Source organism: Mobula hypostoma, chromosome 8 (assembly GCF_963921235.1).
Source record: "Mobula hypostoma chromosome 8, sMobHyp1.1, whole genome shotgun sequence".
NCBI lineage: Eukaryota > Metazoa > Chordata > Chondrichthyes > Myliobatiformes > Myliobatidae > Mobula > Mobula hypostoma.
In genome coordinates this window covers 119,402,863-120,533,574 of record NC_086104.1, presented here as the reverse complement: position 1 = coordinate 120,533,574, position 1,130,712 = coordinate 119,402,863, and the positions used below count along the sequence as shown (strand labels likewise).

Sequence of the window (1,130,712 nt, the reverse complement as noted above, 5' to 3'; positions counted from 1 at the left end):
CTGTGGGGGGGGTTGTAGAGGAAACATGACGCTGTGGGTGGGGAAGTGTGAATGGAGTGCTGCGTTATGGGTGGGGCAGTGCTGTGCTGCAAAGGGGAAGTAGTTAGTTACAGGGGGCTCATGATATTTGATCCAGCTGCAGACATGGAATGAAGGTGTGGAATTTCCTCAGGAGTGGAGACGAGAAGGGAGCACTGCAATGTGAGAGGGGTGCGGTGAAGGGATCGCCGCGCTGTGGGAGGGGAGTTCATGAAACAGCACCTCACCTCATCAGGGCAAGTGAGGGAGCCTCGCGCTGTGAGAGGGAGGTGAGAAGGGAGCACGGTGTTGTGGGATGAGATGTCAGGATGGAGAACTGCACTGTGGGAGGAGAGATAAGGAGTTTTGAAGGAACCTCTGACAGTGTAGCACTATTGGGAAGAAAAAACTTGGTTCCCATCATCTGAAGGGTGGGGGCAGTGGCCAGTATTCATTCCTCTACTTAGAGATGATTTCGGTCACCCTTACTGCTGTGGACTGACTACTGCGTTCCCGTCCTGACAACAGTGAGCGGAATTCGAAACATTTAGGTGTGGGGAGGGGGATGCTGGGATAAATTAAGGGTGTCACAGATGGCTGCTGGGTCTCTGTACTTTTCTCCACCAGCTTACCTCCTCGTGCTGGAATCACAGACAGATACAGATTAAACGGGGCTGTGAGGAGGACAGAGACCATGTGGGGGTGGGGAGTGGGTGCATTGTACAGAGACAGGCCGAGTAACTGGGCCCAGACTCTGCAGCTCCAATATCTTTGGGACAATCTGGTTTGTGAGAAAAAAACAGGAAGACAAAGATTTTATTTTGTAAAATAATGAATGAGACAGTTTGAATACAGACATTCTTTTACCCAGGGTTAGGGAATCAATGTTCAGTTTCAGGCGCCTTGCTGTAGGAAAGAGTGAAGATGAGTTTTGCGAGGACATTGTCAGGACTCAAGGAACCTAGTTATGGAGAGAAGATGAACAGACTGAGATTTGGAGCGCAGGAGAACGAGGTGTGATCTTATGGAGGTGTATAAAAGTATGACGGGTACAGGTAGGGTTAATACACAGTATAAAATGAAAAGGGAGAGATTTATTGGGGTCTCAGGGGCATCTTTTTCACCTAGAGGCTAATCCGCATATGAAACTAGCTTCCGCAGGAAGTGATTGAGGCAAAGATGCCTGGAGAGGTACATGGAGAGAGGGATGTGGGCTAAAGGAGCTTGGATGGTACTCTTGGTTGGCATGGACAAGTGGGATGGAAGGGCCGGTTTCCCTACCCTGTGACTCAATGAAAGTTGTCATAGTTCACTGTGCACAGTTTGCTGATGGTTAAAATGCTGGACATGTTGAAAGGAAACACTGCATTGGCGCTAATTGTATGGGGATCCAAGTTCAAGAGCAAAGGTATCTTGCCAAAATCATACATGGTCCTGAAACATTGACCTGTTTCTCCTTGCACAGAAGGTGCCTGGCCAGTTGGAATATTGCAGTCAGCTCTGGGCTCCCTGTGAAGGGGAGTCTACTCACGGGGTGGTGGGAACTCAGACACTGCCTATGTTCAGTGATTGGTTGGATATTAATGGAATCGGCGGGCATGCGCTTAGAGGAGGGAAGTGACGATCAGGTCAATAATCAGTCATATTCATTGAATAGTGGAACAGAGACGGTCTTGTCCTGAAATTATGGGTTATATAGTCTTCTGCTACTGTAGCTCACCCTCTTCAATGTTCGACCTATTGTATGCTCAAAGATGTTCTTCTGCACATGACTGTAACTCGAGCTACTGTCGCCATCCTCTCAGCTGAATAAGTCTGGCCATTCTTCTGTGAGTCCCTCATTAACAAGGCATTTCCCCTCACAGAATTGCCGCTCACCAGTTTTTATTTTCTGTTTGTTTGTTTTCAGAGCACACACTGTAAAGTCTGGACACCATTGTACATGAAAATACCAGAGATCAGCAGTTTCTGAGATACTCAAACCACCCTGTCTGGCATCAATAATTATTCCACAATCAGTCACTTAGATTACATTTCTTCACCATTCTGATGTTTGGTATGAACCTCTTGACCATGTCTGGATGTTTTTAAGAATGAAGTTGTTGCCAGATGATTGGATGCCCCCAATAAAGTAATCACTGAGTGCACGTTCCACGGAGGATTTGTCTATTGTTACATTTATTAAGTTTGGAATTAAAGGTCAGTTTTACTTTTCTCAGTTGTTTGTTTCTATTGGATTTCCTTCTTCTCCTTGACAATGCAGCTCCTTGTGTCCATGTTTCTAATGTCAACATGTCAGGCTGCCTGTCCAGTTCCTGTCTGGGACATCTTCTGTTGAAATGTCCTCAGTGAAGCAGAACACATCCTTCAGTCCAACGACTGTGCATTTTCTCTGTCAGCCACACCCAGTGCAATTTATATGGTGCTTTCGGATGGTCTGAGACTGTTGTCCTGTGGTGAGTCACTCGCTTCCTGATACCCAAAGCACTGTCAACTGGACACAGGAGTGCAACTGAATACTCTCTGCAAAACTACATGAGAGTAGCTACAACTTTCAAGACTCTCTCTACTGGTGCTGGACTCTGATAAGTAATAAAGGTGATAATGGGAACCATTAGGGAATGGAAAAGGCAAACAGAACCAGTATTAGATGGGGAGGAGTGGGCGGAGAGTCAGAGAGTGAAATGCATGGGTGGATGGGCGAAGGAAGTCTGTGGGGGTGATGGGGAGGACAAAATAGAAAGACAGGAGGGAAATTGGAAGGCGATGGAGTTACATTTAAATGGAATATGCATTGGGGTTGGAGGTGAGCCCGGGAGACTATGAGGTTTTCTTCCTCGAGTTTGCTCTGAATTTACCTCACCCTCCCCTATCCAGATCACTCAGCCTATTGTCCAAACCCTTTCCCATCATCACTCCAAACACACCAACACACCACTCGCCCTCGATACAGACTCTCTCCCCTTCACTGTCAGACCCAAACATTGACAGTTCCTTCCACAATCCCTCCCCCACCCCATACACATAGATGCTGCTGGACCCATTGAGATCCCCCAACAGTGTTTCTCCACATTCAGACACGAACGGATAACTGGAGATAACACTCTGCCATACAAGTGCCTGGCAACAACCCGCTGCAACCGTAGAGAACAACCTCCCGTTGAGATTTACTGGCAATCCTGATGCTGAGTCCCCACCATCAACATCCTGGAGATCCCTGGTGTCCAGAAACACAAGGGGACCAGTCGTATAAACCTTCAGATACAGGAACAGGTCAGAGACTGGGTACCTGCACAGAGTAACATACTCAAACTCGGAACGAAATATAGCCAGTGGCGAGCCTCCTTCGTGGTTGCTTCAATGTGTTGGGTCCAGAACAGATCCTCTGAATTGTTGAAGTCTTGAAGCTGCTCAGCCGTTCCACCTTGACCCCAGGATGAGGACCGTACTGTGTTCTCCCGATTTTCCCTTCCTGAAGTTCACAGTCAGTTCCTTGGACTTTCTGAGGCTGAGGGTAAGATTGTTGTTGTGAGACCACGTGGAGAGCTGCACTTTGAAATGGAAGACATGCACCCACCTCTCAGAGTACAAAGGATACTTTGCAGCACCACACTCTCCTCACTTCCCCACACACCCTATGCACTTCCCCTTCCCGCACTCCACCTCCTACTCCATTCATTCCTCCCTCTCCTTCCCCACTCCAACAACACACCACTCCCCATGCAAACAGACCCTTTAGTTTCTCTTCACACCCGCCCACCCTACGTGGAACCCCTACTTCCCCCACCACTCAGACCCCTATTCCCTTCTCCTCTCCACTCTGACATCCGTACGTCTCCTTCCCTCTCCCATCCTGCTCCGACACTCCATACCCACTGTGACTCCTCTTCCCTCCTCTGACATCCGCTCCCTACTTCAACCTAGAGACTCCTTCACAACTTTGAGAGTCTATGGAGGTGAACCCCAAGATACCTGTATTTCTCCACACTGCCAAGAATCTTGCCATTAACCCTGTAATATGACTTCCGTTCAACCTTCTCAAACAAATTGCTTCACACTTCTGTTTGAACTCCTTTGTGTTATCTACAAACTTATTAACCCACCATTCTGAATCCAGGCAGCCAAATTTCCCTGGATCTCATGTTCCTGACTCATCTACCTCACTACAAAGGATCACTGAGGAGGAAGCAGTCCACTATTAAATGGTCAGGGAAGAGGGAGCACTTTACTATGAAGGGTTCAGTGAAGAGGGTGCACTTCTATATGAAGGGATCAGATGAAGGAGCACTTCACTGTGAAAGAGTCAGAGACAAGGGAGCACCTCACTATGAAGTGGGCAGTGATGAGGAAGCAGCTCACTATGAAAGGGCCAGTCATGAGGGAGAACCTCACTATGAAATAGTCAGTAATGAGGGAGCACCTCGCTATGCAAGAGCAAGAGATGAGGGAGCACATCAGTTTGAAAGGGATCGTGATCTGGATCTTACCACCCATGCACAATAAACGTCGATATTTAAACTGCACAATTAGTGAGGGTTAGACTGAGAACCAAGGGAGTGAGGGATCTGTGAGTGTAAATCTGTGTCTGATAACACGTCTGCATTTCAGAGGAACATCTGTAAATTGAGTGTGTACTTGCAAATGATATATCAATGTGTACTTCTGCAATTGTACTGATGTGTGTATAAACACACATCATATTTCTATGTGTGATCACATGTGTGTGAGTGGAGGTGGTGAATACCTGCACCTCCCATGTGCAATGATACATCTGTGTTTAGAGACAAGTACTGGGCAATGTCCACTCACGTTCCACAGTGAGGGTGATGGCTCCCTCCACTGTCCTGTGTTCATTCTCCGCCACACACTCATAGACTCCAGACTGCTGCTCGGAGAACTGATTGAGACATTCTGTGGGGTGTCTAAAGACAAGCAGATGGTTAGCATTGCAACAGTTTTGAGGAAATAAAAGATCATAGCGACACACACAAAATGCTGGAGGAACTCAGTAGGCCAGGCAGCATCGAAGGGAAAAAATTGTCACGGTCCGATCCATCGATCCTTATTCCAGGTTTTCCGATTTCCCCTTGTCCTATTGTGTACCGTAATTGTGGCACATGATTCTCATTTTGGGCTGGCTACATAAACAGCTGCTGGGTTCAGTTTCAGTTGCTGGACTCTTCCCTTCCCTTCCCCTTCCTTCGCCTGAAGCCTCGGCACTACCTTCGCCGGAAACCTTGCCTGCTACCTTCGCCTGTGTCCTCGCCTGTAACGTCATCAGGTTCAACCACTAGTGCAAAGTCGGGGCCTTATTGTGTCTAGATAAGGAACTGTCTTTCGTTGTTTGGAACTGTCTCTTTGTGTCCACGCCTTCGCTAGGTAGGTCCGGCTGTTTGCTGCTACCTTGTGTTGGGAAACTGTCTCTGTGTCCACGCCTTCGCTCGGTAGGTCCGGCCTTTTGCCGCTACCTTGTTTGGGGAACAGTCTGTTTGCACTCTCGCCTCCGCTGGGTGGGTCCGGCCGTTTGCTGCTACCTTGAGTGACGATCTGTCTCTCTGTGTTCTGTGTATGAGTTCCGGCCCTACATCCTGCTCCCTAGGAGGGGTCCTGACTCTGTGTAGAGCCCCTGCCCCTAGTCCTGTTCCCAAGGAGGGTTTCTGGTTCCGTGTTCCATGTTCCTGTTCTACCATGACCAAGTCAAGGCTTTGTGTTCTCGTCCTGTCCATGTACCTTGCCCAGCCCTGTGCTGGGGTTCCTTGTGTTCCCTCATCCTGTCCAGGAGTCTCACGTCCAGTCCTGTTGCCACTCCTCGTCCTGTAGCCACGTCTTGTCCTCGCCTAGATCCGGGGTCCGAGCCCGAGTCAAGACCCAGGTTCTGGTTCCCTGTCCAGTCTCTGGCTCGGAGTCCTTGTCCAGGTTCCAAGTTCCTAGTCTAGTCCTAGCCCAGACACTGTATCCTAGCCTCGTCCAGGGCCTGTGTCTTGTCTAGCATCGTTTCTTCCCCACTTCTCTTGCTTGCTTGACATTCCTAGTCCTGTTCCTAGTACCTCAGTGTCTGTGTCTTATATTTGTGTCTGCCTCCAGTGCTCCCCGTATGACAAAAATAGAGTCAATGTTTCGGGCCGAAATCCTTCAGCGGGATTGGCTGAAACGTCAATTACTTTCTTCCATTGATGTTGCCTGCCCTGCTGAGTTCCTCGAAAATTTTGTGTGTGTTGCTCAGATTTCCTGCATCTGAAGTTTTTATCTTGCTTGCAATAAAAGATCATAAATCAGTTTTAAATAGTGAGTGGGGCCTATTGGGATGGGTCTGCGGAGCAAGAGAGTTGAAGATAGTTCTTTATGGACTTGCGTGAATGAGGAGCATTTGATGGCTCTGGGCTAATACCTTTCAAGAATGAGGAGAATCTCATTGAAACTATCGAACATTGTAAGCCTATATCGAGAAGATGTGGAGATAATGTTTCCCATAGTGTGTAGGTTGAGGACGAAAGGGAACAGTAACTGGTAGAGGGATATCCATTTAGAAAGCAGGTCAGGAGCATTCCTTTAGCTAGAGGGTGGTGAATCTGTGTAATTCATTGCTACAGATGGCTGTCGAGACCAAGTCTTTGGGTATATTTAAAACCAGACAGACATCTTAGCCTATCTACGGATAACTCCCATTTTCCCTCCTCTCTCTGAATAGTTTCTTTATGAGTGATTCTTTGCTGGCACTCCATTGGATTTAGAGCAGTGTAGTGTCGAATTTCGGACTGAGTAGTGACTGTCATGGCAGGCTGCAGCTCCAAGATGTCTGCATCGCAGTCATATGCGGAGGCTGCAGGCTGTGAAGATACATCTCACGAAGTGGGTCACCCTTTCAAATTAACGGCTCTGAAAAATACTGTACAATGTATGTACCAACTTCAGTCAGTAGGAATGACACTATGAAAATCATGGCTGAGATGCAAGGGTCTTGAATACATTGTTGCATCTGAGAAACCAAACAGGAATACCATTTTCTATATGTTTGGACTAATTTGTAACCACCAGCCTTCAAACTCCATCACGAAGGCATAAAATGATGCCGCTGGGCCTCCCCCGCTGCACACATCAATCTGTTCCTCCAGTCACACCCTCACCTCTTCTCCCTGTGTCGATGGAGTTTGGTGATGGACGCAACACGGATGAGGATGAGGAGTGGGTTTAGGCAGGAAGGCAAAGAGAAACAAGAAAAATCTTGAGGCTTTTTCCCCTGCAAAGGGGTGGGCGATTCCTGTTAAAACTCTACCCGGAAGGCCCCAAGGCACCTGAGTTCCAGTAAAGTCTGGGGAAGGGAAGTCGTGCCACAGGCTGCAGACACATCTGAAATGGAGGTCAGCGTACCTCAGCACATCTGTGGTCTGAAGGAGACAAGGGAGGGATGGATTTACCCTCCGGTTGAGGCCGGATGCTCAGAGTATGTCTCTCCAGAGCTGGAGGACAGTCCTACCATACAGGAGCCCTCAGCTGTGGCAGCATCTGCTGAGCATGTGTCCTCTGGGCTGGTGAGCAGCGCCATTGTGCAGGGGAGACAGACTTTCCTTTGGTTCAGGCTGCGACCTGAGCGCGTATCCTCTGGGAAGGGGAGAAAAGCCCTGAAGAACAGGGATTGCCTGTGGTTGGAAAGCTACCGGTGTGTTTAGTTTCCCAAATTGAAGTCTCAGTGGAGGTCAAGCACTCTGCGGAGAGCATCCAGCCCTGGCGCATCATTCCACGCAGTTATTCAGAAGGAGGGTGTTCCGACAGATGAGGAGGGAGGGCACTCTCCTAGCGCAGTTTCCAGGGAAGATGACAAAGGTGTACAGATGGGCACTGCCCACACAGCCCGTGTCCCCTGCTCAAACTCCAGGAGGGTCCGTAGGCTGCCTACTCCGAGTTGGGGATGTATGGTACTGGGTGGTGGCGGTGAGTGGGGAACAAGCCCTGTTCCCGCGTCAGGGCGGGGGTAGGGACGATGCTTTGGTAAAGCTGCAGTGTGTGGATGACGATGCTACTGAAATGATTTCAGATGGCCCAGTAGGTTTAGAGCCCAGCGGCCCTCAGCATTGGTCATGCCGGCGGCCCTGTCTGCGGCGGGAGTCGCGCACAGCAAGGAGTTTTATGGCAGGTCGGAGATGCTCGTTTAAAAGGAGAGATTTGCGAGCATTCTGTGTCATTCCGGCATCCCAATCAGCACCAGGAGCAGTGCAGGGAGGAGTAAATAAAAGTACAGAAGGGACAAGTGGAGCGGCCATTGTTGGGAGTGGACCGATGGTGAGAGTGGGATTGAGAGGCTTGGCTCAAAGGGGGCAGGGCTTCACGTTCTTAGATCATTGGGATCATTCCCGGGTAAGATATGACCTGTACAAAAGGGATAGGTTGCACCTGAACAGAAAGGGGACCAATATTCTTGCAGGGAGGTTTGTTATAGCTATTGAGGAGGGTTTAAGCTAAATTGCCATGGGGATGGGAACTAGAGTGAGAGGCCTGAGGATAGGATGGATGGTAAAAAAAGCAAAGGTAACATGCATTTAGACTGTCAGAAAGGGCAGGCAGATAATAGGACAAAATTGCAGCCAGCAGGGTGGGTATCTGTGCATTAGGGATGCAGAATCAAAAAGGGTAACAAATACAGTACTCAAAGTATTATATATGAAAGCACAGAATATAAGCAATGAGATGGATGATTTTATTACACTTTTACAGATTGTCAGATATGAAAGTGTGGCCATTAGCAAATCATGGCTGTAGGATGTTTGCAGTTGGGAGTTGAATGTCCAAGGTTACACATTGTACCAGTGGGATAGGAGGGTGGGCAGAGGGGATGGTATGGCTCTGCTGGTAAAGAATGGCATCAAATCATTAGAAATATGTGACATAGGATCGGAAGATGGTGAATCCTTGTGGGTTCAGTTAAGAAACTGCAATGGTAAAAGGACCCTAATGGCAGTGATAGTCAGGCCTCCAAACAGTAGCTGGGATATGGTCAACAGATTACAGTGGGAAATTGAAAAGCTGTGTCCAAAGGCAATGTTATGATAGTCATGGGAGATTTTAGCATGCAGGTAGATTCGGAAAATCAGATTTATAATGATTTGTAATGGTTTGTAGTGAATTTCTTGAATACCTACAAGATGTTTTTTTAGAGCAGTTTGTCCTTGACCCTACTAGGAGATCAGCTGTACTGGATTAGGTGTTACGTAAACAAACCAGTGGCGATTAAGGAGCTTAAGGTTAAGAAACCCTTAAGATGGAGTGATCACAATATGATTGAGTTCAACTTGAAATTTTATAGGGGGGAAGTAAAGACTGACTTAGCAGTATTTCAGTGGAGTAAAGGAAAATACAGTGGTATGAGAGAGGAGCTGGCCAAAGTAAATTGCAATGAGATGCAGGCACGCATGTCAGCGGAGCAGCAATGGCTTGAGTTTCTGGGAAAAATAGGGAAGGTGCAGGATAGGTATGTATAAACAAAGAAATACTCAAATGGCAAAATAGTACAATCATGGCTGACAAGGGAAGTCAAAGCTAATGCGAGGGCATACAACAAAGCAAAAATTATCGGGAAGATAAAAGGTTGGAATGTTTTTAAAACCTACTGAAAGCAACTAAAAAAAATCATTGGGAGGAAAGGATAGAAATAAGTAAGCAACATACATCAAAGTTGCTGGTGAATGCAGCAGGCCAAGCAGCATCTATAGGAAGAGGTGCAGTCGACGTTTCAGGCCGAGACCCCTCGGCCTGAAACGTCGACTGCGCCTCTTCCTATAGATGCTGCTTGGCCTTCTGCGTTCACCAGCAACTTTGATGTATGTTGCTTGAATTTCCAGCATCTGCAGAATTCCTGTTGTTTACGTTTAAATAAGTAAGCAAGCTAGCAAACAATATCCAGGTGGATAGAAAAAGCATTTTCAAGTATGTAAAACGTAAAAGAGAGATGAGAATAGATATTGGACCATTAGAAAATGAGGCCAGAGAAATAATAACAGGGGACAAGGAGATGGCAGATGAACTAAATGAGTATTTTGCATCAGTATTCACTGTGGAAGACATGAACACTGTGGCAGGTGTTGACAGGTGTGAGGGAAGGGAAATGAGTGCTGTTACTATTACAAGGGAGAAGAAGGTCAAAAAGCTGGGAGACCTAAGGGTACATAAGGCACCCAGATCAGACGCACTGCACTCTAGGGTTCTGAAAGAGGGAGCGCTAGAGATCGTGGAAGCATTAGTAATGATCGTTCAAGAATCATTGGGCTCTGGCATGGCTCCAGAGAATTGAAAAATTGCAAATATCACTCGACTCTTTAAGAAAGGAAGGAGGCGGCAGCAGAAAGGAAGTTATCGAACAGTTAGCTCAGTGGTTCGAAGATGTCGGTGTCAATTGTAAAAGATGAGGTTACGGAATATTTGGTGACATAGGGCAACATAAGACAAAGTTAGCATGTTTTTCTTCAGGGAAAATCTTTCACGATGAACCTGCTGGAATTCTCTGAGATTACAAGTAGGATAGATAAAGAGGAAGCAGTTGATGTTGAACATCTGAATTTTCAGAAGGCCTTTGACAAGGTGCTACACATGTGGCTGCTTACCAAGTTAACAGCCCAAGTTACTAGCATGGTTAGAATATTGGCTGATTGGTAGGAGGCAGTGAGTGGGAATAAAAGGATCCTTTTCTGGTTGACTGGCAGTGACTAGTGGTGTTTCGCAGGGGTCAATGGACTGCTTCTTTTTATGATGTATATCAATGATTTAGATAATGGAATAGATAGCTTTGTTGCCAAGTTTGCAAATGATACGAATATTGTTGGAGGGGCAGGTAGCATTGGTGAAACAGGAAGGCTACAGAAGGACCTAGACAGATTGGAAGAATGAGCAAGAAAGTGGCAAATGTTGGAAAATGCATTGACATGCACTTTAGTAGAAGAAATAAATTTGCAGACTATTTTCTAAACGGTGAAATATTCCAAAAACCTGAGATGCAAAGGGACTTGAGAGCCCTTGTGCAGAATACCCTAAAGGTTAACTTCCAGTTTGAGTTGGCAAGGCAGGCAAATGCAACATTAGCTTTCATTTCACGAGGTCTAGAATACAAGAGCAGTACTGTGATGTTGAGTCTTTATAAGGCACTGGTGAGGCCTCACCTTTAGCATTGTGAACATTTTGGGCTCCTCAGCTAAGAAAAGATATGGTGGGTTTGGAGAGGTTTCAGATGAGGTTAACGAAGATGATTCTGAGAATGAAAGGGTTATCATGTGAGGTTTGTTTGATGGCTCTGTAATTGTACTTGTTGCAATTTAGAAGGATGAGAGAGGATCTTACTGAAACGTTTTGAATGTTGAAAGGTCTAGACAGAGCAGATGTGAAAAGGATGCTTCTCATGGCGGGGGGGGGTCTCGAACAAGAGGGCACAGTCTCAGGATAGAGGGGTATCCAGTTAAAACAGAGAGGTGAATTAATTTCTTTAGCAAGAAGGTGATGAATTTGTTACCCCAGGCAACGATGAAGGTCAAGTCGTTGGGTATATTTAAGGCAGAGGTTGATAAGTTCTTGACTGGCCATGGCATCAAAGGTTATGGGAAGGGACTAGAGAGCGGGGCTGAAGAGGAGGAGAAAGGATCAGACATGATTGAATGGTGGAGCAGACTCGAAGGACTAAATAGCCTTATTCTGCCCCTATGTCTTCTGGTCTTATGGTCTTCCCATGGATATTCACAGCAACAATTGTTACTAAATAAATTATTTAATTATCCTCTTATTGACATTTGCAGAATATTTCTGTGTACTCTGCGGAGTATTGCTGTACCTGTATGATAACTGATCCCCATACTTACACTGCACAGTTAGTGTGATGGTCTGCTTCGATGAAACAGATGGGTATCTGACTCTGCAGGTGAGACTTTGCCCGTGGTGCTTGAGCGCTGGGGTCATGGTCAGGACAGAAGTATATGTCAGAGTGTTATGCCACCGAGTTACACTGCTTGAGACTGATGGTGGTACATCAGTGGGGGTGACCCAGGTTAAGGTGGGTGAAGTTCCATCACACGTGGTGTTGAAGATGCAGGTTATGTTCACAGACTTTCCTTCAACAAGTTCAGCAGTGAATACTGTGGGTTTATCTGTGAAATCTAACACAGGGAAATGGATAATTTTAGTTCAATATCAGTTGAATCAGTCGAGATAGAAATCCCAGTCCCACAACAGAAAAAAATGTTTAAGGCATGATCCCGGAACAGCAAGAGTATAACGGTCAGAGAATGTTGAACAGTGTTGGGTTCATTACTGTTCAGAAAACCATTCAGAGGGTAAATGGGAAACTGAGTCCTCTACTGAGAACCACAATATCACAGTCACGTTTACATCCAGTGGGTTACATCCTTCCTGTAACAGTGGGGGGGTGGGGGGGCAGGGGGGCAATTGGACTTGTTCATGGTGCAGATGAATTCAGAAAGTTCAAAATTAATTTACTAGCAAAGTACAGATACAGTATTTATTTCCATGCAGTCATTTACAGGAAAAAAAAGACCTAAATTGAATAGAATTTACAAAAATCTACAGAACAAAGACTAGCAACAACCAACTTGCAAAAAGATAACATGCAAATTCAAAAGAATACCCTACTGAGAACATGGTTTGTGAAGAGTCCTTCAAAGTGAATCTGTAGGGCATAGAATCAGTTTGGCGTAGTGGTGTTTGAGGTTATCCACAACATTTCAAGAGACAAGAGGGAGAAGGACATTTTGAGGAACAAGAGGGGGAGGAGTTGCATTGCTTGTCAGAGAAAATACTACAGCGGTGCTCTGGCAGGATAGATTAGAGGGCTTGTCTAGGGAGGCTATTTGGGTGGAATTGTCATAGTCCGGTCCGCGAAGACCAAATTCCAGTCCACCATCCGGTCCATGGTTCCTTGTTCCGGGGTTTCTGGTTTTCCCCGGTTTCTGTTCTGGGCATGTTTCTCATTTTGGGGCTGAGACATAAATACCTCTGTAAACCAGGGGTTCCCGGCTGGACTGTTCTGTTCCACTCCCTATCTTTTTCCCCCTTGACTGACTCTCTGCCTGCTCTCCTAACCTGGATACCCATGCTGTATCGCTGAAATGTTACCGCTGGAGCAAGACCGGAGCCTTGTTAGGTCAAGATAAGGAACTGTCGTTTGTTGTGTGGAATTGTCTCTCTGTGTCACGCCTTCGCTAGGTGGGTCTGGCCGTTTGCCACCACCTTGTGTTGAGATCCATCTCTTCATGTTCAGTGTTCTGTGTATGAATCCCAGCCCGACGTCCTGTTCCCAAGTAGGGGTCCCGGCTCTGTGTTCCGTGCATCCGTCTCTTCTAGTCCAAGGCTCTGTGCTCCTGAAAGTCCTCGTCCAGTCCATGCCTAGTCCAGACCTATCCGAGTCCTGTCCATGTGCCTTTACCTGTCCTTGCGTGTCGCCCTACCCAGGAGTTCCACACCCAAGCCATGTCCAGTCCTGTAGCCTCATCTTGTCCTTGCCTACTTCTGGAGTCCGAGCCCGAGTCAAGTCCCATGTTCTGGGTCCTTGCCCACTCTCTGGCTCGGAGTCCAATCCCAAGCCTCGAAGTACCCTAGACCCAAGACCCCAGCATGCACGCTTCAAGACCAAGACCCCAACCTGTCTCCAAGCTCAAGCCTCAAAACCAAGACCCTAAGCCTGCAGACCCCAAGCCTGCCTCCAAGCCTCAAGCCTCAAGACACCAAGCCTGCCTCTAAGCCTCAAGCCTCAGGGCCCCAAGCCTGCCTCCAAGCCTCAAGACCCCAAGCCTGTCTCCAAGCCTCAAGACCCAGACCCCAAGCCTGTCTCCAAGCTCAAGCCTCAAGTCCAAGACCCCAGCCTGTGTCCAAGCTCAAGCCTTAAGACCAAGACACCAGCCTGTCTCCAGTTCAAGCCTTAAGACCAAGACGCCAGCCTGTCTCCAGCTCAAGCCTCAAGACCAAGACCCCAGCCTGTCTCCAGCTCAAGCCTCAAGACCAAGACCCCAGCCTGTCTCCAGCTCAAGCCTCAAGACCAAGACCCCAGCCTGTCTTCAGTTCAAGCCTCAAGACCAAGACTCCAGCCTGTCTCCAAGCTCATGCCTCAAGACCAAGACCCCAGCCTCAAGCCTCAAGCCTTAACAGCCCAGCCTCCAGTCCTGCAGTCATGTCATCTCCATACCTGGTTCTGGCGCCCGAGCCTGAGGCAAGACTCATGTTCTGGGTCCTTATCCAGTCCCTGGCTCAGGGTCCTAGCCCAAGTCTGTGTTCTTGCCCCAGCTCCTAGTCTGCATTCAGTCACATCCCTACCCTAGTCAAGTCCTGTTCCCTGTACTTCATTGTCTGCGTCTTGCATTTGGGTCCGTTCCCAGCACCCCATGGTGACAAAACAGTCCAGCCAGACCTGGACCCAGCGACACAGACACTGTCGTTTTACTCTCGCGTTCCGGATTCTCTCCTGTTCAATGACACCGCCCCCCCCCCAACCCAAACCTGCCCGTGTCGTCCATAGACTGGGAAAGCCTTTTGGGTCGCCAGGAGCTCCACTGGGGGGATGGGGGTTACTGTCATAGTCTGGTCCGTGACGTCCGTGTTCCAGTCCACGGTCTGGTCTATGGTTCCTGGTTCCGGGGTTTCTGGTTTTCCCCAATTTCTGTTGTGGGCACGTTTCTCGTTTTGGGGCTGAGACATAAATACCTCCACAAACCAGGGATTCCCAGCTGGACTGTTCTGTTCCCCTCCCTGTCTTTTCCCCCTGTCGCCTGACTGTCTGCCCGCTGTTCTAGCCTGGATACCCCGCCTGTATCGCTGAAGTCTTACTGCCGGAGCAAGACCGGAGCCTTGTTAGGTCAAGATAAGGAACTGTCTTTCGTTGTGTGGAATTGTCTCTCTGTGCCCACGCCTTCGCTAGGTGGGTCCGGCCGTTTGCTGCCACCTAGTGTTGGGATCTGTCTCTTCATGTTCAGTGTTCTGTGTATGAGTCCCAGCCCCACGTCCTGTTCCCAAGGAGGGGTCCCGGCTCTGTGTTATGTGTGTGAGTCCCGGCCCTATGTCCTGTTCCCAAGGAGGGGTCCCGGCTCTGTGTTCCTTGCTTCCGTCTCTTCTAGTCCAAGGCTCCGTGCTCCTGAAGGCCCTCGTTAAGTCCGTGCCTAGTCCAGTCCTATCCGAGTCCTGTCCATGTGCCTTTACCTGTCCTTGCGTCTCGCCCTACCCAGGAGTTCCACACCCAAGCTCTGGCAAGTCCTGTAGCCTCGACTTGTGGTTGCCTAGTTTTTGAGTCCGAGCCTGAGTCAAGTCCCAGGTTCTGGGTCCTTGCCCAGTCTCTGGCTTGGAGTCTATACCCAAGCCTCAAAGTATCCGACACCCAAGACCAGGACCCCAGCCTGCAGGCCTCAAGAGCAAGACCCCAGCCTGCAGGCCTCAAGAGCAACACCCCAGCCTGTCTCCAAGCTGAAGCCTCAAGACCAAGACCCCAGCCTGTCTCCAAGCTCAAGCTTCAAGACCAAGACCCCAGCCTCAAGCATCAAGAACCCAGCCTCCAGTCCTGCAGTCCTGTCATGTCCATGCCTTGTTCTGGTGCCCGAGCCCGAGGCAAGACCCAGGTTCTGGGTCCTTGTTTAGTCTCTGGCTCAGGTTCCTAGCCCATGTCTGTGTTCTTGTCCCAGCTCCTAGTCTGCATCCAGTCACGTCCCAAATCTGGTCAAGTTCTGTTCCCTGTACTTCAGTGTCTGTTTCTGGCATTTGGGTCTGTTCCCAATGCCCCCCTTTGTGACAGGAATTCAGGAATGGGAAAGGTGCAGTAACTCTTATGGGGGTGTATTACAGACCACCAAATGGGGAGCGAGAATTGGAGGAGCAAATTGGTAAGGAGATAGCAGATATTAGTATTTTTCCACACATAGACTGGGAAGCCCATACGATAAAAGGGCTGAATGGTTTGGAGTTTGTAAAATGTGGGCAAGATAGATTTTTGCAGCAATACAGAGGTACCAACGAGAGAAGGGGCAGTGTTGGATCTCCTGTTAGGGAATGAGATAGGTCAGGTGACGGGGGTTTGTGTTGGGGAGCACTTCGGGTCCAGTGATCACAATGCTATAGTTTCAATATAATTATGGAGAAGGATAGATCTGGTCCCAGGTTGAGATTCTTGATTGGAGGAAGGATAACTTTGAGGAGATGCGAAAGGATTTAGAAGGAGTGGATTGGAGCAATTTGTTTTCTGGGAAGGATGTAATAGAAAATGGAGGTCATTAAAGGTGAAATGTTGAGAGTACAGAATCTTTACGTTCCTGTTAGGTTGAAAGGAAAGTTTAAAAGTTTGAGACAGCCATGGTTTTCAAGGGATATTGGAAACTTGGTTCAGAAAAAAAGAGAGATCTACAATAAATATAGGCAGCATGGAGTAAATGAGGTGCTTGAGGAATATGAAGAATGCAAAAAGAATCTTAAGAAAGAAATTAGAAAAGCTATAGGAAGATATGAGGTTGCTTTGGCAAATAAGGTGAAAATAAATCCAAAGCGTTTCTACCATTGTATAAATAGGAAAACGATAGTGAGGGATAAAATTGGTCCCTTAGAGTATCAGAGTGGACGGCTGTGTGTGGAGCCAAAAGAAATGGGGGAGATTCTGAACAATTACTTTTATTCAGTATTCACTAAGGAGTATGATATTGAATTGTGTAAGATAAGGGAAATGTGCAGGGAAGTTATGGAAACAATGATGATTAAAGAAGAAGTAGTACTGGAGCTTTTAAGGAATATAAAAAAGGATAAGTCTCCGGGTCCTGACAAGATATTCCCTAGGACATTTAGGAAAGTTAGTGTGGAAATAGCAGGGGCTCTGACAGAAATATTTCAAATGTCATTAGAAACGGGCATGGTGCCGGAAGATTGGCATATTGCTCATGTTGTTCCATTGTTTAAAATGAGTTCTAAGAGTAAACGTAGCAATTATCGGCCTGTGAGTTTGACGTCAGTGGTGGGTAAATTGGTGGAAAGTATTCTTAGAGATGGTATATATAATTATCTGGATAGACAGGGTCTGATTAGGAACAGTCAACATGGATTTGTGCGTGGAAGGTCATGTTTGACAAACCTTAATGAATTTTCTGAAGAGGTTACTAGGAATGTTGACGAGGGTAAATCGGTGGATGTTGTCTATACGGACTTCAGTAAGGCCTTTGACAAAGTCCCACACAGAAGGTTGGTTTTGAAGGTTCGATCGTTAGGTATTAATATTGAAGTAGTAAAATGGATTCAGCAGTGGATGGGAGACGCCAAAGAGTGGTGATGGAAAACTGTTTATCAGATTGGAGGCCAGGACTAGTGGTGTACCTCAGGGATCTGTACAGGGTCCAATGTTATTTGTCATATCCATTAATGATCTGGATGATGGGGTGGTAAGTTGGATGAGTAAGTATGCAGATGATACTAAGATAGGTGGAGTTGTGGATAATGAAGTAGGTTTTCAAAGCTTGCAGAGAGATTTAGGCCAGTTAGAAGAGTGGGCTGAAAGATGGCAGATGGAGTTTAATGCTGATAAATGTGAGGTGCTACACTTTGGTAGGACTAATCAGAATAGGTCATACATGGCAAATGGTAGGACATTGAAGAATGCAGTAGAACAGAGGGATCTAGGAATAATGGTGTATAGTTCCCTGAAGGTGGAATCTCATGTGGATAGGGTGGTGAAGAAAGCTTTTGGTATGCTGGCCTTTATATATCAGAGCTCTGAGTATAGGAGTTGAGATGTAATGTTGAAATTGTACAAGGCATTGGTGAGGCCAAACTTGGAGGATTGTGTACAGTTTTGGTCACCGAATTATAGGAAGGATGTCAGCAAAATTGAGAGCGTACAGAGAAGGTTTACTAGAATGTTACCTGGGTTTCATCACCGAAGCTACAGAGAAAGGTTGAACAAGTTGGGTCTTTATTGTTTGGAACGCAGAAGGTTGAGGGGGGACTTGATAGAAGTATTTAAAATTATGAGGGGGATAGATAGAGTTGACGTGGATAGGCTTTTTCCATTGAGAGTGGGGGAGATTCAAACAAGGGTTGTGAGTTGAAGGGCAAAAATTTAGGGTAAGATGAGAGGGAACTTCTTTACTCAGAGAGTGGTGGCTGTGTGGAATGAGCTTCCAGCAGAAGTGGTTGAGGTAGGTTCAATGTTGTTGTTTAAAGTTAAACTGGACAGCTATATGGACAGGAAAGGAATAAAGGGTTATGGGCTGAGTGCACGTCGGTGGGACTAGGTGGGAGTAAGAGTTCGGCTCGGACTAGAAGGGCCGAGATGGACTGTTTCCGTGCTGTAATTGTTATATGGTTATATGGTGGTTGAAGGGTAATAACTATTCCTCAAATGGGTGTTGTGGGACACAAGGCTTCTATACCTCCTGCACATTGTTAATACTGAGATCAGGGCATGGCCTGAATGGTGGATAAAACACAAAGGACGGTGGAAAGGAAGGATGTGTGGATGGTCGGGATAGAGAAGGAGGAGTGGAGGGTCGGTGGGAAGATGAACACTGCCACATGCAGAGTAGCCTAGTTCAGAAAGAAACTGCATGTAACTCTGAGAACCTCTCGTGTCCATGTCAGTTGTGCTGCAACATGATTACGAACATAGATTGGCTTTCATGACATAGTACAGTCGATAAGCTGAAAGTACATAGGCTGCATCGGGAATTAAATAGAAGTTTCCTGAAAATCTGGAGTTGTGACGATGTAGATCTGGACCCAGTACGTTTACATTATTCCCCACTGATTGCTGAATGTCTGCTGTTGAGTGACCACACAGAACACCTACCAGAAACATAGAGCCACATAGCAGGGAGATAGTTGAAGTTATTAACTCATCTCCTTCTACCTTAGGCCACGAACCTATCAATCACCCCTGCTGTGGACACTTTCTGGAATTCCAAGGTTCGTATGCTCTACGACTGTTGGACTAAATGTGTACATGTAGGAGGGGACTATGTTGAAAAATAAATGTGCTAAGGTTTTCAAAAATTGACTCCTTCTACTTTAGGCCACAAACTTATCAATCACCCCCCGTACGTCACAGGTACATCCCTCCCGACCATTGCAAGTCTCTACAATAGGCGTTACCTCAAGTGGCAACGTCCATTGTCAAACATCCCCACCATCTGGACCGTGCCATGTTCTCACAGCTCCCATCAGGCTGGAGGTATAGAAGGCTGAAACCCACACCACCAGGTTCAGGAACAGCTGCTCCCCTTCAACCATTTGGTTCTTGGATACACCCTCTAGTGCCAACATGCCTGTGATTGAGAACCACAGATGCTGGTGATAGACAGACGGGAATAAGGGTCTGCATTAACTGTTCCTATACTGACTCAAACCAAATCAGCAGAATTCACAGAGGCACTATTCTGTCTGTGCTACCCGTCCAGGAGTGAGGCATTCCCTCTGTACTGCCCATCCCCAATGGTTCTCTGCTTTCATCCAGTAATACCATTGATACAGAGTATATTATCGCATCAAAAATCCTTCCAACAGGCCAGCACACCTAACTCAAGAAGGTAATGTCCATCATCAGAACTCCCCAGCACCTGGACCGTGCTATGTTCTCACAGCTCCCATCAGGCTGGAGGTACAGAAACCTGAAGTCCCACACCACCGGGTTTAGGAGCAGCTACTTCTCTCCAATCATTCAGTCCTTGAACAAACATAACCACAACTCAGTATAGCAACACTACGCCAAATTTGCAATACAATTTGTAATCCCGGGAGCGGAAAGTAAAGGTGGCGGCGCGACGGTAGCACGCGCGGCCACTTCGGTGGTGATGTCTGTTATTTGTCAGGTAGGGGACCGTGCACAATTCTGATTTGATGGAGACGGACATGAGAGTACGGAGGAACATTTGGAGAACTTCTGAAATGCCCACGTCGCGGCCGCTGCTACAGTGTGGTAACCGGAATCTCCGGAGCAGAAGGCCCTGAAATCTTCGGCTTTGCGTGTTTCGGCGGCCGGGGCAAGGTCGAAGGCGCTCGGCAGAGGATGGCGCTCGGGAGGCTGGTCGGTGCGGCTGCTTCCAAGGCATCGGCAAGTTGATGGTGCCTGGAGGTTTATGGCAGGGAGTTTCTCCCTTTTGCCGCCTGATATCGGGGACTCAGGAGTCGATCGACTCGGGGGCTTTTGAGACTTTATTTACCGTGCCCATGGTTTGTTCTTCATCAAATTATGGTATTGCTTTGCACTGCTGTAACTACATGCTATAATTATGTGGTTCTGTCAGTGGTAGTCTTTGGTTTGTCCTGTTTTCTGTGACATCACGCCGGAGAAACATTGTGTCATTTCTTAATGCATGTATGCATTTCTAAATGACAATAAAAGAGAACTGAGTGTTCTCATAATCTAATTTTTGCTCAGATTGTGTTCTTTCTTGTAAAATTGTGTGTAATTTATTTTCCCTCTGACTGTTGTACCACAAGTAAGTTTTTCATTGCATCTGTGCTCGCACGGACTTGTGCCTCTGACAACAAACTCCACTTTAGCAACAAGTACCTCTGAATTGTCTCCCTCTCAAATACTTCACTATCTACAGTGTAGTGTTCCTTCTCCAGCACCCCTTTTCTTTTACAAAACTAATCATACAAAAACATGCGATATACAAACATAAAGTATTTACAAGACAGTGAACAATTAAAATATTGTAAAACAGCCAAATCCTTGGGGTTCACTGCTCCCGGAAATTACACACTATACCCCTGGCAATTCCTGAGCTCCTTCTCAAAGAACATCCAGGCCTGAACATATCGCCAGTAGAGGGCAGGCAGTCAGCCCAGGCAGAACCATTTACTGCCCGTTACCTGGTCCAGTGGATGGCGAGGCCAGGAGCAAGTCAACCAGTAGATCTTTTGAGCGACCCACAACCACCACCATACTGGGTGCTCGTATATCAGGAGCGGGAGTTGAAGTGCAACTAAAACCTGAGGAGGAGCCCCTTTAGATATTCAAATAGCGTCTGCAACCTCTCAAATTCCATATAAATCTGGTACATTGACTCCTCTCGTCCACAGAATGGGCAGGTGGACTGGGTGTCAGTGACCCAACTTAACAGAACTGTTGCATCTGTTGATCACGTTATGTGGGACCCTCTCCTGAGGGGAATCTTGGACCTATGGTCCGATGAGCAGGTGTTAACACAGCTGGGTCTCTTTCAATATGTAAGCTTCCTTGGGGTGGGGACCAATGCAGAATTCTCCTGCTGATACTGGAGCACTCTTTCCAGATGTGACTAAATCCTATACTCGCAACAGCCCTTGATAAAACTGAGAATGCTATCAAAAAGTGGCATGGCTGAGGTTTGCCACTGAAGGTTTGTGCCCTCCTGCAGCCAATGTCCCAGTGGAGATAATTTGTCACTGGTTCATGACATCTCGGAAGGTGCTCGGTGTACAGATGTAGGGAGGGTCCTGATGTGGAGAGCCCCCAGGTGGGTACATAAGCACATCAATGACTAACCACCCTCTGCAATCGTAAGACTCAGGACTGCAGCATAGACCCAATGTCTGCTATTGCCCCAGAAATTCACCAGCCTCCTCTGGGTCCTGGAGACTAAAACAGTGGGCTGGACCACATTGACCAGCTGGTACTGGATCATGGAGGAAACCAGCTGATTTATTAAAAGCATACTTCCCTGGAATGAAAATCCCCAAAGTTGGACCGGGGCGGCTCAGTCGGGCAGAGACTTTTGTTCCCAGAGTTCGCCAGCCGAGCCTCTTCAGTGGAACGCCAGGTAGCAGAGGTACGTGTTGCTGCATGCAAAGGGTCGTAACCCCTCCGGCAGGGAGTCCACCTGCCACTGACCACAAGAGGCCAGTGCACTTTTCCCAGTTGACACAGAGGATGCAGGCAGGAAGATCTGCTGCATTCTCGCGTCCTCTTCAAGTCAACAGGGTCAGTGACCATGAGGAGGAATAAATCTGACCCTGCTTCCAACAAAGTTTTAGGCTCGAGCTTTGGCAATCTGGCAGCTGCAGCCACTGCTCAGTGGTCGAGAGACATGGACAGAAAACTTCAAAAACAGAGTCTTTCCTGAAAAAAAAAAGTCTGCCGCCAAGACGACATTCCACAGTCTGGAAGCCTTCCGGCGGTCTCCAAAACTGTTCAATTAGGATTTTGCCGCAAAATTTTCAACTTAATGATGAAAAGCTGTTACAGCGTGACCCCCTCCCAGTAAGAAGCCCCACTGTGTGACCCTCTCTTAGTACAGCCTCCACATCTTCCCTCAGTAGCTGCTACCCCACTGTGTGAACCTCCCTCAGCAATTTTCGTTCAATATTTTCCACAACCCTCTGAGCTCATTCTGATATGTGGGATTGAGGACCTGACCAATCTTGTCTGAGAACTGCCCAGAATCAGCGGTTTGACACATTTCAACCAACACTGTTGAGTTGTCGCCGACTATTCTTATCGAGCCAGTGATGTCTCTGTAAAGCTGTTCACCAATCAGCCAGGCTCTCGCCCCACATCCCACAACTGATCTAATTCCAACTGCTCAAACGTGTTCAATCTGCCTCCACGACCCGGATGAGGCTGTTACTGGGACCAGAGAGACTGAGTTATGGGGAAAGGCTGAACAGTCATCTTTCGAGTTATGGGGCCAAAAAGTAATAGAGCATAAAAACAGGCCTTTTGGCCCCACTGGTCCCTGCTGACCACAGCATCCTTCCTGCTACTCCCAGTTGCCTTTGTTTGGTCTATAACCCTCCAAGCCCCACCTCTTAATGTTACAAAGCAAATGATCTTAAATGTTGCAATGTTGTCTGCCTGTTCCCCTGCCAGCTCATTCCCAGTACTCACTACCTACTGTGTCAAGATGATGCCTCTCAGTTCTCTTTTACATGTCCTCTGTCTTATATTGTATCTATGGGGAAATCTATGGCCATCTACCTTATCCACAGCCTGCACTATATTATAAACCTATGAGGTAGAATCCTGGTAAATCTCTTCTGCACCCTCTTCCGCCTGACAATGTCTCTGACCCACACTGACCTCCTGGTCCTGCAATGCCTCACCTTTATTATCCTTGTTTACAGCTACAGATGAGATGCTCAATTGTGACTGATCCAGGGAAACATCACTGTACATAATACTCCAAGTCTTGCCTCAACAATGACTTACATAACTGGAACAAAATAGCCCCGCTGTTTGATTTAGTGCCCTGACTGAAGGCCAGTCTGCTAAACACCATTCTTCATCATCCTGTATACTTAGGCAGCCATTTTCAGTGAACTGTCTACTTGTACTCCCAGGTTCTTGTGTTCCACAACACTCTCCCGTGCCCTGACATTCACTGTAAATGTCCTACTCTGGTTTGAATGTTCAAAATGCATCACCTCACACTTGGCTAAATTGAAATCTATTTGATTCCTCAGCCCATATCCCTAACTGATCAATACCCATTTGCAATTCATTGCAACCTGCTTCACCACCAACATGGCCTCCTAATTTAGTATCATCAGCAGACTTGCTAATCGTGCCATTTGCAATCACACACAAATCATTTACGTATATAATTAATATAACAGAGTTCCCAACACTAACCCCTGGGGTACTCCACGAGTCACAGATCACCAGTCGGAGAATCAACCTGCAAATATCACCCTCATTCTCTGACACACCTATTCATTGGAGGGAGATGAAGTAGAAACCCGAGGGGCATCATTTTCACCCAGAGATTGGTCCGTATATGCAATGAGCTGCCATGGGGAAAATGCTGTTGAGACAGGCACATTAACAACAATTAAAAGATCCTTGAACAGATATATGGATAGGAAAGATTTAGAAAGTTATTGGACAGATATGGTCAAATATGACTAGTTGAGATGGGAATCTTCTTTGGAGCATTTGGGCTCTTTCAACTAACCAGCTGGCACAGAGGCCAGCTCCCTCCTTACTCATCCCTGGGTACCCTGGTTAGTGACCCACCAGTCAATAGTTCATGAATCAGTCACAACTGAGCAACTCAGCAGTAGTTGTAAAGAAGGATATTAAAGGTGAGGCACTGCTGGACCAGGAGGCCAGTGTGGGTCTATGAGCAGATGGTGATGGTGACAGGGCCTCGGTGTGGGTTAGTTCACTGCATCTCTGCTGAAATCCCAGACACATCACAGCTCATTTCCATTAGCCTTGTGCATAGACTGTCCCCTGTAAACATGTCTGAACTGCTGATGATGTTCCTGAGAGAAGAAGTACAACTTTCCAATTATTCTCAGATCCAACATAATCTGTCCGTTTCCCACCTGTCTGAAAATGAAAGTGGTTACAGTGAAGCTCCAACGACTGACCGTGCTTCCAGCATCAGTGATGAGAGACGAGCAGATCCCCACACTGTTCTACGCTATTCTCACAGGTACCATCACACACTACTAATTCACTGATTTTCAATGTTGCACAATATTATAATAAACTTCCAGTGAAGTTTTAGGATTTAAGGGAGCATTGGGAAATACGACCAGGTTATTTTAAGGAAAGCATGAGAACCACAGCCCCAGTGAATTGAAAAAGAAACCAGGATCTTTTTAAGGATATGGGAAGGCAGGGAGACCTCCAGTGTCCCTGAAGACTATAACTGCAAGAGGTGCATTCAGCTCCATCTTCTCACAGACCATATCAGGGAATTGGAGTTGGATGAACACTGGATCATTAGGGAGGCTGAGGGGTTCATTGGTAGATGACACAGGGAAGTGGTTACACATAACGTGTAGAACACAGATAATAGAGTGAGCATCAGGATGGGGAAAGGGGATCGGCGGCCTGGCGGGGTAGCCCTAAGGTATTCCTCCTCAAAAACAAGCATCGAGCTTTGGATACTGTAATGAGTTAAAGGTGAAAGATAAAATGTTTAAGGGGGATAGAATAGGTTACTTCTTCCCTCAGAGAGTGTAGAATGAACTGCCAGTGGAAATAGGGAAGGAAGGTTCAATTTCAACTTTTACGAGAAGTTTGGATAACTACATGGTTGGGTCGGGTATGGAGGGATGTGATCCAGGTGCGGATCAATAGACCTAGACAAAATAATGGCTCAGCATCAACTAGATGAGTTAAGGGGCCTGTTTTCTGAGCTATTGTATTCTATAATTGTGATGATCAGGAAGGAAACCCGGGAGCTGGTAGAACACCAATATATCCGTGGATATTGTGGGAAGATACAGATGGATTTCTGGGGCCTGGCAGAGATATTTGCATTCTGTTTGACCATAGGTGAGGTACTGGACGGCAGGAGGAAGAAAGGACGAGCTTTGGAACTATGTACAGGTCACTGAATTTAACATCAGCGATGGGAAAATTACTGGAGAGATTCTAAGGGACAGAATAATAAAGCTTGATCAAGGACAGTCAGCATGGGTTTATGAGTGGTATCCTGCAAATTAGACTCAGATTTCTGAAGAGATAACAAAGAATATACTGACTAGAGTACGATGGTAGATGTTCTCTACATGGACATTAACAATGTGTTAGCACAGAATACAAGCGTTAGGATGTTAATTTGCAACTTTGAAGAACATTGGTCAGATCACCCTTTGAGTATTCTGAGCAGTCCTGGTCACCGTATTATTGGAAGAACGTGACAGCGCTGTAGATGGTGCAGTGGAGAGTCGCCATAATGTAGCCTGGATTGGAGAGGACATCAGGTTTAGGGAGAATTTTTTCTTGAAGTGAAGGAAGCCAAGGAGTGACGTGACAGTGGAATATCAGCTATGAGAGACCCAGACAGGGTCGATCAGCAGAACATCACCACGCGCACCCCCCCCCCCCGCCCCATAGTAGAGGACACAGGGCTAAGGTTTCAAAGGGGATCTGAGAGGAAATTATTTTCTGCCGGTTTAATTTTGAATGTGTTGTCAGAGGTGCTCGAGGCAGATACATTCAGCATGTTTTAGAGGCATCTGGACAGGCATTAGAATGGGGAGGGTACAGAAGGATAAAGACCAAATGCAGGCAAATGGGCAAACTAGATAGCAGGAGCGTGGTGGGCTGCAGAGCCCATAGTTGTGCTGGATAAAGCCGGGAACTGAGATCCCCACAAAGTGCATAAATGATCAGACTCTGTACAATGTCTCACACCACCAGGTCCTGCCAGAGTTAGCGACAAGCATGGAATTCTATATTCACGATCCATCCACTGCTCATCTCCAGAGTAATCACTGACAAACACTTCAGGGGTCAACAGTAGCTGCACTGTTTGGATGAAAGTTTTGAAGAGAATACTCAAATCCGGAATCAAAATGAGGAAGTATCAGTAAATGGTTAGCCCGTTCAATCCAACAATGGTGTTATTTTTGTCGAGCCGAGGCAGTGCTACACTATAGGATAGGTCTCTAAGGCAGAGCTGTCCCTGACCCTGTCACCACCTCTCGCTCCTAAACTTCTCCCTGTCCCTGTACACTTCCCCTGGACCCTCCATACTTTTCTGTGACTCCCTCCAGTGCCTACAACCCTCCAGGTTTCTTCAATCCCCTTCTGAATCATACACGTCACCTTGTCTATGTAAACCCCTCTAGACCCTACATCCCTCCCTAGCTGAGGGAGCTGACCTTCTCAGGAGCAGTAAGTAAAGGAGAATGAGAGGTAACTTGATAATGGAGTACAAGATGAGTCACAACAGGGAGAAAACTAACCTCAGGCCAAGCAGTACTTGAGTTGCAACCCAGGAGATGTATGTTTCATTCTCCACTAAAATTGTGGGGATATGACAGCCTGCATGTGTGAGAGCTTGTGTCTGAGTAGGTGTGAGTACTTAAACAGAGAAAAAGAGGAGGGGGAGAGGGGGAGAGGGGAAGAGGGGGAGAGAGGGAGAGAGGGGGAGAGGGGGAGAGAGGGAGAGAGGGGGAGAGGGGGAGAGGGGGAGAGGGAGAGAGGGAGAGAGGGAGAGAGGGAGAGAGATAGAGATATAGAGAGATAGAGAGATAGAGAGAGAGAGAGAGAGAGAGAGAGGATACAGCAGTCAGACGTTCAGTAGGATCACTACTGATCTTTTACCAGAAAGACACTTTCCTTCAGTTAACTCAAACTCTTTTGTTCATTTAATGGTCAAAATCTTTAATCAAACTCAGTCTTCAAAATTCTCACTACACAATTCCAATGTTTTGCCAGTGTCTGGGAGAATAGCTTGATGTTATATTCTTTGTTTCTTGATAGGAGGCACAGGAGACATCAGATGCTCGAATATGGAGCAACAAACAATCTGCTGGAGGAACTGTGGGGAGCAGGGAAAAACAATTGTTGATGTTTCAGCTTGATGTGGGAGGAAGTAGTTCACCCAGAGAAACCCAAGTAGATTGGGGGGGGAGGAGAAATCACAGGGAGAAGGTGGAAACACCACATGGACATTGCTGTCACTTGGCCCAGCTCGCTCTGCGAGAAATCACCGCTGATTTACATGGTTCCAAGGTTGTGAGAGTGGTGAGGCTGAACTCCCACCTGAGGACAATAAATACCAATCGCTGAACACTCACCTTTTGCACACTTTTGGACTTCCAGAGTCTGAGCACGTCAAACAGTTGCTGTCCTCACCAGATCTCGGCGATGTTAGGCCTTTGGAGAAGATATACCACATGTTGTCTCTCCTGGGAAATCACCATACTTGTTTTATTTCTAAGCAACTCTTCATGCAGCAAACATCAAAACAATTTCGCACAGCCCTTGCTAATGCACCATTGAAAGACTATAGAGAGCTTGCTAAAATAGCTGATAGTCTGCAGACAACTAGGCAGGGGTGGACCATTCCACCCCATTTCTCTACCTCAATAAGCCAGGTCAGCAAGGTCCCAAATATAAGGACAACTGCACCTTTGAAACAGACAGTGCCGGGCCTATGCTTTTACCATGCTTGCTTTGGTAGGAACACCAGGAAGTACCGAGTGCCTTGCAGCTTCGACAGTGCCAGCGCGCTGGGACATCGGAGGTCTGTGAACGCCATGGGTTCCAGCTGCCCGGGACACCCTTTCAGTGTAACACTTGTTATGTGTGTGGGTGCTCAAGTGAGTGTGCCCGCTGGCATCACTTACTGATGAGAAGGCAAAGAGCAATGAAAACTTGCTGGAGGCTGCCAATGACAGCAAGATCCAGACCTATGGGACATGACAGTTGATACTCGGATTCAGTGGGACAGTCCCGACATTACACTTGGGACTTCATCCTAACTGAAGTGCCTAGTCCTTTGCTCAAGTACGAGGAACTTTAGCCTTGTGTGCCCAAGGGCTGTTGGTTGATTTTGAGTACTGCTGGCTTGTGATGTCAAGGACTTTGTGCCATTACCCTGTTCCCCCAGTAAGATCCCCACGAAGATTCTGTCATGTATATGCACCATTGCGTGTGAGTTTACTCGACTGCTGGGCGAATTCCCAAACCTCACCAAGCCCTCATTCTCCACTGCAGTCACAAAATATAGTTTTGAGCACAATACTCCTGCAACTGGTCTGCCAGTCCATTCCATGTGCTTGTAACTGTGAAGGTTGAGTTTACCACCATAGAAAGACTCACCATTGTACACGGTCGAATAGCCCCTGGGCTTCACCCTTCCATATGGTCCCTAAGTCCAATTGTGGCTGTTGCCCATGTGGTGATTACCGATGCATTAATGAGGCTACACTATTGTTACCCAGTTCCAAACATCCAAGACGTTCTGGCACGTTTAGTCAGTAAGTTAATTTTTTCCAAACTTGATCCATTTAGGGTGTATCATCTGGGGCCTGTGTACTCAGAAGACATTCTATAAACTGAGTGATAACCCTGTTTGGCATTTTTGAGTTTCTGTGCATGAAAAATGCCACACAGTCTTTCCAATAGCGTATGGACTCAGTATTAAAAGTCAGATTTTCCTTTTGTTCACCTGGATTACATACTTTTTGTCAGTGCGTCCAAATCTGAAGACGTATCTCATCTCTGCATACTTTTCGAGTGCTTATGCCAATATAACTGTGATTATTAACCCTGCTAAATGCCACTCTGTGTTTTACCATTGACTTTCTTGGCCATCGCATCTCCATAGAAGGTGCGAAACCCATCCCAACAAAAGTAGCCGCTGCTATGGATTTCCCTCTGCCCACACTATAAAATCTACAGGAGTTTTTAGTTACGATGATTTATTATCACTGCTTCATTCCGCAAGCTGCTGAACTTGTGCTCCCCCTGTATAATGCGCTTAAAGGCAATACCTAAATCAAGTGCTTGACGGATCAGCAGACATCATCAGGGCATTTGATGATACCATATGAGCTCTTCCTAACACAACCGTACTGATGCACCCTCCCGCCAACACACCTATAGGCATTATTACTGACACCTCAAACTATGCTGTGGGTGTTGTGCATGAACAGTTTGTCAGAGACGTGGCAGCTGCTCGCCTTCTTTAGTTGACAGACGCTCCCCCCCAACCCCCTAAAGGAAGTACAGTATGTTTGACTGTGAGTTTCTCAGTCTCTATCTTGCTGTCTGTCATTCTTATTTTCTTCTACAGGGCCGCCATTTCACAGCATTTGTTGACCGCAAACCGGTTACGGACATGATGGCCAAAATATTAGATCCTTGGTCTGCACGGCAGCAATGCCACTTGGCCTACGTATCCGAGTTTACAACGATATACAACATATCAAGGAAAAAATGACGCTGTGGCCAATTGCCTCTCATGGGCAGCTATTGAGACCGTTCACATAGGGGTTGACTATACTAGCATGATAGCTGACAAAATTACTGACCCAAAGGTCCAGGCTTACAGAATAGCAGTGACCAAGCTCCGGTTGGCTAACAATAAGTTCGGGAAGCTGGGTCTTCTCTCCTGTGCGATGTCTCAACCAGTCATTCGCGCCCCATCGTGCCTGTACGCTGGAGACAGACTGTATTCAACTCCATACATGGCCTCCCAAGTCCAAGCCAGAAGGTCTCACAAAAACTGGTTGCACAAAAGTTTGTTTGGCCCGGCCTCCAAAAGGACATGCATGATTGGACTACAGCTTTTGTGGAGTACAAGAGGGCAACAATTACCATCATGTTCAGGTGCCATTGGCACCTGCTGGGATCCCTGAGCGATGGACTGACCATATCAATGTGGACCTTGTTGGTTCTCTTTCTCCCTCCCACGGTTTCACACACCTTGCCACCATGGCGGACTGTACCACCAGCTGGCTAGAAGTCATCCCTCGAGCATCAACGATGGCCACAGACGTGGCTTGTGCTTTCATCAGCACATGTGTTGCTTAGTTTGGCATCCCATCTGATATTTCCTCTGACTGTGGTCCCCAATTCATTTCAGACCTCTCGGCTGTGATGGTGCAGAACCTTGGTTGCATCACACCACGGTGTATCACCCACAGGACAGTGGCCTATGCCAGCAGTGTTGCTGCTCTGAAGGTCTCCCTGACCGATGAGTGTTGGCATGATTGCCTCCGACGGGTCCTGCTGGGGCTCAGAACTACTCCAAAAGAGGACCTGCAGCCGTCCGTTTTGTATACGAGCAGCTGTTACGAGTGCCAGCTGATTTCAATACCTGCCACCATGATGTCTGGTTGTCCTCTCAGCAAAGGTCCACCCTTCTCAGTAAATTCAATTCCTTTTCACCTATTCCCACCTCCAATCATAGCTTACAGCACTCTTGAGTTCCCGTTGACCTACATTCCACTTTGTTTGTTTTCGTCCGCCATGACTCACAGCAACATCCCCTTAAGATGGCCCATTCTGCATTTTAGAATGGGGAGAAAAGACTTTTAGCGTAAATTAGAGGGGTAAACCTGAACATATTTTGGTAGATCACCTTAAACTGGCCCACCAAGATTTGGACAATTCTGCTGCCATGCCCCTGGCATCACAACGTGCCCATGAACACCTGCGGGTTGACATGACAAGCCAGAGACACCTACTGTTCCTCCATCCGTGGAACACGGGATCCGAGCCGGGCTGCTCGTTGGAGCTCCAGACATGCTCACAGTGCTGGCTCTAGTGAGTCCTGGGGGGAGCATGTGTAGTAGAACATAATTGGGAAAAATGTACATAATTCACAACCACCAACGTTGATTTGGGATGTTGCTTTAAGAGGTTAGTCTGACATGATGACATAAGGATTCTCAGCATCCTTCAGTGTTTAGGCGTCAGAGTTTAATAAAATATGTTGCGGTTTCGTTAAACACAAACCGCCTCACTTTGTTTCATTTGCGGAAAACTACAGCCCTTTACCCCAACATTTCCACAGTCCTGATCGATAAGCTACTGAACCTAGGCTTCTTTCCTATAAGGTTTATTTTACCTTAAACTCTCTAATCAATTTTGGTTCATTGCACAGCACACAATCCAGAATAGCTAATCCCCTTGAAGGCTGAGCCACAAACTGCTCTAAAAAGCTATCTCGTAGGCATTCTAGAAATTCTCCCTCTTGGGATCCAGCACCACCCTGATTTTCCCCATATACCTGCATACTGAAATCTCCTATAACTATTGTAACGTTGCCTTTTTTGGCATGAATTTTCTATTTTCCGTTGTAATTTGGAGACCACATTCTCACTGCTGTTTTGGGGGTCTGTGTATAACTCCCATCAGGCTCTTTTTAACCTTGTAGTTCCTTGCGTCAATCCACAATGAGTCAACACCTTCTGACCTCATGTTACCTCTTTCTAAAGATGATTTCATTTTTCTTTACAGAGTAATGCCACACCCTCTGCCTTCCTGACTGTCCTGTCGATACAATGTATATCATTGAACATTAAGCTCCCAGTTATATTCTTCTTTCAGATATGATTCTGTGATGCCTACAACATCCTATCTGCCAATCTGCAATAGTGCTGCAAGTTCATCTACCATATTTCATATACTATACACATTGAAATACCACACCTTCAGTCCCTTATTCACGCTCTTTTGGATTTTGTCAACCTCTTATGTTGCAATTCCTAACTTTTATCTGAGGACATACCAATATCTGTTTCCACAATCTCTCCACTAAATGTCTGACACTCTGGTTTCCAACCCTGTGCAACTCGAGTTTAAATCCGACCATGCAGCATTAACAAACCTTCCCAATAGGACATTAATCCCCCTCCTGTTCAGGTGAAAACTGTTCCTTCTGGATAGATTCCACCCTTCCTGAAAGAGAGCCCAATGATCCAAAAATCTTACGCCCTTCTCATGCAGATTATCGCCACTCATCCTACCCTTGTCATTGGTACCTACATGGACCATGACTTCTGGCTGTTCTCCCTTCCACTTAAGAATGCTGAGGACTTGATCTGAGATATCCCGGACCCTGGCACCCATGAGGTAATATACCACGGGGGGCAGAGCTAACGTGATGATGGCGCTAAACGGCGACTCCTTTGCTTGCTTCTCCGGAAACAGTTCTATTTCCATCTATAATATCTCTATTTTCCCCTTTCAGGGTTCCCCTATCTTACGAATCCCCTTTCACAATATCGTGCCTCGGCTCCCCTCCACTTCGGAATCATAGAGGGAGACTCAATGCCAGAGACCTGACCACAGTCACTTACCTCTGTTAGGTCATATTGAACCTGCCTTCCCCCACCCCCCCCAATAGAATCCAAAGAGGTTTATCTGTTGTTGAGGGGGATAGCCACAGGGGTACTCTGCACTGTCTCCTTAACCTCCTTCTCTTCCTGACTGTCATGAAGTTTCCTGTGTCCTGCACCTTGGGTGTAACTACTTCTCTGTAAGTCCTATCGATCATCCCCTCATCCAGAGTTCATTCAGATCCAGCTCCAACTCATTAAGGCAGTTTGTTAGAAGCTGCAGCTGGATGCAATTCTCGCAGCTGTAGTTGTCAGAGACACTGGAGGTCTCCCTGCCTTCCCATGTCCTGCAGGATGAGCATCCAATATCCTGCCTGTCACTTCTACTGTTCTAGCTGAGCACATATAAAGAAAACAAAAAAAAAACTTGAGCTTTACTTTCCTGTGCTTTTTCTGACTGAAGCCTTGAAGAGCTAAAGCATCAAGATCACCAATCTGATTATGTCTACTCCTACGGCAGCTGCTTTGCCTTCCAAATTCAGCTTTTGTTAATCAATCCCAAATGCCGATTGGTTGCTGGTCAAAGCTCTTTTTCACTGTAGTGACTGGCTGCTGCCTTTTATCCTCTCACAATGGTCCTGATTGAACTCCCCTCCTCTCAAAACTTCCAACGTCCAGACTGGCCACTAGCCAAAGCTTGTTTTGACCCCTGACACTTGGAACTTCCACCACACTTCCACAGTGAAGACCGCGATTTCATTGTTCCACATTATTGCCTCTCCAGTATCATTCTCCAGCAGTCCGATGTCCACTCTGGCCTCTCCTTTACAATATGTATGTCTGAAGAAATTTTTGGTATCTTTTTAATATTAATTAGCTTACTTTCCAATTCCATCCTTACATTATTAATTTTTTTTTGATGTCTTCTGTCGGTGTTTGAAAGCTTTCCAATCCTCTAACTTCCCACTAATTTTTGTTCGATTATATGTCCTCCCTCTGGCTTTTCAATTTTGCCTGGTCCTTCCCAAGCTACATTTAGTCAGTCTCTGCATCTTCCTCAGGACAATCTCATTCTTAGAGGAAATTTCATTGGAATGAGTACATAGCAGAACAAAATTGAACAGAAACTTGATCTGTTACCATGGAATAAGACATTTTAAAAATCTTCCTAGGAATAGTGGAGAACCAAGAATCCAATACAACAAAATTAGTTAAAGAAAAACAACTAGGGATATCAATGTGCTTAAAAACTGATATAAAAAAAAAATCACCTCCTTGGATTATGTACCTTGTGGTTGGAAATTTAGAGACATGAGCCATGGAAGCAACAGGCTGTCATGCAATACAAGCAAACACACTGGAGATTGAAGATAAAGATTAGCTTTATTTGTCACAGGTATATCAAAACATACAGTGAAATGTTTCTGTTAAATTAAATAAGCAAGGATTGTGTGAGAGACTGCCCACAAGTGTCACCATGCTACAAGTGTTACCAGCCACTACTGCTCTGTTGTCTTCCCTGCTAGTATCCCCTTCGAACCTGAAATTACCAATCTACCTGCATCTTGAAATCCCCTTTGACTATCAGAACATTGCCCTTTTAACATGCATTTTCTATCCCCCTTTGTAATTTGAAATTGAGAGTGGCTGAAGCCAGAATAAAAAGGTTAGGAGAGGGGAGGGAGTACAATCCGGCAGGTGATAGGTGAGACCAGGTAGGGGAAATCTGGATGAGTGGGTTGGGATGGAGGAGGGGTAATAAGATGAGAAGTTGTGAAGTGACATGTGGAAAAGGTAAAGAGCTGGAGAAGAAGGAATCTGATAGGAGAGGAGAGAGAACCATGGGAGAAAGAGAAGGAAAAGGGCAATAGGAAGAGGGTGAAGAGCTGGCGATGAGAAGAGAAGGGCAAAAGAGTCACCAGAATATGGAATGGAAAAGGAAGAGGGTGGCGGGGTGGGACTCCAGATCAAGTAAATTTGCTTGAAATATTAAAACAAAAGGTTTTAGCAGTGTTCTGCTTATATCTGTGCAGTATAAAGAAATATATATGTGGGCACGTGACCAAGTCGTTAAGGCATTAGACTAGCGACCTGAAGGTTGTGAGTTCGAACCCCAGCCGAGGCAACATGTTGTGTCTTTGAGCAAGGCACTTAATCACACATTGCTCTGCGACGACACCAGTGCCAAGCTGTATGGATCCTAATGCCCTTCCCTTGGATGACATTGGTGTCGTGGAGAGGGGAGACTTGCAGCATGGGCAATTGCTGGTCTTCCATACAACCTTGCCCAGGCCTGCGCCCTGGAGAGTGAAGACTTTCCAGGCGCAGATCCATGGTCTCGCAAGACTAGTGGATGCCTTTATTTATAGATATATGAGGGGAGCGGGAGAGTTCACAGAGTAGGAGAGCATGTAAAGGGACTAGAGGTACACTGGGAGCAGGAGAGAGGAGGGAGGGGGAGACTATATGTGTGGGGAGAGAGTGACTGCACAACAGCAGCGAGCTGGGAGCAGGAATGAGTGTGCATGGTGGTGGTGGGGGTGTTATAAAAGCAGAGTCAGGAGAGGGCACAGAGAGAGAGGTAGTATACAGAGAGTAAGAAAAATAAGCAGAAAGAAATATTGCAGAAAAAGGGCATAGGGCAAATGCCCACACTGATGTTTTAACATGTGGTAATTGTAGCTGGGCTTGAGATCACTGCACAGACCCCAATCTCCGACGCACAGTTCCTAGGAAGAAAGAGACAACGGTTGCAGAATGGAATTACCTTCACCTGCTCTCCCCTTGCTCCTTCCCTCCTCCACTCCTCTGTATCAGCCCCATTCACCCGCCCCCACCACCACCTGTATACTTTGAAGCCTCCTAGCTAGGGAAGGACTCTCAGAGTTTCAGCATACAATGATATTCCTCTGTATGAGGCATTGATTGAAATAAATCTTGGACCAAAGATTCTAAGAAGAGCAAGCCTGCTCTGGGTAGGGAGACCTGCTAGAACCAGCAGTGGATTTGTTAACATCCACTCGATATTCAGAGCCTTTAGGAAAGTGGGTGACCCACACAATGAAGCTCTCTCTCATGAAAGACTTCACTTATACTGCGGCAGTCCCTCAGCACTGCTCCTCTGAAACTGAAGCACTCCCCCAGTACTGTCCCTTCCACACTGTGGCAGTCTATCAATACTGTCCCTTCCACACTGTGGCAGTCTATCAATACTGTCCCTTCCACACTGTGGTGGTCTATCAACATTGTCCCTTCCACACTGTGGCAGTTCAAAACAGTCCCTTCCACACTGTGGCAGTCTATCAACACTGTCCTTTCCACACTGGCAGTCTATCAACACTGTCCCTTCCACACTGGCAGTCTATTAACACTGTCCCTTCCACACTGTGGCAGTCCATCAACACTGTCCCTTCCACACTGTGGTAGTGTATCAACACTGTCCCTTCCACACTGTGGCAGTGTATCAACACTGTCCCTTCCACACTGTGGCAGTGTATCAACACTGTTCCTTCCACACTGGCAGTCTATCAACACTGTCCCTTCCACACTGGCAGTCTATCAACACTGTCCCTTCTCTGGACTGGGCAGCTCCCAGCAAGCAGGAAGAAGGAGAATGTCATGACACTGTTCAAAAAAAGATGTGGGCAAAAGGTAGGTAACAATAGGCCAGTTACTTTAATATTTGTAGTTTGGAAAATGCTTAAAGCTATCATTAAAAAAGAAATAGACAGGGATCTGGAAAGAAATGGATCCATCAGACAGACACAACGGATTCAACAAAGGCAGGTCCCGTTTGACAAATGTACTGGAGTTCTTTGAAGATATAACAAGCTCAGTGGATAGAGGGGGACAAGATGGACGATAGTTACTTGGATTTCCAGAAGGTGTGCGATAAAGTGCCACATGAAAGACATCCATAAGGTAAGGATGCACAGAGCTGGGGATGATATATTAACAAAGACAGAGGATTGGTTAACCAATAGAAAGCAGAAATTGGGATACATGGGTGTTTCTCAGGCTGGAAATCAGTTGAGTGGTGTGCCACAGGAGTCGGTGCTGGGTCTGCAACTGTTCATGCTGTACCATAATGATCTGGAAGAGGGGATTGAGTGTTATGTATCTAATTTTGCTGATGACAATAATTTAAGTGGAAAAGCAAAATTTGCAGACGATACAGACAGACTGCAGAGCGATAGAGATAGGTTACTTTAGTGGGAAGGGGTCTGGTAGATGGAGTACAATGCTATTAAATGTGAGGTTATCCACTTTGGAAGGTAAAATTAAAGAGAAGATTATTATTTAAATGGTAACAAATTGCAGCGTGCTGCTGTGTAGAGGGACTTGGGAGTGCTTGTGCATGAAGCACACAAAAGTTGGTTTGTAGGTGTAGCAGGTTATCAAGAAGGCAAATGGAATGTTGGCCTTCATTGCTAGAGGGATTGAACTTAAGAGCAAGGAGGTTGTGCTGCAACTGTACAGGGTACTGGTGAGGCCGCACCTGGAGTACTGCGTGCCGTTCTAGTATCCTTACTTGAGGAAGGATATACTGGCTTTGGAGGTGGTGCAGAAGAAGTTCACCAGGTTGATTCTAAAAATGAGGGGGTTACACTATGCGGAGAAATTGAGTCCTCTGCGTTTGCGTTCTCTGGAATTCAGAAGAAAGAGAGATCTTATTGAAGCATAAAAATTATGAAAGAGACATATAAGGTAGAGGCAGGAAAGTTATTTTCTGCTGGTAGCTGAGACTAGAACTAGGAGACATAGCGTCAAGAGATAGGGGAGTAGATTTAGGATGGAGATGAGGAGAAACTGCTTTTCCAAAGGAGTGGTGAATCTGTGGAATTCTCTGTCCAATAAAGCAGTGGAGCTTATCTCAGTAAATATGTTTAAGAGAAAGTTGGATAGGAGGAAGATTAAAGATTATAGAGAAAAGGCAGGTAGGATGTGATGAGTCCATGGTCAGATCAGCCATGATCTGATTGAATGGTGGAGCAGGGTCAATGGGCCAGATGGCCTACTCCTGCTCCTATTTCTTATATATTATCAAGGGAACAAGGGCCAACTGAGCTGTAATAATCAAGGGAACCATGTCCCAGTGTGTTATAGGGATCACGGGATCCTCGTCCCAGTGTGTTATAGGGATCACGGGAGCCATGACCCAGTGTGTTACAAGGATGGTGGAAACAGGGCTCAGTGTGTTGCCTGGCATCAACTGAGCACTGCTCACAGTAGAGCACACTCCCTTCACTATCCCATGACGGGTAACAGTAGTGACAGTGAATCCAAGCACACAAACCCTTCTGCATTTTGATCTTTTTGTCACATTGATTCTTCTTTCGTCTAATGCCACAGCTGAAAAATCAGCAATACTTAGCATTGGTTGCTATGTCTACCTGTCTCCATATTTAAACCTGTAGGTCTCCACTCCAGATCGTAATCGCATATCCCAGGCTAATATCCCCTGTACTGGATCAGATTCTCCAAAACATCTGCACACTGGGGCAATTTATCACAGCTAGCCAGTTAAAGTTTGAGGAATGGAAAGAAATGAGAGTGACAGAGGATAACCCAGGCTGTCACAGGGAGACGTGAAACTCCCATGCAGATTTCACTGGCTGATGGGAGTTTTGAGGAAGCAACCCTATTAACTATGCACTGTGCCACCCACTGGAAACTAGGAATCCCTAGGTATTGTAATGGAATATTGTGAGCAGTTTTGTGCCCCTATGTTGAAAGGATATGCTGAAACTGGAGAGGTTTCAAAGGAGGCTCATGAAAATGATTCCAGGATAAAATGACTTGTCATGTGACAAATGTTTGATGGCTCTGGGCATGTAGTCACCAGAATTCAGAATAGTGAGCGGAGACCCCATTGAAACCTATCGAATGGTGAAAGGCGTTGATAGAATAGATATGGAGAGGATGTTTCTTATGGTGGCAGAGTCTAAGATCAGAGGACACAGCTTCAGAATAGAGAGGTGTCCTTTTAGAACAGAGATGAGGAGGAATATCTTAGCTAGAAAGTGGTGAATCTGTGGAATTCTTTGCCACAGGCAGCTGTGGAGGCCAAGTCTTTATGTACATTTAAGTCAGAGATTGACAGATTCATGATTGGTCAGGGCCTGAAGGGATACGGGAGAAGGCAGGAGATTGTGGCTGAGAGGAAACTTGGATCAGCCATGCGGAAATGGTGCAGCGGACTCGATGGGCAAATGACCTAATTCTGTTCCATTATCTTATGGTTTTATGGTCTCTCCTTTGGCCTGACACTACAGCCGAGAAGCAAATATCTGATGTTAGGTACTGGATGGCTTGTTAATCCACCTGTCCCACATTCACATGTTCAGGTATCCAACCATTGATGCCATACTCTGGTCTGCCAAATCATATGCAAGAACTGAGGGACAGCACTGAGGGAGAGGGACAATGTGGGAGGGAGTGCTGAGGAAGTTCAGCATATGAAGTGAGACAGCACCAAGGAAACATTGCATTATGCGAAGGACAGAGCTGAAGGGGCAGAGGGCAAGCATCTCTCTGAGGGATGGACAAAGTCTTCCGTCAGATATAATGTGATGCTAGTGCAGAAATTGTAGGGGCCCTAGAAGAGATATTTAAAACATCCTTAGCCGTGGGTGGAATGTCAGAGGATTGGAGGATAGCTAATGTTGTTCTGTTGTTAAAGAAAGGCTTTAAGAATAAATCGGGATATTTTCGGCCCGTGAGCCTGATATCAGTAGTAGGGAAGTCATTGTAAGTGTAACGCACGCTTTGCCGAGAGGTATGATCTCAGGGGTGATGACCCCGCTGACTGGCCAAACTTTAGAACTCTCGTTTGGGTGAATGCTGTGCGATGTGTCACGTTTCAAATCAGTACCCCGTAATGACAAGTCGTACACAGGATGTGGTTAAATAATTAAGATTTTATAACTCTTACTTGAACTATGGGGTTAGTAGAGAACCAAAATATAGAATAAAAGGTGCCACACTGTATCTTTATTCACTCTGTGCAATAATATTTCGTAGGAGCTCATGCAATATCCCCTTTCCACCATTTGATATTTTCCGAAATCCACCGGGTCCCAAGCCCCCGCTCGGGGTCCGCTCCACTAGCCCGCTCACAACATCTCTTTGTATGCATCTTCTTTGCTTCATTCCTATGGCCCGTCCTCCCCAAATCCGGCACAAACAACAGCTTTCAGATACACAAGAAAGAATAACATCTATCCCAATTAGTTAGCAAATGAATACAAATCCCATTATCACTAATTATAACCCAAACATGCTGCTACAGAGAACCCCTTACCTCAGCAGTTAACATTACAGAGAAGCCATTTTATTATAACACCACAAATGCTGCTACAGATAACCCCTTACCTCAGCAGTTAACATTACAGAGCAGCCATTTTATTAGCCTTAGCAAGTAGCATGAAAGCCCCCCCACCAAATTTAGTCATGTCCTCATGACGTCTAAATAACTCGCCAACCTTTCCTGTAGACACAAAACCCCAACCCAACACAGTGACATCGCTCCCCAAACTGTAGACTTTACGCCCTGTTCCCCAGGCACTACATAGGCCAACCTATCTGGGAGTTTCCTAATCCTCTGAGACCTCTGTACCCCCTCACCTAACTCTTCAGGTTAGAAAACTACTGGAGATACCTCGGGTCTGCGTACCGAATCCTTTCTCAATCTATCACTCATGTCCCCTGTCTCTCCTTCAGGGTCCTGCAGTAACCCAGGTTGCCCACAATAGCGCCCCCCCCCCACCTCACCTGACTCAGTGGGAGAAAGGCAAGGAGTCTAACAAGGGAAAGTTAGCGAAAGGCAGCATGTACCACACCTCTATCTCATCATCCTTAGAATCTGTATTCTTCTCCTTCTGCTCGATGGGTAGCTGTTGTTTGGTTTTCTGCAAGCTGGAGCATTTGGCCTCGGCTGCTTCTGCAGCCTCTTGAGCTTCCTGTAATCCAGACGTCACTTTCTTCTTGGACTCCTCCAACTCTCGCCACAATCACAGCAGTTCTGACTCATGTTTCTTGTTCATCTCACTCTGGGACGCAGTTACTCCACTAGCTTCTTCCACCTGGGCCTGATATTCCTTAATCTTCCTCTGAAAAGCGGCAGTTACAGATTGTTCATCCTCCCGTCTATGTGTTCACTGAACATAGCTCCAGCTTTTTCTTCTTAATGACTTCTTCCAGGTCAATTTTCAGTTTTTCCATTTCATTTAGGCTGTCGATGGGCATCTTCAGGTCTCCTTCAAGCTTGCGCTTCCCTCTTCCGAGATCTGTCTGGAATTGCTTCACCTCCTCGGAATTGTATTCTTACTCCACTGTCTGGGCTCTCAATTTTCTGTCGGCCTTAGTCAGACAGCTTTCCTTGTCTTCCCCAACTTGCAAGTCTTCCAATCTGTTCTAGATCAATTTCTCCAGTTTCTGCTCTGAATTCTGTTTCCCCGTCTCCACTTTGACGAACGTGGAACGCAACTCTTCAATGTTTGTCCCAAAATTGCGGCACTCAGTCTCCAGTCTGCATTTCCGAGCGTTCAGTTGAGCGGTGTAAGTCTCCTCCCTCCGTAGTCTCTGATTCAGATCGGCGACCTGGGTTTCCAGCTCTAAGTTCACCTCCAGCTGCGGCGGGCAACGCTGCTCAGGGTCAGCCTGACTCTCCCGTTCCTCATCCATGTCCAACCCATCAAGCACCCGTCTTGACGAAACGTCCACATCAATGTTCCGACTCCCCAGCCGGTACTTCAGGCTGAAATCATCGGCAGACAGCGCGGCCAATTATTGACGGCCGGCGGCATCCAGTTTCGCGGAGTTCGTGATATCCGTTAAGGGGATGTTATCCGTCTGCACCTCAAACTTGATCCCGTGGGGATAGTCACTCAGTTCCTCCAGCACCCCTCATCCCAGAGCCAGGGCGTTCGACTGGTGCATTGGGTAACTTCTCCAGGAGGGTAACAAATTCCGGTTACCAAAAGCTAACTCACATTTTACAGTCTGCCTTTGTCCTTTTTTCCCCCTCCCTCCCTTCCCCAAGGGAGGGTATCTACACAGAAACAGATTCAAGGGGTGTCTCAGTTTGCTGTAGTCCCTTGCGAATCTCCAGTAATAATCACAGATGTCCACAAATGAACGCAGAATACTCACGAGCTGCGACCTTCGCCAGACCTGGCACTCGTCCAGAGAAATTTTCACTTTAACTCCCAGTCGCCCGTGATCCAGCACTCGCCTCGCTCCATAATCTTCTGAGGCAAATCCAAATACTAGGAGATATCCAAATACCCCAAAACTCCAAACAATTCTACATCCCCTACTGTCTTCCCCGTGCCCCGCTGGAAAGTTGCAAGGGTTCCGGTTATGCCCTGGGGTATCTTTTCGGACTGGAAGAATCCCTGGGGACCTATAACGGCCGTCTTCTCCTTGTGGACCTCACTCATCGGGATATGGCAATATCCATTCCTCAGATCCAGCACATTAAATCACTTCGTACCACTCAGACAGATCAGCGTGTCTTCGTCACGCGGGACCGCATACTGGTCAGGGACAGTGCGCCTCTTCAGAGTACTATAATCCACACAGACACACGCTGCCTACGTCTCCCATGTCTGCAGGGGCCAGTCGCCGCGACCTCTCTCTCACTGAGGCGTCTTCAGCGGTCAACTCCACCCCTCCGCCCCCCCCCCCCCCGCGGTATTTCGGAGCGTCCACCAAGAGCAGCGGTCCCCAACCACCGGGCCGCGGACCGGTACCGGGCCGCAGAGCATGCGTTACCGGGCCGCGAGGAAAAGATATGATTTGGCGATATGAGTCAGCTGCACCTTTCCTCATTCCCTGTCACGCCCACTGTTGAGCCATTACCCGCGCATCGTCCGTGTCAGCGCGGGAAGGAGATCAACTCTTCGAGCTTGCAAATGACGGCGGGCTGAAAAGTCTGTTTGACATAACATCTCTGCCGGCATTCTGGATCAAAGTCAAGGCTCAATATCCTGAGATAGCCACGGAAGCACCAAAAACGTTGCTTCCATTTCCAACATATCTGCGATGAATGCAACAAAAACTAAATTGCGGATTAGACTGTACATAAGGAACCCCATTCGAGTATCGCTGTCCCCCATCACCACTCGATAGGACCGTCTTGTTGCAGGAAAGCAAGCCCAAGGCTCTCACTGATTCAGCGATGCAATGATTTTATAAGTTCATACGGGGAAAATATGCGCTGTGTTTAATATCCAAATGTTACTTAAAATGTTATGATGCTATTGACTTATATAACCGTATGACAATTACAGCACGGAAACAGGCCATCTCTGCCCTTCGAGTCCGTGCCGAACGCCACTCTCACCTCGTCCCACCGACCTGCACTCAGCCCATAACCCTCCATTTACTTTCCTGTCCATATACCTATTCAATTTTTATTTAAATGATAATATCGAACCTGCTTCTGACACTTCTACTGGAAGTTCGTTCAACACTTAGCTTCCCTGTCCTCCCCTGATAACTGACTTATCGCTATATTCATGCGAGGAAAATGCGCTGTGTGTTTAATATTAAATTCGTTAGCTAAAGCCTTTAAGAAACGAAATTGAGTGTATTAGGCACTTATAACCGATATTCCGGTTGTGATTAACACCACACCCCCCCCGAACAGAATCGCCAAACACGATTTGCTGAAAAATAATCGACAGGTACACGCATGCGCACTGGTGCCCGCGCAAGGCTTCATGGTCATTGTAGTCTTAAATGGGTAACGCAACGCATTTGACTGCTACTCTTGTCCGTTGGCAACCATTCCCGCCCCCGCCCCTCCGGTCGGCCGGTCCGCAAGAATATTGTCAACATTAAACCGGTCCGCACTGCAAAAAAGGTTGGGGACCCCTGACCAAGAGGACCTCACCCTGATACTTCCCCCGGCCCGAACTACCATTGGCTCTCGTTGAAATTCGGTACTGGCCCAATGCTGTCACACACGTCCTCACGAGCAGCTCGAAACACTGGGTGCACAGACAATGCCCCCAAACAACTCTCACCCGCCTTCTTCCACTAGGCCCCCACGCGCATCCTCGCAAGCGCGGTGTTGGTCCCCTCCCGAAACGAAACGCTGCTCGTCTCAGCAGTGTCTGGACACATCAGCACTAAATACTCACGAACCTCAGGCACCCACACATTGGCCTCCGAGAACTCTAGATTCACTGACCAACAACCGTCGTCTGGATAATCACCAGCACTGGTACCCCAAATCTCCGGGGCCTTGAATGTTGTCAAACGAACTGTACAGCAACTTGACCTGCGACCCGGTGTCGAGTATGGCTTTAGCATAGCTCCCCTCCATCAGTAACGACCTACTGGAGCGCGGTCCCACTAAGCCTTCAGGAATAGGGTCTTCTCCTCTCCGGAGTTCCTTGGTACATTGCTGGGAATGTGTTCCCCCAAGAGACACCAGGTAGTTCCCCCACTGAATCTCCTCTTATTTTCCTGACACCTCTCTGATCAGCAGAATAACCACCCCCCTCCCCGAACTGCAACTAATTAAGCTTTTTCTCTAGCCGAAAAAGTTACTCTGAAAGCTTTTTCCCAATCTCATAACACATGTTTTGAAATCCCCCTAGGTGCTGCATTTACTTCCAGTCGAACCAAGCGCCTTTTCCCACGCTTGCAGATAACTGGCAGCTGTCACTACGGGGTAATTGAACCTGACAGGTCTAACAACGTCACCAGTCCGTCTATCCAAACTTCCAACCAATTTCGGTCGCTTTTCCTCAACCGAGCGCTGCCATTCAACCAACAACTGAGAGGTCCGTTCCGCCCACGTCTCATAAGCCTCCGCCCCTTTAGGGGTGGGCTTTATTCCAAACACCAGGCGGAGCCTGCCATAGCTGGAACATTTATTCGCAGACACTACCTCCGAATCCGACCACTCTTTCCTCTCTCTCCTAACAGTATGGACAGCCCATGGCCCCGCCTCACCCGGGGCACCAATAGACACTGGCAGTTCCACCACCATCTCGTCAGCGCTAGTCTGAACTCGAACAAAGACTGAGCCCGCCATTTCATCAAACATTCGTGCTATGCTTTCAACTTTGTCCTCAGTTTTAACCATACTCAAAAATAAAATTAACAATTCATCCGGGGTACGAATATCCACCCCACTTAACCCGTACCAACCCCAATCTCACAGAAGTACACATTACTAACTGCAATCTCACAGAGACAAATCAATACTGATTTAAACAGGGCGATCACACAGCACCCCACTGAATCAAATCCCGGACAAGCCCCCACATTGTAACGCTCGCTTTGTCTAGTGGCATGATCTCGGGGTGATGCCCCCCCCCCCGCCCGGCCAAACTTTAGAACTCTCGTTTGGGTGAATGCTGTGCGATGTGTCTCCTGTTTCAAATCAGTGCCCCATAATGACAAGCCGTACACAGGATGTGGTTAAATAATTAAGATTTTATAACTCTTACTGGAACTATGGGGTTAGTAGAGAACCAAAATATAAAATAAAATAAATTCTAAGGGACTGGACATACAAGTATTTGGATAGACAGGGTCTGATTAGGGATGGTCAGCATGGCTATGTCGTGCTAAGTTATATCCAACCAATCTTAGAGTTTTTCGAGGAAGTTACCTGGAAAGTTGTTGAAGGCAAGGCAGTGGTTGTTGTCTACATGTACTTTAGCAAGATACTTAATAAGGTTACCGCATGGGATATTGGTCAAGAAGGTTGAGTTGCTGGTGAGGTAGTAAATGGAACTAGACATTGACTTTGAGGGAGAAGCCAGAGAGTGGTAGTAGATAGTTGCCTCTCTAACTGGAGCCCTGTAACAAATGGTGTTGTGTAGGATTCAGTCCTGTATCCATTATTGCTTGTCATCTATATCAACGATCTGGATGATAATGTGGTAAACTGTATTAACAAATCTGTGGGGGACACCAGAACTGGGAGCATAGAGGACATTGAGGAAACATATCAGAGCTTGCAGGACGACCTGTACAAGCTGAAAAATTGCAGATGGAATTTAATGCAGATAAGTGTGAGGTGTTAAACTTTGGAAGGACTCCAGGGTGAGACTTACACGGCAGTGCTCCAAAGAGCACAATAGAATAGAGGGATTTTGGAATGCAGATCCATATTTCCTTGGAAGAGGTATCACAACTAAATAAGATCATAACGAGAGCTTTTGACACATTGGTGTTTATATCAATCAATACAGGAGTTGGTACTTCATGTTGAGGTTGTATAAGATATTGGTGAGGCCTAACTTGGAGCATTGTGTGCATTTCTGGTTGCCTACCCAGAGGAAAGGTATCAATAAGATTGAAAGAGTACAGAGAAAAAGGATCTAATGCTTTCTTGGCATGTATGATGAATAAACTCTTCTCAGGCTTCTATCTGGGTAACAAACATTAATCCTAAGTGACATTTTGATGACAAACTCCCTATCTTCTTCAGGAATCCCGAATGAAGATGGCAGAGTTTTTCATGGGAACATTAGTTATTAATGATTCTTGTACCCGGCCTGAAGCCCGAAAGGATTTTATTCTGACAGAGAAAAATTGTAAAGGTGTTGCCTCGGTTTCGGTACCTGAGTTATAGTGAAGGTTTGAGTAGGTTCAGACATTATTCCATCAGGTATAGGAGAATGAAGGGAGATTTGATAGAGGTATACAAAATTATGAGGGTTATAGATAGGTTAAATCCAAGGTTTTCTTCACTAAGGTTGGGTAAGACCAGTACTCGAGATCCTATGTTAAAGGTCCAAGGTAAAATATTTAACAGGAAGATAAAGGTACATTTCTTCAATCAAAGGAACGAGCTGCCAGCGGAAATAATGGACGTGGGTTTAATCTCAACCTTTAAGAGAAGTTTGGATAAATCCATGGATGGGAGTGGTATGGTGTGTGTGTGTAGGTGTGTGTGTATGGGGGGGGTGATATGTGTGTGTGAGTGTGTGTACGTGTGTGTGGGGGGGGGTTGTGTGGAGTTGGGTCTCACTGTGTGTAGATATGTGGCTCTGTGTGTGTGTGTGTGTGTGTGTGTGTGTGTGTGTTGTTACGTAACCGGCAGCAATGAATATTAATCGAGACAGGTTTTATAAAAACAACCGAACATTATTAAACACGTATAAACTGTAAGGAAAAAAAAACAAAAGAAAACTTTAACCGGAGGTTAACAGGTACGCAGCTGTTCACCAGCTCGCCACTCAGCTCTGGTTCTTAAAGCGAAACAGTCAGATATAGTTCTTGAAGCGATAACTTCGAAAGTCCAACAGTTTTACACATTCAATTGGGAGAGACTTCTCTGGAGAGGGAATTATTCACAGACGCAACTTTACTGCTGGTTCTGTCCACAAGATTCCCGATGCCGAAAATAAACAGTTTAAATCGACTGACCTTAAATTCCTTTTAGAGAGACCACTGATTGTTGAATGTCTGCTCTTTAGTGACCGCACAGAAAACCTACCAGAAACACGGAGCCGCGTAATAGGAAAATAGTTGTAACGATTCCCTCCGTCAAATTTAATCCTGAAAAAGTATTAAAACAAAACCCGATAACCTTTTACAGTACAGAGAAGGCACTGATATGGGTCCGCGCAAACAGAGTACAACTGCTCCCAAATGCGGCCTCCCTGTTACAGCGCCCCCCAGCGCACTCCTTTGACTTTAACAAGGCACTCCGCAGCAGCGTGCGTCAGTCAGACGCGGGATACAAAATGTAACTGGAGCCCGAGCGTGTGCAGAGTCGCAAAAATATACTCACGGCTCACCCTGTCAAACGCTTTCTCCTGGTCAAGGGAGAGAAAGACGACGAACAGAGTAGCCTCTCGGGATAAGTGGATCAGATCCCTCAGAGTTCCCACCCCCGCACCAAATCCGGCGACTGCATCTTCCTCCAGCAGCTGTCGCCTCTGTCCGACGTGCCCACCTCACTCCTCTCACTGAGCGCATCGCGAGGTCTCAACACGGGTAGGAAGGCCCCGCTATTGCTGGATCCAAAATCCCTCCCAGAGCCAGGTCTTGGGGCGGGACAGGGCAGGTTTCCCACTCACCGCCACCACCCGGTACCGTATAATCAGATCTCGGAGCAGACGCCCCACTGATCCTCCCGGAGTTTGAACGAAGGGCACGAGTCGTCGGGGACTTCCCACCTCTACAACCTTGTCACGCTCCACAGAAACAACATTAGCAGCGACCCCTCCCTCCTCACCTGCTGATACACACTTTCTCATAATTGCTTGGGTGGTGATCCAAGGCTGCTCTGGTTCCCCTCGTGCACTGGGACCGGAATCTCTCAGCAGGGCACGGCCTCAATTGAGGTAACAGTTTGAGAGACTAACACCACCGGTGACTCTCCACTCACAGGCGATCCCTGTTCTCCAGGGATTTCCTCCTCCCCAGAGGATGGGTGCTCTGGGCACACAGTCTCAACCGAAGGCAATTCTGTCACCTCACGCGCTCCCTCTAAAATGACGCCTGGAGGACACAAGCTCAAGAGAAGTCACATCGCCAGAGGGACCTTGTATGGCACCGCTATCCTCCAGATCTGGGCAGACATACTCTTAGCATAAAGCCTTTGCTGGAGGCCCCTGGCCTGCAAATTCAATGGACACATCTCTCCGTACCTTCAGACCACGAGGGTGCTGCGACCCGTTAAATTCCACTTCAGAGGCGACGTCAGACTCAGGTACCACTTCCCCGTCCCCTGACTTTTCCAGGTCTTTGTTGGAGCTCAGACACCATCGGGTCCCTCGAGTTCAGCAGTAACCTCCCGCTCCACCTCCGGCGGAAAGGCCTCGAGATGTTTCTTCTTTTGCTTTGCCTTCCTGCCCTTTACCTGAACCCAACCTCAGCACCTTCAACGTCGATCCCATACCGCCAGTGGCACGGGGGTTGGGGGAGGGCGGAAATCGGAAAGAGGAGGAAGAATACCTCGGGAAAGCCCAGCGGTGCCACCTTGCGCCTTCGAGGTGGAGTTAGCAGCCTGGCAGTTCGGGCAATTCTTTCGAATATGCCCAAACTCTTTTCAGGTGTGGGATCGCCGTCGGCCCGTGGCCCAAGGAATTCTAAAATAATGCCCCTCAAATTGCGCCTGAAAGCCCCCATCTGCATCCTCACCCCGCATAAGCAACCGGCTCGGAATGGATAAAAGCGAAATGTCCTGTATCGCATTGGGGTTACTTCTGACCGCACCACACGCAGTGAACGCAGGCGAGGGAGGAGGGACGCATCGCGGGATGTGAAGGTGGGCATCGGAAAAAATAACCACCTTCACGGGGGCCAACACGGCTCCACCGTAAGGAAAACCCAACTGAATGCCGGGAACACATCTCTGCCAGCCCTAAAATAGAATATGGTCTTCCCGTGCAATTTCGCAGCCGCAATAAAACCATCGCGGCCACCAAAAGTCCCAGCCGTGGCTTTTAAAACGCCATTCCTACTGCTGAAGTTGGTACAGTGCATTGCGCGACATTTTTCAAAGTCAAATATTTGAGAGGGTGACACTCTTCGCAAGATCTAACTCCAGAAGCCTGGAAAAAGCTGCGGCAGCCGATCTCTGGCACTGAGTCTGGTTCTGCAGTGCAGAAGGGAGCGTGGAAGAAGAGGAGAGCGGTAGTGATCGGGGACTCGACAGTTAAAGGTACAGACAGGACGTTCTGTGGTCGTGACAGAGACTCCCGGATGGTTTGTTGCCTCCCGGGTGCCAGGGTCAGGGATGTCTCTGATCGCGTGCACAGCATTCTGAAGTGGGAGGGTGATCAGCCAGATGTCATGGTACACATCGGTACCAAAGATGTAGGAAGAAAGAGTGTGGAGGTCCTGAAGAGTGAGTATAGAGAGCTTGGTAGGAAGTTGAAAAGCAGGACGTCGAGGGTGGTAATCTCAGGATTGCTACCTGTGCCACGTGCCAGTGAGGGTAAGAATAGGATGCTCTGGCAGATGAACACGTGGCTGAGGAACTGGTGTAGGGGGCAGGGTTTCAGATTTCAGGATCATTGGGACCTCTTCTGGGACAGGTGGGACCTGTACAAGAGAGACGGGTTACACCTGAACTACAAGGGGACCAATATCCTTGCAGCGAGGGTTTTTTTAGTGCTATTGGGGTGGGTTTAAACTAGATTTGCAAGGGGATGGGAACCAGATTGTCAGAGCAGATAATGGAGCGGGGGTGAAAATAAATGATGTTAAAAGTTCATGCAAAGTCACAAATAGAAGGGTTGTGTATGTCGGTAATAATCTTCTAAGGTGTGTCTATTTCAATGCAAGGAGTATGGTGGGGAAGGCTGATGAGCTGAGGGCATGGATTGACACATGGAATTACGACATTATAGCCATTAGTGAAACTTGGCTACAGGAGGAGCAGGGCTGGCAGCTTAATGTTCAGGGTTCCGATGTTTCAGACGTGATAGAGGCAGAGGAATGAGGGTTGGCGGGGGGTGGCATTGCTAGTCAGGGAAAATGTTACAACAGTACTCAGGTAGGACAGAATAGAGGGCTTGTCTACCAAGGCCATATGGGTGGAGATGAGAAAGAGGAAAGGTATGATCACATTAATAGGGTTGTATTATAAAACACCCAATTGTCAGCGAGAATTGGAGGAGAAAATCTGCAGAGAGATAGCAGACAACTGCAAGAAACATAAAGTTGTGATAGTAAGGGATTATAATTTTCCATGTATTGATTGGGACTCCCATACTGTTAAAGGTCTAGATGGGTTAGAGTTTGTAAAATGTGTTCAGGAAAATTTTCTAAATCAATATATGGAGGTACCAACTAGAGTATTACATCTCCTATTAGGAAACGAGTTAGGGCAGGTGACAGAAATGTATGTAGGGGAACACTTTGGTTCCAGTGATCATAACACCATTAGTTTCAACTTGATCATGGATAAAGAAAGATCTGGTCATCGGGTTGAGATTCTAAGCTGGAAAAAGTCCAAATTTGAAGAAATGAGAAAGGATCTAAAAAGCGTACATTGGGACAGGTTGTTCTCTGGCAAGGATGTCATTGGAAAGTGGGAGGCCTTCAAAGAAGAAATTTTGAGAGTGCAGAGTTTATATGTTCCTGTCAGGATTAAAGGCAAGGTGAATAAGAATAAGGAACCTTGGTTCTCAAGGGATATTGGAACTCTGATAAAGAAGAAGAGAGAGACATATGACATGTATAGGAAACAGGGAGCAAATAAGGCACTTGAGGAGTATAAAAAGTGCAAAAAACACTTAAGAAAGAAATCAGGAGGGCTAAAAGAAGACATGAGGATGCTATGGCAGTCAAGCTGAAGGATAATCCAAAGAGCTTCTACAAGTATATTAAGAGCAAAAGGATAGTAAGGGATAAAATTTGTCCTCTTGAAGATCAGAGTGGTCGGCTATGTATGGAACCAAAAGAAATGGGGAAGATCTTAAATGGATTTTTTGCGTCTGTATTTACTAAGGAAACTGGCATGGAGTCTATGGAAATAAGGCAAACAAGTAGTGAGGTCATGGAACCTATACAGATTGAAGAGGAGGAGGTGCTTGCTATCTTGAGGCATATCAGAGTGGATAAATCCCCAGGACCTGACAGGGTATTCTCTCAGACCTTGAAGGAGACTATTGCTGAAATTACTGGGCCCCTGGCAGATATATTTAAAATGTCGGTGTCTACAGGTGAGATGCCAGAGGATTGGAAGATAGCTCATGTTGTTCCGTTGTTTAAAAAAGGCTCTAAAAGTAATCCAGGAAATTATAGGCCGGTAAATTTGACGTCGGTAGTAGGTAAATTATTGGAAGGAGTACTAAGAGATAGGATCTACAATTATTTGGATAGACAGGGACTTATTAGGGAGAGTCAACATGGCTTTGTGTGTGGTAGGTTATGTTTAACAGATCTATTTGAGTTTTTCTAGGAGGTTACCAGGAAAGCGGATGAAGGGAAGGCAGTGGATGTTGTCTGCATGGACTTCAGTAAGGCCTTTGACAAGGTCCCGTATGGGAGGTTACTTAGGAAGATTCAGTCACTAGGTATACATGGAGAGGTGGTAAATTGGATTAGACATTGGCTCAATGGAAGAAGCCAGAGAGTGGTAGTGGAGGATTGCTTCTCTGCGTAGCGGCCTGTGACTAGTGGTGTGCCACAGGGATCATTGCTGGGTCCATTGTTATTTGTCATCTATATCAATGATCTGGATGATAATGTGGTAAATTGGATCAGCAAATTTGCTGATGATACAAAGATTGGAGGTGTAGTGGACAGTGAAGGAGGTTTTCGAAGCTTGCAGAGGGATTTGGGCTGAAAAATGGCAGATGGGTTTTAATACAGACAAGTCTGAGGTATTGCACTTTGGAAGGACAAACCAAGGTAGAACATACAAGGTAAATGGTAGGGCAGTGAGGAGTGCAGTAGAACAGAGGGATCTGGGAATTCAGATACAAAATTCCCTAAAAGTGGCGTCACAAGTGATAGGGTCGTAAAGAGACCTTTTGGTACATTGGCCTTTATAAATCAAAGTATTGAGTATAATATTTGGAATTATGACATGGTTGTATAAGGCATTGGTGAGGCTGGGTTTGGAGTATTGTGTGCAATTTTGGTCACCAAATTACAGGAAGGATATTGATAAGGTTGAAAGAGTGCGGAGAAGGTTTACAAGGCCGTTGCCAGGACTTGAGAAACTGAGTTACAGAAAAAGGTTGAATAGGTTAGGAGTTTATTCCCTGGAGTGTAGAAGAATGGGGGCAGATTTGATATAGGTATATAAAATTATGATGGGTATAGATAGAGTGAATGCAAGCAGGCTTTTTCCACTGCGGCTAGGGGAGAGAAAAAACAGAGGACGTGGGTTAAGGATGAATGGGGGAAAGTTTAAAGGGAACATTAGGGGGGGCTTCTTCACACAGAGAGTGGTGGGAGTGTGGAATGAGCTGCCAGATGAAGTGGTAAATGCGGACTCACTTTTAACATTTAAGAAAAACTTGGACAGGTACATGGATGAGAGGTATATAGAGGGATATGTTCCAGGTGCAGTTCAGTGGGACTAGACAGAAAAATGGTTCAGCACAGCCAAGAAGGGCCAAAAGGCCTGTTTCTGTGCGGTAATGTTCTATGGTTCTATGGTTCCAAGCCACAGCCTGAGTATAAGAATTTGATGCCGACTTCTTAGAGCTGCAGAACACCATGACGATCATGATCACTGAGCAGTCCGAAGTTAGGCACCGCTGCTGGAATTATCCACAGTTATACAACCAGTGGAATGCCAGATCAGAGAGGGGAGGGAGAATAGAAGTTATTTACTCTAGGCAAGGATATCCTTGGGGTGAAAAAAAACACTTTGGTGCTGTACGTGCCACCGGGAAAAACTAAATCTAAAGTCTTCTTCATTCAGTGCCCTGGGCGAGGCAATCTTAATGGGAGGGATTTTCTGAAATTACAAAATGGAATAAATCCGTCCCCGCTGCCGACTAAGTTTAAGAAATAAATCCATCAGCTGCAGCACCTCCTCAGTGCTCGAGGCACACGGACCGAAAACCTCATAAACAGAATCCTTCCAGGAAGAGAAACTGCTTCAGTTCACAGCCAAGATGAGACTCCACGCTCCCAAACCCTTCTGGTGGTTCTGAACATGTTCTTTTGGATTTTCCAGCTTCAGGAGAGAGACCTGGTACAGTGCGACCCTCAGTCTGTACCACCCCTTCAGTTTAAGATGGTGCTGGTGAAGCACAGTGAGGACACACTGGTAGCAAACAAAACTTTAAAGAACTGTATTAATCACACTTTTCTTCTCCGATAACTGCAATCAATAGCCTTTCGCAGTTGAAGTTTTAAGTAGACTGTATGTCCTGGCAATTTTGCTGTGAAGTCTGGAAAGTGCAGAGATGTTGCAGCGTGAGATTCTGTTCCCGAGAGCAGTGAATGAACCAATGTTTGGCCATTGCTGGAGTGGATATGGAGGCAATTCTATATGGTAGAACAGAGGCAATGCAAGCCGAGGTGAGGCAGAGTTGGAGGTGGGGTCCAGGACCGAAAGTGAGAAAAGACCCGAGGTTTGATCAGTTTAAGGGTTGGGCTGCCTTGGAAAAGGACGGGCAAGGGGTGAATTGGGGTGGTGGAGCCCGGACCCGAGAGCGTATCAAAGTGACACACAGCAGGCCAGGTCGCATCTGTGGAAGATAAATACAGTCAACGTTTCAGGCCGAGACCCTTCGGTAGGACTGGAGAGAAAAAGACGAGGAGTAGATTTAACAGGTGAGGGTGGTGGCGGTGTGCGGGGGGGGGGGGGTGAAGAGAAACACAAGGCGATAGGTGAAACCAGGAGCGGGACAGATAAAATAAAGAGCTGGGAATTTGATCGTAACGATGTGATACGGTTCGGGTCCGAGAGCGAGGAAGTTTAGACAATTGAAGTGCCGGAAGAGATTGAAAGGGTCAGGGTGTCGGGGCCAAAGGTGAGGGATGAGCCGGTTCAGCTCACTGCTCCACGAGGTTTATTCGCCTCTGCACTGAACTGAGACTGTGGCCTGCAACTAATGGGCTCATCGGCTGATTTCATGACTGGCTTCGTGGCTGTGGACTCACTTTCCAGATCTTCAGTTCTGAATATGATTTGCTTACTTTTATTGTTTCCACGATGTGTGTCACAGTGGGGGTGCTGGTAGTGGAACCAAATGCAAGACAAAGACAATGAAGTACAAGGAACAGGACTTGACTAGATTAGGAACGTGACAGGATACAGACAAGGAGCGGGGACAAGAACGCAGACTTGGGCTAGGACATGGACAAGATAGGGAACACAGACAAGGAACTATGCACTATGAGCCTGGGCTTGGGCTCCGAGCCAGAGACTGCACAAGGACCCAGAACCTGGGTTTTGCCTCGGGCTCGGACCTCAGAAACAGGCAAGGACATGACATGACTACAGGACAGGACGTGGCTGGGGTCTAGAATCTTGAGCTTGGAGACAGACTGGGTTCTTGGTCTTGAGCTTGGAGACAGCCTGGGGTCTTGAACTTGGGCTTGGAGACAGCCTGGGGTCTTGAACTTGGGCTTGGAGAGAGGTTCCTGTCTTGGTCTTGAGGCTTGAGGCTGGAGTCTTGGTCTTGAGGCTTGAGGCTGAGGTCTGCAGGCTGGTGTCTTGAGGCTGGAGGCTGCAGGCTGGTGTCTTGCATCTTGGAGGCTGATAACTCGGAGGCTGGAGCTCGGAGGCAGACTGGGAACTGTACATCAACACAGAGCCGGGACTTATCCTTCGAAAAGTCGGGACTCATATTTAACACGACACCAATAGGAGACAGGACAGTATATAGACAGAGCCAGGACTTATACTTAGACAAGCTGGGACTCAACTTCTTCTCCACACCAAGATGGGACAGGACCATCTGCCGGGCAACGGCAGAACGGCCGAACTTACAGAGACAAGACAAAGCAGGTCCCCCACCCCCGCAGGGCAACAGCAAAATGGCCTGACTTACCCCACGGAGGCGAGGACAAGACAAGACAGATCCCCCCGCAGTGCAACGGCAGAACGGCCTGACTTAACCCACGGAGGCGAGGACAAGAAAAGACAAACACCAAAGAATGACAGACAGTTCCATCTCTGCATCGGGGTTGCTCCGAGTAGCAGTTACGGCCAGCAACCTCGGCTGGCTACGGAAACAGCCGGATCCCTACCTAGCTCAGATTGGCTGACGGCCACTCAGCTGGCCCAGGAAACGGCCAAATCCATACCGCAAAAACAGCTCCGACTACTGACAGCAAGGCACCATGAGGGGATGGTTCCCCAATGCTGCCTAAAGATGGCAAGTGGCCGCTCTAGCCTTCCACCGGCAGGTTGCTCCCAGGGGATCTTGACGAGACAAACCAGCAGCCCACAGTTGTCCCCAAGACTACTTATATTCCAAGCCCCAAGATGGGAATCAGGTGCCTATGATTAACTCAACCAAAACAAGGGACAGCTGGAAGACCCGGAGTCCTGAGTCCACGGACCGGACTGTGAACTGGAATGCGGACTTCACAGACCAGACCATGAGAATGTGTTCCCCACCCACCCGCACATCAACTGTTTGTCATTCTTTTTTAATGGGTTCCATTAGGTTTCTTTGTTTTGTAGCTGTTGGTAGGAGACATATCTCAAGATTGTATATAGCATACATGCTTTGATAATAAATGCACTTTGAACTTTGAATCATGGGGTCTAATTGCTGACATGTGATATCAAGCATCTAATCAGTCTAATTCGGCCCAGCCCAGAGAACGGCCCAGCACTTGTGGTTTAACACGTTTCCACTATGTTGGGAAGACTGTGAATCAATACTGTTGAGTTATCACTAACTCCTCTAATTCAGCCACAAGCTCTCGCCCCACTGCCCCGCACATTCCATCCTCGACTGATCCAACTCCCAACTGTTAAACTGCTTAAAGCTGCTTCCACTGGCTTTTTGAGAGACAGAGACAGGTTGAACTGGTCAGGACATTCTTCACTGGAGTACATGAGACTGAGGTGAAACATACAGAGGTGTATGAAATTATAACGTGCATAGTCTGAATAGGGTGAATGGACAGTTAATTTCCCAGGGTTGGGAAATCAAGACCACAGAGGCACAGGTTGAAAGTGGTATAGAAGAAATTTAGTAGGGGCCTGAAGGGAGAATTCTTCACCCAGAAACTGGTTCATATGTAAGCCCATAAGACGTAGGAGCAGAATTACGCCATTCAGCCCATCGAGTTTGCACCACCATTCTATCATGACTAACTTATGATACTAAGCAGATGATACTGAGATAGGTGGAGTTGTGGATAATGAAGTAGGTTTTCAAAGCTTGCAGAGAGATTTAGGCCGGTTAGAAGAGTGGGCTGAAAGATGGGAGATGGAGTTTAATGCTGATTAATGTGAGGTGCTACATTTTGGTAGGACTATTCAAAATAGGGCATACATGGTAAATGGTAGGGCACTGAAGAATGCAGTAGGACAGAGGGATCTAAGAATAATAGTGCATAGTTCCCTGAAGGTGGAATCTCATGTGGATAGGGTGGTGAAGAAAGCTTTTGGTATGCTGGCCTTTATAAATCAGAGCATTGAGTATAGGAGTTGGGATGTAATGTTGAAATTTACAAGGCATTGGTGAGGCCAAATTTGGAGTATTGTGTACAGTTTTGGTCACCGAATTATAGGAAAGATGTCAGCAAAATAGAGTACAGAGAAGATTTACTAGAATGTTACCTGGGTTTCATCACCTAAGTTACAGAGAAAGGTTGAACAAGTTGAGTCTTTATTCTTTGGAACGTAGAAGGTTGAGGGGGAACTTGATAGAGGTATTTAAAATTATGAGGGGGATAGATAGAGTTGACGTGGATAGGCTTTTTCCATTGAGAGTGGGGGAGATTCAAACAAGAGTACATGAGTTGATAGTTAAAGGGCAAAAGTTTAGGGGTAACATGAGGGGGAACTTCTTTACTCAGAGAGTGGTAGCTGTGTGGAACGAGCTTCCAGCAGAAGTGGTTGAGGCAGGTTTGATGTTGTTGTTTAAAGTTAAATTGGACAGCTACATGGACAGGAAAGGAATGGAGGGTTATGGGCTGAGTCCTGGTCGGTGGGACTAGGTGAGAGTAAGAGTTCAGCACTTACTAGAAGGGCCAAGATGGCCTGTTTCTGTGATGTAATTGTTATATGGTTATATGGTTATTATCCTTCTCAACCCCATTCTCCTGTTTCTCTCTGTAAGCTCTGATGTCCTTAATAATCAAGAACATATCAACCTGTTTTAAATACACATAATGAATTGGCCTCCACAGCTGTCTGTGGCAATTAATTCTACAGATTCACCACACTCTGGCTAAAAAATTCCCTCATCTTCTCTGTTCTAAAGGAATGATTCTGCTCAGAGGTAGTGCCCTCTGGTCCTTGACTCCACCACTACAGGAAACATCCTGTCCATGTCCACTCCATGAGGAACAAGGTTCCAGAGGAAGTTGTTGAGGCAGGTAGATTAACAACATATGTACAGGAACATAGAGAGGAGATGTTTGGAGGGATATGGAGCAGAGATGGCCAAAAGTTGAGATGTACGTTCTCTGTCAAAAATGTTTACTCCCCTCAGGAGATGCTTGCTGACCTGCTAAGCTCCTTCAGCATTTTGTGCACAAGATTTCCAGCATCTGCAGAAGCTCTTGTGTTTGTGACTAATTTAGATGGGAGTCTTGTTTGGCAGGAACCATTTGGGCAGGAGAACCTGTTTATGTGTTGTATGACTCTTGACTCTTTCAGCTAACCAGCTGGGCACACAGCCTGGCCCCCTACTCAGCCCTGACGACCCTGGTTAGTGATACCCCAGCCAGACTAGACCCACTGGTTGTCTGCTGAAATCCCAGACCCATCAAAGCTCACTGACATTGGCCCTGTGCACAGACTGTCCCCTGTAAACATGCCCGAGCTGCTGTCGATGCACCTTTCTGATTGTTCTCAGATCCAGCATATTCTGTCAGTTTTCCGCCCTTAGACTGAAAAAGAAAGTAGTTACAATGAATCTCCAGCAAACTGCCATGGTTCCAACATCAGTGTGAAAGACAAAAAAATTCCCAGACTGTGCCATGCTATTCATATTAGTAATCCCACACACTTCTAATTCATACAAGACACACAAAATAATGCTGGTGAACACAGTCTGCACTTCTAATTTATTCCTTTTTAACGTTGTACTGGACATTTTAAAACTAGGACACATGAAAGAGGAACTGGGCCCCAGTCAATCAGGAAGGAACTGGAAACTGACACAAGGTGGTGAAGGAAGCATTTGGCACATTGGACCACATTGGTCAGGACAGTGAGAACGAAAGTTAACTGTTCAATGTCTTGGTTGATTACATTTGGAGCATTTTGTGCTGTTCTGCTCACCCATCTACGGGAAGGATGTCATTATGCTGAAGAGAATGCAGGAAAGATTCACAAGGATGTTACTGGTATTAGAGGATTTAAGGAGAGACTGGACAGGCTGGGACGGTTTTCCCTGAAAGGGGCGGCATTACAAATGAATATAAACCATGAGGGGAAAGATTGCGGCTCAACTGAGGATCTTGGTCCAAGCTTTAATTGAGAGGGTTGCAGAACTGACACTGAGGTATTCTAAACATTATACTGCCTTCTGATAGAGTGACACTCCCTCAGTACTGTCCGTCTGACAGTGTGACACTCCTTCAGTACTGTCGCTCTGACAGTGTAACGCTCCCTCAGTCTATTGCTCTGACAATATGACGCTTCCTCAGTACTATCCCTCTGACAGTGTGGCACTCCCTCAGTACTGTCCCTCTGACAGTGTGGCACTCCCTCAGTACTGTCCCTCTGACAGTGTGACACTCCCTCAGTACCGTCGCTCTGACAGTGTGACACTCCCTCAGTACTGTCTGACATTCCCTCAGTACTGTCCCTCTGACAGTGTGGCACTCCCTCAGTACTGTCCATCTGACAGTGTGACACTCCCTCAGTACTGTCACTCTGACAGTGTGACACTCCCTCAGTACTGTCCGTCTGACAGTGTGACACTCCTTCAGTACTGTCGCTCTGACAGTGTGATACTCCCTCAGTCTATTGCTCTGACAATATGACGCTTCCTCAGTACTGTCCCTCTGACAGTGTGACACTCCCTCAGTACTGTCCCTCTGACAGTCTGACACTCACTCAGTACTGTCCCTCTGACAGTGTGACACACCCTCAGTACTGTCGCTCTGATAGTGAAACGCTCCTTCAGTACTGTCATTCTGGCACTGTGACGCTCCCTCAGTTCTGTACCTCTAACAGTGTGGCGCTCCATCAGAATCAACCCTCTGACAGTATGACGCTCCCTCAGTACGGTCCCGCTGACAGTGTGACACTCCCTCAGTACTGTCCCTCTGACAGTGTGACACTCTCTCAGTACTGTCACTCTGACAGTGTGACACTCTCTCAGTACTGTCCCTCTGACAGTGTGACACTCCCTCAGTCTATTGCTCTGACAATATGACGCTTCCTCAGTACTGTCCCTCTGACAGTGTGACACTCCCTCAGTACTGTCGCTCTGACAGTGTGACATTCCCTCAGTACTGTCCCTCTGACAGTGTGATACTCTCTCAGTACTGCTCCTTTTTTGACAAAACTACAAAAGTTTGTTTACAACACACGTACACAAGGTACAGACAATCAATATTTACAAGGCAATAAGTATACTCAAGTTAAAATATTTTTACTACTGTCTATAAAACAGTCAATATGCCAGCAGACAACCGCTCCCAGAAGTCCCCCACTATACCCATTGCAACCGCATGCTCCATCTCCAAGGAAAGCCAGGCATGAACGTATCCTGGGAAAAGTGGCATATGGTCTGGCACTCCATCAGTACTGTTCCTTTATTTCTGAAAGTGTGACACTTCCTCAGGACTGTCACTCTGACAGTCTGACACTTCCTCAGTACTGTCCCTCTGACAGTGTGACACTCCCTGAGTACTGTCCCTCTTACAGTACTGGGCTCCCTCAATGCTGTCCCTCTGACAGTGTGACACTTCCTCAGTACTTTCTGTTTGACGGTGTGTCACTCCCTCTGACATTGTGACACTTCCTCATTCCTGTCACTTGGATAATGTTCCCTGTTCCCCGTCACTGGTCTTTTGAAGTACAAAGATCACTATCTGGAAAGAGTTCAGGGTAGATTTAGGAGGATGTTGATCAGTTCGAGGGACTGAGTTATGAAAAGAGGCTGTGTATTTTGGGATGTATTTACTGGAGCCGAGGAGAATGTGAGGTGTCTTCTCGAGGTATATAAATTCCTGAGGGGCAGAGATAGGATGAATGCACGCAGCCTTTTCCCAGGACTACTGAATTAAGAACCAGAAGGCATTGACACTGCGGTGGCTTGTCTGATGTACGGCACAGTCCCCTGAGGTTTGGTGACATCGTGGTTAGCACAACACTTTACAGTACAAGTGACCAAGGTTCAATTCCACTGCTCTCTGTAAGAAGTTTGTACATTCTCTATGGCTTCCTCATATGTCCAAATGCACACTGATTGGCGGGTTAATTGGCCATTCTAAACTGAAGAAAGGGAAGGAAAAGGGGCATCGGAGGCAGGTGATGAACACGAGATGAGAAGGGGTGAGAGGAGAACCAGAATGGGGAATGGATAGAGAGATGGGGGAAGGGAGAGAAATTGCTGGATGTTAGAGAAATCGATATTCATGTCATCAGGTGGGAAGTTACCCAGGTGAATATGAGGTGTTGCTCTTTCAGCCTGAGTTTGGTCTCATTGTGGCAGTAGAGGTGGCCATGGACAGACATGTCAGAATGGGAATGGGTATTGAACTGGGTCACCAATGGAGGATTTGCCTTTTGCAGTGGTTGTTGTGAATATGTTCTATAGAACAGTCCCTCAATCTGTGTCGGGTCTTACTGATGTAGAGGAGGCCACACCGAGAGCATCGAATACAGCAGATGACCCTGACAGACCCAAAGGTGAAGTGATGTGACACATGGAAGGACTGTTTGGGGCCTAAAATGATGGTGAAGAAGGAAGTCAAGAGGCAGGTGGGAGTAGGGCAGGTGTAGTATCTGCCCCTCCTCCCTCCTTCTTATTCTGGCTCTTGCCCCCTTATTTACCAATCCTGATGAAGGGTCTCAGCCCAAACACTCTCTGTTTATTCCTCTCACCTGACTGACCTGCTGTGTTCCTCGACTATTATGTGTGTACTGGCTATCTTTATTTACCACTCCCCACTCCCCATCTCAGTCCAGATTCGGGTCTCAACCCAAAACATCTACAATTGCTTTCCTGCCCACAGACCTGCTGACCTGCTGAGTTCCTCCTGTGGGTTGTTTGTTGCTCCAGATTCCCACATCTGCCGCCTTTTGTGTCTCCAGAGGTTGGAGGTTGGTAAGTATGTAAATAATATGCAAATTAACAATGTTGTGATTAGCGGGGAAGTGTGTCGAATGTTGCCACAGGACAAAGTGCAGGTGAAAAGTTTGGTGATGCAATGACAGGTGGAATTTAACCCTAACAAGCGTGAGGTGATGCATTTTGGAAAGTAAATTCCTGCGCCAAGGAAAGATGATGAACAGAGAACTCACAAGAATTCTAGAGAACTTAAATCACACACAGATTGTCTGACTCATTGAGTTCCTTCAGCATTTTCTGTGTGTCTCTCCAAATTTCCCACATCGGCAAAATCGCTTGTGTTTATGAGCTGAGACTCAGATCATTGTTGTCTGATGGTAGTAACACAGGTGGATGGGATGGTTAAAGAGGCATACGGTATACTTCCCTTCATGGGTCAGTGTGCACAATATCAGAGTTGGGATGATATGTTACAATGTTACAAACCACTGGTCAGACTGCACTCAGAGAACTGCATGCAGTTATGGTTATCACACTAAACATAGGAAGTTATTGTGCTGGAGAGAACCCGGTGAGATTTATCAGAATGTCTCCTCCTGGATTGGAGGGCATCCATTTTCTTTCTTCTTCTCTCTCTCTGTCCAGTGTGGTGGGGTGGAGAGTCCATTGCTGTCCTGGATAAAGCCAGGAACAGAGAACTCTTAAATTGCATCAATGATCAGACTCTGTACAATGTCTCACATCACCAGTTCTTGCCGGAGTTGGCTACAAGCATGGATTTACATACCCAGGATCAGCCCACTGCTCGTCTCCAGAGTTAATCAGACAGACACATCAGGGGTCACTGCCCTCTCCTGCAGCAGCTGCACTGTGTGGATAAAATTGTTGAAGAGAATACTTAAATCAGGAAAGGGAAACACAATTAAAAAGTATTCACAAATAGTCAATCTAACAGTGACATTATTTCAGCTTAGCCTAGGGACTGCTGCATTGTGGGAGAGGTCTCTCAGGCACAACCCTCCCTCTCTCTGTAACCCCACTCTGGACCACACACCCCTCCCTGTCTCTGCAACACCGACCCCCTCTGGACCAGTTGTCTCATCCAAATTTCGGAGTCTCTTGATCAATAAGCAGAGATGATGAGGGGAATACAGCTCATAGTTTTGAAAAGGCAAGTGATGTGAGACCATATCAGGACTGAAAGTGCAGCCCAGAGAGGTTAATTGGCCATTTTAAACCGTTCCGACTGTACAGCTATTCAGTACAGCCTGAGAGGAACTGATGGGAATTTACAAATAGATTGTGGATGTTGGGATCACCCCATAAACTGTCTGATTTAAATTCGATGGGCCAAATGTCTTCAATGTCCTAAGGAGATACGGAACAGTAAACAGACTGGACTGAGAGTTTGTTGAGCAACAGAAAAGATTAAATCTGAAAATGTTTTTCAGAATGAATGGAAGTACAGAGTGGATCAGATCACTGAATTCTTCCCCAACCCATAGACTCACTTTCAAGGACTTTTCATCTCATGTTCTCGATATTTATTGTTTTTTTCTCATTTGTATTTGCACAGGTTGTTCTCTTCGCACATCGGTTAATTGTCCGTTCTTTTGGGTGTGGTCTTTCATTGATTCTATTGTACTTCTTGGATTTACTGTGTATGCCCACAAGAAAACAAATCTCAGGGTTCTGTATGGTGACACATACTTTGATAATAAATTTATTTTAGCTTTGAACTTTTGAAATGCATGCACTTTAGGAATATACATTAATTACTGGAACACGTGCACTGGACAGAGTTTCCAAGCTGACAGATGACACGAACTGGGAGAAAGGGTGGATCAAGAGGAGGATCTGGGGAGATTTCAAGGAGATAAATATAGGATGGGGAGGTATCAGAGAAGGGACAGCCACTGGTTTTCACTAAGAAAGGAGACGTGTTAAATGCTGGGAAGAAGAAAGAAAAGAGGACAGAGGACTCAAATACCCTCAGTGGATAACTGCACACCCTCTAGTACTCTCATACAACATACTGTTAGTTCTACATCCACAGGGATAAGCAATAATTTTAAGCTTCACAGCTTTGGGTTCAGTTTCAGCATGAACTTCCTTCTCTATTTGAATCATAGAAAGCATGTTGACCGGATGCATCACGGCTCGGTGCAGTAACTGCTCTGTCTGTGACCGCAAGAAACTGCACATCACAGAAACAAGCCTCCCCTCCATGGCCTCTGCATGCACTTCCTGCTGCCTCAGTAAAGCAGCCAGCATTGTCAAAAACCCCACACACCCCAGACACTCTCACCTCTCCCCTCTCCCATCAAGTCAAGTCAAGTTTATTGTCATTTAATTATATACATGTATACCGTCAAATGATACAACATTTCTCTGGACCAAGGTGTAAAGCACAGTAGTACACATAACATACATGTACAATAACTTAGGAAAGTAGGGATAAAATCTTCAGATGAATTAAGCATAAATAAACAAAGTAAAGTGCATACATTAAATACTTCGTTACACAGAGATTTGCTGGTGACACTTTGAGGTGGAGGTGCTGCTGTGCCTTCTTGTTCAGGGAGGTGATATTGAGGGACCAGGTGAGGTCATCCACAATGTGAACTTCCAGGAACTTGGTGCACTTAACACTCTCTATGGAGGAACCATATATTCGCAGAGGGGCCTGGTTCATCTGCACCTTTGTGAAGTCCACAATGATTTCTTTGGTCTTCTCCAAGTTCAGACTTAGAACTTAGAACATAGAACATAGAAATCTACAGCATATTATAGGCCCTTTGGCTCACAATTTTGTGCTGACCGTGTAAACTACTTGAGAAACTGCCTGGAATTTCCCCCACTGTATCACCCTCTATTTTTCTAAGCTCCATGTACCTATCTAAGAGGCTCTGAAAAGACCCTGTTGTTTCCTCCTCTACCACCTTTGCTGGCAGTGCATTCCATACACTCACCACTCTTTGTGTGAACAACTTACCTCTGACATCCCCCTTGTACCTACTTCCAAGCACCTTAAAACAATGCCCCCTTGTGTTAGCCAATTCATCCCTGGGAAAAAGCCTCTGACAATCCAGATGATCAATACCTCTCATCATCTTATACACCTCTATCAGGTCATCTCTCATCCTACGTCGCTCCAAAGAGAAAAGATCAAGTGCACTCAACCTATTCTCATAAGGTATGCTGTCCAATCCAGGCAACATCCTTGTAAGCCTCCTCTGCACTCTCTATATAGTATCCAAACTGTAGAGTGAGATACATTTATACATACATTGTGTCTGTAAATTTACATTACATCCAATATTTTGTTAACATTTTCAGCTTTATCAATTTTTAAAAAATCCTACTCAAAGATCACTTCCTTTGCACATAGACCTCCATTTTACTTTTATCCATCTGTTCCAAAGGATATTTGCCTGTATATAGACATAAGATACAAAATAAAATTGAATAGCATTATTTATTAAAAAAAATTACTTGCTCTATTTTACAAATGATGTTTTAACAATATCTCTTTCAGAGAATCTCTATCAAATCAATCTATTGCTTGTTTGGATTAGTTTAGTAGTCTGATGGTCTTAAAACATAACCAAAAGAAAAACCGACTGGAGATCCTGGATATTCCCAAATCCTGAGTCATGCACTTTTACTTAAGACTGCAGGTCACCTATGACACTTCACCGGTCTACCAACCGCTCCACTTCCTCTCTGTACTCCGACTCATCATTGCTGTTGATGAGGCCAACCAATGTTGTATTATCTGCAAACTCGATGACACAGTTTGAGCTGACTCTTGTGACACAGTCATGCGGCAGGAGATTGACCGGCAGTGGGCTGAGAGCACAGCCCTGGGGAGCGCCTGAGCTCAGTGTAATGGGACTAGAGACATTGCTGCCCACACGGACTGACAGCGGCCTTTCCTTTAAGAAGTCCAGGAACCAGTTGCAGAGCAAGTTGCTGAGACCCAGTGAGGACAGTTTCCCCACCAGTTTCTGGGGTATGATGGTGTTAAATGTGGAACTGGTCTATAACAGCAGCCTGGTATATGAGACCCCATTTTCCAGGTGGGGCAGAGGCTATTGCATCTTCAGTGGATCGATTTGAGTGATAAGCAAACTGGAAAGGGTCCAATGTGGCTGGGAATCAGGCTTTAATGCATTTCGTGACCAGCCACTGGACAATAGCCATTTAGACAGGTTACTGTCACCTTCTTTAGCGCTGGAATGCAGGATGATGCCTTGAAAACTGAGAGGACAGTGAGTATTTCCCGAGAGATGTTGAATATATCAATCAGCACCTCACTTCTCTGAGCTGCACAGTCTTTTGGAACTTAACCTGATGTATTATTAAGCTCCACAGCTTTGTGCGGGTTTACCTCTGTTCAGGGTCTTTCTCACCTCAGCTCCAGCCAGATGGAGTGTCTGCTCCCGTGGGGGGTGGGGGGGGGAGTGGGGGGAGGGGTGCCTTCCTCGCCTACAGTTTGTTCTGGGCATCAACTTGGGTGTAAAAGATATTCAGCCTATCAGGGAGTGAGGCACCCTGTCACTGATGCAAAGGGTAAACTTGTGGTTTCTAATCCTCTGAATTCCATAAGACCATAGACTATAAGATATAGGAGCAGAATTCGGCCATGTGATCCATTGAGTCTGCACCACCATTTCATTATTACTAAACCAAATTTCCTCTCAGACCCAATCTCCTGGCTTCTCCCTATATCCCTTCATTCCCAGGCAGATCAAGAATCTATCAATCTCTGTCTTAAATATAAAAAGACTTGACCTCTATAGTTGCTTGTAGCAAATAATCCCATAGATTCACCACTCTGACTAAAGAAATTAGTTCTAAAAGAATGTCTCTATTCTGGACTGTGTTCTCTTGTCTTAAACTATTCTACGATGGGAAATGTCCTCTCCACATCCACTCTCTAAAAGCCTTTCACCATCGGATGGTTTTCAATGAAGTCTCCCCTCTTTCTCGCGAATTCTACTGGGTACAGGCCGAGAGCCATCAAACACTCTTCATGTAACAAGCCATTTACTGTAATTCTGGAATCAATTTTGTGAACTTCCTTTGCACCCTCTGAAGATTCAGCACATCCTTTCTGAGATAAAGGGTCCAAAACTGCTCACAATACTCCAGGTGAGGTTAACATTACATCATTTCTTTCATATTCTAGTCCTCTTGAAATGAAAGCTAACATCGCATTTGCCTTAGCCAACACAGGCTCAACTTGCAAATTAAACTTTGGGCATTCCTGCACAAGGAATCCCAAATCGCTTTGTACTTCCGAGTTTTGTATTTTTTCTCCATTTAGAAAATAGTTAACCTTTTCATTTCATCCACCAAAGTGCATGGCCATACACTTCCTCACACTGTATTCTATCTGCCATTTCTTTGCCCATTCCCCTAATCGTTCTGTAGCCTCTCTACTTCTTCAAAACTATTTTTACCTCCACCAAACTGCATATCGGCTGCAAACTTTGCAACAAAGCCATCAATTCCATCATCCAAATCATTGACAAATGACAAAAGAAAAATCAGTCCAACACAGGCCCCTCTGGACCACCACCAGTTATTGGTAGGCAACCTTTATTCCCACTCTGCCTCCTGCCAATCAGCCACAGCTTTATCCATGCTGGAATCTTTCCTGCAATACGATGAGTTTGTAGCTCGTTAAGCCACCTTGTCTGTGGGACCTTGTCAAAGGTCATCTGAAAATACAAGTACACATCATCAACCGATTCTTCTTTGTCTATGGTGCTTGTTGTTTCCTCAAAGAATTCCAACAGATTAGACACGCAAGATTTTCCTTTGAAGAAATCATGCTAAGCACAGCCTATTTTATCATGTACCTCCAAGTCCCCTGAGATCTCAGCCTCAGCAATCGACTCCAACATTTTCCCAATTACTGAGGTTAGACTTTCTTCTGCCTCTCTCCTTCTTGAAGTGTAGAGTGATATTTGCAATTTTTGCCTTCCTGATGGAGTGGGAAAGGATAGTTCTTGCTTTCCTGAGAGCTGTCATATCCCCAACCTGAAGGCAGCTTCACAATCCCTCAGCCATGCATGGATCTGCGCAGTAAGCCATGGTTTCTGAGTGGCCCTCACCCAGATGTGTTTCATAATGGAAACATGATCATAACACGTCTCTATGTAGTTGGTCACGAAATCCACATATTCCTCAATGTTAACATGGTTGTCATGGGCAGCAGCCTTCCTGAGCATTCTCCAGTTCATGATTTCAAAGCATATAAGAACTCACATTGTCCCCTGGGCCAGCTTTTCACCACCTTTAGAACTGGTTTGACCCATTTGATCAGCGGTTTGTATGCTGGAAATAGCAGGATAGATAATCGAAATGAGAGCCCAATGTGGGGTAAGGAACTGCTTTATATGCACCTGCTATAGTAGTATAATGGCTTCTGTATAATGTTAACTGCTAAGGCTAATGTAATGGCTTCTCTGTAAGGTTAACTGCTGAGGTAATGCTTTCTCTGTAGCAGCAATGTTTGGATTATAACTAGAGATACCGGGTGGCTATCCAATGGAAGAAATGTTATTCTTTCTTGTTTGTCTGGGAGCTGGGATTTTTCACTGGTTTTTGTCGAGGATAGAGGTAGAGGAAGAACGCGTGTGTAGAGTGCTGGTCGACCACCAGACGGCGTATACTGGAATTCGGGGATCTGAGGGTCGGCGACTTTTGGCGGAGATCGATGGCGGAGGAATGCCTGCTGAGTGAACTCCAACTGAAACTGTGATTTTAATCTGGGTCCCTTTGTTGTTTTGTTTATTTTCATACTAACCCTATATTCAGATTAAGATTCATAAAGTCTATCATTTAATTGCATGTGGTGTACTGTCTGATATTTTGTGTTGGGGGTTTGTAATTGTAATTGGGGTACATTACAATGCATCCACACAAGAATGAATACCCAGTTTGGTGGGGCCGAAAGCTGGTTCCCCTTGATGAATGTGCACGGGTGAACCTGAGGGTTACCTTGGTATGAACCAGGTCTAGTGCATTTTCACCTCTCGGTGCAAAACCCAGATGTTGATGGAATTTGGGCAGGACTGTTTTTACACTCGCTTGATTAAAATCACCAGTGACAATGTACTGTAGATAACATCAGGCTGTTTGGTTTTATCAGGCAGAACATACAAACGCCTGAAAGCACGCACTATCAGGCTCAAGGACAGCTTCTATCCTGCTGTTATCAGATACTCAACCAAACCAATTATGTGATAAGATGGACTCTTGACCTAACAAGCTACCCCGTTGTGATTTTGCACTTCATCGTTTACCTACACTACAGATTTTTGGGAGCTGTTACACTTTATTCTGCATTCTGTTATTTTACCTCAATGTACTGTGTAATGATTTCATCCGTATGACAGTAGCAACACCACCTTTACACTCTATTTTGGTATGTGAAACAATAATAAACCAATTTCAATAACAGTATTAGTTTTAAAATAATTGTGGATAAAGACAGTGCAGGTCCACTGGTTCAAATCTGCAACTGGATAGGGTTGACTTGGAGGGAATTAAGCAGTGGCAGGCTTTTTGAAGGGCCTTAACAAGAATTAGAGGCAGCATGTTCCTCTTAGGGTGAAGGCTAAACATACCAGGTTCAAATCTGAATCTGAATTAGGCTTACTAATTAGGCACTGACATACACAGTGAGATGTGCTGCTTTGTGGCAACAGTACAGTGTAACAAAACAGAAGAAATATACAGTAGTACTAATTAACAAATTCAGTGAGGTAGAGTTCATGGGTCCATGGACTATTCAGACACCTGACGGCACAGGAGAAAAGGCTCTGACTAAACTATTGACTATGGGTCTTCAGGCTCCTGTACCTCCTCCTCAAAGGTAGCAATGCGAAGAGGACATGTCCTGAGTGGTGAGGTTCCTTCATGATGGATGCTGCCCCCTTGAAGATGCCCTCGATAGTGGGGATGGTTGTGCCTGTGATGCACCAAAGAAACCATTCCAATGGACGCATCATGGCTTGGAATGGCAACGGTTTGGCCCATGATCACAAGAAACTGCCGAGAGTTGTGGACACAGTTCAACACATCACAGAAACTCTTTTCCCCTCCATGGGCTCTGTCTACCCTACCTTCTGCCTCAGTAAAGCACCCAAAATAATCATGAACCCCACCCTCCCTAGACATTTTCTCTTACACCCCTTCCTTCGGGCAGTATCTAAAACATGTATCACCAGGTTGAAGGACAGCTTCTATCTCACTGTTACAAGATGATTAAATAGCTCCCCAGTACAATAGTTGGACTCTTGACCTCACAATCTACCTCATTATGATCGTAGCACATGATGAAGCCCAGAAGGTTATAGGGACAATCCCTTAGAGAGGTGGGAATATGAACCCAATTCAAGGGAGGGGGTGAGAGAATGGTTGGTTGATGACTGGGTAGGGGAAGTGGGTGGTCGATTGGAGGCCCAAAAGAAATTCTAAGAATAACACATCTCACTTCATCTGGTTCATCTACAGCTGCAATTGAATGAATATTAGATTTTCAATGTCCAATCCTCTCCCCTTCCCGTCCTGTCTCTCTATTTTCGCTCTCTTCCCCAGTCAGCCAGTCAGAACCTCCACTGCCTGTCTCTAAGACTCATGGATAGGTATCTTAGTCAACTGCAGGAACAAGTTAGCTTGGACATGCTCCTCCCTCCTTACTGGATGACCAAAGATAACGAGGTCAGGGTTAAAATGTGACAAAAAGTGAGGAACAGCCCCTACAGATATTTGAATAGAGGCTGCAGCCTCGCACACACCCTGTTTACATGGTACACAGTCCCTTCCAGCCCTAGGAATCAACGGGTGGCTGGGAGAACCGTGTAGAAAGTGATGAACTTCTTGCAGAGCACAGCGCTATGCAGCACCCTGCACCCCCGGTCCCAGAAGTACATGGGAAGGACACCCTCATAAAAAGGACTTTACCTGGGGACATCACCACACCTCTCCCCCACCCCCAGGTGGAAAAACTGACGGCTGTTGCGTGTCGGGCCGCTGCATTTTATTTGATTTACAAAAATACATTTATTCCAAGTTACATTATACAAAACAACAACAAACACGGTGATGAACATAAACGATAGCACTGACTAAATTAAACAAACAAATTCTACAAATTACATTCAACAATACCACAATAAACATGGTGACTAACGTAAACACTAACACAGACTAAATTAAACTAAAATATACCCATCCTGATCTAGGATGTCATTTATCCCCTGTAGTCGCCAATAGCTGAGGAGCATCTCAATGGTTCCGGTGGACACAGAGTGTTACCTCTCCTCGGTTACTTTCAGGTGCATGTAGAGGTTGTGCCACAGGGGTTCGGTGGGGTGGGGTGATGGTGGGGGGAAACCACAGTGTGCTGCTCTGCTATTGGACAGAGAAGGGTTGGGTAGGGTGAAGAAGCCCCTCAGTTATTGATGGAGTGTACCATCCACGGGGTCAACATGACTGGCAACAGTGCTGTTGATTTTAAAACAGCAACGCGAATGAACTCTTCTTGGGATTCCAGCCAGATAAGGTATCGATTTTAAATGACCTTTTGATGACAAATTCTGCTATCTGCATCAGGGATGATGCCTGGGCATGTATAGCCTGTGGTGTTTATACCCCCATCCTCCCTCCCTCCTGATTGGTTCGTCATCATCCAATCAGGTTTCCGCTCTTCAGCCATAAAACTCAGGGGCATAATTAGGTCATCCAGCCCATTAAGTCTACTGTGCCATTCCATCATGGCTGGAACACAAATATACATACAGAAACAAAAACATGCACAAAATACACACACATACCACCAACACTGTCCCCCACATACACACACAGAATACACTGAAACATGCACACATTCACTGAGAAATGCATAGGAAGATATAGAAACACATCCAAACCCCACCCACACTGTCTCCCTGCATACACAGCCAGAAAACACCAAAACATGCACACATTCACTGAGAAATGCAGAGGGAGATATAGAAACACACACAAGGACTGTAACACAGAAATAACCATGGAGAAACACACACGCAGGCGCACACAGAGAGGCTGTAACACAAAAATAAGCATGCAGAAACACAATCACACTCACAGAGAAACAGACAACCAGAAGCACACAAGTACACAAACAGAAACACACACATACAAATGCAAAGAAACACAGACACACATAGAGGAATGCAGACAGAAACAAACACACACACACACACACACACACACACACACACACACACACAGTGAAACACACTCATGGAAAGACAGAAACACAGACACAGGCAGAAACAACCCCCACAGAAGTACATGCACACATACGCACAAAAAACACAAATCAGAATCAGGTTTAATATCAGCAGCATGTGAAGTTTGTTAAAACGCAAACACACACACACACACACACACACTCAGACACACAGACACACACACACACACATGAGAAATTCTGCAGATGCTGGAAATCCAAAGCCTCACACAAGCTGGAGGAACTCAGCAGGTTAGGCAGCATCTATGGAAATAAATAAACAGTCAATGTTTGGGGTGTGACCCTGCTTCAGAACTGGAAAGGAAGGGGGAAGACATCAGAATATAAGCTGTGGGAGGGAAAGGAGGGTATCTAGATGGTAATGCCAGCTGGGTAGGAAAGGTAAAGGGCTGGACAGGAAGGAACCAGATAGGACAGAAAAGGAAGGAGGAGGAGACCCAGGGGGAGGTGACAGGCAGGTGAAAAGAGGCAAGAGGCCAGAGTGAGTAAGAGAAGAAAACGGGATGGGGAGGGTTTTTTTCACTCAAAGCAGAAATCGATATTCATAGAGGCTACATAGACAGAATATAAAGTAATGCTTCTCCACCCTGAGGGCGCCTCATCTTCGTACAAGAGGAAGCAATGGACCAACATGTTGGAATGAGAATGAGAAAAGGAAGTAATATACTTGGCACCGGGAAGTTCTGCACTTGGTGAATAAAGTGGAGGTGGTTGACAAAGAGGTCCCACAATACTTGATGGGTCTCACCAGTGTAGAGGAGGCTATATCGGGAGCACCAGACGCAGCAGATGATCTCAGCAGCTTCAGGGGTAAAGTGTTGCCTCACCTGGTAGTAATGTTTGGGGCCCTGAATTGAGGTGAAGGAGGAGGCAAATAAGCAGGTGTAGCAATTTGGCTGCTTGCAGGGATGTGACCGGAGTGGGAAATGATGAATGGACAAGGGAATGGTGGAGAGAGCAATCCCCGTGGAAAGAGGAGAGGAGAGGAAGTAGAGGTATGTCTAGTGGTCGGGTCCCTTTGGAGGTGGTGGAAGTTGTGGAGGATGATGTGTTGCCTGTGGAGTCTCAGAGGAGGAAGTATCACAGTTGAGGTGGGGTGGGATGAAGATGGGCTGATCACAGATGTCTGGGAAATGGAGGGATTGCGGGTGAGGGCGGCTGAAATGGTGGAGAAAAGGAAATCCCATTCTTTGAAGAAGGAGGATATCTGTGATGTCCTGGAACAGAAAGCTGCATTTTGGAAACAGGTGAAAGAACAGAAATGTAATGGCATTTTTACAGGAGACAGTAGGAACAGATAGGATTAAAGTAGATGTCAATTGACAATTTGTGTCCAGAGATGGATAGAGTGTCACAAGTGTCACATTGTTGTTGGTGACATGGCCTGACTGAGAGATAAGTCTGGTGGATGCAATATGTCCATCTTGTGAGATGTAGATGACCCAGGCGTGTTCTTAGTCTGAGTACCCAATATCTGGTCCGCATGATGTTTCCATGTATGATTTCCAACATCTGCTAGGACTTTTTGTCCAACCTGGAAGCTCCATGCTGATTTACTTGGCAACTGACTGAATAGTTTCTTCTGCACTTCCCTCCATAGATCTGGTTTCAGGAGGTCTATACAATATCTCAGATTCCTGCTCATGAACAGCATTGCACAAGTTTGATTTGTCGATGCAAGAACAGAGTTCTGATATACTAGAACAAAGATGTCCACCTTGTACTGTAGGGAAATGTCCTCCTTGTCCATAGCTTTAATGGACTTCTTGTAGGTTTGGATAAACCTTTTAGCTAACCCATTCATTGCTGGATGGTGAGGACCTGACTTGAAATGTTTGATGCCATTTTTCTTCATGCACAGTCTGAACTCTTCTGACATGTGTATTATGGTTTGTTGTCCTTCACAATTTGATCTGGTAATCCATTTCTGGAGAAGATAGTCCTCAAAGCAAAAACAGTCTTTTCTGATGTGGTTGACCTCAGTGTTATGACTTCCAGCCACTTCAAATGAGCATCCACAGTAATCAGAAATATGGAGCTCATGAATGGCCCAGCCAAGACAATACGCACTCTTTGATATGGAGAAGGTGGCCACTCCCATGGGTGTAATGGTGCCTGCCAGGGTGCATTGTGAACTTTGTGGCATCCCAAACAGATTTGGTCAAGCCTCTGATCTGTCTATCGATTCCCAGCCACCACAAGTAGCTCCCGGTGAGACTCTTCATCTTAACTGTACCCAGGTGTCCTTTGTGCAGATTCTCTAATACTCGGTTTGCAGTTTAGAGGGAACCAGAGCATGAGATCCACACATCAGGGTTCTTTGACATACAAATAGTTGATCTCGTCTCACTGAAAACTCTGGAAACAGCATCATCATGATCTGGTCATCCTTACATGGTGATGTCACAGACTTTTGACAACGTGGTGTTTCTCTTCGTATTTCAGTATATGCTACTTGCAGATGGTCCACCAGTGCTGTGTGGAATATCTCTGCTAAGTCACAGAATGAAAACTTTTCTTTTTCAGTTGTCAACAGTGGAAGATATGACAAGCTGTCAGTGTTGCTGTGTTGCTTGGTGCCTTTGAACTCTATGTCATAAGTGCGAGGTCTTGGGAGAAGTGCTGAACATTGCAACTGAGTAGCAAATGTCACTAGGATTCCCTTCCTGGGATTGAAAATGGACAGAAGGATTTGGTGGTCTGTCACTAGAGTAAACTTTAGTCTTTAAAGGTAGTGATGGAAATTCTTTACTCCCCAAATTAGACTAAGGTCGATTTGTACACAGTTGCGTTCTGTGCTCGTCGGTCATCTTGAAGCAAATGCAATTGGATGTTTGGATCGATCTTTCATAGTGTGTGACAAAATGGCACCAATGCATAAAGGGACACATTGCATACTAGTCTACCTGGGTTATAATGAGTGAGCAAATTATCTGATGGTATTCATTTCTTTGTTTCCCAGAACACTCTTACACATCTTTCTAACCATTTCCACTTTGCTCCTGTCTGCAACAGTGCATTCAATGGGTGCAGCACTGTAGCAACGTTTGCGAGAAACCTGTGTTAGTACTTTACAAGGCACAAGTACGACCTGAGTTGTGACAAATTTTCTAGTTTGGATGCCTGTAGCACTGCTTTATTGTTCTCTTGTGACTTATGGAAACCATACTTGTCAATGACATGCCCTCAATATATTTCATTTTTTGAAAAAATCTGATTTGTTTCTCTTTGTGTGCAGACCATACTCACTCAGCCCGGTAAGCACCAGGTTCTGGAGGTGTTCTTCATCATTGTGGCCAACCAAGATGATGTTATCAAGGTAACGTTGTGCTCCTGGGATATCTTGGAGCATTTTGTCCATTGCTCTTTGCCAAATTGCAGAAGCTGATGTGATACCAAAGTTGAGACAATTATACTGGAACAGTCCCTTGTGAGTGTTGATTGTGAGGAACTTCCTGCTTGACTCCTCAATCTCAATTTACTGATAGGCTTGTGAAAAGTCAATCTGTGAAAACCTCTTCCCACCTGCCCAAGATACAAAAACTTTCTTCTATTCGCGGCAGGGGATACTGCACAGTACGCAACACAGGGCTGATGGTCACTTTGAAGTCGCCACCAATGCAAACAGCTCCAGACTTCCCTTTCTTCATCACCAGGGCAATGGGTGTGGCCCAATTTCTCCACTCAACCTTGGAGAGAATGACATACGCCTCCAAGTTCTGATGTTCATCAACCACTTTAGGCACTGGACTCACTTTACAGAATCTTGTTGTTACTGCTTCATCCAGTTTAATTCTGGCCTTTGTGCCTTTGAGTTTACAAGTACTTGGTTGGAGTACTGCGTAATAGCAACAGAAGCACTCCCATGCAGGACTGGGAAAGAGCTTTGAAAACCCAATCTCTGTAAAAGAGAGGTACTGCTTTGTGAATTGGTCACCATGGGAGCTGCTGTTGTTGGAGTAGTCAGAGTCAAAGGCATTAGTTTAACAGGTCTCCGGCAAGAACAGACGGAGGAAAAGTGAGTAGCTAAGTTTATTCCTTATTTCTGATTTCTTTTTTCTTACTTAACTCTTGAGAAAATAGGGCATGTGAGCCAGTTTTGTAATGGGTGTCAGATGTGAGATTTCAAGCCACGTCTGCACCAGGTGCATCAATATGCAGCTCCATAGAAATGGTGTTGGGTAATTGGAGCAGCAGGTCGATGACCTTCAACTTGTTAGACAATATAAAGCATTGATAGGCAGGAGTTACAGGTCACGTCCAAGGCTACAGGAGACAGATGAATGGGTGACTGTCAGGAGAGGGAAGGGAGAACATCAGAGAGTGGAGAGCACCCTGTGGCCATCCTCCTCAACAATAAGTACTCCATTTTAGGTATTATTGGGGGGATTATCTATCTGGCGGCAGCAACAGTGGTTGTGCTTTTAGCACTGAGTCTGGCTCTGTGGCTCAGAAGGGTAGAAAACTGAACAGGATGGCAGCAGTAATAGGGGATCCTATAGTCAGGGGGAAGATAGACAATTCTTTGGATGCAAAAAGGAAACACGGGTGGTAGTTTGTCCATCCCCCCCAGGTGCCAGGGGCCGCGATGTTTCTGAACATGTCCACAATATCCTGTAAAGGGAGAGTTAGCAGCCAGAAATCGCGGAACATATTGGTACCTAACGACCTAGGTAGAAAAGAGAGGAAGTCCTCAAAAATGAATACAGTGAGTTAGGAAGGAAGCTGAGAAGCAGGAGCTCAAGTGTAGCAATATTGGGATTGCTTCCTGTGTCTCACAACAGTGAGGATAGGAATAGAATAAGGTGGCAGATAAACGTGTGGATGACGAATTGGAGCAGGGAGCGGGGAATCAGAGTTCTAGATAATTAGGACCTCTTCTGGGGCAGTTGTGACCTGTACAAAAGGGATATTTTGCACTTGAATCTGAGGGGAACCAATATTCTTGCAGACAGGTTTACTAGAGCTGTTGGGAGTGGTTTAAACTAATATGGCAGGGGTATGGGGACCAGTATAATAGAGCTGAGGATGAACCAGCAGGTTTACAAGTAGATGATGGATGTAAGGAAGGGCAAGCCTATGACTGGGTACAAATGTAGACAGAGCAAAGAGGCAAATTGTACCATAGAGGCAAAATTCCAAAGGATGAAAAATGAAGTACTGAAGGTGCCATATTTAAATATGTGTCACATTTGGAATAAGGTGGTTGAATTCATGGGTGCAATTGGAGATTAGTTGGTATGATGCTGTGGGCATCACTGAGTTGTGGCTGAATAAAGACCATAGTTGGGAGCTGAATGTTAAAGGATATACCTTGTGTTGAAAGGGCAGGCAGGAGGGTGGTGGGTCTCTGTTGGTTAGAGATGGAAATACATCTTTGGGAAGAGGTGACATAGGGTCAGAGAATGTTGAGTCTTTGTGGGAAGAGTTAAAAATCTGCATGGGTAAAAAAAATATGGGTATCATATATAGGCCTCCACATAGTAGCCAAGATGTGGGGTTGAGATTGCAAGGAGGCTCTAAAAATATGGCTTTTTAGAGTAGCTTGTGCTTGAGCCTACTGAGGGAAAGGTTATGTTAGATTGGGTGTTGTGTAATAACCCATATCTTATTAGCAAGCTTAATGTGGAGGAACACTTAGGAGGCACTGATCATAGTAAGATTGAATTCATACTGCAATTTGAGAGGGAGAAGCATAAATAACATGTTTCAATATCACAATGGAATAAAGGTAATTACAGAGGTATGAGAAAGGTGCTTTCCCAGGTGGATTGGAGGAGGATACTGGCAGAGAGATTGTCTGAACATAGGTGGCTAATGTTTCTGAGAATAGTTCACAAGGTGCAGAATAGAAATGTCTCACAGAAAAAGAAGTTCGCCAGTGGGAGGGTAGGCAATCGTGGCTGACAAGAGAAGTTAAGGACTGCATAGAGGTCAAGGAAAGGGCATATAATGTAGAGTAAGTGAGTGGGAAGTTGGATGATTGGGAAACTTTTAAAATCCAACAAAAAACAACTAAAAAGCTATAAGAAGGGAAAAGATGAAATATGAGGGCAAACTAGCCAATAATATAAAGCAAGATACCAAAATATTTTTCAGGTATTTGAAGAGTAAAAGGAAGCTGAGGGTTAGTATTGGACCACTGGAAAATGATGCTGGTGTGACAGTAATAGGGGACAAAGAAATGAGAGATGAACTTAATGGGTACTTTGCATCTGTCTTTACCATGGAAGACACTAGCAGTGTGCCAGAGGTCTGTGAGTGTCAGGAAGCAAGATTGAATGCCGTTGCTATTACAAAGGAAAAGTGTGAGGTAAACTCCAAAGGCTTAATATGGATAAGTCAACTGGACCAGATGGACTACATCCCAGAGTCCTGACAGAGGCTGCTGAAGAGATAACAAATGCATTGGTCATGATCTTTCAAATATCACTTGATCCTGGCATTTGTCCCGGAGGACTAGAAGATTGCAAATATCACTTCACTCTTTAAGAAGGGAGGCAGGCAAAAGAAAGGAAATTATAGGCCAATTAGCCTAGCCTTAGTGGTTGGGAAAGCATTGGAGTCTATTATTAAGAATGGTGTTTCAGGGTACTTAGAGACTAATGATAAAATAAGTCAAAGTCAGCATGGTGTTTTTAAAGAGAAAGCTTGCCTGACAATCTGTTAGAGATCTTTGAGAAGGAACAAGCAGGCTGGACAAAGGAGAGACAGCGGATGTCATTTTCTTGGATTTTTAGAAGGCACTTGATAAGGTGTAAACATGAGGCTGCCTAACAAGATAAAATGCTATGATGTTTCAGGAAAGATACTGGCATGATAGAGGAATGGCTGACAGGCAGGAGGCAGTGAGTGGGAATAAATGGGGCCTTTGGTTGACTGCCAGTGACTAGTGTTGTTCCTCAGGGTTCAGGATTGGGATTGTCAATGATTTGGATAATGGAACTAAAGGCTTTGTGACAAAGTTTGCAGATGATATGAAGATAGGTGTAGGGGTAGGTAGTGCTGTGGCAGCAATGTGATTGCAGCAGAACAGACAAATGGAAGAATTGGCAAAAAAGTGGCAGATGGAATAAAATGTTGGGAAATGTATGATAAGACATTTTGGCAAAAGGAACAATGGTGCGGGCTATTATTTAAATGGGGAGAAGGTACAAACATCAGAAGTGCAGAGGGACTTAGGAATCCTTGTGCAAGACCCTCAGAAGGTTAATTTACAGGTTGAGACTGCAGTAAATAAGGCAAATACAATATTTGCATTTATCTCAAGGGGAATAGAGTATAAAAGCAAGGAGATAGTGCTGATCCCTTATAAGACACTAGTCAGGCTGTACTTGGAGTATTGTCAACACTTTTGGGCCCCATATCTTATAAAGGATGTGTTGTCATTGGAGAGAGTCCAGAGGAGATTCACGAGGATGATTCCAAGAATGAAAGGATTAATATATGAGAAGTGTTTGGCAGCTTAGGGCCTCTACTCACTGGAATTTAGAGAACTGCAGGGGCATCTCATTGAAATCTACTGAATGTTGAAAGAACTAGATGGGGTGGATGTGGAGAGAATGTTTTGTATGGTGGGGACATCCAGAACTAGTGGCCACAGCCTCAAAACTGAGGGGTGACTTTTTGAAACAGATTTAAGAAGGAATTTTTTAGCCAGAGAATAGTGAATCTGTAGAATGCTCTGCCACAGACTGCAGTGGAGGCTAAATTGGTATATTTAAGGTGGAAGTTGATCACTTCCTGACTGGTCAGGGCATCAAAGGATATAATGAAAAGGCATGTGTATAGGGTTGAGAGGGGTCTGAGCTGAATTGCCCGATTCTGCTCCTATGTCTTATGGTCTTATGGTCTAATACCTGCTCAAACACCTTTATATTAGCATTAAGTAGGTTTGACAGTATTTGGATAGTGCTACCATTTGGACTACAGTTGCCTGTTGATGACACATTGAGAGCTTTGACTGTATGCCAGCCTAATTGGATTTTCTCAACCATTCAGGTCTGAAAAGGGTTGGGCCTCCACCTTTCAACATATAAAGCTCTAACTGCTGTGTTGGCCTCCGTGTCACATTTACTTTCAGTTTACCTTTGGAAGACAAGTTTTCACCAGTGTTGGACTTCAGCATCACTGAGGTCTTTTCTAATAGTAGCTTAGAAAACAGTTTGTTGTAGTCAGCCTCTGAAATTATAGACAAAGTTGACCCTGTATCCAGCTCCATTTTCAGTTTTACAACAAAAACATCTGTTGTGATACATATAATTTTGTGATCTGCTTCAGTAATAATCTGCAGTTCTAAGCATGAGAACCCAACTTTCTTAGACTCTGTGTCATCTGATTGAGTTTTGCACTCAGTAACTTTATCAATTTGTTTAGTTTTGTGTTTGAAACTTTGCACTTTGTGTGGTTTTGCTCTTTGGTTGTGCTTTTTGTCTGACTTTCCCCATGTGGCCTTTCCTGTGACACTTTCTGAAAATTTTTTCTTTGCACCAACAGTCATCTGCATCATGGAAGGATCTGCCATATTGACGGTTTTTTGCAGCATCCATGGACGTTTTATGCATTTCACATTCTAAACCCCTTTTCTGTTGTTCTGCCACATCCTCTGTTGCAGTCTCCAATGATATTGCAATGGTCAATGATCGTTCTAAGGTTAGGTCTCTTTTTGACAGTACCCTGTTTTGAATGCTTTTAGTATGCATTCCACATACAACCTTGTCTGTTAATGCATCAGAAAGTCCACCTCCAAAGTCACTGTATTTGGAAAGTTTGTACAGTTCTGCAATACATTCAGAAAACCTTTTATCCTTTGACTGGTTCCTTTTGAGAAATCTATATTTCTCAGCCATTACTATTTTTGGGCTCAAGTGATCATACAAAATTGCAACAATTTTGTTGAACATCTTGCTTGCTGGCTTTTCAGGAGTTACTAAATTGCAAAAAGACTGTACGTTCTAGCACATATCAAGCAAAGAATTGTGTGGACTTTCTTTACCTCATCCACATTGTTAGCAATACAATACACTTCAACCCTCTCAAAATGCAATTCCCAGTCCTCATTAGCATGATCAAATGTGTTAACTTTCCCAACTAAGGGCATCATCACATTATTTTCACTTTAGTTTTGCTAGTTGTGCATCACTCACTGTGTTCTGTGCACAGTACACATGTATTCCTGTGCTAGCATCCATGACTGCCCTCTTCATACTGGTTCACCCTTTTCCCTCGCAGTCTATCTCCCTTCCTCTGAATTCTGTCATCTTGTAACTGTTGGTGCAGTTGGTGATATTCACTGACATTCACGTTGTACTTGGTGCCAATATGTTGTGTTTGTACAACTACATATCAAATAACTGAAGGCACACACTCAGAGGTGAAGTTAACGTGTATATTCTCTTAGCAGAGAGAACAACTAACCAATGTGTATGGGTAAGTCAGTCAATAATCAGTGCTATGGGGAGAAATTGCGCTAACAGAAATAGATTCATACATTGCAGGTAAGATCAAGAGGAATGCTTGCACAGTGAGGGCGGTGGGACAATGGGGTGAGCGCGAATGTTCAGGGAACAGATTCCATGTGGGAGAGTTCAACATCAATACTGGAGGAAGGGAAACCCTGTTCTTTGCAGAAGGAGTACATCTCTGATGACCGGGATCGGAAAGTGGAGACAAAAGAACTGTGAAAAGGGAATCGTATTTTTATAGGAGACAGTGTGGGAAGATCTATAGTAAAGATAACTGTGGGAATCAGTAGGTTTATCGAAGATGTTGGTCGACAGTTTATTTCCAGAAATGGAGACAGAAAGAACAGTAACACACATCAAAGTTGCTGGTGAACGCAGCAGGCCAGGCAGCATCTATAGGAAGAGGCGCAGTCGACGTTTCAGGCCGAGACCCTTCGTCAGGACTAACTGAAGGAAGAGTGAGTAAGGGATTTGAAAGCTGGAGGGGGAGGGGGAGATGCAAAATGATAGGAGAAGACAGGAGGGGGAGGGATAGAGCCGAGAGCTGGACAGGTGATAGGCAAAAGGGGATACGAGAGGATCATGGGACAGGAGGTCCGGGAAGAAAGACGGGGGGGGGGTGACCCAGAGGATGGGCAAGAGGTATATTCAGAGGGACAGAGGGAGAAAAAGGAGAGTGAGAGAAAGAATGTGTGCATAAAAATGAGTAACATCTGGGGTACGAGGGGGAGGTGGGGCCTAGCGGAAGTTAGAGAAGTCAATGTTCATGCCATCAGGTTGGAGGCTACCCAGACGGAATATAAGGTGTTGTTCCTCCAACCTGAGTGTGGCCTCATCTTTACAGTAGAGGAGGCCGTGGATAGACATGTCAGAATGGGAATGGGATGTGGAATTAAAATGTGTGGCCACTGGGAGATCCTGCTTTCTCTGGCGGACAGAGCGTAGATGTTCAGCAAAGCGGTCTCCCAGTCTGCGTCGGGTCTCACCAATATATAAAAGGCCACATTGGGAGCACCGGACGCAGTATATCACCCCAGTCGACTCACAGGTGAAGTGATGCCTCACCTGGAAGAACTGTTTGGGGCCCTGAATGGTGGTAAGGGAGGAAGTGTAAGGGCATGTGTAGCACTTGTTCCGCTTACACGGATAAGTGCCAGGAGGGAGATCAGTGGGGAGGGATGGGGGGAACGAATGGACAAGGGAGTTGTGTAGGGAGCGATCCCTGCGGAATGCAGAGAGAGTGGGGGAGGGGGGAAAGATGTGCTTAGTGGTGGGATCCCGTTGGAGGTGGCGGAAGTTACGGAGAATAATATGTTGGACCCGGAGGCTGGTGGGGTGGTAGGTGAGGACCAGGGGAACCCTATTCCTAGTGGGGTGGTGGGAGGATGGAGTGAGAGCAGATGTACGTGAAATGGGGGAGATGCGTTTAAGAGCAGAGTTGATAGTGGAGGAAGGGAAGCCCCTTTCTTTAAAAAATGAAGACATCTCCCTCGTCCTAGAATGAAAAGCCTCATCCTGAGAGCAGATGCGGCGAAGACGGAGGAATTGCGAGAAGGGGATGGCATTTTTGCAAGAGACAGGGTGAGAAGAGGAATAGTCCAGATAGCTGTGAGAGTCAGTAGGCTTATAGTAGACATCAGTGGATAAGCTGTCTCCAGAGACAGAGACAGAAAGATCTAGAAAGGGGAGGGAGGTGTCGGAAATGGACCAGGTAAACTTGAGGGCAGGGTGAAAGTTGGAGGCAAAGTTAATAAAGTCAACGAATTCTGCATGCGTGCAGGAAGCAGCGCCAATGCAGTCGTCGATGTAGCGAAGGAAAAGTGGGGGACAGATACCAGAATAGGCACGGAACATAGATTGTTCCACAAACCCAACAAAAAGGCAGGCATAGCTAGGACCCATACGGGTGCCCATAGCTACACCTTTAGTTTGGAGGAAATGGGAGGAGCAAAAGGAGAAATTATTAAGAGTAAGGACTAATTCCGCTAGACGGAGCAGAGTGGTGGTAGAGGGGAACTGATTAGGTCTGGAATCCAAAAAGAAGCGTAGAGCTTTTAGACCTTCCTGATGGGAGATGGAAGTATATAGGGACTGGACATCCATGGTGAAAATAAAGCGGTGGGGGCCAGGGAACTTAAAATCATCGAAAAGTTTAAGAGCGTGAGAAGTGTCACGAACATAGGTCGGAAGGGATTGAACAAGGGGTGATAAAACAGTGTCGAGGTATGCAGAAACGAGTTCGGTGGGGCAGGAGCAAGCTGAGACAATAGGTCGGCCAGGACAGGCAGGTTTGTGGATCTTGGGCAGGAGGTAGAAACGGGAAGTGCGGGGTGTGGGAACTATAAGGTTGGTAGCAGTGGATGGGAGATCCCCTGAGCGGATAAAGTCGTTGATAGTGTGGGAGACAACGGCCTGGTGCTCCTTAGTGGGGTCACGATCGAGGGGTAAATAAGAGGAGGTATCCGCGAGTTGTCGCTGTGCCTCGGCAAGGTAGAGGTCAGTACGCCAGACTACAACAGCACCCCCTTTATCAGCGGGTTTAATAATAATGTTAGGATTGGTGCGGAGGGAGTGGAGAGCAGAGCGTTCCGAAGGAGTGAGGTTGGAATGGGGACAAGGTGAGGTGAAGTCGAGACGGTTGATGTCCCGTCGGCAGTTGGCAATAAAGAGATCCAGAGCAGGCAGAAGACCAGAGCGGGGTGTCCATGAAGAAGAGGAGGGTTGAAGACGGGAGAAGGGGTCATCGGTGGGGGTGGAAGAGTCCTTGCCGAAGAAGTAGGCTCGGAGACGGAGACGGCGGAAGAAAAGTTCCGCATCGTGGCGAACACGGAACTCGCTGAGGTATGGGCGAAGGGGGACAAACGTGAGGCCCTTACTGAGAACAGAGCGTTCTGCCTCCGACAGTTGAAGGTCGGAGGGGATGGTAAAGACCCGGCACGGATGAGAGCTGGGATCAGAGGGGGGAGGGGGGAGGCTGGGGGTGTCAGTGGAGAGGGGAGGGTTGGGGTGAGAGGAAGATGGAGCCTCTGAGGGCCCAGGAGTTGACGGTGGGATCTGAGGGAGACGGGGTTGCAGAGTGGTGGTGGGGGAAGGGGAGACGGGAGTCACAACAGCAGCACATAAAGACCCGGCCCGGAGTTCAAGGCTGGAGTTGCAGTTGATGGTTGCGTAATCACTTCGAATGTGTCCATGGTCGTTGCTGGAGTCCGGGTTTTGAATATGTCCTGAGGTGTTGGAGCCGCCGAGATCAATGGCAGGTGCCGCAATTGAAAGTTCATGCCTGCTAGCGTCGGGGCCGGCAGGCTCTGGAGTCCGTAGATGTAAGATCTTGCGATCCTCCCACCACCCCACTAGGAATAGGGTTCCCCTGGTCCTCACCTACCACCCCACCAGCCTCCGGGTCCAACATATTATTCTCCGTAACTTCCGCCACCTCCAACGGGATCCCACCACTAAGCACATCTTTCCCCCCTCCCCCCCCCCTGCATTCCGCAGGGATCGCTCCCTACACAACTCCCTTGTCCATTCGTCCCCCCCATCCCTCCCCACTGATCTCCCTCCTGGCACTTATCCGTGTAAGCGGAACAAGTGCTACACATGCCCTTACACTTCCTCCCTTACCACCATTCAGGGCCCCAAACAGTCCTTCCAGGTGAGGCATCACTTCACCTGTGAGTCGACTGGGGTGATATACTGCGTCCGGTGCTCCCGATGTGGCCTTTTATATATTGGTGAGACCCGACGCAGACTGGGAGACCGCTTTGCTGAACATCTACGCTCTGTCCGCCAGAGAAAGCAGGATCTCTCAGTGGCCACACATTTTAATTCCACATCCCATTCCCATTCTGACATGTCTATCCACGGCCTCCTCTACTGTAAAGATGAGGCCACACTCAGGTTGGAGGAACAACACCTTATATTCCGTCTGGGTAGCCTCCAACCTGATGGCATGAACATTGACTTCTCTAACTTCCGCTAGGCCCCACCTCCCCCTCGTACCCCAGCTGTTACTCATTTTTATACACACATTCTTTCTCTCACTCTCCTTTTTCTCCCTCTGTCCCTCTGAATATACCTCTTGCCCATCCTCTGGGTCACCCCCCCCCCCGTCTTTCTTCCCAGACCTCCTGTCCCATGATCCTCTCGTATCCCCTTTTGCCTATCACCTGTCCAGCTCTCGGCTCTATCCCTCCCCCTCCTGTCTTCTCCTATCATTTTGCATCTCCCCCTCCCTGCTCCAGCTTTCAAATCCCTTACTCACTCTTCCTTCAGTTAGTCCTGACGAAGGGTCTTGGCCTGAAATGTCGACTGCGCCTCTTCCTATAGATGCTGCCTGGCCTGCTGCGTTCACCAGCAACTTTGATGTGTGTTGCTTGAATTTCCAGCATCTGCAGAATTCCTGTTGTTTGCAGAAAGAACAGTGATGGGGAAGGAGGCATCAGAAGTGGACGAAGTGAATTTCATGACAAGGTGGAAAGTAGAGGCAAAATTGAAATACTCAGCCTGGATGCATGAAGCAGCACCAATTCAGTCACCAATGTAGCAGAAAATGAGTTGGGGACCATTGTCGGAGAAGGCTTGGAAGATGGACAGTTCTGCATAACCGATAATGAGACGGGATTAGCTAGGGCCTATGAGGTTCTCCACGGCTACTCCTTGGGTCTGATGAAAACACACACACACACAGAAACACACATAAATACACATGTAAGACAAACACACACAGATTCCTACACACATACGCATACAATCTCTCACACACAGAACACTCATATTCACAATCACACAAATACACAAACATAAAAAGTCACAAACACACACACACACACATAAACATGCACACAGAATCTCACACACGCAGAAACAAAGACATACACAAATATTTCACAGTAACATATATACTGTGTGTGTATATATATATATACACACACAGATAAACACATACACTTACACATACAAATAATCATACACACGTACAAACGCAAAATCACATACATTCACACAGACATATCCACACACATCGAAATACAGACACACACTCAGAAAAACACAACCACACAGAAAAGCATACGAGCACGCTCACTGAAACACACATAAGCATGCACACAAAACAGCAGCAGAGCAACAGCCCCCACACCCCTCCACATACACACACAAAAAGAAGCACATAAACACACACACACACACACACACACACACACACACAGAATGGCACACTTACATATACACAAAACAGATACTCACAGTCACAAAAACATGCAAAAACATATCTACAAAACACACAAAAGAACAGAAACACACACACTAACACACAAATAGAGAAAAATATATACACACACAGAAATAAAGAAACATGCACACACAATAAGCACAAAACACAGAAAAATGCACTCTCAGAAACACAGACACAAACTGCAAAAACAGACACACGTACACAAACACAGGTTGAAACCTTCTCACCCTCCCCTCCCACCCACTACCACCGCATACAGATGCACACACAGGGCAACACAGGACACAAAAACAAACACACACTCAAACAGAAGCACGCAGACAAGTAACATACAGAGAAAAACACACACCCATATAACACACACACACACACACAAAAGCAGAAACACAGACACACAGACAAACACACACAAGCATGAACACACACTTAAAATGCATGCTCACGTAAAAAGAGTAACACACACAGAAACACACAAACATACACTCACACACACAGAAAGACTTACAAACACACATGCATACACAGAAACCCAGCCACAGAAACACACAGATTTACACACATACACACAAACTCAATTGCACAAACACACACAGAAACGTGAAAGCACCAGCTCCAAAAATTTCAGATGGAGAAATACACACACACACACACACACACACACACACACACACACACACACACACACACACAGGTACACTTACACAAATACACACAGAAAGACATACATACAACCCACAAACACAGAAACTCACAGACACACAAAAACACACAAAACGCCTAAAACCTAGAAACATACACACACATGCACACACACGCACAAAACACAGAAACACACACAGAGACACACAAAGAAACATACATGAATTCACACACAGGCACAACTGCACACATAAACTCACACAGACCACATGAAACATGGAAATGCACCAAAACATAAAACTACAGAAGAACAGAAACTCAGAAACCCAGATACGTGCGCGCGCGCGCGCACACACACACACACACACACACACACACACACACACACACACAGAAGCACGTAGGCTTACACTGACACCCACAATCACACAGAGAAATGCATACAAACACACAAGCAAAGAACAGAAACACACCAGCATATACGCATATACACAAAGACACACACACCCACAAAGAATCATAAATATACACGCAGACCCACTTACACACACACAAAGTCATTCACCCAAAAAGCACATGAATGCACACATGCATTAATACACACACAGAAACATGCAAACACAGGGACATGCACACATACACAAACAAAACACACAAACTCACAAACATACACAGACACAAAGAAACACACACACACAGATAATAACACATAAACACATATCCACTGAAAAGTAGATTCCCACCGGAAGGAACACACAGAAACACACATTCATACTCACATACAAAAACACCAACTTACACACCCAGACACAGAAACACACACACATTCAGAAACATCCAATGACACACACTGACACAGTACTCACATACAGGAACACCCACTCACACAAACAGACACAGACATACATCCACACAGAAGACACACAAATACACGCACCTACAGAAGCACACACAGAGAAACATGCACACACGGATCATACAACACACACAAACATATACAAATTCACACAGACACACTTACGTACACAAACACTCACACACATAAACACATAGACACCACATAAAACATGAAAACACAAACACACAAGTAAACACAGACAGAAACACACAAACACATTAGCAGAAAAACAGAAACACACAGACACACACACACACACACACACACACACACACACACACGGACACACAGAGTTAAAAATGTGAGTTATGAATGAAGAAACAACAACTGGAGTTGCTTAGCAGTTTAGTGCAGTGGCATTTATTAGCTGTGTCAAAAATCAAACAGACAAGTTGCGAATGTAGTGACAAGACAAGAATGCCAATATTTACAAACAGATATCTCCCAGTAAATACAGTAATAGTTCTGTACTTATTCTTGTCCGGCATGACAGGCAGCCCCTATCTCTCTTCCCTTGGAGGGAGGAGAGCTCCTTTCTTTTTAGACACCAGAATATTCCATCATTAATTACAAACAAAGTTAACTTGAGACTACACATGAACTAGAACATGATGCACCCCACAACGTAGTTATAATCCATTACAAAATAAACAGAAGTATCTACCTTAATTACAGTACACAAACAAAATATACACACTTACACAAACCCATCTCTGGAGAAATGGAATATTCTACCATGTATGGTGGGAAGGGCATTATAACACCAACTAGAAGACATCAGCTTGTTTAGGATCCAGAGTATTACAATACAGTAGGGAAGACAGTGAGGCAGGTACACTCACCAACAGCAGAATGACGAGGCAATGCTTGTGAGTGAATGTGTTTATGTAAGGAGTGCAATTACAGAGTACTATGTGCGTGTGTCTCTCTCTCTCGCACACACACACACACACACACACACACACACACACACACACACAGAGACAAACACACACACTGACCGTCACTGGAAGATGAGTCTCTCTCTCTCTCTCACACACTCTCTCTCACATATAAACACGTGTGTGCAGAAGCACAAACTCACACAGGAGTATACACGTACACATACACTAAAACACACACACACACCCACACAGACACAAACACCTTGAGACACACACAGAAAAGCATACACACACACACACACACACACACACACACACAGAGTCACGCATAAGGTGACTATCAGGGAAGGGAAGGGAAGGGAAGAGCTCAGACAGTAGAGAGCACCCTAAGGCCATCCTCCTCAGTAATCGTTATCTTGTTTTGGATGCTGTTGAGGGAGGTAACCTGACAGAGGACAACCACAGCGATGGTATCTCTGGCACTGAGCCGGGATCCGTGGTGCAGAAGGGAGAGAAGAAGGTAAGGAATGTGGTAGTCATAGTGAGGGGAACAGACAGGAGGTTCTGTCAGCCTGATAGAGATACACATGGTGCGTGGCCTCCCGGGTGCCAGAATATGGGATGTCTCGGATAGGGTGAAGTGTATTCTGAAGGGAGCGGTTGAACAGCCAGAAGTCTTGGTACATGTTGGTACCACTGAAATAAGTAGAAAAAAGGAGGTCCAGAAGAGAGAATTCAGGGAGTTGGGTACGAAGCTGAAAAACGGGACTTCAAAGGTAGTAATCTCAGGATTGCTGCCTGTGCCACATGCTAACGCACACAAGAATAGCATGATCGGGCATATTAATATGTGGCTGAGAGACTGATGTTGGGGCAGAGCTTCAGGCATCTTCTGGGGGAGGTACAACCTGTACAAAAAGGACAGTTTACACCTTAACCAAAAGGGGTGGTCCTAGCAAGCATGTTTAATAGAACTGTTAGGGAGGGTTTAATCTAATTTTGCAGGGGTATGGGAACCAGAGTGATAGGGCTGAGGGACTGGAAAACAGAAATAAATCAAAGATAGTGTGCAACAGAGTTGATAGAAAGGACAGGCAGGAGATGAGGCATAATCACACCCAGTGGGATGAGTTACAGGGCAATAGATGAAGCAACAAACACTGGACTGAAACTGTTATATTTGAAAGCATGCTGCATAAGAAACTAAATGGACGAACTTGAAATTCATCTACAGACTGGCAAGTATGACATCATGGCCTTCTCTGAAACTTGGTTAAAGGACGGCTGCCATTGGGAGCTGAACGTCCAAGGATATACGATGTATCAGAAAGATAGGTTAGCAGGAATGGTGTGGCCCTGTGTATAAGAAATAATATTAAATCATTAGAAAGAGATGATATAGGATCGGAAGGTATAGAGTCTCTATGGGTTCAGTTAAGTAATGACAAGGGTAAAAGGACCCTACTGGCAGTTGTATACAGGTCTCCAAACAGCAGCTGGGATGTGGATTACAAATTACAGCAGGAGATAGAAAAGGCATGTCAGAAGGGCAATGTCATGATAATCGTTAGGGATTTTAACATGAAAGTGGATTGGGAAAGACAGCCCTCAAGACAGAGAATTTTTAGAATGTCTAAGGGTTGGCTCTTTAGAACAGATTGTTGTTGAGCTCACTAGGGGATTGGCTATGCTGGATTGGGTGTTGTGCAATGATCTGGAGCTGATAAAAGAGCTTAAGGTTAAGGAACCCCTAGAGAACAGTGATCACAATATGATCAAGTTTACTTTGAAATTGGAGAAGGAGAAACTAAATTCCAATGTGTTGGTGTTTCAGAGAAATAAAGGAAATTACAATGGCGTGAGAGGGGAAGAGGCCAAAGTTGACTGGAAAGGGATACTAGCAGGAAGGACAACAGAGCAGCAATGGCTGGAGTTTCAGCAAAAACTGAGTGAAGTGCAAGACAGATATATTCCAAAGAAGAAGAAGTTTTATAATGGAAGAAGACATACTGTGGCTGACAAATGAAGTCCGAGCCAAAGTAAAGGCAAAAAAAGACGGCATACAAGGAAGCCAAATCTTTTAGGAAGGTAAAGGATTGAGAAGCTTTTAAAAACTTGCAGAAGGAAACTAAAAAGGTCATCAGGAAGGAAAAGCTAAATTATGAAACGAAGCTGGCGATTAATATCAAAGAACATACTAAAAGCTCTTGTAAGTATATAAAGGGTAAAAGAAAGTTGAAGGTAGATATAGGACCAATAGAAAATGACACTGCAGATATTGTAATGAGAGATGCAGAGATGGCAAAAGAACTGAATGCCTACTTTGCATCAGTCTTCACAGTTGAAGACATCTGCAATATACTGGACATTCATGAGTGTCAGGGAGGTGAAATAAGTACAGTGAAAATTACTACTGAGAAGGTGCTCAGGAAGCTTAAGGGTCTAAGGGTGGATAAATCTCCTGAATCTGATGGAATGCACCATTGGGTTCTGAAGGAAGTATCTGGAAAGATGGCGGAGGCATTAACAATGATAGAAACAAAGAAACATAGAAAACCTACAGCACAATACAGGCTCTTCGGCCCACAATGCTGTGCTGAATGTGTCCTTACCTTAGAAATTACCGAGGGCTCTACCCACAGCCCTCTGCTTTTCTAAGCTCCATGTATCCATCCAGGAGTCTCTTAAAAGTCCCTATCATTTCTGCCTCCACCACTGTCACCGGCAGCCCATTTCACACACTCACCATGCTCTGCATAAAAAACATAACCCTGACATCTCCTCTGTACCTACTTCCAAGCACCTTAAAACTGTGCCCTCTCATGCTAGCCACTTCAGCCCTGGGAAAATGCCTCTGACTATCTACACAATCAATGCCTCTCATTACCTTGGACACCTCTATCAGGTCTCTTCTCATCCTCCGTCGCTCCAAGGGGAAAAGGCCAAGTCCACTCAACCTATTCTCATACGGCATGCTCCCCAATCCAGACAACATCCTTGTAAATCTCTTCTGCACCTCTTCTATGGTTTCCACATCCTTCCTGTAGTGAGGCGACCAGAACTAAGCACAGTACTAAAATTGGGATCTGACCAGGGTCCCATATATCTGCAACATTACCTCTTGGTTCCTGAACTCAATCCCACGATTGATGAAAGCCAATGCACTGTATGCCTTCTTAACCACAGAGTCAACCTGCACAGCAGCTTTGAGTGTTCTCTGGACTCGAACCCCAAGATCACTCTGATCCTCCACACTGCCAAGAGTCTTACCATTAATACTACATTCTACTATCATACTTGACCTACCAAAATGAACCACCTCTCTCATCCAGGTTAAACTCCATCTGCCACTTCTCAGCCCAGTTTTGCATCCTATCAATGTCCTGTTGTGATCTCTGATGACCCTCCACACGATCCACAACACACCCAACCTTTATGTCAACAGCAAATTTACTAACCCATCCCTCCACTTCCTCATCAGGTCATTTATAAAAATCATGAAGATTAGGGGTCCCAGAACAGATCCCTGAGGCACACCACTGGTCACTGACCTCCATGCAGAATATGACCCATCTACAACCACTCATTGCCTTCTGTGGTCAAGCCAGTTCTGGAGTGACAAAGCAATGGCCCCTTGGATCCAATGCCTCCTTACTTTCTCAATAAGCCTTTTATGGGGTACCTTATCAAATGCCTTGTTGAAAATCATGTACACTACATCTACTGCTCTTCCTTCAACAATGTGTTTCGCCACATCCTCAAGAAATTCAATCAGGCTCATAAGGCATAAGCAACATACATCAAAGTTGCTGGCGAACGCAGCAGGCCAAGCAGCATCTATAGGAAGAGGTGCAGTCGACGTTTCAGGCCGAGACCCTTCGTCAGGACTAACGAAGTAACTAAGTTAGTCCTGACGAAGGGTCTCGGCCTGAAACGTCGACTGCACCTCTTCCTATAGATGCTGCTTGGCCTGCTGCGTTCACCAGCAACTTTGATGTATGTTGCTTGAATTTCCAGCATCTGCAGAATTCCTGTCATAAGGCATGACCTGCCTTTGACAAAGCCATGCTGACTATTCATAATAATATTATGTCTCTCCAAATCTTCATAAATCCTGCTGCTCAGGATCTTCTCCATCATCTTACTAACCACTGAAGTAAGACTCACTGGTCTATAATTTTCTGAGCTACCTCTATACTCTTTCTTGAATGAGGGAACAACATTCGCAACCTCCAATCCTCCAGAACCTCTCCTGTCCCCATTGATGATGAAAAGATCATCGCCAGAGGCTCAGCAATCTCCTCCCTCGCCTCCCACAGTAGCCTGAGGTGCATCTTATCCATTCACAGTATCTTATCCAACTTGATGCTTTCCAAAAACTCCAGCACATCCCCTTCCTTAATGTCTACATGCTCAAGCTTTTCAGTCCACTGTAAGTCATCCCTACAATCACCAAGATCATTGGTCATAGTGAATACCGAAGCAAAGTATTCATTAAGTACCTCTGCTATCGCCTCCGGTTCCATATACACTTTTCCACTGACACACTTGATCACGACCTCTAACTGTATTCCTTCCCATTTCTGGAGATTGTGGATGTGATCAGAAACATCATGGACCCTGGCACCTGGGAAGTAAACTGCCATCTGTGTTTCTTGCCTGCGTCCACAGAATCACCTGTCTGACCCCCTAACTATAGAGTACCCTATCACTGCTGTCTTCTTCCTTTTCCTACACTTCTGAGCCACATGGCCAGACTCTGTGCCAGAGGTGCGCTACTGTTGCTTCCTCCGGGTAGGCCGTCTCCCCCAGCAGTACTCAAACAGGGGTACTTATTGTTTAGGGGGACAGCCACTGCGGTACTCTCTGGTATCTGTCTCTTGCCCTTCCTTCTTCTGACTGTTAATCACTTACACAAAATAGTCTGCAGATGCTGGGGTCAAAGCAACACTCACAGCACGCTGCAGGAACTCAGCAGGTCAGGCAGCATCCGTGGAAAAGATCGGTCGATGTTTTGGGCCGGAACCCTTCGTCAGGACTGTAGGGGAAGGGGCAGAGGCCCTATAAAGAAGGTGGGGGGAGGGTGGGAAGGAGAAGGCTGGTAGGTTCCAGGTGAAAAACCAGTAAGGGGAAATATAAAGGGGTGGGGAAAGGGAGGCAGGGAGGGGATAGGCAGGAAAGGTGAAGAAAGAATAGGGGAAAACACAATGGGTAGTAGAAGGAGGAGGAACCAAGAGGGAGGTGGTAGGCAGCTGGGGGAGGGGGCAGAGTGACATAGGGATAGGGGAAGGGAGGGGAAGGGAATTACCGGAAGTTGGAGAATTCTATGTACATACCAAGGGGCTGGAGACTACCTAGACGGTATATGAGGTGTTGCTTCTCCAACCTGAGTTTAGCCTCATCATGGCAGTAGAGGAGGCCATGTATGGACATATCTGAATGGGAGTGGGAAGCAGAGTTGAAGTAGGTGGCTCCCAGTGGGTCTCTCCCAGTAGCCACCCACTTCAACTCTGCTTCCCACTCCCATTCAAATATGTCCATACATGGCCTCCTCTACTGCCGTGATGAGGCTAAACTCAGGTTGGAGGAGCAACACCTCATATACCGTCTAGGTAGTCTCCAGCCCCTTGGTATGAACACAGAATTCTCCAACTTCCGGTAATTCCCTCCCCCTCCCTTCCCCTATCCCTATGTCACTCTGCTCTCTCCCCCAGCTGCCTACCACCTCCCTCTTGGTTCCGTCTCCTTCTACTACCCATTGTGTTTTCCCCTATTCTTTCTTCACCTTTCCTGCCTATCACCTCCCTGCCTCCCTTTCCCCACCCCTTTATATTTCCCCTTACTGGTTTTTCACCTGGAACCTACCAGCGTTCTCCTTCCAACCCTCCCCCCACCTTCTTTATAGGGCCTCTGCCCCTTCCTCTACAGTCCTGATGAAGGATTCCGGCCCAAAACGTCGACCGATCTTTTCAACGGATGCTGCCCAACCTGCTGAGTTCCTCCAGCGTGTTGTTAATCACTTATCTGTCTCCCAATGCCCCGGTTTGACTGCCTGCCTATGGTTCCTATCTATCACCTCCTCACTCTCCCTGACCAGACAATCTTTCAAGAATCAATAGATTCTGGCATTGTCCTGGATACTGGAAAATTGCAAATGTTACTCCACTATTTAAGAAGGGTGGGAGGCATCAGAAAGGAAACTATAGACCTGTTAAACTGACATCAGTGGTTGGGAAGTTGTTGGAATCGATTGTTAGGGATGAGATTATGGGGTACCTGGAGGCACATGCCAGCATAGTTTCCTGAAAGGAAAATCCTGCCTGACTAATCTTCTGCAATTTTTGGGTGAAATTTCAAGCAGAGTAGACAAAGGAGATGCAGTAGAGGTGGAGTGCTTGGATTTTGACAAGGCATTTGACAAAGTGCCACACATGAGGCTGCTTAGTAAGATAAGAGCCCATGGATTTACAGGGGAGTTAATACTACGGGTGGAGCATTGGCTGGTCGGCAGAAAACAGAGAGTGGGAATAGAGGGATCCTAATCTGGCTGGCTGCTGGTTACCAGCGGATTTCCACAGTGGTTGGTGTTTGGACCGCTGCTTTTTACAATGTATTTCAATGATTTGGACTATGGTATTAATGGATTTGGGGTTAAATTTGCCAATGATATGAAGATAGGTGGAGGATGGATAGTGTTGAGGAAACAGAGAGCCTGCAGAGAGGCTTAGCTAGTTTGGGGGAATGAGTAAAGAAGTGGCAAATGAAATACAATGTTGGAAAGTGTATGGTCATGTACTTTGGTGGAAGAAATAAACAGGCCGACTATTATTTAGATGGGAAGAGAATTCAAAATGCAGAGATGCAAAGAGACTCGGGAGTCCTTGTGCAAGATACATTAAAGGTTAACCTCCAGGTTGAGTCGGTTGTGAAGGCGAATGCAATTTTGGCATTCATTTCTAGAGGTAAAGAATATAAGAGAAGAGATGTGATGTTGAAGCTCTATAAGGCACTTGTGAGACTACACTTGGAGATCTGCGTGCATTTTTGGGCTCCTTATTTTAGAAAGGATATACTGACATTAGAGAGGGTTCAGAGAAGATTCACGAGAATGATTCCAGGAATGAAAGGGTTACCGTATGAGGTACATCTGGCAGCTCTTGGGCTGTATTCTCTGGAGTTCAGGAGAATGAGGGGGGACTCTGATAGAAACATTCTGAATGTTAAAAGGCTTGAATTAGATATGGCAAAGTTATTTCCCATGGTAGGGGATTCTAGGACAAGAGAGTACGACTCCAGGATCAAAGGATGTCCATTGAGAACAGATATGTGGAGAAATTACATTAGTCAGAGGGTGGTAAATCTGTGGAAGTTGTTGCCATAAGCAGCTGTGGAGGCCAAGTCACTGGGTGCAATTAAGGCAGAGATAGATAGGTTTTTGATAGCTAGGGCATCAAGGGATATGGGGAGGAGGCAGGGGAGTGGGGATGACTGGAAGAATTGGATCAGCCCATGATTGAATGGCGGAGCAGACTTGATGGGCCGAATGGCCTACTTCTGCTCCTATATTTTATGGTCTTTTACACACACACACACACACCCCTACCTCATTGGAGTATTGCCCACAGTGAAGGCAACAGATTACGGCATTCTTTGAGAAAAGAAGATGGGGTATTCTGACAGTCTGGGGCAGGATTGTGGGGTTGTCCCACTGTTAAAGAACTAATACTGATGGAGGGTCACAGAACAGCACAAGCAGCCTGCTGTCAGAATGGTAGTACTGAGGGAGGTCATTAGAGTCTAATTTCGATTACTGTGTTGTGATTAGAGTGAGGGTTAGTGACAGAAGGATATAAATAAAGAATAGCAGGGTCACACAGAGCATTGGGGAATAGAATTTCTGCAGTCAAAGAGGCAGCAAACGTATTTTGCTTTTATTCATTTATAGATTCAGTACGCTAAGACCCTACCAATCCTACAAGGCCATGTGACCCATGTCCCAATTACCGTGCCGCAATGAAGTAAAAGGAGTGAAGAAAGTCCGTGGGATGTTGGCTCTCATTAGCTGGAGAACAGAGTATACAAGCAGAGAATTTATGCTACAGCTGCATAGAACGTTGGCTCGGCCACAACTGCTATCAGTTCGAGTCACCACACCATGGGAGGCATATGATTGTACAGGAAAAGGTGCAGTGGAGATCCACAAGGATGTTGGAGGCACAATGCAGATTGCTGTGGATTCTGGAAATATGGAGCCTTACACAAAATACTATCTACCTATGTTTCATGAACGATACAAAAGCTTTTGACACTGTCAGACAGCAAGAACTTCTGGAAATTCTTCAAGACCTTGACATAGGTGGGAAAGATATGCATTTCTTAAGAAACTTATACTGGGACCAGACAGCATCCATCAGAATAGAAGGAGGAGTGAGTGAGTATGTGAACATCATGAGAGGAGTGAGGCAAAAGTTGTGTCTTTTCGCCAGACTTATTCAACCTCTACAGTGAAAATATCTTGAGAAGTATCAAAAACATCAAAGGATTCACAATTGGAGGCCATAATATAAATAACATCAGATATGCTGATGACATCATACTAATAGCTGACTCAGAAACAAAACTTCAAGAATTACTCACTATAGTGGCAGTAGAAAATAATCGCAGAGGCCTCTCAATCAACATCAAGAAGACGAAAGCATGGTCATCTCCAGAAAAACAAACATCCCACAATGTGTGATCAAGATCGGAAATACAAACATAAAACAAGTCAACAAATTCAAATATCTTGGCAGCCTAATAACAAGTATTGGCAGGTGCGACACAGATATCAAATACAGAATAGCAATGGCGAAAAAAGCTTTCCAGAAAATAAAGAACATGTTAACAGACAGAAAGATGAGCATGTACACTAAAAACAGAATACTGCAGTGCTACATTTATTCTATCCTTACCTATGGAAGTGAATGCTGGACCATTTCCCCAGCAATGGTAAAGAGACTAGAAGCAGCTGAATTATGGTTCTACAGGAGAATGTTAAGAATATCATAGACCACACACACATCAAATGAAGAAGTTCTCAGAAGAGCCCAAGCAGATCGATAACTCATACCAACAATAAGAGAAAGACAACTCAGATTCCTAGGACACGTCATGTGGAAAGATGAACGAGGAAAACTCATACTCTCTGGAAAGATTGAGGGGAGTAAACCTAGAGGAAGACCTCAGCTTAAGTACATCAAAAGCAGAGCAAGGTGGCTACACATCGAGGAAATGGAAGTCATCCAAAAAAGGAAGGATAGATCTATAGGGAAAACCATGGTCACCAAAGTCCGCATCAGATATGGTACCTAGACACACAGACAGACACAAAATACTGGAGGAACTCATCATTTCAGGCAGCATCTGTGGAAGAAAGCAGACAGATGTTTTGGGTCGAACCCATCCAAAGATAGATGCCGCCTGACCTATTGATTTCTTTCAGCTTCCTTCTGTGTTGCTCTACAAGGATGTTGCAAAGTGCTGAATTAGGTGTAGAATTGTTATTTTTCCTTGATTTTCTTCAGATTTCACTCTCCTACGCTTGCCTGCAATTTTTCTGTAATTACCTGTACGTGTAATTGCTGAGTGAATTTTCAGCAATTGTTGTATAGCTGGTTGTGTATTTTGCTGGACGTTTTCCACAGCCCATTTCACCCCACAACCAAACTGTTTCTCAATAGAATATGCTTTATCTCCTCAATTCGAGGTAATTTTTTTTGTTGAAGATGACCACTACCTCTTTGTTTTCTTTCTTTATACGCTCGTTCTTTGTTCCTGTAACAAGTAATAAAACAACTGTAAGCACCAAGTTTTCTGCCTCATTCTTGACTTCCAAAGAACCTCTGGATAAATATCACCAGATCTAACAAGGGACTGGAGCTTTTTGACGAAGAGAAGAGACTGGATCGGCTGAATTAGTTTTCCTCGGAGAAGAGGTGAAGGATGTGGAACATGAGAGAGGGAATGAAAGTTATGAGGGTCATAGACATTTCTTCATGGGGAGAAAGGAAACTGTTTCTCATAGCACAGGTATCTAAAATTTAAGGTCCAATGTTTGGGCTAAGATGTTGGAGGTTTGGAGAGGTTCTAAGGAATATTTTGGCCCTGAGAGTGGTTGGATTTTGGAGTGTACTGCCTGAGCAGTGGTGGAGGTGGGTACTTCCACAACTTTTCAGTATCTGACAAGTTATGGAATTGCCAAGGCAGAGAGGGTTAAGGACCAAATGCTAGATGAATACAGGTTGGAAGTTAACAGTTGGTATGGGCATTGAGGGCTTTTCTTCTGCGCTGTATAACCCTATAAATCTGTGGCATTGTTGGATGGGCAATACTCATGGAACACCACACTATCCGTCGTGTTAGGGAGGTAGTAATGAAGGAGCATTGGCAGTGGGCAATGCTGAGGAAGAGCTTGTGATCTGAACAACAGCACTCAGGGTGTCGAGCAATAGTTCTTACCTGAGTTATTGTGGAGCTTTCATTAGTTCTTCCACCTATTTCCCCCGCTGCTGATCAAGACCATTTCATACAAATGCTCTGACACAGGCCTTTCTGCTTTTTCTGCTGGACTAGGGTTGAGGACAACATTAGTCAGACATGGAGCAATGAGAGAGGCTGAGGTTGGAGAGGGGAGGAATGAATGCTGGTCCACAGGAATGGATGACATTTTGGTGACTGCACCACACATTATGTGAAATTCCACCCTGGGTGAGTCTAGTAGTGACCACTGTCAGTGAGAGTCTCCGATCAGTCCTGCTCTCCCCTCTCCCACCTCCATGGCCTTGCACATTTTCCCCATTATTCTGGTACTGTTAATTGGAAAGTTCCTGTTGCACCTGGTCTCACTGCCCTTTAATGCTATCCATCCCAGATCACAACAATCTGTCCTGTCCCCTCCCCTTTCCATCTAGACCTCTTACTGATCAACTCCAGTCAAAGACTCCCCAGTTTCTAATACTCCTCCGTCCAGAAACACCTCCTCCTGATTGACTCTGTAGAACCAGAGACTTTAGGGACGGTTAAGAGACCCTTAGCTAGGCAGATGGATGATAGAAACATGATGAGCTTTGTGAAATGGAAAGTTTATAACATTGTGGGCTGAGGACCGGTATGGTGCCACAAAGCTCTATGTCCTGTGTAACCTCTCATGATGTTTAATGCCTTCATTCAATCTCCCATTGACCTGTTGTGGGAAGCACAGCCTCTCTAGCCTCTCCACAGGAGAACTGCACATCTCCGGGTGTCGTCTGGAAAATATCCCCGCTCCCAGACCTCCTCCAGAGATGGGTCTCACTTCCTGAAGTGTGATGGGTCAGAGTTTATAAAAGGGGAAAAAGCAGGCAGATTCGAGAATTCTGGTGTTGGTGAATCTCTGAGTGAGGGAGTGCAGGGTGTGAGACACAAACTCTAATGTGTTTGTTGAAAATCTCTCAGCATTGATTGACATTGAAACAAGAGCTCCACAGTCCCCACTTCACACTCCATGTGTAGCAACGCACCGTTTTTTTTTCGGGACACCTTGGACGAGTGATACTAGAATCTTGGGCAGCACATAAAAACGTTGGACAGGGGTAACGAGCTGGCAGAGGATAGGGGGATCAAGGTGGGAGAGCTGAAAGGCAGATGGGCAAGTGTTGGAATCAGGAGCATAGGTGGGGCTTGACAAAAGGCTGATGATAATAGACTCTGATTTGAGAGGAAGGTGACGGTGATGGGCAGGTGAATAGAATGGAGATGGGGCCACATGGACCAGGAGGAAAGAGGAAAGGGACAGAGAGAGGGAGCATTTACCAGAGGTTGGGGAATTCAGTGCCCATGGCACTAAGTTGGAGAATATCAACATGAAATACAAGCTGCTGTTCCCCTAATTTGCCTTTACCTCAACCTGGCAGCAGAAAAGGCCCAGGACAGATATGTCAGTGGGGGAATGAGAAGGAGAATGAAGATGTCTGGCCACTGAGAATTCCAGGCAGCGATGGTGGACAAAGCAAAGGTGCTTTGTGAAGTTTCATCATATCTGCAGCCATCCTCACTGAATTAGAGGAGGCCAGACCAAGAGCAATGGATACAAAGACTAACACCGGGGGACTGTGAAAGGCGGCCTCACCGAGAAGGCTGTTTGGTACCCCAGATGGTGGTGAGGCAGGGGGTGTAACGGCAGGTGTCACACTCCCTGGGGTAACAGGAGAGTGTGTCTAGAGAGGGATGATCAGACCAGGGATTTACAGAGAGAGTGATCCCTGTAGAAAGCTGAGAGGGGAGAAGAGGGAAGGAGAAGACGTAGGTGATGATTGGATCCCATTGTATCTGACAGAAGTTACAAAGAATGTTGGACGTGTAGACTGGTTGGTGTAGTAGGTGAGGACCTGACAAACAGTATCACTGTTCTGTATGGGTGGGTGGGGGGGTGGTGGAATTGGGTGGCAGCAGAAGTGGAGAAACAGACAAGATGCCGATAAAAGCTGCGTCAATAATAAAGATGGGGTGGGGGGAGAACCCCGCCATCTCTGGCTTAGGCCAGAGTTCATAGCCAGTTTAACTGCAAAAGGAGGTCATTGCCCTAGAGACTGATGAATCTGTGGAACTTTCTGCCCTGGGAATCAGTAGAGAATATGTCATTTAACATATTGAAGACACGGTTAAATCATTGTTTGCATATTAGGGGAATTAAGTATCATGGGGAAAAGGCAGGTTGGTGGAATTAGACTATGGTTAGATCAGCCATGATCATATTGAAAGGTCGATCAGGTTTGACGGGCCAGATGGCCTTCTATGGGGCTCCTATTCCTAATGTTCTTATGTCACCTGAGTTTTGTTGATGTTGGTGAGAGTCTGGTGTCTGACATTAGAGATTGTATTTAATAAGGACATTGAGTCTTTAAGACAAAGGCAGATGACCAACACTCTGTAATGAGGGAGGAGGGCTCCCAGGGAGGGAGGCTGGTGAATCCAGAAGGGAATTCCAGGCTTCAGACTGCTGAAGGCAGGCATTGGGTATTAATGTTGGAGTGAAGAGAGGGTTGATGTCCTGAAGAGAGCTGGACTACTAGATGATGAGACAGGTTCAGGAATGGTGCAGTGTGCAGGATCTTGCAGACATCACGACAGTCTAGGAGAGGAGGGAGTTACAGTGATAGCAGAATTTCTAACCGCTGCAGACTGTTACAGAGATGGGAACAGAGAAGAAGCTAAAGCAGTTTATGGAGATGGGAGAGTGTAAGAGCCAGAGACGTTTACAAAGGTAGGGACTACCACTGTGGGATCTGGCCAAGATCACCGAGACAGGAAGGGCTATGCACGCTGGTGCAGGTTATTGAGAGGGAAGGCTAGGAACTGAATTATGATATAGAGTCAGGGAGGAAGGGGTCACAGAGAAGGAGGGGTATAGGAAAGAGGAGGGCCACAGAGATAGTCAAGAAATGGGGCAGAGGAGTAAAGAGCAGAGGGTATTACAGAGACAGGGAGGGAGTAGGACAGCTATAGGTCACCAAGACTGGGAGAGGGTAGGGGAGGGAGTGGGGGTCACAGAGACAGGGAGAGGAGTAGAGGGAGGAGAGGATTACAAAGCCAGGGAGAGTGTAGTCCGGAGAGGTTAACACAGACAGAAGGAGGGTGTGTATGGCCAGAGGTGTGTGATGGAGCAGGGTGTAAGGCCAGAGGGGAGTGTGGGGGGATTGTAGAGCAAGAAGGGTGTGTGGGTGGTCTGTAGAGCATGGAGTGTGTGTGGGTGGGAGTGTAGGGACAGATGTGTAGGGCCAGAAGTGAGTGTGTGGGGATGGTAAGGACCAGAGAGAAGTATGTGGGGAAAGTGTAGGGCCACTGGGGAGGGTATGGGCTGTGTAGGGACAGAGAGGAGTGTGTGAGGAGGGTGTAGGGCCAGAGGGGAGTGTGTGCAGAGGTGTAGGGCTATACGGGTGTGTGGAGGAGGGGAAGGTGTAGGGTCAGAGGGGAGTGTGTGGGGGGTGTTGGGCAGAGGGAAGTGTGTGGGGGGTTTAGGGCAGGAGGAGAGTGTGTGGGAGCTTTAATACCAGAGGGGAGTGTGTGGGGGGTGTAGGACCGGAGGGGAGTGTATGGGGGTTTTTGGGCAGAGGGGAGTATGAGGGGGGTGTAGGAACAGAGGGGAGTGTGTGGGCGGTTTAGGACCGGAGGGGAGTGTATGAGGGGTGTAGGACCAGAGGGGAGTGTGTGGGGGGTGTAGGATCGTAGGGGAGTATGTGGGGGGCGTAGGGCAGAGGGGAGTGTGTAGGGGGGTGTACAACCAGAGGGGAGTGTGGGGGGGTGGGGGTGTACGACCGGAGGGGAGTGTTTGGGTGGTGTAGGACCAGAGGGAAGTGTATGGGGGGCGGTGTAGGGCAGAGGAGAGTGTGTGAGGGGTGTAGGAGCAGAAGGGAGTGTGTGGGGGTGTAGGAACAAAGGGGAGTGCGTGAGGGGTGTAGGAGCAGAAGGGAGTGTGTGGGGGGTGTAGGAACAGAGAGGAGTGTGTGGGGGTGTAGGGCAGAGGGGAGTGTGTGGGAAGGTGGAGGGCAGAGGGGAGTGTGTAGGGGGGTGTACAACTGGAGGTGAGTATGTGGGGGGTGTAGGGCAGAAGGGAGTGTGTGGGGGTGTAGGACCAGAGGGGACTGTGTAGGGTGTGTAGGACCAGAGGGGAGTGTGTGGGGGTGTAGGGCTGAGTGGAGTGGGTGGGGAGTATAGGGCAGAGGAGAGTGTGTGGGTGTGTGTAGGGCCAGAGGGGAGTGTAGCACTGGAGGAGAGTGTGTGGGGAGTATAGGACAGAGGGGAGTGTGTGGGGTGTGTAGGGCAGAGGGGAGTGTGTGGGCGTGTGTAGGGCCAGAGGGGAGTGTAGCACTGGAGGAGAGTGTGTGGGGGGTGTAGGGCAGAGGGGAGTGTGTGGGGTGTGTAGGACCGGAGGGGAGTGTGTGGGGGGCATAGGGCAGAGGGGAGTGTGTGGGGGTGTAGGGCTGAGTGGAGTGTGTGGGCGTGTGTTGGACCAGAGGGGAGTGTGTGGGAGGTATAGGACCGGAGGGGAGTGTGTAGGGGGGTGTACGACTGGAGGGGAGTGTGTGGGGGATATAGGACAGAGGGGAGTAGGAGGGGGCTGTAGGGAGTGTGTGGGGGGTGTAGGACCGGAAGGGAGTGTGTGGGGGGCATAGGGCAGAGGGGAGTGCGTGGGGGTGTAGGGCTGAGTGGAGTGTGTGGGGAGTATAGGGCAGAGGGGAGTGTGTGGGGGGTGCAGGAACAGAGGGGAGTGTGTGGGGGGTGTAGGGCAGAGGGGAGTGTGTGGGGAGTATAGGACTGAGGGGAGTGTGTGGGGTGTGTAGGACAGAGGGGAGTGTGTGGGCGTGTGTAGGGCCAGAGGGGAGTTTAGCACTGGAGGGGAGTGTGTGGGGTGTGTAGGGCAGAGGGGAGTGTGTGGGGTGTGTAGGGCAGAGTGGAGTGTGTGGGCGTGTGTAGGACCAGAGGGGAGTGTGTGGGGGGTGTAGGAACAGAGGGGAGTGTAGCACCGGAGGAGAGTGTGTGGTGGGTGTAGAAACAGAGGGGAATGTGGGCCCAGAGGGTGTCACAGAGTTGGGGAGGGATATAAGGGCTGGAGGAATTCACAGAGGTGGGGAGGGTATAGGGAGGTGGGGCGTCTAAGAGGTGATGACACATTTGGGGGAAATGTCGGAAATGGAGGAGGTTACAGAGGTAGATATCAGATCAGCTTCTGAAGGAAATTCTGAAGGGGATCAGCAATCGCTCCCAATGGAGGCTACTGGGGTGACAACACTCAGCAGCTGGATTGGTGGCGTTTGGATCTGGGTTGGTGGTAATTCTTCATGAAAAGACTGAGTTCGTGTGACTGCTCTGCTCGTATGCTGATGAAAGATGTTTTTGAAATTCTGAGATTTATGTGATACTTGAGCTGTAATTTGTATCGGTCTCCAGTTTTCCAGCGTTTTCCTTCTTGTGGCTGATTGGTGGGAGGGTGATCTGTTAATTTTTTGTGTGTAAGGTGGGTGGGGGGTTTCATGTTACTGTTGCTGTTTTTTCTGTGAGTCGGGATCAGGGATTGTAATTGTCGCTGTTTTTTTTTGCAGGGGAGGGTGAGGGATTTGATACTTCTGTTGTTTTTTTTCTGTGGGGAAGGGGTTGTTGAGATATTTTTTACTTTCTTTTTGTACTGGGAGCAGAGTTGGTATCTTTCCTTTCAACAACACTCATGGTATTTCATGGCTATCTGGGGAAGACAAATATGAGAATTGTATTGTACATGCATACATCAACAATAAAATGAACCTTTGAACCTTTGGGTCAGCGGGAGGTTTCTGAATACTCACTTTCTGGTATTTCTGCGATTCTTAAGGAAACAAATCAGAGCCACTGAGGTGAAAAGAAACAGAGCCCCTTTCAAAGCCATTGAAATGGCTGATGCCTTGGATAGCTGAGCTGAGGAACAAAAGAACAACAAAGACTTCTTTTGGTATCTGTTGAACAGAACAATCAAGAGCACCAGGACTCCTCTGTGTTCAGGACTGATGGGTGTTGGCACTTCAAATCTGGTGGTAACCTACATGGGCTTGGATTCTCTTCAGCTGGCCCAATGCACTCCAACTCATCCCACACATGATGAGGGTGGTTGCAAGAAGATTGACAGAGGCAGTTTTGAGTCACGGTGCTGAGGTAGTAAGAAGGGACTATCATGCTGAGGGTTAGGGATAGTGAGGGAGGAGCACCCTAAGGCCATGTTTCTTTAAAATTCTGCACACCGACTCATTCAATGCTTCATTTGGCAGTAAAGATAATCTATTGATTTATTGAGAGATACATTGTGGAACAGGCCTTCTGGCCCTTTTAGTTGCCCCACCCAGTAACCCCTAATTAACCCGAGCCTAATCACGAGGTAATTTACAATAACCAATTAACTTACCAACAGGAACATCATTGGACAGTGAGAGGACACCGGAGCACCCGGAGGAAACCCTCGCAGCTATGGGGAGTACGGAGAAACGCCTTACAGACAGTGGACAGTAGGTGGTACTTCAAAGCTTTGTGCTAGCCATGGCACTACCGTTCAACCCAATAAACATCATTGTCTCTCTTTATTATGGAGGCAGCTTAAAGAAATGATTGGCACCCCTGGGGTGTCATGTGCTAGCAAATTATTTTCCTGTGGCACCTTAACACTTGTGCCGAATGTTCACCACCCCTGGACCAGGGTCAGGGTTGGAGCTGAGGTTAGGGAAGGACAAAAGCTATAAGGGTAGGTGCTATGGTTAGAGTTTACGTTACTGTTAGGCTAAAGGCTTTAACAAACTGTTTATACTTACACTGAACCTTAAAGCGTTTGGGTTCAGAATCCTGATCTCCAATCACATTCCCAGCTCTGCAATAATAGGCACAGGACTCATCCTCGGCTGAGACCCGGATCTGAAGCTCATGTGTGAACCCTTCGAGTCTCATCTCCTTCCCAGAACACACCTTCTTCCACTGGTAGGTGTCTGCAGGTGGATTCCCGACACTCTCACATCGTAACGTAACCTGTGATCCCTCGACCACAGAGTCATTGGACAGGATTTTCACATCCTTGGGTTTATCTGTGGATTGTTTAAGAGAAAAACTCCCTCCGGTTATTCCAAATGTTTACAGGAACTGAAAATCTTGGCTAAATATTCACCAAACTAGCGATCGCCAATGGGGAAGAACTTTCTGTTACAAATGTCAGAAAGGCATTGTTAAAGAGGGAGCACAAAGAAAATTTGAACATTGGTCACATCAGGTACAAGAATCCCTTCACAACTGGAGAGGTACAGGAGAGACTGAATGTGGGAGAGAATTGAAGAGAGTCGGGCAGGGAGAGAGTCAGAGAAGTAAGAAAGGGGGTGAGAGTGGGTGAGAGGGAGAGGAAGAGAGAGGGGAGAGAGAGAGGAGAAGGGGAGGGGGGAGAGAGGGTGGGAGAGAGGGAGGGAGAGAGGGGGAGACGGGGATGGGGGAGAAAGAGGGAGGAGAGGGGTGAAAGGGTAGGAGGGGGAGTGAGTAAGAGAGAGTGAGAGAGTGAATGAGAGAGAGGATGAGAAAGGGCAGGGGAGAGGAGATGGGGTGGAGGGGAGAGAGGGGGAGAGAGAGAGGAGAGATGGGAGAGAGGATAAGAGAGTGAGAGAGGGGGAGAGAGAGAGAGTGAGAGGGAGCATGAGAGAGAGGGGGTGAGAGGATATGAGGGAGGGGGAGGGGGGTGAGGGGCATTGACAGAGTGGTGAGCGGGGAGGGTGAGGGAGTAAGAGGGGGAGGGGGTGAGAGAGAGGATGTGAGAGAAGATGAGAATGAGAGAATGAGAGGATGAGAGGGGAGGAGAGGGGAGGGAAGAGGGGAGGGGGAGGGGAAGGGGGAGAGATAGGAGAGTGGAGCGGGGGAGAGCAAGTCAGAGAGGGAGAGAGACGGGAGGAGAAGGGGAGAGAGGGGAGGGGGCGAGAGGGGGAGAGGGAGAGAGTGGGAGCGATAGGGAGAGAGAAGGTCATTGAGGACAAAGGAGGGAAATTGGAACTCAGGGACGGTTAGATGTAAGCACAGCTGCCAGCGAAAGAGCGAAGGGAGAGGAGTGTAGGAACTGGAGTGGATCACAGAGATGGGGAGAGGTGTAGTGCCCGAAGGGGTTATAGAGATGGGGAGGCGTGAAGGGCCGGAGGGGATGCATAGACAGGCACGGTTTTAGGGGCTGGATGACGATTCTCACATTGGTGGGAATGTCTGCAGAAAGGAACACCCTTCAGTTAAATCAGACTCCTGTATCCCACAGCAACGGGCTAAGATTGGGAAACATTCGGGCAGAATATCAACTAGGTAAAAGTAACAGACAGCAGAAACTATGAAAAACAATCCCATGGTCAGACACAAAGAGAAGCTCCTTTCACCCTGGCCCGATCTCACATTCCCAGGGTCAGACACAGAATGAAGGTCCCTCCCCACCATCCCATCATACATATCCAGGTTAGAAGGAGGGTGAAGCGCTCTGCTCACAGTCACATCACACACAGAGTGAAGATCCCTCCTAACCATCCCGTTACACACTCCAGGAGTCAGACACAAAATGAAGACCTCTCCACATCATCCAATCACACACCCTCAGGTATGGCACAGAGTAAAACTTCCTCCCCAACGTACCATCACACATTTCCAAGGATAGATACAGAGTAAAGCTTTTTCCACACCGTCCCATCACACACACCCCGGGTCAGACACAGAATGAATTTCCCTCTACACCGTCCCATCACACACCCTTGAGGTTAGACTCAGAGGGAAATGCCATCCACTCCATCGCAACACACACCCGAGGTAAGACACAGAGTGAAGCTCCTTCCACACTGACCCAACACACTTTCAGGGTAAGACAAAGAGTGAAACTCCCTCCATACTGACCTAACATACACTTTTGGGATCAGACACAGAGCATAGTTCAGCCCTGGTGGGTGCTCTGCAGACATTTAGCTTGGACAACACTTTTTAGCCCACATTCGGTTCCTATACTCTGCTGCAGAGTGCCTTGTTAAGGTCAATGGATCATAGACAGCCCCCATTCCCTTCAGAAAAGGAGTACGTCAGGGGTGCCCCATGTCCGGTCAGTTGTATGTGATCTGTGTAGAGCCATTCCTGTACCTTCTTCGGCGAAGGCTGATGGGTCTGGTTCTGCGTGAACCGGACATGGAGGTCGTCTTCTCGGCCTATGTCAACAATGTTCTCCTGATGGTGACAGGTCCCAGCAATCTGCGGATGATGCTTGGGTCCCAGGAAGTTTTCCTGGCAGCGTCCTCCATTAGGATCAACTCAGCAAAATATTCCAGACCCTTAGTAGGTCAGTGGCAGGTGGACTCCCTGCTGGAGGAGATCAGAGGTTTTGATGGAGCACCAGGCATCTTATCTGGGAGTCTACCTAAGTCCTTCTGGGGAGAGCTGGCTGGCGAACCAGCAAGACCTGGAGAGGAAAGTCATGGCCCGACCAGGACACTGGTCAAGCATTCTCAGGGTGCTTTCCTATTGAGGCAGGGTAGTGGTCATGGATCAGCTGGTGGCCTCCATGTTGTGGTACCTTGGCCCCACCTGCCCCATTTGTCGTGAGAATGCAGAGGAAGTTAGTGAACTTCTTCTGGGGTAAGAGGAAACACTGGGTCTATGTAACATTCTTGAGTCTCCCAGTGGGAGAGGGCAGAGAGTTGCTGGTGTGTGTACGTATGCGACTGGTGGCTCTCTGCCTCAGCACCCTGCAGAGATTCCCGTATGCCAAGCACCCTCCCAGGTGGCACTTGTTGGTAACCTAATTTCTCTGCAGGGGCTGCTGTCTTCACAAAGAGATGTGGCTACCACCCGGGGGCATCAACCGTGCTGCTTTGCGAAGTCTGCCCGGCTTCTATCAGGACTTACTGAGAGTCTGGAACATGGTTGTGTCAGGCTGGGAATCCCCTCCTCTGGCAGAGGGCGGAGTTCCGGCTGACCCCTGCACTACCTCAACGGATATCGGTGCTGCTCAGATGTGTGGAACGACTCAAGCTAGACTCACCTCTGCACCGCCTGAACTGCTTGTTGGACCCAGGCCCCGCAAACTTATCTGAGAGCTGAGCCACCCATCTAGAGTTGTCTCTGACACCCACAATCTCATTCAGGGATGCAAGTAAGAAGTACCTGGATGGGCTGCTGCTTCAAACCCTCTACTTTCTAGCCCTTGTCCACTGTCCTAACATGTCATGATGGGTTGTCTTTCCACCTGGAGGTGATGGGTGTTCCCAATGGAAGTCACTTTACGAGGGAGTTCTTCCCATGCACCTTGGAGAACTGGGGTGCAGGCCCTGTATTCAGTTGCTTAGATTGTACACACCTCCCAGTCACATGTCACTTCTGTGGGCTGGAGGGGACTGTAAACCACATGCACATCATATACTCTCAAGGTCTATCACAGAATGAATCTCCTTCAACACCGTCCCAACACATACTCTCAGGGCCTGTCACAGAAAGATGAATCTCCCTCTGCACAGTCTCATTACACACTCCCAAGGTTAGACACAGAGGGGAACTCCATCCACACCATCTCAACACATACTCTCGGGGTCTGACACAGTGAATCTCCTTCCACATCGTCCCATCACACACTCTTGGGATCAGACATAGAATAAGTCTCACCCCTCACCCTCGCAACATACTCACCCGGGCTCAGACACAGAATGACGCTCTCTCCACACCATGCAAATGCTCGATCCCACAGTGAGACACTGTTCCATCACACACTTCTGGAGTCAGACATAGAGTGAATCTCCCTCTATCCCGTCTCATCACATAATCCTGAGATTAGACACAGAGGGAAGCTCCGTTCACACCTTCTCATCACACACTTCTGGGGTAAGACACAGAGTGAAGCTCCCTCCATACTGTCCCATCAGGCACACATGTGGGGCCAGACACAGAGTAAATCTCTCTCCAAACTGTCCCAACAGAACCCCTGGGGCAGACACAGAGTGAAGCTTCTTCCACACAGTCCCATCACACACTTCCAGGGTAAGACACAAAGCAAAAAGTCCACCATGCTGACCCATCACACTTCTGGGGATCAGACACTGAGTAAAACACCCTCCACAGTGTCCTAACACACACGCCTGGGGTCAGACACAAAGCTGAAGCTCCCACCACACTGTCCAATCAGGCACACCCAGGGTCAGACACAGAGAGAATCTCACTCCACACTGTCCCATCACACACACTGAGTGTCAGACGCAGACTGAATCTCACCCTATGTCTCTCCTTCACACACTCTGAAGGTTAGACACAGAGTGAATCTCCTTCCACATCGTCCCAACACATACTTCCCGTGTTAGACACAGAGAAACAGGCCCTCCACGCCATCCCATCACGCAGACCTGGTGTCAAACACAGAGTGAATCTCCCTCCACATCGTTCCATAATGCACTGCAGAGTCAGACACAAAATGAAGCTTCCTTCACTTCATCCCATCACACACTCCCAGGGTCTGAAACAGAGTGAATCTCTCTCTAAACCATCTCATCACACACTCCCGAGGTTAGACACATAGTGGAGCTGTTCTGATTCAGTTGGGAGAAATCAAGGAAAAACTGCTGCATAAAGTTCGTGAGATACGTTGGAGGGAATTCGGCAGGTCTCTTGGACATCTGAGTGACTGGCTGTTTTAGTATGGAGGCTTCTTTTGGAGATTATTTACCAGTTTGGACTGGTTTTGTTGCAGTTGCTAACTGCTTAGCTACCAGATGTGGCCGCTGGCAACTCGCTGGCAAGCCGCTTCGCTCTGAAAATAGGAAGACAAACGCTGTTGTTCCCCGACTAACATCGCGACATCTATCTTCCTTTGTCATCGTGATTCTCGTTCAGTGTAGGAGCTGGAGCAACTTTGAGACGTCTCGGTGTCTCACGGCCTGTGAGTTCTTCAGGACCGATGGAACCTTTCCTGGCGTTGGAATTTCTGGTGCTGAGCCAGTAAGCTACTCTCAAGTGCAAACTTTTCCGTACAGTTATTCTACTTGCTCCAGGACGTTATAACCAGCATCGCCATATTTTTCTCAATTCGGACATGGTGTCAGCATGCAGGACCGGTCTCCAGAGAGTCGCAGGCCTTCGGGGAGTTATGCAAAGGCAGCTGCCTCTCCAGCTTCGGACTGTGCCCTGTTTCAGTCGGTGGAAGATGAACGCGGGGCGCAATGTATTTTGCGTCTTGGAATAACTCTGGAACAATGTGCAGAGGCCATGGAGGCCTTGGTTCTGGAAGACAGTATTTTGGCCTCCAAGAAAGAATTCCGGAAGGCAGTGTGTTATCTGGAGAATGATGAGTTAGTACACCGAGCTGTCAGTAGGGGGGAGAGGGTCACTGTAGAAGACATCTTTTTTCAAATGGAGCTGGTGACAGCTCCCACTCAACGAATCGCCCTCGGTCACATCAAGACTTTCACCCCCAATGAGGATCTGCTTTCCCACCTAGCCCTCTTGAAATAAGTAAGGTTAGAGATAACTACCATAAGACAGAAATTTAAGAGATGCACCCTCCACAACGAAATCTCTTTCCGGCACCAGGTGTAAATTCAGCTGACACAGGAGGACGACGTTGAGGGCCGGTTTACTGTCCGGCACGAGGGGGTAGACCATCAGGTGGTTGGAGTTCTGAGCACCCACGGTGTCAAGCGTTCAGGGAGGTGGAGCACTTTTGGAAGGACTGTCCCAACACCCGAAACCCTAGGGAGTCCACTTCGGGCACCAGTGCCCCAGCTGCTTCTGCCCCTGTTCTTATTCCTGCTCTTGCCCCTGCCCCTACCCTTGTCCTTATTCCTGCGCTTGTTTCAGCCCCTGTGGTTCGGGTGGGAGATCTTGAGGCTATGTGCAGGAAGGTTCTGGGGGGAGACGGGGTGGAGCCTGCACGGGGCAAGAAAGCAAAGAAGAAATACAAACACCCTAAGAAGTCGGCCCCCGAGAACACAGAGCTCACGCCCACTTGCCCTGAAGTGGAGCGTGAGACCCGGGGAAGTGTGAGGGTGGACGGGACGATGGAAGTGGAGAGTGCCGCCCCTCAGTGAATCCTGCAGCTGTGTGCTCCTCCGGATGGAAGAGGAGAACGGGATCTTCCCCCAAGAGGGCAGGGAATAGAAATGCGGGGGGAATCCCAGGAAGGAGTGGGAATCCGGGTGGAGGTTGGTTCTAAACCTGAATCACCAACGTGGCCTCCAGTCCTGTGGTAGGTGGAGTGTTTGTGCAGAAAGGTGGTGTTAGCCCTGTTTACACAACTGAGACAGCCCTAGAGCCCTCCACCCAGGACTTAGTAGTTAGCGCCTCCCTGGAGGCAAGGGTCTCAAATAATGTCAGCGGAGCGGAGCCCAGCCTCTCCCACTCTCAGCATCAGACTGCCGGTGGACCCCTAGAACCGGAGTTGCTGGGGTCCACCTCGTACCTGTCTCCTGGGGAGGGTGATGTACTCTGCATACCGACCCCAGCAACTAATGGCTCGTAGGTTATTCCTGGGGTTGTCCTTCTATTGTTGCAACCATGGATAAGGGTGATATGACGGTGGAGCAGGTAGGTATGAGTGAGGTACCCACTGCGCAGTATGGGTTACAAGCGCAGTCATCAATTGGTACACATGGGGAGGAAGATGAAGGATCTATTTGTAGTGAGGGGTTGGAGAGAGACTCCTTTGAATGTGTGAGGGGATCCTGGAGTGCCCCTATTAACTGTTTGGAGAGAGACATTTATTATTGATGGTTTGTTTGGAAAGGAGAGAGAGACAGAGTTATTTACCACCAATAGGTTGCTTTTGGAAAAGAGAGAGAGAGACGAAGATTGACAGTGGACTGTCACTTTAAGGCATTGGAAGTAACTTTGGATTTCTACTGAGTTTGGAGTTGGATACAGCACCGAGCAGCTCGAAAGTTGCTATGGTGGCCGAAGGCTGGTTGTTGATATTACTTTCAAGGACAGGTTGCCTGCTTGCATTTCTTTGCAGACAAAGGAGGGAGGGACTCTTTGAATGACAGGTGATGCTCAGCCTGGTGAAATAAATCGGAGGTCAGATGATACAGACCTCAGGACACATGATCTGGACACTGAATGAGCATTGCTGCGCCCGCAGAAAAAGTGGGTTTTGGAGGATCGATCAGGCCGATCGATCCAAATTGCTATTCCATCAGTGAAGAAGGGGTTGACTGGTGGGTAGTTGTCTATGTGTCCACCCTCGCCTGGGTGATAGCTCCACCACAGAAGACCGGTCCCTCTGGTTAAAATCACAGTCGGTGACTTGTAAAGGATTTCGGAGGACGACGAGAAGATCGACGGCATCAGCTCACCTGAAGACTCAACTCTCTCTCTCTCTCTCCATCACTACTCAACTACATACCATGAACTGAACTGAACTGAACTTTACTCAGCATCGTAACACTGTATCTTTTTACCCCTAGACTTAAAGAAGCTTGGTTTTTCATACATATATATTCCACACTTACTTTTATATATAATCATTGCTAACCTGTGTGATTTATCTACATTTATATTACTGTATTGCGTAGTTACTAATAAATATTATTAGTTTATAGCAATACGAGACTCCAAAGTGTTTTTCATCTCTGCTGGTTTCTTTATCCCCGTCATGGAGTATGTGACAATAGTGAGACAATGGACATCCTCACCCCTCCTGAGAAATCCCCTTTGATACCTGTGAAGGAGATCAGAGAGTTCATTCTCACCTCTGAGGGTGCAAAGCATCGGACAAACCTAGCCTCCCTTCGCTGGTCTAGCATGCCGAGACTGGTTAAGCCCTTGCGCATCATCCTCAGACCGCAGGGAAAGGGGAAGAGGAATGCTGTGCCTGGGAACGACAGATGACGGCTGAAATTCTTCCCGCATGACCTGGTGAGGGACATCAGAGTGGTAAGCGGCTTTACTCCTTCGGGAGATGGTGGGTTACAGGGTGGAGTTGGCACTACTTGGGCCTGGAAAGCAAAGAGTATTCTTGCTTTTTTAGAGATATGTCCTTGAGGACGTCTCTACTCTCACCAGCAAAGATAATGGTGCTGCGGCCGTGCACTCTCGACATGAAGCTCACTGTAGCTAGTCTAAATGTAAATGGTAGCAGGGGTTCTCTCCACAGCTTTAACAATCTTTCAATCTTCAGGGATGGGAGATATGCAGTGACTTTCCTGCAGGAAACCCATACTGTCCCAGGGGACGAGTCCGCTTGGCTCCTGGACTGGCAGGGAGAGGTCTATACGAGCCACCTCAGCAACAGCTCTAGTGGGGTGGCGATCCTGCTGGCCCCAACTTTCCAGCTAGAAATTGAAAGAGTCCAAGATGTCGTGCCCGGCCGTCTGCTCAACCTGGCAGTGCGCCTGGATGGTGTACCCCTGCATTTTATCAATATGTATGATCCGAGGCACAGGCTGGTGCAGACATGCCTATTCGATCAGCTGTCCACCTTGCTGAGTTCCATCGATTCTGGGGACTGCGTCATCCTTGGGGGAGACTTAAACTCGAGGTGGAGGACTGCTCTGGCCTCCAGCGCAACCCAGCATCGACAAAGATGTTAATGGAGTTAGTCAGCTCCTTTGACTTCGTGGGCACCTGACGGAATATTCACCTCAATTCTAGCACTTTCTCGAGAAGGTCTAGAGGGGGAGGTTCCCACATAGACCGCCTGTATGTCTCCCCGGCGTACATCTCCCGCGTGTCGGCATCCTCCATAGGGCCGGTGTTTCACTCGGACCATCGCCTTGTGTGGATGGAATTTACTCCTCCGCACCCTTGGATCAGATCGAGGTATTGACATTTTAACAACCAGCTGCTGGAGGACAGCCGATTCCAGGATTCCATCTGAGTGATCTGGGACACCTGAAGGGAGAAATAGAGGGGGGCTGGTGGTGTGATTTATGCTCCCTGCAGCTATGGTAGGAAATGGGCAAAGCCGAATCCGAGTTTTATGTCGGAGTACACTAGGGGGTTGACAAAGAGGCGGGACTCTGAGTTTGAGCGGCTTGACAGAGAGTTGCTTGACCTAAAAGAGTCCCTCTTGGTCCAACCGCTGGAGACCAACAGCTATGGCAGGAATACCAGGAGAAGAAGGACGCACTGAGGACTCTGCAGATCCAGCAGTCCCGAGGTGCGTACGTGATTTCAGGGATCCAAATGCTGCAGCATTTGGACCGATGCTCACCCTTTTTCTACTCGTTGGAGAAGTGGCGGGGAGTTCAAAAGCAGCTAGTGGATTTATGGGCTGCTGATGGTTCCTCCGTCACGGACCCTGATGATATCAATAAAGAAGTCGGCTCATTCTATCGGTCCTTATTCTCACCAGACCCGTCAAATGCAGAGGCGTGTAATGAGGAAAGATTTGCCTAAGGTCAGCACAAAGGACGTAGTGTGGTTGGACATTCCCCTGACTCAGGAGGAACTGTCTACTGCCTTTTAACACTCCAGAGGGGTAAGCACTCTGGCTTAGATAGACAATGCAGTGTTTTTTGAGGCTTTCTGGAATATACTGGGGAATAACTAAAGCTTTGCCCTAGGGGAGAGCATAGCCACCAGCTAAAGACCCCTCTTCTGATGAAGAGCTGTCGTGGCCCTACTGCCCAAGAAGGGAAACCTTCGCCTGCTAAGAACTGCCATCCGGTCTGCCCCTTGTGCACAGACTATAGGATCCTCGCCCAGGCAATAGTCAACCATCTTGGCTCGGTGTTGAGACGGGTCATCCATCCTGACATATCTTCCACAGTCTGAGCCGGTCCATTCAGGACAATGTTCATCTCGTCTGGGACTTGATCCACCTGCTCCAGTAAACTGGGTCGCCAGCAGTGTTTCTCTCTCTTGACCAGGAGAAAGCGTTTGACTGGGTAGACCACAGTTTCCTGCTGGGCACTTTGCAGACATTTGAGCTCGGACAACACCTTGTAGCCCGAGTTCGGCACCTGCCACAGATTACCTTGTTAAAGTCAATGCATCATAGACAGCACCCTTTTCCTTTTGAACAGCAGTACGTCAGGCGTGCCTCATGTCCCTCCAGTTGCAGAAGTATTCCTGTGCCTTCTTCAGAGGAGGTAGATGGCTCTGGTTCTACGCGAACCAGAAATGGTGGTCGTCCTCTCGGCCAAAGCTGACAATGTTCTTCTGATGGTGACAGATCCCAGTGATCTGTGGAGGATGTGCGAATGCCAGGAAGTTTCTCGGCAGTGTCCTACGCTAGGATCAACTGAGCAAAATGTTCCAGACTCTTAGTGGGTCAGAGGCAGGTGGAGATGAGAGTTTCTGAGTGGATCACCAGGCATCTCATTTATCTGGGAGACTGCTTGAGTCCTTCTGCGGAGTCCTGGCTGGCGAACTGGCAGGACCTGGAAACGAAAATCACGGCCTGCTGGGGCGCTAGTCAAGCCTTCTCAGACTGCTTTCCTATCGATGCAGAGTGGTGATCATAAACCAGCCGGTGTCCTCCATATTGTGGTACCGGATGGTTACTTTGGCCCCACCTGTCCTCTGTGTCGCAAGAATGCAGAGGAAGTAAGTGGACTTCTTCTAGGGTAACAGGGAACACTGGGTTTCCACAGCGGTCTCGAATCTCCCAATGGGAGAGGACGGACAGTCACCAGTGTGTGTAACGTCTGCGACTGGTGGCTCTCTGCCTCAGGACCCTGCAGAGATTCCTATATGCCGAGCACCCTCCCAAGTGGCACGTGTTGGCGACATTCTTTTTCCAGCGGGGCTGCTGTCTTCACGAAGAAGTGCGGCTACACACCCGAGGGCGTCAGCCGTGCTGTTTTGAGGAGACTGCCCGGCTTCTACTGGGACTTACTGAGAGTATGGAACATGGTTGCCTCTGACAAGGAATCCCCTCCACTGGCAGAGGGTGGAGTCCTGGCCGACTCTTAACCCACCTCAACGGATGTTGGTGCGGCTCACGTGTGTGGAATGACTCAGGTTGGGCTAACCTCTGCACCACGGAGCTACTTGTCGGGCTCAAGCCCTCAAAACTTAACCGAGAGCCAAGCCCACACAACTTAAGCCATCTCTCCACGACACCCACAGTTCCATTCAGGGATGCAAGTAGGTGGTATCAGTATGGGCTGCTGCTCCACACCCTGCACTTCCTGGCCTTTGTCCACCGTCCTGACACGCCATGGCGGGCTGACTTTCCACCTGGAGGTGAGGCTGGTCCCCAATGGAAGTCCCTTTACAAAGGAATTCTTCCCATGCACATTGGGGATCTGGGGTAGAGGCTGCTGCATAGAGTGGTGGACTGCAATAAGTTCTTTAGTTTGTACACAGACCTCCAGCTGCATGTCACTTCTGCGGGCTGGAGGAGACCGTGTACCACACGTACATTGAGTGTGCGGGGCTGCACCCCTTTTTGCATATCTGCGTGGGCTGCTTCTTGCTTTCTGGTTACATTTTAGCCCCACCCTATTTCTATATGGTCATCCAGTAAGCATGGGGCCATGGAGGGATGAGATGTCCTTGTCAACTTGCTCCCGGGGCCGGCGAAAACAGCCATCCATGAGTCTTGGAAACGGGTGGTGGAGGAATTTGGCTGGGCAGACTGCCTGCAATGTTTAAGGGGTATCTTCGTGCCCAGGTAAATATTGAGAGGGAACACGCGCTGTCCCCGACCAAAAAGGCGTTGCGGGACTGTTAGGCTCTGCAGGGGGTTAGCGCCATAATTGACAAGAGATGGAAACATTTTAGTTTAATACCGTTATCTAGTGGTAATCTGGTAATTGTGTTAGTCACTGGTTTGTGTACAAACGTATATTGTAGCACTGAACTTGTAATAAAGTTATTTTATATGAAATAAAGGGGTCAGACACAGAGTGAAATTCCCTCCACACTGTCCCATCACACACTCTTCAGAGTCAGACACAGAATGAATCTCTCTCCACAACAGCCCAACACAGGTCCCTGGGTCAGGCACAGTGTGAAGCTCATTCCACACCATCCCATCACAATCTCTCGGGTCAGAAAGAGAGTTAAGCCCACTGCACACAGTAGCATTACACATTCCATGGGTCAAACACAGACTGAAGTTCCATCCTAACCGTCCCATGATACACTTCAGGGGTCAGACACAGAATGAAGCTTCCTCTTCATACCACCTCACACACCCGGGGTGAGACACAGAGTAAAAGTCCCCCCACATTGTCCCATCACACACTCCCAGTATTAGACAGCGAGTGAAACTCGCTCCCCCGCGTCCCATCACACAGTCTTGAGGATAGACATGGAGTGAAGATCACACCACACTGCCCCATTCCACATTCCCGGGGTCAGAATCAGAGCGAATCTCCCGCAACACTGTCTTATCACACACTTCTGTAGTCTGACACAAACTGTATCTCCCTCCACACCAACCCAACACAGACCACCAGGGACAGACACACAGTGAAGCTTATTTCACACCATCCCATCACACACTCGTGGGGACAGATACAGAGTGATGCTCCCTCCACAGTGACACATCACACATTCTCAGGGTTAGACACAGAGTGACACTCCCTCCACACCGTCCAATTGCACAATCTCGGGGTCAGTTACAGAACTTTGCCCCATCACACTCCCAGGGTGAGACATAGCGTGTGGCTCCCTCCAAAAGTCCAAATGCACAATCCCGTGAGGAGACACAGATTTTTGCTCTTCCACACCTTCCCAACACAGACCCCTGGGAACAGACACAGAGTGAAGCTCACTTGGAACAATCCCAGCAACACTGCTCAGGTCAAATTCAGAGTGAAGCTCCCTCCACACTGTCCAATCACACACTGCCGGTGTTAGACACTGGCTGAAGCTCCCTTCACACCATCAAATCATACAATCCCAGGGTCAGATTCAAGAGTGAAGCTCCCTCCTCAACGTCCATCATTCCCGGGGTCAGACAAAAATTGTAGCCCCAGGTGCATGAAAAGAACTCCCTGGTAAAGGGACTTCCACTGGGGACCCCTCTCACCTCCAGTTGGAAAGACAGCCCACCATGGCGTGTCTGGACAGTGGACAAGGGCTAGAAAGTCGGGGGTGTGGAGCAGCAACCCGTACAGGTACCTCCTACTTGCATCCATGAATGAGATTGTGAGTGTCGATGAGAGATGACTCAAGTTGTGGGATTCGGCTCTCAGATAAGTTTGCAGAGCGTGGGCCCGACAAGCAGTTATTGGCGATGCTGAGGTGAGCTCAGCCTGAGGTGTTCCACACACGTGAACCACACCATTATCCGTTGAGATAGGGCAGGGTCGGCCAGAACTCCGGTCTCTGCTCCTATACTCTGCTGCAGAGTGTCTGCCTTGTTAAGATCATTGGATCACTGACAGCACCCATTCCCTTCAGAAGAGGAGTACGCCAGGGGTGCCCCATGTCCGGCCAGTTGTATGCGATCTGTGTCGAGCCATTCCCGAGCCTTCTTCGGTGAAAGCTGACGGGTCTGATTCTGCGTGAACCGGACACGGAAGTCATCCTCTCAGCCTACACCAATGATGTACTCCTCATGGTGACAGGTCCCAGTGACCTGCAGAGGATGCGCGCGAGTGCCAAGATGTCTTCTCAGCGGCATCCTCCGCAGGATCCACTGGGCGAAATGTTCCGGACTCTTAGTGGGTTAGTGGCAGGTAGACTCCCTGCTGGAGGAGATGAGAGCTTTTGAGTGGAGCACCGGGCTCTCCTCTATCTGGGAGTCTACCTGAATCCTTTTGGGAAGAGCTGGCCCGCAAACTGGCAGGACCTGGAGTCGAATGTCATGGCCCAGCTGGGGCGCTGGTCAGGCCTTCTCAGGGTGCTTTCCTATCGAGGCAGCCGCAGGTCACTTCTGCGGGTTGGAGGAGACTGCGTACTGGGCAGCAGAGGTGCTAATTGACATAATATGTATGGGTGGGGAGGGGGAATGAAAGGATTAGTGGAAAAGGGTAGTTGAGGGTCAGTATGGACAGTGGGCCGAAGGGCCTGTTCCTGCCATGATCTTGCCTGACCCTGGGTGTTGCCTTCTACAGTAGACGCTGCCTCAAGAAGGCAACATCCATCAAAGATCCCCAGCATCCGGGCCGTGCCATCACCTCACAGCTCCCATCAGGATGGAGGTACAGAAACCTGAAGTCCCACACCACCAGGTTCAGGAAGAGCAACTTTCCTTCAGCCATTTGGTTCCTGAACCAACCTGCACAACCGTAATCAGTAGCTCAGTATCCATAGGACCACTTTGCACTCCAACTGTTTTTGATCTAGTTACGTTCTTTCTGGTAAAAAAATATCATGTGCAATTTATGTTTTTCTTGTGAATGTTGTAGAGCAGGGGTTAGAGTGGCAGTTAGGGGGTGCTGTGTGTCTGTGACGCAACTGCAAGTAAGTTTTTCATTACCCCTGTACACACCCAGCGCGTCTGTGTCACAATGGCGGGCATTGGGAGCAAGGGTGGACCCAAATGCAAGACACATCTTGTGAGGTTAGTTAGGTTTAGTTTATTGAACGATACCAGGAGAGCAAGACAGAAGCAGGAACAGCGAACAGGATAAGGGCCCAGGACTACGACTAGGCTGGGACCAAGGGTCTGGGTTAGGACTCGGAATCGGCTTCCAGAACTAGAGGAGACATGAAGAGGCATGGTATGGACTCCGAGCCCGAGACTGGGCAAGGACCCAGTACCCGGGTCTTGCCTCGGGCTCAGACCCCAGAACCAGGCATGGACATGACATGGGCTAGGGAGAGGAGGAACATGGGAACACAGAGCCTCAGTCTCGGGAGAGCAGGTACATGGAACCATGAACACATACACAGAACACTGAGTCAGGACCCCTCCTTGGGTACAGGACGTAAGGCCCGGACTCGCACACAGAACAGCGAGCTGGGACTCCTCCTTGGGTACAGGACATAGGGCCGGGACTCATGACCCTCCGCGGAGCAACGGCAAGACGGCCTGACTTACCTCACGGAGGCGAGGACAAGACACGACAAGACATGAACACCCGCGGGGCAACGGCAAGACGGCCTGACTTACCCCACAGAGGCGAGGACGAGACAAGACAAGACACGACTCCCCGTGAGGCAACGGCAAGACGGCCTGACTTACCCCACAGAGGCGAGGGTAGGACAAGACAAGACACGACTCCCCGCGGGGCAATGGCAAGATGGCCTGACTTACCCCACGGAGGCGAGGACCAGACAAGACAAGACCAACACGAATGAACACCAGACAGTACCTATCCAGCTCCGGTGATGGAACGAGACCGAAGTGCGGGCGGGGGCTGCAGACGAGGGCTAGGGGTGAGAGGGGCAGAGAAGTGATTCAGACAAGGGGGTAGGACAGAAATCACAGGCCGCCGGGGCCAGGACTAGACTCAGAACTGGGAAGCCACCAGGGCCAGGACGTGGACGTGGTACTTGGATGCCGCTGGAGCCAGGACGTGATGCTTGGAACCTCCGGGTAGTGCCGAGCTCGCGACTCAGCCCGGGAACGGTGGACAGCGGCTCTTGATTCTCTCTGGCGGGTTAACTGACGGACCCACCTTGATGAGGAAACTTTGCAGGCTCGCTTCGACGAGGTAACTGGACAGGGTTGCTCCGGTGAGGAAAGGTGAATTACCGGCACTCACTCTGGCCGAGACTAGGCTTGATCCGGCCAGATGCCATTGGCACACCGTGACTTTGCAAATGCTCCCGCACCGAATGGCTGAAAGCCGAAGACTATAAACTACTGGTTCAACCGAGTGTTAATTGCCTCTAATCACCAAAGTCGAGGGACACGGGAAAGCAGGGAATGAACGGTCCGGATCGTAACATAAACAAGCTAAATTCAAAGGGATCCCAATCTGGACCATGACAGTCTGGCAATAAACTTGACCTTTGTACCCCTTTAAATGTGCAGGCACTTCAATAGATCATACTCCTGTGTGAGAGCTTGAGTGTATGGTTGGCGAGGAGGCTGTTGTGTTTCTGGTTCCCCTCCCACACCAGTCCCCTCCCCCACACACACAGTACCCAGAAACATGTACTTGGTGTAATCCCAAACTCCTCCCCAGGGCAATGAGCGAGTGCTACACTGCAGATGTATATGGGAAAGGGAGGAGGTAGGAATTCCCCAAATTTCCCAAGATCTCATCTTTGGTCATGGTCTCCACAGCAAAGTGTCGAGAACTATGGGTTAGGGGTTAGTGCAGTGGTTGCGGTACAGGGCACCGGCAGTGGTTAGGGCATGATTTAGGGTGAAGGTAGGGAATATGAGTTTTCACTAGTGGCTGGGGTTATGGCGGGGGCAGGGGTCAGGATTACTGAGGGGGTCTGGGGTAGTGCAAGGGTTGTGGATTAGAGCAGCAGATTGGAATTAGTGGTTAGGGCAGGGGTTATGGGTAAGGAAAGTGTTAGGGCTCAGGCAGGAGTTATGGGTTGGGTTAGGAATTAGGGCAAGATGCACGGGTTAGCGGTTAGGGGAATGGCAGAGGTTAAAGGTTAGGGTGGGGGCTGGACCATGAGCCAAGGAGCAGAGGTTTGGGTGTTTGGTATTAGTGTAAAATTTAGAGGTTACAGCCAGGCTCGGGTTTGAGGAGGGAGTGACGAAGGGGTTTGGACTCAGGCCAGGCGGCGGTTCAGATGAAGGTGAAGGTTTTATCAAAATGTGAATACTTACACTGGACGTTAAAGCGTTTGGGTTCAGAATCCTGATCTCCAATTACATTCCCAGCTCTGCAATAATAGGCACAGGACTCATCCTCGGCTGAAATACGGATCTGAAGCTCATGTCTGAACCCTTCGAGTCTCATCTCCATCCCAGAACACACCTTCTTCCACTGGTAGGTGTCTGCAGGTGGATTCCCGACACTCTCACATCGTAACGTAACCTGTGATCCCTTGACCACAGAATCACTGGACAGGATTTTCACATCCTTGGGTTTATCTGTGGAGTGTTCAAGAGTAAAAACCCCTCCAGTTATTCCAAATGTTAAGGGAAACTGCAAATCTCAGGTAAATGTTCACAAAACCAACTATCGCCAATGAGAATGAGAAATGGGTGGAATTCACTTTCTGTAACAAAATGTGACAAGGTCATCATGAAAAAGGGAGTACAAAGAAAACAAAACATTGGTCACATCAGGCGGATGTCCAGGAATCCCTTCGCAAAGGGAGGGGTACAGGAGAGACTGAATGTGGGAGCCAAAGAGGAGGGAAGGGTTGGGGAGGGAGAGCTGTGGAGATGGTCAGAGAGGGAGATAGGTAGAGTGGTGAAGGAGGGAATGTGGAGCTTAGGGACAGGCTTCTGAAAGTATGGCTGCCAAATTGAAGAATGATGAGAGAGGAGTGTAGAGATCAGAAAGGGTTACAGAGATGTGTGGGGGTCTGCTGTTGGGTTGAATTATCAATAAATCTCCAGTGAAATGTCAACTATGAAGTGCTGGATTCAGAATTAACTTTGGAAACAGCTTTATCCAGCCTCATGTATTTGTAAAAACACCACCCCCTTCACTCAATTCCTCCATCACTGCCACATATGCTCTAGGATGAGTCTTTTTATTCCAGAACGAAGGAGATCTATTCTTTTTTTAAATAGGATGTCATGGTCCAGTCCGTGAAGTCTGCATTCCGGTTCACGGTCCAGTCCATGGACTCAGGACTCCGGACTCCGGGTCTTCTAGCTGTCCCTTGTTTTGGTTGAGTTAATCATAGGCACCTGATTCGCATCTTGGGGCTTGGAATATAAGTAGCCTTGGGGTCGGGTATAAGCTGCTGGTTAGGCTTGTCAAGATTTCCTGGGAGCAACCTGCTGGTGTAAGGCGAGAGTGGCCACTTGCCATCTTTAGGCTCTGTTGTAGAACCATCACTTCATGGAGCCTTGCTGTTGCTAGTTGGAGCAGTCTTTGTGGTATGGATTTGGCTGTTTCCTGGGCAAGCTGAGTGGCTGCTAGCCACTCTGAGCTAGGTAGGGATATGGCTCTTTCTGTAGCCAGCTGATGTTGCTGGCTGTAACTGTGACTTAGAGCAACCCCAATGCAGAGATGGAACTGTCTGTTGTTCTTTAGTGTTTGTCTCTTGTCCTTGTCTCTGTGGGGTAAGTCAGGCTGTTCTGTCATTATCCTGCAGGGGGATCTGTCTTGTCTTGTCCTTGCCTCTGTGGGGTAAGTCAGGCTGTTCTGTTGTTGCCCTGTGGGGTTTCCTGTCTTGTCTTTGCCTCTGTTGGGTAAGTCTGGGTGTTCTGTTGTTAACCAATGGATGGACCTGTCCCACCTCGGTGTGGAGATAAATTTGAGTCCTGGCTTGTCTAAGGATAAGTCCTGGCTCTGTCTATGTACTGTTCAGACTCATGTTAGTGTTGTGTTAAAGATGAGTCCTGGCTTTTTGAAAGAAAATTCCTGGCTCTATGTTGATGTACAGTTCCCAGTCTGTCTCTGAGCTCCAGCCTCTGAGTTAACAGCCTCTGCATTCCAAGACCCCAGGCTCCAGACCCCAGCAGTCATATCCTGTCATGCCCTTCTCCTCATCTGTGGGGTAATTATGCCTCATCACACCTCATTAGTGGGACAGAAGCATGGTCACATTGTTTATTCCAGGGACCAGCTGATTGAGCTTGTGCCATCTGGTTTAGCGAGCAGAGTGGTGGACACCCCTGCTGAAATCTGGAGGAAAACACAGAGGATGTGGAGGGGGATCACAAAGGTGAAGAAAGAGGACTGGGTCGATACAACAGAGACTTGGGAAGAAGAGGAGTTCACTGGGTAATAAAATGGATGAGTTCACGGCGCTAGCCAAGTGTCAGAACATTTCAGGAGTGCAGTGTTATGTGCTTTACTGGAACGGGGCTGCACGAGGACATACCCGATCAAATCTTTTCCATGGACGGCTTCCAGACCGTTCGGGCTGACCAGAAGTGCACTGAGAGTGGTAAGCGTAAGGGAGTTGGGTGCTTACTGTTCTGGTTAACAACAGATGGTGCAATCCGGGTCATATTACGATCGAGGAACGTGTTTGTAGACTGGATATTGAACTTTTTGCTTTTGGAGCCTGGCCATATTCCACCAAGATACAACACTGGGTGGCACAGGAGGTTGTTCCTGCCTGTGGCCATTGAACTTTGCAGCTCCTCCTGTGGAGGGTCAGACAGCCCAAGCCAATAGGCTGGTCCTGGACTTATTTCTATCTGGCATAGTTTGCATTTTGCTGTTTGATTGTTTGTGGTTTTTGTATTGCTATATTTATGCTCTATTTTTGGCTGGTGTGGCTGTAACTAAACCCAATTTCCCTTGGGGTTAATAAAATATGTATGTCTATCTATCTACCACCCCACCAGCTTCTGTCCAGCACATTATTCTCTGTAACTTCTGCCATCTCCGATGGGATCCCACAACATCTTCCCCAACCTCTATTTTCTGCTTAACACAGGGATTGCCCCTTATGTGACTCCCTTGTCTATTCGTCCCTCCTCACTGATTGCCTCCTGGCACTTATCCTTACAAGCAGAACAAGTGCTACACCTGCCCCTAAACCACCTCCCTCACTACCATTCAGGGCAGCAAACGTTCACTTCATCTGTGAGTCTGCTGGGATCATTACTATGTCTGCTGCTCCTGTATATCGGTGAGACCCGCCGTAGATTGAAACACAGCTTCACAGAGCACCTACACTCAATCCACCAGAGGATATAGGATCGCCCAGTGGCCACCTATTTTAATTCCACTTCCCATTCCTATTCCAACATGTCAATCCCTGGCCTCTTCTACTGTTGTGTTGAGGTCACACTCAGCTTGGAAGAACAACACCTTGTATTCCTTTTGGGTAGCTTCCAGCCTGATGGCATGAACATTGATTTCTCAAACTTCCAGTAATGCCATACCCTCCCCTTCACCATTTCCCATCCCTTTGTCCCTCTTTCACCTTATCTTCTTCTGTGCCCATCACCTCCCTCTGGTGTTCCTCCCTTTTCTTTCTTCCATGGCCTTCTGTCCTTTCCTATCAGACTCTCCCTTCTCCAGCCCTGTATCTCTTTCACCAATCAACTTCCCAGCTCGTTACTTCACCTCTCCCCCTCCCGGTCACCTATCACCTTGTATTTCTCCCTCCCCTCCCCAATGTTTTAGCTCTACCTCTCATCTTTTTTTCTCTATTCCTGCTGAAGGGTTTCAGCCTGAACCATCAAATTTATTTGTTTATTTTTGTTGTCTTCGACTTCTCTTATCAGACACAGTTGTCTCATCCTCCCTTTAGAATGCTGCTGCTTCTTTGGGATGAACCACTTCTAAATCTTCCAAATTACTTCCAGAAACTCCTCCTATTGCTGCTGTACCATCATTCCTGCTTGGGTCCCTTTCTGATCAACATCATGTCTCTGCAGTTCCCTTTAATCAGCTGCAATACTAATACATCTGAGTTTAGCTTCTCCCTCTCAAACTGCAGTATGTGTTCTGTCATTTATGATGACTACATCTTAAGCATTCCTTTACACTGAGCTCCCTAATCCAATCTGGTTCATTACATGGTACTCAATCCAAAAGTGCCTTGTATCTGGTGGGCAACTTCCAACTTGCACCCTGGCGTCATATTTACTGAGTCCATTTCCAACACGTCCCTACCCTTTCCTGATCTCTCTGTCTCTATCTCTGGAGACAGCATATCCACTGATATCTTTTATGAACCCACTGATTCCCACAGCTAACTGGACTATACCTCTTCCCACCCTGTCACTTGCTAAAATGTCACCCCCTACTCTTAGTTTCTGTCTTCACCGTATCTGCTCTCAGGATGAGAATTTTCATTCCATAATGAATGAGATGTCTTCCTCCTTTAAAGAAAGGGGCTTTCTTTCCTCCACCATCAATGCTGCTGTCACCTGCATGTCTTCCATTTTGTGCATGGCTGCCTTCACCCCATCCTCCAGGCACCCCACAAGGAGAGGGTTCCTCACCCCAATGCATCACCCCACTAGTTTCCATGTCCAGCACTTGGCCTCTGTAACTTCCGCCATCTCCAACAGGATGCCCACCACCAAGCACATGTTCTCCCTCTCAACTTTTTGCTTTCCACAGTGATCACTCCCTCCACCACTCTCTTGTCAATATGTCCCTCCCACAGATCTCTCTCCTGGTACTTACCCTTGCAAATGGAACAAGTGTCATATCTGCTCCCCACAATGCCCTCCTGTCTACCATACCGGGCCCCAAACAGACCTTCCAGGTGAGGTGACATTTCACCTGGAAGTCTGTTGTGGTCATCTTCTGTACCTGGTCAGACCCAACGTAACTTGGGAGATTGCTTCACTGAGCATCTACGCTCCATCTGCCAGAAAAAATGGGATCTCCCAGTGGCCACTCATTCCCATTCTACCTCTCATTCCCATTCCAACTTGTCAGTCCATGGACTCCCCTACGGCCACAATGAGGCTATAGTCAGTTTTGAGGAACAACATCTTGTACTCCATCTGTGTATCCTCCAAATTGTTGGCATGAATATCAATTTCTCAAACTTCTGGTAATTGCCCTCCTCTTCTCCCCCCCCCCCCCCGCCACCATTACTCCCCTATTTTTGTTTCCCTCTCACCATATCTCCTTACCTGCCCATCACTTCCATTTCCTTTTTTTCCATGGTTTTTCTATCCTCTCAACAGATTTTCACTCCTCCAGCTCTTTATCTTTTTCGAACAATCAACATCCCAACTCTTTTCTTCACCCCTCCCGGTTTCACATATCTGCTACCACCTTCTACTTCTTTCTCCTCTTCCCCTACCTTCTTGCTCTGACTTCTCAACTTTTTTGTTCCTGTGCTGATGAAGTGTCTCAGCCTGAAACATTGACTGTTTACTCTTTTCCATAGATGCTACCTGGCCTGCTGAGTTCCTCCAGCATTTCGTGTATGTGACTCTGTGCTAATTTGCTTGTGATGGGCAGCAATCTAGAATAATACCACTTTGGTTCTGCTTTTTAACTTGGTCCCCAGCCGCTCAAATTCCCTCAACAAAACCTCTTTCTCTCTTCTTCCTATCTAATCTAATCTGTCATTGGCCCACACATCAACCACAACAACCAGATTTTTCCCCTCACTTCAAATTCTTCTGCAGGTTAAGTGCAATGCCCTGAACTCTGTCACCAGATAATAAAGCCTTTGGGACACTCAATCCTTATGACTATACTAACTCCAATTGCAAATAGGTTTCCCTTCTCTTCCCCATCTTGAATGGCTCCCTGTACTATGGTGCCATGGACAAGTTGCTCATCCTTCCTACAGCCACCACACCCATCCTCATAAGAAGCAACAATCTCAGACCTGTTAGACAAACTGAAGGGCTGAGACTCCTCCAACACTACCTCCTGGATTGCCTGACTTGTCTCACTCACAATCACTCCCTTTTGTCCCTGGCCACAGACTGAACTGGAAGCAATTAATGTAATTGGTGTCTTAATGAAAACTATTTTCCTACAGTGCCATTGTAGCTACACTCTGGCCAGCACCCTAGCTCCATGCCAAGTTATTTGCGGATCAGTGGGAAGGCTTTATGTCAGAAGGCTGGATTCTGTTTTGGTATAGCAAATTTGTTCATGCTTGCTTTTATTCCTGTCTGCAACTCCATTGCATCTTTGTCTGCTGTTTCTATTGGTTCTTTCATTGATTCTTTAAAATGTCCATTGTGCCTCTGTTAGGAGCTGCTTTTGAATGTTTCCTTGTCATATTCCACAAACTAAATGATCTCTGGGTGCATCATTAAGCCCATCACTGAGCTAATAATGCTCAGCCAATCTCTTCAATTCACCCACACATGCTGAAATGGACTGGCCTTCCTTTTGACGCTGCCTATGAAAGCTAGAGCATTCTGCAATGATCAGTGGTTTTGGTTCTAACCATTCCTGCATTTCCTTCACAATTTCAGCAAAGCCCATTTCTGCTGGTTTGGTCTCTAAGCAAATTGTATCCCTTTAAATCCAATGCACTCAGCAAAATTGGTGCTTTTTTTCTCATTGGCTATTTCATTTGCTTCAAAATTCTGCTCAATTCCCTCAGTAAACAAAATCCAGTTGTCTATTGTGGAATCAAATGTGTCTATTTTTCCAAAGGAGCCTGCCATTTCTGCTTTTTATAGAAAAAAAATTATGATTATATTACCTGGCTCTCATTGTTTATGATTTAGAGACACGTGCTGCGCTGTATTTTTTTTAAAAACTAACATCTCACTGAGCTTTGCAAGAACTTCAACGAATCATTGAGCTTCAGATAGGTAACTGCTTTACATTCATTTTAAAGATGGTTTGTCTCTACAGTAACACACATAAAAATTGCTGGTGAATGTAGCAGGCCAGGCAGCATCTATAGGAAGAGGTACAGTCGGCGTTTCAGGCCAAGACCCTTTGTCAGGGCTAACTGAAAGAAGAGATGGTAAGAGATTGAAAAAGAGCCCGAAACGTCGACTGTACCTCTTCCTATAGATGCTGCCTGGTCTGCTGCGTTCACCAGCAATTTTTGTGTGTTGGTTGAAATTCCAGCATCTGCAGATTACCTCATGTTTATCTCTACAGTTATGTTTTGTATCTCCAAAACTTAAAATCTTATTGCAAGAAAAAGATGTGACCCTGGGAGAGTGGGTCATAGTTTTGTATTTAATTTGCAAGATATGTGCAATGAATGTGGTGGCATAATGAGGAAAGCTATTTACATACTTTTACATAAAACCCACAACATATTATGTGAAGAACAAAGGATACTTAATCAAACAATGTATTTACAATACTACTCAAATATTACTGATTAAATACACAACTGACTCAAGGAAGCATCTTAAAGGCAAGTAAGAATCGGAGTCCTTGCAGTGGATCTGAACTAAATTGAGGGTGTTTGGGAACATCATGAGTTTGATTTCAATACAAGTTCCTTCATAAAGCACAGATTCAAAGCATTACTCTGAGAACTGAGAGTACACTACAGTAAAACTCTTCATCCTCGTCTCACTCTTTCATCTCTTGCCCAACTCTTTCCCTGTTTTCTCCTCTATCTCCCTTCACCCCTTTAATCCAACACACTCACATGGTCTTTGTCCCTATCACCACTCCGACTGTAGGAAGCTGGAATGCGTGTGCAGGGTATCAGATGTGAGTCAGAGCTTGGCAAGATAGGAACCTGTTCTTGTCTGGAAGGAGGCATAAGGCTCCAGCTGGCTACCTCAACTGTGGAAGAATGTGCAAGTCATTCCATCACTCAACTACTCACCCCTTCCATTGTTGTGTATCTATCCTGAAAGTCCCTGCCTTTACCTTGTAGATTGTTCCTTCACTGTCACAGCTTCCCCTCAGATCCTGGGATTTACTGTTTGATTAGTCTTTGCAAGTACTTGCAATGTGTTCTGCAGATGGTGCACAGTACAGCTATGGTACACTATTGGGAGTACTTTAATATCTCTTTATCCAGTCTTTGAAACAATGTCAGCCATATCAGACAGCAATGTCAAAGAGTACCTTTTATTCCACAAGTGCAGACTGTAATATTTCTGATTATTCCACTGTGATCTCTTTCTAATCCCAAGTGGACTCACCCTTACCAACCAGTATACCGCTGTTTACTGTGTCCTGTACCCAACACCAGGACTGTTCTTGTGGGACAGGCAGGAACACCAACCACACCCACTCCGTATGGACAGAACCGCAGAGATGACCAGCCCCATACTGGCAAGCCAAACTCTTAACGTGTTTGACATCATGGAAGGATAGTGTGGTGGGCAGCAGGGGCCCTGAACGTTGGGAGGAGCGGCGTTGCAGGTGTGGAACACTGGGGAGGGGCCAGGCTGGCGCAGCCTTGCAAGTGTGAGGGGCAATGCTGACAGGGTCCAGCACTGGATCCTTTTAGGAAACTCTCCCAAGTGGAGAAACTCTTAGGGAGTGCCCCATTGTGGGAGAGCTGGAAGTGAGAGGCCCCTGATGTTTGGAAGAGCTGTGCTGAGGGAGGAGTGCAATGTGGGTGGGTGGGTGATGGGGTGGTGGTCATTACTGATACAGGTGAAAACTGTTGACATCTGTGTTTCTCTCACTGAGGCAGTGATGTCAGGGTGCAACTGTCCAGTTGGTGGAATATCCAGTAAAGTTTGTGTTCTCCTGAATATCAGGGCAAGATCTAAGAGCAAAGGTGGATTAGACATGGTTGTGCTATCTTGCTGTGTTGTCTGGCACTTTACTAATCATGTACAATCAATAATCTCCATACTTACACCGCACAGTTAGTGTGAGGGTCTGCTCCGATGAAACAGATGGGTAACTGACTCTGCAGGTGAGACTTTGCCCGTGGTGTTTAGGTGCTGGGTTCATGGTCAGAACTGAAGTATATGTCAGAGTGTCACCCCACTGAGTCATTCTGCTTGAGCTCGAAGCTGAAACATCAGTGGGGGTGTCCCAGGTTAACGTGGGTGTCATTTTCTCACACGTAGATTTGAAGGTGCAGGTTATTTTCACAGGCTTTCCTGCAACCATTTCAGTGGCAAATATCGAAGATTTATCTGTGAAATCTAACACAGAGAAATGGATCCTTTTAGATAATTGTCACCAGATGGATCAGTTCAATAGAAATTGCAGTCCACAAGAGAAATGATGTTTACAAGAACAATTCATGAACTGGGAGGGTGGAAGGTTCAGGAAAGATTAAAAGGCTGAGCTCATTAGGAAAGGGAACACTGAAGGGGAATGTATAGAGGCCTTTCATCTGTCTGAGGAAAGGTTAATATGGACAAAATTCCAATTTACATTCAAAGCAAATTTATTAACAAAGTATGTACACTATATGTCATCATGTACTACCCTGAGATTCTTTTCCTTGTGGACATTCACAGAAGCTAAAAGGAATCAGTGGAAAACTAATCAATGATGGAAAAAGCAATGTACAAAGAAGACAAACTGTACAAATACAAAATAAAACAGAAGAAATTAATATTGAGGACATGATTTGCAGAGTCCTTGAACGTGAGTCAGAAAATTATGGAATCAGTTCAGTGTTGAGGTGAGTAAAGTTACCCACACTGTTTTAGGAGTCTGATGGTATACTGTTGTAATAACTATTTTAATAACTGTTCTGAATCTGGCGGTGTGGGACCTAAGGTTCCTGTACCTCCTTTGCAATGTCAGTAGTGAGAACAACAGGTAAGGTGGAATCTTTTTAGCCAGAGAGTGGTGAATCTGTGGGATGCTCTGCCACAAACTACGGTGGAGGTGAAGTCTGTGGGTATTTAAAGCAGAAGTTGATAGATTCCTGCTTGGTCGGGGCATCAAAAGATATTGCGAGAAGGAAAGTGTGTGACGTTGAGTGGGATGTGGGATCAGCCATGATGGAATGGCAAAGAAATGATGGGCTGAATGGCCTAATTCTGCTCCTAGGTTTTATGGTCTTATGGTAAAAGTCAGCATGGCCTGGATGGTGGGGGTCCTTAATGATGAAACTGCTTGCTCGTGGCAGTTTTCCTTGTAGATTTGCTCAATGGTAGGGAGGGCTTTTCCTGTGATGGACTGGGCTATATCCACTGCTTTTTGTTGGTTTTCAGTTCATGGTCATGGGTAATCTATACCAGTCTGTGATGCTTCCAGTCAGGATACTCTCCACTGTGCATCGATAGAACTTTGTCAGAGTTTTAGATGACATGCAGAATCTTCACAAACTTTTAAGAATGTAGAGGTGCTGTGATGCCTTCATTGTCATAGCACTTATGTCTGATATCAGAACAGATCTTCTGAACTGATAACACCAAGGAATTTAAAGTTACAGACCCTCTTCGCTTCGAGTTTTCCAGCGAGGGCTGGCTCACGGACCTCCAATTTCCTCCTTCTGTAGTCAATCATCAGCTCTTAGGTTTAACTGATGTTGAGTGAGTGGTTGTCATTATAGTACTATTCAACCAGATTTTCAATCTCCCCCTCCCCATTTGCTAATTTATCACCCCCTTTGATCTGGCCAACGATGGTGGTTTTGTCAGCAAACATGAGTGTGGCATTGGCACTTAGCTTCACTGTCATAAGTTTAAAGTGAGTAGAGCAGAGGGTGAAGCACACAACCTTTTGGTACCTATGCTGATGGCGATAGTAGAGGAGATGTTGCTGCTTATCCAAAACTGGGGCAAAACTGAACAAGGAGGTATTGAGGCCTAGGTCTTGGAGCCTGTTATTTAGCTTTGAGAGGGTGATGGTACTGAATAAAGAGCTGTCGTCAATAACGAGCATACTGATAATGCATCTTCACCATCCATATGTTCTAGGGCTGAGTGAAGAGCCAATGAAATGGCACTTGCTGTTGACCTGTTGCGGTGGTAAGAAAATTGGAATGGATCCAAGTCACTCCTCAGGCATGTTCTAAGTTAGAACCCCAGTTTGAAGAAAACACACTCCACTAATTTTAAACTAACCCTTGTCTGTAGCAGGATAAAAACAACTTGCATCAATCCCAAATGAAACCCAAAGCAAATGCTGTAAAGCATGGCAGAGCCTTACTGTGTACATTGTTTTTAAGTTGCTCATTTCTAGTCAATGGTGAAACCATCATTTATTGTCCCAAAGGAATGAATGCTGCAACTTCTGTTGTAGAGAAGTTACTGAGCGGTGAGGTCTACAATGACTGGTGTGGCCTAGTTTGGTGTGTCGTGTGCAGTTCCGGTCACCTACTTACAGAAAAATATCAATAAGACTGAAAGAATGCAGAAAAACATTACAAGGAGATTGCCAGTACTTAAAGACTTGAGATATATGGGAATGTTAAACAGGTTAGGACTTTACTCCTTGGATCATAGAAGAATGAGAGGAAATTTGATGGAAATACACAAAATTATGAAGAAGATAGATAGGGAGAATGCAAGGAGGCTTTTTCTTCTGAGCTTGGATGAGACTAGAGTTAGAGATAATAATTTAAGAGTAAAAGGTGAAATGTTTCAGAGAAACATCAGAATGGTGAAGAGATGTGACTTTGTGGAATGATAATTTGTGACAAATAGGGTAGTTTGATTACCTCAGAAACTGCTGAGTTCCTGGGATTTTCACATGCAACAATCTCTGGAGTTTACAGAGAATTGTGTGGAAAAACAACAAAAAAAATCCATCTGTGGGTGAAAACACCCTGCTAGTGGAAGAAATGAAGCAGGATGACCAGACTGGTTTGAGCTGACAGGAAGGCAACAGTAACTCAAATAACCATGTTTCAACAGAGTTACGCTGAAGTGCATTTCTGATCGCAAAACACATCAAACCAGGAAATGGTTGTCTACTGCAGCAGAGGACTGTAAACAGTACAGTCACTGGCCACTTGCTTAGGTACTGGAGATAACTAATAAAGTGGCCCACATAAAAATTGCTGGTGAACGCAGCAGGCCAGGCAGCATCTATAGGAAGAGGTACAGTCGATGTTTCGGGTCGAGACCCTTCGTCAGGATAGTGGCCACTGAGTTTACAACCCTATTTTTCTGTATTGAGGTAAACATGATCTGACAGATCTGAGGGAGTTACTGATCTGAGAACATAGACAGACAGAATCAAAACATGTAAGAAACGATCATCAGGTGCACATCGGAGTTTGCATTGCTCCTGGGCTGAGTGGGGTTATCAGATTACTAATGTTAAGGTCCTGCATTGTATCAAATTGTGTTGTGTTGGTGTTAACTGTCATAGTTTTGATTCCATCTTATTGGCTACTGAATGTAGATAGATACTTAATCATAAAGCTGCACTCACCAGAAACATGAAGCTGTATGACTGGGTAGTCAAAATTGTGATCATTTGTAAATTCTATTCTGAAAAAATAAGGGCCTCTATCTTCCTCTTCAATGTTGTTTATAACCAGGGAGCAGTCACTGTCATACAGATCTCCAGTCAGCTGAGTTCGATGTTGGAATTTTGATGACTCATATGCATGATCTCTAGAGTGAAAGACTATAGAATTTGCTTTCCATTCCACATTATTGAACCACACTCCGGTTCGCCGTTCATTTTCCAGACTTGATGGGTATCTGTAGTGGCATGGAATCCGGGCACACAAGCCCCTCTGCGCTGTCACTTCTGTTGGAATGTCAGCTCTCCACTCTTCAGACACCACAGCTGAGGTGAGAAATATCAATATTTAGCAAGGGATGACTTGAAGATTCAACAGACTTGACATGTTCCCCCTCTGTCTGTGTACACAAAATGAGGCACTCCTCAGAATAGAGAAAAAACAGGATATGGAAATAAATACCATCAATGGAGAGAAATGGACAGTGATCGTTTCAGGTTGAGACTATTCAAAGCAATCTGAATGACAGCTCTGAACCTAAATGACTGTCCATTTTCTTCCTTAAATGCTGCTTGAGACATTAAGTTCTTGCAGCTTTTTGTCAGCTTCTCCAGATTTCAGCATCTCTTGTACCTCTATGGGAATAGTTAGTTGTTCATTGATTCCTGGAGATCAAGACCCTTACTTATTTAATATGACACTAAAATCGCCCATCTGATACCCCCGTGTTCAATCCCATCAGTCCACTCCTCCTACAACTACTTTGTAACCCTGCAGCATATTCCCCCTCACATTATCCATCACGTTCATGTTTGATTTTTGGACAGCAAAGAGTGATTACCAGTTCGTGTGGAAACTAAAGACTTGGAGGAGGTGGTGAGGTGTGGTGGGGAACCATGCGATTACAGGGAGGATGTGCAAACCCCACACAAATATAAACCAGGGTCAGGATTGAATCTGGGTTGCTGCTGACTCCACCACCTATTCCCATTGCCATCCACACACTAACCTGCCCGTCGTCAAACTTCTTCATTGCTACGGAGAAGGTGAATATTATTTTGCAAAACAATATCTCAGTTCTGCTGAGTAACTAACTACTACATGGAATGAAATAACTCCCCAGAGTTATCTCCCACGTACACTCCCCTGTTTTCATCTCGGCTTCTTCTCCCTTTGTTCACCATTCCCATCCACTCCCCCTTGTCCCTCCTGCACCTGTCCATCAGTTTCCTCTCTCCAGTCACCACACAGCCTCTGTCCCACCCATGTTCCTGACACTGATTCTTGACCCTTTCCTCCTCTCATCAGTCCCAATTGCAGAACCTCAACCTGAAACATCAACAATGCCATTTGACCAGCTGAGTCTTTCTGGCATCTGATTTCTTGCTGAGGGATTGTTCACATAGTTAGAAATGATTGACAAATTCTGTGAAGGTTTTAAAGGCAAATAAAGATCAGAATCCCTACGCCAGTTCTCAAGTACACTGACAGAATGCAGGAATAGTATAGGCTTGATGTCAATACTGATTCCTTAAAAAAAGCACATATTCAAAAGCATCACTGTGGTGTACTGAAGGTGTCCAACACTAAACTTCTGGTCTAAAGCTATAATCCTCCCCTCCTAGCTTGTTGGAGAGGAGTCATGGACAAAATACAGCAGGCATGTAAAATCCCTTGAAACTTGCCATCAAACATGTCTCCGAAAGATTCTGAGAGTTATCTGGTAGAACAGGCATACTAACTCCTGCATCCTGGAGGAAGTTAACATTAAGTCCAAAGCCACAATTGTGACCCAACACCAATTGTGATGGGTCAGCCACATTATCTGTATGCCTGACTCCTGTTTGCCTGACCAACTCTTGCTCGGCAACTCAAGGATGCAAAGCGCACTCCTGGAGGCCACAGCAACCTGAATGGATGGGAGAAATTAGCACAGGACAGGAAAAGCTGGAGTCAACAATGGGACTGCACAGCTTGAAGAATACCTCCACCATGTCACTGAGATTAAGTGGCTTCAGTGCAAGGAGAAGACTTTACTAGCTACAACCATCACCACTTCACTGACCTACACCTTCAAACACTGCAATAGGACTTGTGGGTGAAGGATCGGCCTCTTCAGTCATCTCAAGAGCCAGAAGTGACCAGATCAAACACCAGGAGGTTATTATCCTTCTCAAATCCATTCTCCTGCCTTCTCCTTGTAACCTTTGAGTTCCTTACTAATCAAGAAGCTATCAATCTCAGCTTTAAGTACACCTAATCAATTGGCCTGCACAGCTGTCTGTGGCAATTAATTGTACAGATTAACCACACTCTGGCTAAAGAAATTCCTTGTCCTCTTCTCTGTTCTAAAGGGATGATTCTGTTTCGAGATTGTACCCCTGGTCCAAGACTCTACCACTATAAGAAATGTCCCCTCCACGTCCACTATGAGGAACAAAGTGCCAGAGGAAGTTGTTTGAGGCAGATAGATTAACCACATATGGACAGGAACATGGAGAGGAGCTGTTTAGCAGGATATGGGGCAGAAGTGGCCAAATGTCAAGATGAAGGGTCTCGGCCCAAAATGTTTATTCCCCTCTAGAGATGCTTGCTGACCTGCTGAATTCCTTCAGCATTTTGTGTGTTCCTCAAGATTTCCAGCATCTGCAGAATCTCTTGTGTTTGTGAATAATTTAGATGGGAATCTTGGTCAGCAGGAACAATTTGGGCTGAAGGGCCTGTTTGTGTTGTACGACTCTGGCTCGGTCAGCTGACCAGCGGGACACACAGCCCTGTCCCCTACTCAGCCCTGAGTACCCTGGTTAGTGACACACCAGCCGGACTAGAGGAAAATCAGGGATTTGCTGCCCGAGCTGCTGCTGATTTACCTTGAAGTGGCAGAAGGAAGAACACCTTTCTGATTGTTCTCAGATCCAGCATATTCTGTCAGTTTTCCACCCTTGGACTGAAAAAGAAAACAGTTACAATAAATCTCTAGCAAACTGCTGTGGTTCCAACATCAGTGTGAGAGACAAAAAAGATTCCCAGACTGTGCCATGCTATTCCCATTAGTAATCCCCCACACTTCAAATTCATTCCCTTTTAATGTTGTACTGGACATTTTAAAGGGAGCTTTGAAAACGATGACACATGAAAGAGGAACTTGGCCACCGTGAATCAGAAGGCAACAGGAAACTGACACAAGGTGGTGAAGGAGGAGTTTGTAACCTTGGTCCTCATTGGTCAGGACTGTGAGACCAAAAGTTAGAATGTTATCTTAAAGCTGTACAAGTTGTTGGTAGATTGCGTTTGTGCTGTTCTGGTCACCCAGCTACAGGAAGGATGCCATTAAGCTGGAGAGAATGCAGTAAAGATTCACAAGGATGTCACAGGGATTGGAGGGTTTGTGTTACGAGGACAGACTTGACAGGCTGGGATGGTTTTCCATGAAAGGGGCGATGTTATTAATTATTATAAACGATGAGGGGAAAGATTGCAGGCACAACTCAGAATCTAGGGCCAAGCATTCACTGAAAGAGTTTTAGAACGGAGCTGCTTTGGCCTATGGTTAGGCCACACTTAGATCCTGTCCGGTTTGCCTACCAGCCCCGACTAGGAGTTGAGGATGCCATCGTCTACCTGCTGAACCGTGTCTACGCCCACCTGGACAAGCCAGCGAGCACTGAGGGTCATGTTTTTTGACTTCTCCAGTGCGTTCAACATTCTCTGCTGGGGGAGAAGCTGACAGCGATGCAGGTGGATGCTTCCCTGGTGTCATGGATTCTTGATTACCTGACTGGCAGACCACAGTATGTGTGTTTGCAACACTGTGTCAGACAGTGATCAGCAGTACTGGGGCTCCACAGGGGACTGTCTTGTCTCCCTTTCTCTTCACCATTTACACCTCGGACTTCAACTACTGCACAGAGTCTTGTCATCTTCAGAAGTTTTCTGATGACTCTGCCATAGTTGGATGCATCAGCAATGGAGATGAGGCTGAGTACAGGGCTATGGTAGGAAACTTTGTCACATGGTGTGAGCAGAATTATTTGCAGCTTAATGTGAAAAAGACTAAGGAGCTGGTGGTAGACCTGAGGAGAGTGAAGGTACCGGTGACCCCTGTTTCCATCCAGGGGTCAGTGTGGACATGGTGGAAAGCAATGGCAAGCATTTAAAGATCGCATGGATGAACTACAACAATTGTTCATCCCAGTTTGGCAAAAGAATAAATCAAGGAAGGTAGTGCACCTGTGGCTGACAAGGGAAATTGGGATAGTATCAATTCCAAAGAAGAAGCGTACAAATTAGCCAGAAAAAAGCAGCACACCTGAGGACTGGGAGAAATTCAGAGTCCAGCAGAGGAGGACAAAGGGCTTAATTAAGAAGGGGAAGAAAGATTGAGAGATAACTGGCAGGGAACATAAAAACTGACTGTAACAGCTTTTATAGATATGTGAAAAGGAAAAGATTGGTTAAGACAAATGTAGGTCCCCTACAGACAAACAGGTGAATTGATTATGGGGAGCAAGGACATGGCAGACCAATTGAATAACTACTTTGGTTCTGTCTTCTCTAAGGTGGACATAAATAATCTTCCGGAAATAGTAGGGGACAGAAGGTCCAGTGAGATGGGGAAACTGAAGGAAATACATGTTGGTAGGGAAGTGGTGTTAGGTAAATTGTAGGGATTAAAGGCAGATAAATCCCCAGGGCCAGATGGTCTGCATCCCAGAGTGCTTAAGGAAGTAGCCCAAGAAATAATGGATGCATTAGTGATAATTTTTCAAAACTCATTAGATTCTGGACTAGTTCCTGAGGATTAGAGGGTGGCTAATGTAACCCCACTTTTTAAAAAAAGTAAGGAGAGAGAAACCAGGGAATTATAGACTGGTTAGACTAACGTCGGTAGTGGGGAAACTGCTAGAGTCAGTTATCAAAGATAACAGCACATTTGGAAAGCAGTGAAATCATCGGACAAAGTCAGCATGGATTTGTGAAAGGAAAATCATGTCTGACGAATCTCATAGAATTTTTTGAGGATGTAACTCGTAGAGTGGATAGGGGAGAACCAGTGGATGTGGTATATTTGGATTTTCAAAAGGCTTTTGACAAGGTCCCACACAGAAGATTAGTGTGCAATCTTAAAGCACATGGTATTGGGGGTAAGGTATTGATGTGGATAGAGAATTGGTTGGCAGATAGGAAGCAAAGAATGGGAATAAACGGGACCTTTTCAGAATGGCAGGCAGTGATTAGTGGGGTACCGCAAAGCTCAGTGCTGGGACCCCAGTTGTTTACAATATATATTAATGACTTGGATGAGGGAATTAAATGCAGCATCTCCAAGTTTGCGGATGACACGAAGCTGGGCGGCAGTGTTAGCTGTGAGAAGGATGCTAAGAGGATGCAGGGTGACTTGGATAGGTTGGGTGAGTGGGCAAATTCATGGCAGATGCAATTTAATGTGGATAAATGTGAAGTTATCCACTTTGGTGGCAAAAACAGGAAAACAGATTATTATCTGAATGGTGGCCGATTAGGAAAAGTGGAGGTGCAACGAGACCTGGGTGTCATGATACACCAGTCATTGAAAGTGGGCATGCAGGTACAGAAGGCGGTGATAAAGGCGATTGGTATGCTGGCATTTATAGCAAGAGGATTTGAGTACAGGAGCAGGGAGGTACTACTGCAGTTGTACAAGGCCTCGGTGAGGCCACATTGGAGTATTGTGTGCAGTTTTGGTCCCCTAATCTGAGGAAAGACATCCTTGCCATAGAGGGAGTAGAAAGAAGGTTCACCAGATTGATTCCTGGGATGGCAGGGCTTTCATATGATGAAAGACTGGATGAACTAGGCTTGTACTCATTGAAATTTAGAAGATTGAGGGGGGGGTCTGATTAAAACGTATAAAATCCTAAAGGGATTGGGCAGGCTAGATGCAGGAAGATTGTTCCCAATGTTGGGGAAGTCCAGAACGATGGGTCACCATTTGAGGATAAAGGGGAAGCCTTTTAGGACCGAGATGAGGAAAAACTTCTTCACGCAGAGAGTGGTGAATCTATGGAATTCTCTGCCACAGGAAACAGTTGAGGCCAGTTAATTGGCTATATTTAAGAGGGAGTTAGATATGGCCCTTGTGGCTAAAGGGATCAGGGGGGATGGAGGGAAGGCTGGTACAGGGTTCTGAGCTGGATGATCAGCCATGATCATACTGAATGGTGGTGCAGGCTCAAAGGGCTGAATGGCCTACTCCTGCACCTATTTTCTATGTTTCTATGGTGGAGGATTACAAATACCTGGGGTTACGAGTTGACAATAAACTTGACTGGTCAAAGAACACCGAGGCTGTCTACAAGAAGGGTCAGAGCCATCTCTATTTCCTGAGGACACTGAGATGCTTTAACATCTGTTGGACGATGCTGAGGATGTTCTACGAGTCTGTGGTGGCCAGTGCTATCATGTTTGCTGTTGTGTGCTGGGGAAGCAGGGTGAGGGTAGCAGACACCAACAGAATCAACAAACTCATTCGTAAGGCCAGTGATGTTGTGGGGATGGAACTGGACTCTCTGACGGTGGTGTCTGAAAAGAGGATGCTGTCCAAGTTGCATGCCATCTTGGAGAATGTCTCCCATCCACTACATAATGTACTGGTTGGGCACAGGAGTACATTCAGCCAGAGACTCATTCCACCGAGATGCAAAACTGAGCACCATAGGAAGTCATTCCTGCCTGTGGCCATCAAACTTTACAACTCCTCCCTTGGAGGGTCAGACACCCTGAGCCAATAGGCTGGTCCTGGACTTATTTCATAATTTACTGGCATAATTTACATATTGCTATTTAACTATTTATGGTTTTATTACTATTTATTATGGTGCAACTGTAACGAAAACTAATTTTCCCCAGGATCAATAAAGTATGACTATGACTAGAACTGACAATGAGGAATTCGATTGACGATGGGAAAGGCTGCATACTCAACAAAGGATCTTCGTTTAAGTTTTAATCCTGAGAGTTCCAAGACGGACACTGAGGTATTCTATTATCATTTCAACAGCATTCATTGTACTGCCTGTCTGACAGTGCACCTCTCCCTTGGCGTGGTCGCACTGACAGTTGTGACCTATCCACAGTTCCGTTTCTGTGAGCGTTACCTTATGACGTTGCCGATGGTAGAAAAGAATATGTAGCCAAATTGCTGAGAGAGTCCAAGGAAAGAGTGGGAGAGCTACAGATCTTGAGCTATCCGGGAACAGCTGATGATCGAGAAGGGTAAAGTTTAATGCGTACCCATATCCAAAGGATTGGGTTAATCAGCGGCACACTGCGCATTGTGGAGACGTGTCTGTCCATTATGTGATCCATGGTTGTGGATTTTGTGTTAGTCACTTTGTGAAATATCTCTTTGTGGACTTCAGAACAGAATTCCCTGGCAGGGATCTTCGGTAACCGTTTCTTCGTTTGCTAGCCGTTATTGCCTCTTCGCTGCTGTGAATCCACAAGTCTCTCCTCTCACCTATTTAGTGAATTACTGGGACTCTCTGAACTACCACTGTAAGACTTTGCTTGAGAAAGATTTGTGAAGAACGGGTTCTATGTTTGATGTTTGGGAGCTAAAGATGCATAACACTGTTAACTGCCGTTTAAGAAAGTAGTTTATTTAATTTTGTAGAATTTTAAGTAGATATAAGTAAATGTGGTTTTAATATTAAAACCCAACTCGGAGTGAAATCTCTTGCTGATAGTTTCACAACACAGTGCAACACTCCCTCAGCTCTAACTCTATCACTCTATCACAGCGTGACACTCCGTCAGTGCGGTCCCCCCCCCCCCCGGCAGCGTGACACTCCCTCAGTGCGGTCCCACCCGGCAGCGTGACACTCCCTCTCTGTATTATTCCTGTTACCCTGTGACATTTTCTCACTACCATCCCTGTCTGTCAGACATTCCCTCAATAGTGTTCATCTTAAAGTGCAGTAATCCTTCAGTGCTGTCCCTCTGACCGTGTGACGCCCCCTCAGTGTTGTCCCTCTGACCCTGTGACGCTCCCTCAGTGCTATGCTTCAAAATCATGAGAGTCAGAGATGGGATGAATGCACCCAGTCTTTTACTGGGACTATTGAATTGAAAAACAGAAGGCTACTGTTTCAGGAAAGAGGTGAGAGATGTAATGGAAACTGAAGAGGCAACTTTTGCACTCCGTGGGTGCTCTGTACATGGAGCAAGCTACCAGAGAAAGGCATAAGGCAGTACAATTACGTTTTAAATGCTGTTAAACAGATATATGGATCAGAAAGATTTTAAAGGATATGGGGAAGAAGCTAGCAAATGGGACTGGCACAGTTGGCATGCATTGGATGGGCTGAAGGGCCTGTTCCTGTGCTGTTTGACTCTACCAGCGTTCAACAGTGTGACACTCTTTGAGCACTGACACTGCGGTGGCTTGTCTGATGTGCGGCACAGTCCCCTGAGGTTCGGTGACATAGTGGTTAGCACAACACTTTACAGTACCAGTGACCAGGGTTCAATTCCCACTGTTCTCTGTCAGAGGTTTGTACATTCTGTGTGGCTTCCTTATAGATCCAACACACACTGGTAGATTAATTGGTCTACTTCTGCTCCTATATAATAGTCTTATGGTCTTAACTTAACCCTAACAAGTGTGACGTGATGTAGTTTGGAATGTCAATGCTTGCACTAAATGGTAGGGCCCCAAGGAAAGGTGACGAGCAGAGATCTTTGAAGAATGCTAGAGATCTCAGCATATGACACACTATGTCTGACTCATTGAGTTCCTTCAGCATTTTCTATGTATCGCTCAAAACTTCCAAAATCTGCAAAATCACTCGTAGTCACTTGAGACCATTGGTGTCTGACGGTAGTAACATAGGTGGATGGGATGGTGAAAGAGGCATATGGTATACTTCCTGGCATGGGCCAGTGCACAATATAAGAGTTGGGATGATATGTTGCAATGTTTCAAGCCACTGGTCAGACTGCACTTGGAGAACTGCGTGCAGTTATGGTCATCGCACTACGCAGAGTAAGTTATTGTGCTGGAGAGAACTCAGCAGAGATTTACCAAAATGACTCCTGGATTGGAGGACATCCATTTTCTTTTCCCTCTCTCCCCCTCTCTCTCTGTCTCCCCCTCTCCCCCTTCTTCTTTCTCTACCTCCTCTCCCGCTCTCCCCTATCTCACTCTCACCCCCCTCTACCTCTCCCTCTCTTCCATCTCTCTCCCTCTTTTCCTCTTCCTCTCCCTCACCCTCACCTTCTCCCTCCATCTCCCACACTTTCTCTCACTCCCTCTCTGAAGTGAAGGATGACAAGGGGTGACCTGATAGGAATAGAATGCTAGGAGAGGCACAGAGAGGGTTGATCACAAGAATGTATTTCTGTCATTGGTGATGTGTCAGCAACAAGAGGATGCAGGGCTAAGGTGCTAAGGAGGGGTTTCAAAGGGGGTGTGAGAGGAAATTATTTTCAGCCTGTTTAGTTTTGAATGAATTGCCAGAGATGCTTCAGGCAGATACATTCAATATGTTAAAGAGGCATTGGAACAGGCACGAGAATGGGCAGGAACAGAAGGATACAGACCTAAAGCGGGCAAAAGGGTAGATGAGGCAGCAGGAGTGTGGAGGGCTGGAGAGTCCATTGCTGTCCTGAATAAGGCCAGGAATTGAGAACCACAAACAAGTCCACCAATAAACAGGATGTAGAAACCCACAAAGTCCACCAATGATCGGACTCTGTACAACGTCTCACCACCATTAAACAGGACACAGAATCCCACAAAGACCACCAATGATTGGACTCTGTACAATGGCTCACCACCATTAAACAGGAGATAGAACCCCAAAAATTGCATCAATGATCAGACTCTGTACAACGTCTCAACCAGTTCTTACCACAGTTCGTTGCAAGCATGGAATTACATACCCAGGATCAGTCCACTGCTCGTCTCCAGAGTTAATCAGACAGACACATCAAGGGTCACTGCCCTCTCCTGCAGCAGCTTCACTGTGTGGATAAAATTGTTGAAGAGAATACTTAAATCAGGAAAGGGAAACAAAAAGAGGAAGTATTCACAAATGATTAACCCATTCAATCCAACAGTGACATTTTAGCTAAGCCTAGGGACTGCTGCACTGTGGTATAGGTCTCGCAGGCAGAGCCCTCCCTCTCTGTAACCCCACTCTGGACCACACACCCCTCCCTCTCTGTAACCCCACTCTGGACCACACACCCCTCCCTCTCTCTGTAACCCCACTCTGGACCACACACCCCTCCCTCTCTCTGTAACCCCACTCTGGACCACGCACCCCTCCCTCTCTCTGTAACCCCACTCTGGACCATGCACCCCTCCCTCTCTCTGTAACCCCACTCTGAACCACGCACCCCTCCCTCTCTCTGTAACCCCACTCTGAACCACACACCCCTCCCACTCTCTGTAACCCCACTCTGGACCATGCACACCTCCCTGTCTCTACAACCTGACCCCCTCTGGACCTGCTGTCTCATCCAAGTTCTGGAGTCATTTTATCAATAAATAGGGATGATGAATGGAATCCAGCTGATAGTTCTGAAAAGGCAGATGATGCGAGACCACATCAGGATTGAAGGTACAACCCAGATAGGTTAATTGGCCATTTTAAACCATTCCAACTGTACAGCTATTCAGCACAGCCTGAGAGGAACTGACAGGAAGTCACAAACAGATTGTGGATGTTGGGTTCACCCTAGAAACTGTCCAACTTAGAATCAATGGGCCACATGTCTCCAATGTCCTAAGGAGATATGGAATTGTAAACAGACTGGACTGGGAGTTTGTTGAGCAACAGGAAAGAGTTAAATCTGAAAATGTTATCTTTCAGAGTGAATGGAAGTACAGAGTGGATCAGATCACTGAACTGTTCCCATAACCAACAGACTCGCTTTCAAGGACTTTTCATCTCAGGTTCTCTATTTATTGTTTCTTTTCTCTGTTGTATTGGCACAGTTTGTTCTCTTTGCACATCAGCTGATTGTCAGTCCTTTTGGGTGCGGTCTTTCATTGATTCTATTGTGCTTCTTGGAGTTACAGTGTACGCTCACATAAAATTCAATGTCAGCAAGGGTCCATTAGAATGTGCTTCATATAGGCCGATCTCTCTATTAAATGTAGATGTTAAAATTTTAACTAAAGTTTTGGCCCATAGGTTGAAGAATATTTTTACCTTTAATTATCCTTGAAGATCAATCTGGTTTTATTAAAAAGCGCCTTCCCTTCTTTAATATTAGGTGTCTTTTTAATATCCTATATTCATCTTCATCAGGGATTCCTGAATGTGTTATTTCTCTTGATGCTGAAAAGACGTTTGACCAGGTGGAGTGGCACTATTTATTTGCGGCTTTAGAAAAAATTGATTTTGGACATAATTATATTAAGTGGATTAAGATACTATATTCTTATCTATTTGCATCAGTTTTGACTAATTCTCAGCAATCTCAACCATTTGACCTTAAACATGGCACCCGGCAAGGATGCCCTTTAAGTCCTCTGCTATTTGAGCTGGCTATCATTGGCAATTGCGATTCGCAGTTGTACTGAATTGACTGGGATCTGGAAGGGCAGTCTTGAGCATAGTCTCTTTATACGCCAATGATTTGTTACTTTTTATATCAAATCCGACCACCTCCTTACCTTTGATGTTTTCACTTCTTAATAAATTTAGTCAGTTATCCGGATGCAAACTTAATCTATGTAAGAGTGAACTTTTCCCGATAAATAAAGAAGCGCAAGCATTAGAATTTCAAAATCTCCCATTTAAAGTAGTAAACAACTGTTTTACTTATCTGGGTATTATAGTATCAAGGAATTATAATTGCCTTTTTGATGAGAATTTCAATAATCTTTTAAATTTTACAAAACAGAGTCTAGCACAGTGGTCACCTTTATCTATGTCTTTAATTGGGTAAATTAATGTAATTAAAATGTGTATTCTTCCTAAATTTTTATACTTATTTCAATTTTTACGTATATTTTTCTTAAAGTTTTTTTTGATTCTTTAGATTCTATTATCTCGTCATACCTGTGGAAGGATAAACAGTCTAGACTTCATAAAGCTCATCTTCAAAAGCCTAAAGGAGAAGGTGGCTTAGCGTTGCCTAATTTTCGTTCATAATATTGGGCAGCCAATATTCGCAAAATTATCTTTTGGTCCTACTTTTATAATCAGTCTGTTTGTCCAACATGGGTGGCAATGGAATTGAATGCTTATAAGAAATTATCTATTCCAGCTTTACTTGGATTTACACTTCCTTGCCACCTGCCAAAATGTATTATTAATCCTGTAATCAGGCATACTCTGAGAATATGGGCACGATTTAGAAAATATCATGGCCTTTATAGTTTTTCCTTTTCTAGTCCTATTCTATACAATCATTTATTTCAAACCTCTGTGCAGGATTCCACATTCCAACACTGGTGTAGGAGAGGTATCAGGCGTTTTGAAGATCTTTTTATAGACAATCGGTTTGCAACTTTTGAACAGTTGTCTACAAAGTTTAATTTACTGAATACTCATGTTTTTAGATCTCTTCAAATTAGACATTTCATTAGCCCTTTAATACCACATTTTCCTGAACAACCTGATAAAAATGGTGTAGACTTGTTTCTTCAAATGAACCCCTTGGGTAAAGGTTTAATTTCTACTATTTGTGTCAAATGTATGAATCTCAGACGAGCCCCTTGTGATAAAATTAAAACTGCTTGGGAGCATGACTTTGGTTTTTCTTTGTCCGATGAGGTTTGGGATTCAATTCTTAATTCAGTCAATTCACCTTCTTTATGTGCTTGTCATTATCTTATGCAGTTTAAAGTTGTCCACAGGGCTCGTATGTCTAAAACCAAATGGCGAAGTTTTATCCTGATATTAGTCCCTGGTGTGACAGATACAAAGGAGGTGAGGCTTCCCTTATTCATATGTATTGGGCTTGTCCTTCTTTGGAAAAATTTTGGAAGATTTTTTTTAACTTTATCTTGTATATTATATTGTCATTTGGAACCTGATCCATTGATCGCTCTTTTCGGTATTTCTTGAGACTCTGACAAGCATTTGATCCCAGCTAAATGACAAACATTGTCTTTTGCCCCTCTTTTAGCTAGATGTGCAGTACTCCTTAAGTGGAGAGATGTAGTTCCCCCTACCCATGTTCAATGGCTAAGGGATATTATGTCTTGTTTAGATCTTGAAAAGATTTACTATTCACTTTTTAATTCGGATTTAAAGTTCCACAAGGTGTGGGGACCTTTTCTTGAATATTTTCATAATTCTCACCCAGATTGACAGATGTATTTTTTTTTCTTCCCTTGATTGTCAGATCCTGCATTTCCAGCTTTCTTTGATTTTTTTTTTGATTAGGTAGCAAGCTGTTACTATTATTATTATTATCATTTTCATTTCTTTACTACAGTGTATATCTCTGGAGTAATAGAAGTTTATCTCAAATGTCATAGAAACATAGAAACATAGAAAATAGGTGCAGGAGTAGGCCATTCGGCCCTTCGAGCCTGCACCGCCATTTATTATGATCATGGCTGATCATCCAACTCAGAACCCTGCCCCAGCCTTCCCTCCATACCCCCTAACCCCCGTAACCACAAGGGCCATATCTAACTCCCTCTTAAATATAGTCAATGAACTGGCCTCAACTGTTTCCTGTGGCAGAGAATTCCACAGATTCACCACTCTCTGTGTGAAGAAGTTTTTCCTAATCTCGGTCCTAAAAGGCTTCCCCTCTATTCTCAAACTGTGGCCCCTCATTCTGGACTTCCCCAACATTGGGAACAATCTTCCTGCATCTAGCCTGTCCAATCCCTTTAGGATCTTATATGTTTCAATCAGATCCCCCCTCAATCTCTAAATTCCAATGAGTACAAGCCCAGTTCATCCAGTCTTTCTTCATATGAAAGTCCTGCCATCCCAGGAATCAATCTGGTGAACCTTCTTTGTACTCCCTCTATGGCAAGGATGTCTGTCTTCAGATTAGGGGACCAAAACTGCACACAATACTCCAGGTGTGGTCTCACCAAGGCCTTGTACAACTGCAGTCGTACCTCCCTGCTCCTGTACTCGAATCCTCTCGCTATAAATGCCAGCATACCATTCGCCTTTTTCACCGCCTGCTGTACCTGCATGCCCACTTTCAATGACTGGTGTATAATGACACCCAGGTCTCGTTGCACCTCCCCTTTTCCTAATCGGCCACCATTCAGATAATAATCTGTTTTCCTATTTTTGCCACCGAAGTGGATAACTTCACATTTATCCACATTAAATTGCATCTGCCATGCATTTGCCCACTCACCCAACCTATCCAAGTCACCCTGCATCCTCTTAGCATCCTCCTCACAGCTAACACTGCCACCCAGCTTCGTGTCATCCGCAAACCTGGAGATGCTGCATTTAATTCCCTCATCCAAGTCATTAATATATATTGTAAACAACTGGGGTCCCAGCACTGAACCTTGCGGTACCCCACTAGTCACCGCCTGCCATTCTGAAAAGGTCCCGTTTATTCCCACTCGTTGCTTCCTGTCTGCTAACCAATTCTCCACCCACACCAATACCTTACCCCCAATACCGTGTGCTTTAAGTTTGCACACTAATCTCCTGTGTGGGACCTTGTCAAAAGCCTTTTGAAAATCCAAATATACCACATCCACTGGTTCTCCCCTATCCACTCTACTAGTTACATCCTCAAAAAATTCTGAGATTCGTCAGACATGATTTTCCTTTCACAAATCCATGCTGACTTTGTCCGATAATTTCACCTCTTTCCAAATGTGCTGTTATCACATCTTTGATAACTGACTCCAGCAGTTTCCCCACCACCGACGTTAGGCTAACCGGTCTATAATTCCCCGGTTTCTCTCTCTCTCCTTTTTTAAAAAGTGGAGTTACATTAGCCACCCTCCAATCCTCAGGAACTAGTCCAGAATCTAACGAGTTTTGAAAAATTATCACTAATGCATCCACCATTTCTTGGGCTACTTCCTTAAGCACTCTAGGATGCAGACCATCTGGCCCTGGGGATTTATCTGCCTTCAATCCCTTCAATTTACCTAACACCACTTCCCTACTAACATGTACTTCGCTCAGTTCCTCCATCTCACTGGACCCTCTGTCCCCTACTATTTCTGGAAGATTATTTATGTCCTTCTTAGTGAAGACAGAACCAAAGTAATTATTCAATTGGTCTGCCATGTCCTTGCTCCCCATAATCAATTCACCTGTTTCTGTCTGCAGGGGACCTACATTTGTCTTTACCAGTCTTTTCCTTTTTACATATCTATAAAAGCTTTTACAGTCAGTTTTTATGTTCTCTGCCAGTTTTCTCTCATAATCTTTTTTCCCCTTCCTAATTAAGCCCTTTGTCCTCCTCTGCTGAACTCTGAATTTCTCCCAGTCCTCAGGTGAGCCACTTTCTCTGGCTAATTTGTATGCCTCTTCTTTGGAATTGATACTACCCCAATTTCCCTTGTCAGCCATGGGTGCACTACCTTCCTTGATTTATTCTTTTGCCAAACTGGGATGAACAATTGTTGTAGTTCATCCATGCAACCTTTAAATGCTTGCCATTGCATATCCACCATCAATCCTTTAAGTGTCATTTGCCAGTCTATCTTAGCTAATTCACGTCTCATACCTTCAAAGTTACCCCTCTTTAAGTTCAGAACCTTTATTTCTGAATTAACCATGTCACTCTCCATCTTAATGAAGAATTCCACCATATTATGGTCACTCTTACCCAAGGGGCCTCTCACTACAAGATTGCTAATTAACCCTTCCTCATTGCTCAAAACCCAGTCCAGAATGGCCTGCTCTCTAGTTGGTTCCTCAACATGTTGGTTCAAAAAACCATCCCGCATACATTCCAAGAAATCCTCTTCCTCAGCACCTTTACCAATTTGGTTCACCCAATCTACATGTAGATTGAAGTCACCCATTATAACTGCTGTTCCTTTATTGCACACATTTCTAATTTCCTGTTTAATACCATTTCCGACCTCACTACTACTGTTAGGTGGCCTGTACACAACTCCCACCAGCGTCTTCTGCCCCTTAGTGTTACGCAGCTCGACCCATATCGATTCCACATCTTCCCGGCTTATGTCCTTCCTTTCTATTGTGTTAATCTCTTCTTTAACCAGCAACGCCACCCCACCTCCCCTTCCTTCATGTCTATCCCTCCTGAATCCTTTCAAATATGTATACTTATAATGTAATGGTTGGCTTGGAGTCGGATAGTGGGTGGTTGGGTGCTTTGCTTTTCATTTTTGATATGGGTGACTTGTTCATCTGTTAAGATGTGTATTATTGTTATTTTTGTCTGTATTTCAATGATCCTTCTATTTATACCATTCATTTTTTTCTTCTATGCTGTAGTTTGTAGAAAATCATAAATAAAATATTCTTTTAAAAAAAATTCAGTCAGGTTTGTGTATGGTGACACATATATACTTTGATAATAAATTTATTTCAGCTTTGCACTTTTGAAGTATGTGCTCTTTATTAATATATGTTGATGACTGAAACTTGTGCACTGGACAGAGTTTCCAAGCTGACAGATGAAGCAAACTTGGAGAAGGATGGATCGAGAGGAGGATTGTGGGAGACTTCAAGGAGATAAATATAGGATGGGGAGGTAGCAGAAAAAGGACAGGCATAGATTTTTACTGAGAACGGGGAAGTGTACAATGCAGGGAGGAAGAAAGAAAAGAGGATGCAATTCTGCAAGCCGTATTAGAAAGGAGGAAGACTTGGAGAAAATGTGTCTAGTTCATTACAGGGGACAAGGCAGGTTGAAGAAGTGGTTCGAGAAATGTTTTGAATAGAGGCAGAACTGAGAGATCACTTTAACCAGAGGGTGTGATTCTGTGAAATTCATTGCCCCAGATGGCTGTGGGGTCCAAGTCATAGGATATATTTAAAGCAGAGGTGGATAGGACCTGGATTAGTCAGGGTGTCAATGGCTATGGGAAGAAGGCAGGAGAACGAGGTTTGAGAGAGATAATAAATCATCCACGATGGAATGGTGCTGCAGACTCAAAGGGCCAAATGGTCTATTTCTGCTTCTATGTCTTATGGACTTGTGGTCACAATGAAGCATTCTGAAAAGCCTAGTACAGGGGTTTCAAACCTTTTTTATGCCATGGACCCCTGCAATTAACCAAGAGTCTGCAGACCCCAGGTTGGGAACCCCTGGTCTAGTGTTTCTTCTGCTTGTCACACTTTGGGGAAAAGGTCGGTGTGTCTGGTAGAGATGAACTGAAATTATTCCAGATTCAGGGAGGTCAGTTCTGCGGGTTGACTGGAGAACAATTCTGAGGGTCTCTAGTGATGAGGGTGGAGAAGTGAAAAAAATGCAAAGAACTAGACACAAGGCTCAACTATCCTCAGTGGATAACTGCACACCCTCCAGCACACTCATACGTCAAACCACTGTTTACACGTCCACAGGGACAAGCAATATTTTTAACCTTCACAGCTTTGGGTTCAGTTTCAGCATGAACTTCCTTCTCTATTCCAATCATAGAAAGCATGTTGACCGGATGCATCACGGCTTGGTACAGTAACTGCTCTGTTTGTGACCGCAAGAAACTGCACAACACAGAAACAAGCCTCCCCTCCATGGCCTCTGCCTACACGTCCTGCTGCCTCTGTAAAGCAGCCAGGATTGTCAAAAACCCCACACACCTTGGACACTCTCACCTCTCCCCTCTCCCATCAAGTTAAGTCAAGTTTATTGTCATTTCATTATATACCTGTTTACCTTCAAATGATTCAACGTTTCTCTGGACCAAGGTGTAAAGCACAGTAGTACACATAACATACATGTACAATAACTTAAAGGATAAAATCTAAAGATGAATTAAGCATAAATAAACAAAGTAAATTCCATAAATTGAATATTATAGGCACAGACAGATTTGCCGGTGACACTTCGAATGTGATACGGCAGGGAGTTCAGAAGCCTCTTTGTACTCTGACTCATCATCGCTGTTGATGAGCCCAACCACTGTTGTGTGCTCTGCAAACTAGATGACTCGGTTTGAGTCACGTGTCAGGAGTGTGAATTCCAGCGGACTGGGAACACAGCCCTGGAGAGTACCCGTGCTCAGTGTAATGCGACTAGAGATATTTATTGCCAACACAGACTGACTGTGGCCTTTTTGTTAAGAAGTACAGGATCCAGTTATAGAGGTGGTGTTAACACCCAGTGAAAAAAGTTTCCCCACTCTTTCCTGAAGTGTGATGGTGTTAAATGCCAAAATGAAATCTATAACAGCAGCCTGATATAGGAGACCCCATTTTCCAACTGGGGCAGAACAGAGTGAAGGGCAGCGGTCACTGATCGTCAGTGGACAAATTCAAGTGATAAGCAAACTGGAAAGGGTCCAATGTATCTGGGAATACGGCTTTAATGCGTCCCATGAGCACCCACTCAAAGCATTTCAAAATGGTTGATGCTAATGGTCATTTAGACAGGTTGCCATCATCTTCTTTAGAACTGGAATTAAGGTTGCAGCCTTGGAAACTGAGGGGACAATGAGCATTTCCGGGGAGATGTTGAATATATCCATCAGCACCTCAGTTATCTGGGCTGCGCAGTCTTTCGGAACCTCACTTGGTCTATTATTGGGCCCTGCAGCTTTGTGTAAGTTGACTTGGCCAGGGTCTTCATCACCTCAACTTCAGCCAGTCTGCTTCACTGACAGGAGGGGTGCCTTCATCACCTGCACTATCTTCTGTGCATCAACCTGGGTATAAAAGATATTCAACCTGTTGGGGAGTGAGGCGTCCTGATCACTGATGCGGAGGGTAGACTTGTGATTTGTAATCCACTGAATTTCATAAAACCATAGACCATAAATCATAGGAGCAGAATTAGGCCATTTCGCCCATCGAATCTGCTCAGCCAATCAATCATGGCTGGTCTACATTTCCCCTCCTCAGTCCCACTTCCTGACCTTCTCCCCATAACCTTTGATGCCATATCCAATCAAGAACCTATCAAAAGCTGCCTTAAATACACCCAATGACCTTGTCTCCACAGCTGCCTTTGGTAACAAAGTCTACTAATTCACCACCCTCGCTAAAGAAATGTCTCCACATCTCTGTTTTAAATACTTCCCTCTACCCTGATGTTGTGCCCTCTTGTCCTAGACTATCCCGCCATGAGAAACATCTTTTCCACAGCTACTCTGTCTAGGCCTCTCAACATTCAAAAGGTTTCAATAAGATGTCCCCTCATTCTTCTAAATTTCAGTGAGTTCAGACCGAAAGCTATCAAACGGTCCTTGTATGAAAATAACCCTTTCATTCCTGGAATCATAATTGTGAACCTCCTCCGAGCTCTCTCAAATGCCAGCACATCTTTTCTCGGATGAGGAGCCCAAACTGTTCATAATAATCTAGGTGAGGCCTCACCAGTGTTTTTCAAAGCCCTAGCATCACATCCCTGGTCTTATGTTCTAGACCTCTTGAAATCAATGCCAACATTGCATTTGCCTTCCTTGCCACCTGCAAGTTAACCTTTAGGTGCTCTGCACAGAAGTTTGGATTTTCTCCAAGTTTAGAAAATAGTTTGTTCATTTATTTCTACTACCAAAGTGCATAACCATGCATTTTCCAGCATTGCATTTCATTTGCCACTTTCTTGCCCGTTCTGCTAATCTGTCTAAGTCCTTCTGTAGCCTCTCTACTTTCTCAAAAGTACCTGCTCCTCCACCTATCTTCATATCATTTGTGAACTTTGCAACAAAGCTATCAATACCATCATCCAAATCATTGACATATAATGTACAATGAACTGGTCCCCACACAGACCCCTGTGGAACACCATAGGAATCAGCAGCCAACCAGAAAAGGCTCCCTTTATTCCCACCCTTTGCCTCCTGCCAATGAATCCATGCTACAGTCTTTCCTGTAATACCATGGGCTTGTAGCTTGTTAAATAGCATCATGTGTGGTACCTTATTAAAGACCTTCTGAAAATCCAAGTATGCAACATCACCCAACTCTCCTTTGTCCATCCTGCTTGCTTATTCTGCATTCTGCATTCTGTTATTGTTTTGCCTTGTTCTACCTCAATGCACTGTGTAATGATTCGATCTGTAGAAACAGTATGCAACACAAGCTTTTTCCTGTGTATTGGTGTATGAGACAATAATAAACTGATTTCAGTAACAATATTAGTTTTAAAATAGTTACGGATAAAGATAGTTCAAGGCCATGGGTTCAAATCTGGAACTTGAGCAGGGTTGACTTGGAGAGCATTAGGTTGGGGTTGACTAGAAGTGGGAGGCTTTTAGAAGGGCCATAGCAAGAGTCAAGGGCAGTATGTTCCACTTAGGGTGAAGGGTAAACATACCAATTTCAAATCTGAATCTGAATTATTATCTCCGACATATATTGTCAGATGTGTTGTTTTGTGGCAACAGTACAGTGTAATACACGTAACATGCTGTAAGGTTTCACTGCTAATGTAATGGCCTCTCTGTAATGTTTCATTGCTAAGGTAATTGTTTCTCTGCAGCAGCAATGTTTTGGTTATGACTAGAGATAATGGAGGCTTTGGAATATGCGCTGTCCAACGATAAGGATGTTCTTTCTTGTGGGGCTGGGAGCAAGGATTTTGTGGTCTTTTGTCGGTGAGAGATGAAGAGAGAAGACACCGATGGAAAGAGTTGGCAGACTGGTGGACGGAATGGACTCAGAGTGAGGGTCCGACGGTCAGCGACGCTTGGAGGAGGTCGATGTGGAACGAATGGACAAATCCATGAGCTCCAACATGCACACTAGACTGTTTCATTAAAATGGGCCCTTTTTCTTTTTATTTACTTTACTAACCCAAAAGTCAGATTAAGATTTATAACGTTCAATCGTTTAATTGCATACGGTGTACTGTCTGATATTTTGCGGTTTGGATTCGCAACCAGGCAACACATCATGCAGCTTCTACACAAATGAGATTTTTCAGTTTGGCTGGGCCAGAGGCTGTCTTCCCCTAGATAAATGCATGCTGGCTGAGCCTGGGGTTACAATTGTGGGGGTTCATCCGGGATGTTGTGTGATTGCCCTGCGCATTGAACCAGTATGTTGTGTATTTAAGTCTGTGCTAGTGTGGATTCTGCCGGGGTGGAGTGGTGGTGTGCCTCTGTGGGGTTACCGGAAATTAATGAGTGTGTGTTGAGTGGGATGGATATTTGTACTCCGGATGAATTGTTAATTAAATTTTTGAGTACTGTTAAACCTATTGGTAAAGTTACGGTTGTTGCACGGAGGTTTGATAAAATGGTGGGCTCAGATTTTGTTTTAGTTCAGGCTAGCACTGACATAATAGCGGTGGAACTGCCTGCTGTTGTCGGTGCCCCAGGTGAGGTGGGGCCATCTCCTGACCATACTGTCAGGAAGAAGGAGAATGTAGCAGAGCGGGCTTAGTCACAAGCGGAGTTTCCCGTAGCTGACGGCGGAGACTTCAAGGACAGGGTTCTACCATTTCTGAGGCATGCAGGGAAAGAGTGGTCAGATTTGGAATGTCTAATTAGTCCATGTCCCCCAGGAGAGAGTGCGAATTCTGAGGTAGTATCCACCCTTAACTCTCTGGCGAATAAATAGAAAAATGCCCAGGTTCAAATATGTGATAGCATTGCAGCAGTGGTAGCTTACACAAGCTGTACAATTCAGAGCTGACCAAACACTACGAGAATGTGCAACCCAAAAGGAAGATGAAAAGATTCTGGCAGTAACATAGTTGCTGCAGAGGCCCACTATCATGCTTCATGTTATAAGGATTATACCAGAATCAAGAAAAAGGAACCTAAGTACAAAGAGAATGATGATGAAACAGATGATGATGAACTGTATAAAAGGATTGAAAGGGAAGCCTATAAAGACCTCTTGGAGTATATCAGAACTGATACCATACCCAACAAGATGATTGTACAAGTTACTTCTTTGGTCACAAAGCTTGAATCTTTCATGCTATCTGGTGGAGTGACACTCCAGCGAGATTCTACAAGGAAGCACATTCGTAGGGAACTGCAATCTGAGCTGGGCAATTCAGTGGATATATTTCCAGATGACAAAGGAAAATTGTTAATGGTTCCTGAAAGTGTATCATTAAGGGATGTTGTCTTGGAAAATCAAACTCTACAGAGGGAACTCAAAGTTCGGAGGGTCAAGGCAACCAATTTCAAGCAGTAGAAGAACAACTCCCAGGAAACTCTGCTGCAGTGGTTGATGGAATGAACTTGCTCCAAAAAGTGAAAGGTGGTCAAGTTACTTTCAGAGATGTTTCCACAACAATTCTGGGTATGGCTCTGAGGGAAGGCAGTCAGAGTAGCAGAATAGATGTTGTGTTTGACACATACAAGGAGAACTCTATCAAGAATAGTCAAAGATCTCTACGGGGTGAAGAGACTGGTCATGAGTTGCAAGGTATCACAGGCACATAGATGGTGAGGCAGTGGAGGAGCTTCCTGACCAAAGTCAGTAACAAAAATAGTCTCATTAGCTTCATAGTCCATGAATGGAGGAAGGCGGAGTACAGAGCAAAGCTACAAGAGAAGATTCTGTATGCAACTGTGAATAACAAAGGTTACAGAATCACATCTCAAGACAGTGAGGAGGTGTCAGCTCTTCAGTGTTAACAAGAAGCAAATGGCCGCCTACTTCTCCATGCTTCCCATGCCACAAGAGAGGGATACCAATCTGCAGTGATCTGCTCAGAAGACACAGATGTCTTTATCATGTCTTTAGCATTTTCTGACAAGAATAAAGCCCCATTGTTCCAGAAGTGTGGCATTAGAACCCGTACAAGGTTTGTGGACATCAGGAAGCTTGCTGTCACTGTTGGTGTAGAGGTTTATAGGGCTCTCATCGGGTTGCATGCATATACAGGATGTGACACTGTAAGCGCTTTTGCAGACAAAGGGAAGACAAGTGCCCTAAAACTTCTGACCAACAACAGGGAAACCCAGGACACGTTCTTAGAGTGAGTCAGGAATGGGACCTCTCCCTAGAATTGATGGACAAACAGGAGGCATTTACGTGTCTCCTGTATGTCCCAAAAGCATTGATCACCAAGGTCAATGAGCTCAGGTATCACCTTTTCTGTGCCAAAAAAGATGAAATTGAATGTCATCAACTCCCACCATGCAAGGACTGCTTAACAAAACATGCAAAGCGAGCCACCTACCAGGCTGGTATATGGAGAAGATGCTTAGAGAAGGACCCACAAGTGCCGGGCCCTGTTGGCAGAGGATGGAAGATGGAGAGAGAAGAGGAAGCTGAACAGTTGGTGGTGCACTGGATAGAAGGCCAGCCAGCACCCGATGCCGTCCTGGATCTACTGGCCTGTAACTGTCCAAAAAAATGTTCACTCCCAAGATGTATGTGTGTGGCAAATGGCCTCAGGTGTACTGACATGTGTAGACTGGCAGACTGTGAGAACCAGGCATCCACCTCAGAGAGTGTGGAAAGTTCGGATGAAGACATAGAAGACTTGGAAAATTATTATGATTATTAATAGGTTATGAAAGTATGGAAAACAAAGTATAGAAAGCAGTCTTTGATTAAATATATTCATTTTACAACCAAATAGGGCCTAGGTTATGGCAGTGTAGAACCCCACATTTAAATTATTGTACTATAATTCTATATGCTATGACAAAAGCTTAAGATTGTTTTGATTTGATGCAACAATATGGAAAATATCGTGACATTGATAAGACTCCAGAAATCTCTCCAAATGAGGTTTTGTTTTACCTTTTGGGGGGTGCGGTAACATTTTCTGCTATACTGATGTTAATATAGAATATATACAAAAAGTGATTACTTATTTGAAGTAATAAAGCTACCACTGGTGCAATGCTATCACATATTTTCTAACTCTAGAGATGTATACCTTGCCAAAAATCACTATGAGCATTTTTCCCCTCAGATGGTACTGACCAACCCTACTGGCTCATGGGCAATTACAGTCCCAAGGATCAAAGACGCGCTGGCCTGTCTGAGTGGTGCAAAGTGGTTCAGTGTGCTGGACTTGAGATATGGATATTACCAGATCCCCATGAGTGAGGCTGACAAAGAGAAGACAGCATTTATATGTCCTAAGGGATTCTTTCAGTTCGAAAGAATGACACAGGGTACATCGGGAGCCCCTGCAAACTTCCAGCGGATCATGGAGAAGGCAGTGGGGGATATGAACTTGCTTGAAGTATTGGCGTATCTGGATGAGCTCATAGTGTTTGGATCCATCTTGGAGGAACATGAAGCAAGGCTGCTGAAGGTGCTCGGTCACTTGCAAGTTAAAGGGTTAAAACTCCCCTGGACAAGTGCCTGTTCTGCCAAATGTCTGTTAGCTATGTTGGGCACATAATCTCATGAGATGGAGTAGCTGTGGATCTGGCTAAGATAGAGGTGGTGACCACTTGGCCAAGACCCCAGACTGTGAGCGCTCTGTGCTCGTTCCTCGGGTTCTGTGGTTACTATCGGAGGTTCGTAAATGGCTACGCAAAATTGAGTCACCCATTGAATCAGCTTCTGTGCGGTTACCCTCTCTTGGTAAAGAAAGGGAGGAAGAAAGAAAGGACAGGAGGGTGGAGAGTATCTTAGCTCATCAGAGCCCTTTGGACTGAGGTGGGATGCAAAATGTGAGGAGGCCTTTCACTCGCTGAAGGAGCTGTTGACCCAGGCCCGATTGCCGTATGTACTGCACACGAATGTCAGCCGAGAGGCCAGGGGGGCATCCTGTATCAGCATCAGGCCACCGGGTTCAGACGCATTGCATTTGGCAGCCAGAGTCTGTCCCCCTCCGAGAAAAACTATCCCAAGCACTAATTGGAATTTCTGGCATTGAAATGGGCAGTGGTGGATAAGCTGAGTGACTACCTCTACGGGGCCAAGTTTAAGGTGAGGACGGACAACAACCCCCTAACTTATATCCTGACCTCAGCAAAACTGGATGCCACAGGCCATCGGTGGCTGGTGGCGTTGTCTGCCTATGATTTCAGCCTGAAGTACTGGCCAGGAAGCAGGAACATTAATGCAGATGCTTTGTCCCAATGGGTGCATGAGGGATCAGACAGGGATGAGGAGTGGGAGAGTGTTTCTGCCCCAGGGGTGAAGGCCATTTGTCAGTTTGTCATCACTGTGAGGGCAGAGGGAAAGGAGGGCCAGGATTGAGCGGTGGATCAATTGGAAGCTTCTGATGACGCCATCCCTCAAGTTTACTGTAACTTGACTGCTCTGAAGTCAATTCAGCGGCCGGAATTGAGTTCTAGGGAAGTGGCAGCTGCTCAGCGAGATGATCAGCGGCCTATGCGGGCAGCTCTCTTGTCCCACTTGCAGAATGCGGGGCCCCTGGACCTGCTGTGTATGGATTTCCTGTTAGAACTCGATGTCAACAACTCAGCAAATGTCGTAGTTATCATGGACCACTACATCAGATAGGCGCAGGCTTTTCCTACCAAGGACCGGAGGGTGTTGACAGTGGCCAAAGTGTTATGGAGAAGTATTTCATTTATTATGGCCTCCCCAGCCGGATACATCATGATCAGGGATGGGATTTCGAGCATGCCTGGGGTCAAGAAGTCAAGGACCACGCCTATCACCTGCAGGGTGATCCCCAGCCCGAGAGGTTTAATTGCTAGACATGCTCGGGACCCTGGAGATCAACAGGATGAGCAGGCAGAGTTAACATATTAGACATCTGGTTCACTGTTACAACTGTACTCGAAATGACGCTACTGAGTATTGGCCATATTATCTGATGTCTGGATGTGAAGCGAGGTTGCCCATTGACCTTTGTTTTGAAACTGACGAGGGTGACTTACCACCGAAGACTTATCCAAAGGATGTGTCTGACATGAGAAGAGAGTTGAAAAGGTCTTATAAATTAGCTGGCATCACGGCCGCCAAGCACAATCAAGGAAATAAGAGGAGGTATGATCAAAAGGTGAGGTTCTCCCAACTCCTGCCGGGACATCTGTAGAAATTTACTCGAGTCGTTGGTGACATTCCAAATCCCCTCAAACTCCTATTGACATATTTCTGTTCATCAGCATCTCAGAGCTTTGTGTGAGGGAGCTGAGAAAAAAGTGCAAACTCCAGTTATCCTCTGCCTCTGCAACTGTTCCCATGGATTGTCGTGAGGCAAATGTCATTCTGCTCTGTAAGAAGGGAGAGATAAAACAGGAATCTATAGAACTCTCGGCCGAATGTGATGTGTTGTACAATTTTGTGACCTTTTCTCAGAGCCAAATATTCCATTATTTCCTGCCTCCTCTTGCGATTTGAAAATGTTGTCACTGAAGCTAACCTGCCATTATGTAATTCTCTGTGGAGAACATGGCTCTCTAACACGAGATATCAGACACCAAGGAAGATCTAAGCAAAACACACAAAATGCTGGAGGAACTCAGCAGGTCAGACAGCAGCTATGGAAATGAATAACCAGTCAACGTTTTAGGCTGAGACCCTTCTTCTAGAATGGGTAAAGAGCCAGGGAGTATCATAGTGTCAGCGTAGCATCTTACAGCACCAGCAACTGGGGTTCAGTCCGTGCTGCTGTTGGTAAGGAGACTATATGTCACTCTGTGACCTCATGGGTTTCCTCCAAGTGCTCTGGTTTCCTCCCACAAAGATGTATGGGTGAGGGTGGGCATGCGATGTTGGTGACACCCAGCACAATCCTTGGACTGTGACACAGATGATACATTTCATGGAATATTTTGACATTTCGATGTACATATGGCAAATAATCTTCACCTTTAGAAATTTACGCTCCTGCCATCAGTTTGGAATATGAGGTGTTACTCCTCCAACCTGTATTTGGCCTCGAGCCATGGACAGGCATGTCGGTGCGGAATGGGAACTGTGCAAAGGAGGATACAAAGAAGGCAATCACTTCTCCATCACTTTCCACCACCTCGGGGTGCCCTGAAACCTGACAGCTGATGACAAATGCTCGATGTGTGGTCACTGGGAACCACAGAAGCCAATGTGCACATGTCTCAGTCACCACATGAACTACAGCAGTTCAAGGTAGTGGGACATTTCTACCTTCCTCTTTGGTCAGAACCCACATACTAAATATGAAGAGAGCACATGGGTGTTTGTGGAGCCAATTGATTTCAATGGCCTCTATTTCCCTGTGCTCTGATTGGTCAGGAATACACTCGGGGGTACCTCCTGTATCAAATAAAGTGACTACTGAGTGTATGTTCATGGCCTACTGCTGCTGTAGCCCATACACCTCAAAGTTTTATTCAGAGTGTATTCAGAGATGCTTTTCTGCAAGCCACTGAGTAACGTGTCACTTCCTGTCAGCTTGAACTGGTCTGACCATTCTCCTCTGACTTCTCTCATTAACAAGACATTTTACCCACAGAAATGGCGCGCACTGGATTTTTTTTTTTGTTTTTCACACCATCTCTGCAAACTCGAGAGACTGTTGTACGTGAATATCTGAATTCTGCTCACCAGACCTGGAATATCTAGCAGTTACGTGCCATCCTTTTTACCTAACACGAGAGTTCTCCGGGATCATTTTGGTAGCAGTATACATTCCACCTCAGGCCAATGTCAATCAGGCTTTGGATGATCTGAGCAATGGAATCAACATGCATGAAACAGCACACCCTAACGCCTTCACCGTTGTTTTGGGAGATTTTAACCAGGCCAGTCTGAAAAAAGATCACTAAGCAACTACCATCAACAGATCACTTGCAATACCAGAGGAAACAACACACAGGACCATTGCGACACCACCATCAATAATGCCTACCGTGCTATTCCACGCCCTCACTTCGGGAAATCTGATCACCTGGCTGACTCCCTGAGTATAGGCAGAGACTGAAGACTGCAGCAGTAGTGATCAAGAAGGTATGGACAAGGGAAGCACAGGAGCGCCTACAGTATTGCTTTGAATCGGTGGACTGGACTGTATTCAGGAATTCAGGGATTCATTTTCAAACCTGGATGAGTATGCTGCAGTTGTTACCAACTTCATTAAAACCCGTGTAGATGAGTGTGCTTTCAAAGACTTAGTGTACATTATCAAACCAAAAGCTGTGGATGAACCAGGAGGTACATCGTCTGCTGAAGGCTAGATCTGTGGCATTCAATCAAGTCTGGCAACACAGGCTAGTACCAAAAAGACCAGGTATGATTTGCAGTGGGCTACTTCAAGGGCCAAGAGACAATTTCGAACAAGGTTGGAGGCGTCATTGGATGCACAACAACTCTGGCAGGGTTTGCAAGACAAAGCAAAACCCGATAGTGTGAATGGCAGCGATGCTTCACTACCAGATGAACTCATCGCCTTCTACGCCCACTTTGAATGGGAGAACACAACTACAGCTGTGAAGATTCCTGCTGCACCTGATGACCCTGTGCTCCCTGTCTCAGAGGCCAATGTTAGGCTGTCTTTAAAGAGAGTGAACCCTCGCAAGGAGGAAGGTCCTTTTGGAATACCTGGTAAGGCTCTGAAGACTTGTGCCATCCAACTAGTGGGAGTATTCAAGGACATTTTCAACCTTTCACTGCTTTGGGCAGAAGTTCACACTTGCCTCAAAAAGGCAACAATTATACCAGTGCCTAAGGAGAATAATATGAGCTGCCTTAGTGACTATTGACCAGTAGCACTCACATTTACAGTGATGAAATGCTTTGAGAGGCTGGTCATAATTAGAACGAATTCCTGTCTCAGCAAGGACCTGGACCCGGACCCATTGCAATTTGCCTTTCGCCACAAAAGGTCAATGGTAAATGCAATCTCAATGGCTCTTCACACGGCTTTAGACAACCTGGACAACACAAACACCTATGTCAGGATGCTGTTCATTGACTATAACTCAGCATTTAATACCATCATTACCACAATCCTGATTGAAAAGTTGCAGAACCTGGGCCTCTGCACCACCGTCTGCAATTGGAACCTCAACTTCCAAACCAGAAAACCGCAATCTGTACATATTGGTGATAACATCTCCTCCTCGCTGACAATTAACACTGGTGCACCTCACAGGTGTGTGCTTAGCCCACTGCTCTACCCTGTCTTAGCCATAACTGTGTGGCTGAGCATACCATCTATAAATTTGCTGATGATATAACCATTGTTGGTAGAATCTCAGGTGGTTACGAGAGGACGTACAGGAGCAAGACATGCCAACAAGTGGAGTGGTGCAGCAACAACCTGGCACTCTATGTCAGTAAAATAGAAGAACTGATTGTGGACTGCCAGAAGTTTAAGATGAAGGAACATATACCAATCCTCATAGAGCCATCAGAAGTGGAGAGCATGAGCAGTTTCAAGTTCCTGGGTGTCAATAAGGAAATAACCTGGTCTCAACATATCGATGCAGTTATAAAAATGCAAGACAGCGGCTACACTTCATTAGGAGTTTGACGAGATTTAGTATGTCAACAAATACACTCAAAAACTTCTATAGTTATACCGTGGAGAGCATTCTGACAGGCTGCATCACTGTCTGGTATGGAGGTGGGGAGCTGCTGCACATGATTGAAAGAAGCTGCAGAGGATTGTAAATTTAATTGGCTCCATCTTGGGTACCAGCCTACAAAGTACCCAGGAAATCTTCAAGGAGCGGTGTCTCAGAAAGGCAACGTCCATTATTAAGGGCCTCCAGCACCCAGGGCATCCCCTTTTATTCACTTTTAGGCACTGGTATAATTCACTGTATTTGTTTTTCCCACTGAGAGACTTGACACCTGACCAGGTTCACTTCCCAATACCAGATCAAGTACAGCCTCTCCTCTTGTAGGCTTATCTACATATTGTGTCAAGAAACCTTCCTGAACACACATACAAACTCTACCCCATCTAAACCCCTCACTCTAGGGAGATGCCAATCAATATTTGGGAAAATAAAATCTCCCACCACAAAACCCTGTTATTATTACTCCTTTCCAGAATCTGTCTCCCTATCTGCTCCTTGATGTCCCTGTTACTATTGGGTGGTCTGTAAAAAAACGCGCAGTTGAGTTATTGACCCCTTCCTATTCCTAACTTCCACCCATAGAGACTCTGTAGACAAGCCCTCCATGACTTCCTCCTTTTCTGTAGCCGTGACACTATCTCTGATCAACAGTGCCATGCCCCCACCTCTTTTGCCTCCCTCCCTGTCCTTTCTGAAACATCTAAAGATGAGCCAGGGAGCTTAGGATAAAAAGAACCCTTAAAAGGCAGTGATCATAATATAACAGAATTCACCCTGCAATTTGAGAGGGTGAAGCTAAAGTCAGATGTATGGGCATTACAGTGGAGTAAAGGAATTACAGGGGCATGAAAGAGGAGCTCACAAAAGTTGATTCAGAGGGGATACTAGCATGGAAGCCAACAGAGCAGTAATGGCTGGTACCACTTGTGGGTAGTCTCCAGCTCATTTGATTGAACACAAACAATATATTTCACTGTTTGTTTTGATATACCTGTGACAAATAAAGTTAATCTTTTTCTTCAATCTCCAGTGTGTTTCTTTGTATTGCAAGACAGCCTGCTGCATCAATGGCTCATGACTCTAAATTTCCAACCACAAGGTATGAAATCCAAGGAGGTTTTCTTAAATCAGTTTTTCAGCAAATTGCAATCCTTAGTTGTTTCTCTTTAACTAATTTTATTGCATTGGACTCTTGGTTCTCCACTATTTAGGAAGATTTTTTTTATAATGTCTTGACGGATCAAGTAGCTGTTTAATTTTTTCTGCTATGTAGTTACGATTATGAAATTTCCACAAAGGATGAGATTGTCCTGAAGAAGATACAGAGACTGACTGGATGCAGCCTGGGAAGGACCAGGCAAAATGGAAAAGCCAAAGAGAGGGCATGTATTCAAACAAAAATTAGTGGCGTTAGAGGATTGGGAAGCTTTCCAACAGAAGGCAACTAAAAATACCATTAAGAAGGTAAGGATAGAATATGAAAGTAAGCTAGTTTATAACATTAAAGAGGATACCAAAAATTTCTTTAGATATACAAACTGTAAAGGAGAGGCAAGGGAGGATATCGGACTGCTGGAAAATGATGCTGGAGAGGTAATAATGTGGAACAACAGAAGGGCAGATGAACTGAATAAGTATTTTGCATCAGTCTTCACGGTGGAAGGGTGGTGGAAGTTCCAGGTGACAGGGGTTAAAAAGAGCTTTGATCAGTGGCCAATCTGGACATTGGAAGTTTTAAGAGGAGGGGATTTCAATCAGGACTATTGCCATAGGATAAAAGGCAGCAGCAGGTCACTACCATGAAAAAGAGCTTTGACCAGTGACCAATTGGCATTTGGGATTGATTAGCAAACGGTTAATTTGGATGGCAGGGAAAAGCACAGCAGCCATCGTAAAAGTGGACATAATCAGAGTGATGATCTTGAGGCTTTAGCTCTTCGAGGCTTCAGTCAGAAAAAGCAAAGGAAAGTAAAGTTCAAGTTTTTATTTGTTCTTTTCTTTGTATGTGCTCAGCTAGAGCAGTAGGGATTCCAGACAGGATAGTGGATACTCCTTTTGCAGGACATGGGAAAGCAGGAAGATGTTCAGTGTATCTGAAAACTACAACTGCAAGAAGTGCATCCAGCTGTAGTTTCTAACAAACCGTGTTAATGAGTTGGAGCTGGAACTGAATGACTTCCAGATCATTCAGGAGAATAAGGGGTGATAGATAGGACATACACAGAGGTAGTTACACCCAAGGTGCAGGCCACAGGAAACTGGGTTACAGTCAGGAAGAGAAAGAGGTTAAGGAACCAGTGCAGAGTACCCCTGTGGCCAACAACATATATATCACTTTGGATACTCTCAGGGTCGGGGTGTGGTATGACCTAACAGAGAAAAGTCACGGTGGTCAGGTTTCTGACACTAAGTCTGCTTCTATGACTCAGAATCGAAAAGGGGAGAAGAGGCATGATGTAGTGATAGGGGATTTGTTAGTTAAGGAAACAGGAGGTTTTGTGGATGAGAATGAGATCACTGGATAGTATATTACCTCCTGGGTGCCAGGGTCTGGGATATCTCAGTTCGAATCCTCAGCATTCTTAAGTGAAGGGGTGAACAGACAGAAGTCGTGGTCCATGTAGGTATCAATGACATGGGTAGGATGAGTGGCGATATTCTGTATAGGGAGTCCAGGAAGTTAGGTATTAAGTTAAAGGGCAGGACCTTCAGGATTGTGATCTCAGTATTGCTACCCATGCCATGTGCTAGTGAGGTCAGAAGAGGAAAGATTATACAGTTGAATTTGTGGCTAATGTTGGTGTAATAGGGAGGGCATAAAAGTTTTGGATCACTGGGCTCTTTTCCAGGAAGGGTGGGATCTATACGGAAGGAACAGTCTGCACAGGAGGGGGACTAATATCCTAGTGGGAAGGTTTGTTGATGTTGCATGGTTGGGTTTAAACTAGAGTTGCAGGGGGTTAGGAACCAGAGTGTCAGAACAGTTAGTGGAGAGGTTGTGGAGGCAGATATTGATAAGACCTCAGATTAAGTTGGGAATCAAAGGGTTGAACATGGTATGACCAGTGTCCTGAGCTGCATATATTTCAATGCAAGAAGTATTGTAGTAAAGATGGATAATAGTGCTGAAGATGAGGTAGCTGGTTTACAATCAGTGGCGATGTTTAGTGAGGAGAGGCTGCTGACCAGGCAAAAATGCAATCAGCAGGATGAGTTGCAACATAAAAGGTGGATAAAATCAAAAAGAGTAAATACAGGACTGAAGGTGTGGTATTTCAATGCACATAGTATATGGAATAAAGTAGATGAACTTGCAGAACTGTTGCAGATTGGTAGGTATGATGATGTAGACAATTCAGAATCATATCTGAAAGAAGAATATAACTGGGAGCTTAAAGTTCAAGGATACCTATCGTATCTAAAGGACAGGCAGGAAGGCAGAGGGTGTTGTGTTACTCTGTTCATAAAAAAATGAAATCAAATCCTTAGAAAGAGGTAACAAAGGGTTAGAATGTGTAAAATCATTGTGGGTAGACATAAGGAACTGCAAGGTTAAGAAGAGCCTATTGGGATTTATATACATAACCCCAAACAGTAGTATGGATGTGGTCTGCAAATTACAATGCGAAGTTGAAAATGCATACCAAAAGGCAATGTTTCAATAGGTACATTGAATTTCAGAGGAATGCATACATTATACATCCTGAAATTCTTTTTCTTCTCAAATAACCACAAAAACAGAGGAGTGCCCCAAAGAATGAATGACAGTTAAAAGTTAGAACTCCGAAGCCCCACCCCAGCTCCCTCACCCACGCATAAGCAGCAGCAAAGTGACAACCCTCCCCTCCAACAGCCAAAAAGCATCAGCAACCCCCACCAAACACTCAAGCGTGCAACAAAGCATCAGTAAAGGCACAGAATTGTTGTACCCCAAAGACTACGCGTTCACCTGGTAACTTGACAAACCACAGACTCTCCTTCATAAGGGAAAAAATGGTATCCCTGTTTCACAGCGAGAGGGGAAACATAACAAACAACTCACTGATTTTCATTGTTAAAAAGTCTGTTGCGTTGCTTTTTCTGAACTCTGTGTCCAAAGAACAGTCCACCCGCCTCCAGAGCCACGAAGTCCTGGAACCCTGAAAGCACACTAGTCTTCTAGGCTGCGTCCTTGTCATATCGAATAGCGAGCAGTCATGAGACCCCGAGAGTGGGTTCCATTCCCGCAAAGAACTGAAGTGAGTGTGTAACTCCAGGTTAGGGTCTTCAAAAGAACCCTGAAAGGGAAAAATAGAGATATTAAAGATGGAAACAGTGCTGTTTCCGAAGATGCAAGCAAAGGAGGCGCCTTTAGGTGCTATAGTTCTCCTAAGCTCCTCCTTCGAAGCTCTCCATAACAATAGTTATGGAAGATTTCAATATGCAGGTAGATTGGGAAAATCAGGGTGGTGCTGGATCCCAAGACGGGGACATTCTAGAATGCCTATTAGATGGCTTTTTAGAGCAGCTTGTGGCTGAGTCCCCGGGGGAATCAGCTATTCTAGATTGTGTGCTGTGCAATGAACCAGAGTTGATTAGAGATCCTAAGGTAAAAAAATCGTTATGGGAAGAGGCCTAGGTCCTGTAGCTTATCGATCCGGACTGTGAAAATTGTTTTTTAATGGCTGATTTTACTGAGGAGGGTGGAACGCTGCTGAGAGGCTAACCAGGTGTCGTGCTGTCAGGAATGAAATCACCTGGCACTCGTAACAGCTGCCCATATACCAACTCAGAGGTGGACGACTGCAGGTCCTCTTTTGCAGGTGTTCTGAGCCCCAGCAGCACCCATGGGAGATGATCATGACAACAGTCATTGGTCAGGGAAACCTCCAGAGCAACAGAACTGCTCGCGTAGTGAAGCAGGTTGCAATGAGTTGCAAAGGGGTATTGATCAGTTAAGGAGACTGGCTGAGGAATCAAGCAGATTTCAATTTCGCCAAGTGTGAAGTGATGCATTTCGGACATTCAAACCAGGGTAGGACATCTACAGTAAATGTCAGGGCATGGGAGAGTGTTGTGGAACACAGGAACCTGGGAGTACAAGTAGACAGTTCACTGAAAATGGCTGCATAAGTATACAGGATGTTGAAGAATGGTGTTTAGCATACTGGCCTTCAGTCAGGGCACTGAATCTAACAGCAGGGCCATTTTATTGCAGTTATATAAGTCAGTGGTCCCCAACCACCGGGCCGCAAAACATGTGCTACCACGCCGCGAGTAAACGATATGATTTAGCGATATGAGTCAGCTGCACCTTTCCTCATTCCCTGTCATGTGCACTGTTGAGCTTGAACGCACGCGAGGTCATTACCCATGCGTCATGTCAGCACGGGAAGGAGATCAACTCCTCGAGCTTGCAAATGATGGCGGTCTGAAAAGTATGTTTGACATAACATCTCTGCCGGCATTCTGGATCAAAGTCAAGGCTAAATATCCTGAGGTAGCCACGAAAGCACTGAAAATGTTGCTTCCATTTCCAACATATCTCTGCAATGAATGCAATGAAAACTAAATTGCGGAATAGACTGGACATAGGGAACCCTGTTCGAGTATCACTGTCTCCCATCACCCCTCGATGGGACCATCTTGTTGCAGGAAAACAAGCCCAGGGCTCCCACTGATTCAGCGATACTGGTGTGTTGCAATGATTTTATATGTTCATACAGGGAAAATATGTGCTGTGTGTTTAATATCCAAACATTACTTAAAATGTTATTATGCTATTGACTTATAAGTGACTTATATAACCATATAACAATTTCACTATATTCATGCGAGGAAAATATGCGCTGTGTGTTTAATATTAAATTCATTAGATAAACCCTTTTAGAAATGAAATTGAGTGTATTAGCCACTTATCACCGATATTCCGGTCATGATTAACACCTCCCCCCACACCCACCTCTCCCGGACAGAATCGCCAAAAACGATTTGTTGGAAAAAGTTGGCACGTACGCACATGCGCACTGCTGCCCGCGCAAGGCCTCATGGTCATGGTAGTCTTTCTCGGGGTAAACTCAACATATTTAACTGCTACTCCGTTGGCAACCCTACCCCCCCCCCACCCCTGGGTCAGCCAGTCCGCAGGAATATTGTCAATATTAAACCAGTCCGCAGTGCAAAAACGTGATATAAGTCAGTGTTGAGGCAAGACTTGGAGTACTATGTACAATCAACACACACAAAAATGCTGGTGAACGCAGCAGGCCAGGCAGCATCTCTAGAAAGAGGTACAGTTGACGTTTCGGGCCGAGACCTTACGTCAGGACTAACTGAAAGAAGAGATAGTAAGAGATTTGTAAGTGGGAGGGGGAGAGGGAGATCTGAAATGATGGAGCTAAGAGCTGGAAAGTTGATTGGCAAAAGGGATACAAAGCTAGAGCAGGGAGAGGATCATGGGATGGGAAGCCGAGGGAGAAAGAAAGGGGGAAGGGGGCCCAGAGGATGGTGATCAGGTCAGGAGTTATAGTGAGAGGGACAGAGGGAGAAAAGAGAGAGAGAGAAAAAAAAAGGAATAAATAAATAAATAAATAAGGGATGGGGTACGAAGGGGAGGAGGGGCATTAACGGAGGTTAGAGAAGTCGTCAGGTTGGAAGCTACCCAGACGGAATATAAGGTGTTGTTCCTCCAACCTGAGTGTGGCTTCATCTTTACAGTAGAGGAGGCCGTGGATAGACATGTCAGAATGGGAATGGGATGTGGAATTAAAATGAGTGGCCACTGGGAGATCTTGCTTTCTCTGGTGGACAGGGCAGAGGTGTTCAGCGAAACTGTCTCTCAGCCTGCATCGGGTCTCGCCAATGTATAGAAGGCCGCACCGTGAGCACCGGACGCAGTATATCACCCCAGCCGACTCACAGGTGAAGTGTCGCCTCACCTGGAAGGACTGTCTGGGGCCCTGAATGGTGGTGAGGGAGGAAGTGTAAGGACATGTGTAGCACTTGTTCTGCTCACAAGGATAAGTGCCAGGAGAGAGATCTGTGGGAAGGGATGGGGGGGACGAATGGACAAGGGAGTCACGTAGGGAGCAATCCCTGCGGAAAGCAGAAAGGGGGGAGGGAAAGATGTGCTTGGTGGTGGGATCCCATTGGAGGTGGTGGAAGTTACGGAGAATTATATGTTGGACCTGGAGGCTGGTAGGGTGGTAGGTGAGGACAAAGGGAACCCTATTCCTAGTGGGGTGACGGGAGGATGGGGTGAGAGCAGATGTGTGTGAAATAAATGGGAGAGATGTGTTTGAGAGCAGAGTTGATGGTGGAGGAAGGGAAGCCCCTTTCTTTAAAAATCTCCTGTGTCCTGGAATAAAAAGCATCATCCTGAGAGCAGGATGTACAGTGTACATATGTAGTTATGTACAGTGTTGGTTCCCTGGATCAGTCGCAATTGAGCAAGTCAACTGTAATTGTAAACAATGATAACAAAGGTGAGGCATTGCAGGACCAGGAGGCCAGTGTGGGTCAGGGATATTGTCAGGCGGAAGAGGGTGCAGAAGAGATTTATGAGGATTCTACCTGGATGAAAGGGACCACGTTACAGGGAGAGGCTGGCCACACTGAATCTTTATTCCTTGTAACAGTGGAGAATGAAAGGTGACCTCATAGGTCTATAATATCATGAAGGCTGTGGATAGGGTGGATGGTCATAGTTCCCCCACCCACGCCCATGGTTGGGGAGTCCACAATTAGAAGGCAAGGTACAACATAAGAGAGAGGAGATGTGAAAGAGACTTAGAGGCATCATCTTTACACAGAAGGTAGTGAGTACTGGAAATGAGCTGGCAGGGGAGCAGGCAGACAACATTTAAGCCCATTTGCATAGTAACATTAAGAGGAGGGGCTTGGAGGGTTATAGACCAAACAAAGGCAACTGGGAGTAGCAGGAAGGATGCTGTGGTCAGCAGGGACCAGTGCGGCCAAAAGGCCTGTTTTTATGCTCTATTACTTTATGGCCCCATAAAGTTAAAACTTCTTGCATGCAGCAACATGCACCTCTGCTACCTGGTGTTCCACTGAAGAGGCTTGGCTGGCGAACTGGGGGGACAAGAGTCTCTGCCCGGCTGGGGCACCGGTTGAAACAGCTTTGGGCAATTTCATACTGGGGAAAAGCGCTGGTAATAAAGCAGCTGGTTTCCTCCATGATCTGGTGCCATCAGGTCAATTTGGTCCAGCCCACCGTTTCTGTCTCCAGGACCCAGAGGAGGCTGGTGGACTTCTGGGGCAATTGGAGGCATTGGGTCTCTGCTGCATTCCTGAGTCTTCTGATTGCAGAGGGTGGTCAGTCATTGATCTGCTTACGTACACAGCTGGCCGCTCTCCACATCAGGACCCTCCCCACATCTGTACACCGAGCACCCTCCGAAATGTCATGAACCATTGTCACGTTTTCTCTGCTGGGACATTGGCTGCAGAGGGACACGGAGTTTCAGTGGCAAACCTCAGCCATCCACTCTGCAGGAGATTTCCAGTTTTATCGAGAGCTGTTGCGAGTATGGGATTTAGTCACATCTAGTCAGGGTGCTCCAGTACCAGCGGGAGAATTCTGCTGTTGTGAGGGGGCTGGTCCCCATCCCATTATGGTGTGTTCAGAGAGGCTCGCGTGTCCAGAGAGTCCAAGGTGTGTTAACACCTGCTCATCGGACCATCGGTCCAAGATTCCCCTTAGGAGAGGGTCCCACATAACATGAGCAACAGTGCAACAGTTTTTTAAATTGGGTCACTAAAATAGAACCATAGAACCATTGAACCATAGAATATGACAGCGCAAAAAAACAGGCCATTCAACCCTTCTAGTCTGTGCCGAAACTTTATTCCGCTTGTCCCATTGACCCGCACCCAGTCCATAACCCTCCAGACCTCTCCCATCCATGTATCTATCCAATTTATTCTTAAAACTTAAGAGTGAGCCCACATTTACCACATCAGATGGCAGCTCGTTCTACACTCCCACCTCTCTGAGTGAAGAAGTTCCCCCTAATCTTCCCCCTAAACCTTCCCCTTTCACCCTAAAGCCATGCACTCTCGTATTTTTCTCTCCTAATCTAAGTAGAAAGAACCTACTCGCATTTACTCTGTCAATACCCTTCATAATTTTTGTAAATCTCTATCAAACCTCCCCTCATTCTTCTACGCTCCAAGAAATAAGCTCCTAACCTGGTCAATCTTTCCCTGTAACTCAACTCCTGAAGACCCGGCAACATCCTAGTAAATCTTCTCTGCACTCTTTCAATCTTACTGATATCCTTCCTATAGTTAGGTGACTAGAACATCCGGTCCACCTGTCCATTCTGTGGCCAAGAGGAGTCAACGTACCGGATTTATACGGAATGTGAGAGATTGCAGTCCCTACTTGTATATCTGAATGCGGCTCTTCCTCAGGTTTTAGCTGCACTTCAGCTCTGCACTCCTGATATGCGAGCACCAAGTACCGGGGGGCGGGGTGGGCGCACAGGGGAGTGGTTGTGGGTCGCTCAAAAGATCTACTGGTTGGCTTGCTCCTGGCCTGGACAGGATGGCTATGCACTGGACCAGTAAAGGGGTCTGTCTGGGCTGACTGCCTCCCTCTTCTGACTATATGTTCAGGCCTGGGTGTACTTTGAGAAGGAGCCCAGGAGTTGCCAGGGGTACAGCGTGGAATTTCCAGGAGCGGTGGGTCTCACCAAGGATTTGGCTGTTTTACAGACAGTAATAACATTTTAATTTGAACTTGTTCACTGTCTTGTAAATACTTTATGTTTGTAATTCATGTATTTTTGTGTGAATTGTTTTGTAAAAGAAAAGGAGTGGTGCAGAAGGAACACTACACTGTAGATTGTGAAGTATTTGAGAGGGACACAATCAGAGGCAGTCATTGTTAAAGTGGAGTTTGTTGTCAGAGGCACGAGTCCAAGTGAGCACAGATGCAATGAAAAACTTACTTATGGCAGCATCGCAGGCACAGAGCATGACATGCACTACAGTCAGAGGAAAAACAAATTATATGCAATTTTACAAGAAGGAACAAAAAAGTCCATTGTAACGCAAAATGATCGTAGTGTTGCTAAACTGAGTTGTGGTTATGTTTGTTCAAACGAAGTAGCTGTTCCTGAACCTGGTGGTGTGGGACTTCAGGTTTCTGTACCTCCAGCCTGATGGGAGCTGTGAGAACAGGGCGTGGTCCGGGTGCTGGGGAGCTTTGAGGATGGACATTACCTGCTTGAGTTAGGTATGCTGGCCTGTTGGAAGGGTTTGCGACGCGATAATCAATGGCATTACTGGATGAAAGAAGTGGACCATTGAGGATGGGCAGTACAGAGGGAATGCCTCACTCCTGGATAGGCAGCACAGGCAGAATTGTGGCTCCATGAATTCTGCTGATTTGGTTTGAGTCAGTGTAGGAACAGTTAAAGCAGACCCCTATTCCTGTCTGTCTGTCACCAGCCCCTGTGGCACTCGATCACAGGCATGTTTGTACTAGAGGGTGCACCTAAGAACCAAGTGATTGAAGAGAAGCAGTTGTTCCTGAACCTGGTGATGTGGGTCTTCAGGATTCTGTACCTTCAGCCTGATGGGAGCTATGAGAACATGGCACGGTCCAGATGGTGGGGATGTTTGACGATGAACATTGCAACTTGAGATAGCGCCTATTGTAGAGATTCCCAATGGTCGAGAGGGATGTATCTGTGATGTATTGTGCTAAGTCCACTACTCTTGATAGATTCTTGGGTTCCTGCAGATTCAAGTCGCCATAGTGTGATATACTGTGATGTTACACGTTAACTGGGCTGCAGTATCAGCAGGATTTTGAGGTGGAATTGCTACATTATTGAATGGGACAGGCTGTGAGAATGTTGCACTGTTACTGTACGAACAGTCAGTATGGTCCCCTGTTCCAGTCTGCATCTGTGGTACTCGATCAGAGGGATCACTTAGATAAAAATGATCCACATTGACTCCAAGATCCGTTAGATCTGATAGCTCCAATGTAGTAGATGGATGGAAGGAGCGGAGACAGTGACACATTGAAGAGCAAACAGAAAATGATTATTTATTTAAACAGGGCCAATACCAATCAGAATGGATCACAGAATCACATAATGAGGGATATGAAATAAAAAATAAGAATCAAAATCACCAAAGCCCAGGTATCTCGAACCCGTCTGTTGAAAACTTGAAAGATGGTGACTGTTCCCTGGTTATAGACAACAGTACTCAGGAAGATGAAGGGCTGTACTTTTTTGGGATTGAATTTGACCAAAGGAATCATTACAACTATCTCCCTGCTACGCAGCTGCACGAGTCTGGTAGGGGTTCTGTGTGGTCACTCAACAGCAGACATTCAGCAATCAGTGGGGAATAATATAAACTTGTACTGGGTCCATATTCACATCAGAACATCTACCAATTTTCAGGAAACTTCCCATTCATTCCCAAAGCAGCCTCTGTACTTTCAGCGTATCAACTGCTACTATGTTATGAAAGCCAATCTACGTTCCCAATCATATCTCAATCATATCCACTGACATGGACACGAGAGGTTCTCAGAATTACATGCAGTTTCTTGCAGAATTAGGCCACTCTGCATGTGGCAGTGTTCAGATTCCCACTGACCCTCCACTCCTTCTCCATCTCCATCCCGGCCATCCGCACATCCTTCCATCCGAACTGATTCTATCTCCTGTAGACTCACTTTCAATGACTCTTTACAACTCAGGTTCTCAGTACAGTATTTTTTTGAATTTGCAGTTTATCTTTTTGCACATTGATTGTTGTCAGTGTTTATTTGTGTAGATTTTTGTGAATTCTATTCAATTTGGATCTGCTTTTTTTCCTGTAAATGATGGTAGGGAAATAAATACTGCATATGTACTTTGCTAATAAATTTACTTCTGATCTCATCTCCTCCATGGCCAAGTCCGCTTGCCAACACAACGCCCCCACCCCCTACCCCCACTGTTTGGGGAAGGACATATCCCCACTGTGTGATATTGTGGCTCTCAGTGGAGGACTCAGTTTCCCATTTACCCTTTCAACGGCTTTTAGTACAGTCATGAACACCACACTGTTCAACATTCTCTGACCGTTATAGCCTTACTGATCCAGGATGTCTCCAAAACATTTTTCTGTTGCGGGACTGAGATTTCTATCTGAACAGATGCATTGGGTGATATTGAACTAAAAGGATCCATTTCTCTATGTCAGATTTCACAGATAAACCCACGATATTCACTGCTGAAATTGTTGAAGGAAAGTCTGTGAACATAATCTGCATCTTCAACACCACGTGTGATGGAACTTCACCCACCTTAACCTGGGTCACCCCCACTGATGTACCACCATCAGTCTCAAGCAGTGTAACTCAGTGGCATAACACTCTGACATATACTTCTGTCCTGACCACGACCCCAGCGCTCAAGCACCACGGGCAACGTCTCACCTGCAGAGTCAGATACCCATCTGTTTCATCGAAGCAGACCATCACACTAACTGTGCAGTGTAAGTATGGGGATCAGTTATCATACAGGTACGGCAATACTCCGCAGAGTACACAGAAATATTCTGCAAATTTCAGTATGAAGATAACTAAATCATTTATTTAGTAACAACCGTTGCCCTGAATGTCCATGACAAGACTATAAGGCATAGGGACAGAAGTAGGCCATTTGGCCCATCGAGTCTGCTCCACCATTCAATCCTAGCCGTTCCTTTTTCCTCTCCTTAGTCCCACTCTCTAGCCTCCTCTCCATAAACTTTGATGCCATGGCCAATCAAGATCTTCTCAATCTCCGCCTTAAGTACACCCAACGACTTGACCTTCATAGCTGCCTGTGGTAACAAATTCATCGCCCTCTAGCTCAAAGACTCTCTATCCTGAGACTGTGCCCTCTTGTTCTAGACTCCCTCACTGTGGGAAATATCCTTTTTACATCTACTCTGTCTATACCTTTCAACATTCGAAAGGTTTCAGTGGGATCCCCCTCATTCTTCTAGATTGCAACAAGTACAATTACAGGGCCATCAAACATTCCTCACATGATAACCCTTTCATTCCCAGAATCATCCTTGTGAACTTCATCTGAAACCTCTCCAAAGCCACTATATCTCTCCTTAGCTGAGGAGCCCAAAACTGTTCACAATGCTCAAGGTGAGGCCTCACAGGTGCCTTATAAAGACTCAACATCACATCCCTGGTCTTATGTTCCAGACTTCTTGAAATGAAAGCTAACATTGCAGTTGCCTGCCTTGCCGACTCAACCTGCAAATTAACCTTTAGGTGTTCTGCACAAGGGCTCTCAAGTCCCTTTGCATCTCAGATTTTTGGAATTTTTCCCCATTTAGAAAATAGTCTGCAGATATTTTTCTTCTACCAAAGTGCATATCAATGCATTTTTCAACATTGTATTTCATTTGCCACCTTGTTGCCCATACTTCCAATCTGTCTAGGTCCTTCTGCGGCCTTCCTGTTTCACGAACACTACCTGCACCTCCAACAATATTCGTGTCATTTGCAAACTTAGCAACAAAGCCATCTATTCCATTATCTAAATCATTGATATACAGCATAAAAAGAAGCCAGTCAACCAGAAAAAGATCCTTTTATTCCCACTGGCTGCTTCCTACCAATCAGCCAATGCTCTAACCATGCTGGTAACTTGGGCTCTTAATACTATGAGCTTTTAATTTGGTAAACAGCCTCATGTGTGGCACCTTGTCAAAGGACTTTTGAAAATCCAATGTACAACATCCACTGCTTCCCCTTTATCTATCCTACTTATAATCTCCTCAAAAGAATTCCAACAGGTTCATCATGCAAGATGCAAGATTGTCCCTGAAGAAAACCATGCTGACTTTGTCCTATGTTGTCCTGAGTCAGCAAGTACTCCATAACCCCATCATTAACAATTGACATCGACATCTTCCCAACCACTGAGGTTAGGCTAACTGCTCTACGACTTCCTTTCTGCTGCCGCCTCCCTCCTTTCTTAAAGAGTGAAGTGACATTTGCAATTTTTCAGTCCTCTGGAACCATGTCAGATTCCAATGACTCTTGAAAGATCATTACTAATACTTCCACAATCTCTACTGCTACCTCTTTGAGACCCCTATGTTGCAGTTCATCTGATCCAGGTGCCTAATGTGCCTTTAGGTCTTTCAGCTTTTTGAACACCATCTCTCTTGGAATAGTAATAGCACTCATAGAAACATAGAAAACTTACAGCACAATACAGGCTCTTCGGCCCACAAACTTGTGCCGAACACTCACTTCTCTTCCCTCACACCCTACAACATTTGGCACACTGCTAATGTCTTCCACAATGAAGACTGATGCAAAATACTCATTTAGTTCATCTGCCATCTCCTTGTCCCCTGTTATTATTTCTCTGGCCTCATTTTCTAGCCGTCCTATATCCATTCTCATCTCTCTTTTACTTTTTATATACTTGAAATTTTTTTTCTATCCACCTTGATATTGTTTGTTAGCTTGCTTTCATATTTCATATTTTCCCTTCTAATGATTCTTTTAGTTGCTTTCCGTAGGTTCTTAAAAGCTTCCCAATCCTCCATCTTCCCGATAATTTTTGTTTTGTTGTATGCCCTCTCTTCAGCTTTCAAATTAGCTTTGACTTCCCTTGTCAGCCACGATTGTACTATTTTGCCATTTGAGTAAATCTTTGTGTTTGGAATACAGCTATCCTGCACCTTCCTCATTTCTCCCAGAAATTCAAAACATTGCTGCTCTGCTGTCATCCATACTAGCATCTCCTTCCAACTTACTTTGGCCATCTCCTCTCTCATACCACTGTAATATCCTTTACTCCATTGAAATACTGCTAAGTCAGACTTTACTTTGTCCATACCAAATTTCAAGTTGAACTCTATCATATTGTGATTACTCCATCTTAAGGGTTCCTTTACCTTAGCTCCCTAATCACCCACTGGTTTGTTTAAGTAACACCTAATCCAGTACAGCTGATCTCCTAGTAGGGTCAAGGACAAACTGCTCTAAAAAGCCATCTTGTAGGCATTCAACAAATTTACTCTCTTGGGATCCACTATGAACCTAATTTTCCCAATTGATCTGCATGTTGAAATGTCCCATGACGATCATAACATTGCCCATTTGACACAACTTTTCTATTTCCATTGTAATCTGCAGTCCATATCCCAGCTACTGTTTGGAAGCTTGGGTATAACTGCCATTAGGGTCCTTTCACAATTGCATTTTCTTAACTCAACCCACAAGGATTCAACATCTTGTGATCCTATATCAAATATTTCTAATGATTTGATGCCATTCTTTACCAGCAGAGCCATACCATCCCTTCTGCCTACCCTCCTATCCCACTGATACAATGTGTAACTTGGACATTCAACTCCCAACTGCAAACATCCTACAGCCACGATTTACTGATGGCCACACCATTATACCTGACAATCTGTAAAAATGCAAAAAGACATCCACCTCATTTATAATACTCTGTGCTTTGAAATATAACAGTTTGAGTACTGCATTTGTTGCCCTCTTTGATTCTGCATCCCTAATGCACTGATACCCATCCAGCTGGCTGCAGTTTTGTCCTATCATCTGCCTGCCCTTCCTGACAGTCTAACTGCACACTACCTTTGCCTTTTTACCATCCATCCTATCCTCAGTCCCTTCACTCTGGTTCCCATCCCCATGGCAATTTAGCTTAAACCCTCCTCAACAGCTATAACAAACCTCCCCGCGAGAATACCCATCCCTTTTTTTTGCAGCTCATATCTGCCCCAGAATAGATCCCAATGATCCAAGAACCTGAAGTCCTGTGGCCTTTGAGCCAACGTCTGACACTTGCACTTTCACCATCGGTCCACTCTCAACAATGGCCGCTCCGCTTGTCCCTTCTGTACCTTTATTTACTCCTCTCTGCGCTGCTCCTGGTGCTGATTGGGGCACCGGAATGACACAAAACGCCCACAAAGCTCTCATTTTAAACAAACATCACCAGCTGGCCATAAACCTCCTCGCTGTGTGTAGCTCCCGCCGCGGACTGGGCCGCCGGCATGACCGCTGCTGAGGGCCGCTGGGCTCTAAACCTACCGGGCCTTCTGAAATAATCTCAGTAGTGGCCGTCAGCATCGTCATCCACACACTGCAGCTTTACCAAAGCATCGTCCCTAACCCCGCCCTGATGTCGGAACAGGGCTTGTTCCCCACTCACCATCGCCACCACCCAGTACCATACATCCCCAACTCGGAGTAGACAGCCTACGGACCCCCCTGGAGTTTGAGCAGAGGACACGGGCCGTATGGGCAGTGCCCATCTGTACACCCTTGTCATCTTCCCTGGAAACTGCACTAGGAGAGTGCCCTCCCTCCTCGCTTGTCGGAACACCCTCCTTCTGAATAACTGCGTGGAATGATGGCCAGGGCTGGATGCTCTCCGCAGAGTGTTTGACCACCATTGAGACTTCAATTTGGGAAACTAAACACACCGGTAGCTTTCCAACCACAGGCAATCCCTGTTCTTCAGGGCTTCTCCCCTTCCCAGAGGATACGCATTCTGGTCGCGCAGCCTCAACCGGAGGGAAGTCTGTTTACCCGCACGGCCCCTGCACTGAGGCATCGCTCACTAGCCTGGAGGACACATGCTCAGCAGATACCACCACAGCTGCGGGCTCCTGTATGGTCGGACTACCCTCCAGCACTGGGGAAACATACCCTGAGCACCTGGCCTTAACCAGAGAAAAAACCTTTTCACCCAGGGAGTTGTGGATCTGTGGAATACTCTGCCTCAGAAGGCAGTGGAGGCCAATTCTCTGGATGCTTTCAAGAAAGTGTTAGATAGAGCTCTTAAGGATATTCATGGCAGATGCAATTTATTGTGGATAAATGTGAAGTTATCCACTTTGGTGGCAAAATCAGGAAAACAGATTATTGTCTGAATGGTGGCCGATTAGGAAAAGGGGAGGTGCAACGAGACCTGGGTGTCATTATACACCAGTCATTGAAAGTGGGCATGCAGGTACAGCAGGAGGTGAAAAAGGTGAATGGTATGCTGGCATTCATAGCAAGAGGATTCGAGTACAGGAGCAGGCAGGTACTACTGCAGTTGTACAAGGCCTTGGTGAGACCACACCTGGAGTATTGTGTGCAGATTTGGTCCCCAAATCTGAGGAAAGACATCCTTGCCATAGAGGGAGTAGAAAGAAGGTTCACCAGATTGATTCCTGGGATGGCAGGACTTTCATATGATGAATGACTGGATGAACTAGGCTTATACTCGTTGGAATTTAGAAGATTGAGGGGAGATCTTATTGAAACGTATAGAATCCTAAAGGGATTGGACAGGCAAGATGCAGGAAGATTGTTCCTGATGTTGGGGAAGTCCAGAATGAGGGGCCACTGTTTGAGGATAAAGGGGAAGCCTTTTAGGACTGAGATTAGGAAAAACTTCTTCACACAGAGAGTGGTGAATCTGTGGAATTCTCTGCCACAGGAAACAGTTGAGGCCAGTTCATTGGCTATATTTAAGAGGGAGTTAGATATGGCCCTTGTGGCTAAAGGGATCAGGGGGTATGGAGGGAAGGCTGGTGCAGGGTTCTGAGTTGGATGATCAGCCATGATCATACTGAATGGCGGTGCAGGCTCGAAGGGCTGAATGGCCTACTCCTGCACCTATTTTCTATGTTTCTATGTTTCTATAATGGAGTCAAGGGATATGGGGAGAAGGCACGATCGGGGCACTGATCGTAGATGATCAGCCATGATCACAGTGAATGGCGGTGCTGACTCGAAGAGCTGAATGGCCTACTCCTGCACCTATTGTCTATTGTCTATTGTCTAAATCCATCTCTTCGTGCGACCCATGGTCTCCTTCAGACCACAAAAGTGCAGAGGTACGCTGACCTCCATTTCGGATGTGTCCACAGCCTCCGGCACTACTTCCCCTTTCCCGACTGTAACTGGAACTCGGATGCCTTGGGCCCTCCGGGTCAGTTTTTAACAGGAATCGCCCACTCCTTCACAGGGGAAGGAGCCTTGAGAATTTTCTTGTTTCTCTTTGCCATCCTCCCTAAACCCACTCCTCACCTTCATCCGTGCTGCGCCCATCACCGACCTCCATCGCCACAGGCACAGGGAAAAGAAGTGGGGGGTGGGGGCGACAGGAGGAACAGAATGATGAGTGCAGCGGGGGAAGGCCCAGCGATATCAGTTTAGGCCTTTGTGATGGAGTTAGCAGTCTGGTGGTTACAAATTAGTCCAATCCTACAGAAAATGGTATTCCTGTTCAATTTCTCAGATGCAGCAATGCATCCAAAACCCTGGCATCTCAGCCATGATATTCTAAGCGTCATTCCTACTGACTGAAGTTGGTACAGTACACTGTACAGCATTTTTCAGAGCCATTAATTTTAAAGGGTGACTGCTGAACGGATCCTGACCCGGATCTGGGCCGTACCCTCCAAATATCCAGACCTGTTTCTCAGTTTTTTTGCACTATCTTACTTTCCATTTTTCTATTTTCTATTTATGATTTATAATTTAAATTCTTAATATTTACTATCGATTTGTAATCCAGGAAGCGGGAAGCACAGAATCAAATATCGCTGTGATGATTGTACGTTCTAGTATCAATTGTTTGGCGACAATAAAGTATAAAGTACTTGGTGAGGTGTAACTTCAGAGCCCGCAGTCTCCGCATTCGACTGCAACGGCAACATCATGGAACTGCAGTCTGGCATGATGGTCACTACTCAGTCCGAAATTCAACAGGTACACGACTCTAAACCCAATGGGATGCCAGCAACTAATCTCTCAAAAAGCAGCAGTTCAGAGAGGGGAGGGGAAATGGGAGTTATCCGTGGATCGGTTGGGATATCTGTCTGGTTTTAAATATACCCAATGACTTGGCCTCGACAGCCATCTGTGGCAATGAATTACACAGACTCACCAGCCTCTGTGGGTCTTCCTCATCTGCTTTCTACATGGACATCCCTCAGTTCAGAGGCTGTTCCCTCTGGTCCTCGACGACGCAATACATGAAACATTATCCCCACGTCCTTTCAACATAGGCTTACAATGTTCGATAGTTTCAATGAAATTCCCTCATTCTTGCAAAATATAAGCCAAGTGCCATCAAATGCTCCTCATATGCATAAGACCACAAAGAACCATCTTCAACTCTCTTGCTCCGCAGACCTGTCCCAACAGGCCCCACTCACTATTTAAAACTTATTTATGACCTTCTATCACAAACAAGAGAAAATCTGCAGATGCTGGAAATCCAAGCAAAACACAAAATTTTGGAGGAACTCAGCACGGCAGGCAGCAGCTACGGAAAAAAGTACAGTTGACATTTCGGACAGTTCTGCTGAAGGTTTTCAGCCTGTAACATCGACTGTACTTTTTTCCCCATAGATGCTGCCTAGTCTACTGAATTCCTCCAGCATTTTGTGCGTTGCTATGATCTTTTATTGCCTTGAAAATGTGGCACTGTTAACCATCTGTTTGTCTTTAAACACCCCACAGAATATCTCAATCACTTTTCCCAACAATGTAAACAATTCCTGGGTGAATATGAAGGGATTCCTGCATCAATCCTCTGCTCCGTCCAGAGTTTCCCAGGATCTAACCTGACATGGAGACATCTCGGTGTCACATTGGTTCCAGCAACCAGCTGTGGCTGGAGTTTCCTCAGGTGAACCCCAGCAGGCTGGAGTCTACCAGTGTGTGGCGGAGAATGAACACGGGACAGCGGAGAGAGCCATCACCCGCAGTGTGGAACATGAGTGGACATTGCCCAGCACTTGTCTCCAAACACAGATGTATCATTTCACATGGAAGGTGCAAGAATTTACCAGCCCCCCTCACACATGTGTGATCACACAAAGAAATGTGATGTATGTTTATACACACACATCAGTACAATTGCAGAAGCACACACAGATACATCATGCGCAAGTACACACTCAATTTACAGATGTTCCTCTGAGATGCAGACATGTGTTATCAGACACAGATTTACACTCACAGATTCCACCCTCTCTTTGTTCTTAGTCTAACCCTCACTAATTGTGCGGTTTAAATATCGACGTTTACTGTGCATGGGTGGTAAGATCCAGATCACTCACCCTTTCATAGTAATGTGCTCCCTTGTCACTGACTCTTTTATAGTGAAGTGCTTCCTCCTTACTGACTATTTCATAGTGAGCTGCTCCGTCATTACTGACTATTTCATAGTGAAGTTTTCCCTCAGGACTGGCCGTTTCATTGTGAGGTGCTCCCTCGTCACTGATTCTTTCAAAGTGAGGTGCTCCTTCATCTGATCCTTTCATACAGAAGTGCTCCCTCTTCACTGAACCCTTCATATTACAGTACTCCCTCTTCCCTGATTGGCCATTTAATAGTGGAAAGCTTCCTCCTCATTGATCCTTTATAGTGAGGTAAAATGAGACAGGAACATGAGATCCAGAGAAATTTGGCTGCCTGAATTCAGAATTGCCTTTCTCACAGAAGGTGGTTGTAGATTGTGTGTATTCTGCCTGGAGATCAGTAACCAGTAACGTTCCACAGGGATCTGATCCGAGATTCCTGCCCTAGGTGATTTTTATATCTGGGTTGCGTTAGAAAGTGGAAGGGTGGGTTAGTAAGTTTGTAGAAACACGAAGGAGTTCAACCTAGAAAAGTGTGAAGCAATTTGTTTGAGAAGGTTGAAACTTAAGGCATATTATAGCGTTAATGGCTTGATTCTTGGCAGTGTGGAGAAAGGCAGGGATCTTGGGGTTCACCTCCATAGACCCTCAAAGTTGTGAAGGAGGCTCTGGGTCCAACTGGGGAGGGGATGTCAGAGGAAGGAAGAAGTGTCAGAGTGGGTATAGAGTGTCAGAGTAGGATGGGAGAGGGAAGGGGAGGAAGGGATGTCAAAGTGGGGAGGAGAAGGGAATAGGTGTCTGAGTGGTGAGGGAAGAAGGGGTACCAAGTAGGGAGGGTGGGTGTGCAGAGAATGAAGGGTCTGTTTGTATGAGGAGTGGTGTGTTGTTGGAGTGGGGAAGGAGAGGGAGGAACAAATGGAGTAGGAGGTGGAAAGGGTGAAGGGGAAGTGAGGAGAGTGTGGTGGTGCAAAGTATCTTTGCTACCCTGAGAGGTGGTCATACATCTCTCATTTCACAATGTGGCCCTCGCATGGTCTCACAACAACAATTTACGCTCAGCCTCAGCAAGCCCAAGGAACTGACTGTGAACTTCAGGAAGGGGAAATCGGGGGAACACACTCCAGTCTTCATCCTGGGGTCAGCGGTGGAAATGCTGAGCAGCTTCAAGTTCCTGGGCATCAACATCTCAGAGGATCTGTTCTGGACCAAACACATTGAAGCAATCACAAAGGATGCACACCACTGGCTATATTTCATTAGGAGTCTGAGTATGTTACTCTGTGCAGATACCCAGTCTCTGACCTGCTCCTGTATCTGAAGGTTTATGCAGCTGATCCCCTTGAGTTTCTGGACACCAGGGATCCCCGGGACGTTGATGGTGGGGACTCAGCATCAGGATTGCCAGTAAATCTCAACGGGAGGTTGTTCTCTCCCGTTGCAGCGGGTTGTTGCCAGGCACTTGTATGGCAGAGTGTTATCTCCAGTTATCCATTCGTGTCTGAATGTGGAGTAACTCTGCTGGGGGATCTCAATGGGTCCAGCAGCATCTATGTGTGGGGGGTTGGGGGAGGGATTGTGGAAGGAACTGTCAATGTTTGGGTCTGACAGTGAAGAGGAGAGAGTCAGTATCGAGGGCAAGTGGTGTGGGTGTATTGGGAGCGATGGGAGTGGGTTTGGATGATAGGCTGAGTGAGCTGGATAGGGGAAGGGGAGGTAGATTCAAAGCTCAGAGGAAACTTGAGGAACAACTCCTCATATTCTCCCGGGCTCATCTACAATCCCAATGCATATTCCATTTACAGGTAATTCCATCACCTTTCAATCCCCCTTCTGTCCTTGTATTTTGTCCTCCTCCCCACCCCCACAGCCTTCCTTCACCCATCCACCCACCCATTTCACTCGCTGACACTCTGCCCCTCCTTCCCATCTAATACTGGTTATGTTTGCCTTTTCCCTTCCTCTCATGGTTCCCATTATCACCTTTATTACTGATCCAGCACCTTGAAAGTCTTGAATGTTGTAGCTACTCTCATGTAGTTTTGCAGAGAGTATTCAGTTGCGCTCCTGTGTCCAGTTGACAGTGGCTTTTGGTATCAGGAAGTGAGTGACTCACCATAGGGCAACAGTCCCTGAGCATCCCCCCACCATATGTGGATGGTCGAGATGAGTGTCTGGTGAACACCCCCAGAATGTTCAGGGTACATTAAGTGATGGTGACCTCAGCTTGAACATCCTGAGGGGTGTTGAATGTGGGGCCATCACTGAGGTATGGGGCAGCAGGTCAGACTCTCTCTGGTTGTAGGTGGTCATTTCCTGGCATCACTTTGCACAAATGCCACTTGTCACCTCACTGTTTCTGGGGAAAACTCGGGTGCCATCCCTGTCCCGAATGGGGTTCAACATCTAGAATGCTTGGAGTTCAGCTCATCTCTCTGTAGTACGAATGGGGTGAGTTCTAATCCACCTTCAGATTCTCCTGAGTGGGCCTTTTGTACAAAGAACTCTTGATCTCTGAGTGTTCCTCGCCATGACCCTTCACTTTATTGTCTGCTTGCACTGCACATTCTCAGCAGCTGTAGCATTTATCCTGCATTCTGTAATTGATTTTTCTTTAATACTACCTTGATGTTCTTATGTATAGAATGATCTGAATGGCTGGCATGGAAACAAAGCTTTTCACTGTATCCTTATACAATAATAAACCAGATACCAATTACAATCACAGTGCCATCGTGAAATTAGTAACCGGAACTTCAGTGCTCTCCTTCACATCACTGACATAAAATGTAAAAAAATAACACTTATTATTCACTCAGCGGAAGTGAGCTTCACAGTTTGAAATGGCAGTTAATCCTCCATCCCTAATTGTCGTTGAGAATGTGGTTGTGACCTGTCCTCTCCACCACCCCAGGGGATTGACAGTAGAGGATGCCATGACAGCAATGCTACAAAATGTCAGAGAGAAATGGCTGAATTTTCCCTTGTTGGATATCGTCACTGCCTGGCACTTAGATGGCAAATGACATGGGCACCACACATTAGCCCAGGTTGCATGTTGCCCAGTACTTGGCTGTGGACTGCTCCATTACCTGTGGAGTTGCGAATGGTGAACATGGTGCATTTATCACATCTGACCCTCTGATGGATGGAAGGTCATTGATGAAGCAGTGAAGATGTTTGAGCCCAGGACACCATCCTGTGGAATTCCTACAGGGACATCCTGTGGCTGAGATGAATCATCTCCCACCACCATGATGTGACAGACCATAAGGCCTAGCAGCAGAATTTTGCTATTCAGCCCATCGTGTTTTTCCTTCATTCATTCATGGCTGATTTATTTCCCCTCTCAACCCCATTCTCCTCCCTTTCTCCCCATAATCTTTGACACCCTTGCTAATTAAATTCCCATCAATCTCTTCTTTAAATATACCCAATGACTTGGTCTCTACAGCTGTCTGTGACAATGAATTCCATAAATTCACCACTGTATGGTTAATGAAATTCTTCCTCCTCATTACATTTCAAAAGGGCATTCTTCTATTCCGAGGCTGCGCCCTCTGGTCTGAGACTCCGCCACTATTGCGAACATCATCTGCATGTCCACTCTCTCTCCCTTGGCCTTGTATGATTCTGAGCAGTGGAGGACTCCAATGTAACCAGGGCCCCTGATGCCACACTTGATAAAATGAGGCCTTGGTGATGAGGGTAATGAATGCCATCTCACCCTGGGAGTTTGGTTCTCTTGTCTGTGTTTGGATCCCAGCTGTGATGAAGTCTGGAGAGGTGGCGACTTTAGCAGAACAGCTTCTGTGAGCATGTTGTTGCCAAACAACTGGCCGGGTTAGATGTGTCCTGTTTAATGTGGATAGGATCTACTCAGGTAGATTGTTGGATAGTTGCCAGTGATGTAACTGCACTGGGACAGTCTGGCTAAGGAGGTGGCAGGCTCTGGATCACAAGGCATCGGTACCATTGCCAGAATGTCATCAGGGACCATGGTCTTTCCTGTACCCAAAGCCATCTGCTGTTGATATTGTGGAGTCAACCAAACTGGCAGAAGACTGGTGTCTATCATGCTGGGGACCAATGCAGGATGGTGAAGTAGATCACCTGCTAGGACTGGTGTCCATCGTGCCGGGGACCACTGCAGGAGGGGGAAATAGATCACCAATCAGGACTGGTGTCCATCGTTCCGGGGATCACTGCAGGAAGACTAGGTGGATCACTTGCTCAGCCCTTCTGGTTGAAGGTTGCAGCAAATGGTTTAGCTTTTGCTTTGGCGCTGATGTGAAAAACAGAGGCTGTAGCACTGCCCATTATGGTACACCATTCATCAGATCTTCAGAGCCAGACCCATTAGCCAGCCCATCTTGACATCATGTGTTATCTCCTTTGAGGCGTCATCTCTGGAATTCAAAGCTTTGGTGGGATAACTTGTGGCAAAATTTGGGACAGCATAGCTGTCCAACTCTGTGCAGAGAAAATGACACTGATCAAAGTGATCTGGAAATGGACAGCTCAAGATCCACTGCCTTGGAAGTGATCAACCTGTCTTCTCAACCCATGGTCCAATTAATGCAACTCACCCACTTTTCCTCACCTTTCCACCCACACCAACACCCCTTGTATGGGCCTGGACAAGGTGCACCAGGCAAGCCAATGGGCCCCTGGGCAACCACATACAACACCGATATGCCTGGTAGATATTTCTGGTCACACAAGGGTGGCTCTGTCCATCAAGAAACAATTGCAAACTCTCAGCAAGAGGCAACATCTCTCAATGTTGTGATTAACCACACACCAATGGGCACATTTACATGGAGTGCTGCCAAAAGAAACCAGCATTCATCACCAAAGACACTCTGCTATCCAGACCATTGATAAAAATATTGACCTGGACTTTGGCTTTAATAGCATCACACTGTGCCCAAAGCACTACATAAATTGGATCTGCTGTGGCTGAGAGAGAAAATGCATAGTCGTTGGACTGAAGCATGTGCCCTGCTTCACTGAGCACATTTCAACAGAAGTTATCCCAGGCAGGAATGTGGACAGGCAGCCGGACATGTTGACATTAGAAACATGGACACAAGGAGCTGAATTATCAAGGAGAAGAAGGAAATCCAATAGAAGCAAACAGTTCAGAGAAATAAAACTGATAGACCTTTAATCCCACTCTTAATAAATGTAACATTAGACAAATCCGCCATGGAACACGCACTCAGTGATTACTTTATTAGGGACATCCAATCATCTGGCAGCAACTTCATGCTTAAAAGCATACAGACATGGTCAAGAGTTTCACACCAAACATCAGAGTGGTGAAGAAATGTGATCTAAGTGACTGACTGGAGAATAATTATTGGTGCCAGACAGGGTGGTTTGAGTTTCTCAGAAACTGCCGAACTCCTGGGATTTTCATGTACAACGGCCTCTAGAATTTACAGGGTGTGGTGTAAAAACAAACAAAAAATAAAAACTGGTGAGTTGCAATCTTGTGGGGGACAATGCCTTGTTAATGAGAGACTCAGAGAACAATGGCCAGACTGCTTAAGCTGACAGGAAGACAACATTAGCTCAAATAACCATGAGTTACAACAGTGGTGTGCAGAACAACATCTCTGTGCATGCAACAGGTCGAAACTTGATGTGGGTGAGCTACATTTGCAGAAGACCACATAACCTGCAAAATTAGGAGAGGACAATCTCTGTTCCACTATTCAATAAATATGACTGATTATTGACCTGATCGTCACTTCCCTCCCTTAACCCCATGACCGTCAAATCCATTAATATCCAACCAATCAGTACTGTCACTGAACACAGGCAGTGTCTGAGTTCCCACCACTCCGCCAGTAGACTCCCCTTCACAGGGAGCCCAGAGCTGGCTGCAATATTCCAACTGTGCAGGCACCTTCTGTGCAAGGAGAATCAGGTCAATGTTTCAGGACCGGGTATGATTTTGGCAAGATAGCTCTGCCCTTGAACTTGGATCCCCATACAATTAAGGCCAATGCAGTGCTTACCTTCCACATGCCCAGCGTACCTGTGTTGTAACCATCAGCAATCTGAGCACAGTGAAGAGATTTGTCCCAATATGATATCGCAGCTGCAGAGTCTGGGCCCAGTCACATCTCTGTATGTTACACCCACTCCGCACCCCCACATGGTCTCTGTCCCCCTCACAGACCCATTTATTCTGCCTTTGTCTGTGACTCCAACATGAGGAGGTAACCTGGTGGGGGGACCCAGCAGGCCTCTGGGACAGCCGTTATTTTTTATCCCCACAACACCTCTCACCCCCTAGGACTCAGATGTTTTGAAGTCCGTGCATTGACGTCATGTGGGAAACGCGGTAGTCAGTCCACAGTAGCGAGGGTGACCCATATCGTTTCTAAGTAGACCGATGAATACTGGCCATGGCCCCTCAGCCCTCAGCTGATGGGAACCAAGGTCCTTCTTCCCAACAGCGATGCACTGTCAGAGATTCCTTCAAAACTCCTTAACTCCCCACCTACAAGGTAGTGCTCCCTCCTCCCCACCCCTTCCACCACATGGCGTAGCCTCTTCACCATCCATCCCACTGTACTCCCCGCTCAATAGCTCCCCCCATTCTCGAATGGCATTCCTTGAGTGATTCTATCTCTTCACTCCGCACCCTGCGCCCTCCCCCCACCCCGAATAGAAGCAATGCGATTTTATGTCTGAATCAGCGAGTCTCCAGTTTCCCTTGGTATGAACGCACATGATTAGAAAGTAGTTGGCAACCTGGGTCTGTGGGACCCAGTGCTCTGCGGGATTCTGCCATGTAGTTGGCTGCAATGTTCCCTACATCATTGGACATCTCCCGGAGAAATAGAAGGCTCTCTACCCCAACCTCCCCCACCCCCACCACATACCAGCGCCGCGACCCCTCACGCTGGCCCGATTGACTGGAAGTGCAGCTCTGCGTATGTGACCGTCTCCCCCCTGCGAACAGGGCCTCCACCGCCAGGCAGTTCCCGCAGGCTGGCGTACACCGGGCCACACTCCTCCTCCTCTCCAATGGACTTTATTGGTGGGATCTGGCTCGTCCTCTGCCTCTCCGCGTCCTGGGGCAGAAATAAGAGCAAATCTCAATTCTTCATCAAACACCGTTGAACTGTTCACACCCAATCACTAAAATAATTCCACAACCTCTGGATTTACTCCCAAGGACTCCACAACTCAGGTTCTCAATATTTGGTTCTAATGTGTTTATTTTTACTGTTTATTTGCAGATTGTTGTCTTTTGCACATTAGCTGTTTGCATCAATGATGTGTGGAGTTTTAATTGATACTATTTTTCCTTAGTTTTTATTGTGAATGCCCACAAGAAAATGAATCTCAGGATAGAAGGTGGTGACATATATGTACTTTGATAATAAATCTACTTTGAACTTTGAACACTGAGGACGATGATATGTAAACGCTGTGAACACTGACTAGTGAATAACAGGCCAGAGCCCTGTTGTGGACACAGTCCTCTTGTTCTTTCCCCCTCCCCTCCCTCATCTCTTCTCTTTCAGTTACTCTCTCACCTCCCAGTTCTCTGCGAGTCTCTCATCTTTGTCTATTTTATTCAATCACTCTCTTGTTCTTCTTTCTCTCTTTCCACCTCTGTCTATCTCTCTCTCTCCCTTCCGCTCCCTCCATCTCTCTCTCACGCTCCTTCACTTTTGCTCCCTCCCTCACACTCACTCACTCACCCATGCACCTAAACTCGAACCCGTGGTAGTCTGTGAGCATCGCCCCATGGTGTGACACTCCCTCCTCAATGTCCTTCCTGCTGCGCTGTGCTCCCAGTGTCCTGACCTTTACTGGACTGAGCTGTGACCTGTACCTGAGGTGTGGTCAAGCTTGCACTGGAGCTGACGGTGGTGTCCAGGATCTCCAATGCCGTCTCCTTGGTCCGTCTATCCCGTCTGGAACAGCAGAAGGTTGGCCCAGGGTTACAGAACATTAGTGTCAGCCAAATCCCCACCCCGATCCCACCTCACTGTGACATCCAGACCATTTGATACAACATCGTCCACTGAGGCTGTGGAGTGGCACCACTCTGTACCTCCTCCTCCTTCCTTCTCCCCTCTTTCCCCACCCCCTCCCTTCCCTTCTTCCAACCCTCCTCCTCCCTCCTTCCCCTTTCCCATCACCTCTCTTAACCCTCCTCCCCTCATGATCGACAGATAGAAAAAATATATCTGAAAGTTTAATAGTTTACTTGTTCATTTGGACACTCACCTGAGGTGCTGACAACTGGCCACTGATCAAGGTGTGACCACCCAAGCGCTGTGTGACCACGGGATGACAAGGACCAGACTGAGAATTCCCAGTCTCCCTCATTGTGCTTTTGGATCTGGAGCTCTCTTTGTTTAGGTTAGTTTATTTTATCATGTAGGTTATGTATAACATACAGACGCGGTGTACGTCCTCCCCGTGACCACGTGGATTTCCTTCAGGTGCTTTAGTTTCCTCCTACATTCTAAAGACGTACCAGTCAGTAGTTTAATTGGTCATTGTAAATTGTCCTGTGACCGGCTCGGGTTTGGGACTGCAGGGCCTGTTCCGTGTTATGACTCTAAATAAATTATTTTGTCTTGTCTCTTCTGTAGTGTTGATGTTAATTGCCAAAGCATATACAGTGCCTCTAAAACTATTCACCCGCTTGGAAGTTTTCATGTTTTATTGTTTTACAACATTGAGTCACAGTGGATTTAATTTGTCTTTTTGATTGAGCGACAGAAAAGGACTCTTCCATGTCAAGGTGCAAAACAGATCTCTACAAAGTGGTCTAAATTAATTACAAATAAATTAATTACAAATATAAAACACAAAAAAATTGATTGCATAAGTATTCACCTCCTGTAATATGACACACCAAATCTTGACTGGTCCAGCCTATTGGTTTTAGAAGTCACATAATTAGTTAAGTGGAGATCTGTTTTTGGAGACCTATGTATGGTCAAGCTGTTTCATCTGACTGTAGTATACAGTGTTTGTAAAATGTATTCACCCTGCCCCTGGAAGTTTTCATGTTCTATTGTTTTTCAACATTGAATCACTTGGACTTAATTTGTATTTCCTGACACTGAGCAATAAAAAAAGTACTTTTGTGTCAAGGCGGAAACAGATGTCTAGAAAATTACAAATATAAAACACAAAATAAATGATTGCATAAATATTCACCCCACCCTTTAAAATGACCACCAAGTCATCACTGGTGCGGCCAGTTAGTTTCAGCAGTCACATAATTAGTTATATGGAGATCTGCTTTTGAAAACCTGTGTACGGTCAAGGTATTTCAATTGATTGTAGTAAAAACACACCTGTACCTGGAAGGTCCAACTGCTGGTCAGTCAGTAACCTAGCAAAAACTACTCCATGAAGACAAAAGAACACTCCATGCAACTTTGTGACAATGTTATTGAAAAGCACGAGATAAAAGAAAATGGATAAAAGAACATTTCCATTTCACTGAATATCCTTTGGAGAACAGTCAATTTAATCATCAGGAAATGGAAAGGATATGGTACAGTTGTAAATCTGCCTTAGCAGGCCATCCTCAAAAAACTGAGTGATTGTGCAAGAATGGACTAGTGAGGAAGGCCACCAAGAGACCTGTGAAAACTCAGGAGGAGTTGCAAGCTTCAATGACTAAGCTGGAAGCCATTGTGCATACAAAAGCTGTTGCCTGGATGCTTCACCAGTCACAGCTTTATGAAAAAGCGGCAAAGAGAAAGCTGCTATTGAAAAACTCACCTGAAATCCCAGTTAGAGTTGGCCAGAAGACATGTGGGAGACAGCTGGAAGAAGGTTCTATGGTATGATCAAACAGACTAAATGCATGTTTGATATAAGCTAAACACTGCACATCAAAAAGCACCATCCCTACCATGAAGCATGGTGGTGGCTGCGACTTGCTGAGGGGACGCTTCACTGCAGCAAGCCCTGCAAGGCTTGTGAAGGTAGAGTGTAAAATGAATGCAGCAAAATACAGGGAAATCCTGATTTCCCAGGAGAACTGGAACTTGGGAGAAGGTTTGTTTTCCAGCAAGACAATGACCTCAAGCATAAAGCCAAAGCTGCTCAGGAATGGCTTAAAAGCAACAAGTGTAATGTCCTGGGGTGGCCAAGTCAGAGTCCAGACCTCAATCCACTTGAGAGTTTGTGGCTGGACTAGAAGAGGGATTTTCACTCATGATCCCCATGCAATCTGACAGACCTTGAGCAGTTTTTTAATGAAGATTGGGGAAAAAGTGCAGTGCAAAGCTGAAAGAAACCTATCCACACAGACTCAAGGCTGTAATTGCTGCCAAAGGTGCATCTACTAAATTCTGACTTGAAGGGAGTGAATACTTATGCAATCATTTGTGTTTTGTGTTTTACATCTGTAATTAATTTAAATCACTTAGTAGAGGTCTGTTTTCACTTTGAAATGTAAGAGTCTTTCTGTTGATCACTGTCAAAAAAAGCCAAATTAAAACTACTGTGATTCAATATTGTAAAACAATAAAACATGAAAACTTCCAAAGAGGGTGAATACTTTTTATAAGCACTGTATACCACCACTATGTAGGATGTAACAATGAATGTGAATGTTCGTTGGCTGCTAGTCAGTAGAGAAGACAGGGACAGGAACAGATGCAGACCCGATCAAAGCAGACACCCCCAGGGAGACAGCAGAGGGTAGGATTTGAACACTCCCCACTTATAATTTCATCTGGCCCCGAAACACCATCTCTTTAGTCAAGAAAGCACAACATGTCTCCATTTCCAAAAGAGACTGAGCCGTGTGACACTACCTCCTCCCTCCATTCTAACCCATTTTTAACAGGAGCTCCATCGAGAGTATCCTGACCAGCTGCATCACCGTCTGATACGGCAATTGAAAAGCATCTGATCACAAGACCCGACAAAGGATTACAAGGGCTGCTGAGATGATCATCGGGGTATCTCTTCCACCCATCCAAGATGTTTACCAGGACCCTTAGGATCGTCAAGGATCCCTCCCATCCATCCGACAATCTCTTTGACCATCTTTTCCCCCTCCAACCCCCACCATCAGGCAGGAGGAACCGTAGCATTATGAGAAGGACTGTTAGGATGGGAAACAGCTTCTTCCCCACTACTGAACTCCCTGCCACCACCCAGGTCTCATCACATATGAAGTGTCGTAAATGCACCTTATGATCGATGTCAATGTTATGGAGTATATTTTATTTATTTGTCAATTTATTTGTGGTAATGTTGCTTTATGTGTTGTGTGTGTTATATGCATTGTGTTGTATGTCCTGGGTCCAGGGAATGTTGTTTCATTTGGCAGTATAAATGTATACAATTGAAATGACAATAAAACTGAACTTGAACGTTTATCTGGACTTACTTTGGGATGTACTTGTAGATGAAGAATCCAGCCAGTAGCACACAGAGAACGACATTTATCGTGAGTAACACTGTGATCCAAAGACCAGAGACCAGCCACTGCTCAGGATCGGAAAAATCTGCAGAAAGTTGCAAACACAGAACCATCATGTTCAACTGCTTCTTTAGTACCAAAATCATCTCCAAAAGTTGAAGCCTCAAAACGGCATCGTTATAGACCTGCATCACTCAGGATGTGCCTTCTTCTCATTGCTACCATCAAGGAGGAAGTACAAGATCCTGAAGACACACACTGATGTGTGAGGAACAGCTTCATCCTCACTGCCACTGCCTCACGATTCTTTTCACTTCTTTGCTCTCTCTTTGCACAACTTATTTAATCTAATTTACTTACTATAAATATATATAGTGCCTATAAAAAGTATTAATGTTTTATTGAATTACAACACTGAATCACTGTGGATTTAATTTGGCTTTTTTGACACTTTCATGAGTGTCAACAAAGACTCTTTCATGTCAAAGTGAAAACAAATCTCTGCCAAGTGATCTAAATTAATTGCAAATTCAAAACACAAAATAATTGATTGCATAAGTATTCACCCCTCTTTAACATGGCACACCAAACCATCACTGGTGCAGCCTATTGGTTTTAGAAGTCACATAATTAGTTAAATGGAGATGTGTTTTTGGAGACCTATGTTTGGTCAAGGTACTTTAATTGATTGTGGTAAAAATACATCTGTACTAGGAATGTCCAACTGCTTGTGAGTCAGGGTGCTAGCAAAAACTACACCATGAAGTCAAAAGAGTACTCTAAGCAACTCCCTGAAAAGGTTATTGAAAAGTACAAGTCAGGAGTAGGATACAATAAAATTTCCAAGTCACTGACTACCCCGTGCAGAACAGTTAAGTCAGTCATCGAGAAATAGAAAGGATATGACACAGCTGTACATTTGTCTGGAGCAGGCTGTCTTCAAAAAGTGAGTAACCATGAAAGAAAAAGAGTAGTGAGGGAGGCCACCAAGAGACCTGTGACAACTCGGGAGGAGTTACAAGCTTCAGTGGCTGAGACAGGAGAGATTGCGCATACAACAACTGTTGCCCGGGTACTTCACCGCTTGCAGCTTATGGGAGAATGGCAATCAGAAGGCCACTGTTGAAAAGAAACTCACATGAAATCACAGCGAGAGTTTGCTAGAAGGCCTGTGGGAGACTCTGAAGTCAGGTAGAAGAAGATTCTAGGGTCTGATGGAACCAAAATTGAACATTTTGGCCATCAGAATTAATGTTATGTTTAGCCTAAGCCAGACACTGCACATCATCAAAAACACACCATCCCTACAGTGAAACATGGCGGTGACTGCATCATGCTGTGGGGATGCTTCACTGCAGCAGGCCCTGGTAGGCTTGGAAGGTAGAGGGTAAAATGAATGCAGCAAAATACAGGGAAATCCTGTTAGAAAACCTGATGCAGTCTGCTAGAGAACTGGGACTGGGAAGAAAATTTGTTTTCCAGCAAGACAATGACCCCAAGCATAAAGCTAAAGCTACACAGGAAAGGCTTAAAAACAACAATGTTCATGTCCTGTAGTGGCCAAGTCACAGTATAGACCTCAATCCAATTGAGAAGTTGTATTTGGACTGGAAGAAGGCAGTACAATTGTGATCCCCATGAAGTCTGACAGAGGGTGAGCAGTTTTATAAGGAAGATAGGGACAAATTGCAGTGTCCAGATGTGCAAAACTGAAAGAGATGGATCCATACAGACTCAAGGCTGTAATTGCTGCCAAAGGTGCATCTTCTCTAAATACTGACTTGAAGGGGGTGAATACTTATGCAATCACATATTTTGTGTTTTATATTTGTAATTAATTTAGATCACTTTGTAGAGATCCATTTTCACTTTGACATGAAAGAGTCTTTTTCCGTTGATTCGTGTCAAAAAAAAGCCAAGTTAAATCTACTGTGATTCAATGTTGTAAGACAATAAAACATGAGAAGTTCCAAGGGGGTGAATACTTTTTCTAGGCACTGTATATTTATTTCTTACTGTAATTTATAGATATTGTACTGTATATTGCCATGTAGTCCTGCCACAAAACAATACATTTGAGAGCATGTGCCGGTGATATTGGACCTTATTCTGATTCTAATGTAATATCCAGGACATTTGGCTTTTCATTTTGTTGGAGAGAGAGATCTATGTGTTCCTTCTGGACTTGACTTGGGCTTTGTCCTCAGCACATTGTGGGAAATGGCTAAATCCTTGGATAAGAGCAGTGGGATCTTAAAGGAGAGTGGACAGTGCGAATCCCATCTCACTGGTACATTTCACCATCCCAATGTGTTCCTCAGCTTGTGATGTATGGTTGTCATCTGGTCCCATGTGTTCTTTCCTGATTTTACTTGGGCTTTGTCCTTCGCACATTGAGGGAAAAACCTATATCCTTGAAAAAAGGCAGTGGGGTCTTAAAGGACAGTGGAGAGTGTGATTCCCATCTCACCATCCGATGTGCTCCTCAGCTTGTGATCTGGTCCCAAGGGAAGCAGGGCAGCAGTCTGTACACAGCAAGATTCCATAACTAGCAGTGCAACGATGACCATTAGTGGGATTGGGATGCTGGAATAAACTCCCCTCTGGCCGTGCAATCTCCCCCAACACGCCGGAAGGGAAGGCAGATTTTGCTCAGGTGGAGCTCAAGTGGAGGACGGAGGGAATTGCTGAGGTTAGGGCTGCACTCTACTGAATGGGGAATATTCCTCATTGATATCCTCACCTTTCATCCACAGGGACACTGTGAACATGACCTCTCCATGCTGGTTTCGGACGGTACAGAAGGCAGTCACATCCTCCTCTCCCTCGACACCCAAGGTCAGCGAGCCAGCCACCAGTTGCCCATCTTCCACCTGCCACGTCTGGAAACGACCATGCGTCTGGTTCCCGCTGAGGTTGGCGAGGGGGAGATGCCAGGTGAACTCTCCAGGAGGGTTCGATCTGGCTGCACACACGCATGAGATGACCTCGGAGGTCCGAGTGCATCCTGAATCCGGAGAAATCTCAGGCTTATCTGGGAAGAAACAGGCAGGAGATGTTGGTAGCACTGATATATTGTAATGGTACAGTGTTATTTTGAAGCCTTTGCTGTCCTCTGTTGGACACCCCTTTCCATTCTCTGTAAACTCAGGCTGTCTCCATTTTGATGCACTGGATCTCCTTCCTCCACATTCAGAGATGCTCAACTGCGTATCACTGCTGTAACGTGTGATTGCTTGAGTTACTGTTACCTTCCTGTCAGATTGAACGAGTCTGGCTATTGTCCTCTGACCTCTCTCATTAACAGAGAGCTTTCGCCCACAGAACTGCCACTCAATGGATTTCTTTTCTGTTTGTTCTTCACACCATTCTCTGTAAACTCTAAAGAGTATTGTGCATGAAAATTCCAGAAGATTCCCAGATCCTGAAATCATCAGGCTCTTATTTAAGGACTCTGTATACTGATACTTCATGCTAGTTATTTATTAAGAGTTATTTATATCTGCATTTTCACAGTTTCTTCACAGTTAACAGTTACTGTTCTATGGATTTCCTTAGTATGCCTGCAGAGAATGGTTAAAATCACTTTGATCGTATTTCTTCCCCAGTCCAATATTTGGTCTGAACAACAATGGAATCTCTTAACCACGTCTGCATGCTTTTATGCATTGAGTTGCTGACACATGATTTGTTGATTAGAATTTGCATTAACGAACGGATGTACAGGTACTTAATAAAGTGGCCACAGTGTGTATTGTGTAGCAAAGGACAAATAGTCCACTGACTTTGTATTTCTACTCAAGGATGTAGCAATGCATCCACTTACACTCCACACTGAGGGTGATGGCCCTCTTCGCTGTCCCGTGTTCATTCTCTGCCACACACTGATAGTCTCCGGCCTGCTGGGGTGTCACCGGAGGAAACTCCAGCCACAGTTCGTTGCTGGAACTTGTCGTGTTCAGTGTGACACCGTGATGTCTCCACGTTAGATTAGACACTGGAAAACTCTGGACCGAGCAGAGGATCAATGTAGAAATCCCCTCAATCATATTCATCCAGGAATTGTTCACGTTTTTGGGAGAAGTGATTGAGAGATTCTGTGGTGCACATTCATATGCCCATCGTAGTGCCTTTGAAATAGCTCTACCTTCACCACCACCCCTGACAGAACATTACAGGCTCCCTCAGCTCGCTGTATAAAAAGGAAACTTGTCCTGTGAATCTTCTTTGCATTTACGCCTTCTTGCCTTCATTGCATGGCCTCCAATATTGAACATTACAACCCAAGATAAAAGATACCGACTGTATATTTTTGCCCTCTGGAGAAAACAATCTATATGTCCAAACTTTCCTTATTGCTCATGCTCTGTCATCCAGACAGCATCCTCTTCTTCACCCTCTCCAAAGCCTCTACACCCTTTCTATAATGCGGTGAACAGAACTGAATGCAATACCTCACATGGGGTCTAACCAAAAATTTCTTCAGTTCTAACTTAAATTCACAACTCTGGAACTCATAAAGGAAAACATGCCTCACACTTCCTTTACCACTCATCAAACTGTTGGCAGCTATGAACGCACATCTCCAGATTCTTTTGATCATCAACATTGTTAAGGGTCCTGCCATTAAAAGTTCTAGTCGCTTTACACCTGATCTTCCAAACTGCGACACCTCACATTTGCCTCAATTGATCTCCATCTGCCACTTCTCTGCCCCAGTCTGCATCTGATCTATGTCCCACATAATCTTTTGGAAACCTTTTTCATTATCTACAGCAATCCCAATTTAGCATACAGCAAATTAAATGGGCCCACAAGCTGGGATGCTGGGCTCATGTCCAGAACAAGGAACTTCTCACATCCTCACAACTTCTCCAGTCTGTTGGAAGCTTCTAAACAGCTACTCATCATAAACTCAGCTGTTCTGTGGTAGGTGTGGGTGGGGTGAGGGAGTTTGGGTTTGCGGGATATCAGGGTCAGTTCATTCTTCCTGTTGGTCAGCCTTGCTCACCCCCACGTTAGGTAAAGTGGGGAGAGATGGGTTCCACGGGGAGGTGCTGAAAGTCTCTGGAAAGAGCAGAGCAACATCACCAGGGTCCCGTGTCTGGTGTTTGTGGCAACTGATATTCTATGAGCATCTGAACTGAGCCCAGAAGGTCATACAGAGTTCTACTGCATATCACTGCTGTAACGTGTGATTGTTTGAGTTACTGTCCCCTTCATGTCAGATTGAACCAGTCTGACCTCTCTCATTAAGAAAGTGTTTTCACCCGCAGAACTGCTACTCAGTGAATTGTTTTCTATTTGTTTTTCACGCCATCTCTGGAAACTCTGAAGATTATTGTGTGTGCAAACTCCAGAGATCAGGAATTTCTGAAATCATTAGGCTCTTGAACAAAAGAAGATATTTACACTCATTTAAGGACTCTGTATACTGTTATTTCATGTTCGTTATTTACTAAGAGTTATTAACGTCTGCATTTGCACAGTTTGTTTACAGATAGCAGCTCCTGATGTTTACAGTTTACAGTTACTGCTCCATAGATTTCCTAAGTCTGCCTGCAGAGAAAGAATATCATGGTTGTATGCGGTGACACGTATGTACTCTGATAATAAATCTCACCTTTGACTTTGTACTAAAACCACCCTGTCTGACACCAACAATCACTCCATGGTTAAAGTCACTTTGATTGTATTTCTTCCCAATTCCAATATTCGGTCTGAACAACAATGGAATCTCTTAACCACATCTGCATGCTTTTCTGCATTGAGTTACCAACACATCATTCACTGGTTAGATATTTGCATTAACGAGCAGGTGTACAGGTACATTATAAAGTGGCCACTGATTGTGTCTGTGTATCGAAGGATAAATAGTCCACTGACTTTGCATTTGTACTTAGGGATGTAGCAATGCATCCACTTACACTCCACACTGAGGGTGATGGCCCTCTCCGCTGTCCCATGTTCATTCTCTGCCAGACACTCATAGACTCCAGCCTGCTGGGGTGTCACCTGAGGAAACTGCAGCCACAGCTCGTTGCTGGAATTTGTTGTGTTCAGTGTGACACCGAGATGTCTCCACGTTAGATTAGACACTGGGAAACTCTGAACAGAGCAGAGGATCGATGTATGAACCCCTTCCTTCATATTCACCCAGGAATTGTTCACGTTGTTGGGAGAAGTGATTGAGAGATTCTGTGGGGCATCTAATAAGGACAAATAAAGAGTTAAGTATGATCACACACGGTGTAGAACGAGATTCCACGTGTCAATCAGCTGAATGATTTCTGCAATCAATTCCATTCCACCTTTGCAATATGTTCCAATGTACATAGAATGTGGAAAAGTTCAGCTCAGGAACAGCCCTTGGAGCTCATAATGTTACGGTGAGAGAATTATTCTAGAATCCAAATCCCTAACTAAGCTAACCTATTCTGCCTACAAAATGTCCATATCCCTCCATTCCCTGCACATTCATATGCCCATCGTAGTGCCTTTGAAATAGCTCTACCTTCACCACCATCCCTGACAGAACATTACAGGCTCCCTCAGCTCGCTGTATAAAAAGGAAACTTGTCCTGTGAATCTTCTTTGCATTTACGCCTTCTTGCCTTTGTTGCATGGCCTCCAGTATTGAGCATTACAACCCAAGATAAAAGATACCAACCGTCTATTTTGAGCTGATATCTCCACTCAGTCTCTGGAGAAAACAATCTATATTTCCAACAGTTCCTTATTGCTCATGCTCTGTCATCCAGACAGCAACCTCTTCTTCACCCTCTCCAAAGCCTCTATGCCCTTCCTATAATGCGGTGAACAGATCTGAACGCAATACCTCACATGGGGTCTAACCAAACTTTCTTCAGTTCTAACTTAAATTCACAACTCTGGAACTCATAAAGGCAAACATGCCTCACACTTTCTTTACCACTCTATCAAACTGTTGGCAGCTATGAACGCACATCTCCAGATTCTCCTGATTATCAACATTGTTAAGGGTCCTGCCATTAAAAGTTCCTGTCACTTTACACCTGATCTTCCAAACTGCAACACCTCACACTTGCCTCAATTGATCTCCATCTGCCACTTCTCTGCCCCAGTCTGCATCTGATCTATGTCCCACATAATCTTTTGGAAACCTTTTTCATTATCTACAGCAATCCCAATTTAGGAAATGGCAAATTAAATGGGCCCACAAGCTGGGATGCTGGGCTCATGTCCACAACAAGGAACTTCTCACATCCTCACAACTTCTCCAATCTGTTGGAAGCTTCTAAACAGCTACTCATCATTAACTCAGCTGTTCTGTGGTAGGTGTGGGTGGGGTGAGGGAGTTTGGGTTTGCGGGATATCAGGGTCAGTTCATTCTTCCTGTTGGTCAGCCTTGCTCAACCCCGTGTTAGGTAAAGTGGGGAGAGATGGGTTCCACGGGGAGGTGCTGAAAGTCTCTGGAAAGGGCAGAGCAACATCACCAGGGTCCCGTGTCTGGTGTTTGTGGCAACTGATATTCTATAAGCATCTGAAATGAGCCCAGAGGTCAGACAGAGTTCTACTGCATATCACTGCTGTAACGTGTGATTGTTTGAGTTACTGTCCCCTTCATGTCAGATTGAACCAGTCTGACCTCTCTCATTAAGAAAGTGTTTTCACCCGCAGAACTGCTACTCAGTGAATTGTTTTCTATTTGTTTTTCACGCCATCTCTGTAAACTCTGAAGATTATTGTGTGTGCAAACTCCAGAGATCAGGAATTTCTGAAATCATTAGGCTCTTAAACAAAAGAAGATATTTACACTCATTTAAGGACTCTGTATACTGTTATTTCATGTTCGTTATTTACTAAGAGTTATTAACGTCTGCATTTGCACAGTTTGTTTACAGATAGCAGCTCCTGATGTTTACAGTTTACAGTTACTGCTCCATAGATTTCCTAAGTCTGCCTGCAGAGAAAGAATATCATGGTTGTATGCGGTGACACGTATGTACTCTGATAATAAATCTCACCTTTGACTTTGTACTAAAACCACCCTGTCTGACACCAACAATCACTCCATGGTTAAAGTCACTTTGATTGTATTTCTTCCCAATTCCAATATTTGGTCTGAACAACAATGGAATCTCTTAACCACGTCTGCATGCTTTTCTGCATTGAGTTACCAACACATCATTCACTGGTTAGATATTTGCATTAACGAGCAGGTGTACAGGTACATTATAAAGTGGCCACTGATTGTGTCTGTGTATCGAAGGATAAATAGTCCACTGACTTTGCATTTGTACTTAGGGATGTAGCAATGCATCCACTTACACTCCACACTGAGGGTGATGGCCCTCTCCGCTGTCCCATGTTCATTCTCTGCCAGACACTCATAGACTCCAGCCTGCTGGGGTGTCACCTGAGGAAACTGCAGCCACAGCTCGTTGCTGGAATTTGTTGTGTTCAGTGTGACACCGAGATGTCTCCACGTTAGATTAGACACTGGGAAACTCTGAACAGAGCAGAGGATCGATGTATGAACCCCTTCCTTCATATTCACCCAGGAATTGTTCACGTTGTTGGGAGAAGTGATTGAGAGATTCTGTGGGGCATCTAATAAGGACAAATAAAGAGTTAAGTATGATCACACACGGTGTAGAACGAGATTCCACGTGTCAATCAGCTGAATGATTTCTGCAATCAATTCCATTCCACCTTTGCAATATGTTCCAATGTACATAGAATGTGGAAAAGTTCAGCTCAGGAACAGCCCTTGGAGCTCATAATGTTACGGTGAGAGAATTATTCTAGAATCCAAATCCCTAACTAAGCTAACCTATTCTGCCTACAAAATGTCCATATCCCTCCATTCCCTGCACATTCATATGCCCATCGTAGTGCCTTTGAAATAGCTCTACCTTCACCACCATCCCTGACAGAACATTGCAGGCTCCCTCAGCTCGCTGTATAAAAAGGAAACTTGTCCTGTGAATCTTCTTTGCATTTACGCCTTCTTGCCTTTGTTGCATGGCCTCCAGTATTGAGCATTACAACCCAAGATAAAAGATACCAACCGTCTATTTTGAGCTGATATCTCCACTCAGTCTCTGGAGAAAACAATCTATATTTCCAACAGTTCCTTATTGCTCATGCTCTGTCATCCAGACAGCAACCTCTTCTTCACCCTCTCCAAAGCCTCTACGCCCTTCCTATAATGCGGTGAACAGAACTGAACGCAATACCTCACATGGGGTCTAACCAAAACTTTCTTCAGTTCTAACTTAAATTCACAACTCTGGAACTCATAAAGGCAAACATGCCTCACACTTTCTTTAACACTCTATCAAACTGTTGGCAGCTATGAACGCACATCTCCAGATTCTCCTGATTATCAACATTGTTAAGGGTCCTGCCATTAAAAGTTCCTGTCACTTTACACCTGATCTTCCAAACTGCAACACCTCACACTTGCCTCAATTGATCTCCATCTGCCACTTCTCTGCCCCAGTCTGCATCTGATCTATGTCCCACATAATCTTTTGGAAACCTTTTTCATTATCTACAGCAATCCCAATTTAGGAAATGGCAAATTAAATTGGCCCACAAGCTGGGACGCTGGGCTCATGTCCACAACAAGGAACTTCTCACATCCTCACAACTTCTCCAATCTGTTGGAAGCTTCTAAACAGCTACTCATCATTAACTCAGCTATTCTGCTGTAGGTGTGAGTGGGGTGAGGGAGTTTGGGTTTGCGGGATATCAGGGTCAGTTCATTCTTCCTGTTGGTCAGCCTTGCTCAGCCCCGTGTTAGGTAAAGTGGGGAGAGATGGGTTCCACGGGGAGGTGCTGAAAGTCTCTGGAAAGGGCAGAGCAACATCACCAGGGTCCCGTGTCTGGTGTTTGTGGCAACTGATATTCTATGAGCATCTGAACTGAGCCCAGAGGTCAGACAGAGTTCTACTGCATATCACTGCTGTAACGTGTGATTGTTTGAATTACTGTCCCCTTCATGTCAGATTGAACCAGTCTGACCTCTCTCATTACGAAAGTGTTTTCACCAGCAGATCTGCTACTCAGTCAATTGTTTTCTGTTTGTTTTTCACGCCATCTCTGTAAACTCTAAAGATTATTGTGTGTGCAAACTCCAGAGATCCGGAATTTCTGAAATCATTAGGTTCTTGAACAAAAGAAGATATTTACACTCATTTAAGGACTCTATATACTGTTATTTCATGTTCGTTATTTACTAAGAGTTATTAACATCTGCATTTGCACAGTTTGTTTACAGATAGCAGCTCCTGATGTTTACAGTTTACAGTTACTGCTCCATAGATTTCCTAAGTCTGCCTGCAGAGAAAGAATATCATGGTTGTATGCGGTGACACGTATGTACTCTGATAATAAATCTCACCTTTGACTTTGTACTAAAACCACCCTGTCTGACACCAACAATCACTCCATGGTTAAAGTCACTTTGATTGTATTTCTTCCCCATTCCAATATTTGGTCTGAACAACAATGGAATCTCTTAACCACGTCTGCATGCTTTTATGCATTGAGTTACCAACACATGATTCACTGATTAGAGATTTGCATTAACGAGTAGGTGTAGAGGTACTAAATAAAGTGGCCACTGAGTGTGCATCGTTTATCGGAAGATAAATAGTCCGCTGACCTTGAGTTTGTACTTAGAAATGTTGCAATGCATCCACTTACACTCGACAGTGAGGGTGATGGCCCTCTTCGCTGTCCCGTGTTCATTCTCCGCCACACACTCATAGACTCCAGCCTGCTGGGGTGTCACCTGAGGAAACTCCAGCCATAGTTCATTTCTGGAACTTGTTGTGTTCAGTGTGACCCCGAGATGTCTCCATGTTAGATTAGACACTGGGAAACTCTGGACAGAGCAGAGGATCGATGTATGAACCCCTTCCTTCATATTCACCCGGGAATTGTTCATGTTGTTGGGAGAAGTGATTGAGAGATTCTGTGGGGCATCTAATAAAGACAAATAAAGAGTTAAGTATGAGAGCACATCGTGTAGAACAAGATTCCACCTGAATAATTTCTGCAATCAATTCCACTCCATTTTTGCAATGCGTTCCAATGTACATAGAATGTGGAAGAGTACAGCTCAGGAACAGCCCCTGTGGCTCATGACGTTATAGTGAGAGAATTATTCTAGAAACAATATAAACAATAGAGACAGGTAGGTTTGCTAGCATGGTTCGGGAGGGTTTAAACTAATTTGCAAGGGGGATGGGACCCGGAGCGATACACAGTGAAAGAAGTGCATGGAGTAAAGCCAGATCTGACATATAGAGAGGCTTTGAGGAAAGGGAAGCAGAATAAACGGTGTAAAGATAGTAAGGTAGAAGGGCTGAAGTGTGTGTACCTCAATGCAAGAAGCATCAGGAACAAAGCTGATGAACTGAGAGCTTGGATACACACATGGAATTATGATGTATTGGCCATTACAGAGACTTGGCTGGCACCAGGGCAGGAATGGATTCTCAATATTCCTGGATTTCAGTGTTTTAAAAGGGATGGGGTGGGAAGGGGAGGAAGGGTGGCATTACTGGTCGGGGATACTATTACAGCTACAGAAAGGGTGGGTAATGTAGCAGATCCTCTTTTGAGTCAGTATGGGTGGAAGGCAGGAACAGGAAGGGAGCAGTTACCCTACTGGGGGTATTCTATAGGACCCCTGGTAGCAGCAGAGATACAGAGGAGCAGATTGGGAAGCAGATTTTGGAAAGGTGCAAAAATAACAGGGTTCTTATCACGGGTGGCTTTAACTTCCCTAATATTGATTGGCACCTGATTAGTTCCAAGGGTTTAGATGGGGCGGAATTTGTTAAGTGTGTCCAGGATGGATTGTTAAGTAGTGCACAGGCAGACGAGGGGGAATGCCATACTAGATCTAGCACTAGGTAATGAAACGGGTCAGGTCACAGATCTCTCAGTGGGTGAGCATCTGGGGGAGAGTGACCACCGATCCCTGGCCTTTAGCATTATCATGCAAAAGGATAGAATCAGAGAGGTCAGGAAAATTTTTAATTGGGGAAGGGCAAATTATGAGGCTATAAGGCTAGAACTTGCGGGTGTGAATTGGGATGATGTTTTTGCAGGGAAATGTACTATGGACATGTGGTCGATGTTTAGAGATCTCTTGTATGATGTTACGGATAAATTTGTCCCGGTGAGGAAGATAAAGAATGGTAGGGTGAAGGAACCATGGGTGACAAGTGAGGTGGAAAATCTAGTCAGGTGGAAGAAGGCAGCATACATGAGGTTTAGGAAGCAAGGATCAGATGGGTCTATTGAAGAATATAGGGAAACAAGAAAGGAGCTTAAGAAGGGGCCAAGAGCAAGAAGGGGGCATGAGAAGGGCTTGTCAAGTAGAGTAAAGAAAGACCCCAAGGCATTCTTCAATTATGTGAAGAATAAATGGATGACAAGAGTGAAGTTAGGACCGATTAGAGATAAAGGTGGGAAGGTGTGCCTGGAGGCTGTGGAAGTGAGCGAGGTCCTCAATGAATACTTCTCTTCGGTATTCACCAATGAGAGGGAACTTGATGACGGTGAGGACAAAATGAGTGAGGTTGATGTTCTGGAACATGTTCATATTAAGGGAGAGGAGGTGTTGGAGTTGTTAAAATACATTAGACGGATAAGTCCCCGGGGCCTGATTGAATATTCCCTAAGCTGCTCCACGAGGCGAGGGAAGAGATTGCTGAGCCTCTGGCTAGGATCTTTATGTCCTCGTTGTTCATGGGAATGGTACTGGAGGATTGGAGGGAGTCGAATATTGTCCCCTTGTTCAAAAAAGGTAGTAGGGATAGTCCGGGTAATTATAGACCAGTGAGCCTTACATCTGTGGTGGGAAAGCTGTTGAAAAAGATTCTTAGAGATAGGATCTATGGGCATTTACAGAATCATGGTCTGATCAGGGACAGTCAGCATGGCTTTGTGAAGGGCAGATCGTGTCTAACAAGCCTGAGGAGGTGACCAGGCATATAGATGAGAGTAGTGCAGTGGATGTGATCTATATGGATTTTAGTAAGGCATTTGACAAGGTTCCACATGGTAGGCTTATTCAGAAAGTCAGAAGGCATGGGATCCAGGGAAGTTTGGCCAGGTGGATTCAGAATTGGCTTCCCTGCAGAAGGCAGAGGGTCGTGGTGGAGGGAGTACATTCAGGTTGGAGGGTTGTGACTAGTGGTGTCCCACAAGGATCTGTTCTGGAACCTCTACTTTTCGTGATTTTTATTAACGACCTGGATGTGGGGATAGAAGGTGGGTTGGCAAGTTTGCAGATGACAGAAAGGTTGGTGGTGTTGTAGATAGTGTAGAGGATTGTTGAAGATTGCAGATAGACATTGATAGGATGCAGAAGTGGGCTGAGAAGTGGCAGATGGAGTTCAACCTGGAGAAGTGTGAGGTGGTACACTTTGGAAGGACAAACTCCAAGGGAAAGTACAAAGTACATGGCAGGATACTTGGTAGTGCGGAGGAGCAGAGGGATCTTGGAGTATATGTCCACAGATCCCTGAAAGTTGCCTCGCAGGTAGATAGGGTAGTTAAGAAAGCTTATGGGGTGTTAGCTTTCATAAGTCGAGGGACAGAGTTTAAGAGTCGCGATGTAATGATGCAGCTCTATAAAACTCTGGTTAGGCCACACTTGGAGTACTGTGTCCAGCTCTGGTCAACTCACTATAGGAAGGATGTGGAAGCATTGGAAAGGGTACAGAGCAGATTTACCAGGATGCTGCCTGGTTTAGAGAGTATGCATTATGATCAGAGATTAAGGGAGCTAGGGCTTTACTCTTTGGAGAGAAAGAGGACGAGAGGGGACATGATAGAGGTGTACAAGATAATAAGAGGAATAGATAGAGTGGATAGCCAGCACCTTTTCCCCAGGGCACTACTGCTCAATACAAGAGGACATGGCTTTAACATAGAAACATAGAAAATAGGTGCAGGAGTAGGCCATTCAGCCCTTCAAGCCTGCACCGCCATTTATTATGATCATGGCTGATCATCCAACTCAGAACCCTGCACCAGCCTTCCCTCCATACCCCCTGATCCCCGTAGCCACAAGGGCCATATCTAACTCCCTCTTAAATATAGCCAATGAACTGGCCTCAACTGTTTCCTGTGGCACAGAATTCCACAGATTCACCACTCTCTGTGTGAAGAAGTTTTTCCTAATCTCAGTGGTAAAAGGCTTCCCCCTTATCCTCAAACTGTGACCCCTCATTCTGGACTTCCTCAACATCAGGAACAATCTTCCTGCATCTAGCCTGTCCAATCCCTTTAGGATTTTATACGTTTCAATCAGATCCCCCCTCAATCTTCTAAATTCCAACAAGTACAAGCCCAGTTCATCCAGTCTTTCTTCATATGAAAGTCCTGCCATCCCAGGAATAAATCTGGTGAACCTTCTTTGCACTCCCTCTATGGCAAGGATGTCTTTCCTCAGATTAGGGGACCAAAACTGCACACAATACTCCATATGTAGTCTCACCAAGGCCTTGTACAACTGCAGTAGTACCTCCCTGCTCCTGTACTCGAATCCTTTCGCTATAAATGCCAGCATACCATTTGCCTTTTTCACCGCCTGCTGTACCTGCATGCCCACTTTCAATGACTGGTGTATAATGACACCCAGGTCTCGTTGCACCTCCCCTTTTCCTAATCGGCCACCATTCAGATAATAATCTGTTTTCCTATTTTTGCCACCAAAGTGGATAACTTCACATTTATCCACATTAAATTGCATCTGCCATGAATTTGCCCAGTCACCCTGCATCCTCTTAGCATCCTCCTCACAGCTAACACTGCCGCCCAGCTTCGTGTCATCCGCAAACTTGGAGATGCTGCATTTAATTCCCTCATCCAAGTCATTAATATATATTGTAAACAACTGGGGTCCCAGCACTGAGCCTTGCGTTACCCCACTAGTCACTGCCTGCCATTCTGAAAAGGTCCCATTTATTCCCACTCTTTGCTTCCTGTCTGCTAACCAATTTTCTATCCACATCAATACCTTACCCCCAATACCGTGTGCTTTAAGTTTGCACACTAATCTCCTGTGTGGGACCTTGTCAAAAGCCTTTTGAAAATCCAAATATACCACATCCACTGGTTCTCCCCTATCCACTCTACTAGTTACATCCTCAAAAAATTCTATGAGATTCGTCAGACATGATTTTCCTTTCACAAATCCATGCTGACTTTGTCCGATCATTTCACCGCTTTCCAAATGTGCTGTTATCACATCTTTGATAACTGACTCCAGCAGTTTCCCCACTCCCGACGTTAGGCTAACCGGTCTATAATTCCCTGGTTTCTCTCTCCCTCCTTTTTTAAAAAGAGGGGTTACATTAGCCACTCTCCAATCCTCAGGAACTAGTCCAGAATCTAACAATTTTTGAAAAATTATCACTAATGCATCCACTATTTCTTGGGCTACTTCCTTAAGCACTTTGGGATGCAGACCATCTGGCCCTGGGGATTTATCTGCCTTTAATCCCTTCAATTTACCTAACACCACTTCCCTACTAACATGTATTTCGCTCAGTTCCTCCATCTCACTGGACCCTCTGTCCCCTACTATTTCTGGAAGATTATTTATGTCCTTCTTAGTGAAGACAGAACCAAAGTAATTATTCAATTGGTCTGCCATGTCCTTGCTCCCCATAATAAATTCACCTGTTTCTGTCTTAGGGGACCTACATTTGTCTTTACCAGTCTTTTCCTTTTTACACATCTATAAAAGCTTTTACAGTCAGTTTTTATGTTCTCTGCCAGTTTTCTCTCATAATCTTTTTTCCCCTTCCTAATTAAGCCCTTTGTCCTCCTCTGCTGAACTCTGAATTTCTCCCAGTCCTCAGGTGAGCCACTTATTCTGGCTAATTTGTACGCTTCTTCTTTGGGATTGATACTATCCCTAATTTCTCTTGTCAGCCATGGGTGCACTACCTTCCTTGATTTATTCTTTTGCCAAACTGGGATGAACAATTGTTGTAGTTCATCCATGCAATCTTTAAATGCTTGCCATTGCATATCCACCGTCAATCTTTTAAGTGTCATTTGCCAGTCTATCTTAGCTAATTCACGTCTCATACCTTCAAAGTTACCCCTCTTTAAGTTCAGAACCTTTCTTTCTGAATTAACTATGTCACTCTCCGTCTTAATGAAGAATTCCACCATATTATGGTCACTCTTACCCAAGGGGCCTCTCATGACAAGATTGCTAATTAACCCTTCCTCATTGCTCAAAACCCAGGTAGGGGGTGGGAAGTTGAAGGGGGATATTAGAGGAAGGTTTTTTACTCAGAGCGTGGTTAGTGTGTGGAATGCACTGCCTGAGTCAATGGTGGAGGCAGATACACTAGTGAAGTTTTAGAGACCCGACTAGACAGGTATATGGAGGAATTTAAGGTGGGGGCTTATATGGGAGGCAGGGTTTGAGAGTCGGCACAACATTGTGGGCCGAAGGGCCTGTACTGTGCTGTACTATTCTATGTTCTATGAAATAAGTCCAGGACCAGCCTATTGGCTCAAGGTGTCTCACCCTCCAAGGGAGGTGCTGTAAAGTTTGATGGCCACAGGCAGGAATGACTTCCTATGACGCTCTGTGCTGCATCTCGGAGGAATGAGTCTGATCATAATAAATGGCGGTGCAGGCTCGAAGGGCTGAATGGCCTACTCCTGCACCTATTTTCTATGTTTCTGTTATGTAGTGGATAGGAGACATTGACCAAGATGGCATGCACCTTAGACAGCATCCTCTTTTCAGACACCACTGTGAGAGAGTACAGTTCCATCCCCACAATATCACTGGCATTACGAATGAGTTTGTTGATTCTGTTGGTGTCTGCTACCCTAAGCCTGCTGCCCTAGCACACAACAGCACACATGATAGCACTGGCCACCACAGACTTGTGGAACATCCTCAGCATCGTCCAAAGGTGTTAAAGGACCTAAGTCTCCTCAGGAAATAGAGACGGCCCTGACCCTTCTTGTAGACAGCCTCAGTGTTCTTTGACCAGTCCAGTTTATTGTCAATTCGTATCCCCAGGTATTTGTAATCCTCCACCATGTCCACACTGACCCCCTGGATGGAACCAGGGGTCATCGGTACCTTAGCTCTCCTCAGGTCTACCACCAGCTCCTTAGTCTTTTTCACATTAAGCTGCAGATAATTCTGCTCACACCATGTGACAAAGTTTCCTACCGTAGCCCTGTACTCAACCTGATCTCCCTTGCTGATGCATCCAACTATGGCAGAGTCATCAGAAAACCTCTGAAGATGACAAGACTCTGTGCAGTAGTTGAAGTCCGAGGTGTAACTGGTGAAGAGAAAGGGAGACAAGACAGTCCCCTGTGGAGCCCCGGTGCTGCTGATCACTCTGTCGGACACACAGTGTTGCAAGCACACGTACTGTGGTCTGCCAGTCAGGTAATCAAGAATCCATGATACCAGGGAAGCATCCACCTGCATCGCTGTCAGCTTCTCCCTCAGCAGAGCAGGGCAGGTGGTGTTGAACACACTGGAGAAGTCAAAAAAACATGACCCTCACAGTGCTCGCTGGCTTGTCCAGGTGGGCGTAGACACGGTTCAGCAGGTAGATGATAGCATTCTCAACTCCTAGTCGGGGCTGGTAGGTGAACTGGAGGGGATCTAAGTGTGGCCTGACCATAGGTCGGAGCAGCTCCAGAACAAGTCTCTCCAGGGTCTTCATGATGTGGGAGGTCAATGCCACCGGTCTGTAGTCATTGAGGCCGCTAGGGCGTGGTGTCTTCGGCACAGGGACGAGGCAGGACATCTTCCACAGTACAGGAACTCTCCAGAGCCTCAGGCTCAGGTTGAATACATGGCGAAGTACTCCACATAGCTGAGGGGCACAGGCTTTGAACACCCTGGTACTTACACCATCCAGTCCTGCAGCCTTGCTTGGGTTGAGACGTTTCAGCTGTCTTCTCATCTATTCAACCGTGAAGCCCACCATGGTGGTTTCGTGTGCGGGAGGGGTATAGTCATGAGAGCAGGGTGGGTTACTTCTCTAACTTGCATTAATGCCGCTCCTCCCCTTCTTACCCCATCCCTTATTTATTTACTTATTTATCTCCCCCCCCCCACCTTTTTCTCTCTCTCTGTCCCTCTCACAATAACTCCTTGCCTGCTCTCCATTTTCCTCTGGTGCTCCTCTCCCCCTTTCTTTCTCCCTTGGCCTCCCGTCCCATGATCCTCTCCCATCTCCAGCCTTCTATCCCTTTTGCCAATCAACTTTCCAGCTCTGAGCTTTATCTCTCCTCTTCATATCTTCTCCTATCATTTTGGTTCTCTCTTCCCCCTCCCACTTTCAAATCTATTACTATCTCTTCTTCCAGTTAGTCCTGATGAAAGGTTTTGGCCCGAAACGTTGAGTGTGCTTCTTCCTGTGGGTGCTGTCTAGCCTGCTGCGTTCCACCAGCATTTTTTGTGTGTTGCTTGAATTTTCAGCATCTGCAGATTTCGTTGTGCTCTCATTAACAAGTGTTCTCGCCCACAGAACTACCACTCATTGCATTTTTTTCTGTTTGTTTTTCACACCATTCTCTGTAAACTCTAAAGACTGTTGTGCGTGAAAATTCCAGAAGATTAGCAGATCCCGAAATCATCAGAATCTTGAACAAGAAGGGATAGCTACACTCATTTAAGGACTCTGGATACTGTTATTTCAGGCTCGTTACTTAGTAAGTGTTATTTCTGTCTGCATTTGCACAGTTTGTTTACAGTTAACAGTTACTGTTCTATGGATTCCTGAGTATGCCTGCAGACAACGGTTAAAGTCACTTCGAACAAATTTCTTCTCCATTCCAAAATTTGCTCTGAACAACAACAGAATCCCTTAACCATGTCTGCATGCTTTTATGCATTGAGTTGCTGACACATGATTCGCTGATTAGATATTTGTATTAACGAGCAGGCGTACAGATACTTAATAAAGTGGCCACTGATTGTGTCTGTGTATCGAAGGATAAAAAGTCCACTGACTTTGCATTTGTACTTAGGGATGTAGCAATGCATCCACTTACACTCCACACTGAGGGTGATGGCTCTCTCCGCTGTCCCGTGTTCATTCTCTGCCACACACTCATAGACTCCTGCCTGCTGGGGTGTCACCTGAGGAAACTCCAGCCACAGTTCGTTGCTGGAACTTGTTGTGTTCAGTGTGACACCGTGATGTCTCCATGTTAGATTTGACACTGGGAAACTCTGGACAGAGCAAAGGATCAATGTAGGAAAGCCTTCTTTCATATTCACCCAGGAATTGTTCATGTTGTTGGGAGAAATGATTGTGAGATTCTGTGGGGCATCTAATAAAGACAAATAAAGAGTTATGTATGAGAACACACGGTGTAGAACAAGATTCCACCTGAATGATTTCTACAATCAATTCCACTCCATCTTTGCAATGCGTTCCAATGTACATAGAATGTGGAAGAGTACAGCTCAGGAACAGCCCCTGTGGCTCATGGTGTTATCGTGAGAGAATTATTCTAGAAACAATATCGCTAACTAAGCTAACCTATTCTGCTTACAAAATGTCCATATCCCTCAAATCCCTTCATATTCATATGCCTAGCTTAGTGCCTTTGAAACACCTCTATTTTCACCACGCCCCCAACAGAACATTGCGGGCTCCTTCAACTTGCTGTATAAAAAGGAAACTTGTCCTGTGAATCTTCATTGCATTTATGCCTTCCTGCCTTCGATGCATGGCCTCCAATATTGAACATTACAACCCTAGGTAAAAGATACCAACCGTCTATTTTTGCCCTGAGTTCTCCACTCAGTCTCTGGAGAAAACAGTCTTATGTCCAACCTTTCCTTATTTCTCATGCTCTGTCATCCAGATGGCATCCTTTTCTTCACCCTCTCTACCCTTCCAATAATGTGGTGAACAGAACTGAATGTAATTCTTCACATGGGGTCTAATCAAAACTTTATTCAGCTCTAACGTAACTTCACAACTCTGGAACTCATAAAGGCAAACATGCCTTACACCTTCTTCCCCACCCCATTAAACTTTTTGGAGCTATGAACTCACATCTGCAGATTCTGCTGATCATCAACATTGTTAAGGGTCCTGCCATTAACTGTTCTCGTCACGTTAGACATGATCTTCCAAACTGCAACACTCCACACGTGCCTCAATTCATCTCCATCTGGCACTTCTCTGCCCCAATCTGCATCTGATCTGTCTCCCACCCAATCTTTTGGCAACCTTATTCTCTATTCACAACAACAGCAACTTAGGACATTTTAACTTAGGAACTGGCAAATTAAAAGGACCCATGAGCCGTGAAGCTGGGCTCATGGACAACAAGAAGGAACTTTCCTCATCCTTACAACTTCTTCATTCTGTCGGAAGCTCCAAACGATGGCTCGTCATAACCTCGGCCATTTCGTGGTAGATGTGGGACACTGGAGATATGGGTGGGGTGAGGAAGGTTGGGTTTGTGGGATATCAGTGTCAGTTCATTCTTCCTGTTGGTCAGCCTTGCTCACCCCCTGTGTTAGGTGAAGTGGGGAGTGATGGGTAACATGGGAAAGTGCTGAAGGTTTCTGGAGAGGGCAGAGCAACATCACCAGGGTCCCATGGCTGGTGTTTGTGGCACATGATATCCATGAAAATCAAACTGAGCTTAGAAGATGAGACAGAGTGAGAGCAGGCAATACAGGTGGGATCAATCTGTCCCACAGTAAGGGCCAAGGTATAGGTGTGTGTATGCCTGAATGAGTTCTATACGATTCTCTCTCATTCTCGCTCTCTCTCTTTCTCCAGGTAAGAGTGTGTGACTGTGTTTGTGTGTTCATGTCTACGAATATGTGTGTTTCAACCACGTGAGGGCATGCTTACATTGAAATGTAAATCCATGTTTGTGTGCCTTATTAACACCTGTGCGAGGTCTGACAACAACTTATTTCCACGGCCATACGTTCCTGAACCCACCCACTTTGTTTTATTTATTTTGTTGATGAAATGTATGTTAATTCACATTCATCGTGTCTATATTGAAACTCTGCTGTTGCTGCGAGAAGATGTTTTTGCGGCATTGATACCCCGTGATGGCCCGTGATAATAAACAAACTAATATATATCTCTCCCTCGCACATGTGTGTTTGAGACAAGTGAGTAAATGGTCACATGCTGCTGTGTGTGTCATCACGTGCTTGTGTGCCTTGTAGATCTGCGGATTCACTGACGGAATGAGCTAGAGGGAGGAGTGAGAGAGAGGGGAGTAAGGGAGTGTGCTGGAGGAGGGGATGGAATGATGTGTAGGCAATAATTGAGGGTCGAGGGGGAAATGTTTAATGCAGGAAGAGTGAAAGAAACTGAGAACAAAGAGAGAGGGTGAGGGGGAACGTGTGAGGGTAAATCTGTGTCTGATAATGTGCCTGCATCTTGGAAGCACATCTGTAAACTTAGTGTGTACTTGCACGTGTTCTATCAATGTGGGCTTCTGTAGTTAACCACGTGTGTGTATGCATCACATTTCCTTGTGTGATCACACACGTGTGGAGCTGGTGTAAACTGTCCCGTGATTAAGTTAGGATTAAACTATAGGATTGCGTGGCGGTGTGGCTCGAAGGTCTGGACAGCCTTTCAGCGCCATATCGCAATAAATAGATAAATAAATTTAGAGAGAACTGTTGGGCGATGTCCACCCACTCACATTCCACAGTGACGGTCACTGCCCCCTCCGCAGTCCCGTGTTTATTCTTTGCCACACACCGATAGTCTCCGGCCTGCTGGGGTGTCACCTGAGGAAACTCCAGCCACAGCTTGTTGCTGGAACGAGTTCTGTTCAGTGTGACCCCGAGATGTTTCCACCTCAGGTTCGATGCTGGGAAGCTCTGGACGGAGCAAAAGATCGATGTAGGAATCCCTTCCTTCATATTCACCCAGGAATTGTTCACGCTGTTGGTAGAAGTGACTGAGAGATTCTGTGGGGCGTCTAAAGACAAACAGATGGTTAACAGTGCAACAGTTTCGAGACAATAAAATATCATAAATCAGTTTTAAAAGTGAGCGGGCCCTGTTGGGACACGACTGCACAACAAGAGATCACGGAGTGAGTTGGAGACAGGTCTTTGTGGACTTGCGTGTATAAGGAGCATTTGATGGCTCTGGGCCGATACTCACTGGAGCTTATAAGAATGAGGGGGAATCTCATTGAAACTTAGTGAATATTGAAAGCGTACACCGGGAGGACGTGGAGATAATGTTTCCTGTAGCGTGCAGGTCAAGGACCAGAGGGAATAGCTTCAGAATATATAGAAAGCAGATGAGGAGACAATTCTTTAGCCAGAGGGTGGTGACTCTGTGTTGGTCATTACCACAGTCGGCTGTGGAGGACAAGCCATTGGGTATATTTAAAACGGAGGTTAACAGGTTCTTGCTTAGGGTGTCAAATATTATGGAGAAGACAAGAGAATGGGGTTGAGAGGGATAACAAGTCAGCCATGATGGAATTTGCCTGGAAAAGTCAATTCACCAAGTGGCCTAATTCTGCTCCAAGGTCATACGGTCCATGGTCCAAATTCCTGATCACAAGCTCACAGCCAAGGACAGCCCTATACTGATCACGGTGAAAGTGTTGTCCAGATTGAAGTGCAGAAAGGAGGGACAGTGTGGTATCGGAGAGACAATGCTGAGGGAGCGACGTGGGCAAGGATACAGTGCTGAGCATCATCAGTGGATCATTGTCACACCGAGGGAGTGCCGTATTGTCGGAGGGGGGGGTGATACTGACATAGGGTCACACTGTGGGAGGGACAGTACTGATGGAGGCTCACATTGTGAGAGGGGCGATACTGGGGAAAAGTCACACTGCAGGAGGTGAAATACTGAGGAAGAGTCACACTGTCGGAGGGGCGATACTGAGGAAGAGCCACGCTGGACCAGCGGCAATACTGAGGAGGGTCACACTGTTAGAGATCTGTCTCCTAAAGTTGAACAGCGGCAAAGTCCTAAAAGAACGGGTTTCGAGACCTCCAGAAGGTTTTGGGAGTGTGGGTGTCATATTGACAGTGGACTAGAGCGGTTTCTTTTATGCGAGGACTCGGTTTTTGAAGTTTTCGGTCCGTGTTTCTCGTGCGCTGAGCAGTGGCTGCAGCTGACGGATTGCCAAAGTTCGCGTCTTTAACTTTGTCCGGAGCTGGAACGGATTAATTCCGTTTTGAAACAGCGGAAAACCCTCTCGTTTAGCTTGCCGAGCCCTGGGCGATTGAGAAGACTTCAGAGCGGCCGGAGGAAGAGCGGACTGACCCGGGAGACACCTTTGTCTTTGCAGCAGCACGGATGGCGCTAAGGTTTTCCAACCAGACCGATACCCCAGTCTATCAACGGATAACTCCCATTTCCCTTTCCTCTCTGAACTGTTACTTTTTGAGAGATTATTTGCCGGGGTCTCGCTGTGTTTAATCCCAGCGGCGCTATCGAATTTTGGACTGAGCTATGACCGTCGTGGAGTCGTGCAGCTCCAAGATGTCGGCATCGCAGTCGTATGCGGAGACTGCGGGCTCTGGGTTACATCTCGCGAAGTGGGTCACCCTTTCAGAGTAATGGCTGGAAAAATGGTGTATTGTACTGTATCAACTTCAGTCAGTAGGCATGACGTTTGAAAACCATGGCTGAGACAGCTGAGGTCGTGAATGTGTTGTTGCATCTGGGAAATTGAACGGGAAGACCATTTTCTATCTGCGGTCTTTGTTTCTTGTCCTCAGTAGGGAGTTACAGGCGGGGACGGTTTCCATTACGGTGGAACCAATGTTGGTCCCTCTGCAGATGGTTATATTTTCAGACGTCCACTATCGCTGATGTGGCCCTCCTCCCCACCAGAACTCTCTGGGTGAAGTGCGGTTAAATATACAATAACTCCATTGCGCTACAGGGCACCTCCGCGGGGATTTAACCACCTGTTCTCCTTTCCTCGCCGTCTACTCATACAGCTGGAGCGGGGTGGGGATGTCGAGGGCTGCTTTCAGGTACAATTTCAGGGGTAATGTTATACGATTCCATGGCTACCAGCCGCACGCGATGCAAATAGTTTGGGCATTTTCGTAACGGCCAAACTGCTAACTCTATCACGAAGGCATAAACCTAGGATGCTAGGAAGGCAAGGAAAAACAAGAAACATCCCGAGGCTTCTACCCCTGCGAAGAGGCGGACAGTTCCTGTTAAACCGGACCCGAAGGGCCCCAAGGCCTCTGAGTTCCAGTAAAGGCCGGGAAAGCCTGGTGCCGGTGGCTGCAGACACATCCGAAATAGAGGTCTGCACGTTTGTGATCTGAAGGAGACTATGGGTCACACGAAGGGATGGTTTTACCCTTCAGTTAAAGCCGGATGCTCAGAGTATGTCTCCCCAGAGCTGGAGGATAGTCCGACTGTACAAAAGCCCGCTGCCGCGGCGGCATCTCCTGAGCATGCGCCCTCCGGGCTGGTGAATGGCGCCGTAGCTCTGGGTGCTGGCGGGGAACAAGCCCTGCCCCAAGGTCGGCAGGTGAAGGACGATGCTTTGGTAAAGCTGCAGTATCTGAAGGTCGATGCTTTGGTAAAGCTGCAGTATCTGGAGGACGATGCTGACGGCCGCTACTGAGATTGTTTCAGATGGCCCGGTAGGTTTAGAGCCCAGCGGCCCTCAGCATCGGTCATGCCGGCGGCCCAGTCCGCGGTAGGAGCAGCGAACAGTGAGGAGGTTTATGGCAGATCGGAGATGCTTGTTTAAAAGGAAGGCTTCGCGGGCGTTCTGTGTCATCCCGGCGTCCTAGTCAGTGAGAGGAGCAGCGCAGGGAGGAGTAAATAAAAGTACAGAAGGGACAAGCAGAGCGACCATTGTTGAATGTGGACCAGTGGTGAGAGTGCGAGTGACAGGCTTTGGCTAAAGGAGACTACAGCTCGGAAGAGGCTTTAGCTCTGGGTAAGTTTTTGTTAAGTTTCTCTTTTTTTTGCTGTGTCAGGTGCACTTAATGTAGATTAAATGGCCATTGTATGTTCTTCATGCTGGATGTTGAAGTTATGGGAGACCCAGAGCTTCCCAGGGAACTGCATCTGCATGAAGTCCGTCCAGCTGCGGTTCCACGAAGACCATGTTAGGGATCTGGAGGAACAGCTGGCGATGGCCTTTGGTTTGTCCAGGAGAGTGAGGAGATTATCAATTAGAGTTGCAGGGAACTGGTCACCCCTAGGTTGCAGGAGGAGGGTAGTTCAGTGACTGTCAGGAGACATGGACATGTGGAAAGACAGTTAGTGCAGAGCATCCCTGTGGCCATTCCTCCCAATAATAAGTATACCGTTTTGGATACTGTTGTGGGGGATGACCTTCCAGAGGAATGCCATGGAAACCCATAGACAACAGACAACAGGTGCAGGAGTAGGCCATTCGGCCCTTTGAGCCAGCACCGCCATTCACTGTGATCATGGCTGATCATCCACAATCAGTATCCAGTTCCTGCCTTATCCCCATAACCTTTTATTCCACTATTTTTAAGAGCTCTATCCATCTCTTTCTTGAAAACATCCAGAGACTTTGCCTCCACAGCCTTCTGGGGCAGAGCATTCCATACATCCACCACTCTCTGGGTGAAAAAGTTTTTCCTCAACTCCATTGTAAATGTCCTACCCTTTATTCTTAAACTGTGGCCTCTGTGGGAACATGTGGGAACATGCTTCCTGCCTCCAGCGTGTCCAATCCCGTAATAACCTTATACGTTTCAATAAGATCCCCTCTCAGCCTTCTAAATTCCAGAGTATACAAGCCCAGTCGCTCCAATCTTTTGACACATGACAGTCCTGCCATCCCAGGAATTAACCTTGTGAACCTACGCTGCACTCCCTTAATAGCAAGAATGTCCTCCCTCAAATTTGGAGACCAAAACTACACAGAGTACTCCAGGTGTGGTCTCACCAGGGCCCTGTACAGCTGCAGAAGGACCTCTTCGCTCTTGTACTCAATTCCTCTTGTTGTGAAGGCCAGCATGCCATTAGCTTTCTTTACAGCCTGCTGGTTTACTGGCACTGAACATGGGTCCATGGTGCAGAAGGGAAAGAGGGAGAAGAAGGGAGCGGTAGTGATTGGGGCATCAGTAGTCAGGGGAACAGACAGGAGATTCTGTGGATGTGAACAGGACACCTGGATGGTTTGTTGCCTCCCCGGTTCCAGGGTCAGGGGCATCTCGGTTTGTATCCAGAGCATTTTGGAGGAGGGAGAGCAACTAGATGTCTTGATAAATATTGGTACCAATGACATAGGAAGGAAAAACAAAGAGGTCCTGAAGACAGAATTTAGAGAGTGAGGCAAAAAGCTGAGAATCTGGACATCCAGGGTAGTAATTTCTGGAATGGACCTGTGCCACATGCCAGTGAGAGTTAAAACAGGATGATTTGGCAGATAGATGCATGGTTGAGAAGTTGATGCAGGTGGCAGGGCTTCAGGTTCTTGGATCGTTGGCTTGGGGGAGGTATGACCTGTAGAAAAGGAATCCAAGGGAGACTAATATTCTTGCAGGCAGGTTTGTTATAACTGTTGGAGAAGGTTTAAACTAATTTGTCAGGGGGATGGGAACCAGAGTGAAGCGAGTCAGGATAGGATGGATGGCAAAAAAGCAAAGATAGCATGCAGTCAGACTGCCAAGAAAGACAAAATTGCAGCCAGCAGGGTGAGTATCAGTGAATTAGGGATGCAGAGTCAAAAAAAGTAACCAATACAGTACTCAAAGTGAGATATCTCAATGCATGGAGTATAAAAAATAAGGTGGATGATCTATTTGCACTTTTACAGATTGTCAGGTATGATGGTGTGTCCATCAGTGAATCGGCCTGAAGGATGGTTGTAGTTGGGAGCTGAATGTCCAAGGTTACATATTGTATTGGTGGGATAGGAAGGTAGGTGGAGGGGATGGTGTGACTCTTCTGGTTAATTATGGCATCAAATCATTAGAAAGATGTGACATCGGATCAGAAGATGGAGAATTCTTGGGGGTTGAGTAAACAAATTGAAAGGGTAAAAGGACCCTGTTGGCAGTTGCATTCAGGCCTCCAAACAGTAACTGGGATGTGGACTACCGATTACAATGGGAAATAGAAATGGTGTGTCAAAAGGGAAACATTATGATAGACCTGGGAGATTTTAACAAGCGGGTAGGTTGGGAAAATCAGGTTCGTAATAGTTCTCAAGATAGTGAATGTGTTGAATGCCTACAAGATGGCTTTTTAAAGCAGTTTGTCATTGAGCGTACTCGGAGATTATCTGGATTATACTGGATTGGGTGTTATGTAAATGAGGTGATTTGGAAGCTGACGGTAGAGGAACCCTTAGGATGGAGTGATCATAATTTGGTTGAGCTCAACTTGAAATTTGATAGGGAGAAAGCAAAGTCTTACAGAGCAGTATTTCAGTAAAGGAAATTGCAATGGTATGAGAGAGGAGTTGGCCAAAGTAGATAGGAAGGAGATGCTGGCACGCATGACAGCAGAGCAATAATGGCTTGAGTTTCTGGGAAAATTGAGGAAGATGCAGGATAGGTGTATTCCAAAATCAAAGAAATACTCAAATGGCAAAATAGTACAATCATGGCTGACAAAGGAAGTCAAAGCTAATGTAAAAGCGAAACAGAGAGCATACAAAAAAGCAAAAATTAGTGGGAACATATGGGATTGGGAAGCTTATATAAAAAAAAGTTACAAAGAGAAACTAAAGAACCATTATGAGGGAAAATATGAAATATGAGAGCAAGCTAGCAAACAATATCAAAGGGATAGAAAAAGAATTGTGAAGTATATAAAAAGAAAAATAGAGTTGAGAATCGATATAAGACCATTAGAAAATGAGGTTGGAGAAATAATAACAGGAGAAGGAGATGGCAGATGAGCTAAATAAATATTTTGCATCAGCCTTCACTGTGGAAGATACGAGCAGTCTGGCAGGTGTTGATGGCTGTGAGGGAGGAGAAGTGAATGCAGTTACTATTACAAGGGAGAAGGTGCTCTAAAAGCTTAAGGACCTAAAGGTATACAAGTCACCCAGACCAGATGAACTGCACCCTAGGGTTCTGAAAGAGGTAGCAGTAGAGATTGTGGAGGCATTAGTTATGATCTTTCAAGAATCTTTGCACTTTGGCATAAGACCATAAGACATAGGAGGAGAATTAAGCCATTCAACCCATTGAGTCTGCTCCACCATTCTATCACCCACTCACCTCCATATGCCTGCCTTCTCTTTACTTGGCATCCTTTGATGCCTGCTCAGTCAGGAAACAATCAACTTCCACCTTAAATATGTGCACAAACCTAGCCTCCACCGCAGCCTGTGGCAGAACATTCCCAGATTTACTACTTTCTGTCTAAAAAACATTCCTGCTGCCTCTCTTCTCAAGGGCCTTCCCTCAATTTTGAGGCTGTTCCTTCTGGTTCTGGATACCCCCACCATAGGAATCATCCTCTCCTATGATCATCCACCCTATCTAATCATTTCAACATTTGGCCTAACTAGTGTCTTAAGAAGGCTAAGCATTATCTCCTTGTTTTTATATTTTATTCCCCTTGAAATAAATGCCAACATTGCATTTGACTTCTTTACCACAGACTCAACTTGTAAATTAACCTTCTCGGAGTCTTGCCCGAGGGCCCCTAAGTCTCTCTACACCTCTGATGTTTGAACCTCCCCATTGAGATTATAGTCCACACTATTGAACCTTTTACCAAAATGCATTATCATACATTTCCCAATCCCCTTTTCAATCTGCCACTTTTTTGCCCATTCTTCCAAAAGTCCTGCTGCAATCTCGTTGCTTCCTCAGCGCTAACTATCCCCACCTATCTTTGTATCATCCACAGATCCATCAATTCCATGATCTAAATCATGGACAAACAATGTGCAAAGCAGCGGTCACAATACTGACCCTGGAACACCACTAGTCACCGGCAGCCAAGCAGAAAAGGCCCGTTTTATTCCCACTCACTGCCACCTGCCTGACAGCCGTTCTGCTCTCTGTGTCAATATCTTTCCTGTAATCCCATTTATCTTGTTAAGCGGTCTCATGCGTGGCACCATATCAACTGCCTTCTGAAAATCCAAGTAAATTACATCCACTGCCTCTGCTTTGGCCACTCTGCTTGTTTCTTCCTCGAAGAACGCTAACAGATTTGTCAGACAAGATTTCCCTTTACAGAAACCATGCTGACTTTGACTTAATCATTAGGCTCCAAGTACCTCGAAGCCTCATTCTTAATAATGGACTCCAACACTTTCCCAACCACCGAGGTTAGGCTAACTGGCTGATAATTTCCTTTCTTTTGCCTTCCTGCCTTAAAGAGTGGAGTGACATTTGCAATCTTCCAGTCTTCTGGGATCATGCCAGAATCAAGGAATGGTTCCAGAGAACTGGAAAATTGCAAATGAGAGAGGCAGCTGTAAGGAAATTATAGAGCAGTTAGCCTGACCTCAGTGGTTGGGAAGATGTTGGAGTCAATTGTTAAAGGACAAGGTTATGGAGTACTTGGTGACAGAGGACAAGATACGATAAAGTCAGCATGATTTCTTTAAGGGAATATCTTACCTGACAAACCTGTTGGAATTGTTTGAGGAGATGACAAGTAGGATAGATAAAGGGCAAACACTGGATGTTGTACTTTTGGATTTTCAGAAGGAATTTGACAAGATGCCACACATGACGCTGCTGATTAAGTTAACCCATGGTTAGAGCATTGGCTGATTAGTAGGAGGCAGTGAGTGGGAATAAAAGGATCTGTCTGCCTGGCAGTGACTTGTGGTGTTCTGCAGGGGTCAGTGTTGGGACCACTTATTTTTACGTTGTCTAGGTGATTTAGATGATGGCTTTGTTGCCAAGTTTCCAGGTGATATGAATTTTGTTGGAGGGGCAGGTAGTGTTGTGGAAACAGGAAGGCTACAGGACTGTAGATCAGAAGAATGGCCAAGAAAGTGGCACATGAAATATAGTGTTGCAAAGTGCATGGGCATGCTTTTTGGTAGAAAAAATAAATATACAGACTATTTTCTAAATGGGGAGAAATTCCAAAAGTGTGAGATGTCCTTGTGCAGAACACCCTAAGGGTTAACTTGCAGGTTGAGTCGATGGTGAGGAAGGCAAATACACAGTTAGCATTCATTTCAAGAGGTCTGGAATATAAGAGCCAGGTTGTGACACCGAGGCTTTAAAAGGCACTGGTGAGGCCTCACCTTGAGCATCGTGAACAGTTTTGGGCTCCTTATCTGATAACAGGTGTGCTGGCATTGGAGAGGGTTCAGATGAGGTTCACAAGGATGATTCTGGGAATGAAAGGGTTATATGAGGACTGTTCGGTGGCTCTGGGCCTCTGCTTGCTGGAATTCAGAAGGATGAGGGGGGATCTCATTGAAATCTTTTGAATGTTGAAAGCCTTAGACAGAGTAGATGTGGAAAGGATGTTTCCCATGGTGGGAGAGTCTAGGACAAGAGGACACAGCCTCAGGGCAGAGGGGTGTCCATTTAAAACAAAGAGGCAAAGACATTTCTTTAGCCAGAGGTTGGTGAGTTTCTGGAATTTGTTCCCACAGGTAACTGTGGAAGTCAGGTCACTGGGTGTATTTAAGGCAGAGATTGACAGGTTCTTGATTGGCCATGGCATCAAAGGTTATGGGAAAGAGGCCAAGGAGTGGGGTTGAGGAGGGGAAAAATGGATCAGCCATGACTGAATGGCAGAGCAGATTCAATGGACCAAATAGCCTAATTCTACTCCTCGGTCTTGTGTTCTTCTCATGGATATTCAGGGCAACATTTGTCACTAAATATATAATTTAGTAATCAAACTGAAATTTGCAGAATATTTCCGTGTACTCTGCGGAGTATTGCTGTACCTGTATTACAACTGATCCCCATACTTACACTGCACAGTTAGTGTGAGGGTCTGCTCCGATGAAACAGATGGGTATCTGACTCTGCAGGTGAGACTTTGCCCGTGGTGCTTGAGCGCTGGGGTCATGGTCAGGACAGAAGTATATGTCAGAGTGTCGTTCCACTGAGTTACACTGCTTGAGACTGATGGTGGTACATCAGTGGGGGTGACCCAGGTTAAGGTGGGTGAAGTTCCATCACACGTGGTGTTGAAGATGCAGGTTATGTTCACAGATTTTGGTCCTTCAACAAGTTCAGCAGCGAATATTGTGGGTTTATCTGTGAAATCTAACACAGAGAAATAGATCCTTTTAGTTCAATATCACCAGATACATCAGTTCAGATAGAAATCCCAGTCCGACAAGAGAAAGGATGTTTACAGGATGATTCCTGAACAACGAGGGTACAGTGTGAGGGAATGTTGAACAGTGTGGTGTTCATGACTGTTCTGAAAGCTGTTGAGAGGGGAAACGGGAAACAGAGTCCTCCACTGAAAGCCACAATATCACACAGTCACTGATACATCCAGTGGGGTCCGTCCTTCCCCAGACAGTGAGATGTGGGCCAAGTGGACTGAGTCGTGGTGGGGATGAGTTCAAAAAGTTCAAATTAAATTCGTTAGCAAAGTACATATGCAAGTTACTATGATATACTCTACTACCTTGAGATTCATTTTCTTGCAGGCATTTACAGGAAAAAATAAATCAAATAGAGTTTATAAAAATCTACACATAAGCAGACAAAGGCTGACAACAAAAAGACAAATTGCAGATTCAAAAATAACTACTGTCACTGTGAGATGTGAAGAGTCCTTGAAAGTGAGTCTGTAGGGCATGGGATCAGTTTAGAGTAGGGGTGCTTGTGGTTACCCACACCATTTCAGGAGACTGGTGTTTGAAGGGAAATAACTGTTCCTGAACTGGGTGGTGTGGGACGCAAGGTTTCTGTACCACTAGCCCAATGTTAGTAGTGAGATCAGGGCATGGCCTGGATGGTGGATGAAAGAGAAAGGATGGTGGAAAGGAAGGTGCGGATGGTTGGGATGAAGATGAAGAAGGAGTGGAGGGCCAGTGGATGCTGAACACTGCCACATGCAGAGAGGCCAAATTCACCAAGAAACTGCATGTAACTCTGAGAACTTCTCGTGTCCATGTCAGTGCTACTTCAATATGATTAGGAACAGTCAATAAGCTGGAAGTACAAAGGCTGCATCGGGAATGATTTGGAAGTTTCCTGAAAATTGGGAGTTGTGACGATGTGAATATGGACCCAGTACAAGTTTATATTATTCCCCACTGACTGCTGAATGTCTGCTGTTGAGTGACCACACAGAACACCTACCAGTGACATGGAGCCATGTAGCAGGGAGATAGCTGAACTTGTATCTTCCCCCAAATTCAATCCTGAAACAGTACCACCCTTCATCTTTCCGATTGATGTTGTTGATAACCAGGGAACAGTCACCGTCTTCCAAGTCTCCAGACAGACGGGTCCGAGAATGAAACTTCTGTATCTCCTGACTGTGATCGCTGGAGTGAAAGGCTATATGTTTGGCGTTTGCTTTGTCACTGTTATACCAGATACCAGTCCATGACGTCTTAACAACACTCGATGGATAACGGTAGTGGCATGGAATCCGGGCACACAAGCCTCTCTGTGCTGTCACATGTGATGGTGTGTCAGCTGACCACTCATTCGACACTGCGGCTGAGGAGAGAATGAACAATGTTTGGTAATGGATGGCTTGTGAACACACCAGACTTGATATCCATCCCCTGTATTACTCCTGCACTGTGGACATAGTGTGTACCGAGTGTGGGAGACACAAAGAAACCCCCCAGGTCTCATCACAGATGGAGGGGATGTGGTAGTCATGGCGGGGACCTGTAGTTGGTGGGGGGAGTGGTGTGGAGCAGGTTCATTCTCTGTTGGCTCATTGGCCTCAGGACCGATGAAGCTGGTCCAGCACTATCAGGAAGAATCAACGATGGGGTGTCGACTGACATGCAAGAAGAAGTGGAGTGGCCAAAACTGGTTTCCTCTCCTCTACTGAGAATCACTTCCTGCTTGCTCTACAACGTGTCACCGTCTCTGCTCCTTCCATCAATCTACTACATTGGATCCATCAGATCTTATGGATCTAGGAATGAATGTGGATCATTATTATCTAAGTGATCCCTGGCAGACTCCCACAGGTACAAGGTTGCCACCGTGCCTGTGATCGAATACCACCGATGCTGGTGACAGACAGACTGGAACAGGGGTCCTTGCTGACAGTTCCCACGCTAACAGTGCAACTTTCTCACAACCTGGCCCATTTAACAATGCATCAATCCCACAGCAATGTCCTGCTCATACTGCAGCCCCGTTAACATGCACCATCACGGTATATAACACTACAGTGATTTGAATCTGCTGGAACATCAGAAGCTACCAAGAGTAGTGAACTTAGCAAAATACATCACAGGTGCATCCCTCCTGGCCATCGGAAGTCTCTACAATAGTCGCTACCTCAGGAAGGCAATGTCCATCGTCAAACATCCCCACAATCCCCACCATGCCATGTTCTCACAGCTCCCATCAGGCTGGATCAGTGACAGAGGAAGCCCCACTACTCCTGGATCCAAAATCCCCCCCCCCCATAGCCAAGTCCTGAGGCGGGACAGGGTGGGTCTCCCACTCACCGCCACCACCCAGTGCCGTATAATCCGATCTCGGAGCAAACAGCCCACTGCTCCTCCTGGAATTTGATCAGAGGTCACGAGCCATCCGGGACATGTTTACCTCTATGCACTTGTCACCCTCCCCAGAAGCAGCATCAACAGAGTTCCCTCCCTCCTCACCCGTTGAGACACCCTCCTTCTGAATAACTGCGTGGGATGGTGATCCAGGGCTACTCCGGTTCCCCTCATCCACCGGGACCGGAATCTCTCAGCAGGGCACGGCCTCGATTGAGGCAACAGATTGAGAGACTATCCCCACCGGTGACTCTCCACTCACAGGCGATCCCTGTTCTCCAGGGATTTCCTCCTCCCCAGAGGATGGGTGCTCTGGGCACACAGTCTCAACCGAAGGCAATTCTGCCTCCTCACGCACCCCCTCTAAAATGGCGCCGCTCACCCGCCTGCACTTTGCATGCTGAAGAAAAACCGTCCATCCAGAGGGCCCTTGTATGGCAGGGCTATCCTACAGCTCTGGGGAGACATGCGGCCTGAGCATACGGCCTTAACCGAAGGTAAATCCTTCCCCTGGATTGTAGACACAGAGACACATCTCTCCATATTTTCAAAGAACAGGGGCGCTGCGGCATGTTGACCTCCATTTTGGAGGCGACCTCAGACTTAGGCATCACTTTCCGTACCCTGACTTCCCCAGGCCTTTGCTGAATCTCAGACACCATAGGGCCTTCCAGGTTGGGTTCAGGGGTAACCTCCTGCCCCTTCTCCAGGGAAGAGGCTTCGAGATTGTTGTTATTTTTCTTTGCCTTCCTATCAGTCACCTGACCTCACGCCCACCGTCATCCGCATCGCCTGCATCCCCAAATTTCAACACCACGGGTGGTGGGATGGAGCAGGAGCAACTGGAGGGGGAACAACAGGAGTAGGGGCAGCTCGGGAACGCTCAGCAGTGCTGTCCTGTGCCTCCGAAGTGAAGTTAGCGGTCTTCGAGTGTGCCCAAAGTCTTCACAGGCATGTCGTCGTGGCAGTATAATAATGCCCCTCAAATTGCACCTGAAAGCACCCAACTGCATCCCCAGCCCATTCCAGTTGCCTAAGCAGGCAGCGCTAGAATGAAAAAAGGTGACATGTATCGTATTGGGGTTGTATTTGACCGCACCAAGAGAACACAGCTGGGGATGAGGGCCATACCAGTTACATTGGGGGTGGGCGTCCGGAAGAATAACCAACTTCACAAGGGCCAGCGCAGGTTCCACCGACCGTCATTGAAAGCCTACTCATGGCCAGGAACATGTCTCTCCCAGACCGAAGATAGAATATGATCTTCCTGTTCAATTATCACGACAACCAACAGTCTCAGGCATGGCTTTTAAAGTGCCATTCTTACTGATTGAGGTTAGTACAGAACATTGCATAACGTTTTCAAAGTCAATAATTTGAAAGGGTAACTTTTCGCTGCCTGCAACTCCAGAAACCACAGTCTCTGCATACAACTGATTGGTCAGGGCATCAAAGGTTATGGCGAGAAGGCAGGTGTATGGAGTTGTTTGGGATCCGCGATCAGCCATGATGGAATAGCGGGGCAGACTTGATGGTCTGAATGGCCTAATTCTGCTCCAAAGACTTGTGGTCTTACGGACTTGGATGCCGACATCTTAGAGCTGCAGCACGCCAAGGTGATTATGCTCCTGCTGGGACAATACACAGCTATACAACCGGGGATCACCAGCAAATGATCTTTCGAAAACAACAGGTCGGAGAGGGGAGGGAAAATAGGAGTTATCTGTGGACAGGCAGGGATGTCCTTGTGGTGGGAGAAAAACTTCAGCGCTGTCCGTGTCACTGCGAAAACCAAAGTCTAAAGTCCTCTTCACTCAGTCGCCCTGAGCTGGACACTCCAAACGGGAGAGATTTTTCTCTGTGACAAAACGGAAGAAATCCATCCCCACTGCCAACAAAGTTTAAGAAACAAGCATTCGCAAGCCATCAGCTGCAGAAACGACTCAGTGTTCGACACACGGACCAAAAACTACACAAACAGAATCCTTCTGGGAAGAGAACCTGTTCCAGTCCGCATCCAAGATAAGACTCTGTTCTCCAAAAACCTTCTGGTTGTTCTGAACCTGTTCTATCAGTTTGTTCCGCAATTTTCCAACTTTAGGAGGGAGAGTTCATAAAGTGTGACCCTCCATCAGTTCCACCCATCCGGCAGTGTGACCGTCCCTCAGTACCACATGTCCCTCATTGTAACCGTCCCTCAGTACCAAGCGTCCCTCATTGTGACCCTCAGTACCACGTGTCCCTCATTGTGACCCTCCCTCAGTACCACGCGTCCCTCAGTGTGACCCTCCCTCAGCACCACGCGTCCCTCAGTGTGACCCTCCCTCAGCACCACGCGTCCCTCAGCGTGACCCTCCCTCAGTGCCACCCATCCCTCAGTACCACCTGTCTCTGTGTGACCCTCCCTCAGTACCACTCATCCCTCAGTGCCACCTGTTTCTCAGTGTGACCGTCCCTCAGTACCACCCATCCCTCAGTGCCACCTGTCTCTCAGTGTGACCGTCCCTCAGTACCACCCATCCCTCAGTGCCACCTGTCTCTCAGTGTGACCGTCCCTCAGTACCACCCATCCCTCAGTGCCACCTGTCTCTCAGTGTGACCCTCCCTCAGCACTGCCCCTCTCACAGTGGTATCTTGCCCTACTGGTTTAAGAGGGATAGGTGAAGCAAAGCGATGACTTGCTGATAGCTAAGCTAACAAAGCTATGAATTACGGTATTAATCACGCCTGTAACTTCCCTTTCACAGTTGATCTTTTGAACTACCTGTACGGCCTGGTATTTTTGCGGTGTGAAGTCTGGGAGGTACAGGACAGGTGTGGCGTGCCTGAATGGGTCGAATCGAGACATCTGCACCTGGTCCTAAGAACGGGGAGTGAACTGGTGTTCGGCGATTGCTGGAGCGACTTGGAGGCAATTCGATGAGGTGGAACAGAGGTGATGCGAGTGGAGGTGCGGCAGAACGGAAACAGTGGGGCCTGGGCCCGAGCCTGAGGAACAACCCAAAGTTGGGCAATTTAAATACCGGGACACATTGAAAAGGTCAGGGTGTCGGAGCTGGAGACAAGGTTCAGCTCGCTGCTCTGCATCATATCTCAAGATTGTACAGTATATATTCCGTGTACTTTGAACTATGGCAGCTAATTGCTGATGTGTGATGTTGAGAACCTAGTCAGCCGAGTTCTGAGACTGCCCAACACCAGTGGTTTCACACATTTCCACCGTCAGCAAGACTGTGAACCAACACTGTTGAGTTGTCACTGACTATTCTTATCGAGCCAGTGAAGCTGTTCACCAATCAGCCAGGCTCTCACCTCAGTGCCCCACACGTTCCATCCCTGAATGATCCAATTCCCACCGGCTAATCTTGTTAAAACAGCTTCCACTAACCTGATGAGAGAGTGATTTATGGAGAGAGGTTAAACTGGTTGGGACATTCTTTACTGGAGTGTATCATACAGGGTGATCATATTGAGGTGTATAAAATCATAACCGACATAGGGTAAAAGTTCAGTCTTTTTCCCAGAGGTGGGAAATCAAGACCACAGAAGCACAGGTTTAAAGTGATGGGTGGAGTGGGGGGGGGGGGGCGTGGGTGGTGGAGATTGAATAGGGTCACAAGGAACAATTTCTTTTCCTAGAACGTGAACAATGTAGAAGACCATAAAACACAGAAGAAGAATTAGGCTATTCAGCCCATCGAGATGCTCCACCATTCTCTCATGACTGACTTATTATCCTTCTCAACCTCAATCTCCAGCCCATTCCTTGTAGCTTTTGACGTTATTGCTAATCAGAAACCTATCAACCTCTGCTTTAAATACACCTCATGAATTTGCCTCCACAGCTGTCTGTGGCAATTAATTCTACAGATTCACCACACTCTGGCTAAAGAATTTCCTTCTCTTTTCTGAAGGGATTGTTCTATTCGGAGATTGTGCTCTCTGGTCCTAGATTCTGCCACTATAGGAAATGTCCTCTCCATGTCCACTCTCTGAGGAACAAGGTGACAGTGGAAGTTGTTGAGGCAGGTAGATTAGCAAACATATGGACGGGAACATGGAGAGAAGATGTTTAGAAGAATATAGAGCAGAGCTGGCCAAATGTCAAGGTGAAGGGTCTCAGCCCAAGAAGTATATTTTCCTCCAGAGATGCTTGATGACCTGCTGAGTTCCTTCATCATTTTGTGTGTGTTTCTCAAGATTTCCAGCATCAGCAGAATCTCTTGTGTTTGTGAATAATGTAGATGGGAATCTTGGTCAGCAGGAACAATTTGGGCTGAAGGGCCTGTTTGTGTTGTACAACTCTGGCTCTGTCAGCTAACCAGCCGGACACACAGCCCAGCCCACTACTCAGCCCTGAGTACCCTGGTTAGTGACACACCGGCCAGACGAGGGGAAAATCAGGGATTTGATGCCTGAGCTGCTGCTGATTTACCTTGAAGAAGTGGCAGGACGAAGTACACTTTTCCGATTGTTCCCAGATCCAGCATATTCTGTCAGTTTTCTGCCGTTAGACTGAAAAAGAAAGTAGTTACAATGAAACTCCAGCAAACTGCCATGGTTCCAACATCAGTGTGAGAGACAAGAAGATTCCCAGACTGTTCCAGGCTATTCTCATTAGTAATCCCACACACTTCTAATTCATTCCTTTTTAATGTTGTACTGGGCATTTTAAAGGGAGCTTTGAAAATGAGGACACATGAAAGAGGAACTGGGGCCCAGTGAATCAGAAGGGAACTGGAAACTGACACAAAGTGGTGAAGGAGGCATTTGGCACATTGGACCGTATTGGTCAGGACAGTGAGAAAAAAAGTTAAAATGTTATTTTAAAACTGTTCAAGGCATTGGTAGATTGCAGTTGGAGCATTTTCTGCTGATCTGGTCACCCAACTACAGGAAAGATGTCATTAAGCTGAAGAGAATATGGTAAAGATTCACAAGGATGTCACCAGGATTAGAGGGTTTGAGTTATAAGGAGATACTGGACCAGCTGGGATGATTTTCCCTGAAAGAGGTGGTTATTAATGATTATCAACCATGAGGGGAAAGATTGCATACTCAACTAAGGATCTTGGTCCAAGCTTTAATTGAGAAGATTGCAGAACTGACACTGAGGTATTCTATTATCATTTCAACAGCATTCATTGTACGGTCCCTTTGACAATGTGACACTCCATCAGTTCTGTCCCTCTAATAGTGTGATACTGCCTCAGCACTGTCCCTCTGACAGGGTGATACCCCCTCAGTACTGTCCCTCTGACAATATGACACTCCCTCAGTATCATCCCTCTAAAAGTGCATCACTTCCTTATTTTCATCTCTCAAATAATGTTCCCTGTTTCCCCTCACTGCTCTTTTGAAGTACAAAGCTCATTACAGGGAGAGAGTGCAGGGTAGATTTCAGAGGATGTTGAGCAGACTTGAGTGACTGAGTTATGCAGAGTGGTTGTGTATTTTGGGATTTATTCTCTGGAGCCAAGGAGAAGGTGGAGTGTCTTCTGGAGGTACATAATATCATGAGCGGCCGAGATAGGATGAATAAACTCAGTCTTTTACCGGGATTACTGAACTAAGAACCAGAATGCTCTTGTTTCAGCTGAGAGGGAAGCAACTCAGTGGGTGCTCTGTGCATGGAACAAGCTACCAGAGAAAGTTCATGGGGCAGTACAATTACATTTAAAATGCAGTTAGACAGCTACATGGATTAGAAAGTGTTAAAAGGATATGGGGAAGATGCTAGCAAATGGGACTGGCTCAGTTGGCATGCATTGGATGGGCTGAAGGGCCTGTTCCTGTGCTGTTTGGCTCTACCATCGCTCAACAGTGTAACACTCTTTGGACACTGACACTGCGGTGGCTTGTCTGATGTGAGGCCCAGTCCCCTGAGGTTCGGTGACATAGTGGTTCGCACGATACTTTACAGTACCAGTGACCAGGTTTCAATTCCCACTGCTCTCTGTAAGAAGTTTGTACATTCTGTGTGGCCTCCTCATGTATCCAAAGACACACTGATTGGCAGGTTAATTGGTTTACTTCTGCTCCAATATCTTATGGTCTTAAATTAACCCTACCAAGTGATGCATTTTGGAAAGTCAATGTCTACACTAAATGGTAGGGCACCAAGGAAAGTTCGTGAGTGGAGAACTTTTAAAAATGCTTGAGGATCTCAGCAAATCACACAGAATGTCTGACTCATTGATGTCCTTCGGGAAATTCTACGTGTCACTCAAAATTTACCACATCTGCAGAATTGCTTGTATTTATGAGCAGAGACTGAGACCATTGTTGTCTGGTAGTAGTAATATAGGTGGATGGGATGGTGAAAGAGGCATACGGTATACTTCCCTTCATGGGTCAGCGTGCACAATATCAGATTTGAGATGATATGTTGCAATCTTACAAGCAACTGGTGAGACTGCACTTGGAGAACTGTGTGCAGTTACGGTCATCGCACTTTCCAGAGGAAGTTATTGTGCTGGAGAGAACTCAATGGAGATATACCAGAATGCCTCCTCCTGAATTGCAGGAGGTCCTTTTTTTTTTCTCTAACTCTGCAACTCTGTTACCCTCTAACCCCATCTCTCTCTCTCTCTCTCTCTCTCTCTCTCTCTCTCTCTCTCTCTCTCTCTCCCCCTCTCTCCACCTCTCTCTCTCACACACCTCTCTCTCTCTTTCTCTCACACACCTCTCTCTCTCACACTCACACTCATACACACCCATATCTCTCTCTCTCCACATCTCTCTCTCTCTCTCTCTCACACACACACACACCTCTCTCTCTCTCACACACACACACTCACACACTCATACACACCCATTTCTCTCTCTCTCTCTGGAGTGAAGGATGACAAGGGGTGACCTGATACGAGTAGAATGCTAGGAGAGGCACAGAGAGGGTTGATCCCGAGAATGTATTCTTGTCATGGGTGATGTGTCAGCAACAAGAGGATGCATGGCAAGTTGCCAAGGAGGGGGTTTCAAAGGGAGTCTGAGAGGAAATTCTGCCAGTTTAGTTTTGAATGAATTTGCGGGGTGCTCCAGGCAGATACATTCAGTATGTTTAAGAGGCATTGGAACAGGCACGAGAATGGGCAGGAACAGGAGGATACAGACCTAAAGTGGGCAAAAGGGCTGACGAGACAGCAGGAGTGTGGAGGGCTGGAGAGTCCATTGCTGTCCTGGATAAAGCTGGGAATTGAGAACCACAACCAAGTCCACCAATAAACAGGACGTAGAACCCCAAAAAGTCCTCCAATGATCGGACTCTGTTCAAAGTCTCACATCACCAGTTCTTGCCAGAGTTGGCTACAAGCATGGAATTACATACCCAGGATCAGTCCACTGCTCGTCTCCAGAGTTAATCAGACAGACACATCAGGGGTCACTACCCTCTCCTGCAGCAGCTGCACTGTGTGGATAAAATTGTTGAAGAGAATACTCAAATCAGGAAAGGGAAATAAAAAGAGGAAGTATTCACAAATGATTAACACATTCAATCCAACAGTGACATTATTTTAGCTTAGCCTAGGGACTGCTGCTCTGTGGGAGAGGTCTCTCAGGCACAACCCTCCCTCTCTCTGTAACCCCACTCTGGACCACACACCCCTCCCTGTCTCTGCAACCCCACTCTCACCACACACCCCTCCCTCTCTCTGTAACCCCACACCCTCTGGATCAGTTATCTTGTCCAAATTTCAGAGTCTCTTTATCAATAAATAGGGATGATGAGGAGCATCCAGCAGATAGTTTGGAAAAGGCAGGTGATGCGAGGCCATGTCAGGATTGAAGGTGCAGCCCAGATAGGTTAATTGGCCATTTTAAACCGTTCTGACTGTACAGCTATTCAGTACAGCCTGAGAGGAACTGACGGGAATTTACGAATAGATTGAGGGTGTTGGGATCACCCCATAAATTGTCAGATTTAGACTCAATGGGCCAAATGTGTCCAATGTCCGAAGGAGATATGGAATTGTAAACAGACTTGACTGAGAGTTTGTAGAGTAACAAGAAAGAATTAAATCTGAAAATGTTATCCTTCAGAATGAATAGAAGTACAGAGTAGATCAGATCACTGAACTGTTCCCACAAACTATAGACTCATTTTCAAGGACTTTTCATCTTATGTTCTCGATATTTATTGTTTCTTTTCTCAGTTGTATTGGCACAGTTTGTTCTCTTTGCACATCAGTTGATTGTCCGTCCTTTCGGGTGCGGTCTTTCATTGATTCTACTGTGCTTCTTGGAGTTATTGTAAAATTCATTCTCTGGGTTGTGTATGGTGACACATATATACTTTGATAATAAATTTATTTCAGCTTTGCACTTTTGAAGTGGATTCCCTTTATGAATGTATATTAATGACTGGATATTTTTCTTTAGACAGTTTCCAAGCTGACAGATGAAGCGAACTTGGAGAAGGGGTGGAGCGAGAGGAGGATTGTGGGAGACTTCAGACTTCAAGGAGATAAATATAGTATGGAGAGGTAACAGAGAAGGGACAGGCGTAAGTTTTCAAATACAGGGAGGAAGAAAGAAAGGAGAATGCAATTCTGCAAGCCGTACTAAAAAGGAGAAAGACTTGGGGAAAATGTGCTGAGTTCATCACAGGGGGTAAGGCAGGGCAAAGGAGTAGTTAGAGAAACATTTTGATTTGAGGCAAAAACGAGAGATCACTTTAACCAGAGGGTGGTGAATTTGTGCAATTCATTGCCCCAGGCTGCTGTGGGGTCCACATCATAGGATATATTTAAAGCAGAGGTGGATAGGACCTGGATTAGTCAGGGTGTCAGTGGTGATGGGAAGAAGGCAGGAGAATGGGGTTTGAGAGAGATAATAAATCAGCCACGATGGAATGGCAGATCAGACTCAATGGGCCGAATGGTCTATTTCTGCTTCTCTGTCTTATGGACTTATATCACAATGAAGCATTCTGAAAAGCCTAGTACAGGTGTTTCAAATCTTTTTTTATGCCATGGACCCCTGCCCTTAATGAAGTGTCCGCAGACCCCAGGTTGGGAACCCCTGGTCTAGTGTTTTGTCTGGTTGTCACATTTTGGGGAAAAGGTCGGTGTGCCTGATAAGATAAACTGAAATTATTCCAGATTCAGGGAGGTCAGTTCTGCGGGTTGACTGGAGAACGATTCTGAGGGTCTCTAACTGATGAGGGTGGAGAAGTGAAAAAAATGCAAAAAAACTGGACACAAGGCTGAATTAACCTCAGTGGATAACTGCACACCCTCCAGCACAATCATACAACAAACCACTGTTTACACATCCACAGGGACTAGCAATAATTTTCACCTTCACAGCTTTGGGTTCAGTTTCAGCATGAAATTCAGTCTCTATTCGAATTATAGAAAGCACGTTGACCGGATGCATTACGGCTTGGTACAGTAACTGCTCTGTCTGTGACCGCAAGAAACTGCACATCACAGAAACAAGCCTCCCCTCTATGGCCTCTACCTACACTTCCTGCTGCCTCAGTAAAGCAGCCAGCATTGTCAAAAACCCCACACACCCTGGACACTCTCATGTCTCCCCTCTCCCAATCAAGTCAGGTTAAGTTTATTGTCATTTAATTATATAGATGTATACCGCCAAACGATACAACATTTCTCTGGACCAAGGTGTAAAGCACAATAGTACACATAACATACATGCACAATAACAGAAAGATTAAAATCTATAGGTTAATTGAACATAAATAAACAAAGAAAAATTTCATAAATTAAATATTATAAGGCACAGTCAGATTTGCCGTTGACACTTTGAATGCGATTCAGCAGGGAGCTCAGAAACCTCTCTGTACTATGACTCATCATCACTGTTGATGAGGCCAACCACTGTTGTGTGATATGCAAACTAGATGACTCGGTTTGAGTCACGTGTCAGGAGTATGAATTGCAGCCGACTGGACACACAGCCCTGGAGAGTACCCGTGCTCAGTGTAATGGGATTAGAGACATTGCTGTCTACACAGACTGACTATGGCCTCTCTGTTAAGAAGTCCAGGATCCAGTTACAGAGGAAGGTGTTAAGACCCAGTGAAAAAAATTTCCCCTCTGTTTCCTGGGGTATGCTGGTGTTAAATGCCAAAATGAAATCTATAACACCAGCTTGACATCAGACACCCCATTTGCCTGTGGTAACAAAGTCTACTAATTCACCACCATCTGGCTAAAGAAATTTCTCTATATCTCTGTTTTAAATGGACTTCCTTCTATCCTGGTGCTGTGCCCTCTTGTCCTACACTACCTCGCCATGGGAAACATCCTTTCCACAGCTACTTTGCCTAGGCCTTTCAAAGTTCGAAAGGTTTCAATGAGATGCCCCCTCAGAAGAAAAGAAGATGGCGATGTGACGCAGCATGCAGCGGCCACTCCAGAATGAATATTTGTTATCTGTCAAGTAGGATGCCATGCACAATCCTGATTTGATGGAGCTGGACGTGAGAAGCACGGAGGAACATCTGGTGAAACTTCTGAAATGCCTGTTTCGCTGCCGCTGCTGCTGCGAGGTGCAGAATCTCCGCAGGGGAAGGCCCCAAATCCCTGTTGCTTGGCAGCCGGGGCCGAGGTCAAAGCGCTCGGCAGAGATGGTGCTTGGTGTTCGGTGTTGGAGGGCTGGTCAGAGGTTCGAAGTTTTTGGACAGACTCAGAGTTGGCTGTGGTCGGGTGCTTCCAGGGTGCTGCATCGGTAAGTTTGCGGCACTGGAGTTGATAGAGAGTGATACAACTGGTGATAGAGAAGGGATGAACTCAGACCGATGGTTTGAGATATGTCTATTTTAACGGGAGGAGTATTATGAATAAAGTGGATGAGCTTAGAGTGTGGATCAGCACCTGGAGCTATGAGGTTGTGGCCATTACAGAGACTTGGATGGTGCAGGAGCAGGAATGGCTACTTCAAGTGCCAGGCTTTAGATGTTTCAGAAGAGACAGGGAGGAAGGCAAAAGAGGTGGGGGCATGGCACTGTTGATCAGAGATAGTGTCGCGGCTGCAGAAAAGGAGGAAGTCATGGAAGGGTTGTCTTTGGAGTCTCTGTGGGTGGAAGTTAGGAATAGGAAGGGGTCAACAACTTTACTGGGTGTTTTTTATAGACCACCCAATAGTAACTGGGCCATTGAGGAGCAGATAGGCAGATAGATCTGAAAAGATGTAATAATTACAGGGTTATTGTGGTGGGACATTTTAATTTCCCAAATATTGATTGGCATCTCCTTAGCCTGAGGGGTTTAGATGGGGTGGAGTTTGTAAGGTGTGTTCAGGAAGGTTTCTTGACGCAATATGTAGATAAGCTGACAAGAGGAGAGGCTGTGCTTGATTTGATATTGGGAAATGACCCTGGTCAGGTGTCAGGTCTGCCAGTGGGAGAGCATTATAGAGATAGTGATCACAATTCTATCTCCTTTATCATAGCATGGGAGAGGGATAGGAACAGACAAGTTAGGGAAAGGTTTAATTGGACTAAGGGGAAATATGAGGCTATCAGACAGGAACTTGGAAGCATAAATTCCCAGGGAATGGTACGGAAGAAATGTGGCAAATGATCAGGGGATATTTGCATGGGCTTCTGCATAGGTACGTTCCAATGAGACAGGGAAAGAATAGTTGGTACAGAAACTGTGGTGTACAAAGGCTGTTGCAAATCTAGTCAAGGCCATGCTGCCTTCTATATATTGCAATATATACAGTGGCATGCAAAAGTTTGGGCACCCCTGGTCAAAATTTCTCTTACTGTGAATAGTTAAGTGAGTAGAAGATGAACTGATCTCCAGAAGTCAAAAAAGCTAAAGATGAAACATTCTTTTCAACATTTCAGACAAGATTAGTGTATTATTTTTGTTTTGTATAATTTTAGAGTGGGAAAAGAAGGAAAGGAGAACTGTGCAAAAGTTTGGGCACCCCAAGAGATTTGAGCTCTCAGATAACTTTTACCAAGGTCTCAGACCTTAATTAGCTTGTTAGAGCTATGGCTTGTTCACAATCATTTTTAGGAAAGGCCAAGTGATGCAAATTTCAAAGCTTTATAAATACCCTGACTCCTCAAACTTTGTCCCAACAATCAGCATCCACGGGCTCCTCTAAGCAGCTGCCTGGCACTCTGAAAATTAAAATAAATGATGCCCACAAAGCTGGAGAAGGCTATAAGAAGATAGCAAAGCGTTTTCAGGTAGCCATTTCTGCAGTTTGTGATGTAATTAAGAAATGGCAGTTAACAGGAATGGTGGAGGTCAAGTTGACGTCTGGAAGACCAAGAAAACTTTCGGAGAGAACTGCTTGTAGGATTTCTAGAAAGGCAAATCAAAACCCCCGTTTGACTGCAAAAGACCTTCAGGAATCTTTAGCAGACTCTGGAGTGCTGGTGCACTGTTCTACTGTGCAGCGACACCTGCACAAATATGACGTTCATGGACGAGTCATCAGAAGAAAACCTTTCCTGTGTCCTCACCACAAAATTCAGCATCAGAAGTTTGAAAAGGAAGATCTAAACAAGCCTGATGCATTTTGGAAACAAGTCCTGTGGAATGATGAAGTTAAAATAGAATTTTTTGGCCGCAATGAGCAAAGGTATGTTTGGAGAAAAAAGGGTGCAGAATTTCATGAAAAGAACACCTCTCCAACTGTTAAGCTTGGGGGTGGATCGATCATGCTTTGGGCTTGTGTTGCAGCCAGTGGCACGGGGAACATTTCACTGATAGAGGGAAGAATGAATTCAATTAAATACCAGCAAATTCAGGAAGCAAACATCACACCGTCTGTAAAAAAGCTGAAGGTGAAAAGAGGATGGCTTCTACAACAACATAATGATCCCAAAAATACCTCAAAATCCACGGTTGACAACCTCAAGAGGCGCAAGCTGAAGGTTTTGTCATGGCCCTCACCGTCCCCCGACCTGAACAACATCAAAAATCTGTGGATAGACCTCAAAAGAGCAGTGCATGCAAGACGGCCCACGAATCTCACAGAACTAGAAGGCTTTTGCAAGGAGGAATGGGTGAAAATCCTCCAAACAAGAATTGAAACACTCTCAGCTGGCTACAGAAAGCATTTACAAGCTGTGATACTTGCCAAAGGGGGTGTTACTAAGTACTGACCATGCAGGGTGCCCAAACTATTGCTTCTGGCCCTTTTCCTTTTTTGTTATTTTGAAACTGTAAAAGATGAAAATAAAAAAGTAATCTTGCTTAGAATATTAAAGAAATGTGTCATCTTTAACTCTATGCCTTTTGGAAATCAGTTCATCTTTTATTCACTTAGTTATTCACAGTAACAGAAATTTTGACAAGGGGTGCCCAGACTTTTGCATGCCACTGTGTGTATATATACACACTGCCTTCTATATACTGCCCAATGCGGCCTTCTATATATTGGCGAGACCCGACGCAGACTTGGAGATCGTTTCGCCGAACGCCTACTCTCTGTCCACCAGAGAAAGCAGGATCTCCCAGTGGCCATGCCTTTTAATTCCACATCCCATTCCCATTCTGATATGTCTATCCACAGCCTCCTGTACTGTAAAGATGAAGCAACACTCAGGTTGGAGGAACAACACCTTATATTCCGTCTGGGTAGCCTCCAACCTGATGGCATGAACATTGACTTCTCAAACTTCCGCTAATGCCCCACCTTTCCCTCGTACCCCATCCGTTATTTATTTACTTATATACACACATTCTTTTTCTCTCTCTCTCCTTTTTCTCCCTCTGTCCCTCTCACTATACCCCTTGCCCATCCTCTGGGCTTCCCACCCTCCCCCTTTTCTTTCTCCCTAGGCCTCCTGTCCCATGATCCTCTCATATCCCTTTTGCCAATCAACTGTCTCGCTCTTGGCTCCATCCCTCCCCCTCCTGTCTTCTCCTATCATTTTGGATCTCCCCTCCCCTTTCCACTTTCAAATCTCTTACTAGCTGTCCTTTCAGTTAGACCTCACGAAGGGTCTCGGCCCGAAATGTCGACTGTACCTCTTCCTAGAGATGCTGCCTGGCCTGCAGCGTTCACCAGCAACTTTTATGTGTGTTGCTTGAAATTCCAGCATCTGCAGATTTCCTCGTGTTAAGGTCATGCTGGCCTTTATAAATCAGAGCATTGAGTATAGGAGTTCAGATGTAATGTTGAAATTGTATAAGGCATTGGTGAGGCCAAATTTGGAGTATTGTGTACAGTTTTGGTCACCAAATTATAGGAAAGATGTCAACAAAATAGAGAGAGTGCAGAGAAAATTTACTAGAATGTTACTTGGGTTTCATCACCTAAGTTACAGAGAAAGGTTGAACAAGTTGGGTCTTCATTCTTTGGAACGTAGAAGGTTGAGGTGGGATTTGATAGAGGTACTTAAAATTATGAGGGGGATAAATAGAATTGACGTGGATAGGCTTTTTTCCGTTGAGAGTGGGGGAGATTCAAACAAGAGGACATGGGTTGAGAGTTAAAGGGCAAACGTTTAGGGGTAACATGAGGGGGAATTTCTTTACTCAGAGTGTGGTAGCTGTGTTGAATGAGCTTCCAGCAGAAGTGGTTGAGGCATGTTCGATGTTGTCATTTAAAGTTAAATTGGACAGCTATATGGACAGGAAAGGAATGGAGGGTTATGGGCTGAGTAGAGGTCGGTGGGAGTAAGAGTTTGGCATGGACTAGAAGGGCCGAGACGGCCTGTTTCTGTGCTGTAATTGTTATATGGTTATATATGGTTATAAGAAGAAAAGAAGAGCTTGTGGAAGGTTCAAAGAACTAAAGATAGAGATCTAGAAGATTATAAGGCTAGCAGGAAGGAGCTTAATGAAATTAGGTGAGCCAGAAGGGGCATTGAGAAGGCTTTGGTGGACAGCATTAAGGGAAACCCCAAGGCTTTCTACAAGTATGTGAAAAGCAAGAGGATAAAACATCAGAGAATAGGACCAATCAAGTGTGACAGTGGAAAAGTGCGTATGGAATCGGAGGAGATAGCAGAGGTACTTAATGAATACTTTGCTTCAGTATTCACTACGGAAAAGGATCTTGGCGATTGTAGTGATGACTCGCAGCAGACTGAAAAGCTTGAGCATGTAGATATTAAGAAACAGGACGTGCTGGAACTTTTGGAAAGTATCAAGTTGCATAAGTCACCGGTACCGGACAGGATGTAGACCAGGCTACTGTGGGAAACGAGGGAGGAGATTGCTGAGCCTCTGGTGATGATCTTTGCATCATCAATGAAGACGGGAGACATTCCGGAGGATTGGAGGGTTGCGGATGTTGTTCCCTTATTCAAGAAAAGGAGGAAGAATAGCCCAGGAAATTATAGTCCTGTGAGTCTTACTTCAGTGGTTGGTAAGTTGATGGAGAAGATCCTGAGAGGCAGAATTTATGAACATTTGGAGAGGTATAATATGATTAGGAATAGTCAGCATGGCCTTGTCAAAGGCAGGTTGTGCCTTACAAGCCTGTTTGAATTTTTTGAGGATGTGATGAAACATATTGATGAAGGTAGAGCCATAGATGTAGTGTATATGGATTTTATTAAGGCATTTGATAAGGTACCCCATGAAAGACTTATTGAGAAAGGAAGGAGGCATGGGATCCAAGGGACATTGCTTTGTGGATCCAGAACTGGCTTGCCCACAGAAGCCAAAGTGGTAGTAGATGGGTCATATTCTGCAATGGAGGCCGGTGACCAGTAGTGTGCCTCAGGGATCTGTTCTGGAACCCCTTCGCCTTCTGATTTTTATAAATGATCTGGGTGAGGATGTGGAGGGATGGGTTAGTAAATTTGATGATGACACAAAGGTTGGGGGTGTTGTGGACAGTGTGGAGGGCTGTCAGAAGTTACAGCGGGACATTGATATGTTGCAAAACTGGGCTGAGAAGTGGCAGATGGAGTTCAACCCAGATAAGTGTGAAGTGGTTCATTTTGGTAGGTCAAATATGATGGCTGAATATAGCATTAATGGTAAGACGCTTGGCAGAGTGGAGGATCAGAGAGATCTTGGGGTCTGAGTCTGTAGGACACTCAAAGCTGCTACACAGGTTGACTCTGTGATTAAGAAGGCACTGGCCTTCATGAATTGTGGGATTGAGTTTAAGAGCCGAGAGGTAATGTTGCAGCTATATAGGACCCTGGTCAGACTCCACTTGAAGTATTATGCTCAATTCTGGTCGCCTCACTACAGGAAGGACGTGGAAACTATAGAAAGGGTGCAGAGGAGACTTACAAGGATGTTGCCTGCATTGGGGAGCATACTTTATAAGAACAGGTTGAGTGAACTTGGCCTTTTCTCCTTGGAGCGATGGAGGATGAGAGGTGACCTGATAAATGTGTACAAGATAATGAGAGGCATTAATCGTGTGGTAGACAGGCGCCTTTCCCAGGGTTGAAATGGCTAGCACGAGTGGGCATAATTTTAAGGTGCTTGGCAATAGGTGGAGAGGGGATGTCAGGGGTATATTTTGTACGCAGAGAATGGTAAGTGCATGGAATAGGGTGCCAGCTGCATTGGTGGAGGCGGAAATGATAGGTTCTTTTAAGAGACTCTGGATGGGTATATGGAACTTAGAAAAATAGAGGGCTATGGGTAAGCCTTAGTAGTTCTAAGGTAAAGACATGTGGGTTGAAGGGTCTGTATTGTGCTGTAGATTTTCTATATTTTTATTTTTCTATGTATTTACTGTGGTCTCACAGACTGTATTCTTTACTGTGATCTCACAGACTGTATTCTTTATTGTGATCTCACAGACTGTATTCTTTGCAGATCTCACAGACTGTATTCTCTACTGCGATCTCACAGACTGCTTTCTTTACTGTGATCTCACAGATTGTATTCTTTCGTCTGTGGTTTCACGGCAGAAGAGTTCTAATAGCTGGATACACTGTTTCACAGTTGGACAAAGTAAGAAAGTTAGCAAATTCCTGTCAATCCCTACAATTTTTTTTGATACTCCAGATAAGCCATTCTAATGGATGCACCATGGCTTGGAATGGCAATGGTTTGGTTTGGCCCATGATCACAAGAAACAGCCGAGAGTTGTGGTCATAGCTCAGCACATCTCCAAAGCTAGTTTTCCCTCCATGGACTCTGTCTTCACTTCCCACTGTCTCAGTAATCAAAGACCCCACCCTCCTTGGACACACTCTCTTATACCCGCTTCCATTGGGTAGGAAAGATGAATGCCTTAAACATATACAGTATCAACAGGTTCAAAGACAGATTCTATCTCACTTTTGTCATAAATATTTCCCCATTTTAGACTTTATTCTGCGTTGTTAATGTTTTACCTTGTTCTACCTTAATGCACTGTGTAAGAATTTAATCTTTTTGAACAAGCTTTTCACTGCATCTCGGCACATGTGACAATAGTAAACCAATACCAATACACAAGGATCTCATTCTATTCACCCACTTTCGCAATGACTACCACCACCCTCAGATTCTACCACTCCCACACTCTGTTCATTCCCAATTGGAACTCCGCAGTGAACTGAGCAGTCCATTCGTACACAGAGCAAGACCAGACAATATTCAGATACCAGAGACGGGAGACGCTGGGATATGGAGCATTCGCCATCTGCTGGAGGAATATAGTTTGTGGAGGGGAAGGAATGGTCAACTTCTCACATCCAGTCGCTGTATCAGAACTCCGAGTGGACGGATGGGATGGTCGGGTATAGAGGTGGTTCAGAAGATCGGCTTTATTTGTCACACTTACATTGAAACATGCAGTGAAATGCGTCATTTGTGTCAATGTACAACACCGTCAGAGGATGTGCTGGCGGCAGCCCGCAAGTATCGCCATGCTTCTACCGCCAGTGTAGCATGCCCACAACTTACAAATTTGAACTTGTGAGGCTTTGAAATGTTGGAGCAAAACTGGAGCACACGGAGGAAGCCCACACGGTTACAGGGAGAACATAAAAATTACCTTCCGTAGTCGAAATTGAACCCCCCCCCCCCGGTAGGTGATTGTGAGGGAGGTGATGAGAGAGTGGTTTGATGATGGGAAGAGAGAGTGGTTTGATGATTGGGAAGAGAGAGAATAGTAGCGGAAGTGGCAGGTAGATTCTCTACAAAGGAAACAGAATTACACGTCTGATTCATCCCGGTTCATCTACAACTCCAATTGAATGAATAATTAGATTTTCCATTCTCAGATAAACCCACTCCCCTTCCAGTCCTTCTCCTGTCTCTCTATTTTTGCTGTCTTCCCTCTCCACCAGGCAGTCAGCCCGGTCAGACCCTCCACTGTCCTTCTCCAAGGCTCAGGGATTGGTATCTTAGCCAACCTCAGGAGTTGAATAATGAGGACATCCTCCTTCCTCCCTATTCCCCTCTTTACTGGACGACCAAAGATAACGAGGTCGGGGTTAAAATGCGACCAGAAAGCGAGAAACAGCCCCCACGGATATTTGCATAGGGTCTGCACCCTCGCACAAGCCTTGTTTATATGGTACACGGTCTCTTCCAGCCCGCGGAATCGACGGGTGGCTGGGAGATCCGTGTAGAAGTAATGAACTTGTTGCAGAGCACAGCTCGATGCAGCACCCTGCACTCCAGGTCCCTGATGTACACGGGAAGGACACACTCGTAAAAGGACTTCCACTGGGGAAATCGCCGCCCACCACACCCGCCTCCACTCCCAGGTGGAAAAACTGACCGCGCTGCGTGTCAGGCCGCCGCAAATTTTTTTTTGGTTTATTTTGGAGTAATATATTTATTACAAATTTCGTTCTACAGTACGACAACAATCAACAATTAACATAAAAGCTAACACTGATTAAGTTAAACAAACACGTCCTACAAATTACATTCTGCGTTACTACAATAGATACCGTAACTTAAATAAACACCAACACAGACTAAATTAAACTAAAATTTTCCCATCCTGGTCTGGAATGGCATTTATCCCCTGCAGTTCCCAACGGCCCCAGAACACCTCTGTGGTACCCGTGGACACTGCATGTTACCCTCCACGGTTACCCGGGCACGGACATGCTCCACGGAGCATTGCCAGGCAGTCAGCCCGGGCAGAACCCTCCGCTGTCCGCCGCTGGGACCCACGGATAGCAATTTTTAGCAGCCCCAGGAACGAGTTTACCAATACATACTCATTCCTCCTTTCCCTCAACCCCCACCATCCTCCCGCGCCATGGATAACTGCATATGAAGAAGGTGGGGCTAAAATGCATCCCGAGAGGAGCAGCCTCTTCAGATATCCGGTTGGGGTCTGCAGCCTCGCACACTCCATGTACCTGTGATACTCGGTCTCTTCCAGTCCGCCGAAGCGAGAAGCGGCTGGGAGATCCCTGTACACACACACACACACACACACACACTCACACTCACTCACTCCTGGAGGAACTCAGCAGGACAGGCAGCATCTATAGAAAAAATTCCAGTCGACATCTCGGCCTGCTGAGTTCCTCCAGCATTCTGTGTGCGTTGCTTGGATTTCCAGCATCTGCAGATTTTCTGTTGTTTGTGAACTTGTTACAGAGCACCAGTCTATGCAGCACCCTCCACCCCAGGTCCCCGATGGACATGGGAAGGACACCCTCGTAAAAGGACTTCCCCTGGGGAGACTCTCCTCTTTCCCAGGTGGAAAATCCGACCGCCGCTGCGTGTGGGACACTGCAAGGGCTCGTTCGTTTCTACAAAAAAAAACATTTATTATAAATTCAAACCACAACAGTCACATTACAAACAGAACCAGACAAATCATAACTAATTCCCCATCCTCATCGGGGGAAACATTTTCTGGTGCATTGTCCTGGCGGGACAGAAGAATCAGGAGCCCTGTCCATTGGCAGTGGTTGGGATTTGAATCCACGCCTCCCCGCTGACTCAACCCTTAACCCAGTGATTTTAACCGCTTGAGCACAATACCACCCAGCTCGGTGCAACTGTTTGCTGCCAAGTGCTGTGTTGCACTTTCGGGTGAAGTGGAGGTTGTGCCGCAGGCGTTCGGTGGGGGGAGGGGAAACCACAGAGCAATGTTCTTCCGCAACTAGAAGGGCGGAGGGAGGATCGGGTGGGGTGAGGAAGCCCCCTCAATCATTGAAATAATATTCCATCACAGGGGGGCGACATGTGCGGCAATAGTGCTGTTGATTTTAAAACGTAACTTAACACTAATTAACTCATAGTCTGCTGACGTAAGAATGAAAAGGCCGTGGCTGATCTGACCATGGACTCATCTCTACCTCCCAGCCTTTTCCCCATAACCCATAATTCCCCAACTATGCAGAAATCCATTCAAACGTCTTAAATACCACACCAGGTGGAAAATCCGACCGCCACTGCGTGTGGGACACTGCAGGCAATAGTGTGGCATGTGCGGCAATAGTGCTGTTGATTTTAAAACGTAACTTAACACTAATTAACTCATAGACTGCGGACGTAAGAATGAAAAGGCCCTGCATGCTTTATTCTTGTAAATATTTTGAATATCAATAAAGTTTACAGGCAGAACATAGAACAGAATTCGACCATTCGACCCACATGAAAATATGAGAATTAGGAGCAGGAGTAGGTCATCTGGCCCGTCGAGCCTGTTCCGCCATTCAATCAGGTCATGGCTGATCTGACCATGGACTCAGCTCTACCTCCCTGCCTTTTCCCCATAACCCATAATTCCCCAACTATGCAAAAATCCATTCAAACGTCTTAAATATATTCACTGAGTTAGCCTTCACTGCTTCATTGGGCAGAGAATTCCACAGATTCACCACCCTCGCGGAAAACAGTTCCTCTTCATTTCCGTCATATGTCTACTCCTCCTGTATCTAGAGGCTATGTCCCCCAGTTCCAGACTCACCTATCAGAGGAAACAACTTTCCTGACTCTATCTTATCTATCCCTTTCATAATTTTATATACCCTGTACAGTTGCAACATAGCCTCCCTACTTTTAAATTCAAACCGTCTAGCAATACAGGCCAACATCCCAATTGCATTCTTTTTTTCTCTTTCCAATATTTTTATGAATTCATATATAAGAATACAGAGTACAGGAAAAATATATATGTCAATACATTAAGCTAAATCGTATTTAAAGACCCCTTACCCTATATTCATACAAGTATGAATTAATTCATAACATTGAAAAAGTAATAATTTTATTATATAAAATATCTAACCCACTAACAATATCGAAGTTGATTGGTAGAAAAAAGAGAAAAACGATTGTTATTCATCCTCTGTGCTTTAACAGCAAATCAAAGATTTTGAAAATAATTCAGAGAAGGTCCCCACAATGTTTGAAAGTCTGGATTAGATTCATAGATTGAACATTGAATCTTCTCTGAATTTAAACATGACATGACATCACATAAGCATTGGGCGTGAATAGGAGGCACCACATCTTTACATTCAAGCGAAAGCCATAAGAAACATAAAAGCCAAAATGTGCAAATCAGATGGCTCCAAAATAATATCCTTTCCTCCAACAACACCAAATAAAGCAGTCAGAGGATTAGGCTTGAAATTTACTTTAAAAAGTATCGAAAAGGTTTGAAATACTTCTTTCCAATATTTTTCCAAGACTCGGACAAGTCCAAAACATATGAATGAGTGAAGCTTCTCCATTATTACATTTATCACAATACGGAGCTATATCTAAATAAAAACAAGACAACTTATCCTTAGTCATATGGGCCCTATAGACAACTTTAAATTGAAGGAGAGAGTGACGGGCACATAACGATGAAGTGTTGACCAATTTAAAAATTTGATTCCAAGTTTCCTCAGAAATTGAATTCTGTAAATATTGTTCCCAAAGATTTTTAATTTTATCTAAAGGAACACTTCTTGTTCCCAACAGCATATTATAAATATTAGATATAGATCCATTATAAAAGGTTTCAGATTAAAAATTACATCTAGTAGATTCTTAATAGGACTTTAGGGAAATGTACTTATTTGAGACCGTAAAAAATCTCTTATTTGTAGATATGGAAAAAAAATGAGTTTTGGGTAAACTATATTTAGTTGACATTTGTTCAAACGAAAAAAGTCTTCTCTCTACAAGCAAGTCCTGAAACCATTTAAAACTTAATCTATCTCATTCTTTAAAAGCCACATTTGTCATGGTCCGTTCTGGCAATCCCCCACCTTGCTATTTACCACAGGAATTGGACCTCAATCACCTCATTTAATTTCGAATCATTCCCAGGTTCCACTAACTACACACACCTGTTTCCCATCAGAGATTACAGGATTTCGACCCTGTGATCACAATAAGGAACTGCCAGTTCATTTGGTCGACTCGTGTATGAGTAACCTTGTTCCATGGTTCTTAGGACTATCAGTTCTAAATCTAGCATCGTTCCTGAATTTGCTACTAAATCCAAGACTCCTGGTAAAAACTCTCTTGGGCACCTATTCCAAGCTCGCTAAGACCATAACGCCTCCCACTCGTCCTCCGCACCCGTGTTCAGCACTTGGGTTCGTTCCACCACCACGTCCTTGCAAGAACATCAATCATAGAGGGTTTAGAAAAATAATTAGAAAAAAGGGACACGAAAGAGAAAATCTCAATAAACCAAAACATTTTTGGAATTGTAACCAAATCCTCATAGTGTGTTTAACTAGCTATCTGTCCAAGCTATGCCTGTCTTTTTGTTGGCTTTGTGGAACAATCTATGTTCCAAACCTATTCTGGTATCCGTTCCGCACTTTTCCTTCGCTACATTGACGACTGCATTGGCGCTGCTTCCTGCACACATGCTGAGCTCGTTGACTTCATTAACTTTGCCTCCAACTTTCACCCTGCCCTCAAGTTTATCTGCTCCATTTCCGACACCTCCCTCCCCTTTCTCGATCTTTCTGTCTCGATCTCTGGAGACAGCTTGTCTACTGATGTCTACTATAAGCCTACTGACTCTTACAGCTATCTGGACTATTCCCCTTCTCACCCTGTCTTTTGCAAAAATGCCATCCCCTTCTCGCAATTCCTCCGTCGCCGCCGCATCTGCTCTCAGGATGAGGCTTTTCATTCCAGGACGAGGGAGATGTCCTTTTTTAAAGAAAGGGGCTTCCCTTCCTCCACCGTCAACTCTGCTCTCAAACGCATCTCCCCCATTTCACACACATCTTCTCTCACTCCATCCTCCCGTCACTCCACTAGGTATAGGGTTCCCCTGGTCCTCACCTACCACGCCACCAGCCTCCGGGTCCAACATATTATTCTCCGTAACTTCCGCCACCTCCAACGGGATCCCACCACTAAGCACATCTTTCCCTCCCCCCCCGCTGCTTTCCACGGGGATCTCTCCCTACGCGACTCCCTTGTCCATTCGTCCCCCCCCCCCCATCCCTCCCCACTGATCTCCCTCCTGGCACTTATCCTTGTAAGCAGAACAAGTGCTACACATGCCCTTACACTTCCTCCCTTACCACCATTCAGGGCCCCAGACATTCCTTCCAGGTGAGGCGACACTTCACCTGTGAGTCGGCTGGGGTGATATACTGCATCCGGTGCTCCCGATGTGGCCTTCTATATATTGGCGAGACCCGACGCAGACTGGGAGATCGTTTCACTGAACACCTAAGCTCTGTCCACCAGAGAAAGCAGGATCTCCCAGTGGCCACACGTTTTAATTCCACATCCTATTCCCATTCTGATATGTCTATCCACGGCCTCCTCTACTGTAAAGATGAAGCTACACTCAGGTTAGAGGAACAACACCTTATATTCCGTCTGGGTAGCCTCCAAACTGATGGCATGAACATTGACTTCTCAACTTCCATTAATGCCCCACCTCCCCCTTGTACCCCATCCGTTATTTATTTATATACACACATTCTTTCTCTCTCTCTCTCCTTTTTCTCCCTCTGTCCCTCTGACTATACCCCTTGCCCATCCTCTGAGGTTCCCCCCCCCCCCACTTCTTTTCCTTCTCCCTGGGCCTCCTGTCCCATGATCCTCTCATATCCCTTTTGCCAATCACCTGTCCAGCTCTTGGCTCCATCCCTCCCCCTCCTGTCTTCTCCTATCATTTTTGATCTCCCCCTCCCCCTCCCCGTTTCAAATCTCTCACTAGTTCTTCCTTCAGTTAGGCCTGACGAAGGGTCTCGGTCCGAAACGTCGACTGTACCTCTTCCTAGAGATGCTACCTGGCCTGCTGCGTTCACCAGCAACTTTGATGTGTGTAGTGTGTTTAACTACCAGATTATAAGTTAACTTACTCAAAGACAAAGGAAGTGAGGATCCAAGAAGAGAAATAATAGATAATTTATTAACAGAATTAGCTTCTAAAAAACCCACATCCAGCAATCCTCACAATTCATCTAATATCACCAAAATGTAAGATTTCTTACATTAACTGCCCAATAATAAAATCTAAAGTTTGGTAAGGCTAATCCTCCATTCTTTTTATCTTTCTGAAGATGAATTTTATTTAATCTAGAACGCTTATTCTTCCATATATGAGAAGATATAATAGAGTCAAGAGAATCAAAAAAAGGATTTAGGAATGAAAACTGGCGATGCCTGAAAAAGATATATAAAGTTAGATAGTATATTCATTTTGACAGAGTTAATTCGACCAATTAACGATAACGAAAGGGGCGACCAATTTAATAGTATTCTTTTTACATGATCCAATAGAATAAGAAAATTTTCTTTAAATAGTCACTTATAATTCTCATTTTAATATTCGCCGGTTATTAGATGTTATTTATTATCCTTCTAGCATGGTATCAGAATGACTGGTATCCCTAGATGCTGAGAAAGCTTTCGACAGAGTTGAATGGAATTATTTATTTCAAACTTTAGAAAAATTTAATTTTGAACCTGTTTTCATTCAATGGATTAAATTACTTTATTTAGCCCCTTCTGCTTGGGTTACCACTGATTTTCATAACTCCAAACCATTTAATCTTCAACATGGCACTAGACAAGGCTGTCCGTTGAGCCCTTTGCTTTTTGATCTGGCCTTAGAACCTTTCGCCATTGCTTTTCGAGAATCTAATGGTATCACTGGTATTCTAAGGAGAGGCACTATTCATAAAGTCTCGTTGTATGCTGATGATTTGCTGCTATTTATTTCTAATGTTGAAACGTCATTACCCCATGTGCTTTCTTTACTCTCCTGTTTTAGCCAGTTTTCAGGTTATAAATTAAGCCTACATGAAAGTGAACTTTTCCCTTTGAACAATTTGATACCAACAAATTCTAACCTTCCTTTTAAAATTGTAAGAAACCAATTTACCTATTTAGGTGTAACAATCGCCCATTCGTGAGAGCCTGCTACACCTGCAAACCAACCTTTTGCAATTCATACACAAGCACACCCAAGTCGCTCTGCACAGCAGGTTACTGAAATATTTTACCATTTAAATAATCTGCTCTTTCAATATTCGTTCCAAAGTGGCTAACCTCACATTTGCAAACATTGTATTCCATCTGTCAGACCCTTACCCACTCATTTAACCTATCTATATCTCTCTGCAGGCTCTCCGTATCGTCTGCACAATTTGCTTTTCCGCTCAATTTAGTATCGTCGGCAAACTTAGTTATACTACATTCGGTCCCCTCTTCCAGATCCACTGACCCTTTAACTTACTCCCTCCCGCCATTATTTTATCCATGTATATATCTGAGAGTCGTTTAAATGTCCCTCATGAATCTGCCTCTACCACCACCCTGGGCAGCGCCTTCCACGTCCCTAACACCTGTGGGATCTCCTAAAATAAACTACCTGTGGTAGTAAAGATAATAAAATAAACTACCTGTGACATCTCCTAAATATTCCTCCAATCACATTAAAATTATTCGCCCTCGTTTTCGCCAAATGCCAGGAGAATATAGAAACAAGTATCCTCCCTGTTGTATCATGGGGGAGCGGTTGCCTTATTGTGACGGGGAACAACCGCCGAGTGACCGTCCGATGTTCGGAGACCCCTGTTACGCAGCATCCTGCTCCCCCTCACCCACCACCGGTCCCACCTCGTTCCCGAAGCAGCTCGGAAGGCGACTTCGACGCGGAGATGCTACGATGCAGCCTGGCACCCGTGCTAATCCTACTCGTCGTACTGCTGAACCGGGGACGCGCGTGTGTGACCTGTGACCGGAGGCTGTGGTCCAAGTTTCAGGAGATGATGGGCCGCTGCCTGGTGGTAGCGAACGAGCAAGAATTTTCGTCGCAGCTGAATCCTCTCGTCAGCTACAGCAGGAACTTCAACATGCGTAAGCACAAGAGATTATGGAGACACTGGAAATCATGAACAACAGACGCAAAACGCTGGAGAAACTCAGCAAGTCAGGCAACATCTATGGAAATGAATAAACAGTCAACGTTTCGGGCCGATTCCCTTCTTCAAGTCTAGAACAGAATGGGGGAAGAAGCCTCCTGGCACTTACCCTGTAAGCATGACTTGCTACACCTCCACCCTCACCACTCTTCAGTACCAAATAGTCCTTTCAGGTGAAGCAATACTTTACCTGCGAGTCTCTTGGTGCCATCTTCTGTATCCGATGCTCCTGGTGTGACCTCCTCTTCATCGGTGAGACTCGAAGCAGAACTGGTGACTGCTACTTCCGTCGCAAATGGAATGATATACCGGTGGCCATTCATTTCAATTCTATTTCCCATTAACAAACGAGATGGCTGTCCATTGCTTCCTCTGCTGACAAGACAAATCTAAACTAGGGTTGGAAAAGCAACACCCCACATTCCATCTGGATACCCTCCAACTCAGTGGAACGAATATCGATGTCTCCAACGTCCAGTAGATTCTCCACACCCTCTCTCTCTCCATTCCACATTCTGGTTATCATCTCATCTTTTCTCCTTGCCTGTCCACCAACACCTTCTGGTTCTCATCATCCTTCCCTTTATTACATGGTCTAGTCTCCTCACCTTTCAGATTCCTTCTTCACCTGTCACCTCCCAGCCACTCACTTCATCTCCCTCCCCCTTCACTCACTCACCTTTCCCTTCACCCCGTCTCACCCATCACCTGCCAGCTTGTACTCCTTCCCCTCCAGCCACCGTCTTATTCTGGTTTCTTCCCTTTTCCTTTCCTGTCCTGGCAAAGGGTCTCGAACCGAAACGTCTAATGTTTATTTCTCTCCAGAGATGTTGCTTTACACGTTGAATACCTCCAGCATTTTCTGGATTCAAGATGGGTAAACGCTCCCAGCGTGGAGATGGGACAATGGCAGTGGTGAAGGAATGAAGGCGAGAAGAGGGACAAAGGTCTTGAGGGTCAACTCCCCAACTCGAGAGATACTATGGTCATAATCCGACCAGGCTTCTCCCTAGTGATCGTGAGAAGGGGGCTATATGCTCTGATATGGAGAGTGCGGAGTGGGCACTGAAGAAGGAATGGTGATGAGGGTGTATTGGGGGAAGGGTGAGGAGGGGGCGCGGTGAGAATGGCGGTGAGGAGTAAGGAGTATGGGTAGGTCGGATTTGGGAGCCCTGTGGGACGGGCGGTGAAGAGAAACCACTGTGGGGGCGGGTGGTTGGTGATGAGGTGTGAGTCCTGTGGGATGGGCGGTGAGGAGGTGTCGCTGAGCTATTAAAGTTCAGTTAGGGTCGGGTGTGTGCCTGGCAGTGCAGCACACTGAATATATGCCCTAGCAAGAGTCAGGCTGTCCTAGTGGAAGGTTAAACCGGTGTTTGTTTGAGATACAGTAGTCACTGCTCTGGAATTAATCTCACCGTAGTTGTGACCCAATTTGTCTCTTCCTCCCGTTAGTGTAAACAGAGACAATGATTTATTCATTCCTGGAACTGATGGATTTGATTTATCCTTTCATGTTTGTCTTGGGTAAGTTGTAGTTCATAGATATAGTGCTCGGTCTTCTCGAGGAAAACGGCTGAACCAGCGGGAGGGCAGCAGTTTCTTGTGCTTCTGTAAAAACTCTGGGAATCCACTCCATATGACTGTAAAGTAGAATTGTTCGCTCGCACAGTCTCTTCATCTGTGGGTCTGACCCACACCGGGAGCACCGTGCACAGTTCCAGTCTCCGTAACCCTGGGTCAGACTATACCGGGAACACCCCCACCCCACCTCCTACCACCTCTCCCCGCGCAGGTGGACCACTGCAGTGAGGAGGGAGCATCGCGCTGGAAGAAATGAAGTGGAGGAAGCGTCACATTGCGGAAGGGAACGCAGAGACGTTCCTCACTCTTCCGTTCCCACTCAGAAATAGATTAGTGGGCACCGAAACATACAGCGAAATGTGTCACTTGCGTCATCGTTTGCGATGTCCTGGGGCAGCCCACGAGTGCCGCTACGTTCCCGGTGCCAACATAACATCCACACAATTTACAAATTTTAATCCTTACATGCGAGAATGTGGAGGAAACCAGATGAAACCCACGGTTTGTAGCTACAAACTCCTTGCGGTTAGCTGCTGCACTCGACCCTCGGTGAAGTCTATTGTCATTCAACCATATACATGTTTACTGCCGAACGAGCCCCGATTCTGCTTCATCGGATGTGAACTCCGGGACTACCTTCACCCCTGATCCCCAAGCGGACGGCAGAGGAGCGATAGTGCAGGCCTGTCCTTTGAGGGACAGATCCAACATTGTACATTGGGGTCTTGTTGTTCTGTCCTCTGGGAGTTCTATGTGTATTGATGTTTGTTTGCAGAGAAATGTATGAAAGACTGGAGTTTGACAATGTTATTCTCTCTCTGCAGACTATGAACCGTTGGATATGTCGCATGCCTTTATTCAGATGAGATTGAATGAAGGTCAGACAAAATTCTTTTCCCAAGATCATATCAACAACTCATGTAAATTCGTGTTTTAATTCCCCCTGAAAATTGAATTGCATCTATCGATGGTCTGACCCATTTCGGAGGAAAGTGTAGGGGAATACTGAGCTGTGGGAGGGGCGGTGAGAAGGAGGAGCTGAGCTGTGGGGGGAGCAGTGAGGAGGGATAGCTGTGCTACGGGAGGGATGGTGACGGAGTGTGTGACAGCGGAATGTGCTGTGAGGCGGGAGCGTTCATCCCAGTGATAGAGTTCCTCCTGTCCTTACCTACAGCCCCATGAGTCTTTACATCCAACACATCATTCTCCGCAAGCTATAGCTGTCCATCACCTCCTCCCTCACCTCCATTCAGGGCCCCAAACAGTCCTTCAAGGTGAGGCAACACTTCACCTGCGGATTTGCTGGGGTTGTCTACTGTATCCGGTGCTCCTGTTGTGATCTCCTCTGCATTGATAGTACCCATTGTAAATTAGGGGGAAGATTCACTGAGCATCTTCGCTCCATCCAACACAAACATGACTTCTCAGTGACCCAGCATTTTAATTCCATTCCCATTCCCGGTCCAACATATCAGTGCATAGTCTCCTCTTCTGCCCCGATAGGCCACATTCAGAGTGGAGGAGCAACACCGTACATAGCGTGTAGCCTCCAATCTGATGGTATAAATGTTGGTTTTATGTCCAATAAAGGAATCTTCCCTTCTCTCTTCATCTATTCTTCTCCAGCTTCCCTCTTCGCACCAGTCTTTCACCTCCCGCTGTGCCCCTTCTACTTCCCTTGCTCCTCTGGTTCACTCTCCTCTCCTATCAGATTCATTCATCTCCAGCCCTTTAGCTGTCCCACCTACCTGGCTTCACCTATCACCTTCCAGTTAGCATCCTTCCCTTCCCGCAACCGTTTTAATCTGGTGACGCCCTTCTGGTCCCTAAAACCTTTTCCGTGACTACAATTCACTCCCATCCCTTCACCAGTCCCTGTATCTGTGCTCCCTACTGGTCACTATGTTTCTTTCCGGCTCCTACGTCCCTCAGTATCTCGATATACTGTACCTGCCGTCCCCTACATCCCTGCCCGTCTCTGAGACTCCCTACAAATCTTCCTCAGTCTCTTTCTTCCTCTAATTCCTTCATCATCAAGGACCCCACCAACCAGGCCATACTCTCATGTCGCTGCTGCCATCAATATGGAGGTACAGGAGCCTCAGGACCTACAGCAGCAAGTTCAGAAACAGTTATTAGCCTCAACCATCGGGCTCATGAACCAAAGGAGAAAACTTCATTCGCCCCCTCACTGAACTGTTTCCACAATCTATGGACTCAAGGACTCTTTATCTTATGTTTTCCATATCTATTGCTCATTTACCTACCTATTATATTTTTTCCTCAGCTCAAGCTGGTAAAGCCCAAGGTACCGGCATAGCCAAACACACTCATTTCTCAACAGCTAGGAACTTTTTGACTACACTAGTGATGTTTAGTATTGTGGCTTTCTGGATATGTACATAAATATTGCCGTGTCAGCCTAATTATTTAATGTTATTGTGTGGTGACTTTGGGATGATACCAGTTATAGGTATTACTATTGGGATAATGTATACCCGTTCACATTCCATGGTCTTTTAAATTCTTGTTTAAATTCAGCACATTTCTGGTCTTCTTCACTTATTGATTTATGTATGTGATGTGTGTTTGGAATGGCTATATCTATTTAGTAGTGTTGGCGCATGGCCAAGTGGTTAAGGCGTTGGACTAATGATGTGAATGTCTCGAGGTCGAGTCCGAGCCAAAGCAGCGAGTTGTGTCCTTGAGCAAGGCACTTATCCACACATTGCTCCTGCACGTTTATAGCCCAGTGGCGGCAGTTAGTGCAGTATGGACAAGACAAGTAAGTTGTTCTTGCTTGTTTATCCTTAACCTCGGAAGATCTCTGTGGTTCCGGTGGACATTGCATGTTACCCTCCGCCGTTACCCGCGCACGGACATGCTCCCCGGAGCATTGCCTGGCAGTCATCCCGGGCAGAACCCTCCGCTGCCCGCCGCTGGAACCCGCGGAAAGCAATTTTTATCAGCCCCAGAAACGAGTTTACCAATACATCCTCCTCCCCACTTTCCCTCAACCCCTACCATCCTACCGCCCCATCGATGACTGCATATGAAGGGGGTGGGGCTAAAATGCATCCCGAGAGATGCAGCCTCTTCAGATATCCGGATGGGGTCTGCAGCCTCGCACACTCCAGGTACCTGTGATACTCCGTCTCTTCCAGTCCGCAGAAGCGAGAAGCGGCTGGGAGATCCCCGTATATACACACACACACACACACACACACACACACACACACACACACACATACAATATCCTGGAGGAACTCAGCAGCATCAAGACAGGCAGCATCCTGGAATAAAGTACAGTCGACATCTCGGCCTGCTGAGTTCCTCCATCATTCTGCGTGCGTTGCTTGGATTTCCAGCATCTGCAGATTTTCTCTTATTTGTGAACTTATTACAGTACACCGGTCTGTGCAGCACCCTCCACCCCAGGTCCCCGATGTACATGGGAAAGACACCCTTGTTAAAGGACTTCCCCTGGGGAGACTCTCCTCTTTCCCAGGTGGAAAATCCGACCGCCGTTGCGCGTCGGAATGCCGCAGGCCCTCGTTCAGTTTTACCAAAAAAAAAATCATATGTTACAACTTCAAGCCATAACAGTCACAATACTAACAGAACCAGACAAGTCATAACTAATTCCCCATCCTCATCGAGGGAAAAAAATTCTGGTGCATTGTACTGGCGGGAGAGAAGAATCCGAAGCCTTGCCCATTGGCAGTGGTTGGGATTTGAATCCACGCCTTCCCGCTGACTGAATCCTTAACCCAGCGATTTTGATCGCTTAGCACAATACCACCCAGCTCGGTACAACTGTTTGCTGTCAAGTGCTGTGCTGCACTTTCGGGTGCATGGAGATGTTGTGCTGCAGGGGTTCGTTGGGGGGAGGGGACACCACAGAGTAATGTTCTTCCGCCACAAGATGGAGGGAGGGGGGATAGGGTGTGGTTAGGAAGCCCCCTCAATCATTGAAATGGTATTCCATCCCAGGGGGCGGCATGTACGGCAACATGGCTTTTGATTAACGCTAATTAACGCGTTGTCTGCGGACGTTAGAATGAAAAGGCCCTGCATGCTTTATTCTTGTAAATATTTTGAATACTGTATGAATTAAGTTTACAGGCAGGACATAGAACAGAACGGCACATTACAGACCATTCGATCCACATAAGGACATGAGAAATAGGACGAGGAGTAGGCCATCTGGCCCGTCGAGCCTGCTCCGCCATTCAATCAGATCATGGCTGGTCTCTGACCATGGACTCATCTCCACGTACCTGCCTTTCCCTATAACCCTTAATTCCCCAACTATGCAAAAATCTAATCAACTTTGTCTTAAATATATTTAATGAGTTAGCCTCCACTGCTTCATTGGGCAGAGAATTCCACAGATTCACCACGCTCTGGGAAAAACAGTTGCTCTTAATCTCCGTCCTAAATCTACTGCCCCGAATCTAGAGGCTATGTCCGCCAGTTCTAGACTCACCTATCAGAGGAAGCAACTTTCCTGCCTCTATCTTGTCTATCCCTTTCATAATTTTAAATGCTTCTAGAAAATCTGCCTTCGCTCATCTGAAGTCCAGCGAGTACAGACCCAGGCGACTCAATCTCTCCTCATAGTCCAACCTCCTCATCTCTGGAATCAACCTGGTGAACCTCCTCTGCACCACCTCCAAAGCCAGTGCATCCTTCCGCAAGTAAGGAGACCAGAATTGCACGCAGTACTCCAGGTGTGGCCTCACCAGTACCCTGTACAGTTCCCTGCTCTTAAATTCAATCCCTCTGGCAATACAGGCTAACAAACCCCTATTTGCCTTCTTGATCGTCTGCTACACCTGCAAACCAACCTTTTGCAATTCATACACAAGCACACGGAAATCCCTCTGTTCAGCAGCATGCCGCAATGTTTTACCATTTAGATAATTATCTGCTCTTCCCTTTTCCCTTCCAAAGTGTCTGACCTCACAATTACCAACATTGTATTCCATTTGCCAGACCCTTACCCACTCATTTAACCTATCTATATCTCTCTGCAGGCTCTCCGTATCGTCTGCACAAGTTGCTCTTCCACTTAATGTAGTATCATCAGCAAACTTAGTTACACTGCATTCGGTCCTCTCTTCCAGATCCACGATGTAGTACTGACCCGTTAACTTACTCCTTCCCTCCATTATTTTATCCTTGTTTATATCTGAGAGTCGTTTAATTGTCCCTCATAAATCTACCTCTACCACCATCCCTGGCAGCGCGTTTAACGTACCTAACACCTGTGGGATCTCCGAAAATAAACTACCTATGGTAGTAAAGGTAGTAAAATAAACTACTTATGGCATCTCCTAAATATTCCTCCAATCACATTAAAATTATGCGCCCTCGTTTTCGCCAAATACAAGGAGAATATAAAAACAAGTATCCTCGGTCTTTGTTGTATCTTAGGGGAGCGGTTGCCCTATTGTGACGGGGAACAACCGCCGAGTGACGGTCTGATGTTCGGAGACCTCTGTTACGCAGCATCCTGCTCCCCCTAACCCAGCACTGGTCCCGCCTCGCTCGCGAAGCAGCTCGGAAAGCGGCTGCGACGTGGAGATGCTTCGCTCTGGCCTGGCGCCCGTGCTAATCCTACTCACCGTACTGCTGAACCGGGGACACGCGTGTGTGACCTGTGACCGGAAGCTGTGGTCCAAATTTCAGGAGCTAATGGACCGCTGCCTGTTGGTAGCGAACGAACAACAATGTTCGTCGCGGCTGAATCCTCTCGTCACCTACACCAGGAACTTCAAGATGGGTAAGCACAAGAGATTTTGGAGACGCTGGAAATCATGAGCAACACACGCAAAACGCTGGAGAAACTCAGCAGGTCAGGCAGCCTCTATGGAAATGAATAAACAGTCGACGTTTCGGGCTGAGACCCCTCTTCAAGGCTGGAACCGAATGGGGGAAGAAACCTCCTGGCACTTACCCTGCAAGCATGACTTGCTGCACCTCCACCTTCACCACCCTGCAGGGTCACAAACAGTCCTTACAGGTGAGCCAACACTTCACCTGTGAGTCTCCTGGTGCCGTCTACTGTATCCGAAGCTCCTGATGTGACCTCCTCTACATCGGTGAGACCCGACGTGGAACTGGTGACCGCTATTTCCGTCGCAAATGGCATACTTTCCCGGTGTCCACCCATTTCAATTCTATTTCCTATTCACAATCCAGATGGTTGTCCATGGCTTCCTCTACTGACGAGACGAATCTAAATTCGGGTTGGAAAACCAAACCCCATATTCCATCTGGTTAGCCTCCAAACCAATCGCATGAATATCGATTTCTCCAACGTCCAGTAAATTATCCACCCCCCCCCCCCACGACCTTTCATTTTCTATTCCACATTCTGGTTATCATCTCACCTTTTCTCCTCGCCTGCCCATCAACTCCCTCTGGTTCTCGTCCTCCTTCCCTTTAGTACACGGTCTAGTCTCCTTTTCTTTCAGATTCCTTCTTCACCTATCACCTCCCAGCTTCTCACTGCATCTCCCTCCCCCCTCCACGCACCAACCTTTCCCTTCACCTGGCCTCAACTACCAGCTTGCACTCCTTCCGCTCCAGCCACCGTCTTATTCTGGTTTTTGAGCTTTTCCTTTCCTGTCCTGGCAAAGGGTCTCGAACCGAAACGTCTAATGTTTATTTCCCTATCGAGATGTTGCTTTACACGCTGAGTACCTCCAGCATTTTCTGGATTCAATATAGGTAAACGCTCCCAGCGTGGAGATGGGACAGTGGCAGTGATGAAGGAATGAAGGCGAGAAGAAGGACAAAGGTCTTAGGGGTCAACTCCCCAACTCGAAACATACTGTGGTCATAATCCGATCAGGCATCTCCCTCATGATCGTGAGAAGGGGGCAACATGCTGCAATAAGGAGAGTGCAGAGTGGGCACTGAAGAAGGGATGGTGTTGAGGGTGTACTGTGGGAGGAGGTGAGGAGGGAGACGATGGAGCACTGTTGAATGGGCGACGTGGAGAAATTGCTGTGGATGGGTCGGTGTTGGGAAACCTGTGGGACGGGCGGTGAAGAGGGAGCACTGTGGGAGCGGTGGTGAGAAGGGAGAACTGTGGGAGGGAGTGGTGGGAAGGGAGCACTATGGGAGGGGCGGTGGATGTTCCACTGTGTGACGGTCGATGAGGAGGAGACGCTGAGCTATTAAAGTTCATTTAGGGTAGAGTGTGTGCCTGGCAGTACAGCACACTGAGTATGTGCCCTGGCAAGAGTCAGGCTGTCTTGGAGGAAGGTTAAACCGGTGTTTGTTTGAGATACAGTCGTCACTGCTCTGGAATTAATCTTACCGTAGTTATAACCCAATCTGTCTCTTCCTCTCATTAGTGTACACAGAGACAATGATTTATACATTCCTGAAGCTGATGGATTTGATTTATCCTTTCATGTTTTCCTTGGGTAAGTTGTGGCTTTAGACATAGTGCTCGGTCTTGTAGAGGAGAGGGGGTACACGTCTGGTCATCACCTCCATATGACTGTAAAGTGGTGTTGTTCACTTGCACACAGTCTCCGTATCCCTGGGTCAGACCCCACCCGGAACACCGTGAGCGGTTCCAGTCTCCGTATCCCTGTGTCATACCACACAAAGAGCACCGTGCACAGTCCCAGTGTCTGTATCCCTGTGTCAGACCACACCGGGATTACCGTGTACTGTTCCCGTCTCTGTATCCCTGAGTCAGACTACCCAAGGAAATCCAGTGTCCGTATCTCTGTGACAGACCCACAGCGGGATCACCGTGAACATCTCCAGTCTCCGTATCCTACACCGGGAGCACCGTGCACAGTTCCAATCCCCGTATCTCTGGGTCAGACCACACCCGGAACATCGTGCACAGTTCCAGTCTCCGTATCCCTGGGTCAGACCCACACCGAGTACCATGGTTAGGTTTCCATATCTCTCCGAATTCAGTGCAACGTTTTGATCACTATATTGCTTAGTTGCACGGTGCTATGGAAGTTGCAGTACTGTCAGACCCTCCGCCCTGTCGGTACAAAGTTCCTTGACCTACGGAACCTATAGCATTGGTACATTGCCCAAAGAGGTAACCGAGAAAGGATTTCTGTCCTTTCATCGGGCAACATTTCCCCCCTGTGCTTTGTTTGGTCGCTGTCACCTTGCCGTGGGTTGGAGGTTACTGTCTACAATGCAGAGTTATTGCAGTAGTGTCTGCACTTCCAAATAATCGCCTTGCCGATTTGCCGACTGCCCCCCAACCCCCGCGTCACCTCTCCCTGCGCAGGTGGACACTGCAGTGAGGAGGGAGCACTGCGCTACAGGAGCTGAAGAGGAGGAAGCGCCACATTGCGGAAGGGAACACCGAAACGTTCCTCCCTCCTCCGTTCCCACTCAGAATTAGATTAGTGGACATAGAAACATACAGCGAAATGCGTCATTTGCATCATCGTTTGCGATGTCCTGGGGCAGCCCACGAGTGCCGCTACGCTCCCGGTTCCAACATAACATCCGCACAATTTACAAATTTTAATCCTTACATCGCGAGAATGTGGAGGAAACCAGGCGAAACTGCAGAGGAACGATAGTGCAGGACTGTCCATTGAGGGGCAGATCCAACACCGTACATTGGGGTCTTGTTGTTCTGTCCTCTGGGAGTTCTCTGTGTATTGATGTTTGTTTGCAGAGGGATGTATGAAAGACTGGAGTTTAACAATGTTATTCTCTCTCTGCAGACTATGAACCGTTAGATATGTCGCATGCCTTTATTCAGATGAAATTGAAGGAAGGTCAGAGAGAATTCTTTTCCCATGCTCATATCAACAATTCATGTAAATTCATGTTTTAATTCCCCGTGAAAATTGAAATGCATCTATCGATGGTTTGACCCATTTCGGAGAAAAGTATAGGGGAATACTGAGCTGTGGGAGGGCGGTGAGAAGGAGGCGCTGAGCTGTGGGGGGAGCAGTGAGGAGGGAGAGCTGTGCTACGGGAGGGTTGGTGACGGAGTGTGTGACAGCGGAATGTGCTGTGAGGCTGGAGCGCTCATCCCAGTGATAGAGTTCCTCCTGTCCTTACCTACAGCCCCATGAGTCTTTACATCCAACACATCATTCTCCGCAAGTGATACAAGCTGCCAAAGTGCTAGAACTGTCCATCACCTCCTCCCTCACCTCCATTCCGGGCCCCAAACAGTTCTTCAAGGTGAGGCAGCAGTCCACTTGCGAATTTGCTGGGGTTGTCTACTGTATCTGGTGCTCCCGATGCGACCTCCTCTATATTGGTGGTACCCTTTGTAAATTAGGGGGAAGATTCATTGATCATCTTCGTTCCATCCAACACAAACATAACTTCCCAGTGATCCAGCATTTTAACTCCATTCCCATTCCAGTTTCAACATGTCGGTCCATGGTCTCCTCTTGTGTCATGATGCGGCCACACTCAGGATGGAGGAGCAACAGCTTATCTCGCGTGTAGCCTCCAATCTGATGGTATAAATGTCGATTTTTCGTCCAATGAAAAAGATCTTCCCTTCATTCTTTTTCTATTCTTCTTCAGCCTACCCCTTCTGACCTGTCTTTCACCTCCCGCTGTGCCCCTTCTACTTCCCTTGCTCCTCTGGTTCACTCTCCTCTCCTATTAGATTCATTCATCTCCAGCCCTTTAGCTGTCCCACCTACCTGGCTTCACCTATCACCATCCAGCTATCACCCTTCCCTTCCGCCAACCATTTTAATCTTGTGACTTCCCTCTTCTTTTCCATTCCTGAAGAAGGGTCTTGGCCGGGAACGTCGCCTTTGTTCATTTCCATAGATGCTGCCTGACCTGCTGAGTTCCTCCAGCATGTTGTATGTGTTGTTTTCGATTTCTAGCATCTGCACAATTTCCTGTGTTTATAACCTGCCAACCGCACACTTTTGGAATGTGGGGGAGAACCGGAGGACCCGAAAGAAACCCGCTCAATCACGAATAAAACGTACAAACACCTCACCCACAGTGTTAGAATTGAACCCGGGTCGCTAGCGCTATAATAAGGACAGCTCCGTCCCATTCGGAGTTTCTCCGGTTAGCAGACGATTTCCCTCTACGCCTCTCTGACGTAGTGAGGAACCACGTACGAGGCAAGTTATAGCAGTGGTTTGCCATTGCCTTCTGCCCGGTGAGTTCCCAAAGAGATCACCAGCTCATAACCCAACACGGATCGAATGCGTGTAGGGGAGTCGGCTGGATTCGAACTCGGGACCTTTCGTCCCGAAGTCCGGCACTGATGCCACCAGCCGGGTCAGCGCTCTGATAGTGTTCCGTTAACCGTTACACTACCGTGCTGCCCACTGAATCGCTGAGTGTAGATGTTCGGGTTCCTATAACTCGTTCCGATAGTTTTAATGAGAAGAGGACATGCCCTGGATGGTGAGGGTCCTAGTGTTGGATACTACCTTCTGGAGGCACCGCTTCTTGAAGATGTCCTCGATTATGGAGACGGTTGTGGCCGTGATGGAGCTGGCGGAGATCATAACACTCTGCAGCCCCTTTCCATTCTGCAGAATACTTTGCGCCGTACAGCTGTAGAAATTTGTAAGTGTTTGGCGACGTTTAAAATCTCGACAAGCTCCCAACGAAGTGGAGCCACTGGATAAATTGTTCGGAAGGTGAGAGTAGACATTGACACCCGAAGAGAAGGTTCCTGTTTCCCCACTTAGTGGTATAAGAATATAGAATTGCAGGTCTTGTCATCCACTGATCGTCTTCTCCTTTTCTTTCCCAACCTCAGCTGTGTGTGACGACGACTGCAGTGAGTACCAGCTATTATTTAAACCAAATTCCAAATTAACAGTTACTTTCAAACGTGCGTTGGGTGGGGGTTATTAATCTTTCCCGTCTCTGCGAGCTCCTCCGTCCCCTGCACCCCTCCTGGTCTCTGTCACTCCTCCTGGTCCCTGCAACCCTCCCCATCTCGGTGACACCGTCTAATTCCTTCGCCCTTTTCCATCTCTGAGCCCCAATGCTCCTACACCTCCCTTCTCTCTCTGACCCCGTCTTGGTCCTACACATCTCCCCGTCTAACTGACTCCCTCTATTTCCTATACCCCTCCCGTATTTGAGCTCCTCCGTCCTCTACATACCTTCCTGTCTGTGACCCCCTCTCTTCCCTACAGCACACCGTGTCTCTGTGACGCTCCTCTGGTTCCTAAAACCCTTCCCGTGACTACGATCCACCCCCATTCCTTCACCAGTCCCTGTATCTATGCTCCCCCATGGTCACTATGTTCCTTTCCGGCTCCTACGTCCCTCAGTATCTCGATATACTGTACCTGACGTCCCCTACATCCCTCCCCGTCTTTGTGACTCCCTACAAATCCTCCTCAGTCTCTTCCCTCCTCTAATTTCTTCATCATCAAGGACCCCACCAACCAGGCCATACTCTCATGTTGCTGCTGCCATCAAGATGGAGGTACAGGAGCCTCAGGACCCACACCAGCAAGTTCAGAAACAGTTATTAGCCCTCAACCATCGGGCTCATGAACCAGAGGGGAAAACTTAATTCGCCCCGTCACTGAACTGTTTCCACAACCTATGGACTCTAGGACTCTTCAGCTTATGTTTTCCATATCTATTGCTCATTTACCTATCTATTATTTTTTTTCTCTCAGCTCAAGCTGGTAAAGCCCGAGGTACGGACTTAGCCAAGCACACTAATTTCTCAATAGCTAGGAACTTTTTGACTACACTAGTGATGTTTAGTATTGTGGTTTTCTGGATATGTGCATAAATATTGCGGTGTTGGCTTAATTTTTATTGTTGTTGTGTAGTGACTTTGGGATGATACTAGTAAACGATATTACGATTGAGGTAATGTACACCTGTTCACAGTCCATAGTCTTTCAAATTTTTGTTTTAATTCAGCATATTTCTGGTCATCTTCACTTATTGATTTATGTATATGATGTGTGTTTGAAATGGCTATATCTATTAAGTAAGTTGGGTCTTGCTTGTTTATCCTGTAATATTGGCCAGTTATTATGTTTTGTACTATCTGTCATAACAGGTTGTTTGCAATGTAATTTGTGATATTCTGACTCTTAATCTGAATCAGTCTTGTATTTATAATAAAGTATTGTGTCTTGCTTGAGTTTGTATTTTAAAGCAAGATTTCAGTGAATGACGTTTTCCATTTGATTGTTTCTGTGTAAGTATTTATTTATTGTGATTGTGTTAAACTGCAGCAGGATCCTGTAATGTGCTGGATTGTTTCTGGTTTCCCGTGACATTTTCTGAACTTATTGTCTTGAAATTGTTGGTCTTTCATTGTGTATTTTTGATAAGTTCTGTTTGGTCTGTTACATGCTCAAGGAGATGTGTTTTTTTTGTGAGAATGATGTAATGGTCTTTTGGAGGTCATCTGATGTGATTTTCCCGCCGATGTGAGGTCATGTGATGACATATGACCCATGACTATATAAGGGTCAACCCAGGTGACGCAGTTGGTTCTTTTATTTTGTAGATTTCCGGGTAGAACGTGCTGTGTTTCCGTTTCTGTTGCGTTTGTTTTGATGCCGCAATTTCACTTTTAAAACGGTTTGTGCGTTTTGTTGCGAGATACCATATTATTGGATTGGAAATTTTTGCTAGATGTGTTGATTTACCCAATTTAAACAGTAGAAGGGAGAGGGAAGAATTTATCGAAGTACAGAATCGAAGGATCGAGAGGAGTCGGCATCGTTTGGCAGTTTAATAAAGGACCGACTTTATTGAGGGTTCATTGGAGGAGTGTTCATCGCAGATAACTCTTGCCAAAAAGAGCAAGGAGTTCATGCAAAAAGGTGTTCTCTCTCTGCCTCCAAAAGGAATTTAAAGTCAGTTGATTTAAACTGTTTATTTTTGGCGTCGTGAATCCTGTGGATAGAACCAGCAGGAAAGTTGCGTCTGTGAAGAAATCCTTCTCCAGAGAAGTCTCTCCCAATTGAACGTGTAAATCTGTTGGACTTTCGAAGTTATCGCTTCAAGAACTATATCTGACTTTATCGCTTTAAGAACTGTTTTCGCATTTAACGTTTTAAGAACCAGAGCCGAGTGGCGAGTTGGTGAACGGCTGCATATCTGTTAACTTCCGGTTAAAGTTTTCGTTTGTGTTTTTTTTTTCCTTATCGTTTATCCGTGTTTAATAAATGTTTGGTTGGTTTTATATAACCTGTACGATTGATATTCATTGTTGTCGTTTACGTTAGATAAACTGTGGGGGCTCAGCCAGGAAATATTCCGATTTTGAGTTTAAGTGCTGGTAATTGCCATTTTGATTTGGAAAAGGGAAATACCAAATTTTTTTTTCGTTTGATTGGTGTGTGTGTGTTGTATTCGGCAACAATGTATATTGACGGGTTTTTGAAGACACCTGACTCGGGATCTTGAGAGAATGCGAGAAAACCTGAGGTACTGGAGATTGCTAGGAAGTTGGATATTAAAGGAGTTACGAAAAAATCCACCAAGGCTTTCATACAAAGAAAAATTGCTGAATATTATGTTAATTTGGAATTGTTTGTTGCTGAGGTGTCAGAGAAGTTTCCTATGAGTAATCTGGAAATGAAGTTGCATCTTGAACAGTTAAAGTTTGAAAGATTTAAAGTGGAAATGGCCGAAAGAGAGGCTAATAAAATAAGGCAATTCGAAGAAAGAGAGGTCCTTAAAAAAAAGGAATTTGCAGAAAGAGAAGCTGATAACCAGAGGAAAATCGAGCTAGAGATGCAGAAATTAAAGTCCGGGAGTCAGTCTTCTGGTTCTACGAAACAGTTTATTGTTAGTCGTGAGGTTATTTTGGCTCCTCCATTTAATGATGCTGATGTGGACACATATTTCCAACATTTCGAAATAGTTGCTCTGAGTTTAAAGTGGCCGAAAGACCAATGGCCAGTAATGTTACAAAGTGTAATTAAAGGCAAGGCACAGCAAATTTATACAGTTTTAAATGCTGAGCAAACACTGGATTATGATACTGTTAAGCCACAAATATTAAAGGCATATGAGATGGTTCTGGAAGCGTATAGAGAAAAATTTAGACGTTTGAAAAAATCGGTGGAAGAAACTTATGTGGAATTTGCCTATGAGAAATCTGTGTGTTTTGAGAGATGAGTTTCCTCTAAAAATGTGGATGGAGAGTATAATAAATTAAAAGAGCTGATTTTGCAGGAGGAATTTAAAAGAAGCATTCCTGTTGAAGTGAGAGCATGCTTAGATGAACGGGACACTGCTAATTTGCAGGAGATTGCTAGATTGGCTGATGAGTATGTTTTAATTCACAAGAATAAATTTACTCCAGGTAAAATTTTTAAAGGAAAACTTGCACAGAGAGTCAAGGTAAATCAGACATTAAATCTGAAGTTAGTGAGAATAGTAAGGATGAAGGTAGACATGTGAAGGAAAGACATTTTGGTATTATTTGTAATTATTGTAAGAAACCTGGACATGTAGTAGCTAACTGCTTTTGATTGAAACGGAAAGAGAAAGAAGTGGCGGCAGATGCTTGTGTGCAGCATATTGAAAAACCTGTAAAGCCACAGGGTTTAGAAAATACTAATGAAGATGAGTCAGAGTCTGACCAAGTTAAGGAGGGATATGAAGCTTTTATAACAGAAGGATTTGTATCCTTGAAAGTAGGATCAAATTCAGTACCAATAAGGATACTTAGAAATACTGGAGCTTCACAATCACTAATGCTAGACAGTGTGCTAAGGTTTAGTGCTGAGTCTGACATTGGCGAGGTAAAGTATATAAGAGGAGTTGGGAGTGTCCTTATGCCAGTACATTTACATAGAGTAAATTTAAGGTCAGGATTAGTTACAGGGGCTGTTAAAGTAGGACTAAAATCCAGTTTACCTGTGAATGATGTTTCTCTTTTGTTAGGGAATGATTTAGCAGGTGGACAAGTTTTTCCTGAAGTGCATTTGACAATAAATTCAAATTCTGAGGAAACACAGAGGGATTCTAACACACATTCTTCCTGCGTTGTAACAAAAGCTATGGCTAAAAAGACTGATGTAAAGGCTGAGTATATTACCCATGACAGTTCAAACCAAGATGCGAATTTTGAGGATGTACCAGAAACTTTCTTGCCTACATTATTTGATCAGGATTTTGATGGTAAGTCTGATCAGGAAGATTTATCTTGAAAGGAGATGATAGTAGAGCAGGGTAGAGATCCTGAGATAGTTAAAAGAACTAGCTCTCCCAGATAGTGAAATTGAAAAAAAATACCAGCTGGATATTATTTTGAAAAGGGGGTATTAATGAGAAAGTGGAGATCGCCTACAATTCCTGCTAGTGAGGAATGGAAGGTTAATCATCAGGTAGTAGTTCCTAAAATTTACCAAAATGAGATTTTCACTATGGCTCATAATATTCCTTTGGGTGGTCATTTAGGGGTAAAGAAAACTATGAACAAAGTTTCTAAACATTTTTATTGGCCTAATTTAAGACAAGATGTGGCGACATTTTGCAGAACGTGTCATACGTGTCAAATTGTTGGTAGACCTAATCAGGTTACTCCAGTGGCCCCACTGCAACCAATTCCAGTATTCGGTGAGCCGTTCTCAAAAATCATTGCAGACTGTGTAGGTCCTTTGCCAAAAACTAAAACTGGACATCAATATCTATTAACTATTATGTGCACAGTGTCTAGGTTTCCAGAGGCAGTACCTCTTAGGAATATAACAGCTAAAACTGTGACAAAGGCTCTTATAATTTTTTTTTACTTCCTTTGGGTTGCCTTTTGGGATCAAGGTAGTAACTTTATGTCTGAGTTGTTTCAGCAGATAGTTTATAAACTGGGAGCAAAACAGATTATGTCCTCAGCCTATCATCCAGAATCAGAAGGAGCCTTGGAGAGATTTCATTCCACACTAAAAACTATGATTAGGACATATTGTGTAGAAAATGGAAAGGACTGGGATGAAGGTATACATTTACTACTTTTTGCAGTAAGAGAGGCAGTGCAGGAATCATTAGGTTTTAGTCCTTTTGAACGTGTTTGGACATAAAGTTCGAGGACCTTTGGCTTTGTTGAAGGAACAGTGGATTAATAACGAAGTACACACTAGTTTGCTAGATTATGTTTTGAAATTTAAAGACGTTGCACAAAGTTTGTAGCTTGGCCAAGGAAAATTTAAAGTTAGCTCAAGAGAAGATGAAGACGTGGTATGATAAGGAAGCTAGGATGAGGTCATTTAAGCCTGGAGATAAAGTGTTGGTTCTTTTCCCAGTGCAAATGAACCCATTACAAGCAAAACTCCATCGTCCTCATGAGATTAAATCTAAGGTAAATGATGCGGATTATGTGGTAAAAACCCCAGATCAGAGGAAGACAACACAGCTGTGTCATATAAATATGATAAAACCGTATTATGAGACAGAGGTTGCTACTATGACTGTTGTGATCAATAATGAGTCTGATCTTGATGAGAACTGAATAGAGGATTCATCCAAAACTCATTTTAAACCCAACAGTATTTCAGCCTGGTTATCAAAATCATAAATTCGAAAATATTGATGAAAACTTAGCTTATTTACAGCCAGAGCAGAGAGAGCAGATGAAACAGTTAATTTTTAAATATAGAGATTTATTTCCAGACGTCCCTAGAAAAACCACCGTAGCTACACATGATGTAGATGCTCGAGATGCAAAACCCACAAAACAACAGCTGTATTGAATGAACAGGGAAAAATCCGAACTTGCTGAACAAGAAATGAAGTATATGTTAGAGAATGATATTATTAGACATTCTAATTCGATTGGAGTTCACCGTGTGTTATGGTACCTAAGGCAGACCATAGTATTAGGTTTAGTACGGATTACAGAAAGGTGAATGCTGTGACAAAAACTGATGCATATCCAATACCTAGGGTAGATGATTGTGTGGACAAAGTTGGACAGGCCAAATTCCTTACAAAAATTGATTTGTTACAAGGTTACTGGTGAGTCCCATTGACGGATAGAGGTAGAGAGATTTCAGCATTTGTAACCCCATCTGGGTTATATGAATATAATATTCTTCCATTTGAGATGAAGAATGCACCAGGTACTTTCAGAGGATGATTAATAGCAACATTCAGGGATTAAAAGACACAGATGCCTATATTGATGATTTGGTTACAGGGAATAATATGTGGAAAGCACATGTTACGGCGGTGGAGAAATTATTTGAGAGACTTTCAAAAGCTAACTTAACTGTTAACTTAGCTAACACTGAATTTGGTCATGCCACTGTGACCCTTAAGGAAAAGGGTTGAGGAACTTAGACTCCAATTTAATACCACAGTCTAATGTTAGAGGAGTACAATATTTGAATCACTCATATTAAGGGTAAAAACAATGTGATCGCTGATTGTCTAGATGTTAAATGTATAATGAAAATTTGTTTTTTTGGAGTGATATTTTATCATTTGTGACACACCTACTGTACATTCGTTTGTAAAGGGCTGAAAGATAAGATTGTATATATTGTGTATTTTGTAAATTTTATACCTTTGTTTTTTTGTACAAATTGTTAAAATTTTGTTCTTCAAGAGACCTTTTTTTGGAGGGCGTGTTACATGCTCAAGGAGATCTGTTTTTTTGTGAGAATGATGTAATGGGTCTTTTGGAGGTCACCTGATGTGATTTTCCCGCTGATGTGAGGTCATGTGATGACCTGTGATCCATGACTATATAAGGGTCGACCCAGGTGACGCAGTGGGTTTTTTATAGTTTGCAGACTTCCAGGTAGAACGTGCGGTGTTTCCGTTTCTGTTGCCTGTTTGTTTTGATGACGCAGTTTCATTATTAAAACGGTTGTGCGTTTTGTTGCAAGATACCATATTATTGGACTGGAAATTTTTGCTAGATGTGCTGATTTACCGAATTTAAACAGTAGAAGGGAGAGTGAAGAATTTATCGAAGTACAGAATCGAAGGATCAAGAGGAGTCGGCATCGTTTGGCAGTTTAATACAGGATCGACCTTATTGAGGGTTCATTGGAGGAGTGGCTACCTGCATCGCAGATAACTCTTGCCAAAAAGAGCAAGGAGTTCATGCAAAAAGGTGCTCTCTCTCTCTCTCTAAAGGAATTTAAGGTCATTTGATTTAAACTGTTTATTTTCGACATCGTGAATCCTGTGGACAGAACCGGCAATAAAGGTGCGTCTGTGAAGAAATCCTTCTCCAGAGAAGTCTCTCCCAATTGAACGTGTAAATCTGTTGGACTTTCGAAGTTATCGCTCTAAGAACTATATCTGACTGTATCGCTTTAAGAACTGTTTTCGCTTTTAACGCTTTAAGAACCAGAGCCGAGTGGCGAGTTGGTGAACGGCTGCGTATCTGTTAGCTTCCGATTAAAGTTTTTATTTGTTTTTTTTTTCCTTATCGTTTATCCGTGTTTAATAAATGTTTGATTGTTTTTATATAACCTGTCTCGATTGATATTCATTGTTGCCGGTTACGTAACAGGTCCAATTGGTCTGGTATCGCCACAAAGAACTCCTCTGCCTCTGGAAAGAGGTCAACTCTGAGCCAGTTATTCGACACTTCCTCGTCAACATCTAGACTGCTCAGATTGTGGGGATGTCTTCCACAGATCATGCTGTTCCATCGATTAACTTTTTCTTCTATGGTGATAAATTCATTTTTCTGTGTTGTACTTTCTGTGGCGTGCATCTCTTATCAGAATGGCATAGCTTGCTGGAGTGCTGAATCCTGTTTTGATGATGGAAGTGTATCTTTGGAAGATTTATCTGGCTATTGTGTAATTATTATAACTGTTTTTCTTCTTTCTCCTTCTGTCACAGGTAGCGTTAATCTTCGTGTGTTTTCTAAAATTTGTCATTTCAATTCTAATTTTTCCTTAGAAATTTTCCAGATCGGTTTCAGACCAATACATTATGTCAAAAGAATACGTTAATATGGTATAGTGAAAATGTTTATCATCTTCGTTATACTTTTCTACTATTTGGCTCTGTCTTGGAAATTTTCTTAAGCTTCGAAGTAAATTCTGTCGAGCGTTTTCCCTTTATCCCAAATGCTTATGTGTTTCATATTCATTTATCGATTGTATTGTATCCCGCTTCTCTGTTTTATATTCTAATAGCTCTGCTATTGGTGTTATTGTTTTTTTTTCCTTTTGTATCTGCACAGTGTGTCTTTTGCACACGGATTGTTCTTTAGTCCTGTTGGGTGCGGTATTTGATTAATTTTATTGTTTTTCTTATATTTACTCTGAATGTCCGCAATAAAATGTAATCTCAGCGTGTATATGCTGACATAAATGCAATTTGATAATAAATTTAATTTGGACTTTGAATTTTAGCTTCTCCACCCTCCTTCAGTCCCAATTGCTCCACTATTGAGCACGCTCCGAGTTCCGGAGTTCTTTCCCTGACGCTCCTGCCTTTCTCTCCCCTTCTCTCTACCCCTTCCATCATCCTCCCCTCCCTCTCTGCTTCCGGACATTTCTTAACCACTTTACCCGAAATCACTTAACTTTTTCCCCAAGCTTCTTGCGGCGTTTGCTTGTGTTAAAGTGGCCGTGTAAACCTTTTGGTCGATTGGATTCTGATACTTGCTGCAGCTGTTAGGCCCCTCTTCTCCCTGTTGCACGGTGAGGGAAGCCGATTCACACACATCCCCTTCCCCACCCACCCATCCCCAAACACACTCTCCTCTCCAAACTCCTGAATAAAATTTCTCTTGGTCCGGATCCGAAACTGCCCCGGGTGGGAAATAAGTTTAAACATCTCTCATACCCTCCCCGTCGAGCTTTCCTGAACTTCGCTCCGGGATCCTGAAGCTGAGAATATCCCGACTCCCGCGAACCCACCCCAATCCCCTGACCTTCGGGAATTGCCTCTTTTCCATCCTAAGTTCCCGGTACCACACCACCATTTGTGGGGACCTCGCCCCTCCCACCTCCCCAGCCCCCGAGACTAACCCTTGGAGACCAGCGGCGGTGACGCGGGGTGTGATCGGGGGGTTGGGGGTTGGAGGTGAAGAGCGGGTCAGAATCAGAAGTATATGCCGTGAAATCTGTTGTTTTGCGACAGCGGTACATAATAGAAAAAAACAATAAATTACAATAAGAAATTAAAATAAAGAAATAGTGACAAAAACAGGAAAATGGTGAGGCGGTGTACGTTGGTACATTGCCCGTTCAGAAATCCGATGGTGAAAAGGAAAAAGCTGTTTCTGAAATGTCTTCAAGTTTCTGTACCACGGTAGCGATGATAAGAGGGCATGTCCTGGGTAATGGGGATCTTTAATGTTGGATGCCACCTTTTTGAGGCATCGCCTCCTAAAGGTGTCCTATCTAGGCGGCGCCAATTACACTGACACTCCGCCTTGTCTGTGTCTTTTAGGAAAGGATTTCCCCGTCCCGGTCCTGTTCTGCAGAAACTGCTCGGTAAACCCGGTGCCCTGTCACTGGCAGCATATCTGCGGAGGCGGGAGGCGGCGCACAGCGCGGGGTCTGGCCGCCCGATCCCGAAGAGGTACGAAATCAATGCTGGGAGGTGTGGCTGGGACTAAACTTTCCTCACCTCCTCTTACCCCCATTCACCTCGCCTTCCCGTCCTAGCCACGCTCCCGGAGGTGTGTCCCAGGGAGGATGGGCCATCCCGGAGCGGTATCTGCGGTGAGTGGGGAAGATTGAAACTGTTCAATTCTGACTCTACACCAGCTTCACATTCACTCTTACCCATCCCTTCCTCTGGCTCGGTGTGGACTGGGGAGTGGGGGAATGGTGGATGTTGTACAGGCGGGTCAGTGGGTGGCGTGGAGAGGGGTCGGTGTGGGCGGGAGCGAGTAGGCTGGGGACGGATCAGTATTGGGGGAGATGTCGGTGGAGGTTGTGGGAGGAACGGTCGGGAATGGGAGATGTGAAAGATAATTTTGTTTTACACAGTGGTTTCTCTCTGTTTATTAGGAGGAGAGGGCGATTTGAGGAGATAGGTCAGCGTATGGGGACGGATGAGTGTAGGAGTAGGGGTCTGCGAGGGCTCTGGCGGGAGGGATAAGTATGTCTGGATGAGAGGGGTCTGTGTGGGCTTGGATCGGAGGGAGACAGTGTGGGTTCCAGTCCCGTCACTGAGCCCCGCACTCCATTCCAGTTCCCAGGCTTCAGCCGAAGACGAGGAGGGATCTCGAAGGTTTCGAGTCCCTGGAAGCGCAGAGGTGGAAGATAGCCGAGATGATCATAATTCCCACCATCGCTGTCCTCTTCATCGGCATGTGAGTACGCCCCAGTGTTAATGATCTTTTAATTGTCAGAAGCACAAGTCCTTGAGTGTCAGGACCCATACAGCAGAGAACAGTGCCGACCCTTCGGCCCATGCTGTTGGTACCGAGAAATGAGAGGATGGAGGGAGCTGAAGCGGGAGAGGGAGCGTGAGGAAGAGAAAGAACTAATAAACAGAGAGAAACCACTCTATAAAACAAAATTATCTTTCACATCTCTCACTACCCCCCCCCCCCAATAATCTTCCAGTTTCTCGCTTCCTCTTTCTGTTACTCTCCCTTCATCCTCTCGTTGCTCAGTCCCTGACGGCCCAGGTCGAAGGGCCTGTACAGTGCTGTACTGTTCTGAGGTCTATTGTCCGGTGCATACCCGGACGTATCTGCTTGATCTTTGCCTTTTGTCAGCTTCTACACCGATATCAAGTCAGAGGTAATGCAGAATCACGGAATTACCGTATCAGATAAGGAAGATCAGGGACATGAGCCCTGCGGCTTGCCGTAGAGTATTGAGCCTCTCGGGTGTTTGAGCACATGTTTCCCACTTGCTATGATTATAGAGGATTCTCCTCCAGTGCCTCAGTGGGGTCATGGTGTCGGAGAGGATGAATTCTCCTGGTGTCGCTCATTCGCACTTCAAAGGTTCTGATTCCGACGTTTAATCTCTTGTTTCCGTCTATTCCTGGCGATCCAGCCGTTCCTGAGCACCTGGTCGAATCCTTCGTGAGCGCACCATGACAAACATAACTCATGTACAATTTTACACCAAAGACAATAGAATTAAAAGGAAGTCAATTTTAGCGGCAAAGGGTGAAGTGACCATAGTGTTACCCGACTGAGGTTGCGCTGGTTGGTTCAAGAACGTCCCCTCTCCCTCCCCAACCCCTTTCTCTCTCCCTCACAGATACCCTTTCTCATGCATTCACTCACTCACTATCCGCCCTCCAGAATCCGCACTCCACCAATTTGTGTGACATCATTCGGCCCTGCACCTTCTCTGACCCACGTCCCCATTGACTCCTACATCCCACTCCGTCTCTGTCAGTCGTTTGACGCCTACTCCCCTCCCTAACTCTGATCCCTCTACCACCACCGACCCCCGTATCCCTCTCCATTTCTGTGACCCTCTCTGGCCCTTGTGTCGCCCCCAGCCCCTACAACCTTCCCCGTCTCTCTAACCCTCTTCAGGCCGCTGCACCCTTCCCCGTCTCTGTGACCTCTCCATCAACTACATGCCTCCCTGTCTCCGTAATCCCCTCCGACACCTATACCCCTCTCCGTATCAGTCACTCAATTTGAGCCTGACTCCCCTCCCTATTTCTATGAACACCCACCGCCCTCGTATCTCCATTTCTGTGAGCCTCTCTAACCCCGACGCACCGTGACCCTCTTCCGACTCCTGGACCGCTCTCCGTTTCTGTGACCCCCTCCATCCCCTACACCCCTCCCGTCTCTGTGACCATCCCTCCGTACGTGACGTGCAGTATACAACGGACAGAATCGTTACAGGAATCCGTACGTGATGTGCAGTATACAACGGACAGAATCGTTACAGGAGTGGGGCTGTGTTAGTACCCCGACAGTGCACGGCACGGGTGTCGCACGTTCATGCGCAGCATGGGAGGGAGGTGAAGCGCCTACATTGTGGAGCGTATTAATCCTTCTCCTCCTGGTGTTCCTCTCCGGCAGGGTATCAATGCTGATTATTATCCTCCTGTGGATGAAGCAGGTGAGACAGTACGCAGCGAATTGCAACCAGGGTTACCGATACCTGAAAGACGAGACCGTGACGCCCACCCACTGACATCGAATGGCGAACGGGGGGACCCGATTCTGGGTTGGAGGAGTAGGGCCAGGTCTCGGCCTGTAAACACGTTCTTCAATAAAGACTCAAAGTTTAAACACAAGAGATTCTGAAAATGCAGGAAATCCAGAGCAACACACAGAAAATGCAGTAGGAACTCAGCAAGTCAGGCAGGATGTGTGCAGGGGGATAACCAGGGGTGGGGTCGCAAGGTTGCTGTCAATTGCAGAGGTGGGGTCGGGAGTATTGGGGCGGTGTCAGGCTGAGGGAGATGTGAATTGGAAGCAGGTCAGGGTGAGAGCGATTTGGACGGAAGAGTCTGGACCAGAGGCAGGGCTGGGGTCTATGAGTGAGGGTTTTAAAGGCGGGGAGGTTTCCTCAGTGACGGAGGGAGTTACAGCGATTGGGGTTTCGTTGGAGGAGGGATGGTTCCACTTACCAAAAGAGCTGTCACCACACGCCTCCCTCCACAGCTCAGCTAAACCCGGGGTGTCCCAGCACAAGGCTTGTGTAGAAGAGAACCATGCCAATGAAACGGGACAGTCAGTGTGCAGACAGCAAGATCCCGCAGTCAGGAATGTGACAACGTGTACCTTCAACTATGTCGCTTCACACACCTTAGGGTCAGGCACAGAGTGAAACTCTCTCCACACTGTTCCATCACATAATCATGGGGTCCAACACGGAGTGAATCTCCTTCCACATCGTCCAGTCACACACTCCTGGGGTCAGACACAGCGTAGTGCTGTTCTGAAAGAGCTGGGCGAAATCAAGGAAAAACTGCTGCACAAAGTTCGTGAGATACTTTGGAGGGGATTCGATGTCGCTCTTCGACATTTCAGTGAGTGGCTGTTTTCGTGTGGAGGCTTCGTTCAGAGTTTTTCTGCCAGTTTGGACTGGGTTTCTTGGCGGCTGCGACCGCTAGCAACCAGCCAGGAAAACGTTTGTCTCCGAAAACAGGGAGACAAACGCTGTTGTTCTCCCAGTAACATCGGAACAACATCCTTTGTCCTTTGTCGTCGTGATTTTCGTTCGGTACAGGAGCCGGAGCATTTTTTGAGACGTCTCGACCTCTCACGGCCTGGGAATTCCTCAGGACCGACGGGGCCTTTCCTGGTGTTGAAATTTCTGACGCCGAGCCAGCAAGGTACTTTCCAGTACAAGCTTTTCCATCCAGTTACTCCACTCGCTCCAGGATTTTATAACCGGCGCCGCCGCATATTTTTCGATTCGCAGGTGGTGCCAGTATACCGGACCAGTCTCCAGGGAGTCGCAGGCCTTCAGGGAGTTGTGCAAAAGCGGCTGCCTCTCCACCCTCGGACTGTGCCCTGTTTCAGTCGGTGGAAGATGAATGCGTGGCGCAATGTATTTGCGTCCTGGAATAACTCTGGAACCATGTGCCGAGGCCATGGAGGACTTGGTTGGGGAAGGCGGCATTTTGGCCTCCGAGAAAGAGTTCGGGAAGGCAGTGTTTTATCTGGGAAATGATGAGTTAGTGCACCGATCTCTCAGTAGAGGGGTCACTGTGGAAGACATCATTTTACAGATGGAGCCGGTGACAGCTCCCACTCAACGAATTGTCCTCCGTCACGTCAAGTCTTTCATCCCCAACGAAGTCCTGCTTCCCCATTTAGCCTGCTTGGGACAAGTACAGTCAGGGATAACTGACATAAGGCACAAATTTAAGAGACGCACCCTCCGCAACGAAATCTCTTTCCGGCGCCAGGTGTTCATGCATCTGGCACGGGCTGACACCGTTCAGGGCCGGTTTACTGTCCGGCATAAGTGGGTAGAACATCAGGTACATTGGAGCTCTGAGCACCCACGATGTCATGCGTGCAGGAGGGTGGGACACTTTCAGAGGGACTGTCTCAACACCCGAAGCCCTAGGGAGACCACTTCTGGCAGCAGCGCCCCAGCTGTCTCTGCCCCAGTTATTATTCCTGCGCCTGCCCCTACCCCTGACCCTATTCCCGCGTCTGTTTCGGCCCCTGCCCCTGCCCCTGTGGTTCGGGTGGGAGATCTTGAGGCTATGTGCAGGAAGGTTCCGGCAGGGGACAGGGTGGAGCCTGCGCGGGGCAAGAAAATGAAGAAGAAATACAAACACCCTAAGAAGTCGGCCCCCGAGAACGCAGAGCTCACGCCCACTTGCCCTGAAGTGGAGCGTGAGGCCCGGGGAAGTGTGCGGGTGGACGGGACGATGGAAGCGGAGAGTGCCGCCCCTCAGTGAATCCTGCAGCTGTGTGCTCCTCCGGCTGGAAGAGGAGAAGGGGATCTTCCCCCAAGAGGGCAGGGAATGTAGACGCGTGGGGGTGCCCGGTGGGGCGGGGGGTGAGAATCCAGGTGGAGGTTGGTTCTAAACCTGAGTCCCCAGATGTGGCCTCTCGTCCTGAGGTTGGTGGAGTGTTTGTGCATAAAGGTGGTGTTAGCCCTGTTTACGCAACTGAGACAGCACTAGAGCCCTCCACCCAGGACTTAGTAGTTAGCGCCTTCCTGGAGGCAAGGGTCTCAAATAATGTCAGCGGAGGGGAGCCCAGCCTCTCCTACTCTCAGCATCAGACTGACGGTAGACCCCTAGAACCATAGTTGCTGGGGTCCACCTCGTACCTGTCTCCTGGGGAGCGTGATGTACTCTGCATGCCGACCCCAGCAACTAATGGCTGGCAGAGAGTTCCTGCAGATTATCCCTACACTGTCGCAACTGTGGGTAAGGTTGATGCGACGGTGGAGCAGGCAGGTATGAGTGAGGTACCCGCTGCGCAGTGTGGGTTACAAGTGCAACAGTCAATTGGTACACACGGGGAGGAGATGAGGGATCTATTTGTAGTGAGGGGGTGGAGTGAGATTCCTTTGATAGCGAGACACCCCCTCCTGAGAAATCACCGTTGATACCTGTGGAGGAGATCAGAGAGTTCATTCTCACCCCTGAGGGTGCAAAGCAACGGCCGAAATTAGCCTCCCTTCGCTGGTCTAGCATGCCGAGACTGGTTAAGTCCTTGCGGGTCATCCTCAGACGGAAGGGGAAGGGGAAGAGGAATGCTGTGTCTGGGCACGACAGGCGACAGCTGAAATCCTTCCCGGATGACCTGATAAGGGACATCAGAGTGGTAAGCAGCATTACTCCTTCGGGAGATGGTGGGTTACAGGGTGGAGTTGGAACAACTCGGGCCCGGAAAGCAAAGAGGATTCTTGCTTTTTTAGGGAAAGTGTGGTTAAGGGCGCCTCCTAGTGTACTCCCGACATGACGCTCACCGTAGCTAGTCTAAATGTAAATAGTAACAGGGATTCTCTCCGCAGATTTAATAATTTCTCATTCCTCAGGATGGGAGATATGCGCTGAATTTCCGGCAGGAAACCCATTCCATCCCGGGAGACGAGTCCTCTTTGCTCCTGTACTGGCAGGGAGAGGTCTACATGAACCACATCAGCAACAGCTCTAGTGGGGTGGCGATCCTGCTGGCCCCAACCTTCCAGCCGGTAATCGTCAGAGTCCAAGATGTCGTGCCCGGCCGTCTGCTCCACCTGACCGTGCGCCTGGATAGTGTACCTCTGCATTTTATCAATGTCAATGCCCCGAGGGGTGGGGTGATGCAGACTCGCCTATTCTATCAGCTGTCCACTCTGCTGAGTTCCATCGATCCTGGGGACTGCGTCATCCTTGGGGGAGACTTCAACTGTACCCTCGAGGTGGAGGACCGCTCTGGACCCCGGCACAACCCAGTGTCGGCAAATTAGACCACTCCTTTGACTTGATGCTCACCTGACGGAGTATTCACCACGATTCTAGCGCCTTCTCGAGAAGATCTAGAGGGGGAGGTTTCCGCATAAACCGCCTGTATGTCTCTCGAGCGTAATCCTCCCGCATGTCGGCACCCTCCATGCGGCCGGTGTGGTGCTCGGACAATCATTTGTGTAGATGGAATTTACTATTCTGCAACCTCAGGTGCGATTTGGATATTGGCATTTTAACAACCGGCTGCTGGAGGGCAGCCAATTCCCGGATATTTTCCGAGCGTTCTGGGTCACCTGTAGAGAGAGACGGGAAATTTCTGCTGCCTCCGGTTTTTATGTCAGGAGTACACTAGGGGTTCGACAAAGAGGCAGGTCTCTGAGACTGAGCGGCTTGACAGAGCATTGCTTGACCTAGTGTCCCGTCTTGGTCCGACCGCTGGGGACCAACAGCTATGGCAGGAATACCAGGAGAAAAAGGACTTAGTAAGGAATCTACAGCTCCAGCAGTCCCGAGGTGCGTACATGAGGTCAGGGATCCAAATACCTCAGGATTTGGACCGTGGCTCACCCTTCTTCTACTCGTTGGAGAGGTGGCGGGGGTCCAAAAGTAATTGGTAGAGTTACTGGCTGCTGATGGCTCCTCCGTTACGGACCCCGATAAAATCAATGAAGAAGTCCGTTCATTCTATCAGTGCTTATTCTCACTAGACCAGTCAAATGCAGATTCGTGCAATGAGGCCTGAGGACGTAGACGCTGGACGCTCCCCTGACTCGAGAGAAGCTCCCCTTAAGCAACTTCGGAGCGGTAAGTCCCCTGGCTTAGCTGGACTAAGTGTAGAGTTTTATCAGGCTTTCTGGAATGTCCTAGTGGATGACTACAGCCTTGTCCTAGGGAAGAGACTCGCCACGGGGAAAATGTTCCTCTCATGGCGGAGAGCTTTCGTGGTCCTACTGCCCAAGAAGGGAGACCTCTGCCTGCGAAAGGACTGGTGTCCGGTCTCCCTCTTGTGCTTGGACTAGAAAATACTCGCCCGGGCAATGGGCAACCGTCTTGGCTAGGTATTGCGATAGGTGACACTTCTTGAGCAATCTCACACAGTCCCGGGCCGGTCAATTCAGGATAATGTCCATCTGGTACGGGACCTGATCCACCTGTTCCAGGAGACTGGGTCCCCGGCAGCGTTTCTCTCTCTTGACCAGGAGAAGGCGTTTGACCGGGTAGACCACAGTTTCCTGGTGGGCACACTGCAGGCATTTGGGCTCGGACAACACTTTATAACCCGAGTTCGGCTCCTTTTCTCTGCCGCAGAGTGCCTTGTTAAGATCAACGGATCGTTGACAGCGCTCATTCCCTTCAGAAGAGGAGTACGTCAGGGGTGCCCCATGTCCGGCCAGTTGTATGCGATCTGTGTCGAACCATTCCTGAGCCGTCTTCGGCGAAGGCTGACGGGTCTCGTTCTGCGTGAACCGGACATGGAGGTAGTCCTCTCGCCCTACGCCGACAATGTACTCCTCATGCTGACAGATCCCGGTGACCTGCGGAGGATGCGCGAGTGCCAAGGAGTATTCTCGGCGGCATCCTCCGCTAGGATCAACTGGGCGAAATGTTCCGGACTCTTAGTGGGTCAGTGGGAGGTGGACTCCCTGCCGAAGGAGATGAGAGCTTTTGAGTGGAGCATCGGGCATCTCCTTTGTCTGGGAGTCTACCTGAGTCCTTTTGGGGAGAGCTGGCTTGCGAACTGGCAGGAGCTGGAAACGAAAGTCATGGCCTGGCTGGGGCGCTGGTCAGGCCTTCTCAAGGTGCTTTCCTATCGAAGCAGGGTGGCGGTGATCATAAACCAGCTGGTGGCCTCCATGTTGAGGTACTGTATGGTCATCTTGCTCCCACCTGCCCCCTTTGTCGCGAGAATGCAGAGGAAGTTAGTGAACTTCTCCTGTGGTAACAGGAAACACTGGGTCTCCGCAGCGGTCTTGAGTCTCCTAGTGGTAGAGGGCGGACAGTCGCTGGTGTATGTACGTCCGCAACCGGCGTCTCTCCGCCTCAGGACCCTGCAGAGATTCCTGTATGCCGAGCATCCTCCCAGGTGGCACGTGTTGGCGATATTCTTTCTCCGGAGGGGCTGCTGTCTTCACGAAGAGATGCGGCTACCACCCGGGGGCGTCAGCGGTGCTGTTTTGCGGAGTCTGCCCGGCGTCTATCAGGACTTACTGAGAGCCTGGAATATGGTTGCCTCAGGCCGGGAATCCCCTCCTCTGGCAGAAGGGCGGAGTTCTGGCCGACCCCTGCACTACCTCAACAGATGTCGGTGCTGCTCGGGTGTGTGGATCGACTCAGGCTGGTCTCACCTCTGCACCGCCGGAACTGCTTGTCGGGCCCAGGCCCCGCGATCTTATCCAAGCGCCGAGCCACACAAATTGAGCCGTCGCTCCTCGACACCCAAAATCCCATTCAGGAATGCATGTAGGAGGTACCTGTGTGGATTGCTGATCCACACCTTCCACTTCCTCGCCCTTGTCCGCCGTCCTGACACGCCATGGCGGACTGTCTTTCCACTTGGAAGTGAGGGTAGTCCCAAATGGAAGTCCCTTTACGAGGGAGTTCTTCCCATGAAGAACATGGGGGTGGAGGCTGCTGCATAGAGCAGTGCTCCGTAATAAGTTATTTAGTTTGTACACTGACCTCCCAGCCGCATGGAGGAGACCTTGTACCAAATGTACATGGGTTGTGCGAGGCTGCAGCCCCTTTTTGCGTATCTGCGTGGGCTGCTTCTCGCCGTCTGGTTATATTTTAGCTCCAACCTATTTATATATAGTCATCCAGTAATGAGGAGAGGACGGAGGGATGAGGATATCCCTGTCAACTAGCTTCTGGGTCATCCAATGTGTCTTGGAAACGAGTGGCGGAGGGATCTGCCCGGGCAAACTGTCTGGCAATGTTTAGGGAGTATGTTCGTGTCCCGGTAAATATTGAGAAGGAGCACACGCTGTCCACGGCGACCACAGAGGAGTTCCGGGCTCCTGGGCTTCTCGTGGGGGGTGGGGGGAGGTGAGGGGTTAGTGCCATCATTGACAGAGCTGGAAATATTTTAGTTTGATGTGTATTGTCTATTTGTAGGGCAGCACTGGTCTGTATATATTGTAGCACTGAATTTTAGAAAGCTACATTGCAAAATACAGGCAACACACATAAAAGTTGCTGGTGAAAGCAGCAGGCCAGGCAGCATCTCTAGGAAGAGGTGCAGTCGACGTTTCAGGCCGAGACACTTCGTCAGGACTACTGAAGGAAGAGTTATCCCTTACTCACTCTTCCTTCAGTTAGTCCTGACGAAGGGTCTCGGCCTGAAACGTCGACTGCACCTCTTCCCAGAGATGCTGCCTGGCCTGCTGCGTTCACCAGCAACTTTTATGTGTGTTGCTTGAATTTCCAGCATCTGCAGAATTCCTGTTGTTTGTAAAATACAGGGATGAGACATAGAGTGAAACTCCCTCCACACAGTCCTGTGGTCAGACACAGAGTAAAGCTTCCTCGACACCGTCCCATCACGCACTCCCTTGGTCAGGCACAGAGTGAAGTCCCGTCCACACCCTCCCGTCACGCACTCAGATGGTGAGGCACAGAGTGAAACTCTCTCCACGCTGTTCCATCGTATAATCACGGGGTCAAACAGGGAGCGAAGCTCCCTCCATATTGACTCATCACATACTCCTGGGGTCAGACACAGAGTGAAATCCCCTCCACACAGTCCTGTGGTCAGACACAGAGTGAAACTCCCTCCACACAGTCCTGTGGTCAGACACAGAGTGAAACTCCCTCCACAGAGTACTGTGGTCAGACCCAGAGTGAAGTTCCCTCAACGTTGTCCCATCACACACTCTCGGGACAGGGAAATCACAGTTTATTGATTCTATCTCCCTTGAGTTAAGCTGCAGTTGCGTCTTTGGAAAGAAATGTGTACATACATGCAGCGTGTAAATACAGGTCAGCAGGGAGGCTGCTGAGAGGTTTCTTTGATGTTAATTAGCGCCCAGTCTGTCTATTATTTCCTCGGCTTTGAGGACTGATTTACATCTGCTGAGGATTAAACCCCTGTGATTCAGTCACGGTGACAGACTCTCCCCCAAATCCAACATCCTACCACCCTGGCGACCCGCCATGGCAGGCTTCAGGACTGAACCCGTTCAATGAACATCAACGGGTTCTGATCGAGCTGCCGTCCCCAACCTTCCAAAGGCAGAGAGAAGAGATGATAATGAGCAGATGATGAATATTTTCCATCCCTCAGACGCCAACGGCTGGATTACCCTGGAAACTGGGTTGCAGAGAGGTTGTAATCAGTTCATGAGAGAGGCAGAGACGGCGGGGAGAGAGAAGAAAGCTGTTTGCGATCAGTGTGAGGGAGAGGGCAGAGGGGGGAGAGAGAGGGGCAGAAACAGAGAGTGGCAGAGAGAGAAAGAAAGAGTGAAGGGGCAGAGGTAGAGAAATAGTGATAGACATAGCGAGGAAAGCATATTGAGTTTGCTGAGGGATTGAGATCATTTTGTGTGAGAGAGGCAGAGAGAGGGAGGGAGAGAGAAAGGGAGTGGGAGGCACTGTAATTGGCAGAGAGTGACAGAAAGAGAGGAACAGAGTATGTGCGACGGGGAGAGCAAACTCCATGGTTATGGAAATGTAATCAGTTTGTGATCGAGAGAGAGACAGGGTGTGAGAGAGAGAGAGAATGAAGGGGGAGGGAGAAGAGCAGAAGAGACTCCATGATCCCAGTTTTATATTGGATTTCCGCCATCCTGTGCGAGGTTTGTCCTGGAGCACGGTTCTCTGAAACACTATGGGATCTGTCCCTTCCGCAGCCCTGCCCTAGATCATTCACCTGGAGGTGGATGGAAGGATTCGGAAGGTAGAATTATTGTCCAATGTTTTCTCACTTCATCCCTCATTATCAGGGCCCAGAAACAGCTCATCCTTTGAAGAAATAGAGTACGCACTTATCCAGTCCTGGGTTGGCGGGATAGGAATCTTTTCCAGGAAGGATTGATTCTGTAACGTAGGTATGTATGGTGGGACGGTGCGGAGGAAGCTTCACTCTATGTCTGACTCCGGGAGTGTGTGATGGCACGATGTGGAGGGAGCTTCACTCTGTTTCTGACCACAGGAGTGTGTGATGGGACGGTGTGCATGAAGTTTCACTTTGTGCCTGACTCCGGCAGTGTGCGATGGTATGATGTGGAGGGAGCTATGCACTGTTTCTGGTCACAGGAGTGTGTGATGGGACGGTCTGGAGGGACTTTCACTCTGTGTCTCAGCCCAGAAATCTGTGATAGTGTGGTGGAAGTTCCACTTAGTGTCTGACCTCGGGAGCGTGTGATGGGATACTTGAAACATTGCCCGCCACTGGTGGCCCTAGACGCTGAAGAAGATTGGATATTTCCTTGAAACCCAGGAAGTGGCCCTAAGGCCCATCCTGACTGTGACGGTGCACGGAGCAGTCCCATTCCCGCACGGATTTAACATGTAACCGATTCTGGCAGCTCGTCCTGTGCGCTGCGTGGGTGTCCGACCCCACTCCACGCCGAGGGTCTCTCATGATCCTGGGAAACCTCTCCAGCCTGTTCTGTCTCTCCCATTGCCAGCCTGTAGCGTGGCCATTCGGACCATCCCTCTCATTCCAGCCTTAGAAATAGCCTTTCCAATCAGACCCCTATCTCCTTCTCCCAATGTTTTTTCTCCATTGGGAAGCTCCCACCCGATGCGTTTCCGTCGCACTTCCCCTCCTTTCAGACAGAACATTGTCTCCCCTCCACCTCTCCACGGAAAATGTTCTACCCCTGCAGTTACTCCACGATTTTGTTTTTGCTCCGATCACATTATCGTCCCCAGGAGGGGAAATTTCCCATTGTTAAGCCCGAGAATCCAGGATGGAGGCCGTTCAGCCGGCTCAGGGTCTGTTCTAGCTCTTCGTCAATCCCATCATTCCCACCTACTGTTCCTGATCCAGTCATCAAATGGAACAACCTTCTTCCACACATCCAATCCCAACAGGCCGGGGGTTTGCTCATCTCTGAAGATGAATTGTGACATGAATAATTCGTGTCCCGGAATTTATTCCGGGTATGTGTGAAATCATCCACCTCAGGAGATCAATATGTGGAGTACTGCGTTGACAGGGTTGTTAAGTAGATGCTTGGTGTTTTGGCTTTCATTAGTCACGGGACTGAGCACCAGAGCCACGAAGTTATATTGCAGTTCGATAAAACTCTGATTAAAACATACTGGAGTATTGTGTTCAGTTCTGGTCACCTCAATTTAGGAAGGATGTGGAAGACAAGGAAATTGACCAGGATGCTGCCTGGATTAGACAGCATGTCTTATGAGGATAGATTGGGTGAACTAGGGGTTTACTCTTTGGAGCGAAGGGGAATGAGACTTCATAGAGCGGTACAATAGGATAAGTGGTGTGCACGGAGTGGACAGCAGCGACTTTGTCTCGAACGTGCTGCCTGGTGGAGGCGGATACGACAGAGGTGGTTAATAGTCAATTAGACAGGTGCATGAATGTGCGGATAATGGAGAAATGTGGGGAGAATGAGTTGTGTGACATTAGTTTTAATAGTTTTTTGCCTCCAAGGGGATCTTTCCAATCACCTCAGGTCTCCCTGCCAGAGTCAAACACTCTCGTACTGGTGAACATTCCGGTAAACCATTCCTGTGTCTTCTCACAAGCTCCCAGAATGTATTTCCCTGAATTGGACCAAGTCATTTCAGGCTGGGATTAAGCCCGATGTTTGCGCGCCTGGGGAGGGGGCGTGGTGGGTTGAGGCTTAGAAAAACCAGTTTGGCCCCTCTCCAGCCTGTTAGAAGACAGGAGCAGGGGAGGGAGAGGAGAGGGAGATCAATCAGCCGAATGACCCTGCCACAGAAGTAGAGGAAGGGGCGATTTAGCCCCATGTCCCAATGAACACTCGCCAGAGGTCCAAAGACAATTCTAGGGGCTCTGCACTATCGGTGCAGCCACCTCGTCCGGACTGAACCTTTTCTGCACCAAAGTTCTCATCACGCCCCCTCGTCTGAGATGGAGAAGACTTGCTCCATGGGCAGACCAGCACAGAGATCACTGTCATGTCATCCCCTTCCCTCCTCCTCTCCCCCTCTTCTTCCTCCACCCTAACCCTCCTCCTCCCCTCCCCTCCTCCACCTTCCCTCCTCCTCTCCCCCCTTCTTCCTCCACCCTAACCCTCCTCCTCCCCTCCCCTCCCCTCCTCCATCTTCCCTCCTCCTCTCCCCCTCTTCTTCCTCCACCCTAACCCTCCTACTCCCCTCCCCTCCTCCACCTTCCCTCCTCCTCTTTTACCTCTCTCATCCCTCCTTACCCTTCCCCTCCTTCCTCCTCCTCTCTCTTCCTCACCCTCCCCTTTCCTTACTCTCTCCCTTCGTTCCCCTCTCCTTCCCCTTCCCCCTTCCCACCTTCCCTCCCCTCCCCTCTCCCCATCCTCCTATGTTCCGCCCTTAGCCCATTCCCCTTCACCTCTTCCCCCCTTACCCTCCCAACTCCCTCTATTCCAGGTGATCTTCAGCCGCTTGTCTAGTCCGTCCGACGTTCGGGATCTCTTGTGTGCCGCTGCTGGGCTTGTCAGGTCAGTCGGGCCGCTTGGCGCAGCGACTAATTCCCCTCTTCTTAGCCAGAGGATGGCACGTTCGAATCCATACGGCTTAGCACCGAGGTCCGTGCTGGGGGAAGAGTAGTGAGGAAGGAGCGCTACGGGAGCCGTGGTGTGGATGGAGCGCTGCGTGACTGACCGACTGTGGGAGGGAGGGAGTTTTACGGAAAGCTGAGGGAGTCTGCCTCTCGTTCTCAGATCTTCTCTTCCTATCCAGAGGGGACAAGCTGTCCTTGCTTGACCACAAGGGGTCGCTGGTGACCATTGCTCCTGAGATGCCACCCAATACCAGAATGTAGGATTCGACGGTCAAGGGGCCCGGGATGTTTGGGAATATCCTTGGAATGAGGAGATGATTGAGTAAATAATACAGGTTTGGTAAAGATTTAATCCCAGAGACCTGGGTTCGATACGACCCCTCACGCAACGTTCCCTCCCTCCTCACTATCTGTTTGGAGCTTGTCAGTGGACTGTGGCTGGAGATTCATCGTGGCGAGATTGTCCGTGAGCTGTGGGAGGAGATTCAGTGGGTGAACGGGGAGTTGGTGATGGGGAGTGGGGAGTGTCTGTGGGCTGGGGGAGGAGATTCAGTAGGTGAGGGGGGAGTTGGTGATGGAGAGTGGGGAGTGTCTGTGGGCTGTGGGAGGAGATTCAGTGGGTGGGGGGAGTTGGTGATGGATAGTAGGGAGTGTCTGTGGGCTGTGGGAGGAGATTCAGTGGGTAAGGGGAGAGTTGGTGATGGGGAGTGGGCAGTGTCTGTGGGCTATAAGAGGAGATTCAGTGGGTGAAGGGGGAGTTGGTGATGGGGAGTGGGGACTGTCTGCGGGAGGAGATTCAGTCGGTGAGGGGAGTGTTCAGCAAAGTGACGGATATTAATTATGAAATATTTGTTTTATAGTTCTCCATATAAGGTTATTGTTACATCATCAGGGCCCTCAGGTAAACAATTTTTAAAATGTTAAATTCTTCCTTGGATCAGGCCCTCACTGACCCAGATCAGCATTTTGCCCATCACTCTACCCTGTCGCTTCAGGAGCCGTGGTCCTGGTTCAGACATGTGGACGCCACGGACAAGACAACTCACCAACACCTCTACTTCCTCCGGAGGTTTGAGAAATTCAACATGTCACTGTTGACATTGACGATCTCTATCAATGCGCCAAGGAAAGCTTCCTGCCCTGGTGCATCAGGGCTTGATACAGCAACTGCTCTGCCCGTGACTGCAAGAAACAACAGAGTTGTGGACACAGCTGCGCACATCGCAGGCACCAACTTCCCTTCCAAGGACTCTGTTTACACTTCCCTCTGCCTTGGTAAAGCAGCCAGCATAATCAATGATCCATCCATCCCCGGACATTCTCTCTCCTCCTCTCTCCCATCGGGCAGGAGATACAAAAGCCTGAAAGCATGTACCACCAGGCTCAAAGACAACTTCTACCTCACTATCATAAGATTATTGAACAGTCCCCCAGTGCGATAAGATGGACACTTGACCTCACAATCTACCTTGTACCTGACTGCGCTTCCTGGGTAATTCTAACAGTTACTGTTTTACCCTTGCACTATGTCCATGCACTGATGTGAGGAAACGATCTGTGTGGACAGAATGTAACATCACTGTACCTTGGGACTTGTGACAATAACAAGCTGATTTATTGATTTCACTCACAGACAGAGAGGTCCTACTACAGAAATTGTGCACTGATGTCACCGTCCAGATCTCCAGGTACTGGACTGAGAACAGCGGAAAGCGGGAACGTGATTACCGGCGCTCTCTCTCCCCTTCATTACTGACGGTCCCCGTTGCCTTTGGTGGCCAGGCCCATAAGCCCACAAGACATAGAATACTGCTCCTCTATCCCATCATGGCCGATTTATTTTCCCTCTCAACTCCATGGACCTCAGGAGACTGGAGAGAGCAGATAGTCTGAGACTGTTTACCCTGGAGCAGTGGAAGCTGAGGGGGTGACCTGGTAGAGGTCTATAAGATTTGTGGGAAACATATGTAGGGAAGACATTTTACCTTGCTAATGGATCCCCAAGCATGATAACATTGACTCCTGAACTCACAATCTACCTCGTTGCGGTGCTTGTCTGCCTGCGCTGCACTTTCTCTGCCACTGTGACACTTTATTGTGCATTTTGTGATTGTTTCCCCTTTTCATGTTTTTTTTTGGTATAGGTATCAAAAACAAGGGGGGGGCAGAGAGTGGGGGGTGTAAAGTCCATCTGCGGTGTAATCACTTTCACACAGGAGGACATTAAAATTATTCTTACAGAGAGAGGGGTTGGTTATCTGGAACGGTCGGTCAGAAAACATCTGTTTCTGTTCTGTGTTTTCTCCCTGAACCTCCCCTCATCCCTCACCACATCTTCAGGCTGTGTAGGTGTTTGACACAGAACGACATCTTTCACAGTATGTATCAATGTTTTGTTGTCTGATATGACAAATAAAGCTGAACTTTAATCCTAATCTTTTTCCACTCTCGCCCTTGATTTCCAGGAAAAATCCCTCTGTCCCCTCTCTCCTCACTGCCGCCCTCCCTCCCCCTCCACAGGTACCTGAGCGTAGACAAAATCGAGATCGAGATTCGGAATAAGCTGGCTGTCTTGGAGAGATGGGCGGAGGGTGAGTGATGTTTGTCCACCCCTGCGTCTCCGACCATGGTCTCCATCCCCCACCTCTGTGATTGGGGGGAGGGGAGATCGTGGCATTTCCACAGTAATGTCTTACAGCTACTCCCTCCTCCCTCGTCCTGTTTCTTCCTACTTATCCTCCTCCCCCTTGCTCTGCCTCTCTACCTCGTTCTTGTCCCGTCCTTCTTTGAGAGACGCTCGAGCCCTCACAACCTTTCCTCATAAGACATGCTCTCTAATCCAGGCAACATCCTGATACATCTCCTCTGCACTCTATCTGAAGTTTCCACATTCTTCCTGTAAAGAAGTGACCGGAACTGAGCACAGTTCTCCAAGTGGGGTCTAACCAGAGTTTTACAGAGCAGCAACATTACCTCTCAGCTCTTGAACCCAACCCAATCCCCCCACTGTTGAAGGCTAACAGACAAGCTTTCTCAAAAACCACTTCCATGTTTCTGGTAAATCTCACCCTTCATCGCAAATATCTCGTTCAGTAGTTCCAAATCTGGGGTCCATGGACCCCTCGGCCAAGGGTAGGGGTCCATAGCATAAAAAGGTAGGGAACTGCAGCTGTAGTTCTTGGTTCTCTAACCCTGGCGAGAAGATTCATCGTAATTACACGCCTCATGATTTTCTACACCTCTAAAATTTCAGCATTCAGTCTCCTGTGCTCAAAGGAATGAATTCCTAATCTGCCCAACCTGTTCCTATAACTCAGGGCCTTGAGTCCCGGCAATATGCCCATCAACGTCTGCCTTTTTACAGCTTCATGGTAGTTTTTTTTTCCAGAATGGTGTGACCAAAAGTGTAGACAATATTCAAAGTGTAGCCTCAACAACATTTTGTCACAGTGGGGTGCTGGTAACGGACCCAAATGCAAGACACAGACACTGAAGTACAAGGAACAGGACTTGACTAGAGCAGGAATGTGACAGGATACAGGCAAAGAGCAGGGACAAGAACATAGACTTGGGCTAGGGAAAGCGGGACCAGGACGAGGAACCATGGGCTAGGAGACAAGGCTTGGACTCCGAACCCGAGACGGGACAAGGACCCAGAACCTGGGTCTTGCCTCGGATCCCAGAACCAGGCAAGCACATGTCATGGCTTCAGGACAGGACGTGGTGGGGTCAAGAGGCCTGAGCTTGGAGACAAGACAAGGCTTGTACTCTGAGATCGAGACTGGACAAGGACCTAGAACCTGGGTCTTGCCTGGGGCTCGGACCCCAGAACCAGGCAAGGACATGACATGGCTTCAGGCTGAGGTCTTGGGTCTTGAGCTTGGCTGCAGGCTAGGGACTTCAGGCTTGGGTTCTTGGAGCTTGGCTGCGGGATCTTCGTCTTGAAATGCGGAGGCTGATAACTCGGAGGCTGGAGCTGCGAGACCGACTGGGAACTAAACATTAACATAGAGCCAGGACTTTTCATTCGAAAAGCCGGGACTCATCGTTAACACGACACCAACACGAGACTAGACAGTACAGAGTCAGAGCCAGGACTCATCCATAGACAAGCCAGGACTCAACCTCTCCACACCAAGGTGGGACAGGTCTACCTGTTGGGTAACAGTAGAACGGCAGGACTTAACCAACAGAGGCAAAGAGAAGACAAGACAGGTCCCCCCCCCCCCCCTCAGGGCAACGGCAAAACGGCCCGACTTACCCTAGGGAGGCCAGGACAAGACAAGACCCTCCGTAGGGCAAAGGCAGAACTGCCTGATTTACCCCACGGAGGCGAGGACAAGACAGGACAGATCCCACCACAAGGCAACTGCAAAACAGCCTGGCTTTCCCCACGGAGGCGAGGACAAGACGAGTCAAAACCAAAGAATGACAGACCGTTCTATCTCTGCTCTGGGGTAGCTCCGAGTCTCAGTTCAGCCAGCAACCTCAGCTGGCTACGGAAACAGCCAGATCCCTACCTAGCTCAGAGTAGCTGGCAGCCATTCAGTCGGCCCAGAAAACAGCCGAATCCATACCGCAAAAACAGCTCCGACTACTGTCAGCAAGTCTTCATGAGGTGATTGTTCCCCAACGCAGCTGAAAGACGACAATTGGCACTCTAGCCTGCCACTGGCAGTCTGCTCCCAGGACATCTTCACAAAACAAACCTGCCGCCCACACTCAATCCCAAGGCTACTTATATTCCAAGCCCAAAGATGGGAATCAGGTGCCTATGATTAACTCACCCAAACGAGAGATAGTTGGAAGACCAGGAGTCCTGAGTCCACAGACCGGACCGGACCGTGAACTGGAATGCGGATTTCACGGACCAGACCATGACGCATTTGGTGCATTTGTAACATAGAAACATAGAAAACCTACAGCACAATACAGACCCTTCGGCCCACAAAGTTGTACCGAACATGTCGCTACCATAGAAATTACTAGACTTCCCCATAGCCCTCTATTTTTCAAAGCTCCATGTACTTATCTAAAAGTCTCTTAAAAGACCCTATCATATCCGCCTCCACCACCGTTGCTTGCAGCCCATTCCACGCACTCACCACTCTCGGAGTGAAAAAACTTACCCCTGACATCTCCCCAGCACCTTAAATGCGCGTTCTCTTGTGGCAACCATTTCAGCCCTGGGAAAAAGCCTCTGACTATCCACACGATCAATGACTCTCATCATCTTTTACACCTCTATCAGGTCACCTCTCATCCTCCGTCGCTCCAAGGAGTAAAGGCCGAGTTTACTCAACCTCACGTGACGTCCAACTCCAGTACTCAGTGCCCTAACTGATGAAGGCCGGTGTTTAGAAGGAGATGGGTGAACTCACTGAAACTTCTCAGATCCTGAGGGGACAGGACAAGGGAGATATTTTCCTAGTGGGAATGTCTCTCGATTGAGGGGACAGAGATAACAGAACTGGGGGTGGGTGGTGTCGCTGGGGGTGTCATTTAATACTGTGATGGGTAGGGACCACCACGTGTCATCAGAAACAGACATGACTGCGTCTCTGTTTTGTGGAAATTATTGCCACGCATTGTGGTTGATACCAAGTCATTGGGTATATTTAAAACGGAGGTTGATAGTTTCTTCGAGTCATAGACTCATAGAACAATATAGCGCAGAAACAGACCCTTTGGCCCATCTATCTGTGCCGAACCACTAATCTGCCTCGTTTCATCGATTTGCGCCTGGACCATAGCTCTCCATACACCTCCAATCCATGTGCCGATCCAAATTTGTCTCAGATGTTGAAGTCGGCCCGCACCCATCACTTTCACTGGCAGCTCATTCCATTCTCTCACCGCGCTCTGAGTGAAGTTGGAAAGAAGCTGTTCCCAAATCTGGCCGTACGAGTCTTCAAGCTCCTGAGCCTTCTCCCGGAGGGAATAGGGACGAAAAGTGTGTTGGCTGGGTGGGTCGTGTCCTTGATTATCCTGGCAGCACTGCTCCGACAGCGTGCGGTGTAAATTGAGTCCAAGGACGGAAGATTGGTTTGTGTGATGTGCTGGGCTGTGTTCACGATCTTCTGCAGCTTCTTCCGGTCTTGGGCAGTACAACTTTCATACAAAATAAATAACCAGTACAAACAGGAAAACAATAACCAAGTTCATGAACTGCTCAAGAACATCTTCCCGACAACACGGTGACCAATACTGTACCCAGTACTCGAAAGGTGGCCTCACCAAACTCAGAATCAGAATCAAGAGTTATTGTCACCGAAATAAGTCTTAAAATTTGCTTTCTGTACACACAACACATAACTTACTATAAATAATAAATTAATAAAGAATGCAAATGAGGTGGCGTTTATAGAGTAACGGCAGAGGCGATGAAGATGTTTCTGAATTCAAAAGTGTGGGACGTCCGGTACCTGTACTTGCTCGCTGATAGAAATGGGAAGACGGCATGTGCTGGCGGGTGAGGGTCCTCAATGATGAACGTGTCTTCTTGAGGCATTGCATCCTGAAGATGTCCATGCTGGTGAGGAGGGTTGTGTCCGTGAAGGTGGGCAGCGTCATGTCCGTGATGGTGGGGAGGGTTGTGTCCGTGATGGATCTGCCTGAGTCTCCGACCCTCTGCAGCCTCTTATGATCCCATGTATTGGAGCCTCCACACCGGGTGGCAATGCAACCAGCCAGAATGCTCTGTTACAGGGAGAGTTGGTGGGTGGGAGTTGGGTGGTAAGCCACGTGTTTGTATACGAGGGGGCTCTGACCTTCTCCCTTTCCCCCAGAGGATGACGGAGCTGATCTTGGCCACAGACATGGCAAGGCACGGAGACATCATGGATGCGTTTGCACAATGCCTCGATGTGTTCGACTACCAGAACCAGGAACACGTCCGACTGGTCAGTAATGAGACCCCAGGGCACTCTGGACATCAGGCTCTGGACAGCTGAAGGCAGAGCGGAAGGGGGCACAAAGACATCGAGGGGTGGAGGGGGGTCAGAGGGGCTCATAAAGATCGGATGGGTAGAGGAACTGCAGGGTGAAAGGAGTGGCAGAGATGGAAAGGTGTGTAGGGGTTAAAGAGCTCACAGAGACGGGGAGTGTGTTGGAAATGGAAGGAATCATACAGACAGGTAGGGTGTAAGGGAGGAAGTGGGTCACAGAGACGGAGAGGTGTGTGGAATCCAGCGGCAGGGAGTGGGGTGACACGGAGACAGGGAATGCAGGGGCCATAGGCGGTGATAGAGATGGGGATATACACTCAATGTTCTTGTTAATTAGGTCTGGTTTATTATTGTCACATACAGAGATACCGTGAAAAGTACACTGTTCAGACGGATCAGATCATTACACAGTGATCTCAGCTAGAATAAGGTCAAACCTGAATGCAGAATCAGGTGTAACTGCTACAAGGAGAGTGCAGTGCGGGTAGACAATAAGCTGCGAGGCTGAGACCTGGATTGTGAGGTCAAGTCCATTAATGGCACAAGAGGTCTATTCAAGAGTCTGATCACTGAAGGGTGGAATCTGTTTGAGCCTGGTGGTACGTGTCTTTCGAGGACGTTTTACCTTCCCCAGGGGTGTGGCAGGAAGGTTTGACGATGAGGGACTGTCTGGTGCCAGGAATCACTGTGTTAACAAGCTGGGTAGAGGGGTGGGAATGGGCTACCCGTGACTTGTCGATTTCCTCTTTCTCTGCAGCTCACTGACACCCTCGTCCTCCCTGTCGACAGCTGGAACAAGTACTGATCAAATGCTGTGACACCTCCAACGAGGCGCGTCCCACCCAGGTCTCTGAGCCCTGGCTCGACTGTTTGTTACAGGAGTACTTCATGCAGGTGGGGGGTGGCGGGGAAGTGTCATGGGTCGAAGGAGTGAGGCAGGAGCATCTCGCTGTGAGGAGGGAGTGTCGCACTAAGTGAAGGACAGTAGGGTGGAGGAAACGCTGGGGGAGGAGCGGCGAAGAGGAAGCACTGGGGAGGGGCGGAGAGTAGGGAGCGCTGTGGGAGGGGGGCAATGAGTTTGAAGTGCCTTGCTGTGGGAGGAACGGTGCAGAGGGAAGGGATGCCTCACTGTCAGGAGAGGTTCCAGTCACTATCACTGCTGATGCAGTTAGACCTGTTCCCAGGGAGACCGGGAGAAGTCTGAGGTTTTACCAGTGTCGCCCTTCATAGATCAACAGTAAGCCGTTGATTAGACAATCAAGATTTGAATAGCTCAGACTCAGCAGAAAGCTGCTGATTGGGCAATCGAGGTCAGGTGACCAAGCATTTTGAAAAACTCAAACATTAAAGAGAAGGAGCGGCTTGTGGAAAGCGGCCAGTGAGTGAGTGGGCCAGTGAAGGAGTGGAGCTTTGAGGCTTTGACTCGAGAGGCTTAGACGAGAAGAGGCGGAGGACAAGCTTGCTCGCAATTAGTCTTTACAAAGCCTCCTGAGACAGTGAATTCCCTGTCATGTGTGACGTGCAGTCTTGGGGGAATGCCCCTCTCCCGCAGAGTCACATCTGCCAGAAGTGCATACGGCTGGGCGATCTGGAAGACCATGTAAGGAATCTGGAGCAGCAGCTGGATGACTTTCGACTCATAAGGGAGAATGAGGTAGTCATAGATGACAGCTACAGGGAGGTAGTGACACCTAGGCTGTCGGAAGCAGGTCGTTGGGTGACAGTCAGAAGGGGGAAAGCGAAGGTGAGCAGACAGGTAGTGCAGAGCACCCCTGCAGCCATTCCCCTGAATAATAAGTTTACAGTCCTGGATACTGTTGGCGGGGACGACCGACCAGGTGTGAGCCACAGTGGCAGGGTCTCCGGCACTGAGTCTGACGCGGTGGTGCAGAAGGGTGGGAGGGAGAAGAGGAGAGCTGTTGTCATTGGAGACTCTATAGTCAGGGGACCGGACAGGAGATTTTGTGGACGTGAGAAGGACACCCGCATACTTTGTTGCCTCCCGGGTGCCAGAGTCCGGGATGTCTCTGACAGGGTGCACGACATCCTGGTATGAGAGGGAAAGCAACCAGAAGTCGTGATACATGTTGGGACCAATGACATAGGCAGGAAGAGGGATGAGGTCCTGAAGTGTGAGTTTCAGGAACTAGGCAGAAGGGTGAAGAACAGGACCTCAAGGGTGGCATTCTCAGAATTGCTGCCGGTGCTACGTGACAGTGATGGTAAGAATTGGAGGAGATGGCAGTTAAATGCATGGCTGAGGGGTTGGTGCAGGGAGCATGGCTTTAGATATATGGATCATTGGGATCTCTTCTGGGGAAGGTGGGACCTGTACAGATTGGATGGGTTGCACCTGAACTCGAGGGGGAGAAACATCCTTGCAGATAGGTTTGCTAGCATGGTCCAGGAGGGTTTAAACTAATTTGCAAGGGGGATGGGACCAGAGCGATAGAGCAGTGAAAGAAGTGCATGGAGTAAAGCCAGATCTAGCATATAGAGAGGCTTTGAGGAAAGAGAAGCAGAATAAACGGAATAAAGACAGTAAGGTAGAAAGGCTGAAGTGTGTGTACCTCAATGCAAGAGGCATCAGGAACAAAGGTGATGAACTGAGAGCTTGGATACATACATGGAATTATGATGTAGTGGCCATTACAGAGACTTGGCTGGCACCAGGGCAGGAATGGATTCTCAATATTCCTGGATTTCAGTGCTTTAAAAGGGATAGAGAGGGCGGGAAAAGGGAGGAGGGGTGGCATTACTGGTCAAGGATACAATTACAGCTACAGAAAGGGTGGGTAATGTAGCAGGATCCTCTTTTGAGTCATTATGGGTGGAAGTCAGGAACAGGAAGGGAGCAGTTACTCTATTGGGGGTATTCTATAGGCCCCCTGGTAGCAGCAGAGGTACAGAGGAGCAGATTGGAAGGCAGATTTTGGAAAGGTGCAACAATAACAGGGTTGTTATCATGGGTGACTTTAACTTCCCTAATATTGTTTGGCACCTGATTAGTTCCAAGGATTTAGATGGGACAGAGTTTGTTAAGTGTGTCCAGGATGGATTCCTATCACAGTATGTGAACAGGCCGACCGGGGGAATGCCATATGAGATCTAGTACTAGGTAATGAACTGGCTCAGGTCACAGATCTGTCAGTGGGTGACCATCTGGGGGACAGTGACCACTGCTCCCTGGCCTTTGGCATTATCATGGATAAGGATAGAATCAGAGAGGACAGGAAAATCTTTAATTGGGGAAGGGCAAATTATGAGGCTATAAGGCTAGAACTTGTGGGTGTGAATTGGGATGATGTTTTTGCAGGGAAATGTACTATAGACATGTGGTCGATGTTTAGAGATCTCTTGCAGGATGTTAGGGATAAATTTGTCCCGGTGAGGAAGATAAAGAATGGTAGGGTGAAGGAACCATGGGTTACAAGTGAGGAGGAAAATCTAGTCAAGTGGAAGAAGGCAGCATACATGAGATTTAGGATGCAAGGATCAGATGGGTCTATTGAGGAATATAGGGAAGCAAGAAAGGAAACTTAAGAAGGGGCTGACAAGAGCAAGAAGGGGGCATGAGAAGGCCTTGGCGAGTAGGGTAAAGGAAAACCCCAAAGCATTCTTCAATTATGTAAAGAAAAAAGGATGACAGGACCGATTAGAGATAAAGGTGGGAAGATGTGCCTGGAGGCTATGGAAGTGAGCGAGGTCCTCAATGAATACTTTGGTATTCACCAATGAGAGGGAACTTGATGATGGTGAGGACAATATGACTGAGGTTGACGTTCTGGAGCATGTTGATATTAAGGAAGAGGAGGTGTTGGAGTTTTCAAAATACATTAGGACGGATAAGTCCCCGGGGCCTGACGGAATATTCCTCAGGCTGCTCCACGAGGTGAGGGAAGAGATTGCTGAGCCTCTGGCTAGGATCTTTATGTCCTCATTGTCCACAGGAATGGTATCGGAGGTTTGGAGGGAGGCGAATTGTTCAAAAAAGGTAGTAGGGATAGTCCGAGTAATTATAGACAAGTAAGCGTCTGTGGTGGGAAAGCTGTTGGAAAAGATTCTTAGAGATAGGACCTCTGGGCATTTAGAGAATCATGGTCTGATCAGGGACAGTCAGCATGGCTTTGTGAAGGGCAGATCATGTCTAACAAGCCTGATAGAGTTCTTAGAGGAGGTGACCAGGCATATTGGTAAGGGTAGTGCAGTGGATATGATCTATATGGATTTTAGTAAGGCATTTGACAAGGTTCCACATGGTAGGCTTATTCAGAAAGTCAGAAGGCATGGGATCCAGGGAAGTTTGGCCAGGTGGATTCAGAATTGGCTTGCCTGCAGAAGGCAGAGGGTCGTGGTGGAGGGAGTACATTCAGATTGGAGGATTGTGACCAGTGGTGTCCCACAAGGATCTGTTCTGGGACCTCTACTTATCGTGATTTTTATTAACAACCTGGATGTGGGGGTAGAAGAGTGGGTTGGCAAGTTTGCAGATGACACAAAGATTGGTGGTGTTGTAGATAGTGTAGAGGATTGTCAAAGATTGCAGAGAGACATTGATAGGGCACAGAAGTGGGTTGAGAAGTGGCAGATGGAGTTCAACCCGGAGAAGTGTGAGGTGGTACACTTTGGGAGGACAAACTCCAAGGCAGAGTACAAAGTAAATGACAGGATACTTGGTAGTGTGGAGGAGCAGAGGGATCTCGGGGTACATGTCCACAGATCCCTGAAAGTTGCCTCATGGGTGGATAGGGTAGTTAAGAAAGCTTATGGGGTGTTAGCTTTCATAAGTCGAGGGATAGAGTTTAAGAGTCATGAAGTAATGATGCAGCTCTATAGAACTCTGGTTAGGCCACGCCTGGAGTACTGTGTCCAGTTCTGGTCGCCTCACTATAGGAAGGATGTGGAAGCATTGGAAAGGGTACAGAGGAGATTTACCCAGATGCTGCCTGGTTTAGAGAGTATGCATTATGATCAGAGATTAAGGGAGCTAGGGCTTTACTCTTTGGAGAGAAGGAGGATGAGAGGAGACATGATAGAGGTGTACAAGGTAATAAGAGGAATAGAGAGAGCGGATAGCCAGCGCCTCTTCCCCAGGGCACCACTGCTGAATACAAAAGGACATGGCTTTAAGGTACGGGTTGGGAAGTTCAAGGGGGATATTAGAGGAAGGTTTTTTTTACTCAGAGAGTGGGTTGTGCGTGGAATGCACTGCCTGAGTATGTAGTGGAGGCAGATACACTGGTGAAGTTTAAGAGACTACTAGACAGGTACATGGAGGAATTTAAGTTGGGCCTTATATGGGAGGCAGGGATTAAAGGTCGGCACAACATTGTGGGCCAAAGGGCCTGTACTGTGCTGCACTATTCTATGTTTTATGTTGTTCATGGACCAGGACCGGGTGTGGAAATCTCACACACATAGCGCATTCATCACTTTCACGCTCATGCCCAATTCAAGTCCTTGACCAAGGTAATGGGGCTGAGTGTGTGTGTGTGTGTGTGTGTCTTGGGGGGGGGAGATTCACTGGGGGAGGGAACGAGTAACAGGGTTCATACTGAGTGGGGAAGGGGAAGGAAGCAGGTCTTCACTCTCTCTTCATCCCATCCCCTGCTGCTCTTACCCTTCCCTCTTGAGGGTCAATCTCTTAAAGATGTACTCAGTGGTGGGGACGGTTATGACATGGTGGCGTGGAGCTGGCTGAGGTTACAGCCCTCTGCAGCCTCTTGTGATCCACCAGAACAGGTAGTGATACAGCCAATCAAAATGTTCTCCACCATACATTTATTTAAAAAAAAATATTGTGTCTTTGGTGAGATAGCAAATCTCTTCAAAATCTGAACACTGGCATTGCCTTCAAGATAAAAAATATAGACCCTTCAGGCCCCAACACCACTCCGCGTCTCCATGATCCCCCTCTGGCCCCTACATGCCTCCCCATCTCGGTGACACCCCTCTGGCTCCTACACCCCTCCCCGTTTCCAATCGCCCCTACACCCCTCCCCATATCCGTAACCCCGAGTTCCAATTCCTGGGAATATTATCATGACATACCTTGTGATTTCGATAGGATGACTGGGAATGCCAACAGAGGGGACCGTTAGTCAGAATCTGCTCCCAGGATGTGATGGGACATTGTCTCCTCTCTTCCGGCTCTTCCCACAGCTGGAGGAGGTGATGCTGCATCCCCTTAGGCTGGCGAGGGATCATTATCAGCAGCTCGGAGAGGGGGAGATGGTGAGACTGGAGGTGTCCTCGGAGCCCACCGTGGCATCAGACCCCATCTGACGGGACAGTGGGACTTTCGTCTCTTGGGGGTGGAGGTGGGTTGGAGGTTTGGCAAAGGGGGTCGGGATAGAGATGGGCAGAGCACACACACACTCACACTAATTCTCCCAGGGCTCTGTGCTGTATAGACTAACTCTTTCCAGATCCTTTTGAACATCAATACTAACCAATCTCCCACAATTTAACAAATACTTTGCTTCTCTGTTCTGTGGTTCAGTGGAGGTCTCCAAACATCTCCACATTATAATCCCTCTTTCGTGTTCTCATCCACTCTCAGCATGCCCTTTCGTCTCATAGCTCTTAATATCCTGCCTTCCCCCTCCCTCCTCCAGTGGCACTAGTGTATAGCACAACGCTTCACAGTACCATTGACCTGGGTTCAATTCCCAGGTCTGTCTCTGAGGAGTTTGCATGTTCTCCCATTGAACGTGTGGGTTTCCTCCAGTTTCCTCCCACAGTCCAAAGATCTGCCGCTTGGTAGGTGAATCTCTGGTTGTAAATTGTCCTGTGATTAGTCTAGGGTTAAATCAGGGATTGCTGGGTGGTGTGGCTTTAAGGTCCAGAAGGGCCTATTCCGTGCTGTGTTTCAATAACTCAATAAAAACTCCCGATCTCAGCCAGTCTAATCAGGTCAGCAACCTCTGAGCAGTCTTTATGATGAATTACCTGAAATAAATATCCTGAATAATTTGCACCAGAAACTGAAAATATCTTGTGAACACACATAACCCAGTATCATAAAAATCAGTGACAAGCCTCACTGACCACCGTATTGCTAATCAGCGTCAGATATGGTAAATGTTGCAAAGCACTGTCTCTGAAAACTGCAAACACTGAACCAGCCCCTCTGAATACCGTAAATATTGTAAACCAAAGGCCAAAGTTGCAGGTAAATTTATTAACGTGGTGTATGTTGCTACATAGCACCTTGAGAATCATTTCTTTGCAGGCATTACGGAAAAAGAGAAATACCATAGAGTTTACAAAATGCTACTATTTGTAGAGACTGCAAACAACCAAGGTGGAAAAGAAGACAAACTGCAAGTGAAAAATAATACTGACAAAAGGAGTTGTAAAGAGTCCTTGAAGGTGAGTCTGCAGCTCATAGAATCAGTTCAGTGTGGAGGAGACTGAAGTTATCCACGCTGGTTAAGGAGTTGATTGTTGTAGGGGATTAACTGTTCCTGAACATGGTGGTGTGGGATATAACCAGTCTGACTGTCAAAATATTATAGACCTTCTGCACCAGCTACTGTAAAGATTGTGAACACAACACTATACATACTGAGTTCAAGCGATATTAAATGTAAATATTGGAAGAGAAATGCACTGTACCATAAATATTGTGAACAAACTGCGGCAATAAAGGGTTTAAAGTAGTGCTGGTGAACACAGTGACAACTTGCTGGCTACAAACAAAACTACTAATTATTTTATTAATCGCACTTCCTCACTAAAACAATCACTGTAATCAATAGCCTATAACTTCCCTTTCACAGCTGAGCATCTGAACTGCCTGTACGACCTGGCATTTTTGCGGTGTGAACTGAGATTAGAAGGCGCAGCACACTTGTGACGTGGTGTATATGGGCTAAATTGAGGTGGCAGGGCCCAGGCCCAGGTCTGAGAGGGGGAACCAAGTCAATGCTCACTGATTTAAGCGCTGGGCCAGATGGGAAAGTTCGGGTAGGGGCCAGATGGGAAAGGTCGGGTACGGGCCAGACGGGAAAGGTCGGGTACCGGCCAGATGGGAAAGGATGGGTACGAGCCGGATGGAAAAAGTCGTGTACGGACCAGATGGGAAAGGTCGGGTACGGACCAGATGGGAAAGGTCGGGTACGGGCCAGATGGGAAAGGTCGGGTACGGACCAGATGGGAAAGGTCGGGTACGGGCCAGATGGGAAAGGTCGGGTACAGACCAGATGGGAAAGGTAGGGTACGGGCCAGATGGGAAAGGTCGGGTATGGACCAGATGGGAAAGGTCGGGTACGGGCCAGATGGGAAAGGTAGGGTAGGGGCTGTATCGAGGCAACAGGTCCTGGGCCCAAGAGCAAATCAAAGCAGCACGGCCCAGGTCAAAGAGCGAAAAATGACCCACTGTTGGGCTGATTTAAACTCCAGGCCAAATTGAAAAGGTAAAGGTGGGCCGGTGTTAAGCTCGCTGCTCAGTGAGGTTCACTTGTCTCTGCGGCGAACCGAGATTGCAACCTGCAACTAACGGCCTGGATCGACTGTGACTGGCTTCGTGGCTGTGGATTCACTTCTGTAACTTCAGTTCTGAATGACATTTGTTTACTTCTATTGTTTGTACAAATAGTGCTTTTGTTCTGCACATTGGGTGTTTGACGATCTTTTTCCAATGGGTTCCATTGGGTTTCTTTATTTTGTGGCTGCCTGTAAGGAGAGAAATCTCAAGGTTGCATCTAGTATACAAACTTTGATAATAAACGTACTTTGAATTTGAACTGTAACCTGCAAACAATGTGAAGACAGAGCACCAAGCAACATAAATATTATGAACACCATCTGCCAGATATACAAACGTTTTGGCTTCAATACTGTGAATGCCAGTACCATAATGTACATTCACTGGCCATTTTATTAGTTACGCCTGTACACCAGTTCATTACTGCAAATATCTAATCAGCCAATCATGTGGCAGCAACTCAATGCATAAAAGCATGCAGACATGGTCAAGAGGTTCAGATGTCACCCAGAAGAAATATCAGAATTGGAAAGAAATGTGATCTAAGTGATTTTGACAGTGGAGTGATTGTTGGTGCCAGAAGGGGTGGTTTGAGTATCTCAAAAACTGCTCACCTCCTCAGATTTACATGCACAACAGTCTGCAGAGTTTACAGAGAATGGTGTGAAAAATAAAACAGAAAAATAATCATCCAGCAAGTGGCATTTCTGTGGGTGAAATGAGAGAGGTCAGAGGAGAATGTCCAGGCTGGCTCAAGCTGACATGAAGGTGACAGTAGCTCAGGTAAACGTGTGTTGCAACAGTGGTGTGCAGAAAAGCCTCCCTGAACACACAGCACCAGAACACCACGAAACAGCACCCCGTGACCACTTTATTATGCAAAGGACGAACCTAATAAAGTGGTCTCTGAGCATTGATAACATAGTTATGGTACTGGTGTAATACTAAATATCATAATGGTGACCCAGCTTACCGAATACCATAAATATTGCGAACTCACTGCAGGAAGTACCATAAAGATTGAGAAACAACCTCACAGAATACTGTCAATGCTTTAAACCCACAGCAATACACCACGAATATTGCAACGAGCCACACCGTGTCCTCTCACACTGAATTCTGCAAATATTGTGGACACAGAGCACTCTTCGTTGTAAATATCATAATGGAAGAACACGAAAAAGCGGAAGCACTGATGATGTCAGACCAAACGCTATAAATATTGTGAAGCGGGTCCCATAAACATTGTGAAGGTGTTACCGCTCACAAGTTACAGTGGCTACCGTAAATATTAGGAACACGGGCCACCAAATGCTGTAAATATTGACTGGGTCAATCGCAGCGCTACTGTAACGTGAGCACCAATACCGTAAACATAAACATCCCGGGCTAAAGCTGATCACTATTGGGATGGCACATTGAGTACAGTGAAATTGTACCGTGGTTAAACTGGAAATAATACAGAGAAGAGTTATCAAGCCATTGCCAGGCCTGGCGTGGCTGAGTTACAGGAAGAGGTTGGCCAGGCTGGGTTTTTATTCCTTGGAACGGGGGAGAGGGAGCGGCGAATATATAGAAGTGTTCAAAATGATGATAGGCATCGATAAGGTGGGCGGTAACTGGGTAGGACGATCGAAAGCGAAAGGGCACGGGTTTAGGGTAAGAGGGGAAACATTTAAAGGGGACCTGATGGACAAATTCTTCAAACAGAGAGGATAGTGAGTAACTGGAACGAGCTGCCAGAGGAAGTGGTTGAGGCAGGAACATTAGTATCATTTATAAAACGCTTGGATAGGTATGTAGAGGAACACGGGTTGGGGAATATGGGCCGAATGGAGGAAATCGTGATTAGCTGGTGGGCACCGTGGTCGGCATGTATTGGTGGGGCCGAAGGTCCTGTAGACGGGCTGTATCGCTGTGACTCCTCGCTGACCCTGTCCAATCCTATCTCTCTTTTACCACTGCTATACAGCTCCACCCTTCGTTTCAGATTCCTGCATTTTAACCTCCACTGATGCCTGGCTGGTAGCTCAGTAGTTCATTGTTGTTCAGCAAAGGAACAGGCCTTTCGGCCCATCATTCTAGTGCTGACCATGATACCAATCGACCAATTCCCGTGCATGGTCCGTATCGCTGCAGTCCCTGTGTGTTCACCTGTCTCCCTGAAGGTTTCTTCACTGTTGCTATCATAGCTGCCTCCTCACAACCCCTGGCAGCTTTTTCCAGCCACCAAACCTTCTCCGTGTGAAAAAAAAGCTCGGCTGCGCATCTCCTTCAAAGTCCTCTCTCACTTTAAAACTATACCTTCTCGTACTTGACTTCTCTACCCTGTCGAGGAAGACACAGTCTGCCTATTGCCTTCTGTGCCGTTAAAGGTATCATTAAAAGTTCAATTAAAATCTCTATCAAACCTCTCTCAGTCTCCGCTACGCCAGAGAAAACAACCTCATTCTCTCTAATCCAGGCAGCATCCTGGCGAACATCTTCTGCACCCTCTTCAAATCCTTCCTATACTGGCCGAGCAGGAATGAATACAATACTCCAAGTATGGCTTGACCAGTTTTAAACAGGTGCGACATAACTCCCTGATGTTGTTCCTTTTCGTGCTTTGCGGCGCATCGGGCTGCATTTTCCCACTTTGCTGTAGCCTTTGACTGTTGTTTCAACCCAGCCCAGTACGGATAGAAAGCGTACAAAGTGCCGGCCGGATTCGAACTCGGGACCATTCGCATCTGATGCTACGACGCCACCGGCCGGCTTGTCGTCCACAATATTAACGGCATTGGGTACCGTAAATGTTGTGGAATAGACTTCCGGTATCGTAAATATTGTCGGCTGGTCGGGCAAAAAATATCATGTAATACACAGTAATAAATCCTGTCAATATCATGGAATTCATAATAATGAGTATTGCAAAAATTGTGGATTAGAGCGCTTTGTACCATAAGAATTCTGGACACACGGCAATGCGTAAATATTGTGGACACACGACACTTAGTACTGTACATATTGTCAACACTCTGCATTGAGTACCGTAAATATTGTGGATGCAGCTCTGAATGCCCGTAAATATTTGGAACACTCAGAAAGAAATGTCATTATGCTGAACATAGAGTCACATGGCACAGAAACAAACCCTTTGGCTCGACGAGCCCATGCCGGTCAAGATAGTCCCACTTGCCCACAGTTGGTCTATTTCTCTCTGAAATGCTGTTGATGTATCTGCCTCAACCACTTCCTCTGGTAGCTTGTTTCATGTATGGGCCCTACTCTCTGAGAAAATAGTCACCTCAGGTTCCTGTTACATCTCTTCACTCTCACCATAAAACTCAATAAGATCACTTGTCATTCACCTCTGCTTGAGGGAATGAAGTCCCAGCCTATTCGACCTCTCCTTATAACTCAGTCCCTCATCTCTCATATAGTGGGCTGCCCCACTATATACTCGGACTGTGTTGGTCGTTAGTACAAATTTTCACTGCAGGTTTCAATGTTTCGATGTACATATGCCAAATAAAGCTAATCTTTGATTTCAGTAATCATAAAATCACAATTCCTGTGCTCAGTGCCCTGACTGATGAAGACCAGCATGCCAAATGCTTTCTTCACCGTCCTGTCTGCACAGGTCATCACATTGAGGGAAAAATGTACCTGTATTCCCACATCCCTCTGTCCTTCAGCTTCCTGGAGCCTGATCGTTCACTGACCTCATTTGATTTCTCAAATTATAACAGCTTGCTCTTATCCAAATGAAACTCCATTTGACATTTGTCAGCCCTGGTTATTCAACTGATCAAGATCCGATAACTTCTGCACTGTTGACTTCACCACCTCTTTAAGTGTCATCTGCAAACTTCTTCACCATATCTTGTACATTCTCTTCTGAACTGTAGATGTACAATACTGTGCAAAAGTGTTAAGCATATGTTAAACAAAAGTAAAACAAAGATGCTTTCAAAAAGAATAAAATGGAAAGTTTCTAAATATGAAGGGACACTCTCCATTTCCCTAGTCGAGTGCAACTCTAACAAATCTCAAGTTTATATAATTTATATATTCCTTGATAATAAATGTATTTTAATCTTTGAAACACCAAATAGAACACAGCAGGCCACTTGGTCAGCACTGCAATGCCTTTGGAAAACCAATGCCTTTGAGTGAAAAACACGACAAAAGGTAGTGGATTCGGCCCAGTACATCACAGGTTAAACACTCCCAGCCACTGAGCACACCTACATGAAACATTGCCATAACAAAACAGCATCCATCATCAATGATCGTCACCACCCAGGCTATGCACTTTTCTTGCTGCTGCCAATAGGTAGAAGGTACAAGAGCCTCAGGACTCACACCACCAGGTTCAAGAACAGTTACTACCCCTCAACCATCAGACTGTTGAACAAAAGGGACAACTACACTCCTTTGATTCAATTATCTTCTTATTTCATACTTGTTATTTGTTTCTATTTATCTGTATTTACACATTTTATTGACAGTTTACAGTTCCTGATGTTAACAGTTTACAGATCCTGTTTCAATAGGTACATTTACTGTCAGAGAAATGTATAAAATATACATCCTGAATTTTCTTTTCTTTACAAACATCCACAAAAACAGAGGAGTGCCCCAAAGAATGAATGACAGTAAAACGCTAGAACCCAAAAGCCCCCAAGCTCCGCTCTCCCACGCACAGGCAGCAACAAGGCAATGTCCACCACTCCCTCTCCGACAAGCAAAAAAACATTGACACCACCCAACGAGCACTCAAGCATGCAGCAAAGCATCAATAAAGACACAGACTTGCAGACCCCACCAAAGACTACACATTCACCAGGTATTCGACATACTACATGGTTTCTCTGTCCCTAAAAAAGAAAAAAAGAGATGCCCCTATTTAACAGCAAGAGGGGAGACATAACAAAACAACTCTCTGATTCATGGTGTTGAAAGTCTGTTGCATCGCTTTGTCCGAGATCTGTACCTCTTGTTCTCCCACGGCACATCAGTCAGCGGCAGCCCACCTCCAGAGCCACGAAAATCCAGCACCCTGAAGGTGCACCTGTCTTCTAGTCCGTGTCCTTGGCATATCAAAAAGTGGCCGGTCATGAGGCCCTGTGAACGGGTCACGTTCCAGCAAAGAACCACATTCAGAGTGTAACTCCAGGTCAGGGTCTTCAAAAGAACCTGAAAGGGAAAAAGGAGATATCAAAGATAGAAATAAAGCTGTTTCTGATGATGCAAGCAAAGGATTTGCCGTTTACAGTTACTGTTCTATAGATTTTCTAAGTATGCCTGCAGAAAAAGAATCTCAGAGTTGTAGGTGGTGAAATGTATGTACTCTGAAAATAAACTTTACTTTGAACTTTAAAATCCATCTTCCTACCCACCTTCCCCCTTCCTTGCTTGTGGATCATCATTGCAAATTCCAGACCTGCTGGAAGGGGGAATGTGGAAAGAGGGTGGTTCCTCGGAATTGTGATGGGACGGGGAGGGGAATATTGTTGAGTAGGGGAGTGATTTAAGGTACAGAAAGTGTATGTAGATTTGTTTACCACCACAGGAGATGGAAAATATGAAGCAGAGTCAGCAGAGCAGAAAGTACCACCACCCATGATCAAACTACGCATGTTCATCTGTATCTGTCAAGTTGAGAGTGTAACAGAAACAGCCCTTCTGTCATCTCACTGCCACACTGCCTTCCAACCCAGCCACACATCTCTGTGACTCTAAACACCAGGAGGGGGATTTCTGAGAGTCCTCCCACATGGAGGAAGTACTCCCTACCCCACCCCCAATCCATATAACCCCTCCGGATCCGACAGCAGGATCAAAGCCAACATTTCTGGCCTCCGTTTGCCCGAATCAGATCAGGAAGAGGTGAATCCGATCTAAGGCTGCTGGTGAGAGACATGACAGTTGGAGTTGAGGGGAGGCATGTTTGGGTGCGGGGTAGGGGGAGAGGTGGGGAGACTGTGTAACTAATTTAACACTGGCTTCTGTTGGTACTTGCAAAGTTACCTCATCATCGATACGGATTTAGGAAAGCAAAGCCAAGTTTGGCAAAGTTTCTTAGAGTTTTCTGCTTGGCGTTATCACAGACAGAATTGTGCAAGGGCAAACAGTAGTGGTTGAAGTGTACAAGGCTTAAAATAGAATGATCGTTAAGCAGAATTAGAACATGCAGGAGGTGTACGTGCGGGGATTAATGGACAGAGAACATTGTTGTGCTTGTATTAGATGCAGGATCGAACAGAGCCACTTCACAAGTTACACCCGGGAGGATCGTCTGTCATATCCCCAAGCTTGTGGCTGATGTGATGCTGGGAGAGTGAGAGAACAATTTGTAGGGATCAAGAAAGGAGGGAGACGGAAAATCTGGTGGGAGGTAGTGAGGTCATCCCCAGAGAGAGAGAAAAACAAAAAGTAACGCTGACATTTAATGGTGAGGGTCTGTGAGTCACCAGAGTCCTGAGGTTTGGCTGTGACAGCCAACACAGAACAAAGAAAATAGAGCATCGACCATGACAACACATGACAGACCTTCGTCTCATGATATTGTGCCATTCTTTTAAATTACTCCAATATTGTTGTAACCCTTCCCTCCAGCATAAATAATCTCCGTTTCTCTTTTGTGCATTTAACTGTCTAAGGCTCTCTGAAATGATGTTAATGTATCAACCTCTACCACTACTTTGATGGTGCATACCATGCACCCATAACACTCTTTGAAAAAGAAACTTACTTCTTGCATCCTCTGATCACCTTAAAGTTATGCCTTCTTATAATCACCATTGCTGCTTTGGAAAATAAACTGCTTGCTGTTCTCTGTGACTATACATCTCATCATTTTATACAGCTCTTTCAAGCCGCCTCTCATCCTCCATTACTCCAAAGAGGAAGCCCTCGCTCACTCAACCTTTCCTCATAAGGCATGCTGTCTAATCCAGGCAGCATCCTGGTAAATCTCCTCTGCACCCTCTATAAATCTTCCACGTTCTTTCTATAACGGACAGGGGAGGACCCAGAGGATTGGATGATAGGTAATGTTGTTCTACTGTTTGAAAAAGGCTCTAAACATAAACCAGTACATGATAGACCGATGAGTCTGATGTCAGCAGTGGAAATGTTATCGGACAGTATTCTAACAGACCGTATATATAAGTATATAGGGAAACATGGACTAATTAAGGATAGTCAGCATGGTTTTGTGTGTGGTAGATCATGTCTGACTAATCTTATAGATATTTTGAGAAAGTTACCAGGAAAGTGGATGAAGACAAAGCACTAGATGTTATCTACATAGACTTTCATAAAGCACTTGACAAAGCCCCACATGGGAGTTGGTCAAGAAGGTTTAGTCACTCAGCATTCAGGATGAGGTAGTAAACTGGAAGAGACATTCACTTTGTGGAAGAGTCAGAGAGTGGTAGTAGAGGGTTGTCTCTCTGACTGGAGGCCCGTGACCAGCGTTATGCCACAGGGATTGGTGCTGGGTCCTTTGTTGTTTGTCATCTATATCAATGATCTGGATGTTAATGTAGTTAACTGGATCAGAAAATTTGCTGATGACACCAGGACTGAGGGTATAATGGATAGTGAGGAAGACTACTGTGGCTTTTAGAGCGATCTGCATCATTTGGAAAAAATGGCTGAAAAATGGTAGATGGAACTTAATGCAGACATGTGCGAGATGTTGCATTTCAGCAGGACCAATCATGGTAGGTCTTACACAGTGAGTGGTGGGGCACAGAGGAGTGTGGTAAAACAAAGGGATCTGGGAATACAGGCCCATAATTTGTTGAACGTGGCGTCACAGGTAGACAGGGTCGGAAAGAAAGCTTTTGGCCGATTGTCCTTCATAAATCAATATATTGAGTAGAGGAGATGGGATGTTATGTTCAATTCATATAAGACATTGGTGAGACCTAATTTAATGTATTGTGTGCAGTTTTGGTAAACTACCGACGTGAAAGATGTAAACAAGTTTGAAAGAGTACAGAGAAAATTTACAAGTATATTGATGAGTCCGGAGAGTCTGAGTTATAAAGAAAGATTGAATAGGCAGGGCTGTATTCTTTAGAACAGTGAAGATTTGACAGAGGTATACAAAATTATGACGGGTATAGATTGGGTAAATGCAAGCAGATTTTTCCACTGAGGTTTGATGGGACTACAAGCAGAGGTCATGGGTTAAGGGGGAAAGGTGAGAAGTTTAAGGGGAACATGAGGGGGAACATCTTCATTCAGAGGGTCTTAAGAATGTGGAATGAGCTGCCAGCACAACTAGTGAACTCCATTTCAACGTTTAAGACAGGTTTTGAGAGGTACATGGTTAGTAGCGGTATGGAGGGCTATGATCCTAGTGCAGGTTGACGGGAGTAGGCAGTTTAAATTGTTTCAGCACTGACTAGATGGGGCAAAGGGTCTGTTTCTGTGCTGTACTTTTCTATAACTAAGGAGAGGACCAGAACGAAACACAATACTGCATCCAGAGACGAACACAATACTCCCACTAGAGCTGAACACAATACTCCACGTGTGGTCCATCCAGGATTTTATAGAACTGCAACATTATCTTGTAGCTCTTGAACTCAATCACCTGACTGCTCTCTTAATAACCCTCTCACCTTGTCCACAGCTTTCAGAGATCTATGAGTGTTGTCTGCCCTAATGCAGGTAGGGAGAGCAGTCAGGAGAGGAAAGAGCATGGGGGTGTTTGTCGACAGTTGGAGGTAGAGAGGAGTGCCTCACCCCTATTCCCACGGGGGTGGGGGGGAATGGCCCCTGGAATACCGTGTACTGTTATGGTCTCCATCACTGAGGAAGGTCAGACTCTCTTCTGGTGGGGAAGTGGTGAACACTTGTCAGACCAATTGTTGGGACGGTGGTGTTAGGTGGGTGGGGGGGGGGAAGTTGTTTGGAGAGATCAATTAGATTGGGACATGTGGTCCCCTAGAATACAGAAGGAGAATGGGGTGGAGGGAGTCTCATTGTTCTAACAGGGAAAAAAACAGGATGTTTACCCCAGGGATAAGAGGTCAGACTGAGAGGCATGGGATGGGAAGAGGTTTCTTCACCCCAGCGGTGGGAAGTCTTGGAAATTTCTCCTCCCCCAAACCCCCAGAGCTTGGTCAGAAGGGAGATGCAAGATTGAGAGGAGTAGGACATGAAGTAGAGGTTTAGTACAGGGGGCCTGGGGGCTGATCAGCTGGGATCTCGCTGCAGGGAGGAATGGTGGGGAGGGCCGAATGACCTGCTGACAGTTTCAGTTCCTCATCTTTTAGCACCCTCGAGAGGGGAGAGGGGAGGGTAAAGGGGAGGAAGAGATGTCCATAGCTAACCCAGGTGTGAGACACTGGCAGACAGGGTGGGGGAAACAGATAAATCTACCTCCCCCCCCCACCAAACAAACCTTCTCTGTTCAATGACTCTCCAACTCTCTGCCCTCTCTCTCTAGCCCTGTTTGCTCTTCCCCCCCACCATCCCACCAACCTGATCTTTTCTGTGCAGTGGCTCCCCAGCACTCTCTTCCCTCCCTCTCTACCCTTGCACTGTCCCTCTCCCTCATGTGATCTCCCAACCCTATGTCCCCCACTATCCCTCTCCCGACACATTTCACACATTCCCCCTATCCTCTACCACCACACTCCCCAGCCACACATTCCCCTTCCAGCCCAGCTCCCCTCCCTCTGCCCCACTCTGTCCTCCCCCTCTCCTCTCACTCTCTCCCCTCTCACTACCCCCACCCTCTCCCCTCACTCCTCCTACACCTCTCCCCTTTTTCCTGTCACCCTCTCTCCTCCCTCTCCCCACCCTGTCCTCTCCCTCTCCTCCCACCCTCTCCCCTCACTCCTCCTACACCTCTCTCCTCTTTCCTATCACCATCTCCCCTCCCTCTCCTCTCACCTTCTCCCCTCTGTCTCCTCCCACCTTCTCCCCCATATCTTTGTCTCGCTCCCTCTTCATCCCTCCCTCCCTCATTCTCACTCGTCTCTCTCTCTGCCTCTCTCTCTTATCCCATTCCTCCCTTCCTCTCTCTCTATACCCCCTCTTCCTCCCCTATTCTCTTCCCTCCTGTATCTCTCATTCCCTCACTCTCTGCTCTCCCTCATTCTCCCTCTTCTCCAGAGAAGCTCTCGGGCTGCAGTCGCAGATGTGAGGGGGTGCCTGAGGCTACCTCTGTCAGAGAGGGGCAAAGAGAGAGGGAGGGAGAGACAGAGGGGATAAGAGTACAAGGGAAGGCGGGAGAGACAGTGGACAGGAGGAGAGGAGGAAGAGGAGGAGGGAAAGGGGGATTTATTATTTGGTTAATTATTATTAATAGCTTTGTTGTATGCACAGTTTGTTCTCTTGTGCACACTGGTTGTTTGAATGACTTTGTGCGTAGTTTTCCATTGATTCTATTGTATTTATTTACATCTTCTCTTGCCGCCGGAAAATGAATCTCAGGGTAGCATATGGTGACATATACGTACTGGGGTAATAAATTTATATTAAACTTTCAAACACCTCTGTGTTTCACCACTTCCTCTTGCAGCCCAGTCCAGATATCAGCCTCGCTGCCTGTGCCAAATAATTGCCCTTTAGATCCTCTTTAAACCTCCTTCTCTCACCTCTCCCCACTTCCTTCTCAGAAACCAGAACGTAGAACAGTGCAGCACAGGAGAGGCCCAGTTCACTTGTGATGAAAGGTACTGTCTACCCTATCTCCAGCTCTCATTATCTCGGTTATATAACCAAATTCTTGGCTTCCACAGCCACTCTCTTGTTAAAGAAATTCCTTCTCAATTCTGTCCTTGTATTCTGAGGCTGTGTGTTCTGGCCCAGACACTCCCACTGTAGGAAACACACTCTCCACAATCACACTGTCTTTCTTTCTTTTTAAATCTTTTTATTGAATAAGTATACAAAAAAGGTAAGCCATATAAACATTAATACAATGTTAAAGTATAATAAAATTCCAAAAGGTATCAATACCAAAAAAAAACTACAAACAATGTAATTTAAACATAAGAAACCAAGATAACATAATAGTATACTAAATTTTATATATATCAATGGAAAAAAAAGAAACCCCCCCCCCAAAAAAAAACCCACCGTGCAACTAACTAAAAGCAAAGCAAAGCAATGGGTTAACTTGAAACCAAACAGAGTTAAACTTAAAATCACGTCCTCAATCCCGACCTCCATTAAAAACAGTGAAAAAAAAACAAGAAGGGTAAATATTACATTAAATGAAAATATCGAATAAAAGGTCCCCAAATCTGTTCAAATTTAAATGAAGAATCATAAAGGTTACTTCTAATTTTCTCCAAATTCAAACATAAAATCGTCTGAGAAAACCAAAAAAAGGTAGTTGGAGCATTAAGCTCTTTCCAATGTTGTAAAATACATCTTTTCGCCATTAAAGTAAGAAATGCAATCATTCTACGGGCTGAAGGGGAAAGATTACTAGAAATTTTAGGTAGTCCAAAGATAGCAGTAATAGGGTGAGGAGAGATATCTATATTTAATACCTTAGAAATAATATTAAAAATATCTCTCCAAAAAGTTTCCAAAGTAGGGCAAGACCAAAACATATGAGTTAAAGAGGCTATCTGCCCCGAACATCTATCACAGAAAGGATTAATATGCGAGTAAAAACGCGCTAACTTATCTTTGCACATATGTGCTCTATGAACCACTTTAAATTGAATTAGGGAATGTTTAGCACAAATAGAGGAAGTATTAACTAATTGTAAAATCTGCCCCCAATCATCCACAGAAATGGTAAGCCCCAATTCCTGTTCCCAATCTACCCTAATCTTATCAAATGGAGCTTTCCTAAGTTTCATAATAATATTATAAATCATAGCCGATGCACCTTTCTGACATGGATTGAGGTTAATTATCGAATCTAAAATATATGTAGGAGGAAGCATTGGAAAGGAAGAAAGTATAGTACTTAGGAAATTTCTAACTTGTAAATATCTAAAAAAATGTATTCTTGATAAGTTATATTTATTAGATAATTGTTCAAAAGACATAAGGGAACCATCTAAAAATAAATCCAAAAACCGTAAAATACCCTTAGTCTTCCAAGTTTGAAAAGCGCGATCCGTAAAAGAGGGAGGAAAAAATATGTTACCTAAAATAGGAATCGCTAACCCGAATTGATTAAGATCAAAAAATTTTCTGAATTGAAACCAAATGCGCAAAGCATATTTAACTATCGGGTTAGAGACCTGCTTAAGGCGTTTCGAATCAAAAGGGAGAGAGGAGCCTAAAATAGAGCCAAGTGTATAACCCTGAACAGATTGTAGTTCCAATGCTACCCATTTAGGAATAGATAGTATGTCCTGATCAAGTAACCAAAATTTCATATGTCGAATATTAATAGCCCAATAATAGAATCTAAAGTTAGGTAATGCTAAACCTCCATCTCTCTTAGCTTTCTGTAAATGTATTTTACCCAGTCTCGGATTCTTATTCTGCCAAATAAATGAAGAAATTTTAGAGTCAACTTTATCAAAGAAAGACTTTGGAACGAAAATTGGTAATGCCTGAAACACATATAAAAATTTTGGCAAAAAAAACATCTTAACTGCATTAATACGACCAATCAAAGTTAAATATAAGGGAAACCATTTAGATGAAAGTTGAGTAATATGGTCTATTAATGGTAAAAAGTTAGTCTTAAATAAATCTTTGTATTTACAAGTAATTTTAATCCCAAGATATGAAAAATAATTATTAATCAATTTAAATGGAAATTTATAATATAAGGGAAGATGTTTATTAATCGGAAAAAGTTCACTCTTACTAAGATTTAATTTATAACCTGAAAAAAAACCAAATTGTGCTAATAACTCTAAATCAGCAGGAATGGATTTCTCAGGATTAGAAATATATAAAAGTAAATCATCAGCATAGAGTGATAATTTATGGGACTTTAATCCCCGAGTTATCCCAGTAATATTTGAAGATTCTCGAATAGCAATTGCAAGAGGTTCTAATGCAATATCAAATAATAGGGGACTAAGAGGACAGCCTTGTCGAGTACCTCGAAAGAGAGGGAAAAAAGGTGAGTTTAAAGAGTTAGTACGAACCGAGGCTACAGGGGAATGATATAACAGTTTAATCCAGGATATAAATTTCAAGCTAAAATTAAACATTTCAAGCACCTTAAATAAATAAGGCCATTCTACTCTATCAAAAGCTTTCTCGGCATCTAAAGAAATAACACACAGGAACATTTTGTGAGGGAGTATAAACGATATTTAACAATGTACGAATATTATAAAAAGAGTAACGACCTTTAATAAAACCCGTTTGATCTTCCGAAATAATAGAAGGAAGTACTTTTTCTAGTCTATTTGCTAATAACTTAGAAAAAACTTTAGAATCAACATTTAATAAAGATATTGGTCTATAAGATGCACATTGAGCAGGGTCTTTATCCTTCTTTAGTATTAGAGAAATTGATGCTCTATTAAAAGATTCAGGAAGTTTACCAAGTTTCAGAGAAGCCTCAAAAACCCTACAGAGCCAAGGGATCAATAAAGAAGCAAAACATTTATAAAATTCAACGGTAAACCCATCCGGGCCAGGAGCTTTCCCCAGATTCATAGAAAAAATAACATTCTTAATCTCATCCATTGTAATGGAAGTATCTAATAAAGAAGACATATCCTGTGAAATCTGAGGGAAGTCTAACTTATCTAAAAAATCATTCATATATTTAGAATCTCGAGGAGACTCTGATTGATATAAAGAAGAATAAAAATCACAAAAGGTTTGATTAATCCCCACATGATCCAGTATCAATCGATCATTTTGGTTATAAATCTGATTGATTTGAGATTTAACATAATTAGATTTCAATTGATTAGCCAGCAGCTTGCCAATTTTGTCACTGTGAACATAAAAGTCACTTCTTGTTTTCTTTAATTGGTTTACAATCGAGGACGAGAGTAGTAAATTGTGTTCCATTTGAAGTTCAGTTCTTTGTTTGTATAACTCCTCAGAAGGAGCCATAACATATTTCTTATCAATTTCTTTAATCTTGTCCACAATTGCCATCTCCTCCTGCTTCTGTTTCTTCCTCAAAGCAGCAGAATACGAAATAATCTGACCCCGAATATAGGCTTTGAAAGTGTCCCAAAGAGTGTTAACCGAAATATCCTCTGTATGGTTAATTGTAAAAAAAAGCTCAATCTGTTCATTCATAAAGTTAACAAAGTCCGAGTCCTGAAGCAACAGTGAATTAAAATGCCATTGTCTATTATTTGGTATATTGGCCATAATTTTAATAGAAAGCTTAAGTGGAGCATGATCCGAAATGGTTATAGAATCATAATCACATTTAATCACTGAAGGAATAAGACGAGAATCAATAAAAAAAATAATCAATTCTTGAGTAGGAATGATGAACATGTGAAAAGAAGGAAAAATCTTTTTCCTGAGGATGCAGAAAACGCCAAATGTCTGTCGACCCAGAATCAGAAAGGAAAAAATTAATCAAATTTGCAGATTTATTAGGTAAGGTCCGTAAAGGAGCCGAACGGTCCAAAGCTGGAGACAAACAGGTATTAAGATCTCCGCCCCAGATCAATGAAAACTCATTCAAATTCGGAAACTGATTAAACAATGATTTATAAAATTCCGGACAATCCATATTAGGAGCATAAACATTAACCAAAACTACTTTTTTATTAAATAGTAAACCACTAACCAATAAAAATCTACCATTCGGATCAGAAATAATATCCTGTTGTATAAAAGTAACTGAGGAATCTATAAAAATAGAGACGCCTCGAATCTTAGCATTGGAGTTCGAATGAAATTGTTGGCCCTTCCAGAATTTAAAAAAACGTAGTCTGTCCCCCCTCCGTACATGGGTCTCTTGTAAAAATAAAATTTGTGCTTTAAGTCTCCGGAACACTTTAAAAACTTTTTTCCTTTTAATAGGATGATTAAGACCGTTAGTATTCCAGGAGACAAAATTAATAATAGACTCCATAAATCCTAAAGTCAACCCACAACAAGGAGGATTGACGATAGGCTCGACCCACGAACCCGGAGAGGAAACAGAACATACGAAAGATACCGGGAAAAAGGATGCAACCAGTACTTCAATAATGTATATAGCCCAAAGAGAAAAAAACTAAAACGTGAAGCCCCTCCTACCACCCCTCCGCCCCAAGACCCCAAGGCAAAATCTAAAGCAGACCCGCCCGAAAGAAGCAAGCGCTAAAACTACCCCCATGACTTCCGGTATACGCTCCCTAAAAAAAAGGTATAAATATGAAAAAGATCAGCTAATTGTAAAACAGTAAAAAAGTAAAAAAAAAGGTAACTCAATTAAAATACACACACAACAGAACAAAAGCCAGAAAATATATATTAAAAAAAAACACAATAAACCCCAAACCCATGAATAAACACAACAACAAGAAAAAATAAGATTATTGACATAAAGTGGTTATAAAAAGCAAAACAGAATAAAATTTAAAAAAACTACAAAATTTAAGGCCACACAGGAAATACGTAAGATGACAAAAAGGAAGTAACCACCCAGAATCCCCTGGGAAAAGAAAGGAATGACGCAGTTGAAAAGAAAGTTTAGCAACCATATTAAGAAATCAAAAATAAACTTTTCTGCCCAAATAGGGCATGAAAAAGTTAAAACCAACCAATTCACAGCCTCCGATCAACGGAGATAATTAAAAAAAAATAGCAATTAAGATGTTGAAGGTGAAAGTTGATCCAGATAACTCTGGGCATCCGATGGAGAATCAAAAAAACGAAGGACTCCATCTGATATGCGAATCCTTAGACCTGCAGGGTACAGCAACGCTGGTCTTAAATCCATCTTATAGAATTCCAACATCACAGATCTGTAGCGAACCCGTTGGTCCCAGATTGGTTTACTGAAATCTTCCACGAATCGGAACCTAAGATCCGAAAAATCAATGAAACCTTTAGATCGAGCGAATCGAAACAGTCTCTCCTTGTCTTGAAAGTAATGAAAACGTAAGATAACATGCCTAGGTCTATCTGACCTAGACGAGTATGATGGGATTCTGTGAACACGATCCAGTAGCGGTGGTTGGTCAGGAAATACAGTAGGGAATGCATCTTTTAAAAGTTGAGAAAAATACTTCATGGGGTTGTTAGATTCCACAGCTTCACGCACCCCAATCATTCGTAAATTCTGCCGTCGCATTCTAGATTCCAAGTCAGAGTTTTTAAAAGTCAGAAAGTCAAGTTTCTTCTTCATTACATTAATTGTTTCTTCGATTTTCCCCATCTTAAGCTCACTTTGTTGCTCGAATTTTTGAAGATCAGATATAGCCGACTGATGTTCCGCAATAAATGTTTGCATCTTATCAATTGAATCGGCAATTTTCTAGAGATTAATTGAGATTTCCGTATGAATCAGGTCTTTAACAGAGTCTGCAATTTCCGTACGAATCATCTCCCTAACAGAGGTTGAAATTTCCCTCTGAATTAACTCCGATATAGCTTTCAAAGTCACCGGTGATTCAGTCGGGGGGAGATCCATACCTTTCGGTTTAACCGGAGGTTTACCATCCTTGCCGTTTTCCCCGTTCTTAGACATAGCAGATCTAAGTTCCATCCAGTTGTCAGAGAATTCAGTTTAATTCAAAGTATTGTAAGAGTTGATGCCTTAATGGTTAATTAAAGTATAGCTGACCATAGAGAAAAAAAACTCAGAGGTAATGGAGCGAGTCAAGAACGCGACTTCACTCCATGAGCGCTACCGGAAGTCCCCCACACTGTCTATGTCTTTCAATGTTCGGTAGGTATCAATGAGATCACCCCCTCAGTCTAATAAACTCCAGAGCGTACAGGCCCAGAGCCATCAATAGTGTCCCATGCATTAATCCTTTCATTGCCAGAATCATCCTCTGGACTCTCTCCAAACAGGGAGGTGTATCTATCAGTGACGAGGACGATGATGGAGGGAGGCTCAGCTGAAAGGAAGATGAATGTAAATGAAACTGGGAGGTTTGGGAGAGCGAGGAGGGGAAATTCAATGTGTTAGGTTCGCTGAAAGTGGCAGAGAAAGTGGTTAAGAAGCTGACAGGATGCTGGTTTTATAAATAGATCACAGAAATAAGATGGTGAAGGAGGTACAGCAGACACTTGTTCTGCAAACATGTGCATAGAGTTGGTGCAGGGGTTTTGGCTGCCTGCTGAGCAGAAAGTGTCATTAGCTGCTACCGACCATCACTGTGGCACTTGTATGTGTCCAGGACAAAGAAGGAGGCAAGAAAATTCATTGTGGACACTACACACCCTGCAAACTGCCTTTCCCAAAAGTTCCATCTGAAAGTACTTATAGGGCGATTAAAGCAAAAACCTTCATGCAAACAAGGTGAGCACGATAGTGTAGTGGTTAGTGTGACGCTTCACAGCACTAGCAACGAAGGTTCAATTCTCACTGCTGTCTGTAAGGAGTTTGTACGCTCTTCCCGTGTCCTTGTAAGTTTTCTCCAGGTGTTCCACTTCCTCCCACATTCCAAAGACATACAGATTAGGGATAATAAGGATCTGTGGAATGGGAAGAGGCCATTCTGCCCATCACCTTCCTGCAGACAGAATAGCCCCTGCCCATGTCAAAGAGTCATATTATTCCTAACCTTGAGTTCTGAAATGAGTGGAGACCTCGTTGAAATGTGCCATTCTTCACAAATGGGCAGGGTGTTTCTTCAGGGTGGGGCCACCTTGAAACAAAGTGTCATCTGTTCCATACAGACATTTTCAGGAGTTAACAGCAGTCAGGAACCGGCAATGGAGTGGTGCTGAGCTTGAACAGGGTAGGGGGCTCAAAGAGGTAAACGTCTCCTGATTTATCCATCTTCCACAAGCATACAGGTGCAGGATGTACACAGTGAATGACAGGGCCCTGCAGAGTGTTGTAGAACAGAGGGACCTTGGGGTACAGCTACATGGTTCACTGAAAGTGGACACAGATAGTTAGGGCTGTGATGAAGGTGTCTGGTATGCTGGCCTTCATCAGTTAGGACACTGAGTACAGGGGTTAGGACGTCAGTTTAAGCTGTACAAGACAATGGTGAGACCACACTTGGAGTACTGTGTGCAGTTCCAGTCGACCAGCTACAGTAAGGGTGTCATTAAACTGAAGAGGGTGCTGGAAAGATTCACCAGGATATTACTGGGACTGGAGGGCTTGAGTTATAAGACAAGGCTGGACAGGCTGGGACTGTTTTCCCTGAAGTGAAAACAGAGGGGTGACCTTATAGAGGTTTATAAAACCATGAGGGGTGTTGATAAGGTGGATGGTCACACTCTTGTCCCCAGGGTAGGGAGTCTAAACCTAGAGGTATAGGTTTAATGTGAGAGTGGGCCATCAGCTGTAAGGCACAGAAATAGGCCATTTGGCCCATCAAGTCTGCTCTGTCATTTCATCATGGCTGATCCATTTCCCTCTCTGCCTTCTCTCCATATTCCTTCAAGCCATGATGAATCAAGAATCTATCAATCTCAGCTTTAAATATATCCAGTGACTTCAGCTTGCAATTCAACAAGCCTTTCTCCTCTCTGTGCTGAAGTAGGGCTGCGGTCTGCAGTTAACGGGTTCCTGAACCGGCTGCAGTGATGACTGGCTTGTCACTCTGAACTCACTTTCGTCAACTTTATTTCTGAATGTTATTTCCTGATTTTTTATTGTTTGCACAATTTACTCCACTTGACAAACATTGGGTGTTTGGTGGTGATCTTGTTTTAAATGGGGTCTATTGGGTATCTTTGTTTAGTGGCTGTCTGTAAGAGATAAACCTCAAGGTTGTATATAATATATAAACTTTGATAATAAATATACTTTGAAACTTGTACTTTAATGATTGAGCCTGCAGTGCAGGGGTTCCCAACCTGGGGTCAATGGACTCCTTGGTTAATGGTAGAGGACCATGGCTAAAGAAAGATTGGGAGCCCCCGCCCTCGTGAATCCCACAGCTTCACTGCTCTCTGCAGAATCTCTTGTGTTTCTGCCTCTCACCGTGTCTGGTTCCAGCACATCCTCCGAGAGGGTGCAGGGAGAGGCAGGGGAGGAAGAGAGAGAGGGAGATGGAGTGGAAGGAGAGGGAACAGGCGGGGAGTGGTGGTTAAGTCTAGTGGAGAAGTGGGGTTGGGGAAGATGGGGGAGAGACAGGGGAGGGAGGTAGAATGATGTTGGATGAAGAGTGAGAGATGGTGTGGAGGGAGCAAAGGGGGGAATCAGGAGTTCGGGAGGGGAGATAGTTGGTATATGTTGAGAGAGGAGGAAAAAGAGGGGGACAGAGAAAGAGCTTTGAGTGGAGGAGGCAAAGGGAGAGGAAACAAAGATAGAGAGGAGGGAGAAGAGAGGTTACAACAAGAGAGAAAGAGAGAGAAAAAATGGAGAAGCGAAAGTATGGAGATAGCAGTAGGAGAGGATGGGGGTTGGGTGGATAGCCCATTTCATTCACCTCAACCTCCATTTTACCTAACCCTCTCCTTACACTCCTCACTCCCTATAGTCTAACTCCCTCTCCCTGTTACTAAATCCTCTCTATTCGGTGCTCCCCTCTTTCCCTCACTCCCTTCCCCTCTCTCTACCACTTCCTCACCTACCTTAATCCCCTCTCCCCATCTCCCCTCTCCCCTGTCTTTCCACCATTTCCTGCCTATTCCTGTTTCTCTCTCTCCCCTCCTCTCCTCTCCCTCAGCCACCTCATTCCTTCCTCCCTTCCCTCTCTCTGCTCTCTTGCCCCACTCTCCACCTTTCCCTCTCTCTCCACTCTTACTCCTTCTTCCCAGTTTCATTCTCTCCCCACCTCTCCCTCCCCTTCCTCTCCCTTTCCTTCCTCTCCCTCTCCCCTCACATCCTCCCTTCCTCCACAGTTAGCCCTCCCTCTCTCTCCCAACTCTTTTCTACTCTACCCGGTCTGGCTCTCTCCCCACCTTCTCTCTCCCACCATTTACACTTACTCTTTCTCTCTACCTTACTTGCTCTGTCTCTTTCCCCATCTCTCTTCCTCTCTCAGTCACTCTCTTCCCCATTCTCTCTCTCTTCCTGTTCTCTCTCATTTTCTCTCTTTATCTCCCTCTCCATCTCTCCCCCTTTTCACCCCCACTCTCTTCCTATACCTCCTCCCTTTCTGCCCCTCCTCTGAAGTTGGACTGGATGATATAATGAGCCCATATAGTGTCCAGCATGTCCAGCATTTCTACAGACAGGGACCTTATACCAACCGCAATTCATGCGATTGGTGAGTGCGTGGTAAATCTGAGCCCGGGGACCCCTGTGAGAAAACACCCTCCTCACCAGCTTACCTCAACCCCCCGATCGTGCTCATGGGATCATTCACATCCCACCACTTGACAACCCTACCACTACCCAGAGAGAAAAGTTATACACATGGGCAAGTCGGAATGATTCAGTTCCTGGAAACTCCATCTCCCACCAGCTCCACACCGCATTCCCAATAACTTCATCCCGAACAATCTGTCAGCCCCACACTGCCAGCCACTGAGTTTCCCCGCTCTCTGCAACAGGGAATTCTGAGGATTTCCAAATCTCGGAGGAAAGACATTCCAAATCCTAGTTCCCTCCGTCCTGACACTGAGTGATCGCAAGGCACTGGGCTGGAGGGGTTGGGGTGCAGGAATGGATTTTGAGGTGAATCAGACACGCTTTGCCAATAATTCCTGTCTTGTGTTTAATTACAGACGCTTCAGAATGATGATGAAAACCATCCTATTGCTGCTCCTCAGCATCCCCCAGGGTAGGTACATCCAAGGGGGAACTGGAGTTTGCTGAAGAAGGCAAAAGTTTTAAATATGGAGAGGCAGTGCTGGGGAAGGGGAGAAGACTGGGAGTAGTATTAAAGGGCACAGAGAGAGTAAAGGGAGAGTGGGGATTAAAGAGGCTGGGAATGATGTAGGGGGAAAATATGGATCAAAGGGAGTGAGAGGACAGTGGATATTAATGGGTGCAGTTACTGAGGGGAGAGTGGGAATTAAAGGATGCAGTTACTGATGGGGGAGCGGGTATTAAAGGATGCAGTTACTGAAGGGAGAATGGAAATTAAAGGGTGCAATTACTGAAGGGGGGAGTGGGTATTAAAGGGTGTAGTCACTGAGGGGAGAGTGGGTATTAAAGGGCACAGTTACTGAGGGGAGAGTGGGTATTAAAGAGTGCTGTGACTTTGGGGAGAGTGGGTATTAAAGGGTGCAGTTACTGAGAGCGGAGTGGGTATCAAAGAGTGTAGTTACTGAGGGGAATTAAAGGGTGTGGATACTGAGGGAGGAGTGGGTATCAAAGAGTGCAGTTACTGACAGGAGAGTGGGAATTGAAGGGTGCAGTTAAAGTGGGAATTGAAGGGTACCGGAGAGAGCGAAGAGTGGGTATGGAATAATGCACAGAGGGAGAATATTAAAGGGCATAGGAAGAGGGAAGTGGGTATTAAAGTTCACAGCGAGTGAGGGAAATGTGAACTATTTTCACATGCTCTCCAAAGTCTCTGCATGTTCCCTGAAGTGTAATGCCCAGAACTGGAATGGATTATCCAGCTGTTATTAAACTGATGTTTCATAGCCTAGAATGATGCAGAACACAGCAGAGTAGAGCACAGGAACAGCCCTTCGGCCCATTGAGTCCATGCTAACCCTGGTGTCAACGTAACCAATTCCATCTGCCTGTGATGTCCAGCTGCTTCCATCTCTGCATATTTGTTTGTTTCAGCACAACCTTGTGGGCTGAAGGGCCTGTTGTCATACTGTACTGTTCTATGTCACATTTATGTCCATATCTAAGATCCGCGTCACAATCTCGATCACATCTGTCTCCACCAGCACCCCTGGGAGCACATTCCAGGCACCCACCACACTCTGTGTAAAATCCCTTTCTGCACATCGCCTTTGAACTTTCCCCGTCTCTCCTTAAAGTAATGCCTCCTTGTATTTGATATTTCTACCCTGGGAAAAAGACTCTGTCTACTCTTTCTCTGCCTTTCATAATCTTATTAATGCTGTCAGATCTCTGAGCTTCCGACACTCCCAAGAAAACTACCCAGGTTTGTCAGACTTCATACAGCTCCTGCCCTCTAATCCAGGCAGCGTCCTGGCAAGTGTCTTCTGTACCTTTTCCAAATTCTCCACATCCTTCCTGTGATGGAGTGACCAGAACTGAATTCATTACTCAGCTTACAGCCCAACCAAAGTTTTGTAAATCTGCAGCATAACTTCCTGACTTTGGGACTCAGGGTGTACAACTAACAAAGGCAAGAATGCGGTGTGCTTTGACCTCACACTCCATATCACTATAATCTTGTACCTTATTGTTTATCTGCCCTGCACTTTCCTGACACTGTCACAGTTCTTCTGCATTCTGTTATGGTTTCCTTCACTCTCACTCCCTTCCCTCGCCTCTCCCAGTCCCCCCTTTCTACCCCCTCTTCCCCTATTCCCTTTTCTCTCCACCTCTTCCCTCCTTCCCTCCCACTCACTCTACACCCTCTATTCATTCTCTCCCTCTCTCCCCTCCCTCCCTCCCCCCTCCCCTCTGCCTCTCCCTCTCGTCTGATGAAGAGTCTTTGATCAGAAATATTGTCTGTCTACCTGCTGAGTATTTCCAATGCCTTCTGATGTTATTTCTCCAAGGTCTATATGACAGCTTTACTTCCCTAGACTTTGCCTTTGGGATCTGCCCCATTATCTAACCACCACCCTTTTCCTCTCCTGGTGAACTGTGCATACCTGACCAAATTCCTCTGGAAGCTGAAGAAATTCAGCAAGTCTGCAGTGACCCTCGCCAATTTTTAAACAATGCTCCACAGAAAGCCAGGTTTCATGGCTTTGAACAGCAACTGATCTGCCCGTGGGAAGAAACGCAGAGTTGTGGACAGCTCAGTCCATCGTGTCAGCTCCGGTGCCGTATTTAAATTTGCTGACAACACCACTGTCGTTGGCTGAATCAAAGGTCGTGATGGATCGACATACAAGCTGGAGACTGAAAAACTGGTTGAGTGGTGCCACAACCAGCTCAACGTCAGAAAAACCAACGACCTGGTTATCGACTGCAGGAGGAGTAAACTGCAGGTCCGTGAACCTGTCCTCTCTTGAAGATCAGAAGTAGAGAGGATCAGTAACTTTAAATTTCTCAGCATTATCATTTTGGAGGATCTGTCCTGGGACCAGCACATAATGTCATCACAAAAGAGACACGACAGCACCTCTACTTTCCTAGAAGTTTGTGCAGATCTGGAATTTTATTTAAAACCTTGACAAACTTCTATAGATGCACAGTGGAGAGTATCATGAGTAATTCTGTCAGGGCCTAGCATAGATCCAGCCCAGTCCATCACAGGAAAAACCCTCCTCATCACTGAGCACATTTACATGAAGCACAGGCACAAGAAACCAGCATCCACCATCCAGAATCCCCAGCATCTCCAGTTCTCTTCTTGCTACTGCCATCTAGTAGGAAGCACAGAAGCCTTTGTTCATTGGTTATGTTCCCTATCGTATGATGTTGGCAATCATGGTCTTTCCATGACCATGATAGTTTTTGGCATATTTTTCTGCAAAAGTGGTTTGCCACAGGAGCCTCAAGTCCCAAAAAAACAGATTGAGGAAGAGTTATTGCCGTACACCAAGGTTTCTCAACCGGGGTTCCACGAGAGGTCGCTAGGGGTTCCACCAGAGATCATGATTAAAAAAAATAAACATAGTTGTTTGAACTTTGCACAACACCACTAGCAATCTCATTAGGGGTCACTCAGTGCAGTGTTCAGTAGGACTGTGTTTATTTGGTTGAGTCTGGAGGGGAGGACGGTCGGCTTATGAGAAGCGTGAAGTGTGTTTTCTGAGCATTGAATGAACTCGTCCAACTTGGGCTGTGACGTCTGCCTCTTCAAGTATAAAATACACAGGGGTATTTTATTAACCTCTGTGTGGTATGGACACGTCTGACGGTCCACTGTGGTGATTTTTGAAATGGACGTATGAGATGGAAGAAGAGTATTCTCGACAGAGGCCTACGGACAATCCTGATAAAGTTAATGATGAAGAATAACAATCTTCTGAGTCATTTCAGTGCAATAGTACAACAATGGACACAAAAAGTCTGTCTTTACAATGAAAGCTACTTACCAATAGGTTTTATATGGACTGGCGATCGAGGTTGCCGTATTCGATTGTGCCTAGTCTGTAGTAAACAACTAATAACTGCAGCAATGCTTCCAGCAAAATTGAAAAGATACTTAACTACAAATCACAGCCATGTGACATGTAAAATCATTGATTATTTTAAATGGCTATGAATTAGAACTTATTACCCAAAAAAATGAAAAGTCACATAATTGGTAAGAACTTAATACTGCCAGCATGTAAAATGCTGGGACAAGGTGAATTACAAGAAACTGAAAAGGTTTCACTCTCGAACAGTACGATAAGGCAATGCATTGATGACATGTCACGTGATGCTGTCGAGGTTTTGTGTGATAAACTGGAAAGTGACAACTTCTCTATCCAGGTTGATGAGTCAACAGATTTCACCAATAAATGTCATGTTGTAGCATTTGTAAGATTTGTAAATGATGGTGAAAACAACTTCTGTTGCAAATAATAGCCCAAAACAAGCAAAGGCCAAGATATATTTAATGTTTTGTCTTCATATCTGGAAGCAAAAGGTCTGTCTTGGAGGAACCTCGCTGGCAGCTATACTGATGGTGCCCCATCAATGGTTGGTTCCATTAGAGGTTTCGTTTCTCTTGTGAAAAAAGAAAATCCTGACGTTGTCACAACACACTGTTTTCTTCACACAGAAGACTGATGTCAAAAACACTTGAAGATGAAAAGAGTTCTGGATAGTGCTACAAAAATGGTTAACTTTATTAAACATAGACCAGTTCACTCGAGAATGTTTAAAAAACTGTGTGAAAACCTCGACAAAGAGCAAACCGATCTCCTGCTGCATATGGACGGTGGTTGAAAGCTGAATTGCAGGAGTACTTTCAAGAAAATAGCAGGCCAGATTTTGATGAGTGCTTTAAAGATTAAGAATGGCTACAGAAACTCATCTACTTTGTAGACATATTTCATCATATGAACCTGGTGAGCAGGTCTCTGCAAGGCCTTGGAGAAAATGCTTTGACTTCAACTGACAAGATTCTTGGATTTAAAAGGAAACTAGATCTTTGGAAAAACCATGTTGCAACAGGAAATCTTGAAATGTTTCCACTGCTTGGGCTTGAGAGTGAGGAAAGATATCAGAAAATCTCGAGTCTGATTGTAAACCACCTGGAAGAACTGTGGAACAAAATTGAACTCTATTTTTCCTCCAACACAAGTGTATGACTGGGTGAAGGAAGCTTTCTCTGAATCTTCTGCACAGCCAGAGAATTTGACTTTAAGAGGAGAGGTTGAACTTTGCGAGCTGCACTCTGATCATGCACTCAAGATGAGATTTACTGACCAGCTCCTGGACAAGTTCTGGATTTCTATGAAAGAAGAGTATCCTGCCATTCATAGGAAAGCAATGAAACTTTTGCTGCAGTTTTCAACTTCTTATGTGTGTGAGTGAACATTTTCTTGTTTAGCAAGCATCAAGAGCAAGGACAGAAATCATTTCATTTCAGCTGAAAATTAAATCCGTGTGTGCTTATCTCAAGTTCAACACAGAATTGAAAATTTGTGCAGCAAAAAAACAAGCACAGGTTTCACATGCTAGACTTATATTTGAGCCTGATAATGTCACCTATTAAGAAAATATTCTTTCAAAGTCTTGTATAAAATTGTGTCCTTGGCTATATTTTTATTCATAAGTTCTGGCTTATGGTTTTTAGGAACTTTAGTATTCAGAATTGTCAATACATTTTCATGTTGTAAATATCATTAATTAATATCACTTTACAACTTTTATTTAGATTAAATCTACTGAGCCTACCTTTAGAAAAATTTAATCCCATTTTGCTGAAGCCAGTTATTTTACAGGAATTTATTATGTTTGCCTTATAAGTTTTTAAAATTTATGAAAGGGATAAAAAGAGATTAATTTCAAGAAATGTAAGCTAAGCCGAACTACCTGTTTTTTTTTCAAAGGTTGGCTAAAGTACATTCTCTGCTCAAAAGAGCCTTGACAATTATTTTTGGATAATTATTTCTACAACTTACTGATCACGCTTATGTACCGTGAGCTGTAGATATAATAATTTTTACACAGGTGTTCCCTGCGACCTGAAAATTGTTTCAAACGGTTCCCTCAGGGCAAAAAGATTGAGAAAGGATGCCCCACACCATCAGGCTCCCAAACTGGCATGTATATATTAACTCAGTATAACTCTGATCTGATTCTACAACCCACAGAGTCACTTTTAAGGATTCTATTACTTGTGTCCTCAGTATTTTTTTGAATTGGCTAATATGTGAGGAGATTAGTTTCAAAGTGATTGGAGGAAAATATAGGGGAAATTCAGGGTTTGGACACAGGGAGTGAAGGGTGTGTGGAAGTCGCTGCCAGAAGCGGTGGAAGAGGCAGAAATTTCAGGGACATTTCAGAGACTTTGATATAGGCCCAAAGATGGTGGAAAAAATGGAGGGTTATATGGAAAGGAGGAAGGGTTATAATAATCTCTGAGTATGTTCAATGGTTAGTACAACATTGTGGACTGAAGGGCCTATTCTATGGACTAAAGGAGAGTTGTTGTCTTGACAGGAGTTGTCTACTCATGGTGGATGGTCCGAACACCACAGATCATCATGGCCTCAGCTGGCTCCTGTGTGCAGATCCCCTGCACCTTCTCTCATCCCGCAAACTTTTCACTCACTGTGGTGAAGTGGTTGAAAGACAAAAAGACTCATGGGACCCTTGTCATCGATTCCAAAAAGCGATCAGACCCTCCGTTCCACCAGAGAGCTAAACTCTACCCACAGGGGGAAGCCGAGAAAGACTGCACGTTAACTATTACTGATGTGACCCGGAGGGATGTGGGCTGGTACTACTTCCGAATGGAGACCAGCAATGGTGAGAAGTATTCCGGACCGGATGGAGTCCTGGTGAATGTATCAGGTACGTCCACAGACTGGATCTGATACTGTTAGGAACAGATCACAGGCGGAATGGATTCCTTGTACTCCTGTCCTGAAGAGTGACTTGGCTCTTCTTTTACTGATGCTCTGACCTGCGTGTCAGATTGGGAGCACTGTACACAGCTCCAGTCTCTGTATCCATGGATCAGACCCACACCGGAGGCACCATGCACAATTCCTGTCTCTGTATCCCTGGGTCACACCACACTGGGAGCAATGTGCACAGTTCCAGTCTCCATATCCCTTGGTCAGACCCACATCGGGAGCATCGTCTATAGTTCTAATCTCTGGATCCCTGGGTCAGACCCACACAGGGAGCACCATGCACAGTTACAGTGTCTGTATCCCTGGGTCAGACCAACATTGGAAGCACCGTGTACAGTTCCAATCTCTATATCTCAGGTTCCGACCCACATTGAGAGCACCATGTACAGCTTCAGTCTCCGTATCCCTGGGTCAGACACACACCGGGAGCACCATGCAAAGTTCCACTCTCCGTATTCCTGGGTTAGACCCACACTGGGAGCACCAGGCAGTTTTAGTGTCCTTATCCTAGAGTTTGCCCACACCGGAAACACTGCGCCTGGTACCGGTCTCCATATTCCTGTTTAAGCCTCACTGGGAACACTGTACATATTCCGATTTCGATATCCCTGGGGTAAAGCACACTGGAGTCCACTGCAATCACACAAACTGTTCACACTGATTAATCCACTCTCTCTTTCTCAGATGTGTCCAACTTGCCAATTATTTCCTCACCTGAGGAGATCATCAAGGGAATGGAGGTGACGTTAACTTGCTCTGTGAAATACGGCTGCCCAGGTCACCTGACATGGGCGGGTTCAGATGGATTAGCTGATCAAACTTCAACAGAAACTCAGCGCAGGGACCAGAACGTCGCGACAACCAGCCTCACTCTGAGCTTTGTCGCTTCCTACCAGGACCACGGCAGGACACTGAGTTGTGAGCAAACGTCCTCACTGGGAAAACCTCCATCCCAAACTATCACATTAAACGTGAAGTGTGAGTATTGGGAGCTGCTGAGTGTCACGGCAACAGACAACAGCCTTGGCTCAGTGAGATCCATCACCTCTCATGTCAGAGTGAGGAGGGTCAGGGTCTAACTCTATTCCACAGACTGGGAGGGGTGGTCAGGAAACAGCGCAGTGGGAGTGGTGAAGAGAAGGGCCATTGCAGGAGAGTCAATGGGGTGTTATGAGATGGATAGTGAGGAGGGAGTGCACTGGAAGGGGCAGTGGGAAGAGAGCTCTTTGGGAAGAGGGTGAGGAGGAAGCGCGATGAGAGGGGCGTTAAGTAGGGAACATTATTGGAGGGATGGTGAGGAGTGAATGCTATTAGAGGAGCAGGAAGGAGGCAGCACTTGAGGAGTTTTTGAGAAAGGAGTGCTGTGAGAGGGGCAGTGAGGAGGGAGCTTCACACTGTGTCTGACCCCAGGGGCATGTGAGGGGACAATGTGGAGGGAACTTCACTCTGTGTCTGACCCCGGAGTGTGTTACACAGGTCTCTATCGCCCGTTACTTTTATCCACGCTGAGTTGATATTCGATCCAATTGCTTCCTAGTCTCAGCGTTTTGTCGTGGGATTCGGGTATCTGATTTAACTGAAGGGGGTTTCTTTCTGTAGACGCTCCCACCAACGTGAGAATCACATCTCCCGCTGGTGCTCCTGTTGGTCAGAACATTACACTGTGGTGTGAATCTGACGCCAACCCAGCACCGCAGTACTACAGCTGGAGGAAGGTGTGTGGCTCCCAGTCATCAAATCCGAGGGGAAATGATAGAAAATACGTATTTTATGTTAAAATGGGGGATGCCTCCTGTGACTTTTACTGCACAGTGAAGAATTCCATTGGTGATCAGGAGTCTCCACCGAAACACCTCAATGTGGAGTGTGAGTAGTGACACTGTTCTATCCTGTTACCTCACACACACAATCTGATTCCATGACAACTTGACACAAACACACACAAGAGAAGATTTGCAGACGCTGGAAACCCAGAGCAACACGAGCAAATTGCTAGAGGAACTCAGCAGGCCAGGCAGCATCTATGGGAAGGAGAAGTGTCGATGTTTCGGGTGGAAACCCTACAGCAGGTCTGGAAATAAAGAGATGAGGGGTACAGTTAAAAGGTGTGGGTAGGGGAATGAGAACCACAAGCTGATAGGTGAAACCTGAAGTGGGGAGGGATGAAGTGAAGAGCTGGGAAGTCGATTGGTGATAGAGATACAGGGCTGGAGAAAGGGGAATCTAATAGGAGAGGGCAGAAGGCCATGGAAGAAAGAAAAGTGGGGAAGAACACCAGAAGGAGGCGATGGGCAGGCAAGGAGAGATGGTGAGAGAGGGAAAAGGGGATGGGGAATGTGAAGAGGAGGGGAGGCATCGCCGGAATTTTGAAAAATAATTGTTCACGCCATCAGGCTGGAGGCTACCCAAATGGAATATAAGGTGTTGTTCCTTCAACCTGAGAGTGGCCTCATCGCGACAGCAGAGGTGGCCATGGATTGACATGTCAGAATGTGAATGGGAAGTAGAATTAAAATTGGTGGTCACTGGGAGATCCTGCATCGTCTGGCAGACGGAGTGTAGGTGCTCGGCAACGGGGACTCCCAGGCTATGTTGTGTCTCACTGATATACAGGAGGCTACACCGGGAGCACTGGACACAGTATATGACCCCAACAAAGGTGAAGTGTCTGCTTGGGGCCCCGAATGAGGAAGGAGGTGTAGGAGCAGGTGTAGTATTTGTTCTGCTTGCAAGCATAAGTGCCAGGAGGGAGATCAGTGGGGAGGGATGAATGGACGTGAGGGAGCGATCCCTGCAGAAAGCAGAAAATAGGGGAGAGGGAAAGATGTGATTGGACGTGAGATCCTGTTGGAGATGATGGAAGTTCCAGAGAATTATGTGCTGGACACAGAGACTGGTGGGCTGGAAGATGAGGACAAAAGAAACCATATCCTTCTCTGACCATCTCCACAGCTCTCCCTCCCCAACCCTTTCCTCCTCTCTGGCTCCCACAATCAGTCTCTCCTGTACCCCTCCCTTTGCGAAGGGATTCCTGGACACCCACCTGATGTGTCCAATGTTTTGTTTTCTTTGTGCTCCCTCTTTCACGATGACCTTGTGACATTTTGTTACGGAAAGTTACTTCCATCTGTTTCTTATTCTCATTGACAATTGTTGGTTTTGTGAATATTTACCCAAGATTTGCAGTTCCCCTTAACATTTGGAATAACTGGAGGGATTTTTACTCTTAAACACGTCACAGATAAACCCGAAGATGTGAAAATCCTGTCCAATGACTCTGTGGTCAAGGGATCACAGGTTACGTTACGATGTGAGAGTGTTGGGAATCCACCTGCAGACACCTACCAGTGGAAGAAGGAGTGTTCTGGGATGGAGATGAGACTCGAAGGATCCACGCATGAGCTTCAGATCCGGGTCTCAGCCGAGGATGAGTCCTGTGCCTATTACTGCAGAGCTGGGAATGTGATTGGAGATCAGGATTCTGAACCCAAACGCTTTAACGTTCAGTGTAGGTGTTTACACTTTGATAAAACTTTCACCGTCATCCAAACAGCCGCCTGGCTCGTGTTCGAACCTTCATCCCTCTCTCCTCAAACCCGAACCTGGTTATAATCTCTTGACTAATGCTAAACTCCCAAACCCAGGCTCCTTGGCTCAATAGTCTACACCCTGCCCTAACCTTTAACCCCTACCATTGCCCTACCCCCTAACCCCTGCCCTAAACCCTGACCCCTGCACCTTGACCTAATTTCTCACCCCTGTTTTCTGTGCTAACCCATAACCCCCGCCTGAGTTCTAGTAGCTTCTTTACCCATAACCCCAGCCCTAAATCTAATCCTTAACTGCTGTTCTAATCTGCAACCCATGCTTCACCCCAAACTCCCTCAGGACTCCTGACCCCTGCCCCTGCCGTAACCCCTAATTCCTTGTACTAAGTCATATTCTGGCAGACAGAGTGTAGGTGCTTGGCAAATGGGACTCCCAGGCTATATTGTGTCTCACCGATGTACAGGAGGCTACACAGGGAGCACTGGACACAGCATGTCACCCCAACAAAGGTGGAGTGTTTGTTTGGGGCCCCGAATGTGGGAGGAGGTGTAGGAGCACATGTAGCATTTGTTTTGCTTGCAAGACTAAGCGCCAGAAGGGAGATCAGTGGGGAGGGATGAATGGACAAGGGAGTCATGTGAGGGAGCGATCCCTGCAGAAAGCAGAAAATAGGGCAGAGGGAAAGATGTGATTGGTCGTGGGATTCTATTGGAGATGATGGAAGTTCCAGAGAATTATGTGCTGGACACAGAGACTGGTGGACTGGAAGATGAGGACAAAAGAAACACTATCCCTGGTGGCGTAGTAGATGAGGACAAAAGAAACCCTATGTCTCTGTAATCAACCCCACAGCTCTCCCTCCCCAACCCTTTCCTCCTCCCTTGCTCCCACAATCAGTCTCTCCTGTACCCCTCCCTTTGCGAAGGGATTCCTGGATACCCGCCTGATATGTCCAATGTTCCGTTTTGTTCGTATTCCCTCTTTCACGATGAACCTTGTGATATTTTATTACAGTAAATTATTTCCATCTATTTCTCATTCTCATTGGCGGTTGTTGGTTTTGTGAACATTTACCCAAGATTCGCAGTTCCCCTTAACATTTGGAATAACTGGAGAGGTTTTTACTCTTAAACATGTCACAGATAAACCCAATGATGTGAAAATCCTGTCCAGTGATTCTGTGGTCGAGTACGTTACGATGTGAGAGTGTCGGGAATCCACCTGCAGACACCTACCAGTGGAAGAAGGTGTGTTCTGGGATGGAGATGAGACTCGAAGGATCCACGCATGAGCTTCAGATCCGGGTCTCAGCCCAGGATGAATCCTGTGTCTATTATTGCAGAGCTGGGAATGGGATTGGAGATCAGGATTCTGAACCCAAACGCTTTAACGTTCAGTGTAAGTATTTACATTTTGATAAAACTTTCACCATCATCCAAACAGCCGCCTGGCCTGTGTTCGAACCTTCATCCCTCTCTCCTCAAACCTGAACCTGGTTGTAACCTCTAAACCTTCGACTAATTCTAAACTCCCAAACCCCTGCCCCTTGACTCAATAGTCTACCCCCTGCCCTAACCTTTAACCTCTGCCATTGCCCTACCTCCTAACTGCTGCCCTAAACCCTGACCCCTGCACCTTGACCTAATTTCTAAGCCCTGTTTCCTGCCCTAACCCATAACCCTCGCCTGTGTCCTAACACCTTCCTTACCCATAATCCCTGCCCTAAAATATAATCCTTATCTGCTGTTCTAATCCACAATTCATGCTTTATCCCAAGCTCCCTCAGGACTCCTGACCCCTGCCCCTGCCGTAACCCCTGCCCTTTCCTAACCCCTAATTCCTTGTACTAAGTCATATTCCCTACTTTCACTCTAAGCCATGTCCTAAACACTGTTCCTACTCTCTACCTGAACCCCTGCACTAACCCCTAACCCCTTGTCAAAGTATGTCAGGCTCTGTGTCTCTGTCTGGTGTGTCGGGGTGAGTGTGTGTGTGTGTGTGTGTGTGTGTGTGTGTGTGTAGGTGTGTGTGGGGGGGGGGGGGGGGGCAGAAACACAACAGTTTCCACCAGCCATACACTCAAACTCTCACACAGGAGGATGATCAACTGAAGTGCCTGCACATTTAAAGGGGGGAGGATGAAGATCAATTTTATTGTCAGACCCACTAGATGTGCAGAGGTGCAATGAAAAGTTTACTTGCGTAGCATCACAGACACACAGCATCAGATACACAACAGAGATTGTGGGTGGCAGTGAGAGACGGCTCAAGTTGTGTGGGTTCGACTCCCGGATAAGATTCCGGGGCCGGGGGCCGACAAACAGCTCCAGCAGAGTGAAGATGAGCCCATCCGGAGTCACTCCACTCACCTGAGCCGCAACAACATCCATCGGGGTTGGGCAGGGGTAGGCCATTCCCTCAGCCGCGTCTTCACCCTCTGTCAGTGGAGAGGGTGCCTGGCCTGAGGCAACCATGTTCCAGACTCTCAGTGATTAAAGCTGGGCAGCCTCCTCAAAGCAGTACGGCTGCCGCCCGCTGACGGTAACCGCATCTCTTCGTGAAGACAGCAGCCCCTCTGGAGAATGTACGACGCCAACACATATCACCTAGTCGGGTGCTCGGCATACAGGAATCTCTGCAGGATCCTGAGATGGAGAGCAGCCAACCACATACGGACACACACCAGCTACTGTCTGCTCTCTCTCATTGAGAGACTCAGGGCCGCTGCAGAGACCCACTATTTTCTTTCACCCCAGAAGAAGTCCGCTAACTTCCTCTGCATCCTTGTGACAAAGGGAGCTGATGGGTCCAATGTGACCATTCAGTACCACAACATGGAGGCCACCAGCTTGTTTATAACCATAACCCTGCCTCAATAACAAAGCACCCTGAGAAGGCCTGACCAGCAGTCCAGCCGGACCATGACTTTCATTTCCAGGTCCTGCCAGTTCACCACCCGGGACTCAGCTAGACTCCCAGACAGCGGAGATGCTTGGCACTCCATTCCAAAGGTCTCACTTCATCCAGTAGGGAATCCACCGCCCACTGACCCACTGAGAGTCCAGAACATTTTTCCCAGTTGATCTAAGCGGAGAACGCTGCTGAGGAAAATTCCTGGCACTCATGCAACCTCCACAGGTCACTGGGATCTGTCACCATCAGGAGCACATCGACAATATTGGTCATGAGCACAAACTCCATGTCCTGTTCACGCAGAACCAGACCCGTCAACCTCTCCCAAAGAAGGCACAGGAGTGGCTCTACACAGATGGTGTACAACTGGCCAGACATGGTGCACTCCAGCAATGTTCCCTCCAAGGTGTGCGCACACACGTCTTTTGTTACTAGCGCACAAATGTATTTAAACTACGCACAAAAGGTTGTCATCATCTACCTCGGCAGCATGTTAAATATATTTCACGCTCAAACACAATCACATTTCCTTTTCCAGTTTCTGATGCGGACGGTGTTGACAACGTGAAGTTTGCAATGATTTGTCTGCAAATTTTAGAACTGGCTTATTTATATTGTTTTCATTGAAGAGATTATTGATTCACCATGTCGAATTCAAAGTGTGTGATGTGCAAAAGGACTGCAAGTTCATTTTAATCAGAATGGCTTAATGACCATTTCAAAAAACTTTAATAACATGTGACAAGATTAATATGATCACTTGTTGCCATTGATTATATCAGAAATAAGTCTCATTTATGTGTATCATTTTATTTCTTTTAAACAATGAACAACAAACTGGAATCGGTAGTTTATTATCCTTAGAATAGCTTCAGATTTATTTCCACTGAAAAATTCAGTAGGCACATGTGGTTTACACTGGGCAAAAAAATTGCACAGTAGAAGATTGTTCAGCACACTGGTCCTTACAAATTAGAGAGAACACTGCACCCCTGACGTTCTTCTCTTTGTAGGGGATTGGATGCTGTCAGTCATCTATGGACCTTGACAAGGCACTCTGCATAGAGTATAGGAGATGAATCCGGGCTACAAAGTGTGCTCAGAACCCAGATACCTGTAGAGTGCACACCAGGAAACTGGTCTGCTTGCTCAAATGTTGTCTTGTGGTCATGAGAGAGAAACACTGCTGGGGACCCAGTCAGTTTCCAGACTGGATGGACATTGTCCTGCATGGACCAGTCCGGATCAAGAGGCCGAGTGTATTCCTGATATGGCCAATGGCAATGGCAATTGTTTTGGCCCAGTGTTGAAACAGGTGATCCATCCTGACCAGTTCCCTTCCCGTGAAAGTGGAGCCACTCTCTACCTTACTCTTTACAAAAAGAGCAAGAGTACTCATTGGCTGCTGGACTCGAGAGTTGCCAGTTCCACCTTGTGACCCACCATCCCCTGAGTGTGTGGTTTGATCCCCACCCTGACGTCTCTCACCAGGTCATCCAGGAAAGATTTAAACTGCCATCTATCATTCCCAGACACAGAATTCCTCTTCCCCTTCCCTTTCCAGCATGCTGGACCCGAGTAGGGAGTATACTTTCGTCTGATGCTTCGCAGAGGTGAGAATAAACTCTTTGTTCACCTCAGTGGGTATCAACAGGCACTTCTTAGGATGGGTGAGGATGTCCATTGTTCACTATCAAATGAGCCTCCCTCTGCATCGGCCCTTGTATCTTCCTCCCTGTGTATACTAACAGATGGGAGCACTTCTATCCTCACTGTACAGTGGGTACCTTGTTTATACCTGTCAACTCCACTTTCACTTCAGCCCTACCCCCAGGAACACCAGAGGAGGGAGCATCCCCAGGAATTCCCTGTGAACGATGGGTTAATGGGGTCAGCATACAGAGTACATCTCTCTCCTCAGGAGCCAGGCCCAAGTGTTCCCCGACAACTCCAGTTGTCACCTGGAGCCTGATCCTGAGGGTGAGAGGGGCTGGCTGCTGCTTCGCCATCATTATCCAGTGTACTTAGAAACCATAGAAAAACTACAGCACAGAAAAAGTCCTTTTGGCCCTTCTTGGCTGTGCCGAACCATTTTCTGCCTAGTCCCACTGACCTGCACATGGACCATATCCCTCCATACACCTCCCATCCATGTATCTGTCCAATTTATTCTTAAATGTTAAAAAAGAACCCACATTTACCACCTCGTCTGGCAGCTCATTCCACACCCCCACCACTCTCTGTGTGAAGAAGCCCCCACTAATGTTCCCTTTAAACTTTTCCTCCCTCACCCTTAACCCATGTCTTCTGGTTTTTTTCTCCCCATGCCTCAGTGGAAAAAGCCTGCTTGCATTCACTCTATCTATACCCATCATAATTTTATATACCTCTATCAAATCTCTCCTCATTCTTCTACACTCCCGGGAATAAAGTCCTAACCTATTCAACCTTTCTCTGTAACTGAGATTCTCAAGTCCTGGCAACATCCTTGTAAACATTCTCTGCACTCTTTCAACCTTTTTAATATCCTTCCTGTAATTTGGTGACCAAAACTGAACATAATAGTCCAGATTCGGCCTCACCAATGCCTTATACAACCTCATCATAACATTCCAGCTCTTATACTCAATACTTTGATTAATAAAGGCCAATGTACCAAAAGCTCTGTTTACGACCCTATCTACCAGTGATGCCACTTTTAGGGCATTTTATATCTGTATTCCCAGATCCCTCTGTTCTACTGCACTCCTCAGTGCCTTACCATTAACCCTGTATATTCTACCTTGGTTTGTCCTTCCAAAGTGAAATACCTCACCCTGTCTGTATTAAACTCCATCTGCCATTTTTCAGCCCATTTTTCCAGCTGGTCCAAATCCCTCTGCAAGTTTTGAAAACCTTCCTCATTGTCCACTACACCTCCAATCTTTGTATCATCAGTAAATTTGCTGATCCAATTCACCACATAATCATCCAGATCATTGATATAGATGACAAATAACAATGGACCCAGCACTGATCCCTGTGGCACACCACTAGTTACAGGCCTCCATTCTGAGAAGCAATCCTTTACTACCACTCTTTGGCTTCTTCCATTGAGCCAATGTCTAATCCAATTTACCACCTCTCCATGTATACCCAGCGACTGAATTTTCCTAACTAACCTCCCATGCGGGACCTTGTCAAAGGCCTTACTGACGTCCATGTAGACAACATCGACTGCCTTCCCTTCATCCACTTTCCTGGTAACCTCCTCGAAAAACTCCAATAGATTGGTCAAACATGACCTATCACGCACAAAGCCATGTTGACTCTCCTTAATAAGTCCCTGTCTAATCCAAATGCTTGTAGATTCTGTCCTTAGTATTCCCTCCAATAACTTACCTACTACCGACGTTAAACTTACTGGCCTATAATTTCCCGGATTACTTTTTGATCCTTTTTTAGACAACAGAACAACATGAGCCATTCTCCAATTCTCCGGCACCTCACCCGTAGACACCGAAATTTTAAATATATCTGCCAGGGACACTGCAATTTAAACGCTAGTCTCCCTCAAGACCCGAGGGAATACCCTGTCAAGTCCTGAGGATTTATCAACTTTAATTTGCCTCAAGATAGCAAGCACCTCCTCCTTTTTAATCTGTACAGTTTCCATGATCTCACTACTTGTTTCCCTTAATTCCGTAGACTTCATGCCAGTTTCCTAAGTAAATACAGACGCAAAAAGCCCATTTAAGATCTCCCCCATTTCTTTTGGTTCTGCACATAGCCGACAACTCTGATCTTCAAGAGGACCAATTTTATCCCTTACAATTCTTTTACTCTTAATATACCTGTAAAAGCTCTTTGGATTATCCTTCACTTTGACTGCCAAGGCAACCTCATGTCTTCCTTTAGCCCTCCTGATTTCCTTCTTAAGTATTTTCTTACACTTTTTATACTCCTCAAGCACCTTATTTACTCCCTGTTTCCTATACATGTCATACAACTCTCTCTTCTTCTTTATCAGAGTTGCAATATCCCTTGAGAACCAAGGTTCCTTATTCCTATTCACTTTGCCTTTAATCCTGACAGGAACATACAAGCTCCGCCCTCTCAAAATTTCTCCTTTGGAGGCTTCCCACTTACCAATCACATCCTTGCTAGAGAACAACCTGTCTCAATCCACACTTTTTAGATCATTTCTCATTTCTTCAAATTTGGCCTTCTTCCAGTTTAGAACCTCAGCCCTACGACCAGATCTACCTTTATCCATGATCAAATTGAAACTAATGGTGTTATGATCACTGGAACCAAGTGCTCCCCTACACACACTTCTGTCACTTGTCCTAACTCGTTTCCTAACAGCAGATCCAATATTGCCTCCCCTCTAGTTGGTACCTCTATATATTGATTTAGAAAACTTTCCTGAACACATTTTACAACTCTAACCTATCTAGACCCCTAACAGTATGGGAATCCCAATCAATATGTGGAAAATTAAAATCCCCTACCACCACAACTTTATGTTTCCTGCAGTTGCCTGCTTTCTCTCTGCAGATTTGCTCCTCCAATTCTCGCTGACTATTGGGTGGTCTATAATACAACACCACTAATGTGGCCATACCTTTCCTGTGTCTCAGCTCCACCCATAAGGACTCAGTAGATAAGCCCTCTAATCTGTCCTGCCTGAGCACTGCTGTAATATTTTCCCTAACAAGCAATGCTACTCCCCCACCTTTCATTCCTCTGCCTCTATCACATCTGAAACATCGGAACCCTGGAACATTAAGCTGCCAGTCCTGCCCTTCCTGTAGCCAAGTTTCACTAATCGCTATAACGTCATAATTCCACGTGTCAATCCATGCCCTCAACTCGTCCGCCTTTCCAGCAGCACTCCTAGCATTGATATATATACACCTCAGAAGATTTTTACCACCACTCACAGCCTTTCTATTTGCGGCTTTGCTTGAAGTTTTAACATAATTTATTTTCACCCCAGCCTCACTGTCAGCTCTGGCACTCTGGTTCCCATCCCCCTGCAAATCTAGTTTTAGCCTCCCCAATAGCACTATCAAACCTCCCTGAAAGGATATTGGTCCCCTTGCAGTTCAAGTGTAACCCGTCTCTCTTGTACAGGTCCCACCTGCCCCAGAAGAGGTCCCAATGATCCTGAAATCTGAAACCCTGCCCCCTACACCAGTTCCTCAGCCACGTGTTCATCCTCCAGAGCATCCTGTTCTTACCCTCACTGGCACGTAGCACAGGTAGCAATCCTGAAATTACCACCCTCGAGGTCCTGCTTTTCAACTTCCTACTGAGCTCTCTATACTCACTCTCCAGGACCTCCTCACTCTTCCTCGCTATGTCATTGGTACCGATGTGCACAACGACATCTGGCTGATCACCCTCCCACTTCAGAATGTCATGCAATCGATCAGAGACATCCTTGACCCTGGCAACCGGGAGGCAACAAACCATACTGGATTCTCTGTCACGACCACAGAACCTCCTATCTGTACCTCTAACTATCGAGTCCCTTATCACTACCGCTGTCCTCTTTTTCCACCCTCCCTTCTGCACTGCAGAGCCAGACTCAGTGCCAGAGATCCGGCTACTGCCGCTAGTCCCAGGTAAGTCATCCCCCTCAACAGTATCCAATGTGGTATACTTGTTGTTGAGGGGAATGGCCACAGGAGAACCCTACTCTGTCTGCCCTTTCCTCTTCCCTCACCTGACAGTGACCCAATTTCCTGTGCTCTGCTCCTTTGGCATAACTACCTCCCTGTAGCTACTAACTATAATCTCCTAATTCTCCTGAGTGATCCAGAGTTCATCCAGCTCCTGCTCCAGTTCTCTAAAGCGGTTTGTTAGGAGCTGCATCTGGATGCACTTCTTGCAGGTGTCATTGTCAGGGACATTGGAGGGCTCCCTGACTTCCCACATCCTGCAAGAGGAGCATTCCAACATCCTGCCTGGCATTCTCTCTACTCTAAGCAAACTGGACAAAAAACTTACTGGAGCCTACCCTCGCCTCTGCCTGTTTACGCCAAAGCCTGTTGAGCCAAAGCCATCTCACTCTGCTCCCTCTCACTCTGCTGCCCGCTCACAATGCTGCCCGCTGTATGTGGTAGTCTGTTTTTAAACCCTGGCACGCTGCATCACGCGCCTGCACAGTGCAGACCCTTCTCCCTGAGCAGTGTTTAAAAAAAAACTTTTTGCACCCAATTTCTTCACTCCCTTCTTCTCAGCTGCTTGCTTTGATTGAAACGAGAACCATTGAAAATTTCTGTTCTCGAGAGAGGCACTATCTGATAAGTCTATGGTGGAGGACTCAGGCGCTTTTTCAGTTGCCAGATCAGGGGCAACACCACCAGGGGTAAGATGGGAAAGGAGGATCTCATTAAGGATGAAGGGATTGAGTCCGAGGATGATCCGCTGTTGCTAGATCCAACTGTAGGAAAGACATTCCCCATTCTCAGCCCTCTGCAGAGAGCTTGATGCAACAACTCCTCGGTCCTCAAGTAAAACACCACCTTACCCCACTCCTTCTCAGAGGCCGGCATACTGCCGACGCCAACCAAATCCTCCGTGGCCTCTGAGCAATCTTCTAGAGTCAGTCCGGAAGGCAGAACGCATTGCATGCGGCATTTAATTGACACTGACCGAAACAGGACACTGTCCAAGGTTTTAACAGCCTCTGCATATCAAGCAGTGGGAAATCAAAAAATTGGACATTATTGGTTGTCTGCAAGAAGTGTCACCCCCTCATCCGAGAGGATTCTTCAATTCTAATCCATGGTGGATAAATTTCCGGTGACTAAACTCTGTTAGTTGGTCAAAGGGATAACAATCACATGCTGGTCGTAGAGGTAATGAAAGGGTCATTAATCTTATCTTTGCGTGAATGGAGGTTTAATCTGTTGTGGTTATGCCGGAATACAGATGTTAGGAGTGCATTGTAAATTGCTGATGGGTGGTGTCGAAGGTCACTCCCTCTGCTCAGGGATGGGTTTTCCAGTTTGACAAAAAGGGAGTCTGGAGTCTGGAACGAGTTTCACTCTGTGTTTCACCTAGGAGTGTGTTATGGGACAATGTGGAGGGAGTCTCAATCCCTGTCAACCCCGGGAGTGTATGATGGAACAGAGCAGAGGGAGCTTCACTCTGTTTCTAACCCTCAGATAGTCTAATGGAACAGTGCGGGGTGAGTTTCACTCTGTGTCTGATACCTAGAGTGTTTGATTGGATTGTGTTGAATGAGTTTCTCTCAGTGTCTGCTCAGACACAGTATGGAGGGAGTTTCACTCTGTATCTGACCCCGGAGTGTGTGGTGGGCCAGTGTGAAAGGAGTTTCACTCTGCACCTGATTCTGAGAGTCTGTGAGTGGACTGTGTGGAATGAATTTCTCTCTGTCTGTCCCAGGAGTGTCTGATGTGACACCGTGTGGAGGGAGCTTCACTCTTTGCCTGACCCTGGGATTGTGAGATGAGATGGTGAGGAGGGAGCTTGCGTTTGTGCCTGACCCTTTGAGTGTGTGATGGGACAGTGATGAAGGAGCTTCACATTGTGTCTGACCTCAGGAATGAGTGATGGGCTACTGTGTACGGAGCTTAACTCTATGTCTGACTCCGGGATTGTGTGGTGGGACAGTGTGGAGAGAGCTTCACTCTGTGTCTGATCCTGGGAATTGTTGATGGGACAATGTGGAGAGAGCTTCACTCTGTGTCTAACCTCGGAGTGTGTAATGGAACAGGGTGGAGTGAGTTTCACTCAGGGTCTGATCCCAAGAGTCTGTGATTGGACTGAGTGGAATTAAATTCTCTCTGTGTCTGTCCCCGGGAGTGTCTGATGAGACACAGTGTGGAGGGAGCATCACTGTGTCAGACTGCAGGAGTGCATAATGGGGTGGTGAGGAGCATTTCACTCCGTGCCTGACCCCGGGAGTGTGTGGTGGGACGGTGTGGAGGGAGTTTCACTTTGTGTCTGACCCCCTGGAGTGTATAATAGGACAGTGTGAATTGAGTTTCATTCTGTCTGATCCTGAGATTGTATGATTAGACTGTGTGGAATGAGATTCTCTGTGTGTCAGTCCCCAGGAATGTGTCAAAGGACACAGTGTGGAGTGAGCTTCACTCTGCGTCTGAAACCAGGAGTGTGTGGGGGACGGTGTGTATGGATTTTCACTCTATGTCTAACCCTGGGTGTGTGTTTTGGGATTGTGTGGCGGGAGCTGCATTCTGTGCCTGATGTTGAGAGTGTGCGATGGCACAGTGTGGAGAGAGCTTCACTCTGTGTCTGACCCTGGGAGAGTGTGAAGGGACTGTGTGGAGGGAGCTTCCCTCTATGTCTGGCTTCGGGAGTGTGTAATGGAACAGTGTGGAGTGAGATTCACTCAGTGTCTGATCCTGAGAGTATGTGATTAGACTATGTGGATTGAATTTCTCTCTGTGTCCGTCCCCGGGAGTGTCTGATGAGACTCAATGTGGAGGGACCTTCACTCTGTGTCTGATCCTAGGGTTGTGCGATGGGACGGTACGGAGGAAGTTTGGATTTGTGCCTACACCATGAGTATGTGATGGGACAGTGTGAAGGGATTTTAACTCTGTTTCTGACACTGGGTGAGTGTGTGACTGGACGGTGTGGAGGGAGCTTCACTCTGTGTCTGACCGCAGGTGTTCATGATGGGACAGTGAGTGGGAGCTTCTCTCTGGTCTGATCCTGGGAAATTTTGATGGGATGATCTGGAGGGAGCTTCATTCTGTGTCTAATCTTGAGAGTATGTAATAGGATGGAGTGGAGGGACTTTCACTCTGTGTCTGACTTCTAGAGTGTGTAATGGGACAATGTGGAGTGAGCTTCACTCTGTATCTAATCCCCAGAACGTATGATTGGACAGTGTGAAATTAATTTCTCTCTCTGTCTGTGTGTGTGATAGAGGGTGAGGATGGAGCTTCACTTTGTGTCTGACCCCGAGAATGTGTGATGGGATGGTGAGGAGGGAGTTTCACTCCATCCGACCCTGGGAGTGTGTGTTGGGACACAATGTGCAGGGAAGTTCATTCTATATCAGACCTAGGGAGTGTGTGATGAGATGGTGTGGAGGGAGTTTTACTGCGTGTCTGACCCTGGGAGTGTGTGATGGAATGGTGTGTGTGGATTTTCATTCTGTGTCTGATCCTGGGTGTGTGTAATAGGAGGGAGTGGAGAGAGTTTCACTTTGTGTCAATTCCCGAGACTGTGTGATGGGTTGATGTGGAGGGAGTTTCACTCTGTCTCACCCCGGGCATATGTATTGGGACTGTGTGGATGGAGCTTGACTTCCTGTCTGAACCCGGGAGAGTGTGATTGGACAGTGTGGAGCTTTGCACTCTGTGTCTGACTCCAGAAGTTCATGATGGGACTGTGTGGAGGGAGCTTCACTCTCTGTCTGAGCCTGGGAATTTTTGATGGGGTGGTGTGGAGGGAGTTTCACTCTGTGTCTAATCCCGAGAGTGAGTGATTGTACAGAGTGGAGAGATTTTCACTCTGTGTCCAACCTCTGGATTGTGTAATAGGACAGTGTGGAGTGAGTTTCACTCCATGACTGATCCTGAGAGAGTGATTCCTACTCTTCTCTGTCCACTCACTCTCCCTCCTCTCACTCTCCTCACTCTCCCTCTCCTTCCTCCCCCTCTTTCCCTCTACCCTAGCCCTCCTTCTCCCCTCCCTCCACCTTCCCTCCCCCTTTCTCCCCCTTGAATATCCCACCCTCCCTTCCCATGCAACATCCCTCCACTCTCCCTCTGATTTGTCCCTCCCCTTTCCTTGCTGCTCTCTCCCCCTACCTTCACCACCTCCACTCTCCCTAACCCACTCCCCCTCTCCTTTCCCTCTCTCCCTGACTTCTCTCTCACCCCTCTCTCCACATCACTCCCATATCTTCTGCTCTCTTTCCCTCTCACTCCCTCTCTCATCCTCTCTCCCTCTCCCACCCCTCTCCATCTCACCCCCTACCCTCTCTCCTCCCTCTCTCCCCCTCTCCTCCTTCAAAACTCAACTCTTCCCCCATTTCCACACCCTGTACCCCTCTCCCCGTCTCCCACTCCCCTCAATCTACCCACTCTGCCCCCCTCTCCACCTCTCTCCCTCGCTCTCACCCCCTCGCCTCCTTATCATACCCTCTCTCCCACTCTATCTTTCCCTTTCTCTCCTCTTTTCCCCATCTCTCCCCTTTCCACCTTCCTCTCCTCTCTCTCCCCTCTCCCCTTCTGTCCCCCTCTCTCCCACTCTCTTTCTCCACTTCTCTCCCTCTCTTTTCCCCATCTCTCTCCTTTCCAACTTCCTCCCCCTTCTCTGCCATGCCTCCCCCTCTCTCCAGACTCTACCCCCTCTCTCCCCCTCCCCATCCCTCCTCCCTCTCTCCCCACCACTCTCCCTTCCCTTCTCTGCCCCTCTCTCCCCTTTCTACCTTCCTTTCCCCTCGATCACCTCCCCCTATCCGTCCCTCCACTCCTCTTCCCCCTCTCTTCTCACTACCCCTTTCAACCCCCCTCCCCGACTCTCCCCACTTTCCCCTCCTCTCCCCACCTCTCTCCCTGTTCTCACTCCCCCCACTCGACCCCCCTCTACACCCCTCACTCTAGCCCCTCTCCTCCTCCCCTCTCCTCACTACCCTTATTTCCCTCCCTCTCCTTGCCTTCTCTCTCTCTCCTCTCTCTCCCCTTTGACCCCTTTCCCCATCTTCCCTGTCTCCCATCTCCCCACAACTCTCCCCATTATTCCTTCCTCTTCCCCCAACATCCCCCATCTCCCCCCTCTCCCCTTCTTCAACCCTCTCCCCCATCACTCCACTTCCCTTTTCCTTCCCCCTCTCCCCTCCCACCTGCCCCTACCAACCCCTCCCCTTCTCCTCCCCTTTCCACCCTATCTCCCCCTTCCTGCCCTCTCCCCTCTCCCCCCCACTCTCTCTTCCCCTCTTCCCTTTCCACTTTCCTATCCCTTTCTCGCCCTTTTCTACCCTCACTCTCTGCCTGTCCCTCTATTCTCCTCCTTCTCCTCTGTCTCCCCCTCTCCCCCGTGCTCTCCCCCTCTCCTTTCACTCTCTCCCCCTCCCCCCTCTCCGCTCCCCTTACCTTCTCTCCCCTCTCTCCCTGCTCTCTCCACTTGTACCCCTTCATCCACTTCTCCCCCCTTCTACCCCCTTCTCCGCTCTTCTCCCCTTCTCTCCCCTTCCCCCTTCAACCCCTACTCTCCATTCTCCCCCTTCACTCCCAAATCTCTCCCTCACCTCCCCCTCTCTTCCCCCTCTATACCCCTCTCCCACTCCTCCCTCTCTCTCCTCTCCCCCCTCTCCTCAATTCTCCCCCAGCCCCATTAGCACCCACTCTCCTCTACTCTTCCCGCTGCCCCCTTCTCTGGCTCTCTCCCTCCCTACCTCCCCCCTCTCCCCTTTCTCTCCCCACCTTTCCCCTTCTCCCGCTCTCCCCCTCCCTCCCCACCTCCCCATCTCCTCCCTCTCACCCCATCTCCACCCTGTCTCCTCCTTTTAACCCTCTCTCACCCCCCCATCACCCCCTCTCTCCCCCTTCTCTCTCCCCCTGTCTCGGCTCTCTTTCTCTCCTTTCTCTTTATCAAAAGCTCCAGTCCCTTGTTAGATCTGGTGATATTTATCCAGAGGTCCTTCGGAAGTCAAGAATGAGGCAGAAAACTTGGTGGTTACGGTTGTTTATTAATTCTGACAGGAACAAAGAACGAGCATATAAAGAAAGAAAACAGAGAAGATGTGGTCATCTTCAACAAAAAATAATCTCAAATTGAGGAGAGAAAGCAGTCTTTGTGAAACAGTCTGGTTGTGGGGTGATATGGGCTGCAGGAAAACGTCCAAAAAAATACAGAACCAGCTATACAAGAATTTTTGAAAATTCACTCAGCAATTACACATAAAGCTAATTACAGAAAAATTGCAGGCAAGCGTAGGAAAGTGAAATCTGAAGAAAATAAAGAAAAATAACAATTCTACACCTAATTCAGCAACTTGAAACATCCTTGTAGAGCAACACAGTAGGAAGCTGAAAGAAATCAATAGGTCGGGCAGAATCTATCTTTGGATGGGTTCAACCCAAAGTGCCATCTGTCTGTTTTCTTCCACAGATGCTGCCTAAACTGACGAGTTCCTCCAGTATTTTGTGTAAGGCTTCATTTTTCCAGAATCCACAGCAATCTGCATCGTGCCTCCAACATCCGTGTGAATCTCCTCTGCACCGTTTCCTGTGCAGTCACATGCTTCCCATGGTGTGGTGACTCGAACTGAACGCAGTTGTGGCCGAGACAATGTCCTCTGCAGTTGTAGCATAAATTCTCTGCTTGTATACTCTGTTCCTCAGCTAATGACAGCAAGCATCCCACGGCCCTTCTTCACACCTTTTACTTCAATACAGCACGGTAATTGGTCACACGCGTGTAAATGGGTCACATGGCCTTGTAGGGTCAGTAGGGTCTTACCGTGCTGAATCTATAAATGAATAAAAACAATATTAGTTTGCTGACACTTTGACTGCAGAAATTCCATTCCTCAATGTTATGTGTGACCCTGTCATTAATTATTTATACCCTTCCCTCACTAACCCTCCCTCTAATCACAACACACTAATTGAAGTTAAATTCTAACACTCTCTCTCACTTGGGTTTTTCCTCAGTACTACCACTCTGTCAGCAGGCTGGTTGTTCTGTTCTGTGACTCTCCCTCAGTATTAGTTTTTTAACAGTGGGACAATCCCACAATCCTGCCCCAGACTGTCTGAATACTCACATCTTCTTTTCTCAAAGATCTCAAAGATCTGTTGTCTTCACTGTGGGCAATACCCCAACAGTATGTCTGTTGTGACTTTTTGTTTCTACATGTGTGCATATGGGGTGTGCATGTGTGTCTGTGTTTCTGGCTGTGTGTCTTTTCTACGCATTTTGATCTATCTGTATTTCTGTGTGCGCGTGTGCGTGTACTTTTCTGTGTGTCTCGGGGGTTTGTGTCTGTGAGCGCGCTTACTTTTTTGAGTGGGTGAGTGTGTGTTTCTGTGTATGTATGTGTTCCTATGTGAGTTTGTGTTTCTGTGTGTGTGTGTGTGTGTGTGTGTGTTTCTGTCTGTGTGCTTTTGCACATGTTTTGATGTATCTGTGTTTGTGAGTCTGTGTGTGTGTCTCGGGGTTTGTGACTGTGTGCGCGCATTTTTGTCTGTGTGGGTGAGTGTGAGTTTCTGTGTATGTGTATGTGTGTGCTCCTATGTGAGTTTGTGTTTCTGTGTGTGTGTGTGTGTGTGTGTGTGTGTGTGTGTGTGTGTGTGTGTGTGAGTGAGAGAGAGAGAGAGAGAGACTCATCTCCCAGTGGACATTCAGTGTGTATGTGTGTAAGTTCGTGGCCTAAGGCAGAAGGAGCCAATTTTAGAAAACCCAGCACATTTATTTTTCAACATAGTCCCCTCCTACATTTACACATTTAGTCCAGTGGTCGTGGAGCATTTGAATCTTGGACCTGCGGAAAGTTTCCACAGCAGGGGTGATTGATAATTTTGTGGCCTACGGTAGAAGGAGATGAGTTTTTCAGCTCTCGTTACATGCACATGCAGTTCATCTCTTTCAGTGATTATGCAGAAGTTTGAAGTTAATAACTCATCTCCTACTTTAGGCCGCAAAGTTATCAATCACCCCTCATATAACTACATTGTGGGGTGCATCATAATCTAATTCATGTGTAGCCTTTAGTTAACTTTGCTTGTAGTGAAAGATGATATATTCTAGTGTTCTTCTCCTTCAGATGGGAGAGAGATAGGGGCTGTCTGTCACAATGGACAAGAATAAGTACAGTGTTAGTATTGTGTTTACTGGGAGACATCTGTTTGTAAATATTCGCATTTTTCTTTTCACTATATTCACAACTTTGTGTGTTTGATTTTTGACACAGCTAATAAATGCCACTGCCCTAAACTTCTCAGTGACTCCAGCAATTGTTTCTTCAATCATAACCCACATTTTTAACTGTGTGTGTGTGTGCGTGTGTGTGTGTATGTGTGTGTGTGTGTGTGTGTGTGTGTGTGTGTGTGTGTGTGTGAGAGAGAGAGAGAGCATTTATTTCTGAGTGTGTATCTGTTTCTATGAGTCTGGGTTTCTATCTGTTTGTTCATGTGTATTTCACTGTGTGTACATTTATGTGTTTCTCTGTGTGTTGTTCTGTATTTCTGGGGTGTGTGAGAATGTGTTTCTTTCTGTGTTTCACTGTGTCTTATTCTGTTTCTCTGTATGAGTGTGAGTTTCTCTCTGCGAGTGAGTGTTTCTGTTTGTCTGCTACTGTGTTTGTATGTTTATGTCTGTGTGTACTTGTGTGCTGGTGTTTCCATGGTTTATGTGGTGTCTATGTGTTTATGTGTGTGAATGTTTGTGTGTGTGAGTTTGTGTGTGTTTGAGTGTTTCTGTGGGTGTTGTATGATCTGTGTGTGCATGTGTATTCTGTATGTGTGTGTGTTTGTGTGTTTTCTGTGTGTGTGTTTTCAGTGTGTGTGTGTTTCTGTGTCTGTGTGTGTGACTGGGTGTTTCTGTATGTGAGAATATGCGTGCGTGAGTGGTTGTTTTTGTATGGAGTGTGTGTGTGTGTTTCTGCTTGTGGGTGAGTGGGTGTTTTGTATGTGAGTATGAGTGCATGCTTGTGTTGTGTGTGTGTTTCTCTGTGTGCTTTCCTGTGTTCATGCATGTGTGTGTTTCTACATTTGTGCATGCATCTGTGTGTATGCGTGTGTGTTGTATGGCTGTGTGTTTTTTGTCTGCATGCTTCTGTGTGAGTGTGTTTGTTTCTGTGTTCTGTGTTGCCATGTGTGTGTTTTCAGTGTGTGTGTGGCTGTATGTGGTGATGGGGTGGGGAGAGGTTTCTACCTGTGTCTGTGTATGTGTGTATGTTTTTTTGGAGTTTGTGTCTGTGTTTCTGAGAGTTTTTCTGTGTGTGTGCGAGTTTCTTTATTTCTGTGTGTGTTTGTATGTTTCTGTATCGGTGTGTGTTAGTGTGTATGTGTTTCTGTGTTTCATGTGTGAGTGTTTCTGTGTTTTATGTGTGTTTTGCAGATATGTTTTTCCATGTTTCTGTGTCTGTGAGTTTCTGTTTTGTGAATATGTAGGTCAGTGAAGGGTCTGTTCATGTGGGGAGTGGTGTGTTGTTGGAGTGAGGAAGGAGAGAGAGGAACGAATGGAGTAGGAGGTGAAGAGGGGGCAGGGGGACTGGAGAGGGTGTGTGGGGAAGTGAGGAGAGTGTGGTGGTGCAAAGTATCCTTTGTACTCGGAGAGGTGCTTGTATGTCTCCCATTTGAGAGTGAGACCCTCTCCGTGGTGTCACAACAGCAATTTACACTCAGTCTCAGCAAATCCAAGGAACTAACTGTGAAGTTCAGGAAGGGGAAGTCGGGAGAACACACTCCAGTCCTCATCCTGGGGTCAGCGGTGGAAAGGCTTCAAGTTCCCGGGCATCAACATCTCTGAGGATCTGGATCCAACACATTGAAGCATCATGAAGGAGGCCACCACTGGCTACATTTCATTAGGAGTTTGAGTCTGTTACTCTGTGCAGCTACCCAGGGGAGGGATTGTCAATGTTTTGGGACTGACAGTGAAGCGGACAGAGTCAGTATCGAGGGTGAGTGGTGTGTTGGTGTATTGGGTGGGATGGTGGGAGAGAGTTTGGATGATGGGCTGAGTGAGCTGGATAGAGAGGGGGAGGTAAAATCAAAGCTCAGAGGAATCTCGACGAACACCATCTCAAATTCTACAACCCCAATGCATTTTCCATTTGCAGGTAAATCCATCACCTTTCAATCCCTCTCACGCCCTTCTATATTTTCCTTCTCCCCATTCCACAGCCTTCCTTCACCCATCCACCCACCCATTTCACTCTCTGACTCTCCACCCCCTCCTCCCCCATCTAACACTGGTTCCGTTTGCCTTTTCCCTTCCCCAAATGGTTCCCATTATCACCTTTATTACTGATCAGATTCCAGCACCAGTAGAGATAGTTCTTGAACGTTGTAGCTACTCTCATGTAGTTTTGCAGAGAGTATTCAGTTGCGCTCCTGTGTCCAGTTGATAGTGGTTTTGGGTATCAGGAAGTGAGTGACTCACCACAGGGCAACAGTCTCAGACCGTCCCCCCGCCATATGTGGATGGTCGAGATGAGTGTCTGGTGAACACCCCCAGAATGTTCAGGGTACATTAAGTGATGATGACCTCGCCTTGAACATCCTGAGGGGCGTTGAATGTGGGGCCATCACTGAGGTATGGGGCAGCAGGTCAGACTCTCTCTGGTTGTAGGTGGTCATTTCCTGGCATCACTTTGCACAAATGCCACTTGTCACCTCACTGTTTCTGGGGAAAACTCGGGTGCCATCCCTGTCCCGAATGGGGTTCAACATCTAGAATGCTTGGAGTTCAGCTCATCTCTCTATAGACCGATGGGATGAGTTCTAATCCACCTTCAGATTCTCCTGAATGGACCTTTTGTACAAAGAACTCTTGATCTCTGAATGCCCCTCGCCATGACCCTTCACTTTATTGTCTGCTTGCACTGCACATTCTCAGCAGCTGCAGCATTTATTCTGCATTCTGTAATTGATTTTTCTTTAATACTACCTTGATGTTCTTATGTATGGAATGATCTGAATGGCTGGCATGGAAACAAAGCTTTTCACTGTATCCTTATACAATAATAAACCAGATACCAATTACAAGCACAGTGCCATCGTGAAATTAGTAACCAGAACTTCAGTGCTCTCCTTCACATCACTGACATAAAATGTGAAAAAATAACCATCAATCACTCAGAGGAAGTGAGTTTCACAGGCTGAAATGGCATTTAATCCTTCATCCCTAATTGTCGTTGAGAATCTGGTTGTGAGCTGCCTTCCCCACCACCCCAGGGGATTGACAGTAGAGGATGTCATGACAGCAATGCTACAAAATTTCAGAGAGAAATGGTTCAATTTTCCCTTGTTGGATATCGTTACTGCCTGGCACTTAGATGGCAAATGACATGGGCACCACACATCAGCCCAGGCTGCGTGTTGCCCAGTACTTGGCTGTGGACTGCTCCATTACCTGGGGAGTTGCGAATGGTGAACACTGTGCATTTATCACGTCTGACCCTCTGATGGATGGAAGGTCATTGATGAAGCAGTGAAGATGTTTGGGCCCAGGACACCACCCTGTGAAATCCCTACAGGGACATCCTGTGGCTGAGATGATTCATCTCCCACCACCATGATGTGACAGACCATAAGGCCCAGCAGCAGAATCTTGCCATTCAGCCCATCGTGCTTTTCCTTCATTCATTCATGGTTGATTTATTTTCCTTCTCAACCTTATTCTACTCCCTTTCTCCCCATAACCTTTGACACCCTCACTAATGAAATTCCCATCAATCTCATCTTCAGATATACATGGTGACTTGATCTCTACAGCCATCTGTGGCAATGAATTCCTTAAGTTTAGCACCATATAGTTAACGAAATTCCTCCTCCTCGTTACATTTCAAAAGGGCATTTTTCTATTCCGAGGCTGCGCCCTCTGGTCCTAGACTCTGCCATTACTGCAAACATCATCTGCATGTACACTCTCTCTCCCTTGGCCTTGTATGATTCTGAGCAGTGGAGGACTCCAATGTATCCAGGGACCCTGATGCCACACTTGATAAAATGCAGCCTTGATGATGAGGGTAGTGAATGCCACCTCACCTTGGGGGTTTGGTTCTCTTGTCTGTGTTTGGATCCCAGCTGTGATGAAGTCTGGAGAGGTGGTGACTTTAGCAGAACAGCTTCTGTGAGCAGGTTGTTACCAAGCAACTGGCCGGGTTAGACGTGTCCTGTTTAATGTGGATAGGATCTACTCAGGCAGATTGTTGGATAGTTGCCAGTGATGTAACTGCACTGGGACAGTCTGGCTAAGGAGATGGCAGGCTCTGGATCACAAGGCATCGTACCATTGCCAGGATGTCATCAGGGACCATGGTCTTTCCTGTACCCAATGCCATTTGTTGCTGATATTGTGGAGTCAACCAAACTGGCAGAAGACTGGTGTTTATTGTGCTGAGGACCAGTGCAGGAGGGGGAAGTAGATCACCTGCTAGGACTGGTATCCATCATTCCGGGGATCACTGCAGGAAGAAAAGGTGGATCACTTGCTCAGCCGTTCAGGCTGAAGGTAGTAGCAAATGGTTCAGCTTTTGCTTTGGCTCTGATGTGACAAACAGAGGCTGCAGCACTGCCCTTTGTGGCACAGCATTCATCAGATCTTCCTCAGATTAGTCTTTCCTTGCTTCCCATTACCCAGCTCACCTTGACTTCCTGTATTATCTCCTGCACCTACTTATCTACAGCAATAACCTTTGATGCCTAATCTCTGGAAATCAAAGCCTTGGTGGGACCATTGGTGGTAAAACTTGGGACAGGGTAGCTCTCCATGTCTGTGTAGAGATAATGACAATGATCAATGTGATCAGGAAATGGACGGTGTCCAAGATCCACTCCCTTGGAAGTGATCAACCTGGCTTCTCAACCCATGGTCCAATTAATGCAACTCACCCACTTTTCCTCACCTTTCCACCCACACCAACACCCTTGTATGGGCCTGGACATGGTGCACCAGGCAAGTCAAGGTGCTCCAGACAACATCCATATGCCTGGTAGATACTTCTGGTCACACAAGGGTGGCTCTGCCCATCAAGAAGCAATTGCAACCTCTCAGCAAGAGGCAACATCTCTCAATGCCATGATTAATCACACACCAATGGGCGTGTTTATATGGAGCGCTGCTAAAATAAACAGCATACATCATCAAAGACAACCTGCCATCCAGGCATTGATAAAAAGTTATCTTTGACTTTGGCATTAAGGGCATCACGCAGTGCCCAAAGCACCATACAAATTGGACTGGCTGTTATTGAGAGAGAAAATGCATAGTCGTTGGACTGAAACATGTGTTTTGATTCACTGAGGATATTTCAACAGAAGATGTCCCAGACAGGAACTGGACAGACAGCCTGACATGTTGACATTAGAAACATGGACACAAGGAGCTGCATTGTCAAGGAGAGGAAGGAAATCCAATAGAAACAAATAATTGAGAGAAGTAAAACCGACCTTTAATTCCACACTTAATAAATGCTACAATGAACAAATCTTCTGTGGGACATGCACTCAGTGATTACTTTAATATGTATATCCAATCACCTGGCAGCAACTTCATGCTTAAACATATCTAGACTTAGTCAAGAGGTTCATACCAAACATCAGAGTGATGAAGAAATGTGATCTAAGTGACTGACTATGGAATAATTGTTGGTGCCAGGCAGGGTGGTTTGAGTATCTCAGAAACTGCTGATTTCCTGGTATTTTCATGCACAACCGTCTCTAGAGTTTGCAGCATGTGGTGTGAAAAACAAACAAGCAAAAAAAAAACTGGTGAGCTGCAATGCAGTGAGGGAAAATGTCTTGTTAATGATAGACTCGGAGAAGAATGACCAGACTGGTTCAGTTAACAGGAAGGTGACAGTAGCTCAAATAACCATGTTACAGTCGTGTGCAGAAGAACATCTCTGAGCACACAATAGGTTGAACAGCTACAGAGGGTGAACTACTTAATCCATAATATCAGGACAAGTCTGTCTCTGTTTGTTTATTCAATGAATGTGACTGATTATTGACAAGATTGTCACTTCCCTCCCCTAACCCCATGCCCTCTCATTCCATTAATATCCAACCAATCAGTACTATCACTGAACACAGGCAGTATCTGAGCCCCCACCATCCCGCAAGTAGTCTCCTCTTCACAGAGAGCCCAGAGCTGGCTGCAATATTCCAACTGTCCAGGCATCTTCTGTGCAAGGAGAAACAGGACAATGTTTCAGGTCCACGTATGATTTTGGCAAGATATCTTTGCTCTTAAACTTGGATCCCCAAACAATTAGCACCAATGCAGTGTTTACCTTCACATGCCCAGCGGACCTGCGTTTTAACCATCAGCAACCTGTGCACAGTGAACTATAACAAATTTCATCGAGTCACAAGGTAGGGAAATTGGCCACTCCACCCCACTTGTCCATGCCAACCAAGAGTACCATCCAAGCACCTTTAGCCCATATCCCTCTGTCCATGTACCTGTCCAGGTATCTTTGCCTCAACCACTTCCTCTGGTAGCTCGTTTCATATATGGATCAGCCTCTAGGTGAAAAAGATGCCACCCTGAGTTTCCAATAAATCTTTCACCTTTTTATCTTATACTGTTCTTTAACCCTACCTGTGCCCCTCATACTTTTATACACCTTCATAAGGTCACACCTCATTCTCCTACGCTCCAGATCTCAGCCTGAACATTGATTCCCGAACCCTGGATAAAAGAATGTCTGTATTCAAACTGTCTCATTCATTATTTTACGAAAGAATATCTTTCTCTTCCTGTTTTTTTTCTCACAAACCGGATTGTCCCAAAGATATTGAAGCTGCAGTGTCTGGGCCCAGTCACTCGGCCTGTCTCTGTACAATGCACCCACTCCCCACACCCGTGCTCTCTGTCCTCCTCACAGCCCCGTTTAATCTGTCTCTGTCTGTGACTCCAGCACGAGGAGGTAAGCTGGTGGAGATCAGTACAGAGATCCAGCAGGCATCTGTGAAAAACCTAATTTATCCCTACAGCCCCCTCCCCACACTCAGGTGTTTTGAAGTCCGCTCATGGTTGTCAGGTCGGGAACACAGTAGCCAGCCCACAGCAGCGAGGATGACCGAAATCGTCTCTAAGTAGAGGGATGAATACTGGCCAAGGCCCCCCACCCCTCAGATGATGGGAACCAAGTTCCTTCTTCCCAATAGTGCTACACTGTCAGAATTTCCTTCAAAACTCCTTACCTCTCCTCCCACAGTGCAGTTCTCCCTCCTGACATCTCATCCCATAGCACGGTGCTCCCTTCTCACCTCCCTCTCACAGCGCGGGGGCTCCCTCACTTGCCCTGACGAGGTGAGGTGCTGCTTCTTGAACTCTCCACCCACAGCGCGGCACTCTCTCCACACTTCCCCATCCACAGTGTCATGTTACGTCCACTTCACCCTCCCACAGTGTCACACTCCCTCCACACCGCCCCTCCTACAGTGTCGCGCTCCCTCCGCACCCCCCCCCACAGTGTCACTGCTCTTCCCATAGCATAGCACTCCCTCCAAACTGCCCCTCCCACATCGCAGCACTCCCTTCTAACCACCCATCGCACAGAGCGGTGCTCTCTCTTCACTGCCCCTCCCACAACGTGTCACTCCCTCATCACAGTCCCTCTCACAGCACGGTGCACCCTCTTAACTGCCCCTCCTGCAACGCAGTGCTCCCTCATCCCCACCCTTTCCACAAAATGGCACACCCTCTTCACCACCCCTCCCATTGTACTCCTTCCTCAACAGACCCCCCCACCCCCAAGCGGCATTCCTTTAGCCATGCCATCTCCTCACTGCGCACCCTGTGACCCCCATTCCCGAAAGTAAGCAATGCGATTGTATTTGTCTGAGTCAGCGAGTCTCCAATTTCCCTTAATATGAATGAACATGATTAGAAAGTAGTTGGTGACCTGAGTCTGTGGGACCCAGTGCTCTTTGGGATCTTACTGTGTAGTGGCTGCAATGTTCCATCATTGGCCATCTCCCATCCCACCCCCGACCCCTCAGGCTGGGCCGATTGACTGGAAGTGCAGCTTTGCGTATGTGACCGTCTCCCCCCTGCGAACAGGGCCTCCATCGCCGGGCAGTTCCCGCAGGTTGGCGTATACCGGGCCACACTCCTCCCCCTCTCCAACGGGCATTATTGGTGGGATCTGGCTCGTCCTCTTCCTCTCTGTGTCCTGGGGCAGAAATAAAAGCAAATCTCAGTTCTTCATCAAACACCATTGAACTGCTCACACTCCATCACTAAACTAATTCCACAACCCCCGGATTTACCTCCAAGCACTCTACAACTCAGGTTCCCAATATTTATTTTTTATTTGTTTATTGTTACTTTTTATTTTGGATTTGCAGATTGTTGTCTTTTGCACATTAACTGTTTGCATCAATGATGTGTGGAGTTTTAACTGATACTATTGTGTTTATTAGTCTTTATTGTGAATGCCCGTAAGAAAATGAATCTCAGGATAGAAGGTGGTGACATATATGTACTTCGATACTAAATATACTTTCAACTTTGAACACCAAGGACGATGATACTTAAATGCTGTGAACACTGGCTAGTGAATAACAGTCTCTGATAACAGGCTAGAACCCTGTTGTGGACGCGGTCCTCTTGTTCTCTCCCCCTCCCCTCCCCTCCCTCATCACTTCTCTTTCAGTTACTCTATTTCACCCAATTCTCGAGGAGTATCTGATATTTTTCTATATCATTCATTCACTCACTTCTTCCTCTTTCTGCCTCTCCATCTCTGTCTCTCTCTCTCTCTCCTTTCCGCTCCCTTCATCTCTCTCTCACCCTCCCACACTTTTGTTCCCTGCCTCTCGTTCACTCACCCATACTCCTAAACTCCAAACCGTGGTAGTTTGTGAGCATCGCCCCATGGTGTGACACTCCTCCCTCAATGTCCTTCCCGCTGCGCTGTGCTCCCAGTGTCCTGACCTTTACTGGGCTGAGCTGTGACCTGTACCTGAGGTGTGGTCAAGCATACACTGGAGCTGATGGTGGTGTCCAGGATCTCCAAGGCCCTCTTCTTGGCCCGTACATCCCATCTGGAACAGCAGAAGGTTGGCCCAGGGTTACAGAACATCAGAGTGTCAGCCAAATCCCCACCCCGATCCCACCTCACTGTGACATCCAGACCATTTGATACAACATCGTCCACTGAGGCTGTGGAGTGGCAACACCCTGTCCCTCCTCCTCCTTCCTTCTTCCCTCATTCCCCACCCCCTCCCTTCCCTTTTTCCAACCCTCCTCCTGCCCCCATCCCCTTTCCCATTGCCTCCTCCACTCATGAGAGAGAGAGATCGAGAAAATATATCTGAAAGTTTAACTGTTTCCTTCTTCGTTTGGTCGCCTCACCTGTGGTGCTGACAACTGGCCACTGATCAAGGTATGACCACCCAAGCGCTGTGTGACCACGGGATGACAAGGACCAGACTGGAAGACAGGGAATTCCCAGTCTCCCTCATTGTGCTTTTGGATCTGGAGCTCTCTTTGTTTAGGTTGGTTTATTTTATCATGAAGGTTATGTATAACATACAGACATGACGTACGTCCTCCCCGTGACCACGTGGATTTCCTTCAGGTGCTCTAGTTTCCTCCTACATTCTAAATACGTACCAGTCAGTAGTTTAATTGGTCATCGTAAATTGTCCTGTGATCGGCTCGGGTTCGGGACTGAAGGGCCTGTTCCGTGTTGTGTCTCTAAGTCAATTATTTTGTCATGTCTCTAATGTACAGTGCTGCTGTTAATTGCCAAAGCATATACAGTGCCTATAGAAACTATTCAGCCCTTTGGAAGTTTTCATGTTTTATTGTTTTACAACATTGAATCACAATGGATTGAATTTGACTTTTTTGACTGATCAAAAGAAAAGGACCCTTTCATGTCAAGGTGCAAAAAGATCTGTACAAAGTGATCTAAATTAATTACAAATATAAAACACAAAATAATTGATTGCATAAGTATTCACCCCCTGTAATAAGACACACCAAATCATCACTGGTGTAGCCAATTGGTATTAAATGTCACATTAGTTAAGTGGAGATCTGCTTTTGGAGACCTGTGTATGGTCAAGATGTTTCAATTGATTGTAGTAAAAATACACCTGTATCTGGAAGGTCCAATGCTGCTGAGTCAGTATCCTGGTCATAGCTACACCATGAGGACAAAAAGACACTTCAAGCAACTTTGTGACAATGTTATTAAAAAGCACAAGTCAGGAGATGGATAAAGGAAAATTTCCATGTCACTGAATATCAGGAATGGTTTAAAAGCAGCAAAGCTAATGCCCTGGAGTGGCTAAGTCAGAGTCCAGACCTCAATCCACTTGAGAGTTTGTGGCTGGACTAGAAAAGGAATGTTCACTCACAAACCCCATGCAATCGGAGCAGTTTTTTTGAAGAAGAGGAATGGGGGAAAATTGTACTGTCCAGATGTGCAAAGCTGAAAGAAACCTCTCCACACAGACTCAAGGCTGTAATTGCCACCAAAGGTGCATCTACTAAATACTGACTTGAAGGGGGTGAATACTTATTCAATCAGTTATTTTGTGTTTAATATTTGTAATTAATTTAGATCACTTCGTAAAGGTCTGTTTTCACTTTGACACGTAAGAGTCTTGCTGTTGAGCAGTGTGGAAAAGAGCCAAATTAAAACTACTGTAATTCAATGTTGTAAAACATGAAAACTTCCAAGGAGGGTGAATACTTTTTATAAGCACTGTATACCACCAGTATGTAGGATGTAACAACGAAGGTGAATGTTTGTTGGTTGCCAGTCAGTAGAGGAGACAGGGACAGGAACAGATGCAGACCCGGTAGAAGCAGTCACACACAGGCAGACAGCAGAGGGTAGGGTTTGATCAGAAGCTGAACATTCCTCACTCACAATTTCACCTGGCAATTGAAACACATCTGACCACAAGACCCGACAAAGGATTACAAGGGCTGCTGAGATGATTATCGGAATATCTCTTCCACCCATCCAAGATCGCTAGGTATACATGGAGAGGTGGTAAATTGGATTAGACATTGGCTCAATGGAAGAAGCCAAAGAGTGGTAGTAGAGGATTGCTTCTCTGAGTGGAGGCCTGTGACTAGTGGTGTGCCACAGGGATCAATGCTGGGTCCATTGTTATTTGTCATCTATATCAATGATCTGGATGATAATGTGGTAAATTGGATCAGCAAATTTGCTGATGATACAAAGATTGGAGGTGTAGTAGACAGTGAGGAAGGTTTTCAGAACCTGCAGAGGGACTTGGACCAGCTGGAAAAATGGGCTGAAAAATGGCAGATAGAGTTTAATACAGACAAGTGTGAAGTATTGCACGTTGGAAGGACAAGCCAACGTAGAACATACAGGGTTAATGGTAAGGCACTGAGGAGTGCAGTAGAACAGAGAGATCTGGGAATACAGATGCAAAATTCCCTAAAAGTGGTGTCACAGGTAGGTAGGGTCATAAAGAGAGCTTTTGGTACATTGGCCTTTATTAATCAAAGTATTGAGTATAAGAGCTGGAATGTTATGATGAGGTTGTATAAGGCATTGGTGAGGCCGAATCTGGAGCATTGTGTTCAGTTTTGCTCACCAAATTACAGGAAGGATATAAATAATGTTGAAAGAGTGCAGAGAAGGTTTACAAGGATGTTGCCGGGACTTGAGAACTTAGTTACAGAGAAAGGTTGAATAGGTTAGGACTTTATTCCCTGGAGCATAGAAGAATGAGGGGAGATTTGATAGAGGTATATAAAATTATGATGGGTATAGATAGATTGAATGCAAGCAGGCTTTTTCCACTGAGGCAAGGGGAGAAAAAAACCAGAGGACATGGGTTAAGGGTGAGAGGGGAAAAGTTTAAAGGGAACATTAAGGGGGCCTCCTTCACACAGAGAGTGGTGGGAGTATGGAATGAGCTGCCAGATGATGTGGTAAATGCAGGTTCTTTTTTAACATTTAAGAATAAATTGGACAGATACATGGATGGGAGGTGTATGGAGGGATATGGTCCATGTGCAGGTCAGTGGGACTAGGCAGAAAATCGTTCGGCACAGTCAAGAAGGGCCAAAAGGCCTGTTTCTGTGCTGTAGTTTTCTATGGTTTCTATGGTTTCTATGTTTACCAGGACCCTTAGGATTGTCAAGGATCCCTCCCATCCGTTTCACAATCTCTTTGACCATCTTTGCTGCCTCCAACCCCCACCATCAGGCAGGAGGAAACGTAGCATTATGAGAAGGACTGTTAGGATGGGAAACAGCTTCTTCCCCACTACTGAACTCCCTGCCACCACCCAGGTCTCGTCACATATGAAGTGTTGTACATGCACGTTATGATCGATGTCAATCTTATGGAGTATATTTTATGATTTGTTAATTCATTCATGGCCATGTTGCATTATGTGCTGTTTGTGTTATATGCACTATGTTGTGTACCTTGGTCCAGGGAACGTCGTTTCATTTGGTGGTATAAATATATACAATAGAAATGACATTTAAACTGAACTTCAATGTCCGTCTGGACTTACTTCAGGATGCACTTGGAGATGAAGAATCCAGCCAGTAGCATACTGAGAATGACATTGATTGTGAGTAACATTGTGATCCAAACAGCAGAGACCCCACCTGTAACATCAACCAACAGGACAGCTTCAGAACAGTCACTCGTACAAGTGACCTTTCTCATTTATTGGCGGACCACTGCACCGGATCTGAGAAAGCTGCAGAAAGTTGCAAACTCAACACCATCATGGGCACTAGCCTCTTCAGTACCTGAGTCATCTTCAAAAGTCGAAGCCTCGTTATAGGCATCGTTATAGACCTGCACCACTCAGGATGTGTCTTCTTCACATTGCTACCATCAAGGAGGAAGTACAAGATCCCGAAGACCCACACTCATGTGTGAGGAACAGCTTCATCCTCACTGCCACTGCCTCACTATTTTCACTTTTTTGCTCTCTTTTTGCATTACTTATTTAATTGAATTTTTATAGCATATATATAGTGCTTATAAAAAGTATTCATGTTCTATTGTTTCACAACACCTAATAATGTGTATTTAATTTGGCTTTTTTGACACTAATCAACAGAAAAAGACACTTTTGTGTCAAGGTGAAAAAAGATCTCTACAAAGTGATCTATATTAAATTCAAAACACAAAATAATTGACTGCATATTCATTCAACCCTCTTGAACATGGCACACCAAGTCATCACCTATGCAGCCAATTGGTCTTCGAATCACATAATTAGCCATGTGGGAATTTGTTTTTGGAGTCCTGTGTACAGTCAAAGTGTTTCGACTGATTGTCGTAAAAATACACCTGTATCTGAAAAGTCCAGCTGCTGGTGAGTCAGGGTCCTGGCAACAAATACACCATGAAGACAAAAGAACACTTCAAGCAACTGTCTGACAAGGTTATTGAAAAGTACAAGTCAGGAGATGGATACAAGAACTTTTCCAAGTCACTGACTGTCCCTTGGAGCACAGTTAAGTCAATCATCAAGAAATGGAAAGAATATGGCACAGTTGCAAATGTGCTGGGAACAGGCAGTCGTCAAACACTGAGTAACCATGCAAGAAGAGGACTAGTGAGGGAGGCCACCAAGAGACCTATGATAACTCCGCAGGAATTACAATCTTCAGTGGAGAGAATGCGCATGTAGCAATTGTTGCCCGGGTACTTTACCACCTGCAGCTTTATGGGAGAGGGGGAAACAGGAAGCGACTGTTGAAAAGAAACTCACATGAAATCTCGGCTAGAGAGGGTAAAATGAATGCAGCAAAATACAGGGAAATTTGGAGGAAATTGTGATGCAGTCTGCTAGAGAACTGGGAATGGGGAGAAAATTTGTTTTCCAGCAAGACAATGACCCCAAGCATAAAACAAAGCTACACAGGAATGGCTTAAAAACAACAATGTTCCTGTAGTGTCCAATTCAGAGTATAGACCTCAATTTGTGGCTGTACTGGAAAAAGGTTGTACAATCGCAATCCCCATAAAGTGTGACAAAGCTGGAGCAGTTTTGTAAAGGAGAATGGGGAAACAACACATTTGCTGGCATATGTCAGTGATATTGGACCTAATTGTGATTCTGATTGTAATGTAATATCCAGGAACTTTGGTTTTCATCACCCACATTTTGTGGGAGAGAGAGAGACCCATGTGTTCCTTCCGGATTTTACTTGGATTTTGTCCTCAGCACATTGAGGGAAATGGCTAAATCCTTGGATAAATGCAGTGTGGTCTTAAAGGAGAGTGGAGAGTGCTATTCCAATTTCACTGACACATTTCACCATCCCAATGTTTTCCTCAGCTTGTGATGTATGGTTGTCATCTGCTCCCATGTGTTCATTTCCAATTTTACTTGGGTTTTATCCTCACACATTGAGGGAAATGGCTAAATACTTGGATTAAGTCAGTGGGGTGTTAAAGGAGAGTGGAGAGTGTGATTCCCATCTCACCATTTCAATGCGTTCCTCTACTTGAGATCTGGTCCCAAGGTAAGCAGGGCAACCAGTCTGTATACAGCAAGATCCCATAACCAGCAATGCGATGATGACCATTAGTGGGGTAGGGACACTGGAGTGAACTCCCCACTGGCCATGCAATCTTCCCCATCCAGCTAGAAGGGAAAGCAGACTTTGCTCAGATCAAGCTCAAGTGGAGGACGGAGGGATTTGCTGAAGTTAGGGCTGCACTCTGCTGAATGAAGAGTATTCCTCATTGATATCCTCACCTTTCATCCACAGGGACACCATGAACATGACCTCTCCATGCTGGTTTCGGACTGTACAGAAGGCGGTCACGTCCTCTCCCTCGCTCACATCCAAGGTCAGCGAGCCAGTCACCAGTTGCCCGTCTTCCACCTGCCTCGTCTGGAAACGACCGTGCGTCTGGTTCCCACTGAGGTTGGTGAGGGGGAGGTGCCAGGTGAGCTCTCCGAGTGGGTTCGATCTGGCTGCACACACACATGAGATGACATTGAGGTTCCGAGTGCACCCAGAGTCCTGAGAAATCTCAGGCTTATCTGGGAAGAAAGAAACAGGCAGGAGATGTTGGTTGCACTGATATATTGTAATGGTACAGTGTAACTCTGAAGCCTGAGCTGTGCCTCAGTCGTCTGTTGGACACCCCTTTCCATTCACTGTAAAATGAGGTTGTCTCCATTTTGATGCATTGGATCCCCGTCCTCCACATTCAGAAATGCTTTTCTGCGTATCACTGCTGTAGCGTGTGAGTGTTTGAATTACTGTCATCTTCCTGTCAGATTGAACCAGTCTGGCTATTCTCCTCTGACCTCTCTCATTAACAAAGTGTTTTCTCCTACAGAACTGCCACTCAATAGTTTTTTTTTCTATTTGTTTTTCACACCATTCTCTGTAAACTCTGATGACTAGTGTAACCTGACTGCTCTGAAGACAAATCAGCTGCCGGAATTGAGTTCTGGGGACGTGGTTGCTGCTCAGTGAGATGATCCAGGCATTGGTACCATGGCTCGAAGGGCCGAATGGCCTACTCCTGCACCTATTTTCTATGTTTCCATTTGGGCGGTGGTCGAAAAGGGAGACAGAGCCCTTATAATGAATTTGGGGCTATCTGTCTCCCTTTTCAACCGCCGCCCAAAAGGTACCAGTCAAAGCCACTGCTGGTCCGTCCCGTGAAGGTATACTGTTACTTCATGCTAGTTATTTAATAGGAGTTATTTATATCTGCATTTTCACAGTTTGTTTACAGTTAACAGTTGCTGTTCTATGGATTTCCTAAGTATGCCTGCAGAGAATGGTTAAAATCACTTTGATCATACATTTTACCCATTCCAATGTTTGGTCTGAACAACAACGGATTCTCTTAACTATGTCTGCGTACTTTTATGCATTGAGTTGCTGACACATGATTCGTTGATTAGGTATTTGTATTAACAAGCAGGTGTACAGCAAATTAATAAAGTGGCCACTGAGTGTGCATTGTGTATCGAAGGATAAAGAGTCTACTGACTTTGCATTTGTACTTAGAGATGTTGCAATGCATCCACTTACACTCCACACTGAGGGTGATGGCCCTCTCCGCTGTCCCGTGTTTATTCTCTGCCACGCACTGATAGTCTCCAGCCTGCTGGGGTGTCACCTGAGGAAACTCCAGCCACAGTTCGTTGCTGGAACTTGTTGAGATCAGTGTGACACCGTGATGTCTCCATGTTAGATTAGACACTGGGAAACTCTGGGCAGAGCAGAGGATCGATGTAGGAATCCCTTCCTTCATATTCACCCGGGAACTGTTCATGTTATTGGGAGAAATGATTGAGAGATTCTGTGGGGCATCTAATAAAGATAAATAAAGAGTTAAGTGTGAGAACACATGGTGTAAAACAAGATTCTATGTGTCAATCACCTGCAATAAATTTAATTCCACATTTACAATGCTTTCCAATGAGTCGGATGGCCTAATTCTGCTCCTCCGTCATACGGTCCATGGTCCAAATTCTTTGTCACAAGCACACAGCCAAGGAAAGCCCTCCACGGATTACAGAGAAAGTGTTGTCCAGTTTGAAGGGTCGAAATGAGGGATAGTGCGGTATCGGAGAGACAATTATGAGGGAGTGATATGGGCAAAGATGCAGTGCTGGGCATCATCAATGGATTGTTGTCACACTGAGGGGCGATACTGAGAAAGTATCATACTGTGGGAGGGTCGATACTGAGGACGAGTCACATTGTGGCAGTTGTGATACTGAGGGAGGGCGACATTGAGGAAGAGTCACGTTATGTCAGTAACGATACTGAAGGAGGGTCACACTGTCGGAGCTCTCACTCTTGAAGTTTAAAATAGTGGCAAAATCCTAAAAGGACGGGTTTAGAAACTTCCAGAAGACTTGAGGAGTGCGTAGTATCATCTCTACAATGGGCTAGAACAGTTTCTTTCACGCAGTGACTTGGTGTTTAAAGTTTTCGGTCCGTGTTTCTCGTGCGCTGAGCAGTGGCTACAGCTGACGAATTGCCAAAGTTGCAAAGGAGAAGAGTAGTTCATTGACTGTCAGGAGACATGGAAATGTGAAAAGGCAGTTAGTGTCATGGTCCGGTCCATGAAATCCCCATTCCGTTTTACGGTCCGGTCCGTGGATTCAGGACTCTGGGTCTTCCAGCTGACCCTTGTTTGAGTTAATCATAGACACCTGATTCCCATCTTTGGGCTTGCAATATAAGTAGCCTTGGGGTTAAGTATGGGCTGCTGGGTTGTCTTGTCAGTTCCCCTTGCAGCAACCTGCTGATGGAAGGCTAGTGAAACCTCTTGTGATCTCTAGGCCTGGTTGGAGGGCCACTGCTTCATGGAGCCTTGTTGCCACTTGATGGAGTAGTCTTTGTGGTATGGATTTGGCTGTTTCCTGGGCCAGCTGAGGTTGCTGGCTGAACTGAGACTTGGAGCTACCCTAGAGCAGAGATGGAACTGTCTGTTGTTCTTTGGTGTTTGTCTCTTCTTGTCCTTGCCTCTGTGGGGTAAGTCAGGTTGTCTTACTGTTGCACCATGGGGGGTCTTGTCATGTCTTGTCCTTGCCTCTGTTTGGTAAGTCAGGCCATCTTGTTGTTGCCCCATGGGGGGGGGTCATGTCTTGTCCTCTGTTGGGTAAGTCTGGCTGTCCTGCTGTTACCCAACAGATGGACCTGTCCCACCTTGGTGTGGAGAAGTTGAGTCCTGGCTTGTCTTAGAATAAGTCCTGACTCTATGTTTATGTTCTGTCCTGTCTCATGTTAGTGTTGTGTTAAAAATGAGTCCTGGCTTGTTGAAGAAAAAGTCCTGGCTCTATGTTGATGTTTAGTTCCCAGTCTGTCTCCAAGAACGCGAGCCTCGACGACCCCGCAGCCGAGCTCCAAGAACGCGAGCCTCGACGACCCCGCAGCCGAGCTCCAAGAACGCGAGCCTCGACGACCCCGCAGCCGAGCTCCAAGAACGCGAGCCTCGACGACCCCCAAGAACGTGAGCCTCGACGACCCCGCAGCCGAGCTCAAGACCCAGGACCCCAAGCCTTCAGCCATGTCGTGTCATATCCTTGCCTGATTCTGGGGTCTGAGCCCGAGGCAAGACTCAAGTTCTGGGTCCTTGTCTAGTCTCGGGCTTGGTTTCCGAGCATTGTTTTGTCTCCAAGCTCAGGTCTCTAGACCCCAGCCACACCCTGTCCTGAAGCCATGTCATGTCCTTGCCTGGTTCTGGTTCCGAGCCCGAGGCAAGACCTAGTTTCTGGGTCCTTGTCCAGTCTCGGGCTCGGAGTCTAAGCCTTGTCTCCTTTTCCATGGTTCCTAGTCCTGGTCCCGCTTTCCCTGGCGCAAGTCTGTGCTCTGGTTCCTGCTCCTTGCCTGAATCCTGTCATGTCCTTACTCTAGTCAAGTCCTGTTCCTTGTACTTCAGTGTCTGTGTCTTGCATTTGGGTTTGTTTCCAGCACTTCATGTGACAGTTAGTGCAGAGGATCCTTGTGGCCATTCCTCCCAATAATTAGTATATCGTTTTGGATACTGTTGTGGAGAATGACCTCCCAGAGGAATGCCATGGAGACCAGGTTTACTGGCACTGAGCATGGGTCCATGGTGCAGAAGGGAAAGAGGGAGTAGATGGGAGCGGTAGTGATTGGGGAATCAATAGTCAGGGGAACAGACAGGAGAATCTGTGGATGTGAACAGGACACCTGGATGGTTTGTTGCCTCCCAGGTGACAGGGTCAGGGACATCCCAGTTTGCATCCACAACACTTTGGAGGAGAAGTGACATAGGAAGGAACTGCAAAGAGGCCCAGAATAGAGAATTTAAAGAGCTATGCAAAAAGCTCAGAATGTGGACCTCCCAGGGTAGTAATTTCTGGATCAGACCTGTGCTTCCTGCCAGTGAGGGTAAAAACAGGATGATTCAGCAGATAAATGTGTGATTGAGAAGTAGATGCAAGGGGCAGGGCTTCAGGTTCTTGGATCGTTGGTCTGGGGGAGGTATGACCTGCAGAAAAGGAACCCGAGGGGGACTAATATTCTTGCAGGCAGGTCTGTTATAGCTGTTGGGGAGGGTTTAAGCTAATTTGTCAGGGGGATGGGAACCAGAGAGAAGGGAGTCAGGATAGGACAGATGGCAAAAAATCAAAGACAGCATGTAGTCATACTGTCAAGAATGGCAGGGAGATGAGAAGACAAAATTGCAGCCAGCAGGGTGAGTATCAGTGATTAGAGCTGCAGAGTCAAAAAGGGTTACAAATGCTGTACTCAGTGTTGTATCTCAATGCATGGAGTCTAAGAAATAAGGAAGATGATCTGTTTGCACTTTTACAGATTCTCAGCTATGATGGTGCGGCCATCAGTAAATCTTTGCTGAAGGATGTCTGTAGTCAGGAGCTGAATGATCAAGGTTACACATTGAAGGTGGTCAGAGGGGATGGTGTGACTCTACTTGTAAAGTATGGCATCAAATCTTTAGAAAGATGTGACATAGGATCAGAAGATGGTGAATGCTTGTGTGATGAGTTAAGAAACTGCAAGGACCCTGATGGCAGTTGTATACAGGCCTCCAAACAGTAACTGAAATGTGGACTACAGATTACAATGGGAAATAGAAAAGATGTATCAAAAGGACAAAGTTATAATAGTCATGGGAGATTTTAACTTGCAGGTAGATTGGGAAAATCAGGTTCGTAATAGATCTCAAGAGAGTGAATGTGTTGAACGCCTACACAATGGCTTTGTAAAGCAGTTTTTTCCTTGAACTTGCTAGGAGATCAGATATGCTCGATTGGGTGTTGCGCAAATGAACCAGAGGCGATTAGGGAGCTTACGGTAAAGGATCCCTTAAGATGGAGTGACCACAATTTTTGCCGGATTGAGCTCAACTTGAAATTGATAGGGAGGATGTAAAGTCTGTCAGAGCAGTTTTTCAGCAAAGGGAAGTACAGTGGTATGAGAGAGCAGTTTGTCAAAGTAAATCGGAAGGAGATGCTGGCATGCATAACAGCAGAACAACAATGTCTTGCGTTTCTGGGGAAAATGAGGAAGGTGTAGGATAGATGTATTCCAAAAACAAAGAAATACTCAAATGGCAGAATAATACAACTGTGGACAGCAAGGGCAGTCAAAGTTAGCTTAAAAGCTGAAGAGAGGGCATGCAACAAAGCAGAAATTATTGGGAAGACAGAGGATTGGGAAGCTTTTAAAAACCTACAGAAAGCAACTTAAAGAGTCGACTATAGAAGACTGTAGAAGACTGATGCAAAAGTTATTTGAGGAGGTGACCAGGCATATAGATGAGGGTAGTGCAGTGGATGTGATCTACATGGATTTTAGTAAGGCATTTGACAAGGTACCACACAGTAGGTTTATTCAGAAAGTCAGAAGGCAAGGAATCCAAGGAAGTTTGGTCAGGTGGATTCAGAATTGGCTTGCCTGCAGAAAGCAGAGTGTGGTGTGTGACGACAAACCAAGTTATCAGAAGATTGATGCTGATGAGAGAGATAAGAGAGACAATGGAGAAACATTCAAAATGCTAATAAGAGAGAAGAGAGAGATTAACGTGAAAGAAACACACTTCAGAATATTGACAGACCAGTTGCTTTGAACCTGAACTGTTTGAAGTTTGATGGACAGGCGATACCCCAGCAGGGGGATAAAAAGAACAGGTTCGCTAAGGCATGTCACATCACAAGATCACGAGATAATGAGACCCTGGAAGAGCGGTGTGCCCCCACAAGTTGGTGGAAGTTGGAGGTCTGGTTCGAGGGAACCGACCATAGACGCACAGGGTGAAAAGGGTATGATCGGTGGCAACCTGGTGTGTCCCCGCCCTTGCCTGGGTGCCGGGTTCACCGCAGAAGAACGGTCGTATCCGGAACAGAGAGGTCACAGTCGGTGACCACAGAAGACATAAAAAAGGGTCTGCCTGAAAGCCAACTGTGAAGAACATTAAAGGTCTGCTGAATCAGATTTGCATATTCTCTCTCTCTCTCTCCAACGGCACAACAGCGATTACTGCGAACTGTACTAAGCTGAACTGAACTCTGCGTTACTTGACTGATCATTTTAACCCTAGACTGTGATAGAGCTTGATTGATTCCTATTATCCTAGTTCTGTGTACATGTGTGTGTTATCATTGCTAACCTGTTGCATTTATATCCTTACGATCAGAGTACTGTGTTACTTATTTCTTTAATAAAACTTTATTAGTTTCTGTTAAACCAGACTCCAACTAAGTGGTCCATTTCTGCTGGTTTGGCAACCCAGTTACGGGGTACGTAACACCTGGTGGAGGGAGTACATTCGCATTGGAGAGTTGAGTAGTGGTGTCCCATAAGGATTGGTTCTGCGATCTCTACTTTTCATGAATTTTATTAACAACCTGGATGTGCGGGTAGAAGGATGTGATGGCAAGTTTGAAGACGACACAAAGGTTGGTGGTGTTGTAGATAGTGCAGAGGATTGTTGAAGATTGCAGAGAGACATTGATAGGATGCAGAAGTGGGCTGAGAAGTGGCAGATGGAGTTCAACGCGGAGAAGTGAGGTGGTACACTTTGGAAAGACAAACTCAAAAGGCAGAGTGCAAAATAAATGGCAGGATACTTGGAAGTGTGGAGGAGCAGAGGGATCTGAGGGTAGATGTCCACAGATCCCTGAAAGTTGCCTCACAGGTAGATAGGGTAGTTAAGAAAGTTTATGTGTTAGCTTTCATAAGTCAAGGGACAGAGTTTAAAAGTCGTGGGGTAATGATACAGCTCTATAAAACTCTGGTTCAGTCACATTTGGAGTTCTGCATACAGTTCTGGTCACCTCACAGTATCAAGGATGTGGAAGCATTGGAAAGGGTACAGAGGAGATTTACCAGGATGCTGTCTGGTTTAGAGTATCCTCATGATCAGAGATTAAGGGACCTCGGGCTTTACTCTCTGTAGAGAAGGAGGATGAGAGGAGAGGATGCAAGATATTAAGAGGAATAGATAGAGTGGACAGCTAGTGCCTCTTCTCCAGGGCACCACTACTCAATACAAGAGGACATGGCTTCAAGGTAAGGGGTGGAAAGTTCAAGTGGGATATTAGAGAAAGGTCTTTTACTCAGAGGGTTGTTGGTGCGTGGAATGCACTGCCTGAGTCGGTGGTGGAGGCAGATACACTAGTGAAATTTAAGAGACTACAAGACAGGTATATGGAGGAATTTAAGGTGGGGTGTTATATGGGTAAGCAGGGTTTAAGGGTCGGCACAGCATTGTGGGCCGAAGGACCTGTACTGTGCTGTATTGTTCTATGTTCTAAGACACGAGCAGTGTGGCAGGTGTTGACTGGTGTGAGGGAAGAAATGTGAGTGCAGCTTCTATTAAAAGAGAGAAGGTGCTCAAATAGCTGTAAGGCCTAAAGGTACATAAGTCAGCGGGACCAGATGAACTGCACCTTAGGGTTCTGAAAGAGGTCGCAGTAGAGATTGTGGAGGCATTAGTTATGATATTTCAAGAATCATTAGACTGTGGCATAAGGCCATAAGATATGGAGGGGAATTAGGCCATTCAGCCCATCAGGTCTGCTCCACCATTCCATCATGGCTGATCCCAGATCCCACTCAACTCCTTACACCTGCTTTCTTGCTATATCCTTTGATGCCTGACCAGTCAGGGAGCAATCAACTACAGCCTTAATTTTATGCACAGAATTAGCCCCTACCACAGACTGTGGCAAAGCATTCCCAGATTTATCTCCGGCTAAAAAAATCCCGCTTACCTCTGTTCTGAAGGGTCATCCCTCAATTTTAACATTGTGCCCTCTAGTTCTGGATAGGAAGCATCATCTCCATATCCACCCTATCTAGTCTCTCTAGTCTTTTCAACATTCAGCCTGACTATTGTTTCATAAAAGCTCAGCATTATCTCCTTGCTTTTACATTCTATTCCCCTTGAAACAAACGCCAACATTACATTTACCACCTTTACCACAGACTCAACCTGTAAATTAACCTTTTTGGAGTCTTGCCCGAGGACTCCTAAGTCCCTCTGCACAGCTGACGTTTTCACCTCTCCATTTAGATAATAGTCTACAGTATTGTTCCTTTTACCCAAATGCATTATCATGCATTATCATACATTTATCAACACTATATTCAATCTGCTGCTTTTTTGCCCATTCTTTCAAGTTGTCTAAGTCCTGCTGCAATCGCATTGCTTCCTCAGCACTACCGACCTCCCACCTATCTTTGTATCATCCACAAAGCCATCAATTCCATTATCAAACAATGTGAAAAGCAGCGGTCGCATTACTAACTCTGGAACACCTCTAGTCACCAGCGGCCAACCAGAAAAGATCCCTTTATATACCCACTCACTGCTCCCTGCCTGTCAGCCATTCCGCTATCTGTGCCAGTATCTTTCAAGTAATGCCACAGGATTTTATCTTGTTAAACAACATCATGTGTAACACCTTATCAAGCACCTTCTGAAAGTCCAAGTAAATTACATGTATTGCCTCTACTTTGACCAAGCTGCTTGTTACTTCCTCGCAAAACTCTAATGGATTTGTCAGGCAAGATTCCCCTTTACAGAAACCATGCCGACTTTGACTTATTTTATCATTAGTCTCCAAGTACTTAGAAGCCTCATTCCTACTAATGGACTCCAACTCTTTCCCTCCAACTGAGGTGAGGCTAACTGGCCTATAATTTCCCTTTTGCCTTTCCCTGCAGACTATTTTTGTAAACGGGGAGAAATCCCAAAAATCTGAGATGCGAAGGGACTTGCGAGTCCTTGTGCAGAACATTCTAGAGGTTACCTTGCAGGTTGAGTCAGTGGTGAGGAAGGCAAATGCAATGTTAACATTCATTTCAAGATGTCTAAAATATAAGAGCAGGGACATGATGCTGAGGCTTCATAACACACTGGTGAGGCTTCACCTTGAGTATTGTGAACAGTTTTGGGCTCCTTATCGAAGCAAAAATGTGCTGGCTTTGCAAATGTTTCAGACAAGGTTCACAAGAATGATTCTGGGAATTAAAGTTTTATCACACAAGGAATGTTTGATGTCTCTGGGCCGTGATTGCTGGAATTTAGAAGGATGAGGGGGGATCTCATTCAACATTCAAAAGATTTCAAAGGCCTAGACAGAGTAGATGTAGAAAGGATGTTTCCCATGGTGGGGGAGTCTAGGACAATAGGACATGTCCTCAGGATAGAGGGGAGTACATTTAAAACAGAGGCAGAGGAATTTCTTTAGCCAGAGGTTGGTGAATTTCTGGAATTTGTTACCAGCTGTGGAAACCAGGTCATTAGGCAGAGATTGATAGGATCTTGATTGGCCATGGCATCAAAGGTTATGGGGAGAGACCAGAGAGTGGAGCTGAAGAGGGGAAAAAATGATTAGCTGTGACTGAATGGCAGAGCAGATTCGATGGACCAAATGGCCTAGTTCTGCTCTTATGTCTTATGGTCTCATGGATATTCAGGGTAACATTTGTCAACAAATAAATAATTCAGTAAGCCTTAAACTGAAATTTGCAGAATATTTCTGTGTACCCTGTGGAGTATGGCTGTACCTGAAAGATAACTGATCCCCATACTTGCACTGCACAGTTAGTGTGATGGTCTGCTCCGATGAAACAGATGGGTATCTGACTCTGCAGGTGAGACTTTGCCCGTGGTGCTTGAGTGCTGGGGTCATGGTCAGGACAGAAGTATATGTCAGAGTGTTGTGCCACCGAGTTACACTGCTTGAGACTGATGGTGGTACATCAGTGGGGGTGACCCAGGTTAAGGTGGGTGAAGTTCCATCACATGCAGTGTTGAAGATGCAGGTTATGTTCACAGACTTTCCTTCAAGTTCAGCAGTGAATATTGTGGGTTTATCTGTGAAATCTAACAGAGAAATAGATCCTTTTAGTTCAATATTACCAGATGCATCAGTTCAGATAGAAATCCCAGTCCGACAAGAGAAAAGATGTTTACAGGATGATCCCTGAGCAATGAGGATACAGTGTGAGGGAAAGTTGAACAGTGTGGTGTTCATGACTGTTCTGAAAGCTGTTGAGAGGGGAAATGGGAAACAGAGTCCTCCACTGACAGCCACAATATCACACAGTCACTGATACATCCAGTGCAGTCCGTCCTTCCCCAGGCAGTGAGATATGGGCCAAGTGGACTTGGTTATGGTGGAGATGAGTTCAAAAAGTTCAAATTAAATTTATTAACAAAATATATATACAAGTTGTTACCATATACCACTACCATACTCTACGACCTTGTGATTAATTTTCTTGCAGGCATTTACAGAAAAAAAACAAAACTAAGAGAATTACTAAAAGCTACACAAGCAGACGAAGACTGACAACAAAAGGACAAATTCCAAATTCAAAAAAATACAGTACTGTGAGTATAAGTTGTGAAGAGTCTTTGAAAGTGAGTCTGGAAGTCATAGAATCAGTTCAGAGTAGTGGTGTTTGAGATAATCCGCAGCGTTTCAGGAGACTGGTGTTTGGAGGGTAATAACTGTTCCTGAACTGGGTGGTGTGGGATGCAAGGCTTCTGTACCTCCTGCCTGATGTTAGTACTGAGATCAGGGAATGGCCTGGATGCTGGATTATAACAGAGAAGATGATTGAAAGGAGGGTTGTGCGGATGGCCGGGATGGACTTGGAGAAGGAGAGGAGAGCTGATGGGAAGCAAAACACTGCCACCTGCAGAGTGGCCTAATTCGGCAAGAAACTGCACATAACTCTGAGAACCTCTCATGTCCATGTCGGTTGTGCTTCAATATGATTGGAAACATAGATTGGCGATGTTGTCTATAATCAGGGAACAGTCACCATCTTTCAAGTCTCCAGATAGACGGGTTCAATAACGAAACTTCCGTTTCTCCTTTCTGTGATTGCTGGAGTGAAAGGCTATATGATTGGATTTTGAATTTTTTTTCTGACATACCAGATACCAGTCCTCGACTTCTCATGCAGATATGATGGATAACAGTACTGGCACAGAATCCGGGCACAAGCCACTCTGTGCCTTCACATGTCGTGGTGTGTTAGCTGTCCACTCACTCGACACTGCGGCTGAGAAAAGAATGAACAATGTTTGGGAATTGACGGCTTGTGAACACACCAGGCTTGATATCTGCCCCCTGTATCACTCCTGCACTGTGGACATAGTGCATACTAAGTGTGGGAGACACAAGGAAACCCACCAGTCCTCCTCACAATTGGAGGGGAACTGTTAGTCTGGGTGGGGTGGGGTTGGGAAGCAGGTTCATTTTCTGTTGGCTCATTCACCTCAGGATGTTAGTTTAGCACTAACGATGATGTTAGTTGAGCACTGTCAGGAAAAAAATAATGAAGGGGTGTCGTCTAACACAGCAGGAAGAAATGTAGTGTCCAAGCTGGTCTGCTGTCCTCTATTGGGAATCAACCTACGCTCTGTCCGCCAGAGAAAGCAGGATCTCCCAGTGGCCACACATTTTAATTCCACATCACATTCCCATTCTGACATGTCTATCCACGGCCTCCTCTACTGTAAAGATGAAGCCACATTCAGGTTGGAGGAACAACACCTTATATTCCGTCTGGGTAGCCTCCAACCTGATGGCATGAACATCGACTTCTCTAACTTCCGCTAATGCCCCACCTCCCCCTCGTACCCCATCCGTTACTTATTTTTATACATGCATTCTTTCTCTCACTCTCCTTTTTCCCCCTCTATCCCTCTGAATATACCCCTTGCCCATCCTCTGGGTCCCCCCCCCCCCGCCCTCCTTGCCTTTCTTCCTGGACCTCCTGTCCCATGATCCTCTCGTATCCCTTTTGCCTATCACCTGTCCAGCTCTTGGCTCCATCCCTCCCCCTCCTGTCTTCTCCTATCATTTTGGATCACCCCTCCCCCTCCAACTTTCAAATCCCTTGCTCACTCTTCCTTCAGTTAGTCCTGATGAAGGGTCTCAGCCTGAAACGTCGACTGCACCTCTTCCTAGAGATGCTGCCTGGCCTGCTGCGTTCATAAGCAACTTTTATGTGTGTTGGGAATCACTTCCTATTTTCTCTACAATGTGTCACTGTCTCTTCTGCTTCCATCCATCAGATCTTATGGATCTAGGAAAGAATGTGGATCACTATTATCTCAGTGATCCCTGTGGGACTCACAGTTACAAGAATGCCGACGTGCCTGTAATCGAGTACCAAAGATGCTGGTGACAGACAGACTGCAACAGGGGTCCATACTGACTGTTCCACACTAACAAAGCAGCTTTTTCACAACCTTCCCATTCAACAGTGCAGCAAACCCACAGCAATGTCCTGCTCATACTGCAGCCCAGTCAATGTGTAACGTCACAGTACGCCACACTGTGGCGATTTGAATCTGCTAGAACATAAGAAGCTGCCAAGAATAGTGGACTTCGCAAAATATAGAATAGGAACCATCGGAACTCTCTACAATAGATACTACCTCAAGATGCAAATGTACATAGTCAAACACCCCCACCATCTGGACCGTGCCATGTTCTCACAGCTCCCATTGGGCAGGAGGTACAGAATCCTGAAGGCCCAAATCGCCAGGTTCAGGAACAGCTCCTTCCCTTCAAACATTCTGTTCTTGAACAAACACAATCATGACCTCAGTACAGCGACACTATGACCACTTTTCATTACAATGGGCTTTTTTGTTTCAAAAAACAGTCATAGAAATCCTACAGCAAAATACAGACCCTTCAGCCCACAAAGCTCTGCTGAAATGTCCTTACCTTAGAACTGTCTAGACTTGCACGTAGCCCTCTATTTTTCTAAGCTCCATGTATTCAGTAGTCTATATATATAAAAAAAAATCGTTTGTTTCCGCCTCCACTGCTGCTGCCAGCAGCCCATTCCACGCAGTCACCACTCTGCATAAAAAAAAACGTACCCCTTACAGCTTCTCTGTACCTACTTCCAAGCATCTTAAAGCTATGCCCTCTCATGCTAGCCATTTCATCCCTGGGCAAAAGCCTCTGACGATCCACACGATCAATGCCTCTCATTATCTTGTACACCTCCATCAGGTCGCGTCTCAGCCTCTGTCGCTCCAAGGAGAAAAGGCCGAGTTCACTCAACCTATTCTCATGAGGCATGCTCCCCAATCCAAGGTAACATCCTTGTAAATCACCTCTGCACCCTTTCTATGGTTTCCACGTCCTTCCTGTAGTGAGGCGACCAGAACTGAGCACCGTACTCCAAGTGGTTTCTGACCAGGGTCCTAAAAGCTGCAAAATTACCTCTCTGCTCTGAAACTCAATCCCACAACTGATGGCAGCTAATGCACTGTACGCCTTCTTAACCATAGAGTCAACCTGCGTAGCAGCTTTGAGTGTCCTATGGACTCGGACCCTAGGATCCCTCTGATCCTCCACACTGCCAAGAATCTTGTCATTCATGCTATATTCTGCCATCACATTTGACCTACCAAAATGAACCAACTCACACTTATCTGGGTTGAACTCCATCTGCCACTTCTCAGCCCAGTTTTGCATCCTACCAATGTCCCGCTGTCATCTCTGACAGCCCTCCACACTATCCACAACACTCCCAACCTCTGTGTCATCAGCAAATTTACAAACCCATCCTTCCACTTCCTCATCCAGGTCATTTATAAAAAGGTGTCCCAGAACTGATCCCTGAAGCACACCACTCTTTGCCTTCTGTGGGCAAGCAATGTCCCCTTGGATCCCATGCCTCCTGACTTTCTCAATAAGCCTTGAATGGGGTGCCTGATCAAATGCCTTGCTAAAACCCATATGCACTACATGTACAGGTCTACCCTCATCAATTGTTTAGTCACAGCCTCAAAAAATTCAATTAGGCTCATAAGGTACAACCTGCCTTTGACAAACCCATGCTGACTATTCCTAATTATATTATGCCTCTCAGAATATTCATAAATGCTGCCTTCCAGGATCTTCTCCATCAATTTACTAACCACTGAAGTAAGACTCACTGGTCTATAATTTTCTGGACTATCTCTACTCTCTCTCTTGAATAAGGGAACAACATCCGCAACCCTCCAATCCTCCAGAACCACTCCCATCCTCATTGATGATGCAAAGATAATCACCAGAGGCTCAGCAATCTCCCTGCTCACTTTCCACAGTAGACTGGGGTACATCCCATCTGCTCTGGGTGACTTATCCATCTTGATACTTTCCAAATGCTCCAGCACATCCTCTTCCTTAACATCTACATGCTCAAGCTTTACAGACAGCTGCAAGTCATCCATACAATCGTCAAGATGCTTTTCCGTAGTGAATACTGAAGCCAAGTATTTATTAAATACCTCTGCTATCTCCTCAGGTTCTATACATACATTTCCACTGTCACACTTGATTGGTCCTGTTCTCTCACATCTTATCCTCTTGCTCTTCACATACTTGTAGAATGCCTTGGGGTTTTCCTTCATCCTGTCTGTCCTCGCCTTCTCATTGCCCCTTCTGGTTCTCCTAATTTCATTCGTCAGCTCCTTCCTGCTAGCCTTATAATCTTCCGGATCTCTATCATTACCTAACTTTTTGAACCTTTCGTAAGCTCTTCTTTTCTTCTTGACTAGATTTACAACAGCCTTTGTACCCCACGGTTCCTGTACCCTACCATTCTTTCTCTGTCTCATTGGAATATATCTATGCATAACCCACGCAAATATCCCCTGAAGATTTGCCTCATTTCTTCCGTACATTTCTCTGAGAGCATCCGTTTCCATTTGATTCTTCCAAGTTTCTGACTGATAGCTTGATATTTCCCCTTACACCACTTAAACATTTCCCTAACTTGTCTGTCCCTGTCCCTCTCCATTGCTACGGTAAAGGGGATAGAATTGTGATCACTATCTCCAAAATGCTCTCCCACTGACAGACCTGACACCTGACCAGGTTCATTTCCCCATACTATATCAAGTGCAGCCTCTCCTCTTGTAGGCTTATCTACATATTGTGTCAAGAAACCTTCCTGAACACACCTAACAAACTCCACCCCATCTAAACCCCTCACTCCAGGGAGATGCCAATCAATATTTGGGAAATTGAAATGTCTCACCACAACAACCCTGTTATTATTACTCCTTTCCAGAATCTGTCTCCCTGTTTGCTCCTCGATGTCCCTGTTACTATTGGGTGGTCGATTTAATAAAAAAAAAACAAACACCCAGTAGAGTTATTGACTCCTTCCTATTCCTAGACTCCATAGACAACCCCTCCATGACTTCCTCTTTTCTGCAACCGTGACACTATCTCTGATCAACAGTACCACACCCCCACCTCTTTTGCCTCCCTCCCTGTCTTTTCTGAAACATCTAAAGCCTGGCACTTGAAGTAGCCATTCCTGTCCCTGCACCACCCAAGTCTCTGCAATGGCCACAACATCATTGCTCCAAGTGTTGATCCACACTCTGAGCTCATCCTCGTGAGTGTGACCCTTCTCTATCACCTCCCTATCCCCCTTTCGCACTGTCTCCAAGCTTTCTCTATTTGTGAACCAGCCTCCCTTTCCTCCGTCACCTCAGTACGGTTTCCACCCCCCAGCGATTCTTTTTTAAACTCTCCCCAATAGCCTTTGGAAAACTCCCTACCAGGATATTGGTTCCCTTCAGATTCAAGTGCAACCCATCCTTTTTGTACAGGTCACACCTGCCCCAGGAGAGGTCCCAATGATCCAGAAATCAGAATCCCTGCCCCCTGTTCCAATCCCTCAGCCACACATTTATCCTCCACCTCATTATATTCCTACACTCACTGTCATGTGGCACAGGCAGTAATGTCCAGATTACTACCTTTGTTGTCCTGCTACTCAACTTCCTTCCTACCTCCCTGTTGTCTGCTATCAGGGCCTCGTCCCTTTTCCTACCTATATCATTAGCACCATTATGTATCACGACCTATGGCTGTTCTCATTCTCAATTCAAGATATCGTGGATGCAATCAGAAACATCCCAGACCCTGGCACCTGGGAGTCAAACTACCATCCACGTTTCTTTGCAACACACATAAAAGTTGCTGGTGAACGCAGCAGGCCAGGCAGCATCTCTAGGAAGAGGTACAGTCGACGTTTCAGGCCGAGACCCTTCGTGAGGACTAACTAAGAAGAGCTAGTAAGAGATTTGAAAGTGGGAAAAGGACGGGGAGATCTGAAATGATAGGAGAAGACAGGAGGGGGAGGGATGGAGCCAAGAGCTGGACATTTGATTGGCAAAAGGGATATGAGAGGATCATGGGACAGGAGGCCTAGGAAGAAAGGAAAGGTGGGGAGGGGGGAAGCCCAGAGGATGGGCAAGGGGTATAGTGAGAGGGACAGATGGAGAATAAGGCGAGAGAGAAAAAAGAATGTGTATATAAATAAATAACGGATAGGGTACGAGGGGGAGGTGGGGCATTAGTGGAAGTTTGAGAAGGCAATGTCCATGCCATCAGGTTGGAGGCTACCCAGATGGAATATAAGGTGTTGTTCCTCCAATCTGAGTGTGGCTACATCTTTACAGTAGAGGAGGCCGTGGATAGACATATCAGAATGAGAATGGGACGTGGAATTAAAATGTGTGGCCACTGGGAGATCCTGCTTTCTCTGGTGGACAGAGCGTAGGTGTTCAGTGAAATGATCTCCCAGTCTGCCTCGGGTCTCGCCAATGTATAGACGGCCACATCGGGAGCACCGGACGTAGGATATCACCCCAGCCGACTCACAGGTGAAGTGTCGCCTTACTTGGAAGGACTGTCTGGAACCCTGAATGGTGGTGAGGGAGGAAGTGTAAGGGCATGTATAGCACTTGTTCCGCTTACAAGGATAAGTGCCAGGAGGGAGATCGGTGGGGGGGAACGAATGGACAAGGGAGAAATCCCTGCGGAAAAATGAGTCAATGACAGTCTGCAGCCTCTTGTGATTCCATGTATTGGAGCCTCCACACTGGGTGGCAATGCAACCAATCAGAATGCTCTGTTACAGGGAGAGTTGGTGGGGGAGGGAGGTTGTGGTAAGCCACGTGTTTGTATACAGGAAGGGGTCTGACCTTCTCTCTTCCACCCAGGGGATGATGGAGTTGATCTTGGCCACAGACGTGGTGTGGCATGGGGACATCATGGATGCGTTTGCACAATGCCTCGATGGCTCGACGACCAGAACAAGGAACACATTGGACTGGTCAGTAATGATGCCCCAGGGCACTCTGGTCATCAAGCTCTGGACAGCTGAAGGCAGAGAGGATGGGGGCACAAAGATAGTGAGGGGTGGGGGGGTCAGAGGGGCTGATAACGAAGGGATGGGTAGAGGAACTGGAGGGTGGAAGGAGTTGCAGAGTTGGAAAGTTGTGTAGGGGTTAGCTCACAGAGTCGGGGCGTGTGTTGTAACTGAAAGGAATCAGCGGGACAGGTCGGGGTGTAAGGGAGGGAGTGGGTCACAGACACGGGGAGGTGTGTGGAATCCAGTGGCGGGGGTGGGGGTGAGGGTGACACGGAGACAGGGAACGTAGAGGCCATAGGCGGTGATAGAGATGGGGACACACACTCAATGGTCTTGTTAATTGGAATTGGTTTATTATTGTCACATACAGAGATAGAATGAAAAGCACACTGTTCATACAGATCAGATCATTACACAGTGCATTCAGCTGGAATGAGGTCAAACAATAACCGAATGCAGAATCAGGTGTAACAGCTACAAGGAGAGTGCAGTGCAGGTAGACAATAAGCTGCGAGGCTGAGACCTGGATTGTGAGGTCAAGTCCATTTCTCATACGAGAAGTCTATTAAAGAGTCTGATCACTGAAAGGTGGAATCTGCTTGAGCCTGGTGGTATGTGTCTTCCAAGAAAGTTTTACCTTCCCCAGAGTTGTGGTGGGAAGGTTTGACAATGAGGGGCAGGCATCACTGTGTTAACAAGTTGAGTAGAGGTGTGGGAATGGGCTACTTCCCCCTTCTCTGCAGCTCAATAACACCCTCATCCTCCCTGTCCACAGCTGGAACAAGTACTGATCAAATGCTGTGACACCTCCAACGAGGTGCATCCCACCCAGGTCTCTGAGCCCTGGCTCGACTGTTTGTTACAGGAGTACTTCATGCAGGTGGGTGGTGGCGGGGAAGTGTCATGGGTGGAAGGAGTGAGGAAGGAGCATCTCGCTGTGAGGAGGGAGTGTCATTCTAAGTAAGGGACAGTAGGGAGGAGAGTGTCTTTTTGGGGGGGGTTGCAGGGAGAGGGGAGATTTGTAGTCAGGAGGAAGCAACAGAATAGTGGTGTTGAGGGAGCGCTATGAGACAGGAAATGAGGAGGGAGCATTTTGGGAGGGTGTGTGGATGGAATGCTGTGGGAGGAGCAGTGAGTCAGGAGCGCTGAGGGATGGGGAATGAGGAGGGAACACTGAGAAGAGCAGTGAGAAATAAGTGACTTGGTGCGGGGGAGCGGTGAGGAGGGAGAGCTGGGGGAGGAGTGGCGAGGAGGGAGCACTTGGGGGGGGGAAATGAGGATGAATTGTCTTGCTGTGGGAGGAGCAGTGAGGAGGGATGGAATGCCTCACTGGCAGGGGAGGTTCCGGTCTCTGTCATTGCTGATGCTGTTGGACCTGTTCCCAGAGAGACCAGGAGAAGTCTGAGGGTTTACCAGTGTTGCCCTTCATGGACCGGGACCGGGTGTGGAAATCTCACACACACAGCGTATTCATCACATGCACCCTCATGCCCATGTTCGAGTCCTTAACCAAGGTAACGGGGCTGAGAGTGGGGGGGTGGGGATTCATTGGGGGAGGGAATGAGTAACAGGGTTCATACTGAGTGGGGAAGGGGAAGGGAGCAGGTCTTCACCCTCTCTTCATCCCATCCCCTGCCGCTCTTACCCTTCCCTCTTGAGGGTTAATCTCTTGAAGATGTCCTCAGTGGAGGGGACGATTATGCCATGGTGGAGAGGAGCTGGCTCAGGTTACAGCCCTCTGCAGATTCTTGTGATCCACCAGAACAGGTTGTGATGCAGCCAGTCAGAACGTTTTCCACCATACATCTATTTAAAGAAATTGTAGAGTCTTTGGTGAGATACCAAATTTCTTCAAAATCCAAACACTGTCATTGCCTTCGAGATAAGAATATAGATCCCTCTGGCCCCAACACCACTCCATGTCTCTGTGACACCCCTCCAGCCCCGACACCCCTCCCTGTCTCCATGATCCTGTAGTGGCCACATCCCTTCCAGTCTCCATGATTGCCCTCTGACCCCAACATCCCACCCCATCTCTATGATCTCCCTCTGGCTCTTACGCACATCCCCATCTCCATGATCCGCCTCTGTCCCCTCCACCCCTCCTTGACTCCATCATCCCCCTCTGTCCCCTATACCCCTCCCCAGCTGTTTGACACCCCTTTCACCCCCAAACCCCTCCCCGTTTTCTTGAAGCCACCCCACCCCAGCCCCTACACCCCTCCCCATCTCCGTAACCTCGAGCTTGAATTCCTGGGAATATTATCGGGAGATACCTGTGATTGCGATAGGATGTCTGGGAATGCTAATAGAGGGGAATGTTAGTCAGAATCTGCTCCCAGGACATGACGGGACGTTATCTCTTCTCTTCCAGCTCTTCCCTCAGCTGGAGGAGGAGATGCTGCATCCCCTCAGGCTGGCGAGGGATCATTACCAGCAGCTCGGAGAGGGGGAGATGGCGAGACTGGAGGTGCCCTCGGAGCCCATCGTCTCTTGTGGGTGGGGGTGGGTTGCAGGTTTGGCAAAGGGGGACGGATCGAGATGGGCAGAGCACTCACACTCACAATTGCTCACTCACATTCCCAGAGCATAGCTTTATATAGACTAACTCTTTCCAGATCCTTTTGAACATCAACACTAACCAATATCCCACAATTTAACAACTACTTTGCTCTCTGTTCTGTGCTTTAGTGGATGGCTCCAAACATCTCCACATTATAATCTCTCACCCATGTTCTCATCCACACTCAGCATGCCCTTTCCTCTCGTAGCTCTTAATATCCTGTCTTCCCCCTCCCTCCCCCAGTGGCACTGGAGTGTAGTGTTGAGCAAACAAACAAGGACTAAAGATTCAGAACATGAGATAAAGAGTCATTGAAGGTAAATCGATGGATTGTGGGAACAGTACATGGTGGGACAAGTGAAGTTGAGTGAAGTTATCCCCTTTGTTTCAAGAGCCTGATGGTTGAGGGGTAATAACAGTTCCTGAGCAGTGCCTGGATTCAGGGTGTTGGGGTGTGGGTAGCGCATTGAGGTTACCTGTGGAAGCTACTTGTACAGTGAAACAACTGACAGATCAGACCTGCAGAGCCCCATTCAGATTATTACCTTACACGATGAACAACAATGAACCCAAATCCGAATCCTGTGCACACCACTTGTTCCAGACCTCCAAAGGTGCAGTGTCCCGCTCCAGTATTGCCTTCACTATAGCTCTACGCTCCCTTGTCAGACCCTTTTAACACTGCAATGTCCCGTCAGATCCAGATTCAGATTCATACAGTGAAATGTGTTGTTTTTCCTTTAACACCCAACGCAAGATGTGCTGGGGGCAGACCGCAAGTGTTGCCACAAATGCCAGTGCCAACATAGCATGCCCACAATGCTTGGCAGAACATCACAAACAGCAACAATAACATTGACAACAAACTAAAACAAGACAATGGCAAAACAAGCCCCTTACACACACACACACACACACACACACACACACACACACACACACGTACGTGGGAATTGGTGAGGAAGCATGTAGAGGCCTGTTGGAGTGAATTGGCCCGGGGCAAGTGGAAGTTTGTGGGGGTGAATTGGCGAGGGGCATGTGGAGGATTGTGAGTGTGAAGTGGCAGAGCCAAACCCTCACTCACTGGTACATGCTCTCACTGATTAAGAAACTGCGATAAATGTTTCATGTGGAACAATGGAGGGTAAAGAAATGGATGCTTCCAGCTGCAATCAGTCATTTCCCAACACGAATAGACAATGCCTTCCATTTTGAAATTATATTCCTAAAACTGAATAATTTGGCTTCCAAGGATCATAAAACATTTTTTGACCACAAGTGGTCTGTCGTGTCCAATTCTGGGTGTAACACTTAAGGAAAGATCAACAGACTTTGGAGAGAGTGCGGAAAGGATTTACTTTAAAGGATGCCATGTGTCTCATTTTTCAATTAGTGGATAGACTGGGGTTGTTCTCCTTACAGCACAGGAGATGCTGGGAGATCTGATGTAGGTATTTAATGTATGAAATGTTCAGACTGAGTAGACATTAATGGGAGGGTCAACAATTAGGGGATGGAGAATGAGGGTGTTGGCAAAAAAAAACAAATATCACGCAAGAACATGAGTTGCACAGAGAACAGGATGGGGATTGATCTGTTGAGGGAGTAGTGGAGGTAAATTCAGCAGCAGTATTAAACAGGAAGCTGGATGAACACCAGAAGGAATGAATTTCCAGGGCTGTGGGATGAGACGGGATTGGAACTTGAACAGGACTCATGCAGACTCTGCAAGTCAAAAGGCCTCCTGCCTTGCTCTAACCATGCCAGATGATGTTGAACACATTGCAAATACTCAGTAGCTCAGGAAGAATTCATGTGCTGCTTGTGTATGCTTAATAGGGATGAGAGGAAATGAGTTAAAACAGAAAATACTGGGAATACTCAGTAGATCAGGCAACACCTCTAAAAGGAGGAGACATGATCCTGCTTCCGATCAGTGATCTTTCATCAGGTGGATAAAGTTAGAGATCGGGCATGTTTGTGTTGCAGATACGGAGGGGTGGAGAAACAATGGGCGTGTCTGTGGAGAGAGAAGAATGGAGACAGCATTCAGTGGACATGCTTTCATTAGAACTGGAAAGTTGGAAACAAGTAGAAAGGTTTTTGGTCTGAAATTGTTGAATTCACAGGCGCAGAATGAGGTTTGTTATCACTGACATATGTCATGAAAGGTATTGCCTTGCATCAGCAGTACAGTGCAATACATAAAAATTACTATAAATATAAAAAATATAAATGAATACATACATTGAAAATAAACAAATAATAAATAGAATATGACAAATATAATAAATAGCGTTCTGAGGACCGTCAAGAAGCAGGTCTTTAGGCTTTCCAATGCTGCAGGAGAATCTGTGAGCAAAGGATCATTGGGTGCTGTTCCCCTTTCCTGATGTAACTTACCTGTTTCTTCTAACTGTTCATCTGTGGTACCCCATCACAGATTTACACCTCGGTACTGTCTCCAACAGTGTGGAACTCCCACAGTCATTATTACCCTCTGACAGAGTAACAGTTAAGGCTGGAGAGTAAATACCAGGCCCTTGCCATCAATGAAAAAAAAAACTGAGGAAATAAAATAACAACCAATAGCATCCGCGTTTGTTGAACCTGTTGAAACCACAGTTTCCACTCTCAGGAGATGGCAGAGGCATTGCTATGTGTTTCTGTGTACTGGTTGGTTAGAGGTAATCGGCAACTAAAGAGCAAAGGAATGTAGTTTTCAAGTTTTACAACATTTCTAACACCCAGATACTCACTATTCTAAATAAAGTCATGTCAGAAGCCAACTGAGTTTCCCCAAGACATACAGCACTTCAACTGGGATCAGCGGTGCTCCTCCAGGCTCTCAGACCACTCCCTTATCTCTGCCTGACTGGCGACAGCAAAAGCTGCTCCCCTGCCACCCTGTCCAGCTGAACAACTCCCAGATAACCTGCACTCCAAAGAGGAGCAAACTAACTGCTTATACAGCAGGATTCAAGCTGCAAACCAAGTGATTCTTCAGGAAGTAGAAAGATGACTGGATTCTCTTCTAAGATTTCTTGTCTGTAATATGATGGGCTATGAACATGTAAAACATGCATGAAAAAGGGGAGATTGAGAGGGAGATGTTTCTCCTTTGTGTATCCATCTTTGAATGCATTAGAGACATGCTGTGTCCATTTCCAGGAGAAACTGACAATATTTTGAAGTTTGTGTGACGGAGAATGTGATATTTAGCCAGCATTTGTGAGTTTTGTGCGAATGAAGTGAGTTGTCATTGCTTTGATCATATGAAGGTGAGAGTGAGAGGGAAATTAAAGGTTCGGAATTTAACCGTCTTTGCTCCTCATGCATCACACCCAACTAAAGTCTGTCCATCTCAGTATTGGGAGCTCCAATACCCCATGTCCAAATGCTCTTTGTTGGAGGTTAGCTTCAGATCAGTGTTCCTAAACTTTGAACCTCAGTAGAAAAATATTAATTTCCAATGATAAGGGAGTGATAAGTACTCAGGAGGACTTGGGTGCTATTGTACACAGATAAATGAATGTCACCATGTAGATACTGTAAGGAATTTGGACACTATATTGAGAGAGGGAGTGAGCCTAAGATTAAAGATGTTTTACTGAAATTACATGTTGCCTTTCTGAGACCTATTATTGTGTGAAGGTCTCATAAGAAGGATATATTTGTATTAGAAACTGAAAACCAGACTGACTTCTGTGCTGTTGGAATTATCCTATGAGAAATGTTTAAGCAACAGAACTAGTTTCACTAGAGTATAGAAAGATAACAGGAGGTCTCATTGAAATTCACAAATTTCTCAAGAGCTTTTGGTGAGGTGGATGGGGATTTCTACACTTCCTATGACATACTGGAGCACAAATTTCTGCTCTTCAGAATCTGGTTTAATGTCACAGACATATGATGTGAATATTGTTATTTTGCAGTAGCAGTACAGGACAATAAAATTACTATAAATTACAGAAATAAATGAATTGTACAAAGTAAGGAATTAGTGTTCATTGAAACTGATGACGGAAGGGGAAAAGCTGTTCCTAAAATGTTACATGTGGTTCTTCAGGCTCCTGTTCCTTCTCTCTGATAGTTGTAATGAGAAGAGGGCATGGTTTGTTTGATTCTACCAACAACAGTTGTGTCATTGGTGATTACCAATGAAAGATCACACCAACATGAGTGTTTAACCAGTGTGCAAAAGATAATAAACAATTCAAATACAAAAGGAAAGAAATAATAATAATAAATAAGCAGTAATTATCAAAACATGGTTTGAAGAGTCCTTGAAAGTGAGGCCATTGATTGTGGGAGAATTTCAATGATGTGGCAAGCGAAGTTATTTATTTTGGTTGAAGTGCCTGCTGGCTGAGGGGTAGTAATTGTTAATGAGTGGCGTGAGTCATGAAGCCATGTACCTTCTTCCTGAAAGCAGCAGTGAATAGAAAACATGTCCTGGGTGTTGAGTGTCTCTGATGATGGATGCTGCTTTTCTGCATTTGTGTTTCATGTCGAGGTGTACAGTGGTGGGGAATGTTTTACCCGTGATGAACTAGGTGTATCCACTACATTTGTAGGATTTTCTGTTGAAGGGAGTACCAGGTTGTGATGTAGCTAATTAATATGTTCTCCACTACACATCTACACAGGTTTGTCAGAGTTTTAGAAGTCATGCCGAATCTTCACAAATTCCTAAGGAAGCAGAAGTGCTGTTGTGTCTTTCTTTGTAATTGCACTTACCTGCTGAGTCCAGAACAGGTCGAAAACAATAATACTGAGGGATTTAAAGCTGCTGATCTTCTCCACTTCTGATCATCCAATGAGGACTGGCTCATGAATCTCTGGTTTCCTTCTTCTGAAGTCAACAATCTGCTCCTTGGTCTTGCTGACATTGTGTAAGAAGTTATTATGACACTACTCAGCCAACAGCAACCAATCTAGGTTCTTGCTCACACAAGAATTAATCTGTAATATTCTGTGCTTCTCTTCCACTTTCCAGGTTCACGTACTTTCCCACTCCCTGGGTTTCCATGCTTCCCCGTGGCCACTTTCTACTCAGTGGATATTTTCAACCGGTACTCTGGGATAGATTTGATTGTACTATGTGAAATATTATAAAAGGCAGAGTGTTACTATATCAATAAAAATATATCCAATAATGTAGAAATTAGCCAGTCCTGTCCCACCAAACTCCTGAGTTTGCTGGATTATGTGAGAATACTGTTCTTGGACTACAATTCAGCGTTAACACCATAATTCCCTCCAGGCTTGACAGGAAGCTCAAAGACCTTGGCATTCACCCTGCTTTGTGCAGCTGGACCGGGGACTTCTGTCAATCTCTAGCAGGTGGTAAGAGTGGGCTGCCTCACCTCTGCTCCTCTGACCCTTAACACAGGAGCCCCACAAGGCTGTGTCCTAAGCCCCTTCCTTTACTCTCTGTACACCTGTGATTGTGTCACCACCCACAGCTCCAATCTGCTAATTAAATTTGCAGATGATACTAAATTGATTGGCCTTACCGCAAATAATAACGAGGCAGTTTACAGGGAAGCATTCACCACCCTGACAGAGTGGTGTCAAGAAAACAACCTCTCCATTAATGTCGCAAAACAAAGGGGCTAGTAGTGGATTACAGGAGGAATGGAGACAGGCTCACCTCTATTGACATCAATGGATCTGGGTTGAGAGGGTGAATAGCTTTAGGTTCCTTGGTATACACATCACCAAGGACCTCCCTTGGTCTGTACATACCAGCTGTGTGGTGATAAGAGTACAACAGCACCTCTTTCACCTCAGACAGTTGAAGAAGTTGGGCTTGAGTCACCAGATCCGAAGGACTTTCTGCGGGGTCACAGTTGAGAACATCCTGACTGGCAGCATCACTGCCTGGTATGGGAACTGTACCTCCCTCAATCACAGGACCCTGCAGAGAGTGGTGCGGACAGCCCAGTAAATCTGTGGATGTGAACTTCCCACTATTCATGGCATTTACAGTGACAGTATGTAAAAACGGCCTCAAGGATCATTGCGGACTCGAGTCATCCCCAGCCACAAACTGTTCTAGCTGCTACAATCTGGGAAATAATACTGCGGCGTTAAATCCAGGACCAACAGACTCCGGAACAGCTTCTTCCATCAGACCACCAGAGTGATTAATTCACACTGACACAATTGTATTCCTGAGCTATATTGACTGTCCTGTTGTACATCTTACTGTCCATACCATTTGTTATAAATTATTATAATTTGTACATTGCACATTTAGACGGAGACGTAATGTAAAGATTTTTACTCCTCATGTGTGTGAAGGATGTAAGAAATAAAGTCAATTCAATTTGATTATTGGCACTTCCCTTTACGAGACCACTATGGAAGGTGCAGGGGGCTCCAAATCAAGATATCTGCCACTCTGATATCTTCTCTCTTTCAGACCCAGAGACGAATATTTGGGAATTGGTCCTTGATTGATAAATCATACGTACTCCTGTCACTTCTCCAAGTAACATCAGCACCAGGTCAGATATTTTTTCAACTAAAAGTCTGTGCGCAAGCTCATTTCCAGTGAGATATGATGGAGTCTGATCTCCATGGAAACCTAGTGAACTAACTCACACCTAAACACCTTCATTATCACCTTCCCTTCTTTGCTGACCTGAAACAGCTCATTTGTACAATTCCTTTCTTCCTCTTCCTCCTCTGTGACACCCTCGAGCCCCAACAACCCTCCTTGTCTCTGTGACCCCCTTCAGCCCCTATACCCTCCTTGTCTCTGTGACCCCTCCAGCCCCGACACATGGAACACAGAAAACCTACAGCACAATACAGGCCCTTCGGCCCAGAATGATGTGCCGAACATATACTTACTTTAGAAATTACCTAGGGTTATCCATAGCCCTCTATTTTTCTAAGCTCCATGTACCTATCCAGGAGCTTCTTAAAAGACCCTATTGTATCCGCCTCCACCACAGTCACCGACAGCCCATTCCATGTACTTACCACCCTCTGTATAAAAGAACCTACCGCTGACATCTCCTTTGTACCGACTTCCAAGCACCTTAAAATTGTGCCCTCTCGTGTAAGCCATTTCAGCCCTGGGAAAAACCCTCTGACTATCCACACGGTAAATTCCCTTCCCCATCTCCGTATCCCGTTCTAGCACATACTCCCCTTTCCATGTGTCTGTGAACATCTTCAGCATCTGCATCCGTCCCTTTCTCTGTGACCACCACCAACCCATACACCCCTTCCATCTCTGTGACCCCTTCCTGCACCTACACCCCTTTCCATGTCTTTGACTACCTTCAACCTGAACACCCTTCCCAATGGAAGCAGTTTGTCTCAAACTTTCTTCCTGACCACAAACACTGTCCAATCCCCCTCACAACATTCTTTGCTCCAGGGACAACAACTCTAAATTCTTTCTCTATCTCTAATCCGTCACTTAAATCCTGCAAATCTCGTCTGGTATCTCCTTCAAAGCCATCATGTCTTTACCGAAGTGTGACATATGCAAAGTTCAAAGTAAATTTATTATCAAAGTAGATATCTTTCACCAAATATTACCCTGAGATTCATTTTCTTGCAGGCATTCACAATACATAGAAAGAAACAATGGAATCGATTAAAAACTGCACCCAAGAAAGACAAACAACCAATGCCTAAAAGACAATAAACTGTACAAATTTAAAAAGGTAAAAATCAAACAAAATAATAATAATAATAAACAATAAACTTTGAAATTGAAGAATGAAGACTCTGAAATTGAGTCAATAGGTTATGGGTTGGGGTGAATGAAATGCACCAACTGTGGTCAAAGCAGTGTTGGTCATGACTTCTCTGTCCGTGTACTCTCTGCCTCTTGTTGTGTTACTGTCTGCCTCTATTTATAAACCCAAGGAACTCGTATTCTTTTTGATCACTTCGACAATGTCATTTTTAAGAAAGCTATGCACATATACTTCCACCTTGCTCTGTTATTGAGCTCTTCTGGCATAGTGCCCTGAAGTTTGGAACAAAAACTAGAACATAGTATAGCACAGTACACGTTCTTCAGCCCAGGATGTTGTGTCAATCATTTAACCTGCTCCAAGATCAATGTAACACTTCCCTCCCACATTGCCTCCATTTTTCTTCCATCTATGTAACTATCTAAAAGCTTTTAAAATGTCTTAATATATCTGCCTATACTAACTGGCAGGACATTTCACACACCTACCACCATCTGTGCAAAAAATCCAACACTGCCAATTATTGGCTCTCATATTAGCCATTTCCGCTTTTGATATAAGGCACTAGCTGTCCACTCTATCAAAACCCCTTACCATCTTGAACACCTCTATCAAGTCTCCTCTCATCCTCATTCATTCCTAAAAGTAAAGCCCTATCTCACACAAACTCTTTTCTAAAGACATGCTCTCTAATCCAGGTAGCACTCTCGAAAATCTCCTGTGAACCATCTCTGAAGCTTCCACATCCTTCCTAAAATGAGATGACCAGAAATGAATACAATATTTAAAGTGTGGACTAACCAGAGTTTTATAGAGCTTCAACATTATCTTCTGGTGCTTGAACTCAATCACCAGATTAGTAAAGGCCAAACTTCTTAGCCACCCTATCAACTCACATGACAGCTTTGAGGGATCTCTGCCTTCAAGTTCGATATTCCAAAGTGGATCACATCACACTTTCTGGATTGAACTCAGTCTACCTCTTCTCAGCCCAGTTCTCATCCTGTCAAAGTCCCAACATTTACATTGCCCTTTCTCTGACTAATGTAATGTGTCACATTCCTCAGCTTTAAATTTTACTGCTGTATCATAGTCATAGTCATACTCATACTTTATTGATCCCGGGGGAAATTGGTTTTCGTTACATTTGCACCATAAATAATAAATAGTAATAGAACCATAAGTAGTTAAACAGCAATATGTAAATTTTGCCAGTAAATTATGAAACAAGTCCAGGACTAGCCTATTGGCTCAGGGTGTCTGACCCTCCAAGGGAGGAGTTGTAAAGTGTGATGGCCACAGGCAGGAATGACTTCCTATGACGCTCTGTGCTGCATGTCGGAGGAATGAGTCTCTGGCCGAATGTACTCCTGTGCCCACCCAGTACATTATGTAGTGGATGGGAGACATTGACCAAGATGGCATACAACTTAGACAGCATCCTCTTTTCAGACACCACCGTGAGAGAGTCCAGTTCCATCTCCACAGCACCACTGGGCTTACGAATGAGTTTGTTGATACTGTTGGTGTCTGCTACCCTCAGCCTGCTGCTCCAGCACACAACAGCAAACATGATAACACTGGCCACCACAGACTCGTAGAACATCCTCAGCATTGTCCGGCAGATGTTAAAGGACCTCAGTCTCCTCAGGAAACAGAGACGGCTCTGACCCTTCTTGTAGACAGCCTCAGTGTTCTTTGACCAGTCCAGTCTATTGCCAATTCGTATCCTCATGTATTTGTAATCCTCCACCATGTCCACACTGACCCCCTGGATGGAAGCAGGGGTCACCGGTACCTGAGTTCTCCACAGGTCTACCACCAGCTCCTTAGATAATTCTGCTCACACCATGTGACAAAGTTTCCTACCGTGGCCCTGTACTCAGCCTCATCTCCCTTGCCGATGAATCGAGCTATGGCAGAGTCATCCGAAAACTTCTGAAGATGACAAGACTCTGTGTAGCAGTTGAAGTCCGAGGTGTAAATGGTGAAGAGAAACAGAGACAAGACAATTCCCTGTGGAGCCCCAGTGCTGCTGATATCTCTGCCCTTTCAACCAGCCTGTCTGTATCTAGTTGGAATGTGTTACAATCCTCCTCTCCATTCCTCAGGCTGCCAGCTTTTCTTCCATCTGCACATTTGGAGACTGTGTCCTATATGTTCAAGTTGAAGTTAGAGAGAGGAAAGCTGAGGTCTGGATACTGATCCATGAGAAACTGCACTGTGCACTTCTTTGCGGTCCAGACAACAACTTTTGTCTGCTACCTCCAGTGATCTATTACTGAGCCAATCTTTTTCCTTGCACTTTTAAAATTTAGTTTATTCTCTATTCTGTCCAATAAAAAGTCAATCAGGAAAGACAATGCCGACAATGCTCAGTAAAGACCAAGAGTGTTGTTGCATACCCTCCATGCACAAGTCCAGCATCTGATGCTTATGACGGATTGGGACTTCTCTACTCCTCCTCCACTCCCACAGGCTCACGTTCAAATCTATTGTTGTCATGGATTTACATACACAGAGTACAAGTGCCTCTTTGCAACAGGAAAAATGTAAGGTCAAATGTAAGTTCACACAAATTTCAAAGTAACATAAATGATGTATAAGTCTGAAAAATAAACAACACCGGAAATATAACAATCTGCGAGTTTGTGTTTCCACTGGAAGAGCTTTGATCAGCTTGCTCTGTTTTCCTGTATAAGTGACACAAGACCTGTCTGCTGGTGAATTGTGGGGTTGGGTTTAAAACTTAAAGGGGAGCAAACTGAGATAATTATTTCTTAAAGCAAAGTCAGTCCGTCTTCTTGCTTGTGCTTAACTATCACTTCTAGTAATTCTGTACATAATCCCGACAATACGAAGGTCCAATTTCTATGCAATGGGGTCTAGTGAATCAATAAGCCATCCAGGGCCAAACATTATTCCTTCTCTCCTCAGCTGCAGCGAGGAAAGAGTGGAGAATCAACACTCCACAGAAGGTGACAATGCAGATGGGTTTGTGTGCCCACATTCCATGTAGATACAGTTACCCATCACATCTGCACAGTAAACCATGGATTGGAATCTCGTATAACAGTCAGTAGTTTTATAGCCTTTCACTCTGGAATCACAGTCGGGTGTCACTGAGTTTTCATCATCGGACCCGTCTGTCTGGAGATCTGAAAGGTACTGACTGTTCATTGTTTACAAATGACATCGCACAGGAAGATAAAGGTCTTCAGGGTTCAATTCATCAAAAGAAATAGTTACACCTTCCATGCTGTTACAGGGTTTCTTGTTTCTGGTAAGAGCTCCTTGGTTCAGTAGGCAGAATTTCACAGTCAGTGGGAAAATAACATGACTTATACTAGTTCACTACTAACATAATACATAGAGAGTGATTGGATCAGAAATGATTTCACAGACAAAACAATGGAGAATGACTGACAGGAGTCTTCATCTACTGGGGTTCATCTACTGTCGTGTTCTGTGTTATTGATTCAAACTGAAACGTAAGAGACATTGTGAAGTTTGCAGATGAGGCAACAACCAGCCAAGCGGAATCGGTGAGGAGCACAGAACCTAAAACAGGGCACATTTAGTGGACAACATTATGTCTATCCAATTGATTAGTATACAAACAGCAGCCTAATTAATACCCTCTGCCAACACAATGCCCATATCCTTCTGTTTTCCTCATGTGCCCATCTAAATATCTCTGAAAAGTCTCCAATGTATTTGCCGCTACCACTTCTTCAGGCGGACATTGCAGACACCCAATCTCTCTGTGTAAGTAACTTGCCCTTCACATTTCCTTTGAAAATACCCTCTTAGAGGAAGCTTTAGACTGCAGAAGAATATTAGCCAGTGGTCATAGAACAGTACTGTACAGTACAAGCCATTCAACCCACAATGTTGTGCTGATCTATATAAACCTACCCCATGATCAATTTAACCCTTCTCCTCTGCAAAGTCCATAACTCTCCAATTTTTCACATCCATGTGTCGATCTAAGACTTAGTTAAATGTCCCTAATGTTCAATAGTTTAATAAATAGCTCCACTTAATATCAGAGAACATATACAATATACAACCTGAAATTCTTGTTCATCGCAGACATCCATGAAAACAGAAGAGTGCCCCAAAGAACGTGACAGTAAACATATTAGAACCAAAATCCCCTCCCTCTCCCCTCCCACACACAAGCAGCAGCAAAGCATAGACCATCCCCTCTCCCACTAACTTCAGCAAAGGAAAGCGTCAGCACGCTCCACCACCTGGCAAGCAATAGCAAAACCCCCAATAAAGGCCAGGATCTGTAACGCAACAAAAACTAATCGTTCGCCCAACAATTCAACACACCACAGGCTCTCTCTCTCTCTCTCTCTTTCCCTCCCTGATAAAGAGACAGAGAGGGGTCACCCAGCAAGAGGGAAGACTATTAAGACAAAAAAAGGAACTAGCTGACTTACGGTGTTAATGACTGCCATGTCACTTCTTCCCCCGACTTCCCCAACTCGAGAATTGACAACAAAGTCTCCCGAACCAATGAGAGAAAGAGAGAGTGTCAGCATCAGTTCAAAGTTCACATTAAATTTATTATCGAAGTTCATATATATCACCATATACAACACCGAGATTCATTTTCTTGTGGGCATACTCAATAAGTTCAATAACCAGAAAAGAATCAATGAACGACTGCATCCAACAGGGGGACAACCAACGTGAAAAAGTCAACAAATTGTGCAAATACAAAAAGAAAAGCAGAAATGATAATAATAATAACAATAAATAACTAATAAATATCGAGAACGAGGTGAAGAGTCCTTGAAAGTGACTCCATATGCTGCGGGAACAGTTCAGTGATGGGGCAAGTGAAGTTGAGTGAAGTTATCCCCACTGGTTAAAGAGCCTGATGGTTGAGGGATAATAATTATTCCTGCACCTGGTGGTGTGGATCCTGAGGCTTCACTACGTTCTTTCTGATGGCAACAGCAAAAAGAGCCCATGATCTGGGTGATGGAGCTCCCTGATTATGGATGCTGCTTTCAAAGGTTTCATGCTGAATTTTCACAAACTTCTAAGAAAGTGGAGGTACTGGCATGCTTTATTCATAATTACACTTCGGTGCTGGGCCCAGGACAGATTCTTTGAAATAATAACACTGAGGCATTTAAGGTTGCTGACCCTCTCCATCTGTGATTCCCCAATGAGGACAGGCTCTGGACCTCCAGTTTCCTGCTCCAGAAGTCAATAATCAGTTCCTTGGTCTTGCTGACATTCAGTAAGGGGTTTGTATTGTGGCACCACTCAGCCAGATTTCAATCTCCTTCTTCCTGAATACGCTGATTGATGCCACCTTTGATTTGGCCAGTGACAGTGGTGTCATCGGCAAACTGAAATATGGCACTGGAGCTGTGCTTAGCCTTGGAGTCATAAATATAAAGCGACTAGTCCAGAGAGTAAGCACACAAAATACTTGTTTCTCTGGATCCAATGCCGCACAAAAAGAAAGACAATAAGATAGCGATCACAATTCATAAAAAATGAAACAAAGTAAATATAAATACATAAGATAGCTTGTACACAAAAAATGTTTGTACATAAAGTGACACTAGGCACAGGACTGTCAGGAATTGGTGACTGACAGGAATTGATAAAGTAGTGCTGTTGGGGATGTGGTGGGGTGGGTCAGTGGGTAGAGGTGTTAATCAGCCTTACTGCATGAAGAAAGTAACTGTTTTTGAGTCTGGTGGTCCTGGCATAGATGTTATGTAGCCTCATCGCTGATGGGAGAGGTACAAACAGTCCATGAGCAGGGAGGGCAGATCTTTGCAGGGAGTGTAGTATAACTAAAGTGTATAAAATTAGGAGAGGATTGGATTGAGTAAATAGCAGGGACTTGCTTTCTATAGAAAAAGTTATAAATCTATGGGAAATTGATTTAAACTATTACTAAAGAGAAAGATTAGCTTTATGTGTTATACTGCGTCAACACGTTGAAAGATAGAGTGAAATTCGTCATTTTGTGTCAATGACAAACACAGTATGAGGATGTGCTGGGGACAGTGCACAAGTGTTTCCATTATTCTGGCACCAAAATAACATGCTCACAACTTATATACCCTGATCCGGACATGCAGAAGGATCTGATGCTTTCCGAGCGAATATGATAAATAAACTCTTCTCAGGCTTCCAGCCGGGTACAGGTATCAACATTTCAATGACAACTCTACTATTTTCATCTGGTGATCCTGGCTTGGACGCTACGTAGGCTCCTCTCTTCGCATGGTGGGAAGGATCCTTCATAACGTTACTGGCCCTTTTCTGGCACCTTTCTGGAAAGAGGTCCTTGATAGCAAGGAGGCTGGTGCCGATGATGCATCGGGCGGTTTTGATTACCTATTCTAGCGCCTTTCAGCGGCTGCAGAGCAGTTTCCGTATGATGCAGGGATGCAGTATGTTCAGATGCACATCTGGAGAAGGACGTGAGAATTAGATTAGATTCAAATTAGATTCAACTTTATTGTCATTGTGCCAAGTACAGATACAAAGCCAAATGAAATGCAGTTAGCATCTGACCAGAAATGCAAAGAATAGTGATATTTACAGAATAACTGCGAATAGGAAGTGCTACAGCACACAAATATAAAAGTACCGACATAGTACAATACGGATTCAATACTGCTTAGCGCTGTGATGTGAGGTTCAGCAGGGTCACAGCCTCAGGGAAGAAGCTCTTCCTGTGTCTGCTGGTGTGGGAGCAGAGGCTCCTGTAGCGCCTACAGGATGGGAGGAGAGTAAAAAGTACATGGTTAGGGTGAGATGCATTCTTGATAATGCTTTTCGCCCTGCCCAGGCAGCGTTTATGGCAGATGTTCTCAATGGTGGGCAATTGGCTGCCAATAATCCGCTGGGCAGTTTTTACCTCACGCTAGAGTGCTTTGCGGTCCGATACGGGACAATTGCCATACCACAGTGAGATGCAGTTTGTGAGTATGCTCTCAATGGTACAGCGGTAAAAGTCCGTCAGTATCCTGGAACAGAGGTGAGCTTTCTTGATGCTCCGCAGGAAATAAAGTCGCAGTTGCGCCTTTTTGATCAGGATGGAGGATTTCAGGGACCAGGTGAGATCCTCGGAAATGTGGACACCAAGGAATTTGAAGCTTGATACACGCTCCACTACAGCTCCGTTGAAGTAGATGGGGTCGTGAGTGTGGCTCCTAGCACGCCTGACGCCTGAAGTCCACAATGATCTCCTTGGTCTTCTAGGTATTAAGGGCCAGATTGTTGGCGGCACAGGCCCAGCTCTCTTCAGCCTCCTCAGAAAGTAGATGTGTCGGTGAGCTTTCCCGATTGTGTATGATGTATTCTAGGACCATCAGAGGTTATGCGAGGTTTACACTCCCAGGAGGTTTTTGAGAGGAATGTCTTTGTACGAGAGCTACACCTTGCGCTCAGGTCGATACTCAGGTGCCGGAGTCCGATGGCGATCGGCAATCCTCCGGTTGCGATCGGCTGATCGGAGCAGGGCCGCGCATGTGTCCTCCCAAACATTGCGGCACCGATCGATGTGCGCCTGAAGAGACGGCACCACAATCTCTCTTCCTGAGCGGGAAACAGCGGGGGTTGGTACCCAAGGGAGCATTCAAAAGGAGATCTTCCGGTGGCAGTACCAAACAGAGAGCTGTGGACGTTCTCAACACACGCGAGGTTGTCACTCAAGGTTGACGGGTTGTTGGTTGTTATGCAACGTAGCGCCGCCTTCAAATTCTGTTTGACCCGTTCCGTTTGCCTGTTCGTCTGCAGATGGAAGCCGGTTGACAGGCTAGGAGAGGCACCCAGGGCTTGACAGAAGGACTTCCATACCTGCGAGACGAATTTGGGACCCCGATCGTAGATTGTATCCGTAGGAATTCTGTGAAGGCGGAAGACGTGGCGGACGAGAAGGTCTGCGGTCTCCTGAGCAGAGGGGAGTTTAGGGAGGGCTACAATGTGCACCGTCTTGGAGAACCGGTCTACCATGGTGAGTACGGTGGTGTTTCCGTGAGACGAAATCTAGGGTTATGTGCGACCAAGTACAACTGGGACAGGTAGGGGACGAAGTAATCCAGCAGGTGGCCGGTGGGAGGCTCTTCCGTGAGCACAGACGGAACATGCAGAGACAGAGGAACGGGTATCTGCCTCCATTGAAGGCCACCAAAAGTGCCTCCTCAGGAGCGATAGTGTCCGGTCACTCCCGGGGTGGCAGGCGAACCGAGATGTGTGCCCCCACTGGAGAACCTGAGATCTGACGGAATCAGGCAGAAAAAGGCGATCGGCGGTTCCGTTGCTGGGGCTAGGGTCATCCTGTTGGGCTTCCTTTACTATGGACTCAATCTCCCAGGTGAGGGTTGCCACCACACAGGATAGTGGGAGGATAGTCTCTGTGCCGGAAGTATCCTCCTTGGAATTGTATCGGTGGGAGAGCGAGTCAGGTTTCCCGTTCTTGGACCTCGTTCGGTAGGTGAGAGAAAACTTGAATCGGCCAAAGAATAATGTCCAACGGGCTTCTCGGGAGTTCAAACGTTTGGCGGTCTGGATATATCCAAGGTTCTTATGATCAGTCCAAACAATAAACAGTTGTTCCGCCCCTTCCAGTCAGTGCCTCCATTCCTCCAACGCTAACTTGACCACCAGTAGCTCCCGGTTCCCCACGTCGTAATTCCGTTCGGCAGGAGACAGCTGGCGAGAAAAGGTGGCACAGGGATGAAGCTTCTCGTCTGGACTTGATCGTTGGGACAGAACTGCTCCCACCCCGGAGTCGGAGGCGTCAACCTCCACAATGAATTGACGGGAGGGGTCCGATTGGACCACGATGGGAGGGGTTGTGAAACGCCTCCTTAGTTCAGTGAATGCTGAATCGGCCTCGGAGTCCCAAAGAAAAGGTGTTGGCAAAGGAAGTCGGGTGAGGGGCGCCGCCACCCGACTGTAATCTCTGATAAATTGGCGATAGAAGTTTGCAAACCCCAAAAACCGCTGAAGTTGCTTGCGGGTCGTGGGCCTAGGCCATTCCTCCACCGCCCGGATCTTCTCAGGATCAGCCCTCACTTGCCCGCTCTGGATGATGTAGCCCAGGAAGCTGAGTGAGGGGACATAGAATTCACACTTCTCCACAAATAACTTGTTCTCCCACAGTCTCTGTAGGGCTAGACGGACATGATGAATGTGTTTCTGGAGGTTGCTAGAAAATATTAAGCTTTTCTCTAGGTAGACGAACACAAAGCGCTTAATAAAGTCCCTCAGCACATCCTTGATTAGGGCTTGAAAAACAGCAGGGGCATTGGTGAGGCCAAATGGCATGACCAGATATTCGAGTGCTGTCTTCCACTCGTCTCCCTCCCTTATCCTGACTAGATGGTAGGTGGTACAAAGATCCAACTTCGAGAAGATGGTGGCTCCGTGAAGTGGTTCAAACGCCGAGTTAATGAGGGGCAGTGGGTACTTGTTTTTAACGGTGATATTTTAAGGCCTCGGTGATTGGGACGAAGCGACCCATCATTTTTCTCTACAAAGAAGAAACCGGCGCCCACCAGGGAGGATGAAGGTAGAATAATGCCCGCCGCGAGGGACTCACTAATGTGTTTCTCCATGGCCTCGCTCTCAGGTCGGGACAAGTTATATAGGCGACTGGTGGGTAACGAGGCCCCGGGGAGAAGGTCGAAAGCGCAATCATACGGGCGGTACGGAGGCAGAGGAGGGCCCGTTGTTTGCTGAGTACCTGTCCCAGCTCATGGTATTCTGTGGGAACTCTGGACAAGTCGAGGGTTTCCAAGACAGGCGAGGTCGCGGTAGCCTCCGTAGGGGATAGAGCCGACTGCAGACAGGTGGTGTGGCAAAACGGGCTCCAGCTGGCTATCCTCCCAATAGACCAGTCGATGTGGGGACTGTGGTGGTTCAACCAGGGGTATCCCAGAACTATAGGGGCTCGAGGAGAATGGATTAGATTAAATCGTACCTTCTTTCGATGGTTTCCGGACTGAATCAAGATCAGTGGTGGCGTACAGTGAGTGACCCGAGCCGGAAGTTTTCTGTCCAGCGCCCGGGCCTCCAGAGGAGGACCTAACGGTTCCCGAGGAATTCTGGCCCGGGAGGCTATGTCCTTGTCCAACAGATTCCCCTCGGCACCGAAATCCACCAGGGCGGGTAGGGACAGGGACTGTTGATGATAGTTCACGGTAGCTGGGATCTGCATCCGGGTTTGGGGAACTGAGGGGAGTGTCGTCTGGCTCACCAGAACAGTCGGAGCGGGAGCTATATTAGGAGCGGGCGAGGAAGCAAGGCTGGTCGAAGATGGTAAGGTGGGCCGTGGGAGCGGGGCGACCGGTCTTTTCTCTCAGACGCTCTCGAAGCCGATTATCTTGCCTGGTGGTTAGAGAGATCGGAGAGTCCAGGCTGTCCACGTCATCCCTCGCTGCCAATTCATCTTTTATCGTCTGAGAGACCCTGTCGAAACGCTGTCGTAGTGCCTCGTCATTCCACCCAGAGTCGGCCGCTAATGTTCGGAACTCTATCTAGTATTCAGCTACGCTTCGCGAACCCTGACAGAGAGTTAGCAGGCGCATAGTGACGTTCTTACCGCGAATGGGCTGTTCAGAAACCTTCCTCATTTCAGAGACGAAGGAGGAAAGGGAGGAACAGATCTCTGGCCGGTTGTCCCAGATCGCAGTGGCCCATACTATAGCATCCTCTCGTAACAGTCCCATGATGTATGCAATTTTTGATCGGTCCGAGGTGTGCGTACGTGGCTGTCGCTCAAAAACCAAAGAGTATTGTAGTAAGACGGCCCGGTACTTCCCTCGGTTCCCAGCGTAGGGTTCCGTTTCGGGTACGTACGGCTCTCGAGGTGATTGTGTTGCCATCCCAGGCTGTGCGGTTTGGTCAGACTGGGTTCTTGGAAGGGATGGAGTAAGGTGGGGCGGAAACCCAGTAAACCTGCTCACTGACCTACTTTGCATCCTCGGACAGGGCACGAAGATTTTCCATGACTTCTCGGAGCAGTTGATCATGTAAGTCCAGTAGGGAGCCCTGGCTGGCGAGGGTCTGTTGCAGGGGGTCCGTGTCCGCTGGGTTCATTCTTGGGCAGTTCGTTGTGTTGCAAGGACGTGGCTGGGGACGAACCCAAGTGCAGGACACAGGCATGGAGAGAGGGTCGTGAGGCGCTAACACAGTCGCGAAAGTGGAGCAGTTATCCAGGAGCGTCTTTACACGAAGACAAGGTTTACGTAGAATGATGTGGAACATAGAACTGACAGTCCTAAGGAATCAAGAAACGACATTTACACACACTAGAATCGACCAACGAACTGGCAAAGCATGGCTGTGACGCCAGAGTTCTTATCCTATGTTCGCTAATGGGAACCACGTGTGCTGTAACTAATGGAACTAGCAGTAATTGGGAATCAGCCGACAGGAATTAAGGCACAGTCAATGAGATAATAGCAAGATGGGAAATCGCCAGACGGGACCATGACTGGGAAAGGGACAGGCGGTATTGAGGGAGCAATGTACTCAATGGATGTAGTGAAAACGCAGCCCCGCTGGTGTTCTGTACTGACGTTTGAAGCTGAAATGTCCTTTAGTGTACCAGTCCAAATGTGCCCGAATTTGGCAGCACATTTTGGTAGGGTGGTAAAGAAGCAGTATGGGCTGTTGAGGCTGGGCTTGAATGTTATCGCCTTCTAGCCTTAAATATGCCCAATGAATTGGTCTCCACAGCACCAGTGGCAACAAATTCCCATATTCACCATCTCTCTGCCTAACTGTACCCTAACGGATGAAAAATGATGGTACTTGCCAAATACTTACCTTGTCCAAGATTGATGGAGCCAAATTCACTCAAACACTGGCTGCTCTGATTCCCCGTGACTTATTTTTATTTTCCCTTTCGAATAAATCCCATTCACTGATTGCACACAGTCCAACTCCCAAAACCCGCCATGCTTACAGGAGTGTTGCGGAAAAAGTACTCGGACCTGGAGGGAAGTTACTTCAGAAAATCTTTATTAATGCATGATATCATGGAGAGCCCAAGAACTCAAAAATGGAGTCCTGGAACTCTGCTTAACAATAGAGTACAGTCTTATTTATACCCAAAACGTACGTGACAGAAGCATAGCTGTAAGGAGGAACTTAGGCTGCAATTTTACAGAATAGCAAAGTAGCACAATATGTCCTTGAACGGTTATACATTTACTTCAGTGTTAGTTCCCAGAGAAGTATATCAGACTTGCTCTACTGCAGATGGGATAATCCTCAGAAAAAGAAGCACAGATATGGTTATTTTCCCGTCTCGTCTTCAACGCACATTTCAGTCACGCGGTGTACATTAGTCACAGATAAATGATTATAGGCTTTGAATTCACACTCTTAAAAAAATCATTAACCACAACGTCCGTCAGAACGTCATAGCATTTTTCTTCAACATTTCCCTTTTTGTTAATTTCCTAGATTAACATCTGTCACTGGGGTATTTCTTCCTCCTCCTCATAAGGGGGTTCATAGCCATAAGGGAAAAGTATTTCCTTCCCTGGGTGCACCTCTTCACCCCACCAGTGCTCCCTGCTAGCTTTATCCCTCCACATCTGGGGTGTCTTCGGGACACCCTCGGGCCGGACAAGGTCCTCTTTATCAACTGATAACAGCACAACCTCAGTACTCCACATACACAACATCCTAAAACACTTATCATTACCACTATAATTATTCCATGTGTCATCCAGCTTCCCCAGCCAGAAAACCATCCCCATACATCTTCCCACCAAGATCCTCCACTACTGAAGTTCCCTAGCTGTTCTTCTACTTTCCATATCGCCTTAACCTTTTCCATCAGGTGCTAACTCTGTCATAAGGTAGTGGCTGGGAACGGACCCAAGTGCAAGACACAGAAACTGAAGGCCTAGGGACAGGACTAGGATACAGGGTGAGGCTAGGACATGGACATGAAAACCGGGAACCCGGAACACAACTGGACAAGAGAGCTAGGAGCCAGGGCTTGGTCTCCGAGCCAGAGACTGGACAAGGACCCAGAACATGGGACTTGTCTCTGTCTCGGACCCCAGAAATAGGCAAGGACCACACCTGACTGGCAGGCAGTACGAGGCTGGAGACCAGAGACTTGAAGTGAGGCTAGAGACCAGAGACTTGAGGCGAGGCTGGAGACCAGAGACTTGAGGCTTGGGGTCTTGAACCTTGGCTTGGGGCGAGGCTCGAGGCTTGGGGTCTTGAAGCTCCTCCTGGCCAGGTGTGGTACTCCTGAGCAGGGCGCAGTACTCCTGGGCAGGGTACGGATCACCTGGGCACAGCACCGATCACCTGGGCAGGGCACGGTACTCCACCCAACGGAGGCAAGGCACAGGAAGGGACAGGACAAACCGCAGGGTAATGGCAATACGGCCTGGCTTACCTGACAGAGACAAGGGACAGGAAGGGACCGAAACAACCGTAGGTAACGGCAAGATGGTCTGACTTACCTGGTGGAGGCAAGGGACAGGAAGGGAGCAAGGTACGGGGTGGCTCCAAGACAAGACTTCAGGCGAGACGAGGCGAGAGTTACCAGCAAGACAAGGCAAGGCTTCAGGCAATGCAAGGCGAGACAAGAACTTCAGGCAAGGCGACAATTACCGGCAAGACAAGGCAAGACTTCAGGCAATGCAAGGCGAGACAAGAACTTCAGGTGAGGCGAGAGTTACCGGCAAGACAAGGCTAGGCTTTAGGCAATGCAAGGTGAGATAAGAATTTCAGGCGAGGCAAGAGTTCCCTGCAAGACAAGGCTAGGCTAGGCTAGGCTAGGCTAGGCTCCAGGCGAGGAAACAGAAGGCAGTGGAAGGGATACAAGGGGGAAGGACAAGAACTATCCAGCAGCCACGCCCTGATCTCTGGAGGTATTTATGCAGCCAACCCCAACGAGAATCATCTGCCTCAATTAGTGCTCAACAGGAGCAGAAGCAGGGTAGGCAGGAAAACCTGGAGCAAGAGCCACTGGACCGGACCGTGAACTGGAATGCGGACTTCACGGACCGGACCATGACAGACTCAGGTCTGTAATATTCTCCGAGGCATCAGGGATATAGGTGCAACATTCCTTCCATATCATACCACAGGTTTCCCCCTTTTTCAGCTAATATAAAATCAAGAGTCATCCAATTTTGTAAAACTGTCTGTCGTATAGCAATCATTTCAGTGGTTATGCCGTATACTTGAGACTGAGTTTCTTCAGGGGCCTCAGCAGTGCTATTGGATAATTCTTCCAAGCAGTGGCCAATTTAGTTATTGGCCTGGAATTTCTGGCTACCCCGTAGGAGGAAAAGGTAATCATCTAAAATCTCTCTGATTCTGTTATAGTCCCTCATTGCCTATTCCAGTGGGGGTGATCCTGAAGCTGAGCCATGATCCTCCAGTGCGGCATAAGGTAGACCAAGTAGCAACACCCACTCCAATCCTTGCCCTGCCCTCCAGATCCCATCTTGTAGGCTGTGGCTCCATGCCACTGTCCTATTCTTTCTCCTGGCAGCCAGGGATAGACCCCATTTCCACAAACCCAATAAGTTCCATTTAGTGGTCCAGGGGTGTCATAAGTTTCATTCTTTGTACAGTTACTACTTCCCACTTGATAGTGTGCATTCTCATTATGGTTACACCAACAAGTAGTACTAACAACTGCTGGAGATGTAACTCTTATCCCGGCCATAGCTTGGAGGGGTCTTGTCGGGGAGATCTCCGACTCCAACTCTCAAAGCAACACCATCCACAGTCTCACCTTCTAGACCTGGATAGGTGCAATTGACAATGCTACTATTAAGTCTATCAGATAAAACACCATAACTGAATTTCCTTCGCTAGTATTAAGGGGCACCACTGACATGGGGATCATAGTCTTACCAGGTTGGGGAATTTCGGCACGTACCCAACATGCTCCCCGCTCTACTTGCTTAGCGTAAGTATAGCATAGAGGCAAAAAGATTTTAGTATGGCTACCTCCCACAACCTGAATTAACCATCCTACGAACACCAACCACCACCAGCTCCACCCCCACCACCCCCCAATGAATGCATCTTCGGTCCATTTTGACTGTCTGTTGTTAGCTGTTCATCGATTCGAATGTCCTGTCCTATTCTGCTTCTGGTGGGTGACTTTTTTTGCATCTATCTTCATTGTGTCTCTGGCACCAAGACTGGACCCTTAGCTCAGAAAGGAAGGAGTGAAAAGAGGAGAGCAGTAGTGATAGAGGTTTTGATAGTTTGGGGGACAGGTAAGAGGTTCTGTCAGAAAGATTGAGAATCCGGATGGTCTGTTGCCTCCCTGGTGCCAGGGTCCATGATATCTCGGATCGAGTTCTTGGTATTCCCAGGAGGGAGGGTGAGCAGCTAGATGTAGTGGTCCACGTGGGGACCAACGACATAGATAGGAGTAAGGATGAGGTCCTGAAGAGGGAGTATAGGGAGTTTGGAAAAAAGTTAAAAAGCAGGACCTCAAGGGTGGTAATCTCGGGATTGCTGCCTGTGCCACTAGACAGAGAGGGTAGGAACAGGAAGTCATGGCAGTTGAATGCGTGGCTGCAGAGTTGGTGCAGGGGGCAGGGATTCAGATTTCTGGAACATTGGGATCTTTTCTGGGGAAGGTCTGACCTGTACAAAAAGGAAGGCTGCACCTGAACTGGAAGGGGACCAATATCCTGTTGTGCAGGTTTGCCATAGCTGTTGGGGAGGGTTAAACTAGTTTGGCAGGGGGTGGGAATCAGATGTGAGTGCAGAGATCGGGGTAGAAGGACAAGGGCATGATGCTATGTGTTCTGAGTTGGTGAGGAAGGACAGGTAGGGGACAAAACATAAATGTAGCCAGTTAGAGGGGTTGAAAGGTGTCGATTTCAACGCTAGGAGTATTAGGAATAAAGGGCGTGAACATAGAGCATGGATCAGTACATGAAACTACGACGTTGTGGCCGTTATTAAAACTTGGCTGGAGGAAGAGCAGGATTGTCTGATGCAGGTACCAGGGTTTAGGTGTTTTAAAAGGAATAGGATGGGGGGTAGAAAAGGCTGGGGAGTAGCATTACTGGTCAGGGATAGTATCACGGCTATAGAAAGGGAGGACGCTGCAGAGGGAGTGTCCACTGAGTCGTGTGGGTGGAAGTCAGAAATAGGAAGGGATCAATCACTGGGCTGGGAGTAGTCTACAGGCCCCCAAATAGCCCTCGGGACACCGAGGAGAAGATAAGCAGGCAGATTTTAGAATGGTGCAGGAAATACAGGGCTGTAGTTGTGGGTGATTTCAACTTCCCTCATATTGACTGGCACCTCCTGACTGCAAGGGGGATAGATGGGGATGAATTTGTCAGGTCTGTTCACGAAGGATTCCTGACACAGTGTGTGGACTGGCCGATGAGAGGAGAGGCCATACTGGATCTAGTTCTGGTAATGAACCTGGTCAGCTGGCAGACCACTTGGTGGGGGACCATTTCAGTGAGATTGACCACAACTCCCTTAACTTCAGCATAGCTATGGAAAAGGATAAAAACAGACAAAATGGGAAAGTGCTTAACTGGGGAAGGGCTAACTATGAAGGGATGAGGCAGGAACTAGCGAGAGTAAATTGAAAACCGATGTTCAAAGGTGAAAGCACAGAAGTAATGTGGAGGAAGTTTAGGGACCACTTGTGCTGGGTTCAGGATAGGTTGGTCCCACTGAGGCAAGGAAAGATTGTAGGAAAAGGGAACTGTGGCTGACGAAACACAGGAGACAACTCGTCAGGAGGAAGAAGGAAGCATATGTTAGATATAACAAGCAGGAAGCAGGAGAGGCTCATGAGATATATAGGGTAGCCAAGAAGGAGCTTAACTAAGGACTTAGGAGAGCTCAAAGGGGGCATGAGAAGGCCTTGGCATGTAGGATTAGGGAGAAACCCAAGGCGTTCTATGCGTAAGTGATGAACAGAAGGATGACAAGAATGACGGAGGGGCTGCTAAAGGATAAAGAAGGCAACATGTGCCTGGAGGCGGAGGAGGTTGGGGATGTCTAAAATGAATACTTTGCTTCAGTATTCACAAGTGAAAATAATCCTGATCAGGGTGAGGTCAAAATAGAACACGCCTGTGTGCTGGACACTGTGGAGATTAAAGAAGAATTGTTGGATCTTCTTAAAAACATCAAGATTGATAAATCCCCAGGGCCAGACGTGATATACCCCAGGCTGCTGTGGGAAGTGAGAGTAGAGATCGCTGGAGCAGTAACTATGATTTTCGAATCCTCTTTGGCTGCAGGGGAGGTGCCAAAGGATTAGAGAATGGCAAATGTAGTTCCTTTGTTTAAAAAAGGTAATAGGGAGAAACCTGGGAACTATAGACCGTTGAGTCTTACGTCGGTGGTCTGCAAACTATTGGACACAATTTTTAAGGATAGGATCTATGAGCATTTGGAGAAGTACAGTCTACTCAAGGTTAGTCAACATGGCTTTGTGAAGGGAAGATCTTACCTCACAAGCCATATTGAGTTCTTCGAAGAGGTAACAAAAGAAATTGATGAGGGAAGGGTGGTAGATGTGGTATACCTGGATTTTAGCAAGGCATTTCACAACGTCCCTCATGAAAGACTAATCCAGAAAGTCATGAGGCATGGGATCAGTGGAACCTTGGCTGTTTGGATAAAAAATTGGCTTCAAGGAAGAAAGCAGAGAGTAGTAGTGGAAGGAAAGTATTCTGCCTGGAGGTCGGTGACTAGTGGAGTGCCACAGGGATCTGTCCTGGGACCCCTGCTGTTTATGATTTTTATAAATAACCTGGATGAAGAAGCTGAAGGATGGGTGAGTAAGTTTGCGGATGACGTGAAGATTGGAGGAGTTGTGGATGGAGCTGTAGGTTGTCGAAGGTTACAAGAGGATATAGACAGAATGCAGAGTTGGGCAGAAAAGTGGCAGATGGAGTTCAATTCGGAAAAGTATGAGGTGATGCATTCTGGAAGGACAAACCAGAAGGTTGAGTACAGGGTTAATGGTCGGTTACTTAAGAGTGTGGAGGAACAGAGGGACCTTGGGGTTCAAATCCATACATCCCTCAAGGTCGCTGCACAGGTTGTTAGGGTAGTTAAGAAGGCCTATGGGATGCCAGGCTTCATTAATAGGGGGATTGAGTTCAAGAGTAGAGAGGTCATGTTGCAACTCTACAAATCTCTGGTGAGACCACACTTAGAGTATTGTGTTCAATTCTGGTCACCTCATTATAGGAGTGGTGCCCCACACAGAATTCCAATCTGTGCCTTGTAAGGCATGAAAATGCCCGACGCAGGCCTCCTGTGGTCTAAGTCGACGTTCCCTCCCTCCCCCTCCCCTCATTATAGGAAGGATGTGGAAGCTATGGAGAGGGTGCAAAGGAGATTTACCAGGATGTTGCCTGGATTGGAAAACAAGTCATATGAGGTAAGGTTAGCAGAGCTGGGACTTCTCTCTTTGGAGCATAGAAGAATGAGAGGGGACTTGACAGAGATCTACAAGATTATGAGAGGCATAGCTGTCCAGGTTGTTAGCAGCACAGTGAGGGCCCCTTCCACCTAGGAGAGAGAGAGAGTCTTTGTTTAATGTTTTTTACACATACCCGGTGTCCCGGTTGGAATGCATGTATGGGGGCATCTCCAACAGGGGCCTGTGCTTGCCTCCTCCTCTCATGCAGTTCAGCCGCTGTTTTGCATATAGCCTGTGCATAGGCCAGCGTTTGCTCATCATTCCATATCAGAGCCAATATTTCGGCAGATACTGGAGGTCTGGCCACTGTGGTCATTGGGCGTCCCATGAGGGCTTCATGAGGCGCCACTCCTGTAGCCCTATTATTCCTATTTCACATAGCGTACAAAACTATGGCAAGAGCTTCTGGCCACGACAAGCTATTGTCCTGACACACTTTGGATCAGCATTCTTCAATCCCCCATTCACCCTTTCCCCTATCCCTGAGACTGAGGTTGGTAGGGAGTGTGCAATCTCTATTGAAACCCCATGGTCTGCACTAAATCCTTCACTATCCTGCCAGTAAGGCGAGTCCCTCGACCACTGTTTATTCCCATGAGTATTCCATATCTAGGTATTATTTCCTTCCACAGTATCTTTACCACCATCCGAGCATCATCTTTTCGTGTGGGGTAGGCTTCCACCCATTGGGTGAACATGTCCACAATTACTAATATATACTTATATATCCCGAGGACAGGGGCATATGTACAAGATCAATTTGCAAATTTTCAAAGGACGTTTTAACATAGAACATAGGTCCACAAAGTTGGCCCGACCCTCAAACCCTGCCTCCCATATAACAGCCCATCTTAAATGTAGGCATCCGAAGGCGGTCGTGCCTAGCTGCCCCTGGTCCTTGGTTGTTTTGTTGACAAATCCGACAGGATCGAATGGTTTTCTGTATAGTTGGCGTTATGCCAGGTACATACCACAGTTGATCAATTGCATGTTGCATCCCTCCTTTGCCCGTGTGTGCTTGTGCATGCACTGTACGACACAGGGGGAAAATTTTCGGAGATACCACTCGCCCATCTGGGTGAAACCAAAATCCATCCTTATAGTGGCATAGTGCCTTCTCCCATGTCCGTTTTACCTGTGGACTGGAGTTCTACTGTGCTATCTGCAACTTGGAAGACTCTAAAACCGGGATGGAAGGGTTAATTGAGGTGCGGAGAGCTTGCAAAACTAGTTTCTGTGCAGCTACCACCTTTTTGGCCGCTTGGTCAGCACGGGCATTCCCCTGGGAAATTTCATCTGTTGCACTGGAATGTGCTTTGCACTTAATAACCGCTAGTTGCTTGGGCAACTGAATTGCCACGAGCAAGTTTAACACTAGTTGGGAATGTTTGAAGAACTTTCCTGCTGATGTAATAAAACCCCTATTCTTCCATATTTGGCCAAAATCATGAACGACGCCAAAGGCATAGCGAGAGTCCGTATATATATTGGCTGTCTGATCCTTAGCTAGTATATATGCCCCAGGTTAGGGCGAAAAGTTCTGCCACCTGTGTTGAAGTGCCCTGAGGCAACGTATAGGCCTCCACTGTCTGTTATGGATCCACCACGGCACAGCCGGCAAGGAGTAGGTCATCTCTTGGCTTATGTGAAGACCCATCAGTAAAAAGGATCAAGTCCGGATTTGGCAAAGGGTCCGTTGGCAGATCTACTCTAGGGGAAGTGGGGTGCTGCACCACAGCAATGCAGACATGCTCGTCTTCCTCGGAGGGTTCTGGAACAAAAGTAGAAGAATTGACTGCGGGTGATCGGCGTTAAGTTTAGTTGTGGTGTGATAGCAAAATCACTTTGTGTCCTGTGCGTCGAGAGGCGGTAAAATGCAGTGTCGCGGCTGAGTTTAAGAGTAGCATAACATCATGAAGCACTCGCACTTCACAAGGGTAATCGAGAACCAGCTGCAAAGACTTCTTGACAATAATGGCTGTTGCTGCCTCTGTGCGGAGGCATGCAGGCATTCCCAAGACTACTGTGGGGAGGGCTGTACAGTAGTAAGCGACTGTTCTCTTTCCTCTGGATGAGAACTCCTATGGTGAACCCTCCCCTTTCGCAGACGTGTAACTGCAATGGGCGCTCATAGCTGGGGATCTGCAAAGCTGGTGCTGTAGTTGCAGCGGATTTCAAAATTTGGAATGTGTTTTCTCTCTCCGAGGTCCACTCTACTTGCGCTGGCGCTTCTTTTGCTGTGGCAGCATGGAGAACTGCATCATGCAGACGGTAGTAGTGTATCCATTGCTGACAATAGCTGACCATCCCCGGGAAGGAAGAAACCACTTTCTTTATTTTAAGTGGTGGTATCCGTAGGATGGCCTGTATTCGATCCGGTCCAACTTCTCAAGTTCCAGCTTTTAGAGCAAATCCAAGATACTGCACTTGTGGCTGACAAAATTGTGGCTTAGTTCTAGCCACTCTATGACCCCGGGAGGCTAGGAACTGGAGTAGGGTCAATGAGTCTCTCACACGGTCTGCAAGGATAGACGACGCCACCACACGGTCGTTAGCGTATTGTATCATGTCGAATTTCCTCCCTGGGGGCACTCGTCTAAGTCGTGTTTAACAGCAGCGGCGTACACGGCCGGACTTCCAGTATACTCATGGGGCAGTCGAGTCCAGGTGTACGGTTGCCCCTTGTACATGAAGGCGATCAGATACTGGCTATCCAGGTGGAGAGGAATAGAAAAGAAGGCGGAACACAAGTCAACCACGGTGTAGACAGTAGCATCAGATGGAATGGATGAGAGAATCATATTAACTTCAGGTACCACTGGGTCTATGGGAATTACAATGTTGTTTACAACTCTTAAATCTTGCACAAAGCGCCACTCACTAGGCTGTCCAGCTTTGGGTATAGGCAGTATTGGTGTGTTACAGGGGCTGACAGTAGTCTTGAGAACCCCTTGTTGGAGCAGATAGTCTATGATTGGGGCTCTTCCTTCTTCTGCCTCAGGGGTCAGTTGATACCGTCTGACACATGGTAATACAGCATTCTTTTTTAGCTTGACACAGTGGTCTTTTGCAGTAAGTACCCGGACTACGTGCATCTTGTGAAGGGCCCACAAGTCTGCATTTACTATTTCCACTGCTAAGGGGCCCACAGAGCCTGGGGCGGCTCAGGTGGTTGCTGTCATTGGAGCTCAGTTGGAGGGTCCTCCAGCTGGTGGGAGACTCCCGGAAGAAATACTCTTCCTTCTTCAGGCCCATACCATTCGAAATCCCCAATACGGTCAATAATGGGGGCAGATTGTAACCGCTTAATCATAGGGCCTATCTGTTTCGCCTGATAGGGGGGCTGCATGGCAAGGGTCAAATGAGGTACTGAGTCACGTCCCAGGCGGAACAAAGGTTGCTGCTCTGTGGTCAGGTGTACCGGGATACCCAGTCCTTCTTTCCCAAAGTAGAGATAAAATTCCGGATGTATCTTCATTTTCTGCCCTTGATGAGTGCCCGTCTTCTCTTGGTATTCAGGATCATCTTCCGTTGCATACCAGGCAGTAAAGTGTAAACAGGAGTGGTATTGTACTACTTGCATTAAACCCCACATAGCTTCAACGTGGGCCGATGGCGTCAACTTCTCAAGTTCTTGCCTTAATCGGCACATCTTAACAGTATAGGGGTTGCCTTTGAATTTCCAGCAGTATAATATCGGTTCGAGTTTAGCTTCAGGGGTAAGGAGCAAGGACGTTAACTGATCTGTCCAGGGCGAGGGTTCTTCCATATGCATGCCCAGAGGGTTGCAGTAAATAGTGTCTCCTAGTTTACACAGAGCCTGGTGTCCCAACATGGGCAGGGGAATATTTTCAGATACTATCAAATTTTCTTCTATACGACTGCCTCCCAGAGACAAAGTGACCTTCTTTGATAGGGGTCCTGACAGGGGTTACCGGCTACTCCCACGGTTGCTACTCTGTTCTGACTTAGGGGTAATCCCAGGGAGGGAGGTACAAAGGACAGGGTAGTGCCAGTATCTACCTAGGCTCACAGATTTGAGTGTCTCCTGTCCTAAGGGTTACCATGGGTTGCATTTCGGAGTCTTGGGAAAGTGATATAACTGCTCCCTGCACCACCACCTCCCGTGGGCCCCCCTATTCTTATGGAAGAAGGGTTTCTATAAGTGAAGGAGGTTACTCCTCTTTCATTTTGTTCATTCAGTTCTGCAGGTTCTCTGTAGGGAGCACTTCGGCACTCCCTTGCCCAATGTCCCTTCCTTCCACATTTTCGGCGTATGTCCTGGGACTTATCCCTTCTTTGTCCCCAAGTCTACCCCCCTCTTCCGCTTCCACTTCCTTGTTCCTGTCGGTAAAATTGTGTCTTATGTGTCTTGGGGCCATCCCAAGGGCTGACAAAAGAGTCCCTCCCACTACATGTTTACCAATGTAGTAACTATCTCTGGCCAGGACAGCCTGCCAGTTGAAATTTTGCATTTTGAAGGTTTGCGTTTGTTGGGGCAGCATTCAATTGAGCAGAGTCTGGATGGCCAATGGTCCATTTCCTTCTAAAGGAACCCTAGCATACTCTTCCAAAGTATTTCTGAATCGAGCTAAAAAAATCAGGGGCTCCCTCATTTTTTCCTTGTAGACATCTAGTAACTTCCTCTGAGTCCCCATATTGCTGTGCTGCCCTCATGATAGCTTCCCTCCCACTATGTTGTAACAAATGTCCCAAGTTAGCGTTAAACAGAGAGTAAGAGGTGGAAAATTTCTTAAGTGCATTTCTTTTAATGCTAGGAGCATTATAAGAAAGGTGGATGAGCTTAAAGTATGGATTGATACCTGGAAGTATGATGTGGTAGCTATTACTGAAACATGGTTACAGGAGGGGTGTGATTGGCAAATAAATATTCCTGGATTTAATTGCTTCAGGTGTGATAGAAACGGAGTGACAAGAGGAGGAGGTGTTGCGTTCCTTGTCAGAGAAAATACTACAGCGGTGCTCTGGCAGGATAAATTAGAGGGCTCATCTAGGAAGGCTATTTGGGTGGAATTGAGGAATGGGAAAGGTGTATTAACACTTATGGGGGTGTATTATAGACCACCAAATGTGGAGCGAGAATTGGAAGAGCAAATATATCAGGCGATAGTAGATATTTGCAGTAAGCACAAGGTTGTGAATGTGGGAGATTTTAATTTTCCACACATAGACTGGGAAGTCCATACTGTAAAAGGGCTGGATGGTTTCGAGTTTGTAAAATATGTGCAGGATAGTTTTTTACAGCAATACATAGAGGTACCAACTAGAGAAGGGGCAGTGTTGGATCTCCTGTTAGGGAGTGAGATTTGTCAGGTGACGGAGGTTTGTGTTGGGGAGAACACCAGATCCAGTGATGACAATGCCATTAATTTCAATATAATTATAGAGAAGGATAGGTCTGGACCCAGGGTTAAGATTTTTGATTGGAGAAAGGCTGACTTTGAAGAGATGCGAAAGGATTTAGAAGGAGTGGATTGGGACAATTTGTTTTATGGGGAGGATGTAATAGAGAAATGGAGGTCACTTAAAGGTGAAAATTTGTGGGTACAGTTAATTCCTGTTAGTTTGAAAGGAAAGGTTAAAAGTTTGAGAGGGCCATGGTGTTCAAGGAATATTGGAAACTTGGTTCAGAAAAAGAGAGATATCTACAATAAATATAGGCAGCGTGTAGTAAATGAAGCGCTCGAGGAACATAAAGAATGTAAAAAGAATCTTAAGAAATAAATTAGAAACGCTAAAAGAAGATATGTTTGCTTTGGCAAGTAAGGTGAAAATGAATCCCAAGGGTTTCTACAGTTATATTAATAGCAAAAAGATAGTGAGGGATAAAATTGGTCCCTTAGAGAATCAGAGAGGACAGCTATGTGTGGAGCCAAAAGAGATGGGGGAGATTTTGAACAATTTCTTTTCTTCAGTGTTCACTGGAGAAGGATATTGAATTGTGTCAGATAAGGGAAACAGGTAGGGAAGTTATGGAAACTATGATGATTAAAGAAGAGGAAGTACTAGCGCTTTTAAGGATTATAAAAGTTGATAAGTCTCCGGGTCTGGACAAGATATTCCCTAGGACCTTGAGGGAAGTTAGTGTGGAAATAGCAGGGGCTCTGACAGAAATATTTCAAATGTCATTAGAAACGGGGATGGTGCCGGAGGATTGGCGTATTGTTCAGGTTGTTGCATTGTTTAAAAAAGGTTCTAAGAGTAAACCAAGCAATTATCGGCCTGTGATTTAACATCAGTGGTGGGTAAATTGATAGAAAATATTCTTAGAGACGGTATATATAATTGTCTGGATAGACAGGGTCTGATTCCGGAACAGTCAACATGGATTTGTGCGTGGAAGATCATGTTTGACAAATCTTATTGAATTTTTTGAAGAGGTTACGAGGAAAATTAACGAGGTTAAAGTGGTGGATGTTGTCTATATGGACTTTAGTAAGGCCTTTGACGAGGTTCCACAAGGAAGGTTAGTTAGGAAGGTTCAATCGTTAGGTATTAATATTGAAGTAGTAAAATGGATTCAGCAGTGGCTGGATGGGAGATGCCAGAGAGTGGTGGTGGATAACTGTTTGTCAGATTGTAGGCTAGCGGTGTGCATCAGGGATCTGTACTGGGTCCAACGTTGTTTGTCATATACATTAATGATCTGCATGATGGGGTGATAAATTGGATTAGTAAGTATGCAGATGATACTAAGATTCGTGGAGTTGTGGATAATGAAGTAGGTTTTCAAAGCTTGCAGAGAGATTTAGGCCAGTTAGAAGAGTGGGCTGAAAGATGGCAGATGGAGTTTAATGCTGATAAATGTGAGGTGCTACATTTTGGTAGGACTAATCAAAATATGACATACATGGTAAATGGTAGCGCATTGAAGAATGCAATAGAATAGAGGGATCTAGGAATAATGGTGCATAGTTCCCTGAAGGTGGAATCTCATGTGGATAGGGTGGTGAAGAAAACTTTTGGTATACTGGCCTTTATAAATCAGAGCATTGAGTATAGGGGTTGGGAAGTAATGTTGAAATTGTACAAGGCATTGTTAAGGCCAAGTTTGGAGCATTGTGTACAGTTCTGGTCACCGAATTATAGGAAAGATATCAACAAAATAGAGAGAATACAGAGAAGATTTACTAGAATGTTACCCGGGTTTCATCACCTAAGTTACAGGGAAAGTTTGAGCAAGTTGGGTCTTTATTCTTTGCAGCATAGAAGTCTGAGGGGGGACTTGATAGAGGTATTTGAAATTATGAGAGGGGTAGATAGAGTTGACGTGGATAGGCTTTTTCCATTGAGAGTAAGGGAGATTCAAACAAGAGGACATGAGTTGAGAGTTAAAGGGCAAAAGTTTAGGGTTATCATGAGGGGGAACTTCTTTACTCAGAGTGTGGTAGCTGTGTGGAACGAGCTTCCAGCAGAAGTGGTTGAGGTAGGTTCGAGTTGTCATTTAAAGATAAATTGGACAGCTATACGGACAGGAAAGGAATGGAGGGTTATGGGCTCAGTGCAGGTCGGTGGGACTAGGTGAGAGTAAGAGTTCGGAACGGACTAGAAGGGCCGAGGTGGCTTGTTTCCGTTCTGTAGTTGTTATATGGTTATATGGTTAAGGATTCATTGCCCTCCTGATCATTATTTTGACACTAATCTCCATTTTCTGGGACCTGCAGTGCATCCTTCAGAGCGGCCCAGGAACTGCCATAGGCACACATGAGTAGGGTTAGTAAGTCGGCCGGGAGAGATTTATAAATTTCACACATTTTCTCTAACCAACTGAGGAAGGCAGTGGGTCTTTTTACTGGGTTCGGTGCCTCCGTTACCATGGCCTTTGCCTCTGCAGGGGTCCACGTCTTCAATATTGCTGTTTCCCCAATCATTATTTTTGGTGCTTGCTGAACTGTGTGAGCGGACGAATCGGGAAAGACAGGAGAGGGTGAGCGGTGTCGCGTTTGGCTTCTAGTTCGCATTCCAGTTCCTAACTGTTGTTCTCCCTGATTCCCCGCCCCGTCACTCCCTGTTCTGGTTCAGCAGTGCCGCTTGTGCTTGTACACGGTTACTCTGCTGGCGCCAAGCAGCAACCATTTCTATAACCTTGTCCATCATTCAGTCTGGTCCGATATTAGAACCATAATCTTTCGTACTTTGGGATACCATTTGGGGTATCTGGGGATATGATGGTACGGGGCCGGTGTCATGGGATAGGGTGGCGGAGCAGTTGGTGGTGCCGGGCCTTGTTTCTCATCGGGGCCTGGTGTGATAGGAGGCTCCTCCTCCTTTTCTTTCTTTTTCTTTTGTTAGGGGGTTGGTGCCTCTTTGCCACCTCCATCCGTTTCTCAAAACATCCCACCATATATTCCAAATCCCACTTAGGGTCCCCATTTCCATTCGCTACCTCATCCCACCAGGTCTGTATCAAAGGGATTTTAAAGCTTCCTCCGGACGGACAGTCTCCCTGCGACCAGCCATACAGGTCGCTGCTAAAGTTACAGCATATCGGTCGTCACCTGTTTCCTGAATTACCGTGTCAGCTGGTGACCCGGGGGTACCAGGCGATCTCCTACCTTCTGCCGAGTTTCTTCACAGTTTTCATAAGTTTCTCCGTTTCCTTACTTACTTTCAAGGCCTCTTGCGATCTCGCCCGTCGGGGCGGGGCTGCAAGAGCAGCAGAAACCGCTCGGCTGCAGCACTTCCCATTGTCTGGAAAAGAACACAGTTACACCGCACTCTCGATTATTCCCCCAAAAGCTTATCTACAGCGCACACCAGTCTTTAGAATTTCCTCAGCAGTCCTTCCGTTCCTTTATCTTCTTAACGGTAACTACCCTTTTAAATTCTAGCCCGCCCCCGCTTACAGCTGGGATGTCTGAAATGGTCGTCCCCCTTGCAGGTAGGACGCCGGCGCCTTCCCTAACTTGGAAAGTTTCTTTTTCCGCTCAGGTTCTTTTTTGGAATCCTGCAAGCTCGTGTCCGTTCAAAGGCTTCCCCTCCAACTAGAGAGGTGATAGGAGGCTCAGAATATCGCATCCTCATCGCTAATTGTTGCGGAAAAAGTACTCGGTCCTAGAGGGAAGTTACTTCAGAAAATCTTTATTAATGCATGATATCATGGAGAGCCCAAGAACTCAATAATGGAGTCCTGGAACTCTGCTTAACAATAGAGTACCCTTTTATTTATGCCCCAACAGTACATGACAAGAAGCACTTATAGCTGTAAGGAGGAACTTAGGCTGCAATTTTACAGAATAGCAAAGTAGCACAATATGTCCTTGAACGGTTATTCATTAATAACGGTTATACAATAGGGGAGGAGAAGATGGCCGCGCGCGCAGCCGCACCAAAATGGTATCCTATTTGTAAGTAGGTGCCGTGCACAATCCTGATTTGATGGAGACAGATGTGAGAAGCACGGAGGAACATCTGGAGAAACTTTCGAAATGCCCACTTCGCTGCCGTTGCTACTGTGCGATCGAGAAACTCCGGAGGGGAAGGCCCCAAATCCTCAGCTTTGCCTATTGCTTGTTTCCGGGGCGGGGTCGAAGCACATGGCAGAGATGGTGCTCGGTGCTCAGTGTCGGAGGGCTGGTCGGAGGCTCGAAGTTTTTGGACGGACTCAAGAGTCGTCTGTGGTCGGGTGCTTCCAGGGTGCTGCATCGGCAAGTTTGCGGCGCTGGAAGCTCATGGCAGGGAGAGTTTTTCTTCCTTCTACTGTCTGCGTGACACGTGGGACTTTCAAGAGACTTTGAGACTTGTTTTTACCGTGCCCATGGTCTGTTCTTTAACAAATTACGGTATTGCTTTACACTGTTGTAACTATATGTTATAATTATGTGCTTTTTGTCAGTTTTTCAGTCTTGGTTTGTCTTGTGTTTCTGTGATATCATTCTGGAGGAACACTATCATTTCTTAATGCATGCATTACTAAATGACAATAACAGAGAACTGCATGCCCTCATAACCTAATCTAATCTAATCTAATCTAATATATTTACTTAAGTGTTAGTTCCCAGAGAAGTATATCAGACTTGCTCAACTGCAGACATGATAATTCTCAGAACAAAGAAGCACAGAGATAGTTACTTCCGCGTTTCGTCCAAAACATACTTCAGTCACACAGTGTACATTAGTCACAGATAAATGATTATAGCCTTTGAATTCACACTCTTAATAAAATCATTAACCCCTTAACGTCCGTCACTAGGTCATAGCATTTTTCTTCCGCAAGGGGTAAGTGCCAAGAGTGGGGAGGAATGAGTGGACAAGGGAATCATGGAGGAAGCAATTCCTGTGGAAAGGGGAGAATGAGGATGGTGGTGTTAAGTGGTAGGAAGCTGGATGAAGTTGCAGAGAATGAACAGCTGGATGTAGATATCCAAGAGATGGTAGATAAGGACAATAGGAACTATCTCTGATAAGGCAGCAGGAAAATGGGATGAGGGTGGATGAGGACAGCATCCACGGTGGAGGAAGGGAAACCTTATTCTTTGTAGAAGGAGGACATCACTGATGTTTTGGAAAGGAAAAAAAAACATCCTGGGAACAGATGAGGCAGGGACTGATGGAGACGGAAGATTGATATAGACATTGATATGGACAAGGATAGATCTGGTCCTAGGGTTGAGGTTCTGAACTGGAAGAAGGCCAAATTTGAAGAAATGAGAAAGGATCTAAAAAGCGTGGATTGGGACAGGTTGTTCTCTGGCAGAGATGTGATTGGTAGGTGGGAAGCCTTCAAAGGGGAAATTTTGAGAGTGCAGAGTTTGTATGTTCCTGTCAGGATTAAAGGCAAATTGAATAGGAATAAGGAACCTTGGTTCTCAAGGGATATTGCAACTCTGATAAAGAAGAAGAGGGAGTTGTATGAAATGTATAGGAAACAGGGGGTAAATCAGGTGCTTGAGGAGTACAAGAAGTGTAAGAAAATACTTAATAAAGAAATCAGGAGGGCAAAAAGAAGACATGAGGTTGCCTTGGCAGTCAAAATGAAGGATAATCCAAAGAGCTTTTACAAGTATATTAAGAGCAAAAGGATTGTAAGGGATAAAATTGGTCCTCTTGAAGATCAGAGTGGTCGGCTTTGTGCGGAACCAAAGGAAATGGGGGAGATCTTAAATAGGTTTTTTGCGTCTGTATTTACTAAGGAAGCTGGCATGAAATCTATGGAATTGAGGGAATCAAGTAGTGAGACCATGGAAACTGTACAGATTGAAAAGGAGGAGGTGCTTGCTGTCTTGAGGAAAATTAAAGTGGATAAATCCCCGGGACTTGACAGGGTGTTCCCTCGGACCTTGAAGGAGACTAGTGTTGAAATTGTGGGGGCCCTGGCAGAAATATTTAAAATGTCGCTGTCTACGGGTGAAGTGCCGGAGGATTGGAGAGTGGCTCATGTTGTTCTGTTGTTTAAAAAAGGATCAAAAAGTAATCCGGGAAATTATAGGCTGGTGAGTTTAACGTCAGTAGTAGGTAAGTTATTGGAGGGAGTACTAAGAGACAGAATCTACAAGCATTTGGATAGACAGGGGCTTATTAGGGAGAGTTAACATGGCTTTGTGCGTGGTAGGTCATGTTTGACCAATCTATTGGAGTTTTTCGAGGAGGTTACCAGGAAAGTGGATGAAGGGAAGGCAGTGGATATTGTCTACATGGACTTCAGTAAGCCCCTTGACAAGGTCCCGCATGGGAGGTTAGTTAGGAAAATTCAGTCGCTAGGTATACGTGGAGAGGTGGTAAATTGGATTGGACATTGGCTCAATGGAAGAAGCCAGAGAGTGGTGGTAGAGAATTGCTTCTCCGAGTGGAGGCCTGTGACTAGTGGTGTGCCACAGGGATCAGTGCTGGGTCCATTGTTATTTGTCATCTATATCAATGATCTGGATGATAATGTGGTAAATTGGATCAGCAAGTTTGCTGATGATACAAAGATTGGAGGTGTAGTAGACAGTGAGGAAGGTTTTCAGAGCCTGCAGAGGGACTTGGACCAGCTGGAAAAATGGGCTGAAAAATGGCAGATGGAGTTTAATACAGACAAGTGTGAGGTATTACATGTTGGAAGGACAAACCAACGTAGAACATACAGGGTTAATGGTAAGACACTGAGGAGTGCAGTGGAACAGAGCGATCTGGGAATACAGATACAAAATTCCCTAAAAGTGTCGTCACAGGTAGATAGGGTCGTAAAGAGAGCTTTTGGTACATTGGCCTTTATTAATCGAAGTATTGAGTATAAGAGCTGGAATGTTATGATGAGGTTGTATAAGGCATTGGTGAGGCCGAATCTGGAGTATTGTGTTCAGTTTTGGCACCAAATTACAGGAAGGATATAAATAAGGTTGAAAGAGTGCAGAGAAGGTTTACAAGGATGTTGCCGGGACTTGAGAAACTCAGTTACAGAGAAAGGTTGAATAGGTTAGGACTTTATTCCCTGGAGTGTAGAAGAATGAGGGGAGATTTGATAGAGGTATATAAAATTATGATGGGTATAGATAGAGTGAATGCAAGCAGGCTTTTTCCACTGAGGCAAGGGGAGAAAAAAACCAGAGGATATGGGTTAAGGGTGAGGGGGGAAAAGTTTAAAGGGAACATTAGTGGGGGCTTCTTCACACAGAGAGTGGTGGGAGTATGGAATGAACTGCCAGACGAGGTGGTAAATGCGGTTCTTTTTTAACATTTAAGAATAAATTGGACAGATACATGGATGGGAGGTGTATGGAGGGATATGGTCCGTGTGCAGGTCAGTGGGACTAGGCAGAAAATGGTTCGGCACAACCAAGAAGGGCCAAAGGGCCTGTTTCTGTGCTGTAGTTTCTATGGTTCTATTGGGACTATAAGCAGAGGTTGGACAAACTTGGATTGTTTTATATGGAATGTTGGAGACTGAAGAGAGACATGAATAAAGTTTATAAAATTAAGAGACTTTCCCAGTTTCTAAATGTCTCCTACGAGAGGACATTGACTTAATGTGAGAGAGGGTCAGTTCAAAGAAGATGTGCAGGGCATATTTTTCACAGAGACTGGGGAGGTGGGGGTCGTGTGCCTGGAATGTGCTGCCATGGGTGGACATGTGATAGAAGTGTTTAAAAGGCTCTAAGTTAGGTACATTAATATGCAGAGAATAAAGGGTTGAGTACATTATGTACTCAGTGTTAGAGATTAGTTTAGTTAGGCATTAATTACTGGTTTAATTTGATTGCAAAACTTCTGGAGCCAAAGGGCCTGTTGCTATGCTGTACAGTGTGTGTTCTACATCTAGGTTAACTTTCTTGCCCTTCCCTTAAATCTATATTCTCTAGGTTTGTCTCCTCTTGATAATGGCAGAGGGTCAGACAGAGACCATTCAGCCCATCAAATCTGCTGAGGGCTAGATCTGTTGCATTTAAGTCTGATGATCCAAGTATGCATAAGAAAACCAGGTATGATTTGCAGAAGGTTATTTCAAGAGGCAGATGAGCTCAACGTTTTCTATGCAAGTTTTGCAAGGAGGCATCAAACCGCAGCCATGAGGATCCCTGCAGCATCTGATGACCCTGTGGTCTCTTGTCTTGCAGGCCAATGTCAGACTGTCTTCCAAGAAGGTGAACCCTCGCAAGTCAGCATAGCAGTAGGCCCAATGAAGTACCTGGTTAGGCTCTGAAAACCTGTGTTCAGAGACAGTTCAATCTCTCAGTGCTACAGCTGAAAATTCCCACCCCTACTTCGAAAGGGCATGAATTCTGCCTGTGCCCAAGAAGAGCAGTGTGAGCTGCCTCAGTAACTGTCGTCCAGTAGTGCTCACATACGGTGATGAAATACCTTGACACATTGGTTATGGCTAGAATCAACACCAGAGAGGACCTGGACTCACTGCAATCTGCCTATTACCACCATAGGTCTACAGCAGGAGTGCTCTCAATGGCTCTTTACGCAGCCATGGATCACCTGGACAATACAAATACCTGTGTCCGGAGGCTGATTATTGACCATAGATCAGCATTTAACATCATCATTCCTACAGTCCTGATTGAAAAGCTAAAAAACCTGGGCCTCTGTCCCTCCCTCTGCAACTGCATCCTGACCAGAGGATCACAATTTGTGCAGACTGGAAATAACATCTCCACCTCACTGACAATCAACACTGGTGCACCTGAGTGACGTGTGCTTAGCCCACTGCTCTGCTCCCTCTCTACCCATGACTGCGTGGCTAGGCACAGTCAAATGCCGTCTATAAATTCACTGAAGATACAATCATTGTTGGCAGAATCTCAGATGGTGATGAGAGGGCATACAGGAGCAAGATATACCAGCTGTTTGAGTGGTGTCACTGCAACAACCTTGCACTCAACATCAGCAACATGAAAGAGCTGATTGTGGAGTTGAAGAAGGGTAGGATGACGGAACACACATGAATCCTCATAGAAGGATCAGAGGTGGAGAGAGTGAGCAGTTTTAAGTTCCTGAGTGTCAATATCTCTGAGGACCTAACCTGGAAGTGACATATTGATGCAGGTATAAAGTAGGCAAGACAGCGGCTATATTTGATTAGGAGTTTGAGGAGATTTGTTTTGTCAACTAAAACACTCGAAAACTTCCATGGAGAGCAGCTGACTGGCTGCATCCCATCTGGTCTGGGGTGATTTCTGCACAAGACTGAAGCAGGTTGCAGGAACTTGTAAAACTAGTCAGCTCCATCATGGGTACTAGCCTCCGTAGTATCCAAGACATCTTCAGGGAGAGGTGGCTTAGGAAGATGGCATCCATCATTAAAGATTCCCACCATCCCACCACCATACCCTCTTCACTCTGTTACCATCAGGAAGGAAGGATAGAAGCCAGAAGGCACACACTCAGGCATTTGGGAATGGCTTCTTCCCCTCTGCCATCTGATTTCTAAATGGACATTGAGCCCATGGAAACAACCCTACTACTTTTTTTTTTGCACTGCCAATCTTGACTATTTAATAGACATATATATTCTTAATGGAACTCAGTTTCTTTTCTCTATATTTATTTATCATGTATTTCATTGTACTGGTGTCGAAAGTTAACAAATTTCACAACATATTCTGGTGATATTTAATCTGATTCTGATCTCTGTCAACCAACACCACCCATGAACATGGATCTTTCAAACACCAAGAAGAGGCTCACAGCTGCCAATTCATCCAGCTTTCCCCACTCCACATGACTTCTTTGGAGATGGGGGAGGAATCTGGTAGCCCCCGGGGAAATATCAAGGGAGCCGGGGGAAATGTGCAAACTCCACCCACACATAGTTACAATAACCCTCAGTTCTTCTTCTCCCCACCCAACAAACCACCCCCCCACACACACACACATACGCATTTAATTCCCCTGACATTCCATTTACTGAGTGCGTGTCATCTCTTATCTACACACAAATACCGGGAGAGGCAATTCACAGCTGCCAATTAACCCAATCACTCCACACGTCTTGCTTTAGGGTGTGGGGGAAAGCACGACTCATAAAGAATACGCAAAACCACACACACATCCAACATTAGCAAATGTGACCAACTCAGTTGGTTGCCTTGGTCAGCATGAATGTGTTAGACCAGAGGGTCTGTTTCTGTACTGAGTGACACTGGCCAGAACTGAGAGAGAACTTACTTCCCGTTATACTACCAGCCTTTGGGCCATAATGAAGACCCTTCAGGGCTTTCTTCATTGCTTCTTCCTTTCAGTTTTCACCAGTGTCTGTCATTTAAGTCCCGAGTGGAGACTCAGGAATACTGTCAGCTCAGATGTAGAAGGATTCTTCATTACTGTTCCGTAACAGTTTTGTTGGACCAGTCAGGGTTATTAGTCCCAAGCTGAACCAGGAGGACGGGTGGACTACTCTTAGTCTGAGCTCTTTGACCTGTTTGCATGGGTGACCCCACCAAGAGACAGAGCATAAAGCCCTGACTTCAGCCAACCGAGCTCTTTGAGTCACTGAGGCACGCAAGCCTCCAAAGCACGACAAAGTTGTGGATGAGAGAGGAAGTGGCCAGTAGGAGGAGGGAGGCGGGACAGGAGCCTGAGATGATTGCTGAATGAGGAGGGGTGAAAGATAACATGCTTTTCTTGGGAATGGGCCAGAACGTGCAAGTAGATTGGGAAAATCAGGTCAGCACTGGATCTCAAGAGAGAGAATTTGTAGAATGTCTGCGAGATGGCTTTTTAGAACAGCTTGTTGTTGAGCCTACTAGGGGATCGGCTGTACTGGATTGGGTATTGTGTAATGAACCGGAGGTGATTGGAGAGATTGAGGTGAAGGAACCCTTAGGAGGCAGTGATCATAACATGATTGAGTTCACTGTGAAATTAGAAAAAGAGAAGCCAAAATCTGATGTGTCGGTATTTCAATGGAGTAAAGGAAATTACAGCGGCATGATAGAGGAACTGGCCAAAGTTGACTGGAAAGAGACACTGGCGGGAAAGACAGCAGAGCAGCAGTGGCTGGAGTTTATGCGACAAATGAGGAATGTGCAAGACAGGTATATTCCAAAAAAGAAGAAATTTTCGACTGGAAAAAGGATGCAACCGTGGTTGACAAGAGAGATCAAAGCCAAAGTTAAAGCAAAAGAGAGGGCATACAAGGAAGCAAAAATTAGTGGGAAGAGAGAGGATTGGGAAATTTTTAAAACCTTACCAAAGGAAACCAAGAGGGTCACTAAGAGAGAAAAGATTAACTATGAAAGGAAGCTAGCAAATAATATCGAAGAGGATACTAAAAGCTTTTTCAAGTATATAACAGTAAAAGACAGGTGAGTGTAGATATAGGACCGATAGAAAATGATGCTGGAGAAATTGTAATGGGAGATGAGGAGATGGCAGAGGAACTGAACAAGTATTTTGCATCAGTCTTCACTGAGGAAGACAGCAGTATACCGGACACTCAAGGGTGGCAGGGAAGGGAAGTGTACGCAGCCACAATTACGACAGAGAAAGTACTCAGGAAGCTGAATAGGCCAAAGGTAGATAAATCTCCTGGACCAGATGGAATGCACCCTTGTGTTCTGAAGGAAGTAGCTGTGGAGATTGCGGAGGCATTAGCGATGATCTTTCAAAAGTCGATAGATTCTGGCATGGTTCCGGAGGACTGGAAGATTGCAAATGTCACTCCGCTATTTAAGAAGGGGGCAAGGAAGCAAAAATGAAATTATAGACCTGTTAGCTTGAGATCTGTGGTTGGGAATTTGTTGGAGTCGATTGTCATGGATGGGGTTACAGAGTACCTGGAGGCATATGACAAGATAGGCAGAACTCAGCATGGATTCCTTAAAGGAAAATCCTGCCTAACAAACCTATTACAATTTTTTGAGGAAATTACCAGTAGGCTAGACAAGGGAGATGCAGTGAATGTTGTATATTTGGATTTTCAGAAGGCCTTTGACAAGGTGCCACACATGAGGCTACTTAACAAGATAAGAGCCCATGGAATTACGGGAAAGTTACATACATGGATAGAGCGTTGGCTGATTGGCAGGAAACAGAGAGTGGGAATAAAAGGATCCTATTCTGGTTGGCTGCCGGTTACCAGTGGTGTTCCGCAGGGATCAGTGTTGGGGCCGCTTCTTTTTACATTGTACGTCAACGATTTAGATTATGGAATAGATGGCTTTGTGGCTAAGTTTGCTGACGATACGAAGATAGGTCGAGGGGCCGGTAGTGCTGAGGAAACGGGGAGTCTGCAGCGAGACTTGGATAGATTGGAAGAATGGGCAGAGAAGTGGCAAATGAAGTACAATGTTGGAAAGTGTATGGTTATGCACTTTGGCAGAAAAAATAAACATGCAGACTATTATTTAAATGGGGAAAGAATTCAAAGTTCTGAGATGCAACGGGACTTGGGATCCTCGTACAGGATACCCTTAAAGTTAACCTCCAGGTTGAGTCAGTAGTGAAGAAGGCGAATGCAATGTTGGCATTCATTTCTAGAGGAATAGAGTATAGGAGCAGGGATGTGATGTTGAGGCTCTATAAGGCGCTGGTGAGACCTCACTTGGAGTACTGTGGGCAGTTTTGGTCTCCTTTAAGAAAGGATGTGCTGACGTTGGAGAGGGTACAGAGAAGATCCACGAGAATGATTCTGGGAATGAGGGGGTTAACATATAAGGAACGTTTGTCCGCTCTTGGACTGTATTCCTTGGAGTTTAGAAGAATGAGGGGAGACCTCATAGAAGCATTTCGAATGTTAAAAGGCATGGACAGAGTGGATGTGGCAAAGTTGTTTCCCATGATGGGGGAGTCTAGTACGAGAGGGCATGACTTAAGGATTGAAGGGCGCCCTTTCAGAACAGAAATGCAAAGAAATGTTTTTAGTCAGAGGGTGGTGAATCTATGGAATTTGTTGCCACGGGCAGCAGTGGAGGCCAAGTCATTAGGTGTATTTAAGGCAGAGATTGATAGATATCTGAGTAGCCAGGGCATCAAAGGTTATGGTGAGAAGGCAGTGGAGTGGGACTAAATAGGAGAAAATGGATCAGCTCATGATAAAATGGTGGAGCAGACTCGATGGGCCGAATGGCCCTTTTCTGCTCCTTTGTCTTATGGTCTTAACATCACTACAAGAGTAACTTGGGGCAGCATCCTGGACCCAGCCATCTTCAGCTGTCTCATTAGTGACTTTCCTCCCGTCATGAGGTCAGGACTGTAGATGTTTGCTGATCACTGTATGAGGTTCATACCATCCATGTCTGTGCTCCTGTCATGGTCCGGTCAGTGAAGTCCGTATTCCGGTTCATGGTCCGGTCCATCGACCCTTGCTCTAGGTTATCCTGTCTACCCTGTTTCTGTTCTTGTTGAGCTCTAATTGAGGCAGCTGATGCTCGTTGGGGTTGGCTGCATAAATACCTTCTGAGACCAGGGCGTGGCTGCTGGATTGTTCTTGTCCTTTCTCCTTGTATCCCTTCCTCAGCCTTCTGTTTCCTCGCCTGAAGCCCTGCCTTGTCTTGCTGGTAACTCTCACCTCACCTCGCCTGAAGTTCTCATTTTGCCTTGCATTGCCTGAAGCCTTGCCTGGTCTTGCCGATAACTCTCACCTCGCCTGAAGTTCTCGTTTTGCCTTGTATTGCCTGAAGCCTTGCCTGGTCTTGCTGGTAACTCTCACCTCGCCTGAAGTTCTCGTTTTGCCTTGCATTGCCTGAAGCCTTGCCTGGTCTTGCTGGTAACTCTCACCTCGCCTGAAGTTCTCATTTTGCCTTGCATTGCCTAAAGCCTTGCCTGGTCTTGCTGGTAACTCTCGCCTCGTCTCGCCTTCAGTCTTGTCCTGGAGCCAACCCGTTCCTAGCTCCCTTCCTGTCCCTTGCCTCCATTGGGTAAGTCAGGCTGTCTTGCCATTACCTGCGGTTGGTTCTGTCGCTTCCTGTCCCTTGCCTCCGTCGGGTAAGCTAGGCCGTATTGCCGTTACCTATGGTTAGTTCTGTCCCTTCCTGTCCCTTGCCTCCATCAGGTAAGCCACGCCGTCTTGCCATTACCTACGGTTGGTCGTGTCCCTTCCAGTCCCTTGCCTCTGTTGGGTGGTGATCCACGCCTTGCCCAGGAGTACCGCGCCATGCCCAGGAGTACCACACCCTGCCCAGGAGGAGCCTCCAGTCTCCAGCCAAGCATCTAGCCTCTGGCCTCAAGCCTGAAGACTCCAGCCTCCTGCCCCCTGCCAAGCCTCGTCTCTAGTCTCTAGCCTCAAGCCTGAAGACTCCAGCCTCCTGCCCCCAGCCAAGCCTCGCCTCTAGTCTCAAGCCTGAAGACTCCAGCATCCTGCCTCCTGCCAAGACTCGCCTCTAGTATCTAGCCTCAAACCTGAAGACTCCAGCCTCCTGCCTCCTGACAAGCCTCATCTCTAGCCTCAAGCCTGAAGACTCCAGCCTCCTGCCCCCTGCCAAGCCTCGCCTCTAATCTCTAGCCTCCAGCCTGAAGAATCCAACCTCCTGCCTCCTACCAAGCCTCGCCTCTAGTCTCTAGCCTCAAGCCTGAAGACTCCAGCCTCCTTCCCCCTGCCAAGCCTTGCCTCTAGCCTCAAGCCTGAAGACTCCAGCCTCCTGCCCCCTGCCAAGCCTCGCCTCTAGTCTCTCGTCTCAAGCCTGAAGATTCCAGCCTCCTGCCCCCTGTCAAGACTCGCCTCTAGCCTCAAGCCTGAAGACTCCAGCCTCCTGCCCCCTGCCAAGACTTGCCTCCAGTCTCTAGCCTCAAGCCTGAAGACTCCAGCCTCCTGCCTCCTGCCAAGCCTCACCTCTAGTCTCTAGCCTCCAGCCTGAAGAATCCAACCTCCTGCCTCCTACCAAGCCTCGCCTCTAGTCTCTAGCCTCAAGCCTGAAGACTCCAGCCTCCTTGCCCCTGCCAAGCCTTGCCTCTAGCCTCAAGCCTGAAGACTCCAGCCTCCTGCCTCCTGCCAAGCCTCGCCTCTAGTCTCTCGCCTCAAGCCTGAAGACTCCAGCCTCCTGCCCCCTGCCAAGCCTGGCCTCTAGTCTCTAGCCTCAAGCCTGAAGACTCCAGCTTCCTGCCCCCTGTCAAGACTCGCCTTTAGTCTTCGCCTCAGGCCTGAAAACTCCAGCCTCCTGCCTCCTGCCAAGCCTCGCCTCTAGTCTCTCGCCTCAAACCTGAAGACTCCAGCCTCCTGCCTCCTGCCAAGCCTCGCCTCTAGTCTCTCGCCTTAAGCCTGAAGACTCCAGCCTCCAGCCTCCTGCAAAGCCTCGCCTCTAGTCTCGAGCCTCAAGCCTGAAGACCAGCCTCGTCCTGCCTGCCAGCCAAACCTCGTCCTTGCCTGGTTCTGGGTTCTGAGCCAGAGGTAAGACTCAGGTACTGGGTTCTTGTCCAGACTCTGGCTCGGAGTCCAAGCCCGGGCTCCTAGCTCTCTTGTCCAGTCATGTTCTGGGTTCCTGGTTTTTGTGTCCATGTCCCTGCTCTCACCCTGTATCCCAGTCCTGTCCCTAGTACTTCAGTTTCTGTGTCTTGCACTTGGGTTCGTTCCCAGCCACCATCTTATGACAGCTCCTGGGTCTGAATCTTGCTGGATCAGCAAAGGGAATGAGCTTCACATCCGCACTGTCCTGAATCTGAATCATGTTTATCATTATCTACATCCGTTGTGAAATTTGTTGTTTTGTGACAGCAGTTCACTGTAATTAATAAAATTTATATAAATTACACCAATAAATAAATAGTGGAAAGTAAAAGGAATAATGATGTAGTGTTCATGGGTTTATGGATCATTCAGAACCCCAATCATGGAGGGGAAGAAGCTGTTCTTAAAACATTGAGCGTGTGTCTTTGGGCTCCTGTACCTGCTCCCCAGTGGTAGTAATGAGAAGAGGGCTTATTCCGGATGGTGAGGGTCCTTAATGTTGTATGCCAACTTCTTGAGGCACCACTTCCTGAGGATATCCTCGAGGATGGGGAGGGTTGTGTCCGTGATGGTGGGGAGGGTTGTGTCCGTGTTGATGGGGAGGGTTGTGTCCGTGATGGTGGGGAGGGTTGTGTCCATGTTGATGGAGAGCGTTGCGTCCATGATGGCGGGGAGGGGTGTGTCCGTGATGGAGCTGGATGATTCTACAACCCTCTGCAGTCTCTTGTGATCCCGTGTATTGGAGTATCTATACCGGACAGTGAAGCAGCCAGTCAGAATGCTCTGCACCAGACATTTTGTAATCCTGTGTATTGGAGTCTCCATACCGGATAGTGAAGCAGCCAGTCAGATTGCTCTGCACCAGACATTTTGTTATTTTACATTTATTCAGAGTTAGGGTATGGGACAGGCCCTTCCAGCCCAATGAGCCGCACCACCCAGCAACCCCCCTATTGAAAACCAGTCTAATCACAGGACAGTTTATCACCAGATAACCAGGTACATCTTTGGAATGTGGGAAGGAACCGGAGCACCCAGAGGAAACCCACGCGGTTATGGGGTGAACATACAAACTCTTTACAGACGCTGCCCATTCCGACACCCCGAGTGGAATTAGCATGAGGCTAACCACTATGCCACTGTGGCATCCCAGACTTCGACATCTGCAGATGTTTGTAAGAGTCTTTGGTGACAGAGCCTATCTCCTCAAACTCTAAATGAAAGTTGTTGTTATCTCTTATTTGCACGATTTGGTCAAGGCGTTTCAGTGGTCAACTGACTCTGCAGCTGTGGCCTGCAACCATTGGGTTCCTAGACCGGCGTCACTCACCTCAGTGGCCCTGTGGCTGTGGACTCGACGGTTTGATATTTAATGTTCTCTGTGTTATTTGTTTACTTTCTAATTGTGCAGTTTGTTTTTTTCCACACCAGTTTCACACCATTGGGTGTTTGATGGCCTTGGTTGTGTGTTTTTTTTTCTTTAAACTGGTTCTATTGTGTTTCTCTGTTTAACGGCTGCCTGCAAGTAGACAAATCTCAAAGTTGTATAGTGTATACTCACTTCAATAATACATGAGCTTTGAACTTTGAGGTTTGATTAGATCACCGTGCTGGACCCACAATATATTGTCTGAGATGTTGACCCTCAGGAACACATCCACTGACATGTTGACAAAGTCCACTGCAGATTAAATCAGGCTAGAGAGGTTGCAGGCTTGAATGAATCAATGTGGCAAGATCCTGTTTCAATAGATTTCAATAGCTACATTTAATGTCAAAGAAATGTATAGAATATACATCTTGAAATTCTTTTTCTTCACAAACATCCACAAAAACAGAGGAGTGCCCCAAAGAATGAATGACAGTAAAATGCTAGAACGCCAAAGGCCTCCCAGCTCCCCCTCCCCCCACAAGCAGCAGCAAGGCAATGACCACCCCTCCCCCAACAGCAAAAAAGCATTAGCATCCCCCCACCACACACTCAAGCATGCAACAAAACATCAATAAAGACACAGACTTGCAGAACCCCAAAGACTACTCGTTCATCTGGGGTATTTGACATACCATAGGGGTTCTGTCTCTCTCTCTCTCCCTAATAAGGGAAAAAAGAGGTGTCCCCATTTCACAGGGAGAGGGGAGACATAACAAAACAACTCGCTGATTCATGGTGTTATAAGTCTGTTTTGTCACTTTTTCAGAGCTCTGTACCCGTTGTTCGCCCACGGCACATCAGTCGGCAGCGGTGGCACCACCAACCTTGAATCAGCCCACCTCCAGAGCCACGAAAATCCAGCACCCTGAAGGTGCACCTGTCTTCTAGTCTGCGTCCTTGGCATGTCAGAAAGTGGCCGGTCATGAGGCCCTGTGAACAGGTCCCATTCTTGCAAAGAACCGAAGTCAGAGTGTAACTCCAGGTCAGGGTCTTCAAAAGAACCTGAAAGGGGGAAAAGGAGATACCAAAGATAGAAATAAAGCTGTTTCTGAAGATGTAAGCAAAGGATTCGCCGCTTACGGTTACTGTTCTATAGATTTTCTAAGTATGCCTGCAGAAAAAGAATCTCAGAGTTGTAGGTGGAGAAATGTATGTACTCTGAAAATAAACTTTACTTTGAACTTTCAAATCCACCTTCCTCCCCACCCTTCCCCCTTCCTTGTTTGTGGATCATCATTGCAAATTCCAGACCTGCTGGACGGGGGAATGCGGAAAGAGGGTGGTTCCTCGGAAATGTGATGGGGGAGGAATATTGTTGAGTAAGGGAGTGATTTAAGGTACTGAAAGTGTATGTAGACTTGTTTACCACCACAGGAGATGGAAAATATGAAGCAGAGTCAGCAGAGCAGAGAGTATCCCCACCCATGATCAAACTACGCATGTTCATCTGTATCTGTCAAGTTGAGAGTGTAACAGGAACAGCCCTTCTGTCATCTCACTTCCACACTGCCTTCCAACCCAGCCACACATCTCTGTGACTCTAAACACCAGGAGGGGGATTTCCGAGAGTCCTCTCACACATAGGAAGTACTCCCCACTCCACCCCCAATCCATATAACCCCTCCGGATTAAAGCCCACAGCAGGATTAAAGCCAACATTTCTCGCCTCCGTTTGCCCGAATCAACTCAGGAAGAGGTGATTCTGATCTAAGGCTGCAGGTGAGAGACGTGACAGTTGGAGTTGAGGGAAGGCACGATTGGGATTGGGGTGAGGGGAGAGGTGGGGAGACTCTGTAACTAATTTAACTCTGGCTTCTATTGGTACTTGCAAAATTACCTCATCATCGACACGGATTTAGGAAAGGGAAGCCAAGTTCGGCAAAATTTCTTGGAGTTTTCTTTTTGGCGTTTTCACAGACAGAATTGTGGAAGGGCAAACAGTAGTGGTTGGAGTGTACAAGGCTTAAAATCGAATGATCGTTAAGCAGAATTACTTTACTTTTACTTTATTTTACTTTACTTTATTAGAACACGCAGAAGGTGTGTGTTTGGGGATAATGGACAGAGAACATTGTTGTGCTTGTATTAAATGCAGGATCGAACAGAGCCGCTTCACGAGTTACACCCGGGAGGATCGTCTGTCATATCCCCAAGCTTGTGGCTGATGTGATGCTGGGAGGGTGAGAGAACAATTTGTAGGGATCAAGAAAGGAGGGCAAAGGAAATCTGGTGGGAGGTAGCGAGGTCATCCCCAGAGAGAGAGAGAGAGAGAGAGAGAGAGAGAAACAAAAAGTAACACTGACATTTAATGGTGAAGGACTGTGAGTCACCTCAGTCCTGAGGTTTGGCTGTGACAGCAGACACAGACCATAGAACACAGAACAAAGAGCACAGAACATAGAGCATCGAACATGACAACACACTACAGCCTTTCGTCCCACAATATAGTGCCATTATTTTAACTTACTCCATTATTATTGTAACTCTTCCCTCCAACATAAATAGCCTCCATTTCTCTTTTGTGTATTTAACTGTCTAAGACTCTCTGAAATGAAGCTAATGTATCTAACTCTACCACCACTCTGATGCTCTCCTAACACTCTATGAAAAAAACTTACTTCTTGCATCCTCCAATCACTTGAAAGCTATGCCCTCTTGTAATCACCATTGCTGCTTTGGAAAATAAACTACTTGCTGTTCTCTGTGACTATGTATCTCATCATTTTATACAGCTCTCTCAAGTCACCTCTTATCCTTCATTACTCCAAAGAGAACGCCTTTCCTCATTCAACCTTTCCTCATAAGACATGCTCTCTAATCCAGGCAGCATGCTTGTAAATCGAGACATGGCAACATCCTCATAAATATTTCCAGTTCAACAACATTGTTCCATTATCAGGGCAACCAAATCAGAACTCAATGCTCCAACAGAGGCCCAGCCTGCCCCATCCAGTCCTTCAAGTCCTGGCAATATTTTTGTAACCATTCTTCAGATTTTTAAGCTAATGATCGCACATTATATTGCACGGACAGGCAGACAGGTAGAGGGGCTCAGTTGGTTAAAAAAATGAAATCCTTAGAAAGAGGTAACATACGACTGGAAGATATAGAAGCCTTGTGGGTAGAGGGAATAAACTACAAGGGTAAAAAGACCCTGGTGGCCTCTGAACAGTAGCCAGGTTGTGGTACAAGTTACAAGAGGAGTTAGAAAAGGCATGTAAAAAGGCAAATGTTACAATAGTCATTGGGGATTTCAATATGCAGAAAAATTGGGAAAGTCAGGTTGGTGTTGGATCCCAAGAGAGAGAATTTATAGAATGCCTATGAAATGGCTTTTTAGGGCAGCTCGTGGTTGACCTCACTAGGGAAAAGGCAATCCAGGACTGTAATGAACCAGATTTGATTAGGCAGCTTAAGGGAAAGCAGGGGTTCCCAGTCTCCTCTATGCCATGGACCAGTAACATTAAGATGGTCCATGAAGAAGTATTCCACCTGGAGGATGAGGCAACCGTGGCTGACGAGAAGTCAAAGACAGCATAAAAGCAAAAGAGAGAGCTCAAAGTTCAAAGTACATTTATTATCAGGGTATGTGAACCATATATAGCCTTGAGATTCTTCTTGCAGGCAGCCACAAAATAAAGAATGACAATAGAACCCGTTTTAAAAACCCACACAACCAATGTGTGAAAAAAGACCAAATAATACTAATAATAAAAAAGTAAATAAGTAACACACAGGGCATTAACCGCAGAGCTCCTGAAAGTGAGTCCACAGCCATGGAGTCGGTTCAACCCTGTGACGATGGTTACAGGCCACAGCTGTGAGTCAGTTCAGCACTGAGCCGATGGTTACAGCCACAGCTGTGAGTCAGTTCAGCACTGAGCCGATGGTTACAGCCACAGCTGTGAGTCAGTTCAACACTGAGCCGATGGTTACAGCCACAGCTGTGAGTCAGTTCAGCACTGAGCCAATGGTTACAGTCACAGCTACAGTCAGATCAGCACTGAACCGATGGTTACAGCCACAGCTACAGTCAGTTCAGCTCTGTGCCGATGGTTACAGCCACAGCCACGTAGTCAGTTCAGCACTGAAGCAACTTGATCAATTTGCATAAATAGTGAAAACAAAGTAAACAAAAATACTTTGAAGACGAACTGCAGAGTCCCTGAATGCAAGCCTGCGTGGAGCACTGAGGTGAGTGAACCTTGCCCAGGAGCTCGGTAGCTGCAGGGAAACTCCTGCTCCAAAAACCCAAGACTCCTGCACGTCCCAGCAGACAGCAGCAGCGAGAAGACAGAGAGACCGGTCAAACGTAGGCAGGCAGCGCTGAACGTCTGTTCATTTTTTGCTCTCAACCCCGACAGTTTAATTGAAGTGTCATAATTGAACCGATGACGAGTTCATGCTCCACTATCAGGATACAGAGCCCGTAGCCCGTCCTGCATTTTGTGTGTTGCTCTGGATTTCCAGCATCTGCAGAATCTCGTTTGTTTGTATTAGAGGACGTCTGGACTTGCCAGCACCGAGGGAGCCAAGGGTCATCCTGGGAAGCATTTCAGCCCAAAATACTCTGTCTAAATCGTTATTGATGAGCAGTTCTGGTCACTCAATTACTGGAAGGGTGTGGAGGCTTCGAAGAGGGTGGAGAAGAGGTGCATCAGGATTACAGAGTTTGAGCTGTAAGACAAGGTTGGACAAATTGGGCTGTTTTCTCCGGAGTCTGAGGATAGACTTGGCGGTTTATATTAGAACGACTATAGCATTTCAAATCTAGAGAATAGGTACATGGAGGGGCAGGGCTGGAGGGAAATGGACTTAACGTAGGAAATTGGGACTAGTTGGGTGGGCATGGACAGGTTTGGCTGAGGGGTCTGTACCTGTGCTTCATTGCCCTATGACACAGTAGGGGTTCACGTCCCAATTCGGGATATCTCAGGAACTCAGACTGCCTCCTCACCCTCTTCCCACAGTGCTTCCTCCTTCCTCCTCACCTTCCCTCCCGCAGTGCTTCCTCTTCGCCACCCCTCCCGCAGTTATAAAAGTCTGATTCGGCCACATCTGGAGAATTGCCTTCAGTTGTGATCACCCCGTTACTGAGAGGAAAATGAAGCACTTCCCACTTATCTGGGTTCAACTCCTTCTGTCATTTGTACCAAGATACAGTGAAAAGTTCATTTTGCAGATAGGACAAAGTAAAACAATAACAGAATGCAGAATAAAGCAAATCAGCTACAGAGAAAGTGCAGTGCAGGCAAACAAGACAGTTTGTTCATTCATTCATTATGTGCCATGTCGTATGACATAGGCAATCATGGTCTTTCCATGAATGTGGTAGAAATGGTTAAAACTGGTGTATGATAGGATACTTGACCATTCTGGAACAGCTGGGTTTAAGACTGCTGATGTGTGTCGAGAGAAACCTTGGATGATAAGTGCAGTATCAGGAACTCCAATTAATAAGATACTAGGCCCCTGGAACCAGGAGGGGGGGTGCGTCTGGGGGTAAATTATGAGTCCTGATAACAGGAAGCAAGAAGAACTGTTAGCCGCGCTGAGAGATAATTGACATGTCTTATCTGCAGACTCTCCATGATATCATGTTAAAAATGAAACAAAGTCACTCTGGGTGTTCTTAGTTAGTGTTTCCATGACAATGTCTATGGTTGCTCTTGGCAAACTTTTCAACAGGAAGTAGTTTGCCATTGCCTTCTTCTGGGCAGTGTCTTTACAAGACTGGAGAGCTCAGCCATTATCAATACTCTTCAGAGGATGTGCCCAGCGTCAGTGGTCACAGAACCAGAATTGTGATATGCCCCAGCTGCTCTTACGGCCATCCACCGTCTCCTCCCGTGGTTTCAAGTGACCCTGATCAGGGAAACCTGAGTCTGAAGGGGAGATTGGACAAGTGTGTTGGTTTGGAATTTTCAAAACGGGCAATAAACCCATGTACATAACCTTACTATTATTTTCCTCTCAGGGTAGCATATGGTGACATTAATGTTCTTTGATAATAAATTTCCTTTGAACTTTGAATGTCAACTACTGGAGGGCAGATTGAGCTGAGAGGACCAAAAGTTTATAGGAGCAGTACAGGGCATTATTTTATACACAAAGAGTGCTGGGTGCCTGCAATATGCTGCCAAAGATGGTGATGGAGTCAGACACAATAGACATGATTAAGAGGCTCTGAAATATGCACTTGAATGTGCAGATATTGTCCATGTGCAGGTAGAAGGGATTTAGTTTAATTCAGCATGGTGTGCAGGACAGATATTGTTGGCTGAATGTCATTTTCCTATGATGTTTTAAATAGAATGATCTGTTTTAAAGTGAGCAGGAAACTGGGTGGAAGATGGAGATTGTAAGGCAAGAGTTCTGATGAAGCAGTGGGGTAGAACCGATGGGCTGAGTACACTTGTCGACATTCCTATTTGTTCTGTGTTACAAGGGAGAGCTCAAGATGGTGAGATTCCTTCTGCAGGTCTTCCTGCTTCTGGTGGCTGCCGGGCTCATCCGCTGTTTCATGCCAATCTTCGGAAGAGGTAGCCGAACGCATTGCAATATTACCAAGACGGCAGCCCTCCAAGCCATCCTCACGGTCTTCCAGCAAGTTCCCAGTCCGCAAGGCAACGTTGTGCCCAAGGGTACCTTCCAGGCTGACGTAAGTGAGGGTGCATTAATATATGGTCAGCTTTTTGCTTGGAAGGTGGGTGGGGAGACAAGTGTAGGAGTGAGAGTGGAATTACACAAAAAGATTCTGTATTTGCAGTCTGTTTCCCAGAATACATGAGTTGGGGACATTATTGGGAATGTCATCAACGATGGTTCCATCCAAAGTGGGGTAATGAGAATATTAAATCAGATGTGGTCTGACCCAGGGATTCGGAGACTGGAACTGTGCACGGTGCTCCCGGTGTGGGTCTGACCCAGGGATTCGGAGACTGGAACTGTGCACTGTGCTCCCGGTGTGCGTCTGACCCAGGGATTCGGAGACTGGAACTGTGCACGGTGCTCCCGGTGTGGGTCTGACCCAGGGATTCGGAGACTGGAACTGTGCACTGTGCTCCCGGTGTGCATCTGACCCAGGGATACGGAGACTGGAACTGGGCACGGTGCTCCCGGTGTGGGTCTGACCCAGGGATTCGGAGACTGGAACTGTGCACGGTGCTCCCAGTGTGGGTCTGACGCAGGGATTCGGAGACTGGAACTGTGCACTGTGCTCGCAGTGGTCTGGCCCAAGGGCAGAACATTAATACACGTCTTTTCCTCCACAGGGCTATAACCTGACAGCAGAAAAGCTCTTTGCCATATACTATGGAGAGCCGGTATCTGTCCAACGGTTCAGCCAATGCATGAAGGTGATGGGGGCGGCCAACACCTTGGTGGACGTGCTGTATATGCTGTCCACCAAGAAGCATTTTGATTCAGAGACAATCCTGGAGGGCAGAAAGCTGCTACTGACGGGCAAGGCCAGTGTGGTGAAGGGTATACTGGAGGACAAACGGTTCTCTGCACTTCGGTACATGGGCACCACTCTCCACACGCTACAAGTAGGTCCAGCCCTCAGAACGGTGAGGGGGTAGCACCGTGGGAGGAGCAGTAATGAGGAAGTTCTATAGGTGGGGGTGAGGAGGGAGCACTGTGGAAAGGGTGTTAAGGTGGGAGCACTGTGGGAGGGGCAGTGCGGATAGTGCACTGTGGGATAGAAACATAGAAACATAGAAAACCTGCAGTACAATACAGGCCCTTTGGCTCACAAAGCTGTGCCGAACATGTCCCTATCTTAGAACTACCTCGGCTTTACCCATAGCCCTCTATTTCTCTAAGCTCCGTCTATCCTTCCAGGAGCCTCTTAAAAGACCCTATCGTTTCCAACTCCAGCACCGCCACCAGCAGCCCATTCCATGCACTCACCACTCTTTGTATAAAAAAACTTACCCGTGACATCAACTCTGTACCTACTTCCAAGCACCTTAAGACTATGCCCTCTCATGCTAGCCATTTCAGCCCTGGGAAAAAGCCTCTCATTATCTTGTACACCTCTATCAGGTCACCTCTCATCCTCCGTTGCTCCGAGGAGAAAAGGCCAAGTTCACTCAACCTATTCTCATAAGGCATGCTCCCCAATTCAGGCAACATCCTGGACAGTGAGGGGGAAATGCTCTGGGGGCAGGTGGGAGTGAGGTGAGATGGCTGGTGAGGAAGGAGCACCGTGGGAGATGCGGTGAGGAGCGAATCGATGGGAGGGGCTGAGGAGGGAGCACTGCGGAAAGGCTGGTAGCGTGGGAGCACTGAGGGAGGGGTGGTGAGGAGGGAGCAGTACAGGAGGGGTGGTGTGGATGGTGTGCTGTGAGGGGAATGGGTGATTGAGGGTAACACCGTGGTGCAGTGAGTGGGGAGTGCCCGGCATGGGCGGTAAGGAGGGAGTGTAGTGGAAGGGTTGTCAATGACAGAGTACTGCCGCAGGGATAGAGAGGAGGGAGAATGTCGTGCGGAGGAGTTTGGCAAGGAGGGAGTGTCACATTATTGTCATCACAATATTGTGTTGTGATATTTAAATGGTATTCAAACTGCCCATGTTGACAGGGATAAAATAATTGAATTTTAACTTAATTTGATAAATTTTAATTTAATTCAACATGGACCACTCCCTGATAGGTCACTGACGTGGTTCCCACCAGCACTTTTTCATCTCTGTCCTTAGGATAATAAGTATCACAGTGCGATACAGAATAGATACAGGCCCTTCAGCCCAACCAGAACATGCTGACCCAGCTAGTCCCACTTCCCAGCATTCGGTCCATATCCCTCCAGACCCATAACAGTCTTAGGCACATATCTATAGATAGGGTGCCTAACATCTTTCCAAAGTACTGTGTTTGTCAATGTGGAATGGAATGCGAGTTTGTAAACCTGGCAGGAGCAAAGGATGTTGGGAATGGCCGGGGTGGAGTGCCGCAGGAGGGAGTGTAGGACATGTGGCAGAGGAGGAGTGCCAAGGGCAGGGGGTGTGTGGGTGCAGACACACCCAGCCCTGAGACATCAGGCAAGGTGATTTGATTCTATACAATTGGTTTATTGATCTCTCCGGTGCTTCCTGCTCCTTCCACTCTCTCTTCCCCTCCATGATTCCCCTCTCCCTGCCCCCTTCCCACTCTCAGTCCACAACAGAGACCCATATCAGATTCAGCTTTATCATCATACACATATGTCATGAAATGTGTTTTTTCGTGGCAGCAGTACAGTGCAATACATAAACTTATTGCAGGGCTGTGCAAAAGTCTTCAATGCCCTGGCTATATATATGTGCCTAAGACTGTTGCGCAGTCCTGGACCTACCTGTCCTAGTGCTTCTTCAATGATACTGTTCTACCTGGCTCAACCACTTCCTCTGGCAACTCGTTCCAAATACTTGGATGAAAAATTTGCCCTTCGGTCCCTTTTCAACCTTTCCCCTCTCACATTCCACGCAGTTTTAGACTGCCCTATCCTGGGGAAAAGACTGGAACCGCCCACCTTATCCCTGGCTCTCCTAATCATAAACATTTCTTAGGGTTACCCTCATTCTCCAATGTCTCCTCCTTTACCCATAACCCCTGATCTCCTGTTCTAGACCAACACACACAAAATGCTGAAGGAACTCAGCAGGTCAGGCAGCATCTATGGAAAGGAATAAACAGTTGATGTTTTGGGCCGAGACCCATAATCAGGACTTGGCCCGAAACATTGACTGCTTCCTCCTTTCCATAGATGCTGCGTGACCTGCTGGTTTCCTCCAGCATTTTGTGTGTGTTGCCCTGCATTTCCAGCATCTGCACAATCTGTCATCTTTACCTTTAGTTCTTGTCTCACCCAACCTCAGTGCAAAAAGCCTGCTTGCATTTACCCTACCTAAAACCCTTGTAATTTTGTATACCTCTGTCAAATTTTCTTTCAATATCCTGTGCAGCAGGAGGTGAAGTCCTAATCTATTCAACCTCCTCCTGGAACTCAGGCTTTCGAGTCCCGGCAACGTCCTTGTAACTCGTGCTCTTTCTAGTTTAACCACGTCCTTCTTACGACGCGGCGAACAAAACTGACCACCTCACTCCAAGTGCCATTTTCCTTCAGGATTTCTACAGCCACAGCAACTGGGTGGAGTTGGGCTTTAAAAGTCCGAACAGGAACCTCATCGATCCCAGTGGGACGGTCGAGAATCTAGCAGGTGAGGGGGCCGCGGCCTTTCGGACTAACGCTTGCAGACGACGCTAATTGGTTTCTCACAACCAGCAAAGCAGTTTCGGAAATCGCAGTTTTGAGTTCAATTCCAGGACCGGCTGTACGTTCTCCCCGTGACCATGTGGGATTTCTCCGGGTACTCCGGGTTCTCCCCACAGTCCAATGACATACAGCTTAGTAGGTTAACTGGTCATTGTAAATTGTCCTGTGATTCGGCTCGGGTTCAATCGGCGAGTAACGAGTTAATGTGTCTCGGTGGACTGTTCCGTGCTGTATCTCTAAATGAAGTAAATAATAAAGTTAGAATGAGCAAGAACAAATCTGTGAATGAATCAGGTTTATCGTCACTGATATATGTCGTGAAACGTGTTGTTTTGCAGGAGCAGTACGGTGCAATAAATGAAGAATTATGATAGATTACAATAAGAAATGCATAAATAAATAAATAGGATAATAAAGGGAGCAAAATAGAAACAGTTGTTTATGGGTTCATGAACCATTCGGAAATCTGATAACAGAGGTGAAGAAGCTGTTCCTGAAGTGTCAAGCGTGTGGACCTCCTCCGTGATGGTAGCAATGGGAAGGGGGCACAGTGGGGCTTCTTAGTGATAGACACCACCTTCTTGAGGCATTGGCTTTTGGAGCTGATTTTTTCCCCACTGGTGAGGAGGATTGTTCCCGTGATGGGGATCGCTGAGACTGTAACCCTCCGCAGTTTTCTCCGATCCTCTGCACTGACCGTGTTCAGTTTGTCACCTTAGTATAGGAAGCACAGGGAAGCTTTAGACAGGATGAAGAGGAGGTTTACAAGGACAGTACTCGGATCGGAGAGCGTGTCTTATGTGAAAGAGTTGAGCGAACTCGGGCTCTTCTCTCTGGAGTGAAGAAGGATGAGAGGTGACTTGATAGAGGTGTACAAGATGATAAGAGGTAGAGATAGAGTGGATAGTCAGAGACCTTTTCCCAGGGTGGAAATAGCCAATACGAGGGGGCATACATCTAAGGTGACTGGACGAATGTACGGGGGGGGAGGGGGGTAGGAATGAATGCATCAGAGGTATTGTTTTTACACAGTGAGTGGTAGGTGTGTGGAATGAGCTGTCAGGGAGGGTGGCAGAGGCCGGTATATAATTTTACAATTTTATTTAGAGATATAGCATGAATTGGACCACCCCAACCAATGAACTGCACCACCCCAGCCAACCCATTTGAAGTATTTCAATATATATTAATGATTTAGATGAGGGAATTAAAAGTAACATTAGCAAGTTTGCCGATGACACAAAGCTGGGTGGCAGTGTGAAATGTGAGGAGGATGTTATGAGAGTGCAGGGTGACTTGGACAGGCTGGGTGAGTGGGCAGATGCATGGCAGATGCAGTTTAATGTGGATAAATGTGAGGTTATCCACTTTGGTGGTAAGAACAAGAAGGCAGATTATTATCTAAATGGAGTCAAGTTAGGAAAAAGGGAAGCACAACGAGATCTAGGTGTTCTTGTACATCAGTCACTGAAAACAAGCATGCAAGTACAGCAGGCAGTGAAGAAAGCTAATGGCATGCTGTCCTTGATTATAAGTATTGGGAATTGAGTATAAGAGCAAAGAGGTCCTTCTGCAGCTGTACAGGGCCCTGTAGAGACCACACCTGGAGTACTGTGTGCAGTTTTGGTCTCCAAATTTGAGGAAGGATATTCTTGCTATTGACGGAGTGCAGCATAGGTTCACAAGGTTAATTCCCAGGATGGTGGGACTGTCATATGTCGAAAGATTGGAGCGACTGGACTTGTATACTCTGGAACTTAGAAGGCTGAGAGGGGATCTTATTGAAATATATAAGATTATTAAAGGATTGGACACGCTGGAGGCAGAAAGCATGTTCCCGCTGATAGGTGAGTCCAGAACCAGAGGCCACAATTAGGGGTAGGCCATTTAGAACAGAGTTGAGGAAAAACTTTTTCACCCAGAGAGTGGTGGATATATAGAATGCTCTGCCCCAGAAGGCTGTGGAGGCCAAGTCTCTGGATACTTTCAAAAAAGAGAAGGATAGAGCTCTTAAAGATAGTGGAATCAAAGGTTATGGGAATAAGGCAGGAACTGGATACTGATAGTGGATGATCAGCCATGATCACAGTGAATGGCAGTGCTGGCTCGAAGGGCCGAATGGCCTACTCCTGCACATATTGTCTATTGTCTATTGTGTTCAGTTCTGGTCTCATTATAGGGAGGATGTGGAAGCTTTAGAGAGGGTGCAGAGGAGATTTACCCAGCATAATACCTGAATAAGAGAATATGGAACGGTTGAGCGAACTAGACATTATTTTTGGAACAAAGGAGGACGAGAGGTGACAATATAACGTGTAACACTGGAGGACATCCCTTCCAAATGAATCGATGAAAGTATAGGAGGGATGTCAGAAGTACACAAGAGTGGTGGGTGCTCAGAAGGCACTGCCAGGGTGGTGGTAGATGCAGAAACATTAGGGGTGTTAAGAAACACGTGGATAAAAGAAAAATGGAGAGTTATGTGTGACGGAAGGGTTAGATTGAACAAAGTAGGTTAAAGGGTCAGCACAAGTTTGTGGGCCAAATGGCCTGTACTGTAGTGTTCTTTGTCCTGTAGGACACTGGTGAGGCCACACTTGGAACATTGTAGTCACGTAGGGTCTGAGCATGGGGATGAGGGGTACTTGAGGAGGATGGTGAGAAGGGGGGATATGCACAGCATGGCACATTGACCCAGTGTTCCTGTTCCTGCTGCAGGGAGAGGTGACAAGACCTGCCAGAAATGCTCCAGCCCAGGAAGCTGCCAGAAAAATATCCTGCCCAACATCATCAGTCACAAACTCATCACCACCGGCTACTTCAGTGTCAACCCCTTCAGCGTCAAGCCCAAAGGTAACAGGGGAGGCACACAACAAAATCCCAGAGGTGCAACAATGTGGCAGGGGACAGCCGGTCATAGAAATGGGGAGAGGAGTAGGGCCTGTACAGGGTTATAGAGACGGGGAGGGGTGCAGTGGCTGGGGGGGGGCATCAAAAAGATGCAGAGGGGTATAGGGGTCAGGGGTGTTACAGAGAAAGAGAGGGTTCTCGGAGCGAGAGGGGGTCACAGAGACTGCAAAGGGTGTAGGAGCTGGGGGGTGGTTACTGAGCTGGAGGGAGGTGTAGGAGCTGGAGGGGTCACAGAGACAGGGAGGAGTGTAGGAGTCAGGGGGTCTTCACAGTGATGGAGAGGGTTGTAGGAGCCGGGGGCGGGGGCGGGGTGTGGGTTACAGAGGTGGAGAGGGGTGTAGGAACCGGAGGGGGTTACAGAGACAGGGAGGGGTGTAGGAACTTGAGGGGTTACAGAGACAGGGAGGGGTGTAGGAGCTGGGGGGTGGGTATGGGTTACAGAGATGGAGAGGGGTGTATGAGCTGGGGGGGGGGGTCACAGAGACAGGGAGGGGTGTTGGATCCAGAGGGGGTCACAGAGACAAGGAGGGGTGTAGGAGCTGGAGGAGGGAGTCACAGAGATAGGGAGGGGTGTTGGATCCAGAGGGGTTACAGAGACAGTGGGGGGTGTTGGATCCAGAAGGGTTACAGAGATAGAGAGGGGTGTAGGAGCTGGTGGGGGTCGCAGACACAGGGAGGGGTGTAGGAGCTGGAGGGGGTCACAGAGACGGGGAGGGGTGTTGGAACCAGAGGGTGTCACAGAGACAAGGAGGGGTGTAGGAGCTGGAGGGGGTCACAGAGACGGGGAGGGGTGTTGGAACCAGAGGGGGTTACAGAGATAGAGAGGAGTATAGGAGCTGGGGGGGTGTCACAGAGACAGGGAGGGGTGTAGGAGCTGGGGGTGGTCACAGAGACAGGGAGGGGTGTAGGAGCTGGAGGGAGTGGTCACAGAGACGGGGAGGGGTGTAGGAGCTGGTGGGGGGTCACAGAGACAGGGAGGGGTGTATGAGCTGGGGGGGGGCGGGTCACAGAGACAGGGAGGGGTGTTGGATCCAGAGGGGTTACAGAGGTGGAGGGGGGTGTAGGAACTGGAGGGGGTCACAGAGACAGGGAGGGGTTTTGGATCCAGAGGGGTTACAGAGACAGGGAGGAGTGTTGGATCCAGAGGGGTTACAGAGATAGAGAGGAGTATAGGAGCTGGGGGGGTGTCACAGAGACAGGGAGGGGTGTAGGAGCTGGGGGTGGTCACAGAGACAGGGAGGGGTGTAGGAGCTGGGGGGGTGTCACAGAGACAGGGAGGGGTGTAGGAGCTGGAGGGAGTGGTCACAGAGACGGGGAGGGGTGTATGAGCTGGTGGGGGGTCACAGAGACAGGGAGGGGTGTATGAGCTGGGGGGGGGGGCGGGTCACAGAGACAGGGAGGGGTGTTGGAACCAGAGGGGGTCACAGAGACAGGGAGGGGTGTTGGATCCAGAGGGGTTACAGAGGTGGAGGGGGGTGTAGGAACTGGAGGGGGTCACAGAGACAGGGAGGGGTGTAGGAACCGGAGGGGTTCACAGAGACAGGGAGGGGTGTATGAGCTGGAGGAGGGGGTCACAGAGACAGGGAGGGGTTTTGGATCCAGAGGGGTTACAGAGACAGGGAGGGGTTTTGGATCCAGAGGGGTTACAGAGACAGGGAGGGGTGTAGGAGCTGGTGGGGGTCACAGAGACAGGGAGGGGTGAATGAGCTGGAGGGGGGGGTCACAGAGACGGGGAGGGGTGTTGGAACCAGAGGGGGTTACAGAGACAGGGAGGGGTGTAGGAGCTGGGGGGGGGGGGTCACAGAGACGGGGAGGGGTGTTGGAACCAGAGGGTGTTACAGAGACAGGGAGGAGTGTAGGAGCTGGAGGGGGGGGGTCACAGAGACAGGGAGGGGTTTAGGAGCTGGGGGGGGTCACAGAGACAGGGAGGGGTGTAGGAGCTTGAGGAGGGGTCACAGAGACAGGGAGGGGTGTAGGAACCAGAGGGGTTCACAGAGACAGGGAGGGGTGTATGAGCTGGAGGTCACTGAGACAGGGAGGGGTTTTGGATGCAGAGGGGTTACAGAGACAGGGAGGGGTGTAGGAGCTGGTGGGGGTCACAGAGACAGGGAGGGGTGAATGAGCTGGAGGGGGGTGTCACAGAGACGGGGAGGGGTGTTGGAACCAGAGGGGGTTACAGAGACAGGGAGGAGTGTAGGAGCTGGGGGGGGGGGTCACAGAGACAGGGAGGGGTGTAGGAGCTGGGGGGGGTCACAGAGACAGGGAGGGGTGTAGGAGCTGGAGGAGGGGTCACAGAGACAGGGAGGGGTGTTGGATCCAGAGGAGTTACAGAGATAGAGAGGGGTGTAGGAGCTGGTGGGGGTCACAGAGACAGGGAGGGGTGTATGAGCTGGAGGGGGGGGGTCGCAGAGATAGGGAGGGGTGTTGGAACCAGAGGGGGTTACAGAGACAAGGAGGGGTGTAGGAGCTGGAGGGGTTCACAGAGACGGGGAGGGGTGTTGGAACCAGAGGGGGTTACAGAGACAGGGAGGGGTGTAGGAGCTGGGGGGTGGTCACAGAGACGGGGAGGAGTGTTGGAACCAGAGGGGGTTACAGAGACAGGGAGGGGTGTAGGAGCTGGGGGGGGGGGTCACAGAGACGGGGAGGGGTGTTGGAACCAGAGGGGGTTACAGAGACAGGGAGGGGTGTAGGAGCTGGAGGGGGGGGTGTCACAGAGACAGGGAGGGGTTTAGGAGCTGGGGGGGTCACAGAGACAGGGAGGGGTGTAGGAGCTTGAGGAGGGGTCACAGAGACAGGGAGGGGTGTAGGAACCGGAGGGGTTCACAGAGACATGGAGGGGTGTATGAGCTGGAGGTCACTGAGACAGGGAGGGGTTTTGGATCCAGAGGGGTTACAGAGACAGGGAGGGGTTTTGGATCCAGAGGGGTTACAGAGACAGGGAGGGGTGTAGGAGCTGGTGGGGGTCACAGAGACAGGGAGGGGTGAATGAGCTGGAGGGGGGGGTCACAGAGACGGGGAGGGGTGTTGGAACCAGAGGGGGTTACAGAGACAGGGAGGGGTGTAGGAGCTGGGGGGGGGGGGCACAGAGACAGGGAGGGGTGTAGGAGCTGGGGGGGGGTCACAGAGACAGGGAGGGGTGTAGGAGCTGGAGGAGGGGTCACAGAGACAGGGAGGGGTGTAGGAGCTGGGGAGTGGTCACAGAGACAGGGAGGGGTGTTGGATCCAGAGGAGTTACAGAGATAGAGAGGGGTGTAGGAGCTGGTGGGGGTCACAGAGACAGGGAGGGGTGTATGAGCTGGAGGGGGGGGGGTCGCAGAGATAGGGAGGGGTGTTGGAACCAGAGGGGGTTACAGAGACAAGGAGGGGTATAGGAGCTGGAGGGGTTCACAGAGACGGGGAGGGGTGTTGGAACCAGAGGGGGTTACAGAGACAGGGAGGGGTGTAGGAGCTGGGGGGGGGGGTCACAGAGACGGGGAGGAGTGTTGGAACCAGAGGGGGTTACAGAGACAGGGAGGGGTGTAGGAGCTGGGGGGGGTCACAGAGACGGGGAGGGGTGTTGGAACCAGAGGGGGTTACAGAGACAGGGAGGGGTGTAGGAGCTGGAGGGGGGGGGGGTCACAGAGACAGGGAGGGGTTTAGGAGCTGGGGGGGGGTCACAGAGACAGGGAGGTGTGTAGGAGCTTGAGGAGGGGTCACAGAGACAGGGAGGGGTGTAGGAACCGGAGGGGTTCACAGAGACAGGGAGGGGTGTATGAGCTGGAGGTCACTGAGACAGGGAGGGGTTTTGGATCCAGAGGGGTTACAGAGACAGGGAGGGGTGTAGGAGCTGGTGGGGGTCACAGAGACAGGGAGGGTTGAATGAGCTGGAGGGGGGTGTCACAGAGACGGGGAGGGGTGTTGGAACCAGAGGGGGTTACAGAGACATGGAGGGGTGTAGGAGCTGGAGGGGGGGGTTCACAGAGACGGGGAGGGGTGTTGGAACCAGAGGGGGTTACAGAGACAGGGAGGAGTGTTGGAGCTGGGGGGCGGGGTCACAGAGACAGGGAGGGGTGTAGGAGCTGGGGGGGGGTCACAGAGACAGGGAGGGGTGTAGGAGCTGGAGGAGGGGTCACAGAGACAGGGAGGGGTGTAGGAGCTGGGGAGTGGTCACAGAGACAGGGAGGGGTGTTGGATCCAGAGGAGTTACAGAGATAGAGAGGGGTGTAGGAGCTGGTGGGGGTACCAGAGACAGGGAGGGGTGTATGAGCTGGGTATGAATGTGGTGAATCCCCAGGATTTTCCTCTTTCCAGGCAAGTGCAGTCATGGTGGGAAATCGGATCTGACTGCGCGTGGGACTGGTGGGATTAATAAGGACACACTCTTGTCTCCTCACGGACACAAACACCTTCAGGCAGCGGAATTTGCTACACAGGCCTCCCTTGAACTCTTCCTGGATATTCGAGATGCAGTCGGTGACCGGAAATTCCTGCAGTACGGATTCGTCTCCTGGGAATATCAGAGTGAATCGGAATATAGAGGCCAGAGTGGTCACAGAGACGAGAAGGGGTGTAGGGGCTGGTGGGGGTCACAGAGACAGGGTGGGGTACAAGGGCCAGAGGGAGTCCTAGGGAGGGCTGTAGGGATTGGAGAGATGGGGAGGGTGAAAGGCTGGGGGGTGGGGGTGTCACAGAGACAGGAATGGGTGCAGGGGACAGAGAGGGGTCACAGAGATGGGGAGGAGTGTAGGGCTGGGGGGTTGTCACAGAGACAGGAGCGCTTGCAGAGGACAGAGGGATTACAGAGATGGAGATGGGTGTAGGGGCTGGAGAGAGGGTAGTCACAGAGACAGTTAAGGGTGCAGGGGACAGAGAGGGGTCACAGAGATGGGGAGGAGTGTAGGGCTGGGGGGTTGTCACAGAGACAGGAACGGGTACAGGGGACAGAGAGGGGTCACAGAGATGGGGAGGAGTGTAGGGGCTGGCTATGGACCTGGGTGAATCTCCCCTGTTCCCTGCAGGTTCCTCTGCGTGGACCCTCCCTCCAGCATCTCTTTCGTCATTGACACCACAAGCAGCATGAGGGACAGCATCGCGACAGCCAAGCAGAGGACAATCGAAATCGTGCAGAAGACCCGGAATTCCCGATTCCAGCCCTCCTCCTACATCCTGGTACCACTCAACGATCCGGGTGAGTCCAGTGCAGTTCCACCTCCCACTGCTCACTGAGTGTGTTAAGATGACCTCCTTGCCCCATAATGCCATAAGAATGATAGAATTAGGCCATTCAGCCCATTTAGTCTCCTCCGTCATTCCATCATGGCTGATTTATTTTCCCTCTTAATCCCACTCTCCTCTTCTCTGCACAACTCTTGACTAATGAAGAACCCACCAACAACCTCTGCTTTAATGCTTTAACTCAATGATGTGGTTGAAGAGAGGGATGAGGAATGTGCATGAGGAAGAGGGAGGGAGAGCTAAGAATGGTAGTGAGGATGAAGAGGTCAGATGATATGGTGAGGGTCAGTGAGGGAAGGGACAGGGAGGCTTCAGTGAGGGAAGGTGATGGGGAGGAGGGAATAGTAACGAGGGGAGGAGGTAGTGAGGGTGGGTCCTTTGGGAAGGACGGAGGAGAGATGAAAGGTGAAGGGTTGATAGGAAGGTGCTGAGGGGAAAGGGGGAAGAAGAACCACTGTGGAGGGTGTGAGGAGGAGAGTGTGAGTAGGAGGAGTTGAAGAGGAGGGGTGAGGAAAGAATTGGGAGGAGGGGGTCAGTAGGAGGGAATCAGGTGGGAATGAGGAGGAGGAGGTGAGGGGGACTGGACGAAGAGGGAATGGGGGTAACCCCCACACTTCCATCCACATCCCCCCACTACCCCGTCACTCTGCTCCTGTCACTGATGCTCTCTGTTCCCCAGAGTTCGGGCCAGTATTTGAGACACGCGACCCCGATCAGTTCATTGCCCGTCTGCAGCTGTTAACGGCCGTGGGAGGGGGAGACATACCGGAAATGTCCCTGTCCGCTCTGCAGGTGTGTCCATGTGTGTGTCTGTGAGTGACTGTGATTGTCTATGGTGACTGTGAGTGTCTGTGTGTGACTGTGAGTGACTATGATTGTCTGTGAGTGTCTGTGTGTAGCTGTGACTGTGATTGTCTGTGAGTGTCTATAGTGACTGTAAGTGACTGTGAGTGACTCTGAGTGTCTGCGAGTGTCTATAGTTACTGTGAGTGGCTATAGTGACTGTGAGTGTCTTTGAGTGTTTATAGTGACTGTGAGTGACTGTGAGCGACTGTGAGCGACTGTGGGCGACCGCAACTGACTACGAGTGTCTGCAAGTGACTGTTAGCGTCTGTGTGTGTCTATAGTGACTGAGTATCTGTGAGTGAAAGTGAGTGTCTGCGAGTGACTGTGTCTGTGAGTGCCTATAGTGACTGTGAGCGTCTGTGAGTGACTGTGAATGTTTGTGAGTGTCTGTGAGTAACTGTGAGTGACTGAGTGTGAGTGAAAGTGAGTGTCTGCGAGTGACTGTGTCTGTGAGTGCCTATAGTGACTGTGAGTGGCTGTGAGTGACTGTGAATGTTTGTGAGTGTCTGTGAGTATCTGTGAGTGACTGAGTGTCTGTGAGTGACTGTGAGTGTGAGTGAAAGTGAGTGTCTATACTGACTGTAAGTGACTGTGTCTGTGAGTGTCTATAGTGTCTGTGAGTGTCTATGAATATCTGTGAGTGAAAGTGAGTGACTGTGAGTGTCTATAGTGACTGTAAGTGACTGACTGAGTGTCTGAGTGTTTATAGTGACTGTAAGTAACTGTGAGTGTCTGTGGGTGTCAGTGAGTGTCTATAGTGACTGTAAGTGACTGTGAGTGCCTGTAAGTGACTGTGAGTGTCTGTGGGTGTCAGTGAGTGTCTGTGAGTGTCTGTGCGTGTCTATAGTGACTGTAAGTGACTGACTGAGTGTCTGTGCGTGTCTATAGTGACTGTAAGTGACTGACTGAGTGTCTGAGTGTTTATAGTGACTGTGAGTATCTGTGAGTGAAAGTGAGTGACTGTGAGTGTCTATAGTGACTGTAAGTGACTGACTGAGTGTCTGAGTGTTTATAGTGACTGTAAGTAACTGTGAGTGTCTGTGGGTGTCAGTGAGTGTCTATAGTGACTGTAAGTGTCTGAGTGCCTGTAAGTGTCTGATCTGGGGATCCGTACGTTTGGGATGTGGGGTTCAGTGTGTGTGATCATGGGGTCTATGTGTGGGACCCCTTCCTGTTGTCCATGCCCTCTAATCCTTGACTTCTGCCCTCTCTTGCAGCTGGCCCTCACTCACTCGCTGCCTCTATCCTACATCTACGTCTTCACCGATGCTCCAGCCAAAGATTTCCATCTGGCTCCCACCGTCCAGGCGCTGATCGAGCGCACCCAGTGTAAGGTAACCTTCCCTCTGCCAGAGAGCGCCATCCTGCCCTCCCAGCCAATTGCATATCGGCACTGGCCATGTCGGCTGGGGTGAAGCTTCGCCCACCGTGCTCAACATGAGGAGATGGGGCCAGGGTGGGACGGGTGTGTTACTGGTGTGGGTTGATGAGTTACCAAATGCCTTTGATATGTAGTATCGTGTCAATTCTACGATAGGACACTGCAGGTCATTCCCATGATGTCATACCGTGTTTCAATTGCATGACATGGTACCGTGTGCTGTGATCCTTTTGTATGTCCATGTATTGTATCAAGATTGAAGTTTATGTGTCAGCTGTACATAGACTGAAATGTATTCTCCGTGACATCGTGTGCAGGATGCACGATATGGAAGCATGACCAATGTTCCCGAGATAATGTCACCTGCGTGCTGTGTGTTCTGACCCTCCAGAACTCACCCCTCACTTCTACCCCTAGGTTTCCTTCCTCCTGACCAACGTCCTGTCCCGCAGACGGCGCAACACTGAGCCCAATTGCTGCATCGCACTGTACCAAGATCTGGCCTGGGTCTCGGGGGGGTTGGCCATGCAGGTGAGAGGGAACGAGATTATGGACCTGACCGCCATCGTCGAGGGATCCATCACGGGAGAGCTGGTAATCCAGTCCATCGAGTCCCCTCTCAGTGACTCCCTACCTCAACCTCTCCTCATTCCTACGTCCCTCCTCCCTCCTCCTCAACCCCTCCTCACCCCCTTCTTCACTCTCCTCCCTCCTCACCTATTCTTCCTCACCCACTCCTCACACCCTTCTCCTCAACACCTCCTCATTCCTACATCCCTCCTCCTTCCACCTCAACCCCTCCTCACCCCCTTCCTCACTGTCCTCCCTCATCCTCAGCCCTCCTCACCCACTCCTCACCCCATGCTCCTCAAACCCTCCTCTTCACTCCCTCCAAATTTGTTCCTCTTCCACTCCTCGCTCACTACCTTCCTATTCAACCCTTCACCACCTTTCACCTTCTCCTCCCCCTCCCAATGTACACTCCTTCACCTCCTCCACTCCTTACTATTCCCTCCTCCTCCTCATCCAACCTTACTAAGCCCTCACTGTCCCTTCATTCACTAACCCCCAAAACTGTCCTCCTCACTCTCACCCCCACCCTTACCTCTCTCTCCCTCTTTCTCACCTCATTGTTACCCTCTTCCCTCCTTTAATTACAATCCCCTCGAATGCCTCTCAGCCTTCACCCCCATTCTTTCTTCCCTTCCCTCTCCTCCCACTCTCTTTCACTCCCTGTCCCATTCCCCTTCCCCCTCCTCCCTATCCCACTCTGCCACCTTCACAGAGTGGAGGAGAGTGAAGCTGTTGCTGAGAACCAGGGGCAACAGGGAGAGATTGTCCCAGGGCACTGTGAGCAGATCTGGAGATGAAACACAGCTCTCCCATCGGGAGTCTCAGGATCAGTGTCTGACCCTGATCAACACTGATTTCCCAGGAATTGGGAAAACGGGAGACGCCTCCATCAGGAAATGGAGCGGAATTGGCGGGTGGGTGAGAATATGTGGCTGGAGGACACAGAGAGGCCAGAACCAAAGTTGACAGAGTCCCGGTATAAGGAGTTGGATATTCCTGATTGGGATTTTGTTACATAGCCGTGAGATTGGGAAGGGACGCAGGGTAGCTTTGGGATTCCCTCTTGGGGCACTCATTCCAAGGTGAATGGATGGCAGTGTTGGTAATTAATGGGTATAGCGACTTGAGGGATTTCCTGCATCAACTGAAGGGCAGAATGGCCTGACCCTGGTGGGATTGTTTCCCAGAAATGGAGACACAGCAAAACTCTTCTATACATTGCTCCCTACCTGAATATATTAGATTGGTCAGTTTGAGGTGGAGTGGAGGAGAGAGGGGTGGCTGAGAGGGACTGGGTCACAGGGCAAAGGTCGGGATATCATGGTATCCTGTTTCAGGTCACCATCCTTCAGCGAGTCAGAAACACGGATCACCTCACAAACGTCTTCCCCTTCCACGTGGATGGAGCATTGAAGAACGTCACCATCTTCCTGTCTGGCAGTCCGGACAACTTCCACATCTCCAGTCCCAGAGGTGAGGAGAGAATCTGGCCCCTACACCCCTCCACTCCCCATCTCTGTGCCACCTTTGGCATCGACACCCCTCTCCATTTCTGTGTTCACCTTTTGCCTCTACCCCCATCTCTCTTGGGGTCTCCCTTCTTCAGCTCCTACAACTTCCCACCTCTGTGACCCCCTCCAACCCCTACACCCCTACCATTCACGATGACCCCCCCCACCAGCCTCCCTACCCCCCTACATCCCTCCACATCTCTGTGACCCCATCTAGCCCTTACATCCCTCTCCATCTCTGTGACCCTCCCTGAATGATCCTGTTCCAGTTATGAGTGATCCATCGTGCTAATGACTGACTGGCCTTCCTCTCCCTCTCTCCCTCTCCGCAGGTGTCCAGCAGCCTCACTCTAACTCCTCGGGGACACTGGCAATGATTGAGCACCTGGGAGACCTCTACATCATAATGCTGAACGCAGTGCCCGAGCTCGGCGAATGGAACCTCACTGTACAGTCGGGGACCCCGTACACGATGAAAGTGACAGGTGTCTGTACTCCACCCTGTCCGATCCAGTCGTCTCTCTTCTTCACTTCAGTGTCCTGATTTAACTCCATTTCCAGCCTCTCTCTCTCTCTCCTTCCTCTCACTCTCTCTGACCCTCTCTCTTTCACTTTTCTCCTTTCCGTCTCTCCTTCTCCTGTTTCTCTGCTTTTCCACATTCTTTCTGTCTGCTGCATCACCCTTTCCATGTCCTCTCTCTTCCTCACTGTCTTTCACCCCCTCTCCCACTCATCCCCTCGGCTGCCACACCCTGTCTCCCTCTTTCTCCCCCTCACCCTCGCCCTCCCCTTTCTCACTTTCATTTCTGTAGCTCTGCTGCTCTTTATCCTGATCCTCTTTCTCTCCCTCCAGCGGGGAGTGTCGGAGGGGTGATAGTGTGCAAAGGAGACTGTAATGGGGGTATAATGGACTGCCATGTGACTGTAATGGGAGTGTAATGGGGAATGTAATGTGGGTGTATAGAGGGACTCTAATGGGGAAATAACAGGTCACGTAACGGGGATATAATGGGGACAGTATGGGAGTGTATAAAGGGGTTATAATGTATCTGTTACAGGACCCATAATGGGGAGTTACTGGGACAATGATGAGAGTTTAATATGTCCTGTAATTGGGATATAAATTGGACAGTAATAAGAGTGAAACAGGGATTGTTATGAGATTACAATACCCGTTCTGACCACCTGCTCTGAAAAAAAAACAATATTTTAATTATTATACTATACTATACCCCCAGGACAGAGTGTCGTGGATTTCCTGTACGAGTTCGTGGAGGCTTTCGAGGGTCCCCACCCCGGGATGGTCATGGTGACTGGCCGACCCATGGCAGGTAACCAACCACCATGCCGAGATCCCCACTCCTACTCCACCCCACCCACACTCGTACTCCTCCCCTCCCTCACACATCCTATCGCCACACGCGGGTTCACTCTGACATTCCGGGATGAGAGCCATCGTCAGCTGTTCTCCACCCTGGCCCTCTTCATCATCTCCTCAGAGGGGGAGAGAGGGAGAGAGAGAGAGATAGAAGAAGAGGGTTGGGGAGAGGGAGAAAGACAAGAAAGAGTGATGACAGAGACTCCCTGTTCTTCTATACCAAGGGTCCTTAACCTTTTTTATGCCATGGAGGCCTTTGCTAGTCCGCTGAAGTCTATGGACCCCTCTCAGAATCATGTATTTCAATATATAATGTAAAATACACAAGATTACAAAAAAAACCAATTCTATTGAAATACAGTCATAAAATACATAAAATAGTCATTTTTTTATAGTTTATGACTGTGATATAGTCATTTTTGTCTCTATTAACTCATTAAATACAAGACTATACATTAGAAAAGCACAATTTTAAATATTATACTCTACAGACAGGAAGACTATGATCACGCTTGATCTACCGTAATTTCACTGAGAGGTTAGTGAATATAACGATGTAAATTTTTCCCATCCAAGTTCACCGACCCCCGGAATCTGTTCAGGGACCCCCGAGGGTCCATGAACCCCACATTAAGAACCCCTGTTTTAAACTCACCAGTACTCCAAATGCCATTCATGGGAAAGTTCATGATGCCCGTGTGTAACTCTTCAAGCAGGACGTGAATGAAAAAGAGTTTCAGAAGTTCACCAGACATCCGATAAGCCAGGGTCTGTGCTGGTCAGGAGTCACCCTGGTCATGGAGATGAGGCTGGAACTCAGTGTCAGACACAGTTCCAGGGACTGAGCACTGGCTTGGACCGAGACAGAGTGTCACAGCGGGCAGAGATACTGTCTGCCCATCTCCAGAGACCCGGGCTCTCTGGTACTGTGTGTATGTGTGAAACCCATCCCTCGGTGATGGTCTGTGTGTGTGTATGGGGCAGAGTTAATCAGCGACTGTGAATTCCACCCCTCTCCCGGAGTGTGAGGGTGAGGGGTACAACCGAGGGGGGAGGAGTTGACAGGAAACTGGTGTTATGAAACACGATTAAACATAAATGAGCAGTTAATGGTCAGCAGGGATCAGTTGTGCCAAAGGGTCTGTGGTCGTGCGGGGCGTCTAAGCTGAAGGGAACTGGTGTCAATGGGTGCTTAATTATCCTCTCTGGCCCTTGGTCCAGGTGAACCAGCCACACTCAAGGTCACAATGACGGGGTTAGAGAACTACCCATCCCACCAGCCCAAGGACATCTCCCTGCTGGACTTCCAGGGGAGGACGCTCAGCAAGGAGGCCCTGACTCCAACCTCAGAGACCAGCATTTTCCTGGTAGAGTTCATGAGCTTTCCATCTCAAGAGTTCTTGTTGCTGCTCCAAGGAACAGAGGAGAGCAGGAGGATCTTCCAAAGGCAGAGTCCATCTGTTACCTCCATCAGCAGTACCAAACTCACGGTGAGATCAACCACAGGGTGAGAGTCCCTTCACACCGAGCTATCACACACTTCCAGGGTCAGGCACTGAGTGAACCTCCCATCACACACTCCCAGGCTCAGACACGGAGTGAATCTCCCTCCACACAGTCCCATCACACACTCCCAGGCTCAGATACAGAGTGAATCTCCCTCCACACTGTCCCATCACACACTCCCGGGGTCAGACACAGAGTGAAGCTCCCTCCACACTGTCCCATCACACTCCCAGGCTCAGACACAGAGTGAATCTCCCTCCACACCGTCCCATCACACTCTCCCGGGGTCAGACACAGAGTGAATCTCCCTCCACACAGTCCCATCACACACTCCCAGGCTCAGACACGGAGTGAATCTCCCTCCACACAGTCCCATCACACTCTCCCGGGGTCAGACACAGAGTGAATCTCCCTCCACACAGTCCCATCACACACTCCCAGGCTCAGACACGGAGTGAAATTACTCTACTTTTTCCCATCACACACTCCTGGGCTCAGACACAGATTGAAACTCCTCCACACAGTCCCATCACACATACCCAGGCTCAGACACAGAGTGAAATTCCTCTGCTGTTTCCCATCACACACTCCTAGGGTCAGACACAGACTGATGCTCCCTCCACACCTTCCCATCACACACTCCCAGGGTGAGAAACAGAGTGAAGCTCCCTCCACAACGTCCAATCACACACCCAGACACAGGGTGAAGATTCCTCTGCAATGAACTTGCTCTGATTGGTGATTGATTATTGATTTTTGATCAATGTTGGTGATTGGTTATTGATTTATGATGTTTTTTCCTCTGGTGTCTCAGGTCATGTCTGATCTCAGCTTTATGGCAGGTGAAAACATTACCATCCGCTTCAACATTACCAATGCTGGGCCGGGATCTGTGTACAGTATCTCTCTGACTGACGATCAAAACGTCACAAGTGGAAACCCTTTGAGGTGGGAATGCAAATCACCCCCATTACCTCCCTCCCCACCCCATTTTCGTGTCTGTGAGCAAGCACCACACTGCAGGAGGGTGGAGACGAGTGAGTGTCTTGGTTAGGAGGGAGGACCGCTCTGTGGGAGGGGCACTGAGAAGGGCAAACGGTGCTGTGAGGAGGGGTGGTGCTGCAAGGAGAGATCACTATGGGTGGTGACGACAGGGTTCTTTCTGTGTGAGTAACAGAGGAAAAGTTAGTGGGAAGGTAAAGGATTGGGAATCATTTATATACCAACAAAAGGCAATTGAAAAGCAATTTGGGAAAAAAGATGGAATATGAAGGAAAGCTAGCCAATAATATAAAAGATGATACCAAATGTTTTTTCCAGATATATAAAGAGTAAAAGAGACACGAATGGGTATCAGACCACTGGAGAATGACGCTGGAGAGGTAGTAAAGGGGGACAAAGAAATGGCAGACGAACTGATTAAGTATTTTGTGTCAGTCTTCGCTGTTGAAGACAACAGCAGTAGGCCGGAGGTTCCAGGGATTCGGGGGGATAGTGAACGTTGTTGTTATTACTGAGTAGAAGGTGCTTGGGAAACTGAAAGGTCTGAAGGCAGATAAGTCACTTGGACCAGATGGTGTACACCCCATGATTCTGAAAGAGGTTCCTGAAGAGATTGTAGAGTCGTTGTAGTGATCTTTTAAGAAACACTTGATTTTGGAATGGTTCTGGAGGACTGAAAAATTGAAAATATCACTCCACTCTTTAACAGTGAGGTAAGTAAATGACAGAAAACTATAGGCCAATTAGTCTGACCTCAGCTGTTGGGAAGATGTTGGAGTCAATTGCTAAGAATGTGGTTTTGGGGCACTGAGAGTTGGCCAAAGTCAGCATGGTTTCCTGAGGGGAAAATATTACCTTACAAATCTGTTGGAATTCTTTGCAGACGATATGAAAATAGGTGGAGGGGCAGAGAGTGTTGAGGAAGCCGGGATTCTGTAGAAGTTGTTAGACAGATTAGGAGAATAGACAAAAAAGTGGCAAATGGAATAGATTGTTGGGAAGTGTATGGTCATGCGCTTTGGTAGAAGGAATAAAGGCGTAGACTATTTTCTAAACAGGGAATAAATTCATAAATCAGAGGTGCAAAGGGACTTGGTAATCCCTGTGCAGGATTCCCTAAAGGCTAAGTCAGTGGTGAGAAAGGCAAATGCAATGTTGGCATTCATTTTGAGAGGTGCAAATATAAAAACAAGGATGTAATGCTGAGGCTTTATAAAACATTGATCAGACTACACTTGGGGTATTGTGAGCTGTTTTGAGCGCCTTTTCTAAGGAAATATGTGCTGGCATCGGAGGTAGTCCAGATGAAGTTCACAAGATTGATCCAGGGAATGAAAGGGTTAATGTATGCAGAGCGTTTGATGAACCAACTAGAGTTTATAAGAATGAGGAGGGATCTCACTGAATCCTATTGAATATTGAAAGTCCTAGATAGAGTGCATGTGGAGAGGATGTTTCCTGTAGTGGGGGAGTCCGGGACCTGAGGGCACAGTCTCAGAATACAAGGTTGTCCCTTTGGAACAGAGATGAGAAAGGATTTCTTTAGCCAGAAGGTGGTGAATATTTGGAATTCATTTCCACAGGTGACTGTGGAGGCAAAGTCTTTGAGTATGTTTAATATGGAGGTTAATAGGTTCTTGATTATTAAGGGAATCAAAGGGTATGTGGAGAAGGCTGGAGAGTGCGGTTGAGAAGGATAATAAATCAGCCACTTTGGAATTGTGGAGCAGTCTCAGTAGTCTGAATGGCAGAATTCTGCTCCTATGTCTTGTGGCCTTATAGGGGGGTGAGGGTGGTGAGTAGGGAGTGCTGTGGGAGGGGGCAGTGAGGTGGGAGCACAGTGGGAGGGGCATTTTGGGGGGAGAGCTGTGGGAATGGTGCTGAGGAGAGACGCTGTGGGAATAGCGGTGAGGAGGGATGCTGTGGGAGGACCGGTGAGGGGGAAGCGCTGTACTGTGAGAGGGCTGGTGAGGTGGGGCACCATGCTGTGCATGGGGTGTATGTGACTGTCCCATGAAATCTCATCTCCATTGGCTTGGGAACTGTTGTGTCTGTGGTTGCTTGGATCCGGAATTATGGAGGACATTGAAGACGCGGAGGTGATGGAACTTCATTCCCCTGTAGACTGTACGTCGGAAAGAACCAGTCTGTGGAGGGTAACCTGACAACTCCCACCCCCACCGACGTGGAAGCAGGAACCCTGGTCACAGTGACGCTCGAGGCCCAACACCACTCCAACATTGACTTCACCTATGCCGTCCTCCAGCTGATGGTCACCGGGCAGGTATGTCCCAGGGTAAAGGGATTTCCGCAGCACCAGCACCCTCGTCACACCAGTGGGGGGATTTGAGGGATGTAAATGAAGGTGCTGACACCAAATACGCCAGGGGTCTGAGCACAGGAGGAATGTCCTCCTCACACAGGGAGATCCCCCAGACGCAGGGACATCCTCCAGAGCAGGGTGGTCCTCCAGACTTGGGGAGATCCCCCAGATGCAGGGACATCCTCCAGACATGGGGAGATCCCCCAGACCCAGGGTGGTCCTCCAGACACAGGGTTATCCTCCAGACATGGGGAGATCCTCCAGACGCAGGGTGGTCCTCCAGACACAGGGTTATCCTCCAGACATGGTGAGATCTCCCAGACGCAGGGACATCCTCCAGACGCAGGGTGGTCCTCCAGACATGGAGAGATCATTCAGATGCAGGGTGGTCCTCCAGACCTGAGGAGATTCCACAGACGCAAGGTGGTCCTCCAGACATGGGGAGATCCCCCAGATGCGGGGACATCCTCCAGATACAGGGAGGTCCTTCAGCTGGGGGAACAGCCCCGAGACGACACCCAGAGCATCTGGGGGATTGGGAAAGATTTGAATCAATGAATTCTCCCCGACCCCCAACCCCATCTCTGTCTCCCATTCATTCTCCCCCACATAGACACACTCGAACTGTCCCTCTATTCTCCCTGTGACTACTTCTCCCACTCTCTAGCTATCTCTCTCCCTCTCTCTCGTCTCTGTCCCACCCTTTTTGTACCCCTCTTCCTCTCACCCTCCCTCCTTTCTCCCTCTATTCTCCCCCTATTGTTCTCTCCCTATGTCCCTCTCCCACTCTGTTTGTACCTCTCTTCACCTCACCCTCCTTCCTTTCTCGCTGTCACTCTCCCACTCTCTGTACCCCTCTTTATCACCCTCCCTCTCTCTGTCACTCTCCACTCTCTTTGTACTCTTCTCCATCTCTCCCCCCTCTCTCTCCCTCTCTCCATCTCTCTCTTTCTCTGCTGCCCTCCTGTGCTCTTTGTACTCCTCTCTTCTTCATTCTCTCCTTTTCTCTCTCTGTCCCTCTCTCTCTCACCCACTCACTGTACCCCTCTTTATCATTCCTTCCCTCCCTCTGATGCTCTCCCATTTTCTTTGTACCAATCTTTTTCACCCCCTTCCTTTCTCTACCTCCCCCTCTCGCTGTCCCTGTCACACTCTTTGTATCCCTCTTAATCTCTCCCTTTCATTGTCTCTGATCCTTGATCTCCTTTTTTCCCATTTTACCCTTCCTCGTTCCACCTATTCTGTCTTGTTCCCCCTCTCTGTCTCTCCCTCTCTCCTTCCCTCCTTCTGTTTCTGTCACTGTTTCTCTCTCCCTCTCTCCTTTCCTCACTCTATTTGTTCCTCTCCTCCTCTTTCTTTTTCTCTCCCCCTCTTCCTCATCCTCTCCCATTTTCTCCCTCATTCTCTCCCTTATCCTCTCTCCCTCTGCACCCTTCCTCTCTCCCACTCTTTTCTCTCTCTCTCTCTCCCTCTCTGTTTTCCTGTCACATTCTCTTCATCCCCTGCTCTCGTTCCTTCTCTCACTATCATTCCATCTCTCTATCCATGTCAACCTTACACCAGGGATGGTTGGCGAGGAGGGAGAGCTGTGGGATGGTTGGCAAGGAGGGAGCTCTGCTCTTCAGGAGTGGTGTTGGGGAGGAACATATTGGGAGTGGCGTTGGGGAGGAACATTTTGGGGGTGGTGTCGGGGAGGAACATTTTGGGAGTGATGTCGGGGAGGAACATTTTGGGGGTGGTGTCGGGGAGGAACATTATGGGAGTGGCGGTGGGGAGGAACATTTTGGGAGGGGTGATATGGAGAGCGCACTACGGGAAGGGTGGTGACACATGCCATGTGCTCACTGAACGTACTCCACATTCCCTTACTAATCCTGACTCTGAACCCACAGAATGTGGATGTCGACCCTCCTACCTGCCGGACCACTGCACTGACTGGTCACTGTCCTGCAAAGAAGGAGCAGGAGGTGGACTGCGCCAAGCAGACCTGGGGCCTCCAGGCTGAGTTCTCTGAGCGAGGACCTGCCTGGGCCAGGGTCCGGGCTCGCCATGATAAAGGGAACCTGACCATCGAGCAGAAGCAAGAAGGGGAGTTCCGCCTGACGCTGGTGGAGTACAACTCCACCTGCTGTCATCCCTCCATCACCCTGCTCGGGGTGGACGCCTCTGGCAATGTGGGCAGCTGCTTCATCGAGGCCCGGAGTCGGGCCGGGCCCTCCACCATCTCCGGAGGGGCCGCTGCTCTCCTCAGCCTCTCTATCCTTGCCACTTCTCTGCTGCTCTGAATGTAGGATCTGCCCAACCTGCTCCCTGGGCACTCCATGTGGACACCCCCTCCCCCACCAGATGCATCCCTCACTCAAAAAACCAGGGAGAAATTCCCTCTCCCACACCTTCCAGAGATCACAGTTGTTCAGCTGGGTAAGGCAGAGCAGACTCAATGGGCTGAATGGCCTAATACTGCTCCTGTTTCTTATGCCGCACATTTAGTCCCGTATCCCACTACACTTCCAATCTGTGCATTTGTCCAATTTCATAGAGCCCTACACAACAGAAACAGGCTTTTTGGCCCATCTGGTCCATGCTGACCGAGATTCTCATCCATCTAGTCCCATTTGCCCATGTTTGGCCCTTACCCTTCTGAAATTCTCCTATCCGTGTACCAGTCCAAGTGTCACAGAGTCACAAAGCCTAGAAACAGACCTTTTGGCCCATCTGGTCCATGCTGACTGAAATTTGCATTTAAGCCAGTCCCATCCCTCCAGACCTTTCCTTTCCATGTATCTGTCCAAGTGTCTTCCACATATTGTTAATGTTCCTGTCTCAACCCCAACGTCTGGCAGCTTATTCAATGCACCCACATTCTCTGCATGGAAATATTTGCACATCTGGTCCCCTTTAAATTGTTCCCCTCTCACCTTAAAACTCTGCCCTCTAGTTTTAGACTTCCTTACACGAGGAAAAAGACTGTGACCATCCACTTTGTATCTGCCCCTCATGGTCTTATCAAACTCTGTAAGGTCACCTCTCAGCCTCCTTCGCTCCAGGGAAAACAGTCCCAGCCTGTTCAGCCTCTCCTTATAACTCAAGTCTCCAGTCCCAGTAACACCCTCAGGAATCTTTCCTGCACCCTCCCCAGCTTAATGACATCCTTCCTATAGTTGGGTGGCCAGAACTGCACACAGTACTCCAAGCGTGGTCTCACCAATGTCCTGTACAGCTGATAAACATAAGAAATTCTGCAGTTGCTGGAAAACCAAAGCAAACACCCAAAATGCTGGACCCTTCTCCAGGACCAGAGGAAAGGAGGAAGATGTCAGAGTAAAAAAGAGGGGGAAGGGGAAGGAGGATAACTAGAAGATGATAAGTGAAGAGCTGGAGAGGATGGAATCTGACAGGGGAAGAGAGTGAGGAAAAGGGGTCCAAGGGGAAAGTGACAGGCAGGTGAGAAGAGGTAACGTGCCAGAGTGTGGAATAGGTTGGAGGCTACCTAGATGGAATCCAAGGTGCTACTCCTCCACCCCGAGGGTGGCTTCACTGTGGCACAAGAGGCGGTCGTGGACTGACATGGTTGGAATGGAAATGGGAATTGGAATTAAAATGCTCGGCTACTGGGAAGCTCTGCATTTGGCAGATGGTCTAGAGGTGCTCGATGAAACAGCCCCCCAATTTACAGCAGGTCTCACCAACAAAGAGGAGTCTGCATCATGAGCACTGGATATGATAGATGACCCCAGCAGATATGCAGGTGAATTGTTGTGGCATGCCAACTCCTGTACTCAGAGCCCTGACTGGTGAAGGCTTGTGTGCCAAATGTCTCCTTCACCAGCCTGTCTACCCTTCTAGGCAACCATATATCTATACCCCTAGGTCCTGCTGCTCTACACCATTCTCTGATATATTATTGTTAACCGTGTACGTTCAGTGCTAATTTAACTCCCCAAAATGCGGCACCTCGCACTTGTCCACGATAAGTGGTTGAATCACCCCCTTACTCCCCTCAAGTCCCTGCATTTGCGTATGAATGAACCTTAACTCCATTCATTAACTGCCAGCAAAGGTTGAACACCCTTTCTAGGTCTGAAAATAGAGCATGGATTTAAACTCCTGGCTGTGGTTGAAAATGCTTGACAACTTTAATTCTGTGCATTAATTTTATTTTTGTGTTCTGAATTCTCAGTACATAGTTTGTTATTGAAGTCAGAAGTCCAAAATAAAACTCCTATTTTCCAAAATTCCCTGAAGGTGCTGTGTTTAGCCTTAAGCAGGAGCTCTCCAAGTGCATTGGCAGTCAATTGGACAACATTTGCCACGTTTTGCCTGTAACCTGGCAAAGAATCTGCTAGTTTCATTAATAAAAAAACTCTTTGTTCAATTTTTTCAATATGTTTCTTCTAACCTCACTAATTCTCAGTAGATGGTTTCACCTTATCTGTCAAGAATTCTGTCTAACCACCTCTTTGGCCCTGAAAATATAATATCACGTCTCTGATAATTATTGATCTTGGGAGATGAGATGAAACATTTATATATTTTCATCATCTAGGTCGAGTCATAGAGATACAAAGCAAAAAATAGGCCCTTTGACCCATCTGGTCAATGCTGAACATATCACCCCCATAGTCCCATTTGCCCGTGTTTGGCTCAAAAACCTAACCTAAACATGTACTTACCTGCTGGCTTTATTAATAAAAAAACAACAAACTTTTTTAATGTGGTTCTTCTTACCTCCCTCATTCCATTAGTGAGACAGTATCCTTCTTGAAAGTCCAATTGGACTTTATCATCAGATTCATAAGTCCATTTGTGCAAAGGTGCAATGAAAAACTTACTTGTTGCAGCATCACAGCAACACAGAATCAGAGACACAACATTCACAAGAAAAAAATTAAAATTTATTGTAAATTATCTATAATTATACAAGGAGGAACACAGTTAGGACAATAACGCAAATTTGACTGATGGAAGCTGAGAGAAAATGGCATGGCCTGGATGGTGCTGTCTTTGATTCTGGACATTGCCGTCCTCAGGCAGTACTTGCTGTAGACACTACCGGTGGTGGGAGTGATGCGACCATGATGAAAATACTGGGCTGAGTCCACTGCTCTCTGCAGCTTCTTACTTACCCGAGCATTCGAATTGCCGTACCAGACCATGATATAACCAGTCAGAATACTTTCAAGGGTACATCAGTAAAAGTTTGTTAGTGTTTGGTGACTAGTTAAACTTCTTTAACCTCATAGGGGATGTCGTGGCCCAGATGGCGGGGATCTTTGATTTTCTTTTGAGCTATGTATTGTATGCCGTACCCTGTCTGATATTGAATTCCAAACTCCAAATTAAAATTCCTGTTTTCCAACTCAAATCCTTGAATTTGCTGTTTGATTTTTCTACGCGATTATTCCAGTCTGGGAGATCTTCTATTATTTTTGTTCTTTTTTTTGTCATGCACACCTTTTACTTTGACATTGTTAAGCTAGTTAAAGACACATGATGTGGGCAAAGTTAACAATACAATGATACAGCAATACATATATCTTCTGATCATTCACAAAATGCTGGAGGAACTCAGCAGGTCAGGCAGTATCTATGGAAGAAAGTACAGTCGATGTTTTGGGCTGAGTCCCTTTGATAGGACTGGAGAAAAAAGATGAGGCGTAGATTTTAAAGGTGTGGGGAGGGGAGAGAGAAACACCAGACGATAGGTGAAATCTGGAGGGGGGGCTGTGAAGTAAAGAGCTAAGAAGTTGATTGGTGAAACAGATATCGGGCTGGAGAAGGGGGAGTCTGATAGGAGAGGACAGAAAGCCATGGAAGAAAAAAAAGTGGGGAAGGAGCACCAGAGGGAGGCGATGGGCAGGTACGGAGATAAGGTGAGAGAGGGAAGAGAGAAAGGGGAATGGTGAAGGGGTAGGATCATTACCAGAAGTTCGAGAAATCGGTGTTCATGCAATCAGGTTGGAGGCTACCCAGATGGAATATAAGATGTTGTTCCTCCAACCTGAGTGTGGCCTCATCGCAACAGTAGAGGAGGCCATGGATTGACGTATTGGAATGGGAATGGGAAGTGGAATTAAAATTCGTGGCCATTGGGAAATCTCGCTTCTTCTGGTGGATGGAGCATAGGTGCTTGGTGGAGTGGTCTTTCAATCTATGTTCCGTCTCACCGATTTACAGGAGGCCACACTGGGAGCACCGAACACAGTATATGATCCCAACAGACTCACAGGTGAAGTGTCGCCTCACCCAGAAGGACTGTTTGAGGCCCTGAATGGTAGGGAGGAGGTGTAGTGACAGGTGTAGCACTTGTTCTGTTTGCAAGGATAAGTGCCAGGAGGGAGATCAGCAGGGAGGGATGGATGGACAAGGGAGTTGTGTATGGTGCCATCCCTGCAGAAAACATAAATTTGGGGGAGGGGAGTGGGGAAAAATCTGCTTGGTGGTAGGATCCCATTGGAGACAGCAGAAGTTCCAGAGAATTAGGGTGCTGGACGCTGAGGCTGGTGGGGTGGTAGGTAAGGACAAGAGGAACCCTATCCCTGGTAGGGTGGCGGGACGATGGGGTAAGAGAAGATGTGCATGAAACGGAACAGATGTGGTTGAGCACAGTGATGATTTTGGAAGAAGGGAAGCTCCTTTCTTCGAATAAAGAAAGGTGCTCCCACTGTAGCCTCCTGCAAATCGGCGAGACCTGACGTAGATTGCGAGACCATTTCGCCGAGCATCTACACTTCGTCCATCAAAATAACGGGATTTCCCAGTGGCCACCCATATTAATTCCACTTCCCAGTTCCATTATGATATGTCAGTCCATGGCCTTCTCTAGTATCACAATGAGGCCACACTCAGGTTGGAGGAACAATACGTCAACCTGATGGTATGAACTTCAATTTCTCAAACTTACAATAATGCCTCCCCTTCACTATTCCTCATCTCCTTTTACCTCTCTCATCTTATCTCCTTGCTTGCCCATTGTCTCCCTCTGGTGTTCCTTTCCCCTTTTCTTTTATCCATGGCCTTCTGTATCGGACTCCCCTTCTCCTGCCCTGTATCTCTTTCACCAATCAACTTGTCAGCTCTTTACTTCATCCCTACCCCTCTCGGTTTCACTTGTCATCCTGTGTTTCTCTTTCTCCTCCCGCACCTTTTAAATATACTCCTTATTTTTTCCCGAGTCCTGCCAAAGGGTCTCGGCCTGAAACATCATCTGTACTTTTTTCCATAGATGCTGCCTGGCCTGCTGAGTTCCTTCAGCATTTTGTGTGTGTTCCTCGGATTTCCAACATCTGCAGATTTTCTCTTGTTTCTAATCATTCATCTTACCTTGATTCCCACAAATTCATATTATATATACCACACTAATGCTGTAGCATCTGCCTGTAATTTACAGTATGTTTAATATGTTTCAGAATCAAAGTCCGGTTTACTATCACTGACTAATGCAAAATTTGTTTTGCAGCAGTAGTACCGTACAAAGACAAAAATTAGTATAAATTACAAATTAGTGCAAAAAAGGAGTAATGAGATAATGTTCATGGACAGTTCAGAAATCTGATGGCGGAGAGGAAGCGGTTCCTGAATTGTTGAGCATGGATCCTCAGGCTCCTGTACCTCCCCTCTGATGGTAATAATGAGAAGATGGGGTTGGTTGTCCATCCTATCTCATGAAGTCAGGAAAGCCTGTGCAGGAGATTTTTTTCAAGAGGAAAAGCAATTGCACTGGGGCAGTTCCATCTTAACTTTGGAAACCAGGGTCCAGTGATACAAGTGTGATCACAAACTGGGGTCTTCCTAGTTGCAATGGATGACCATGACTTCTTCTGCACCTTCTCATGCCCTTTGCTCTCTCTGAGGCGCTGCAGAACTGCCATCCCGGCTGTTAGATCTCACCGTATATCTCATCGTCCCAGTCCGCCAGAGCTGACTTCACATGCAAGGACAGGTATACACCAGGTGTATGAGGTGCACACGGAGGGGCTTGTTGAGTCCATTCTGGGGCAGCTCACTCACCTTTGGCCTCCATCAGACACTCAGCTCTCAGCTGTGGTTCTGAGTAGCTGTTTGCATGTGATAGCAGCCACACCCTGGTGCACCACTGCGACAGACAGGCTAATCCAGGTGAGGGTAGCTGGCAGGCTTCAGAACCTGGTGAGGTCACTCACACTTCATGTGTAAATACACACTTACACATTCACACTTGCAGACTCACATTTACAGTATCCCTCACACACAAACAGTGCATTTCCACACACACAAACGTGTGCAGGACTCCAGGGCTACTCACAAACCAAAGCAAACACACAACTATAAGTTAGCATAACAATATTACAGGTTGGGGCACCAGGATTTTCTGTCTTTATTAACCTCAGTATATCAGCCGTCGGACCCTGTCAGCTCTCGACCAGTCTGTTTTTTTTATATCATCTGAGCACTGAAATTCATTCAGTAACTGAGGTGTCTACCCAGCCCAAGCCTCATACTTCTTCCACATCAGGCGTGAGCCCTCCTCCAGAGAACATTCACAAGCCTACGATACCTTCCACAGTTATCCACAGTTATATTTCTACATTTATCAACCAATGTTGTAATAGCCAAAATCAGCTCAGAATTTAAATCAACTGCTGAAGGACTCTTTAAACCTTTCACATCAACTTTTCCCTCGCTTTTCAGAAACGAGAACAAATTGCTAAAAAGAAATACCTATGGCATAGCAGTAGAAATCATAAACAGGGCATTACAGTTGGCTCTCTGTAGAAGCTCAAATGTAGACGACATCAGTTGGAGAAGATAACGATTCTTAACGATAATGTTACTGAGAACTCAATAGTCAATACAGGGATGAAGGCCAATGTCTATCTTGGAAATAAGGAAGAAACCAGCACTGGCTGGTGAAGTGGAAGGGCGAATGAAGCTGATCTTCAGAGTCATCGTTTATGGGGTAGAGAGAGAATACAACTGACCTCTAGGGGGAACAGTATCAGGGAGAAGTTCAATGGCACAATCTGAGTATAAACTCAGTAGTTCACTCTTCACCAAATACCTGTCTCAGATCATGATATTCAGGGGTCACATGCGCAAGGTCCAATGAGCAGTCAACATTGATTGAGGGACTCACACCTTCAACTGTTGCAGCAGTTTCTTCATGCACCATAGCTACTAGGGACGCAGGAGAGGTGCAGGACTCCAACGAGGAAGAGATCCAGTGACCCAAGAGAACTGTGGGTCACGAAGCCACAGCCATAGATAGCTAATTATCAGAGGGTCTTGGGAGGACTCGAGAAGATACAGAGAAATTGTTTCATGTGTCACATACCCCGTGACAGGGTAAAGAAGCAGCAGAAATGGAAAACAGTCACAACACGCTGGAGGAACTCAGCAGGTCGTGCAGCATCCGTGGAAACGATGAGGATGTTTCCGGCCGGGGAAGGGGCAGAGACACTATAAAGAAGTTGGGGGTGGGTTGGAAGTAGAAGGCTGGTAGGTTCAGTTGAAAAAACAGTAATTTGAAAGACAAAAGGGTGGGGGAGGGGAAGCGGGGAGATGATAGGCAGGAAAACAATGGGTAGTAGAAGGAGGCAGAACCATGAGGGAGGCGACAGGCAGCTGGAGGAGAGGGCAGAGTGAAATAGGGGTAGAGTAAGGGAGGAGGAAGAAATTACCGGAGGTTTGAGAATTCTATGTTCATACCAAGGGGCTGGAGACTACCTAGACGGTATATGAGGTGTTGCTCCTCCAACGTGAGTTTAGCCTCATCATGGCAGTAGAGGAGGCCATGTATGGACATTTCTGAATGGGAATGGGATGCAGAGTTGAAGTGGGTGGCTACTGGGAGATCCTGTCTGTTGTGGCGGACGGAGCGGAGGTGCTCGACGAAGCGATCCCCCAATCTGCGTCGGGTTTCACCGATGTAGAGGAGGCCACACCGGGAGCACTGGATGCAATAGATGACCCCAACAGACTCACAAGTGAAGTGTTGCCTCACCTGGAAGGACTGTTTGGGGCCCTGAATGGTGGCAACAGAGGAGGTGGAGGGACAGGTGTAGCACTTACGCTTACAGGGATAAATGCCGGGTGGGCGATCCGTGGGGAGGGACGTGTGGATAAGGGAGTCACGGAGGGACCGATCCCTGTGGAAAGCGGAGAGGGGTGGAGAGGGAAAGATGTGCTTAGTGGTGGGGTCCTGTTGAAGTTGATCCCAGCATCTGCAGATTATTTTGTGTTTAGAAATGGAAAACACTTTGAAGTCCAGTATTGCTGTTAACTAATTTTATTTGTTAGTAACTACGCAGCACAGTAACATAAATGCAGATATATCAAACAGGTTAGCAATGATTATATATAAGTAAATGTGGAATATATATGAAAACTAAGCTTCTTCAAGTCTAGGGGTAAATAGATAGTCTTACGATGATGAGTGAAGTTCAGTTCAGTTCGTGGTATTGAGTTGAGTAGTTATGGGGAGAGAGAGAGAGATTTGAGTCTTCAGGTGAGCTGACGCCATCGATCTTCCCGTTGTCCTCCGAAATCCTTTAGAAGTCACTGACTGTGACCACAACAAAGGGGATCATTCTTCTGTTGTGGAATTATCAACCCAGGCGAGGATTAGACACAAGAATAACTCCCCATGGTAACACCCTTTTCACACTGCAAGAGCCACTGATCGATCCTCCAAAACCCACTTTTTCTGTGGGCACAACAAAGCTCATTCAGTGTCCATACCTTGTGCCTGTAGGTCTATCATCTGACCTTCTATTTATCTCACCATGCTGAATACCAACAGTCTCACAAACAACTCCTCCCTTCTCTCTCTGTAATAACATGGAAGCTACTACTGTCCTTGCAAAAGTGTAAACATGCTGCCGAAAACTATAACACTACTCAAAGCAGACTTTGCCTCTCTCTCTCTTTCTTTCTCTCTCTTTTTAACAAGGTGTCTGTGTTGAACAACTCCTTCTCTCTTTTCGAAAGCACAGTTCATTGGGGTAATGCCGGACCCCGTCACACCCCCTGCCTTCAAAAGAAAAATGTTGACGCAGGCAAAAATTTTAGTTTGAATGTAAATTACAGAGTTTGAAACAATACATGTATAATCATCAGTTAACAGAGCAGAATGTGTACAATTCCTAACTTAACATCTGGATAAACAATTAGCTATAATATTGTCAGTACCTTTCATTTGTTTGATTTTCAGGTCATATTCTTGCAATATCAGACTCCAATTTAATAACCTTCTATTCTTATCCTTCATCTTAGTTTGAAACACCAACGGATTGTGATCCGTGTAAACCACAAGTGGTCCCGGGGCAGGTCAAACATAGACATCAAAATGTTGTGAAGCCAGAATAAGTGCTAGTAATTCCTTTTCAACAGTGGAATAATTTTTCTGGTGCCCATTAAATTTCTTTGAGAAATTAGCTACTGGGTGTTCAATGTGATCCACACCCTTCTGCAATAGTACGGCCCCAGCAGCATCATCAATAGTGCCTGTTGCTATCGAGAATGGTTTTGAAAAATCAGGTGCTTTGAGCACAAGGTGATAACATAGGATGGTTTTCAGATGTTCAAATGCCTCCTGGCAAAAATCACTCCACACAAATATTTCACTCTTCCCTGGGTGTTTTGTTAGGGGAAGAGTGATGTCAGCAAAGTTCTTACAAAACTTACGATAATACTATTCCTAAAAATCTTCTCAAAGCTTTCTTGCCAGTCGGAACAGGAACCTTAGCAATAGCTTGAATCTTGGCCTGTACAGGAGCCAGTTGGTCCTGGCCTACAACATAGCTCAGATATATAACTGTGGCATGGCTAAACTCACTGTTAGCGAGGTTCACAGTAAGATTGGCCTTAGAAATTCTGTCAAACAGTTTTTCTACCGCTGCAATATGCTCTTCCTACGTGTCATTCCAGACAACTAAATCATCAATATAAGCCCCTGTGTTTTCCAAACCGCTAATCACATAATTGATCCTTCTTTGAAATGTCTCTGGAGCATTTTTCATCCCGAAGGGTAAAACATTATATTCATACAGTTCTGATGGTGTCACAAATACTGATATCTCTTTAGCCCTCTCTGTTAAAGGAACACCCCAGTATCCTTTTAACAAGTCAATCTTTGTAAGGTATTTAGCCTTCCTCACTCTATCAATGCAGTCATCCACTCTCTTTCCTTGTTCCTTCTTGTTTCCAATTTCTTGTTCAACCATTTTACTTTTCACTAAATTCATTCTGTAAGGATGTTCTTTGATCGGCTGGGCTGAATTTACAATGATGTCATGCACTGCAGCCGTACACCGTCTTGGAATGTCAGAAAACAAATCTTTATGCCAGCTAATCAATTCTTTCAATTGTTTTTGCGGTGTAGGATCCAACTGATGGACCTTATCAGTAATATTTTTCAAAACAATGGAATTCTTAAATCTTGTTGACACTAGATTCAGCGGGTTAAAATGATTTTTCACCTCATTTCCAGCCTTCACGACTCCATTTATTTTCATAACCGTACCCACAGGTGCTACCTCATCAAACAAGTGTTTTATTTTAATTTGAACATCCTACAAACTTTCCTTTGCAAGGCCACAAACTTTGTTAAGTCTCTCCCGCACATTGACCCATATTTTCAAATCAGACCAGTCCTTTGAGTAGGGTCAATGGTCCTTTCGGCCTGTGATCGAACACAGTTTCAAATAGACTACACTCCAATGATTTTTGAATCGAATCTCCAACAGCAAATAAGAGTAGGGGAACCCCTCATCCCAGTTTTTCTTCCCATTTTCCACACAATCTGTTTTAATCATGGTCTTAAGGGTGGAGTTCAACCGTTCCAAGGCTCCCTCGGAGTCTGTGTGATGTGTAGATGACCCAAAGTGCTTAGCTTCCAATTCTCCAAATATCCCCTGGAATGTTCTCGAAGTAAAGTTACTACCCTGGTCAAAGTGAATTTCTTTGAGCAGACCTACCAGTATGAAAAATTTACTGAGTGCTTTTACCACATTATTGGCCTTGATGTTCCCAAGAGGCACGGCTTCAGGAAACCTAGACACAGCACCCATAATTGTTAACACATACTGATGAGCAGCTGCAGTCTTTGGCAATGGGCCAACACAATCCACTATGACCCTAGAAAAAGGTTCACCAAAAACAGGTATCATTTTAAGTGGTGCTACATGAATATTCTGATTAAGTTTCCCTTCAACCTGGCAGGTATGGCAAGTCCTGAAAAAAATTCACAACAACTCTTCTTAAATTAGGCCAGTAGAATTCCTTCATAATCCTGTTCACTGTCTTTCTCTCTCCATAATGTCTACCTAAAGGCATATTGTGACCCATGTTTAAAATTTCAGCCCTGTAAACTTTCAGCACCAGTCAATGGCCCAGTCTTCACTTGCTGGCACAGTGGCTGGTCTCCACTTCCTCATCAACACCCTATCTTTAAGATAATATCCTACTAACTCTCTCTGAACCTCCTCTTCTGTGAGAGCTGTCTCCTTTACGGCCACCATTTCAGAATCTCACTTCTGTTCCTCTATAAATTCCTTCCTCAATAAGGACAAATTTTTCTCATCAGCCTTACTTTCATCAGCTTTACTACATTCTAAGTCCTGCTGGAATATGGAAGGTAGAAAAGTCTGTGACACATCATCACCTTGGAGAGGTGTCAACCTCCCCACATTGTTTACTAAACTTAGTATTATCACCAGACTTATGTAAACCATGTGTATATTGTGGAAAACGTCAAACAATCCATTTTTCTCATTCCTACGACCTTTATTCTGACTTGTCGCCATTACATCATCGTGAATAACATCATAACCTTGAAAGTGCTTACCTCCAAACATCAAAACAAAATTCAACAGAGTGCCCCATACTTCCTCAGCAGGCCTTTGTCCTGCAAGCAGGGTCAAAGGTCGCACAACCAACCAAACCTTCACAAGTACTGTATTCAAAGGTTCAGAAACAACATTTTTTTCTAATACTTTCAATAAAATATACCTCACCAATTTTTATCTCATCACTAACTTTTAGAACACTGTCTAATACAAGTGACTGAGAATCCTCAATTTCCACTGGTACCAAGGTTAACCCCTTATTCACTGAACCAAGACCATATGACACTGAAGAACTGCATTCCTTTCCAACCAAGTCAGTCACCTCAGACCTTAACTGAGCTTCAACACAAGGTTCAGTACCCCGTGAATCCACAGGTACTTCAAAAACCTGAACACAGGCAATCGGGACAGCTGCCTCTTCTGGGCTTTCATCACTTGTCCCAGTTTCAAATTCAAGGTCGCCCCGAACTTCCCAGCTACTCCCTGGCAAACTCTCATCCAGAGTAAACTCAACCTCATGGGTTGAAACAACTTTGTCTGCTTTCTTAGCAGACCCCCGCAGGGTGGCGGCATCCTCTTCCTCTAGGTTTGCCCTTACATCATAGGGGACACAACTTTTAAATTCATCAAACAAAACAAGCTCTTCCGAGCTGTAAAAATCATCAGGATCTGACACTAAACCTCTCAGCTGCCACATCTCCCTTTTGAACTCTCTCTGTTTGTCTGCCTCTCTAGCCTCATGGATCCTCTGGCTTTCTGCTTCATCACCCTCGAGCTGTTTTATTTGCAATTTATGCTCCATTTTTAATTTTTCCCACTGAAGCTGAAGCTCAGCCTCAGTAAGTACCTAACCTTCAGCAAACATTTTCAACACATCCTCAGTAAATTGCTTTATCGAAACATAATATTCAACTATTTTTCTTTGAATTTCTACATTAGTCATACTCTTCGTTACCGTCTTAAGGTCCAGTTCCTCAACAATTTTCTGCAACTCATCCTTTTTAGCTCTCTTCAAAACCACAGGGTTTGGGGATGCCAGAAATTTCCTAACGTCCATTTCTGCTGTTTTTCCACACAACCAAATCAAAAGATATTTTTCCCACTCAATTAAAACAAGCCCCCCACCCCAACCAATTTGTTCATATCTCGCAAGCAGGCCCCAATTTTGTCACGTACCCTGTGACGGGTTAAAGAACCAGCAGAAATGGAAGACACTTTGGAGTCCAGTATTGCTAATAACTAATATAATTTATTAGTAACTATGCAATACAGTAATATAAGTGCAGATATATCAAACAGGTTAGCAATGATTATATATAAGTAAGTGTTCAATATATATGAAAACCAAGCTTCTTCAAGTCTAGGGCTAAATAGATAGTCTTACGATAATGAGTAAACTTCAGTTCAGTTCGTGGTATTGAGTTGAGTAGTGATGGAGAGAGAGAAAGAGAGATTTGAGTCTTCAGGTGAGCTGACACCGTCGATCTTCCCGTTGTCCTCCGAAATCCTTTAGAAGTCACCGACTGTGACCACAACAAAGGGGGTCATTCTTCTGTGGTGGAATTATCAACCCAGGTGAGGATTAGACACAAGAATAACTCCCCAGGCCACACCCTTTTCACACTGCAAGAGCCATTAATCGATCAGCCTGATCGATCCTCCAAAACCCACTCTTTCTGTGGGCACAACAAAGCTTATTTGGGGTCCAAAACCATGTGCCTGTAGATCTATCATCTGACCTTCTATTTATCTCACCGTGCTGAATACCAACTGTCTCACAAACAGCTCCTCCTTTCTCTCTCTGTAATAACGTGGAAGCTGCTAATGTCCTTGCAAAAGTGTAAACATGCTGCCGAAAAACCATAACACCATCTCAAAACAGTCTTTGCCTCTCTCTCTCTTTCTTTCTCTCTCTTTTTAACAAGGTGTCTGTGTTGAACAACTCTTTCTCTCTTTTCGAAAGCACAGTTCATAGGGGTAATTCAGGACCCCGTAACAGATGGTGGTTGGCCCCATGGTCAAACGAAGTGGCTTTGTTCAGTATTTGATTACTCCAGAGCCAATGGGCTTGCCATTTAAAGATAGAACCTTTCAGGGCAAGGGACAGGCCTCAAACCCCAGAGCCCAGAATTCTATTGCAAAGTCTACAATAGATCGGACCCTCCCTTGGCTTCCCAGTCACTGACTGGGTCATAAACAATCTGTTCATGGGTGACCACGAACATCTTTCGATCACAGCAGGTTGGAGATTGCTGGAACCATAGGGCCGTTGCCCACTCTAGTGCACAATCTGACGACAGAGATATAATGTAGACAATCTTGGATTTATCAGCCTGAAAGACAGAGGGCTGGAGCTCAAAGACAAGGGCACACAGAGTAAAAGCAGCTGCCCGGATTGCCATCATACATTGGGAAGCAGGGATCTTGGGTTCTTTGGCTGGCACATTTGCAGCTGGCAGAACCAGTCAGGCATTGGCATTGCACCAGAACAAGGATCTTGAGGAAGGCATGCATGCAATTGCTAAAGAGACTCAGCTCACTGCTTCGCAGCACCCATAATCTTCTGTGGCTGCTTTTGGTGTGTACCAAGCAAGGCTCCCAGCTTAGCAATGGCAGCACAGAACAGTTCCTTCTCCACTGGGTCCATCTTGATGGACCAGTCCTGCAGTCACAACTGACCTGGTGACTTTAGTTTTAACTTCCCTCAAACTGCTTTCTACCTTGCTCCTTAAAATCTCTGTTGAGGCCCTCCTTGCTTTTCCTACCTATGTCATTGGTACCAATACGCACCAAGACTTCTGGCTGTTCTCCCTCCCCCTTTGGAGTGCTACAGAACTGATCCAACACATTCCTGAACCTGGCACCTGGGAGGCAACATACCATCTGGTTGTCTTTATAGTGCCCACAGAATCTCATCTCTATTCCTCTGACTATGGAATCTCCTATCACCACTGCAGTCCTCTTCACCTCTCTGTTCTTCTGAACCACAGTGTCAGACTCAGTCACTGTGGCTCCTCCCAGTAGGTTGCCCTCCTCACAGTATCTAAAGTCGTAAGCTTATTATCGAAGGGAACAGCCACTGGAGTTCTCTGCACTGTCTGCCCTTTTCCCTGCCTTCTCCTGATATTCATTCTGTTACCTGCCTCTTGTAACCTGGGCGTGACCACCTCGCTGTATTTTTATTTATTTACTTATTGAGATACAACGCAGAGTAGGACCTTCCAGTCCTTCGAGCCACAGTGTCCAGCAACCCCCTATTTAACCATAGCCTAATCACGGGACAATTTACAATGACTAATTAACCTACATATTCGGACTGTGGGAGGAACCCAGAGCACCCAGAGGAAACCCACATGGAGAAGATAAGGACTCCTTACAGACCCGGGTCACTGGTACTGTAAAGCCTTGTGCTAACCACTATGCTACCATCTTGCCCTGCGGCTCCTATCCATCACTCCTTCAGCCTCCTGTATAAACCAAAGGTTGTTGAGCTGCAGCTCCAGTTCCTTAACTCATTCTCCGAGGAGCTGCCTCTGGGTGCACCTGTTGCAGGTGTGTTTATCCAGGAGGCTAGAATCCCCTAGAATGCCCACATCCCACACACAGAACAACGCACTGCTCCTGGAGCCATTCTCACTGCACTAGCTGTGCCTGACCAGACGGGGAATGATGAATGAATGAAAGAAAGAAACTTGTCAGATATTTACCTCACCCAAGTGAGAAGCCGAGGCCACTCCAATACTGGCCCACTCTCTCTGATTGCTCCTGCCTTATCTTTATTCGCCCTTTCTAATGAATCCCGTTAACTGATTGGCCACAGTCTAATTCCCAAGACTGCCGTGAAACACTGTCTTTTTAAACTCCATGATGGTACAATGAGAAGAGGGCGTGTCCTGGGTGATGGGGGTCCAAATGATGCATCGCCTTTTGAAGATGTGCTTGATGCTGGGGAGGCTCGAGCTGTGGTGGAACTGGCTGAGTTTGCAGCCCTCTTCAGCTTTTGTGCGCAGTGGCCCTTTCATACTCAGTGGTAATATAACGAGTCAGAATGCCAATTATCCTACTAGCAGGTACAACTTTGGAACGTGGGAAGGAACCGGAGCACCCTGAGGAAACCCACATGGTTATGGGATGAACGTACAAACTCCTTACAGACGTGGCCCATTCTGACACCCCAAATGGGATTAGCATGAAGCTAACCATTATGCCACTGTGGCATCCCAAATTACGACATCTGCGGATGTTTGTAAGAGTCTTTGGTGACAGAACAAGTCTCCTCACAATCCGAAAGAAAGTTGTTTACACTTTCTTTTCTATTTGCACGATTTGATTGAGGTGTTTCAGTGGTCAACTGACTCAGCAGCTGTGGCCTTCAACCAGTGGGTTCCTAGACCGGTGTCACTCACCTCAGTGGCTCTGTGGCTGTGGACTCACATTTGGGGACTCTGCGGTTTGATATTTAATGTTCTGTGTGTTATTTGTTTACTTTCTAATTGTGCAATTTGTTTTTTCTAACACCATTGGGTGTTTGATGGCCTTTGTTGTGCAGTTTTTTTTCTTTAAACTAGTTCTATTGTGTTTCTTTGCTTAGTGGCTGCCTGCAAGTAGATAAACCTCAAGGTTATATACTGTATACACACTTTGATAATAGATGTACTCTGAACTTTGAAGATTGATTAGATCTAGAATAGATCATCTAAGATGTTGACACTCAGTAACCAGAATCTGTTTACCCTTTCCACCCTCAGTGAGGTCTGGTGTGTGTGTTTGCCAGAGTTTAAGGAAAGCACTTGTTCACTACAGATCAAATTAGCCTGGAAAGTGTGTAGGTTTGGATGAAGCAATGAGATAAGAATCAGCAGAAAGCTTTGTACAAAAGTCACAGCTCGCTGAAGTCAAGTTAATAATATACTTATAGCTTTCTTCTAAGAAGGAAACTCAGAAAGACAACAAGACTCATGTGGACAAAATTTCACTTCCCTCAGCAGGAGATGAAGTCAATGTGGATGGGGAAGAGGGCAGAATCCCATCCAGTTTATGGATCATCGTTGCAAGTTTCAGACCTGCTGGATAGGGGAATGAGGGAAGAGGGAGGTTCCTGGGAAGCATGACAGGATCGGGGGGTATTGTTGAGCAGGGCAGTGATTTAAGGTAATGAGAATATGTGTAGACTTGTTTACCACCACAGGAGCTGGAAAACATGAGGCAGAATTATCACCACCCACTGGTAAACCACGTCGGTTCATTTATATCTGTCCAGTTAAGCGTGTAACAGGAGCAGCCCTTCTGTCATCTCACTGCCAAACTCCCTTCCAACCCAGCCACACGGCTTTATGTCTCTAACCACCAGGAGGAGGATATCCGAGATTCTTCCCACATGGAGGAAGCCCATCCCCTCCACTCAATATACCCCCTTCTGTTCCCACAGCAGAATCAAAGCCAATATCTCTTGCCTCTATTTACCGGAATTAGATCAGGAAAAGAAGAAATCCGATCTAAGGCTGCGATGGGAGACGTGACAGTTGGGATTAAGGGGAGGCACCACGATTGGGTGTGGGGTGGGAGAAGAGGTGGCGAGACTCTGATACTATTTTAACTCTGGTTTCTGTTGGTACTTGCAAAGTTACCTCATCATCAACTCAGATTTAGGAAAGAGAGGCCAAGTTCGGCAAAGTTGCTTGGTTTTCTGTTTGGCGTCAAAGACAGAATCGTGGAAGGGCAAACAGTAGTGGCTGAAGTGTACAAAGCTTAAAATTGAATGATCGTTAAGCAGAAGTAGAACATGCGGGAGGTGTATGTGTGGGGATTAATGGACAGAGAACATTGTTGTGCATGTATTAGATGCAGGATCGATTAGAACCACTTCACGAGCTAGACGTGGGGAGGATCAACTGTCTTATCCCCAAGCCTGCGTCTGATGTGATGCTGGGAGGGTGAAGAGAATGGCTTGTAGGGACCAGGAAAGGAGGATGACAGAATATCCGGTGGGAGGGCGTGAGGTCATCTCCAGGGAGAGAGGAACAAAAAGTAACGCTGACATTTAATGGTGGGACTGTGAGTCACAGGAGTCCTGAGGTTTGCCTGTGACAGCCAACATAAAACATAAAATACAGATCGTCGAACATCAACTACAGAATGTCGAACATAGAACAGAGAGCATCAAAAATGACAACACACTACTGCCCTGCATCCCACGATGTTGTGCCATTCTTTAAACCTACTCCAATATTATTTTAACCCGTCTCTGCAACATAACTAACCCTCCTTCATTCCTATGCTTATCTAAGCATCTCTTAAATGATTCTAATATATCTGCCTCTACTTCCACCCCAATGGTACATACCATCCACCCGTAACTCTTGTGTAACAAACACTTACTTCTGACATCATCCAATCACAGTCTCTGAATTGTTTCCATCCTCCAATCACCTTAAAGCCTCTCATAATAGCCATTGTTGCTCAGGGAAGAAGTTATTGGCTATTCTCTGTTACTATGCATCTCATCATTTTATACAGCTCTCTCAAGTCGCCTCTCATCCTCCTTCGCTCCAAAGAGAAAAGCTCTCACTCACTCAACCTTTCCTCATAAGACATGCTCTCTAAACCAGGCAGCATCCTAATAAATCTCCTCTGCAATCTCTCTAAAGCTTCCACACCCTTCCCATAATGAGATGACCAGAACTGAACACAATACTCCAACCAGAGCTGAGCAAAATACTCTGACCAGAACTGAACACAATACCCCACGTGTGGTCTAACTAGGATTTTATACAGCTGCAACATTATCTAGCATCTTTTGAAATCAGTCCCATGACTGATGAAGTTGATAACTCCAAAGGATTTCTGAATCTCTCAGCTTGCCCGCAGCTTGGAGTGATCTATAAGCATAGACTGCCCATGTGCAGGTACAGAGAGCATTCAGCGGAGGAAATCACACATGGGTGTTAATCACCAAACGGTTTGAGGTGGAGAGGAGTGACTTGCCCCTATCCCCACAGTGGGGACGGTCCCTAGGATACTGTGTCCAGTTACGGTCTCTGCCCGAGGAAGGTCCGATTCCCTTCTGCTGGGAAAAAGGTGAAAGATCGTCAGACCAATTGCCAGGATGGTGATGGTGGTGTTGGGTTTGGGAGGGGGTGTCTGTTGTTTAGAGAGATCGAACAAACAGGACATGTGGCCCCAAGAGTACAGAAAGAGATTGAGGTGTGGGTTCTCTTTGTTCTTACAGGAAATATCAGGAGGTTTACCCCAGGGATAAAAGGTCAGACTAAGGGGTTTGGGATGGGGAGAGTTTCTTCACCACAATGGTGGGGAGTCTTGGAAATTTCTCCTCTCTCCAATCCCCAGAGCTTGGTCAGAGGGGAGAGGCAAGACTGAGAGGAGTAGGGGATGAAGGAGAGGTTTAGTACAGGGGGTGTTGGGCTGATAAACTGGGAACTTGCTATAGGGAGGAATGGTGACGAGGGCTGAATGGCCTGCTTACAGTTTCTGTTCCTGATCTTTTAGGAGGGTGAAGTGTGTGTGCACAGGATGGTGGGGGGAGGGTATGACCACAGCCATCTTTGGTGTGAAATGCTGCTGGAGAGGACGGGGGAAAGAGATAAATCTAGCTTACCCTCTACCAACCCAACCCTCCCTGTGCATCAGCTCCCCCACACACTCTCTCTCTTCCTTCTACCCCTGCTCTTCTCCCCTTAAACTCACCCTCAGTCTGACACCCCACACCTCCCTCCTTACTCTTGCTTGCTCCCCACTCATCTGCCACCCTCTCCTCAGCCACTCTCCCTCCCCTCACTCTCACTCCAACTCTCACACACCACACCTCCTTCTCTCGCCCTGCTCTCCCTCCACACTCACTTCCCTCCCAATCACCCCCTCCCTCTCCATCCACTCTCACCCACCCATCCTCACCCTCTTTACCTTCCACATCCCCTCACTCCACCGGTACTGTTTCCCTTCCCCACACTCACACATATCCTCTCCCCCACACTCTCCCCTCCTTCTTTCCCCATTCTACCCCAATCTAAACTCCCCTCATATCTATTCTCCCTCCATGCTCTCTCCATTTCATCTTCCTCTTCCTTCTCCACGCGCAGTCGTCCCTCTCTTCTCACACTCTATCCCCCCACTCCATCAATCCAACATTTTCATATGTTCCCCCACCCTCTAAAACTTCAGTCCCCACACCTTCATCTATGTTCTCCTTCCCCTCTCTCTCTCTCCAAATACTCTCTCCCACCCTCTCCCTCACTCACATACTATCTCAACCACCATCCTCTCCACCCTCTTCCCTCCTCTCACCTTTCTCACTCCTTCCCTGCCCCCTCTCCCACCATCTCTTTCCCTACTCTCTCTACACACCCTCTCCTCTACCTAATGCTGCACAATTTCACCCCACCCCCATACCCTCTTACCCATTCTCTCCCTCATCCCTTCCCCTTCTCTCTCCTGTCTCTCTGTCCCCACCCTCTCCTTTCACTCTTGTATCTAATATTCTCCTTCTCTACACAGATTTCCACCTCCCTCTTTCTGTCCTGGCCTTTGTATTTCCCTCATCTTTCACTTCCTCTCTCCCTCTATCACTCCCTTTTCCTCCTTCTCTCACTCTCTCTTTCTCATTCCCTCTCTCCTCTCTTCCTCACTCCCTCTCTCCCTCTCCCTCTTCCACTCTCCCCCTCTCCCTTTCTTGTCCTCCCTCCCTCTCCCCATCCCTTCTTTTCCCTATTTTCTTCCTCCCTCTCTCACTTCCACTTTCCCTTTCTCCCTGCCTCCTATCACTTATTCCCTTCCTTCCTTCCCACCCCTTCCTACCTATCTCTTTTTCTCTGCCTCCTCCGCTGCCTCTCTCTCTCATTCTATTCCTCCCTTCCTCAATCTCCATACCTTTGCATACTCTGCGTCCCCTGTTCTCAGCCCTCCTATCTCTCTCATTCCCTCCCTTTCTCACTCCATTCTCTCATATTCCCTCTCTTCCTCTCTTCCTTTGTTCTCCTATCCCCTCCTTCCCTCTTTCTCTCTCTCCTCTCTCTTTGTCTTTTTCAGACAGAGGTAGCCTCCGGCACCCCACACACCTGGGTCTATAGCCTGAAATCTTCTCTGGAGAGGAGTGTATTGGAAGGGTCTTGAGTCACGTGACAGCACTGCCCATTACCTGGTCGAAAGACACGCCACCTGCCAATCAAGGTTTGACCCCCTTCCTCACCCATCAATGCACACCTAACCATTGGCCCCTTTGATTAGCCTTGCACTTGGCCTCGGGCAATTGACCTTTGTAATCAGCTTAATTCTGCTGGCACCGAGTCATTGGACCCTTGTGACTTACCTGGGCTGGACACTACAGGCCAATTTCACTACAAAGCTGCCATGTGTGCTGAGCCCTCCCTCTTTTGCTTTCTCTGAGGGACCACCTTGCTGTTGGAGAGTTTGTGCATTGAACGGGGTTGGGGGTGTGGGTATTGTCCCTAAGCACAGAGCCGTGCCTGCACAAAGTCAAGGGGTACCAGGTATCGTATTGACTTTTCCCTTGGTTGTATGTGTGTGCATGTACTTTGTTCCCAGGCGATTTTGTTAATTGTCCGCGTGTGTCTTATTGCCCATCCGACTACTGTGAATTGTGCACTTGCGCGTGTTGCTTCTGTTGCCATTTTCCCACGCTTGTCTTCTGTAAATAAAATCTTTTACTACCAAGGCTGCGTGTCCAGAGTCCTTGTCCGGGAGACTTACTGAATCTGTTTCCTCACGTATAACAAGGAGTGGATGTCCATCCCACCACTGCCTGTTGGGTTGGTTACATGGCGTCCTGGGTCTGTCTGGGACCCTGCGTGACAGCCTCTCTGTGTGACTGACAATGAATTTCCTCCTTACTGCGGGGACTTATTGTGGCGAATTGGTGGAATTCATTGCCATATGCAGCTGTGAGGGCCAACTGTTTATGAATTTTTAAGGCAGAAGTTGAGAGAGTCTTGATTAGTCAAGGCATGAAGGTATACAGGGAGAAGGCAAGTGATTACGGCTGAGAGGAAAAATGGATCAGCTGTGATGAAATAGCGGAGCAGACTCGATGGGCCAAATAGCCTAATTCTGCTCCGATATCTTATTGTCTTCTGAGTCACAGAGCCCACAGTGCTGGGCAGGCCCTTTAGCCCATCATGTCATGTAGCCCTTTCCCCATCTCCACTATTTGTCCCCATTAGGATCCCATCCCTCTAAACTCTGCCTATTGAAGTATTCTTGTGGCAATGCCCCAGGAAATCATCATCCATCATCAAGAACCCCCTCCCCAGACCATACGCTCTTCTTGCTGCTGCCATTGGACAGGAAGTTCGGGAGCCTTCAGTGCTATATCAGTGGGTTCAGGAACAATTATTTACCATTCAAGTTCAGGAACAATTATCACCTGGCTCCTGAATTAGTGTGAATAATATCACTCATCTCAACACTGAACTGATTCCACAACCCATGAACTCACACTCCAGGACGTTAGAACTCATTTTCTCAATATTATTTATTACCTTATTATTTATTATTAATAGTTTTGTTGTATGCACAGTTTGTCATCTTTTGCACATCAGTTGCTTGAATGGCTGCGTGTAGGTTTTCATTGATTCTATTGTATTTTTATTGAATCTTCTCTGCAAGAAAATGGATCTCAGGGTAGCATATGGTGACATATACGTACTTTGGTAATAAATTTACTTTTAACTTTCAACCACCTCCGTGTTTCATCACCTCCTCTTGCAGCCCGGTCCAAATATCGGCCTCGCTGCCTGTGTAAAGTAATTACCCCTCAGATCCACTTTAAACCTTCTCTCACCTCTCCCCTTGGCCCTCTCAGAAACCAGAATATAGAACAGTGTAGCACAGGAGGAGGCCCAGTTCACTTGTTTGTAAAACACAGGATAAATGACTTATTTTGGATCATTGGACTCTCTTCCAGGGAAGGTGGGACTTGTACAGAAGGGATGGCTTGCACCTCAATTGGAAGGGTATGCTGCTGCTTCACTGTGGGGTTTAAACTGGAGCTGCATGTGGATGGGAACCAGAGTGCCGGAACAGATAGCCGAGAGGTTGTGGAGACAGATGTTATTAAGATCTCAGACAGATATATGTCCTGAGCTGCATATATTTCAATGCAAGAAGTGTCATAGGAAAGGAAGATGAGCTTAGGGAATGGATCAACACATGGAATTATAATATTGCAGCGACTAGTGAGACTTGGTTGCAGGAGGGGCAGGATATCCCAGGTTCAAAATTCTGGAGTTCCCCTCTTTTAGACACGATAGAGCTGGAGACTGTTACTTGTCAGGGAAAATATCACAGCACTTCTCAGTCAGGACAGACTGGAGAACTCACCTGGTGCAGCAACTGAGGAATAAGAAAGGTATGACCACATTAATGGGGCTACATTAATCCAACAGTGTGAGGGATTTAGAGGAACGAATTTGTTGAAAGATCGCAGACTGTTGCAAGAAACATAAGGTTGTGATAGTGGGTGATTTAACTTTCCACATATTGCCTGGGATTCCCATACAGTAAAAGGGCAAGATGGGACAGATTTTGTCAAATCTGTTCAGAAATGTTTCCTTAATCACTATGTCACAGTCGCAACAAGAGGGTGTGTGATACTTGATCTTCTATTAGGGAATGAGATAGGGCAGGTGACAAAGGTTTGTGTAGGGGAACACTTAAGATTTCATGATCATAATACCATTAGTTTCAAAGTAAATATCAAAAAGATAGGTCTGATCCATGGGTTAAGATTCTAAATCGTAAAAAGGCCAGTTTTGATTGTATTAAAAATGATCTGGCAAGTGTGGATTGGGACTGGCTGCTTTCTGGCAAAGTTGTACTTGATAAGTCGGAGGCCTTCAAAACTGAAGTTCTGAGAGTACAAAACATATATGTGCTTGTCAGAATAAAAGGTGAAAATAACAAGTATAGGGTAACTTGGCTTTCAAGAGATATTGAGGGCCAGGTTAAGAAAAAAAAGTGCATTGCAGCAATAGGCAGGTAGGATCAAATGAGGTGTTTATGGGGTATAAGAAATGTGAAAGAACACTAAAGAAATCAGAAGGGCTAAAAGAAGGCACAAGGTTGCCCGAACAAACAAGGTGAAGAAGAATTCTAACAAGTTCTACAGATATGTTAAGAACAATAGGAGTGCAAGGGACAAAATTGGTCCTCTAGAAGATCAGAATACCTTGAGCCAAAAGAGATGGGGGGAGATCTTAAATGACATTTTATTTTGCATCTGTATTTACTCAGGAGATGGATGTAGAGTGTACAGAAGTGGGACAAAGTGGAATCAAATTCATGGACCCTGTACAGATGACAGAGCAGGAGCAATTTGTTACCTACAGACAAATCAGGGTGGATAAAGCCCCAGGGCCTGACAAGGTGTTCCCTTCAACCAGTGAGAGGCAAGTGCAGAAATTGCCAGGGCCCAAGCAGAGATATTTAAATCATTATTAGCGACAGATGATATTCCAGATGATTGGAGGATGGCCAATGTTGTTCCACTTGTTTAAGAAAAGCTCTGAAAATAAACCAGAAAATGATAGGCTGGTTAGCCTGATATCAGAGGTGGGAAAGTTACTGAACGATATTCCAAGTGACCGGATATATGCAGTGAGTCTTTGGATAGACATGGACTGATTAAGGGAAGTCAGCATGGCTTTATGCGTGGTAGGTCTTGTCTAACCAATCGTATAGAGTTTTTCGAGGAATTTACCAAGAAGGTTGATGAAGGAAAAGCACTACAGCGAGAAAAACTATCATGGCTTGCAGTGGGATCTGGACCAGCAGGAAAGGCGGCTGAGAAATGACAGATGGAATTCAATGCTGACAAATGTGAGGTTTTACACTTTGGTAGGGCCAACCAAGGAAGGTCTTACACAGTGAATGGTAGGGCAATGAAGAGTGCTGCAGACGAAAGTGACCAGGATCACAAATCCACAATTCATTGAAAGTGGCATCACAGGTAGACAGGGTTGTAAAGAAGGCTTTTGTCATATTGGCCTTCATAAATCAAGGTATTGAGTACAGGAGTTGAAATTCCATAAGATATGATGTTAAGCTGAAATTGTATAAGATATTAGTGACGCCTATTTGGGGTACTGTGTGCAATCTGGTGGGTCACCTACCTGCAGGAATGATGTAAATAAGGTTGAATAAGGTTACAAGAATGTTAAGGCAAGATCGATTGGATAGGACTTAATTCTTTGGAAAGTAGATAATTGAGAGGAGATTTGATAGAGGTATACAACATTATAAGGAGATTAGATCGGGTAAATGCTAGCAGGTTTTTTCCACTGGGGTTGTATAGGACTACAACTTGAGGTTATGGGTTAAGGGTGAGGTGAAAAAGTTCAAGGGAAAATTAGAGGAATCTTCTTCACTCAGAGGGTCATGAGTGTGGAATGAGCTGCTGGAGGAATTGGTGCATGCAAGCTCAATTTCAATGTTTAAGAGAAGTTTGGATAGGTACATGGATAGCATGGGTATGGAGGGCTATGGTCCTGATGAGAGTAGACAGATTAAATGGCTCAGCAATACCTAGATGGGCTGAATGGCCTATTTCTGTGCTGTACTTTCTATGACTCTGCCATTGTGTCCAAACAGGCAGATTCTCTCTACCCTTTCTATGTTCCTCTTAATCTCATTTACGAGGGGTGATTGATAAGTTTGTGGCCTAAGATCGAAGGAGTCAATTTTAGAAAACCTAGCACATTTATTTTTCCTACATTTACACACTTAGTCCAGCGGTCGTGGAGCATACGGATCCCTTCTTTGTAGAAGTCGGCATCTTGGACCTCCAGAAGTGGTCCACAGCAGGGGTGATTGATAAGTTTGTGGCCTAAAGTAGAAGGAGATGAGGAGAAACTTCAAACTTTCTGCATATTCGCTCAAAGAGTTGAACTGCACGTGTGTGTAACGGGAGCTGTATAACTCATGTGACGAGAATACACATAAAATTAAGATGTTTGCTGGCCTGGGTTAGCATCAGTGACATCAGCAAGTGGTCTGCCACCTGTCTTCAAGAGAGCGATAAGGGACACAATGAAACAGCACCTGGAGATGTGTAGAGAGCTGTCTGGAGCGGCTCCCCCTTTGAACCCTGAACTGTTTGAAGTGATGGACAGGTGATACCCCAGCAGGGGGATAAAAAGGGACCGGTTCGCTAAGGCAGGACACACATGACACCCGAGGTAACGAGACCCTGGAAGCGGTGCGCCTCTCACGAGTCGGTGGGAAGTATCGGACAACGCACAGGGTGGAAAGGTACGATCAGCGGGAACCCGGTGTGTGTCCGCCCTTGCATGGGTGCCGGGTTCACTGCAGAGGATCGACCGCATCTGGAGGAGGGGTCACAGTCGGTGACCTCAGGTGACATCACCAAGGACCTGCCCAAAAGCTGCTTTTGAGCCATATCGCCGGTCTGTGAGTGGAAGCCGTGTCTGAATGATCAGTCGTTCCCGTTCTCTCTCTCTCTCCCCCCACGTTGTCCATCACCATGGCAACGATTACTGCGAACTGAACTAAATTGGACTGAACTTTTGTGTCACTTTGAAATTTGGTCATTTACCCCTAGACAACGATAGAGCTTGATTGATGCTGTTATCTTAATTCTGTGCACATATGTGTTTATCATTGCTGAACTGTTGCATTTATTATCCTTTCGATTACTGTGTTGCTTGTTTCTTTAATAAAACTTTCTTAGTTCTAGTAATCCAGACTCCAACTGAGTGATCCATTTCTGCTGGTTTGGCAACCCAGTTACGGGGTACGTAACACTCATCTCCTATTGAACTTACCAATCACCCCTACTGTGGACCACCTGGAGGTCCAAGATGCTCTCATTACATGCACATGCAGTTCAACTCTTTGAGTGATAGTGCAGAAAGTTTGAAGTTTCTCCTCATCTCCTTCTACTTTAGGCCACAAACTTATCAATCACCCCTGCTGTAGACCACTTCTACAAAGAAGGGATCTGTATGCTCCATGACTGCTGGAATAAGTGTTTACATGCAGGAGGGGACTATGTTGAAAAATAAATGTGCTAATTTTTCTAAAATTGACTCCTTCTACACTAGGCCACGAACTTATCAATCACCCCTCGTATATACCCAACGACTTGCCCTCCACAGCTACCTGTGGCAATGAATTCCACAGATTTACCACCCGCTGGTGAAAGAAATTTCTCGTCATCTCTGTTCTAAAGAGATATCCTTGTATTCTGAGTCTGCGCCTTCTGGCCCAGGATCTCTCAAGATAGGAAACATCCTCTTCAAGTCCACTCTGTCTAAGCCTTTCAATATTCAGTAGGTTTCAATGAGATGACCCCTCATTCTTCTAAACTCCAGTGAGTACAGGCCCAGAGACATTCAAAGCCTCTTGTGCAATAACCCTTTCATTCCTGAAAACATACTTCTGAACCTTCTCTGGACCCTCTCCAAATGGGAGGTGTATCTAACCATGGGGAAGACGGTGATGGAGTGAGACACAGTTGAAAGGAAGATAAACGTAAACTGAGAAGTTTGGGGGAACAAGGAGCTGGGGGGAGTGGAGGTTCACTGTGTAAGGTTTGCTGCAAGTGGCAGAGAAAATCGTTAAGAAGTTGACAGGATGCTAGTTTTATAAATAAATTACAGAATTGAGATGGTACAGCAGACACCAGTTCTGTCAATCTGTACATAGAGTTGATGCAGCAGGAAATACATTGCGGACATTACCCACCCTGCAAACTGCCTTTTGCAAAAGTTCCATTCTGGAAAGCACTTGCAAGGTGATTAAAACAAAAAACTTAATGCAAACTAGCATTAAGCATTATCATGGAAAAGGATAGAATCAGAGAGGACAAGAACATTTTTAATTGGGGAAAGGCAAATTATGAGGCTATAAGGCTAGAACTTGCGGGTGTGAATTGGGATGATGTTTTTGCAGGGAAATGTACTATGGACATGTGGTCAATGTTTAGAGATCTCTTGCGGGATGTTAGTGATAAATTTGTCCCAGTGAGGAAGATAAAGAATGGTTGGGTGAAGGAACCGTGGGTGACAAGTAAGGTGGAAAATCTAGTCAGGTGGAAGAAGGCAGCATACATGAGGTTTAGGAAGCAAGGATCAGATGGGTCTATTGAGGAATATAGGGAAGCAAGAAAGGAGCTTAAGAAGGGGCTGAGAAGAGCAAGAAGGGGTCATGAGAAGGCCTTGGCGAGTAGGGTAAAGGAAAACCCCAAGGCATTCTTCAATTATGTGAAGAAAAAAAGGATAACAGGAGTGAAGGTAGGACCGATTAGAGATAAAGGTGGGAAGATGTGCCTGGAGCCTGTGGAAGTGAGCGAGGTCCTCAATGAATACTTCTCTTCGGTATTCACCAATGAGAGGAAACTTGATGATGGTGAGGACAATATGAGTGAGGTTGATGTTCTGGAGCATGTTGATATTAAGGGAGAGGAGGTGTTGGAGTTGTTAAAATACATTAGGACAGATAAGTCCCCGGGGCCTGATGGAATATTCCCCAGGCTGCTCCACGAGGTGAGAGAAGAGATTGCTGAGCCTCTGGCTGGGACCTTTATGTCCGCGTTGTCCACGGGAATGGTACCAGAGGATTGGAGGGAGGCGAATGTTGTCTCCTTGTTCAAAAAAGGAAGTAGGGATAGTCCGGGTAATTATAGACCAGTGAGCCTTACATCTGTGGTGGGAAAGCTGTTGGAAAAGATTCTTAGAGATAGGATCTATAGGCATTTAGAGAATCATGGTCTGATCCAGGACAGTCAGCACGGCTTTGGGAAGGGCAGATCGTGTCTAACAAACCTGATAGAGTTCTTTGAGGAGGTGACCAGGCATATAGATGAGGGTAGTGCAGTGGATGTGATCTATATGGATTTTAGTAAGGCATTTGACAAGGTTCCACACGGTAGGCTTATTCAGAAAGTCAGAAGGCATGGGATCCAGGGAAGTTTGGCCAGGTGGATTCAGAACTGGCTTGCCTGCAGAAGTCAGAGGGTGGTGGTGGAGGGAGTACATTCAGATCGGAAGATTGTGACTAGTGGTGTCCCACAAGGATCTGTTCTGGGACCTCTACTTTTCCTGATTTTTATTAACGACCTGGATGTGGGGGTAGAAGGGTGGGTTGGCAAGTTTGCAGATGACACAAAGGTTGGTGGTGTTGTAGATAGTGTAGAGGAGTGTCAAAGATTGCAGAGAAATATTGATAGGATGCAGAAGTGGGCTCAGAAGTGGCAGATGGAGTTCAACCTGGAGAAGTGTGAGGTGGTACACTTTGGAAGGACAAACTCCAAGGCAGAGTACATAGTAAATGGCAGGATACTCGGTAGTGTGAAGGAGCAGAGGGATCTCGGGGTACATGTCCACAGATCCCTGAAAGTTGCCTCGCAGGTAGATAGGGTAGTTAAGAAAGCTTATGGGGTGTTAGCTTTCATAAGTCGAGGGATAGAGTTTAAGAGTCGCGATGTAATGATGCAGCTCTATAAAACTCTGGTTAGGTCACACTTGGAGTACTGTGACCAGTTCTGGTCACCTCACTATAGGAAGGATGTGGAAGCATTGGAAAGGGTACAGAGGAGATTTACCAGGATTCTGCCTGGTCTAGAGAGTATGCATTATGATCATAGATTAAGGGAGCTAGGGCTTTACTCTTTTGAGAGAAGGAGGATGAGAGGAGACAGGATAGAGGTGTACAAGATAATAAGAAGAATAGATAGAGTGGATAGCCAGTGCCTCTTCCCCAGGGCACTACTGCTCACTACAAGAGGACATGGCTTTAAGGTAAGGGGTGGGAAGTTCAAGGGGGATATTAGAGGAAGGTTTTTTTACTCAGAGAGTGGTTGGTGCGTGGAATGCACTGCCTGAGTCAGTGGTGGAGGCAGGTACACTAGTGAAGTTTAAGAGACTACAGGACGGGTATATGGAGGAATTTAAGGTGGGGGCTTATATGGGAAGCAGGGTTTGAGGGTCGGCACACCTCAGCCATTGTGGGCTGAAGGGCCTGTACTGTGCTGTACTATTCTATGTTCTCGGTAAGCACAGTAGCGTAGTGGTTAGTGTAATGCTTCACAGCACCAACAGTTCTCAGTTCTCACTGCTGTCTGTAAGAAGTTTTTTTTATTGAAGGAATGACACAATACGGAATACATAATGCATTACATTTTCCTCCATTTTGCTTTTATACCTTACCCCTAAACAAAACTGCCCTCACCTGCCCTCCCCAAACTTACCATGGCAGCTAATGTATTTACAATACAACACTTCACAAATACAAGTACGGACATTTCAGAGCCACATCCCCCCATTCCTTCAAGACGAAGGCCCACACACATCCACAACACGTCAGATGATCCAGAATATACTCATATTACACTGCATCATCCACTCTGAGGTAAACCATATGTGTGTTAAAAGGGGACAAATCCTCAAGTACAATCAAATGCTCTCAACTAGTTTGTAATTCCTTAAGACTCCCAAAATATGACAAAAAGGGTCCCCATTTCGAATAAAACTTTTTCACAGACCCTCTCAGAGTAAACTTAATCTTTTCTAGTTTCAGAAATAACATTACGTCCTCTAACCAAACAGCAGCAGATGGGGAAGTGGCAGATTTCCAGACCAGCAAGATTCTCCTACGGGCCAATAGTGATGTAAATGTAATGATATCCGACTGGTTTGCATTTAAACCCAAAGCATCATCTGCCACACCAAATACAGCTATAAGCGGGCATGGTCTCAGTGTCACCCCCAAAACCTCACTGATAATTTTAAAAACCAGTGCCCAATAGACATCAAGCCGAGGGCAAGACCAAAATGTATGCACTAAACCAGCCAGAGAGAAGGAACACCTATCACAGCCAGCGTCTGTCCCAGGATATATGTCAGCAAGCCTGGCTTTACTTAAATGTACCCTGTGTAAAACTTTAAATTGTATGAGCCCTAGTCTAGCACATGATGACTAGGAATGAACCCTATTCAATGCTTTGGCCCAATATTCCTCAGCCAGATCCATACCAAGGTCATCCTCCCACCTAGTCTTAGTTTTGTTTAGATCTTGAACTCCCAAAGACATCAGCTGAGAATATAGTACAGAGATCAGCCCTTTATCGTTAAAGCTAAGATTGAGTTTTTCCTACACCATAGCAGTTGGTAGATCAGGAAAAGCGGGAAATTTTTCCTTGACAAAGTGACGAATCTGCAGGTATTTAAAAAAACGATTATGCAGAAGGCCATATTTACTGCACAGGTCATCTAAACTATCAGATATATTTTCAGTGTGCAAATCCTTATTATAGTCATATTCATAGTCATAGTCATACTTTATTGATCCCGGGGGAAATTGGTTTTCATTACAGTTGCACCATAAATAATAAATAGTAATAGAAATAGTAATAGTAATATTACTATTAGTAAATAGTAAATAGTAATAGTCATGGAAATAATAAATAGTAATAGAATAGTAATAGAAAAATAGTAATAAATAGTTAAATAGTAATATGTAAATTATGCCAGTAAATTATGAAATAAATCCAGGACCAGCCTATCGGCTCAGGGTGTCTGACCTTCCAAGGGAGGAGTTGTAAAGTTTGATGGTTACAGGCAGGAATGACTTCCTATGACGCTCTGTGCTGCATGTCGGAGGAATGAGTCTCTGGCCGAATGTACTCCTGTGCCCACCCAGTACATTATGTAGTGGATGGGAGACATTGACCAAGATGGCATGCAACTTAGACAGCATCCTCTTTTCAGACACCACCGTGAGAGAGTCCAGTTCCATCCCCACAACATCACTGGCCTTACGAATGAGTTTGTTGATTCTGTTGGTGTCTGCTACCCTCAGCCTGCTGCCCCAGCACACAACAGCAAGCAAGATAGCACTGGCCACCACAGACTCGTAGAACATCCTCAGCATCATCCGGCAAATGTTAAAGGACCTCAGTCTCCTCGGGAAATAGAGATGGCTCTGACCCTTCTTGTAGACAGCCTCAGTGTTCTTTGACTAGTGCAGTTTATTGTCAATTCGTATCCCCAGGTATTTGTAATCCTCCACCATGTCCACACTGATCCCCTGGATGGAAACAGGGGTCACCGGTACCTTAGCTCTCCTCAGGTCTACCACCAGCTCCTCAGTCCTTTTCACATTAAGCTGCAGATAATTCTGCTCGCACCATGTGACAAAGTTTCCTACCGTAGCCCTGTACTCAGCCTCATCTCCCTTGCTGATGCATCCAACTATGGCAGAGTCATCCGAAAACTTCTGAAGATGACAAGACTCTGTGCAGTAGTTGAAGTCCGAGGTGTAAATGGTGAAGAGAAAGGGAGACAAGACAGTCCCCTGTGGAGCCCCAGTGCTGCTGATCACTCTGTCGGACACACAGTGTTGCAAGCACACGTACTGTGGTCTGCCAGTCAGGTAATCAAGAATCCATGATACCAAGGAAGCATCTACCTGCATCGCTGTCAGCTTCTCCCCCAGCAGAGCAGGGCGGATGGTGTTGAACGCACTGAAGAAGTCAAAAAACATGACCCTCACAGTGCTCGCTGGCTTGTCCAGGTGGGCATAGACATGGTTCAGCAGGTAGACAATGACATCCTCAACTCCTAGTTGGGGCTGGTAGGCGAACTGGAGGGGATCTAATTGTGGCCCGACAATAGGCCAGAGCAGCTCCAGAACAAGTCTCTCCAGGGTCTTCATGATGTGGGAGGTCAATGCCACCGGTCTGTAGTCATGGAGGCCGCTGGGGCGCGGCGTCTTCGGCACAGGGACAAGGCAGGACATCTTCCACAATACAGGAGCCCTCCGGAACTCTCCGGATTTGGGGTTTGAATGGTCTTATGCGCAATATAAGACCGGAATGGTCTTATATTCCACATAAGACCATTCAACCCCCATTGTCTAAGAACTAAATTGAGTGTAGAGGGAAGAAATAGATGGTTTCTATGAATTGGGCCCAAAACTGAAGCTGAAATGAACATATAGTGGAAATGAAATTGACTAAAAATTTTGAGGGTGGAGAGCACAACCGGGTTAGATGTGAATTGGGGGATCTCAATGGCAAGGAAGAATACACTAAAGCAGGGAGAGACGAGGAGTGGCAAGACCATGTCTCAGGCAGGCACCAGTTTATATCTGGCCGGTGGAGCCGAAATAATACCTTTTGAATGTTCGATGCCCAGTGATAACGAATAAAGCTAAGGCCCAATCCACCTGCATCACGGCCTCTTTGGAGAATGCGCTTATAAACCCTTGGCACCTTATTTTCCCAAAGAAAGGAGGTTATAGCTTGGTCGACTGACTTGAAAAATGACTTAGATAAGAAAACTGGCAAGCACTAGAACAAATAAAGAAATCTAGGAAGTATAGTCAGTTTCACTGATTGAATTCTCCCAGCTATAGTAAGGGGTAAGCTGCACCATCTCTCAAAATCAGCCTTCATTTGGCTAACCTGAGACCAGTAGTTAGCATCAAACTAAGATGTAAAGGAGTGAGTAAAGTGTATTCCTAGGTACACAAAACCATCTTGAGATAAAGGAAAAGGCAAAGATTCCTGTCGGATCTGTAGGGCCAAGTTATTAATGGGAAAGCATTTGCTTTTTCGAAAGTTCAGTTTATAGCCAGAGAAGGCTCCAAATTGACCCAATAGTTTCACAATAGTAGGACTGCTACCTGCAGGGTCGCTAACATAAAGTAAGAGGTTATCAGCATATAAGGATACACGGTTTTCCACGTCCCCTTTCCTAATGCCTTGAAATAACGTAGTTGACTTAAGTGCAATAGAAAGAGGCTCAATTTTTAATTGCAAAAAGAAGAGAGGACAATGGGCAGCCTTGGCGAGTGCCACGTGTTAGTGGGAAATAGTCAGATTGAGAATAATTTGTCTTTATGCACGCTAAAGGCGAGTGATATAATAGCTTAACCCAGGCTACAAATATTCTGCCAAATCCAAATTTCTCCAAAACACTAAACAAGTATACCCACTCCACTCTATCAAACGCCTTCTCCGGGTCCAAGAAGATAACAACCTCTGGACTCTGAGTGGCACTGGGTGAATAAACCACATCAGCCAGTCGATGGATATTAAAAGAATGGCAAATTATAATAAAACCCGTTTGATTATCTGAGATTATCTTCAGAAGGGGGCATTCTAAATGGCACGCAACCACCTTAGCCAAAGTTTTCACATTCACGTTCAAAAGTGAGAAGGGTGCGATATGATCCACATTGAGTCGGGTCCTTGTCCTTTTTAAGAAGAAATGAAATAGATACCTGTGAAAGAGTAGAGGGTAAGGAACCGTCTTCCAAAGATTACTGAAACACTTCTAAAAGGACCGGTATTATCTTATCCTTAAATTTCTTATAAAATTCTATCAGGTAACCATCAGGGCCTGGGGACTTACCACTTTGCATACCCATAATGGCATTATTAATCTCTTCCTGCCCAAGAGCTCGATCTAAATTCTCCACCTCCTCTGATTCAAGAGTTGGTATTTCCAAATTATCTAAAAAAAATTACATATTTGTTATATCTGAGAGAAACTCTGAGGTATACAGAGAGGAATAAAAAGCTACAAAGATGTTATTAATCTCTTTTAGATTGCTTGTCAAGTTTTGGTGCGTGTCTCTTATCTGGGGAATAGGTTGTGATGCAGCTTGACGCTTCAACTGATGAGCCATAAGCTGGCTCGCCTTGTCACCATGTTCATAATAAAGGCTACGTGTCTTATGAATTAATTGTTCTGATAGGTTTGTAGATAGGAGATTAAACTTCACTTGCAAATCAGCCCGGCTTTTATATAATTCCGCAGTGGGTGCCTCAGAATATTGCCTATCCAGATCCAAAATAGATTGTAATAATATTTGCATTTCCTTCCTATGCTCTTTATTGGCATGTGAAGTATAAGATATTATTAGACCCCTCAGGTAAGTTTTTAAAGTTTCCCAAAGTAAAGAGTACAATACTGACTCAGTTTTGTTAGCCTCAAAGAATATGTCAATGTTGGCTGATATATAACTGCAAAATATCTCATTGGAAAGCAAAAGGGGGTTAAGTCTCCACAGATGCCGTTCTCTGATGTTTAAAAGAAAACGTAGTCTAGTTTCGCGGGCGAATGATCAGATATAACTATAGCAGTGTACTCAAATTGTCTAATTATTGGTATCAGGGAGATATCTATAAACAAATAGTCTAGCCTGGAATAGGAGTGGTGAACTTGAGAAAAGAAAGAGAGTTGCCTAACTGATGGATTCAAAAATCTCCAAGGATCCATATAGCCATTTTGTTGCATAAACATCGAGAAGGCTTTTGCCGTACCAGAAGAAGTTTCCCTAGAGCTAGACCTATCAAGCAGTGGGTCAATAGCACAGTTCAAATCTCCTGAAAGGATTAGCTGGTGTGTATTCAGGTTAGGTATTAATAACAAAAGCTTATTTGCAAAGTGGACATTGTCCCAATTAGAGGCATAAACATTCATCAAAATGACAGGTATCTGAAAAAGAGATCCAGAGACTATAATAAAGCAACCATTAGGGTCACTGATAACATTAGATGGTGCAAAACTACATTCTTTTGGTGATCAGTATTGCCACCCCCCTGGACCTGCTATTAAATCTGGAATGAAAAACCTGACTAATCCATGCTTTACGGAGTCTATTATGGTTCTCCACTCTTAAATGTGTCTATTGTAGAAATAGTGTATCTGCTTTTAATTGTTTCAGATGAGAAAAAAAAAGTTTAGCCCTTTGAACAGGACCATTGAGCCCCTTTATATCCCAAGAAATAAACCTCACAGGGTGGCCTCCATCAGCATCACCCATGTTAACAATATCAAAAGACACACAGGGCCCGCAATCCAAAACAGTGTGAGCGCACAAGCTGCACACAATAACGCACAATGAAAAAAACCAGTCTGGCCCATCCGTAACACACAAAAGAATAAGCTGCCATGGTGATCCCCCAAAACACTGCCCCCACCCCTTTACACAAACAGGAAAAAACAATTAACCCCCGAAACCTAGATCTACCTCCCCAACTGAGGATGATCGCAGGCATTACCAACCAAAAAACTTTCAAAGTTTTCCCCATACAACCGAAACTTTCAATCTAATCTAGGGTGGCTCCCCTCCTTAAAATTTGTACACTCACTTATTCTACCTTTAATATATGTATAGGCTTAAGATGACATGTGCCAAGCAAAGTATTAATAACAAGCAAGTTGGGAACTAAAGGCCAGAGATACAAATCCCAAATACTTATATTTTGCTGCTTGAAAGTTCTTATTAATAAGATTCCGCAGCATAATAGTTCAACCTGATCGCGTTCCACAATTTAAACTGGAAAAAATAAACAAAAAGTGGGCTGCGAAAATTAACAGTTTACCTCGGCAGGAGGCCCCTTCAGTGCTGCATGAATAACCTAAAAGAAAAAGTCATTGCTCTTCTCCTTCTCCTTCTCCCCAGCATGAATGGAAAAACTCTTTGGACACCTCTGGTGTATCAAAATAATGATTTTTACCTTCATGGGTGACCTGGAGCTGGGCGGGGTACAAGAGGCCGATCCTGAACCCTTTCCCGTAAAGCAGGAATTTCACCTCCTTGAACGCTGCTCGTTTTCTACCCAGCTCCGCACTAAAATCCTTATGAGAAAACACCCGATGCCTGCGGAAATACAGCTCCTGCTTCCTTCTACTGATGATGTGTTGCTTATCTTGAAATTAGTGAAAGAGAACCAGGAACATTCTTGGTCTCGTTTGCTTGGCTTCAGAGATGCCAGATGGTTTAGGCCTGACTCGGTGAGCACGCAAAAGCACTAGAGGCCTTGGGAAGAAATTTGTCCCCAATACTTCGCTGAAAAACTTGGTCATGAAATTAACAGGATCCGAAACGTCCAAATTTTTAGGAATGCCGACCACCCTTAAATTGGATCTCTGCGACCGATTTTCTTCCCCTTCAGAAATGCATTTTCGCTTTGCAACACTGGAATGGCGGCTTCAGCGCTCATACCAATCGGTCACTATAATCATTTAGCCCATCTTCAACCTCAGGAATACGTTCATCATGCGACTCGTAATAAGACATAATTTGTTCCATAGTAGCATTCACTGGTGACAAAGCATCTTCAAGTTAACTTTTTAGGGATTGCGTCATGTCAGTAAGAAGCTTCTCAAGGTCATCGGGTAGCGCAGGCCCAGCATCGTGCAACGGCACCATAACTGTAACATCACTTTCTTGCTCCAGGCTTCGCTGTCTTTTCCCCCAGTTGTATTTCAGAGGTGCATTTTATTTGCCATTTAGATGTCCAGAAACGTCCCGTGTTGTTACTAGCCCAAACAGTAGTCTGGATGTAGGGTGTAGGTGGAATCAAGAGTTAAAATTGGCATGTCGCAAAGGTAATGCTACAGTTGTTATGGGGGACTTCAACATGCAGGTAGACAGGAGGAATCAGGTTGGTACTGGACCCCAAGAAAGGGAGTTTGTGGAGTCCCTCCGAGATGGATTCTTCGAACAGCTTGTACTGGAGCCTACCAGAGGGAATGCAATACTAGATTTAGTGTTGTGCAATGAACCGGATTTGATCAGGGACCTCGAGGTAAAGGAGCCATTAGGAGGTAGTGACCATAATATGATGTTTTAATCTACAATTTGAGAGGGAGAAGGGAAACTCGGAAGTGTCAGTATTACAGTTGAACAAAGGGAACTATGGTGCTATGAGGGAGGAGCTGGCCAAAGTTCAATGGAACAATACCCTAGCAGGGATGACAGTGGAACAGCAATGACAAGTGTTTCTGGGAATAATGCGGAAGGTGCAGGATCAGTTCATTCCAAAGAGGAAGAAAGATTCTAAGGGGAGTAAGGGGAGGCCATTGTTGACAAGGGAAGTAATGGACAGTATAAAAATAAAAGAGAAGAAGTATAACATAGCAAAGGCGAGTGGGAAGCCGGAGGATCGGGAAACTTTTAAAGAGCAACAGAAGGTAACTAAAAAGGCAATACGTGGAGAAAAAATGAGGTACGAAGGTAAACTAGCCAAGAATATAAAGGAGGATAGTAAAAGCTTCTTTAGGTATGTGAAGAGGAAAAACATAGTTAAGACCAAAATTAGGCCCTTAAGACAGAAACGGGTGAATTTATTATGCGGAACAAGGAAATGGCAGACGAGTTGAGCAGGTACTTTGGATCTGTCTTCACTAGGGAAGACACAAACAATCTCCCAGATATAATAGTGGCCAAAGGACCTAGGGTAATGGATGAACTGAAGGAAATTTATATTAGGAAGGAAATGGTGTTGGATAGACTGTTGGGTCTGAAGGCTGTTGAGTCCCCGGGACCTGATGGTCTGCATTCCAGGGTACTTAAGGAGGTGCCTTTAGAAATCGTGGACGCATTGGTAATCATTTTCCAATGTTCTATAGATTCAGGATCAGCTCCTGTGGATTGGAGGGTGGCTAATGTTGTACCTCTCTTCAAGAAGGGAGGAAGAGAGAAAACAGAGAATTATAAACAGTTCAGCCTGACGTCGGTGGTGGGAAAGATGCTGGAGTCAATTATAAAAGATGAAATTACGACATATCTGGATAGCAGTAACAGGATCGGTCCGAGTCAACATGGATTTACGAAGGGGAAATCGTGCTGGACTAATCTGGAATTTTTTGAGGATGTAGCTATGAAAATGGACAAGGGAGAGCCAGTGGATGTAGTGTACCTGGACTTTCAGAAAGCCTTTGATAATGTCCCACATAGGAGATTAGTGGGCAAAATTAGGGCACATGGTATTGAGAGCAGAGTACTGACATGGATTGAAAATTGGCTGGCTGACAGAAAACAAAGAGTAGCTATTAATGGGTCCTTTTCCGAATGGCAGGCCATTGGGGTACCGCAGGGTTCAGTGCTGGGAACGCAGCTGTTTACAATATATATTAATGACTTAGATGAGGGAATTAGAAGTAACATTAGCAAATTTGCCGATGACACAAAGCTGGGTGGCAGTGTGAAATGTGAGGAGGATGTTATGAGAATGCAGGGTGACTTGGACAGGCTGGGCGAGTGGGCAGATGCAGTTTAATGTGGATAAATGTGAGGTTATCCACTTTGGTGGTAAGAATGGGAAGGCAGATTATTATCTAAATGGAGTCAAGTTAGGAAAAGGGGAAGCACAACAAGATCTAGGTGCTCTTGTACATCAGTCACTGAAAGCAAGCATGCAAGTACAGCAGGCAGTGAAGAAAGCTAATGGCATGCTGTCCTTCATAACAAGGGGAATTGAGTATAAGAGCAAAGAGGTCCTTCTGCAGCTGTACAGGGCCCTGGTGAGACCACACCTGGATACTGTGTGCAGTTTTGGTCTCCAAATTTGAGGAAGGACATTCTTGCTATTGAATGAGTGCAGCGTAGGTTCACAAGGTTAATTCCTGGGATAGCGGGACTGTCATATGTCGAAAGATTGGAGCGACTGGGCTTGTATACTCTGGAACTTAGAAGGCTGAGAGGGGATCTTATTGAAATATATAAGATTATTAAGGGATTGGACACGCTGGAGGCAGAAAGTATGTTGCCGCTGATAGGTGAGTCCAGAACCAGAGGTCACAGTTTAAGAATTAGGGGTAGGCCATTTAGAACAGAGTTGAGGAAAAACTTTTTTGCTCAGAGAGTGGTGGATATATGGAATGCTCTGCCCCAGAAGGCTGTGGAGGCCAAGTCTCTGGATGCTTTCAAAAAAGAAATGGATAGAGCTCTTAAAGATAATGGAATCAAAGGTTATGGGAATAAGGCAGGAACTGGATACTGATAGTGGATGGAATGTGAATGGAATTGCTGGCTCGAAGGGCCGACTGGCCTACTCCTGCACCTATTTTCTATTGTTTATTGTCTATTGTTCACAATATTAAATATTCAGTTATCTTGAGCGTATGGCAAAGATAAACAGATAGATTTTCAATAATAATCAGAAGCCACACTCACACACACCTACTCACTCCATGCTCAACCCAGAAGCTCCTGTAAGAAGTTTGAACGCTCTCCCCATGACCGCATAGGTTTCCTCTGGGTGCTCCGGTCCATTCCAAATTACTAAAATGTATCGATTAGGCTCTCTGTCATGGAAAGAGGCCATTCTGCCTGTCACATTCTTTCAGGTAGAATGGCCTCTTTCCATATCAGAGAGTCTTACTATCCCTAACCGGGAATCCTGCAATGAGTGGAGACTTTGTTGAAAGGTGTAAGTTCTTCTTGAAGCTCGACTGGGAATGGGGACAGTGTTTTTTTTTAGGGTGGGTGTGGCCTTGAAGCAAGGGGTCATCCTGTATTAGAGAGCAGCCAGAACAAGCTGGGGCTTTACTCTTTGAAGGAGGATGAGATGACCCTTTATAGAGGCCAAGTCTTTATGTATATTTAAGGCAGAGGTTGATAGATACTTAATTGGCCAGGGCATGAAGTGATATGTGAAGAAGGTAGGAGATTGCGACTGCGAAGAAAATTGGATCAGCTAGGATGAAATTGTGGATCAGTCTCGATGGGACAAATGGCTTCATTCTGCCCCTATATCTTAGTCTTATTAAATCTGATTCTGATTCTCAATCAGACACCATTTGCCAATACTTCTGGTCTTCAATTGCAGATCCCTTGGAATGATTATGATAACCAACCTATTTCTGCTCCTCAGCATCACCCATGGTAGGTACATACAAGGTGGAAGAGGAGATTACTAAACAAGGCAAAATATTAAATTGTGGAGAGGCAGAACAGGAGAAGAAGATGTCCTAATGTGAGAGAGAAGAGCGTAAGGAGCATTAAAGGGTATAGAGAGAGTTAGGGGAGACTGAGCTTTACATGGTAAAAAGGATGAGGGGAGAGTGGGTATTAAAGGGTGCAGGGAGTGATGGAAGAGTGGGTGTTAAAGGGTGCAGGGAGTGATGGAAGAGTGGGTGTTAAAGGGTGCAGGGAGTGATGGAAGAGTGGGTATTAAAGGGTGCAGGGAGAAGGGAGAGTGGGTTTTAAACCATGCAGTTAAAGTGTGCAGGGGATGAGGGAAAAGTGGCTTTTAAAGGGGACAGGGAAAGAGGGGAGAGTGGGTGTTGTAGGGTGTAGAAAGAGGAAAGTGTGTATTAAAGAGCACAGCGGGAGAGGGAAGCATGACATTTTCATCTCTGCCGGGTGTTTAATGAGCCCAGTACAATGGCCAGCGTGCCCTGCATTTCTACAGACAGGGACCTGATACCAGCCACAATTAGTAAGATTGGTGAGTGAGTGGTTAATCTGAGCCCGGGGAACCCAGTGTGAAAACCCCCTCCTTACCAGCTCACCCCCCGATCATGCTCGTGGGATCTTACACATACCCCCACCCTCACCACCCTACCAATACCCAGAGAGAGAGGTATAGTCATGGGCAAGTCACAATAATTCAGTTCATGGAAACCCCAAACCCCATCTCCCACCAGCTCCACGCCGCATTCCCAATAACTTCATTCCAAACAATCTGTCAGACCCACACTGCTAGCCACAGAGATTTTCTGCTCTCTGCAACAGGGAATTCTGAGGATTTCCAAATCTCGGATTAGGGATTTCAAATTCTCGTTCCCTCCGTCTTGTCACTGAGTGATCACAACGCATTGGGCTGTAGGGGTGGGGCTGCAGGAGTGGATTCTGAGGTGAATCAGACACCCTTTGCCAATAATTCCTGTCTTGTTTTTAATTGTAGAATCTTCAGAATGATGATGAAAACCATTCTATTTCTGCTCCTCAGCTTACCCCAGGGTAGGTACATCCAAGGTGTAACTGGAGTTTGCTGAAGAAGGCAAAAAGTTAAAATACAGAGAGGCAGAGTTGGAGAAGAGGATGTCCCAGCAATGGGAGAAAAGTGGGAGCAGCATTAAATGGTACAGAGAGCGTGCAGGGACAGTGGGCATTAAAGAGACTGGGAATGATGGCAGTCGGGGTATTCTGGGTCAGAGGGAGTGAGAGGAGAGTGGGTATTAAAGGGTGCAGCTACTGAGGGGGACAGTGGGAGTTCAAGGGTACCGGAGAGATTAAAGAGTGGATGTTGAAGGATGCAGAGAGATAGAATATTAAAGGGTAGAGGAAGAGGGGAGTGGGTATTAAAGAGAACAGGAGTGAGGAAAACATGAAATATTTTCACTTGGTCTCCAAAGCCTCTGCATCCTTCCTCAAGTGAAATGCCCAGAACTGGACAGGATTATCCAGCTATTGTTAAACTGATATCTCATAGCCTAGAATGATGCAGGACACAGCAGAGTACAGCACAGGGACAGGCCATTCGGCTCATTGAGCTTCCATTCCTTGCACATTTGTTTGCTTCCACAACCTTGTGGGCTGAAGGGCCTGTTATCGTACTGTACTGTTCTATGTCACATTCATGTCCATATCTAAGAGCCCCATCACAACCTCTGTCACATCTGTCTCCTCCAGCACCACTGGGAGCACATTCCAGGCACCCACCACTCTCTGTGTAAAATCCCTTTCCGCACATTTCCTTTGAACTTTCCCCGTCTTTCCTTAAAGTAGTGCCTCCTTGTATTTGGCACTTCTACCCTGGGAAAAAGACTCTGTCTACTCTTTTTCTGCCTTTCATAATCTTATTAATGCTGTCAGATCTTGGAGCTTCCGACACTCCCAAGAAAACTACCCAGGTTTGTCAGACTTCTTCTTACAGCTCCTGCCCTCTAATCCAGGCAGCGTCCTGGCGAGTGTCTTCTGTACCATCTCCAAATTCTCCACATCCTTCCTGTGATGGAGTGACCAGAACTGAATTCATTACTCAGCTTACAGCCCAACCAAAGTTTTGTAAATCTGCAGTGCAACTTCCTGACTTTGGGACTCAGGGTGTACAACTAACAAACGCAAGCATGCGGTGTGCTTTGACCTCACACTCCATATCACTATAATCTTCTACCTTATTGTTTATCTGCCCAGCACTTTCCTGACACGGTCACAGTTCTTCTGCATTCTGTTATGGTTTCCTTCACTCTCACTCTCTTCCCTCGCCTCTCCCAGTCCCCCCTCTTTACCCCCTCTTCCCCTATTCCCTTTTCTCTCCACCTCTTCCCTCCTTCCCTCCCACTCACTCTACACCCTCTATTCATTCTCTCCCTCTCTCCTTTCTCTCCCTCTCCCCCTCCCCTCTGCCTCTTCCTCTGGTCTGATGAAGGGTCCTTGATCTGAAATATTGACTGTCTACCTGCTGAGTATTTCCAATGCCTTCTGATGTTATTTCTCCAAGGTCTATATGACAGCTTTACTTCCCTAGACTTTGCCTTTGGGATCTGCCCCATTCTCTAACCACCTCCCTTTTCCTCTCCTGGAGAACTGTGCATACCTGACCAAATTCCTCTGGTGGCTAAAGAAATTCAACAAGTCTCCAGTGACCCTCGCCAATTTTTAATCAATGCTCCACAGAAAGCCATGTTTCATGGCTTTGAACGGCAACTGATCTGCCCGTGGGAAGAAACGCAGAGTTGTGGACAACTCAGTCCATCATGTCAGCTCCGGTGCCGTATTTAAATTTGCTGACAACACCACTGTCGTTGGCTGAATCAAAGGTCGTGATGGATCGACATACAAGCTGGAGACTGAAAAACTGGTTGAGTGGTGCCACAACCAGCTCAACGTCAGAAAAACCAACGAGCTGGTTATCGACTGCAGGAGGAGTAAACTGCAGGTCCGTGAACCTGTCCTCTCTTGAAGATCAGAAATAGAGAGGATCAGTAACTTTAAATTTCTCAGCATTATCATTTTGGAGGATCTGTCCTGGGACCAGCACATAATGTCATCACAAAAGAGACACGACAGCACCTCTACTTTCCTAGAAGTTTGTGTAGATCTGGAATTTTATTAAAAACCTTGACAAACTTCTATAGATACACAGTGGAGAGTATCATGAGTAATTCTGTTAGGACCTGGCACAGATCCAGCCCAGTCCATCACAGGAAAAGCCCTCCTCGTTACTGAGCACATTTACATGGAGCACAGGCACAAGAAACCAGCATCCACCATCCAGAATCCCCAGCATCCCCAGGTTCTTGCTGCTACCATCTAGTAGGAGGTACAGGAACCTTGTTCATTGGTTATGTGCCGTGTCATATGACATTGGTGATCATGGTCTTTCCATGCCATGATAGCTTTTGGCAAATTTTTCTACAGAAGTGATTTGCCACAGAAGCCTCAAGTCCCAAAAAACCAGATTGAGGAAGAGTTATTTCCGTACACCAGGGTTTCTCAACCAGGGTTCCGTGAGAGGTCGCTAGGGGTTCCACCAGAGATCACAGTTTAAAAAAAAAGTGTTTTCTGAACTTTGCACAACACCATTAGCAATCTCATTAGGGGTCACTCAGTGCAGTGTGCAGTAGGACTGTGTTTATTTGGTTGAGTCTGGAGGGGAGGACGGTCAGCTTATGAGAAGCACGAAGTGTGTTTTCTGAGCATTGAATGGATTCCCCCAACTTGGGCTGTGACATCTGCCTCTCCAAGTATAAAATACACAGGGGTATTTTATTAACCTGTGTGTGGTACGAACATGTCTCATGGTCCATTCAGGTGATTTATGAAGTGGAGGTATGAGATGGAAGAAGAGTATTCTCAGCAGAGGCCTACGGATAAGGTTAATGATGAAGAATTACAATCTTCTGAGTCATTTCACTGCAATAGTGCAGCAATGGAGACAAAAAGTCTGTCTTTACAATGAAAGCTACTCACCAGTGGGTTTTATATGGACTGGTGATCCAGATTGCCCTATTCGATTGTGCTTAGTCTGTAGCAAACAACTAACAAATGCAGCAACGGTTCCAGCAAAATTGAAAAGATGCTTAACTACAAATCACAGCCATATGACATGTAAAAGCATTGATTATTTTAACTGGATATTGGAATCTCAAAACAGAGTAAAGCTTTTGTTAATAAAGTCACAGTCGGTGAAAAGATCAGGAAGTAGGTAATTTAGTACTTCAATTTATTACCCAGATAAATGAAAAGTCACACAGTTGGTAAGAACTTACAATGCCAGCATGTAAAATGCTAGGACCAGTTGCGGTACAAGAAATTGAAAGGGTTTCACTCTCGAACAGTACGATAAGGCAATGCATTGATGACATGTCACATGATGCTGAAGAGGTTTTGTGTGATAAACTGAAAAACAACAACTTCTCTATCCAGGTTGATGAGTCAACAGATTTCACCAATAAATGTCATGTTGTAGCATTTGTAAGATTTGTAAATGAAGGTGAAAACTTTTTCTGTTGCAAAGAATAGCCCAAACCAAGCAAAGGCCAAGATATATTTAGTGTTTTATCTTCATATTTAGAAACAAAAGGTCTGTCTTGGAGGAACCGTGCTGGCAGCTATACTGATGGTGACCCATTGATGGTCGGCTCCAAGAGAGGTTTTGTTTCTCTTGTGAAAAAAGTAAATCCTGACGTTGTCACATCACACTGCTTTCTTCACACAGAGGGCTGATGTCAAAAACACTTGAAGGTGAAAAGAGTTCTGGGTGGTGCTACAAAAATGGTTAACTTTATTAAACAAAGACCAGTTCACTCGAGAATGTTTAAAAAACTGTGAAAACCTGGACAAAGAGCACACCAATCTCCTGCTACAAACGCATGGTGGTTGAAAGCTGAACTGTAGAAGTACTTTCAAGAAAATAGTAGGCCAGATTTTGATGAGTGCTTTAAAGATTAAGAATGTCTGCAGAAACTAGCCTACTGAGCAGACATATTTCATCATATGAACTAGTTGAACAGGTCTCTGCAAGGCCTTGGAGAAAATGTTTTGACTTCAAGTGACAAGATTTTTGGATTTAAAATGAAACTAAATCTTTGGAAAAATCATGTTGCAAAAGGAAATCTTGAAATATTTCCATTGCTTGGGCTTGAGAGTGAAGAGGGATATCAGAAAGACTCGAGTCTGATTGTAAACTACTTGGAAGAACTATATAACAAAATTGAACAGTATTTTTCCTCCAACACAGGTGTATGACTGGGTGAAGGACTCTTTCTCTGAATCTTCTGCTCAGCCAGAGAATTTGACTTTGAGAGAAGAAGAAGAACTTTGTGAGCTGTACTCTGATCATGCACTCAAGGTGAGATTTACTGATGTCACTTATTAAGAAAATATTTTTTCAAAGTCTTGTAGAAAATTGTGTCCTTAGCTATATTTTTATTCAAATGTTCTGGTTTATTTTTTTTTAGGAACTTTAATATTCAACATTGTCAATACATTTTCATGTTGTAAATAGCATTAATTAATATCACTTTCCAACTTTTATTTACATTAAATTTACTGAGCCTACCTTTAGAAAAATTAAATCCCATTTTGCTGAAGGCAGTTATTTTACAGAAATTTATTCTGTTTGCCTTATGAGCTTTTAAAATTTATGAAAGGGAAAGAAAGATTAATTTCAAGAAAGGTAAGCTAAGCTTAATTACCTGATGCTTTTCAAAGGTTGGCTAAAATACATTCTCTGCTCAAAAGAGCATTGACAATTATTTTTGGATAATTTTCTCTGCAACTTACTGATCACATTAATGTACCATGAGCTGTAGATATAATAATTTTTACACAGGTGTTCCCTGAGACTTGAAAGTTACTTCAAAGTGTTCCTCCAGGGCAAAATGATTGAGAAACAATGCCCCTCACCATCAGGCTCCTGAATTGGTGTGGATATATGAACTCAGTATATTTCTGATCTGATTCTACAACATTCAGACTCACTTTTAAGGATTCTACTACCCGTGTCCTCAGTATTTTTGAATTGGCTAATATGAGAGATTAATTTCAGGGTGCTTGGAGGAAAATATGGGGGAAATTCTGGTTTTGTACACAGGGAGTGAAGGGTGTGTGGTAGGCGCTGCCAGAGGTGCTGGAAGAGGCAGAGACTTCAGGGACATTTAAGAGACTCTTATTATGGCACAAAGATGAAGGGATAAATGGAGGGTTACAATAATTTCTGAATATGTTAAAAGGTCAGGACAACATTGTGGACGGAAGGACCTGTTGCACTGACTGAAGGAGAGTTGTTGTCTCGACAGGAGTTGCCTACTCATGGTGGATGGTCCAAACACCACAGATCATCATGGCCTCAGATGGTTCCTGTGTGCAGATCCCCTGCACCTTCTCTCATCCTGCAAACTATCCGCTCACTGAGGTGAAGTGGTTGAAGGACGACAAGACTCATGGGACCCTTGTCATCGATTCCAAAAAGCGATCAGACCCTCAGTTCCACCAGAGAGCTCAACTCTACCCACAGTGGGAAGCCCAGAAAGACTGCACGTTAACTATTACTGATGTGACCCATAGGGATGTGGGCCGGTACTACTTCCAAATGGAGAACAGCAATGGTGAGAAGTATTCCGGACCGGATGGAGTCCTGGTAAACGTATCAGGTACATTTACAAACTGGATCTGATACTGTTAGGAGCAGATCACAGGCAGAATGGATTCCTTGTATTCCTCTTCTGAAGAGTGACTTGGCTCTTCTTTTACTGATGCTCTGACCTGTGTATCAGATTGGGAGCACTGTACACAGCTCCAGTCTCTGTATTCCTTGGTCAGACCGCACTGGGAGCATCATGTACATTTCCAGTCTCCGTATCCCTGAGTCAGTCCCACATGGAGAGCACTGTACACAGATCCAGTCTCCATATCACTGATCAGACCGTACTGGGAGCACAGTGCACAGTTCAAGTCTCCAAATCCCTGGGTCTGACCCACACTAGGAGCACTGTGCACAGTTCCAGTCTCCGTATCCCTGGGTCAGACCCATACCAGATGTACCAGGCAGTTTCGGTGTCCTTATCCTAGAATTGGTCCACACTGGAAACTCAGCACACGGTGCTGGTCTGCATATCCCTGTTTAAGCCTCACTGGGAACACTGTACATGCTCCTATTTTCATATCCCTGGGGTAAAGCACACTGGAGTCCACTGCAATCACACAAACCGTTCACACCGATTAATCCACTCTCTCTTTCTCAGATGTGTCAAACTTGCGAATTATTTCCTCACCTGAGGAGATCATCGAGGGAAGGGAGGTGACATTAACTTGCTCTGTGAAATACGGCTGCCCAGGTCACCTGACATGGACGGGTTCAGACGGATTAGCTCGAGAAGCTTCAACAAAAACTCAGCGCACGGACCAGTACGTCGCGACAACCAGCCTCCCTCTGAGCTTTGTCGCTTCCTACCAGGACCACGGCAGGACACTGAGCTGTGAGCAAACGTCCTCACTGGGAAAACCTCCGTCTCAGACTATCACCTTAAACGTGAAGTGTGAGTATTGGGAGCTGCTGAGTGTCATGGCAACAGACAACGACCTCGGCTGAGTGAGACCCATCACCTCTCATGTCAGAGTGAGGAGGGTCAGGGTCTAACTCTAGACCACAGACTGGGAGGGGTGGTCAGGAGACAGCGCAGTGGGAGGGGTGAAGAGAAGGGGGCATTGCAGGAGAGTCAATGGGGCGTTATGAGGTGGATAGTGAGGAGGGAGTGTCTGGAAGGGGTAGTGAGGAGGGAGCTCTTTGGGAAGAGGGTGAGGAGGGAGCACTGTGGGAGGGGCAGTGAGGAGGGAGCACTCTGGGAAGGGCAGTGAGGAGGGACCACTCTGGGAGAGTCACATTGTGCTCCTCTGCTCTGTGGAGGATAAACGCTTTCTCTGACGTTTGGGTCTTTTGGTTTCACAGATGCTCCCAGGTTTGCTCACCTCACCCTCTCTCCCTTCAAAACCATTGGTTTCCGTGAGTCTGTGACATTGGAGTGTGTAGTCGGGGACAGTAACCCTCCAGTAACAGGCTACAGATGGTATCAGTCAAGTGGTGCAAATCCCAGAGAAGGGAGACATCAAGTGGAACATATCAGATCTACAGTGCTGATAGAGACACGGAGTACGGATGTGAAGCCATCAACTCAGTAGGAAAAGCCACCTCTGAGAGAACTAAACTGCCGGTGTATGGTTTGTATCGAGGGCTTCGGCCTTGTTATATTCATCAGTCAGCTGCCCTGTGACCTGACCCGAACCATCCCATTCAACCATCATCCATTCACTCAGCATCCTGCACCGGACACCACCGTCTATCGCCGACATCCCTCCCCATTTCCATGACCCCATTCTGGCCCCTAGACCCCCACTGTCTCTGTAACCCCCTCCAGACCCTACACCCCTCCCTGACTCTGTAACAAACTCCACCCCCGGCCTCTACACCCTTGCCCATCTCCATGACACCATTCTGATCCATACACCCTCTGTAACCCCTCCAGACCCTAACCCCTCCCTAAATCTGTAACGCACTCCCTGGCCCCAACACCCCTCCCCATCTCTGTGACCCTCTTCAGCCGCTACACCTCTCCTCGTTTCTGTGACCCCCTCCGGCCCCTACACCCCTACCCGTCTCTGTGACACCCCTCTCAGTCTCTGAGATCTACCTCTGGCCCCTGCAGCCCTCCCCATCTCTATAACCACCCCCCTTCCCCAGCCCTTCCACCCTTCTTCATCTCTGTGACCCCCTCTGGCCCCTATACCCTCCCCATCTCTGTGAACTCATTTGGCCTCTACACCCTCCCTGTCTCTCTAACCTTTTCCAGCCACAAACCCCTGCATTTCACGGTACCCCTCTCCAACCCCTATAAATCACTCTGTCTCTGAAACCCCATCCAGCTCCTACACTTCTCCTGGTCTCTGTAATTCCCTCCAGTCCCAAAACCCTCTCCATCTCTGTGGCCCTCCCCAACCCCTACATCCCTCCATGTTTTTGTGACCCTCTCCAACCTCTGGACCTATCCCAGTCTCTGTGACCCTCTCCAACCCCTACACCCCTCTGTGACCCTCTCTGGCCTCTACACCCCTTCCAGTCTCTGTGACCCTCTCCAACCCCTACACCCCTCCATGTTTTTGTGACCCTTGCCAGCCCCTACACCCCTCCCAGTCTCTGTGACCTTCTCCAACCCCTACTCCCCTCTCAGTCTCTGTGAACCTCTCTGGCCTCTACACCCCTCCCAGTCTCTGTGACCCCCTCCAGCCCTTCCATTTCCCCAAATCTCTGTTACAGTTTCAGACCCCTCCCTGTTCCTATAACATCTCTGACACTCACACCACTCCCCGTCTCTATCATCCCCTCCAGCCTTTACACTGCTCACAGCCTTTGTGACAACTTCTGGCCCCTACACTCTTCCCACCTCAGTGACACCCTCTGGCCCCTACCCCCCCCCCCATCACTGTGAAACCCTCTGGCCCCTACCCACCCCCATCTCTGTGACTTCCTCTTGCCCCCACACTCCTCCACCTCCCTGATGAGATCTGGTCCCATTCCAAGATGAAATTGTCCCCCTGTTCTCTCATCATCGTCTAATTTTGGGGATGTGGGTTGTTTGGTTTTGATGTTCATGATATCCCACACTGAGACTTGTTTCTTTTCAGAAAGGAACAACTGAATTCCCCTCTCACTCCATGCCTGGGAAGGGTCCTGTGTGATAATCCTCTGCCATATTCACATTCCTGCAACCAGAAGGAGATACACGACGGCCACTGGGATCTGGTTCAATGACTTCCATTACGAAGGGACTCCAGTGTATCACACTTCCACTGGGATTGGCGGTAATTATACAGGACGGGTTGAGTTCCTGGGAAACATGCAGAGTGAAAACTGTTCATTGAAGATTGGGAATTTAAAAGAATCTGATGGTGGGAAGTATTATTTCTGTACTGAAACATCAGCTGGTAAATGGCCGGATCCAATCGGTTTCACACTCCTGCTACCTAGTGAGTTAATGATTTAATGTTCAGCCCAGTATCATCTGTGTCCTCTCCCCCTCCTCACTCCTCCATTCTTTGCTGCTTCTCTCCCTTCTCTTTCCCCACCCCCAGAGTCCCAGAGTTGTACAACGCAGGGAAACAGGTCTATCGGCCCACTGTGTCCCTGCTGGCCCAGCTACAACAACTCCATATCTCAACACTCAATCCATAAGGTCATAAGGCATAGGAGAAGATTTAGGCTATTCAGCTCATCACATCTGCTCTGCCATTCCATCACGGCTGATTTATTATCCCTCTCAACCCCATTCTCCCTTTCTGGGCCCCTTCTCTGGCTGTTCAAGTGATCCTTTGGATAATTCATCAGTACTGTGAGAGTGTGTGTCGCTCCCAACTTCACATCCCACCAGTCCCCCAAACCATTGCAATAAAAACTCTCCTCCTTGTATACCCTCCTTCTTCCCCTCAGCTGTGCCACTAGATTTAGTGACGTTCACCATGAGGAAAACCTTCCTACCATCTCCAATTCCCTCATAATTTATCTTGATTCCCTCCCCTCATCCTCCTCTACTCCAGGGAGAATGAAACAGCCCCTCCCACCTCTCCTTGACACTAGAATGTTCCATTCTGGACAACATCCTGGGGAATCTCCTCTCCAGTGCAGTCACCTCCTTCCTACAGTGTGGTGACCAGAACTGAACGCAGTCCCGAGGCTGTGGTCTGTCCAGTGTGTTATACAGTTGTACTGTAACCTCACGGTTCCTGTATTTTATGCCCCAGCTAATGAAGACAAGGATCCCATTTACCTTCTCACCACCTTTTCTGAAGAAAGCTTGAAATTAGCTTTATTTGTCACGTGTACATCAATAACACCAGAACATACAGTGAAGTACGTTGTTTGCATCAACAACCAACACAGACCAAGGATTTGCCGAGGGGAGTTTGCAATTGTCACAATAATTACAGTGGCAATGCAGCATGTCCTCAGCTTGCACACTCTGCATCTTTGGGATGTAGGAGGAAACTGGAGCAACATGATCATTAACAATGTAAAACATTATGCTAACCACTGCACTACCATGCCTGTATCTTCAGGGATTCCAGAGATTGTACACTGAGGTCCCTCTATTCCTGGGAATTTCCCAGGATCCAGCCATTTGCAGTGTAGGTACAGAAGCCTGAAGTCCTACAGTCTGGTATGGCAATTCGAGAAGCAGCCAAGAGTAGTGAAATTAGCCCAATACATAACAACACATCACTCCCCACCATCAATAGTATCTACAAGATGTACTGCCTCAAGAAGGCCACATCAACCATCAAAGATCCCCACCATCTGGGCCATGCCATCTTCTCGTAACTCCCATCAGGCTGGAGGTACAAAAGTCTGAAGTCCCACACCACCAGGTTCAGGAACAGTTACTTCCCTTCAACCATTCGGTTCATGAACCAACTACAACAACCACAATCACTGCCTCAGTACTGTCACACTAGGACCACTTTGCACTACAACGGACTTTGTGTTTTTGTTCTAATTGTGTCTTCTTGTAAAACTACAGTTAAATTCATGCTGTTGTTGTGACTGCTGCTTAGAGTGTGCCTGTGGTGCTGCTGCAAGTAAGTTTTTCTTTGCATTTGTCCATATGTGGTCATTACATTGGACAATAAACTCAATTATTGCTCCCAAGTGCATCCTGTCACACTTATCTGGATTAAACTCCATCTGCCACTGTTCTGCCCAGTTTAAGCTTGAAGGCAGTATACAGGGTAAATGGCAAGAATCTTAGCATTGTGAAGGAACAGAGAGATCTTGGAAGTTCAAGAGCTGTGAAATAATGTTGCAGCTCTAGGAAACGTGTTGTCAGATCACACTTAGAATATTGTGCCCAGTTCTGCTTGTCTCATATTGGAAGGAATTGGAAGTTTTAGAGAGGGTGCAGAGGAGATTTATCAGGATGCTGCCTAGACCAGAGAGCATGTCTTATCATGATAGACTGAGTGAGCTGGGACTTTTCCCTTTGGAATGAAGGAGGATGAGAGGCAACTCGACAGAGATGGATAAGATGATAAAAGACACAGAGAGAGAGGAGAGCAGAGACTTTTCTCCGGTGTGCAAATGGGTAACACAAGGATTTGCAAAAGTATAGGGGGAATGTCAGAGGTGGGTTTTATCACAGGGAGTTGTGGGTGCGTGTACCACATGACCAGGGGTAGTGGTAGAGACAGATGCATTCGGGACATTTGAGAGACTCTCAGATAGGCACAGGGATGAAAGGAAAATGGAGAGCTATGTAGAGGAAAGGGGTACATTGATCTTGAAATAGGTTAAAAGGTTGGCACAATATCGTTTGCCGACCAGGCTGTACTGTGTTGTACTGTTCTATCTTCTATGATCACTTTCAAACTTAAGCATCTTTATGTCAACAATATCACAATTTTCATGTCTTTTGAAAATTTACCAACTGGACTTCCTTTGGTGATTTCTAATCAGTACTTTGGGAGGACTGTGATTTCCTTGTCTATTATTGTCACATGTACCCCGAGGTACAGTGAAAATCTTTGCTTTGGATGCCAGACATTTCATCACATCAGTGTATCGAGATAGTGCGCTGACTACATCCATCACCTCTCCTGCAGTCTCTGTCAGGTCTTACACACGCAGAGGCCACTCCATTGGGTGCACCAGCTCATTAATGTAAATATCTAATCAGCCAATCATGTGGCAGCAACTCAATGCATAAAAGCACACAGACACAGTCATGAGGTTCAGTTGTTGTTCAACCAAACATCAAAATGGGGAAGAAACGTGATCTAAGTGACTTTGCTCATGGAATAATTGTTGGGGCCAGACGGGGTGGTTAGACTATTTCAGAAATGGCTGGAAGTTTCATGCACAAAGGTCTGTAGAGTTTACATAGATTGTAAACTTTCCTATATATTGTGTGAAAACAAAAAGAATACATTCTGTGAGTGACAGTTCTTTGAGTGAAAATGCTTTGTTAATGAGAGAGGTCAGAGGAGGATGGCCAGACTGATTCAAGCTGACAGGAAGGTGACAGTAGCTCAAATAACCACGTGTTACAACAATAGTGTGCAGACGAACATCTCTGAGCACTCAATAGGTCAAACCTTGAAGTGGATGGATGACAGCAGTAGAGAACAACAAGGATTCAAACCGTTCAAACAAGGTTGCCGTTTTGGTCTTTGTCGGATTCTCCTCTCTCTCTCGTTACTCTCTTGCCTTTAAATGTACTTATAAAATGCTTTGGGTTTTTCATTCTTCATCCCTGCCAGTGATATTCAAAGTCTCCTCTTTGCTCTCATATTATAAAGTAACCCCGCAAATTCTAAATTCCTAATGTGTGGTAAATTTTTCTGATCCAGGCCTCAATGTTCCTTGATATTCCAGGCTCCTTGGACTCCCTGATACTTGTCATCCTCATGGGAACACATTAGTTCTGGCCTCCATTGTTTCATTTTTGAATGACCTCCACTTGTCCTCACCACCCAACCCAGGGCACTCCCTCCTCACCAGACCCTCCACGGTGCCCTCTCCTCACTGCCCCTCCCGCAGCACTCCCTCCTCACTGCCCCTCCCATGGCGCTCCCTCCTCACTGCCCCTCCCGCGGTGCTCCCTCCTCACTGACCCTCCCGCGGCGCTCCCTCCTCACTGCCCCTCCCGCGGCGCTCCCTCCTCACTGGCCCTCCCATGGCGCTCCCTCCTCACTGCCCCTCCCACAGCGCTCCCTCCTCACTGCCCCTCCTGCGGCGCTCCCTCCTCACTGTCCCTCCCGTGGCGCTCCCTCCTCACTGCCCCTCCCACGGCGCTCCCTGCTCACTGCCCCTCCCACAGCGCTCCCTCCTCACTGCTCCTACTGCAGTGCTCCCTTGTCACTGCCCCTCCCTGCCTGTGACCGTGGGGAATGCCCTCCTGGGGTATGGGATCTGAACACAGCTACTCTGAGACTGGGAGGAGGGAGAGGGAGGTGGGTGGGGATGTGTCAACTGCTTTAACCCTTGCAGGGCCACACATTGTTTGCACGGTTTGTTCCACAGTGAGTCTGGAGAAACCGGTGATCAAGGTACCTGAGCGTGTGGTGGAGGGAGAAGCCATATCTCTGACCTGCTCTGTTCACACTTACTGCCCTGAGGACAATCCTGTGTTTGAGTGGCACCTCCCTGGTTTCAACGTTCCTCGGCTGACTGGGAAAGTATCCCAATTTTTTGAGAATTACAACTGGATTTATTCCGACGCTCAAGAATTCACACCAGGCAGTGAAATGTGCGGCCAAGTTTGGACCCCAGACACCTTCACGAGAAACGGAGATCTCACTGGATGTGAAGAGTAAGTTAGAGAGTGCTACCCCAGACCAGAAACACCTCGACTTCTCATCCCCGTCATCCTACTGTCCTTCAACATCTACTCTCTCCATCACTATCTTACCCTATATTTCTGTCCTTTCTGTTCCCCCTCCTGCCCCTACACCCTTCCCTGTCCCTGTGAAGCCCTTCAGCTCCTATACCCCTACCTGTCTCTGTAAATTCCTCTGACTCTTAAACTCCTCTGCATCTCTGTGACTCCCTCCGGCCCCTACAGTCTTTACCATCTCTGAAAACCCTTGCACTTGAAAGTCCCAAGCACTCCTTCCCATTTCTGTGATCCCCTCCCAGTCTCTGTGAACCCTCCGCTCCATCCCCTACACTCCTTCCCAACTCTTTGATCCCCTTCCTGTCTCTGTAACACACCCTCCGGCCACGATACCACCTGACGCTCCCCGGGTCTTTGTAAACCCCTCTCCATCTCTGTTTAACATCTTCCCTGTGTTTTCAGATCCTCCTCGAAATGTCACCATCTCACTGTCAGTAAACTGGAAAACAGACACTCAGAATATTAGGGATAGAATTGTCCTCAATTGTAATTCTGCCCCAGCTCACCCGGCAGTCAATGAGTACACCTGGTACAAAGATGGAACTGAACTCTGGGGACAGAGGAGTGGCAGCCTCCAGTTTCCATCAATATCTCACACCGATTACGAGACGTCTGTCTGTCAGGCTTCCAATGAAGTGGGCAGCAGCAGGTCAGCGGAATTCACAGTGACGGGCAAGGGTTAGGGTCAGACAGAAATAACGTTGGTTTGTTCAGATGAGGTGCATAACAAAAGTGAAATTTATGTAGTACATACTGCCCGACTCCCTATCCCCTGGGTCAGGCCCACACCAAGAACACCAAGTTCCCGTCTCCATTTTATAAAGTTGACTTGATCTATTGTTGTAGATGCAAATATTCACTGGATCATCGAACAATCAGAGATGTTTCTACAGGGAATTGTGGAACAAGGGGGCCCTTTGAGTTGACTCATGTGGAGCGGGGAACCATAGGGAAACAATGGAAAATCCAATGCGGAATATATGAACCTCCCCCCACTCCGGAAAACCATTTTCAGATGGACTTTGTTCTGACGGGGGGCAGGGGCGGTGGTGAAAGTGGGAGCTGAACAAACAGCGGAGAGGAGAATGGAGACATGAGAAGCGATTTGGTAGAAGATTACGAGAAATAGAGTGGATAGCCAGAGACTTTTTCCCAGGGTGGAAATGTTTAATATCAAGGGTTAGAATTTTCAGGTGATTGGAGGAAAGTACAGGTGTATGCCAAAGGTAGGATTTTTCACAGAGAGTGACGGGGATGCTGCAGATATGTTAGGGAGATTTGAGAGACAATGAGACAGGCCTGTGAATGAATGAAAAAATCGATAAGTGTTAGAGAGATTTGCTTTGCCGGAAGTACCTCAGCACATGCAGGGCAATGCATTATTTTGCATCAATGACCAGCACCTTCTGAGGTGCGCTGGGGTAGCCTGCAATTGTCACAAGTTTTCCAACACCAACATAGCATGTCCGAAACTTCCTAACCCTGACTGGTTGGTTGTAGAATGTGGGAGGAAAGTCGGGCATCTCGAGGAAACCCGCACCATCACAGGGAGAAAGTACAAACTCCTTATAGACAACGAAACATACTGATCCCCAATTTGACAGCTGGTTCTGCAAAAAGGTTACATTAACCATTATACTACCATGGCCATGTGAGAGGGAAGGGCTCGTCTGATCTTAGAGTAGGTCAAAATATTGACATAACATTGTGGGCTGAAGGGCCTGTACTGTTCTATGTTCTACGAGAGCGGGGAGGTGACAGAGAAGTGGTGGATTAGCATAGAGCACACACCCCAGTGTGGGTCGAGGGATCTAATGGGTGTATCTGCTGGGTGGTCAAACTTAATGTAAAACAATCCAGAAAATGCAAACACTGACCAGTTCCTAACTGAGGTGTTGTGTCCTACTCCAGCACGACCGCTGGGCGTTCACATTGAGTACCACTTCAATGGCATACAGACCAAAGAGCTAACAGTTATGAGAGAGAATGATCAGCTAACTCTGACCTGTGTCAGCACCAAGAGTGTCCCACCGGTCTCCAGTTACTCCTGGTTACGAAATGGCTGGATTGAGAAGAGCCAAAATCAGGAACTGCAGTTTGACAGGATTAACCGAGAAGAGGACGGCAAGAGATACCAATATCAGGCTCATAATGAGATTGGAACAAGAAGCTCAGAGACCATCACCATCCACGTAGAGTGTGAGTAACCCACACCATCCCTGATGGGCACCCAGTTGTCCCCCGATATTCCGCTGTTCTGTTGCCCTGGGGATTTAGGAAGTCAGGAAATCCAGTATCCTCAGGAGAGAGTTGTAGAGAGGATGCACTGCACTGTGGGAGGGAGGTCAGGAGAGAGCCGCATAGGCGGGAGTGAGGAGGGAACTGCTGTGGGAGGGGGTGAGGAGGAAACACTGTGGGAGGGGGTGAGGAAGGAATGCTCTGGGAGGAGCAGTCAGAAGGGAGTGATGTGGAATGGATGTGAAAAGGGAGAGCCACATTGTGGGAGAACTGATGAAGAGGGAACGCTCCAGGAGGGGAGGTGAGGAGGGAACGCTGTGGGAGAGAGTGGTGAGGAGGGAGCACTGTGGGAGGGAGTGATGAGGAGGGAGCACTGGAGGAAGGGCAGTGAGGAGGGAGCGCTATGGGAGGGGGCGCTGTGGGGGGGGCGCTGTGGGAGGGGGCTCTGAAGAGGGAGCACTGTGGGAGGGGCAGTGAGGAGGGAGCACTGTGGGAGGGAGTGGTGAGGGGGGAGTGCTGTGGACGGGAGTAGTCAGGAGGGAGCACTATGGGAAGGATGAGAGAAGGGAGCGCCACATTGTGGAAGAATTGATGAGGAGGGAGCCTCATGGTAACCATGGGAGCTTCACCTTGTGTATCACCGCAGGAGTATGTTGGGGTCGTGCAGAGGGACCTTCACTCTGTCTGGTCCCCGGAGCGTATGATGGGATGATAACAAGGGAGCTTCACTCTGTGTCTAAACCCAGGAGTGTGTGATGGGACAGTGTGGAAGGAGTTTCACTCTGTGTCTGACCCTGGGAGTGTGTGATCGGACAGTGTGGAAGGAGCTTCATAAGAACATAAGAACATAAGAAATAGGAGCAGGAGTCGGCCATCCAGCCCATCGAGCTTGCTCCGCCATCCAATCGGATCATGGCTCATCTGTCCGTAAACTCAGCTCCATCTACCTGCCTTTTCCCCATAACCCTTAATTCCCTTACTATGTAAAAACCTATCTAACTGTTTCTTAAATATATTTAATGAAGAAGCCTCAGCTGCTTCTCTGGGCAGAGAATTCCACAGATTCACCACTCTTTGGGAAAAACAATTTCTCCTCATCTGCGTCCTAAATCTTCTCCCGTGAACTTTGAGGCAATGTCCCCTAGTTCTGGTCTTACCTACCAATAGAAACAACTTCCCTACTTCTATCTTACATATCCCTTTCAAAATTTTGTATGTTTCTATAAGATCCCCTCTCATTCTTCTGAACTCCAGAGAGTGTAGCCTCAGGTGACTCAATGTCTCCTCATAGGTTAACCCCTTCATTCCTGGAATCAACCTGGTGAACCTCTCCTGTACTGCATCCAAAGCCAGTCTATCTTCCCTCAAATATGGAGACCAGAACTACACACAGTACTCCAGGTGCAGCCTCACCAGTACCCTGTATAGTTGCAGCATGATCTCCCTGCTCTTGAATTCAATCCCTCTAGCAATGAAGGCCAACATTCTGTTTGCCTTCTTAATAACCTGTTGTAACTCAAGCCAACTTTTTGCGATTCATGCACAAGTACTCCCAACTCCCTCTGCACAACAACATGCTGCAATCTTTCACCATTTAAATAATAAACTGCTCTTCTATTATTCCTTCCAAATGGATGATCTCGCATTTACCAATGTTGTATACCATCTGCCAGACCTTGGCCCACTCACTTAACACCTCTATATCCCTCTGCAGACTCTCCACGTCATCTGTACAATTTGCTTTCCCACTCAGTTTAGTGTCATCAGCAAATTTTGCTATGCTACACTCTGTCCCCTCTTCCAAATCATCAATGTAGATGGTAAACAGTGATGGGCCCAGTACCAACCCCTGCAGCACCCCACTCACCACAGACTGCCAACCGGAGAAACACCCATTTATACCAACTCTCTGCCTTCTATTGGTTAATCAATCCACTATCCATGCCAATACACTTCCTCCGACTTCAGGCATCCGTATCTTATTTATAAGTCTCTTGTGCGGCACCTAATCGAACGTCTTTTGGAAATCCAAGTATACGACATCCACCTGTTCCCCTCTATCCACTGCACTCATTATGTCCTCAAAGAGCTCCAGTAAGTTTGTCAAACAGGACCTGCCCTTTCTGAATCCAAGCTGTGTCTGTCTAATGGAACCACTCCTTTCTAAATGTTCTGCTGTTTCACTCTGTGTCTGACCCTGGGAGTGTGTTACACATGTTTCTATTGCCCATTACTTTTACCCAGTTGATACTCAGCCCAAATGTTTCCCTGTCTTGACCTGTTGCTGTGGGATACGGGGTCTGATTTAACTGAAGGGAGTTTCTTTCTGTAGAGGCTCCCACCAAGTGAGAATCACATCTCCCGCTGGTGCTCCTGTTGGTCCGTCCATCACACTGTGGTGTGAATCTGATGCCAACCCAGCACCGCACAACTACAGCTGGAGGAAGGTGTGTGGCTCTTCATCAGTTAATCTGCAATGTTGTTCTCGGGATTGTAGGCTGTGGATTACACGGGCGGACATCTCCTGTGATTATTACTGCACTGTGAGGAATTCCATCGGTGAAAGGGAATTTCCACCCGAACGCATCAATGTACAGTGTGAGTAGTGACGTTTCCGACCAGTTACCGCACAGACACACCATCCCATTCACCCGCCCCTTTGCAATATGATTCACCACCGTCTTGGCCAATCAGACAACAGTGTTTACAGATGTATTGTGATTGCTGTTCGGTTCATCACTTCATTCTAGCTCCCAGAAGAAAGATCCCATCAGGCCGATTCCCAAAGACTTCATGCAGCCCCGGTAACCCATTCTCCCCACGTTCCTGTCAATGAACACCCCCTCCCCCGGCTGATTCTAACACACCAGCAGGGAGCTTCACAGTTGTCCATGAACCCACCACTCCTGCACACCGAGGGATGTGGAAGGAAACTGGAACACCCAGGGGAAACCGAAGGGGTCACAGGGAGAATGTACAGCCACATATACACATAATGATCCTCACTAGGAGTTTGTCTGACACGCGCACGTGCACACACACGCACACACACACACCTCTCTCTCTGGTCTGAACCAGTGTCTCTGGAGCATCACCCACTAGAGGTGTCCCAGTAGATGTGCTGGTCTTCCCATCACCCCTACTGGTGCATAGACCGCTGACAATAGCTCATCAGAGCCTCTGAACTGGGCTAATATTTCTAGTTTCCCATGGAGACCATCTTCTTGGTGTATCCTTTCCCTCTCAGGGTTCTGTTACAGTGTGCGTAGCTCTGGCATTTTTTATGGTATGGGGTCACTAGCCGATACCCAACCCTCCTCGTTCTGCAGCCAGGCTTGGCACCGTCCAGGTTTAAAGTAAATACTTGAGGCATTCGTTCTGGTGAAGGAGTATCTTGGAAAGTTACTGACAAGAGACCACGAGGGAAATGGTTGGTGATAAAATGAGAATGTGAGGAAGGGACAGAGCTTTCAAAGCTGAGATTCAATTCAGTGGGACATGGTTCGAACACAAAACCGGAGGCTCCTTACGTGAATAGGAGCAGCCCTCGGGGTGAGCTGGGTGAATGAGTGGCACTCAAACCTCGTCGCCAACCTGGACAGAGCCGCCAATCTGACAGGCAGCCCATCCACCGCCGGCACGCAGTTGATATTCAGCCTGAATGTTTCCCTGTTTCAGCGTTTTGGCGTGGTTACAGCAGTTTGATTTTAACTGAAGGAGGCTCCCACCAATGTGCACATCACATCTCCCGATGCTGTTCCTATTGGTCAGTACATCGCACTATCGTGTGAATCTGAAACCAACCCAGCAGTGAACTATTGCCTCCTGTGAGTTTTACTGCTCAGTGAAGAATTCCATTGGTGATCAGGAGTCTCCAACGAAACACCTCAATGTGGAGTGTGAGTAGTGACACTGTTCTATCCTGTTACCTCACACACACAGTCTGATTCCATGACAACTTGACACAAACACACACAAGAGAACCTCTGCAGATGCTGGAAACCCAGGGTAACACAAGCAAATTGCTGGAGGAACTCAGCAGGCCGGGCAGCATCTATGGAAAGGAAAACAGTCGATGTTTCAGGCCGAAACCATTCAGTAGGACTGGAAATAAAGAGGTGAGGGGTAGCGTTTAAAGGTGGGGGGAGGTGAATGACAACCACAAGGTGACAGGTGAAACCTGAAGGGGGAGGGATGAAGTGAAGAGCTGGGAAGTCGATTGGTGATAGAGATACAGGGCTGGAGAAGGGGGAATCTAATCGGAGAGGGCAGAAGGCCAGGGAAGAAAGAAAAGGGGGATGAACACCAGAAGGAGGCGATGGGCAGGCAAGGAGAGACGGTGAGAGAGAGAAAAGGGGATGGGGAACGTAAAGAGGAGGGGAGGTAGAGACAGCAGAGGTGGTCATGTATTGACATGCCAGAATGTGAATGGGAAGTAGAATTAAAATTGGTGGCCACTGGGAGATCCTGCATCTTCTGGTAGATGGAGTGTAGGTGCTCGGCAAAGGGGACTCCCAGGCTATGTTGTGTCTCACTGATATACAGGAGGCTATACTGGGAGCACTGGACACAGTATATGACCCCAACAAAGGTGAAGTGTCTGTTTGGGGCCCCGAATGAGGAAGGAGGTGTAGGAGCAGGTGTAGTATTTGTTCTGCTTGCAAGCATAAGTGCCAGGAGGGAGATCAGTGGGGAGGGATGAATGGACGTGAGAGAGTGATTCCTGTGGAAAGCAGAAAATAGGGGAGAGGGAAAGATGTGATTGGTCGTGGGATCCTGTTGGAGATGACGGAAGTTCCAGAGAATTGTGTGCTGGACACAGAGGCTGGTGGGCTAGAAGATGGGGACAAAAGAAACTCTATCCCTGGTGGGGTAGTAGAGGAGGACAAAAGAGTCCGTATCCATCTCTGACCATCTCCACAGCTCTCCCTCCCCAAACCTTTCCTCCTCCCTGGCTCCCACAATCAGTCTCTTCTGTACCCCTCCCTTTGCGAAGGGATTCCTGGATACCCGCCTGATGTGTCCAATGTTTTGTTTTCTTTGTACTCCCTCTTTCACAATGACCTTGTGACATTTTGTTACAGAATGTTATTTCCATCTATTTCTCATTCTCATTGGCAATTGTTGGTTTTGTGAACATTTACCCAAGATTTGCAGTTCCCCTTAACATTTGGAATAACTGGAGGGATTTTTACTCTTAAACACTCCAAAGATAAACCCAAGGATGTGAAAATCCTGTCCAGTGATTCTGTGGTCGAGGGATTACAGGTTATGTTACGATGTGAGAGTGTCAGGAATCCACCTGCAGACACCTACCAGTGGAAGAAGGTGTGTTCTGGGATGGAGATGAGACTCGAAGGATCCACGCATGAGCTTCAGATCCGGGTTTCAGCCCAGAAAGAGTCCTGTGCCTATTATTGCAGAACTGGGAACGTGATTGGAGATCAGGATTCTGAACCCAAACGCTTTAACGTTCAGTGTAAGTATTTACATTTTGATAAAACTTTCACCCTCATCCAAACGGCTGCCTGGTCCGTGTTTGAACCTTCATCCCACTCTCCTCAAACCCGAACCTGGTTGTAACCTCTAAACTTTCGACTAATGTTAAACTCCCAAACCCCTGCCCCTTAGTTGAATAGTCTACCCCCTGCCCTAACCTTTAACCTCTGCCATTGCCCTAATCCCTAATCTCTGCCCTAAACCCTAATCCCTGCACCTTGACCTAAATTCTAACCCCTGTTTCCTGCCCTAACCCATAACCCTCACCTGATCCTAACACCTTCCTTACCCATAACCCTTGCCCTAAAATCTAATCCTTATCTGCTGTTCTAATCCACAATCCATGCTTTATCCCAAGCTCCCTCAGGACTCCTGACCCCTGCCCCTGCCGTAACCCCTGCCCTTGCCAAAACCCCTAATTCCTTGTACTAAGTCATATTCCCTAACTTCACTCCAAGCCATGCCCTAAACACTGTTCCTACCCTGTACCTGAACCCTTGCACTAACCCCTAACCCCTTGTCAAAGTATGTCAGGCTCTGTGTGTGTATGTGTGTGTGTGTGTGTGTGTGTGTGTGTGTGTGTGTGTGTGTGTGTCTGTGTGTTTGTACACCATAGTTCACAACACTGCCATGACCAAAGAGAAGGTCTTAGGAAATTCGGGGATTTCCTCCCCTCTCCCCCTTCCCATGAGCATGTGGAGTGTAGCACTCACTCATTCCCCTGGGGAGGGGCTCAGGATTATACCGAGTTCGTGTTTCTGGGGACTCTGTGTGTGTGTGTGTGTGTGTGTGTGTGTTTCCACCAGCCATATACTCAAACTCTCACACAGGAGGATGATCAACTGAAATGCCTGCACATTTAAAGGGGGGAGGATGAAGATCAGTTTTATTGTCAGACCCACTAGATGTGCAGAGGTGCAATGAAAAGCTTACTTGCATAGCATCACAGACACACAGCATCAGATACACAACAGAGATTGTGGGTGGCAGTGGGAGACGGCTCAAGTTGTGTGGGTTCGACTCCCGGATAAGATTCCGGGGCCGGGGGCCGACAAACAACTCCAGCGGAGTGAAGATGAGCCCATCCGGAGTCACTCCACTCACCTGAGCCGCAACAACATCCATCAGGGTTGGGCAGGGGTAGGCCATTCCCTCAGCCGCGTCTTCACCCTCTGTCAGTGGAGAGGGTGCCTGGCCTGAGGCAACCATGTTCCAGACTCTCAGTGATTAAAGCTGGGCAGCCTCCTCAAAGCAGTACGGCTGCCGCCCGCCGACGGTAAACGCATCTCTTCGTGAAGACAGCAGCCCCTCTGGAGAATGTACGACGCCAACACATATCACCTAGTCGGGTGCTCGGCATACAGGAATCTCTGCAGGATCCTGAGATGGAGAGCAGCCAACCACATACGGACACACACCAGCTACTGTCTGCTCTCTCTCATTGAGAGACTCAGGGCCGCTGCAGAGACCCACTGTTTTCTTTCACCCCAGAAGAAGTCCGCTAACTTCCTCTGCATCCTTGTGACAAAGGGAGCTGATGGGTCCAATGTGACCATTCAGTACCACAACATGGAGGCCACCAGCTTGTTTATAACCATAACCCTGCCTCAATAACAAAGCACCCTGAGAAGGCCTGACCAGCAGTCCAGCCGGACCATGACTTTCATTTCCAGGTCCTGCCAGTTCACCACCCGGGACTCAGCTAGACTCCCAGACAGCGGAGATGCTTGGCACTCCATTCCAAAGGTCTCACCTCATCCAGTAGGGAATCCACCGCCCACTGACTCACTGAGAGTCCGGAACATTTTTCCCAGTTGATCTAAGCGGAGAACGCTGCTGAGGAAAATTCCTGGCACTCATGCAACCTCCACAAGTTACTGGGATCTGTCACCATCAGGAGCACATCGACAATATTGGTCGTGAGCACAAACTCCATGTCCTGTTCATGCAGAACCAGACCCGTCAACCTCTCCCAAAGAAGGCACAGGTGTGGCTCTACACAGATGGTGTACAACTGACCGGACATGGTGCACTCCAGCAATGTTCCCTCCAAGGTGTGCGCACACACGTCTTTTGTTACTAGCGCACAAAAGGTTGTCACCATCTACCTCGTTGGTGTGTTAAATATATTTCACGCTCAAACACAATCACATTTCCTTTTACGGTTTCTGATGCGGACGGTGTTGACATCATGAAGTTTGCAATGATTTGTCTGCAGATTTTAGAACTGGCTTATTTATATTGTTTTTATTGAAGAAATTATTGATTCACCATGTCGAATGCAAAGGAAGCAAAGTGTGTGAAGCGCAAAAGAACTGCTGGTTCATTTTAAATGGAATGGCTTAAGGACCATTTCAAACAACTTTAATAGCATATGTCAAGATTGATATGATCACTTGCTGCCATTTACTATTTGAGAAATAAATCTCATTTATGTGTATTATTTTATTTCTTTTAAACAATGAACAACAAACTGGAATCGGTAGTTTATTATCCTTAGAATAGCTTCAGGTTTACTTCCACTGAAAAATTCAGTAGGCACATGTTGTTGTCACAGGGCAAAAAATTGCACAGAACAAGATTTTTCATCACACTGGTCATCACAGATTAGAGAGAACACTGCACCCCTGACGTTCTTCTCTTTGAAGAGGATTGGGCACTGGCAATCATCCACGGACCTTGACAAGGCACTCTTCAGCAGAGTATAGAAGATGAGTGCAGGCTACAAAGTGTGGTCAGAACCCAAATGCCTGTAGAGTGCCCACCAGGAAACTGGTTTACTTGCTCAAATGGTTATGCACTTTGGCAGAAGAAATAAACGGGCAGACTATTATTTAAATGGGGAGAGAATTCAAAGTTCTGAGATGCAACGGGACTTGGGAGTCCTCGTACAGGATACCCTTAAGGTTAACCTCCAGGTTGAGTCAGTAGTGAAGAAGGCGAATGCAATGTTGGCATTCGTTTCTAGACGAATAGAGTATAGGAGCAGGGATGTGATGTTGAGGCTCTATAAGGTGCTGGTGAGACCTCACTTGGAGTACTGTGGGCAGAAAGGATGTACTGACGTTGGAGAGGGTACAGAGAAGATTCACTAGAATGATTCTGGGAATGAGAGGGTTAACATATGAGGAATGTTTGTCTGCTCTTGGACTGTATTCCTTGGAGTTTAGAAGAATGAGGGGAGACCTCATAGAAGCATTTCGAATGTTAAAAAGCATGGACAGAGTGGATGTGGCAAAGTTGTTTCCCATGATGGGCGAGTTTAGTACAAGAGGGCATGACTTAAGGATTGAAGGGCACCCATTCAGAACAGAGATGTGAATAAATTTTTTTAGTCAGAGGGTGGTGAATCTATGGAATTTGTTGCCACGGGCAGCAGTGGAGGCCAAGTCATTGGGTGTATTTAAGGCAGAGATTGATAGGTATCTGAGTAGCCAGGGCATACAAAGGTTATAGTGAGAAGGCGGGGGAGTGGGACTAAATGGGAGAATGGATCAGCTCATGATAAAATGGCGGAGCAGACTCAATGGGCCGAATGGCTGACTTCTGCTCCTTTGTCTTACGGTCTTATGTCTTCTTGTGGTCATGAGAGAGAAACAGTGCTGGGGACCCAGTCAGGTCTTGGACTAGATGGACATTGTCCTGCATGGACCACCCCGGGTCGAGAGGCCGAGTGTACTCCTGATATGGCCAATGGCAATGGCAATTGTCTTGGCCCAGTGTTGAAACAGGTGATTCATCCTGACCAGTTCCCTTCCCGTGAGAGTGGAGCCACTCTGTACTCTACTCTTTCCAGAAAGAGCAAGAATACTCATTGGCTGCTGGACTTGAGAGTTGTCAGTTTCACCTTGTGACCCACCATCCACTGAACTTGTGGATTGACCTGACGTCTCTCACCAGGTCGTCCAGGAAAGATTTAAGCTGCCACCTATCATTCCCAGACACTGAACTCCTCTTCCCCTTCCCTTTCCAGCATGCTAGACAAGAGTAGGGAGGCTAGTTTTGGCTGATGCTCGCAGAGGTGAGAATAACCTCTTTGTTCACCTCAGTGGGTATCAATGGGCACTTCTCAGGATGGATGAGGATGTTCATTGTTCATTGTCAAATGAGTCTCCCTCTGCACCAGCCACTGTATCTTCCTCCCTGTGTATACTAACAGATGGGAGCACTTCTAACCTAAATGTGCAGTGGGTACATTGTTTATACCTGTCAACTCCACCTTCACTTCAGCCCTACTCCCGGGAACACCAAAGGAGGGATCATCCCCAGGAATTCCCTGTGAATGATGGGTTAATGGGGTCAGCATAGAGAGTACATCTCTCTCCTCAGGCCCAAGTGTTCCCTGACAACTCCAGTTCTCAGGGTCTACCTGGAGCCTGATCCTGAAAGTGAGAGGGGCTGGCTGCTGCTTCGCCATCATTATCCAGTGTACTCGCCTCGAGAGAGGCACTCTCTGTTAAGTCCACAGTGGAGGGCACAGGGGCTTTTTCAGTTGCCAGATCAGGGGCAACACCACCTTCAACAACTCCTTCCTGCACACACACTCCACACACCACAGGGCTCGAGGCTACATCTAGGGACCCACATAGATTCCCTCCCCATCTGGTGACTCCCCCACGTCTGCAATCTCTACCCTGTTAGGAGAAGAGCTCCCTCTCCTCTTCGGGCTGGAAGTGCACTCTCGGCACTCTCTGCTTCCATCTTCCCGTCCACCAACGCACTTCCCTAAGCCTCCAGCTGAACTTCAGTGCAAGCAGGTTCCGTGGCACAGGACACAGGGCAGACGTGAGCTCTGCGTTCTCAATGGCCTTCTTCCTATTGTGTTTGGATTTTGTCTTCACCCTCCTGCCTTGCGGAGTCTCCTCCCCATTCCCTGCTGCATCCTCCCTGCATGTAGCCTCAAGTTCCCCCACCCAAACCTACAGGGGCAGAAACAGGCACAGGGATAGGGGCAAGAGCAGAGGCAGCTGGGGCATTGGTGCTTGAGATGGACTCTCTGGGCTGGAGTTGGGACACATCCTCCGAAACTGCCCCACTTCCCCGCACGTGTGGCACCGTGGGTGCTCTGAACTCCAGTACACCCGGTAGATTTCCACTTCAATTCACACAGTAAATCGACCCTCAATGTCCTCCTCCTGTGCCAGCTGCATGAACACGTTGATGGAAAGAGATAATGTCGCAGAGGGTGTGATGATTGAACTTGTGCCTAATGGCAGTGATCTCAGATCTTACTTGACCCAAGTGGGTAAGATGGGAAAGGAGGATCTCATTAGGGATGAAGGGATTGAGTCCGAGGATGATCCGCTGTTGCTAGATCCAACTGTGGGAAGAACATTCCCCATTCTCAGCCCTCTGCAGAGAGCTTGATGCAACAACTCCTTGGTCCTCATGTAAAACACCACCTTACCCCACTCCTCCTCAGAGGCCGGCATACTGCCGACGCCAACCAAATCCTCTGTGGCCTCTGAGCAATCCGGAAGGCAGAACACATTGCACCCTGCGTTTATTCCACACTGACCGAAACAGGACACTGTCCGCGGTTTTAACAGCCTTTGCATATCAAGCAGTGATAAATCAAAAAACTGAACTTTATTTGTTGTCTGCAAGAAGTGTCACCCCTCATCTGAGAGGAATCTTCAATTCTAATCCTTGGTGGATGGATTTCCAGTGACTAAACTCTGTTAGTTGTTCAAAGGGATAACAATCACATGCTGGTCGTAGAGGTAATGAAAGGGTTATTAATCTTATCTTTGCATGAATAGAGGTTTAAACTGTTGTGGTTATGCCAGAATACAGATGTTAGGAGTGCATTGTAAATTGCTGATGGGTGGTGTCGAAGGCCACCCCCTCTGTTCAGGGATGGGTTTTCCAGTTTGACAAAGGGGGAGTCTGGAAACTGGAGGGAGTTTCACTCTGTGTTTCACCTAGGAGTGTGTGATGGGACAATGTGGAGGGAGTCTCACTCCCTGTCTCACCCCGGGTGTGTGTGATGGAACAGAGCAGAGAGAGCTTCACTCTGTTTCTGATCCTCAGAGGGTGTAATGGAACAGTGTGGGGTGAGTTTCACTCTGCCTGATACCTAGAGTGTGTGATTGGATTGTGTTGAATGAGTTTCTTTCAGTGTCTGATCAGACACAGTATGGAGGGAGTTTCACTCTGTACCTCACCCTTGAGTGTGTGGTGGGCCAGTGTGGAAGGAGTTTCACTCTGTGCCTGATCCTGGAAATTTTTAATGGATTGATGTGAAGGGAGCTTCAGTCTGTGTCTGACCCCAGAAGTGTGTAATGGGACTGTGTGGAGCGAGTTTCACTCCGTGTCTGTCCCGAGAGTCTGTGATTGGACTGTGTGGAATGAATTTCTCTCTGTCTATCCCAGGAGTGTCTGATGTTACACCGTGCGGAGGGAGCTTCACTCTGTGCCTGACCCTGGGATTGTGAGATGAGATGGTGAGGAGGGAGCTTGCGTTTGTGCCTGACCCTTTGAGTGTGCGATGGGACAGTGATGAAGGAGCTTCACACTGTGTCTGACCTCAGGAGTGAGTGATGGTCTACTGTGTACGGAGCTTAACTCTATGTCTGATCCTGGAATTGTGTGGTGGGACAGTGTGGAGAGAGATTCACTTGAGAGTATGTGATTAGACTATGTGGATTGAATTTCTCTCTGTGTCTGTCCCCGGGAGTGTCTGATGAGACTCAGTGCGGAGGGAACTTCACTCTGTGTCTGACCCCAGGATTGTGTGGTGGGACGGTGTGGAGGGAGCTTCACTCTGTGTCTGACTTCTGGAGTGTGTAATGGGACAGTGTGGAGTGAGCTTCACTCAGTTTCTGATCCTGAGAGTATTTGATTAGACTATGTGGATTGAATTTCTCTCTGTGTCTGTCCCCGGGAGTGTCTGATGAGACTCAGTGTGGAGGGACCTTCACTCTGTGTCTGATCCTGGGGTTGCATGATGAGATGGTACGGAGGAAGTTTGGATTTGTGCCTGCACCATGAGTATGTGATGGGACAGTGTGAAGGGATTTTAACTCTGTGTCTGACACTGGGAGTGTGTGTGATTGGACGGTGTGGAGGGAGCTTCACTTTGTGTCTGAATGCAGGTGTTCATGATGGGACGGTGTGGTGGGACCTTCTCTCTGGTCTGATCCTGGGAAATTTTGATGGGATGATCTGGAGGGAGCTTCATTTGTGTCTAATCTCGAGAGTATGTGATGGGATGGAGTGGAGGGACTTTCACTCTGTGTCTGACTTTTAGAGTGTGTAATGGGACAGTGTGGAGTGAGATTCACTCTGTATCTGATCCCGAGAATGTATGATTGGACTGTGTGGAATGAATTTTTCTCTGTATCTGTGTGTGTGAAAGAGGGTGAGGATGGAGCTTCACTTTGTGTCTGAACCCGGGAATGTGTGATGGGATAGTGAGGAGGGAGTTTTACTCCATCCGACCCTGGGAGTGTGTGTTGTGACACAGTGTGCAGGGAATTTCATTCTATGTCAGACCTAGGGAGTGTGTGATGAGATGGTGTGGAGGGAGTTTTACTGCGTGTCTGACCCTGGGACTGTGTGATGGAACGGTGTGTGTGGATTTTCACTCTGTGTCTGATCCTGGGTGTGTGCAATTGAATAGAGTGGAGAGAGTTTAATTTTGTGTCAATTCCCGAGAGTGTGTGATGGGGTGGTGTTTAGGGAGTTTCACTCTGTCTCACCCCGGGCATATGTATTGGGACTGTGTGGATGGAGCTTGACTTCCTGTCTGAACCTGGGAGAGTGTGATTGGACAGTGTGGAGCTTCGCACTCTGTGTCTGACTCCAGAAGTTCATGATGGGACTGTGTGGAGGGAGCTTCACTCTGTGTCTAATCCCGAGAGTGTGTGATTGTACGGAGTGGAGAGATTTTACTCTGTGTCCAACCTCTGGATTGTGTAATAGGACAGTGTGGAGTGAGTTTCACTCCATGTCTGATCCTGAAAGAGTGATTCCTACTCATTCTCCGTCCACTCACTCTCCCTCCTCTCGCTCCCCTCACTCTCCCTCTCCTTCCTCCCCCTCTTTCCCTCCACCCTAGCCCTCCTTCTCCCCTCCCTCAACCTTCCATCCCCCTCTCTCTCCCTTGAATGTTCCTCCCCCATCTCCCCGTACACCATTCCTCCTCTCTCCCTCTGATTTCTCCTTCCCCTTTCCTTGCTGCTCTCTCCCCCTACCTTCACCACCTCCACTCTCCCCAACCCACTCCCCCTCTCCTTCCCCTCTCTCCCTGCCTTCTCTCTCCCTCTCTCTCACCTCTCTCTCATCCCTCTCCCTTTCCCCTCCCACCGTCTCCCTCCCCTCCCCCTCTCCCTACACCTCATCCCAACCCCTCCCTCTCCCTCTCCCTCTCCCTCAATCTGTCTCACATCTAGCCCATCCCTGCCCCCCTTCCACCATCTCCACCCCCATCAGCCCCGTTTCATGCCCTCATCACACTTTCCCCTCTTCCCACTCCCCTCTTCTCTCTCTTCTTCTCTCCCATCTTCCCTCCTCTCCCCATCCTCTCTCTTCGTCTTTCCTCTCTGCACCTCTCTTCACCTCCCTCCACCTCTCTCCCCATCCCCCTTTCTCCCCCCTTTCTCCCCTTCTCTTCCCCTCCTTTCCCCTCCCTCACCCTCCCTCTTCTTCCCTCCCCTTCCTCCCCTCCCCTTCTCCCTCCCCGTCTCCCTCCCCCTCCCTCTCCCCTCTCCCCCTCCCCCTCTCTCCCCTTCACCCTTCCCCTTCAACCCCTACTCTCCATTCTCCCCCTTTCACTCTCAAATCTCTGCCTAACCACCCCCTCTCTTTCCCCCTCTATACCCCTCCACCGCTCTTTCTCTCTTCTCTACCCCTCTCCTCAACACTCCCCCTTCCCCCATTAGTACCCACTCTCCCCCACTCTTCCCAGTGCCCCCATCTCTGGCACTCTCCCTCCCTACATCCCCCTCTCCCCTTTCTCTCCCCATTTTTCCCCTTCTCCTGCTCTCCCCCCCCTCTCTCCTCCCTCTCTCCCCCCTCTCTCCCCCCTCTCCCCCCTTTCTCTCCCCCCATCTCTCTCCCCACCTTTTCTCCTCATCAAAAAGCTCCAGTCCCTTGTTAGATCTGGTGATATTTATCCAGAGGTCCTTCGGAAGTTAAGAATGAGGCAGAAAACTTGATGGTTATGGTTGTTTATTAATTGTGACAGGAGCAAAGAACGAGCACATAAAGAAAGAAAACAAAGAAGTTGTGGTCACCTTCAACAAAAAAAAACAAATTGAGTAGATAAGGCACAATCTATTGAGTAGCAGTCTAGTTGTGGGTGATATGTGCTGCAGGAAAACGTCCAGAAAAATGCAGAACCAGCTATACAACAACTGCTGAAAATTTACTCGGCAATTACACATAAAGCTAATTACAGAAAAATTGCAGGCAAGCGTAGGAAAGTGAAATCTGAAGAAAATAAAGGAAAAATAACAATTCTACACCTAATCCAGCACCTTGCAACATCCTTGTAGAGCAACACAGAAGAGAGCTGAAAGAAATCAATAGGTCAGCCGGCATCTATCTTTGGATGGGTTCAACCCAAAGTGCCATCTGTCTGTTTTCTTCCACAGATGCTGCCTAAACTGACGAGTTCCTCCAGTATTTTGTGTAAGGCTTCATTTTTTCAGAATCCACAGCAATCTGCATTGTGCCTCCAACATCCGTGTGAATCTCCTCTGCACCTTTTTCTGTACAGTCACATGCTTCACCGGTCCGGTGACACGAACTGAACACAGTTGTAGCCGAGCCAATGTTCTCTGCAGTTGTAGCATCATTTCTCTGCTTGTGTACTCTGTTCCTCAGCTAATAACAGCAAGCATCCCATAGCCCTTCTTCACACCTTTTACTTCAGTGCAGCACGGTAATTGGGACATGGGACACGTGGGCTTGTAGGGTCGGTAGGGTCTTACTGTACTGAATCTATAAATGAATAAAAACAATATTAGTTTGCTGACACTTTGACTGCAGAAATTCGATCCCCGATGTTATGTGTGGCCCTGTCATTAATTATTTATACCCTTCCCTCACTAACCCTTCCTCTAATCACAACACACTAATCGAGGTGAGATTCTACTGCTCTCTCTCAGTTGGGTTCTCCCTCAATACTGCCATTCTGACAGCAGACTGCTTGTTCTGTTCTCTGACCCTCCATCGGTATTAGTTTTTTAACAGTGGGACAATCCCACAATCCTGCCCCAGACTGAATACTCACATCTTCTTTTCTCACACAATGCCACAATCTGTTGTCTTCACTGTGGGCAATACTCCAACAGTATGTTTGCTGTTATTTTTTGTTTCTACGTGTTTGCATGTCGGGTGTGCGCGCGTATATGTGTGTGTGTGTTTCTACATTTGTGCATGTACCTCTGTGTATGCATGTATGTTGTATGGGTGTGCATTTTTCTGTGTGTTTTTTGTTCTTTATTTCTATGTTTGTTTTTATGTTTCTGTATGGTTGCGTGTTAGTGTGTGTGTGGTTCTGCGTTTTATGTGTGTATGTTTCTGTGTTTTATGTGTGTTTTGCAGATATGCTTTTCTGCGTTTCTGTGTCTGTGAGTTTCTGTTTTGTGAATATGTAGGTCAGTGAAGGGTCTGTTCATGTGGGGAGTGGTGTGTTGTTGGAGTGAGGAAGGAGAGAGAGGATCGAATGGAGTAGGAGGTGAAGGGGGGCAGGGGGACTGGAGAGGGTGTGTGGGGAAGTGAGGAGAGTGTGGTGGTGCAAAGTATCCTTTGTACTCTCAGAGGTGCTAGTATGTCTCCCATTTGAGAATGAGACCCTCTCCGTGGTGTCACAACAGCAGTTTACACTCAGTCTCAGCAAATCCAAGGAACTGACTGTGAAGTTCAGGAAGGGGAAGTTGGGAGAACATACTCCAGTCCTCATCCTGGGGTCAGCGGTGGAAAGGCTTCAAGTTCCCGGGCATCAACATCTCTGAGGATCTGTTCTGGATCCAACATGTTGAAGCATCATGAAGGAGGCCACCACTGGCTACATTTCATTAGGACTTTGAGTATGTTACACTGTGCAGCTACCCGGGGGAGGGATAGTGGAAGGAACTGTCAATGTTTTGGGACTGACAGTGAAGCGGAGAGAGTCAGTGTCGAGAGTGACTGGTGTAAGACCATAAGACAAAGGAGCAGAAGTCAGCCATTCGGCCCATCGAGTCTGCTCCGCCATTTTATCATGAGCTTATCCATTCTCCCATTTAGTCCTACTCCCCCGCCTTCTCACCATAACCTTTGATGCCTTGGCTACTCAGATACCTATCAATCTCTGCCTTAAATACACCCAATGACTTGGCCTCCACTGCCACCCTTGGCAACAAATTCCATAGATTCACCACTCTCTGGCTAAAAAAATTTCTTCGCATTTCTGTTCTGAATGGTCGCCCTTCAATCCTTAAGTCATGCCCTCTTGTACTAGACTCCCCCATCATGGGAAACAACTTTGCCACATCCACTCTGTCCATGCCTTTCAACATTCAAAATGTTTCTATGAGGTCACCCCACATTCGTCTAAACTCCAAGGAATACAGTCCAAGAGCGGACAAACGTTCCTCATATGTTAACCCTCTCATTCCCAGAATCATTCTAGTGAATCTTCTCTGTACCCTCTCCAATGTCAGCAAATCCTTTCTTAAATAGGGAGACCAAAACGGCCCACAGTACTCCAAGTGAGGTCTTACCAGTGCCTTATGGAGCCTCAACATCACATCCCTGCTCCTATACACTATTCCTCGAGAAATGAATGCCAACATTGCATTCGACTTCTTCACCACCGACTCAACCTGGAGGTTAACCTCAAGGGTATCCTGCACAAGGACTCCTAAGCCCCATTGCATCACAGAACTTTGAATTCTCTCCCCATTTAAATAATAGTCTGCCCATTTATTTCTTCTGCCAAAGTGCATAACCATACACTTTCCAACATTGTATTTCATTTGCCACTTCTTTGCCCATTCTTCCAATCTATCCAAGTCTCTCTGCAGACTCTCTGTTTCCTCAGCAGCACTGGACCCTCCACCTATCTTCGTATCATCAGCAAACTTAGCCACAAAGCCCTCTATTCCGTAATCCAAATCGTTGATGTACAATGTAAAAAGAAGCAGCCCCAACACGGACCCTTGTGGAACACAGCTGGTAACCAGCAGCCAACCAGAATAGGATCCCTTTATTCCCACTCTCTGTTTCCTGCCAATCAGCCAACGCTCTATCCACGTATGTAACTTTCTTGTAATTCCATGGGCTCTTATCTTGTTAAGCAGCCTCATGTGTAGCACCTTGTCAAAGGCCTTCTGAAAATCCAAATATACAACATCCACTGCATCTCCCTTGTCTAGCCGATTTGTAATTTCCTCAAAAAATTGTAATAGGTTTCTCAGGCAGGATTTTCCTTTAAGGAATCCATGCTTGCTAAGTTCTGCCTATCTTGTCATAAGCCTCCAGGTACTCCATAACCTCATCCTTGACAATCGACTCCATCCACTTCCCAACCACCGATGTCAAGCTAACAGGGCTATAATTTCCTTTTTGCTTCCTTGCCAGCTTCTTAAATAGAGGAGTGACATTTGCAATCTCGCAGTCCTCCGGAACCTTGCCAGAATCTATCGATTTTTGAAAGATCATCGCTAATGCCTTAGCAATCTCCACAGCTACTTCCTTCAGAACACGAGGCTGCATTCCATCTGGTCCTGGAGATTTATCTACCTTTAGACTATTCAGCTTCCTGAGTACTTTCTCTGTCGTAATTGTGACTGCGCCCACTTCTCTTCCCTGCCACCCTTGAGTGTCCCGTATACTGCTGATGTCTTCCTAGTGAAGACTGATGCAAAATACTCATTCAGTTCCTCCGCCATCTCCTTAACTCCCATTGCAATTTCTCCAGCATCATTTTCTATCAGTCCTGTATCTAATCTCACCTGTCTTTTACTCTTTATATAGTTGAAAAAGCTTTTAGTATCCGGTTTGATATTATTTGCTAACTTCCTTTCATAGTTAAACTTTTCCCTCTGAATGACCTTCTTAGTTTCCTTTTGTAGGCTTTTTAAAACTTCCCAATCCTCTGTCTTCCCACTAATTTTTGCTTCCTTGTATGCCCTCTCCTTTGCTTTAACTTTGGCTTTGACTTCTCTTGTCAGCCAAGGTTGCATCCTTTTTCCATTTGAAAATTTCTTCTTTTTTGGAATATACCTGTCTTGCACCTTCCTCACTTCTCACATAAACTCCAGCCACTGCTGTTCTGCCGTATTTCTCATCAGTGTCCCTTTCCAGTCAACTTTGGCCAGTTCCTCTCTCATGCCGCTGTAATTTCCTTTACTCCACTGAAATACCGACACATTGGATTTCGGCTTCTCTTTTTCAGATTTCACAGTAAACTTAATCATGTTATGATCACTGCCTCCTAAGGGTTCCTTCACCTCAATCTCTCTAATCACCTCCGATTCATTACACAATACCCAATCCAGTACAGCCGATCCCCTAGTAGGCTCAACAACAAGCTGTTCTAAAAAGCCATCTCGCAGCTATTCTTCAAATTCTCCCTCTTGAGATCCAGTTGCTGACCTGATTTTCCTAATCCACTCGCATGTTAAAATCCCCCACATTTATCATAACACTGCCCTCCTGACAAGCCTTTTCTATTTCCTGTTGAATTTTGTAGCCCATATCACTGCAGCTGTTTGGAGGCCTGTATATAACGCCATCAGGGTCCTTTTACCCCTGCGCTTTCTTAGCTCAACCAATAAAGATTCTGCACCTTCCGATCCTATGTCACCTTTTTCTAATGATTTGATATCATTTCTTACCAATAACGCCACCCCCTTTGCCTACCTTCCTATCCTTCCGATACACCGTGTATCCTTGGACATTCAGCTCCCAGAGACATGCATCCTTTAGCCACGTCTCTAATGGCCACAATATCATACCTGCCAATCTGTAGCTGTACGACAAGATCATCCACCTTATTCCTTATGCTGCGTGCATTAAGTATAACACCTTAAGGCCAATATTTGGAACTTCTTGCTTTGATTGCACTGCAACTCATCCCATTAGCTACAAATTTGCCCCATCACCTGCCTGTCTTTCCTGACATCTTTACTGCTCACTAGCTTAGATTTATTTCTGTCTTTGCCTTCCTCCATTCTATCATTCTAGTTCCCATCCCCCTGCCAAATTAGTTTAAACCCTCCCTAACAGCTCTATTAAACCTTCCTAACAGGATATTGGTCCACTTCAGGTTCAGGAGTAACCTGTCCATTTCGAACAGGTCATACTTCCCCCAGAAGAGATCCCAATGATCCAAGAATCTGAAGCCCTGCCCCCTGCACCAGTCTCTCAGCCATACATTCATCTGCCTGATCCTACTATTCTTGCCCTCGTTAGCACGTGGCACAGGTAGCAATCCCGAGATTATTATCCAGGAGGTCCTGCTTCTCAGCTTCCTTCCTAGCTCCCGGAAATCTCTCTTCAGGACCTCCTCCCTTCTCCTATCTATGTCTACCTATGACTACCACATTCCTCTTCTCCCTCCTTCCCTCCTGCACAACAGCACCAGGCTCAGTGCCAGAGACCCGGTCACCGTAGGCGTCCCCTGTCAGGTCATTCCCCTCAACAGCACCTAGAACAAGATACTTGTTGCTGACGGGGATAGCCACAGGTGTGCTCTCCACTATCCGGGCATTTTCCTGCCCTCTCCTGACAGTCACCCAGTTTTCTGACCCCTATAGCCTAGGGATGATTATGTCCCTGTAGCTCCTGTCTATCACCTCTTCACTTTCCCTAATAAGTGGTACGTCATCAAGCTGCAGCTCCAGATCCCTAACACGGACCCTGAGGAGCTGCATCTCGGTGCACCTGGCGCAGATGTGGCCATCCGGGAGGCTGAAGATCTACCAGGATTCCCACATCTGACACCCTGAACAAAGCATTAACCCTGCAGACATGCTACCTGATTCTACAGGAATGAAACAGGAAAAATAAGTCTACTCACTCACTTACCTAGACAAGCAGACGAACTTTTTAAACCGTTAGCTCGTACCGTTAGCTGTGTAAAACCTGCTGTTCCTGTCTGTCTGGGCCGATTCACCAAGGGGAAAAAAAAGAGCTGGTGCTTCGCTTTCGCCTCTTCCTGTTACCGCCAAAGCCCGTTGAAACCAAAGCCCTACAATCGGCTACCACTCATTCCGCTGCCCGCTCCGACTGCTGCCCGCTGTATAGGGTGGTCCAATTTTTAAACTCTCTGTGCTGTCCTGTCTACATCATGTGTCTGCGCAGTCTCGTTCTTCTTTCACTTGAAGAAGTTTAAAAAAAAACTGCCTTCCTTCAGAATTCAGCTCCCATGCTGCTCTGCTTGTCCCGATCCAAAAGACAGCCGTTGGAAGTAACCTTCCTGTGGTGGTGTATGTTGGTGTATTGGGTGGGATGGTGGGAGAGAGTTTGGATGATGGGCTGGGTGAGCTGGATAGGGGAGGGGGAGGTAAAATCAAAGCCTGGAGGAAACTCAAGGAAATTCTCCTGGGCTCAGCTACAACCCCAGTGCATATTCCATTTACAGGTAAATCCATCACCTTTCAATCCCCCTCACGCCCTTCTATTTTGTCCTCTTCCCCATTCCACAGCCTTCCTTCACCCATCCACTCACCCATTTCACTCTCTGACTCACCACCCCTCCTCCCCCATCTAATACTGGTTCCGTTTGCCTTCCCCCTTCCCCTAATGGTTCCCATTATCACCTTTATTACTGAGCAGATTCCAGCACCAGTAGAGATAGTTCTTGAACGTCGTAGCTACTCTCATGTAGTTTTGCAGAGAGTATTCTGTTGCGCTCCTGTGTCCAGTTGACAGTGGCTTTGGGTATCAGGAAGTGAGCAACTCACCACAGGGCAACAGTCCTTGAGCATCCCCCCACCATATGTGGATGGTCAAGATGAGTGTCTGGTGAACACCCCCGGAATGTTCAGGGTACATTAAGCGATGGTGACCTCGCCTTGAACATCCTGAGGGGTGTTGAATGAGGGGCTATCACTGAGGTATGGGGCAGCAGGTCAGACTCTCTCTGGTTGTAGGTGGTCATTTCCTGGCATCACTTTGCACAAATGCCACTTGTCACCTGACTATTTCTGGGGAAAACTCGGGTGCCATCCCTGTCCCGAATGGGGTTCTACATCGAGAATGCTTGGAGTTCAACTCATCTGTCTATAGACTGATGGGGTGAGTTCCAATCCACCTTCAGATTCTCCTGAATGGGCCTTTTGTACAAAGAACTCTTGATCTCTGAATGCCCCTCACCATGACCCTTCACTTTATTGTCTGCTTGCACTGCACATTCTCAGCAGCTGTAGCATTTATTCTGCATTCTGTAATTGATTTTTCTTTAATACTACCTTGATGTTCTTATGTATGGAATGATCTGAATGGCTGGCATGGAAACAAAGCTTTTCACTGTATCCTTATACAATAATAAACCAGATACCAATTACAATCACAGTGCCATCGTGAAATTAGTAACCGGAACTTCCGTGCTCTCCTTCACATCATTGACATAAAATGTAAAAAAATAACATTTATTACTCACTCAGAGGAAGTGAGCTTCACAGTTTGAAATGGCATTTAATCCTCCATCCCTAATTGTTGTTGAGAATGTGATTGTGACCTGCCTTCCCCACCACCCCAGGGGATTGACAGTAGAGGATGCCATGACAGCAATGCTACGAAATGTCAGAGAGAAATGGTTGAATTTTCCCTTGTTGGATATCGTTACTGCCTGGCAATTCGATGGCAAATGACATGGTCACCACATAGCTCAGGCTGCGTGTTGCCCAGCGCTTGGCTGTGGACTGCTCCATTACCTGTGGAGTTGTGAATGGTGAACATGGTGCATTTATCACATTTAACCCTCTGATGGATGGAAGGTCATTGATGAAGCAGTGAAGATGTTTGGGCCCAGGGCACCATCCTGTGGAATCCCTGCAGGGACATCCTGTGGCTGAGATGAATCATCTCCCACCACCATGATGTGACAGACCATCAGGCCTAGCAGCAGAATTTTGCCATTCAGCCCATCGTGCTTTTCCTTCATTCATTCATGGCTGATTTATTTTCCCTCTCAACTCCATTCTCCTCCCTCTCTCCCCATAACCTTTGACACCCTCACTAATGAAATTCCCATCAATCTCATCTTTAGATATACTCAATGACTTGGTCTCTACAGCCGACTGTGGCAATGAATACCATATATTCACCACCATATAGTTAACGAAATTCCTCCTCCTCGTTACATTTCAAAAGAGCATTCTTCTATTCTGAGGCTGCGCCCTCTGGTCCTAGACTCTGCCACTACTGTAAACATCATCTGCATGTACACTCTCTCTCCCTTGGCCTTGTATGATTCTGAGCAGTGGAGGACTCCAATGTATCCAGGGCCCCTGATGCCACACTTGATAAAATGCAGCCTTGATGATGAGGGTAGTGAATGCCACCTCACCTTGGGGGTTTGGTTCTCCTGTCTATGTTTGGATCCCAGCTGTGATGAAGTCTGGAGAGGTGGTGACTTTAGCAGAACAGCTTCTGTGAGCAGGTTGTTGCCAAGCAACTGGCCGGGTTAGATGTGTCCTGTTTAATGTGGATAGGATCTACTCAGGCAGATTGTTGGATAGTTGCCAGTGATGTAACTGCACTGGGACAGTCTGGCTAAGGAGGTGGCAGGCTCTGGATCACAAGGCATTGGTACCATTGCCAGGATGTCATTAGGGACCATGGTCTTTCCTGTACCCAAAGCCATCTGTTGTTGATATTGTTGAGTCAACCAAACTGGCAGAAGACTGGTGTTTATTGTGCTGAGGACCAGTGCAGGAGGGGGAAGTAGATCACCTGCTAGGACTGGTGTCCATCGTGCTGGGGACCGCTGCAGGAGGGGGAAATAGATCACCCATCAGGACTGGTGTTCATCGTTCCGGGGATCACTGCAGGAAGACAAGGTGGATCACTTGCTCAACCCTTCAGGTTGAAGGTTGCAGCAAATGGTTTAGTTTTTGCTTTGGGTCTGATGTGACAAACAGAGGCTGCAGTACTGCCCTTTGTGGCACAGCATTCATCAGATCTTCCTCAGATTAGTCCTTCCTTGCTTCCCATTAGCCAGCCCAACTTGACTTCATGTGTTATCTTCTGCACCTGTTCATCTACAACAATAACCTTTGATGCCTAATCTCTGGAAATCAAAGCCTTGGTGGGACCATTGATAGTAAAACTTGGGACAGGGTAGTTCTCCATGTCTGTGCAGAGATAATGACATTGATCAAAGTGATCTGGAAATGGACAGTGTCCAAGATCCACTCCCCTAGAAGTGATCAACCTGGCTTCTCAACCCATGGTCCAATTAATGCAACTCACCCACTTTTCCTCACCTTTCCACCCACCCTCACACCCTTTGTATGGGCCTGGACATGGTGCACCAGACAAGCCAAGGTGCCCCAGGCAACATCATACAACACCCATATCCCTGGTAGATACTTCTGGTCACACAAGGGTGGCTCTGTCCATCAAGAAGCAATTGCAACCTCTCAGCAAGAGGCAACATCTCTCAATGCCATGATTAATCACATACCAATGGGCGTGTTTATATGGAGCGCTGCTAAAATAAACCAGTGTTCATCATCAAAGACCCCCTGCTATCCAGGCCATTGATTAAAAATTATCTTTGACTTTGGCATTAAGGGCATCACACAGTGTCCAAAGCACCATACAAATTGGACTGGCTGTGGCTGATTGAGAAAATGCATAGTTGTTGGACTGAAGCATGTGTTCTGCTTCACTGAGGACATTTCAACCGAAGATGTCCCAGACAGGAATGTGGACAGGCAGCCTGACATGTTGACATTAGAAACATGGACACAAGGAGCTGCATTGCCAAGGAGAGAAAAGAAATCCAATAGAAACGAACAACTGAGAGAAGTAAAACTGACCTTTAATTCCACACTCAATAAATGCAACAATGGACAAATCCTGCGTGGAACATACACTCAGTGATTACTTCCAATTATCTGTCAGCAACTTCATGCTTAAAAGCATCCAGATATGGTGAAGAGGTTCATACCAAACATCAGAGTGGTGAAGAAATGTGATTTAAATGACTGACTGTGGTTTGAGTATCTCGGAAACGGCTGATCTCCTGGTATTTTCATATACAACGGTCTCTAGAGTTTACAGTGTGCGGTGTGAAAAACAAACAAACAAGAAATAAAAACTGGTGAGCTGCAATTCAGTGAGGTAAAATGCCTTGTTAATAAGAGACTCAGAGAAGAATGGCCAGACTGATTCAGTTGACAGGAGGGTGACTGTAGCTCAAATAACCATGAGTTACAACAGTGGTGTGCAGAAGAACATCTCTGAGCACACAACAGGTCGAAACTTGAAGAGGGTGAGCTACAGTAGCAAAAGACCACATAACCTGCAATATCAGGACAAGACCCATCTCTGTTTCATTATTCAATGAATATGACTGATTATTGAGCTGATCATCTCTTCCCTCCCCTAACTCCATGCCCTCCGATTCCATTAATATCCAACCAATCAGTACTGTCACTGAACACAGGCAGTGTCTGATCCCCCACCGCCCCGCAAGTAGACTCCCCTTCACAGGGAGCCCAGAGCTGGCTGCAATATTCCAACTGTCCAAGCATCTTCTGTGCAAGGAGAAACAGGTCAATGTTTCAGGACCACGTATGATTTTGGCAAGATATCTTTGCTCTTAAACTTGGATCCCCAAACAATTAGCACCAATGCAGTGTTTCCCTTCACATGCCCAGCGGACCTGCGTTTTAACCATCAGCAACCTGTGCACAGTGAACTATGACAAATTTCATCGAGTCACAAGGTAGGGAAATTGGCCGTTCCACCCCACTTGTCCATGCCAACCAAGAGTACCATCCAAGCACCTTTAGCCCATATCCCTCTGTCCATGTACCTGTCCAGGCATCTTTGCCTCAACCACTTCCTCTGGAAGTTCGTTTCATATTTGGATCAGCCTCTAGGTGAAAAAGATGCACCTGAGTCCCAGTAAATCTCTCCCTTTTCATCTTATACTGTGCTTTAACCCTACCTGTGCCCCTCATACTTTTATACACCTCTATAAGGTCACACCTCGTTCTCCTACGCTCCAAATCTCAGTCTGTTCATCTTCTCTCCATAACTCAGTTCCTTGAGTCCTGACAATGTCCTCGCAAAACTCATCTTCACTCTTTCCTGCAGCTAGGTGCCTAAAACTGAACATTGATTCCCTAACGCTGGGTAAAAGAATGTCTGTATTCAAACTGTCTCATTCAATATTTTACGAAAGAAAATCTTTGTCTTCCTGTTTTTTTTTCCACACAAACCGGATTGTCCCAAATGATGTTGGAGCTGTCGAGTCTGGGCCCAGTCACTCGGCCTGTCTCTGTACAATGCACCCACTCCCCACCCCCACAAGCTCTCTGTCCTCCTCACAGCCCTGTTTAATCTGTCTCTGTCTGTGATTCCAGCACGATGAGGCAACCTGGTGGAGAAAAGTACAGAGACCCAGCAGACATCTGAGACACCCCTAATTTATCCCAACATCCCCCTCCCCACACTCAGGTGTTTTGAGGTCTGCTCACTGTTGTCAGGTCGGGAACACAGTAGCCAGCCCACAGCAGCGAGGGTGACCGAAATCATCTCTAAGTAGAGGGATGAATACTGGCCATGGCTCCCCACCCCTCAGATGATGGAAACCAAGTTCCTTCTTCCCAATAGTGCTGCACTGTCAGAGGTTCCTTCAAAACTCCTTACCTCTCCTCCCACAGTGCAGTTCTCCATCCTGACATCTCATCCCACAACACCATGTTCCCTTCTCACCTCCCTCTCACAGCGCGGGGCTCCCTCACTTGCCCTAACGAGGTGAGGTGCTGCTTCTTGAACTCTCCACCCACAGCACGGCACTCTCTCCACACTTCCCCACCCACAGTGTCATGTTACCTCCACTTCACCCTCCCACACAGCCCCTCCCACAGTGTCGCACTCCCTCCACACTGCCCCTTCCACAGTATCACGCTCGCTCCACACCGCCCCTCCCAGTGTCATGCTCCCTCCACACCACCCCTCTCACAGTGTCACGCTCGCTCCACACCGCCCCCCTCCATTGTCATGCTCCCTCCACACCACCCCTCCCACACTGTCACGCTCCCTCGGCACTGCCCCCACCACATTGTCAAGCTCCCTCCACACTGCCCCCCCACAGTGTCATGCTCCCTCCAAACTGCCCCTCCCACAGTGCAGCGCTCCCTCCACACCACCCCGCCACAGTGCCATGCTCCCTCCTCACTGCTGTTCCCATACCGTAGCACTCCTTTCTAACGACCCATCGCACAGAGCAGTGCTCTCTCTTCACTGCCCCTCCCACAATGAGTCACTCCCTCCTCATAGTCCCTCTCACAGCACGGTGCACCCTCCTCACCACTCTTCCCACAACGCAGTGCTCCCTCATCCCCACCCTTTCCACAACGTGGCACACCCGAGTCTTCACCACCCCTCCCATTGTACTCCCTACTCAAATGCTCCCCCCACCCCCAAGCGGCATTCCTTTAGCTATGCCATCTCCTCACAGTGCACCCTCCGACTCTCACTCCTGAAAGTAAGGTCGGGAGGAGAGAGAGCAATGCGCCGTGTGTTCGCAGCCCCCCTGCGAACAGGGCCTCCACCGCCAGGCAGTTCCCGCAGGCTGGCGTACACCGGGCCACACTCCTCCTCCTCTTCAACGGGCATTACTGGTGGGATCTGGCTCGTCCTCTCCCTCTCCGTGTCCTGGGGCAGAAATAAAAGCAAATCTCATTTCTTCATCAAACACCATTGAACTGCTCACACTCCATCACTAAACTAATTCCACAACCTCTGGATTTACTTCCAAGGACTCTACAACTCAGGTTCCCAAAATTTATTTCTTATTTGTTTATTGTTACTTTTTATTTTGGATTTGCAGATTGTTGTCTTTTGCACATTAACTGTTTTCATCAATGATGTGTGGAGTTTTAATTGATACTATTGTGTTTATTAGTCTTTATTGTGAATGCCCGTAAGAAAATGAATCTCAGGATAGAAGGTGGTGATATATATGCACTTTGATAATAAATCTACTTTCAACTTTGAACACTGAGGATGAAGATATTTAAATGCTGTGAACACTGACTAGTGAATAACAGTCTCTGATAACAGGCTAGAACCCTGTTGTGGACACGGTCCTCTTGTTCTCTCCCCTTCCCTTCCCTATCTCTTCTTTTTCAGTTACTCTCTCTCCTCCCAATTCTCTGCGAGTCTCTGATCTTTTTCTATATCATTCATTCACTCACTTCTTCCTCTTTCCCCCTCTCCATCTCTGTCTCTCTCTCTCTCTCCCTTCCGCTCCCTTCATCTCTCTCACCCTCCCACACTTTTGTTCCCTGCCTCTCGTTCACTCACCCATACTCCTAAACTCCAAACCATGGTAGTCTGTGAGCATCGCCCCATGGTGTGACACTCCTCCCTCAATGTCCTTCCCGCTGCACTGTACTCCCGGTGCCCTGACCTTTACTGGGCTGAGCTGTGACCTGTACCTGAGGTGTGGTCAAGAATACACTGGAGCTGACGGTGGTGTCCAGGATCTCCAACGCCCTCATCTTGGTCCGTACATCCCATCTGGAACAGCAGAAGGTTGGCTCAGGGTTACAGAACATCAGAGTGTCAGCCAAATCCCCACTCTGATCCCTCCTCACTGTGACATCCAGACCATTTAATACAACATCCTCCACTGAGGCTGTGGAGTGGCAACACTCTGTCACTCCTCCTCCTTCCTTCTTCCCTCCTCCCCTCTTTCTCCACCTCCCTTCCCTTCTCCCAACCCTCCTCCTGCCCCTTTCCCCTTTCCTATTGCCTCCCTTAATCCTCCTGCTCTCATGAGAGAGAGATCGAGAAAATATATCTGAAAATTTAATAGTATACTTCTTCGTTTGGACGCCTCACCTGTGGTGCTGTCAACTGGCCACTGATCAAGGTGTGACCACCCAAGCGCTGTGTGACCACGGGATGACAAGGACCAGACTGGAAGACAGGGAATTCCCAGTCTCCCTCATTGTGCTTTTGGATCTGGAGCTCCCTTTGTTTAGGTTGGTTTATTTTATCATGAAGGTTATGTACAACATACAGACCTGGTGTACGTCCTCCCCGTGACCACGTGGATTTCCTTCAGGTGCTCTAGTTTCCTCCTACATTCTAAAGATGTACCAGTTAGTAGTTTAATTGGTCATTGCAAATTGTCCTGTGATTGGCTCGAGTTTGGGACTGAAAGGCCTGTTCCGTGTTGTGTCTCTAAATCAATTATTTTGCCATGTCTGTAATGTTGTCATGGTCCGGATCGGGGTCCCTTTAAATTTACCTTGTTTATGTTATGATCCGGACCGTCGATTCCCTGTTTTCCCATGTCCCTCTGCTTTGGTGATTAGAGGCAATTAATGCTCGGCTGAACCAGTAGCTTATAGTCTCTGGCTTTCAGCCGTTCGGTGCGGGAGCGTCTGCAAAGTCATCAAAGGCATGGTGTGCCAATGTCATCTGGCCGGAGCAAGCCTAGTCTCTGCCGAAGCGAGTGCTGGTAATTCGCCTCTCCTCACCGGAGCAACCCTGTCCAGTTACCTCGCCGAAGCGAGCCTGCAAAGTTTCCTCATCAAGGTGGGTCTGTCTGTTAACCCGCCGGAGAGAATCAGGAGCCGCTGTCTACTGTTCCCGGGCCGAGTCGAGAGCTCGCCACTACCCGGAGGCTCCAAGTCCAGTCCTGGCTCCAGCGGCATCCAAGTATCACGTCCAAGTCCTGGCCCTGGTAGCATCTGAGTACCAAGTTAATTCTGGCCCCGGCGGCATCCGAGTTCCAAGTCAAGTCCTTTCCCTGGCGGCCTCCGAGTACCAAGTCAGGTCCTGACCCTGGCGGCCTCCGAGTACCAAGTCAAGTCTGGCCCTGGCAACGTCCGAGTACCTAGTCAAGTCCTGGACCTGGCGGCGTCCAAGTACCAAGTCAACTCCTGGCTCTGGCGGCATTCAGGTACCAAGTCAAGTCCTGTCCCTGGCGGCTTCCCAGTTCCGAGTCAAGTTCTGGCCCTGGCAGTCTGTGATTCCTGTCCTACACCACTGTCTGAATCCCTTCTCTGCCCCTCTTGCCTCTAGCCCTCGTCTGCACTTCGGACTAGTTCTATCATCGGAGCTAGACAGGTACTGTCTGGTGTGCTTTCGTGTTGGTCTTGTCTTGTCCTCACCTCCATGGGGTAAGACAGGCTGTCTTGCCATTGCCCTGCGAGGTGTCATGTCTTGTCTGGTCCTCGCCTCTGTGGGGTAAGTCAGGTCGTCTTGCTGTTGCCCCGTGGGGAGTCATGTTTTGTCTTGTCTTGTCCTCGCCTCTGTGGGGTAAGTCAGGCCGTCTTGCCATTGCCCCTCGGAGGTTCACGAGTCCCGGCCCTATGTACTGTACCCAAGGAGGGGTCCCGGCTCTCTGTTCTGTGTGTGAGTCCTGGCCCTATGTCCTGTACCCAAGGAGGGGTCCTGACTCTGTGTTCTGTGTACGTGTCCATGGTTCCGTGTACCTGCTCTCCCGAGACCAAGGCTCTGTTTTCCATGTTCCTCCTCTCCCTAGCCCATGCCATATCCATGCCTGGTTCTGGGGTCCGAGCCCGAGGCAAGACCCAGGTACCGGGTCCTTGCTTAGTCTTATGCTCGGAGTCCATACCCTAGCCTCTTCATGTCTCCTCTAGTTCTGGGAGCCGGTTCCGAGTCCTAACCCAGACCCCTAGTCCCAGCCTAGTCATAGTCCTGAGTCCTTGTCCAGTTTGCTGCTCCTGCTCCTGCCTTGCTCTCCTGGTATCGAACAATAAACTAAAACTAATTAATCTCACAAGATGTGTCTTGCACTTGGGTCCACCCTTGCTCCCAATGCCCCCGCCATTGTTGCAAATGTACAGTGCTGCTGTTAATTGCCATAGTATATACAGTGCCTATAGAAACTATTCACCCCTTTGGAAGTTTTCATGTTTTATTGTTTTACAACATTGAATCACAGTGGATTGAATTTGGCTTTTTTGACTGATCAACAGAAATTGACCCTTTCATATCAAGGTGCAAAAAGATCTTTATAAAGTGATCTAAATTGGCTTAATGCATGCATTACTAAATGACAATAAAAGGGGACTGCGTATCCTCATAATCATATAATCATAAATTAATTACAAATATAAATCACAGAACAATTGATTGCATAAGTATTCACCCCCTATAATATGACACACCAAATCATCACTGGTGTAGCCAATTGGTTTTAAAAATCACATAATTAGTTGAGCGGATATCTGCTTTTGGAGACCTGTGTATAGTCAAGGTGTTTCAATTGATTGTCGTAAAAATACACCTGTATCTGGAAGGTCCAACGCTGGTGAGTCAGTATCCTGGCAAAAGCTACACCATGGGGACAAAATAACACTCCAAACAACTTTCTGACAATGTTATTGAAAAACACAAGTCAGGAGATGAATAAAAGAAAATTTCCATGTCACTGAATATCCTTTGGAGAACAGTTAAGTCAATCATCAAAAAATGGAATGGATATTGCACAGCTGTAAATCTGCCATCCTCCGAAAACTGAGAGACTGTGCAAGAAGCGGACTACAGAGGAAGGCCACCATGAGACCCATGGCAACTCTGGAGGAGTTGCAAGCTTCAGTGGCTGAGATGGAAGAGACTGTACTTACAATAACTGCTGCCAGATATTCACCATGGGAGAGTGGTAAAGAGAAAGCTACTGTTGAAAAACATTCACATGAAATCCAGAAGGCATGTGGGAGTCTCTGAAGTCAGCTGGAAGATGGTTCTACGGTAGATTCAAACCAAAAGTGAGCTTTTTGGACATCAGACTAAGCACTACATTTGGTGTAAGCCAAATATTACACATCAATAAGCACCATCCCTACCATGAAAAATAGTGGTGGCTGCAACATGCTGTGGGGATGCTTCACTGCAGCAGGACCTGGAAAGCTTGTGAAGGTAGAGGGTAAAATGACTGCAACAAAATACAGGGAAATCGTGATGCCATCTGCAAAGGAACTGGGACATGGAGAAGGCTTGTTTTCCAGCAAGACCATGACCCCCAGCATAAAGCCAAAGCTACACAGGAATGGCTTAAAAGCAGCAAAGGTAATGCCCTCGAGTGGCCAAGTCAGAGTCCTGGGAATGGGGAGAAAATTTGTTTTCCAGCAAGACAATGACCCCAAGCATAAAACAAAGCTACACAGGAATGGCTTAAAAACAACAATGTTCCTGTAGTGTCCAATTCAGAGTATAGACCTCAATTTGTGGCTGTACTAGAAAAAGGTTGTACAATCGCAATCCCCATAAAGTATGACAAAGCTGGAGCAGTTTTGTAAAGGAGAATGGGGAAACAACACATTTGATGGCATATGTCGGTGATATTGGACCTAAATGTGATTCTGATTCTAGTGTAATATCCAGGACATTTGGCTTTTCAGTGCCAACATTTTGTGGGAGAGAGAGAGATCCATGTGTTCCTTGCGGATTTTACTTGGGTTTTGTCCTTAGCACATTGAGGAAAATGACTTAATCCTTGGATAAATGCAGTGGGGTCTTAAAGGAGAGTGGAGAGTGCGATTCCAATTTCACCAGCACATTTCACCATTGTAATGTTTTCCTCAGCTTGTGATGTATGGTTGTCATCTGCTCCCATGTGCTCATTCCCAATTTTACTTGGGTTTTGTCCTCACACATTGAGGGAAATGGCTAAACCCTTGGATTAAGGCTGTGGGGTGTTAAAGGAGAGTGGAAAGTGTGATTCCCATCTCACCATCTCAATGTGTTCCTCAACTTGAGATCTAGTCCCAAGGGAAGCAGGGCAGCCGGTCTGTACACAGCAAGATCAATAACTAGCAATGTGATGATGACCATTAGTGGGGTGGGGACACTGAAGTGAACTCCCCACTGGCCGTGCGATCTTCCCCATCTAGCTAGAAGGGAAGGCAGACTTTGCTCAGATTGAGCTCAAGTGCAGTTCGGAGGGAATTGCTGAGGTTAGGGCTGCACTCTGCTGAGTGAAGAGTATTCCTCATTGATATCCTCACCTTTCATCCACAGGGACACCATGAACATGGCCTCTCCATGCTGGTTTCGGACTGTACAGTAGGCGGTCACATCCTCCTCTCCCTCGCTCACACCCAAGGTCAGCGAGCCTGTCACCAATTGCCTGTCATCTACCCGCCATGTCTGGAAACGACCGTGCGTCTGGTTCCCACTGAGGTTGGCGAGGGGGAGGTGCCAGGTGAGCTCTCCGAGTGGGTTCGATCTGGCTGCACACACACATGAGATGACATTGAGGTTCCGAGTGCACCCAGAGTCCCGAGAAATCTCAGGCTTATCTGGGAAGAAAGAAACAGGCAGGAGATGTTGGTTGCACTGATATATTGTAATGGTACAGTGTAACTCTGAAGCCTGAGCTGTGCCTCAGTCGTCTGTTGGACACCCCTTTCCATTCACTGTAAAATGAGGTTGTCTCCATTTTGATGCATTGGATCCCCATCCTCCACATTCAGAAATGCTTTTCTGCGTATCACTGCTGTAGCGTGTGAGTGTTTGAATTACTGTCACCTTCCTGTCAGATTGAACCAGTCTGGCTATTCTCCTCTGACCTCTCTCATTAACAAAGTGTTTTCTCCTACAGAACTGCCACTCAGTGAATTTTTTTTCTGTTTGTTTCTCACACCATTCTCTGTAAACTCTGATGACTAGTGTAACCTGAGTGCTCTGAAGACAAATCAGCTGCCGGAATTGAGTTCTGGGGATGTGGTTGCTGCTCAGCGAGATGATCCAGGCATTGGTACCATTTGGGCGGTGGTTGAAAAGGGAGACAGAGCCCTTATAATGAATTTGGGGCTATCTGTCTCCCTTTTCAACCATCGCCCAAATGGAAGCCACTGCTGGTCCGTCCCAGGAAGGTATACTGTTACTTCATTTTCGTTATTTAGTAAGAGTTATTTATATCTGTATTTGCACAGTTTGTTTACAGTTAGCAGTTACTGTTCTATGGATTTCCTAAGTATGCCTGAAGAGAATGGTTAAAGTCACTTTGATCATATTTCTTCTCCATTCCAATATTTGGTCTGAACAACAACGGATTCTCTTAACTATGTCTGCATACTTTTATGCATTGAGTTGCCATCACATGATTCGTTGATTAGATATTTGCTTTAACGAGCAGGTGTACAGGAACTTAATGAGGTGGCCACTGAGTGTGCATTGTGTATCGAAGGATAAATAGTCCACTGACTTTGCATTTGTACTTAGAGATGTTGCAATGCATCCACTTACACTCCACACTGAGGGTGATGGCCCTCTCTGCTGTCCCGTGTTTATTCTCTGCCACACACTGATAGTCTCCAGCCTGCTGGGGTGTCACCTGAGGAAACTCCAGCCACAGCTCGTTACTGGAACATGTTGTATTTAGTGTGACACTGAGATGTCTCCACGTTAGATTAGACACTTGGAAACTCTGGACAGAGCAGAGGATCGATGTAGGAATCCCTTCCTTCATATTCACCCGAGAACTGTTCATGTTGTTGGAAGAAATGATTGAGAGATTCTGTGGGCCATCTAGTAAAGACAAATAAAGAGTTAAGCATGAGAACACATGATGTAGAACAAGATTCCATGGGTTAATCACCTGCAATCAATTCCATTCCACTTTTGCAATGCATTCCAATGTACAAGGTCGATTGTCTAATTCTGCTCCTAGGTCATACGGTCCATGGTCCAAATTCTTCGTCAGAAGCACATAGCCAAGGAAAGCCCTCCACGGATTACGGAGAAAGTGTTGTCCAGTTTGAAGGGTCGAAACGAAGGGTAGTGCGGTATCGGAGAGACAATTATGAGGGAGTGATATGGGCAAAGATGCAGTGCTGTGCATCATCAATTGATTGTTGTCACACTGAGGGAGCATCGTACTGTGGGAGGGGTGATACTGAGAAAGTATCATACTGTCGGAGGGGTGATAATGAGGTGGTATCATACTGTGGGAATGGCGATACTGAGGATGAATCACACTGTGGTAGTTGTGGTACTGAGGGAGAGGCGATACTGAGGAAGTATCATACTGTGGGAGGGACGATACTGAGGAAGTATTATACTGTGGGAGGGGCGATACTGAGGGGGTATACTGTCCAAGGGGCGATACTGAGGAAGTATTATACTGTGAGAGGGGTGATACTGAGGATGAATCACACTGTGGCAGTTGTGATACTGAGGGAGGGCGACACTGAAGAAGAAGTCACACTATGGCAGTGGCGATACTGAGGGAGGGTCACACTGTCGGAGCTCTCTCTCCTGAAGTTTAAAATAGCGCCAAAATCCTAAAAGGACGGGTTTAGAAAGCTCCAGAAGACTTGGAGAGTGCGTAGTGTCATCTTGACAATGGACTAGAGCGGTTTCTTTCATGCAATGACCCGGTGTCTAAAGTTTTCGGTGCGTGTTTCTCGTGCGCTGAGCAGTGGCTGCAGCTGACGATTACCAAAGTTCGAGCCTTTAACTCTGTTGGGAGCGGGAATGGATTAATTCTGTTTTGAAACAGCGAAAATCCCTCCCGTTTAAATTGCCTAGCTCAGGGCGCTTGGGAAGACTTCGGAGCGGCTGGAAGAAGAGCGGACTGACCTGAGAGACTCCTTCGTTTTTGCAGCAGCATGGATGGTGCTGAGGTTTTTCAACCAGACCGACATTCCAGTCTATCCACGGATAAATCCCATTCCCCTTCCCCACTCTCTGAACTGTTACTTTTCCGAGAGATTATCTGCTGGCGCCCCGCTGGGTTTACAGCTCTGTTTAATTCCAGCTGTGCTGTCGATTCGGATTGAGTCGGGTAGCGCATCGCGCAGAGACTGCGGGCTCTGGAGTTGCAACTCGCGAAGTGGGTCACCCTTTCAAGTCAATGGCTCTGAAAATGCTGAATTCTACTGTACTGACTTCAGTCAGTGGGAATGACGTTTTAAATGTCATGGCTGAGACTATTGGGGGTCGTGAATATGTTGTTGCATCTTGGCAATTGAACGGGAAGACCACTTTCTATCAGGGACTGAGGAGCGATGCTTTGGTAAAGCTGCAGTATCTGGAGGCCAATGCTGACGGCCGCTACTGAGATTATTTCAGATGGCCCGGTAGGTTTAGAGCCCAGCGGCCCTCAGCATCTGTCATGCCGGCGGCCCAGTCCGCGGCGGGAGCTGCGCACAGCGAAGAGGTTTATGGCAGATCGGAGATGCTCGTTTAAAATGAGAGCTTTGCGGGCGTTCTGTGTCATTCCGGCGTACAAATCAGCGGCAGGAGCAGCACAGAGAGGAGTAATTAAATGCACAGAAAGGACAAGCGGAACAGCCATTGTTGAGAGTGGAACAGTGCTAAGAGTGTGAGTGACAGGCTTTGGCTCAAAGGAGGCTTCAGATCGGAAGAGGCTTTGGCTCTGGGTAAGTTTGCGGGTAAGTTTCTGTTAAGTTTCCACTTTTTCTTACTGTGTCAGTGGTATTTAATGTAGTTTAAATGGTCCTTGTATGCTCTTCATGTTGAATGTTGCAGTCATGGGAGACCCAGGGAACTACACCTGCATGAAGTGCATCCGCTGCTGCTCCTTAAGACCGTGTTAGGGATCTGAGCAGCAGCTGGATGACATTCCGCTTGTACAGGAGAGTGAGCAGATCATCAATTAGAGTTACAGGGAACTGGTTACCCCTAGGTTGCAGGAGGAGAGTAGTTCAGTGACTGTCAGGAGACATGGACATGTGGAAAGACAGTTAGTGCAGAGCATCCCTGTGGCCATTCCTCTCAATAATTAGTATACCGTTTTGGATACTGTTGTAGGGAATGACCTCCCAGAGGAATGCCATGGAGGCCAGGTTTACTGGCACTGAGCATGGGTCCATGGTGCAGAAGGGAAAGAGGGAGTAGAGGGGAGCGGTAGTGATAGGAGAATCAATAGTCAGGGGAACAGACAGGAGAACAGGACACCTGGATGGTCTGTTCCCTCCCACATGCCAGGGTCAGGGACATCTCAGTTCGCATCCACACTTGGAGGAGGAAAGACATAGGAAGGAAATGCAAAGAGGCCCTGAAGAAAGAATTTAAAGAGTAAGGCAAAAAACTCAGAATTTGGACCTCCCGGGGTAGTAATTTCCGGATAGGATCTGTGCTACCTGCCAGTCAGGGTAAAAACAGGATGATTCAGCAGATAAATGTGCAGTTGAGAAGTTGATGCAAGGGACAGGGCTTCAGGTTCTTGGATCATTGGTCTGGGGGAGGTATGACCTGTAGAAAGGAACCTGAGGGGACTAATATTCTTGCAGGCCAGTTTATTATAGCTGTTGGGGAGGGTTTAAGCTAATTTCTCAGGGGGATGGGAACCAGAGAGAAGGGAGTCAAGATAGGACCGATGGCAATAAAGCAAAGATGGCATGTAGTCATACTGTCAAGAGGGGCAGGCAGATGAGAAGACAAAATTGCAGCCATCAGGGTGAATATCAGTGATTAGAGATGCGAAGTTAAAAAGGGTAACAAATACTGTACTCAATGTGTTATATCCCAATGCATGGAGCCTAAGAAATAAGGTGGATGATCTGTTTGCACTTTTACAGATTCTCAGGTATGATGGTGTGGCCTTCAGTAAATCATTACTGAAGGATATCTGTAGTCAGGAACTGAATGATCAAGGTTACACATTGAAGGTGGGCAGAGGGGATGGTGTGACTCTGCTGGTAAAGTATTCCATCAAATCTTTAGAAAGGTGTGAAGATGTGACATAGGATCAGAAGATGGTGAATTCTTGTGTGATGAGTTACGAAACTGCAAGGCCCCTGATGGCAGTTGTATTCAGGCCACCAAACAGTAGCTGGAATGTGGACTACAGATTACAATGGGAAATAGAAAAGATGTAACAAATGGGCAAAGTTATGATAGTCACAGGAGATTTTAACTTGCGTGTAGATTGGGGAAATCAGGTTCGTGATAGAGTGAATGTGTTGAATGCCTACACGATGGCTTTTTGAAGCAGTTTTTCATTGAGCCTACTAGGAGATCAGATATACTGGGTTGGGTGTTGCGTAAATGAACCAGAGGTGATTAGGGAGCTTATGGTAAAGGATCCCTTAAGATGTTGTGTTCACAATTTTTGTGGATTGATCTCAATTTGAAGTTTGATAGGGAGAAAGTGAAGTCTGACAGAACAGTTTTTCAGTAAAGGAAAATACAGTGGTATGAGAGAGGAGTTAGCCAAAGTAAATCGGAAGGAGATGCTGGCATGCATGACAGCAGAACAGCAATGTCTTGAGTTTATGGGAAAAATGAGGAACGCGTTGTATAGATGTATTCCAAAAACAAAGAAATACTCAAATGGCAGAATAGTACAACTGTGGACAACAAGAACAGTCAAAGTTAATTTAAAAGCTAAAGAGAGGGCATACAACAAAGCAAAAATTAGTGGGAAGATAGAGGATTGGGAAGTTTTTAAAAACCTACAGAAAGCAACTAAAAGAGTCATCAAGAGGGAAAATATGAAATATGAAAGCAAGTGAGAAAACAATATCAAGGTGGATAGAAAAGACATTTTCAAGTATATAAAAAGAAACACAGAGATGAGAATGGATACAAGACCTTTAGAAAGTGAGGCTTGAGAAATAATAACAGGGGACGAGGAGATGACAGATGAACTAAATGAGTATTTTGCATCAGTCTTCACTGTAGAAGACTGATTCAAAAGTTCTTTGAGGAGGTGACCAGGCATATAGATGAGGGTAGTGCAGTGGATGTGATCTACTTGGATTTTAGTAAGGCATTTGACAAGGTACCAGACGGTAGGCTTATTCAGAATGTCAGAAGGCATGGGATGCAGGGAAGATTGGGTAGGTGGATTCAGAATTGGCTTGCCTGCAGAAAGCAGAGTGTTGTGGTGGAGGGAGTACATTCGCATTGGAGGATTGTGACAAGAGGTTTCCCACAAGGATCAGTTCTGGGATCTGTACTTTTCATGATTTTTATTAACAACCTGGATATGGGGGTAGGACGATGGGTTGGCAAGTTTGCAGACTACACAAAGGTTGGTGGTGTTGTGGATAGTGTAGAGGATTGTTGAAGATTTCAGAGAGACATTGATAGGATGTAGAAGTGGGCTGAGAAGTGGCAGATGGAGTTCAACCTGGAGAAGTGTGAGGTGGTACACTTTGCAAGGACAAACTCCAAGGCAGAGTGCAAAGTAAATGGCAGGATACTTGGAAGTGTGGAGGAACAGAGGGATCTGGGGGTACATGTTCACAGATCCCTGAAAGTTGCCTCATAGGTAGATAGGGTAGTTAAGAAAGCTTATGGAGTGTTAGCTTTCATAAGTCGAGGGATAGAGTTTAAGACTTGCGAGGTAATGATGCAGCTCTATAAAACTCTGGTTAGGCCATGCTTCGAGTACTGTGTCCAGTTCTGGTCGCCTCACCATAGGAAGGATGTGGAAGCATTGGAAAGGGCACAGAGGAGATTTACCAGGATTCTGCCTGGTTTAAAAAGTATGCATTATGATCAGAGATTAAGGGAGTGAGGGCTTTACTCTCTGGAGAGAGGGAGGATGAGAGTAGACATGATACAAGATATTAAGAGGAATAGAGAGAGTGGAGAGCCAGCGCCTCTTCCCCAGGGCACTACTGCTCAATAAAAGAGGACATGTCTTTAAGGTAAGGGGTGGGAAGTTCAAGGGGGATATTAGAGGAAGACTTTTTACTCAGAGAGTGGTTGGTGCGTGGAATGCACTGCCTGAGTCAGTGGTGGAGGCAGATACACTAGTGAAATTTAAGAGACTACTGGATAGGTAGATGGAGGAATTTATGGTGGGGGGTTATATGGGAGGCAGGGTTTAAGGGTTGGCACAGCATTGTGGGCTGAAGGGCCTGTACTGTGCTGTATTGTTCTATGTTCTATTTTATAAGACACGAGCAGTGTGGCAGGTGTTGACTGGTGTGAGGGAAGAAATGTGAGTGCAGCTTCTATTAAAAGAGAGAAGGTGCTCAAAAAGCTGTAAGGCCTAAAGGTACATAAGTCAGCGGGACCAGATGAACTGCACCTCAGGGTTCTGAAAGAGGTAGCAGTAGAGATTGTGGAGGCATTAGTTATGATATTTCAAGAATCATTTGACTGTGGCATAAGGCCATAAGATATGGAGGGGAATTAGGCCATTCAGCCCATCAGGTCTGCTCCACCATTCCATCATGGCTGATCCCAGATCCCACTCAACTCCTTACACCTGCTTTCTTGCTATATCCTTTGATGCCTGACCAGTCAGGGAGCAATCAACCACAGCCTTAATTTTATGCACAGAATTAGCCCCTACCGCAGTCTGTGGCAGAGCATTCCCAGATTTATCTCCGGCTAAAAAATTCCTGCTTACCTGTTTTCTGAAGGGTCATCCCTCAATTTTAAGGCTGTGCCCTCTAGTTCTGTATAGGAAGCATTGTCTCCACATCCACCCTATCTAGTCTCTCTAGTCTTTTCAACATTCAGCCTGACTATTGTTTCATAAAAGCTCAGCATTATCTCCTTGCTTTTACATTCTATTCCCCTTGAAATAAATGCCAACATTGCATTTACCGCCTTTACCACAGATTCAACCTGTAAATTAACCTTTTTGGAGTCTTGCCCGAGGACTCCTAAGTCCCTCTGCACAGCTGATGTTTGACCCTCTCCATTTAGATAATAGTCTACAGTATTGCTCCTTTTACCCAATGCATTATCATACATTTATCAACACTATACTCAATTTGATACCTTTTTGCCCATTTTTTCAATTTATCTAAGTCCTGCTGCAATCGCATTGCTTCCTCAGCACTACCGACCTCCCACCTATCTTTGTATCATCCACAAAGCCATCAATTCCATTATCAAACAATGTGAAAAGCAGCGGTCGCATTACTAACTCTGGAACACCTCTAGTCACCAGCGGCCAACCAGAAAAGATCCCTTTATATACCCACTCACTGCTCCCTGCCTGTCAGCCATTCCGCTGTCTGTGCCAGTATCTTTCAAGTAATGCCACAGGATTTTATCTTGTTAAACAACATCATGTGTAACACCTTATCAAGCACCTTCTGAAAATACAAGTAAATTACATCCACTGCATCTCCTTTGACCACTCTGCTTGTTACTTCCTCGAAGAACTCTAACAGATTTGTCAGGCAAAATTTCCCTTTACAGAAACCATGCTGACTTTGACTTATTTTATCATTCGTCTCCAAGTACCTAGAAGCCTTATTCCTATGAATGGACTCCCACACTTTCCCTCCAACTGAGGATAGGCTAACTGGCCTATAATTTCCCTTCTTTTGCCTTTCCCACCTTAAAGTGTGGAGTGACTTTTACAATCTTCCAGTCCCCTGGGACCATGCCAGAATCAAGGAATTGTTCCGGAGGACTAGAAAATTGCAAACGTCACTCCACTCTTTAAGAAAGCGGGGAGGCAGCAGAAAGGAAAGTATAGAGCAGTTAACCTGACCTCAGCGACTGGGAAGGTGTTGTAGTCAATTTTTAAGGATGAAGTTATGAAGTACTTGGTGACAAAGGACAAGATAGGATAAAGTCAGCATGCTTTCTTTTGGGGAAAATCTTGCCTGATGGACCTGTTGGAATACTTTGAGTAGATGATAAGTAGGATGGATAAAGGGGAAGCAGTAGACGTTGTACATTTTGGATTTTCAGAATGAATTTGGCAATGTGCCACACATGAGGTTACTTATTAAGTTAAGAGCCTAATGGTTAGAGCATTGGCTTATTGGAAGGAGGCAGAGAGTGGGAATAAAAGGATCCTTTCCAGGTTGACTGACAGTGACTCGTGGTGTTCCACAGGGGTCAGTGTTGGGACCACCTTTTAATGCTGTATATCAGTGATTTAGATGATGAAATAGATGGCTTTGTTGCCAGGTTTGCGGGCGATACAAATATTGTTGGAGGGGCAGGGAGTATTGAGGAAACTGGAAGGCTGCAGAAGGACCTAGACAGATCAGAAGAATGGGCAAGAAAGTGGCATATGAAATGCAATATTAGAAAGAGCATTGACGTGCACTTTGGGAAAAGAAATAAATCTTCATAAGACTATTTTTGTAAACGTGGAGAAATTCCAAAAATCTGAGATGCAAAGGGACTTGAGAGTCCTTGTGCAGAACATTCCAAAGGTTACCTTGCAGGTTGAGTCAGTGGTGAGGAAGGCAAATGCAATGTTAGCATTCATTTCAAGATGTCTAAAATATAAGAGCAGGGACCTGATGCTGAGGCTGCATAAGACACTGGTGAGGCTTCATCTTGAGTATTGTGTACAGTTTTGGGCTCCTTCTCGAAGCAAAGATGTGTTGGCTTGCAGAGGTTTCAGACAAGGTACACAAGGATGATTCTGGGAATGAAAGGTTTATCACCCGAAGAATATTTGATGTCTCTGGGCCTGTGCTTGCTGGAATTTAGAAGGATGGCGGGGGGATCTTATTGAGATCTTTTGAATGTTGAAAGGCCTAGACAGAGTAGATCTGGAAAGGATGTTTCCCATGGTGGGGGAATCTAGGACAATAGGACATGACCTCAGGATAGAGCGGCTTCCATTTAAAACAAAGAGGCGGAGAAATTCCTTTAGCTAGAGGTTGGTGAGTTTCTGGAATTTGTTACCAGCTGTGGAAACCAGGTTATTAGGCAGAGATTGATCGGATCTTGATTGGCCATGGCATCAAAAGTTATGGGGAAGGACCAGAGAGTGCAGCTGAAGAGGGGAAAAATGGATCAGCCATGACTGAATGGCAGAGCAGATTCAATGGACCAAATAGCTTAGTTCTGCTCCTATGTCTTATGGTTTCATGGATATTCACGGTAACATTTTTCAATAAATAAATAATTCAGTAATCCTTATACTGAAATTTGCAGAATATTTCTGAGTACCCTGTGGAGTATTGCTGTACCTGAAAGATAACTGATCCCCATACTTACACTGCACAGTTAGTGTGAGGGTCTGCTCCGATGAAACAGATTGGTATCTGACTCTGCAGGTGAGACTTTGCCCGTGGTGTTTGAGCGCTGGGGTCATGGTCAGGACAGAAGTATATGTCAGAGTGTTGTGCCACCGAGTTACACTGCTTGAGACTGATGGCGGTACATCAGTGGGGGTGACCCAGGTTAAAGTGGGTGAAGTTCCATCACACGTGGTGTTGAAGATGCAGGTTATGTTCACAGACTTTCCTTCAACAAGTTCAGCAGCGAATATTGTGGGTTTATCTGTGAAATCTAACACAGAGAAGTGGATCCTTTTAGTTCAATATCACCAAATGCATCAGTTCAGATAGAAATCCCAGTCTCACAACAGGAAAGATATTTATAGGATGATCCCTGAACAATGAGGGTACAGTGTGAGGGAAAGTTGAACAGTGTTGTGTTCATGACTGTTCTGAAAGCTGTTGAGAGGGGAAATGGGAAACAGAGTCCTCGACTGAGAGCCACAATATCACACAGTCACTGATACATCCAGTGGGGTCTGTCCTTCCCCAGACAGTGAGATATGGGCCAAGTGGACTAGGTCATGGTGGGGATGAGTTCAAAAAGTTCAAATTAAATGTATTAACAAAGTATATATACAAGTTGTTACCATATACCACTACTATACTCTACGACCTTGTGATTAATTTTCTTGCAGGCATTTACAGAAAAAAAACAAAACTAAGAGAATTACAAAAATCTACACATAAGCAGACAAAGGCTGACAACAAAAGGACAAATTGCAGATTGAAAAAAATACAGTACTGTGAATATAAGTTGTGAAGAATCTTTGAAAGTGAGTCTGGAGGTCATAGAATCAGTTCAGAGTAGTGGTGTTTGATGTAATCCATGATGATTCAGGAGACTGGTGTTCGGAGGGTCGTAACTGTTCCTGAACTGGGTTGTGTGGGATGCAAGGCTTCTGTACCTCCTGCCCAATGTTAGTAGTGAGATCAGGGAATGGCCTGGATGTTGGATTATAACACAAATGATGATGGAAAGGAGGGGTGTGCGGATGGCCGGAATGGACATGGAGAAGGAGTGGAGGGTCGGTGGGAAGCTGAACCCTGCCACATGCAGAGTGGCCTAATTCGGCAAGGAACTGCAGAAAACTCCGAGGGCCTCTCATGTCCATGTCGGCGTGCTTCAATATGGTTGGGAACATAGATTCAATTTGCTAACATAGGAACAGTCGCAAAGCTGAAAGTACACTGGCTGCTTCAGGAATGAATTGGAAGTTTCCTGAAAATCAGGAGCTGTGACGATGTGAATATGGACCCAGTACAAGTTTATATTATTCTCCACTGACTGCTGAATGTCTGCTGTTGAGTGACCGCACAGAACACCTACCAGTGACACGGAGCCGCGTAGCAGGGAGATAGTTGTAATGATTCCATCTGTCAAATTCAATCCTGAAAAGGTACAACCCTTCATCTGCCTTAGTGATGTTGTCGATAACCAGGGAACAGTCATCATCTTTCAAGTCTCCAGACAGACGGGTTCGGTAACGAAACTTTTGTTTCTCCGTTCTGTGATAGCTGGAGTGAAAGGCTATACGATAAGGTTCAGAATCTTTTCTGACATACCAGATACCAGTCCTCGACTTCTGATGCAGATATGATGGATAATGGTACTGGCACGGAATCTGGGCACACAAGCCTCTCTGTGCCTTCACATGTCGTGGTGTGTTAGCTGACCATGCATTTGACACTGCGGCTGAGGAGAGAATGAGCAATGTTTGGTAATGGACAGTTTGTGAAAACACTGGACTTGATATCCACCCCCTGTATCACTCCTGCACTGTGGACATAGTGTGTACTAAGTGTGGGAGACACAAGGAAACCCACCAGGTCTCATCACAGATGGAGGGGATGTGGTAGTCATGATGGGGACCTGTTAGTCGGAGGGAGAGGTGCTTGGGAAGCCGGTTCATTCTCTGTTGGCTCATTCGCCTCGGGACCAATGACGTTAGTCTAGCACTGTCAGGAAAAATTAACGAAGGGGTGTCGTCCAACACAGCAGGAAGAAATGCAGTGTCCAAACTGGTCTGCTCTCCTCTATTGGGAATCACTTCCTGTTTGCTCTACAATGTGTCACTGTCTCTGCTCCTTCCATCCATCAGATCTTATGGATGTAGGAATGAATATGGATCACTATTATCTCAGTGATCCCTGTGGGACTCCCACAGCTACAAGGATGCCGACGTGCCTGTGATCAAGTACCACAGATGCTGGTGACAGACAGACTGCAACAGGGTTCTGTTCTGACAGTTCCCACAACTAACAGTGCAGCTTTCTCACAACCTGGCCCATTCAACAATACAGCAGACCCACCCCAATGTCCTGCTCATACTGCAGCCCCGTCAACATGTAACGTCACAGTACGTCACACTGTGGCGATTTGAATCTGCTGGAACATAGGAAGCTGCCAAGAATAGTGGACTTCACAAAATATAGAATGGGAACCATTGGAACTCTCTACAATAGATGCTCCTCAAGATGCCAATGTCCGTTGTCAAAGATCCCCACCATCTGGACCTTGCCATGTTCTCACAGCTCCCACTGGGCAGGAGGTACAGAATCCTGAAGGCCCACATCACCAGGTTCAGGAACAGCTCCTTTCCTTCAAACATTCGGTTCTTGAACAAACACAACCACTACCTCAGTATAGCAACACTATGACCACTTTGCACTACAATGGGCTTCTTTTGTTTCAAAAGACATAGAAACATAGAAATCCTAGAGCAAAATACAGGCCTTTTGGCCCACAAATCTGTGCTGAAAATGTCTGTAACTTAGAACTACCTATGCTTACCCATAACCATCTATTCTTCTAAGCTCCATGTATCCAGGAGTCTGAAAAAAATCCTATCATTTCCGCCTCCACTATGGCTGTCAGCAGCCCATTTCATGCAGTCACCACTCTGCATAAGAAACATGTACCCCTGACATCTCCTCTGTACCTACTTCCAAGCATCTTTAAAGCTATGCCCTCTCATTCTAGCCATTTCAGCCCTGGGCAAAAGCCTCTGACGATCCACACAATCAATGCCTCTCATTGTCCTGTACACCTCTATCAGGTCACTTCTCATCCTCTGTCACTCCAAGGAGAAAATGCCAAGTTCACTCAACATATTCTCACAAGGCATGCCCCCCAATACAGGTAACATCCTTGTAAATCATCTCTGCATCCTTTCTATGGTTTCCACGGCCTTCCTGTAGTGAGACAACCAGAACTGAGCACAGTACTCCAAGTGGGGTCTGACCAGGGTTCTATAAAGCTGCAACATTACCTCTCGGCTCTTAAACTCAATCCCACGATTGATGACGGCTAATGCACCATATACCTTCTTAACCACAGAGTCAACCTGTGTGGCAGCTTTCAGTGTTCTATGGGCTCAGACCACAAGATCCCTCTGATCCTCCACACTGCCAAGAGTCTTGCTATTAATGCTATATTCTGCCATCATATTTGACCTACCAAAATGAACCACCTCACACTTAACTGGGTTGAACTCCATCTGCCACTTCTCAGTCCAGTTTTGCATCCTATCAATATCCTGCTGTATTCTCTGACAGCCCTCCACACTATCCACAACACTCCCAACATTTGTGTCATCAGCAAATTTACTAACCCATTCCTCCACTTCCTCATCCAGGTCATTCATAAAAAGGGGTCCCAGAACTGATCCCTGAGGCACACTACTGGTCACCGACCTCCATGCAGAATATGGCCCGTCTACAACCACTCATTGCCTTCTGTGGGCAAGCAATGTCCCCTTGGATCCCAAGCCTCCTGTCTATCTCAATAAGTCTTGCATTGGGTGCCTGATCAAATGCCTTGCTAAAATCAATACACACTACATATACAGCTCTACCTTCATCAATGTGTTTAGTCACAGCCTCAGAAAATTCAGGCAGGCTCATAAGGCACGGCCTAACTTTGACAAAGCCCTGCTGACTATTCCTAATCATATTATGCCTCTCCAAATGTTCATAAATCCTGCCTTTCAGGATCTTCTCCATCAACATACCAACCACTGAAGTAAGACTCACTAGTCTATAATTTCCTGGGCTATCTCTACTCCCTTTCTTGAATAAGAGAACAACACCCATAGCCCTGCAATCCTCCAGAACCTCTCCTGTCCTCATTGATGATGCAAAGGTCATCGCCAGAGGCTCAGTAATCTCCTCTCTCGCTTCCCACAGTAGACTGAGGCATATCCCGTCCGGTCTGGGTGACTTATCCAACTTGATGTTTTTAAAAAGCTCCAGCACATCCTCTTCCTTAGCATCGACATGCTGAAGCATTTCAGTCCGCTGCAAATCATCCATACAATCATCAAGATCCTTTTCCGTAGTGAATATTGAAGCATAGTATTCATTAAGAACCTCTGCTATCTCTTCAGGTTCCATACATATTTTTCCACTGTCACACTTGATTGATCATATTCTCTCACATCTTATGCTCTTGCTCTTCACATACTTGTAGAATGCCTTGGGGTTTTCCTTAGTCCTGTCCGTCAAGGCCTTCTCATGGCCCTTTCTGGCTCTCCTAATTTCATTCTTCAGCTCCTTCCTGCTAGCCTTATAATCTCCTAGATCTCTATCATTACCTAATTTTTTGACTGTTTCATAAGCCCTTCTTTACTTCTTGACTAGATTTACAACAGCCTTTGTACACCACGGTTCTTGTACTCTACCATTCTTTCCCTGTCTCATTGGAACGTATCTATGCAGAACCCCACGCAAATAACCCCTGAAGATTTGCCTCATTACTTCCATACATTTCCCTGAGAGCATCTGTTTCCAGTTGATACTTCCAAGTTTCTGACTGATAGCTTGATATTTCCCCTTACTCCACTTAAATGTTTCCCTAACTTGTCTGTTCCTATCCCTCTCCACTGCTATGGTAAAGGAGATGGAATTCTGATCACAATCTCCAAAAATGCTCTCCCACTGAGAGACCTGAAACCTGACCAGGTTCATTTCCCAGCACCAGATCAACAACAGCCTCTCCTCTTGTAGGCTTATCTACATATTGTGTCACGAAACCCTCCTGAACACACCTAACAAACCCTACCCCATCTAAACCCCTCACTTGAAGGAGATGCCAATCAAGATTTGGGAAATTGTATGTCTCACCACAACAACCCTGTTATTATTACTCGTTTCCAGAATTTGTCTCCCTATTTGCTCCTCGATGTCCCTGTTACTATTGGGTGGTCTATAAAAAACACTCAGTGAAATAATTGTCCCCTTCCTATTCCTAGATTCCATAGACAACCCCTCCGTGACTTCCTCTTTTTCTGCAGCCGTGACACTATCTCTGACCAATAGTGATACGCCCCACCACTTTTGCCTCCCTCCCCGTCTGTTCTGATACATCTAAAGCCTGACTCTTGAAGTAGCCATTCCTGCCCCCTGCATCACCAAGTCTCCGTAATGGCCACAACATCATCGCTCCAAGTGCTGATCCACGCTCTATGCTCATCCGCCTTGTTCATAATATTCCCCGCATTAAAATAGACACTTCTGAAACTGTCAGTCTGAGTGCGAACCTTCTCTATCATCTCCCTATCACCCTTTCGCACTGTTTCCAATCTTTCTCTATTTGTGAACCAGCCTCCCTTTCCTCCATCATTTCAGTTCAGTTTCCACCCCCAGCAATTCTATTTTAAACTCTCCCCAATAGCCTTTGGAAAACTCCCCGCCAGGATATTGGTTCCCCTCAGGTTCAAGTGCAACCCGTCCTTTTTGTACAGGTCACACCTGCCCCAGGAGAGGTCCCAATGATCCAGAAATCAGAATCCCTGCCCCCTGCTCCAATCCCTCAGCCACGCATTTATCCTCCACCTCATTCTATTCCTATACTCACTGTCACGTGGCACAGGCAGTAATCTCGAGATTACTACTTTGTGTTTCTGCTTCTCAACTTCTTTCCTACCTCCCTGTTGTCTGCTGTCAGGATCTCCTCCCTTTTCCTACGTATGTCATTGGCACCATTATGTACTACGACCTCTGGCTGTTCTTCTTCCCACTTCAAGATATCGTGGATGCGATCAGAAACATCCCAGACCTTGGCACCTGGGAGGCAAGCTACCATCGCGTTTCTTTCCTGCCTCCACAGAATCGCCTGTCTGACCCCCTAACTATACGGTCCCCTATCACTGCTGCCATCAGTTGTATTTTTTCTTGTAAGATTGGGCATAATTTATGTTGTTTTTCTGAACGTTGTGCATCTCACAACGCCTTTATTTCCTGGAGCGACTTTATTTCCTGTGCAGCATCAAGAAAGCCCACCTCTGTCCCAGGATGGTGACGGACATTTACCGCTGTACCATTGAGGACATACTCACGAACTGCATCATAGTGTGGTATGGCAATTGTCCCGTGTCAGACTGCAAAGCACTCCAGCGGGTGGTGAAAACTGCCCAGCGGATTATTGGCACCCAATTGCCCACCATTGAGAACATCTACCATAAACGTTGTCATTATCATTATCATTACAAGGATGCATCTCACCCTAACCATGGACTTTTTACTCTCCTCCCATCCAGTATCTGCTACCCGAACCTCCGCTCCTGCACCCGTCGGCTCACGAAGAGCTTCGTCCCTGAGGCTGTGACCCTGCTGTACCTCACATCAGAGCGCTAAACAGTATTGCACCTATATTGGACTGTCTCAGTACTTTTATATTTGTATGTTGTAGCAATTACTTTTTATTCGCAGTTATTTTGTAAATAATACTATTCTTCTGTACTTCTGGTCAGATGCTAACTGCATTTCATTGACTTTGTATCTATACTCGACACAATGGCAATAAGGTTGATTCTAATCTAATCTAATCTCATGTCATGCCGCTGCAAGAAAGTTTCTCATTACACGTGCATACATGGACTTGAGCATCTGATAATAAACTTCACTAACACTCGTGACTCTGAATGTGTGACACTCGAATACTTCAATATCTAAAGTGCAGTGTTCCTTCTGCACCACACTTTTTTTCTTTTACAGGTTTATTCACACAGAGATACACAAAATACAAACGTCAAATGTTTACAAGAAAGTGAACAAGTTCAAATGAAAATATGTTAAACAGCCAAATACCTGTGGGGGGGGTGGGGGTGGTAGTGGGCACCGTTCCCGGAAATCCCCGACTATGCCAATGGTAACTCCATGCTCCCTCACCAAAGAGAGATGGGCATGAACATCCCCGTAGGGTGGAGTGGGGGGTGGGGGGGGGGGGGAGGTGGCGCAGAGAGTTGGCCTGGACCTAGGCAGACACTTTGACTGCCTTCTGATGGACTGATTTATGGCCAGCTTGGCCAAGCCCACCAGCAGATCCTCCGAAGGACCTGCCCCTTCCGTACTGGGTGTCTGTATATCAGGAGCGCGGGGTTGAGGTGTAATCAAACCCTGAGGAACAGCCCCTTCAGATATTCAAATAGGGGCTGTACCTCTCACATTCCATATAAATGTGGTACACTGATTCTTCCTGGTCACAGAATGGACAGGTGGACAGCACCCCAGTATGCAGGGGAAGGACCCTTTTATAAAGAGATTTACCCCGTCGCTGGGTGGTAAAAACAGACCGCCAAGGCGTGTCTAGTCTGCAGTCGAAGGCAAGGAAGTGAAATGTTGTCCTTACAAGAACAGCCTCTGTGCATCACAAAAAGGGACTGTAAGCATCGCATAATCTTCATGATCAGTGACAGAGGAAGGACCACCACCCCAGGATCGAGAATCCCTTCCAGAGACAGGTCCCAACGCAGGTCAGGGTAGATCACCCACTCACTGTCACCACCCTGTACCGTATAATCTGATCTCAGAGCAGACAGCCCACTGCTCCTCCTGGAATTTATTCGGAGGGCACGAGCCGTCCGGGACATGTTCATCTCTACACACTTGTCACCCTCCCCAGGAACAACATGAGCAGAATGCCCTCCCTCCTCACCTACTGAGACACCCTCCTTCTGAAGATCCAGGGCTACTCCGGTTCCCCTCGTGCACTGGGATCGGAATCTCTCAGCAGGGCACGGCCTCGATCGAGGTAACAGTTTGAGAGACTAACACCACCGGTGACTCTCCACTCACAGGCGATCCCTGTTCTCCAGGGATTTCCTCCTCCCCAGAGGATGGGTGCTCGGGGCACACAGTCTCAACCGAAGGCAATTCTGCTTCCTCACACGCCCTCTCTAAAATGGCGTCGCCTACCTGCCTGGACTTTGTTTGCTGAAGAGAAGCCACCCATACAGAGGGCCCTTGTATGGCAGGGCTATCCTACAGCTCTGGGGAGACATACTCTGAGTATACGGCCATAACCGAAGGTAAATCCTTCCCCTCGAGTGGCCCCTGTACTGCAGACTCAGAGAACACATCTCTCCGTATCTTCAGACCACAGGGGTACTACGGCACGTTGATCTCCATTTCGGAGGCACCCTCAGACTCAGGCACCACTTTCCGTACCCTGACTTCCCCAGGCCTTTGCTGAATCTCAGACACCTCCTGCCCCTTCTCCTTCGGGGGAGAGGCCCCAAGATAGTTGTTCCTTTTCTTGGCCTTCATAGCCATTACCTGACCCTACTCATTGCCGTCATCCGCGCGGCGCCAATCCCTGAATTTCAGCACCACTGGTGAGCGGACAGCAGGAGTAGGGACAGCTCGGCAACGCTCAGCAGTGTTGCCCTGTGCCTCCGAAGTGAAGTTAGCAGCCTTCAAATATGCCCAAAGCCTTTACAGGCACGTCGTCACGGTCCTATAATAATGCCTCTCAAATTGCACCTGAAAGTGCCCATCTGCATCCCCACCCCATTCCAGTTGCATAAGCAGGCGGCACTGAAATGAGAAAAGGTGTTCAAACCCCCGCGGAGATGTCCTGTATTGAATTGGGGTTATATTTGACCGCACGAAGAAAGAGCAGCTGGGGAGGAGAGCCGTAGCAGGGATGTTTGGGGTGGGCGTCGGAAAGAATAACCAATTTCACTTGGCTCCACCATCATGAAAAGCGTACTCACGGCCAGAAACACATCTCTCCCAGACCGAAGATAGAATATGGTCTTTTCGTTCAGTTTTGTAGAGGCAACAAAACAATCGCGTCCACCAACAGTCCGTGGCTTTTGAAGTGCCATTCTTACTGATTGAAATTAGGACAGTACATTGCATGGCATTTTTAAAGTCAATAATTCGAATGGGTGACTTATCGCTGGCTGTAACTCCAGCATCCACAGCCTCCACCCATGACTGATTAGTCAGGGCATCAAAGGCTGTGGCGAGAAGGCAGGTGTTTGGGGTTGTTTGGGATCCGGGATCAGCCATGATGGATTGGTGGGGTGGACTTGATGGGCTGAATGCCCTAATTCAGCTCCCAAGTCTTCTGGTCTTATGGACTTGGATGCCGACATCTCAGAGCTGCATCCCGCCATGACGATGAGACGCTGTGACTGGAATAATACACAGCTATACAATGAGGGGAGCTCCAGCAAATAGTCTTCCAAAAACAACAGGTCGGAGAGGGGATATAAAAATAGGAGTTATCTGCGGACAGGCAGGGATATCCTTGTGGAACAAAAACTTAAGCGCTATCCGTGCCACTGCGAAAACCAAAGACTAAAGTCCTCTTCACTCAGTCGCCCTGAGCTGGACACTCCAAAAGGGAGGGATTTTTCCCCGTTACAAAACGGAATAAATCCGTCCCCGCTGCCGACAAAGTTTAAGAAACGAACCTTCGCCATCCCTAAGGTGCAGAAACGACTCAGCGCTCGACACATAAACTAAAAACTACACAAACAGAATCCTTCCGAAAAGAGACACTGATCCAAGATGAGACTCTGTTCTCCCAAAACCCTCTGGTGGTTCCGAACCTCTTCTTTCCGATTGTTCCGCAGTTTGCCAACTTTAGGAGAGAGAGCTCGTACACTCTGACCCTCCAGCTGTACCACCGATCCCTCAGTGTGGCCCATTCTCAGTATTACACGTCCAGCAGTATGACTGTCCCTCAGCACCAACTGTCCGGCAGTGTGTACTCCCTCAATTCGACCAGACACGAAGTGCAACTCTCCCTCAGCACAGCCCCTCACACAGTGTGACTCTCCCTCAGCACTGCCCCTCACACAGTGTGACTCTCCCTCAGCACTGCCGCTCATACAGAGTGACTCTCCTTCGGCACTGCCCCTCACACAGTGTGATTCTCCCTCAGCACTGCCCCTCACACAGTGTAACTCTCCCTCGGCACTGCCCTTCACACAGTGTGACTCTCCCTCAGCACTGCCCCTCAAACAGTGTGCCTCTCCCTCAGCACTGCACCTCACACAGTGTGACACTCCCTCAGCACTGCCCCTCATACGGAGTGACTCTCCCTCAGCACTGCCCCTCACACAGAGTGACTCTCCCTCAGCACTGCCGCTCATACAGAGTGACTCTCCCTCAGCACTGCCCCTCAAACAGTGGGACTCTCCCTCAGCACTGCACCTCACACAGCGTGACTCTCCCTCAGCACTGCCCCTCATACAGAGTGACTCTCCCTCAGCACTGCCCCTCATACAGAGTGACCCTCCCTCAGCACTGCCGTGCGGACAGTGTAACTCTCCCTCAGCACTGCTCACAGAGTGTGACTCACCTTCAGCACTGCCGTGCGGACAGTGTAACTCTCCCTCAGCACTGTTCACAGAGTGTGACTCACCCTCAGCACTGCCCCTCACACACTGTGACTCTCCCTCAGCACTGCCCCTCGCACTGTGTAACACTCCCTCAGCACTGTCTCTCACACAGTGTGACTCTCTCTCGGCACCGCCCCCCACACGGTGTGACTCTCCCTCAGCACGGCCCCTCACACAGTGTGACTCTCCCTCAGCACTGCCCCTCAAACAGTGTGACTCTCCCTCAGCAGTGCACCTCACACAGTCTGACTCTCCCTCAGCATTGCCCCTCATACAGAGTGACTCTCCCTCAGCACTGCCCCTCATACAGAGTGACTCTCCCTCAGCACTGCCGTGCGGACAGTGTAACTCTCCCTCAGCACTGTTCACATAGTGTGACTCACCCTCAGCACTGCCCCTCACACACTGTGACTCTCCCTCAGCACTGCCCCTCGCACTGTGTAACACTCCCTCAGCACTGTCACTCACACAGTGTGACTCTCTCTCGGCACCGCCCTCCACACAGTGTGACTCTCCCTCAGCACTGCCCCTCACATAGTGTGACTCTCCCTCCACACTGCCCCTCAGACTGTGTGACACTACTTCAGCACTGCCCCTCAAACAGTGTGACTCTCCCTCCGCACCGCCCCTCACACTGTGTGACTCCCTCTCAGCACTTCCCAACACAGAGTGTGACTCTCCCTCAGCACTGGCCCTCACATAGTGTGACTCTCCCTCAGCACTGGCCCTCACACAGTGTGACTTTCCCTCAGTACTGCCCCTCACACAGTGTGACTCTCCCTCGGCACTGCCCCTCACACAGTGTGACTCTCCCTCAGCACTGCCCCTCACACAGTGTGACTCTCCCTCAGCAATGCCCCTCACACAGTGTGACACTCCTTCAACACTGACCCTGACACAGAGTGATTCTCCCTCAGCACTGCTCCACACACAGTGTGACTCTCTCTCAGCACTGCCTATCACAGAGTGTCACTCTCCCTCAGCACTGCCCCTCACACAGTGTGACTCTCCCTCAGCACTGTTCCTCACACAGTGTGACTCTCCCTCATCACTGCCTATCACAGAGTGTCACTCTCCCTCAGCACTGGCCCTCACAAAGTGTGACTCTCACTCAGAATTGCCCCTCGCACAGTGTGACACTTGCTCAGCACTGCCCCTCACACAGTGTGACTCTCCCTCAGCACTGCTCCTCACACAGTGTGACTCTCCCTCAGCACTGCCACACACACTGTGTGAATCCCTCTCATCAATGCCCATCACACAGTGTGAATCTCCCTCAGCACTGTCCCTGACACAGTGTGACTCTCCCTCAGCACTGCCCCTCACACAGTGTGACTCTCCCTCAGAACTGACCCTCGCACAGTGTGACTCCCTCTCAGCACTTCCCAACGCAGAGTGTGACTCTCCCTCAGCACTGGCCCTCAGACAGTGTGACTCTCCCTCAGCACTGCCCCTCACACAGTGTGACTCTCCCTCATTACCACCCCTCACACAGTGTGACACTCCCTCAGCACTGTCCCTCAAACACGGTGACTCTCATTTGGCACCTCCCCTCACACAGTGTGACTGTCCCTCAGCAATGCACCTCACACAGTGTGATTCTCCCTCAGCACTGCCCCTCACACAGTGTGACTCTCCCTCAGCAATGCCCCTCACACAGTGTGACACTCCTTCAGCACTGACCCTGACACAGTGTGACTCTCCCTCAGCACTGCCCCTCACACAGTGTGACTGTCCCTCAGCAATGCACCTCACACAGTGTGATTCTCCCTCAGCAATGCCCATCACACAGTGTGACTCTCCCTCAGCAATGCCCCTCACACAGTGTGACACTCCTTCAGCACTGACCCTGACACAGTGTGACTCTCTCTCAGCACTGCCTATCTCAGAGTGTCACTCTCCCTCAGCACTGGCCCTCACATAGTGTGACTCTCCCTCAGAATTGCCCCTCGAACAGTGTGACACTTGCTCAGCACTGCCCCTCACACAGTGTGACTCTCCCTCAGCACTGCTCCTCACACAGTGTGACTCTCCCTCAGCACTGCCACACACACTGTGTGAATCCCTCTCATCAATGCCCATCACACAGTGTGAATCTCCCTCAGCACTGTCCCTGACACAGTGTGACTCTCCCTCAGCACTGCCCCTCACACAGTGTGACTCTCCCTCAGCACTGCCCCTCATACAGAGTAACTCTCCCTCAGCACTGCCCCTCACACTGTGTGACTCTCCCTCAGCACTCCCCTCACACAGTGTGACTCCCTCAGCACTGCCCCTCACACAGTGCGACTCTCCCTCAGCACTGTCCCTCATACAGTGTGACCCTCCCTCAGCACTGTCCCTCACACAGTGTGACTCTCCCTCAGCACTGCCCCTCACACACTGTGACTCTCCCTCAGCACTGCCACTCACACTGTGTGAATCTCTCTCAGCAATGTCCATCACACAGTGTGACTCTCCCTCAGTACGGCCCCTCACACAGTATGAGTCTCCCTCAGCACCGCTCCTCAAACAATGTGACTCTCTCTTAGCACTGCCCTTCGCACAGTGTGTCTCTCTTTCAGCACTGTCCCTCGCACAGTGGGACTAACCCTCAGCACTGCCCCTCACACAGTTTGACACACCCTCAGCACTGCCCCTCGCACTGTGTGACACTCCCTCAGTACTGTCTCTCAAACAGTGTGACTCTCCCTCGGCACTGCCCCTCACTCAGTGTGATTCTCCCTTCGCACAGCCCTTCACACTGTGTGACTGTCCCTCAGCACAGCTCCTCACACAGCGTGACTGTCCCTTGTCACTGGCCCTCACATAGTATGATTCACCCTCAGAGCTGCCCCTCACACAGTGTGACTCTCCCTCAGCACTGCCCCTCACACAGTGTGAGTCTCCCTCAGCAGCGCTCCTTACACAGTGTGACTCTCTCTCAGCACTGTCCCTCACACAGTGTGACTCTCCCTCAGCACTGCCTCTCACACAGTGTGACTCTCTCTCAGCCCTGCCCATCACAGAATGTCACTCTCCCTCAGCACTGGCCCTCACATACTGTGACTCTCCCTCAGAATTGCCCCTCGCTCAGTGTGACTCTTGCTCAGCACTGCCCCTCACACAGTGTGACTCTCCCTCAGCACTGCCCCTCGCACTGTGTGACACACCCTCGGCACTGCCCATCACACAGTGTGACTCTCCCTCAGCACTGTCTCTCACACAGTGTGACTCTCCCTCAGCACTGCCCCTCACACAGTGTGACTATCCCTCCGCACTGCCTCTCACACTGTGTGACTCACCCTCCCCACTGCCCCTCACACAGTGTGACTCACCCTCAGCACTGCCCCTCACACAGTGTGACTCTCCCTCGACACTGCCGGGCAGACAGTGTGACTCTCCCTCAGCACTGTTCACACTGTGTGACTCTCCCTCAGCACAGCCCCTCACACAGTGTGACTATCCCTGCCCACTGCCCCTCCCACAGTGTGACTCACCCTCCCCACTGCCCCTCACACAGTGTGACTCACCCTCAGCACTGCCCCTCACACAGTGTGATTCTCCCTCGGCACTGCTGGGCAGACAGTGTGACTCTCCCCCAGCACTACCCCTCACACACTGTGACTCTCCCTCAGCACTGCCACTCACACTGTGTGAATCTCTCTCAGCAATGCCCATCACACAGTGTGTCTCTCTTTCAGCACTGTCCCTCGCACAGTGGGACTAACCCTCAGCACTGCCCCTCACACAGTTTGACACACCCTCAGTACTGCCCCTCGCACTGTGTGACACTCCCTCAGTACTGTCTCTCACACAGTGTGACTCTCCCTCGGCACCGCCCCTCACTCAGTGTGATTCTCCCTTCGCACAGCCCTTCACACTGTGTGACTGTCCCTCAGCACAGCTCCTCACACAGCGTGACTGTCCCTTGCCACTGGCCCTCACATAGTATGATTCACCCTCAGAGCTGCCCCTCACACAGTGTGACTCTCCCTCAGCACTGCCCCTCACACAGTGTGACTCTCCCTCAGCACTGCCCCTCACACAGTGTGAGTCTCCCTCAGAAGCGCTCCTTACACAGTGTGACTCTCTCTCAGCACTGTCCCTCACACAGTGTGACTCTCCCTCAGCACTGCCTCTCACACAGTGTGACTCTCTCTCAGCACTGCCCATCACAGAGTGTCACTCTCCCTCAGCACTGGCCCTCACATACTGTGACTCTCCCTCAGAATTGCCCCTCGCACAGTGTGACTCTTGCTCAGCACTGCCCCTCACACAGTGTGACTCTCCCTCAGCACTGCCCCTCGCACTGTGTGACACACCCTCGGCACTGCCCATCACACAGTGTGACTCTCCCTCAGCACTGTCTCTCACACAGTGTGACTCTCCCTCAGCACTGCCCCTCACACAGTGTGACTATCCCTCCGCACTGCCTCTCACACTGTGTGACTCACCCTCCCCACTGCCCCTCACACAGTGTGACTCACCCTCAGCACTGCCCCTCACACAGTGTGACTCTCCCTCAGCACTGCCGGGCAGACAGTGTGACTCTCCCTCAGCACTGTTCACATAGTCTGACTCACCCTCAGCACTGCCCCTGACACACTGTGACTCTCCTTCAGCACTGCCACTCACACTGTGTGAATCTCCCTCAGCACGGCCCATCACACTGTGTGACTCTCCCTCAGCACAGCCCCTCACACAGTGTGACTATCCCTGCCCACTGCCCCTCACACAGTGTGACTCACCCTCCCCACTGCCCCTCACACAGTGTGACTCACCCTCAGCACTGTCCCTCACACAGTGTGACTCTCCCTCGGCACTGCTGGGCAGACAGTGTGACTCTCCCACAGCACTACCCCTCACACACTGTGACTCTCCCTCAGCACTGCCACTCACACTGTGTGAATCTCTCTCAGCAATGCCCATCACACAGTGTGACACTCCCTCAGTACTGTCTCTCACACAGTGTGACTCTCCCTCGGCACTGCCCCTCACTCAGTGTGATTCTCCCTTCGCACAGCCCTTCACACTGTGTGACTGTCCCTCAGCACAGCTCCTCACACAGCGTGACTGTCCCTTGTCACTGGCCCTCACATAGTATGATTCACCCTCAGCACTGGCCCTCACATACTGTGACTCTCCCTCAGAATCGCCCCTCGTACAGTGTGACTCTTGCTCAGCACTGCCCCTCGCACAGTGTGACTCTCCCTCAGCACTGCCCCTCGCACAGTGTGACTCTCCTTCAGCACTGCACCTCCAACAGTGTAACTCTCCCTCAGCACTGCCTCTCATACAGAGTTCCTCTCCCACAGCACCTCCCCTCACACAGTGTGACTGTCTATCAGCACCACCCCTCATACAGAGTGACTCTCCCTCAGCACTGCCCCTCACACAGAGTGACTCTCCCTCGGCACCGCTCCTCACACAGTGTGACTGTCCCTCAGCACTGCACCTCACACAGTGTGACTCTCCCTCGGCACTGCCCCTCACACAGTGTGACTCTCCCTCAGCACTGCCCCTCACACAGTGTGACTCTCCCTCATTACACCCCTCACACAGTGTGACACTCCCTTAGCACTGCCCCTTCCACAGTGTGACACTCCCTCAGCACTGTCCCTCAAACACTGTGACTCTCATTTGGCACCTCCCCTCACACAGTGTGACTCTCCCTCAGCACTGCCCCTCACACAGTGTGACTCTCCCTCAGCAATGCCCCTGACACAGTGTGATTCTCCCTCAGCACTGCCCCTCACACAGTGTGACTCTCCCTCGGCACTGCCCCTCACACAGTTTGACTCTCGCTTAGCACTGCCCTCACACAGTGTGACTCTCCCTCAGCAATGCCCCTCACACAGTGTGACTCTCCCTCAGCACTGCCCCTCACACAGTGTGACAGTCCTTCAGCACTGACCCTGACACAGTGTGATTCTCCCTCAGCACCGCTCCACACACAGTGTGACTCTCTCTCAGCACTGCCCCTCACACAGTGTGACTCTCCCTCATTACCACCCCTCACTCAGTGTGACACTCCCTCAGCACTGCCCCTTCCACAGTGTGACACTCCCTCAGCACTATCCCTCAAACACTGTGACTCTCATTTGCCACCTCCCCTCACACAGTGTGACTCTCCCTCAGCACTGTCCCTCACACAGTGTGACTCTCCCTCAGCAATGCCCCTCACACAGTGTGACTCTCCCTCGGCACTGCCCCTCACACAGTGTGACTCTCACTAAGCACTGCCCCTCACAGAGTGTGACTTTCCTTTGGCACTGCCCCTCACACAGTGTGACTCTCCCTCAGCAATGCCCCTCGCACAGTGTGACTCTCCTTCATTACCACCCCTCACACAGTGTGACACTCCCACAGCACTGCCCCTTCCACAGTGTGACTCTCCCTCAGCACTGTCCCTCAAACACTGTGACTCTCATTTGGCACCTCCCCTCACACAGTGTGACTCTCCCTCAGCACTGCCCCTCACACAGTGTGACTCTCCCTCAGCACTGCCCCTCACAGAGTGTGACTCCCCCTCGGCACTGCCCCTCACACAGTGTGACTCTCGCTCAGCACTTACCCTCACACAGTGTGAATCTCCCTCAGCAATGCCCCTCACACAGTGTGACTCTCCCTCAGCACTGCCCCTCACACAGAGTGACTCTCCCTCGGCACCGCTCCTCACACAGTGTGACTGTCCCTCAGCACTGCACCTCACACAGTGTGACTCTCCCTCGGCACTGCCCCTCACACAGTGTGACTCTCCCTCAGCACTGCCCCTCACACAGTGTGACAGTCCTTCAGCACTGACCCTGACACAGTGTGATTCTCCTTCAGCACCGCTCCACACACAGTGTGACTCTCTCTCAGCACTGCCCCTCACACAGTGTGACTCTCCCACATTACCACCCCTCACTCAGTGTGACACTCCCTCAGCACTGCCCCTTCTACAGTGTGACACTCCCTCAGCACTGTCCCTCAAACACTGTGACTCTCATTTGCCACCTCCCCTCACACAGTGTGACTCTCCCTCAGCACTGTCCCTCACACAGTGTGACTCTCCCTCAGCAATGCCCCTCACACAGTGTGACTCTCCCTCGGCACTGCCCCTCACACAGTGTGACTCTCACTAAGCACTGCCCCTCACAGGGTGTGACTTTCCTTTGGCACTGCCCCTCACACAGTGTGACTCTCCCTCAGCAATGCCCCTCGCACAGTGTGACTCTCCTTCATTGCCACCCCTCACACAGTGTGACTCTCCCTCAGCACTGACCCTTCCACAGTGTGACTCTCCCTCAGCACTGTCCCTCAAACACTGTGACTCTCATTTGGCACCTCCCCTCACACAGTGTGACTCTCCCTCAGCACTGCCCCTCACACAGTGTGACTCTCCCTCAGCACTGCCCCTCACAGAGTGTGACTCCCCCTCGGCACTGCCCCTCACACAGTGTGACTCTCGCTCAGCACTGCCCCTCACACAGTGTGAATCTCCCTCAGCAATGCCCCTCACACAGTGTGACTCTCCCTCAGCACTGCCCCTCACAGAGTGTGACTCCCCCTCGGCACTGCCTCTCACACAGTGTGACTCTCGCTCAGCACTGCCCCTCACACAGTGTGAATCTCCCTCAGCACTGCCCCTCACAGAGTGTGACTCTCCCTTGGCACTGCCCCTCACACAGTGTGACTCTCCCTCAGCAATGCCCCTCACACAGTGTGACTCTCCCTCGGCACTGCCCCTCACACAGTGTGACTCTCACTAAGCACTGCCCCTCACAGGGTGTGACTTTCCTTTGGCACTGCCCCTCACACAGTGTGACTCTCCCTCAGCAATGCCCCTCGCACAGTGTGACTCTCCTTCATTACCACCCCTCACACAGTGTGACTCTCCCTCAGCACTGACCCTTCCACAGTGTGACTCTCCCTCAGCACTGTCCCTCAAACACTGTGACTCTCATTTGGCACCTCCCCTCACACAGTGTGACTCTCCCTCAGCACTGCCCCTCACACAGTGTGACTCTCCCTCAGCACTGCCCCTCACAGAGTGTGACTCCCCCTCGGCACTGCCCCTCACACAGTGTGACTCTCGCTCAGCACTGCCCCTCACACAGTGTGAATCTCCCTCAGCAATGCCCCTCACACAGTGTGACTCTCCCTCAGCACTGCCCCTCACAGAGTGTGACTCCCCCTCGGCACTGCCTCTCACACAGTGTGACTCTCGCTCAGCACTGCCCCTCACACAGTGTGAATCTCCCTCAGCACTGCCCCTCACAGAGTGTGACTCTCCCTTGGCACTGCCCCTCACACAGTGTGACTCTCCCTCAGCAATGCCCCTCACACAGTTTGACACTCCTTCAGCACTGACCCTGACACAGTGTGATTCTCCTTCAGCTCCGCTCCACACACAGTGTGACTCTCTCTCAGCACTGCCCATCACAGAGTGTCACTCTCCCTCAGCACTGGCCCTCACATACTGTGACTCTCCCTCAGAATTGCCCCTCGCACAGTGTGACTCTTGCTCAGCACTGCCCCTCACACAGTGTGACTCTCCCTCAGCACTGCCCCTCGCACTGTGTGACACACCCTCGGCACTGCCCATCACACAGTGTGACTCTCCCTCAGCACTGTCTCTCACACAGTGTGACTCTCCCTCAGCACTGCCCCTCACACAGTGTGACTCTCCCTCAGCACTGCCCCTCACACAGTGTGATCATCCCTCCGCACTGCCTCTCACACTGTATGACTCTCCCTCAGCACTGCTCCTCACACAGTGTGACTCTCCCTCAGCACTGCCACTCACACTGTGTGAATCCCTCTCATCAATGCCCATCACACAGTGTGACTCTCCCTGAGCACTGTCCCTGACACAGTGTGACTCTCCCTCGGCACTGCCCCTCACACAGTGTGACTCTCCCTCAGCACTGCACCTCATGCAGTGTAACTCTCCCTCAGCACTGCCCCTCATTCAGAGTGCCTCTCCCTCAGCACTGCCCCTCACACAGTGTGACTGTCCATCAGCACTGCCCCTCATACAGAGTAACTCTCCCTCAGCACTGCCCCTCACACAGTGTGACTCTCCCTCAGCACTGCCCCTCATACAGAGTGACTCTCCCTCAGCACTGCCCCTCACACAGTGTGACTCTCCCTCAGCACTGCTCCTCTTACAGAGTGAGTCTCCCTCAGCACTGCCCCTCACACAGTGTGACTCTCCCTCAGCACTGCCAGGCAGACAGTGTGACTCTCCCTCAGCACTGTTCACATGGTGTGACTCACCCTCAGCACTGCCCCTTACACACTGTGACTCTCCCTCAGCACTGCCACTCACACTGTGTGAATCTCTCTCAGCAATGCCCATCACACAGTGTGACTCTCCCTCAGCACAGCCCCTCACACAGTGTGACTCTCCCCCCCCACTGCCCCTCACACAGTGTGACTCACCCTCCCCACTGCCCCTCACACAGTGTGACTCACCCTCAGCACTGCCTCTCACACAGTCTGACTCTCTCTCAGCACTGTCCCTCGCACAGTGTGACTCTCCCTCAGCACTGCCTCTCACACTGTGTTACTCACTCTCAGCACTGCCCATCACACAGTGTGACTCTCCCTCAGCACTACCCCTCAGCTAGTGTGACTCACCCTCAGCACTGGCCCTTACACAGTGTGACACTCCCTCAGCACTGCCCTTCACACAGTGTGAGTCTCCCTCAGCACCGCTCCTTACACAGTGTGACTATCCCTCAGCACTGTCTCTCACACAGTGTGACTATCCCTCGGCACTGCCCCTCACGCAGTGTGACTCTCCCTCAGCAGTGCCCCTCACACAGTGTGACTCTCCCTCAGAACTGCCCCTCACAGTGACTCTCCCTCAGAACTGCCCCTCACACAGTCTTAATCTCCCTCTATGGAGCTTCATCTTAAACATTTGGTTTAAGTGGCCGTTGGTGAAACACAGCGACAACTTGCTGATAGCAAAGCCAACAAAGCTATAAATTACAGCATTAATCATACTTTTTTGTCGGATATGATCATGTCAACGAATTGCCTGTAATTTCTCTTTCGCAGTTGATATTTGAATTGCCCGTACGGTCTGGTATTTTTGCAGTTTGATGTCTGGGTGGTACAGGACAGTTGCGGCGTGGCATGTAAGGGTCGAATCGAGACATCTGGAGCTGGTCCTGAGAGCGGGGAATGAACCAATGTTTGACCATTGCTGGAACGACTTGGGGGCAATTCGATGTGGTAGAACAGAGGCAATGTGAGCGGGGGGCAGGCAGAGTGTAAGCGGTGGGGCCTGGGCCTGGGCCTGAGTCTGAGCAGGTATCGAAGCAGCAGGGTTCAGGTCTGAGAGCAAGGAACAGCCATGTTTGACAATTATGTGCCGGGACGCATTGAAAAGGTCAGGGTGTCGGAGCTGGAGACAAGGTTCAGCTCGCTGCTTCACGACATATCTCAACATTGTATGTATTCTGCATACTTCAATAATATATGTACTTTGAACTTTGAACTATGAGAGATAATTGTTGTTTTGTGATATCGAGAACCTAATCAGCCGAGTTGTGAGAACTGCCCAAGACTCGTGGTTTCACACATTTCCACCACGTCAGCAAGACTGAACCAACACTGATGAGTTGTCACTGACTATTCTTATCGAGCCAGTGATGTCTCTGTGAAGCCGTCCACCAATCAGCCGGGCTCTCATCCCACTGATCCACGTGTTCCATCCCGAACTAATCCAATTCCCACTGCTTAATCTTGTTAACGCTGCTTCCAGTACCCTGATGAAAGACTAGGTTACAGAGTGAGGTGGTTGGGACATTCTTCATTGGAGTGTATCATACAGGGTGGTCATATTGAGGTGTATAAAATCATAACGTACATAGACAGGGTAAAAGTTCACAGTCTTTTACCCAGAGTTGGGAAATCAAGACCACAGAGGCACAGGTTTAAAGTGATGGGGGAGAGATTTAATAGGGACTAGAGGAGCAATTTCCTCTCCCAGAAGGTGAACAATTTACAAGACCATAAACCATAAGACACAGAAGTAGAAATAGGCCATTCAGCCTATCGAGTTGCTCCACCATTCTCTCACAACTGACTTATTACCCTTCTCAACCTCATTCTCCTGCCTTCTCCTTGTAACCTTTGAGGTCCTTACTGATCGAGAACCTATCAACCTCTGCTTTAATGAATTGGCCGCCACAGCTGTCTGTTCCAATTAATTCTACAGATTCACCACACTCTGGCTAAAGAATCTCCTCCTCTTCTCTGTTCTAAAGGGATGATTCTATTTGCGGGTAGTGCCCTCTGGTCTTAGACTCTGCTGCTAAAGGAACCATCCTCTCCAAGTCCACTCTATGAGGAACGAGGTTCCGGAGGAAATTGTTGAGGCAGGTAGATTAACAACATATGGACAGGAACATGGTGTGGAGATGTTTATAAGGATATGGACCAGAGGTGGTCAAATGGCTTGATGAAGAGTCTCGGCCCAAAATGTTTTTTTCCCTTCAGAGATGTCTCAGAGTTCCTTCAGCATTTTGTGTGTATTGCTCAAGATTTCCAGCGTCTGCAGAATCTTTTGTGTTTATGAATAATTTAGATGGGACTCTTGGTCAGCAGCAACAATTAGGGCTGAAGGGCCTGTTTACGTGTTGTGTGACTCTGGCTCTGTCAGCTAACCAGCCGGACACACAGCCCAGCCCTCTACTTATCCCTGAGTACCCTGTTTGATGACACACCAGCCGAACCAGAAGAGAATCAGGGATTTTGAATACTAAAGTGTGATTGTCACATAGTTAATCCACAGGAGAGGGTTTTCTGGTAAGGGGAGACCTTTGTGAATACCACTTGTGTGTGTTACCCTTTGTATGGGTGTGGTATTTCACTGGAAAACGGTATCCCTGTGGCAAATCACTGTTGGAGTTATTTCGTATGCCGTGGAACTGGTTAAGTGGCTATCACGTTGTCACTGCTGCTGATTTACCTTGGAGAAGTGGCAGGAGGAAGTACACCTTTCAGATTGTTCTCAGATCCAGCATATTCTGTCAGTTTTCCACCCTTAGACTGAAAAAGAAAATAGTTACAATGAATCTCCAGCAAACTGCCATGGTTCCAACATCAGTGTGACAGATGAAAAGATTCCCAGACTGTGCCATGCTATTCCCATTAGTAATCCCTCACGCTTCTAATTCACTATTTATAACGTTGTACGGGCTATGACAACAAGTACACATGAAAGAGGAACTGGGTCCCAGTCAATGATAAGGGAACAGGAAACTGGCACAAAGTGGTGAAGAGACATTTGACACATTGGACCGTATTGGTCAGGACAGTGAGAACACAAGTTAGAACGTTATCTTAAAACTGTGCAGGTCATTGGTGAACGAGACTTGGAGCACTTTGTGCTGTTCTGGTCACCCAACTACAGGAAGGATGTCATTAAACTGGAGGGAATACAGGAAAGATTCACGAGGATGTCACAGGGATGACAGGGTTTGAGTTACAAGCAGAGACTGGACAGGCTGAGACCGTTTTCACTAAAAGGGGCAACATTATTAATGATGAATGTGACACTCCCTCAGTACTGTCCTTCTGACAGTGTGACACTCCCTCAGTACTGTCCCTCTGACAGTGTGACACTCCCTCAGTACTGTCCCTCTGACAGTGTGACCCTCCCTCAGTACTGTCGCTCTGACAGTGTGACCCTCCCTCAGTACTGTCCCTCTGACAGTGTGACCCTCCCTCAGTACTGTCGCTCTGACAGTGTGACACTCCCTCAGTACTGTCCCTCTGACAGTGTGACACTCCCTCAGTACTGTCCCTCTGACAGTGTGACCCTCCCTCAGTACTGTCGCTCTGACAGTGTGACCCTCCCTCAGTACTGTCGCTCTGACAGTGTGACCCTCCCTCAGTACTGTCCCTCTGACAGTGTGACCCTCCCTCAGTACTGTCGCTCTGACAGTGTGACCCTCCCTCAGTACTGTCCCTCTGACAGTGTGACACTCCCTCAGTACTGTCCCTCTGACAGTGTGACACTCCCTCAGTACCGTCCCTCTGACAGTGTGACACTCCCTCAGTACTGTCGCTCTGACAGTGTGACACTCCCTCAGTACTGTCCCTCTGACAGTGTGACACTCCCTCAGTACTGTCCCTCTGACAGTGTGACACTCCCTCAGTACCGTCCATCTGACAGTGTGACACTCCCTCAGTACTGCCCTTTATTTTACAAAACTATAAAAGTTTATTTACATCACAAATATACAATGTACGAACATTCAGTATTTACAAGACACTCAGATTATAATATGCTTACTACCTTCTACCAGACAATCAATACCCCGGTGGCCCACCACTTCCGGAAGTCCCTCAATGCGCCCATTGTGATCCCTCAGTCCTGATCCTCTGATAGCGCTGCACTCCCTCAAAACCATCCCTCTGATAGTGTGCCACTTCCTCATTTCCGTCACTCGAATAATGTTCCCTGTTCCCTCTCACTGGTTTTTTGAAGTACAAAGCTCATTACAGGGAGATTGTGCAGGGTAGACTTAGGAGGATGTTGAGCAGACTCACGGGACTGAGTTATGCACAGAGGTTGTGTATTTTGGGATTTATTAATTGGAGCTTAGGAGAATGTGTAGTGTCTTCTCGAGGTACATAAATTCATAAGGGATAGAGATAGGATGAATACACCCAGTCTTTTACCAGGACTACTGAATTGAGAAACAGAAGGTTAGTCTTTGAGGTAAGAGAGGAGAGACTTAATGGAACTTGAAGAGACAACTTTTCCACTCAGTGAGTGCTCTGTACCTGGAACAAGCGAACAAAGAAAGTTGATGAAGCCGTACAATTACATTTAAAATGCAGTTAGACAGATACACAGATTAGAACGTTTTAAAAGGATATGCGAAAATGCTAGCAAATGGGACTGGCATAGTTGGCATGCATTGCATGGGCTGAAGCTCTTGTTCCTGTGCTGTTTGGCTCTACCATCGTTCGACAGTGTGACACTCTTTGGGCACTGACACTGCGGCGGCTTGTCTGATGTGCGGCACAGTCCCCTGAGGTTCGGTGTGTTACGTACCCCGTAACTGGGTTGCCAAACCAGCAGAAATGGATCACTCAGTTGGAGTCTGGATTACTAGAACTAAGAAAGTTTTATTAAAGAAACAAGCAACACAGTACCCTAATCAAAAGGATAATAAATGCAACAGTTCAGCAATGATAAACACACATGTACACAGAATTAAGATAACAGGATTAATCAAGCTCTATCGTTGTCTCGGGGTAAATGACCAGTTTCAAAGTGACGTAAAGTTCAGTTCAATTTAGTTCAGTTCAGTTCGCAGTAACCGCTGCCATGGCGATGGACAGTGTGGGCGGAAGGAGAGAGAGAGCAAAACGAATGAATATTCAACACAGCTTCCACACAGACCTTCGCCGTCAGCTTTCGGGCGAGTCCTTTGGGATGTCATCTGAGGTCACCGACTGTGACTCCTCCGTTTCCAGATACGATCGTTTCTCTGCGGTGAACCCAGCACCCAGGCAAGGGTGGACACACACCAGGTTCCCGCCGACCGTGCCTTTCCACACTGTGCGTCTATGGCCCGATACTTCCCACCGACTTGTGAGAGACGCACCGCTTCCAGGGTCTTGTTACCTCGGGTGTTGTGTGTGTCGCCTTAGCGAACATGTCCCTTTTTATCCCCCTGCTGGGGTATCGCCTGTCCATCACTTCCAACAGTTCGGGGTTCAAAGGGTGAGCCGCTCTTGACAGCTCTCCTTCCCCTTCATTAACATCTCCACATGCTGCTCCATTGTTTTCCTTATCTCTTTCTCTCCTGAAGACAGGTGCCAGACCAACTGCTGATTCCACTGGTGCCAGCACAGGACAGCTGCATCTTAATCTATGTGCATTCTTGTCACAGGTGGCATAGTGGTTCGCACAACACTTTACAGTACCAATGACCAGGGTTCAATTCCCACTGATCTCTGTCAGAAGTTTATACATTCTGTTCAGCTTCCTCATACGTCCAAAGACACACTGATTGGCAGATTAATTGGTCATTCTAAACAGAAGAAAGGGAAGGAGGAGGGGTATCGGAGGCAGGTGATGGACACGAGGTGAGAAGGGGTCAGAGGGGAACCAGAATGGGGAACGGATAGAGAGATGGGGGAGGGCACCTGTCACTGGTCTTTTGAAGTGCAAAGGTCATTACATGGAGGGAGTGCAGGGTAGATTTCGGATGATGTTGAGCAGACTCAAGGGACTGAGTTATGCAAGGAGGTTGTGTATTTTGGGATTTATTCTTTGGAGCCTAGGAGAATGTGGTGCATCTTCTGGAGGTACATAAAATCATGAGCATCAGAAATAGGATGAATGAACCCAACCTTTTACCAAGACTGTGGAATTAAGAACCAGAGGCTCCTGTTTCAGGAAAGAAGGGAGAGATTAAATGGGACCGGATGAGACAAGTTTTTCACTCAGTGGGTGCTCTGTACCCAGAACAAGCTACTGGTGAAAGTTCATGAGGCAGGACAATTGCATTTAATTTGCAGTTAGACAGATACCTGGATCAAACATTTTAGAAGGATGTGGGAAAGAAGCCAGCAAATGGGACTGGCATAGTTGACATGCATTGGATGGGCTGAAGGGCCTGATCCAGTGCTGTTTGACTCTACCTTACTGCGACAGTGTGACACTCTTTGGGCACTGACACCGAGGTTGCTTGTCTGATGTGCGGCACAGTCCGCACAACGGTTAGCACAACACTTTTCAGTACCAGTGACCAGTGTTCAATTCCCACTGCTCTCTGTAAGAAGTTTGTACATTCTATGTGGCTTCCTCATACGTCCAAAGACACACTGATTGGCAGGCTAATTGGTCATTCTAGAAGAAAGTGAAGGAGGAGGGCATTGGAGGTAGGTGATGAACACGAGAGGAGAAGGGGTGAGAGGGGAACCAGAATGGGGAACAGATAGAAAGGGAAAGGAGAAGGGAAAGAAATTACTGGAAGACAGAGAAATCAATATTCTTGCATCAGGTGGGAAGTTACCCAGATGAATATAAGGAGCTGCTCTTTCAACCTGCGTTTGGCTTCATTGTGACAGTAGAGGTGGCCATGGACAGGCATGTCAGTATGGGAATGGGTATTGAACTGGGTAGCCAATGGAGGATTTGCCTTTTGCACTCGATGGAGCTAATGTGTTCAATAAAACAATCCCTCAATCTGCGTCGGGTCTGAACGAGGTAGAGGAGTCCAGACCGAGAGCGTCAAATACAGTAGATGACCCCAATAGACCCTCAGGTGAATTGTGACACATGGAAGGACTGCTTGGGGCCTTGAATAATGGTGAGGAAGGAGGTCAAGGGGCAGGTGGGAGTAGGGCAGGTGTAGTATCTGCCCCTCCTCACTCCTTATTCTGGCTCCTGCCTCCTTATATACCAATCCTGATGAAGGGTCTTGGCCCACACACTCTCTGTTTATTCCTCTCCATAGATGCTGACTGACCTGCTCTGTTCCTCGTGTATTATGTGTGCAGTAGCTATATGTGTTTACCACTCTCTCTCTCTCCCCCGCAATCTCAGTCCAGATTCAGGGTCTCAATCCAGAACATCTACAAATGCTTTCCTTCCCACAGACCTGCTGAACACTGAGTTCCTCCTGTGAGTTGTTTGTTGCTCCACATACCCACATCGGCCGTCGTTTGTGTCTCCAGAGGTTGGAGGTTAGTAAGTATGCAAACGACATACTAAGTAACAATGTTGTGATTAGCAGGGAAGAGTGTCGAATGTTGCCACAGGACAAAGTGCAGGTGAAAAGTTTGGTGATGCAATGGCAGATGGAATTTAACGTTAACAAGTGTGAGGTGGATGCATTTTGGAAAGTCAATGCCAACACTAAATGGTAGGGTCCCAAGGAAAGGTGATGAGCAGAGAAATTTCAAGAATACTAGAGAACTCAGCAAGTCACACAGAATGTTTGTCTCATCGAGTTCCTACAGCACTTTGTATGTGTCGCTCAAAACTTACCGCATCTGCAGAACCTCTTGTGTTTATAAGCAGAGACTCTAAGACCGTTGTTGTCTGATAGTAGCAACGTAGGTGGATGGGATGGTGAAAGATGCATACGGTATACTTCCCTTCATGGGGCAGTGCGCAGAATATGAGATGGGATGATATGTTGCAATGTTACTTGCTTTTCAAGTCTTTTTGTTATTATTATTATTATTATTATTATTATTCAAAAAGTAACACATCGATGTAAGCAACACGTACAATGTCTCAAGAAAAAAATCATTATTTTAAAGATTGAAAAATTTTTGTCATAACTAAAAAACCCCTACTAATCAGAAAATTGGGGATAAAACCGTTAGGTCTGCAACCTCGGAGACATGCGTCATACAAAAAGCTTCTAAAGATAAACATCAAATCACCAGGAAGGAAAAAATATATACCGGAAATTTACAATTAGATCGTGGAGAAAATCTATCAATTAACTCAAATCATAATAACGAACAAATAAATGAATGTTTTCTCAAAATCAAATTAAGGTTCAAAGGTTCGACCTCTAGTTTTCTCCAAACTAAGACATAGCATCACTTGAGAGAACCATTGTGACAAAGTGGGAGCCGACGTATCCTTCCACTTCAACAAACTGGCCCTCCTGGTTATCAATGTAACAAATGCAATAACATGTTGGTCAGACACAGAGATACCACGGATATTTTGAGGAATTATTCCAAAAAGCACAGTTAATTTGTTGGGTTGTAAGTTAATTTTAAGTGCTTTAGAAATTGTCAAAAAAAACTGACTTCCAGAACTGTTCCAGTATAGAACAAGACCAAAACATGTGTGTCAGTGTAGCTGTCTCAGTTTTACATCTATCACAATAACTGTCAACATTAGGATACATAGCACAGATCAAAGAAGAGTTAACCAGCTTCAGAATTCGTGTCCAATCCTCCGTCACAAAAGTCAGATTGAGTTCCTTTTCCCAATCTTGTTTAATTTTAAACAAAGGACGCTTATCCCATTGTAGTAATAAATTATATTTTTTTCCAATAGAACCCTTCATAATCGTATCTAACAGGTTATCCTCCAATATATAAGGAAAATTACTTGAATACTTTTGTAAGAAATGTCTAACTAGAAGGTAATGTAAAAAGTGTGAGGATGAAAGAGAATATTTATCAACTAATTGTTCAAAAGACATCTATCTATCTATTTAAATAAATCCAAAAAAAGAATTAGTACCTTTAGTTTTCCAAAGTAAAAAAAAATGGATCACTCACAGAAGGCTTTAAAAAGTAATTTCGATAAATTAAACTACAAAGTTTAAATTTTTTAAGATTAAACAAATTGCGGAACTGGAGCCAAATTTGTAAAGAATATGTTGGAATGTTACAAGCCACCAGTCAGGCTGCACTCTGAGTTACGGTCATCACACTGTACATAAGAAGTTATTGTGCTGGAGAGATCTCAATGGAGATTTACCAGAATACCTCCTCCTGGATTGGAGGACATCCATTTTCGCTCTCCCTCTCCCCCCCCCACCTCCCTCTTTCTCCCTCTCTCTCTCTCCTTCTCCCGCTCTCTCTCTCTCACCCCCTCACCCTCTCTCCTTCCCTCCCTCGCTCCCACCCTCTCACCCTCTGGAGTGAAGGAGGACAAGGGGTGACCTGATAGGAATAGAATGCTAGGAGAGGCACAGAGAGAGTTGATCACTAGAATGTATTTTCGTCATGGGTGATGTGTCAGCAACAAGAGGATGCAGATTTAAGTTGCCAAGAAGGGGTTTCAAGGAGATTAATTTCTGTATAGTTTTGAATTTATTGTCAGAGGTGCTCCGGGCAGATACATTTAGTACATTAAAGAGGCATTGGAACAGGCACGAGAATGGGCAGGAACAGAAGGATACAGACCTAAAGTGAGCAAAAGGGCTGACGAGACAGCAGGAGTGTGGAGGGTTGGAGAGCCCATTGCTGTCCTGGATTATGCCGGGAGTTGAGAATCACAACCAAGTCCACCAATAAATGGGACGTAGAACCCCACAAACTCCAGCAATGATCAGACTCTGTACAACGCCCCACCACCAATAAACAGGACATAGGACCCCACTAAGTCCACCAATGATCGGACTCTGTACAATGCCCCACCATCATTAAACAGGACGTAGAATCCAAAAATTGCGTCAATAATCAGACGCTGTACAAGGTGTCACATCACCAGTTCTTGCCAGAGTTTGTTACAAGCATGGAATTACATACCCAGAATCAGTGAGTGCACTGCTCATCTCCACAGTTAATCAGACAGACACTTAAGGTGTCACTGCCCTCTCCTGCAGCAGCTGCAATGTGTGGATAAAATTGTTGAAGAGAATACTCAAATCAAGAAAGGGAAATAAAATGAGGAAGTATTCACAAATGGTTAACCCATTCAATCCAACAGTGACATTATCTTTGCTTATCCTGTGGACTGCTTCACGGTGGGAGAGGTCTCTCAGGCAGAGCCCTCCCTCTCTCTGTAACCCCACTCTGGACCACACACCCCTCCCTCTCTCTGCAACCCCACACCCTCTGGATCAGTTGTCTCACCCAAATTTCAGAGACTCTTGATCAATGAATAGGGATGATGAGGGGAATCCAGCCAATAGTTTTGAAAAGGTAAGCGATGTGAGACCATGTCAGGATTGAAGGTGCAGCCCAGATAGGTTAATTGACCATTTTAAACCGTTCTGACTGTACAGCTATTCAGCACAGCCTGAGAGGAACTGATGGAAATTTAAGAATAGAATGTGGGTGTTGGGATCACCCCATGAAGTGTCAGATTTAGACTCAATAGGCCAAATGTATCCAATGCCCTAAGGAGATATGGAATTGTAAACAGACTGGTCTGAGAGTTTGTTGAAAATAGGAAAGAATTAAATCTGAAAATGTTATCTTTCAGATATGGAAGTACAGAGTGGATCAGATTACTGAAGTGTTCCCATAACCTATAGACTCACTTTCAAGGACTTTTCATCTCATGTTCTCGATATTTATGGCTTTTTATTTCCCTTTTGTATTGGCACAGTTTGTTCTCTTTGCACATTAGTTGTTTGTTCGTCCTTTTGGGTGTGATCTTTCATTGATTCTATTGTGCTTCTTGGATTAACTGTGTATGCCTGCAAGAAGTTCAATCTCAGGGTCATGTATGGTGACATATACATATTTTGATAATAAATTTATTTTAGCTTTGAACTTTTAAAGTGCATTCCCTTTCTGCATATATGTTACTGACTGGAACTTTTGCACTGGACAGAGTTTCCAAGCTGACAGATGAAGCAAACTTGGAGAAGGGGTGGATCAAGAGGAGGATTGTGGGACACTTCAAAGAGATAAATATAGGATGGGGAGGTAGCAGAGAATGGACAGGCACAGGTTTTCACTGAGAAAGGGGAAGTGTTCAATGTAGGGAGGAAGAAAGAAAAGAGATGCAATTCCGCAAGTCGTATTAGAAAGGAGGAAAACTCGGAGAAAATGTGTTTAGTTCATCACAGGGGGCAAGGCAGGGTGAAGAAGTGGTTCGTGAAATGTTTTGAATAGAGGCAGAAATGAGAAATCACCTTAACCGGGGGTGGTAAATCTGTGTAATTCAATGCCTCAGACGCCTGTGGGGTCTAAGTTGGTAGATATATTTAAAGCAGAGGTTGATAGGATCTTGATTAGACAAGGTGTCAATGGTTATGGGAAGAAAGCAGGAGAATGAGGTTTGAGAGAGATAATAAATCAGTCCCGATGGAATGGCGGAACAGACTCAATGGGCTAAATGGTCTATTTCTGCTTCTCTGTCTTATGGACTTATGGTCACAGTGAAGCATTCTGAACAGCCTAGTACAGGGGTTCCAACCTTTTTTTATGTTATGGACCCCTGCAATTAACCAAGACTCCGCTGACCCCAGGTTGCGAACCCCTGGTCTAATCTGGTCGTCACATTTCGGGGAAAGGTCGGTGTGTGGTAGAGATAAACTGAAATTATTCCAGATTCAGGGAATTAAGTTCTGCAGGTTGACTGGAAGATGATTCTAAGGGTCTCTAGTGATGAGGGTGGAGAATTGGAAAAATACTATAAAGAACTAGACACAAGGCTCAACTATCCTCAGTGGGTAACTGCACACCCTCTAAGCACACTCAGACAACAAACTATTTGTTACACATGGGCAGGGACAAGTAATAATTTTAACCTTCGAGCTTTGGGTTCAGTTTCAGCATGAACTTCCTTCTCTATTCGAATCATAGAAATCATGTTGACCGGATACATCACGGCTCGGTACAGTAACTGCTCTGTCTGTGACCGCAAGAAACTGCACATCACAAAAACAAGCCTCCCCTCCTTGACCTCTGCCTACACTTCCTGCTGCCTGAGCCAGCATTGTCAAAAACCCCACACACACCTCGGACTCTCTCAACTCTTCCCTCTCCCATCAATTCGAGTCAACTTTATTGTCATTTGATTATATTACATGTATACCATCAAACGATACAATGTTTCACTGGACAGAGCTGTAAAGCACAGTAGTACACATAACATACATGCACAATAACTTAAAGGATAAAATCTACAGATGAATTAAGCATAAATAAACCAAGTAAATTTTATAAATTCAATATTTTAAGGCACAAACAGATTTGCTGGTGACACTGTGAATGTGAGACGGCAGGGAGTTCAGAAGCCTCTCTGGACTACAACTCATCATCACTGTTGACGAGGCCAACCAATGTTGTATGATCTGCAAACTAGATGACTCGGTTTGAGTCACGTGTCAGGAGTGTGAATTGCAGCCGACTGGGCACACAGCCCTGGAGAGTACCCGTGCTCAATGCAATGGGAATAGAGGTGTTAAGACCCAGTGAAAATAGTTTACCCACTATTTCCTGGAGTATGATGGTGTTAAATGCCAAACTGAAGTTTATAACAGCAGCCTAACATATGAGACCCCATCTTCCAACTGGAGCAGCACAGAGTGGAGGGCAGAGGTCACTGATCATCACTGGATCAATTCAAGCAATAATCAAACTGGAAGGGGTCCAATGTGGCCAGGATTAAGGCTTTAATGTGTTCCATGATCAGCCACTCAAAGCATTTCATAATGGTTGATGTTAATGGCACCGGACAATGGTCATTTAGACAGGTTACCGTCACCTTCTTTAAAACTGGAATGAAGGTTGCTGTCCTGAAAACTGACGGGACAATGAGCATTTCCAGAGAGAAGCTGAATATATCCATCAGCACCTCAGTTATCTGGGCTGCGCAGTCTTTTCGAACCCGACATGGTCTATTATTGGGCCCCGCAGCTTTGCGTGAGTTGACTTGGCAAGGGTCTTCCTCACCTCAGCTTCATCCAGACGGAGATATTCAGTCTGTTGGGGAGTGAGACATCTTGGTCACTGGTACGCCGAGGGTAGACTTTTCATTTGTAATCTATTGAGTTCCATAAACCATACGCCATAAGTCATAGGAGAAGAATTAGGCCATTTGGCTTAAAAATCTGCTGCACTAATCAATCATGGCTGATCCTTTTCTCCCCTCCTCAGCCCAACTTCCCTTCTCCCCGTAACCTTTGATGCCATGTCCAATCAAGAAACTATCAAACTCTGCTTAAGTACACCGAATGACCTGGTCTCCAAAGCTGCCTGTGGTAACAAAGTCTACTACCCCTGGCTAAAGAAATTTCTTCACATAACTGTTTTACACGGACGTCCCTCTATGCTGATGTTGTGCTGTCTTGTTCTAGACTCCCTCACCATGGAAAACATCCTTTCCACAGCTACTCTGTCTAGGCCTTTCAACATTCGAAAGGTTTCAATAAGACGCCCCCTCATCCTTTTAATGTTGAATGAGTACAGACCCAGTGCTCTCAAACGTTCCTTGTATGATAACCCTTTCATTCCAAAATCATACTTGTGAACGTCCTCCTAACCCTCTAATGCCGGCACATCTTTTCTTAGATGAGGAGCCCAAACTGTTTACAATATTCAATGTGAGGCCTCACCAGTGCCTTATAAAGCCTCAGGATCACATCCCTGCTCTTATGTTCTCGACCACTTGAGATGAAAAGTACATTGCATTAGCCTTCGCCACAACCGATTCTACCTGCATGTTAACCTTCAGGGTGTTCTACACAAGGACTCCCAAGTCGCGTTGCATCTTAGATTTCAGATTTTCTCTAAGCTTAGAAAGTATTCGGTACATTTACTTCTTCTATCAAAGTGCATGACCATACATTTTCCAACACTACATTTCAATTGCCACTTTCTTGCCCATTCTCGTAATCTGTCTAAGTCATTTTGTAACCTCTACTTTAGCAAAACTACCTGCTCCTCCACCTGTCTTCTTATCGTCTGCAAACTTTGCAGGAAAGCTATCAATTCCATCATCAAAATCATTAATATTTAATTCAAAAAGAATTGGTCCCAACACCACTGGAACCAGTAACCAACAAGAAAAGGCTCCCTTTATTCCCACTCTTTGCCTTCTGTCAATCAGCCAGTGCTATATTCATGCTACCATTTTTCCTGTAATACCATGGGCTCGTAGCTTGTTAAGTGGCTTCATGTGTGACACCTTGTTAAATGCCTTCTGAAAATCCAAGTACACAACATCAACCGATTTTCCTTTGTCCATTCTGCTTGCTTATTCTGCAATCTGCTTTCAGTTATTGCTTTACCTCGTTCTACCTCAATGCACTATTTTATCTGTAGAAACAGTATGCAACACAAGCTTTTCCATGTGTTGATATATCAGACAATAATAAACTGATTTCAGTTCCAATGTTACTTTTTAGATAGTTATGGATAAAGACAGTGCAGGACCATGGGTTCAAATCCGGAACTGAAGCAGCGTTGACTTCGAGGGCATTATGTAGGATCTATCTGGAGTCGACTGTTATGTGAAAAGCTATTAGGAGGGCCATACTAAGAGTCAGGGGCAGCACGTTCCTTTTTGGCTGAAGGGCAAACATACCAAGTTCAAATCAGAATCCAAACTAGGCTTATTATCACTGACATATATCATCAGATGTGTTGTTCTGTGGCAACAGTATGGTGGAATACATGAAACAGAAGAAATACAGTAAAGATTAACAAATCTGGTGGGGTAGTGTTCATTGACTATTCAGAATCCAGATGTTAAAGGAAAAGGGGATTTGACTAAAACGTTGAAAGTGGGTCTATTCAGGCTCCTGGACCTCCTCCTTGAAGGTAGCAATGAGATGTCCTGAATGGTGAGGTTCCTTCATGATGGATGCTGCCCTCTTGGGGCATCACCTTTTGAAGATGTCCTCGACAGTGGGGATGGTTGTGCCTGTGATGGAGCTGGATGTATCTGGAACCCTCTGCATCTTTTTGCGATTTTGTGTGTACCAGACGGTAATGCAACTGGTCAGAATGTTCTCCTCGGCACATCTGTAGAAATTTACTTGAGTTGTTGGTGACATTCCAACTCTCCTCAAACTCCTATTGAAGTATTTCTGTTCATCAGCATCTCACAGCTTTGTGTGAGGGAGCTGAGAAGAAAGTGAAAACTCCAGTTATGCTCTGCCTTCGCAACTTTTCCCACAGATTGTTATCTTCTACAATATAAATATTATATATATATATATATATATATATCATCCTGCATTCTCAGGAGGGAGAGATAAAACAGGGAAATATAGACCTCTCAGGCCAATGTGATGAGCAATTTCATGACCTTTTTGCAGTCCCAAATATTTCATCATTTCCTGCCTCGTCGCGATTTGAAAATGTTGTCATTGAAGCCTAACTTAGAAGAGTAAAGCTGATATTATGTAACTCTGTGGATTAATATGGCTCTCTGAGGTGTGTGAATCTCTAACATGGGATATCAGACACCAAGGAACATCGAAGCAACACACAAAATGCTGCAGCAGCTCAGCAGGTCAGACAGCATGAATGGGAATAAATAAACCTTCATCGGGACTGAAAAGGAAGGGGTCAGAAGCTGGGGGAGGAATTTACAATCTGTCAGGTGATAGGCAAGTTGAAGTGAGAGGGTAGATAGGTGATTGGGGAAGGTTCAATGAAGTAAGAAGCTGGGATGTGAAAGGTGGAAGAGGTGGAGGGTAGAAGAAGGAATCCAATAGGAGAGGAACGTGGGCCATGGAAGAAAGGAAAGGCAGTGGGGAACCAGAGTGCTGTGATGGACAGGTCATGTGGGCGAGGGAGGGAAAGAGAATGACTTCCAGAATGGGCAATGAGGAATATAACTAAAAAGAGGAGGTGGAGGTGGGGAAACAGAGGGGAATGGTTACCAGAAATTAGAGAAGAGCAACATGGTATCACAGTAGTCAGCATAGCATATTACAGCACTGTTCATTTCCTGCTGCTGTCTGTAAGGAGTCTGTATGTCCACTCTGTGACCTCATGGATTCCTTGCGAGTACTCTGGTTTTCTTCCACAAAGACACCCGGGCGAGGGTGAGTAAGTTGTGGGCATGCGATGTTGGTGACACTCACGGGCTGCCCTCAGCACAATCCTTGGCCTGCGTTGGTCATTGACACAGATGGAATATTTCGATGTTTCGATGTACATTTGACAAATAATCTTCATATTTGGAAATTCATGTTCATGCCATCAGTTTGGAATATGAGGTGTTGCTCCTCCAACCTGTATTTGGCCTCCAGCCACAGACAGACACGTCGGTGTGGAATAGGAAGTTTGGAAGGGAGGATACAAAGGAGACAATCACTTCTCCATCACTATCCACCACCTCGGGGTGCCCTGAGACCTGACAGCCAATGATGAATGCTCGACGTAGGGTCACTGGAACCACAGAAGCCAATGTGCACACATCTCAGTCACCACATGAACTACAGCAGTTCAAGGTACTGGGACAACTCTACCTTCCTCTTAGGTCAGAACCCACATACTGAATAAGAAGAGAACACATCAGAATTTGTGGACCCAATTGATTACAGTAGCCTCTATTTCCCTGAGCTCCGATTCATCAGAAATACCCTCAGGGGTACCTCCTACATCAAATAAAGTGACCACTGAGTGTATGTTCAGGGTCTTCTGTGTCAAAATGGGGTGCTGGAAACTGACCCAAATGCAAGACACAGACACTGAAGTACAAAAAGCAGGACTTGACTAAAGTAGGATGTGACAGGATACAGACAAGGAGCAGGGACAAGAATGCAAACTCAGGCTAGGGCATGGACAAGACAGGGAACCCGGACAAGGAAATATGCACTAGGAGCCTGGGCTTGGGCTCCGAGCCAGAGACTGGACAAGGACCCAGAACCAGGTCTTGCCTCGGGCCCGGGCCCCAGAACCAGGTAAGAACATGACATGACTACGGGACAGGACATGGCTGGGGTCTAGAGCCTTGGGGCTGCAGGCTGGGGTCCTGGAGCTTGGCTTGGGGTCTTTGAGGCTAGGGTTCTTGGTGCTTGACTTGGGATCCTTGAGGCTAGTGTTCTTGGAGCATGGCTTGGGATCTGTGTGGTTAGTGTTCTTGGAGCTTGGCTTGGGAACCTCGAGGCTCGTGTTCTTGGAGTTTGATTTGGGATCCTCGAGGCTTGGGTTCTTGGAGCTTGGCTTGGGATCCTCGAGGCTCGGGTTTTTGGAGCTTGGCTGCGGGAGCTTCGTCTTGAAATGTGGAGGCTGATAACTCGGAGGCTGGAGCTGAAAGACAGACTGGGAACTGAACATCAACATAGAGCCGGGACTTGTCCTTCGAAAAGCCGGACTCATCGTTAACATGACGCCAACATGAGACAGGACAGTACATAGGCATAGAGCCGGGACAGGTGGGACAGATTCACCTGTTGGGTAACAGCTGAACGGCCGGACTTACCCAACAGAGGCAAAGACAAAACAAGACACGTCCCCCCGCAGGGCAACGGCAAAATGGTCTGACTTACCCCACGGAGGCAAGGACAAGACAAACGCCAAATAATGACAGACTGTTCCATCTCTGCTTCAGGGTTGCTCCGAGTCGCAGTTACAGCTAGCAGCCTCCACTGGCTACGGGATCAGTCAGATCCCTACCTAGGTCGGAGTTACTGACAGTCACCCAGCTGGCCTGTGAAACAGCCGAATCCATACCGCAAAGACTACTGCAATGAGTGGCAACAGGGCTCCATGAAGCAGTGGTCCTCCAACCAGGCCTAGAGATCACGAATGGTTTCACTACCCTTCCATCAGCAGGTTACTTCAAGGGGGACTGCCAAATCAAACCAGCAGCTCACACTCAAACCCAAAGCTACTTATATTCCAAGCCCCAAGATGGGAGTCAGATGCCTATGCTTAACTCAATGAAACGATGGACAGCTGGAAGACCCGGAGTCCTGAGTCCACGAACCGGACCGTGAACCGGAATGTGGACTTCACAGACCGGACCATGACATTCTGCTGCTGTAGCCCATATACTGCGAGGTTTTATTCAGAGTGTATTCAAAGATACTCTTCCCCAAGCCACTGAGTAATATGTTGCTTCCTGTCAGCTTGAACCGGTCTAACCATTCTCCTCTGGTTTCTCTCATTAAGACGACCTTTTACTCACAGAGCTGCCACTCACTGGATTGTTATGTTTTGTTTTTCACACCTTCTCTGTAAACGCTAGAAACTGTTGTATGTTAATACCCCAAGAGAAGACTTGTTTCTGATCTACTCAAACCACCCCATCAGGCACCAACAATCATTCCACAGTCAAAGTCACTTAGATCCCTTCTCTTCCGTATTCTGATGTTTAGTCTGAAAAACAACCGAATCACTTGACCACATCAGCATGTTTTCATGCATTAAGTTCCTGCACATGATTGGTTGATTAGATATCTTCATAATAAGCAGAGTACAGGTGCCCTTAATAAAGTTGCCACTGTGTGTTGTTTACAACTAGAAAGCTGTGATCTCACAGACTGCATTCTTTACTGCGATCTCACAGACCGCATTCTTTACTGCGATCTCACAGACTGCATTCTTTACTGCGATCTCACAGACTGCATTCTTTCCGCTGTGGTTTCATGGTAGAAGAATTCTAACAGCTGGACACAATGTTTCAGATTTGGACAAAGTAAGAAAGTTCCTGTCAACCCTTGCAAAATATATCAATGCACCATTCTAATGGATGCTTCATGGCTTGGAGAGGCAACGTTTGGCCCATGATCACAAGAAATTGTCGAGAGTTGTGGACATTGCCCAGCACATCTCCGGAACTAATTTTCCCTCCATGGACTCTGTCTACACTTTCCATTGTCTCAGTAAAGCATCCAGTATAATCAAGGACCCCACCCTCCTTGGACATCCAATCTACCTCATTATGATGTTGCACTTTATCGTTCACCTGCACTGCACTTTCTCTGTAACTGTTACACTTTATTCAGCATTGTTATTGTTTTACCTTGTTCTACCTCAATGCACTAGGTAAGAATTTAATATTTTTGAACAAGCTTTTCACTGCATCTCGGCACATGTGACAATAGTAAACCAATACCAATACACGAGGATCTCATTCCATTCTCCCACCTTCACAACAATTATTCCCACCCTCAGATTCTACCGCTCACACACACTCTGTCCAATCCCAATTGCAACCCCGCAGTGAACTGAGCAGTCCATTCGTACACAGAGCAAGACCAGACAATATTCAGATACCAGAGACGGCAGACGCTGCGATATGGAGCTCTCACCATCTGCTGGAGGAACTTAGCGAGTGGTGGGGAAGGAATGGTCAACTTCTCACGTCCAGACCCTGTATCAGAACTCAGTGAATCGAGAGAGAGCACTCAGGACGAATGGGATGGCCGAGTCCAGAGGTGGTTAAGATTGGCTTAATTTGTCACATGTACACTGAAACGCACTGAAACGCAAAATTTGCGTCAACGAGCAACGCCGCCCAAGGATGTGCTGGGGCAGCCCGCAAGTATCGCCATGTTTCTAGCGCCAGCAGAGCATGTCCACAGTTTACAAATCCGAACTCGTGAGTCTTTGGAATGTTGGAGCAAAACTCGAGCACACGGAGGAAGCCCAAACGTTTACAAGGAGAACATAAAAATTACTTCCGCGGTGGAAAATGCACACCCCCACCCCCACAGGCGATTGGGAGGGAGGTGGTGAGAGACTGGTTGATGATGGGAAGTGAGACTGGTAGCGGAAGTGGCAGGTACAATGGAAACTGAGAATTACAGGTCTGATTCCATCTGGCTGATCTACAATTCCAATTGAATGAATAATTAGATTTTCCATTTTCAGGTAAACATGCTCCCCTTCTGGTCCCAGTCCTGTCTCTCTATTTTTGCTCTCTTCCCTCTCCCCCAGGCAGTCAGCCCTGTCAGAACCTCCACTGTACGTCTCCAAGACTCATGGATAGGTACCTTAGTCAACCTCTGGAGTGGACGAACGAGGACATCCTCCTCCCTCCTCCCCTCTTTAGTGAATGACCAAAGATAACGAGGACGGGGTTAAAATGCGACCACAAAGCGAGAAACAGCCCCCGCAGATATTTGATAGGGGCTGCAGCCTCGCACACTCGCTGTTTATATGGTACACGGTCTCTTTCAGCCCGCGGAACGACGGGTGGCTGGGAGATCCGTGTAGAAAGTGATGAACTTGTTGCAGAGCACAGCTCTATGTAGCACCCTGCACTCCAGGTCCCTGATGTACACGGGAAGGACACACTCGTAAAAGGACTTCCACTGGGGACATCGCCACCCACCACACCCACATCCACTCCCAGGTGAAAAAACTGACCGCGCTGCGTGTCAGGCCACCGCATAATTAGTTTCTGGTTTATTTTGGTGTAATATATTTATTACAAATTTCGTTCTACAATACAACAAACAACAATTAACATACAAGCTAACACTGATTGCTAAACAAACACGTCCTACAAATTACATTCTACGTTACTACAATAAGTATCGTAACTTAGATAAACAGTAAAACAGACCAAATTAAACTAAAATATTCCCATCCTGATCAAGGATGACATTTATCCCCTGCAGTTCCCAACGGCCCCGGAACAGCTCTCCACGGTTACCCGGGCACGGACATACTTCCCGGAAGATCGCTGGACAGTCATCCCCGGCGGAACCCTCTGCTGCCCGCCGCTAGGACCCGCGGATAGCAATTTTTAGCAGCCTCAAAAACGAGTTTACCACTACATCCTCCTCCCTCCTTTCACTCAACCCCCACCATCCTCCCGCCCCATGGATGACCGCATATGAAGAAGGTGGGGCTAGAATGCATCCCGAGAGAAGCAGCCTCTTCAGATATCCGGATGGGGTCTGCAGCCTCGCATACTCCATGTACCTGTGATACTCGATCTCTTCCAGTCATCTCTGCCTGCTGAGTTCCTCCAGCATTTTGTGCGCGTTGTTTGGATTTCCAGCACCGCAGATTTCCTCTTGTTTGTGAACTTATTACAGAGCACCAGTCTATGCAGCACCCTACACCCCAGGTCCCCGATGTACATGGGAAAGACACCCTTGTAAAAGAATTCCCCTGGGGAGACCGGCCTCTTTCGCAGGTGGAAAATCCGACCGCCGCTGAGTGTCGGGACGCCGCAGGGGCTCGTTCAGTTTTACAAATAAAATCATTTGTTGTAAATTCAAACCACAACAGTCACATTACAAACCGAGCCAGACAAATCATAACTAATTCCCCATCCTCATCGAGGGAAACATTTTCTGGTGCATTGTCCTGGCGGGACAGAAGAATCAGAAGCCCTGTCCATTGGCAGTGGTTGGGATTTGAATCCACGCCTCCCCGCTGACTGAACCATTAACCCAGCGATTTTAACCGCTTGAGCACGATACCACCCAGCTCGGTACAACTGTTTGCTGTCAAGTGCTATGTTTCCTTTAAGGGTGAAGAAGAGGTTGTGCCGCAGGGGTTCAGTGGGGGAAGGGTTGGCATCCGTTAGTCTCGCTAGACCATGTGTCTGCGACTGGAAAGTCTTTTTTCGTGTTGTGCCGTCGCGGTGAGGCGACGCTGGAGTGTCCTTTCCAGGGCGCAGGCCTGGGCAAGGTTGTATGGAAGACTGGCAGTTGCCCATGCAGTAAGTCTCCCCTCTCCACGACACCAATGTTGTCCAAGGGAAGGGCAAGGGCTAATACAAGGACAAGGGGGAGGGGACACGGCAGAGTAATGTTCTTCCGCCACCAGGTGGAGGGAGGGAGGATAGGGTGCGGTAAGGAAGCCCCTTCAATCATTGAAATGGTATTTCATCCCAGGGGGCGGCATGTACGGTAACAGTGCTTTGGATTAACGCTAATTAACGCGTAGTCTGCGGATTTAAGAATGAAAAGGTCCTGCATGCTTTTTTCTTGTAAATGTTTTGAATATCAATAAAGTTTATAAGCAGAACTTAGAACAGAACGGCACAGTACAGACCATTCGATCCGCATAAGAACATGAGAGGAGCAGGAGTAGGCCATCTGGCCCGTCGAGCCTGCTCCGCCATTCAATCAGATCATGGCTGATCTGACCATGGACTCATCTCCACCTACCTGGCTTTCCCCATAGCCCTTAATTCCCCAACTATGCGAAGATCCATTCAACCTTGTCTTAAATATATTTACTGAGTTAGCCTCCACTGCTTCATTGGGCAGAGAATTCCACAGATTCACCACCCTCTGGGAAAAACAGTTCCTTTTCATCTTCATCCTAAGTCTACTGTCCCGAATCTAGAGGTTATGTCCCCTAGTTCTAGACTCACCTATCAGTGGAAACAGCTGTCCTGCCTCTATTTTATTTACACCTTTCATAATTTTATATGTTTTTATAAGATTTCCTTTCACTCTTCTGAAGTCCAGCGAGTACAGACCCAGGGGACTCAATATCTCCTTATAGTCCAACCCCGTCATCGCTGGAATCAACCTGGTGAACCTCCTCTGCACCACCTCCAAAGCCAGTAAGGAGACCGGAACTATATGCAGTACTCCAGATGTGGCCTCACCAGTATCCTGTACATTTGAAACATAGCTTCCCTGCTCTTAAATTCAATTGCTCTGGCAGTAGAGGCCAACATCCCCATTTGCCTTCTTGATAGCCTGCTGTTGTCACAATGTGGGCACTGGTAGCGACCCAGATGCAAGACACGGACACTGAAGTACTAGGAACCGGACTTGACTAGAGTACAGGCATGACAGGATACAGACAATGAGCAGGGACAAGATTGCAGACTAGGGCCAGGACATGGACTAGACAATGAACCCGGACAAGGAACTATGAACTAGAAGCCTGGGCTTGGGCTCCAAGCCAGAGACTGGACCAGGACCCAGAACTTGGGTCTTGTCTCGGCCTCGGGTCTCCAGAAACAGGCAAGGACATGGCATGACTACAGGACAGGTCTTGGCTGCGGTCAAGAGGCTTGGGCTGCAGGCTGGGGTCTTTGTCTTGAGGGTCGGGTCTTGGAGACAGGCTGGGGTCTTTGTCTTGAGGGTTGGGTCTTGGAGGCTGGCTGGCGTGTCTTGAGGCTGGAGCTGGGAGACAGGCTGGCGTGTCTTGAGGCTGGAGCTGGGAGACAGGCTGGCGTGTCTTGAGGCTGGAGCTGGGAGACAGGCTGGCGTGTCTTGAGGCTGGAGCTGGGAGACAGGCTGGCGTGTCTTGAGGCTGGAGCTGGGAGACAGGCTGGCGTGTCTTGAGGCTGGAGCTGGGAGACAGGCTGGCGTGTCTTGAGGCTGGAGCTGGGAGACAGGCTGGGGTCTTGGGTCTTGAGATGCAGAGGCTGATAGCTCGGAGTTTGGAACTCGGAGACAGACTGGGAACTGAACATCAACATAGAGCCAGGACGTATCCTTCAAAAAGCTGGGACTCATCTTTAACACGACACTAACACAAGACTGGACAGTACATAGACAAAGAGCCAGGACTTATCCTTAGACAAGCCGGGACTCACTTTGTCTCCACACCAAGGTTGGAGAGGTCCCTCCGTCGGTAACGGCAGAACTGTCTGACTTACCCCACGGAGGCAAGGACAAGACAAGACCAACACTGAAGAACGCCAGACAGTTCTATCTCTGCATCGGGGTAGCTCCGAGTATCAGTTCGATCAGCAACCTCAGCTGGCTAAGGAAACAGCTGGATCCCTACCCAGCTCAGAGTGGCTGGCAGCCATTCAGCTGGCCCGGAAAACAGCCGAATCCATACCGCAATAACAGCTCCCACTGCCGACAGCAAGGCTCCATAAAGCGATGGTTCTCCAACACAGCCTAACGATGCCAAGTGGCCGCTCTAGTCTTCCATCAGCAGGTTGCTCCCAGGAAATCTTGACAAGGCAAACCACCAGCCCAGACTCAACATCAAGGCTACTTATATTCCCAGCCACAATATGGGAATCAGGTGCCTATGATCGACTCAATGAAAACAAGGGACAGCTGGAAGACCCGGAGTCCTGAATCCACGGACCGGACGGTGAACCGGAATGCGGACATCACGGACCGAACCATGACAGCTACACCTGCGAACCAGCGTTTTTCAATTCGTACACAAGAACACCGAAATCCCTCTGCACAGAAGGATGCTGCATTTTTTTTACAATTTAAATAATAATCTGTTTTCCCCTTTTTCCTTCCAAAGTGGCAGACATCAAAATTAACAACATTGTATTCCATCTGCCAGACCCTTACCCACTCAATTAACTTCTCTATATCTCTCTGAAGGTTCTCCGTATCGTCTGCACAAATTGCTTTTCCACTTAATTTAGTATCATCAGCAAACTTAGATACACTACATGCGGTCCCCTCTTCTAGATCTGCGATGTAGTACTGACCCTTTAACTTACTCCTTCCATGCATTATTTTATCCATGTATATATATGAGAGTCTTTTGAATGTCCCTCATTAATCTACCTCTACCACCACCCCATTCAGCGCGTTCCACACATCTAACGCCTGTGGCATCTCCTAAAATAAACTACCTGTGGCATCTCCCAAATATTCCTCCAATCACATTAAAATTATGCGCCTTCGTTTTCGCTGAGGACGAGGAGAATTAAAACCATGTATCCTCGGTCTTTGTTGTACCTTAGGGGAGCGGTTGCCCTATTGTGACGGGGAACAACCGCCGAGTGACCGTCCGATGATCGGAGACCTCTGTTACGCAGCATCCTGCTCCCCCTAACCCACCACCGGTCCCGCCTCGCTCCCGAAGCAGCTCGGAAGGCGGCTCCGACGCGGAGATGCTACGATGCAGCCTTGCGCCCGTGCTAATCCTACTCGCCGTACTGCCGAACCGGGGACCCGCGTGTGTGACCTGTGACCGGAGGTTGTGGTCCAAATTTCAGGAGATGATGGACCGCTGCCTGTTGGTAGCGAACGAGCAAGAATTTTCGTTGCGGCTGAATCCTCTCGTCAGCTACAGCACGAACTTCAGGATGGGTAAACGCAAGAGATTTTGGAGACGCTGGAAATCATGAGCAGCACACAGAACGCTGGAGAAACTCAGCAGATCAGGCAGCCTCTATGGAAATGAATAAACAGTCAACGTTTCGGACTGAGACCCTTCTTCAAGGCTGCAACAGAATGGGAGAAGAAGCCTCCTGGCACTTACCCTGCAAGCATGACTTGCTGCACCTACACCCTCACCACCCTGCAGGTGAGCCGACAATTCACCTGTGAGTCTTAGTGCCGTCTACTGTGTCCGATGCACCTGATGTGACCTCCTCTACATCGGTGAGACTCGACTCAAAACTGGTGACCACTGCTTCCAACGCAAATGGCATGATTTCCCGGTGCCCCCATTTCAATTCTATATCCCATTCACAAACAAGATGGTTGTCTATGGCGTCCGCTACTGACAAGTCTAATATAAATTCGGGTGGGAAAACCAAACTCTGAATTCCATTTGGTTAGCCTCCAACCCAATTGCATGAATATCGTTTCTCCAACTTGCAGTAAATCCGCCCCCCCCCACCCTCTCTTTCTCTATTCCACATTCTGGTTATCATCTCACCGTTTCTCCTCGCCTGCCCACCAACTCCCTCAGGTTCTCATCCTCCTTCCCTTTACTGCACGGTCTCATCTCCTCACATTTCAAATTCCTTCATCACCTCTCACCTCCCAGTTTCTCACTTCATCTCCCTCCACCCTTCACTCACCAACCTTTCCCTTCACCTGGTCTCACCTATCACCTCCCAGCCTCTCAGTTTATCCCCCTCCCCCCTCACTCACTCACCTTTCCTTTCACCTGGTATCACCTATCTCCTGCCAGCTTGTTCCTTCCGCTCCAGCCACCGTCTTATTCTGGGTTTTGCCCTTTTCCTTTCCTGTCCTGGCAAAGGGTCTCGAACCGAAACGTCTAATGTTTATTTCTCTCTAGAGATGCTGCTTTACATGTTAAATACCTCCAGCATTTTCTGGATTCAAGATGGGTAAACGCCCCAGCGTGGAGATGGGACAGTGGCAGTGGGGGAGGGATGAAGGCGAGAAGAGGGACGATGGTTTTGGGGGTCACCTCCCCAACTCGAGAGGTACTGTGGTCATAATCCGGTCAGACATCTCTCTCGTGATCGTGACAAGGGAGCAACATACTGCGATAGGGAGAGTGCGGAGTGGGCATTGAAGAAGGGATGGTGATGGTGTTATGTGGGAGGTGGTGAGGAGGGGGCGCTGTGGGAGGGATGATGAGGTGTCAGTCCTGTGGGGCGGGCGGTGAGGAGGAGACGCTGAGCTATTAAAGTTCAGTTAGGGTCGGGTGTGTGCCTGGCAGTACAGCACACTGAGTATGTGCCCTGACAAGAGTCAGACTGTCCTGGAAGAAGGTTAAACCGGTGTTTGTTTGAGATACAGTAGTCACTGCTCTGGAATTAATCTCACCGCAGTTATGACCCAATCTGTCTCTTCCTCCCATTAGTGGACACAGAGACAATGATTTATTCATTCCTGAAGCTGATGGATTTGATTTATCCTTTCATGTTTTCCTTGGGTAAATTGTGGTTCTAGACATAGTGCTCGGTCTTGTGGAGTAGAGAGGGTACACGTCTGGTCATCACCTCCATAAACTGTAAAGTAGAATTGTTCGCTCGCACACAGTCTCTGTATCTCTGGGTCAGACCCACACTGGGAGCACCGTGAACAGCTGCAGTCTCTGTATCCCACACCGGGAACACTGGACACAGTTCCAGCGTCCGTATCGCTGTGTCAGACCACACCGGGAGCACCATGTACTCTTCCAGTCTCTGTATCCGCGGGTCAGACTACATAGGGAAACCCGTGCACAGTTCCAGTGTCCGTATCTCTGCGTCGACCCATACCGGGATCACCATCACATGCTCCAGTCTCCGTATCTCTGGGTCAGACCCACACCGGGAACACCGTAAACAGCTCCAAACTCCGTATCCCACACCGGGAGCATTGTGCACAGTTCCAATCCCCGTATCTGTGGGTCAGACCACACCCGAAACATCGTGCACAGTTCCAGTCTCGATATCCCTGGGTCAGACCACACCCGAAACTCCGTGCACAGTTCCAGTCTCGATATCCCTGGGTCAGACCCACACCGAGTACCATGGTTAGGTTTCCATATCTCTCAGAATTCAGTGCAACGTTTTGATCTCCATATTGCTCAGTTGCACCATACCATGGATAGTTGCAGTACTGTCAGACCCTCCGCCCTGTCGGTACAAAGTTTCTTGACCTACGGAACCTATAGTATTGGTACTGTTACGAGAATACACATAAAATTAAGATGTTTGCTGGCCTGGGCTAGCATCAGTGGCATCAGCAGTTGGTCTGCCACCTGCCCTCAGGGGAAGGAGAGATAAGGAACAATGGAGCAGCGTCTGGAGATGTGTAATGAAGGGATGTGGGAGGAAGAGCTGTCTGGAGCGGCTCCCCCCTTTGAACCCTGAACTGTTTGAAGTGATGGACAGGCGATACCCCAGCAGGGGGATAAAAAGGGACAGGTTCGCTAAGACAGACACACACGCCACCCGAGGTAACGAGACCCTGGAAGCGGTGCGCCTCTCACGAGTGATGAGAAGTACCGGACAACGCACAGGGTGGAAAGGCACGATCAGCGGGAACCCGGTGTGTGTCCGCCCTTGCCTGGGTGCCGGGTTCACTGCAGAGGATCGACCGCATCTGGAGGAGGGGTCACAGTCGGTGACCTCAGGTGACATCACCAAGGACCCGCCCAAATGCTGTTTGTGAGCCATCCCGCTGGTCTGTGAGTGAAGCTGTTCTGAATGATCAGTTGTTCCTGTTCTATCTCTGTCTCTCTTCCCCCACCTTGTCCATCGCCATGGCAACGATTACTGCGAACTGAACTACAAACTGGACTGAACTTTGAGTCATTTTGAAATTGGTCATTTAACCCCTAGACAACGATAGAGCTTGATTGATGCTGTTATCTTAATTCTGTGCACATGTGTGTTTATCATCACTGAACTGTTGCATTTATTATCCTTTCGATTACTGTGTTGCTTGTTTCTTTAATAAAACTTTCTTAGTTCTAGTACTCCAGACTCCAACTGAGTGATCCATTTCTGCTGGTTTGGCAGCCCAGTTACGGGGTACGTAACAGTACATTGCCCAAAGACGTAATCTGTCCTTTCATTAGGCAACATTGTTTCCCTGTGCTTTGTTTGGTCGCTGTCACCTTGCTGTGGGTTGGAGGTTGCTGTCTACAATGTAGGGTTATTGCAGTAGTGTCTGCACTTTCAAATCGCCTTGCCGATTTGCGACTGCCCCCCCAACCCCCACCGCCCCCTCTCCCCGCGCAGGTGGACACTGCAGTGAGGAGGGAGCACTGCGCTACAAGAGGGGAAGAGGAGGAAACGCCACATTGCGGAAGGGAACACCGGGAGGTTCCTCACTCCTCCGTTCCCACTCAGAATTAGATTAGTGGACATCGAAACATACAGCGAAATGCATCATTTGCGTCATCGTTTGCGATGTCCTGGGGCAGCCCACGAGTGCCGCTACGCTCCCGGTTCCAACCTAACATCCACACGATTTACAAATTTAATCCTTACATCGCGAGGATGTGGAGGAAACTACATGAATCTTGCGGTTTGTAGCTACAAACTCCTTGCAGTCAGGGCAGGAATCGACCCTCGGTGAAGTCTATTGTCATTCAACTATATATACATATATATATATATATATATATGTTTACTGGCGAACGAGCCCCGGGTCTGCTTCATCGGATCTGAACCCCGGGACTCCCTCCACCCCTGATCCCCAAGCGGACTGCAGAGGAACGATAGTGCAGGCCTGTCCTTTGAGGGGCAGATCCAACATTGTACATTGGGGTCTTGTTGCTCTGTCCTCGGGGAGTTCTATGTGTATTGATGTTTGTTCGCAGAGGGATGTATGAAAGACTGGAGATTAACAATGTTATTCTCTTTCTGCAGACTCTGAACCGTTAGATATGTCGAGGGCCTTTATTCAGATGAAATTGAAGACAGAATTCTTTTCCCAAGCTCATATCAACAATTCAGGAAAATTCGTGTTTTAATTCCCCGTGAAAATTGAAATGCATCTATCGATGGTCTGACCCAGTTAGGAGGAAAGTGTAGGGGGATGCTGAGCTGTGGGAGGGGTGGTGAGAAGGAGGCGCTGAGCTGTGGGGGGAGCAGTGAGGAGGGAGAGCTGTGCTATGGGAGGGATGGTGACGGAGTGTGTGACAGCGGAATGTGCTGTGAGGCGGGAGCGTTCATCCCAGTGATAGAGTTCCTCCTGTCCTCACCTACAAGCCCATGAGTCTTTACATCCAACATATCATTCTCCGCAAGCGATGCAAACGGCCAAAGTGCTACAGCTGTCCATCACCGTCTCCCTCACCTCCATTCCGGGCCCCAAACAGTCCTTCAAGGTGAGGCAACACTTCACCTGCAAATTTACTGGGGTTGTCTACTGTAGAATCCAGCGGCAGGGAGGGGGAGTGACATGGAGACAGGAAATGTGGGGGCCATAGGCAGTGATAGAGATGGGGATACACACTCAATGTTCTTGTTAATTGGGATTGGTTTATTATTATCACATACAGAGATACAGTGAAAAGCACACTGTTCATACACATCAAATCATAACAGTGCATTCAGCTGGAATAGGGTCAAACAATAAATGAATGCAGAATCAAGTGTAACCACTACAAGGAGAATGCAGTGCAGGTGGACAATAAAGTGCGAGACCGTGACCTGGATTGTGAGGTTGAGTCCATTTCTCGTACAAGAGGTCTTTTCAAGAGTCTGATCACAGAAGGGTGGAATCTGTTTGAGTCTGGTGGTACGTGTCTTCTGCGGAAGGTTTATCTTCTCCAGAGGCATGGCAGAAAGGTTTGATGATGAGGGACTGTCTGGGGGCAGGGATCACTGTGTTAACAAGTTGGGTAGAAGGGTGGGAATGGGCTACCCGCGAGTTGTCGATTTCCTCCTTCTCTGCAGCTCACAAACACCCTCATCCTCCCTGTCCACAGCTGGAACAAGTACTGATCAAATGCTGTGTCACCTCCAACGAGGTGCATCCCACCCAGGTCTCTGAGCCCTGGCTCAACTGTTCGTTACAGGAGTACTTCATGCAGGTGGGTGGTGGCGGGGAAGTGTCATGGGTGGAAGGAGTGAGGCAGGAGCATCTCGCTGTGAGGAGGGAATGTCGCACTAAGTACAGTAGGGTGGAGGGAGCGCTGTGGAAGGAGCAGCAAGGAGGGAGCGCTGGCGGAGGAGCGGAGAGGAGGGGGCGTTGTGGGGGGGCAATGACTATTAACTGCCTTGATGTGAGAGGGGGAATGAGGAAGGGGCACTGTGAGGGGGCAATGAGGAGAGAATTCTGTGGGAGGAGCGCTGAGAAGGGAAGGAATGCCTCACAGTCAGGGGAGGTTCTGGTCTCTATCACTGCTGATGTTGTTGGACCTGTTCCCAGGGAGACTGGGAGAAGTCTGAGGGTTTACCAGTGTCGCCCTTCATGGACCGGGACCGGGTGTGGAAATCTCACACACAGAGCGCATTCATCACTTCCACCCTCATGCCCATGTTCGAGCCCTTGACCAAGGTAATGGGGCTGAGATTGTAGGGGGGCGGTGTGGGATTCACTGGGGGAGGGAACAAGTAATAGGGCGCATTCTGAGTCGTGAGGGGGAAGGGAGCAGGTCTTCACCCTCTCTTCATCCCATCACCTGCCGCTCTTACCCTTCCCTCTTGAGGGTCAATCTCTTGAAGATGTACTCAGTGGTGGGGACGGTTATGACATAGTGGAGAGGAGCTGGCTGAGGTTACAGTCCTCTGCAGCCTCTTGTGATCCACCAGAACAGGTAGTGATACAGCCAATCAGAATGTTCTCTACCAAACATCATTAAAAAAAAGATGTTGTGTCTTTGGTGAGATACCAAATATCTTCAAAATCCAAACAATGGCATTGCCTTCAAGATAAAAATATAGACCCTCTGACCCCAGCACCACTCTACATCTCCTTGATCCCCCCTGGCCCCTACACACCTCCTCATCTCAGTGACATCCCTCTGGCCCCTAAACCCCTCCCCATTTCCATGAACCCCCAATTGCCCCTACACCCCTCCCCATATCCGTAACCCCGAGCTTGAATTCCTGGGAATATTATCAGGACATACCTTGTGATTGCGATCGGATCACTGGGACTGTCAACAGAGGGGAACGTTAGTCAGAATCTGCTCCCAGGATGTGATGGGACGTTGACTCATCTCTTTCAGCTCTTCCCCCAGCTGGAAGGGGTGATTCTGCATCCCCTCAGGCTGGCGAGGGATCATTACCAGCAGCTCGGAGAGGGAGAGATGGTGAGACTGGAGGTGCTCTCGGAGCCCACTGTGGCATCAGTCTCCATCTGACAGGACAGTGCCATTTTCGTCTCTTGGGGGTGGGGTTGGGTTGGAGGTTTGGCAAAGGGGGATGGGACAGAGGTGGGCAGAGCACACACACTCTCTCTCTTGCTCTCTCTCTCTCTCACACACACACACACTCACACTCCAGGGCATAGCGTTATATAGACTAAATCGTTCCAGATCCTTTTGAACATCAACACTAACCAATCTCCCACAATTTAACAAATATTTTGCTTTCCTGTTCTGTAGTTTAGTGGATGTCTCCAAACATCTCCACATTATAATCTCTCACCCATGTTCCCATCCACTCTCAGCATGCCCTTCCCTCTCATAGCTCTTAATAGCCTCCCTTCATTCTCTCTCCTCCAACAGCACTGGAGTGTAGTGTTCAGCACAAGGCTTTACAGTAACAGTGACCTGGGTTCAATTCCCAGATGTGTCTCTGAGGAGTTTGCATGTTCTCCCCATGAACGTGTGGGTTTCCATAAGACCATAAGACCATAAGAAAAAGGAGCGGAAGTCGACCATTCGGCTCATTGAGTCTGCTCCGCCATTTTATCATGAGCTGATACATTCTCCCATTTAGCCCCACTCCCTCGCCTTGTCACCATAACCTTTGATGCCCTAGCTACTCAGATACCTATCAATCTCTGCCTTAAATACACCCAATGACTTGGCCTCCACTGCTGACGCGGCAACAAATTCCATAGATTCACCACCCTCTGACTAAAAAAATTTCTTCACATTTCTGTTCTGAATGGACGCCCTTCAACTCTTAAGTCATGCCCTCTCGTACTAGACTTCCCCATCATGGGAAACAACTTTGCCACATCCACTCTGTCCATGCCTTTCAACATTCGAAATGTTCTATAAGGTCTCCCCTCATTCTTCTCAACTGCAAGGAATACAGTCCAAGAGCAGACAGACGTTCCTCATATGTTAACCCTCTCATTCCCAGAATCATTCTAGTGAATCTTCTCTGTACCCTCTCCAAAGTCAGCACATTCCTTCTTAAATAAGGAGACCAAAACTGCCCACAGTACTCCAAGTGAGGTCTCACCAGTGCCATATAGAGCCTTAACATCACATCCCTGCTCCTATACTCTATTCCTCTAGAAATGAATGCCAACATTGCATTCGCCTTCTTCACTACTGACTCAACCTGGAGGTTAACATTAAGGGTATCCTGTATGAGGACTCCCAAGTCCCGTTGCATTTCAGAACTTTGAATTCTTTCTCCATTTAAATAATAGTCTGCCCATTTATTTCTTCCGCCAAGGTGCATAACCATACACTTTCCAACATTGTATTTCATTTGCCACTTCTTTGCCCATTCTTCCAATCTATCCAAGTCTCTCTGCAGACTCTCCATTTCCTCAGCATTACCGGCCCCTCCACCTATCTTCGTATCGTCAGCAAACTTAACCACAAAGCCATCTATTCCATAATCCAAATCGCTGATGTACAATGTAAAAAGAAACTGCCCGAACACAGACCCCTATGGAACATCACTAGTAATTGGCAGCCAACCAGAATAGGATCCATTTATTCCCACTCTCTGTTTCCTGTCAATCAGACAATGCTCTATCCATGTATGTAACTTTCCCGTAATTCCATGGGCTCTTATCTTGTTAAGTAGCCTCATGTGTGGCACCTTGTCAAAGGCCTTCTGAAAATCCAAATATACAACATCCAATGCATCTCCCTTGTCTAATCTACTGGTAATTTCCTCAAAACATTGTAATAGGGTTGTCAGGCAGGATTTTCCTTTTTGGAATCCATGCTGAGTTCTGCCTATCTTGTCATATGCCTCCAGGTATTCTGTAACCTCATCCTTGACAATCGACTCCAACAACTTCCCAAACACTGATGTCAAGCTAACAGGACTATAATTTCCTTCTTGCCTCCTTGCCCCCTTCTTAAATAGCGGAGTGACATTTGCAATCATCCAGTTCTCCGGAATCATATCAGAATCTATCGACTTTTGAAAGATCATCGCTAATACCTCCGCAATCTCCGCAGCTACTTCCTTCAGAACACAAGGGTGCATTTCATCTGGTCCAGGAGATTTATCTACCTTTAGACTATTTAGCTTTCTGAGTACTTTCTCTGTCGTAATTGTGACTGCGTACACTTCTCTTCCCTGCCACCCTTGAGTGTCCGGTATACTGCTGATGTCTTCCTCAGTGAAGACTGATGCAAAATACTCGTTCAGCTCCTCTGCCATCTCCTGATCTTCCATTACAATTTCTCCAGCATCATTTTCTATCGGTCATATATCTACTCTCACCTGTCTTTTACTCTCTATATACTTGAAAAACCTTTTAGTATCCTCTTTGATATTATTAGCTAGCTTCCTTTCATAGTTAATCTTTTCCCTCTTAATGACCTTCTTAGTTTCCTTTTGTAAGGTTTTACAAACTTCCCAATCCTCTTTCTTCCCACTAATTTTTGCTTCCTAGTATGTCCTCTCCTTTGCTTTAACTTTGGCTTTGAATTCTCTTGTCAACCACGGTTGCATCCTTTTTCCATCCGAAAATTTCTTCATTTTTGGAATATACCTGTCTTGCACCGTCCTCACTTCTCGCAAAAACTCCAGCCACTGCTGCTCTGCCGTCCTTCCCGCCAGTGTCCCTTTCCAGTCAAGTTTGGCCAGTTCCTCTCTCATGCCACTGTAATTTCCTTTACTCTACTGAAATACTGACACATCAGATTTCGGCTTCTCCTTTTCAAATTTCACAGTGAACCCAATCATGTTATGACCACTGTCTCCTAAGGGTTCCTTCACCTCAATCTCTCTAATCACCTCCGGTTCATTACACAATACCCAATCCAGTACAGCCGATCCCCTAGTGGGCTCAACAACAAGGTGTTCTGAAAAGCCATCTCGCAGACATTCTACAAATTCTCTCTCTTGAGATCCAGTGCCGACCTGATTTTTCCAATCTACTCGCATGTTAAAATCCCCCACAATTATCATAACACTGCCCTTCTGACAAGCCTTTTCTATTTCCTATTGTAATTTGTAGTCCACATCCCTGCAGCTGTTTGGAGGCCTATAAATAACTGCCATCAGGGTCCTTTTACCCCTGCAATTTCTTAGCTCAAACCATAAAGATTCTGCACCTTCTGATCCTATATCACCTCTTTCTAATGATTTCCTCCAGTTTCCTCCCACAGTTCAAACAACCACTGCTTGGTTAGGTGAATCTCTGGTTGTAAATTGTTCTGTGATTAGTCTGGGGTTAAATTGAGGGTTGCTGGGTTGTGTGGCTTTAAGTGCGAGAAGTGCTGTATCTCAATAAGTCAATAAAAACTCCTGATCTCAGCCAGTCTAATGAGGTCAGCTACCTGTGAGCAGTGCTTATCATGACTTACTGAAAACATCCTGAATAATTTGCACCAAATACTGAAAATATCTTGTGAGCACACATAACCCAGTATAGAGGGAGTACAAAGAAGGTTCACCAGATTGATTCCTGGGATGGCAGGTCTTTCATATGAAGAAAGACTGGATGAACTGGGCTTGTACTCGTTGGAATTTAGAAGATTGAGGGGGGATCTGATTGAAACGTATAAGATCCTAAAGGGATTGGACAGGCTAGATGCAGGAAGATTGTTCCCGATGTTGGGGAGGTCCAGAACGAGGGGTCACAGTTTGAGGATAGAAGGGAAGCCTTTTAGGATCGAGATTAGGAAAAACTTCTTCACATAGAGAGTGGTGAATCTGTGGAATTCTCTGCCACAGCAAACTGTTGAGGCCAGTTCATTGGCTATGTTTAAGAGGGAGTTAGATATGGCCCTTGTGGCTACAGGGGTCAGGGGGTATGGAGGGAAGGCTGGGGCGGGGTTCTGAGTTGGATGATCAGCCATGATCATAATAAATGGCGGTGCAGGCTCGAAGGGCCAAATGGCCTACTCCTGCACCTATTTTCTATGTTTCTATGTTTCTATAATAAGTATCAGTGACAAGCCTCACTGGCTACCGTATTGTTAATCAGCCTCACCTGATATAGTAAATGTTGCAAACCAGTCTCTCTGAAAACTGTAAACACTGAACCAGCCCCTCTAAATACCGTAAATATTGTGAACCAAAGTCCAAAGTTGCAGGTAAATTTATTAACATGGTGCATGTTACCACATAGTACCTTGAGATTCACTTCTTTGCAGGCATTTACGGAAAAAGAGAAATACAAAATGCTATATGTAGAGACTGCAAACAACCAAGGTGCAAAAGAAGACAAACTGTGCAAATAAAAAAAAATACTGACAAAAGGAGCTGTAAAGAGTCCTTGAAAGTGAGTCTGCAGCTCATGGAATCAGCTCAGTGCCGAGGAGAGTGAAGTTATCCACGCTGGTTCAGGAGTTGATGGTTGTAGGGGAGTAACTGTTCCTGAACATGGTGGTGTGGGATATAACCAGTCTGACTGTCAAAATATTATGGACCTTCTGCACCAGCTACTGTAAAGATTATGAATGCAACACTACAAATATTAAGCAAATGCAATATGAAATGTAAATATTGGAAGAGAAATGCACAGTACCATAAATATTGTGAACAAGCTGCACTCATATAGGGTTTAATATAGTGCTGGTGAACACAGCGACAACTTGCTGGCTGCAAACAAAACTTCTAATTGTTTTATTAAACACGCTTTTTCTCCTAAATGATCATTTTAATCAATAGCTTATAACTTCCCTTTCACAGCTGAGCATCTGAACTGCCTGTACGACCTGGCATTTTTGCGGTGTGAACTGAGATTAGAAGGTGCAGCACACTTGTGACATAGTGTATATGGGATGAATTGATGTGGCAGGGCCCAGGCCCAGGCCTAAGAGGGCGGACCAAGTTGATGTTCACTGATCTAAGCGCTGGGCCAGATGGGAAAGGTCGGGTACGGGCCAGATGGGAAAGGTCGGGTATGAGCCAGATGGGAAAGGTTGGGTACGGACCGTATCGAGGCACAGCTCCTGGGCCCAAGAACGTATCATAGCAGTACGGCTTAGGTCAAACAGCGAAAAATGACCCACTGTTGTGCCGATTTAGACTCCGGGCCAGATTGGAAAGATAAAGGTGTTGGGCCAGTGTTTAGCTCACTGCTCGGTGAGGTTCACTTGTCTCTGCGGCGAACTGACATTGCAACCTGCAACTAGCGGACTGGATCGACTGGGACTGGCTTCGTGGTTGTGACTCAATTCAGTTCTGTATGACATTTGCTTACTTTTATTGTTTGACAATTAGTGTTTTTGTTCTGCACATTGGGTGTTTGATGGTCTTTTTCTGATGGGTTCCATTGGGTTTCTTTGTTTTGGGGCTGCCTGTAAGAAGAGAAATCTCAAGGTTGTATATAGTATATAAATGTACTTTGACTTTGAACTGTAACCTGTAAATAATGTGAAGACCGAGCACCAAGCCTCATAGATATTATGAACAGACTCTGCCGGATACAGAAATGTTTTGGCATCAATACTGTGAATACCAGTACCATAAAGTACTCTCATTGGCCACTTTATTAGGTACCCTTCTACACAAGTTCATTACTGCAAATATCTAATCAGTTCGTGGAATACACTGCCTGAGTCAATGGTGGAGGCAGATACACAAATGAAATTTAAGAGACTACTAGACAGATATATGGAGGAATTTAAGGTTGGGGGGTATACGGGAGGCAGCATTTGAGGGTCGGCACAACAATGTGGGCCGAACGGCCTGTACTGCGCTATACTATTCTATGTATCAATGTATGTATAAATCTAGGGGAAATGGATTTAATCTATTATTAAAGGGAAAGATTAGCTTTATTCGTCATATTGCGTCAAAACGTTAACAAACAGTGAAATGCGTCATTTTGCGTCAATGACAAACAGAGTCTGAGGATGTGCTGGAGAAAGTGTACCAGTGCTTCCATTCTTCTGGCACCAACATAACTTGCTCACAACTTATTTAACCTGATCCGTGCATGCAGAAGGATCTGGTGCTTTCCTGGCGAATACGAGGAATAAACTCTTCTCAGGCTTTCAGCCCGGTACAGTTATCGATTCTAAGCAAGATTTCAATGACAAAATCTACTATTTTCATCTGGTGATACTGGCTTGGATGCTACGTAGCCTCCTATCTTAGCATGGTGGGAAAGATCCTTCATAATGTTACTGGTGTCACAATGGGGGGCATTGATGTCGGACCCGAAAGCACGACACAGACACTGAAGTACTAGGAACAGGATAAGGATGCAGGACCTGGGCTAGGACATGGACAAGAAACAGGGAACCCGGACAAGGAACTATGAACTAGGAGCCTGGGCTTGAACCCCGAGCCAGAGACTGGACGAGGACCCAGAACCTGGCTCTTGCCTCGGGCTTGGGCCCCAGAACCAGGCTAGAACATGATATCACTGCAGGACTGGAGGCTGTGGTCTTGAGGCTTGAGGCTTGGAGACAGGCTTGGGGTCCTGAGGCTACAGGCTGGGGTCTTGGGTCTTGGAATGCGGAGGCCGATATCTCAGAGGCTGGAGCTCGGAGACAGACTGGGAACTGTACATCAACATGGAGCCGGGACTTATCCTTCGAAAAGCCGGGACTCATCTTTAACACGACACCAACATGAGACAGGACAGTACATAGACTGGGCTGGACTAGAACCAATATCCCAGGGGGAGCATTTGCTACTGTTGTTCAGGAGGATTTAAACTCATGCGGCAGGGGGATGGGAACAAGTGCAGAGAGACAGGGAGGTGTAAAATGAGGGTAGTAAGGTGAAAAGTAAAAGTGGCAGGCAGGCAAATCCAGGGCAAAAATCAAAAGGGGACACTTTTCAACATAATTGTATAAGGGCTAAGAGTGTTGTAAAAACAAGCCTGAAGGCTTGGTGTGTCAATGCAAGGAGCATTCGTAACAACGTGGATGAATTGAATGTGCAGATAGTTATTAATGAATATGATATAGTTGGGATCACAGAAACATGGCTCCAGGGTAACTAAGAATGGGAGCTCAACATCCAGGGATATTCAATATTCAGGAGGGATAGACAAGAAAGAAAAGGAGGTGGGGTAGCATTGCTGGTTAGAGAGGAGATTAACGCAATAGAAAGGAAGGACATAAGCCTGGAGGATGTGGAATCAATATGGGTAGAGCTGCATAACACTGAGAGGAATAAAACACTGGTGGGAGTTGTGTACAGGCCACCTAACAGAAGTAGTGAGGTTGGGGATGGCATTTAACAGGAAATTAGAAATGCGTGCAATAAAGGAACAGCAGTTATAATGGGTGACTTCAGTCTACATATAGATTGGGTGAACCAAATTGGTAAGGGTGCTGAGGAAGAGGACTTCTTGGAATGTATGCGGGATGGTTTTCTGAAACAACATGTCGAGGAACCAACTAGAGAGCAGGTCATTCTGGACTGGGTATTGAGCAATGAGGAAGGGTTAGTTAGCAATCTTGTCGTGCGAGGCCCCTTGGGTAAGAGTGACCATAATATGGTGGAATTTTTCATTAAGATGGAGAGTGACATAGTTAATTCAGAAACAAAGGTTCTGAACTTAGAGAAGCGTAACTTTGAAGGTATGAGACGTGAATTAGCTAAGATAGACTGGCAAACGATACTTAAAGGGTTGATGGTGGATATACAATGGCAGGCATTTAAAGATCGCATGGATGAACTACAACCAGCATTACAACTACAACCTGTTAGGTTCATTCCAGTTTGGCAAAAGAATAAACCAAGGAAGGTCATGCACCCATGGCTGACAAGGGAAATTAGGGATAGTATCAATTCCAAAGAAGAAACATACAAATTAGCCAGAAAAAGCGGCACACCTGAGGACTGGGAGAAATTCAGAGTCCAGCAGAGGAGGACAAAGGGCTTAATTAGGAAAGGGGAAAAAAAAAGATTATGAGAGAAAACTGGCAGGGAACATAAAAACTGACTGTAAAAGCTTTTATAGATATGTGAAAAGTAAAAGATTGGTTAAGACAAATGTAGGTCCCTTACAGTGAGAAACAGCTGAATTGATCATGGGGAACAAGGACATGGCAGACCAATTGAATAACTACTTTGGTTCTGTCTTCACTAAGGAGGACATAAATAATCTTCCAGAAATAGTAGGGGAGCAAGGGTCTAGTGAGATGGAGGAACTGAGGGAAAAACATGTTAGTAGGGAAGTTCTGTTAGGTAAATTGAAGGGATTAAAGGCAGATAAATCCCCTGGGCCATATGGTCTGCATCCCAGAGTGCTTAAGGAAGTAGCCCAAGAAATAGTGATGCATTAGTGATAATTAGTGAAACCGGGGGATTAGAGACCAGTTAGCCTGACATCGCTGGTGGGGAAAATGCTAGAGTCAGTTATCAAAGATGTGATAACAGCACATTTGGAAAGCGGTGAAATGATCGGACAAAGTCAGCATGGATTTGTGAAAGGAAAATCATGTCTGTCAAATCATATAGAATTTTTTGAGGATGTAACTAGTAGAGTGGATAGGGGAGAACCTGTGGATGTGGTATATTTGGATTTTCAAAAGGCCTTTGACAAGGTCCCATACAGGGGATTAGTGTGCAAACTTAAAGCACACAGTATTGGGGGTATGGTATTGATGTGGATAGAGAATTGATTGGCAGACAGGAAACAAAGAGTGGGAATAAACGGGACCTTTTCAGAATGACAGGCAGTGATTAGTGGGATACCGCAAGGCTCAGTGCTGGGACCCCAGTTGATTACAATATATATTAATGATTTAGAGGAGGGAATTAAATGCAGCATCTCCATGTTTGCGGATGACACGAAGCTGGGTGGCAGTGCGAGCTGTGAGGAGGATGCTAAGAGGATGTAGGGTGGCTTGGATAGGTTCAGTGAGTGGGCAATTTCTTGGCAAATGCAATTTAATGTGCATAAATGTGAGGTTATCCACTTTGGTGGCAAGAACAGGAAAACAGATAATTAGCTGAATGGTGGTCGATTAGGAAAAGGAGGGGGAGCTGCAACGAGACCTGGGTGTCATTGTACACCAGTCATTGAAAGTGGGCATGCAGGTACAGCAGGTGGTGAAAAAGGCGAATGGTATGTTGGCATTCATAGCAAGATGATTCGAGTACAGGAGCAGGGAGGTACCACTGCAGTTGTAAAAGGCCTTGGTGAGACCACACGTGGAGTATTCTGTGCAGTTTTGGTCCCCTAATCTGAGGAAAGACATTCTTGCCATAGAGGAAGTACAAAGAAGGTTCACCAGATTGATTCCTGGAATGGCAGGACTTTCATATGAAGAAAGACTGGATCGACTAGGCTTATAGTCACTGGAATTTAGAAGATTGAGAGGGGATCTTATTGAAACGTATAAAATTCTAAAGGTATTGGACAGGCTGGATGCAGGAAGATTGTCCCTGATATTGGGGAAGTCCAGAACGAGGGGTCACAGTTTAGGGATAAATGGGAAATCTTTTAGGACTGAGATGAGCAAAAACTTCTTCACACAGATAGTGGTGAATCTATGGAATTCTCTGCCCCAGGAAACAGTTGAGGGCAGTTTATTGGCTATATTTAAGAGGGAGTTAGATATGGCCCTTGTGAGTAAAGGGATCATGTGGTATGGAGAGAAAGCAGGCACAGGGTTCTAGGTTGGATGATCAGCCATGATCATACTGAATGGCGGTGCAGGCTCGAAGGGCCGAATGGCCTACTCCTGCACCTATTTTCTATGTTTCTGTGTTTCTAGACATAGAGCTGGGACTCATACTTAGACAAGCCGGGACTCAACTTCATCTCCACACTAAGGTGGGACAGGACCAGCCGCCGAGTAACGGCAGAATGGCCGGACTTACCCAACAGAGGCAAAGGCAAGACAAGACAAAACAGATCCCCTGGGAGGGCAACGGCAGAACGACCTGAGTTACCCCACGGAGGCGAGGACAAGACAAGACAGACTCCCCCGCAGTGCAATGGCAGAAAGGACTGACTTACCCCACAGAGGAGTGGACAAGGCAGATCCTCTTGGAGAGTAACGACAGAACGGCCTGACTACCCCACGGAGGCAAGGAAAAGACAAGACAGATCCCCCCGCAGGGTAATGGCAGAACGGCATGACTTACCCCACGGAGGCGAGGGCAAGAAGAGACAAACACCGAAGAACGACAGACAGTTCCATCTCTGCACTGGCGATTGCACCAGAGAGTGGTGCAGGTGAGGTATCCAGGCAGAGAGTCAGGCGAGGCATCCAGGCAGAAAGTCAGGCGAGGAGGGAAAAGACAGGGAGGGGAACAGGACAGTCCAGCAGGGAATCCCTGGTTTGCAGAGGTATTTATGTCTCAGCCCCAAAACGAGAATTATGTGCCTACAACAGAAAATGGGGAAAACCGGAAACCCTGGAATAAGGAACTATGGACTGGACCGTGCACCGGAATACGGTCCTCACGGACCGGACCATGACAACTGGCCCTTTCTGGCACCTTTCTGTATATAGGTCCTTGATAGCAAGGAGGCTGATTCCAATGATGCATGGGGCTGATTTGATTCCCTGTAGCGATGTGCTACACACAGCGCTAGAATAACCACACGGAGTCGGTGAGTTAGAGTTGCGATGAAAGAGATTTATTCAAACTTCGCGGCCCGCTTTAAAGCCTTCCCGTTCCCGCCCTCCTTGGGCGGGACAACTGTGGGGAATGTATATTCCCAGACCCTTTCTGCGCGCGGGATTTCCCCCCTGCTGGTGAAGATGGCTTGGCGCCCTTTTTGCTGCCGGCCCCCTGCCTGCGCGCGCTGTTGTGAGCCGGTTCGTGTGTGCCAGAAAGTGGGTCGCCACATAACCCGCCCCCCCCCCCCAGAACCGGCGATACCTCCCCCAATGTCCACAGTCTGGATCGGCCTCTGTTTGGGAGGTCTGCCCCTGCACCGCGGTGCCTGAGCCTGGACCGGTTGCGCCAAGTCCACATGGGCCGGTTTGAGTCGGTCCACCGTGAATACCTCCTCTCTCCCCCCAATGTCCAGCACGAACGTGGACCCGTTGTTCCTGATCACCTTAAACGGTCCCTCGTAGGGCCGCTGTAGCGGTGCCCGGTGTCCGCCCCGTCGTACAAGAGGAAACTTACAGTTCTGCAGGTCTTTGGGTACGCAGGTCGGGCTCTGTCCGTGCTGTGAAGTGGGTATGGGGGCCAGGTTACCGATCCTCTCTCGTAGTCTGTCCAGGACTGCTGTGGGTTCTTCCTCTTGCCCCCTTGGGGCTGGTATGAACTCTCCTGGGACGACCAGGGGCGCGCCGTACACCAACTCGGCCGACGAGGTGTGTAGATCCTCCTTGGGCGCCGTGCGGATTCCGAGCAGGACCCAGGGAAGTTCGTCCACCCAGTTAGGCCCCTCCAGGCGGGCCATGAGAGCCGATTTCAGGTGACGGTGGAAGCGCTCCACTAGTCCGTTCGACTGTGGGTGGTAGGCAGTTGTGTGGTGTAGCTGTGTTCCTAAAAGGCTGGCCATAGCCGACCACAGGCTGGAGGTGAACTGGGCGCCCCTGTCGGAGGTAATGTGGGCCGGTACCCCAAAGCGTGCTACCCAGGTTGCGATCAGTGCTCGGGCGCAGGATTCGGAGGTGGTGTCGCTGAGCGGGACTGCCTCTGGCCATCTAGTGAATCGGTCTATCATAGTTAGGAGGTACCGCACTCCTTGTGACACTGGCAGGGGCCCCACGATATCCACATGGATGTGGTCAAACCTCCGGCGGGTGGGTTCGAACCGCTGCGGCGGAGCCTTGGTGTACCGCTGCAGCTTGGCCGTTTGGCACTGCATATACGATTTGGCCCATACACTGACCTGTTTACGAAGTCCATGCCACACGAACCTGTTGGAGACCAGCCGGACGGTTGTCCTGATGGAGGGGTGCGCTAAGTTGTGAATGGATTCGAAAACCCGCCGGCGCCAGGCTGCTGGGACGACGGGGCGGGGTTGGCCGGTAGCTACGTCACATAGTAGGGTCCTCTCACCTGGGCCTACGGGGAGGTCTTGGAGCTGTAAACCGGAGACTGCAGTCCTGTAACTGGGGATCTCAGTGTCTGTCTGCTGTGCCTCTGCCAGCGCTGCATAGTCCACCCCCTGGGACAGGGCCTGTATGGTAGGTCTGGAAAGTGCGTCCGCCACTACGTTGTTCTTTCCAGAGACATGCCGGATGTCCGTCGTGTACTCGGAGATGTAGGACAGATGTCGCTGCTGGCGGGACGACCAGGGGTCGGACACCTTAGTGAACGCAAAGGTAAGCAGTTTGTGGTCGGTGAACGCGGTGAAGGGCCTACCTTCTAAGAAGTACCCGAAATGCCGGATTGCCAGGTATAGTGCCAATAGCTCCCGGTCGAAAGCACTGCATTTGAGTTCGGGTGGTCGTAGGTGTTTGCTGAAGAACGCCAGGGGTTGCCAGCGACCCTCGACGAGTTGTTCCAGCGCTCCACCGACCGCTGTGTTGGATGCGTCCACCGTGAGGGCAGTAGGAACGTCCGTTCTGGGGTGCACTAGCATCGCGGCGTTTGCCAAGGCTTCTTTGGTTTTAACGAAAGCGGTTGCGGCCTCTTCGTCCCAGGTAATGTCCTTGCCCTTACCCGACATCAGGGTGAACAGGGGGCGCATGGTTCGGGCTGCTGAGGGGAGGAAACGGTGGTAAAAGTTCACCATACCCACGAATTCCTGCAAGCCTTTGATTGTGTTGGGTCGGGCGAAATGGCGGACCGCGTCTACCTTGGCGGGGTTGCCCCGTCTTTAGTAATCCTGTGGCCCAGGAAGTCGATGGTGTCGAGTCCGAACTGGCATTTGGTTGGATTGATTGTAAGGCCGAATTCACTCAGGCGGGAGTAGAGCTGGCGGAGGTGGCACAGATGCTCCTGCCGACTACTGCTGGCTATGAGGATGTCGTCCAAATAGATGAATGCAAAGTCCAGGTCGCGTCCCACCGCGTCCATTAGCCGCTGGAAAGTCTGTGCGGCATTCTTTAGACCAAACGGCATTCGGAGGAATTCGAAAAGTCCGAACAGGGTGATAAGTGCTGTTTTGGGGATGTCGTCCGGATGTACAGGGATTTGATGGTATCCCCGGACGAGGTCTACCTTGGAAAAGATCCTTGCGCCGTGTAGGTTTGCTGCGAAGTCTTGAATGTGCGGCACAGGGTAGCGGTCTGGCGTTGTAGCCTCGTTCAGTCTGCGGTAGTCACCGCATGGTCTCCAGCCCCCCGTTGCCTTGGGCACCATGTGAAGCGGGGAGGCCAATGGGCTGTCGGACCGTTGTATGATCCCTAATTCCTCCATCTTCTTGAACTCCTCCTTCGCCAGTCGGAGCTTGTCCGGGGGAAGCCTTCGAGCACGGGCGTGGAGGGGTGGTCCCTGGGTCGGGATGTGGTGCTGTACTCCGTGTCTGGGCATGGCTGCCGTGAACTGCGGTGTCAGTACTGATGGGAAATCCGCCAGGACCCTGGTGAAGTCATCGTCGGACAGCGTGATGGAGTCCAGGTATGGGGCTGGCAACTGTGCTTCACCCAGGGAGAACGTTTGAAAAGTCTTGGCGTGGACTAATCGCTTCCCTTGCAAGTCGACCAGCAGGCTGTGGGCTCGTAGAAAATCTGCCCCCAGCAGTGGTTGGGCCACGGCGGCCAGCGTGAAGTCCCACGTGAACCGGCTGAAGCTGAACTCTAGCTGCACCGTGCGGGTGCCGTAGGTTCGTATGGTGCTGCCATTAGCGGCCCTCAGGGTGGGTCCCGGTTCTCTGTTGCGGGTGTCGTAACTCGTTGGAGGTGAGACGCTGATCTCCGCTCCGGTATCGACCAAAAAGCGGCGTCCCGACTGCTTGTCCCAGACGTACAGGAGGCTGTCCTGATGGCCAGCCGCCGTAGCCATCAGCGGCGGCTGGGACCTGGCGTTTCCCGGGAATTTGCAGGGCGGTCTGCAGCGGCGGGCCTCTGTGCCCCACCGCTGGTGGTAGAAACACCATTGTTCGTTGGGCTCCTCACTCCCGTCGCCGGGTTGTGTAGGCTCTGCTGCCGGGCCCGGTCTGGTCTGTCATTGGGCACGCGGCTTGGTGATCTGTGCGACGGATGCCCCTCTCTCTTTCCTGGCATTCCACAGCACATCTGCTTGGGCCGCCACCTCCCGGGGGTTGCTGAAATCTGCGTCGGACAGCAGCAGGCATATGTCCTCGGGCAGTTGCTCTAGGAACGCCTGCTCAAACATGAGGCAGGGTTTGTGTCCTTCAGCCAGGGCCAGCATCTCGTTCATTAATGCTGACGGCGGCCTGTCTCCCAATCCATCCAGGTGCTTTAAACGGCGTGCTCGTTCGCGCCGTGAGAGTCCGAAAGTCCTTATGAGCAGGGCTTTGAATGCTGTGTATTTGCGGTTCTCCGGGGGCGACTGTATAAACTCCTCAACTTGTGCAGCAGTCTCCTGGTCGAGGGAGCTCAGCACGTAGTAGTAGCGAGTGGACTCCGAGGTTTTCTGCCGAATGTGGAATTGTGCTTCTGCTTGTTCGAACCGTAATTGGCGTCGCAGCGTCCAGAAGCTTGGCAGTTTTAACGAAACTGCGTGAACAGATGCAGCGTCGGTCATCTCTGGTCCAAATATCGTTTGGGCCGTCGGGGTCACCAATTGTAGCGATGTGCTACACACAGCGCTAGAATAACCACACGGAGTCGGTGAGTTAGAGTTGTGATGAAAGAGATTTATTCAAACTTCGCGGCCCGCTTTAAAGCCTTCCCGTTCCCGCCCTCCCTGGACGGGACTACTGTGGGGAATGCATATTCCCAGACCCTTTCTGCGCGCGGGATTTTCCCCCTGCTGGTGAAGATGGCCTGGCGCCCTTTTTGCTGCCGGCCCCCTGCCTGCACGCGCTGTTGTGAGCTGGTTCGTGTGTGCCAGAAAGTGGGTCGCCACATCCCCCTCATTCTTGAAAACTCCAGTGAGTATCGGCCTGGAGCTCCTCATATGCGCAAGTCCACAAAGACCTGTCTCCAACTCACTCCGTGATCTCTTGCTCCGCAGACGTGTCCCAAAAGGCCCCGCTTTCTTTTTAAAATTTATTTATAATATTTTATTACAAACAAGAGAAAATCAGCAGATGCTGGATATCAGAGCAACACAAACTAGGGTTTTGGCCCGAAATGTTGTTTGTACTTTTTTCTCATAGATGCTGCCTGGCCTTCATTAAGAAGGTAATTAAGAGGGAAAAGATTAACTATGAAAGGAAGCTAGCTAATAATATCAAAGAAGAACTAAAAGGTTTTTCAAGTATATAGAGAGTAAAAGACAGGTGAGAGTAGATATAGGACGGATAGAAAATGATGCTGGAGAAATTGCAATGGGAGATAAGGAGATGGCGAGGAACTGAACGAGTATTTTGCATCAGTCTTCACTGAGGAAGACATCAGCAGTATACCGGCCACTCAAGGGTGGCAGGGAAGAGAAGTGTGCGCAGTCACAATTACGACAGAGAAAGTACTCAGGAAGCTGAATAGTCTAAAGGTAGATAAATCTCCCAGACCAGATGAAATGCAACTTCGGGTTCTGAAGGAAGTAGCTGCGGAGATTGCGGAGGTATTAGCGATGATCTTTCAAAAGTCGATAGATTCTGGCATGGTTCCGGAGGACTGGAAGATTGCAAATGTCACTCCGCTATTTAAGAAAGGGGCAAGGAAGCAAAAAGGAAATTATAGACCTGTTAGCTTGACATCGGTGATTGGGAAGTTGTTGGAGTCGATTGTCAAGGATGAGGTTACAGAGTACCTGGAGGCATATGACAAGATAGGCAGAACTTAGCAAGCATGGATTCTTTAAAAGAAAGTCCTGCCTGATGAACCTATTACAATTTTTTTGAGGAAATTACCAGTAGGCTAGACAAGTGAGATGCAGTGGATGTTGTATATTTCGATTTTCAGAAGGCCTTTGACAAGGTGCCACACATGAGGTTACTTAACAAGATAAGAGCCATGTAATTACGGGAACGTTACATACGTGGATAGAGCATTGGATGATTAGCAGAAAACAGAGAATGGGAATAAAGAGATCCTATTCTGGTTGGCTGCCGGTTACCAGTGGTGTTCCACAGGGGTCCGTGTTGGAGCCGCTTCTTTTTACATTATACATGAACGATTTGGATTATGGAATAGATGGCTTTGTGGCTAAGTTTGCTGATGATATGAAGATAGGTGGAGGGGCCGGTTGTGCTCAGGAAACAGAGTCTGCAGAGAGACTTAGATAGATTGGAAGAATGGGCAAAGAAGTGGCAAATGAAATAAAATGTTGGAAAGTGTATGGTTATGCACTTCAGCAGAATAAATAAACGGGCAGACTATTATTTAAATGGGGAGAGAATTCACAGTTCTGAGGTGTCTTCATACAGGATACCCTTAAGGTTAACCTCCAGGTTCAGTCGGTGGTAAAGAAGGCGAATGCAATCTTGGCATTCATTTCTGGAGGAATAGAATATAGGAGCAGGGATGTGATGTCACGGCTCTATAAGCTGCTGGTGAGACCTCACTTGAAGTACTGTGGGCAGTTTTGGTCTCCTTATTTAAGACAGGATGTGCTGACTTTGGAGAGGGTTCAGAGAAGTTTCACTAGAATGATTACGGGAATGCGAGGGTTAACATATGAGGAACGTTTGTCTGCTCTTGGACTGTATTCCTTGCAGTTTAGAAGAATGAGGGGAGACCTCTTAGAAACATTTCAAATGTTGAAAGGCATGGACAGGGTGGCTGTGGCAAAGTTGTTTCCCATGATGGGGGAGTCTAGTACGAGAGGGCATGACTGAGGATTGAAGGGCGTCCTTTCAGAACAGAAATGCGCAGATTTTTTTTTTAGCCAGAGGGTGGTGAATCTATGGAATTTGTTGCCACGGGCGGCAGTGGAGGCCAAGTCATTGAGTGTATTTAAGGCAGAGATTGATAGGTATCTCAGTAGCCAGGGCATCAAAGGTTATGGTGAGAAGGCGGGGAGTGGGACTAAATGGGAGAATGGATCAGCTCATGATAAAATGGCGGAACAGACTCGATGGGCCAAATGGCTGACTTCTGCTCCTTTGTCTTATGGTTTTATGGCCTACTAAGTTCCTCCAGCATTTTGTGTGTGTTGCTATGTTCTTCTATTGCCTCAAAACTGTTGCACTGTTAACCACCAGTTTGTCTTTAGATGCCCCACGGAATCTCTCAATCACTTTTCCCAACAACGTAAACAATTCCTGGGTGAATATGAAGGAAGGGATTCCTACATCGATCCTCTGCTCCATCCAGAGTTTCCCAGCATTGAACCTGCCATGGAGACATCTCGGGGTCACACTGAACACAATAAGTTTCAGCAGCCAGCTGTGGCTGGAGTTTCCTCAGGTGACACCCCAGCAGACTCGAGTCCATGAGTGTGTGGCGGAGAATGAACACGAGACAGCAGAAAGGGCCATCACCCTCAGTGTGGAACGTGAGTGGACATTGCCCAGCACTTGTCTCTAAAACAGATGTATCATTGCACATGGGAGGTGCTGGTATTCACCACCTCCACTCACACACGTGTGATCACATAAATAAATGTGATTATGTTTATACACACACATCAGTACAATTGCAGAAGCACACACAGATACATCATGTGCAAGTACACACTCAATTTACAGATGTGCCTCTGAGATGCTGTTATCAGACACAGATTTACTCTCACAGATTCCTCTCCCCCCCTTGTTCTCAGTCTAACCCTCACTAATTGTGCAGTTTAAATATTGAACTCATTTATTGTGCATGGGTAGTAAAATGCAGATCACGAGCCCTTTCATAGTGAGGTGCTCCCTTGTCACTGATCGTTTCATAGGGAGGTGCTCCCTTGTCGCTGACTCTTTCAAAGTGAGGTGTTCCTTCATCTGATCCTTTCATACAGAAGTGCTCCCTCATCACCGAACCCTTCACAGTAAAGTGTTCCCATTTCCCTCATCATTTAACAGTGCACTGCTTTCCTCCTCATTGATTCTTTGTAGTGTGATACGTGAATCAGGAGCATGAGATCTAGGGAAATTTGGCTTCCTGCATTCAGAAATGGCTTGCTCACAGAAGGTCGTTGTAGGTTGAGCATATTCTGCCTGGAGGTCCTCAAAGTTGTTAAGGAGTTTGAAAGGCATATATAGTGTTAGCCCTCATCAGTTGGAGGAATGAGTTCGAAAATATAGAAACATAGAAAACCTACAGAAGCATACAGGCCATTCAGCCAACAATGCTGTGCCAAACCTGTATTTACTTTAGAAATTACCTGGGGTTTCCCATAGTCCTCTATTTTTTCTAAGCTCCATGTATCTATCTTGGAGTCTCTCAAAAGATCCTATCGTATCGGTCTCCACCACCGTTGCCAGCAGCCCTCCACACACTCACCACTCTGCATAACAAAAGCTTACCCCTGACATCTCCTCTGAACCTACTTCCTATCACTTTAAAACAGTGCCCTCTCATGTTAGCCATTTCATCCCTGGGAAAAAGCCTCTGACTATCCACATGATCAATGACTCTCATCATCTTATACCTCTAATAGGTCACCTCTCATCCTCCACCACTCCAAGGAGCAAAAGCTGAGTTCACTCAACCTATTCTCATAAGGCATGCTCCACAATCCAGGCAACATCCTTGTAAATCTTCTCTGCACCCTTTCTATAGTTTCCATATCCTTCCTGTAATGAGTTGACCAGAACTGAGCACAGTACTCCAAGTGGAGTCGGACCAGGCTCCTGTATAGCTGTAACATTACAACTTGGCTCTTAAACTCAAACTCACTGTTGATGAAGGCCAATGCACCGTATGCCTTCTTAACCACAGAGTCAACCTGCGCAGCAGTTTTGAGTGTCCAATGGACCCAGACCCCAAGATCCCTCTGATCCTACACACTGCCAAGAGTTTTACTATTAATACAAAATTCTGCCATCGTAATTGACCTACCAAAATGAAGCACCTCACACTTGTCTAGGTTGAACTCCATTTGCCACTTCTCAGCTCAGTTTTTCATCCTACCAATGTCTCGCCATAACCTCTGACAGCCTTCCACACTATCCACAACACCCCCAACCTGTGTGTCATCAGAACATTTACTAATCCATCTCTCCATTTCCTCATCAAGCTCATTTATAAAAATCACTAAGAAATGGGGTCCCAGAACATATCCCTGAGGCACACCACTGGTCAACAACCTCCATGTAGAATATGAACCATCTACAATTACTCTCTGCCTTCTGTGGGCAAGCCAATCCTGGATATCCAAAGCAAGGTCCCCTTGGACCCCATGCCTCATAACTTTCTCAATAAGCCTTGCATGGGGTGCATTATCAAATGCCTTGCTGAAGTCCATGTACACTACTTCTGCTGCTCTTCCTCCATCAGTGTGTTTCGTCACATTCTCATAAACTTCATTCAGGCTCGGAAGGTATGACCTGCCTTTGACAAAGCTATGCTGACCATTCCTAACCATATTATGCCTCTGCAAATGTTCATAAATCTTGCCTCTCAGGATCTCTTCCATCAGCTTACGAACCACGGAAGTAAGAGTCACTTGACTATAATTTCCTGGGCCATCTCTACTCCCTTTCTTGAATAATGGAACAATATCTCCTACCCTGCAATCCTCCGTAACCTCTCCCGTTTGCATTGATAATGCAAAGATCATTGCCAGAGGCTCAGCAATATCCTCCATTGCCTCCCACATTAGACTGGGGTACACCTCATTCTGTCCCGGAGACTTACCTGTCACATTTGCTTGGTCCTATTCTCTCACATCTTATCATCTTGGTCTTCATATACTTGTAGAATGCTTTGGGGTTTTCCTTAATCCTGCTCGCTACGGCCTTCTCATAGCCCCTTCTGGCTCTCCTAATTTCATTCTTAACCTCATTCCTGCTAGCCTTAAAAGTTCTAGACCTCTATCATTACCTAGCTTTTTGAATCTTTTGTAAGTTTTTATTTTCTTCTTGCCTAAATTTTCAACAGCCTTTGTCACCATGTTTCCCGTACCTTACCAACCTTTCCCTATCTCACTGGAACGTACCTACGGAGAACGCCACACAAATATCCCCTGAACATTTGTAGCATTTCTACCGTACATTTCCCTTTGAACATCTGTTCCCAATTTAGTCATAGTCATACTTCATTAATGCCAGGGGAAACTGGTTTTCGTTACAGTTGCTCCATAAGTAATAAATAGTAATAGAACCATCAATAGTTAAATAGTAATATGCAAATTGTGCCAGTAAATTATGAAGTAAGTCCAGGACCAGCCTATTGGCTTAGGATGACTGACCCTCCAAGGGAGGAGTTGTAAAGTTTGATGGCCACAGGCAGGAATGACTTCCTATGACGCTCAGTGCTGCATCTCGGTGGAATGAGTCTCTGGTTGAATGTGCTCCTGTGCCCACCCAGTACATTATGTAGTGGATGGAAGATATTGACCAAGATGACATGCAACTTAGACAGCATCCTCTTTTCAGACACCACCATGCGAGAGTTCAGTTCCATCCCCACAACATCATTGGCATTACGAATGAGTTTGTTGATTCTGTTGGTGTCTGCCACCCTCAGCCTGCTGCCCCAGCACACAACAGCAAACATGATAGCACTGGCCACACACTGAACAACCTCAGCATCGTCCGGCAGATGTTAAAGGACCTCAGTCTCCTCAGGAAATAGAGATGGCTCTGACCCTTCTTGTAGACAGCCTCAGTGTTCTTTGACCAGTTTAGTTTATTGTCAATTCGTATCCCCAGCTATTTGTAATCCTCCAACATGTCCACACTGACCCCCCTGGATGGAAATAGGGGTCACCGGTACCTTAGCTCTCCTCAGATCTACCACCAGCTCCTTAGTCTTTTTCAAATTAAGCTGCAGATAATTCTGCTCACACCATGTGACAAAGTTTCCTACCGTAGCCCTGTACTCAGCCTCATCTCCCTTGCTGATGCATCCAACTATGGCAGAGTCATCTGAAAACGTCTGAAGATGACAAGACTCCATGCAGTAGTTGAAGTCCGAGGTGTGAATGGTGAAGAGAAAGGGAGACAAGACAGTCTCCTGTGGAGCCCTAGTGCTGCTGATCACTCTGTCGGAAACACAGTGTTGCAAGGACACGTACTGTGGTCTGCCAGTCAGGTAATCAAGAATCCATGATACCAGGGATGCATCCATCTGCATCGCTGTCAGATTCTCCCCCAACAGAGCAGGGCGGATGGTGTTGAACACACTGGAGAAGTCAAAAAACATGACCCTCACAGTGCTCGCTGGCTTGTTCAGGTGGGCATAGACACGGTTCAGCAGGAAGACGATGGCATTCTCAACTCCTAGTCGGGGCTGGTAGGCGAACTGGAGGGGATTTAAGTGTGACCTGACCATAGGCCGGAGCAGCTCCAGGACAAGTCTCTCCAGGGCCTTCATGATGTGGGAGGTCAATGCCACCGGTCTGTAGTCATTGAGGCCACTGGGGTGCAGCGTCTTCGGCACAGGGACGAGGCAGGACGTCTTCCACAGTACAGGAACCCTCCGGAGCCTCAGGCTCAGGTTGAATACATGGCGAAGTACTCCACATAGCTGAGGGGCACAGGTTCTGATCCACGCTCTCTCACTTAATTCATGATGCTTCTTGCATAAAAATAGATATCAAAAACCATCAGTCTGAGTGCAGACCTTCTCTAATACCTACCTATCCTCCCTCTCGCAATAACTCCAAGCCTTCTCTACTTGTGAGCCAATAGCCCCTTCCTCCGTCTCTTCAGTTCGGTTACCACCCCCACGAAATTCCAGTTTAAACTCTCCTCCTCAATAGCCTTAGCAAACTTCCCTGTCAGGATGTTGGTCCCCCACGGATTCAAGTGCAACCTGTCCTTTTTGTACAGGTCAGGTCTGCCCCAAAAGAGGTCCCAGTGATCCAGAAATCTGAATCCCTGACCCCTGCTCCAATTACTCAGCCACACATTTATCCTCCACCTCACTCTATTCCTAAAATCACTGTCGCGTGGCACAGGCAGTAATCCCAAGATATCTTTGATGTCCTGCTTCTCAACTTCCTTCCTAACTCCCTGTAGTCTGTTTTCAGAACCTCCTCCCTTTTCCTACTTCTGTCGTTGGTACCAATATGTACCATCACCTCTGTCTGTTCTCCTTCCCACTTCAGGATATTGTGGACGCGATCAGAAACATCCCAGACCCTGGCACCTGGGAGGCACCTATCATCCGTGTTTCTTTGCTGCATCCACAGAATCGCCTGTCTGACGCCCTAACTATAGAGGCCCCTTTCACTACTGCCTTCTTCTTTTCCCTACCCTTCTGTGCCACAGGGCCTGACTCTGTTCCAGAGGCGCGGCCACTGTTGCTTCCCCCATGTCGGCCTCTCCCCCACCCCCACCCCCGCCAACAGTATTCAAAGAGGAGCACTTATTGTTAAGGGGGACAGCCATAGGGGTACTCTCTTGTATCTGACTATTGTCCTTCCCTCTCCTGACTGTTACCCACTTATCTGTCTCCCAAGGCCCTGGTGTGACTACTTCCCTACAGTTCCTCTCTATCACCTACTCACTTCCCCTGACTAAACGAAGGTCATCGAGCTGCAGCGCCAGTTCCCTAATGCGGTCCCTAAGAAGCTGCAGCTCGACATACCTGGCGCAGATGTGGCCTTCCGGGATGCTGGGAGTCTACCGGACTTCCCACATCTGACACGCAATACGGAACACCAACTTACAGAGATACTTCCTGTTTCTATTCTTCACAGGTAACTTACCCTGCCTCAACCCAGCATTACTGACTCTCCAATGTGATGGCATGAACATCGATTTCTTGAACTTCTGGTAACTGCCCCTCACCCCCCGCCTCTTCTTCACCATTCCCATACCCGTTTCCATCTCACACATTCCCTTCTTACCTGCCCTTCACTTCCATCTTGTGTTCTTCCCCTTCTGTTTCTTCCAGAGTCTTCTGTCCTCTCCTGTTCCACTTCTTCAGCCCTTTATCTCTTTCACCAATCAAATTCACAGCTCTCTACCACCCGTTCCTCCTCTCCAGGTTTCACCTATCACCTGTCACTTTGTACTTCTTCCTCCCCTCCCCCCAGCTTCTTCTGCTGACTTCTCCCCTCCCTTTTCTGTCCTAATGGAGCCCCGAAACATCGACTGTTTACTCTTGTCCATAGATGCTGCCTGACCTGCTGAGTTCCTCCAAAATTTTGTGTGTGCTGCTTTGGATTTCCAGCATCTACGGATTTTCTCATGTCTCTAAAACTCTGGTAAGACCACTCTGAACTCCATTCAGTTCTGAACACCTAATGAGAGGAAGGATGTAGAAGCTTTACAGAGGGTGCAGATAAGATTTACCAAGAAGCTGCCTGGATTAGAGAGCACATCTTTTGAAAGCAGGTTGACCAAGCTGGGGCTTCTTCCCTTTGGAGAGAAGAGGAATGGGAAGTGACTTGATAGAGGTACATATGATGACAAGAGGCATATATCTCATAAATAACCAGTTCCTTTTTCCCGGTACGGAAATGGTTTATATGAGGGTGTGGAGCAATATAAAGGGCAGATTTCAGAGGCAGATTGAGTGAGAATGGTGGGGATGTGGGACGCACTATTGGGGGTGGAGGTCAAGACAGATACATTAGGGACAGTTAAGAAACCGATAGGCAAGATGTGAAATAAATATGGAGGGTTCTGTAGGGGAGAAAAGTTAGGTTGATGCAGGATTAAGTTAAAGTGCCAACACTACATCATGGGTTGAAGGGCCTGTATTGTTATTCACTGATTCCTTCATAGTGATGGGGTCCCTCACTATGAGGGAGCTTGAGCTGCTCCCTCATCATTAACCTCTTCATCGTCCAGTGCACCATGACCTCAGTGATGCCCTTTCAAACATGGATCTCCCTCAGTATTTTCTCTCTCACAATGGGCCATATTTTCAGTTCTGTCCCCAAAATGCCCCATAGTCTCTGCAGATCTCCTGCTGATCTGTTGACGCCCACAGAGCAGTGAAGATGGATTTGAACCAATAATTGGCTGAGGGATAATAGTTAGCTCTGTCTGTGTCGGGGCGAACATTGAACATCCTGCTTTACAAATGCATTCTGTCGGATATCTGAGACCGCTTGGTGGATTTGAGCCTTTCACAGTGTTTCCTCACCGCAGCAAAGTTCCCGTAGCCATTGGTGACCATCGCACCGATCACGTCCTGGTTGCTGCTCAGTACCTGAAGAATGCGTACTGACGCCAGTGTGCCTGAGGTTGATATCAATAATTCTCTTCGTTCTTCTTTGTACCTCAGCTGAGGGAGAGTCATCCAAGATACCAGTCATCTCATTGGGTGTGAGAGGGGTGCTCGTTCTTCTTGCATCAGTGGCTGTGATTTGATTAGTTAAATCCTACTGGAAAACTGACAAGTGAGTACTGGGAAACCTCCCAAAAATTTCTGAAACCTCCTTTAGAACCTGTACTTCTTTTCTCTGCAATACCCTCTGGCCTCCTACAACCTGCCCATCTCCAAAAATCCCTTCAAGTCCTGCACTCCTCCCCGTCTCTGTAATCCCATTAGGCTCCTGCACTCCTCCCCACCTCTGGAATCCCCTCCGCAGCTACACCCCGTCACCTGGACCCCAGCCTCATTCATTGCACCATATCCCAGTTCGGTGTTTTCCGCAAATCTGTTCCTAGTCCAACAGACAATGTAGAAAGGCCTGTGCCAAAGGATTTGTATGAAATGGTCTCGTACAGCAGCAGGAAATGAGATGAAGGGAAGAAGGAGTCTGAGAGTCTGAGTGGGAGTGCCGAGAAAGAGATTTTTGAAATTTTCGTTATTTTTTTTTCTCCAACGGCTTTCTGAGAGGCGGGACTGCGCAGGCGTGTGACGTTGGGCAGTGCAGCGCGGCAGATTTAAAAGGGCAGACATCCTGCTTCGGGTTTGATTCGAAGAAGGAGTCTGAGAGTCTGAGTGGGAGTGCCGAGAAAGAGATTTTTGAAATTTTCGTTATTTTTTTTTCTCCAACGGCTTTCTGAGAGGCGGGACTGCGCAGGCGTGTGACGTCGGGCAGTGCAGCGCGGCAGATTTAAAAGGAACAAAGCCTCATAGAGCGGGCAGCGTAGTTTGCGGGTGGCAGAGTGAGCCGGGAGCTGAGTGAAGACTTAAGGGCTTCGGCTCACCGGGCTTAGGCGGAAGCGGGCGAGGCGAGGAAGGTTTGACATTAATTTTCTGTTGCTATTTGAGGAGAGGGGCATTATGACTGTGAGGGCAGTTTGCTGTTGGCCCTGGCTCTCCAAGCCTCCCGGACGTCTACATCTGCGCCAAGTGCATCGAGATGCAGCTCCTAAGGGACCGCGTTACGGAACTGGAGCTGCAGCTCGATGACCTTCGTCTGGTCAGGGAGAGCGAGGAGGTGATAGAGAGGAGTGGAAGGCAGGTGGTCACGCCGGGGCCACGGGAGGCAGACAAGTGGGTCACGGTTAGGAGGGGGAAGGGGAAAAGGCAGGTGATGGGGAGTACCCCGGTGGCTGTGCCCCTTAACAACAGGTACTCCTGTTTGAGTACTGTTGGGGGGGACAGCTTACCCGAGGGAAGCGACAGTGGCCGTGCCTCCGGCACAGAGTCTGGCCCTGTAGCTCAGAAGGGTAGGGCAAGGAAGAGGAGGGCAGTTGTGATAGGGGACTCGATAGTAAGGGGGTCAGATAGGCGATTCTGTGGACGCAGTCCAGAGACCCGGATGGTAGTTTGCCTCCCTGGTGCCAGGGTCCGGGATATTTCTGATCGTGTCCAAGATATCCTGAAGTGGGAGGGTGAGGAGCCAGAGGTCGTGGTACATATAGGTACCAATGACATAGGTAGGAAAAGGGATGAGGTCCTGAAAGGAGAATATAGGGAGCTAGGAAGGGAGTTGAGAAAAAGGACCGCAAAGGTAGTAATCTCGGGATTACTGCCTGTGCCACGCGACAGTGAGAGTAGGAATGCGATGAGGTGGAGGATAAATGCGTGGCTGAGGGATTGGAGCAGGGGGCAGGGATTCAAGTTTTTGGATCATTGGGACCTCTTTTGGCGCAGGCGTGACCTGTACAAAAAGGACGGGTTACACTTGAATCCTAGGGGGACCAATATCCTGGCGGGGAGATTAGCGGGGGCTACTGAGGTGACTTTAAACTAGAATGGTTGGGGGGTGGGAATCAAATTAAAGAGGCTAGGCGTGAGGGGGTTAGTTCACAACAGAGGGATGGGAACCAGTGCAGAGAGACAGAGGGGTGTAAAGTGAGCATAGAAGCAAAAAGTACAAAGCAGAAAAGTAAAAGTGGCAGGCCGACAAATCCAGGGCAAGCATTAAAAAGGGCCACTTTTCAACATAATTGTACAAGGGCTAAGAGAGTTGTAAAAGAGCGCCTGAAGGCTTTATGTGTCAATGCAAGGAGCATTCGTAATAAGGTGGATGAATTGAAAGTGCAGATTGTTATTAATGATTATGATATAGTTGGGATCACAGAGACATGGCTCCAGGGTGACCAGGGATGGGAACTCAACGTTCAGGGATATTCAATATTCAGGAGGGATAGACATGAAGGAAGGGGAGGTGGGGTGGCGTTGCTGGTTAAAGAAGAGATTAACGCAATAGAAAGGAAGGACATAAGCCGGGAAGATGTGGAATCGATATGGGTAGAGCTGCGTAACACTAAGGGGCAGAAGACGCTGCTGGGAGTTGTGTACAGGCCACCTAACAGTAGTAGTGAGGTCGGAGATGGTATTAAACAGGAAATTAGAAATGTGTGCAATAAAGGAACAGCAGTTATAATGGGTGACTTCAATCTACATGTAGACTGGGTGAACCAAATTGGTAAAGGTGCTGAGGAAGAGGATTTCTTGGAATGTATGCGGGATGGTTTTTTGAACCAACATGTCGAGGAACCAACTAGAGAGCAGGCTATTCTGCACTGGGTTTTGAGCAATGAGGAAGGGTTAATTAGCGATCTTGTCGTGAGAGGCCCCTTGGGTAAGAGTGACCATAATATGGTGGAATTCTTCATTAATATGGAGAGTGACATAGTTAATTCAGAAACAAAGATTCTGAACTTAAAGAAGGGGAACTTTGAAGGTATGAGACGTGAATTAGCTAAGATAGACTGGCAAATGACACTTAAAGGATTGATGGTGGATATGCAATGGCAAGCATTTATAGGTTGCATGGATGAACTACAACAATTGTTCATCCCAGTTTGGCAAAAGAATAAATCAAGGAAGGTAGTGCACCCGTGGCTGACAAGAGAAATTAGGGATAGTATCAATTCCAAAGAAGTAGCATACAAATTAGCCAGAGAAAGTGGCTCACCTGAGGACTGGGAGAAATTCAGAGTTCAGCAGAGGAGGACAAAGGGCTTAATTAGGAAGGGGAAAAAAGATTATGAGAGAAAACTGGCAGAGAACATAAAAACGGACTGTAAAAGCTTTTATAGATATGTAAAAAGGAAAAGACTAGTAAAGACAAATGTAGGTCCCCTGCAGACAGAAACAGGTGAATTGATTATGGGGAGCAAGGACATGGCAGACCAATTGAATAATTACTTTGGTTTTGTCTTCACTAAGGAGGACATAAATAATCTTCCAGAAATAGTAAGGGACAGAGGGTCCAGTGAGATGGAGGAACTGAGCGAAATACAAGTTAGTAGGGAAGTGGTGTTAGGTAAATTGAAGGGATTGAAGGCAGATAAATCCCCAGGGCCAGATGGTCTGCATCCTAGAGTGCTTAAGGAAGTAGCCCAAGAAATAGTGGATGCATTAGTGATAATTTTTCAAAACTCGTTAGATTCTGGACTAGTTCCTGAGGATTGGAGGGTGGCTAATGTAACCCCAATTTTTAAAAAAGAAGGGAGAGAGAAACCGGGGAATTATAGACCGGTTAGCCTAACGTCGGTGGTGGGGAAACTGCTGGAGTCAGTGATCAAGGATGTGATAACAGCACATTTGGAAAGCGGAGAAATGATCGGACAAAGTCAGCATGGATTTGTGAAAGGAAAATCATGTCTGACGAATCTCATAGAATTTTTTGAGGATGTAACTAGTAGAGTGGATAGGGGAGAACCAGTGGATGTGGTATATTTGGATTTTCAAAAGGCTTTTGACAATGTCCCACACAGGAGATTAGTGTGCAAACTTAAAGCACACGGTATTGGGGGTAAGGTATTGGTGTGGGTGGAGAATTGGTTAACAGACAGGAAGCAAAGAGTGGGAATAAACGGGACCTTTTCAGAATGGCAGGCGGTGACTAGTGGGGTACCGCAAGGCTCAGTGCTGGGACCCCAGTTGTTTACAATATATATTAATGACTTGGATGAGGGAATTAAATGCAGCATCTCCAAGTTTGCGGATGACACGAAGCTGGGCGGCAGTGTTAGCAGTGAGGAGGATGCTAAGAGGATGCAGGGTGACTTGGATAGGTTGGGTGAGTGGGCAAACTCATGGCAGATGCAATTTATTGTGGATAAATGTGAATTATCCACTTTGGTGGCAAAAATAGGAAAACAGATTATTATCTGAATGGTGGCCGATTAGGAAAAGGGGAGGTGCAACGAGACCTGGGTGTCATTATACACCAGTCATTGAAAGTGGGCATGCAGGTACAGTAGGCGGTGAAAAAGGCGAATGGTATGCTGGCATTTATAGCGAGAGGATTTGAGTACAGGAGCAGGGAGGTACTACTGCAGTTGTACAAGGCCTTGGTGAGACCACACCTGGAGTATTGTGTGCAGTTTTGGTCCCCTAATCTGAGGAAAGACATCTTTGCCATAGAGGGAGTACAAAGAAGGTTCACCAGATTGATTCCTGGGATGGCAGGACTTTCATATGAAGAAAGACTGGATGAACTGGGCTTGTACTCGTTGGAATTTAGAAGATTGAGGGAGGATCTGATTGAAACGTATAAGATCCTAAAGGGATTGGACAGGCTAGATGCAGGAAGATTGTTCCCGATGTTGGGGAAGTCCAGAACGAGGGGTCACAGTTTGAGGATAGAGGGGAAGCCTTTTAGGACCGAGATTAGGAAAAACTTCTTCACACAGAGAGTGGTGAATCTGTGGAATTCTCTGCCACAGCAAACTGTTGAGGCCAGTTCATTGGCTATGTTTAAGAGGGAGTTAGATATGGCCCTTGTGGCTACAGGGGTCAGGGGGTATGGAGGGAAGGCTGGGGCGGGGTTCTGAGTTGGATGATCAGCCATGATCATAATAAATGGCGGTGCAGGCTCGAAGGGCCGAATGGCCTACTCCTGCACCTATTTTCTATGTTTCTATGTTTCTATGATAGAACCAGAGAGAGTGTGGCACTCCCTTTGTGCTGCCCTTTGAACCGTGCAGCCCCCTCTGATAGAGCAGTGCTCCCTCAGTCCTGCTCTACCCTATCTCAATACATTCTCTGCACAAGGGTAGGGCTGAGTGTGAATCCAGAAAGCCCGCTCTTGGCGAGGGAAGCAAACACCCCACTGAGTCCCACATCGACCACACACAATTCCAACCCAGACCTGATCAATAACCAGCGGCCTCAGATGCAGAGGCAATATTCTATGTGGCAGTGCCCTGGCCCACAGGGCTCAGTGTGATCCCAGGAGTGGAGAAGTTTTCCCTGAACTCAATGCCGGACTGAGCGATGGGGGGGTGGGGGGCAGGGTCCGAGTGGGGAAGAGGAGGGTGGTGGGTCCGAGTGAGAAGATAAAGGGGGAGTGATCCAAGGAGGAGGGAGCTGGGGTATGAGTCGTCATGTTTTGGGGAGAAGGTAGTGATTCAGTTGTGGAGGGGATGTCAGAGGAGGGAAGAGCAACACGAACAACACACTGGAGGAACTCAGCAGGTCGGGCAGTATCCGTAGAAATGAACAGCGAACGTTTTGGGCCGAGACCCTTTCGGTGTCAGAGTGGGTATAGAGTGTCAGAGTAGGATGAGTGAGGGAATGGGAGGTAGGGATGTCAGAGTAGGGAGGGGAAGGGAAGACGGGTCTGAGTGGTGGGAGAAAAAGGCGTTCCAAATAACGAGGGAGGATCTGAAGAGAGAGTGAAGGGTCTGTTTGCGTGGGGAGTGGTGTTGTTGGGGTGTGGAAGGAGAGAGAGGAACGAATGGAGCAGGAGGTGGAAAAGGTGAAGAGGAAGTGGAGAGTGTGTGTGTGGAAGTGAGGAGAGTGTGGTAGTGCAAAGTATCCTTTGTACTCTGAGACGTAGTCATTTTGCTCCTATTTCATAGTGTAGCCCTCTCCGCGACGTCACAACACAATCTTACACTCAGCCTCAGCAAGTCTAAGGAACTGATTGTGAACTTCAGGAAGGGGAAATCAGGGGAACACACTCCAGTCTTCATCCTGGGGTCAGCGGTGGAAATGCTGAGCAGCTTCAAGTTCCTGGGCATCAACATCTCAGAGGATCTGTTCTGGACCCAACACATTGAAGCAATCACGAATGATGCACACCACCGGCTATATTTCATTCAGAGTTTGAGTATGTTACACTCTGCAGGTACCCAGTCTCTGACCTGCTCCTGTATCTGAAGGTTTATAAGACTGGTCCCCTTGAGTTTCAGGACACCAGGGATCTCCAGGATGTTGATGATGGGGATTCTGCATCAGGATCATCAGTAAATCTCAACGGGAGGTTGTTCTCTCCGGTTGCAGCAGGTTGTTGCCAGGCACTTGTATGGCAGAGTGTTATCTCCAGTTATCAGTTCATGTCTGAATGTGGAGAAACTCTGTTCTCTTTTGGGGGATCTCAATGGGTCCAGCAACATCTGTGTGTGGGGGGTGGGGGAGGGATTATGGAAGGAACTGTCAATGTTTGGGTCTGACAGTGAAGGGGAGAGTCAGTATCGAGGGTGAGTTGTGTGTTGGTGGATTGAAACCATAGAAACCACAGAAAAACTACAGCACAGAATCAGGCCTTTTGGCCCATCTTGGCTGTGCCAAACCATTTTCTGCCTAGTCCCACTGACCTGCACATGGACCATATCCCTCCATACACCTCCCATCCATGCATCTGTCCAATTTATTCTTAATTGTTAAAAAAGAACCCACATTGACCACCTTGTCCGGCAGCTCATTCCACACCCCCACCACTCTGTGTGTGAAGAAGCACCCCCCCAATGTTCCCTTTAAACTTTTCCTCCCTCACCCTTAACGCATGTCCTTTGTTTTTCTTCTCCCCATGCCTCAGTGGAAAAAGCCTGCTTGCATTCAATCTATCTATACCCATCATAATTTTATATACCTCTATCAAGTCTCCCCTCATTCTTCTTCGCTCCAGGGAATAAAGTCCGAACCTATTCAACCTTTCTCTGTAACTGAGTTTCTCAAGTCCCAGCAACATCCTTGTAAACCTTCTCTGCACTCTTTCAACCTTATTAATATCCTTCCTGTAATTTGGTGACCAAAACTGAAAACAATACTCGAAATTCGGCCTCGCCAATGCCTTATGCAATCTCAACATTACATTCCAACTCTTATACTCAATACTTTGATTAATAAGGGCCAATGTACCAAAAGCTCTCTTTACGACCCTATCAACCTGTGACGCCACTTTTAGGGAATTTTGTATCTGTGTTCCCAGATCCCTCTGTTCTACTGCACTCCTCAGTGCCTTACCATTTACGCTGTATATTCTACCTTGGTTTGTCCTTCCAAAGTGCAATACCTCACACTTGTCTGTATTAAACTCCATTTGCCATTTCACAACCCATTTTTCCAGCTGGTCCAAGTCCCTCTGCAAGCTTTGAAAACCTTCCTCACTGTCCACTGCACCTGCAATCTTTGTTTCATCAGCAAATTTGCTGATCCAATTTACATTATCATCCAGATCATTGATATAGATGACAAATAACAATGGACCCAGCACTGATCCCTGTGACACACCACTAGTCACAGGCCTCCATTCTAAGAAGCAATTCTCTACTAGCACTCTATGGCTTCTTCCATTGAGCTAACGTCTAATCCAATTTACCACCCCTCCATGTATATCTAGCGACTGAATTTTCCTAACTAATCTCCCATGCGGGACCTTGTCAAGGACCTTACTGAAGTCCATGTAGACAACATCCACTGCCTTCCCTTCATCCACTTTCCTGGTAACCTCCTCGAAAAACTCCAATAGATTGGTCAAACATGACCTACCGCACACAAAGCCATGTTGACTCTCCCTAATAAGTTCTTGTCTATCCAAATGCTTGTAGATTCTGTCTCTTAGTGCTCCCTCCAATAACTTACCCAGTACCGACTTCAAACTTAGCGGCCTAAAATTTCCCGGATTACTTTTTGATCCTTTTTTAAACAACGGAACAACATGAGTCATTCTCCAATCCTCTGGCACCTCACCCGTATACACCGACATTTTCAATATATCTACCATAGCCCCCGCAATTTCAACACTAGACTCCTTCAAGGTCCGAGGGAACACCCCGTCAGGTCCTCGGGATTTATCCACTTCAATTTGCCTCAAGATAGCAAGCACCTCCTCTTTTTCAATCTGTACAGTTTCCATGATCTCACTACTTGTTTCCCTTAATTCCAAAAAACCCATTTAAGATCTCCCCCATTTATTTTGGTTCTGCACATAGCCGACAACTCTGATCTTCAAGAGGACCAATTTTATCCCTTACAATCCTTTTACTCTTAATATACCTGTAAAAGCTCTTTGGATTATCCTTCACTTTGACTTCCAAGGCAACCTCATGTCTTCTTTTAGCCCTCCAGATTTCCGTTTTAAGTATTTTCTTGCACCTTTTATACTCCTCAAGCACCTTATTTACTCCCTGTTTCCTATACATGCCATACAACTCTCTCTTCTTCTTTATCAGAGTTGCAATATCCCTTGAGAACCAAGATTGGGTGGGATGGTTGGAGAGGGTTTGGATGATGGGATGAGTGAGCTAGGTAGGGGAAGACGAGGTAGATTCAAAGCCCAGAGGAAACTTGAGGAACAACACCTCATATTCTCCCGGGCTCATCTACAACCTCAATGCAAATTCCATTTAAACGTAACTCCATCACCTTCCAATTTCGCTCCCGTCCTTCTATTTTGTCCCCCTCCCCATCCCGCAGTCTTCCTTCACCCACCTAACCACCTGCTTCACTCTCTGAATCTCCGCCCCCTTCTCTCCAATCTAATACTGGTTCCGTTTGCCTCTTCCCTTCCCCTAATGGTTCTCATTATCAGCTTTATTACCGATCAGATTCCAGCACCAGCAGCGATTGTCTTGAAAGTTGTAGCGACTCGTATGTCGTCTTGCAGAGAGTATTCAGTTGCACTCCTGTGTCCTGTTGACAGTGGCTTTTGGTATCACGAAATGAGCCACTCACCGCAGGGCAACAGTTTCATACCATCCTCCCACCATATGTTAATGGTTGAGAATAGTGTCTGGTGAACAGCCCAGAATGTTCAGGATACGTTAAGCGATAATCACCCCACCTTGAACATTCTGAGGGGCGTTGAAAGTGGGGCCATCACTGAGGTACGGGATAGCAGGTCAGACTCTTGCTGGTCGTAGGTGGTCATTTCCTGGCATCACTTTGGACAAATGCCACTTGTCACCTGACTGTTTCGGGGGTAAACTCTGGTGCCATCCCTGTCCCGAATGGGTTCAACATCCAGAATGCTTAGAGTTCAACTCATCTCTCTATAGACTGATGGGGTGAGTTCCAATCCACCTTCAGATTCTCCTGAATGGGCCTTTTGTACAAAGAACTCTTGATCTCTGAATGTCCCTCGCCATGACCCTTCACTTTATTGTCTGCTTGCACTGCACATTCTCAGCAGCTGCAGCATTTATCCTGCATTCTGTAATTGATTTTTCTTTAATACTACCTTGATGTTCTTACATATGGAATGATCTGAATGGCTGGCATGGAAACAAAGCTTTTCACTGTAACCTTGTACAATAATGAACCAGATACAAATTACAATCACAGTGCCCTCATGAAATTAGTAACCAGAATTTCAGTGCATTCTTCACGTCACTTACATAAAATGTGAAAAAATAACGTTTATCATTCACTCAGAGGAAGTGAGCTTCACCGTTTGAAATGGCATTTAATCCCCCATCCCTAATTGTCATTGAGAATGTGATTGTGACCTGCCTTCCCCCCGACCCCAGGGGATTGACAGTAGAGGATGCCATGACAGCAATGCTACGAAATGTCAGAGAGAAATGGTTCAATTTTCCTTTGTTGGATATCGTTACTGCCTGGCACTTAGATGGCAAATGACATGGGCACCACACATCAGCCCAGGTTGCATGTTGTCCAGTGCTTGGCATGGACTGCTCCATTACCTGGGGAGTTGCGATTGGTGAACACGGTGCATTTATCACGTCTGACTCTCTGATGGATGGAAGGTCATTGATGAAGCAGTGAAGATGTTTGGGCCCAGGACACCATCCTGTGGAATCCCTACAGGGACATCCTGTGGCTGAGATGAATCATCTCCCACCACCATGATATGATAGACCATCAGGCCTAGCAGCAGAATTTTTCCATTCAGCCCATCGTGTTTTTCCTTCATTCATTCATGGCTGATTATGTTCCTTCTCAACCCCATTTTCCTCCCTTTCTCCCCGTAACCTTTTATGCCCTCACTAATTATGTTCCCATCAATCTCCTCTTTAAATATACCCAATGACTTGGGCTCTACAGCAATCTGTGGCAATGAATTACATAAATTCACCACCGTATGTTTAAAGATATTCATGCTCCTCATCACTGTTCAAAACGACATCCTTCTACTTTGAGGCTGAGCCCTCTGCTGCAGATGGATAGATGAGGAAAAGGATATTGAGGCTGATCCCTCCTTGTCTTTTCTGCTATTGCAAACATCATCTGCATGTCCACTCTCTCTCCTTTGGCCTTGTATGGTTCTGAGCTGTGGAGGACTCCAGTATAACCAGAGCCCCTAATACCACACTTGATCAAATGTGGCCTTGATGATGAGGGTAGTGAATGCCACCTCACCCTGGGAGTTTGGTCCCCTTGTCTGTGTTTCGATCCCAGCTGTGATGAAGTCTGGAGAGGAGGTGACTCTAGAGTTTACAGCGTGTGGTGTGAAAAACAAACAAACAATGAAAAATGGTGAGCTGAAATTTTTTGGGGGGAAAAGGCCTTCTTAACGACAGACTCAGAGAAGAATGACCAGACTGGTTCAGCTGACAGGAAAGGTGACATTAGCTCAAATAACCGTGAGTTACAACAGTGCTGTGCAGAAGAACATCTCTGAGCACGCAATAGGTCGGACCTTGAAGTGGGTGAACTACAGCAGCAGTAGACCACATAATATGTAATATCAGGACAAGAACGTCTCTGTTTCACTATTCAATGAATATGACTGATTATTGACCTGATTATCACTTCCCTCGCCTAACCCTATACCCTCCGATTCCATTAATATCCAACCAATCAGTACTATGGCTGAACATAGGCAGTGTCTGAGCCCCCACCAGCCTCATTAGTTGAATTCTTTTCACAGGGAGCCCAGAGCTGGCTGCAGTATTCCAACTGTCCAGACACCTTCTGTGGAAAGAAAAAACTGATCAATGTTTGAGAACCACTTATGATTTTGGCAAAGTATCTTTGCTCTTGAACTTGGATCCCCAGACAATTAGCGCCAATGCAGTGTTTACCTTTACATGCCCAGCGTACATGTTACATGCACGGGTAGTGCACCCGTGGTTGACAAGGGAAATTAGGGATAGTATCAATTCCAAAGAAGAAGCATACAAATTAGCCAGAGAAAGTGGCTCACCTGAGGACTGGGAGAAATTCAGAGTTCAGCAGAGGAGGACAAAGGGCTTAATTAGGAAGGGGAAAAAAGATTATGAGAGAAAACTGGCAGGGAACATAAAAACAGACTGTAAAAGCTTTTATAGATATGTAAAAAGGAAAAGACTGGTAAAGACAAATGTAGGTCCCCTGCAGACAGAAACAGGTGAATTGATTATGGGGAGCAAGGACATGGCAGACCAATTGAATAATTACTTTGGTTCTGTCTTCACTAAGGAGGACATAAATAATCTTCCAGAAATGGTAAGGGACAGAGGGTCCAGTGAGATGGAGGAACTGAGCGAAACACATGTTAGTAGGGAAGTGGTGTTAGGTAAATTGAAGGCAGATAAATCCCCAGGGCCAGATGGTCTGCATCCTAGAGTGCTTAAAGAAGTAGCCCAAGAAATAGTGGATGCATGAGTGATAATTTTTCAAAACTCGTTAGATTCTGGACTAGTTCCTGAGGATTGGAGGGTGGCTAATGTAACCCCACTTTTTAAAAAAGGAGGGAGAGAGAAACCGGGGAATTATAGACCGGTTAGCCTAACGTCGGTGGTGGGGAAACTGCTGGAGTCAGTTATCAAGGATGTGATAACAGCGCATTTGGAAAGCGGTGAAATGATCGGACAAAGTCAGCATGGATTTGTGAAAGGAAAATCATGTCTGACGAATCTCATAGAATTTTTTGAGGATGTAACTAGTAGAGTGGATAGGGGAGAACCAGTGGATGTGGTGTATTTGGATTTTCAGAAGGCTTTTGACAAGGTCCCACACAGGAGATTAGTGTGCAAACTTAAAGCACACGGTATTGGGGGTAAGGTATTGGTGTGGGTGGCGAATTGGTTAGCAGACAGGAAGCAAAGAGTGGGAATAAACGGGACCTTTTCAGAATGGCAGGCGGTGACTAGTGGGGCACTGCAAGGCTCAGTGCTGGGACCCCAGTTGTTTACAATATATATTAATGACTTAGATGAGGGAATTAAATGCAACATCTCCAAGTTTGCGGATGACACGAAACTGTGTGGCAGTGTTAGCAGTGAGGAGGATGCTAAGAGGATGCAGGGTGACTTGGATAGGTTGGGTGAGTGGGCAAATTCATGGCAGATGCAATTTAGTGTGGATAAATGTGAAGTTATCCACTTTGGTGGCAAAAATAGGAAAACAGATGAATGGTGGCCGATTAGGAAAAGGGGAGGTGCAACGAGACCTGGGTGTCATTATACACCAGTCATTGAAAGTGAGCATGCAGGTACAGCAGGCGGTGAAAAAGGCGAATGGTATGCTGGCATTTATAGCGAGAGGATTCGAGTACAGGAGCAGGGAGGTACTACTGCAGTTGTACAAGGCCTTGGTGAGACCACACCTGGAGTATTGTGTGCAGTTTTGGTCCCCTAATCTGAGGAAAGACATCTTTGCCATAGAGGGAGTACAAAGAAGGTTCACCAGATTGATTCCTGGGATGGCAGGTCTTTCATATGAAGAAAGACTGGATGAATTGGGCTTGTACTCGTTGGAATTTAGAAGGTTGAGGGGGGATCTGATTGAAACGTATAAGATCCTAAAGGGATTGGACAGGCTAGATGCAGGAAGATTGTTCCCGATGTTGGGGAAGTCCAGAACGAGGGGTCACAGTTTGAGGATAGAGGGGAAGCCTTTTAGGACCGAGATTAGGAAAAACTTCTTCACACAGAGAGTGGTGAATCTGTGGAATTCTCTGCCACAGGAAACTGTTGAGGCCAGTTCATTGGCTATATTTAAGAGGGAGTTAGATATGGCCTTTGTGGCTACGGGGGTCAGGGGGTATGGAGGGAAGGCTGGGGCGGGGTTCTGAGTTGGATGATCAGCCATGATCATAACAAATGGCGGTGCAGGCTCGAAGGGCCGAATGGCCTACTCCTGCACCTATTTTCTATGTTTCTGTGTTTCTATGTATCGGCGTTTTACTTATCAACTATTTGTGCACAGTGAACTATGAAAACTTTCATCGAGTACTATCCAAGCTACCTTTAGTACATATCCCTCTTTCCATGTACCTGTCCAGGCATCTTTGCCTCAACCACTTTCTCTGGAAGCTCGTTTCATACACAGATCAGCCTTGAGTTGAAAAGATTCCCCCCCCCCCGCCTCCGAGTTCTCAATAAATCTCTCCCCTTTCATCTTAAACTGTGCATAAACTCTACCAGCCACAGCGCAGTTCCCCGTCCTCACCTGCCTTCCCACAGCGCGCACTCCGTCCTCACCTGTCCTCACAAAATGCAGTGTTCCCGCTCATCTTCCTTCCCACAGCCAGGTTTTCCACCCTCCCCACCCCCCTGAGAGTGCAGTGCTCCCTGTCATCTTCCCTTTTCCATGATCTATCATTAACAATAGCTTGACAAATTATGTTTTATAAATGCCCATCTTTCATTGTTTGGTTACGAGTGCAATACCTCGTTCCCTTTCCGTATCCCTCAATGTCAACACCACCGTCTTTGCCATTATAGCTTATTCAATCGGAAAGTAGCAAGTCGAACTAAGGTAAGTTGCCTTTTCATAGTAGGGGATCTTGCTGAGGATGTCAAACCTTTGCTATTTGTCGATGTTATACTGCCATATGTCATTGATCGTGGTCAGAAGCAGATTTCCAGATTTTGAGTCCGACATGGTGAAGCTGAGAAAGCTCCATTCCCGAGGAAATGCCATACCTTCTTCCCAGGTCTGTAGCTTGTTCGAAAATCTTGAGCTCCCCGGAAATGGCTACCTCCCCTTCCACAGCGTAGCGCTCCCTCCTTATAGTTGCTCTCACAGCACGATGCACTCTCCTCATCGCCCCTCCAACAAAGCAGTGCTCCCTCCTCCTCATCCTTTCCAGAACGTGGTGCACCCTCCCCACTGCCCCTCCCATTATATTCCCCCCTCTCCAGCTCCCCCCAATCCCGCACAACATTCCCTTAGTGATGTCATCTCTTCATTGCGCACCCCGGCCCCCGAATAGAAGCTTTGCGATTTTATTTGTCCGAGTCAGCGAGTCTCCAATTTCCCCTGACATGAATGAACATGGTTAGAAAGTAACCTGTGCTCTATAGGATCTTACTGTGCAGTTGGCTGCAATGCTTCCTACATCACTGGCCATCTCCCCGAGAACCAGAAGTCTCTCTCCGCACACCCACCCCCCAACTCCACCCACTAGCGCTGTGTCCCCTCAGGCTGGCCGACTGACTGGAAGTGCAACGCTGCGTATATGACCGTCTCCCCCCTGCGAACAGGACCTCTACCGCCGGGCAGCTCCCGCAGGCTGGCGTACACCGGGCCACACTCCTCCGCCTCTCCAACGGACATTACTGTTGTAACTTCCTGTGACATCTGCCTCCTCCTCTGCCTCTCCAAGTCCTGGGGCAGAAATACAAGCAAATCTCAATTCTTCAGCAAACAGCATTGAACCGCTCCCACCCCATCACTAAACTAATTCCACAACCTCTGGATTTACTTCCAAGGACTCTACAACTCAGGTTTTCAATATTTATTTCTTATTTGTTGATTTTTACTTTTTAATTTTCTATTTGCAAATCATTGTCTTCTGCACTTTTACTGTTTGCATCAATGATTTGTGGAGTTTCAATGTTTCCTAGCTTTTATTGTGAATGCCCTTAAGAAAATGAATCTCAGGAAAGAAGGTGGTGACATATAAGTACTTTGATAATCTACTTTAAACTTTGAAGACCGTGGACGAAGATATTTAAATGCTGCGAACACTGGTTAATGAATAACAGGCTTGAACCCTGTTGTGAATACCATGCTCTTATTCTTTACCCCTCCCCTCCCTCATCTCTTCTCTTTCAGTTACACTCTAACCTCCCAATTCTAAACGAATCACTCATTTTTGTTTATTTAATTCATTCCTCTCTTGTTTTTACTCTTTCTCTCTTTCCATCTCCTTCTCTCTGTCCATCCCTTCCACTACCTCCATCTCTCTCATCCTCTTTCCCTCTCAGTCACTCACCCATGCTCCTAAACCCCAAACTGTGGTAGTCTGTGAGCATAACCCCATGGTGACACTCTTTCCTCAATGTCCTTCCGGCTGTGCTGTGCTCCCGGTGTCCTGACTTTTACTGGACTGAACTTGACCGGTACCTGAGGTGTTGTCAAGTGTGCACTGGAGTTGACAGTGGTATCCAGGATCTCCAAGGCCCTCTCCTTGGTCCGTGCATCCTGTCTGGAACAGCAGAAGGTTGGCCCAGGGTTACGGAACATCAGTGTCAGCAAATCCACACCCCGATCCCACCTCACTGTGACATCCAGACCATTTGATACAACATCATCCACAGAGGCTGTGGAGTGGCACCACTCTGCTCCTTCTTCTCCTCCTTCCTGTCCCCTCCCCTCTTTTCCCACCCCTCCCTTCCCTTCTCCCAACCCTTCTCCTTTCCCACCGCCTCCTTTAACACTCTTCCACTCATGGGAGACAGAAGGAAAACATATCTGTAAGTTTAATAAAGTAATTGATTGAATACATATTCACCCCCTGTAATATGAGACACCAAATCCACACTGGTGTAGCCAGCTGGTTTTAGAAATCTCAAGGACCCCACCTTACTATTTACCTCAGGAATTGGGCCTCAATTCCCTCGTTTAATTTCCAGTATCTCACGTTCCTTTGTCTCGGCATGTTCTATCTGTGCCCGGGGTATAGCCTCTCATCAGTCACCTGCGGGTTTACTTCGTCCTCTACTTGCCCCTGGTCGTCCCTGGTCGCATATCGCCCCAGACGTCGTCACCGGTCTACCCCTATCACATTGAAACACCACCGTACTCACTGTGGTAGCGCGGTTCTCCAAGGCGATGCACTTCGTAGCCCTCCCTAAACTCCCTTCCTCTCAAGAAACCGCACATCTGTCGTCCGCCACGTCTTCTGCCTCCACAGAATCCCCGCGGACATCGTCTCCGATCGAGGTCCCCAGTTCGTCTCGCAGGTATAGAAGGCCTTCTGTCAAACCTAAGGTGTATCGGTCAGCCTGTCATCCGGCTTCCACCTCCAGACGAACGGGCAGACGGAACGGGTCAACCAAGACCTGGAGGCGACGCTAAGTTGTGTAACGGCAATCAACCTGTCGACCTGGAACGACCATCTCCCGTCGGTTGAGTACATCCACAACTCTCTGGTGAGCTCTGCCAGTGGAAGGTCCCCATTCGAGTGCTCCCTGCAGTACCAACCCCCGCTGTTCCCCGTGCAAGAAGAGGAGATTGCGGTACCGTCGGTTCAGGACCATATCGATTGGTGCCTTAAGGTCTGGGAGGAGACATGCACGGCGCTACTCGGATCAGCAAATCGTAATAAGAAGACGGTCGACCGACACCGGACTCCGGCGCTTGAGTTCCAACCAGGGCAGATGGTGCGGCTTTCATCCAAGGATATCCCACTCAAGAACGAGCAGAGGAAACTCGCCCCTCGCTTCCTGGGATCATTCAAAATCGAAAGTGTTATCAATACCGGAGCGGTCCGCCTAAAACTGCCAAGATATTTGCACATCCACCCTACTTCTCATGTTCCCCGGTTAAGGCCAGTTTCCGTCAGCCCCTTGTGTTCCCCGGCTGAGACTCACCCACCTGCCTGTATCATCGACAACCATCCGGCATACACCGTCCGACGACTACTGGATGTGCGCCGTAGGGGCAGGGGTTTCCAATACCTGGTAGATTGGGAAATGTGCGGTCCAGAAGAGCATTCCTGGGTCCCCCGCTCCTTCATCCTGGACCCTTCCCTCATCCAAGACTTTCATCGGGACCATCCAGACAGGACTGGAGGCTCCCGTTCAGGGAGAGTTACACTCATAGTGCCTTCTGGAAATCTCCCACCTTACTATTTACCTCAGGAATTGGGCCTCACTCCCCTCGTTTAATTTCCAATCATTCCCAGGTTCCACTAACTACACACACCTGCTTTCCATCAGAAAATGCAGGATAAAAACCCTGTGATCACAACAAGGAGCTGCCATTTCATTGGTCGTCTCCTGTGTGAGTAACCTCGTTTCATGGTTCTTACGACTGTTAGTTCTAAGTCTAGCATCGCTCCTGGATTCTCTCCAAACCCAAGACCTCGTGTAAAGACTCTCCTGGAAACCGATTCGACGCTCGCTACGGCAATAGCGCCTCCCGTTTCTGCGCCCCTGTTCTGCACTTGGGTTCGTCCACCGCCACGCCCGTGTAACAAGAAATCACATAATTAGTTAAGTGGAGATCTGTTTTTGGAGACCTGTGTATGGTCAAGATGTCTCAATTGATTGTAGTAAAAATACACCTGTATCTGGGAGGTCCAACTGCTGATGGGTCAGTATCCTGGCAAAAAGTACGCCATGAAAACAAAATAACACTCCAACCAACTTTGCAACAAGGTTTTTGAAAGCCCCAAATAAGGAGATGGAGACTAGAAGATTTCCATGTCACTGAATATCTTTGGAGTACAGTGAAATCAATCAAGAAATGAAAAGAATATGGCACAGCTGTAAATCTGCCTTAGCAGGCTATCCTCAGGAGATTGAGTGACTGTGCAGGAAGGGAACTAGTGACGGAGGCCATCAAGAAATCCATGACAACTCCAGAGGAGTTGCAAGCTTCAGTGGCTGAGATGGAAAAGACTATGCATGCAACAGCTGCCCTAGTACTTCACTAGTCGCAGATTTATGGAAGAGTCACAAAAAGAAAGCTACTTTTGAAAACCCTCGCCTGAAATCTCGGCTATAGTTGGCCAGAAGGCATATGGGAGACTCTGAAGTCAGCTGGAAAAAGGTTCTACGGTATGATGAAGACAAACATGAGCTTTTTGGCCATCAGACTAAATGCTGTGTTTGGTGTAAGCTAAACACTTCACATCAAAAAGCAGCATCCCTGCCATGAAACTATTGGGGTGCTTCAATGCGGGCCCTGTAAGGCTAGAGGGTAAAATGAATGCAGCAAAATACAGGGAAATCCTGATTTCGCAAGATAACTGGGACTTGGGAGAAGATTTGTTTTCCAGCAAGACAATGACCCCAAGCATAAAGCCAAAGCTACACAGGAATGGCCCTTGTGTGATGTTCATGTTCTACACCTACACAGTATGGTCCGGGTCAATTTTGACCCGGTGCAAGAATCCCCTCATAACAAGTGTTTGTACCAAATTTTGAACCACAGATCAATTTAGAGTATACAAATAGCCTATCTGACATGAATAAATAGGTGATTAATCCTTAATTAATGTTTCACGGATCTACAATCCATTTCAATAGAAACGGGTCAAATTTGACCCGGTACAGCCTCAATGTACAAAAAAGTGTACAACGGCTCAAGATTCCCCTCTTAACAAGTGTCTATACCAAATTTTGAACCACTATTTAATTTAGAATGTATAAATAGCCTATCTGACATTAATAAATGGCCAATTAATCCTTAATTAATGTTTCAGAGATCTAAAGTCCATTTCAGTAGATACAGGTCAAATTTGACTGGAAAGAGCCTCAATGTACAAAAATTTGTAGCACCTGTAGAAAAGTATAGTTTTTTAAAATATTTTTATTTTTGCATATTTTCAGTCACTGTAGGAAACGTCATCAAATTTCGGCTAAGAAAATGACATTTAGGGTGCTTTTACTGCTGTCAAATGTCGAAACGGGTCAAATTTGACCCAAACAATACACAAGGGAAAACAACAAATATGAGGTCCTGAAATGGCCACGTCAGAGTCCAGACCTCAATCCACGTGACAGTTTGTGGCTGGACTAGAAAAGGCATGTTTAACTACGAATCCCATGCAACCTGACAGACCATGAGCAGCTTTTTTAAAGAAGAATGGGAAACATTGCAGTGTCCAGATGTAAAAAGCTGAAATAAAGCTATCCACACAGACTCAAGGCTGTAATTGCTGCCAGAGGTGCATCTACTAAATACTGACTTGAAGGGGGTGAATACTTATGCAATCAGTTATTTTGAGCTTTATAATTGCAATTAATTTAGATCACTTAGTAGCGGTCTGTTTTCACTTTGACACGAAAGGATCTTTTTCTGTTGAGTGACTGTGTATTTGGGGGTGTGGAATATGGGGGTGTTGATCAGTGTAAAAAAAACACATTATGATTCAATGTTCTAAAACAATAAAACACGAAAACTTCCAAGGAGGGCGAATACTTTTTAAAGGCACTGTATACCACCAGCATGTAGGATGTAACAATGAATGTGAATGTTTGTTGGTTGCCAGTCAGTAGAGGAGACAGGGACAGGAATAGATGCAGACCCGGTAGAACCAGTCACCCACAGGCAGACAGCGGAGTGTAGGAATTGAACAGAAGCTGAACGTTCCTCACAATTGCTCCTGGCCCCCCCAACACCAAATGTTTTCTCAAGAAAGCACAGCAACGATTCAATTTCCTTAAGAGATTGAGGGTGCGAGGCGACCTCCTTCCTCAATTCCAACCAATTTCTAACGGGAGTGCCATCGAGAGTATCCTGATGAGCTGCATCACTGTCTGGTGCAGCAATCGAAAAGCATCTGACCACAAGACCTGACAAAGCATTACAAGGGCTGCTGAGATGATCATCGGGGTATCTCTTCCACCCATCCAAGATGTTTAGCAGGACTCTTAGGATTCTCAAGGATCCCTCCCATCTGTCTCACAATCTCTTTGACTATCTTTGCCCCCTCCAACCCCCACCATCAGGCAGGGGAAACTGTCGCATTATGAGAAGGACTGTTAGGATGGGAAACAGCTTTTTCCCCTCTATTGAACTCCCTGCCAACATCCAGGTCTCATCACTTATGAAGTGTTGTAAATGCAACTTATGATAGATGTCAATCTTATTGAATATATTTAATTATTTGTTAATTTATTTGTGGTAATGTGCAGTATGTGTTGTGTACCTTGGCCCAGGGAATGTTATTTTATTTGGTGATATAAATTTATACATTTGAAATGACAATAAAACTGAACTCAAACGTTCATCTGGACTTACTTCTGGATGTAATTGTAGATGAAGAATGCAGCCAGCAACATATTGAGAATGACACTGCTCGTGAGTAACACTGCGATCCAAAGAGCAGAGACCCCACCTGTAACATCAACCAAAAGGACAGCTTCAGAATAGCCCACTGTACAAGTCAACCTTTTTTTTTTATTTATGGACGGACTACTGTACAGAATCCTAAACAGTTGCAGAAAGTTGCACACTCAGTGCCATCATGGCCACTAGTCATCTTCGAAAGCTGCAAACTCAAAACGGCATCGTTATAGACCTGCACCACTCAGGATGTGCCTTCTTCTCATTGCTACCATCAAGGAGGAAGGTCAAGATCCTGAAGACACACACTCGTGTGAGGAACAGCTTCATCCTCACTGCCACTGCCTCGCTGTTCTTTTCGCTTTTTGCACACTTTCTGCACTATTTGTTCAATTTAATTTCTATTACAAAGATAGTGTTTTCAAAAGTATTCATTTTATTGTTTTACAACACTGAATCACTGTAGATTTAATTTGATTTTGTAGATACTAATCAATAGAAGAAAAGACTCCTATATGTCAAAGTGAAAACTGGTCTCCACAGAGTGATCTAAATGAATTGCAAATTCAAAACACAAAATATTGATTGCATTAGTATTCACTCATCTTTAACATAGCACACCAAATCATCACTGGTGCAGCCAATTGGTTTTAGAAGTCACATAATTAGTTAAATATTCGAATGGAAGAAGGACACTACCGTGGCTGACCAGTGAGCTACAGCCAAAGTAGAAGCAAAAGAGAGGGCATAGAACGATGCCAAAACTAGTGGGAAGATAAAGGATCAGGAAGCTTTTAAAAACCTGCATAAGGAAACTAATGTAACCCTCAGGTTTGGCCGGCGGCGTTAGTCTTGGGAAGACTGTCTCTGGCCTTGTCAAATGTGTGAAATCTGAGGTGTAAAACCACTTGTTTGTGTGGATGCTGTGTGATTTGTTACCCCGTTACAAATCTGTACCACGAAATAACAGAGAGTACATCATATCCAATAAAACGATTTAACTCTTTAATTCTTAATTTGACTAAAGGGTTAGTAATGAAAAACAAAGTGAAAAAGGCCCATTTTAATGAAACAGTCTAATGTGTACGTTGGAGCTCGCGGTTTCCCTTCCGTTGGTTCTCCATCAATTTCCTTGGGCCTCATCTACTCCCTGCCCCACTCCAAGTCCACTCCATCCTGCTGTCTACGACCTCTCCTTTCTGGCATCTTCTCTCGACATCTCTTGTCGAAAAAATGATCCCGATCACTTCTTTCTCAGACACACAAGAGAGAAAACACTCCCGTCATTGGACGGCACACATTCCAAAGCCCCTGTTTTCTCTAGCCATAATGCAAACACTGCTGCAACAGATAAACTATTACATTAGCAGTGAAACCTTTCCCAGGGCTTTACACTCTCCCCCCACCAAATTTTGTCATGTCTTTATGACATTGAAATAATTTGCCAACATTTCCTGCGAAGCACAAAGTTAAACCCAGGTATAAAATGCAGTGACATAGCTCCCCACAGGGGTGGGGGCCGCACTCTGCTCCCCCGGTGCTACATAGGCCAGCCTATCCGGTGGTCTCCTGATTCTTTCAGATCTCCGTACCCCCTCATTTACTTCTTCATGTTCCGACACTACTGGGGATACTTCCGGTCTACTTGGCGAGGCCTCCCCCAGTCTATCATTCGTGCTCTCCTGCAACTCAGACCCCTCTGTCCCTTAGCTGAGCCCTGCTTCATTCCTTGCAAGGTCGCAGTGTAACCGAGGCTGTCCACATTACCCCCCGCCCCCAACCCCTATTTCTCCTGACAGCGTGAGAACGGTTGGGAATCTCTTTCTCAATCAGTGGGGAGATAGCAAATGGCAACATATTCCCCACCCTCAGTTCCTCATCCTCCGAATCAGTAACCCACTCAGGAGTGGGGGCCGGTCCAATCTCTCTTGCTATTGATCTTTCAGTTGCCCCGCGACACCGTAGAGTCCTCTTACTAGGTGTAGGCTCCAGGTCAGGCTTGGGGTCAACCTGCACCTCTTGTTCTAGAGGCAGAAGGTGGTTCTGATATAGAATGTTGACAAGCCCATTCCCATCCTCTGGTTTCATCAGTAAAACTGGTACATTTGGCATCTGACTCTCCACTACATAGGGTGTAGCCACCCAGCTGTCAGGTATGCTTCCCAGGTAGCCCCAAATTCCTATGAAAACTCAGTCTCCCGGCATGAGTTGGGAGAACCTAACATTTTGATCATACCTCCTTTCTGAGCCTTCTCAGCCATACTACCTTCTCGACTCACTTCTCAGATCAGACACATACTTCAGATAAGTCTTCAGTGGTAGGTCATCCTCATCTGTCCCAAAACAAAGGTCGATATGTAACCTCGCCTCGTGCCCAAACATCAGATAATATGGTGAGTACCCAGTAGCTTCACTTCGGGTTCAGTTGTAACAGTGGACCAGATGTCCAATATGTTGATTCTACCTGCTCTTCTTGCTGATCTCCAAGGTTTCGAGGATATCCTGCAAGGTCCAATTAAACCTCTCGAACTGGGGATCACCTTGTGGGTGATAAGGAGTAGTCCTGGACTTCTCGACTCCGAGCATGCTCAGTATCTCATGGATGAGCCTACTCCCGAAATCCCATTCCTGATCACTATGTATCCACCTGGGGAGGCCGTAATAAATGAAACACTTCTCATAGCTCGAGCACCAATCATGAGTTGGAGAGCTATGACAGAAGAAACGGCGCACAGGTCCGGGAGCAAAGATTTAAATGGGAAAGCTTTGCGAGAACTCAACTATAACCGGCGCACCAATCATAAATTTGAGAGCAGGGAAGGTTCAGGAATAAAAGGAAGACACGGTCATTAACGGAGTGGTCTGAGACAGAGTGGTAGGTCTTTGGCTCCTTCGGGCTTCGATAAGGTAAGTAGGTTGGTGGACTATGTATTTTCCTTGCATTTCCTTTATCTGGGGGAATAGACAGCATGTCTGTTGGGTTAGTACTTTGAATTGGTTGTCTAGGTGTGGGAATCCTGGAAGTCTTTCAGTCTTCCAGATGGCCATATTTGCGCCTGGTGCACCGGGATGCAGCTCCTGAGAAACCGTGTTAGGGATCTGGAACTGCAGCTTGATGACCTACAGCTTATTAGGGAGAGTGAGCAGGAGATAGATAGGAGCTACAAGGAGTTAGTCACCCCGAGGCTGCAGCAGTAAGACAGATGGGTGTCTGCCAGGGAAGGGAAGAGCTCAAATAGTAGAGAGCTTTCCTGTGGTAATCCCCTCAGTAATAATTATCTCGTTTTAGATGTTGGGGGCAGGGAGCGGGTGACCTGATAGAGGACAACCATGGCAATCAGGTCTCTGGCACTGAGCCTGGTGCAGAAGGGAGAGAAAAGATGAGGAATGCGGTAGTCATAGGGGATTTCATAGTGAGTGGAAAAGACAGGAGGTTCTGTCAGCCTGATAGAGGTACCCACATGATCTGTTGCCTCCCAGATTCCAGGGTACGGGATGTCTCTGATTGGGTGCAGAGTATTTTGAAGGAAGAGATTGAACAGCCAGAAGTCTTGGTACACGTTGGAACCAATAATATAGGTAGAAAAGGGGAGTTGGTCCTGAAGACTGAATTCAGGAAGTTGGGTGGGAAGCTGAAAAGCTGGACTTCCAGGGTAGCAATCTCAGGATTGATGTCTGTGCCACGTGCTAACGGGAGCAGGGATAGGATGATCGGGCGTATTAAGGCATGGCTGAGAGACCGGTGTAGGGAGCAGGGCTTCAGGTTCCTGGATCATTGGGGCATCTTCTGGGGCAGGTACGACCTGTGCAAAAAGGATGGGTTACACCTGAACCCAATGGGGTCCCATATCCTAGCAGGCAGGTTTACTACATCTGTTAGGGAGGGTTTAAAGTAGTTTGGCAGGGGGATGTGAACCAGTGTGAAAGGGCTGAGGAAAAGGAAAAGAGAAATAAATCAAAGATAGCGTGCAACAGAGAAAGTAAGAAGTACAGGCAGGAGATGAGGCATAATCACAGACAGTGAGATGATATAGAACAGAAAGCAACAAATAATGGACTGAACACGAGGAAATCTGCAGATGCTGGAATATCAAGCAACACACATAAAATTTGCTGGTGAACGCAGCAGGCCAGGCAGCATCTATAGGAAGAGGTACAGTCGACGTTTCGGGCCGAGACCCTATGTCAGGACTAACTGAAAGAAGAATGGTCTTGGCCCGAAACGTCGACAGTACCTCTTCCTGTAGATGCTGCCTGGCCTGCTGCGTTCACCAGCAACTTTTAAACAATGGACTGAAAGTGTTATATTTGAATGCACACAGCATAAGAAATTAAATAGACAATCTTGATAATTTAGCTACAGATTGGCAAGCATGATATTGTGGCCATCTCTGAAACTTAAAGGATGGCTGCCACTAGGAGCTGAACATCCAAGGATATACTGTGTATCAGAAATACAGGTTAGTAGGCAGAGGGGATAGTGTGGCCCAGTGCATTATATTAAATTGTTAGAAAGGGATGACATTGGATTGGAAGGTGTAGAGTCCCTATGGGTTGACTTAAGAAATGGAATGAGTAAAAGGACTCTAATGGCAGTTGTATACAGGCCTTCAAACAGCAGCCGGGATGTGGAAAAGAAATTACAGCAGGAAATAGTAAAGCATGTCAGAAGAGCAATGTCATAATAATCGTTACGGACTTTAACATGAAAACCAGGCTAGTACTGGACCTCAAGAGAGAGAATTTGTAGAAAGCCTAAGGGATAGCTGTTCAGAACAGATTGTTGTTGAGCCCACTAGGGGATCTACTGTGCTGGATTGGGTGTTGTGCAATGATCTGGAGGTGATAAGAGAGCTTAAAGTTAAGGAATTTTTAGAGAACAGTGATTACAATATGATCACGTTCACTTTGGACTTTGAGAAGGAGAAATTAAATTCCAGTGTGTGGAATAAAGGAATTTACAATGGCATGACACAGGAGCTGGCAGAAGTTGACTGGAAGGGGACACTATCAGGAAGGGCAGCAGGGCAGCAATGGCTGGAATTTCCGCAAATACTAAGGGAAGTGCAAGACAGATATATTGCAATTAAGAAGACATTTTTGAATGGAAGAAGGACACTACCGGGCCTGACAAGTGAGGTCAGGGACAAAGTAAAAGCTAAAGAGAGGGCATACAGGGACGTCAAAGCTAATGGGAAGATAGAGGATTGGAAATTATTTAAAAACTTGCAGAAGGAATCTAAGAAGGTTATTAGGAAGGAGAAGATGAATTATGAAAGGAAGCTGGCCACTAAAATCAAAGAGGATACTAAAAGCTTTTTTAAGTATATAAAGGGAAAAGGAGAGCCGAGGGTAGATATAAGACCAATAGAAATTGACACTGGATACAGTACATTGTAATGAGAGACACAGAGATGACAGAGGAACTGAATGAATATTTTGCATCTGTCTTCACAGTGGAAGACATCTGCAGTATACCGTACATTCACGAGTGCCTTTATGTAAATGGTAAAAGAGAGTTGAGGGTAGATATAGGACCAAACAAAAAATGATGCTGGAGATATTGTAGTGAGAGATGCAGAGATGGCAGAGGAAATCAATACATATTTTGCATCAGTCTTCACAGTGAAAGACATCTGTAGTTTACCGGACATTTCATAGTGTCAGGGAAATGAAGTAGGTGCAGAAAAAAATTACGACTGAGAAGATGCTCAGGAAGCTTAATGGTCTGAGGGTGAATAAATCTCCTGGACCTGATGGAATGCACCCTCGGGTTCTGAAGCAAGTAGCAGGAGAGATTGCGGAGGCATTAAAAATGAACTTTGAAGAATCGATAGATTCTGGCATTGTACCAGATGACTGGAAAACTGCAAATGTTACTCCGCTATTTAAGAAGGGTGGGAGGCAGCATGAAGGAAACTACAGAGCTGTTAGCCTGATATCAGTGCTCAGGAAGTTGTTGGAATCGATTGTTAGGGATGCAATTACGGAGTACCTGGAGGCACATGACAAAATAGGCTAAAGCCAGCATGGTTTCCTGAAAGGAAAATCCTGCCGGCTTAACCTACTGCAATTCTTTTGAAGAAATTACAAGCAGGGTAGACAAAATAGATGCAGTATACGTGGTGTACTTGGATTTTCAGAAGGCCTTTGACAAGGTGCCACACATGAGGCTGCTTAGCAAAATAAGAGCAGATGGAATTACAAGAAAGTTATTCACATGCGTGGAGCATTGGCTGATCAGCATAAAACAGAGAGTGGGAATAAAGGGATCCTATTCTGGCTGGCTGCCAATTAGCAGTGGATTTCCACAGGGGTTGGTGTTGTGACTATGGGATTAATAGATCTGTGGATAAATTTGCTGATGATACAAAGTTAGGTGGAGGAGCAGGTAGTGTTGAGGAAACAGGGAGCCTGCAGAGAGACTTAGATAGTTTAGGGGTATGGGCAAAGAACTGGCAAATGAAATACAGTGTTGGAAAGTGTATGGTCATGCACTTTGGTGGAAGAAATAAATGGGAAGACTACTATTTAGAGGGGAAGAGAATTCAAAATGCAGAGTTGCAAAGGGTCTTGTAACTCCTTATGCGGGATACCCTAAAGATTAACCTCCAGGTTGAGTCGGTGGTGAAGAAGGCGAAGGCGAAGTATATAATATAAGAGCAGGGATGTGACGTTGAGGCTCAATAAGGCACTCGTGAGACCACACTTAGAATATTGTGTGCAGTTTTGGGCTACTTAATCTTGAAAGTATATACTGACATTGGAGAGGGTTCGGAGAAGATTTACGAGAATAATTCCAGGAATGAAAGGGCTACCGCATGAGGAAAATCTGGCAGCTCTTGGGCTGTATTCCCTGTAGTTCAAGAGAATGAGGATAGATCTCATAGAAATACTCCGAATGTTAAAAAGGCCTGAATAGATTAGATATGGCAAAGTTATTTCCCATGGTAGGGGAGTCTAGAGCAAGATGGCACGATGTCCAAATTGAGGGACGTCCATTTAGAACAGAGATGCGGAGAAATTACTTTAGTCAGAGGGTGGTAAATCTGTGGAATATGTTGCCACAAGAGGTTGTGGGGGCCAAGCAATTGGGTGTATTTAAGACAGAGATAGATACGTTCTTGATTAGCCAGAGCATCAAAGGGTATGGGGAGAAGGCATGGGAATGGGGATGACTAGAAGAATTGGATCAGCCCATGATTGAATGGCGGAACAGACTCAATGGGCCAAATGGCCTTCTTCTGCTCCTATATCTTACAATTTTACGGTCTTATGGTTAAATGAAAATCTGTTTTTGGAGACCTGTGTACAATCAAGGTGTTTCGATTGATTGTTGTAAAAATGCATCGGTATCTGAAAGGTCCAACTGTTGGTGAGGCAGGTCCTGGCAAAAACTAAACCATGAAGAGAAATGAATATGCTAAGCAACTCGGTGAAAAGGTTATTGAAAAGCACAAGTCAGGAGATGGATGCAAGAAAATTTCCAAGTCACTGACTATCCCTTGGAGTACAGTTATGACAATCATCAAGAAATGGAAAGAATACAGCACAGCCATAAATGTGCGTGGATCAGACTGTCCTCAAAAAGTGAGTGACCATGCAAGAAGAGGTCTAGTGAGGGAGGCCACCAACAGACCTATGACAACTCTGGAGGTGTTACATGCTTCAGTGGCTGAGATGGGAGAGAGTGCGCATACAACAACTGCTGCCCGGGTACTTCACCAGTTGCAGCTTTATGTGAGAGTGGCAAACAGAAAGCTACTGTTAAAAAAAGTCACATGTGGGAGACTCTGAAGTCAGGTAGAAGATGGTTCTATGGGCTGATGAAACAGAAATTGAAGATTTTGGTCATCTGAATCAACGCTATGTTTGGCGTGAGCCAAGCACCACAGATCAGCAAAACGCACCATCCCTACCATTAAACATGGTGGTGAGGGCATCATGGTGTGGGGATGCTTCACTGCAGCAGAACCTGGAAGGCTTGTGACGCAAAACAACACATTTCACGGGAGGAGCCGATGATATTGGACCTGATTCAGATTCTAATGTAATACCCAGGACAGTTGGCTTTTCTTTGCCAACATTTTCTGGGAGAGAGAGATCCATGTGTTCATTCCCAATTTTGCTTGGGCTTTATCCTCAGCACATTGAGGGAAACAGCTAAATCCTTGGATAAGGGCTGTGGGGTCTTAAAGAGGAGACAAGAGTGTGATTCCCATCTAACCGGCACATTTCACCATCCCAATATATTCCTCAGCTTGTGATATATGGTTTTCCCAAGGGAAGCAGGGCAGCCAGTCTGTACACAGCAAGATCCCACTACCAGCAATGTGACGGCAATCATTATTGGCACCGGGATGTTGGAATGAACTACCCTCTGGCTATGCAATTTTCCCCATCAACTGGGAGGGAAGACAGAATTTTCTCACATAGAGCTCGAGTGGAAGTCAGAGTGATTTGCTGAGGTTAAGCCGGCATTCCGCTGAATGGAGAATATTTCTCAGAGATATCCTCACCTTTCATCCACAGGGACACCATGAACATGACCTCTCCATGCTGGTTTCGGACGGTACAGAAGGCGGTCACATCCTCCTCTCCCACGCCCACACCCAAGGTCAGCGAGCCAGTCACCTGTTGCCCGTCTTCCACCTGCCACGTCTGGAAACGACCGTGCGTCTGGTTCCCCCTGAGGTTGGCGAGGGGGAGATGCCACGTGAGCTGTCCGGGTGGGTTAGATTTGGCCAAGCACACACATGAGATGACCTTGAGGGTCCGAGTGCATCCTGAGTCCGGAGAAATTTCAGGCTCATCTGGGAAGAAAGATACAGGCAGGTGATGTTGGTAGTGCTGATATATTGTAATGGTACAGTGTAACTCTGAAACTTCAACTGTCCTCTGTTGGACACTCCTTTCCATTCTATGTAATCTGAGGCTGTCCCCATTTTGATGATTTGGATATCTCTCCTCCGAATTCAGAGATCCTCTACTGCATATGACTGCTGTTACATGTGAGTGTTTGAGTTACTGTCGCCTTCCTGTCAAGTTGAGCAATTCCGGCTATTCTCTTCTGACCTCTTTCATTAACAAAGTGCTTTCAGCCAGAGAACTGCTACACTTTTTCTTCTGTTTGCTTTCACACCGTTCTCTGTAAACTCAAAAGACTATTATGTGTGAAAACTCCACGAAATCAGCAGCTTCTGAAATCATCAGGCTCTTGAACAAAAGGGGACTCTGTATATCGTTATTTCATGCTCATTATTTGTTAAGATGTATTTATATCTGCATTTGCACAGATGGTTTACAGTTAACAGTTACTGTTCTATGGATTTCCTAAGTCTGCTTGCAGAGAACGAATCTCATGGTTTGTATGTGGTGACATGTATGTACTCTAATGATAAATCTTACTTTGAACTTTGCTCTCAAACCACCCTGTCTGGCACCAACAATCACTCCATGGTTAAAGCCACTTACATCATATTTCTTCCCCATTCCACTATTTGCTCTGAATAATAACACAATCTCTTAACCTTGTCTGCATACTTTTATGCATTGAGTTGCCATCACATGATTCACTGATTAGGTATTTCCATTGATGATCAGGTGTACAGGTACTTAATAAAGTGGTCTCGGAGTGTGTATTGTGTATCAAAGGATAAATAGTCCACAGACTTTGCATTTGTACTTAGAGACGTTGCAATGCACACACTTACACTCCACACTGAGGGTGATGGCCCTCTCCACTGTCCCGTGTTCATTCTCCGCCACACACTCATAGACTCCGGCCTGCTGGGGTGTCACCTGAGGAAACTCCAGCCACAGTTCTTTGCTAGAACTTGTTGTGGTCAGTGTGACATTCAGATGTCTCCACGTTAGATTAGACTCTGGGAAGCTCTGGACTGAGCAGAGGATCGATGTAGGAATCCCTTCCTTCATACTCACCCAGGAAATGTTCACGTTGTTAGAAGTGATTGAAATATTCTGTGGGGCATCTAATGAAGACAAATAAAGAGTTAGGCATGAGAACACACGGTGTAGAGTAAGATTCCATGTGTCAACAACCTGAATGATTTCTAAAATCAATTCCTTTCCACCTTTGCATTCCAATGTACATAGAATGTAGAAAGGTACAGCTCAGAAACAACCCCTGTGGCTCATGAGGTTATGCTGAGCTAATTATTTGCAGAAACCAAATCCCTAACTAAGCTAACCTGTTCTGCCTACAAAATGTCCATATCCCTCCATTTCCTGCACATTCACATGCCCATCTTAGTGCCTTTGAAACACCTCTATCTTCACCACTCCTCCAGACAGAACATTGCAGACTCTCTCAGCTCGCTGTACAAAAAAGAAACTTCTCCTGTGAATCTTCTTTGTCTTTCGGCATTCTCATCTTCAATGCATGGCCTCCAATATTGAACATTAGAACCACGGGTAAAAGATACTGACCATCTATTTTTGCTCTGAGATCTCCACTCAATCTCTGGAGAAAACAATTTGTATGTCCAACCTTTCCTTATTGCTCTTGCTACCTCATCCAGATTGAATCCTCTTCTTTGCTCTCTCCAAAGCCTCTGCACCCTTCTTATAATGAGGTAAACAGAACCGAATGCAATACTTCACGTAGGGTCCAAACAAAACTTTATTCAGCTCTAAAATAACTTCGCAACTCTGAAACTCATAAAGGCCAACATGCCTTACACCTTCTTTCACACCCTATCAAACTGTTGGGAGCTATGAACTCATATCTCCAGATTCCTCTGAGCAAGCATTGTTAAGGGTCCTGCTATTAACAGTTCCTGTCACTTTACACCTGATCTTCCAAACTGAAACACCTCACACTTGCTTCAATTCATCTCTGCCTGCCGCTTCTCTGGACCAATCTAAAACTGATCTGTGTCCCACCTAATCTTTTCGTAAGAGAAGGCAATGCAGGTAGGATCAACCCATCCCCCAGTAAGGGGCAACGTGTTTGTATGTGTGTGTGTGTGTATGCACCTGTGCGTCTCCACTGAGGGAATGCGCTGGAGGGAGGAGTGAAAGAGAGGGAAGTAAGGAAGTGTGCTGGAGGAGAGGATGGAAGGATGTCTGGGCAATAATTGAGGGTCAAGGGGGAAATGGTTAATGCAGGGGGAGTGAAAGAAACTGAGGACAAAGAGAGCGGATGAAGGGGAACGTGTGAGCGTAATTCTCTGTCTGATAACACATCTGGATCTTAGAGGCACATCTGAAAATTGAGTGTGTACTTGCACGTGTTGTATCAATGTGGGCTTCTGCAACTATAATCACGTTTGTGTATGCATCACAGTTCCTTGTGTGATCACACGTGCATGGAGCTGGTGAATACCAGCACCTCCCATGTGCAATGATGTATCTGCGTTTGGGCGGCAGGTAGTGGATAGCACAATGCTTTACGATACAGATGACCAGGGATCATTCCAACCGTTGCCTGTAAAGAGTTTTGTACGTTTTCCCCGGAACCACGTGAGTTTCCTCCAGGTGCTCCAGTTTCCTCTCACAGTCCAACGATGTACCGGCGAGTTGGTTAATTGTTGTTGCCATTCCTTCTCGTGCCTTGTGGCACATCGGGCGACACTTTTTGCCATTTCTGTAGCATGTGTCTGTTTTTAACGAGGCCGAGTTGCTAGCTCGACGCTCAAACCAACACGGACGGATGGAAAGCGTGCAAGGAGCTGGCCGGATTAACACTCGGGACCAGTTGCTGATACCACTACAGCAACGACCCGTTCAGTAGGTTAATTGCTCATTGTAAATGGTCCCGTGATTAGGCTACGATTAAACTGTTGGATTGCAGGGTGGTGTGGCTCGAAGACCTGGAATGGGCTATTCAGCGTGTATCTCAATAAATAGATACATGGATTTAGAGAGAACTGTTGGGCTGTGCCCACCCACGCACATTCCACAGTGAGCGTTATTGCCCTTTCCGCTGTCCCGTGTTTATTCTCTGCCACACACTGATAGTCTCCGGCCTGCTGGGGTGTCACCTGAGGAAACACCAGCCACAGCTTGTTGCTGGAATGTGTTGTGTTCAGTGTGACCCCGAGACGTCTCCACCTCAGGTTCGATGCTGGGAAACTCTGGACGGAGCAGAGGATCGATACAGAAATCCATTCCCTCATATTCACCCAGGAATTGTTCACGCTGTTGGTAGAAGTGATTGAGAAATTCTGTGGGGCGCCTAAAAACAAACAGATGGTTAACAGTGCAACAGCTTCGAAACAATATAAAAATGATAACTCGGTTTTAAAAAGTGAACTGGGCCTGTTGGCACGTCTGCGGAGTAAGACATCACGAAATGAGTTGGAGGCAGTTCTTTGTGGACTTGCGCGTATGAGGAGCGTTTGATGCTCCGGGTCGATACTCACTGGACTACAAGAATGCGGGAGAATCTCATTGAAACTTATCAAACATCGAAAAAGCCTATACTGGGAGGATGTGGAGATAATATTTACTATAGAGTTGTAGGTCGAGGGCCAGGTGGAACAGCCTCTGACTAGAGGGACGTCCATATAGAATGCAGATGAGAAGGCACTTCTTTAGCCAGAGGGTGGTGAATCTGTGTAATTCATTGTCACATACGGCTGTGGAGGACAAATCATTGGATATATTTAAATTGAAGTTGATAGGTTCTTGCTTCGGGTGTCAAAGATTATGATGATTATAATTATGATTATGAGAACGCGCAGTCCCCTTTTATTGTCATTTAGTAATGCATGCATTAAGAAATGATAAAAATGTTTTTCCAGAATGATATCACGAAAACACATGACAAACCGACTTAAAAGCTAACAAAAAACACTTAATTATAACATATAGTTACAACAGTGCAAAGCAATACCGTAATTTGATAAGAACAGACCATGGCCATAGTAAGAGTCTCAAAGTCCCATCATGTCACGCAGACGGTAAACCCCCAGCACCACCAACTTGCCGATGCAGCATCCCGGAAGCATCCGACCACAGACCGACCCGAGTCCGTCCAAAAAACTCCGAGCCTCCGACCACCTCCCGACACCGATGCACCAAGAACCATCTCTACCCAGCGTTTCGACCTCGGCCCCGGCAACAGGCGATACGCAAAGCCGAGGATTTGGGGCCTACGTCTCCAGAGATTCTCGATCGCACAGTAGCAGCGACAGCGAAGCAGGCATTTCAGAAGTTGCTCCAGATGTTCCTCTGCGCTTTTAGGGCTGTCCCCAGCAAATCCGGATTGATGCATGGCCCCCTAGTTACACATACCGCTGTCATTCGGAACGGCCGCGCAGGGATTAACAGAGAATGGGGTTGGGGCTGTAACAAATCAGCCACGATAGAATTCGCATAGCAGAGTCGATGGGCCGAGTAACCCAATTCTGCTCCTAGGTCATACGGTCCATGGTCCAAATTCCTCGTCACAAGCTCACCGCGAAGGAAAGCCCTGCACGGTTTACGGTGGAAGTGTTATCCAGTTTGAAGGGCAGAACAGGGACGGTGCGGAATCGGAGAGACAATACCGAGGGAGTGACGTGGGCAAAGATGCAGAGCTGAGCATTATCAATGGATTGTTGTCATACTGAGGGAGCGCCGCTCTGTCGGAAGGGCGAAACTGAGGAATTCTTTTACCGTGGGAGGGGCGATACTGAGAACAAGTCACACTGTGGCAGTTGTGATACTGAGGGAGCGGCGACACTGAGGAAGAGTCACACTATGGCAGTGGTGATACTGAGGGATGGTCACACTGTCGGAGCGCTCTCTCCTATATTAAAAATAAGGACAAAATCCTAAAAGGACCGGTTTAGAGAGCTCCAGAATATTTGGGGAGTGCATAGAGTCATCTTGACAATGGGCTAGAGAGGTTTCTTTCCTGCAAGGGCCCGGTTTTTGAAGTTTTCGGTCCGTGTTTCTCGTGCGCTGAGCAGTGGCTGCGGCTGATGGAATGCCAATGTTCGAGTCTTTAACTTTGTCGGGAGTGGGAACGGATTAATTCCGTTTTGAAACAGCGGAAACCCTTCTCGTTTAACTTACCTAGCCCAGGGCGATCGGGAAGAATTTGTAGTGGCCGGCGAAAGAGCGGATTGAACTGGGAGACGCCTTCGTTTCTGCAGCAGCACGGATGGCGCTGAAGTTTTTCAGCCGGACGGACATCCCAGTTCTATCCACGGATAACTCCCTCTCTGAACTGTTACTTTTTGAGAGATGATTTGCTGGGGTCTCGCTGTGTTTAATCCCAGCGGCGCTATCGAGTTGTGGACTGAGCCGTGACCGTCGTGGAGTCGTACAGCTCCAAGATGTCGGCATCGCCGTCGTATGTGGAGACTGCGGGCTCTGGAGTTACGTTTCGCGAAGTTGGTCACCCTTTCAAATTAATGGCTCGAAAAATGCTGCATTCTACTGTACCAACTTCAGTCAGGAGGAATGACGCTTTAAAATCATGGCTGAGATTGTTCGGGGTCATGAATGTGTTGTTCCATCTGGGAAATTGAACGGGAAGACCATTTTCTTTCTGCGGTCTGCGAGAGATGTGTTTCTGGCTCCGAGTAGAGGGTTAAAGGCGGGGACGGTTTCCATGACGGTGGAGCCAGTGTTGGTCCCCATGCAGGTGGTTATATTTTCCAACATCCACCGCCATACCCTTGATACGGCCCTCCTCCCCGCCAGCTCTCTCTGGGTGAAGTGCAGTCAAGTATAACACCATTGCGGTACGGCCCCTTCGCGGGATTTTGACCTCCTTTTCTCCTTTCTGCCGTCTGCTTATGCAGTTGGAGCGGGGTAGGATGTCGAGGGAAACTTTCAGGTATAATTTCAAGGGGAATGTTACACGATTCCAGGCTACCGGCCGCCCACGATGCAAATAGTTTGGACATATCCGTAACGGCCAGCCTGTTAACTCCATCACGATGGCACAAACCGGCGCCGCTGCACCCCTCTTTCTGTTCCTCCTGTCGCCCCCTCCCACCTTCTCCCCGTGCCCGTGGCGATAGAGGTCGGTGATGGGCGCAGCACGGATAAAAACGAGGGATGGGTTCAGGTAGGAATGCAGGGGAAATCAAGAAACATCTCGAGGCTTCTACCCCTGCGAAAGGGCGGGCAGTTCCTGTTAAACCCGACACAGAGGGCCCAAGGCATCTGGGTTCCAATAAAGCCGGGAAGGGGGAAGTGGTACCGGAGCTGCGGACACATCCGAAATGGAGGTCAGCGTACCTCAGGACAACTGTGGTGCCTGAAGGAAACCAGGGATCACACGAAGAGATGGATTTACCCTTCGGTTAAGGCCGGATGCTCAGATTATGTCTCCCCAGAGCTGGAGGATAGTCCTAACGTACAGTAGCTCGCAGATACGGCCGCATCTTCTGAGCATGCGTCCTCCAGGCTGGCGAGTGGCACCGTAGTACAGGGTGGTGGTGGTGAGCGGGGAACAAGCCCTGCCCGACGTCGGGGAATGAGGAGCGATGTTTTGGTAAAAATGCAATATTTGGCGGACGATGCTGACAGCCGGTATTGAAATTATTTCAGAAGGCACGGTAGGTTTAGAGCCCAGCGGCCCTCAACATCCGTCATGCCGGCGGCCCAGTCCGCGGCGGGAGCTACGCACAGCGAGGTGGCTTATGGCAGCTCGGAGATACTTGTTTAAAATGAGAGCTTTGCGGGCGTTCTGTGTCATTCCGGCGTACAAATCAGCGGCAGGAGCAGCGCAGAGAGGCGTAATTAAATGCACAGAAGGGACAAGCGGAACAGCCATTGTTGAGAGTGGAACAGTGCTGAGAGTGCGAATGATAGGCTTTGGCTAGAAAAGGAGGCTTCAGCTCGGAAGAGGCGTCGGCTCTGGCTCGGTTTCCGGGTAAGTTTCTGTTAAGTTTCCCCTTTTTCTTACTGTGTCAGGGGTAGTAATGTAGATTAAATGGCCGTTGTGTGTTCTGAAAGCCAGATGTTGCAGTCATAGGAGACCCAGAGTCTCCCAGGGAACTACATCTGCATGAAGTCCATCCAGCTGCTGCTCCTTGAAGACCATGTTGGGGATCTGGAGGAGAAGCTGGATGACCTTCGGCTTGTATGGGAGAGTGAGGATATAATCGATTACAGTTACATGGAACTGGTCACCCCTGTGTTGCTGGAGGAGGGGGTAATTGGGTGACTGTCAGGAGACATGGACATCTGAAAAGGCAGTTAGTGCAGAGCCTCCCTGTGGCCATTTCTCTCAATAATTAGTATACCGTTTTCGATACTGTTGTGGGGAATGACCTCCCAGAAGAATGCCATGGAGACCAGGTTTACTGGCACTGAGCATGGGTCCATGGTACAGAAGGGAAAGAGGGAGTAGAAAGGCGTGGTAGTGATTGGGGAATCAATAGTCAGGGGATCAGACAGGAGATTCTGTGGATGTGAACAGGACACCAGGATGGTTTGGTGCCTCCCAGGTGAGGGGGTCAAGGACATCTCGGTTCGTATCCACAGTATTTTGGAGGAGGCAGTGCAACCAGATGTCTTGGAACTGTGACGAAAGACCAAGTTATCAGAAGATTGATGCTGATAAGAGAGACAAAGAGAGAAACATTCCAAATGTTAATGAGAGACGAGAGAGGTTAACGAAAAGAGGCACAGTTCCGAGTATTGATAGACCGATTGCTTTGAACCTGAACTGTTTGAAGTTTGATGGACAGGCGATACCCCAGCGGGGGGATAAAAGGAACAGGTTCGCTAAGGCAAGACACATCACGAGATCACGAGATAACGAGACCCTGGAAGTGCGGTGTGCCCCCACAAGTTGGTGTGAGTTTTGGTGGTCTAGTCCCGGGACCGACCATAGACGCACAGGGTGAAAAGGTACGATTGGCGGGAACCTGGTGTGTGTGTCCGCCCTTGCCTGGGTGCCGACTTCACCGCGGAAGAACGATCGTATCCGGAATGGAGGGGTCACAGTTGGTGACCTCAGAAGACAGTAAAAGGGCTTGCCCGAAAGCTAACTGCGAGGAACATCAAAGGTCTGTCTGAATTCGATTTGCATATCATCATTCGCTCTCTCTCTCTCTCTCTCTCTCTCTCTCTCTCTCCAACGGCACAACAGCGATTGCTGCGAACTGTACTGAGCCGAACTGAACTCTGCGTCACTTGAGACTGATCATTTTTCCCCTAGACTGCGATAGAGCTTGTTTGATTCCTATCATCCTAGTACTGTGTACATGTGTTTTTTTATCATTGCTAACCTGTTGCATTTATATCCTTACGATTAGAGTGCTGTGTTACTGATTTCTTTAATAAAACGTTCTTAGTTCCAGTAATCCAGACTCCAACTTAGTGATCCATTCCTGCTGGTTTGGCAACCCAGTTACGGGGTACGTAACATAAGTGGGGTTCTCGTCCACGATTTTGAACGCTAAATTTGGGACGGGGTAAATTGATTGGGTTAAAATTCCCGAAAGAAAGAAAGGGCAAACAGCAGAAATGGAGATTAAGGAATTTCCAAAGGCGCTGACCTTGGAGGCATTAGAAGATGCCAGGAAAGCGGAATTGGCAGCTGTGGCCAAACGGTTGAATCTTTTTAAGGGGAAGTCGACAATGAGGAGAACGGAGATGGACAGAGCACTATGTATCTAAAGGTGTGTTTCCCCAAGGGGAGCTGGAGGTGGTGTCTATGGGCAAACCTGGTGCAGATTGAAAAATTGAGACTCGAGCACGAGTTCTGGGTAAAACAGTTGGAGCGAGAAGAGAGGGACAAACAGTTGGAGCAAGAAGAGAGGGACAAGCAGTTAGAATGAGAAGCGAGAGACAAACAGAGGGAAAAGGAACTTGAGCTTGAGAAGTCAAAGATGACGGCAGCATAGGGGCCCATGCCGAACCAAGGTGGAGGGTTCAGGATGACCCAGGAGGTTAGACTGGTTCCCCCATTTGAGGAGACCAATGTTGATCGGTACTTTCTCCATTTTTGAAAAAGTTGCTGCAAGTCAGGACTGGCCGAGGGATAAGTGGGCTATTTTGCTTCAGAGTGTACTTAAAGGAAAAGCCCAACAAGCTTACTCGGCCTTGTCCGCAGAAGATGCCCAGAGGTATGATGTGGTGAAAGAGGCCATACTCAGGATTTATGAGTTGGTCCCAGAGGCATACTGGCAGAGGTTCCGGAATGCGAGGAAGCAGTGGGGGCGCATGTATTTAGAGTTTGCCCGTGAGATGCAGATGTATTGTGAGCGTTGGTGTGCCTTGAAAGTGGTCAATGGGGATTATGACAGACTGCTACAGCTAATCCTGATTGAGCAGTTTAAAGGTTGTGTCTCTGAAGGTATGAGACGCTACCTAGATGAGAAAGAGGCAGACCCCTTAGCCGCAACTGCTAAGTTAGCGGATGAGTACGCGTTGACACATAAAACGAAGTTTACCCCGAGTAAAGGCTACCAGATTGGTAGTCAGGACGGCGGAGAGAGTCCACCAGAAAAGTCAGAAAGTAAGCCAGGGACAAGTGAGAGGGATAAGGTAGACCGGGAGCAGTTTGGTAGGAAGTCTCCTGGGGTCGTATGCTATAATTGTGGGAAAGTCGGACACTTTGCGTCCAGGTACTTTTCCCCAAAGAAGGAGACGGGGAAAGGGAAAACGACGGTTCCAACTGGCTGTATTGAGCTGGTAAACAAACCGCTAGGGAAGAAGAGATCTGATAAAGTTCAGGAAGGGCGCAAGAGGTTTATCTCGGCTGGATTGGTGTCGGTGAAGGAGGGGTTAAACCCAGTTCCAGTACGAATCTGAGAGACACTGGAGCTTGTCAGTCATTGATATTAGAGAGTGTGTTAGACTTTAGTTCAGAGACCCAGACTGAGGAGGTCAGGGTGATAAAAGGCATTGGAAAAGGGACTGAAGCAGTACCTTTGCACCAGATACACCTAAAAAGCGACTTGATCTCCGGACCGGTCACGATCGGGGTGAGGCCCGAACTACTGATGGAAGACGTGGAGGTCTTATTCGGTAATGACCTCGCCGGTGGAGAGGTGTACCCAGCAGTAAGACTGACAAGCAAACCTGCCAGGATTGAGGCCCCGCCCATGGACTCACAGGTTTATCTCATTTGCACAGTGACTCGGCGCATGTCCAGAAAGGCTGCCGAAGCGAATGTAGATTTAGCTGAGACATTTTTACCAGCCTTGTACCAGGAGGGGTTAGAAAGTGAAAAGAAGCAGTGTAGTGAAACTGAAGTTAAGGTAGACTTATCATTAGCAAGGAAGGAATTTGTACAGGCACAGGAGCGAGACAAGGAGCTGATGGTTTTGGCGGAGACAGCTCTCTCTGAAGCAGAATTAAAAAGGGAGCCAGTGGGCTATTATGTGAAGGAGGGAGTACTAAGGAGGAAATGGAGACCAAGTACCGTGCCTGCAGATGAGGAATGGGGAGTGATAGTGCCGAAAATTTATGGAGGTGAGATTTTTAACCTGGCCCACAAGATATCCCTCGGTGGACATTTTGGGGGAGGAAGACAGTCGATAGAATCATGAAAGAGCTTTACTGGCCGCACAGGAGGAAGGATGCTATTGACTATTGTAGACGAGAGCTAACGCAGTTACAGACTTTTGATATGCTAACAGCTTGCCACGATAGGTGAACAGACCTAGTCGGTGTTATCATGAAAATTAATGAGACTAGGGTGCCACCTGATAAGGGGAAAACCCATTTTGAAAAGATAAGTATGGTGCCGACCAGATGGGAGAAGTCAATTGTTTTGGCCAGCTTTGTTGATAAGGTCTCTCCCTTAACCCCCGAACAGAGCGACCCGCTAAGACAGCTAATTAAACGACACACACTCGTATGTCTGGATGTCCCGAGGCGATGCAAAGAGCCAGGACATGGTGTTGTTGTCACACCAGGTCAGCCTAGTGAGCAATATCCCTATAGGATGATTAATTCAGTGACAAAAGGGCAAAAGAACGCAGGAGCGTATATTGGCGATTTAGTGGTCTGGAGTAACACGTGGGAGGAGCTGTTTAAAAAGCTGTTTGAAGCCAGCCTGACAGTGAACCTGCAAAAAGTGAATTCGGCCCCGGAAAGATCACTTGTCTGGGATTTGTGGGAAGACAGGGGCAGCTGGCACCGATGCAGGCTAAGGTGCGGGCTATCTCTGAAGTCCCCACCCGACAGAAAAGAGAGCCCCGAGAAGGTTCTTGGGGACGGTGGGGTACTATCGGAAGTTTTGCAAAAACTTTGCGGATATTACCCTCCCTCTTACTAAGCTCCTGCAAAAGAATGTGAAGTTTGTGTGGGATGACCCTCGTTATCTTTGTCCGGGACAGAAACCATTGAGAATTTACACTGATCACAAGCCATTAGTGTTTTTGCCCACTATGAAGTTTGCTAAATTGGAGCCTGGTCTTAGAGGATTATTAAAATAACACCTATAAAAGGAATGGAAAGGTGATTGTTGACTGTCTGTCAAGGTGTTGACAACTTAAAGTTCTCTGTATTAGCCAAATAGCTGATGACCATGTATATTTGTGTGTATCTAATAATGTATTCATGCCTATAATTTTTACCCCGGTAAAAATCCTTTGAAGGATAGGGGTGTGACGAAAGACCAAGTTATCAGAAGATTGATGCTGATAAGGGAGACAAAGAGAAACATTCCAAATGTTAATGAGAGACGAGAGAGATTAACGAAAAGAGACACAGTTCCGAGTATTGACAGACCGGTTGCTTTGAACCTGAGCTGTTTGAAGTTTGATGGACAGGCAATACCCCAGCAGGGGGATAAAAGTAACAGGTTCGCAAAGCAAGACAGACACTACAAGATCACGAGATAACGAGACCCTGGAAGTGCGGTGTGCCCCCACAAGTTGGTGTGAGTTTTGGTGGTCTGGTCACAGGACCGACCATAGACGCACAGGGTGAAAAAGTACGATCGGCGGGAACCTGGTGTGTGTGTCCACCCTCGCCTGGGTTCCGGGTTCACCATGGAAGAACAATTGTATCCAGAATGGAGGGGTCACAATTGGTGACCTCAGAAGACAGTAAAAGGGCTCGCCCGAAAGCTAACTGCAAGGAACATCAAAGGTCTGTCTGAATTCGATTTGCATGTCATCATTCGCTCTCTCTCTCTCTCTCTCTCTCTCCAACGGCACAACAGCGATCGCTGCGAACTGAACTGAGCTGAACCGAACTCTACGTCACTTGAGACTGATCATTTTACCCCTAGACTGCGATAGAGCTTGTTTGATTCCTATTATCCTAGTACTGTGTACATGTGTGTTTTATCATTGCTAACCTGTTGCATTTATATCCTTACAATTAGAGTGCTGTGTTATTGATTTCTTTAATAAAACTTTCTTAGTTCCAGTAATCCAGACTCCAACTAAGTGGTCCATTTCTGTTGGTTTGGCAACCCAGTTACGGGGTACGTAACAGTCCATATTGGTACCAATGACATAGGAAGGAAAAGTAAAGAGGTCCTGAAAAGAGAATTTAGAGAGTGAGGGGAAAAGCTGAGAATGTGGACCTCCAATTTCTGGATTGGTCTTGTGCCACGCGCCAGTAAGGGTAAAAACAGGATGACTGGGCAGATAATTGTGCGGTTGAGAAGTTGATGCAGGTGGCAGGGTTTCAGGTTCTTGGATCATTGGTCTGGGGGAGGTATGACCTGCAGAAAAGGAATCCGAGGGAGACTAATATTCTTGCAGGCAGGTTTGTTATAGCTGTTGAGGAGGATTTAAAGTAATTTGGCGGTGGGGGGGATGGGAACTAATAATGTAGGGACTCAGGGTAGGCCAGATGGCAAAAAAACAAAGACGGCATGTAGTCAGACTGTCAAGAAGGATAGGCAGATGAGAAGTCAAAATTGCAGCCAGCAGGGTGAGTATCAGTGACTAGAGATGCAGAGTCAAAAAGGGTAACAAATGGAGTAATTAAAGTGTTATAACTCAATGCATGGAGTCTAAAAAATAAAATGGATGATCTGTTTGCACTTTTATAGATTCTCAGGCATGATGGTGTGTCCATCAGTGAATCGTGGCTGAAGGATGGTTGCGGTTGGGAGCTGAATGTCCAAGGTTACATATTGTATTGGTGGGATAGGAAGGTAGGTGGAGGGGATGGTGTGACTCTGCTGGTAAAGTATGGCATCAAATCTTTAGAAAGATGTGACTTAGGATCAGAAGATGGTGAATCCTTGTGTGTTGAGTTAAGGAACTGCAAGTTAAAAGGACTCGGATGGCAGGTATATTCAGGCCTCCAAACAGTAGCTGGGATGTGGACTACACATTACAATAGTAAATGGAAAAGATGTATCAAAAGGGCACAGTTATGATAGTCACGGGAGATTTTAACTTGCGGGTAGATCGGGGAAAATCAGGTTCATAATAAATCCGATGAGAGTGAATGTGCTGAATGCCTGCAAGATGACTTTTTTAAAGCAGTTTCACATTGAGCCTTCTAGGAGATCTGATATGCTGGTTTGGGTGTTGCGTAAATGAACCAGAGGTGATCAGGAAGCTTAAGATAAAGGAACCTTAAGATGGAGTGATCACAATTTTTGCCTGATTGAGCTCAACTTGAAATTTGATAGGGAGAAAATAAAGTCTGACAGAGCAGTATTTCAGTGCTGGGAACTACAGTGGAATGAGAGAGGCATTGGCCAAAGTAAATTGGAAGGAGATGCTGGTACGTATGACAGAGGAGTAGCTATGGCTTGAGTTTCTGGGAAAATGAGGAAGGTGCAGGATAGGTGTATTCCAAAATCAAAGAAATACTCAAATGGCAGAATAGTACAACTGTGGACAACAAGGGAATTCAAAGCTAATTTAAAATCTAAAGACAGGGCATACAACAAAGCAAAAATTAGCAGGAAGACAGTGGATTGAGAAGATTTTAAAAACCTACAGAAAGCAAATAAAAGAATCATTAGTAGGGAAACTATGAAATATGAAAGCAAGCTAGCAAACGATATCAAGGTGGATAGAGAAAGCATTTTGAAGTATATAAAAAGAAATATAGAGATGAGAATGGATACAAGACCATTAGAAAATGAGGCCGGAGAAATAATAACAGGGGCCAAGGAGATGGTTGGTGAACTAAATGAGTATTTTGCATCTGTCTTCACTGTGGAAGACATGAGCAGTATGGCAGGTGTTGACAGATGTTAGGAAAAAGAAGTGAGTGCAGCTTCTATTACAAGGGAGAATGTGCTCAAAAAGCTGAAAGACCTAAAGTTACATAAGTCAGCCGGACCAGATATACTGCATCTTAGGGGTGTGAAAGAGGTATCAGTAGAGACTGTGGAGGCATTGGTTATGATCTTCCAAGAATCATTGGACTGTGGCATAAAACATAGGAGGAGAATTAGGCCATTCAGCCCATTGAGTCTGCACCACTATTCCATCATGTCTGATCCCTGATCCCACTCAACTCCTTACACCTGCCTTCTTGCTGTTTCCTTTGATGCCTGACCAATCAGGACACAACCAATTACAGTCTTAATTTTGCGCACGGGATAGGCTTCTATTGCAGTCTATGGCACAGCATTCCCAAATTTACTAATCTCTGGCTAAAAAAAAAAATCCTGCTTACCTCTGTTCTAAAGGGTTGTCCCTCAATTTTGAGGCTATCCCTGTAGTTCTGGATAGGAGCCATCCTCTCCATGTCCACCCTATCGAGTCATCTCAACATTCAGCCTGACTGGTGTCTTGTAAAGGCTCAGCATTATCTCCTTGCTTTTATATTCTATTCCCCTTGAAATAAATGCCAACATTGCATTTACCGCCTTTACCACAGACTCAACCTGTAAATGAATCTTCTTAGAGTCTTGCACAAGGATTCCTGATTCCCTCTGCACCTCTAATGTTTGAACCTCTCCATTTAGATAATAGTCCACACTATGGGTCCTTTTATCAAAATGCATTATCATACATTTCCCAAAACTCTCTTCAATCTGCCACTTTTTTGGCCATTCTTTCAATTTGTCTAAGTCCTGCTGCAATCGCATTGCTTCCTCAGCACTACCTACCTCCCACCTATCTTTGTATCATCCACAAAGCCATCAATTCCATTATCAAACGGTGTGAAAAGCAGCGGTCGCAATACTGACCCTGAAGCACCTCTAGTCACCAGCTGCCAACCAGAAATGTCCTCTTTTATTCCTACTTCTGCCTTCTGCCTGTCGGCCATTCCGTTATCCGTGTCAGTATCTTTCCTGTAATGCCACAGGATTTTATCTTGTTAAGCAGGGTCATGTGTAGCATCTTATCAAATACCTCCTGAAAATCCAAGTAAATTACATTCACTGCCTCTCCTTTGACAACTCTGCGTGTTACTTCGTCAAAGAACTCTTAACAGATTCGTCATGCAAGGTTCCCCTTTACAGAAACCATGCAGACTTTGACTTTTTTTATCATTATTCTCCAAGTACCTGGAAGCCTCATTCCTAATAATGGAATTCAACACTCCCAAACACTGGGGATAGGCTAACTGGCCTATAATTTCCTTTCTTTTGCCTCCACCCCCCACCCCCACGTGAGGGGGAGTGACATTTGCAACATTCCAGTCCTCCAGGACCATGCTAGAATCAAGGGATGGTTCTGGAAGACTGGAAAATTGCAAATGTCACTCCACTCTTTAAGAAGGAAGAGAGGCAGTAGAAAATTATAGAGCCATTAACCTGACCTCCGTGCTTGGGAAGATGTTGCAGTCAATTGTTAAGGGTGAGGTTATGGAGTACTTGGTGACACAGGACAAGATAAGATAAAGTCAGCATTGTTTCTTTAAGGGAAAATCTTGTCTGATGAACCTGCTAGAATTCTTTGAGGAGATGACAAGTAGGAGAGATAAAGGGGAAGCAGTAGATATTGTACAGTTGGATTATCAGAAGGAATTTGACAAGGTGGCACAAATGAGGTTGCTTTTCAAGTTTAGAACCCATGGTTAGAGCATTGGCTTATTGGTAAGAGGCAGAGAGTGGGAATAAAAGAATCCTTTTCTGGCTGACTCACAGTGACTCGTGGTGTTCCAAGGGGTTGGTGTTGGGACCACTCTTTTCTGCTGCATATCGATGATTTGGATAATGGAATAGATGGCTTTTTGCCAAGTTTGCAGCGGTTACGAATATTGTTGGAGGGGCAGGGAGTGTTGCGGAAACAGGAAAGGGGCAGAAGGACCTAGACAGATCAGAAGAATGGGCAAGAAAGTGGCACATGAGATACAATGCTGGAAAGAGCATTGACATGCACTTTGGCAGGAGAAATAAATCCGCAGAGTATTTATGTAAAAGGAGAGAAATTCCAAAAATCTGAGATGCAAAGGCAGTTGAGAATCCTTGCGCAGAACATTCTAAAGGTTAACTTGCAGGTTCAGTCGGTTAGTGATGAAGGCAAATGCAATGTTAGCATTCATTTCAAGAGGTTTAAAATATGATAGCAGGGATGTGATGCTGAGGCTTTATTAGGCACTCGTGAGGCTCCACTGTGAGTATTGTGAACAGTTTTGGACTCCTTATCTAGGAAAAGATGTGCTGGCTTTGAAGAGAGTTCAGACAAAGTTCACAAGGATGATTCTGGGAATGAAAGTGTTATCACTTGAGGAATGTTTGATAGCTCTGGGCCTGTGCTTGCTAGAATTTAAAAGGATCAGGGTAGATCTCATTGGAATCATTCAAATGTTGAAAGGCCAAGACAGAGTAGATATGGAAAGGATGTCTAGGACAAGATGTGGGGGAGTCTAGGATAAGAAGACATGACCTCAGGATAGTGGGACGTTAATTTAAAACAAAGAGGCGGAGAAATTTCTTCAGCCAGAGGTTGGAGAATTTCTGTAATTTGTTGCCAGCTGTGGAAACCAGGTCATCGGGTGTATTTAAGGCAGAGATTGATAGGATCCTGATTGGCCACAACATCAAAGGTTATGGGAAGGAGGCCGGGAGTGGGGATGAGGAGGGAAAATGGATCAGCCATGACTGAATGATGGACCATATTCAATGGATCAAATGACCTAATTCTGCTCCTTCGTCTTATGGTCTTCTCATGGATATTCAGGGCAACATTTCGTTATCCTCCTACTGAAATGTGCAGAATATTTCTGTGTACTCTGGGGAGTATTGCTGTACCTGTCTGATAAGTGGTTTCCATACTTACACTGCACAGTTAGTGTGATGGTCTGCTCCGATGAAACAGATGGGTATCTGACTCTGCAGGTGAGACTTTGCCCGTGGTGCTTGAGTGCTGGGGTCATGGTCAGGACAGAAGTATATGTCAGAGTGTCGTTCCACCGAATTACACTGCTTGAAACTGATGGTGGTACATCAGTGGGGGTGACCCAGGTTAAGGTGGGTGACGTTCCATCACACGTGGTGTTGAAGATGCAGGTTATGTTCACAGACTTTCCTTCAACAAGTTCAGCAGCAAATATCATGGGTTTATCTGTGAAATCTAACACAGAGAAATGGATCCTTTCAGTTCAACATCACCAGATGCATCAGTTCAGAAGGAAATCCCAGTTCCACAAGAGAAAGTATGTTTACAGGATAATCCCAGAACAATGAGGATACAGTGTGAGGGAAAGTTGAACAGTGTGGTGTTCATTAGCGTTCTGAAAGCTGTTGAGAGGGGAAATGGGAAACAGAGTCCTCCACTGAGAGCCACAATATCACACAGTCACTGATACATCCAGTGGGGTCCATCCTTCCCCAGACAGTGAGATATGGGCCAAGTGGACTTGGTTATGGTGGGGATGAGTTCAAAAAGGTCCAAGTAAATTTATTAGCAAAGTACATATCAGGTTGTCACGATATACTCTACGACCTTGAGATACTTTTCTTGCAAGCATTTAGGGGGTAAACAGAAATTGAATAGAATTTACAAAAGTCTACACAAGCAGACAAAAACAACAGGAATTCTGCAGATGCTGGAAATTCAAGCAACACACATCAAAGTTGCTGGTGAACGCAGCAGGCCAGGCAGCATCTGTAGGAAGAGGTGCAGTCGACGTTTCAGGCCGAGATCCTTCGTCAGGACTAACTAAAGGAAGAGTGAGTAAGGGATTTGAAAGTTGGAGGGGGAGGGGGAGATCCAAAATCAAAATCCAAAATTTTGGATCTCCCCCTCCCCCTCCAACTTTCAAATCCCTTACTCACTCTTCCTTCAGTTAGTCCTGACGAAGGGTCTCGACCTGAAATGTCGACTGCACCTCTTCCTACCGATGCTGCCTGGCCTGCTGCGTTCACCAGCAACTTTGATGTGTGTTACAAGCAGACAAAGACTGACAACAAAAAGACAAATTGCAAATTCAAAAGATACAGTACTGTAAATATAAATTGTAAAGTGTCCTTGAAAGTGAGATTGTGGTGCAAAGTAGTGGTGCTTGATGATATCCACCCCATTTCAGGAGACTAGTGTTTGAAGGGTAATATATGCTCCTGATCTGGGTGGTGTGGGACATAAGGCTTCAGTACCTCCTGCCCGATTGTTAATACTGAGATCAGGACATGGCCTGGATGGTGGATAAAAATGCAAAGGAAGAAGGAAAGGAAGGATGTGCGGATGGTTGGGGTGGAGATGGAGAAGGAGTGGAGGGCCGGTGGTAAGCTGTATACTGCCACCTGCATAGAGACCTAATTCTGCAAGAAACTGCACGCAACTCTGAGAACCTCTCGTGTCCATGTCAGTTGTGCTTCAATATGAATGGGAACATTGATTGGCTTTCAAAACATAGTAACAGTCGATATGCTGGAAGTATAAAGGCTGCATCGGGAATGAATTTGATGTTTCTGGAAAATCAGGAGTTGTGACAATGTGAATATGGACCCAGTACAAGTTTATATTATTCCCCACTGACTAATGAATGTGTGCTATTGAGTGACCACACAGAACACCTACCATCAACACTGAGCCGCGTAGCAGGGAGATAGCTGTATTTATTCCATCCGTCAAATTCAATCCTGAAACAGTACAATCCTTCATCTTCCTGTGTGATGTTGTCTATAACCAGGGAACAGTCACCGTCTTTCAAGTCTCCAGACAGACGGGTCCGAGAATGAAACTTCTGTATCTCCTGACTGTGATCGCTGGAGTGAAAGGCTATATGTTTGGAGTTTGCTTTGTCACTGTTATACCAGATACCAGTCCATGACGTCTTAACAACACTTGATGGATAACGGTAGCGGCATGGAATCCGGGCACACAAGCCTCTCTGTGCTGTCACATGTGATGGTGTGTCAGCTGACCACTCACTCGACACTGCGGCTGAGGAGAGAATGAACAATGTTTGGTTATGGACGGCTTGTGAACACACCAGACTTGATATCCACCCCCTGTAATACTCCTGCACTGTGGACATAGTGCGTACTAAGTGTGGCAGACACAAGGAAACCCACCAGGTCTCCACATGGATGGAGGGGATCTGTTAGTCGCGGGGGGGGGGGTGGAAGCAGGTTCATCTTCTGTTGGCTCATTCGCCTCAGGACCAATGACGTTAGTCTAGCACTGTCAGGAAGAATTAACGAAGGGGTGTTGTCTAACACAGCAGGAAGAAATGCAGTGCCCAAACTGGTCTGCTCTCCTCTATTGGGAATCACTTCCTGTTTGCTCTACAAGGTGTCACTGTCCCTGCTCCTTCCATCCATCAGATCTTATGGATCTAGGAATGAATGTGGATCATTATTATCTCAGTGATCCCTGTGGGACTCCCACAGGTCCAAGGATGCTGACGTGCCTGTGATCAAGTACCACAGATGCTGGTGACAGACAGACTGCAACAGGGCTCCGTATTGACAGTTCCCACACTAACAGTGCAGCTTTCTCACAAGCTGTCCCATTCAACAATACAGCAGACCCACCCCAATGTCCTGCTCATACTGCAGCCCAGTCAACTGGTAATGTCAGAATACGTCACCCTAAGGCACTTTGAATCTGCTGGGACATAAGAAGCTGCCAAGAGTAGTGGCCTGAGCAAAATATATATAATAGGAACCATTGGAATTATCTACAATAGATACTACCTCAAGATGCCGATGCCCATAATCAAACATACCCACCATCTGGATCGTGCCATGTTCTCACAGCTCCCACTGGGCAGGAGGTACAGAATCCTGAAGGCCCACATCACCAACTTCACGAACAGCTACTTCCCTTCAAACATTCTGTTCTTGATCAAACACAACCACTACCTCAGTATAGTAACACTACGCCCACTTTGCATTAAAATGAACTTCTTTTGTTTCAATAGTGTTTCTGCATACATAGTTGTTTTTCTTCTGAACAGTGTGCATCTCATGTTAATGTGACTGTGATGCTGCTGCAAGAAAGTTAATAAACTCCACTTTAACACGTGACTCTGAATGTGTGACACTCAATTACCTCAATATCTACAGTGGCAGTGTTCCTTCTGTACAACTCTTCTTTTTTTTACAAGTTTAATCACACAAAAATACATAAAATACAAACCCCAATATTTACAAGACACTGAACAAATTCAAATTAAAACATGTTAAACAGCCAAATCCCTGGGGGGTGGCGGGGGGAGAAGCACTGTTCCTGGAATTTCCTGACTGTGCCCATGGTAACTGCATGCTCCCTCTCCAAACACCGCCGAGCATGAAATGGCACTGTGAGCTTCTCTCCACAGGTACTAACCTATTTTCATGATCAGGACAGAGGAAGGCCCACCACCCCTGGATCCATAATCCCTCTCTGAGGCAGGACAGGGCAGGTATCCCACTCACCGCCACAACCTAGAGTGTGACTCTCCACTCACAGGCAATCCCTGTTCTACAGGGATTTCCTCCTCCCTAGAGGATGGGCGTTCTGGTCACGCAGCGCCAACCGAAGGCGATTCTGCCTCCTCAGATGCCCTCTCTAAAATGGTGCCGCTCACCCACCTGGAGGACGCATGCTGAAGAGAAGCCAGATGATCCTTGCATGGCAGGGCAATCCTCAGCTCTGGGGAGACATACTCTGAGCATACGGCCTTAACCGGAGGTAAATCCATCCCCTCGAGTGGCCACCGGATTGCAGACACAGAGGGCACAGCTCTCTGTATTGTCAGACCATAGGGGCGCTGCAGCACGTTGACCTCCATTTCGGAGGGCACTCAGATTCAGGCACCACTTTCCGTACCCCAACTTCTCCAGGCCTTTGCTTAATCTCAGACACCATAGGGCCTTTCAGGTCAGGTTCAGGAGTAACTTCCTTCCCCTTCTCCGGGGGAGAGGCCCCGGGATGGCTGTTATTTTAGTTTGCCTTCCTATCCGTTACCTGAAGCCACCCCTCACCGTCATCCGCGCAGCGCCCATCCCTGACTTTCACGACCATTGGCGGGGGGACAGTAGGAGCAACTGGAGGGGGAACAGCAGGAGTAGGGGCAGCTCGGGAACGCTCAGCAGTGCTGTCCTGTGCCTCCGAAGTGAAGTTAACAGCCTTCGAATATGCCCAAAGTCCTTACAGGTATATCATCGTGGTACTATAATAATGCCCCTCAAATTGCACTTCAAAGTGCCTATCTGCATTCCCACCTCATTCCAGTTGCATCAGTAGGTGGCGCTGAAATGAGAAAAGGTGATCAAACCCCCGTGGAGTTGCCCTGTCCTGCACTGGGGTTGTATTTGACCGCACTGAGAGAGCGCAGCTGGGAAGGAGGGCCGTACCAGATACATTGGGGTGGGCGTCGGAAAGAATAACCAACTTCACAAGGGGTAGCACCGGCTCCACCGTCATTGAAAGCCTACTCACGGCCGGGAACACATCTGTCCCAGACCGAAGATAGAATATGGTCTTCTCGTTCAATTTTGTAGACGCAACATGGCGATCACGTCAACCAACAGAGTCAGCCATGGCTTTTAAAGGGCCATTCCTACTGATTGAAGTTGATACAGTACATTGCATAACGTTTTCAAAGTCAATAATTTGAAAGGGTGCCTTTTCGCTAGTTCTAACTCCAAAAGCCACAGCCTCCGCCTACGACTGATAGGTCAGGACATCAAAGGTTATGGTGAGAAAGCAGGTGTAAAGGATTGATTGGGATCCGGGATCAGCCATGGTGGAATGGTGGGGAGCCTAATTCTGCTCCTAAATCCTTTGTTCTTATGGACTTGGATACCGACATCTTAGAGCTGCAGCCCACCATGACGATCACTCCCTTGCTGGGATTCTACACGGTAATACAACCAGGGGAGCACCAGCAAATAGTATTTCAAAAACAACAGTTCGGAGAGAGGAGGGATAATAGGAGCCATCAGTGGACAGGCAGGGATGTCCTTGTGGAACAAAAACTTATCCGCTGTACATGTCACTGCGAAAACCAAAGTCTAAAGTCCTCGTCACTCACTTGCCCTGAGCTAGACACTCCAAATGGGAGGGATTTTTCCCAGTTACAAAACGGAATACTTCCGACCCCGCTGACGACAAAGTTTAAGAAACAAACCTTTGCAATCCGTCAGCTACAGAACCGACTCAGCCTTCGACACATGGACCAAAACCTACACAAACAGAAACCTTCCAGGAAGAGACACTGCTCCAGTCCACATCCAAGCTGAGACTCCGTTCTCCCAAAACCTTCTGGTGGTTCTGAACCTGTTCTATCGGATTGTTCATCATTTTCCAACGTTCGGAGAGAGAGATGGTACAGGGTGGCCTTCCATCTGTATCACCCGTCCGGCAGTGTGACACTCCCTCAGTACCACCCGTCCGGCAGTGTGACTCTCCCACAGCACTGCCCCTCACACAGTGCGACTCTCCCACAGCACTGCCCCTCACACAGTGTGACTCCCTCAGCACTGCCCCTCACACGGTGCGACTCTCCCTCAGCACTGCCCCTCACACAGTGTGACTCTCCCACAGCACTGCCCCTCACACAGTGTGACTCCCTCAGCACTGCCCCTCACACAGTGCGACTCTCCCTCAGCACTCCCCTCACACAGTGTGACTCCCTCAGCACTGCCCCTCACACAGTGTGACTCTCCCACAGCACTGCCCCTCACACAGTGTGACTCTCCCACAGCACTGCCCCTCACACAGTGCGACTCTCCCTCAGCACTGCCCCTCACACAGTGTGACTCCCTCAGCACTGCCCCTCACACAGTGTGACTCTCCCTCAGCACTGCCCCTCACACAGTGTGACTCTCCCACAGCACTGCCCCTCACACAGTGCGACTCTCCCTCAGCACTGCCCCTCACACAGTGTGACTCTCCCTCAGCACTGACCCTCACACAGTGTGACTCCCTCGGCACTGTCCCTCACACAGTGTGACTCTCCCTCAGCACTGACCCTCACACAGTGTGACTCCCTCGGCACTGTCCCTCACACAGTGTGACTCTCCCTCGGCACTGACCCTCACACGGTGTGACTCTCCCTCAGCACTGCCCCTCACACAGTGTTAACCTCCCTCTATGGAGTTTCACGTTAAACTTCCGGTGTAAGAGACCGTTGGTGAAGCACAACAACAACTTGCTGATAGCAAAGCCAACAAAGCTATAAATTAGGATGTTAATCACCCTTTTTTCTCGGATATGATCACTGCAATCAATAGCCTGTAAGTTCTCTTTCGTAGTTGATCTTCTGAACTGCCTGTACAGCCTCGTAATTTTGTGGTGTGATGTCTGGGAGATACAGGACAGTTGCGGCGTGGCCTGTCAGGGTCGAATCGAGTCATCTGGACCTGGTCCTGAGAGCGGGGAATGAACCAATGTTTGGACATTGCCGGAGCAGACTTGGAGGCCATTCGATGCTGTAGCACAGGGATGATGAGGGCCGAGGCGTTGCAGAGTGGAAGCAGTGGAGCCCGGGCCCCGAGGCCAAGGGCGTATCGACGCAGCAGGTTTCTGGTCCGAGAGCAAGGAACAACCCAAAGTTTGGCACTTAACTACCGGGACACGTTGAAACGGTCACCGTGTCAGAGCTGGAGACAAGGTCACGACATATCTCAAGATTGTGTATATTCTACTACAATACTTCGATAATAAATGTACTTTGAACTTTGAACTATAGGAGCTCATTGCTGATGTGTGATCGAGAACCTAACCAGCGGAGTTCCGAGACTGCCCAACACCCGTGGTTTCACACATTTCCACCGTCCGCAAGACTGTGAAACAACACTGTTGAGTTGTCACTGACTATTCTTATCGAACCGGTGAAGCTGTTCACCAATCAGCCGTGCTCTCACCCCACTGCCCCACACGTTCCATCCCCAACTGATCCAATTCCCACCCGTTAATCTTGTTAGAGCTGCTTCCACTACCCTGATCAGAGACTGAGTTACGCAGATAGGCTGAACTGGTCGGGACATTCTTCATTTGAGTGTATCATACATGGTGATCACATTGAGGTGCATAAAATCATAATCAATATAGACAGCGTAAAAGTTCACAGTCTTTTTCCCAGAGCTGGGAAATCAAGACCTCAGAGACACAGTTTAAAGTGATGGGAGATAGATTTAATAGGGACTCGAGGAGCAATGTCCTCTCCCAGAAAGTGAACAATATATAAGACTATAAAACCATGAGACACAGAAGTAGAAGTAAACCATTCAGCCCATCGAGTTGCTCCACTGTTCTCTCACGACTGACTTATTATCCCTCTCAACCCCATTCTCCTGCCTTCTCCTTGTAACCATTGAGGTCCTTACTGATCGAGAACCTATCAACCTCTGCTTTAAATGAATTAGCTTCGACAGCTCTCTGTGGCAATTAATTCTATAGATTCACCACACTTTGGCTCAAGAATTTCCTCCTCTTTTCAGTTCTAAAGGGATGCTTCTGTTCGGAGACCGTGCCCCTGGTCTGCAATTCTGCCACTACAGGATACGTCCTCTCCAAGTCCACTCCATAAGGAACGAGGTTCCAGAGGAAGATGTTGAGGCAGGTAGATTAACAACATATGGACAGGAACATAGAGAGGAGATGTTTGGAAGGATATGGGGCAGAGGTGGCTAACTGTCCAGATGAAAGGTCTTGGCCCAAAATGTTTATTACCCTCCAGAGATTCTTCCTGACCTGCTGAGTTCCTTCAGCATTTTGTGTGTGTTTCTCAAAATTTCCAGCAACTGCAGAATCTCGTGTGTTTGTGAATAATTTAGATGGGAATCTTGGTCAGCAGGAACAATTTGGGCTGAAGGGCCTGTTTATGTGTTGTACGACTCTGGCTCTTTCAGATAAGCAGCTGGACACACAGCCCAGCCCCCTACTCAGCCCTGAGGACCCTGGTTAGTGACACACCGGCCAGACTAGAGGAAAATCAGGGATTTGCTGCCCGAGCTGCTGCTGATTTACCTTGGAAAAGTGGCAGGAGGACGTACACCTTTCTGATTGTTCTCAGATCCAGCATATTCTGTCAGTTTTCCGCCTTTAGTCTGAAAAAGAAAGTAGTTACTATGAATCTCCAGCGAACTGCCGTGGTTACAAAATCAGTGTGAAAGGCAAGAAGATTGTCAGATTGTTTCACACTATTCCTATTAGTAATCCCACACACTTCTAATTCATTCCCTTTTAATGTTGTACTGGGCATTTTAAAGGAAGTTTTGAATACAAGGACACAGATATGAGGAACTGGGCCCCAGTCAATCAGAAGGGAACTGGAAACTGACACACAAGGTGGTGAAGGAGGCGTTTGACACATTGAATAGTATAGTTTAGGACAGGGAGTACAAAAGATAGAAGCTTATCTTAAAACTGGTCAATGTGTTGGTTGACAAAACTTGGAGCATTTTGTGCTGTTCTGGTCATCCAACTACAGGAAGGATGTCATTATGCTGAAAGATTCACGAGGATGTCACGGGATTAGAGGGTTTGAGTTATAAGGAAAGACTGAACAGGCTGGGACGGTTTTCCCTGAAAGGGGCGGCATTATTAATGCTTATAAACCATGATGGGAAAGATTGCGGCTCAACTGAGGATCTTGGTCCAAGCTTTAATTGAGAGGGTTGCAGAACTGACACTGGGGTATTCTACTTATTGTACTGCTTAACTGACAGTGTGACACACCCTCAGTACTGTCCCTCTGACTGTGTCACACTCCCTCAGTACTGTCCCTCTGACGGTGTGACACTCCCTCAGTACTGTCCCTCTGATAGTCAGCCACTCCATCAGTGCTGTCCCTCTGACAGTGTGACACTCCATCAGTACTGTCCCTCTGACAGTGTGACACTCCCTCAGTACTGTCCCTCTGACAGTGTGACACTCTCTCAGTACTGTCCCTCTGACAGCGTGACACTCCCTCAGTACTGTCCCTCTGACAGTGTGACACTCCCTCAGTACTGTCCCTCTAACAGTGTGACACTCCCTCAGTACCATTCCTCTGACAGTGTGACACTCCCTCAGTACCGTCCCTCTGACAGTGTGACACTCCCTCAGTACTGTCCCTCTGACAGTGTGACACTCCCTCAGTACTGTCCCTCTGATAGTCAGACACTCCATCAGTACTGTCCCTCTGATAGTCAGACACTCCATCAGTATTGTCCCTCTGACAGTGTGACATTCCATCAGTACTGTCCCTCTGACAGTGTGACACTCCCTCAGTACTGTCCCTCTGACAGTGTGACACTCCCTCAGTACTGTCCATCTGACAGTGTGACACTCCCTCAGTATTGTCCCTCTGACAGTGTGACACTCCCTCAGTACTGACTCTCTAACAGTGTGACAGTCCCTCAGTACTGTCCCTCTGACAGTGTGACGCCTCCCTCAGTACTGTCCCTCTGACAGTGTGACACTCCCTCGGTACTGTCCCTCTGATAGTGTGACACTCCCTCAGTACTGTCCCTTTGACAGTGTGACACTCCCTCAGTACTGACTCCCTGACAGTGTGACACTCCCTCAGTACTGACTCTCTGACAGTGTGACACTCCCTCAGTACTGACTCTCTGACAGTGTGACACTCCCTCAGTACTGTCCCTTTGACAGTGTGACACTCCCTCAGTACTGTCCCTCTGACAGTGTGACACTCCCTCAGTACTGTCCATCTGACAGTGTGACACTCCCTCAGTACTGTCCCTCTGATAGTGTGACACTCCCTCAGTACTGTCCCTCTGACAGTGTGACTCTCCCTCAGTACTGTCCATCTGACAGTGTGACGCCTCCCTCAGTACTGTCCCTCTGACAGTGTGACACTCCCTCAGTACTGTCCCTCTGATAGTGTGACACTCTCTCAGTACTGTCCCTTTGACAGTGTGACACTCCCTCAGTACTGACTCCCTGACAGTGTGACGCCTCCCTCAGTACTGTCCCTCTGACAGTGTGACACTCCCTCAGTACTGACTCTCTGACAGTGTGACAGTCCCTCAGTACTGACTCTCTGACAGTGTGACGCCTCCCTCAGTACTGTCCCTCTGACAGTGTGACACTCCCTCAGTACTGACTCTCTGACAGTGTGACACTCCCTCAGTACTGACTCCCTGACAGTGTGACGCCTCCCTCAGTACTGTCCCTCTGACAGTGTGACACTCCGTCAGTACTGACTCTCTGACAGTGTGACAGTCCCTCAGTACTGACTCTCTGACAGTGTGACGCCTCCCTCAGTACTGTCCCTCTGACAGTGTGACACTCCCTCAGTACTGACTCTCTGACAGTGTGACACTCCCTCAGTACTGTCCCTCTGACAGTGTGACACTCCCTCAGTACTGACTCTCTGACAGTGTGACACTCCCTCAGTACTGACTCCCTGACAGTGTGACGCCTCCCTCAGTACTGTCCCTCTGACAGTGTGACACTCCCTCAGTACTGACTCTCTGACAGTGTGACAGTCCCTCAGTACTGACTCTCTGACAGTGTGACGCCTCCCTCAGTACTGTCCCTCTGACAGTGTGACACTCCCTCAGTACTGACTCTCTGACAGTGTGACACTCCCTCAGTACTGTCCCTTTGACAGTGTGACACTCCCTCAGTACTGTCCCTCTGATAGTGTGACACTACCTCAGTACTATCCCTCTGGCAGTGGGACACTCCCTCAGGACTGTCACTCTAATGATGTTCCCTTTTCCCAGTCACTGGTCTATTGAAGTGCTAAGGTCATTACATGGAGGGAGTGCAGGGTAGATTTCGGATGATGTTGAGCAGACTCAAGGGACTGAGTTATGCAAGGAGGTTGTGTATTTTGGGATTTATTCTTTGGAGCCTAGAAGAATCTGGTGCGTCTTCTGGAGGTACATAAAATCATAAGTGTCAGAGATAGGATGAATGAACCCAATCTTTTACCAAGACTGCGGAATTAAGAACCAGAGGCTCCTGTTTCAGGAAAGAGGGGAGAGATTAAATGGAACCTGATGAGACAAGTTTTTCACTCAGTGGGTTGTCTGTACCCAGAACAAGCTACTAGTGAAAGTTCATGAGGCAGTACAATTGCATTTAAAATTCAGTTAGACAGATACATGGATCAGAAAGTTTTATAAGGATATGCGAAAGAATCCAGCAAATGGGACTGGCATAGTTGAGATTGGATGGGCTGAAGGGCCTGTCCCTCTGCTGTTTGACTTTATCGTCGTTCGACAGTGTGACGCTCTTTGAGCACTGACACTGAGGTGGCTTGTCTGATGTGCGGCACAGTCCGCATAGTGTTAGCACAACACTTTACAGTACCAGCGACCGGCGTTCAATTCCCACTGATCTCTGTAAGAGGTTTATACATTCTGTGTGGCTTCCTCATACATCCAAAGACACACTGATTGGCAGGTAATTAGTCCTTCTAAACAGAAGAAAGGGAAGGAGGAGGGCAACGGAGGCAGGTAGGTGATGGGCAAGAGAAGAGAAGTGGTGAGAGGGTAACCAGAATGGGGAATGGATAGAGGGAGAAGGAGGGAGGGAGAGAAATTACTGGAAGTTAGAGACATCAATATTCTTGCCTTTAGGTGGAAGGTTACCCAGGGGGATATGAGGTGTTGCTATTTCAACCTGAGTTTGGCCTCATCATGGCAGTAGAGTTGGCTATGGACAGACATGCAGAATGGGAATGGGTATTGGCCTGGGTTGCCAATGGTGGATTGCCTCTTGCAGTGGATTCACTAAATATATTGAACAGAACAGTCCCTCAATCTGTGTCGGGTCTTAACGATGTAGACGAGGCCATACCAAGAGCATCGAATACAGTTGATTGCCCTAATATACCCGGAGGTGAAGTGTTGTAACACATGGAAGGACTACTTGGGCCCTTGAATGATGGTGAGGAAGGAGGTCTAGGACAGGTGGGAGTAGGGCAGGTGTAATATCTGCCCCTACTCCCTCCTTATTCTGGCTCATGCCCCCTTATTGACCAATCTTGGTGAAGGGTCTCGGCCCAAATATTCTCTCTTTATTCCTCTCTATAGATACTGACTGACCTGATGCATTACTCTAGTATTCTGTGTGTGCTGGCTATCTTTATTTGCCACTCTCCCTCTCCCCTCCAATCTCAGTCCAGATTCAGGGTCCCAACTCAAAACATCTACGATTCCTTTCTTGCCACAGGCCTGCTGAACACTGACTTCCTCCTGTGACTTTTGTGTTTCTCCAGATTCCCACATTTGCCATCTTTTATTACCAGAGGTTGGAGGTTAGTAAGTATGCAAACGAATTGGAAATTGACAATGTTGTGATTAGCAGGGAAGCGTGTCGAATATTGTCACAGGACAAAATTCAGGTGAAAACTTCGGTGGTGCAATGATGGAATTCAAACCAAATAAGTATGAGGTGATGCATTTTGGAAAGTCAATACCTACACTTAATGGTAGGGTCCCAAGGAAAGGTAAAAAGCAGAGAACTTTCAAAAATGCTGGAGAAATCAGCAAATCAGACAGAATGTCTGACTCATTGAGTTCCTTCAGCATTTTCTTTGTGTCGCTCAAATTTTCCCGCATCTGCCGAATTGCTTGTGTTTATAAACAGGGTCTCTGAGACCATTGTGGTCTGATAGGTGTAACATAGGTGGATAGGATGGTGAAAGAGGCATACGGTATACTTCCCTTCATGAATCAGTGCGCACAGTATAAGAGTTAGGATGATATGTTGCAATGTTACAAGCCACTGGTCAGACTACACTCGGAGAACTGCGTGCAGTTATGGTCATCACACTGTACAGAAGAAGTTATTGTGCCGGAGAGAACTCAGTGAGGATCTACCAGAATGCCTCCTCCTGGATTGGAGGAAAATCCGTTTCCTTTTCTCCCTCACATTCTCTTCCTCTCTCCCTCACCCCTCTCCAGCCTGTCTCTCCCCCACTCCCCCTCTCCCCTCTGCCCCTTCCTCTCCCTCTCTAATTCACCTCTTCCCCCCCTCCCTCTCCCTCACCCTCTCCCTCTCCCCCTCTCCCCCTCACTCCCTCTCTCTCTCTCTCTCTCCCTCTCTCGCTGTGGAGTGAAGGAGGACCTGATAGGAATAGAATCCTAGGAGAGGCACAGAGAGGGTTGATCACGAGAATGTATTTTTGTCATGGGTGATGTGTCAACAGCAAGAGGATGAAGGGCGAAGGTGCCAACGAGGGGCTTCAAAGGGGTTCTGAGGGGAAATTATTTTCTGCCAGTTGAGTATTGAATGCATTGCCAGGTGTTCCAGGCAGATACATTCAGTATGTTTAAGAAGTATTTGAACAGGCACGAGAATGAGCCACAACCAAGTCCACCAATAAACAGGATGTAGAACCCCATAAAGTCCGCCAATGATCGGACTCTGCACAACGTCTCCCCACCATTAAACAGGACGTAGAACCCCAAAATTCGGCATTAATGATTGGACTGTGGGCAACATCTCACACCACCAGTTTTTGTCAGAGTTGGCTACAAGCATGGAATTACGTACCCAGAATCAGTCCACTGCTCATCTCCAGAGTTAATCAGACAGACACTTCAGGGGTCACTACCCTCTCCTGCGGCAGCTGCACTGTGTGGATAAAATTGTTGAAGAGAATACTTATGTAACGCTCAGTTATATTGGCTCGTATATGTCTAGGGGAAATCCCACCCAGCACCTGACCCAAGGCTTCCCATGGAGTCAGTTGCTGCACCACTGCCTCCCGAATCAATCCCAACCATCAATCATCAGCCAGCACACGCAGTACGTTTTACCAAGTACACTTTATAGATATTACTAAGTCTATGACATTAATATAAATTCGATACAGAAAAGGAAGTAATGAAAAAATAAGAGGCGCCAAGACTTATCAAAGTCCAAGTTCTTCGTGCACAACCGTTGGAGCTCAGTCGATTGCTGACGACCACCCGGATCCTGTCGACTCACGGCTCGGGACCACCCGGAGTGATCGACCGGAGCCTTTCTGCACGTCCGCTGTCCTCCCCGTCTTTCCTCTGACTCCCCGTCTCTCCTCCGACTCCCCGCCAAAATCCCCGTCCGCCGTCCTCCCTGTCTCTCCTCTGACTCCCCGTCTCTCCACCGTCCTCCCCGTCTCTCCTCCGACTCCCCGCCAAAAACCTCGTCCCCAGTCATATGAGACAGCATTATCACCCGAAAACAAAACGATACATGTACACCCATTGGCTAATAGCACCCTGCTGTCTGTATTAACCCAAGCAAATGTCTAGCTAGAGACTTTCTCAGCATTTAACATAACAAAGTAGCATTCCCCAGTATAACATAACAAAGAAGCCGTTTTAATTTTAACATAACAAAAAAGAAAGACCCCGTACACTCTCCCCCCACCAATAAAAGTCATGCCCTCATGACGTTAACAGAGTTCACCAGTGCTCCTTGTAAAACACAAAACCCAACCCAGGTGCATAAAGCAGTGACATAACTTTGCAGGGCAGTAGAGATCACATCCTGCTCTCCCGGCGCTGTATAAGTTAGTCTCTCCAGGGGGTGTCTACTCCTCTGAGGCCTCTGTACTTCCTCTGCTGACTCTCCCTGTTCAGACACTCCAGGTGACGCCCCGGGCCTACCTGTCGGACCCTCACCCTCACGGGGACCCCTCAGCCCCTGTGAGTCTTCTGACTCAGGTTCTGGCGCCACCCTCTCCTCCCCCAATCCCGGCTGTAATACAGGCGGCTCTGCAACACCCTCCCTCGGCTCCCCTAACTCAGTGAGGGAAGGGCCAGGATTCTCTTCTCCCGGCACCGGGGAATCAGCGAACGGAAACAGGTACCACACGTCCGAATCATCATCTTCCGATGACGTATCCCTTTTCGGGGTGGGGACGAGCCCCGTCTCTTTCGCAGTGGGCTCTTCCCTCGTCCCGCGCCCTCGCAGTGTCCTTGTACTCGCCATAAACTCCCATTCTGGCTCTGGGTCTACCTTCACCTCGCGACCCAAAGGTAACAGGTGGTTCCGATGGAGTACCTTGACAGACCCCTTCCCATCCTTTGGTCTCACCCAGTAAACAGGGAGTTTCGGCATCTGACTCTCCACCACATAGGGGGTGGCTGGCCAATGATCCATCAACTTGTGCTTACCAGGTAGTCCTAAATTCCGGATAAGGACTCGGTCTCCCGGCAATAGCTGGACGAACTTTACCTTCTGATCATACCTCTTCTTATTCTGCTGATTCTGCTTGGTGGCTGCCGCCTCAGCCAATTCGTACGCCCTTTTCAACTCTCTCCTCATATCAGACACGTACTTCAGATATGGCTTCGAAGGTATTTCACCCGCTTCAGTCCCAAAACACAGATCAATGGGCAACCTCGCTTCCCGTCCAAACATCAGATAATAGGGCGAGTACCCCGTAGCGTCATTGCGAGTACAATTGTAACAGTGAACAAAATGGGCGATGTGCCGACTCCACTTACTCTTCTGTCCAATCTCCAAGGTGCCGAGCATGTCCAGCAGGGTCCGGTTAAACCTCTCGGGTTGAGGATCACTCTGCGGGTGATAGGGGTGGTTCTGGATTTCTCAACCCCAAGCATACCCAGTAATTCATGGATAAGCCTACTCTCGAAGTCCCGTCCCTGATCACTGTGGATCCGCCGGGGAAGGCCATAATGAACAAAGTACTTCTCCCATAACACCTTCGCCACTGTAGTCGCTTTCTGGTCCTTGGTAGTAAAAGCTTGCGCATATCTAGTGTAGTGATCCGTGATGACTAAGACATTCGCGGTGTTGCTGGTGTCTGGCTCAATAGACAGGAAATCCATACACACCAGGTCCATGGGTCCCGCACTCTGCAAGTGGGACAGAGGAGCCGCCTGCGCAGGCAAGGTCTTCCTCCTGACGCAATGGCTACAGGTCTTACAGTATTCTTCCACCTTCCCCCTCATCCAGGGCCAGTAAAACCGGTCCTTGACTAATCCATAGGTCTTCTCTACCCCTAAGTGCCCGGAATCATCATGTAGAGCCTGGAGCACAGTCTTCTGATGCTTCTCAGGCATGAACAGCTGCCAGCACCAGGGGTGGTCCGGAGGCGACGTGACCCGGTACAAGACTTGGTTCTTCAGCTTCAACCGGGGCCACTCCTTCAGTAGTAGGGGAACGGAGGCATGATTCGCCTTCTCCACCTGCCCCATATCACCCTGGCTAACCGCGTACCAGATAGTGCCAATGCTCGGGTCATCACGCTGAGCCGCCTCTACTTCCTGGGGACTCAATTCCGGCAGCTGCCTGTTCCTAAGAGCAGTCACTTTACAGTAAACAGTGGGTAACGCATCATCGTCAGCCCCCAGTTGATCTACTGCCCGATCCGTTCCCATCTGTGCTCCTACTTCCCCGTCGCTCCCAACTTGACACATGGTCTTCACTCCTGGGGCAGGGACACTCTCCCACTCCTCATCCGTGCCCGATCCCTCATGCGCCCGACAAGATAAAGCATCTGCGTTGATGTTCCGACTCCCCGGGCGGTACTTCAGGCTGAACTCATAGGCAGACAAGGCTGCTAACCACCGGTGCCCAGTAGTGTCCAGCTTTGTTGAGGTCAGGATATCAGTGAGGAGGTTGTTGTCAGTTCTCACCTCAAACTGGGCCCCGTATAGATAGTCACTCAACTTGTCCACCACCACCCATTTCAACGCCAAGAACTCCAGCTTGTGAGTGGGATAGTTTCTCTCAGATGGCGACAAGCTCCAGCTGACAAATGCCACCAGCCTCAATCCGTTGCCTGTTCCTGGTACAGGACAGCCCCCAGACCCTCGTGACTGGCATCAGTGTGTAGAACATATGGCTTCCGGGGATCAGCAAAAGCCAACACCGGGGCCCGTGTCAGCGCCCTTTTTAGAGATTGGAACGCCTCTTCACATTGAGCATCCCACCTCAGTCCAAAAGCCTCCCCCGGGTTCAAGTATCCTCCTACCTCCGGCCCTCGGTCTCCCTTCCTTTTCTTCCCCACAGGTGGATAACCACACAACAGCTGGTTCAATGGGTGAATCATTTTCGCATATCCTTTCAGGAATCGCTGGTAATACCCACAAAACCCCAAAAACGAGCGTAAGGCGCTCACCTTCTGGGGTCTCAGCCAGGTGGTTACTGCGGTTATCTTACCCGGATCAGTGGCCACTCCATTTCGCGATTATTTGCCCAACATAGCTGACCGATGTCTTACAGAACTGACATTTATCCAGGGAAAGTTTTAATCCTTCCTCCTTCAGCCAACTCAGCACCTTCAGCAGCCGCTCCTCATGTTCCTCCAACGTAGATCCAAACACTATCAGGTCGTCCAGGTACACCAATACATCCAGCAGGTTCATATCGCCCACTGTCCTCTCCATGAGCCACTGGAAGGTAGCTGGGGCCCCCGATATGCCTTGGGGCATTCGTTCAAACTGGAAAAATCCCAGGGGGCAGATAAAGGCCGTCTTCTCTTTATCGGTCTCACTCATCGGAATCTGGTAATACCCACTCCGCAAATCCAATACACTAAACCACTGCGCCCCACTTAAACAGGCCAATGCGTCTTCCACCCTTGGGACCATATACTGGTCAGGAACCGTGCGCCGGTTCAGGGTCCTATAGTCCACGCACATGCGTACCTTCCCATTTTTCTTCCTTGCCACCACTATGGGGGACACATAGGGGCTTCAGGACTCCGCAATAATCCCTGCGTCTTTCAACTGCCGCACATCTTCCACATTTGCTGGGGCCAACCACCACGACCTCTCCCTAAACGGGGTGTCTTTTGTCACCCGGATAGCGTGCCGAGTGCTCTTGGAACATCCCACATCACACTCGCCCTGAGAAAAGATATCCCCTAGCTTCAGCATCTTCTCCACCAGCCCGCTCTTATACTCCGGTGGTACAGGGGAGTCTTTAAAATTAAAGGCCTCCTTTGTCAGCCCCGGTTCTCCAATGGTTTTCCTCCAGTGGGCCTCACGGGGGTGTTAGACATCACCGTCACCAGGAACAAGTGCGCGAGGGGCATCCCGCGCTTAAAGGTGATCTCCCTGTCCGTTATGTTCCCTACCATCACCCCCATCCGCCGTGCCTGTACAGCTGAGGGCCTCTGCAATTCAGGTCTCACCAGTGCCCCAGCTGGGAACCGGGACTCGCCTTCCAGGTTGTCTGGGGCGTCTACTAGCAGGGCCTTGCCCACCGGTACTCCGGGGAATCTGGGGGTCCCCATCACTAATGCCGCCTCCCCTGGCCGTATCACCTTAGGCCTCGCCTGAGTGCACCATACCGTCCCTCATTTGCACTCAGGATCCAGCCCTTGGGGGTCACCCACTCCTTCATACACCGCTCGAAACACTGGGTGTAGTGAAACACTGGGTGTAGACCTTTCTGGTCTCCAGAAAGTTCTCCCCTGCCTTCTTCTTACAGGCTCCCAAGAACCATTGCACCAGAGGGGAGTTAGTCCCCACTAGCAGGGCAGCTCCACCGGTTTCCACCGGGTCCGGACAGACCAACACCAGCATCTCAAGGGCTTCCGACACTCCCACATCGCCCTCCGAGAATTCCAATCTCACTGACAGGTACCCATCGTACGGGTAATCACCGTCACTTATGCCCCAAATCTCCAGTGCATTAAACGAGGTTACTGGCAAATGCTTCAGATATTTGCTGTAGAACAACCGGTACAGTAAGGTGACCTGTGATCCGGTGTCAAGGATGGCTTTTGCAAAGATTCCCTCTATCTGTAGGGACATGCTGGAATGGGGTCCCACCAGTCCTTCCGGAATAAGGGCTTGTACTTTCGGGGGTTCCATGGCTGCTTTCTGGGAACGTGTTCTTCCTGAGACTCCAGTCCATTCCCTCATTGAGCCTCTCCTAAGTTTCCCGACACCTCTCCCTTCTTAGTGGCCCGGAAGCCGTCCCCCTTCGGAGCATCTCGTCTCTTACAATCCCTCCGCAAGTGACCCGTTACCCCACGGCTATAGCTCACCCCCAGCCACTCACATTCCCGCCGGAAATGCCCCTCCCTCCCACAGTTATAGCACCCGCTACCTGCCGCCTCTCTCCTCCCGGTACGCCCCCCGAAGAGGGTACCCTCCCGTCCATCCCCTCAAGTGGTGGGTCCCTCTCTCCCGGGACCCCTTGGATTTCTCTGATCTCAACCCAGCTACCACCTCTTGAACCGCTGAAAGCTGTCCCCAGGAGTTCGAGCCCCCTGTTCGGCCCGAAGCACTCTCCTCCTCCCGCACCTCTCTAATCAGCTGCCCGAATGATGGAGGGGGGGCTCCTCTTATATGACTGCCGGATACTCCAAGCCATCCTGTCATCCTCCAGGGAACCTCTACATATCTGGCTCATCCTCAACTTCGCCACTTCGTCCGCCTGCACTACCCCTCGGCGCCGCAGCCCCGTAAGCTTCCCTTCCAGCCGGAAAATGTATTCTGAGAGCTTTTCCACTCTTCCCCGCCCCATTTGTTGAAACTCCGCTAAAAGTCTCCAGGGATCGCCTGACAGTCCAAACACTTCCTCCAAAGCGTCCAAACACTCCAAAAGGGAAGCCAAAGGGTGTTCCGCTCTCAACTCGCGGACTACACTTGCCGCCCCACTGCTTAAACTTTCCACCAATCGCTGTCTCTTTTCCTCATCCGACACTGACCATGCCTCTAACAACTGGGACGTATTCTCAATCCATGCCTCATTGTCATCCTCCCCTTCCAGGGTGGGCCTGGCTCCTGAGAAAATACTCAGCTTTGGGCGGGGCCCCTAAACCTTTCTCACCAGGGAGGTAATGGCAGCCGCTAACTCGGAAGTCTCACCCCTAACTGGGGGATGGGGCCTGGCCAAGCCTTCCCACTCCACGCCTCCAGCCCTGTCTACTGGCATCTCCCCAGGGGCCTCATCTGGCTCCTCCTCCGGCAATCCTCACGTTTGTCCTCCGGGTGTGGAGACCCCACAGCCCCGCCTCCCCCTGGACGTGGACTGTCACTGATAGTTCCAATGTCAAGATGTTGGCACTCGTCCACACCAACATCCAGCTGGAATCCAGTTCTTTCCCACACCTTCTAGCTATAAGTTCTACCTGCCCGATACCTTTAATCAAACTCAACCCTCGCACTAGTACATCTGCCGAAATTCGAAAATCGACCCCACTTAGCACGCAGGCATGATTCACCGGTACATCCTCTAATTCACACCAACTTACAATCTTATCTCGATCCATCTTCGCACTACTTAATGCGATGACTATTACAGCTTTACCGAAAATCCAAATCCCGGACGAGCCCCCACTTGTAACGCTCAGTTATGTTGGCTCGTATATGTCCAGGGGAAATCCCACCCAGCACCTGCCTCAATGCTTCCCACGGAGTCGGTTGCCGCCTGAATCAATCCCTAACATCAATCATCAGCCAGCACACCCAGTACGTTTTACCAAGTACACTTTATAGATATTACTAAGTCTATGACATTAATATAAATTTGATACAGAAAAGGAAGTAATGAAAAAAAGGAGGCGCTACGACTTATCAAAGTCCAAGTTCTTCGTGCGCAACCGTTGAAGCTCAATCGAATCCGGACGACCACCCGGATCCTGTCGACTCACGGCTCGGGACCACCCGAAGTGATCGACCGGAACATCTCCGCACGTCCGCCGTCCTCCCCATCTCTCCTCCGACCCCCCGACTCTCCTCCAACTCCCCGTCTCTCCCCCGACTCCCCCCCAAAAACCCTGTCCACCATCCTCCCCGTCTCTCCTCTGACTCCCCGCCAAAAACCCCGTCCCCAGTCATATGAGACAGCATTATCATCCGAAAACAAATTGGCTAATAGCACCTGCTGTCTGTATTAACCAAAGCAAATGTCTAGCTAGAGACTTTCTCAGCATTTAACATAACAAAGAACCATTCCCAAGTATAACATAACAAAGAAGCCATTTAAAATTTTACATACAAAAAAGAAAGACCCCGTACACTTAAATTAGGAAAGGGAAACAAAATGAGAAGTATTCACAAATGATTAACCCATTCAATCCAACAGTGACGTTATTTTAGCTTAGCCTGGGGACTGCTGTACTGTGGGAGAGGTCTCTCAGGCAGAGCCCTCCCTCTCTCTGTAATCACACACCCCGCCCTCTCTCTGTAACCCCACTCTGGACCACACACTCATTCCTGTCTCTGCAACCCCACCCCCTCTGGACCAGTTGTCTCATCCAATTTTCGGAGTCTCTTGATCAATAAATAGGGATGATGAACGGAATCCAGCTGATAGTTTCGAAAAGGCAAGTGATTCGAGACCATGTCAGGATTGAAGGTGCAGCCCAGATAGATTAATTGACAATTTTAAACCGTTCCGACTGTACAGCTATTCAGCACAGCCTGAGAGGAAGTGATGGGAATTTACGAGTAGAATGTGGGTGTTGGGATCACCCCTAAACTGTCAGATTTAGACTCGATGGGCCAAATGTCTCCAATGTCCTAAAGAGATACAGAATTGTAAACAGACTGGACTGAGAGTTTATTGAGCAACAGGAAAGAATTAAATCTGAAAATGATATGTTTGCATGTTAAGTGGAAGTACAGAGTGGATCAGATCACTGAACTGTTCCCACAACATATAAACTCACTTTCAAGGACTTTTCATCTCATGTTCTTGATATTTATTTTTTCTTCTCTTTTGTATTGGCACAGTTTGTTCTCTTTGCACATTTGCTGATTGTCCGTCCTTTTGGGTGCGGTCTTTCATTGTTTCTATTGTGCTTCTTGGAGTTACTGTGTATGCCCGCAAGAAATTCATTCTCAGGGTTGTGTCTGGTGACACATGTATACTTTGATAATAAATTTATTTCATCATTGCACCTTTGAAGTGGATTACCTTTGAGAAAATATGTTTATGACCGGAAATTTTGCACTGGACAGAGTTTCCTAGCTGACAGATGAAGCGAACTTGGAGAAGGGGTGAATCGAGAGGAGGATCCTTGGCGAAATCAAGCAGATAAATATAGAATGGAGAGGTAGCAGAGAAAGGACAGGTGCAGGATTTTACTGAGAAAGGAGAAGTGCTAGATGCAGAGAGGAAACAAGAAAAGAGGATGTAATTCTGCAAGCCGCAGTAGAAAGGGAAAAGACTTGGAACAATTGTGTTTCATTCATCACAGGGGGGAAGGCAGGGTGAAAAAGTGGTTAGAGAAATGTTTTGAATGGAGACAGAAAAAAGAGATCACTTTAACCAGAGGGTGGTGAATCTAAGCAATTCATTGCCCCAGGTGGCTGTGGGGTCCACATTATAGGATATATTTAAAGCAGAGGTGGATAGGACCTGGATTAGTCAGGGTGTCAATGGTTATGGGAAGGAGGCAGGAGAATGGGGTTGAGAAAGATAATAAATCAGCCACGATGGAATGGCGCAGCAGACTCAATGGGCCGAATGCTCTATTTCTGCTTCATATGTCTTATGGACTTATGGTCACAATGAAGCATTCCGAACAGCCTAGTACAATGGTTTCAATCCTTTTTCTATGCCATGGACCTCTGCAATTAACCAACTGTCCGGAGTCCCCAGGTTGGGAACCCCTGGTCTACTGTTCAGTCTGGTCATCATATTTTGGGAAAAGGTCTGTCTGTGTGGTAGAGATTGTTACTCCGTAACTTGGTTGCCAAACCAGCAGAAATGGATCACTCAGTTGGAGTCTGGATTACTGGAACGAAGAAAGTTTTATTAAAGAAATAAGCAACACAGTACTCTAATCAAAAGGATAATAAATACAACAGTTCAGTAATGATAGACACACATGTACACAGAACTAGGATAATAAGATCAATCAAGCTCTATCGTCGTCTAGGGGTAAATGACCAGTTTCAAAGTGACGCAAAGTTCAGTTCAATTGAGTTCAGTTCAGTTCACAGTAATCACTGCCGTGGCGGTGGACAGGCCGGGAAAGGAGAGAGAGGGCGAAAGCCAATGAATATTCAAAACGGCTTCCACACAGTCCTTCGATATTCCTCGCAGTCAGCTTTCGGGCCAGCCCTTTGTAATGTCTTCTGAGGTCACCGACTGTGACCCCTCCGTTTCAGATATGATCGTTCCTCTGCAGTGAACCTGGCACCCAGGCAAGGGCGGACAAACACCAGGTTCCCTCCGATCGTAACTTTCCACCCTGTGCGTCTATGGCTTGGTACCGCGACCAGCCCTCCAAAAATTCCCACCGACTTGTGGGAGGCGCACCGCTTCCAGGGTCTCATTACCTCGTGGTGTCGTGTGTGTGCTGCCTTAGCGAACCTGTCCCTTTTTATCCCCCTGCTGGGGTATCGCCTGTCCATCAAACTTCAAACAGTTCAGGGTTCAAACAGGAGCCGATCTTGACAGTTCTCAGACTGGTGTCTCCTTCTGTTAAACTCTCTCGTCTCTTCATTAACATTTCCAAATGCTGCTCCATTGTCTTCCTTATCTCTCTTTCTCCTGAAGACAGCTGGCAGATCAACTGCTGATCCCACTGGTGCCAGCACAGGACAGTTAACATCTTAGTCTATGTGTACTCTTTGTAACCCTCTTTCATCACAAGATAAACTGAAATTATTCCAGATTCAGGGAGTTCAGTTCTGCGAGTTGACTAGAGGATGATTCTGTGTGTCTTTAGTGATGACGGTGGATAACTGAAAAAATGCAAATAACTGGACGCAAGGCTCAACTATCCTCAGTGGATAACTGCACACCCTCCAACACACTCATACACCAAGCCACTGGTTTCACATCCGCAGGGACAAGCAATATTTTTCACCTTCACAGTTTTGGGTTTAGGTTCAGCATGAACTTACTTCTGTATTCGAATCATAGAAAGCATGTTGACCGGATGCATCACAGCTTGATGCAGAAACCGCTCTGTTTGTGACCGTAAGAAACTGCACATCACAGAAACAAGCTTCCCCTCCATGGCCTCTGCCTACACGTCCTGCTGCCTCAGTAAAGCAGCCAGCATTGTCAAAAACCCCACACACCCCAGACACTCTCACCTCTCCCCTCTCCCAACAAGTCAGGTCAAGTTTATTGTAATTTAATTATCTTCACGTATACCTCCAAATGATGGAACTTTTCTCTGAACCAACGTGAAAGCACAGTAATAGACATGACATACATGCACAAATAACTTAATGATTAAAATCTACAGATAGATTAAACATAAATAAACAAAGTAAATTTAATAAATTAAATATTATAAGGCACAGACAGATTAGCCGGTGACACCTTGAGTGCAATAAGGCAGGGAGTTTAGAGCCCTCCGCTGCCCGCTGCTGGGACCCATGGATAGCAATGTTTAGCGGCCCCAGGAACCAGTTTACCAGTACATCCTCCTCCCTCCTTGCCCCCACGATCTTCCCACCCCATGGGTGACCGCATGTGAAGAAGGTGGGGCTAAAATGCATCCCGAGAGAAGCAGCCTTTTCAGATACTCGGATGGGGTCTGCAGCCTCGCACACTCCATGTACATGTGATACTCAGTCTCTTCCGGTCCGCAGAAGCGAGAGGTAGCTGGAGATCCCCGTACAAACTGATGAACTTACTACATGAACACACACACTCTTCTTCTTTTCTTCAGTTGTCCATCGAAATCCGATGATGACGTCTACTCCTTTAACGGTGAGATCTTTGATGACTATACAGTCCTATCCTGGACCCACATGCTTTATTGCAGGTGGGACATGTATATGTGGTAGTGGTGGTAGCGGTGGCAACTATGGCTGCATTTCTCCTGGCTCTCTTCTGTTGTCTTCTGGTTGTTGTTTCCATCTCCAGAATACGAAACCTGTCCCTACACAGTTGTCACTAAATGGTACGGTCAGCAGCAACATCCTCCAAGTCCTCGGGTCTAATCTTGCACTTCCTTAAGTGCTCCTTCGGCCCTCCAGCTGAGCATCGATCATGATGTAGCTGACTGAATAACACTCTGCTGGGTAGATGACATGAGGGCATCCTTATCACGTGCCCCAGCCACTGCAGCTGACGCTCTGTGATCATGACCTCAATAATACGCAATTGGTCTTTACAAGTGTTTCAGTGTGAGGCACCCGCTCATGCCAGGTAATTCCCAGGAAGCGCTGGAGGCAGCTTATGTGGAAACACTCCAAGGACTTGATGTGATGGCTGTAGGTTACCCAAGCTTCACAGCTACAAAGGAGGGTGGTGACACAGACCGCTTGGGTTACGGCGACCTTTGTGGAGGCTCCTCTTCTGAAAGACTCTACGCTGAAGTCTCCCAAAGGCAGCTGATGCCTGTTTAATGCGGCTTGGAAGTCGCTGTCAATGCCGCTCTCCTCAAACAGAATGATCCCAGATAGTTGAAAGACAGCACTACTGACTGTTTTTCATCACCAACGGCGAAGGCAGGTAGAGTGGGTGGGATACTGGTACTCCATTGGCAAACCACTTCTGTCTTGGTGGTATTGACAGTCAGCCTCATACTGCTGTACGCTCTCACTGCCAGAGCAAGGACAGTCTGAAGATCCTCCGGAGTATGGGCAACAAGACCACAGTGGTCTGCATACTGCAGCTCCAGGACCCGCTCTCTACGGAGTTTAGTGGTTGCGTGGAGCCTCCTGATGTCAAAGAGGTTGCCATCTAATCTGCCACACCTCGGCTGTCTTCAATATCGTTTTGGAGAAGCTTGGTAACACACAAGAGGAAGATGTTGAAGAGCACTGGCACTAGTAGACACCACTTCCTCACCCCTGTGCATACAAGGAAGGGCTCGGGCTCTTGTCTTCTTATGGTCACCCGAGCAGTCATCCCATTTTAGAACTGGCGGAGGATGTTAACAAATTTATTGGGACAGCCAAACCTGCGGAGGACATCCCATAAGAGCTCCATTTACACAGTGTCGAATGCTTTGGAGAGGTCAACAAAGGCCATAAACAGGTCCTGATGTTGCTCCAGGCACTTTTCCTGAAGCTGCTGGGCTGTGAAGATCATGTTGATCGTACTCCTGTTCTTCCTAAATCCATACTGCGATTCAGGCAGCATGACTCAGTGATGTTGCTGATGAGTCTCTGAAGCATCACCTTAGCGAGGACTTTTCCAGCAACAGAAAGGAGTGATATGCCCCTACTATTGCTGCAGATGGCCTTGTTACCCTTGTTCTTATAAATTAGATTAGATTGTGAGGACACTCAGTCCTCGTTTATTGTCATTTCAAAATGCATGCATGCATTAAGAAATGATATAATGCTCCTCCAGAGTGATATCACAAAAAAAACAAGACAAACCAAAGACTAACACTGACAAGACCACATAATTAAAACATATAGTTACAACAGTGCAACACAATACCATAATTTTATAAAGAGCAGACCATTGGAACGGTAAAAAAAAAAGTCTCAAAGTTCTGATCGACTCCCGATAGTCCCCTATAGCAGGCAGCAGAAAGGAGAAACTCTCTCTGCCATAAACCTCCAGGCACCGTCAACTGTTGATGCATTGGAAGTACCCGGCCACAGGTGACTTTAAGTCAGTCCGAAAAACTTCGAGCCTCTGACCAGACCTTCGACACCGAGCACCGAGCACCATCTCTGCCCTGCGCTTCGTCCCCGTCCCAGCCGCCAAGCAATAAGCAAAGCCGAGGATTCGGGGCCTTCCCCTCCAGATATTCTGGATCACACAGTAACAGTGGCAGCGATACAACAACGATAACAACGATGTTTGCATTTCTCCATTGCTGTAGGATATTCTCATCAGTCCAGGCCTTGGTGATATACCGGCAGAGTGTGCGCATACACGTGTACCCTCTGTTCTTCAGTAACTCAGCAGGGATATTGTCAGTGCCAGGGGACCTGTTGTTCTTAAAGGAATGGGCAGCTGATAGAACCTCCTGGAAGATTGGTGGTAGACTGCTCACCAGGCAGTTCGTCCAGGATGGTGGGGTCTGCGTCAGAGTCCTGATTAAGCAGGGTATTAAAATGCTCAGCCCACCTCAGCAGAATGGTATTCTGATTCTTCAGAAGTGTTAGACCATCTGCTGTTTTCAGGGGAGTAACGCATCGATTTGTTGGGCCGTAGATTGTTTTGACAGTATTGTAAAAATTTTGCATGCGATTATTATTGGCAAAGGACTGTATTTCATGTGTCTTTTCAGTCCACCACTCATTTTGCATGGCCCGTATTGCCTTTTGCACTTTCCCCCGAGCTGCCTGCCAATGCTGCCTGCTGCCGGTGGATGGAGGGTTGTCTAAAGTTGGCCGATGTGCTTTGTGCATGTCCTTAAGCAAGTTGTGGATGGTGTCTGAGTTATCGTCGAACCAGTCTTGGTGGTTCCTGCTCTAATGGCCGATGGATTGGGCTGCTGCCTCATAGAGCGCAGAGCTGATATAAGTCCACTGTTGTTCCATGGTATTTTCTGAGGTCAGACAAGGTACCGGCTCCCTTAGTTTCTCAGCTAGGATGCGTCGAAACTCACTTCTTGCTTCTGTGTTTCTCAGGCAGTTGCAATTTAGCTGCTTTTTATTGGGTTTTTGAAAGCGTACCTTCATATGGAGCTTGGCCACAATGCACTCTGCACCTCTCATGGCACGGGAGATGAGAACATCCTTGATGACACTACGTCTCACAATGATGAAGTCGATCATGTGCCAATGTTTAGAGCGAGTGTGCATCCACAAGGTCTTATATTTTGCCTTCTGCTGGTAGATGGTATTGCTTATGGTAAGGTTATGCTCAGAGCAAAGAGTAAGTAGCCTCATGCCATTTGAATTCACCTTGCCAATACCGTGCCTACCTAGCATTCCATTCCATATCATGTTGTTCGGTCCCACCCTGGCGTTGAATCTCTAAGCAAAAGGATCTTATCGTTCTTAGGAATCAAGCAAAGAACTTCATCCAATGTCTGATAAAACCATTCCTTGACCTCATTCTCAGATGGCAAAGTTGGTGCATAGGCACTGAGAATCGTGGCATAGCGTTTCTTTGCCGGGGGATATGGAGGGTCATTAGTCTTTCACTAATGCCAACAGGTGTCTCTGTGAGACTTGGTAGAAAGGTGTTCTTGATGGCCAATCCTACTCCGTGGAGATGTTGTCCACCTAGAAAGAAACCTTTCCAGAAGAAGGTGCAATCCATCCCTTCCTCTGTTAAGGTGCCTTCATCCAGGAGCCTGGTCTCACTCAGGGCAGCAGTGTCGATGTTGTAGCACCTCAGCTCAGCAGCGATCAAGGCTATTCTCCGATGAGGTCTGTCAGAGATTCCATACGAATCCAGGAGAGTCCTTACATTCCATGTTGCCAGTTTTAGGTTGTATTGTTTCTTATTTCGACCACAGTAGTGGAAAACCCAATAAGCGTAGTAACCTATCCAGGTGAGTGATTGAATGGGCAATTTTTAGGCCACCTTTTCTGGGCCCTACCCCAACTGGGGTGAGCAATGCGGTCCCTAAATAGGGCTGCTAAGCCGCACAGGGGTCTGCCGAAAACAGCTGCCACTCAGTCCCAGCTGCTAGCGACCAAATACCCTGTGCCGCTGCTGTGCAGGGTTCTGACTAGGAGCTCCCAGTCCATTCATACCTGCTCCCGTTGCCAGACGCTCCATCGCCGTCAGACTTCAACCATATGTATTGTTCACCGTGGTCAGAGGTGGAGACCTGCGCAAGGAAGATTTTAAAGTGCCACACGGGGTGGGCCATCCCCAGTAGCACTAACTTCACCATGATGAGGTAAATCCCAGTGACAAGGGTGATCCCAGAACAACCGATCCCATATCTTGGCTGCAGGAGGCTGCCATGTCCTTGGTCTGTTAAGGCCTGCCTATTGCACGCGCCAGCGCATTGTTTTTCTGTCAGAGTGTGCTCCCTTAGCCTTGTCTCAACAGACTTACCGCGAGGCAGTGGGACTATTTGCCCATAGCTGGGACAGTGGTTGACGAGAGCCAGGGCGTGTTCACATAGTGATGGGCCTGCAGGCCACGTTTCTGGGGCCCACTGCTGCTCCGAGGTCCCCTGTAGTTTAACCTGGGACAGTAAGATACCCAATTTCCGTGTGTGGCCGCAAGGAGACACTGCAGGAGTCTTGATGGTGGAGAGGTTCTGTACTGGCAGAAGGAGGCTTACAGACTCGGCTCCTCTTTTCACCATCTATTAAGAAGGCTAGGCAGCGGCAATAGCTGTAAGCAGAGAGCACTATGCGGCATACACTGACTATAAGCACTACCACACTACTGCACTAAACGCTTCACAGGCACCCTGTGAGCAAATATACACACACACACACACACACACACACACAATATCCTGGAGGAAATCAGCAGGACACGCAGCATCCATGGAAAAAAGTACAGTCGACGTTTCGGCCTGCTGAGTTCCTCCAGCATTTTGAGTCTGTTGCTTGAATTTCCAGCATCTGCACATGTTCTCTTGTTTGTGAACTTATTACAGAGCACCGTTCTATGTAGCACCCTCCACCCCAGGTGCCCGATGTACATGGGAAAGACACCCTTGTAAAAGAACTTCAGTTGGGGAGAGCGGCCTCTTTCGCAGGTGGAAAATCCGACCGCCGCTGCGTGTCAAGACGCCGCAAGGGCTCGTTCCTTTTTCGCAAAAAATACATTTGTTAAAAATTCAAACCACAGCAGTCACATTACAAACAGAACCAGACAAGTCATAACTAATTCCCCATCCTCATCGAGGGAAACATTTTCTGGTGCATTGTCCTGGCGGGAGAGAAGAATCAGAAGCCCTGCCCATTGGCAGTGGTTGGGATTTGAATCCACGCCTCCCCGGTGACTGAACTCTTAACCCGGCGATTTTGATCGCTTGGCACAATACCACCCAGCTCGGTACAACTGTTTGCTGTCAAGTGCTGTGTGGCATTTTCTGGTGCATGTAGAGGTTGTGCCGCAGGGGTTCGGTGGGGGGAGGGGACACCACAGAGTAATGTTCTTCCACCACTAGATGGAGGGAGGGGGGATAGGGTGAAGTGAGGAAGCCCTCTGAATAATTGAAATAGTATTCCATCCCAGGGGGCGGAATGTACGGCAACAGTGCTTTTGATTAACGCTAATTAACTCATAGTCTGCGGACTTAAGAAAGGAAAGGCTTTATTCTTGTAAATATTTTGAATATCAATAAAGTTTATAGGCAAAACATAGAACAGAACGGCACAGTACAGACCGTTCGATCCACATAAGAACATGAGAATTAGGAGCAGGAGTAGTTCATCTGGCTTGTCGAGCCTGCTCGCCATTTAATCAGATCATGGCAATGTTACAAGCATCTGGTCAGACTGCACTAGAAGAACTGCGTGCAGTTACGGTCATCGCACTATACATTGGAAGGTATTGCGCTGGAAGGAACTCAATGGAGATTTACCAGAATGCCTCCTAAATTGGAGGACATCCATTTTCTTCCCTCTCCCCCTCTCCCCCCCTCTCTCTCTCTCTCCCCCTCTCCCCCTCTCCCCCTCTCGCCCTCTCGCCCTCTCCCCCTCCTTCTCTTCCCCTCAACAAAGGTGAGGCACAGAGAAGGTCGATCACTAGTATGGATTTTTGTCATGGCAGAGGTGCCAGCAACAAGAAGAAGCAGGGCGAAGGAACCAAGGAGGAGTTTCAAAGGGGATCTGAGAGGAAATAATTTTCAGCCGGTTTAGTTTTGAATGAATTGCCAGAGATGCTCCAGGCAGATACATTCAGCATGTTCAAGAGGCACTGGAACAGGCACGAGAATGGGCAGGAACAGAAGGATACAGACCTAAAGTGGTCAAAAGGGCAGATGAGACAGCAGGAGCATGGTGGTCTGGAGAGCCCATTGCTGTCCTGGATAAAGCCGGGAGTTGAGAGCCACACACAAGTCCACCAATAAACAGGACATAGAAGCCCACAAAGTCCACCAATGATCGGACTCTGTACAGTCTCACCAGCTTTAAACAGGACGTAGAACCCCAAAAATTACATCAATGATCGGACTCTGTACAACATCTCAACCAGTTCTTGCCAGAGTTGGTAACAAGCATGGAATTACATACCCAGGATCAGTCCACTGCTCGTCTCCAGAGTTAATCAGACAGACACATCAGGGGTCACTGCCCTCTCCTGCAGCAGCTTCACTGTGTGGATAAAATTGTTGAAGAGAATACTTAAATCAAGAAGGGGAAACATAAAGAGGAAGTATTCACAAATGATTAACCCATTCAATCCAACAGTGACATTATTTTTGCTCAGCCCAGGGACTGCTGCACTGTGGTATAGGTCTCGCAGGCAGAGCCGTCCCTCTCTGTAACCCCACTCTGAACCACACACCCCTCCCTCTCTCTGTAACCCCACTCTGGACCACACACCCCTCCCTCTCTCTGTAACCCCACTCTGGACCACACACCCCTCCCTCTCTCTGTAACCCCACTCTGGACCACACACCCCTCCCTCTCTCTGTAACCCCACTCTGGACCACACACCCCTCCCTCTCTCTGTAACCCCACTCTGGACCACACACCCCTCCCTCTCTCTGTAACCCCACTCTGGACCACACACCCCTCCCTCTCTCTGTAACCCCACACTGGACCACACATCCCTCCCTCTCTCTGTAACCCCACTCTGAACCACACACCCCTCCCTCTCTCTGTAACCCCACACTGGACCACATACCCCTCCCTCTCTGTGTAACCCCACTCTGGACCACACACCCCTCCCTCTCTCTGTAACCCCACTCTGGACCACACACCCCTCCCTCTCTCTGTAACCCCACTCTGGACCACACACCCCTCCCTCTCTCTGTAACCCCACTCTGGGCCATACAGCCCTCCCTCTCTCTGTAACCCCACTCTGGACCACACACCCCTCCCTCTCTCTGTAACCCCACTCTGGACCATACACCCCTCCCTCTCTCTGTAACCCCACACTGGACCACACATCCCTCCCTCTCTCTGTAACCCCACTCTGGACCACACACCCCTCCCTCTCTCTGTAACCCCACACTGGACCACACACCCCTCCCTCTCTCTGTAACCCCACTCTGGACCATACAGCCCTCCCTCTCTCTGTAACCCCACTCTGGACCACACACCCCTCCCTCTCTCTGTAACCCCACTCTGGACCACACACCCCTCCCCTGTCTCTGTAACCCCACTCTGGACCATACACCCCTCCCTCTCTCTGTAACCCCACTCTGGACCACACACCCCTCCCTCTCTCTGTAACCCCACTCTGGACCATACACCCCTCCCTCTCTCTGTAACCCCACTCTGGACCACACACCCCTCCCTCTCTCTGTAACCCCACTCTGAACCACACACCCCTCCCTCTCTCTGTAACCCCAATCTGGACCACACACCCCTCCCTCTCTCTGTAACCCCACTCTGGACCACACACCCCTCCCTCTCTCTGTAACCCTACTCTGGACCACACACCCCTCCCTCTCTCTTTAACCCCACTCTGGACCACACACCCCTCCCTCTCTCTGTAACCCCGCTCTGGACCATACAGCCCTCCCTCTCTCTGTAACCCCACCCTGGACCACACACCCCTCCCTCTCTCTGTAACCCCACTCTGGACCACACACCCCTCCCTCTCTCTGTAACCCCACTCTGGACCATACAGCCCTCCCTCTCTCTGTAACCTCCAATCTGGACCACACACCCCTCCCTCTCTCTGTAACCCCACTCTGGACCATACACCCCTCCCTCTCTCTGTAACCCCACTCTGGACCACACACCCCTCCCTCTCTCTGTAACCCCACTCTGGACCACACACCCCTCCCTCTCTCTGTAACCCCACTCTGGACCATACAGCCCTCCCTCTCTCTGTAACCCCACTCTGGACCACACACCCCTCCCTCTCTCTGTAACCCCAATCTGGACCACACACCCCTCCCTCTCTCTGTAACCCCACTCTGGACCACACACCCCTCCCTCTCTCTGTAACCCCACTCTGGACCACACACCCCTCCCTCTCTCTGTAACCCCAATCTGGACCACACACCCCTCCCTCTCTCTGTAACCCCACTCTGGACCACACACCCCTCCCTCTCTCTGTAACCCCACTCTGGACCACACACCCCTCCCTCTCTCTGTAACCCCACTCTGGACCACACACCCCTCCCTCTCTCTGTAACCCCACTCTGGACCACACACCCCTCCCTCTCTCTGTAACCCCAATCTCACCACACACCCCTCCCTCTCTCTGTAACCCCACTCTGGACCACACACCCCTCCCTCTCTCTGTAACCCCAATCTCACCACACACCCCTCCCTCTCTCTGTAACCCCACTCTGGACCACACACCCCTCCCTCTCTCTGTAACCCCACTCTGGACCACACACCCCTCCCTCTCTCTGTAACCCCACTCTGGACCACACACCCCTCCCTGTCTCTGTAACCCCAATCTCACCACACACCCCTCCCTCTCTCTGTAACCCCACTCTGGACCACACACCCCTCCCTCTCTCTGTAACCCCACTCTGGACCACACACCCCTCCCTCTCTCTGTAACCCCACTCTGGACCACACACCCCTCCCTCTCTCTGTAACCCCACTCTGGACCACACACCCCTCCCTCTCTCTGTAACACCAATCTCAGCACACACCCCTCCCTCTCTCTGTAACCCCACTCTGGACCACACACCCCTCCCTCTCTCTGTAACCCCAATCTCACCACACACCCCTCCCTCTCTCTGTAACCCCACTCTGGACCACACACCCCTCCCTCTCTCTGTAACCCCACTCTGGACCACACACCCCTCCCTCTCTCTGTAACCCCACTCTGGACCACACACCCCTCCCTCTCTCTGTAACCCCACCCTGGACCACACACCCCTCCCTCTCTCTGTAACCCCACTCTGAACCACACACCCCTCCCTCTCTCTGTAACCCCACTCTGGACCACACACCCCTCCCTCTCTCTGTAACCCCACTCTGGACCACACACCCCTCCCTCTCTCTGTAACCCCAATCTGACCACACACCCCTCCCTCTCTCTGTAACCCCACTCTGGACCACACACCCCTCCCTGTCTCTGCAACCCCGACCCCAGCTGGACCAGTTATCTTGTTCAAATTTCAGATTCTCTTGATCAATAAATAGGGATGATGAGGGGCATCCAGCTGATAGTTTCGAAAAGCCAAGTGATGCGAGACCTCGTCAGGATTGGGTGTGAAGCCTGAATAGGTTAATTGGCCATTTTAAACCGTTCCAACTGTACAGCTATTCAGTGCAGCCTGAGAGGAACTGTGGGGAATTTACAAAAAATTGTGGGAGTTGGTATCACCCCATAAACTGTCAGATTTAGACTCGATGGGCCAGATGTGTCCAATGTCTGAAGGAGATATGGAATTGTAAACAGACTGGACTGAGAGTTTGTTGAGCAACAGAAAAGAATTAAATCTGAAAATGTTATCCTTCAGAATGAATAGAAGTACAGAGTGGATCAGATCACTGAACAGTTCCCACGAACTATCGACTCACTTTCAAGGATTTTTCAGCTCATGCTCTCAATATTTATTGTTTTTTTTTCTCTTTTGTGTTTGCACGGCTTGTTCTCTTTGCAAATCAGTTGATTGTCTGTCCTTTCGGGTGCGGTCTTTCACTGATTCTATTGCACTTCTTGGATTAATGTGAAATTCAATCCCTGGGTTGTGTATGATGACACATGTACACTTTGATAATAAATTTATTTTAGCTTTGCCTTTTGAAGTGCATTCTCTTTATGAGTAAATGTTAATGACTGGAACTTTGGCACTGATCAGAATTTTGAAGCTGACAGATGAAGCGAACTTGGAGAAGGGGTGGATCGACAGGAGGATCGTGGGAGACTTCAATGAGATAATTATAGGATGGGAGGTAGCAGAGAAAAGACAGGTGTAGTTTTTACAGAGAAAGGTGAAGTGTTAAATGCAGGGAGGAAGAAAGAAAAGAGGATGCGTTCCGCCAGCAGTACTAGAAAGGGGAAAGGCATGGGGAAAGTGTGCTTAGGTCATCACCGGGGGCAAGGCAGGACAAAGAAGTGTTCAGAGAAATGTTTTGAATAGAGGCAGAAACAAGAAATCACTCTACCCAGAGGGTGGAGAATCTGTGCAATTCATTGCCCCAGACGGCTGTGCGGTCCAAGTCATTGGATATATTTAAAGCAGAGGTTGATACGTTCTTGATCAGTCAGGGTGTCAATGGTTATGGGAAGCAGGCAGGAGAATGGGGTTTGAGAGAGATAATAAGTCAGTCACGAAGGAATGGTGCAGCAGACTCAATGGGCCGAATGGTCTATTTCTGCTTCTCTGTCTTATGGACTTATGGCCACAGTGAAGCATTCTGAAAAGCCTAGTAGAGGGGATCTATTCCCTTTTTTATTCCATGGAGCCCTACCATTAACTAAGGGACCACAGACTCAGGTTGTGAACCCCTAGTATGGTAGTCAGATTTCGAGAAAAAGTCGGCATGTGTGGTAGAAATAAGTTGAAATTATTCTAGCTTCAGGGATTTCAATTCTGCTGGTTGATTGGAGAATGATTCTGAGGGTCTCTCGTGATGAGGGTGGAGAATTGGAAAAAATTGCAAAGAACTAGACAGAATGCTCAACTATCCTCAGTGGATAACTGCACACCCTCTATATAGCACACTGAAATATCAAATCACTGGTTACACATCCACAGGGACAAGCAATAATTTTAACTTTCACAGCTTTAGGTTCAGTTTCAGCATGAACTTCCTTCTCTGTTCGAATCATAGAAAGCATGTTGACCGGATGCATCACGGCTTGGTACAGCAACTGCTTTGCCTTTGCCAAGAAACTGCACATCATAGAAACAAGCGTCCCCTCCATGGCCTCTGCCTACACTTCCTGCTGCCTGAGTAAAGCAGCCAGCATTGTCAAAAACTCCCACACACCGGATATAGTCTCTTCTCCCCTCTTTCATCGAATCAAGTCAAGTTTATTGTCATTTCATTATATACATGTTTACCATCAAATGGTACAATGTTTCTCTGGACCAAGCTGTAAAGCACATAACATATATGCACAATAACTTAAAGGATAAAATCTACAGAGGAATTAAGCATAAATTAATAAAGTAAACGTTATAAATTAAACATTATAGGCACAGACAGATTTGCCGGTGAGACATTGAATGCCATATGGCATGGAGTTCAGAAGCCTCTCTGTGCTCCAACTGATCATCGTTGTTGCTGAGGCCAACCAATGTTGTGTCATCTGCAAACTAGATGGCACGGTTTGAGTCACGTGTCAGGAGTGTGAATTCCAGGGAACTCACCCGTGCTCAGTGTTATGGGACGAGACACATTACTGCCTGCACAGACTGATTGTGGCCTTTCTGTTAAGAAGTCCAGGATCCAGTTACAGAGGATGTTTTTAAGACCCGGTGAGAGTAGTTTCCCCACTATTTCCTGGAGTATGATGGTGTTAATGCCGAAATGAAGTTTATAACAGCAGCCTGACATATGATACCCCATCTTCCAATTGGGGCAGCACAGAGTGGAGGGCAGAGGTCACTGATCATAAGTGGATCAATTCAAGCAATAATCGAATTGCAAAGGGTCCAATGTGACCGGGAATAAGGCTTTAATGCGTTCCATGAGCAACACTCAAAGCATTTCATAATAATTGATTTTAAAGGTACCAGACAATACTCATTTAAACAGAATACTGTCACCTTCCTTAGAACTGGAATGAAGGTTTTTGTCTTGAAAACCGGGGGGAACAATGTGCATTTCAGGAGAAATATTGAATATATCGTCAGCACCTCAGTTATCTGGGCTGCACAATCTTGGAACCCAACCTTGTCTGTTTTCAGGCCCCACAGCTTTGTGTGAGTTGACTTGGTCAGGGTCTTCCTCAACTCACCTTACAGAACATCTGCTTTACTAGGGGGACTGTTGCCTGTGTAACCAAGTCTACTAATTCACCACCCTCTGGCTAAAATTTTTTTTTTCACATCTCTGTGTCAAAGATGCTTTCCTCTATCCTGAGACTGTGCCCTCTTGTCCTGTAGTCCCCCACAATGGGAAACATCGTTTCCACATCTAATCTCTCTAGGACTTTCAACATTCTAAATGTTTCATTGAGATCCCCCCCGCCGCCCCATACTTCTGAAATTCAACGAGTACAGACCTTGACCTGTCAAACATTTATTGTATGATAACCCTTTAATTCCCAGAATCATACTTGTGAACATCCTCTGAACCCTCTCTAATGCTGGCACATCTGTTCTTCGATGAGGAGCCCAAACTCATATCGTATCCATTAACTAGGGGCCTTGGACAATTCTGATTTCATGGAGACGGACTTGAAAGCACAGAGGAACATCTGGAGAAATTTCTGAAACGCCAGTTTGCTGCTGTTGTTACTGCACGGTTGGGAATCTTTTGGAGAGAAGGCCTCAAATTCCCAGCTTTGCCTGCTGTTGGTGACCGAGATTGAGGTCGAATCACTCAGACAGAGATGGCACTCAGTACTCGGTGTCAGAGAGCTGATTCGGAGGCTCAAAGTTTTCGGATGACTCAAACACAGATTGTGGTCGGGCATGGCAGGGAGAGATTTTCTTCCTTCTCCTGTCTGCCTGAGATGTGGGACATTTGAACTTTTTACTGTGCTCATGAACTTCTTCATCAAGTTATGGTATTGTTGCACTGTTGTAACTATATGTTATAATTATGTGGTTTTGTTACTTTTTTTCAGTCTTCGTCTGTCCTGTGTTTTGTGATATCACATCATCGGAGCAGACCCTCCCACTATCTGTGCAGTGTAAGTAGCGAGATAATTAATTACTCGTAATTAGTAATATACCAGACTGTACAAAGCAAGATCCTACAACCATGACTAATCCACAACCCCCTCACCCATCCACATTCCTCCCTCAGCACTGCTCTTCCAAACATCAGGGGCCTCTTGGTTCCAGCTCTTCTTCATTGGGGCGCTCTCTGAGAATTTCTCCACCTTGGGACAGTGACCTAAAAGCATCCAGTGCTCCCACGGCGCAGGGTTCCATCAGCATTGCTCTGTCCACGGTGTAGGCCCCCCGCTGTCCACCACATTGTCTTTCCATGATGCCATTCACATTTTCAGACTTTGGCTTCTTGGAACGGGACTGGTCATTTGTGCACTTCTGAGGGTATGGAATGGGTGTGGTTTTTGTTCCAGTCTGTCCCACAAGAACAGTCCTGGTGTTGGGTACAGAATAGTGAATGGCGATACACTGGTTGGCAAATATGAGTCCACTTGTGATTGGAAAGAGATCGCAGTGGAATAATTGGAAGCATTAACTGTGCACTTGTGGAATAAAAGGTTCTCTTTGACATTATTGTCTGATACCGCCGGTGTTGTTTCAAAGACTGGGTAAAGAGATATTAAAATATTCCCAATAGTGTACCTTAGCTGCACTATGCACCATCTGCAGAACGCACGGCTAGTACTTGCAAAGGCTAATCAAACAGCAGATCACAAGAGCTGCGAGTAAGCTCCTGATTCTCGACGTCATAATTCCACTTTGCCGAGGATAGCCGCCTGGAGAGGAATGCGCACGGGTGCAGTTTAATGTCCGAAAGTGATCGTTGAGACAAGATAGCACCTACTCTGATGTCTGAGTCGTCCACCTCCACAATGAAGGGAAGGTCCCGGTTGGGAGAAACCGAGATGGGAGCTGTAGTAAATCGTTGATCTTGCTCTGTTTTGTCAGTCCAGACAAAAGGGCCCATGGATTTCTTAGGACCGTTAGCGGAGCTGCCACCCAGGTGAAGCTCCTGATGAACTTCCGGTAGATGTTAGCAAACCCCAGGAATTGTTGGACCCATTTGAAATTAGGTGATGGTGGCCAGTTTCTGACTGTCTGGGTCTTGGTAGGGTACATTGTGAGATTACCATAAAAGATCATGAAACCCAAAAATGAAACAGCTGTCACATGAAGCCCGGACTTCTCCAACCTAACGTAAATTCCACGTCCAGCCTCTTTAAAATGTCCCGCATGTAAACGACGTGCTTTTCCATGGATTTCAAGATTAGGATATTATACAAGTAGACGAAAGCATACTTATGCAGGGTATCCCAGAGCGCATCATTTATAAGGGCTCCGCTAACTCCTTCTAAACAGAAGGGACTTCGACCGGTTTGGCTGAAGATATCTCCTCAAAGACGACTCGTGAGACTTCTTTGGTGACAGGGGCGATTTGACGACTTCCGAGTCTTCTCTCTGAGCTCACAAAGTTCATCCGTGGAAACATTGCCCAAATAAAAGTCTGACTACCCGTCTGTATCCACAGAAAACAAAAACGAGGCGTTACTGAGGGTTCTTGCGTCCCCGGGAATACGCTTCAAGGTTTGGCGTAAAGGAATCTTTCTCTTCCTTGAGACCTGGCTGTTGGATCCTTTCAGCTTAGCGGCAAGTCTCCCAGGTTGCTCAGGCATCTTCTTGGTCTTCTCCGGACCAAGAAATTCCCTGTCTAGTTCCTGTAAGATTCCAACCAGACTGTTTCAGGATCCGCACTCTCCCATTAGCCAGGACCAGGTTGTCCGCTCTTGAGGACTGGATTAGATCCAGGTTCCTTGCACTGAAGCCTGCCCCATTATAGGTCGTTGGTCACCAAAGAGCTTGGGTGTCTCTAGTGCCATAAACAAGGCCTCTTACAATGACTGGATCAAGCAATGATTCTCCCCTCTCTCCAAATCACGGTTGGATTATGCTTGGAAAGCCAAGAGTACCCGACGATCAGCGGTATAAGTGAAGAGTCAATAATGTAGAAACTAATGTCTTCCACGTAATCCCCTCTCCTCATCTGCAAATCCACAGTCTGTTGCTGGATCTACCCGGAACCTAGCGGTCGGCCAAGACAGATGCGGGCAAGGACTAGCAGAACTATGAGAGTGGTATGTCGAGTGGACAGGCAGTTTCTAAATCCAGAAAATTACCCGCTGCTCCGCGTCCACAAAAGCCTTCACCTGCTCAAGTTCTTAACTCAGGCGAATGCCGCCTTCAACACGAAACCAGAATCCGTGGGATTGGGAGTAGTGGATGTTACCTCCACCGTCCTTCCTACAGTGGACGGTCGTAGCAGCTCTCCAGGTGGTTGCATCTTCGGACATTCGGCCTACAGATGATCTGCTTCCCCATAGTAAAAGCAGCGACCTTGACTCTGACGCTAGAACCTCTCCTCGGCGGACTGTCTAGTGCAACTGATCTGCATGGGTTCGACTGGATCTTGTGCAGGAGACGGGCTGGCCATGCCTTGTGGTTCAGGAGTAGAACTGCGAGGCGTAAGGACCGAGCTCGGACTGGCTGTCTTCGACCTCCTGAAGTGGTTCCACTTTCGTTCTGTCAGACGATTATCGAGTCGAACAGACTGGTCGATCAGATCTTCTAAGTTATCTGCTGGCTCTCCCAAGGCGAGGGCATCGTTCTGTACATGCCGGTATAGCATGTTGAAGGCCTTCTTGTTCCAACCACACTCCTGGGCTAAGGTCCGAAATCCAGTCACGGAGTTGGCCGCTGACCTAATCCTCCCCCGCTTTCCCCGCTGTCAAATCTTCATTACCTCGTTTGAGACTCAACTGGTTCCGGCGGGGTGATGAAGCACCTTCCTCATGGCAGCCATGAACTCCTCTGATTCTGCGGAAATCTCTGACCTACGTTCCCAATGTGCGGTGGCCCAAACCAGAACTCTTCCGGTCTGGAGAGTGATAATGAAGGCCACCTTTCTGAGAAACAGCGGGCTGAAGTTCAAATACTAATGAGTATTGAATGAAGAATCCGCGGCAAGAGTCGGGTTACCGCCGAATCTCTCCTGGGTTGGAAGATGTACTAGTTCTCCCAAACGACTCTGGCTTCCTCCTTGCAAAAGTTTACCAATAAACCCCTGAAAGTCGTGAATCTCCAGCCTCTACCTGTAAATATACTCGCTGTGGCTTGTCACAGCGGACGATAGACTCTGATACCCCGCTGGATCCAAGTTGGTTCAAGCGTACTGTGACGAGAGTCCTTAACAAGGATGGCTGGGACCCAAATGCTGGATTATCCAAAGCTGAGATCGAGACAGGGCTCAGACGGAATCGAGAAACTGAGCACAAAGCAAACGCCAGTTGAGATCACTGGTCGGCTTGCGATTGAGCACTGGACCGATTTTGAGGAGCTCCTTAAATATTCATTTCTTAGCACCCAAAAACATGATTATCAATTAAGGGGAATGTCCTAAGCCTTTAAAGAGCTCGCGCCAGCGCTCTGTACTCCGAAGAGTTAGAAGTTTTAAATCTCGAAAGCTGGTGTGGTTGGGACCGTCTCGTAACAGAATATGTGTTTTGTGAATTTGCTTGTATTGAGATCAAATCCCTCATGTTACTGGACGCTCTCAGTTTACGTCAAAACCAGTAGAGGGACTCACATCTTTATTTACATCATTGAATCAGATATGTATTTAATATTTCAATAATATTTGATAAATATTGTAAATATATTGTTTGATTAAGCATTTTTGTTGGTTGCAGAATGCATCGTGCGTTATATGTAAAGTATGTAAATGATATATGTTATTAAGTCATCACAGCATATGCACACACCTTGTAAAGTAAACACGAAACTGTGACCATTCTCCTGGGTCCCGTCTTTTACTTGCACTTACTTTTATGTTTTGGAGTTACAAAACATAACTGTGGCGACGAGGTGTTTTTAAATTGAACCCAAGATGACTACTGACATGTTGAAGCGCAGCGAGACTTTCGAGTTAAAAATAAAAGCAGGCCAGCATGTGTCTTTTCAGAAGTGAGAGGGGAAACATAGTTGAGTTATAAAAAGCAGGAAATAGACAAGTTTAATATACAGTATTATATGATCCGCTGTTTTAATAAATGGAAGGAGGTAGCCAAGAGACACCAGCCCCCTCAGCCCCCTGAGGGAGATAAAGGGCCGCATAAGAATAATCACCCGGCCTCCCAACCGCCCCGGTACGGTATCCCACATCGGCCCCTAGTGCCCCGAATGCTACCCGGAGGGGGACGCAGAGGAATTGATACAGATGGCCACCGCCTATGGGCGAGGGCAGAAACAGAGACAGCCGGGCCACCTGCCACAGTGTCAGCCCCTCCCTATGAGGACACGGCCGCAGCGGCTCCTGGAGGCGCGAAGGCTGCCGGAAATGAGACCGAGTTGAGCAGCACCACAGATGCTGCGGGAGGCCGAATGACTCGACAAAAACACGGGTTCGAAGAGAGAAAGAAGAAAAGGAGGGGCCAATTCTTACAATTCAAGCCTCAAAAATCATAATGGGTACCATCCCTGTTTTAAATCGCTGGACCCGAACTGAAGTACGCACCATGGTCACGGAGGCGCCTGACCCCTTAAAGATACCAAACGCCTTCCACAATCGGTTGGTCCAGATGTGTACTATGTATTCGCCCCTCCCCGGGGGATGTGCAGATGCTAATATCATGTGCCTTTGGGTCCTCCTGGACTTGGTTAAGGGAGACTTTTGCGATACCCCCAGGAGAAGGGGGAGACTGGAGATAGGATGACATGGTGTCTGGTAATGAGACATTGACACACCGGTGGGAGATTGGAGGGGAAAATGCTATAACGGGGGGAGCACTGGAACATAGCGGTATGGGGCATATGACACGGTGCTTGCAGAAGAAAGGTGAACCGATTCCAGATTTCATAGCAAGGATAAAGCAGAGGTGGGAAGAGAGGGTAGGGATACCTTTAGAGGGAAATGGGCCCTTGGGGATCCAGACGTTGTTGAACTGCATGTGGCCGCAGCAAGCCCAAGTATGTAAATTACGGAATCTGAACTGGCAAAATCAAACGTGCGTGCTGATAATGACGGCTTTGTACAATATAGATCGAGAGAGACTCTTTTCTCAAAAGAAAACATAGAAACATAGACACAAAGCTGTGCCGAATATGTCCCTACCTTAGAACGAACTAGGCTATACCCATATCCCTCCATTTATCTGAGCTCCATGTAGCCATCCAGGAGTCTCTTAAAATACCCTATCATATCTGCCTCCACCAATGCAGCCGGCAGCCCGTTCTACGCACTCACCACTCCCTGCGTAAAAAAAACTTACCCCTGACATCTCCTCTGTACCTACTTCCAAGCACCTTAAAACTATATCCTCTCGTGCTAGCCATTTCAGCCCTGGGGAAAAACCTCTGACGATCCACACGATCAATGCCTCCCATTAACTTGAACACATCTATCAGGTCACTTCTCATGCTCCGGCGCTCCAAGGAGAAAAGGCCGAGTTCACTCAACCTATTCTCATAAGGCATGCTCCCCAATCCAGGCAACATCCTTGTAAATCTTCTCTGCACACTTTCTATGGTTTCCACGTCCTTCCTTAGTGAGACGACCAGAACTAAGCACAGTACTCCAAGTGAGGTCTGACCAGGGTCCTATATAGCTGCAACATTACCCCTCTGCTCTTAAACTCAATCCCATGATCGATGAAGGCAAATGCACCGTATGCCTTCTTAACCGTATCAGCTTTGAGTGGCCTGTGGACTCAGACCCCAAGATCCCTCTGATCCTCCACACTGCCAAGAGTCTTACCATTAATGCTATATTCTGGCATCATTTTTGACCTAGCAAAATGAACCACTTCACACTTATCTGGGTCAAACTCCATCTGCCACTTGTCAGCTCAGTTGTGCTTCCTATCAATGTCCCGTTGTAACCTCCACACTATCCACAACACTCCCAAACCTTGTGTCATCAGCATATTTTCTAACCCATCCCTCCATTTCTTCATCCAGGTTATTTATAAAAATCACAAAGAGTAGTGGTCCCAGAACAGATCACTGAAGCACACCACTGGTCACAGGCCTCCATGCAGAATATGACCTGTCTACAACCACTCTTTGTCTTCTGTGTGCAAGCCAGTTCTGGATCCACAAAACAATGTCCCCTTGGTTCCCATAACTCATTACTTCCTCAATAGGCCTTGCATGGGGTACCTTATCAAGTGTCTTGCTAAAATTCATATACACTACATCTACAGCTATACCTTCATCAACGTGTTTAGTCACAGCCTCAAAAAATTCAATCAGGCTCGTAAGGCATGAGCTGCCTTTGGCAAAGCCATGCTGACTATTCCTAATTATATTATTCTTCTCCAAATGTTCATAAATCCTGCCTCTCAGGATCTTCTCCATCATCTTGCCAACCACTGAAGTAAGACTTACTGGCCTTTTATTTCCTGGGCTATCCCTACTCCCTTTCTTGAATAAGGGAACATCATCCACAGATCTCTAATCCACCAGAACCTCTCCCGTCCTTATTGATGATACAAAGATCATTGCTAGAGGCTCAGCAATCTCCTCCCTTGTCTCCCACAGTAACCTGGAATACATCCCGTCCAGTCCCGGTGACTTATCTAACTTGATGTTTTCCAAAAGCTCCAGCATATCCTTTTCCTTAATATCTGCATGCTCAAGCTTTTCAGTCCACTGCAAGTCACCCATACAATCGCCAACATCCTTTTCCATATTGAATACTGAAGCAAAGTATTCATTAAGTACCTCCGCTATTTCTTCCGGTTCCATGCACTCTTTCCACTGTCACACTTGATCGTTCCTATTCTCTCACATTTATCCTCTTGCCCCTCACATACTTGTCGAATGCCCTGGGGTTATCCTTAATCCTGCTCGCCAAGGCCTTTTCATGGCCCCTTCTGGCTCTCCTAATTTCATTCTTAAGCTCCTTCCTGCTAGCCTTATAATCTTCTAGAATGCTATAATTACCTAGTTTTTGAACCTTTCGTAAGCTCTTCTTCTTGACTGGATTTACAACAGCCTTTGTATACCACGGATCTTGTACCCTACCATCCTTTCCACGTCTCATTGGAACGTACATATGCAGAACCCCATGCAAATATCCCTGAACATTTGCAACATTTCATCCGTATATTTCCCCGAGAACATCTGTTTTCAATTTATGCTTCCAAGTTACTGCCGGATGGCCTCATATTTCTCCTTACTCCAATTAAACGTTTCCCTAACTTGTCTGTTCCTACCCCCTCCAATCTATGGTAAAGGAGATAGAATTATGATCGCTATCTCCAAAATGCTCTTCCACCGAGAGACCTGACGCCTGGCCAGGTTCGTTTCCCAATACCAGATCAGGTACAACCTCTCCTCTTGTAGGCTTAATTACATATTGTGTCAAGAAACCTTCCTGAACACACCTAACAAACTACCCCATCTAACGCCCTCACTTAAGGGAGATGCCAATCAATATTTGGGAAATTAAAATCTCTCACCATAACAACTCTGTTATTATTACTCCTGTCCAGAATCTGTCTGCCTATCCGCTCCTCGATGTCCCTCTTACTACTGGGTGATCTATATATTAAAAAAACAGCAGAGTTATTGACACATTCCTATTCCTAACATCCACCCACAGAGATCCGTAGACAACCCCTCCATGACTTCCTCCTTTTCTGCAGCCGTGACACTATCTCTGATCAACAGTGCCACACTCCCACCTCTTTTACCTCCCTTTCTGTCCTTTCTGAAACGTCTGAAGCCTGGCACTTGAAGTAGCCATTCCTGCCCCTGTACCATCCAAGTCTCTGTAATGGCCACAGCATCATAGCTCCAAGTGCTGATCCACGCTCTAAGCTCCTCCGCTTTGTTCATAATACTCCTCCCATTAATATAGACGCATCTCAAGCCATCGGTCTGAGCGCGTCCCTTCTCTATCACCTACCTATTCTCCCTTTAGCACTGTCTCCACGCTTTCTCTATTTGTCAGCCAACCTCCCTTTCCTCCGTCACTTCAGTTCGATTCCCATCCCCCAGCAATTCCAGTTTAAACTCTCCCCAATAGCCTTAGCAAACCTTCCCGCCAGGATATTGGTCCCCCTGGGATTCAAGTGCAACCCTTCCTTTTTGTACAGGTCACACCTGCCCCAGAAGATGCCCCAACGATACAGAAAACTGAATCCCTACCCCATGCTCCAATCCTGCAGCCACGCATTTATCCTCCACCTAATTCTATTCCCATACTTACTGTCACGTGGCACCGTTAATAATCCCGAGATTACTACCTTTGAGGTCCTGCTGCTCAACTTCTTCCCTAACTCCCTGTAGTCTGTTTTCAGGATCTCCTCCGTTTTCCTACCTATGTCGTTGGAGAGGTAAAATGCCAGTCGGCCAGTACTTCCAAGACGGAGGGCGGGGAAGGGGAGGGAATTCGGGGTTCGGAAGAAATCTCCCTGGTTCCCCGCAACCATTGCTGTAGTTAGGGTGAGAAGGGGCACAGGGAGCATGATTGCCGAAATTGCAGAAAAGAGGCCATTGGGCCCGGAACTGTTGGTTCTCCCCTTGCCGTCGCCCATGTTCTCTTTTGCTCATCCCTTACCTTAGCAGTAGGGGTGCCGCGGAGAACTGGTGGTGCAGGCAACAATTAGCAGACTATCCAGAGGTATGAGAAGAGCTCATGATGGTTGTCAAAATAGGAGATAGTGAGGTGCCTTGTTCGGTCATTCCACACTTGTCCAATATGCTGACGATATCCTGTTAGCTTCGGACACGGGCTCCCACTGCCGTCCTAATACAATTAGGATGTTACAGCAACTGACTGACAGGGGATACCAGGTTTCCCTGGAAAAGCTGCAGTGTTGCCAAGACATTGTGCCGTATCTCAGGTTTGAGCTGATGGAGGAAATGAGAGGACTAGAAAAAGACCGTATGTTAGCTGTGCAGCACATCCCGATACCAAAGACAAAGGAGGAAATTCTTCCCTTCCCGGCCATGGTTGGGTACTGTCAACAGTGGATATCGGAGTATAAAGAAATGGTTGCTGTACTCCGTAAGGCCACCCTGCAGGATCTGCCAGCAACTGTGCCGTGGACTGACGAGAGGGTTCTGACATTCACAGTGCTAAAAGATGCCCTTCGCGAGCCGCCAGCCCTGGGCCTAACTGGTTCAGAGAAGCCTTTCCTGCTGTACGTTAACGAGACGCAAGGATTCACTACCGGAGTGCTGTGTGAAAAATACGGGGATGGCTAGCGACCAGTGGCCTATTACTCCGCATCCCTACCTGCTGTAGTAAAGGAGATGCCCTCCTGCCTACGAGACGTGGCAGCCCCAATGGTGATTGTCGAAAAATCCATCCCCATAGCTTTTGATCACCCCTGCAATGTGTTGATACCCCATGTAGTGAACTTGGTCCGCAATTCCGCCGCCACCCAGCAATTTTCCCCATGAGGTTGTAGAGGCTTATGCCCTGCAAACAGAACGTCCGCACAGGCAGCTGAACTTATCAGCCTCACTCGGGCAAGACTGCGAAAGTTTACACAAGTTTCCCGTTATGCCTTTGGAGTCGCCTATGATTTTGGACAGCTCTGGATGAAGAGGATTCGTTACATCCTCCAGAAAACCTATTAAACATTCTCAAGTGGTTATTAAATTGTTGGAGGTCATCTAGTTGCCTCAGGCCTTAGCCACAATTAAATGCGAGACACATACCTCGGTAGAAGATGAGGTCTCCAAACGGAATCATTTCGCTGACACAACAGTAAAGCAGGTAGCGTTCCAGCAGCAGCCAATATTACAGGGTGGAAACGGGAGGGAGAGCTCCTCACTGCCTTCATTATCGGCAGATTGCGTCAAGCCCAAGATCTTGGCACATACCAAGAAAAGTGTACGTGGACAAAAGCAGCTTTTACCCCATGACCGGGATTATGGTGCCACCCTGATGAGCGTGCTGTTTGTCCCTGCAGCTTGTTTTGCCGCTGGCTTGCCTGGCCCATGACCAGAGTCCCATGGGCAGAGGAGTGATGCAGCATGCGATTAGTTAGCAATGCCATGCCCCTGGGATAACTGTCACATTTGAAAGGGTAGCACGGACATGCTTGATATGTCAGCAGAACAATAAAGGGAAGACTCCGCCAAAATATGATTATTTGCCCCAGCCAGAAATGCCGTATGAAAAACTTGCAGATAGACTTTGTGCATCTGCCAATGGAGAAAGGCTACAAGTATATATTGGTGGTAATAGATGTGTTCTCTTGATGGGTGGAGGTATACCCGGCCAGGAAGGATGACGTTAGGACAATAATGAATGCCCTAATGAAGGAAATCATACCAAGATTTGGGTTGCCATTGTGCATTAATAGTGATGGGGGACACATTTTACTAACAGATTACTGCAAGAGCTGAAAGACGCCCTGGGATTTCAGTGGAAGTTACACATCCTCTATCAACCCCAATCCTTGGAAATGGTGGAAAGGGAAAATGGAGAAATGAAAAATGCACTGGGAAAAGTGTGTCAGCAGAATGACCTGAAATGGCCAGAGGCTTTGCTTCTGGTATTGTATGCTTTGCGAAACCGGAAGGATAGTAGTAAGCGCTCATCCCACACGAAAAATTGATGGCTAGACCAATGACAACAGGGCTGAAGCCCCCGATGACACTGGAGCGAGTAGCTTTGATCTGGAACGATGAGAAAAAAATATGCGCAAGTACCGTGCCAGGAGGTGGAAAAGCTACATGGTCAAGTGAGGGATGCCCAAATTCCCCTGACCGAAGGAAATGTACACCCCTTCAAACCAGGGGATTGGGCATTAGTTCGAACTATGATAAAAGTTTCTTTCTCTCTTAGGTGCTAAGGATCCTATCAAGTCCTGTTGGTCACTCGAACCGCAGTGAAGGTAGAAGGAAAACCCGACTGGATATACACACTTGGTGCAAGCTGCACTGCAAAAAAAAAGGAGAGGAACAACAGACTTGAGTAGACTAGAGTGAATAGCAACTGTTCAGCTGCCGAGTCGAGTAAAAGGAGCCACGCCACCATGTGTTAATAACTGGACTATTAACCATTGTAATCAGACGAATCGCAGTTAAATCCAAGAATACCTTCCTCCAGTTGCTATATAATTATGTGAATAACACTACCCATACGAGCTGTTCGGTCTGTATGGTGATACCAGCACATACCGAAGGAAAAGAGAAGATGCCCTTAGTGGCTATACCGTTTCCCAAAGAGGAGGAGGGGAAGACATAGGAGTTAGATGGGAGGAGCAGGCCCTATGTTGCGGGGATACATTTTTACCCACAACGGTACCACTTAGAGCAGCTCTGGAGGATGGACACCTTGCCAGCTTAGGCAGCACAGGCACATGGGAATGGGGAATGGGACTGAGGGGACTAGCTGGTCTGCTAAACGGATCCTATTTTCCATCTTAGCCCTGGGTGGTAGTATGTTGTTACATGCTCAAGGAGATCTGTGTCTTTTTTTGTGAGAATGATGTAATGGACTTTTGGGGGTCACCTGATGTGATTTTCCCGCCGATGTGAGGTCACGTGATGACATGAGCACCATGGCTATGTAAGGGTCGGCCCAGATGACGCAGCTGGTTTTCAGTTTGCAGATTTCCAGGTAGAACGTGTCTACGTTTCTGTTGCGTGTTTGTTTTTGTGAGGCAGTTTCATTTTTAAAACGGAGTATTGCCTTCTATTGCAAGATACCATATTATTGGACTGGAAATTTTTGCCAGATGTGTTGATTTATTCAATTCCAACAGTAGAAGGGAGAGTGAAGAACTTATCGAAGTACAGGATCGAAGGATCGAGAGGAGTCGACGTCGTTCAGCAGTTTAACAAAGGATCGACCTTATTGAGACTTCATTGGCGGAGTAGCGACCTGCATCGTGGATAACTTTTGCCAAAAAGAGCAAGGAGTTCATGCAAAGGTTTGCTCTCTCTCTAAAAGAATTTAAGGTCAGTTGTTTTAAACTGTTTATTTTTGGCATCGTGAATCCTGTGGACAGAACCAGTAGGAAAGTCGCGTCTGTGATGAAATCCCTCTCCAGAGAAGTCTCTCCCAACTGAACGTATAAATCTGTTGGACTTCCGAATTTATCACTTTAAGAACTATATTTGACTTTATCACTTTAAGAACTGTTTTCGCATTTAACACTTTAAGAACCAGTGCCGAGTGTCGATTTGTTGAACGGCTGCATATCGGTTAACTTCCGGTTAAAGTTTTCGTTTTTTTTCCTTAACACTTATCCTTGTTTAATAAATGTTTGGTTGTTTTTATATAACCTGTCTCGGTTAATATTCATTGCTGCCGGTTACATAACATAATCTGTGGGGGCTCGCGGGTGATGGTCCGATTTTGAGTTTAAGTGCTGGTAATTGCCATTTTGATTTGGAAAAGGGATATACCCGATTTTTTTTTTGGTTTGGTTGGTGTGTGTGTGGTATTCGACAACAATGGATATTAATGGATTTTTGGAGACGCCTGACTCGGGGTCTTTAGAGAATGCAAGAAAACCTGAGGTATTGGAGATTGCTAGGAAGTTGGATATTAAAGGAATTACGAGGAATTCCACCAAGGCTTTTATACGAAGAAAAATTGCTGAACATTATATTACTTTGAAGTTATTTGATGAGGTGGTGTTAGATAAGTTTCCAATGAGTAATCTGAAAATGCAGTTACATCTTGAACAAATAAAGTTAAAGCAATTAGAAGGTGATTTGGAAAAGAGTCGGTTAGAAGCTGTAAATAAACAGAAGGAATTCGAGGCTATGGAGGCTATTAAATTAAGGGAATTTAAAGAAAGAGAAGCTGAAAACCAAAGGAAATTTGAGCTAGAGATGCAGAAATTAAAGTCCGGGAGTCAGCCTTCTGGTTCTACAAAACAGTTTATTGCTAGTCGTGAGGTTATTTTGGCTCCTCCATTTAGTGAAGCTGAAGTGGACAAATATTTCCAACATTTTGAAACAGTTGCTGAGTTTAAAGTGGCCGAAGACCAATGGCCAGTGATGTTACAAAGTGTAATTAAAGACCAGGCACAACAAGTTTATACAGCTTTAGATGCTAAGCAAGCACTGAATTATGATATTGTTAAGCAGCACATATTAAAGGCATATGAGATGGTTCCGGAAGCATATAGAGAAAGATTCGGAAGTTTGAAGAAATCGGTGGAAAAAACTTATGTGGAATTTGCCTATGAGAAATCTGTTTGTTTTGAGAGATGGGTTTCCTCTATAAATGTGAATGGGGAGTATAATAAATTAAAAGAGTTGATTTTGCAGGAGGAATTTAAAAGAAGCATTCCTGTTGAAGTGAGAACATACTTAAGTGAACGGGACAGTGCTACATTGCAGGAGATTGCTAAATTAGCTGATGAGTATGTTTTAATTCACAGGAATAAATTTTCTCCAGGTAAATTTTTTAAAAGGAAAAACAGCACAGAGAGTCAAGGTAAACTAGAAAGTAAATCTGAAGTTAGTAAGAAAAGTAAGGATGAAGGGAGGCCTGTGAAGGAAAGACATTTTAGTATTATTTGTAATTATTGTAAGAAACCTGGACATGTAGTAGCTAATTGCTTCCGATTGAAAAGGAAAGAGAAAGTGGTCCCAGATGCTTGTGTGCAGCATATTGAAAAACCTGTAAAGCCACAGGGTTTAGAAAATACTAATGAAGATGAGTCAGAGTCTGACAAAGTTACAAAGGGATATGAGGCTTTTATAACAGAAGGATTTGTATCCTTGAAAGAACGATCCAATGCAGTACCAATAAGGATACTTAGAGATACTGGAGCTTCGCAATCACTAATATTAGACAGTGTGCTAAAGTTTAGTGATGAGTCTGACATTGCTGAGGTAAATTATATAAGCGGAATAGGGAGTGCCCTGATGCCAGTACATTTACATAGAGTAAATTTAAGGTCAGGATTAGTCACAGGGGTTGTTAAAGTAGGCCTACAATCCAGTTTACCTGTGAATGATGTTTATCTTTTGTTAGGAATGATTTAGCAGGTGGACAAGCTTTTCCTGAAGTGCATTTGACAATAAATTCAAATTCTGAGGAACCACAGAGGGATTCTAACACAGATTCTTCCTGTGTTGTAACAAGAGGTATGGCTAAAAAGACTGATGTAAAGAATGAGGTTGTTACCCATGACAGTTCAATCACGATTCGAATTTTGAGGATGTATCAGAAACTTTCTTACCTACATTATTTGATCAGGATTTTGGTGGTAAGTCTGACCAGGAAGATTTGCCTTTATCTCAGAAGGAGATGATAGCAGAGCAGGGTAGAGATCCTGAGATAGTTAAATTAAGAGAACAAGCTCTTCCAGATAGTGAAATTGAAAAAGTACCAGTTGGATATTATTTTGAAAAGGGGGTATTAATGAGGAAGTGGAGGTGGCCTACAATTCCTGCTAGTGAGGAATGGGAAGTTAATCATCAGGTAGTAGTTCCTAAAATTTACTGAAATCAGATTTTAACTATGGCTCATAGTATTCCTTTGGGTGGTCATTTAGGGGTAAAGAAATCTATGAACAAAGTTTCTAAACATTTTTATTGGCCTGGTTTAACCAAGGTGTGGCAACATTTTGTAGAACATGTCATACAGGACTAATTGTGGGTAAATCTAATCAGGTTACTCCAGTGGCCCCACTGCAACCAATTCCTGTATTTAGTGAGCCGTTCTCAAAAATCATTGTATGCTGTGTAGGTCCTTTGCCAAAAACTAAAACTGGACATCAATATTTATTAACTATTGTGTGCCTTGGAGAGGTTTCATTCTACATTAAAAACTATGATTAAGACATATTGTGTAGAAAGTGAAAAGGACTGGGATGAAGGTATACATTTACTACTTTTTGCAGTAAGCGAGGCAGTACAGGAATCATTAGGTTTTAGTCCTTTTGAACTTGTGTTTGGACATATAGTTCGAGGACCTTTGGCCTTGTTGAAGGAACAGTGGATTAATAAAGAAGTACACACAAATTTGCTGGATTATGTTTTGAAATTTAAAGACAGATTGTATAAAGCTTGTAGCTTGGCCAAGGAAAATTTGAAGTTAGCTCAAGAGAAGATGAAGACGTGGTATGATAAGGAAGCTGGGATAAGGTCATTTAAGCCTGGAGATAAGGTGTTGGTTCTTTCCCCAGTGCAAATGAACCCATTACAAGCCAAATTCCATAGTCCTTAGGAGATTAAATCTGAGGTAAATGATGTCGATTACGTGGTAAAAATCCCAGATTGGAGAAAGACGACACAGCTGAGTCATATAAATATGATAAAACCGTATTATGAGAGAGAGGTTGCTACTGTGACTGTTGTGATCAATAATGAGTCTGATCTTGATGAAAATTTAATAGAGGGGTCATCTGAAACTCATTTTAAAACCAACATTATTTCAGCCAGGTTACCAAATTCAAAAATATTGATGAAAAATTAGCTCATTTACAGCTAGAGCAGAGGGCAGATGAAACAGTTAATTTTTAAATATGGAGATTTATTTCCAGACGTCCCTAGAAGAACCACCGTAGCTACACATGATGTAGATGCTCGAGATGCAAAACCCATAAAACAACAGCCGGATTGAATGAACAGGGAAAAATGTGAACTTGCTGAACAGGAAATTAAGTATATGTTAGAGAATGATATTATTAGACATTCTAATTTGAATTGGAGTTCACCGTGTGTTATAGTGCCTAAACCAGACCATAGTATTAAGTTTTGTACGGATTACAGAAAGGTGAATGCTGTGACAAAAACTGATGCTTATCCAATCCTTAGGGTTGATGATTGTGTGGATAAAGTTGGACAGGCCAACTTCCTTACAAAAATTGATTTGTTAAAAGGTTATTGGTGTGTTCCATTGACGGATAGAGGTAGAGAGATTTCAGCATTTGTAACCCCATCTGGGTTATATGAATATAATGTTCTTCTATTTGGGATGAAGAATGCACCAGGTACTTTTCAGAGGATGATTAATAGCGTGATTCAGGGATTAAAAGATACAGATGCCTAAATTGATGATTTGGTTACAGGGAATAATACGTGGAAAGCACATATTACAGCGGTGGAGAAACTATTTGAGAGACTTTCAAAAGCTAACTTAACTATGAACTTAGCTAAAGGTGAATTTGGTCATTCCACAGATACTTACCTTGGTTATGTTGTGGGTCAGGGAAAATTAGCACCTGTTCAGGAGAAAGTTCAGACAGTTTTAGAAGTACCCACTACAACTGGTAGAAAAACTCCCAGAAGATTCTTGGGTATGGTAGGATATTAAAGAAAATTTTGTAAGGATTTTGCAAATATTGCTCTTCCGTTAACTAATCTCTTGAAGAAAAATGAGAAGTTTGTTTGGACAGATCATGTCAGGAAGAATTTGATAAATTGAAAGCTATAATATGTAGTCAACCTGTACTTGAATCTCCTGACTTTGAAAAACCATTTTTGTTAGCTGTAGATGATAGTGATGAAGCTGCAGGAGCAGTGTTACTTTAAAAAGATAATGGTGATGAAGTTGATCATCCGGTAGCTTATATTTCTAAGAAATTTAATGCCCATCAAAGAAATTACTCAACAATAGAAAAGGAATTGTTATCTCTTGTTTTGGCTTTACAACATTTTGAAGTGTATGTTGGTACTACTCATAAACCACTCACAGTTTATACCGATCACAATCCATTAGTGTTTTTGGGTAAGATGAAAAACAAAAATAGACGATTATTAAATAGGAGTCTAATGTTACAGGAGTACAATATTTTGATCACTCATATTAAGGGTAAAGACAATGTGATCGCTGATTGTTTGTCTAGATGCTAAATGTACAATGAAATGTTTTTTTTTCAGAGTGGTATTCTAACATTTGTAACACTCCTACTGTACATTAGTTTGTAAAGGGCTGAAAGATAAGATTGTATATATTGTGTATTTTGTAAATATTATACCTTTGTATTTTTTTGTACAAATTGTTAAAATTTTGTTCTTTAAGTGACCATTTATTTTGGAGGGAGGTGTTACATGCTCAAGGAGATCTGTGCTTTTCTTTGTGAGAATGATGTAATGGTCTCTTGGGGGGCACCTGATGTGATTCTTCCGTCGATGTGAGGCCACGTGATGACATGTGCACCATGGCTATATAAGGGTCAACCCAGATGACGCAGTTGGTTTTCAGTTTGCAGATTTCCAGGTACAACGTGCTGTGTCTCCATTTCTGTTGCGTGTTTGTTTTTAAAACATTGTATTGCATTCTATTGCCAGATACCATATTATTGGACTGGAAATTTTTGCTGGATGTGTTGATTTATTCAATTCCAACAGTAGAAGGGAGAGTGAAGAATTTATCGAAGTACAGGATCCAAGGATCGAGAGGAGTTGACATCGTTCGGCAGTTTAACAAAGGATCGACCTTATTGAGTCTTCGTTGGTGGAGTAGCGACCTGCATCACAGATAACGCTTGCCAAAAAGAGCAAGGAGTTCATGCAAAGGTTTGCCCTCTCTCTAGAAGAATTTAAGGTCAGTTGTTTTAAACTGTTTATTTTTGGCATCGTGAATCCTGTGGACAGAACCAGCAGGAAAGTCATGTCTGTGAAGAAATCCTTCTCCAGAGAAGTCTCTCCCAATTGAACGTATAAATCTGTTGGACTTTCGAATTTATCGCTTTAAGAACTATATTTGACTTTATCACTTTAAGAACTGTTTTAACACTTTAAGAACCAGTGCCGAGTGTCAATTTGTTGAACGGCTGCATATCGGTTAACTTCCGGTTAAAGTTTTTGTTTGTTTTTTTTACCTTATCGTTTATCCGTGTTTAATAAATGTTTGGTTGTTTTTATATAACCTGTCTCGGTTGATATTCATTGTTGCCAGTTACGTAACAATGTAGACAGAGAGGAGACATCTGATGAAGTAAGGAGAATGGGCTATGGAAGGCAAGATGGAGTAAGTGCAAGGAAATAAAAAATAATTGGACCAGTCACTATAGTACTACATTCTTTCCCCCTCTCCCTCTACCAAACAACACCTTTTGGATCTGTGGGGAGCAAGCTTATCCATGGCAAAGAATGACTAATATGGTTGTTGTTACCCTGGGTTTGTAGTATCCCTCTCTAAGAGACCCCCCAAATTGGAAAAACGTGAACAGCAGAAACAAGAAGGGGGCAATCTCTGAAAAGGAGCAATATTGGATGATAGCAGTTGGCTGTTATGGGGTCGCGAAGACGGCCAGAGAATTGATCAATACGGCCGTTGCCCTTGAGAATCTGGCAAATGCACCAGCGGAGGGGCTACGTGGAACTGAACAGACTCTAAAGGCTGTCACGGTAGAGACTGTAGCCCTGAGAAAGGTGGCTGTGCAGAACAGAATGGTCTTTGATTTCCTGCAGGCTGAGAAAGGGGGAATTTGCGCTATCATAGAGGCAGGAATGTTGCAGCAGACGAATCAGAAAACATCACTAATCTTGCAGACTACATTAAGAGATCAGTGACTAAGATAAAACAGTGGGGGGGCAGTTCCACAACTATAACCCATCTGGGAGAGAATGGCAGCCATTTGGAAATTGGTGGAGGATGCTGGTACATTACAGGATAATACTTGTAATTGTGGTAATTTACGTACTGGTCATGAGGTTCCTCTGTGTCCTACTACACTCCAGAGGACAGAGCTCGATGACTCTAGCCCCCTTGTATGTACTAAGACCAACTGGACGGCCTGGAAGCTCTCGGAAAGGAGAGGAAGAATAGGATAGTAGTGGTAGCCATGATGAGGATGAATATCTGAAAATGCTCCCTTTTCGTGAGGGTTATGAGGCCCCTTCCCAGAGATAGAATCCCTAAAAGAATATAAATGTGAATAGGAAAAACGACCCCAGAAACAAGAGCTAATGTGTTCAGCTCTGCAAGATAGTTTAACTTGTAACTGCTCCTTTCTCTCTATTTTTTTAGTGAACAGCCCTCCGGTGAAAAATGATCGTATCTGTTAAATAGGGGCCGTGGACAATTCTAATTTGATGGAGAATGGACGTGAAAGCACAGAGGAACTTCTGGAGAAATTTCTGAAACACTCATTTGCCGCTGTAGTTACTGTATGGTCGGGAATCTTTCAGAGGGTAGGCCTCAAAATCCCCGGCTTTGCCTGCTTTTGGCGACCGAGAAGGAGGTTGAATCGTTCGGACAGAGATGGCGCTCAGTACTCAGTGTCGGAGAGCTGATCAGAGCACGAAGTTTTCGGATGACTCAGAGTCGGACTGTGGTCGGCATGGCAGGGAGAGTTTTTCTTCCTTCTCCCGTCTGCGTGAGATGTGGGTGAGAGACTTTGAACTTTTACTGTGCTCATGGACTTCTTCATCAAGTTACGGTATTGTTGTACTGTTGTAACTATGTGTTATAATTATGTGGTTTTGTCAGTTCTTTCAGCCTTGGTCTGTCCTGTGTTTTGTGATAACACACTGGAGGAAATAATATATCATTTCTTAATGCATGCATTACTAAATGACAATAAAAGAGGACTATGTGTCTTCATAATCTAAAAAAAATTGTTAAAGTGTGGTAGTATTTCTATAAAATGATTGGATATATTATAAGTCTGCTGTGATGCTGAACTGTATAAAAGGATGTTATTGTAACAGGAGAGCGGAGTCAGGAGGTGGGGGAGACGAGCTCTCTCTCTCTTTCTCTCTCTCTCCTTGGAAGCAAGTAAAGGTCCCGAAACGATACTCAGGAGTATTCTTTTCACCTGACTAAGGGCAAATTTCCACGACAGACTGCTACAGTGTGAAAGGGGCAGTGCTGAGAGAGTGCTACATTGTCAGAGAGGCAGTTTCACAATGTGGAAGGGTGCTTACAGAGTGTCACAGTGTGAAAGGGACAGTGTTGGAGAATGCCACAGTGCGGAAGGGACACTACTGAGGGAATGCTGTAGTATTAAGGAACAGTGTTTCATTGTGTGTGGCACCTATTTTCCAAAAGGTTACTAATATTGAGTGGATATTAAAGATCCCACAGCTGGTCCTAGCACTTCTCCCTACTCAGGGGAGAGGAAATGGGTAGCTCTTCCTGGAATCTTTGGCCCGAAATTACTTTCAATCAATGTCTCATACAGAGGGATATTGCTGTGCACAAAAACTCTAGGAGTCCTTTTGTAGCAAAGAGCCGTCAGCTGCTGGTGCAGAGCAAGGGGAGGGCGAGTGCAGGAGGAGCAGAATGGTGAGGTGCAGGTGTAGCATTCATGGGCTCGCAGGGAGGGTGTTAAATCTACCTCTGCAACTGTTGTCTCGTCTCGTTCCACCTAGGAACTGTGTGCTGGAGATTGGGATCTGTACAGCGAGCTCAAGTCCAGCTACAATTATCCCATGATAAACCCTTAGTGTGAGGTTTCCTTGCGCCCTCTTTCTGCAACATTTCTTTCTGCTTATCTTTCTTCCTCTCTGTATACTTCCTCCCTCTCTGTCTCTGTGCCCTTTCCTGTCTCAGCTTCCGCCCCACCCCCACCTCCATGGTGTGCATTCATTCTTCCTCCCAGCTTGTTCTTTCCCCGGCTGACTTTGCGCACTCGTTTCATCCCCACACATGCAGTTTCCCTCTCCTTTTGCATATCCTCTCTCCTGCTCCCAGTGCACTCTTCTCCACTTTCCCGTATGCACTCTCCCCTCTCCCCTGTACATGCTCTCCTGCTCTGTGCACTCTCTCATCAGCTATACACTTTCTCTCCTCCATTCCCTGCATATACTTTAGGCATATACTACACAGATATAAACAGACCACTGCAAAAATGTGGTTGATATTTTAAGCAAATTGTCCCAATTTACCTGATCTGGAATCCTCTTCCACCCCTTTTCTTTTCCATTCAATATTCTGGTTACCCTCTTGCTCTTCTCTTCTCCTCGCCGGCTCTCATTTTTGTTGACCTCCTCCTCCTCTTTCTCCCATGGTCCATTCTTGTCTCCTATCGGATTCCTTCTTTTTCACCTTTTCCATGTATCACCATTCTCTTTGCATTCCTCCTCCCCCATCCACCATACCTGGTCTCACCTATCACCTGCCCTTCCTTCCCTTCCCCTAAACTTTATATTCCAGCTTCAGCCCCCTTACTTTTCAGTCCTGCTGAAGTGCCTCTGCCTGAAATGCTGACTGTTTATTTCCTTTCATAGATGCTGTCTGACCTACTGAATTCCACCAGCATTTTGTCAGTTAGAAATCTGCTGTTAACACAGGTTCTTCGCCAACCACAGAAACTATAGTCTAGGTCCTAGACTTGTGTACACGTTGTGCTCTGGTAAAGGACAGCATTACCAATAGAAGAGGTACGCTTACTCCAGAGGGAAGATAGAGCTGGTGTGACTTCACGGGGCGGGGGGGGGGTGGGGGGTTGGAGGCGGTAATACGGGTGTGCGCACTTCAGAAAGGATGATAACCCAGGAGGGTCTGTAATGTTCCTGCTATTGCAAAAGGTCAGAAGTGGCAATTATGACGGGGCACCCACTCCAGGAAGGCCGGTAATAAGGGTACGCTCACTCAATGGCGGACGGTAATGCGGATGCGCTCACTGGAGGACGGGTGGTAATGCGAGTGCGAACAGTCCAGGAGGTTCGGTAAAGAGGTGCGCTCACTCGAGGATTCGAGGATGGACTGTAGAGCGAGTGCAGGTCTTTTAGGGATCCATCTCAGTTTTAGAGGTTGAGCCAAATTTTCAATTAATCCTTACCCACAAGTGAAAAGGAAAATATTGGTCTCAGCATGGGACTGTAGATGTCTTAATGGTCGCTGAAATCACATGAAGCACATGAGCACATTTCAAAAAGGTTTATTAATTTAAATTTCATGAGCATTTCTCATTACTAACTGCCGCTTGTGAAGGTGGTAGACTGGTGTGGGGAAAATTCGCTGTCGCAAGGGGTCCATTTTTAAATGACAGACTTTGTCTCGAAGAGCAAATACTTTCCTATTCTAGGCGCAGAAAAGTCTCTCTCTCACTCTCCTGCTCTTCAACACATTGAATTGATCAGTATGTAGGAGAAAAAAGAGGACATAACCTCTCTGGCAGATAAGATAAACGGGAATCATAACAATCTACAAGTAATTTAAGAAACTATGGTAACTATGAAGACACTCAAAATGCTGAAGGAACTCAGCAGAGCAGGCAGCGTCCATGGGGAAGAGTATAGTCGGCATTTCAGGTTGTGAACCTTCAACAGGATTGGAGGAAAAAAAAAGATGATAACTGGAGAGGTAATATATCCCCTTCAGTATAAATGGGGTAGTGCAACCAGAGGAGATGAATGATAGTTTCCCATCTGAATATTTCCCATCTCTTTTTCACTGCGGAAGACATCGTGAAGGCTAAGGAATTAAGGGAAATGAATAGTGTGATGTATTGAAACATATACACTTCACAAATATCTGAATAACAATGTCCTTAATATTGTTAATAATCTGTGGATGACACCAAAATTTTTGGTGGTGTGGATAGTGGAGAAGGATATCCAAGTTCATTAGGGCAGCTCGTTGAATGGCGATTGGAATTTAACTCCATTGGACCATAAGGCAAACAAGCACAATTAGACTATTTGACCTATTTAGTCTGTTGTGTCATTTCGTCATGGTGATCCATTTCCCTTTTAACCCCAGCCATCTCCCTGTAACCTTTCACACCTTCAGAAACCTAGCAACCTTTGCCTTATGTACAGCATTACATCCTTGCTTTGTCATAACGGGGATGCTGGGAGCAGGGCCAGACTTTAGCCAGGGCTAGGCTGGGCTGCAGCCCAGGGGCCCGATCTGCAGAGGAGCCCAAAACAGGTAGCTATCATCATGGCGGACAAAAAAAAATATGAGAGTGGAGCACAGAAAAGAAAAAAGAAACAGAAAAAGAGGACCTTGAGAAAGAAGCATTTAAAAAGACATTGAAATTGACAGAATTTTTTAAACCTGTTCTCGATGATACAGCAGTACCATCGCTCTTGTCACAGTCTGAGACCAGTGGACAAATGGAGACTTGTTCAACAGCTAGTGCTAGCACCAGCGTTAGCACAGGACCACCGTCCTTGCCACAGTCAGCAGCTAACGTTGAAGAGGCAGCATGACTTTGGGATTTCCAACCACAGAGGCCTCCGAACAACCAAGTCGGGTCGCCATTAATGTTAACATTACCGCTACTGAGGATCCTTACAGCACTGATCCTGCTCGCTGGGGAAAGGAAACGTTAGATGATTCAGTCTGAGCATACTGGGCTAAAAAAGGGCCAGAGTCCTACCAGAATAAGGATGTGGATATCAATGCTTTGGAACAGGTATACAAACAGCAGAGACATTTTTTCTCTACATTTCACTTCAAACGCAAGCTCGTCAGTGGTGAGTACATATCAAGGCAATGGCTCTTGTATTTCCCTTTCCACCGGCTGTGAGTTTTGTTTTGCATGCCGCATCTTCAGTGATGGTAGCTGTCAGTCCATCTTCAAAACTTGCTTAGCAACTGGAAACATGCCGCTGAGCGCATAGGAGAGCATGAAAATAGCAAACACCGCAGGGAAACGATACTGACCTACGCTACACTAGCGTCTGACCGCGGAAGAATAGATACGAACTGCAAAAACAGTTCGAGTCAGAGTGTGTTACTGGACCGACGTATTGAGAAGAGTGTTGGTGGTTGTGAAATTTTTGGTCGAGAGGGAACTGGCTATCCAAGGCTCCAGTGACATATTTGACAGGCCTAATAACGGCAACTACATAGGTGTAACCGGGTGACCATCGAATATTATTCAGTATCGCTAAAAGTATACTTAGGCATCCATCCGGGTAATGCTAGGCCTGGTGAGGAAAGATTTTCTCGAGTAGATGACTCGACGCTGGATCGCGTGGCTTGGGCAAAGTTCCTCACCAGCCAAGTAGAATTGCCACTACCGTATTGGTACCGTATTAGTTTGGTGCATTTTGCTTGATGCATTTTTATACTGCATACGCAATTCCGTCCATACACAAGGGTGTGGATCAGAAGTTGAACTGAGATTGTAACGGCAAAAACTGCTTGTAAATTCGTTCGTTTTGTTTTGAGACCCTCTTCTGGCACTTCAACATCTAAAACAGATAAAGGAATTAAAACCCGAAAAAAAGTATTTGTTGTCCTGAGTGTGTACTTTTTCCCAGGCTACAAAATCGGCTCAGATCCACAATAGGACAGGACAGGCTGAGTCATCTTACTCTGATGCCACTTGAAAGTGATCTTGTTGGGAAACTGGATTTTAGTGATCTGCTCAAGGGCTTTGCTGCGAAGAAATCCAGAAGAACTAGGCTTTAATTTTGAAAAACATGCATCTGATTTTGTAAACATCTACGCTTGCGTGTCAGTGCTGTTCCTGTTTTTGTGGCAATGGGCTAATAGTTGACTGTTTTCCAAACTTAGTAGGTAATAAGTAGTCTTTACTCTGCAAGCCACACAGCACAGCAATAGGTTAGTATGTGCTAGATCTCATTTTTCAAAATGATTGTTGGAGTATTGTCAAGTTTCCCAGTTTGCCATCGTGCCATCTCTCTTGGCCTTTTTGTCTCTCATTTCCATTTTACTTTCTCAGAACACACGGTTGAGAAAAATACCCGGATAAAAATGCTTTGGCATTGTTTGAGAAATAAGGCCTATGGTATGTGCAGCAATAGCTAAATAAAGAGTTAAGATTGGGTACATCGTACTTCGTCACCCTCATAATTTTACTAAGCCAACTAAGCCTAGTTCAATTTTGAGTTGTTTATATGCTGTCCTTCAAACTAAGAGTCTGCATTACTTTCTGTCCTCCCTCTTAAGGTCTGCAAGCTCATAGCCTACGTATTGCACTAAACCAATGTCTTGATCCACAGCTTTCATATTTAGACCAGTACGACCTTTGCTCTTGTTCTTGCCTTTTTTTCTGCCTGGTGTAGCAGCATTTTATGGTGTCAGCAGGGGCCCATCAGGGCCTCCAGCCCAGGGGCACTGGCCCCACTAAATCCGGCCCTGGCTGGGAGCTGACCCAAATGCAAGACACAGACACTGAAGTACTAGGAACAGAACTCGGAGTGTCAAGAAAGCAAGGGAAGTGGGGAAGAAAGGACGCTGGACATGACACAGGCCCTGGACAAGACTAGGATGCAGGGCCTGGGCTAGGATATGGACAAGGAACCGGGACGAGAGTCTAGGAACAAAGAGCCTGGACTAGTGAGACTGAACTCTGGAACCAGAGCCTCAATGTGGACCCAGAACCTGGGTCTTGGTTCGGGTTCGGAACCTGGGTCTTGACTCGGAACCAGAACCCAGGTCTAGGCTGGGACTCAGGACTAGGATCTTGGCAAGGACAGAACGTGGCTACAGAACTGGACATGGAACTCCTGCACAGGACGAAGTATGTGGACAGGACAAGAACGCAAAGCCTTGACTTGGACAGGACAAGGTTCTTTGACATGGCTTGGACAGGGCGAGGTTCTTGGACGTGGCTTGGACAGGACGCGGGAACCCCAGCAAAGGGTGAGGGAACCCAGCACTGGGCTGGGCGAGGCAGATGGACAGGATGAGAACACGAAGCCTTCACTTGTTCGAGGGAGACAGGAATGCAGAGCCTTGGTCGAGGGAGACAGGAACATGGAACACATAGCCTGGACCCCTCCTTGGGAACAGGATTTTGGGCAGGGCTCTACACAGAGACAGGAACCTTCCTAGGGAGCGGGACGTAGGGCCGGGACTCATACACAGAGCACTGAGAGACAGATCTCCACTCAAGGTAGTGGCAAACGGCCGGACCTACCTAGCGAAGGCGAGAACACAACGAGACAGTTTCAAACAGCGAAAGACAGTTCCTTATCTAGACACAGAAAGGCCCCGATCTTGCCCTGGCGGTTGAACCTGATGGCGTTACAGGCGAGGCTTCAGGCGAAGGTAGCAGGCGAGGCTTCAGACGAAGGTAGCAGGCGAGGCTTCAGGCGAAGGTAGCAGGCAAGGCTTCAGGAGGAAGGGGAAGGGGAGGGAAGGGAACAGTCCAGCAACTGAAGCTGAACCCAGGAGCTGTTTATGTAGCCAACCCAATATGAGAATCATGTGCCTCAATTAAGGCACACACAGGACAATGGAAAACTGGTAAACCTGGAATAAGGATCAATGGACCGGACCGTGAACCGGAATCTGGACGTCACGGACTGGACCATGGCATGTTTTTATATTCAAGTCCTCTAACATTACATTTACCTTCCTCACCACCGATTCAACCTGCAAATGAACATTTAGGGAATCCAGTACGAGGACTCCCAATTCCCGTTGCAATTAGGATTTTTCAATTTTTTCACCATTTAAAAAATAGTCTATGCTTGTATTCCTTCTGCCAAAGTGCAGAACCATACATGTCATGACACTATATTCCATCGGCCACTTCTTGGCCCATTCACCGAAACTGTCTAAGTCCTTCTGCAACCTCCCAGCTTCCTCAACATGATTTGCCTTTCCACCTATCTTCATATCATCCGCAAACTTCGCCTTAAAGCCATCAACTCTGTCCTTCAGATTATTGACATACAATGTAAATAAGAAGCGGTCCTACACAGACCCCTGTGGAACACTGCTAGTCACCAGCAGCCAATCAGAAAATGCTCCCTTTATTCCCACTTTTTGTCTTCGGGCAGATAATGCTCTATCCATGCTAGCATCATTTCCTGTAATGCTATCAGCTCTTGTCGTGTTAGGCCGATTCATATGATGCAGCTTGTCAAAGACTTTATGAAATGCCATGTATACAACATCTACCGATTCTCTTTTGACTGTCCTGCTTACTACTTTCCTAAAGAATTCAGCCAGACAAGATTTTTCCTTAAGGAAACTATATTGACTTTTGCCTGCTTTACTTTGTGTTTCCAAGTACTCCAAAACCACATACTTAATCAAATCCAAGATCTTACCATTCACAGAGGTAAGGTTAACTGGTCATAATTCCCTTTCTTCTGCCTCAATCCCTTTTTGAAGAGTGGACTGACATTTTCAATTTCCCTATCCTTCTGAACTAGTCCAGAATTTAGCGGTGAAAGATCATTACTAATGACTCCACAACCTTCAGCTGCCTCTTTCAGAACGCTGGGGTGGTCTATCTGGTCCAACTGACTTAACTACCTTCAGACCTTCTAGTTCGCCAAGTACCTTCTCTCTGGTAATAGCACCTCTGCTCACTTCTGCCCCCTGACACTCTCAAACTTCTGGCGTACTGCTAGTGTCCTCCACAGTAAAGAATGATGCAAATAGTTACTTAGAACATAGAACAAAGAATTCAGAAAACTTACAGCACAATATAGACCCTTTGGCCCACCCATAGCCCTCTATTTTTCTAAGCTCCATGTACCTATCCAGGAGCCTCGTAAAAGACCCTATTACATCCACCTTCACGACCTTCGCCAGCAGCACATTCCACGCACTCACCAGTCTCTGCGTAAAAAAAACTTACCCTGATATCCCCTCTGTACCTCCTTCCAAGCACCTTAAAACGGTGTCCTCTCGTGTTAGCCATCTGAGCCCTGGTAAAAAGCTTCTGACTATCCACACGACCAATGCCTCTCATCATCTTATACACTCCTGTCAGGTCACCTCTCATCCTACGTCGCTACAAGGAGAAAAGGCCAAGTTCACTCAACCTATTTTCATAAGGCATGCTCGCCAATCTAGGCAACATTCTTGTAAATCTCCTGTGCACCCTTTCTTTAGTTTCCACATCCTTCCTATAGTGAGGAGACCAAGTGGGGTGTGACAAGGTCCCTATATAGATGTAACATTATCTCACGGCTCTTGAAATCAATCCCATTGTTGATGAAGGCCAATACACCGTATGCCTTCTTAACCACAGAGCAGCTTTGAGTGCCCTATTCCCTCGGGCTGTAACCTCTGACAGCCCTCCACACTATACACAACACCCGCAACCTTTGTGTCATCAGCAAGTTTACTAACCGATCCCTCCACTTCCTCATCCAGGTCATTTACAAAAATCACGAAGAGATGGGGTCCCAGAACAGATCCCTGAGTCATGCCACTGATCACCAAACTCCATGCAGAATATGACCCGCCTACAACCACACTTTTCCTTCTGTGTGCAAGCCAGTTCTGGATCCACAAAGCAATGTCCCTTTGGATCCCATGCCTCCTTACTTTCTCAATAAGCTTTGCATGGGGTACCTTATCAAATGCCTTGCTGAAATCCATATACACCACATCTACTGCTCTACCGTCAATAATGTGTTTAGTCACATTTTCAAAAATTCAATTAGTCTCGTAATGCACGACCTGCCTTTCACAAAGCTATCCTGACCATTCCTAGACATACTATGCCTCTCCAAATGTTCATAAATACTTCCTCTCAGGATATGCTCCATCAACTCACCAACCAATGAAGTAAGACTCACTGGTCTATAATTTCCTGGGCTATCCCTACTCTCTTTCTTGAACAAGAGAACAACATCTGCAACCCTTCAATCCTCCCGAACCTCTCCCATCCACATTGATGATGCAAAGATCATTGCCAGAGGCTCAGCAATCTCCTCCATCGTCTCCCACAGTAGCCTCAGGTACATCTCGTCAGGTCCCAATGACTTATCCAACTTGATGCTTTCCAAAATCTCCAGCACATCCTCTTTGCTAATGTCTATATGCTCACGTTTTCAATCCACTGTAAGTCATGCTTACAATCGCCAAGGTCAATGATAGAGATCTAGAAGATTATAAGGCTAGCAGGAAAGAGCTTAAGAATGAAATTAGGAGAGCCAGCAGAGGTCATGAGAAGGCCTTGGCGGACAAGATTAAGGAAAACCCCAAAGCATTTTGCAAGTATGTGAAGAGCAAGAGGATAAGACGTGAGAGAATAGGACCAATCAAGTATGACAGAGGAAAAGCGTGTATGGAATCGGAGGAGATGGAAGAAATACTTAATGAACACGTTGCTTCAGTATTCACCACGGGAAAGGATCTTGGCGATTGCATGGATGACTTGAAGCGGACAGAAAAGCTTGAGCAAGTAGATATCAAGGAAGAGGATGTACTGGAGCTTTTGGAATGCATCAAGTTGGATAAGTCACAGGGCCCGGACGGGGTGTACCCCAGGCTACTGTGGGAAGTGAGGGAGGAGATTGCTGAGCCTCTGGCAATGATCTCTGCTTCATCAATGAGGACGGGAGAGTTTCTGAAGGATTTCAGGTTTGCAGATGTTGTTCCCTTATTCAAGAAAGGAAGTGGGGATAGCCCAGGAAATTATAGACCAGTGAGTCTTACTTCAGTGGTTGGTAAATTGATGGAGAACATCCCCAGAGGCAGGATTTCTGAACATTTGGAGAGGCATAATATGATTAGGAATAGACAGCATGACTTTGTCAAAGGCATGTCTGCCTTACGGGCCTGAATGAACTTTTTGAGGATGTCATTAAACACATTGCTGAGCATAGAGCAGTAGATGTAGTCTATATGGATTTTAGCAAGGAATTTGATAAGGTGTGCCATGCAATGCTTATTGAAAAAGTAAGGAGGCATGGGATCCAATGGGACATTGCTTTGTTGATCCAGATCTGGCTTGCCCACAGAAGGAAAAGGGTGGTTGTAGATGGGTCATATTCTGCATGGAGGCCACTGATCTGTGGTGTGCCTCAGGGATCTGTTCTGGGACGTGATTTTTATTAATGACCTGGATGAGGAAGTGGAGGGATGGGTTAGTAAATTTTGCTGATGACACAAAGATTGATAGTGTTGTGGATAGTGTGGAGGGCTGTCAGAGAGTACAGTGGGACATTGATAGGATGCAAAACTGGGCTGAGAAGTGGCAGATGGAGTTCAACCCAGATAAGTGTGAGGTGGTTGATTTTGGTAGGTCAAATATAATGGCAGAATATAGGATGAATGACAAGATTCTTGGCAGTGTGGAGGATCAGAGGGATCTTGGGGTCCGAGTCCATAGGAATCTCAAAGCTACTATGCAGGTTGACTCTTTGGTTAAGAAGGCATACAGAGCATTGGCCTTCAATGTTTAAGAGTTTAAGAGCCGAGGGGTAATGTTGCAGCTGTATATGACCCTGGTCAGACCATACTTGGAGTACTGTATTCATTTCTGGTCACCTCACTACAGGAAGGACATGGAAACCATAGAAAGGGTGCAGAGGAGACTTACAAGGATGTTTCCTGGATTGGCGAGCATGCCTTCTGAAAATAGTTGAGTGACGGAGGATGAGAGGTGACCTGACAGAGGTGTACAAGCTAATGAGAGGCATTGATCATGTGGATAGTCAGAGGCTTTTCCCAGGGCTGAAATGGCTAGCATGAGAGGGCATAGTTTTAAGGTACTTGGAAGTAGGTACAGAGGAGATGTCAGGGGTAAGTTTTTTTTTACGCAGAGAGTGGTGAATGCGTGGAATGGACTGCCGGCAGTGGTGGTGGAGGCGGAAACGATAGGGTCTTTTAAGAGACTCCTGGATGGATACATGGAGGTTAGAAAAATAGAGGGCTATGGGTAAGCCCAGGTAGTTCTAAGGTCAGGATATGTTCGGCACAGATTTGTGGGCTGAAGTGCCTGTATTGTGCTGTCAGTTTTCTATGTTTCTATATCTGTATCCCTAAATTACTCCCTATCTCAAAAACTCTTACACCCATCCATATCTCTGTAACCCCTTCAGAGCTCCCAGCCCTTGTAACCCCGAAACCTTCTCTATCTCTGTAACCCCTACACCCTTCCTGACCTCTGTAACTCCTACATGTCTCCATATCTTTGTAACCCCTACAGCCCTACCTATCTCTGTGTCCCCAGCAAACCATCCCCATTTCTGTAACCTCTGATAATCTGCCCTATTACTGTAAACCCAACACCCTTCCCTATCTCTAAGTTTTACATGCCTCCATATCTCTGTAACCTCTACACCTTCCCTATCTCTGTAAACCATAACACTCACCCTCTATCTGTAATCCCTACATTCCTCACTATTACTTGAACCACTACACCCTCTCTCTCAGTAACGCCTAATCACCTCTCAATTTCTGTAGCCACTACACCCTTCACTCTCTCTGTAACCCCAACACACCTCCCCATCTCAGTAAATCGTACACCCCTCAGTGTAACCCCTGCAACCCTCCTTACCTCTGTAAACACTACACCCCTCCCTATCTCTGAAATCCGCTATTGCCCACCTTCTCTCTGTAAACCCTAAACCCCTCCCTATCTTGGTAACCCCTACACCCCTCCCGTTCTCGGTAATCCACTATCCCCAATTCTGTCTCTGTAACCGCTAAACCCCTCCCTATATCGGTAACCCCTATCCCGCCCTATCTCTGTAACCGCTAAACCCCTCCCTATATCGGTAACCCCTATCCCGCCCTATCTCTGCAACCGCTAAACCCCTCCCTATATCGGTAACCCCTATCGCGCCCTATCTCTGTAACCGCTAAACCCCTCCCTATATCGGTAACCCCTATCGCGCCCTATCTCTGTCACCTATACACCCAACCTTACCTCCGTGTAACACTCTGGTTCCACCGGCTGTGTAAGTGCAGGGAAGACACCCTCCAGCCCCGACAAACGTGGGAAATTGAAGTCAAACCCCACCCCCATCCCCTTTTCGTGTGGACGCGGTGTGAGTTGGTACCCTGTAACAAATAGGTACCACGAAATAACAGACAGTGCAGCAGATAAACTTCAAAGATTTAGCTTTGTAATTCCTAATTTGACAAGAAGGTTAGTTAAGAAAGAACAAATAAAAGGAAAGGGCCAGTTTTAAATGGAACGGTCTAATGTACACAAGTTGGAGCTCATGGTTTCCCCTTCTCCAATCCTCCTTTGACATCCCCGGGCTTCATCGAACCATGGCCCCACTCCGGGTCGACTCCTCCAACTTGTTCTCTCCGGCGTCTCCTCTTCTCCCCTCTCAAAAAACGCCAAGCCCAACCTTGGTGTCCCTCACCGGAGAAACCTCCCCTGAATCCGTTCATCCTGATTGAATGGCACACATTTCTCCTCTCTCTTATCTTCAACGGTAACCCAAACAAGCAGCTTACACAGAGAACATAAAAGCATAACAAAGAAAAAATATGAACTATGTGAATGAGGACATTATACTCTCCCACCCGAAATAGTCATGTCTGCTTATCTTTGAAGTAATTTGTCATCCCGTTATTAATAACACCGCCTTAGAAATACTTTTGTGATGGCAGAACCCCCAATCCATTTGAAAAGGGTAGTGATATATCTCACTAGAGGGATAGCCGTAGCACTCTGTTTCCCCAGTGGTAAATTGGCCAGCGTATCTGGGGGTCTCTTAATATTTTGAGAACTCCTTGCCTTGCGATCTACTTCTGCAGGTTCCGACACACCGTGGGTACAGCTGGTCTACCTGTCGAGGCCTCCTCCAGTGCCCTCCTGCAGCTCGGATCCCTCTGCTCCTTGGCTGAGCCCCGCTTCAGCCTGTCCACAGATAGTCCCCCCAATTTCACCTGTCTCAGCGTGAGAAGGGTTGGGAATCTCTTCTTCACTCAGTGGAAAGTTAGCAAAAGGCAGCATATACAACACCCCCATTTCCTCATCCTCCGAATCTGTATCCCATTCAGGCGCAGAGTCCTCTTACTAGGTGTAGGATCCAAGTCGGACTCTGAGTCAATTCGCACCTCTTGTACCAGAGGCAGTAGGTCGTTCTGATAGAGAATCTTGACAGCCCATTCCCATCCTCTGATTTCACTCAGAAAACTGGTACGTTTGGCATCTGACTCTCCACTACATAGGTAGCTGCCCAACGGTGTTCTAACTTATGCTTCCCAGGTAGCCTCAAACGCCTTATGAGGACTCGGTCTCCCAGCATGAGTTGGGAGAACCTAACCTTTTGATTATACCTACTCTTATTTCCTTGGTTCTGCTTGGTAGCCAAGATCTCAGCTAACTCATAAGCCTTTTTCAGCTGCCTTCTCATATCAGACACATACTTCAGGTAAGTCTTCGGTGGTAGGTCTTCCTTGCCAGTCCCAAAACAAAGGTCGATAGGTAACCTCGTCTCGCGCCCAAACATCAGCTAATACGGTGAGTACCCGGTAGCTTCGTTTCCTGTACAGTTGTAGCAGTGGACCAAATGTCTAATATGTTGACTCCGCAAACATGAGGAAATCTGCAGATGCTGGAATTTCAAGCAACACACATAAAAGTTGCTGATGAACGCAGCAGGTCAGGCAGCATCTCTAGGAAGAGGTAGAGTCGACGTTTCGGGCTGAGACCCTTCGTCAAGACTCCACTTGTTGACACCATTTGTTCTTCTTGCTGATTTCCAAGATCGCGAGCATGTCTAGTAAGGTCCAATTAAACCTCTCGGGCTGGGGATCACCCTACGGATGATAAGGAGTAGTCCTCAATTTACTGACTCCAAGTATGCTCAGTAGCTCATATATGAGCCTACTCTTAAAATCCCAACTCTGATCACTACGTATCCGCCTGGAGAGGCCATAATACATGAAATTCTTCTCCCATAACACTTTGGCCACCGTGGATCCCCTCTGATCCTTTGTAGGGAAAGCTTGTGCATATCTGGTGTAGTGATCCATAATGACAAAGACATCCGCCATGTTGCTGGCATCTGAATCTATTGACAGGAAGTTCACGCACATGGAGTGGCCCTCAGGCAATGTCTTCCTCCGTATGCAGCGACAGCACGACCTGCTGTACTCTTCGACCTCCAGTCTCATTCGGGACCAGTAGTACCGACCTCTGAGCAATCCACTGGTCTTTTCAATCCCCAAATGGCCAGAGGCATCATTAAGTGACTTCAACGCAATCCTCTGATACTTCTCAGGCAGAAACAGCTGGGAATACCATGGACAGTCCAGAGGCGACATGACCCGGTGTTGGATCTGGTTCATCAACTGCAATCTGAGCCACTGGCTCACAGTGTAGGCACCGCAGTGTGTTTCATCTTCTTCGCTCAGGCCATGACTCCCTTTTCGACAGCTGACCAAATGGTACCAATGCCCGGGTCATCTCATTGGACAGCTGCCACTTCCCCAGGACTCAATTCCCGCAACTGGTTTGTCTTCACAGCAGTCAGGTTGCAGTGAGCTTGTGGAATGGCTTCATCAGAAGCTCCCAATTGATCTACCATTCGATCCTGCCCATACCTTCCCTCTGCCTTCACCGTGATGGAAAACTGGCACATGACTTTCACTCTCGGGGCAGGAACAGTCTCCCACTCTTCGTACCTGTCCAACTCTTCATGCACACGTTGGGACAAAGCGTCAGCACAAATATTCCTACTTCCCGGTCGGTACTTCAAACTGAAATCCGCACCCCAAACTTGGCACCATAGAGGTAGTCACTCAACTTATCCACTACAGCCTATTTCCATGCCAGGAACTCCAACCTGTTTGTGGGATAGTTTTTCCTCAGAGGGTGATAGACTCTGGCTGCCAACAGGTCTCAACCCGGTGCCCTGATCCAGATACAGCCCACCCCCTATGCCCTCTATGCTGGCATCCGTACGCAGTACATACGGCAATCAGAGGTCCGCAAAAGGCAGCGCAGTCAGCTGTGTTAGCAGCTCCTTCAGCAATTGAAAGGCCTCTTCAAATTTTGTGTCCCACCTCGCCCCAAAATGCTCCGGAATGCTAAAATACTCTATACCCTGCTCTTCTTTTGTCCTCCTCCTTTTCTTCCCCAAGGGAGGGTAACTACACATCTGTGAATACACGCCACCGTATCTCTGTAACCCTTACACCCTTTCCTATCTCTCCTAACCCTAACACCAACTATCTATCTGTAATCTGTAATAAATAAATAAATCAGGTACAGTATATGTATATTGAATAGATTAAAAATCATGCAAAAACAGAATATATATTTAAATGTATGGTAGTGTTCACGGGTTCAACTTCCATTTCGGAATCAGATGGCAGAGGAGAAGAAGCTGTTCCTGAATTGCTGAGTGTGAGCCTTCAGGCTTCTGTATCTCCTACCTGATGGTAACAGTGAGAAAAGGGCATTCCCTGGGTGCTGGAGATCCTTAGTAATGGACGCTGCCTTTCTGAGACACTGCTCCTTGAAGATGTTCTGGGTACGTTTTAGGCTGGTACCCAAGATGGAGCCGACTAAATTTGCAACCCTCTGCAGCTTCTTGCAGTCCTGTGCAGTAGCCACCCCCCCCCCACCCCCACCCCCCATATCAGACAGTGATGCAGCCCATCAGAATGCTCCCACGGTACATCTACAGAAGTTTTTTGAGTGTATTTGTTGACATACCAAATCTCTTCAAACTGCTAATGAAGTATAGTCGCTGCTTTGCCGTCTTTATAACTGCATCGATATGTTGGGACCTGGCTAGGTCCTCAGAGAATTTTGCATCCAGGAACTTAATAGTGCTCACTCTCTCCATGTCTGATCCCTCTATGAGGATTGGTGTGTGTTCCTTCATCTTACCCTTCCTGAAGTCCACAATCAGCTCTTTCATCTTACTGACATTGTGCAAGGTTGTTGCTGCGACACCACTCCATCAGTTGGCATATCTCGCTCCTGTACACCCTCTCGTCTCCATCTGAGAATCTACCAACAATGGTTGTATCATCAGCAAAGTTATAGATAGTATTTGACCTATCCACACAGCCATGAATATACAGAGAGTGGAGAGTGAAACTCCTATACCCCTCCGTATCTCTGTAACCACTTCAACCCTCCCTACCAGTGTACCCCATACATACCTCATTGCCTCTGTAACCATTACACCCTCCCTATCTCTACCCTCTACATGCTTCCTTATCTCTGTATCTGCTACACCCTCCCCAATCTCTGCAACTCCTACACACCTCCATATCTCTATAACCCCTGTACCCCTCCACATCTCAGTAAATCCTACACCCCTTCCTATCTCTTTAACCCATGCCTCATACATATATCTGTAACCCCTACACTCTTCCATATCTTTGTAAATCCTGCACCCCTCCCTATCTCTGTACTGCCGAAAACCCATCCCTATTTCTGTAACCACTAATACCCCTCCCTATCCCTGTAACCCGACACCCCTCCATATCTCTGTATTCTCTACCCTGCTCTATCTCTGTAACCCCTACACCCCTCTCTCTGTAACACATACACCCCTCCCTATCTCTGTAACCCCTATCCTGCTCTATCTCTGTAACCCCTGCACCCCTCTCTCTGTAACATATACACTCCTCCCTATCTCTGTAACCCCTACCCTGCTCTATCTCTGTAACCCCTGCACCCCTCTCTCTGTAACATATACACTCCTCCCTATCTCTGTAACCCCTACCCTGCTCTATCTCTGTAACCCCTGCACCCCTCTCTCTGTAACATATACACTCCTCCCTATCTCTGTAACCCCTACCCTGCTCTATCTCTGTAACCCCTACACCCCTCTCTCCGTAACACATACACCTCTCCCCATCTCTGCAAACCCCTATCCTGCTCTATCTCTGTAACCTCTACACCTCTCCCTATCTCTGCTTCCTCTATACCCCTCCTATCTGTTGAATTCCTTTCAGATATTTTGTGTCATCTTTCTCAGTGCTTTTAAACCTCCCAACAGCACAGCACTCTTTCACTTCACCTTCCCCCCAGGACTGCCCCTCTGATGGTACGGTACTCTCTCAGTGCTGTTCCTCCACCATTGTCACACTGCTTCAAAACCGCTCCTCAGCTGGAATAGAGGTAACGTCAGTGCCACGATCACAAGGGTGAACCAGAGGCAAAAAACTGAAATGATGGAACTTCCTTCTTGCACTTCCTGTTCTAACCATTCTTATTAACATTTTCCAGTTGCACAGTGCCCGATGCTGAGAAAGCACAGACTGGCCCTGGCAGAGGCTGCCCCCTGTACTCCAGAGACTAGAACTGGAGACTGCAGTGTATGGTATGCCATGATCACCCATTGCTGCTGACCAATGTCCTGTTCTGTTGATGTGATGTTCTAATGATCTCAGTCATTCGGGAAGCGTTTGTTGGTTAGAGTCATAGAGAAGTACAGCACAGAAACATGCCTTTTAGCCCATCTAGTCCATGCTGAAACCATTTGAAACACCTAGTCCCATTGCACTGTGCTGAAACTATAACCCTTCATACCCTACTATCCACGTACCTATCCAAACTTCTTTTCAGTGTTGAAATCGAGCTCACATGCACCACTTATGCTAGCAGCTGATTCTACACTCTCATGACCTCTTTAGTAAAGATGTTTCCCCTCATGTTCCCGTAAACCTTACCTTTCACTCTTAACCCAGGAGCTCTGGTTGTAGTCCCACCAAACCTCAGTGGCAAAAGCCTCCTGTCATTTACCCTGTCTATACACCTCATAATTGTGTATACTCTATCAAATCTCCTCCCAACCTTTTACATTCTACAGAATACAGTCCTATCCTATTCAATCTTTCCTTATAACTCAGGACCTCCAGACCAGGCAAAATCCTTGTAAATTTTCTCTGTGCTCTTTTAACCTTGTTTACATCTTTCCTGTGAGTAGGTGACCAGAACGGCAAATTAGGCTTCACCAATGTCTCATACAACTTCAACTTGACATCCCATTTCCAGTACGCAATACTTTGATTAGAGGGATTTACAAAGAGAACTGGGTTCAGGGCTCCTGATTGTCACACAGAACCACTTGGGTATCAGTTCAAAGGAGCATCATAAAATATAAGAACGGTAATGAGGGCTCACCACACAGGGGGAAGGAGCAGCACTGAGGGCAGGCTTCTCTGTTAGAGTGGCATTGGTGCGCAGTTGCATTGGAGGGAAAGTGTTGAAGGAGACCCACATAGTGAGAGGGACTGGTATTGGAAACTTCTGTTGGGGGCTGGATCTGAGGGGTTGCATAGAAGGGGGGAGTATTGAGGGAGATATCAGAGAACAGGACTTGAGAGAAGCAGGTCTAAATACAGATCTGAAGAGCTGAAATACAGACAATGGGAATATCGTTTGTATTGAGAGCGCACAGATTTAAACAGAGGTGAAATACAGACACTGGAAACATACTTTATACTTTATTGTCGTCAAACAATTGATACTAGGATGTACAATCATCACAGCAATAATTGATTCTGCGCTTCCCGCTCCCTGGAGTACAAATTGATAGTAAATATTAAAAATTTAAATTATAAATCATAGATAGAAAATGGAAAGTTAGGTAGTGCAAAAAAACGGAGAGGCAGGTCCGGATATTTGGAGGGTATGGCCCAGATCCAGGTCAAGATCCGTTCAGCAGTCTTATCACAGTTGGAAAGAAGCTGCTCCCAAATCTGGCCATACAAGTCTTCAAGCTCCTGAGCCTTCTCCGGGAGAGAAGAGGGACGAAAAGTGTGTTGGCTGGGTGGGTCGTGTCCTTAATTATCCTGGCAGCACTGCTCCAACAGCGTGCGGTGTAAAGTGAGTCCAAGGACAGAAACACCTGTCAAATGACTGTCCTGGATACAACATCTCAGTACCTATCATTCCATTTCCACGTTGTACCTGATCTCTACTCTCTAATTTGGCTCTGGCACAGTCAGCATTTAAAAATTCTTGTTTTCTATTTCCGCATACTCACATAACCCTCTCTCAACCTTCCAAATCTGTCACCTTTCCTTATCTCTCTGACCTGCTCCAGCCCCTATGCATTTCATTATCTCTTTAACCACACAGGACAGACATCCTTTTCCTACAACATCCTCCAACCCATAAAACACTCTACCTTCTGTACCCTCTGTGACTCCCCCAAACCCTACAACCCCGAATATATCTGTAACCTAAATATACATCCTTCCATTCATCACTCCTCCCATCCCTGCAAACCTCCCTATATCTGTAACCCTAACACCCTTCTTTATTTCTGTAATTCCTGCTCTCTTCCCTATCACTGTAATACCTACACTCTTCCCCATGTCTGTGTAGCCCCCTGGTAAGCCTCAGGCTCGCTCAGCTCGCTTTCGTCTAGGGGGAGCAGCCTTCGGCCCCGCCAAACTGGGTAATCAAGTTTGTGTGGATGCTGTGTGATGTACCCCATCCCGCCAAATAACAGACAATACACCTTATGCGATTAAATGATTACCCACTTTATATATCTTACTGGAACTATGTAATTGATAGAGATATAAAAGAAAAGTAAAAGGCGCCAAACATGTCAAAGTTCAACCACCTCGTGCACAACAGTTGGAGCTCAATGAACGGAGTTTTCTTTCCACCATTCGATCCTCTCTGACTTCCTCGACCCGCCTGGGACCAACCACGGTGGTCGACCAGACGCTGCACACGAGTCTGTCCTCATCTCCGCTCCTCGCCGAAGACCCTAGGCCTTGGACTCTCGCTCGGAGTCCGTTCCGCCGCCCAGCTTACAGCATCGCGTCTCCTCTTTCTGTCCCCATAGTGCCTTCTGCTCAAAGCCCGCGCAAACAATAGAGACACACAAGAAAGAATAACATCTATCCCAATTGGTTAGCAAATGAATACAATTCCCTTATCAATAATTATAACCCAAAACAAGCTGCGAGAGAGAAGCACTTTCTCAGCAGTTAACATAATAAAGAATCTATTTTATTCTAACGTAACAAAGAAGCCATTTTTATCAGCCTTAGCAGTAATATAAAAGAAGAAATACCTTACACTCTCCCCCACCAAATTTAGTAATGTCCTCATGACTTCTAAATAACTCGTCAACCCTTCCTGCAGACACCAAAACCCAAACCAAATACAAACGGTGACATTGCTCCCCAAACAGTAGACCTTACGCCCTGTTCCACGGGCGCTACATAGGCCAACCTATTTGGGAGTTTCCTAATCCTCCGAGTCCTCCGTACCCCCTCAACTAAACCCTTCAGGCTCGGACATTACTGGGGATACCTCGGGTCTGCTTGCCAAATCCTCTCTCAATCTTTCACTCACGCCCCCACTGCAACTCGACGCCCCCTGCCCCGTGTCCAGGGCCCCACTTCTTTTCCTTCAGGGTCCTGCAGTAACCCAGGCTGTCCACAGCTAACCCTCCCCACTACACCTGACTTACTGGGAGAAAAGCCAAAAGTCTCTTCCTCAATCAAGGGGAAGTTAGCGAAAGGCAGCATGTACCACACATCCATATTCTTCTTCATTTCCTCGATCAGTCGCTGCGGTTTGATTTTCTCCAAACTGAAGCACTTAGCCTGGACGGCCTCTGCAGCCTCTTCAGCCTCCGGCAATCGAGACGTCAGCTTCTTCTCTGACTCCTCAAGTTCGGACTCACGCTTCGTGTCCATCTCCATCTGGGACGCAATTACACCACTAGCTTCTTCCAATCTGTTCTGGATCGATTTCTTGAGTTACTGCCGATCCTTTCGAGGGTAGGTCATTGTTTCGTCTCTCTGGATTAATTTATCAGTACATAACTGCAGTTTCGGCTCGGAATTCCGTTTCCCCATCTCCACTTTGATGAGCGTGAACTCCAATTCTTCAATGGTTGTCTAGGGCTCCGGCACTCGCCTCACATCATAGTCCCCCAAGGTGAATCCAAACCCTAGGCGATCATCCACATACGCCAAAACTCCAAACTCCTCTACATCCCCCATGGTCTTCCCCATGCCCCGCGGGAAGGTTGCAGGGGCTCCGGATGAACCCCGTGGCAACTTTTTGGATCGGAAGAATCCTAGGGGATCTATAACGGCCGTTTTCTCCTTGTCGGCCTCACTCATCGGGATCTGGGAACATCCACTCCTCAGACCCAGCACATTAAACCACGTCGCACCATACAAACAGACCATAGCGTCTTCGGTCCTCAGGACCTTATTCTCGTCAACGACAGTGCGTCTGGTTTGAGTCCTATAATCCACACACACGCTACCTATGTCTTCCACGACTGCAGGGTCCAATCACCGCGACCTCTCTCTCACCGAGGTGTCTTCAGCAGTCAACTCCCCTCCCTCTGGTATTTCGGAGCGTCTACTGAGGGCCACACCCTCAGCTACTTCCCCCAGGCCAGTACCACAATCGGCTCCCGTTTAAATCGGTACCGGCCCAAGGATGCTACACATGTCCTCACAAGCAGCTCGAAACACTGAGTGCACAAACAATGCCCCAATGAACTGCAGTTTCACTGACCAATAATCGTCTTCCGGATAATCACTGGCACTGATACCCCAAAACTCCGGTGCCCTTAATGTTGTCAAGTGTAAATGCTTCAGACACCGGTTGTAAAACGAACTGTACAACAACTTGACCTGCGCCCTGGTGTCGAGGATGGCTTGAGCATGGCTTCCATCTATCCGTAACGACACCCGAGGGCGTGGTCCCTCTAAGCACTCAGGAATAGGGTCTTTTCCTTTCGTAAGTTCCTTGGTACATTGGTGGGAATGTGCTTCCTCAGAGACCTCAAGCCGTTTCCCCACTGGGTCTCCACTAAGTTTCCTGACACCTCTCTGATCAGCTGAACAACTGAGGGAGGGGCTGATTCCCTGAAATGATCTCCCTGGCACTGCAAGCAATTTAGCTGCCCTCCTAGCCAGAGAAGATACACTGAAAGCTTTTCCCCCAATCTCCTGACGCAGGTATGGAAAGCCCCCCAGGCGCTGCATTTTACTTCCAGTCGAACCAGACGCATTTCCCCCCGCTTTCAGATAACTGGCAGCTGTCACTACGGGGTAATTGAACTTGACAGTTCTAACACCGTCAACAGCCCACCTATCCAAACTTCCAACCAATCCCTGCCGCTCACCCTCAACCGAGCACTGCCACTCATCTAACGACAGGGAGATCCGCTCCGCCCAAGCCTCGTACGCCTCCACCCCTTTAGGGGTGGACATTATCCCAAAAACCAGGCGGAGCCTGCCATGGCTCGAACGCTTACTCGCAGACACTACCTCTGATTCAGACCACTCTTTCCTCTCTCTCTCCTAATAGTATGGACAGCCCATTGCCCCGCCTCACCCAGGGCACCAATAGACTCTGGCAGTCCTACCACCATTTCGTCAGCGCTAGTCTGAACTCGAACAAGGACCTCCGGGGTACCAACAGCCACCCCACCCAATACGCATGCAGTAACAACCAGCAATTCCACAGAGGCACACCAGCTTTCAGTTCCCGCAGCATGCATAATTTAAAGACGGCGATTACACAGCTTCCCACTGAATCAATTCCATGGACGAAACCCCCATATGCAGCCCCCGATAAGCCTCAGGCTCGCTCGGCTCGCTTTCGTCTAGGGGGAGCAGCCTTCGGCCCCGCCAAACTGGGTAATCAAGTTTATGTGGATGCTGTGTGATGTACCCCATCCCGCCAAATAACAGACAATACGCCATAGGCGATTAAATGATTACACTTTATAGATCTTACTGGAACTATGTAATTAATCGAGATATAAAAGAAAAGTAAAAGGTGCCAAACTTATCAAAGTTTAACCACTTCGTGCACAACAGTTGGAGCTCAATTAATGGAGTTTTTTTTCCACCATTCGATCCCCTCCGACCCCCTCGACCTGCCGCCTGGGAGCAACCACGGTGGTCGACCTGACGCTGCAGACGAGTCTGTCCTCGTCTCCTCTCCTCGCCGAAGACCCAGGGCCTTGGACTCCCGCTCAGGGTCCGTTCCGTCGGCCAGCTAACAGCATCATGTTTCCTCTCTCTGGCCCCATCACGCCTTCTCTCAAAGCCGGCGCAAACAATAGCTTACAAACGCAAGAAAGAATAACATCTATCCCAATTGGTTAGCAAATGAATACAATTCTCTTATCAGTAATTATAACCCAAGACAAGTTGTGAAAGAGAAGCACTTTCTCAGCAGTTAACATAACAAAGAAACCATTTTATTCTAATATAACAAATAAGCCATTTTTATTAGCCTTAGCAGTAACATAAAAGAAGAAACCCCCTACATCTATAATACCCCAACTCCTCCCTATTTCTGTAGCCTCTACACCACTCTCTATCTCTGTAACCTCTACCTGCTCCACTCTCTGTACCCCACAAAACCCCTCCCTATCTCTGTAATCCCTACACTTCTCCTATCTTTTTAATCCCTTCCAGCCACTGCATCCCCCTTACCACCTTCAGGTCCTTGACAAGTCCCATCTTTCCCCTTCCATGTAAAACCCCGAACAGCACAGCACTCTTTTTCCTGCACCCACTTTCATTCAGTATTCCCCCAGGACTGCCCCTCTGATGACATGGTACTCTCTCAGTGCTGGCCCCCTGTTATTGTCACACTGCCTCAGAACTGCTCCTCCAGTGGAATAGAGGTAATGGCAGTGCCATGATCACGTGTGTGAACCTGAAATAACACACTTCAAAGTTCAAAGCACAACCTTGTGATTCATCTGCTTACAGGCAGCCACAAAACAAGAAACACATTTAACCAAAGAACCAATTTAAAAAGACCAACACCCAATGTGCAGGGAGAGGGAAAAAAAAACAAATCATGCAAACAATAAAGCAAGCAACAGCATTCTGATGGCAATTGAGTCCATTGACCCAAATCCTAGAGCAGATGGAGCAGGCCCATAGCCTCAGTCTCAGTTCATCACACAGCGGGGCAAATCATCACAAAGCTTGCAGACACTAAGCATGGAGCAGCCAGAGCAGGACACAGCCTCAACACCAAGGAGACCAGAGCAAAAGTCGTAGAGCAGAACCGGCAGCAACCATCACCCCCAAACCCCACGCCGTCTTTTCATTCCATCTGGCTTGGTGTTTCAATTCTTCCAAAGATTTGGTCATTCCCCGGATTGGGACCTCTGCCCCATGGCTTTGATAGCTTTGGGCCTGGACCCCACATTCCAGCCTGTAATCAACCCTTCCAGTGCTTAGATTGATTCAACCTCACTCCCGGTTAAGGTGGACAGGCATCAAGAGAACTTCACTCCAAATCTACCCGCTCTGCTCACTCCAACTCCATCTCTTGCTCTACTCCATCTCGAACTTGCCTCAACCTCACTTCAGTTACTCAAACATGGCTTGACCTCACGTCAACCCCATCTCGCACGTGCATGCTTCGACCCTCGGATCGGCCTCACCTTTGCTTGCCTCTTCGTTGTTTGTGGTGATCGTTTACCACAATTCTCCACAGGGAAAAAAGGGTTATTCATAGAATATTGAGACTTATTTCTTGATTTGAAAATGGCCAATAAGCTGGCGCCAATTTTCAGTAGCGCCAAAGGGTCAGCACTGAAGGTAGGCTATTCTATTGGAGGCACAGAACTGTGGAGTTGCAAAGGAGGGAGAGTATAGAGGGAGAAACTCACTGTAAAAGACACAGATCTAAATACAGAGCTGAAGAGCTGGAATACAGATACTGAGAAGATCTGTCAAATGACCCTCCTGGACAGGATATTTTCAAACATATCATTCCATTTCCACATCATATCTGCACTTTACTCCATGCTTTGGCTCTGGCACAGTCAGCATTTTTTAAATTCTGTGTCTTATCTTCTGTTTCCGCATATTCCCCTTACTCTCTCTTACCCTTTCAACCCTGACACCTCTCCTTATCTCTGTGACTCCAATAGATATACATCCTTATATCTGCTACACCCTCCAACCACTAAACCCCTCCCTGTATCTATAATCGCAATAGATATTCTTAGCTTTCCAACTCCTCAATGCCCACATTTTTCTGTAAACTCCTCCCCTCCTTGTCTCAGTAACCCCTACACCCCCTATCTCTGTAACCCAGGTTAATCTAAACCCAAGATAGTCATAGTCATAGCCATACTTTATTGATCCTAAGGGAAAATGGTTTTTGTTACAGTTGTACCATAAATAATAAATAGTAATAACACCATAAATATTTAAATAGTAATATGTAAATTACGCCAGGAAATAAGTCCAGGACCACCCTATTGGCTCAGGGTGTCTGACCCTTCAAGGGAGGAATTGTAAAGTTTGATGGCCACAGGCAGGAATGACTTCCTATGACGCTCTGTGTTGCATCTCGGTGGAATAAGTCTCTGGCTGAATGTACTCCTGTGCCCACCCAGTACATTATGTAGTGGATGGGAGACATTAGACAGCATCCTCTTTTCAGACACCACCGTCAGAGAGTCCATTTCCATCCCCACAACATCACTGTAATGTTATAAAGTTCCACTTGTACAGGGAAGTAAACAAGGGTACTGAACTTTTTTAAAAAAGAGAACTTGGGGGAAAATAAGCTGTGCAAGAACAAGGCATGGCTGACGGAAGTGTGGGAAGTGACCAAGATACAGCAGACTATTAGAAACTAACTAAAGATAAAAACTGTTAAAAGTGGAATTAGTAGTTAGTATCTCCACCCTGCTTACTGGAAATCCTCCAGGTTAAACCTCTGGGTAGAGACAATATCAGCAGACAGCAGTTTCCAAGAACTCTACTGTGTACCGGGAATTAGTTCTGTTAAAACATACTGAGGGATTTGGTCAGTTTTTTTGTGTGTAAGTATTGTGAAAAAATTGACTTTTCATGGATAACCCACTATTTCATCCAGCAAACGAAGAAACAAAATTATGAGCCGCCCAAGATCGAAGAACCAATGCGGGAATGAAATATTTCAAGATGCAGCGGATTTAATATGGTTCGATATATAAGTTTATTTCTCTTTCAAAAGATCTGAATTTGATTTTCTGGAAGAACTGATTATTTTTGCAAGAGAGTTTGATAAGTGACTGAATGAGATTTACTTCATTTAAAAGTTGTGATGTTTGCCATGAAAGGAGTTAAGATGTATATAAGTATATTTGGTGTTGAATTTAAATTTGTAGATATACTGACCTGGAACTGAATCTGAAACTAAGCATAAAACATAAGAGTAGGAATTCAGTTAGTTTCCTAACGAACTAGATGTACACCCTGATTAAGATTTTTACTGCTATACTGTAGGTATTTCATTTTAGTAGTACTCTAAGAGTAGCCTGTTTGGGTTTGAGCTGAGAAAAGAGGCTTTGTTGTTCAACTTAGGAGTGTGGTGTCAGCGAATCAGGATGGTGGAATTGAGAAAAAAGTTCTGGTGTGGGGAGGACCTGGTTGACGGTAGCTGGGAGCAAAAAGGAGGGAAAATGGCTGAGGATGTTATCCCTGTTACACAAGGTGCTTTGTGCAGATGAATAGCTTCAAGCAGGAAGGACCAATACTCTTGTGGGAGAGCCCGTTTGTCTGAGATGGATTTCGAGTGACATTCAGTGGGTGCAGTGTGTACATTGAAAACAATGGCTTTTTAAAGAGTTGAGTTCCACTGTGCATATGTGACAGTTTAAGTATAATGAACTTTATTTGTTTTTGTTTATTCTTTCTCTGAATAACTGGTTGCTTAAGTTAATATTCTTAAATATACTTCTTTAGTTATAATTGTATGCGGTGTACGATCTGTTATTTCTTGCTGATGAGTAAATATTGGGGACAGTAAATCACACAGCCTTCACACAATCCGGAGTTTGGGTGGGCAAAACATTCCAACCTCCCAGATTTGGCGGGACCAAAGTCATATACACCCGAGAGTACGAATCCTAGGAAAGGTGGGTTTCTTGCTGCCAGAGTTCAGTGGCTGATAGCGAGGGGCTAATGAGTTGTCTTTCCAGAGACATTCAGTAAAAGCGGGTTTCATAAGGATTACTAGAAAGTAGATGTTTGTCTGTAAATGGTTAAATAGGGAATAACACTAGATCTAATCAGTTATAAAAATTGAGGCAATCAAGGTTGTACTCATGAATGTCACTCATTCTAACTGAAAAGATAATTAGACTTTCATTCATATCTGAGAATGACACTTCCTTGTTTTACTTCCTGATTTAACTGTTCTCATCAACATTTCCCACTTGCACAGTGGCTGATGCTGAGTTAGTGAACATTGGCCCTGACAGAGACTGTCCACTTTTACTCCAGAAACTAGTATTGGACACTGCTGGGCAACTGCCATGATAATGTCATTGCTGCTGACCAATGTCCTGCTGTTTTGAATTTGTGATGTTATAATGATTTCCATCATTGGGGAAGCATGTGTTGGTTAGAGGAGGTTACAAAGAGACCAGGGCTCCTGATTGTCACTTGGGTAGAATTTCAACGGGAGCAACATAACATGTACGGGCAGTACTGAGGGCTCTCCACATAGGCAGAAGGGACAGATCTGAGGATAGTGTATTCTGTTGGAGGGGAGGTATGGTGGAGTTGCAAAGGAGGGAGAGTATTGAGGGAGAACCTCACTGTCAGAGAGGCAGGTCTATGAGCTGCAATTTTGTTGGAGGGACAGGGTTGCTGAGGAGAGAGAACATTACTGTGAGAGAGACAGGTCTAAATACAGAGCTGAAGCATTGAAATACAGACACAGGGAAAATATTGTGTTGAGATTTCACAGATTTAAACAGAGGGATAATACAGAATCTGGGAAATTCTGTCAAATGACCAACCTGGATAGGATATCTTAGTACCTACAATTCTATTTCCACATCATTACCTCTCTCATTTGGCTCTGGGAGAGTCAGCATTTTAAACAAATTCTATTTCTGCATGCTCCCCTTACGCTCCTTCATCCTTTCAACCCCAACACCTCTCCTTATCTCTGAACTCTCTCCAACCCCTACACCCTTCATTATCGCTATAACTCCAATAGGTATGCATCCTTATACTTGCAACATACTTCAAACCCTAAAATCACTCCTACCTCTGTAGCCTCAATAGACATCTTAAACTCTGTAACTCCCGATCCCTACAACCCTCCCTATCTCAGTAATCCCTGCCTCCTTCCTATCTCTGTAACCCTTACACCCCTCCCTTGTCATGGTCCGGTCCATGAAATGTGCATTCTGGTTCACGGTCCGATCCGTCGATTCTTTATTCCTGGTTTTCCTATTTTCCCTTGTTCCACTGGGTGCCTTAATTGAGGCACCTGATTCTCATTTTGGGCTGGCACATAAATACCTCTTAAACCAAGGATTCCCAGCTGGACTGTTCTCTTCCCCTTCCCATCTGAATCCATGGCAGTTACTTTGGCAGTTTATCTCAACAGTTACTTGGCACTAACCTTCATCTGTAATCCTCGTCTGTTACCTTCACCTGCTACCTTGCCTGCAATCTCGCCTGTATTGCCATCTAGTTCAACTGCCGGAGTGAGACCAGAGCCTTGCCACGCCAAGATAAGGAACTACCTATCATTGAGTTTAGAACTGTCTCTTTGTGTCCCCGTGTTTAATATCTGTGTCAAAGAAGAGCCCCAGCCCTAACCCCTTTTCCCAAGGAGGGGTCCTGGCTCTGTGTTCCATGTACGTCCTGGCCCTATGTCCTGTCCCCAAGGAGGGGTCCCGGCTCTGTGATCCGTGTTCCGGTGCTCAAGTCCAAGGCTCTGTGTTCTGGTGCTCAAGTCCAAGGCTCTGTGTTCCGGTGTTCCAAGACCAAGTCCAGGAGCTGTGTTCCAGTCCTGTCCAAATCCGAGCTTCGTGTCCTCACTCAGTTCCAGTGCCTCGCCCAGCCCAGGAGTGCCTCTACCAGACAGGAGTTCCTCATCCTCTCCTGTAGCCATGTCCTGTCCTTGCCAAGATCCTAGTCCTAAGTCCCAGCCTAGACCATGGTTCCGGTTCCAAGTCAAGACCCAGGTTCCAAGTCCCAACCAAGACCCGTGTTCCGGGTCCTTGTCCAGGCTCTGGTTCCGGAGTTCCATGTTCCTAGTTCAGGCTCCTTGTTCCTAGTTTCACGTCTATGTCCCATGTTTCTAGTCCAATTCCTAGCTCGAGCCCTGATTCCTAGTCTTGTCCAGGGCCTGTGTCAATGTTCAGCATCGTTTCTTCCTTACCTTGCTATCTCGATAAACCTAGTCCTGTTCCTCGTACTTCAGTGTCCGTGTCTTGCATTCAGGTCCGCCTCCCGCAGCCCCTTGTAACATCCCCTCTTTCTGTAAACCCTAAACCTCTCCCTATCCCTAAACACCAATCTTACAGCTGACACTGTGAAGTGTTACCGAAGTCATCACACTACCAACATGGTATCTCTTATCTCTGATCTTCATTATTTGTAAAATATCTATAAGGTCAGATCTCTGCATTCTTTCCTCTGGGAACCAATCGAGTTCAGATTATAACTGTGCCTTTCTTTCTGTTCCAATTGTATTCTTTCTTTTGAAGGAAGTTGTGTATAATTTATATGTGATTTCTGCCTGTGATGCTGCTGTAAGTAATTCTGTCATACACCAATATTGTAGCGTGCAGACAACAATAAACTCAACTTGACTTGAAGCTGTCTAGTCCCCGCAGAATCCTTGTAAAATGTTTCTGAACCCTCTCCAGCTTAGTCACATCTGTTCTATATATAACAACCAGACTGCAGGCACACCTGGGTCTCATATAACAGTAACATGGCGTCCAATGCTTATACTCAGTGCCCTGTCCAATGGCGGCAACTGTACTGTACACCTTCTTCACCTCTTTCTCCACCTGGATCACTAGTAATAGGTTACTCTTGGCCTCTCTGTTCTACAGCACTTTCCAGGATCGTACTATTTACCTGTGTGTATACAGTCCTGTTTTAGCTTCCTGCAATGCACCACATCACACCTGAGTTTAATTCCACCAGCCATTACTTTGCCCACTGGTCAAGGTCTCAGTGTAACCAGAGACAACATTTCTCATTGTCAATTACATCACCAGTTTTGGTGTCATCCATGAACTTATCAACATTGCTGCCTGTACTCCCCAAATCACTAATATAGATGATAAGCAAAAAGGACCCAGCACCAAGTGCTATGGCACACCACTGGTCACCAGGCATCACAATGTCAAGGGAGAGAATGATGCACTGGCCAGAGACAACCCTGAGGGAGTGTTACAGGGATAGCACTGACAGAGTGTCACACTGTCCGGGGGACAGTACTGAGTGAGTGTCACACATTCCGAGGGACAGTACTGAGGGAGTATCACACTGTCCGAGGGACAGTATTGAGGGAGTGTTACACTGTCCGAGGGACAGTACTGAGGGAGTGTTTCACTGTCAGAAAGTCACTACTGAGGGAGTTTTGCACTATCAGAGGGACAGTACTGAGGCTGAGGAAGCAGTGCCGAGGGATGCCTGAGTTAACCTGTGTTTCTAGTTAAATCCCTGTGTCTCACAGAACAGACCCTGTTATCACACTGAGTGAAATCACGCTGTGAATTCTTCAAACAACAATTGGAGTTTCAATTGCTGTCAGGTAGGAGAAGTGGTCGTAAATATTCTCTTTCAGACCCTGACAGCAGAAAACCAACAGAATATCTGGAATTAGACAATGATTGGGAGATTTTACCTCCTCTTGTCACTTCTCCAAGGTAAGTCAGCTATAGGTCAGACATATTAATAACTGACAGATCTTTGGACAACATTGTTCACAGTGATCTGTGACAGGGACTGATTTCAGCAGAGACTCAGTAAGCTAAACTTGTCCTGAGGTCCTTTCATTATCCCATTCCCCAATCCCAAACTCCTCCCCCAATACTGGTGACATCCGCTGCTCCTGGTCGGACAACGTCCAACTTTAATGATCGCATCCTTGTTTTCAATTACTCCAAATCCTGTCCCAACACCCCCTCTGTCTCTGTAACCATCGCCAAGTCCCTCACATCGCCCTGTCTCTGCAAACTCACTGACCCCCTACACCTCCTCATTTCTCAGAAAAGCCCTCCTGCCCCTGCACCCATCATTAGCTCTGTAACTACCCACTCCTCTACTCTTTTCCCTATTTCAGTAACCTCCCCCAATCTCTATATTCCTTTCTATTTCGGAAACATCTCCGCCACAACACTCTTGGTCTCTTTTGTGGCATTTCTCAGACTTCAGGAGGCCCAAGGTGAACAGTACTTATTGCCCATCACTTATTGTCTCTCAACAGTATCAATAACGGTGTGGGGGGGGGGGGCACGGTATCCCTGTTCGTAAACCACTGCAATTTATGTGATGAAGATACTCCCTTAGCACCACTCCTCCCAGTACAGTGTTCCCTCAACAACACTCCTCCCAGTACAGTGCTACCTTAGAAATGCCCCTCCTAGTGCAGGGGTCCTCAGCACTTCCCCTCCCACTGTGCAGTGCTCCCTCAGTACTGCCCCTCCACAGTGCAGGATTCCCTCATCACAGCCCCTCCTAGTGCAGGGGTCCCTCAGCCTTGCCCCTCCCACTGCGCAGGGATCCCTTATCACTACCACTCTCGCAATGCAGGTCTACCTCATCAGTGCCCCTCTAAGTGCAGAGCTCCCTCAGCACTGCCCCACCCCTGTGTGCTTGTCCTCCATGTTGTCACTCACACGTTAAAAGTCTTTCTTCTCATGTGTGTACTAGTCATCTTGTCAATTCTGACCGAATGCAGAGAGTATGGATTTTCCTCCTGTCTGCCCCACAGAAACAGACACGATGCTGGGTACGGGACACAGTGGAGGGCAGTACACGGGTTGGTAAGGGATAGTCCATCTGGGATTGGAATGAGATCACAATCAGTGTGCACTTGTGGAATAAGTGGTACTCTTTGACATTGCAGTCCAATACTCAGGAGTTTGAGGACATTTCGTATGATACCAAAGACTGCAGCAACTTTCTACAGATGTCCTGTGAAGAACATTCTCACTGGTTGCATCACCGCCTGATATGGCCGGGTCATTGCACAGGATCGGAAAAAAATTGCAGCAAGTTGCAAACTCAGCCACCTCCATCATGGGCACTTGTCTCCCCAACATCGAGCACACCTTTACAAGGTGATGCCTCAGAAAAGGGCATTTATCATTAAAACCCCCATCACACAAGACATGCTGTCTCTCAATGCTTCATTCAGGAAGGAGGTACAGGAGCTTGAAGGCACAGGCTTAGTGTTTTAGGAACAGCTTCTTCCTCTCTGCCATCAGGTTTCTGAATGGACAATGAACCCATGTACATTACCTCACTATTTAACCATATAACTATATAACAATTACAGCACGGAAACAGGCCATCTCGGCCCTTCTAGTCCAGGACAAACTCTTACTCTCACCTAGTCCCACCGACCTGCACTCAGCCCATAACCCTCCATTCCTTTCCTGTCCATATATCTATCCAATTTAACTTTAAACGACAACATCAAACCTGCCTCAACCACTTCTGCTGGAAGCTCGTTCCACACAGCCACCACTCTCTGAGTAAAGAAGTTCCCCTTCATGTTACCCCTAAACTTTTGCCCTTTAACTCTCAACTCATGTCCTCTTGTTTGAATCTCCCTCACTCTCAATGGAAAAAAAGCCTATCCACGTCAACTCTATCTATCCCCCTCATAATTTTAAATACCTCTATCAAGTCCCCCCTCAACCTTCTATGCTGCAAAGAATAAAGACCCAACTTGTTCAACCTTTCTCTGTAACTTAGGAGATGAAACCCAGGTAACATTTTAGTAAATCTTCTCCGTACTCTGTCAATTTTGTTGACATCTTTCCCATAATTTGGTGACCAGACTGTACACAACTTGTCCTTCTCGTTTTGCACTGCTTATTTAATTTAATTGTACATATATAATGTGCGTGTGCTTCTTATTGTAATTTATAGTCTTCTATTATACATTGCACTACTGCTGCAAAACAACAAAATTCATAACATATGCAAGTGATGTTAAACCAGATTCTGATGGCTGGTGTTATTCTTTAAACTGGATATAGAGATATCAAATTGCTGCCAATTGCAGTGCATTTTGCACCGTCTGCAGAAAACCCAGCAGGTACTCACCCAGGCTACTCAAACAGTATCTCCCAAATGCACCACCTCTCCCTCCCAGAGATGCAAGAGCAACGGGTGCAGGAGAGTACCACCGTCTCCAGGTACCCTCAGGTGGAAGGTGGGGACTTCCAGGATGGAAACGCAGAAGGGAAGAGGAGAATAGAAGTGAGGGATTAAGGGGGTGGTGAAGGAGGGATTACTCACCACAGTAATGCGTTTGAGTCTGTACTTTGCAAAGGAACCTGTATTGACATCAAGCCCATGACGTTCCTTGGTGCTGTCAGGGTACTTCAGAACTAGCGTAGGGCTTCTGATCTTTATTTGTCTTTCAGACCTCCATGGAATCTTTCAATCATTTCTAGCAATGTGAACAATCCTTCAGCAAGAACCCGATGCTAGAAGGACTCAGCTGGTCGAGGGGCATCAGCTGAGTCAAAGGTGTACGTTGGTGATTCGGTTTGAGTTCCTGCTTTAGGACTGGGAGAGAAGAGGAAAGAGCTGAGAATCAAACAGTGTGAGGAGCGACGGGTAGGACAGAAGCTGATTAGTGATTGGGAGGGGCAAATGGCAGACAGGTGCAGGAGGGACATGGAGGAGTGAATGTGAATGGTGACCAAAGGGAGATGAATCTGAGATGAAAACAGAGGAGTGTGTGAGGGAGGTGAACTCTGGGGGTGGGGGGGGGGTGAGAGTTATTTCATTTCATTGGATAATCAGTTACCCAGCAGAACTGAGATATTGTTCTTCAAAATTACATTCACCTTCTCCAGAGGAATGAATAAGTTTGCTGACAGGCAGGTCAGAGTGCAGATGGCAATGGGAATAGGTGGAGGAGTCAGCAGCAACCCAGATTCAATCCTGACCCTGGTTTATATTTGCGTGGGGTTTGCACATCCTCCCTGTAATTGTATGGTTCCCCACCACACCTCATCACCTCCTCCAAGTCTTTAGTTTGCATATGAACTGTAAATCACTCTTTAGTGTTGGTAGCTGTCCAAAAGCCAAGCATGAACATGATGGATAATGTGAGAAGGAATATGCTGCAGGGTTACAGAGTAGTCGGAGGAGAAGTGGACTGACAGGATTGCACATGGTAGTATGGATCAGGTGGGCAATTTTAGTGTCATATTAAATAAGTTAGGGGCTTGATCTCCAGGAATTAATGTACAACTAACTATTCCCATGGAGGTACAAGAGATGCTGAAATCTGGAGAAAATGGCAAAAAGATGCAGGAACTCAACGTCTCAGACAGCATTTAGGGAGGAAAATGGATGGTGATTTTGTGTTGAGACCTATCACTCAGATTGCTTTGAATAGTCTCGACCTGAAATGATGACCACATATTTCTCTCCATAGATGATATCTATTCCCATATCCTGCTGTTTTCCCTATTCTTGAGGAGTGCCTTATTTTGTGTACACAGCCACAGAGGGTATATATCAAGTCTGTTGGATCTTCAAGTAATCCCTTGCTAAATATTGATCTTTCTCAACTCAGCTGTGGTGTCTGAAGAGTGGAGAGCCGACATTCCAACAGAAGTGACAGCGCAGAGGGGCTTGTGTGCCCGGATTCCATGCCACTACAGATACCCATCGAGTCTGGAAAATAAACAGCGAACTGGAGTGTGGTTCAACAAGAAAGGGGCAACAAAATCTATAGTCTTTCACTCCAGGGATCATGCATTTGAGTCATCAAGATTTCAACTTAAAACTCAGCTGACTGGAAATTTGTCTGATGGTGACTGCTCCCTGCTTATAAACAACATTAAACAGGAGGATGAGGGTTCTTATTTTTTCAGAATAGAATTTAAGAGCAGTTCCAATTATAACTACCCAGACATACAGCTTCATGTTTCTGGTGAGTGTTGTTTTATGATTAAGTATTTATCTACATTCTGTAGCCAATAACAAGGAATCAAAACTATGTCAGTTAAATACCAACACAACTTAATACAATGCAGGACCTGAACATCAGTAATTGGACAATCCCACCCAGTCCTATAGCAACACAAGTTCCGATGTGCACCTGATGATCATTTCTTACATGTTTTGATTCTGTCTGTCTATGTTCTCAGATCAACAACTCCCTCAGATCTGTCTGATTATGTTTACCTCAGTACAAATAATAGACTTGTAAACTCAGTGACCACTTTATTATGTACCTCCTGGGCCTAATAAAGTGGCTTCTGAGTGAATGTTCATGGTCTTCTGCTGCTGTAGCCCATCCACTTCAAGGTTTCACATGTTGTGCATTCAGAAATGCACTCTAGCATATCACTATTTTGATGGGTGGGAATGTGAGTTACCTTCGCCTTCCTGTCAGCTTGAACCAGTCTGACCATCCTCCTCCGACTTCTCTCATTAACAAGGTATTTTCACCCACAGATGCATTTTTTTTCTCGCATAATTCTCTGCAAGCTCTAGAGATGGTTGCATGTGAAAAACCCAGGAGCTCAGCAGTTTCTAAGATACTCAAATTACCCTGTTTGGCACCAACTATCATTCCACAGTCAAAGTCACATTTCTTCATCATTCTGATGTTCCCCTTAAAAAAATTCACCTTTCAGCCTTAACTTATGATCTATAGTTTTAGTCTCACCCAAGCTCTGAAGAAAAACCTTGCCTTCTCCCTCTCTATGCTCCTCATTATTTTATATACTTCTGTCAAAATTCACCCCATTCTCCTACAATCCAAGGAATAAAGTTCTAACTTATTCAACCTTCCCATATAACACAAGTCCTCAACTCCTGGCAATCTCCAAGTAATTTTCTCTGCATTCTTTCAATCCTATTGATATCTTTTCTATAGGTAGGTGAACAGAACTGCACACAATGCACCAAATTAGACCACACCAAGTGATCGTAGACCTTGTCTGTCAGTAACTTGCCTACAACAGAAGTCAGAGCATTCATTCCTTTAGACAATAAATGTTGGTTTCACTGTTGACTAGAAATGAGTAATTTACAAACAATGTGCACAGTCAGACTCTGTCATGCTTTAGGACATTTGCTTTGAGTCTTGGTTGGGCTGATGCAAATTGTTTTTGTCCTGCTGCAGACAGGGATTAATTTAAAATTGGTGGAGTGATGAGTCATCAGGCCCCAAACTGTTCCACTTCAACATCCCACCCTGACAGGCAGCAAAGGGATGACTCGAGTCTAATGCAGAGAAGTGTTTGGGCAAGTGCTACAAGGCAAGGGAATAAATGACAAATGAGTGAAGTGGTGGGACTATTGTTACTGATCAAAGGTTACAACACAGATCAGTAAGCTGGTTAGAATGTCACAGAGGTTATCTTCGCTGTTAGCGGAGGCACTATCAGGGAGTTAATGCTGGAAATCTGTGTAACATTGGGAAGGACATATGAGAGAACTGCATACAGTTCTGGTCACCACTTTGCAGGAAAAATGTGGGTATACTGGAGGAGTGCAAAGATTTACAAACACTTACTAGAATTTGTAAATTATAGCCATGAGGAAAAGTTGTAAAGGCTGAGGTTCTTTTCTTTAGAAAGGCTTCATGAGGGGTGGGCTAGGAGGATGATTCATTCAAGATTTCTGACAGAATCAGGTAGAGCAACAAGGTAGGATCTATTTCTCTAGTTCTCTGGGAGGGAGATGTCACAAACCAGGTACCACTAATTGAGCAACACATACAAAATGCTGGAGGGACTCGGCAGGCACTAATTGAGAGTCATTTGTAGAAGGGTGGAGGAGAGAAGGACACTGAAGGCCTGGAAATCATTGCAGGCAAGCGTTATGTTCTTGTGCTGGAGAAGGTAGGTAGTGTCGAGGAGGCAGGAATTCTGCAAAACAACTTGGACATTTCAGCAGGATGGTCAAAGAAATGCCAGGTGCAATACAGTGTTGCGAAGAGATGGTCATGCACTTTGATACAATGAATAAAGGTGTAGACTATTTTCTAAATGGGGAGCAAATTCAGAAATCAGAGGAGCAAAGAGACTTGGGAGTTCTTGTTCAGGATCCTGTAAAGGTTAACTTACCAGTTGAGTTGGTGTAATGAAGGCAAATGCAGCATCAGTATTAATTTCAAGAGGGCTAGAATATAAAAGCAAGAATATAATGTTGAGGCTTTATAGTGCTTTGGTCAGAACACCACGGGATTATTGTGGGCTTGTCATCTAAAACTTTGACAGACTTCCATAGATGCACAGTGGAGAGTATTCTGACTGCTGCATCACAGCTTAGTGTGCCAACACCAATGACCATGAACAAAAGTTCGTGGGTATACCCCAGTCCATAAAAGGAAAAGCCCTCCCCACCACTGAGCACATCTACAAGCAACACCGCCACAAGGAAGCAGCATCCATCATTAAGGAAGCCCACCATCCAGCCCATGCTATCTGCTCACTGCTGACATTGCAAAGGACGTACTGGAGCCACAGGTCCCAAGCATGATCTCACGTTCAAAGACACCGCAACTCATGCTTTCAATCTTTATTATTTAATTAATCGTTTTTTTCTTTTCGTATTTGCACAATTTGTCTTCTTTTGCACATTACCAGATTTTTGTCATCTTTGTGAGTTAGAAACATAGAAAACCTGCAGCACAATACAGGCCCTTCAGCCCACAACATTGTGCCGAACATGTCCCTACCTTAGAAATTACTAGGGTTACCCATAGCCCTCTATTTTTCTAAGCTCCATGTACCTATTCAAAAGCCTCTTAAAAGACCCTCTCATATCCGCCTCCACCACCGTAGCCGGCAGCCCATTCCATGCACTCACAGCTCTCTGCGTAATAAAACTTACCTCTGACATCTCCTCTGTACCTATTCCCGAGTACCTTAAACCTGTGACCTCTTGTGGCAGTCATTACAGCCCTGGGAAAAAGCCTCTGACTATTCACACAATCAATGCCTCTCATCATCTTATATACCTCTATCAGGTCACCTCTCATGTTCCGTCGTTCCAAGGAGAAAAGGCTGAGTTCACTCAACCTGTTTTCATAAGACATGCTCCCCAATCCAGGCAATATCCATGTAAATCTCCTCTGCACCCTTTCTATGGTTTCCACATCATTTCTGTAGTGAGGTGACCAGAAATGAGCACAGTACTCCAAGTGGGCTCTGACCAGGGTCTTATATAGCTGTAACATTACCACTCGGCTCCTAAATTCAGTTCCACGATTGATCAAGGACAATATACCGTATGCTTTCTTAACCACAGACTCAACCTGCGCAGCTGCTTTGAGTGTCCTTTGGACTTGGACCCGAAGATCCCCTTGATCCTCCACACTGCCAAGAGTCTTACCATTAATACTACATTCTGCCATCCTATTTGACCTACCAAAATAAACCACTTCACACCTATCTGGGTGGAACTCCATCTGCCACATCTCAGCCCAGTTTTGCATCCTATCAATGTCCCGCTGTAACCTCCGACAGCCCTCCACACTATCCACAACACCCCCAACCTCCTTGTCATCAACAAATTTACTAACCCACCCCTCCACTTCCTCATCCAGGTCATTTATAAAAATCACGAAGAGTAGGGGTCCCAGAACAGATCCCTGAGGCACACCACTGGTCACCGACCTCCATGCAGAATATGACCCGTCTACAACCACTCTTTGCTTTCTGTGGGCAAGCCAGTTCTAGATCCACAAAGCAATGTCCCCTTGGATCCCATGCCTCCTTACTTTCTCAATAAGCCTTGCATGGCATACTTTATCAAATGCCTTGCTGAAATCCACATACTGTACAATACATCCACTACTCTTCCTTCATTGATGAGTTTAGTCGCATCCTCAAAAAATTCAATCAGGCTCATAAGTCACGACCTGACCTGAACAAATCCATGCTGACTATTCCTAATCATATTATACCTCTCCAAATGTTCATAAATCCTGCCTCTCAGGATCTTCTCCATCAACCTACCAAACACTGAAGTAAGACTCACTGGGCTGTAATTGCCTGGGCTATCCCTACTCCCTTTCTTGAACAAGGGAACCACGTCTGCAACCCTCCAATCCTCTGGAACCTATCCGGTCTCCATTGATGACACAAAGACCATCACCAGAGGCTCAGCAACCTCCTCCCTCACCTGGGGTACATCTCATCAAGTCCCATACATCCTCTTTCTTTATATCTGCATGCTCAAGCTTTTCAGTCTGCTGCAAGTCTTCCTACAATCACCAAGATCTTTTTCCAGAGTGAATGCTGAAGTAAAGTATTCATTAAGTACCTCCACTACCTCCTCTGGTTCCACACACGTTTTTCCACTGTCACACTTGATTGGTCCTATTCTCTCACGTCTTATCCTCTTGCTCTTCACATACTTGTAGAATGCCCTGGGGTTTTCTTTACTCCTGACGGCTAAGGCCTTCTCATGGCCCCTTCTGGATCTCCTAACTGATTCTTTTTGCATTTCTTTGTAGCTAATGTGAGTGTCCACAAGGAAATGGATCTCAGAGCAGTACATTGTGAGATACAGTATACATTCTTTGTTAATAAATTTACCTTGAATTTGAATTAGAGTATTCTCCTCATTAACCTTGCCTTTGGAGGATGAAAGGCCTCTATACATTCTCCTTCAGTGTTCCCTTTCCTAATGAGCTCAGCCTGATCAATCTTTCCTGAAACTTGCACCCTCCCAGTTCATGAATTGTACTTGTTAACATTATTTCTATTGAACTGATCCATCTGGTGACAATTATCTAAAAAGATCCATTGCTCTGTGTTAGATTTCACAGATAAACCTTCGATATTTGCCACTGAAATGGTTGCAGGAAAGCCTATGAATATAAGCTGTACTTTCAACACCACGTGTGAGAAAATGTCACCCATCTTAACCTGGGTCATGCCCACTAATGTTCCAGCTTCAAACTCAAGCAGCGTGACGCAGTGGGGTGACACTCTGATGTATACTTCTGTTCTGACCTTGACTCCAGAACCTAAACACCACGGGCAAAGTCTCACCTGCAGAGTCAGATACCTATCTGTTTCCTCGGAGCAGACACTCACATTAACCTTGTGGTGTAAGTATGGAGATTATTGATTGTACTTGATTAGTAAAATGCCAGACTCTACACAGCAAGATACCACAACCACGACTAATCCACCTTTGCTCTTAAATCTTGCCCTGATATTCAGGAGAACACTAATTTTACTGGATATTCCACCAACTAGACAGTTGCACCCTGACATCACTGCCTCAGTGAGAGAAACACAGATGTCAACAGTTTTCACCTGTATCAGTAATGACCACCACCCCATCACCCACCCACATTGCACTCCTCCCTCAGCACAGCTCTTCCAAACATCAGGGGCCTCTCACTTCCAGCTCTCCCACAATGGGGCACTCCCTAAGAGTTTCTCCACTTGGGAGAGTTTCCTAAAAGGATCCAGTGCTGGACCCTGTCAGCATTGTCCCTCACACTTGCAAGGCTCCATCAGCCTGGCCCCTCCTACAATGTTTCACACCTGTAATGCCGCTCCTCCCAATGTGCAGGGGCCCCCGCTGCCCACCAAACTACCCTTCCATGATGTCAACCACATGTTAAGAGTTTGGCTTCTCGGTATGGGGCTGGTCATCTCTGCGGTTCTGTCCATACGGAGTGGGTGTGGTTGGTGTTCCTGCCTGTCCCACAGGAACAGTCCTGGTGTTGGGTACAGGACACAGTAAACAGCGGTATACTGGTTGGTAAGGGTGAGTCCACTTGGGATTAGAAAGAGATCACAGTAGAATAATTAGAAATATTAAAGTCTGCACTTGTGGAATAAAAGGGACTCTTTGACATTGCTGTCTGATACGGCAGGTGTTGTTTCAAAGACTGGATAAAGAGATATTTACTCCCAGTAGTGTACTATAGCTACCCTATGCATCATCTGCAGAACGCACTGCAAGTTCTTGCAAAGGCTAATCCAACAGTAAATCCTAAGATCTGAGAGGAAGCTGTGATGGTGAAGGAACAATCTACAAGGTGAAGGTGGGGACTTTCAGGATAGATACACAGCAATGGAAGGGGTGAATAGTTGAGTAATGGAATGACTTGCACATTCCTCCACAGTTGAGGTAGCCAACTGGTGCCTAATGTCTCTTTCCAGACAAGGGCAGGCTTATCAAGCTCTGACTGGCATCCAACACCCTGCACACACATTCCAGATTCCCACAGTCGCAGTGGTGATAGGGTCAAAGAATATGTGAGTGTGTGGGAGTAACGGGGTGGAAGGGGATTGGGGAGAAAAAAGGGTTTCATTAAGTACATTTAATGTCAGAGAAATGTATACCATATACATCCTGAAATTCCTTGAAAAGGGAAGGAAAGAGTTGGGAGAAGAGAAGGAAAGAGTGAGATGAGAAGGAAGAGTTGAAGACGGGAAAAGTGGAAGGGAAAGGAGGGGAGAGCATAGAAAGTTTCACTGTAGTGCACTCTCAGCGCTCACCAGAGTAATGCTTCGAATTCGTACTTTGTAAAGAAACTTGTATTGAAATCAAACCCCTGATGTTTCTGGATGCCCTCAATTTACTTCAGATCCACTGTAGGAACTCAGATTCTTACTTGCCTTTAAGATGCTTCATTGAGTTGGTTGTGTAATTAATGAATAATATTTGAGTAGTATTGTAAGTATATTGTTTGATTAAGCATTCGTTGTTTTTCACGTAATGTGTTGTGGGTTTTATGTAAAAGTATGTAAATAGCTTTCCTCATTATGCCACCACATTATATGCGCATGTCTTGCTAAAGTAAAGACAAAACTATGACCTACTGTTCCAGGGTCACATCTTTCTGTCTGTCTGTATCTTGTTTTACGGTGGTTGGCATCCAGCTTAATGGTGCATTACCGCCACCCTCTGCTCCAAGGTCACATCTTTTCCTGCAATCGGTTTTATGTCTTGGAGTTACGACATAACTGTCATGACGAGCTATCTTTAAAATGAATGTAGAACAGCTACCTATCTGTTGAAGCTCAACGAGACGTTCAAGCTTTTAAGAAACACAACGAGCTGTTCGAGTTTTAAAACACACAGCAGAAGGGAGAGAGAGATAACAGAGTTGAGTTTAAAAAAGCAGAAACTGGATAAACTCACAGGATCATAAACAATGAGAACCAGGTAATATCAATCATATTTTTTTAAAAAGCAGAAATGGCTGACTACTTCAGAAAGATAGACACTTTTGATTCCATAATATAGAATGGGATTTTGTATACTGAAAGAATTGAGCAGTATTTTGAAGCAAGTGAAAGAGCCAATGAAAAGAAACACCAATTTTACTGCGTGCATTGAATTTAAAGGCATACAATTTGCTTATAAGTTTACCTGCTTTAAACAAACCAGCATGGTGAAGGTAATGCAGGAAAATCTAGAACGAAAACCACTGGTGATTGCAGAATGCTTTAGGTTTCATAGGCAGAATCAAAAGGAAGAACAGTCCATTTCAGCATGTGTGATTGAATTGAAGAGATTGGCTGAGCATTAGTTCAGTGATGGGCTTAATGATGCACCCAGGGAATATTTAGTTTGTGGAATATGACAAGGAAGCATTCAAAAACAGCTCCTAACAGAGGCACAAAGGACATTTAAAAGAGTCAACGAAATAGCCATTAGAAACAGCAGGCAGAGACGCAATAGATTTGTAGATCGGAATGAAAGCAAGCATGAACAAACTTGCAATACCAAAACAGAATCCAGCCTCTGATACAGAGCCTTCCCACTGATCCACAAATGACTGCATGGAGCCAGGGTCGGGCGAGAGTGTAGCTACAATGGTACTGCAGGAAAATAGTGTTCATTAATGACACCAATTACATTAATTGCTTCCAGTTCAGTCTGTGGCCAGGGACAAAAGGGAGTGATTGTGAGTGAGACAAGTCAGGCAATCCAGGAGGTAGTGTTGGAGGAGTCTCAGCCCTTCAGTTTGTCTAACAGGTCTGAGATTGTTGCTTCTTATGAGGATGGGTGTGGTGGCTGTAGGAAGGATGAGCAACTTGTCCATGGCACCATAGTACAGGGAGCCATTCAAGACGGGGAAGAGAAGGGAAACCTATTTGCAATTGGAGTTAGTATAGTCATAAGGATTGAGTGTCCCGAAGGCTTTATTATCTGGTGACAGAGTTCAGGACATTTCACTTAACCTGCAGAAGAATTTGAAGTGAGAGGGGAAAGGTCTGGTTGTTGTGGTCGATGTATGGGCCATATTCGATGTATGGGCCAATGACATAGGAAGAAAAAGAAAGAGGTTTTGTTGAGGGAATTTGAGCAGCTAGGGACTAAGTCAAAAAGCAGAACCAAAATAGTAATACTCTAGATTGCTGCCCGTCACAAGCAAATTGGCAAAGAGTCACATACACAAAATGCTGGAGGAACTCAGCAGGCCAGGCAGCATCGATAGAAAAGAGTAAACAGTCAATGTTTCAGGCTGAGACACTTCATCAGGACTGGAAAAGAAAGATGAGAAGTCAGAGGAAGAAGGTGGGGGAAGGGGAGGAAGAAGTAGAAGGTGGTAGCTGATCGGTGAAACCGGGAGGGGTGAAGAAAAGAGCTCAGATATTGATTGTTGAAAAAGATAAAGGGCTGGTGAAGGGGGTATCTGATAGGAAACGATAGAAAAACCATGGAAAAAAGAAAAGGGAGGTGATGGGCAGGTCAGGAGGTATGGTGAGAGAGGGAAATGGAAATGGGGAAATGTTGAAGAGGGAAGGGCAATTACCATTCATGCCGTCAATTTGGAGGATACACAAATGGAATATAAGGTGTTGTTCCTCAAATCTGAGTATAACTTCATTGTGGCTGTAGAGGAGCCCATGGACTGACAAGCTGGAATGGAAATAGGAAGTAGATTGAAATGAGTGGTCACCGGGACATCCCATTTTTTCTGGCAGATGGAGCATAGATGCTTAGTGCAGCAGTCTCCCAAGCTTCATCGGGTCTGACCAAATACAGAAGTTGACCCCAACAGACTCACAGGTGAGGAGTTGTCTCACCTGAAAAGATTGTTTGTGGCCCTGTATGGTAGTGAGGAAGGAGTTGTGGGGGGCAGGTATGACACTTGTTCCATTTGCAAGGGTAAATACCAGGAGCGAGATCAGTGGGAAGGGACAAATGGACAAGAGAGTGGCAGAGAGAGTGATCCCTGTGGAAAGTAGGAAGTTGGGAGTAGGTAATATGTGCTTGGTGGTGGCATCCTGTTGGAGATGGCAGAAGTTACGGAGAATTAGTGCTGGACTTGGAAGCAAGTGGGGTCATAGGTCAGGGCGAGGAGACCTCTCCTCGTGGGATAGCGGGAGGATGGATTGAGGGCAGCCATGTGCAGAATGGAAAACATGCAGTTGAGAGCAGCGTTGATGGTGGAGGAGGGAAAGCCACTTTATTTGAAGAAGGAAGACATCTCATTAGTTATGGAATGAAAAGCCTCATCCTGAAAGCAGATAGGGCGTAGATGGAGAAACTAAGAGAAGGGGGTGGCATTTTAACAAATGGTGACAGGGTGGGAAGAGGTATAGTCCAGGTAGCTGTGGGAATCAGTGGGTTTATAAAAGATATCAGTGGATATGCTGTCTCCAGAGATAGAGACAGGGAAATCAGGAAAGCATAGGGACGTGTCAGAAAAGGACTTGGTAAATTTGAGGGCAGGATGTAAGTTGGAAGTTTCTCACCAGAGATAAGTCAATTCTGATTGAGTGCTGTGTAATGAACCAGATTGGATTGGGGAGCACAATGTAAAGTAACCCTTAAGAAGCACTGATCATAAAATGACAGAATACACACTGTAGTTTGAGAGGGAGAAGCTAAAATCAGATATTGCCATTGAGTGATAGGAACTGCAGAGACATGATGTTGATAGGAAAGGGACCCAAGCAGGAATGATAGTACAGCAGCAATAGGAGGAGTTTCTGGAAGTAATTTGGAAGATTTAGAATTGGTACATCCGAAAGAAGCAGCAGCATTCTAAAGGGAGGATGAGACAACTGTGACTGACAAGAGAAGTCAAAGAAAACATAAAAACAAAAGAGAGGGAATACAATATTGCAAACATTAATGGGATCGAGAAGAGTTGGCAGCTTTCAAAACCAACAAAAGGCATTCTAACAACAATAAGGGCAGAAAAGATTAATTATGAAGGTAAGCTCGCTAATAATATAAAAAAGTACCATAACATCTAATCTAATTAATCTAATCTAATAATCTAATGTAACATTTTTTTCTGAGTAAAAGAGAGGCGAACAAGAACATTAGACTCCTGGAAATTGATGCTGGAGAAGTACCAATGGGGAACAAAGAAGTGGGGGGTGAGAGGAATAAGTATTTTGCATCAGTCTTCATCATGGAAGACATCAGTCCATCCTACACACTGTGATTATTTCATGTAATTAGCCACAAATCCAATTCCAGATGAAATTCATCCAGGAGTTAGACCCAATCTGAATACAGTCTTTGAACCAGTCCATAGTTTCATTCTAAAAATTACCCAGGTTAGTTCTCAGATCCTCCTAGTAAAATAGAAAAAGGTCACGGCTGTGCAAATCAATTGATGAAGAGTCTTCTTTCCTGTGTCCATCTGGCAAACCAACCCAGTTACTCCTGCATCATTAATTTTCACTCAAGGGCTTTTGAAGTTGGGAAGAACAATGAGCTCATGTGCTGCTGGAGCGGTCATTCCTCCTCCATGAGCAATGCTATGTCAAACCGTAGGGAAGACAAGCAGTGCTAGTAGTGTCCTTAGGTTTGTTGTGAAAAAGTCTTTCCCCTGGTGTTTAATTGAATCACTTTCCATATTATTAATCAGAAGTTATTTTAAGAAAATTAATCATTGTCAATTTTTTGTCCACTTTGCTCAATGAGGAGTTAGATTCACATATTCCTGAAGGGCCACATGGTACTGTGGTGTTCAGTATAATGTTCTACAGTGCCAGCGACTGGGGTTCAGATCCTGCTCCTTTCTGTCAGGAGTTTGTATGCTCTCCCCATGACTGCGTGGGTTTCCTCCGGGTGCTCCGGATTCCTCCCAGATTCTAAGGACGTACGGGTTAGGGTTAGTAAGTTGTGGCCATACAATGTTGGTGACACTTGCAGGCTGCCCCCAGCACATCCTCGATAGTGCTGGTCTTCAATGCAAATGATACATTTCATTGTATGGTTCAATATACCTGAGACAAATGGTAGTCATAATCATAGTCATACTTTATTGATCCCGGGGGAAATTGGTTTTCGGCACAGTTGCACCATAAATAATAAATAGTAATAGAACCATAAATAGTTAAATAATAATATGTAAATTATGCCAGTAAATTATGAAATAAGTCCAGGACCAGCCTATTGGCTCAGGGTGTCTGACCCTCCAAGGGAGGAGTTGTAAAGTTTGATGGCCACAGGCAAGACTGACTTCCTATGACGCTCGGTGCTGCATTTCGGTGGAATGAGTCTCTGGCTGAATGTACTCCTGTGCCCACCCAGTACATTATGGGAGACATTGACCAAGATGGCATGCAACTTAGACAGCATCCTCTTTTCAGACACCACCGTGAGAGAGTCCAGTTTCATCCCCACAACATCACTGGCCTTACGAATAAAGCAAATCTTTAAATTTTGAAGGCAGTTGCAAAGAGAGGAGGGCCTTTTTCAGGGTGAACATCAACTTTGCAGAAGACCATCTCTAATGACCATCTCTTTGATCTCTGTCCCTACAGTGGTGGGACCAGTCATCCCATTGGCAGTTACAGCAGCAATTGTGTTCCTGATCATCACATCAGCTGTGATTTTCTTCATTTGCAAAACACGACAGAGAACAAACAGGTAAGTGGCTGAACAATGACCATGTCCAGAATGTATTCTTCCATCTATGCAACCCTCTTTTCCTCTCCAACTCCATCCTTCCAATTGACATAGGATTTTCAATGCTCCATCATTACCTTCCAAAGCCTAGACTAGGACTCCAGAATTCCCCAACAATCTTCAACGTCTCCTTTGCTAAAATACATTTAATTCATGCTTCTCAGGTTCTTTTGCACGGTGATTACATTAAGGGATCAACAGCCAGAGTTCTGTATCATTGATTCTCAGACAAAAGATCAAATCCCACCTCTGTTCCTGGGGAATTAAATTTAAAAAACAAAATCTGTCTGGAATTGATGAACAAAATAGACTCAGTAAGAGGGGAACATCATAAAACCCTGTCAGAGTAACTAAAGCTCTTCATGGAAGATAATCTGCCATCTGTGACTGTGGATAACTCGAGACCCATGGTGTGGGTGACTCTGAACTGCCTCCTCAGCTCAGGGATAGCTGGGCATGGGCAATGAACATTCTGCTGCCAATAATGGTCACTTCCCTTGAGTGAATAAATAAAAATGTCTGTCCTCAACAGCTCCTCATGTGACTCTCAGATAAATTCCCCAACAACTCCTCATGTCACTCACAGATACATTCCTCAACTGCTCAACAACTCCTTATGTAACTCACAGATAAATTCCTGTTTCATTTCCATTCCTATGAAGCTCCTGGGATATTTCAGTAAATGTAAGAAGCAGAGAAAGATGTCCAGGTTTTTAACTCTCTCTGTTTCATTAAAGTCAGATGCAACAATGTTCCCCCAACATGACTGTGTGACTCTGAGGATGATAATGTTGTCTTCAACCTTATTCAAGATTGATTATTCAAGAAAGGCAGTAGAGATAGTCCAGGAAGTTATACACCAGTGAGTCTTACTTCAGTGGTTCGTAAGTTGATAGAAAAGATCTTGAAAGGTAGGAATTATGAACATTTGGAGAGGCATAATATGATTAGGAATAGTCAGCATGGCTTTGTCAAAAGCAGATCGTGCCTTACGAGGCTGATTGAATTTTTTGAGGATGTGACTAAACATGTTGATGAAGGTAGAGAAGTAGATGTGGTGTATATGGATTTCAGCAAGGCATTTGATAGGGTACCCCATGCAAGACTTATTGAGAAAGTAAGGAGACATGGGATCCATGGGGACATTGCCTTGTGGATCCAAAATTGGCTTGCCCACAGAAGGCAAAGTGAGGTTATAGACGTGTCATATTCTGCACGAAGGTCAGTGACCAGTGGTGTGCCTTAGGGATCTGTCCTGGGACCCCTTCTCCTCGTGATTTTTACAAATGAGCTTGATGAGGAAGTGGATGGATAAATTAATAAACTTGCTGATGACACAATAGTTGGAGGGTATTGTGGATAGTGTGGAGGCCTGTCAGAGGTTACAGCGGGACATCGATTGGATGCAAAACTGGGCTGAGAAGTGGCAGATGGAGTTCAAACCCAATAAGTGTGAGGTGGTTCATTTTGGTAGGTAAAATATGATGGCAGAATATAGTATTAATGGTAAGACTCTTGGCAGTGTGAAGGATCAGAGGGATCTTGAGGCCCGAGTCCATAGGACACTCAAAGCTGCTGTGCAGGTTGACTCTGTGGTTAAGAAGGCATATGGTGCATTGGCCTTCATCAACCGTGGGAAAGAGCCAAGAGGTAATGTTACAGCTATATAGGACCCTGGTCAGACCCCACTTGGAGCACTGTGCTTAGTTTTATTCATCTCACTATAGATATAGGAAAGATGTGGAAACTATAGAAAGGGTGCAGAGGACATTTACAAGGATGTTGCCTGGAGTGGGGAGAATGCCTTATGAGAATAGGTTGAGTGAACTCAGCCTTTTTTCCTCGGAGCAACGGAGGATGAGAGGTGACCTGACAGAAGTGTACAAGATGATGAGAGGCAATGGTTGTGTGGATAGTCAGAGGCATTTCCCCAGTGCTGAAATGGTTAACATGAGAGGGCACAGTTTTAAGGAGCTTGGGAGTAGGTACAGAGGAGATTACAGGGGTAAGTTTTTTTTTACACAGAGAGTGGTGAGTGCATGAAGTAGGCTGCCAGCAGCAGTGGTGGAGGTGGATACGATAGGGTCTTTCAAGAGAATCCTGGATAGGTACATGGTGCTTTGAAAAATAGAGGGCTATAGCTAAACCTAGTTAATTTCTAAAGTAAGTATATGTTTGGCACAGCATTGTGGGCTGAAGGGCTTGTATTGTGCTGCCGGTTTTTATGTTTCTATGCTTCTATCATTGTTCTTAGGCCCCCAGAAGGTGCATTAAGACAGACGTCAGTGAAGGGATCTGGGAAGGTGCCTATAACAAAGAATCAGAAGGAAAAGGAGCACTGTAGAAGGTACCATGCACGGTCTGGAAAACAGGTTACAAATGCAGTGAGTATAACAATTATTCTATTTTCACTAGACACACAAACACAAGACATTACCTCTAAAGGTAGGCAAACAAAGGTGCAGTTCCAGCCCTTTCTCCAGTTACAATTACAATCAAACCCAATGCAACTTGAGATCTACAATCCTCCTCGCAGTATGGTACTCCCTCTGCAAAAGTTTGGGCACCCCTGGTCAGAATTTCTGTTACAGTAAATAGCTAAGCGAGTGAAAGATGACCTGATTCCCAAAAGGCATAAAGTTAAAGATGACACATTTCTTTAATATTTCAAGCAAGATTACTTTTTTATTTCCATCTTTTACAGTTTCAAAATAACAAAAAAGGAAAAGGGCCCGAAACAAAAGTTTGCACATCCTGCATGGTCAGTACTTAGTAACACCCCCTTTGGCAAGTATCACAGCTTGTAAAGGCTTTCTGTAGCCAGCTAAGAGTCTTTCGATTCTTGTTTGGGGAATTTTCGCCCATTCTTCCTTGCAAAAGGCTTCTAGTTCTGTGAGATTCTTGGGCCGTCTTGCATGCACTGCTCTTTTGAGCCTATCCATCCGATGATGTTTAGGTCGGGGGACTGTGAGGGCCACGGCAAGACGTTCAGCTTGTGCCTCTTGAGGTAGTCCATTGTGGATTTTGAGGTGTGTTTAGGATCATTATCCTGCTGTAGAAGCCATCCTCTTTTCACCTTCAGCTCTTTTACAGACGGTCTGATGTTTGCTTCCAGAATTTGCTGGTATTTAATTGAATTCATTCTTCCCTCTACCAGTGAAATGTTCCCCGTGCCACCAGCTGCAACACAAGCCCAAAGCATGATCGATCCACCCCTGTGCTTAACAGTTGGAGAGGTGTTCTTTTTATGAAATTCTGCACCCTTTTTTCTCCAAACATACCTTTGCTCATTGCGGCCAAAAAGTTCTATTTTAACTTCAGCAGTCCACAGGACTTGTTTCCAAAATGCATCAGGCTTGTTTAGATGTTCCTTAGCAAACTTCTGATGCTGAATTTTGTGGTGAAGATGCAGGAAAGGTTTACTTCTGATGACTCTTCCTTGGAGGTCATACTTGTGCAGGTGCCACTGCACAGTAGAACAGTGCACCACCATTCCACAGTCCGCTAAATCTTCCTGAAGGTCTTTTGCAGTCAAACGGGGGTTTTGATTTGCCTTTCTAGCAATCCTACGAGCAGTCCTCTCGGAAAGTTTTCTTGGTCTTCCAGAACTCAACTTGACCTCCGCCACTCCTGCTAATTGCCATTTCTTAATTACATTACGAACTGAGGAAACAGCTACCTGAAAATGCTTTGCTATCTTCTTTTAGCCTTCTCCTGCTTTGTGGGCATCATTTATTTTAATTTTCAGAGTGCTAGGCAGCTGCCTAGAGGAGCCCATGGCTGCTGATTGTTAGGACAAGTTTTGAGGAGTCAGGGTATTTATAAAGCTTTGAAATTTGCATCACCTGGCCTTCCCTAGCGATGATGGTGAACAAGCCATAATTAAGGTCTGAGACCTTGGTAAAAGTTATCTGAGAGCTCAAATCTCTTGGGGTGCCCAAACTTTTGCGTTGTGCTCCTTTCCTTTTTTTTCACTCTAAAATTGTACAAAACAAAAATAATCCACTGATCTTGCTTAAAATGTTGAAAAGAATGTTTCATCTTTAACTTTATGACTTTTGGACTTTATGACTTCTACTCACTAAACTATTTACAGTAACAGAAATTTTGACCGGGGTGCCCAAACATTTGTATGCCTCTGTACCACACAACAGCAGTCCCTCACTACTTCTCTGGGAGTACTGGCCTCGGTTTTTGCATTTAAGACATGGCAGGTGAGTCTGAACTCACAGCCCTCTGTCCGAGACTCAGGAATGTGCTATCCACTGGGTCCTGCTGACACACTATTATTGAAGTCAAATTAAATCCGACCAGGACTGGATGGTTTGAGTTGCAAGAAGAGTCTGGATCAGTTGGGCCTTTTTTTCCTTTAGGTGTCGGAGTCAAAGACAAAGAATTACATGACATATGTTGCTGATATTAAGCGTGATTCTGATTCTAAGTGGTGACTTTATAGAGGTTACATAGAACCAGGAGGGGCATGAATGTGAATGGTCATAGTCTTTTTTCACAGGGTATGGGAGTCTAACACCAAAGGTCACATATGAGAGGGAAGAGATTAAAAGGTGATGTGAGGGGTAAGATCTTCACTCAGAGGGTGGTGGGCATGTGAATGAGCTGCTAGAGGAAGTGGCTAAGGGGGTACAGTTGCAATGTTTAAAAAACACTGGACAGGTTTGTGGATAGGAAAGGCTTAAAGGAACATGAGCCAAATGCAGAGAAATGAGACAAGCCCAGGTCAGCACATTGATCAACAAGATTAGTTGGTTCACAGAAACTCTTTCTGTGCTGCATAACTCAATGACTCCAATAAATGACAGATACAACTCCAATAATTAATAATGAGAGGAATATTCTATTGGGACTCAAACAAAACAAATCCTGACCCTGCTCATGTCACCTGATTCATTTCCATTCCTGTTACAGAGGAAAGCACAGAAGAATCTGGAAACTGCACTGGACCACCAGAGGATCGAATATCAGACAGAAAATATTTATGAAAACTGCCTGTTTGATGAATCCATATATGCCAATATATAATCAGATCAGGAACAGAAAACAGACATGCAGGGAAGGAGTGTCTGAAATTCCACTCGTGAACAATTCATTCTCCAGTACAGTTTCTATTGCAAGACAGAATCTGAGGCCATTCCCATATGATCATATTATGAAGTGAAGATGCAGCCAAATTGATTCTTCACTGCCTTTACTTCTGTGCATCCTGCTTCAGCACAATCCCTCGCTGTTGGAAATAAGCTCCACACCTCTCAATCATCAATATCAGGTGACTAGATTGGCCAGAGCAGGTGCGTCAGTGAACAGGGCCCACTGGAACTAGGGGAGAAGAAGTTGCGTGACACTGATGGATGGGAGAGATGTGCGGCCTCCTCGCCACCACTGTACCTTTGCGATTGTGCGAGAACTTGGCTCTTTCCACCCTGTTAGCCCGATCGGTCCATTACCCGCCATCGCTCCTCACAGCCGCCCACCTGGTGACCTCCACGGCGCGTGCCTGACCATTCACGAAACTACTTCTTCATCTTTCAAATATGCTTCTGCTACTATATGCATCCTCACTTCATAACATCTTTTGGGAATAGCCTCAGATTTGTTCAACCATCTGCTTGTGTTGGCCTGATCTTCCACTCCCTCTTGTCGCTGCTGCCAGTGGAAAGTGCGGGAGTCTTTGGTTCCACGTTAAAAGTTTTAATCGGTAAGGTTTGTTCAATGAGCCTTGTGGCTTTGGACTCATTTTGGGGGGCATTGAGGTTCATGTTGCACGTGTGTCTGGATTCTGAATACACTTTTTTTTTTGCTATTTCGAGTGGTTTCATCATACTGTAGAAACCCACCAAATATTAGAAGGCTGTGATGGGGTGAACATGGGGAGGACTCTTCAAAAAGTTAGAAAATCTAGGACCAGATGCCCCAGCATCAGAATATATGTTTTTAGAACAGAGATGAGGAGGAATTTCTTTAGCAGTAGAGTGGTGAATCTGTGGAATTTGTTGCCAGAGATGCAGAGGCCAAGTAATTGGGTAAATTTAAAGTGGAGATTGGTAGGTTGACAGGCTTTTGGTTAGTAAGAATGTCATAGTAAGGAGAAGGTAAGACAATGGAGTTGAGATATGTCAGTCAAAATTGAATGGTGAAGCTGAATGGCCTGATATGTGATGGATATTCACTGTCCATGGTCCAGGGGGCCATTTTGCCAAACTCAGCAGCTGACTCTTCCGGGAATCAAAGAGTTGGTTGTGAGTAAGTTAAGCTTTGAAGCAATATTCTTTCTTCAACTTCTTGCTGTGATCAAGAACAAATCTTCAATTCTTAATATAGATTACAAGCAATAATCAATCTGAAGTTAAAAGAACAGCTTTGCAAACAAACGGCACTGTCAATAAAACACAACACTGCTGGCCCACAACACAGGGCTGGCTGCTCAAAAGATACAGTGTATGACAATTGGGCCGGCATTGATCAAGCTAACATTGAGTTATTTAGTTCACAGTACCCTGTAGACCAGACTGATACTATCACTTAGCACATCATATAGCTGATCTATTGATAGTTGAGAGATTTGTGTACTCAGAGTGTCAGTCCTCATTGCATTAATTATAAGTGTTTGGAATCTCTGTTACCATAACCTTTTAGACTTTCTATGTGAAGTTATCTAGTGGCAGAAAAACTGTATAAATATTGGCAGTCAGGTTTGTTAGTAATGGTCAAAGAACATCAAGAAGAATGACAGAAAAAGAAGAATCCATTCCTCTGCCTTTGATTTCTGCATATGATAACTTGTTTGTATGTCTTTTAGCTTATAAGAATGGTACCTGTGCTTTGGAAATCATTTGTGTTTTGGAAATCTTTTATAAGATACAAATCCTTTGTGAGTTTTAAATGTATTTTAAGAATTTTACCTAAATTTGGACATGGATCACTAGAAGTAAATTGTCTAGCTGGAAATAATATCCTCTTTAGTGTGTGGAGGGGCACTGCTCAAATAGTGGACATTGGCAGCTAAACTTGGCATGGAAGATAAACAAGAAGAGCAGGTGTCTATAGTATAAACTCCCTTCATTGAGGGTACCCATAGCTGTCTATATCAGATTGGGCTTAAGAGTCTCATTTGAGTTCAGAACTTCATGGACAGCAATCCTGATTCCATTACCGTTCTGCTCCATTTCCAAATAAGAAGTTGTCCATTTGGTTATGTAGAATGGCCGCCTTTGTATAAAGAAAAGCCTGTGATCTTAAGTAGCCTGAGCCCTATGTTTGGCTAAAGTGACTAAACTGGCTTGACTTGGTCTAATTTAGATACCTGAGACAAAAATACACTGCTTGTAGTTTTGGGCCAGATCCAATGAGGAGACTGACATGGGTCAGTCAGATGATCCGGAGATGATGAAATTAAAACATAACAAATTGATCTGGTGAGAATAAGAATGGAGAATTTCCAGAGCATCAATAGCCACAACTCTGGATATCTGGATGAGTTCACATTGGAAACATGGAGATTAAATTGGGATCCAGAGGGCAGCATAGACTGTTTTCATGGACATTACAATTTATATTCTTTAACTGTTGGGGGGGGGGTCTAATAAATGTTGTGCACACGGGTTTATTTTTGTATTAGACATCTGCTGCTTGTTAATGGAACCAATAAAGATATTTGTCAGCATATACTGTGTAAATTCTTCCTGTGCCCAACTCATCATCATTGAATACCTGTAATAATCTACACAACACCTCCTCAGATGAACTCATGGAGTGGTTGAGAACGGACCTTATTGTTGGGTTTGGAGGAGCATATCAGCTGGACCAGACAAAGAGGGAAGATTTTCTTCCACAAAGGATAATATGTAGAATTTTACGGTATGTCAAGTGTTTCACAGACATATTGCACAGTGTAGCTGTTATTACCTCAATTTAAACCCAGCTGCTGATTTGGGATTCAAATCTGTGATTGATTTATTTTCTTTCTTTCTTTCTTTGTATCTTTGACATAGTAGGCCCTTCTGATCCATCAAGCTGCACTGCCCAGTAATCCCTCAGCTTATCATTAGCCAAATCATGGGACAATTTACATTGACCAATTAACTTACCAACCAGTATATCTTTGGGCTATGAGTGGAAACTGGAGCATCTGGAGATAACCCATGTAGTCATGGGCAAAATGTACAAACTCCTTACAGGGATCAGTGGGAATTGAACCCACATCATCGGTACTGCAAAGTGTTGAGCTCCCTAGTGACTTAATCAAGACAGGACTATGACCCAGAAATGTCCCCCAAATCCCTGTGAAGAGCAGAGATGAATGGGAGCTTTTGATATTTAAGTGATTTGTTGGATTTTAAAGCAGATGGAATCAAAACTTCTCAATTACACACTAACTCATTCATTCTGTAGTAATGACTCTGAGAGTCTGGTTGGCCATCAGCACACACTCAGTGGTGCGCCTGCTCGTTAATGCAGCCAATCATGTGGTAGTAACTTAATGCAAAAAAGCATGAAGACATGGTCAAGAGGCTTGATTGTTCTTTGGACCAAACTTCAGAATGCAGAAGAAATGTGGTCGAAGTGCCTCTGACTGTGGAATGATTGTTTATGCCAGACAGGGTGGTCCAGGTATCTCAGAAACTGCTGGTCACCAGGGATTTTCATGCACAATAGTCTGTAGCATTTATAGAAAATGCTGAAAAAAGCAGAGGCAGTTCTATAGGCAAATATGCCTTGTGAATGAGAGAAGTCTGAGGAGCAACACACACAAAATGCTGGTGGAATGCAACAGGCCAGGCAGCATCTATAGGAAAAAGCACAATCGACATTTTGGGCTGAGACACCATAAGGACTAACTGAAAGAAGTGACAGTAAGAGATTTGAAAGTGGGAGAAGGAGGGGGACATCCAAAATGATAGGAGACAACAGGAGGGGGAGGGATGAAGCTAACAGCTGGAAAGTTGATTGGCAAAAGGGATACAGAGCTGGAGAAGGAAGACGATCATGGGACAGGAGGGCTGCGGAGAAAAAAAGGGGGAGGGGAGCACCAGAGGAAGATGAAGAGCAGGCAAGGAGTTATTGTGAGAGTGACAGAGAGAGAAAAAAGAGAGAGAAAAGAATGGTCAGAATGGTTCAGGGTGACACTAACTCAAATAAGCAAGTGTTACAACAGGGGTGTGCAGAAATGTATCTACAGCAGCAGATGAACAGGAGAGGAGGTACCTAATAATATGGCCACTGAGTGTAATTCCCTATCCAACACCACTGACCTGTCTGTCTGTGGCCATCTCCACTGTTAGTACGAGATCCAATGGGTATGCCCCCACAACCCTGCTACATCACACATGAGGCATAATCTGATCTGAGTCATCCCATTAACTCATCAGATTTCACCTCTTCAGGGTCATTTCCTGATCTATCCATTTCTTCTCCTACCATCACCACTATTGTTTTCTCTCTTTCCTGGTTCTCATGAAGGATTTTGGATCTGAAACATTTTGCTCTCTCCCGGATGCTGAGAATTTTCAGTGTTTTCTATTTCATTATTCTCCATGAGGATCACAACCTTGTCATTGGGTTCAGAGTTTTGTGTGCCTCAATGACTCAGAGAGCTATGTTGGCTAGAGTAAGGGCTTCATGTTTTGGCTCTTGGTAGGGTCATCCATGGCAAACAGGTCAAAGAGTACAGGACAGAAAAAGAGTGCTCAACCGGTCCTCCAAGTTCATGGGGTTCAGCTCGGAGTTAATAACCCTGACTGGTAGAACAAAATTATTATAGTAACAGCAATTAGCATGACAGTATTCCTGAAGCTCCACCCAGGACCTGCATGACTGACTATAGCGAAAACCAAGAGGAAGCTACTGACACAATGAAGGCAGTCCTGAACACCACCAGAAGCAGAGGAGCTTCATTACTGCCTTAAATGCCAGCAGTATTGCAGACAGTCATTCTGTTTCACTCTATTGAAAAAAATCTCAAATTCAGTCATACACTTCAGTCACAGGGGCATACTTCTACACATATTAGCTCAATCAAGGTTGGTAGGAAACGACCACTGTACGTGATCTCTATCTTTCACACACACATACACACACACACACACACACACACGCACGCACAACATACAAACAAACTTGGGCATTTTCACTCAATCTCAAAAAAAAAGAGTCAACTGTTCTCCCAGACAATTGCACAGGTTAGTGCCAAGGAATTTTAGCAGAGAACAAAGCTGTGCTATTCTCATCATTGGGGACTCCTGATTGATCAAGGTATTCGTTTGACCATCTTCACGGGGTTGCTGTCAGTCAAGAAGTAATGATCAAAGATGATGGTCCCCACCTTCTCCATTCCGATTAATATGCTGTATAGCCAAGCTTGCGGTTTCATTCAACTCAGTTCCAACCAACTTGCCAGCACATTCAGGAAGTGTTGCACTGAACACAATCTCAGGAAACAGGTTTTTCCTTTCCATTGCTTGATCCCAGAGAGTGTGCAATGGTGTCTACTTGACATGATGTTACACCCGTGGAATTGGAATCATGATGGTCTAGTTAGAAATACTGAGAAGACTACAAACCCCAATAATTGCCTTTTCACATCTTTTCTCAGATTAGGGGCCCAAAGTTACTCACAATACTTAAAGTGCAGTTTGAAAAATACCTATAAAGCCTCAGGATTGCATGTTTGCTATTATATTTTAATCTTTCTGAAATGAATGCTAATATTGCATTTGCCTTTCTTACCACTGACTCAAACTGCAAGTCAGCTTTTAGAGAATCCTGCACAGGGACTTCCAAGTTCCTTTGCACCTCTGATTTTTGAATTTTTTTTCCCATATTGAAAATAATCTCACCTTTAGTCATTCTACCAAATTTCATAAACATACACTTTCTTACGTTATATTCCATTTGCCACTTCTTTGCTCATTCTCCCTATCTGCCTAAGTCCTTCTACAGACTCCCTGTTTCCCCAGCACTACTAATCCCCCCCATTTGTACTGTCTTCAAAATTTGCCACAAAGCTAAAAATTCTGTCTCTCAAATTATTTACATATAACTTGAAAATAAGTGGTCCCAACACCAATCCATGTGGAACACCACTAGTCACTGGCAGCCAATGACAAAAGGCTCCCTTTATTCCCACTCTTTGCCTCCTGCCAGTCAGCCAGTTTTCTATCCATGCTTCATTCCTGTAATACTATTGGTTCTTATCTTGTTAAGTAGCATATCTGGCATCTAGTCAAAGGCCTTCTGAAAATCCAAGTAAATAATATCCACTGATGCACCTTTGTCTATCTTTCTTTTCACTTTCTCAAAGAATTCCTATACATATATATATAGGCATCCGTTAGTCTCGTGAGACCATGGATTTGCGCCTTGGAAGGTTTTCAGGGCACAGGCCTGGGAGAGGTTGTATGGAAGACTGGCAGTTGCCCATGCTGTAAGTTTCCCTTCTCCACGCCACCGATGTTGTCCAAGGGAAGGGCACTAGGGCCGATACAGCTTGGCACCGGTGTCATCGCAGAGCAAGGTGTGGTTAAGTGCCTTGCTCAAGGACACAACACGCTGCGTCAGCTGAGGCTCGAACTAGCGACCTTCAGATCACTAGACCGACACTTTAACCACTTAGACACGCTTTGTTTGTATGTTTGTTGGTTTTGTTATGTGCCTCTAAGTACCCCAAATCCTCATCCTTAATAATGGACTCCAACATCTTCCCAACCACTGAAGTCAGACTAACTGGCCTATAATTTTCTTTTTTCTGCCTCCGTCCCTTGTAGCATAGCAAAATTTGCTGACAACACTAAATTAAGTGGAAAAGCAAATTGTACAGAGGATGTGGAGAGTCTGCAGAGGGATATAGATAGGTTAAGTGAGAGGGCCAAGGTCTGGCAGATTGAATACAACATTGGTAAATGCGAGATCATCCACTTTGGAAGGAATAATAGAAGAGCAGATTATTATTTAAATGGGTGAAAAATTACAGCATGCTGCTTGGGAGTTGGGAGTGCTTGTGCATGAATTGCAAAAAGTTGGCTTGCAGGTACAACAGGTTATTAAGAAGGCAAACAGAGTGTTGGCCTTCATTGCTAGAGAGATTGAATTCAAGAGCAGGGAGGTCATGCTTCAACTATACAGGGTACTGGTGAGGCCGCACCAGGAGTACTGTGTGCAGTTCTGGTCTCCTTACTTGAGGAAAGATATACTGGCTTTGGAGGCAGTGCAGAGGAGGTTCACCAGGTTGATTCCATAGATGAAGGGTTTAATTTATGAGGAGAGATCAGGTGGCCTGGGACTATAGTCTCTGGAATTCAGAAGAATGAGAGGGGATCTTATAGAAACATACAAAATTTTGGAAGGGATGGATAAGATAGAAGTAGGAAAGTTGTTTCCATTGGTAGGTGAGACTAGAACTAGGGGACATTGCTTCAAGATTCAGGGGAGAATATTTAGGACAGAGATGAGGAGAAACTGTTTTTCCCAGAGAGTGGTGAATCTGTGGAATTATTTCCCCAGGGAAGCAGTTGAGGCTTCTTCACTAAATATATTTAAGATACAGTTTGATAGATTTTTACATAGTAAGGGAATTAAGGGTTATGGGGAACAGGCAGGTAGATGGAGCTGAGTTTATGGACACATCAGCCATGATCTTATTGAATGGCAAGGCAGGCTCGATGGGCCAGATGGCCTACTCCTGCTCCTATTTCTTATGTTCTTATGTTTCCTCCCTTCTTAAACAGTAGAGTGAAATGAAAATACTCTCCCTGCATCCCTTCATGCCCTAACCAAACATGCTGAGTTGTGTCCACAACTCGCTGCAGAGGTTGATAGGTTCTTGATTAGTCAGGACATGAAGAGATGCTGGGAGAAGGCAAGATATTAGGGCTGCAATAGAAATGGGTCATCCATAATGAAATGGTGGAGCACACTTGCTGGGCCATATGGATTAATTCTACTCCTTTATCTTATGGTCTTTCTTCCCTTAACCAGGGCTTCAATGTGTCTTGAAAACCAGACTTCCCTGATCCTGCTATCCTTGACTTTTATTCAAGGAAAATCCAAGCACAGCTCATTTCTGAGTTGTTCTGTTCAGTGTAACGCCAAAGTGACAGCGTACTATGATGGAAGATTCTGGACAGAACAGCAGATTGCCTTCCCATATACTGATGAAAATGTTGTCTACGTTGTTAGGTAGTGATTGAGAGATGGTGTGAAGCATCTAAAATTAATTATGGATCAGTGACTGTGAAGCTGAAATCTGTGGTCAGAGTAGGTCTAATATCTGTTCTGCACTGCTGTTTGAAGCTGAGATGTCCTTTTGTGTACCAGTCCAAATGTGCCTGAATTTGGCGGAACCTGTATGGGCTGTTGAGGCTGGGCTTGAATACTATCGCCTTCTAGCCTTAAATATACCCAGGGAATTGGCCTCCACAGTACCTGTGGCAACAAGTTTCACATATTCACCATCTCTCTGCCTAACTGTACCCGAACGAATGAAAAATGATGAAACTTGCCAGATACTTATCTGCCCCAAGACTGATGGAGACAAAGTCACTCAAAAACACTGGCTGCTCTGTTTGCCCATGTCTTATTTTTATTTTCCCTTTCTAATAAATCCCATTCACTGATTCCACACTTTTCAACTCCCAAAACCCGCCATGCTTGCAGGGATAGAGCCAGGAGGGAGATTAGTGGGGAGGAATGAGTGGACAAGGGAATCATGGAGGGAGCAATTCCTGTGGAAAGGGGAGAGTGAGGGTGGAGGTGTTAAGTGGTAGGAAGATGGATGAAGTTGCAGAGAATGATCAGCTGGATGCAGAGATCCAAGAGGTGGTAGGTGAGGACAATAGGAACTATCTCTGATAAGGCAGCAGGAAGATGGGATGAGGGTGGATGAGGACAGCATCCACGGTGGAGGAAGGGAAACCTTATTCCTTGTAGAAGGAGGACATGTTAAACTGTTCAAAAAAAAAGAGGAAGAAAGTTGCAGACTTTTTCTCTTCGGATCAAGAAGACAGCGGTAAGAGGCTAACGATTTCCAGCAAGAAGATATTTTATTTCTCGGAGTAGGAGAGAGGCCAGACTGTGCAGGCGCGTGACGTCAGCCAGTTGAGCGCAAACAGTTTAAAAATAGGAAGAAAGTCGCAGACTTTTTCTCTTTGGATCAAGAAGACAGCGGTAAGAGGCTAAGGATTTCCAGTGAGAAGACATTTTATTTCTCGGAGTAGAAGAGAGGCCAGACTGCACAAGCGTGTGACGTCAGCCAGTTGAGCGCGAACAGTTTAAAAAGAAAACCGCCATGTCTAGCGGCCAGCGTCGGAGCGGGCTGCAGAGTGAGAGGGTGCAGAGTGAAAGGGCTTTGGCTCAATGGGCTTCGGCGGAGACGGGAAGAGGCTTCCTGCGACCGTTGAGTCTCATAGTAACGGAGTAAGTTACAGTTTTTTGGTAATTGGTACAAACAGTGGCATTAGAGGTATGCATCTAGGATTAGTGTTGTGCTTGGAGTGCCAGATGTGGGGACCCTGGGAGGCTCCCAGCCTCCTCAAGGATTACATCTGCATCAGGTGCACTGAGATGAGGCTTCTGAAGGACCGTGTTAAGGTGCTGGAGATGGAAATAGATGACCTTCGGCTAATTAGGGAAAGTGAAGGGGTGGTGGATACTACCTATAGAGAGGTAGTGGATAGAGAGGTAGTGACAGTCCCCCACAGAAATCGATATATCGTTTTGGATTCTATTGAAGAGGCAGACCTGACAGAGGAGGACCACAGTGAACGAGACTAGCATTCTTCCCAGTGCCAAAATCAAGAGAGCAAGAAGAAATGCGGTAGTTATAGGGGACTCCATCGTAAGGGGGACAGACAAGAGATTCTGCGAGCCAGACAAGGATACCCGGATGGTGTGTAGCCTCCCTGGTGCCAAGGTATGGGATGTCTCAGATTGAGTCCAGAGTATTCTGAGGAGAGAGGGCGAGCGGCCAGAAGTCTTGGTACATGTTGGTACCAATGACATAGACAGAAAAAGAGAGGAGGTCTTGAAGAAAGATTACTGGGAGCTAGGAAGAAAATTGAAAAGCTGGACCTCCAGATTAATAATATCAGGATTGCTGCCTGAGCTGCACGCTAATGATGGTAAGAATAGCAAAATTAAGTGGATGAATGTGTGGCTAAGTAACTGGTGCAGGGGGCAGGGTTTCAAATTCTTGAATCATTGGGATCTATTTTGGGGAAGGTATGACTTGTACAAAAATGATGGATTACACCTGAACTCAAAATGTACTAATATCCTAGCGGGATTGTTTAATATAGCTGTTAGGGAGGGTTTAAACTAAGTTGGCAAGAGGAAGGAAACCAATGTGTTAGGATCGAGGAAGAGGAAAGTAGAAATAAGTCAAAAATACTGTGCAGCAAAGATGGTAAGAAGGACAGGCCAGTGAATATACAGGATAATTTGCTGCAAAATAGAAATATAGCACAAGTGGCAACAGGTACCGATCTAAATGTACTGTACTTAAATGCACACAGCATTAGAAATAAAGTGGATGACCTTGCTGCACAGCTGCAGGTTAAAAGGTATGACATTGTGGCCATCACCGAGTCATGGCTAATGATGGATGTGATTGGGAGCTGAATATCCCAGGATACTCAGTGCACAGGAAGGATAGGAAGGTAGGTAAAGGGGGTGGCGTGGCCCTGATGGTAAGTAACGATATCAAATCAATAGAAAGAAGGGACATAGGATCAGAAGAGGTAGAATCCTTATGGGTAGAATTAAGAAATGACAAGGGTAAGAAGACACTAATAGCAGTCATATACAGGCCTCCAAACAGCAGTCGGGATGTGGACTACAAGTTGCAGCTGGAAATAGAAAAAGCGTGTCAGAAGGACAATGTCAAGATATTTATGGGGGATTTTAATATGAAAGTGGATTGGGAAGTCGGGAAGGTAATGGATCTCAGGAGGGGGAGTTTGTAGAATGCCTACAGGATGGCTTTTTGGAGCAACTTGTCCAGAAGCCCACCAGGGGACCGGCTGTTTTGGATTGGGTGCTGTGTAACGAACCTGAGGCGATTAGGGAGCTGGAGGTAAAGGAACCTCTTGGATGTAGTGATCATAATATGATTGAGTTCAGTTTCAAATTTGAAAAGGAGAAGCTGGTATCAGGTGTATCAATATTTCAGTGGAACAGGGGAAATTACAGTGGTATGAGAGAGGAACTGGCCCAAGTCAATTGGAAAAGCAAACTAAATGGAGGGCAGCAGAGCAGAATTGGATGAAATTCCTACAAGAAATAAGGAAAATGCAGGAAAAATATATTCTAAGAAAAAAGAAAATCATGAATGGAAAAATGGCACAAATGTGGCTAACGAGAGAGGTTAAGGCAAAAATAAAAGCAAAAGAAACGGCGTACAAGGAAGCAAAAATTAGTGGGAAAAATGAGGACTGAAAGACCTTTAAAAACTTACAGAAAGAAACTGAGAAAGTCATTGGGAAAGAAAGGATGAATTATGAAAGGAAGTTGGCGATTAACATAAAAAAAGATACTAAGAGTTTTTTTAAATATATGAAGAGTAAAAGAGTGACAAGGGTAGATATGGGACCGATTGAAAATGATGCTGGAGTAATTATAATGGATAACAAAGAGATGGCAGAGGAACTGAATGAGTATTTTGCATCAGTCTTCACAGTGGAAGACATGAGCAATATACCTGATAGCCAGAGGTATCAGGGAATAGAATTAGGTACAGTCAAGATAACTAGAGAGAAAGTGCTTGGGAAGCTAAGTGGACTAAGAATAGATAAGTCTCCCGGCCCAGATGAGGTGCACCCAAGGGTTCTGAAGGAGATGGCTTTGGAGATTGTGGAAGCATTGGAAATGATCTTCCAGGGATCAATAGACTCTGGCATGGTTCCGGAGGACTGGAAGGTCGCAAATGTAGTTCCGCTATTTAAGAAAGGAAGGAGGCAGCAAAAAGAAAATTACAGACCTATTAGTCTGACATCAGTGGTTGGAAAGATATTGGAGTCAATCCTCAAGGACGAGGTTATGAAATACCTCAAGGTGCATGACAAGATAGGCCGAAGCCAGCATGGTTTCATGAAGGGAAGATCCTGCCTTACCAACTTATTGGAATTTTTTGAGGTAATCTCGAATAAGATTGACAGGGGAGAGGCTGTGGATGTTGTGTATTTGGATTTTCAAAAGGCCTTTGATAAGGTGCCACATATGAGGCTGCTTAATAAGATGAGAGCCCATGGAATTATAGGAAAGATATTGAAATGGGTGGAGCATTGGCTGATAGGCAGAAAGCAAAGGGTGGGAATAAAGGGATCCTATTCTGATTGGTTGCCGGTTGCTAGTGGTGTTCCGCAGGGGTCGGTGTTGGGGCCGCTTCTTTTTACGATGTATATCGATGATTTGGATTATGGATTAAATGGTTTTGTGGCCAAGTTTGCGGATGACACCAAGATAGGTGGAGGAGCAGGAAATGTTGAAGAAACGGAAAGGTTGCAGAGAGACTTAGTCAGTTTAGGAGAGTGGGCAAAGGAATGGCAGATGAGATACAATGTTGACAAATGTATGGTTGTACATTTCGGAAGAAGAAATAATCAGGCAGATTATTATTTAGATGGGGAGAAAATTCAAAAATCAGAAGTGCAAAGGGACTTGGGGGTCCTCCTGCAGGATACCCTAAAGGTTAACCACCAAGTTGGATTGGCGGCAAGGAAAGCGAATGCTATGTTAGCATTCATTTCAAGAGGAATAGTGTATAAGAGTAAGGAGATGTTGATGAGGCTCTATGGGGCATTAGTGAGACCTCATTTGGAATACTGTGTGCAGTTTTGGGCCCCCATCTTAGAAAGGATGTACTGATGTTGGAGAGAGTTCAGAGAAGATTTACGAGGATGATTCCTGGAATGCAGGGGCTAACATATGAGGAGCGTCTGTCGGCTCTTGGATTGTATTCATTAGAGTATAGAAGAATGAGAGGGGATCTCATAGAAATGTTTCGAATGTTGAAAGGGTTGGACAGAGTAGATGTGGAAAGGTTGTTTCCCTTAGTGGGTGAGTCCAGGACAAGAGGCCATAGTCTTAGAATTAGACGGTACCCAGTTAAAACAGAAATGAGGAGAAATTTTTTTAGCCAGAGGCACGTGGATTTGTGGAATTTGTTGCCATATATGGCTGTGGAGGCCCGATCATTGAGGGTGTTTAAGGAGGAGATTGGCAAGTATCTAATTAGTCAGGGTATCAAGGGATATGGGGAAAAAGCCGGAAATTGGAACCAGATGGGTGAATAGTTTAGCTCATGGGGGAGCTGCGGAGTAGACTCAATGGGCCGAATGGCCTACTTCTGCTCCTTTGTCTTGTGATCTTGTGATCATTGATGCTTTGGAAAGGAAAAAAACGTCCTGGGAATAGATGAGGCACAGACTGATGGAGACGGAAGATTGGGACTATAAGCAGAGGTTGGACAAACTTGGATTGTTTTATCTGGAATGTTGGAGACTGAAGAGAGACCCGATTAAAGTTTATAAAATTAAGAGACTTTCCCAGTGTCTAAATGTCTCCTACTTGAGGACATTGACTTAATGTGAAAGAGGGTCATTTCAAAGAAGATGTGCAGGGCATATTTTTCACAGAGACTTGTGGGGGTGGGGGTGTGTTGTGCCTGGAATGTGTTGCCAGGGGTGGACATGTGATAGAAGTGTTTAAAAGACTCTAAGTTAGGCACATTAATGTGCAGAGAATAAAGGGTTTAGTACATTGTGTACCCAGTGTTAGAGATTAGTTTAGTTAGGCATTAATTACTGGTTTAATTTCATTGGCAAAACTTCTGGAGCCAAAGGGCCTGTTGCTATGCTGTACAGTGTGTGTTCTACATCCAGGTTAACTTTCTTGCCCTTCCCTTAAATCTACATCCTCTAGTGTTGTCTCCTCTTGATAATGGCAGAGAGTCAGAAAGAGACCATTCAGCCCATCAAATCTGCTGAGGGCTAGATCTGTTGCATTTAAGTCTGATGATCCAGGTATGTATAAGAAAACCAGGTATGATTTGCAGAAGGTTATTTCAAGAGGCAGATGAGCTCAACGTTTTCTATGCAAGTTTTGCAAGGAGGCATCGAACCGCAGCCATGAGGATCCCTGCAGCATCTGATGACCCTGTGGTCTCTTGTCTTGCAGGCCAATGTCAGACTGTCTTCCAAGAAGTTGAACCCTCGCAAGTCAGCAAAGCAGCAAGTCCCAATTTAGTACCTGGTAAGGTTCTGAAAACCTGTGTTCAGAGACAGTTCAATCTCTCAGTGCTACAGCTGAAAATTCCCACCTACTTTGAAAGGGCATGAATTCTGCCTGTGCCCAAGAAGAGCAGTGTGAGCTGCCTCAGTAACTGTCGTCCAGTAGTGCTCACAAACGGTGATGAAATACCTTGACACATTGGTTATGGCGAGAATCAACACCAGAGGGGACCTGGACTCACTGCAATCTGCCTATTACCACTATAGGTCTACAGCAGGAGTGCTCTCAATGGCTGTTCACGCAGCCGTGGATCACCTGGACAATACGAATACCTGTGTCCGGAGGCTGATTATTGACCATAGATCAGCATTTAACATCATCATTCCTACAGTCCTGATTGAAAAGCTACAGAACCTGGGCCTCTGTCCCTCCCTCTACAACTGGATTCTAACCAGAGGATCACAATTTGTGCAGACTGGAAATAACATCTCCACCTCACTGACAATCAACACTGGTGCACCTGAGTAACGTGTGCTTAGCCCACTGCTCTGCTCCCTCTCTACCCATGACTGCGTGGCTAGGCACAGTCAAATGCCAACTATAAATTTACTGAAGATACAATCATTGTTGGCAGAATCTCAGATGGTGATGAGAGGGCGTACAGGAGCAAGATATACCAGCTGTTTGAGTGGTGTCACTGCAACAACCTTGCACTCAACACCAGCAACATGAAAGAGCTGATTGTGGAGTTGAAGAAGGGTAGGATGATGGAACACACATGAATCCTCACAGAAGAATCAGAGGTGGAGAGAGTGAGCAGTTTTAAGTTCCTGAGTGTCAATATCTCTGAGGACCTAACCTGGAAGTGACATATTGATGCAGGTATAAAGTAGGCAAGACAGCGGCTATATTTGATTAGATGTTTGAGGAGATTTGGTTTGTCAACTAAAACACTTGAAAACTTCTATGGAGAGCAGCTGACTGGCTGCATCCCATCTGGTCTGGGGTGATTTCTGCACAAGACTGAAGCAGGTTGAAGGAACTTGTAAAACTAGTCAGCTCCATCATGGGTACTAGCCTCCGTAGTATCCAAGACATCTTCAAGGAGAGATGGCTTAGGAAGATGGCATCCATCATTAAAGATTCCTACCATCCCACCACCATACCCTCTTCACTCTGTTACCATCAGGAAGGAAGTACAGAAGCCAGAAGGCACACACTCAGCCATTTGGGAATGGCTTCTTCCCATCTGCCATCTGATTTCTAAATGGACCTTGAGCCCATGGAAACAACCCCACTACTTTTTTATTTCTTTTTCTTTTGCACTACTTATCTTAACTATTTAATAGACATATATATTCTTATTGGAACTCAGTTTCTTTTCTCTATGTTTATATATCATGTACTTCATTGTCAAAAGTTAACAGATTTCACAACATATTCTGATGATATTTAATCTGATACTGATCTCTGTCAACCAACACCACCCATTAACCCTTACATACTGTTCGGGTCAAATTTGACTTGTTTTAACATTTGACAGCAGTAAAAACACCCTAAAAGCCATTTTTAGGTGAAATTTGATGACTTTTCCTAAAGTGACCCAAAATGCACAAAATGAAAACATTTAAAAATTTTATACTTTTGTACAGGTGCTCCAAATTTTTGTACATTGAGGCTGTTCCGGGTCAAATTTGACCAATATCTATTGAAGTGGACTTTAGATCTCTGAAATATTAATTAAGGATTAATCACCCATTTATTAATGTCAGATAGGCTATTTATGCATTCTAAATAGCTCTGTGGTTCAAAATTTGGTAGAGACACTTGTTATGAGGGGATTCTTGGGCCGGATCAAAGTTGACCCAGACCATACTGTGAAGGTATAGAATATGAACAGGCTGCCTGGGTTAACATGGATCCTTCAAACACCAAGAAGAGGCTCACAGCTACCAATTAACCCAGCTTTTCCCACTCCGCATGACATCTTTGGAGATGAGAAAGGAATCTGGAAGCCCCTTGGGAAATGTGGAAGGAGCCGTGGAAAAACTCTAGACACAATAACCCTCAGTCCTTCCTCTCCCCACCCAACACCCCCCCCCCACACACACACATACATTTAATTCCCTCGACATTCCATTTACTGAGTATGTTGCATCTCTTATCTACACACTAGTACCGGGAGAGGCAATTCACAGCGGCCAATTATCTCAACCACTCCACACGTCTTGTTTTAGGGTGTGGGAGGGAAGGCATGACTCATAGAGAATGTGCAAAACCACACACACATGCACACACACACTCCCAACATTGGCAAATGTGACCAGCTCAGTTGGTTGCCTTGGTCAGCATGAATGTGTTAGACCAGAGGGTCTGTTTCTGTACTGAGTGATTCTGACCAGAACTGAGAGAGAACTTACTTCCCGTTATACTACCAGCCTTTGAGGCCATAATGAAGATCCTGCAGGGCTTCCTTCATTGTTCCTTCTTTTCAGTTTTCACCAGTGTCAGCCATTTAAGTCCCGAGTGGAGACTCAGGAATACTGTCAACTCAGTTGTAGAGGTATTCTTCATTACTGTTCCATAACAGTTTTGTTTGACCAGTCAGGTTTATTAGTCCCAAGCTGAACCTGCAGGCCTGGTGGACCAGTCTTAGTCTGACCTCTATTCTTTAACCTGTTTGCATGGGTGACCCTAACAAGAGACAGAGCATAAAGCTCTGACTTCAGCCTAGGTCTTTGGGTCACTGAGGCACGCAAGCCTCCAAAGCACTACAAGGTTGTGGATGAGAGAAGAAGTGGCCAGTAGCAGGAGGGAGATGGGACAGGAGCCTGAGATTATTGCTGAAGGAGGAGAGGTGAAAGATAACATGCTTTTCTGGGGAATGGGCCAGAACATCACTACAAGAGTAACTTGGGGCAGCATTCTGGACCCAGCCATCTTCAGCTGTCTCATTGGTGACCCTCCTCCAGTCAGGAGGTCAGGACTGGTGATGTTTGCTGATCACTGCATGAGGTTTGTCCCATCAATGTCTGGGCTCCTGGGTCTGAATCTTGCTGGATTAGAAAAGGGAACGAGCTTCACATCCACAGTGTCCTGAATCAGAATCATGTTTATCATCATCTACATCTGTTGTGAAATTTGTTGTTTTGAGGCAGCAGTTCAGTGCAATTAATAAAATTTATAGAAACTACATCAATAAATAAATAGTGGAAAGAAGAAGGAATAATGATGTAATGTTCATGGGTTTATGGATCATTCAGAAATCTGATCGGGGAGGGGAAGAAACTGTTCCTAAAACTTTGAGTGCGTGTCTTCAGGCTCCTGTACCTCCTCCCTGGTGGTAGTAATGAGAAGAGGGCTTATCCTCGAGGATGGGGAGGGTCATGTCCGTGATGATGGGGAGGGTTGTGACCATGATGGTGGGGAGGGTGGTGTCTGTGATGATGGGGAGGGTTGTGTCCGTGTAGATGGGGAGGATTGTGACTGTGATGGTGGGGAGGGTTGTGTCCGTGATGGTGGGGAGGGTTGTGACTGTGATGGTGGGGAGGGTTGTGTCCGTGATGGTGGGGAGGGTTGTGACTGTGATGGTGGGGAGGTTTGTGTCCATGATGGTGGGGGGGGATTGTGTCCGTGATGGATCTGCCTGAGTCTATGACCCTCTGCAGTCTCTTGTGATCCCGTGTATTGGAGTATCTATACCGGACAGTGAAGCAGCCAGTCAGAATGCTCTGCACCAGACATTTTGTTATTTTACATTTATTCAGAGTTAGGGTGTGGGACAGGCCCTTCCAGCCCAATGAGCCGCACCACCCAGCAACCCCCCTATTGAACACCAGTCTAATCACAGGACAGTTTATCACCAGATAACCAGGTACATCTTTGGAATGTGGGAAGGAACCGGAGTACCCAGAGGAAACCCACGCGGTTATGGAGTGAACATACAAACTCTTTACAGACGCGGCCCATTCCGACACCCCGAGTGGAATTAGCATGAGGCTAACCACTATGCCACTGTGGCATCCCAGACTTCGACATCTGCAGATGTTTGTAAGAGTCCTTGGTGACAGAGCCTCTCTCCTCAAACTCTGAATGAATGTTTTTGTTTACTCTTTTTTACAATTTGCACGATTTGATCGAGGCATTTCAGTGGTCAACTGACTCTGCAGCTGGGCTCTTGGACCAGCTCCACTCACCTCAGTGGCTCTGTGGCTGTAGACTCACATTTGGGGACTCTGCATTTCAACGTTTAATGGTCTGTGTGTTATTTGTTTACTTTCTAATTGTGAAATTTGTTTTTTCTAACACCATTTTCACACCATTGGGTATTTGATGGTCTTTGTGGTGTGGGTTTTTTCTTTAAACTGGTTCTATTGTGTTTCTTTGTTAGTGGCTGCCTGCAAGTAGATAAACCTCCAGGTTATATACTGTATACACACTTCAATAATAATATGTACTCTGAACTCTGAACTTTGATCAGACCCAGAGTAGATTATCTGAGATGTTGATACTCAGTAACCAGATGTTGTTCACCCTTTCCAACCTCAGTGAGGTCTGGTGTGTGTGTTTGCCAGAGTTTAAGGAAAGCACTTGTTCACTGCAGATTAAATTTGGCTGGACAGTGTGTAGGTTTGAATGAACCAATGTGACAGGACCCTCGAGAGACAGCAGAAATCCTTCTGCAGAAGTCACAGCTTCCTCACACCAAATTTAAGATATATTTATAACTTTATTTAAAGAAAGAAACTCAGAAAGGCAATAGGACTCAGGTGAAGATAATTTCACTTCCCCCAGCAGGAGATGAAGTCAATGTAGATGAGGAAGAGGGCAGAGCCCAAACCTCAAACCTCACACCCTCTCTTTCTCTGTGATCTTTGTTGGCACATTCACCCCTCCTGTGTCTGTGACTCCTCCACCACCATTCTTACATCCCGTTCCATGACTGTGATACCTGTCCTTTACTCCTCCCTCTCTCTTTGGCCCTATCCGGCCCCTACACTGCCCAGCTTCTCTGGTATGATATGTCCCACATAGTTGCCGGGCACTTGGTGCTGGGGATGTCACCTGGGACAGGACACTGACCCTGTTCTGCTTATCCTGCCTGCTTATCAGAAGGACGCAATGGGTAGAGCGTTAGTGGGACACTTTCAATCCCCACACAGTGCCTGAAAAGGTCCGCTCTCAGATGTCCAGTATTACAGGAGGGCAGGTATCTCTGCTGCCCCCTGTAGAACTGGAGGTCAGAGTCTAGTCTGAACTCATGATACCTGTATCACCTTCTCCCCCTCTTGACCCAACATCATGATGGCGCGTGGAAAGTGTGGGAGGTGTGTTTTTGGGGATTAATGGACAGAGAACATTGTTGTGCTTGTATTAGATGAGGAATCGAACAGAGCCACTTCACGATTTAGATGTGGGGAGGATCAATTGTCTTATCCCCGTCTGCGGCTGATAAGATGCTGGGTCGGTGGTGAGAACAGTTTGTAGGGATCAGGAAAGGAGGGCAACGGAGAATCCAATGGGTGTAGCGAGGTCATGCCCAGAGAGAGAGAGAAACAAAAAGTAACGCTGACATTTAATGGCGAGGGACTGTGAGTCACCAGAGTCCTGAGGTTTGCCTGTGGCAACCAACATAGAACATAAAACATGGAACACAGAACATAGGACACAGAAGACAGAATAAAGAACATAGAACACAGCAACACACTTCAGCCCACAATGTTAAGACCATTAGATATAGGAGTTTAATTAGGCCTTTCAGCCCATCGACTCTGCACCACCGTTCCATGATGGCTGAACCCAGATCCCACTGACTTAACCCCATACACCTGACTTCTCGCCATATCCTTTGAGGCCCTGACCGATCAGGAAAAGATCAACTTCCACCTTAAATATAAAGACTTGGCCACCACCGCAGTCTCTGGCAGAGTATTCCAGATTCGCTACTCTCTGCTAAAAAAAATTCCTCCTTACCTTTGTTCTAACTTTTGAGGCCGTGCCCTTTCGTCTGGATACCTCCAACACAGGAAACATCGTCTTCACATCCACCCTATCTATTTCTTTTAACGTTCAGTAGATTTCAATGAAATCCCCCCACATTCTTCTAAATTCCAGTGAGTACAGGGCCAAAGTCACCAAATGCTCCTCATATGCTAACCCTTTCATTCCTGGAATCTTCTTCATGAAACTCCTCTGGAATCTTTCCAATGACAACACATCCTTTCTGAGATACAGGGCCTAAAACTGTTGACAATACTCTAGGTGCGGCCTGACAAGTGTCTTATAAAGGCTCAGCATAATCCCCTTGCTTTTATATTCTATTCCCCTTTAAATAATTGCCAATATTGCATTTGCCTATTTTACCACATATACAACCTGTAAATTAACCTTCTGGGAATCTTGCATAAGGACTCATAGACCTGCCGCAATTGCATTGCTTCCTCAGCACTACCTACCCCTCCACCTGTCTCCGTATCATCCGCAAACCTTGCCACATGTTGTGCCAATTTTTTAAACTACTCCAATATAATGTAATCCTTCCCTTCTCTCCAACGTAAATACCCCTTCATTTCTCTTTCATCTATCTAAGTATCTAAGAGTCTTTTAAATGATGCTAGAGTATCTGGCTCTACTACCACCCTGATGGTGCATACCATCCACCCATAACTTTCTGTGTAACAAACACCTGACGTCATCCAATCACAGTTTCTGAATTATTTCCATCCTTCAATCGCCTTAAGGTTATGCCCTCTCATAATGGCCACTGCTGCTCTGGGAAAAAGGTGCTGGCTGTGACTATGCCTCTCATCATTTTGTACAGTTCACTCACGTCATCTCTCATTCTCCTTCACTCCAAAGAGAAAAGCCCCAGCTCACTCAACCTTTCCTCATAAGACATACACTCTAATCCAGGCGGCATCCTCTGCACCATCTCTAAATCTTCCACACCCTTCCCATAATGAGTCGAACAGAACTGAACACAATACTCCTCGTGTTGTCTAACCAGGGTTTTACAGAGCTGCAACATTATCTCGCAGCTCTTGAAATCAATTCCCTGACTAATGAAGTTGAAAACTCCATAGGGTTTCTTAATAACCTTCTCAACCTGCCTGCAGCTTTGAGTGATGTATATGCTTAGTCTGCCCATGTGCTGGTAGAGTGCAGTCAGCAGAGGAAATAACACATGGGTGTTAATTGCCAAACAGTTCGAGGTGGAGAGGAGTGACTCACCCCTATTCCCACAGGGGAGATGGCCGCTGGGATACCGTGCACAGGTATCGTCTTCATCCCTGAGGAAGGTTAAGCTCCCTACCTATGGGGGAAAGGTGAAAATTAATCAGAAAAATTGCCAGGATGATGGTGTTGGGTTGCGGAGGCGGGGTTGTTGTTTGGAGAGATCGAGCAGACAGGACATGTAGCCCCTAGAGTGGGAAAGGGAATGGGGAGGGGGGAGTCTCTTTGTTCTTACAGGGAAATAACAGGATGTTTACTCCAGGGATATGAGGTCAGACTAAAGGGTTTGGGTTGGGGAGATTTTCTTCACCACAATTGAGACTTGGAAATTTACCCTCTCCCCAACCCCCAGAGCTTGGTCAGAGGTGAGCTACAAGACTGAGAGGAGTAGGGGATGAAGGAGAGGTTTAGTACAGGGGGCATTGGGCTGATAAACTGGGAACTTGCTATAGGGAGAAATGGTGACGAGGGCTGAATGGCCTGCTGACAGTTTCTGTTCCTGATCTTTTAGGAGGGTGAAGTGTGTGTGCACAGGATGGTGGGGGGAGGGTATGACCACAGCCATCTTTGGTGTGAAATGCTGCTGGAGAGGTTGCGGGAAAGAGATAAACCTAGCTTACCCTCTACCAACCCAACCCTCCCTGTGCATCACTCCCCCAAATTCTCTGACCTCCCTCTCAACCCCAGTACCCCCCCCAACCAATCTGACCCTCCCTGTGTAGCAGCTCCCCTGCACAATCTCTCCCCTCCTTCTACCCCTGCTCTCCTCCCCTTAAACTCACCCTCAGTCTGACACCACACACCTCCCTCCCTACCCTTGCTTGCTCCCCTACTCATCTGCCACCCTCTCCTCAGCCACTCTCCCTCCCCTCACTCTCACTCCAACTCTCACACACCACACCTCCTTCTTTCGCCCTGCTCTCCCTCCACTCTCCCTTCCCTCCTCCCAATCACCCCCTCCCTCTCTATCCACTCCCACCCACTCATCCTCACCCCCTTTACTTTCCGCATCCCCTCACTTCACCCATCCTCTTTCCCTTCCCCACACTCACACATATCCTCTCCCCCACACTCTCCCCTCCTTCTTTCCCCATTCTACCCCAATCTAAACTCCCCTCATATCTATTCTCCCTCCATGCTCTCTCCATTTCATCTTCCTCTTCCTTCCCCACGCACAGTCGTCCCTCTCTTCTCACGCTCTATCCCCCCATTCCATCTGTCCAAAATCTTCACATGGTCCCCCCCATCTAAAACTTCAGTCCCCACACCTTCATCTATGTTCTCCTTACCCTCTCTCTCCCCAAATACTCTTCTCCCACCCTCTCCCTCACTCACACACTATCTCAACCACCATCCTCTCCACCTTCTTCCCTCCTCTCACCCTTCTCACTCTTTCCCTGCCCCCTCTCCCACCATCTCTTTCCCTACTCTCTCTACACACCCCCTCCTCTACCTGGTGCCACACAATTTCACCCCACCCCCATACCCTCTTACCCATTCTCTCCCTCATCCCTTCCCCTTCTCTCTCCTGTCTCTCTATCCTCACCCTCTCCTTTCACTCTTGTATCAAATATTCTCCTTCTCGACACAAATCTCCAACTCCCTCTTTCCGTCCTGGCCTTTGTATTTCCCTCCCATTCTCCCTTTCTCATCTCTCCCTCCTTCACTCCCTCTTTTCCCTCGTCTTTCACTTCCTCTCTCCCTCTATCACTCCCTTTTCCTCCTGCTCTCACTCTCTCTTTCTCACTCCCTCTCTCCTCTCTTCCTCACTCCCTGTCTCCTCTCTTCCTCTCCTTCTTCCACTATCCCTCTCACTCCCTTTCTTTTCCTCCTTCCCTCTCCTCCTCTTCCCAATCCATTCTCTTCCCTGTTCTCTTCCTCCCTCTCTCACTTCCACTCTCCTTTTCCCTGCCTCTTCTCACTTATTCCCTTCCTTACTTCCCACCCTTTCCTATCTATCCCTTTTTCTCTGCCTCCTCCCCTGCCTCTCTCTCTCTCATTCTATTCCTCCCTTCCTCAATACCCCTACACACTCTGCTTCCCCTATTCTCAGCCCTCCTATCTCTCTCATTCCCTCCCTTTCTCGCTCCTCTCTCCCTCTCTTCCCTTGTTCTCTTATCCCCTCCTTCCCTCTTTCTCTCCCTTCTCTCTCTTTGTCTCGCTCAGACAGAGGTAGCCTCCGGCACCCCCACACACCTGGGTCTACAGCCCAAAATCTTCTATGGAGAGGAGCAGGAGTCCATCCCACCACTGCCTATTGGGTTGGGTACATGGTGTCCTGGGTCGGTCTGGGACCCTGCATGACAGCCTCTCTGTGTGACTGACCATGAATTTCCTCCTTACTGCGGGGACTTATTGTGGCGAATTGATAGGATTCATTGCCATATGCAGCTGTGAGGGCCAAGTGTTTACAAATATTTAAGGCAGAAGTTGAGAGAGTCTTGATTAGTCAAGGCATGAAGGTATACAGGGAGAAGGCAAGTGATTGCGGTTGAGAGGGAAAATGGATCAGCTGTGATGAAAGAGCGGAGCAGACTCGATGAGCCAAATGGCCTAATTCTGCTCTGATATCTTATCATCTTCTGAGTCACAGAGCCCACAGTGCTGGGCAGGCCCTTTAGCCCATTATGGCATGTAGCCCTTTCCCCATCTCCACTATTTGTCCCCATTAGGATCCCATCCCTCTAAACTCTGCCTATTGAAGTATTCTTGTGGCAATGCCCCAGGAAATCATCATCCAATATTAAGAACCCCCTCCCCAGACCATACGCTCTTCTTGCTGCTGCCATTGGACAGGAAGTTCGGGAGCCTTCAGTGCTATATCAGTTGTTTTTGGAACAATTATTTACCATTCAAGTTCAGGAACAATTATCACCTGGCTCCTGAATCAGTGTGAATAATATCACTCATCTCAACACTGAACTGATTCCACAACCCATGAACTCACACTCCAGGACGTTAGAACTTATTTTCTCAATATTATTTATTACCTTATTATTTATTATTAATAGTTTTGTTGTATGCACAGTTTGTCATATTTTGCGTATCAGTTGCTTGAATGGTTGCGTGTAGTTTTTCATTGATTCTATTGTATTTTTATCTAATCTTCTCTGCCAATGGATGTCAGGGTAGCATATGGTGATATATACGTACTTGGGTAATAAAGTTACTTTTAACTTTCAACCACCTCCGTGTTTCATCACCTCCTCTTGCAGCCCGGTCCAGATATCGGCCTCGCTGCCTGTGTAAAGTAATTACCCCTCAGATCCACTTTAAACCTTCTCTCACCTCTCCCCTTGGCCCTCTCAGAAACCAGAATATAGAACAGTGTAGCACAGGAGGAGGCCCAGTTCACTTGTTAGTAAAACACAGGATAAATGACTTATTTTGGATCATTGGACTCTCTTCCAGGGAAAGTGGGACTTGTACAGAAGGGATGGCTTGCACCTCAATTGGAAGGGTATGCTGCTGCTTCACTGTGGGGTTTAAACTGGAGCTGCATGTGGATGGGAACCAGAGTGCCGGAACAGATGGCCGAGAGGTTGTGGAGACAGATGTTATTAAGATCTCAGACAGATATATGTCCTGAGCTGCGTATATTTCAATGCAAGAAGTGTCATAGGAAAGGAAGATGAGCTTAGGGAATGGATCAACACATGGAATTATAATTTTGCAGCGACTAGTGAGACTTGGTTGCAGGAGGGGCAGGATATCCCAGGCTCAAAATTCTGGAGTTCCCCTGTCTTAGACACGATAGAGCTGGAGACTGTTACTTGTCAGGGAAAATGTCACAGCACTTCTCAGTCAGGACAGACTGGAGAACTCACCTGGTGCGGCAACTGAGGAATAAGAAAGGTATGACCACATTAATGGGGCCACATTAATCCAACAGTGTGAGGGATTTAGAGGAACAAATTTGTAGAAAGATCGCAGACTGTTGCAAGAAACATAAGGTTGTGATAGTAGATGATATTAACTTTCCACATATTGACTGGGATTCCCATACTGTAAAAGGGCAAGATGGGACAGATTTTGTCAAATCTGTTCGGGAAAGTTTCCTTAGTCACTGGGTCACAGTCCTAACAAGAGTGTGTGATACTTCATCTTCTATTGGGAATGAGATAAGGCAGGTGACAAAGGTTTGTGTAGGGGATCACTTAACATTTCATGATCATAATACCATTCGTTTCAAAGTAATTATTGAAAAAGATATGCCTGATCCATGGGTTAAGATTCCAAATCGGAAAAAAAAGCCAATTTTCATGGTATCAGAAATGATCTGGCAAGTGTGAACTGGGACTGGTTGCTTTCTGGCAAAGGTGTTCTTGGTAAGCCGGAGGCCTTCAAAATTGAAGTTTTGAGAGTACAAAGCATGTACGTGCTTGTCAGAATAAAATGTGAAAATAACAGGTATAGGGTAACTTGTCTTTCAAGAGATATTGAGGGCCAGGTTAAGAAAATAAGGTGCATTGCAGCAATAGGCAGGTAGGATCAAATGAGGTGTTTATGGAGTATAAGAAATGTGAAAGAACACTGAAGAAATCAGGAGGACTAAAAGAAGGCACAAGGTTGCCCGAGCAGACAAGGTGAAGAAGAATTCTAATGAATTCTACAGATATAAGCAGATGGATGCTTCCCTGGTATCATGGATTCTTGATTACCTGACTGGCAGACCACAGTACGTGTGCTTGCAACACTGTGTGTCCGACAGAGTGATCAGCAGCACTGGGGCTCCACAGGGGACTGTCTTGTCTCCCTTTCTCTTCACCATTTACAACTCAGACTTCAACTACTGCACAGAGTCTTGTCATCTTCAGAAGTTTTCTGATGACTCTGCCATAGTTGGATGCATCAGCAAGGGAGATGAGGTTGAGTACAGGGCTACGGTAGGAAACTTTGTCACATGGTGTGAGCAGAATTATCTGCAGCTTAATGTGAAAAAGACTAAGGAGCTGGTGGTAGACCTGGGGAGAACTAAGGTACCGGTGACCCCTGTTTCCATCCAGGGGTCAGTGTGGACAATATGGAGGATTATAAATACCTGGGGATACGAATTGACAATAAACTGGACTGGTCAAAGAACGCTGAGGCTGTCTACAAGAAGGGTCAGAGCTGTCTCTATTTCCTGAGGAGACTGAGGTCCTTTAACATCTGCCGGACGATGCTGAGGATGCTCTACGAGTCTGTGGTGGCCAGTGCTATCATGTTTGCTGTTGTGTGCTGGGGCAGCAGGCTGAGGGTAGCGAACACCAACAGAATCAACAAACTCATTCGTAAGGCCAGTGATGTTGTGCGAATGGAACTGGACTCTCTCACGGTGGTGTCTGAAAAGAGGATGCTGTCTAAGTTGCATGCCATCTTGGTCAATATCTCCCATCTACTACATAATGTACTGGGTGGGCACAGGAGTACATTCAGCCAGAGATTCATTCCACCGAGATGCAGCACAGAGCGTCATAGGAAGTCATTCCTGCCTGTGGCCATCAAACTTTACAACTCCTCCCTTGGAGGGTCTGACACCCTGAGCCAATAGGCTGGTCCTGGTCTTATTTCATAATTTACTGGCATAATTTACATATTACTATTTAACTATTGATGGTTCTATTACAATTTATTATTTATGGTGCAACTGTAATGAAAACCAATTTCCCCCGGGATCAATAAAGTATGACTACTATTACTACTAGCACTACTATGTTAAGAACAATAGGAGTGCAAGGGACAAAATTGATCCTCTAGAAGATCAGAATGCTTTGACCCAAAAGAGATGCAGGGAGATCTTAAATGACATTTTTTTTTTTTGCATCTGTTTTACTCAGGAGATGGATGTAGAGTCTACAGAAGTGGGACAAGGTGGAATCAAATTCATGGACCCTGTTCAGATTACAGAGCAGGAGCTATTTGTTACCTACAGACAAATCAGGGTGGATAAGACCCCAAGGCCTGACAACATGTTCCCTTGAACAAGTGGGAGGCAAGTGCAGAAATTACCAGGGCCCAAGCAGAGATATTTAAATCATCATTAGCGACAGGTGATGTGCCAGATGATTGCAGGATAGCCATTGTTGTTTCATTTGTTTAAGAAAAGCTCTGAAAATAAACTAGAAAATTATAGGCTAGTTAGCCTGATATCAGAGGTGGGAAAGTTATTGATAGATATTCTAAGGGACTGGATATTCTAGTGAGTATTCGGATAGACATGGACTGATTAAGGATAGTCAGCATGGCTTTGTGCATGGTAGGTCATGTCTAACCAATCTTATAGAGGTTTTCAAGGAATTTTCCAAGAAGGTTGATGAAGGCAAAGCACTACATGGGCTTTGACAAGGCATTTGATAAGCTGCCTCATGGGGGCTTGGTCAAGAAGGTTCAGTCGCTTGGCATTCAAAATGAGGTAGTAAATTGGATTGGACATTGGCTTTGTGGGAAAAGTCAGAGAGTGGTAATAGATGGTTGCCTGTGACTAGTGGAGTGCTTCAGGGTCCATTGTTGTTTGTTATGTATATTAATGATCTGAATAAAAAATGTGGTTAACTGGATCAGCAAATTTACGGTTGACACCAGGAATGGTAATGTAGTGCACAGCAAGAAAAACTATCATGGCTTGCAGTGGGATCTGGACCAGCAGGAAAGGCGGCTGAGAGATGGCAGATGGAATTCAATGCTGACAAGTGTGAGGTTTTACACTTTGGTAGGATCAACCAAGGAAGGTCTTACACAGTGAATGGTAGGGCAATGAAGAGTGCTGCCGACGAAAGGGACCAGGATCACAAATCCACAATTCATTGAAAGTGGCATCACAGGTAGATAGGGTTGGAAAGAAAGCTTTTGGCACTTTGGCCTTCATAAATCAAAGTATTGAGTACAAGAGTTGAAATTGCGTAAGATGTGATGTTATGTGGAGATGGAGGAGAAGATGGTGGCACGCCTGCGTGTGTGCAGCCCTCCAGTGAAAAATGATATTGTATCTGTTAAATAGGGGCCGTGGACAATTCTGATTTGATGGAGAATGGATGTGAAAGCACAGAGGAATATCTGGAGAAATTTCGGAAACACCCATTCGCTGCTGTCGTTACTGTGTGGTCGGGAATCTTTCGGAAGGTAGGCCTCAAAATCCCCGGCCTTGCCTGCTTTTGGCGACCGAGAAGGAGGTTGAATCGTTCGGACAGAGAAGGCGCTCAGTACTCGGTGTCGGAGAGCTGATCAGAGCTCGAAGTTTTCGGATGACTCAGAGTCGGATTGTGGTCGGCATGGCAGGGAGAGTTTTTTCTTCCTTCTCCCATCTGCGTGAGATGTGGGACATTTGAGGAACTTTGAACTTTACTGTGCTCATGGACTTCTTCATCAAGTTATGTTATTGTGCACTGTTGTATCTATATGTTATAATTATGTGGTTTTGTCAATTTTTTCAGTCTTGGTCTGTCCTGTGTTTTGTGATATCACACCGGAGGAAATAATGTATCATTTCTTAATGCATGCATTACTAAATGACAATAAAAGAGGACTACTTGTCTTCATAATCTAAAAAAATTGTATAAGATAGTAGTGATGCCTGTTTGGGGTATCGTGTGCAGTTTGGTCACCTACCTGCAGGAAAGGTGTAAATAAGGTTGAATAAGGTTACAAGGATGTTGCTGCGTCTGGAGGATCTACGTTATAAGGGAAGGTTGAAGGACTTCATTCTTTGGAAAGCAGATAATTGAGAGGAGATTTAATAGAGGTATACAATATTAAAGGAGTATAGATAGGGTAAATGTTAGCAGGTTTTTTCCACTGAGGTTGTGTAGGACTACAACTTGAGGTTATAGGTTAAGGGTGAAAGGTGAAAGGTTCAAGGGGAAAATTAGAGGAATCTTCTTCACTCAGGGGGTCATGATTGTGGAATGAGCTGCTGGAGGAATTGGTGCATGCAAGCTCGATTTCACCACTTAAGAGCAGTTTGGATAGGCACATGGATAGCGTGGGTATAGAGGGCTATGGTCCTGGTGCAGGTCGGTGAGAGTAGACAGATTAAATGGTTCAGCAATAACTAGATGGGCTGAAGGGCCTATTTCTGTGCTGTACTTTCTATGACTCTATGATACTGTCTTTGTGTCCAAACAGGCAGATTCTGTCTACCCTTTCTATGTTTCTCTTAATCTCATTTATATACCCAAAGACTTGGCCTCCACAGCTACCTGTGGCAATGAATTCCACAGATTTACCACTCTCTGGTGAAAGAAATTCCTCGTCATCTCTGGTCTAAAGAGATATCATTGTATTCTGAGTCTGTGCCTTCTGGCCCAGAATCTCTCACGACAGGAAACATCCTCTTCAAGTCCACTCTGCCTAAGCCTTTCAATATTCAGTAGGTTTCAATGAGATGCCCCCTCATTCTTCTAAACTCCAGTGAGTACAGGCCCAGAGACATTTAAAGCCTCTTATGCAATAACCCTTTGGTTCCCGAAAACATACTTGTTTTCATCTGGACCCTCTCCAAATGGGAGGTGCATCTAACTGTGGGGAAGAGGATGATGGAGTGAGACGCTGTTGAAATGAAGACAAATATAAACTGAGGAATAAGGAGTTTGGGGGAAGGGAGGTTCAATGTGTAAGGTTTACTGGAAGTGGCAGAGAAAATTGTTAAGAAGCTGACAGGATGCTGGTTTTATAAATAAATTACAGAACTGAGATGGTACAACAGGCCCCAGCTCTGTCAATCTGTACATAGAGCTGATGCAGGGGTTTTGGCTGCCTGGTCAGCAGAGAGTGTTGTTGGCTGTAATCTACCATCACTGCAGGACTTGTATGTGTCCAAGACAAAGAAGGCAGCAGGAAATACATTGCGGACATTACCCACCCTGCAAACTGCCTTTTGCAAAAGTTCCATTCTGGAAAGCACTTACAAGGTGATTAAACAAAAAAAAACTTAATGCAAACTGGGCAAGCACAGTGGCGTAGTGGTTAGTGTGACGCTTCACAGCACCAGCAACGAGGGTTCAGTTCTCACTGCTGTCTGTAAGGGGTTTGTTCGCTCTCCCCATGACCACATAGGGTTCCTCTGGGTGCTCCGGTCCCTTTCCACATTACTCAAATATACAGATTAGGCTCTCTGTCATGGCCATTCTGCCTGTCACATTTTTTCAGGCAGAATGGCCTCTTTCCGTATCCGAGAGTCTTACTATCCCTAACCGGGAGTCCTGCAATGAGTCCTGCACCTTGTTGAAAGGTGTAAGTTCTTCCTGAAGCTCGACTGGGAATGGGGACAGTGCTTTTTTTTTAGGGTGGGTGTGGCCTTGAAGCAAGGGGTCATCCTGTATTAGAGAGCAGCCAGAACAAGCTGGGGCTTTACTCTTTGAAGGAGGATGAGATGACCCTTTATAGATGCCAAGTCTTTATGTATATTTAAGGCAGAGGTTGATAGATACTTAATTGGCCAGGGCATGAAGTGATATGTGAAGAAGGTAGGAGATTGGGGCTGCGAAGTAAATTCCATGACGAAACGGTGGAGCAGTCTCGATCGCCAAATGGCTTCATTCTGCTCCTATATCGTACAGTCTTATATTAAATCTGATTCTGATTCTCAATCAGACACCATTTGCCAATACTTCCGGTCTTCAATTGCAGATCCCTTGGCATGATTATGATAACCAACCTATTTCTGCTCCTCAGCATCACCCATGGTAGGTACATACAAGGTGGAAGAGGAGATTACTAAACAAGGCAAAATATTAAATTGTGGAGAGGCAGAACATGAGAAGAAGATGTCCTAATGTGAGAGAGAAGAGCGTAAGGAGCTTTAAAGGGTAAAGAGAGAGTTAGGGGACACTGAGCTTTACATGGTAAAAAGGATGAGGGGAGAGTGGGTGTTAAAGGGTGCAGGGAGTGATGGAAGAGTGGGTATTAAAGGGTGCAGGGAGAAGGGAGAGTGGGTTTTAAACCATGCAGTTAAAGTGTGCAGGGAATGAGGGAAAAGTGGCTATTAAAGGGGGCAGGGAAAGAGGGGAAAGTGGGTACTGTAGGGTGTAGAAAGAGGAAAGTGTGTATTAAAGAGCACAGCGGGAGAGGGAAGCATGACATTTTCATCTCTGCCGGGTGTTTAATGAGCCCAGTACAATGGCCAGCGTGCCCTGCATTTCTACAGACAGGGACCTGATACCAGCCACAATTAGTAAGATTGGTGAGTGAGTGGTTAATCTGAGCCCAAGGACCCCAGTGTGAAAACCCCCTCCTTACCAGCTCACCCCCCCCCGATGGTGCTCGTGGGATCTTACACATACCCCCACCCTCACCACCCTACCAATACCCAGAGTCACAATAATTCAGTTCATGTAAACACCAAACCCCATCTCCCACCAGCTCCACGCCGCATTCCCAATAACTTCATTCCAAACAATCTGTCAGACCCACACTGCTAGCCACAGAGATTTTCTGCTCTCTGCAACAGGGAATTCTGAGGATTTCCAGATCTTGGATTAGGGATTTCAAATCCTCGTTCCCTCCGTCTTGTCACTGAGTGATCGCAAGGCACTGGGCAGGAGGGTTGGGGCTGCAGGAGTGGATTCTGAGGTGAATCAGACACCCTTTGCCAATAATTCCTGTCTTGTTTTTAATTGTAGAATCTTCAGAATGATGATGAAAACCATTCTATTTCTGCTCCTCAGCTTACCCCAGGGTAGGTACATCCAAGGTGTAACTGGAGATTGCTAAAGAAGGCAAAAAGTTAAAATACAGAGAAGCAGAGTTGGAGAAGAGGATGTCCTAGCAATGGGAGAAAAGTGGGAGCAGCAGTAAATGGTACAGAGAGCGTGAAGGGACAGTGGGCATTAAAGAGACTGGGAATGATGGCAGTCGGGGTATTCTGGGTCAGAGGGAGTGAGAGGAGAGTGGGTATTAAAGGGTGCAGCTACTGAGGGGGACAGTGGGAGCTAAAGGTTACCGGAGAGATTAAAGAGTGGATGTTGAATGATGCAGAGAGAGAGAATATTAAAGGGCATAGGAAGAGGGGAGTGGGTATTAAAGAGCCCACGAGTGAGGGAAACATGAAATATTTTCACATGCTCTCCAAAGCCTCTGCATGTTTCCTCAAGTGAAATGCCCAGAACTGGACTGGATTATCCAGCTATTGTTAAACTGATGTCTCATAGCCTAGAATGACGCAGAACACAGCAGAGTACAGCAGAGGAACAGGCCATTTGGCCCATTGAGTTCATGCTAACCCTCATGTCAATGTAACCAATCCCATCTGCCTATGATGTCCACCTGCTTCCATTCTCTGCACATTTGTTTGTTTCAGCACAACCTTGTGCGCCGAAGGGCCTGTTGTCATACTGTACTGTTCTGTATCACATTTATGTCCATATCTAAGAGCCCCGTCACAATCTCTATCACATCTGTCTCCACCAGCACCCCTGGGAGCACATTCCAGGCACTCATCACTCTCTGTGTAAAATCCCTTTCCGCACATTTCCTTTGAACTTTCCCCCTCTCTCCTTAAAGTAATGCCTCCTTGTATCTGACATTTCTACCCTGGGGAAAAGACTCTGTCTACTCTAATGTCTCAAAGCTCTCTGCTTCCTTTTGGATTCCAGACCTAACCAGTTCCCCTCTACCACCACGCTCTTCTTTCTAGCAGAATTAGTCCTTACCCTCAATAATTTCTCCTTTGGTTCCTCCCACTTCCTCCAAACTAAAGGTGTAGCCATGGGCACCCATATGGGTCCCAGCTATGCCTGCCTTTTTGTTGGCTTTGTGGAACAATCCATGTTCCAAGCCTATTCTGGTATCTGTCCCCCACCTTTCCTTCGCTACATCGACAACCGCATTGGCGCTGCTTCCTGCACGCATGCTGAGCTCGTTGACTTCATTATCTTTGCCTCCAAATTTGACCCTGCCCTCAAATTTACCGGTCCATTTCTGACAACTCCCTCCCCTTTCTTGATCTTTCTGTCTCTATCTCTGGACATAGCTTATCTACTGATGTCCACTATAAGCCTACGGACTATCACAGCTACCCGGACTATTCCTCTTCCCACCCTATCTCTTGCAAAAATGCCGTCCCCTTCTTGCAATTCCTTCGTCATCACCTCATCTGCTCTCAGGATGAGGCTTTTCATTCCAGGACCAAGGAGATGGCTTCCATTTTTGAAGAAAGGGGCTTCCCTTCCTCCACCATCAACTCTGCTCTCAAAAGCATCTCCCCCATTTCACACACATCTGCTCTCACCCCATCCTCCCGCCACCCCACTAGGAATAGGGTTCCCCTTGTCCTAACCTACCACCCCACCAGCCTCTGGGTCCAACATACAATTCTCCATAACTTCCGAGACCTCCAACAGGATCCCACCACCAAGCACATCTTTCCCTCCCACCCCCCCTTCTGCTTTCTGCAGGGATCGCTCCTTACGCCACTCCCTTGTCCATTCGTTCCCCCATCCCTTTCCGCCGATCTCCCACCCGGCACTTATCCTTGTAAGCGGAACAAGTGCTACACATGCTCTTACACTTCCTCCCTTACCACCATTCAGGGCCCCAGACAGTCCTTCCAGGTGAGGCGACACTTCACCTGTGAGTCGGTTGGGGTGATATACTGCGTCTGGTGCTCCCGGTGCGGCCTTCTATAAATTGGCGAGACCCGACGTAGACTGGGAGATCATTTCACTGAACACCTACACTCTGTCCGCCAGAGAAAGCAGGATCTCCCAGTGGGCACACATTTTAATTCCACGTCCCATTTCCCATTCTGATATGTCTATTCACAGCCTCCTCTACTTTCAAGATGAAGCCACACTCAGGTTGGAGGAACAACACCTTATATTCTGTCTGGGTAGCCTCCAACCTGATGGCATGAACATTGACTTCGCTAATTTCCATTAATCCCCCTCCTCCCCTTCTTACCCCAACCCTTATTTATTTATTTTTATTTTTTCCCCTTTCTTTCTCTCTCTTTATTCTCCCTCTGTCCCTCTCACTATATCTTCCTCTGGTGCTCCTCTGCCCCTTTCTTTCTCCCTAGGCCTCCTGTCCCATGATGCTCTTCCTTTGCCAGTCTGGTATCCCTTTTGCCAATCAACTGTTCAGCTCTTAGCTCCATCCCTCCCCCTCCTGTCTTCTCCTATCATTTCTGATCTCCCCCTCCCCTTCCCACTTTCAAATCTCTTACTATCTCTTCTTTCAGTTAGTCCTGACGAAGGGTCTCGGCCCGAAACATCGACTGTGCTTCTTCCTATAGATGCTGCCTGGCCTGTTGCGTTCCACCAGCATTTGGTGTGCGTTGTTTGAATTTCCAGCGTCTGCAGATTTCCTCGTGTTTGCTGTCTACTCTGTCTCTGCCTTTCATAATCTCTGAGCTTCCGACACTCCCAAGAAAACAACCCATGTTTGTCAGACTTCTTACAGCTCCTGCCCTCTAATCCAGTCAGCGTCCTGGCGAGTGTCTTCTGTACCCTCTCCAAATTCTCCACATCCTTCCTGTAATGGAGTGACCAAAACCGAATTCATTACTCAGCTTACAGCCCAACCAAAGTTTTGTAAATCTGCAGCGTAACTTCCTACTTTGGGACTCAGGGTGTACAACTAACAAAGGCAAGCATGCGGTGTGCTTTGACCTCACACTCCATATCACTATAATCTTCTACCTTATTGTTTACCTGCCCTGCACTTTCTCTGTCACTTTTACACTTACTCTGCATTCTTTTCTGTTTTCCCTCACCCTCACCCTTCCCTTCTCTCCATCACGCTCTCAATCCTCTCTCCCCCTCTCACCCTCCCTCACTCAACTCTTCCTCCCCCTCTCTTACCCTCTCACTCTCCATCACCCTCCCCTCTTCCTCACCCATCTCCCTCCCCTCTCAGTCCCCATCCCCCTCCTCCTTCACCCCCTCCCCATTCTCCCCTCTCTGCCCTACCTCACTCCCCCACACCTCCCTCCCCAGCCCTCCTCCCTCTCATCCCCACCCTCTCCCTCCCTCTCTGTAACTTCTCCCTAGTCCTCCTCCTTCCTCTCTCCCTTCCCTCCTGCTCTCTTCCCTAACTCACTCCCACCTCTCTTACCCTCTCCCCCTGCCACCTCCCTCCCCAACTCTCTCCCCCTCCCAACCTCTTCCCCTCTCCCTCTCTCTCCCTTGCCCACCTCTCTGACCACTCTCTGTTCCTCCTTCCCTTTCTCTCTTCCTCCCTCCAACTGTCTCCCTTCCCCTCTCTCTTTGCTTTCTTCTCTCCCCTCTCTCTCCCCTCCTTCCCTCTGTCCCTCTTGTTCCTCTCCCTCTCTCTCCCACCATATCTCGCACCCTTCTCTCTCCCTCACACTCTCTCTTCCCCCTCTTCTGATGAATGGTCTTTGATCTGCAATATTGGCTGTTTCACTTTCCTCAAAGACTGTCTACCCGCTGAGTATTCCCAATGCTTCCGATGTTATTTCTCCAAGGCCTATATGACAGCTTTACTTCCCTAGTCTTTGCCTTCGGGATCTGCCCCATTCTTGAACCACCTCCCTTTTCCTCTCCTGGTCAACTATGCATACCTGGCCAAATTTCTCTGGAGGCTAAAGTAATTCAGCACATCTCCATTGACCCTCACTGATATTAATCAATGCAGCCTATCCGGATCCTTCATGGCTTCGTACAGCAACTGACCTGCCCATGACAAGAAATGGCAGAGAGCTGTGGACAGCTCAGCCCATCATGTCAGTGCCAGTGCTGTATTTAAATTTGCTGACAACACCACTGTTGGTGCCTGAATGAAACCAATAAGCATACAATGGGGAGACTAAAAATCTGTTTGAAGGGTGCCACAACAGCATCCTCTCACTGTGTGTCAGCAAAACCAATGAGCTGATTATTGACTGCAGGAGGATTAAACCGGAGACCCGTGAGCCAGTCCTCATTAGAAGATCAGAAGTCGAGAGAATCAGTGTCAATAATTTTGCATTCTCATTTTGGAGGACCTGTCTTGGGACAATCTGGTAAGTGTCATCGCAAACGTTGACAAGCTTCCATAGTTGCACAGTAGAGAGTATCATGACTAGTTGCATTATGGCCTGGAATGCATTACAGCTTGGATTTTCCAGGAATAGAAAATTCGACAAAGAGGGTGGAAAATCTTCCTCAACATAGAGCATATTTACATGGAGGACTGGCACAAGAAAACAGCATCCACCATCCAGGCCTTGTTCTCTTCTTACTACTACCATCGGACAGTGGGTACAGGAGCCTTCGCTCATTCATTATGTACCATGTCATATGACATAGGTGATCATGGTGTTTCCACGACTATGATTGTTCTTGGTATATTTTTCTACAGGAGTGGTTTGCCACAGGAGCCTGGTGTTCCACAATATCAAATTGAGGAACAGGTATTACCCTATACCATCAGGTTCCTGAACTGGTGTGGATAAATTAACTCAGTATAACTCTGATCTGATTCTACAACTGACAGACTCACTTTTAAGGATTCTACTACTCGTATCCTCAGTATCTTTCAATTGGCTAATATGAGAGGGTATAATTTCAGGGTGCTTGAAGGAAAATCTGGGGGAAATTCTGGTTTTGTACACGGTGTGAAGGGTGTGTGGAAGTCGCTGTCAGAAGTGGTGGAAGAGGCAGATTCTTCAGGGACATTTCAGAGACTCTTATATCAGCACAAAGATGAAGGGAAAATGGAGGATAATATGGGAGGGAGGGTTATAATAATCTCTGAGTATGTTAAATGATCAGCACAACATTGTGGACCGAAGGGCCTGTTGCACTGACTGAAGGAGAGTTGTTGTCTCGACAGGAGTTGCCTACTCGTGGTGGATGGTCCGAACACCACAGATCACATTGGCCTCAGATGGTTCCTGTGTGCAGATCCCCTGCACCTTCTCTCATCCCGCAAACTATCCGCTCATTGAGGTGAAGTGGTTGAAGGACAACAAGATTCTTTGGACCCTTGTCATTGATTCCAAAAAGCAATCAGACCCTCAGTTCCGCCAGAGAGCTCACATTCACCCAGTGTAAACCAAGAAAGACTGCACGTTGGCTATTACTATTGTGACCCGGAGGGATATGGGCCGGTACCACTTCCGAATGGAGACCAGCAATGGTGGGAAGTATTCCGGACCGGGTGGAGTCCTGGTAAATGTATCAGGTACGTCCACAGACTGGATCTGGTACTGTTAGGAATAGATCACAGGTAGAATAAGTTCCGTGTATTCCTCTCCTGAAGAGTGACTTGGTTGTACTTTTACTGATGTTCTGACCTGTATATCAGATTGGGAGCACTGTACGTGGCTCCAGTCTCCATATGTCTGGGTCACACCACACCAGCAGCAATGTGCTCAGCTGCAGTTTCCGTATCCTTGGGTCAGACCCACACTGGGAGCAATGTGCACAGTTCCAGTCTGTGTATTCCTGGGTCAGACCAAACCCGGAGTATCTTGCACCATTCCAGTCTCCATATCACTGGGTCAGACCTGCACTGGGAGCACTGTACAGTTTCAGTGTCCTTATGCATGTGTTAGTCCACACTTGGAATACTGTGCACGGTACCGGTGTCTCTGTGTTGAGCCACACTGGGAACACTGTATGTAATCCCATTTCCATGTCACTCGGGGAAAGCACACTGGAGTGCACTGCAATCACACAAACTGTTTACTCACCTGAGGAGATCATCGAGGAAAGGGAGATGCTCTGCGAAATACGGCTGCCCAGGTCACCTGACGGGTTCAGACGGATTAGCTCAACAAACTTCAACGGAATCTCAGCACGGTGCAGAACGTCGCGACAACCAGCCTCACTCTGAGCTTTGTCGCTTCCTACCGGGACCACGGCAGCACGCTGAGCTGTGAGCAAACGTCCCCACTGGGAAAACCTCCGTCTCAAACTATCACCTTAAATGTGAAGTGTGAGTATTGGGAGCTGCTGAGTGTCACGGCAACAGACAACAACCTCGGCTGAGTGAGACCCATCACCTCTCATGTCCGAGTGAGGAGGGTCGGGGTCAAACATGAGACCACAGTGGGAGGGGTGGTCAGGAGAGAGCACGGTGGGAGGGGTGTTCAGGAGGGAGCACAGTGAGAGGGGGGAAGAGGAGGAAGTGTCGTGGGAAGAGTCAATGTGGCGAGAGTGTTGTGAGATGGATGGTGAAGAGGGAGTATGAAGTAAGCGGTGGTGCTGAGGGAGTGCTGTGGGCGCTGTGAGGAGGGAATGCTATGGGGGTATGGTGAGAAAGGACCATTATGGGGGGACAGTGAGAAAGGAGCATTATTGGAGGGATGGTGATGAGTGAACACTATTGGAGGAGCAGGGAGGAGGCAGAACTGGGGGAGGTGTGAGAAAGGAGTACTGTGAGAGGGGCAGTGAGGAGGGACCACTCTGGGAGAGTCACATTGTGCTCCTCTGCTCTGTGGAGGATAAACGCTTTCTCTGACGTTTGGGTCTTTTGGTTCACAGATGCTCCCAGGTTTGCTCACCTCACCCTCTCTCCCTTCAAGACCATCGGTTTGCGTGAGTCTGTGACATTGAAGTGTGTAGTCGGGGACAGTAACCATCCAGTAACAGGCTACAGATGGTATCAGTCAAGTGGTGCAAATCCCCAGAGAAGGGAGACATCAAGTGGAACATATCAGATCTACAGTGCCTATGGAAACAGGGATACAGATGTGAAGCCAACAATTCAGCAGGAAAAACCACCTCTGAGAGAACTAAACTGCCGGTGTATGGTTTGTAGCCAGGGCTCCTTGACCTTTGGCCTTGTTATATTCATTAGTCAGCTGCCCTGTGACACACTCAGCGATTCAGGAACAGCTTCTTCCCCTCTGCCATCCGATTGCTGAATGGACTTTGAAACTTTAGACTCTACTTCACTTTTTTTAATATACAGTATTCCTGTTTTTGAACAATTTTAATAATCTATTCAAAATATGTGATTGATTTACTTGTTTATTTATGATTGAGTTTTACTTTATTTATTATTACATTTTTCTTCTCTATCTGCTCGATTATGTATTGCATTGAACTGCTGCTGCTAAGTTAACAAATTTCACATCACATGCTGGTGATAATAAACTTGATTCTGATTCTGACCCGAATCCTCCCATTCATCCATCACTCATTCACTCAGCATCCTGAACTGAACATCACTGTCTATCCATGTTCACTCAGCATCCTGCACTAGAGACCTCCTGCTATACCCGACACCCCTCCCCGTCTCTATGACCTCCACTGGCCCCGACACCCTCTACTGGCTCTGTGACATCTCCAGCCCCATCTCTGTAACACCTTTTGACATTTAAACCCCTCACTGTTCCTATAATTCCTCGGCACCTACAACTGGCCCCATCTCTGTGACTCCCTTCAGCACCTACTCTCCTCCCTGTCTCTGTGACCGCCCTCCGGTCCCTACATCCTTCCCCGTCTCTGCCCCTCTCCTGTAACTGCATCCCTCCCTGTTCCTGTAACTCCTCCTGGGCTCTACATCTCTCCCATCTCTGTGACTCCCCCCTGTCTTTGTGACCTCCTCTGGCCCCTACACTCCTCCATCTCCCTGATGGGATATGGTCCCATTCCAAGATGAATACCTCCCCTGTTCTCTCGTCACTGTCTAGATTTGGGGGTGTGGGTTTTCTGGTTTTGATGTTCATGATATCCCACACTGGCACTTGGTTCTTTTCAGGGAGTTACAACTGGGCAGTGTGGACCCCCCTCTCTCACTTCATGCCTGGGAAGTGCCCTGTGTGATAATCCCCTGCCAGTTCCACATTCCTACAACCAGAGATACTCAACGGTCACTGGGATCTGGTTCAAAGACTTCAATTATTATGGGACTCCAGTGTATCACACTTCCACTGGGATTGGCGGTAATTATACAGGACGGGTCGAGTTCCTGGGAAACATGCAGAGTGAAAACTGTTTATTGAAGATCATGAATTTAAAAGAATCTGAAGGTGGGAAGTATTATTTCTGGATTGAAGCATTGGCTGATAAATGGTCAGATCCAATTGGTTTCACACTCCTGGTATCTAGTGAGTTAATAAGTTAACGTTCAGCACAGTATCAACTGTCCTCTCTCCCCCCTCCTCACTCCTCCACTCTTTGCTGTTTCTCTCCCTTCTCTTTCCCCACCCCCTAACCCATCCAGTAGAGCCCCAGTGTTGTACAACACGGGGAAATAGGTCTATCGGCCCATTGTGTCCCTGCTGGCCCAACTACAACAGCTCTATATCTCAGCATTCAATCCACAAGGTCATAAGGCATAGGAGCAGAATTAGACTATTCAGCCCATCACATCTGCTCCGCCATTCCATCATGGCTGATTTACTTCCCCTCTCAACCCCATTCTCCCTTTCTGTGATCCTTCTCTGTGCCACAGCTCTTCGAGTGCTCACCCAGATAATTTGTCAGTGCCATGATAGTGTGTGTCTCCCCCAAACCATCACTGTAAAATCTCCCCCTCAGATCCCCTCTTTCTTCCCCTTACCCCAGACCTGTGCAACTGGATTTAGAGACCTTTGCTATGAGGAAACATTTCCTACAACCTACCCTCTCCATTTGCCTCATAATTTATCAGGATCCCCCACCACCCTCCACTCCAGGGAAAATGGACACAGCCTGTCCACCCGACCCTTGTCACTAGAATGCTCTAGTCCAGATAATTTCCTGGAGAATTAACTGTCTAGGCAGTTACTTCCTTCCTGCAGTGTGGTGACCAGAACTGAATGCAGTACTTAGGCTGTGGTCTGTCCAATGTGTTATGTAGATACATTGTAACCTCACTGTTCTTCTATTTTATGTGCTAGATAATGAAGGCAAGGATCCTGTCTTCTGCTCACCACCTTAGCTAAAGAAAGATAGGGATTAGATTTATTTGTCACATGCATATTCAGCAATGAGGAAGGGTTAGTTAGCAACCTTGTCTTGCGAGTGCCCATAATATGGTAGAATTCTTCATTAAGATGGAGAGTGATATAGTTAATTCAGTAACAAAGGTTCTGAACTTAAAGAAGGGTAACTTTGAAGGTATGAGATGTGAATTAGCTAAGATAGACTGGCAAATGACACTTAAAGGGTTGACGGTGGATATGCAATGGCAAGCATTTAAAGATCGCAGGGATGAACTACAATTGTTCATCCCAGTTTGGCAAAAGAATAAACCAGGGAAGATAATGCACCAGTGGCTGACGAGGGAAATTAGGGATAGTATCAATTCCAAAAAGAAACATACAAATTAGCCAGAAAAAGTGGCACACCTGAGGACTGGGAGAAATTCAGAGTCCAGCAGAGGAGGACAAAGGGCTTAGTTAGGAAAGGGAAAAAAGATTATGAGAGAAAGCTGGCAGGGAACATAAAAACTGACTGTAAAAGCTTTTATAGATATGTGAAAAGAAAAAGATTGGTTAAGACAAATGTAGGTCCCTTACAGTCAGAAACAGGTGAATTGATCATGGGGATCAAGGACATGGCAGACCAATTGAATAACTACTTTGGTTCTGTCTTCACTAAGGAGAACATAAATAATCTTCTGGAAATAGCAGGGGCCCGAGGGTCCAGTGAGATGGAGGAACTGAGGGAAATACATGTTAGTAGGGAGGTGTTATTAGGTAAATTGAAGGGATTAAAGGCAGATAAATCCCCAGGGCCAGATAGTCTGCATTCCAGAGTGCTTAAGGAAGTGGCCCAAGAAATAGTGGATGCATTAGTGATAATTTTTCAAAACTCTTTAGATTCTGGATTAGTTCCTGAGGATTGGAGGGTGGCTAATGTAACACAGCATTCAAAAAAGGAGAGAGAAACCGGGAAATTATAGACTGGTAAGCCTGACATCGGTAGTGGGGAAAATGCTAGAGTCAGTTATCAAAGATGTGATAACAGCTCATTTGGAAAGTGGTGAAATCATTGGACAAAGTCAGCATGGATTTGTGAAAGGAAAATCATGTCTGACAAATCTCATAGAATTTTTTGAGGATGTAACTAGTAGAGTGGATAGGGGAGAACCAGTGGATGTGGTATATCTGGATTTTCAAAAGGTTTTTGACAAGATCCCACACAGGAGATTAGTGTGCAAACTTAAAGCACATGGTATTGGGGGTATGGTATTGATGTGGATAGAGAATTGGTTGGCAGATAGGAAGCAAAGAGTGGGAATAAACGGAACCTTTTCAGAATGCCAGGCAGTGACTAATGGGCTACCGCAAGGCTCAGTGCTGGGACCCCAGTTGTTTACAATATATATGAATGACTTGGATGAGGGAATTAAATGCAGCATCTCCAAGTTTGCGAATAACACGAAGCTGGGCGGCAGTGTTAGCTGTGAGGAGGATGCAAAGAGGATGCGGGGTGACTTGGATAGGTTAGGTGAGTGGGCAAATTCATGGCAGATGCAATTTAATGTGGATAAATGTGAGGTTATCCACTTTGGTGGCAAGAACAGGAAAACAGATTATTATCTGAATGGTGGCCGATTAGGAAAAGGGGAGGTGCAACGAGACCTGGGTGTCATTATACACCAGTCATTGAAAGTGGGCATGCAGGTACAGCAGGCGGTGAAAAAGGCGAATGGTATGCTGGCATTTATAGTGAGAGGATTCGAGTACAGGAGCAGGGAGGTACTACTGCAGTTGTACAAGGCCTTGATGAGACCACACCTGGAGTATTGTGTGCAGTTTTGGTCCCCTAATCTGAGGAAAGACATCCTTGCCATAGAGGGAGTACAAGGAAGGTTCACCAGATTGATTCCTGGGATGGCAGGACTTTCATATGATGAAAGACTGGATCAACTAGGCTTATACACGTTGGAATTTAGAAGATTGAGGGGGGATCTTATTGAAATGTATAAAGTCCTAAAGGGATCGGACAGGCTAGATGCAGGAAGATTGTTCCCGATGTTGGGGAAGTCCAGAACGAGGGGTCACAGTTTGAGGATAAAGGGGAAGCCTTTTAGGACCGTGATGAGGAAAAACTTCTTCACACAGAGAGTGGTGAATCTGTGGAATTCTCTGCCACAGGAAACAGTTGAGGCCAGTTCATTGGTTATATTTAAGAGGGAATTAGATATGGCCCTTGTGGCTAAAGGGATCGGGGGTATGGAGAGAAGGCAGGTACAGGGTTCTGAGTTGGATGATCAACCATGATCGTACTGAATGGCGGTGCAGGCTCGAAGGGCCGAATGGCCTACTCCTACACCTATTTGCCATGTTTCTATTTTTCTAAAACATCAAAACAACAGTGATATATGTTGTTTACATCAACACCCAACAGTCCAAGGAGCTCCCTCTTTAAGTCATCAAGAAAATAAATATGGAATACGAAAGTAAGCGAGACAATAATATTAAAGAAGATACCAAAAGTTTCTTCTGACATATAAACTGTAAAAGAGAGGTGAGAGTGGATATCGGACCACTGAAATAATGCTGGAGAGGTAATAATCGGGGACAAGGAAATGATGGACAAACTGTATAGCTATTTTGCGTCAGACTTCATGGAGGAAGACACTAGCAGTACCGTGGAAGTTCCAGGTGTCAGGGATCATGAAGTGTGTGAAGTTACCATAACAAGAGAGAAGTTTGTTGGGAAACTGAAAGGTATGAAAGTAGAGAAGTCATCCAGACCAGATGGTGTACACCCCAGGGTTTGGAAAGAGGTGGTTGAAGAGATCATGGAGGCATTACTTTTAAGAATATCTAGATTCTGGAATGGTTCCAGATGACTGGAAAATTGCAAATGTCACTCCACTCTTCAAGGAGGGAGAGAGGCAGAAGAATATAGTCTATAAGCTGGTTAGTCTGACGACAGTGGTTGGGAAGTTGTTGGAGTCAATTATTAAGGATGACGTCTCAGAGTACTTGGAGGCACATGAAAATATAGGTCATAGTCAGCGTGGTTTCTTCAAGAGAAAATCTTGCCTGACGAATCTGTTTGAATTCTTTGAAGAAATAACAAGCAGGATAGACAAAGGATAATTGCTGTTGTGTACTGGGATTTTCAAAAGACCTTTGTCAAGGTGCCACACATGAAGCTGCTTAACATTATACAAGCCCATGATGTTACAGGAAAGATACTAGCATGGATAAAGCAGTGGCTGATTGGCAGGAGACAAACAGTGGGAATAGAGGGAGCCCTTTCTGGCTGGCTACTAGTGGTGTTTCACAGGGGTCTGTGTTGGGACCGATTCTTTTTTCATTAGATGGCACTGAACTGGATTATGGAATTGATGACAAATCAATGTTTGCAGATGAATTGAAGATAGGTGGAGAGGTAGGTAATTTTGAGGAAGTATACAGGCTACAGAACAATTTAGACAGAATAGGAGAATAGGCAAACAAATGGCAGATGGTTTACAGTGTTGCTCATGCACTTTGGTAGAAAAAATGAAAGAGTTGACTATTTTCTAAATGGAGAGAAAATACAATGAACTGAGGTGCAAAGGGACTTCGAGTCCTGGTCCAGGATTCTCTAAACGTTAATTTGCAGGTTGAGACTGTGGTGAGGAAGGCAAATGAAATATTAGCATTCATTTTAAGAGGACTAGAATATAAAAACAGGGATGTAATGTGGAGATTTTATAAAGCACGTGAGTCCTCACTGAGAATTGTGAGCAGTTTTGAGTCCTTTATCTTAGAAACAATGTGCTAAAACTGCAATGATTCAAAGGAGGTTCACAAAAATGACTTTAGGATTTAATAGCTTTTCATATGAAGAGCATTTGGTGACTCTGGGCCTGTATTCACAAGAATGCAGAATAATAAGGAATATCCTCATTGAAAGATATTGAATGACGAGATGCCTTGATAGAGTGGATGTGGTGAGAATAGAGGAGTGTCCCATTAGAACAGAGATGAAGAGGTATAACCTGCACACCAATCCTAAGATGAAGAACTCTGAGAGAGGAGGCAGCGCACATGTCCAGGAGCAAAGTTTAAAAGGAGAAAGTTTCACGGGAACTCAGCTATATCCGGCGCACCAATCGTGAGTTAGACAGCAGGGAAGGTTCAGCCATAAGAGGGAGACAGTGCCTCGTGGAGCAGTTATCAAAGGAGAGTCTGAGTCAGAGTTGTAGGGTTTTGGGTCATTCGGGCTTTGGCCAGCTAAGTGGGTAAGTGGACTTCATTTTCTCCCCCTTGCATTTTTTTTGGAGGAATAGAGAGCACGTCTGTTGGGTTAGTATTTGCTCTGGGTATCAAATGTGGGGATCCTGGGAATCTTCCAGTATCCTAGACGGCCACATCTGCGGCAGGTGCACCGAGATGCAGCTTCTGAGAGACGGCGTTAGGGATCTGGAGCTGCGACTTAATAACTTAGAGCTTATTAGGGAAAGTGAGCAGGAGATAGATAGAAACTACAAGGAGTTAGTTACCTTGAGGCTGCAGGAATTAGACAGATGGATGACTGTCAGGGAAGGTATGGGGAGACCTCAGATAGCAGAGAGCACTCCTCTGGCAATTCCCCTCAGTAATCATCATGTTTTGGATACCGTTGGGGGAGTGACCTGACAGAGGACGACCAGGACGTTTGGGTTTCTGGTACTGAGCCTTGTTCCATAGTGCAGAAGGGAGAGAAGAAGATGAGGAATGCAGTAGTCATAGGGGATTCAATACTGAGGGGAACAGACAGGAGGTTCTGTCAGCCTGATAGAGATACCCACATGGTGTGTTGCCTCCCAGGCACCAGGATACGGGATGTCTTGGATCGGGTGCAGAGTATCCTGAAGGGAGAGGGTGAATAGCCAGAAGTCTTGGTACACGTTGGTCCCAATGACATAGGTAGAAAAGAGAGGAGGGCCTGAAGAGAGAATTCAGGGAGTTGGGTAGGAAGCTGAAAAACAGAACCTCCAGAGTAGTAATCTCAGGATTGCTGCCTGTGCCACATGCTAACGAGTGCAAGAAAAACATAATCAGGCATATTAATGTGTGGCGGAGAGTCTGGTGTTGGGGGCAGGACTTCTGATTCCTGGATCACTGCGGCCTCTCCTGGGGGAGGTATGACTGTACAAAAAGGACAGGTTATACCTGAACCCAAAGGGGTCCAATATCTTAGCAAGTAGGTTTAACAGATCTGTTCGGGAAGGTTTAAACAAAGTTGGCAGGGGGATGGGAACCACAGTGATAGGGCTGAGGAAGGGGAAAACAGAAATAAATCAAAGATAGCATGCAACAGAGATGATAGAAAGGACAGGCAGGAGATGAGGCATAATCACAGCCAATGGGATGAGTTACAGGGCAACAGAGGCATGGTGCAGTTAAAACAGAAAGCAACAAACACTGGACTGAAACTGTTATATTTGAATCCACGCAGCGTAAGAAATAAAATGGACTATGTTGAAATTCAGCTACAGATTGGCAAGTATAACATTGTAGCCATCTCTGAAACTTGGCTAAAGGATGGCTACCATTGGGAGCTGAATGCCCAACGATATATGGTATATTGGAAAGATAGGTTAGTAGGCAGAGGGGTTGGTGTGGCATTGTGTATAAGAAATAATATTAAATCATTACAAAAGGATGACATAGAATCGGAAGTTAAAGGTCTCTGTGGGTTGAGTTGAGAAATGACAAGGGTAAAGGGACACTAATGGCAGATGTATACAGGCCTCCAAACAGCAGCCGGGATGTGGATTACAAATTATAGCTGGAGATAGAAAAGGCATGTCAGAAGGGCAATGTCATGATAATCATTGAGGATTTTAACATGAAAGTGGATTGGGAAAGCCAGGCCAGTACTGGACCTCAAGAGAGAGGGATGGCTTTTGAGAACAGCTTGTTTTTGAGCCCACTAGGGGATCGGCTGTGCTGGATTGGGTGTTGTGCAAAGATCTGGATGTGATAAGAGAGCTTAAGGTTAAGGAACCCTCAATATTATCGAGGTCACTTTGAAATTTGAGAAGGAGAAACTAAATTCCAATGTGTCGCTATTTCAGTGGAATAGAGGAAATTACAATGGCATGAGAGGGGAACTGTCCAAAGTTGACTGGGAAGGGACGCTAGCAGGAGGGACATCAGAGCAGCAACAGCTGGAGTTTCTGCAAAAAATAAGAGAAGTGCAAAACAGATATATCCCAAATAAGAAGAAAGTTTCGAAAGGAAGGAGGACACTACCGTGGCTGACAAGTGAAAGCTAAAGAGAGGGCATACAAGGAAGCCAAAGCCAGTGGGAAGGTAAAGGATTGGGAAGCTTATAAAAACTTGCAGAAGGAAACTAAGAAGGTCATTAGGAAGGAAAAGATAAATTATGAAAGGAAGCTAGCGACTAATATCAAAGAAGATACCATAGCTTTTTTAAGCACATAAAGAGAAAAAGAGAGTCGAGGGTAGATATAGGACCAATAGAAACTGACACTGGATATATTGTAATGAGAGACAGAGAGATGGCGGAGGAACTGAATGCCCATATTTTGCATCAGTCTTCACGGTGGAAGACACCTGCAGTATACTAGACATTCACAAGTGTCAGGGAAGTGAAGTTTGTGAAGTGAAAATTGCAACTGAGAAGGTGCTCAGGAAGCTTACTGGTCTGAGGTTGGATAAATCTCCTGGACCTGATGGAATGCACCCCCAGATTCTGAAGGAAGTAGCTGGAGAGATTGCAGCGGCATTAACAATGATCTTTCAAGAATCGATAGATTTTGCATTGCATTGTACCAGATGACTGGAAAATTACAAATGTTACTCCGCTATTTAAGAAATGTGGGAGACAGCAGAAAAGAAACTATAAACCTGTTAGTCTGACATCAGAGGTAGGGAAGTTGTTGGAATCGATTGTTAAGGATGAGATTATGGAATACCTAGAGGCACATGACAAGATAAGCCAAAGCCAGCATGGTTTCCTGAAAGAAAAATCCTGCCTGACTAACCTACTACAATTTTTTGAGGAAATTACAAGTAGGGTAAACAAAGAGATGCAGTAGATGTGGTGTACTTGGATTTTCAGAAGACCTTTGAGAAGGTGCCACACATCAGGCTGCTTAGCAAGATAAGAGCCCATGGAATTACAGAGGAGTTACTAGAATGGGTGGACCATTGGCTGATCGGCAGAAGACAGAAAGTGAGAATAAAGGGATCCTATTCTGGCTAGGCCACCAGTTATCAGTGGAGGTCTATAGGAACTGGTGTTGGGACCACTGCTTTTTACAATCTATGTCAATGATTGGAACTATGGGATTCATGGATTTGTAGACAAATTTGCTGATGATACTGTGACAGGGTCCTGAATTACCCCTATGAACTGTGCTTTTAAAAGAGAGAGAGAGAGGAGCAAAGACTGCTCATAGTTTGTTTACACTTTTGCAAGGGCACTAGCAGCTTCCAAGTTCTTACAGAGAGAGAAGGGAGGAGCTGCTTGATGGACAGTTGGTATTCAGCACAGTGAGCTAAATAGAAGGGCAGCTGTTAGACTAGGAGACACATGGTATTGGACACTGAATGAGCTTTGCTGTGCCCACAGAAAAGGAGGGTTTTGGAGGATTGATCAGGCGGTGTGAAAAGGGTGTGACCGGTGGGGAGTTATTCGTGGCTACCCCTTACCTGGGTTGATAATTCCACCACAGAAGAACAGTCCCCTTTGATGTGCTCACAGTCGGTGACTTCTAAATGATTTCGGGGGACAACAGGAAGATCGACGGCATCAGCTCACCTGAAGACTCAAATCTCTCTCTCTCTCTCTCTCTCTCTCCATTACTACTCAACTCAATACCACGAACTGAACTTTACTCATCATCGTAAGACTATCTATTCACCCCTAGACTTGAAGAAGCTTGCTTTTCATATATTTCCACACTTATATATAAAATCATTGCTAACCTGTTTTATATATCTAGTTTTATATTACTGTATTGCATAGTTACTAATAAATACCATTAGTTAACAGCAATACTGGACTCCAAAGTGTTTTCCATTTCTGCTGGTTCTTTAACCCGTCACGGGGTACGTGACAATACAAAGATAGGTGGAGGAACGGGTAGTGTTGAGGAAACAGAGAGCCTGCAGAGAGACTTAGATAGTTTAGGTGAATGGGCAAAGAAGTGGCAAATGAAATACAATGTTGGAAAGTGTATGGTCATGCACTTTGGTGGAAGAAATAAACGGGCAGACTACTATTTAGATGGGGAGAGAGTTCAAAATGCAGAGATGCAAAGGGACTTGGGAGTCCTTGTGCAGGATACCCTTTTTAGGTTAACCTCCAGATTGAGTCGGTTGTGAAGAAGGCAGATGCAATGCTGGCATTCATTTCCAGAGGTATATAATATAAGAGCAGGGATGTGATGCTGACGCTCTATAAGGCACTTGTGAGACCACACTTGGAGTATTGTGTGCAGTTTTTGGCTCCTTATTTTAGAAAGGATATACTGACATTGGAGGGGGTTCAGAAAAGATTCATGAGAATGATTCCAGGAATGAAAGGATTACCATATGAGGAACGTCTAGCAGTTCTTGGGCAGTATTTTCTGGAGTTCAGGTGAATGAGGGTGGATCTCATAGAAGCATTCAGAATGTTAAAAGGGCTGAACAGATTAGATACGGCAAAGTTATTTCCCATGGTAGGAGAGTCCAGGACAAGAGGGCACGACTTCAGGATTGAAGGACATCCATTTAGAACAGAGATGCAGAGAAATTACTTTAGTCAGAGGGTTGTAGATCTGTGGAATTTGTTGCCACGAGCAGCTGTGGAGGCCAAGACATTGGGTGCATTTAAGGCAGAGATAGATAGGTTCTTGATTTGCCAGGGTATCAAAGGGTATGGGGAGAAGGCAGGGGAGAGGAGATGACTGTAACAATTGGATCAGCCCATGACTGAATGGTGGAGCAGACTCGATGGGCCACATGGCCTACTGCTGCTCCTATATCTTATGATCTGATGAATCTCCTTAGCTAGAGAGTGGGGAATCTGTGGAATTCTTTGCCAAAGGCTGCTGTGGAGGCCAGGTCTTTAGGCTGAAGGCAGAGGTTGATAGATTCTTGATTGGTCAAGGCATGAAGGGTCATGGAGAGAAGGTAGGAGATTGTGGCTGAGATAAAAGTTGGATCAGCCATGATGAAATAGCACAGCAGACTCAATGGGCCAAATGGTCTAATTCAGCTCCCATACTGTATGGTCTTATTCGCCAAGGACAGCCTACAATTGCCCCAGTAATTACAGCACCAACTAAGCATGCCCTCAACTTGCCAACCCTAACCCGTAAGTCTTTGGAATGCATGTGGAAACCGGAGCTCTGTGATCATTGACACTGTGATACATTACACAAGCCACTGCACTACCATGCCTGTACCTTCAGGGATTCTAATCATTCTACACTGGGGTACATCTATTCCTCGTTATTTCCCAGGGCCCAATAATTTATGGCATAGGAATAGAAGCCTGAAATCCCACAACATGGGATTTAAATGATAGAAACATAGAAACATAGAAAATAGGTGCAGGAGTAGGCCATTTGGCCCCTCGAGCCTGCACCGCCATTTATTAAGATCATGGCTGATCATCCAACTCAGAACCCCACCCCAGCCTTCCCTCCATACCCCCTGATCCCCGTAGCCACAAGGGCCATATCTAACTCCCTCTTAAATATAGTCAATGAACTGGCCTCAACTGTTTCCTGTGGCAGAGAATTCCACAGATTCACCACTCTCTGTGTGAAGAAGTTTTTCCTAATCTCAGTCCTAAAAGGCTTCCCCTTTATCCTCAAACTGTGACCCCTTGTTCTGGACTTCCCCAACATCAGGAACAATCTTCCTGCATCTAGCCTGTCCAATCCCTTTAGGATTTTATACGTTTCAATCAGATCCCCCCTCAATCTTCTAAATTCCAACGAGTACAAGCCCAGTTCATCCAGTCTTTCTTCATATGAAAGTCCTGCCATCCCAGGAATCAACCTGGTGAACCTTCTTTGTACTCCCTCTATGGCAAGGATGTCTTTCCTCAGATTAGGGGACCAAAACTGCACACAATACTCCAGGTGTGGTCTCACCAAGGCCTTGTACAACTGCAGTAGTACCTCCCTGCTCCTGTACTCGAATCCTCTCGCTATAAATGCCAGCATACCATTCGCCTTTTTCACCGCCTGCTGTACCTGCATGCCCACTTTCAATGACTGGTGTATAATGACACCCAGGTCTCGTTGCACCTCCCCTTTTCCTAATCGGCCACCATTCAGATAATAATCTGTTTTCCTATTTTTGCCACCAAAGTGGATAACTTCACATTTATCCACATTAAATTGCATCTGCCGTGTCAGTGATATGGCTGGAGTAAGTTTTCATTACAATTAAACTCAATTGTCAAGCAAAGAGATAAGGTGATAGAGGGAAAAGGGGATATGGAATGGTGAAGTGTGGCGGGGAGGGGGTGGTGGTCGGCGTTATCGGAAGTTTGAGAATTCAGTGTTCGTGCCATCAAGTTGGAGGCTCCCCAGACAGAATTAAGGTTGTTTCTCCTCCAACCTGATGGTGGTCTCATCACACCAGTAGAGAAGGCCATAGATAGGCATATCGGGATGGGAATGGGGAATTAATCCCCTTTTTCCCTCTCTCACCTTATCTCCTTGCTTGTCCATCGCCTTCCTCTGGTGCTGCTCCACCCCTCTCCACGTTTTCTTTCTTCCATGGCCTTCTGTCCATTCCTATCAGATTGTCCCCTTCTCCAGCCCTGTATCTCTTTCACCAATCAATTTCCCAGCTCTTTACTTCCAACTCCCCACTCAGTTTCAACAACAACCTTGCGTTTCTCCCTCCCCTACCCCCACCTTTTAACTACTTTCCTCATCTTTTTTATCTCCGATCCTACTGAAGGGTCTCGGTCCAAAACTGTACTCTTTTCCATCGACGCTGACTGGCTTACTGAATTTCACCAGCATTTTGTATGCATTGAACAGACAGCAAGGACTTTGAAGACTGAGATAAATTCTGGCCAGAAAACGGCAAGAGAATTGTATCTTGATTGACAGCTAACTAAATTTGATTACAGGTTGACTGAAAACTAACAGGTAAGAAATGGGTAGTAATGAAACCAAATGAACCAAAGACACCGGCGCTAGACTGAAGATACACAAACTTGAGGTCAGCCAACAAAGGCTCCGATGGAATAAACATACTGAGAAAGGTGTAAAGAAGATTAAAAAGATTAAGCAACTTCTGGGTGAGCCCCAGTGCCTCCGGGCTCCTTAGCGAACAAGGTATGGCTGGACCTGGAGCTGGCAGGAACGTGAGTACTTTTCCAGTGATTTATATGGATGGATCCTGGGAGATTGGCCACATGGATTGGCCATATGGAGGGCTACGGGAGGAAACTTTGTCACATGGTATGAGCAGAATTATCTTCAGCTTAATTTGAAAAAGACTAAGGAGCTGGTGGTAGACCTGAGGAGAGCAAAGGTACCGGTGACCCCTGTTTCCATCCAGGGGGTCAGTGTGGACATGGTGGAGGATTACAAATACCTGGGGATACAAATTGACAATAAACTGGACTGGTCAAAGAACACTGAGGATGTCTACAGGAAGGGTCAGAGCTGTCTCTATTTCCTGAGGAGACTGAGGTCCCTTAACATCTGTCGGATGATGCTGAGGATGTTCTACGAGTCTGTGGTGGCCACTACTATCATGTTTGCTGTTGTGTGCTGGGGCAGCAGGCTGAGGGTAGCAGACACCAACAGAATCAACAAACTCATTCGTAAGGCCAGTGATGTTGTGGGGATGGAACTGGACTCTCTGACAGTGGTGTCTGAAAAGAGGATGCTGTCTAAGTTGCATGCCATCTTGGTCAATGTCTCCTATCCACTACATAATGTACTGGGTGGGCACAGGAGTACATTCAGCCAGAGACTCATTCCACCGAGATGCAACGCTGAGCGTCATAGGAAGTCATTCCTGCCTGTGGCCATCAAACTTTACAACTCCTCCCTTAGAGGGTCAGACACTCTGAGCCAATAGGCTGGTCCTGGACTTATTTCCTGGCATAATTTACATATTACTATTTAATTATTTATGGTTTTATTACTATTTAATTATTTATGGTGCAACTGTAACGAAAACCAATTTCCCCCAGGATCAATAAAGTATGACTATGACTATACTATGATTTAAAGAAAATTCATTACTGGAAAGCTGAGACCATAGGAGAGGATGGGTTACGAATTGAGATTCAGAATACATGGTGTGGTCTTTTAATAATTGGGCGAGAAATGGCCAAAAGGCACCAGCCATGAAAATCTAAACCTACGATAGAGGAGGTAAATATATATTTTAAAAAATTGGATGTAAACTCTCCTCCCCCTCCCACGCTTTCTACCCCTGTGGAACTCTTCTCTAAAATCCTAGATGTCGGTCTGCCTGAAAACCCAGTTACGGAAATAGTCATGTTTGCCACGTCCGCTGCACTACATGGAGCCCCGCAATTGCAACTGCAGGTACAAAAGTCACAGTCCCATTTCGGGGGCCAGCTTCCCTCATATGAACAGAATTCCCCATCAAACACAGGGGATCCTTCTGCTCCCATCAAAAGGGAACAGTCACAACCAATGCCAACGCAGTTATAGGCCAGGAGATTCCAGTCTAGGGAGTTGGTAGCAGAACCTAGCGACAGCCATAGGGAGAGTGAGATACCTGATAGTACAACCCATATGCTGGTATCCCGAATAATGGTAGGAGATATACTGATCCTCAAACCCAGGACCCCTGCAGAGATTAGGAGTAGGATTAGTGACACCCTTAACCTTTTAGGAAACCTTTCGAGTTCCATAATTAGTTTGTACATGCTTGTGACATATTGAACGCTTTACCTGGAGATGCGTAGCAACTCCTATTGGTCGCTTCTGGCAGTGCTTGGACCACCATCATAAAACGATTTGCTATATCCCCAGGAATAAATGGAGATTGGGTCCCAGGAGAAGATGAAGCTGAAGGCATCCCAGTATGCAGAAGTCATTAGAGCAGGCCGAAAAGATAGTCATAGCAGCATAGTGATTTTGGGGAGGTCACAAAAGGCTAACAGAAAAAGAGTGAGCCATAACAGATTGAACATCCCATTTTAAAGATGCATAGGTAAATAGAGCAGGAACAGTGAAGGATCAGTCATGGGAATAACAGCTAAGTGTCATCAGAAACTTCGACAAAATTCCATTGTTGCAAAGTAGGGAGTATCTTGACTAGTTGCATGATGGGCCAGAATGCATTACAGCTTGGGTTTTCCATGAATGGAAAATCCAACAAAAAGTGGTGCATTCAGCCCAGTCCCTCACAGGAAAAGCCCCCCTCATCATTGAGCACATTTACATGGAGCGCTGGTACAAGAAAACAGCATCCATCATCCAGCATCCCCAGCATCCTGGCTTTGTTCTCTTCCTGCTTCTACCATCTGGTAGGAGGTACAGGAGTCTTTGGTTGTTCATTATGTGCTGTGTTGTATGACGCAGGCAATCACGGTGTTTCCACAACTATGATTGCTCTTGGCAAATTTTTCTACAGAAGTGGTTTGCCACAGGAACTTGTGTCCCACAATATCAAATTGAGAAACAGTTATTACCCCACACCATTAGGTTCCTGAACTGGTGTGGATATATGAACTCAGCATAACTCTGATCTGATTCTGCAACATACAGACTCACTTTTGAGGATTCTACTACCCATGTTCTTAGTATTTTTTTTATTCTCTAATATGAGGGGGCATAATTTAAAGGTGATTGAAGGAAAATATTGGGGACATTCGGATTTTAGTACACAGGGAGTGCAGGATGTGTAGAAGTCGCTGACAGAGGTACTGGAAGAGGCAGAGACTTCAGGGACATTTAAGAGACTCATTACAGGACAAAGATGAAGGGAAAAATGGAGAGTTATATGGGAAGGAGGGAGGGTTATAATAATCTCTGAGTATGCTAAATGGTCTGCACAACATTGTGGACGGAAGGGCCTGTTGCACTGACTGAAGGAGAGTTGTTGTCTCGACAGGAGTTGTGTACTCATGGTGGAAGGTCCAAACACCATAGATCATCATGGCCTCAGAAGGTTCCTGTGTGCAGCTCCCCTGCACCCTCTCTCATCCCGCAAACTATCCACTCGCTGAGGTGAAGTGGTTGAAGGATAACAAGACTCATGGGATTCTTGTCATTGATTCCAAAAGGTGACCAGACCGTCAGTTCCGTCAGAGAACTCACAATCATCCACAGTGGAAACCAAGATCGACTGTATGCTGACTTACTCATGTGAATGATAGGGATGTAGGCTGGTACCTCATCCGAATGGAGAACAACAAAGATGCAAAGTATTCTGGACTGGATGGAGTCCTGGTAAATGTATCAGCTGATCCACAGACTGGATCTGATACGATTAGGAACAGATCACAGGCAAAATAGATTCCTTGTATTTTTGTCATGAAGAGTGACTTGTCTCTTCCAGTCTCCATATCCCGGGAGCAATATACATACACCCATTTCAATGTCCCTTGGGTAAAACCGACTGGAATCCACTGCAACTACACAAACTGTTTACTCACCTCAGGAGATCCTCGAGGGAAAGGAGGGAACATTAACTTGCTCTGTAAGATACACCTGTCCAGCTGATTTGAAAAGGTTTGAAAAGTAAATTTAATGTAAGAGAAATGTATACAATATACATCCTGAAATGCTTTTCAAATGAACTTCAAGAGAATCTCAGCGCACGGTGCAGAATATTGAGACAACCAGCCTCATCCTGAGATTTGTCGCTTCCTACTGGGAACAGGGAAGGACACTGAGCTGTGAGCAAATGTTCTCACTAGAAAAATCTCCGTCCCAAAGTATCACCTTCAACGTGAAGTGTGAGTATTGGGAGCTGCTGAGTGTCACAGCAACAGACGACAACCTCGGCTCAGTGAGACCCATCACCTCTCATGTCAGAGTGAGGAGGGTCGGGGTCTAACTCTAGACCACAGCAGAGCAGGAGGGGTGTTCAGGAGAGAGCGCAGTGGGAGGGGAAAACAGGAGGAGGCGTTGTGGGAGCGCCAATGTGCTGAGAGTGTTGTGAGACAGATGGTGAAAACGGAGTATGACATGGTCGGTGGTGATGAGGGAGTGCTGTGGGAGGGGGCGGTGAGGTGGGAATGCTATGGGAGGATGGTGAGTGGGAACAATATGGCAGGGGAGGTGAGGAGGGAACGCTGTTGGAGGAGCAGTGAGGAGGCAGCACTTAGGAGGTTTGTGTTGATGGCTCCTCAACCTTCAGCCTTGTTATATTCATCAATCAGTGCCCTGTGACCTGGCCCAAACTCTCCCATTCAACCATCATCCATTCACTCAGCATCCTGCACTGAATACCACTGTCTATCGCCAACACCCCTCCCCATCTCTGTGACCTCCCTCCAGCTCTACACCCCTCACTGTTTCTGTGACCACTTCAACCCCTTCCACTCCCCATCTCTGTAACACCATTTGACCATTAAACCATTCCCTGTTCCTGGAATTCCACTTGGCGCCTACAACAGTCCCCATTTCTGTGACTTCCTCCATGCCCGAGAAGAGTCCTGTGTGATAAGTATCTGCCAGTTCCACATTTCTGGAACTAGAACAAGACACACGACAGCCACTGGGATCTGGTTCAAAGACCACAATTATGATGGGGCTCCAGTGTGTCACACTTCCAGTGGGAGCAGCGGTAATTATACAGGACGGGTTAAGCACTTGGGAAACATGCAGAATGAAAATGTTCATTGAAGATCAGGAAGAATCGGTTGGTGGGAAGTATCCATTGGCTGATAAGTAGTCGGATCCAATTGGTTTCAGACTCCTGCTATCTAGTGAGCTAATAGTATATAATGTTCAGCATAGTATCAACCGTCCTCTCTCTACCTCCCTCACTCCTCCAATCTTTGCCGCTTCACTCCCTTCTCTTTCCCCACTCCTACCCCATCAAGCAGAGTCCCAGAGTTGTACAATGTGGAGAAACAGGTCTATCGGCCCACTGTGTCCCTGCCAGCCCAACTACAACAACTCCATTTCTCCGCACTCAATCCATATATCCCTGAGGCACAGGAGCAGAATGAAGCTATTCAGCCATCAAATCTGCTCTGCCAGTCAATGATGGCTGATTTATTATCCCTCTTGACTCCTTTTTTCTCCTTTCTATGTTCTTTCTCTATGCCACAACGGTTCAAGTGCTTGCCCAAATAATTCATCAGTGCCATGAAGGTGTGTGGCTCACCGAACTCTTCATTCCACGACTCCCCCAAACCATTGCTGTAAAACTCCCTCTTAGATGTGCCCTCCTCCTTCCCCTTCCCCCAGACCTATGCCACTGCATTTAGAGAACTTCACTATGACGAAAACTACAACTTACCCTCTGCATTTCCCTCATAATTTATCAGGATACCCCACCCCTATCCTCCTCCAATCCAGAGAAAATGCACACAGCCTGTCCAACCTACCCTTGACACTCAAATGCCCTGGTCCAGACAATGTCCTGGAGAACCTCCTGTCCAGGGCAGTTACTTCCTTCCTGCAATGTGGTGAACAGAACTGAACTGTTTAGTAAAACAAGCTGTTCTGTAGAACAGGGAGGGGTGTAGGGACAGTAGAGGCACAGAAACGGAGAAGAATATAGGAACCGTAGGGGGTCACAGAGATGGGGGTCGTGTAGGCTGTGGTCTATCCAGTGTGTCATACCACTGTACTGTAACCTCACTGTTCTTCTATTGTGTGCACTAGATAATGAAGGCAAGGACCCCATCCATCTCCTCACCACCTTATCTAAAGAAAGATAGAGACTAGTTTTATTTGTCACATGTACATTGAAAACATCAAAACAATAGTGTTGTTTGCATCAACAACAAATACTACAAGGATTTGCCTCTTTAAGTCATTAAAAAGTTAAATATGTAATATGAAAGTAAACAAGCCAATAATATTAAAGAAGATACCAACAATTTCTTCAGACATGGGAAGTGTAGAAGAGAGGTGAGAGTGGATATTGGACCACTGGAAAATGATGCTGGAGAGGTAGTAATGGGGGACAAGGAAATGATGGATGGATGAACTGTATATGTATTTTGCATCAGACTTCATGGTGGAAGACACTAGCAGTACCGTGGGAGTTCCAGGTGTCAGGGATCATGAAGTGTGTGAAGTTACCATAACTAGAGAGAAGTTTGTTGGGAAACCGTAAGGTCTGAAGGTAGATAAGTCACCCAGACCAGATGGTGTACACCCCAGGGTTTGGAAAGAGATGGCTGAAGAGATCATGGAGGCATTACTTTCAAGAATATCTAGATTCTGGAATGGTTCCAGATGACTGGAAAATTGCAAATGTCACTCCACTCTTCAAGGAGGGAGAGAGGCAGAAGAATATAGTCTATAAGCTGGTTAGTCTGACCACAGTGGTTGGGAAGTTGTTTGAGTCAATTATTAAGGATGACGTCTCAGAGTACTTGGAGGCACATGAAAATATAGGTCATAGTCAGCGTGGTTTCTTCAAGAGAAAATCTTGCCTGACGAATCTGTTGAAATTCTTTGAAGAAACAGCAAACAGGGTAGACAAGGGATAATTGGTTGGTGTTATGTACTGGGATTTTCAGAAAGTCTTTATCAAGGTCCCACACAAGAAGCTGCTTAACATTATACAAGCCCATGATGTTACAGGAAAGATACTAGCATGGATAAAGCAGCAGCTGATTGGCAGGAGACAAACAGTGGGAATAAAGGAAGCCCCCTTCTGGCTGGCTACTAGTGGTGTTTCACAGAGGTCTGTGTTGGGACCAATTTTTTTTATTAGATGACACTGAACTGGATTATGGAATTGATGACAAATCAATGTTTGCAGCCTAATTGAAGATAGGTGGAGCGGTAGGTAGTTTTGAGGAAGTATACAGGCTACAGAAGGACTTAGACAGATTAGGAGAATAGGCAAAGAAATGGCAGATGGTATACAGTGTTGGTCATGCACTTTGGTAGAAGAAATGAAAGGGTTGACTATTTTGTAAATGGAGAGAAAATACAAAGATCTGAGGTGCAAAAGGATTTGGGCATCCTGGTCTAGGATTCTCTAAACATTAATTTGAAGCTTGAGTCTGTGGTGAGGAAGGAAATTAAATGTTAGCATTTATTTTAAGAGGTCTAGAATAAAAACAACAAGGATATAATGTTGAGACTTTATGAGGCACTGGTGAGTCCTCACTTGGAGTATTGTGAGCAGTTCTGCGTCCTTTATCTTAGAAAGGATGTGCTAAAACTGGAGAGATTCAAAGGAGGTTCAAGAAAGTGATTCCAGGATTAAATAGCTTGTCATATGAAGAGTGTTTGGTGACTCTGGGCTTGTATTCACAGGAATGCAGAATAATGAAGGAAACCTCATTGAAACCTATTGAATAGTGAGAGGGCTTGATAGAGTGGATGTAGAGAGGATGTTTCCTATGGTGGGAGAGTCTAAGACCAGAGGACACAGTCTCAGACTAGAGTGGTGTCCCTTTAGAACAGAGATAAGGAGGAATCTCCTTAGCTAGTGCACGGTGGGTTTGTAGAATTCTTTGCCGAAAGCAGCTGTGGAGGCCAAGTCTTTATGTTTAAGGTGGTGGTTGATAGATTCTTGATCAGTTAGGGCGTGAAGGGATATGAGGAGAAAGCAGGAGATTGTGGCTGAGATGAAAGTTGAATCAGCCATGATATAATAGCAGAGAACATTTGAGGGGTCAAATGGTCTAATTCAGCTCTCATTTTGTATGTTTTTATTTGCTAAGGACAGCCTGCAATCGCCCCCGTAATTACAGCACCAATGCAGCATGCCCTCAACTTGCAAACCCTAACCCATAAGTCTCAGGAATGTGGGAGGAAACTGGAGCACCGTGATCATTGACACTGTAATACATTATACTAGCCATTGCGCTACCATGCCTATACCTTCAATGAATCTAACGATTGTAAGATGGTGTCCTTCATTTCCTCGGTATTTCCCAGTGCCCAGTCACTTATGGCTTAGGTATAGAGGCCTGAATTTCCACAATATGAATGTTGTTTAAATGATGCAGTGTGCCTGTGATACTGCTACAGTAACATTGGCCTTGTGCATCTAACAATAAACTCAATTATCAGGCAAGGAGATAGGTGATAGAGGGAAAAGGGGATATGGAATGCTGAAGTGGGGGGGAGGGGGGAGAGGTGGCGGTCACTGGTCGCCATTACTGGAAGTTTGAGAAATTGATGTTCATGCCATTAGGTTAGAGGCTACCCAGATGGCTGGCTACCAGTTACTGGGGGAGTCCCACAGGGGTCACTGTTGTGACTGTTGATTTTACAATGAATATCAATGTTTTGGACTATGGGATTAATGGATTTGTGGCTAAAATTACCGATGATACAAAGCTAGGTAGAGGAGCGGGTATTGTTGAGAAAACCGAGAGCCTGCAGAGAGACTTAGATAGTTTTGGGGAATGGGCAAAGAAGTAGCAAATGAAATACAATGTTGGAAAGTGTATGGTCATGCACTTTGGAAGAAGAATTAAACAGGCAGTCTATTATATAGATGGGGAGAGAATTCAAAATGCAGTGATGCAAAGGGACTTGGGAGTCCTTGTGCAGGATACTCAAAAGGTTAACCTCCAGGTTGTGTTGGTGGTGAAGAAAGCGAATGACATGTTGGCATTCATTTCTAGATGTATAGAATATAAGAGCAGGGATGTGATGTTGAGGATCGATAAGGCTCTATAAGAGACCATACTTGGAATATTGTGTGCAGTTTCGAGACCATAAGATATAGGAGCAGAAGTAGGCCATTCAGCCCATCGGGTCTGCTCCGCCATTCAGTCAAGGGCTGATCCAATTCTTTCAATTGTCCCCACTCCCGTCCTTTCTCCCCATACATTTTGATGCCCTGGCTAATCAAGAACATATCTATCTCTGCCTTAAATTCACCCAATGCTGCTCATGGCAACAAATTCTACAGATTTACCACAATCTGATTAAAGTAATTTCTCCACATCTCTGTTCTAAATAGACATCCTTCAATCCTGATGTCGTGCCCTTTGTCTTCAACTCCCCTACTATGGGAAATAGCTTTGCCATATCTAATCTGTTCAGACCTTTTAACATTTGGAATGTTTCTATGAGATCCCTCCTCATTCTACTGAACTCCAGGGAATACAGCCCAAGAGCAGGCAGACATTCCTCATATGGTAACCCTTGCATTCCTGGAATCATGCTCATGAATCTTCTCTGAACCGTCTCCAATGTTAATATATCCTTTCTAAAATAAGGAGCCGAAAACTGCACACAATACTCTAAGTGTGGTCTCACGAGTGCCTTTTGAGCTCTTCCCTTCCCTTATCTGACAGTCACACACTTACCTAACTCCTGTCTCGGGGTGACTAACTCTCTGTAGCTCCAATCTACTTCCTGCTTACTTTCCCTAATAAGCTGTAGGTCATCAAGCTGCTGCTCCAGATACCTAACACGGTCTTTCAGGAGTTGCATCTTGGTGCACCTGGCGCAGATGTGGCCATCTGGGAGACTGGAAGATTTCCAAGATTCCCACACCTGACACCCAGAGCAAAGTACTAACCTGACAGACATGCTCTCTTTTCCTCTAAAAATGTAAGGAAAATACACTTACATTGCCAAAGCCCAAATGAGCCAAAACCATACCACTCTGACTCAGACCACTCCATCGATAACCGCTCCTCTAGGCGGTGTTTCCCTTTTATTCTTGAACCTTCTCTGCTCTCCAACACATGATTGTTGCTCCGGTTATAGCCAAGTTCCCGCGAAGCTTTTACTTTTTATCTTCGCTCCCGAACCTCTGAACCACCTCCTCCCTAGTTGCTCTCCAACTCACGATTGGTGTGCCTGTTATAGCTGAGTTTCCATGAAGCTTCTCCTTTTTAAACTTCACTCCCTGACCTGTGCACTGCCTCCTCACTCGTAGTTCTCCAACTCACGATTGGTGCGCCAGTTTTGGGCTCCTTATTTTAGAAAGTACATACTAACACTGGAGAGGTTTCAGAGAAAATTTCCGAGAATAATTCCATGAATGAAATGGTTACAGTATGAGGAACATCTAGCAGCTCTTGGGCTGTATTCCCTGGAGTTCAGGAGAATGAGGGGGGATCTCATAGAAACATTCCGAATGTTAGAAGGTCTGAACAGATTAGATATGGCTAAGTTATTTCCCATATTAGGGGAGTACAGGACAAGAAGGCACAACTTCCGGATTGAAAGATTCCATTTAGAACAGAGATGTGGAGAAATTACTTAAGTCAGAGGGTGGTAAATCTGTGGAATTTGTTGCCATGAGCAGCTATGGAGGCCAAGTCATTGGGTGTATTTAAGGCAGAGAGAGATTGGTTCTGATTAGCCAGGGCAGCAAAGGGTAACGAGAGAAGGGAGGGGAGTGGGGATGATTCGAAGAATTGGATCAGCCCGTGTTTGAATGGTGGAGTAGGCTCAATGGCCTAATGGCCTACTTCTGCTGCTACATTTTATGGAATATGTTGTAGCTCCTCCAAGCAGAGTGTGGCCTCATCACGACAGTAGAGGGGGCCATGGATACACATATCGGGATGGGAATGGAAAGTGGAATTAATATCCTTTTCCCTCTCTCACCTTATCTCCTTGTCTACCCATCTCCTCCTTCTGGTGCTCCTCCTCCCTTTTCTTTCTTCCATGGCCTTCTGTCCTCTCCTTTCAGATTCTCCCTCCTCCAGCCTTGTACCTCTTTCACCAGCTCTTTACTCCACCCTTCCCCCTCCCAGTTTCAACAATCTTGTGTTTCTCCCTCCCCTCCACCCACCTTTTAACTCTCCTCGTCATCCTTTTTTCTCTGATCCTACTGAAGGGTCTCAGTGGGAAACATTGATTGTACTCTTTTGCATAAATGTTGCTTGTCCTGCTGAGTTCCTCCAACGTTTCGTGTGTGTTGAAAGGACAACAGGAACTTTGAAGACTGAGATAAATTCTGGCCAGAAAATGGCAAGGGAATTGTTTTGTGATTGGCAACTAACTAAATTTGATTACAGGTTGACCGAAAACTAACAGGAAATAGATAGGAAAGAAAGCAAATGCGCTATAGCCCCTGGCACTATACTGAAGAGACGAGACACGACCTTGAGACCTGCCGATCCACCAACAAAGGCTCCGATGAATAAACATACTGAGAAAAGAGTGAAAAAGAACTAGAAGACTAAACAACTTCTTGTGAGCTCTCGTACCTACGAGCTTCCCGGCGGACAAGGTATGGCCCGAAACTGGAGATAGCAGGTGTGTGATTACTTTTCTATTGATTTATACGGATGGAGCTTGGGAGACCACCGATATGAATGCTCTTATACGTTTAACGAAAAATCATGACTGAAAAGGTGAGACCATAGGAGGGAACAGGACCCGAAATGGGAATTAAAGTACATAATGTCGTGCTTTAGTAAATGAGCCAGAAGCGGCCACCAAAACCTAAACCTAAGATCGAGGAGGCAAATATATAAAAATTGGAAGTAAACCCTCCTCCCATTCACACTCTTTCTCCCCCTGCGGTACTGCATCCTAAAATCCTAGATGACGAACTGCCGGAAAACCCAAATATGGAAATAGTAATGTTTGCCCTGACTGCCGCACAACATAGAGCCCGACAGTTGCAACGACAAGTGCAAAAGTCACAGTCCCCTTTCAGGAACCAGCTTCTCTCATGTGAACAGATTTCCTCATCGAGCACGGGGAGTCCTTTGCTCCCATGGAACGGAAACAATCACAACCTATGCAAACGCGGTTACAGACTGGAGATTACAGTCTAGGGAGCTGGTTGCAGGATTTAGCCACAGCCATAGGGAAACTGAGCTACTTGATAGTCATACCCATACGCTGGTATCTCGATAATGGTAGGAGATATACTGATCCTCAAGCCCTGGACCCTTGCAGAGATTAGGAGTATGACTAATGACGCCCCTCACCTATTAAGAAACCTATCGCATTTCCACAATTGGTCGGTACAAGCTTCTGACATTTTTAGCGCTTTACCCGGAAATGCGCAGCGACTCCTACTGGTCATCTATGGCAGCGCCAGGTCCACCCTCAAACAACTATTCGCTGTAACCCCAGGAATAGATGGAGATTGGTTCCCGGGAGAAGATAGAGGTGAATGCAACCCCAGTTGTAGAAATGGCTAGAACAGACCAAATATATAATACTAGCAGGGCCCAGACAGCATAGTGATTTTGAGGAGGTCACGAAAGGCCAACAGAAAAAGGGTGAGACCTAAAAGATTTAATTTCCTGTTTTAAAGATGCAAAGGTGAATACTGCAAGGATAATGAAGGACCTGTCCTGGGACCATCAGCTAAGTGTCATCACAAACTCAGTCTTGGTCTTTCCACAAATATGGCAATTTTTTCTACAGAAGTGGTTTGCCACAGGAGATTTGTGTCCCAAAATATCAAATTGAGAACAGATATTACCCTACATCATCAGGTTCCTGAACTGGCATGGATATGTTAACTCAGCATAACTCTGATCTGATTCTCCAACCTACAGACTCACTTTTAAGGATTCTACTGATCATGTTCTTTGTATTTTTTATTTGCTAATATGAGAGAGATTAATTTAAAGGTGATTGAAGAAAAATATAGGGGAAATATAGGAAAATTCAGGTTTTTTACACAGGGAGTAAAGAGTGTATGGAAGTGGCTGCCAGAGATGGCGGAAGAGGCAGAGACTTCAGGGACATTTAAGAGACTCTTATATAGGCACAAAGATGAAGGTAAAAATGGAGAGTTATATGGGAGGGAGGGAGGGAGGGTTCTAATAAACTCTGAGTATATGATAAGGTCAGCACAACATTGTGGACCGAAGAGCCTGTTGCACTGACTGAAGGAGAGTTGTTGTCTCGACAGGAGTTGTCTACTCATGGTGGATGGTCCAAACACCACAGATCATCATGGCCTCAGATGCTTCCTTTGTGTAGATCCCCTGCACCCTCTCTCATCCCACAAACTTTCCGCTTGCTGAGGTGATGTATTTGAAGGACAACAAGACTCATGGGACCCTTGTAGTTTATTCCTAAAAGGGATTAAACACTCATTTCCACCAGAGAGCTCAACTCTACTCATAGTGAGAAGCCAAAAAAGACTGCAAATTGACTATTACTGATGTGACCCATAGGGATGTCTCCTCCAAATGGAGGACAATGATGGGAAGTTGTCCAGACTGGATGGAGTCCTGGTAAATGTATCAGGTACATCCACATACCGGATCTGATACTGTTAGGAGCAGATCACAGGCAGAATGGATTCCTTGTATTCCTGTCCTGAAGAGTGACTTGGCTCTTCTTTTACTGATGCTCTGACCTGTGTATCAGATTGAGAGAACTATACACAGCTCCAGTTTCTGTATTCCTGGGTCAGACTACACTGGGAGCAACGTGCACAGTTCCATTTTTGGTATCCATGGGTCAGACCAAACTGGGAGTATCTTGCACTGTTCCCATCTCCATACCCTGAGACAGACCCAACTGGGAGAACCATGCAGTTTCAGTGTCCTTATGCATGTGTTAGTCCACACTTGGAACATCATGCATGGTACCACAGTACTGGTGTCTCAATGTTGAACCAAACTGGGAACATTGTACATATACCATTTCCATATCACTAGGGGAAAGCACACTGGATTCCACTGCAATCACACAAACTGCTTACTCACCTGAGGAGGTAATTGAGGGAAGGGAGATGATGTTGACCTTCTCTGTGAAATATAGCTGCCCTGGCCTCCTGATATGGACAGGTTCAGAGGGATTAGTTAAACAAACTTCAATTATAGGGTAGTTAGCCTAACCTTAGTGTTTGGGAAAGTGTTGGAGTTCATTATTAAGGATGAGGTTCTGGGGTTCTTGGAGACTAATGATGAAATAAGTCAATGATGAAATAAGGCATGGTTTCTGTAAAGGGAAATCTTGCATGACAAATCTGTTAGAGTGCCTTGAGAAAGTGACAAGCAGGGTGAACAAACGAGGGGCAGTGGATGTCATTTACTTGGATTTTCAGAAGGCATTTGATAAGATGCCACACATAAGGCTGCTTAACAAGATAAAATCCTATTGAGTTACAGGAAAGATACTGGCATGGACAGAGTAATGGCTGACAGGCAGGAGGCAGTGAGTAGGAATAAAGGGGGCCTTTTCTGGCTGGCTGCCAGTGACAAGTGGTTTTCCTCTGGGGTCAGTATTGTGACCGCTACTTTTTACATTGTTTGTCCATGATTTGGAGAATGGAATTGATGGCTTTGTGGTAAATTGTGGATGAGACGAAGGTAGGTGAAAGGTAGGTAGTGCTGAAAAAACAATGGGATTTCAGCAGAATTTCAACAAGTTGGAAGAATGGGCAAAAAGCTGGCAGATGGAATACAGTGTTGGGAAATGCATGATAAAGGAACAAACATGTGTATTACTATCCAAATGAGGAGAAGATTAAAACATCAGAAGTGCAGAGGAACTTGAGAGTATTCATTCAAGACTCCCAACAGGTTAATTTACAGGTTGAGTCTGTGGTAAAGAATGCAAATGCAATGTTTGCATTTATATCAGGGTGAATAGGATATAAAAGGAAGGAGATAGTGCCAAGGCTTCATAAGACACTAGTCAGGCTGTACTTGGAGTATTATCAACAGTTTTGGGCCCCATATCTGAGAAAGAATGTGCTGTCATTGGAGCGAGTCCAGAGGAGGTTCAGGAGGATGATTCTGGGAATGGCAGGAGCATATGGCAGCTTTGGGCCTGTACTCACTGGAATTTAGAAGAATGAGGGTGCAGGATTTCATTGAAACCTACTGAATGTTGAAAGGACGAGAGAGGGTAGATGTGGAGAGGGTGTTTCCTATGGTGGGGGTATCCAGAACTAGCGGGCACAACCTCAAAATTGAGGGGAAATGCTTTTGAACAGAGGTAAGGAGGAATGTTTTAGCCAGAGAGTAGTGAATCTGTGGAATGCTCTGCCACGGACTGTGGTGGATGTCAGGCCCATGGGTATACTTAAGGTGGAAGTTGATTGTTTCATGATTGGTCAGGCCATCAAAGCATATAACGCTCTCTGTCTCTGTAGTCTTGTCTAGATCCCACACAGGTGTTCCCTACTTCTGTAGACAGCCCTGGCTCCCCACCACCATAAACTCCTTCAGCCACTTCACTTTTCCCATTTCTGTTACACCCCATAGCCTGTAGAACTTCTGCTCTCACTATAACTCCCTCCTGTCCCAGACTCTCTCCATGTCTGCAAGACCCTGCACAATGCACCATTTCTGAACCAGTATCATCGTCCAGTCCATCCCTCTTCAAGACATCGACACCTCTCATCGCTCCAACATTAATACCCAATACCTGCCTTCAGCAGTCCGGAGCTTGGACTTCCCTTCCGGATTCTCCAGCCTCCCTCCCCAGGAGCCTACCCCCTCTTTACAGAGTGTTTGTCATCTGCCTTTTTATTAAAGTCTCAATGTCCTTATTAAATACAATTTCTAATGTCAGACACCAGACCCTCACCAACATCACCAAAACTGAGGTGACATAAGAACATTAGGAATAGGAGCCCCATAGAAGGCCATCAGACCCGTCAAACCTGATCTACCTTTCAATATGATCATGGCTGATCTGGCTGTGGACTCACTCCACCAACCTGCCTTTTCCCCATGATACCTAATTCCCCTAATATGCAAACAATGATTTAACCGTGTCTTCAATATATTTAATGACATCTGCTCTACTGCTTCCCAGGTCAGAGAATTCACAGATTCATAAAAATCTAGGGAAATGACCTCCTTTTTCAGTAAAAGTGACTTCTTTATTATTGATGCTGCTTTTATCTGCATCTCGTCTGATTCTCTACTTCTGCTCTCACCCAACTCCAACCCCCACCCACCCAAATAGAACAGTGATACAGTTTGCTTGGTCCTCACTGACTATCCCAACCAGTCTACACATCTAACATTTTATTCGTTGTAACTTCTGCTAGGTACAATGGGATCCAATCATCACCTACATCTTCTCCTTCCCCCCCCCCCCTCTCTACTTTCTACAGGGATCACTCTCTCTGTAACTCCCTGGTCTGCTCATCCCTCTCTAGACACACTCCCCTGTTACCCCAGGGAGTGTGACACCTACCCTTACAACCCCTGCTTCACCACCATCTGGGTATCAAACAGCCCTTCTTGGTGAGGCAGCCTTTCACAGTCCCCCAGTGTTACTCATTGTATCCAGTGCTCTTGGTTTGGTCTCCTGTATGTCAGTGAGGCTGGCTACAGGTTGGATGACACTTCACAAAGCATCTTCGCTTTGTCCACCATTGCTGTCATCATTCTCCTTCCCATTCCCCCATTGCCATGTCTGTCCTCGGTATCTTCCACTGCCAGGTTGAGGTTAATGCAAATCAGAGGAATAGCAGCTTGTATTCCACATGGATGGTCTCCAATCTAGTGGCATGGGCACTGAATTCCCCAACTTCCGGTAACTGCTGCTTCCCTCTATCCCTTTCCTCTCTCCTCCTGGTCCACATGGCCCCTTTCCCATCCTATCCACCTGCCCATCACTGACACATTCCTCCCACTAGCTCCCTCTTCACCTTCCTCTCTCACCTATGCTCCTGATCCATTCCAACCCTTGCTCATCTGCTTTTCAGTCCTCTCACCTCCATCCAGCTATCCTCTGCCAGCTTACTACCCCTGTCCAACATTTTTATTTGTTGCCCCAGATTCCAGTATCTCCAGTCCAAGGTGTCCCCAGCAAAACCATATGTTGCTGCGGAGTGTTTTGGAGAGATATGTTGCAGTATGAAATGGGACTGTGGAGCTCCTGTCTGAATGTCAATCAGTGCTGAGAGATTTTCAACAAACACATTAGAGTTTATGTCTCAAACCCTGCGCTCTCTCACTCAGAGATTCACCAACATCAGGATTGTCAAATCTGCCTGCTCTTCTTCCCTTCTATAAACTCTTACTGTCACATTTAAGGAAGTGAGACTTGTCCCTGGAGAGTCTCAGAGAGGGAGGATATTTCCCAGACAATTCCCAGAGGTGTGCAGTTCTCCTGCAGAGAGTCTGGAGAACGGAATTGATCAATGAATAAAAACAAAATACGTTTGCTGCCACTTTGACTGCCAAAATTCTACGAAATTCTATTCCCCAGTGTCATGTGTGGCCCCGCCATTCCTTATTATACCCTTCCCTCATTACCCTTCCTTCTAATCACAACACACTCATCAAGATTAGATTCTATGCTCTCCCTCATTTGGGTTCTCCCTCAGTACTGTCATTCCAACAGCAGGCTGGTTGTTCCAGTCTGTGAAACTCCCTCAGTATTGGTTCTTTAACAGTGGGGCAATCCTACAATCCTGCCCCAGACTGTCTGAATACTCACATCTTCTTTTTTCAGTCAATGCCAGAAACTGTTGCTTCAATGTGGGTAATACCCTAATGAGGGTGTGTGTGTGTGTGTGTGTGTGTGTGTGTGTGTGTGTGTGTGTGTGTGTTTCTGTCTCTGTGTGTTTCTGTGTTTGTGTATTTCTGTGTGTGTCTTTGTTTCTGTGTGTGTGTATGTGCATGTGTGTGTGTGTGTGTGTGTGTGTGTGTGTGTGCGCGCGCATGTTTCTGTCTCTGTGTGTTTCTGTGTGTGTCTTTGTTTCTCTGTGTGTGTGCACGCGCGTGTCTGTGCATGCGTGTTTCTGTCTCTGTGTTTCTGTGTTTATATATTTCCCTGTGTGTGCCTGTTTCTGAGTATTTCTGTGTGTGTGTATGTGTGTGTGTGCGCGTGTGTGTCTGTTTCTGCATTTGTCTCTGTATGTGCATGTTTCTGTGTTTATGCATGTGTGCTTGTGCTTTTCTGCGTGTCTGAGTGGTTTTATGTGTATGTATGTGTGCTTCTGCGTCTATGTGGATGAGTGTGTGTGTGTGTGTGTGTGTGTGTGTGTGTGTGCATGTGTGTGTGCGTGTGTGTGCATTTGTGTGTGTGTTTCCATATTTAATGTGGTGTTTGTGTGTGTGTGTCTAAGAGATGGAGGGCACTCTGTAATTGCACTCCTTACACACACACATTCACTTACAAGCATTGCCTCATCATTCTGCTGTCGTTATGGTGAGTGTTCCTGCCTCTTTCTTCCCTGGTGTACTTTAGTACTCTGGTTCCTAAACAAGTTGATGTCTTCCAGTTGGTGTTATGGTGCCTCTCCCACAACACATGACAGAATATTCCATTTCTTCAGAGATGGGTTTATATAAATGTGTATATACTGTTTGGGTACTGTAATCAAGGTAGATACTTCTGTTTATTTTGTAATGGATTATAACTATGTTGTGGGGTGCATCATATTCTAGCTTGTGTTTACTTTTTTGTGTTATTCTGTGTTTAGTTAATTTTGTTTGTAAAGATGGAATATTCTAGTGCCTTTAAAAAAAGGAGCTCTTGTCCCTCAAAGGGGAGGGAGATAGGCACTGCCTGTCACACTGGAAAAGAATAAGTACAGAGTTAGTATTGTGTTTACTGGTAGATATCTGTTTGTAATATTGGCATTTTTCTTTTCACTATATTTGTGACTTTGTATGTTTGATTCTTGATGCACTTAATAAATGCCTGTGCATTAAACTGCCAAGTGACTCCATCTGTTGCTCCTTTGGTCATAACTCACATTTTTACCTTTGTGTGAGTGTGGGTGGGTTCCTGTGTCTGTGACTTTGTGTGTGTGTTCTGTTACGTACCCTGTAACTGGGTTGCCAAACCAGCAGAAATGGACCACTTAGTTGCAGTCTGGATTACTGGAACTAAGAAAGTTTTATTAAAGAAATAAGTAACACAGTACTCTAATAGTAAGGATATAAATGCAACAGGTTAGCAATGAATAAATACACATGTACACAGAACTAGGATAATAGGATCAATCAAGCTCTATCGCAGTCTAGGGGTAAAATGATCAATCACAAGTGACAGAGTTCAGTTTAGTTCAGTTCGCAGTAATCGCCGTCGTGCCGTTAGGGAGAGAGAGAGAGCGAATGCTGATATTCAAATCGGATTCAACAGACCTTTGATATTCCTCGCAGTTAGCTTTCGGCGCGAGCCCTTTTTAATGTCTTCTGAGGTCACCAACTGTGACCCCTCCGTTCCGGATACAATCGTTCTTCTGGGGTGAACCCGGCACCCAGACAAGGGTGGACACACACACCAGGTTCCCGCCAATTGTACCGTCTCACTCTGCGCGTCTATGGTTGGTCCCGCAAGCAGACCTCCAAAACTCTCACCAACTTGTGGGGGCACACCGCACTTCCAGGGTCTCGTTATCTCGTGGTGTCATAGTGTTTGTCTTGCCTTAGCGAACCTGTTCTTTTTATCCCCCTGCTGGAGTATCGCCTGTCCATCAAACTTCAAACAGTTCAGGTTCAAAGCAACCGGTCTGTCAATACTCAAAACTGTGTCTTCTTTTCGATAATCCCTCTCGTCTCTCTCTTATTAACATTTTGAATGTTTCCCCCCATTTGTCTCTCTCTTATCGGCATCGTCTGATAACTTGGTCACAGTTCGTACATTGAAGTTTGTGTATGTGAGTGTCTCTGTGTGTATGTATTTGTCTGTATGTCGTTCTGTGGGTATAATTTTGTGTGTGTTTGTATGTATGTATGAGAGTGTATATTGTTTCGTCTCTGTGTGTATATGTTTCTGTTTTTGTGTGTGCATGCATTTTAAGTGTGTGTTTGTGTGTGGGTGTTTCTACAATTGTGTGTGTGTGTGTGTGTGTGTGTGTGTATTTCCTGTCTGCATGTTTTTGTGTGAAAGTGTTTGTTTCTGCTGGTACTGTGTTGCTATGTGTGTGGTTTCTGCGTGTGTTTCTGTATGTGTGCATTTCTGTGTCTCTGTGTGTTTGTGTGTATTTGTGTGTGTATGATTGTCTCTGAGTGAGATTTTGTGTTAGTTTCTGTGCGTGTGTTACCAAGTATGTGCTTTTCTGTGCTTCTGTGTGCACATTTCTCTCCGTGTATGTGTTTCTGTATTAATATGTATGTGTATGTGTTTTAGTGTGTAATTTTCTGCGAGTATCTGCATGCATTACTCTCTGTATGTGTGTGCTGCTTTGATGCTGAATGTGGGCGATGTTTCTGTGTGGGCGTGTGTGTCTCTTGGTTTCTCTGTGTGCGAGTGTCTGCATTTCTATGTGTGTGTCTGTATATGCTTCTGCTACAGTCTGAAGTTTCTGAGTCTGCATGTTTGTGTGTTTCTGTGATGTATTTGTGTGTATGTTTGTGTATTTCTCTGTTTTGTGTGTGTGGTGGGGGGGGGTGTTGTTCTGCCTCTGTGTGTGTGTTTCTGTGACTGTGTGTGGGGGCGGGAGGGAGGGGGTCCTGCCCGTGCTTGTTGAAGTGTGTTTCTGTCTTTCCATGTCCATGTGAATGTGTGTTTCTCTGTGTGTGCATGTGTATGTTTCTCATGTGTGTGTTAGTGTGTTTCCTTTCCTGTCTATTTGTGAGTTTTTGAGTGTGTGTGTAAGTGCATGTGACAGCTTGTATGTTTTTCTGAGTGCTTGTGTGTGTACATTTCTGTTTTGTGTGTGTGTTTATGTGTTTTACATGTGTTCGTGTGTGTATCTGAGTTTCTGTGTTTGTGTGTTTTCACCAGAGTCAAGGAGTAGCCATGGGCAATCTTATGGGTCTTAGCTAAGCTAGTCTCATCATTGGCTAAGTCACCATCTTTCAAGTGTTCTCCAATAACGCTCCTCAACTCATCTTCCACTACATTGATGACTGCATTGGTGCCGCTTCATACATCCAGGCTGAGTATTTCAACTTTGCCTCTACCTTCCACCTTGTCATGAAATTCATTCGGTCCATTTCTGACATCTTCCCCCCCCCCCCCCCACCCCATTCCTGATCTCTCTGTCTTCGCCTCTGGAAACAAACCATTGACCGACCTCTTTTATAAACCCACTGATTCCAATGGTTATCTTTACTATACCTTTTCCCACACAGTCTCTTGCAAAAATACCATTCCCTTTTCACAGTTCTTTTCTCCGTTTTCCATTCCAGGTAATCAGAGTAGTATTCCTTCATCAAAGAATGGGGTTTCCCTTCCTCCATCATTGATGTTGTCTATCCCACATGCAATCTATTTCCTGAACATCCACACTCACCTCATCTTCTCATGACTTTAACAGTGATAACATTCCTTTAGATCTTACCTGTAATGCATGGATTTATTTCTATTAGTGCAATGACTCCCCATAGCAATAATTATTGAATGATAACTTTTATTGATTATTAATTATTTTACTATTTATTATTGATTGAGTACGACATGTAAAAACACACAAATAGACACACAAATACACAGTAATGGCAAGACTCTTGGCAGTGTAGAAGAACTGAGAGATCTTGGGATCAATGACTATAGGACATTCAAAGCTGCTGCGCAGGTTGACAGTGTTGTTAAGAAGATGAATGATGTGCTGGCATTCATCAACAATGGGATTGAGTTCAAGAGCCATGAGGTAATGCTACAGCTATATAAGACCTTAGTCAGACCCCACATTGAGTTACGAGATGCCAGAATTTGGAGGAAGGGAGAGAGATAGCAACAGGAAAAAGTGAACCAGTATGGAGAAGGCAGTCACCGATGCTAGTACAGGAACATGTGAGTACATTGCACAGTACACAGTGAGAGATGCACAACTAGCAAAGCTAAAGTGAAATTAATGTGATGATGGCCTTAGTCGGGAAAGTTGATGAATTTGATAGTGCTAATGAGGACTGGGAATCATATAACTGAGATGTTTGAACTGTGTTATCATGCTAACAACATGGATGAGAAATCTCCACACTTCTGAGCTTAAGGGCTGCTAGAAAATACAGTCTCTTACTCAACTTAGTAACTCCTGAAACTCTACATATGCAAACAGCTGCAGCCTTCTCTTTCTTGACCACTGGGACAATGGGCATGGCCCAGTCACTGCACTCAACCTTGGAGAGAATGCTGGATGCCTCTAAGTTCTGAAGTTCAGCAGCCACTTTAGGACATAGTAGATAAGGCACTGGACATACTTTGTGGAATTTTTGTGTTGCTGCTTCATCCAGTTCAATTCCAGCTTCCATGCATTTGAGTTTACCAATATCGTTCTCAAACACTTTATCATTAACATTAAGCAGCTATGACGGTCTCTGGTTAGGGCTACCATCTGAGCTGCAGTTGCCTGTTGATGACACATTGTTAAGTTCTAGTTGGATTTTTCTCAACCATTCATGCCTGAAAAGTGCTGACCCTTCATTTGTCAACATATAAAGCGCTTAACTGCAGTGTTTAGCATCTGTACTTCAAATTCACTTTCAGTTTGTCTTCGGGACACTTTTTCTCTTGTGTAGGTCATTAACATCACAGAGATCTTTTCTAATAGTAGCTTAGAAAACAGTCTGTTGTAGTTAGCCTCTGAAATTACAGGCAAAGCTGACCCTGTATCCACCTCTATTTTCAGTTTTACACCAGGCACACCTATTGTGATCCATATGATTTTGTGATCTGTTACAGTAATACTATGCAGTTCTAAGCATAACAGCTCACCTTTGTCAAACTCTATGTTGTCTGATTCAGTTTCACATTCAATCACTTTATGCATTTGTTTAGTTTTGTGTTTGAGAACTTTTTTTTCCCCTCTTTGGCTGTGATTATTGTCTGAATTCCATACTCTCCTTAAGTGCCTTTTCTGTGACACTTGCTGCAAACTTTTCCTTTGGGGAGGATTTGCCACATCGATAACATTTTTGGGTTTTTGCACCACTCAGGGACATTTTGTTTATTTCACATTCTAAATTCAGTTTCTGTGGTTTTGCCACAGCTTTCACTGCAGTCTCCAATGATATTGCAAAGGACTATGCCCATTCTATGGTTGGGTCTCTTTCTAAAAGTAGCCTCTTCTGAGTGCAAGCCTATCCCTCAATGCATCAGAAATTCCATCTCCAAGGTTATAGTATTGGGAATGTCAGCGCAGTTCTGCCATGTATTTAGAAATGCTTTCATCCTTTGACTATTTTCTTCTGTGAAATCTAATTCTCTCAGCTATTACTGGTAGTTTTGGGCTCAGGTGATTTTATAAAATTGCAACTATTTCATCAAATGTCTTGCTTGCTGGCTTTTCTCAATGGGAGAAACTGGTGATAGTAGTTTACAAGGCCCAAGTATGACCTGAGTTGTGACATATTTTCTGGTTTGGGTGCCTGTAGCACTGCTCCAATGTTCTCCTGTGACTTATGTAAGTCATGGTTGTTAATGCCATGTCCACAATGTGAGATTTCATTCTTGAAAAATTCATATTTTTCTCTCTTTGCATGCAGACCATTCTCACTCAGCCCAGTAAGCACTACCAAGGTTTTGGAGGTGATCTTCATAATTTTTGCCAGTCACAATGATGTCATCAAGGTAATATTGTGTTATTGGGATATCTTGGAGTATTTGGTCCATTGCTCTTTGCCAAATTTCAGAAGCTGATGTGCTGCCAAAGTCGAGACAATTAAACTGGAACAGCTTGCGAGTGTTGATTGTGAAGAACTTCCTGCTTGACTCCTCAATCTCTATTTGCAGATAGGCTTGTGACAAGTCAATCTTTGAAAACCTCTTCCTGCCTGACAAAGATGCAAAAATGTCTTCTATTTATGGCAGGGAATACTGCACAGTATGCAGCATCAGGTTGATGCTCACTTTGAAACCCGCACTTATGTGAACAGCTCTGGTGTTCCCTTTCTTGAGCTCCAGAACAAAGGGCATGGCCCAATCACTCCACTCAACCTTGGAGAGAATTCCAGATGCCTCCAAGCTCTGCAGTTCAGCATCCACTTTAGGACATGATGTGAAAGGCGCTGGACGCACTTAATGGAATCTTAATGCTTTCTCATCCAGTTCAATTCCAGCCTCCATGCTTTTGAGTTTACCAATACTCTTCTCAAACACCTTCTCATTAACATTAAGCAGCTGTGACAGTCTCTGGTGAGTGTTACCATTTGGGCTGCCATCACCTGTTGTGTCACATTCAGAGCTTTCGTTGAGTGCCAGTGCAGTTGGATTTCTCACAAGCGTTCACATGCAAAAAGTGCTGATCCTCCACTTTTCAATTCATAACACTCTTGCTCCTGTGTTCAGCCTCAATATCTCACTTTTACCTTCAGTCTACCTTTGGGAGACACTGTTTCACCTCTGTGGGTCTTTAGAATCACTAAGGTGTTCTCTAATGGTATCTTAGAAAACAGATTGTTGTAGTCAGCCTTTGAAATTACAAGCAAAGCTGACAATGTGTCCAGTTCCATTTTCAATTTTACACCAGACACGTCTATTGTTATCTGCTTCACTTCTAGGCATAACAGTTCACCTTTGTCAGACTCTATGTTGTCTAATTCTGTTTTACATTTGGTGACTTTATGTATTTGCCTAGTTTTGTGATTGAGAATTTTCACTCAATTGTGCTTTCGTCGGTCTTGCATATTCTCTCTATGTGACCTTGTCTGTGACACTTTCTGCACATTTTTTTCTTTTAACCAACAGTCATTGCATCCTGGGAGGATTTGCCACATCGATAACATCTTTTGCTTTTTGCACCATTCAGGTACATGTTGTGCATTTCACATTCTAACCTCCTTTTCAGTAGTTCTGCAGCATATCAAATGATATTGCAATGTTAGGTACGCACAAAGTCTTGAAAAGCTGTAGAGGGTTGTCGACTCAGCCAGCTGCATCACGGGCTCAACCATCTCCATCATCAAGGATATCCTCAAAAGGTGATGCCTCAGGAGGGCAGCATCCATCATGAAAGAACCTCACCATTCAGGACATGTCATCTTCTCATTGCTACCTTCGAGGAGGGGGTACAGGAGCCTGAAGACTCACATTCAGTGCTTTAGTCAGAACCTCTTCTCCTTTGCCATCAGGTTTCTGAATAGTCCATGAACCCATTAACACTACCTCACTATATATGTTCATGTTTATTATTGCAAATTCCTGTTCTAAGGTTAGGTCTCTTTCAGGCAGTAGCCTCTTTTGAGTGCATTGACTATGCATGCCACATACAAACATGTCCCCTAATCCATCAGAAAGTCTATCTCTGAAGTCACAGTACTGGGAAAGTTTGTGCAGTTCTGCAATGTATTCAGAAATGCATTCATCCTTTGACTGGTTCCTTTTGTAAATTCTAAATCTCTCAGCTATTACTAGCAATTTAGGGCTCAAGAGATTTTGTAACATTGTAACAATTTTGTCTAATGTCTTACTTGCTGGATTTTCAGAGGTAACTAAATTGAGTGAGGGACTCACTCTTGGAACAGCTAAAGATAGTTATCTGTGAGTCTCAGAGATGGATAGCAGAGGGTTCCGCCCAGCTGATTGCCAAGCGATGTTCTGTCGTATGTCCGTGAACATGGGGTAACCATGGAGAAGGCAACCATGGGTACCATTGAGGTGTTCTGGGGCAGAAGGGAGCCACAGGAGATAAATGTGATCCTAGATCAGGATGGGAATATTTCAGTTTAATTTCATCTATGGTAGTGTTTATGTTAGTTACCATGTTTCTTGTAGTATTGTAGAATGTAATTTGTAATAAATGTATTTTTGTAAAACAAAAAGTATTATGTGGCATCCCCACGTGCAGCGACCATCAGTTTTTTTCCATTTGGGAGAGAGGTGGGGGCATGTCCCCAGTGGACATCCTTTTCCAAGGGTATCCTTCCCATGTGCATCGAGGAGCTGGGGTGGAGGGTGCTACATAGACTGGTGCCACGTAACAAATTTCTCACTTTCTAGTTGCATTTTAGCCTCATACTCTTCATCTTTGGTCATCCAGTAAGGAAGGGAGTAGGGAAAGAGGAGGAGGTTCTGGAGCTGGCTGTGAGAATACAGTCTGTGAGATCATGGTAAAGAATACAATCCATGAGATCAGTGAAGAATAAAGTCTGTGAGATCAGTGAAGAATAAAGTCTGTGAGATCAGTGAAGAATAAAGTCTGTGAGATTGCAGTAAAGAATAGAATCTGTGAGATCACAGCTTTCTAGTTGTAAACTACATTCGGTGGCAACTATATTATGTACATCTGTACACTGCTGTTTAATGAAGATATCTAACCAGCCAGTCATGTGGCAGCAACTCGGTGCATTTTAGTATTCAGGCATAGACGAGAAATTTTGTTATTTCCAAGAGCAAACATCAGAATGAGGAAGAAATGTGATCAGTGACTTTGGCTGTGGAATGATTATTGCTGCCAGACAGGGCATGGTGAGTGTCTGAGAAACTGCTGATCTCCTACGATGTTCACGCACAACAGTCTCTGGAGTTTATGGAGAGTGGTGTGGAAAAAAACAAAAAGATCCAGTGAGCAGCAGCTCTGTGGGTAAAATGTCTCTTTTGAGAATGGTCAGACCAGTTCAAGCTGACAGGAAGCATCACATTACAACAGTGACTTGGGGAAAGGCATCTCTGAATGCACCTCTGAAACTCCTTTCCATACTTCCCATTCCACACCAACATGTCTGTCCATGGCTCGAGGCCAAATGCAGGTTGAAGGAGCAACACCTCATATTCTGTTTGGGTAGCTTCCAAACTGATGGTATGAGCATATATCACTCACCCATCTACTCCGTCACTTGGACTTGCTTATCACCTGACAGATTGAACTCTCCCTCCCCCAGCTTCTTATCCTGGCTGTTGACCCCTTCCTTTCCATTTCTGATGAATGGTCTCGGTCTGAAACATTGACTGTTCATTTCCATAGATGCTGCCTGACCTGCTGAGTTCCTCTAGCATTTTGTGTGTGTTACTTAGATCTTCCTCGGTGTCTGATATCCCATGTTAGGGAGCCGCCCACCTCAGAGAGCCTTATTAATCCATGGAGAATTACCTAACGGTAATTTTACTCTTCTAAGTTTGGCTTCAATGACAACATTTTCAAATCACAAGAGGAGGCAGGAAAAGATGGAATATTTGGTCACAAAATCATCCATCACGTTAGGCCGAGAGCTCAAGAGTTCCCTGTTTTATCTCTCCCTCCTTACAGAGCCAGATCATATTTGCCTCACAACAATCCATAGGAATATTTGCGAAGGCAGAGGGTAACTGGAGTTTTCACTTTCTTCTCAGCTCCCTCACACAAAGCTCTGAGATGTTGATGAGCAATAATACCTCAAGAGGAGATTGATGAGAGTTGGAATGTCACCAACAGCTCAAGCAAATTTCTACAGATGTGCCGTGGAAAACATTCTGACTAGTTATTTTACTGTTTGGTATGCACAAAGTCTTGAAAAACTGTAAAGGGTTGTCGACTCATCCAGCTCCATCACAGGCACAACCATCTCCACCATCAAGGATATCCTCAAAAGGTGATACCTCAAGAGGGCAGCATCCATCATGAAGGAACCTCACCATTCAGGACACAGACAATAGGTGCAGGAGTAGGCCATTTGGCCCTTCGAGCCAGCACCGCCATTCACTGTGATCATGGCTGATCATCCACAATCAGTACCCAGCTCCTGCCTTCTCCCCATATCCATGACATGTCTTCTTCTCATTGCTACCTTCAAGGAGGGGGTACAGGAGCCTGAAGACTCACATTCTATGTTTTAGTCAGAACATCTCCTTTGCCGTCAGGTTTCTGAATAGTCCATGAACCCATGAGCACTACCTCGCTATATTTGTTCATGTTTATTATTGCATTTGCATCTTCTCATTTATGGTACACTGTACTTTTGCCACAAAACAACACATCTGATGATATACGTCAGTGATAATTCAGATTCAGATTTGAACTTGGTATGTTTATCCTTCACCCTAAGAGGGACATGCTGCCCCTGACTCTTGTTATGGCCCTTCTAAAAGCCTCCCGCCTGCCATTCGACCTCAGTTGGATCCTACCTCATGCCCGCCAAGCTAACCCTGCTCCAATTCCAGTTTTTAACCCAATGACCTGTACTGTCTTTTCCATTGACTCCTTTAAAACTAATATTGGTACTGAAATTGGTTTACTATTGTCTCATAAAGCTTATGCTACATACTGCTTATACAGATGAAATCATTACAGAATACGTTGAGGTAAAATAACAGAATGCAGAATAAAGTGTAACAGCTCCTGAAAAAGTGTAGTGTAGGTAAACGATGAAGTGCAAGATCACAATGGGGTAGTTTGTAAGGCCAAGAGTCCACCTTATCATATAAATGGTCTGTTCGAGCGTCAGATAGCAGAGGGATAGAAGCTGTCATTGAGCCTGATAGTGTGTGCTTTCAGGCATTTGTATCTTCTGCTTGATAAAACCAAACAGCCTGATGCTATCTTCATTGTCACTGGTGATTTTAATCAAGCAAGTCTAAAAACAGTCCTGCCCAAATTCCACCAGCATGTGGATTCTGCACCCAAAGGTGAAAATGCACTAAACTTGGTTTATACTAACATATCAGGTGAATATAAAGTAGTTCCTTACCCCACATTGGGTTCTCAGATCACCTACCTGTTACGCTAATTACAAACCGCTGATCAAGTGGGCCAAACCAGTTCTAAAGAATGCTCAAGAATGACTAGATTCTAGACGGTTCCAGAAGACTGGAAAATTGCAAGTGTCACTCTACTTTTCAGACATGTCGGTGTGGAATGGGAAATATGGAAACAAAATTCAGAGGTGCATTCAGAGATGCTCTTCCACAAGTCACTGTTGTAATGTGTTGCTTCCTGTCAGCTTGAACCGATCTTCGAGTAAAAGATGCAGAAGAAAGACTGACCTCAGTGATTGGGAAATGTTGGAGTCGATTGCTGAGGCTGAGATCTCAGGGTACGTGGAGGTACGTGATAAACTAGGCTGTATTTAGCATCATTTCATCAAGGGAAAGTCTTGCCTGACAAATCTGTTGGAATTCTTTGAAGAAACTTTTTGTTTAAATTCTTTGAGTTTAAGAGCCGAGTGATGTTGCAGCTATATAGGACCCTGATCAAACCCCACTTGGTGTACTGTGCTCAATTCTGGTCGCCTCACTACAGGAAGGACGTGAAAACCATAGAAAGAGTGCAGAGGGGATTTATAAGGATGTTGCCTGGATTGAGGGGCATGCCTTATGAGAATAGGTTGAGTGACCTCAGCTTTTTCTCCTTGGAGCGACGGAGAATGAGAGGTGACTTGATAGAGGTGTACAAAATAATGAGAGGCATTGATCATGTGGATAGTCAGAGGCTTTTCCCCAGGGCTGAATTAGCTAGCACAAGAGGGCATAGTTTTAAGGTGCTTGGAAGCAGGTACAGAGGAGATGTCAGGGGTAAGTTTTTTTATGCAGAGAGTGGTGAGTGCGTGGAATGGGCTGCCAGTGGCTGTGTTATAGATGGAAACTATAGGGTCTTTTAAGAGACTCCTGGATGGCTACATGGAGCTTAGAAAAGTAGAAGGGTATGGGTAAAGCCTAGGTAGTTCTAAGGTAGGGACATGTTCAGCACAGCTTTGTGGGCCAAAGGGCCTGTATCGTGTTGTTTGTTTTCTATTTTTCTACGTTTCTAAACAGCAAGCAGGATAGACAAAGGAGAATCGGTTGATGATGTGTATTTGGATTTTCAAAAGGCCTTTGACAAGGTGCCACAGATGAGGCGGCTTAACGAGCTACAAGCTTATGGTATTGCAGGGAAAGTTCTGGCATGGATAAAGCAGTAGCTGATTAGCTGGAGGCAAAGAGTGAGTATAAAGGCAGCCTTTTCTGGTTGGCTACCGGTGACTAGTGTTGTTGCAGAGGGGTCTGTGTTAGACCAATTCTTTTTATGTCATATGTCAATGATTTGGATGGTGGAATTGATGGCCTTGTTGCAAAGTTTGCAGGTAGTATGAAGTTCAATGGAGGGGCAGGTAGTTTTGAGGATCTAGCAAGGCTACAGAAGGACATGGACAGATTGGGAGAATGGGCAAAGAAATAGCAGATGCAATACAGTTTTGGGAAGTGTATGGTAATGCACTTTGGTAGAAGAAGTGAAAAGGTTGATCACTTTCTAAATGGAGCTAAAATACAAAGAAATGAGCCACAAAGAGATTTGGGAGTCCTTCTGCAGGAATGCCAAAAGGTTCATTTGCAGGGTGAGTCTGCGGTGAGGAAGGCAAATGCAATGCTAGAATTCATTTCAAGAGGACTAGAATATAAAAGCAAGGATGTAATGTTGAAACTTTATGAAGCACTGGTGAGACCTCACTTGGAGTATTGTGAGCAGATTTGGGCCCCTTACCTTAGAAAGGATGTGCTGAACATGGAGAGGGTTCAAAGGAAGTTCATAAAATTGTTTCCAGGGTTAAATGGCTTGCTACATAAAGAGCGTTTGATGGCTGTAGGCCTGTACTCACTAGAATTCAGAAGAAAGAGGAGTGACCTCATTGAAATCTATCAAATTCGTAAAGGCTTTCATAGAGTGGATGTGGAGAGTCTGTTTCCTATGGTGGAATAGTTTAAGACCAGAGAACACAGTCTCAGAATAGAGGGACATTCTTTTAGAACTGAGATGAAGTGGAATTTCTTTAGCTAGAGAGGTGATTCTATGGAATTCTTTGCCACATGAAACTATAGAGTCCAAGTCTTTATGTATATTTAAGACTGCTATTGATAGATTCTTCATCAGTCAGGGCCTGAAGTGATAGGGGTTGAAGCCAGGAGATTGGGGCTGACAGGAAATTTGGTTTAGCAATGATGAAATGATGGTGCAGACTCAATGGACCAAATGGCCTAATTCTGCTCCTATAACTTATGGTCTATGGTCTTATGGAATTCAGAGACAAACCACAAGACTACCTTTTGTGTCTGAGACCATGATGCCTCACTCCTCAACAGGCTGAATATCTTTTACGTCCAAGTTGATGAACAGAACAAATTGTAGGTGAGGAAGGCACCACTCCCCCCAGGGGATCAGACACTCCATCTGGTTGAAGCTGAGGTGAGGAAGACCCTGGCCAGAGGTCAACCCATGCAAAGGTGTGGAGCTTAATAATTAACCAGGTCAAGTTCCAAAAGACAGTGCAGCCCAGAGAAGTGAGGTGCTAATGGATATAGAAACATAGAAAATAGGTGCAGGAGTAGGCCATTCGGCCCTTCGAGCCTGCACCGCCATTTATTATGATCATGGCTGATCATCCAACTCAGAACCCAGCCTTCCCTCCATACCCCCTGACCCCTGTAGCCACAAAGGGGATATCTAACTTCCTTTTAAACATAGCTAATGAACTGGCCTCAACAGTTTGCTGTGGCAGAGAATTCCACAGATTCACCACTCTCTGTGTGAAGAAGTTTTTCCTAACCTCGGTCCTAAAAGGCTTCCCCTCTATCCTCAAACTGTGACCCCTCGTTCTAGACCTCCCCAACATCGGGAACAATCTTCCTGCATCTAGCCTGTCCAATCCCTTTAGGATCTTATACGTTTCAATCAGATCCCCCCTCAATCTTCTAAATTCCAACGAGTACAAGCCCAGTTCATCCAGTCTTTCTTCATATGAAAGTCCTGCCATCCCAGGAATCAATCTGGTGAACCTTCTTTGTACTCCCTCTATGGCAAAGATGTCTTTCCTCAGATTAGGGGACCAAAACTGCACACAATACTCCAGGTGTGGTCTCACCAAGGCCTTGTACAACTGCAGTAGTACCTCCCTGCTCCTGTACTCGAATCCTCTCGCTATAAATGCCAGCATACCGTTCGCCTTTTTCACCGCCTGCTGTACCTGCATGCCCACTTTCAATGACTGGTGTATAATGACACCCAGGTCTCGTTGCACCTCCCCTTTTCCTAATCGGCCACCATTCAGATAATAATCTGTTTTCCTATTTTTGCCACCAAAGTGGATAACTTCACATTTATCCACATTAAATTGCATCTGCCATGAGTTTGCCCACTCACCCAACCTATCCAAGTCACCCTGCATCCTCTTAGCATCCTCCTCACTGCTAACACTGCCACCCAGCTTCGTGTCATCCGCAAACTTGGAGATGCCGCATTTAATTCCCTCATCCAAGTCATTAATATATATTGTAAACAACTGGGGTCCCAGCACTGAGCCTTGCGGTACCCCACTAGTCACCGCCTGCCATTCTGAAAAGGTCCCGTTTATTCCCACTCTTTGCTTCCTGTCTGCTAACCAATTCTCCACCCACACCAATACCTTACCCCCAATACCGTGTGCTTTAAGTTTGCACACTAATCTCCTATGTGGGACCTTGTCAAAAGCCTTTTGAAAATCCAAATATACCACATCCACTGGTTCTCCCCTATCCACTCTACTAGTTACATCCTCAAAAAATTCTATGAGATTCGTCAGACATGATTTTCCTTTCACAAATCCATGCTGACTTTGTCCGATCATTTCACCGCTTTCCAAATGTGCTGTTATCACATCCTTGATAACTGACTCCAGCAGTTTCCCCACCACCGACGTTAGGCTAACCGGCCTATAATTCCCCGGTTTCTCTCTCCCTCCTTTTTTAAAAAGTGGGGTTACATTAGCCACCCTCCAATCCTCAGGAACTAGTCCAGAATCTAACGAGTTTTGAAAAATTATCACTAATGCATCCACTATTTCTTGGGCCACTTCCTTAAGCACTCTGGGATGCAGACCATCTGGCCCTGGGGATTTATCTGCCTTCAATCCCTTCAATTTACCTAACACCACTTCCCTACTAACATGTATTTCGCTCAGTTCCTCCATCTCACTGGACCCTCTGTCCCTTACTATTTCTGGAAGATTATTTATGTCCTCCTTAGTGAAGACAGAACCAAAGTAATTATTCAATTGGTCTGCCATGTCCTTGCTCCCCATAATCAATTCACCTGTTTCTGTTTGCAGGGGACCGACATTTGTCTTTATCAGTCTTTTCCTTTTTACATATCTATAAAAGCTTTTACAGTCCGTTTTTATGTTCTCTGCCAGTTTTCTCTCATAATCTTTTTTCCCCTTCCTAATTAAGCCCTTTGTCCTCCTCTGCTGAACTCTGAATTTCTCCCAGTCCTCAGGTGAGCCACTTTCTCTGGCTAATTTGTATGCTACTTCTTTGGAATTGATACTATCCCTAATTTCTCTTGTCAGCCACGGGTGCACTACCTTCCTTGATTTATTCTTTTGCCAAACTGGGATGAACAATTGTTGTAGTTCATCCATGCAACCTTTAAATGCCTGCCATTGCATATCCACCGTCAATCCTTGAAGTGTCATTTGCCAGTCTAACTTAGCTAATTCATGTCTCATACCTTCAAAGTTACCCCTCTTTAAGTTCAGAACCTTTGTTTCTGAATTAACTACGTCACTCTCCATGTTAATGAAGAATTCCACCATATTATGGTCACTCTTACCCAAGGGGCCTCTCACGACAAGATCGCTAATTAACCCTTCCTCATTGCTCAAAACCCAGTCCAGAATAGCCTGCTCTCTAGTCGGTTCCTCGACATGTTGGTTCAAAAAACCATCCCGCATACATTCCAAGAAATCCTCTTCCTCAGCACCTTTACCAATTTGGTTCACCCAGTCTACATGTAGATTGAAGTCACCCATTATAACTGCTGTTCCTTTATTGCACACATTTCTAATTTCCTGTTTAATACCATCTCCGACCTCACTACTACTGTTAGGTGGCCTGTACACAACTCCCACCAGCGTCTTCTGCCCCTTAGTGTTACGCAGCTCTACCCATATCGATTCCACATCTTCCCGGCTTATGTCCTTCCTTTCTATTGCGTTAATCTCTTTTTTAACCAGCAACGCCACCCCACCTCCCCTTCCTTCGTGTCTATCCCTCCTGAATATTGAATATCCCTGAACGTTGAGCTCCCATCCCTGGTCACCCTGGAGCCATGTCTCTGTGATCCCAACTATATCATAATCATTAATAACAATCTGCACTTTCAATTCATCCACCTTATTACGAATGCTCCTTGCATTGACACATAAAGCCTTCAGGCACTCTTTTACAACTCTCTTAGCCCTTTTTAATGCTTGCCCTGGATTTGTCGGCCTGCCACTTTTACTTTTCCCCTTTGTACTTTTTGCTTCTACGCTCACTTTACACCCCTCTGTCTCTCTGCACTGGTTCCCATCCCTCTGTTGTGAACTAACCTCCTCACACCTAGCCGCTTTAATTTGATTCCCACCCCCCAACCATTCTAGTTTAAAGTCACCTCAGTAGCCCCCGCTAATCTCCCTGCCAGGATATTGGTCCCCCGAGGATTTAAGTGTAACCCGTCCTTTTTGTACAGGTCACACCTGCGCCAAAAGAGGTCCCAATGATCCAAAAACTTGAATCCCTGCCCCCTGCTCCAATCCCTCAGCCACGCATTTATCCTCCACCTCATCGCATTCCTACTCTCACTGTCGCGTGGCACAGGCAGTAATCCCGAGATTACTACCTTTGCGGTCCTTTTTCTCAACTCCCTTCCTAGCTCCCTATATTCTTCTTTCAGGACCTCATCCCTTTTCCTACCTATGTCATTGGTACCTATATGTACCAGGACCTCTGGCTCTTCACCCTCCCACTTCAGGATATCTTGGACACGATCAGAAATATCCCGGACCCTGGCACCAGGGAGGCAAACTACCATCCGAGTCTCTGGACTGCGTCCACAGAATCGCCTATCTGACCCCCTTACTATCGAGTCCCCTATCACAACTGCCCTCCTCTTCCTTGCCCTACCCTTCTGAGCTACAGGGCCAGACTCTGTGCCGGAGGCAGGGCCACTGTCGCTTCCCCCGGGTAAGCTGTCCCCCCCAACAGTACTCAAACAGGAGTACCTGTTGTTAAGGGGCACAGCCGCCGGGGTACTCCCCATCACCTTCCTTTTCCCCTTCCCCCTCCTAACCGTGACCCACTTGTCTGCCTCCCGTGGCCCCGGCGTGACCACCTGCCTTCCACTCCTCTCTATCACCTCCTCGCTCTCCCTGACCAGACGAAGGTCATCGAGCTGCAGCTCCAGTTCCGTAACGCGGTCCCTTAGGAGCTGCATCTCGATGCACTTGGCGCAGATGTAGACGTCCGGGAGGCTTGGAGACTCCAGGGCCTCCCACATCCGACACCAAGAACAGCAAACTGCCCTCACAGTCATAATGCCCCTCTCCTCAAATAGCAACAGAAAATGAATGTCAAACCTTCCTCGCCTCGCCCGCTTCCGCCTAAGCCCGGTGAGCCGAAGCCCTTAAGTCTTCACTCTGCTCCCGGCTCACTCTGCCACCCGCAAACTACGCTGCCCGCTCTCTGAGGCTCTGTTCCTTTTAAATCTGCCGCGCTGCACTGCCCGACGTCACACGCCTGCGCAGTCCCGCCTCTCAGAAAGCCGTTGGAGAAAAAAAAATAACGAAAATTTCAAAAATCTCTTTTTCGGCACTCCCACTCAGACTCTCAGACTCCTTCTTCGAATCAAATCCGAAGCAGGATGTCTGCCCTTTTAAATCTGCCGCGCTGCACTGCCCGACGTCACACGCCTGCGCAGTCCCGCCTCTCAGAAAGCCGTTGGAGAAAAAAAATAACGAAAATTTCAAAAATCTCTTTTTCGGCACTCCCACTCAGACTCTCAGACTCCTTCTTCGAATCAAATCCGAAGCAGGATGTCTGCCCTTTTAAATCTGCCGCGCTGCACTGCCCGACGTCACACGCCTGCGCAGTCCCGCCTCTCAGAAAGCCGTTGGAGAAAAAAAAATAACGAAAATTTCAAAAATCTCTTTTTCGGCACTCCCACTCAGACTCTCAGACTCCTTCTTCGAAATATATTTCCATCTCTCTGGAAACGCTCATTGTCCCCTCAGTTTTCAAGGCAACATCCTTCATTCCAGCGCCACAGAAAGTGACAGTAACCTGTCAAAATGAGTTTTGTCCAGTGCTATTATGAAATGCTTTGATTGGCCGGTCATGGAACGCATTAAAGCCTTATTCCCAACCACACTGGACCCTTTCCAGTTCACTTATCACTCAAATCGATCCACTGACCTCTGCCTTCCACTCTGAGACGCCCCACTTGGAAAATGGGGTCTCACATGCCAAGCTGCTGTTATAGACTTCATTTCAGGCATTTAACACCATCATGCCCCGGAAACTGGTGGAGAAAACTGTCCTCGCTGGGTTTCAACACCTCCCTCTGTAACTGGATCCTGGATTTCTTAACAGAAAGGCCATCGTCAGTCCGTGTGGGTAGCAACATCACTCGTCCCATTACACTGAGGACTGGAACTCCCCAGGGCTGTGTGCTCAGCCTGCTGCTGGTCAAACTGTTGATGCATGACTGAGTCAGAAGATTCTGCTCAGACTGTATCAGCAAGTTTGCAGGTGACACAACACTGGCTGGCCTCATCAACAACGAGTACAGAGAGGAAGTCGAGTGGTTGGTAGACTGGTGAAGTGTTGCCCATGTCACTGGTGACCTGCAGGCCTAATAAAAAGTACATGAATCAGGATTTGGGAATATCCAGAATCTCCAATCAGTTTTTCTTTCGGTTTGTTTTAAGACAACCAGATTACAAAACTATTCCAAACAAGCAATAGATTAATTGTGATAGAGATTCTCTAAAAGAGAAATTGTTAAAAAATCACTTGTAAAATAGAGCAAGTTAATTTTTAACAAATAATATGCCATTCAATTTTATTTTTATATCTATGTACAGATAACTGTCCTTCGGAACTGGTGGATGAAAGAAAAACTGAGGTCTACGTGCAAGGAAAGTGATCATTGAGCAGGATTTTTAAAAATTGATAAAGCTGAAAATGTTACTAAAAGAATATTGAATGTAATGTAAATTTACCGACACAATATAAAGTTAATGCATGAGTCTGTATCTCAGTCTATGATTTGGATACTATAGAGAGTGCAGAGGAGATTTACGAGGATGTTGCCTGGATTGGAGACATTCCTTATGAGAATAGATTGAGTGAACTTCTCCTTTTCTCCTTGGAGCAACACCGGATGAGATGTGACCTGACAGGGGTGTATAAGATGATGAGAGGCATTGATCATGTGGATAGACAGAGGCTTTATCCCAGGGCTGAATTGGCTAACATGAGGGGACATAGTTTTAAGGTGCTTGGAAGTAGGTACAAGGGGGGTTATCAGAGGTAGGTTTTGCACACAGAGGATGATGGGTGCGTGGAATGCACTGTCAGCTAAGGTGGTAGAGATGGATACAATAGGGTCTTTAAATAGACTCTTAGATAGTTACATGGAGCTTAGAAAAGTAGAGGGCTGTACTGTAATGAAATTCTAGGCAGTTTCTAGAGTAGGTTACATGGTTGGCATAATATTGAATGGCCTGTAATGTGCTGTAGATTTCTATGTTCTGTCTGAATGTGAACATGGAAATCATTGTGGACTTCATAAAGATGCAGATGAACCATGCCCCTCTGCGAATATATTGTTCCTCCATATAGAGAGAGATAAGTGCACCAAGTTCCTGGAAATTCACATCATGGATGACCTGATCTCACAGTATCACCTCCCTGAACAAGAAGGCTCAGCAGTGCCTCCAAAGTGTCACAGGCAAGTATCTCTGTGCCATACAGTATTAATGTATGCACTTTATTTATGTGGAATTAATCAGAAGATTTCATCCTTACTTTCCTAAGTTATTGCTCATTTACATATTTGTACAACTGTGCTTTACACCTTTGTCCAGAGAAATATGGTATCTGTTGGTGTACATATATATAATTAATTGACAATGAGCTTGACTTGATGATGGGAGAGGGGAGAGGTGAGAGTGTCTGGGGTGTGTGGGGTTTTTGACAATCCCGGCTGCTTTACTGAGGCAGAAGGAAGAGTAGGCAGAGGCCCTGGAGGGTAAGCTTGTTTCTGTGATGTGCTGAGCTGTGTCCATGGAAACCCTCTGCAGTTTCTTGTGGTCACAGGCAGAGCAGTTACTATACAAAGCCATGATGCATCCAGTCAACATGCTTTCTATGATTCAAATAGAGAAGAAAGTTCATTGTGAAACTGAACCCAAAACTGTGAAGGTTAAAATTAGTGCTTGTCCCTGTGAATGCGTAACCAGTGCTTTGATGTATGAATGTGCTGGAGGGTGTGCAGTTATCCACTGAGGATAGTTGAGTCTTGTGTCCAGATGTTTGGATACTTTTTCAGTTCTCCACCCTCATCAATCGAGACCCTCAGAATCACTCTCCAGTCAACCCGCAGAACTGAACTCCCTGAACCTGGAATAATTTCAGTTTATGTCTACCACACACACCGACCATTTCCCAAAATGGGATAACCAGACCAAACACTAGACCAGCGGTTCCCAACCTGGAGTCTGCGGACACTCAGTTAAATGTCAGGGGCCATTACATAAAAAAGGTTTGAAACCCCTGCACTATGCTTTTCAGAATGTTTCATTGTGATATAAGTCCATAAGACAGAGAAGCAGAAACAGACCATTCGGCCTATTGAGTCTGCTGCGCCATTCCATCGTGGCTGATTTATCATCTCTCTCAAACCCCATTCTGCTGCCTTCTTCCCATAACCATTGACACCCTGACTAATCAATAACCTATTGACACACTCAAAGTGCTGGAGGAACTCAGCAGCCCAGCCAGCATCTGTGGACAAAGGTATACAGTTGATGTTTCAGGCCGAGACCCTTTATAAAGGGTCTCAGCCAAAAACGTCAACTGTTTTCTCTTTTCCATAGATGCTGCCTGGGCTGCTGAGTTCCTCCAGCACATTGTGTGTGTTGCTTGGATTTCCAACATCTGCAGATTGTGGAAGAACTTATCAACTTCTGATTTAAATATACCTAATGACTTGGCCTCCACAGCCATCTGGGGCAATGAATTGCACAAATTCACTACCCTCTGTTAAAGTGATCTCTCATTTCTGCCTCTATTTAAAATGTTTCTCTAACCACTTTTTCACCCTGCCTTGCCCCTGTGATGAACTAAGCACAGTTTCCCCAAGTCTTTCTGTATTTCTCCTTTCTGGTACTGCTTGCATCTTTTCTTTCTTCCCCCCAGCATTTAACTCTTCTCTTTTCACAGTGATAACCTACACTTGCTCCTTCTCTGACCTTCCCCATCCTATATTTATCTCCTTGGTCTCCCATGACCCTCCTCTTGATTTACTCCTTCTGCAAGTTTGCTTCATCTGTCATCTTAGAAACTCTGTCCAGTGCACAAGTTCCAGTCATTAGCATGCATTCATAAAGGGAATGCACTTCAGAAGTTCAAAGCTAAGGTAAATTTATTACTGAAGTATATATATATATATGTCACCATACATGATCCTGAGATTGAATTTCTTGCGGGCATACACAGTTCATCCAAGAAGCACAATAGAATCAATGAAAGACCGCACCCAAAAGAACGGGCAAACAACTAATGTTCAAAAAATGAACAAACTGTGCAAATACAAAAAAGCAAAAAACAATAAATATTGAGAACATGAGTTGAAAAGTCCTTGAAAGTGAGTCTATAGGTTATGGGAACAGTTCAGTGATCTGATCCACTCTGTACTTCCATTCATTCTGAAGGATAACATTCTCATATTTAATTCTTTTCTGTTGCTCAACAAACTCTCAGTCCAGTCTGTTTACAATTCCATATCTCCTTCAGACATTGGACACATCTGGCCCATCGAGTCTAAATCTGACAGTTTATGGGGTGATCCCAACACCCATAACGTATTCGTATATTCCCGTCAGTTCCTCTCAGGCTGTACTGAATAGCTGTACAGTCGGAACGGTTTAAAATGGCCAATTAATCTATCTGGGCTGCACCTTCAATCCTGACATGGTCTCGCATCACTTGCCTTTTCCAAACTATTAGCTGGATTCCATTCATCATCCCTATTTATTGATCAAGAGACTCCGAAAGTTGAATGAGACAACTTGCCGTGCATAACTCTATGTGCATTCTTCTCCAGATGACTGCCAATTTGATCTATCATTAAACCCAATCCCAGGATATAAATAAAATCCAAATCACAAATCAGGTATACAAGGTATTAAGAGGAATAGATAGAGTGGACAGCCAGCGTCTCTTCCCCAGGGCACCACTGCTCAATACAAGAGGACATGGCTTTAAGGTAAGGGGTGGGAAGTTCAAGGGGAATATTAGAGGAAGGTTTTTTACTCAGAGTGGTTGGTGTGTGGTATGCACTGCCTGAGTCAGTGGAGGAGGCAGATACTCTAGTGAAATTTAAGAGACTACTGGGCAAGAATATGGAGGAATTTAAGGTGGGGGGTTCAATGGGAGGCAGGGTTTAAGGGTCGCCGCAACATTGTGGGCCAGAGGGCCTGTACTGTGCTGTACTATTCTATGTTCTATGTTCTATCTCTTCACTCATGTGGAATCACTCTGAAATTCTCGGAATCACTGAGGTACACTTCGATTTTTATTTGTTGTACTTTTTATTTATTGATTTGGGGTGGGGTGATCATGAATTGCTTCGTTTACCACCCTGAAGAAGTTGAACTGCCTCCATGTTTAGCAGAACAACACAACAGTAATAACTATCACAATAAAACAAGAGGGGCCAAATATGCAACTTTCTCAACTATCCATCCTTTCACGCGACAGACAGTCCTTCAACAGCCAAATAAATACCTTTCCCAACCACTCACCCTCTCATATAACAGGAAGTCCTCCAACACCAACACAGTCATCAAAGTATGTATGTTGTCATATACTAACATTTTAGAAACATGGAAACATAGAAAGCCTACAGCACAACACATGCTTTTTGACTGACAAAGCTGTACCGAGCATGCCCTTACTGTAGAAATTACCTAGGGTTACCCATAGCCCTCTATTTTTATAAGCTCCACATACCTATCCAGGAGACTCTTAAAAGACCCTATCGTATCTGCCTCCACCACCGTTGCTGGCACTCACCACTCTCTGCGTAAAAAAAACTTACGCCTGCCATCTCCTCTGTACCTGCTTCTAAGCAACTTAAAACTGTGACCTCTCGTGTTCGCCATTTCAGACCTGGGAAAAATCCTCTGACTATCCACACGATAAATGCCTCTCATCATCTTATACATCTCTATCAGGTCACTTCTCATCCTCCGTCGCTCCAAGGAGAAAAGGCCGAATTCACTCAACCTATTCTCATAAGGCATGTTCCCCCATCCTGGCAACATCCTTGTAAATCTCCACTGCACCCTTTCTATGGCTTCCACATCCTTTCTGTAGTGAGGTGACCAGAAATGAGCACAGTACCCCAAGTCGGGTCTGGCCAGGGTCCTATATGGCTACAACATTACCTCTCGGCTCCAAAACTCAATCCCAAGATTGATGAAGGCCAATGCACCATATGCCTTCCGAACCACAGAGTCAACCTGCGTAGCAGCTTTGAGTGTCCTATGGACTCGGACCCAAAGATTCCTCGGATCCTCCACTGCCAAGAGTCTTACCATTAATACTATATTCTGTCATCATATTTGACCTACCAAAATGAACCACCTCATACTTATCTGCGGTGAACTCCATCTGCCACTTCTCAGACCAGTTTTGCATCCTATCAATATCCCACTATAACCTCTGACAGCCCTCCACACTATCCACAACACCCCCAACTTCTGTGTCATCAGCAAATATACTATACTATTCCTCCACTTCCTCATCCAGGTCATTTATAAAAATCATGAAGAGTAGGGGGTCCCAGAACAGATCACTGAGGCACACCACTGGTCACCAAACTCCATGCTGAATATTACCCGTCTATAACCACTCTTTGCCTTCTGTGGGCAAGCCAGTTCTGGATCCACAAAGCAATGTTCCCTTGGATCCCATGCCTCCTTACTTTCTCAATAAGCCTGGCATGGGGTACCTTATCAAATGCCCTGCTGAAATCCATATAAACTACATCTACTGCTCTACCCTCATCAATGTGTTTAGTTGCATCCTCAAAAAATTCAATCAGGCTGGTAAGGCACAACCTCCCTTTGACAAAGCCATGCTGACTATTTCTAATCATATTATGCCTCTCCAAATGTTCATAAATTCTGCCTTTCGGGATTTTCTCCATCAACTTACCAACCACTGATGTAAGACTCACTGGTCTATAATTTCCTTGGCTATCTCTACTCCCTTTCTTGAATAAGAGAACAACCTCCGCAACCCTCCAATCCTCTGGAACCTCTCCCATCCCATTGATAATGCAAAGATCATTGCCAGAGGCTCAGTAATCTCCTTCCTCACCTCCCACTGTAGCCTGGGGTACATCTCATCCGGTCCTGATAACTTATCCAACTTGATGCTTTCCAAAAGTTCCAGCACATCCTCTTTCTTAATTTCTACATGCTGAAGCTTTTCAGTCCGCTGTAAGTCATCTCTAAAATCACAAAGATACTTTTCCATAGTGAATACTGAAGCAAAGTATTCGGTAAGTACCTCTGCTATCTCCTCTGGTTATATACACACTTTTCTACTGTCACACTTGATTGGTCCTATTCTCTCGCATCTTATCCTCTTGTTCTTGACATACTTGCAGAATGCCCTGGGGTTTTCCTTAATCCTGTCTGCCAAGGCCTTCTCATGGCCACTTTTGGCTCTCCTAATTTCACTCTTCAGCTCCTTCCTGCTAGCTGTATAATCTTCTCGATCTCTATCATTACCTAGTTTATTTAACATTTTGTAAACTTTTCTTTTCTTCTTGACTAGATGTACACCAGCCTTTGTACACCATGGTTCCTGTACCCTACCATCCTTTCCCTGTCTCATTGGAACGTACCTGAGCAGGACTCCACACAAATATCCCCTGAACATTTGCCACATTTCTGCCGTACATTTCCCTGAGAACATCCTTTCCCAATTTATGCTTCCGAGTACCTGCCTGATAGCCTCATATTTCCCCTTACTCCAATTAAGCGCTTTCCTTAACTTGTCTGTTCCTATCCCTCTCCAATGCTATGGTAAAGGAGATAGAATTGTGATAACTATCTCCAAAATGCTCTCCCACTGAGAGATCTGACACCTGACCAGGTTCATTTCCCAATATCAGATCAAGTACAGCTTCTCCTCTTGTAGGCTTATCTACATATTGTGTCAAGAAACCTTCCTGAACACACCTAACAAACTCCACGCATCTAAACCCCTCACTCTCAGGAGATGCCCATTAATTTTTGGGATATTAAAATCTCCCACCACAACAACCCTGTTATTATTACACCTTCTGGAATCTGTCTCCCTATCTGCTCCTCAATGTCCCTGATACTATTGGGTGATCTATAAAAAATCACCCAGTAGAGTTATTAACATCTTCCTGTTCCTAACTTCCACCCACAGAGATCCGTAGACAACCCCTCCATGACTTCCTCCTTTCCTACAGCCGTGACACTATCTCTGATCAGCAGTGCCACACTCCCACCTCTTTTGCCTCCTTCCCTGTCCTTTCTGAAATATCTGTAGCCTGGCACTCTCTGTAACCATTCCTGCCCCTGCACCATCCAAGTCTCTGTAATGGCCACAATATCATAGCTCCAAATACTGATCCACACTGTAAGATCATCCTCTTTGTTCATAATACTTCTTGCATTAAAATAGACACATCTCAGACCATCGGTCCGAGCGCGTCCCTTCTCTATCACCTGCCTATCCTCCTTCTCACACTGTCTACAAGCTTTCTCTATTTGTGAGCCAACCGCTTCTTCCTCCATCTCTTCAGTTCGGTTCCCACCCCCCAGAAATTCCAGTTTAAATTCTCCCCAATAGCTGTAGCAACCTCCCTGCCAGGATATTGGTCCCCCTCGGATTTAAATGCAATCCATCTTTTTTGTACAGATCACACCTGCCCCAAGAAAGTTCTGAATGATACAGAAATCTGAATCCCTGCCCCCTGCTCCAATCCCTCAACCACACACTTATCCTCCACCTCATTCTATTCCTATACTTACTGTCACGTGGCACAGGCAGTAATGCCAAGATTACTACCTTTGAGATCCTGCTTCTCAACTGCTTTGCAGGCATTTACAGGAATAATGAAATGCCTTCAGGCTGCCAGTCAACTCATAGAATCAGGGCCTCAGCCATCGGGCCTTGACTTCCAGACTCACTTTGGATTCGACCTGCAGACTTGGATGTTTGGTATCAACCCCAAGTTTCATCAATGACGATACCCTGAATTCCAGGCCTCGAACTCTGGATGTCTCTGTAATTCCCTGTGGTCCTTACTGACTTTTTAGCTCCCTCCAGCTCCTTCCTGACCCTGTGAACACCCTTTGACCACAACATCCCACCTTGCCTCTTTAACCCCCTCTGGACACACTTCCCCATCTCTGTGACCCTCTCTGACGCCTATGCACCTCCCCGGCTCTGAGACACCCTCCAGCCCCTATACTCCTCCCCGTCACTGTGACACCACTCATGCTCCTAGAACTGTTGCCCTTATCTTCTCTTATTCTGTGTTCCCGTTGCTGCACCATTATCTATCTTGTCATCAACTGCCTAGGTCCCCAGCAATGGAATCTCCTCTGTAAAGCTCTCTGCTCCTTTCCAATAACATGTTCCTTGTAATCTCTTTCAATCCCCTCCCCCAGTATCTCCTGACATAGTGGGGTTGTCTGATATCTGTTTGATTTACTCTGCCGTTAATACCACAGGATGATTTTCTTTGGGGGGGTGGGGGCAGAGGCATTGTATTGCATTACACCTCTGGTTGTCATGACCACATTCTGCCAGCATTGCCCTGTGTGAGGAGGAAGGTATCATACTTACCCCTTTATCCGCTCAGGGGATCTCCCATCCACTGCTATCAACCTTATAGTTCCCATACCTCACACTTCCCGTTTCTACCTCCTACCCAAGATCCACAAACCTGCCTGTCCTGGCCGACCTATTGTCTCAGCTTGCTCCTGCCCCACCGAACTCATTTCTGCATACCTCGACACTGTTTTATCACCCCTTGTTCAATCCCTTCCGACCTATGTTCGTGACACTTCTCACGCTCTTAAACTTTTCGATGATTTTAAGTTCCCTGGCCCCCACCACTTTATTTTCACCATGGATGTCCAGTCCTTATATACTTCCATCCCCCATCAGGAAGGTCTCAAAACTCTATGCTTCTTTTTGGATTCCAGACCTAATCAGTTCCCCTCTACCACCACTCTGCTCCGTCTAGCGGAATTAGTACTTACTCTTAATAATTTCTCCTTTGGCTCCTCCCACTTTCTCCAAACTAAAGGTGTAGCTATGGGCACCCGTATGGGTCCTAGCTATGCCTGCTTTTTTGTTGGCTTTGTGGAACAATCTATGTTCCGTGCCTATTCTGGTATCTGTCTCCCACTTTTCCTTCGCTACATTGACGACTGCATTGGCGCTGCTTCCTGCACGCATGCAGAACTCGTTGACTTTATTAACTTTGCCTCCAACTTTCACCCTGCCCTCAAGTTTACCTGGTCCATTTCCAACACCTCCCTCCCCTTTCTAGATCTTTCTGTCTCTATCTCTGGAGACAGCTTATCCACTGATGTCTACTATAAGCCTACTGACTCTCACAGCTATCTGGACTATTCCTCTTCTCACCCTGTCTCTTGCAAAAACGCCATCCCCTTCTCGCAATTCCTCCATCTCCGCCGCATCTGCTCTCAGGATGAGGCTTTTCATTCTAGGACGAGGGAGATGTCTTCCTTTTTTAAAGAAAGGGGCTTCCTTTCCTCCACTATCAACTCTGCTCTTAAACGCATCTCCCCCATTTCACGTACATCTGCTCTCACTCCATCCTCCCGCCACCCCACTAGGAATAGGGTTCCCCTGGTCCTCACCTACCACCCCACCAGCCTCCGAGTCCAACATATTATTCTCCGTAACTTCCACCACCTCCAACGGGATCCCACCACTAAGCACATCTTTCCCTCCCCCCCCCTCTGCATTCCGCAGGGCTCGCTCCCTACACAACTCCCTTGTCCATTCGTCTCCCACATCCCTCCCCACTGATCTCCCTCCTGGCACTTATCCGTGTAAGCGGAACAAGTGCTACACATGCCCTTACACTTCCTCCCTTACCACCATTCAGGGCCCCAAACAGTCCTTCCAGATGAGGCAACACTTTACCTGTGAGTTGACTGGGGTGATATACTGCGTCCGGTGCTCCCGATGTGGCCTTTTATACATTGGCGAGACCCGACGCAGACTGGGAGACCGCTTTGCTGAACATCTACGCTCTGTCCACCAGAGAAAGCAGGATCTCCCAGTGGCCACACATTTTAATTCCACATCCCATTCCCATTCTGACATGTCTATCCACGGCCTCCTCTACTGTAAAGATGAAGCCACACTCAGGTTGGAGGAACAACACCTTATATTCCGTCTGGGTAGCCTCCAACCTGATGGTATGAACATCGACTTCTCTAACTTCCGCTAGGCCCCACCTCCCCCTCGTACCCCATCTGTTACTTATTTTTATGCACACATTCTTTCTCTCACTCTCCTTTTTCTCCCTCTGTCCCTCTGAATATACCTCTTGCCCATCCTCTGGGTCACCCCCCCTTGTCTTTCTTCCCGGACCTCCTGTCCCATGATCCTCTCGTATCCCCTTTTGCCTATCTCCTGTCCAGCTCTTGGCTCTATCCCTCCCCCTCCTGTCTTCTCCTATCATTTTGGATCTCCCCCTCCCCCTCCAACTTTCAAATCCCTTACTCACTCTTCCTTCAGTTAGTCCTGACGAAGGGTCTCGGCCTGAAACGTCAACTGCACCTCTTCCTACAGATGCTGCTTGGCCTGCTGCGTTCACCAGCAACTTTGATGTGTGTTGCTTGAATTTCCAGCATCTGCAGAATTCCTGCTGTTTATACTTACCCCTGCTTCACTTCCTCATTACCAGACCTTTGGCTATTTCTAGAAACCACTGACATTTCTTTTTTGAGATTGGTGTTGGCTTATCATCATGTGAGGTGCAGTCGAAGGCTTGCTTTACATACAATCATGATAATCAATGAACGATAGCTATCAGATCATTTCTCAGTGCATTAAGATAGAACAAGGTAAAGAGTAACAGAATGCGAAAGTATAGCAGCTGCAGAGAACATGCGGTGCAGGTAAATGATAATGGGCAAGATTCTAATGGAGTAGATTGTGATGTCAAGACCCTATTTGTAGTATGGTTAGATTATTGGCCCACATTCAGGAGTGTTATAATAGCAGGATTGTAGGTCACAAGGATGGAGTGGGTTGTGAGTGGGTGGGCAGGTGGAGTGTTGCAGAGACACAGTGAGGTGTAAGAGCCGGGGGTTACAGAAATGAAGGGGCCAAAGAGGTTTAAAGAGATGGGAGGGAGGGGATAACAGAGGGATGGCTGTAGGGTCTGGAGGGAATTTCAATGACAGGGAGTGGTGTAGGGACCAGGGGGGAGGGGGACCTCAGAGATGGGAGAGGTGTATTGTGTAGCATTATAGAGGAGCAGGAAGGATTTACAGAGACAAGGAAGAGTGTAGAGTCCACAGGGGGATAAAAACACAGGGAGGGTGTAGGTGCAGGAGGGGGGTTACAAACTATGTGAGACGTATCAAAGTGCGTAGGGTCTAGAGAGGGGTTACGGACACAGGGGCAGATGCACCAGAGGACAGAGGTGTTGCAGAGACAGGGTGGGGTATAGGGCCTGGGGGTGGTTACAGAGAGGGGGTGAGGGCTGTGTCTGAGGGACATTTCACAGTGGAGCATTCTCTCAGCTAAACAAAAATAACATAATCGTTGGGTTGAAATGGGTTAACCATTTGTGAATACTTCCTCATTTTGTTTCCCTTTCCTAATTTAGGTAATCTCTTCACTGTTATCCACACCATGCAGCTGTTAGGGATGGGGGAGCAGATGACTCTGATCACTGAAGTGTCTGTCAGTGATTAATTCTGGAGACGATCATTGAAGTGTCTGCCGGTGATTACTCCAGAGACGAGCAGCGCACTGATTCTGGGTATGTAATACCATGCTTATAGCCAACTCTGGCAAGACTGGTGTTGTAAGAGGGTATACAGTGTCTGATCATTGACGCACTTTGTGGGGTTCTACAGTCCGGCTCATTGGTGGTGTGAAACACTATACAGCGGCCCGATCATTTATGCACTTTGTGGGTTCTAGGGTCTTGTTTACTAGTGATGTGAGTGAGACACAGTACAGAGGTCTGATCATTGATGCAATTTTTGGGTTTCTGGGATCCTGGTTATTGGTGGTGTGAGACATTCCACAGAGTACAAACATTGATGCACTTTGTGTGGTTCTAGGTTCTCGGCTTTATCCAGCACAGCAATGGGATCTCCAGCCCACCACACTCCTGCCATCTAGTCTGCCCATCTGCACTAATCCCATTTGCCCCCATCAGGTCTGCATCGTTCTGTACCCTGCCCATTCTCGTGCCTGTTCCAATGCCTCTTAAACATACTGATTGTACCAGCCTGGAGCACGTCTGGCAACACATTCAAGATTAAACCAGCAGAAAATACTTTCCTCTCAGATCCCCTTTGAAACTCCTCCTTGGCACCTTAGCCCTGCATCTTCTTGTTGCTGACACATCACCCATGACAAAAACCATTAAAGTGATCAGCCCTTTCTGCACCTTTCATAACATTCTATTCCTATCAGGTCACCTCTGGCTTCCTTCACTCTAAAGAGAGAGAGAAGGTGAGAAAAAAGGGGAGAGAGATAGAGAAAGAAAGGAAAAAACAAGCTCTATATCTCATTAAAACAGATGTTCTACAATCTAGGCGGCATTCTGGTAAATCTCCATTGAGTTCTCTCCAGCTCAATAACTTCCTGTTCATAGTGTGATTTCCATAACTGCACACAGTTCTCCACGTGCAGTCTGACCAGTTGCTTGTAATATTGCAACATAACATATTATTGCAACATAGAAAATGGAAATGCTAAAGGAATTCAATGAGTCAGACATTGTACAGGGTTTGCTGAGTTCCTCCAGCATTTTAGAAAGTTCTCCACTCATCAACTTTCCTTGGGGCCCTGCCATTTAGTACAGGGGTTGACTTTCCAAAATGCGTCACCTCACACTTGTTAGCGTTAAGTTCCACCTGCCATTGCATCACCGAACTTTGAACCTGAATCTTGACCTGTGGCAACATTCAACACACTTCCTTGCTAATCACAACAATGACACTTTTAATTCCATCTGTATTCTTACTAACCTCCAAGCTCTAAAGACACACAAGAAAAATGGAAGATACGGGAATCTGGGACAAGAAATCATTTTAATGAGAAAGAGCGCTCTGTGGAAGCATTGCACTTTGAAGGAGCAGAAACAGGAAAAAAATTATCCAAGGGACAGTACTGGGGGACAGTATTGAACTGAATTGAATTGACTTGATTTCTTACATCCTTCATATACATGAGGAGTAAAAATCTTTACATTACATCTCTGTCTAAATATGCAATGTGCAATTTATAATAATTTATAATAAATAGTATGTACAACAGGACAAGCAATACAACATAGAAATACAATTGTATCAGTGTGAATTAATCAGTCTGATGGCCTGGTGGAAGAAGCTGTCCCAGAGCCTGTTGGTCCTGGCTTTTATGCTGCGATACCGTTTCCTGGGTGGTAGCAGCTGGAACAGTTTGTGGTTGGGGGTGACAGGTCCCCAATGATCCTCAGGCCATTTTTACACACCTGTCTTTGTAAACGTCATGAATAGTGGGAAGTTCACATCTATGGAGGCGCTGGGCTGTCCACTCCACTCTCTACAGAGTCCTGCGATTGAAGGAAGTACAGTTCCCATAGCAGGCAGTGATGCAGCCAGTCAGGATGCTCTCAGTTGTGCCCCTGTAGAAAGTTCTTAGGATTTGGGGGCCCATACCAAACTTCTTTGACCGTCTGACCAGCTCCTTTGTTTTTGCTACATTGAGGGAGATGTTGTTTTCTTGACGCCAGTGTGTCAGGGCGATGACTTCTTCTCTGTAGGCAGCCTCATTATTATTTGAGATTAGGCCAATCACTGTAGTGTCGTCAGCAAATTTTAGCAATACAAGGCAGGTTGAAAGCCAAGGTCTTTGACTTTCTTGTCAAGCCTGGAGGGAATTATGGTGTTGAATGCTGAACTGTAGTCCAAGAACAGCATTCTTACACAAGATTGCCTCTCCTCCAGTTGCTGAAGAACAGTGTGTAGAGCTGTGGCTATTGCATCATTTGTCGATCGGTTGTGATGGTAACTGAATTGCAGGGGGTCTAGTGTGGGAGGTAGCATGGTACTGAGGGAGAGTCACACTGTCAGAGGGACAGTACTGAGGGAGAGTCACACTGTCAGAGGGTCAGTGCAGAGGGAGTGTCACACTGTCAGAGGAACAGTGTAGAGGGAGTGTCACAATGTCAGAGGGTCAGTGCAGAGGGAGTGTCACACTGTCAGAGGAACAGTGCAGAGGGAGTGTCACACTGTCAGAGGAACAGTACTGAGGGAGTGTCACAATGTCAGAGGGTCAGTGCAGAGGGAGTGTCACACTGTCAGAGGAACAGTACTGAGGGAGTGTCACACTGTCAGAGGGACAGTGCAGAGGGAGTGTCACACTGTCAGAGGGACAGTGCAGAGGGAGTGTCACACTGTCAGAGGAACAGTACTGAGGGAGTGTCACAATGTCAGAGGGTCAGTGCAGAGGGAGTGTCACACTGTCAGAGGAACAGTACTGAGGGAGTGTCACAATGTCAGAGGGTCAGTGCAGAGGGAGTGTCACACTGTCAGAGGAACAGTACTGAGGGAGTGTCACACTGTCAGAGGGACAGTGCAGAGGGAGTGTCACACTGTCAGAGGGTCAGTGCAGAGGGAGTGTCACACTGTCAGAGGAACAGTACTGAGGGAGTGTCACACTGTCAGAGGAACAGTGCAGAGGGAGTGTCACAATGTCAGAGGGTCAGTGCAGAGGGAGTGTCACACTGTCAGAGGGACAGTGCAGAGGGAGTGTCACACTGTCAGAGGAACAGTACTGAGGGAGTGTCACAATGTCAGAGGGTCAGTGCAGAGGGAGTGTCACACTGTCAGAGGAACAGTACTGAGGGAGTGTCACAATGTCAGAGGGTCAGTGCAGAGGGAGTGTCACACTGTCAGAGGAACAGTACTGAGGGAGTGTCACACTGTCAGAGGGACAGTGCAGAGGGAGTGTCACACTGTCAGAGGGACAGTGCAGAGGGAGTGTCACACTGTCAGAGGGTCAGTGCAGAGGGAGTGTCACACTGTCAGAGGAACAGTACTGAGGGAGTGTCACACTGTCAGAGGAACAGTGCAGAGGGAGTGTCACAATGTCAGAGGGTCAGTGCAGAGGGAGTGTCACACTGTCAGAGGAACAGTACTGAGGGAGTGTCACACTGTCAGAGGAACAGTGCAGAGGGAGTGTCACAATGTCAGAGGGTCAGTGCAGAGGGAGTGTCACACTGTCAGAAGAACGGTGCAGAGGGAGCGCTGCACTCTCAGAAGGACAGTACTGACAGGAGGAGTTAGTTTATCACGCGTACATAGAGTGTAGGAGGTTGTGGCCGCTCTTTGAGTTTCACAGGGTGCTGCTGCTATGGTTCTGCCTGCACTTTAGTCCCACATTCCCGACCTCTGGGCACTCAGTTCAGAAGAGGGAGAGGGGAGACATAAACCTGCTGGTGGGCTTGGTCCTGGGCCTGGCCAGTCTGGCCATCCACGGGTCAAGGCAGCAGAATGTGGTGGGCGTTGCCCAAGTCAAATACCTTCCCCCTTTCCGAGGATCGGTCCATGCCCAGTGGGACAGTACTGTCCCCGCTGTCCTTGGAGCGAGAGCACACAGTCGCGGTGAGCACAATGGGGTTTTCCAAGAGAGAGGTAGCTCTCGCAATATAGACTGTTCTATAGACGGTCGTGTCCATATAGTAATTTCAGAGTAACCGCTGTCTTATAAAATATTGTTTGTCTTGTGCCCATGTGTTGTAAATAAACTTTTATAGTTTTGATTTTAAAAAGGGACAGTACTAACAGGAGGAGTCAGTGTACCACGTATACATGGAATGTGAGAGGTTGCAGCCACGCTTTAGTTTCTCAGAACTGCTGCTGAGGTTCTGGCTGCACTTTAGTCCCACGCTCCCCATATATGGGCACCCACTTCGGAAAGGGATGGGGTGTGAGGAAGATATCCTGGTTGGCTTGATACCGGACCTGGCCAAGATGGCCATTCACGGGAATTGGTGGCGGAAGGTGGTGGGCGCTGCCCAGGACGCCTGCCTGCCCAATTTCCAAGGATACAATCATGCCCGGCTGTCCTTGGAGAGGGAACGTGAGGTCTTCTCGGGCACATTGAGGGACTTCCATGAATGTTGGTTCCCCCGCAGTGTAGACTGTTTTATAGACGATACAAATCATATTTAAATTTGAGTATACTTAGTGTCTTCTGAATAGTGATTGTCTGTACCTTTGTGTATATGTGTTGAAAGTAAACTTTTATAATTTTGTTTAGAAAGAAGTGGACAGTACTGTGGGTGTGTCACACTGTCAGAGGGACAGTACTGAGGGAGTGTCACACTGTCAGAGGGACAGTACTGAGGGAGTGTCACACTGTCAGAGGGACAGTACTGAGGGAGAGTGACACTGTCCGAGGAACAGTACTGAGGGAGTGTCACACTGTCAGAGGGACAGTACTGAGGAAGTGTCACACTGTCAGAGGGACAGTACTGAGGGAGTGTCACAATTTCAGAGGATCTGTACTGAGACAGTGTCACACTGTCAGAGAGACAGTACTGAGGGAGTGTCACACTGTCAGAGGGACAGTACTGAGGGAGTGTCACACTGTCAGAGGGACAGTACTGAGGGAGTGTCACACTGTCAGAGGGACAGTACTGAGGGAGTGTCACACTGTCAGATGGTCAGTACTGAGAGAGTGTCACACTGTCAGAGGGACAGTACTGAGGGAGTGTCACACTGTCAGAGGGACAGTACTGAGGGAGTGTCACACTGTCAGATGGTCAGTACTGAGAGAGTGTCACACTGTCAGAGGGACAGTACTGAGGGAGTGTCACACTGTCAGAGGGACAGTACTGAGGGAGTGTCACACTGTCAGAGGGACAGTACTGAGGGAGTGTCACACTGTCAGAGGGACAGTACTGAGGGAGTGTCACACTGTCAGAGGAACAGTACTGAGGGAGTGTCAAACTATCAGAGGGACAGTACTGTGGAAGTGTCACACTGTCAGAGGGACAGTACTGAGGGAGTGTCACACTGTCAGAGGGACAGTACTGAGGGAGTGTCACAATGTCAGAGGGACTGTACTGAGGGAGTGTCACACTGTCAGAGGGACAGTACTGAGGGAGTGTCACACTGTCAAAGGGACAGTACTGAGGGAGTGTCACACTGTCAGAGGGACAGTACTGAGGGAGTGTCACACTGTCAGATGGTCAGTACTGAGAGAGTGTCACACTGTCAGAGGGACAGTACTGAGGGAGTGTCACACTGTCAGAGGGACAGTACTGAGGGAGTGTCACACTGTCAGAGGGACAGTACTGAGGGAGTGTCACACTGTCAGATGGTCAGTACTGAGAGAGTGTCACACTGTCAGAGGGACAGTACTGAGGGAGTGTCACACTGTCAGAGGGACAGTACCGAGGGAGTGCCACACTGTCAAAGGGACAGTACTGAGGGAGTGTCACACTGTCAGAAGGACAGTACTGAGGGAGTGTCACACTGTCAGAGGGACAGTACTGAGGGAGTGTCACACTGTCAGAAGGACAGTACTGAGGGAGTGTCACACTGTCAGAGGGACAGTACTGAGGGAGTGTCACACTGTCAGATGGTCAGTACTGAGAGAGTGTCACACTGTCAGAGGGACAGTACTGAGGGAGTGTCACACTGTCAGAGGGACAGTACCGAGGGAGTGCCACACTGTCAAAGGGACAGTACTGAGAGAGTGTCACACTGTCAGAGGGACAGTACTGAGGGAGTGTCACACTGTCAGAGGGACAGTACTGAGAGAGTGTCACACTGTCAGAGGGACAGTACTGAGGGAGTGTCACACTGTCAGAAGGACAGTACTGAGGGAGTGTCACACTGTCAGAGGGACAGTACTGAGGGAGTGTCACACTGTCAGATGGTCAGTACTGAGAGAGTGTCACACTGTCAGAGGGACAGTACTGAGGGAGAGTCACACTGTCAGAGGGACAGTACCGAGGGAGTGCCACACTGTCAAAGGGACAGTACTGAGAGAGTGTCACACTGTCAGAGGGACAGTACTGAGGGAGTGTCACTCTGTTAGAGGGACAGTACTGAGAGGGTGTCATACTGTCAGAGTGTCAGTACTGAGGGAGTGTCACACTGTCAGAGGGACAGTACTGAGAGAGTGTCACTCTGTCAGAGGGACAGTACTGAGGGAGTGTCACACTGTCAGAGGGACAGTACTGAGGGATTGTCACAATGTCAGAGGGTCAGTACTGAGAGAGTGTCACACTGTCAGAGGGACAGTACTGAGAGGGTGTCATACTGTCAGAGGGTCAGTACTGAGGGAGTGTCACACTGTCAGAGGGACAGTACTGAGGGAGGGCAGCACAAATGATAATGGAATACCTCAGTATCAGTTCTATAACCCTCTCAATGAAAACTTGGACCAAGATTCTAAGTTGAGCCTGAAATCTTTCCCCTCATGGTTTATAATTGTTAATAAAGTCGCCCCTTTCAGGGAAAACTGTCCCAGCCAGTCCAGTCTCTCCTTAGAACTCAAACCCTCTCAACCCCCTGACATCCTCAAGAATCTTTCCTGCATTCTCTCCAGCCTAATGACATCCTTCCTATAGCTGGGTGACTGGAACAGTGCAAAATGCTCCAAGTGTAATCCACCAACACCTTTTACAGTTTTAAAATAACTTTCTAACTTTTGTATTCACTGTCCTGACCAATAAGGTCCAATGTACCAAACACCTCCTTCCCCAATTTGTGTCAGTTTCCAGTTCCCTTTTGACTGACTGGGGCCCAGTTCCTCTTTCGTGTGTCCTTGTTTTCAAAGCTCCCTTTAAAATGCCCAGTACAACATTAAAAATAATGAATTAGAAGCGTGTGGGATTACTAATGGGAATAGCATGGCACAGTCTGGGAATCTTTTTGACTTTCACACTGATGTTGGAACCACAGCATTTTGCTGGAGATTCATTGTAACTATTTTCTTTTTCAGTCAAAGTGCGGAAAACTGACGGAATATGCTGGATCTGAGAACAATCAGAAAGGTGTACTTCCTCCTGCCTCTTCTTCAAGGTACATTAGCAGCAGCTCCGGCATGTTTACAGGGGACAGTCTGTGCACAGGGCTAATGGCAGTGAAGTGTGATGGGTCTAGGATTTCAGCACACACCCAGTGGGTCTAGTCTGGCTGGGGTATCACTAACCAGGGTACTCAGGGCTGAGTAGGAGGCCAGGCCATGTGTTCGGCTGGTTAGCTGAATGAGTCAAGAGTCGTATAACACATAAACAAGCTCTTCAGCCCAAATGGTTCCTGCTGAACAAGATTCCCATCTAAATTTGTCACAAGCACAAGAGCTTCTGCAGATGCTGGAAATCTTGAGCACAAAATGTTGAAGAAACTCAACAGGTCAGCGAGAATAAACATTTTTGACAGAGAACATACATCTAAACATTTGGCCACCTCTGCCCCATATCCTTCTAAACATCTCCTCTCTATGTTCCTGTACATATGTGGTTAATCTACCTGCCTCAACATCTTCCTCTGGAACCTCGTTCCTCATGGAGTGGACGTGGACAGGATGTTTCCTGTAGTGGTGGAGTCAAGGACCAGAGGGCACTACCTCTGAGCAGAATCGTTCCTTTAGAACAAAGAAGAGGAGGGAATTCTTTAGCCAGAGTGTGGTGAATGTGTAGAATTAATTGCCACAGACAGCTGTGGAGGTTAATGCATTAGGTGTATTTAAAACAGTTTGATATGTTCTTGATTAGTAAGGGCCTCAAAGCTTGTAGGGAGAAACAGAAGAATGGGGTTAAGAAGGATAATAAGCTCGTCGTGTTAGAATGGTGGTGCAAACTCTGTGGGCTGAATAGCCTAATTCTGCTCCTATGGCTTATGGTCTTACATATGGACCAGTTTCGGGGTGAAGAATTCGCACCTCAGGCCCCTACTAAATTTCTTCAATATCACTTTCAACCTGTGCCTCTGTGGACTTGATTTCCCAACCCTGGGAAACTGACTGTCTAGTCACCCTACTCGGACTATGTACGTTATAATTTTATACACCTCTGTATGATTCACCTCAGTCTCATGTACTCCAGTGAAGAATGTCCCGACCAGTTCAACCTCTCTCTGTCTCTCATAAGGCCAGTGGAAGCAGCTTTAAGAACTTTAACGGGTGGGAATTGGATCAGTAGAGGCTGGAACGTATGGATCAGTGCGGCGAGAGCTTATGGCTCGATAAGAGGAGTTAGTGACAACTCAACAGTGTCGGTTCACAGTCTTCCCGGCATAGTGGAAATGTGTGAAACCACAAGTGCTGAGCCGTTCTCAGAATTAGACTGATTAGGTGCTTGATATCACATGTCAGCAATTAGCCCCCATGGTTCAAAGTTCAAAGTGCATTTATTATCAAAGCATGTATACTGTATACAATCTTGAGATACGTCTGCTACCAACAGCTACAAAACAAAGAACGCCAATGGAACCCATTTAAAAAAGACTGACAAACAGCCGATGCGCGGGTGGGTGGGAAACACATCGTTCAAACAATAAAAGTAAGCAAATCATATTCAGAACTGAAGATCTGGAAAGTGAGTCCACAGCCACCGGAGTAGCCCTGGATCATCATCCCGTGCAGTTATTCAGAAGGAGGGTGTCTCAGTAGGTGAGGAGGGAGGGGCCGCTGCTAATGTTGTTTCTGTGGAGTGTGACAAGGTTGTAGAGGTGGGAAGTCCCCGACGACTCGTGCCCTTCGTTCAAACTCCGGGAGGATCAGTGGGGTGTCTACTCCGAGATCGGATTATATGGTACCGGGTGGTGGCGGTGAGTGGGAGACCTGCCCTGTCCCGCCCCAAGACCTGGCTCTGGGAGGGATTTGGGATCTAGCAATAGCGGGGCCTTCCTACCCGTGTTGAGACCTCGCGATGCGCTCAGTGAGAGGAGTGAGGTGGGCACGTCGGACAGAGGCGACAGCTGCTGGAGGAAGATGCAGTCGCCGGATTTGGTGCGGGGTGTGGGAACTCTGAGGGATCTGATCCACTTATCCCGAGAGACTAGTCTGTTCGTCGTCTTTCTCTCCCTTGACCAGGAGAAAGCGTTTGACAGGGTGAGCCATGAGTATATTTTTGCGACTCTGCGCACGCTTGGGCTCCAGCTACATTTTGTATCCCGTGTCCGACTGATGAGCCTTGTTAAAGTCAACGGGTCCTTGACAGCGCTCCTGCGCTGGGAGGGGGTACATCAGGGATGCCCCATTGTCGGAGCAGTTGTACTCTGTTTGCGCGGACCCATACCATTGTACTCTGTTTGCGCGGATCCATATCAGTGCCTTCTCTGTGAGAGGTTATCGGGCTTTGTTTTATGCGAACCAAACGTCGAAGTTGTCCTTACAGGTTATGCTGATAAAGTTCTACTCATGGTCACTGACACTGCTGGCTTGCAGAGAATGCAAGACTGCCAGAAGATCTTCTCGACCGCGTCCTCTGCAAGAGACAACTGGGAAAAGTGCGCCGGCCTCTTGGGTGTCAGTGACAGGTGGACTCCCTGTCGGAGCGGTTACCATACGTTGAATGGAGTACTGTGCACCTCCTCTACTTGGAGGTCTACCCGGGCTGCGCTGAGGAAGCCTGGCGAACTGGCGGGACTTACAGACAATGATCTCTGCCCAGCTGTGATGCTGGTCGAGAATACTTCATGCAATTTCATACCGGTGAAGGGAACCAGAAATAAATCAGTTGGTTGCTTCCATGATCACTTTTCTGGTCACTTTTGTCCCGCCCATTGCTTTTGTCTCCAGGACCTAGGCAAGGCTGGTGGACTTGTGGGGCACTGGGTGTTTGCTGGGGTTCTGGGTCTTCTAGTTGCGGAGGGCGGTCAGTCTTTGGTGCGCGTACGTACGCAGCGAGCAGCTCTCTGCTTCAGGATTGTGCAGCGATATCTCCACACCGAGCACCCTCCGAGATAGCATGCTCTGGCGACGCACTTTCTCCACTGGGGACATTGCATGCTGGAAGTAACGCGGTGTCAAACGGCAGGCATCTGTGGGAGCTGCCCCGGTTTTATCGAGAGCTGTTGCGAGAAAGGGGTGAAGTAACCTCTAGTCAGGGTGCTCCCGCCCCAGCGGGGGCTGGAGCTCTCTATGGGAGTGGGACCTGCCCCAACCCCATTATGATGGCTGTCACGGAGGCTTTGGTGTGTGGAGGATCCCGACTGTGCTCACACTTGATCAGACGGAATTGCTCATCGGACCACAATGTACGAGAATCCTCTCTTGAGAGGGGCACAGATATCGTGACCGTCTTGGAGCGATGCCCACCATGCCTGCCCTGATGCGCCGAGGCAGTTCTTATGAGGGCCACTTTTAACTTATTTTTCTTCTTCTGAGGACGAGACTCCCGGTGGTGGTCTGCTTACCATTCGGTAGCGGAGGAGGTCCCCAGTGGAAATCTCTTAATGCAGGGTCCCTTTCCCTGTATAGTGGGGAACCGGGGTGGAAGACCCCGCACAGGGCAGTACCAGGTTTTCAAGTCGCTTCACTGACACCTGTCCATTTTGTGACCAGGAGTCAAGGTATCACGCTTGTATAGAAGGTGAGAGGCTGCAGCCTCTATCTGAATATCTGGAGGGGCTGTTCCTCGGGTTTTCGGTACACTTCAGCTCCGCGCTCCTGACATTCAGGCACCCAATAGCGCAGATGGTGGGTCGCTCAGAGGATTTAATGGTGGGCTTGCTCCTGGACTTGGCCAAGATGGCCATTCAGGGGTCCATGCGGTGGCATTTGAGGGCTCTGCCCGGGACAAACTTCCTGTCCCTTTTCCGGGGTACGTTCGAGTCCAACTGTCATCGGAGAGAGGATGCAGTTACTAGGGTACAGTGGGAGATTTCCGGGAACGGTACCCGCCAAGGAATTGGCCGATTTACAGGCAGTAATAAGAATATTTTAATTTGAACTTGTTCGCTGTCTTGTAAATCCTTTATGTTTGTATTTCATGTATTTTTTGTGTTTTGTAAAAGTAAAGGGGTGGTGCAGAATGAACACTACACTGTGGACAGTGAAGCCTCTGTGAGTTACACGTTCAGAATCACGCGTTGTTAAAGGCGATTTTATTGTCGGATGCACACGTCCACGTATAGGCAGGCGCGGTGAAAAACTTACTTACAGCAGCAGCGCAGGCACATCACATCAGATAGACAACATACAGAAGAAAAACATAAATTATACACAATTTTACAAGAAGGAACAGTTAAAACAAAATAAGTCAATTGTAATGCAAAGTAGTCATACTCGCTGAGTGATTACGTTTGCTGAACAATGAAATGGTTGTAGGGAGCAGCTGTTCCTGAACATGATGATGTGGGACTTGGGGCTTCTGTACCTCCTGCCCGGTGGAGGCTGTGAGAAAATGTCACGGCCCGGATGGTAGGGATGTTTGACGAAGTGCATTGCTTTGTTGAGGAGGCGCCAGTTGCAAATACTACGGATGGTCGGGAGGAAAGAACCCGTGATGTATTGTGCTACGTCCACTATTCTCTGTAGCTTCTTACATTCATGCAGATTCAAATCGCTGTGATGTACCGTAAAGTTACACATTGACTGGGCTGCCGTATCAGCAGGACCTTGCAGTGGAATTGTTGCATTGTTCAAAGGGACGGGCTATGAGAATGCTGCACTGTGGTAGGGACAGAAGTAAGGCAGCGAAATATGGTCAGGGGCCAGTACTGAGGGTATACTGACCTATTGGAGTGGTTTGTAGAGCGATAAACTGCACGCTATGAATGGCATTAATGGACGAAAGCATTGGGCCATTAGGGTTGGGCAGTACAGATGGAATACCTCACTCACTCCTCGACGGGATCGTGGCTCCGTGAGTTCTGTGATTTGGTTGGGGTTAGTATTGGGTAAAGTCAGTGTAGATCCTTGTTCCAGTCTATCTGTCACCGGCATCTGTGGTTCTGGATCGTAGGCATGTCTGCACGAGAGGGTGCATCCTTGTATCTGTGAGAGTCATACTGATCCTCATTCATTCCTGAATCCCAAAAGATCTAATGTAGCAGATGGAAGGAAGGAGACGTGACACGTTGAATTGCACACGGGAAATGGTTCCCAACGGAGGAGAGGAAACTAGTTTTGTGCACTCCAATTCTTTTTGTCGTGTTAGACGACAGCCTTGTCTTCCGTTCTTCCTGACAGTGCTAGACCAACTCCATTAGTTCTGAGACCAATGAGGCAATACAGAATTAATCTGCTCCTCGCACCCACGCCCCGACTAACAGGTCCCCTCATTCCGTGAGGAGGCCTGGTGGGTTTCCTCGTGTCTCCCATACTTAGTACACACTATGTCCACAGTGCAGGAGTGATACAGGGGGTGGATATCAAGTCTGGTGTGTTCACAAGCCGTCCATGACTAAGTATTGTTCATTCTCTCCTCAGCCGCCGTGTCAAATGAGTGGTCAGCTGACACACCATCACATGTGACAGCACAGAGAGGCTTGTGTGCCCGGATTCCATGCCGCTACCGTTATCCATTACGTCTGGATGAAAGGTCAAGGACTGGTATTTGGTATAACAGTGAAGAACCGAAAAATCGTTATATAGTCTTACACTCCACTAATCACAGTATTGAGACACTGAAGTTTCGTGATCGGACCCGTCTGTCTGGAGACTTGAAAGACGGTGACTGTTCCCTGGTTATCGACGACATCAAACAGGAAGATGAAGGGCCATACTTTTTCAGGATTGACTTTGACAGAGTGAAACGTCACAACTATCTCCCTGCTACGCAGCTCCATGTTTCTGGTATGTGTTCTGTACGGTTACTAAATAGCAGGCATTCAATAATCAGTACGGAATGATATAAACCTTTCCTTGGTCCATATTCACATCGTCACAACTCCCGATTGTCAGGAAACTTCAAATTCATTCCCAGTGCAGCCTCTGTATTTTCAGCTCATTGACTGTTACTGTATTATCAAAGTCAATCTATGTTCCCAATCATATTGAATTACAACTGACTTGGACACGAGTGGTTTTCAGAGTTACGTGCAGTTTCTTATCGAATTGGGCCCCTCTGCATGTGGCAGTCTTCAGCATCCCACCGACCCTCCACTCCGTCTCCATCTCCATCCCGACCATCCGTACATCCTTCCTTTCTATCATCATCCGTATTTCATCCACCATCCAGAACATGCCCTGATGTCACTACTAACAAGGGGCACGAGGTACAGAAGCCTTACGTCCCACACCATCCAGTTCAGGACCAGTTATTACACTTCAAACACCAGTCTCCTGAAATGGTGTGGGTAACCTCAAACACCACGACTCCGAATTGATTCCATCACCTACAGGCTCACTTTTAAGGACTCTTCACAACTTATGTTCTCAGTACTGATTTTTTTTTAATTATCACTTTTTCTTCTGCACATTGGTTGTTGTCAGTCTTTGTCTGCTTATGTCTAGATTATTGTAACTTCTATTCTATTTTTTCCCTGTAAATGCCTGCAAGAAAATGAATCTCAGGATAGTACAGTATATGGTAACAACATGTTTATGTACCTTGTGACTGAATTTACTTTGAATTTTTTGAACTCATCTCCACCACGACTCAGTCCACTTGGCCCATATCTCACTGTCTGGGGAAGGACGGACCCCACTGGATGTATCAGTGACTGTGTGATATTGTGGCTGTCAGTGGAGGACTCTGTTTCCCATTTCCCCTCTCAACAGCTTTCAGAACAGTAATGACCACTGTTCAACTTTCCCTCACACTGTACCCTCATTGTTCAGGGATCATCCTGTAAACATCCTTTCTCTTGTGGAACTGGGATTTCTATCTGAACTGATGCATCTGGTGATATTGAACTAAAAGGATCCATTTCTCTGTGTTAGATTTCACAGATAAACCCATAATATTCGCTGCTGAACTTGTTGAAGGAAAGTCTGTGAACATAACCTGCATCTTTAACACCACGTGCGATGGAACTTTACCCACCTTAACCTGGGTCACCCCCACTGATGTACCACCATCAGTCTCAAGCAGTGTAACTCGGTGGCATAACACTCTGACATATACTTCTGTCCTGACCATGACCCCAGCGCTCAGACACCACGGGCAAAGTCTCACCTGCAGAGTCAGATACCCATCAGTTTCATCGGAGCAGACCCTCACACTAACTGTGCAGTGTAAGTATGGGGATCAGTTATCATTCAGGTACAGCGATGCTCCGCAGAGTACATAGAAATATGCCGCAAATTTCAGTATGAGGATAACGAAAGTTTACTTAGTGATAAACGTTGCCCTGAATATCACTGAGAACTCCCATCTGAAGAGGCTCATCATCTTTTCACGGTTGCTGAGGGCTGCTGGGCTCTAAATTTACCAACTCATCTGATGGTAGAGTCCAGCAACATCGTTCTCCTAGCAATGCAGCTTTCTCAGCGCATTGCCCCCCACCCCCACTTCGGGGCAGGTTTGGTTCACCCGCTCACTGCCACCATGCGTTATCGTAAACAGCGAACTGGGAGTAGGCAGCCTACTGCCTTCTTGGAGTTTGAGCAGAGGACACAAGCCCACCTGCATCCCCTTGTCATCCTTCTGGAAACAGCACTAGGAGAGTCCCCTCCCTCCTCACCGGCCGGAACACCCTCCTCCCGAATAGCTGCGCGGGATTGTGCGCCCGGGATGGATGCACTTCAGCAGGGCACTTGGCCTCGACTGAGAGAGCGATTTGGGAAACTAAACCCACCGGTAGCCTTCCACCCACAGGCATTCCCTGTTCTTCGGGGCTTTTCCCCCTTCCCAGAGGATACTCGCTCTGGGCGCGCAGCCTCAACGGAAGGCAAGTCTGTCTCCTTTCACGGCCCCTGTACTATGGCGTCGCCCACCAGGCCGGAGGACGCATGCTCAGGGGATGCCGCTCCAGAGGCGGGCTGCTGTACGGCAGAGCTATCCTCAACCTCTATTGTCACTGGCACGGGGAGTGAGGTCGCTGACAGGAGGAGGAAAAGCAAGAGGGGTGCAGCTGGGGAAGGCCAAGCGGTGCTGGTTTATGCTTTCGTGATGGAGTTTGCAGCCTGGTGGTTCGGGCAATTCTTCGAATATGTTCAAATTCTTTGCAGGCATCGCATCGTGGGCGGCCAGTAGCCCACGGAATAGTGTAATAATGCCACTGAAATTGTACCTGAAAGCATCCCTCGACATCCGCATCCCGCTCCAGCTGCATAAGCAGGCGGCTCGGAAAGGAGAACAGGTGGTCAAAACCCTGCAGAGGTGCCCTGTATCGCTAATGGGTGATATTTGACCGCACTTCACCCAGAGAGCGCTGGCAGTATGTCGGTGGACCTCGGAAAATATAACCATCTCTGCCCAAGGACCAACAGTGGCTCCACCATAATAGAAACCCTCCCCGCCTTTAACCCCCTACTTAGGGCCAGAAACACATCTCTTCCAGACCGCAGATAGAAACTGGTCTTCCCGATCAATTTCTCAAATGCAACAACGCATTCACGACTCCCAACAGTCTCAGACATGACTTTTAAAGCTTCATTCCTACCGACTGAAGTTAGTACAGTACATTGTACAGCGTTTTTCAGAGCCATTAATTTGAATGGGTGATCTACTTCGGGAGATGTATGTCCGGAGCCCGCATCCACCGCATATGACTGCGTTGCCGACATCTTGGAGCTGAAGCCTGTTGTGACGGTCACTACTCAGTCCGAAATTCGACAGCTAAACAACTCTAAACCCAGTGGGGCGTCAGCAAATAATCTCTCAAAAAGAAACGGTTCAGAGAAGGGATGGAAGTTAGGAATTGTGCGTGGATCGGCTGGGAGGTCAGTGCAGTGGAAAAACCTCAGAGCCATCCGTGCCGCTGAGCAAACGAAGGTGCCTCCCAGGTCAGTCCGCTCTTCCTCCTGCCGCTCCGAAGTCCCAAAGTCCACTCACCCAGTCGCCCTGGGCTTGGCACTCCAAACGTGTGGGAGGGGGGTCACTTATTCAGAACGGAATTAATATGTTTTCGCTCCCGACAATGTCTAACACTGGAACTTTAGCAATCCGTCAGCTGCAGCCACTGCTAAGCGCTTAGAAACTCAACCGAAAACTTTAAAAACTAAAGACCTAAAGATCTAAACCCGCTCCCTTAGGATTTTTCCACAATTTTCAACTTTAGGAAAGAGAGCCTTTTGTATCAAAACTATAATGGTTTATTTATAGACACGATACAATCAATATTAATAAGACAGTAGTTACACTCAAATTAATAGAAACATAGAAACATAGAAAATAGGTGCAGGAGTAGGCCATTCGGCCCTTCGAGCCTGCACCGCCATTTATTATGATCATGGCTGATCATCCAACTCAGAACCCAGCCTTCCCTCCATACCCCCTGACCCCTGTAGCCACAAGGGCCATATCTAACTTCCTTTTAAACATAGCTAATGAACTGGCCTCAACAGTTTGCTGTGGCAGAGAATACCGTCTATAAAATAGTCTGTACTGCGGCGCGACGACTGTTCACAGAAATCCCCCAGTGTGTCCGCTACGACCGCGTGCTGCTTCTCCAAGGACACGGACGTATCCTCGGAAAAGGAGCAAGCAACGCCCTCCACTTTCCATCGCCTAGATCCGTGAACGGCCATCTTGGCCAGGCCCAGGACGAAGATCCTCCTCTCGCCCCGCACCCTTCCAAACTGGGTGCCCGTATATGAGGAGTACGGTACGAAAGTGCAGCCGGAACTTCCGCAGCAGCTCTCTGAAGAACTCAAAGGGCGCCAGCAACCTCTTGCATTCCATGTGTGCGTGGTACACCGACTCCTCCCGCCGCAGAATGGACAGCTGGGTCAGTGAACCAGCTCAGGAATCTGTGATACGGGACCTTGGACCCCAGGTCCCCAATGGATAGGGGAAGCATCCCTGCGTAAAGAGACTTCCATTGGGGTCCTCCTCTGCCGCCAGATGGTAACACGGACCAGTAAAGCGTGTCCGGTCGGCAGCCGAATGCGAGGAAATGGAAGGTGTGCAGGAACAGCCCGCACAAGAAGCGCCTCGGAGCGTCGTGGAACGCCACGGCAGGAAACCCTGAGAGACGGCTCATGTTATGCGGCATCCTCTCCCGCGTGGTCTCCCGAGGCCTGGGTCCGACGCGCACCTTGGGTGGTGGTGCAGCCGGGCTCCCTCCACTACCCTTCGCCCTCCTGACACACACCGTACTAGGATCGGGACCAGTACCCCCAGCAGCCAGAGCACCGTTCACCAACGACGCAGGAACACCCTGCCCGGATGAGGCCAGACCCCATACCCTCCACAGTTTCTGGAGGAAGTGGGGGTAGATCTCTCAGATCAGCATGGCTGACGCCTTCCGCAGAGATCCGCGTGCCCTCCTGCGGGCAGCGTCCTGGCGGAGAAAATGCGTCACCAGCGGGTGCCACCTCGGCGGCTGGTCACGGTACATATATCTCTGCAGGGCCTCGGGTGGAGAGCGGCCAGCTAGGCGCACGCACACACCAAGGACTGGCCGCTCTCTGTGATCGCAATACTCGGAAAGCTGCAGAAACCCAATGCCTCCTATTTCCCCAGAAGAACTCCACCAGCCTCTTCCGGGTGCTGGACAGGAACATCGTGGGTGGGATCAATGCAGCCAGCCGGTGCCACACCATGGAGGAGACCAGCTGATTGATACCTGTAGCCCTCCCGAATAAGGCCTGACCAGCGCCCCAGCAGGCAGAGATCCTCGTCTCCAACTCGCGCCAGTTCGCCGGCCAGGCCTCCTCTGTTGCGCCCAGGTTGAGAAGGTGCGTAATGCTCCACGCAAATAGCCTCAAGCCCTCCGATAGGGTGTAGGCGAAGGGAAATCTGATTTAACATAGTGTTAGGGTTTTTCGGGTGGGATTGAGAAGCTCTGATCGTGGAAATAAGGTGTCAAACCTCATACGTGTTAAAAAGGCGCACAAACATGACATTACATATCCACGTAAGCGTATCCTCACGTGGTTCAACCGTACATGCTCGTAGACGTGAACACACCAATAGAGTCACGTACGCATTCTTAGAGAGACAGCAGCACAGAAATCATTCATACACACACACACACACACACACACACACAATCCTACTTGCATGCATACATCCTCCCCCGCCCCGTCTGACCTTCTGCTTTCAGCTCAAATTTTCACAGAATATCAAGTGCCACAAACACCAGATCCACGGGGCCCTGGTGATGTTGCTTTGCCCTCTCCAGTGACCTTCAGCACCTTCAGTATATAACCCATCACTCCCCGCTTTACCTAACATGGGAGTGAGAAAGGCTGACCTACAGGAAGATAAAACTGACCCTGATATTCCACAAAACCAACTTCCCTCAACCCACACGTATCTCCACTGTCCCACATCTTCCATGAAAACGCCGATTTACGATGAGCTGTCGTTTGAAGCTTCCGATAGGTTGGAGTACTGCTGAAGATGGGGAAAGGTCCTTCTTGCTGTCCGGGGACCAGCGTCCCAGATGGTGGGCGCATTTAATTTGTCATGTCCTAAATTAATGTTGACATACACTGTTTGTGAGAAATACACACACACACACACACACACACATCCACGCACATAAACATACAAGCACATAGCACAAGCACGCGCGCATACAGACAGACAGACAGACAGACAGACACACACACACACACACACACACACACACACGTACGTCTACACAGCCACTCATACTTACCTGAAGAAAAAGAGAGAGAGGGAGAGGGGGAGAGAGAGAGAGAGAGAGAGAGAGAGAGAGAGAGAGAGAGAGAGAGAGAGAGAGAGAGAGAGAGGGGGAGAGACAGAGAGAGTGTGTGTGTGTGTGTGTGTGTATGTGTATGTCTCTGTGTGTGTGTGGGTGGGTGTGTGTGTGTGTGTGTGTGTGTGTGTTGGGTGGGGGGGGGTGTAGAGACCGAAAGCAGCACATGGTAATTGACTTGCTGTACAGGTTAGTAAGTTGTCAAAGAATTGTTGTGGATAGTATTTAAGTTTGCCGAAAGATTCAAGGGGATTTAGATCAGTTGCTGCATCTTGGAAGATCAGGTGTAAATAGACAGGACACTTAACCCTTACATACTGTTCAGGACAAATTTGACCCGTTTTGACATTTGACAGCAGCAAAAACATCCTAAATGCCATTTTTAGCTGAAATTTGTTGACTTTTCCTAAAGTGGCCCAAAATGTGCAGAAGTGTTATACTTCTGTGCAGGTGCTACAAATTTTTTGTATATTGAGGCTGTTCCAGGTCAAATTTGACCCGTATCTATTGGAATAGATTTTAGATCTCTGAAACATTAATTAAGGATTAATCACCCATTTATTAATGTCAGATAGGCTATTTATACATTCTAAATAGAGCTGTGGTTCAAAATTTGGTATAGACACTTGTTATGACGGTATTCTTGGGCCGGGTCAAAATTGACCCGGACCATACTGTGAAGGTATAGAATATGAACAGGTTGCCAGGGTTAATCAGGTTGATAAGCAGAGGGATCTTTGGATCCGTTTGATAGGGTGGTAAAGAAGGCGTGAGGCATGCTTACCTTTATAAACTTAGAGTTTGCGTTGCAGCTGTATACATTTTCAGTCTGACCACGAATGGAGTTTTGCATTTATTTCTGTTCACCGTATTACAGGAAGGGTGTTGAGGCTTTACAGAAGGTGAAGAAGAGGATGTTACCTGGATCAAGGACAGGATGGATAAATGAATTGTTTGCTCCAGAGACTGAGTGGAAACCTCAGAGCAAAAATAGGGAGTCGATACTTTTACCCAGGGTTGTAATGTTCAGTATGCATAGAAGGTGAGATGGCATAAATGCAGAGAGCCGCGGGAGTTGGAATGTTCTGCTAGGGGCGGTGGTGAAGATGGAGGTGTTTCAAAGGCGCTAAGATAAGCTTATGAATGTGCAGAGAATGCAGGGATATGGACGTTGTGTGGACAGAACAGGTTAGCTTAGTTCAGGATTTGGCTTACATGAGAATATAAGAAATAGTCGGAGGAGTCGGCCATCTGGCCCGTCGAGCCTGCTCCGTCACTCAGTAAGATCATGGCTGATCTGGCCATGGACTCATCTCCACCTACCTGCCTGTTCCCTGCAGCCCTTTATTCCACTGCTATGCAAAAAAAAAAAATGCAACCTTGTTTTAAATATACAGTGGAATGCAAACGTTTGGGCACCCCTGGTCAAAATTTTTGTTATTGTGAATAGCTAAGCAATTAAAAAATGACCTGATTTCCAAAAGGCATAAAGTTAAAGATGACACATTTCTTTAACATTGTAAGCAAGATTACTTTTTTATTTCCATCTTTTACAGTTTCAAACGTTACGTACCCCGTAACTGGGTTGCCAAACCAGCAGAAATGGACCACTTAGTTGAAGTCTGGATTACTGGAACTGAGAAAATTTTATTAAAGAAATAAGTAACACAGTCCTCTAATCGTAAGGATATAAATGCAACAGGTTAGCAATGATAAAACACACATGTATACAGAACTAGGGTAATAGGAATCAAACAAGCTCTATCGCAGTCTAGGGGTAAAATGATCAGTCTCAAGTGACACAGAGTTTAGTTCAGCTTAGTACAGTTCGCAGTAATCGCTGTTGTGCCGTTGGAGAGAGAGAGAGAGAATATGCAAATTCTGATTCAAACAGACCTTCGTTCTTTGCAGTTAGCTTTCGGGCGAACCCTTTTAATGTCTTCTGTGGTCACCGACTGTGACCCCTCCGTTCCGGATACGACCGTTCTTCCGCGGTGAACCCGGCACCCAGGCAAGGGCGGACACACACACCAGGTTCCCGCCGATCGTACCTTTTCACCCTGTGCGTCTATGGCCGGTTCCCGCGACCAGACCTCCAAACTCGCACCAACTTGTGGGGGCACACCGCTGTTCCAGGGTCTCGTTTTCTCGTGGTGTCGTGGTGTGTCGCTTGCCTTAGCGAACCTGTTCCTTTTATCCCCCTGCTGGGGTATCGCCTGTCCATCAAACTTCAAACAGTTCAGGTTCAAAGCAACCGGTCTGACAATACTCGGAACTGTGTCTCTTTTCGTTAATCTCTCTCCTCTCTCGTTAACATTTTGAACACTTCTCCATCTGTCTGTCTTATCTCTCTCACCAGCATCAATCTTCTGATAACTTGGTTTTCCATCACACAAAATAACAAAAAAGGTAAAGGGCCCGAGGCAAAAGTTTGGGGACCTTGCATGGTCAGTACTTAGTAACACCTCCTTTGGCAAGTATCACAGCTTGTAAATGCTTTCTGTAGCCAGCTAAGAGTCTTTCTATTCCTGTTTGGGGGATTTTCACCCATTCCTCCTTGCAAAAAGACTTCTAGTTCTGTGAGATTCTTGGGCGGTCCTGCATGCACTTCTCTTCTGAGGTCTATCCACAGATTTTCGATGACAGTCGGGGAACTGTGAGGGTCATGGCAAAACCCTCATATTGTGAATTTTGAGGTGTGTTTAGGATCATTATCCTGTTGTAGAAGCCATCCCCTTTTCACCTTTAGCTTTTTTACAGACGGTCTGATGTTTGTTTCCAGAATTTGCTGGTATTTAATTGAATTCATTCTTCCCTCTACCAGTGAAATGTTCCTTGTGCCACTGACTGCAACACAAGCCCAAAGCATGATCGATCCACCCCTGTGCTTAACAGTTGGAGAGGAGTTCTTTTCATGAAATTTTGCATCCTTTTTTCTCCAAACGTACCTTTGCTCATTGAGGCCAGAAAGTTGTATTTTAACTTCACCAGTCCACGGGCCTTGTTTCCAAAATGCGTCAGGCTTGTTTAGATGTTCCTTTGCAAACTTCTGATGCTGAATTTTGTGGTGAGGATGCAGGAAAGGTTTACTTCTGATGACTCTTCCATGAAGGTCGTATTTATGCAGGTGTCGCTGCACAGTAGAACAGTGCACCAGCACTCCAGAGTCTACTAAATCTTCCTGAAGGTCTTCTGCTGTCAAACGGGGGTTTTGATTTGCCTTTCTAGCAATCCTACGAGCAGTTCTCTCGGAAAGTTTTCTTGGTCTTCCAGACCTCAACTTGACCTCCACCTTTCCTGTTAACTGCCATTTATTAATTACATTATGAACTGAGGAAACGCCAACCTGAAAACGCTTTGTTATCTTCTTATAGCCTTCTCCTGCTTTGTGGGCATCAGTTATTTAACTTTTCAGAGTGCTGGGCAGCTGCTTAGAGGATCTTCCTCATCTCCACCCTGAATCTACTCCCCAGAATCTTGAGGCTATGTTCCCTAGTTGTCTCACCTATCAGTGGCAACAAATGCCTTGCCTCGATCTTACCTTTCCCTATCATAACTTTGTATGTTTCTATAAGATCTCTCATTCTCATGAATTGCAATGAGTGAAGTCCCAGTCAATAATCTCTCATCATGTCTAATCCCCGCACCTCTGGAATCAACCTGGTGAACCTCCTCAGCACCGTCTTCAAAGCCGGTATATCGTTTCTCAGGTAAAGAGACCAGAACTGCACACAGTACTCCAGGTGCGGCCTCAGCAGTACCCTGTACAGTTGCAGCATAATCTCCCTGATCTTAAATTCAGTCTATCTAGCAATGAAGGCCAACATCCCATTTGTCTTCTAAATAGCCTGCTGCGCCTGCAAACCAACCTTTGTGATTAATGCACAAACAGTCTGAAAGTCTTCCTGCACAGCAGCATGCTGCAATTTTTACCACTTAGATAATATTCTGCTCGCCACTTGCCTTCCAAAGTGGATGACCTCGCATTTACCAACATCGTATTCCATCTGCCACCACTTGCCCTATCTATATCTCTCTACGGACTCTCCCTGTCTTCTGCGCAATTTTCTTTTCCACTCAATTTAGTACCATCAGCAAAATTAGATACACTATACTGTACTCGGTCCCCTCTTTCATATCGTTAATGTATATCGTGAACAGTTGCGGGCCCATCACCGACCCCTGCTCACCACTGATCTCCAACCAGAGTAGCACCCATGTATCTGCTTTCTATTAGTTAAGCAATCCTCTGTTCATGCTAATACTGTCACAGTCCCGACCGTTAATTCCCCATTTTCTCCTAATTCCCTTTGATTGTGCCACGGTTCCGACCGTTAATTCCCCATTACCTCCTAATTCCCTTTGATGACGGCACACCTGGTTTTCATCAAGACCTGCAGCATAAGAAGCCCGGCTTTGCACCCACCAGTTGCCAGATCGTTGGTTTTGCCAGTGTGGTATTTAACGATTCCTGGCCGCTTAAAGATTGTGTTTTGCTTCAGTACCGAAATTTATCTGTGAAACTCAGTCTCTCCGGGTCACGATCAGTTTTCTAAGTTCTACTCCAGTTCCGAAGTTTACCTGTGAAACTCAGTCTCTCCGTGTCTGCCTCCTACCTTCCTGCTCTCCCTCCTGTTTGCCGTTCAACGCTCACGACCGCGTCGGCATCCTAACTAAATCTCCGTGCCTGTGTCCTGGGCTTGGATTGGCCTCATTCGTTGCAACAAGTACAGCACCACCAATTCTGTGATTCCTTATCTTGTGCATAAGTCTTTTATGTGGCACCTTATCGAACGTCTTCTGGAAATTCAAGTAAATAACTTCCATCTGTTTCCAATTTCCAGTATAAGTAGTTCAACGTAACGCCATGGGGCACAGGGACTGTTCCTGGGTCGTACTCTTCTACTTTCTATTTACATTGGAATGCATTGCAAAGGTGAAGTGGAAGTGATTGAAGAAAATCATTCAGGTGGTTGACACGTGGAACCTTGTGTTCTCAAGCTAAATTTTTTATTTGTTTGTATTAGACGCTCCACAGAATCTCTCAATCACTTCTCCCGAAAATGTGGATAATTTCTGGCTGAATATGAAGGAGGGGATTCCTATGTCGATCCTCTGCTCCGTCCAGAGTTTCCCAGCATCTAACCTGACATGGAGACATCTCGGTGTCACACTGCACACAACAAGTTCCAGTAATGAGCTGTGGCTGGAGCTCCCTCATGTGACACCCCAGCAGGCCGGAGTCTATCAGTGTGTGGCAGAGAATGAACACGGGACAGCAGAGAGGGCCATCACCCTCAGCGTGGAGTGTAAGTGGATGCATTGCTACATCTTTAAGTTCAAATGCAAAGTCAGTGGACTATTTATCCTTCGCTAAACAATACATACTCAGTGGTCACGTTATTAAGTACGAGTACATCTAATCAGTGAATCATGTGGCGGCAACTCAATGCAAAAAAGCGTGGTTAACAGGTTCAGATCAAATATTGGAATGGAGGAGAAATATGATCGAAATGACTCAGTGCAGAATGATTGTTGGTGCTAGACAGGGTGAGTTGAGTATTTCAGAAACTGCTGATCTCGTGGAATTTTCATGCATAAAAGTCTTTAATGTTTACAGAGAATGGTGTGAAAGCCAAACATAAAAAAAACAATGAATTGCAGTTCTGTGGGTGAAACCGCTTTGTTAATGAGAGGTAAGAGAACAGCTAGACTGGTTCTGTCTGACAGGAAGTGGACAGTAACTCAAACAATCACACGTTACAGCAGTGAAACGCAGTAGAGCAACTCCGACTGCAGAGGAGGGGGATCCAATGCATTAAAATGGAGACAGCCTTAGTTTACAGAGAATGGCACAGCTGAGGCTTCATAGTTACACTGTACCATTACAATACATTGGTGCTACCAACATCTACTGCCGGTTTGTTTCTTTCCAGATAAGCCTGAGATTTCTCCGGATTCAGGATGCACTCGGACCCCGGAGGTCATCTCATGTGTGTGTGCAGCCAGATCGAACCCACCCGGAGAGCTCACCTGGCACCTCCCCCTCACCAACCTCAGTGGGAACCGGACGCACGGTCGTTTCCAGACGTGGCAGGTGGAAGACGGGCATCTGGTGACTGGCTGTCTGACCTTGGGTGTGGGTGAGGGAGAGGAGGATGTGACCGCCTTCTGTACAGTCCGAAACCAGCATGGAGAGGTCATGTTCACTGTGTCCCTGTGGATGAAAGGTGAGAATATCTCTGAGGAATACTCTCCATTCAGTAGAGTGCAGCCTCAACATCAGCAATTCCCTCCGTCCTCCATTCGAGCTCCATCTGAACGAAGTCCGCCTTCCTTCCCAGCTGGATGGGGAAGATCGCACGGCCAGAAGGGAGTTCATTCTAGCGTCTCAACCCCTATAATGGTCATCGTCGCATTGCTAGTAATGGGATCTTGCTCTGTACAGTCTGGCTGCCCTGCTTCCCTCAGGACCAGATGACAACCATACATCACAAGCTGAGGAACACATTGGGATGGTGAAATGTGCCAGTGAGATGGGAATCGCACTCTCCACTCTCCTTTAAGACCCCACTGCCCTTATCCGAGACTTAGCCATTTCCCTCAATGTGCTGAGGACAAAGCCCAAGTAAAATGAACACACGGTTCTCTCTCCCAGAAAACGACGGCAATGCTGTGAATACAGTGAAAAGCCAAAAGTTCTGGATTTTCCATTAGAATCAGAATCAGAATCTAGATTGATGTCACTGGCAGATGCCATGTTTTGGGACAGGAGCACATCGCAATACACAATAAGATATATATAGATAGATATATAAAGAGAGATTAAATTGCATGTAGTGCGAAAGAGCAAAAAAAAGTGAAAATTATAGTGAGGCAGAGTGTGTCCAGGCTCCTATGCCTCTTCCTTGATGGTAACGATGAGAGGAGTGCATGGCAGTGGTGATTGGGGGGCGAGGGTGTCCTGAATGATGATGCCAACTGTTCAGGCATCGACATTTGAAGCTGTCTTAGATACGGGGGAGTCCAGCGCTTGTGATGGTGCTGAATGTGCAACTTTCCACAGCTTATTCCGATCCTGTGCAGTGGCCGATCCATAAATGAGAAAGGGTGTGATTTGTTCAGAGGACTATTCTGAAGGTGTCCTGTTGGTTGCTGTTACAGGTGGGGTCTCTGCTGTTTGGATGGCAGTGTTACTCACGAGCAGCCTCATTCTCAGCACGCTACTGGCCGGACTCTTCGTCTACAGGTGCATCCAGAAGTAAGAAGAACTAACTCCTTACAGTTAGCATCTGTTTGTTATACATAACTTGCATAATAAAACTAACCAACCTAAACAAAGAGAGCTCCAGATCCAAAAGCACAATGAGGGAGACTGGGAATTCCCTGTCTTCCAGTCTGGTCCTTGTCATCCCGTGGTCACACAGCGCTTGGGTGGTCACACCTTGATCAGTGGCCAGTTGTCAGCACCACAGGTGAGGCGTCCAAACGAAGAAGGAAATTACGAAACTTTCAGATATATTCTTCTCTCTTGGATGTCTGTCTCTCGTTTAAGACAGGGGATGGGAAAGGAGAACGGAGAGAATGGAGGAGGAGGGGCAGAGTGGTGCCACTCCACAGCCTCGGCCGAGGATTTTGTGCCAAATGGTCTAGACGTCACAATGATGTGAGATCGGGGTGTGGGTTTGGCTGACACTCTGTGATGTTCTGTAACCCTGGGCCGACATTCTGCTGTTCCAGAAGGGATAGACGGACCAAGGAGAAGGACTTGGAGATCTTGGACACCACCGTCAGCTCCAGTGCACGCTTGACCACACCTAAGGTACAGGTCACAGCTCAGCCGAGTAAAGGTCAGGACATCGGGAGCACGGCGCTGCGGGAAGGCATTGAGGGGAAAGTGTCGCACTATGAATGCGGGTCTGCTCACAGACTACCATGGTGCAGGAGGAGTGGGGTTTGGGTGCATGGGTGAGTGAATGAGGGAGGGAGAGCGGGGGAGGGAGCGAGAGAGACGGAGGGAACGGGAGGGAGGGAAGTAAAGAGACGGGGAGAGAAAGAGGAGGAACAAGAGAGTGGATGAGTGATATAGACAAAGATGAGAATTTTTTCAGAGCATTGGGAGGAGAGAGCGTAACTGAAAGAAGAGATGAGGGAGAACGTACAAGACTATTGTATCCACAACAGGGTTCTAGCCTGTTATTCGCAGCCTGTTCACTAGCCAGTGTTCGCAGCGTGTAAATGCCCTCGTCCTCGGTGCTCAAAGTTTAAAGTAGATTTATTATTAAAGTACATATGTCACCACATTCTATCCTGAGGGATTCATTTTCATTCAAAATAAAAAAAAACAAAGAAACAAAATAGAATCAATACAAACTCCACACATCATTGACGCAAACAGCAAAAAAACAACAATCTGCAAATAGAAAATAACAAAAGTAACAATAAACAAATAAGAAATAAATATTGAGAACCTGAGTTGTAGAGTCCTTGGAAGTAAATCCAGAGGTTGTGGACTTAGTTTATTGATAAGGTGTGAGCAGTTCAATGGTGTTTGATGAACAATTGAGATTTGCTTTTATTTCTGCCCCAGGACACGGAGAGGCAGAGGACGAGCCGCATCCCACAGGAAGTTACAACAGTAATGTCCGTTGGAGAGGGGGAGGAGTGTGGCCCGGTGTACGCCAGCCTGCGGGAGCTGCCGGGCGGTGGGGGCCCTCAGCGCAGGGGGGAGACGGTCATATACGAAGAGCTGCGCTTCCAGTCAATTGGGCCAGTGTGAAGGGTCGCAGCGCCGGTGGACGGGGTGGGGGAGTGACTGGGAGCACGGCACAGAAAGTCTTCCGGTACTCAGGGGAGACGGCAAATGGTGTAGGGAGCGCTGCAGCCAACTACATAGTAAGATCCCACAAAGCACAGGATCCCACAGACCCAAGTTATCAACTACTTTCTAATATTGTTCATTGATATCAAAGGAAATTGGAGACTCGCTGACACGGACAAATAAAATCTCATTTCCTCTGTTCCAGGGTGGGGGGCGTAGGAGTGTGTTGAGGAGACAGCATCGCTCAGGGAGCGCTGCTCGTGTGTGGGGGGAGCTGGTGAGGAGGGAGTACAATGGAGAGGCCGTGAAGAGGTTGCGCCACGTTGTGGAAAGGGTGAGAGGAGAGAGCACTGTGTTGCGAGAGGGGCGTTGAGGAGGGTGCATCGTGCTGTGAGAGGGACGGTGAGGAGGGACCATCACGTTGTGGGAGAGGTGGTAAGAGGGAGCCCGCCTTGTGGGAGAAGAGGTGAAGAGAGAGCTCCGCGCTGTAGGACGGGCGGTTAGTGCCACGCTGTGGGAAGGCAGGTGAGGAGGAAACGTCGCGCAGTGGGCAGGGAGGTGAGGGAGCACTGCTTTGTAGGAGGAGAGGCGATCTGTGTCCACCCTCGCTGCTGTGGCGTGACTACTGCGCTCCCCACGTGACAACGGTGAGCGGACCCCAAAACATCCGAGTACGAGGTGGGGATGTAGAGATAAACTGGGGCTGTCCAAGATGACTGCTGGGTCACTGTACTGATCTCTGCCAGGTTACCTCCTCCTGCTGGAGTCATAGACGGAGGCAGATTAAACGGGGCTGTGAGGAGGACAGAAAACGTGGGGGCGGGGAGTGGGTGTAATGTACAGAGACAGGCCTAGACTCTGCAGCTCCAATATCATTCGTGACTATCCGGTTTGTCAGGAAAAAAGAAACGGGAAGACAAAGATTTTCTTCGTAAAATAATGATATGTTTTCAATGCAGACATTTTTTTACCCAGGGTTAGGGAATTAATGTTTAATTTTATTCTCCTTACTGTAGGAAAGAGTGAAGATGAGGTTTGTGAGGACGTTGTCAGGACTCATGGGAATGAGTTATGGAGAGAGGATGAACAGGCTGAGATTTGTAGCGTAGGAGAACGAGGTGTGATTTTATGGAGGTGTGTAAATGTATGAGGGGCACATGCAGAGTCTAAGATGAAAGGGGGAGATTTATTGGGAACTTGGGGTGGCATCTTTTTCACCTAGAGGCTGATCCATATATGAAACGAGCTACTGGAGGAAGTGATGGAGGGAAGATGCCTGGACAGGTACATGGACAGAGGGATATGGGCTAAAGGAGCTTGGATGGTACTCTTGGTTGGCATGGACAAGTGGGGTGGAAGGGCCGGTTTCCCTAACTTGTGACTCGATGAAAGTTTTTATAGTTCACTGTGCACAGGTTGCTGATGGTTAAAATACTGGGCATGTTGAAAGGAAACACTGCATTGGCGCTAATTGTATGGGGATCCAAGTTCAAAGGCAAAGATATCTTGCCAAAATCATGCGTGGTCCTGAAACATTGACCAGTTTCTCCTTGCACAGAAGGTGCCTGGCCAGTTGGGATATTGCAGCCAGCTCTGGGCTCCCTGTGAAGGGGAGTCTACTCGCGGAGTGGTGGGGGCTCAGACACTGCCTGTGTTCAGTGGCAGTACTGATTGGTTGGATATTAGTGGAATTGGTGGGTTGGGGTTTGGAGAGGGAAGTGTTGATCAGGTCAATAACGGAGACGGTCTTGTCCTGATATTACGGGTTATGTGGTCTTCTGCTACTGTAGCTCACCCACTTCAAGGTTTGAACTATTGTGCGCTCAGTGATGTTCTTCTGCACACCACTGTTGTAGTTCGTAGTTATTTGAGCTACTGTCGCCTTCCTGTCAGCTGAACCAGTCTGCCCATTCTTCTGAGTCTCCCATTAACAAGGCATTTCCCCCCACAAAATTGCAGCTCACCACTTTTTATTTTCTTATTTGTTTATTTTTCACACCACACGTGAAACTCTAGCGACCATTGTACATGAAAATCCCAGGAGTTCAACAGTTTCTGAGATACTCCACCCACCCTGTCAGGCACCAATAATTATTCTCCAGTCAGTCACTTAGATCACATTTCTTCACCACTCTGATGTTTGGTGTGAAACTCTTGACCATGTCTGTATGCTTTTAAGCATTAAGTTGCTGCCAGATGATTGGATGTCCCTAATAAAGTAATCGCTGAGTGCGTGTTCCATGGAGGATTTGTCCAATGTTACATTTATTAAGAGTGGGATTCTACTGGAATTTTTTCCTCTCCTTGACAATGCAGCTCATTGTGTCCATGATTCTAATGTCAACATGTCAGGCCACCTGTCCTGTTCCTGTCTGGGACAACTTCTGTTGAAATGTGCTCAGTGAGGCAGAGCACATGCTTCAGTCCAACGACTGTGCATTTTCTCTCTCTCAGCCACAACAGGTCCAATTTATGTAGTGCTTTTGGCACTGCACGATGCCCTTAATGTCAGAAGTCAAAGCTTTTTTCTATGTCAAAGTACACATGGCCTGGCTGGTGGGGGTCTTTGACATGAATGCTGTTTTCTTTTGGCAGCGCTCCATGTAAGCTTGCCCATTGGTGTGTGATTAATCATGGCATTGTGAGATGTTGCCTCTTGCTGAGAACTTGCAATTGCTTAGTGATGGACACAACCAACCTTGTGTGACCAGAAGTGTCTACCAGGCATATGGATAATATCTGAGTTTGCCCAGGGCCACCTTGGCTTTCCTGATGCACCCTGTCCAGTCCCATCCAAGGGGATTAGGTGTGGGAAAGTGGGTGAGTTGCATTGATCTGACCATGGGTTCAGAAGCCAGGTTGATCACTTCCAAGGGAATGGATCTTGAGCAATGTCCTTTCCACATCACTCTACTCAGTGTTATTACCCTGTCCCAAATTTTGCCACAAATTCTCCCACCAAAACTTTGATTTCCAGAGATGAGGCATCAAAGGTTATTGCGGGAGATAACACATGAAGTCAGGTGGGCTGGCTAATGGGAAGCAAGGAGAGGACTGATTAATCTGGTCAGGAAGATGTGTGCCAGAAAGGGCAGTGCTGCAGCCTTGAATTTTTCACATCAGTGCCAAAGCAAAAACTAAAGCATTTGCTGCAACATTCAGCCAGAAGCACCGAGTGATTTATCAACCTTGTCATCCTGCAGTGGTTCCCGCCTGAAGGACACCAGTCCCAAGCAGACAACCACTTCATCCTCCTGCAGTGTTCTCCAGCAGGATCATCATAAATCCCGTGCAGGTGATCTACTTCACCCTCCTGCAGTGGTCACCACCAAGACACCAGTCTTCAGCCAGTTTGGTTGACTCTACAATATCAACAACATATGGAATTGGGTACAGAAAAACCATGGTCCCTGATGACATCCTGGCAATGTTACCAATGCCTTGTGATTCAGAGCCTGCCACCTCCTTAACCAGCGAGATCCAGTACAGCTACATCACTGACATTTATCCAACAAACTACCTGAGTAGATCCTATCCACATTAAACAGGACAGTATATCCAAATCATTTGGTATATTTAAAGAGGAGATTGATGGGAACTTAATTAGTGAGGGTGTCAAATGTTATGGGGAGAAAGGGAAAAGAATGGGGTTGAGAGGGAAAATAAATCAGCCATGAATGAATGAAGGAAAAGCACGATGGGCTGAATGGCAAAATTCTGCTGCTAGGCCTTATGGTCTGTCACATCATGGTGGTGGGAGATGAATCATCTCAGTTACAGGATGTCTCTGTAGGGATTCCACAGGATGGTGTCTTGGGTCCAAACATCTTCACTGCTTCATCAATGACCTTCCATCCATCAGAGGGTCAGACGTGATAAATGCACCATGTTCACCATTCGCAAATCCCCAGGTAATGGAGCAGTCCACAGCCAAGCGCTGGGCAACACGCAGCCTGGGCTGATATGTGGTGACCATGTCATTTGCCATCTAAGTTCCGGGCAGTAACAATATTTAACAGGGGAAAAATCAACCATTTCTCTCTGACATTTAAGAGCAATGCTGAAATCAACTCCTCCACTGTTGATCTCCTTGGTAGTGGTTCCCCCTGACCAGGAACTAAACTGGAGTAGTCACATACACAGTGTGGCTACAATCACAGGTCGGAGGCTGGAAATCCTGTGGTGAACAACTCTCCTACTAACTCCCCAAGCCTGTTCCCCTACCCACAGGGCTAAAGTCAGTAATGTGATGGGACACTCGCTGCTTCCTGGATGGAGTTAGTCTATGCACATGACATCCACCACATTACCTTTCTCCTATCAACAGATCAAGTGTCAGGAGTGCAATGAGACATTCCCCCCTGCCAGGGTGGAGTGGGCTTGACAACACTTGAGAAGCTCCTCACCATCTGAGACACAGAAGCCCACTCGATCAACTACCCATCTACGGCCGATCACTCGCTCCACCACTAATCGGCTCCTCACCCACCAACGCTCGGCTCCTCATCAACAACTGCCCACTCACTCCACCACCAATCGGCACCTCATCCACGACCGTTCTCTCCCACCCACTCTCTCCCCTCTCTCCCTGCCTCTCCCCCAACTCTCACTCCTCTGTCTCCCCATCTCTCTTTCCCTTTCTCACCCTCTCTCCCTCCACTGCTTCCTCTTTCCCATTTCTCCCTCCCTCTCTCACCCTTTCCCCCGCACACTCCCCCCCCCCGCCTGTCTCCTCCACTTTGTCTCTTCCAATCCCAACTATTTCACCCTCTGACTCTCCCCTCCCCCATACTGGTTCTGGTTCTGTCTGCCTTTTCCCTTTCCCCAGCAATTCCATTATCACCATCCTTACTGATCAGGTTCAGCTCAGGTTCCCCTCCGACCACCACGTTCTCACAAGTTCACTGATCACCTCACTTTCCCTTTCCCTCTCCCCTCTCTCTTTCCCCCCTTTCCATTTCCTCCCCCCTTCTCTCTCTCTCTCTCTCTATCACTCACTTACTCTCATCCTGTACCCCTGTGGAAAGAGTGCAGTGGAGATGGATGGTATTAAGAGACTGAGAATGTGTAAGACAGGGAGCAATAGTGAAGGTGGACTGGGTAGGGAATGGTGAAAGGGGCGGGGGATGGAGATAGAGACAGCGGGAGGGGGAAAAAGTGAGAACTCAAAGGGCTACCAGCGCTGGAATCTGATCAGTAATAAAGGTGACAATGGGAACCATTATGTGGGGGAGGAGGGAATGGAGGGGTGGAGTCAGAAAGTTAAATTGGTGGCGGATGGGTGAAGAAAGGCAGTGAGGTAGGACGGGAGGTGGACTAGAATAGGACAGGTAGGAGATTAGAAGGTGATGGGGTTACCCTTAACAAAAAAAAAAATCCCATTGGGCTTGTAGATGGGCCAAGCAGAATATAAAGTGTGGTTCCCCGTGTTTCCTCTGGGCTTCAAATATAGCTCCCATTCCCCTATCCAGCTCACTCAGCCCATCATTCAAAGCCTCTCCCACCATCCCTCCCAATCCACCAACACACATCTCATCCTCTCTCTTTCATTGTCAGTTCCAAAGCACTGACAGTTCCTTCCACCATACCTCACCCCACCTCACTCATAGATGCTGCTGGACCCATTGAGATCCCCCAACAGAGTTACTCCACATTCAGACACGAATGGATAACTGGAGATAACACTCTGCTATACAAGTGCCTGGCAACAACCCGCTGCAACCAGACAGAACAACCTCCCATTGAGATTTACTGGAAATCCTGATGCTGAGTCCTCACCATCAACGTCCCGGGGATCTCTGGTGTCCAGAAACTCAAGGGGACCAGTCGTATAAACCTTCAGAAACAGGAGCAGGTCAGAGCCTGGGTACCTGCACAGAGTAACATACTCAGACTCCGAATGAAATATAGCCAGTGGCGTGCCTCCTTCATCATTGCTTCAATGTGTTGGGTCCAGAACAGATCCTGATGCCCAGGAACTTGAAGCTGTTCAACCTTTCCACTGCTGACCCCAGGATGAGGACTGGAGTATGTTCTCCCAACTTCCCTTCCCTGCAGTTCACAATCAGTTCCTTGAGTGCAAGATTGTTGTTGTGAGACCATGGAGAGGGCCACACTGTGAAATGGGAGACATACGACCACTTCTCAGACTACAAAGGATATTTTGTACCACCATGCTCTCCTCACTTCCCCACACACCCACTCCACTTCCGCTTCCCTCTCGTGACCTCCTTCTCTGTTACTTCTTCCCTCTCATTCCCCACTCCAACAACACACTCAAACAGACCCTACATTCTCTCTTCACACCCTCCCTCCCTACCTGGAACCACTTCCATCCCCACCACCCAGACCCCTATTCCCTTCGCCTCCCCACTCTGACATCCCTACTTCTCCTTCCCTCTCCCATCCGACTCTGACAATCCATAGCCACTCTGACACCTCTTCCCTCCTCTGACATCCCCTCCCCACTTGGATCACTATACTCTGCCCCCCCCCACACACCCCCCGAAACAACAACTGACTCCCTCCCCACCACATGACAGCTCAGAGCCCTTTAGACACCAACTCCCTCCTCCTTGGATCACTCCCCCTTTCTCTCCCCGCTCGGACCCTCGTCTCATCCCTCAGTCCAGCATCGAGTGAAGGGATGTCATTCCCCTAGAGGGTCCATCTAGACCCAATGCACCAGTGCACTGCCACACAGAATATTCCCTCTGCATCTGAGACCGCTGGTTATTGATCAGGTCTGGGTTGGAATTGTGTGCGGTCGATATGGGGCTCAGTGGGGTGTTTGTTTCCCTGGCTCAGAGCGGGCTTTCTGGATTCACACTCAGCCCTAGCCTTGTGCAGAGAATGTACTGAGATAAACTAGGGCAGGACTGAGGGAGCACTGCTCTATCAGAGAGGGCTGCACGGTTCAAAGGGCAGCACAGAGGGAGCGCCACACTGTCAGTGCTGAGGGAATACTGGACAACTGGAGCAGCTGTCTGTTTTCAAGGAGACAGCTCTTACCTGGATTATTGTGGAGTTTGCACTGGTTCTTTCATCTCATTTCCTGCTGCTATACGAGACCATTTCATACAAATCCTTTGGCACAGGCCTTTCTGCATTGTCTGTTGGACTAGGAACAGATTTCAGGACAACATTTAACTGGGACATGGTGCAATGAGAGAGGCTGGGGTCCAGATGAGGGGGTGTAGCTGTGGAGGGGATTACAGAGACAGGGAGGAGTGCAGGATCTGAAGGGGATTACAGAGACAGAAAGAGATGTAGGAACTGAAGGGGATTACAGAGACAGGGAGGAGTGCAGGATCTGAAGGGGATTACAGAGACAGAAAGAGATGTAGGAACTGAAGGGGATTATAGAGATGGGGAGAGGTGTAGGAGCGGGAGGGGATTACAGAGATGGGGGCAGTGCAGAAGCTGGAGGAGATTACAGAGATGGGGAGAGGTGTAGGGGCCGGAGGGGATTACAGAGATGGGGGGAGTGCAGGAGCTGAAGGGGATTACAGAGATGGGGAAGGGTGTAAGAGCGGGAGGTTCTACAGAGATAGGAAGAGATGTAGGGGCTGTAGGGGATTACAGAGATGGGGAGAGGTGTAGGAGCAGGAGGGGATTACAGAGATGGGGGCAGTGCAGAAACTGGAGGGGATTACAGAGATGGGGAGGAGTGCAGGATCTGAAGGGGATTACAGAGACAGGGAGGAGTGCAGGATCTGAAGGGGATTACAGAGACAGCGAGAGGTGTAGGAGCAGGAGGGGATTACAGAGATGGAGGGAGATGTAGGAGCTGGAGGGGATTACAGAGATGGGGAAGGGTGTAAGAGCGGGAGGTTCTACAGAGATAGGAAGAGATGTAGGGGCTGTAGAGGATTACAGAGATGGGGAGAGGTGTAGGAGCGAGAGGGGATTACAGAGATGGGGGCAGTGCAGGATCTGAAGGGGATTACAGAGACAGCGAGAGGTGTAGGAGCGGGAGGGGATTACAGAGATGGAGGGAGATGTAGGAGCTGGAGTGGATTACAGAGATGGGGAGAGGTGTAGGAGCGGGAGGGGATTACAGAGATGGGGGCAGTGCAGAAACTGGAGGGGATTACAGAGATGGGGAGGAGTGCAGGATCTGAAGGGGATTACAGAGACAGCGAGAGGTGTAGGAGCGGGAGGGGATTACAGAGATGGAGGGAGATGTAGGAGCTGGAGGGGATTACAGAGATGGGGAAGGGTGTAGGAGCGGGAGGTTCTACAGAGATAGGAAGAGATGTAGGGGCTGGAGGGGATTACAAAGATGGGGAGAGGTGTAGGAGCGGGAGGGGATTACAGAGATGGGGAAGGGTGTAGGAGCGGGAGGTTCTACAGAGATAGGAAGAGATGTAGGGGCTGGAGGGGATTACAGAGATGGGGGGAGTACAGGATCTGAAGGGGATTACAGAGACAGGGAGGAGTGCAGGATCTGAAGCGGATTACAGAGACAGGGAGAGGTGTAGGAGCGGGAGGGAATTACAGACATGGGGAGAGATGTAGGAGCTGGAAGGGATTACAGAGATGGGGGAAGTGCAGGAGTTGGGGGGGGGATTATACAGATGGGGAGAGGTATCAGGCCAGACTGCATTACAGCGATGGGGAGGAGTGCAGGAACTGGAGGGGTTTACAGAGATGGTGACAGGTGTAGGTGCAAGAGGGCATTACCGAGAAGAGGAGAAGTACATGTTCCAAAAGGGGTTTCTCAAATTTTTGGAAAGTTTCCCTGTACTCACTTGTCAGTTTTCCAGTAGGATTTAACTAACCAAATCATGGCCACTGATGTCACGGCCTCTCACAGCTAATGAGGTGACTGTTATCTTGGATGACACTCTTTCAGCTGAGGAACAAAGAAGAATGAAGTGAATTATTGATATCAATCTCAAGCAGGCTGGCGTCAGCACGCATTCCTCGAGTACTGAGCGGCAACCAGGATGTGATTAGTGCAATGGTCACCAATGACTACAGGAACTTTTATTGGGTGAGGAAGCACATTGAAAGTCTCGATTCCGCCAAGCTGCCTTAGATATCCCACAGAACGCATTTGTACAGGAGGATGTTGGATGTTCTCTCTGACACAGGCAGAGCTGTCAATTACCCCTCAACCATAATTATTGGTTCAAATTCATTTTCACGGCAAGGTGGGTGTCAACGCATCTGAGAGAGAACTGCATTGGTTGTGGGGCAATTTCTGGAGCTAAATGATGGAATGGCCCATCGTGGGAGAGAAAATACTGACGGAGTTCCATGTTTGAGATGTCTTCACTGAGTACATGGCACACTGGACAAGGTTCAGTGATGGGGGTCCACTGGACGATGAAGAGGTGAGTGATGAGGGAGCAGCTCAAGCTGAAAGGGTCAGCGATGAGGGAGACCTTCACAATGAAGGAATCAGTGAAGAACATAGAACAGCACAACACAGTAGAGGCCCTTCAACACATGATGTCATGTTGGCACTTTAACTCATTCCAGGATCGATCTACCTTTTCTCTCCTACAGAACCCTCCATTTTTCTTTCTCCATTTGCCTATCGAAGAGTTTCTTAAATGTCCCGAATGTATCTGTCTCGACCTCCACTCCCGATAGTGCATCCCACATACCCACCATTCTCATTCAACCTCCCTCTGATATCTGCCCTATATAATCCTCCAACCACCTTAAAATTAGGTCCCCTCATATTAACTGTTTCTGTACCGGGAAAAAAAGAACTGGCTGTCTATGAGACCTATGCCTCTTGTCATCTTATATACATACCTCTATCAAGCCACCTATCATCTCTCTTAGCTCCAAAGTGAAAAAAGCCCTGTCTCGCTCAACCTACCTTCATGAGAAATGCTCTCTAATCCAGGTAGCATCCCGGTAAATCTTCTCTGTACCCCCTCTGAAGGTTCCACGTCTTTCTTATCATGTGATGCTTAGAATTGAACACAATACTCCAAATGTGGTCTAACCTGGGTGTTACAGACATGAGAAAATCTGTAGATGCTGCAAATCTAAAGCAACACACACAAAATGCTGGAGGAGCTCAGCAGGTCAGGCAGCATCTATGGAAAAGAGTAAACAGTTGATGTTTCGGGCCTACATCAGGACTGGAAAGGGAATTCAGCATAAGAAGGTGTGGTTGGGAGAAAGTACAAGGTGGCAGGTGAATAGGTGAAACCTGAAAGGGGGAAGGGATGGTAGAGAGCTGAGAAGTTGATTGGTGAAAGAGATAATGGGCTGGAGAAGGGAACTCTGATTGGAGAAGACTGAAGACCACGGAAGAAAGGGAAATGGGAGGAGCACTTGAGGGAGGTGATGGGCAAATAAGAAGAGAAGGTATGGGAGAGAAAAAGGAATGGGGAATGGTGAAGAAATGGAGGGAGCAATTACCAGAAATTTGAGAAATTGATATTCATACCATCAGGTTGAAGAGTCTGCTCTTGAACTCAGTCCTCCAACTGATGAAGTCCAACACCACATATGCTTTCATAGCCTCTTTAACATCTGTGAGGGTCTACGGAGGTGAACCCCAAATACCCTGTCTTTCTCTACACTGCCAAATATCATACAATTCACCCTTATAATACGCCTTCAGGTTCAACCATCTCAAGCAAATCATAGAAATATAGAAACATAGAAAACCTACAGCACAGTACAAGCCCTTTGGCCTACAAATCTGTGCCGAAGATGTCCTTACCTGAGAAATTACCTAGGGTTACCCACAGCCCTCTATTTCTCTAAGCTCCATGTACCTATCCAGGAGACTCTTAATAGACCCTATCGTATCCACCTCCACCAATGTCACCGGCAGCCCATTCCACGCACTCACCACTATATGCGTAAAAAACTTACCCCTGACATCATCTCTGTACCTACTTTCAAGCACCTTAAAAATGTGCCCTCTTGAGATACCATTTCAGCCCTGGGAAAAAGCTTCTGACTATCCACACGATCAATTCCTTTTATCATCTTATAGACGTCTATCAGGTCACCTCACATCCTCCATCGCTCCAAGGAGAAAAGGCCAAGTGCACTCAGCCTATTCAAATAAGGCATGCTCCCCAATCTGGGCAACATCCTTGTAAATCTCCTCTGCACCCTTTCCATGTTTTCCACATCCTTCCTGTAGTGAGGCGACCAGAACTGAGCACCACTCACAACACGCTGGAGGAACTCAGCAGGTCGGGCAGCATCCGTGGAAAAGATCGGTCAATGTTTCGGGCTGGAACCCTTCGTCAGGACTGTAGAGGGAAGGGGCAGAGGCCCTATAAAGAAGGTGGGGGAGGGTGGGAAGGGGAAGGCTGGAAGTTTCCAGGTGAAAAACCAGTGAGGGAAAAGATGAAGGGGTGAGGGAGGGAAGGCAGGGAGTTGATAGGCAGGAAAGGTGAAGAAAGAATAGGGGAAAACACAATGGGCCGTAGAAGGAGGTGGAACCATGAGGAAGGTGATAGGCAGCTGGGGGGGGGGGGGCGCAGAGTGACATAGGGATAGGAGAAGGGAATTAACAGAAGTTGGAGAATTCTATATTCATACCAAGGGGCTGGAGACTACCTAGACGGTATATGAGGTGTCGCTCCTCCAACCTGAGTTTAGCCTCATCATGGCAGGAGAGGAGGCCATGTAGGGACTGAGCACAGTACTCCAAGTGGGGTCTGAGCAGGGTCCGATATAGCTACAACATTACCTCTTAGCTCCTAAACTCAATCCCACAATTGATGAAGGCCAATGCACCGTATACCTTCTTAACCACGGAGTCAACCTGTGCAGCAGCTTTGAGTGTCCTATGGACTAGCACCCCAAGATCTCTCTGATCACCCATGCTGCCAAGAGTCTTACCATTAATACTATCTTCTGCCATCATATTTGACCTACCAAAATCAACCATCTCACACTTATCTGGGTTGAACTCCATCTGCCACTTCTCAGCCCAGTTCTTCATCCTATCAATGTCCAACTGTAATCTCTGACAGCCCTCCACACTATCCACAATACCCCCAACCTTTGTGTCATCATCAAATTTACTAACTCATCCTTCCACTTCCTCATCCAGGTCATTTATAAAAATCACGAAGAGTAGGGGTCCCAGAACAGATCCCTGAGGCACATCACTGGTCACTGACCTCCATGCAGAATATGACCCATCTACAACCACTTTTTGCCTTCTGTGGGCAAGCCAGTTCTGGATCCACAAAGCAATGTTCCCTTGGATCCCATGCCTCCTTACTTTCTCAATAAGCCTTGCATGGGGTACCTTGTGAAATGCCTTGCTGAAATCCATATACAGTACACTACATCTACTGCTCTAGGTTCATCAACGTGTTTCGTCACATCCTCAAAAAATTCAATTAGCCTCATAAGGCACGACCTTCCTTTCACCAAGCCATGCTGACTATTCCTAATCATATTATGCCTTTCCAAATGTTCATAAATCCTGCCTCTCAGGATCTTCTCCATCAACTTACCAACCACTGAAGTAAGACTCACTGGTCTATAATGTCCTGGGCTATCTCTACTCCCTTTCTTGAATAATGGAACAAAATCCACAACCCTCCAATCCTCCGGAACCTCGCCCGCCCCCATTGATGATGCAAAGATCATCATCAGAGGCTCAGCAATCTCCTCCCTTTATACTTTTCTGGGTTGAACTCCTTTGTGTTGTCTGCAAACTTCCTAACCACCCTTCCAAATTCTGATCCAACCCAGATACAAAAATCACCTTGAGCAGGGGTCAGTACAAATTGTGTGGAACACTCTGATTATTGACCTCCAGGTGAAGGAGCAACTCACTATGAAAGGGTCATTGACAAGGGAGTACTTCACAATGAAATGATCAGTGATGAGGGAGCACCTCCATATAAAGGGATCAGATGAGGGAACACCTCACAATAAAAGGGCCAGTCATGAGGGAGAACCTCGCTATGCAAGGGTCACCGATGAGGGAGCACCTCTCTAAGAAAGAGTCAGTGACGAGGGAGCACCTCACTATGAAAGTCAGTACCGAGGAAGCACATCGCTATGAAAGGGTCACTGATGAGGAAGCACCTCACTATGAAAGAGTCAGTGACAAGGGAGTACATCACTATGAAAGGGTCAATGATGAAGGAACACCTCAGTATGAAAGGGCCAGTCATGAGGGAGAACCTCACTGTGAAAGGGGTCGTGATCTGGATCTTACTACCCATACACAATAAATTAGTTCAATACTTAAACTGCGCAATTAGTGAGGGTTAGACTGAGAACAAAGAGGGGGAGGGATCTGTGAGTGTAAATCTGTGTCTGATAACACATGTCTGCATCTCAGAGGAACATCTGTAAATTGAGTGTGTACTTGCGCATGATGTATCTGTGTGTGCTTCTGCAATTGTACTGATATGTGTGTATAAACATACATCACATTTCTTTGTGTGATCACACGTGTGTGAGTGGAGGTGGTGAATACCAGCACCTCCCATGTGCAATGATACATCTGTGTTTAGAGACAAGTGCTGGGCAATGTCCACTCATGTTCCACACTGAGGGTGATGGCTCCCTCCACTGTCCTGTGTTCGTTCTCCACCACACACTCATAGACTCCAGCCTGGTTGGGTGTCACCTGAGGAAATTCCAGCCAAATCTCTGTGCTGGAACTTGTGCTCAGGATGGCACCGAGGCGTCTCCATGTCAGGTTAGATGCTGGGGAACGCTGGATGGGACAGAGGATCGAAGTAGGAACCCCTTCCTTCATACTCATGTTCAGGTTGTTGGCGGAATTGATTGAGAAAGTCTACAGGCCGTCTAAAGACAAACAGAGGTCAGTACAACAATCTCGGGGTACTTTCAGTGATAATGAATTTAAAAAGATTATATATCAGTTTTAAAAAGTTGAGGCTTGTTGAGACCCGTCTGCAAAGCAGGAGATCGTGGAGTGAGCTGAAGACAGTTCCTTGTGCACTTTATGTGTCAGTATGAGGAGCGTTTCAGAGCTTTGGGTCTGTACTCACCGGACTTTTTAAGAAAGAGGGGGAATTTCATTGAAACCTATCGAATAATGAAAGGGCTAGACAGAGTGGATAAGGAGAGGATGTTTCCTCTAGGAATGAGTCTAGGAACACAAGGCTCAGCCTCAGAATGGAGGTCCATTTAGAAGAGAGATGAGAACACTTTTCTTCAGCCAGAGGATGGTGAGTATATGGATGGCTGTGGAGGCAAGGTGATTGAGTATGTTTAAAACAGAGATGATATCTTCTTGGTTAGGGAGTCAAAGAATAAGGGAGAAGGCAGACACATGAGGTTGAGAGGGATAATAAATCAGACATGATGCAACTTGCATAGTAGGGTCATAGAAACATAGAAAACCTACAGCACCATACAGCCCCTTCGGCCCACAAAGCTGTGCCGAACATGTCCTTACTTTGGAAATTACCTAGGGTCACCCATAGCCCTGTATTTTTCTGAGCTCCATGTACCTGTCCAGGAGTATCTTAAAAGACCCTATTGTATCCGCCTCCACCACAGTTGCCAGCAGCCCATTCCATGCACTCACCACTCTCTGCATTAAAAACTTACCCCTGACATCTCCTCTGTCCCTACTTCCAAGCACCTTAAAACTGTGCCCTCTCATGTTGGCCATTTCAGCCCTGGGAAAAAGCCTCTGACTATCCACATGATCAATGCCTCTCATCATCGTATACACCTCTATCAGGTCACCTCTCATCCTCTGTGCTTCAAGGAAAAAAGACTGAGTTCACTCAACCCACCCTCACAAGGCATGCTCCCCAGTCCAGGCAACATCCCCGCAAATCTCCTCTGCATCCTCACCCACCTGTGGCTTCCACGTCCTTCCTGTAGTGAGGCGACCAGAACCGAGCAGAGTATTCCAAGAGGGGTCTTGACCAGGGCCCTATATAGCTGCAACATTACCTCTCAGCGCCCAAACTCAATCCCACGGCCGATGAAGACCAATGCACCGTATGCTTTCTTAAGCACAGAGTCGATGGGCAGTGGCCTAATTCTACTCCTATACCTTATGGTCTATAGTCTAAATTCCTCGTCACAAGCTCACAGGCAAGGGAAACCCTGCACTGGGTATTGAGGAGGCGTTGTCCAGTTTGAAAGGCAGAAATGAGGGACAGTGTAGTATCAGAGAGACAATGCTGAGGGAGTGATGTGGGCAAAGATACAGTGTTGAGCATCATCAATGGATTGTAATCACACTGAAGGAGCGCCACACTGTGGGAGGGTCAATACTGAGGAAGAGTAACTTTTCGAGGAGTATTCTGAGGAAGAGTCACAATGTGGGAAAGGAGATACAGAGGAAGAATAACACTGTGGGAGGGTCTATATTGAGGAAGAGTAACACTGTCGGAGGAACATACTGAGGAAGAGTCAGACTGTTAGAGGATTGTACTGAGGGAGTGTCACACTGTGGGAGGGGTGATATTGAGGAAGGGTCACACTATGACAGCGCGATATTGAGGGAGGGTCACACTGTTAGAACTCTCTCTTCTAAAGTTGGAAATAGTGACAAAATAGTAAAAGAATTGCTTTAGAGACCACCAAAATGTTTTGGGAGTGTGATCTTGACAGTGGACTACAGCAGTTTCTTTTCGGTCAGTGTTTCTCGACTGCTGAATAGTGACTGCAGCTGACGGATTGCCAAAGTCCGGGTCTTAGACTTTGTCGTGAGCGGGGACGGATTAATTCCGTTCTTGAAAAGCGAGATCCCCTCCTGTTTAGAATGCCTAGCCCAGGGCGACTGGTTGAAGAGGACTTTGGGACTTAGGAGCAGTCGGAAGAAGACACTTCTTCCGTTTTCGCAGTGACAAAGATGGAGCTGAGGTTTTTCCACTGCACGGACATCTCAGCCTATTCACGGAAAACTCCCATTTCCCAACGTGGATGCAGGCTGCGGACATACATCTCGCGAAGTAGGTCACCCATTCAAATTAATGGCTCTAAAAAACGCTGTACAATGTACTGTACTAACTTCAGTCAGTAGGAATGACGCTTTGCAAGTCATGGCTGAGCCTGCTGGGGGTCTTGAATTTGTTGTTGCATCTGCAAAATTGAGCCAGAAGGCCATTTGCTATCTGCGGTCTGCGAGAGATGTTTCTGGGCTTCAGTGGGTGTTAAAGGCGGGTGGGGTTTCCATTGCGGAGGAGCCAGTGTTGGTCCCCGTGCAGATGGTTATATTGTCCGACGTCCGCTCCACACCCCTGATGCAGCCCTTCTCCCCGCTAGCGCCCTCTGGGTGAACTGTGGTCAAATATAGCTCCAATGCGGTACGGCACCTCCGCGGGGATTTAACCACTTTTCCTCCTTTCCACCCTGCCTGCTTTATGCAGCTGCAGCGGATGGGGATGTCGAGGGAAGCTTTCAGGTACTGTACAATTCCAGGAGCAATTTTACACTATTCCACTATTACACATTCCGTCCAGAACTGAGGCATTCCTCCATGCTGCCCAGCACCAACAACCCTCTGCTTTCACCTAGTAATGCCATTCATACAGCGTAGATTATCACTCCATGAACCCCTCCAACAGGACAACATGCCCTCAGCACTGGCTTCTGACTATATATCGCTACCTCATTTCTCACAGCCCGTCCCATTCAGCAATGCAGCAATCCCACTGCAAAGTCCTGCTGATACTGCAACCCAGTCCACGTGTAACCTCATGGTACATCACACTACGCAGATTTGAAGCTTCAGGAACGTAAGAAGCTCCAGGGTGTAGCGGACGTAGATCAATACATCATGGGTACATTCCTTCCGACTACTTGTAGTATTTACAATACGCGCCGCCTCAAGAGGGCTCAGACGAGTACAAGGGCACTGACAAGGACCTGTTGACTTCAACAAAGCGCTCTTCAACAGCATACAATAGCAGAGATAGGTCACGAAATGTGGTCGGAGCCCGAATGCGTGGAGTGTCCCAAAAAGATACTCCTGTCAAAGGCCTTTTCCTGGTCAGGGGCGAGAAAGGCGACTGACAGGCTGGCCTCCCGGGACAGCTGGATTAGATCCCAGATAAGGAGGATATTGACCTGGATGAATCGTCCTGGGAACATTAGGACTACTCAGGGTGGATCTCTTGAGTCAGCTCAGAGCCCAAACGATTGGCCATCACCTGGGCAGGGATCTTACACTTCGCATTGAGGAGAGATACCGGGCACCAATTCTTTAGGCAAAGGAGATCTCCCTTTTATTGGCAACAGGGCTACAACTGTCCTGCTCCATGAGAGGGTTAATTCACCCATCACCACAGTTCCCCCCAATACCCTAATAGTGTCAACCCCAGGACATTCCAGAAGGCCAGGTGGAATTACTGTTAGCCCGTCCAACCCTGGAGACTTGCCTCTCTGTAGCAGGTTGAAGGCATTGGTCAGCTCCTCCAAAGGTAACAGAGTGGCTAGCCTTTCAGCACCATCAGGGCTAATCCTTGGTAAGTCCTCCCACGAGGTTTTACGTGCATCCCTCCCTCACCATATCCCGTGCCCTAATATCGCTCCAGGCAGTCGCCTCCACCCAATGTGCCCACATCACTCCACTCAATGGCCCCATCAGGCGACCACACATCAGAAGCAATGGCAGAGGAATGCCCTGCCATCCCAGGATCCAGAATCCCTTCTAGAGCCAGGTACTGAGGCGGGTCAGGGCAGGTCTCCTACTCACTGCCGCCACAGACTACTGTATAATCCAATATCTGAGCAGACGGCCCCTTAATTCCACTGCTTCCCCAGAAACAACACAAGAAGAGTTCCCTCCCCACTCACCTGTTATGACACTCTCCTTTTGTATAACTGCATGGATTGTGATCTTGGGTACTCAAATTGCCCTCAGGAGGGCACACGGCTTTGATTGAGGTAACAATTTCGGACAGTGAACCTCTACTCACAGATGGTTTATGTTCTTCAGGGCATTCCTCCTGAAGATACGTGCTTTAGGTGCACAGCCTGAACTGAAGGCAATTCTACCTCCTGACATGCCCCCTGACATACCAAGGATTCTCAACAGATGTCACAGCAGCAGAGAGCCCCTGTGTGGCAGCTCCGAGGAGACAGCATATGGCCTTAACTGGGGGAAAACACTCTTTCTCACGTAGCTCCTGGTCTGCAGTCTCAGAGGGCACATCTCTATATCTTTTCAGACCACAGGGGTGCTTAGGCAAGCAGATCTCCATTTCAGAGTCACCTTCAGTCTTCAGCTGACTTCCTGGGCCTTTGCTGGGTCTCAGACACCACTGGGCCCTCCAGGTCAGTTTTGGCAGTAGTCACCCACTGTTTCTCCTGCTGGGTGGGGCCTCGAGATCTTTCTTCTTTTTCTTTGCCTTTCTAACCGTTACCTGTTGTTGTTTAGCCAAATAATAACGTTTAGGTGAGAGTGACTGTTGTATTAAGGATCACAAATGAAGCCAGATGTCCACATAAGATGAAAATCATTGATCGTGAAGCAGCAGGGAGAATATACCAAAGTTCATTCTCATTGTACTGAAATATTTAAACTTTATAAGCTGGACATAAGGAACTGAAATGGGTTCGAACTTTCAATGGGGTAGGAGTAGGCAAAAGTGACTAAAAATTTCAAATGGATTAAACCAAAACTAGATCAGCAAATGCACACCAAGATGGGGGGGGGGGGGCGCGGGGTGTAGTGGACAGTGAGAAAGGTTATCTAAGTTTGCATTGGGATGTGGATCAAGTGGAAAATGGGCTGAAAAATGAGAGATTGAATCTAATGCAGACAGGTGCGAGCTGTTGTACTATGAGAGAACAAACCAGAGTAGAGCTTATATGGTGAATGGCAGGACACTGAGGAGTGTGGTAGAACAGAGATATTGGAATATAGATACATAATTTCTTCAAAGTGACGTAACAGATAGATACAGTTGTAAAGTGTGCTTTTGGAACATTGGCCTTTGTAAATCAAAATGTTGAGCAAAGGAGTTGGGATCATAAGTTGATGTTGTATAAAATATTGGTGAGACTTGATTTAGAATATTGTGTGCAGTTCTGCTTAGCTACAGGAAGGAAGGATATAGAAACATAGAAACATAGAAAATAGGTGCAGGAGTAGGCCATTCGGCCCTTCGAGCCTGCACCGCCATTTATTATGATCATGGCTGATCATCCAACTCAGAACCCCGCCCCAGCCTTCCCTCCATACCCCCTGACCCCCGTAGCCACATGGGGCATATCTAACTCCCTCTTAAATATAGCCAATGAACTGGCCTCAACTGTTTCCTGTGGCAGAGAATTCCACAGATTCACCACTCTCTGTGTGAAGAAGTTTTTCCTAATCTCGGTCCTAAAAGGCTTCCCCTTTATCCTCAGACTGTGACCCCTCGTTCTGGACTTCCCCAACATCAGGAACAATCTTCCTGCATCCAGCCTGTCCAATCCCTTTAGGATCTTATACGTTTCAATCATATCCCCCCTCAATCTTCTAAATTCCAACGAGTACAAGCCCAGTTCATCCAGTCTTTCTTCATATGAAAGTCCTGCCATCCCAGGAATCAATCTGGTGAACCTTCTTTGTACTCCCTCTATGGCAAAGATGTCTTTCCTCAGATTAGGGGACCAAAACTGCACACAATACTCCAGGTGTGGTCTCACCAAGGCCTTGTACAACTGCAGTAGTACCTCCCTGCTCCTGTACTCAAATCCTCTCGCTATAAATGCCAGCATAACATTCGCCTTTTTCACCACCTGCTGTACCTGCATGCCCACTTTCAATGACTGGTGTATAATGACACCCAGGTCTCGTTGCACCTCCCCTTTTCCTAATCGGCCACCATTCAGATAATAATCTGTTTTCCTATTTTTGCCACCAAAGTGGATAACCTCACATTTATCCACATTAAATTGCATCTGCCATGAATTTGCCCACTCATCCAACCTATCCAAGTCATCCTGCATCCTCTTAGCATCCTCCTCAGTGCTAACACTGCCACCCAGCTTCGTGTCATCCGCAAACTTGGAGATGCAGCATTTAATTCCCTCGTCCAAGTCATTAATATATATTGTAAACAACTGGGGTCCCAGCACTGAGCCTTGCGGTACCCCACTAGTCACCGCCTGCCATTCTGAAAAGGTCCCGTTTATTCCCACTCTTTGCTTCCTGTCTGCTAACCAATTCTCCACCCACACCAATACCTTACCCCCAGTACCGTGTGCTTTAAGTTTGCACACTAAACTCCTGTGTGGGACCTTGTCAAAAGCCTTTTGAAAATCCAAATATACCACATCCACTGGTTCTCCCCTATCCACTCTACTAGTTACATCCTCAAAAAATTCTATGAGATTCGTCAGACATGATTTTCCTTTCACAAATCCATGCTGACTTTGTCCGATCATTTCACCGCTTTCCAAATGTGCTGTTATCACATCCTTGATAACTGACTCCAGCAGTTTCCCCACCACTGACGTTAGGCTAACCGGTCTATAATTCCCCGGTTTCTCTCTCCCTCCTTTTTTAAAAAGTGGGGTTACATTAGCCACCCTCCAATCCTCAGGAACTAGTCCAGAATCTAACGAGTTTTGAAAAATTATCACTAATGCATCCACTATTTCTTGGGCCACTTCCTTAAGCACTCCAGGATGGAGACCATCTGGCCCTGGGGATTTATCTGCCTTCAATCCCTTCAATTTACCTAACACCACTTCCCTACTAACTTGTATTTCGCTCAGTTCCTCCATCTCACTGGACCCTCTGTCCCTTACTATTTCTGGAAGATTATTTATGTCCTCCTTAGTGAAGACAGAACCAAAGTAATTATTCAATTGGTCTGCCATGTCCTTGCTCCCAATAATCAATTCACCTGTTTCTGTCTGCAGGGGACCTACATTTGTCTTTATCAGTCTTTTCCTTTTTACATATCTATAAAAGCTTTTACAGTCCATTTTTATGTTCCCTGCCAGTTTTCTCTCATAATCTTTTTTCCCCTTCCTAATTAAGCCCTTTGTCCTCCTCTGCTGAACTCTGAATTTCTCCCAGTCCTCAGGTGAGCCACTTTCTCTGGCTAATTTGTATGCTTCTTCTTTGGAATTGATACTATCCCTAATTTCTCTTGTCAGCCACCGGTGCACTACCTTCCTTGATTTATTCTTTTGCCAAACTGGGATGAACAATTGTTGTAGTTCATCCATGCAACCTTTAAATGCTTGCCATTGCATATCCACCGTCAATCCTTTAAGTGTCATTTGCCTGTCTATCTTAGCTAATTCACGTCTCATACCTTCAAAGTTACCCCTCTTTAAGTTCAGAACCTTTGTTCTCTATAAGATGGGAAGAGTACAGAGAAAATTTTGTAAGGATGTTGCAGGAAAATTGGATCAGCCATGAGGAAATGGTGGAGCAGACTCGATAGGCCAAATGGCCTAATCCTGCTCCTATATCTTATGGTCTAACTTGAGGACCTGAGTTGTAGGGAAAGGTCGAATAGATTAGGACTTTATTCCCTTGAGTGTAGGAGAATGAGAGAAAATTTGATAGAAGTATACAAAATTATGAGGGATATAGATAGGGTAAGTGCCTTTTCCACTGAGGGTAGGTGAGAATAGAGCTAGAAATCATGGGTTAAGCATAAAAGGTGAAATGTTAAAAGGTGGAACTTCATGAATAGGTTGGTGAGTGTGTGGATCAAGCCGTGCACAGATGTGGTGGATGTGGGTTTGCTTTGCTTTGAAATATGGATAAGTTCAAAGTACATTTATTATCATAGTAAGTACATGATACACAACCTTGCGATTTGTCTCCTTGGAGGCAGCCACAAACCAAAGAAACCCAATCGAACACAGTAAAAAAGAAGTCAAACACCCAATGTTAAAAAAAACAAATCATGCAAACAATAAAATGCAAACAAATAAACGTTCAGAAGTAAAGTTCATGAAAGTAAGTTCACAGCCACAAAGACAGTCATTATTGCAGTTGGTCCAGTAGTCCATACATGGATGGGAGAGATATGGAGGGCTATAATCTACGTTTGTAGGTACAGGTTGATGGGACTAGAAAGAATAATAGTTTGGCACAGAATAGGTCGGCCTAAGAAACTGTTTCAGTGCTGTGATGATCAATGATGCCTTGTACTTACAAACATACTTATACCAACTACACTCACTTCTTCCCCCAACACTGCTTAATTTATGGCATTTGGCTGATCTCTTCCACAGTGAAGACTGACACAAAATACACCTGCTATTTCTTTGTCCCATTACTACCTCTCGAACATAATTTTCCACTAGTCCGATATCCACACTCACCTCTTGTTAACTCTTTATATTTCTGAAAAGAATTCTTTTGGTATCCTCTTCTATATTATTGTATTATATTGTATTTTATTATATTACCATCATTTTTCACCTTTTCTCCCTTTATTTCTTTTATAGTTCTGTCCTGTTTGTATTAAAAGCTTCCCAATCCATTAAGTTTTGCTATATTATATGACCTTTCTTTTCTTTTTGTGCTGTCTTTGACTTTCCTTGTCAACCACAGTTGCCTTATCCTTCCAACAGAATGCTTTTTCTTTGGGGTGTATTTCTGGTGCACCCTCTAATTGCTCCCTGAAACTCCAATTATGGCTCTTCTGCCATCATCCCTGCTATTGTCCTCTTCCAAACAAATTTCGCCTCTCTCATCCCTCCGTAATTCTCTTTACTCCACTATACATTCTTCTAAAATTCAGGGTGAATTCTACTAGGTTATGATCACTGGTGACCCGGCTGATGGCGTAGTGGCATCAGTGCCAGACTTTGGGACGAATGGTCCCGAGTTCGAATCCATGCTGGGTTACGAGCTGGTGATCTCTTTGGAAATTCACCCAGCAGAAGGCAATGGCAACTATGTAACTTGCCGCGGTTCCCCACTACCTCAGAGAGGCGTGGAGGGAAATTGCTAACCGGAGAAACTCCAGATGTGATGTACCTTTCCTTTCCTTTTATGATCACTGAGAGCAGGAGCAAGGAAAGATGACACTAGTGGATTATGCAGATCTAGGCAACTTCTTGAGGACATTCACTTATTTATTTTCTCTTATGGCTTTTTTTTTCAAGGAGGTTGAGGTTTTGCCAGAGCCTGTGATCTACAGTTCAAACTACAGTCCTTCACAAGTGGGTTTTCAGTCCAACAGTGACACCTAGAACTACCTTCCTGGAAGACGTGCATCCTCGGGGCAGGGAGTTTGGAAGTCGGGGAGGGTAACCTGGTTAGTCACCAATTTTGCTAATTGAAGCACCCTGAGAGACAGAAACATCAACACCGGAACACCAAGACAGCAGGCGCGGCGTTTGCTAATCACCGGATGCTGTCAGATGAAGGCCCACTCTCTCTTTCAATGGATAGTGAAAGCCTGTAAGTTCCTGAAACAAGGGGCTTGGAGAAGCAGCAGGGAAGATTCCAACATTGGAACAGGGAGTTGCTGGTTTCCACTCTTACTGATGCAGGAGTGACCTCTCCCTCGCTGGAGTGCTGGTTTGGGGGCTGTATTTTGATGGACTCTGGATGAATGGAATCCTTGATGCTTCTGCTGTCCCTTGCATGGTGTGGGTGGTGTGGGGAGGGGGTGGGGGCGGGGGTTTGTCAGTGCTTATGTTGGCATGGGTGCAGGTGGAAGGGAGGGTTGATACTTTTTGCAGCTGCTTGTGTGAAAGGATGGAGTTGGGGTTCTTCAGGGTTTTGATGTTTCTATTGGACACTGGAGGTCGCACGAGACGGCTTGTCAGAAGTTGCCGGCAAGCCAACCCTGAGCAAGGACATCTAATGGTCAAAGCTTCACTCCATGAATATGTTAGTAATGAGCAGAAAACCTCATTACCAAAAGGCTCTTTTTACCCATGGAAACGGCTCTTTTTGGCCAATATCAAATCTGAAGATGTAAGGACTCTTCAAGACTACCTCCTTTTTCTTAGAGGCTGTTGTACAGCAATGGGAGATTTTGGGTGTTTGTGAGAGCTGGATATGCATATTAATATATTGATTGTCATAAAGAAGTTGCTAAGCTGTGTGGCCTGTGAGCTACGAGACAGTCATGACCATGAAGCTAGTTTCATGGACCTTGTTGAGTTTATCAAAAAGCAAGTGAAGATTGCTGCACATCCAGTGTTTGGGAATATTCTTGAGGCTACATCACCGGCAATAAGCAAATGTGTGAACAAAGCCAAGTCACAAATTCATTCTAAACCTAAAGGAAACAGGGTACTCTGAATCTAAGGAAGAGTTTCAAGAAGGAATTGTCATTTCATACTGACTACACAGCATTCATGAAGGATGACATCTCAAAAGGGTATGCGAACGAGTGCCAGCAGTCTGGTATATTCCACATCATGGTGTTTATCAATCCGAATCAGGGAAACTTCATGTTGTGTTTGACTGTGGAGCAACTTTTCAGGAAAATAGGACTTAATGCTCAATTCTTTGTGAAGTAGAAGCTATTATCAATGTTCATCGGATTACTAAAGAATCATCCGATCACAATGGAAGCGTTAACACCCAATCTTTATTGCTTCTGGAGACCTCACCATCCTTACCACCAGAAGAGTTCAAAAAGAGACGCTTATAATTGGTTCAAGGTTTAATCGATGCAGATTGTCGTTTGGACTGTAATTCAGGTTTGTGGATATATTCCAGCTTTAGTTCTGATTGCTTTTCTTTGTACTACTTTTGTGCAATTTTTGAATTGGGGTGGTCTGCAGATTATGAACACTGAGATGAACTGTACTGAAATGTGCCTTTTGATTTTATATTCTATATGTTGTATTTTTACTCATGTTTTTGTTTCCATTTGTGTGATTTTTATGCATGGGGAGACTGATGTTTTTCTTTGATCGGGTTGGTTCCATAATTCTTTGTTTCGTGACTGTCTGTGGGGAGACTAATCTCAGGTTTGTACACTGCATACATATTTCAATAATATATACTTTGAATTTTCTCAGACAATTTGGAACATAAAAGAACCCCTTTGTTTATGCTCCAAAAATACTTTTTGTATTTGATTGGTCCAAGCTCTAAATCCTGCTGACTATGAATCCTTCAGATCCATAGATAACAATAACCTAATCAGAAAGTACAAAAGAATTTCCAGAAATATAATTTGTACAGTCATTAGAGGCACAGTAAACCAATCCAGTCAGTATTTTTTATGAGAACTCAGTAGCCATTTAACACAGCAGGCTTCCATAAGCAATACACTCAGCATCAACAGGCCTTTGTGTGTAAACAGTCAATCTAATTTATTTCTGTTGATCAGCTTGCAAATGTTGCTACTCTGGCATTCATTGCCATGCACCCTGCTGTTTCCCTGCTCATTATATGATCTTACCCTTACCATTGTCCAGAGCCCCAAACCCTGACCTGTGCTAATCCGCTTCTGCTCCTTTGAACATCTAACTAATGTTCCCCATTCTGCTTTCAGACAATGGTTTATTGTGATAACCCAGCCGTGTGAGAGACAGCCCTTTAGAAGCAGTGTATATGGCCTGAAATATTGAAATGATTGTGAAGTATTGAGGTTAATTACCAATGTCATTTTTCTTTGGCCTAGAGATTTGAGGGATGTAGAAATTGTCAGACGTAACTGCAGTTAACTCATCTTCTCCTTCAGTCTGCAGAAAGTCGTGCAGGAAATTCAAGAGAAACCTATTCACTCGCAGAGTGAGGACTGTTTGGAACCTGTCACCACAGGGAAAGTGACAGGTGAACAGCAGGGATGAATTTCAAAAGATTGCTGTAGAACAGAAACACTGGCAAAGACCAGCTGGCCTGAATTCATTCCCTACTGTACAATGTGTCTGTTGTAGATCCAGTAAATACCTGAGATAGTTTAGAAATTATTTAATAATCACAGACCCAGACTATTAAGCTCCAGTCACATTAAAGGTGAACATCAGCAGATGAAACTTCTCCCATGCCCAGTGACCAGGGTGCAGGACTGGGTTTGATAGGCAGCAGCAATGATTACAGAGCTTGTCACCAACAGTCACTTTTGAACTTCCTTCTGGGTTCAGCAATCATGATGGTTAAACATCAACCATTCAGCTTATTTAGATGTTTTCCCACTGTGAACTCTGTAGTGTGTCACAAGGTTGGATCACTGAGTCAATCACTTCCCACATTCAGAGCACCCAGTCCCCAGTGTAATCTTACTGACGTTCCTTCAGATGAGATGACGGCGTAAATTGTTTCCCACATTCAGAGCAGGTGAACGGTCGCTTCCCAGTGTGAACCCACTGGTGTCTCTATTCATTGGATGATAGAGTGAATGCCATCCCACAGTCTTAGCAGATGAATGGCCTATCACCAGTGTGAACTCGAGGGTGTGACTACAGGAGGATGAGGGAGTGAATTTCCTCCCACAGTTTTCCATCAATTCTCTGGTAATTCAGAAAGTCAGATGTCAGACGTTGTGAATCGCTCCCACTGTCAATGCATTTGAAGGACTGATAAATGCTGATATGTTCTCAGCACCCAATTGTAGAATGCCTGCAGGATGGCTTTTTGGAGCAACTTGTCCAGAAGCCCACCAGGGGACCGGCTGTTTTGGATTGGGTGCTGTGTAACGAACCTGAGGCGATTAGGGAGCTGGAGGTAAAGGAACCTCTTGGAAGTAGTGATCATAATATGATTGAGTTCAGTTTCAAATTTGAAAAGGAGAAGCTGGTATCAGGTGTATCGATATTTCAGTGGAACAGCGGAAATTACAGTGGTATGAGAGAGGAACTGGCCCAAGTCGATTGGAAAAGTAAGCAAAATGGAGGGACGGCAGAGCAGAATTGGATGAAATTCCCACAAGAAATAAGGAAAATGCAGAAAAAAATATATTCCAACAAAAAAGAAAATCATGAATGGAAAAATGGCACAAATGTGGCTAACGAGAGAGGTTAAGGCAAAAATAAAAGCAAAAGAAATGGCGTACAAGGAAGCAAAAATTAGTGGGAAAAATGAGGACTACTTTTAAAAACTTACAGAAGGAAACTAAGGAAGTCATTAGGAAAGAAAAGGTGAATTATGAATGGAAGTTGGCGATTAACATAAAAAAAGGATACTAAGAGTTTTTTTAAATATATGAAGAGTAAAAGAGTGACAAGGGTAGATATGGGACCGATTGAAAATGATGCTGGAGAAATTATAATGGATAACAAAGAAATGGCGGAGGAACTGAATGAGTATTTTGCATTAGTCTTCACAGTGGAAGACATAAGCAATATACCTGATAGCCAGAGGTATCAGGGAATAGAATTAGGTACAGTCAAGATTACTAGAGAGAAAGTGCTTGGGAAGCTAAATGGACTAAGAATAGATAAGTCTCCCGGTCCGGATGAGGTGCACCCAAGGGTTCTGAAGGAGGTGGCTTTGGAGATTGTGGAAGCATTGGAAATGATCTTCCAGGAATCAATAGACTCTGGCATGGACCCGGAGGACTAGAAGGTCACAAATGTAGTTCCATTATTTAAGAAAGGAAGGAGGCAGCAAAAGGAAAATTACCGACCTATTAGTCTGACATCGGTAGTTGGAAAGATATTAGAGTCAATCCTCAAGGATGAGGTTATGAAATACCTCGAGGTGCATGACAAGATAGGCTGAAGCCAGCATGGTTTCATGAAGGGAAGATACTGTCTCACCAACCTATTGGAATTTTTTGAGGTAATCTCGAATAAGATTGACAAGGGAGAGGCTGTGGATGTTGTGTATTTGGATTTTCAAAAGGCCTTTGATAAGGTGCCGCATATGAGGCTGCTTAATAAGATGAGAGCCCATGGAATTATAGGAAAGATATTGAAATGGGTGGAGCATTGGCTGATAGGCAGAAAGCAAAGGGTGGGAATAAAGGGATCCTATTCTGATTGGTTGCCGGTTACTAGTGGTGTACCACAGGGGTTGGTGTTGGGGCCGCTTCTTTTTATGATGTATATCAATGATTTGGGTTATGGATTAAATGGTTTTGTGGCTAAGTTTGAGGATGACACCAAGATAAGTGGAGGAGCAGGAAATGTTGAAGAAACAGAAAGGTTGCAGAGAGACTTAGTCAGTTTAGGAGAGTGGACAAAGAAATGGTAGATGAGATACAACGGTACAAATGTACGGTTGTACATTTCGGAAGAAGAAATAATCGGGCAGATTATTATTTAGATGGGGCGAAAATTCAAAAATCGGAAGTGCAAAGGGACTTGGGGGTCCTCGTGCAGGACACCCTAAAGGTTAACCACTAAGTTGGATTGGCGGTAAGGAAAACGAATGCTATGCTGGCATTCATTTCAAGAGGAATAGTGTATAAGAGTAAGGAGGTGTTGATGAGGCTGTATGGGGCATTAGTGAGACCTCATTTGGAATACTGTGTGCAGTTTTGGGCCCCCTATCTTAGAAAGGATGTACTGATGTTGGAGAGAGTTCAGAGAAGATTTATGAGGATGATTCCTGGAATGCAGGGGCTAACATATGAGGAGCGTTTGTCGGCTCTTGGATTGTATTCATTAGAGTATAGAAGAATGAGAGGGGATCTCATAGAAACATTTTGAACGTTGAAAGTGTTGGACAGAGTAGATGTGGAAAGGTTTTTTCCCTTGGTGGGTGAGTCCAGGACAAGAGGCCATAGTCTTAGAATTAGAGGATACCCAGTTAAAACAGAGATGAGGAGAAATTTTTTTAGCCAGAGGGTCGTGGATTTGTGGAATTCGTTGCCACATACAGCTGTGCAGGCCCGATCATTGAGGGTGTTTAAGAAGGAGGTTGACAGGTATCTAATTAGTCAGAGTATCAAGGGATATGGGGATAAAGCTGGAAAATGGAACTAGATGGGTGAATAGTTTAGCTCATCGGGGAGCTGTGGAGCAGACTCGATGGACCGAATGGCCTACTTCTGCTCCTTTGTCTTGTGACTTGTGACCCTGGGTCGACTGGATTTCACGGAGTTACAACAGAAAGCACTTTTCCAGCCGGGCTGAGATACTTCTTCACCTCCTAGAATCAACAACAAATATATCAGCGTTACAAAGGAGATACCTGGTCACTCCTTAAATATCAGCACGGAGACAACTAAACTGCCATGTAGTTGTATTTGAGACTCCCGTACACAAATTCTTTGTCGTTTCTTACTCACAAAAATATTTACAGAAGACATCAATGGGAGAAGGACATTTCAGATGAGATGATTTTCATCTCTGTACTGAGCTCTGACATCACACTTTTACAGCGAGGTTCAACACAAGTTGGAGGAACAACTCCTCATCTTTCAACTGGGCACTGGTCAGGCATCTGAACTGACCAGCAAATTCTCTGACAGTCTCCCTGCCTGTATCAGATTGTGCCACTTCTGCCCATCTTCAGTCTGTGACTTGGCTCAGTAGAGTGTCCATTAGAATTACCCCCGTTCCCCCTAAGGCTTACAGGTGAGCAGCCGCAAGGTAACCGAAATTCTCCCATGCACATAGCCTTGGTGGCTACACAGCTGGGTTTTCCCTTTATACATTAATTTAAAATGCTGCACAGTTTTCAGGCCAAGTAAAAATTTCTTGCTCAGATCAATGGTTGGCCCACACAGCTGTGGGAAAAAAACTTAAGAGGGAACATTGGTATTATATCAAGTTTCGGTCACGTCCCACTGTTCTACATAGAGCTCTGACCCCCTCCTCCACGCCAGGTGATTAACAGAGATTAACTCATCAATGGCAACGCTAAAGAATAGGAAGGGGCGTACAGTGGTCTTTCTCATTTGAGTGTGACATTTTTGTGATGTGAAAGTTCACTTGCTACCCACATTCTGCACTCATACTTCAGAGGAGAGTGGTGCATTGCAACAACTGTGCTGTGTGAGGCAGAGAAAATGACCCACAATGTTGAAAAGAGCAAGGAAGAAGGAGTTTAACCACCCACAACATTGGCCAAGAGCCAGGAGGAACGAGAAATAATGGGACAAAATCATAGTGAGCTCATTGTCTTATTCAGTCTAAAGAAAGTCGTGCATGAAATTGAAGGGAAACCTCTTCATAAAGTCAACTCAATTCATTCATCCAGAGTGGTGACCAGGTGTAGCCTTGTCATCACAGGGAGAGTGAGAGGAAAACAGCAGGGATGGATTTTAAAATACTGATGTGGAACAGAAACACAGACAGGAACCAGTTGGACTGATTGGCCTCTCTACTGTACACTGGACATTGTAAACACCTGAAACATTTTTGCATATTTTAATAATCTATTCAATATACACAATTGATTTACTTGTTTACTTATTATTATGTTTTATTTTTTTTTTCTCTCTCTCCATGATAGATTACGTATTGCATTGAACTGCTGCTGCTGCTAAGTTAACAAATATCACATCAAGTGCTGGTGATAATAAACCTAATTCTGATTCTGATTCTGATTCTGACACACAATTTGAAATAGAACTGAATTATTTGTCACAGATTCTCAACAAAAAACAGCATCCCATTAAAAGGGAACATCAACAGAAGAAATTCTCCCATGCCCAGAGATCAATGTGCAGAACTGGGTGTGTTAAGTAGCAGCAAGATCTACAGAATCTGATGTTAACAGTCCCTCATGAAGTTGCAACTGGATTCAACCACCATGATGGTTAAAAATTTAACATAGTGCTTAATTGAATTTCCTCCCTGATAACAAGTTGCTGGTGTTTCTGCAGGTGGGGTGATTGAGTAAATCTTTCTGCAGGTCAGAAATGTTGTCTCTTACTTATTGGACATTCAAGGATTGGTGGCATTCAAGCGCTGTTGACTGACAGACCCAGCAGAATGGACGTGCTGTTGTGTTTGAGATTTCCATACACAAATCCTTTGTCTTTACTACTCTGTAAAAATATATGCAAAGGACATCAGTGAGTGACGGACAACATGTCAGCTAAGATAATGTTAGTCTCTATGGTAACCTTTGGTTTCTCACTGTTATATTGAGGCTGTACACAGTTTGGAGGAACGACACATCATCTCATCTTTTAACAGGACACAGTTCAGGCATTGGGATACAGCATCAAATTCTCTGTCTTCCTGCTCGTATCAGAATGTCTTTCTCTGCCCTTCATCAATCTGTGACTTGGCTCAGTTTTCTCTCTGTTAGTACAGCTTCACATTCTGGGCATGTCCCACAGACCTACTAGGAGCATACTGTATTTACACTGCTGCTTCTGGAGAACTTCTGACTACTGTAACCCTCCTGGCATTTGACGGTGGTAAACTCAGAGTGGGCAATGCTATTGAACCTCAAGATAAGGTGATTAGGCTTTCTTGTTTGAGGCTGACAAGCTCATGTGTGGCTGGAATAAGTGGATCATTTTCAGAGTGGAAGAAGGTAACTTTGGGAGTACCCAGGGATCGGTTGTTGGCCACAGTTGTTCACCAGAAGGAGCGAACAAGATGTGAGGTGTCCAAGTCATCTGATGACACCAATACGTTGGAAAGAAATCAGATGTCCACTTGTGATTCTGCATCAAGTGCTCAAAAGGCAAATGGAACTTTGACCTTTACTGTACAGGGAGGGGAGTTTAGGAATGGTGGTGTAGTTACCATTTTACACGGTGTTGGTGAGGCCGCATCTGGAGCTTTGTGCATGGTTTTGGTTCATGCGCTAAAAGAGACATTAAGAGTGACATTGGAGGCAGTCCTGAGGAGATTCACCAGGGAAATTTCTGGGATGATCTCCTACCAGGGGTGAGACAGTTAGGCTCTGAATACAGAGTACATTCACATACAATCCTAAGGGGGTTTGATAGGACATCTGTTGGGTATCCTGATATGGTATCTCTCTTCATCAGTGAGAGAACCACAGACAAAAAGTGACTGCTCCAAAGTAAATTGAAGCTCATTTTAAGTGGAGATGTGTGGAAAATTTTGGAATTCTATTTTTAAGTGTACCATCTCTGAGATAGATTCTTTGTCAAGCTGGTGGGAAGGGTGGGGCATTGGGCATATTTTAGGTGGAGATAGATAAATACTTAAGGGAACGAGGAACTGAAGGGTAGGAAAATGGGCACAGCGGCTGAGATCACCAAAGATTAGCTAAGATTGTTTTGAATAGCCACCAGGCAATAAGACATAAGAGTACGATTAGGACATTTAGCCCATTGAGTCTGTTCTGCCATTTGATCATGGCTGTTATTATCCCTCTCAACCCCTTTGTCCTGCCTTCTCCCCATAACCTTTGACACCTTTACTAATCAAGAACCTGTTGAACTCTGCTTCATTCAACACTCACATAATACTGGAGGAACTCAGCAGCCAGGCCCCATCTATGGAAACGGGTACAATCGACATTTCAGACTCTTCATCAGGACCTGGCCTCTGCAGCCATCTGTGGCAATGAATTTCACTAAGACATAATGATCTGGCTATAGAAATTCCTCCTCTTCTCTGTTCTAACAGGATGTGCCTCTACAATGAGGCTGTGCCCTCTGGTTCTAGACATCCCCACCATAGGAAACATCCTCTAGACATGCACTCCAGTTAAGATCACCCCATCATTGTTCTAAACTCCAGTGAATACAGACCAAGAGACAAAACATAATACTTAACCCTTTCAGTCGTGAAATCTTTTTTTGTGAAATTCCTCTTGGCCCTCTCCAATGCCAGCACATCTATTCTTAGATAGATGTCTAAAAGTACTCACAATACTCCAAGTGCAGTCTGACAAATTACTTATAAAGCCTCAGCATTGTTTTTACATCCTAGTCCTCTCAAAATGAATGCCACCAATACATTCATCACTTCATATACAAACAATCTACACATATAAGCTAATCTTATGTATTTGCATTTATTGTGATTGTTATTGTTTTCATTCTGCTTGCTGTGTTTTTATGCTGCATCAGATTGAGAGTAACAATCATTTCACTCTCTTTTATAATTGTTTACTGAACAATGACAAGAAACAGATTTGAGTTTTCCATCTTGAATCTTGAATCTACAACTCCTCTCGAAATGAATCAGAATCAGAATCACATTTAATATCACAGGCATATGTCGTGAAATTTGTTGACCTAGGGACAGCAGTACAATGCAATACATGATAAATATAAAGTTAATTAGAGTACGTATATATGTATATTAAATAGTTAAATTTAAAATAGTGCAAAAAAAAGTGAGGTAGTGTTCTTGGTTTCAATGTCCATTTAGAAATTGAATGGCAGGGGGAAGAAGCAGTTCTTGAATTGCTAAGCATGTGTATACACGCTTCCGCACCTCCTCTCTGATGGTAGCAGTGAGAAGAGGGCATGTCCTGGGTGATGAGGTCCTTAATAATAGACGCTGGTTTTCTGAGGCACCACTCCTTAAAGATGTCTTGTATACTACAGAGGCTAGCACCCATGATGGAGATGACTAATTGTACAACTAATTTTAATCCTGTGCAGTAGTTCTCCCCATACCAAACAATGGTGCAGCCTATTAGAATGCTCTCCACTATACAACTGTACAAGTTTTTGAATATTTTACAACAAACCAAATCTCCTCAAACTCAATAAAATATTGCCACTGTTGTACATTCTTTACAGCTGCATTGATATGTTGGGACCAATTTAGATCCTCTTTGCGATATTTACAACCAGGAACTTGCTCACTCTCTCCATTTCTGATCCCTCTATGAGGGCTGGTTTGTGTTCCCTCATCTTACTATTTCTGATGTACACAATCATCTCTTTGGTCTTACTGATAATAAATGCAAGACTGTGGTGGCAATGCCACTCCACTAGTTGGCACATCTCACTCTTGTATGCCCTCTTGTCTCTATCTGATACTCTGCCAACAATGGTTGCATCATCAACAAGTTTATAGATGATATTTGAGCTATGCCTCGCCATACATTCATGGGTGTAAAGAGAGTAGAGCATTAGGCTAAACACACATCCCTGAGGAACACCTGTGTTGATAGTCAGCACAGGAGGAGATGATATTACCAAACTGCGTAAGTTGTGACCTTCCCATTAGGAAGTAGAGTATCCAATTGCAGAGGGAGGTACAGAGGCCTAGGTTCCGTAGCAAACAATGAATGCTAACATTGTATTTGCTTTCCTTACTACAGAATCAAACTGCAAGTTATCTGTTAAATGAGTCCTTAACTAGGTCACCCTTTGCACTTCCAACTTCTTAATTTTCTCACTATTTATAAAATAATATATGCCTTTATTCCTTCTACTATAATGCAAGAGCATACATTTCCCTACACTATATTCTGTCATTTCTTTGTCTACTTTCCTAATCTGCCCAAGACTTTCTACTGATCTCTGTATCCTCAACATCACACACCACTCCTGTATCTTTGTATCATTGGCAAGCTTAGACATGAACCATCAATTCTGTCATCCAGGTCACAGACATATACAATTGCAAGAAAAAGTAAGTGACCCCTTTGCAATTACCTGGTTTTCTGCATTAATTACTCATGAAATATGATCTGATCTTCATCAAAGTTACATTGTCAAAGGCTTTCTTAAAATTCAAGTAAACTGCATCCATTGACTCTCCTTTGAATATCCTGCCTGTTATTTCCTCAAAGCATTCCAACAAGCTTGTTGGGTAATATTTTCCCTTATGGAAACCATGCTGACTTTGGCCTATTTTATCTTGTGTCTCCAAGTACCCCAAAACCTGATCCTTAATAATAGACTCCAATATGTTACCAATTGCAGCAGTCAGGCTAACTGCTTTTGCCTCCATCCTTTCTTAAAGAGTAGAGACACTACTAATGCCTCCTCAGTCTCTTCAGTTTCCCCTTTCTGAACCCTGGTGTGTAGTCCATTTGGTCCAGGTGACTTACCTACCATCAGACTTTACAGTTTCAAGCACCTTCTGCTTACTAATGGCAACTGCATTCACTTCGGCCCCCGACTCTTTTCAATTTCTGGTATATAGCTGGTGTCTTCCACAGTGAAGAATGATGCAAAATATCCATGAAGTTCACCCATTTCTTTGACCCCCATTACAGTCTCTTCAGCGTCATTTTCCAGCAGTCTGATACTCACTCTTGCCTTTCATTTACTCATTACATTTCTGAAAATAAATCTTTTGGTATCCTCTTTTATATTATTGGCTATCTTACCTTCATTTTTCATCTTTTCTCTCCGTATGGCCTTTTTAATTGTGTTCTGTTTGTTATTACAAGCTTCCCAATCCCACTATTTTTGCGGTTATGTCTCCTTTTGTTTTTCCTTTGGAATTGCTTTCCAAACTCCAGTCATTACTGTTCTGCTGCCTTCCCTGTCAGTAATGGTGGAGTATGGAAGATGAGGGGAAGAGCTTTACTCTGATGGACTGGGCTGTATGCACTATCTTTTGCAGTATTTTTCATTGGAATTTCCACGCCAGGTCATGATGCAGCCTGTCAATACAATCTCCACTACACTACACGTCACGTGAAGTTTGTCCAAGTTTTAAATGTCATGCTGAATTGCTGCAGATGCCTAGGTAGAGGCACTACTGAGCTTTCTTTGCAATTGCACTTATGGGCTGTATCCAGGACAGAACCTCTGAAATAGATTGCTCATTTAGGGGAGATGGTGGGGAAGTGGAGGGTGAGGGGAGAGGAGTCAGTGGAGTGTCAGGAGAGATGGTGGGATAGGGAAGGGGATGGTGAGGGAAGAGGAGACCATGGAGTGTCAGGGGAGATGTGGGGATGTGAAGGGTGAGGGGAGAAGAGGCGAAGTGTCAAGGGACCTGATATTACTAGCTTTTTGACTGGAGTCATAATGAGATTCAGGAAAGAACCAGTGATATCTGATTATGGCAGATACTGAATCAATGTTTCATCAGGTTAAGGTACAGCGAAAGATGCAGATCTACTGAGATTACTTTGGTGGCCTGAAGCTAACCTCATCCATGATATGGTCAACTTTAAAATGGTGGTACAGCTCTTTGGTTCAACATAATCATTGCGTTCTGCCAAATTCGCTCTTACGATGTGTCAGAGGACAATAAAGAGCAATTCAACTGTGAGACGGTGTTAGCTTTTGCTTTGTTTCTACATTGATGGCTGCCTGGTGTCAGTGCCCTCTGAGGAAAAAGTGCTGTCTCTCTTGCATGACCTTGTACCCATTTGTGCTAAAGGTGATTTTCGACTCACAAAGTAGATAAACAACAGATATTGTGCTAACTGTAATACCAGAAAAAACACAGAGTGGAAGACATGAAGAATTTAGATTTGGATTGAGATATTCTTTCAGTGGAGAGAGTACTGGGTGTGCATTGGAGTGTTCAGTTTGATATTTTCAAGATTAAGATCACCATCCAAGATAGATTGTTTACCAAAATGGGGATAATCTCCACAGTATGTTCTATCCTTGATCCTTTAGGAATCTTGACACCAGAGGTGTTATCTGCTAAGAAGATCCAACAAAACTTATACAAGAACGGGTTTGGTTGGGATGACACTACACCACCTTTAGTTGCTCATGAGTGGATAAGCTGGCTGGAAGAACCCTGTCAATTGGAAGACTTCAGTGTTGCTAGATGTTTGAAACCCTTGGATATTGGTGAAGATATCATTGCTCACTTACACCAGTTTATAGACGCAAGTGAAGATGGCTATGGAAGGTAACTTACTTGTTGTTGTATAACATGTTCACAGATGCAGTGTAGTTATTATGGGGAAGTCTAGGTTAGCTCTATTGATGTGGGTTCCATCCCTCCTATGGAACTCATTGCTGCAATGATGGCAAGCTGTATAGACACATTATTGAGGAATAAGTTACAAAGGTACCTTCAGGACTGTTTTTTGTGCTTCTATGCTGAAGTACATTAAGAATGAAACTTCTAGGTTCTGAATGTTTGTCACCAACAGAGTTTCAGAAATTCTTAGTTAATACTTCAAGCAACCCAGTAGACGTGGTATCTAAAGGGTTGGAGGTGAAGGCTTTTTTGAAGAATAAGACTTGTGTGTCAGGATTGAACTGTCTTCTTCAGCCCAAAAGAGAATGGCCTATAAATCCTGATTCTTCTGTAGAACTTCTGCTAGATGATTCAGAAGTTAAGGGGATTGCTACAATGAATGTCATGCATATTGAAGAGGAGTTAAACATGGTAACATGTATTATCCATCATTTCTCATCTTGGACTATTTGAGGAAGACAATGGCATCAATTCTTAGGCTTACAAACCTACTCTTATTTCTTAGAAACACACACCAAAGTTGCTGGTGAACGCAGCAGGTTAAGCAGCATCTGTAGGAAGAGGCGCAGTCGACGTTTCAGGCCGAGACCCTTCGTCAGGACTAACTGAAGGAAGAGTGAGTAAGGGATTTGAAAGCTGGAGGAGGAGGGGGAGATGCAAAATGATAGGAGAAGACAGGAGGGGGAGGGATAGAGCCGAGAGCTGGACAGGTGATAGGCAAAAGGGGATACGAGAGGATCATGGGACAGGAGGTCCGGGAAGAAAGACGGGGGGGGTGACCCAGAGGATGGGCAAGAAGTATATTCAGAGGGCCAGAGGGAGAAAAAGGAGAGTGAGAGAAAGAATGTGTGCATAAAAATGAGTAACAGATGGGGTACGAGGGGGAGGTGGGGCCTTAGCGGAAGTTAGAGAAGTCGATGTTCATGCCATCAGGTTGGAGGCTACCCAGACGGAATATAAGGTGTTGTTCCTCCAACCTGAGTGTGGCTTCATCTTTACAGTAGAGGAGGCCGTGGATAGACATGTCAGAATGGGAATGGGATGTGGAATTAAAATGTGTGGCCACTGGGAGATCCTGCTTTCTCTGGCGGACAGAGCGTAGATGTTCAGCAAAGCGGTCTCCCAGTCTGCGTCGGGTCTCACCAATATATAAAAGGCCACATCGGGAGCACCGGACGCAGTATATCACCCCAGTCGACTCACAGGTGAAGTGATGCCTCACCTGGAAGGACTGTTTGGGGCCCTGAATGGTGGTAAGGGAGGAAGTGTAAGGGCATGTGTAGCACTTGTTCCGCTTACAAGAAGGAGCAATTGAGTATTGTTTCCTGTTCATCTGAATTGGATGAAGAACAACAAGGGTATTCTTTGAAGAGAGAGTGGAAAAGGTTAACGGTCAGATTTGCCAAGATTATCTCTCAGTGACGAAGCCCAGAAAGGCTGAGCTACATAGTATATTATTAGTTTTTGCGAAAGAAAAGATTTCAAGATGAATTCTTGAGCTTGCCTAGGGAAGAAAGTGTGAAAAGGAACAGTCATATTTTCAAGCTTAATCTAGTGCTTGAAGAGGTTGTCTTGAGAGTAGGTGAACGGTTTAGTAGGGCAACCATGACTGAAGAGTCCAAACATCCTGTTATACTGGCGAAGGATCTACATAACTCTGATTTCATTCCGAAGCAGGTACTTCAACAAGTGGGACATGGTGGTCATAATCTCGTTAGCCAGGTTGCACCAAAATATTGGGTTCATAGTGTTAGTATAGATGTCAGAAGAATCTTTTCTAAGTGTGATTTTTGTCAATGGCTGCACGCAGCTCCAGGATGTCAACATGTGATGGCTCTACCTCTGGACAGACTCTCTCTAGATGAAGTTCCATTTACACGTGTAGCAGTGGACTACTTTGGACTGTTTGAGGCCAACAGCAGGAGTACAGTGATGAAGTATGGGGTCATATTTACCTGTCTAGCTATATGAGCTGTTCACATAGAAGTGGCATCTTCTTTAGACACAGATTTCTTTGTCAATGCACTTAACAAGACAAGGACAAGTTCGTGAACTGCATTCTGATTATACAACCAACTTTGTTGGAGCTGTGTGTGATTTAGAAGCCACTGAGAAGTGGCTTCATTCACAGATCAATGATGTACTTCACCAGAAAGAAATTAAGTGAAGTTTTAACCCCCTGCCTGGCTCAAACATGGGAGAGACTGTTCAGATCAGTAAAAACTTTCTCAGTTCTACCATGAAGGTGCAGAATCTTGACAGAGGATTGTCACACAGTTCTTTGTGAGTAGAGTCTCATTTTCATGGTTGGTTGATTACTAAAGAATAATCCAATCCCTATGCTTTGGAAGTGTTAACACCCAATCATTGCTTGACATAAACAATATGGTCTTTTAAGAGACTCCTGAATAAGTACATAGAGCTTAGAAAAATAGAGGGCAATGGGTAAGCCTTGGTAATTTCGAAGGTAAGGACATGTTTGGCAGAGCTTTGTGGGCCGAAGGGCCTGTACTGTGCTGTAGATTTTCTATTCTATCTGTTGCTTTTGAAGAGCTCACCATCACTACCACCAGGAGAATTCCAAATAGCTGTTTATGTTCAACATAGACAGAAGCACATCCAATAAATGTCAAACTTGCTTTGGAAATGGTGGGCCAAGAAATATTTACTCCAGCTGCAAAAATGCACAAGTATAATATGCTATTTCCTCCCAGGAGGTATTGTGCTTATAGTTGATGGCACAGAGCCTCAAATCTCATAGATCATGGGAAGAATTATTCAAGTTATTCCAGCCAGAAAAGGATTTACGTGACAGGTGCACATCGTGACCAAGACCAGCTTTTTGGATCGGCCTATAACCGAGATATGTCTTCTACAGGAGGCCGAGATTTGATCAGCTATGGCTCTAGAAGCTTCATGTTTTTATCTTGTCAGCGAGCAATGGTAAAGATCACTTTGTACTGGGCTAAGTGCTGGTAACCGCTGGCCTAGAAAAGTGTCACTTGACTTGTCCAGAAGAAGAAAGCAGAAAGAGGGCATTTGTATGAATGTTAACATTTCATGTCTCCTGTTTTTGATGGTACGTAGTTGTAACTATTTTAGTGTAATAATTAGGGGTCTGGGATGTAGGAGCCATGTATCTGCATTGTATTTTGTGTTACACGTTTATTACGTTTAGTATTTGTAGTTAGCCACGCGTGCGGGGAAGTGGTAAAACAGAAGAGTTTAGTTACAAATTCATGCTTTGTCTGGGGCAGTTATTCGAGTTAGAGACCGCGGAGTGTGATACTTCGCTTAATTCCACTTAAGCACGCTCAATATCGCTAGTTTTAGTTTCACTAGTTTTATCGCTTCAAAATTGTTTTGCAAGTTACTAGTAATGGATCGAATACATTTCTTCGACTTTGAACATTATTATTATTGGATTCTGTGGAAGACGTGTCAACCAGGATTATCTCCGTCCCCACCCCGAGCAAAATCTTTGTTGTGAGTTGGTTCTTTCGAGTAGCCGCTCCAGTTACCTTTAAAGTTTGAAACGCTTCAGTTGTTCATCATAGGGTTGTCAGAGCATGTGCTAGCCACCAGGTTGTTGAGTAGTTGAGCCATTTTTGATTGATCTGCAACAGTCTCCAGAGAAGAGTCTCCACATAGTGACCTTGTTAAGAGAGTGTGTTAGGGCGCAGCTTGAGTAATAGGTGCTTGCAACACACACAAAATACTGGAGGAACTCAGCAGGCCAGGCAGCATCTATGGAAAAGAGTAACCATCCGCCTTTCCGGGCCGAGCCCCTTCATCAGGCGATGCCTCCCTAGGCGGAGCACCACAAGAGCGTCACGGCAGCTTCACCAGCGGAACCGCCCACTTGAAATCGCGACTGCGCATTCTGACATTGTTTCAGTTCGTCTCTGCGCCCCAGGCAAACTCGGTAGGTTTTCACATATAAAACTGCGTGAGATATTTTATGTTTCAGCAAAACCGTAAGGGTTCAAACCTTGAACACAAAGCACAGCAACAGTACTTCTCGTAATAACGGCATCACGTTAGACCAGCGACCTAAAGTGAACCCCAGCCCAATGCTGATGGTTGTGAAATATGTCCGTTTCCACCAATTACACTACCCTGTACAGGGCCCCACAGAATTCATTAAAACCGGCATTGTAAGCCTGTCCGGAGCTCGGACGAGCCGCCCTGCCTGGGTGATATATTCCATGGGTAGAGTAACGGCAGATGCCGCTGGCGCATCCAGAGACACCGGGGGCATGGTAGCAGAATCCTCCAAATCCTGTGCCAATCTACCGAAATGCATTCAAGTTTACCCCTCTTATCAAATCATAAAAAGTCTTTTCAGGCCGTTCCAAAACATGATACGGACCATCGTAAGGGGGCCTAAGGGGATGTCGGTGTGCACCATGGCAGACAAAATCAAACGAGGCACAATGTAGATCAACAGAAACCCAAGTGTGGTGTATGCCATGATGGAATTTAGGAATAGGTGCAAGGGAACTGAATTTACTGAGGAGGGTGGAACGCTGTTGAGAGGCCGACCAGGCGTCAGGAATAAAATCACCTCGCATTTGTAACACGTCCCTGTATACCAACTCAGCCGTGGTTAACTGCAGGTCCTCTTTTAGAGCTGTTCTGATTCCCAGCAGAACCTACGGAAGACAGTCATGCCGATACTCATCCGTCAGGGAAGCCTTCGGAGCAGCCTTTAAGCAGCAGTGAAACTGCTCACATAGGGCATTGGACAATGGGTGATGTGCTGTGGTATGATGTAGCCTAATGCCAAGGTTCTGGGCCATCAAAGCCCAGAGGTCTGATGTGAATTGGGGACCGCATTCAGAGGAAATGTCAGATGAGGTGCCAAATCAAGCAACCCAGGTGCTGATGAATGCCCAAGCCACATCTGTGGCTGTCATCGATGCTAGGGGGATGACCTCTGGCCACCTGTTGGTAAGGAGGTGCATGAAACAGGGGGAGGGGGAAAGAGGACCAACCAGGGATCTCATAAGGTATCAATGGTGCCTGGATATGACAGTTAATTTTTGCCCACAGGCTACACTCTAATGTACGTCCTTTCTATGGCCCTGCCACACAAACTTTAATGCGACCAGCTTCTGTGAAGCCTCCTGGCCCAGATCTCAGAGGCCATGTTTGGAGTTAAAAACAGTCAGCCTCCAGTTTGCAGTTTCTAGTATGGGGTGAGGACAAATGGTTGAGACACCACACAGGAGATAAACTGCAGCGTCCCTGAACTTGGCAGGACAGTTGTAGAAATGTGGTGCTCGACCCCATGTTTTGTGACTGTAGTGGAGAATGTGGGCTTGGTGAGGTTTGGGAATCTGCCCAGCAGTTGAGTAGCACTGTCAAAACTGTAAGGTGATTGGCACTTCATTGCGTCAGTACCAAAGTCAGTGTGGTAAAAACTCAGGCCTGGCACCATCTATGGGTGTCATTAATGAGGGCCTTGCTGACTGGGCTTATTGCAGCAGGGAGGGGAGGAATGATATAATCCTGCCTGGCCTTCTGTAGACTGTCACCCATTTTAGCAAGCTCCCTGTAGTCCCTCATGGGTGAATTAGTGAAGGCTATGCTAACTTGATCAGGCATTTGCCGCATGAAGAGTTCTTGAAAAATAAAAAAAAGGATGGCAATTTCTCAAGAGTGACAGCATTTGCTCTAACAGCTTAGCATCATTGAGGCCGGGCAAGGAGAGCAACTGTCCGGCATGCTCAGACTCTGATAGTCCAAAAGTCTGTAAAAGGTGAGTTTTCTGTGATCGGTAGTTATTGTGTTCTGGCAGGTTTTCTAGTAGATTCGCCACTCTCAATGCTGTGGAACTGCTGAGTGACACTACCATGCCATGTAGTAGAGTTTGGTGTGGTCAGTGACGACTTCTCGCAGCATGAATTGGGCCTCGGCTCGTACAAACCAAGCAATGGAATTTTGGTCCCAAAACCCTGGCAGCTTCAAAGCAACTGGCTTGGCTGACACTTACAATAAATTTGGAATTGTCCTAGAACGCTTGTCACACCAGTTTCACACTAGTGAACCCAAACTCAATTTTGGTGTACGTGAAATATGTGCATTCCCACCAATTACGTTACCTGGCAAGTCCAATGTTGCAATGATCATTGAATGGATACTGATCTGTTAACTCTTTCACTCGTTCACACATTCGATCAAAGCCACCACCCGGTCTTATCTCTAATCAACAGCAGTCACAACCTGGGTCTTATCCCAGACATTCAGAATATCATCTAGGGGCCTCATTTCATTACATTCAACATTGATGGGGTATTTCGATAATCTTATCAAAATGAAATGTTTCATTTATGTAAAAGTTCCCAGTCTGTTTCACGACTTAGGCCATTGTTTTGATTCAATCTTAAATACAGACATGGTTTTATTTTAACCGTGATTTTGAAATTTAACAGGTTGTCTTGCAAAACAAGTTTAATTTTTACCATGCTCAGCTAGCTTGTAGATATCTCTTTTCTCATGCAGCCAACTGGTTTGCAGAATTTATTACCTTTTTATCCATGGTCCACTGCTTGTATGTGAATTTTTGACTCTCTACTGGATTACATAGTTAATTAGCAGTCTCTTTTACAGGTGTTTATAAAAATAACAATACAGCAGTTCTGAATCACAATTTCCATCTGATGACGCAAAAGCCAGAACTAGGGGATTTTTTCTCAGACAATTTGGAACAAAAAGGAAGTTTGTAACACTTTTGTTTAGGATCTGAAAATGCTCTCTTTGTTTTCGATTGTTCCGAGCTCTAAATCCTGCCGGCTATGCCAACTAGTGGACTTTGGTGTTGAAATCTGAGGTTTGTTTAGAAGTCAGGAACGAGGCATAAAATTTGTTGCTTCATGATTGATTTATTCAAAGTTAATAGAAGAGGAGCAGAACAGTGACAGAGGTCCACAACCTGACGAACAGAGAAAAACATAAAGCAGCTACTTCTTTAACCCAAGGTAAGAAAAAATCCACTCAAATCTATAGATAATAATACAATTAGAAAGAACAGTCAATACTGCAGTAGAAATTAACCAATGACAAAACACTTACTCACTTCATAAAATACAAAGAATCTTCCAGAATTATACATTGTACAGCCACTACAGCAGGGGTAGACAACCTTAAGCACAAATGATTTTCTAGCATGCGTTATTCATTAATTTGAGACCAAACATAACTATATGTATTTAAATGGATAATTCCCATATTTCACGTTTTTTATGGCATTTATCTGGCCCACCCTCCGCTCATTAATACGCGATCTGGCCCACAGAGGCAAAAAGGTTGCCGACCCCTGCACTAGAGGCACATTAAACTGCCAGGCATATAAAATCTACTTAAAATACAAGCAATAATTAATTGTTAAACTGCAAAGAACATGACAATTAAGATTAAACAGTCAGCTCCAACAGACTCTCCATAGTTGCCCATTCGAATTGCAGTGATAGTACATTCTGAATCTCACATATCTCTGGGTGAGAACAGTGCCATTGAAAGTGTTTGCAAGTATTACCTCCCCTCTACCAAATGCCACTAATCCTGTCAATATTTTATGAGCTTCCTTAAGTAACAGCCTCAACAAGTGCAGAATCAAATATCGCTGTGATGATTGTACGTTCTAGTATCAATTGTTTGGCAACAATAAAGTATAAAGTATGTCAACAATTAACTTATTTTTTCTGTCAATCAGCCTCCAAGTGTTGATACCCTTGTCACGCTTTGCTACGCCCCCTGCTCTATTTCCCTGCTCATCATATGATCTTATCCAGAGCTCCACTCTCTGCCTTATGACCTGTCTCTGTTCCCCACTCTGCTTTTTCAGAATTTAGAGGACAGCTGTAATAACCTATACACTGCCCTTTAGAAGCAGTGAAAATGGCACCTAACATTGAAATGAGCAAGGAGTATGTAGGTTAACTAACAATGTCATTTGTCCTTGGCCCAGAGATTTAAAGGACAAAGAACATGTCAAACATAACTGCAGTCAACACATCTTCTTCTTCAGTCTGCAGAAAGTCATGCAGGAAATTCAAGGGAAATCTCCTCACCCATAAAGTCAAAGTCAAAGTATTTTTTTTCTTGTCAGAGTACATATATGTCACCACATACCACTCTGAGATTCATTTTCCCTATCTGCATATTTAGCAGATCTATGGAATAGTAAGTACAACAGGATCAATGAAAGATGAAGTAGAGAGCAGCAGACAACAAACTATGCAAATTAAGATATAATCAAATTGCAATAAATAACAAGATTATGAAATGACAAGACAATGAATCCCTAAACTGAGATCATTTGTTGTGGGAACTTCTCAGTAGATTGTTAAGTGAATGTAGTTATCCTGTTTTGTTGAAGACCTGATGGTTGAGGGGTAGTAACTGTTCTTGAACCTGGCAATGCAAGTCCTGGGCCTCTTCTACTGATGGCAGCAGCAAGAAAAGAGCGTGGCCTGGGTGGTGATGGATGCTGCTTTTCTACGGCAATGTTTCATGTAGATGTGCTCAATGGTTGGGAGAGCTTTACTTGGGAATGTACTGGGCCAAATCTACTACCAATTGTAGGGTTTTCTATTCAAAGGCATTGGTGCTTCCATACCAGGCCATGATGCAACTAGTCAAAAGACTATGGAAGTTTTTGAAGCCACGCTGAATCACCACAGACTTGTAAGGAAATTGTGCTATCATGCTTTCTTTGCAATTGCATATCCATGACAGGTCCGTTGAAATAGTAACACCCAGGAATTTAAAGTTGCTAACAGAGTGGTACTGTTTGGAACCCATCACCATGGGAAGAGTGAGAAGTGAACAGCAGGAATGGATTGAAAAGAATTGTTGTGGAACAGAAACACTGGCAGGGACCAGCTGGCTGAGTTGATGCCCTACTGCACACTGAGTGTTATAAGTTTATTAAGTACCTGAGATAGAGTTTAGAAACGATTTATTAGTCACAGATCTAGAATATTAAACTCTAGTCACATTACTGATGAACATGCCAGTAGCCAGGGTGCGGAACTGGGTGTGATAAGCAGCAGCAATAATTGCAGAGTTAAACACCAAAAGTCACTTTTATTCAAGTTAGAGATAAATATCTAACATGCAGCTTATTTAACTTTTACCCACTGTAAACTCAGCAGTGTGTCACAAGGTTAGATGACTAAGTGAATTTCTTCCCACATTTAGAGCAAGTGAACACACAGTGTCCAGTGTGAAATGACTGAGTGAATCCCAAACCACAGTCTGAGCAGGTGAGTGGCTTCTCCCAGTGAGAGTTGACTGGTGTGGCATCAGTCGAGATGACAAAGTGAATTCCTTCCCACAATCAGAGTGGGCGGACAGCTACCTCCCACTCTGAACTTACTATGTGCCAGTAGGTGAAATGACCGAGTGAATCCCTTCACACACACGCAGAGCAATTGACCAGCCTCTCCCCAGTGTGAACTTGCTGATGTACCAGTAGGTCATATAACCGAGTAAATCATTACACCAGTCTGAGCAGGTGAACGGCCTCTCCTCAGTGTGAACTTTCTAATGTACCAGTAGGTCACATAAAAGAGTAAATCATTTTGCCGGTTTGAGCAGGTGAACGGCCTCACCATAGTGTGAACTAACTGGTGCCTCTGTAGGTTGGATGAGTGAGTGAATCCCTTCACAGTCTGAGCAGCTAAATTAAATCTTCCAGTAGGTAAATTGGTCAAATTAATCCCTTCCCACATTCAGAGCAGGGGAACGGCCTCACCCCATCATGAAGTGTCTGCATGCCAGTAGGTCAGATCACTAAGTGAATCTCTTCCGAAAGTCTGAGCAGGTGAATGGACTCTCCCCGCTGTGAACTCGCCGGTGTAGCTTCAGGTGAGCTGACTGAGTGAACCCCTTCCCACATTCTAAGCAGATGAACGGCCGCTCCCCAGTGTGAACTCTCTGGTGTACCAGTAGGTCAGATGACTGAATGAATCCCTTCCCACAATCTAAGCAGGTGAATGGCCTCTCCCCAGTGTGAACTCTCTGATGTACCTTCAGGTTAGATGGCTGAGTGAATCCCTTCCCACAGTCTGAGCAGGTGAATGGCCTCTCCCCAGTGTGAACTCGCTGGTGTGCCTGTAGGCTGGATAACCGAGTGAATCCCTTCCCACACACAGAACAGGTGAACGGCCTCTCTCCAGTGTGAACTCGCTGGTGTACCTTCAGATGAGATGACTGAGTGAATCCCTTCCCACAATCTGAGCAGGTGAATGGCCTCTCCCCAGTGTGAACAGATTGGTGTGTTTGTAGGCCGGATGCTCGGGTGAATCCCTTCCCACACACAGAACAGGTGAATGGCCTCTCCCCAGTGTGAACTCGCTGGTGTCTCTGTAGGTTGGATAAGTCTGTGAACCCCTTCCCACAGTCTGAACAACTAAAAGGTCTCTCCCCAGTGTGAATGCGCTGATGCACCTTCAGTTGAAAAGACCAGGGAAATCCCTTCCCACATTCTGAGCAGGTGAATGGCATCTCCCCAGTGTGAATTCGTTGGTGCGCTAGTAGGTCATATGTCTGAGTGAATCCCTTCCCACAATCTGAGCAGATGAACGGCCTCTCCCCAGAGTGAACTCGCAGGTGTCTCTGTAGGTTGGATGAGTGAGTGAATCGCTTCCCACATTCTGAGCAGGTGAATGGCCTCTCACCAGTGTGAACTCGCTGGTGAGCTAGTAGGTCATATGTCTGAGTAAACCCCTTCCCACAGTCTGAGCAGGTGAACGGCCTCTCCCCAGTGTGAACTCGCTGGTGAGCTAGTAGGTCATAGGACCGAGTGAATCCTTTCCCGCAATCTGAGCAGGTGAATGGCCTCTCCCCACTGTGAACTCGCTGATGTACCTTCAGTTGAAATGAACGAGGAAATCCCTTCCCACAGTCTGAGCAGGTGAACGGCATCTCACCAATGTGAACTGACTGATGTGCCAGTAGGTAAAATGACTGAGTGAATCCTTTTCCACAGTCTGAGCAGGTAAACGGCCTCTCCCCAGTGTGAACTCGGAGGTGTCTCTGGAGGTTGGATGAGTGAGTGAATCCCTTCCCACATTGTGAGCAGGTGAATGGCCTCTCCCCAGTGTGAACTCGTTGGTGTGCCAGTAGATCATATGTTTGAGTGAATCCCTTCCCACAGTCCGAGCATGCGAATGGTCTCTCCCCAGTGTGAACTAACTGGTGTGTATTTAGGTCACATGACCGAGTGAATCCCTTCCCACAGTCTGAGCAAATGAACGGCTTCTCCCCAGTGTGAATTCGCTGATGTACCTTCAGTTCAGATGACCGAGTGAATCGCTTCCCACAGTCCGAGCAGATGAACGGCTTCTCCCCAGTATGAATTCGCAGATGTACCTTCAGTTCAGACGACCGAGTGAATGCTTTCCCACATTGTGAGCAGGTGAACGGCTTCTCCCCAGTGTGATCTCGCTGATGCACTTTCAGATGAGATGACTGAATGAAACCCTTCCCACAGACTGAGCAGACGAATGGCCTCTCCCCGGTGTGAACTCGCTGATGTACCTTCAGATGAGATGACTGCATAAATCCCTTTCCACATTCAGAGCAGATGAATGGTCTCTCCCCAGTGTGAACTCGCTGGTGTCTCTGCTGGTTGGATGACAAAGTGAATCCCATCCCACAGTCTGAGCAGGTGAATGACCTCTGCTCAGTGTGAACTCGCTAATATACCTTCAGTTGAGATGACAGAGTGAATCCCCTCCCAGTCTGAGCGGCTGAATGGTCTCTCCCTGGTGTGAGTTCTCTGGTGTCTGTCCACTGGATAACTGAGTGAATCCCTGCCAACACAGAACAGGTCAACAGCCTCTGCTCAGTGTGAACTTGAGGGTGTGACTGCAGGTGGAACAAGGGAGTGAATCCCTTCCCTCAGCTCTTTATCAATTCTCTGGCAACTCATCAAGTGAGATGTCAGATGTAGTGAATCCCTCGCACTCTCAATGCAGTGGAAGAACTGATCTCCAGTGAACAAATGCTGGTGTGTTGTCAGTGCTGGTTCCAGTGGATTTCACTGAGTTACAACAGAAAACTTCATTTCAGACACAGAGCAGTTTTCCCGCTGGGATGAGATATTTCTTCACCTCCTAGGATCAACAACAAATATTTCAGTGTTACAAAGGAAATGTCTGGTCACTCCTTATGTATCAGCACAGAGACAACAAAACTGTCATGTAGTTGTGTTTGAGATTTGCACACAAATTCTTTGATGTTTCTTACCCATAAAAATATTTACAAAAGCCATCAATGGGAGAAGGATATTTCAGATGAAATAATTTTAATCTATTTGCTGAGCTCTGACATCACACTGTTCCAGCGAGGTTCAACACAAGCTGCAGTTTCCTGTCTGTATTGGATTGGGCCATTTGCAGACACGAACAGAATCAACAAACTCATTTGTAAGGCCACTGATGTTGTGGGGATGGAACTGGACTCTCTGACGGTGGTGTCTGAAAAGAGGATGCTGTCCAAGTTGCATGCCATCTTGGACAATGTCTCCCATCCACTACATAATGTACTGGTTGGGCACAGGAGTACATTCAGCCAGAGACTCATTCCACCGAGATGCAACACAGAGCGTCATAGGAAGTCATTCCTGCCTGTGGCCATCAAACTTTACAACTCCTCCCTTGGAGGGTCAGACACTCTGAGCCAATAGGCTGGTCCTGGACTTATTTCCTGGCATAATTTACATATTACATTTAATTATTTATGGTTTTATTACTATTTAATTATTTATGGTGCAACTGTAATGGAAACCAATTTCCCCCGGGATCAATAAAGTATGACTATGACTATGACTATTTCTGCCTGCCTTCAATCTGTGACCTGGCTCAGTTTGACTCTCTCCATTAGTATTACTCCTTGTTCACTCTAAGGTGTGCAGCCACACAGTAGCCGAAATGATCCCAGGCAGACAGTCTTTGTTGCCGCGCAGCTGGAATCATCTTCTCTATGGTGCTAAACTGCCCCAGATTTCAAGCTGTATAAAAATTTCTTGACCTGCGCAGCTATTAAGAGGGAATATTGATATTATTTCAAGTTCTGGTCGCGTCCCACAGTTCTACAAAGAGCTCTGACCACCTCACCCCCTCCCCAAGGCCAGGTGATTGACAGTGGTGAACTCATCAATAGCAATGCCAATAAATATGACAGGGAGGGCAGTATTTCTCATGGGAGTGTGGCACTTTCGTGATGTGAAAATTACAACACAAGAAGATCAAGTGGCTTATGGAATGCTTCCTCTTACTCATCGAGGCATTATTCAAAAGTCAAGGGATTATGCTGCAATTTTAGAAAACTCGGGAGTAGGCTAAATCTGGAGTATTTTACCATTCTGGTTGCCCCACTGTAGGAAGGATATTGAGGCTTTGGAGAAGGTGCAGAAATGACTTGCCAGTGTGCTGCCTGGTTTAGAGGGCACGTACTATCACAACAATCTAGATACACTTGGGTTGTTTTCTCTGGAGCACAGGGAACTGCGGAGAGATCTGATGGAGGTTTATAAGGTTATGAGAGGCATGAATAGCGTAGACAAAGAGTATCTGTTTCCCAGGGTTGAAATGATTAATACCAGAGGGCATGCATTGAAGGTGAGAGGGGGACGGTAGACGAGGGATGTGAGGGGTAAGTTTTTTACTCGGAGAGTGGTGGATGCCTGCAATGGTAGTAGAGACATATACATTAGAGGCTTTTAAGAGACGTTTGGATAGGCACATGGATGCAAGGAAGATGGAGGGTTATGGGCATGGGGGTGTAGGCAGGAGGGATTGGTGTTTGCGTGTTTCTGATTTGGTTTTTAGCTGTTCCAAATGGCCTGTTCTTGAGCTGGACTGTTTTATGCTCTACGTTCTAATAGAACAAAACATGTTCTCACGGGTGGAAAGGTCCAGAATAAGAGGAGGTAGAACAAAGGTGATTTTCTCAAGATCTAAAGCTGATGGAAGGATTTTGATTTTGTTTTCCGAGTTGCAAATGCTTGAATTGAGATAGTTGGAGCTCGATCTGCTCCCATCCCCCGCCATCGCTCAGCAGCACAAAACCCCGAAGGACCCGGGTACGCGGGCCTGAGAGTGGGAAAGGATCGGCACTATCCCAGGGTGCGGGGCTACGGCGTGTCCGGACTCATAACAATTGTCCCGGAGACGGGGGCGCTGATGAAACCCTCACCCAGAGCCCCGCTCCTACCTTCCGCCGAAGCCCCGAAGTCTTTTGTCCGCTGAGCGCATGCGCGATTTCCCGGAACTGTCTGTCACCCTGACGCCTGCGCATTTGTATCGGTGGGTCACTGACGCTAAATTCTGGATCGCCCTGTTTCTGGGTAAACAGGGTGCCATTAAAGGTGTCTGCAAGCACGTTTCCACGCCATGTACCCCCAAAACAGTAAAAGAATATGTAGAACACTAAGCAGCTATTTTAATACAGCAAACTCTCAAAAACAATATATTCAATATCAACAGGCATTGTTTGTGTCAAATGTCAAAAGTCCAAGTCACGTAGAAACAAAAGGCAAGATATTCTACAGATGCTGGAAATATAAAACAAAACACACAATGTGCTTGTAGGAGCCATGTGGTCTGCATTACGCGTTTATTGTGACTACTAGTCATATTAGTGGGGGTGTGGTTAATGCAAGGGAATAAGTTACATATCTTGCTTATTTCGTGGCAGTTTGTAGCTGAGGCCAGCGGAGGTCATATATCCTCGCTTAACATTTAGTATTGCTTCAAGATTGTATATTTGCTAATTCCTAATAAAAGATCGAATAAAGGATTCAACTCTTTGGGACAATGTTTTTGTAGCGGCAAAATTATTGCTTATTTCGTAGCAGTTTGTAGCTTAGGGCCGGCGGAGGTTATATATCTTCGCCTAACACTTATTTTTACTTCAAGATTGTATGTTTGCTAATCGCTAATAAGGAATTGAAATAAGGAAATCGACACTTTGGAGCAATCTTGCATGGGAGCTGTGGATGTGTCACACTAATATAACAACTCCATCTCGGGGTCACAGGCTGGCTGCAATTGCTTTGTTTTGATTTTGCCGCTACAAAATGATAGTCCCAAGAGTTGAATCCTTTACTCGATCCAGCAGAGATTTTTTAAAATTTCAAAATATACTTTATTTAAAAATAAAATTATGTACAGTAAACCATTCAATGACTCTCAATCCTTTACAGGTGTTTCCATTACGGGGTTTACATTTCCACACTTTTAGCTACTCACATGGCACTATGTTGGTTCATCTTTACACAGCATTGTTGAGGGGTATACTCCCCGCCACCCGACTCTTTCCACTCCCGCGGGAGAAGAACCCTAAACCGTGGTCCTTTCCCACCGGGCCGTTGCGGTGGCTGCACCAAGTTTCAGCGCGTACTCCTGCAGCCGAGAATGTGCCAGTCGGCAGCATTCTCCCACGGACATCTCCATGTGCTGGTAGATCATCAAGTTTCGGGCCGACCAAAGAGCGTCTTTCACCGAGTTGATGATCTGCCAGCAGCACCGGATGTTGGTCTCCGTGTACGTCCCCGGGAACAGCCCGTAGATCAGAGAGTCCTCTGTTACGCAGCTGCTGGGGATGAAACGTGATACCAGCCCGTCCATCCTCCTCCACACCCTTTGCGAACTGACAGTGTGCAAAGAGGTGGGTCACAGACTCCTCCTCACTGCAGTCCTCCCGTGGGCAGCGGGGTGTAGAACGACATCCTGGGCGTACAGAAGGGATCTGACTGGGAGGGCCCCTCTCACCGCCAGCCAGGCGAGGTCCTAGTGGCTGTTGGTGAGATCTGGCGATGAGGCATTTGCCAGATGTACTGGACGGTCCGCTCAGGGAACCACCCCACTGTGTCCATCACGTCCTTCTCCTGCAGTGCCTGCAGGACAGTACGTGCCGACCACTGCCTGATGGCCCTGTGATCAAAGACGTTGACACGAGGAAAGCTGCAGATGCTGGAATTTCAAGCAACACACATAAACGTTGCTGGTGAACGCAGCAAGCCAGGCAGCATCTCTAGGAAGAGGTACAGTCGACGTTTCGGACCGAGACCCTTCGTCAGGACTAACTGAAAGAAGAGCTAGTAAAAGATTTGAAAGTGGGGCGGGGAGGGGGAGATCCGAAATGATAGGAGAAGACAGGAGGGGGAAGGGATGGATGCATTACTCTTAACCAAGGAGAAAGACATGGAGGGAGGAAGAACAATTTGCAGAACGTTAGCAGTCTAATGAATGCTGAGTTGGGTCTTTACATTCAGGACAGATGTTGCAAATACTAGATGGCACAGCTTCAAGTTAATAGAAGATGTGCGAGGGAAGTTTTTATTTTACACAAGGAATATTCGGAACATTGTAAACATTTCCAGGCACGATGGTGGATGCAGACATGATTGTGGTTTTTATGAGGCACTTAGATTGGCACATGAACATACAGGAAGGTGCTTTCAGTTCAACTTTCTATCTAGGTTGACATGGACATTATGACCTCCTTAAAGCACCTTCATATATCCCAATGCCCCTCTTGGGTGCAATATACTTTCTGGCACCCCAATAATGTAAAAACATGTCTACCATATGCTAACATGAGAAAAATTATTCTGCTTTAAATTTTATTTATCTTTAAACCGAGCTTACACAGTATTTGTGCATTGTACTGCAGCTTCTATATCAATGTGATCCTTGAGCTTGATGGTTTTCAGCAAGAGTTGAAATATCTGGTTCAAGTTGTGACAGCAAATGCTTTCACTCCCCATGTGAAATAATGTCCAAGCATTTTCTGTTTTTTGTGAGTATGTGGTTCACTGCACTGAAGCCTCCTTCAGCAAGGTAGGAGGATGGAAATGCAATGGAGAGCAGTTTGACTCTTCTCCAAAGACCAGGAAACCTCATGTGACAGTATAGCTACATACCATAAAACCTGACATTAAAAAAAAACACTTTTGCTTCTTCATCATTCTGAATTTTAATAATTTCTTTTTGCAACTGTCTTCCTATTCTTCTACCTTGTAAAGAAATGGGTTATAATTATCCAGTATGACATTTTCCAGGTCATTCAAATCCTTGAATTAATTCTGAAAATCGTATTTTAGTGACTGCAGGTATAAGCAGTACTCTTGTAAATCACTGTCTGTGAAAGAGAGTGCCATACTTTTAATGCAGGGAAACATTCTTCTCCCAATGTTTTGCTCATATATTTCCAATTTTCTGATAAAAGTGGACAATGCACTTTTCCTGGATTAAATTGAAATTCTCACCATGCAGTTTTATATTTAGAATGTTCATTTTGTCATACAGATCAGCTAGGTATGCCACAACTCATCTCCACATCGAAGTTCAATCTTGTTCCCCAAGCTCTTGTTGACTGAGCAAAAATTCAACCATAGTGTCAAAGAAACATTTTAAGCACCAAGCTTTTGACTGCTAATGCACTTCAATGTGAAGAAGCAAGTGTTCAAACACTTCATTGTTACCTTGGTGTAACTGGCAAGGCTTTAACTGATGAGCTTTAATTTTGTTGATAACAGATAAATGCCACTAAATCAGCATGGTGACCAGTCATATATGCTGCCACATCTGTTGCACAAGATTTTTTTTTCATAATTGGAATATTTTTATCATCAATATACATTTTGAGCTTGTTGTAGATTGATTCATTGATATTTGGCTTTAACTTTTTACAAAAGAGAACCTCTTCATAAACTTATCCATTTTTGATAAACCATACATATCCCATTAGCAATGCCTTGTTGTCTCGCACAGTTGACTCATTCAGTTGTATCCCAAATTCTGTGTTTTGTGGCTTTGTGCAGAGCTGATACACAATGTCTTTACTCATTTCACCAGTGCGATGAACTACAGAGTTATTACCCAGAGGATTTGATTCCAAAATGCATTTTATCCATTTTGAGAACAGGGGTGATCAGTTCTAATACAGCAGGTATTACTAATCTTTCACCAATTGTATGAGATTTTCCACACTTCACTACATTTTGGAAATGTTATAAGAAGCAATAAACCACTATCAAGGTCATTTTTAACTTTCTTGGCAAATGATTCAAGTGTGTAATGCTTTTTGAATGCTTCTTTCTTCTTCTGAAACTGAGTAATACCATAAGTAGCCTTTTCAGGGTGGATTTTATGGAAGTGTTCCTGCAATCTTAATAGTTTCATGTCTTCATTAAACAGTACAGTCTTACAAATAAGTCACTTGGGGCATCAGTGATCTGATGGGAACAGAATAAAACCATGCTCCAGGTATGTAACATTGTATTGATGTACTTTCTGTAGTTTCTGTTTCATAGCAGAATTAGAATTCAAGGCTTCAGAGCCTTCAGACTCATTGAGATCGCACAGTAGGTATTTATCCATCATTAAAGGGGCTAAATTAAAATAAGAAATTGACCCAAACTGGGACTGCCTTTCGGACGTTGATGGTGGCAGTGAGTTGACATGGATGGAATGCCAGTAGCAGGATGCAAAGGAATGGCGGAGTGCAAATGAAGCCAAATCCAACAGTGAAAATTATGTCGACACCGACTCAGGTTGGAATCTGAATGTTAGTCGGGATAGAGCTGGTGTTCTGCAGGTTTCCTTTATACCATTCCAGTTGGCATGATTGACCAATCACTTAAGGTCTCATAATCACCAAAGACGGTTCTTGGCCGCACGTATGAAGCCAACGTCACTTTGAACACCTCCAGCGGAATCTTTGGGGTCGGCAAATTTACTGATTGGCTTTTTTACTGTTTGGTTCCGGCCACCACTGTATCATTGTGCAATCTGTTTTCCGTAGGTCTGTAGAGAAATTTGAGAGGGTGTACTTGACTTACCAGCTGTTAAGTTGCGTGAACTTGCTTCATGCCGTGAGTCAAGGGAAACTGTTGGGCACCCAGTAATGTCTGTTTGGTTGCCAGGCTTCAGGCGTGTTGTGCAATGAGTGCTCACTGCTTCAGAGTTATGTGTTACAGTGCCTCATCCTGTCTTTGGGAACAGCCTACTCTACTAACTGTCAGTCAGGTCTTGTGGCTCAAGATAAGGTGCCACTTACTGTTCCCCCAAGAATCTTAAATGCCCCCAACTGACTTCAATTTCCCCAACAGCCCCCTTAGGATCTGTAACCGCCCTCTTGTGGGGTGGTATCGCCCCTGTTGGGAATCACTGATCTAACAGCTATTGCAGGATGACTGGGACTGGGAACTTATGGCTCCAGTATGTTCAAAGTTCCACACGGATCAGCAAAAGGGAAAGGAGGAGGGTGGTGTTGTTCATCATGTGGTGATGAAGGTGATATACATAAAGGGACAATGAACAGCAGGGTTAGGACAACATGCGTGGGAGTGGACTCCACACCCTCAGTGTTGTTTCTTCGTGGGACAAAGAGCGAAAGGGGAAATTATCAAAGGGAGCTAAGAGAGGAACTGTGTTTGTCAATATATCTCAATATTGACAAAACGAAACAGACTGCAAGATGCATTGGACGAGGAATTTGTGGAGTGGTCAGGGACTGCTTCTTACAGAACCTACCGTGTTTACTTTCATGTGCACAAGTAAACAGAGGTAGGCAGAGGTAAAATGATACATTAGTTTAAAATTGGTAAATTAAATTATTATTGTAACATTTAAAAGTGAAAAGCTCGTCTTCCATATATTCGTACAGATCAGTTTATTACTAAAGTTCATTGAGGTAGTACAAGGTAAAACAATAAGAGTATACAAAATAAAGCGCTACAGTTACAGAGAAAGTGCAGTACAGGTAGACTATTAGGCAGGTGGAAGATCATTGTAAGATCATTGTACATTGTAAGGTTAAAAGTCCATCCTAATATACTGAGGAACTCTTCAATAGTCTTAAAACGGTGGCATCAAAGATGTCCCTATGCCTGGTATTACTTTCAGCCTTTGTGTGTTGTACTCAATGAGAGGATGGAAAAGGGAGAATGTTCAGGGTGGGAGTTCTTGGATTTGGTATTCAAGGTAGGTGTATCCAGGGTAGGTGTACTCTGATTAGGTTGGTACTTTTATGTCTTTAATCTTTACTGAGTCAATCGAGGGGAGGATAGTGGTTTGTGTGATGTGCTGGGCTGTGTCCACAACTCATAGTAGGTTTTTTTTTGGTGGCTCTAGGCAGTGGAGTTGCCATAACAGGGCATGATAGTTCCAGACAGGATGAATTCTAGGATGGTGAAGCACGATCAAGCCCTTGCCCACAATGTTGATCTGACCTTTAAAAACCCACTCCAAGATCAATCTTCCCCTTCCCTCCCACATTCCTAGCTGTTTACTTTTCTTTCAGCCACGTGCTTATCTAATTTTCTATTAAATGTCCCTCATGTCTCTACCACTATTCCTGGCTGTGCTCTCCCTGCACTTATCGCTCATTCTCTGTATAAAAAATCACCCATCACTGAAATCTCTCCTATTCTTTCCTCCAATTACCTTAAAAGTCTATCTTCTCATATTAGCCAATGCCATGTTGGTAAAGAGGAACTGGATGTCCACTCAATGAAATATATTTATCAATTTATTTATTGAAATATAGTGCAGAATAAGCCCTTCCAATCCCTTTGAGCTATGCCACCCTGCAACTCAGTGATTTAATCCTGGTCTAGCCATGGGGCAACTTACAATGACCAGCGACCAATCGGGAGATCAGAAGCTTGAGAGGAGGGAATTTCACTCAGGCTTGTTAATGGATTACAAAAGGCAGCAACTTGTGGCAGTTATTTTTGGGAAAAAGTCAACCGAATGTGGCAAGAAAGATGGGACAGGGAGGGGAAAGGGAGGCATTTATATCAAATACAAAAGAGTGTTGCAGTTACTAGGGTAGATAATGGAAACAGAAGAGAGGAAATTGTGTGGACTAGGTTAAGGCTGGGGCATTGTGCATTAAACAAAACATTGAAAATAATAGGGAAACACCAGACAGGATTGTGTGAGGAATGTCAGGAAGAGGAGTCAGTAGAACATGTAGTTCTGAGTTGCAGGAAGTATGGGATACAGAGAGAGATGATGAGAAATAAATTAAGGGAGTTGGGGATGCAGGAATACACATTAAAAGGGTTGCTGGACATGGGTGAGAGAGCACAAGTCTGGGTATTTTTGGCATTTTTAAGGGGTACAGGGGTTTTTTATAGAATATGACGAATAAACAGGAATAGGATACTAGGATGGTTAAAGATGGGAGGGTGAAGTGTAGGTTTGTGTGTGTGTGTGTGTGTGTGTGTGTGTGTGTGTGTGCGCGCGCGCGCACGCGATTGGGTGAAGGGATTTAGAATGTATGTCTAGTGCACATTCTGGAGCAGAGGGTGGCGGTAATGCACCATTAAGCTGGATGCCAACCGCCGTAAAACAAGATACAGACAGAGTGTTATTTTTGGAGCTTTGACCAGTGACCAATTGGTGTTTGAGATTGATTAGCAAGGACAAATTAAAGGAAGGCAGGACAAAGCGCAGTGGCCATTGTTGGAGTGGACAGAGTTTGAGCAAGAGTTTGGGGCTTGAACTCTTCAAGGATTCAGTGAGTAGAGGCTTCAGTCAGAGAGAGCAAAAACAAAAAGCTGTAGGTACTGTTTTACTCCCCTCTTCTTTACATTTGATCAGTTAGAACAGTAGAGATGTTATGCAGGATAGTGGATAGCATCTCTACTTGTGGGATATGGGAAGGCAGAGAGAGACCTCCAGTGTCCCTGCTAATTCCAACTGTGAGAAGTGAATCCAACTGTGGCCTTTAACAATCCATTTGAAGGAGCTAGATCTGGAACTGAATAAACTCCAGATCATTCGGGAGGCTGAAGGCATGATAGATAGGATATACAGAGAGGTAGTTACACCCAAGGTGCACAAGACAGGAAGCTGGTGATGGTCAGGTAGGAGAAAAGGGTTAAGAAGCCAGTGCAGAATACCCCCATAGCTATCCCTGGTATATCACTGGATACTTTTGTGGGGAAAGATGGCCTAGCAAAGGAAAGTCACAGTGGTTGGGTCTCTGCCATTGAGTCTGCCTCCGACTCAGAAGAAAAGGGGGGAGAAGTGGCGAGTTGTAGTGATAAGGATTTGTTAAGGGAACAGAAAGGAGGTTCTGTAAGCAAGAACAAGGTTCCCAGAGTTGCTTCCTGGGTGCCAAGGTCTGGGAAATTTTGGACTGAGTTCTCAGAATTCTTAAGTGAGGTATTAAGGAGTATAAGAAATGCAAGAGAACACTTAAGAAAGAAATCAGGATGGTGAAAAGCAGGCATGAAGTTGCCCGCACAGACAATGTGAAGGATAATCCTAAAGGATTCTACAGATACGTTAAGAACAAAAGGATTACAAGGAAGAAAATTGGTCCTCTGGAAGATCGGAATGGTAATCCATGTGTGGAGCCAAAACAGATGGGGGAGATCTTAAATGATAGATTTTTCATCTGTAGTTGCTCAAGACACAAGGACAGAGTCTATAGAAGTGAGGCAAAGTGGCAATCAACTTCATGGACCCTATACAGATTACAGAGGAGGAGGAGTTTCTATCTTGAGGCAAACCAAGGTAGATAAATCCCCAGGGCTTGACAAGGTGTTCCCTTGGATCCTACTGGAGGCAAGTGCAGAAATTGTTGGGACCCTAGCAGAGATATTTAAATCATCCTTAGCAACAGGGGAGGTACCAGAGAATTGGAGGATTGCCAGTGTTGCTCCACTGTTTTGAAAAAAGGCTGTAAACATAAACCAGGAAATTATAGGCCAGTGAGACTGACATCAGTAGAGGGAATGTTTTGGAAGGTATTCTAAGGGACTCCATATTTGAGTATTTTGGATAGACATGGACTGATTAAAGTACTTAGCATGGCTTTGTGTGTGGGAAGTTGATGAAGAAAGTTCAGTTGCTCGACATTCAAAATGAGGTACTAAATTGAATTAGACATTGGCTTTGTGGGAGAAGTCAGAGAGTGGTGGTAGGGTGCTGCCTCTCGGACTGGAGGCCTGTGACTAGTGGTGTGCCATAGGGCCTGGTGCTGGATGTTTCTCATCTATATCAGTGATCTGGATGATAATGTGGTTGACTGGATCATCATATTTGCAGATGACACCAAGACTGGGGATGTAGTGGACAGTGAGGAAGGCTATCATGGCTTGAAGAGAGATATGCATCAGCTGAAAAAATGGCCTGAAAATGGCGGAAGGAATTTAGTGCAGACAACTCCAATCTTTTGCATTTTGGTAGGACTAACCAGGGTTGGTTTTACACAGTAAACGGTAGGGCACTGAGGAGGGTGGTAGAACAAGGGGATCTGGGACAGGTGAGTGAAAGTATAGCTGTGGACATTAGTTATGAGGGTAGCAGTACTTTTGAACATTACTGCCATGCAAAGACAACAAATTTCATGCCATATGCCGTTGATATTAAACCTGCTTCTGGTTCTGACTCTGCCGGTGTGGGTGTGACGTAGTGATACTGACACAGGAGCTGTGTGCAGCGCTTCCAGTGGTGGTCAGACCCAGGGAGCTTACCTTTGCCACACATTTTTCTGAACTCTGTGTTGATACATTCTTCTGTGAGGGAAATTGGATCAGCCATGATGATACAGTGGATTGTATGTGATGGGCCAAATGGCCTAATTTTCCTCCTTATCTTGTGGTCTTATAGTCTTATGGTCAAAATAGCTCGAACATCCCCTCCAGAATCACTCTTTGCTGCTGTACCATTCACATTACACTTTGCTACATCCAGTCACACTCTGCTTTTCAGGACCTCTGCAGCTGCCTGTGGTCAGACCTGGTCTTTTCTGTAACTTTCAACATCTGTGCTCCCCTCACCAGGCCAAGTTCTTGTTCACCCTCCCTCCTCACTGTGGCTGGGCTTTCATTTCCTTCCCTTTTCTGGGTCACTCGCTCTTCTTTGCTGCTGATGCTCCACGCTCTGATCCACTAACTGGCTGCTTTCCCAATACTATTTTTATACTTCTCTCATGTTCTCACTTTCTCCTCTCTCTCAAAGCTTTGTTACTTTCTCCTCTTGATCTCTCATTCCCTCACTCTTTTCCCTTCACTCACCCTCAGCACCTCATTATCCCGGACCACTCGCACAACTGCTCACTGCTTCTCTTTTGCCATGTACTGAAGAAGTGAATTCTGTAAACTACCTGACTGCTCGGTGTCCCGTCTGAATTCTGGAGACAGAGGGTGAGCCCCAGCTCCTGACCACCGTCACACCTACCTCACTCTCAGGTGACTTGGCTGCTTCACACTTTGTTGCTGAACCTGAGCAAACTTGCCCCTTCCTCGTCCGCCACTTTTCACCAATGCCAGCCCAACTTACATCTCAACGTTGTCATGGTTTCCATTCTGATGCTGTGTGACATCACTGCCATTGAAATTTAAGTTCAGTTCTAGTTCCAGAATTTTGGAAACAACCAACAGTCACCATGGTAACAGTGACCAGGAAACAAGTGGATAAAAACCATTCAGGTTCAGTCATCTCCCTCAGGAGCGGATATCACCCATCCCCACCTGGTCTGGGCCATATTTGACTCTGGACCAACAGTTCTTGAACACCCCATGAAATGTCCCAGCAGGTCACTCTGTTATACCGTTACAGCAACAACCAAACAGGAACCTTGGAAGATTGCTTGCAACACACTCACTATCTCTACAGCAAAAGTTCAAGTTGAAGTTTACTGTCATATGCAGACATACCCAGGGCATAAATGACACAAAAAATAACTTTTTGCAGCAGCAATACAGTACATGAGAATCAAAGCAAACTTAAATTACATAAACATAATTTGACACAAATTATAGATACATTTTTGACACAATAAGCAAAATTAACTTAATAACATTAGTGCAGGTTGAGGAAAATATAGCCTGAGGGAGAATTAGAACATAGAACAGCCCAAAAACCATAAGATATAGGAGCAAGATTAGGCCATTTGGACAATCAAGTCTGCACTGCCATTGCAGCATGGCGGATCCATTTTCCCTCAGATCTAATCTCCTGCCTTTTCCCTGCATCCCTTCATGCTCTGACTAATCAAGTATCTTTCGAATTCTGCCTTAAATATATCCAATGTGTTGGCCTCCTTAGCCACCAGTGATAACAAATTCCACAGATTCACCACTTTTTGGCTGGAGAAATTTCTCCTGATGTCCATTTCAAAAGGGCACCTCTCAATTCTGAGTCCGTGTCCTCTGGTCTTAGACTCCCCCATAATAGGAAACATCCTCTCCACATTCACTCTATCGGGACCTTTCAACATTCGATAGGTTTCAATGAAGTCAGCTCTATTCTTCTGAATTCCATTCAGTACAGATAAAGAGCTATGAAACACTACTCATATGACAAGCCATTCAATACCAGAATCAGTTTCATGAATTTCTCCTTTGGCTCCTTCCACTTCCACCAAACTAAAAGTGTAGCCATAGGCATCCATATGGGTCCCAGCTATGCCTGCCCTTTTGTTGGCTTTGTGGAACAGTCCATGTTCCAAGCCTATACTGGTATCTGTCCCCCACTTTTCCTTCACTACATCGACGACTGCATTGGCGCTGCTTCCTGCATGCATGCTGAGCTCATTGACTTTAACTTTGCCTCCAACTTTCACCCTGACCTCAAATTTACCTGGTCCATTTTTGACACCTCCCTCCCCTTTCTTGATCTTCCTGTCTCTATCTCAGTAGACATCAGTGGATAAGCTGTCTCCAATAAACCTACTGACTCTCACAGCTATCTGGACTATTCCTCTTCCCACCCTGTCTCTTGCAAAAATACCATCCCCTTCTCGCAATTCCTCCGTCTCCGCCGCATCTGCTGTCAGGATGAGGCTTTTCATTCCAGGACGAGGGAGATGTCCTCCTCTTTTAAAGAAAGGGGCTTCCCTTCCTCCACCATCAACTCTGCTCTCAAATGCATCTCTCCCATTTCACGCACATCTGCTCTCACCCCATCCTCTTGCCACCCCACTGGGGATAGGGTTCTCCTTGTCCTCACCTACCACCCCACCAGCCTCTGGGTCCAACATATTATTCTCCATAACTTCTGCCACCTTCAACAGGATGCCACCACTAAGTACATCTTTCCCTCCCTCCCCCTCCCTTCGCGACTCCCTTGTCCATTCACCCCCCCACCCATCCCTTCCCACCAATCTCCCTTCCGGCACTTATCCTTGTAAGCGGAATAAGTGTTACACATGCCCTTACACCTCCTCCCTCACCACCATTCAGGGCCCCAGACAGTCCTTTCAGGTGAGGCGACACTTCACCTGTGAGTCGGCTGGGGTGATATACTGCGTCCGGTGCTCCCGATGCGGCCTTCTATATATTGGTGAGACCCGACACAGAATGGGAGACCATTTTGCTGAACACCTACGCTCTGTCCGCCAAAGAAAGCAGGATCTCCCAGTGGCTACACATTTTAATTCCACATCCCATTCCCATTCTGACATGTCTGTCCACGGCCTCCTTTACTGTCCAGATGAAGCCACACTCAGGTTAGAGGAACAACACCTTATATTCCGTCTGGGTAGCCTCCAACCTGATGGCATGAACATTGACTTCTCTAACTTCCGTTAATGCCACTCCTCCCCTTCTTACCCCATTCCTTATTTATTTATTTATTTATTTGATTCTCCCCCCCCCCCCCTTTTCTCTGTCTCTCTGTCCCTCTCACAATAACTCCTTGCCTGCTCTCCAACTTGTTCTGGTGCTCCCCTCCCCCTTTCTTTCATCCTAGGCCTCTCATCCCATGATCTTCTCCCTTCTCCAGCCTTGTATCCCTTTTGCCAATCACCTGTCCAGTTCTTAGCTCTATACCTCCCCCTCCTGTCTTCTCCTATCATTTTGGATCTCCCCCTCCCCCTCCCACTTTCAAATCTCTTACTATCTCTTCTTTCAGTTAGTCCTGATGAAGGGTCTCGGCCCGAAACGTCGACTGTGCTTCTTCCTATAGTTGCTGCCTGGCCTGCTGCACTCCACCAGCATTTTGTGTGTTGCTTGAATTTCCAGCACCTGCAGATTTCCTCCTGTTTCCCTTTATTCCCACCTTTTATTTCCTGCCAATCAGCCAATACTAGTATCTTTCCTGTAATACCATGGGATGAGCAGCTTCATTTATGTACAGCTTGTCAAAGGCCTTCTGAAAAATGAGTGAACAACTTTCAACACTTTCTTTTGTCTACCCTGCTTGTAATTTCTTATAGAATTCCAACAGATTTGTCAAGCAAGATTTTCCCTTAAAGTAACAGCGTCCTTAAAAATTGAGTCCAATATTTTTGCAACAACTGAGATCAGACCAGCGGGCCTATAATTTCCTTTCTTCTGCCTCCTTTCCGCCTTGAAGAGTGGAGTGACAATTGCAACTTTCCAATCCTCCGGAACAATGCCAGAATCCATTCATTCATACTAATGCCTCCATAATCTCATCAGCCACCTCTTTCAGAACCTTGGGGTGTGGACCATCTCGTCCAGGTGACTTATGGACCTTTAGACGTTTCAGTTCCCCAAGTAATTACAACTTCATTCCACAGAGTGTCCTCTGACACTCTCAAACTGCTGACATGCTGCTAGTCTCTTCCACAGGGAATACTGAGGCAAAATAATTATTCAGTTCATCTGCTATTTCTTTGAACCCATTACAACCTCTAAAGCATCATTTTCCTGTGGTCAAATAGCTGAAGATGTGTAGAAACGTTTAGTGTCCTCTGAAGAAACGTCTAGTATCCTCTTAAATAGTATTGGTTAACTTACCTTTGTATTCCATCTTTTCCTTCATTATATCCTATTAATTGCCTTCTGTTGGTAGTTAAAAGCTTCCCAGTCCTCTAAATTCCCACTATGTTTTCTCTATTATAAACCTTCATTTTGGTTTTTATGTTGGCTTTAGCTGTATCATTCTGCCTTTAGAATAATTCTTCTTGTTTGGGATGTATATTTCCTGTACTTTCCGAATTGCTCCCAGAAATTCCAGTCATTGCTGCACTGCCATAATACCTGCTAGTGTTCCAGCTGCACTCATGCCTCTGTAGTTCCCTTTACTGCGCTAGTGATGATACATCTGACTTTAATTTCTTCTGCTCAAATTGCAGGGTGAATTCTATCATATTATGATCACTGGTCCCTCAGGGTTCCTTTAGCTTAACTTCTGGTTCATTGCGGAATACCCAATTCGGAATAGTTGATCCCAAGTGGGCTCAACCACGTTGCTCTGAAAATCCATCTCATTGGCATTCTAGAAATTCCTCTTTTTGAGATCCAGCAAATACTTGATATTTCCAATCTATCTGCATATAGAAAACCCAAATGACTACCTTAGCTTTGCCCTTTTGACATGTATTTTCTATCTCCCATGGTAATTTGTTTGCCAATGCAAGAACGGGGCCTTCGGTCCACAATGCTGTGCTGACTAATACATTCTCCATGGTCAATCCAACACTTCCCACCTACACAACGCATAAACTTCCAGTTATCTTTGATCCATGCGCCAGTGTCAGAGTTTATATGTCCCTATTTTATCAGGTTCTACCACCATCCCCATTGGTACATTACAGGCACCAAGCACTCGCTGTGTGAAAATCTATCTTTGACATTTCCCCTTAAACAGATATCCTCCAGTGTTGGTCATTGCTGCCCTGGGAAAAGTTGCCACCTTTCTATGCCTTTTATCATCTCATAGAGCTTGAACAAATCACCCCCTATTTACCATCGCTCCAAAGAGAAAACACCAAGCCCGATGAAAATTTCTACATGAGATATGGTCATTTTGACTGATGAGGGTTCCTGATGATGGATGTTGTCTTCCTGAGAGATCACCTCTTGCAGATGTCCTCGATGATGGAGAGTGCTGTCCCGGTGATGGAATGGACTGACTCTACCATCCTCTGTATCATTGTGATGCAGTGAGTGGTGTGCACCCATGTGGATGACCTCACATTTAACCATATTAACTACCATCCAACATCTTCTCCCACTCTTCCACCAAAACCTCTTGAAATCCTCCTGCGCAGTTTTATGTTGTCAGCAGAGTTGGTAAAGTGACATTCACTATTTTGTGATGGTGATGAACTGGAGCCCAAGCATCAACCCCTGTAATACTCATGTGATCAACCCTCTCCCAAGAAAGATGCACTGATTCCTACATTCTGTTTTCTGCTTGAGTGCCATATCAACATATAATGACAAACAAGAGAAAATCTACAGATGCTGGAAATCTGAGTAATACACACAAAGTGCTGTGAGCTCAGCAGGCCAGGCAGCATCTAGGAAACGATTACAGTTGATGTTTCAATCTGAAACCCTTTGGAAACATCAGCTAGATGCTGCTTGGCCTGCTGTTCATCTAGCATTTTGTGTGCGTTGCTCAATATAAAATGCCACCTTACACATTCTCTCATCGTGTTACCTACTTCATGTGTGTTAGCTTATTTATTTATTTTATTAAGAAAGAGTGGCCCTTCCAGCACTTCAAACTGCACTGCCCAGCAATTCCCTAATTCAACCCTAGTCTAATCATGGGTCAATTTACAATGACCAACTAACCTTCCAAACATTATGTCGTTGGACTGTGGGGGGAAACCAGACCCAGAGGAAACAACGTGGTCATAGTAAAGACATACAAACTTCATACAGGCATCAGCGGGAACTGAAAACCCAAGTTCACCATATCCACTGGTTCCCCTTTTATCCACTCCGCAAGTTGTGATACAGGTGGACAGAGTGGGGAAGAAGGCAGGTGACATGTTTGTCCCAAAAGGTCAGGGCATGGGTTATAAGAGTTGGAATATTACGTTGCAGCTTAAAAAACTATTCTGACCACATTCGGATTATGCATACATTTCTAGACACCATTACAGGCTTATCTGACTATACTGGACAGAGTGCTGATGACATTCACCAGACCATTGCCTGGACTGTAGAACTTCAGTTCAGGTAAGTAATGGGCTTGTTTGCCCTGGAGTGAAAGAGAATGAGGGGTGACCAAGTAGAAGTGTGTAAGACTGAGGTAGAGATAGTCATAGAATAATACTGCAAGGACACAGGCCCTTCAGCCCAACTAGTTCATGCTGTCCATGTTGCCCTCATAGCTAGTCCCAATTTCCAGCATTTGGCACTTATTCCTCTAAGCCGTGCCTTCCATGGACTTATCTGAATGCTTTTTAAATAGTACCATTCCATCTGTTTCAACCACTTGCTCCAGTATTTACGTAATGGTTAGCATAATACTATTACATTGTCAGTGATCACCATTCGAATTCAATTATTGCAACCGTCTGTAAGGAGTTAGTATGATTCCTCTGGGTGCTTCGGTTTCCTCCCACATTTCAAAGATATAGTTAAGGTTAATGTATTGTTCGCATACTATGTCGATACCACAAGTGTGGTCTCTCTCGTGAGCTGCTCCCTGCACAATCTTTGCTGATTCAATTTGATTCAAAGGAGGCAATTCACTGTAATTTTGAATATTTTGATGTACATGTGACAACTAAAGCAAATCTCTCTCTTTCTCTGTTAAATTGTTGCCCTTTTAAGTCTTTCCCACCACCACAAATCTGCGCCCCTTAGCTTTGGACTCCCATTCCTTGGAGAAAAGACTGTGACCACCCAAATTAACATACCCTCTGATAATTCTGAATACTTCCAAAGGACTGTAGACCATAAGACACAGGAACAGAATTATGCCTTTCAGCCCATTGAGTCTGCTCCATCATTCCATCATGGCTGATATATGATCCCTTTCAACCCCATTCTCCTGCCTTGTCCCCGTAACCTTTACACCCTGACTAATAAAGAACCTATCAACCCTCTTTTTAAATATACTTGACAGCCACAGCCATCTGTGGCAACAATTTACATAGATTCACTATCCTAAGGCTAAAGAAATTTCTCTTCATCTGTGTTCTAAATGGAATTCCCTCTATTCTGAGGCTGTGATTTCCCCGTTATTGGAAATATCTCTCCACATCCACTGCATCGAGCCCTTTCAATCTTTAATAGATTTCAATTAGATCCCCCCTCATTCTTCTTAATTCCAGCAAGTACAGGCCCAGAGCCATCAAACAAACTTCATATTTTAATCATTTCATTTCCGGAATCATTCTTGTGAACCAGCTTTGGATCCTGTCCAATGCCGACACATCTTTGCTTAGAAAAATAGATTCAAAACTACTCACAATATTCCAAATATGGTCTGACCAATGCCTTATAAAGCCTCAGCAATACATCGTTGCTCTTATATTCTAGTCCAGTTGACAAGAATCCTAATTTACATTTGACTTTCATTTCCTTAGCACCAACTCAACCTGCTAGTTAATTTTCAGGAAATCCTGCACAACGACTCTGAAGTCCCTTTGCTGCTCTGGGTTTTAAATTTTGTTCCCCTCTAGAAAACAGTCTGCACCTTTATTCCTTCTACTAAAGTGCATGACCATTCACATCCCTACACTTTATTCTAACTGCCATTTCTCTGCCTATTCTCCCAATCTGAGTCCTTCTGCAGACTCCCTGTTTCCTCAACATTACCTGCTTGTCCACCTATCTTCATATCTCTGTACACTCAGCCAAAAAGCCACCAGTTCTGTAAACCAAATCATTGATAAATAATGTGAAAAGTGGTCTGAAATTCAACCCCTGCAGAACACCACTAGTTACCGGCAGCCAACCAGAGCAGCCCCCTTCTTCCCCCCCCCCACCACACCACGTAGCCTCCTGCCAGCCAGCCAATCCATGCCAGTAACTTTCCCATACCATGGTCTCTTATCTTGTTTAGCAGCCTCATGTGCAGAACGTTGTCAAAGGCTCCCTAAAAAACCTAAGTAAACAATGTCTACTGACTCTCCTTTGTCTATGCTGTCTGTTATTTCCTTTAAGAACTACACCAGGTTTGTCAGGCAAGATTTCCCCTTCAGGAAGCCATGTTGACTTTGGCCTATTTTGTCATGTGTCTCCAAGTACTCTGATACCACACCCTTAAGAATCTGCTCCAAAATCTTGCCAAAAAAGTGGGCTAACTGGCTTTAATTTCCTTTCCTCTGCCTCCCTCACCTCTTAAAGAGTTGAGTGACATTTGCGTCTTCCAGTCCTCCAGAACTGTTCCAGAATATATAAGATCATTATTAATGCCTCCCCAAATACCTGCAACTAACATTTTCAGAATCCTAGGGTGTAGACCATTTGGTCCAGTCACTTATCAGACTGTTCTGATTTCCAAGCACCTTCTCCTTAGTAACAGTAATTGCATTCTCTTCTACTCCCTGACACTCTCGAATTTCTGGCATACCGTTAGTATCTTCAACACTGAAGACTGATGCAAAATACTAATTAAGTTCGTCCGCCATATTTGTTCCCTATTACTGCCTCTCCAGCATAATTTTCCAGCAGTCAGATAACCACACTTGCCTCTCTTTTACTCTTTATATATCTGATAAACTTACCTTGAAGTTTATTCTTTTCTCTCCTTATGCTTTTTCTTAGTTGCCCTCTGTTTATTTTTAGAAGCTTCCCATTCTTTGATTTTTTTCTGTATTGTGTACAGTCTCTTTACCTTCTGCGCTCTCTTTGACTTCCCTTGATAGCCGTGGTGGCATCATCCTCTCATTATCTTTGTGATGTATCAACCCTGCACCTTCTGACTTGCCCCCAGAAACTCCAGCCACTGCTGTTCTGCTGTTACCTCTGTTAGAGTCCCCTTCGAATGAATTGTGGCCAGCTCCTGTCTCATGCCTCTGCAGTTCCTTTTGATACATCTTCTATTCTACCTCAAAACATTGCAGGGTGAATTCTATCATATTTATGATCAGTGCCTCCCAAGGTTTCCTTTATCTTAAGCTTCCTAATCCATTCCGGTTCCTTACACAACATCCAATCTAGAATTGCCTTTCTCCCAGTGGGCTCAACCACAAGCTGCTCTAAAAAGCTGTCTTGTAGGCATTCTACAAATTCCCTCTCTTGGGATTCAGCACCAACCTGATCTTCCTCATATTGAAAAACTTGATGACTATCATAACACTGCTCTTTTAACGTGCTGTCTCTTGTTGCAATTTGTATCCCACATTTTGAGTACAGTTTCGTGGCCTGTATGCACCTGCCATCAGGGCCTTTTGCCTTTGTAGTTTCTTAATTCTATGCTAAGGATTCTCCATCTTCCGATCCTATGTCACCTCTTTCAAACAGTTTAATTTCATTTATAACCAACAGAGCTACGCAACCTCTTCTACGTACCTGCCTGCCCTCTCCATACAAAGCATATCCTTAGATGTTAAGCTCCCAACTATAATCTTTTTTCAGCCACGAGAATGTAGTGCCCACGATGTCATACCTGCCAATTTCCAACTGCACTACAAGATCATATCTACCTTATTCCATATACTACATACAATCAAATGTAACATAGTATGGTGCATGGTGTGCGGGCCTTCATTAATCGTGAGATTGAGTTCAAGAGCCGTGAGGTAATATTCCAGCTATATGGTACTGGGTGACAGAAACAACACTCCCTCCCCCTCCAGGATCGTGTATCAGATCCACTGATCCATCTCCCTTTGGGGCCTGGTGTCAGACTCATCATCCCTCCCTCATTCAGGACTAGGTGTCAGGCACACTGCTCACTCCCCCTCTGGGGCCAGGTGTCACATGCACCATCGCCTCCCCATCCGGGATTGGGTGTCAGTCTCCTCCCGCCTCTGAGGCCGGGCGATAGGTGTAGGAGCACAATCAATCCCTGAGAACGGTGACAGGTAAGCAGGTGGTGAAAGTGGCACTTAGCACACTGACCTTCATCACTCAGGCCAGGCACTGAGAACAGGCGTTAGACTTTATGTGGTAGTTGTGCAAGATGTTGGTGAGACTGCACTTGATATATTGTGTACAACTCTCAGTCACCCTGTTAAACTGAAAAGAGCACAGAGAAAAAATAGGAGGAGTCTAACAGATTCTAGGACCTAAGTTAAAGGGAGAGGTTGGTCAGGCGACGACTTCATTCATTGGAGCATAGGAAAATGAGAAATGACCTTACAGAGTTTCATAAAACAAGGAGTGTGTCACAGTGGGGCTTTGGGAACGGACCCAAATGCGAGACACAGACGCTGAAGTACAAGGAACAGGACTTGACTAGAATAGGGACGTGACAGGATACAGGCAGGGAGCAGGGACAAGAACGCAGACTTAGGCAAGGGAAAGCGGGACCAGGCTAGAAACCCTGGACTAGAAGACAAGGCATCGACTCTGAGCCCAAGACTGGACAAGGACCTAGAACCTGGGTCTTGCCTCGGGCTCGGACCCCAGAACCAGGCAAGGTCATGACATGGCTTCAGGACAGGATGTGGCTGGGGCTAGAGGCCTGAGCTTGCAGACAAGCTGGGGTCTTTGCTCTTGAGGCTGGGGTCTTGGGTCTTGAGTCTGGAGCTCGGAGGCCCGCTGGGGCCTTGGGTCTCGAGTCTTGAGTCTGGAGCTTGGAGGCCAGAGCTGAGAGACAGACTGGGAACTGAACATTAACATCGAGCCGGGACTTGTCCTTCAAAAAGCCGGGACTCATCGCTAACATGACACCAACATGAGACAGGACAGTATATAGACAGAGCCGGGACTTATACTTAGACAAGCCGGGACTCAACCTCTCCACACCAAGATGGGACAGGTCCACCTGTTGGGTAACGGCAGAACAGCCAGACTTACCCAACAGAGGCAAAGACAAGACCAGATATGTCCCCCCGCAGGGCAACGGGAAAATGGCCTGACTTACCCCGTGGAGGCAAGGACAAGACAAGGCAAGACATGACCCCCCACAGGGCAACGGCAAAACAGCATGACTTACCCCACAGAGGCAAGGACAAGAGACAAATACCAAAGAATACCAGATAGTTCCATCTCTTCTTTGGGGTTGCTCCAAGTCTCAGTTCGGCCAGCAACCTCAGCTGGCTACGGAAACAGCCGGATCCCTACCTAGCTCGGAGTGGCTGGCAGCCACTCAGCTGGCCCAGGAAACAGCCCAATCCATACCGCAAAGACTACTCCAATGAGTGGCAACAAGGCTCCATGAAGCAGTGGTCCTCCAACCAGACCTGGAGATCTCAAATGGTTTCACTACATCAGCAGGTTGCTCCAAGGGAAACTGACAAGACAAGCCAGCAGCCCACACTTGACCCCAAGGCTACTTATATTCAAAGCCCCAAGATGGAAATCAGGTGCTTATGCTTAACTCAATCAATCCAAGAGGCAACCTTTGCAGGCAACGATGGTCAGTAAATGCATTGAGCTACCAGAGGGAGTGGTTCTGACTGGTAAATCAACAACCTTTAAAAGATATTCTGACAGTTACAGGGATAGGAAAGGTTCAGAGGGATCTGAGCCAAACGTAGGCAAATGAGATGAGTTGAATGGGCATCTTGACCAGATGAGCTGAAGAACCTGTTCCATGTGGTTTGACTCTAGGACTCTCTAAGTCATTAAAGAGCTTCAGTGATTATAATGACAGAGTATCTCAGTCCACTGGAATCACCAACATTTCTGATCCTCACTCAAATAGTTAATGCAGATCGAGAATAAATGGGAATCAGCATTGCACCTGTGTGACACACTAGTCACAGCAAACCCGAAAATGATCGGTTTATTCCCACCCTACATTTTCTGTCCAATCACCAATTCTCAGTCTATGGGATAATTCCGTGTGCAGTGGTACAGAAAGCTGCACTTTGAGTATTGTGGCCAGTTTTGGTCACACTGTTACAGGAAAGAAGCTATTAAACTGTAAAGTGTGCAGAAAAGATTTACAAGGGCATTGCCATAAATTGAGGGACAGGCGACAACTACCTCAATGTATGGTTGTAATGAATTGATCTGTGCAGACAGAATGGAAGACAAGTTTTTAACTATTGATTTATCACTACATCACTGTCTTCAATTTTACTGAAAATTAACTATTTAAACTCAAGTGTCTTGTGTAAAGGTTCGAAAGTTCATTTATTTTCAATGTATACATTTAGTATACAACTCTAAGTTTTGTCTTCTCCAGATAGCCACGAAACAAAGAAAACAATGTAAATAGTTCAAAGAAAAACATCAACCCCACACCCCACACAAAAAAAATCAAACTAACACATTTCACTAAATGGCAACAAGAACAAACCCCAGACCGAACCCAGTCCCTCACACAAAAAACCAAAGCACGCCAAACACAACAAAACATCAAACTCCAAACGCCAAATGCCTCTCTCGCACGAAAAACCTAACAAATTGTGCCAAATGGCAACAAAACATCAAACCCCAAACCCAACCCCTCTCTGCACAAGAAACTAACAAATCACATCAAACAGCAACAAGAAAGAATGGGAGAAAACAAAGAATGCAAAAAAAAGAACTGAAAGAGTTTATCTCCAACTACCGTCCCAGTACAATCCATAAATCATAGGAATTCAGTAATATCCACAAATGGCATCAAAAGGGAGAGATGACAAGTGCTGAGGCTTCCTTTCAGAGCAATGAGTGATAGGAAATTATAGACCAGTGAGTCTTACTTCAGTCGTTGGTAAGTTGATGGAGAAGATCCTGAGAGGCAGGATTTATGAACATTTGGAGAGTCATAATATGATTCGGAACAGTCAGCATGGCTTTGCAAAGGCAGATCATGCCCTGTGAGCCTGATTGAGTTTTTGAGGATGTGACTAAACACATTGATGAAGGTAGAGCAGTAGATGTAGTGTATATGGATTTTAGCAAGGCATTCAATAAGCTACCCTATGCAAGGCTTATTGAGAAAGTAAGGAGCCATGCGATCCAAGAGGACCTTGCTTTATGGATTCAGAATAGGCTTACCCACAGAAGGCTAAGAGTGGTTGTAGATGGGTCATATTCTACATGGAGGTCAGTCACCAGTGGTGTGCCTCAGCAATCTGTTCTGGGACCCCTACTCTTTGTGATTTTTATAAACGACCTGGATGAGGAAGTTGAGGGATGGGTTAGTAAATTTGCCGATGACACAAAGGTTGGGGGTGTTGTGGATAGTGTGGAGGGCTGTCAGAGGTTACAGTGGGACATTGATAGGGCTGAGAAGTGGAAGATGGAGTTCAACCCAGATAAGTGTGAAGTAAACAACAGGAATTCTGCAGATGCTGGAAATTCAAGCAACACACTTCAAAGTTGCTGGTGAACGCAGCAGGCCAGGCAGCATCTCTAGGAAGAGGTACAGTCGATGTTTCAGGCCAAGACCCTTCATTAGTCCTGACGAAGGGTCAGCACTAGCATCGTTAGTGCTGTGTTCACCAGCAACTTTGATGTGTGTTAAGTGTGAAGTAGTTCACTTTGGTAGGTCAAATATGATGGCAGAATATAGTATTAATGGTAAGACTCTTGGCAGTGTGGAGAATCAGAGGGATCTTGGGGCCCAAGTTCACAGGACACTTAGAGCTGCTGTACAGGTTGAATCTGTGGTTAAAAAGGCATACGGTTCATTGGCCTTCATCAAATCGTGGGATTGAGTTTAGGAGCCAAGAGGTAATGTTGCAGTTATCTAGGATCCTGGTCAGACCCCACTTGGAGTACTGTGCTCAGTTCTGGTCACCTCACTACAGGAAGGATGTGGAAACTGTAGAAAGGGTGCAGTGCAGATTTACAAGAATGTTGCCTGGATTGGGTAGCATGCCTTATGAAAATAGGTTGAGTGAACTTGGCCTTTTCTCTTTGGAGCGACGGAGGATAAGACATGACCTGATAGAGGTGTATAAGATGATAGAAACATAGAAACATAGAAAATAGGTGCAGGAGTAGGCCATTCGGCCCTTCGAGCCTGCACCATCATTTATTATGATCATGGCTGATCATCCAACTCAGAACCCTGCACCAGCCTTCCCTCCATACCCCCTGATCCCTTTAGCCATAAGGGCCATATCTAACTCCCTCTTAAATATAGCCAATGAACTGGCCTCAACTGTTACCTGTGGCAGAGAATTCCACAGATTCACCACTCTCTGTGTGAAGAAGTTTTTCCTAATCTTGGTCCTAAAAGGCTTCCCCTTTATCCTCAAACTGTGACCCCTCGTTCTGGACTTCCCCAACATCGGGAACAATCTTCCTGCATCTATCCTGTCCAATCCCTTTAGGATTTTATATGTTTCAATCAGATCCCCCCTCAATCTTCTAAATTCCAACGAGTACAAGCCCAGTTCATCCAGCCTTTCTTCATATGAAAGTCCTGCCATCCCAGGAATCAATCTGGTGAACCTTCTTTGTACTCCCTCTATGGCAAGGATGTCTTTCCTCAGATTAAGGGACCAAAACTGCACACAATACTCCAGGTGTGGTCTCACCAAGGCCTTGTACAACTGCAGTAGTACCTCCCTGCTCCTGTACTCGAATCCTCTCGCTATAAATGCCAGCATACCATTCGCCTTTTTCACCGCCTGCTGTACCTGCATGCCCACTTTCAATGACTGGTGTATAATGACACCCAGGTCTCGTTGCACCTCCCCTTTTCCTAATCGGCCACCATTCAGATAATAATCTGTTTTCCTATTTTTGCCACCAAAGTGGATAACTTCACATTTACCCACATTAAATTGCATCTGCCATGAATTTGCCCACTCACCCAACCTATCCAAGTCACCCTGCATCCTCTTAGCATCCTCCTCACAGCTAACACTGCTGCCCAGCTTCGTGTCATCCGCAAACTTGGAGATGCTGCATTTAATTCCCTCATCCAAGTCATTAATATATATTGTAAACAACTGGGGTCCCAGCACTGAGCTTTGCGGTACCCCACTAGTCACTGCCTGCCATTCTGAAAAGGTCCCGTTTATTCCCACTCTTTGTTTCCTGTCTGCTAACCAATTCTCTATCCACATCAATACCTTACTCCCAATACCGTGTGCTTTAAGTTTGAACACTAATCTCCTGTGTGGGACCTTGTCAAAAGTCTTTTGAAAATCCAAATATACCACATCCACTGGTTCTCCCCTATCCACTCTACTAGTTACATCCTCAAAAAATTCTGAGATTCGTCAGACATGATTTTCCTTTCACAAATCCATGCTGACTTTGTCTGATCATTTCACCGCTTTCCAAATGTGCTGTTATCACATCTTTGATAACTGACTCCAGCAGTTTCCCCACCACCGACGTTAGGCTACCAATGAGAGGCAGTGATCGTGTGGATAGGCAGAGGCTTCTTCCCAGGGCTGAAATGGCTAACACGAGAGGGCACAGTTTTAAGGTGCTTGGAAGTGGGTACAGAGGAGATGTCAGGGGAAAGTTTTTTATGCAGAGAGTGGTGTGGGCTGCTGGCAATGGTAGTGGAGGCAGATACGATAGGGTCTTTTAAGTCACTCCTGGATAAGTACATGCTGTTTAGAAAAATAGAGGACTATGGGTAATCTTAGGTAATTCCTAAGGTAGGGACATGTTCGGCACAGCTTTGTAGGCCAAAGGGCCTGTATTGTGCTGTTGGTTTTCTATGTACACAGACACCTTATCCAGCAGCAGCGAGAGATGCATCACAGCAGCGAGAGATCGGTAGTCAGTGATGAACACTCAGTCGCCTCTGCATCCACCATGATGTTTCAATCTTCCTCACCACCTTAATCTGCAAGAAATGGAGTTGATCATGGGCTTGTGCTTGCCTCCTGGAATTTTTTTTGGAAAATAGCAAAATGCTAGATCACTCAATCTCCAAACTGTAAGTCATAGGATCCAACAGTTCTAGAAGCACATTTAAGATAAAAAGAACATTTCAAAAATGTGAAATTAACAGCTCCGTGGAATATCTGGCAGTCATCCCCTGAGAAAGCATTGTTCACTGGTGCCACCTTGACCAGAATGCAAGTTTTGACATTTTTTTTTAGTTTATTGCTTAAATTCAAAATTATTTTTTCTTTACATTTGTGCATCTCTTTTATATAAATCCTCTTTCAAAAGCTAGTTTGATTGTGCTGAATGAGTAGGGATGGTTTCAAAACCAGTGTATAAACCACGATGGCCCATCAGTGTGACTCTGAGAGTACGGTTTTATTGTGTGTTTGGGACAGTCTGTATAATCTGACATAAATCCCTGATTGCTTGCAGCTTCAGTTTGGTTTATTTTAAGATTAAGGGTTTTAGAAAGCCAAGACTACTCCTCACTTCGGTTCTTTTCAACTTATTATTAAATCACCCCACAGATGCAATGTTTCAAAAGAAGTGTTTATATTTAAGTACAAAGCGGGACAATTACTTTAACCTTGAGAATTTTATTTATCCACAGAATGCCTTGTGGCTTTGAACATAGGCCTGTTTCTGTGTTGTATGGCTGACTCTGACATGTTTTTAAATATGGTCCCGTGTCCATGTTGTATGACCAACTTGGATGTGTTTTGGAACATGGGTCTGTGTCTCTGTTGTTTGACTGTCTCTGATGCATTTTTAAACATGGGCCTGTCTCTGAGCTATGGGACTGACTCTGATGCATTTGTTATAAGTTGATATTTGCCGAAATAATGCTTTATTTTTTCCCAAAGACTTGGTGCTGGAGGCTGTTGTAAAACACATCTGTGCAGATGGGTAGCAGGAGAATTGAGCCCCTGAAATAGAACAGACTGCAGTAAGTGGGACTGATGGTGTGCTCTGAGAATCACCAGGTTAAATGAAAACATGAAAATTGCAGCCATGGAAACACTACAGCCAGTGGTTTAGGCACAAGAAGACTGACACGTGAAACACCAGGTGTAGGAAATCGGATGCCTCTCGAACCCTCTCTTTCCAACACCAATGCTTGCTGCATGTCTGTTAAGATCATAGTTTTGAAAGGCTGCCTTAGGAGCCTGACTCAGTGACAGAATTCCTCTGGCAATCTGCGTCCTAGTCCCACAGAGAACTGTGGATTGTGGAAGTGTCTGGAATTTGCTCTGCAGCTCTCACTGAGTCAATTCAATTGTAATATAACAATACAGTATATGAATACGGCCAAACGAGACAGCGTTACCGCGGAGTCACGCTGCAAAGACTCATTACCAACAGTTACAGACAAGACCACAGTCCAGTAATAAGAGTGCCGAGGCCCACATTTCCCCTCCCCCCACCCGCGACGCCGCAGCTTGATGCGTACAAGTCAACAAGCCAGATAGAACATCAGTAAAAATACGACGATGTAGAATATATATGTATGTAGTCCAGGCCCCTCAATCCATTTTAAATCTTCAGTCACTACGCCGCCCCCGGTTGAGCGCGATGGCTCGGACGCCTCTCACGCCTCTCCTCCGGCGGCCCGACTCCAATGAGTGCCTCTAAAAAAAATCTGCAGTCGGCTACAACAGAGTTTGTCTCTTGCCGAGCGAAACTCCGGGACGGCAGTCCCACCTTCGTTCTGGACACCGGGCCACACCTCCCCCAGGGAAGCGCAACGGCTTCGCTCGCTCCCTCACTCCGGGCGGCAGCAAACAGGCAACACTGCGGCTTCAGGTCCAGTCCTCACGACGACCTAGGACTCGGGGCCCTCCATCTGCCCCTGCTTGCATCCAATAAATGTAATCGATGCAGCATACCCGATTAACAATATCCAAAGGGGTTTTGTGATCATAAGAAAAGTGACTCTGGCAACAGCAGGATGCGCAGCTCCTTCATTACCTCCGCCAGCGAGCAACTCACTGATGGTGTAAAACTGCAGTCCTCTGAGTTCTCGACGTATAGCAGGATCTTGCGATCGTTGCACACAAGTTTAATGGTAGCCCCTTTTGTTGATCCCGTAGAAGCCGGTGCGACCAGTTACGTCGCCATCTTGCCGGATCTTAAAGCAATTTTATGCACAATCTTTGTCCAAAATGTGTAATTTTAAAATAATTACATGTTGCTAAATCTCTTTTTATGGAAAATAGAAATTTCAATTTGCCTAGAAATATCAAGATTTTAATTCATCATAAATCTTTAAATTAAACAGCTGCAGAATAAAACAAATATAAATTTGAAACAACTGCTATCCATCAGCATGAAAATAAAAATAACTATTATTTGGCACAGTTGCTCTTTGCAAATTCACTCTGAAGAAATCTTATTTCCTGTTACTTAATGAGACGCGGCAGAATTAATAGACTGTTAAAGGACGTTGGGATCTGAGACGTTCAGTCGATCTCTGTGTAACGGTTGGGTGGATATTTGGGATAATCTATGCAACTGACTTCTCTGCCTAGTGTTACCTACTAAAGATTTGTCACTCCTTAAAGTCTTATACCTCCTTGTGAAATGACTGGAATTTACACATGAATCTTTAGGGTAACAAATTAATTTCTGGAGCTGATTTGCATTCAGTACTGTCAATGTCTGTATAATGTCGGAGCAGTGCTGCCAGGATAATCAAGGACACAACCCACCCAGCCAACACACTTTTCGTCCCTCTTCCCTCCAGGAGAAGGTTCAGGAGCTTGAAGACTCGTACGGCCAGATTTGGGAACAGCTTCTTTCTAACTGTGACAAGACTGCTGAACGATCCTGACCCGGATCTGGGCCGTACCCTCCAAATATCCGGATCTGCCTCTCGGTTTTTTTTTGCACGGCCTTACTTTCCCTTTTCTATTTATGATTTATAATTTAAATGTTTAATATCTACTATCGATTTGTACTCCAGGGAGCACGAAGAGCAGAATCAAATATCGCTGTGATGATTGTACGCTCTTGTATTAATTGTTTGGCGACAATAAAGTATAAAGTATGTCCTGTCCATTTTGTCCATGGATGAAGCAGGTCAGATATCCCTTCAAAGAGGAGTCTCTTTGGCACTAAACACAAATCAGCGGGATTAAGAAGAACAAATACAGAGAGGTTTGCAGACTTCTGTCAAAAACAAAGCTGTGATAGTAGGTGACTTTAACTTTCCACAGAAAAGGGCTGGGTGAGATAAAATCTGTCAAATGTGTTCAGGAAAGGTTTCTTAGTCCTCCGGCTTAGAGGACACAAACGCTGTCGCACTTGAGACAGATTCCGTGTTTGGCTGCACCAGCATTGGTGTGCGCGCGTGTCTATAAGTGTGTTTCTGAGTGTATGTCGGCATGTTCACGTGTGACAGATGATTGTACGTGATTGATCGAGTATGTGTATGAATGTTGATATGTTGGGGCATGCGTGCATGTTTGGCGTACGGAGGTGCTGGGGGGGGGCGGGGGAAGAGGGCTTCTCAGAGCCGAGGTTGGGTGTGGGGAAGGGGTTAACCCAGTGACGGGGTTGGGGAAGGGTGTAAAGTCGGCATCCCAGTTTTGGGCTAGGGGTTGAGCGGATGTTATAGGGATGGGCATGGACGTGTACGTGGTTTCCAGAGATCGGACTGGAGAGAGGAGGAGCCAGGGGGACACCCCAGGGATGCTGGGGTAGGGTTGTTTCACATATGGGGAGGAGATAAGAGTGAAGGGGATGGGTGTAGGGAAGCAAGGGGAATGGGGCATCATAAGAGCTGGGAGGTGGAGGGGACATCCCAGTAATTGGGGATGGGATGGGAAGAGAGCATCCCAAAGATATGGGGCTGGGTGTTGATTGGGTCCGGGCTTCGCAGAGACAGGAAGTAGTGTGTGGTGGCAGTGTCCCACATACTGGAACAATAGAGGGCATCATAGAGACAGAGAGTGAAAGGGGTGTTACGAGATAAGTGTGGGAGGTGGGGAAAGGGAGTATTCCAGAGATGGGGCGGGGGGAGAGCATCACAGAGACGCTTGTGTCCCGAGATGGGGAAGGGTGAGGTGGTGGCGGGGAAGGGGGGCAATCCCAGAATCAGGGGACGTGGGTTAGAAATGGAGTGACTCAGAGATGGTGGTAGAAGATGCTCCAGAGGAAGGTGGGGGTACTGAGGAGGTGTACCAGAGGCATAAAGGGAGGGTGACTAGCAGGTGTCCAGTGACTGGGGAGGGAAGAAGAGGGAAAAGGAGGGCATCCTAAAGGGAGGAGGTTTCTTCCCAGGGATGCATGTGGAAGGGGGTATCTGAGAGATGGTGGCAGATTGAGAGATGGAGGAGCATCCCAGAGTCGGGGTAGGGTAAGTGGTGTCCCAGGGGTGGAGGTATCCTAGAGGAGTGGGACAGTGGATGGGAGTGACAGGTGACGGGGGGGGGGTGCAGAGGATTGGGAAGGGTTTGTCCCAGAGAACGGAGGGAGGGGTTGTCCCAGAGATAGGGGTGGAAGTGGACCTTCAGACACAGGTGGAGTTGGAGGAGAGAAGGCAGCATCTAAGGGACTGGAGGGAGGAGGAGAAAGGGCACGCCACAGAGTCAGGGGAGATGGGAGTAGAGGTTGTTCCAGAGACAGGGGTAAGTGGGGAAGTGGACATGCCAGAGACTCTTGGGGGTAGAGGATGGGAAAAGAGTTTTCTGGAGACATGGGCAGGAATGATCATGGGGGGCGGGGGGTGAAATGTGGCATACCAACAGTGGGGGTGGCATCACAGGCACCCTTCAGGGGGAGTGAAGGGGTTGTTCCAGAGATGGGGTGTGGAGGGTGGAGTGGTATCCCAGAGACGTGGGGAGGGTGTAACACTGCCTGTCAGATTCAGGGTACAGGAGGTGTCCCAAAGATGGGATGGGTGCTCAAGAAATGAAGGGGATGTGGTTGTCCCTAGAGGGGGTCGACAAAAATATGGCTGGAGGGGGCTGGTGTCCTGAGACAGAGCTGAGGACGAGAGGAGGAGGAACTGGCCATCTTACTGTTGGTGGGGAGGGAGGATATCATGTGTGAGAATGTGGAGAATGGAGAGAGGGGTTATCCCAAAGGCAGGATGGGTGAGGGTGGCAAAGGGCATCCGGAAACAGGGTGGAGCTGAATGAGAGGGGTGGGGAAGGATGCACCCCAGTGAATTAGATCAGGGGTTGAGGCTGACGGGGGTTGGGGAGGGCAGGAGGAACCAGAGACTGGTGGGGGCAGTAGGGCAACCCAGAGGCGGGGGTGTGAATGGTGGACCCAGAGATTGCTGAGTGGGACAACCCAGAGATGGTGGAGGTGGGGAGTGGGAGAAGAAGGAGACTTGGGACAGGAAAGGGGAAAGGAGGAGATGCAGAGGCAGAATGGGAGGTGGGTAGGGGAGACCCAGGGACACAGAGAAGAGGGAGTGAGGGCATTAAAAGCAGGAATCCAAGGTAGGGGAGACTGAGAATTGGCAGGGGTGGATATTCAGAGACAAGCTAGGGGTGGGGCTAAGAGGAGGTGGAGGGAAGATGGTGATCTTGAATGGAGCATGGAGAAGTGGGAGAACCTAACAGGGTGGAAGAAGGTGAGAGGAGGGGGGGACAGATCAGAAACTGGCAGATGGGGATGAGGAAGAGGGGACTCACAGACACGGGGTGAGTGGGGATTTAGAAGTGGGGTCATGGTGATGTTGTAGGTTTGGAGGAAGTGGGTGACCTAAAGATGGAGAGTGGGGGAAAGGGTCAACACATAGATGGAAGATGGCAGAGGAGAACGACCCACTGAAGGGGAAAGGAGCAACAGAGACATTGGGGAGAATGGGGACAGCTCAGAAAAGTGGTGATGAGGAAAGTGTTCCAGGGATGTGGGAGAGAAAATTGTGTGACCCAGAGTAGGGGTAAGGCAGAGGAGTGTGGGGTAACTCAAATATGAGTGAGAGGGGTAGCCAAGATTTGCCAGAGAGAGAAGGGGGGAATCATGAAATAAGACCATAAGATACTGGAGTAGAATTAGGTCATTTGGACTATTGAGTTTGCTCCACCATTTCATCATCGTTGATCCATTTCCCTCTCAGCTCCAATCTCTTGCCATCTCCCTGTAACCCTTCAGGCCCTAACTAATCAAGAATCTATCAACATCTGCCTTAAATATGCCCTATCACTTGGCCTTCACAGCTGCCTATGGCAATGAATTCCACAGATTTGCTGCTCTCTGGCTAAAGAAATGGACATACCTCTATGCTGAGCCTGTGTCCTCTAACCTTAACTGTCCCAGCACAGGAAACATCCTCTCCATATCAACTCTTTCAAGGCCTATCCACATTCAATGAGACCCTCTCATTCTTCTGAATTCCAATGAATACAGATCCAGATTCGTCAAATGATAAGCTTTTAAATCCCAAAATCATTTTTGTGAACTTTCTCTGAACCCTTTCCAATATCAGCACATCCTTTCTTAGATAAGGGGCCCAAACTTGCTCGCAATACTCCAAGAGAGGCCTTATGTTTGCTTTTATATTCTAGTCCTCTCAAAATGGATGCTAACATCACAATTGTCTTCCGCACTACCAACTCAACTTGCAAATTAGTCTTTTTGTATATTTTCTCACCATTTAGAAAATAGCATATGCTTTTACTTCTTCTACTAAAGTGCAAGACCATACACTTTCCAACACTGTATTCTATATGTCACTTCTTTTCTCATTCTCCTAATCTGTTGAAGTTTTTCTGAAGCTTCTCTTCTCCAAGGCTAACTGCCTTTCCACTTATCTTGATATTGTCCTCAAACTTGGCCACAAAGCTGTCAATTCCATCATCCAAATCATTGACATATAATGAACAGGAAGTGGTCCCAACACAGGCCCCTGTGGAACACCACTAATCACTAGCAGCCAATCAGAAAAAAACTCCCATTATTCCCACCCAATCAGCCAATGCTCTATCCATGCTCGTATCTTTTTTGTAATACCACAGGCTCTTAACTTGTTAGGTAGCCTCATGTGTAGCATCTTGTAAATGGTCTTCTGAAAAACCAAGTACATAACACCCACCAATTCTCCTTTGTCTATCTTGCATGTTATTTCTTCAAAGAATTCCAGCACATATGTCAGGGAAGATTTTCCCTTAAGGAAACTGTGCTGACTTCAGCCTAGTTTGTCATGTGTCCCCAAGTACCTTAAAACTACATCCTTAATAATCGACCACAACATCTTCTCAACCACCGATGTCTGACTAACTGCCTCTCTCCGTTCTTGAAGAGAGGAGTGACAGAACCATGCCAGAATCCATTGAATCTTGAAAGATCATTAATATTATTGGCAGAATATCTGGTGGAGATGAGAGGCGTACAGGAGTGAGATATACCGGCCAGTTGAGTGGTGTTGCAGCAGCAAATTTGCACTCAACATCGGTAAGAGCAATGAGATGATTGTCGACTTCAGAAAGGGTAGGGTGAGGGAACACAAACCAATCCACATGGATGGATCAGAAGTGGAGGGAGTGAGAAATTTCAAGTTCCTGGGTGTGAAGATCTCTGAGGATCTAACCTAGTCCCAACATATCGATGCAGCTATAAAGAAGGCAAGACAGTGACTATATTTAATTAGGAGTTCCAGGAGATTTGGTTTATCACCTCAGACAAACTTAAACTTCTGCAGATGTACTGTGGAGAGCATTCTGACAGGCTGCATCACTGTGGTTTGGGTGGTGTGCTACTGCACAGGATCGAAAAAAGCTACCAATCCTTGTAAAATTAGTCATCACCATCATGGGTACTAGCCTCTGTGGCATCCAAGACACCTTCAAGGAGCGGTGCCTCAGAAAGGCAGCATCTGTTATTAAGCACCCCCATTACCCAGAACATGCCCTTTTCTCATTTTTACCATCAGGAAGGAGGTACAGAAGCCTGAAGGCACACATTCAGTGATTCAAGAACAGCTCCTTCCCCTCTGCCATCGGATTCCTAAATGGACATTTTTGAACCTATGAATACTACCTCACTTTTATTATTTTTGCTTTTGTACTATTTTAATTTTACTGAAATTGATTTACTTATTTTTTTTTCTCTATATTATCTTGTATTGCATTGTACTGCTGCCACTAAGTTCACAAATGTCACGACATATGCCACAATATGCCCGACTCTGATTCTGAGAATGCTTCCACAATCTCTTCAGCCAACTCTTTAAGAAATCTCGGGTATTATCCATCTGGTCCAGGTGACTTTCTACCGTTAGACCTATCCGTTTGCTAAGCACCTTTAGTAATGGGGGGACAGGTTGGGTATTAGGGGAGGTGCTATGAAAAAGGAGACCTAGAGAGCGGGAGATGAAGGGTCTCTGTAACAATGTACGCTATTAATGTCAGAATCCAAGTGCGGAGGTAAGACAGGTTCCAATGTAGAGGCAGCAACCAGAGCTTATTGACAAGAATTCCAACAGAACATTGGTGGTTTATTAAACAGCAATTAATAAATTTAGATGCTCTAATATCCTTGAAGCACAATGCTCTCCAGCTCACCACACAAGCCTGAAGAGTTCATTACAGGCCTCGGTCCAAAACATCAGTTATTTATTCTCCTCCATAGATTTTGCCTGACATGCTAAGTTCCTGCAGCACTTTGTATGTGTAAATTGCATACAGTTTTGTTGGTTTTTATGACTTGTAAGAATATATCATGATAAGTATTCTGTGCAGCCAAATAAAGGATTAGAAGCTGCACAATATTTCAATTGCTCAATATCCACATAAAATTGACAATTCTGAGCAGAAGTTTCAGAGCAGTCCAGTGACAGAGACTGGATTGTTGCCCTTATACTCAGGGCACAACATTATTTCAGGCACCAGACATGCCAATGACTTGGATGATGGAATGATGGCTTTGTTTAAAGATTGTGGATAATACGAAGATAGGTGGAGGGGCAAGTAGTTCTGTGGAAGTAGAGAAGCTATAGGAGGACAGTCAGCTTAGGAGAATGGGTAGATAAGTGGCAGACGGAATACAGTGTCTGGAAGTGTATGATCATGTACTTTGCTAGGAGAAATCAAAGGGGTTTCTAAATGGAGAGAAAATTCAAAAATCTGAGGTGTAAAGGGACTTAGGAGTCCTTGTGTAGGATTCTCTAAGGTTAATTTAATGGTTGAGTCAGTGGCGAGGAAGGCAAGTGCAATATAAGCATTTGTTTCAAGAGGACTAGAATATAAACACAAGGATGTAATGTTGAGGCTTTATAAAGCAATGATGAAGCTTCACTTGAAATATTGTGAGCGGTTTTGGGCCGCTTATCTTAGAAAGGATGTGCTGACATTGGAGAAGGTTTAGAGAATGTTAATGAAAATGATTCTGGGATTGAAAGGCTTGTTGTATGAAGAGTATTTGATGGCTCTGGGCCAGTACTCACTGGAATGCAAAAGAATTAAGGGTATCCAAATTGAAATCTATCAAATGTTAAAAGGCCTCAATAGAGTGGATGTGGAGAGGATGCTTCCTACAGTGGGAGAGTCTAAGACCAAAGAACACAGTCTCAGAATAGAGGGATGTCCTTTTAGAGTGGAGATGAGGAGGAATTTCCTTAGTCAGACAGTGGTGAATCTGTGGAATTTGTTTTCAGAAACGGCTATGAAGGCCAAGTTTTTAGGTATATTTAAGGCAGAAGTTGATAGATTCTTGATTAGTCAGGGCATGAAGGGATATGGGGAGAATGCAGGAGACCGGGGCTGAGAGGGAAAACTGATCAATCATGAGGAATTGATTTCTCTGGATTAGAGATATATAATAACAAATCATCTGCATATAATGATAATTTATGTATTTCATTTCCGCGGGTAATACCAAAAATGTTGGGTGAGAGGCAGATAGCAATTGCTAAAGGTTCAAGTGCAATATTAAATAATAAAGGACTAGGAGGGCATCCTTGCCTGGAATGCCCTGTGCTGACCCTGCTCCACTGAACATTCAACTAATGTCGCAGCAACCATCTTGGACTGGACGGAATCAGAGTGGAGATCTTGAGGCTTTATTCAGAGAGGGCAAAGAAAGAGCTGCAAGTAGATATTTTTGCCCCCTTCTTTACATTTGATTAGGTAGAACAGAAGGATAGTGGAATGCTCCTCTTGCAGGTGGAAGGTGGGAGACCTCCAGTAACCCTATCAACTATAACTGTGAGGTGCTTCCAAATGCACTTCTAACAACCCTCGTTAAGGAGTTGGAGCTGGAAGTGGATGAATTCTGGATCGTTCAGGAGCCTAAGGGCCTGATACATAGGACATATAGAGAGGTAGTTAAACTCAAGGTGCAGGACACAGGAAACTGGGTGACAGTCAGGCAGGGGAAAGGGTTAAAGAGCCAGTGCAGAGTACTCCTGAGCCCATCCCCCACAACAACAGGTATACTTTGGATACCGTTGGGGGGATGACTTAGCAAAGGAAAGACACAAGGGTCGGGTCTCTGGCTCTGAGTCTGGTTTTGTGACTCAAGATGGGAAGGGAGGAGAAGAGGCCAGCTATGATGACAGGGGATTCATTAGTTAGGGGAACAGAAATGTGGTCCTATGGATGAGAACAAGATTCCCGAACAGTATGTTGCCTCCCGGATGCCAGAGTCTAGGACATCTCGGATCAAGTCCTCAGCATTCTGAAGTGAGAGGTTGAACAGCCAGAGGTCCTGGTCCATGTAGGTACCAGTTTTCCTGCATCATCACCAACATACCCGGGCTGGGCTTGGAATGTCAGCTCACATTTTTGTAATTAAATTTCTGTAGCCATCGTGATCATCAAAGTATCTGCCTAGTGATGGAATACTCGGTTCTTGTACAGATGTGTGAGTCTGTGGTAGTCTGGGCACGGGAGGAGAAACATTAGTGGCAGAGGATGCCTGGGCAATGGAAAGGGAGTATCTGCGAGATGCTGGGAGTAGGACTAATGTGGCCAGAGGCTGCTGAATTGCATTGGAGAGAATGCTAATGGCTGTCAGCTGACACTGGCTGTCTGCAGCAAGTTTGTGGACATCAGCCGTGAGAGTGGAAATCACAGACACCTGACTCTGATTGTCTGCAATGACCTGTTGCAAGCGACAATACCTGTTCCTCCAGATTAGACTGGGCTTGTTGGTATGGGATCATCTGCCTCATTGCTTCAGTAACTACAGAATGGATTCAATCGCCTGTACCTTGTTCCCTTCCTGACCAATGAATCTCAAGGTCAAGGACAGCTGCTGTACCTGTCTGCTGGGTCCAGCTTTATGTGGTTGAGACTTGTAATCAAGGTGTTCAGATATGGCCCAAATGGTGGGGGGGAGGGGGGAGAAAAAAGATAGAGAGAGAGAGCGAGAGAGAGAGCGCAAACACGAGAATTTTAGGGAAGTTAAAGTCACCAATGATAACAACCCTGTTATTTTTGCACCTTTCCAAAATCTGCCTCCCAATCTGCTCCTCAGTATCTCTGCTGCTACCAGGGGGCCTATAGAATACTCCCAAAAGAGTAACTGCACCCTTCCTGTTCCTGACTTCTACCCATACTGACTCAAAGGAGGATCCTGCTACATTACCCATTTCTGTAACTGTAATAGTATCCCTGACCAGAAATGCCACCCCTCCTTCCCTTTCCCCTCTCTCTATCCCTTTTAAAGCACTGAAATCCAAGAATATTGAGAAGGATATATCCAAGAATATTACTGCCCCGGTGCCAGCCAAGTCTCTGTAATGGCCACTACATCTTAATTTCATGCCTGTATCCAAGCTCTCAGCTCACCACCTTTATTCCTAATGTTTCTTGCATTGAAGAACACACACTTTAGCCCTTCTACCTTACTACCTTTACACCCTTTATTCTGTTTCTCTTTCCTCAAAGCCTCTTTATATGTTAGATCTGGCTTTACTCCATGCATTATACTTGCAGTTCTCGCATGACCTTTATCCTCCTCCACCTCACTATCTGCTCTAACACTCTGGTTCCCCTCCCCCCGAAAATCTAGTTTAAACCCCCCCGGAGCAGCACTAGCAAACCTTCCCGCAAGTATGTTAGTCCCCCTCCAGTTCAGGTGCAACCCGTCCCATCGGAACAGGTCCCACCTTCCCTGGAACAAGGTCCAATTGTCCGGAAACATGAAACCCTCCCTCCTGCACCAACTCCTTAGCCACATATTTAGCTGCATTACCTTCTTATTTCTAGCCTCACTAGCATGTGGGACGGGTAGCAATCCTGAGATTGCAACCCTGGAGGTCCTGTCCTTCAACCTTGCACCTAACTCCCTAAATTCTCTTTACAGGACCTCCTCCTTCTTCCTATCCACGTCATTGGTCCCTACATGGACCACGACATCTGGCTGCTCACCCTCCCTCTTGAGAATACTGAGAACTCGACCCGAGATATCGCAGACCCTGGCACCAGACCATCGGGATTCTCGATCTCTTCCACAGAACCTCTTATCTGTCTGCCTAACTATCAAATCCCCTATCACTACTGCTCTCTTCTTTTCCCTCCTTCCCTTCTGAGCTGAGGGTCCAGTCTCGGTGCCAGAGATACAACCACTGCAACTTGTCGCTGGTAGGTCGTCCCCACCAACAGTATCCAAAATGGTATACTTATTATTGATGGGAATGCCCACAGGGATGCTCTGCTCATTCTGTCTATTCCCCTTCCCTCTGCTGAATTTTAGGGGGGACTATCTCCCTGCAACTCCTGTCTATTTCTGCCTCTGCCTCACAAATGATCTGAAGTTCATACAACTCCAGTTCCCTAACTCGGTTTGTCAGGAGCTACAGCTGGATGCACCTTTTGCAGGTGTAGTCATCAGGGACAATTGTGCCTGCCGAATTCCCACATACTGCAAATGGAGCACTCGACTGCCCTAACTGCTGCCTCCATTACCTACTTCTAAGTTAATTAGATTAATTAAAGGAACTTACCTGGCCTTACCTCACTGGGAGCAAGCTCGTCCTCAGCCTCTGGAGCCAAAGCCTTCCTACTCTGTCGCCCGTTAATCTGTTCGCTTTTTGAAGTCTCTCGCTGTCTCACAGGCCGACCTTCACGCGCTTGCACAGTCCTGCCCCATTCAAACTACCGAAGAAATGACCTTCCCCTTCTCAATCTGTTCACTTTTTAAAGTCTCCCGCTGTCTCACAGCACATATTCACGAGCACAATTGCCGAATCTGCTGTGTAGCCTGCCAGCGGGAATGTGTAGACCCTGAAGCAGAGTCCGTGGTTGACAGTTTGGTGCTAAGTTAAAGGGCAAGACCTCCAGGGTTGAGATCTCAGGATTGCTACCCATGCCACGTGCTGATGAGGCCAGGAATAGGAGGATTATACAGTTTAACACATGGCAAAGGAGTTAGTGTAAGAGGGAGAGCATGAGAGTTTTGGATCATTGGGCTCTCTTCCAGGGAAGGTGGGAAATGTAAAAAAGAGATGGTTTGTGCCTGAAAGGGAAGGGGACTAATAACCTGGTGGGAAGGTTTGCTGATGGTGCACGGTGAGGTTCAACTAGACGTGCAAGGGGATGAGAACCAGAGTGCCAGAACAGTTAGTAGAGAGGTCGTGAGGACAGATGTTGCTGAAACCTCAGATAAAGTCAGGAATCAAAAGGTTGAGTATGGTGCCACTAGTCTCCTGAGTTGCATATATTTCAATGCAAGAAGTATCATGGGAAAGGTGGATGAGCTCAGGGCATGGATCAACACCTGGAATAATGATATTGTAGCCATTAGTGACAATTGGCTGCAGGAAGGATTAAAGGTGGCGTTACTGGTCAGGGAAAATTCCGTGGTAGTACTCTGTCTGGACAGACTGGAAAAGTCATCTAGTGTGGTGTCATGGGTCGGATTGAGAAATAAGAAATTTATGATTATATTAATGGGCTATATTACACGCCACCCAACAGTCTGAGGAATTTAGAGGAACAAATTTGTAGAGAGATCACAGACTGTGCAAGAAACTTAATTTGCTTCATATTAACTGGGACTCCTATACTATAAAGGAACTAGATGGGATAGAATTTTTCAAGTGTGTCCAGGAAAGTTTCCTTAATCAGTACATTGAAGTCCCAGTGAGAGAATGTATAATGCTTGATCTGTTATTAGGGAATGGCACAGGGCAAGTGACAGAAGTTTATGCAGGACAGCACGTTGCATCTAGTGATCACAATGCCATTACTTTCAAAGTAAATAGGCAAAAAGATAGGTCTGATCTGCAGGTTGAGATTCTATATTGGAGAAAGGCCAATTTTGATGTTACTAGAAATGATCTGGCAAGTGTGAATTGGGATACCGTTTTCTGGCACAAGTGTACTTGGTAAATGGGAGGCCTTCAAACGTGAAATTTTGAGAGCACAAAACTTGTATGTGCCTGGTAAAATGAAAGGTAAAAATAACAAGTTTAGGGAACCTTGGTTTTCAAGAAATGTTGAGGCCACAGTAAAGAAAAAGTGCATAGCTAGTAGGAACAAATGAGGTGCATATGGAGTATAAGAAATGCAAGAGAACCCTTAAGAGAGAAATCAGGCTAAAAGAAGGTATGAAGTTACCCAAGCAGACAAGGTGAGGGATTCTACAGATATGGGATCCTGTACAGATGACAAAGGAGTTGTCTTCTACCCTGAGGCAAATCAAGGTGGATAAATCCCCAGGGCCTGACAAGGTGTTCCCTTGGACCCTATGGGAGGCAAGTGCAGAAATTGCTGGGGTCCTAGCATCCTTAGTAACAGAAAAGGTATCAGATGATTGGAGGATAGCCAATATTCCTCCGCTATTTAAGAAAGGCTCTAAACATAAACCAGGGAATTATAGGCCGGTGAGTCTGACAACAGTTGCGAGGAAGTTATTGGAAGGTATTCTAGAGTACTGGATATAAGTATTTGGATAGACGTGGACTGATTAAGAATAGACAGCATGGCTTCATGTGTGGTAAGTCGTATCTAACTAATCTTACAGAGTTTTTTAAGGGAGTTACCAAGGCAGTGGATGTTGTCTACATGGATTTTAGCAATGCATTTGACAAGGTTCTGCATGGGAGTTTGGTCAAGGAGTTCAGTCACTTGGCATTCAAGATGAGGGATTAAATTTGATTTGACATTGGCTTTCTGGGAGAAGCCAGAGGGTGATTGTAGATTGCTGTCTCTCTGACTGGAGGCTTATGACTAGTGGAGTGCCACAAGGATCAGTCCTGAATCTTTCGGTGTTGTCATCTATATCAATGATCTGGATGATAACGTGGTTAACCAGAACAAATTTCCAGATGACACCAAGATTGGAGAAGTAAGGAACAGCAAGGAAGGCTATCATGCTGTGCAGAGGAATCTGGATCAGTTGGAACAATGGCAGATGGAATCTAATGCAGACAAGTGTGAGCTGTTATACTTTGGTAGGATCAAGCAGGGTAGGTTTTATCAAAGGGATCTGGGAATACAGGTCCATAATTCATTGAAAAGTGCCCACAGAAAGAGAATTCCAAGGTTGCATGTGGTGACATGTATGTACTTTGATAATAAATTTTACTTTGAGCTTTGAAAGTGGCAGACAAGGTGAGTCACAGGTAGATGAGGTCAAAAAGAAAGCTCTTGGCACATTGGCCTTAATAAATCACAGTACTGAATACTGGAGAGAAGATGTTATGTTGAAGTTGTGCAAGATACTGGTGAGGCCTAGTTTGGAACAATGCATGCAGTTTTGGTCACTGACCTACAGCAAAGATGTAAATAAGCTTTAAAGACTACAGAGAAAATTTACAAGGATATTGCTGGGTCTGGAAGACCTGAGATATAAGAAAAGATTGAATAGGTTTGGACTGTATTCTTTATAATGTAGCAGCTTGGGAGGAAATTTGATAAGAGGTATACACAATTATGAAGGGTATAGATAGGGTAAATGGAAGAATTTTTCCAGTGAGGTTGGGTGGGACTACAACCAAAGGTCATGGGTTAAGGGTTAAAGGTGAAAAGTTCAAGGGGAACATGAGGGGAAACTTCTTCACTCATTGGGTTATGAGAGTGTGGAATAGCTGCCAGTACAAGCGGTACAATGCTCCATTTTAACTTTTAAGAGAAGTTTGGATAGGTACATAGATAGTAGGGGTATGGAGGGCTATGATCCCAGCCCAGGTTGATGGGAGTAGGCAGTTTAATTTGTTTTGGCACGGACGGGATGAGCCTGAGTCTTTTTTTGTGCTGTGCTTTTCGATGTCTCTAATCATTCCCCATTCTGATTTCAGACTTTCGAGGATAGAGGTGTATTCCAACAACCCTGTTGTGTGAGACACAGCTCTTTAGTAGCAGTGAAAATGACCCATTACATTTGAATGAACTGGGAATACAGAGGTTAACAACTAATCTCATTTTGCTTTGACCCATAGATCTGAGGGATGAATAAGTTGTCAAGACATAACTGCAGTCAGCTCATCTTGCAGAAAGACGTGTATGAAATTCAAGGGAAACCTCTTCAGCCACAGCATAATGACCATTTGGAAGCTATCATCACAGGGAAAGTGAGGGGTGAGCAGCAGGAATGGATTTAAAAGGATTGTTGTGGAACAGAAACCCTGGCAGGGACAAGCTGAGTTCACTCCTCATTGTACAAGGTGTGCTGTAAATTCACTAAGTCCCTGAGACAGAGTTGAGAACTGATTTATTTGTCACAGATCCAGAATATTAAACTGCAGTCACATTAAAGGAGATTATCAGCAGAAGAAACTCTTCCGATGTCCAGTGACCAGATGTGGCCAGTAGGCAGGATAACTGAGGAAATCCCTTCCCATAGTTTGAGTAGGTGAACAGTTTCTCCCGTGTGAATTAACTGCTGTGCCAGAAGGTGAGCTGATTTTGATCCCTTCCCACAGTCTGAACAGGTGAACAACCTCTCCCCAGTGTGAACTCACTGATGTTCTTTCAGTTGAGACGATTGAGCGCATCCATTCCCACAATCTGAGCAGGTGAACGGCCTCTCCCCAGTGTGAATTCACTGGTGCGCCAGTAGCTCAGGTGACTGAGTGAATCCCTTCACACACTACGAGCAGGTGAACAGCTTCTCCCCAGTGTGAACAGACTGGTGTGTTTCTAAGTGGGATGCATCAGTGAATCCCTTCCCAGGCACAGAACATGTGAACAGCCTCTCCCCTGAATGTGATGATGTACCTTCACTTAAAATTACCGAGGAAATCCCTTCCCACGTCTGAGCAGGTAAACTGCCTCACACCATTGTGAATTTGCTGATGTGCCAGTAGGTCAGATGATTGAGTGAATCCCTCCCCACAGACTGAGCAGGTGAATAGCGTCTCCCTAGTGTGAACTGACTGGTGTGTTTTTAGGTGGTACGAGTGAGTGAATCCCTTCCCACAAAAGGAACAAGTGAATGGCCTCTCTCCTGTGTGAACTCGCTGGTGTCTCTGTAGGTTTGATGAGTTAGTGAATCCCTTCCCGCAGTGTGAGCAGGTGAATGGCCTCTCACCAGTGTGAACTCGTTGATGTAACTTTAGTTGGGATGACCGAAGAAATCCCTTCCCACACTCTGAGCAGGTGAATGGTTTCTCCCCAACGTGAACTCGCCGGTGTGCCAGTAGGTCAGATGATCGAGTGAAACCCTTTCCACAGTCCGAGCAGCTGAACGGCCACTCCCCAGTGTGAACTGACTGGTGTGCCAGTAGGTCAGATGACCGAGTGAAACCCTTACCGCATTCAGAGCAGACGTACGGCCTCTCTCCTGTGTGAACTCGCTGATGTCTCTGTAGGTGGGATGAGTTAGTGAAACCCCTCCCACACTGTGAGCAGGTGAATGGCCTCTCCCCAGTGTGAACTCGCTGATGTAGCTTCAGTTGGGATGACCGAGGAAATCCCTTCCCACAGTCTGAGCAGGTGAATGGTTTCTCCCCAGTGTGAACTCGTCGGTGTGCCAGTAGGTCAGATGATCGAGTGAATCCCATCCCACAGACTGAGCAGGTGAATGGCCACTCCCCAGTGTGAACTGACCGGTGTGCCAGCAGATCAGACGAACGAGCGAATCCCTTACCACATTCAGAGCAGATGTACGGCCTCTCTCCTGTGTGAACTCGCTTGTGCCTCTGCAGGTGGGATGAGTTAGTGAAACCCTTCCCACATTCTGAGCAGGTTACTGGCCTCTCCCCAGTGTGAACTAATTTGTGAGCTAGTAGGTGGGATGATTGTGTGAACTCCTTCCCACATTCAGAACAGGTGAACAGCCTTCTCACAGTGTGTTTACGCTGGTGTACTGTCAGTTGAGATGACCAAGTGAATCCCTTCCCACAGTCTGAGCAGGTGAATGGCCTCTCTCCAGTGTGAACTAATTGGTGTACCAGTAGGTGAGATGACTGTGTGAATCCCTTCCCACATTCAGAGCAGGTGAATGGCCTCTCTCCTGTGTGAACTCGCTGGTGTAACTTCAGCTTAGATGACCGAGTGAATCCCCTCCCACAGTCTGAGCAGGTGAACGGCCTCTCTCCTGTGTGAACTCGCTGATGTAGCTTCAGTTGAGACGACCGAGTGAATCCTTTCCCACAGTCTGGGCAGGTGAATGGCCTCTCCCTAGTATGAACTCGCTGGTGTGCCAATAGGTCAGATGACTGAGTGAATCGCTTCCCACAATCTGAGCAGGTGAATGGCCTCTCTCCCGTGTGAACTCGCTGATGTATCTTCAGTTGAGATGACCGAGAAAATCCCTTTCCACAGTCTGAGCAGGTGAATGGCTTCTCTCCAGTGTGAATTGACTGGTGTGCCAGAAGGTCAGATGATCGGGTGAATCCCTTCCCACAGTCTGAGCAGGTGAATGACCTCTCTGCAGTGTGAACTAACTGGTGTGCCAGTAGGTAAGATGACCGAGTGAATCCCTTCCCACAGTCTGAACAGGTGAACGGCCTTTTTCCAGTGTGAACTGACTGGTGTGTCAGTAGGTGAGATGATCGAGTGAATCCCTTCCCACATTCAGAGCAGATGAATGGCCTCTCCCCTGTGTGAACTCGTTTGTGCCTCTGTAGGTGGGATGAATGAGTGAAACCCTTCCCACATTCTGAGCAGGTGAACGGCCTCTCCCCAGTGTGAACTCGCTGATGTATCTTCAGTTGAGAAGACCGAGTGAATCCCTTCCCACAGTCTAAGCAGGTGAAAGGCCTCTCCCCACTGTGAACTAACTGGTGTGCCAGCAGGTCTGAAGACCGAGTGAATCCTTTCCCACAGTCTGAGCAGGTGAATGGCCTCTCCCCAGTGTGAACTCGCTGATGTAGCTTCAGTTGAAATGACCGAGGAAAACTTTTCCCACAGTCTGAGCAGGTAAAAGGCTTCTCCCCAGTGTGAATTCTCTGATGTTCCTTCAGTTGATATGACCAACGAAATCCTTTCCCACAGTCTGAGCAGGTAAATGACATCTCCCCAGTATGAACTGACTGGTGTGCCAGTATGTCAGATAACTGAGTGAATCCCTTCCCACAGTTTGAGCAGATGGGATGTTTAAATGAATCTCTTTCCACAGCTCTTTATCAATTCTCTGGCAAGTCAGAAAGTCAGATGTCAGATGTAGTGAATCCCTCGCACTCTCAATGCAATGGAAGAACTGATCTCCAGTGAACAAATGCTGGTGTGTTGTCAGCATCCGGTTCCAGTGGATTTCACTGAGTTACAACAGAAAACTTCATTTCAGACACAGAGCAGTTTTCCAGCTGGGATGAGATATTTCTTCCCCTCCTAGGATCAACAATATATCAGTGTTACAAAGGAAATATCTGGTCACTCCTTAACTACCAGCACAGAGACATCTAAACTGTCATGTAGTTGTATTTGTGATTTCTGTATACAAACCCTTTGTTATTTCTAACCTGTAGAAAGGTTTACAAACTGCATCAATGGGTGAAGGACATTTCAGATAATTTTAGTCTCTGTGCTGAGCTCTGACATCTAACCGTTACAGTGAGTTTCAACAAATCATCCTCTAACTGGACATGGATCGGAGATCCAGACTGACTACCACATTCTCTGCCTGTCTTCCTCTCTGTATCCGAATGGACCATTTCTACCTGCGTCAATCTGTAACTTGGCTCCATTATTTTAAGTTCAGGTCATGTCCCACAGGGCTACAAAGACATAGCTGCTCCTGCTCCATTACTCTTGAACCCCCACCCCGCCCCCACAAGCCCAGGTGATTGACGGTGGTGAACTCGTCAATTGCAATGCTAATAAATATGAACGGGAGGGCAGTATTTCTCATGGGAGCGTGGCACTTCAGTGATATGAAATCTACAGGTCACTTGTTCCCCGGACAAAGGTATTTAATATCATTATGTACCCAGGGAGAATGGGTCAAAAACACGTTCACACTGGAAGAAAGGTTCAGAAAAGGAGGTAGAACAAAGGTGATAATCTCGAGAATTAGACCTGGAGGGATTTTATTCTTTTTTTCGGAGTTCCTAACTCTTGAATTTAGATAGCTGCAGATCGGGAGCATCTGAGCGATCGATCCGCTCCCATTTCCTCCGCCTGCGGTTCCATACGCGTCCTGCAGACCGGCGGGGAAAACGGTAGAAAGTGTCACCCATTTTTCCTTTGTACTCGCGAAATCCGTCACGCATGCGCCATTGAAATGGCGTAAGCAACCTCGCTCATCACCGAAAGATCCTCAGAGCACGGGTACGGATCGTGGGGCTGAGAGAGGGAAAAGGGTGCAGGGCCACGCTGTGTCCAGGTTCACGGTAATTGTCCGTAAGTCGGAGTGCGGAAAGCTGTGCCGATGAAAACCCCCGCCCAGACCACTGCTCCTACCTGCTGTCGGTTCTCCGGTGCCTTTTGTCCACTCGGCGAATGCGCAGTATTGCGAACTGTCTGCACTGCGCCTGCGCATTTGTTCGGCATGTCACGAACGACGAATTCCGATGCGCGAAGGTTTCTGGGTAAGCAAGGTGCCATTAAAGCACTGCAAAATGCTGGAGGAACTCAACATGCTAGGCAGCATTTGTGGAAAAGAATAAACAGTCGACGTTTCGGGCCGAGACCCCTATTCGGGGATGGTGCCATTAAAAACATTCGCATGCACCTATTCCACGCTATACCTCAAAAATAATGTTTTTAATGTCGAAACAACACAACATCAAAGTTGCTGGTGAACGCAGCAGGCCAGGCAGCATCTCTAGGAAGAGGTACAGTCGACGTTTCGGGCCGTGACCCTTTGTCAGTACTTCTTCGTCTGTACCTGTTCCTAGAGATGCTGCCTGGCCCGCAGCGTTCACCAGCAACTTTGATGTGCGTTGCTTGAATTTCCAGCATTTGCAGATTTCCTCGTGTTTTCGTTTTTATGTCGAAAACTCAGCAGTTACTTTAACGTTGCAGTTTTCCACATACAATATACTCAGTACTGTATACTTTGTTGGCGCGTGGCCAAGTGGTTACAGCGTTTGTCTCGTGATTTGAAGGTCACTAGTTCGAGACTTGGCTGAGGTAGCCTGTGTGTCCTTGAGTAAAGCACTTAACCACACATTGCTCTACGACGACACCAGTGCCAAGCTGTATGGGTCCTAATGCCCTTCACTTGGACAACATCAGTGGCATAGAGAGGAGAGACTTGCAGAATGGGCAACTGCTGGTCTTCCATACAACCTTGCCCAGGCCTGCACCCTGGATACCTTCCAAGGCGCAAATCCATGGTCTCATGAGACTAACGGATGCCTATTAAAAAAAACTCTGTGTCAATGTTAAAATTCCAACCCACTTACAAATGCAGAGATAAAGCATTCGTGATTCTGCAGATGCTGAAAATATAGACACACACAAAGTGCGGGAGGAACAGCAGGTCAGGCAGCATCAAAGCAGAGGAATAAATAGCCTAGAGATGGAGAAAAGTCTTGGCAAGAGACATCGATTGTTTGTTCCTCTCCATAGTTGCTGCCTGACTGCTGAGTTTCTCCAGCATTTTGCAGAATAAATGTCATTTTTTTTCACTCAATTGGTCCCAAGATGTTGCACACCTTTCGTTTGTAGTCACATCCTCTTTGTCTGATTCCCTCCTCCTCGATCCCATAGACTATAGCTATACTGCGTTCTAGAGCCCCAAAGCCATGATTTATGCTGGGTCTCTTTGGTTTCTGACCCTGTTGCATGAAAGATTTACCCACCATTCTGCTGTCAAACTTTCAAGGAGAGTGGTTGTGTGAGGCACGGCCCTTTGAAATTGGTGAAAATGACCCAAAATGTTAAAAAGAGCAAAGAATGATGAGTAGCCACAGTATTCTTTTTTGGCCCAGAAGCCTGAGGAACAAGGAATATTTGGTACTAAACCCCAGTGAATGCATCTTCCGTTGCAGTCTGCAGAAAGTCATTCAGGAAATTCAAGGTAAATGTGGAACATAATATCAAATATATGGTTAAAAGAGCTGTGTCTATTGCTGAAACTTTGTGTCCTTGAGAACATTCTGTGATTTTCCAATTAAAGTTCCTAGTCTGCATAACTAAGATAATAGTTCTGTCCAAAATCCCTCATTAAAGTGATAACATGGCTTCACAAATGCGATGAGTGTAGACAAAAAAAAAGTCACGATAAAAAGCAACACACACAAAATGCTGGAGGAACTCAGAAGGCCGGGATCCCTCCACCTTCTTACTCTGACTCTTCATCTTTTTTTAGTCCAGTCCTGATGAAGGGCCTCAGCCCAAAACGTAGACTGTACTATTTTCCAGAGATGCTGCCTGGCCTCCTGAGTTCCTCCTGCATTTTGTTCGTGTTGCTACAATTTCCAGCAACTGCATATTGTTTCTTGTTCATGAAAAAATATCATTATAAACTAACTCCTTTGTTCTGCTAAGGTCACACATGCTTGCTACTAGATATAAAGACAAGCTTTTCCCTTATAATTCAGAGTTCCACTTGTGAACTCTCCATGATAACATGCTAAGATAGAAGATTTGGCACTTGAAGTCAGCTATGGAGCTTTACTTTAAAAATTCTCTGACAGTAAACCTCTTCACTAACAGCATGATGACCAGTGGTAACCTGTCATCACGGGGACAGCAAGAGGTGAATGCAATGATGGATTTAAAAACACTGACATGAAACTGATGTGAATTTGCTGGTTTCAGCAGGTAGAATGATTGAGTAAACCTCCTTGATCACTCAGGATAGAAGTGTGGCCTATAGTCGTGTGAACTTGCTGGAGCCTCACAAACTGGGTTAACTAAGAGCAGGTGTATGACTATGCCCCTGCAGGAACTGGCTGGTGTTGCAGTAGCTCAGGTGATTGAATGCACCCCTTCCCAAGCTTGGAATGGGTGAATGGCCTCTTCCCAGTATGAACTCTGTTGTTTTTGCAGATCAGATCCTTGTCACACATGGACCAGGTGAATGGCCTCCCCCGGTGTAAACTTGTTCATGTATCTGCAAGTCTAGTGAATCCTTTCCAAACTGAGAGAAGGTGAATTAAATCTCACTGCTACTCTCTGACAACTTATCAGGTCAGATTACAGATGTGTACACCCATCTGGATTTTCATTGCTATGAATAGTGTGATGTCTTCTATAGCATCTCTTGGATCAGTGGCATTCAAGTACTGTTGATTGACAGACACAGCAGAACTGATGTGCTGTTGTGTCTGAGATTCCCATACACAAATTCTTTGTCTTTTCTGCTCTGTAAAATATTTGCAAAGGACATCAGTGGGAGAAGGACTATCAATTAAGATTATTTTAGTCTTCATGGTAACCTCTGATTACACAGTCACAGTGAGTCTCAACACAATTTGGAGGAACTGCACCTCATTTTCTAATTGAACACAGTTCACACATCTCAGCAAAACATCAAATTTTCTGTCTTCCTCTCTGTAACACAATAGATCATTTTTGCAGTTCATCACCCTGTGTCCTGGCACAGATTGTTTCTTTCCATTTGTATAGTTTCACATCTTCACAGTCCTATGAAAAGCACATTCTCTTTATGTGGCTACTTCTGGAGACTATCTGATTATTGTGATCCTCAGGGCCAGATTTAGTAAGGTCAGGGCCCCTGGACTGGAGGCTCTGATGGGCCCCTGCCGGCACCGTAAAATGCTGCTGTACCAAGCAAAAAAGGCAAGAACAAGAGCAAGGCTGTACTAGTCAAAATTTCAAAGCTGTGGACCAAGACATTGGTTTAGTACAATACGTAGGCTATAAACTTGCAGGCCTTAAGCCGGAGGTCAGAAAGTAATGCAGATTCTTAGTTTGAAGGACAGCATCTAAAGCACTCAAAAATTGACCTAGGCTTAGTTAGCTTAGTAAAATTATGAGGGTGACGAAGTATGATGTACTTATTCTTAACTCTTTATTTAGCTATTGCTGCACATACCATAGGCCTTATTTCTCAAACAATGCTAAAGCAATTTTATCTCGGTATTTTTCTCAACCGTGTGTTCTGAGAAAGTAAAATGGAAACGAGAGACAAAAAGGCCAAGAGAGATGGCACTATGGCAAACTGGGAAACTTGACAATACTCCAACAATCTTTTTGAAAAATGAGATCTAGCACATACTAACCTATTGCTGTACTGTGTGGCTTGCAGATTAAAGACTACTTATTACTTACTAGGTTTGTAAACAGTCAACTATTAGACTATTGCTACAAAAACAGGAACAGCACTGACACACAAGCCTAGATATTTATAAAGTCAGGTGCTTGTTTTTCAAAATTAAAGCCTACTTCTTCTGGATTTCTTTGCAGTAAAGTCCTTGATCAGATTACTAAAATCCAGTTTCTGAACAAGATCACTTTCAAGTGATACCAGAGTAAGATGATTTGGCCTGTCCTGTCCCATTGTGGATCTGAGCCTATTCTTCACTGGCTTGAGCTTGGAGAAAGATCACTCACCCCTTGCATTTGTGACAGGGAGAGTCAGGTAAAGGATAGGGAAATGGGCACAAGAGCCGGAATCAGAGTAGATCAGCCATGATTGTGTTGAATAACTACAAGGCATGTGGCATAGGAGCACAATTAGGACACTGGACACATCAAGTCTACTCCACTACTCCATCATAGAAACACAGAAACATAGAAACATAGAAAATAGGTGGAGGAGTAGGCCATTCGGCCCTTCGAGCCTGCACTGCCATTTATTATGATCATGGCTGATCATCCAACTCAGAACCCCGCCCCAGCCTTCCCTCCATACCCCCTGACCCCCGTAGCCACAAGGGCCATATCTAACTCCCTCTTAAATATAGCCAATGAACTGGCCTCAACAGTTTCCCGTGGCAGAGAATTCCACAGATTCACCACTCTCTGTGTGAAGAAGTTTTTCCTAATCTCGGTCCTAAAAGGCTTCCCCTCTATCCTCAAACTGTGACCCCCTGTTCTGGACTTCCCCAACATCGGGAACAGTCTTCCTGCATCTAGCCTGTCCAATCCCTTTAGGATCTTATACGTTTCAATCAGATCCCCCCTCAATCTTCTAAATTCCAACGAGTACAAGCCCAATTCATCCAGTCTTTCTTCATATGAAAGTCCTGCCATCCCAGGAATCAATCTGGTGAACCTTCTTTGTACTCCCTCTATAGCAAAGATGTCTTTCCTCAGATTAGGGGACCAAAACTGCACACAATACTCCAGGTGTGGTCTTACCAAGGCCTTGTACAACTGCAGTAGTACCTCCCTGCTCCTGTACTCGAATCCTCTCGCTATAAATGCCAGCATACCATTCGCCTTTTTCACCGCCTGCTATACCTGCATGCCCACTTTCAATGACTGGTGTATAATGACACCCAGGTCTCGTTGCACCTCCCCTTTTCCTAATCGGCCACCATTCAGATAATAATCTGTTTTCCTATTTTTGCCACCAAAGTGGATAACTTCACATTTATCCACATTAAATTGCATCTGCCATGAATTTGCCCACTCACCCAACCTATCCAAGTCACCCTGCATCCTCTTAGCATCCTCCTCACTGCTAACACTGCCACCCAGCTTCGTGTCATCCGCAAACTTGGAGATGTTGCATTTAATTCCCTCATCCAAGTCATTAATATATATTGTAAACAACTGGGGTCCCAGCACTGAGCCTTGCGGTACCCCACTATTCACCGCCTGCCATTCTGAAAAGGTCCCGTTTATTCCCACTCTTTGCTTCCTGTCTGCTAACCAATTCTCCACCCACACCAATACCTTACCCCCAATACCATGTGCTTTAAGTTTGCATACTAATCTCCTGTGTGGGACCTTGTCAAAAGCCTTTTGAAAATCCAAATATACCACATCCACTGGTTCTCCCCTATCCACTCTACTAGTTACATCCTCAAAAAATTCTATGAGATTCGTCAGACATGATTTTCCTTTCACAAATCCATGCTGACTTTGTCCAATCATTTCACCGCTTTCCAAATGTGCTGTTATCACATCCTTGATAACTGACTCCAGCAGTTTCCCCACCACTGACGTTAGGCTAACCGGTCTGTAATTCCCCGGTTTCTCTCTCCCTCCTTTTTTAAAAAGTGGGGTTACATTAGCCACCCTCCAATCCTCAGGAACTAGTCCAGAATCTAACGAGTTTTGAAAAATTATCACTAATGCATCCACTATTTCTTGGGCTACTTCTTTAAGCACTCTAGGATGCAGACCATCTGGCCCTGGGGATTTATCTGCCTTCAATCCCTTCAATTTACCTAACACCACTTCCCTACTAACATGTATTTCGCTCAGTTCCTCCATCTCACTGGACCCTCTGTCCCTTACTATTTCTGGAAGATTATTTATGTCCTCCTTAGTGAAGACAGAACCAAAGTAATTATTCAATTGGTCTGCCATGTCCTTGCTCCCCATAATCAATTTGCCTGTTTCTGTCTGCAGGGGACCTACATTTGTCTTTACCAGTCTTTTCCTTTTTACATATCTATAAAAGCTTTTACAGTCCGTTTTTATGTTCCCTGCCAGTTTTCTCTCATAATCTTTTTTCCCCTTCCTAATTAAGCCCTTTGTCCTCCTCTGCTGAACTCTGAATTTCTCCCAGTCCTCAGGTGAGCCACTTTCTCTGGCTAATTTGTATGCTTCTTCTTTGGAATTGATACTATCCCTAATTTCTCTTGTCAGCCACGGGTGCACTACCTTCCTTGATGTATTCTTTTGCCAAACTGGAATGAACAATTCTTGTAGTTCATCCATGCAACCTTTAAATGCTTGCCATTGCATATCCACCGTCAATCCTTTAAGTGTCATTTGCCAGTCTAGCTTAGCTAATTCACGTCTCATACCTTCAAAGTCACCCCTCTTTAAGTTCAGAACCTTTGTTTCTGAATTAACTATGAATTAATCATGGTTGATTTATTATCCCTCTCAAACCTGTTCTCTGTCTTCTCCCCGTAACATTTGACGTTCTTACTAATCAAGAACCTATGTCACAAACTCATGTCATCAGTAGAGTATACTGAAGGGGCTGAGTTTTTTGTTTGCTGTTGGTTTTATTTTGCATTATCTGTGTTTTATTATTTATCTGTATTGTTGCTTTTGTGTTTTTATGTTATTGTTAATTCTTTTCTAGTTTACATTTAAGTTGCAGTCGTCCTTGTTTATTTCCAATTAATTCTCCGATACTTTGCAGATGTCCAATTAAATATATTTCAACTTTTGTCTATTATTAGGAGAGTTACTTGTCAGCTTTTCATTAGTCCAGGGTTTTACCAGCTGGGCACACTCTGTGCCTGGAGTGTATTCTAACTCCCCGTTGGCTTGGTTGTTCTAGTCCTTGCCTACTGAAGTTCTGGCTGAGTTATCCAACACCTTGTAAATTCAATTGTTTTGTTTTGTGAATAAAATTTCCTAGTTTTCTTTAACCCTTCAGAGTCTCTGTGTAATCCTGCGCCTAGATCTGAAAATGCAGCATGACAGTATGACCGAGCCATCCCTGGATCCAGCAAGATTTGGCTTTCGGTTAGCTCTGGTACAGCAACGTTCGGCAGTCAGTCTGCACTAAGAGATGCTGCAGGTATCATGACCTCCTTAGAGATCCACAGAGCCAGTCAGTCAGAAACATCCCCAACTGGGCCAGAAGGTGTCGAAAAGTTGCCTAACCCCAAGCACTTTGATGGAAACCCTGAGACTTGTCATGGATTCCTAACACAGTGCTCTTTGGTCTTACAGCTGCTACCTTTCAGGGTTTCAATTTAATGGAGCAAGGTGGCACATGTGATATCCTTCCTGTCGGGTAAAGCTCTGCTGTGGGTTATGGCATTGTAGGAGAAATGCTCTCAAATGTTCGACCATTGGATAATCCGCAAGTGCCATGAGAAGGATATTCTATCTCCCTGTTGTGGGGTGGTGGGGGTGGGGGACAGTAGGCAGCTGGCAAATTTCTCCGTTTGTGTCACAATGGGGTGCTGGGAACACCCAAATGCGAGACACAGACACTGAAGTACAAGGGACAGGACTTGACTGGAGTAGGAACGTGACAGGATTCAGACCAGGAGCAGGGACAAGAACGCAGACTTGAGCTAGAGAAAGCAGGACCAGGACAAGAAACCATGGACTAGGAGACAAGGCTTCGACCCCAAGCCGGAAACTGGACAAGGACCCAGAACCTGGGTCTTGCCTCGGGCTTGGACCCTGGAACCAGGCAAGGACATGGCATGACTTCAGGACAAGACATGGTTGGGGTCTAGAGGCCTGAGCTTGGCCGCCGGCTGGCATCTGGGATCTTGAGCTTGGCCGCCGGCTGGCGTCTGGGATCTTGAGCTTGGCCGCCGGCTGGCATCTGGGATCTTGAGCTTGGCCGCCGGCTGGCGTCTGGGATCTTGAGCTTGGCCGCCGGCTGGCATCTGGGATCTTGAGCTTGGCCGCCGGCTGGCGTCTGGGATCTTGAGCTTGGCTGCCGGCTGGCGTCTGGCATCTTGAGCTTGCGGAGGCTGATAAATTGGAGGCTGGAACTTGGAGAGAGACTGGGAACTGTACATTAACCTAGAGCTGGGACTTATACTTAGAGAAGCCGGGACTCAACTTCTCCACACCAAGATGGGTCAGAACCATCTGTCGGGTAACAGCAGAACAGCCGGACTACCCAACAGAGGCAAAGACAAGACAAGACAGCTCCCCTCGCAGGGCAATGGCAAAATGGCCTAACTTACCCCATGGAGGTGAGGGCAAGACAAGACAAGACCCCCTGCAGGGCAACGGCAGAACGGCCTGACTTACCCCACAGAGGCAAGGACAAGAAAAGTCAAGACCCCTGCAGGGCAATGGCAAAATGGCCTGGCTTACCCCAGGGAGGCGAGGACAAGAAGAGACAACACCAAGGAACAACAGACTGTTCCATCTCTGCTCCGGGGTAGCTCTGAGTCTCAATTCAGCCAGCAACCTCAGCTGGCTACGGAAACAGCCGGATCACTACTTAGCTGAGAGTAACTGGCAGCCACTCAGCTTGTCCGGGAAACAGCCGAATCCATACTGCAAAGACAGCTCCAACTACTGACGACAAGGCTCCATGAGGGGATGGTTCCCCAACACGACCTAAAGATGGCAATTAGCTGCTATAGCCTTCCACTGGCAGGTTGCTCCCAGGGGATCTTGACAAAACAAACCAGCAGCTCACACTCAACCCCAAGGCTACTTATATTCCAAGCTACAAGATGGGAATCAGATGCCTATGATTAACTCAATCAAGGGACAGCTGGAAGACCCGGAGTCCTGAGTCCACGGACTGGACGGTGAACCGGAATGCGGAGTTCATGGAACAGACCATGACAGTTTGTGTCAGAGGGTCACAAATCATGTCCAACTACTGCATCGAGTTCCAGGCACTGCCGCTTGTGAGCGGCTGGAATGGAGAAGCCCTTGCTGCCATATTCTACTGAGGATTGAATGAAAAGCTTGGGGATGAACTGTCTGCCCATGAACTGGTTCAGGACCATGATGGACTGATTGACTATCTGACTTGACTCGATAATTGGATGCTGAAGTGACAGACGGAGCATTGCAGTAAGTTCCCCAGATTAGAGTCCTTCAATCCCCATTATTCACCCAGATTTCCTATTTGTACAGCTACCTCACCGGCAGGCTATTCAACTGGGTAGGACCCATCTCACCCCTGCTGAGCAGGACAAGTGGATGAGAGAGAGGCGGTGTCTTTATTGCAGAGGAGTTGGGTACTTTCGACCTTCTTGTCCAGACAGGGTGGAAACCCTAAGGGTCATCCAGTAGAGGGGTGTTTGTGACGGTCCAAAAGATACCTCCTAATGCTGTGTTGTCTGGGTACATATGCTCTCTTTATTGGCTTAAGGTGACAAGGAACTGGCCCTTCCAGCGTTGACAGACTCTGGCTCTGCAGATCATATTTTAGATATGATGGCCCGACAGCTGGGAGTCCCAATCTCTAAGTTAGATCATCCATGACAGCGACTGCTGGAGACCATCCAGAATTGCTTAGATTTCACCTTATCTATTCCCTCGGGATCCCTCTCTTAAGGTGTCCATGGTTGTCACAGCGTGACCCTGTTATAGACTGGTCTAATGGCAGTGTCCTGTGCTGGGCTTCCTGCTATCATAAGGTCTGCCTCCCAGACGCTTCCTGAGTTCCCGAGTTTGCAACCTATGATGATCTCAAAAAAGATCCCCTGGGTATTCCGACCTTCTTGAGGTTTTTAGTAAATAGATGGCAACCGCACTACCTCTCCATGAGCCATAGAGCTTTTGCCAGGGGCCTGTCCACTCTGTCAGGACCCGAAAGACTGACCATCAACAAGTATATTCAAGACGCCTCAGGATTTATCACAGCCTCCACTTTTCTGGTGAGTGCAGGTTCTTTTTTCAACCAAAAATGATGGGCCCCAGGGACCTTGCATATATCATAGGGGCTTAAATAAAAAAATAGTTAAGAATCGCTACCCCTTGTCCTAATTAACACAGTATTTGAATTGTTGCAAGGGCAACTATTTTCACCAAGCTGGATCTGAGGGGTGCTGGTAATTTAATTTGTATCATGAAGAGGACGACTGGATGACAGCCTTTAATACCCTGACAGGACCTTAAGGATACTTGGTGATGCTCTTTGTGCTGGTCAACACTGCAGCTGCCTTTCAGACACTTATTAATGAGGGAAATGGTTATCAAGTTTGTGTGTGTGTACCTCGATGACATTTTCATTTTTTAAAAATCCTGTGAGAAGCATGTAATGAAAATAAGGCACGTTCTTCAATGCCTGTTAAAGAATCGCCTGTTGGTGAAATTAGGGAAGAGTAAGCTCTATTTTCCCGAAGTCTCTTTTTTGGGATTTGTCATCTCTCAGGAATTCTTCTTATGGAGCCTGAAAACCCTGTGCAGTGCAGAACTGGCCTCCACCTACTTTTGTTAAACAGTTCAGTGGTTTTTGGAGTGTGGGAATTTTTACAGGAGGTTTGTTCAAAACTCTAGCTTGATAGCAGCGCACTGACTAATTTGACCAAAAAGACACAGCACGCAGGGTTCTCTCTGTTGGTCCCCGGAGGCTGAGACAGTTTTTATGAGCTGAGTAGTTTTGTTACTGCCGCAATGCTGCATCCACCTGATCCAGAGCTACCCTTCATTGTGGAGATAAACACATCTGATCTTAGACTGGGTGCCGTTTTATCTCAGAGATCCGCTGTTGACCAGAAACTGCATCCCTGTGACTATTTTTAAAGATGTCTGTCACCAACTGAGGCAAATTCCGACATTACGAATAGGGCACTCTTGGTGGTAAGTTGGCACTAGAGGAGTGGTGGCATAGACTTGAGGGGCTAAGCACCCATTCATTGTCTGGATGGACCATAACAACTTGGCTTCTGTTCTGGATGCAAAAAGACTGAATTCCCAACAAGTTCACTGTTGTTATTGTTTAATCATTTTAATTTCATTATGACATTTCATCCTGGGTCTGAAGGTCATAAATGATGCATTATCCAGACAATTCGAGCCCTTATATGGTGGAGAGGCTGGCTTCCATTATTCTGGGTAACCTCTGTCTTTTGGGATGTGGATTCCCAAGGTAGCAATCCCATGAAGAGAATGACCAGGTTCCAGAACGTGGTCCTGTTGGTCTAGCCTGAGTTGCAAACTAAGGTTCTTAAATGGGGTCACGCTTCAAACATAACAGGTCACTTTGGTATCTAGTACACTTTAGAGTTCATTAAAAGAATATACCGTCGACCGGGTATATATAAGGACATTAGGTCATTCGTGCAGACTTATGACATCTGTGCTCATTACAAAGATACTGAATCCCTTCCTCAAGGCCTTCTTCAACCTCTATCCATTCCTCACACCCCTGGTCTCAACTTTCTCTGCATTTTATTACCAGTCTGCCACCATCACACCCTTTTATCACTATTTTAGTTGTGGTCAATAGGTTTTCCGAGGCTTGTCAAATTCATTGTGCTAAGCAAGCTACATAGCCTGAAATTCTGATGCACCAGATATACTGTATACTTGGTTTTCACACTGATACTGTTCTGGACAGAGGTCTCCAATTCACCTCCAAATTCAGGCAAATTGATTGGACCTACCTCGACCCTTTCCTTGGGATTCTGACTGAGAAGATGAACCAGGACCCAGAGTGAACCCTTTGCTGCCTAGTGCCTGCTAATCCATCCACATAGTGTGGGCAGAATTCACTCACCCTACCCATCAACATTCACCACTGGGTATGACCACTTTCCAACGTCAATTTGGGTTTTAGCCTCCTCTCTTTCCTGATCGGGAGGCAGAGGTTGGTATCCCTTCCCCTCAACAGTTTGTTCAGAGGTGCAAGCGAAGGTGGTTCAAGGCCAAAGAGAATCTGGAAGTGAGTTCAGCTCAGCATCAAGCTAAGGCCAACAGAAAGAGGCAGCTGGGTCCCTCTTTCTATATTGGTCAGCAGGTCCGACTTTCAACTAAAGATCTTCCACTCAAACTAGAATCGCGAAAATTAGACCCTTGCTTATCAGTTCCTTTAAAGTCATTAGGAAAAGTAACCTGGTAACATGCAGTTACAACTTCCCTGTTCTTCACGTATCCAGATTGAAACTTTTACTTTGTAGCCCCTTGGCCCCAGTTCCCAAGCCACCCCTGCCCCACCAAGGACCACAGACAGAGAAACTGTCTCAGCAGAACTGCTTAATTTACGGAAATTAAGGGGCCAACTATAAAACTTGGTAGACTGGCAAGGATATGTCATGGAGGAATGGTGCTGGGTTCCTTCCAGAGATATTTTAGATCATGATTTTATTTCGGAATTCCATTGCCTACATTCACATATTCTTGAGCTGACAGGTTCTGGCCATGAGAGGAGAGGTTCTATCACGACCTCAGATCATTGGTAGAGTATCCTGGGGGCTCTGAGATTTTGTTCTTGTTTTTCTTTTACATTACTTGCATTTTATTAATTATAATTATCTGCATATATGCTTTTTTTTTTGTAATTGTTAGGTCTCCTCTAGTTTACATTTAAATTGCAATTGTCCTTGAATACTTTCAATTAATTCTCCAAGATGCTGCAGGTGTCCTATGAAGCAGCCTTGGACTTCTGTGTCTTATTAGAATATAGTTACTTGTTAGCTTGAACGAGACAGAGGTTTTATCAGCTGGACATAGATTCTTTTGTGCCTGGAATGTATTTAAAGGGGAAGCGATAACCCCTCATTGGCCCAGTCATCCTGATCCTTGCCTAGTGAAGTTCTGGTCAAGCTATGCATGAATTTGTAAATTTAACTGTTATGTTTTGTTTTAATGCTCATCAGATCCATGCACAGTCTCAGGACTCATACCACCAGGTTCAAGAACAGCTATTACTCCTCAACCATCAGGCTCCTGAACCAAAAGGAATAATGTCATTCAACTTCTCACCCCATCAACGAACTGTTCCCACAACCCATAGACACACTTTCAAAGATTCTTCATCTCATGTTCTCAATATCTATATAGTATAGTTATTATTATTGTTATTATTATTATTAGCTTCTGCTTTGGACCTGTTGTGCCGGTAGGAAAATTGGAGTACAGTATATACATGTCGCTTCTCAGGCAGAAGTTGATATGTTTTATCATCACCTTCTCAAAACACTTCATCACTGCAGATGTAAGCACAACTTGATGATATTCATTGTGGCAGCTTACCATATTCTTCCTAGGCACTGGTATATGATCAGCACAGGTCTTTAGTACTTGGCCAGGTACACCATCTGGGCTGGTTGCGTACTGTGAGTTCATCATCCTGAAATATGCTCTCACATCGACCCCAAAGACTGAAATCACAGGATCATCAGGGGCAGAGGGAGATTGTAATGGTTCCTCTATGGTTTGGTGGTGAAAAAAGTATAGAAGGCATTGAGCTCATCTGGAAGTGAAGCCCTGTTGTCATCTATGTCAATTGATTTCATTTCTTACGAGGTGATAGTATTCAGGCTATGCCACAGCTGTCAACCATCCTTCATTGATTCAGATTTAGTTCAGAATTGCCACTTCACTCATAAGATGGCTTTCCAAGACCATGCGTGGATGTCTTGTAACTTCTGTGGTCACCAGACTCGAATGCCTCGGATCTGGCCCTCAGTTAGTGTGACACTATTACACCTCGGGATGTTCCGGAGTTCGAAATTCAATTCCTGTGCTGTCCTGTAAGGAGTCTCTGTATGTCCGGCCTGTGGAATGCATATGTTTTCTCTGGTTCTGCTGGTTTCCCCCCACAGTTCAAAGACATACCGGGTAGGTTAATTGGTCATTGTAAATCGTCCTGTGATTAGGTTAGCATTAATCGCTCTACAATGGAGAGAGTGGAAAACATCAAGTTCCTTGGGGTGCAGATTTCGTACAATCTCACCTGGTCCAGGAACACCACTGGGATTGTGAAACGGGCCCAGCAGAGATCGCACTTTCTGAGGAAGCTTAAACAAGCATCACTCCCCACTAACATCTTAACTACATTCTACAGAGGCGTGGTTGAGAGTGTGCTGACCTTTTGCATCACAACCTGGTACTCCAGCTGCAGTGCTGTTGGCAAAAAAGCCTTGCAGAGGGTGGTTAGGGGAGCAGAGAAAGTTATTGGGGTCTCCCTACCTTCTGTCCAAGACCTCTTTCAGAGTCAATGCCTCCAGAAGAGACAGTACATCATTAAAGACCCCTCACACCTTCTCCATGAACTGTTTGTTCTTCAGCCATCAGGCAAATGTTACAGGAGCATCAAAACTAAAACCACAAGGCTACTAAACAGCTTCCTCCCACAGGCCCACAGGCAGTCAGACTGCAAAATAGCTGCTCTACCTGACTCTGCTTTGGACACATTTAACTTGCACTGGACACTTATAACTTGATTTTAACTGACATGTGGCTGTTGTGTTTTACTATTTATTGTTATGTTTATTATTTAGTGTTGCGTTTGTTATGTTATGATTGCACTGCTCCTGGGAAACGCTGTCTCATTCTGCCCTGCAAAGCTGATGTACGGTTAGAATGACAATAAAGTTTTTTGAATCTTGAATTGGGTTGGTCAGGGGTTGTTGGGACAGTATGGGTCAAAGGTCCGGAACGGCCTACTCCGTGGTGTATCATAAAATAAAATAAAATAAAATTTATTACTTCCACCAAAGTGCAGGGCCATACACTTCCCAACAATATACTCCATCTGGCACTTCTTTGCACCTTTTCCTAATGTGCTCAAGTCCCTCTGCCCCTCCACCCACCTTTATATCTTTCACAAACCATCAATTCCATCATCCAAATGATTGACATATGAAGGGTAAAGAAGCAGTATCAATACCAACCTTTGCAGAATACCACTAGTTACTGGCAGCTAACAAATATGCCCCATTTATTCCCATTCTTTGCCTCCTGCCAATCAGCCAATAATCTATTCATTCTAATATCTTTCCTATAATACCCTGGGCTCTTTTCTTGTTTAACATTCTTATGTGCAGTATCCTGTCAAAGGCCAAAGAAGGAGGAATGTGATAAAAGAAAACAGTGAACCACGGGAGAAAGGGAAGGAGGAGGGGCACCAGAGAGAGGACATAGGTAGCTTTGGAGAAGAGAAGGCATGTGAGGGGAGCCAAATTGGGAAATGGTAATAGAGAGAGGAGGGAGGAGGAGAAATTATTGGAAATTAGAGAAGTTGATATTGATGCCATCAAGTTGGAGACTACCCAGATGGAATATGAGGGTGGTATCATTGTGCCCATAGAGGAGGCCATGAATGGACATGTCAGAATAGGAGAAGCAAATGGAATTAAGCTGGGTGGCCAAGGGATATTCCACCTTTTGTGGTGAACAGATCAAAGGTGCTCCATGTAGTGGACCCCAATCTACACTGGAACTCAGCATTTAGGAAGCTGCACCAGGAGTACTGGATACAGTAGATAAACCCAGCAGAATTGTCACCTCACCTGGAAGAACTGTTTGATACCTTGAATGGTGGTGACAGAGAAGGTGTGTGTGTGGGGGGGGGGGGGGGTGTACTGTAGCACTTGTTCTGCTTACAGGAGTAAGTTCCAGGAGGGAGATCAGTGGAGAGGAATGTGTGGACAACGGGGGCACATAATGGTGGGTGGAGAAAGGAGGGGAGGGAGGACATGGTGTATTTAGGATCCCATTGAAGATGGCTGAGTTACAGAGAGTAATGTGCTGGACGTAGGTACGACAAGGGCATCTCCATTCCCATTACAGTGTTGGGAAGATGGGTGCGGGCAGATTTGCGGGAAACGGAAGCGATGCGGGTGAGGGCAGCATCAATGGTAGAGGAAAGAAAACCTTGTTTTCTGAGGTAGGAGGACATATCAGATGTTCTGGAAAGGGAAGTTTCATCATGGGACTGCGGCAGAGATGGAGGAAATTGAAAAAGAGAGTATCATTTTTTACAAGTGATAGGGTGGGAAGAGGTGCAGTAAGGATAACTGTGCGAGTCAGTAGGTTTATAAAAGCTGTTAGTTGACAGTTTGTCTCCAGAGACAGAAAGACTGAGAAAAAGGAGAGAAGTGTCAGAAATGGATCAAGAGAATTTAAGGCCAGGGTGGAAGTTGGAGGCAAAGTTGCTGAATATGTCTGTAAGGTAGCTTCTGTAGAAGTCAAAGTCAAAGTAAACTTACTATCAAAGAATGTATACATCACCAGATACAATCTTGAGATGTATCCTCCTGCCTGCATCACAGGAAAATACAGAAATACTACAGAATTTATGAAAGGCCAGACATAAACAAAGAATGACAAACAACCAATATGCAAAAGAAGACAAATTGTGCGTGTAATGCTGATCAAGATATCAGCTGCTAACAGTGTCATAACCCACTGTTTGGGAAGTCACTGCAATCCCATCTGATGTCATGGGCTAAGTGGAAGGAGGCTCTCTCACAGAGTTCCACACTCTCGGTTGGACTCGTAGCTTCCGAAGGATGCTCTCCTCCAGATGGGAGACATTTACTTCCATTTGCACAGCGGGAAGCTCCAAATTCCCAACTCTGAGTGCCACGTGCTTCAATACAAACTCCTCCACCTCAACCTCATACTGATCCTGACTTCCCTGTTTATCACCCTCAGGAGATGCGTCATTTCCAAGCTGGTTAAAACAGTGTATTGCAGTGGTCAAATTAATTTCTTATGGTTCAATAGATATATAATTGATGTTGATACCTTCATTTCTCGACAGTGAAGGGGAAAAGGAACAGATTCAGGGCAAATTGAGGGGTGAACCAAGTGGTCACACAGATATTCCAGCTGGCCTCCTGGCAGAGACTAACAAGGTGCAACGAGGAACAGAATGTGTCTGGTAGATCAGATAACCACATAGGTACTGAAGTATGTACAAATTGGCAACAATAGATACTCAAACCACACCAAGCAATGTCACAGTGACTTCACACTGAGCAGTGTGACCTCAAGACCTAAGAGAAAGGGAAGCAGCAACTCCAGCTCATAGCCAACAATTAGAGGGCAGAAACACATTGCTGGGGGGGGGGTGGGAGGGAGGGACAGAGAGACACAGAGACGGTGGGGTAGAGACACAGAGACAGGCAGAGGGGTAGAGAGAGGGAGAGAGAATCTGGCATTTTATGAGGCCTGCTTGCAAAATCTGGGATGTTTTAAAGTACATTTGAAAGCATCTAAGAATTGTCTTGAATTGTCACTGCTAACATGGGAACATTTCTTAATGCAGTCAAGTTGCAAAGAATGAGACTGGAGATCAGACAACTTAATACCAGAGGTCATAAAGAGAAAGCACCTAGTCCTTAACCTCACCTCATCTCCAGCCATCATGCTACTCCTTATGTCTCACCCAAAGATCCAACCTGAAGGTCAAACCTTGAGAAGCCATCAGACACCTCGGGGAGAGATGGGATACACTCTGTCTCACACTGGAGCTCACTGATGTGGTCAAGAGTCCTTTCAACACCATTGCTGAGATCCCAGATAAAGTGTGAGCTGGGAGTCACTGTTGGGCCTGCAAGCATTTAATATTATTAAAATGTGTAAATAACAAGAGCCACAGGAACGGGGACCCAAACAGAGCAGAGGGTCATTTGCAAGCATCAAAGTTTATTTCATGCAGTTCAGTGTAAACAATGTCATATCTTCTACCAAGGAGACACAGGTAACAGCCGGAGGAGTAGACTCACAGGGCACCTTAGTAATATTATAAATGGAGACCAGGACAGACCTTTCAGCCAACACTTCCAACAGCATGGGATCCACACTTGGTGGTGCTGGGCCTAGAAACTAACAGGAGCTAATCAGTCATTCAAAGAAAGAGAGGAGAGAAATTACAGACTGACTCAGCAACTGGTCTAAAATCTGTAATTAATGCAAAAAAAATACAGACATGCCTTCGCTGCTAATTTAATATGTGGACTCAACCACACAGGGAGGTAGGTAAAAGAACTGGAGAACACACAAAAAATGTTGGAGGAACTCAATAGGCCAGGCAGCATCTATCGAAAAGAGTACAATCAATGTTTCGGGCTGAGACCGTTCATCAGGACTGGAAAAAAAAGATGTGAAGTCAAAGTAAGAAGGTGAGGGAGGTGAGAGAGAAGTGCAAGGTAGTAGGCGATAGATGAAACTGGGGGAGGGGTAGAGTAGAGAGTTGGGAAGTTGATTGGTGAAAGAGATACAGTGCTGGAGAAGGGGGAATCTGACAGGACAGGACATGAGCCATGGAAGAAAGGGAAGGAGGAGGAGCACCAGAGGGAGATGATGGGCAGGTAAGGAGATAAGGTGAGAGAGGGAAATGGGAATAGGAATGGTGAAAGGGGCTTCAATTACTGGAAATTTGAGAGATCAAAGTTCATGCCATCAGGTTGGAGGCTACTCAGATAGAATATATGGTGTTGCTCCTCCAACCTGAGTGTAGCCTCATGGTGGCAGTAGAGGAGACCATGGACTGACATGTTGGAATGGAAATGGAAAGTGGAATTGAAAAATGTGTGGCCACTGGGAGATTCCACTTTTTCTGATGGACGGAGCATAGGTGCTTGGCAAAGCAGTCTCCCAGTCAGTGTCGGATCGGATGTCACCCATATACAGGAAGCCACACTGGGAGCAACAAGTGCAGTATATGATCCCAACGGACTCACAGGTGAAGTGTCACCTCACCTGGAAGGACTGTTGGGGCCCTGAATGGTGGTGAGGGAGGAGATATTGAGGCAGGCTTTCCACTTGTTCCACTTACAAAGATCAATGCCAGCAGGGAGATCAGTGGGCAGGGACGAACAGACAATGGAGTCATGTAGGGAGTGATCCCCGCGGAAAGCAGAAAAAGCAGAAAGTGGGGTGGGAGAGGGAGGGAAAGTTCTTGCTGGTGTGCCTCCATCATCAACACAGCCCTCAACCACATTGCTGCCATTTCACGTACTTCTGCCCTCACCCCATCCTTGCGCCACCCCACCAGGGATAGCGTTCTTCCTGTCATCACCTACCACAGCCTGCACGCCCAGCGCATAATTCTCCATAACTTCTGCCATCTCCAGTAGAATCCCACCACCAAGCACACCTTTCCCTCACTCCCCCCCCCGCCCAACTTCCTGCTTTTTGCAGGCATTGATTTGACAGCAAGTGATACTGACAGAGCCTTTGCCATGCTCTCTGTGCTCAGCCAGTGAATGTCTGTCCCACCCATTACCTAACTGGCTGTGTGGGGCAGCTCGCTGATGTCACAGTGACGGAGACATTGTAATATCTGTCCCCTACATCACCTGAATGGCAAACTTGTGACATCACAACATGGAATTCCCTCCATGTGCTGTAACTGTATCACTTAATTCTGCATTGTTACTGTCCACCTTTGTACTGCCCCAAGATATATTGAGCTGATGAGATCATCTGGACATTTTTCCACTGTAGTTTGGTGGATGGAGAATCATAAGCCAATTAAATAATTGTCTATTGGGACCCTTTTCAAAGAGGGAACTTCTTCCCCCTTTAAGGCTTCCTGGTAAAGCTTGAGACATTTCCCTATTATGCTCTAGCTAAAGGTTTTCTACCTCAACATGGACTCCTGGAGAGGGGCAGTCCCTGGAGTCACTCCCTCATCAGAGGCGTCTGCAAAAGGGGGGAGTCTAGTTAAAGAGAGGGCTTCTCTCCTATCTGGACCTTTGTGAAAGAGCATGTCTCTTCCTACCATGGAAACCAGCCACAGAGGGATTCTTACAGCCACCGGGGATCCCTATTACAGAGGGAATGTCTCACCTATCATGGACCCTTGTGATCATGAGGCTCCCCACAGCAGTGATACCTCTGAACTTGGAATCTCTCCCACATCAACTTCCCCTGTTCAAGAGGGTGTCTGTCCTCCATCAAAAGTGTGTGGGCAGTTCTCTGATATCAGTGACTCCTGTTAAAACGGAACGTGTGGCACATCGACAATCCATGTTAAAGAAGGAGTCCCCCATCAGAAGCCCCTGTTAAAGTAGGAGGCTCTACATCATCAGGGACCCTTGGCAGGAGAGATTCTCTCTCTCTTATCAGGTACTGTGTTAAAGAGAGCCTCTCTCAACCATGTTCAAAAGGAAGTCTCTCACCCATCAGTGACCCTTGTTAAGACGGGATTATCTCCCCATCTGGGACACCTGCTCAAGACAGAACTCTGCCCTAAGCATCCCTGTCATTCCCATCTCTGGGACTCCGCTGAGTCTCCCCATCCACATCAAGGAGTTTGCCCTTCCCTCTCTGTAATCTTACTGACTGCATTACCTTCTCTCCCTCACTCCCACACTCTGTCTCTCTGTGTCATCTCTCATCTCTGTCTCTCTCTTTCATTCCATTTGTCGCTCTCCAACTCTCTGTCTCAATCTTTTCTAGGTCACTCTCTCTCAGCATCTCTCATTAAATTATACTTTATGGATACAGGGCCCACTGCTCAACTGGTGCATGCTGTCCAAGGCACCACCATGAGCTGATCAAATTTGTCTGCAGTTCCTCTCCAACTTTCTATCCATGTAAATATAACCATGATTTTTAATTGTACACACATTTCCTACCTCCTCTGGCAGTGAGTTGTTTTACCCCATCAGAATCCCTGTTAAAAAAAAACCTCTTTAAATCTTCCCCTGTCACCTTCAACTTGAGTCCTTTAACCCAGCTGAAAATGACTGTGACCAGCCACATGATGTCGGCCTCTCGTGATTTTATAAAGCATTTCAAGGTCACCCTTCATATTTCTTTGCTCTAGGAAGAAGACACTGTCTGTGGATCTCTGCTTAGATCTCAAACCTCCCCAGTCCTGGCAACAGTATGATGAATATTTACTGCACCTCTCCAGCTTAAACACATCCCCCCTCAGCTGGGCCTGTTAATCAAGATCCTGTTGAAGAGCTAGTGTTGTTCCCCCCTCCCCTATCTCCTTTACTCAATTTTTGTCCAGATGCCTGCCCCCCTTCAGCTCTACCTCCTTCCATCTCACAATCCCTCTCCCTTGTTTCCTTGGTCACCCTCTCTTTATCTCTTGCTCTCTCTCTATCTCTGACACTCTCTCCTTTCATTATTTATCTTTCCAGCTGCTGCTTTTCATTCCCGCTCTAATCTGTTGCTTTCTCCTCTGTCGCTCCCTCAAACTCCAATCTCTCCTTTTCTTTATTCGCCTCTCTCTTCCACTTTCTCCCTCTGCCTATCTCTGTCTCCTTCATTCCCTCCTCCCTCTCTCAGATGGTATGTGGGATGGGGATGTCCCATTCTGTGGCCTAGATTCTGGGTCTCTAACTTCATCCATCGCCACATGATCTGTCTGTCTGTCTGTTGGTAATGTGGTATCCTGTCATATCACAACGCCTCTTGCCCATGGGGTCAGCTGGAGACTTGATGTTTCCCATCCATAAATTTTGTTTCACTGCAATGCTGCTAGTCTGGGGACATCCAGACTCATTGATTTCAAGCAACCCCTTCGCTCATCCCCATGGAGTTGGGAGGGAGCAGACATCGTCCCTCGGTCCTACTATCCTCGGTCAACCCATCACGCTGCTTTAGTGAGTGAGGGAGAACCCGAAGATTCTTGCTCCTGAAGGAGGGGTGGTGACGAGGAAGCAATGCCAAGGGAGACGTTGAGAGAGGAGAGTGAATGGTGTGGGTGGGGCGGGAAAGGCACAAGCCCACTAACCCTGAGATTGCGGGCAAGGCCTTTTTCCAAACAGTCAGGTGATTGGTCATGACAGAAGATCTCCCTTCACCCACCCTACCCTTACTCACTCACTCTCCTGACTTCCTCCCCACCCCTCACTCCCCTTTACTTGCCCTGTCTCCCTCAACTCCCCTATCACTCCCCCACCTGCTCCCTTCTTCCTAGCATATCCACTCCCTCCCCACCCTCTCTGACGACACCCTTACACTCCTGTTCCCACTCCATCTCCCCACTCTCTCTGCCCACACCCCAAGATTCCTGTACCTATTCCCAATCCCCATACCCTGACACACCTGTTCCCACACCCCACCTCCACTCCCTCTGCCCATACCCTAACACTCCTGTACCCACTCCCCATCCCCACCCCCTCTGCCAACACCCCTTCACTGCTGTATGCATTCCCCATCCCCATACCCTGACACACCTGTTCCCACTCCCCACCTGCACTCCCTCCACCCACACCCCCAAACTCCTGTTCCCACTCCCCACCCCCTCTGCCCACACCCCGACTCTCCTGTACCCCCTCTGCCCATACCCCTATACTTCTGTACCAACTCCCCATCCCCACCCCCTCTGCCAACACCTTCACACTTCTGTTCCCACTCCATCTCCTCACCCCATTTGCCCACACCTCACACTCCCATTCCCACTGCTCCTCCCCACCCCCTACACCCCTACTCTCACTCCCTGCCCCATCTCCTCTGCCGACACCTCACACTCCTGTTCCCACTCTCCACGCCACCCCCACACTCCTGTTCCCATTGCCCACCCCACCCTCTGTGCCCACACCCGCACACTCCTGTTCCCACTCTATCTCCCCTCCCCCTTTGCCCACTCCCCACTCCCTGTCCCTACCCCCTCTGCCCACACCCCAAACTCCTTTTCCCCCTCCATCTCCTCTGACAACCCCACATTCCTGACACCTAAACTCCCACACATTTCCTGTAAGAATTGCGGGAGAAAGGACACGCCTCGAATGCGGCCGTGCTCCTAGACTTAAACTCGGATTCAGACAGGGTACCGCTAGTTCCCATGACTCCCACTGTCGTGGTTTCTCGTTTCTCACAAACGACAAGGAGACGCAGAAAACTCGTCAAGACGTTTTAAACTTTAATTTGCAAATCAAAGCTGAGACAATCAGAAAGCTCGTAGCTGACTGCCCGTCGAGGCTTGTATACGGCATTTTTACAGCAATTTTCCTATCTTAGCTACATTATCATATCCAGTCGGCCTGTGATTACATATCATCAATATATCTGCTCTCGACTTTCCACTATTGTTTTACTCCCCAACTTCATTATGTCCTAGTTTACATTTTAGACCATATGTCCTGTCATCCCTAACCACAGTTATTTCTTAGTTAGTCTTGCGTTGACATACTGCCACATATTTCATCACCTTACTCGCCACCGTTATCTTTCTACTTGGTTTCATTCTAGTTCTCTTCATGAATTAATAGTGATCAGGTCAAAAGTCATGGCTACATAGTGACTACCTTCTATTGAGATAGCAGTGGTTACATAGTAAATATAGAAAATACAATGTGTGCATTTGAGTAAATACTGTAATACATAGAAAATACAATGCATTTTCCAATATAATCTCCCCTTTGAGACACGCAGGGTCTCATATAGAGAAAGAGAGGACTGAGACTCTATGCACAAAAGCTCAAATAAAGCCCCACATTTACTCCCACAGTTGGGTTAAACTATAGTTTCCTGCGCTTAGCACTCAAAGTGTTCTCTCCCTACCTCCCTAGGCCGCTGAGCCAAAAACCCATTCCTTCATATCTGAGATGGGGAAAAAGACTCAGGAGCCTTCACAGTCTAATCCCCACATATTTCATCACTCTCCTGTTCGTCTTGCGTGTCTTGTAGACTGTACGAATACATCATCGGTGCTTCTTTCTCCATAGGGCTCGACCCAAAAATTTCCAGCAGCATCGGAAACCGTTTCATTGCAGCACGCACTACAAGCGACTTGAGACATGGAAGGAAACAGCACAGAATGACCGCACAGCTTAGTAACACAATACCGATGGTTACTGCAATCTTGGTCAGCCATGCTCCCCATCCTCCTAGTTTACTATTTAACCAGTCAAAGAACTGGTGTACAAACCCTGCATTTTGTTTAACTTCCTTTCTTAGATTTTTCAGTTTATTCATTGCTCTGGTAAATGATCCCTCCGGACTAGTGTTATTTGATATAAAAGTACAGCACTGTTCCCCAAACATTACACAAACCCCTCCTATCTCTGCCAATAGCCAGTCTAGTACCTGTCTATTTTGCCACGCCACTCTACTGGTTGCATCTAGCTGCTGTCCCAAAGCCTCTAGTGCATCATCGGTGTAGTTAATGAATCTCTGCTGATTATAACATATATAATTTATCCATTCAACATTTTTGCTAACCCCTATTACAGGTATAAGTGCTTCCCAGCCCGCAGCAATCTCATTTCTTGCCTTAAACTCGTTAGGTATACCCCTTGGCTGTCTTATACTGTCGATCCGAATTGTCAGGTCAGGCTCATATTTTCTCTTCCTCCATTTTAGTGTCTGTTGCCTCGAGGTGTCAAACTGTATTTCAGGGGATACTGCAACTTCTTGAATCAGCATAACACGCATACATGTACCCGCCCAATTAAGGGGAAGCGTGGATCTCAGACCCCACTTCTGTCCACACAGCCACCAAGTATCTGCTAACGGGATGGTCTGGGAGTTCAGTGCACCCTCGGGCAAAGGAGTACCTGTTTCGTAACCTCGGCCTGGGGTTACATCCCAAATCTTAACACAGTTGCCGCTGAAATGCCCAACCGAGAGGTCACCCGTCCACGTGAAACATTCATAACTCAAATGTTCCTGCATTTTAAGCTTTCCCAATGTGGGTGTCTGGCTTCTTTTATTTATAGCCCACAGTCTGCTGCAATTACAGTTAGAGGCAAGCTTGTTTTGATCAAACTGCGAGGAAGCCTGGTATAACATACATCAATAAGGGCACATTGGTGTGTTATCAATACATTTCTGAGAACAAGGATCCGTCCCGCTTCAAATTCCCATACTGCAGGTCTTGACTACACTTGGACACCGCTGCACACACTCCCCCCTCTGCTCCTTTCACCACTGCGTGCAGGTAGAGGAGATATAAGGCATGGGGGCTACGTGTGCACCGGACTTGCCCTTGAACATAGATAACAATTCTGTCTCTTCATCATCCCTGCTGTATAATTTGCCCATTGGTACCACATGTTCTGGTACCATGGTACGGAGGTAACCGTTGTGCTCCTCTTAATCCTTTCTCTCAGGTTTTGTGGGATCCTAACAGTCCCATGCCACATCTGCCAAATTAATCGTCTTCAAATCTGCACAAGGGTATCTGAGTGTATCATCCCGGGGGGCGGGACTGGTCATCCCCATTATCTGAAAGAGTACTACCATCCATAACTCCATCCTTAAGGTCTTCGGGCCTGTCCTCAGGACCACAAATTTCCCTTATTGCTTGGTCAAGTTCCTGCGGTTCAGTATCAGCTTCTTGGTGCTCTTGTCTGCCCCCTACTGTTTGTTCCTCTTCACCACTTACCTCGGGCGGCACACCTGACTGTACCTGCGGAATTGCTCTAGTGCAGTGATTGAGATGATACCAGGTGGAGCGTCCTTCCACTTGAACTGCGGTGGGTGATGCTTTGGTTACTGTAAAGGGCCCTTCCCTTCTGGGTTCGTTCCACTTTCTTCGAAACGTTCGCAAGTAAACCTGATCGCCTGGCTTGATTGGTCCTTCCCCTTGATCGATCTCTGGCTCTTTCTGTTTTTCCTGTGCATAAATAGACTTATGTATCATAGTTAATTGCCGCATGTATTGTTTTAATTCCAATTCCAATTGTTCCAAACTCGGCCCTTTATATGGTCCTCTCCACTGGGGCACTGGCATGGGCCTTCTGGTTAGCATTTCATGCGGTGTTAGATACGTCATCCGATTAGTCTGCATGCGGTAACTCATTAATGCTAACGGTAGTGCATCGACCCAGTTGAGTTTAGTATCTGCACAGATTTTGTTTAGTTTGGTTTTTAAGGTCCCGTTAATTCTTTCCACCATACCCTGTGACTGAGGGTGATACACACATCCAAATCTTTGCTTTATTCTCAGTGCTTGCAGTACTAACTTTACCACTTTTTGGATGAAAACTGAACCATTGTCTGAGCTAATTTCTGTTGGTATCCCAAACCTTGGAATCACTTCATTTGTCAGGAATTTTACTGCTGTTCCTGCCCCTTGATCTCTCGAGGGCACTGCATCTACCCATCTGCTGAATCTGTCGATTACCACCAACATGTATCTTTTCCCTATTACTGTTTTTATCATGTCTACATAGTCAATCACGAAGTGTTGAAATGGCCCTTCAGGTACGGGTATATGACCTATTGGGGTTGTAATTCCTTTCCGAACATTATTCTGCGCACATACCTCGCACCGTGACAATACATGGTCTACTGAAGCCTGTAAATAAGGTGACCAAAATCCAACCTTTTTTATTTTCCTTATTACATCCCCCCTTGCACAATGATCCATCCCATGTGCTTCTGAGATCAGGATAGTCAGTAAAGGGGTGGGAGCTACCAGTAGGCCATCTTCCGTGGTCCATAGGCCTTCTGGGTACTGCTTGGCCCCCCTTCGTCTCCACAGTGTTTGTTCTGCCAAAGTTGCCTTTCCCTGTATTTCAATCAGGTTCTCTACCATAGGTTCCAGCTCTAGACTTACCTGGGGTGCAATAACAGCGGATGTACACGCAGACGCTTTCCTGGCTGCTTCATCTGCAGCTTGATTCCCCTTTGTTACTGCATCGTTTCCTTTTTTGTGTGCCTGGCATTTTACTATAGCCAGTGCTTTAGGTTTCATCAGTGCTTTTATTAGATCTAAAGTTCACTGACGGTGCTGTATGGGATCTACACTGCTCTTTTTAAAACTTCTCTGTTTCCACACTGCCCCAAACAAATGACACACTCCATGAGCATATGCTGAATCTGTATAGATATCTACTTTCTCACCTTCCATCATTTCACACGCTGCCATCAAAGCTCTGATTTCTGCTAGCTGGGCGGAGCACAGTTGGGGACACGCCTCTATTCTGATGGCCTTGAAGTCTGCCTGATCCTGTTGCACTACTGAGAACCCCGCGTGATTCCCTTCATGATCCCTGTAACAAGAGCCATCCACGAACAGGACCTTTTTATCTTCGTACTCTAATGGTTCTGATCGTAAATCTGCTCTCAATTTAGCGAATGTCATTGTTCTCCCAACACAATCATGGAGTTATCCTTCATACTCTAAAGGGACATAATCAGCTATGTTACTGGTGGTGCATCTCTGTATAGTTATATCTGGAAATGTCAGTAGCATCTGATATGCTGCTATTCTGGCTGGTATCAACACGAATTTCCCTCTTTCCAGTAATTCTGCTACCGTGTGGTGTGTATACAGAATCACAGGATAGCCCATTGTTACGGATAGCCCATGGTTTCATATGCATAGTATAGTGCCGCCAATCCCTGATAACAAGGTGGGTACCCCTGAGCCACCTCATCCAGTTTCGCACTGTAGTATGCTATCGGTTGCTTTGCTTTACCTGTGCCAGTCTCCTGCATTAGAACTGCCGTGGCATAACCTTCCTGTCGGTTGGATATGTACAGATGAAAGGCGTTCTCGTAGTCAGGCAAAGCTAATGCTGGGGCTGACTGCAATTCCTGCTTTATAGTATTGAAAGCCACTTCCGCCTCCTCATTCCACTATAGACTACTCCTCAAGCTTGTATGTACTGCTTCCTTCATTATTTTCCTTCGTGGCGTTACAATTTCAGCATATTCCCCAATCCAATCTGCACTATATCCTGCCAGTCCCAGAAACGTCATCATCTGTCTCACTGTCTGGGGCTTCGGAGCTTTAGCTGCAGCCTCAATTTGACCCGGCGAAATTGCCCTCCCTCCCTTGGATATCACTGTACCTAGGCATTCTACCTGTTGCTTGCAAAATTGCAGCTCCTTTCTAGATACCTTATGCCCTCCATGCGCCAGTCTCTCTAAAAGGGTTATGGTATCCTGTTCACAGTGTCCCTCAGTTTCGGAGCAAATCAACAAATCATCCACATACTGTATCAATGTACTTTCCAACGAGATGCCCTCTAGGTCCGCCTTTAACACTTGATTAAATACATGTGGTGAATGTTTAAATCCTTGTGGCATTCTAGTGTAGGTATACTGGTTGTCTCTGTATATAAATGCAAATAGGTACTGACACTGATCTGCCAGGGAAATGCTGAAAAAAGCTGAACACAAATCAATCACTGAAAAATAGTCTGCCTCTGGTGGAACATTAGTCAAGAGCGTGTCTGGGTTGGGAACTACCGCTGGCCAGTTGTCCACTACCTCATTCACCGCTCGCAAATCATGCACCAGTCTCCATTTAGATTTCTCCGCTTTAAGGACAGGTAACAGCGGGGTATTACATGGGCTGTCTGTCCTTTTGAGTACTCCTGCCTCCAGCAGCCCCTGTATCGTTGGCGCTATTCCCTCTTCTGCCTCTGGTTTCAAGGAATATCGTGGTCTCCTGGGTGGAACTGCTCCCTTTTTCAGCTTTAATTCTACCGGACTGGCTGTTCTTATTCTCCCTACATCCGTGTCATGTTGTGACCACAGAATAGATGGTAACCTATCCAGCCTGTTATCTCTCTGCTGGCCTTCCTCCTTTCCCAATAACATCAGGTGTGGTTGGGGAGTTACTTCGACCTCCTTTGTTGTTCCTACTATATCTATATCTACCTCTATTTTAAAATAGTTGTTGTCTCCCGATACCCACACCTGTGGCATAATTTTCCTCCACACTGCTACGGTTCCAGCCTGCTTTACTAAGGGTCCTAGGTCTTTAGACTGATGTCCCTCATTTACCAGCAGTGTTATATGGGGCTCAGCTTCTGGTATCCTGTACCATTTCTCCAAGAAGGTATTCCACCTGACTTGCAAGGCTGCCCCTTGTCTCCCAATTATTATAGCTTCTCCTCTTAGGTGCTGCCGGTTCCCTGCCTCCTTGTGCCATCTCTCCTCTAGCTCTTCGTTCTGAGTTTCATCAAAAATCACTGTGCAACGTAACTCAGATTTGGGCGCTACAGCCTGGGGCAATATAGCCTGCACGCCCTTTTTCCATTTTTCCCAGGCTTCCCAGATCTGATCTTCTATGTCTCCTATCCAGAAGACATTAGCTTTCTTGACTTCCCGCACTAGTAACTGAGCATTTACTCTTTCCACACTCAACCCACATATGGTACATTCTAATTTTAATTCTAGTTTTAATAGGGCATCTCTGCCTAGCAAATTCATCGGAGTTCTTTAGACACTAATATCGGCAAAACTATTCCTTTGCTGCCCATCCTTAATCTCACTGGAGCTGTACATTGTGTCAACTGTGTTTTTCCCGAGAACCCTACAGTCTTAATGTCTTAATAAATTTTCCTGACATGGGAAGGTGAAGGGCATACTGCGGCTGTACGCAATAATACGTGTCTCCAGTATCTATCATCATTGGTGTCACCTGCCCTTCTAACACAACCTGAACAAGGGGTTCCTCTTCTGCCTCCCTTGTTATCACTGGGTAGTGTCCCTTCCCACCTGGGTTCTCTGGGCACCCCTAATGCCTTGCATAGGGGTTCACAGGTCCCCTCGGGCCTGCGGGGACAGGTCCTTGGCGAGACTGTGGTTCCCATCTCATTGGTTCCCGCTGGTACGTGACGGCCCATGGCATACGTGGGCAGTCTCTTCTCAAGTGTCCTGGCTGGTTACATCCCCAGCACAGTCTCTGTATCTCTCTTTCTCCTTGTTTCCTTACTGGCCCTTCCTGCCCATAACCTCTCTGCCCCCATCCTTGGGATTTCCAGTGCTCTCTGGGCTGCTGTTTAAATTTATCCTGTCCCTGACAGGACATTTGCGGAAAAGCTCCCCCAAAGACGTTTATTATTGGCACGGGGTTTTCTGGTCTCTGTCTTATGGCATGACAGGTCCCTCCATATCATGGCATTTCATTCATTTCAACGGCTGTGCTTAAATCGGTCACTGCTGCAGCATCCTCTTGCCGTTTTCTTTTTCCTTTTTTTAAAAAAATTCGTCAAGCTGCATTTGTATCATATTTCTCTGCACTTCTTCTTGCTGCTCAGTCAACTTTCGTTTGTCTTTTCGATATTTCTCGACCGCATGGACTACGTGGTCCCTGAATTCCTGTGGGGTCATTGACATCAGTCCAACCACTTCCTCAAGTTTAGACTTAACTTGGGGAGGCATCGCATCCAAAACATTACTTCGGAACATCACGGTCATAAATGGGTTGCCTTCCACCTCGTGTTCAGTTTCCAGTCTCCAGCTTTTCAACTGATTTTCTATATAGGCTGCTGGATTTTCAGTGCCTCCCAGTGGATCCCCTTTCATGGCTTTGGGGTCCACTTTGGGTGGATAGAGCTCCCTGAGGGACCCCCATACCCTCTGCCTCACTGTGTCAAATCTGTCCCCGTCAATCAGTGTGCTGTCCACATTCTGTATGCCAGCCACTTCCATCAACTCTTGTAGTTTGGAGGTTCCCGTCAGCCTTATCAGCAGCGCCTTCAGATCTCCCATAACCAACATTCGTCCCATGGTCTCTTCCTCAAAGGCCCTAATCCACTTCCCTGCACCCCCATGTAGGCTGGCCAGGGTGTTTTTCAGCCCTTCCAAGTCCTAGGATCCCCAAGGAATATACTGTACTTGTCCCAATCCTTTTACTAACAACGGCATCATTCTCCCTTTCCTTTCCCACATATCCCGACTCTCCTCCTCGCCTGACTCCCCATCTGTTTCTGAGCACGTTTTTACTGGGCGCCACATGATTCTTCCCGGAGTTTCCTTTCTCCCTTGGCCTCCTCGTGGAGTTCTTCCTTTCTGCCTTTGCTTGCATTTGCTTGGCCCATGTGAAATCCTCAAACTCCCGTTGGAAATTTATTCTCTGCCGTAATTTCCTAATCTCTTCCTCTGTTTCTAATAAGTGCCTTTTCACTCTCTCTTTTTCCCCTTCAAGGCCTCTATCTCTTATCCTCTGCCTACACTCTCCTGCACCCTCTCTTTCACTACTTAACTCTTGCTCTCCCGACAAGTAACCTTCTGCTCTGGCCTGTTCAGTTCCGTGCCCATATAACAAAGATTTCTCTTCATTCCTTTTCGCTTTTAATTCCTGTAACCCTTTGATCTCTTCTTCTATTTCCCTTTTCTCCTGCTCTATCTTTGCCCTGTCTTCTTCTATTACCTTCCGTAGTTTCTCCTGCTCCTTTTCGTGATTCTTTCTTTCCTGCTCAGTATCCCAGACTTTAATTTCTCCATTTAGATCCACTCTTCCTGTTATCATCGGACACTGCTTAAGGGTTTCTTTCTCATAATAGAGAGGAGGTTTTTCTACGTCTTTCAGGTCTGGGTATAGAGTCGAAGCCGGCTCTCTGTTATACTTTTTGTTTTCTTTATCAGACTGCTGCTTTCGTTTCTCAGTGTCTTTTTTACTCACTATTAATATACTTCCCGTCTTTCTTAACCTTTCTCCCTCCATCCTAAAGAGTTTTAACACTTCCATTTCTTGTTTCCCTTTTTCCTCTCTTTTCTTAGATTTATCTTTGGGTTTGTGATTTTTAATTAGCGCTTCCATTTCCTCACATAAGCTTACATCAAACGTTCCTTCTCTTGGCCATTTCGTGACCAGTTTTTAGGGTTTTTTTCCCATCTTTCTGAAATTTCCGCGATCTTACCTTGACACACCGGGAATTTTCTGCTCAATATTTCTACTGCTGTTCCTTTCTCTGTCATGTTGTTCTCTTTTTCCTTTTTCTATTATGGCATTTTTAGAATCTCACGACTTGCCTATTTAATAATACTATTTCTCTAACTCTATTTCTATGCCTAGCCTTATGGTTTATCTCACCAGCGTCTCAATTATCTATTAAACTACCTTTAACTCTTATTACGTTCTGCCTACTTAGGGCGGTATCCACAGAACCTTTTCCTTTTGCACCTCACCTATGCAGGCCCTTACACTTCTTAAGGCGGTATTCACGAGGATTTTTAATTCTCCTTCCCTGCCTGTTCCGACCTTGGTTTCTTGCGAAGCGGTATCCACAGGGACTTACCAACACCACGTGGAATCTTATTACTTAACTTATTATTACTTTATTCGTACTTACCCCCACTGCCGTGCTCTTGATTAACCCTCTGAGCCTCCTTTTATCCCCAGTTCTGCCAGATTCTTTGGATCGGAGAGACCCTTTGGCAGTTGCTTCACACTTCTGAGTCCCCGAGACCCCCAAAACCAACAGAATTCTTAGTCCGAATTCTCGCAAAAAGCGCTCACCTTTTTGCTTTTTGGGTGCACCCTTAATTCTGCTGGCCCCGTGAGGGTCCCCGAGGGACCGGGAAGCGTCCCAATCTGCCGTTCCCTTCCTCGTGGGTCTCTATACGATCCTGTTCGTGACGCCAATTTTGTCGTGGTTTCTCGTTTCTCACAAACGACAAGGAGACGCAGAAAACTCGTCAAGACGTTTTAAACTTTAATTTGCAAATCAAAGCTGAGACAATCAGAAAGCTCGTAGCTGACTGCCCGTCGAGGCTTGTATACAACATTTTTATAGCAATTTTCCTATCTTAGCTACATTATCATATCCAGACAGCCTGTGATTACATATCATCGATATATCCGCTCTCGACTTTCCACTATTGTTTTACTCCCCAACTTCATTATGTCCTAGTTTACATTTTAGACCATATGTCCTGTCACCCCTAACCACAGTTATTTCTTAGTTAGTCTTGGGTTGACATACTGCCACATATTTTATCACCTTACTCGCCACCGTTATCTTTCTACTTGGTTTCATTCCAGTTCTCTTCATGAATTAATAGTGATCAGGTCAAAAGTCATGGATACATAGTGAATACCTTCTATTGAGCTAGCAGTGGTTACATAGTAAATATAGAAAATACAATGTGTACATTTGAGTAAATACTGTAATACATAGAAAATACAATGCAAGCGTTTGCATTTTCCAATACCACCAGACCTAAAGGATGTCCACAATCACTCCTGTGCTGGAACTACCCTCCCATAGATCAGATCACAAAGTGTTCGTCATGGATTGGAGCGCCGTCTCAAACCCATGGAGATCTCCCGCAGCAGCTTCCTCATCATTTCCTTCTCTCATCGACCTGTAAGTGGTCCTATAACTCAAGGGAAACAAGTTCTCCTTTGTCCCTGGACTTCACGCAGTGTGGCTGCTCCTTTTCAGCATCCAGCCCAAGGCTCCATCACTGGCTGAGCCTTCCTTTGCTTCACATACAAATGTCTATCCTCCCCCTTGCCCCTGGGACATCTGAATTCCTCTGCAACTGCTGAGTATGTGCCGAGCATCGTCCCTGGTCTGGTGTGGCGCCTGGGGGGCAGGCAGTTGCCCCAGTGGTATCATATTTGGTGCTGGGATAGATACATTCATTCTGATATCCTCTCATGTGCTGCTAGATTTTGACTTTTGAATACCAGCTGTGGTTGGCTTTGACTTGCTGATCTTCCCTTTTCAGTGCAATGAGTCCTTGAATCCTTTCTAACCCTCATGTGTCAGACTTGCAAGGTCGATAGGTTTTTGAAACGATTTTTCTGATCATAATCAATCAGTGGTGTTTTTAAGCTGGTTCTGGTTCTCATTATATGATATAGCTTGATTTAATCTGCTCGTTTCTAATATATTCATTTGAATTGCTAGCTCCAGTAAATGGAGAGAATTTGGTAAGCCAGACTGAAGCAACAAAAGCATTCTATGGTAAAGAATAAGGATGTTGCAAAGCATAAATTTGAAGTATTCAGTTTTATGAAATTTATAACTTTCTACACATCAACTGGATTAGTTCAATTAGTGAAAATTATTGATTCAGATAATGCAAAACCATATTTGCTTGATAAAATATAATCTGTATGCTAGTCCTTTCCAGGTCATGAGGAAATACACATATACGAGGGGTGTTTGATAAGTTTGTGGCCTAAGGTGGAAGGAGATGAGTTATACAGCTCTCATTACATGCATGTGCAGTTCAATTCTTTGAGTGAATATGCAGAAAGTTTGAAGTTAATAACTCATCTATCAATCACCCCTGCTGTCAACCACTTCTGGAGGTCCAAGACGCTGCCTTCTACAAAGAAGGGATCCGTATGCTCCACGACCGCTGGACTAAGTGTGTAAATGTAGGAGGGGACTATGTTGAAAAGTAAATGTGCTAGGTTTTCTAAAATTGTCTCCTTCTACCCTAGGCCAAGAGCTTATCAATCACCCCTCGTATATTTGGTTGCTGGTACTTTATTACAAGTTACCAATCATCAGTTAGTTTATTAATTTGTTGATTTGCTTTCAATTAATTTGCAAGTATGCATCCTGCTTGAAAAGATTTCTAACCCAAAGATGTTCGATCCGTCAATTATTTGTAGTTGCTTCATTTCATGCAGCAGTGGCCTCTCATGTCTTGTGAGCTGGCTTCAGACCTTACCTTTAGTGCTGTAATTGTGAAATTTACACAAGCTCCTCATAGTTACAAATTTCCTCCTGGTTCTGTCATTTTCTCCCATGAGAATTTGGTGGGATGGGCAGAATACTGAGGAATTGGATTGCTCTGAACCAACAACAAGTAAATGGGCTGAATGGATTCCATGTCGAGGAAATACACAGATTTATTTGATAGCTGGTACCTTACTACCAGCTTCAGATCATCTATTCACTTATTAACTTGTTGATTTGCTTTTAACTGATTTGCAAGTATACTTCCTGCTTGATTTATCACTAATTGACTATCTGCTGCTGAAATGATTATCCACATGCAAGAGCTGCTGCTCTGAATCTAGTTGGAATTTATTAAATCACTAATTTACTATTCCCTACTTAATGTGAGCGTATGATTCTGTGTATTCTTTTGATGGTTGAGTCACACACAAAATAGATTACTTCCATTAAAACTCTTTATTGTGTAAGTATAGACTCATCATGCAATCTTACTGGAATATCGGCATTTCCAAATTCTCCAAGTGAGTGCCATGAGGTATTATTCAGACTGAAAGTTAAAGTTCTACTACCCACCTATGGCAGGCAATTGTTTATACAGCTGGTACCCCAATGCCTTCAGTTCAATATTGACTGCAGTTTCAGTGTACTATCAAAATCTTTATTCAATGCAAAGACCAACATGTAACATGCTGTATATAATTTGAGCGACTTTAAATTGTGTGAACACAAGTAGATACGAATTTTAAAAGCAAACTTCAAGTAAAATTAAGCAGTTGGGGATCAAATTGAGATTCTTAATATCAGTTTCTATGGGTTGCCTTTAGCAGCAAGCTGGAAATTTTTTCTAGATCCTATTTCTGAAATACCAATATCTGAGCTAAGTTGAGTGAAGTGTGCCTCTACTACTTGATACTGCACTGCACTACAATTTAACTGCTTGATGAAAAGCAGGTTCGGTTTATATAAATTTATTAAAAGCTATTTTCCAAAATATACAAAGCAAAACACATCTATTATCAAATAAAATATAAATTACTTTAAATAAATTTATAAATTTGAGGAACAGTGGATGTTGTATATTTGGATTTTCAGAAGGCCTTTGACAAGGTGCCACACATGAGGCTACTTAACAAGATAAGAGTCCATGGAATTACGGGAAAGTTACATATGTGGATAGAGTGTTGGCTGATCGGCAGGAAACAGAGAGTGGGAATAAAGGGATCCTATTCTGGTTGGCTGCCAGTTACCAGTGGTGTTCCACAGGGGTCCGTGTTGGGGCCGCTTCTTTTTACATTGTACATCAACGATTTGGATTATGGAATAGATGGCTTTGTGGCTAAGTTTGCTGACGATATGAAGATAGGTAGAGGGGTCGGTAGTGCTGAAGAAACAGAGAGTCTGCAGCGAGACTTGGATAGATTGGAAGAATGGGCAGAGAAGTGGCAAATGAAGTACAATGTTGGAAAGTGTATGGTTATGCACTTTGGCAGAAAAAATAAACGGGCAGACTATTATTTAAATGGGGAAAGAATTCAAAGTTCGGAGATGCAGCGGAACTTGGGAGTCTTCATACAGGATACCCTTAAAGTTAACCTCCAGGTTGAGTCAGTAGTGAAGAAGACGAATGCAATGTTGGCATTCATTTCTAGAGGAATAGTGTATAGGAGCAGGGATGTGATGTTGAGGCTCTATAAGGCACTGGTGAGACCTCACTTGGAGTACTGTGGGCAGTTTTGGTCTCCTTATTTAAGAAAGGATGTGCTGACGTTGGAGAGGGTACAGAGGAGATTCACTAGAATTATTCCAGGAATGAGAGGGTTAACATATGAGGAACATTGGTCCGCTCTTGGACTGTATTCCTTGGAGTTTAGAAGAATGAGGAGAGACCTCATAGAAACATTTCGAATGTTGAAAGACATGGACAGAGTGGATGTGGCAAAGTTGTTTCCCATGATGGGGGAGTCTAGTACAAGAGGGCATGACTTAAGGATTGAAGGGCGCCCATTCAGAACAGAAATGCGAAGAAATTTTTTTAGTCAGAGGGTGGTGAATATATGGAATTTGTTGCCATGGGCAGCAGTGGAGGCCAAGTCACTGGGTGTATTTAAGGCAGAGATTGATATGTATCTGAGTAGCCAGGGCATCAAAGGTTATGGTGAGAAGGTGGGGGAGTAGGACTAAATAGAAGAATGGATCAGCTCATGATAAAATGGCAGAACAGACTCGATGGGCTGAATGGCCAACTTCTGCTCCTTTGTCTTATGGTCTTATGGTCTTATACACCTTGAGATTTGTTAGCTTACAGGCAGCCACAAAGCAAGAAACCCGAGTAACCCAATTAAAAAAAAACAAAAACCATTGCGCAGAGAAAGAGGTAAAAATACAAATTCAAACCATTTCAAACCAGACTGAGTCCTCAGATCCACTCATGGATCAGCCGGAGTAGACACAAGCCTCGGTCACTGTTCGTCACACTGGCAGAGCAAAACCGCACTGCAGCTGGATGAGTTCACAGTCTCGGCACCGAGGAGAAAGAATGAAGATTTGCAGGAGAGTGAGTGAAATCAGCCGGTCCTCGCCCCTATTCCCAACACTTGGGCTTCCTGTCTCTCTCGACCAGCGTTTAAATTGTCCAAACACCGGCAGTGCCTCGCTCTAGGACCCGGAACCCGGTGCCACTAATCGCTTGGGCCACCCAGCCCAAAACCATTCTCGATCTCACCAAATTGGTTGAGTGCCTGGAGTAATTCAACCTTGCACCTGGGTTAGGTGGACGGGCATCAAAACTCTTCCGAATTGACTCCTCTCCAAATTGCTCACTCTGGCTCCTTCAGTGATACCAACTTTGTCTGCGACCCCATCTTGAACTCGTTGCATCTCGCAATGCCCCAGCACAGCTCACCCACAAACCAGCCTCACCTCTGCCAGCAGCGATAGTTCACCACAGTTTGCTTCAGAAAAGATGTTTTAAGTAATATTTTTAGTCAAGTCTCTTGCCTTCTGAGCTACCAGTAAGTTGTTGCACATCTTCGATAGCGTCAGCTTAAACCAGAAGGTTACAAGAAACAATCTAATTTCCTCAAAAGCACCAATTTAAGTTCTTTTTATAATTGTGATTAAGTAATTGAGAAAAACGTTTCTAAATATTTTCATTGTAACATGATGTCCCAAGTATTCCCAACTAAACAAAATAGTGGCTAGTCTGTACTTGTGTGCAGTTCTGGCTGCCACACTATATGAAGATGTGAATAAGCTCAGAGGGTGCAGGAAAGATTCAGAAGGATGTTGTCTGGATTGGAAGGCTTGAGTGATAGAGAGAGATTGGACAGGTTAGGTCTTCTTTCTTTGAAGATAAGGAGGCGGAGATCTGCCATGACAGAAGTGTATAAAATTTTGAGAGGCACAGGCAGAGTATATAGCCAGTGACTGTGTCCCAGGATAGAGATTTCATAAAATGAGTGGGCTGAGGTCCAAAGTGAGAGTGAGGAACCTTAAAGGGCATCTAAGGGGTAATTTTTTTCAAATATACTTGGTATCGAATAAGCTGTCAAGGGTGGTAGTCTGCAGAAGAATTTGGACAGATTAGGAGAATGGGCAAAGGAGAGGCAGATGGAATATAGTGTAGAGAAGTGTATGGTCATGCACTTTGGTCGGAGGAATGACTGCGTAGAATATTGTTTAAACAGAGTGAATTCAGAAATCTGAAGTGCAAAGAGACAGTGAGCCCTCGAGTAGGATTCCATAAAAGTTAACTTGCTGGTTGAGACAGTAGAACAGAAGGCAAAACTTAGCATTCACTTCATGTAGACTGGAATATAAAAGCAAAGATGCAAAGCTGACAGTTTAGCCAGACTACATTTGGAGTATAGTGAGCAGCTTTGGGCCCCATATCTAAGAAAGGATGTGCTGGCATTAGAGAGGGTCCAGAGGAGGTTTACGAGAATGATACCAGGAAAGAAAAGGGTTAATGTATGAGGGCTTTTTGAGGTTCTGGGCCTGTATTCACTGGAATTCAGAAAAATGAGGTGCATATCACTGAAACCAGCGATTTCACTGAAAGGCCTGCATAGGGTGAACATGGAGAGGATGTTTCCTATAGTGGGAGATCTATGACCAATGTCCATAGCCTCAGAATAGAAGGGTGTCCCTTTGGAACAGAGATAAAAAGACATTTCCTCAGATCAGGTTTGGAGAATCTGTGGGATTCATTGTGACACATGGCTATGGAGGCCTATTGATTGGGTAGATTTAAAGCAGAGGTTGCTAGGTTTGTGATTAGTAAGGGTGTAAAAGGTAATTGAAAAAAGGCAGGAGAATGGGGTTGAGGGAAAATAAATCAGCCATTTTGAAATGGCGAAGCAGATTTGATGGGCTAATTTGCTCCTATGTCTAATGTTCTAAAGAAATTTCTCCTCATGTCTGTTTTAAAGGAACATCTTTGTATTCTGAGGTTGTGTCCTATGGTCCTAGACTCCCCCACTATAGGGAACATCCTATCCACATCTACTCTTTTTTTGTGTGTCTGCCATACTCTGTTAGAGCCTCGGCGACCACTTTTCAAGTGGTTGTCTTGGAGGAAAAGTTCTGTGAGTGGTGCCCACGTCCTTCTCACAGCGCAGTTTTTTTTTATGAGGCCGAGTTGCGAGCTCAACACTCAACCCGGCACGGATGGAAAGCGTGCCCGGGAGCAGCCCGACTGGATTCGAACTCGGGAACCTTCACTCCGGAGTCCGGCGCTGATATCACTGCACCACCAGCCGTCTCTATTCTAGACCTTTCAATTTTGATAGGATTCAATGACACTCCCCCTGACAATTCTACTACACTCCCACATGAACAAGCCCAGAACCAGCAAGCGCTCTTCCTAGGTTAACCCTTTCATGCACAGGATCATTCCCTTGAATCATATGCCCAACATCCAGTCCCAGAGTGGGACGAGAATGTGCTTTTGAAGCCCAGTCCTGGCAACTGGTGTGATGGATAGAGGACACACGGTCATTGTCATCGTTGATATTTGCCTCTGACCCTTTACCTCACTGCAAGGTAAGTCGAATAATGACCCCATGACTCCCCACACGTACTCTTCCAATGCAGCACACTTCACGCTCTGCAGGAAAGATTGCTGCAAGCCCATTCTCTCTCCTCCCCATGGAGCCGTCCTCACAACCTCTAACATTCTCCTCATGTACTCCGTGATGCCCCTGCCCCTCCTATGGCCGACTCCCTCACCCTCCCTTTGCAACAACTGGTAGCCAGCCAGGGGTTGTTCTAACCTGAGATGTTCTCCATTCTATTGGCTGGAGCAATCATCGAAGTTTGCTAGACTTTGGAATTGGTAGGGGTTATGGGGCAGAGCGAGAGAGTCTCTGTGATTTACCCTGGAAACGTCCGTATGTCTGTCCTGTACGCAGCTGAATGCCGTTGTCAGGGTGGGGCAGCTCTGTGACTTCACAGGGAGGGAGGCGTCACAATATTGGATCCCCACTGTGAGCTCATGGGGGACGGAAGAAAGCGGGGTGGGGTTGTGGTGATGCTAGGACTTGTACTCAGCAGGGAGGGAGTGAGGGAGGGAACCCAGCACACCTAGCCACTAAAAGTGATGGGCTAAACCTGCCCTAACTCTCTGAACACCTCTCTTGACCCTTTCTTATCCTGTCCCCATTCCCAACACGAGATACAGCAGGTCATTCACTCTCACCTGTCACAGCAGCAAACATTTGAATATTTATTAATGATTGGCACATATTCAGGTCTTTCAGTGGCCATTTCCTGTACATAGGATCATAATGTGAAGGAATTGCAGAAGTTAATCAGTTGTACGGGGATCTGCAAAGAAATACAATCAGATAATGGGTCTCATTTCTCAGACATGCTGTGAAAGACTGGGCTGCCAGTGAAGGTAGTTACTGGGTGTATCGTGGAACCTACTACTCCCAGGCATTAGGGCTAACTGAAGTGATGAATGGAGTCTTGAAGCAACAGATTCATCTATTAGCACCAACCCACACCTCACAGGAGTGACTGACCCCAACCCTTGTAAAACTGAACAACAAACCCTTACCCCAAGAATCACTGATGATCAGAATGATCAATGGTGTTTCAGAACCAGAGGACGAGGTGGGCACTATAGAAGGGGCCCCAGAGGGGGAAGGGAAACTGCAGGCTCTCATTACACATACACTGGTTTGCATGGCAGAGATTGTGGCAAATGGGGATGGTGACACAAACTGGGTATCAGTGCAAAGGAAAAGCCATCTGGTGTGTTTAAACAGAAAGACATTGACCAAAAGAGAATGATTTTAAATCTTTGTAAAACTGATAACAGATGCTTTGTTCTGTCTTAGTAGGATTGAGAATGCTGGAATGATTTGTGTCAGCAACATGGGCCTTCATTTGAGCACAGAGTCATGGTCATGTGGGAAGGATATGTAAAGACCTGCTATGGACAGAGGAGATGTTTTCACACTTTATACTTCTGACGCTGTGGCTAAGCACAGTTTCAAGGCCACTCTTGCAACCGCTCTGTATCCTATTGCGGCTCCAATGCCATATTTACGCTTGCTGATATTGGCCGAATCAAAGGTGTTAATGAATCAGTATATAGCACAGAGAATGAAAACCTGGCTGAGTGCTGCCACAACAGCAACCTCTCGGTCAATGTCAGCAAAACCAAGGAGCTGGTTATTGACTTCAGGAGGAGGAAACCGGAAGTCCATGAGCCACTCCTCATTGGGGATTCAGAGGTGGAGAGGGTCAAAATCTTTAAATTCCTTGGTTAGATTAGATTAGATTATGAGGACACGCAGTCCTCTTTTATTGTCATTTAGTAATGCATGCATTAAGAAAATGATACAATGTTTCTCCAGAATGATATCACAGAAACACAAGACAAACTGACTGAAAATCTGACAAAAAACACATAATTATAACAAAGCAATACCATAATTTGATGAAGAACAGACCATGGGCATGGTTAAAAAAAAGTCTCAAAGTCTCTCGAAAGTCCCATCATCTCACGCAGACGGTAGAAGGAAGAAAAAAAACTCTTCCTGCCATGAGCTTCCAGCGCCGCAAACTTGCTGATGCAGCATCCTGGAAGGACCCGACCACAGCCGACTCTAGAGTCGCTCCGAAAATTCTGAGCCTCCGACCAACCCTCCAACACCAAGCACCGAGCACCACCTCTGCCGAGCGCTTTGACCCCGACCCTGGCAACAGGCAATAGGCAAAGCCGAGGATTTGGGGTCTTCCCCTCCAGAGATTCTCCATCGCACAGTAGCAGCGGCAGCGAAGCGGGCATTTCAGAAGTGTCTCCAGGTGTTCCTCCATGCTTCTCACGGCTGTCTCCATCAAATCAGGATTGTGTATGGGCCCTAGTTAACACATACGATATCATTCAGAGCGGCCGTGCGTGCTGCATTACACCGCCATCTTCTCCCTCCTCCTCTGGTTCCTTGGTGTTATTATTTCAGAAGATCGGTTCTGTGCCTAAGTACAATTACAAAGAAAGCACAGCAGTGCCTCCACTTAAAGTTTGTGACAATTCCGCATGACATCTAAAACTTTGACAAACTTTTATAGATGTGTGGTGGAGAGTATACTGTCTGGCTGAATCACAGCCTGGTATGGAAACACCGGTGCCCTTGAACTGAAAATCCTACAAAAAGTATGGATAAGGGCCTAGTCCATCACGGGTAAAGTCCTCCCCACCATTGACCACATCTACACAGAGCATTGTTGCAGGAAAGCATCATCTATTATTAAGGACCATCACCACCCAGGTCATGCTCTCTTCTCGAGAGGGATTGAGGGTTAGAGATCCTGAAGATGCTAGAAATCCAGAGCAACGCATACAAAATGAGGGAGAAACTTAGCAGGTCAGGCAGCATCTATGAAGAGGAATAAACAATTATTTTGGACCAAGACCTTTCACCAGGACTGGAAAGGAATGGAGAAGAAGCCAAAATCAGAAGGTGGAAGGGGGTGGTGGAATTAGTACCAGCTGACAGGTGATAGGTGAAGCAAGGTAAGGGGGAAGGTGGGACTGAGAAGTTGGAGGGTGATATGTGGAAAAGATACAGGACTGATGAAGAAAAAGTCATGGGCACCAGATATACCTGCTTTTTTGTTGTCTGCGTTGATCAGTTCATGTTTCAAGTCTTCAATGGTAAAGCCCCCCAGATCTTTCTGTACTTTATTGATGACTGCATTGGTGCTGCTTCCCTTTTATGATCTCTCTGTTTCCATTCAGGAGACAGATATTGACTAATATCCTTTTATAAACCTTCTGACTCTCACAGATATCTTGACTGTATTTCTTTGCACCCTGTCACCTGTAAAAACGTCATTCCCTTTTCCAGAATGTGCAGATTTTCTCTTGTTTGTGATTCTCTTTTCGCAGTTCTTTCATCTCTGCTGCATCTGTTCCCAGAATAAGGCTTTCCTTTGCGGAACATCAGAGGTGACCTCCTCCTTCAAAGAGTTTGATTTCTTTTTCTCTCTCATTGATACTTTTCTCACCTGCATCTCCTCCACCTCCTGGACATTTGCTCTCACACTATCTTCCTGCTGCCATAATAGGGGTAGACTTCCCCTTGTCCTTACTTAACACTGCATGAGCGTCCATATCCATCACATCATTCTCTGTACCTTCTGCCATCTTCAAAGGGGTCCTGCCACTAAAAATATCTTTCCCTCCACCCCACACTCCATTTACTGTAGGAATCACTCTCTCTGTGACTTCCTTGTTCATTCATTCCTCCCTACTAATCTCCAGCCTGGCACTTAACTCTCCAAGAAGGGCATATACTACACTTTCCCATTTACCTGCTCCCTCATATTCATTCAAGACCCTAAAGTCCTTCTATTCTGAGCAGTGCTCTCTGGTCCTGGACTCCCCAACTATAGGAAACATCCTGTCCACATGCACTCTATGTAGGCTTCTCAACATTTGATGGGTTTCAATGAGATCCCACACTCCCCTCCCCATTCTTCTAAACTCCAGCAATACAGGCCCAGAGTCATTAAATGCTCCTGATATGTTAACCCTTTCATTCCCAGAATCATTCTCATGAACCTCCTCTGGACTTGTTTTCTGAGATGAGGGGCCCAAAATTGCTTACGATACTCCAAATGCAATCTGACCGGTGCCTTATAAAGCTTTCCACTGGGTTTTAAAATCGAGGTACATAAATTCATGAGTGTTATAAGTATGATAAATACTAAGTAACGCACACAGCAGGAACTCAGCAGACCAGGCAGCATCTATGAAAAAGAGCAAACAGTTGATGTTTCGGATCGAGTCCCTTCATCAGGACAGGAGGGATATTCAAAATCTGATTAAATGGTGCTATAACATCAACCTCTCACTCAACATCAGCAAAACCAAAAAGCTGATTTATCGATTACAGCAGGAGGAAACAGGAAATCCATGAGCCAGTCTTCATCACAGGATCAGAGGTTGAAAGCGTAACTTTAATTCCTTGCTGTTATCATTTCAGAGGATCTGTTCTGGGACTAGCACCTGTGTCATTACAAAGAAGGCATGACTGTGGCTCGATTTAGAAGTATGTGTATAATTGGTATGTTATCTAAAACTTTGACATACTTATATAGATGCATATTGGAGTGTATCCTGATTGGTTGCATGAAGGCTTGAGATGAAAACACCATTGCCCAGGAACAGAAAAGTCTAAAATGACTGGTGGATTCTGCCCAGTTTCTCCCAGGCAAGCTCTCCCCATCATTGAGCACATTTTCAAGGAACAATGCCACAGAAAGCAGTATCCATCATGCCATGCTCTTATCACTACTGCCATTGGTAAGGAGGTACAGGAGCCTCAGGTCCCACACCCTCAGCTTCAAGAAAAGTTATTACCCTACACCAGTCATGCTGTTGAAACAATATACAGTAAATACTTTACTGAACTGATGCCACAACCTATTGACTCAGTTTCAAGTGCTTGACAACTCATGTTTGCAGTATTATTAAACTTTCATTGCATGATGTACCTTGGAGAGCATATACCACTTTCTGCTGTGAGGGTGGGGCACTAGTGCACAGGATCAGAAGAAGCTCCAGAAAGTTGTAAAATTAGCCAGCTCCATCATGGGTACTAGCCTCTGTAACACCCAAGACATCTTCAAGGAGCGGTGTCTCAGAAAAGTGGCATCCATTATTAAGGACCCCCATCTCTCAGGACATGCCCTCTTCTCATTGTTACCATCAGGAAAGAGGTACAGAAGCCTGAAGGCACACACTCAGTGATTCAGGAACAGCTCCTTCCCCTCTGCAATCTGATCCCTAAATGGACATTGAACCCATGAACATTATTTCACTTTTAAAAATTATTTCTGTTTTTGAATCAGTTTTAATTTAACTATTTAATATACGTACATTTCCGTAATTGATTTGCTTTCTATATTTATCATGTATTTCATTGTACTGCTGCTAATAAGTTAACAAATTTCACGACATACACCAGTGATATTAAACCTGATTCTGATTTGTTTTCTCTTGCACATTGTTTGTTTGTCAATCTTTGCTATTTTTTTGTGTGTGCCATACTCTGCCAGAGCCTCGGTGACCACTTTTTCATGTGGTTGCCTTGGAGGAAAGATTCTGTGAGTGGTCCCCCATGTCCTTCTTACAGCACAGTTTTTTTTTAACGAGGCCGAGTTGCGAGCTCGACACTCAACCCGGCACGGATGGAAAGCGTGCCTGGGAGCAGCCTGACTGGGTTCGAACCCGGGAACCTTCGCTCTGGAGTCTGGCGCTGATCTCGCTGTGCCACAAGCCGGCTCTTTGCTATTTATAGTTTTCATAAATACTATCTTTCGTTTTTACCTTCCTGTAAATGCCTGGAAGAAAATTAATTTCAATGTAGTAAATGGTGACATTTTTGTAGTTTGATAATAAATTTCCTGAGACTTTGACAAATGTTTTTTGATGTCACTGTTAATTTCATGAAAGGTTTAGTGATCTATTTACAAAGTTCACAAGATTCCCAGTGGCTACTCTGATCGATAGCTTCCTCTTTCTCTCCTCCTGGGATACTGCCTTACCATCATGTGATACCCTGTGATTTGCTGACCCATGGCTCACTGGTGTTACAGAGGCCCTTCCTTTCACTGACATTGTTTCCTCAGCAATGGTTCAGTTCGGTGAAGGACGGAATAGGAGTGAGCTGACGTGGGGTCAGTCTGCATCTGCTGCAGTTTCAACTCCACTGTGGGCATTGGCCTTTTCTCTTCCCGCCTCCCGCCCCAGGCGCAATGAGTGTCTGTCAGCATCTTACTGACTCGGCTCCTTGCCTCAGGTTTTCTTTTCTCATCATCAAGCTCGCATCCTTCTTGGCCCTCACTCTCTCTGTAATCTCCCCCGTCCTGGCAAACTCTCACAGATCTGCTCATTTCCTTCTGCACCTACAAATCTGCTCCGTTTTCACATCAGAGACCTGTGTCCAGTAGTGGGCTACAGGGATCCATGCCAGGTCCCCTGTTGTTTTTCAGGTATATCAATGAATGTTGACAAATAGTTCACTGATGGTTGCAAAACTGTTAGTGAGGTTACAACAGGATGTGGATAAGCTAGTTGGAATTTAACTCTGAGAAGTTCAAAATGTTGCACTTTGTCAAGTTAAACCAGCATGGAACTTAGACAGTAAGCAACAGGACCCTGGGGGTGTTGTAGAACAAAAAGAGCTCGGGAATACAGGTTTCACTGAAACTGGTGACTGTATAGACTGGGTGGTGAAGAAGTCTTATTGCATGAACCCTTTATCAGTCAGGGAACTGAGCACAAGAGTTAGGATAGATTGTTACAACTGCACAATATGTTGAAGAGACAACAATTGGCTTGTTGCCTGGGAACAGAAAGGATGTGATTCAGCTTGAGAGGGTGCAGAAAAGATTCACAAGTATATGACTGGGACTAAGTTACAAGGAGAGACTGGAAAAATCTGGGGCTGTTTTCTGCAGACTGTAGCAAGCTGAGTGTTGAGTTTATCGAGGTATATACAATCCTAAGGGGCATTGTTGATAAATAAGTTGCTGCAGTCTTTTCCCTGGGGTAGGCCATCTTAAACCAGAGGGTATAGATTTGGGGTGAGAGGGGATCAGTTTGGAGGTAACCTGGAAGGCAACTTTTGCACACAGAAGGTGGTAGGTCTGTGGAATGAGATGTTATCTGAAGGCATAGAGTTGGATGCACTTACAATATTTGAAAGATATTTGGACAGTTACATACATAGATAGGAAAGGTTGAGAGGAACGGGCCTAATCTGGTCAGAGGATTAGCTGATATAGGCAACTCGGTCGGTGTGGATGAGTTGTATGAAGGGACTGTTTCAGTGCCGTACAAATCGAATCTGGGAAGTGAAACCAAGGAAGGATGTACACAGTAAATGTTAGGTTCCTGTGGAGTGTTGATGAACACAGACTTTGTGGGTTCCTGCCTCCACCACTTCCTCTGGCAGCTCATTCCAGATACCAGCTATTTTCTGTTTGAAATATTTACCGTTCTGTTTGAAACATTTACCTTTCTGATTCCTCTCAAATCTCCTCCCTGTCACCTTAAAACCACTCCCTCTAGTTTTAGACACTCGTCCCCAAGGGAAACAGTCTTTGTCTCTCTAACTTATGTATGCCTCATGTAATTTTACCTACCTCCACTGAGTCTGACCCTGTGGTGCAGAAGGGTGGAATGAGCTGTCGTCATTGGAGACTCTATAGTCATGGGAGCAGACAGGAGATTTTGTGGACGTGAGAAGGACACCCGCATGGTTTGTTGCCTCCCGGGTGCCAGGGTCTGGGATGTCTCTGACCGGGTGGACGACATCCTGGTGCGAGAGGGAAAGCAACCAGAAGTCGTGATACATGTTGGGACCAATGACATAGGCAGGAAGAGGTATGAGGTCCTGAAGTGTGAGTTTCAGGAACTAGGCAGAAGGCTGAAGAACAGGACCTCAAGGGTGGCGTTCTCAGGATTCCTGCCAGTGCTACGTGACAGTGATGGTAAGAATTGGAGGAAATGGCAGTTGAATGCGTGGCTGAGGAGTTGGTGCAGGGAGCAGGGTTTTAGATTTTTAGATCATTGAGATCTCTTCTGGGGAAGGTGGGACCTGTACAGATTGGATGGGTTGCACCTGAACTCGAGGGGGAGCAATATCCTTGCAGGTAGGTTTGCTAGCATGGTTCGGGGGGGTTTAAACTAATTTGCGAGGGGGATGGGACCCAGAGCGATAGAGCAGTGAAAGAAGTGCATGGAGTAAAGCCAGATCTAACATACAGAGAGGCTTTGAGGAAAGAGAAGCAGAATAAACGGTGTAAAGACAGTAAGGTAGAAGGGCTGAAATGTGTGTACCTCAATGCAAGAAGCATCAGGAACAAAGGTGATAAACTGAGAGCTTGGATACACACATGGAATTATGATAGTAAGGGGTTCAGATAGGCGATTCTGTGGACGCAGTCCAGAGACCCGGATGGTAGTTTGCCTCCCTGGTGCCAGGGTCCGGGATATTTCTGATCGTGTCCAAGATATCCTGAAGTGGGAGGGTGAGGAGCCAGAGGTCGTGGTACATATAGGTACCAATGACATAGGTAGGAAAAGGGATGAGGTCCTGAAAGGAGAATATAGGGAGCTAGGAAGGGAGTTGAGAAAAAGGACTGCAAAGGTAGTAATCTCGGGATTACTGCCTGTGCTACGCGACAGTGAGAGTAGGAATGCGATGAGGTGGAGGATAAATGCGTGGCTGAGGGATTGGAGCAGGGGGCAGGGATTCAAGTTTTTGGATCATTGGGACCTCTTTTGGCGCAGGCGTGACCTGTACAAAAAGGACGGGTTACACTTGAATCCTAGGGGGGCCAATATCCTGGCAGGGAGATTAGCGGGGGCTACTGAGGTGACTTTAAACTAGAATGGTTGGGGGGTGGGAATCAAATTAAAGAGGCTAGGCGTGAGGAGGTTAGTTCACAACAGAGGGATGGGAACCAGTGCAGAGAGACAGAGGGGTGTAAAGTGAGGGTAGAAGCAAATAGTACAAAAGAGAAAAGTAAAAGTGGCAGGCCGACAAATCCAGGGCAAGCATTAAAAAGGGCCACTTTTCAACATAATTGTATAAGGGCTAAGAGAGTTGTAAAAGAGCGCCTGAAGGCTTTATGTGTCAATGCAAGGAGCATTCGTAATAAGGTGGATGAATTGAAAGTGCAGATTGTTATTAATGATTATGATATAGTTCGGATCACAGAGACATGGCTCCAGGGTGACCAGGGATGGGAGCTCAACGTTCAGGGATATTCAATATTCAGGAGGGATAGACATGAAGGAAGGGGAGGTGGGGTGGCGTTGCCGGTTAAAGAAGAGATTAACGCAATAGAGGAAGGACATAAGCCGGGAAGATGTGGAATCGATATCGGTAGAGCTGCGTAACACTAAGGGGCAGAAGATGCTGGTGGGAGTTGTGTACAGGCCGCCTAACAGTAGTAGTGAGGTCGTAGATGGTATTAAACAGGAAATTAGAAATGTGTGCAATAAAGGAACAGCAGTTATAATGGGTGACTTCAATCTACATGTAGACTGGGTGAACCAAATTGGTAAAGGTACTGAGGAAGAGGATTTCTTGGAATGTATGCGGGATGGTTTTTTGAACCAACATGTCGAGGAACCAACTAGAGAGCAGGCTATTCTGGACTGGGTTTTGAGCAATGAGGAAGGGTTAATTAGCGATCTTGTCGTGAGAGGCCCCTTGGGTAAGAGTGACCATAATATGGTGGAATTCTTCATTAACATGGAGAGTGACATAGTTAATTCAGAAACAAAGGTTCTGAACTTAAAGAGGGGTAACTTTGAAGGTATGAGACGTGAATAAGCTAAGATAGACTGGCAAATGACACTTAAGGGATTGACGGTGGATATGCAATGGCAAGCATTTAAAGGTTGCGTGGATGAACTACAACAATTGTTCTTCCCAGTTTGGCAAAAGAATAAATCAAGGAAGGTAGTGCACCCGTGGCTGACAAGAGAAATTAGGGATAGTATCAATTCCAAAGAAGAAGCATACAAATTAGCCAGAGAAAGTGGCTCACCTGAGGACTGGGAGAAATTCAGTGTTCAGCAGAGGAGGACAAAGGGCTTTAATTAGGAAGGGGAAAAAAGATTATGAGAGAAAACTGGCAGGGAACATAAAAACGGACTGTAAAAACTTTTATAGATATGTAAAAAGGAAAAGACTGGTAAAGACAAATGTAGGTCCCCTGCAGACAGAAACAGGTGAATTGATTATGGGGAGCAAGGACATGGCAGGCCAATTGAATAATTACTTTGGTTCTGTCTTCACTAAGGAGGACATAAATAATCTTCCAGAAATAGTAAGGGACAGAGGGTCCAGTGAGATGGAGGAACTGAGCGAAATACACGTTAGTAGGGAAGTGGTGTTAGGTAAATTGAAGGGATTGAAGGCAGATAAATCCCCAGGGCCAGATGGTCTGCATCCTAGAGTGCTTAAGGAAGTAGCCCAAGAAATAGTGGATGCATTAGTGATAATTTTTCAAAACTCGTTAGATTCTGGACTAGTTCCTGAGGATTGGAGGGTGGCTAATGTAACCCCACTTTTTAAAAAAGGAGGGAGAGAGAAACCGGGGAATTATAGACCGGTTAGCCTAACGTCGTTGGTGGGGAAACTGCTGGAGTCAGTTATCAAGTATGTGATAACAGCACTTTTGGAAAGTGGTGAAATGATCGGACAAAGTCAGCATGGATTTGTGAAAGGAAAATCATGTCTGACGAATCTCATAGAATTTTTTGAGGATGTAACTAGTAGAGTGGATAGGGGAGAACCAGTGGATGTGGTATATTTGGATTTTCAAAAGGCTTTTGACAAGGTCCCACACAGGAGATTAGTGTGCAAACTTAAAGCACACGGTATTGGGGGTAAGGTATTGGTGTGGGTGGAGAATTGGTTAGCAGACAGGAAGCAAAGAGTGGGAATAAATGGGACCTTTTCAGAATGGCAGGCGGTGACTAGTGGGGTACCACAAGGCTCAGTGCTGGGACCCCAGTTGTTTACAATATATATTAATGACTTAGACGAGGGAATTAAATGCAGCATCTCCAAGTTTGCGGATGACACGAAGCTGGGCGGCAGTGTTAGCTGTGAGGAGGATGCTAAGAGGATGCAGGGTGACTTGGATAGGTTGGGTGAGTGGGCAAATTCATGGCAGATGCAATTTAATGTGGATAAATGTGAGGTTATCCACTTTGGTGGCAAAAATAGGAAAACAGATTATTATCTGAATGGTGGCCGATTAGGAAAAGGGAAGGTGCAACGAGACCTGGGTGTCATTATACACCAGTCATTGAAAGTGGGCATGCAGGTACAGCAGGCGGTGAAAAAGGCGAATGGTATGCTGGCATTTATAGCGAGAGGATTCGAGTACAGGACAGGGAGGAACTACTGCAGTTGTACAAGGCCTTGGTGAGACCACACCTGGAGTATTGTGTGCAGTTTTGGTCCCCTAATCTGAGGAAAGACATCTTTGCCATAGAGGGAGTACAAAGAAGGTTCACCAGATTGATTCCTGGGATGGCAGGACTTTCATATGAAGAAAGACTGGATGAACTGGGCTTGTACTCGTTGGAATTTAGAAGATTGAGGGGGGATCTTATTGAAACGTATAAGATCCTAAAGGGATTGGACAGGCTAGATGCAGGAAGACTGTTCCCGATGTTGGGGAAGTCCAGAACAGGGGGTCACAGTTTGAGGATAGAGGGGAAGCCTTTAAGGACCGAGATTAGGAAAAACTTCTTCACACAGAGAGTGGTGAATCTGTGGAATTCTCTGCCACAGGAAACTGTTGAGGCCAGTTCATTGGCTATATTTAAGAGGGAGTTAGATATGGCCCTTGTGGCTACGGGGGTCAGGGGGTATGGAGGGAAGGCTGGGGCGGGGTTCTGAGTTGGATGATCAGCCATGATCAAAATAAATGGTGGTGCAGGCTCGAAGGGCCGAATGGCCTACTCCTGCACCTATTTTCTATGTTTCTATGTTTCTATGATGTAGTGGCCATTACAGAGACCTGGCTGGCACCAGGGCTGGAATGGATTCTCAATATTCCTGGATTTCAGTGCTTTAAGAGGGATAGAGAGGGCGGAAAAAGGGGAGAAAGGGTGGCATTACTGGTTGGGGATACTATTACAGCTACAGAAAGGGTGGGTAATGTAGCAGTATCCTCTTTTGAGTCATTATGGGTGGAAGTCAGGAATAGGAAGGGAGCAGTTACTCTGTTGGGAGTATTCTATAGGCCCCCTGGTAGCAGCAGAGATACAGAGGAGCAGATTGGGAGGCAGATTTTGGAAAGGTGCAAAAATAACCGGGTTGTTATCATGGGTGACTTTAACTTCCCTAATATTGATTGGCACCTGATTAGTTCCAAGGGTTTAGATGGGGCAGAATTTGTTAAGTGCATCCAGGACGGATTCCTGTCACAGTATGTGGACAGGCCGACCGGGGGAATGCCATACTAGATCTAGTACTAGGTAATGAACTGGGTCAGGTCATAGATTTCTCAGTGGGTGAGCATCTGGGGGACAGTGACCACCGCTCTCTAGCCTTTAGCATTATCATGGAAAAGGATAGAATCAGATAGGATAGGAAAATTTTTAATTGGAGAAAGGCAAATTATGAGGCTATAAGGCTAGAACTTGCGGGCGTGAATTGGGATGATGTTTTTGCAGGGAAATGTACTATGGACATGTGGCCGATGTTTAGAGATCTCTTGCGGAATGTTAGGGATAAATTTGTCCCGGTGAGGAAGATAAAGAATGGTAGGGTGAAGGAACCATGGGTGACGTGAGGTGGAAAATCTACTCAGGTGGAAGAAGGCAGCATCCATGAGGTTTAGGAAGCAAGGATCAGATGGGTCTATTGAGGAATATAGGGAAGCAAGAAAGGAGCTTAAGAAGGAGCTGAGAAGAGCAAGAAGGGGGCATGAGAAGGCCTTGGCAAGTAGGGTAAAGGAAAACCCCAAGGCATTCTTCAATTATGTGAAGAAAAAAAGGATGACAGGAGTGAAGGTAGGACCGATTAGAGATAAAGGTGGGAAGATGTGCCTGGAGGCTGTGGAAGAGAGCGAGGTCCTCAATGAATACTTCTCTTCGGTATTCACCAATGAGAGGGAACTGGATGATGGTGAGGACAATATGAGTGAGGTTGGTGTTCTGGAGCATGTTGATATTAAGGGAGAGGAGGTGTTGGAGTTGTTAAAATACATTAGGACAGATAAGTCCCCAGGGCATGACGGAATATTCCCCAGGCTGCTCCACGGGGTGAGAGAAGAGATTGCTGAGCCTCTGGCTCGGATCTTTATATCCTCGTTGTCCACGGTAATGGTACCGGAGGATTGGAGGGAGGCGAATGTTGTCCCCTTGTTCAAAGTAGGTAGTAGGGGTAGTCCGGGTAATTATAGACCAGTGAGCCTTGCGTCAGTGGTGGGAAAGCTGTTGGAAAAGATTCTTAGAGATAGGATCTATAGGCATTTAGAGAATCATGGTCTGATCAGGGGCAGTCAGCACGGCTTTGTGAAGGGCAGATCGTGTCTAACAAGCTTGATAGAGTTCTTTGAGGTGGTGACCAGGCATACAGATGAGGGTAGTGCAGTGGATGTGATCTATGTGGATTTCAGTAAGGCATTTGACAAGGTTCCACATGGTATGCTTATTCAGAAAGTTAGAATGCATGGGATCCAGGGAAGTTTGGCCAGGTGGATTCAGAATTGACTTGCCTGAAGAAGGCAGAGGGTGGTGGTGGAGGGAGTACATTCAGATTGGAGGATTGTGACTAGTGGTGTCCCACAAGGATCTGTTCTGGGACCTCTACTTTTCATGAATTTTATTAACGACCTGGATGTTGGGGTAGAAGGGTGGTTTGGCAAGTTAGCAGACGACACAAAGATTGGTGGTGTTGTAGAAAGTGTAGAGGATTGCCAAAGATTGCAGAGAGACATTGATAGGATGCAGAAGTGGGCTGAGAAGTGGCAGATGGAGTTCAACCTGGAGAAGTACGAGGTGGTACACTTTGGAAGGACAAACTCCAAGGCAGAGTACAAAGTAAATGGCAGGATACTTGGTAGTGTGGAGAAGCAGAGGGATCTCGGGGTACATGTTAACAGATCCCTGAAAGTTGCCTCACAGGTGGATAGGGTAGTTAAGAAAGCTTATGGGGTGTTAGCTTTCATAAGTCGAGGGATAAAGTTTAAAAGCCGCGATGTAATGTTGCAGCTCTGTAAAACTCTGGTTAGGCCACACTTGGAGTACTGTGTCCAGTTCTGGTCACCCCACTATAGGAAGGATGTGGAAGCATTGGAAAGGGTACAGAGGAGATTTACCAGGATGCTGTCTGGTTTAGAAAGTATGCATTATGATCAGAGATTAAGGGAGCTAGGGCTTTACTCTTTGGAGAGAAGGAGGATGAGAGGAGACATGATAGAGGTGTACAAGATAATAAGAGGAATAGATGGAGTGGATAGCCAGCACCTCTTCCCCAGGGCACCACTGCTCAATACAAGAGAACATGACTTTAAGGTAAGGGCTGGGAAGTTCAAGGGGGATATTAGAGGAAGGTTTTTTACTCAGAGAGTGGTTGGTGCGTGGAATGCACTGCCTGAGTCAGTGGTGGAGGCAGATACACTAGTGAAGTTTAAGAGACTACTAGACAGGTATATGGAGGAATTTAAGGTGGGGGCTTATATGGCAGGCAGGGTTTGAGGGTCGGCACAACATTGTGGGCCGAAGGACCTGTACTGTGCTGTACTATTCTATGTTCTATGTCATCACTCAGCCTCCTCAATGTCAGAATATCCAGTCTCTCCTGATAACAAGCCTTCCAGTGTGCGCAATATCCAACTGAATCTTTTCTGCACCCTCTCAAGTTTAGTCATGCCCAGAACTGTGCACAGTTCCCCAAGACTGGCCCAACTCTACAACTCTAACATGACACCCAACTCTTGTACTCAGTGCTTCACTTGATGTAGGCAATCAGGTACTGGCTTCTTCATGATAGTGTTTACCTGTGCTGAGGGGAACTGCGTAACAACACTTTAGGACCTGCACAGGTACTTCAATTCGCAATACCCAGAGGGATATGGAATTAATGAAGGAAAGCTAAACTTGGTATAAAGGGTGACTTCTCCCAGCCCATCAGTGAAACAGTTAAATTCTTCCTCCTGATGTCTCTATTTTCCTTTTCAGGGTGACTGGGATCCTGTCAGGGTTTTTGATCTACAATGCATTCATACTGGGTTTCTGCATGGCAGTGTGTTCCCGTTCTTAGTGTTCGCCAATCGGCCACATTTTTGATATGTCCAGATTCAGCCTGGAGTCAGGCCCCTTTGGGGTGTGTCCTTGCGCGTTCCTCTGGACATGAATTCTCACCCGGTGTTGCAAACTGAACCATTGCAGGAGGTGGAACATTGAAGAGAGGGAGGGCGGCTGTCGGAGGCCTCTGAATTTGGTGGTCGATTACTCTCTCTCAAAATGGTGAGATTTTGGTGCCAATTCTCGAGTCAGGGAACTCGAAATAAAAGCAACGCTTCAGGCAGACGGTAACATTGAAACGGTGACTGCTTGTCTCTCCTTCCGCTGTGGAAGGAGTGTTATCTGTCACCTGTGGGATATTGTGGGAGAGAGGGCCCGTGGGATATTGAAATGTTGGAGTGAACAGTTAGCCTTTGATGTACTGCAGACCATGGTCTCTCTTTGGGGGCTTTGCTGTTTCTGTCGTGGTAGGTGATGGAATGCTGATGCTTTATGCTGGATAAGTGGGGGCCGGGGTTTGATGCTGCTTGTGGGAGGAGGGCAGGGGAGCTTTGGGGTTCTTACATTTTTGTTTCTGTCACTCTGCTCTTTTTCAGTTTTGAGGATATCTGCGGTGAGTGAGAATTTGAGGTTGTATATTGTATACATTCTCTGGTATCAAATGGAACCAGCATCAGCATGTGTGGGCGTAGATGTGATGGACCGAAGGGGCTTTTCAATACTGTACAGCTCTGACTCCACTCCACTATTCCAGTGGCTCTTCTTACGTGGATTTTCAGCTCTGAGCTTGTCTCACTGAACCCCTTGTCCTCTGGGATGACACTTGGACCCTCCCATTATGTCCAAGCTGTCAGTCATCTCTCTTAATATTACCCACCATGCTTCACAGATTTCCCTTGTAAAAGAACTGTTATTGGTTCATTGTGATGGAGTATTTTGCTGTTATTTTGTGGGATGTGGTTCAGTACTTGACCATTAACACCCTTGTAGATTACAAAACCATCCCCCGTGGTTCTGAATAATTCAGGTGAGCCTTTCCTGAAGTGTTGTGTTCCAGCTTCCCATTACATTCATAGTCAGTATTTTATGCAGCATAGAAACAGGGAATATGGGAAACAGGGTAGTAATATCTCCTCTTTGCTGACCATCAATAATGGCACACCTCAGGGATGTGTGCTTAGCACACTGCTCTACTCCCTCTATATCCATAGTTGGGATCAATAAAGTATTTTATTCTTCTTATTATTATTATCATGACTATGTGGCTACGCATGGCTCAAATGGCATCTATAAATTTGCTGATGATATAACCATTGTTGGCAGAGTCTCAGATGGAGATGGAAGGGCGTACAGGAGCGAGATATACCAGTTAGTTGAGTGGTTTGGCAGCAACAACCTTGCACTCAGTGTCAGTAGACCAAAGAACTGATTGTGGACAGCAGAAAGAGTAGGGTGAGGGAACGTGAATCAATCCTCATAGAGAGATCAGAAGTGGAGAGAGAGAGAGAGAGAGAGAGCAATTTCAAGTTACTGGGTTTCAAAATTTCTGAGGATATAACCTGGTCCTGCCATATTGATGCAGCTATAGAGGAAGCGAGACAGCAGTTATACCTCACGAATGAGGAAAGACTTTCTGCTGTGGGAGTTTCAGCAGATAAGGGCAAAATTAAGAAGCAGAACTTTAACTTGCACATAGATTGGGCGAATCAAGTTGATCGAGGCAGTCTTGAGGACTTCATAGAATATATCCATGATGGCATTCTTGAACAGAATGTTACTGAAACTACAAGGGAAGGTGTTGTCTTAGATCTGGTCCTGTGCAATGAGACAGGTAATGTCAGTGATCTTGTAGTTAGGGATCCTTTTGGAAAGAGTGATCACAGTATGATTGAGTTTCTCATACAAATGGAGGGTGCAATAGTTCAATTCAATATTAGCGTATTACGCATAAACAATGGAGACTACAATGGGATGAGGGAGGACTTAAATAGTGTAGACTCGGAACACAGGCTAAATGACGGGACATTTGAGGAATGACTTTCAAAGAGACTTTTCACTGTACACAACAATAATATTCCAGTTGAAAACAAGGACAGTAAAGGTGGGGAAAGCAAGCAGTGAATAACTAAGGAAATAAAAGAAGGTTTCAAATTAAAAGATCGTGCATACAAAGCTGCCAGGAGTAATGGGAAACAGGAAGATTGGGAAAACTTTAAAAAGCAACAAAGAACCACAAAGTGAGCAATAAAGGACGGGGAGATAGATTATGAAAGTTAACTCACAGTAAATACAAAAATGGATAGTAAAAGTTTTTATAATTATATAGGTGCAAAAGGGTGGCCAAAGTGAATGTACATCCCTTCGAGGATGAGAAGGGGGAATTGATATTGGATAATGAGGAAATGGCAGAGGCTTTGAATGACTATTTTGTGTCGGTCTTCACAGTGGAGGACACATCTAATATGCAGAAGAGAGATGTTATGGATGCGATGGGAGGTGAGGACCTTGATACAATAGCTATCACGAAAGAGTTAGTGGTGACCAAACTTGGCCTTGTCACGTGATCGGCAACAATGAATTATCAATTGAGGCAGGTTTTATAAAAACAAACAAACATTTATTAAACTCTGCTCAACAATAGCGAAAAAATATTCAAACGACTAGCTTAACCGGAAGTTAACTGCTATATGGCAACTCTGGAACAGTTCTTAAAAGGGTAAATGCGAAAACAGTTCATAAAATGGTAAATTCGAACCCAGTCTTAAAATGGTAAATTCAAAAGTCCAAGTGATTTACAGAGTCAATAAGGAGAGACTTCTCTGGAAACGGATTTCTTCAAAGACGTGACGTTACTGCTGATTCTCCAAAGGATTCACGATGAAGGAAATAAAACGGCTTAAAGGAACTGACCTTTTTCTGGTGAGTGAACACTGCACGAACTTCTCTGCTCTTATCTCAGATACAGGTCACTTTTCTGAACAAAGACTTAATAAGGTTGATCCTTCATTAAACCGCCAAACAACTCCAACTTCATTCTGATCCTTCAGGTTCCCGTCCTTTAATAAGGTCTTCACTCTCCAATACTACTCTAAAGGTAAATCAAAGATACACCAACAAAGCTGGCAGCGATTGGTGAAACTGCCGGCACAATTATTTTAGCTTACAATAGAAGGTAAAACTCCGTTACATGAATACACAGCATAATGGAGTAACTAATGAAGCAAACAACAACTCAGCTGAAAACTAACTGTGTCACAACAGGGTTTCCATTTATATACCTGTTGAGAACAGGTCATCATGTGACCTCACACTGGCAGGAAAATTACATCATGTGACCTCCACAAGACCATTGCATCATGCTCATAAGACAGTCACAAGATACCCACAGGGTATGTAACAGCCTGAAGATAGATAAGCCCCCTGGCCCTGATGGAATACATCCCAGGGTACTGAAAGAAATGGCAGAAGTTTTAGTAGATGTGTTGGTGATGATTTACCAAAATTCTCTGGACTCTGAGCAGGTCCTGCTGGATTGGAAGATGGCAAGTGTCACACCACTGTTCAAAAAAGGATGTAGGCAAAAGGCAGGTTACCATAGGCCAGTTAGTTTAACATTCGCAGATGGGGGAAGAAATAGCAAGGCATTTGGAAAGGAATGGATCCATCAGGCAGATGCAGCATGGATTCAGCAAAGGCAGGTCCTGTTGACAAACTTACTGGTGTTCCTTGAGGATATAGAGTGCAGTGGATAGAAGGGAACAGATAGATGTTAGTTACTTGGATTTCCAGGAGGCATTCGATGAGGTGCCACATAAAAGATAAGAATGCGTAGAGTTGGGGGTGATGCATTAGCATGGATAGAGGATTGGTTAACCAATAGAAAGCAGAGAGTTGAGATACATGGGTGTTACTCTGGTTGTCAATCAGTGCTGAGCGGTGTGCCACAGGGGTCAGTGCTGGGGCCGCAACTGTTCATGATATACATTAATGATCAACAAGAGGGGGCCAAGTGTAGTGTATCTAAGTTTGCTGATGACACTAAATTGAGTGGAAAAGCAAATTGTGCAGAAGATACAGGAAGTCTGCAGAGAGATATAGATAGGTTAAGTGAGTGGGCAAGGGTCTGGCACATGGAGTAGAATGTTGGTAAATGTGAGGTCATCCACTTTGGATGATCTATTGTTTAAATGGTAAAATATTGCAGCATGCTGCTGTGCAGAAGGACTTGGGAGTGCGTGTGCATCGATCACAAAATGTTGTTCTGCAGGTGCAGCAGGCTATCAAGAAGGCAAATGGGATGGTGGCCTTCATTACTAGAGGGATTGAATTTAAGAGCAGGGAGGCTATGCTGCAACTGTACAAGGTACTGGTGAGGCTGCACATGGAGTTCCTACTTGCATTTCTGGCTCCTTGCTTGAGGAAGGATATACTGGCTTTGGAGGCAGTGCAGAGGAAGTTCACCAGTTTGATTCCAGAGATGAGACAGTTAGACTATGAGGAGAGATTGGATTGCCTGGGACTGTACTTGCTGGAATTCAGAAGAATGAGAGGAAATCTCATAGAAACATATAAAATAATGAAAGGGATAGATAAGAGGCAGGAAAGTTGTTTCCACTGGTAGGTGAGAATAGAACTGGAGAACATAGCTTCAATATTTGGGGGAGTAGATTTAAGACCAAGAGAAGATACTGCTTTTCCCAGAGAGTGGTGAATCTGTGGAATTCTCTGCCCAATGAAGCAGTGGAGGCTACCTTAGTAAATATATTTAAGACAAGGTGAGACAGATTTTTGCATAGGAGTGGAATTATGTGTTATGGGGAAAGGCAGGTAGGTGGACATGAGTTCATGACCAAATCAGCCATGATCTTATTGAATGGCGGAGCAGGCTCGCCAAGCCAGATGGCCTATTCCTGCTCCTAGTTCTTATGAAATTATCTCCTTTGGCTCAAGAGCCTGAAGGTTGAGTGGCAATAACTGATTCTGAACCTGGTGGTGTGAGTACTGAAGTTCCTGTACCTTCTTCTTGATTGCAGTAGTGAAGAGAGAGCATGTCCTTGGTGGTGGGGTCCCAGATGAAGGATGCTGCTTTCCTGCAACAGCGTTCCACGTAGGTGGGTCCAATATTTGGTAAGGCCATAAGATCATGATATAGGAGCAGAGATAGGCCATTTGGTTCCATCAGATCAGCTCCACATTTCATCATGGCTCTCCCATTTCCCTCTCAGCCCCAATCTCTTGCCTTCTCCTTCTATCCCCAATGAAGAGTCTATCAACCTCTACCCATTGACTTGGCCTCCACAGCCACCTGTGGCACTGAATTTCACAGATTCACCACTCTCTGGCTAAAAAAAATCCTCCTCATCTCCATTCTAAATGGATGTCCCTCTGTGTCCTCCAGTCTTAGACTCCACCAGCATAGGAAACATCCTCTCCGCATCCACTCTATCAAGGCCTTTCAATATTCAATAGGTTTCAATGAGGTTCCCCCTCACTCTACTGAATTCTGTAGAGTACAGGTGCAGAGCCATCAAACACTCCTCATATGATAAGCCTTTTAATCCTGGAACCATTTTCATGAACCTCCTTTTAACTTTCTCCAATGTCAGTGCGTCCTTTCTTACATCAGGGGTCTAAACCTACTCATAGTGAGGCCTCACCAGTGCCTTATAAAGCATTACATCCTCGCCTGTACATTCTAGTCCTCTCAAAATGAACGCCAACATCACATTTGCCTTTCTTGCCACTACAAGTTTACCTTTAGGGAATCCTGCATGAGGACTCCGAAGTCCTTTTGCAGCTCAGATTTTTAAATTTTCTCTCCAGTTAGAAAATATTTTATCCTTTTATTTCTTCTATCGAAGTGAATTACCATAAACTATCCCACATCATATTCCATCTGCCACTTCTTTGCCCATTCTCCTAAATCTGTTAAGTCCTTCTGAAGCCTCCCTGCTTCAACACTACTTGCCCTTCCACCTGCTTTCACATTGTCTGCAAACTTGACCACAAAGTTGTTATCCAAAATGATTGACAAAAAAAAGTAAAACAAAGTGGTCCCAACACCAATCCTTGTGGAACACCTCTAGTCACCGGCAGCCAGCCAGAAAAGGCTCCCTTTATTCCCACTCTTTGCTCCCTGGCAATAAGTCAATGCTCTATCCATGCTAGTATCTTTCCTTTAATACCATGGGCTCTTAACTTGTTAAGCAGACGCATGTGCGGCACCTTGTCAAAGGCCTTCTTAAAATCCAAGTAGACAACATCCTCTGATTCTCCTTTGCCTATCCTGCTTGTTATTTCTTCAAAGAATTAGATTTCGTAAACACAAAATAATCTGCAGATGCTGGAATCAAAGCAACACTCACAACACGCTGGAGGAACTCAGCAGGTCCGGCAGCATCCGTGGAAACGATGAGTCGACGTTTCCACTGATGCTGCCTGACCTGCTGAGTTCCTCCAGCATGTTGTAAGAATTAGATTTGTCAGGCAAGATTTTCCCTTCCAGAAACCATGCTGTCCATGGCCTGTTTTGTCATGTGCCTCCAAGTACCAATTTCCATATAATTTCCTTTCTACTGCCTCTCTTCCTTCTTGAAGAGTGGAATGACATTTGCAGTTTTCAACAACACTGGAAACATGCCAGAATCCGTTGAGTGGTGATGAAATGTCTCAACCCAAAGGTCAACGGTTTATTCCCTCCATTGATATTGCCTGACTTTGAGTCCCTCTATCATTTATTGTGTGTAAAATGCATACAGTTCTGTTGGCTACCTCGATCTGTCAGACTATTATCATGATAAGAGCTCTGTGAATCCAAGTAAAGGATCAGAAGCTGCAGGTGATTTCAGTTGCTCTATGTCCATATAAAGTTGACAATTCTGAGCAGGAGTTTCAGAGCAGTCCAGTGACAGTAGCTGGACAGTTGCCTTTTTTCACAAGTAATAAAGTTTGAGAAAGAATGAGTGCAGATTGTCCGAGACCAGTTGATCGGTGTCGACACTTCTTCACCCAGAGTGGTGACCATTCAGAACCCATCACCACATGGGCGATGGAGAAAAAGAACGTTGCTACCAGGTGATAGGAGGAGACGGAACAGGAACACTGGCAGGAACCAGAAGGGCAGATTGGCCTCTATACTGTACACTGAGCTGGCTGCAGTCAGTAAGGACTTGAGAGACAAGATGTAAAATATAACCGAGTTATTTATGATGGATCCCTTCCACAATATTTAGGTCCAATTAAAGGCCTATGTCATCAGAACAAGCCTTCTTGACGCTGCAACTTCAGACCCAAACTGAAGATCATTACAGAGACTCTGAAAGGTTCAGCAAAGCTCAGAATTTTATTTACAGACCAGTTCATGGATAACTCAGCCAGAACTTCATTAGGAAAGGATCAGGTTGACTGAGCCAACGAGGGGTTAGCACTACCCCTTTACATACACTCCACGCAAGAAGAAAATCTGTACCCAGCTCATAAAGCTACAGACTAATGACAAGCTAACATGCTACTATATTTTAACAAGAGAGGAGTCAAAGACTACTTAATTGGACACCTGCAAAGTCTTGGAGAATTAATTGGAAGTACTCAAGGACAATTGCAACTTAAATGTAAACTGACAGAAGACCTAACAATAAGACATAAAAAAGGTGAAGAGCAACAACAGGGATAACTATAATTAATAAAATGCAGATAATACAATAAAAGAACCCCGAGCAGCAAAAACTCAGAGCCCCCATGAATACTCTACTAATGATCCGAGATCATGACACTCCCGTGCCCAATGACCAGGGTTCAGTTCCAGGTGTGATGAACAGCAGCAGTAACTACAGGATCTGACACCATTAGTCACTCTTGAAATTGCAACTGGATTTAGCAAATGTGGTGGTTAAAAATTCAATATAGAGTTCTTTTAAACCGCCTCCCCATGTGAACTTAGTGGTTTGTCATCTGGTGGGATGACCATGTCAGCCTCTTTGCTCACATAGGACAGGGGTGCAGCCTCTCAGTGTGAATTCATGAATGTACCTTCAGTTCAGATGATTGAGTGAATCCCTTTCCACTGTCTCAGTAGGTGAATGGCCCCTCACCAGTGTGAACTCGCTGGTGTGTCTTTAGGTGGGATGACTGAGTGAATCCCTTCCCACACGTGGAACAGATGAACGGCCTCTCCCCTGTGTGTACCCGTTGGTGTGTCTTTAAGTGGGATGAGTGAGTAAATCCTTTACCACAGTCTGAGCAGGTGAATGGTCTCTCCCCAGTGTGAACTCGCTGATGTACCTTCAGTTGAGATGAGAGTGTGAATTCCTTCCCACAGTCTGAGCAGCTGAACAGCCTCAAGCCGGTGTGAAATCGCTGGTGTGTCTGCAGATGGGATGATTGAGTGAACCCCTTCCCACATTCTGAGCAGGTGAACGGCCTCTCCCCAGTGTGAATTCGCTGATGTACCTTCAGTTGAGATGATCGAGGAAATCCCTTCCCACAGTCTGAGCAGGTGAATGGTCTCTCCCCAGTGTGAATTCGCTGATGATCCTTTAGCTGAGATAACTGAGTGAATCCTTTCCCACAGTCTGAACAGGTGAAGGGATTTTCCCCAGTGTGAAATGACAGGTGTCTCTGTAGGCTGGATGACTGAGTGAAACCCTTCCCACAGTCTGAACAGGTGTATGGCATCTCCCCAGAATGAACTGACTGGTGTGCCAGTAGGTCAGAGGACCGAGTGAATCGCTTCTCACAGTCTGAGCAACTGAACGGTCTCTCCCCAGTGTGAAGTGATTGGTGTGTTCGTAGGTGGGATGACTGAGTGAATCCCTTCCCACAGTCTGAGCAAGTAAATGGCCTCTCCCCAGTGTGAACTCGCTGGTGCACATTCAGTTGGGATGACTGAGTGAATCCCTTCCCACAGTCTGAGCAGGTGAATGGCCTCTCCCCAGTGTGAACTCGCTGATGTTCTTTCAGTTGAGATGACCGAGTAAACCCCTTCCCACAGTCTGAACAGGTGAACGGCCTCTCCCCAGTGTGAACTCGCTGATGTATCTTCAGTTGAGATGAGTGAGTGAAACCTCTCCCACAGTCAGAGCAGGTGAACGGCCTCTCCCCAGTGTGAACTCGCTGATGAACCTTCAGTTGAAATGACAGAGTAAACCCCTTCCCACATTCTGAGCAGGTGAATGGCCTCTCCCCAGTGTGAACTCGCTGATGTACCTTTAGTTGAGATGACAGAGTGAATCCCTTCCCACATTCTGAGCAGATGAATGGCCTCTCCCCTGTGTGAACTCGCTGATGAATCTTCAGTTGAGATGACTGAGTAAATCCCTTTCCACATGCAGAACAGGTGAACGGTCTCTCCCCAGTGTGAACTCGCTGATGTATCTTCAGTTGAGCAGACCGAGTGAATCCCTTCCCACAGTCTGAGCAGGTGAATGGTCTTTTCCCAGTGTGAACTGACTGGTGTGTCTGTAGGTGGGATGAGTGAGTGAAGCCCTTCCCACAGTTTGAGCAGGTGAAAGGCCTCTCTCCAGTGTGAACTCGCAGGTGTGCCTTTAGGTGGGATGACTGAGTGAATCCCTTCCCACAATCCGAGCAGGTGAATGGCCTCTCTCCTGTGTGAATTAACTGGTGTGCCAATAGGTCAGATGACCGACTGAATCCCTTCCCACAGTCTGAGCAGATGAATGGCCTATCCCCAGTGTGAATTCGCTGGTGTGTCTGTAGGTGGGATGACTGAGTGAATCCCTTCCCACAATCTGAACAGGTGAATGGCCTCTCCCCAGTGTGAATTAACTGGTGTGCCAATAGGTTAGAAGACAGAGTGAATCCCTTCCCACAGTCTGAGCAGATGAATGGTCTCTCACCGGTGTGAACACGCTGATGTATCTTCAATTGAGATGACTGAGTAAATCCCTTCCCACAGTCTGAGCAGGTGAACAGCATCTTCCAAGTGCAAATTAACTGCTGTGCAAAGATCAGATCACTGAGGTGAATTTCTTCTCACAATCTGAGCAGGTGAAGTGTCTCTTCTCAGCGTGAATTGACACTCAGAGCAGGTGAATGGCCGCTACATACTGTGAACTCACTGATATGCCAGCAGATCAGATGTCAAATGCAATGGAACTCGCACAGAATCGACGTAGTGGAAGAACTGAACAAATGCTGCCGTGTTCTCAGCACCCTGGTTCAACAGAAACCTTCATTTCAGACACAAAGCACGTTTCCAACTGTATGAGATACTTCTTCATCTCCTAGGATCAACAACAAATATATCAGTGTTGCAACAGAAATATCAGCACAGAGACAACAGAACTGACGTGTAGTTGTATTTGAGATTCTGCACACAAATTATTTGTCATTTCTAACCTGTAAAAAATTTACAAACTACATTAATGGGCAAAGGACAACATTTTAGATAATTTTAGTCCCTATGCTGGCCTCCGATATCGTACTGGTATAGTGATTATTATCAAATCATCCTCTAACTGGGAACGGATCAGACATCTGGACTAACTACCATATTCTCTGCCTGTCTTCCTCTCTGTATCAGGATTGACCATTTCTGCCTGCTTCAGTCTGTGACTTGGCTCAGATTGTCTGTTTCCATTGGTACTATTTCAAGTTCTGGTCATGTCCCACAGGGCAACAAAGAGCACATAATAAAATACAGCTGCTGCTAGAGATTTTCTCATTACTCTGATCACGCCCCCACCCCCAGCCCAGGTTATTGACGGTGGTGAACTCATTGACGACAATGCCAATGAACATGACGGGGAGAGCAATATTTCTCATGGGAGTCTGGCACTTTTGTGATGTGAAATCCTACAGGTCACTTGTTACCCTGGACAAGGGTGTTGATCATTATATACCCAGAGAGAAAGGAACAAAACATCTTCTCACGGATAGAAAGGTTCAGAACATTAAGAGATAGAACAAAGAACTGAAGCTGATGGATTTTGTTCTTTTTTTCCAAGCAGCACTAATTAACATTTTAACTGAATGGAAGATAGTTTTTTTTCTCCATTTGAGATATATTTTGGATCCGAGATCCTAATTTTTGAATTTATAAATTATACCCTCCGTAACACGAACACCCTCCGCCCTCCCTCCCCCTCCCACGAACGGGAGACCCATGTCACAGTCCCGGCGATGCGCATGCGCCGCAGGAATGGCGCCAGCACCTTCGTTAATTAGCAGAAAACTCCCCCGGGCCAGGGTACGGATCGTGGGTCTCAGAGAGATGGAAAGAAACTGCTACTGTCTCGGGGTGCGGGGCCACGGTGTGTCCATGTTCACTACGATCGTCGCTGAATCGAGGGGCGGGCACCGCTGCTGATGAAATTCTCACTCGGAGTCTCGCTCCTACGTGCTGTCCATTCTCCAGAGTCCTCTTCCACTGCGCGCATGCGCGAATATCCGGAACTGTCTGGGATCCTTACGCCTGCGCATTTAATCGTCCAGTCAACGACGATGAATTTTGAAGCGCGGTGGCGCCTGGGTATTTAAGGTGCCATTATAATTGACTGCCAGCACCAGATCCACTCCACATGCCTCAATAAAATTATGTAGTTACTTTATGTGGAAGACTCAGTAGTTGCTTTATTAGAACAAGCTAGAATAATAATATACTCATTATCAACCGGCATTGCGTGTGTTAAGTGTCAAAGTCCAACCGACTTACAAATGCAGATATAAAACACGAGATTCTGCAGATGCTGGAAATATAAAGCAACTCACGAAGTGCTGAAGGAGCTTAGCAGGTCAGTCAGCATCTAAGCAGAATAATGAACAACTTAGGGATAGTGAAGGGTCTCGGTCGAAATATCAACAGACCTCCCCGACTTTCAGAAATAGACTGTGACTATCCAGGTTATTTCAAAGTTCAAAGTACATTTACTACTAAATTTTTGTATAAATTATACAACCTTGAGATTCGCCCACTTACAGCTAGACAAAAAGCAGGAAACCCAAAATAACTTAATTAAAAAAAGAAAGACCAACACCCAATGTGCAGAGAAAGAGAAAAACACAAATCATGCAAAGAAGAAAAAACAAGCAACAACATTCCGAACCAAATTGAGTCCATAAACCCCAATCCCAAAGCAGCCAGAATAGGCTCAAGCCTCAGTGTCAATTATTCATATAGTGGGCAAATCGCCGTTGAAGCTCACAGACATGAAGTGCCTTGGAGATAAGTGGGGCATACACATTCTTCACCATCCTATTTCCCTTTCTCACTGCTTTCAGGGAACTATGATCCCATGTCCCTAAGTCTCTCTGTTCTGGGACGTTCCCTAGGGCCTGACCATTTACTGTGTTAGTTCTTCCCTGGTTTAACATGGAAAAATGCAGCACCTCACACCGTCCAAATTAAATTCCATCTGCCTTTGCTCCTTGGGTCACTTTCCCATTTCTTTGACATCCTAACATCATACTAGACGCAGAACTTCACTGTGCACTACATCACCAATTTTGGTATCAGCTACTAAGTTACTGCTCGGTGCTAAGAACTTGTTAATAAAGGTGACAAACAACAGTGGGCCCTGCATTGGTCACTGAGAAACAATTCTCCACTATCAACACTGCAAAGTCTGTTTCCACGAAACCCAATTCGCATGCATTTGAATGCCTCACTCCGGAATCCACGTGAAATAAACTTCCAGACCATCCTACCATGCAGGACCTTCTCAGAGGCATTGCTGAAATCCACATAGATGATACTGATCCTCTTGTTCACCTATTTAAAAAAAACTTGAATACATGAGACTGTCATGGTCCGGATCGGGGTCCCTTTAAATTTACCTTGTTTATGTTACGATCCGGACCGTTCATTCCCTGTTTTCCCGTGTCCCTTGGCTTTGGTGATTAGAGGCAATTAACGCTCGGCTGAACAGGTAGTTTATAGTCTCCCGCTTTGAACCATTCGGCGTGGGAGCATCTGCAAAGTCATCTAAGGTACGGTGTGCCGATGTCATCTGGCCGGAGCAAGCCTAGTCTCTGCCGAAATGAGTGTGGGTAATTCGCCTTTCCCCACCGGAGCAATCCTGTCCAGTTACCTCACCGAAGTGGGCTTGCAAAGTCTCCTTACCGAGGTGGGTCTGTCAGTTAACCCGACGGAGGGAATCAAGAACTGCTGTCTACTGTTCCCGTGCCGAGTCGAGTGCTTGCCAATACCCGGAGGCTCCAAGTCAAGTCCTGGCCCTGGCGGCATTCTAGCACCAAGTCAAGTCCTGTCCCTGGCAGCATTCAAGTACCAAGTCAAGTCCTGTCCCTAGCGGCATTCAAGTACCAAGTCAAGTCCTGGCCCAGGCGGCTTTTTAAGCACGCAGTCAAGCCCTGGCGGCATTCTAGCACCCAGTCAAGCCCTGGCCCTGGCGGCATTCTAGCACCCAGTCAAGCCCTGGCCCTGGCGGCATTCTAGCACCAAGTCAAGCCCTGGCTCTGGCGGCATTCTAGCACCAAGTCAAGCCCTGGCCCTGGCGGCATTCTAGCACCAAGTCAAGCCCTGGCCCTGGCGGCATTCTAGCACCCAGTCAAGCCCTGGCCCTGGCGGCATTCTAGCACCAAATCAAGCCCTGGCCCTGGCGGCATTCTAGCACCCAGTCAAGCCCTGGCCCTGGCGGCATTCTAGCACCAAGTCAAGCTGTGGCCCTGGCGGCATTCTAGCACCCAGTCAAGCCCTGGCCCTGGCAGCATTCTAGCACCAAGTCAAGCCCTGGCCCTGGCGGCATTCTAGCACCAAGTCAAGCCCTGGCCCTGGCGGCATTCTAGCACCAAGTCAAGCCCTGGCCCTGGCGGCATTCTAGCACTCAGTCAAGCCCTGACCCTGGCGGCATTCTAGCACCAAGTCAAGTCCTGGCCCTGGCGGCATTCTAGCACCAAGTCAAGCCCTGGTGGCTTCCCAGTTCTGAGTCAAGTCCTGGCCCTGACGGTCTGTGATTCCTGTCCTACCCCCTTCTCTGAATCCCTTCTTTGCCCCCCTAGGCTCTAGCCCTCTTCTGCAGTCCCTGCCTGCACTTCAGTCTAGTTCTATCGCCGGAGCTAGATAGGTACAGTCTGGTGTTCATTCGTGTTGGTCTTGTCTTGTCTTGTCGTCGCCTCCATGGGGTAAGTCAGGCGATCTTGCCATTGCCCTGCAGGGGTTCATGTCTTGTCGTGTCTTGTCCTCACCTCCGTGGGGTAGGTCAGGCCATCTTGACATTGCCCCGCGGAGGGTCATGAGTCCCGGCCCTATGTCCTGTACCCAAGGAGGGGTCCTGACTCTGTGTTCTGTGTATGTGTCCATGGTTCCATGTACCTGCTCTCCCGAGACCGAGGCTCTGTTTTCCATGTTCCTCCCCTCCCTAGCCCATGTCATGTCCATGCCTAGTCCTGGAGTCCGAGCCCGAGGCAAGACCCAGGTACTGGGTCGTTGCCCAGTCTCTGGCTCGGAGTCCATACCCTAGCCTCTTCATGTCTCCTCTAGTTCTGGGAGCCGGTTACGAGTCCAAGCCCAGACCCTTGGTCCCAGCCTAGTCGTAGTCCTGAGTCCTTGTCCAGTTCGCTACTCCTGCTCCTGCCTTGCTCTCCTGGTATCGAACAATAAACTAAATCTAAGTAACCTCACAAGATGTGTCTTGTATTTGGGTCCACCCTTGTTCCCAATGCCCCCGCCATTGTGACAAAGACACAGTTTCCCATGCTGGCTATCTTTTTCCTTTCATTCTTGCGATCTTGTGCTTTTGTACTCTAGTCCTCAGAAAATGAATGGCTCTTTGGAGAAGACAAATATCAGAGTTGCATTGTACTTGCATACTTTGCCAATAAAAAAGGCCCTTGTACCTTGAGTGGTGCCATAACAACAACCTCTCTCTCAGTGTTAGCAAGACCAAGGAGCTGATTATTGACCAGGAGGAGGAAATCAGAGGTTCATGAGCCAGTTCTCATTGGAGGTTCAGAGGTGAAGAGAACCTGGGTCTTGCCTCGGGTTCGGGCCCCAGAAACAGGCAAGGACATGATATGACTACAGGACAGGATGTGGCTGGGGTCTAGAGGCTTGGGGCTGCAGGCTGGGGTCCTGGTCTTGAGGCTCGAGCCTGGAGGCTGATAACTCGGAGGCTGGAGCTCAGAGACAGACTGGGAACTGAACAGCAGCATAGAGCCGGGACTTATCTTTCGATATCACACTGGAGGAAATATTGTATCATTTCTTAATGCATGCATTACTAAACGACAATAAAAGAGGACTGCGTGTCTTCATAATCTAAAAAAGCCGGGACTCATCTTTAACACAATACTAACACGACACTGGACAGTACATAGGCATAGAGCCAGGACTTGTCCGCAAACAAGCCAGGACTCAACTTTATCACACCAAGGTGGGACAGGACCATCCGTCGGGTAACGGCATAACGGCCGGACTTAGGTAACAGAGGCAAAGACAAGACAAGACAGGACCCCCGCAGGGCAACGGCAGAATGGCCTGACTTACCCCATGGAGGAGAGCACAGGACAAGACAAATCCCCCCACAGGGCAATGGAAGAACGGCCTGACTTACCCCACGGAGGCGAGCACAAGACAAGACAGTTCCCCCCGCATGGGCAACAGCAGAACGACCTGATTTACCCCATGGAGGCAAGGAATAGAAGAGACAAACACCAAAGAATGGCAGACAGTTCCATCTCTGCATCGGGTTGCTCCAAGTAGCAGTTACGGCCAGCAACCTCGGCTGGCTACGGAAACAGCAGGATCCCTACCTAGCTCGGAGTGGCTGACGGCCACTCAGCTGGTCCTGGAAACGGCTGAATCCATACAGCAAAGACAGCTCCGTCTATTGACAGCAAGGCTCAATGAGGCGATGGTTCTCCAACGCGGACTAAAGATGGCAAGTGAACGCTCTAGCCTTCTACTGGCAGATTGCTCCCAGGGGATCTTGACAAGACAAACAGCAGCTCACACTCAACCCCAAGGCTACTTATATTCCAAGCTCCAGGATAGGAATCAGGTGCCTATGATTAACTCAACCAAAACAAGGGACAGCTTGAAGACCCGGAGTCCTGAGTGCACAGACTGGACTGTGAACTGGAATGCGGACTTCCCAGACTGGACCATAACAGTGCTGTTAAAAATAACATTAATAAGGAGCTTTAAATGTAGTAATAAGGAGAAACAGATAGCCTACTTATAGCTTATTAAATGTTGCAGATTGTGCTTCTTACTTCAGTCCTTTCCAGGCGGCATGATTACTGAGAGTTGTGTAACATCGATTTGTCAGAGTGTTGGTACATCAGGAGCTAGGAGCAGAAACTATGACATTTATTTCAATTAATTGTTCCATTATTTTTGTGTAATTTGTATGTGATAGTCAGCAGAAAAGACTGGTCTCTAATCTATACAACGTAAATATTCTATTTTCTAATCTAACACGAGCAATGTGCTTGTCGTGGTGAGTAGGAGCGCTTGATGCGTTATATGACCTTTTTCTTTATTTATCTGCATAAATTCTTTCATGTGCCCAAGAAGAATATTTCATTTTTTTATCTTTGAGATAAGGCTCATGAGTGCTAGTGAATCATTAACTTGCATCTCCATGTTGAACAATATTATAATGGTTTTTCGTCATCCCCTAGACTAGTGTAGAGGTAATTATACATTGGACACCCAGAGTTGTATTCACATCCATTTTTATCAAACTATGAGCATTGAGGTAGTAATCTGCTTGGGCAGCCAAAGTGCATCATCTCAGTTTACTCGCGTTAAAGAGCACCTGTAGTGCATTTGGCAAGCACCACTGGAGCTTCTTTGTTCATGTTAGAGTTGTCCTATCAAACATCTTTGGATTGTTGTTCCTTGGATATGAAAGGAATGAGCTGCAACGTATTCAAATGTTCACATTTCTGAAGAGGGGGTTTTGAATTATTTACGCTACAGAGTGAATCATTAACAGGGGGACATAAAATCCTGAGATTTAAATTGAGATGGTTGGACATTCCTTTTCTAAAAGGATAGTGATTCTCTGAAATTATCCTACAAGGGTGTTGAGGCCAGAGGATCAGATATATTTAGGGAAGTTGGGTGCATAATTGAAGGTTTGTGGAGTTGACAGTTATGAAGAATTGGCACAGAATAGGAGCCGAGGCCATCATTGATCAGTCACCCTATGAAAACTGGGATGGAGGGCGTGGAGGGCTTGACCAGCTTTGTGTATCTACATAGGTAATATGTAGACGCATATGTTGGCACGAGGCCAAGTGGTTAAAGCGTCGGTCTAGTGACCTGAAGGTTGCTAGTTCGAACCTCGTCTGAGACAGTGCTTCAGCAAGGCACTTAACCACACGTTGCTCTTCCACGAAACCAGTGCCATGCTGTATTGGCCCTAGTGCCCTTCGGTGGCGTGGAGATGGCAGACGTGCAGCATGGGCAACTGTCGGTCTTCCATTCAACCTTCCAAGGTGCAAATCCATGGTCTCACGAGATTATATGCCTATAAGATTATATGTAGAACGTAGAACCGAGAACAATGAACTTAGACGATATACATTCAGTACAAGACAGTCAATGGGCTTAATAAGTTCTGGCAAACTAATTAAAACAATGATTAAATGCCTAACTAAAGTAATGTCAGGCATACAGTTGCCTGCATTACCACCCAGGAAGCATGCTTCTGACAACCACCACTCCCCGTAATAACGACTCATACATTGCCTTTGAACTTAAATTCAAATTGATATTTCGACCTGGGGGTTAGGGAAAGACATTATCTGTCTACTCTATCTGTACTTCTTGCAATCTTATAAACTTATTATCAACTAAGGAACAGCGCCCAGTCTATGCTGCTCAAGAAGAGAGAAAAAAAGCCGGAAGTCCGTCCAATCCACCCTCATAGCACATGGGTTCTAATTCAGTTAGCATCGTGCTAAACCTCTTCTCTACCATTTCCAAAGCCTCAGTATCCTTTCTAAAATGGAGTGACCAAATTAAAATTATAGTCTAGGTGCGACGAAATGAGAGTTATAAAAAGCCAGGACATAACTTCCCGACTATTGAAGCAAGTTCGCTGACTAAGAAAGGCAGGTATGACTTCCACATTCAAAGTTCAAAGTACTGTACATTTTATCGGGGGGGGGCGAAGAAAGAAAGAGAGAGAAAGAAAGAAACCCCGACCATTTCAATCTGGCACGGTGCTTAAATCGTCCAAACCTCCCAAACCTCGAGTCGTTCCGCGGGCTTGGGGGTTGGGCTACGCCGCTTCGATGCGGCCATTACGTGACCTTTCCAATTCGGCTTGGCTCTTAAATCGAACAAACCTCTGATCTTTTCTCGCCTCGCCTCAGCTCCGCCTTGAATTACTGCCAAGTCCGCTACAGCAACTCCAACCCGGACACTCTGCATCGTCCTGCCCCAACTAGACTCCAATCACACAGCAAAAATGCGGGTTCGTACAGGCAATTCAGCTGGACTGTGACAGGGAAGCCACAGGCCACTGTTTGCAACGATCTTAAACCAGAACCCTAGCGACCACTTCAGCCACTTTGAGAGAACTGTGGATCTGGAGCCCAGTATCTCTCTGTACATCAGAATTTCACGGATTGGCAACTAACAGAGACCTGTGCTTTTACATTTGACCTCTCAAACTGAGACACCTCACACTTTACCGGATTAAACCGCATCAGCTATTTATCCACCCATATCCCCATGTCTAGAACGTATCTACCTACTGCCCAATCCAAATGGCCTATTCTCTGTTCTTGTTTACATGCATCTTTAACATCTGGATCAATCTTCCATAAAGAACTTTGTTATACGCCTATAGAAATCAATACGAATAAACTCTACAGATTGGCTGTATGAGCAACCCCATTACTTCCTGGGGAAAAACATTTAATCAAGTTTTGTAAGATAAGACTTTGACTACGCAAAGTCATACTAAATGCCGTTAGTTCGGCCATGGTTTTGCAAATGTTCATAAATCCCAACTGGAAGAAATGTCTCTAATAATTTCCCTACCAAAAACATGAGATTTACGGGCATACAGTTTCCAGGACAGTAACTATTTTCTTCCTTTTTCTTTACAGTCATTGAGTTATAGAAAACTACAGCCCAGAAACAGGCCCTTTGGCCCATATAGTCCGTGCCAAGCCAGTTAAACTGCTTACACCCATCGACCTGCGCCTGTGCCACACCCCTACTATTCTTCAACTTATCCAAATTTCTCTTAAACGATGAAAGCGAGTTTGCATGCGCCACTTGCGTTTGCTTTTCGTTCTGCACGCATGGCAGCAAACAACTCCTCTGTAATCAGTAAAGGCTCCATGAAGTTGCTGCCACTTTGCCTCACTTCTATAGACTCTGTGTCCGTCTCCTGGGTAAATACAGATGCAGAAAATGCATTGAAGATCTCCCCCATCGCTTCTGGCTCCACATATTATTACCATTCTGATCTTCCCCATTAATTTTGTCCTTGCAATCCTTTTGCTCTTAACATATCTGTAGAATACCTTATAATTTTCCTTTACCTTGTCTGCTAAGGCAACTACATGCCTTCTTTAATCCCTCCTGATTTTTTCTTAAGTGTCATCATGTATTTCTTCTACTCCATAAGTGCCTCATTTGTCACTTCTGACTATACCTGCAGTGCATCTCCTTCTTTATTCTTAACCAGGGGATCAATATCTCTTGCAAACCAAGGTTTCCTAGACCTGTTATCTTTATCTTTTACACATCTTTATCAGGCACAGACAAGCTTTGTGCTCTCAAATTTTCATTTTGAATGCCTCCCACTTTTCAATACATCTTTGCCAGAAAATAGCCTGTCCCAATCCATACTTGCCAGATCCTTCCCGATACCATCAAAATAGGCCTTTCTCCAATTTAGAATCTCAATCAGCGGACCAGAACTATCTTTTTGTATGGTCAAATTGAAAATAATGACATTGTGATTACGAGATGCAAAGTGTTCACCTACACAAACTTTTGTCACCCGCTCGGTCTCTTTCCCTAATAGCAGATCAAGCATCGCACATTCTCTGGTTCAGACTTCTATGTACTGTTTAAGAAAACTTTCCTGAACACACCTGTCAATCTCTATCTTATCTAGTCCTTTTACAGTATAGGAGTCCCAGTCAATTATGGAAAGTTAAAATCACCAACTGTAACAACCTTATATTTCTTGCAACAGTATACAATCTCTATACAAATGTATTCCCCTACATGTCTCGGACTGTAGGGTGGTCTGTAATATAGCCCTATTAATGTGCTCATACCTTACTTATTGTTCAGTTCCACCCTTAACACCTCACCAGACGAATTCTCCAGTCCACCCTGACTGAGTATTACCATGCCATTTTCCTTAACTTGTAACACCAGCCGCTCAGCCTCATCGAAAACAACAAAACCCAGAATATTGAGCTGACAGTCCTGTCACTGCTGCGACCAAGTCTCACTAATGGCAGCAATATCATAATTCCATGTGATATTCTATGCCCTTTGCTCATCTGCCTTTTTACGCTACTTCTTGCGTTGAAATATATGCAGCTCAAGACATTTGTTGCACCATGCTCAACCATTTGATTCTTGACTTTGTCTGAGATCTAACCACATCTGTCTCCTCAACCTCTCCACCAACTGTTCTGGCACTATGGTTCTCATCCCCCTGCAATTCTAGTTTATTCCCAACCCCCACCCCTCCCCAGTGTGCAGCAGAAGCAAAGATTCCCATTCGGATATTAGTCCCCTTCAATTTCAGGCACAAACTGTCTCCTCTGTATAGGTCCCATCTTACCTGGAAGAAAGCCTACTGACCTAAAATCTGTTGCCCTCCATCCTACATCAACTCTGTAGCCACGTGTCAAACTGTATAAGCTAAATATTTCTTCCTGTTTCCGTGTGGCATGGGTAAAAATGCTGAGTTCACAACTATGGAGATCCTGCACCTTAACTTTGCACCTAGCTCCCTGAACTCACTTTGCAGAACCTCGACACACTTATTGCCTACGTCATTGTTACCTACATAGACCACAATCTGTGGCTCTTTACACTCTCACTTTAGTATGCTGAGGACTTAATCCGAGAAATTCCGGACCCTGGCACCCGGGAGGCAACATACCATCTGGAAATCTCGTTCTCGTCTATATAACCTCGTTTCTGTTCCCCTAACTAATGAATCCTGAATCACTGCAGCTCACCTCATTTCCCCGTTTCCCTCTGAGTCACACAGACAGCATCAATGCCAGAGACTGCTGGGACTTTCCTCCGACATGTCCTCCAACAGTATCCAAAGTAGCAAACTTCTTGTTGAGGGGGATGACCACAGGGGTACTCTGCAGTTGAATTGCAGATCGCCAATTGAAACTCCGTCTATGGCTGGAGAGGACAAAAGACCATGAGACCATGAGGCATAGGAGCAGAATTAGGCCATTTAGCCCATCGAGTCTGCTCTGCCATTCCATCATGGCTGATCGCGGATCCCACTCGACCCCATACACCTGCCTTCTCGCCATATTCTTTGACACCCTGACTGATAAGGAAAGGACCAACTTCTGCCTCAAATATACCAAAGGACTTGGCCTCCACTGCAGTCTGTATCAGAGATTCAACAGATTCACTTCGCTCTGGCTAAAAAAAAAAATCCTCCTTACCTCTGTTCTAAAACGTCACCTCTTAATTTTGAGTCTGTGCCCTCTAGGTATGGACACCTCCTCCATAGGAATCATCCTCTCCACATCCACTCTACCTAGTACTTTCAACATTTGTTAGGTTTCAATGACGTCCCTACGCATTCTTCCAAATTCCCGTAAGTACAGCCCCAAAGATGCCAAACGCTCCTCTTATATTAACCCCTTCATTCCCGGAATCATCCTCGTTAACCTCCACTGGACTCTCTCCAATGACAACACATCCTTTCTGAGATATGGGGCCCAAAACTGTTGGCAATACTCCAAGTGCGACCTGACTAGTGTCTTATAAAGGCTCGGCATTATCTCCTTGTTTTCATACAGTTCTACTTCACTTGAAATAAATGCAACATTGTAATTGCCTTCTTTACCATAGACTTAAACTGTAAATTAACCTTCTGAGAGTCTTGCACAAGGACTCCTCAGTCCTTCTGCACCTCTGTTGTTTGAATCTTCTCCTCATTTAGATAATAGTTTGCATTATCGTTCCATTTACAAAATATATTATCAAACATTTCAAAACACTGTATTCAATCTGCCGCTTTTTGCCCATTCTTCCAATTTTTCTTAGTCCTGCTGCAATCGCATTGCTTCCTTAGCGCTAATGTGAATAAGGCAGCTGGTCCAGACAGAGTGCCCGGCCGGGTACTGAAAGCATGTGCCCACCAGCTTGCTGAGGTGTTTACAGGTGTATTTAACCTGTCACTACAACAAGCTGCTGTTTCAACATGCTGTAAAATGTCCACCATCATTTCAGTGCCCAAAAAATCAGCTGTCAAGTGCCTGAATGACTATCGCCCTGTAGCGCTGACACCCATAGCCACGAAGTGCTTTGAGAGAATTGTGCTCTCACACATTAAGGCTATAATCCCACCTGATCTGGACAAACACCAGCTTGCCTCCTGGGCAAACCACTCCACAGAGAATGCAATCACAACAGCCCTCCATATTGCTCCAACTCACTTAGAGGAACTGAACACTTATGTGAGGATGTTATTTCTGGACTTCAGTTCTGCATTTACCACAGTCTTCCCCCATAAACTGCTCAGCAAACTGAACACTCTTGGCCTTGGCTCCTCCCTGTGCTCATGGGTCATGGACTTTCTCACAGACCGACCACAGCAAGTCAGAATTGGTAAGCACACCTCCACCACCCTCATCTTAAAAATAGGCACCCCGCAGGGCTGTGTACTGAACCCTATGCTCCACACACTTTTCACACATGACTGCACCCCCATCTACACCTCCAACTCCATCATTAAATTTGCGGACGATACCACAGTGGTTGGCCTGATCTCAGACAAGGATGAAACAGGCTACAGGCTTGAAGTGGATCATCTGACGGAGTGGTGTAAGGACAACGACCTGGTCCTTAACATTTCTAAAACAAAAGAGATTATCATTGACTTCAGGAGATCAAAGGACAGCGTACACACCCTCATCTATATACATGGAGAGGTAGTGGAAAGTGTGGAAAACCTAAAGTTCCTTGGAGTTATGTTGTCAAAACAGCTGACATGGACCACCAACACCTCGCTACTTGTGAAAAAGGCACAACAAAAACTCTTCTTCCTCAGAAACCTGAAACAGGCCAAACTTTCACAAAAGCTGTTGCTTAACTTCTACAGAAGCACACTCGAAACCATCCTGACCAACGTGCCAGCTGCACAGCTGCTGGGTGATAAGACTTGCATCGCGTGGTGAAGGCGGCCCAGCAAACTTTAGAAACCATAGAAACCATAGAAACTACAGCACAGAAACAGGCCCTTTGGCCCTTCTTGGCTGTGCCGAACCATTTTCTGCCTAGTCCCACTGACCTGCACACGGACCATATCCCTCCATGCACCTCCCATCCATGTATCTGTCCAATTTATTCTTAAATGTTAAAAAAGAACCCGCATTGACCACCTCATCTGGCAGCTCATTCCATACTCCCACAACTCTCTGTATGAAGAAGCTCCCACTAATGTTCCCTTTAAACATTTCCCCCCTCATCCTTAACCCATGTCCTCTGGTTTTTTTCTCCCCTTGCCTCAGTGGGAAAAGCCTGCTTGCATTCACTCTGTCTATACCCATCATAATTTTATATACCTCTATCAAATCTCCCCTCATTCTTCTACGCTCCAGGGAATAAAGTCCTAACCTATTCAACCTTTCTCTGTAACTGAGTTTCTCAAGTCCCGGCAACATCCTTGTAAACCTCCTCGGCACTTTTTCAACCTTATTTATATCCTTCCTGTAATTTGGTGACCAAAACTGAACACAATACTCCAGATTCGGCCTCACCAATGCCTTATACAACCTCATCATAACATTCCAGCTCGTATACTCAATGCATTGATTAATAAAGGCCAATGTACCAAAAGCTCTCTTTACGACCCTATCTACCTGTGACACCACTTTTAGGGAATTTTGTATCTGTATTCCCAGATCCCTCTGTTCTACTGCACTCCTCAGTGCCTTACCATTAACCCTGTATGTTCTACCCTGTATGCTTGTCCTTCCAACGTGCAATACCTCACATTTGTCTGTATTAAACCCCATCTGCCATTTTTCAGCCCATTTTTCCAGCTGGTCCAAGTCCCTCTGCAGGCTCTGAAAACCTTCCTCACTGTCTACTACACCTCCAATCTTTGTATCATCTGCAAATTTGCTGATCCAATTTACCACATTATCATTCAGATCATTGATATAGATGACAAATAACAATGGACCCAGCACTGATCCCTGTGGCACACCACTAGTCACAGGCCTCCACTCAGAGAAGCAATTCTCTACTACCACTCTTTGGCTTCTTACATTGAGCCAATGTCTAATCCAATTTACCGCCTCTCCATGTATACCTAGCGACTGAATTTTCCTAACTAACCTCCCGTGCGGGACCTTGTCAAAGGCCTTACTGAAGTCCATGTAGACAATATCCACTGCCTTCCCTTCATCCACTTTCCTGATAACCTCCTCGAAAAACTCCAATAGCTTGGTCAAACATGACCTACCACGCACAAAGCCATGTTGACTCTCCCTAATAAGTCCCTGTCTATCCAAATGCTTGTAGATTCTGTCTCTTAGTACTCTCTCCAATAACTTACCTACTACCGACGTTAAACTTACCGGCCTATAATTTCCCGGATTACTTTTCAATCTTTTTTTAAACAATGGAACAACATGAGCCACTCTCCAATCCTCCGGCACCTCACCTGTAGACAGCAACATTTTAAATATTTCTGCCAGGGCCCCTGCAATTTCAACACTAGTCTCCTTCAAGGTCCGAGGGAACACCCTGTCAGGTCCCGGGGATTTATCCACTTTAATTTTCCTCAAGACAGCAAGGACCTCCTCCTTTTCAATCTGTACAGTTTCCATGATCTCACTACTTGTTTCCCTTAATTCCATTGACTTCATGCCAGTTTCCTTAGTAAATACAGGCGCAAAAAAACCTATTTAAGATCTCCCCCATTTCCTTTGGTTCCACACATAGCCGACCACTCTGATCTTAAAGAGGACCAATTTTATCCCTTACAATCCTTTTGCTCTTAATATACCTGTAAAAGCTCTTTGGATTATCCTTCACTTTGACTGCCAAGGGAACCTCATGTCTTCTTTTAGCCCTCCTGATTTCTTTCTTAATTACTTTCTTGCACTTCTTATACTCCTCAAGCACCATATTTACTCCCTGTTTCCTATACATGTCATACAACTCCCTCTTCTTCTTTATCAGAGTTGCAATATCCCTTGAGAACCAAGGTTCCTTATTCCTATTCACTTTGCCTTTAATCCTGACAGGAACATACAAACTCTGCACTCTCAAAATTTCTCCTTTGAAGGCTTCCCACCTACCGATCACATCTTTGCCAGAGAACAACCTGTCCCAATCCACACTTTTTAGATCCTTTCTCATTTCTTCAAATTTGGCCTTCTTCCAGTTCAGAACCTCAACCCTTGGACCAGATCTATCCTTGTCCATGATCAAGTTGAAACTAATGGTGTTATGATCACTGGAACCAAAGTGCTCCCCTACACAGACTTCCGTCACTTGTCCTAACTCGTTTCCTAACAGGAGATCCAATATTGCATCCCCTCTAGTTGGTCCCTCTATATATTGATTTAGAAAACTTTCCTGAACACATTTTACAAACTCTAAACCATCTAGACCCCTAACAGTATGGGAGTCCCAATCAATATATGGAAAAGTAAAATCCCCTACCACCACAACTTTATGTTTCCTGCAGTTGCCTGCTATCTCTCTGCAGATTTGATCTTCCTATTCTCGTTGACTATTGGGTGGTCTGTAATACAATTCCACTAATGTGGCCATACCTTTTCTGTTTCTCAGCTCCAGCCATAAGGACTCAGTAGACAAGCCCTCTAATCTGTCCTGCCTGAGCACTGCTGTAATATTTTCCCTAACAAACAATGCTACTCCCCCACCTTTCATTCCTCTGTCTCGATCACATCTGAAACATCGGAACCCTGGAATATTAAGCTGCCAGTCCTGCCCCTTCTGTAGCCAAGTTTCACTAATTGCTATAATGTCATAATTCCACGTGTCAATCCATGCCCTTAACTCATCCGCCTTCTCCACAATACTCCTAGCATTGAAATATATACACCTCAGAAGATTTTTGCCACCACTCACAACCTTTCTATTAACAGATTTGCTTGAACGTTTAACATCATTTATTTTCACCCCAGCCACACTGTCAGCTCTGGCACTCTGGTTCCCACCCCCTGCAAATCTAGTTTAAAGACTCCCCAATAGCACTAACAAACCTCCCTGAAAGGATATGGGTCCCCCTGTAGTTCAAGTGTAACCTTTGTGTCTTGTACAGGTCCCACCTGCCCCAGAAGAGGTCCCAATGACCCAGAAATCTGAAACCCTGCCCCCTACAGCAGTTCCTCAGCCACTTGTTCATCCTCCAGAGCATCCTATTCTTACCCTCACTGGCACGTAGCACAGGTAGCAATCCTGAAATTACCACCCTCGAGGTCCTGCTTTTCAACTTCCTACCAAGCTCTCTATACTCACTCTCCAGGACCTCCTCACTCTTCCTTGCTATGTCATTGGTACCGATGTGCACCATGACATCTGGCTGGTCACTCTCCCACTTCAGAATGTCATGCAAGCGATCAGAGACATCCTTGACCCTGGCAACCGGGAGGCAACAAACCATCCTGGATTCTCTGTCACGACCACAGAACCTCCTATCTGCACCTCTAACTATCGAGTCCCCTATCACTAACGCTCTCCTCTTTTTCCACCCTCCCTTCTGCACTGCAGAGCCAGACTCGGTGCCAGAGATCCGACTACTGCAGCTTGTCCCAGGTAAGTCATCCCCCGCAACAGTATTCAATGCGGTATACTTGTTGTTGAGGGGAATGGCCACAGGGGAACCCTGCTCTGCCTGCCCTTTCATCTTCCCTCACCTGACAGTGACCCAGTTTCCTGTCCTCTGCTCTTTTGGCGTAACTACCAAACTTTCAGGATGGAGCTCCCAGGACTGGACACCATCTATTCCAGCAGACTCAGGAAGAAAGCAATCAGCATAACCAGAGATACCACACACCCCGGTTACTCCCTGTTTGACCCGTTGCCGTCCAGCAAAAGATTCAGGAAACTAAAAGCCAGAACAAATAGACTGAGGAACAGCTTCTATCTCAGAGCTGTGGCCTCCATCACACCACTCCCACAGAACAATGACTGAAACTGTGAGCACACACATGCAGACACAAGGACTCTAATTCTTGCACTAATGGCACTTTGTGAATTACTGTGATATTCTGGTGCTGCTTCGTATCACCCGTGAACTTTGCCACAAAGCCATCAATTCCATTATCCAAATCACTGATCATGTGAAAAGTAGCAGCCCCAATACTGACCTCTGAGGAAAACCACTAGTCACTGGCAGCCAAATAGAAAAGATGCCTTTTATTCCAAGTCACTGCGTCTGCCTGTCAGCCATTCCACTGTCCATGCTGGTATCTTTCTTTAATGCCATAGAATAACTCTAACAGATTTGTCAAGCAAGATTTCCCTTGTAGAACCAGGCTGACTTTGACTTATTTATCATTATTCCCCAAGTACTCCAATACCTCATCCTTAATAATTGACTCCAACACTTTCTGAACCACTGAGATGAAGCTAACTGGCCTATAATTGCCTTTCATCTGCCTTTCTCCATTCTTAACAGGTAGAGTGACATTTGCAACCTTTCAGTCCTCCCGGATCATGCCAGAATCAAGTGATTCCCGAAAGATCATGGCCAATGCATCTGTTCTCTCCTCAGCAACCTCCTTCAGGAGTTTGGGATGTAGTCCATCTGGTCCACGTCACTTATCCTCCTTAAGACCTTGGAGTTTGCCTAGCACTTCTTTCTTTGTAATAGCAATGGCACTCACTCTGATGGACTGAAGGGATAGGTAAATAGGGGTATAGACTAAGAACAATGATTAACTTATGATCAATCACCTCATGGGCACCTTAGCTTACTGTCTTGGACAGTCAAAAAGAAGTTTTACCTAGCAACAGGTGACGTACTAGTCATTGTTCTCTAAAGATAGGCAAAGGTTCAAAAAGGAACTATCTGATCTTGCTGAAGCATCTCAAGGTATAGCTAAATATGGGAAGAATAGTGTAAGGGCTAGAATGTTCTAGAGAAAAGGGGAAGGTGTCTGAATGAGGAACTGATGGGCTAGCTTTGGCTTAAAATAATTGTAACTAACTAACCAATGATTATTCTACATGTAATTGTATCTTTGCATGTGATTGAAATGATTCTAATGTTATCTAAACTTGTAATCATAAGATTTCCTGCTACCTGATCAATGTTATAAATTGTGGAGAATTGTGTAATTCTGGGGCAGTGTCTGGACTGGCTCTTTTTGGAGAACAGTCTGTAACTTCCCCCATAGCATGCCATGAGTAAAGAACAAAGGTTTGAAAAATAATTACGTGTGTTAGTGTATTTGTGGTACGATTGTCTTTGCATCAGTCGGTCCAGTAGGACAACTCCTGCTCCCTGACACACACGGACCTCTGGTACAATGCTATTGTCTTCCATGAGAAGACAAATGCAAAGTACCCACTAAGTTCATCTGCCATTTCTTTGCCTCCCATTACGATCTTACCAGCATAATTTTCCAATGGTCCAATGAAAACTCTCACTTCCCTTTTACTCTTGAAATAACTGGAAAAACATTTTGGTGTTCTGCTTTTTATTATTGTCTAGTCTGCTTTAAAATTTCATCTTTTCAGCGAGGCTGGGAGTCCTCTAGAAATCCCAGATCTGACACTCAAAGCAGAACGCTGGCTCTGTAGAAATTTCTCTATTCTTTGAAGATTTAGATAAGAAATAAGGAACGTTTACCTCCGCCTGTTCTCACCAAAGCCCTGTTGAGCCAAAGCCTTACTACGCTGCTCCAGACTACACCGATAACGGACGTCCACGAGACGGTATCTCTTTTTTTTTAATGGAGACTGCTTTTAAAAGCTCTTTACTTGCCCTATGCGGGAACGCTTCTGTTGCATGCGCGCAGTACTCTAATCAATGACTCCCATCGAAAAACTTCCTGCTTTGTCTTTTATCAAAGCCTCAGAAATCACACTTCTCGTTCCCTTAATGCATATCAAATTAGACCCTGGGGGCGTCTACCTTACTGTTTTTCAAGAGCTCAGTAATATACCCTTCTTTATCTCCAAGTGCCCTAGCATGTTTGCACGCAGCAGACTGATCCCACTATGGTCCACGTCCTCTTGGGATGGAAATCCCTTGTAGTTTATAAATATTTTAGAATTCAGATGTTTTTATATAAATCAGAGATCTTCTGTGTCTTTTAGACATGTGTTAAGAGCAACTTGTCTAAATATAAATGCATCTCATTAAAATATTTTTAAAAACCCTGTTTAAACTAATTCCTTAGCTAGACTTACCTCGTTCTTGGTGCAGAGGGGGAACTCACCACATAACGATAAAGTATTGACAGCTCTGTCTCGCTGCAGAGACCAGACAGGGCAGCAAGCTAGTCCTTGAAGAGTATGTTGATACAATATAACCTCCTTATAGTAGGGGAACCCACAGATGCCTATATCAGATAGGCCTTAGAATTGACTTTCGAATTTAAGACTTTGAGGACAGTGATCTCACTGCCATCACAGTTGACACCCAATATGGACATGCTTTACAAAAATTATTACTTTAGAAATAATTGTTATTTAGCAGTAGACCTCAAGGGACTGTGTGAGACAAGTCGTGCAGCATTCCACCTAGTACTACAAAATGGCCTGCATCCTGGTTCCAGTGGTTCCGCTGGCATATGCTGGGCGATGTCATGAATGTGCTAATAATACAGCAACAATATTGGATACATAGAAACATAGAAAACCTACAGCACAATACAGGCCCTTCGGCCCACAAAGCTGTGCCGAGCATGTCTTTACTTTAGAACTACCTAGGCTTACCCATAGTCCTCTACTTTTCTAAGCTCCATATACCTATCCAGGAGTCTGTTTAAAAACCCTATCGTATCCGCCTCCATCACTGCTGGCAGCCCATTCCACGTACTCACCACTCTGCGTAAAATACTTACCCTTGACATCCCCTCTCTACCTGCTTCCAAGCACCTTAAAATTGTGCCCTCTCGTGTTAGCCATTTCAGCCCTGGGAAGAAGCCTCTGACTATCCACACGATCAATGCCTCTCATTATCTTGTACACCTCTAACAGGTCACCTCCGTCACTCCAAAGAGAAAAGGCCGAGTTCACTCAACCTAATCTCATAGGGCATGCTCCACAATCCAGGCAACATCCTTGTAAGTCTCCTCTGCACCCTTTCTATGGTTTCCACATCCTTCTTCCAGTGAAGTGGCCAGAACTGAGCACAGTACTCCAAGTGGGGTCTGAGCAGCTTCCTATATAGCTGCAACATTGCCTCTCGACTCTTAAACTGAATCCCATGATTGATGAAGACAAATGCACAGTATGTCTTCTTAACCACAGAGTCATCCCGCGCAGCAGCATTGAGGGTCCTATGGACTCAGAACACAAGATTCCTCTGATCCTCCACACAGCCAAGAGACTTGCCACTGACGCTATATTCTGCCATCGTATTTGACCTACCAAAATGAACAACTCACACTTATCTGGGTTGAACTCCATCTGCCTCCTCTCAGCCCAGTTTTGTATCCTATCAATGTCTCGCTGTAACATCTGACATGTCTCCACACTATCCACAACACCCCCAACAATTGTGTCATCAGCAAATATACTAAACCATTCCTCCACTTCCTCATCCAGGTCATTTATAAAAAATCACAAAGAACAGGGGTCCCGGAACAGATCCCTGAGGCACACCACTGGTCAGCGACCTCCATGCAGAATATGACCGTCTACAACCACTCTTTCCTTTCTGTGGGCAAGTCATTTCTGGATCCACAAGGCAATATCCCCTTGGATCACATGCCTCCCTACTTTCTCAATAAGTCTTTCATGGGGTACCTTATCAAATGCCTTGCTAAAGTCCATATATACAACATTTACGGCTCTAACTTCATTAATGTGTTTAGTCACATCCTTAAATAAATTCAATCAGGCTCGTAAGGCACGACCTGCATTTGACAAAGCCATGCTGACTATTCCTAATCATATTATACAGTACCTCTCCAAAGTTTCATAAATCCTGCCTCTCGGAATCTTCTTCATCAACTACCAATCACTGAAGTAAGACTCACTGGTCTATAATTTCATGGGCTATCTCTACTCCCTTTCTTGAATAAGGAAACAACATCTGCAACCCTCCAATCCTATGGAACCTCTCCTGTCCTCATTGGTGATGCAAAGATAATCGCCAGAGGCTCAGCAATCTCCTGCCTCGCTTCCCACAGTAGCCTGGGGTACATCCTTAATATCCACATGCTCAACATTTTTAGTCCGCTGCAAGTCATCCCTGCGAACGCCAAGATCCTTTTCGGAAGCAAGGTATTTGTTAATTACCTCTGCCATCTCCTCCAGTTCCATACACACTTTACCACTGCCACTCTTGATTGGTCCTATTCTCTCACATCTTATCCTCTTGCTTTTCACATGCTTGTAGAATGTCTTGGGGTTTTCATTAATCCTGTCTTCCAAGGCCTTCTCATGGCCCCTTCTGGCTCTCCTAATTTCATTTTGAAGCTCCTTCCTGCTTGCCTTAGAATCTTCTAGATCTCTATCATTACCTAGTATTTTGAACCTTTCGTAAGCTCTTCTTTTCTTCTTGACTAGATTTACAAGAGCCTTTGTACACCACAGTTCCTGTATGCTACCATCCTTTCTCTGTCTCATTGGAACGTATCTACGCAGAACCCCACGCAAATATCCCCTGAACATTTGCCACATTTCTTCCGTACTTTTCCCTGAGGACATCTGTTTCCAATTTATGCTTCCAAATTCCTGCCTGATAGCCTCATATTTCCCCTTACTCCAGTTAAACGTTTCCCTAACTTGTCTGTTCCTATCCCTCTCCCATGTTGTGGTAAAGGAAATAAAATTGTGATCACTATCTCCAAAATTCTCTCCCACTGAGAGACCTGACACCTGACCAGGTTCATTTCCCAATACCAAATCAAGTACAGCCTCTCCTCTTGTATAATTATCTGCATATTGTGTAAAGAAACCTTCCTGATCACATCTAACAAACTCCACCCCATCTAAACCCCTCACTCTAAGGAGATGTCAATCAATATTTGGGAAATTAAAATCTCCCACCACAACAACCCTGTTATTATTACTCCTTTCCAGAATGTGTCTCCCTATCTGCTCCCCGATGTCCGTGTTACAATTGGGTGGTCTATAAAAAAACCCAGTAGTGTTATCGACCCCTTCCTATTCCTAGTTTCCACCCACAGGGACTCCGTAGACAACCCCTCCATGACTACCTCCTTTTCTGCAGCCGTGAGAGAATCTATGATCTACAGTGCCACACACCCACCTCTTTTGCCTCCCTTCCTTTTTTTCCTGAAACATCAAAAGGCTGGCACTTGAAGTTGCCTTTCCTGCCCCTGAGCAATCCAAGTCTCTGTAATGGCCACAATATCATAGCTCCAAGTGCTGATCCACGCTCTAAGCTCATCCGCTTTATTCATAATACTCCTCGCATTAAAATAGACACATCTCACACCAACAATCTGAATGCATTCCTTCTCTATCAACTGCCTATCCTCCCTTTAGCACTGTCTCTGAGCTTTCTCTGTTTGTGAGCCATCTTTCATTTCCTCCGTCACTTCAGTTTGGTTCCCACCCCTCAACAATTCTCGTTTAGACTTTCCCCAGTAGTCTTTGCAAACCTCCCTGCCTGGATATTGGTTCCCCTGGGATTCAAATGCAACCCGTCCTTTTTGTACAGTTCACACCTTCCGCAGAAGATGTCCCAATGATCCAGAAATCTAAATCCCTGCCCCCGCTCCAATCCCTCAGCCACGCATTTGTCCTCTACCTCATTCTATTCCTATATTCACTGTCGTGTGGCACAGGCAGTAATCCCGAGATTACTACCTTTCAGGTCCTGCTTCTCAACTTCCTCCCTAACTCCTTGTAGACTGTTTTCAGGACTTCCTCCCTCTTCCTACCTATGCTGTTGTCTGGCTGTTCTCCTTCCCACTTTAAGATAGCGTGGACATGATCAGAAACGTCCCAGACCGTGGCACTTGGGAGACAAACTATCATCAGCGGTTTTTCCCTTTTTCTACAGAATTGCCTGTCTGACCTCTATTTATAGAGTCCCCTATCATTGTTGCCATCCTCTTCCTTTCCCTACCCTTCTGGGCTACAGAGCCAGACTCTGTGCCAGAGGTGCGACCACTGTTGCTTCCCCCGGGTAGGCTCTCTCCCCCAACAGTACTCAAACAGGAGTATTTTTTGTTAAGGCGGTCAGCCACTGGGGTACTCTTTAGCACTTGCTTCTTGCCCTTCCCTCTCCTGACTCTTACCCACTTATCTGTCTCCCCAGGCCCCGGAGTGATTACCTGCCTACAGCTCTTCTCTATCACCTCCTCACTCTCCCTGACCAGACGAACATCATCGAGTTCCATCTCCAGTTCCCTAACGCGGTCCAAAGGAGCTGCAGCTTGACGCACCTGGTGCAGATGTGGCTGTCAGGGAGGCTAGGAGTCTCCGGGACCTCCCACATCTGACACCGAGCACAGAAAACCAGCCTTACACACATTCTTTCCGTCTGTTTCTCAACAGATAACCTACCTCACCTCAACCGTTATCATCGAAGCCACGTTGAGCCAAAGCCTTCCTACTCTGTCTCCCTCTACTCCGCTGCCCGCTCCTTGATGGCCGCCCAGTAAAGCTGTCTTCTTTTTAAACTCTTTCCGCTGTTCTCACTGGCCGACCTCCATGTTCTAGTGCAGTCGGGCCCCGTTCAAACTGCACACAATGATCCTCAAGTACAACAAGATTAACATTTCCTTCTTTATTAGAATGATGAAGGGATGCGACATAGAGTAGGATGCAGGTTAGCTAGATCAAATCACGTTATGCAACCTGCTGAACTCAGACCTTCTCAATGTTTACCTAATTCCAATGATGTAGCACTTCATACCTCAAAACTGTACTCTGAAATATGGTACTGTGATGTGTCAAGGAAAACCTGGAAAAATGAATCTTCTCAGTTACAAGCAGGAGCATTGATTATGAAAGCATTCAAACTTTATGAGTTAGAAACTCATCCTTTAGGAAATATGCAGCTGAATTTCTGGTGACTATTCCATATAATTATGTAAGGGATTTCTTCTTTTATATTACTATGTAGGCTAATTAAAATGGCTTCTTCGTTATGTTAAATGATGAGAAGGTTCTCTCACTAGCAGTTTGTTTGGTTATATTCTTGATAATAGAGCGAATGAACCAATGGGTGTCCATGCTATTCTTTCTAGTGTGTCTGTAAGTTATTGTGATGCACAGAATTTTAGGAGAGAAGGCACGATGGACAGAGAGAGAATGGATAAGGTGCTGTGAGCTGGTTAACGGGGTAAGACCCCGAGAAGGGGTCCGAGGTCCAGGGTCTTCGGCGAGGAAAGTGGAGATGGAGACAGACTCGTGTGGAGCGTCTGGTCGACCACTGTGGTTGGTCCCAGGCGGCAGGTCGAGGTGGTCAGAGGGGATCGAATGGTGAAGAGAGGATCGTTACTAGACCTCCAACTGTTTGTGCATGAAGAGACTGAACTTTGATAAGTGTGGCGCCTTTTATCTTCCTTTTATATTTTATCTCTATTAATTATATATTTCCAGTAATATCTATAAACTGTAATTCACTTAATCGTATATGGTGTATTGTCTGTTATGGGGCGGGGTGGGGTACATCACACAGCATCCACACAAACTTAATTACCCACTTTGGCGGGACCGAGAGCTGTTTCCCTAGAGGACAGCGAGTTGAGCGACCCTGAGGCTTGCCAGGGCGGCGGGGGGGGGGGGGGTGTACAATTATATTGAAAAGAGGTAAATACAACAGACCGGTCTGGTTATGCACTGATTCAAATTATGTTAGGAATACAGTAGATACATATTTTCCCATACGGGTGGAGAACACACATACGTAAACCAGAGTCATTGTCATAGAACACTATGGCACAGAAACAGAACTTTCAGTCCGTCTAGTCCATGCCTCTCCACTCACTGTGGAAGACGAACTCTGGTTGGATCTCCCAAAGTGCAACAACATATTTGTGTCTGAATTAAATTCCATCTGCCATTTTCAGCTATTTCTCCAGCTGGTCTAGATTCTGCTGTAAGTTTTGGTTGTCTTCCTCGCTACTCACTATACCACAAATCTTGGTGTCATCAACAGATTCATGAGGAGAAGTTGGCGGCGCGACGCAGCACACAGCGGCCACTCCGGTGAATGATATCTGTAATCTGTCAAGTAAGGTGCCGTGCACAATGCTGATTTGATGGAGACAGACGTGAGAGTATGGAGGAACATCTGGAGAAACTTCTGAAGTGCCTTCTTCGCTGCTGCTGCTACTGTGTCATCCAGAATCTCAGCAGGAGAAGGCCCGAGTCCCCGGCTTTTCTTGTTGCTCGGCGGCCGGGATGGAGTCGAAGCGCTCGGCAGAGATGGTGCTTTTTGCTCGGTGTCGGAGGGCTGGTCGGAGACTCGAAGTTTTTGGACGGACTCAGAGTCGGCTGTAGTCAGGTGCTTCCAATGCATTGGTAGTTATCGGCGCCTGAAAATTTATAGCAGGGAGAGTTTCTCCCTTTTGCCGGCTGCTATCGGGACTATTGGGAGTCGATCGGAACTTTGAGACTTTTTTCTACCATGCTCATGGTCTGCTCTTTATCAAATTATGGTATTGTTTTGCACTGCTGTAAGTATATGCTATAATTATGTGGTCTTGTCAGTGTTAGTCTTTGGTTTGTCCTTTTTTTTGTGATATCACTGTGGAGGGACACTGTATCATTTCTTAATGCATGCATTTCTAAATGACAATAAACAAGGACTGAGTGTCCTCATAATCTAAAAAAAATGCTGACCTGATATTTACACATTTGTGCACGTGGAAGCATATTTAGGAAATACTATTGTCTCCTCCATTAGTAGAGGTGTTACACATCCCGGGACATACTGCAAACCACTTACTGCGGCAGCAAGCTAGCAAATCAACAAGCAAATATCGAAAGGCTCAGTGGAGGGAAAGAATCAAGAGGGTAAGCGAGGCATGGTAATGCTGGTCTACTCTTGAGGCCAAATGTAAGCTACACCTGACCCTGAGGGCAACTCTCCGTAAACAATGCGCCAAGTGCAAAAAAAAAACCTAGCATACACAAGGTTACATGATATTTCATAATGTACAATATCCACCTAAATATACCCCTAATATATAACTCAGGCCAACCTTAGCCTACACCCGATACAGGTCTCCGCAAGGAACTGAGAAATCTTATGGGAGTTCACAATAAAGCAAAATAACCTAACAAGAAAGTGTGGATACCACAAAAACGTGAATGCGTCCTAAAATCAAATTCCATAAAAATATTTGTGACGCTAGTTTAGACCTAAATAGAATCCTTCTTGTCTCATTACCCAGGTTATGGTGGACAGGACCGTGGTAAACGGCACAGGGATGAGAAACAAGACTACAAGAAAAATTGTCCCTATAGATGCCACCTAACCTGCCGAAGCAGTATTTATACCACCAGAATAGGTTGGAACTGTTATGTTAGACCAGTCTATGCTTCCACCACATACAGCTGTACCAAAACAGAAGGGGCTGAGATCTATTGAAATGATAAAGTACATGCTTAAATATAAAACAAACTTATACATTTCTTTTCACATACTGCAGATCTTATAGATACATTGGCCAGAAAGAATCCAGCTACGAAGTGCCAAAAATAAGGGAAGTCCTGCCGAAGGGTCTCGGCCCAAAATGTCGACTGTACCTTTATCCATAGATGCTGTCTGGCCTGCTATGTTCCTCCAGCATTATGCATGTGTTACCTACAAAGTGCTCTTGTTTCGGAGTAAGAAGGACCTTATCTCCATAAAGAGCTGTTTATCTTGAAATTTTACTCTGATATTGATGCTTATCGCAATAATCTCCTTACTTGGCCTTACTTGCCATTCGTTTCTCAGCAGCAGAAGCAGCGCTTACAATGGAAATTGATTTAGTTGGCTCGGACACCACTAATCATCATGATTCAGAAAACGTTACAGGATGGGGTTTTGCGAAGCAGAATGAGAATCAGAATCAGGTTTAATATCACTAGCATATGTTGTGAAATTCGTTGTTTTGTAGCAGGAGTACACGCAATACATAATAATATTAAATATAAATAACACAAAGAAATAACAATATGAAAAATAAATTAAATAAATCATTGAGAGAGAGAGAGAGAGAGAGAGAGGGAGAGAGAGAGAGAGAGAGAGAGAGGGAGAGAGAGGGAGAGAGAGAGAGAGAGAGGGAGAGAGAGCTAGAGAGAAACTGAGTTGTTCATGGGTCCATTGCCCTTTCAGAAATTTGATGGGAGAGGGGAAGGAGCTGCTCCTCAAATGTTCTCTGTGTGTTTTCAGACTCCTATACAACCTCCTTAATTGTAGCAATGAGAAGAGGGCACATTCTGGGCGATGGGGGTCTTAATGATGGATTCTGCCCCTTTGAGACAAAGCCTGTTGATTGCGTCCTGGGTGCTGGGAAGGCTAGTGTCCATGGTGGAGCTGGCTGAGTTTACAACTTTCTACAGATTTTTCATTGCATGTACTGTGAATTCTTCATACTAGGCGATGATGCAACCAGTTAGAATTCTCTCCTCGATACACCCGTACAAATTTGCAAGTGTCTTTGGTGACAAACCAATTCTCCTTAAACTCCTCATGAAATATAGTTGCCCTGGTGCCTTCTTTGTAATTGCATCAATATGTTAGGCCCAAGATAGATTTGCCTCCATGTCACCATCTGAAATTCTGCCAACGATAGTTGCATCATCAGCATATTTATGGACAGCATTTTAGCTGTGCCAAGCCACACAATCATGGGTGTTGAGAAAATAAAGCTGTCGGCTTATCAGACATCATAGAGGTGCACCAGTGTTGATTGTCAGCAAGGAGGAAGTCTTATTTTCGATCCACTCGGACTGTGGCCTTCGGCGAGGAATACAAAGAATTAGTTGCAGAGGGAAGTACAGATGTCCAGAATTTGAAGCCTGTCCATTACAACTGAGGGTATAATTGTGTTGAACGCTGAGTTGTAGTCAATAAACAACAGCCAGGTCACCTATTGTCCAGGTGGTCCGAGGACGAGTGGAAAGCAAGTGAGATTGGACCACAGAAGACCTATTGCAGCTTGTCCAGGTCCTTGCTTAGGTAGATGTTGATCTTGACCACGATAAAACACTTCATCACAGTAGGTGTGAGTGCCACTGGTCGATAGTCATTTAGAGCAGCTCACTTCACTGTTCCTAAGCACTGGAATGATTGTTGCTATTTTGAAACAGTTGGGAACCTCCGACTGCAGTGAGAATTTAAAGATGTCCTTGAGCACTCTCACCAGTTGGTTGGCACAGTTTTTCAAAGCCATACCAGGTACACCATCGGATCCTAATGCCATTCAAAGCTTCACACACTTGAATGATGTTCTCATGTCAGCTCCAAGAAAGAGATCATAGCGTCACCAGATACTGCAAGGAATCTCACATATTTAATATTATTTTCCTTTTCAAAGCATACATCATCATGGCAATTCTTGATGTTAGATTTTTAGTTGTAGTTAGCAATGGTCTGGAAAACCCCGCCAGAGTTTATGTGCATCCCATTCCGACTCTAACATCGAACGGAATTATTATTATTATTTGCTCTTAAAATAGCCTTCTCTTGGTCATAACTGGACTTCTTGCATAGTTCTGAAGTGCGGGTCTTGAATGCTACAAATTTAGCCCTCAGTAGACTACAAATATTCTGGTTCATCACTACTTTTGGTTTGGATATGGGGCTTTTTCTCGAAGGCACACACTCATTACCACAGATCTTGATAAATTCTGTGACAACTGTGGTGTATTCTTTTAGATTCAAAGATGAGTCCCTGGTTATTGTCTAGTCCATCCGCCCCTGCTGGCGAGATTGATGGAGGGATAAATCCAGGGGTGCAGTGCTAGCCGGAGCACACCGGAGTGCGCCTGGCACCTCTTTAAGAAAAAATGCTGAAATAAGCAAGCTAATTAATTAGGTGCCGCCTGGAGTGATTTGAGTATCTCAGAAACTGCTGATATCCTGGGATTTTTACGCACAACAGACTCTGGAGTTTACAAAGAATGGTGCCAAAAACAAACAAAAAAAAATCTAGCGAGTGGCTGTTCTGTGAGCGAAAACACCTTGTTAAATCTTTCACTGGATGTTTTTTTTTGTTTGTTTTTGGCACCATTCTTTGTAAATTCTAGAGTCTGCAGGAATTTCGTTACACAGTGTGAACTGACTTTTGAAGCCCATCCTGCTCGTTTCAGTGATGATGGGCGTAGATTGTTGTTTACGGTGAACCGCTTAGACGGACTCCCACCCAAGCTGTTCAATGCTCTACAGGGTTAAGTTTCCACCACCACCCTCCCTGCAGTCCAGTCGTTTTGGTGATTTGTTGCCAAGTTAAGGAGAATGATTAACTTCCAATAGGTGATCAGAAGGCTGCCCACCGACACCTGGACCTGAGCCAAGGTAGAGGCACAATGAGGGACTATGCAGTAAAGTTCCACATGTTACAGTAGAGATGTGGTGGAATGAGAGACTCCCTCATCACTGCCTGCCAGCACGGACTGAGCACAAGAGTCCAACATGAGATCACTGTCCAAGACGAGCAGGATAGCCTGGATGACCTGAGTAATCTGGCTATTTGAGTTGAAAACCAAGTGACAGGTGTTAAAAGGGTCTCGAGCTTCCTACTCATGGGTATCTGGTAATATTCATTCCTCAAGTTCAGCATATTGAACCACATCACACCATTCAGGCAGGCCAGTGCGTTCTCAGTTCTCGGGAATGTTTACTGGTTATGGACTGTACGCTTGTTCAGAGTCTGATAGTCCACAAACATCTGTACCTTCCCATCCATTTTCCTGTCCACTACTATTGGATACGTGTAAAGGCTTCTAGACTCGATAATGATCCCAGCTTCCTTCAACTTCCACAGATGCTACCGAACGTCCTCCACCTCTGCAGGTGCCAGTCGCAGCGACCTTACTCTGTACGGGGTGTCCTCTGTCATCCGGATGGTGTGGCAAGTGCTCCTGGAACAACACACGTCAAGCCTGTCATTAGAAAAGTCATCTTCCAGCTTCAACATTTTCTCTATCAACCTCTTCTTCTAACCTCCAGGTACCGGGGAGTCCTCAAAGTTCAATGACTCGGAAGTCATCTTTCCTCTTTTTGGACAGAGTTTCTCCCAGGCTTGTCTCACAGACATTACCGTCACTGGAAGAGGTGTGCCATTGGTATCCCCCGCCTGAGGGTGACCTCCCACTCGGCAGTGTTCCTAACACTCACTGTCATCCTGTCCACCTGTACAACCGAGGGCTTCTTCAGTTTGGGCCTCATCAGTACCACAGCAGGTAAGTCTGACTCCTCTTTGTGGTCCTCTGGAGCATCCAGCAGGAAGGCCTCGGCCTCAGGCATTCCAGGAAATTTGGGGTTACTCATCACTCTCGCTACTTCGCCAGGTAGTAACACGGCGGGTTTTGACTGGATGAATGACACAGTCCCTCATTTATGCTCATCATCCAGCCCAGTTCGGCCATGCACTTCCTCAGCTGGGAACACAGGGTGAATGGACCATGTTTACAGAAAGCTTTCTCCAACTTTCTCCTTGCAGGCTCCCATTAGCCCCCTCACAATAGGAGTATTCCTTCCCACTTCGTTCCTGTCAACCGGGTCCAGAAAAACCAATATTAATGTATCAAAGACCTCGTCTGCTCCCACATCTGCCTCCGAAAACTCCAGCATCAACCACAAGTAACCATTGTACGGATAGTCATTTGTACTAAGACTCCGGATCTCTAGCGCACTGAGTGGCATCAATGGTAAATAGGCCAATACTGATTGTAAAACTGCAAGAACTTTTTGTGTGAAAGAAAAATATATTGAAGATATATGAAAAAGGACATAATATGAATATAGTTGCATCATTGTCTTGGTTATGTAATGACTAGTGATAGTAACAACGCTTTAAGAGCAGAAACGCTTACAACTGAGATTATGAAGTGAATGCTATAAAGATCATTCACACCGGAATAAATACATTTCAAAGTACTCAATTGGTCATTTCAGCACCCTATCAAGGATAGCTCACCTAGCACCATAGCCTATGGAGCTGTTGGTGGAGTTATAGTCTGTGTCTAAGAGAAGTTTTGGCAGGAGTCTAATCCCAAAACCGGATTCCATAAGGCCACGCATGGTGGGGTTGAGTCAGGGGGGCAGTTGGGAGGGAGGAGAAATAATTTTCCAGAGCTCGAGAGACCTATTGCTGACCTCAGAATTCTTGCAAAGGTTCAGAGCTGTTTGCGACAAAATTAAACTTCCAACCAACATTCCATTCTGTGCTTCCTGTTGCAGAAAAGAAACCAATTTTCAGTTATTAAGGTAATTTGGAAACAATGACAAGTCTGAAGTTATAAGGGCAGCTTTTCAAATAGCACTAATTAACTTGCTTAGTTCAAGGAAGCTTGCAGACCAGACTTAAGTTGTCAGTTACCACATCAGACATGGTCATGTGGTATTTGTTTTCTCAGAGAAACAGTCTTCACAGCATTAGTTTCCAGCCTGTGGCCTGTGTCCCAATTTTAGATCACATCTGTGGATTACTTTGTCCCAGGAAAGGTATCTGTAAAATAACACATATAAATAATCAACAGAGAAAGACTGCGGATGCTGGAAGTCCAAGGCAAGACACACAAAATGCTGGAGGAAATCAGCAAGTCAGGCAGCATCTATGGAAATGAAAAAAAATCGTCAGTTTCGGCTGAGACGCTTCTTTATCAAACAATGTTATCTATTAGCAAAACAGTATAAATGTTAGAAGGGTTTGGGGATTGGTAGCACTGACAAAAAGAATGACAGAGAGACCCGGTGACAAAAAAGTACTGAAACTTATTGCACAGCTTTCGATATGTATGACAAATGATTCGTTCGTCTGAAACTCGTTAACGTGCTACTTTAGTCCATAAGAATTGTTTAGAAATCCTTTGCAGTCAGAAATCGTTTATAAATCTTTTACAAATCCTCTGTGAGTTTTAAATGATTGCTAGGAACGATTTAACTAAATTTAAATGCGTATCATTAAAAATAAAATAGACTATGCTTAAACAAATTTATTAGCTGGAAGCATCTTTTCTTTGTTAGGGAGGAGGAAATCGCCGCTCAAATAGTTGGTACTGGCAGCTAGACTTCGATACAGAGACTACAGAGGGTATTAAGATAATTTTTGAAGAGTAGGTTGATAGAGCATAACCTTGCAATAGTGGACGTATCCGTAGATACTTGTTTCTGCGAGGTCTTAATATCTCCTTTTGGGTTTAGTTCTTTGCGTAGAGCGAACCCAGGTTATAAATCAGGATTATTGACATGAGAACAGGATTTGGCCATACACTGCCTGCTTCAGTTGCATAAACAGAAATTCATCACCGTTTCTGGATCTTAATGAGCTGTGCCATAATGTCAGTCAAATCGACCCCTGAAAATCATTGCATTAACATCCGCAGAATGAACGTGTTGGCAATTCCTAGTGTTTGCCTGCAACTATCGGTCTGATAGAAGGGAGTTTAATTGGTCCAAGTCAGGTTGAGGTGTAAACTGTCTTGCAATATGAAAGAAAGATTGAAGGTGGAAGATTGCTCCATGACTCCCTACTTAATGCACCTTAATTTTATTTTGTTCACAAGGCATCGGGAAATATTCACTACTTAACAAAGGTAATCTCGAAGAATTCTCAAGATCCGTGACATCATTGAGAAAAGGAAGCCGCTTGATAAGATGTAACATACATCAAAGTTGCTGGTGAACGCAGCAGGCCAAGCAGCATCTGTAGGAAGCGGTGCAGTCGACGTTTCAGGCCGAGACCCTTCATCAGGACTAACTGAAGGAAGAGTGAGTAAGGGATTTGAAAGTTGCAGGGGGAGGGGGGGATCCAAAATGATAGGAGAAGACAGGAGGGGGAGGGATAGAGCCGAGAGCTGGACAGGTGATAGGCAAAAGGGGATACGAGAGGATCATGGGACAGGAGGTCCGGGAAGAAAGACAAGGGGGGGGGGTGACCCAGAGGATGGGCAAGAGGTATATTCAGAGGGACAGAGGGAGAAAAAGGAGAGTGAGAGAAGGAATGTGTGCATAAAAATGAGTAACAGATACATTCATTCTACAAACAGCACCAGTACCAGAAAGACGAAAGGCAGAAGGTAAATGAAGCATCATAATCCAAGAGTTCCTCTGATTTTCGCTTTAGAGAGGAGGATGAAAGGTATTATGTGGCAAGAGTGGACAGCGAGAGACCATTTTTCCCTAGGGCAACAATAGCTAATATAATGGCTCGTATAATTAAGGTGTTTGGAGGAATGTTTAGAGGGATGACGTCAGAAGGAGGTTTATTACACAGGGAGAGCTAGGTGCTGGGACCCCTGACAGAGTGCTAGGAGAGGCAGATACATTAGGGACATATTCTTATATAGGCACACTTAGATAGGCACACGGATGACACATAATTGGAGGGTTATCTGAGAGAGAAGGGTTACATTGATCTTGGAGGAAATTAAAGTCTTGGCCGAACGGTCTATACTGTGGGATGTTGTTCGATGTTCTTTTGTCTGGAAATATATCCCTGGCCCTTTATTATTATTTTTCTTTCGGAAACCGTCTTTCAACTCGCGGCAGCAAACCTGAAATTCTTTAATTTGACACACATGATGGACCAGCGAAGACCTGACTGGCCGAAATAAACTCTTGCTCTGTGACACTTCCAAGCTTCACTGAAAATGAATGAAACTCCGGTGACGGCCTCCACCCCACAGCCCAACCACCGCGCCCCCACCACCCGCCAAGCATCCAACTCTTCATCCTTCATTATCACCAAAAAACTCCAGCAAGATCAGGCCAGCAGACAAATATTCCTCTTTAATCTCTTTCGAGTATTTCGCGACCATTTTGCCCGTGGTTCCGTCCCCGTTATGGAATTTTCACTTCCAACCAAGGGAGGCGAATATCTCTGCATCATCCTTGTCCTTTCTCACTATACTAGGGTCAAAGTAGAACCTCCAGGGAAAAGAACAATTCTCTTGGATTTCCTCCAAACATTCCAATTGCATTCGGCTGCCCGACAATAACTTTCTCCGCATGGAATCAGCCAATAGCGATTGTGTATCGCAATGCAGTGTACTTGTTTCAGCTGCAAGAGTGTTCATGACTGCCGAAGGGTCTCGGCCCGAAACATCGTCTGTACTTTTTTCCATTCATGCTGCCGGGCCTGTTCAGTTCCTTCAGCATTTTGTATGTGTTGCTTGGATTTCCAGCATCTGCAGATTTTCTCTTCTTGGTGATAGGAGGCGATAGCAGAGGTACTTCGTGAGTACTTGGCTTCAGTATTCACTACAGGAAAGGATCATGGCGATTGTAAGGGTGACTTACAGCGGACTGAAAAGCTTCAGCATGTGGATATTAAGGAAGAGGATGTGCTGGAGCTTTTGGAAAGCATCAAGTTGGATATATCACCGGGACCGGACGAGATGTACCCCAGGCTACTGTGGGAGGCGAGGGAGGAGATTGCTGAGCCTCTGGCAATGTTCTTTGCATCTTCAATAGGGATGGGAGAGGTTCTGGAAGACTGGAGGGTTGTGGATGTTGTTCCATTATTCAAGAAAGGGAATCGAGATAGCCCAGGAAATTATAGACCAGTGAGTCTTACTTCAGTGGTTGGTAAGTTGATGGAGAACATCCCCAGAGGCAGGATTTATGAACATTTGGAGAGACATACTATGATTAGGAATAGTCAGCATGGCTTTGTGAATGGCAAGTCGTGCCTTACGAGCGTGATTGAGTTTTTTTAAGGATGTGACTAAACACATTGATGAAGGTAGAGCAGTAGATGTAGTGTATATGGATTTTAGCAAGACATTTGCCAAGGTACCCCATGCAAGGCTTAATGAGAAAGTAAGGAGGGATGGGATCCAAGGGGACATTGCTTTGTGGATCCAGAACTGGCTTGCCCGCAGAAGTCAAAGAGTGGTTGTAGATGGGGCACATTCTGCATTGAGGTCGGTCACCAGTGGTGTGCCTCAAGGATCTGCTCTGGGACCCCTACTCTTGGTGATTTTTATAAGTGACCTGGATGAGGAAATGGAGGGATGGGTTAGTACATTTGCTGATGACACAAAGGTTGGAGGTGTTGTGGATAGTTTGGAGGGCTGTCAGAGGTTACAGCGGGACATTGATAGGATGCAAATCTGGGCTGAGAAGTGGCAGATGGAGTTCAACACAGATAAGTGTGAGGTGGTTCATTTTGGTAGGCCAAGTATGATGGCAGAATATAGTATTAATGGTAAGACTCTTGGCAGTGTGGAGGATCAAAGGGATCTTGGGGTTCGAGTCCATAGGACACTCATAGCAGTTGCGCAGGTTGACTCTGTGGTTAAGAAGGCGTACGGTGTACTGGCTTTCATCAATTGTGGAATTGAATTTAGGAGCCGAGTGTAATGTTGCAGCTATATTGGATCATGGTCAGACCCCACTTGGAGCGCTGTGCTCAGCTCTGGTCGCTTCACTATAGGAAGGATGTGGAAACTCCAGAAATGTTGCAGAGGATATTTACAAGGATGTTGCCTAGATTGGGGAGCATGCCTTATGAGAATAGGTTGAGTGAACTCGGCCTTTTTTCCTTGGAGCGACGGAGGATGAGAGGTGATTTGACAGAGGTGTATAAGATGATGAAAGGCATTGATCGCATGGGTAGTCTGACGCTTTTTCCCACGTCTGAAATGGCTAGCACTAGGGGCACAGTTTTAAGATGCTTGGAAGTCAGTACGGAGTAGATGTCAGGGTAAGCTTTTTTTCGCAGAGAGTAGTGAGCGTAGGCGGCGACGGTGGTGGAGGTGAATACGATAGGGTCATTTAAGAGACTCCTGCAGAGGTACATGGAGCTAAAAAAAAAAATACAGTGCTATCCGTAGCCTTGGGTAATTTCTAAGGTAAGGACATGTCCGGCACAGTTTTGTGGGCCAAAGGACCTGTATTGTGCTGTAGTTTTTCTATGTTTCTATGTGATTGGTTCACCTTCTCTGTGTTTCTTGCATTGTTACAACATCGACTTCTGGAAGGTAACTTAATTTCCTGTCTGCAAATTTAGCCATCAGCACGTCTCAGAATCGAGCTCTCCATAAGTGCATTACATTTATGTCGTGTCCACGAGTACTGATCATCGCTTGTTATCATCTTGCACTTACTTTTTTCCCATTCGTTCAACTGGTCTCACGAGGCGTTTCTCATATCTCCGCTCTTAGCAAAATATTCCAGAGAATAGGTGACTTATCCTGATTCTAACTCCAGTGCCAAAAGACAAATTAACATTTCACACAAACGAATAAGATATTTAAATTGATGTACTTACCCTATATACTTACTCTTTCTACAGTAGAGTCTCTATCCCTCTCTCTGTTCCTCTCTTTCTTTCGTGCACTCTCTCTCTCTTCAGGAACATACACACAGCCACGCAGAGGCGTGCGCACTTGCGCGCACCCTGCTTACATGGTTGTGGTGGGTGCAACACTTTACGGCACCGGCGGTAAGATCGGAGTTTGATTGTCGTCGCTATTTGAAAGCAATTGTTACTCCCTCCCCGTACAGCGTGGGTTTCATCCTTGTGGGCCGGTGTCCTCCCACGTTCCAATGACGTGCGGGTTAGAGTTACTGAGATGAGGGCTCCAGCAATCCTGAACGTAGTTGCTCTAAATACAAAACATTTCGTAGTTGTTGTAAATCTCGCGTCGCCTTGAAAATGTTATTAAACGGTGATGAAAACAACCCTGCGCGTGCTTAAGGATCCGACCCCAGTCCATTCATTTCCTTGTTCATGATATATATGTGTGCGTTAGGAAGATCAAATGGACATAATTATTTCGACTGAGTGCCCGTGAAATTCAATGCACCAAAAGCAGCAAACGTAAGTAAAATGATACATCTCCTGCACCTATTTTCTATGTTTCTATGTTTCTATGTTTCTATCTCAACACAGAAATTATTGCTCAACCTACAGATTGGCTTTCAAAGAACACTGCTCCCAGTGTTATTTATTTAATTAATTCTGTTTGTACAGATGCACGTATCTATCGGTCTGTCTATCTAGCTACCAATTCTATCATCCGAATTATTGACATATAACGTAAAAAGAATCGGCTGCAACACAGACTCCTGTGGAACACCACTAATCTCCGGCAGCCAACCAGAGTATGCTCCCTTTATTCTCGCTCTTTGCCTCCTGCCAATCAGCCACTGCAATATCCGTGCTAGAATCTTTCCTGTCATAGAGGAAGGAAATCTTCGGGAGAGGGCATCAGGTTTTCCATTCTTGGAACCGGCACGAAAAGACAGAGTAAAATTGAACCTTGAGAAAAACAGGGGCTAACCTGCACTTTTTCCCGGGGACAAGGACCCAGAACCTGGGTAGTGACTCAGGCTCGGACTCCAGAGCTAGGCGAAGACATGACGTGATCTTGGGAGACAGGAACCTCGGAGCCTTGGACGAGGACTGGACGCTCGGAGCCTAGTGCGAGAGCATGGGAACATGGAGCCTTGGACTTGAGAGACAGGAACATGGAACATAGAGCCGGGGACCCTCCTTGGGAACAGGACGTAGGGCCGGGACTAATACACAGAATGCTGAACACGACGAGATGGCTCCCAACACAAGGCAGCGGCAAACGGCCGGACCTACCTAGCGAAGGCGAGGACACAAAGAGACTGTTCCAAACAACGATAGACAGTTTCTTATCTTGACACAGCAAGGCTCTGGTCTTGCTCCAGTAGTAAAACTAGACGGCAAAACAGGCAAGTCTTCAGAAGGAAGGGGAAGACAAGGGAACAGTCCAGCCTAAGGGTGAAAAAGACTCTTACTATCCACACGATCAATGCCTCTCATCGTCTTATACACTTCCATCAGGTCAACTCTCATCCTCCGTCGCTCCAAGGAAAAAACGCCGAGTTCACTCAACTTATTCTCATAAGGCATGCTACTCAATCTATGCAACATCCTTGTAAATTTCCTCTGCAACCTTTCTATAGTTTCCACATCCTTCCTGTAGTGAGGTGACCAGAACTGAGCAGGGTCTGACCAGAGGCCTATATAGCTGCAACATTACCTCTCGGCTCTTGAACACAAACCCACGATTAATGAAGGTCAACACACCGTATGACTTCTTAACCACATCGTCAACCTGCGCTGCAGCTTTGAGTGTCTATGGACTCGGACCTAAGATCTCTCTGATCCTCTACACTGTCAAGAGTCTTACCATTAATACTATATTCTGCCATCATATTTGACCTACCAAAATCAACTACCTCACACTTATCTGCGTTCAACTCCATCTGCCAGTTCTCAGCCCTGTTTTGTATCCTATCGATGATCCGCTGTAATCTCTGACAGCCCTCCACACTATCCGCAACACCCCGACATCTGTGTCATCAGCAAATTTACTATCACATCCCTCTACTTCCTCCATCAGGTCATTTATAAAAATCACGAAGAGAAGGGGTTCCAGAACAGATCTCTGAGAAACACCACTGGCTACCAAACTCCATGCAGAATATGACCTGTCTACAATCACTCTTTGCCTTCTGTGGGCAAGCCAGTTCTGGATCCAGAGAGCAAGGTCTTCTTGGATCTCATGCCTCCTTATTTTCTGAATAAGTAAGGTACCTTATTACTGCCTTGTTGAAATCCATATGCACTACGTCTACTGCTTTACCTTCATCAATGCGTTTAGTCGCATCCTCAAAAAATTCAATTAACTCATAAGGTACGACCTGCCTTTGACAAAGCCATGCTGACTATTCATAATCATATTATGCCTCCCCAAATGTTCATAAATCCTGTCTCTCAGGATCTTCTCCATCAAATTACCAACCACTGAAGTAAGACTCACTGGTCTATAATTTCCTGGGCTATCTTTACTCCCGTTCTTGAATAAGAAAACAACATCTGCAACATCTCCAATCCTCCAGAACCTCACTAGTCACCATTGATGATGCAAAGATCATTTCCAGTGCTCAGCAATCTCCTCCCTCGCTTCCACAGTAGCCTGTGATATATCCCATTCGGTCCCGGTGACTTAATCCAACTTGATTTTTTCCAAAAGTTCCCCCACATCCTCTTTCTTCATGTCTATATTCTCAAGCTTTTCAGTCCGATGTTAGTCATCCCTACAATCGTCAAAGCCCTTTTCCGTAGTGAATACTGAAGCAAAGTATTCATCAAGTATCTCCGCTACCTCCTCCAGTTCCATACACACATTTCCACTGTCGTGCTTGATTGGTCGTATTTCCTCACATCTTATCCTCTTGCTCTTCATGAAAATTATGAAAGAGACTTGAAATATGGTTTCTATTATAACTATAGTTTTATTTTAAACTGTAATGTGGTCTTTGGCTCTTTTCAACCTGATGAATGATCACTTATTTGTACTAGGACATGTGGAATCTATGGTGCGACTTGAGATTATCCAGTTTCCACGTCTTTTCATTTAATACTAGTTAAAAAAAAGTAGACATCAAGTCTTTTTCTGTACAACTTTCTCAGTCCTCTTTGATTTTAAAGCTCATCTATAAAGCATATATACTAACAATTCATGCACTGGTCCCTTTATATTGAATAGAGAGCTGGTTATTTGGCAGCGTCGTTGGCATCTGCAATCACCTGTGCCGTATGTAGTATTAAACATGTAGATTTGATACATTTAGATTGGTGTCCGCTATTATGATTTTTTTTACCTTGAATATAAAAGTAAGTCAATGCAATAATTTGTAATTCATTAGAAATAAAATGTTACCAATGTTTCTTGTTCCACAGATACTGCCTGCAAATTTACAGCATTTTCTCTTTTTGTATCGTGAAAAGATTGTTTGATTCTGATGTACAAGATATTGCTTGAACAATGTACTTCTGAACAGGAGTTTAGTTCTTTGTCTAAAATGCCTGTTTAGTGATATAGATTTACTAGAATAATTAAGTTTCAACACAGATGAAAGGAAACAGATACTGTTACCTCCGTGAGTTAAGCGAGTTAAGTAAAACTGCCAATGTTTTACAATATTGTTAAAAGCAATTCCAACATCAAAGGGTTAAAGCTGTCAGAGAGAATGGAGACAATGCCTTTCTGAGACTTCCCAGATTAGATAGATTACCTTAAAGGCATTGAAATAGCTGCCCATACAAGGTGAATGCTATTTTAAGTTACAGCTTTGTTTTATATCTAACCGAATTGGCAGTGACTAATTTTTAGCTAATTATTATCACAATAACTTTTGCTTAAAATCTTTCACTGTAAACTTCGGTTTTAACATTACATGCATGATACACAAATGGCGCATGTGACTAATAATTTTTATAGTTGTATAAATACCTATTTTCAAAATATATGGGTTTTCCAGCCCTTTGATACAACAAACATAGAAATGGGACAATGGAAGTAAAATAAGGTGACTGAGAGGGGTATGTTTAGTACAAGTATTAATATTAATCGACGTTTCGATGACAAACTCTACCATATTCATCAGGGATTTCATCTTGTGCATGGCTGGTAGCCCGAGAAGAGTTTATTCGTCTCATACGCCGGGAAAGCACTAGATTTTTTTCAGGTATGTTTTTTTCGCGGTCACCCTGACCACTGGAATCGAAGATGCTGTCGGGCCAAGGCAGCTTTGATAACAGTTTTCGTCTCCACCGCCACCGGTAGAATAGACTACGCAGCTTAAATAAACCGTTCCCAAA

The 1,130,712-nt window shown here is 46.2% G+C and overlaps 11 protein-coding genes, 1 long non-coding RNA gene and 1 pseudogene across 14 annotated transcripts; 4 read left to right on the top strand and 9 right to left on the bottom strand.

Moving 5' to 3' along the window:
- Positions 1–98,547: 98,547 nt before the first annotated feature.
- Positions 98,548–106,182, bottom strand: LOC134350226 (uncharacterized). Its single transcript, XR_010018850.1, has 4 exons — positions 106,101–106,182; positions 105,111–105,219; positions 99,253–99,362; positions 98,548–98,568 (listed from the first exon to the last, which is right to left on the bottom strand). It is a non-coding gene; the product is annotated as an uncharacterized LOC134350226 (long non-coding RNA).
- Positions 106,183–122,858: 16,676 nt separating this feature from the next.
- Positions 122,859–137,889, bottom strand: LOC134351191 (sialic acid-binding Ig-like lectin 7). Its single transcript, XM_063057300.1, has 4 exons — positions 137,838–137,889; positions 134,931–135,293; positions 131,441–131,734; positions 122,859–123,166 (listed from the first exon to the last, which is right to left on the bottom strand). Exons 1-4 carry the CDS (start codon positions 137,887–137,889, stop codon positions 122,859–122,861), a joined length of 1,017 nt encoding a protein of 338 aa, XP_062913370.1.
- A 37,054-nt stretch (positions 137,890–174,943) lies between these two features.
- On the top strand, positions 174,944–644,252 carry LOC134351189 (myelin-associated glycoprotein-like). The gene is given in 10 exon segments (XM_063057299.1): positions 174,944–175,014; positions 175,619–175,782; positions 176,681–176,974; positions 183,982–184,038; positions 184,041–184,124; positions 184,127–184,162; positions 184,165–184,236; positions 605,306–605,317; positions 637,189–637,470; positions 644,158–644,252. Coding segments are annotated over 10 exon segments (1,167 nt in total).
- LOC134350225 (sialic acid-binding Ig-like lectin 10) lies at positions 185,710–237,992 on the bottom strand. The gene is made up of 14 exons (XM_063055233.1): positions 237,046–237,992; positions 234,154–234,233; positions 228,322–228,687; positions 226,972–227,268; positions 217,764–218,045; positions 215,118–215,399; positions 206,745–207,026; positions 204,360–204,641; positions 201,977–202,258; positions 198,793–199,083; positions 196,017–196,134; positions 192,477–192,558; positions 191,515–191,706; positions 185,710–185,815 (listed from the first exon to the last, which is right to left on the bottom strand). Exons 2-13 carry the CDS (start codon positions 234,206–234,208, stop codon positions 191,530–191,532), a joined length of 2,796 nt encoding a protein of 931 aa, XP_062911303.1. The 5' UTR covers positions 234,209–234,233; positions 237,046–237,992; the 3' UTR covers positions 185,710–185,815; positions 191,515–191,529.
- Positions 362,694–408,124, bottom strand: LOC134350574 (myelin-associated glycoprotein-like). The gene is made up of 11 exons (XM_063055958.1): positions 408,110–408,124; positions 403,526–403,599; positions 401,596–401,660; positions 394,158–394,517; positions 388,500–388,660; positions 380,601–380,728; positions 370,733–371,014; positions 369,433–369,654; positions 367,222–367,318; positions 363,663–363,744; positions 362,694–362,870 (listed from the first exon to the last, which is right to left on the bottom strand). Exons 6-11 carry the CDS (start codon positions 380,623–380,625, stop codon positions 362,694–362,696), a joined length of 885 nt encoding a protein of 294 aa, XP_062912028.1. The 5' UTR covers positions 380,626–380,728; positions 388,500–388,660; positions 394,158–394,517; positions 401,596–401,660; positions 403,526–403,599; positions 408,110–408,124.
- LOC134350568 (von Willebrand factor A domain-containing protein 7-like) lies at positions 439,483–469,619 on the top strand. Its single transcript, XM_063055943.1, has 17 exons — positions 439,483–439,594; positions 444,324–444,536; positions 445,150–445,425; positions 447,986–448,079; positions 450,854–450,988; positions 455,336–455,516; positions 456,043–456,212; positions 456,939–457,051; positions 458,323–458,439; positions 458,904–459,080; positions 460,397–460,532; positions 460,903–461,055; positions 461,809–461,901; positions 463,170–463,438; positions 464,269–464,402; positions 466,581–466,740; positions 468,672–469,619. Exons 2-17 carry the CDS (start codon positions 444,336–444,338, stop codon positions 469,062–469,064), a joined length of 2,802 nt encoding a protein of 933 aa, XP_062912013.1. The 5' UTR covers positions 439,483–439,594; positions 444,324–444,335; the 3' UTR covers positions 469,065–469,619.
- Positions 553,142–577,209, bottom strand: LOC134350564 (sialic acid-binding Ig-like lectin 10; annotated as a pseudogene).
- Positions 644,253–658,955: 14,703 nt separating the features above from the next.
- LOC134351188 (sialic acid-binding Ig-like lectin 10) lies at positions 658,956–699,079 on the bottom strand. Its single transcript, XM_063057298.1, has 8 exons — positions 698,999–699,079; positions 692,615–692,980; positions 690,875–691,168; positions 674,507–674,785; positions 673,313–673,606; positions 664,749–664,845; positions 659,901–659,982; positions 658,956–659,159 (listed from the first exon to the last, which is right to left on the bottom strand). The coding sequence occupies exons 1-8, from the start codon at positions 699,051–699,053 to the stop codon at positions 658,956–658,958; spliced, it is 1,671 nt and encodes a 556-aa protein (XP_062913368.1). The 5' UTR covers positions 699,054–699,079.
- Positions 699,080–742,667: 43,588 nt separating this feature from the next.
- Positions 742,668–802,586, top strand: LOC134350886 (myeloid cell surface antigen CD33-like). 2 transcript variants are annotated; one of them, XM_063056681.1, is made up of 7 exons: positions 773,913–774,133; positions 778,649–778,841; positions 782,741–783,100; positions 787,949–788,242; positions 794,895–795,000; positions 797,294–797,423; positions 799,966–802,586. In XM_063056681.1, the coding sequence occupies exons 2-7, from the start codon at positions 778,802–778,804 to the stop codon at positions 800,077–800,079; spliced, it is 1,044 nt and encodes a 347-aa protein (XP_062912751.1). In that variant the 5' UTR covers positions 773,913–774,133; positions 778,649–778,801; the 3' UTR covers positions 800,080–802,586. The 2 variants fall into 2 exon arrangements, 1 of the variants encoding a protein (XP_062912751.1); XR_010019027.1 differs by lacking the exons at positions 773,913–774,133; positions 778,649–778,841; positions 782,741–783,100; ... (1 more) ...; positions 797,294–797,423; positions 799,966–802,586 and adding an exon at positions 742,668–747,963 and having other exon boundaries at positions 794,895–794,918.
- Positions 802,587–899,266: 96,680 nt separating this feature from the next.
- On the top strand, positions 899,267–930,252 carry LOC134350885 (sialic acid-binding Ig-like lectin 10). The gene is made up of 10 exons (XM_063056679.1): positions 899,267–899,351; positions 900,068–900,223; positions 907,420–907,499; positions 912,856–913,221; positions 914,311–914,604; positions 924,230–924,511; positions 925,139–925,432; positions 926,367–926,463; positions 926,943–927,024; positions 927,793–930,252. Exons 3-10 carry the CDS (start codon positions 907,445–907,447, stop codon positions 927,979–927,981), a joined length of 1,659 nt encoding a protein of 552 aa, XP_062912749.1. The 5' UTR covers positions 899,267–899,351; positions 900,068–900,223; positions 907,420–907,444; the 3' UTR covers positions 927,982–930,252.
- Positions 930,253–971,306: 41,054 nt separating this feature from the next.
- Positions 971,307–978,902, bottom strand: LOC134350884 (gastrula zinc finger protein XlCGF57.1-like). 2 transcript variants are annotated; one of them, XM_063056677.1, is made up of 2 exons: positions 978,826–978,902; positions 971,307–976,724 (listed from the first exon to the last, which is right to left on the bottom strand). In XM_063056677.1, the coding sequence occupies exon 2, from the start codon at positions 976,258–976,260 to the stop codon at positions 974,398–974,400; it is 1,863 nt and encodes a 620-aa protein (XP_062912747.1). In that variant the 5' UTR covers positions 976,261–976,724; positions 978,826–978,902; the 3' UTR covers positions 971,307–974,397. The 2 variants fall into 2 exon arrangements, with proteins under 2 accessions (XP_062912747.1, XP_062912748.1); XM_063056678.1 differs by lacking the exon at positions 978,826–978,902 and adding an exon at positions 978,515–978,717.
- A 41,666-nt stretch (positions 978,903–1,020,568) lies between these two features.
- LOC134350881 (zinc finger protein 721-like) lies at positions 1,020,569–1,024,995 on the bottom strand. The gene is made up of 2 exons (XM_063056675.1): positions 1,024,951–1,024,995; positions 1,020,569–1,023,879 (listed from the first exon to the last, which is right to left on the bottom strand). The coding sequence occupies exon 2, from the start codon at positions 1,023,561–1,023,563 to the stop codon at positions 1,021,326–1,021,328; it is 2,238 nt and encodes a 745-aa protein (XP_062912745.1). The 5' UTR covers positions 1,023,564–1,023,879; positions 1,024,951–1,024,995; the 3' UTR covers positions 1,020,569–1,021,325.
- Positions 1,024,996–1,082,198: 57,203 nt separating this feature from the next.
- LOC134350883 (gastrula zinc finger protein XlCGF57.1-like) lies at positions 1,082,199–1,090,966 on the bottom strand. The gene is made up of 2 exons (XM_063056676.1): positions 1,090,767–1,090,966; positions 1,082,199–1,089,836 (listed from the first exon to the last, which is right to left on the bottom strand). The coding sequence occupies exon 2, from the start codon at positions 1,089,526–1,089,528 to the stop codon at positions 1,087,663–1,087,665; it is 1,866 nt and encodes a 621-aa protein (XP_062912746.1). The 5' UTR covers positions 1,089,529–1,089,836; positions 1,090,767–1,090,966; the 3' UTR covers positions 1,082,199–1,087,662.
- Between the last annotated feature and the right edge of the window lie 39,746 nt (positions 1,090,967–1,130,712).

Bases quoted from the DNA above. Each gene is read 5' to 3' on its own strand.
- LOC134351191 (XM_063057300.1), bottom strand. From the start codon at position 137,889: ATGCTGGATCTGAGAACAATCAGAAAGGTGTTCTTCCTTCTGCCACTT. The intron at 135,294-137,837 runs GTAAATCAGCAG...TTCTCACCTCAG, and splicing joins CTTCCTTCTGCCACTTCAAG to CTGTGGTGTCTGAAGAGTGG. The intron at 131,735-134,930 runs GTGAGTGCAGCT...TCTCTGTGTTAG, and splicing joins CATACAGCTTCATGTTTCTG to ATTTCACAGATAAATCTTCG.
- LOC134350225 (XM_063055233.1), bottom strand. From the start codon at position 234,208: ATGCTGGATCTGGGAACAATCGGAAAAGTGTACTTCGTCCTGCCACTT. The intron at 228,688-234,153 runs GTAAATCAGCAG...TTCTCTCCTCAG, and splicing joins CGTCCTGCCACTTCTTCAAG to CCGCAGTGTCGAATGAGTGG. The intron at 215,400-217,763 runs GTGAGTGGGTGG...TGTCTTTATTAG, and splicing joins AGTGACCGTCACTGTGGAAT to ATGCCCCACAGAATCTCACA.
- LOC134350574 (XM_063055958.1), bottom strand. From the start codon at position 380,625: ATGAGAAGTCGAGGACTGGTATCTG. The intron at 371,015-380,600 runs GTATGTCAGAAA...TATCTTTATTAG, and splicing joins AAGTCGAGGACTGGTATCTG to ATGCCCCACAGAATCTCTCA. The intron at 363,745-367,221 runs GTAAGTCCAGAC...CTGCTGTTCCAG, and splicing joins ATCTCCAAGTGCATCCTGAA to ATGGGATGTACGGGCCAAGA.
- LOC134350568 (XM_063055943.1), top strand. From the start codon at position 444,336: ATGGTGAGATTCCTTCTGCAGGTCTTCCTGCTTCTGGTGGCTGCCGGG. The intron at 455,517-456,042 runs GTACGGATTCGT...TGTTCCCTGCAG, and splicing joins GGTGACCGGAAATTCCTGCA to GTTCCTCTGCGTGGACCCTC. The intron at 464,403-466,580 runs GTGGGAATGCAA...ATTCCCCTGTAG, and splicing joins ACAAGTGGAAACCCTTTGAG to ACTGTACGTCGGAAAGAACC.
- LOC134351188 (XM_063057298.1), bottom strand. From the start codon at position 699,053: ATGCTGGATCTGAGAACAATCAGAAAGGTGTACGTCCTCCTGCCACTT. The intron at 664,846-673,312 runs GTGAGGATATCT...TTGATGTTACAG, and splicing joins GGTGTCCCTGTGGATGAAAG to GTGGGGTCTCTGCTCTTTGG. The intron at 659,983-664,748 runs GTAAGTCCAGAT...CTGCTGTTCCAG, and splicing joins ATCTACAATTACATCCAGAA to ACAGGATGCACGGACCAAGG.
- LOC134350886 (XM_063056681.1), top strand. From the start codon at position 778,802: ATGATTGGGAGATTTTACCTCCTCTTGTCACTTCTCCAAG. The intron at 778,842-782,740 runs GTAAGTCAGCTA...TTCTCAACTCAG, and splicing joins CCTCTTGTCACTTCTCCAAG to CTGTGGTGTCTGAAGAGTGG. The intron at 797,424-799,965 runs GTGAGTATAACA...TTCCTGTTACAG, and splicing joins GAAAACAGGTTACAAATGCA to AGGAAAGCACAGAAGAATCT.
- LOC134350885 (XM_063056679.1), top strand. From the start codon at position 907,445: ATGCTGGATCTGAGAACAATCAGAAAGGTGTACTTCCTCCTGCCTCTT. The intron at 925,433-926,366 runs GTGAGAATATCT...TTGCTGTTACAG, and splicing joins TGTGTCCCTGTGGATGAAAG to GTGGGGTCTCTGCTGTTTGG. The intron at 926,464-926,942 runs GTAAGAAGAACT...CTGCTGTTCCAG, and splicing joins GTCTACAGGTGCATCCAGAA to AAGGGATAGACGGACCAAGG.
- LOC134350884 (XM_063056677.1), bottom strand. From the start codon at position 976,260: ATGGGATTCACTTTGTCATCCAACCAGCAGAGACACCAGCGAGTTCAC.
- LOC134350881 (XM_063056675.1), bottom strand. From the start codon at position 1,023,563: ATGTCATTTACCTGCTCAGACTGTGGGAAAGGATTTCGTTGGTCATAT.
- LOC134350883 (XM_063056676.1), bottom strand. From the start codon at position 1,089,528: ATGCTGTTCACCTGCTCAGACTGTGGGAAGGGATTTACTCAGTCATCT.